Source organism: Ochotona princeps, chromosome 27 (assembly GCF_030435755.1).
Source record: "Ochotona princeps isolate mOchPri1 chromosome 27, mOchPri1.hap1, whole genome shotgun sequence".
Taxonomy (NCBI): Eukaryota; Metazoa; Chordata; class Mammalia; order Lagomorpha; family Ochotonidae; genus Ochotona; species Ochotona princeps.
Window position 1 is genome coordinate 20656575 of NC_080858.1, and position 1147332 is coordinate 21803906.

At 47.5% G+C, this 1147332-nt stretch overlaps 11 protein-coding genes and 1 long non-coding RNA gene across 18 annotated transcripts; 8 read left to right on the forward strand and 4 right to left on the reverse strand.

Moving 5' to 3' along the window:
• Nucleotides 1–44627: 44627 nt before the first annotated feature.
• KCNA6 (potassium voltage-gated channel subfamily A member 6) lies at nucleotides 44628–47339 on the forward strand. The gene has a single exon (XM_004596355.2). The coding sequence runs from the start codon at nucleotides 45123–45125 to the stop codon at nucleotides 46722–46724; it is 1602 nt and encodes a 533-aa protein (XP_004596412.2). The 5' UTR covers nucleotides 44628–45122; the 3' UTR covers nucleotides 46725–47339.
• Nucleotides 47340–96344: 49005 nt separating this feature from the next.
• Nucleotides 96345–97988, forward strand: KCNA1 (potassium voltage-gated channel subfamily A member 1). Its single transcript, XM_004596356.2, has one exon. The coding sequence runs from the start codon at nucleotides 96421–96423 to the stop codon at nucleotides 97906–97908; it is 1488 nt and encodes a 495-aa protein (XP_004596413.1). The 5' UTR covers nucleotides 96345–96420; the 3' UTR covers nucleotides 97909–97988.
• Nucleotides 97989–187822: 89834 nt separating this feature from the next.
• On the forward strand, nucleotides 187823–190744 carry KCNA5 (potassium voltage-gated channel subfamily A member 5). Its single transcript, XM_004596357.3, has one exon. The coding sequence runs from the start codon at nucleotides 188157–188159 to the stop codon at nucleotides 189963–189965; it is 1809 nt and encodes a 602-aa protein (XP_004596414.2). The 5' UTR covers nucleotides 187823–188156; the 3' UTR covers nucleotides 189966–190744.
• Nucleotides 190745–456243: 265499 nt separating this feature from the next.
• On the forward strand, nucleotides 456244–514537 carry NTF3 (neurotrophin 3). Of its 2 annotated transcripts, none has more exons than XM_004596358.3 (2): nucleotides 456244–456352; nucleotides 513430–514537. In XM_004596358.3, exons 1-2 carry the CDS (start codon nucleotides 456335–456337, stop codon nucleotides 514225–514227), a joined length of 816 nt encoding a protein of 271 aa, XP_004596415.1. In that variant the 5' UTR covers nucleotides 456244–456334; the 3' UTR covers nucleotides 514228–514537. The 2 variants fall into 2 exon arrangements, with proteins under 2 accessions (XP_004596415.1, XP_058511857.1); XM_058655874.1 differs by lacking the exon at nucleotides 456244–456352 and adding an exon at nucleotides 512327–512468.
• On the reverse strand, nucleotides 484196–833245 carry ANO2 (anoctamin 2). Of its 3 annotated transcripts, XM_058655871.1 has the most exons (25): nucleotides 833096–833245; nucleotides 815726–815892; nucleotides 814216–814533; nucleotides 769995–770093; nucleotides 749177–749328; nucleotides 747294–747348; nucleotides 744938–744989; nucleotides 735103–735158; nucleotides 733826–733867; nucleotides 728674–728738; nucleotides 685650–685784; nucleotides 678398–678558; nucleotides 673419–673501; nucleotides 667273–667383; nucleotides 611584–611658; nucleotides 605472–605667; nucleotides 593777–593888; nucleotides 592495–592552; nucleotides 592271–592371; nucleotides 583993–584138; nucleotides 568381–568533; nucleotides 567995–568047; nucleotides 565946–566127; nucleotides 558391–558496; nucleotides 555434–556330 (listed from the first exon to the last, which is right to left on the reverse strand). In XM_058655871.1, the coding sequence occupies exons 1-25, from the start codon at nucleotides 833115–833117 to the stop codon at nucleotides 556058–556060; spliced, it is 2973 nt and encodes a 990-aa protein (XP_058511854.1). In that variant the 5' UTR covers nucleotides 833118–833245; the 3' UTR covers nucleotides 555434–556057. The 3 variants fall into 3 exon arrangements, with proteins under 3 accessions (XP_058511856.1, XP_058511854.1, XP_058511855.1); XM_058655873.1 differs by lacking the exons at nucleotides 555434–556330; nucleotides 558391–558496 and adding an exon at nucleotides 484196–484563; XM_058655872.1 differs by lacking the exon at nucleotides 769995–770093.
• Nucleotides 833246–836051: 2806 nt separating this feature from the next.
• On the reverse strand, nucleotides 836052–946384 carry VWF (von Willebrand factor). Its single transcript, XM_058655802.1, has 52 exons — nucleotides 946207–946384; nucleotides 944980–945034; nucleotides 941903–942067; nucleotides 937864–937966; nucleotides 937391–937599; nucleotides 933407–933528; nucleotides 919389–919605; nucleotides 917399–917521; nucleotides 916594–916705; nucleotides 916175–916221; nucleotides 910550–910686; nucleotides 910025–910166; nucleotides 909417–909517; nucleotides 907619–907814; nucleotides 907036–907251; nucleotides 905339–905579; nucleotides 904112–904203; nucleotides 902481–902641; nucleotides 897521–897624; nucleotides 896872–897010; nucleotides 894319–894453; nucleotides 892323–892469; nucleotides 890030–890170; nucleotides 889767–889880; nucleotides 887712–887868; nucleotides 886337–886495; nucleotides 885582–885717; nucleotides 882075–883426; nucleotides 880357–880473; nucleotides 880126–880266; nucleotides 879745–879888; nucleotides 877733–877897; nucleotides 876917–876960; nucleotides 876453–876630; nucleotides 869219–869439; nucleotides 867594–867786; nucleotides 867063–867404; nucleotides 865874–866073; nucleotides 861652–861754; nucleotides 861247–861321; nucleotides 859824–859928; nucleotides 858488–858693; nucleotides 856304–856453; nucleotides 853278–853388; nucleotides 851003–851183; nucleotides 850194–850234; nucleotides 849708–849824; nucleotides 842020–842118; nucleotides 840547–840675; nucleotides 840041–840080; nucleotides 836817–836914; nucleotides 836052–836381 (listed from the first exon to the last, which is right to left on the reverse strand). The coding sequence occupies exons 2-52, from the start codon at nucleotides 945032–945034 to the stop codon at nucleotides 836193–836195; spliced, it is 8412 nt and encodes a 2803-aa protein (XP_058511785.1). The 5' UTR covers nucleotides 946207–946384; the 3' UTR covers nucleotides 836052–836192.
• An 18742-nt stretch (nucleotides 946385–965126) lies between these two features.
• Nucleotides 965127–997931, forward strand: CD9 (CD9 molecule). Its single transcript, XM_004596360.4, has 8 exons — nucleotides 965127–965352; nucleotides 986549–986657; nucleotides 993297–993394; nucleotides 994085–994159; nucleotides 995217–995315; nucleotides 995455–995544; nucleotides 996363–996446; nucleotides 997415–997931. Exons 1-8 carry the CDS (start codon nucleotides 965287–965289, stop codon nucleotides 997478–997480), a joined length of 687 nt encoding a protein of 228 aa, XP_004596417.2. The 5' UTR covers nucleotides 965127–965286; the 3' UTR covers nucleotides 997481–997931.
• A 55235-nt stretch (nucleotides 997932–1053166) lies between these two features.
• PLEKHG6 (pleckstrin homology and RhoGEF domain containing G6) lies at nucleotides 1053167–1070388 on the forward strand. Of its 2 annotated transcripts, none has more exons than XM_058655994.1 (16): nucleotides 1053167–1053294; nucleotides 1054699–1054910; nucleotides 1056093–1056236; nucleotides 1057591–1057755; nucleotides 1058494–1058589; nucleotides 1058791–1058841; nucleotides 1059170–1059319; nucleotides 1060067–1060177; nucleotides 1060340–1060489; nucleotides 1060640–1060777; nucleotides 1061001–1061120; nucleotides 1061283–1061415; nucleotides 1061553–1061668; nucleotides 1068721–1068872; nucleotides 1069355–1070080; nucleotides 1070198–1070388. In XM_058655994.1, exons 2-16 carry the CDS (start codon nucleotides 1054770–1054772, stop codon nucleotides 1070205–1070207), a joined length of 2403 nt encoding a protein of 800 aa, XP_058511977.1. In that variant the 5' UTR covers nucleotides 1053167–1053294; nucleotides 1054699–1054769; the 3' UTR covers nucleotides 1070208–1070388. The 2 variants fall into 2 exon arrangements, with proteins under 2 accessions (XP_058511977.1, XP_058511978.1); XM_058655995.1 differs by lacking the exon at nucleotides 1053167–1053294 and adding an exon at nucleotides 1053723–1053740.
• Nucleotides 1070389–1071082: 694 nt separating this feature from the next.
• TNFRSF1A (TNF receptor superfamily member 1A) lies at nucleotides 1071083–1083545 on the reverse strand. The gene is made up of 10 exons (XM_058655680.1): nucleotides 1083199–1083545; nucleotides 1075899–1076052; nucleotides 1075558–1075686; nucleotides 1075158–1075307; nucleotides 1074901–1074979; nucleotides 1072527–1072597; nucleotides 1072312–1072428; nucleotides 1071997–1072025; nucleotides 1071567–1071852; nucleotides 1071083–1071452 (listed from the first exon to the last, which is right to left on the reverse strand). The coding sequence occupies exons 1-10, from the start codon at nucleotides 1083235–1083237 to the stop codon at nucleotides 1071145–1071147; spliced, it is 1362 nt and encodes a 453-aa protein (XP_058511663.1). The 5' UTR covers nucleotides 1083238–1083545; the 3' UTR covers nucleotides 1071083–1071144.
• Nucleotides 1081618–1130680, forward strand: LOC131478092 (uncharacterized). Its single transcript, XR_009244297.1, has 2 exons — nucleotides 1081618–1081661; nucleotides 1130554–1130680. It is a non-coding gene; the product is annotated as an uncharacterized LOC131478092 (long non-coding RNA).
• On the reverse strand, nucleotides 1088225–1107844 carry SCNN1A (sodium channel epithelial 1 subunit alpha). 3 transcript variants are annotated; one of them, XM_058655678.1, is made up of 13 exons: nucleotides 1107726–1107844; nucleotides 1106691–1107090; nucleotides 1097946–1098204; nucleotides 1097107–1097291; nucleotides 1093299–1093402; nucleotides 1092922–1093085; nucleotides 1092421–1092519; nucleotides 1092109–1092226; nucleotides 1090446–1090524; nucleotides 1090304–1090361; nucleotides 1090166–1090221; nucleotides 1089951–1090026; nucleotides 1088225–1089560 (listed from the first exon to the last, which is right to left on the reverse strand). In XM_058655678.1, exons 2-13 carry the CDS (start codon nucleotides 1107044–1107046, stop codon nucleotides 1089198–1089200), a joined length of 1917 nt encoding a protein of 638 aa, XP_058511661.1. In that variant the 5' UTR covers nucleotides 1107047–1107090; nucleotides 1107726–1107844; the 3' UTR covers nucleotides 1088225–1089197. The 3 variants fall into 3 exon arrangements, with proteins under 3 accessions (XP_058511661.1, XP_058511662.1, XP_004596510.2); XM_058655679.1 differs by lacking the exon at nucleotides 1107726–1107844 and adding an exon at nucleotides 1107234–1107689; XM_004596453.2 differs by lacking the exon at nucleotides 1107726–1107844 and adding an exon at nucleotides 1107257–1107689 and having other exon boundaries at nucleotides 1088226–1089560.
• Nucleotides 1115119–1120541, forward strand: LTBR (lymphotoxin beta receptor). Its single transcript, XM_004596454.2, has 10 exons — nucleotides 1115119–1115448; nucleotides 1115581–1115677; nucleotides 1115953–1116078; nucleotides 1116179–1116331; nucleotides 1116696–1116792; nucleotides 1116937–1117034; nucleotides 1118599–1118703; nucleotides 1119158–1119183; nucleotides 1119795–1120011; nucleotides 1120163–1120541. Exons 1-10 carry the CDS (start codon nucleotides 1115353–1115355, stop codon nucleotides 1120402–1120404), a joined length of 1257 nt encoding a protein of 418 aa, XP_004596511.2. The 5' UTR covers nucleotides 1115119–1115352; the 3' UTR covers nucleotides 1120405–1120541.
• Nucleotides 1130681–1147332: the final 16652 nt, after the last annotated feature.

Sequence of the window (1147332 nt, forward strand, 5' to 3'; positions counted from 1 at the left end):
GAGTCTGAAAGGAATCCCCAGGCACACTGCTGCTCCTTCGTTCTGTGTCGCTCCTTGAACTTTGGTGCCACCTGTAAGCTCTGGGTGCTTCAGCAGCTCTCCAGTTCTGTTCTTGGCTGAAAGGGATTGTCACGCTCTGCTCAGGGTTCGCCGTCCTATGATGCAATTGTGAACTTTGGCACGGGGTGAGTGTAGAGCTTCCTCTGTCCCTTCTCTCAAAAATCACAATCTTTTCTTTCCCATTTTCTGAAAACAGTTGTCTCCTGCATTTTGTTCGGTTTTACAGGTGTTTTGGAGTGGGGCAGCAAATCCCCTCTCAGTTGGCTCTGTCATGCCTAGAAGTCAAGATTGATTCCAGACAGTCAGAAACAGTTGATGGTGCTTCTTTTATCAATTAACAACTGATTCCTCAGTGAATTCCATGTGATACAAAGACATCTTTTCTTCAGACCTGTCAAGACCCTCCTCACTTGCCTGCAATTGCAGAGTATCTTCTCCTGAGTGCTGCCTTTAATTTCTGGACAAACTGAGTTATTTCACCTTGAATTATTTAGAGTCTCGCTGGAATGCCTGCTTGAAAGGGAAGCTGAGCTGTTGGCTGGCAGGTGGCAGCTGTTGGGTTAAGTGGTACTTCAAATCTTTGTGCACCAGATAACATACAAAGAACCGTGTTTAAAGGCTTATGATAGTGAATTGCATGGACAAGTATGGGGCATAGAAAAATTGCATCTACTCTAGAGTGGTGCTGAGGGTAGGGGCCAAGTCTTCCTTGCTGGGACACTGAGGAAGCTCACAACCATGTGTGCCGAACACCAGCAGAACAAATAGACACAACTCTGTAGTTCACTTCTTCTTTCTGCTTAGCCAATTTATTTCTATTATGCAAATGTTTCACAACATACAGAATCATTACCTCTCATCCATCATCCAGTTTTGGGAATGTTACATCTAGCATTTCCATAAAGAACATATGTCATTCTGGTATCTTTTGTTTTTCTGCTTTTAGCAGATACCTTTAAAGATGGCTCACTTGGTCTTCATAGCATAGCAGTCCTCAAATAGTGGTTAATGCATTTGTTACATCCTAGTGTAGACAATGTTTTCAATCTCCTAGCAACAGACCTATTTATAAAATACAATCCTTTTTTTCTTTCTTTTAAAGATTGATTTATCTTTATTGGAAAGGCAGATATAAAGAGAGGAGGAGAGACAGAGAGAAAGATCTTCCATCCGCTGGTTCACTCTCCAAGCATCTGCAATGGCTGGAGCTGAGCCAGTCTGAAGCGAGGAGCCAGGAGCTCTTCTGGGTCTTAGAAATGGAGCAGCTGAGACTTGAACCAGTTCCCATAGGGAATATTAATGTCACAGGCAGAAGCTTTACGCACTATGCCATAGCTCCAGTCCCCATGATGCACTTCCTATTAAGCTGTTTTAATTTTATTGGATAGACAATCATATGACCTGGAACAAAATGTAAAGACTGGAAGATGTCATACAATGAAAAGTCAGTTTGGGTGACTTGTAGTATTCTAGCTGCAGATTCACCGAATATTCTCTTCATTCTATTGTTGATGTTTTTGTAAGCTGTTTATTCCTTTAATTAAAAAGATACTTAGGGCCCGGCACAATAGTGTAGCGGTTAAAGTCCTCGCCTTGAATGTGCCGGGATCCCATATGGGCGCCGGTTCTAATCCTGGTGGCCCCGTTTCCCATCCAGCTCCCTAACTGTGGTCTGGGAAAGCAGTCGAGGATGGCCCAAATCCTTGGGGTGCTCATCTGCGTGGGAGACCTGGAGGAGGCTCCTGGCTCCTGATTTCGGATTGGCTCAGCTCCTACCATTGAGGCCACTTGGGGAGTGAATCAATGGACAGAAGATGTTCCTCTCTGTCTCTCCTCTCTGTATATATGACTTTGTAATAAAAATAAATAAATCTTAAAAAAAAGATACTTAAAGGGGATTGATGAAGAAGGAAGAATAATCAACCCAGAATGCAGTTTCCACCCTTAATCCAGTAACCTGTGACATGAACTGGTTAGCCATGAACCTCAGACTTAGGGTTTAGAAGTTTGCCTGAGTTGGGGAGTCAGATTCCACTCAAACCAGAAAAAGGCTCGTCCAGTGACTGCAGCATTTTGCTTGTTGAATTTTTCAGTTCTGCTTGGTTTTTCTTGGTATCTTCCAGTTTCTTTCCTGAGTTTCTTTGCTGAGGCCTCTCTTTTTCTTGCTGATCTACGGCATTTTGTGTTTGTCTCAAGCAGGTGCGTAATTGCTCATCGAGGCAATTTTGGTCTAGAGGCTTTAACATCCTCGTCAGACAATCCCAGCATCTGGATCCTCTTGGTGTCTGTTGCTTGACTTTCATTCGAGCCGAGCCTTTCCTGTATGCTGGTATACCAAGTGATTTTTGTATTGTGTGCCGAGCCTTCTGAACACTGCAGCACAAGACTCCTCAGTGAACTCTCTCTGTTTTGGCATACATTACTAACTCTCCTCTTATGAGGGAAGTTCAGGAAGCACCTCATGGCCACCAGGCGGGAATGGAAGTTCAGGTTCCACACAAGGACTCCTTTTTTGTCCCCCCCAACACACACACATACTATACTGTGTTTGAATTTCTTTTAACTTTTACATTATATCTTAAGGTAATTTCATGTAGATTTTCAAATTATGTTTTCTTCTTTTAAAAATTTTTATTTTTCATGGTACAGTTCCATAGGCTCAGGGGTTTCCCCTTCCACCCTCCCCCTGTTCCCCACGCTGTTTGTCGCTATATGGTCACAATAATCTAGTCCCTCAGCCACAGCCACAAGTCCTGCTATTGAAGTGTACCCTGACATTGTAGCACAGACAATGATACAAAGTCCAGGATCCTATTGTCAAAATGTAATTAACGGCTTCCTTGGGAGCGCATGTTTTACCCAGCACAGAGGTGCCTGCTGCGCTGTACCTTCACTTATCAGCAGGCTAGCCGGCACTGGTTCCTTCACCTTCACTTCCTTTGCGGAGCACAGTGGGCATGGCTTGATCTTCCTGTTAACCAGCGTCCAACTGGGATGGGGTTTCAAGCTAAAAGGACTCACAGCGTTCTGCTGTAAGAGATGTCACAAGGAAACACACAGATGAGTCTAGAAGAAGATTCTAGGAGAAGTGTGGCCAAGCGGAGAATCTTTGTTGCTAGAGAGACCAAGTTTTTTTTTTTTTTTTCCTGGAACTTTTGTTGTCTGGACCCCCTGGCCCTTTCAGGTTTCTGATCTCTCCAACATCCAAAGGAAAACCTGGCAAACTTAACCTGTGCTGCTCCTTGGGTCTCGGGATCTGCTTCCTGTCCAGGGTCTTGTGTCTGCTTCTCAAGGTCTTCTTGTACGTGTTTTACATATAACATCCAGGGTTTTTAATTGCCCTTAATGGAGAGGAACAGGGACAAATGTGTCTGCCCCTCCTCCCCAGGAATAGTAGGGCTCACGTCTTTGTAATCTATTTGTCCTAGCATTCTGGGAAAGGCTTTCTCTCAATGAAAAATGAAAGAGCCGATCACTTTCCATTTTTTTGTCCTTTTTTCCTAAAGCTGCAGTGCGTTTCTTTGGCTTCATCCCCAAGCCTGGCTCCATGCTTGGTTGTGTCTGCTCTTTCTGGGGACCGAGTGACCAGCCCAAGGGGTGGGCACTGAGTGGGAGCTGTGACCATGAAGAGACCCAATGCTAGACTGAAAACGTTTAACTTCTGACTTTGGATGAATAGGTGACTTATCCAAAATGTGTAGTGAAGCATGATGGGGTAGGGGGACAAGTGAGTTCCAGGATCCTGACACGGCCATTGGGATTATGTGATCTCAGAGGGATGAATGATGATGATAACAAGCCTGACCTTCTGGAGTTGTGAAATATCTACAGAAAGTCATCTATAACCTTACAGGTGCCTGGCTATAACTTGTTCCCTGAAAGTCCAGGGCGATGCTTCAAGAAGTTCTGGGGCTTCATTGTTGGTCATGCTCCCTGTGGTGCTCTTGGGATTTCTTGCACCCCTGCCTCGGGGCTGCAGTGAATGAGACATGCAGCATTTTCCCTGCTTGCCCAGAGAAAGGGCTTGCTGAGGCATGAACCAGGAATTCCGGGAGGTGCTGAATGGGTGTCGGACTGGGCTGGGATTGATCCGATGTATGCAGGTGGAACCAGAGTTGGAGAAATGATCTTTCCAAGTGAGAAATGAATGTTTTCAGGGTTCTGTGTGATGGGATGGGTGGATGATGGTGATACTCACCTGCATTTGCCGCGAGTCTAGTACAATGTTTTACACTTTTTATCATGCAGAAAGAATTACTTCTTGATGTATTAAAAATGCAGATTTTTGGCAGCTTCCCCTGCTCATATCTGCACTTGACTCTGGAATTCTGATTTTTAGTCGATAAGAGGATGAGGCTGTTATCCACATTGTTTGAGAATCGCAACCAGTGATTCGGAAGTGATTGATTCTTGGACTGCATTCTGGAAAAAAAATGATTGTCATTGTCTTCTTTTTAAAAGTCCATTTATTTATTTGAAAGACATAATGAGAGAGAGAAGCGAAGAGAGAGAGAGAGAGAGAGAGAGAGAGAGAACATTCATTCACTAGCCTTAACATCAGATCTGGGCTAGTCTGAAGCTATGAGCCAGGAATTTCATCTGAGAACTTGAACCATCACCCACTGCTCTCCGGACACATTAGTAGGAAGCTAGCTAGGAAAGAACATGCAGGACTTGAACCTGGACTCATGCGGCTGCTGGCATTGCAGCAGTGGCTTACTGCACTGCATACCCATGCTTTCCTTTATTGTCTATCTTAGATCACAGCAGGTCAGTTCCTAAGGAGCCTTCAAGGTGAAGGGCAGGGCTGTTGTGATGGAGCTGGGCAAGAGCTCGGAGCATGAACCGTTGCAAGGATATCAGGCTGGACGGCAATGCCCGGGCATCTGGGAGTTGACAGAGTGTTCCTCCTTACCCTCTTCCTTGGCAGGAGAAAATATGAGCTGGACTGTGAAGCAATGGAAAGAGGTGCACCCTACCCCACAGAGCATGAGCAAAGAAGGGCGCCCCCTTCAACCTGCAGTGAAAGACAAGACCAAACCCCCAGAGGAACTCTTTCCACACTCGATGCTCTTCCAGCAGTGGGGCCAGGAGCTCTCTGAGGCCCAGCAGAAGGAGGCGCAGGACCTGTTCGAGAAGTTTGGCTACAACGTGTACCTCAGTGATTGGCTGCCCCACAATCGCAGCATCCGCCACACGCGTGACTCCAGGTGGGCCGGGCCGGTGTCTCTTGGGACTTTGATGTGGGTGGGGGTGCACTATGGGAACTGTGAACATCAAGGGTTGAAGGAGTGGGGATTTGGTGATGTGGGGGTTCAGGCTGACTGAGCAGAAATCCTGTTCTTAACCCGCTTTATTGCCGGTAGTTGGCAGATGACCAATCTAGGGACGATGAGCAGAGGAGTCAGCAAAAACAATGTAGAACCTTCTGAAGCAATGGGTCTAATGAGTAGTTATCTCAGTGTACAAATGAAGGCTGCGTAAGGATTTGCGAGAGTCAGTCCCGGTTAGGAACTCTGCAGCCTTGAGTTTTCCTCAAATTCTCCGCTTGGATTCCTCTGTCCTCCCATCTAATTTGAAGATTCTTCTGTCTCCCCATGCAGTCTCCTTCTCCCATTGTCTTCTGTGTCTGTCTCTACCATCTTCCTTTGCCATTAAAAATTAATAACAGCTTTGTGCAGCTATGATTCATACACCCTACATCTCATGCATTTGAGGCACACATTTTGTGGTTGCAAGTATATGTGCATAGTTGGTCACTGTTACCACAATGGAATTTAAAAATGTTTTCATCGGTTCAGAGAAAACCGAAGCAAAACTCCAAGTCCATTAACAGACGCATCTCATTTCCCCACAACTTCCTTTTGCCCAAGTAAACCCGAAACTTTTTTATTTTTTTCCTGTTACTAGGGACTTATACATTCTGGATCTAGCATGTAAGTCCTTCTGTGACTGGCATTTCCTTTTTCTCATAATGATTGCAGATGACATCCATGTTATAGCATGTCAGGTTCATCTTTTCTGTTGCATAATCTTTAAAAACATTTTTTAATTTGTCTAAAAGGCTCGGCTGCGAGAAGCAATGAGGAGAGCGACCACTCATCCACTGGTTCACTCCCCAGATGCCTGCAACAGCTGGGTCTGGGCCAGGTTGAAGCCAGAAAAATGGAAGTTTGCTCTGTGTCTCCTATGTGGGTAACAGGAGGCCGGCTACTTGGGCTACCACTGCTGCTTCCCAGAATGTATTGTCAAAAATAATCTGTTGTGAAGACATTTTTGGGTTGATTCTCCACTTGGTGGCCATTTAGATTATTTCTAGTCTGAATAGCACTATGATGAAGATTCATGTAAGTTTTCAGCATGGACAAATAATTTCTTTTTTCTCAAGTGTACTTTGGGAGTAGACTTGCTGAGTCATCTGATAACTCTTATCATGCTTCCCAGGAAATGGCAGACTGTTTTCCATCTAACAGTGTGTGAGGATCTTGCTTAATCCATATACTCGCCCACAAATATTGATTGTCTGTCTGGTTAGTTACCCTGCTGGACATGAAATGGTACTTGTTGTGGTTTTGATTTCAATTCCTTGCCTATATTCATTGCCTATTGGTCAGTGGTGTGTCTTCTTCAGTGAACATCTGTTCAGACTTGCTCGGGTTTTTTTTGTTGTTGTTGCTGTTATTTTTAAAATTTTTATTGAAAGGCAGAGTTTACAGATTTTACAGAGAGGAGAGACAGAGAGAGAAGTCCTCCACCTACTGGCTCTCAAATGGCCACAATGGCCAGAGCTGAGTCGATCTGAAGCCAGGAGCCTCAAGCTTCATCTGGGACTCCCATGTGAATGCAGGGTCCTGGCGACCTGAGCCATCTTCTACTGCTTTTCCACACCCCAAGCAGGGAGCTGGGTTAGAAACAGAGCAGCCAGTACAGGAACTGGCACCCATTTAGGATGCCAGGACCCCAGAGAGAGGTTCAGCACCACTGCACTGGCCCCTGGAATCCCCAGAATTTTACATTTTGATGATGTCCACTTTGTTTTCAGCTTCTTGTTCTTTTTATATCATACCTAAGAGGTCATGAATATAAATGTAAGGTTGCAAATATTTATGCCTGTGATTTATCCTACGAGTTTCAGAATTTCTATCTTATGCTTTTGGTTCATTTAACATGACCCCTTTTGATAAACGCTTATTTATTTGAAGGGGAGAGCTACAGACTGAGAGAGGAAGAGACAGAGAGATCTTCCATCTGCTGATTCATTCCCTAAAAGGCCACAGTTGCCAGGGCTGGGCCAGACAGAAGCCAGGACCCAGGAGCCTCTTCTGGATTTCCCACTTGGGTGCAGGGGCCTAAGGATTTGGGTCATCCTCTGCTGGTTCCCCAGACCATTAGCAGGGAGCTGGATTTGAAGTGGAGCAACTGGGACTTGAACTGGTATCTTCATGGGATGCGAGGGCCACAGTGAAGGATTAGCCTGATATGTCACTATGCCAGCCCCAATTATGTGATTTTGACCACTGTATTGATGGCATAATTGACTTTGAGATGTGAATTTAATTTCAAGTACTTGGAAATTCTTTTCATCATTGGAGTTCTGAGTCTGGCAGTTTGAGTGGATCCTCAAACAAACTTCATCTGAAATGATCCCAGACCAGATTCTTGGGTGTGCTTGCCCGTACAGGGTCTGGCACCGTTCGTAGCCCCTATCAGCCTGTGCATATGCTGATGGTTGCAATTGCTGGGTTAGTTCTGCCTCCAGCCTTGTCTTTTACACAAACCAATGAGTGTTAGAGCCCATCCCAATCCTGCCCACCATACTCTTGGCCATGTAAACCAGTGGGAGCTGCAGCCTAGTTGGGGTGACCCCCAATAATCCTCATCAGGCTCCCCCCCTGCCCTGGTTCCCATGCTTGTTAGTATATACAGCAGACTGGTCCAGTCTATCCCACATTCCATTCAGCTCTTACATATGTCATTGGGCACTGAAGCCTAGTTCAATCCAACCAGCCCCACAATTCGGCCTATACACCTGCCAACGAGTGCCACTCTCTGTCTAGCCATGCCTGCCCCAGTCCTGGTTCTCATGCTCACCAGATGGAATGACAACCCAACAGGGAGGTGCCCACTGTTTCCCTGCTGGGCCCATTCCCAGGTCATGCACTCTCCAGGTGGTTCTGCAGTTTGGTTCTCTCGCGTGTTGGTTAGTGTCATGACCCTGCCTAATGTGACCGGTCCTCTGTTCTGACACAGTCAGGTACTGGGATCTAGCCCTGCCAAACAGGCCCCCAGCCATAGCTTTCGTGTGGGCTAGCATGTGGCAGTCAATGATGTTCTGCACTAACAGCCCATCTCAGGACTCCCATGTGGGATGGTGAATCAGTCTGACCCATACAGATCTTATGGACTCTCCTCTCCAAACCACCAGGTCACAGTCCCCTTGCTTACCTGCAAATTCAGCGGCCCCGTTGCTGGGAGTTACACAGGATTCCTTCCTCACCTACACTCACAGTGGCCTTATCCATGGATGTCCCTGAGCAGCACTTACGTACCCCAAAGCCCCTTGATCTCGCTGCTGGGCAGCCAGTGGGCGGAGCCCAAAGCCCAGAACTTGCTGACCGCATGGCAGTGGTGGCCATGGCCAGGGCTCCAAGTACTGAGTCTGACTTGGCTCAGGTACCTCCAGCAACAACCACACTGCTGGAAGCTCACTCCACCGAAACCCCACCTGTGCAGGTTGGGGTGGTCCTGGAGGCCTGCGGAGCTCCCCTCCCCCAAGGAAGCCAGTGTGCTCAGCTGTTTGTACCTGTGCCAATGTTGATAAGTCTCCAGGCTAAGGGTCTTGAAGGCCAGCTGCCAAGCTGCTCCCCCAGGGCAGTATTGTGGTGTTGTTTAAGACTTCATTTCCTTGATTGTCTTCCACCTAGTCATGTCAGAGCAATAGGGTTTTCACGTCTCCAGTTACGGTGGAATTGTCTATTTCTTCCTCTAGTTTTGTCAGGTTTTGTCTCACACCGTTTAGGACTCTATTGTTAAGTGTATATACTTATAATTGCTGCATCTTTTTGATGGTTTAGCTCTTATCATTATAAGAGGAAAATCTATATATATCTTATCATTATAAGAGGAACATCTCTAGGAACATTTTAATTTTAGCATCTGTTTTTCCCAGTGTCAGGATAGCTGCTGTAGCTTTCTTATGGTTGCCGTGCACATGGCAAATGACTTTCCATCCTTTTATTTTAAATCTATTTGTGTTCTTTTGATCTAAATGTGTTTTCCATATACAGCACATGAGTTTTTAGGACAATTTTCATTTATTGATTGAATTGAATATTTTTACTAATATAGTTGAATTTGTGTCTTCCAGTCTATTGTTCTCCTTCTTAAAAGTTTGTTTCACTTTACTGGAAAGAGAAAGAGAGGGAAGGAGGGAGACAGAGGAAGAGAGAGAAAGGTCTTCATTCACTAGTTTGCTCCCTGAATGCCTGCAATGACCAGGTCTGGGCCAGGTCCAAGCTAGGTGCCAAGAACTCCACATGGTCTCCCATGTGAGTGACAGGGGCTCAGGAATTTGGGCCATCACCTGCTGCCTTCCCAGGCACATTAACAGGGAACTGTATTGAGAGTGGAGGAACAGGGGCTTGAACTGGTGCTCCGGTTTAAATGCCCGTGTCCCAAGCAATGCCTTAGCTCACCACACCCACACTACACACTGTTATTATACTATTGCTTTTAAGCCAGTAAAGAGAAGAAAGACTGACTGAAAGAATTGTGTAATTTTTCTGGTGTGTGTGTGTGTGTGCTTGAATTGCAGTTTGCAGTCACTTACTTTAAGCTCAACAGGCTTAAATGAATAAAAATTTGTTTGAAAGGCAGATTTATAGAGAGACAAAGGGAGAGAGAAGGAGGGATGGAGAGAGGGAGAGAGAGAAAGAGAGAGGGAGAGAAAGAAAGAGAGAGGGAGGGAGAGAGAGAGGATCACACTTCTTTTCAATGGTTTACTCCCCAATTGTCTGAAAGGGCTGGTTTGGGCCAAATCCAAGGCAAGAACCAGGAGCTCTCCTGGGGTCTCCCAATGTGGATGCAGGGGCCCGAGCACTTGGGCCATCTTTGACCCTCTACCAGACACATGAGCAGGGGACTGGATTAGAAATGGAGCAACTGGAATTGACAAAATAAGCACCCACATAGGTGCCACTAAGTCACAGCGTGGGCTCCCACACTTGATATTTCTTATAAGCTGACTCAGCTAGCTGCAGGTCCCTTCAGCGTTTATCTGTTCGTGTCTTTATTTTGCCTTCCTGTATGAAAGATGGAAGACCACAGATGCTTCTGTGACTGTTGTGTTTCCTGAGGCATTTTAACTGTGTCCCACTACCTCTCTGACCTCTATGGTTTCTGATGTCAGCTGATGATGGTCTGTGGGGTTTTCCATTCTTTTTGCTTCTTCCAAGATGATAATCTCGTTCACATTTGTTGTCTTTTAGCCTGTGGACTATGATGTGTTTGGGGGTGCATCATTTATTCTACTTGGGGTTCATTGGACGTCTTGAATATGAGTCTTGGGGTAGGGAGCTAAGAAATCTTAAATTGTAACCTCTGCAAGCTAAGATGTTACCATTGAATTGGACAGATACCAAATGAACAAGGGGTTGGGACGAAGCAGCTTATTAACTTTTCTCTTCATAACTTTAATCATCAGAACAGAAGAATTCCCCTTCAAGGTCCAGCTTTTTATCTATGTAGTGCATGGCGGTGGCCCAGTGTGTGGGTTCCCCATCACATCACAGCCAACTTTCCTTGACTATCCAATGCACTATTCTGTAGGGGAGCCTTCAGTCACACATAGACACTTTGATTAAAAGGAGTGAAAGTTAAAGATTTTTGGTTACCTTGGGAGCACAGGAAGTGCTCTATAGTTCCAGGATCCTAGGGCCATTAGGATGTTTAACACAGATAAATTGTCCATTGGGAAAACTCTACTAGGCAGCACAAATCTACGTCTTCAATGCCAGGGGCCGGGAGGATGGCAAGGTTGGTCTTCTTGGTACTGCAGGAACCAGAGTTGCAACTTCTCTTGAGAGAAGGTAGGGAAGAGAAATTGCGGTGTGATCCCAGGGAGGGTTGAATTCACAGCTGAGAAAAATCCTCCAACGGGTGCCCGGGAGAAAAAGAAATCTGAAGGTTGCCAACATGGTACAACTATGCAGATTAGAGGGAAGAGAGGGGAAGCTGAGTTCTAATTAGTCATCAATTTAACATAATTGCCTATTCTTACCCTCGATTATGTATGTATTTGTTATATAACCCTTCTGTCCCAGACAAGAAGAATTTAAAGAATTGAAAGTTCGTCTTTGGCAGGCTCATCTGCTTCAGCTTTAAATAGTGGTGATCCACAGCCTTCCCCACAAGCCTCCTTCCTGTTTGCAGCTTGGCTGATTTCTGTCTGCGTATGAATTCAGCCCTCACTTATGTGGCACCAACTCCTGAATCCACACATCTCTAATCCAGACCGTTCTGGCGACATATATGGAGACCATATATGTCCATGGTTTGCTGCTGAGTGCCAATGATGGGATACAGAGGCATCTCCCATCGGGGGAGCCAGACCTCTGTGTGTCCCTGTCTTTTTTTATGTTCTTATTGCCTTCCAGCTCAGGGAATGATGCCATAATCCATGTGTAATTGCACACTTGCCATGAAAGTAGGAAGAATAGCAGGTCACTCTTAATCGAGCTTCTTTTAGTCCAAGCACTGGATGTGCATGACTGCATGGGAACCTCATAAGAACACTGCGACATGTTGTTACTGCTAGGACTATCTTGCAGGTCAGGGAGGGGAAGCACCCAAAGGATCCCCTGAATGGGAAGTGACAGAGCTGTTACTCAAGGGAGGAGGAATCTGGAGACCTGGCACCTCTAAGTCTGCATTCTTGCAGCACTGTCACTTGGGAGTCTGCTACAAACTCGATCTTTCTTTCTTTTTTTTTTTTTTTTAAAGATTTATTCATTTTATTACAGCCAGATATACAGAGAGGAGGAGAGACAGAGAGGAAGATCTTCCGTCCATTGATTCACTCCCCAAGTGAACCGCAACGGGCGGTGCGCGCCGATCCGAAGCCGGGAACCAGGAACCTCTTCCGGGTCTCCCACGCGGGTGCAGGGTCCCAATGCATTGGGCCGTCCTCAACTGCTTTCCCAGGCCACAAGCAGGGAGCTGGATGGGAAGTGGAGCTGCCGGGATTAGAACCGGCGCCCATATGGGACCCCGGAGCTTTCAAGGCAAGGACTTTAGCAGCTAGGCCACGCCGCCGGGCCCAAACTCAATCTTTCAAATTGCAACTGCACCTGTGACTTGGAACCTGTCCTTGCAATTAGGCCAGCCTCTTCTCTCCTCTTCCCCAACCCAGATGACCGAGACAACTGTGATCCCATCTGCTATCCAGTCTGGCTGCAATGGCCAGAGCTGAGCCAACCAACCCAAAGTTGGGAGCCAGAAATTTCTTCCATGTCTTCCGCATGGGTGCATGGTCCATCCTGCTTTGGGCCATCCTCCATTGCTTTCCCAGACCATAAGCAGGGAGCTGGATGGGAAGTGGAGCATCTGGGGCAGAACCAGCACCAATATGGGATTCTGGTCCTTGCAGGTGGGAGATTTAGCCTGTTGAGTCATTGTACCAGCTGCAACAATGGAATTCTTAGAGGAGAACAAGTAAGGTTTGCTCTTAGCTTTATGATACTAGAGGTACCCAGCAAAAATGGCAGGGCAATCAAGTGTTTAACAGGGAGAATGAGGGTAAGACAGCCAGGATGAGACCTCTGGTAAATCACACCAATCCTGGGCTGGTTTGGGATGCTACGTAGAAACACTAAGTGGAACTCGGTCAAGACCAACCAGAGCAGTGTGAGAGGAAGGCTTCAAATCATGCTGCAACCTGCACACAGATCTGCTCACAAACAGCAGAAGCCTCATGGCTCCAGGGGGCTAAAACTCAATCTCTGAGCAGACATCAATTGAGCAATAAACTATTCTGTATCAGGGCCCACTCCTAGGATGCCAGGCTTCTATGTAAATCAAATCACGTATCATGGAATGATGTTCCCATCATTATTTCTTCAATATATGTTTCCCAAGTCTCCATACACATGTCCTTATTTTCCCTGTTGGGCTCCCGCTAGAGTTGTGCACTGTTTAACAATGAGGTAAGTTCTGAAAATTGCGCTATCAGGCATTTTTGTGCAACAATAGCAGAGTGTACCTAACACAAACTAAGATGGCTATCACATCACTAGGTGATATAATCTTACAGAATCGCTGTTGTAAATGTGTCTGTTGTTGACTGAAATGCCATTATGCGGTGTTCTATGGAAGAAATGAAAACATATGTCAATACACAATTGTTTGAAAATGTTCATAGCCGTCTCATTCATAACAGCTGAGGAGTAGAAACATTCTAAATGTCGATCAGCTGGCAAACGGATAAACAATATGTGGTATATTCATACAATGGCTTATCATTTGACAATTTAGAGGGAATGTTGATGCATTTGAGAACATTATATCCGCTGAAGGAAGGCAGTCACAGGAACCCAAATATTATGCTTCCATTTATTTGAAAAGTACACAATATAGAAATATAAATTAGATTAGCAGAGGCCTATAGTCAAGGGGGCAGGTGTGAAACGGATTTAGGACAAATGGAGGGTGACCAGTAATGGAGATGGAATTTCATTTTGTCTGATAAAAGATTATAAAAATTAGATTGACTATGATTATTTTGTCACCTTTACAAAATCTATTAGCTCTTTTTCTTTGAAAAGATTTATTTCACTTCCATGAAAGGAAGAGTTGAAGAGAGAGAGAGAAAGAGACAGAGAGTGAGGTCTTCCGTCTCTTGGTTCACTCCCCAAATGGTCACAACAGCCAGAGCTGGGCCAGGCAGAAGCCAGGAGGCTTCATTTGGCTCTCCCAAGTGGATGCAGAGGCCCATGCACTTGAACCATCTTCCACTGCTTTCCCAGGCACATAGACAGGGAACTGGATGGGAAGTGGAGCAGCTGGGACTTGAACTGACATCAGTAGGGAATGGCGACACTGCAGGTACAGCTTTATCCGCTGCACCAGTGCTGATTCTTAAACTTAGTATTTCTTGTAAGTTGTCTCAGATCTCCTTGGTGATTACCTGCTGGTGTCTTTGTCTTCCTGCAAGTAGAAATGAAGCAACCAGGACATGAACTAGTGCCCACAGGGGATGCTGCTGCCGACATTCAGGATTTTTTAGTTCATCCATTTGAGAGGGAGGGAAATGAGAGCGTGTGCACATCCATTGATTTTGTTCACAGTGACTGGGGATGGTTCAGGCCTAAACCTAGGATCCCAGAGCCACAGGCTAGACCTCCCACACAGGTGGCAGGAATCCGACTATGGGCACTGTCATCACTGCCTTCCAGGATCTGCACTGGCAGGAAACTGAAGTCAGGAACCAGGACTGGGGTCTAAAAGCAGGCATTCTGATGTGGCATGAAGGTGTCCTGTTGGGTGTCTAACAGCTAAGCCAAATGCCACCCCGTGTACTTTGTTTTTACATGGGTGAATATTATTGTATGTGAGTTACATCTCCATAAAGATGTTTAAAAAATAGCGTGATTGGGGCTGGCATTGTGGTGTAGTGATTAAGCCCTGGCCTGCAACACTGGCATCCCAAATGCTGCTCTATTTCCTATCTAGATCCCTAATAACGTGCCTTGGAAAGTAGTGGAAATTGGTCCTAGTCTTTGGACCTGACACCCATGTAGGAGACCCAGATGGAATTCCTGGCTCCTGGACCCTGGCTTCAGTCTGGTTCAGTCCTGGCTTTTGCAGGCATTTGGGAAGTGAGCCATAAGATCTTGCTTCTCTCTCTCTCTCTCTATCCATATGTCTCTCTCTCCTCTCTCTCTCTTTAACTGTGCCTTTCATATAAATAAATAAATCTTAGGGGAAAAGGTAGAGAAGCTGTTGTTTAATGGATACTAATTTACAATTAATTATACAAGAGGAATAAGTTCTACATATCTGCTGTACAAAGTGCTGTCTTTAGTTAACAAGGCAGTGTTGTATGTGGAAATATTTTCTAAAAGGATAGCTTTCATGTTGTTTCCTTAACACACACATACACACAGCAAACTGGCCTAAGGAAAGTTTTGGAGTTGGTGGTGTTTCTTATCTTGATTTATGACAAATGACAAAGATATCCTGGTGTGTCCAAACTCACCCGATTGTGTATTTTAAATATGTACCTTTTACATGCCAAATATATTTCCATAAAGCTAAGGCCATAGGATAATCCAGTGCCTAGGATACGGTAAATATTTAATTAAGTGTGGGTTATGACTGTAATGAAATATCTCAGGCATAATTTCCTGGACAGTTTGCATACTTTCTGCAGTGGTGAAGCTGAGAGTCACAGCAGAGGGGACTGATGGCCTGAGAACACAGGAGAAGGGTAGTGACAATGACGGAGAAGATGTTGCTGGAAAGGAAGCTAAGCTTTGCATGCACAAGGAGGAATGGGGATTCCTCTTAGGGGCTGTTGACTCCTCAAGTAGAAATGTCAACTGATGATTAATCCAAAAGGAACAATTTGGTTGGCTTTAACATTTTTAAAAATTCATTTATCTGAGAGGAAGAGAGATAGACAGACGAGTTCCCATCTACTGGTTTACTCCCAAATGTCTTCAGTATCTGGAGCTGGGCTGAGGATGAAGATAGGAACCCGAAGTTCAAGCTGGGCCTCCCAATTGGTGGCAGGAACTCATTCACTTGAGCCGTCCCCGCTGCCTCCCAGGATCTGCATTTCAGGAGCTAGAAGTAAGTATCAAACCCAGGTACTCCATTGTGAAATGTGGACATCTTAACCATCAGGGCCATTTCCAAGACCTGCAGAAGAACTTTTGATAAATAAGTTTAAAATCCCCTGGCTTCATTAATAAGCAGCTGAGAGTTCCCTTCTCTGGTGAGTTTGAGAGATTTTGTTGATTGATGCAAGATCGTGAATAGTGAAGAGGAAGAGTGAACAGCAACGTTGAAATAATTATGCAAATAATATGGTCATGAAAATGGTGTCTTACAGGTGCCTTCAGAAGACTTATCCTTCAACACTCCCATCCCTCAGTGTGATTCTCATATTCGTGAATGAAGCGCTGTCCATTATACAATGGGCCATCTCCAGTATCATCAACCGGACTCCCTCCCACTTGTTGAAAGAGATCATCTTGGTGGATGATTTTAGTTCAAACAGTGTGTATCTTGATGAAAGAATCCCAGCCTGGCTGGGAAGGGGCTTTTGCTTAAGGTTGAGGACACCTCATATTTCTGGTTGGAGAAAAAAATAAGGCTATGTCGAGGGCTTGTTTGGGCTGAACCCATTTCATCTTCTCCTAGTTAAGTTGGAGGGTCATCATCTCAATTACAGAAAAGGAAAAGTGGGACATAGATTCCTGGGTATGCTCAGATTGTGTTCCAAGTCAGCATGGACTGAGAGTCAGGCCCAGGGTTGTGTGACTCCAGAGCCACCTGTTCCCTTTGGGAATCAGAGGGGGAGAGATAGGCGGGGGACACAGGAGAATCTGGGACACCAAGAAGCGATTCAGAGTCGCTTCAGCCGTGGATAAGACACATCTGCTTTGGAAATTTAGCCTGGAGAAAACAGAGCTTTGGGTGCTCTGCTCAGTGTCCTCTTGTTCTGTCCCACCTATGCAGACAGATGCAGAAGTTGGGCTCAGTGACCTTGAACCCTCATTTTCTGAGTTCAGAGCCCTTGCTCCTCCCTTGTAAGCACTAAGTCTTTGGGCTGTCTAACTTCTCCCTACTCTGGGTTGTTGGAATGCAAAACATGGACTTTGATCATTAGCCATCTGATTAACTTGGGTGAGAATTAAATAAGATAATAACAGCAGTTAAATTATTTGTTCTAAACATATTACTTATATTCACTATTTTAATCATTACATTGACCCTGTAAGGAAGGATCCCTTTTTTACCCTTGGCACAGATGTAGAAAGCGAAGACCCAGACCAGTTAAGGAACTTGCTCAGCATCACACCGTTGGTAAATAGCAGAGGCTGATATTTGGTAGTAAAAGTCAGAGGCCTGAGCCCATGCTCTAACCACTGTGCTCACTCTATAATGCATGGATTCTAAGGAGCACTTAACAAGTGTAACCTGTTAGCAAGTGTTAGCACTACATTTTATTTATTTTGGTGCACAAAATAGAATAAACTAGAATTAAGTTATAAACCCAGAGATTTGGACTAGCAAAAAGAACGAATTCGATTATCTGTAAGGGATGAAAAGGCATGACCTAAGAGAGGCAGAGGCCATTCTTTCTTTTGGAATCCCGAAGCACCTGGTTAGTCACTATAGCTTCAAGCTCCTTCTGAGGAGACCAAGGCATGCACAAGGGCCACTTATGCTTTCCTCTTTAAATTTCCAAACCCTAAAAAATACTTCTTTTCGTCCTTTACACACCTTCTTCTTTTGCCCAGTCTATTCAACCTAACAAAATAAGATGGCGCAATTTCTAGAGCAAAATCTTACCAGAAACCAAAGAGCAGAGATGGCTGATGTCATTTGTTTCTGGTCGTGGAGACTGATGCCAAGTTCCACCTGGTTTTTCTGGAAAGGACTAAGAGGTTGACGAGCAAGATCTCTGTCCTGAACTCCTGACTCCTCTGGCTTCCCTCTCTGGCACGGCCTCCGGCAAGTTCTCGCACCTTCCTGGCATTCAGCTTCTTCATGGGGCAAATGCAAACCCTGAGATGGAGGACTGCTAAAGATATGTTTGCCCATGAAAAGAAAAAAAAATATATATATGTATGATTCCCTTTCATGAAGGGAAGATCAAACTTAATTCAGACTTTTTCCCTCTGTGAAACAGGAACATCAAAACAGACAAGATGAAACCACAGGGTAGACACGAAAAAGAAGCCAAACAAAAGATTGTTCTATCACATGACACATTCCGTTGGGGTCTAGATCCCATTTTGGTTTCTTATAAAGCTGATTTGTAATTGTTAATATTCCTTGGATGATGATCTTGGAGTACGTTAAGTAAGGTATCTAAAGCAAACTAATTTCAGTGTTTTTTTTAATTTACTTGTTTTTATTGGAAAGACAGATTCAGAGAAGAGAGACAAAAATATTCCATCTGTTAGCCTGCTCCCCTAAATGGCTACAATGGCCAGAGCTGAGCCAATTCCCAGGAGCCTGGAGCTCTTCCGGGTCTCCCACACAGGTGCAGCATCCCAAGGCCTTGGGCCGTCCTCAACTGCTTTCCCAGGCCACAGGCAGGGAGCTGGATGGGAAGTGGGGCTGCTGGGATTAGAACTGGAGCCCATCATGGTGCTTATATGGGATCTTGGCACTTGCAAGGGGAGGATTAGCCAATTAAGCCATTACTCTGGGCCCTAATTTCAGTTATCTTATGGATTCTCTGGAAAGTCTTAAGAATAGCTGTGCAGAAAATGTCTTGGTATATCCATCACAGTTGGATGAGAATTTCTGAGTCTGAACAACTCTTGCAATAGAGACTGGCACCTACAGAGTTGTATTAATGTTCTATGATAATTTTGTTCAGAGGAAAAGGAGACAGGGAAGGGTCATGTTGCCAGGGCACTGTGGAGCCACGGCCCAGGAGGCCCGTTCGTGTCTCGAAGCCCCGAACATCATCCATGGCAGGCTTAGGTCTCCCACCCTCTGTCTCCAAACTAAATAAATGAAGTGAGATTTGAGTTTTATAGTTCCAAGGTGGTAGATTTGCTTTCCTCCGCTCGTGGGACTTTATGCTAGGATTGGCTGCAGCCCCAGGTCAAGCTGTGTGTCCCTCACCATGCCACGCCAGCCCAATTGCCTTTTCAGAGCCCCCCTCCTGCACCCCACCGGCAGACCTTCCTGTGGGCCTGCACAACAGCTTGACTAATTTTTCCATATGAGAATTCCTTTCCTTCCAAGCCTTGCTTGGGAAATTCCTACTGCTGCAAATCCTCAATTCTAAGAAAAATTGAAACCTTGGGAAAAGAGGAAAGAACCTTATAATTCTCCTGCGAGAATTGAAGCTGTGCAAGTGACATGTCATTAGTTTTAAAGAATTCATTCATGTCAAATGGAACGCAAGAGCAGGAAACATCGACACAGTCCAAAATTAAGGTTGATATTTTTAGAAACCAGGACAGGAATACGAGGAATGAAGCAGTCACGATCAAATCGGTTGGTCGTCTTTATACATAGCCCACACCACATTCCAAATGTGTAACCTGCCTCTACTATTGAGTAATTCTTGAAAATTAACATATCAAAATGTGGCATTTTATACCTGATACATGGGTACCTCAAAAATTTCATGGAAAGAATTCAAAGATAAGTGTCTTTTGGTGCAAAAAATCTAAAAATCATCTAGCTTTTTAAAAAATGCATATTTTCCTTGCATATGTTGAAAATCCTCATATACATCATATACATCTTCCTGCAAACCTTATGAATGGCATTCTGAGAAAAAAGCACATTTTTAGATAAGCTATAATCATGCGTGAAGAACATGATTAATTTCAGAGATATTTAAAGAATAACTTCCACTTTGAGGAAGTCCAGGCCTTCACTTTTCGTTTCTGGGTCCCGGGAACAGCATCTCCCTGGAATCTGTCGGTACAGTTTCAGGATAGGTGCCGTAAGTTGCTACAAGGTATAGGACAGGTGTTGTGGGTTGATACCAGGGGTAGTGCCATAGGTTGTTGCATGCAAGGTGGGTGCCATGGTTGTGCAGGGAACCGGAGATGGGGACCAGAAGTTGGTGCAAGGTGTAAGACCCAAGTCTCAGTTGATGCAGACTGCCAGAAGGGTTGCACAGATTGGCACAAGATGCAAGAAGGACGCCAGAGGTTGGTTTAGGTATAGGTCAGAGGTTCACCAGTTGATGTAGGTACAAGATAGGTGTCACAGGTAGATAGAGGGAACAGGGCAGGAGTCTTGGGGGCTTTAGAGAAAAGGATTGGTGACCTAGGTAGTTGTGAGTATGGGCTAAGTGGCACAGGTTGTTACGTGACAGGTTTTTCAGGTTGGCATAGCTGCTGGGAAGAGGCATCTGTGAGCTCTGAGCTACAAATTCCCTTCTTCCCAAACCTGGGCTTCTGCTTCCATCTTTCTAACCCAATCCAAGCCAGATGCTGGCTGACTCCAAGGAGGGAAGGGTGGACACACGGATCTGGGTGTGGACTTGTATGCTTTCCCAGGACTGGCAAATTTCCTTCTGGGTTCTCCAGCAGAGCTTGGGGAACTGGGGAGTGGGAATGAGGGGAGATACAAGTGTAGCCTTGAGGCCCTCACAAGTGGCAACTACATAGCTGATCCTGGATCTGTCAGGCACTGTGGCCTGGGCATGGCTGGAAGCGAGGCTGTGTGGGGGACCAGCACGGCCATTGAGTAACAACCTGTGTGTCCTGGGCAGGGTCAGCAGAAGGGCAGATTCTGTGGATGCTGCAAGGGCCCCGGAGGTGATTGGCTTTGTTGCTAGCAGCAGCTGTAGCTACTCTCCAGGAATTCTGACCGATGGCAGGGAATGGATCAGTGTGGAGAACTCTGCTGGGGAAGCCTGGGACGGCTGTGAAGGAGTTGGGCGGAGAGGCCTCTCCTCTTAGTTGCCTGCCTGATGGAGGGCTCTGACTCAGTATGTGCGAGGTTTCCTGCCTCCTCATCTTCCGAGGTTAAGCTGTCATAGCCAGTGTTGCCTCAGTTGTGGCGGGGCAGACACGGGCTCCTGCTTGATTGAGGAGACGATCTGCTCAGATGCAGACTTTTCACTCTGTTGGGCAAGCCTTGGGGGGCTTCAGTCTTGATTGTGGTGCCAGGAGACTAGACTCTTGGTCATATTCAGGTGAATCCCCATAAAACAGGGTTCTTTGGGGGGACCCATTTAGCCCTCAGGAAGGTTCTCAGTTATGGCACTCACCTGTGGCCCATGAACCCTTTGGGAATGGAGAGAATTTCCTCAGACCCGACAAGAACTATCCTTATAAAGTACATGCACCCTGGGGTTGGTGTAGTGGCAAAGCGGGCTAATCCTCTACCTGCAGTGAGTGCCAGCATCCCATATGAGTGAGTGTTGGTTTGTGTTCCAGTTGCTGCACTTCCAATTCAATTCCCTGCTTATGGCCTGGGAGAGAGCAGAGGTTGGCCCATGTGTTTGGGATCCTGCACCTTCAATGGGAGACCTCGAAGCGGCTCCTGGCTTCGAATCAGCTCATCTCCGGTCGTTGTGACCATTTGAGGGAGTGAACCAGTGATAGAAGATCTCTCTCTTTCACCTCTCTGCAATCCACTTTAAAATAAAAATAACTGGATAAATAAAAGTGCATGTACGCCCCTGTCTACCCTACCCTGAGTAGAGTGTACTTTCTGTAGCTAAGGTGAAATATTTAAGAGGAAGGGGTGAGGCAAAGGGGAGAGAGAGAGAGAGAGAGAGAGAGAGAGAGAGAGAGAGAGAGAAACAACTGAGGAGTTTGCAGAGTTAGGGCAGAGGCAGTCTCCATGACCCTGATCATCTTGGCCCTTTGAATAAGAAAGAGAATCAGGGACCAATACAAAGCCCCTGGCCACTGCGGGGAACAGAGGAGCTTGGCAAAAATCAAAACCAAGCAGGGATACTTTCACCCCAAAGCCAAGGAGGGGACACCCTTGAAGGAGCAGCCAGGGTGCTCAGGGAAGGGTGACTGTGGCTGTGACCAGGTGGGGCCCCTGTAGCCAACAGACCAATTGTTTGCCTTCTTCCCTGAATGTGATGCAGTCCCATGAAGAGATAGCTTGTTCTGTGATGTAGCTTGTCCTGGCCTGGAGTGGGGCTGGCTGGCAAATCCAGGCATGGACAGACTTCACCCAGGCCTGTTTTGGAAAAACCCATCCCTGGGCAGCTACCCTCATCCATCTCCACTCTGTCCTTAGAGCCTTCTGTGCCCAGACAAGATCAAAGGTGCCTGGTCTTCTTGGCTAGCAGACTCAGAGAGAAGAGAGAGAGGTTTGTAGGAGTCTTTTCATTACGGGCTCTTGGTTACTGCATTTGAAAACCTGGCTGTGAACACTTCTTCCAGGCTGTCAGCACTGTTGTAACAAGGATCAACTTCTACTTTTGCCCCTTTGAAGTCAAATATGGAAAAACTCCATTTGGCAGCTCTTTTTCCCTTAGAATATTGCCCATGAGAGATAAATACTCTGTTTTTTTTTTTAACCAGACTTTACAGAGAATAAGGGATTGACCGAGGATGTTATTTTTAATGTCGAAGTAATGCTTTCGACTCAGTTCATAGTCCTTCCGATATTTGTGATTATAAATAAGTCTCCAGCCTGGATTTAGATGTCAGTTTTAAAACCACAGCTGAGATTTTTTTTTTCAGTGCATTAAGAGATACATGGCCAGAGAGCAATTTTAATCTGTGACTCAGAATGTGCCAGGCCAGGGTAAATATGTGTCCTTCAGGTGTGGCTCCCGGGACAGGAAAGGGGCTCACTGCTCACCGTGAGGCTGGGTGTTCACCATCCTGCCTGGAGGAGATCTTGTTTTTCTTCAGAAACTGAGTGACTGCAGAGAACGGACACCTTGTTTATCCTTCCAGACACACACCCTCTTGCCTCCTGCTACAGGGGTCAAAGCTAAGAGAAAAATGGGACCCTCAAGTTCCTTCCCATTGGCCTTTGAGGCTTCCTAGTTGTTGGATGCCCAGCCTTATAGAGGAAGAGTATATGCAAATGCAGTCACGTGCCTTTTACATTTTATAGATTTTTTTTTCCTCCTGCTTCCCATCCCACCTACAGCCCTTCTTGTCATTTCTTCCTGTCTCACACTTGGCAGAAATCAAACTGAATGACGCAGACAGGGAAGCAAGACCAGTGGAGATGAAGAATGGGGCTGGAGGGCTGGAGAGAAAGCTCTGGCTCCAGACTTCAGCCTTAGCTGACTTCCTGTGAAAGGAGGGCTTAGAGGAGCTGAGTTAGGGAGGGTGGGGAGGGGATGGGAAGGGGATAGGTTGAGACTCCCTGCTCAAGAGGCCTGAGGCTACTGTAGGGCTGTGGCTAGGAGTGGACAGGTAGGTGAGCTTTGGACAAAGGACCGAGACTGTGTCTGCCTGGATTATTCTCTACAAGAACAAAGAAGTGGCTAGGATGAGCTCAGTGAGAAAGAGTGTTGGATTACAAATGCACCAGCCTTCTCCCTGAGGAGTGCTGAGTAGCGCACGAGTAGATAACTCTGGCGTTTTATTTTCCATTGTAACAGGAACATATGCTCATTGAAAGCATTGCACAGCTGCACCAATACAAAATAAAACTATACATGTGTGTATGCTCTTAATGCTTCCCAGAAATAATGATACATTTCTCTCTCTGCTTCCTCTTCATCTTTTTTTTTTCTTTGAACACATGTGTCGGAGGTGTGTATATATTTTATTGATCAAGAACAATACCTTATATATACAGTTGCAGGTTGATTCGTTAATGGTATATTTCATACAGGAATTCCACTTTATTCACTAATCCATTATTTATGGATAGAGAGGAATCATCTGCCAAAAGACAAATTGTAGTGCTGATTTTATTTTTTAAAAGCTTTATCTATTTGGAAGGCAGAGCAAGAGAGAGGTTGAGAGACACAGAGAGAGAAAATCTACTGCTATGCTTTCCAAATGCCTGAAGAGCCAGGGATGGGCCAGGCTGAAGCCAGGAGTCCAGGGCTCCCATGGGGTTTGGCAGGGACCCAAGTACTTGGGTCATGATCTGTTGCCTGCCTCCTAAGGTGCACATTAGCAGGAGTGGAGCCGGAACTTGAACCTGGGCACTCTGAACAGGCACATGGGTGTTCGGAGTGATGTGTTAATTGTTGTTCCAAATGCAAATGTCCAAACACACGTATTGAGTGGAACAGGGCACTGCCTCTGTGTATCAGTGCAGCAGAGGAAGGTAGATGGGCAAAGATGTTCGCTTGGTGCAGTGTTGTGAATGATGGAGTCAATGCTTTCCACCTGCATCCCAGGGAAGTACATCCCAAAGGAAGATGCTCTTCGAACTTGTCACTTACTGAGCATCTGCTATGTGCTGAGCACCGTCAGGGGGAAAAGGGAGCCTACGCAGATACACATTGCCAGCTGTCATTCTCCAAGCAATTCAGCACCTTCCACTGATGAGTGTACTTGGTCCAAGGTCATACAACTGGTTACGGGTGGGATGACTACAGCTTGGTGTTCCAGAGGCTTAATAGGACAGAAGAATGCAGATTTTGACATAGATATGAAACATGCATTTGAATCACTTTTGTTGAAACCTTTCTTTTTGTGGATAAAGCTATGCATATTTGTGGCAGAAAACTTGCTGTGAAACTCCATGTTTTCTGGTACCTTGATTTGCGAAGTCTCTGTGTATTTGACTATATCAGGAATCCACATTTCTTCATCCAACCAACATCTATCTTTCAGTAAGCAGGCAGCAGTCCCTCTCAACGGCAATAAAACCTCAGCTGTCAAGAAGTACAAAATGCAACGAAACGGCAGACACATACACGTGATGCCATCTGTAATAACGCAATAGAGAGTGAAGGACAGCGGAAGGTTCATGAGTGTAAAACAAATCCATCTGGATGAAGAGAACTCGGAAATGAAGATGCCATGCTTTCTGTGAGTCTTGGTCATCTCTGCAGAGCGAGGAGTTGGATCGTAGTGACTTCTGCTTTCACAATCTGCAATTCGGATTCCCTTGTCTTCTGCGTATTGGACACAGATAACGTTGCAGGGATTAGGCACAAGGGGTGGAGGAAACCTCGGTTTTTGCCCCACATGAATGAAGAATTTTCATGCGGACAATTTTCACTGAGCAAAAGCAGGATTTATGAAGTTGGAAGACCTTCCCGCTACAGTGATCAGAAGAGGGTTTTTAAGACTTGAAAATTTGGTGGAGGTGGAGTCTTAAGGATAATTTTGTTTTTTGGAGAAAAAAAAATAAAGAACAGCAGCTAACAATCAGAGGGTGGAGATGAAGCTCAAGGGTCTCATCTAGCTTGAGCAACATGAAGCCACCAGAAAGATGTGATGGGTCATCTCTTGGTCCTGTTCTCATGATAAGCCCAGAGCTTGCCGCCTTGCTTTCTCCTGACAAAATCGGAAGCCCAGACAGAGGTTGGTGTTTTGATTTGGCCTCAGGTAGATTTGGGGGGAGGCAAGCACTTTGCGTTCTCTACCTCTTTTGCATAGTTTTTCTGGACTTTCGTTGCCCCTATTGGATCCCGGTGCTTTGAGGACCTCAAAGGAGACTTTCAGCCTCTCTTTTCATATTCCACCCAGGATCTGGCCCTGATTCCGTTCCCACTTTAGATTTCTTCTCCCCAGAGCCATCTTCATTAAGGTCCTAATTAGGACATCCACAGTGAACCGTGAATGTGGGTGTACAGAACGAGCGCTGGTCTCAGCAGATTCTTTTGCTTCCTTGAAAGCAGCAGCAGGAGCGATTACAAAGCAGCTGTGGCAGGACGGCAGAAGCAAGGGTTCCGGAAAACCTGGCAGTGAGCCCCGGCTCTGCCTCTTCCTTCACCTGGGGAAGAAGTCTCGGAAATTCTTTTGAGTCTCAATTTGCCTCAATCTCTCTTAGTCTTTAGAATGGGGGTTTATTAGGGTAGGTAAGGGACACAGCACGTTCATAAATTCAGAAAATAAGGATCTATTGTGGAGGGGGACCCTAGGGCATTTGGTGGAGTTGCCTAGGATAAGGGAGATAGAAGTTCCCCAGCTCCACCCAGAGATGCACAGCAACTACCTGGAAATCTTCTGGTTCTCAGAATGCTCCCTAACTGAATGCTGTTCTTCTGGGATCGTAGCCTGTGTTGCCTGGACAACCTGTGGCCCCTTGCACAGCCTGTGCCCCCTTGCAAATAGAAAACAATAGGCATCTTCAGTGAGAAGGGACTGCCACTGCAGGTGTACCCTTCAGCTTAATCCACGATGAAGGAGTTAGCTTTATGCCTAATCCATTGTGCTCTTATCCTGACACCACTCTCTGTGTGGTGGTGAAATCTTTCCATGGTATTGTCCTATACAGGCCACTTCTCATGCCATCTACATTGTTTGCTCACCCCACTGTAGGGCATGAGTGTTTTCGGTCAGAGGTCTCCTTTATAGAGCGATGCTCAACCTGCAACTCAAGGACTCCAGATCCTCTATTTGGATCATATGTAGTTGGATGGGCCTGACCAGGAAGTGGCCACTGGGCAGAACCCTGGCCCCTGTCTGCATCTAATTTATTGCAAGGAAACTGGAAAGTGTAGCCAGGCTGTGTGCTCAGAAGGTGGGGGAAATGGCTTATGGAACAGCCAGTCCGCCATCTGACTATATGGATAAGTTGTTCCTAATGTTAAATTAGATAAGCAAGTTCCTGTGTTTCAGGGAGGGCGTAGTGTGTGCTAAGTGTTTAGAAGCCTTGCACAGGGAGCAACAAATGCCTCAGGAAGGCAATGCAAACTGTGGGCTGTGAGGGCAATCTTCCTTAATGCTTTCTTTCTGAGTGTGTCAGGAGAGAAATGCTCAGTAAGAAATAGAGCATTAGCATTGGTTAAAAAAATAATAATAATAACAACTTCAAAAGTAAATGCAGCCCATTAGCTGTCTGCACTGCTAGCAGGGGGCTCTTTGTCTGACAGGCCCATCAAGGCCTAGGAGCTCTCCTGGCAGTCCCTCTCCTCCCTCCTCTTCCTCTGCAGCTTCCAGTCCTCCTAATTGCTGCTGCCCACCCCCTCCCTCTGCCCGGCCTCCCACTCAGCACACTAATTCCTCTCACCGAGGATTACCACCGGCACCCGAATCAGAAGCGCTGAAAGGCAAGAGTGAGGAGTAAATCAGACAAGGTCATTTAGAGGAATAAATAAGGCAACCCAAGTTGTCTGGAGGAAAATCAAATGGATTTTGGCGTCAGAGGAAAGTCCACACTCATTAAAATGCTTGGGTGGTTGAATATGGAAATAAATGCAATCAAAAGTTGAGGGGGGCTCCAGTCAGGGCTTTGTCTTTGAGTGAGACTTTACCTGTTCCCAGTTGTTAGGGCTTCTCGGGTTTCCCAAGCAACCGGTCAATGGATAGGAATGTGCCGATGCCACTCCCTGCTCCTGCACATCTTAGGGAGGATCATTTTCATTATTTAAACAACTAAGTTTTCTCACGGCACGGGAAGGTTGCTCCTTGTGACTAATTCAATCCCTACTTTGGAAAAAAAAAAAAAAACAGTAAGAGACCATTAAATAATGTGTGTTGCTTTTAAAGCCATCCCAGGGAACAGGTGCATCCCCATGCAGTGACCAGTCGCTGACAGCTACAACAGGCATAGTCAGGAACTGCCATTACCCAAGGGGCAGGGGCTGCAGCTGGGGGAGGAGAGGGCACCCATGGCTGCCTGGGATCTGAGTCTCCTCTCTTTCTTTGAAGATGTCCATGGTAGGTCATCGGAGAAGAGCTTCTGTCACGTTGGTGTGATGGCCAAGGGACAGGTTACAAAGCATGACGGTTATGAAGTTCAAGGGGAAAAGATGACTGTGGCTCAGGACTTAGAGTTTTTATCCAACCACGTGCAAGTTCTGCTCTCCTTGGGGGAGGGAGGCATGTAAGCTTCCTGTGGGTGAGAAGGAGGTCGTCATAGCATAGAGAAGGGGAAGCGAGGCAGGACTAGAGCTCTTCAGCTCCCTATTTCAGACAGGAGAGGGTTAAGGACTAAACACAGGACTAAACACTGCTGGGGTAAAGAAAAGCTCTGGGGGAGGGCCTTCCCTCCTCCCTTGGCTAGTGTTTCTTTCCACTGTGGGGAAAAAAAAGGGGGACCGATTGTAAGTCCACCACTTCCCAGCTGGGTGATGTTGGGGAAATTTATTAACCTCTCTGAGGTTTAGAAATCAATGATGATTGGAAGACTAACATACCGAAGCATCATGAAACAAGGGGAAGAACCGAGGAGAAAAGGGCTGAAGCTTTACCTTGCCAACTCAGTAAGAGCCATTGTCCAGCAACCTTCAGGGAGCCAACTGGTGGAGCTTCTTCCCACCATGCTTTCTTCTTGTGCTCAAGCATAAACCCCAGTAAACCTTGTCTGAGTCGAATAATATTGACCTCTTGCCAGTGTCTGTAAGGAGAAGGATTTTGGGTCAATAGCCATATCATTGAAAAGACGCATCATGAAAATACAGATCACAATTTTTTGGCAAACCTAAAATCGCTCTAAATATTGATTTAAGGAAAGACAATGCACCAATTGGGAGGATATGCTGCAAATCATAGGTCTGATGGAAAGACTTCCATCTAGAACACATCCATCACTTGTTTAAAATGGGCAAAGTGTCAGAATAGATTTCTTAAAAGAAGAAATACACACGGCCAACAAGCATATGAAAAGGTGCTCATCCGGAACCAGCAGGGAAATGCAAATGAAAAGCATGATGAGATACCATTGGTAGCCACTAGCATGGCAATGCTTTTAGAATTGAAAAACAACAACTGAAGATTAGACCCCTCATGCACTGTTGATGGGAGAGCAAAATGGCATAGCCACTTCACTAAAAACCTGGTCACTCAAAAAAATCAAACGGAGAGGCAAGTGAGGTGGTAGAGTGGATTAAGCTGACACTTACGATGTTGGCACACCATATAGGCACCAGTTCGTATCCTGGCTTCTCCATTTCTGATCCAGCAAAGAAATCTGGGGAAACAAAGCAGGATGACCCAAGACCTCAGCTCCCTGAACACACATGAGAGATCTAGAGTTCTAGGCTTTTGGGTTTGGGTTGGCACAGCACTGGCCTTTTAGGCTATTAGGAATGTGAAGCAGACAGTAGAAGATCTCTTCCCCTTCTCCCCTCTTTATCTCTCCTTCTCTGTGTATCTCTTTCAAGTAAATAAATTTTAAAAACGTTAAACAGAGGGTAACGTTATGACCTAGTGGATTGGGAACGAAAATTTGTATGTAAATGTTCCTAGCAGCATTATTCATGACAGCCCAAAAGAAGAAACAAGCCAGTTATCCAGCTGATGAATGGATAAGCAAAATGTGATAGATGCCATGATGGGATGTAATTTGGCTTCAAGAAGCAAAGAAGTATTAATCCATGCTACAACAGAAATGAGCCTCGAAATTATTGTGCTAATGATAGAAAATAGTCACAAGAAAACCATACATCATATGATCTAATTTACAAAGAGTCTTCATGGAAATTCATGGGAAATGCGTACTATGAAAACAATACATTTCATCATTTCCTTTGCATGAGAATAAATGTGATTTTTAATTCCATTTTCTACAAACATTTTGATGTTCTTTATATAGGAAGCATCCAGAACAGGCAAATACATAGAGACAAAATGTCTGTTTAGGGATGGTGGGGACTAGAAGGGGGCTTCGGGGAGCTTTAGGAGTGATAGGCAAAGAGGGTTCTTTTAGAAGTGATGAAAATGTTCTAGAAGTGATTGCACAATGTTACCTGACTCTGTACATATATTATAAACCATTGTGATGCACACTTCAAGTGGGTGAATTGTTTGGTTTCTGAATTACGTCTTAACAAAGCTCTTACCAGGTGAGTATAGATTGCTTCAGGTGGTGACAAATGCTTTGTAGAAAAATAGAACAGTAGCAAAGGCTATGCGGGGTATGTAATTGGGATAGAGCGGCCAGGGAGAATATCTCTAAAGAGATACATTGGAGCCCGGTGAGATGGCTCAGTGGCGAAATCCTCACCTTGCATTCGCTGGGATCCCATATGGGTGCAGAGTTGTGTTCCGTTTGCTCCACTTCCCTTCCATATCCCTGCTTCTGACCTGGGAAAGCAGTAGAGGATGGCACAAAGCCTTGGGACCCTGCACCCAAGCGGGATACCTTGAGGACTCTTCTGGCTCCTGGCTTTGGTTGACTCCGCTGTGGCTGTTGTTGCCCTTTGGGGAGTGAACCAGAGGAAGGAAGATATTTCTGTCTTTCCTGCTCTCTGCAAATCTGTCTTTCCAATAAAAATAAAATAGATTTTTTTAAAAAAGAGAGTGATGGATTGAATGGAGACAAGAAAAAGGGAAGGAGTCGGGGATGCACATGTACTGGAAGGAAGAACAGTCCGGCCTGAAGACATCACAAGGAAAGGTTCTGAAGGAGAGAGCTTTCTGTGTCCAGAAACTACGAGGAAGCCAGTGTGTCTGGAACTGGATTAAGTAAGGGAGGAGAGAGATGTTAGTCAATGAGGTCTCAGATGCAGGCACTCCTCCAGGTGACGACATAGGATAACATGGAACAAGGTTGGGAGTTCAGATTTTTAGATTAGTGTGATAGGTAAGTGTTGGAATCTTTGGAATTAGCAAAGACAAACATGGATTTAGGTTTTTAAAATTATTTGTTTAGTTAGTTTCGTTTTTATTTTAGAGAGATAGGGAGAGAGACAGAAGGAGAATACTTTCATTTACTGGGTCACTCTCCATATGCCTACAACTGCCAGAGATGGACAAGGCCAGAGACAGGAGCTCAGAACTCAACTCTGCTGTCCCAGGTGGGTGGCAGGGGCCCAAATACTTGAGTTATCTGTCACTTCCCAAGGTGAGCATTGGTAGGAATCTGTATGGGAAACAGGCTAAGCCCAACTGGTATCCTGGTAGCTGCACCACAGGCTCCAGATTTATGGTTTTCAAATTGACTCTGGGTGCTGACATTTGGGTGAGTGGTTAAGATACCACATAGGAGGCCCATGCCTCATACTTGAGTGACTAACTTTGATACTCACCTCTGGATTCCAGTTGCAGTTTCCTGTCCATGCAGAACTTGGTGGGGAAGCAGTGATGTTGTTAGGAAGTTGGGATCTTGGCATCCATTGGGGAGACGATGATTGAACTCCTAGTTCCTGGCTTAGTCCTGGCTTAGTCCTGACCGTTGCAGGTGGTCAGGCAGTGAACCAGTACACGTGTGCTTTCTCTTTTTCACTCTGCATCTCTCAAATACATGAAGAAATAAGTTTAAAAATCACTCTACTTGTGAGTGGAGAATAGTCTGCAGGAGTGACATGCTAGTAAAACTGCTCTTTGGAGGAAAATAGAAAAGATCCGTGTGAGTAATGTTTGCTCATTTCTGGGGTATCAGTGTTCCCTCTGTGGTCCATTTCAGACTACTCGACAGCTAGCTCTAGAAACTCCTTTAAGCTGTAGCCGTCACCTCTTGGGAGCTGTTAGGAGTCAGTTCCAGCATCTCCACTCCCCACGCCAAGCAGAAGACTTGTGGAGAGGCTTCTAGAACAGTAGGACAGTTGGGAGCAAAGGATCAGATCTGGACTGTATCTTTGCAGTTCCCTTCTACCACATGCAGGTGTAAGCAGTGTTCTTGCTACATCTCACACCGGTCCAGCCCCAACTTGAGCTCACAGAATGTCTTTGCAAATTATATATAAATAAGCGTGGCTTCCTCTGGCATTCAACCTCCTGCAGTAGGGTATAGGTGCAGGGTAGGAAGGGTGTGAGCTCAGTCACTTACCCCAGAGGTCATGTGCAAGGTACATCCTGCCAGTTCACAACATGTCTGCTGTACCTGGAGGCTCAGGACAGACTGTTATGTCTCTGCTTGCAAAGATGAGAAACTGGAAGCCCATATATGTTGCACAACTTGTCTGAAGTGACAGACATGGGTTTTAAATCCAAGTTACCCTATTTCAAGTCTTGGTTTTCTATAAAGTCCCTTTGAAATGCTTTCCCTTCAGCTCCTCACATGTCCTCAAGTACAGCTTCACCTCCTGAGGCCTCTCCATGAGGCTTTGGGTTGTATGGGGTTTGTTTTGTCATTCATTCAACGCACATCGAGTGTCTTATTTACCAGTTCCCGGTTAAGCAGAGGAACCGTGGTGAGGAATATCATATTGCTTCCAGCCTTGCAAATTCCCTTTCATCCCCCTCTGTGTTCCTTTTTACTCTGTGGGACACAAACTGCCCTCTCTTACTTTCGGTGTGTCCACGGATTCCAGGTCGCTCACATGGTGTACCAGAGCCCCACATGGCTGTGGGGAACAGAATCAGGGGTTAAAACTTGCAGCTTCCAATTTTCGTACCCCCACATGCACTTCTGCTTGATCCTCTGCCTGTTCCCGAGCTGACAGAACTCAGGAATGCAGCATTTCTGGATGGCACCAGCTCAGTTTTCCACTTGTTCCCCACTTGCGCATTCCACTGTTGACAAGGGAGCAAGGACTTGGTGGGGATGTGGGTCACTTCCCTAGAGCGGCCCCTTCTTTGCAAAACAACTTCTTCTTGGCTCTTGCAGAACCAGAGAATTAGGCTGGAAGGTTTTGTGTGTGTGTGTGTGTGTGTGTGTGTGTGTTTTCATGGAAATGGAATTCAAATTGGAACCTTATGTTGGGTTTCAGTGCTATGCAGAAATTCCAGAGGTCACTGACTCCTGCTCAGCCAAAGTTTTGTACCTAAAAGGGGGGGGGCAGTGCACACCTTCTTTTTTTTCTGAACTGCCTTCTGGTGATGTCTTGTGTGTGTGCACACATGTGTATGCATGAAAGGAAGCTGCAGATGGCACATGGTGCACTTAGGAAAGCAGGTGGATGGGTTAATATCCAGCCTCTGACATCTTTCCATTACTCAAGAGGCTGCTCATCCATCGTAGCAGCTCAGTTGGATTTGAACCCATGACTTTTTGGCTGAGGGACTTTCTGAGAACCATTAAGTTTTACCAAATTGTTCATTGTGAGCCAGAGAGGCATCTGACACCCAGAAGCTGAAGACAGCAGGGTGTCACTAGTCTCAGTCAGATGAATATTGGCAGGAGGAGGTAGCGTCGGCTCCAGAAGGTCGGGGGTCTCAGCTGGGGGGACGTGAAGGGCTGAACGTGGAAACAGCTTGACACAGGCTGGGGACTCTCTAGACATGTATGATACATTTCAAAGAGTTCATGGAAAATGTGTGTTGTGCAAAACACTGTGGAGTTCGATTTAAAAAACCAAAATTGTGTTACATCAAAAATAAACTTCTGCTTTAATGCAGTTCTCCTATGAAGTTAATAAAGTACTCTGATATTTGGGGTGTGGAGGTAGTATGCGTGTGTGTGTGTAGGTATATGTCTCTGTGTGTACCTGTATACATATGTGTGTATTTATATAGACATATACCTGCACACATACACTGTTACACATACTGTAGTCTACACATACAGCTTTATATAAGCATTGTATATACTGATGCTATATAGACTACATAAGACAGACAGTGCTTGGAGGCTGGGGACCATGACTGTTTTGTTTTCCATCTTAAATACCCAGCACTTCATGCAGTAACTGCTGCACAGAGAGCTCTCACACGTTTGGGGACTAAATGAATGATTTCCTCTCAAGTCCCCAGAATGTGTGTGAGCCAAAGATATGAAGCAGCAGAAACAGAAAAGAGTCAGGGTGAGGAAAAGCACCATCCCGGGTGCATTTTGTTTTGCCCACCATCACAGATATACCGCGTGTCCCTGTCACCCTTGAAATAGGGATGGGGTGGGGAGCATCCTGTGTATTTGGCAGTTGAGAAGGTTTGAGGGACACTGGGCTCCTAGATTCTTACCTCTGTTAGTATAAAAGGCAATGCTTGTATTCATGGCCTTGGGCTTTTCTGATGAGTAGATTCTGCATAGAAGTGGGAGACACAGAGTTCTTTGGGATTGTCAGCTGACCCATCGGTTGTCCTCACCCCTCCCTGTTTTGGCTGTGAATACAGGATCCTTCAGCTCCTGCTGTCCTTCATGTGATCTGCAGAAATGACACTTCCCGATATAGAACGCAGCAGGAATGCATTACTTAGCTGCCGGGGTGGGGGAAGGACACGGGGGCGTGATGAGCTGTTGGTGACCCCTCTAGGTGCCTCTGTGGGGCCAGTGTAGCTGCAAGCTCAAGGCACGGCTCCCAGGCATCTCTGAGCGTCAGACTATGGCTCTGCCCATGAGTAACGCCTCCAGCCCAGCCTCACCCAGCAGGCAGGATCTAGCCAGTGATATTCCACGTCACAATATAAGCAGACAGGACCTGGGGAAGCCTGCTGTAGTCTTGTAGTGGCTGTTGCTGCTGTTCTTTGTAGGGCAAAATGTGACTCTTTGTATTAGACTGGGAGCAGGTGCCCAAGGATTGATCTTCTGACATGGTGGAAACCTGGCATTGGGAGTTCACAACCAGACCGTGAGGTTCATTATAGCTTACACTGACGGTAGTCTTCTTGCCTCAAGCCCCTTGCCTTGTAGGAGACCCAGCTGGGATGCAGGTTCCATCTCTTCCCACTTCCACATGGAGATTTGATGTTCTAAATGTGAACTGTTGTAAGCTAACATACCCAGGAAGGAATGTCTCTATTTACCTTGCTGGTTCCAGCATCATGACCTGCTCAGCCTCCCTCAGCTGTAGGCAGGAGCCCTGCTGGCCTTTACACTGTGTGTGGGAGGAAATGAGATCCTCCACGCACGCGGCCATTTGCAGCCTTCCTGAGCAGGGGGAAGAGGGACTGAATATTTTATCAAAGCCATAAAATCTAATTTGTTCCTTTGAGTGAATTAGACACTGTAGTTAAAAAAGGAGAGACGTTACCATGGGTAGACCAGGGGTTTTGCATTATTTAGCCCGAGCTATTTCATTACCTTGGTAATGCGGAAGAATCCGAACATGCACCTCACATGGTTCACTCCTTGGGGGAGACAATCAGCAGCACAGAGCCCTGAAAACACACACAGCTGGCTTTGCTGGGATAGGGGACAGTGATGGCCACCTGGAATACCCTGGAATGCCCTGCGATGGCCTACGGGGATTCCCTGAATGCTCTGGATGGAAGCAGCCTGTCCCGCCCCATCTCCCCGCTGCGGATTGGCATCGCGGGTCAGAGGTGAGTGGGTGGTCCTGCTGGAGGCTCCTCTTTCCGCTAGCATTGTGCTAGTCCTCTCCTGCAGCAGCTCCTTTCCGTTCTGAACAGAAATGGGGATCTCAAGATCAAAGTGCAAAACAGCCTCCACGTGGCCACCAGATACCCCTCTTGCTAGGCGTTGTGACTGACAGGTGTCTCGCACCCAGCATCCGGCTACCCTTCTTCTACCCTTCTTAGGGAGCTGTGCTGCTCAACAGAAAGCCTTCTCAAATGTCTTCTCTTTTATAACCCTAGTCCTTCCTAAACTCCGACACTGGGGAAATCAGAAAATCATTTTTACTTTTTGCCTTAGGCAACTACATCACGAATCCCACACTGCGATCTTAGCCATGCTGAACTTGAAAAGCTTTTAATCTGCATTCAGAACTAAGAATGTACTGCGCTTGGAACACTGAACAGGATATACAATAGACAGAAACTTTGAAGCTGCAATTTCCTTTACCATGTCAAAGCTTTGGGGTTATATAATATTAAAATCAAAGAACTTACATTTCATACCAGTGGTGGAAGAGGCCAAAAAAATATTTTCTTCCTCTTTTATTATTGCTCTTCTTTAAAAAGATTTATTTTATTCCTTCCACAGGCAGAGTGACGCACACAGAAAGAAGGAGAAACAGACAGAGAGAAAGAGAAAGATTTTTCATTTGCTGGTTCACTTCTCAAATGGCCACAGCAGCTGAGGTTAGGCCAGGCCAAAGTCAGATGTCTGGGACTCCACCCAGGGCTCTGACATGGTGGCGGGGCCCCAAGTGCTTGGGCCATTATAGGTTGCTTTCTCAGCTTTATTAGCAAGGAGCTGAGTGGTAAGTAGAGCAGTTGGGACACAAATGGGCACTCTGATAGGAGATGCTGGCGTGGTAAGCCGTGGCTCACCCCTCTGCACCCAGCACCAGCTTTGTTCTCCTATTACTCGGCTGCCTTTAGTATCGTTTCTCCTGTACCTGCTGTTAGGGTAATGTCTGCACATGGAGGCTGGTTTCCTAGGTCTTGTCTGACGTTTTTTTCCTCCTTGACACCATTCTACATGTGCACCTTGGTGCCTGGCTACACCACAAGCTGATTTTGCTCCAACAGCTCCTGCAAAAGGGCAACTTTGTAGGTGGAAGGCATACCTTTTCCTGTCATGCTTAGAAACCACAATTCTCTCTGCATATGCAACCTGTTCTCTTCAGCTCTTCTTGGTTGTTTAATCTTCCTCTGTTCCTCACTGTGGCTTACTCACCAACATCCATTAAATACATGTAGAGGCACCCATCGAATACCTGTGCCAGGGAAGGAGAGAAAGACATGCTAGACTGGGTATTTGTCCTCGTGATGCTTGGAATCCATGAGATGTTTCTTTTGGATCTCCACATTGTGCTGGGAGGGTTTGGAGTTTACAATCCAAGGGGCAGATTTCTCTTTCTGAACAGGGAGCTAAGAGATCTGGATTTTAGTTAAGGCAGCTGCAGCACCATGGGAAAGACATGTACTTGATTTAGATGCCTATTCTGGTACCAGCTAAATAGTGCAGCTGATGAACTGCATTGTGCTGGTCTGGCTGAATCACTCTCTCGGGTACCCACATCTCACATTGCAGTGCCTGGTTTGAATCTTGTCTCTGCTGCTGATCTAGCATCCTGTTGATGTAGACCATGGAAGCAGCAGGTTCAAGTGCTTGGTTCTCTGCTACCATTGCAGGAGGCCCAGAATGGATTTTTGGGCTCCTGGCCTTGAACTGACTCAGCCCTTACTCTTGTTAGGGAATTGAACTCTGGGAATGGAACAGTTTTTTTTTTTCTCTCTCCTCTGTGTCTCTGCCTTTCAAATAAATTAAAAATGATTTTTAAAAAAGTTTAAAATGATACAATTTGGTGAGATGCTGTCCATTTCCCCTCTAGAGTTTAGTGTCTATTATATTATTTTCTTAATTTATGTGCTATGAAATACATATCTTTTGAAGTGTAGGGTTTGGTGAAAAATAGGGTTCCATGGCTAAATCCTTTGGGAAACATTGAGTTGAATAATGTTAAAGAATAAAATATCAGGGCCTTTACTATTCCAAGATTATTGTGAAACTCTGTGAGGCCAAGTGTAAGATTTCTAAGCGCATCTACTTGGTGAGGGTATGTGTGCATGTGTATAAATATTGCTCAACATACTCGAGCAGGACCCTCAGAACATGCCCCACAGCATGGCCCTGGGATGGGTGGGAGGCTGGGCGTGGCTTCTCCCTTTTTCTTTCCTCTTACCCCAGATACAGAAAGAAATAACAGTAGTAATAATGTGAAAGCAGTGGTCTTCACACACACACACACACACACACACACAAAATCCTATTAAGTTGGGAAATAAATAAATACCCCCCAATATTGCTCCACATAACACAAAATGGGAATTGGATGTAGCACGGGGAATGAGGGGCAGAGAGCCTACCACACAGGGTCTGGATTCAAGATCAGTTGCATTGGAAACCTGTTTTGGCACTTACCAGTTCTGAGGGGAAAGAAACTTCTCTGGGGCTTGTCCATTCTCATTTTTAAGAGAAAGATAGAAAAATATTCTGTGCCAAGTCTCTTAGAAATGTGCGTGGGACACATAAACATACATTGAATCCTTTGCATTAGCTATTATCCTTATAAAAATGGATTCAAAGGGTAATAAGAGGAACTTACGTGGTTTTATCATAAAGATGCTTATGAGCCTATTGGACATGTCAGACACCAGGCAACAGGTGTCTAAAACTCCATCAGCAGAATGAGGCACACTTTGGCCAGAGAGGACAAGGAAGAGCCAACATTCAAAGCGGTTCAATATAAACACGTGTGGAAATCTTTACAGAAAGGTATGTAGGAGAGGTATCAACATGAGCCATATGTAAAGTTGACCCAAATTAAGATTTTTGAAATTCATTTAATGATTTATGCTCAAATCTCCTCTTACAGTTATAAAAAATAGGACCTTCATATCCTCTGTGTTGAAGTCTCCTTCAAGTGAGAATTTAGATCAGTGTATTGGTTAGGAGAGACTAGACTGAGTATACCAACAAATGACACCCTTACTGGGTCATAGGAAAGGGCTGGTTTTCACAGGATGGTGTTAGGCTGATGGGGTCATCATCCTCTCAAGTTCAGGGGGAAAAGTCTGGAAGTTCCGTGCTGCCGGCCAGATGGGACACACGACACAATACAGCAGCTAGAACTAGGTATGTGATTCCCACACAGCCAAACAGGAGCAGGAGCAGAATCCTACCGTGTGTCCTGGAGACAGAGATCCGACAATCTTTGGTGCATAGCGGCAGTCGCTACCATGGTCTGCTTTCTTAAGACGCCGTATTTGATTCTCACAAGCAGATGTAAGACATTAACTGCCCAGAAGGGCTCTCCAGGCCTGGCAGCAGGCCGGAATTCTTTGTATTGTGGATTTTACGTGAAGGAGTGAGGTTCTTGTCACATCAATGATGGATGTTGGCTGTCCTAATTATCACACTTAGGAGCCAAAAGGCAAGCTATCTGTCCTCTTCCACAGCACAACATACAATGATTCTCATGGGACAGGGTCGTTGTGGTAAAGGTTCCTGTTCAGGAGGAAGACAGATGGAAGAACAGAGCACGGCTGGACCCTAACAATCCTGGAATTCTGCCAAGCAGAATCAGATCCTTGTTTACCCAGGACAGTTGTTCTCTGGTTGTTGGCTTCTCTTTCTACAGGTTTCTCTTCCTGTTTTCCTTCTAGGGTCTATCTAAATGGGACAGTGAAAAATATTACTGATTTGAAAGGCAAAGTGACTAGAAGAGAGAGGGAGAGAGAAATTCCAGAGAGAGAGAGAGAGAGAGAGAGAGAGATTCCATCTGTTAGTTCATCTCCCAGATGCCTCTAACAACCAAGGCTAGGGGTCAGGTAGAAAATGGAGAAGCTGGGAACCAAGAACTCCATCTAGCCTACCATATCGGTGGCAGGAACTTAAATCCTTGGGTCATTTTCCACTACTTCCCAGGTCATTAGCAGGAAGCTGGATCAGAAGTGCTGAGTAGCTTAAGTTGAACAATCTTAACATGGGATGCAGTGTCCCAAGTAGCAACTTAACCTACTCTGCTACAGTATTTACTTTCTCATCCTCTTTCTTGTCCCTAAACATTCAGGAGCCTAACAGTATGAGTCTTGAAGGTCAAGAATGGTTTAGTTGGGGTCTGGCAATATAGCCTAGTGGCTAAAGTTCTTGCCTTGCATGTGCCGGGATCCTATATGGGTGCCGGTTTATATTCCGGTTGCTCCATTTCCCATCCAGCTCCCTACATGTGGCTTGGGAAAGCAGTCGAGGACGACCCAAAGCCTTGGGACCCTGCATCTACATGGAAGAGCTGGAAGAAGCTCCTGGCTCCTGGCTTTGAATTGGTTGAGCTCTAGCCTTTGCGTCCACTTGGGGAGTGAACCAGTGAGTGGAAGATCTTTCTCTGTCTCTCCTTCTCTCTGTAAATCTGACTTTCCAATAAAGATAAATCTTTAAAATGAATAAGAACGGTTTAGTCGAGGACATGTTTCCTTTGGCAGTGTGGGGTGACTTAAGATGTTCTTGCGCTTCTTCCTCTATGTTCCATGCAGCTCGGTACCCAACAATCACACCTGCTTATTATGTTAGGGGAGAAAGGAAAATAGTGTGTCTTTCTGGCTCTTTAAAGTTCTGAATTAGAAGGATCCGCGTCCCACTGGACAAGACACTAGAATTTGTCACTCCAACATAGAGACCCTAAAATTTCTGCTTGTTACAAAGACTGGGTTGAAATTTGGGGTCATCTCCTTTAGGGGATGAATACGTGTTCTTTGTGGGAGCCATGGTCTTACTCAAGATGAATTTGACAACTTCACTAAAAGAAGTTCCAGGTCTAGTCTCTCTTTTACACGAGTCCACTTGTACCATTTAATTGATTCCCCCTCGCCCCTTTGGAACATTTCACTCTATTCAAAGGTGTTGGCAGTGGGCAACACTGCTCCATGCTTGATTGATTCCCTAAAAGCAAGCTAGATAACCAGTCTTTCTTCCTCACAAGTCTGTTAGAGGTTTTGTTTGCTTCTTTTTGGGGACAAGAAGCAGTTGTCTCACGAAACCTGGAAATCCCCACATTTCTAAATTCACTCTTGTCGGTTTCTTTCCTGCTTGTTAACTGGCCAATTCTTTTCTGAGCTTATCAATACTTTGTCAGATGCAACCAGTAAAAGCTACCATATCGTGTGAACGATCTGTTTTTCAAATCTGTTTCCTGAAAAATTCAAGTTTCTAGGTATACTATCTGCCTTCTAAATCATCGCAGCCACAGATTTGCAAGTATTTGGCCACTGGTGACCCGAATTTCTTTTAATAGCCTCCAATAAAGGATTCCCCCTCCCCTGCTGCACACATTTGAAGTTTTGATTTCTAACTGCTCTTTCTGTGTGGTCATGTCCAAATCAGTTGGATAGTTTGAATTAATCATGCTGTGGTCACAAGTCAACCTGTGACTATCAGAGGCTTAGCATATCCCAGGGCTGTTGTTCACTCATCCATCATTGCTTGGGCTAGGGACCCAGCTACGGGAATGTGTCTTACACAGGAGACATGCTACACTAGATGTTTTGTGCTATGTTGCTCATTGTGGACAGAACAAGAAAGCCGTGGGGCCTTTCCCATGAGCAGTTTATGATCTTGGCTCAGAAGTGAGATTCATCTTGTTTGCTTAGCACTTTTTGCCTGCAGTACCACTCAGCCACCAGGGAGCTGGACGGTACCAGTCACCATGTGGTTTGAAACTTGAAGAGTTGGAGACATTTGGAAAAGAGCACTAATGACTCTCGTAGCAGGGGAATGGGATGGAGAAGCAGGCTGCCAACTTGAGACACTCACAAGCTCTCCCGGGATCTTTGCTGAAAGATAAGGAGTTCCTTATAGATTTAGTTCTTGGCATGGATATTCATTTCCGAAGGCTGTTGATGTGCATGGTGCAGATGGCTAATGCATTCCCCTTCCAACAGACAGCTTCACTTCAGCGAAAGCTGTTAGATTTTTCTCTAGTGAATTTGGAAAGATCATCAGCACCACCATCACGGTGCAACTGACATCATCATGGTTAAAAACTTCGATGAAGCATCTAATTATAAATGGTGCTATTCTGTAGAAAATGTCTTGATGTTTCCCCCTGTCCACCTGGTCACAATAATCATAAAGAGTAAATTAATGGAAGGGGGACTTTTTAAATGTGGGTAGGGACATCAGTTCCCATCGGTTTCTCACCATTGTGGGAAATTAATCATTTTAATTTTCACATGGCTGTATTATGTGTGTGTGTGTGTGTGTAGAGGGACAGGAACTAAAAGGAGAACAGCAAAAATTGTCTGCAAAGTACAGGGTCATCCAGTCATCCATTATTCTCTTCCCAGCTCTGCACCCCATTCACCTCATTCCCTAGGATTCAAAGCTTTTTCCATTTTTTTTTTCCTTTATAGCCCCAACACAGAAAGCTGGGGAAGGTTAAAAGCAGTGACAGTGATGCAGGCCCTGGGGAAGGGGCTGGGTATGGGACACTGTTTCTGTTGGAGAGATTCCAATGGGACAATCTGAAGAGCTGAGAAACTGGGGCAACAAGCCTTGCTCAGGGTGGGCACAGGAAGGTGAGGGGCATGTGTCTGACTTATCACCCCACTCCCAACAGCTCCGAGTGGTTGGGATTCTACAGTGGAGAGCTCAGGAGGTGGGTGATGCTTTCAAAGGAGGATGTGTGTGTGAGAGAGGGGAGTTCACCTAGTGAGAGGGAAGGGAGTTGACACTTAACACTGGCGTGGCAGGGCAGAGGAAAGAAACGTCCATAGTGATAACTCAGAGAAATGAGGCTAAGTCTGTGAGTACCATCCTTGCTCCTCAGAAGGAAACTACAGGGGATCCTGCTTCCATGGTCATGAACTCACACACACACACAGACACACACACACACACACACACAGACACACACACACACAGAGCAAAGCAAAAGTTGTCTGGAAAAAGCCTAGAAAGTAGACTAGAAGGACCGTGTGTGTGCCCAGGATGAGTTAAGAATATAAATAATTATCAAATGTTGCACTGTGGTATCCTAGGTGCCCACTTGGCTGGTGTGTATCCATCCATCTGTAGGTGCCTCTTTTCCCACTGATGCTCTGGTCCTCTCACCAGGCGCTCCTGTCTTGATGTGGATCATGTCTGTTCCCTTGGACAGCCACATGGTCCTGGGAGGATGGCAGTGCCTGAGGAGGGTTCCACTTGTGGGTTTCCAGGACAACCCCTTCTCTTGACTTGCCTTCTACCTCACTGGTAACCCTCCGTCACTCTTGCTGGCTGAGCTCCAGTGGTAAATGACAGACTGCTTGGAAGGAGACCGTGGTCCTGGTTTTTCTTAAGCTAAGAGGGGACTCTATTTCACAAAAAGGACTGAAACCCAAACTCTGATTCATTGGATCTGCTAATGGCTTTTCCCTTCCTGGGAAGCCTCTAGAGGCACAGGGAAGCTCCCTGGAGGAAGAGCCTTCTGCCTGATGTGAAGACAGTTGGAACATGAACTGCGATGGTAGCCTGGGTGCCACCCCAGCTGGGGCTATGCAACCAGAGGTTCCCTCTGCTCTGTTCCACAGTGCAGTCTCTGGGAGAAGGCATGTTTCTCCCAGTTTTCTATTTGAGGAGTTACTGACCAAACTGATAACCTCATGAATAAAACCTGCCATGATGTAAATGGATACAGAAATGAATAATTCATTCTAAAAATTGAAAGCAAAAAGAATCCAGGATAAATCAATTTACAACCCAAAATATAATTATAGATAATTGGATGGGGGTTAAAAAACAAAAAATAACCTACTTTATCTGCTGTTGTTTTCCCTTTCAGTCCTTTAAATTGCTTTTTTTTTTTGAAGCGACTTTTGCATCAAGCCTAAATTGCCTAATTACATAGCCTGTAATTGGGAAACTATGAACTGGGTCGGTTCATTGAAACCTGCAAGGTGGGAGGTGGATGCGAGCACAGCAGGAGGCTTGCTGGTGCCCTGGTGGACTTGGTGAAACACTGACCGAGTCCAGGAGGGCACAGCGAGTTCCGCCAGCATCTCCTTTCACCCACATGCCCAGGAGCACCAGCTCCCTTCCCGCTCAGCCCCTTTGGCCAGCACTGCTGACAACCACCCTCTCTGGAAGAACCACAGCTCCTAGGCACCTTGTGGTCTGAGGATGCCTCTCTGGCACATTCTCATCGAAGAACTCTCACAAGTGCACAAGAGGCTACAGAGAACAACATCCGGTCATGGTCAGCCACCCAAGGGCAAGTGGAGGCACCACGAGGGGTCATCACGCCCTGCAATCGGCAGTGGAAGAGATCAGAGGCACGCCCCGCCCCTCCCCACCATGTCTGACCTAGTGAAGGCATTGTCTGGTCTCTGGCAGGAATGACTATAAAACCATTCTCCCCAAGAGTTAGGAGTCCAGTGGCCCCCAAGACAAGCATGGCCACATGGGTCTTCCCTGTAGCTGGGTGGAGAGCAGAGGCCACGTGTACGATGCTCAGGAAACATAGTAGTTCTATCAACACACATTCTTATGTGCATCCTTGCCAGGTACCCTTTCCTCCCAACAAGGAGAGGTTCCGGGTGCTTCACGGTGACCTTGGACGCAAAGCATCCCCTCAGAGGCTTCCCCTGGGTTCTGAGGTTCTCATTGGCCGAGTTTTTCATGTGGAGTCCTTGGTCACCACCCCCAGGGCCCTCCCAGGAAAACTTCTGATGGAAACACAATGATGCACTTGCCACCTCTTTCTCTGTTGTCACTGCCTCATGCCTTATCCTGTGGATTTGAGATGGATTGAAAGAACAGTTTGAATTGGGAACTCTCCGGCCATCTCAATCATCCTTCTCCAATTTATTTTCCAGTAGAGATTGCAGCGGCTGGCAAACGGGTCCTTCTCATTGCAGAGGGACCAAGCAGGGTTTCATTTTCTTTCTTTTTTTTTTTTTTTTCCCCATGAAATTTCTGGATGAACGGAGACGCCGCGCTCTGTGTGCAGTAGAGGCGGGCGTGTCTTCTCTCATGGATCAAACACTCTGCGCAGGTCAACTCTATAAAGCAAAATCAGACCAGAAGCCTGCAGGGGCAGAAGGGGGTGTGGCAGGAGGGTGCAGGCGCTCCTTTTGGAGGGCCACCGCAACGAACGTGACACAGCGAGAGTCGGGCTAGGAGAGCCCGGGAAAGGCAGCTGACTAGGGGAGGGCGTGTGCGTGTCCAGAGCACTGGCTTGCGGGCAGCCCACTCCAACTCCACTACCCCAGGCCAGCGAAGAGTGTGATGCGGGAAAGGGGTGGAAGGGGGCAGCAGCAGGCGGGGCCTCGCCACGTCACTTGGAGAGTGTGTGTGTGTGCGTGGGGAAGGAAGGGCACAGCCTAGAACCGAGCCGCTGCAGCTGCAGTGGCAGCAGGGAAAGCTTGAGCCTTAGGGAGATAGGTTCCCGCGCCCCGCCAAGGTGGTGCCAGGGTCTTCTCCCAGGCCTGCGGCGCAGCTCCTAGGGAGGAGGTGGCGGCTGTGGCAGCTGCAGCGGCGACCTTGGCCAGACCCAGCCCGGCGCTGGACGCTGGGCGGAGGCCGAGCCCCGGCGGCCTGGAGTCCCTGGCGAGCCGGAGGGAGGCGCATCTGGAGTCTCAGTGTCCGCGGCAGCTAGGAGGTCCTAACTGCCGGAGAAGCGCGCCACGGGAGCCGCGAAGAGCTACTTCGCGTGGAGGACGTACCCAGGCGTCCAGGAGCTCGGAGCCCGCTCGGCGCGGGGCGAAGGCACGCGCGTCTTTGCGGGCAGCCAGTTCCACGCGCGCCAGTTGTCTGTTCCAGCCATTCTTCCGAGGCTCTCGCACCGAGGCGCGGGCTAGCTGGCAGCGTGGAGCCGGAGCCTCTGGATTCCGGGTCACCTCCTCGGAGCCAGCCTTGCAGGAGCCTCCGGACTTCGCGGCTAACGGATCCAGCTAGCTATCCGCCAGGTCAGCAGCCAGCCCCACCCCTAAGGATCGGGCGCAGCTGGGAGCAGAGAGACGGGTGCGGCGCTCCGGAGCTTGCGTCCTGGGTGTCGACCTAGCCGCGGAGAGCGCACCGCGGAGAGGGACATGAGGTCAGAGAAGTCCCTGACGCTGGCGGCTCCGGGGGAGGTCCGGGGACCAGAACAGGAGCAACAGGATGCCGGAGACTTCTCCGAGGCCGGCGCGGGCGGCGGCTGCTGCAGCAGCGAGCGCCTGGTGATCAACATCTCTGGGCTGCGCTTCGAGACGCAGCTGCGCACCTTGTCACTGTTTCCGGACACGCTGCTTGGAGACCCCGGCCGCCGCGTCCGCTTCTTCGACCCCTTGCGCAACGAATACTTTTTCGACCGTAACCGGCCCAGCTTCGACGCCATCCTGTACTACTACCAGTCCGGAGGTCGTCTGCGCAGGCCCGTCAACGTGCCGCTGGACATCTTCTTGGAGGAGATCCGCTTCTACCAGCTCGGGGATGAGGCTCTGGCCGCTTTCCGGGAGGACGAGGGCTGCCTGCCTGAGGGAGGCGAGGACGAGAAGCCCCTGCCCTCTCAGCCCTTCCAGCGCCAGGTGTGGCTGCTCTTTGAATACCCGGAGAGCTCTGGCCCAGCCAGAGGCATCGCCATCGTCTCGGTGCTGGTCATCCTCATCTCCATCGTCATCTTTTGCCTGGAGACCCTGCCCCAGTTCCGCGCCGACGGTCGCGGAGGAGGCAATGGTGGTGGGGCTGTGAGCGGCGGTGGGGGCGGTGGCTCTCTGATTTCCAGGGGCAGCCAGGAGGAAGAGGAGGATGAAGAGGAGTCTTATGCATTCTCCCCGGGCCTCGCCCCTGGGGCAATGGGGACAGGAGGCTCCGCCTCGCTCAGTGCTCTGGGAGGCTCCTTCTTCACTGATCCCTTCTTCCTTGTGGAGACGTTGTGTATCGTCTGGTTCACGTTCGAACTCCTCGTGCGCTTCTCTGCCTGCCCCAGCAAGCCCGCCTTCTTCCGAAACATAATGAATATCATCGACCTGGTGGCCATCTTCCCCTACTTCATCACCCTGGGCACCGAGTTGGTGCAGCAACATGAGGCAGCCAGCGGTGGGGGTGGGCAGAACGGGCAGCAGGCCATGTCTCTGGCCATCCTCCGGGTGATCCGCCTCGTGCGCGTCTTCCGCATCTTCAAGCTCTCCCGCCACTCCAAGGGGCTGCAGATCCTGGGCAAGACCCTGCAGGCCTCCATGCGGGAGCTGGGCCTGCTCATCTTCTTCCTCTTTATCGGCGTCATCCTCTTCTCCAGCGCCGTCTACTTCGCAGAGGCTGATGATGACGACTCGCTTTTCCCCAGCATCCCAGATGCCTTCTGGTGGGCGGTGGTCACCATGACCACGGTGGGCTATGGGGACATGTATCCCATGACCGTGGGGGGCAAGATAGTGGGCTCACTGTGCGCCATCGCCGGGGTCCTCACCATCGCGCTGCCCGTGCCAGTCATCGTATCCAACTTCAACTACTTCTACCATCGCGAGACGGACCACGAAGAGCAAGGCCAGTATACCCACGTCACCTGCGGGCAGCCTGCACCGGATCTGAAGGCCACTGACAATGGACTTGGCAAACCTGACTTCCCGGAAGCCACTCGGGAGCGCAGGCCTAGCTACCTTCCCACTCCACATCGGGCCTATTCTGAGAAAAGGGTGCTTACTCAGGTTTGACCCGATGGGCAGAGCCCCTACGGGGGTGCCCCAGCCTGGGCAATCTCTGTGGGGCTTCCTTCTCCTCGACCAGGCCACCCATCTCCTAGTTCCACTGGACTTCTTAGCTCCCTGCCCTGGAACCTGGTCCATGATATCCAGGGCTCTGATCCCTGCAGCATCCAAGGTTCATCCATCCTAAGGGATATTCTGACATTCCAATGGTGCAACTTAGTCATGCCCAGTGTCTGTCATCACCTGGATGAGACATCCATTTCTTCCCCCAAGACTTCGAGTTTTCACTTCTGGGACTTGTAAATATCTCTTGGAATGGCAACCGGAGGGACAGACACCAGCCATCCTTGGGTCTAATCCTCCCTCCACCCACCTTTGCTTTGGGGCATGCACCTGTCTGAAGCTGGATGGCAGTCACGGTGCTCAGCTTGCGTTTTTTCAGACCTGTGCCCATCACATCTGGGCATCCCGCAGAAGATCCTCGCTGGAGTTTCCAATTGCACACACTCAATTTCCTTTCTCGTCTTTTGTTGGAATTAGAGGAACATACAATGACCCATGGCCATGTGGAGGTTTCAAGGCTTAGTCCTGGGTCACAGGGGGCCGTGGGTCCTTCCAGGTGTGTCCCAACACTGGAGACGCTGGTGTTTGATCTGGATTGAGACTCTCCATCCGGTTCTGATCCCCAACTCTCTCTAGTTTTCAGGAAGGAAGGTTTTTGGAGCCGAACACTCTTGTTTTGTTTTGTTTTGTTTTTGTGCAAGTGCCTTCCTGGATGGAGAAATTGGTAAACGGGGCAGCATGTTGGCAAGAGAAATGGCAAGGATAGTCAGGCATCTGGCTGAACCACAATTCTATGGCCAAGTATTGCTTTGGTAGCGCAGGATCTCATTGCAGACAGCAGCCTAGTCTCCCTTGTGTTTCCCAAACTCTTCTCTGGCTCTCCTGGTTTCTCCCTGGGTTTCAGCTGCTGCTTTTTTCAGACCAAGTCCATCTTCACCCTATAGACAGGTGAAGGCAAACCTTGGGTGCCAGCAAGGGTTTCTTCCTTTTGTATTGGCTCCTTTTGTATGAAGGATGTGGTTTAGATGAGAAGCCATTCATTGTTCTTTTACGGACAACCTCATGGGTCAGAGACCTTTTGTTGTTTTTGTGCTGAATCCAGCCACCATGTGCCACCTCAGCCCTCAGAGGTGCAGCCAGTCTCCTCTAACTGATAGGAACGAGGTGGGGTTCCCACTTTTGCCACCTCAGCCCTCGGAGGTGCAGCCAGCCTCCTCTAACTGATAGGAACCAGGTGGGGTTCCCACTTGGGCCAAGCCATCTTCTGTGGTGAAGCAACTGCCATCCATTGCACCTGCCTTGTCCCACCTCATAACTTTGATAAACTATGATGGACTCTTCTGAATTCTCCCTGGTGCAGTTCTGAGAACAAAATGACTGTTAGCACATTTTAAATTGATTTCTATGCTTGAAGACTCTAGGATCAGGGTTTTTAAAAATTATTTTTCTCAAGAAGCAACTTAGAAGGGACAGCCTTGCAGGAGGAGGAGGTGTTGGAAAGACACTGTAGCTGTTCTCTGTGCCAGGTTTAAGCCTGCATGATGCCTTTATTTTCAGGGTGATTTGGTGCCCCCGTGTCTACACCTATGAAATGGGAGTGTGAGCATCTTACTCCAGCCCCAGCCTCCTGGGAGAATGCCAGTGAGCTCATCTGGGAGGTTAGGAGCAACGCTAGGCAAACATGTGAGTTTTAGGAGTGGTTTGATTTTTTGTTTATCTAACTGCCTGCTCCAAGACTTCCTTGCTTGGATCCAAAGCCCAAGAATAAGCTATTGTGAGCCATTCATTCCTTAAGTCCGTTCCTCTGTGGCTTTTTATCTGCAACCCTTTTCCTTACCCTTTGGAAGGGAGGATTCTCTTCGGAGTCGTTCATTAGGTCCCTCCCTGGCTGACCAGAGCACACCCTGCCTGGGAACATGTCTTCTGCGGACTTGAACCACAGCAGTAGACAGAGCACAAGAGAGCTGCTTCCCACACCCTCTGCACCTGCTCCAGGCTGGATGGGGAATGCCTTAGAAAGGTCCACGCAGAGGGATGCTCCCAGCTGAGGGTAATGTTGGGATGGATGCACCTGCTTGTGTCGATGGGCGTGTAATCATCCTTACCACCACCCTTAAGACAGCCTTCCTTTTGCAAGTCAGAACAGGCCTGAACCTAAAAAGGTTTGTGGCGAGCTGGAATCTCCAGGGATTCTGGTTGCCATAGCAACCTTGCAGCCCAGTCTATTCCGGCTTTGGGCACTGAGGGAGAACAGGGCACAGATTCCTAGCTTCTCAAATGGGAGCACCTCTCGCATATTGGCTTCAGGGCTGGTTTTGACAGGATAAGGATGGGTCACTTTCCTTCTCTGGACTTTTCTTTCTGATTTCCATATCTGGCTATTGAAGCTGCCATGACTTCCCTTGGACTCTTTATAAATTGAACACTAAGCTACCCACGGTTAAACCAACGTTGATGCCATGATCAAATGTCAGAGTGGGAGCCCTGGGAGAGCATGGTGTTCCCCTGCGGCAGCAGGCGGGCCGGGCTCTGCACCGGAAGGCTCTTCCCAGCTCCCCCAGAGGCAGAGAGAATGCCTCTCACTGCTCCCAGGGCACAGCCTGGCTCGCAATTTCAATCTCCACTGTGGTCCTTGCCAAGACGCTGGAGGAGAACGAAGAGGCTGTGGCATGACTTGGTTTCTGTGAAGGATGGTCTGGCGGATGAGGCCTCTCTGACTCCGAGCTGCATTTTGTGGATTTTATGTGCTGTGAGCTGCTGTAACAGCTGGCATGGCAGCTCCCAGCTGCCAGAAAAGGTGGGGTCCACACCTCCCTTACACCTGACTCCAGCCGATGGTAGGAGGTTGCTCCTCAGGGACTGCCTGGAACAGCCCACCCCTGCCTGCAACCAGGGATACTCCTGCCGCCTGTGTGTCCCTGGACACTGCCAAGGGCCAGCTGGCCAGCTCTGCGGCTAAGGTAGGCTCTGCTGAACGGAATTCCTTTCCTGGCTCAGCTCAGGCAGAACTAGGGCTGGGTGGGGGTGGAAGAGAGGCTGAGAGCACCGCTTTGGTCTTTGATTCCTTGGCTTACTCTCCCAGTCCTCTGAGTCTGTTCTCTTACTGCTGCCCTTTAACCATCACATCATTTCCCCTGTGTTACCTGCTGTCCTTTTTCATTCCCACATTTTCTGCTATTCTTTCTTCCTCTGGTTCCCTTCCTGTTGGCTCTCCCCACCTGCTGTGTGAAACTCAACTTCCTCGTGTGTGTGTGTGTGTGTGTGTGTGTGTATATGTGTGTGTGTGTGTGTGTGTCTTCCCCTGTCTCCAGCTTGTTGGTGACTGGGAACCCTCCTGTATTTTGTGTGGACTTTGTACTCTGCACTGTAGGTCTCCTAGGGTCCAGGGTGTGAGGGTGTGTGTTCAAGGGGTGCACCCACCTTCCCCTGGCATCTCAGGAGCCCATCCCTTCCTACCATGCCCAACACTGCAAGATGAGGTTGAAGAGAAAAGGTTTATGAACCTACAAGGATAAAAGAGGTGGGAAGGAAAGAGAGAGAGAGAGACTGAGAGAGAGAGAATGTATCTGTAAGTTGGAGATGAATTCTGTGCTGTCCAGCCTTGAAATGTATCTGCCTTTTTATGTCACGCAAAGTGGCGTGACATAAAGGAACAGCAGAGCTATTAAAATAGGAGAGGCCTTAGAGGAAGACACAGAATTGGGGTGGGCCTAGAGGAAGCTGTAACCTTGGACTGCCCTTAATTCACTCAAAGACTTCTTCAGTGTCCAGCTGGCTCTCTGGTGCACGAAGTTGAAACACAAGGACATGATGTAGTCCCCAGCAGCATAAGGTGCAGCTGCCGGGGGCAGCGGGGGGCTCATGATGATGGAAACTGAGGTCCATCCCAGACCCTGGGCATGGAGTCTCATTGCTGGAGGTCACAGTGCAGAGCACGGCCGGCCTGGACCAGAGCATCAGCTTGGCGCAAGGGGCTGGAGGCTGTGCTGTGCTGCTGGTCCCAGAGAGAGCTGCTGGGGATCATGGGAACATTCTGACGTCGAATCATGCTGACAGTTGCCACAGTTCCTCGCAACAACCTAAAAACTCACTGAGTTGTGAAAAATAAAGACACACGAGTCCACTAATAACCCGGGAGCTGCCCATCTGTGCTGGGAGGCGGTTTGGTTTTGTACGTCAGACGGTGGGATGGCTGAGGCTAGACTAGCCTGGATGTGTGTGGAATAGGGTTACAGCATTGTTCTGTCACCTGGGGGACCCTTGCAAGTTTTCTTGCAGTTCACATGCAATTCCTAGAACTGCTGCGTGTATTTGTGTGTGTGTTTACTTCATATGAGTGTGCAAATAATGGGATTCATATTTCTTTTGCTCTAATGCTGGTCAGGTCTTTTTCTTTGCGGGGATAGGAGGTGAACTGCAGAACACAGTTTCTATGGTTGGAATGACGGGATGTGTGGTGGATGTTATTTATCATAGAGGACCAGGGCAGTGTGAGCGTGCTTGCCAAGGAGCTTAACAATTGGCTGGGAAAAAAAAAAAACCCTCACTTTTCCCCCTGTACCCAGACAAACCAGCACTCCATCTGATTTCTGTACCTGTTAACTCAGTTCCTTTGGAAATGGCCTAAGAGCACAGGTTTGGTTTTTCTCTGCTACGCTGCCATTCTCCTCTCATGAGTCTTAAACTAACAGCCTGGTGACGATGATGGGTGGGCCCATCAGTCTTGGTGCTTTGGGTGAACAAAAGCAAGGGGAGGTAACAGCTTGCATCTCTCTTGCTTTTCTCGGCACCGTGGGTCTGTGCTGTCACTTGCCTAGTGCAAAGGGTTCCCCCCTCCTCTCTCTTTCGGACTTTACTTCAGGTTCCGTCTTCCTGCCTGACCTTCAGGATCGCTTCTGCCCGTGCATGGAGCCTTATTTCTACCTGTCAGGTCTTGACCCAAACATCGCGAGACTCTCCAGGAACGCCATCCTCCTGGGGCAGCCTGGTTGGCATGGCTGTCCTTGCTGATTGGATTTGACCATGAGCTCCACCATGGACAGGGGAGCGCGAATCAGTTCCACAAGGCATGGTCACTTGGAGGAGGATGGGAAGGCAGGTCTTTCTTACGGCACTGGGAGGCTTTGCCCGTCTCTGGCTGCTTCTGTGTGCACAGATACCTTGTGGCAGAATCAGGTCTGGAGCTTGGAGGCGGGGCAGAGACTGGATCTTCCTGACACAGGCTCCTGGGAATCAGAACAGATGGGCTTGTGTTCTCCTGTTGCTGGGTTGCCCGCTGAGCTGCTTTCCCCATCTGCCCTTGTAGTCCTTGTGGGGTTGGAAGCTGTCATGTTTTCCAAGTTCCTTTGCCTGAGGGGCTATTCTGTCCATTTCTTTGTCCTTTCCTGATGCTTTCCATGGCATCCCATAGGGACGTGGGAGTTTGCCAGAGGATCCGACTGCCCTGTTCCCAGAAGAAAACAACAGAAAGTCACCTGTAATTCAGAGTTGGCTCTGATCTTGACTGCCCACTGCCCCATGGGGGAGTCTAGCCCCACTACTGTATGACAGCCACTTGGCTTTCTTACAAACACACCCATGTATCATTGCAATTAAAGCCATGATTCTGGGCCTCCAGCACATGCACAATGGCTGCCTGCCCCTGGAACACACCATGTAGAACCTTAACACTTCTTCCCGAGGCTGCAAGCAGTGCAGATGGTCTTGGCTCACCAAGGAGAGCCATTTCCAAAGGAAATTGAGTCATGCTGGTCTGCTGACACTATTTTTGACATACTAGCTGTTGTCTCAGGGCTTGACGACTGCTGTTTCCAGGCGTCAAACAGCAGAGATAGATACGGTCACTTTGAAAAATCAGCCACAAGATACAGCCCTACGCTGGGAGGGGTATAGGGTACACCATCTCCTGTCTTACCTCCCCCATCCCAGCCCACTACCATGCATCCTCCAGAGTGGTCACCAGGCCAGCAGGCAGCAGACCCCAGGCTTCCTGCAGCTTGAGAACTTGACCTTCACAGAGACCCAACATGATCCAGAAGGGTCCCAGGTACAGAATCTAAAGCATTGTATACCTTGAGAATGTGGTTAAGAGCAGGGTGGCTGGAGCTGGGTGCCAAATTCAAATCTGTACTGTGCCTGGGCACAGTGTACAAGGCCTGACTCCTCATTTTAGTTTCCTTTTCCAGTCTCCTTGGCCATTTGGAGGATTATGTGAGTTGTAATCTACATTCTGCATATAATGGCATGAGCACTGTGTATAAGGGCAGCCATGCCGAGTGTTATGTTGCCTGACAATAGCTGAGGAGCCACATGGGTGGGGCAGAGTTTTGCTCTTTGGCAGCAAAAGAGAATGGACGTGCAGAGGGCTTGTGACAAGCGCAAGGGTCTACAATTCTCTGTGGCCCACTGGCAGGTGGAACAGAAGGAATGCAGTAAGCAGCAGGAGAGACTGCTGCTGAGGCTTTTGAAGGAGCTCCAACCCAGTGCTTATAGGCCATGCTTCTCCCACAGAGCCCTGATAGCCCAGGGAGACACACACTCACACTCACACTCATACTCACACATTCACATACAGTGGCAGAACGCCTGCGGAAAAAAGGGTATTTCAGGGTAAGTTGATGTTGGTGCATTCTTTAAGGTGCATGCATGGTTTTTTTAATCACATGCATTTCTCATGAAATATTTGGACAGTACTTGTGTGCATGTGCTTGAAGCTTCCTTGCATCAGAATAAATTTACCTGTTAATGGATTTTTCCATCAACCTTTGGAGCCACATACGTGTATACATGTAACACATGCAGCTCACGAGTAAAAGTACAGTATCTCTCCACTAAGTCTTCATTTCTCCCATCACAGTTTCCCGCCTTTGATCCTCATCCACAAGCTTCAGTCTCTTCCCCAGGCACGTTGATATCCTATCGTGACTCTTTAGCATCTGTTGGAGTGATCCAGCTTCCTCCTCCTCTTTAAGATGGAGGGAACAGGAGGCCCCAGAGTGGAGAGAAGTTGGCTTCTCCTGCTCATGGGCCATGCCTTCCTCACCCCCCAACACTGACTAAGTGACTCTTCACTGGCTCTCCTTGGGCTCTTGGCACAGGCTGGAATGCTGAGCCCACTCTCAGCTCAGTCCCTGGAGCTGCCACAGCTTCTCCCCAGGACCCCAACCCATGGCAAAGCAGCATTGTCTGCCCTCCTGTTTCTGGGTTCATGGCAGCTCGACCCACCTGCCCTTGCAGTTCAGTGTGCATCAACTTGTTAGCTGTGCTTTATTGACCTTCTGTAAACTTTGCTGAATTGTCTGTAAAATGCGGACTCGAAACCCACTTACCTCTGGTAGTTGTTGGGAAGTTCAAGTGAGGCTCTCAGGTAAAGGGCTTAGCTAAGCACAGTTCTTCCTGTCATCAGTCAGCAGAGAGGGTGACCCGGAGGGCCTTCCTGTGAGAGGGGCTGGCACCACTTATGTGCTCAGAGGATGGCAGGGTCCCCGCCTACTTCAGTGTTGTTCTCTGTGTCAAACACCTCAATGAAGTGGGATGCAGAAAATAGGGTGAGGGTTAGGATGTATATATGAATGGGTTCTAGTTTGGTCCCACAAGGTATATTTACAACCAAACCAGAATGAGGATTCTTGTTCGACCCAGAGCCAAGGGCAGTGTGGAGGGTTGCACATGGACCAATGGGACAGCCAAGAGCCATAGCAAATGCCTGTCATTAGGAAGCAGGGAATTGATGCAGAGAAGTCGAATGTTGAACCCAAGCTTGGGGCACAGCTGATTCTGGCATCCCAAAATGTGTTGCTCTAAACACAACATGTTTTTCCATGGGAAATGGAAACTGAATGATTACTTAAACATTTTTTTTGTGTGAATGACTTTATTCATTTCTACCCAACCAGACTTAGCAAGAGCTGCCCACAGGAAAGACAGCTAATTGAATTTTAATTTCATCTTTCCCTCCCTGGGCTTTCCAGGATAGAGAGGCAGCAGAGCTGGCTAGAGAAACTCAGAATCAGCTAAGTGTCCTTGGGATTATTAAGGATTGTGCTAGAGCTTGCATACAGTTTGAGTGTCTCCCAAAGGGACCATGAGGGGTGCATAAGCCCTCAGCACGGTGGTATTGGAACACTGGGCAGCCTTTAAGAAGTGGGTCCCAGTGGGAGGTCCTCATTTAATCAAGAGATTAAGGTCATTCTCACAAGACCCCTTAGAATTCTCCCAAAGAGGTTGCTGTGCTGCCTCTTGGCCTGGGATAGGACTATTTGCTTTCAAATGATCCCTGCCATGGTGCAATGCAACCAGAGACAGATCCCACCCACGCTTGCATTACAGATGTCTCTTTAGACCTAAACTTCAAGAACTGTGAGCTAAGAAACCTCCTTTCCTTAAAGTCATCCCGCGTCAGGCATAGGGTTATGGTGATGGCCAGTGATCCCATACAGGTAGTGATGATAGTGATGCTGGGGAGGACCAAGGACATCTTAGCATGGGGCAAAGAGGTTTGAATCCAGGCTGTCAACCCCCTGGGCTTCTGCTCTCGCTCACTGAAGAGCTCTTCCACCTCTCAGGGCTTTCGTTTTTTCTGTTAAAGGTACTAGGGTGAAGGAAATTACCCAACCTCCAGGAACTGTTACAGCCACTCAAAAGTCAGACCTTCAGCAACTAGGTATGTGATACATGCATATCTAATGATCTTTCTCACTTTGTCATTATGGCTTTTCTGCCCCAACAGTGGCCCCGTATCAGCGATTTAGTCATTAGAAACTTGATTGTCACAGGGGTGACTCATGTGAAGGGGCTAAATGCCCTTGTGGACTGAAAAATACTTCTGGACTAAAAAAAGCCAGCAAAAGAGAATATCCAGGGATTCCAGCAAGTTCCTTCAGAAAGAACTCAAGGTGGTGATTTATCCATTCTGAGTCCTGGAATGGGCAAGAATGACCAACACACTCAGGTTGTGTGACTGAGCACGGAGAAGTCAAGAAACCTGACTCTTGGTTTGCTTGTCCTCTGGGCTGACCTTGAGGGATGAGTGAGCTATGGGAGAGACGCAGATGCGGGCAGAGAGCTCTTCCTCCAAAGCTGAGCAGGTTCACAGGTGAGCTTTCCATGTCATTCACGAGGCCTGCTGTTCTGTGGAAGATGATGGCTGAGCACGTCCCAATTTACCGACAAGGCACTTGCTCTGTGGATCACATTTCATGAATGTGTGGAATCAGCCAGTAAGCTGGCTGACTTCTCTTAATGGTTCCCAAAGAGAGAAGGCAGCAAAGTGAACGTGGAGTCATCAAACAGGAGACTAATACAAGTCACAGGACCTGCTCCTCTGCTTTGCATTAAAAAGATTCCCTAAGTATCCCAGGCTTGTTCTGAAAAGTCCCCAGAGAAAGAAAACCCATAACGTAGACTGCTTCCAGTTGAACGTGGGTCTTTCTTGCCGTGATATTTGTTGTTCTATCTCAGCTACACATCTCCTGGTGTGATGTCAACCTCCTTCCTCCCACTTTGTCTTTTTTTGTGAAATGGACACATAATGGATCCATGACCTGGAATAACTCACATTGGTTTCTCAAAATATGATCTGCAAAGCTGACATTCCCATGGAGACTGCCCAGGCACCAGGTTGCAGAATTACTGCCTCCTGGAGTCACACGGCGTATAGGAACAGGCAATTAAAGGCTCTGAGAAGTCCTGCAGCACATAAATGCATCTCACTTCTTTAACCCGGAGACTTTCAAATTACCCTTTTCATTTTCTAGTAACTTCTGTCTACTTCTCATAATAATTGATATATAAGGAATACACTCTGATGAACTCAAAGATGTTTGAAGCTCCTTGCAATGGATCAGAGTCAACAAGGCCTCAAGTATAATATTTTTATTATAAACTCTTATTTATCTTTTTCCCATGCTATAGACTTACATGCCTATCTTCCCTCCCCTCCCACTTTTTAAGAAATATTTATTTATTTGTTTGAATGGCAGACTGACAGAAAGATACTCATATAGACACACACTGAGCTGTTTCATGTGCTTGTTCACTCCCTAGATGGTCTCAAGAGTCAGGTCTGGGTCACACAGAAGTCAGGAACCAGGAGCTTACTCTGGGTCTCCTGTGTGGCCGCCAGAGGCCCAAGCACTTGAGCCATCTTCTGCTGCCTTGTATGGCCATGACCAGGGAGCTGGATTGGAAGTGCAGGAGTCAGGACATGAGCAGGCATTCACATGGGATGCTGGTGTTGTTGCAGGTGGCTTATCTCCATGTGCCATGACACCAGCCCCTCCTACTAGATGCTTGTCATTCTTGGGAGGTTGTTGACTTTGGACATTTGGCTTATTTCTAAAATGCATGCTTGTCCACTCCTTCACCAGCTGACCCATATTGACATCCCTTCTTCTGTGGGTTTTGCTTCTGCGCTTAGCAGCAAAAGATGAAGTCGTTGTTGTGTGTTCCTATTCCTTCCCCTGGACACCCTGAGCTGGGAGGAAGAGTTGCTGGTATCAACCGCAGCGCTCTTGACTGTGGGGCAGGTGGGGATTGCACCAAGACCTGGCTCTGTCACTCGCTCACCTGCTATGCCAGCCTCCTGCCCTCAGAGCACGGCTTTCTGGTTCCTGGTATGACTGCTGAGTTTCTTCTTCAGACTGGCTTCTTGATAACTTGGCAAACTTCACAGCTTGGCTGTTGCCCTACCCAAGGGATCTTCGAAGGAGAGAGTTGAGGATACTCAAATGTCAGTTGCATGTATTATCATTGAACTCCACACTGCAGCCTCTTCTTTTGCAGACAAAGATCAGGACTTGACATTTAAAAATCCACCAAGCCAGTTATAACCAAGTTTTGAAAGAGATATAATAATTTTCATCTATGATAGAATATGATTAACCTCGTCCCTCCTTGCCGTCTTTTCCTTTATTTCTTCTCCTTCTTCTTTTTTTTTGGGGGGGTGTTGAGCTCTATATTAATTATAAGTGATCCCAGATTCTTTTTTTTTCTTCTGATTTTGCAAAATAACCATCCCTGGTTTTGGCTGTGTCAAGCACCTTAGCTTTGTGATTGAAAAAATGTGGGGCAGGGCCAGGAGAAACGAGGGAATGCAGGCTCAGGGCTGCCGACCGGGGCTCTCTGGCTCTTTGGCAGGGTGACCACGGAAAAGATAGGGGGAAAGAAGGCTGATGCTGTGTTCCTGTCCCAGCAACACTGCAACAGAATCTTCCCCTTTTTAGAAGACAGTGACAAGCAGCTGCAAAGGTGGCCACTGAGTGGTATACTGAGGTCCTCGTGCTATGCCAACAAGGACACAGAGGTGAAAAGGTTACGGGGACTTCCTGTCCTCCCTCCTGCCCACTGATTTTCCCCATATTATTATAATAATATAGTTCTTCATGAACAGTCATAAGTCCACCATTCTGTTATTTAAGTGTATACTAGCATTGTAGGTATAGACCATGGCAGAGAGTCCAGCATCCTATTGTCAAGATATATTTAACAGTTTCATTGGGAGTTCATCTTTGATCTGGCAGTAGAGATGCCTACTGCAATGCACATCCCCTTAAATGAAAAGCCACAAAACAAAATCCCAAGCCTATGGAATTGTATGGTAAAATCATCATCATCATCATCAAAGAGCATGCCACTGTGCCAGGAGATGCTTCTGTGGCTGGGGCCCAGGCTTGCACACCTCCCCCAGGTCCTGCTGGCCTTCCACGCTTACTCACTGCCCTAATCCTTTGGACCTCTGTTTCCTGCTGCTCACCCAGCCTGAAGGAGCATCAGGAGCCAGAGAGAAAGCCTGGATGAACCCCGAGGCACTGCTTGCTGATTTTAGATGTGGAAAATGCCTGCCAGCCTGGAAAGTGTAACAAAGAGAAGAAAACTCTCCATCATTGCACAGCCAGAGCCCAACCATGCCTTGGGTTTTGCTATTGCTTCTTCCAGACTGGCCCTGTCCTTTTCTCTATTTAGAGCTCTAGAAAAATCATATCGTATTTGATTTTAAGCATTTTGTGACATGTCTAGTTTTCTCATGGATCATATAGATATACCACTGTTTTGGTAGTGTATGTTATATTGTTGGACATTTTGTTGCTTCTAGTTTGCTGGGTTCTTAAAATAATTCATTCATTTGAGCCAGAGGGAGATTTGTCATCCACTGGTTCACTGCCCAAAATGCCCACAAAAGCTATGACTGAGGCAGGACCCAAGCCAGCAGTACAGAACTCCATCTAGCTTCTCGGATTAAGGGAGACAGGGGTCCGACCACTGGAGCCATCACCTGCAGCTGCCTCCTGTGCACCTTAACAGGAAGCTGGTGTCAGGAGCGGAGTCAGAAATCAAACCCAGGCAGTCTGAGGAGGAGTGTGGGCATCCCCGGCAGTGGCTTCACTGCTGCAGCAAGCAGTGGCCTTGTTGCTTTCTGTCCTTACCACTGGTGCTCGCATAGCATTGATAGTATAGGAACTGGTTCACCTTTGTGACCCTTCCTTGGGTTATGTGCCCACAAGAGTTGGAAAGAATAGGCAAAGGGAGCAGACTTCAGCTGCCTCTCCTGTAAAAAACTATCAGAAACCTCACTGGCTAAAAGCTGCAAAGACTCTCCCAGTCACACACTGGGTGTGTGTGGCTGGGAGTTCACGTGGACAAACCCACCCACCCATCCCTCCCTGTGGTCCAGCTTTTATTCCCAGTGCAGCAGTCAGAGCTGGGATGGGGAAGCTTGGCCAGAGTCACAGAGCCAGGAAGGCAGTTAACTCAACTAACCCAGGTAGTTAAGCATCTCTGCTTAACTATCAGTATCGCCATGGGAGATCAGAGAGTGAAACTCATCAGTTCCTAGCATGCCTTTGCTTCTAACGTAACTCACGTTGCTCCCTTCCACACCAGCAGGACCCCTGAGCGATGTTCACAGTCTCCTGACAGGCATCTCTGTGTTCTCTGTGGTGTTGCAGGCAACTGGGGTCTGCGCTGTGTGTCTGTACAACCTTCCGAATGCAGCAGAGAGTAAGGCATGAAAACCTGGACCACCTATTGACAAAACAGTCAAGCACTTGGCCGTTGGTTGGTGCCATCAGTTGTCAATAGATTATCCATCACAGTTTCCTTTTTAATCTTAAGTATCCCAGGCACCTAGGCTGGCAGAGGGGTCATTTCATAATGTGCTTGTTGCCCTGGTGGAACACAAAAGGGACTGGCTTCGGCTGCCTGGCTCAAGCCCATCTCCTAAGCACATGTTTGAGGAGGATGCATCCTGTCCCTGGGCTGGGCTGCTAATGAGAGGCTTTGTGGCTTCTGCTGTTTATACAGTAAGACTAGGAGGGGATACTCAGGAGTGTCCTCCCAGAGACAACTGGCCCATGCTACTTTGGCTGCTGAATACAGAGGTTGCCAAGCCCCCTTGAAACTCCTACTCAGTAGAACTGGAGGAATCCTGAGAACTTGCCCTTTAATTGCTTGCACTGTGGGTGCTTACCTCCAGCAAGTCTGGGGGAGTCTCGGGGGCAGGTCTCAGCCTGCCCTGAGTCACCCAAGTTCATTTGTTTCTTCAAGTCCCATTTGCTGCATCTCTGGATTCTCCTTGTGGGCATTTGAATAATGGAGCTAAGGTGGGGTTTACGGGCAGCTCGGGAGAATCTGACATGCCACCTCCATCAGCCCCCACCCACTCCCAGCCTTCTGCCAGTGGCAGTGTCACACCTTGCATTGAATCATCCTTCACACTTAACAGATCTCTCTCACCCTTGAACATCAGTGCTAACCATGCAGGCCAGCTGGAAGGTTTTACTGTGATTCCCTTTGGTCCAGAGGGACCCAAGGTTGCAGTTGCAAAGTCTCTAACCAGCGCACAGACAGGCTTGCCAAGTCTCCTGGGAATGGGCCCCTCCGTCCCCAGGTGCAGCCCCATCACTGGTCCCCACCTGCAAGAAGCCCGGGACAGTCCCACCCACACCATGGCATCCCCCTTTCCCCTGTTGTCACCTGTCACCAATTCTAGTAACTGTCCTTCTCCCCCCACCCCCAAGAACTTCCCTCACCCCTGGTGCTCACTGCCCTCTCCCATCCCGTTCCCAGAATAGCCTGAAAGCGCACCTGAGTTGTTCCTGTGAGGTGATGCTGTGGGGCTGGGGCTCCTGGGGGAGTGTATCCCCATTCCGGATATGCGGGTGCTGGGTGCTGCTGGTGACTCACCAGGACCTTCCCCTGGCCAACCTGTGAGGGGCTCAGAAATCTCTTCCCATTCCATCCGAGGGCTTGGACTTTTCTTTTTTCCTTCCTCCTTCTCCCCCTGTCCAAACCCTTTTCCTTGCACAGTCTGCAGCCTGGAGATGCTCCCAGCCACTGCAGCCTTTCTGTATCAGATCCTGCAGCTTCTATCCTGGAATGCTCAAGGGGAGGAGGAGGAGGAAGGCAGAGGAGGCGGGGTTTTGCCTTAGAGGCAATGCAGGCAGCAGAGCTGCACCTGCCAAGCGTAGCAGATGCTTTCTCCTGCATCCCTTTGACCTGCTATCTGGTAGCCAGTAGCTGGGATGGAGCCAGCACCTGGTAGATCTCTGCAGTGGTGTAGTCCTCACCATCTCTCAGGGTCCGTGCACTGTGGGTGGCTGCTGACTTAGTGGGCTGCTGTGGAGGGACACTCACTGTCCCCACTGACTTCTGATTCCCCCAGCACCAAATCCTGCTGCTGGCAAGGTCAGCCCCCACCCTGGCCCTCCTGCAGGCAGAAGAAGGTCTGCGTGCCTTTCTGCTGGGGGAGAGGATTCAGAAGGAGGGGAGAGGAGGATGCGACCGACAAATTCCTCCCTTCTCCCCTTTCTCACAGCAGTCCTTGACCTGCATGTGGCTTGCTTCCGCTGGGGTCAGTGTCACCAGACAGTCATCAGGGTATCCAAGAGTGCTTCACAGTAGCCCCCTTAACCGGCTCCTTGGAATAGAGTTATCTGACTCATCTCCCAACAGTAGGTTGGAGCCGGCTTGAGATCAAGCCCATCTAAGCCTGTTTTCCAGAAACTGTTAGTTGGGACCAAAGATCCTGGTTCAGACTGGGCTGGACTTGATGGAAAACCTCCTAGTTGTGGGCTCTGGAAGCAGTCTGATCCATCCTCTGGCTTTGTCTATTTTTATAAGTGTAAAATAAAAGAAAAGAAAAAAGAAAGGAGAAGAAAGAGAAAGAGACAGAGAGAGAGATCAGCTAAGTGGCTCAAGGCCATGGCTGTTCTAGCTGCTTTGTAACATAGCTGGGGATATTAGAGTCCAAAGGGTTAACTCACACTCTTTTGACTACTGCATAACTGTAGTCATAGCTGAAGCAGCATCACATCACCTGCTACCCAGGACTCTCAGGTGAAACACAGCTGGGGCTGCAGGCTGGCATGGTGGTCCTTATTCCTGGGTATCATGCAACTAATATTTGAGACCAGCTCTGTTAGAGATGTCTTGTGGAAGAGAGCCAGAGTCCAGGTACCCCAAAGTAATTTCAAGGGGCACAGAGTGAGAATTCCATGCAACTTACTTGGTAAGTTACACAGAGGGGAAAATCACCTGCTGTGACCCAAGGGGCCAGGAACTGAAAAGGGAGATGGTTACGGGGACTGCTTTAAGGCACAGAAACTCTGTTAACTCATCCAAGGTAACCCAGCCAGTGTCTTGCTTGGGTTTGATATTGGCATTGCGATTGCAGTCTTTCTAGCATTGCAAAACAGACTAGGTGGAATCTGCTGTAAGAGATGTGCTGTAGGTGGGTTACTCTGCCTAAAAGAACAATCAATTCTTCCCTGAGGGATAGCAGGGTTTGGGGAACTTTTTGCAGAGACATATCAGTTGGGCATTGGAAGATGACTTGGCATTTAAAAAAATTATATTTAATTATCATTTATTATTGTTTTATGATACAGTTCCATAGGCTCTGGGATTTTCCATACCCCTCCCTCCCCCCAAGTCTCCTTCTCCCCCTATTTATTTCCCCTCAGCAGGAAACATCTATTCCCAGCCTGACTGACCAGCTCTTCTATCATTTCAACACCCTATTCAGGATCTCCCCAGTGAATGTTGACCTCTTAGGGCTCTCCCAATGGGCAGTTCCTCTAGGGACAGAGGAGAGGAAGCAGCAGTCCTCTGCTAAGCTTCTGCTATGAGTTACAGGGCAGAGGGTTCAGTGTGGCCTCTGCAGTTCAGAGCTGGGGTTGAAAGGCCCTTTGTGTTGGGATGATGCCATGCCAGGTTGCAGAAATGTCTCCAGGTATCCTCAGCCTTGGAAAATATGCATTCACAGGATGTGGGGTTGGGGACAGAAATGGTTCTGAATGACCTCAGGGGGCATAGCTGTCATCTTGGCTCTCTCCCAGGAGTCTGAGAAGCCCTTTCTCTGGTGGCCTAGGGTGTTGATAGAAGGGAACAGAGTCTGTTTTGTTCCTGTCCTCAGTAGACTATTCAGGGCTGCCAGGAAGTGGGCAAGTGGAGAGAACTAACCAATAGGTTTATTCAGAAACAAGTTGAGGGTGTTGCCTGCTACGGTACACGACTCTGGTTTCCTCCCTGTCTCTGCCACTGGTAGCACAGTGTCTTCCACACACTGGTGACACGGGGGGCAGAGGCAAGGGTCTTTGCTTTACATGGGCCTGTTTTTCCAGCATGTCTTACATACAGTGTGCTCTTGGACCCAGGGTCCTCAGGAAAGGTCCAAGGCTTGAATCATTTGTTTGCCATGGACTTACCATCTGACTTTGAGCAGAGAGCATAGTCTCTCTGTTGGGCCCTGTTTTCTTGAGCTGAGGGATATTGGGCCACTGTCAAAAATGAGAAACATAAAAACCAGTGTACCCTTGAAGCCAAGATTGGAGTCACTTTTCCCCAAAAAACTTGAATTGAGCATGGGGTGTGTAGGTGATTTCTCCAGGAGAAAAATGTATGTTCTGTAATAAAAAGAAGGGATGAAATGGATAATTTGTAGCTAAAAAAAAGTACCATGCTCCCAAATACATAACAGCAGTGGCAAATACTTAACTTTTCACCATATCCTTCTGTGACTCTTTTACCATGAGAAGGATATCATAGCTTAGATAGAGCAACACCAAAATAGGGCAAAGAACGTGCCCAAGACTTTAGAAATTCTTTATCCACACATGGACTTGCTGTTTCAGATGACGAGATTATAGAATTAGCAAAGAATGCTTTCTCATAATTATTTTTTTCTAAAAGTTATTGGTACTTTTTTTTAAAATTGAAGCAACTCTATTTTTAAAATTCCGATTATTGAAGTAGTATGTGCATAGAGATGTATACAGCAGAGTAGGAAGTCACCAATCCAAAGAAAGCCCCTGCCGACGTCTTGGTCTAGCCATTTCCCAGTTGTAGTATTTGTGTGTGTCTTGTATATATAAAATACTCAATATGACATAAAATCACATGTAAAATTACTTTATTAGCGTTTTAACTTATTCTGGACATTTCCTTTGGTTAATGTATATCGGTTGTAAAAATTACAGTCTAACGGCTATATACCTCTGGACAGAAATGCCATTGAGGTGTAACCATTCTTCTTTTAATCTAGTTTTCGTGACTAAGCACCACACACTAGTAAATACCCTTACCTGTGCATGTCTATCTTACCTTTTGTTTTAAATTTTTGAATTTTACAGAACCCTGGGCAGCCCTGCGGGTGGCGCTTGCTCAGTGTGGTTTGTATCCCTAGTACGAGGATGGAGTCTAATGCAGTTCCCGGGCATTTGGAAGCTGTGTCTTGGTCCTGACAGGAGTCCAGATCCTAAATGCAGACGATTTCTGCTCAGTCACGTGTGAGCTAGCTCTATCACCTCCCTTGGAAACAACCGAGAAACATTGTGTTTTCTACCACTAGTAGTGTGTTTCCATTTGATGGCCGCTGGAATTTCACAAATCATGCACTTTGCTTTCTTTCTACTTTATTTTTTTTTAATGTAAGATTTATTTATTGATTTGAAAGAGTAGGAGTGGGGGGCAGGGCTCTCCCACCCGCTTTTTCACCTCCTCAAAGGACTGCAATGTCCGTGTCTGCACCAGACTGAGGTCAGGAGCCTGGAACTCCATCTTGGTCTTTCATACAGGTATGCAGGGACCTAAGCACAGGGGCCATCTTCTGCTGCGTTCCTAGGGGGCATTAGCAGGAAGCTGGATCAGAAGTGGAGCAGCTGGGACTTGAATTGGCACTCCCACGTGTCTTAATCTGTTCTGCCACAACTTCAGTCCCTTCTGCCAATTTCAGATCCCTTGGTTGGAGCGACTGCATGCCGCTGAGGCCAGTGGAAAGCACCCAGGTGATGTCCTTGTGAATCGCCTGTTAGCATGCCTGTGTCACCAACTCACAGGCAAAGTGCTACCCTGGGACTGTCAGGCTTCCCCTGTGCTGTAGAGTTAAGCTTGCTAATTTGTAAGACTTGTAAAATGGCTAGGTACTTTACGCTATGGAATTTTGGATTGTGTCTTGAATGAATGAAATTACAGAGATTTAAATCTTTCTGTTCTGAAGAAATTTCCCTCATGGGCATGGGAATAACATCAACTGGAATTCTTGTCAGTCTTTCCCAAAGCAGCCTCCCAGACACCTGGTTCTCATGATGGCACTAAGAAGTCTGAAATGCTTGTCACTATCTCCATGTCGTTTGTGCAGGACACAGAAATTGCAAGCAATAGATCGGCTTGTTTGTGCTTAGCCCTATGCTGGTTTGCTTCTGCAGTGCCATGGTAGTCATGGAGACACACCTTGCATCAGGCATGATAAACCCTGAGTTTAATTTTCTCGGCACAGGGTGTGGTAGAGGGAGATGTTCCACACAGGAATCTGGGCTGCAAATGCTACCCACTTTCCGACAGAAAACAACTGTGAAGGCAGCAGGCAATCTGGGGAGAGAGAGAGATCACTCCCTGGCCAGGGAGGCTCATCAAGGGCCTAGATTGTTAACAGGTCTTAGGAGGAGAGAAACAAGGCATCCTGGCAGACGGGGTAAAGGAAAAGCCAAGATGTCAAGAGTTTTCTCTTGGAGGGAAGCAGGTGTCTGATGTTGCAGAACAGTGAGGATCAGAGACGGGGGCCCTCTGACTATAGTGGCCATGGGAATGGGCAGAGAAAAGAGGAATTAGCTGCATGGATGGAGAGAGTTTGCGCTTTTCATGGCTTGGAAATAAAGCAAATAGCCAAGATTTAGTTTTTGAAGACTAGGGAACCATTAAAAGTGAAGAAACAAGGGCAGTGGCCTATGAAGACAATGGATGCAGGAATGTGCCGGGTTGCACGTGACCAGCACTTGTTGACCAGTTGCTGAACTCCATGTGGGTGGTGGGAGATAGGTTTGTGCAAATTACAGAGCTCAGGAAGGAGGGCCTGGCAGGGGTCTCCCCCGCCAAAGGGAAGAAGCTGGAAATACCATGTGTCTCTGTGCCATCCCTTGTGCATCCTGCCCTCATGTTGCTAACGTCCCTTCATTTTGTTTTGATTCCTCTCTGGCAGAGACAATGCTGGCACACTGACCCACAACAGGAGACCTGCCAATACTCTTCTGACAGCGACTGGACAGAGAAGACTTGAACCTTTAACTTCCTCAGAAGACAAGAGCCCTTCTTGTGTGATTTGCCTGACGCTGGCCAGGTGGCCTCTGATGGGCAGTGACCAGGAACATGGACCTGAGCATGAACCAACAGTAAAGATGGGGCCCAGGATGTAGTGCTGAGGCTGCAACAGGAGGGTTAAAGCTGGTGGTGTGGGAAAGACAGACACCATATGGGGAGGTCAGGGGATTCTAGAAAATGCATGGCTGGGCTCCAGACCCACCCAGAGGGTGGCTTTGGAAGAATCACAAATAAATGTATGGCCAAGTCTGAGGCTGTGTGTCATGCTGCATGAAACAGCAGAAGCTCCGGTTGGCAGACCGACGGCCTTCACAAGAGTCGGGAGCTCTGGAAGATGTCAGAGCACCTGCAACTTTCCAAGTATCATCACGGCATGCAAGGATGGGTTGGACATCATGGGTCACCAGAACAAATCTTTCTCACTCTCTGCAGTGACCCCAAGCACAGGCACTGGTCATTCTCTAAGAAGGCAAGATGTTTGGCTTTTATATGTCCATGACTGTGCCAAGGTCAAGGTCAGAGCTACCTTCCTCATGGATTTTCTAGGGCCCAGATGATGCTGTGTATGGGGTCTCCTGGTTGCAGTGAGGAATCCTCCCCAGGAATTCATGTTACTCTTCTTGGAGGAAACAGCTCTTTGCTCCAGCCTGTCCTCCTCCTGGAAGGACTATACTATCCCCTATGAGAAGTCCTTCAAAAGCTATCTTGTACTCTTCCAGGGTCTCCAGAAGGGGACTTTGCCACCAGCAGCCATTCACCTTAGTGTCTTCTTCCCTTTGTGATAAAGCACAAGATGGTTTTCCTGCATGGAACTTAACTTTCCTAAGCTAGGTAGTGCTGAGTCATGGTCTTCTTCGATGCTGAAGTCTTTCCCATTGTGTGCCAAGTGCTGGGGTCTGACCTCCATTTTGAGGACGCTTGGCCACATGCCCATCTAGTGTTTGGCAGAGCACCTGACATGGGATTGTCCTGTACACATAAAAAGAGTGTGTGAGGGAGACAGGGAGTGAACGAAACGCTGGTTCTATTTACTATACACGGGTAAAGCATTTGCATAAAGGTCGTCAGGTGCTCATGCTCGCAGTGACAATCAAACATCCCTACAACACACACCTCCTTTCCCCTGCCAGGCTTTTCCACCTACTGGATAAATCCAACAACACTGGCGTCTCCTGGGAAGGTCTTTTCCCAGACTGTCTCTCCTATTCATTTGTTCCTCCACAAGCAAGTGTTCATGGTGTACTTTTCATGAACATATTCTTTAACCACTGAAAATGCATTCATCAACAAAGCAACAAGAACCCATGGCTTTAGGCAGATTAAGTTCTTGTGGGGAGCGAGCAAGAATCGACAGGCAGAATAACTGAACTCCATCATTTTCTAGGTGAATGTTGATGCAAAGTTGGACAACCCAGAAGTGGACCAGGGGCTACCACAAATGTGTAGGAAGGTGGAGTTGGCTTTTTGTCATTAGCACAAGTGCCTCAGAGAGGGATAAGTGCCTGGCGGCCAGTAAGCCAAAGAGTAGTAGGAGATGAGGCCAGAGAAGCATGGGGGCAGCTCAGTGGCACCTTTTGTAAGACTTGTTTTCACTCCAAGTTGGAGGGGAAGCTGTTCCTCTCAGCTTTTGAGCAGAGAGCTGGTATGGTTAGACTTAACATTCCAGAGTGAACAGTCAGCAGTCAGAATCACCTGGGACCAGGCTGGTACACTGGAGGCAGTTAAAAGGGACGAACTCCAGGTCATTTGAGATGAGTGACAGCAGGGGTTCACAAGTTAGCGTTTCATGGTTTTAACTACCTGGAGGCAAGGGAAGGAGGTTGATGGGGGCTCATGGTTTTGGAGGCTGAAAGTCTACACCCAGGCAGCGCACACTGGTTCAGGCACCTGATGAGGGACATGGAGGTAGAGGAGGAGAGATGAAGCAGGAGACGGAGGCATCATGGGCACAGACAGTACAGGAAGGAGCAGGTGGGCGACAGGGAGAAGGCACCTATGGAAGAGTCCGTGCTGGGGAAAGCAGGACCAGTCAGCAGGTGGCAGAGGGCGTCCGAGTGGCTCCTGGGCAGGATAAGCTAGCGCTTGTCCAGAGTGGTTGGAAAGAGAGGACAGTGGCCACTCCTCAGGCTGTGAGCAGGAGTTCTGGCGCCACAGCTGCCAGCAGACAATGCTTGTTCTCTGCCATCTGGCCATCTTTGGCTATTCCAGGGGGAATAGAACTCCTGTCTTGGGTTTTAGGGTGACAGGTAATGGATTTCCCAGAATATTCTTGGGTGCCCTAGGCTGGTATTTAAAGGAGTTTACTTTCTGAACCGAGTTGGCCTGTCAGTGACTATGGAGCTTGCTGCAAGTTCATGGAGAACAGTTGAAGGCAAAGTGACCTCTACCTGGCTGGTGGAGAGTGAGAGCTTCTCACTTCGGGGAAGACACTTTGGCTGAGTTCTCACCAGGCATCTCTGCTCTGCCACAAGCAGGTGACTTTGGCTTTTCCCTGACGCTGCAGGTCTGAGACCGGCTTACAACCGAGACTTGCTGTGATGCTCAGTGACTCACGACGTGCAGGGCACAACCTGAGGCTGGCTGGAAGCACGTGGCCATGTGAACCATCATAGTGATCACCATTATTACGGCTCAGTAGACCACACAAGCAGCCTCACTTCCACAGGGCTCCGTGGCCAGGTCAACAGCCCTGAGAAAACCCTTAACCCAGAACCTTCAGCTCCACGGACCTCTCAGCTCCTCAGAGCATGAAGACACCTATTTCCCAGGCTAAGTGGGAAAGACAGGAAAAGGTGCATCTGGTGCTCATGATGCACGTGAAGTGTGGAGGTGCTTGGTACCCGGCAGGCCTCATGCTGTGCAGGAGGCCGTGGACATCTCTGTCGGCTTCCACCTGAACCATAGACAGTGTACTCTGCTGAGAGAAACACACACAACAGTCAGGAGGTCGGCCCACACACAACAGTCAGGAGGTCGGTCCATTGCCCTGAACACCACGCGCCTAGGATTTGGAGGGAAGTGAGCCTACGGTGCGACAAGGGCTGTACGAGGCTTCCTGAGGAGGAGACCCTGCCTTCTGTCCAGCAGGCTACAGGCAGAGGTCATTAGAGCGATTATGCCTCCCTGTGTTGGAGCAGGAGGATGCAAGCACACAGGCTCCCGTAACAGCGCCAGGGTGGGTACTTGAGGTGATGTGTGAGGGTCACTGGCACTTGCTCCCTGGCGCTTCCTGCCTGGAAGATTGATTCACAGCCATGTGGATTTCTAACAGGACTCCACTAGAGGGAGCCACTAGTGAGATTTCTAGTGAGAACCACTGAGATTGCTCTGAACACCTTGCTGCCCCGGGCTGTGGTTCAGGGCAGCTCCTTAGGCAACCACTTTCCAGGAAGGACTGACCAGCCCTGCAGAATAAGTCTACTTGAGGGCCGGGTCTGCACTGTTTGTGCCCTGGGACTCCTGTCTAAGCCTGCACTGGTGTGGTATGGTGTAGTGTGGTGTGGCGTGGTGTGGTGTGGTGATGGTGTGTGTGTGTGTTTAGGAATGGTCAGTGATAGATGGGATATGGGGGTGACTCCCTACCCCAGGTGGGGGAGCTGTGAGCAGCAGCAGACATGACAGCTAGGGCTCCCTGCAGACATGGGGCTGACCAAGGTGTCAATGGCTCCCCGATCTTTCCAGGTACAGACAACTTTAAGAGCCCTTGCCTGGGTGGTGTCCCCAGTGTCCTGGCAGGGAGCCATGAGACATAGGAAGCTGCCTTGGTTGATCCACTCCGAGGTCTTAGCTCCCAAGGAATTTGGCCCAGCTTGCCCTCTAAGATGGGAGTGGGGAGGGAGCATGAGGAGCCAGGAATGAGATCAGGTACATTTTGAAAAGACAACAATTTTCCAGTTCAAGTACCGGTTGATCACTGTGATGTTCCGAAGTCGCGCCAGCCTTCAAATTCGGCCAAATAATGTTGAACTCCCACCTGGCAAGTTTTAGCTGGAACGAGGAAGGGACAACTAGAAAGGTGACCTTGTCCACAGCCCCTTCTTGCATTTGCAGAGCAATTCAAGGCCCCTGGCCCTCAGCTGTCTCCTCAGCCAAGCCGGCGTTTGGTTCCTGTGGCAACATACAACGGTGTGCTTGTCCTCCTGTGCAGTGGCTGCCTTGTCCCTGGCACTGAGCTTTCCGAGGTTTGCAGCCTGTTCAAGGCCCTCTCTCCTCCTCCCGCCCCCAACAGGATCATCTTGAAAAGGTCCTGGTGAAAGGCAACACAGATTGCTCTCTCAGAACCAGGGTGACTCGCCACAACGATTCTGAGCCCTTCCGTGCGTGGAAAGGGTGAGCGGTGCTTGGGTGCCTTTCGCAGCGTCGCCCTGGGGAGACGCAGAAGCAGAGCCCCCGTTTGCCGTGCCGCCACTCACTTGCCGCTGCCGAGTTGCTTTCTCTCTCCTCGCCGACGTGTGGGCCTTTCTGGACTTCCATCCAAGCTGGATGATGAGCGACAGCAGGTGGCAATGGTCAGTGTGTGTGTGTGTGGGGGGGGAGGTCTTCTTAGGGATGACCTTGGGGTCTGCTCATTCCATGGGACAACTGGGTGTCAGTCATCCATCCGTGATTGGGTTAAGCAAAGGGTAGCTCGGTTTCTTTTTGCCCAGTGCTTCAACCATCAAGAAAGGCAGCCAGTGTTTCTACCCCACTGTGGATCAGAATCTTCCAGAACAATCGTTAGAAGGCGGAGTCAAAGGTGTCACCACCTCTCCCAGAGTTCCTGATGGGAGGTCTGAAGAAGGGCTCAAGAACGTGCAGGATGGTGGCTCAGCGGATCGACCTGCTTCCCAGCCAGCTCCCTCTGCGAATGGAGCTGTGGACGCAAAGGACAATGGCCCAAAGGCTCCGGTCTCTGCCGTCGACAAGGGAGACCTGGGCGGAATTCTGGAATCCTGGCTTTAGCTTGGCCGAGACCTGGGTCTTGCATCCACTCGGGCTGTAAACCAGTGGATGAAAGATCTTTCTTTCCCTCCTTCTCTCTCTGCCTTTCAAATGGATGAGCAGGAATTGTTTTGTTTTAAAGAATGTGCATGTCTGCCAAGTGCCCAGTGGCCATTCAGGTAAGTAGCTCTGGCCAGGGTGGGCATGGGCGCACCAGTTTGTCATCATTGTCCTCGGAGGCAAACACGATGCACATCACCTGACCACAGTCCTAAGGAACAGTCAGAACAGCAGATGCCCGCGTGGCTAAATCTCCAGGGCAACGAAGGCGGTCTTTTCTGTCATAGGCGATAGTGAGGCTGAACTTGAGCTAAGGGCTCCAAGAGGTGATGCCGCCCAGCCTACCTGCTTAAAGCGCTAGTGAGCTTCTGGCCACTAGAGGGAGCCAGGGTTACTTCTTTACAGGCCTGAGGGCAGGAGTAAAAGGAAAAGTACTGAGGAGAACTAGCAGAACCTTTGAGAAAATCCTGCAAGGCAGCAGGGCGTGCGGGAGGCCCAGCTCAGCGCTGCAGCCTGGTGTGCACCCAAAACCACCACAGGGATGTTCCGAATCGTTCGGTTTCCTGCCCATTTTTTCCAGGTGCTTTCCGCTTTGGCTTCATTATGCACTGGGTGACTTGCGGTAAGAGCAGAAATAAGGTCCCCAGTGTTGTTCTGCAGATGAAACAGAGGGGTGCTCCTGCAAGGGGGCAGGTGCGGTGGGGATCTGGGTGGCTGGCCGGCTCGCTGGCTCAGAACATTCCTCTGCCCTGGTGTGTTGGAGAGGAAATTGGGGTCTCGAGGTGGGCTGGCCAGAACTTGTGGTCCTAGTTAGTCCCAAGTGACATGGGGGTATGTTCAGGGATCTACCTGGGTGGCAGTGTGTGTGTGTGTGTGTGTGTGTGTGTGTGTGTGTGTGTGTGTGTAGGGGGAGAACCTATTAAGACAGATCTTGCAGCTGAGAAGACAAAATAACCTGCCTTGAACTTACAAGGAAACATGGTCCCTGGCCTGTCACGTTGTCAGGACACTCGTGTGTTGGAGCCCACAGGGTCAAGGAGGCTAATTCACTGTCCACGTAGACACTTCTGGCGCCTTGGGCTTCTTCCCACACACAGGGTCCTTCCCCGTGGCACGGATGGGCCCTGGGCATAGCTCCACCTCCAACACATTCTTTCAGAGGGATTTGTATTCCAGTCTCCAGATCTCCTTTCTTGTCACGATAGTGGCCAGTGGATGATTTTGCAGAAAAGACATGTGTGCAGGTGCCACGGTGGTGTGGGGAGGACCCATGGGGTGTTTGGTGGGCTGGGTGTGTGTATGTCAAACATTCATTCAGAAAACCTGTCTCCATGGTAAGTGTGACCCTGCACCTGTGTGTCGGATTGCAGTAACCAGTGGTCAGCGTGCTCACTGAGGACCCATTGCATATTGCTCAGGCCAACAAGCCCTGCTGTCAGCTTAAGCATAGTCTCCCATCCTTGCGACCCAATGCAGGCCTTCTCTTGTTCAGACGGGGTGCCAGGACAGCTCAATGGAGGGACCTAAGCAGGGCTCCAGGGCAGCTTTTTTCCTTTAAGCTGCAGGCTGGCTTTGTGACAGCTTTTGGCAGAGCAGATGGGCAGTTCCAGAGAGCCCCCTGGGATGCGGGCAGAAGCAGAGCGCTGCCCTTGCCTTTGCCCCTCAGCCGTTAGCGACTCTGCAGATGGCAGAGATGTTCAACCTGCAATCTGGGCTTGACTTGCAGCTGCCTGAGGTGACACAGCTCAGGGAACCCTGTGGGGCTGCCTCCTGGGGCCTCCCAAGCCCCTCTCTCTCCACTGCATGCAGCTTCCCCAAGAAGGCATTTGTGCACCCTGCTGCTGTCTGGAGCACTCCCTGGCTGCTGGGGCAGGGAAGGGTTCCATGGTAAATGTCCAGGAATGGAGAGAAAAGTTTGCTGCAGAATGCGATCAGATGCCTCCCCTGTCCTTGAAGGGCCCTCCCCCTCCTCCCCTCCCTGCCCTCTGCTGCCCCCCTCCCCCAGCCTTCTCTGTGCTGTCACCGACCAGAGCATCATGGACAGCAAAGTCCCTGCTCCAACTGAATTTTGCTGCAGTTCCTTTTTTTCCCTCCCTGAGATGCTAAGAGCTATTTTTAGCCCTTGGATTCTTTTTTTTTTTCTTTTTTTTTTCTGCAGGGGATCCACGGTCTATTTTTAAAGCTGTTACGAAGGCCATACCAGCCAGCATCCCTCCTAGGAACTTCGCAGAGTTAGATGGGCTAAGCCTCAGCCGTCGTGGGGAAGGAGTGAGGATGGGCTGAGGGGGAGGTACATTGTTATAGATGAAGGGTGGTCCGGACAGGCTTTAGGCAGGGTGGGAGGAGCGTGTTCCCAGGTAGGGAAGGAGTGGTTGCTTTCCCATCCTGGAGGCTCAGGAAAGACCCCCTCCGTGTCTCTTCCTCCATCCCCCAAGACTTTAGGGGGCAGCCGCAGCATTCCAGACCCTCTTAGTAGTTGCGAGGATGTTGTGCCTCCAGAGGCAGCAATGGGTTTAATTTCTCACGACATTGGCCCTGCTTGTCCCTGAGTGACCACACACAGGTCGCTCTCTCTCCTCTCTCTCCCTGTTCTTGCCTTATGCAGGCAAACTGACTTGGTGGGAGGCTGAGGCTAGGGGACCAGGAAGGGGCCCAGTGTGTCAGGAGATGGAGGCCAGGATGGGGTGGGCCCCGGCTCGGGCTGCAGAGCAGGGAAGGAAGGAAGGAGAACATGAGACGTTGGCGGGACGCCCGTGTGGAGTAGCTGGGGCACAGAGCCTGTCACGCCCCCTGCATAGTGCTCCTACACCTAGCCCCGAGCCTGCGGTGGGATTTGGGAGCTGGAGCAGGTGGGGCCTGCGTGAAGCATTCCAGAAGGGGCACACATGTTTCCAAATGGGATCCAAGGCCTAACTCACCTCTGCTTCCTGTGCCAAGAATGGAGGAGACGACTTCGCAGGAAGGTCCGCAGCCTTGTTGACACCTCGGCCTCTCGTGCCTGTTTTGTCCCTTCCTTCTCCAGACTGACCCTGCCCTCACTCTGCCTCAGATTGGCTCCAACCCTTGGCTCCCAGCTCGGTAAGACTGAGAAAGGTGTGCCCACTCCTGGGCACTTGGGAGAACTGGAAGAACCTCCTGGCTTCTGGCTATGGATCAGCTCCGCTCTGGCTGCTACAGCCACTTGGGGAATGGGCCAATGTATGGAAGATCTTTGTCTTTCCCTCTCTTTGTAAGTCTGCTTTTCCATTAAAAATAAATAAGTAAATAAATAACTAAACAAACCAGTGCAGTAGCCTAGCAGCTTGCACGTGCTGGGATCCCATATGGACACGGGTTTGTATCCCAGTGGCCATGCTTGCTCTGCAGCTCCCTGCTGCGTTCCCATGCCATTAGCAGGGAGCTGGCTCGAAAGTGGAGCAGGTGCTAGCGGTCATATGGGACGATGGCTCTGCCGGTGGTGGCTTTCACTCTACGTCACAGCACCATCCCATGATTTATTTTATCTGTTTGAAAGACCAAGGAGCAGAAGAGAGAGTAAGAGGCAGAAAGAGATCCACCTTCTACTGGTTCATTTACCCCAGGTGAACACAATGGCTGGGGCTGAGCCAAGCTCAAGCCAGGAGCCTCCAAGTAGATGGCCGGGCCGTAAGCAGTCTGGGTCACCATCTGCTGCTTTCTCAGGTACATTAGCAGGAGTCAAGTTTGGAAGTGGAGCAACTGGGACTTGAACCTGTACTCGCATTTGGGATGTGAGCATGGCAGGTGGTATCTTAACCCATCACACCGCAGCACAAGCCTTCTGTAAACTTTTTTGAAGTGTCTTTCTATCTGTTGAATGAGTGAATCATCTCTTTGGGCGGACTTCTCTCTCATTCGAGAGAGAGAGAACTTTCATCCATTGGTTTGTTCTCCAAATGCCTACAACAGCCCAAGCTGGGGCAGGTCAAATCTAGGAGCCTGGAAATCCAACCAAGTCTCCCACCTGAGTATCAGAAACACAGCTACTTAAACCACCACCTGCTACCTCCCAGGGTATGCATCAGCAGGAGGCTGAGTCAGAAACAGAGATAGGAATTGAAGCCAGGCACTCTCATATGGGATGCGCATTTTCGAAATTTTTATCAAACTGTATGAAAAAGCTCATAGCTGTGAATGGAAAAAATTGCTACAACTATTGCTTCAAAAGATGGGTGGTTCCAGCCATCTCGGTTGGCCAGGATAGCTCTGGTTTATACATAGTCATTCACTGTGTCTCTTTCACATTTAGAATTGCCCATATCTGGACAATAAATAGCATTAGCCATCCTACTCGGTGGAGACTCAGAAATTGGACTGCATCGTGACTCTGATCAGATGGCTCTTGAACTGCACACACAGCCTAATGACTGCGATAGGCCTGAGGTTAGGCCTGCATCATGAATACCCTTGTCATGGTTTCCTGGGAACTCCAGATTCTACAGGATGCTGGTCTTCTTTGTTGAATGCCTTAGAATCATGGATCTGCAGCAAAACACTATTCTATAAGCAGGTAACAAAATGAAAACACAGCATGCCTGGGGCGTGGTTATGAAAGTACCCAGTTTGTAAGGCCGTGAATATTAAGGACCAGGAGCTAGGTGACATCGTCAAAGTCATATGGCGCCCCAACTCTGATTCTAATCCAGCCCACCTGCCCTGTCTTCTCTCCACACCAGATGTGAGGTCTATTATCAAAAAGTTTCAACTGGTTTATAGCGAGCAAAACTTGTCAGGGTGACCAAATATCAAAAGAAAATAACAACACAAAGGTACATGCCAAGTTTTACTTATAGATAATATTCTTGAGTCATACATCACCTCATTGGCATGGAATGATACACCTGGAACCATGCATTTTCCTAGCTGTGAAAGTGACCAAGCACTGACAGATTCTTGGAATTGCCTCTCTATTGATGAAGATGCTGCATGAAGGAAGAGTAAGATGTAAATTGCCAACTAATTAAAGATCAACACCAAGGAAAGTCCAGAATTAGTGCCATTTGAGGGTGAGGGGGACAAGCAATGTCATGGAACCTGGTGGTAGAGATGAATGCTACTTCCAAACCCACATGTTAACTAAGTTGAACCATCCAAATTTCCAGCGCCTGTCGTGGTGATGGTTTTTTGCTTAGTTTGGATGAGTCTTCCCCTCAATCTGGTTTGGAACCACACAGTTTAACTGTGGATCTCTTAGAATAGATGGTGCTTTCAGCAATCTGGAACTTTTCCCTCACAGAGTTGGTAAGAGAGAAATAAGAAGGGCAAACTGGAAAATAAAACCATCCAGATCTTAGTGCATACTCCACAATCCATTCTTTGTCCTGTCTGATTTCTATGGGTTATCTTATGGAAACACAGTCTGTTTAGAAAGGACTTGGGAGGTCATCCAACAATTTCCAAACGTGACGTATTGTGTCTCTAATGGCATGCAAGGAGACGCTAGGAGCAACATGGCTTTCAGACATACATTCTACTGAAGTACCTGGTTAAATCTATCCTTCAAGTGTCGATAATATTAAATTTGGTACATGGATACGTAGGTGATACATGTGTGCCTTTCTGGCTGTACCGGTGCAGAACCTGAGGCCTACATACAGGTTCGGAACTGTGATCCAGGACTGAAACAGTGATGCCCATTGGTCGCTAGGAATACTTACTAGAGTCATCTCCTCCTGGGAGCCACTGCTGTGGATTGAGGTCCAGTTAGCATCCCCATTGGTTACAGCACGGCTCTTCTTGGAAGGTGAACCACGGCTTCTTTCTCCCATGGAGATTCTCCCATCTTTATTTCTACAGACACATATATTCCTGCCCTGTGGGATATGCTTTCAATCCGTCTCCCTGTTAATGCACTTGGGAAAATCGTGGGTAATGACTCAAGTCCTCATGTTGCTGCTCTTAGGTGAGTAGGCTCTTCCTGGAGCCTCTAGACCCACCGTGTCGCCAGGATGTTTTGGACAAAGTCGAGGAAGAGATTGTTACCCGCCCGTTTCGTGAAGAGCAGTCTGGATAGGCAGAGCCCAGGGGCTGTTACCCCACGTCTGCTTCAGTGGGGCTTGTTGCCCAAGTTTCTTGGCGTTCTTCTTCATCACCATGGTCAGGGTGACATCTCTCTAGCCTCCTCTGGAGGAAGGTGACAGTTAAGGCACACAGCATCCCAGGGCTGAGACCTTCTCTCTCTGCTCCAGGGAGTGTCATCTCCACCTACATGCATCTATAAATATCAAGAGGCAGAAGAACTGTGTGTGCTGAAGCTTCCGAGCCAGGATCTTCCTGGGGGCTGGTTTTAACCTCTCAATGCTGCTAAGTAAGTAGGCTCCTTGGGCTGGAAGATGTATCCAGAGTTCTTGCTGTCCATTCCACTGTCTCCAAGTGGTCTCTAACTCACCTTAATGAACACTAGGGGTATAACTCACTTTACCGAACACCAGGGGTCTCTAACTCACCTTAATGAACACTAGGGGTATAACTCACTTTACCGAACACCAGGGGTCTCTAACTCACCTTAATGAACACTAGGGGTATAACTCACTTTACCGAACACCAGGGGTCTCTAACTCACCTTAATGAACACTAGGGGTATAACTCACTTTACCGAACACCAGGGGTCTCTAACTCACCTTAATGAACACTAGGGGTATAACTCACTTTACCGAACACCAGGGGTCTCTAACTCACCTTAATGAAAACCCAAATTTTTCTCAGACCTTTTACTACCAATGTGGCTATTTGAACACACTTATCATCTGGATATATCAGCTTAAAAAAAAAAACCTCAAACCCTAGAAATACCTTGGTGCTGGAGGATGAGTCAAAGAAAAAACAGCATAGCAGGATGGAATACTAACTCAATCAAGGGATGGAAAAACATGCCAAGCAATAATGCATAAGAGAAAGAGTGGCTAAAAAATGCCAGCTGGGGGTGGAGTAAGGAGTGGGGATGGCAGGCGTGTTGACTTCCCTGGCTAATATCCCACCTCTAAGCACAGACATTTTATATTGGCACTGGTTTGTGTCCTGGCCATTCTATTTCCCATCCAGCTCCCCGCTTGTGGCCTGGGAAAGCAATGGAGAACAGCTCAAAGCCTTGGGACCCTACACCTCCATGGGAGATCCAGAAGAAGCTACTGGCTCCTGGCTCCTGGAATTGGATCAGCTCAGTTCCAGCTGTTGCAGTCATTTGGGGAGTGACTCAGCAGAAGGAAAACCTTTATTTCCATCTCTCCTTCTCTATGTAAATCTGCCTTTCCAATGAGAATAAATAAATTTTTTTAATGCCAGTCAGGAGATAATTCTCAGAAGAAGTATTTGTGAGTGATAGATAATAATTCTAATAACAATTGAACTTAATGCTTCAAGCTGAAATTATATAATGTGACTACTGCTAGCGTTATACAGAGGAATTGACTAACATGTTGGAACACATCTTTCTAAAAAGCAAATTAGGTCAAATAGGCAGGAAAAAAATCTAATCGCAGAGCAGACGTGAACATGATCAACTGTTCTTGCCCAATGGACACATGTACAATCTTGCATGGAAAAGAATTTGTGATCTTTCTAATCAGATGTGACCAACTTTATGATGATTTAATTCTTATTTAAATTGATTGATTTTTAAAAAGTTTCTAGATGTTTTTAATTACAGCTTCCTTGCAGATAGTAGATAGAAATTGGTTGATGTCAGTTTTTTAATAGATTTAGCTTTCCATAAACAGCATCAGCATGGACTATTAAGTTTGATGTAATACTTAATTTTGTTTCCAAGACACATTTTATTGTTGGTAAGTAGCAACAAACATGTATTTCTTTCTATATTTTTGAAAGTCAGCCTCTGGCGTGGGGGCTGCGTCCGAACACTCCCCTCCTTACCGTCAGTGCCTGTCAGAGGAGGGAGCTCCCGGGACGTCTGGCTCGGCGGAGTCTGCCACTGCACCGCTTCGTCTGTATCCCAAAATGATGGAATTGCTAAGTACAGAACTGATCAATCACTTTGTAACCGTTTTTCATGCACAGTTACTCAACACCAGACAATTGCATTTTACCTCTATGTGTATGGACGTCAATACATACATATTCATTTATATTAGAGTGAAAAATACATGGTCTGTTTCGAAAGCTAGTTTCTGAAGTGAGCTTTCAGGCGTGTCTGCAGTGTTCGTACTGGACGCGTCAGCATCCCATTGTGTGTGTCATAGTGTCATAGAATCTCTGTTAGGACATATTCCTCACCTGTTTATTATGGTGAGAATAGCACAGATTCACACACTCCGAGCTGAGGTAGCTCTCTGATAAATCAGGTTATATAGCATTTATCCAATTGATACAGTTTTGAAGTAGATATGATTTTATGAGTTTCTGAATAACAAAACAGTAGGTTTTTGTTTACAGAGAAAAGTAATCAGTAGGGATCAGGGAATTTAAAACTAGAGAATTTAAAAATAAAAAAAGCAGTGTAAGCTGTTGAAATGCTAAGTAAATTAATTATTTCAATGACAGCAGACAGTATTTTTTAAATTATGACATATTGGTCGTTTAATGGGAGGAATAACTATCAAAGTGTTTCCATTTGGCTTACATTGATAATGTGTGAGACATATGAGTGATTCAATATATACATATACCTGCTATGTGTATACAGAATATTATTTTTAATACTTTTCTACTGATATAAAATTTGAAATTGAACTTCTGTGGTTTTCTTGTCTAGTAGAGTCAAAACTTTTTGTTTTACTTTTTTTTTTTTTTTTTTTTAGTGATTGAACAGTTTACTTAGGGCTGCACTTGTTGGTTCTGAGGTTTCCAGGAGACAGTTGCAGTGTTTGGAACGAGGCAGTCAAATCTTTCCGTAATGGGAGCGGATCGTCTAGAACCCACCCATCACTGCCTTCCTCACTGGGATGTGTGCCTACTGCAGGTTCCGCATTTCTGTGTTGTATCCAGAGACGTTTGCCCAGAGACCAGTGCTATGTATCTACACTTAGATCAATGTATGCCATCAGGAACTGTAGCCTGAACGTGCAGACTTGGCGGTAACAAACAGGAATAGCGCCAAAATCCACCCCATTGTGTATGTGTTACTCTAACAGTGGATTCTTGTACAAAAACTGGAGAAAAATACAGTTTTTATTTTGAAATACAAAAAAAATGCTGTTCAAGCAGTTGGCTTGAATAGCTGTCGTTGAGCAGTGTTGTTGAAGAGGGGAGGGGTAGATTAAGTGGAAGGAGTAGGATAACAGTGGCATAGCAGTGGACATATTGAGATACACAGATGGAGAGCACGTTCAACATCCTCTTAGTTTAGCCTCAGATGTGGCATGGAGCATGTGAATTAACTCAAGAAGGGAAAGAAGACAGGAAAATAGGATACATTGGAGCAGGAAGATTGCATCGGGAAAAGGCCCAGGGATTGCCAATCTGTGTTGGAAACACAACCCCGGTTCCTAATTGTCGGTCACTCAGCTTTATTTCATGGACGACAAGTCATTCTCTGGCCAAGAGAAAGGCCTGTGCTCCACGCAGCATTGAAGAGGGGGCAGAGCTCTGTAGGGTCTTTATCTGTGTTGCTGTCCATGTCGCATGTGAGCAGCACTAATAAATGTTACCTGGATTTTGACGGGTAAGATGCTCGGTGGAAGAGCCTCGCAGAGGTTACCTTGCTTGCGACTCAGTCTCTCTCCCTAGTCTATTTCCTTGAAGATTCCAGTGGCTTTTGAGTAGATTACACACACACACACACACACACACACACACACACACAAAATAGAGGGCAGGAGATTTGGGTTCTTGTTCCAAATGCACCCTTGAGACTGTGCATCCTTGAACAAGGTGCCCCAGGGCCTTATTTCTTGGTCTTGATTTCCTAACTTGTCAAGCATGTATAATAATACCTTCCTAACTGCATACATTGTGAGACTGAAATGACAGAATGGATTTAGAGCACTTTGAGAGAAGGGGCACCAGCATTGTGACTCAGTGACTAGGCTACTGCTAAGCCATTGCCTGGGATGCCGGCATCCCATGTGTTAGTTCAAGTCTTGGCTGCTCAGCTTTTGATCCAGCTCCCTCCTGATTTATATCAGAAAGATAGTGAAAGCAGAAGATGACCCAAGACCTTGAGCCACCCATATAGGAGAACTGGGTAGAGTTCTGGGCACTTTGCTTTGACCTGACCCAGCCCTGGCCATTGCAGCTACTTGGGAAGTGAATCAACAGAGAGATGTGGGCACTCTCTGTCTCCCTCGCTCTGTAACTCTGCCTTTTAAATAAAGAGGTTCTTTAAAAAAATAATATTACAAATAAAGTATGAAGTGATGCAGAACATTGGAAGCAAAAGTGAGTTATTGCCTCAGAAAAAAAATAATTGAAGAGTCTTTTTTCCTGGCACCTGATTTTATCTTGCTCATGCCAGCTTACCAGTAAAATGCAACCCACTAAATTGCTTGTTTATACCAACTTTTCCATTAGCAATGAGTAATACTAGTGCATTCTCTATTCCACAAGCTGGCCTGAGAAATAAATTGCTGTCCAAGACAGGGGCTTTGAGCAGAAAGCATCCAGCAGACAGAACCCAGCCATGACTCTCAAGGCCCCAACCTGAAGCACTCTGGGGAACAACTTGTGGGGTCACAGGTCAGTTCTGCTCCTTCAGTTCTGACCTAATCTATATTGCTTCCCATCTCTACTTCTCCGTTTGTGAAGTGAGCAAAACTTGGTTAACTCAGTTCTTCATCTTCCTAGTTCCATGCAATCAAGAAACAGTGCTTGACTACATCAAAGAGGGCCTGTGGTGTGATCAACAGCAGAACAAGTAAATCCCATGCGCGTTTGCGTTTGCTTTCTCCCCACCTTGGTCACGTCAGCTTCTCAACAGAAGGCAATCAATATATTACTTATTTGCATCAGCTTTTGCATTAGTCATCGGTTATATCAGAATATCTTGCATCCTGGTAGCTCTTCATCCCTCAGGAACACCCTAGCCAGAGGTTTAAAAGCTTTCACTGTAACATATAAGATTCTCCCCAGGCCCTTACTTCAGAGCTCTTGGAAGCAGCGTACTCAGACGGCTGACAGCATCAGAACGGGAAACACCTGCTCCAGAGGGGGCCAGCCAAGCCATGTGGATCGGATATTATTGCTGCCACATCCAGGAATCAGGTGCCTGGAAAAAATATGCTGACAGGAGCAGACCAAGGAAGCTGTGATGCCATCTGGGGTCAGGAAGGGATTGTTGTTTCAATGCCAACCTTTGGGCACTGAGGCAGTATGTGCTCCTCTGGCATGGAGTCTGAAAGAGCACAGCAGGTACTGGGGAAGGTGGGGATAGGAGCTTTCCAGAACACTCTCTGGTGAACTGGGGGCCCCATAGCACTGTGAGGTCTGAGCCTTTTGCATCGGACATTTCAGAAAATGCTTGATTTGAAGTGGGTGTCCGAGATGCCTCTTGAGCTGTGTGGATCCCAGGATGCTTAGGTCTGACTCCCAGCGCTGCCTCTCTACTCCAGCTTCCTGCTAATGCACAGCCTCAGGGGCAGCAGATGGTGGGCCGAGGAGTCGGATCCCTGCCACCTAACGGGAGACCCTGACTGAGATCAGAGTTCCTGACGTTGGCCTGGCCCAACTCCTCTGGCTGTTGTGGGTGTTTGTGGAGCGAACCAGGAGAGAATCAGTGGGCGGGAGATAGTTCTCTGTCTTTCAAATAAAATAAGATACATGAAATTTAAAAATAAATGGATAAAAGGAAAGCAACTGTAACAGATTAAAATAGCACACTATTTTACTCTGAAAATTTAAAAAAATACACCAAAGACATAGTAAAATAAGTCCTCATGTACCAATTACTCATATCCATATCCATTCCTACTTCCCAAGTCCTAGACAATGTTACTACCACCAGTGTGTATATCTGAAAATAAGAGCACTTTTAAAAAAAGTGTCAATAAGGCCATTACCATATGCAAAATTTTAATTCTGCCATAATTCTACTATACAAAACATCGATTATTCAAATATATATATTTTGTAATTATATATATTTAAAGATTTATTTATTTTTATTGGAAAATCAGGTTTACAAGAGGAGGAGAGACAGAGAGGAAGATCTTCCATACACTGATTCACTCCCCAAGTGGCTGCAATGGCTGGAGCTGAGCCAATCTGAAGCCGGGAGCCAGGAGCCTCTTCTGGGTCTCCCACATGGGGGCAGAGTCCCAAGGCTTTGGGCTGTCATCAACTATTTTCCCAGGCTACAGGCAGGGAGTTGGATGGGAAGCAGGGCCACTGGGATTAGAACCAGAGACCGTATGGGTTCCTTGAGCGTGCAAAGTCAGGATTTTAACCACTAGGCTACCACGCTGGGCCCCACACTTATTTTGTGGCAAGAACAGATGATATGTACTTATCTAACAGAACTTCCTATAAAAGTACAATCTGATTAACTCTAGTCCTCAGACTGTCAGATTTCTCAGCCTGCTAGTCTTCATCTCCCGCCTTGTATCCTTTGACACATTTCCCATTTGCTCTCCTCTTCCCCTGCAACCCTTGTCCATCACTGTGTTATTTTTCATCCTGAATGACTCTTCACTGAGAAAATGATTTGCTCAGAACTCCTTTGGAAACATGAACCTGACTGTGGTATGCTGACAGGTGGAGTCAGAAAGATAGAAGTCTGGCTCACCAGTGCAACACAAGTTACAAATCCTAAGGGAGGTCTCAAAGTCTTAGATGAATGCCGATTTAAAAGTGCCCAAGAATGTCTCCTACCCAAAGGTCTTTGCAGCCTGTTTGTAACATCAAATTCTAATGCAATAGCAGCAAAACCATCAGGTCTCTAGAGAGGAAATAGGTTTCACATGTCCAAAAATACCTTAGCCCACCATGGTCCCAATGCAGAATGAGCTCACTGAGCAGTGAAAATCCTTTCCACCAGCAACTGTAGACATAAGCAGTAATGGGTAAAGAAGGTCTTGCCAAAAGGAGATGCCAGCAAAAATATTATACTTGATAAACCCACAGATCCAAGGAGCTCTGGGTGTCTTAGAATATGCACAGCTTTTAGGATTTATTTTTTCAAGATGTGTGCATCCACTCCAAAGTCAGAGTCACCATGGAGAGAGGTGGGAGAGCCACATAGTGAGATCTTCCATCTGCAGGTTCACTCCCCAGATGGCTGCAGTAGTCGAGGAATGAAAGTAAGAGACCTGACCATCTTTCAAAAAGTTTCGAGACGGTTGTCTCAACAGGGATCGGCTGGTGTGGTTGATGTGGTCTAGGGGTCTCAAGAAAGCTGGATGAATCTAGATGTAGAATGTTACTGCTTCTGAGACCCTGGGAACACAAACACACACACACACACACACACACACACACACACACACACTTTTTTGGGTGAAAATGACCTGTTTCCTAAGCCTCTTAAGAATCTCTTTTAAATAAAGTAGCAGGCAACCCACAGTGAAACACATGAGAGAAAAAAATGGATCAAGACAAGAAGATTGAAAAAGAACAGTAAAGCAACCCACTGAGATAATGCATATGGAAATTGTTAGACTATAAAAGGACTAAGCTTTGATTCTGAATTAGCATATCCAAGCATGACATTGCCCGTAAGAAGTGAAAAGTTTAAAAATTGACCCACCAGATTGGAAAGAACTGGCATTTCTAGAATTGAAAAACATAACGCTTGGAAACGAAATAGAATGGGTGGAGAACTTGTGACTCGGAAGATGGATGAAAAGACGTTCTTTAACAACACAATGAGACAAAAATATGGAGATTTTAAAGGAGAACTAAAGACGTTGGAAGTTCCAAAATGAACGGGGAGAGAGCGAGGCACAGACTGGATTTGGAGAAAAAAGTCTAATGAAGGATATCAGCCCAGTATTCAAATACCTAATAAGTTATGCAAGACGAGTAAATGAATTGAATCATACCTTGATTCATTAGAGGAAATCTGTGAAGGCAAACAGAGAATTTTAAATGCATCAAAAAAAAAAAAAAAAAAAAAGACACACTGCCTTTAAAGGAGTTCTAATAAAACTACCAAACTGCCATTAGACTTCCCAATAGGTACAATGGAAGCTGAAAACAAACAAACAAAATAAAACGCCTGGATACCTAGAATTTTACCCAGTGTCAGAATCCATTTGAATGGAAGAGGTATGGGTAGGAGTTGCAGCTCAGGGGTGCAGGCCACCACTTGGGATGGCTGGATCCCAAGCCTAGGATCGAGGTCCACCCCGTCTCCGATCCAGATTTCTATTAAAATGCATCAACAAGTGATGGCTCAACTACTCAACCTCCCCTCTCCCCTGCCTGTGGGAGACCCGGGAGGAAATCCTGGATCCTGACTTTGACCCATCCCAGACCTGGCTGTTGTGAGCATTCAGGAAATGAACTAGTGGGTGGTAGATCTCTGTCCCTTTATCTCTAATTCTCTGTCTCTCTTGGTGAAATTCTGATTTTCAAATAAATAACTTAAAATCCTTAAGAAGGGGTAAAGGGTAACATATTTTCTAACAAAAACAATTTAGTTCACTACCAGAAGACCTGTTCTAATGTTTTCACTTATTTATTTATTTACTTATTTATTTATTAGATGGTGTTTATATGGTTGATCATAATGGGAAGGATCTGGGGTCAAGGAAAAGTAGGTGTGATCATTGTTTTCAAGTTCTCCATTTCCTTTTCCTATGTCTTGGGGAAAGGGGGAGACAAGTGGAGAAGCCACACACCCGGTCGCCCAGTCACCCTAGTCCCCGGGGATGTGGAATGACCACCCAATCTCAAACCACGGTCCTCATATAGCAGGGTGTGAGGAAGGAGTTGGTAAACAGAGGGGAACTTGGGGGTTTCGAAAGTGGTGGTAATATTTTATTTATTCAAACTCAGGGTGGGCATGGGGTTATCCATTGAGTTTTTAAAGTCTTAAATCTGTTTCATAAATACAATTTGTGGACCTGGCATGATAGCCTAGCGGATAAATACTAGTGTTGCATGCGTTGGGATTCCATATGGGTGCCTTACGCGACACTGCACCTACGTGGGAGAAACGGAGGAAGCTCCTGGCTTCGGATTGGCTCAGCTCCAGCTGTTGCAGTCACTTAGGGAGTGAACCAGCAGATGGAAGATCTTTCTGTATCTCCTCTTTGTAAATCTGACTTTTCAATAAAAATAATAAATAAATCTTAAAAATATGAATTTGTATCTTCTCAATGTCTACCAAGGGCGGTTTTTCTTCAACACCAGCCCAGAGGTGTGTGAGGAGATATATCAGACCATAACCAACTATATCCACAAGTACCTGCTGACGTAACCCACAATTTTGGGTATGTGTATGAGAAATAGAGATGTATTCTTTCCTTCTCACAGCTGTTATTTTGCCAAAAGGTAGAGGTAAAGCCTTCTGGAAGGATCCGCTAGTGCATTTTGAGGACAGGGAGGTGGTAGATAACCCACAGGATGTGTCTTGAGAAGGTGGGAGGGAAAAGGGGCCAAGGATGAGGCAGAAATGTCATCTCTGAGAAGAGCAGGGAGGGCACCCAGAGGGCTGGAAGCAGCAGTTTGCTGGAAGTCATTAAATAGGGGAGTTTTCTACCAACGGATTCTATTTTTGTCTACTAATTAGAAAACTGAAAGGCTTAAAAATCTGAGAGGGAGAACACATTTTTGAGCAAGAATTTGAAAGGAAGAAATGAGGAAGGCTTGAACACACCACATGAGGGTCCCAAGTACACGTGGTTTGTCTTCTTTGAGTTTTTGTGTATTTGAGAAGGAGAGAGAGAAGGGGGAGAGAATGAACCCCCTTGTCGGTTCATTTCCCAGTCATGTTTGGCAAGGCCAAAGTTGTGAGCCAGGAACTCCAACTGGGTCTCCCAGTTCACACCCAACTATTGGAGCCATCATTGCTGCCTCCCAGGCTTGTATGGTCAGAAAACTGGGTTCAGGAGCTAGAGCCTGGACTTGAACTCAGGCACTCCGGTATGGGTGGTGTATGTCTTACAGCTAAACACCTGCTCTGAGGTGGCGACTGTTTTCACTTTCAGTTTATTTCAGTGTCTGAGACATTTGTGATATCTGAGAAAGTACCGTGGGTCCAAAGGCTTCAGGGAGGGTTGCAAAGTGAGTTCTGTAGCGTCAATGTTGGCATTGACCAGAGGAAGTATTGATGAGGGGACCCTTCAGAACTGGATCTTGGTCCAAGGTGGCATTGCTCTGGGATGGGGAAGCAGCTGGCCATTGCTCAGACAGTAGAGGCAGAAAGGAGCTTGCTTTAGCAGCTCAGAAGGAACAAACACATATGGCTCAATAAGTTAATTACTGAAAAGGAAGAGTTGCATAATCTCTCAGGCTGCCAAGGGAAAAGCTTTTTTCCTAAGAACAATAGGTAAGCCTGTTCCCAACAGTGCTGAGAAGGTGCTAAGATTTTGGAGAAATGCAGAAGTTATTTGGAAACCACAATGTGCTCAGTTGTTTGCAAAAATGTTATGCCCCCACCCCACCCCAAGTGTCTCTGCAGTGGCTTTGAAGAGAGAATTCATTTGTCCAAGAAGAAGTATTTTATTCTGTTGTGCTGCAGTCTATAAAATATTTACATTGTTCTTCCACATATACCCAGTTGCCTACATCCAGCTGCATTTCTCTCTGATGCACTTTAAATAAGATTTGGACTCCTGACAATACCATCCAAGTCAACTCTTAAGCCAAGGAACCAACATCCCTGCAGCTTGCAAAACCCCTGAGACGTCTATTCCATGGCCTCCAGGCAAATGAGAACCCAAACCAGCTCACACACAGGGAGGCCTGGCTCCAAGGCCATGAGATCCAGGAAGACAGAATGAGTAATCTTTTTCAGTTTTCACATGTGCCCCTCAGCATCAGAGAACTGTGAATAATCCACATTCCTCCTATTGTAATGTATGTGTTTGTTAAAATGCAACATTGAAAGGGGAAATCCCAAAGTCATTGGTAATGGATTCCATTCTGAATGAATCAAAATGAAGCAGCAGTGTGGTAGAAAAGGGAAAATAATCAAATGAAGGAGGCATAAGGGGTGTAAGGCCACTGACTTGGCCCACCACTGTGTGAATCTGGACAAGTAGAGGGTTTGTTCCACCCTTTGGGGTCTGCAGCATTTGAGGATAATAAATGCTGGCTTGCCTGCATCCAGGGGTTTAGTTGAAGATGAAAGCACTAAATATAAGCATAAGAGTTTTCACAAAGTATAATGTGTGGAGCATCATTTAAGCCTCAACACCTTGTTCACTCACGTGCTGGGTGGCAATTGCTGTCAGAACTCACCTTGCTTTACTCTATCACTGGAAACTGACTGCAATTCAGTTCTGTTTTTTCCATCCATTGTCTTGATAATGTTTGGTTGCTCAAGGATGGATGGCTGAGCATGATGGGTCTCACAGTTTCTTCCTCCATATCTCATCTCCCTCCTACCTGGGTTTGTCATTTCACTGCTCATGAACGACTCCACTCAAGTGCACTTCCACTCCAAATTGACTGCTCACTGTCCCCTGAATGATCTTGCACTCCTCATGCCTGCAACACTGCTCTTGCCCTCCGTCCTTTGTAAACTATGCCCTACCGCTACTCTCTGTGGGTCCTTGGAAGATCATGGTTCCTGCAAAACTGCCCCAGCAGGTCAGTATGGGGGCTGCACCTGTCCTTCTCTGTCCCTAATGCCTACAGGGACGGATTAGAGTGCCTCACTGCCATTGCCACGTCACTGCTGTTTTAGACCCCTATGAGCCTTGGGCTCCTTGGTAAAGACTAAAAATTTATTAAGAAAATGGACAATACATTTTTTTTACCTTTTTCTACAGCAAAAATACAGTGCCTTGTAAATATTGAGCCATTTAGCAAGTGTAAAAGCAAGAAAAATTGAAGACCTCCATTTCATGAAAAGAATGACCAATATTGGTTTAGAAATTCTCTTTTAAAAAGATTTATTTGAAAGGAACATGTGAGAGAGAGAGGAGTTAGCTGCATCTGCTGGTTCACTTCACACATTGCTTGATCAGCCAGGGATGGGTCAGGCTCAAGTCAAGCGCCCAGACCTCCGTCTGGGTCTCCTAGTGGGTATCAGGGGCATCTTCTGCTGCTTTCCCAGGCACATTAGCAGGGAGCTGGATTGGATGTCGAACAGCTGGGACTGGAACAGGTAATTATATGAGATAATGGTGTCACAGACAGAGCAAGGGGGCAAGGCCTGACCACATCCCAATGTTGGTCCCTAGAAATTCTGGAAATCTGTTTAGTTCCACTATGGAATCTCTGTCATCAATTCTGTCACATAACTAAACATAGTATTTATTTGTGACTTACTATATTGTGTGTGTAAAATGTGTTTTGGGGAATCAGAGTAGTAGAATTTTGTTTCCCAGAGGCTGAGATTAAAAAAAAAAATTTGTATAGTGTTACTGCAGGCATACTGTAACCATTCTGGAAAGCAACAAAATCCTCCCAGTGCCGGTCAGATGGGCTCCCTTGCTCTGCCTGTTGCTGAACTCACTGTTCTCCATCAGGAACAACTACATGCTGAATAAATCCGGCAGCCAAACACTTCAGGATAGGTTGGAACATTTGCCACTTGACACTGACACCTAGGTTATGACTAATTATTTAGGCAAAGCAAAGCAGTGGTTTAGGGTGCTTCTACGGCTGAGAAAGATACTAAATGATCAATTGGAGTGTGTAAGGGCTATGTTGAAGGAGCTACGCTTTTGCTAATGCTCTCATCACAATGTGTGTCTGAGCTGTGAATGAAAGATAATTATATACGAGTAAGTTTCTAGGCAACCATACCGTAATTCTGCTTATTTATATATTGCTTTTATGTCAGGAAGGATTTATGAAGCTTGAAAACAGCCTACAAACTTTCAAAGAATTTTGGAAGGAAACAAGGATAAGAAATACACATGCCACCTACATAGCAATGCACACCGTGGGAGCATGTGTTATGGGCCCAGGGGGTCCAACTGCCTGCGGGGGCTGCCTGCATTCTGTATCGGAGTGCTGGGTCACAGCTACCTGGATTCTGATTCAGTTTCTTGCCAATACATCTCAAGGGGCATCAGATGATGACCCAAGTACTTGGGCCTCCACAACCTCCAAACGGAGTTTGTGGCTCCTGGGTTTGGCTTGATCTAATCCTAGCTCTTACAGGCATTTAAAGAGTGAACAGAGGATGGAATAACTCTCCCTCTCTCTGTCCATCTTCCTGTTTCTCTGCCTCTCAAAGTACATAAAAATACATAAACGAACATTTTTAAAAAGAATTGCATACTTAGGATGCAAGTTGACAGCAGAGGGAGAGCTGCAAGTGTGGCTCTAAATCAGCCTGAAAAAGTTAGGCAAACAACCATATGCACTGGTTAAGGTAATCGCTAGATGTGAGCAGACTAACGTGAGAGCCACATCCTTTTCTGATGCTGGGGTGGAGACGTCTTCTGGAGACAACTTCATAAAGGGACACATTGTATGGCATGGTGGCTAACATCCTCCCCAAACTTCTGACAAGAGTTACCATTAGGTCACCCTTGGATGAGCTCACTGGGGGCCTGTGGTGACCCAAACAGAGCATCTCTAGAGCAACACTTTCTTGCAGAATGTTCCATGAGGGTAGAGATGTTCTATAGCCATAGGCATGTTCACTGTCCAATATGGTATCGTCAGATACATATGACTTTAAAACTTTTGACACGTAGCCAGTGAATTGAGGAAATGCAGTTCAGCTCTTATTTGCATCCATATACACGTCGGTAGCAACTTGTCAGTGCCGTTGGTTGGCAGCCATTGTGTTGGGTAGTGAAGATGCAGCAAAGTGTCTGTTCTTCCAACAGTCTTTAACAAATGTTATTCTGCAAACTGTGATTCTATCAGTTACAGGACTAAGGAAATATGAAAACAGGGTCCAAACTTACCTCTGAAAGCATTTTTTGGGTCTGCTGCAACACAGAGAAAATTAATCAATGAAATCCTCAAAGTTCAATGGCATTGGGTTATAATACTTGCATATTTTAGAGCTAAATCTGGATGCTAGACACAAAACTCCGGTTTAGAGGTCATGGATAGAAAGGGCGTTGATGCTTTAGGCTAGGAAAATGGTGGTAGGCTGGTAAAGACTGGATGGAACAGAATTAGACATTTCCCTATGGAGATGCAAGGATCTGTGGTGCAAAAAGAGAAGTTTTGAGAATAAATCCTAGGATTCCAACCTTAGAAACTAGATGGAGGGTGGCATGATTTGCTGAAGGAGTGTATTGGAGAAATTCATCGCTGCCAGAATGTGAGCTACGTTTAGTGCCTGGAACATTGTGGGTTTCAGTGGTGACTGCGTTGGGCAGTGTAGGCCTCTCTCCAGATCCTCTGCACCTCTCCATTCTTCTTGCCTTGTGGTCACTGGCCCCACCACACATGCTGCTGGAAAAAGCCAATGCTCTGTGGGCAGCAGAGCTCTGCCTGAGGTTGACCACATCGCAATGAGTGGAAAGTGGACTCCTCAAGCCTGCAAAGCCATACAGCAGGATGAGCTGAGCAGAAAGATTGGTGCTTATTCGATGGGTGCCAGAAACTAGGAGCTCACACAAAAATCCCTGCTCACAGTAAAGCAAACACATGTCTAGTGGCAGAGTTGCATCTCTTTGTGGTTCATGGAATAGTGGCCAGTTTGATAATGTTTCATTTTGTATTTTTGCCCCACACCCTTCCCTGGACCCATTTTCTCTTAATTCTCACTGACATCTTCCATAAAAGCTTTAGAACATGAATCTTGCCTTCCAATATCTCCCAGTTACACTGAGATACAGACAAATGATCACACCATGGCTTAAGAGAGCCTGTATAATCTGGCTCACACTCACCATTTTACCGCTCCCCCTAGGACATTCTTCCTTGGTTAAACCGCACCAACTCTTTCCTGTTCATAAAGAAGCTGCCAAGCTTGTTCCTGTCCTAGAAGTGTGGCAGTTGCTTGCCCAGACATACTTTCTGGTGTGCTGATGTCTCCTTCTGTAACTGTTTTGATCATGGGTTACCTCTGTAGACAGGCCAGCATGTCGGCCAACCTGTAGTATTATACTCCATCCTTACTTCACAAACATTTTTCACCTGACGCGATAATGCATGGCCTGTTTGCTTATAGCTTTCATGTGCCAGTGGAGCAGGGGCTTCGCGAGGTCTGTGACAGTGTGGCTCAGTGATATCTGCCTGCCTGGTGCTAGAACGATGCCTGTTAAAGGAAAACACAGAGTAGGGAGAATAGAGGAGGCCAGCATGATGGGAGGTAATGAGAAAATGCTGATGCTCTCGTAGGATTATCCCTGATAGGATTCCAGGAAGAACAACAACAAAATCAAGGGAGTTGCCAATAGTACAACACAATTGCATATGAGAGAGAGAGAGAGAGCGAGAGAGATGGAAGGGCGTGTCTATGGCAAGGAGAAAGGGGGCAGAGCTTACTATGGGAAGGACAATAAGAGAGCTGACTGTTCCTAACAGAGAAGTCACGGTTTGGAGCCCGAGGAGGGGAGAGAACACACTCTCTCTCTCTCTCTCTCTCTCTTTTTTTTAACATATATTTTTATTGCATTTCCTCTTTTTTAAAATTAATTACATTGCATTATGTGATACATTTTTTTTATGCACTGGGATCCCCCCCGCCCCTCTCAAAACCCTCCCCCCACGGTGGATTGCTCCACCTTGTTGCATTTCCATAGTTCAAATTCAGTTGACATTCTTTCATTGGAGGTATTTACCAAGCATAAAGTCCAGCATCTTATTGTCATGGTAAGTTCAATGGTTTCTTGGTGAGACCATCTCTGGTCTGAGGGTAGAGCCGGCAGAGTATCATCCCAATCAATTAAAAGCCCCAACATAATATTCCCAACCATTTACAACATTATGGCATTAATTGACATGGTATTGATTAACCAATATGTTAATAGGAAAATGCAGGTTCTCAACCACAACCTGTGACTTCTTCATAGACATTTCAATTTTGGTTTACATTCAACCGTATTCTATACACCTTAAAATGGCTTAGATTGCTATTCAGCTGTCTCATGCCTATTTTAATTTTAGTCTTTAGCAGTTTATAGCATTGAAGCATGATTTTGCTGAACCTGGCTGCTTTTCGGGTGGTCTAACTCCTTAATTCTAACAGGATATATGTCAACAGTTTAGGTGAGCATGTTTAGGAGGGGTGTGCAGAGAAATCTTCCAGACCCCATTTAGGAGGAGAGAACACTCCTTTTTGTTGTTGTTGTTTGTTTATTTATTTATTGGCCTGAGTCTGGAGGAGGGACTTGAGTAGATTCGTTCCAGCGCCCGCCCAGGGCCAGCCCCGCAGAGGCCCCAGCTTTCCACTAGCCACAATAGAGTGTAATCCTTGGCTTTGATTAAAGAGGTGGGTGGTGTAGGCGGGAGGCAACAAGAATCGCGGTGGCGCGGAAGGGAGGTGCCAAGGCCGCGGACGAGCCAATCAGCGGCGACTCCGAGGCTCGCGCCGCCTCCTTCGAGACTCGGCCACGGTTCCAGTGCGGGATGCTGCCGGCTGCCGCGGTCCAGCGCTGCAGTACCCAGTCGGCGCGCGCAGCCCCCTGCTCCAGCTGTCGTGCGCCCCGGCGGCGGCGACCTTTTCCGAAGAAGTTCCAAGCCTAGAAAGTGGTTGGGTAGAGACGCTAGGCCGGAGAAAGATGCCGTGGGAGGCGAGTAGGCGACTTGCTTCTCAGATTGGTCCCAATTAGCACCAAGTTGGCAGACAACCCCACAAACCCACGAAACCTTCCGCCCCCCACGAGTCACACTCTCTGCATTTCAAAATAATCTGAGCGTAAGAGAACTTCAATTCCCTCCCGGTGAACGAGGGGACAGTCTTCTCAACACCACCGCCCCGGAGCCCCCATCCCCGGGAGTCCCAGCTTGCAGAGCTGTGCCCCAAAGCTGGCGACTCCCATGCCGAGTGGGGTCCCCGCAGAGCGCAGGGGACAAGATAGAGGGCTGGAGTGCAGAACGCTGCGTTGGAAAGGGAACCTTGTGGGGCTGCACAGTCGCAACCTCGGGCGCGGAGTTGTGCCAAGGAACATCATCCGCCTGCATTGCGTCGGACCTGACTCTGCCCAATGTGAAATTCGCGGAGGAAGGTCGCTCGCGGCCGGGGCCGCTGCGTGGGCTGGCGCTGCGGGCTACCAAGGGAAGTGGAGAGTTGGTGGTCGGCTTTTCCTGGTAGGGAGCGAAGGAAAGAGCTGCGCCGGCGAGGGTGGGAGCCGAACGACAACCCCCCTCTTTGCCAAACCACCCCCTCCTATTTTCCAGCTACCTCCTGGCTCCTGCCCTCCCCCGCCCTCCCCAACCCACGCCCGGGCGGGCCAATCGCTGCTCCGCATCCCAGGCGCTTTCTCAGGTTTCTGCTGATCTTGCAGCGCCCAGAAATGGACCGAGCGGACTCGCTGCCGCACGCACCCTGCCTCACTCGGCGCTGCTTCTGAAGGCTCCCGGAGCGAGCTCCACGCTGGGGGTTTGCGGAGAGCCATGTAGACCCCGGCTCCCGCCCGCCTCCTTGGGATCCAGTCCAGGGGGCTCCCACCGCTCTGCGAGGGAGCGAGAGGACTGTGGATCGGCAATTGCCTCTACCTTCAAGACACAGTGGTACGTTTCGGCTCCGCATCTCCCATCTCATCCCTCCCTCCGGAACTCCCCGCACCAGCGCGAGAGAGGACGGAGTCTCCCGGTTGCCGGCTCCTGGTGAGCATGGGGGCAGGGAGCGCACGACTCTACCGCGGCTGCTCGGGAAAGCGATCGTCCGACTGAGAGGGGCACAGGACGAGTGGACGCAGGCGGCGAGTTTGCCCGGGCGCCTCCTCTCGGATGCTGTGGCCGGGGCGCTCGACTGCTGCCCAGCCGCCCTGCCGCATCCCCACCCGGGCTGTCGGCCGACTCCGCACCGCCCTGCGCTAAGCCTGCCGGCCAGGTAAGGGCGCACCGCAGCTCGGGGCTGCAGTACCAGGAGGTTGGGGTGTCGGGGTGGGGACGGCGGGAACGGACAGGGGTGGCGGGAGGTGAGAGGCGGAGGATGCGGGGATGCTTGTTCGGGATCCGGAGCTCTCCTTCTCGGGGTCTCTCGGCGCTTTTCGGATCTCCTAGTTTAACCGGAGTTGCTTACAGATTGGCTATGGGGCATTAGGGCAAGCGGGACGCAGGAGCCACAAAGTTGGATTTGGGGGCGCCTGCGTGTGTATGTGTGTGTCCGTCGGTCTGCGCGTGTGTGATATCCTGCCTCTAAGTCCAGTGTTGTCTCCGGAAGCTTGCACGTCTGTACTCTTTGCTGTCTGTAGGTCCGTCCCATCCGAACGCTTCTGATTTTCTGCCCTCCCCCCTTTTCCCCATATCACTTTCTATCTCTCCGCAGCGTCCATCGATCCGCCCCGGTGCGAGCTTAGAAGGAAGGCGGCAGGCGAAGAGGGCTAGGAGGGGGGTGAGCCGAGGAGTGGCGGAGCGGGTTGGCAGGCGTGAGGCTCCGCTGAGCTGGCATTGCCTCTGTTCCCCTGGAGAGCTGGCGAAAGGGGAGGGGAGGGTGGCACCAGTCCTGAAGCCATGGCCCGTCCCACTAGGGCGGCGCTGCGTTAAGGCCCAATGGAGCAGGAGGGAATACCCAAAACAAACAAATAAATAAAGAGAAAGGGAGGGGGCAATAAAGTCCCTAGAGAAACAAAAAAAAGCGCATCGTGCAAACCCAACCCTTGGCACAAAGCTCCGGTCCCGGAGGACCAGGGTCCAGGGTAGGGATCCCAATTTGAGTACCAAGGCAGGGTGGAGGGGTCAGGAGTCAAGCTGCACCTCTCCGCACCTGCTCGCACAGAAGCCCCTCCCCCTGAGCGCGGGAGGGGGCAGACGCGCAACGCGGTAGAGGGGGGGTGAGGGCGCCCGGGTCCTACGCTCCCCCCCCCCCCCCCCCCAGCCAATCCACCTCACCTCAGCCTCACTTTCCTCGCGCCTCATCGGCCCTGGGACTCCTCCTGGCCTCCCAAGCCCGCTCCCAGCTTCCAGCATGACGGTTATGTCTGGAGAGAACGAGGACCAGGCTTCGGCTGCCCCGGGCCACCCGGCTGAGGGCAGCTACCCACGGCCGGCCGAGCACGACGAGCATGAGTGTTGCGAGCGCGTGGTGATCAACATCTCTGGGTTACGCTTTGAGACGCAGCTCAAGACCCTGGCACAATTCCCCAATACTCTCCTGGGCAACCCCAAGAAGCGCATGCGTTACTTCGACCCCTTGCGCAATGAATACTTTTTCGACCGTAACCGGCCCAGCTTCGATGCCATCCTGTACTACTACCAGTCCGGGGGCCGCCTGCGCAGGCCCGTCAACGTGCCGCTGGACATGTTCTCCGAGGAGATCAAGTTCTACGAGCTGGGCGAGGAGGCAATGGAGAAGTTCCGAGAGGACGAGGGCTTCATCAAAGAGGAGGAGCGCCCCTTGCCGGAGAAGGAATACCAGCGCCAGGTGTGGCTGCTTTTCGAGTACCCCGAGAGCTCGGGTCCAGCGCGTGTCATCGCCATTGTCTCGGTCATGGTCATCCTCATCTCCATCGTCATCTTCTGCCTGGAGACCCTGCCCGAGCTGAAGGACGACAAGGACTTCACGGGCACCTTCCACCGGGTTGACAACACCACGGTGGTCTACAGCTCCGGCATCTTCACCGACCCCTTCTTCATCGTGGAGACGCTTTGTATCATCTGGTTCTCCTTCGAGCTGGTGGTGCGCTTCTTCGCCTGCCCCAGCAAGACGGACTTCTTCAAGAACATCATGAATTTCATCGACATTGTGGCCATCATCCCTTACTTCATCACGCTGGGCACCGAGATAGCCGAGCAGGAGGGCAACCAGAAAGGGGAGCAGGCCACGTCGCTGGCCATCCTCAGGGTGATCCGTTTGGTCAGGGTTTTTAGGATCTTCAAGCTCTCCCGCCATTCCAAGGGTCTCCAGATCCTGGGCCAGACCCTCAAGGCTAGTATGAGGGAACTAGGGCTGCTCATTTTCTTTCTGTTCATCGGGGTCATCCTGTTCTCTAGCGCAGTGTACTTTGCCGAGGCGGAAGAAGCTGAGTCGCACTTCTCCAGTATCCCCGATGCTTTCTGGTGGGCGGTGGTGTCCATGACCACCGTGGGATACGGTGACATGTACCCTGTGACAATTGGAGGCAAGATCGTGGGCTCCTTGTGTGCCATCGCTGGTGTGCTGACAATTGCCCTGCCCGTACCTGTCATTGTGTCCAATTTCAACTATTTCTACCACCGAGAAACTGAGGGGGAGGAGCAAGCTCAGCTGCTCCACGTCAGCGCCCCGAATTTAGCCTCTGACAGCGACCTCAGTCGTCGCAGTTCCTCCACGGTGAGCAAGTCCGAGTATATGGAGATTGAGGAGGATCTGAATAATAGCATAGCCCACTTTAGACAGCCCAACATCAGAACTGGGAACTGCACCGCAGCTAGCCAGAACTGCGTTCGTAAGAGCAAGCTGCTGACCGATGTTTAAACTCACACGCCAGCAGGTGCATGCAGAGCAGCCCTTGCTGACCAGACTTAGACCACAAAAAATCCGTCCCCACATCCTCCCCGCCCAGGACTCGTGGCCACACTCTGTAGATAGTCTGACTTGATAGCCTCTGGCTCTGTTGAAGGCTCTGTTCAACTGTCAATGCATTGTCGCCTTTGTGGCTTCTGGAAGTGGCCGACCAGACACTTACAAGAGCCATGAAAAGAAACTAATTTCATTTTATTAAAAAAAAAACAGAGAGAGAGAGAGAAAGGATATTTTCTAAAACTGGCTTTAAAAAAATAACAGAAGTTCATAAATTAGTCTAAGTGAGGTAAGAGTTAGACGCTTCCCCACTCTAAAACATTCTTAATCCTTAGGCTTCATGATTTTTTTTTTTGAAGTTAAGCTGAAACCCAAACACTTAGAAATATAAAACTAGTATTTGCATGGGACTCCAGTGTAGAACCTTTGCAAACTGCACAACACATGTGAGGCAGTCCATTGCGTAGGTAACATGATCCACCAGCCCAAAAGGGCAGCGTATGGAGCTTCTATTGTCATCATCTGAGCTGCATATGACAGGGTGAAAATAAGAAAAGCAAAACAAACCCCAAGTTACTTAGGACGGGTCCACAGGGCACCTGATAAATCAGATACAGGCTCTGACCGGTGAGGCTATTCCCTCTGTCCCGTTCTTCCCATCCAAGTCATGCTCTCCGAGAAAGCTCACTGAATTCAGCTCGTTGAATCCTCTGCAGTGCTGCTAATTGTTCTCAGCTGCAGGTGAGCCAAATCCAGGTGCTTTCTCACCAGTCCTGCAGCTGGTGCCCAGCCTTCAGAACTGGATGTGAACACCCAGCTCTGCTTATTGGCAGAGAGCACACGTGGAGGTCCGTGCAAGCATGTTTGAATCGGATAACATTTACTTTATAGTCGCATGCCAAGAACCTCAACCAAGACAATAGCTGAAATCAACTCTTCTCAAGATAGGTTGTTTTTAATTTGCATTCACCAAAAGTGCACTCTCCTTCATTTATTAACTACTTTCTTAGTAAATAAAGTACTGTATTTAAGTGCATACATTAGTCAGAAGGGGACAGCAACATTTTGGAGCTCAAAGCATGCTCTCTTATTCCGCATCATGGCCTATTGGACTAAGACGTACCTTGATTTAATTATTGCATGGTTTTAGTAATACATTTTTAAAAATAATAAAAATTACAAGTGTGTGGGATGAAAGGCCCCAAAGAAATCACGGGGGGTGGGGGTGGGGTGGGGGACACTCAGTCAATTTTCCTGCCTTCGCTCAGGGAAATGTCAGGTTTTCTGCCGAGAAAGGACCTATATGCCCATCCCTTAAAGGGAAGCTCCGTGGAAAATTAGATAAGTCTTTAAACTATGTAGAAAAAAAAAACACCTAAGAACAAGTATTCTTTCTAGCTGAAGATAAAAAAACAAGCAAAACAAACCAACAAAACAAAGGTGCAATTGTGCATGTTTTCTGGTGCATTCTTAGGATGTAAATGAAAATGTTTATCTCTTGTATGCATCCAAAGCAGAGCTGACTCCTTTTTGCAGTCATGATTTGAAGTCTGTAGAGACTTCAGCCCTCCCCTTGAGGCTCCTGAAGAAACACAATCAATTGATTTAAATAGTTGCTTAGTGCCTTTATCCTCTGCCCACAGTGAAATGCAGAAAGTGCCTCTGTACCAAGGTTAAGAAGTTACTTCAAGGAAGGGAGGGAGGGTTGGGGCACCGATCCTTTGCTTTTTCTTTTGCCATCCATGCTTTTTCACATCACCATTGCAAGAAAACCACACCACCCTAGATGTTGGAGAGACGAGAGATAGGAGACCCAGAAGGTACTGTCTTTCTGGCCACCCACCGGACTTGGTCCCTTCGGCAGCCTGACTCTGGGTGTGAATGGAAGCCCATCTTTGAACTGGACTTGAACTTGAACTTGTGTATTCCTCTTCCCCACCAGAAGTCAAGATAAACTTTTTGGGAATGTCTTTCCTACAGAGGGCCACCATGGACATAAAGCTTCCTCGGGTCCAACACATTTCCTTCTAATATCTCTGTTGGCCAAAAACACTTTGCAAATCACAGCCTGAGATTTTTTTTTCAGGCATCCTTGTGGATTTGGGAACATTCAGCTCATCATCCCTTCCTGGCCCACCGCCCTTCAGAGATTTCCCATGATGTTTTCCAAGATTTTCCCACCTGGCAGTTACTTTACAAGCTGCACATGTGATCTGTGCTGCCTCGGTCACTCAGCACAGAGAATGGAGGGGACCCTGTGCCCAGATCAAAAAGAGCCACCTGACACTTGCCTCCAAAGACCGGCACCTGTCTACTCATGCAGAGGCACTCGCAGCCTTTTTAAGGACACTGAGGTGGGGGATACCTTCACTCTGTGCTTAGCAGGTGACCATCTGCTGTTGAGCACCTCTATGTTCCTGTCCGGCTTCTTCTAGAGCCTTCATTGTTACTTTTATTCCTGTCTCCCATCTCATCCTCTCCTGGAACAATCCACCAAGAAACTCAAGTTACACCCAGACAGACTGACTCAATTGACTGGAAGATAAAGATGTTCAACTTTCCTGTAGGGACCTCTGTGAATCTGTAAGAACTCAGCAGTCTCATGGAAGAATGAGGGGCTGAGAACTGCACAGCTATTGATACAGGGCATTAAACTCATTTGTGTGCTGGTTCTTTCTTGTTTGAACCTGATCTCGCCCTGGCTAGTCCTCTCCTACTTGCTTAACAGTCCCCACGGAGGCAGGCATGTCAACATCTCTGCTCCATGCTCCCAGGGACATCTTGACCTTTTCTTCCCATGTTGTGGCCTAGGATAGACAGAACTTGAACTGCTGCCCTCTGTCAACAGCAATAATCCATTTGGTACTGTGAGATGGATCGGATAGAGAAAACGGGACCAAGACTAATGAAACTGGCTCATAGCTACAAGGCATGCTTTTCCTAGTCACCCCCTGGACTGGTGGATTCTTCTGCATGTGTTACTGGAAAGGAGTGCTGCATGCAGCGAATCTGTAGGCTGGGGCCTGGGGAAGAAGTGTGAGGAATTGAGGGGTGGTATGGCGGAAACAAAAGCTGCTTACTCATCTGTAGCTTGCTGCAAAGACTTCAGTAAGGAGAAAGTACAGGGATCAGCTGTGTAGCATAGGCATGCAATCTTTGACAACAACTCTTACCCCTTTGCACTAGAACGTGCTGAAATGTCTTTGTAGACCTGAAGGTGCACTTCACAAAACTGCCTATTAAGCAATGACAGTCTTTTAGTTTACTTATCTGTATTTATTTATTTATTTTAAAGTCAGGCTTTTTGACCTTTCTAGCCCCTTTCCTAGAAATCGAGCTTCCATGGCTCATGTCCCAAATATCTGTTTTCTCCAGGAGAAGTCTCCTGCTGTGCTCATAGCCATAGCTCAGCTCTTCCAGTAGCATCAGGGCCCTAGTTCAATAGGGTGGCCGTGGAAGGGTTGGGATACTCCGGAGCTGTTAGTCATCCCAGAATCTCTGAAGTAATGAATTTGCCTCTAGTAATCTGACTCAGAGAGACCAAAGATGTTCATTTCCTCTGTCCTTGGATCTGTAGAAGATGGACCTTAGCCAGAAGAGCTTTCTGTTTTTGCATTCCTTTCCCCATCTGTGTACAACCCCTCCCTCGGGAAGTCTTGAGTTCTGATTCACAGTTAACGCTGTTCATTGAGGTTATGTTAGTGAACTGGCCTAGCAAAATAAGGTAGACCAGTAGCAAGGTATCCTCTTGTGTGATGACCAATGGATGGCCATGTCTCTAAGCTGAATTTGTGCAACAGCTTTAGAGTCCATGGCAGTGGACCTCAAGTACAGGATGATATCACACCCTTGATTCACCCGAGAATTAAAAAGTCACGTGTAAGTGGTACGTGAGGAATATGTTTCTTTAAGTTGGAGGTTGAATCAGCAAATAAAAGGCCTTTTTCATGCTGTGTATAATTGCAATTAATTCAGATTAGATGATATCTTAAACAGCCAGTAGAAGTAATTCCCCAGTCTTCCTACTAATAGAAGGAGATCTCAAAACACACGCTTTTTAGCCATTTCAAACTGTAATCCCTGTTTGGTGGGTTGGGATGAGCAGAAAGGAGAAGGGAACAGTAGCAGAAGGTAATTCTCCATTTCCTTTCAGGAATGACTTCTTCCTGGGAGTGGTGAGAGTTGGTGGGTGGTAACCACCCAGAATCTAGCATTGTTAGAAGATAAACTGTTAAACAATCATATCTTACAGCTTTTTCCAGCAGGAATGAAGTCTTTTTGATGTTTATGCTCATTTTAAGAAGACATATAGACTAAAATGCTAAGGTTAGACACAACGTGGATTGACTTGTGATCTCAGGAGATGTCTTCACATTCATCTTCCAGTGTATTGGTACTTGCATTTATACTATGGAATTTCAGGGTATTATGCAAACATGTCTAACACGACTCAGGCAAATCTTCCAAGAATGTACATTACCCATCTTTTTTTTTTTTTTTTGGTAAAGAAACGGACATGAGCTGAATTGCTAACCAAAACTTTTCATTACCTAGATTTACTGTGCAAACTTATTCAGCATGTAGACATAAGGTTTAGAAACCTGAGAATCAAATGCCAGTCTCTTTGCTCAGTCAAAAAAAAAAAAAATGACCATGAACTTTCTTGGAAATCCAGTGTGCATATTCACGATGAGGCCCTGCTGACCACAGGGATAGCTTTAAGGAGACTTACCCTAGCCGCAGTGATTTGCATTCAGAAGGTTACTTCAGTAATTCAAGACTTAAAGGAGTGTGGAAAAGTCTTATACTGAAAATGGAGCAAGGAAGGAAAAGGGAACAAGAAATTGCCCCTGCCAAATATTTCAGGTCAAAGGCTGCCTCTGCCCCCAAACTTGCTGAGGTACATTGTTCCTCTTCAGTGCACTGTTTTGAGACCGTTGCTAAGTCACAATGACCCTGTGTGACATACCTCTATTATCAAGGTATCACGGAGGTTGAGGTCAAAATTGAGTCGTACTAATTTAAAGTGCACCATCAGGGCAACAAACCATTGAAGCTGAAGGGTTCTACTTCCTTTCTTGAGTTTGCCAGTTGCTTACAGATGTGTCTCATGTTCACCCACTGTGCATTTTCCCTGCCGTAACTGTTCAATACATCAGGTAGGGGACGTTGAATGTTATGAATTGAGAACCTAACTGAAGCGCATAGTTTTCATCTATGCAATCTTACTTGCTTCTGTCACTCTACAATCTGTTCATATTTGGCATTCATTAAAGATAATTTTTAAGGATCTTATGGAATTTCTTGGCTGGTTATTTGTCTCTTGCTTGACTGGTCTTTGGGGACCCTTCTCTCATCTCACACCATATGCAATCCAAGATCAAATCACCGATAGCATTTTCCCCTTTTGGAACTCATCCTGATGTCACAGGTTGAATTTGGATGTTAAATTCACTGTTTAGTATCAGGTAAGATCCCAAAGGGATCCCATTGGAATTTGGCCTGAGGAAGTTAGTGGGGGCATCAAGCTTTGAAGAGAAAAAAAAAAGAGATGTGGCTCAAAGAATAAAGTCATTGCTTTTATGCACTTAAGTTGTTCCTGATTTGAAACTATTGCTCAGCCACAGTTTTGGTCTGGGAAATATCACAGGGAGATGTGTGTGTGTGTGCACTCATGTGCGCAAGCTTACTCATTGGTGTGTTCTGGCATTAGGTTGTTCTTCATGTGGACTTCTCACACATGGCTCTTCCTATGCATGGAGAGCATTCCTTTCTTCCTGTTTGGTTTTGATTAGGCTGTGCCTTTCCTTTTGGATCTTTCTGAGCTTTAGGTCTGTTTCTTTCCTGTAACTATCCCTTGTTATAGCACCACTTTCAGATCAAAGCGAACAGGGTTTGATGCTTCATGGCAAGTATCTGGTTTTGTGCCCAATGCACTGAGTGGTGGCTGATGTGTCATCCTAGAGTTGTCATGCATTAGGAGAGTTTCGAGCTGAAAATTCGGAGATGACTCTCTTGCTGTAGAAATGACTGCGGCAAGTCGCCCTGAGGCTAGGCAGGCTGCCTGTCATCTTGCTGTTAGGGTCGGAAAACAGGCAAAACTAAGCTGTAGTGGAGAAGACAAGGCAGAGCTAGGATTTTATCCATGCCAGTGGTGCCCATGGGTGCTTGAGCCCCTGATGTGCTTCGCCATGCTCAGCCTTGGCATTACACGCAGAACCAAGACGTTGGCAGCTGGAGCGCTAGAATCAGAAGTCTTGTTGTTCATGGAGCTTTCAACAAAGAAGTTGAGCCATTTTCAAGAGAAGCCAATTGGAGGAGTCAAGAAGAATGGATGGATGAGACCTGTGCTGTCCTTCTCCCCCTGTGAGGAGAGCTGCCTACTGCTGTCAGCTCAGATTTCTCATCCTGATCAGTGGATCCTGAGAGTGGAGAGGGTCTGGCCCTAGAGTTTAACTGAGGTGTCTGTTGCAAAATCTGATGCCGATAAAGGAACAGAATGGTCATTCTGTGCAGTTGGAAAGCACCACTCTGCACCAGCCTGGAAACAGAGAATCCAAACTCTCCCATGTCATCAGTTGAGGCTAAGACACCATCATTTGTAAGCTGTGCTGTTGTTTTGTGTGTTTGTAAGAAAGAGAGAACAGGGACAGTTATGACTCATCATTGCATTGATTCATCTCCAGTTTAGAGAAAGAAAAAAAATGCTTTAAAAGTCTTAGAATTGATGAGCTGTGTAGTCTTTGTTTCCTGGGGTGAGAAACGGTTTGAATTTTAAACGCTTCAAATCTGGTGATTTCCTACAGCCCTGAGTCTCTAGATCTTCTAAGTCTTCTTTTATCTCTATTTTTTACCCCACAAAAGGTGTTTTGGTAAACCCTACCCTTTATTTAGGTTTTGTGCAAGCTAGGTATTGGGATGCACTGAAGTCATGCACTGTACAGATCATTGACCTGCTGAGGGTTTTGGACTTAATTGTAGTGGATGCAGTGAAGCTGGTCTTGCTGCCCTTTGCTCCTTTCCTCTTTTAGAGCACTCGCTCCATTGTCAGGTTTTCAACAACTCCACCAGTTATTGCTTCTCAAATTGAAGGCCATCTCACAGATGCCCTGTTGCAGGAAGGTTCTTCCAGCAACACTTCCATTTTGTGTAGCTCCTGACGGTTTTCAGATAACTTCCACAAACATCATGCTGTTCTACTTGGTGAGTTAGGCAAGGCTGCTGTTGGCGTCCTTGCTTTACAGGTGAGGAGAGCTGCCCAAGGTTGTCAGTTGGGTGAAGGGAGCAGCCCTGTGATGATGCTAGAGTCTATGACCCAGTTGTCTGATGCAAAGCAGAGACGCTGCATGTCTACAGGGATGACCGACTAGTGCAAAGTACAATGCCACTTAAGAAGGAAAGACCAGTAGACAAAAACACTTCACTTCTTTCAGCATTTAAATATACCCATCCTAAAATAGAAATAAAACACTTCAAAAGGTGTGGAGTAAAGCAGATAATATAGATCCACCTGCTTGTCAATTGCAGTGTGTTCTATAGACAGGAGATACTAAAAGGTATGTTATTCATAGCAACAACAAAAGGAGGAGCAGGAGGAAAAAGCCATTGGGTCATTCCTTCCAATGAGATGAACTGTGCTGTAAAGGAGGATTCTGGGGAGATCTAATTTGAAAAGTGAACAGGATGATGGTTAAATCTGAAGACCTGGGGGTGGAAATGATTTCAGTAGGAGCCTTAAGTATGCACTGAAAATGACACCAGACATTCTGCAACCATGCAGGACCCCGAGCCACTGTTGCTAGTCTTGTTCTAGTTCACTTGTTCTGATACATGAATATTATTTTGTATCTTCAGACCTTAAATATCAAGGGTAAATTCTGCTACACAATATGTTGAGGTACCAGAAGGTATCTTCCAGGATTCCATCACTTCTGATAGTCTCGTTTCCCCAATGTGCGAAATATTGTCTGGCTTGTTTTTGCTCTGCACCTGTGAATATTGAGGAAATCAAGCAAGATGTTGTTTGGGAAGTTTTCTCATATGCTTGTCTATAAATCAATCTATAAAAGACTATTCTTAACTGTTCTTGCTAAAGATAAAACAACCCTCACATGCATATGAGAATCAATGTATGTCTTTTCTTGAAAATTTTGTGCTACAAAGATGGTTATGAAATTTTATAAGTTATATCTCAAAGTGGTCCAGTTCTTTCTTTCTGAAATTGATTGGATATAAACAATAGTCACACTTCGGTCTGTTTTTTCTCTAAAGATTTTTATTGCAATTATGTAACGTCTAAATATCAGAATCTTTAGTTCATGAAATATTATGTTTTCTAAAGAATGACATTCAAGGGCTAGATTGAGTTATTAAACTTGCTAATGATTTTAAAAATGAACTTATTGCATATTTTCTGTGATAGATAACCTGTTCGCAGTGTTTCCAATTCTTGACATTAAGTGCATTTTAGGAACATTCCCTGAGAAATTAATTCCAACTGTAATAAGTTTTTTTTCAGAATTAAAATTAGAAACCAGCTTTGTAGAGCGATGGGATAAGCTGTTGCCTGCAGTGCTGGCATGTTATAACTGAGTATCCGCTCAAGTCCTGGCTGCTCTGCTTCCAAAACATCTTCCTGCTAATATGGGAGGGCAGGTAATAATGGTCCAAGTGATTGGGCCTCAGCCACCTGTTTGGGAAACCAGGCTGGTGTTTCTGATTATTGGCTCCAACCTGATCCTGCCCTGGTGATTGCAACCATTGGGAGAGCAAACCAGCAGGTGGAACATACAACTTTCTCTCTCTCTTCAATCTGCCTTTCAAATAAATAAATCATTTTTTAAAAGACTTAATTTTAGAAAATGATTCATTCATGCAGAGAGGCTTACATTTAAGATAAATTAAGATAAATTTAAGATAATTTGATCACAAATCCTTATCTTTAATGAAATGAATTAAGAACATTTGCATATCTGTACTGCTTTGATTATCTATGCTGTGATGGTGCCTTTTTAAAATTCTCTGCAATATCATCATTTCACTGTTGCAGAGAGGAAATAATGGCGTTTTATGTGAGTTTCAAAGGGAACTTTTTTGGTTTCAAGACTCACATGTTGTACAGTGTGTTCTCCCTTCATTAAAAGCAAAACACTTTTTAATATCAGAAAAAGTTGCATGCATGTCAGCTCTAGAAGATGAAACACCCACCTTGGTATTTTTTTTGAAAGATTGCGGAATATTAGCTTATTGCTGAAGGATAGATTCTAGTGAAGATGGAAAAGCTCTCTTTTACATTCCTCAGGATAAAGATCATATTGTTGGTATTAAAAGAATAATGTTCTCCCTTCATAGATAAAAATGGGTACTGTAAACATCCTTTAATCACAGGGTTGATAATTGAGAAAGCAAAGTGATTTCACTTTAGTATCTGAATAATGATCATGTATTAAAGAAGTGGCCCACTGTGAGAATTTCCAAGGAGTGCATTAGAACAGAATGTGTCAAGACAAAAATATCCTTTGAGTATACAACAAGAGCCAAAGGAGGGGGTTGTTTAGCATGTGAAAATCAAATGCTTAACTTTTATTTCGGTTCTCAAGAGTTTACACCAATAATGCTATGGGTCCTAACATTCGCCTGCCCGTGGGGAGCAATGTTTGGCATGTTCCAAGTCTTCAGTTCTGAGATGGTTGATTTGGAAATGGAGCAGACATTGTTTGGGGAGTTTTGAGATCCTGGCTCACCTATGGAGTTATAAGCAGTATATATAATGTCATTCATTAATTATTGGTGGTGATTATGGTGACTAAAATAATGAGTCATTAGTCAATGCTACTCATTGTTAAGTGATGGACCATTAGGCTGTTGTTTATCTTTTTGAAAAAAGATTTATTTATTTTTAATAGAAAGTCAGATAGGCAGAGAGGATGAGAGACAGAGAGAAAGACCTATTGTCGGGTGGTTCACTCCCCAAGTGACTGCAATGGCTGGAGCTGAGCTGATCTGAAGCTAGGAACCAGGAGCTTCTTCCAGGTCTCCCACGTGGGTGCGGGTCCCAAGGCCATGGGCCGTCCTCGACTGCTTTCCCAGGCCACAAGCAGGGAGCTGGATGAGAAGCGGGGCTGTTGGGATTAGAACCAGAACCCATATGGGGTCCCAGCACGTGCAAGGCAAGGCCTTTAGCTGCTAGGCTACTGTGCTGTGCCCCAAAGCATAGTCTTGTGGAGAAGAGCAGGGACATATTAGAGGACTTTCAGAAATGCGTTGGGAAGCGTTAGAATTCTAGGTTCCTCCCTCCCTCCCTTCTTCCCTTCCTTCCTTCTTTCTTCTCATCCTTCCTTCTGTCTTCCTTTATGTTTTTCTTTTCTGAGACTGTGTACATTTATTTCATTATTACTTATGACCCAGAGAGCTGTGTCTGTACTCATTCTGCCTAAGACCAGATGAGGGTGTTTTCTGCGTATTTCACTACTTCCTTTAGAGGTCAGAGCAGGCTGGCAGTTCATGTTGCTAGAAAGTGGTTGCTCATAATTAGGTTGAAACAACTGTGAGTTGTTAGAGCTGCCGTCGTTTCTTGGATTGCTCCTGGTGGATAATCTGATCTTTCTTCAGAGTCTTAAATATTGACTGGCACAAACAAAATAAATGCTGGTGGAGAAGTCTCTACAATGGGGAGCTATGCAACCTATGCTTTATCCTTTGCTTGTGTTATTAAACACCCAGGTGTCTCTTTATTTTGGGGCCCTGACACCTGTCTACAGGAAAATATTTGTCCCTGATCCTACTCCATGCACATGCACATCTATTCAAAAACACCTGTGTGTACATGGACACACACACACATGCACACAAATACACACACCACACCTATGTACTTTTGCCAATCTACTCATCTGCCTGTCTATGAATTTTAGATGCCATGGTGCAATCCAGACAAGGTGTGCATTCGCCTTAATGGATTAGCCCTGTAAATATATACTAAAGATTTATTACCCTTTCGGTTTAGTTAAAGTTACCAAAAAGATATCATGAAGGAATTTTCCATCATGCAATTAGAGAAGCTTCTATCTATCTATCTATCTATCTATCTATCTATCTATCTATCTATCTATCCAACAGATAGATCTAACAGCAATAACTGAGAATCCCTGGGGTGTTTTTCTTTGGGTTTGGGTGTGCTGCAGTTAATGTGGTAAGGTTTTTCCTGGTTCCTTTCTTCCTTTGTCTTCTTAGCGACAAGCAGGGGAGCTGAGGTGTGTGCTGTGTTTGAGGGTCCTTCAGAATGTGGAGATGGAAAGTTGACTGCGGTGCAAAATATTCTTGATAGCCATGCCTGGAAGATGTCTTCAAAAAGTTAGTGGAAAGTGCATATTATGAAAAATAATGGATAAATTTCAACTTTATTTTTATTTTGATAAAGGACTTTATTCATTATGATAGGCAGTAAAGAGGAGAGAGAGACAGAGATCTTCCATGTGCTGGTTCGCTCCCCAAATGCTCAAAATAGCCTGGGTTGAGCGAGGCAATAGCTAAGGGTCCAGAACTCAATTGGAGCCTTTCACATGGGTGACAGGGACCCAAATACTTGAGCCATTTGTCTTGTCTTAGTGGGGATCTGGAATCTGGAGTGCAGCCAGACCACAAGCCCGGGAGTTCTGGTGTGGAATTCAGGTGTTCCAAGAAACTACTCCAAGCACTCATATAAACTTTTTGAGCTATCTTTGCTTGTAGAGCAATGAGAGAGCTGGCAACATAACCATCTCTGAACATGGCTTTACATCTGTGGCATGTCCTTCTCCGTCATTAGTTCAACAGCTGTGTGTTTTCTGTTTTCTGCTGAGGAAGTGATATTTTTAAGTGAACACTGGGCTGCAAGCTTTAAATTATCACAGTGAATCAAAGTTTTGGGTGGGTGGCTGGTTGCTTGTTTCTGTACTATGTCTAGGTACTATCTGCTGATTTATAAATACAGGTGATAAAGAGGGGGCACCTTTCAATAATGCCCTTTGTCTAACTGGTTATTACTGGGACATTTTTGACACCCTTTGAAGGAAAGCACTTGTAGTCCACACCAACCCCAGCAACACCCTTCAACGTCAGATGACTGGAATACTTGTCTTAAATGGACGAAATTTCCTGAGACAACATATCCTGCAACATTATTTACATTCATACCTCTGTAAGTTTGGGCCTGCTAGTTTTGTCTTAACTCTAGAATTGCAGACCACAGGAAAGATATATTTTTCTTTTTCCCACAAGCACCACATATTTGAATGGTAACTTAAGGGGGAGTTTCATAAGTGCTCTTCTTTAATATCTTTTAAATATACAAAGATCTTTCACAGGCATTATTTTGTCTTGATTGTTATTGGAAATGTAGAGCAAGGGTGGGGGGAGAAATACAGAGAGAAAGAGAGAGAGAGAGATACTCCCTTTCACTGGTTCTCTCCATTGTAGCCAGGGCTTATTCAGGTCACTCCATCTGGGACTCCCATGTACTTGAACCACTGTCTGCTGCCTCCCAGGCACACTAGCAGGGGATTGTATGGGAAGCAGAGGCAGGATCGCTCTGAGGGATTCTGGTATAAAATATGGACATCCTAAAGCACTGGCTTAACCTTCACAACACCTGTCCTCACCCACATTTGTGCTTCTCACACTAGTGTCTTCTGGAGTCAAGTGAGGTGGACACATTTCTCTCCAGATGCAGGTTGAGTTTCTCAGAAGAAGCCTGGGCCTGGGGGTTATGGCAGGCGGGTTGTTCTGGCAAGGCCTTGTTGGGTCACCTGGGGGAGAGATGGAGTGCCTCTGTTGAAACAGAGATGCTGCCTTACCAGCAGGGGGCTCTGAAGCTAGAAGGGACAGTCTTGTGGTCCTGAGGCACAGCATGGAGGTCAGGCCCTTGGACTGTATGATCCTTCCTTGGACTCAACTGCTAGAGAGCTGATGGGCGAGGGCACTTCCAGAAGCTGGGATGACTGTATTCTCCAGTGGTGAAGGGTTCCAGTGATGTCCATCAGAGCAGCTTGCAGGTGGCCATGGAGGCAGGCTCCGGACAGGAGGAACGAAGAACGGGAAGGCAGAAGGGAAGGTTTGGAAGTGGGATCATTAGATAAGCTGGGGTTGACTGTCAGTTATAGATTGACTTGTTAAAATGAGCAAAGTGCATGGAGGCCCCTAGAGAGGCTCATCTCTAATGCACACTGGAAGGCATTCTCCAGACCAACCTGAGTCTCCTGTATGGATCGAGTTCAATTATTAATCAGAAGCAATGGGCAATGCTGCCTAATGCTGCCTAATGGTATGGGGATGGGTAATTTTGCTTCTTGGTAATGTATGTTCAGAGTGCAGGCGCAGGTAGACTGACATGGACTGATCCTCCCTCTGTCTGGTCCCCTTTGTGGTGTAGCACTCTGAGGTCCCAGTGCAAGGCTCCAAACCGCTTGCGTGACTTAATGCATCTCTGTAACCTTAGCATTTCCTCTTAATGTGTCACAGGGCTGATGAAGAAGTGCCTGGAAAAGAGCTGGTGGGAAGGGTGCTTTCTTTGAAAAGCCAAAGGCTCAATCAGAGCTTGTGGCACGATCACCGTGCCCGTAAGTGTTCTTGTGGCCAAGTCAGAGATAGATATTCGGCATGGAATCCATGCATTTGCATTCCTTGCGAAGAGAATTCACTTGCCAGTTGTGCTAGAAATGAGAGAATCATTTAGATTTCTTTTTCATCTGGAAAGAGACCTAATTAGGGGAACTAATTGTTTGGGTAGCTTTTCATTTGGATTTGAAACACTCCCCTTTCCTATCCCCATCCCACAAAACAAAACAAAACAAAACAAAACAAAAAAACCAACCAACCAATCAACCAACCAAAAACAACAAACAAAATACACACACACACACACACACACACACACACGCTCTAGATTTTGTGATTAATGGTGGTTCCTGTTACTCTGTGACTTTAACCTGTTAGCAAGAAGTTTGCACTTTGCAAAAACAACCACAACAGCTAGAACTGGTCCACTCCAAAGCTGGGATCCTGGAGACTCCTCCACATCTCCCATGTGGATGTAGGAGCTGAAGGCCTTGAGCCATCCTTCTCTGCTTTCCAGACCACAAGCAGAGAGCTGAATTAGAAGTGGAGGAGCCAAGACATGAACTGACACTCACACAGGATTCTGGCATTGCAAGGCAAATGATTAGCCTGCTCCACCACTGTGCCAGTCCCCAAGTCTTGCTCTTATGTTTGATGTTCTCCAATAATCCAGTGTCAGTTGTAAACAGAATTTTGTTTCATCTCCAGTTCAGAAGGGATCATTTTAGAGAGCTTGTATATTCTTTTTCTCTCAGGTGGCACAAAATCTGAAATCTAGAATACAAGCTACTAAGTGATATCAGTGTACAACAGAGTATTTAGACATGCACTATTTGGGATAAAGGTGCTTTGGGGGGAGAGAGGAGTAGGTAGTATCTAATGGCATGAGACATGGTTGGTGTTACATGTTAAAACTCAGAATGATATTGCTTAAAGCAGCATGTTCCAGTCCAGTGATGTAACACACCTAAAAAATTCTAGAAAGCAACCAAGTCTTGGAATATTTGTAGGTTCTATGCTATTATTAGTTAATATGGCCACTTCCTGGGTGCCAGCCAGTGAACAGAGAAGATAAGTAGGGCCTTGCTTGCAGGAGTTTGCTGTCTGGATCATTGAAGGCACTGGCCAGTGGCAAACCTTGGCCCCTTGCAGCATCTTAGACAATGTTCCAATGAAACCCTTCCTAACTCAGAGGCGTCAGAGAGGTGTTTGTGCTATCAGAAGGATTTGGGGGTAGCAGTGGAGGTGCTAATGTATTTTTCCTTTTAAAAAATTTTGTTGGGAGCCAGCTCAGTGGCTCAAAGGCTAAGCCTCTGCCTACAGTGCCGGAATTCCATATGGACCCCGGTTCAGATCCTGGTTACTCTATTTCTGATCCACCTCCCTACTTGTGGACTGGGAAAGCAGAGGAGAATGACTCAAGTCCTTGGGCCTCTGTACCCTTATGGGAGACCTGGAAGAGGTTCCTGGTTCCTGGTTTTTGCCTTCAGATTGGAACAGCTCTGGCTGTTGCAGCCATTTAGGGAGTGAACCAGCAGGTGGAAAATCTCTCTCTGTTTCTCCCCTCTGTAAATCTGCATTTCGCATTAAAATAAACAGATTTTTCAAGAAATTATTTTGGTAAGTAGAGCAGAAAAGAGAGAGCCAAAATGCCCTGTGTGTACACAGATTTGTCTTCCAAATGTGTGTGATGGCTGGACCTGGAAATTCTGTCTAATCTCTTGAGCCATCACCCCTGCTTCGCAGGGTCTGTGCTGGCAGGAAGTTGGGATCAAGAGTCGGAGCTGGGATTAAAATTCAGGCGTTCTGCTGTGGGACATGGCTGCCTGAAGCAGCATCTTAACCACTAAGCCAAGCACCTACTCAGGGTATTTTTTCTTTTGCCACACTCTGTATGTTTGTGGCAGCACAGCAATCTCTCAGTCAAGAACAGCTGGGATTGTTCGGATCCTGCGTGTGAACCATGACAGTCAGCTCTGGTACTCTGTGCCTGAGTCATGCATCATGGAATTACAGGATCTCAGAATCAATCTGAGCCTTAAAAGCCATCTCTTCTCTCCCTCTTTTTTTTCTCTTCTATTTTGTATTTGAATCGTCTTAACAGATTCCTTCTCTGGTCCTCCTCCATCCTATGTTGTGTTATTAGAGGCAATTTATGTTTGGAAATCTGGCTGTTATTGTTAATGTATACTATGAGTTTACTGTATTCTATAAGCATAGGATACATTAATCTTATTTACAAGGCAGCAAAGAGCAATGAACTAATCACTCAAGGTCGCACAGCTAGATAGTAGATAAGCCAAGGTCAGGAATTCTGATTCTCCAGCTGGAGTTCAACTCACACGATCTTATACTGTGAACACATGAAGCTAAGGAATCTGATGCAAGCTTAGTGAAAATAGCAATTAGAATAGACAGAGAACAACAAGGAAAGCCTAGAATCAGACAGGAAACGGTCAGCGTGGATTCACTTATATCTTACGAGGTGGGACACAAAGATTAGTTACTCCTCACTAGGGCATTGAAGACTTCTCTGCACACCCCTCCTTAAAACTGTTCTGCACCGAAACTGTTGACATATGTCTTGATAGAGTTATAAGCCAGCCTAGACTACCCGAAAAAAAAAAAGGCCAGGCTCAATAAAATTATGCTTCAACGCTATAGAAAGCTAAATACTACAATGAAAATAGACACGAGACAGCTAAATAGTAATCTATAGCCATTTTAAGGTGTATAGAACCCGGTTGTATATAAACTAAAATTGAAATGTCAATGAAGAAGTCACAGAATGTGGTTAAGAACTTGCATTTTTTTTTAACATATTGGTAACTCAATACTATGTCAACTAATTCCATAACGTTATAAATTGTTGCTGATGTTATGTTGGGGCTTTTAATTGATCGGGATGTTACTCTGCCGGCTCTCCCTTCAGACCAGAGATGGTCTCCTCAAGAAGCCGTTGAACTTATCTAGAAATAAGATACTAGACTCTATGCTTGGTATATGCTTGCAATGAAAGAATCTCAACTGAACTTGAACTATGGTAATGCAACAAGGTAGAGGAATCCACCATGGGGAGAGGGTTTGGGGAGGGGGGGGGAAATCCCAATACCTATAAAACTGAGTCACATAATGCAATGTAATTAATTAAAAAAAAAACAGTTTTAAAGAGAGAGAACTCCCACTTGCCGGTTCACTGTGTGAATGCCTGTGTTGGCCAGGACCGAGCTAGATAAGGCTGGCACTGAAGAGCCAGATCATGTGAACAGCAAAGACCCAACTAATTGAACTGTTGCTGCTGCCTCCCACAGACTGCATTATGGGAAACTGAATTCAGGAGCTGGAGCTGGAGTGCAATCTAGGCTACTCCACTAGGCCAAGTGCCTGCTCCTGCTTGTGCTAGGTCAGGTTAGCTTGCTCTGACACACTGGTTGTTGAATACCACGTAAGAAACACTGATTTAAGTCAACTTCAAAATGCATGTGTTTCCACAAGCAGAAATGCTTGTAATTTGCTTGAACTCATCTTTGAAATGACTTTGTTCAGTTTTTTGTATTATAAGAGCACACATGATTGTATATCTTACAGTGCTGCCCAGTAAAATGTTAAAAAGATGCTTTTAACCTAATATATTATTTTATCAGTCCAACCAATTAGGCATAAAATAAGTAAAAGTAGACTTCAGTTACTAAGCATTTTTACCAGTCCTGAAAGTAAAGACACATGTTTTCTCATATTTGTGACAATTAATGTATAGAGAGAGTAAAAACTGTATGGGTGTCATATCTCTCTGATATCTAGTTATAAATACTGTTTCCCCTTTCCCCCGTGTTACTATCATTGTTGTGAATGTTATGATATTAATGTCCTTGATCTTAATAAGCATAATAACAGTATGCATATAGTATCTCCACAGGAAATGAATACAGTCAGATGTTTAGAATTGTTACATGTTAAAATTAAAAAGTTTATAAAAACAGAACTTTTATCAGAAAGTGAAGACTGATCTACTATTTCTTAATGGTGTTATGCTCTGCTTTAAAACTGCAAATGCTTTTCTTCATGCAGAGAGTAAAGCTCAAGCAAGGTAGCATGGAAAATAAGCACACTTAACAAACCCACCTGCAAAACCTCCCAAGCCGCAGGTATTCCTTGTTCTTCTCCTTTAAGTAATCAACACTCAAGACATTTTCATTTCGCAGTATCATCTTCTGCTACTTGATTTTGTGCACCCTGTATTCATTGTCTACTCAATGTCTCCAGAAAGTATATTAAGAGCACACAGGCTATTTTTTAAAAAGTTTGAGGGACATGGGGTTAAAAAGGTAAGTTTAAAAAATTTGAAATGTATGTTTATGAGAGATAATAAAGCTTAGGCAAAATGTATCTTTACAAAGAATTAGGCTTAAATTTCTATTTTTTTTGCACCAAAATTAAATCTTTTATTTTTTTCTTTAAATAGTCATTTTATTTATTTGCAAGAGTGACAGAGAGCAAGATTGAGAGAGAGCAAGAGAGAGTGAGAGAAAGAGAGAGAGAGATCTTCTATCTGCTGCCTCACTCCTCAAATGGTTCCAACACTTGAAGCTGGACCAAGCTGAAGCCAGGAGCCAGGTACTCCATCTGGGTCTCCAACCTGGTGGCAGGGAATCACTTACTTGGGCTCTCTTTCACTGCTTTCCCAGGCAGATTGGCAAGAAACTGGATTGGAAGTGGAGCAGCTGGAACTCGAACAGGCTCTCTGACATGGGATGTCAGCATTGAGAGCCACAGCCTAACGTGCTACACCACAACATGATCCCCCCACTTCCCTAACATCTTTAAGTGCCATTTTCCATGAACCATTTGAAGCACCCTCATGTTACTGTCCTTGTATCTTTGCTTGCTCTATGTTTCACGTGTTGGGGCTTTGCCTTCCTGTTTCCAGGAACGCTGAACAACTATTTAATTGACAAACACTTAGCTAGGACTCTACCATCACTGTTCTTTGAGAAGTGTATGTCAACAAATCCTTATTTGTATCTTTCATTCCCATTACTCCCAGTTACTCTGGGGTAGGAATCACATTGGACACAGAGTAGGTATTCAGTCAGAGTTAATTGGTTGCAGAAACAGTATTTTGTTATATTGGATACTGTGGGGAGGACTTAAAATCTTTACAGGCAGGTAACATTTTACGTGCTTATAATGTATAATTTATACAACAGCTTTCTTCACAGAGCTTAGTGTTCTGAAGTCTTTAGCCTTATTTCATCCTTCCAGATTTACTGTTTGACTTTTGGAAATAGGGTAAATAGTTTTCCATCTGTTATTCCTGTGGGGAAGAAACAGTCTTCTCCTGTGTGCACAACCTGTGGATGTCTTCCTTAGCAATATCGTGTCTTGATCCCACACATGAAAACACATACACTGTGGGACAGACTCCCACATGCCTCTGGCATCCCTGGGAGAAAGGAAGGAGATGGGGAGACCTTGTGGAAAAGATAGCGGATCACAGCCAGAAAAGGAAGAGAACCTTTGAGAAATGGCATGAAATTAACGGCACACGAGGGCAGAAACCAGAAGGCCCTAGGAGTTGTCAGGCTCGCAAGAACACATTAACTCTGAATACTTCCAGGATGAAGCCAGCCCAAGGTGAGTTGGGGGAGAGGTCACCATCTCAACGTACTATAGAAGCAGTAGTGGGGAACACCTTCTCTGCTCCTCCCTGCCTCACCCCCTCACACCTAAGGAAATCATTCTGAATGTAAGCTGTGTTGTTAGTTTTCAGTTGAGGATCAGGTGGTTTCCGAATCCCTTCCGCTCAGTGCAATCCCGTCTTACTCTGCTGAGTCTGCCTCCAACCATCCCAAGTCTTGCGCTGTTGCTTCGTCCTTTGCAGTGTTTGTAACACCTCCCAATTTAGCATCCTCCTGCCTCTAATGAATGTGCTGTTAGTGTTTCCCCCTCCTACCTCATCATTAATAAAGATGCTAAGGGAAGCTGGGCCCATCACCAATCCGTGGAACACCCCACTAAACACCTCCCACCCACTTGCCACATAACCATTTATCATTACCCTTTGTTTACAACCCTTCCAACAGTTTTTAATCCATGTGGTAGTGCTTCTCTCCCAGTCAACTTGTGGTTGCTTTACGAGGGAGATGGAGATCCCTGCACTTATCCCTGCTCTGGAGTGGAAGAGGGGCTTTGCTTGGTGGAGCAGCTATTGGGTGAAAAAAAAAATGAAGAATTTAGTGACGCAAAAATAGAAAAATGCTTGAGGTCTGCGTGTGTGTGTGTGTGTGTGTGTGTGTGTGTGTGAGAGAGAGAGAGAGAGAGAGAAAGAGAGAGAGAGAGAGAGAGAGATGGTTTTCAGGGGAGAAATAAACAATACCTAGAGAGATGACATAAGAGCCAGATGTGTTTGCCAGGAACTTTGGTCAACTCTAGGCTAGATGTAGATTATGACACAGTATGCACAACTGTTTGCACACATAATATTCTTTTGTAAACAAGTTTATCTTCATTGATTCGAAAGGCAGAACGACAGAGTGGAAGGAGAAAGGCGGACAGGGAGATTTTCCATCCCCTGATTGACAGGCAGGCAGGGATATTTACTATCAACTAGTTGGCTCTCCACATTCCCTCATCGCTGGATCTGGGGTGGGTCAAAGCCAGGAGGCAGGAACTCTATCCAGGTCTCCCACATGGGTGACAGGGATGTAAGTGCTTGAGCCATCACCTGCTGCTCTCCAGGGTGCACATTAGAAGGGACCGATGACAAGACTTGTTCCCAGGCACTCCGAAATGGAATGTGGGCGTCCCAAGAGGCAGCTTGCTCCATTGCCCTATATACAGATTCAAAGACCTTCAAGACTTAACTGTTGTATAGGGGGCAGATTTCCCTGACCCTTTCTTGAAACCAGGTTGTAAATTCTGTCCTAGTTGCTGGGAAAGGTGGAGCAAGTGACCTGTGCGCTCTGTCCACCTCGAAGCTGGGGAAGGAAGACAGGCAGAATCCTATCTGACACCAGAGCAGGGCGAGGATACCAGGAATGGAGGGGGCCACCCTTAGGGAGCCCAAAGAGAAAGGGTTCTGGAGAAAGGTTCTAGAAGTTTTCTGAGGGGGGCGTTATAGCAGACAAACTGTACTTGCTTTTGGCTTAAAATGGCATAAGTGTATTGCATCACAATTCCAGACGCTGAACATCGAAAAGTGAAGGCATCAGCAAAGTCACAGCCTCAGAAGCCCCATGGGCTTTTCCCTGCATCTCCTAGCCTCCGCAGTGGCTGCCAGCGGTCCCTGGAGTTCCTCGGCTAGTCGCTGCCTCCATCCCCATCTCTGTTTCTCTCTGGTTTCTGTGTCTCAATGTCCCATGTCCTGAAAGGAGAGCCCTTGTTGGATTAGGGCTTAGCCACGCTTAGCCAACATCATGGCATTTTATTGTTACTGATCATGTTCCTTCTGTCTGTGCTGTCTTGGTTTGTGGATGCATTTTCTGTCTGTCTGGTGTTACAGACATGTGACTGCTTATTGTAATTCAGGTATGCATAAGCCGCAGAACACAGATAAGTTTTTCCCTCAACCCTTTGTTATAATGTGGGCATGGCTGAAGCGAATTTTAAGATTCAGTCCAGCCAAGTGTCTGTTCCCTAGTCTCTGAACTTCCAAAATGCTAGTCTTTTATGGTGCTACATGCTTTGTAATGATTTGCAAAGTCAGATATACAGAGAGGAGGTGAGACAGAGAGGAAGATCTTCCGTAGGATTATTCACTCCCCAAGTGACCACAACGGCCAGTGCTGTGCCAATCCGAAGCCAGGAGCCAGGAAATTTCCTCCAGGTTTCCCAATCAGGTGCAGGGTCCCAAGGTTTTGGTCCGTTATCAACTGCTTTCCCAGGTCACAAGCAGGGAGCTGGATGGGAAGTGAAGCTGCTGAGATTAGAACTGGTGCCCATATGGGATCCCGTCATGTTCAAGGTGAGGATTTTAGCTGCTAGGCCACTGCGCTGGGCTCCATTTTTTCTTCAGTCCCTTTTCCATCTTAGCATGCTCTCATCATTTGTAGCCTAAGTAGTAGGAGTACATAAACTGTTCAAATTCCAGTTTGCTCTCCTCTACCGAGAACTATAGTGAAAGGTGTGAAAAGGACTGTGATTCATGATTGGGATGAAAATACGAAGGAAAGGGTAGAAAATTTGATGCGTAAGTGTAACATTTGTGAAGCAGGTGCAGTAGAACAAAATTGGACGGGACCTTGCACCCTTGGGTCCTAGTGTAGGATCTTGGACAGACCACTCCCTCTCTCTGGACCCTGCTTTGACTCTCATCCCTAATTTTGGCATCCTTCCAGCTCTGTGGATGCCATCCAGTGAAGGCAGACACAGCAGGTCAACTCCTGGGGAAACATTTGCATGTCTCAGCACAGTGTTGCCGTTTCAAAGCCTGGCTGGCTTTGGGTTATTAAGGGACAGTTCCTCTTCTGAACTTGCGTCTCATTTCTCCACAAGCGTCTTAGTGATTGGGATAGAGAGACTAAAACAACTCAAATGTTACTCCTAGCCCTCCTCCTTTTCTTTGCATAATATTTTGGGAATGGAAGATTGAAATTGGTTTCTTACCCAAGCCAGTTTAATTCCTTGCGGCTTTATACTCATTTTGCTTCAGTCTGAAGAAGTGGAAATTGATAATTTCTTTTAGCTGTAATGATAAGGAGTTTAGTGGTGCTTAATAGAATGGCTTTGCTGGCACTCAGAAAGATGTGATGATGCAGGAGCCAGCTGACTAAGCTGAACGCACCGAGCCACACTTGCTCATTTATTAATTATTCATCCTTAGATTTCTTCCAAGAGGGTTGCGTAGTGGACTATACACTAACACTACATTTTCAATAGGACAGTAAAGGAAAAGATCAAAGAAAAAAGTAATAATGGAAGCAGAGATAGCTGTAAAGAAAACCAGAGTCTAAGATCTTTTCTTCTGAGATTTCTGATAGCCAAAGTAAAAAAGCAAAGATGAGGAGCCACTTGGCTCTTATTATTTGGCAAATAAGCATGCTATGCCTGGAGTGGGAGTGGTGGCGGTGGTGATGGTGAGATAGTATAATATCAGTGTACTAATATTTTTATATTCAAGAGTAACACGTATAGAATTTTTATTTCATATAACTATGTTATTATGACTTTCAAATTAATCTGAAGGCATAGGTAAATTGTAATTATGATTGCATTTCTACTTAGCTAAAATGAAGTAGTCCAATAGACATACATTTGTTTTATTTATTACATTTGATAGTTTATTCTTAGTTCTATTTTTAAATGATTATTTAAAAAAGATATTCTGGAGCCTGGCATGGTAGCCTAGCTACTGAAGCCCTCGCCTTGCACATGCCGGGATCACATATGGGCACTGGTTCTTTCCTGGCAACCTCGCTTGTCATCCAGCTCCCTGCTTGTGGCCTGGGAGAGCAGTCAAGGATAACCCAAAGCCTTGGGACCCTGTACCTGTGTGGGAGACCTGGAAGAGGATCTGGGCTCCTGGCTCCGGATTGGCACAGCACCGGCCGTTGCAGTCACTTGGGGAGTGAATCATCGGACAAAGATCTTCCTCTGTGTCTCTCCTCCTCTCTGTATGTCTGACTTTGCAATAAAAATAAATAAATCTTAAAAAGAGAGAGAGATCTGGACACAGTGACAGAGCTCAGGTGATGATGTGATTGAATTGTTATCATATTCCTTATCTTCTCTGTCTCCAGGATTTATGGGTACTTGCAGGATTTTGACAGGATCTGAATGACTTAGTAATTGAGTGCCAAACATGTAGAAGTGTTACTGTTTATAAAAAGACAACTGAATACTTAGTCTGTGGCAGCTAAGCCAACTTTTTTCCTGCCCTGAAAAGATTTTCGTTATTTTTTCTGATCTTTGAAAACCCACTGTGTGAATGAAGTGGGCTGCTGAAGATTTTGGGAGGGTGCTATGTTTTGACATTTGAAGGACAACTATTCAGGTGTCTAAATGGCATAATTTTTTTATTGTGTGCTATGGTTCCTAATGCAAAAGTTAATTCTTTTAAAAAATTTTGAAAGATTTTATTGGAAAGACAGATTTACAAAGAGGAGAGATAGAGAGAATGATGTTTCATTCACTGATTCAATCACCAAATGGTTGAAATGGTGGAAGCTGAGTCAATGTGAAGCCAGGAGCCCCTCCAGGTCTCTCACATGCATGCAGGGTCCCAAGGCTTTGGGCTGTTCTCCATTGCTTTCTCAGGCTACAATCAGGGAGCTGGATGGGGAGGCGAGCAGCTGAAACATGAACCCCTATGGGATGTGACACTTGAAGTTGGAAGCTAAGCCAATTGAACCATTGTGCTGGCCCCAAAAATTACTTCTGGGAGTCTATAGATATAATTATGAAGTAGTATATTGCAAATTCATGGAATATCAGGACTTTTCCCCCCTAACTTTTAGCTTATTTGATTTTCAATATGAATTTATGAAATATAGAGCTGGCTGAAGAAAAAATGTGACATCAGATGAATTAATCATTTTACGAAATGATCAAAAGTTGATACATATGTTTCACATGTGAAAAACATTGACTAATAGAAAGATAAGTTAAGATAAGGAGTCATGAGGCATAACATGGAATGGCAGTCTTCAGTGTTATACTGTTTGATGTTAGTTTGTAATTGTTAGGCCCGAGGTTTGAGCTTGTAAAGCCCTTTGCTTTCTTAGGTGCTTTGAGTAGGTAAGATATGGATACAAAGCAACCAGCCCAATAATGATGACATGTTAGTTATTATCCAAGGCCCTGGAAGGTCACGTGATAGGGAAAGACTTCAGTTTGAAGTCCAAATAGGCCATCCTCCCCCTTCTTATCTTTGCAAGCTGAACCTGCCCCCTAAGGATAGGCTGTTTCCATCTTTGCCATTCGCACCTAGAATAGCTATGCCAAACCTACCTCTGTCAGTGTGAGAGAGCTGGTTGTTAAGTTTTCAGGAACTTTGCATGTCTATTATAAAGTGTATCCATTCATAACAAAACCTAAATAAAAACCAAAAATCAAAAACATTTGACAAACTAGAAATGAGAGAAGCTGTATTGGAAACGAACTGATATTTACAGCCTGTCATTTTCCAATCCGTTCCTACATTTTCCTATTATTTGTGCTCACTTCTTGTGTCTATATGTATCACTGTCTGCTCCGTGATGTGAAGTTGCTGGCATCAACTTGACCACAGACATTTCTCCGATGACCTCCTAAATGGAATATTCACTGTGGTCCTTGACAACTCTGTCCAGCTCTACAGCTCCTAGTGACATCACTTGGAAGTTGTCACACTGTGCAGACTCTGCCTCCTGCTTCTTTAATTCTTCCTGGACCTTTGCCCAGGAAGCCCTTCTTGCTCCAGACGGCTAGCTCTCAAGACCCTGCATGTCAAATGTCACTTTCTTAAAGAAAACTTTTCGACTCAATTAGGCAGACTTTGTTGTTCGACGTATTTCTGTAACAGCCCATACTATATGATCATGCCATTGTCTGCTTACAAGGTCATCTTCTCTTTTAAATGATGAGCTATTTTTATATAGATTCATTATAAGTATGATGCATAAGGGAGGTTAAGCAACAGGTATAGGATGAATAAATGAACCCAAGAATAATGAGAACCCACTTCCCACTGATTGTTGGAAAATGCCTCAGAGGGAGATATCCTCCATGGTCTCCTCTAAGCTGAAGTGGTTTTGTTACCCCCGGTTCAATTTAACGATGCTCAGCTGAAAACCAATCGTCTCTTGCATAGCCTGCCATATCCCATCTGCCATATACATTTAAATCCCTTTCAGGAGTGCACATGAATGTGATTGCAACATGAAGCTGCTTTTGTTAAATTCACCTATAATTAGATCCTCTATATAATGGGACTTGCTAAATTGGGAGGAGCCAGAGGCTGTGTGGGGGCAGTAAATATGACTGATAGATTATATTCAGCTCAAACTTTCAATCACTCGTGAGGTCTGCTACAGAAGTGGCAGATGGTGAAATTTTCCAAAAGGCCTCATAGATAGAATCCACCAAATGCTCTGGAATCAAGGCAAAACACAATCAACTGTGACACGCTGCACAGCAGTCAGACACGAAGCTGGGAAGGCATTCATTTATTCCACTCATATATGCTTATGCTGTGGCTCTTCTTAGCCTTGGGAACACTACAGTGAACATAAAAAAAATCTTCTCCCACCAGCGACTTGTATTTCTGTGGGAAGAGGCAGACGATGAGCAGAAAATGAACAACATGAATAGAATTTTGGATGGTGCTAAATATTATGGATAACAGTAGGAAGTGAAGGACATAAAGGAATTTCAGGGAGGCTAATTTTACTTCGACAGACCAGGAAAAGCAATAGTGAGGAAATGGCATTTAGATGGAGGCAAACAGTGGTGAAGCAGGGAGCCATGTAGAGACCTGAAGGACATGCCTTCCAGAAACGGGGTTAGTGGGTACAAAGATCCTAGGGTAGACAGGAATATGTGCCTTGTTTGTTTGGAAAACAGCAAGGAGGCCAGGCCAGCAGGAGACAGCCAAATCATTTTACATTCATAGATCACTGAAAGGGTTTTTGCTTACACTTTGAGCAAGACAAGAAACCACTGGAAGGCTAAAAGTCAAGGGATTGTAGCTAACTTTATTTTACAAAGATAAAATGCATCTACTTTATTTGGCAGTATATTGAGATGAGCTGAATTTTCTATATGAAGATAAAACTAAGCAAAATAGCTCAGGTTCTGTGCTACTTCTAGTCTGCAAGTGTACTTACCTCTTTCTTTTCACTCACCCAACTTTTATTGAAAGCCTGTGTGTGTGTGTGTGTGTGTGTGTGTGTGTGTGTGTGTGTGTTGATCACTCGGGTTATACAGAGGAGCAAAGTGGATGGATTCTTTGCTTTTATAGAATTTGCAGTGTGATGGGGGAGAGTGGTGAAATGAACAGGTTGAACACTGCTGTGTGACACAGAGGAGAATGCAGGCGAATGCACTAGAGCATCTGCCCTTATCTTGGACTGAAAAGCCATCTCCTGATGGAAGGAGCAGCTAAGCTAAAATCTGGAGGCTGAGAGGGGTAGCCAAGGGAGTTACAGGGGGTAACCACGACAGATTTCCAGCTGAAGATTCTGCACATGTGAAAATTTTGAGGATGGAGTAAGCATTTCATCTTCTTGGGCTACCGGCAGGTGGGCAGCCACTGGGACCAGGATGCAGAGAGCACAGGTTGTAGGATGAGGATGGACACAGTGGTATGGATTGAAACTGGATGGGTAGGCTAGGTCTAGTCACAAAAAGCTCTACAGGGATTTATTCTAAGGGCACCTGGAAGCCACTAGCAAATGCCATGATAAAGTTGGAGATGCATTCCAACACAATAAACAATAGACAAGTGTTAGCCTAGACTTGGACTTGAAAACTTAATGCTTTGCTCCACTGTTCCCACAGTGTGCCTTTGTTCATAAACCCCCACGAAACAGACCCACCTATCTATGCATCTTGGCACGCTTGCCTCTTGAGCTGCCACAGATGTATATTTTCTGTAAATACTGTTCATCAAAGTGATTGGAATGAAAACTGAAAAAGTTTCCCAAAGGCAGTTTCAGAGAAAGTGTTGGATGCGATGTTTTTCTACCTTTGTCCTTCATGCCCTGGTACTCTGATGCCAGGCAGTGCAAGAGGATAAAGGCAGACAGGATATTGACATTGGCTTGCTGAAGTCAATTTCAGCACTTCAGTGGAACTAACAACCACACACTTAGCTGTTAGCACACTTCATTCTCAAAACCCAAAGGATCACGACTCATCGTCACTGGGTTCTGAACTTCACTTCTTTCATTACTAGGCGAGTTATAACAGGAAGGTCTGTGTATAGGGAAGGCATTAAATCAGTTTGAAGCATTTCTGTTCAGTGAAAGAGTCTGTGACTATTGAACAGGTCATTGACAAGTGAAAGAGGCTATTTTTAACATCTAAGATCTATGAAGGGTTTAGACGGATGGCCTAGCAGTGAAGATAATCTGTACCTCCTATCAGAGTACCTGGGCTTGAGAGCCAGTTCTGGCGTTTAACCCCGCCTAATGCAGACTGTGGGAGGCAGGCAGCAGCGATGACTCAGGAAACTGGGTTCTTGCTACACACGTGGGAGACCTGAATTGAGTGTGTAGCTGCCAGCTTCAGCTCCTGTTGGGGCCATGGTGGACATTTTGGGAGTAAACCGTTAGAGCTTCTCTCTGTCAGTCTTTCTCTAATTAATGTTTAAAAACACTGTACAAGTTCAAAAATAAAATCGATGAGGAAATCTATTCAGGAAGAGTGAAGAAGTCAATAAAAAGAAGTGGAAAGTGTGAGACAAGTTATTGGCCGGTGCCTTGGTTGGAATGTGATCTGTTTCCCACGTCCCACCCCTTGGGTGGGCTCTCAGACCTCATTCATTGCCACTCTGGGACCATGTCTCTCTGTGGACGGTGTACCTTGGTGCTGAGTCCTGTTACTGAGGAGACAGTAACAGGTGTCTTGGCCCAACACCTTCAAAGTCCCATGACCCTCCAACTCAGGGGAAGTAAGTCAGTGCAGGGCTGCTCAGGCACCTGGCTTGTCTGCAGCCTGAGAGTCTGGCATCTGGTGCATGGTGGGATTGCTCCTGCTGGAGGCCTTAGGTGCTTCTGGTTGACCTGACCCAGCCAGCCTGGGATTGCTCTGAAATCTACATGGACTTTCCTGAGAGGTCTCGTATTATCTTCTTTGGTTATGCCTTGTCTTCCAGAGGTGGTGAGCTGGAATCCTTCCGGGATTCCCCAGGCACCTTCAGGAGGCAGACAGCCTCTGTGTACCCGGCTTACCTGCTCATTGTATCTGAGCAGTGTTCCACTGTCTTCTCAGTTCATATGTTTTCAGCATCAAACTTTCATTTTGCCCTTAAGTGTTCTGTTCTTATGTTAGGGTGTTTGTCCAAGTGGGGTGTTTGTTCATTCAGCATGTTTTCATTGAACGCCCATTGTACACCAGTCAGTTCTTCTGCATAAGATCTTTTTCCTAGCTCGTCTTCATTCAGTGCTTTCCTGTCCATTATTCAGAACACAGTTAAGGCATTATTTCCTTTCCTCCGATTCCCTTCCCAATGGGGGTGAGATACCCTTGCTTGTGCTTCTAACTCTCTGTGTCATTCTTTTGGTATATGTTTTGATCTGCTCTGTGTCCACAAACCTTCTCTGGCAAAGGGCAAATGCATGTGGCAGGGTCAATGCTAAAACAATTCGGGCCCTGCACCTTGGCCTAGCGGCCAGAGTCCTTGCCTTGAGAGTGCCGAGATCCCACATGGGCATCAATTCTAATCCCATGGCCTCCCTTCCCAATAATTTTGCTAGCCTCCAGTGAACTCTTCCTCTGTAATCAAGGATATCCACAAAGACAGCAGCCAACAGGTGTTGGGCTTGGGCTGTGGCTTGGCTCCTCGGGTGGAAGCAGTTGTCTGTGGCAGTAGTGATCTGAGGAGTCTGAGAATAGCAGTGCTGGCAAACCAAGGAAGCCTGGAAGGTCTGAGGCCTCTCTGGTCCATTGTCTTCCAGTCAACTGCATAGGGTTTCATTGCCCTATCTATAGTTGGGAAGTTATTTGTGGGGGGTTATTCCCCACAGTGACCTACCATGCAGCATATTCATGTAGGTGTGAAGCTGGAACAAAAGTGGGATATGTGTAAAGCCTGGAAACATGGAGCTGAGGGGCATCTCTGCCATAGCCCTGTGGGAGCTTTGTGAGTGTAGCAACACCTGGCAGCCCAGGAAGGGCTCTGGCCAGCCATTGATTCTGCCTGGTGCCTCTCTGCCGTGCTGAGTCACTCAGCTCCTAGTTTTTCATCATCGGAGTTTCTCCTCTTCCTTGTTCCTCCCAGCCAGACCTTTGGGAGACACAGTGCACCCTAGTTATTGCAAAGACAGCAGAAAGAAAGGCAGCCTCATGGCCCTTTTGTAGCTCCACTGTCGTTACTCTGCCTTTTTCATTAGAGATCAATAACCAAGTATCTAAAGCCAATGATCAGGCCTACTACCTGCTGTTCCCGCCTTGCCTCACCCTCCCATCCCTCTATAGCCCTGGGTTTCCCTCTGAGCAGTCAGAGTGATGAGGCACTTACATTTCATTTGATATATGAGTATGTTCTCCATTAACCTGCGGACATGGATTCCTGATAACACACACACACACACACACACACACCCAGATGTGCCTGCCACGAGACACCTACAAAGTCGATGTCGCCAGCTTCCCATGGCCTGCAAGTAGCCCTGTGCATAGTGAGAGTTTTGCAAGTCTGGCTCTGTTGCCATGTGTAGTGTCTTCCCCAGCTTGACATCACCCCCTGCTCCCTCCAGGGTCACACAGGCTTTTGTTAAGATGTGCTAGGACAGAGGAGGCTTCTTCCTGGTGCCTTTGGGACCTACTGGCCTAGGTAATCCAGTGCTGTGGCTGTGCAGGCTCAGGTCAATTAACCGAGGGCAGGGTGCGCTGAGACTGGCCAAGGGGGGCGCTGTTAGAAGGAGAACAAAAGGAGAGGAGAATCCAGAAATGGAGTGTACCGGTGGTGACTATGGGAGGTGGGAGTGTTGTGCATGAAATGCTTCCTCGTAAGAAAAGTTGGCATTAGACCTTGTGGTTTTACATCTGTGTTCACTGCTTCCAGGAGGCATAAAACTAAAAAGATGGATAATGAAAGGTGAGAGAAACTCCAGAAAGTTTTCAGGTGGGGAAAGAGGAGGGAAAGGAAAGTTTTCCTCTGTGTTTCCTTCCCTCCCTCTTCTCTTCCCACCCTAACCAATTCTCCTCCCTTCCCTCCTTCACTCCCTGCTGTCCATGTGAAGGGATTGAATGGTCAACCTGACATAAGCAGAGACCACTGGTAACAGGCTCTGGAAGAGTACAGTGTATGTGATATTTTTAGGGGGGGGGGGGTTGCACAGAAAGGCTTGGGAAACGTATTTTGAGTTGCAAATTGGAGATCAGAAAACTATCTACTGAAGTGTTTTAAAGAAGTAAAACCATGGAAACCTCTGATCTCCTTTATCGTCTTTAGAGAGCTGAGTTATCACAGTGTTTCACTTATTGAAATATTAGGTTACTCGCTCCATTTTAAATTTGAAGTTTGCAAGTATTTTTAGGCATACATTGTACTTTCACATTGACATTTTGACATTTTCAATCTCTTTTTGAAGTAAGAAATACAGCTGATATTTTAGGTTGAGGTGGGTAATGGAGAGGAAGATTGGTTCCATGTAGGCATTTTAAAATTTTTACTTATATATTTTATTTATTCATCTTTATTTGAAAGGCAAATTTTACAGAGAGAGAGGGAAGACAGAGAAAGAGGTCTTTCATCTGCTGGTTCACCCTTAAAATGTCCAGAACAATCAGAACTGAGCCAATTTAAAGCCAGGAGCCAGGAATCTCCTCTTGGTCTTCCTCATGGTATGGGGATCCAAGGATCTGGGCCAGCCTTTGCTGCTTTTCCAGGCCACAATAAGAGAGATGAGTTGGAAGTGTAGTAGCCAGGATACAAACAGCACCCATATGGGATGCCAGTGTCTCAGGTGCAGGATTGGCTTGATGCATCACTGTACTAACCCCTATAGGCAACTCATTTGAGATCATTATCCCAAATATCTTTGGGGTTATTGGTTTGCTAGTCATAGTGCTGGGGCATGGGTCACTTCTTGTGCATGTAATGACACGTCTATGGATCTGAAAGATCTCCTACATGGATCTGAGTAATCTTATTTTCTTCTATTGTGTACCATCTTTTCTGGTTTGCACAAAGAAGGCAGAGGACTGTGGAACTGAAAAACAAAGAAGGCAAAACAATGTATGCATTTGAGCTGGGGTTCATGCTAAGATTGGAGATATGAGCCACACTGGGCATGCATGTGTTTCTCTTCTTCCTTTTCTCTGTGTTCGCGTCGTTCGCTGCTTGTCTGCAGACAGGCTGAGACAAGTTGTGGAGACAAAGGACTTCATGGGTCCAAGTGTTGGATTTGGTTGTCTTGTTGGATTTGAGGCGCTACTGAAGTCGGAATTGTTCCCTGCAGCTTGTACTCTCCAACTGGATGGCTCCAATGTCTGAACAATCCTTTACAAGGAACCCAGTAGCTAAGGAATGGCCATGGTGCCATTTAGCACTGCATCGAAGATACCGGAACAGTCTGCTGTGTGAGAAGGTGGAGCACACTGCAGGAGCACACTCCTGGCTGTTCTGCCAGGCAGCCTGGGGACTCCACGTCTGGCTGTGTGTGTGTGTTTTTTTCTCTACTGCAGCAACAGCAGGAGGCAGAGGCAAAGACTGACTCTGGAGTGTTCTGGGTGCTGTGGCAGTGTTTGGACAGGGAGGATGGAGAAAAAAAAGAGTGGTGGCGGGGAGGAGATTTGAGAAGAGCAGGACAGCAAGAAGGACAGCTAGAGGCAGGAGAGACTTTCTTATGCTGTCCATTGAACAGATTGGACGGGAGTGGGTTTTCCTACATCCTTTGATAGGCATTTTCCAAATAGGGCTGTTGCACACTTTCATTCAGGGTGCTTAGCACCAGCGTTCCTCTAGCCCCTCTGATAGGATTATAAACTGCTTTTCTGCCAAAGGGGTGGGATAAACCTGAGGTTTTGCTGTGGTGGTGATGGGAGGGATTATGGGTGCTTTTGTTACCCAAATTTTATGTGTTGTTGGTATGTTGCTTTAAGATAGAAATTATATATATATGTGTGTGTGTACATACACATCATCTTGAGTTTTCCCAAAGCTCATTATAGCTAAACCAGCTCATCAGCACTAAATGAGAGTTTAGAAAACACTGTTTGGTGATTAGCTTGTAAATGAAGCAAAAGCACATGGATTAATTTTTCCCACTAGGATCACGATGGCACATTTAGTCTGCGGTTGGTCGAAAACAATGTGTTCGTCAAACCTGTTTCCTGTGTCATAAAAGAGAACAGGCTTCTTCCGATCAGTGCTGAGAGAGCTGGGCCTGGAAAGGGACTCACCTCAAGCAGAAAATTTGCCTGTGGACTGAGCACTTCTTTGAGCCCTGGCAGTTGGTTTCCTCCTGGAAGTAGAAGGGGCATGTCCGTGTGACTGCAAGTGGGATGGACTTACACGGGCTGCAGAGTCTTCGGGGTCTGAAACAAGAGGTGGGTCATCTAGATCACTGGACAGTCATCGCTGGAAGGGAACTGCTCTCCCTCCTGATAGCCTCCAATTACAGAATGGTAATGTTAGTTTAAAACAGATTTATTTATTTGAAATACAGAGGTGCATGTATGCACGCGCACGCACACACACACATACACAGATATTACATGTTCTGCTCCACTCCTCAAATGGTTATAATTGCCAGTTCCAGACCAGGCGGAAGCCAGGAGCCTGAAACTCTATCTGGATCTTCCATGGATGGCAGGGGCTCTGGCCTTGAACTACCCTCTGCTACCTTCCCAGGTGCCTTAGCAGTGAGCTGGCTTGGAAACAGGATAGTTAGGATTTGAATCAATGTACTGATACTGGTGCTGGTGCTCCAGACTGGTGACCTAACCCACTGTGCTACAATGCCAGTCCCCTCAAAACAACACCAGCCCCTCAAATGGAGCTTAATACAGCTCCTTGTCATTTTGTTTGAACTGAAGGACCTAGGTGGGTGAAATTTCAAAAACTTGGAGGGGACAGCATTTTGTTCAACAGAATGAACATTAAGAACAGCCATGGATTGTGTTTTATCTTACCGTTGATGGAGACAGAGGATGCATTTCAAGGCTTGACTTCCTGCTGAGATGGGGCATTCTAAACTAGTCTTGAAGGGAGGTGTCTGTGCTGGTAGGATGGTGGTCTGGGGATTCATTCCTCTCTGCTTTTGCCATTGACATCACAGTGCGGCCATGATGTGGCTTTTGCGCTGAGTGCGATTGTTTTTGCTGTTTCTCCCTGATGAGCAAGGACACGCTCTTTCCGTGGTCCTGCACAGCCAGCAGCACCCACACTTTTGAGTTTAGTTTCATGCAGCCAGGAGATGAACAGGAGGAATGGATTTATGGTCTTAGGAGACACATGTAGCCTGGTTCATGAACTTCACTGAAGGAAGTGCTGGGCCCACAACACCTTGAACAGCTAAGTGCTGTGTTACAAGGAGGACATGTGGCTTGGAGGTCAAGGCCACACTGGGGTGTGGAGGGGGCTTCCCTCCTGATTCAGATCCACAGGGACTCCTAGGTGAGCTTTACCTCTTTGTCTACTGTTTTTAAAAAAATCTGAGCCCCACCCCGAGCAAGAACGATGAATTGAGACTTTAACTGCTGTGGCAGAGGGAAAAAGAAAAATTCCACTGTAGTCTCTCATCACAACAGCACAGTGTTAGCTGAACTGCAAGCCCCCAGGTGGGCTGTAGAAGGCAAGGGACAAAGCCAGTGTGGATGCTGTGAGCTCTCAGGAAGGCACCATGGGTGATTTGGCCCTGGGGTGTACCTGGCATGTTCCACACTCAGCACAAAGAAGTGGATTTCATGACATAAGGTCACCCCAGGAGGGGCTGGCTTTGGCTACCCAGGGGATCCTTGGCATCTTCTGGGGAACCTTTTGATCACAGCACGGGGTCATGGTGCTGTTGGCATTTCATGGGCAGAGGCCTGAGACACTGTCAGACATCCTGTAATGACCCAAACCTCCCACCACCACAAAAGAAATATCTGGTCCAAATACGAGTAATGTCAAGGCTGAGAAACTGCTGTCCAGGAGCGTGTCTGGGGTCATCTGTGAAGTACAAGTTCTGTCCTTCAGGGCAACACCTGAAGGTTGTACCTCCCTCCCTCCCCGACCCCTCGCTACCCACCCCCTCCTGCCTTTTTTTTCTTTTTTAAGCCAGAATTACATGGAGGGAAGGAAAGACAAAGAAAACTTCTATCTGCTGGTTCACTCCCCAGATGGCCACAATGGCCAGGGTTGGGCTGGTATGAAGCCAGGAGCCAGGTTCTCCCTTTGGGTCTCCTATATTGGTGCAGGGACCCAAGAATATGAGCTTTCCTCCACTGCTTTCACAGGCCACAGACAGGGAGCTGGATTAGAAGTGGAGCAGCTGGAACTCTACTTACGTTGCAGACAGAGGCTTATGCAGCATTTTACTTGCATTTTTTTCATTTATTTTAAAATGTTTATTCGTTTTTGAGAGGCAGAGTTGCAGAGATAAGAGGAGGAAGAGAGAGAGATCCTTCATATGCTGGTTCACTCCCCAAATGGCCACAACAGCTAGGGCTCAGCCAGGCCAAAGCCAGAGCCAGGCCTGTCATCCACATTTTCCATGTGTGTGCAGGGAGCCAAGTACCTGAGCCATCCTCACTGCTTTCCCAGGCCACAAGCAGGAAGCTGAATCAAAAGTGAAATAGTTGGGACACAAACCGATGCTCATATTGGCTACAGCCAGCCCATGAACTACACGCTTTTTAAATTACAAGTTGCTTCCTAATTCTTTGATTCCTTTTTTTTTCTGCCAGAGAAGGTAAAACATGATCAGAGAGTTGGGAAAGGGGAGAGATTTTTAAAAAGTTGAGATATTAAGATTTCTTTATTTGAGAAAATGGGAGTGTAATTTTCACATACTAGCCTCCAGGGTGCTTTACACAAAGGATGTTCAGAAATTATGTTTCTCTTTGGAGGCAGTAGGGAAAAAAGTGGTTTAGGCTGAGGGGAGGGTGGGACAGAGACTGAGTTCAAGCCAAGAAGACAGGCGTATGTGTGTGAGAATGGTCAGAAAAGAGCCTACACTCCTAAGTCAAGGTTAACATGAGTTTACAGAAAACATTTCTGTTGAAGGAGTTATCTATGTATTTGCAAAGCAGAGTGACGGAAGGAGGGGGAGAAACTCTTCATCAGCTGGCTCATTGTTTAAAGGGCTGCAGCAGCCATATCTGGTCCGGACAGAAGCCAGGAGCCAGGAACTCCGTCCTGTTTTCCAGCATGAGTGGCAGGAGCTATAATACTGGGGCCATCTTGTGCTGCTTCCCTGGGCACATAAGTAAGCAGCTGGCTCGCAAGCAGAGATGCTGAGACTCAGACCAGGGCTCCAATATGAGAGACTGGCATTTCAAGCAGCGGCTTAGTTTCTGCACCGCCACACCAGCCTCAAGAGAAAACCTTTGAGAAAGGATGTGTCTCTATGGGTTGACTCGGGTAGAGCTTCTAGAGCAGGCAGTGTGCTGGATGGCGTTGGAAGGCGCCAGTCAATTCGGGCAGAGCTGATTCTCTGCCCATACCCATTCCACAGGGTGGAACATCTCAGCTTGTTGCTTTCCCCGTGTCTTTTGCCTGCTCACCTCGCCCACTGTGTGTCAGCCCTGCAGAGAGCAGCTGACCATCCACGCAGCCTCTGCTCCCCACTCTCAGGTCTTAGGATCGTCACTGCAGCTTGAGAGCTTTCCAGGCGTAGGCTGCCATTGAACACAGCGCTGCTACTGTGACCCACCAGGATTGTAAACGAGGAGCTCATCACTCTTCTAACCCACTATGGGATAGATGCCTTGGCCGGAAACTTTGTAAGTCACATTAAAATTGAATTTTGCCGCCTTATTCAATTGCGATGCTCCACCTAATTTGCTGAGCAGTATCATTATCCACAGATCTTTCTTGATGTTCCTCCAAATTTCTCCCGGCTGCCAAAGTTCTGATTGAGAGGATGATTTCCCTAGGAAAGTATTTTCCGGATGGATTTTTTTCTGTGTGTGTGGTTTCTGCTCCGTATTTGTTACAGAAGAAGGAGAGAATGAGTTGATGTATTCTTTTCTGCAAAGATTTCATGAGGAAAAGATAGAGACTAGAGATCTCTTTTACTTTCTTCCCCAACTTTTGCCTTATACTCTTAACTAATAGGTTATCTCCAAATACCCAGGGCATAGTACTGTGTGGCTGTATGGACCAGTTGTCTTCATTTAAAAGAAAATTCCATTTCACTACCTCTGGCTGTACCCACCCTGAGACTAACCAATATGAAGATGTTTGGGTTGGCAAAAGAGTTGAAATGGTTTTGTGTGTGCTTCCCTTTCAGAATACATCTCATCTAGGTGGTGGCTTTGGTACTGTCTTTCTTGGTGGGTATTTCCTTTCCATCCTACTGGTTATGAGCACAGGCTTCAAAGCTGGCATTGCTGCTGTAGTGCCTGCCTACAATCATCTTGGCATTCCAAACGGGTACCACTTCCTGTCCCAGCTGCTCCACTTCTGATCAAGCCCCCTAATAATGACTTTTAGACACAGCAGAGGAAGGACTAAGTGCTTGGGCCCCTGCCACTCACATGGGAGGCCCCTGTGAAGTTTCAGGCTCCGGGCTTCAACCGGGCCTAGTTCTGACCTTTATAGCCATTGGGAATGAACCAGTAGATGCCAGATTTTTGTATTTCTCCCTCTCTGTATAACTCTGACTTTTAAATAAATAAATAAATAAATAAACAAACTTAAAAAAAAAAGATTGCAGGCTTGGAAGTCACTCTGACTAGGGCTCTGATCCTTGCTCTGTCATCCATTTTGACCTTAGGCTGGTTTCTTAACCATTTCATGAGGTCAGTGCTGCTGATACCAAAGGCTCAGACATGGTAGAGTTGAATGGCAACCACACCTGGCATGATCAGTGGGGAAATGCTGCTGTGTACAGTAATTACCCAAAGGACCTGCAGCCAAAAGGAATGTGTTGGGAGCCAAGATGCAATCTCCAGCATTGTTAAATGTGAATACCAGCTATAGCAGAGACCCAAGCCTCCCATCCTCCCTCTGTCCTAGCAGGCCAGTGTGGTGTGGGATGGAGGCTGTCACTGGGCTCTGTGGGAGAGTCATGGGCACTATGACAGGAGGGTGCCACCATTGTGTGATGCCGCTGCCATCATTCTTTCTTCCCATTCTCAACTCTTGCTTAGAGATTGTGGCCATTTTTGAGTCTTTCCTCCAAGTCACAGTTGATTTATCAAGCTCAGTTGGGTGAGCTGTGTCAGTAGACAGGGTCTAGGAACCTCCTAAGCATCCTTTTTCAGATCAAGGCAGCTGATGCTGTCTGGGCCTCTTCTATTTGCAGAGAAACGCACTTGTATCTGGGTACTGGCCTCCTCTAAGGCTGTGGAGTGGGCCCTTTTCTCCCTGGCTCCAGAGGCTGGCAGTGTTTCTATTGTACCAGGTGGGGGAAGTCTCTTCAGCAGTTCCTTAGATGTTCTGTTATGAAGATGATCTGGATCTTTAGCACCTCTTTTATTTCCTGAGCCTTCAGCTTGTCAGGGTGACTTATGGGTTGGGTTTTCCAAATAGCACAGCTAAGGAAACATGCATGAAAGAGGTGATTTACTGGGCATGTGTGCTGCTTTTCCAAGCCTCACTTAGTCTGTTTGCATATGTGTGCATGCACATGAGTGTGGGTGCACACATACCTGGCGCTGTCTGCACAAGGTTGTTCGTCGGTAGTGAGGCTTATTTGGTTGGCATCAGTGGTATGAAGCTTGCCCCTTTATCTTATTAGGGGGGCAGATCAAGGGCTCTCAGGGGTCCAAAGAAGCAAATAGGATGCAGAAGAGCTTACAGATTTCCACAGTTCTCACACCAGGCTAGGAAGCATAAACCAGATATAGATAAGACTTTGCAGAAGATAGATCTATATAAAACAGAAAGAATTGGCAGAGGGTCAGTGGCTCCCCTAAGGACTCCACTAGGCTGCAGAGTACACAAACTCCCAATTTTAAAATGTTTATTTATTTTTATAGGAAAGACATTTATAGAGAAGGAGAGACAAAAAAGGGATCTTTCATCAACTGGTTCACTCCCCAAATGTCTTCAATGGCTGGAGTTGAGCCAATCAAAAGCCAAGAGTCAGGAGTTTCTTCTGGGTTTCTCATGCAGGTGTCAAGGCTTTGGGACATCCTCCACTTCTTTCCTTCCATAAGCAAGGAGCTGGATTAGCAGTGGAGCTGCCAGGACATGAACTTACACCTGTATGAGATGTCAGTGGGGCATTAACAGTTGAACCATCATGCTGACCCCAGAAACTTCCCATCTTAATCCAACTTTGAATCATTCTGGAACTTCTACTGGACCACAAAAGTGGCTATCAGCTTGATTATCTGCGAACTCTGAGTTAACATCATCTTTTCTATCTTCCCTGTCTGTATGAGACTTCTCCCTAAGCCGGGACTCTGTTAGCACTGTTGAATCTTTTTGCTCCCTCTGCATCTGTATCTTTGCAGGCCACCAGGGTCGGGGACAAGAGTCAGGTGTTGGATGTTGCTGTCAGGACCTGCTGACTCCCATTCCTTTGAAGTTTGCTTTGCCTAAGGGATTTTTATATTAGCTCTTAGGCCAGCAGAAAAATCCAGCTCTGTTTTCTTCTCCTTGACTTAGTTCCTGTTTTGTTCATGCAGGGGAATTCTTCAACATCTCAGAGAGGCAGAAGGCAGTTTCTGCTCTCAGAAAGCTCCAGGTGGAGTGGAGACTGCAAGTGAAGTCCAGCTTAATGTGATGTGTGCCACAACAGGGCTATGAGGAGACAGAGGGGTAGCCACCTGCCTGGCTTTCCTGTGCTGTGGCTCCGGATGAAAGGAAGCCAAGAAAGCTTTTCAAAGCAGACGCAGAACCAAAGCACAGTTAGAAATGACTCTATAGGACATCCTGGACAGAGGGAGAGCTGGAAGAAGTGAGAGAGGCCCTGGCACATTTGTAGAGCTGCTGAAAAATTCTGCCTGGGGAAAGCATTAGGCTGGGGTAGGGAGTCCGGCAGGTAGAGATGGGAAGTGGCAAGGGGTAAGTCAAAAGAATCCAGTGCCAGGCAGGCCTTGAAGCTACTACTGGGCCAGAGGTCTTTTAAGATGCAGGTGCCAGGAATTTGTTCGATTTCATAAAGCCCTTGTGGTTACCATGTGCAGGAGGAATTGGAAGCTGGCTGAGAAGCTAAAACCATTGACAGCTTTCATCCTAGGGTGGTCAAGGTCGTTTCACAAGAACCAAGGACTCTCATTTTCCCAGGGACATGAACAGCCCTTGCTGTACCCAACAAGAACTGCTAATGATGGATGGGTTGCCAAACCCAGCCTGTTCCATACCCGTGGTCCAGAGGAAGCTGTCCCTCTGCCATTTTTCTAGGATGCAACCCTTGATGGGTTAGCAATCAGAAACATGCTATGTGAAAAGATCTTGTGAACAAAAGCAGCCAGAAAAATCCCAGGCAGAGAGCAGAGGGAGGAAAAAATATGCAGAGTTACAACGGATCGCAGCAAAAATGTGAACTCTTGTTTCAGAGAGGGTGCATGACTCACACTCTTCAACCAGGCTCCAAGCAGAGGGGCGCGTGGTGACTGCATTGCTGACAAGAGCGCTACTGAGAGTAGTGGGAGCGTGGGATACTGCTTAGGATGCCCAATCCCACGTTGGAGCGACCGGACTTGAACCCTGGCTCCAACTTGCAGTTCCCACTTCTTGCAACTGTGTACCCTGGGAGGCAGCAGGCGATGGTTCTGCTAGTTGAGTCCCTGCTGCCCATGTGGAAGAGCTGGATTAGTGATGGATCCCAGTTTGGGTATGGTACAGTCTAAGCCACTGTAGGCATTTGGAGAGTGATTCAGTGGCTGAGAGCTCTCTCTCTTTCTCTCTCTCTCTGCCTTTGAATAAATAAATAAATAAATAAATAAATAAATAAATAAATGGTACGAGATGGCCAGTGTTGTGGTATAATTGGCAAAAACGTTGCTTAAAACACTAGCATCCATAATGGAGTGGGGGCAGTTCCTACCCAAGCTCCTCCACTTCCTACCCAGCTCCTTGGTAAAGACCTAGAAAAAGCAGTAGGGAGTTACTCCAGTACTTGGGTGCCTGCTACTCATGTGGGAAACCAGGAAGAAGCTTCTGACTGACTGCTGGCTTTGGCCTGGCTCAGCCCTGCTCAATGTGGCCACTTAGGAATTGGAGACCATTCTCTGTCTCTCCCTCTTTCTCTATAATTCTGGCAACAAATAGGTATAGCAGAATGAGAGTGAGCTGCATTTAATTGATGTCAATGTTTTTGCAGTGGAACTGGCTGAGTTTTGAGGTGTGTACACAGAATGTGACCACAGAATAGAGAGGACGGTGTGGTATTCGCTATCCACATTAGGAGCGGGTTTAAGTGGAAGCTTAGCTCCTACTCCCCAAATGAGTCATGCTGGTATTGCCTTGGCACAAACCAAACAGAGTTTAGTCCTCATGGCTTCTGAGTACTGGGCCCTTAGCACATGGCAGTGCTGTTTGGAAGCTTTGCATGCTGTGTTCTTAACCTCCCAGCAGCCCCTAGAAATGAGATTTTAGTCTTAAAATGCCCACGTGACAGGCGACAACACAGCAGTTGGAGGACTTGCCCACAGTTTCCACAAACAGTGGATCAAAGTGCCAGGATGCAAATTCAGGCAGCCTGGCGCCAGAGTCATTCATAACTGTCGCAGTATGCCTTCTGTCCACATGAGAGCTAGTTGAGCAAGGTAGACCAGTTGGTGAATGTGGAAATAGCTGTTGCATGCTGGCCAGAGCTGTTCATGGGCAACCACTGAACATTTGGAGCATGTTCATGGTAACAGGGGCATAGGATAAAACCACAGAGGAAAGGAAAACCCGAACAACAACTCTGAGAGCAAAACAGGCAAGCAGCATCGTGAATCTTATTGGAGGCAGGGAGATTGGGCGTTTTGGTAGGGAATGGTGGGCAGCAGACTGGGTGGGGTGGCAGGGTTGGAGGAGGCAGAAAACTCAGCTTGTCTGGCAGAGAGCTCTCTGGCTGGTGCCCAATGCTGATAGCCAGTCTGGCTGTTAGGGGTCATTTCCTGGTGTAATTCACTACAGGCTGGTTCTTACGGTCGCAACTTCTTTTTGTGTTTTTGTTATGCTCCTTGATGTTCTTCTTTTGTCCTTGTCTCTCCACCTGTCCTCCTGTCCCAACACCCTCTGCTGGGTTGTGGCTCTGTTTCTCTCCCCTTTTTGTGATCCTCCTTCCTCTCCCACATCTCTCTCCCCATCTCTCTCTCATTCCACACATAGGCGGACATGCCCGCACTGCTGTTGGCTCATGCGCGCTCTAGATTGAGATAGAGTCTCACTCCATCCTCTCCCCCTCAGAAGTGCTAAAAACTAGTCCATCTGCTGTACGCCTTCTGGAGAAAGAGAGGAAGGCTAGGATCCCGGCATCGTGTCACTCTTCTCTCTGAGAGCAGCGAAGTGGAGTTTTCCCACCTAAGAAGCACGTTGGTGGGGTGAAGGGAAGTCCCAAGGATTGACAAGGGGAGTCGCAGTCTGCCTTGCTGCATGGGCACTTTGAGGTGTTCTCACGACAGCCACAATGGTGCGTGCTTGCACCGTGCTTTGTCAGGTGCTGACTGGTTTCCCCTGCGCAGCTCAGGCCCCACTCTTGACATTGGCCTGCCCACTTGGGATGGCAGCAATTTTGCCAGTTGGAAGTTGGGGCAGAGCACACCGTTCAGGGATCTTGAGGTTAAGGTTTGAGGGTAAGGGAAGATGAGGGCCAGGCTGGCTGCAGGATCCGAGTGGCTGTGACTGATGACATCTGCAGGCGCCAGGAAGTGGTGTTCAGATCAAGGAGAGGAAAACTCACCCCTATGAGCTCCCCGCGAGAGCTCCTTAATCAATGGCACTGATAAGGAGTCCCACTCTTGAGGCTTCTCTCCCCCACCTGCAGGATGACCCAACACAGTTCGAACCCCTTCCTTTCTTCCAAGTCCTGCCACCTCACACAGACCTGGGATATCCCAGGGTCCCTCACTCCTCCATGGGGCCCTGTCCAACAACGTCTGTGAACTCGGTGCCTCCACCATGGCTCACATACATGGTCATTCTCTGTTGAGAGTTAGCAGGACACTAATGAAGCTTGCCCACTCTGCATCAGCTTTCCTCCTCTCCCACCTGGTCTGTCCCTATGCTGGCCAGACGTATCACGAGTCCCATTTTAGCCCAATCTTGCTCACAAATCCTGCTGTGTCTCTTGCCTCTCTTCTCTTTGTGAGCCTTGGACAAGCATCAGAGGAAGACACACGAGACTAAGGTTCCATCCCTAAGACAAGTGCCTCGATGTCCCCTCCACAATGAGGCTGAGATCAGCCCCTTCTTGCTCATAGTGGGGCTCCATTTTGCAAATACATATGAAGTGCTCTTGAAAAGTTCGTAGGGAGGAAAGATCTTCAGTGTCCTCCTCCTTTAGAGCTTTGAGTTAGTGTCTGTACCCTTGGGTTAATGAGTAATGTCCTACAGCCACAGAACTTGTGTTAGTACTGTCTCCTTAGATGCTATGGAATCAACTTCTTCTTAACCCAGACATTTGATCCAAAATATACCTTATTCCTTGGTTCACTCCAAGTCCTCAAGGTAGCATGCCTATGAAATGATCTTCATCCCCTTCCCCCAGCTGTCGGAATAAGGCACCACAGCCTGGATGGCTTAACATCACCAGAAATTTGTTTCTCACCATGTACGAGTATGGGAGAGTCAAGTTCAGGCTATCAGCAGTCAGGGTCTGGTATACTTTTGTTCATAGATAGCCTCACAGGGAGGCAAGAGAGAGTGAGCTGCTTTGGGTCTCTTTCACTTGACTTTATTTAAATAATTTTAATTGAGAGTGGACTACATATATGCATATCTCTGTACACACACACACACACACACACACACACACACACAGAGGTTCAGAGTGCTGTGAGCCCCTGGTTCAATCCCAAAATACTTACAGTGGCTTGGGCTGAGCTGTGTCTATGCCAGGGTCAAAGCTGGCAGCCAGAAATTCAATCCAGCTCTCCCATGAGCGTGGCAAGGACACAACTATGTGAGATATCACTTCTGCTTCCCAGGATCTGCGTTAGTAGAAACCTTTAGAGTTGGGAGCCTGGGCCAGGAACTGACAGGGGGTCTAATGTGGGAAGCAGGTGTCTGCACTGCTGGGCTAGATACCTGCTCCCTGAGGGTCTCTTCTAGAGTGCCATCAAAAAGAGATCTGCCCTCAGATGGTTCGCTCCCCGAGGGATTGCCTCCCAATGGCCCACCTTCATTGTCACTGCCTTGGGGATCAGAGTTCAGCAGAGGAATCTGGCGGGGGTGGGTAGTGGCGTACACATTCAGTGTGCAATTAGTAGTGTTATGGGCCTAGGTATGTTCATCTTATCCTAACGTCTTGCCCCAAAGAGGTAAGAATTCCAAGCAGATGCATCCTTGCAGTGCACTAGTGAAGTCATGATTTATCAGAGAGAGAGAGAAAATATGCATTCACACCGGAGTGTGGGCCACCCTCCTCCCCTTGGAGAGACACCTATCATGCGTGGTGGTCTTATGAGGACAGGGGAAGGAGGCTGGAAAAAGACCCAGAAGCAAGAACCAGAACCCCAGAGCCAAAGGATTCCTGCCCAGTTGTTGGTCTGTTTTATATGAAGGTGAGGCCATAACTGAATTTATGAACTGGACAGATTTTAGTGTGTGTGCGAGAAACGCTTTCGGATGCATTCACAGTGCCTCCATATGGAGTCTGACGTCCACATGTCTATCCTGGTGTCTCCTTCCTGGTCTTGGATGAGGCACAGGAGCATCATGGGAAAATGGGCATAGTGGATTGACAACTGAGGGGGTGGAGTTTCAGTAGCTACCTAACGTCCTGCCTGGTTTTCCTTATCGATCTGACTGAATCATCTGGATGTTTCCCTGGAGTTACATAAAGATGTCCTTACTTTCATCAAGGAAGGCCGTGGAATGGTAGAGAAAATTGACACTTCTTCTCTAATCTCTGTGTCCCTTCTGGGAGAATTCTCTACTTAGGACAGTACGACCTGCTGAAGTGGGGGTTCAGGGGGAAGGACAGTTGGAAATGAATGGGAAGATCCACGCTTGTCCCTGTGACATTGGTGCTAGCAGCAGCCAGGAATGCAAAAAACCTTCTGCCACACTGCATATGGTCTGCACTTTGGAAACCAGAAACACAGTGAGCAAGTCGGAAACCCAGAAGGAGACGGGGACGGGAGGCCAGAATCCCAATGTCCTGCTTCCACAGAGGAGAAAATCTTGGCCTGGAATATAAGAGTGGGTTGCTTAAGGTCACAGAGCTACCTGTGGGCCGAGCTGGACAGGAGCCCAGGCTCCAGATTCCCAGGCTGGCACTGTTTCTGCAGTGCGGTGCAGAAGGCTGAGGAGGTGCTGCAGCTGCAGGGGAAGCCTCACTGGATACGGACTGCAGGGCCCAATGAACTGCAGGGCCACTAGCCAGCAATGACTGACTGTATCTGCAAAGGCTGATGTCCTTGGAAGGTTTGGTCCTGTTTTCCTTTGGAGAGACAGATTGTCTTGATTTTCTCTCCAAAAGACACTCGAAATCAACCCTAGGTGACAGAATGACATCAGTTAGCACAGTGACAGGCAGTGACCAGCCTTGGCGTAGGAATGAAGCTGTCTGAGTGAGAGCCCTGTGCTGTGTGTGCTCACGGAAAGATGGGGAAGATGGTCTGGGTGGGAGGCCAGGGCCAAGCCAGAGAGTCCTTCCCAGTGCTGTTGCTATTGGTGCAACCTGTGCCCATCAGCCGAGGCTTCCTGTTCGGGACTCTATCAACTCTCAGTACTCGGCTTTCAGTGCCCTGCCCTGGTCATTGCTGGCCATGTCTCCCCAGAGTGAGATGTCTGGGGCCGGGCTTGTGAAGAAAGAAGTTAAACTGCCATCTGTGATTCTGGCATCCCATACAGGCACTGGTTCAAGTCCCATTTGTTCCACTTCTTGTCCAACTCCCTGCTTTTGGCTGGAGAAACAGCCAAAGATGGCCCCTGTACCTGCAGGTGGAGCTCCAGGCTTCAGACTTCAGCCTGACTCCGCCCTGGCTGTTGTAGCCATTTGGACAGTGAACTAGCAGATGGATGTTCTCTCTCTGTTTCTCTCTTTGCCTTTCAACTAAATAGATGATGTTTCTTCTTAAAGTGAGATGCCTTCACTTGGGGCAAGGATTCTGGAACATCAGTGTGAGTCCAAGCAGAACATCAACAGCAAACTCCGATGATCTTTTCCATGGAGGTGATCAGATCTGGGATTCCTAACTGGCTCAGCGGTCCCCAGCCTCTGTCTTGTGAATCCTTGTATCCCTTCCAGAGAGAAAGCCCTGTGGTGAGGCATCTTCTTTTCCTCCTCTGGAACCACTTTTCTACGAGTTCTGTGATCTCAGGATGGTGCAGAATACATGCCTGCAGCAAGGGCAGTAGGAGTTGGGGTTGGGCAGTTGTTCTTCGACATTCCCTAAGGGTCACCGCTGGTTCATTGTGCTCCTCTCCAGAGGCCAATACTCCTGTTGGGTGGCCTTCTCTGCACTTCTGGCCCTCTGAGAAGCTCTCTCTCCTCCTCTCCCCCTTTTAGGACTAAGGAGATGAGAAGCAGAATGCTTTCTGCCCTGGGGGACAGACTTTGGTGGTTGTAGGGGTGAGGTGGGGGAGTGTACCTGTTTGTTATATGCTTCTGCAACACAATACCTGAGGCTGGGAGCTTTAATCTTTTTTTCAAAACTTATTTTCATTGGAAAGGCAAATTGACAGAGAGAAGGAGAAACAGAGAGAAAGAACCATCTGCTGGTTCATTATCCAAATGGTTGCAATAACCAGAACTGAGCTTAGCCCGAAGTTAGGAGTCAGGGGCCTCTTCTGGTTCTTCCACACAGTGCAGGGTCCCAAGGTCTTGAGTCATCTTCCACTGCTTTCCCAGGCCACAAGCAGGGAGCTGGATGGGAAATGAAGCAACTGGTATGCAAAATGGCACTCCTAAGGTATTCCAGCTCTTGGAGGTAGAGAAATAACCAGATAGGCCACTGTGCTGGCCCTGAGGCTGGGAGCTTTCTAAAGAAGACAGTCTTGTTTGGCATCCAGGGATGAAGATTCAGAACCTTGGGCCGGTGTGTGATCAGCTTTGATCAGAGCCTTCTGGCTGCCTTGCACCGTGGCAGATGGCATCACACAGAGAAAGAGATCATTGGCAAAACAGGGAGGCAGTTCAGGGGTCTGGCTACCTCTTCTTACAGCTCACTGCTGTAGGCTTAGCCAGAGACCGTGGGAATTACAACAGTCTTTCCAGATGATAGCGCCCCCATGATCTAGTTATATTTCATGGGCCTAAGTAGTCATCGTCTCCCCCTCCTCCTTTACTTAATAAGAAAGATTCATTTATTTGAGAGGTAGAGTTACAGAGAGAAAGGGAGAGACGGAGAAAGATCTTGCCTTTGCTGGTTCACTCCCCAAATGGTTGCAACCACCAAGGTTAGGCCAGGCTGAAGACAGGAGCTCCATTTGGGTCTCCCGTGTGAGTGCAAGGGGTGCAAGTACTTAGGCCATGTTCCAGGTGTGTCATCAGCGAGCTGGAGCAGAAGCGGAGCAGCTGGGACTTGAAATGGTACCCATAAGGGATTCCAGCATCACAGATGTAGTTTAATACGCTGTGTGCTGCATCTTGACATCACCATCCCATGGACCGAGCTTCCATCACAGGAACCTTTGGGGATACACCTCAGACCAAACCTATAGCAGCGAGCTGTGTGTACTCCTCAGGGCAAGAGGAAGGCCTGCAGCACTATGGAGTATGGAGGACCGGCCTCCTGGGTGTCTGTGGAGAGGGCAGGGTAAGAGGCTTCCCAGAGCCAGAGGCATTTGGGTTGAGCCTTAGCTCAGTGTTTTGGACGAAATTAGTGCTGAAACTCTGGGCATTGTTCAGAAAGGTACATCTAAAAATGACAACTTCAGGGCTGACATTGTGGAGTAGCTGCTAAAGCTACTGCAACAACATCCTCTACACATGCCAATTCAAATCTTCATGGCTCCATTTCCAATACAGCTCGCTACTAACGTACCTGGGAAGGCAGCAGAAGGTGGCCTGGGTGCTTGAGACCCTGCTTCCACGTGGGAGACCCGGAAGGAGTTTCTGGGTTACTGGCTCTGGCCTGGCCAGGCAAGCCATGGGTATTGTGCTATTGTGCTGTTCTGGTAGTATATCAGTGGATGGAAGATCTCTTTCTTCTCTTCTTTCTGCTGTCAGTGTGCCTTTCAAATGCATAAAAAGTAAGTCCTTTTTAAAAAGAATACTTTTTTTTTCTTTAAAATATTCTTTCTTTATTTGAGAGGCACACATATACACAGAGAGAGACTGTGTGTGAGAAAGATCAGTCTCCAGTGAGTTTCTAAATGCCTGCAATGGCCAGGTGTGAATCAGGCTGAGACCAGGAACCTGAAACTAATTCCAGTCTTCATCCTGCATGCCAGGAACCCAAATACTCATGCCAGCACCTGCTACCTTCCAATGTGTCCATGGGCAGGAATCTGGAGTCAGGAGTACGATCCAGACACCAAGCCCAGGTGCTCCAATGCAGGATATGGGCTTCCTGGCTGGTGTCTTAACTGCTAGGCCAAATGCTCATTTAGCAAGTTCTGTTTTGATTGCAAACAGTAGAAATGATGTACGAAGTAGCAAAAGCGGAGAAGAGAAGAAGTTGATTCCTGTATTTAAAACATCCAGGGGCTTACAGACCTGGTTGATCTCTTGCGTCCAAGTGTAATCATTGATGCTGTGCTTCTTTCCGCCCATCTCAGCTCTGCTGTTAGTCTACTACTTCAGTAGGCTTTGCCCGCCGTGGGAGGTTGTGCTGGATTGTGAGGGGAGGGAGACACAGACACAGGAGTAACAGACTCATGTGCTCCATTGGATTTGAGAAACTAGAGAAAGAAAGTCTTCTTGAAGTCAGCAGGTGGGGAGCATTTGGATAAGTTGGTCCTGTGGACAGGAAGGAAATCCGTTGGCAAGCTCTGAGCCCAGGCTTGTCCTTGTGGAGATGCAGGCAGGGTCAGCACGTCTGGATGGCATAGAAGGTTTCCTTCTAGGCAGGAGGAGTTTTAGGACCTAAAGAAAAGGAGAAGGTAAAATGCTCTGGGAAGACCAAAAACAGTGACTTCAGTCCATTTCATTGGGGCTAACCTGAAAGAGGGCTCCAGGCAATGACAAGTACCCCTGTGGGCAATGAGGAATTTATACAAATTATTATTGAAAAGAAAGAGAGATCTTCTCTCCACTCTTCTACTCCCCAAAAGCTTGCAACAGCAAGGGATGGGCCAAGCCAAAGCCAGGACCCAGGCATTCCAGCTGGATCCCTCAAGTGGGTGACAGTTGATCAATGGCTTGGATCATCACCTGCTACCTCCAAGTGGGTGCATCAGCAGGAATCAGAGCAGAGGTGGGGCTTGAACCCATGCACTACATTTTGGGATGAGAGTTTCCCAAAAGGGGGCTTAACCACTGCCCTGAACACCTGTCCAATCTGTCCTGAAGGATTTAGTCTGACTTGTATATTCAAGCTGCTGTACCTGAAAAGTAGAGCTGTACCTGAAAAGTAGAGCTTCTTTCCAATACAAATGAAAACAATGAGAAAAACAGCATCAACACATGGTGACACTTCCACAGGCTGAAAAGAACTGCTTGGAATTCCCTGCTGCTTGAAGCACTCTGTTCTGCTCCGTCCCCACATCCATCCAGGAGACTGGTTATATCATCCAATGTCAGAGCATGCTCTGACAATGTGTGTTTTCAGATGGTGCTAGAATTGGTACTTGTGTTTGGGCTGCTTCTTTCAAATACAAGGCCGTGAGAGCCAAGGTTACTGTGCTTAATTGATGCTGCAGGTTCAAGTTCAGCCACCTCTGTAGGGCCAGCAAGTTTTGTCCTAGATCCCAGCTGTGAGCGGATTCCTCCTGACACCCCCTCTCCCATGGGCTCTGTGTGTGCTCTGAGTCACTCCAGGGTCCTGTCATCCTGAGAACAGGCGCTAAGCCACACGCTCACTCTGCTCTTTCCTCATGGCAGGCAGGCGATCGTTACTGACACTGCCTAATTGCACAATCGTTTTCCATTTGTCAAGACCCACCTTGCCTCCGTGCGTGCATGGCAGAGACTGACAGTCGGGTGGGGGTGGACATTTATCAGCGCGGAGGAGGCAGAGACATTGTGCTCAGAGCGGCTGCAGGAGCATCCATAGTACATGCAGGCTTCTGGGAGAGCTGGGTCCGGAGAAGAGCCACGAAGGGCTGGCGCTCCACTGTTGGACAGCCTGGTTTCGAATCCCAGCGCTGCCCAGACTGACCACACAATCTTGCGTGGATAGCTCCATTTCAACCCCGCCGGATGTTTTCTTACCTATAAGACAGGAGCTGAGAATGCCAGCTCCAGAGAGCGCGAGGGTGACAGGAGACAGTGAGAGAGCCCTCAGCACAATGCCTGTGCTCTCTCTTCCGTGTAATGAATTACTTAGTCCCCTTTCCAGGCTGGATCTCTCCGCATATCTGGATGCTTCTTTCCTGGAGTGCCTGGCTACTGAGGCATGGTCAGATTAGGTGAGTTAAGTCTCCCAGGAGGAAGTGAGATGACTTCAGGGTGGCCTTGACCTTGTCCACAAAGGGTGTGTCCTTATGACCTCAGAAAGAACTTGCTTCTTAAGGTGAGTTTCCAGCCACTTGGACCAAGTTGGGGGTCATCCTAGAGCTGGGAGGGATGGCGTTGGATTCAGTTTGCCAGAGTAATCTGTGTGCAAAGTTACACAGGTTCCCCACTCACTAACCATTTGCTGGTTCTCTCCCAAATGCCAACAACAGCCTAGAATTCAATCTAGATCTTCCACGTGGGACTGTTACCCAGGTATTGGAAGCACCCACTGCTGTCACCATGGGCACATTAGCAGGAAGCTGGTAGGAAGTAGAGGAGCCGGGACTTGAACCAGGCATTCTAACATGGCATGCAAGTGTTCCAAGCAGCACTATTACTACTGTGGCAAATGGCTACCTCTCTTTTTATTTTTAAAATTAAAACAAACAAACAAAAAAACTTATTTGAGAGGAAGAGGGGAAAAAAGGAGAAAGACAGATGGAGAGAAGGAGAGAGAGAGACTGAGAGGGAGAGAGAAGCTTCCGTCTGTTGGTTTGTTGCCTATACACCAAAAAACAGGCAACTCTGAGCAAAGCCAGCGGCCAGAGATTCAGTGCAGCCTTCCCTGGTGGATGGGAGGCATCTAACCATCCGAGCTGCCTCTGATTCTGTCAGGGTCTGCACTGATAGGAAGCTGGGTTTGAGAGTGGTTCTTGGAATTGAACCCAGGCATTTGAACTCCGGCCTAACCGCTAGGCTAAACTCCTGCCTTGAACTTACCTTTTAACTCCGTTTTCTATGAACTTTTGGAAGTATTCTTACGTTAGTGAGTGTGTTTGGGACCATGAGACTCTGAGTTAGATTTTTTTTATATACATGGTCACTCCTTTGCTTATTCATGTGGCTGTGTCATTCATTCACTCAGAGTGTATGAGCTGTACTCCTAGTGCTGAGTTAGGCTGTAGAGATTCATAGACACACAAAAAAATGTGAAATATTCTCAGCTCCTTAAATAGAAGGCTGGGTCATTACTTGTAATTAGATATTAGGTCATTACTTGCAATTATAATTGTTGTGTGCTGTGTAATTATTTATACTCACATTCTAATCCAATAAGCATTAAGAATCCATGTTCCTAAAGATATTCCTCTCTCACTTATCCATCTGCATACTTTCGGGCATTCTGTTACCTGCTGTAAGTTAATATTTGCCGTATTTTATGTTAATTGCTTCTTGGAAGTATGTATTTCCTTTCTATAGGTTTCTAACAAGAAAACCTTAAAATACATTTGTGCATTGAGTCTGCATCAGCCTGAGTCACTGCCACAAGGTTGTCCCTTTTACCCTTTGTCCGAATTTTCTTAAAGAAAAGGTGACTGGACTCTAACTGGCCCTGGTCTCTCACTGACAGAATGAACCTTCTCCTTCCTTGGTGGCCTCTGCAATTCATTTGCATCTTCTATATCATAAAGTTGCTTGTGTTATAGACCTGTGCTTTCGTGATCTCTCTACTAATTGCTTGGCTCCCTAACTGAGAGGATCATGGTACATGAATCCGAAGATCCTCTACGGGATCTAACCCATTCCATGACACATTCAAGGGATTCAATAAATATTGCTAAATTGAATGGCTAGAGTGCCCAAAATCGTCTCTTCCAAAGACTCTTCTTTGAAACACTGGGACCAGTCCCCCTAAGTGCTCCATTTCCTTAGATGGAAAGTGCGTGGGGAGGGCTCATGTGTTAGTGTTGCTACTGGCCAGTGTGGGGCTACTTAACCCAGTGCTCAGGGGTAGACCATCAAGCCTGAAATGAAACAGGAGGCCAGGGGAGAAAATGGGAATCCTTACTCAAGCACCTGTAACAAAAGGTGAGGGGTCGTGCCTGTCTCCTGTCGCTGTGCAAGTGGACACCAACAAACCCAGAACCAAGCACCAGAAACTGTGACCCAAACTAAAGGCAGGACAAGTGTCCCAGCCTGAGGGCATATGCAGGCTGGACAAGGTCAAAGGTTAGGCTGGAGGCTTCTGTGGAAGTTTTCCCATTTCGTGGACGGAGTCACTAGAATCCAAACAGACCCCTGGTGAGCCACGGTCTAGCTGAAGTCCACGTCAGCAGACGCAGCACTTCCTTCTCCCATCCCAGAAGGTGCACAATCCACCAGTGCTGCAGCTTTTCCATTCACACTGCCCGTGAAGAGTCTTGAAGACACACTTGTGTCCAGTGATACTGTTAGCTGATCTCCCATAAAGGTTGAGACTTCTGTTGTTCCAACTTCCCATGGGTGACTTGAATGTGAACCAGGGTTGTGAATCTGAGATCCACCCACTGCGATGAATGGGGAAAGGCTTGCTGTTTCACTGGGAAGGGAGATCAGCTACAGAAGCCAAAGGAAGCACACGAGAACCACATGGCAGTGAGATCTCAAGTGTCCTTTTCCTGTCTTAACGCTCTCATGATGTTCTTCATTGGAGATGCTCCTGGTGTCCAGGAAATGAGAGAAAGCAGGCTCCCAAGCAAAGTAGGAAAAACTTCAGCCTCTACGTCTCTGCACCTGCTCTCTCTTCTGCATCATCTGGCCCAAGTGACTCCTTGTCACCCTGTCTTAACTCAGAGCTCACCTCTGCTGACAGGCTTCTAGTCTTGTCCCCACCTCTGTCATTCATTCTCAGGCGTGTCACACCGGCTGAATTCTCTTGACGGTGCTTATCTTTGACTATAGGATGCTGCTTCTTTACTCTTTTATTTCCTACTGGGATGGGAATTCCAGAACACCAAGTGTCCAGGTTATCCCAACATCCGTGAATAGTAGCTGCATCAGAAATGTCAATTGTGTGAAGTTAGGAAAGGAAGCTTTGCCAACAGCAGCACTTGAGTTGGGTCTGCTGGCAGGGGAGAGAAAGAGAAAAACAGCAGCCAAAGGATCGATAAATACACAAGGGATCTCTGTGTGTGTTTGGGGGTGGGGTGGGGGACTGGAGGGTAAGCCGGGTTGGTTGACACAAAGGGGTCATCTGTAGGTACAGCTGGGAGATACAGCTGGGAGAGGGGTGGAGCTGAGATTTTTCATGGGGGCTGGGAACACCAGGCTCAGACATGTGGCCTCTGTCTTGAGGACAAGGCGTCCCACTGAAAGTCAATCAAGCAGGGCTCAGGTGGCTAAGGTTAGGGAAGTGGCCAGGGTTTGTTCACTGCTTTGTAAAGTGGTGACCTGAGAAAGTGTCCTTGGCCTGGTGGCCCCAAAGGCCAGATGGAGCCCTGGGTTTGCACAACTTTTCTGCCTCTGTGCCTGGGAGCAGGGGCAGTTGCATGGCTGGCTGGCTGGGTGCCCTCTCTGCTGTCAGCGTGACTCATATCTCTCCCTACCCCTTCCTGGCACCAGCCTGCTCCCACTCTGCAAGCTGTTCCTTTGGCTCCCGGTGAAGGGGCTGTTGCCTCGCTTCTCCCAAGAACCAAGGCCAGAAAGCAGGGTGCCTCTGTCATGGTGCCTTGCCCCAGCACCATGGAGAGAAAAACAAGCAAAGGCTGCAGGGCTGGAGGCTGGGTCCACGCGCTGTCCCAAGCCCTGCTCAGTATGTCACGGCAGGACTCCGGGGCTGCCAGACAAATGCTCAGATGGTGATGAAGGCACTCGTAGGGAAGCTGTTCCTGAAAAGTTACCAGTGGAAACTGAGCCAGGTTGGACACATGCAGAAGAGATAGTGATGGCGACTGCTGATGAGGGATGGCATTGCCCAAGTTTGCTTGGTACAAAGGGTACCTGCCATACAAAACATTTTTGGACAACACCCATTGTTGTACAAACTCATTTCACATCCTTAGTGTCATGGTACAGCTGTGCTGGAAGCAAAATAATATTTCTTACTGAACTGAGTTTTAGGAAGCTAACCTACCCGCTCAAGGTCACATAGACATTGAAAGACAGAACTGAAACCCTCACCTGGATCCTGGAGTTAGAAGGGATTTCATAGCTCATACATTTGTGCTGGTTTTCTGGCATCTTTGGAGAGATGCACACGTCTTCCTTGACCCCTTCTTTGGGAAGTCAAATGTCCCCCACAGACTGTAATGACAGCTGGTGCCTTGGGAGCCGTCCAAACACTCAAAGGGACAATGCGCACACAGGTGACTAAACACCAACTATCCCCGGGGCTGAGGTCACCAGTCGCTCAGCGATCAGAACACCCCCTGTTATCCCGTTGACCTGCAGTTGCCAACTGTGGTTACCCCACCGTGTCATTTTAGGGTGAGGCATATGAAACAGCCTTTTTGCTTCACACTATATTGGGAGTGTTTTACAGGTTAACTGATACGTTGAAGGCACAAAGAACATGTGTGATTTGACCGCAGAGTAATCTAAAAGGTGTGGAAGATCGTGTTTTCCAAGCAGACTTATCTCCCTCAAACCATCAGGGCACTTCAAGAAATTCATGGAAAAAGAAACGGAACTAAAATAGAAATGTAGGGGCTGGCATGGTGTCACAGTACGTAACTCATTGCTTGCCACACTGGTATCCCCTATCACAGCATCAGTTCAAGTCCTCGCTGCTCTGCTTCCTGCTGTCACAGTAGGAAAGCATCCGAAGATGGTCCAGGTACTGGCCTCTGCCCACCATGTAGGAGATGAAGTTCCAGGTTTCGGACTCTGATCTGGTGCAACCCTGGTTCTTGCGTCCATTTGAGAAGTGAGACAGTGGATTCTCTCTCTCTCACTCTCTCTCCATTTCTAACAAAATACAAAATTTTGATATTCTAATTCCAAGTGTATGAAGACAAGGGCACAATTCTTGGTATGCTGGGTGTACCCCTCAGGCATCATGTAGAGACTCAGTTCAGTGCCTTCAGGGTTATCCTTCCATGAGCTGTATCTGAATGGGCACAAGTACCCACCCTCAAGATGCTTACAGATGAGGGTCAGTTCAGATCAACCCATGCAACCTGGGGAGACTTGACTCTGGAGTCTGCTGGGGTGACAAGTATTAGGTTAAGAGCATAGCCCCCGAACTCAGGGTTTCTCTGGATTCTTAGTCTTGCCATTAGCTTATAATGTGATGTTGGACAAGTTCATAATCTGCCCTCTACTTTGTCTTTTTGGAGATAGAGCAGGAACAGTACCATGCCCACTGCACAGAGATCAGAAGATTAAGCAAGCAAAGGAGTTAGAGTTGTCCTTGTTGCATAGAGATTGCTATTTTACCCACTACTGCTTCCAGTAAGGTTATTATTCAAATTCTCACCATGCACATGGGTGGGACCATTAGGATTCTCATGGTCGAGGACATGAGTCTATGCTGTCCAGGAGCTTCAGCTGCTGGGGATGTGGTCACTGTAGTCTCTAAGCTTGGAGCTCCTGAGGACAGGCCTGAGCAGGAGGCATCCACCTTGGCATACCTCACACTCATAGAGTACATCTAGAAACTTCTGAGGAAGCTATGCTCTGGAATTAGAGGTCTCCTCAGAGAGAGAGGGAGTGGCCTGACAAGAATCCAGAAGTTGAGGAGTTGGCAATTGGTGTGGAGGTTAAAGTTTATCCGGGGACACCTGCCTCTCACAGTGGGGTGCCTGGGCTCCCAGGACCAGCTTAGCAGTGCCATTGGGAAATAGCAGACACTGGCTCCGGTGCTGGGGGTCCCTGCCACCAGCATGGGAAACTTGGGATGAATTCCAGGTTCCTGACTTCCTTTTGGCCCAGCCATCAGTGTTGCAAGCATTTGACCCTGCTCAGCAGAGCCATGGGCCAGGAGCACAGAGAATGAGTGGGAGTTTAAGAGAATGCAAGGTGCATGTGCAGAGAGGAAAGGACAGCTGGCTTGGGGCTTCGCTGAAGCAGGAACCCCCTTGGGAGGACTAAGCATGGGGCAATGGCTGTGATGGAGCCTTGGCTTCGTGTCTCAGGAAATCTCAACACATGACTTGACTATGCCATGAGGCCTTGTCTGGGCAACATGTCACTGGCCACAATCCTAGGAGTGTTCATGGAACGTGACAACCCCAGCTCTCATCTCCAAGCACCCTGTCAGCAGCCATGTGTTTGTTAACTCAGCGATCTGCAATGATTCCTGAGAGGTTTTGAGTAGTAAGGATTTTGTATTTTGTGATTCTTTTTTTTCTTTGTCCAAAACACATGTTAAAATCTCAATACATGATCCAAGGCAGGCCTTTTGATTCATGTGTATTCATTGGAAAATTGTCCTAAGGCAGGTCCTGGGGGTCCTGGGAACTCACAGGGACAGAGACAAGGTCATGTTCTTGAAGACCACACAGTTCAGTGGGTAATGGCTGTGAGCATGAACAAGTAGCTAAGCTATAGTGCGATTGAGGTAGAGGTAAGCACTGGATTCTGAAAGGTGCAGGGGCGGGGTGGGGAGTGTGATCAGGAAGGGTGAGGAAGAGCTGGCGGAAATGGTCTGTGAGTGGACTCTGTGCTCTGACGCAGCTTTGGTTTCGCTTAGTTTTCCCATAAGGTGACACAGACAGACGAAACAGACACAGACAGACAAAACAAAAACAAATGGTTTTGCTCGCCTGACGCTGGGTGAAGGGAAGAGAACTCAAGTGCGAACGTCAAGAGGAAAACTCATGGAAGGTGGCAATAGTCACCCCAAGAGATCAGGATACCGCACCCCAGTTGAACCTGCGCCCTGTGCAAGGCAGCTTTCTGCTCACATCTCTGCATGGAGCGTCTTGGGTTTTGTCACCCTCGAGGTCTGAGCCAGAGAGTGTTGAAGATAAGTGTGACAGCTCAAGTGAGTGTGTGTGAGCTTGCCTCTGTGGATATGTGTGGGTCCCATGATATGTCTATTTGAGGTTGGATGTTCAGCATTGCGTAGTCAAATGAATTTGACCCTCGGACCACATACAAGTGCTTTGGGGATTCATCTTGTAATCCTCCCCCCTACCACACACACACACACACACACACACACACACACACACTCCTCCATTAGAGGTAACCACACTGGCGTTACTACTCTTTTTTCTTTTTTAAAGATTTATTTATTTTTATTGGAAAGTCAGATACACAGAGAGCAGGAGAGACAGAGAGAAAGATCTTTCGTCTGTTGATTCACTCCCCCAGTGGCTGCAATGGCCGGAGCTGAGCCAATCTGAAGCCAGGAGCCCAGAGCCTCTTCCAGGTCTCCCATGTGGGTGCAAGAACCTAGATTAGTCTAGGTTCTTGTCTGGAATTGTAAAAGCCTGTGGCACAGAGATGGGATGAATGGGCCTCCTTGTCTTGTAGGGAAACCTTAGGTGATGCATGGATAGGTCAAACTGTGGAAGGAAGAGCTGAAAGGCCATCCAGGGAGTGCCTACCTAATTAAACCCGTGCAACGGGGGATCATGCTACACAAAGAGACCTAGTGTGCCCCTTCTCTAAAAGGAAAATAGCTCATGATCACTCCATTCTTAGGTACGTATTTGGAATTCCAACCATTCCTGTCAGCACAACCAATTCTGTGGATATGAGTCGATTTTTGTTTTTAGCAGCACGCTATTCTGTTGCCAGGAAACACGTCCCTTGCTTAGTGAGTTCTCTAATGCATCCTGTTGATTCTATGCAATCTGATCCCTTTCCTCGAGCTGGATGAGGTCGATCGTGGGGCTGGATTCCGCCTGAGGTTCTGCCTTTGTCACTGCTGCCCATCCTTTGTGCAGGCATCCACACACCCATGCACACAAATACACACACACACACACGCTCGCTCCCATACACTCACATTCAACTTAGTGGAGCGAGGCATGCATATTTGTGCACACGCATTCATTCACATTTGTAGATCTTTGAGGACTCCTAATTTCAGAATCACAGAAAACTGTTTTGAGTAGATGCAAGCACTCTCTAACCCCTGAAACATCTCCCTGGTGACAACCCAAATGGCTGGCACCTCCCAAGGAAGTGTTAGAATTCTTCAGGAGTTTTAGGCCATACTTGAGTATCTGCATGCGAGCCCAGAACACTCATCTCTGTGTGCTTTGCTGCTTGGTTACATTATACTTCTGAAAACCTCTTTGTGATACACCAGTGTGCCTGCCCTCTTTGGTGAGTATCTCAACCAACTAGTTCACCCATGGGTGACAAGGGCTCATTGTAGCTGGAGATCCAGGCTCATGAAGTTGTAAAGGCCACAGAGTTTGGCAGGAGGTGAATCCGCCATTGTGTTTTGGCCTCAAATGTCACTTTACAGGCCTTGTGGTTTCATGAATCTCAGCTTTGTAGAGTGCTCTATAGAAACGGAGATCAACATAACTGCATGGCAGGGCTGTTGCAAGGGTTAACAACCTCCAAGCGACCCAGAGTACCCTAGAATTGTGCAGGGAGCAGGACATAAGATGGAAGCAAACACAGAGTATCTTTGGAATAGTCCTTTTGAAAACCTGAGTCCTAATACAAAGCTGATGACAGATGGTGGAAAAATATCCACGTGCAGCGTGTTTATTCCTATGAGGAGCTGCTGGAGAAAATGGATATGGAGCCAAAACTGGGGGGGGGGGGGATCTTCTTCACTGTCCCCTGGCTCTGCTGGCCAGTGACAGTGATACAAGAACAAAAGGATTGGGTCAGGAGTCCCAGTCACACAGGACAGCCACTGGAGAGGCAGATCAGATGCCCTGCCCCAGATCTGACAGTTGGCCACCTGCTCCCAGAACCACATGCAGGTCCCTTCCGCACTCAATGGGATGGGTCAGTTAATTCCTGTCAGAGTTTCCTGTTGCTGAGTAGAGAGAAATGAGCAAACAAACAAGCAAAATACAAACACATTTCTTAGAACATGCACAGCTTCTTGTGGCTTTTCAGGCAAAGAACATGAAGATAGCCTTCCAGCACATTGACAAGCATGTCCATTTCAGGTCTTGACTGCCAAGTTACCCAGATCTATTGTTGAAGAAGAAAAGGACTGGCCGAAGGCACGAGTGAGAAACTGCCTGCTCAGCCCCAGATTGTTGAAATCCTGAAGCAGGGATGGGGAGTTTGGGAAAAACTCTTAAGTGGCTCCCAAGTTCAGAGTCCTACCGGATTTCTAAGAATTGCTTTCAATCTGCTTCGTATTTGCCAAGCCACAATGCCCAACCCAAACCTCAAAGAGTCCGCTTGCTTGAAGAGAGCTGAGACCACTTAAATCCCTTCCCTTCCCTTTTTGTTGTTCATAGCACCATCAAAGCAAACCCAAGATGCCTTTAGCTAACAAGGTATGCAACGGACAAATGCTGATGGCAGACAATGGAGCTATTCTACTTTCAAGGCTGGGTTTGTAGTTATTAAGTCACCACAGATTAGTAACTAATGAATGATACACAAGGGGAAAGTATCACGATGCTCTCCACAGCTTTTAGAAATGCTCCATGGCTAGCCCCATGATAGGCTCTCGACAAATAGAGTGAAATGTCTGTTACATGCCAAGCTCTGCCAAGTAGAGAAGAGCCTGCATTCCCAGCTTCTCCAGAGGAAAACCTGAGTCCTGTTGCAGGAAGAGGCACAGGGGCATCAAGGAAAAGCCAGGGACCACTCCAGTCAGGAGCTGCTTGTGTCAGCTGACTGGCAGATGAGCCCAGGCTAGGAGACACACTGTGAACTTTTCTTCTTGTGTGTTCCGTTGCATTCGTGTTAGCTGGAGAAATCTCAGTTGGCTATGTTGTGTCTTCCAGAGTTTTGACGGAAGTGACAAGAGATGTGGTAGGAGAAGAGGTTCTGTTTTGCACTCTTGAATCTTTTAAGTGAATTAATTCATTTGAAAGCAGAGAGAGAGAGAGAGAGAGAGAGAGAGAGAGAGAGAGAGAGAGAGAAAGAGAAAGCCTATCTGCCGATTCACTTTCTAAATGCTCACAAGAGTGAGGTCAAGTACGCTTGAAACCAGAAGCCAGGAACTCAACCCAGGTCTCTTCTAGGAGTGACAGGAACCAGAGTTACTTGAGCCATGTCTGCTGCCTCCAAAGGTGAGCATTCACAGGAACTTCTGACACAGGTAGCCCTGTGGCCACACTGGAGGGTCTCTGCCCAGCCCCATCTTCTCTTTTCCCTCTTAAAACACACAGCATCATTCACAATGCCCTTTTCCTGTCCTACTCAAGTCCCTGGGCCATACATGATCTGAGGATGCTCTGGCCATCTGTCTCTGTCACTGCCAAGCCCAGGATGAGGCTCAGGCTGGGGACCTGCCTGTGTGGCCAGCAGGGGACCACAGGGAGGACCCGTCAGTGTGTGAGCCAGGTCCAGTCCTGGACATCTGAGGCAGTGTGTTGAGTCTTTCCTGCCTCTTCCCCCCTGCAATTCCCAGTGCCTAGTGCACAGGGTAAGGCTGAGCCAGGGCTCTCGCCAGCCTGGAACTTCTCTGCTGGGTACGACTTGGCTGTCCTCTTCTTCTCTCCATGTCCCGGGCTCTGTCTGCCAGGCTCTTACCTCCCTCAAGCTCTTTTGCTCTTTCTCCCAATCTCCTGTCTGATCTCACCCCGGCGAGCTCCCCAGCATCCAGCCTGCCAGAACAGAGCTGGGAGGCAGTGACTAATGCACTTGGAGGTGAGTCATTTGCTAAATATAAAAAGCCACTACATCGCTGGATGCAAAAGATTCTGAGGGACTCCGCGTCCTTCCTCCCAAATCCATCCTTTCGTGGGGGGAGGGGGCAGGGGGAGCTAGAGGAGTTTATTCGTGAATAGAAAGCAAATGTGGATCCAAGGACAGCCGTGGCAGCAGCACCTCCCTGCCCTTCAGCTCCTTGTTGCAGATCTTCGAAGGCAGCGAATATCCCCTGGACACCTCCAGTTGCTGGGGAAGAGGGGCTAGTGAGGAAGACAGTACTCCTAACATCTACAGAGTAATGATAGCGGTGGCATTCACCTTCAGGACACCCCCTCTCCTTATCCAGGAGACCCCGGCATGTCCGCCCTCTTGTGTCCATCAAGACACATCTGTAAGTTCTTATTTGTACAGACATAGGCAGTGGGTTCAACTGCAGCAATGCCTGTAACAGTTGTGTCTGGGCTAGGGTGTCGCCAGATCTCTGGAACTCAAGCCAGGTCCCTCAGGACGGTGGCAGGGGCTCAGGTGCTTGGGCTAGCTCCAAAACCTCCCAGAGTGCATGTTATCAGGAAGTTGGGACTACAAGTAGTCAGGACGCTCTGATTTGGGATGTGTGACATCTTTTTGTAAAAACAACAACAACAACAACAAAACGTTTATTTGAAAAAGAAACGCTTCTATCTGCTGGTTTACACCCCAAACAGCCGAAATACTCATGGCTGTACCAGGTGGAAGCCAGGGCTGGAACTCGATCCGGGTCTTCCACTCGGGCGGCGGGGGCCCCAAGCATGTGGGACATTCTCTGATGCCTTCCCAGGCCACTAGCAGGAAGCTGGATCGGAAGTGTACGGCTGTGCTGGGACATGAGCCAGACACTCTTGACATGAGATGCAGGCATTCCAAATAAAGGCTTAATCCTCTTAGGTGTGGCATTTGTGCCACAATACCTGCCCCAGAGGACATCTGGCATATTAACCGCTAGACCAAATGCCTCATGCCCAGAGGGGCCTTTTGAATACACTCTTCAGAGAGCAGGCAATGTGTAACATGTGCTGGAATTCAAGGATTCCCATGCTAGGGATGTTGTTTGGGGGCAGGTTCTCTCTCCAGTGTCACTCTAGCCCGTTCGCTGGAATCCTTTATTCTGTAACTCTGTGAATAAACCTTCAAACATTTTACGTGTTCGTACAGTGACTAGACCCCGGCATACGTACGTGTGCAACACTGCTGGCACACCAAGTGTGCTCTCTGCCTTCCACGGTGAGCTCCATCGCCACCGCATGGAGCAGAGGGAAAGCGTGTTTTCCGTGTTTTGGAGACTGTGAAATGACAAGAAATGGCACATGGTCTCACTTAAAATGATAATTTGACTGCACTGCCCCATTTTTCATGATTTTCTTTTTTTAAATCATGTATTTGCTGGTTTGTGAAAGAGAGTGAGCAAGTCCTTCCATCTGCTGATTCACTCCCCAGATGCCCACTGTGGCCTAGAACAGACACCCTACCTGGAGTCTTAACGAGAGGCTCAAGTGCCTGCCCCAGTCTGGAATCCTGCTCAGACTTTGGATAAGGCAGAGGGAAGATTTCGTCATCAGACATTGTCAGGTGCGAGTGGCAGCAGAGACACAGGGAGAGGCGTGTGAATTACGTATCTGAACTCCACAGGATGACAGAGAAGGTCTGGTCTCCCTTTGCTCATCAAGTGACTGTGTGCCCTCAGACCTGGCACTTGTCCTCTCTGAGACTGTTTTGGAAAAGCCTGAACTAGCCCCACTCATTCTACAATTACGTACTTAACACCATGGAGGCAGTGAGGAAAGGAGCGAGTCCTTGGGTGGCGCTTAGCAGGAGTGACTGACCCAAGACATCCCTACAGATGGGAATCACTCAGGGTTTACAACCGCTCACTTGCTGCCTGGTCTTCCTTCCCTCGGTCTCATTCCCACTGTGTTATGGTTCTGCCTAGCTTCACACGGCCACTGTGGCTGCTGGGGAGGCCAGGGTCCTTTGAGAACAGGCCGTGGGCCAACGAATGTCTTCAGAATGAGCAGAGCTGTCATACCTAAGGGCTTCCTCATGGAATAGATGAGGCTTTCAGGAGAAATTACTTGCACACTACCCAAAAAACCTGGTGACCCAGTCCTAGGGGACCATGACTCCTATCCATGCGTAAAGCCGGCTCTGACTCTGGAGGCTGGTAGGGCAGAGCTGTGATCAGAACATCTTGAGAGCTTAGAGTTTGCTTGAACCAAGGAACATCAGCTTGTGAATATGCTTCCTGCACTTGCAGTAGGATGTGTTGGTCTGAGTCCAGTTGAGAGCAGACATCATTGATAGAGAGATGGAGGCAGGCAGCAGGTATGTGTGTGAGTCTGTGTGTGTGGTGATGGTGGAAGGACAGACACCTGCCATCCAGCTGGTCTGGAGAACAGGTCTGCTGCCTTCTGGCAGTGTCCAGGCGAGCCTCTACAAGAGGTGGGCAGCAAAGGGACGTGAAAGCTCCCATCACCTCCGTGTTGCAGGAACACCTGGCCACTGAGCCGAGTGGCCCCCGTGCCCTGTCACCCACTCTGTGGTGCATTTCCCAGATCTCAGTCTGGGGGCAGGCGGGTGGCGCTGAGAAGTGGAGGGCCATGCTTTTCATGCAACTCTCGTACCCAGGGACACCACACAAGTTCAGGGTCCTCTGTCTGTTACTTCTCGGTTCTGAGTCATGGGCTCCTGGCATGTCGTGCCTCTGTCGAACATCCGAGTCCTCTCAGAGATGACATGAGGAAGCAAAGTGTCTCAGCTCAGGCTGATTTGGGGGCTTGACCTTCTCATTGGGCAGAGCTGCCCAGGCCCGTGGACTCACTCCACAGCAGCCGCTTCTCGGAGCTGCCCAGAAGCTGCTGGGGCTGAGTCATGTCTGTTTCTGATGCTTTGAGTTGAGATGCTCTGGGGAAGGTGGTAGGGTGGAGAAACGTTGATATCCAATCTTGGAATAAAGGTTGGAGTCCTAGCTGCTCCTGATCCAGCTCTCTGCTCATGCACCCGGGAAAGCAGCAGAAGATGGCTCAAGTGCTTGGGTCCCTGAGGAGGTAGCATTGCTGGCTGCCTCCTCCTTTACAGACGGAAGTAACAGAGAAGGCCCTGGACCTGCATGGTGAGCCAGAGAATTGGAAATGCATGCAAGGCTCAGCCTTCTACTCCTCAGCCTGATGGAAAGGGATCTTTTAGCTCCCAGACAGCCCTTGAGTCAGAGGGCCTGTGTAGGGTCAGGGCTGGCCAGAACTTCACCTGTCCTGGGGGTGGGATTCCCACAACTCTTGAGTGGGGGCCTGGGTTGTTCTTTTGGATGCCTGGTCTAAGAGGGACAAAGGAGACGAGGAGGGCAGTGCCGGTCTACCCTGGGACTCCTGACCCTGTCCACAGTGCCAGGGTCTGTTCATCTCCAAAGCCCTGGGCCCTCCATGATTGGCATGATGGGGGCCCATGGCAGCCACTGAGCCCTGGAGTCCTGTGCTGGTACCCCGGCTGCGTCACTGTGGGCAGGACACCTTCAGTGACACCCGTCTTGAAGAGGGGTCTGGAGGATCAGGGGAGATGAGGCCTGCATACAGCACCCCAGGCAGCCTGACCACCCCCCAACCCCCAGTCCCTGGAGCCTGCATCCCAGAACTCTCCTGTGTCCAGGCCTCAGCTGGGTTCTGCTCCCAAATGCTTTCCTGTTAGGAAAAGCACTGCCCAGCTGAGGAAGGGGAGTCCACTTCAGCTTCACCCCTCGCACCCAGGGAGTTGTGGGGCTTGCAGGGGGCACCGCATCTGTAGTTGGTATCTCCCTGTCACCTCTGTGCTGGAGAGCCGCTTAGTATTCTGTTCAGCTGGGAAGCCCAAGGTGCCTTTGGTGCTCATTTGGAGGCTGAATTGAATCCTCAGGACGCAGCCGCCCTCTTGTGGTCAGAGAGGGAAAGGCACTGCTCGTCCTGGGCCACTTGGGATGGTCACACCAGACTGACTTGCAGCCCCGGTATGTATTGGTCACCGGGAGATCCCAAAGCACCACGTAGCACAGACCCAAGCTGTGCCCACACGGAGCAGTCACCACTTGGGCACACTCCAGGCCGTAGGTTCCTTCATTGGTTCACTCAACAAATATTTGTGGAGCCCCCTGGACTGAGGATTCGGGGGTTTGATAAAGTGCCTGAGTGGATACAAGCAAGTGAAGCGATGGAGAAGATGTTGCATGGCAGTGGAAAACACACAGGAGCCGGGGAGACCCCCAGATGGAAACGAGAGATGGGCTGCAACGCATAACTTTAGGAAACTTTGTGACCTCCTGTCAACAATGAGTGGATGTTCCAGACGGAAAGCCAACCAGGAGGACTGGAGGCCCATATTCTAGACCCAGTGACCCTAACAGACACCGAGAACACACCACCCAGCGGACGAAGAATGCACAAGTCTGCTAAACACACATGGAACATTGTCTAGGACAGATCACACATCTTAACACATTTAAGAAGCTTTAAATCATAGCAAATATCTTTTCCTTTTTCTTTTTGAACATTTTTTATTTGAAAGGCAGAATTGCAGAGAGAAATCTTCCATCTGCTGCTTCACTGCCTGAGTGTCCACCATGGCCAGAGCTGGACGGATTTAAAATCAGGAGCCTCCTCTGGGCCTCTCACATGGGCACCGGAACCCATGGACTTGGGCTGTCCTCTGCTGCTTTGTGCTTTCCGGAAGCAAAGAGCAAGATTGGAAGTGGAACGGCCAGGGCCAGTACCCATGTGGCATGCCAGTGCCGCAGGTGGAGGCTTAGCCTACTATGCCACGGTGATGGCCCTGCAAGTATCTTTTTCAACCACATTACATGAAGCTAGAAATCAGTTATAGGAGGAGGAAAATTGGGAAGATTCAGGAATATGGGGAATTGAAACAATACACTTTTGGGCAAACAGTGGGTCAAAGAAGAAGTCAAAAGGGAAATTGAAAACATTTGACAGATGGACATGGACACACACCATTCCAAGCTTGTCAGATGTGCTAAAACAGTTTCAAGAGGGAAGTCTTAACTGCAGACGTGAAGGAGACGACGAAGGTAAGAGATACTTGCTATGATTTAAAAATCAGAGGGCTTGGTGTGGTGTTCTAGCAGCTAATGTCCTCACCTTGAATGCGCCAGGATCCCATATGGGCACAGGTTCTAGTCCCAGTGGCCCCACTTCCTATCCAGCTCCCTGCCTGTGACCTGGGGAAGCAGTCGAGGATGTTGCAAAGCTTTGGGACCCTGCACCTGAGTAGGAGACCCAGAAGAAACTCCTTGCTCCAGGCTTCGGATCGGCTCAGCTCCGGCCATTGCAATTACTTGGGGAGTGAATCATCGGACAGAAGATCTTCCTCTCTGTCTCTCCTCCTCTCTGTATATCTGACTGTTTAAAAAAAACCCAGAGAACAGCTGAGTGAAATGGAAACTAGTAAAAGAACTGAAAAGAGCATTGAAACAAACACCTGTTTTTTTTTTTTTTAAGAAAGAATAGACAGAAAAGCAAAACCTTTTAACTAGACTAAGGAAATGAGAGAAGACCCAACAAAATAAAATTCTGAAACACAGAAATACAAAAAGAATCACATGAAGGAGAGGATTAATATTGTTTTTTTAAGGTCTTATCAAAAAAATCTCTATTAAAATTGTTATGGTGTATTTTCCAGAAGTTTAAAAAGAAATTTAAGATTCATGTTGAATCTTGAGGTATTTTCAAATTACCAAAGTAGTTCTGAACAAGAACAGAAATGCGAGTATCATAGTATCTGATGTAAAAGTGGCCTGCAAAGTTATAGAAATCAACCAGTGTGGCACCATTATCCAAACAGACACTAGAGAGACCCTAGCAGTAGATTCTACCATTTGTGGTCACTTGCTCTTTTACAAAGATGCCAAGATCACGAAATAGAGAAATGACAGTCTTGCCAATAACTGTTGTTGGAAAAATTGAGCATCCACATGAAAGAAAATGAAGTAGATTGCATATCTTATCCTACCTAAAAATAGATTAAAGATGTTAGGGTAAGACATTTTTCTACCAAAAAGAAAAACGGGAAAAAAACAACTCCTTGACCTTGATTTTGGCAATCATTTTTAGGACATGCCCCTCCTCCCAGAACACAGGCAGCCAAAAATAGTCAGTGAACGGGCTTGGTCCACCTGCGTGTCCCACCAGGTGAATAAGTAAGAGGGAGTATGTGGGATGTATACGTCCACATGTGTAGTGTACAGATACACACACGGGCAGTCCTCGACATGCTCACGAGAATGCTTATGACGAACGATGATGCATGGATTTCCAAAAAAATTACATACAAAATAAATCCATCTTTTAAATTTTTTCAAAGAATTTTATTGACTTGAAAGAGTGACTGAGAGGTACAAGGAGAGAGGGGAAGAGGGATAGAGAGAGGAGAGAGGGAATTTTCTACCCATTGGTTCATTCTGCAGATGGCTGAAAAGCCGTGTTGGGGTGAAGCTGCAGCCAGGAGCCACAGGGGTCTCCCGCACGGGAGCAGGGAATTCCACGGGTATGTTAGCTGGGGCTGGATCGGAAGCAGGGCACGGAGGAGGGATGTATTTTGCAAGCAGGGCCTTCATGTGCTGCACCACAACATTGTCCCGTCACTGAATGTGTACGTAGGGTTTATCTGTGTTGCAACATAAGGCAATGTTGCATTTCTTTTTATGGCTGAATGGTATCTCATTGCATGGCTTAACCACACTTTATCTGCCCCTTCATCTGTTGGGGCACTCGGGGAGGTTTGTGTTACTAGCTTGAGCTGTATGGGAAATCCAGAACAGCAGGGAAATGCTTTTCCATTTCCCACTAGGAGGCTCATGTGACCAATCGGAGCAAGATTCCTGTGAGGATTGTCTGTGGGTGCTGCGGGGTGCAGGTGAGGTCATACCAGACAAGTCTAGGGTGTGTTAAGGGATCTTGATTAACCAAGCTTGGTGATAACAGGGCCCACTAGAAATGAGCTAATCACAAGCCCACATGGCAATCCAGTCTGAATCGAACCCCCGAGAGGAACAAATGCTCATTACCCTGAAGTCCATCTGTTAAACTGAAGACCTATGTTCCAGCTTCCCCAGCAATATAAATTAACCTAAGAAATACACAGAGATATCCTAAGAACAATCTGGACACACTTATCAAAGCTGCAGGCTTTCACTTTTCCCAGGCTTCTCTGCCCACATTTGATTATTGCCAGGCCTCACCTCTCCTGGAACTCCGGAAAGTACACAAAGCAGAAAAACAAAGCATCTTAGCATTGCTGTCTCTACTGTCTCACCACGCAGTGAACAGAGGGTGAGGACCACAGACACACAGGGGCCGTGCTCAGGGGCTGTCTGTCTGCAGACGCTGTCCACGGGCAGCCAGACAGCTAGCCGGTACTGCAGAGGACAAGAGTCGGAGTGCTAGGGTGACGGAAGCATGCGACCAAGAGTGCGAGCTCCTCCCTAAAAGGGGCCCTTATGGGGGCTTGTGAGGGGCGTGGTCACACAACTATGCAGTACTGCCCCCTCTCAGGTTCTAGGTCATGTTAGGTGAGTACCACAGGTGGGCAGAAAGGACTATATGGGTGGTGAAGGCATTGCTTCCAAGCTGGTGACCCTAAGCTAGCTGCCTACCCCACAACATGGGGAGGCAGAAAATGGAGTTTGGGTATAGATTCTATTAAACAGGAAGGGGAAGTCAAGTTAGGATCCCTAGGGAATTTTTCCAAGAAGCAAACTTGATCCATTCTCATTTGCTTTTCTTCCTTCTTACTCTCTTCCTTCTCTCTCTCTCTCATCTCCAGCTCTGACTGTAAACCCGTAAAGCCACAGGTTTTAAAGAGCAGCTCATCCCAGGGTTTAGAGCCCAGTGGTGGCTTCTACTCGGTTTCATATTTCTCCTGGCAGCCGACCACACTCCTTCCTGGAACGAGCCTGGCTGATAATTGCCTCCTGCCCCGTTGTTAATGAAATGAATGATTGAGTTATATTTGTTAGGAGTCACCCACATAGCACAAAGACCCATTATTGCATCCACGTTGCTGGCAGCCATGCTGGGCTGAGGCACCTGTGAGCCATTCTTAAAATTAGCTTGCATCTCAGCACGATCGGTCAGGGGAAAGCAGCCAGCCATTGCCACCAGGGGACTCTCTGTCCCTTGCATGGTCTCACGGTGCCCCAAAAGCCTGCAGCATCTAGGGGTAAAACAAGAAATGAGGTCAGGGCTGAGCTCCCTGTTGGCTATCTTGAGCCATAAATCCTGGGACTATGTCCTCCAAGCATGCAGTGGCGTGCTCTGACTGGTGGTAACATGTGTCATGTCTGCTTACTTGGGCCCAGGGAGAAGCCCGGCTGATTGGCAGGGGCTTTGTCCCTAATCCCCTTGCCCTAACACATCACTGAGTAGCTTCATCTCCTTCTCCAGCTACACAGCCAAAGAACACTTCTTTCCTGACCTTTAATGTCACTTGCTTACTGCTCCCCTGCTCCAACCCTCCTAGTACTAGTACTAGTGGCTGACTAGTACTGCTCTCACATCTCCTGCTGGTCCAGTCTTTCCTTCTTGCTCATTCGTTTTGCTTCCCTAGGTGAATTAGCAGGGATTTGATCAGAAGTGGAGCAGCCAGGACTTCAACTGGCACCCACGTTGGGTGCTGCATTACAGGTTGCAGCTTAGCCTGCAAGGCCATGGTACTGTTCCTTCTGTTGCTCATTTTTGCTGCTCCAGGAGCAAGCAAAGTGGACAGCAGTGGGTATGGTTGGATCAAGGTGATTGGAGAAGAGATGTAAATCTAGAAGGCTGTTGGGAGAACATTGTGTTCAACACATACGATTGTGCATACACACTAGCACATACACATGGTCGCTTCTGTAAGAGTCTGCTCATGCTGAGAAACAGTCATCTTGGGTTGTGATAGAAAAGCGTGCTGCAGCCTTGGGGATGGGGGCTGAGGCCTGCCTCCAGGGCCCTGTAAGTAGAGCAAGCTAGCTAGTGAAACCTGTGAGCCTTGTGCAGCCGCCAGAGGGGATCCATGGGGACACCGTGTCCTCATTGCATTGCAGTGTTGGTATGTAGACACTCCAAAGGGTGCTCCCTCACTCCAAAGGGTGCTTCCCATGGAGGGGACCACAGGGTCCAGCAGGTTGCATGTTGGTCTGTGAGTGAGTCACAGCCCCATTCTTTTGAGCCCATCTGCTTCCTGGGGCTCTAGTCCCAGAGAAGGAAATGCCCAAGGGGTCTCCCATAACAACAGTGAGGTGCTGACACATGTAGGAGGTTCATGTGACAGACAGAAGACAAGATCAGACAGCTGAGCAACAGCCAAAGCCTTTCCTGGCTTCTGTGTGTTCCCGTCACATCACCTGGAGGGTTGTTCTGACGGCCACACACATCCCTCCACACCCCCTAGTCTGTTAACCACAGTGCATGATCCCTTCCTCTTTAGCCCAACTGCACAATACACAGTCCTCATCGGAGGTGGGTGCAGAGGAGAGGAGTGAGAGGCTGTATGCCCATGCCCCCAAGAGGGGGGCCTGGAGACGGGCCCTGCGGGAATGGCAGACAGCACATGGATCCAGCACAGGGGAGTCTCTGGTGACAGCCAGGGCAGCTTTGGAGCCCCTACAGAATTATCTGGACTTGAACGTGAAGGAGATAGCAGAGACTTCAATGTCAGGGGTGGGACACAGGGACCTGCCTCTTGATTGAAGTTCTGGTGAGATTGCTGCAAGTAATATCAAGGTCGGGGCAGAGGGAGGGTCTGCAACAGTGCTGACATATGAAAAGGCACACACAAATGGGCGGGTCCTTCAATGCTCTTGGTCCCCTTCCTCAACCCGCTCCCAGGGTATGGGTGGTGTCTGGTTTACAGAAACAAGAAGGCTTCCGAGAATCTCCCAGGCTATGGTGCATTCTCTAATCAGAAAGGGGACTGCCCTACTGGGTCCTGGACAGCTGGGTACTGGGAACTGCCCTCAGAGTCACTGCAGCAGCCTGCTAGACCGTATTCCTGAACTGGGTTATTGTTCTCACATCTTACAAAGGGGTGGAGGGGGCAGTCCTGAGACAGGTTCTTTGGACATAGCTGTGTTGATCGCTACTCACATAGCACAGGTTGGTGAGGGTAGAGTGGAGGGAAGGAGTTTGTTTGGGTCTTGGATTTCTAAGACTCCATTGGGCTACTGGTGAATGGAAAGACAGAGGGGCGGGGGGTGCAGCAAGTGTGAAAGACAGAATGATTAATCCTTAGCTACGATGGAGAGAGGGACCTGGAGTGGAGGACAATTTTGATTTCAACTGCTGGGCAAGAAGCCCTGCACACACTGGCTTGTCAGATACCAGACCCAAGAAGGGGGCCTGGAGCTGTGGGTAGAGAGGAGGAAAAAGGGGTAGTCTGCCTTCCCAACTCATTTCTGACCACCCCTGAGTCTATCCCTTCCAATCCCATAGTTGCTGTCCCCACCCCCAGCGCCTTCTATTCCCTTCCGCCTGTTAGGTGGGACAATGGCAGGGAGCCCAGCTGGGTGAAAATGCCAGGGTCTGTTCTTGGTCCTCAGTAAGCAGGGTCGCACATGTGTGTGCATGTGTGAGTGTGTGAGTAGGTGTGAATGTGTGCACAGGATTGGAGCTTGTGCTCACAGCCAGGGCAGAGCACAAGGCAAGGAGTAGAGACTTCCCAGGACGGGACGGGACAGGAGGCCAACCTGAGTCCCACCCCGCACCCTGGAGCCCAGAGGACCCCGAGCCTGGATCTGCCACCGGCCTACAGCCCCTGACCAGAGGAGCCGAGGAGAAGCAAGGAGTAAGTCAAGTTCTGTGGGGCAGTGGGTAACTTGGGAAAGCCAGGAAGGTGAAGAGCAGGCAATGGAGACTTCCCTGCCTCTCTGCTTCTCCCACGGGCATATACTAGACACAGACCACTGCCAGGGCCTGGGGAACCCCAAGGAGAGCAATAAGTATGTGAGGGTTGGAGCAAAGTCATGGACACTAGAACCTCCCCAGAGGTGCTTTGGCAAGTGGCTGACTGGAAGGGTGGGGAAACCCTTTGGGCAGTGGGCATGTGGGGGATAGATGACCAGCTAGACCCTTGGCTGACCTTGCTGTGAACAGGGTGGGGAGGGAGGCAGCAGCGGGGATGGTGGTTTGCACAAGACATGAATCCTGTTTCTCCTTGCAGGTGCACTGAGTCGTCGGCTTTTCCTAGAAAAGCACTGGAGCAGATACAACCAGGCCTGATAAGAGGGAGGTAAGAGATGGTATCAACCACAGGTACTGTCACCTGCTCACTCCATCCCACCTTAATACCAGGACACAAGGGATGGGGACAGGCAGACTTTGGCAGGGATTGTGGGGAGAGTTCGGGGCAACCAGGCATGGGAAGCAATTTGGCTGTCACCTCTCCCCCTTTGCTTCTGTAGAGCTCAGACCTGTGCCTGGTTCCTGGCCAGTCTGCTGCTCCTTGCTGACCTGATCGCTGTCTTCTCCCTTCTCTTGGTGGCGGGCATCATGTCCCTACGAGACCCTCCAGGGCTGGCAGACCCATGTCTACCCCCTGGTCTGGTGCTCTACGAGAAAGCTGGTAAGGGGTCCTCAGAGAGCTCCAGAATCTCCTCCTTTTTGGGTGGGGGTACCCCAGGGACCAATGAAAGTGTGATTGTGCTTTGCAGAACGATGAAAAACTTTGGTGGGCAAGTTTGACAAGTCTATGTAGAGGCTGGGATTCTGCTTCATTCCCGTTTGCCCACTTTCTGCTGCCAACTTCTGTTTTTTGTTTCCTTACAGCAAGAGTCAAGGTTGGTGCAGGTGCAGGTGCAAGTGCATTAGCCCTCCCACCTAAACCTTCCCTCTTCCCCTGCCTCCCGGTACCCACATTCTGTCTCCTGTCTCTATCCAGGCTCTGTGAATGTCAACCCAGGTTTCCAGTCTCCTAAACCTGTTATTCCTCTCAGACACCTTGCAAGCTGTCACTCAGCAGGTGTACAGAGATTGGTAGAAGCACTGCGGGTACACCTGTCCTTGAGGAGATCACGAGCTAGGAGGAGCAGGTGTTTGCCCATATATGTGGGAGCAGGTGTTTCCACTGAGCATAACAGGGCCACCAGATGGATGTACCAAGGATGGAAGGAGGGACAGCAGGAGCCAGGGCAAGGAGAAGCTCTTCAGGGAAGGTGGTGATCGTTGTTGTTGGCCTCTTACAACCTTGGCTATCATCATGGCACTGCTCCAGGTACTTTGTGCTTAAGGCACAAAGGTGCATAAGTGTATAAGCAGGTGACAATGGGCAGAGCAGAATTCAAACCCATGGGCTTGGCACGGTGGCTCAATAGCTAAATCCTCACCTTGCAAGTGCCAGGATCCCATATGGGTACCGGTTCGTGTTCCAGCTGCACCACTTCCCATCCAGCTCCCTGCCTGTGGCCTGGGAAAACAGTAGAGGATGGCCCAAAGCCTTGGGACCCATGTGGGAGAAGCGGAAGAAGTTCCTGCATCCTGGCTTTGAATCAGCTCACCTACAGCCATTGCGACCACATGGGGATTGAGCCCGTGGATGGAAGATCATTTTCTCTGTCTCTCCTTCTCTCTATAAATCTGATCTTCCTTTCCAATAAAAATAAACAAGTCTTGAAAAATGAAAGAATTCAAACCCAGGCAGTCTGACTTGGGAGCTGGCATTGTGCCCTCTACTTTTCAGGACCTGGCAGGAAAGAGCCCAGAGCTGCAGGTGGAAGAAACGTCGTGACAGCCACACCTCCTTCTTCCTTCCCTCTCATCCTTTATCATTGCTCATCCTCACGTATCCTCCACACCAGGAACTGATAATGCACCTGCAACATTCAATGGGTCTGGGAGCCTCCTGAATGTCCCACCTCTTGTCCTACCTTCTCCAGCCTCAGCTCCATCCCCTGACTCTCAGTTGCCCTGTTCACCTCCTCATCCGACACCCAGAGTCCATATATCCCTGCTTGGCCAGCTTTCCAGGCCTTGGCCTGTAACTCTTCCCGCCAGAACAGTCTTCTCAGGCCCCACGAGCCATTCTCGCACATCCTATAGATTCAGGTCAGTTGCCAGCTTGTGGGGAGCCTTCCTGCTTACCCCATGCCCAGGTTCCTGCTTTCTTTCATTAGATTTACCAGCTCTTTGTGCAGAACTCCACTCCCAGGGGTGGGCTGGAGTTGGAGCCACCAGCTGTGAGTGTCTCTCCCTCCAACTCCATGTTCAGTAATTTCATGTAGCTGGAAGTTGATCCTGAGTGGAGTCCTGACACCAGAGGCATTTGCAGGGGCCAAGTGCTTAGCCTTCCTAGAAAGATGCTGATCAGGAATTCCGTAACAAAGTGCCTGCAGTCCACACACATGGATCCTGAATCCAGTTTCCTGCTGTTGTGAACCCTGGAAGTCTACAGTGATGCTTCAAGTGATTGGGTCCAGACCACACCCGTGGAATTCCCAGTCCCTAATTTTGGTCTAGCCCAGTGCTGGCTGTTGTGGGCTTTGGGGTGAACTAGCAGATGAAAAGATTCTTGTTTTTCCTTTCTTTTCTTTTCTTTTCTTTTCTTTTCTTTTCTTTTCTTTTCTTTTCTTTTCTTTTCTTTTCTTTTCTTTCTTTCTTTCTTTCTTTCTTTCTTTCTTTCTTTTTTAAAGATTTTTTTTTATTGCAAAGGCAGATCAGATTTATGGAGAGAAGGAGAGACAGAGAGAAAGACCCTCTGTCCTCTGGTTCACTCCCCAAGTGGCCTCATTGGCTGGAGCTGAGTCAACCCAAAGCCAGTATCTAGGAGCTTCTCCTGGGTCTCCCACGTGGGTCAGGGTCCCAAGGCTTTGGGCCGTCCTCTGCTGCTTTCCCAGGCCACAGGCAGGGAGCTGGATGGGAAGTGGAGCAGCTGAGACACGAACCGGCACCCATATCGGAATCTCAGCACATGCAAGGTGAAGATTTATCCAGTGAGCCATCACACTGGGCCCAAGATAACAAAATAAAGTAATAATAAAATAAACCCCACAAAGCAACAACAAGAATAACAAACCTCACACCAAAATCCTGGCTGAGGTCTGCCATGTCACTAGGTCTTGTATTTTGTACTCCAAGTGCAGTCCCAGTGGGAAGCTTGTTCTAAATGCAGAGTCTCACGTTGTACCCCCGCTGATTAAGTAGCTGCTTTTCAACAAGCCAAGTCCCGAATGTATTCATTAGATTGCAAGGCTTTGGGCTGGGCCATATCCGGAGAACCCTTGTAAGAGCGCTCTAATAGATTCTCCCCTTCTTTCCTGTGCAAGCAGGCTATCTGCCTGCAACCAGGTTGGCACTGTGAGAGTAGAGGGCTCCCCCACAGGACCCCAAAAGTGCTGGATCCAGCCCTACCTGGGTGAGCGCCAAATGCTTAGTCTGACTGAACTTCCTTTTGCCAACCAACAGATGGTGCATGTGTGCTGATGTGTCTCCAAGGCAGATGAATCCCTTGGTGTGGCCAGATCACCACCCATTGGCTCCTGCGCTGGTCTCCACTGTCCCCATGAGACTAGTTCTCTCCAGGGTCCTTGGGAGCATATTCTCTGGGTTTTCCCAGGCGACCTCATCTGAGATTGGTGTCAGCGTGCAGCCTTAGTCTTGTGGCTAACTAAGGAAGGCTTAAGTCTAAGCAGCAGTCTTCCACAGACCCATGTCCTTCATGTATGCACCTGTGTAGGGTATGCTTGTACTCCCACAAGCAGTAGGTCTTCAGCTAAATTAAAATAGAAAGTGGGAAAAATTAAGAACCTGAGATTATCTGGCAAGAGCAAGCAGACAACAAAAGCCATTTCTTATGTATCAACAAGGAGAATTAACCCTATTTGGAAATACCCAAGCTTTGCCAGATTGAGTAGGAGTGAAGTCATAGTGCTGGGGATATTTCCAGGAAGCAGAAGGGACCTCTTTCCTGTCCTATGGGTCTTATGCTAAAGTGGAATCTGAACAGGGAACCTTGAAGAATTTGTCTCCAGTTTAGGTGTTCTGACAGTGGAGTCCTCTGTCCAGGGCCCTGAGAGGTGAGATGGTATATCAGAAAGAGCCCGGCTTCAGGAGTTAGGTGGTTTTTCAAGCCCCATTGTAGCCACTTACTCGTAGTGTGCCTTTGGGCGACGGATTTATCTTTTAGTGCCCCAGTTTCTCATCTATCAAACGGAGCTCGTGGAAATCCCAACTGTAGGATGAAGTGGCGCTTACGTGGTTTCTTACACGTGGGAAGCCTCTGGCTCATGGTAGATTCTCAACAGGTGTTTGCTGCTCGTTCCCTGTAGTTTTTGGTGCCTGCTTCAGCAAAAGAGGCAGAAACACTGTGTCTTTCTGGGAGAGGCGCCAGGAGAAGAATCTGGAGAAAGAGGGTCTTTGGAGTGGATGCTATGCCTTCTTCCCCTTCAGATCTGCTTCAAACAGTGAGGAAAGTCAGAACAACTTGCCACGCTCTGTGTTGGCCACCAAGGTACTGTGTTCACCAACTGGGAGATGGAGTTGGACAGGTGCCAGGGAGCAAGCTATATGATGCACCTGTTCACAGCCCTGCCCCAGGCTCTGGTGAAAAAGATTGGGAAATGCATATCCTGTCACACCGTGGCTTAACTCAAAGGTTCCTCCTCTCAGAGGCCAGATTCTCTGGGGTCCCCGAGACCTGGCTTCTCCAGAGTTTCCCAGGTGCCCCTCCCTGGGGTGAGTAGGTGGTTGCTAGGGGGTGCTCATAGCATTGACCTGGAAGATGTACAAGATGCTCAAGGGCACTCGCATCCTGCTAAGCCCAGGGCTCCATCATGGCCACAGATGCCATTCTACTTATTAGGATTACCCTCCCTCCCTCCTTCTCTCCCTCCCTCCCTCCCTCTTTTCCTTCCTTCCTTCCTTCCTTCCTTCCTTCCTTCCTTCCTTCCTTCCTTCCTTCCTTCCTTCCTTCCTTCTTCAGCATCACTTCTGACTGCTCTTTCTTCTTTCTCCTCCCATTCTTTCTTTCACCCAGGGTCCATCTGTGATCGTGGCTTCCACTCCTGCAATTTTGTTTTGCTGAGTGCCTCTGCCTCGATGGGTTCAACTGCATTTCATCCTATGAATGGAGGAGGGGACTGCCGCCTGGCCGGAGCTCGGGAGGGAAGACATAGACCCAGCTTCCTGGATTCCTTAGATTCAGTGTATTTCTGAAGTGCATTTGCCACTCTGTGTCTTCTTCTCTATTGGATGTAAACCCTTCCTGGGTGTGAGTGCCTTATTCCCAGGAGACTGTCTCCATAAGTGTGCATTTGGGTCTTCAGATTGCGCTAATGGGCAGACATGACTTCTGGTGGGAGTGGAAGCAGTCAAGGCTGGCTTGATATCTAACCTCACAGTAAGAAACGCTGAGAATATCCAAGAATCAGCTGAGTCAGTATGACTTTCTACTGTGTAAACAGTTACCCTGAATAACATGTCGTTTGCTCACAACTGCCCGTGCGTGTATGTGTACAGTTGAATGGCTCTGTGTGGGAATGGGCAGAGGACCTTGTGTCTACATTAAGTCACTTGTTTTTAAATACCCATGAGTATTTCTCGTTGTGTAGTTTTCTTGTGTTTTTTTTTTTTTAATAAACTTCTGGAAAATAAAAGCCACGGAGCTCAATCATTCTATCCTAGTGGGAGATATGGAATCAATGAGAAATCCCTGAATACCTGTAACACTTGGAGGTTCCAAAGAGGAATGGCAAAGGGGAATGGGAGCCTGGAGCCCAGCAACTGGAAATGTGCCGCTGGGAGCACATCCCACGGCAAAGCAAGCCCCGCTGAGGAGCTGCCTAACTCCGTACCTGCTGGGTCTCTGAATGATTTGCCTGGGTTTGCTTGAGGAGTGCTCTCTGTGCTTGATGTTTCAGAGTCTCCATGCTTAATGCTTGTAAGTCTCTAGGTACATTCCTGTTTAGGGATGCTGAACAGTTGGGAAAGTGTGAAAGAGCTGTGGATGGCTTTACAGTGTTATCCGGGGCTATTTACAAATGGGGCATTCTGATAATAATCTGTAAACTGCATAGCCCTGGGTGGAGCGAGTGTTTCTTGGGCACAAAGAGATACCTCGGGCCGGTGCCTGGCGGCGTGGCTAAAGTCCTCACCTTGAACGTGCCGGGATCCCATATGGGCACTAGTTCTAATCCCGGCAGATCTGCTTCCCATCCAGCTTCCCGCTTGTGGCCTGGGAGAGCTGTTGAGGACAACCCAGAAACTTGGGACCCTGCACCTGCGTGGGAGACCTGGAGGAAAGTTCCTGTCTCCTGGCTTCGGATTGGCGCAGCACCAGCTGTTTCGGTTACTTGGGGAATGAATCATTGGATGGAAGATCTTCCTCTCTCTCCCCTCCTCTCTGTATATCTGACTTTGTAATAAAAATAAATAAATCTTCGAGAAAAAAAGATACCTCAATGGAGGGAGGTGTGGACCAGTGTTCAGGTTTTCTTCACAGGCCTGAAGCAACCTTGCAGGTCAATTGAAGACCCAGATACTTCAGGGCAGCTAGACAAGAGGGTGCTGACCGCTCTTTGTTTAGCAGAGCGGTCTAAGAGAGTCATCAAAATCCTTGACTTGTAAGGTAAAACGTCCTAATTACCATGCAGGGAAGGATTGGAATGTGAATGCAATCAACCAGGGATTTTTCTTATTATTCTCTCCTCCTACTTCTCTTCTCTACTCCTCTACTAACTCCTCCACACCCCTCCCCGTCCCCCAAAATGGGGAGGGGGTTGGGTGGGCCAAAAAGTTGGAGGCTGTGCATCTGCCTCAGGTACTCACAGGGAGACCCTACGCCACATTCCGGATGAGAGTGCAGAGATCTTGGTGAAGTTACAGGGCATGACAAGTCTTGCAAATGAGAGCCTGAGTAAAACGGACAACACCCAGGGCAAGCATAAAAATAGAATTCTGGCCACGCTCTGCTGCAGCCAGCCTGGGAAACAAACTGATCCTCTGTAGACAACAGCCCAGGAAGCCAGCTTGCTGTGTATGCATCGGGCAGATTTGTAGGAAGTCCCACTGTTATTTCTATCAACTGGTCCAGGAAGAAAGACAATAACACCTGAAACAATTGGCTCCAAGTGGCCAGGACTTGATAAATAATTGGCACCTTCTTTAATTGTTGTTCCTGCTTCCAAGTTAGGACTAACAGCAGAAAGCCAAATGTCCATCCCTAACCAATCAGGAGGATTGGGTCTAGTTAGCTTGTTAGCAACTTCCGCATGCTGAGAGATTCCAATCAGGCTGTATCTGAGGGCTTCTCTTTTTCCCAATATAAAGCTTCCCCATCCTGCATGTCTCTGTTATTAGGTAAGTAAGAGTGAGTGATTTGTTTGCTGTAGCAAGCTCTGAATACATAGTTTTTGCTTGCTCCCCTTTGGTTGGTCTTCCTCTAATTTAGTTCCACATGGAGAAGTGTCCTGTGTTAGCACAGTGCAGCAGTTTCAGGCTCAGCTGGCGAATGGCCTGAATGAGGCAGGGAGGGTTAGAAACAGCTTCCTGAGGCTCCCAAGGTTTTATAGTAATCCAAGAGGCAGGGTTTCCAGTTAAAAGACAGGCAATCCACTTAACTTTTGAATTTCAGGTTAATAAATATTTTAGTATAAATATGCCTCATGCATACTTTGGGATACATTTAAGGCTAAAATATTTGCTATTTATCTAAAATTTACATGTAGCTCAGCAACTTATAGTTTTGTTTACTAAATCTGGTAATCCTCCAAAAAATGATAACTAACATTTTCACCCTTCAGGGTGGCAACACCAATGGGACTTTGAGGAAAGTCAGGGCTGGGAGGCAGAGGTCCCTGCTCAGAGGTAACAGGAAGAACTCTCCCAAGGATTGCGTGAAGATGTGGCTTTTTCTCCATGGTTTTCAGGACAGGGAAGGTGTGCCCAAAAGACAGCAGGAAAAGTGACTGTCCTGGGGTGGACACATCTAAGTCTGGAAGTGGATGCCTACTTCTCACCATCGCTGAAGCTACCCAGTGTGTCTGCACTTTCTCCCCGACCCCAAACCTGACACTGATGCCAGAAGGAAGGAAAGTGAGTGGGAGAAATGTGCTCCATAAGACCAGATTGCCAACCTGGTGTGTCATTTTAGGACTTTCAGGGACTAATGTGGCGGGGCCAGTGCCGTGGTGTAACAGGCTAAGTGTCTGCCTGTAATGCTGGCATAGCACATGGATGCCCATTTGAGTCCCGGCTGCTTCATTCCCCCATCCTGCTCCTTGCTAAGGGCCTGGGAAAGCAATGGGGAAAGATACAAGTGCTTGAGCACCTGCACCCATGTGGAAGATCTGAAAGAAGCTCCTGGCTCCCAGCTTTGGATCAGCCTAGCTCTGGCCTATCTTGCCATTTGGGTGTGAATCAGCAGACAAACCATCTCCCTCTTGCTGTCTCTCTTTCTGTTGCTATAATTCTACCTTTCAGATAAAAAATAAACCGTTTTAAAAAATGACTATCAATCACTGGGTGATGTCCAATGACTTGATTAATTTTCTGCATCAGTAAAGACATCTTCATATTAAACAATCTAATGACCAGAAATTAATATGGTTGCACATACAAGTTTATCGTCTGTGAGGCTTTTTGCCATACAGCTTTTGGTGAATGTGTCCTTTTTTATTGTTGCTACTGTTTGTCGAAACAAAGAGAGGAAAAGAGACAACACACAGAGCTCCTACTGACTGGTTCATTCAATGAATGTCAGGATCCTGTACTAGAACCCAGGTCTCCCACACAGGAAGCAGGAAGCACATTATTTGAACTATCATCCCCACCTCTGCTGGGGTTTGCAGTAGTAGGAAACTGGAGTCAGGAGTCAGAGCCAGGAATCGAGCCCAGGTACTCCACTGCAGGAACTCAACTACTGGATCCAACACCTGCTGCCTGCCGGGGAGGGTCTGCATTGACAGAACGTTGAAGTTAAGATCTGCACCTGGTTATCAAATCCAGGTTCTCTGATGTGAGACCCTGGCAACTGGGTACCCAGAAGGCTAAAAGCCTATTTCTCATGATCTAGTGTTTCTTAAGGGAAATGCACTGGGCATTCCTTCCTTGCAAGGACTGCACATTTATGCTAAGATCTAATTTACTAATAAACATTTACACAGTGCCTTCTGTGTATCTGACTCTGGTCTCAACTGCCTAGGAATCCCACAAGGTTAAGCACCGTTAGCATTACTTCCATTTTTGCAGGTGTGGAACCCACAGAGAAATTCAGTGACTTGTTCAAGATCACCCAGAAAAGTAAGTTTTGCAAAATAAGGTTTCACCTGCATCAGTACCAGTGTGGTAGAGGTTTGAACTCTCATCCTAGCCTGTGTCCAATGTGCATTTCCTGTAAGTACTGAGAGAATAACAGGGTCAAAGCTCAGAGTTCCCCCAAAGGAAGGTTCCGAGTAAGTCTCAGAGTTTAAAAATACCCGTCATGAGGTGAAAGCTGGCATGGCCCAGCTGTAGCTCCTGGCAACTGTCAGTTCTGTCTCAAAAACAGGCTCTTTTCTATTTCCTGTGTTGGCACAGCGCTAACAACATCTCAAAGTTACCTTCTTTGGGAATCGCGGAACCAGAGTCCTGAAGCGCCACTGGGGAATGGTTGGGGTAGTCTCCCCTTTCCCCATAGCAGCTTCCTTCTGCCTCTCACTGTCTTGGGCCTTAACCAGACTCCCAGACTGGATCACTGCAGCTAGAGGAATTTGTAGGAGCTAGGTTGCTGCAGCACGTGATCAGGCTGACCCCAGCACTGGAAGTCACACAGCACTAGGGTTAAAAGTTATGCCTCTTGGAACTGCTTGGTTTTGATAGGACATGGGGCATTGTCCCACATTGTGTGCTCATAGGCAATGACCTGGGGTGCCTCAGAGCTGTCAAACATTCGTTCTCTGTTACTGGCTTTTCACAGCTAGTCCTGACTGGGACATGCAGTCACAAAGGCCAGAAGGGGGAAAGGGTTGGAAAGTTACGCAGATAAACTCCCTCAGCTCCAGAGTTCTTCCACGAGATGCCCTAGCATGTGGTGTGACAGTCACCAACTGTTACTCTGCCCTCAAGCACCTTCCTCAGTGTGCTTAACTGCACAAACACCCAGTTTCCACGTCTCTAAACTAGGATGAACATTGGCACCTACGCATCAGGGTTGCTTTGGGGAATCAAACATTCTGGAGTATGAATGAGTCAGAGTTCAAGGTCAGGCCTATAAAAACGGCCATGCTCTCACAGCAGACTTCACTTTTGACAGGTACTTTGCTGGAACATGAACCTTATTATAACCTGTGTGAATTTGGTCTTGCCTTTTGCTTTTGTTTAATAGATGTGAAAAATGAGCAGAGTGAAGCAGGCAAGCCACCTGCAGAAGCCACATCAATAACAGAAGTCTAGAGTAAGACTCAAGTCTTGGTCTTCTGCCTTCCACTGTCATGTTCATTACGTCGTTCAGAGTGTTCCCAGTTGCACCCTCTTCACTTACCAAAAACTCCAAGCTCTCTCCCCTTCTCTTTTCCTTCTTTCTTTCTCTCTCATCCACTTTCTCCTTCTCTCTTCATACCTCATTGCTGCTTTGCCTTGTTCCTGGGCTATAAGATAGTAACCCAGCCCTACTTAGTTAACTGGTTTTCAATGTCATTCAGTCTAGAGAGTAACAAGCTGGAGCAGCGGGTACCCAGGCAGCCCCCAACGTCACCAGAGGGCGTTGGCAGTCATTTCTTTGTTGGCAGAGACAAAAGCATTGAAGCTCAGTCGAGAAGTCCAATGGGTGGCGGCTGAGCTGCCAGTGAAAGCGGGCAAGTCCTTATTATGATCTTCCACATCATATTCCCGCCAGCAGCACCAGCCCACTAAAAATAAGGATGCTATTTCCCGAGATTAATAAAAAGAGAGAGGGCGGGTGGGCGGGTGGGGGTTTCAGCAGTGGGCTGGGGAAGAAGAGGGGAGAGAGAAGACGACAGACATGAAAATAGCAGCGAATGAATACCGTGTAATTTCCACCAGTCGATAATGTCACGCTGCAGGCTTGCTAATTCTGCCAAGGTAATTAGCCCGTCCCCAGATCACAGTCTTTACCAGAGGAAGAAATGATTGCTGTGTGTGAGACATCATGCTGCCTCTCATTTCATGAGACGTGGCAGTGATTAATGAGAGAACAGGCTTTCAGTTTGCACCATCAGGGTAAGTCGGAGCACTTAGGCAGAAAGGAAACTTGACAGACTTCTGTCTCACAGACGGGGGCCTGAGGTCCTCCTGGGATAACTTAGTTCTTAGTGACACCTTTCAGCTGGTAGGCTGTCAGCGTCAGAAGGATGACTCCATACTTGGGGGGACTTTTTTCTAGACATTCCCTCTGGAGAGAACACTGAACAAGACACCACAGATGTGCATTTGAAAGCAGGGTCTTAGAGTGCCCAGCCTCAGCCCCTTCTCTAGAACAAACCTCCAGGTATTTGTCAACCTGGAAAATGAGGCAATTTGCCTGGCTAACCTCTCAGCTCTCTCGTAGCACTCCAAGTCTCACCTTTGAGTGTTTGAGAGAAGCACAGAACAATGGAGCAAATTGTGACTTCCCAAGATGTTCTTGCCCAAGTGCTGAAAATTATGAACAAGTTATCTTACAATGCAGACATAGCAGATCTAATTCAATTTTCAAGATCTTAAAGCAGGAAAGATTGTTTTGGATTATGTGAGTGTAATCCAAATCACCAGAAGGATCCTTAGACATGGAGAAGGGGGACAGAAAAGTCAGAGAAGGAGATGTGGCCAAGCAAGCAGAGGGTGAAGTGCTACCTGGCTGTGAGGATGGAAGCAGCAGTCATGAATCAAGCACAGGTGGATCTGGACAAGGCAGTGATATGAGCTCTCCCCAAAGCCTCCTGAAGGAGCTAGCATCACTGCAAAGTCAGATATATATATAGAGGAGGAGAGACAGAGAAGAAGATCTTCCATCCAATGATTCATTCCCCAAGTGACCTTAATGGCCCAATCCGAAGCCAGGAGCCAAGAGCTTCTCCCACACGGGTGCAGGGTCCCAAGGCTTTGGGCCATCTTTGATTGCTTTCCCAGGCCACAAGCAGGGAACTGGATGTGAAGCGGGGATGCCGGGATTAGAATCAGCACCCATATGGGATCCTGGCACATGTTAGGTGAGGACTTTAGCTGCTAGGCCACCATCCTGGACCCGTCAACCTCTTAATATTAGTCCAGAGAGAACTGTTTTTAGATTTTGAGCTTCCAGAATTGCAAGAGAATATGTTCATGCTACTTGTTGTAGGACTTGTCATAGAGGGACTAGAAATAATACTATTAGGAAGGCCAAGGCCAGATGAGGTGGGTCTCTTACCCTGCTGTCCACAAGGCTGAGGCCAGCACCCAGGAACGCAGCTGGCTTTGCTTTCCACTGCATTGCAAGATGATGGCTACAACCTTAGACCAAAGAGCAGGCCATTAATTACCCCACAGGCAGTAGGGATCATTTGTCACTTGGACATGCATTTATCCACAGAGAAATGCCACAGACTAACTAGTCTAAACAAATCAACAGATATGATTTGCTGGCTGCTTGGAACAGTACAGGAAGCTGGCATTATTTGATGCCTTTGTTTCACAAAGGAAGAAGCTAAGACCTGTAGAGAGGTTGAGGATTCCTAGGAATCCCGTGAATGTTGGAACTCTGCCCAGAACTACCTCCCTCAAGCTCTCATTCAGAAGATGTGCCCGCGGGTTCTGGAGCTCCTTATGTGTCATGACACCTGAAGCAGCAGATGTTCAAGCGGGACAGGCCCTCTGTGGTGGGGTTCTCAAGCTGACATGGGCATCAGATTCACGAAGAGAACTTGCTGAAATGGACTCCTGGCCACAACTCCATATGTTCGAGTTCAGCAGGGCTGGAGGGGGTGCGTGGATTGGGAAACTTCATTCTGTGCATGCTTCTGGGTGAACTTGACACTGCTGGCCCATGAACCCCACTTGGTGTGACATCTCTGGAAGCCACCCCACCTCAACCCCTGGCTCCAGGTGTAGATGCATCAGAATGATGGCTTAAATAAATAAATTAATAATAATAACAATAACTCTGCAACATGTGCTTACATCTTTAAAATAAATTTTTTTACCTATGTTGATTCATAGCTCAAGTTTGCATTACTTGATGCAATGTGAGTGATAATCTAAGTAGAAGAGCTATTGAGTGTAAAAGACTCAACACATGTCTTTTTTGATCTGAGCACCTAAATGAGCAGTAGAAAATGACAGTCACATTCGTTACTGAGAAGGCAGGAAACAATTCACACATCACTAACCCTGTATAATCAATGAAGCCGTTGTTTCATAATTTCATAGTGAAGGCTTTCATGTTATATGTGAATACTACAGTGACATGCTTTTATTATTTCTAATGTTTGGTTTTATTTATTTATATATATTAATATTTAATGTATATTGAAAGGTTTGGTTTTATTTATTTTTAATATGTGTTAATATTTAATATATATTGAAAGGTACAATGACACAGAGGAAGAGAGAGAGTAGAGAGAGACAGACAGAATCTTCCATCTACTGCTTCACTCCCCAAATATTTGCAACACCAGGTTGACCAGGCCAAAGCCAGCAGGCTGAAACTCCATCCTGGTCTGTCACAGGGTGGCAGGAACTTAAGCTCTTGAGCCATCATCTTGGCCTCCAAGGTGCGTTATCCCGGAGCTGGTTCAGAAGTGGAGGATTAGGGAACTGGCAATCAGATATGGACTATGGCATTTCAAGCAGCAGATAAACCTACTGCGTCCTGGTACCTGCCCTTGTAAAATGCCTGAGGGAGAAAAAAATGGACACTGGGAAAAGATCAAGTGAGGGGTATAGGATGTGATGCAGGAAGTTGAGCTGGGGTGCTGTGTCCCATAGCAGACTGCAGGTTCAAGTCCCAACTACTCCACTTCCCATTCAGCTTCCTGATAATACACTGGGATGCAGTAGACAGTAGCTCAAGTACTTAAGATCCTGCAACCAAGTGAAAGACAGAGCTTATGGTCCCTGGCTTCAGCCTGTCACAGTCCCAGCTGGTGTAGCCATTTGGAGAGTGAACTAGGAGGTGAAATTTATCTCCCTCTTTCTCCTTCTCACTGCCTTGCAAGTAAAGAAATAATCTGTTTAGAAGAAAAAAGAGGCTGATGTGGTGTAGTGGATCAAGCTACTGTTTGCAATACTGGCATCCCATGTCAGAGAGTACATTGAAATTCTAACTGCTCTGCTTCCCACTCAGATTCCTGATGATGCTCCTGGGATGGAAGTGGAGAACGGCCCATGTGTTTGGGCCGCTGTCACCCACATGGGAAATCTGGATGGAGTTACAGAAACCTTGTTTCAGGCTGGACTAGCCTGGGTGGTTTAAAATATTTTTAAAAACATAAATAAAAGAGAGACTAAACCAAGTCATGATGACACTGTCACAGTTGACCTGCTTGTTGGCAGAGAGAAGGGAAAGGAGGGGGAAGCGGAACTTTTAGTTCCTGGGCAAACCATGCTTGTACTTGCTGGTCCCTGTATATTTAGGTCGCTTCATTTTCTACATCTGGCCTCCGAATATGCACTGAATCTGTTAATGAATTTGTTCCTGGATTATATGTAGGGAGGGGGAGGGGAACCAGATGTGAGCCTTGATTTGTGAATGGCTCCTCCGATTGATTAATCCTGCTGAAATGGAAAATCCTAGCAGCAGGCCTGAGCCTTCTCTCAGGATCTGGGTCAATGAAGCATCAGCCCTCCCTCTGCTTAGCCTCCCATCCCTTCAGCCCCTTCAGCTCTTCTTCCTCCCCACACACAGCAATCATCTGTCTCCTGGCTCGACATGTACACACACACACACACACACACTCACTTATGATGTGCTCACACACAGTCATACACACACCCATACATGTACTCAAACCGTGTCACACACTCACAAAAGCCACGTACTCACACATGTCCTTACACACACACATAGCCACACATATGCACTCACACATATAGTCATGCATTCACACACACTTACACATGCCCTTGCACACTTACACATCAGTGCACATTCACACATACACTCACACACATGTGTTTTGTTTTATTCCAGCTCTTTACCTTCCACTAAACAGGAAAGGAGATCACTTCCGGAGCTTCCTGCCCAAGGTGCTGATGGAGGAGCCATGAGAAGCCGGACAGGGGAGCAGCACAACAGCTGCTCATCCATTAAATGCTTTAAGGACAGATCCAGGAGGCAAAGACACTTGAGACAGAGGATTGGGTGACAGACCCTGAGAGACTCTTCCGCTGAGCAACATTGCACCACCACTTGCTGCATGGTGTACTCCTGTGATGCAGTGTTTGTGAGGGGAGGATGTCCAACTGTGTGTAGGAAAACAAAAAGGTATAATTATTGGGATGCAGAAATCTGAAGTCTATGCATGGTGTATCTATTATGTGCATTTTCCAAGAAAACTCCTCATGATCATGTGCAATAGAACTGCACATTTTGGGGCCTGGCGGTGTGGCCTAGTGGCTAAAGTCCTCTCCTTGAATGCGTCAGGATCCCATATGGACACCGGTTCTAATCCCGGCAGCTCCACTTCCCATCCAGCTCCCTGCTTGTGGCCTGAGAAAGCAGTCAAGGATGGCCCAAAGCCTTGGGACCCTGCACCCGCGTAGGAGACCCAGAAGAGGTTCCTGGTTACTGGCTTTGGATCAGCACAGAACTGGCCGCTGTGCTTAAGGTGTTACAACTCATTCTTTACACAGCATCTCCTTGCATTTGTCTGAGGCAAGGGTGTAGCGTCCAGTTGTAATCTGTGGACAGGTATATCAACATCATCTGGGCACTTATTTGAAATGAGTTCCTGAATCCCATCCTGCTTGCATTCTGCAGTTTAGCAAGACCTCAGATCTGGGTGCCACTTAAGCACTGCTGTGAAAGAGCTCATCTCCTAGGACCCAATGGGCTGAAAACCAAGGCAACGTTCAGTTAGACGATGCATCTTCTGAGAAGAAGACACGGAAGTGGAAGTATTCAGACACTGGTGCTGATGGGGCACTTGTGAAAACAGGGAAGAATGAGTTAGGGAGATCTGCAGGTTGCAAGGCAGAGCTAACCCAGTCTAGTGCCAGGAGTGTTCATTAGCAGAGTCCTACCATGGGTAGCAAATGACTGAGTCTGGCATCTCTGCTGTGCTCCGAAGTCTGCCCAGAACAAGCCTGGCTTCTGCATTAAAGCTGGGGTAAGGCCGTAAGTCGCCGATAGTAGGAAACCACTGGTGAACAACACTCTTGCAGCTAAACGTCAAGTTCTTTCTAAAGGGAGCTCTATCTCGGCAGTCTGTCTCAACGGTTGCCGCAGGTGACAGCTGCAGGCAGGTGTACAGAGAATCTCTGCGGGTTGGTGAATGTTCAGGAAGCACATTTAAGAAAACACCACTTTAAAAGTGGCCCAACTCCATGCTTTTCTGGGGCTGGGGATGTTGTGTTCTTATTCTCAATGGAGCAGTCCCCCTGGGGGGCGGTCACTGGGAGATGAACTCTGGAGAACTTTTGTTCTTGTGGAAGCCACGGAGCATCTATGGGAATTCAGTAGGAGCCTCTGAATTCACACAAGTCAGGAAACAAGAGGCAGACATCGCGGGTGCCTGATTTTACCCTCTACACACTCCACAGGGGCAGGCCTGGTCCTGAAGGGTAACCTCAGTGCCAGAGAACACAGGCCCAATGAGAAGAAGCAGGGATGCCAGGATGGGGACGGGGAGGACACAGCCTGTGAAGCGCATGGACACTCACATTCACCCCTTGCACGGCCTTGCATCCACAGACAGCTCGCCCTGTGTTCAAAGTCATGTGCCATGAGAACCATTTACAGAGGAGGAAAAAAAAATCACCTCGCACACACTCTCTCCAAAAGCCACATGCATAGATTTTTCTCCAGCCTTCACTCCAAAATACAGCAACAGGGGGCAGGCACACATTTACATAAATAAACCCCAAATTGTCTACTGGAACAAAGACAGACAATGCAATCAGACTTTCTCGAACACACACACACACATACAGGGATATTACCACTGCAATTGAAAACTGAGAAACATCTGGAAGCGATGTCTGGGATTTCCAGACACGCTTGGGAAAGCATTTCCCTGGGCCACTGATGCCACCCAAAACCTGCAGGGAAGGGCTTAAGGGTAGGAGGAGTTAGCCTGGCTCCCTCACCAGAAATTTCAGCTAGCCATCCAGGTCACTGGGTTCCCTCTGGTCTCTGCAGTGGGGTTAGCATTTCTGCAGAGCAGCGAGCAGCAGGCAGTCACAGCCTGCCCTGACAACTTAGGCTTGGCTTCCAGTTTCATCACTCTCTGTTTTTGTAGCCCAGAGCTTCCTTATTTGCAAAGTGTGTGTGTGTGTGTGTGTGTGTGTGTGTGTGTGTGTGTGTGTTTATGGGGGAGGGATAATAATAATCTTTACAGGCTAGGTTGCTGTAGATACAGGAACCAATGTTTATCAATCACTGGGAAAGAGCTGGCACTGACCAATATTGACAGCAAAATCAGGATTCTACTCCTGGGAGTTCTCCAGCTTCCAGAACTCCACAACCTCTCTTTGCTCTCCCTCCCGGAGCACCCTTTCCTTTCCAGCCCCTAGTCCCAACTTTCAAGGCGCTTGTTAGCGCCAAGCTCTGGCAGGCAGCATCAGCTCACCCTGGGGGCTTTGAAAGTCCTTCTTTGCTCTTCTCTGCTGTGGTTTTTACAAACAGGATTTGGTGGAGCGGAGCGGCTGTGCGTCCACAGGATTAGGCGACCCAAAAGCTTATCTCCAGGGCTGCTGCCTGGCAGGCTGGTTTGTCTGCCTGAGGCTGGTTGTGGCTGCCCTGGCTGACTGAACACCGCTGTCTCCAGTTGGACCAGGGATTTTCCCAGGGAGAGGGCAGGGGACCCCGCCGGGTTGCCGCCCTATACCTTTCCATTGGTTTGTAGGAAGCTGGGAAAGGAGATGGTTTCCTTATCTCCGGTCTGTAATTTATCCCAAAGACGTGGTACGGAGCGTCTATCGGAGGCAGAACATGAACGGTTTCTGTCGCCTCGCCTTTCGTGCCCTGGGGGTCCCTTGGCTGTCAGCGGATTCCCAGGTGAACTGAAATCCAAAACTGAACCCATCTAGTTGCCCTGGGAGACTTCGTGCTCTCGGTACAACCTGTTCCTCCCCAACTCCTCCCTCCACCAGGCTGCGCCCTTCTGGGCCCCTCCCTTCCCTCGCTTGGGGCCCAGCTGTGCGCCCTCCGGGAAGGCTCCCGCTGCTACGGTACCGGCGGGTGGGAGGGAAGCAGGAGGAGCCGGCGGGCGGGGGAGGGATGGGGAGGCGCAGAGGGCGGAGGCCGAGAGCTGCGCAGCCAGAGAGGGGCAGCCGAAGGTTGCATCTGCAGGAGGAGGCTTCTCCGCTGCTTGGTTACCCGGAGAGCTAGGCGGACAGGCAACAGGGCAGCGGCTCCCTAGCGTCAGGAACAAGAGAAGGGTCCACGCCAGCAACCCTAGCTCCCCCAAGAGCTCCACTGGCCGACGGCGGGAAAGGGAGCCTGCGCGTGAGGCGTGGGAGCCTGCCGGCTGGGGCGCAACATGCCCCATGCCCTCACGACATGGAGATCGCCCTGGGCCCCCTGGAGAACGGCGGTGCCATGACTCTCAGAGAAGGAGGTGAGGCCCGGGAAGGCTGCAGTCAGGCAGCACCGACGGCTGTGCTTGGTGATGACTGCAAAGAACTCGCTCCTAGAGGGGGCGGCGGCTGCGGCGGCTCCGGCAGCAACGTGCAGAGGCTCACAGAGCCAGGGTATCTGCCTCTGTCGCCCCGGCCCCAGGAGCTGCCGCAGCCCAGAGGATCGCCTCCTCCGGAGGAAGAAGAGGGAGATGATGAGACCAGCTTGGGCGTGGCAGAGGAGCAGACGCTGGGCGCCGGGTCCCTTCACCACCAGCGCGTCCTTATCAACATCTCGGGTTTGCGCTTTGAGACACAGCTGGGCACCCTGTCGCAGTTCCCCAACACGTTGCTCGGCGACCCCGCCAAGCGCCTGCGCTACTTCGACCCCCTGAGGAACGAGTACTTCTTCGATCGCAACAGGCCCAGTTTCGACGGTATCTTGTACTACTATCAGTCCGGGGGCCGCCTGCGCAGGCCGGTCAACGTCTCCCTGGACGTGTTTGCCGATGAGATCCGCTTTTACCAGCTAGGGGACGAGGCCATGGAGCGCTTCCGGGAGGACGAGGGCTTCATCAAGGAAGAGGAGAGGCCTCTACCCCGCAACGAGTTCCAGCGCCAGGTGTGGCTCATCTTCGAGTACCCAGAGAGCTCCGGGTCAGCGCGCGCCATCGCCATCGTCTCTGTGCTGGTCATCCTCATCTCCATCATCACCTTCTGCTTGGAGACCCTGCCCGAGTTCAAGGACGAACGTGAGCTGCTCCGCCACCCGCCGGTGCCCCCCCAGTCTCCTGCTCCCGCCCCAGGGGCCAATGGCAGCAATGGAGCTATGGCACCTGCCTCTGGCCCGACGGTGGCGCCTTTGCTGCCCAGGTCCATGGCTGACCCCTTCTTCATCGTGGAGACCACGTGTGTGATCTGGTTCACATTCGAGCTGCTTGTGCGCTTCTTTGCCTGCCCCAGCAAGGCTGAGTTCTCGCGCAATGTCATGAACGTCATAGACATTGTAGCCATCTTCCCCTACTTCATCACCCTGGGCACCGAGTTGGCCGAGCAGCAGCCAGGGGGCGGGCAGAACGGGCAGCAGGCCATGTCCCTGGCCATCCTCCGGGTGATCCGCCTCGTGCGCGTCTTCCGCATCTTCAAGCTCTCCCGCCACTCCAAGGGGCTGCAGATCCTGGGCAAGACCCTGCAGGCTTCCATGCGAGAGTTGGGGCTGCTCATCTTCTTCCTCTTTATCGGCGTCATCCTCTTCTCCAGCGCCGTCTACTTCGCAGAGGCTGACAACCAGAGCACCCACTTCTCTAGCATCCCGGATGCCTTCTGGTGGGCGGTGGTCACCATGACCACGGTGGGCTATGGCGATATGAGACCCATCACAGTGGGGGGCAAGATCGTGGGCTCACTGTGCGCCATCGCCGGGGTCCTCACCATTGCCCTGCCTGTGCCGGTCATTGTCTCCAACTTCAACTACTTCTACCATCGCGAGACGGACCACGAGGAGCAGGTAGTGCTGAAGGAGGAGCCGGGCATCCAGAGCCGAGGTACCTCCCTGGACGCCGGAGTCCAGCGCAAGGCCAGCTGGAGCAGGGCTTCCCTTGGCAAGACAGGGGCTTCTTTAGAGAATGCAGAGGGCTCCCGGAGGGGCAGCTGCCCCCTAGAGAAATACAACCTCAAAGCCAAGAGCAATGTGGATCTGCGGAGGTCCTTGTATGCCCTCTGCCTGGACACAAGCCGGGAAACAGACTTGTGAAGGAGACTGATGGCAGTGGGCTAGGGGAAACAGTGTCCCTTCCCCCTAACCTGGGCATCCTCAACCCACCACAGAGTATTGCAAGCTCACCCTGTCACCCCTGTCTTTCTTCTGTCACTCCACTCCCTCAGTCTCCCCGTTTTCCCCTTTTCTTTCCATGACATTAAGGGTCACCTATTTTTAAAAAGCACCACATTCCATGACGCAGGACTTGTTGAAATGGTGAACGCTGTGAGAAGGATGTATTTAGTGACTGCTTTCCTATACCCAGCAGAGGGATAACCCAAACCAAAAAAAAAAAAAAAAAATTGACTTTAAATAGCTCAGATCCCAGGAGACTTTTTGACCCTCTCTACCCATGGGTTCAAATTTGCTTTATATACAGTTGTATTTGTGTAAGGGGGCGGGGAGACATTATTTTTGTGGCTGGGGAGTGGAGTTTTGTACTGTAGTTCAGATGGAGATATTTTGGGTAAATCTTGAAGATATATGTTGTACTTGTGGGAAAGAGTTGTTAGGATGTTTTCTGTGAACTCACCATCAGAGTAGGAGAGTCCAGTATTGGTGTTCTCATTTCTTGGGTTTTTGAAGTCTGTCTCTTTCTCTAAGTTGTGTGATCGGTGCTGTGTCTCAGGCAGGGAATGTTCTGGAGGGAAGGCAAGTCTGACTTTTGTGTGCGCCTTAAACAATCCTTTTCTGAAAAGCATTTCAAGGATGTTGGAGAAAGACTTCGGATCCTTCATTATTTTTTAATCCCAGGAAATAAAATGATGTTTGGTTGGGAAAAGTGTTCATTCCTCTACGAATTTTGGAAATTCATAGTAGGATTTAGTAGCAGTCTGTTTCTTGCTGAGTGGAGGGTGCTGGGGTCGGAGCAAACACCCTACTGGGTTTTTTGTTGCATGCCCTCAAAACCTGTAATTTTGGCCATGATTGTTCTGCATGGGCGTCTGTAGGTCTTGAGGGCAGTGGTGGGTACATCCTGCTTCTCTCAGGCCTCTTGTGATGGAACACTCCCTGCAGCGTGTGGTCTGAAGAGGTGTCAGTGTCCTCTGGATGGGCATTGAAGTGCAGGGCAATGAGGAGGGTGATTGAACCTGAGCAGCCCCACTGCGACCCGCTGAGGCTGGATCCCCACAGACTGCAGATTTCTGGCTGTACTTAGCACTGCTTCCTGTAGCTCTGAGTGACAAACCTGATTTGCACACATGAACTGTGTTCATCAGATTGCACGTTCAGTGAGAAAATCAGAGGAGATGGTGTTTGATCCAGGCAGCAGCAGTGTTCTGACTCATGCCTGCCCCAGCAAGAAAGAGCTCTTTTTGCCTTCCTTTCCCCTGATTGGTTGTGGCACAGCCTCATTTCAGGTAAGCATAACCTGACTGATTTTTCTCAGATGGGAATTAGCCAATCAATTCGGAGCTTTCTGTTGTTGCTTTGTACAACAAATACTCCAAAGACTGGCTGTGTTCTGTGTTTGCTAAGGCAGGCAGATGTTTCCCAGTCATACCCTCTCCCACAGGGCTTGCTGGCTCGTACCAGGGAGGCGGTGGAGGGGATGGAGTAAGAAAGTACTGAAAAAGCAGCTGTAAACAGTGGATGTCAGCAAGACGTGGACACGGGACTCCAAGACAGTGTCTGTGAATGCCTGAAGCTGCTTGCAGTCAGGAACCGTGAGCAGCACATTGGAGGGGGAAGTGGCGTGTACAGCAGAGCCCCTGCTGTGTTTTTCATTACATGCCAAAGCAAAGGAAGAACAGATAGGCTCTGTTTATGTATAATTTGCAGTCTGTCTTAAAAGCAGGGCATCATGCCAAAGCCCGACTGCATATGATCTCTTCCATCCTCAAATCCTCTACTCCTAGGAAGATGGTATTTGTAACAACATACACCTAGGGTTTTGGGACTGGGTAGTAACCCCTAAAACCCAAAGCAGTGTCACCAGTTTTGGTTTGAAGGTCCGTTGTCGTGGATTTGAGCAATAAAGGGAGAGCAAAGCAACACCCAGATTTTAGACATGTGCAGGTTGGCCCAGGATTGGCCCAATTAGAATGTGGTTTGTCATTAAAAGACACAGGATATGGTGCCCTCTTAAGCAACTTCTCAGAGAGAGAGAGAAGAAAATGAGATGTTGAGGCTCCCTGCTTTGCATGTGGAGGGGATACAAATCAAGCAAACAGGTCATGGTGGTTTAAGAAGGAATCCTGGAGTCAGGGGTCTTGCTGCAACTCTCCTCCCATATTTGTCTTGGAACCCTGTGAGATCCACCCACTAGCTGGTGCGATTCCCGGTGCACCTGTCACTGCAATGCTAGAAAGAGATCCCAGTATTTCTCTCTGGCTTCCATGTTCAACCCTGCTGCAGGAACAGCAGGAGGGGAATCTGAAGTTCAAACCTCTTTCCAGGGCCAGCTGAGGTCAAGCGCCCTCCTGTCCTCTTCCCACCCTGCTCTGCTCACCCGTCCTTGGTTCCCCCACAGCCTTTGCCTTCCTGAACAGATTACATCAAGCGAGGTCAGCCAAGCTCTTCACCCACAGGTTCCTCCCAGGTCTCCAGCAGGACACCGTTTCTGGGTTTATCATCTAACTGTTCCTGGATGTTCTACTCTGGGGTGAGGACAACAAAGCAGCCCCGCCCTAAATTCCCACCCCCCCACCCCATCTTGGACTCCATTTCACTACTTTTTTTTCTTTTCCTGTCCATGTGCTTGCCAAAAGCCTAAGCATTCATGCTTCTAGAAAATCCAGATCCATGCACTGAATTTAAGAGCCTCAGTGCCTTGCTTGGTTTTACCCTACTGGGAACACTCCCTACAGGGGAGAACTAAACAGAATACTGGCTCTTAAGGAATTTTTCCAGGCAGATGGGGTTTGCATCATCCTGGTAAGACTGATAGAAGCACACCCAGGCTTGGGGGTTGATGGAGCCAAGAATTAATAAAGGTGCAGGACCCCTCGGTCCAAGCCTCCTCCAGCCAGGACGGATTTGGGCACAATGGAGTTTGGCTCTGATTGATGGCCAAGTGTACATGTCTACTGGGTGCCCAGCATTCTCTTCTGCAAAAACAAAAATGAGGTGCACCCCTGCCTTCACAGAACTGGGAAGTCGATCCTGCTAGAACAGAAGCAAATCTCACAAGATCCTACAAGCAAGCTTTAGAACACTCACAGAGCATGGAATTAGACGCTGCATTGAAGGCTGAGTGTTCAGCCGAGCAGTTAAAATGACAGTGAAGATGCTCCTGTTGCATCTCAGAGTCCCTGGCTCCTCTTGGACGCTGGGAGGCCATAGTGATGATTGAATAAATTGCAACCCACCTGGGAAACGTGCGTTGAATTACACACTCTCTCCTTCAGCTTGGTTAGGCCTGGGCATTATGGGCATTGGAAAAATGAACCAGAGCATGGAAGGTGTTTTCTTTTTCTCTCAAGTGAAGAAAAATTATGTTAGTAAAATTTTTTTTAAATCCATGCACATGAGGAGTGTTCAGAAAGCTCATGGAAAATGAGTGGTATGAGAAAGCCACATGTGGATGTGCTCAAGCAACTTGCATAGAGTTGCAAAACTAAGCTCCTCACTGAAGCACTAGGTGGGTACTGGAGGAGGGGAGAGAAAAGCAATCTAGGCCCCTTGCAGGGAGCTGGGGAAAGAGAAGGCATTCTAGATGAGGCAGGTGAGGTTGATGGGCTGGAGGAGAACCCTGGCCCGGTCCTCACTCCCCATCATTCAAGTTGGGGCCTGGAGTTCAAGGCACAGGACAGAAATGGGAGCTACAATTTAGCAAGAGCAGGAAGGGGTTGGGGAAGAGGGAAGTCAGCCATTGTCTAGGGCAGGGATTGTTCCTGTCTCTGAAAGGACCACAGAGTAAAGCTTTGTAGGTTAAGAGATAACACCAAGGCAATGATGCTACCAGTGACATCATTTTTTATGTAACCCTTTAATATATAATCTGTTAAAATCATAGCCATTGGCCACAGCTTCAGTGCTGTACATATCTGTCACATCCATGTATCTGTCATAAGGTCATGGGGACCCAGTCATGCCTGGGGATGCTTTAATCTGTCTCTCCCAATTTCACTTTGCTCAGTTCCACTTGTGTTTATTGCAACTGCCAGCCTTTGGCTTTGGGAGGAGGGCATCGCATGCTGTAATTTCTTAGCCCAGAGATAGCTTGAGAAGGACAATTTAGCTGAATTCTATGTCCTCGTAAAATTTAGGGTTATGTATGTAGATGTGGGACAGAGTGTTTTGGGAGAAAGACAAAGACCTTCTAGAAATGCTTGTTGGGATTCATGCCAGTGTGTATGATTCCCCTGCACTGCTTGTTGGTGGCAGTGGGCCTGGCTGCCCTGGAGGGTGGGCTTCCTTCTTCCTCTGACCTGCAGTCTCTTTTGGGACATGACATTGCGTGGGCAGCTTGGGATGTGCATGTCATCTGGTTCTTTTCCGGCTGCCGAGAGCTCCTGGGTTGGTGCAGCCTTTGAGGGCTCCTGGTGTGCTCATAGCATGGACCAGTCCGGACTGCTGGTTTCTTGCTTTTTACTTAGCATCTCTTCGATAAAAAAAAAAAAAAAGATTTAAAATAGGAAATAGGAAGGGAATGACCTTCAAGTCTTCAACCTGAGACTAGAGGAAACCTTCAGCATTCTAAGGACTGGACAAGAGTATGTGTCTTTCCTAGATGGAGTTTAAAGCAAAAATAATGCCAATCAAAGCACAGACTGAAGAACTCATAAAGGTATGCTATTTCCCTTGGCCCTTGATGTTAGAATACAAAACTGGAGTGATTTCCAAGTGTTTTGGATATCTCCTCTTTGACCGGTGTCCTCAACTCAGGTTACCCTTATTGGTTAATTCAGATGTCCCTCGTTAGTCCCTAGGAATCCCTCCCACATAACTTCCCGAAGCCCTGGGTGCTTGTGACCACATCATGGGGCCTAGCACAGCTCGGTCGGTTCTCTCTGGGTAGCTTTTTAGAAAAGAAATGGGTTCCAGATGTTGACAGTGGGCAACCACCAGGGAAGTTTTGAGTCTGAGGGGGCATGAAGGTTTCTAGAGCCAGCCAAAGGTCTTTGTTCTGCAGCTCTGAAGTGGGATGCTGTGATGCCAATGCCCACCTCCTGCCTACAGAGGGTCTGATTTGCTGGAACTTTTCTGGACAAATGCCAAAAAGGCAAAGCCAATGATTAAGTTTTCCTGTGAGTTGGAGATTACTGGTATCTAGTAGTAGCCCTGGGCCACCCTTGCATGTGGTCAGCAAAGGAGATGTGTGTGAACACTGTATTTTAGAGTTGAAAGAGACCAGATAGAGGTCAAGGAACAGTGATGTGATCACTAAGAGACATGGACATCAGTGGGACCCTTGGACAGCGTGTCAAAGAGTGTATGGTTAGAGTCTGATGTCTCTCTCTCTCTCTCATTTACAATAAATGCATTCTTTTAAAAGCCTCTTTCCTTGAGGATATCTGTGATTCAACTGTGACTCAGAGGAGACTGGCAAATCCAGGGAGGAGTTGTTGGGTGACCTCGGAGCAGGACCAATCTGAGCAAAGGTACAGGGAACTTCTGTGTCTGTGAGGGTGTCAGGGAGGGCTGAATGGTGGGGAACAGCTTGAGTGAAGCCCTGAACGTGACACTGGCTGCTCACCACATCCCAGCTTGAGCCTCATTCCCCACACAGGTCTGAGAAGTGGTAAGCACGCAAGACTTGTCAATATTATACCCAGCTTATCTTGATTATGAAACAATGATAGGAATTTACCAAGTCACACTACTTCCTCTCCAGATGATCTACCCAGGAGGAAAAACAATGCTTTTCTTTAACTGTTTGATTTGTCCAACTTCAGAAGCTAAAACACTCAGCAGGTTGCCTCTTGGCTATGGCAAACAGTTGTTTGCTTGGACATTGAAAGAGCTGAGGCTGTCGGTATGTGGCCATGAACCAGATGCAGCTTAGTGTATGGATCCAAACAATCCCAGGCCTGCAACAAACAGTCAGTATTCACTTACACCTCATTCCTAGAAATCAAAGGGTCCTATAATCAGGCGACAGGGCTGTCCATGCATATGTAAGTTACAGTGTGGTCGTTGAGATGAGGGGTTTGCATGTAGAGCACCCAAATCTGAATCCCAACGCCTCTGTTTCTATTCTCTCTGTCACATAGGGACAACAGCTTACTTCCTCACTGTGTGATCATGAAAATTAACCAAAACAGTGTGCAGCAAAGGCTTTGCCCACTGCCTGTCCCTGACTAAGGCAATGTTTGTAGATTGGCCGAGCCATGAATGGAGACCAGCAGGAGCTGGGTTTGGGTGACGCAGATCTGAAAAATCCACCAGCATTTTAGTTGTCCTTGGAGGACACGGACCAGGCATCCTTCTCTTTCTTGGCCACTCCCAGAGTTCTGGACGCATCATGCAGCCTGACCGGTGCTTGAGAGTTGTTTGGTTGAGTCAATGGAACAGAGAAGAGGTGCACCTGTCTGGAGTGAGGGGAGAAAGGCTCTTGAGAATTGTAGCGAAGAAAACATGAAGAATGATTTTTTGGTGTATGTTTTAGGATGTGTTGGGTGGGAGGGACAAGCGGATTTATAGACATTTTTATAAGTTTCAAAATATGGCACATGAGCTGACCTAAGAAGGAAAGATGGAGCAACCCGAATTTTCATTGTGTTGAAACAGGGGCCACTTGCATCTGAACTGACATCCTCCCCTTGGGCCTACATGACATTTGTAAATTAGGTGTCAGCACCCAGTTCCCAAGAGCTTGCTCTGCCTTTTCTCTGACACTTTTTGACAAGAGGACCTGGGATGTGTTTTGAAACTATGTGATTTCCTTGGCAAGCTACCCACATTCCCAGGCAGCACAGCAGAGAAAGTTCCAGCTTTCAGATGGAGGCTGAGAAGGTCAATGGTCTCCTTGCGTGGAGGCATGTGTTGACTTCATCCCAAGATTGCAACTTGGATTTGACTCCGGGCTGTCTGAAACTTGCCTCTCAGTTTAACAAGTATAGCTGGGGGTCAGTGCTGTGTCTCAACAGGTTAATCCTCCACCTTTCAGTACTGGTTTGTGTCCCACTTCCCACTCAGCTCCCTGCTAATGGGCTGCTTAAAGCCTGAGAACCTGTGCACCCATGTGGGAGACCTGGGAGAAGCTCCTGGCATCACTACTCTGGCCATTGTAGTCCTTTGGAGAGTGAACTAGAGGAGAGAAGATCTCCCTATCACCTTCCCACTTCCTCTCCAGCATTTCAAGTAGAAATAAATAAATCTTTAAAAAACAAAACCAGAAAATCTTTTATATTTTAGCTCCCCAAACTATGTCTTTGGATCTTTTCTCCTGTAATTTGCTAAGAGCAAAATCTAGACTATTCCCTTAGTCATGCATGATTTGCCATTGAACTACAGTCAGCTAGCACTGATTGAGTGGTGATGCTTGTCAGACAGCTGTGTTACATGTTTTCTTTCATGCACCCCTGAAACTACCCACATAGAATAAGTTCTCTCATGGCCATTTAAAGTTCCAAAAAGAGGCAGTCATGACATATTTGCTTCATATCTCATCGGAAGTGAATGACAGAGAGTCAGGGTTTAACACCGAGCAGGCTGGCTCACACACTCGGCACTGAGCTAATGCTTTCTACCACAGCTTATGGTCATCTCTCTAAGTCAGCGGTGGAGATTAATTCACCCATTCAGCAAATATTTCTGGGCTTCCTGCTCTTTTCCACATGCTCTGGTCTGATTTTGCATAGTTTAGCCTGTTGAGAAAGTGAGGAGGGTACAAAGACACATATGAAATAATCTTATAAATCTGTTTAGGGGCTGGCCCTAGGACCAGGATCTGACGCTCACTGGGCTAGGCCACTAGACTCAATAGCACACCGCCTTCAACTCTTTCTGCAGGACCAGATGTTTCCAGTTTGTGGTACCAGCTCTGATGCTATTTTTATGGACACAGCTGGCTCATCTAACAGCATTCATCTGCATTACTTCTGTTATCAAGGAACAGAATGTCAACTGAGTAAGATCAACATGCTCTAGCTTTACATCTGACTCCTTACAGAGTGTCTGTCTCCAGATTCATCTCGTAGGACCCTGGTTGACCCATGGAGCTTACCTGAGAAAGGTGTTCATTCCAACTATTCCTAGATACTTGAGAAGAGCTGTCCTTTTTCTTCTAATTATGTGTTTTCATCAGCCATGCTTCATTACTTAGTTCCTATGCTGAAAATAGCTTTCACTAGATGTGAGCTCCATGAGAGTAGGGACAATTTATGTCCCGTCTGTCCCCATATTTCTGGCCATATTCCCGATGTAATCGATGTATCTGTGAATTTTTTAGATGGGTCATGAACTCTTTGAAAGAAATGAATATTCCCCCTCCTAGAACAGATAATTTTTAGCAATAACAATTGTTAAAAAAAAAAACCCTTGGCAATGGAACATCCTTCCAGAGCTTGGAAGCATACTGTTCATCCCAGAGGAAGCCACATGCAAACATGGAGGTGAGTCAATGCTTCTCTGACAGTTCTACTGGGAACAAGGTTAGAGTGCACACCCTACCTACAGTGTGCACACCCTACTTGCAGTGGGGTCATTAATACCATCTACATGCATCAGGTGGAAGGCTGATTGCAATAAGATGCTGTAGAGATGGGATACATTCTTCAGTGTTTATTGCCATGAAATGAATCCTTTGCAGCCAAGGGGGCTTTTCCCCATCCCTGCTCTCCTGCATGTTGTGAACTCAGTCCTGTTTTCCCGCTGGGAGGAGGGAACCACCTGACCTCGCATGGCACTTTGACTACGAACCTCTGCGTGTGGAGCTCTGTCTTGTCTGCATCCCCGAGAATGCTCAGGCTCCGCTGTGTGCCTTCGGCATCTTTGTTTGCTTTATAATCTCCACTGAGTGGCTTTCACGTTGTAAGTGGGTCATAAATCTTGGCTGAAAACTTATTAAATTTGGGCATAATCAAATTGACGTAATAGCCGCAGAAGATATTCCTTTGAGAGCAACTGGGAGTTCAGTCACTAGGATCACATGGGGCTGGATTTGAGCCCCTGCTCAGTCACTGGTGAGCCGAGTGAAGTCTGAGCAGGCTGCTTCCCCTCGGCAGGACTGCATTTTCTGACATGTAAAAATAATGATTAAAAAAATCCCTAACTGTTGAGGCCGATGTGAGATAATATAATGGGAGAACATGGGCAAAAAGCTTCAGATACTCTGTAGCAGAGAGCTGTATTTGGAGGAATAATATTTTTCATAGGCAAGATTTGTTTAAAAAAATCATTTTTGCAACTGGCATTCAAGCCACGCCGTAGGTATTTGTTTGCTTTTTGGTGAGTTCTTATGTCAGAGGCGCCACAGAGGATCGAGTCTTTAGAATGTGTAACTCCTGACTAATTTTTCCTGGCAGGAAATCACCCAGGGAAGCTGCACTCAGTTGCTCAGAACCCAAGGGATGCGAATGAGAAAATAAGATCTGTGTACAGTGTGCTAAAATCTACACTCCCCTCCTCCAACTGAAGCTCCAAAGGGAGACGCCTTGATGGCTGGGGGTCGACAAAGCGAATACCCACAAGACCTTTTGTGTTGGCTGTGCGTGCGGCAGTCATATCCCATGTCCTGCCTTCATTGTTTTTTAGTCTCTAAAAAGTGAAATATGGCTATCTCCCATAATCATAGATCATAGGACTTCCACGTCCCAAGTCTCTGAGGTCTTCTGATAGACAGACTACAGAAATCCACGTGTCCTCATTGCCAACATATTTTTTTAAAGATTTATTTCATTTTTATTTGAAAGTCAGATATACAGAGAGGAAAGATCTTCTGCCTGTTGATTCACGCCCCAAGAGACTGCAACGGACACAGCTGAGCCAATCTGAAGCCAGAAGCCAGGAGCCTCTTCCAGGTCTCCCACGTGGGTGCAGGGTCCCAAGGCTTTGAGTCATCCTCAACTGCTTTCCCAAGCCACAAACAGGGAGCTGGATGGGAAGCGGGGCCGCTGGGATTAGAACCAGTGCCCACATGGGATCCTGGGGCGTGCGAGATGAGGACTTTAGCCACTAGGCTTCAGCGCCGGGCCCATCATTGTGTTTTCTTAGCAGGTGTAGGTCCTGCCTCTGTCTCTTCCTGAAGCAGTGTTCATCTCTCTGATTTTGCTCAACTCAAAGGGGGCTCAAAGGAAGCAGGTCTCCTCCTTCCTACAGGTCTCTGCAGGATTTATGGCTGGAGGCCAATGGATGAGTTAAAGTCCGGATAATACAGCCTGTGGGAGAAGAGATCTCATTTGCCTAATCGGGGAGCTTTAGAGTTATCAGGGCTGGAGAATTTGTATTTTCATCATGTGTTTATAAATTGCATATTCATTTATGTGGTGTTGCTAATCAACGGCAATGCTCATGTTATTGTTTAAGAACTGACCTCTTCATCATCTGTAGGCACATAAGCACATGTTAAAACTGTATATCTTTTTTCCTTCCTGTACTTTTCTTTTTCCATCCATCATTTATGGAGCTCCTGCTACCTACCCCAGGCATTGGCAGTGCTGCTAACAGAGCACAACATCACCTCTACCTCCTCAGCGCAACACAGACAGGTGGTGGGCAAGACGGAAAGGAGCGTTTGATGAAACTTCTTGAACCAGATGCCATGCTTTCCATGTCCAAAGAGGGTTATTTCATTCAAAACTACAAGCACCCCCCATCAAAGAGGGTAAACTCACAATAAACATATGTAATCCATTTAATCCTTGGTATAACCCCAGAGGATGAATTCTGTTATCCTCTCCATATCTGCAAGTTGGGAACTTGCAGACATTCAGGTCTCATTGGTTCCCTGCCCCCAAAGCTCCTCATGCAGCTCTGAGTGACCCCTGCTCATAGGTTGGTGGGCCGCACTCCCACCAAAGCCCCAGGCTTCAGGCTTTCTGATACTACTACTTGGACACCAAGTCCCAGGATGAGACCAGGGACGGGAGTTGGGGATGGTCTCGGTAGGACCGCATGAGCCATGGGAAGGAGTTTTAGCAGGAGAAAACAGGAAGAACTGTTGGCCAGAAGCAGACAGAGTTAACTTTTTTGGTGCTGGCCCATCATCTTTATTCTAGAACAGTCACTATGTAGACTGGCGGGGAACTGGGAAGTTGGAGACAGAGGACCCAGGGTGCTTTGTGTCCCTCCTCCAACTGTGACCTTGCAGTTTAAGATCACGTGTTGAGGACTGTAGATTCCAGTTTTTTTCCCTGTTGTGGACTGTGCCCACTGACATGTCCATATGTAGAGACATAGTACAGTATGCTTCTGTGCATCCCGACCAAAGATGGACTCCCATGAAACAGTGGAAAATAGTCGGATGCTGGACTCTGGCATTGTCCACTCCTACAATGTTGAGAAACGCTTCAGTAGCAGAATGGTGGACTTATGACTGCTCATGAAGGACCACCCATTGTAATACTAGAGGGGAAATCGAGGGGGGAGGAGGGGGCTTGGAGAGGAGGACAAGAAATCCAAGAGCCTTTAACAAATAATCATTTTTTTAAAAATATGCTTTAGACTATGGGCTAACATGTATGTGAGAAAGGTGAACTTCCAAGTCTAGAGGGAAGGGTTTGGTGGAGTGGTGGAAAAGCCTGTGGAGACCTTTGCATTCCATCCGGGAGCGCCTGGGTTCTGGTCCCAGCTCTGTGGCCTCATTCCAGGTTCCTATAAATGTGCACTCACAGAGGCAGTGGGTGAGGACTGACATATTAGAGTACCTGATACCCATGAGGACACCTAGATTGGGTCTCTTTTTCCTGGCTTTGACCTGGTCCAACCCCAGCTATTGAGGGCAACTGGAGGAGCGAACCCACAAATGGGAGATATGTCTGATTCTCTCTGGCTGAAATGCATACATGTTTTAAAAGTAAATGAAGTGCTTGTTTCAGTGTCTGAGGTATCACAGGTCAGGGGTATAAATCATTGAGACTCTTGCCTCTCAGAAAGTAGGGATGATCATGGAACAGCACATCAGCCTGCCTGCAGAGGCTGGCTGGGTCTTTCCTGGCACAGACCTGAACAAAGGCTTAGAAATCCTATACCCCACGCCTTTTGTAGCTAAGAAAGTTGAAGGCCAAAAAGTTTCAACTGTGGATGGTTACAAGGCGGTTAGTTCTGGGGACAGAACAGAGTCCCCCACCTGTTCTGGATGCAGCCCCCAGGGTCTTTATTGTGTTTTCATCAGCACCTTGTCCAAACTGGAGCCTTTCCTGCCTCCGAGTGGCCCTGGGCTGCTCACTGGAGCAGAGCGAGAAAGGGCTGCAGTGGGCCAGGCTAGGGTTGGCCCAAGGCAGCATCGGATGCAGGACTTGAGAGGTTCTGGCAGCAGTGACCTACTTATAAAAGGGGACTTGTCAAGCAGCCATTCTGCACTTCATTGTTAGAAAGGCTGGTCCTTTTGGCTTCCAATGTCAAAAGTACCTATGCTTAGCATGGGCGATTATTCAAATGGACAACCAAGAAGACTCTGGTTAAAAAAGGGGGTGTGCAGAAGATGCTAACAGCCCCCCACCATTCCCATCACAACCTCTGCTCCAGACACTTTTCAGCAGAGGCTCTGTGGCCTTTGGCAATTTACACACTACTCTCCTGTGGTTGTGTTCACCTCTCCATAGCAACGCGGAGGCTGGCTTATCTTCCTTCCATCTTCCTACGTAACTGAGGTTGGGTAAGAAGTGCCTATTTAGGTGTCCAGAGGAGCGGAGTGTCCCAGGCACAGGGCATGGCCTTGGGAATGGGGAATGGGAAATGGCTTCAATGCAGGAACTGTTGTGGTCCAAGGCCAAGGCTGGCAAAAGAGAGACAAGGATGTGACTGTTCAGATCTCAAAACGCAGAACCTGACACAATAGCCTTGGGTTTCCCTACCCTAAAGATGAGAGCAAGCCTCAGCAGTCTGGACAGATGCTGGGGCCTCCAGGGCTGGATCTTCAGCACTTTAAACACTCTTCCCAGTCCCTCCCATGGAAATGACGGGGGTGTCACCTTTCCACCAGGTGGCAGCATTTCCTGGTGACAGCTCTAAAGGGGAGCCCTAGAGCGCATCTGCCAGCAGAACAGGAGAATGTAGGTTTGGGGCGGAAGGGAGACTGTCAGAGGAGCTCTCTTTACTTCATGCCTAGGGATGCTGTCTGCTGCTCTGCTCCCTCCACCTCTCTCTCTCAATCCTGAGAGATGCCAGCACCTTGCCCACAGCCACCTGGAGAGCAGAGTCCATCTTTTCCACGGAGTCCAGCTTTGCCTTTACTTACGGGATTTTGCAATGAGCAAGTGAGCACCCAGAGTCTACCCTCTCAGTTTGCCTCCTGAGAGCTCCTGCATGGGATTCCTTGGAGATGGATGGCTGGGCATGTGGGTGGGAGTGTGACAGGTGGAGCCAAGGAAAAGGAGCTTTCTTAGCTGCTTGTGGCGCAACAGCCTAGAGCAAGGAACAGGATAAGATGGGAGAAGCAGGAAACAAGGCCACTTGGGCATTCCTTTAATGTTTTCCTTCCAGCATCTTCAAGTAGTAGGGGTCTCTGGGGCCACTTTCGCAACCTCAAAGTGATCCTCAGGCCCACAAGGACCACCATTTCCCAAAGTCCAGAAGGTGGCAACCGGAAGCTCACAAATGAAGTTATTTTCCCATTTAGAGGAAACATTTCAAGACAGCAGCAGATACATCCAAACAAAAGACTTAATTGAGTCATAAATGCCAACATACACACACACCTTGGAAAGTGCATATTTCATTGAGGCCCATAAGGCTTCCTAAGACTTTGGCCAACATCAATAGTTGGGACAAAGAACCATCAGAGTGCATGGCAGGCAGAGAAGTCTAAAGATAAAGAAGGAAGGGTGAGACCTGGTTTAAATTCAGGTCAACCTCCAGTGCTATGGTAGCCCAGGGCATTGCAAACAATGAGATAATTGAGAGATTTTTTCATGTTAATGCTCCCTGGCTCTGCTCTCTGTCCAAGCATAGTTGGATTGCTCTGATCACATTTTTCCTGTATAGCTGTGGGATGCTATTTGTGACAATGCAGATAAATGTGGTATTGTTTCTTGAAGCTTGGAGGCATCTTCTCTCAGATGGGCCCTCTGCCTCACACTCTGGCGTGATCATTGCAAAGGCTGTTCTACAAGCCGGAGAGAGATGTGTATCAGGACCCTGTGCTTGTTGCAGTTAGTGTTGGTATACGATCTAGCACATGTGAGGACGATGCAGGCATGGAGGAAATCCCATGGTGTTTGTCAGCCTCGAGTGGGGACTAAGCTCTAAGCTACTGGAGGGGTCGCTGTGTGGCTTAAATCTGGAGGTCTGTGTAAATCTAATGCATTCACATTGGCGAGAGTCCAAAATACACTGCAAAAACCATCAAGGGCCAGTGTTGCGGTGCAGTGTGTTAAGCTGTCACCCAAGGTGTCAGCATCCCATATGAGTGTCAATTTGCTCTTTGTCAGTGCACCTGGATGGCAGTGGAAAGCGGCCCAAGTATCCGGGCCCTTGCCACCTGTGTGCGAGACCTGGGTGGGATTCCAGGTTCCTGGCTTTGGAGAGTAAGGCTCCAGCCACTTGGGGAATGAATCAGTAGATAGAAGATCTCCCTTTTTCTCTCTCGCCCTCACTCTCTGTATCTCTTTCAAATTAGTAAATAAAACTAAATCTTAAAACGAACAAACAAAAACAACAACAACAAAAAACCCTCTCATTACAAATATTTCAAGCGTCTCTCAAACTTTATTCCAGGTCTACTGGTTTCTCCCTTGAGAAAAGCAGATGCCATCTCGACCTGAATCAGGAATGAGTTCTGCCCTGGAGCTTGTCACATGCTGGACTCTTGGGTATCTGCCACACCAGGAAATTCCCTCACCTCCTCCTGCTCCAACCAGGCTGCAGTGTTATGGTCTGGACCATTCTACAGCTCGGCAGGGCTGAGGCTCAGGCTGGGCTTGCCTCTTCCAGCTACTGTTGCTGCCGCCTTTCTCAGAGGGGAGCACACACCACCCCGGCCTCACAGCTGATGAGTGGAGGCACCTCACACCTGGGATCTTCCACCCTCTCCATCTGCTTATTCTCCTTCTGCTTACCCACACAGCAGCTGACATGGCTACCTTGTGTTCTCATTTTGTGTTCCAAAGAGTAAGACTACTGCTGAGACTCCTCTGTAAACTCTTTGGGCCATTTTGCATGAGGTAGCTGTGAATAAGCCACTCCAAGAAATGAATAGGTTTAAGCTCTAGTAGTCAGGTGGGCCCAACTTCAGCTCCCTGTCTCCAAGGAACATTCTGGATCCCTTATATCCTATTTCTCTAGAATCTCTGAAAATTCACTGCTGGCACTATTCGGCTCTCCCCATGACTCGTTAGGATCTGCACCCTGTGGCTGGGGAGGGGCAGAGAGAGGCTTGAATGTTGTCAATACCTGCAGACCCTTCTACTTCCTACAACAGAGAGATGCCAAGCTGTGTGATTTGCAAAGAGCAAGCACTTGGTGCACATGAGCCGAGGAAGGATGGTGGAGCAGGGAGACGTGAACTACAGACTCATCACTTTACCAGAAGCCCACACGTTACGTCAGGTGTAACAGGAGCATGAGGGTTCAATCCACCCACAGATGCTGTGGTCTGTGGGTAGGCTGCACACGCACAGCTCTACTTCTATCCATCTTTGTCTATCCTCGGCGCTACAACAGTGAAGAAGTTCAGTGTAGTTAATCCTGTATTTTTGGAAAAGCAAAAAGGTAGGATGGAAATTCCACAGCCACAGAAACAAGGAACATTTCCTGACAGTTCCCTGGCTCTCGTTAATCTAGATAATTCTTCTATTCCTGGGAGACCTTCTGAGAGGTCAGGCCAGGATTTTCTAAGTGTGTGGGAGGATCCAGACTTTGAAGGGGACCACAAGATGAGCTGCTGTCTCATGTACCATTGGACAACCAGTGCGGACTCCTGCAGCCACAGGAGCGTGAGTGTGGGCCCACTCCAAAGCAACCACGGACCTTGGAGCCCACCAGTGCCTCAGCTGAGCCCTGCATGGAAGATTCCACCACAATTGGGGCAAATCCTTAACCCAGGCCTCAGCCAGTACTTCAAGTCCATTATTTTGGTAATCTCTCAGAGGCAATGAAGGCAAGCAGAGTGCATGACAGTCAATATTGACACTTTGCAATCAATGGTGAGTGAATAATAGAAGGTGCACTATGGCAGGAGCCAGGCCAGCTTACACGTTTGTGGGAAAGCAGAATTGGGCCCTAGAAGAACGGGCACTGACCTCAAGAGGATGGTTTCTTTTTTGGAAAGAGAGAGGGGGCTCCCACATGCACACTTTGCTATCTGCAGTTTCTGTTCAGGTAAAAATATTTGGAACCAATATGTCCAAGTAAAAAAAAATCCATTAGACTGAAGAAGTAGGAACACAACTATTTTCTAAATATTTGGAACTTTCCATGGCAACCCAAAGCTTGAAGAAGTCACAGGTACTGAAGAAAGGAAGCAGCTAACATAAGGAGATTCCCACCTGTGCGGCGTTGTGTCTGCCCCATTCACCACTACCTGGACGTGGCCTGTTCTGACTGCATCCTGGGATCCTCTGAGAGGCCTGCACCCCAACTCATACTCAGGATCTCAGGAGATGAAACTTACAAGTCAGCCCTCCCTAGGTCTGCTCAAATGCCAGGAGAACAGGAGCTCTGCTCTCCCCTACCGCAGGCGACATTGCGGATTCTATCCACAAACACCTGTTTCAATGTCAACTTGCTATCCAGGGGGACCGTGGACCTTGTCTCAGAAGCTACACTTCAGGATTAAATCTCTCCCAGGTGAACATGGTTCCAAACTGCTGCCTCTCCAGAACTATGCTCTGGCCACGGAGGGCTCAGAACACTGGCGATCACAGGGCTGGGTACACTCCCAAAGGCGTCACACCAGCTCTTTGCTGTGTTATTTCTGTCCTCCGTGGGGCAGTGCACAGGGAGACGTGTTGAAGATTCCCCAGTCTTCACAAGCGGGGTTTATTTTGTTCCATTCTAGATCTTGATCTACTTATTCCGCACCTGTTTGCTCTTGCTGCGGTCTAATCAAAGGAGGAGGGAGTTCCCTTTGTGGGTCTATGCTGGTGCGTCTGTGGGAGGGGCACTAAATTGGCAGGCCTGATGGCAGCAGGGCTTACTGTGTCTCCTGACTTTTGATTTCCTACTGTGAGCTGGGAAAGGCATTTCCCAAACCTTCCTAGATAGATGTCCTGAAGAAATGCCAGGTGTGAATACCAGGGCTGCCGTACGCTTCCTTTGAGAATGCAATGAGCTGCACCTTGCATGGACCCAATAAACACCTGCTGGTAGGAAAAGAAACACATGTATGAAGTGTCTGGAGAAGTCTGTGTCCAACCTTGGAGCAACAGACTGGTATAATTAGAACAGCAGCACTGCTGCTGGGAACCCAACCCAGGGGCTGGTTCCCGGTGCCCTCCCTGTCAGCAGGGCTGTGCAGGCGCCCAGACGCGCTGGGCTGGAGCCAGCGCTTGGAAGCCTGGCCCGGAGTGGAGGCCCCAGGGAGAAGTCATCCATCATAGAAGGTAATGGTGCATTACAGGGATTGGTCCAACCTCCTCCACTCCCACTCTCCCTCGAACTCGTGCCTGTTGGGAAAGAAGCCGCCTTTCCCAGGAGAAGAAAGGCCAATTTTAGAATGGTTTTCTCCCTCTCTTTTCAGTGTGGGACACGATGCACCCCACTCATGTTCAGGTATTCCGTAGCCTTCTCTGACGCGCCTGCCATCCCAGGTCTCCTATGCCTGCTCATCTTTCCAACCCAGAGAGCAAGAATGTCAAATAGGCTGCTCCCTGGAAGGCCTTGACATCCTGGAATGATGCTGGGCTTCTGGCTGGCTTAGCCTGACATGCTCACTGTGGTCCATGACTCTGATGTGTGTGAACAGCTTCTCTGGGAAAACAGCCCTGAAGACTGGTTAAGAACCACCATGGTGGCTCCTGCCTGTTCACTGAGGAATAGGAAAATCACTTTTTGAGTCTCAGTACTCAAAATGTGGGCTAGAAACTTTGATATCAGCGCGGTTTGGGGCAGAGGGAGGGGGATTGAAAGCCACTGCAGGCATTGAGTTGGCCTGATAGTTTACGATGCCAGCATCTGCCATCAGAGGGACCGGGTCTGGTAACTGACACCAGCGCCAGAGGCCACAGATTCCAGCCTCCTGCCAATGGGGACATCAGGGGGCAGTGGTGAAGCTCCAGGAACTCGGTTCCTACCACCAACATGGAGAGATTTACATTGACTTCTGACTGCTGGCTTTAGCAGCCCCTGGTGGGGGACGTTGTGGGCAACTGAGGAGTGAGCAAACACATGAAAATGTCAACCTCACTACCTCTTGAATAAAAACAACGACAATAAAAACACAAGGGGCAAGCATGGCGGTGCAGTAGGCTAATCCTTCACTCTGACATCAGCACCCCAAGTGGGCACTGGTTCACGTCTTGGCTGCTCCACTTCCCATCAAGCTCTCTGTTAATGGCCTTGGAAAGCAGAAGAAGATGTCCCAAGTCCTTGGGGAGGAGGCTGCTGGCTGCCAGCTTTGGATCAGCTCAGTTCTGGCTATTGGGGCCATTTAAAGAGTGAACTAGCAGATGGAAGACTTTCTCTGTCTCCTCTCTGTAAAATCTGCCTCTCAAATAAAGTTAAATTCATTTAATTTTTTTAAACTAGCTTTCATCACTTTTTAAAAAGTTATTTATTTAAAAGGCAGGGTAACAGAGAGAGAACAAGGGAGAGAGAGCCTCCATCCACCAGTTCATTCTCCAAGTGGCCACAATGGCCAAAACTGGTCCAGAATCAAATCAAGGGTGACAGGAGTCCAAGTCATTGGGCCATTTCTGCCACTTTCCAGGGAGCATTGTCAGGGAGCTGGATCAGGAACAGAGCAGGTGGGATTTAAACCAGTACTCGGATACGGAATGCACCAGGAGCTATGGTCACAGTGCCACACCGCTGGCTGCTGGCACATTTATTGAGATGGAAACCCGCCAATCTCCTGAATCAAAATCTACATTGTAACAAGGCACGCAGGCAATGTTTCTGTTCTTGACAGGTTGGGAAGCACTACTTTATCCCAGTGGTTCTCAGAGTCACAGCCCCACAGTGATACAGTGACATCATCCAGAAATCTGTTAGGAACTCACACAGAAGCCCCACTCTGGATCTGCTACGCTCCAACCCTTGCAGATGACCTGAAGGAGCAGAGGAACAGGTGACCTGAAGGAGTATCCTGGAGAAACAGATCTGAGAGATGCTACCATCACACGGAGCAAAGAGAATGGATCAAACTAAGACATGTGAAGCCAGAAAGATACCAAGCGTTCACTCTGGGGCTCGGTAAGTCACTCTCCTTCCTGCTTTTAATGGAGAATCCCATTTGTGATGTGGCTGACCCATGTCCAGTGCAGGGGTCCAGAAGGTGGGGAGGTGCAAGGGGCGGGGAAACGGCTGCTGACTCTGCAGTGCAGCAGGAAAGAGGGCTCGGCCGCCCCCGCGGGGTCCTCTCTGTGCACATTAGTCCTGCTGAGTCTACGTGACTCTGAAGCTGGGGAAACACCTGCTGCAATTCCTGGTCATCTCTTGACTTTTTAAAAGATTTATTTATTATATTTTAACTGGAAAAACAGATTTATAGAGAGAAGGAGAGACAGAGAGAAAGATCTTCCCTCCACTGGTTCACTCTCCAAGTAGTTGCAACAGCCGCAGCTGAGCCGATCTGAAGCTAGGAGCTAGGTGCCTCCTCCAGGTCTCCCTCATGGGTGCAGGGTTTCAAGGCTTTGGGCCATCCTCAACTGCTTTCCCAGGCCACAAACAGGGAGCCAGGTAGGAAGTGGAGCAGCTGGAACATGGACCAGAGCCCATATGGGATCCCGGTTAGTTGCAAGGAGATTTTAGCTACTAGGCCCAATTCCTGGGTCATCTTAAAGTCACCATGCACTACCCTTACCACCAGTCACCTACCTTCATTTTCACAGCCTGTGGCCTTGGGAAGCTCAACTCTCCTCCTGCACATGGCTGTGTCCGGCTCAGCCCCGGGTCACTCCCTGGGATTCAGTGCCCTCACCTAGCCTACGAGAGGTGGCACTGGCGGGAAGGCATTGGACTCCTTTGGACTTTTTGGATTTTTCTCCTGGGAGAAACCACAAGTGAGTGGAATGTCTCTTGTAAAATCCGCATCCCTTAAAATAAGATAGGGATGCAATGCTTGTTGGCCTCATTCCTACCAGTTTTATCACAACTCGTCTACACTGGGACCATGCAAAGGGAAGCTCCAGGAGGTTCGGCTGGGGAGCATCTGCTGCTCAGCCCTCGCCTGGGCTTCTCCAAGAGGCCTCAGGGTGACGTTTACAGCCCGACACCCATTTCTAGTTTTGCATACTTCCTGCGCCCTGTGCGTCGTGTGTTGGTGTTTTGATGCCAAGAGCTGGTTCAATGCAGCCTTGAGCTTTCGTGATTTCTCCTAGCAGCCTCTTTCTCGTCTGAACTCCAAATGGAGACCAACTTTACGGCCAGTTCCGTGGAAGGGATGTTAGAGATTCGATAATCACTTTTTAGTGGGGTTGCTGTGAAGGAGGTGGAGATTTGTCGTTCTCCCTGGACAGTCACGGCTTACTGGGGCTTCTGCAGCTTGCTCCTTCAGCCTCTCCTCCCATCTGGATGTGCAGCAAGGAATCCGCCAGCTATTTTGCTCCATTTAGGTCCAGGGCTCACAATTCTTTCCCAGGGCTGGTGCAGTAAGAGAAAGTCACTAGTCTGGCTTTTGAGTTCTTTTGTTTTTTCAGGCTTTTCTTCTTCCTGTGCCCAGACAGGCCTGTGGCTTCCATGAAAGTGCCCGAGGTCCCCAAGCTGCAGGCAAGCACGCGGCAACAGAGGCGTGCTGTATTCCTGTCCCATTTTCAGCTAGCACAGCTGGATGCTATGGAGCATTCGTCGAAAAGCCTGAGTCCTCTATAACAAAAAAGGAGGACAAGTTCCCATCTGAGACTGGAGGGGGAGACTGTTTCAAACACGTGCCGTGGGCGCCACCTGGTGGGATAATCGTATACTGCAGCCACTAACTTCCCAATCAAACCAGCAGAAATCTTCTCTGTCCTACACAAATCTGACTTGCTTCCAGCACTCTCCCAGCTGCTCTGTAAAGAAATCAAAATGACTTTCCCAAATCCGCAGAGCTGTGCAGTGATGCTGAGGGTCTAGAGTACAGCTGCCTTCCCTCGCTCCTGGGATCCGATTGGAGTCGTGAGTATGCGGCAGCCGGTCCTGTGCTCAGCCCCGCAGCTCACTTCCCTTGCAGAGCTCAGGGCTTCCTCCTCCTGCTGCATTGACTGAGATGTCCGTGTCACTGGTCTCCTTTCCTCTGCCGACTTGCGCTCTAGTTCCCTTCCGGAGCTGGTGATGTGTTTAAGATGGAGATCCAACCACACAACGTGGGACTTTCTCATTCCATACTGCAGTGCATGGAGCGGAGACCCAGCTCTGTCCCTGCTAGCTTCCTGCTAACAATGTGCACCCCGGGAGGCAGCAGGAGATGGTTCAAGTGTTTGGGTTCCTGCCATTTATATGGGAGACCTGGCTGGTGCTCCAGGCTCCTGGCTCTGGCCTGGCGCAGACCTGGCGCCATGGACTTTTGAGGGGAAAGTTCTCTCTCTCTCCTGCTGTGCCCTTCAAATAAATGAAAATAGACACATTAAAACTAACACAATTCTCACATTTCCTACAGCAACCAGGTTAGAGTTTTGTCCCCGTAGCCTCTCGCACGTCCTTGACTCCTCCCACTGACATCAACAACCGCTCCTCTGACTCCAACCTTTCCCGCATCCCACATCCTCCACGAATACCCACGCTGCCTCCCCAGACACAGAGCACCCTGTACTCCGACTTCCCTCCTCCAGCAGGGGCTGCCTTCACCTCCTGCTCATCCAGCTGCAACTTCCTGGCCACGCTGCGTCGTCCTCCCATCTCTGCTGGATGTGTGCCCTGCAGACCAGCACCCAGACTCACGCTTACTGGTGCTTACTGGTTGGCTTCAGCATGACTCCTGCGTTAGATTAGAAGTGGACAAGGTGCTCCTGCTAGTCCCCTGGGCTGTGCAGTGGGTGCTCCAGTCCTGGAAGCAGCCCCGTCCTCCAGGGGTCGGGCCACAGCATGGAGGCATTGTGGATCTTGTTCAGCCCCCGACAGCATCCAGGATTCTCATGTGTGTGCAGAGAGGTTACAAGTCAGGCTGACATTCAAAAGCTCTGGTTTTATCAGCCTGCCTGAACTGGTGGCTGGAACAGTACAGGCAGGTGGCCTAAGGATGGAAGTTTCCAAGAGTGGGAAGTTTATCTAAGACTCAACATGTGTTAAGGTTAATCTTACACATCTAGAATGCATTTATTTAAACTCAGGCAGGCTAACTAAGAGCAAGCCGTATTGGTATAACTCTTACCGAGTTTAGGGGCTTCAGTGCAGCCTCGTATAACCGTGGAGTTACAGGATAGATTCTGGGAGTGTGTGGTACAGCAAGACCCATGTAGTTTGTAATACTACGCTGTGTACTTGCCAAGAAAGGAGAGCTTAAGTACCCTTCCCACGCATACTGAGGGATAACTGTATGTTAGATGTCTTCATTCACGTCTGTGAAATCACTACTCTGTGTACAGCACATCATTGGGTCGCACACCTCGAGTGTGCACAACTTTTACTTGCCATGCTTCAGTGAGGCTGAAGGGGGAACCAAGGAGTCAGGGCAGGTAGGACCGACAGAAAGCCCCCCTCACACCACAGCGCCCCTGGAGAACACCCGCAGGTCCGCGATTCGTTGCTCCTTGGTCTTTGTGGTGCTTCTCCGCCCAGCATCAGACACCTGCGCTGACCTCTTGTTTTTCCATCTGGCCTCTTTCTCCCTTGGCTCTCAGTGCGTGTGTGGGTGGCGAGCTGCTGTCCCCATGTTGCTAAATTGGGAATTCTGAGCGCGTTCTGTGAATACCCTGACATTTGGCTTCACATCCTGATGCTGAAGAGAGATTCCTTTTTACTGGCCCTATTTTTAGTCCTCCCGAGGTCATGGACAGTGGCTGATAAGAGAATTGAAAAGGTCATAGACTTGTTTACATGCTGTGACCTTGTGACGTGGGGGTGGCTTTGGAGGGGAGAGTTCAGGGGCTTTGGGCACTGCCGTTCCCCCCTTACTGTCCTGGGACAAATGCAGGACGTATGAGTGTCTTACTGGGAAGGCGATTAGCTGCAGGAGGATGTGCCCTGTGCTATCGGTAGGCAGTGAAGGGCTATTCCTGGTCCCTTATCCACTGTAAGGGCAAAGGGCACATCAGACGCTGGCATAGAAGGAGAGATTGGCTGGGTTGTTCAACCCCTTCTGTTCTAGGGGAGAGGAGGGAATTAAGGATACAGCAGCTGCGAGGGTCAGGGCATCTGACTGCCCTGCAGGAGGACACCTCCAAGATTCAGGTGAGCCCCTGGGAGTGGCGACATGGAGCATGCGCCTGCGCCTGCCAGCTGGCACCTGCTGTGGCCAGGAGAGAGCTGTCGGTTGCCCCCAGGGCTCCTTCCAGTCTGGCTGGCTGCTGCTGGAGGCTCCTTCTGAGCCTCAGACCCTGAATCCAGCAGACCTTCTGGGGAGAACTTTCCTTCCTCCCAAGCTACACAGGTTCCACCCCTAGTGGGGCCAAACAGCAACTCCTGGTTGGCCTATCCTCAATGTCCCCTTTGCAGCCACCACACAGGCGGTTGCTGCACTTTACAAACCACACTCAGGGTTGTCAGACAAGGAGGCAGGAGCTGCGGGCTTCTGCTTCTGTTGCACAGCTCTGCCTTGCCTGTCTCTGTGAGTTGATTAAGGACAGCCCTCCAGGTCAGTGACATCTGTGGCTACACACTGCCCCTCGCCCAGGCTCCCTGTGATGTCCAGAAACCACCTACTTGTATTGGGATAGCGGACCAGAAAGCAGCGTGGACTTGTCCCAAGCAGTCCTTGACCGACCCGCCTCCCAGTAGAGCCGATTGCAGCCAACCACAGGTTAGCCAGGGCAGAAGAGAGCAGGCATGGCAGAAACTGGTGCAGCAAATCTCTCCACTTGTGGACGTTGCTGTGCAACCTGAACTCAGCTTCCTGCTGGAAGGGAAGGGCTGGCAGCTCTATAGAGCCAGTAGCACTGCCCTGCCAGGGGAGGAGAGAAGCTTGTGCCCAGCTAAGCTACACTGACAGTGTATGCTGGCTCCGCCTTGCAGTACCGCCTGCTCCACTTCCCATCCAGCTCCCTGCTTACGGCCTGGGAAAGCTGTGGGAACCTGCGCCCACATGGGGAACCAGGAAGAAGCTTCTGGCTTGCAGCTCCTGCCTGAGCTTGGTTCCTTGCAGCATTGGGGGAGTGAACTAGTGGGTGCAAGAACTCAAAGTATAATTTGACTAATTTGGAAACCTCAGAATTATTTTTAAAGGTCTATATGTTTATTTACAAGGCAGAGTTACAAAGGGTGGGAGAAGAGAGAGAGAGAGAGTTCACAGATGGGTTCACTCCACACGTGGCTACAGCAGCTGGGGTTAGGCCAGGCTGAAAACCAGAGCCTGGAATCCCACCCAGGTGTCCTACGTGGCTGCAGGGCCCAAGCGCTTGGGCCATCATTTCCTGCTTTCTCAGGTGCGGCAACAAGGGGCCGCACCTTCCTCTGAAGGTGGAGCAGCAGAAACTCCACATGGAGCTCATACGCGATGCAGGCGTCACGGGCAGCAGCTTAACCTACTGCAATACTTATTACATTACGCTCCTATCAGTCTCTTTTTGTAATTTTTATTGTTATTTTTTTCCTTGGTAGATTTCTGTAGACATAGGGGCTACCTCTCCCCCAGCTCTTCCTCCCTTCTCATTTTCCTCTATATGATCACCGTTGTTCTTTCGTGCCAGTTATGCCATCTTTAACAAGCATTATTGAGAGTGTAGACATCAGTGCCCAGTTAAATGACTAGCGAGGCGTACTTGAAGAGTTTACTATAGAATATTATTAGCTATTAAAATCATATCATAGGAAAGTAATCTGGGGGAAATTATTTATTTTTATTGGAAAGGTAGATGTTTTACACAGGAGGCGAGATGAAGAGAAAGACCTTCCATCCACTGATTCACTCCCCAAGTGGCCACAACAGCCAGAGCTGAGCTGACTTGAAACCAGGAGCCTGGAGCTTCTTCTGGGTCTCCCATGAGGGTGCAGGATCCCAAAGCTTTGGGCCATCCTCAATTACTTTCCCAGGCTACAAGCAGGGAGCTGGATGGGAAGTGGGGGGGCGCCAGGACTAGAACCGGTGCACCTATGGGACCCCAGCGTGTTCAAGGCGAGGACTTTAGCCACTAGGCTACTGCAGTGGGCCCCAAGTAAGTATCTTGGAAGAGGTAGAAACTATCCCATGACATTTTGAGGATCAGCTCCTCTTCCCCAATGATTAGATGACAAACAAAGAAAGTCTGGGACACAGACAGCAAGAGAGCATGGGTGGCCAGATTTTCCGAGGGATATGGGTTCCTCTTCAACACCTTGGCCACAGTGTAACTCCTCTGCCTTGACCAATGCTCAAGCTACAGAGGCAACTCGTCCCAACCTTTCAAACTAAATAAGGAACTACACTAAGTTCGGGATGCGAGGGGAAGGGCTGGTCCTTAACGGTTCACTCACTGGACCTAAGATCTCGGTGATGATCCGAGTTGTCCATCCAGCTGCCTGAGTCTAATTTCCCAAAGACACGCAGCTAAAACCCAAAAGCCAATTCCTTAACGGGATTGACCCTAAAACACATCAGATTTTCAGAAACAATTGGACATATCTTTTCAGAAAGAAGAGCTGCCTGGGTCGGATTCTTGTAAGAAAGCAGGGAGAGCAGAGCACGTGCCCTCCCCTCCCTTCCCCCGGGCATTAGCAGGGAGGACAGAGAGGGGTGGGCACCTGCTGGTGAGAGAACAATGCTTTCTGGCATTTCCTAGATTCCTGATTCATAGTTTCCCCCTGATGTCAGGAATGGAGCATCCTTTTCTCTTCTGGCAGCTTGGCGATGGCACTGAGAAATGTAAGATAAATGAGATGCCCTGTGAATGGAGTCTGAAACAGCTGGGCATTGCTGGACACAACTGCATGGCTGGTCAAATGGGGACATCTGGTTCACTTCCCCTTCAAGATAATCCAGTCAGCCACCCCCAGGCTGAGGCTCCCAGGAGCCCCAACACTGGGCTAGGGAGATTGGGTTTCTTTTTCCCGGAGAGTGGGGAGAGGGGCAGGTGAGCCGGCTGTGTGCTTGGCTTTTTTTTTTCCCTGACTGTTTCTCTGGGTCCCTAAGACTTTCAGGGGCCATCTTCTTTCTAAGTGTTCCATCATCTCAGAAAAAGACTGAGCCCCTTCTGAAACTGAAGTGCATCTCACCTGTAAGATGAAGTCGACCGCTTCTAGCTCACGATTGTTACGGCCGTTCTACAACAGGGTGGATGTAAAGAAGCGGCTTGGAAGATTGTGAGGCATGTTGGTGGCAGATGAGACCTTTTCAAAGGCAGCTTGTGATGCCCGTGAAAAAGAGTCTGTCCTCCATGGTGGCAGGGGACAGGGAGACGTGAAAACCAGAGACCATTCTGCTGTCTCCCTCTCAGCCTCTGGTCTCAAGTTTTGAAAATTGCTTTGGCTCCTTTTTCGCAGTCCTCAGATCATCCCTTTTCCAAAATGCTTGGAACCAGAGATGGCCTCCCAGCTGGGATGGTTTTCAGATTGGAAATATTTGCATATGCATAATAGATCTCTTGGGTGATAAGATCCCAAACTCCTTATTCTCCTGGTTTGTTCTATTTTGCTCAGCTTGTATACACATGTACACAAAAGAGACATGATGTGTTGACTGACTTCCACCCATCGCTTGAAGTCAAGGGTGGAATTTTCCACTTGTGGCATTTGGATCAGCGCTCAAAATGTTTCACACCCTGGAGTGTTTCAGACGTTGGACTGTCAGATTAGGGGTTCACAATCTGCAGAGGCACAACAATGAGCTGGATAGCTATGCCTTCATCTCCACTCGAAGTGGACTTGGAAAGCAGTAAGTTGACTGGATGGTGACAGTGAGACTGGTGCATGTGGGGAGGATCTGGTTTGTAGACAATGAGCCTCAGCAAGAAGCAAGAGACTGGTGCTAGCCAAATGCTAACTCTGACTCTTAGAGACTCACACTCTTGGGTTACAACACACTCTGATGTGCGCAATCATGCTCCTTGGCTACTACTGCAGGCCCTTACAGCTTCCACGTCTCCTCTGCTAGCAGGCTGCTCACTGTCAAGGCGGTAATTCAGGGGAGCAATGCCCAGTAACGTTATGCACAAATGTTGCGTGCCTTGTCCTTGGGCTGCTGTGTGTGGGAAGTAGGGAAGGGACAATGTCCTTAGAGCGGAGGGGAAGGGATGATTAGCCCAGCATCCCGGGCTGTAGCAGTGCCCATGAAGAAGGGTCGTCAGGGAGGGGACAGAGCAAAATGACAAAACAGGGTCAAGTCACAAGGGCCTCTTTCATGCAAGAAAACTTGACATGATGGATGATTCTTACTTAGCCTGTTCCACTGAGGGTGTATTTATCAGCGGGACCATGAGTCAGGAGAGGACAGTCTTTTCAATCCTAAAAATAAAGCCTTGGGGACAGCACAGTCCTGGCAGGGTTTGTGCCTGATCGTTTCCATTTCTGCATGTGCGGATTGCGCGGGGGTGTGGAGGCAGAAGTGGAGTGAGGCAGAGGAGCGTTCTGAGAAGTCAACTTGCATTTCAAGAAACGAGCACTTGGTGGCAGCAGAGGTGTACCTTGATTCCTTCTACTCCGCTCCCAAAGGTAGTATATGAAAGTGTGTCCCCATGTGCCAAAAAGGTGGGTAAGACTTCTGCCAAGATGCCTGCTAAGAGGCACAGCTACGTTCCACATCACGGTGCTGTGTTTTTGGATTGCTAGCCCTGGTCTCTGATCTGAGCCTTCTGTTAGCGCAGGTCCCGGAAGGCTATGGCTCAAATAACTGGGTTGCTGCCACCCACACTGGGACACCTGGAGTGAGTTTGTAGGTCCAGGCTTTGTCCCAGCCCAGCCCTGGCCATTGTAGACACTGGCAGCATAAACCAGTGGTGGGAACTCTCCGCCTCTTTGTGCCTCTGCGCCGCTCAAACTCAACAAATAAATAATTCAAAAAGAAGCTCCTGCCAATCAAGACAGGAAGGGCAAGAATGCAACATACCTCTGCTTTATTTTTCCTGCCTGCCACTCAAGCTCATTCCTACCCTAACTAACCCATCCCACTGATTTTTCTGGAAAACCCCCATCCATCTTAAAAAGGTCAGCCATAAACCAACCTGCTCCAGGAAACGCTCCTCAAATATGCCATCCTACAACACACCCTGCCTCTTCTTGCAAGCTGTGCCGCTCCATTTTAGCACCTATGGGTGCATGGCTGTGCTGTTTGTCATGATTTTGGATAGGAAATAACTTGTCTTAGCTAAGGCAAGTAGGATAGGCAAGACTGGGCTATCAGTCCTTGGCAGCCTGAATCCCGGGCAAGGAACTTGGATCATCTAAGGCACAGCTCTCTTATCAGTAAAACATGGTCCATCGCACGGGCCCCTCCAGCCTCCCAAGCGGATTATGAAGAGAAGTAAAAGAACACCAGTGTATAAAGCACATGGAGGAGTGGCAGGCATCTAAGAACAGCTTGAAAATGTTATCAATTAGCATAATTGCTATGCTAGGGTAAAGATGATATCCTTTCGTTAGATTCAAAATTCTCCCCATGTGTTGGCCTTCACTATGCCCATGCATGATTAGTGGTCCAAAATAAAAATAAAATAAAATATTGCAAGATTGAGATAGAACTTGGTGCTGCCACAGGAGCACCACTGCAAGCACGCTGCTTAAAAGGGCATGTTTGGGCCCAGCGCAGTAGCCTACTGGCTAAATCCTTGCCTTGCGTGTGCTGGGGTCTTATATGGGCACCAGTTTGTGTCCTGGCTGCTCCACTTTCCTTCCAGCTCTCTGCTTGTACCCTGAGAAAGCAGTGGAGGAGGTCCAAAGCCTTGGCACTCTATACCTGTATAGGAGACCCAGAAGAAGCTCCCGGCTTCAGATCAACTCAGCTTCGGCCATTACAGCCACTTGGGGAGTGACCCAGCAGACAGAAGATCTTTCTCTCTGTCTCTCCTTCTCTCTCTGTAAATCCAACTTTCCACCAAAAATTAAAAATAAATCTTTTTTAAAAGGGTATGCTTATTAGATCACTTTACACTCACTCCACCCTGACTCTGCGAAGGCCCACAATCCTGACTGCAGCCTCCGTGGCAGGGTGCCTTGGGAAATGGCCCTTGTGTTAGAACACAAACTCCCAAAAGCCTAGATACTGTGTGTGCTGTGACCTTGCTGGGCCTTCTGGGCCTCTCACTCCATAAATCTGAATATGATGAGGATAGGCTACAACTGGAGATGCTCCCTGTCGAGCTGGTGCCAAGAGCCTGGCTCTGTCCCGGAGGGTCTGTCAGCGCCTGTGATGAAGTCATCGGAGGGGGGACAGCTGCATGCCTCTTAGTTAAACAGATGAACTCAGTCAACACCCTCAACAGCCACCACACAGAAGAGGAGCAGCCCCATGTGGCCGCGTCCCTCTGGGGCCAGCGCATGAGACCATTAGAAGACACTATCTTTCTAGCCCACCTGTCACCCCAGGGGAAACGCCAGGGAGGTGTATATGAAGACAGCAGGAGTCCCCAACCTCGCGGGAGGACGGAGCCTCCCGGAGAGTTTCCTGCTGTTGCTCGCAGATCAGATTGAGTCTGGGGAAACCACAGTCACTGCTCAAGCTTGCTAGGGTAGTGCACACCAAGAGAGACCCCGAGTTGGGAGGAGCACCCAAGCTCACACTGGCTAGTCTGCTGCTGAAAACTGTCAAAGCCAAGAGGGAGCTCTTGTCCCGCATAGTGGATCTGCTTTTTCCAGAGTCATCCTGGACGAGCCGGTGCTTCCTGTGGATAGTCTCTGAGCTATGGCTGGACCTGTGTGCCCAGATGTTGTTCAGCTGACCACTGAGCACTATGCTGTTAGGATTAGCTCTGCAAATTGGCTACTGCACCTGCTAGCGCCGATGCCCACAAGGGGGCGATAGTGCAGCGCTCCATCAGCCCAACCGGGAAAGGACAAGGTCTCCAGTCAGATTCCTCTCACCCTAAACGTTTTTACTGGTGTGGCGCCCACGAAGTCTCTTTGAAGCTTGGCCTTGGGGACAGGATGCCCTCTCTTCCTTTTGCTGCCTTCGCTTTCTGCCACCTCCTCCCCTCCCCCCTCCTTTCTTCCTCTTTTTGCTATCTTGAACATTTTAATCAATGTGACACCTCTCTCGGGTCTCCACATTGTCACTGCAATTTGCTGTGGTTCAGTGGCGATATTTTCTTCTCCCTTCTAGTGGGAAACAGAATTATTTCCATGATAGGAGCCGACTGGTCCAGAGAGGCCTCCACACAAAGCACACGATGAAGAAAGGAGACAGCTGGCTGAAAAAAGAGAAGGGATTTGGGGAATTGAAATGCCTTATGATACTGGACTTCAATGTGGAAAATTCACTGCTCTGCATTGCTCAAATGCCTCTGAATTAAAGCAGAGGGGGTATCAGTTAATTTGTTAGCTCAGGGTAGGAATTCGCGGGCCAAAACTTTGCAGGACTGATTTTTATGTTTTGGACTGATGCGACATTCAAGACGCCGGGTCATGTCAGCCTTCCTCTCTGACCCGAGTCCAGACGGATTGCATTGACTCCTTAGCTCGTGGCTTGTCTGCCTTTGGGGAAGACAGAATTGACATCATTCCAGAAATGAGCTGCCTCTTATCACTTTCCTGTGATTTCGGGAGCGGGAAGAATGGGACATCCTCACCCTCCCTTTCTTCTGTCACGTTTTTCCTCCCCCACCATTTATCCCCATATTATCACAGCAGTGTAGTCTTTTAGCAACAGGTACATGTTTGACATTCTGCTATTTAGGTATATCATGGTATTATAGGTACAGGCAAGGTATAAGATCCAATATCATACCATCAAGGTATAATCAACTGATTCATCAACATTGCTTGTAAGTAGATCTCCCTGAAGCACAAGGAAAAGCCACCAGCACCTCTCATTCACTGTCTCTTACTTTCTCAATTATCCACTGTGTTGAGAATGTTCTATAAGAATTGAACTAGGAATCATGTTCAGGTGAGTAGAAGTGTCCATGAATGTGTCCAGGAATAAATATGTTACACATCTTTAAAATTCTAGATGTCTTGGTGCAGGCCTGGATGCCAAAGCTACTTGGAAATGGTTTTTGAATCTATAAATACATCCTCAAAAGTAGAAAAGGCTGTCTAGCCCTGAAGTAACGTTTCAGGAATTACTCTAGGTGTTTTCTGTAAGTGTATGGTGCCATTAATTTTACAGATCATACAAGAACATATCTGTGCTATTAGTTCGAAAGTTATTTTGAGAGGCAAGAGAGATGAGGAATTCCCAGTTCTTGCTTCCCAAAGTCCCTCAAATGACTGCCACAGCGAGGGCAGACACCGGTCCCCTACACACTGTTTTCTGGATAGAAAATTTTCCCAGGAGACCACAGAGGCTGCTGATTGGAGGGCTTCTGGAGATGACAAGAGTCCCCACTTACAGAGGGGCTGATAGCACCTCCCTGGAGTGCAAACCTGCATTCATAAACCATGGGTTGGAAATGGGTTCCCCAAGGACATTGGCATTCTCATCCCTCCCTGAAACAAAGGTGGCATCGTATTTGCATATACACTGTGCTTTCCCCTCTCTCTAGATTACTTGTCATACCTAGTAGAAGGGGTCACTTTATGGACAGGCATCATTCTGTGCTGGATAAAGGGAGAAGGGTTCAGCATTAGTGTGATTTTCTTCTTTGGACTTTCTGGTTAGCTCCAAGCATGTGGAATCTGACTCGGAGAGCCGACTGTGTCTATTGTGAGAAGGGCATGCCCAGCCACACCTGCTGTTCCTTCTTCACTTTCATCATTAAGAGATGGACACCCAGCTTGGTGAGCCTCTGGGAAGATCTTTCCAAGCCAGAGGAAGATTCCATGGGGACCACTGCCCCTCACACAGGGCAATAAAGCTCTTCATCTGCAAGAAGGCTTAAGGATGACCTGGTTCATTACATTTGAAAGTGAGACTCTAAGATGGAAAATGGTTAGGATCAGCTTCTCTTGTGTCTGAATCGAATGTACAATGGTATCAACTTAGACTGATGAACAGAAATTCAACCTGATTTAAAAGAAAAATGAGTTGAGCTATTAACTGCTCCTTCACTTAATATTAAAGTTATTAAAATTAATTTGCATTATATGGGCTTTCAATAAAGCTAGAAAATAACCCCGGCACTCCAGGTACTGAACAAGTGTTGACATCTGACCAGCCACATCCCCAGGCATCATGGCCAACAGACTAAAGTCCTGCTCAAATGCTGTGGTCTGATCCTTTCCCCATTGTAACAGGATTATGAAAAGCTTAACTTCTGCTACTGAGATTGGAACCATATTTGCTTTGTGATTAGAGAACCTTTTAGGAAGAGCTGAGGGCCAAAGGGGTCCAGACATCTCTCATTTGTTTCGATTGATTTCACTTTGATGTGGGATAACTTGGTCTGTTTGAAAGAGGGACAAGGCTTTCATCTAATCTGGGGAGCATGGCACAGAATTCAGGAGGTGGAAGCACTGGGTTGATTGTTCGTAGTGAAATCTATGAAATCATCATTGTTTGCAGGAGAAACAAAGAAATAATGTCATGGAGCCATTTCCAGCTATTTAGTAATGAGAAGAACAAGACAAAGACAAAGACGAAGACGAAGACGAAGAAGAAGAGAGAGAGAGAGAGAGAGAGAGAGAGAGAGGAAGTGTTGTGACATAGTGGATTCAGCCACCGCCTGCAGTATTAGCATCCATACAGATGGTGTTTGAATATCTACTACTCCACTGCTAATCCAGCCCTCTGCTAATGTTCCTGAGAAAACATTGAAACATGGCCCAAGTTTTTGAGCCCCTGCACTCATGTAAGGTACCTGGTTGAAATTCCAGCCTATTAGTTTCAGGCTCCTTCCCTCTCCTTCTCTCTCCTTCTCTATTTCTCCCTCTATTTCTTCCTTTCTATTATTCTACTTCTCTATAATCATTTCAAAAAAAGTAAGTAAATCTTTAGAAAAGAGAGGAAAGAAGGAAGGTGGTGAAGGAATGAGGGAGAGAGGGGGAAGGGACGGCTTCTCTGGCCAAAGTACAAGTGACCCAACTTCCGTTGATAGGGAGAATCTATCCATGCTTACTGACAGCATGCCAGAACCTTCCCTGCCCAAGCCACAGTTCCCTGAATCTTGGTCACCTGGATGAACTCTGTGCATGGTGAAGGAGGAGAGTGTAGGCTGTCTGACTGTCCTAATGAGTCTCAGAGGAAGGAGAAACAAATATATTCCAGTTTCATTCAGGAGCTGTATAGGTTCACTGAGATTCAGGGGAGCACAGACTTGTCCAGTTTTGAAAAGTGCAGATGGGCTCAGCATTGGCCAGGATGATGTTTGTTGTAGTGTTAGTACTGTTTCTTATTAAGTGGGGTTCTCTTAATTTTTCTAGAAGGATTATCACCAACAGCCACAAAAATAAAGGTGGATATTAACACTAGCAATCCAGTTCAGGTCTGTTTTGGATTTTGAAATGTTCGTGGATTGTCCTTTTTGAGTATTTGATGTGTTCTGAAATAAGTGTTTGATAGCACAGAGAGATCAAAGGATTCTGCAGAAGGACATCTAATTGGTAGCAGGACCCGAATATCTTTGCTCAGATTGCAATATCTTTACAACACACTTTAGTTAAAGTAAAACCATTTTTTCCCTCCAGGAATTAAAGTAACTTTGGTGGATAAGCAAGATTCTAAGGTTTATCCGTATATCTCTGAAAAACAGACAGCCTTCCTTACACACAGCAGCTTCTCTGGATGCCAGCTGCATTAGCCCACCTTTCCAATCCCAAGTAGCTTCACCCGCCTCACAGGTCAGGCAGGAATAACATACCCATGACTCAGGATACCAGACAGATACTCTAAGATCTCCCTAGGTAAGATCTTCAGTGGCATGCAGAAGGATGTTGCATTAGAAAAAAAAATACTGGCTGTGAAATCAAATAGATACAGGTTCAAATTTTGGGTCCCCTTCTTATTAACTCTGTGACGATAAATGAATGAATCTCTCCATCATTTTAGTTTGTATGTGAGAAAAGTCATGAACAGGGAGCACACATTTTTATCAATAGGTCCATTCCCCAAATGCCTGCAAGGATCAGTCTGGGTCAAGTCAAAACTAGGTGCCAGAAAGTCAGTACAATTCTCCCAAGAGTATCTTATCTTGGTGGTAAGGACCCCAACTCTTGAGCCGGATGGAAACAATATACTCTTTTTCAAGAATAGGTACAAGAGGCCAAACTATATTCTCTACTCCCTCCAAAAATTCCTGTTTGTGTCTCAAGCCCTAGTACTTTACGAAGTGAGTTTATTTGGAGGCAGAACCTCTAAACAAATGATTCCGTTAAAATGAAACCATTTGAGAGAGTTGTAAACCAATCAGCTGATGTCATTGCAAGAAATGGAGGCCAGGACATGGACACAGGGAGAGAAGTCCATTTGAAGACACAAGGACTAGATAGCTGCCTTAAAAACCAGGAGAGATGTTGGCTCCAAAAGAAACCATCCCTGAAAACAGTTTGAACTGTGGTCTACAAACTGTAGGAACACAGATATCCATTGTTAAATTCATCCATCCCATGCTATTCTGTGAGGGCAGCCTCGTGTGTTAGCACAAGTTTTGCACAATAGCCAAAAACTAACAAATAAATGATAAGAGAAATCTGAAGGGCGACTGTCTTTGAGGGAGGAGTTTTTGATTGAAAGGACATGTTAGGAAGCCTTCTGGGTGGTGGAGGTGTTCTGTATCTTGGCAAGGAGGTGGTGTTTTGGGATCTATAGTAGCTTGAAGTGCTTTATTTATCCATATTCCTAGTGTGGACATATTCCATTGTTTGAAAATTGCGCATCTGTTTTAAACATCAACATAATTGCATTCTTTTAAGGTATCTTAAGTTCCAGCATTTTGACTGAGTAGGAAAATAAGCAACAGCATAGACCTGCTAGGTTGCAATGAGCCCGCACCCATGAAGGGCCCACATGGTACTAAGCTTGTAGGAGACTCAGTTCACATTCAGTTGGAACCTGCCTTTATAGTTTGGTTTCTGGCTCTTTTGAACTATTTGCTTTCTGGAATTTCAGTTAAACACATCAAGGAGACACACCAGGCTCCTTTGTTCTTTTGTCTGTGAACCCTGCTGTTTGTTGGAGGCCGCTTTGTCCTTCGTCCTGTGTCCAAGAGTAATCCCCATGTGCAGCTGTGCCAGCAGCCTGCCAGTTCTGAACTTGCCCTTCGCCTGGCAAGAGGCACTCATTCCAACCAAGGAGGCATTTAACCCCTGCTCCTGATGGCCATCCAACCCTTTCCAGGGGAATTGTTTCCAGGCCTTGGGGAGGTAGCTGCTGATCTTGTCTACATCAGTTTTTTGCCTGTTGATGGGAGAGTTTTCTCCCCTCCCACTTGATTTTGTGGAGTGTTTTACACTAGGCACGAAGGGAAGAGCTGACAGCTGTACGCTAAGTCCTGGGAGCGTGGGGCGTTTGCCCTCTGACTCAGACCATTAATTTTTTTGCCCTAAGACTCTTAAGAAATAATGTTAAGGAGCAGTGCAGTGGCATATCAGGCTAACCGTCTGTTTGAGGCATCAGCTCCCTGCTAATGACCTGGAAAGGCAGTTGGCAACAGCCCAAATCCTTGGGCCCCTGAACCCATGTTGGAGACCCAAAGGAACATCCTGGTTCTTGGCTTCGAATTGGCCCAGTTCTGGCTGCTCCAGCTATTTAAAGAGTAAATCAGAGAATGAAAGATCTCTCTTATGTGTGATATTGCTAAAGAGGTCATTTTTTGAGTGAGTGTTGGAAAGTCATCTAATGGAAAAATAAATATCTTCCTCAGTTCATGTTGGTCAGAACCTTAACAGGGCACCAGGCTTTGGTCTGTGCTAATCTACTATAGCCTGAAAATAGAATCGAAAAAATGAAAGGAACTAGAATTACTTTATTTATTTATTTTTTGGAATAGGGAAGGCTAAAGGGTGAATCCACAAAGACTGCAATTCCAGGAAAGGTCATTCTATAGCCTGGGGTGAACAGTGGTCCTCTACCACTCATGAGTATAAAATAAGATTTGAACCCTTAGAAAGCCATGCTCGTTTTAGAAAGCTCTTCTGTGTGGTTGGCCCCATGCCAGCTTATTTATTAGTTCCGCAAAAGGATGTGAAAAAGCAGTATTTGAGTTTTTAAACAGACAACATAGAAGCAGTTGGTTTCCCACACCAAATCATAGGCCATGGATTTGACAGGGGCTCATGTCTATTCATAGATTATATAGATTATCTATAAATTGATCACTTAGGAACTAAAATGAATATATATATTCATTTTATATATATGTGTGATTTAGCTATATATAAAGACATTTTATCTCTGGAAGAGAGACCTATGATATAAATAATCTTAATTTGATAACCCTGAAATTTCAGAATTCTCTGGATTGGTTTGCAGGTGTGAGTACCTGCAAGTGCATAGGTGACTTATGCCAGTATGTGTGCATTGACAGCCTGCTCAATAACTAGTTTCGTTTTCAAAGCCTTCTAGTGTCCCAGAACTTCAGCTGTGTTGGCCTCTCTCTAGGCACCTTTCAGATGCCCTCACAATCCATTGAGTAAGGGGTTGGTGGCTGGCCTAGAATGAGGTCTCTAGGACCCTCCCCCCGAAGCAACAATGTCAGAAATGGCTTAGATTTTTAGTATTGTGAAAATTACTCTGGCATGCACCTCTGTGTGCTTTCTGCAAAGAATCTACATGCAGGCTTCATTACATAGTTCATAGGTCTTTGAACTCAAAAAGATTAAGAAAAAGCAAGAGCCAGGGCTCTAGTTTTACTATGACATTTGGCCATATTCCCAATGCCTCGTCGTGGTCTATTAAAGTCTTGGGATTTGCATGTAGGGCACCTTGTCAGTCTTTATGATGGGTTAGGTAAGCCAAAACCCTTGGTGACATAAGTCACTGGTCTTACCATCTTCCTGCACTGGGACTGATGAGGCTACATAAAAGGACTCAGAATACTAATAAAACATTTGGTACTATTTTCCTAGCAAGCATTGATTCACAACTCCTGAATGGGAAGTGGACTTGGTAGAGGTGCTGCTGTTCTGCATCTGAAGTCTGTCTCTGTTATTGACTAGCTTAAAGGCAGGCAAGGTCGAGGTCATTAGAAACTCAGTATGTTCAGTGCAACTGAAGATTCAGATGGGCCTGAAATGACATGTGGACTGAATTCCTGTTCTTTCTAGATAAGAAAATAGAGACATAAGGACATGCCTAGTCACATACCCAACATGTTAGTTAAAATGTGAGCTCCAAGTTCAGGTCGTTGTCTGTTAATTTGGGACATTAAAGAGACTTAATGATTATCTTGTCCAATTCTCTTAAACTACAGACAAAAAAAAAGTTACATTTATCAAGGTGACTGTGGTATATTGGCTGAAACAACCAAGATAAGATCCCTATTTAGTTCAGATTCTGTTTTGTCCTCATGGAATCTTTCGTGCTTTGGCAGGGTAACAGGGTACAGATAGGTGGATCACCAAAGAAAAAAAGATGAAAGAATGAAAGTCAACATGTCTCCTTCATTAGTTTCACAGTGAAGATTCTTGGTTCTATCACTGAGTTTTGAAGAACACTTGATTGTGTCTGAATCTGTGTTCTTCACAATACTGCGAAGATATCTCCTTACTTCTTAAGCTTGTAACAGACATCAACCATGATGTTGTCAAACATCTTGTATTTTTCCTGGTGTACCAGTCTATTCCTTTTCTTCTTTATCTTACCAAAGGAGAGGCTACTTCCTCAGGAAGTTGAAGTTGAGGAGCACACTTTTTCTTCTAGAAAATTCTAGTTGTCAAGAAGTCAATGAAGGTTTGCAAAAAACATGGCCATGGTGGTTAAGCTTCCTAAAATAAGATCTTAGGAGAAGTCTTTTGAAACCACATCTTCATCCCTAAAAACAAAAATGAAAACACTCTTTCCTTTGACTTATCCTAAATAAATAAGAAGAAATACTATGCATGTTTATATTACATTGTTGTTTACTAAAGAAAAACTAAACTGCTTAGCAACTGGATGGGAAACAATTTCACAACAGATTGGTAAGATTGATTATGCTAATCCATATACGGTTGTGCCAGACAACCTCTTAAGATTGAGTTATTGAAAACATTTATAGTTAAGTTACGAAGTTCATAAAAAGTAAGGTATAATCTTGCATCTATTGCATATTATACTGCAAATCCGTAAGTTTTTTCATAACACACATGGTCCTCAAACTTTTTGAAGCCCGTTCATATTAACATCTGTTCACCTTTATAAGTTTCATGAAAATCCATGTTATAAGAAAATTATACATGGATTTCATTTCTTTGCACTACAGTAAGTTATAAATCCCTTTCTCTGTGAAGCCGCTGAAGGACCCTGGGATGTATACTTGCACAGCCTAAAGTCACAGAAGATACAAACCACAATGTTAGCAATGAGTTTTTTCGGGGTTATTGGGTTGTAGTTCCTGTATTTTTATGTTTAAAGTTCTATTTTTTTGTTGTTTTTATTTGAAGTGCAGAGCTACTGAGAGAGATGGCGAGATAGAGAGATCTTCACTCCACTAATTCATTCCCCAAATGGTTGCAATGGTTGAACTGATCCAGAGCCAGGAGCTTCTTCTGGGTCTCCCACATGGGTGCAGGAGCCCCAAGGATTCAAGCCGTGCTATGCTGCTTTCCTGGACCGTAATAGGGAGCTGGATCAGAAATGGGGAAGCCAAGACAAGAACTTACACCCAAATGGGATGCCAGTGCTGCAGGTGGAGAGTTAGCCTACTATGCTATCCCACCCGATCCCTTGTGTTCTGTGTGCTTTAATGGGATGGAAGTGTGGGTAGGGTTCTGCGTTAGCAGCACCATGAAACCTCTTTCTTTGTGTATAGGAAATGAGATTTCCTAGCTTCCTGGCCTGTGGAGTGCAGTGTCATTGTGAGCAAGTCTGGAAAACGCAATATAAGGATAGTGATGGGTCAACAGGTCTAGCTTGAGAAGATCCCAGGAAATCCTCCTTTCCTGCTCTTCTTTCCTTTTACTTGCTGGCGAGACAAATGACTTTTGGGAGGTGGTGGTACGGTAAGATGGACTAATCCTGAATCCTGCATCCGGAAATCACTGCCTGAATGAAGCCACCAAAGAGAGTTCCCGAATCTTAGACAAATCTGCCCTCAGCCTGATGTGAGTGAGAAATAAATTTTTTAAATTTCTGCTAATCCTTTCTGGTTTTAATGGGTATTTGTTCCAGAGGCCAGTGTTAACTTAGAGCAAGGTATGACTTTCAAGTTTTTCACAGTAAACGTATGCTAATGGGAGATTAAACAGCCAAATTATGTTACTAAGAGTAACTGCCTCTCTTTTTCTACAGGACACGTGCTTCCTTCAGGCATTCAGGGAGATGTGAATCATAGTGAACCACCTGTGCCTGAAGGGATGCGCACCAACTTACCTCCTCAAAGGCCACGTTCAAAGACCCGGTTCTCTGGGCAAACCTGCTCTACTTTGCGTCTGTCCACTCCCAGCTTATTGGCAGACCTAAGTTACTTTGCCACAAAACCTGGGGAGCAGAGCTGCAAAGCCACTGGCAGCTGATTCTAGGAAATCACAGACAGGCACGGGGCCTGCTGTTTGGCCCGGAGCCCAGCATGTGGTTTTGAAAAGAAGTATATTTGCCATGGATGGGTCTCACTCTGCAATTCCACTTAAGCTCCTGACTTGTCTGATGTGAGCGTGAATGTGGTAGCTCTGGAACAACTAGGGAACTCTAGTCAAAGGTGATACCAATGTGTGCCGTCTACGATGCTGCTCCCACCAACTTCTCCTCCCAGAAGTTGAGAGTCTTATTGCCCTCTAGTTCTCATGTGTAATGTACACACTTTAAAGGGTGACAAGTGTCTACAGCTATCAAAGTCGTGTTTGGGGGTCAGGAAGTAGCTTGTTGGGCACCGTTACTTTAGCAGCCGTGGCCTGGGCACCTCAGAAAGCCAGCCAGAATGTGAAGAATAGGGAAGGAATAAAAACTCCTACTCAATAACCTTTGCCTCCCAGGCATCGTCTGGGCACTTTTCATGCACTTTGCTCCTCCCAATAGCCCCCAATGGCTGCCGTGATTATCCTCAATTTACAACGAAGGCAAGCAGAGCCTAGAAGCTTAAATAACTTCTTACAGCTAGCACCAGGTAGCACTCCAGTTTGGCTCTAGATCTGTTGTCTGACTCTTCTTTTATCCTTTATTTTTTCCTTATAGGAGAGATGAAAGTGTTCCATGAAAGCCACAATGGCAATTCAATGGTTAGCACTAAGTTTTGTAAACATTAAAGTACCTCTCTCCTATCTCCCACTGCACTTACTCTGCCCTAAGCCACAGAGATTTATGTGATTGCCTCTTCAGTTTTGCCTTTTGCCTCATTCATTCATTCGTTCATTCATTTTTTCCTCATTCCCAGTTCCTACACTAGATCAGGTTTTGTTGTGTGAACTCAGAGCCCGAGTACAAGTATGTGGGTTGCTCTATGTATGCCCAACTTTTGAGATGAAAAACTATAGTTTGAACATTCTGATCCCCCACCTGGGCTGCTGGGCGCCTTCATTTTCTGGCTTCAAAGGCCATTAATGAAAATATTCATGGGCCTGTGTCAAACGCAAATCCAGCTAAACTTGCCTCAGGCTCTTTCTCTCCACCTCTCTGCCTGGGTATACATATAAATATGAATATATATATATATATGCATATGTATGTATCCTGATTTCATATATATGTGTGATGTGTGTTTGATAAACAAAGAGACAAAGAAACACAGACAGAGCTTCCATTCTCCAAATGCCTACATGTAGTGGACAAAATGGACAAACCCTGGAGCCAGGAACCCAATCCAAGCCTCCACAGAGGGGACAAGAAATCATGTACTTGAGCCACCCATCATCTCTGCCTCTTGGAGATAGTAGCTGGAGCCAGATCTCAGGCACTCTATTGCAGGCTGTAGCATCCCAATGAGTATCATAACTGATGCATCAAATGCCCAGCTTTCCTTTTTTTTTTTTCTACACACAAATGCACACTCTAATTTCAGGCTCCCTCGATGGAAACCTGGTTCCCAGGGTACACTTGCTCATTCTCTCAATTCCTTTAGCTCCACCTACAGTAGTCTTTTTGGTGCTAAAATTTCACACCTGAGAGATTTAGAATGTGCTGGGGAATTTTGGGAACATTCCTCCTGGGTTCACAGTTGAAGGAAACGAGGAGAAGATCCAGTCTGTGGGGCAGACACCCTCTCTCTGATTCTCCATAAATATAAGGATTGGTGGGTATTAAGAGAATAATGAGTTCTTGGGCGAGTTCTTGGATTGAGTTCTACTCTTGGGGGTCAGGGTTCTTTGTCCTTTTGGACACTTTTCATAACCAAGTGGGGAAGATATTCCTTCTGGAGCTGTTACACCACTACAGCCCATTTCTTCTTGGTCAAGTCACTCGGGGATTTCCTTGGAACTGAGAAATCACTGTCTCTTGTAGGGTAAGCTGTCATCAGATTAGGATCTCTCACCCGTCGTCTTTCTTCCATTTCATTGTCTTGCTCTTATCAGACATTCATCATGTGGCAGCATGGATGTTTCTAAGCTTTGCTATGATTTCTAGTCCTCAGTGTTCCTTATCCCAGAGAAGAAGAAAGGACCCTGTCTCTGAAACCTATCACATGGCTAGGGAGGCTCTGGTTGGCCCTACTTGGATAATGTGTCTATTTCCACTCTGCCCTGATGTCTGAATGCCACAAAAGCCAAGCTTGGGACCAGCATTATGATACAGCAGGTTACACTGCTGTTTGCAATATTAGCATCTCAGTTCATGTCCTGATTGCTCTTTTCCTCCAGCTCCTTGCTAATGGTCCTGGCAAAGAATTGGAAGATGACTCAGGTACTTGGGCTGCTGCCACACACGTGGGAGATCCCCATGGTGGTTGAGGTTCTTGGCTTCAGCATGATCCAGCTCTGACCACTGCTGTCATTGGCGGAGTGAACCAGCAGATGGAAGATCTGTCCTCTCTATCTCTGTTTTAGTCTCTTTGAAATAAAGTCTTTACAAAAGTAGTAATCCAGGCTTGGTTGCAGATGCACCTTTTGACAAACCCTAAAGAAGAGCAGTTGGATGCTAGTGTTGTCCTACCCAGATCACGTAGAGTGGATTCTCCAGGCAAGAAGGTTCTCAATACAAGAGGAAGAGCAAGGTCTGGTGGGGCCAAGGCCACACGTGTGGGTACATCATGTGCAGGCTATACACAGAGTCAACACTGTGGTTTCTCAGAATATCTGTGACCTGTGGGAGTGCCAGATGAGTTACAAAACTGCTCAAGACGGATTGTTTTTATTAACCTGCTTTTCAGCTGCTGTAGGTCTTAATCTCACTTTTTTTCCCTTTCTTAAGTGAGAATTCCACAGATGTTTGCATTCAGGCTTAAATTTCATTCATTCTGCTGTGTTCTCTAATGTGGCTTGGGAATTAGGCTAACCTTCTTAGGCGCTTTTCTGTGATTTGGCAAAACCCAGAAATGACTTTCTTGCTTTTGTCTCTCTTGCCATGGGAGAATGGATAAGTGGTAGCTCCTGCCCAATAAAATTACTTCTCCTTTTTCTTTTATTCTCGAAAAGAATTTGAAAGAATGTCAGCTGGGGCCAAGAATCCAGGGATCACTTTCCCCTTGCTCTTTTTCCCACTTTCCTTCTCTCTTTGATGTTCTCCAGTGCAGCTTGGCTTCCTGAGTTCTGCTCAGCTCTCTCCTCCTGCTCCGTTTCTTCCTGGCCCCAGGAAACTCCAAGGCCTTGCAGAGGTGCAGAAACCTTTTTTTCTGCCAAGGGTTACTTGTATGTTTATGACATCATTTGCAAGCCACATAAAATTATCAGTTTAAAGATTACTCTGCCATGGGTTGATGGAATTTCAAGTCCTGCCTGTGCAGGACTTGGCGGAGCTAAGCCAAATGCTTTCATGAACTTTGTGATTGGGACATTTCCCATCTTGTGACAAGCACGATCAGGGATGGATTTCCCTGCACCACCGCCTTATTCATGGTGCTCACCTGAGTTCTCTTCTTCACAGCCAATTCAGGAAATGGATGCGTACAGGAGACCTATCGTTCAAGTCTCTTCAGGTCACAGAGGTGTAGGAATAGTCATGCATACAATGAGTGTATGCAAACAAGGGGTATGTGAGTGTGTGTGTGTGTGTGTGTGTGTGTGTGTGTCTATGTGCAGTTCTTTTCTTGAGGAGGGGGAGGAAGGTAATGGGGTCATAAAAAAATCTGAAAACGCCAGGAGGCTTCACCTAACCCAAGAAGGATCCCACAGAGATGCCTTTCAAAACCATAACCTCTAGGTACCTGGCTTGCCTAACACCCAACCATGCAAGCCCTCTGTTTAGACTTTGCCTTCCTTCATTGTCAAGACTTTTAGATAACAGCTCATTCTCACGTTAGAGTGCTAAATTCCACACAAATTGCTTCATACAAACTTCTCAAGAACCACATAGGTTATGCATTATATTTAACCGGAATATCACTTGAGCCTTAAAGAAATTGTTTTATTTGTTCCATCCAGTTAATAAACTGCAAAGCCATGGTTTGAAAACAGACCAGCTCCCCTGAGTTACATTGCTGAATAGCCATAACAGGCTTCTGCGGCATGATTGCCGAGTTGGGAAGGGTTCTGAGCCCACAAGATCTTACTCTGTTAAGATGCTATCGCAGAAACAAGAGGTGTCCCTTACAACTCTAGGGATTATCTCCACTGTTCAGTCCAGTCTTGGTAGTGAAGTGGGGGCTGGTGCAGGAGAGCTGACTCTGAGAAATGAGTCTTGTCCACTCCCATGCCCAGGTGGTTAGAAGTCAGTATGCTTCTAAAGAGCTCTTGTACGCATGGTTTGCAAACTTTTTCTTTTCCCCCATAAACTTTGAAGTACATTGGTGTGTGTGTGTGGCCTTATTTCATCTTCAAATAAAGGTTATAGCAAAACTCTGCCTAACTATAATGCAGATGATAAACGCACAGATTTTCAGAAGATGGGACATCCTCTGTGGTGGTCATTTTCTTAGACATCCCATAACTTGAACACTGTGACATAAAGGTAGTATATTGTTTGCTAAGGGAATAGCAGAGAAGAAAACAGAGAGTATACAGACACAAATAAGATCCTCATTTTAGCAACTGATTGCTTGGACTCTGCTGACTTTCTGTAGTCCCTTCAACCTTAACAAACCTCTCAGTTGGTTGTGATTCCTTGCCTCATAGAGTGCCCCCACTTGTTCTTTAAAACAACTTGTTCTCTACAAATGATGTTCAAAAATATGCGAAGTTTATAGATCAAAATAAAAACATGACGGTGATGAGAAAAAGGTGAAACCCATAATAATTCATTTCTCATGCTTGTAGAATACTGAACCATCTTTTACCTCCAGTGTTCTTTGGGGATCATTCAGTTCTATTGGAATCAGATTACACAGAACCTAAAAATAAATAAAAATCTAAAAGGCAACAACAAAAAATTCTTTTTTAAAGTTGGTCTGGTACTGTCTCACTTCCATTTCTTTAACTAGGCTGGAAGCTATGTGAAGGCAGAGAGGTCACATTATACTATTCAGTAGTTTCTAACTCAATGCCTCAAAATTGTTTGCTCATGGTGAACCCATGACTGCATAAAGGAAGGCCTGATTGGGTAACCAATTTATTTTTAGATTGTGAATTTACTTTTAAAATTAAAAGGAACATATAACCATGCTAGTTAGTACTCGGCACATTGACCCAAGATATGGGGTGGGTGAGTATACCTTATCCCACTCTTTGTTTAACAAATCAAATGGCTGGTGGAACAAAGGATCACTTCAAGGATGTGAAAGATCTGAGCATTAAAATATGACAGCTTTTGTGCTAGATGTGTGGAAACCCATAGTGTCTGACTTTCAACCTTAGTTTCAATAACTATCCTCAATAACCCTATATTGCTTTCTCCCTTGTATTCTATTGGAAGAGATTACACATGATTCTCCAGAACTGAGTCTATTTGTATTTCTAGCCCATACTTCCACCATTCAGGATTTTTTCCTCTTGTGACCTCTAGAAGCTAGTTTATGTAGGTTGGCTCCATGGAGACAGATGATTTAGAATCTCAGCAACAGGCATAGGCTTGTTTTCCATGTCCCTGTAGCTCCTCCCACGGCCTTGCCTGTTGTTCGCCATGCAATCCTGGACGGTCTGCCCCTGTGACGGGTGCTGCCGTCAGTCCTGGTGCTGGGCCCTACTCAAGTGGAAGCTGCACAACCACAGCAGGAGATCTGAGATTCTTTCTCCTTATCCTTCTCCACCTGTTACACTGAGATACAGCTTTGAGGGGCTGAAGATGACATCTTGGGATGTTGAACAGGTGCGAGAAGTGGATCCACTCTTAATCTGGCACACTAACATTAGTTCTGCAGAACAAATACTACAACAACAATAATTAACCCATCCTTTATTTGAAAGGCAAAAAAATTAGAGAAAGAATACCTGAAGAGGGGAAGACACAGAACAAAAGATGGTTACAAAAAGAAAGATGAACACATATTAGCAGAGAGAACTCTTCTTTATTGAGTCACTATCCAAATGCCTGAAGTGACTGGGGCCGGGCGAGGCCAAAGCTGGAAGCCTGGAATTCAATTCATGCTTTTCCCATGGGTGGCAGGAGCACAATCGCTTGAGTCATCCCTGCTTGTTTCTTAGAGGTAAACATCAGCAGGAAGCTGGAATCAGGAGTGATGCTAGGACTCAATCCTTGGTACTCTGATCTGGGTTGCAAGAATCTCAACCAGTGACTTAACTGCTGGGTCAAATGATGGTGCCATCCTGCTTTCCAGAGGGTTTATGCCATTTGCAGTCCTGCCTGGATTGGATTCTGGCCTCCCCATTGACTATAATCACAAGGTATGGCAGGTTCCCTAGGGATCCCCTCTAGCTGGACACACTGTTCTTCAATCCATCATGTATAGCTGTCCCAATTTTCTCTTGGCGATCAGAATCAGTAACTCAAACACGGTTCTGACCTTCATTGACCATTGATACAAAGGTTGAGAAACCCAAAGTGAACAAGAACCAGTTTTGCAGTTCAGTACGATCATCATGCAGCCCCTGGACAGCATTTCTTCCTTTGAAACCAAGGTCAGAAAAGCATATTTTGGGAAAACAGTTTGCAAGAGAATCACTAGCAGTAATAGTTAGTGGTGTTCCTTTGATTTCCACACCTAGAATCCTGGGCCCATGTATTTGTCAATGGGAGAAACAGTACTGTAGTTTGGGTGTTTCTTCAGAGCACATATACAACTCCCTGGAGAACATTGCCACACCTCCCTCCTGCTCCCTAGCAGTTTCAAACCAGCTACTCCAGAATAATGGGTAATATGGCAAGATCAGAGAATTGCAGGGGCCCAGTACCACACTTCTTATACTATGAAGTGATTTCCCTGGTCAGAAACAGTGCTGGGTGCAATACCATGATGATAGGTGCGGCATTCTGTGAGTCCACAGATGGTAGTTTTGGCAGAAGCCTAACAAAAAGGCAACTCTGTCTGAACAGCAACTGTCTTTTCCAGTAAGAACAAAACACCGCTCCCGCCAAGATGGAAAAAGCCCAATGTCACCAACTGGACACCAGAGAACTGGCTTATCACTCCTGGGAATGGTTCCACATTGGGGATTCAGCATTGGTCATGGCTGTTGGCAGATGGAGCACTCAGCAGTGGTTGTAATCGGGTTGGCCTTGGGGAGTAGAAGTCTGTGGTGATTAAGCTCCATCCTTGTCCCTGTTTTGTTCATGAGCCCGATGACGGAAGTGCCTGAGAAGAGAGCCTCTGGTGTCCAAACAAATGAGGCGTCTTATCCATCTGATTATGAAAATCATTCCCTGATGATGTCATCCTTGGATAAATATTCACCAATGTTCATCTTCATGTCTTTGGATAGCTCAGAGAAGTGGATTCACATATCACTTCCATAGACGTCCAATTTACTAGTGCTCTGAGCATGTTTCTTTGTAATGTTTATCCATTTGCCCCCCACTTTTGTTTCAGAAAAAATCCACAACCAGGTGCATTTCTTGAAATTGTGTCTCCTGAGAGTATTGTCCTTCACCACTGCCCTTCAGAAATGTTCTGGAAGGGTCTGGAGTGCTGCTTACTTGTGTACCGTCAAGGTTCCTGCACATCACATAGGGGATGCAATATCTGTATCTTTCTGAAATAGATAGCAAGGATCGTACAGATAATGTAGTGATTAAATATTAATAGACATAGCAGAAACTTTCAAGTTATTAAATTTTGGTAGAAATAAAGAGAGCTTAACAGGGAGGAAATTTGGGTTAGAGTTGGATGAGAGTACAACACTCACATCTGCACATTTCACTGCTTTTGCTAGTCCAAAATTTCAACTCCCGTGCATTGATTTTAGGTACTTAAGATATTTGCAGCGCTCTCATGGTTCTTAATGACCTCAAGTGGGAATGTGGAGGTTGTTCTGACATTGATACTTAGGAGGAGTTATGGAAACCCTGCGTTGCTTTCTTTCTTCTTTTCTATTAGATTGTGGATTGGGGATGATTCTTCAGGTCCGTGTACTCAGCACTGCCCTGGGCTTCACAGTCCCTTGCTTCATGGATCATTCAAAGCAATACTAATTACTTTTCAAGTGTATATTTTAGTAGAAAGTAGATGGAATGATAAACAAAGGAAATAGGGTTTGACCTAAGAAGTACTTTAATTTGGGTGGAAAAATAACATTTGCCCCTTTAAAAAAAAGATTTTACTTGTTTTTGCTGCAAAGTCAGATGTATAGAGAGGAGGAGAGACAGAGAGGAAGATCTTCCATCTGATGATTCACTTCCCAAGCGACCGCAATGGTGAGGGATGCGTTGATTTGAAACCAGGAGCCAGGAGCTCTTCCAGGTCTCCCACACAGGTGCAGGGTCCCAAGGCTTTGGGCTGTCCTCAACTGCTTTCCCAGGCCACAAGCAGAGAGCTGGATGGGAAGCGGGGCTGCCGAGATCAGAACCTGCACCCATATGGGATCCTGGCGTGTTGAAGGTGAGAACTTCAGCTGCTGGGCCACTGAGCCTGGCCCCAATTTTATTCTTTTTAAGGAAAAAATACCTGACTCACATGAATCTCTTATTCCTTTTAACCATTTGCTTCCCTGCTACTATCTGCCACATGTCCCCTGCCCCTATTCATCGGAAACTGTGTTGCCTGCTGTTGTGATGGTGAGAACACAGGGAAAAACTTAACGGAAGCAACCCTAAAAGAGCTTTTCATGACGAGGCTAGGTTGAGGCTGACACATATCTCAAACTTCTGCCTAGGAATGTGTCCTTTGCCTACCTCCACACTGCAAGCATCACTTTACGCCCAGACACTCAAGATGCACAAGAACCCACTGAACTCTTGTCTTACACTCTTAACAAGTGTATGTATTTTTTCTCCATCTTCTGGTTTTCTCAGATTCCTGCCAGGGAATTAGTGCCACTTTGTAATCACTGGATGCTGCCTGCACATACCAGCTCCCACGTCCCTGTGTTCCTGGAAGCACTTGTTCAGAGCCATCTGAACCTGTAGTTCCTAGGGCCTTAACTAAAGTTGTTACTCATGGTTTCCGAGCTTTGATGGATCAGCAGGACTTTGCACACTGTGCCTAATCACTACTGTATTAATGACATTAAAAGTTTGAAATTTCTTGATTCAATTCTGGCTGCAGTCCAAATGGTCCTGTATATATTTCTGACCTATATCAATATTTTTCGATCAGATTTTTAAGCTGAAGTCCATATTGACTCACTTTGCTTGTTCTGTGAGTTGGATTTCTTTATGGGGGGAGGGCAGATTTCATCTTCTTGGAACAGCTGACTGGTATTCAGGTATGAATCCCAGGCTTGGCTCCTATATAGTACCTGAAACTTCTCTCTCTCTCTCTCTCTCTCTCTCTCTCTCTCTCTCTCTCTCTCTCTCTCTTTCTCTCTCTCTCTCTCTCTCACACACACACACACACACACAAATCCCCAAACTCCCTTTTTTTGAGTAAATGTGTATCAATGAGTTGATCAGTAAAGACAAAATAGCTCTTTTAGTGTTTTATCATCTTGAAAGAAAGTTCCTCACACATGGTCCCCCTCCTCTTTTTTTGTACATATCTTCCATGCTTTACATAAGGAATTCTGGGAAATCTTGCAATAAAGGAACTAATGGAAAGCACAACTTTTGAGCAATGGTATGTAGGAGCATGTAATCTCCTAAATCACATTCCTGACCAAATGTTGAGCTTTGGATAAGGGTGCATGATTGATCACATGTCCCATACAGAGCTTGGCCATCGTATAAATGAGTGTGTTCATTAGAAGCAGTATGTTTTCAATCTTACTCAATACATTTAAAATATGCTACATAGATTCTCATTTTTATAAAGTGTATGGTCATTTTATTTACTTTTTTAGAACTTAGAAAATTTGTTTGGAGTTGACTGGAAATGGTCCAGCTTTTAAAAGGTTTTGTCTGCTGCTTTTTTCTCCCCATGTAATTTCATCTGTAAAAACAGATACATTCAAATCTATGCCATTGATTTTACCGCTGCTTCAAGTTTTATGAAAACTCTTCATTTGAAAGCTTCATTTCAGTCATCATGAATTTGGTCATAATAATCTTCCTGGTATTAATATTGATCATGAGGATGAGAACAACAATGAAGATGGTGTTGATGAGAATTCATTTTGTTACTGCTATGAAAATCACTCTCAAAACTAAGGGCTAATGGGTTCCATGACACTCTTTCTTACCTCTTTTGTCATGCGAGATGGTTTCCCTGGGGTTGCTTCGGTGGGTGATGTGCTGGGTCCAGAGCATTGGGACTGACAAAGAGCTGAAATTCTTTGAACTCAATTGCAAGGTCCTTCACAAAGGTTTTTTTTAAGAGGAGCTTCAGCACCCATGCTAGTTGCCCTCTAGGTTATTTATTTATTTATTTATTATTTTTAATTCATTAATTACATTGTATTATGTGAGACAGTTTCATAGGTACTTGGATTCTCCCCACCCCTCCCCAAACCCTCCCACCATGGTGGATTCCTCCACCTTGTTGCATAACCATAGTTCAAGTTCAGTTGAGATTCCGGGGAGCAGGGTGATTGAAAGGCGAGGAAGAGGAGGAATTATCTATTATTTCTTCACTTTTTATGGCTCCTAACCAAGATGTTAGTGCCAGACTCCTAAGGAGCACATTCCTTCCAGCCTGCCCCCTAAAGCTCACAAAAGTTCTTACCATTGATCTAATAATAAGCTGTTGGCTCAACTATTGTTTATCTTTCTAGGAAAAGTTGTGAAATTCTTACACAGATGGACAGACAAGCATATAGACAGGTAGTAGAAAGATGTGTTTGTGGGTGTCCTGACTTGCTTTTCTATAATGTAATCTTCCTGAGATTCTTTTTGAGCTGTTTCACAAATTTATACAGTGCTTTGTGTGTGTGTGTGTAAAGCTGATATTATTGCAAAAAATATTACCACATTACACATCTGTGGTATCTGGCAAAGGCAATTAATTGTTGCCCTGTGGACAGATGACTTCTTACACCTATCTGTAACTCATTTTTGTCTTTTTTTATTTCATTTAAACATGTGCTTATTTCCATTCTGCTTTGGCCAATTGTGACATTTTACTGCTTTCCTCGTTAATTAATGAGTTACACACAAATGCTTAGATATTTCATTTTATCTTTACTTGATAGTCATGCTTATACCCTATGTTTAAATTTATTCTCTAACCATTTAGCAGTAGGTGTTGCCTCTGAGGTAGACACTAAATTCCATCAGAACCCAGTCTTTCACATCTCTTTATCTGCCTCCCATCGCTTAAAAGCCCTGTGTCCTGCCTCTAGGAGTGTAAATCAGCCTCTTACTACAACTAACTCACTAGATTGAAGGAATGGTGTGTAAGGTCTTGCTGCCCTCACCTCTGAATCACATTGCATAGTTTGCAGACATATTTCTCATCTCTTTGCTGAGAAAGAACTATTATAATTCTGGGCCTGCAGATGAGGAATTTAGAAGGTGATGCATCCTTCTTGACGTCACATACTCACGTCTGCTGAAGAAAATTCCTTGCTTTCCCTAGTGCAGGTCTGCAGCTCCCATCACACAACAATACACGCCTGGCTCATACTTCAGCATGTCTCTCTCTAAAACAAAAATCAAGGTTAATTCACTTAAGCTTGAGAACGTTAAGGATACTTATTTGAATATGCCAATAATTTGCAAACCAATATTCCATTGTTGTCTGTGGGTTAACTTTCTTTTTAATCACATTACTGAGTTGATATAAAAAAAAAAACTACTGCCAGGTTATTTTGTTAATAGAACCATTTTCAGAAGAAAGAAAAGAAGTGTACTAACACTTACTGAATACCTGCCATGTAACAGATTCTCTCTCTCTGCCTATGCTGTTTCATCTAACTTTGAAAATAACCATGTGAAATAACTTTCATGTCCTCATTTATACTATTAACAATGATAATTCTATTAACAATGATAATTATATTAACTGGCTTACTAGCCGTTCAGTGTCTGATGATATAACCCCCACAAGAATCTTGTCAGGTTGGTGGTGTAAGCAAAATCCCCACTTTAGTAGTTGAGAAACAATCTTAAGGATGTGAACTGTGGTCCAAGATTTACATTCCTAACAACCTCTTAGTAGTTCAGAGTTGCCAAACCATTAGTTGCTTAGTCATTGTGATGGTGTCCATGGCACATGAAGGCTTAGACTCATGACTGGGAAGGGTACATGGGGCCACTGTCCTGAGTTTCACAAAGTCTAGCAGTGATGCAGGGTGAAGAGAAAAGATGAGATTTTTGAGAACAAAGCCAAAAAGAACGTGATCCTGTCTAGAGGTGACAAAATGAACCAATTTTGCAGAAATTTAGAAGGCACAGGACAAGAGGTCATCGAAGTATGCTTGCTGTTTATACCAAGTCTTGTTAGATGTTGAGAGGTTAAGAAGCATAGCAAACAAAAAACGACCCAAGGTGCTTTCAAATTCCATTTGCTGCCAGGTCACAGAAAACGCTCAACATTGAAGGTTACTGGTTACGTCAACAGACAACAGAAAGAATATGTGTCCCTTTCTCTTCTGATCTTCTCTGGATATAGTGTCTTAATTATTTTTCATTTTTATTTTTGAGAGACAGAGAGATAAATTGAGTTTCTATAAGCTCACGATGGCTGGGGCAGAGCCAGGCTGAAGCCTAGAGCAAGGAACCCAACTCAGGTCTCCTGCATTAGTGTGCAGGGACTCAACTACTAGAACCATCATCACTGCTTCCTGGGCTGTGCATTAACAGAAAGCTGGAATTGGGTGCTAGGCTTGAGCTGGGACTTGAGTCTCAAGTACTCCAGTGTGGGATCATGTCAATTCCTTTCTAAAATCTGTACATTTTCTTCCCACCCACGCTCTCTAGAATTATATCTTGGCTCATAGGCTTTCACATCCTTCCTCTTTTTGACAGTGCTTTACCTACTGGGCCAGATAATTTTCTGATCGGCATGAATGGGTCAAACAAGAATTGAAGCTGTGCGTGAGTTGAATCCAAGCATGCCTAGCTGCCCTACATCCGGAAAAACTTCTTGATATAAAGGGACTGCATTTACAAAACCTTTTCCAACTTACACACATGCTTGCTAAATCTCTGTTGGCAAATTGTGGGGAAATGAGGAGGTGGAGTGAGACGATGCAGCTCTACCTGCAAGGAAACATTGACCAGGTTGTCCACAGTGGAAGACGGTGGAGTCTGGAATCCTGGGCTTGACTCTACAAGTGTAAGTGGAAAGAGCGTATGCGAAAAGGAGTGGTCCAATCACCACGAGCTTTCAGGAAGACACTAAAGATGAATCCCCAAAATGCATCCATGAAAGGCAGCCGGGCAGGTGTAACATATGTGGAGTGTTCAGATTTCAAGAACTCATATGCTGAAGTGGTTTGGCTGGTACAGAAGAGACTGGAATTGTGCACAAAAGACGAAAGTGTTGTGTACACAGTCCTGTAAGTCTGCTATCCCCTGCTTCTAAGCTAGACGAAAATTCCTAGATTAGTGTATTTCTAGAAGTCACTTCAAAATGAAAAGGATGGAGGTTTTGATTCCCTAGGGCCATGATAACATAAATTCCAAGCGCAATAAGCAAAACATCGCACATCACGGGCACTGGCATGCTCTGTCCACAAGTTGTAACCTTTATTTTTCCTCAACAAAAATCAAGTTGAAGAAGACTTTCATCTATCTTTCTACACTGTCTTTCCTCTAAACCATGCAATGGCTGTCTTTGGCCATGGCTCTCCTATTGTTAAGGGAGGAAGAAAAGCATATTTTCTCACTGGCGCCAAGTTTTTCCTTTCAGAAAGGCCTGGGGACAGGGAGCAGTTTAGAGCATGAATGGGACTTTTGTCCTTTTGACACTTGCTCCTCTTCTGGCGATGGGGTGTTTTCTGTTGCCCTGATTCCTTCCCTAGCACTCATGATGGAGTCTAGAGCAGGCAAAGGATGTTGTTCTCCAGTGGCTGACTCTATTAGAGAAATTAAAAAAATAGAAATGTGGAGAAACAGACACAGACATGGTCAGAGACAAAGGCGGTCAGAGATCCAGATGGAAATGCTGTCATATGGAAACTTACACACCTACCAAAGAAATCAACAGATGCAGGAGGCTTGCAAATAGAAGCGGGTGGACTCACACGTGCTAGGGGCTCATGGAGAAAAGGGAGAGAGTTAAGGCTAAGGAGGATAAAGTGAAGGGGTGAGTGGGAGTCTCTGTCTAGGCCCCCTTCAGTCCTTCACATTGTGCCTGGGGCTCAGCCCTTCACATTGTGCCTGGGGCTCAGTCCTTCACATTGTGCCTGGGGCTTCCTGCAGGGGATAGTGACCCACTTGCCAAGGCAGCCTACAGGCCTGGCCTCCAGAGTTTCTTCATTGTGATGCTATGCAGCAGCTACTTAGCATCTCTGAGGTCTGCTGTCCCCACCTCTAAACTTAGGGTAGTAAGATCTACATTCCAGAGTTGATGGAAGAAGTAAATGAGATTTGGTGCTGGTGTTGTGATGCAATGATGCCTGGGATATTGGCATCTCGATCAGTGCTGGTTTGAACTCTAGCTACGCTGCTTCCAGTTTCTTGCTAATATGTTCGCAAAAGCAGCACATGATAGTCCAAGTACTTGGCGGGAGACCAGATGGAGTTCCAGTCTCCAGGCTTTGGCCAGAAGACTGGCCAAAGTCTCATTCACTGTAGACATTTGGGGAGTCAACCAATAGATGAATGACCTCACAGGCTCTCTCTTTCTATCACTTTGCATTTTAGACAAATAAAACAAATATCTCAAAAGAATTAAAGGAGATAATGTGGATCAGGTGCCTGGCTCACATTACGCACTCAATAGAGTGTTTATAGTAACACTGTGGAGTAGGGGTTCTTATTCTTTAGATATACAATATATGTGTGTATGATTAAAACACAGAGAAGTTAAATAGTTTGCCAAGCTACACAACTGTAGAGAGATGGGGCCAGGTTTGAATTCATATCTATCTGACACAGATGTCCATACTTGTTTCACTGTACTGTGGTTGAAATGTACCTCGTTTTAAAATGCTGTGTGTGTGTGCGTGTGTGTGCTTACAATTAGAAGATGGTAATGTCCTTCTCTCCAACCTTAAAATGGCTCAAAAGGTTTAGAGTTTTTTATGTATATTATTTCAGATTCTGCGTGTAATTAAAAATGCTTAATTATTTATCCCAGACACAGAGACAAATTACACACACACACACACACACACACACACACACACACACACACACAGAATTCTGATTTGCTGGTCCTGTACTCAAAGGCTTACAACAGCCCTAACTGAGGGTGAATCTAGAATCTCAATCTGTGTGTCTTGTGGGGGTGTCAGAAATCCAATCACTTTAGCGGTCACTGCTGCCTCCCAGGGTGTACATCAGCAAGAAGCTGGAGACAAGACCCGCAGCTGAATACTGAGTTCAGGCACTCTGATAGGGACTATGGGCTTTGGAGCCTGTATCTTAATAGCTAGGCTAAAGGCTTGTCCCTGTATATGTGGTTTTAGATGTCTCATACATGCTTGTTTCTATGTTGAAATTTTTGTTGTTCATCTTAGTGAAGTGAGCTCCTGGTCAGCTTTCATAGACATTTTTGACTTCTTGCTCACTGCTGCCAGATGCACATCACTTTCATGTTTCTGTAAGTGCAGGGGGTTATGTGCTCTGTGCTTTTCAGACAACATGAAATGAAGCAAGTTCACCGAGCAACAAAACCCACATTCACCCGATTGGTTATCCTGGTCTGCAGCATTTAAAAAGGAAGGCACGAGGTCAGTGCTGTGGCTCAGTGAGCTAATCCTCCACTTTTAAGTGCAGGTGTCCTACATAGGTTCTGGTTCATGTCCCAACTGCTCGACTTCCCATCCAGTTCCCTGTTTATGGCCTGGAAAAGCAATGGAGAATGGCCCAAGTTCTTGCACTCCTGCACCCATGTGGAAGACCCAGATCAGCTTGGTTCCAGTCAAGGCAGCCATTTGGGGGGTGAACCACCAGATGGAGGATCTTACCTTCTCTGACTCTCCTCTCTGTAAATCTTTCTCAAGTAAAGCTAAATAAATTTTTAAAAAGCAGGGGGAGAGGTGAAGGATTTAATCACTTATACAAAGTTGTGTTCATTCTCCTGGATCAGAAGTCATTTTCCCACTTATCTCTCATTGTCGGCTGACTCATCACAATGTTGATTTTTCTTTCCCTAACTCTTCCTCATAAAACCAAATCATTCTTCCCAGGAATATCTATTGAACTTATCTGTTTATGATGTTGGTCAACTAGAAGTTTCTGAGAGCTGAGCTTCTGTGTTTGTAACAACAAAGTTAGCACCGAGAAGCCCTCAAAGTTTATTGATGAATCAGATTCCCTCTGAAGTCTTCTGTAGCTGCCAGTCCGTTCTTGGACCATGATTTATAGTCTGCTACATTGTTAGTAATTTATACCCATGTCCCTTTTCCCAATCTGAGCCCTTTTGTGTCTAAAAAACTGCCCGGAGGGCCAGAGGAGTGTAACCAGTATTTCAGAGTGGTTTTATAAAGGCTGAAATGTTTATCCTATACCCTTGTCTCAGCTAGAATTGTAAGAAACTCTGGAAGCTTTTTTTTTTCCTCCCTAAGAAATTCCAAGTTTTTATTCAGAAACAAGACTCCTGCTTGTGCCTCAAATCCATTAGATTCAACCGCTTTGTGAGCACTTCTCCTTTTATGGGCTGATTTGGGCAAGGCACGTGAGCCACTAGGTGCTGACTGCTGACCAAATCAACCCTGAGATCTGATCCATCAATGAGCAAACACTTCAGGAATTTTTTTTTAACATCTGCATCAAAAATGTTTGATTTTTTCCCCCTGTCCCAAAACCTGCATTCTCCTACCATTTCCATATCTGGTCTGTACTAGAATAGAAGAAACTGTTGTGAAGAGCACATTTCAACGTGAGTGTTTCTAGCGTAGTGTTGGACATGCTTCTATCCTGCCCTTTCCAGGTAAGAGTCGCAGCTTCTTCACTCCTGTTGTGGTCAGGAAGTCTTTTTAGAGAGGATCTGATGTGCTGTTGTGCTTTGGTCTCTCTCAGCTGAGCAGCATAACCACCTCAAGGCATGACTCTGTCATCTCTCTGACATTCATCATTGGAGAAGGGAAACCATGGAGTGAGGGTGGCCTTGTTTGGAAACAGTGCCACTCCCACCCACCTTCACCCCCGTGTGGAACGTCAGACCTCTTCTCTCACGTGCTCAGGCCAACAAAGCAAGGAAGACGTTTGCTGACAATGGACTCTGGTCTCAGGAGCTGTCCTATGGACAGCCATCATTCCCTTGGCATGTAAACTTTGAAGGGGATCGCAGTTTCTTAGAGGCTTATTCCAGAAAGCTGAGAAAGGTGGGGAGTTGAGCATTCAGAGGAAGTAGGACTGGAGAGGTCAAGGGACAGAGACCCAAGTAGAGGCGACAGAGAGCAGCCAGATGGTGAACAGAGCACACGCTGCTTTGAGAGGATTCTGAGGGGCGGAGGTCCATGGCTGCTGTGAGGGCTCCTGGTTCACACTCACAGTGACTTTCAGAGCTTTCCAAAGGTTCTGGGTCCCACTGAAATCTCACCCTCCTTGCTATCCACACTGGAATGTGTCTGTGATGTCAGCAGCCTACATGTGCAGTTGCTACTCCCATTCTCTGAATGTGTGTTAACAACACATTCTTGAGGCAGTTATAGCCTGGAGTGAGACATTGTTGTATTGTGGCAGTTGCTGCAGCAAGGACATACATTTGACGTGGATCCCCACATTTGTAGATTTCTGCATGTGAGAAGCTGCAGCCCAGAGAGGGGAAGTCTCTTCAACACCGGCCGAAACATGCGCACCTCGCCTTCTTTACTGAAGAAAGTCTCTGGGATCATCCAGAGACCCGCTGGAGATAGAGGGCTGTGCATGGACAGAGGCATGGACACGGTGGGACTCTTCCTTACTAATACGCATGGAGTGAGATGGCTTTAGGATCTAACCTGAGGACAACGCAAGCACTCGCTCAGCCCATCTGCAATGCTGGCTTCCCATGACTGGCCCAAATTATTTGGACAGCCTTGGGTGTCCCCAAATATCTGTTCTATTAGGTTTGTAGATTATCCTTGGGTTTCTTTAGCCTATGAATGATAGGCACTGATTTTGGTAATTCTTAATATCATTATTAAAGTTGCAGGGATGACATCATACAACTTGCAATCAGTGTAATGCTAGGATTCCTAACCAGCTCCTAAGTAATCTTCATTTTGTCTATTCTATAAAGCGCTAAAACTTCAGTAGTCTGTTATGGTGCTTGTTCCTGGAGGTGTCAATGTTTCCTTTTATCCATGAGGAGTGCAGAACTTGCTGTTGAAGCATCATGCATTGATTTATCCATCACATTTGAGCGTCTACAAAGTACCATGCACTTAGCTATGGAGACCAAGAAATGGATAAGGTAGTCTCTATCATCATGAGGCTACATATGTAATAAATTCTGCACTTGCAAATCCCAAAATGACTTCAAGATCTATGTCATCTAGGTTTCAGATCCCAACTTAGAGTGTTGTCATCACTTGGATGGAACTGGAGATTTTTTTGTTTTAGTCAAATCAGGCACTTCCTGAGTTAAAACACACACACTAATAAAAAAAATTACCAGAACCTGGTTAACAAAGACAAGCTCTGAGAAGGGATAAAGCATCGAGACAGGACCAGATGCCAGAAAGTGAAGGCTTAGCCCTCCAAGGGTCACTCAGGGTCAGTGATCATGTACAAGAAAAGAACAGAGAAGGAAGGGGAGGCAGCAGTCAATGGATGAACTGTCTTACCTCTTGACTGGGAAGCAGAGAGTAGGTAAAAGGCAATTTGAACCTCAAGGATAAAAGGGGCCAAGCCAAAGTTCAGTTGGTTTTACCTTTCCTGGTGTGAGAGGTCACCAAGGCGGGCAGAGTCCCGACACACCCCAGAGGAGGGAGGTGAATGAGGCGAGGTGTTCTGTGTTCTGTGATGAATGAGGGCTTTGCATCTGTTGTTGGGAAGAACTCCACAAAGGCAAAGAGGCAAGGTGTCTGCCAAAGGAGCTGTTCCTTAAATTCCATCACCCAGCCAACCTGCATCCTAAGAGTGAGATCTGACAACACAGGGTAAGAGGAGTGTGGCAGTGAAAGGCACTATGGCACTGGTTCAGAAATTCTTCCGTGTCCCAAAGAAAAGCAAATGCCTCTGGGAGGCCATGAGGGAGTGTGGAGCTGGTGGACACAGACTCACTCTGCTCCCTCCCCTGTAGACTCAGTCCCCTCTAGCCAAGCAAGGGCTCAGGAAAGAAATAACATTCTACCACCACCACTGCCAACAACAACAACTAGAATTGAACAATCCTTCAAATGGGGCATGGACTTTAGACCACAATTGAAACTAAGGCTTATAATTCAAGTACCTCTGGGAGAGTTAAGTTTACCTTAAAGGTAAACTCTAAATGTTTCCTGAATTGTAGTGGTGAAAGAAGGCACAAGAGTGAAAGCTTGATGGATGGGGAAAGGACACAGAAGAAGGAGATGAGACTAGCAGGCGATGGCCAGTCTGATGTCAGGACCAAGTGAGACCTACCCAATTTAGTCAAACAAATAAACAACGGCATGCCAGGATGCTCAGTCTGAAATTCAAAGCGAGCAGCTTGTTCCTTATCTGGCAGCCCCATGCTAGGGCAGGATTCTGTCTCATTCTCTGACTCAAATCCATCTGCTTACACACACTTGTGTTAGATATTTCCTGAGCCCTCATTTGTGTAGGTGAGGAACAGAGATCACAGAACCACAAAATGTGACCAGGAAGGTAAATTGTTGAGGCCCAGGAAAATGAACTCCTCCAGGACCCAAACTACAGTACTCCTCTCTGCAGCTTCTGTGCCTTTCCCAGTGTGGGGCACAGGACCACACGGGGGGCTTCCCAAAGAACAACAAAAGTGAGCAAGTACACAGCATCTGTTACTCTTGGCACTCAAAGCCAGTGTGTGCTTCTCCAGCAGGGCAGTATGCAGCCTGAGGGGTGCCATGTGGTCCTGAGCAAAGTGACAAGAAAAATGCAGGGGGTTTTCCTGAGGGTATCAAGGCTGCACAAAAATGGAGGAAGCCTCTTTTCTAAAATCTGTTTGGTTTATTTTAAAGGTAATGTGAATGAGAGAGAGGGAGAGACAGAGGGATAAAGATCTTCTATCTACTAGTTCACTCACCAAATGGCTCTGATGGCTGGGGCTGGGCTAGGTGAAAGCCAGAAGCCAGAAACCGGATTCTCAGGTGGGTAGCAAGGGGCTAGGTGTTTGGGCCATCTTTCTGTGCTGTCCCAGGTGCATTAGCAGGGAGTGAGCAAGTTGGGGAGTGGAGCAGCATGGGCCTGAATCTGCACACTGATTAGGGCTGCTGGCACCACAGGCATCTGCATGATGCTGTTCCAAGGCTGTGTCTCTGTGCCACAATGCCAGCCCCTTGACATTGTGAGATTTGACTGTTGTTCATAGTCCTCATTCATACTCACACGCAACAGTGGTTATTCTATCTGGTATGTGCTGAATTCTTTATTTACCAGGAGTTTAAGTTTAATATAAATATAAAATCACTTGAAATTATGTCCTTGCAGGCCCAGGGTTGTAGCCTGGTGGCTAAAGTCCTCGCCTTGCATGTGCCAAGATCCCATATGGGCACTGGTTCATGTCCTGGCTGCTCTACTTCCTACCCAGCTGCTTGTGGCCTGGGAAAGCAGTTGAGGACGGCTCAAAGCCTTGGGACCCTGCACCTGTGGGGGAGACTTGGAAGGGCTCCTGGCTCCTGGCTTTGGATCAGCTCAGCTCAGGCCATTAAAGTCGCTTGGGAAGTGAATCAGTGGATAGCAGATCTTCCTCTCTGTCTCTCCTCTCTGTATATTTGACTTTCCAATAAAAACAAATAAATATTAAAAAAAGAAAGAATGCCCTTGCAAAAAATAAAGGAAAAAATAAGAAGAAAGGAAGGAGGATGAAAAACAGAGAGGGTATGGTAGGATATCTTTATGCTGTTAAAACTCTTTATGTGAAATGCATTGATTGTATTTCCTTATAAGAAATACAGAGACCTACGAAATAGAAAGCCATACACCAGATTATCATATTTTCTAAGGATAAAATACTGCACACCTATGTCCCAAAGAATGATACAAGCATCAGCTTCAGTATTGCTGCCTGGGGCTGAAAGTTCTCACATGTCTAGATTGGTTGCCTAGTCCCATCATATCCCAGTCCCTAACCTCTATCCACTCTGTCATCTACTGTTCCCCCACAAACACTTTAGATAAATGGCACCATTCATCACTCTACAACCCAGTCACAGCCCAGACATTTGTTTCTTATAACCTGAATGGCTTTGAACTCCTCTATCTTTGCCTGTGCTGTAGCCGGATCTCTTATACCTAATCCCACAACCATTTCTCTTTCCTTTATAAACAAACTCTTCATAAGCCTCATGGCCCTACTCAAGGTATTAGCATCGCCAAGAATGTTCACTGAAAGCTCATTCACTGAACACACTGACTGAGCTCTTGGACTGTGTGGAATGAAATGGAACTTTACCCTGCTCTGGGAAGGCAGGAAACAAGGAGAAGCACACAAAAAGAGAGTCTCAAGCCATTTCTTATGACTTTCTTTTTTCTTCAGCTTTAACAAGTACCAAACCTTGGGGTGAAGCTTGTGGGGATGCGAGAGATTCAGTAAATAGGCACACGCTTTCTACATGGGCCCTGGGTTGCACAAACTGGGGGAAAGTTGAATGAACTGTGCCGCAAAAGATACCTACAAACACACTGCCTCCTCCCCACACAAAACTCTCTTTCTCCCCCCCAATACACACACACAGATGGGATTGTCAAAAAGTTCAAGGAATACATTACTATGAAAAAGAACACATGAATTTCAAAATTTCTTGTGCAAGAATAAATTTGTCTTTAAATTATAGCTTTCCATGAGCTTATCGAAACATCTACATACATTCATTTGAAAATTCTTGATTTCAATAGTTTTGATTCAAGAATTTTCAAATACAAGTCTGGAATTCTGGGATCCCATGAACTTACCCAAGATACTGGGGCCCCTGAGCGAGCCTCACCTTCTGTGCTGGCTGCCATTTTAGAGGGCACTACACTGCCCATCATTCCTTGTTCTGTGTTGAGACTTGCATTTGCTACCCAGCTACAGAAGCAAGTAGGAAGTTCATGTTAGAGTCTGCACCTGAACCTTGGGTCGTGAGTGGACTCCAGTGACCAAAGTCACAGAAGAGCACTGGACAAAGCCCCCTTGGAGGAGATGTTGGGAGAGTCCTTTTGAACAAAATCATTCAGCTTCTTTATTTTAGAACTGCTGTCTCCAGAAAGTGTCACATACAGTCACAAGACTGGTTCTGTCCCAGGCAGGTGGTAAGCCACCACCACGTGGGGCTTATGCAGGTGGAATATTCTCCCAGGCTTCCTCTCTGGTGCCAAATCTTTGTTCCCTGTCTCCATTTTCCTGATCTGTTCAGAGCTGTGTTAGAACTTTCCCTCCCTCTGAACTGTTCTGCTTTAAGACATTAGGCAGACTCCATCTCAAGATCATTTTAAAAAAGTGCATCTGAGATAAAATCTCTACTGTCTCTTTTGACAATGACCTCTAAACCACGTGGGAACAAAGGCAAGCATCCACTTTCCCTGGGCTCTGGAATGGGGGCTGGCCCCTGCTTCGCTGAGCTGCCCCTTGCTCCAGGGAGAAGTCTGGGAAGGGGACTGCCCCAACCCCAAGCCTCTCATTATGTAAGTAACAATGGGGAGACAGGCAGCAGCTGATAGGGATCCCCCAAGGAGCTCTCCAGCTATCAGACTAGGCTCAAGCTATTCATAGGCAAGCCATTCCCAGGGCCTCAGGTTTCAGGATGGGAGATTAGCATTGGGTCCTCAGACCAGGCAGAGCCCTCTGCCGACTGTAGCTCAGCCTCTGAAGGCTCGCTTGGGCAAGTGAGGATTTCAGACAGAGTGGCTAACAGATTGGCCTTGTTTTCAGATCTCAGTCACAGCAAAATTGAACAGGAAGCTTCCTTTTGTTAGTTCCAAAGGCAGCAAGCAAGCAAAAGAGTTTCATCTCTTTATACTGTGTTTTATTATTTTTTGAACTCTCTTCTTTTTGCAAAAGACAGATCCAAGAGTACATAAAGCAACTGAACAAGCAACAGTCTAAAAATTTCAGAACTAGCATATACGTTAAAAACCATTAATGGAGGGGCCAACATTGTGACACAGCAGATTAAGCTACTACCACTTGTGACATTGACATATATGTGTGCTGGTTCAAGTCCCGGCTGCTCCACCTCCAACCCAGCGCCCTATTAATGCACCTGTGAGAGTGGCAGAAGGTGGCTCAAGTGACTGGATTTCTTGGGGGACCCAGATGAAGTCTTTGGCTCTTGGATTGGCTTGGCCCACACCTGGCTATTGTGTCCATTTGGAGAATGAATCAATGGATAAAAGATCTCTCTCCCTGTCCCCTCGCTCCCTCCCTCTCTCTCTTGTTCTTTGTTTTTCCTTCTTTCTCTGTTGATCTGCCTTTCACATCAATAAATAAATTCCTTTTTACATATAGGAATACAGTCAAATGTGAGGGCTAGTGGTTATCCTGTTGCACACTGCGAGTGCCAACAGCAGGGTGGAAGAGGGAACTTCTGCCCTGTTATCATCTTCTCATAATCCCTGGGGTTTCCAACCTTCAGCTGGGAGCTCACAACTTTTATTATTTTTGATATATCTATAAACACCTATGCTATTACTTTAATACTTTTTACTTTTTAGCCAGACCCATTTCTGAACTTAAATATAGTTACTTTTGAAGGAAATTATGTCATCACTGCCAAAGGAAAAGCAGCATGAGCTGGCGCAGACACTGGGGACCAAAGAGCAGGTGTAACACATAGAAAACTGGTTTTGATGGATATTATTGGCTGTTGAAGGCAGTCACTCCAAGATTTATTTTCTCAGATTTAAAATGGGAGGTGAAGATTTAAGAAGGCTCAGCAGGTTGCTATGCCTGACTGAGACATTCGCTGTGAAAGAGAATTTCAAACTTAAAACCATGCGGAAAGTGATCCCTGTGAAGACCCACAGTTTTTTTTTTTTTAATGTTATTGGGCAACTTCTGAAATTTCTCCTAACTTGTAGATTAAGGACGTGCTAGAGAGAGAAGCACAGTAGTAGTAGGTGCTTAACAAAAAACTCTTGATGGCGACTTTTAGGATGCCCGTGTCCCACATCAAGATACTTGAGTTGGATTCTTGGCTCTGGCTCCCAACTCCAGCTTTCTGTTGGTAGAGACCCACGGAGACAGGAGGTTTTGGCTCAAGTATGTGGGTCCGTAAAATCCACATGGGAGAGCTGGATTGAGTTCCTGGCTCCCAGCTTCAGCTCCATCCCATCCCTGATAGTTCATAAGCACTGGGAGAATGAGCCTGCATATCGAGTCTCTCTCCTTCTGTCTTTCTGTTCCCGCCTGTCTCCAAAACAAGAACATAAAATTATGTCTCAAAAAGGAGCAAATGGGACACAGATTATTAAGCTGCTGCCTGCAACAAGGACATGCCATAGGAGCACCGGTTGGAATCATGGCTGTTCCACTTCTGATCCACCTCCCTGCTAACATGCCTGGGAAAGCAGCTCATCGTGGATCAAGTGCTTGAATCCCCGCCATCCACATGGGAAGTCTGGATGGAGTTCCTGGTTCCTGGCTTATGAACTGTTCCAGCCCTAACCGCTGTGACTATTTAGGGAGTGGGTCAGTAGATAGATAACCTCTGCCTGTCACTTCCTCTCCTTGTCACTTTACCTTTCAAATAAATTATTCTGTGCACTGGAGATCTTGACTTTGACTGAACCCCAATATGGCAAAATGAGATACATCTCTCAGTGTGGACAGCAGAAAATGAAAGCATGCCTGCCCCATGTGGAAGAATCAAACACACCTGACTGCCTCAGTGGAGACTCAAGGCCCCAGGTGGAATCCAGCCCATTTCAAGATTAACTTGGATTGTTTTGAACCTTCTACTACCTCCTTTATTTGGGTGAGGATTATTATTGGAAGTAATGACAAATTCACCTGCCACTGCATCAGATGTGGGTGACAGAATGTACCACACCCATCATAACTGGGTTTGAAGCAACCTCATGTTGTCAATACCAAGCTTCATCCATAGCAAAGAGGAACATTGACGTGTGTGCTCTGCACAAGCTGACAAGCGATCTGATGAATGTTCTGGAAGCCAGCAGGTGTGAGGGAGGCTGAGAATCTACAAGTGAGAGAGGAAGCTTTGTGGGGAAGCTACGATTTTGGTAGAACTTCCTTCTCCGTTTTCTTCTGGCTTTATTTTCCTTCTTCTAGAATGAGCATGAAATCCCCACTGGGAGAGGTTGGCTGTCCCCCACTGGACGTGGGCTGGACAAGCCTCCCGGAAGCCTGCAGGGGTGGGAGGCCAGCCAGGTGGACTGTGCCCACACTGCTGCCTTTCACATCCTTGAAGACAGTTTTATCAGTTGCCAAATTCCCTTTGCACTCCCCTTCCCGTGCCACTATTCCTGAGGACCTGTGGCATGGGAAAGGCTTATAAGGCAGATGAAACAGCCTCACTTCCTACCAGGTGGCACCTACCAAGCAGGGAAGTTGAGCTCAGTGGGAAAAATGGAAGTGGAGAAGAAGCTCAGTAGAGATGTTCCCTAAATCCCTCAGGAAAGAGTGGTCAGATACAATGGCCTGAGGCCTGAGCCTGAGCCTGAGGTGAGGGTCTGACCTTCTGAGAATCAGACTTCTGGTCTGTGTTTGAACCCCCACAGATAATTGGCAAAGTTTGAGAAGGTTGCCACACACATTATCACTGTAATACCTTGTCAACCATAAAGATTTGTTTTCATTTATTTAAAACTCGGAGTGAGAGAAAAAGAGAGAATGCTCATTCCCTAAAGGTGTCACAGTGCCGGAACTGGGCCAGACACCTAGAACTCCATCCATAACTCTCATGAAGGAGGCAGGGGCCCAAGTACTCTATCATGTCTATTGCTTTCCCAGGGCCATTAGCAGGGAGTTGGATCAGAAACAGAGCGGCCGGGACTCAGACTGATTCCCGTTTGAATGTCAGTGTCATTGGCAGCGGCTTAACCCACTTCACCAGCTCCTCCAGCTCCTAGGTTTTACGTATGCAGTCTGACCGTTTTTCTATTTTTATCTTCTTTATTCTTATGTTCTTTATTCATGGCAATACACTTTCCCATAATCATGATGATCTTTATTTTCACTAAGTCCTTATTCCTGGATATGTAATGTGTGGTGAGCATCTTTACAGTGGTTTAAAACAGGCATGCAGGAGGTGTAGCTTCATTTTAAACATATTATTCAGTATTTTTGTAGACCTTGTGAAGGTGGTTTTTTTCAAAGAGGGTTTTGAGAGCTTTGCTTTTCAGAAAACCAAATCCAGCTTACACCATGCCAGGTTGTGTGAGAGCTGTGGATCCCTACGTTTTCCCATTAGACTAGCCCTCATTATAAAATGCAAGCAAAAAGCAACGCAGGCACTCGCATCTTGGAGGATCATGCTTGATTCTTTGATGTCTGGCACTGTTGTTAAGTTCTCACGTGTTTACGGACTGTTCAAATCTTCAGTCCCCACACTGTTCTAGGCATCTCATTTCTCCTCATCCCCTGCTTCCAGCTTAGCCTGGCAAACAATCCAAAACCTTCCCCATCATTCACACCTGAAACAGATGCTTCAAGCAAGGACAGGTGGAACCTGCTGCACCTGCCACTGCCGTAAGAGCAGGAGGCCCACTGCCATGACATAGGAAATATCTTCTGCTGCCCACAGACTCCCTTGAGGTCGACACTACTGACATGGACACCACAGAGTTTCCCAACGCTACTGGATCGAGTTTTACGACAGGATGAAAGTGCTGGCTTGTGGAGCTCCCAGTTTTGGCACTGGCACCCTTATCGGAAGGGCTGGTATGTGGGTGGTGGTGACCAGCTGTTCTTCTTTCCACTTCGGGTCACAGCAAAGGAAGTGAGATCAAATTATAACCAAAGGGATGCCAGTTAGATGCAAGGAGGAGCTGATTGCCAAAAAAGCTTATGGAGCACTATACCCAAGGACATCTTTGATGGGTCTGCATGGCTGTGGTTTAGTAGGATCCTTGCCTTAGAGCAGGGGAGGAGCCTTGCCCCTGGCCTTAGGTGATTTCCCAATGAAACTGTGAAATATATCTTGAAAATAGAATGCGGGCCTCTCTGCCATTGTCCATGCCTGTAATATCATGATACACTGAAATAATGGACTTATAATTAAGGAAAACTATACTATTGTAATAATATATTAGGGGAAATCAGTGGGGGGGGGAATTTGGGGAGAGGGAAAGGGAAATCCCAGAGCCTGTGAAACTGTATCATAAAATAATAATGAAATGAAATTAAAAGGAGTTAAAGTAAGAGAAGGAGAGACAGAGAGAGATCCTCCATCTGCTGGATCACTCCACAAATGACTGTAACAGCCAGAGCTGTGCTGGTCCAACACCAGGAGGCAGGAGCTCCTTCCGGGTCTCCCATGTTAGATGCAGGGGCCCAAGGACTTGAGCCATTCTCCACTGCCTTCCCAGGCCACTAGTGGGAACTGGATGAGAAGTATATCAGCTGGGACTCGACCAGGTGCCCATATGGGATGCCAGTGCTGCAGGCTGAGGTTTAGCTTGCTAAACCACTGCACTGCCTTCACAACATTTTATTTTTCTCCGAGTTTTTGATTTTTTTTTCTTTTGACTAGGGGCTGCAAGGAAAGGCAACATTACCTGGGATAAATGCCAGGCTGACTGCACACACCTGAAGACCCAGAGGACAGTGAGATCCAAGCCAACAAGGAGAGAATGAGTGTGAGTGAGCATGAAGTGGGAGCTGATCTAGCTGGTCTCCATGGGTTCTCCCCCCAGTGCTGCTCCCCCATTCCCTGCTGGCTGGCGTTCTCCCTTTGAGAACCTCTGCCTTCATTTTCTTTTGCCTGCTGTAGCTCTCCTGGGCTAGGTGCACCTTCTAGAACACTGTGTAGCATAGAGCAGGATTCTCCTACACCGTCTCTCAAAGGCATTAAGGCTGTGCATTGTCTTTCCAGGAACCAGTAATGACACCAAGTTTGTGCTCTGTAGCAGCAGTGGCTGATTTCTGCCCATGAACAGTGACTGTAACCTCAGGCCTGCTAGAACCCTACACAAGCCATCCCCCCACCCTTGATGGGAGTGCTGCTTTCAATGTGACCAGAGGGGGGACAACGGGCTTCAGAAAGGAAGAGACAGGAGTGGACTGTGAGACAGTCACCTCCTCTTGTGACTATTTTCTGGCCATTAGACAAGTAACTGTGTTTATTCCCATTTCACAAATGCAAAGAAGCTGATAGACTTGCCCAAGACTCCACAGGTGGTCATCTGAGACTGCCTCCAGGGTCTGTGATGTTCCTATTATTCTGGGACAAGGATGCAATAAAGACCCAGAGTTTGTGGTCTTTTCTGTGCTGTTGGCGACACCCTGAGATGGGCCTTGCATGGACAAGCCTGTTTTTAAGCTCTTCAACCAATCAATGCCGCACCTCCAGGTCTGCAACAAGCATAAGACTAAAAGGGATGCTCTATGGGTGAAACGTTGAAATGTTTGATCAAGTTAGAGCTGACGGGTAAAAGGAGAGAAGGTGGGGATGTTTGCTGGGAAAAAGAATGCGCTATGGGTGCAGAGCTCACCATGTTTGAGCAGAGGGGACCAGTCACAGCCCCTGCCTGGCAGGGGCTGGAAAAGGCCGTTAGGACAGAGGGATTGAGAACAAGCTCTCTTCCTGGGAGGCCTCCGAAACTTAAACAGTTCAGTTCCAGGGAATCTAACTAGAGGCTAGGAATAGGGGAGAGAGAGAGAGAGAGAGAGAGAGAGAGAGAGAGAGAGAGAGAGAGAGGAGACTTCTCAAGTCTCTTTGCAAGGCTGGGACTGTGGAATTCTGAGAAGCACACTGGAAAACAAACCAGGGACAGGAGGCAGATGGAGTTAGCCGCTCAGTTCATAAGGCACAGAGCTGCTCTAAGTTCCAGTGACATCAGGTGCCCAGACAGGATGACAAGAAAGGGAGGAGATATTTATGTAAACAAAGGGAACATAAATAGATATGAGTGAGTGAACTAAATTTAAACTCTTAGTTCAAAGTTACTGTGAGAACGGCCACTGCTATTTACAGTGTGTGTGTGTGTGTGTGTGTGAAAGAGAGAGAGAGAGAGTACATGTGGGATGTACTATTTATAGCCAAATGGTTGTGTGTAAATTCTGACAGTTCAGTAGCTGCCTTCCACTGGGCACTACCCAACTCACATTCCAGTAGCCTGCTACCTTCTCAACTGCCGGAGTGGAGAAAACAAGCAAGGGCAAAGGGATGTGTCCCCCTGTCCCAGGCACACCCGGCTGTGTCACACGCCGTCTTTATCACCACTCCCTGACTCCCAGGCACTCACTAAGACTCTGCTTTTGTTGCCCTGCTTCAGCTTCTTGATCCGTCAGCCCACTCTGTGTCCTTTGCCACTCCTGGGTAACACACAGGCCACGTCCACACAGGCTGTGCTGTTTTCCATGGCTGCTCTCCGGCTCCGCTACCACCCTCACCCGTAATCACAGGGTAATGGCACAGTTGATTTGTACAAGTGGTCAATCACTGACTCAAAGGATGGAGTTGAATTATAGCAGAAAGGGGGTTTGTGGACACGGGGAGATTTTTGTTAGGATAAGGATGCTGGGAAGTTGAGCTGTGCCCTAGTTCTGGGTCAGAAGGTCAGTTATAACAATACCAGGCTCTGGCCCATCGTTCAGGGGCAGACTACATGATATGAATTCAATCTCTTTCCTCTGCTTTCAAGCACTATTGTCTAGGATATCATTGTTTGGCTATTAGAGCAGTATGATACTTTTAGAATAAGGAGAATTAGATGTACAAAGAAGGGAATTCCTGCTCTTTGGGGGTCTTTCTTCTACATGTTTCCCAGAAGGGGGCAGCATCTCCCTGAGGTTTCTTGTTTCAGACAGTAAAACCGTTTTTAGCACTTTCTCAAGGAAGGCTGGGTTAGGGCTCTTCCCTGCCTCTGGGATTTATCAGGGAAATGTGGGTGGGGACCAGAGTAATGAGATGTCATTCACCTGTAGTGTCCTGTCGTTCTGGCAACTGGTCCCATTAGAAGGTGGTAGAAGTCTCTGCCCTCTGTGTATGTGTGGGGGGGGGGGGGGAGGGGTTGCAAGAGGAGGAACAGGGAGAGGAAGGTGCTGTAGAGTCATCATACCCAGAAGCTTTAGAGCTGTTAGGTTAAGTCAAGCTTCCTTTGGGGCAGAACCTTGCGGGGAGGTCTTTTGTTTAGTCACCCTCTAGTTACAGCCAGGGCCAGCACCGAGGACAGAAGAAGCTTCAGAAGTCTATTCCCACCAACATTTAGTGCTACGGCAGGTGACAGCTCTCCCCTGCTAAGGATTTTGTGGCATTTCAGCCCATGGACTTGTCTTGAGGCAGCCAGGAGGGCAAAGGAGAGCGCCTCAGCTGTGGGGACTGGTGCTTAGGGATGATTGCCTGGGACTCTGGTTCCGGTGGCCAAGGAGCGCGAGGTGGAAGCTCTCCCCTCTTTCTCTAACTCTAGCCTCATCCTGAATGTCTTTTAACTGTAGAGATGTGAGTTTGCCCAGCTATTAGCAGGAAGTGAGAAAACCAGAAGGTGGAGGTATCTTTCTGGTTGGGACTCTGTTGTACTCATCAAATCTGAAGTAGGTGGACGAGACCTTAGGAAGAGGGATGATAAAGACAGGTTTCTGCATGAGTTGGTTTGAGATGCTGGCAGGAGGATTGTCTCATGGGATTAAATTGTCCTGTTTGGTGATGCCTCCTTGATCCCCAGGTCTTGAGATTCATCAACACTGCCTCTCCTCTCAGGGCAAAGGAGCCTGACTGGAAATGGCATTCTCACTTGACCTAAGCATGAGGCCAGTCTCCTTGCACACTACCCCTGGGTAGCCTAACACATTTGCAAGGTGTGCCGAGCAGGTAAGACGGGATGCTCATTTGCTTTGCTTTCCTCTCTGGGCACCTTCAGGCTGGAGACCCTGTGTGTGCTGGGAAATCATCAGAACCACTTCCAAGCCTCCTCGGACTGGGCTCTACCTCCAGACCATGTTGATGCACATTTAGCTTCTACTGCTCTTCCGATCAGCATTTGCGCTCATTTCCTGGTCTTTGTGGTTTGTCAGCTCACTGACATTGCTTCAGCTTAGCTGGCGTGTGTGAGGATGAATTATGAGAGTTAAAAGCCTCCAAACCTCTGGCATGCTGGAACAGTTCCCTGACTGTGGGTCTGTTGTGAACTGCTGTCATCGCAACTTATACCAAAAACAGCTCTTGCCCCTAGGACATTGCCGTGTTTTGAAAGTCTTCCTATGCAGGTATTTGGAATAGAGCTTCTTCCATTTCTATCCAACTTTTTTTTTTGGAGGGGGTGGAGATTCTTAGCAAAGCTTTGGTATGGATGCTTTTCAGCTTTCCTGCCTGACGGTGGAGACCAACTTGGATTTCTTTTGGCACAAAACCCAATGGCTGTCCCATTGCCAACCAGTTGTGTCACTTTGGGTAAGTTCCACTGCTATTCTTTAAAGACCCAATCTCATGAAATTCCCATTGTGTCTCTGGCGACAGAGAGAAGATTTTTGTTTGTTTGTTTTCCCCACCAGTAAGCTTAAAAAGATTTTTATACTAAAAACACATGCTAAATAGAACACCAGAGTCCAGAAAACAAGTGTTATTGAAGCTAGCAAGTTAACTGAGCAATAGTGTCGCATTGAGTATATATCTGCTTATGTATCAACTGGGAAAGGAGGAAATACTGGAAAGCATTTAAAAATCTGCAAATAGGGGAGATGAGATAACAGCCTAGGACCTCTGGGACAGGACATACCACTGCTGGTCCTGACAAGACAGCTGCTGTCACAGCCGCACTCTCCAGAATACGCCGTGGGCCTCAGCCTGGCAACAGGCTCCCTGGCTGAGCCTGGTCCCTAGTAGGAACTCTGTAAATATTTGGGAAGTGAGTGGACAAGTGACTGTCCTCGGTTTGGGCAGGTGCCATGGAAAGGGCATCCAGAGTGCATGGGAGGGGAGGGGCTTGGATGAGAGCCACATGACTGCTGCTGGTTGATGGTGAAAGTGAGAGTGAGAGCTGCATTACAGTGGAAAGCCCAACGCTTAAACATCTTTTGGGGTTACTCCAACCTATTACAGTGTGTGTTCCACTGGTGTGGAGGAAGACACAGAGTCCACAGGTATCCCAAGGAATCTGAAGGACATAAATTCTGCAGGTGGATGCTGAAAAACATCGAAGACTCACTTAACAGACATCCCGTAAACCCTGGAGCCGAGGAAAATTCCCGGACTGTCCTTTCATGACTTCATTTCTTTTAAAATCATTCTGTGGACATTAGAAAAATAGTAACAACACTGACTTTTGGAAGACATACAGATCTAAGAGTGTAATATATATATAGGATCATGTAACCATCAGGTCCAAAACCACAGAGAGCTTCCTCCTGAAACCCTCTGGACCCCCACTCTTCATCTCCCTCACCCTTGGCAATCACCGATCTTTTCCCACATTACTGCAGTTTTATCTTGTTGAGAATGTTGTATGAATGAAATTCTTCTTACATAGCCTTCTGAAACTCAGTTCCTTTTTGCAACATAATGTTTATGACATTCAAACTAGTGTGTACATTGGTAGGTGGTCATGGTTATTATTGCCAGATAACATCTCCTTGTTTGCGTTGACCATAGTTTAGTTATTGGGTTTTTCCAGTTCCTGGTGATTGCAAGAAAAACTGGTCTAACTTTTCATGTGCAGATTCTGGTGTGAATGTAAGTATTTGCTTCTCCTTGTGACTTGTCTGGCTCCTTTACCTTTCCATCTGAATTTTAGAATTGATTTGTTCATTTTTTTCATCCCAAAACACAAGTCATTTGGGATCTTGATTGGAATTGTTATCGTTAACACATAAGTCATGGGAACTTCAAGTAGTTTGTGCAAAAGGGAAATCAATTTGTTTTGTTTGCAAAAATTTTTGAACTTCACACACAGTTTTTTCACAGTATGAACTCTTTGATGATCTCTTGTATGCATGGATCTCAACATTTTTTTGCACTGAAGTAAATTTATTTTAGCTCTATTTTCCCTGAACTTTTTGAAGTATGTGCATACGTCTGTTTATTGAAGCCCTCTCTTATTTCTTCCACCAGCATTTTGAAGTATTGCAAGTCCTACACATGTAGCTAGATTTATACCTAAATATTTCACTGTTAGAGCTGTAATAAATAACATTATTTCTTCAGATTTTTCAGCTTTAAATTGTTCATCGCTCATATCAAAGATACGATTGATTTTTGTGTCTTCATCTTGTGTGCTATGACCATTCAATCTTTATTTATTAGTTCTAGAAATGTTGGCAGTAGATTCCTTAAGATTTTCAATAGAGACAGACATGTCACCTACAGATAGGACTGCCTTTGTTTCTTCCTGGTGGATGACTTTTAGTTCTCTTCCTCAGTGCTGTCCTGATGCAGAGTTCCACTGTACTGCTGAGAAGGGTGGAGAAGCTGCATGCTCTGCTTGTTGCTGGTCTGGAAGGGGAAACATTGCATTTCCCACCATTGAAAAGTGTCAGATGTAATTTTCTCATAGATACTCTTATCAGTTGAAGTCCATTCCTAACTTACAGGGAGTTTGTAAAATGCATATGCGTTGAATTTTGTCAAATGATTATTTTTTTGTCTTTAGGTTTTAATAAGGTGGATTACACTGACTGGTTATGAATATTGCGTTCCTGGAAGAAACCCTCTTCTGTTGCGTGGAACTGTTCCTCTGCTTGGTTCTTTTTACACCCAAGTTTGACTGCTACACGTTCTGTGACTTGCCTGGAAGGAGGATTCTTAAATGCGCTGCCAGACGTTCTGAGATGACAGAACTGAAAGGTTTCCATGGCTTCTTTGCAGAGGCTAGAGACAGTGTGATGTACACCTGCACAAATCATGAAGTGTCTGCAGTGAAATGAGAATCTTCTCTTTGAGGGACCGGAAGATCCTGACTCGATCCTGTTTCTACACATTCTTGGTAGCAATTCCTTTGCCCATTTCATTCCCAAGAGAGGGACTCTGCATTATGTCTAAGTTCCAAATGACTCATGGACTAATATATATTCATTTAATCATTCACTCAATGATTATTTATGGATAACTCATTGTGCATCACTCTTTCTGCTCAATACTGGGGATAAGACGCTGAGTAGAAATGCAGTTCCCCTCTTCCTGGAACTTACAGTGTTAGGAGGGCCACTTTATGGTCATGAATCTTTACTGTCCACTGGGGTCCTAAGTGAAGAATCATGTCGTATTAAAATTTCATATGAATCCTGTTTTTTAAGACTAAGCATAGGGTAGTAGTTTTATACACACTGTTTGCTCATGATACTAGGACTCCAACTTTTGTCTGACTTGACGATGAACTGAGGGTTGGATAACAGCTCCATGACTCATCCAGACCACTCCCTTCAGGTGCTTCCTCTCGTTTTACAGAGCACCTTGAGCTGTGAAGATGCTTGGGAAATGAAAAGATCGGGTCTTCTGAGAAACTTTAAGAAATGTGAGGGTAGTTTGAAGAAGCAGAGAGGGATGGAGAAAAACTAGTTAAACTTTGGAAATTCCAGTCCCTCCCACTTGCTCACACTGGGACCCTATGTTGCCAAGTGATGGAGGAGGAGTAGGAAGAGTGGGAGGCAAAAAGTATGGTGAAAATGTGACTTAGGTAAGGAGAACTGGTAATGTGTCTCTGGCAAGGGACACAAGGAAGAATTCAAACTAGTCACCTAAGGATTTAGGAATGTGAGTCTCTGATCTTCTCCAATGATAGTATATTTCTTTTTAAATTTTCTTTTTTACTGATTTATTTGAGAGTCAGAGTGATGGAGATATAGATAGAGCTCCCATTTGTTGATTTACTACTAAAAGTTGGGATTGGACCAGGCTAAAGCTGGCCTAGAGTTATTCAACCAGTTAGAAAGTAAGCTGACATACAATACCAGGGTTTTGACTCCCAGTGTCCCTCTTTCAACTCTCTGTCACAATGATGGAGGTTGATTTACCAAAGAAGGAATAAGCTTGTAAAATCATAGGAGTATTATAATCTCTAGTCATCCGTTGGGAGGGTTGGAAATTATATCCACCCCTAATCCAAAATGGAAAAAAAAAATCAAAAGCAAGCATTTAGCCTAACAGTCCAAAGGCCCGTATCCTACACCAGAATGCCTGGCTCTGACTCCTAACCCTGGCCCTTGATGCCAGCTCCCTGCCAGTGCAGATCCTGGGTGGCAGTAATGACAGATCAGCTGATTGGGTTTCTGCCACCCACATGAGAGATCTTAGCTGCACTTCCAGCTCCTCAGCCCCATCCATCATGATCCTTTGGAGGAGTGAACAAGCAAATAGGAGGTTTGTCTAACTTGCCTCTCTCTCTCTTATCTTCCTGTCAAATAAATGGAAAAAAATGACAGAAATAAATAAAATTGGAAAGCTCAAATCCTAAGCTTTTTGCTGACAGTACAATGACTAGAAGCAATGTCAGCAAGGCATACACTGTATGCCAGAAACAGTTGCTTCTGGTTTACACATACAGCTGATTTAATGCTCTCAACAACCATAGGAAGTGGTCACCTGCTTATCCACATGTAACTGAAGAGATAAATAAATATGAACACACGTAGGTTAAGGAAGCAGCCTAAGGTTGCACAGGCAGTGAATGGCAAACACACAATACAATGCTAGGTGATTCATTTCAGAGCTAGCCTCTGCCACATGCTGAAGTGTTTCCATAAGGACAGAATACCAGCTAGGTACTCCTGCCTCATTCCTCATACAAAGAATCCTACAATTGCTGGAACTGAATCTATTATTACCATCAGCAACGTGGTACCTCTACTTTCGAAAACTGGAGCATCCTGGTATCTGGCAGTGGTGGAAAGCAATGTCTTTGAGAAAAAAGGTTTAAGAAACCACTCATGTTGAAAAGAAAGCTGACCACTGACCCCAATTACCAGTGCTTCCTTCTCCCACTTACTCTACCGCCCTGGGCAGTGTGCCAGGGTCTATAAAGTATTCTCATTCTCAATTCTTTTATAATTCTGTTCTGCCATTGTTAGCCTTCTGGGTATTACCCAGTGCCCATAAAGCATATTAAATTAATTTCTGCTGCCTCACTTGACATTTATGCCTGAAAGGCAACTCTGCAAAGGGGTAGGGAGGTTGTCTGAGAAAATTCTAAGTTATTGTGAACATGGGAGATGGGTTCTAGCTTCTTTCAGTTACCAGTTGTGTGCTTATTTCGTTCTCTGACGATCACAACCAGCAATCAGTTGAAATGGAACACGAACGCCTTTTTAAGAAAGGAATTAGATGATGGTACATTAGAAGGTTTTCTTCAAAGGGGATGGACTAGAGAATTTCCTTTCTGCTTCCCATGCCCAGGTCACTGTTGAGTTCTGAAACATAGAGTCCTTCATATTCCCTAAAAGAGAATTCAGCGATAGCACGTTCTCATGTCAAGTCTTGCTATTGACCAAATAAGCTATTTTTCCTGTAGCCACTAGCTTGATTTTATTGTTGGCTTCTTCCTTCTGTGTTTATCCTGGCTAGTGGGCACGAAACACATTTTGAAGGTTTCATCTATTTCATTTATGTATTCAGGGTGGGAGGAGAGTGCTCCCACCCACAAATTCACTCCCAAAATGACCACACAATTGCAAGGGCTGGGCCAAGGCTGAAGCCAGTATCCTGAAAGCAATCCAGAGTTTTCACATGTAAGACAGGAATGTAAGCACATGGACCAGCATCACATCCCTTAGGGTATGCATTAACAAGAAACTGGGATCAGGAATCAAGCTCAACTCAGATTCAGGCACTCCGATATGCGATGCACAATTCCTAACGAGCATCTTCACCGCTATACCAAACACCTGCCTCTCCAAGCATCTTTCTATGTACTAATTACACATGTAGCCACTGAACCATTATTGAGTGCTTACTGTGTATCAGATCTAGTATATCTCAAGGCACACACGGAAACATGGCCTTGTGAACCCCACTTTAAATAGTGGAGATTATCTCAAGTGCTTCTCAAAATCTGCCAGGGAGGTGAAAGGAAGATCTGTTACTCTCTGATGACAAGTCAGATAAAGAAAAGGTTAAAGATAAATTAAGGGTTCAAAGAAGCCACAGCGCCTGCCTGTGTCCAAACAGCTAGATGACGGCAGAGTCACATCCCCTGAATCTTTCCATTGCCCTTTCTACTGCACTCTCCTGCCTTGAACCACTTACACAGTGAAGATGGGATGAGACCTCATGACATTTCAGCCACTACTCCACTCCCACTCTTCCACTTATGCCTCTCAGGAGAATCATGTGTCAAGAGAAGTTGATGATGCATGTTCCCAAGCTCTTCATCCATCCATCCTTCCAAGTGAATCACGGTGCTTACTTTTTTTTAATTTTTATATATATTTTTATTAATTATTTTGCATTATGTGACAGTTTCATAGGCTCTGGGAATCCCCCCCCTTCCTCTCCCCCCTGGTGGACTCCTCCACCTTGATGCAGTATTACAGTTCAAATTCAATCAAGATTCTTTCCTTGCAAACATATACCAAGCATGGAGTCCAGCTACTTATTGTCCAGATGGGTTGAACAGTTTCTTGGGGAGACCATTTCTGGTCCGAAGTTAGAGCTGGTAGAATATCATCACAGTCAATTAAGAGTCCCAATATAACATCGACAGCAATTTGCAATATTATCTTTTGAAGATCTGTTGTGTGTTTCATTGAAAGTTCTTATACTACAAATGGAACACTTTGGTCTTCCAAGTGAAATGAGGCATGCGTGTATGTGCTCATGTCTAAGAAGTTAATTAAGAGACAAGCAGAGGGGCCCGGCGGCATGGCCTAGCGGCTGGGGTCCTCACCTTGAACGCACCAGGATCCCATGTGGGCGCCAGTTTTAGTCCCAGCAGCTCCACTTCCCATCCAGCTCCCTGCTTGTGGCCTGGGAAAGCAGTCGAGGACGGCCCAAAGCCTTGGGACCTTGCACCCGCATGGGAGACCCAGAAGAGGTTCCTGGTTCCCGGCTTCGGATTGGCGCATACCGGCCGTTGCGCTCACTTGGGGAGTGAACCAGTGGAGGGAAGATCTTCCTCTCTGTCTCTCTTCCTCTCTGTATATCTGACTCTGCAATAAAATAAATAAATAAATCTTTTTTTTTTTTAAAGGGGCAAGCAGAGAGGCAGAGTACCCATCTGTAGGTTCACTCCCTGGATGCCTACACCAAGCAAGGGTGGGCCAGACTGAATCCAGGAGCTTGAAACTCAGCCCAAGTCTGCCATGTGGATGGCAGTGAGCCAACCACTGGAGCCATCGCTGATGCCTCACTGGGTCTATATTAGCAGGAAGCTGAAATTTGGAGTGGAGCCAAAACCCAAGCCCAGGCACTCTGGTATGGGATGTAGCTACTCCATCAAAGACCTGTTCCCTAGGCCTCTTTTTATAGGCCTGCAGGCAATTCCCAACACTCTCCATCCCTAGAAGTGCATACATATTCCCAACCCAGTCCCGAATTATTTTGTCTCAGTTGACAAGGAATTCAGTATAGCAAGGGGTTAGTCATTTTTTCCCCATTTCGGTTCCTCTTATAGAGAGAAAATGACTGCATAACTTATCTGGCCAACATTTAATAGCTAAAACAAGATTTAAGAAGTAACTCTGGGAGCAGTTGGCAAGTTCATGTGGGAGGCTCCATGAGTTGTAGTCAGAATGAGGTGTTGGCAAGCTTCAGTTCTCTAAAATGCCTTTCAAAAAGGAAAATGGGATAAGAAATGTGCAGAGTAGTTTTATCATAATGGAAAGGATGTGAGGTCTGAAATAAACACAGGAATCAGGCTTGGCTCCTCTGTTTAATAGTTATCTTGGGTTGCTCACTTAAAACCCTTTGAGCATTCATCATCTTCATCTATTAAAGGCAATACTAATACCTTGAAAGGTTTTTGCTAAAGAAAGTGATTGACTATTTGTAGAAAGGGTTTCTCAGACACACAAGGCACCATGGAAACGTTACTTACAGCCTCTACACTGGCTGTTGTTAGTTGTGCAAGACAGTAAGCTGTGTGACGTGTGCTGTTGCAGTGTTCCATAGATGAATGTTCCAGTAGATCTGGCTGACTTATCGTCTTCCTCTCCCTGAGTGATGCCTCATTTGCTGGAGGTCCCTTCTTTCCTCTCCCTGATGTAACCATGGTACTTGGCTCATTTCCTTTGCAAGTGGGTTTGAGGGTGCTTCATAAAACTCATGGGAAAATGGAATTAAAATATACATGCACTTTCAATATAATTTCATTTTCAACACATGCCTATGGAGAGGTCTTCAGAAAGTTAATAGAATATATGATTTATCAACAGATGCTTTCAAGATACTTTAGTACTGGGGTAAACACTGGTTTATATTGCTTGTATTTTACTTATTTGAGAGACAGAGACATAGAGGCAGACAGCTCCCTGATTCGATTCCCAAACATGCACAATAGTCACCAAAGCTGGCATCCAGGAATGTGATCCGTACCTACCACATTCGTAACAAGGGCTTTCCAGGGTCTACATTGGTGGGAGGCTAGAGTCAGGAGCTCAGAGAGTGTATGAGACCTAAACACTCCCAAGGGGGAACTGCTGTCCTAAAGGTGTGTGTTAACTGCTAGGCTTCTATGTTTGCCCCTCCACAAACATTGGAAGAAACTGTTGTAGCACCCTCCTGCTACAGCTTTTGCAGGTATCTCAAGAGATTGCTTCATTTGTCTTGGGTCCCCAGCCTTGAGACAGAATTTTCTTCAGAGCAGATATCCTGTAAAGAGGATGAGCAAACTACAACTAGCTTTTGAAGAGAAAGATACCAGCGAGGACTTATTTTGAAAGGAATTTATGGAAACATTAGAGTCTCAGGGTCATAACAAATGCATGATAACTACTTCAACACAATTCTCATTAAGCCTCTTGTTATTGTGACAGCAAACCAAAGAGAACAAGGTCAAGGTGGTTCATGAATACATCTAAGAATATAATGGTACTTCTTTTCCTTCTTCATTCTTTCCTTCCCTCTTGCTTTCTTTCTCTCTAAAAAATCTCTCTCTGTATTAACTATCATCAATAAGAAAAATGGGGTATTTTTCTTTTGGGGGATCTATGTTGTTGCAAATATCAGGATTTTTTTTTCTTTTTAAGGCTAGGTAATATTTTGTCCTATATATAATTTCCTTTGAATATTTTCAGGAATGGGATAGCTGTGTTACACAGCAGATCTTTACTTAGTTTTCTAACAAATTTCCATACTGTCTTCCACAGTGTTTGAGCCAGTTAACATGGCTACCGGCAATATATTAAGGTACCTTTTTCAGTCCATTCTTGTCAGCATTTGTTCTCCTCCGCACTGTTTAAAATTTTCAGATGATAGCCATCCTAACTGGGGTGAGATGAAACCTCATTGTGCCTTCTATTTGCATTTCCCTGATGGCTAGTGATTCTGAACGTTTATAAACGGGAATTGCAGGGGCCCGGCGGCGTGGCCTAGCGGCTGGGGTCCTCGCCTTGGATGCACCGGGATCCCATGTGGGCGCCGGTTCTGGTCCCAGTGGCTCCACTTCCCATCCAGCTCTCTGCTTGTGGCCTGGGAAAGCAGTCGAGGACAGCCCAAGGCTCTGGGACCCTGCACCCGCGTGGGAGGCCTGGAAGAGGTTCCTGGTTCCCGGCTTCGGATTGGCGCGCACCGGCCCGTTGCGCTCATTTGGGGAGTGAAACATCGGATGGAGGATCTTCCTCTCTGTCTCTCCTCCTCTCTGTATATCTGGCTTTCCAATAATAATAAATCTTTTTTTTAAAAAAAAGGAATTGCAGCAGTTAAGTCTTTGTACGGGGTGGTGGTGTTGAGACTTATGCTGTGAGAAATATGGAAGATTGTTTTCCGCTGAGCAGGTGATGTGGCCTCTGATCTAAGACACCTGACCCCAATGTCTAAGCACTCCCATTTCTGTCTCAAGTCTTTTGTGCAAATGCAACACCCGTGACCTGTCAGCATCCGGGTACAACAAGGGTCTTCATTTCTCATGTGGCCAATCCTTCGCTTGTAGAGACGCCAAAGCTAAGAGTGCCACTCAGAAACAGAGCAGCCCCTAAAATCCAGACCTCTAGATTCCTGGTGGAAATTTCTTTCCCTTTTCCAGAGGAAATATTCCATCATTTGAAGGAGAAACATTTACATTTTTGTCCTGGATATTTGACCTTACTTCTCCTTGTTTAGTTGTGGACAGAAGACACACTTCTTTCAAAACTTAGTGGAGGTCTTTGATTATAACAAAGTGCTTGATAGCTTAGAGATTTTATCAAGAAACTGCTGGGTTTCCTAACTGTGCCTTGGAATAAAATGTGACTGAGGCAATCTTCTCATCCAGCCCATGTGTGTTTTTCCTTCCCTCTTGAAATTGTCAAACTGACATAATTAACTAAGCTGTTAGCTAAATAAATCACTGGATCCTGGTGAGAATTTTTACTGAGATGCCGTTGCCCCCGCACCGCGTGCAGGACTGTCAACACCACGCCATCGACGCCTGGCAGACGAGTCTGTTGGGAGACAGCTCTGTCCTTCTCCTTCAGCTTCAAATATGGCTGGCAAGCTGAGGAACAGATGTCAAAGAGCCTAAGTGAGAAAACCATGGATTCCTCAGAACATTTCAATCCAGCCTGGTCTGCGGATCCTGAAACAGTATATGAAATGGACAGTGGATGTCCAGAGATGGACCTCCAGCCAAGGGTGTCCATCTGTATCCTGAGGCAAGAGAACTGGGCTCTCAGAGAGAAGGAATTTCTACTTCTGCAAACATGTCTTTTGTTATTCTGAGTTATTCTGAGTTAGAGGAATACACTACCTCATTCACTACCTCATTCTTGTGTTCTTTCTTTATTTTGAGAGACAGAGAGGAAGAAGATAGAAAGAGACAGAGAGAAACAAGACAGGAGAGATGGTGAGAACTCCCATCTGCTGCTTCAGTCCCTAAATGCCCTCTACTCCTGGGGGCAAGGCCAGGCAGGTAGGCAAGAACCAAAATTCAATCCAGATCCCCAAGGGGCTGTTGCAGGAACTCAATTCTTTTTTCTTTCTTCTTCTTCTTTTTTTTTGTTATTTATTTTTATCAGAAAGGCAGATACACAGAGAGAGGGAGAGACAAAGACAAAGGTCTTCCATTGCTGGTTCACTCCCCAAGGGGCTACAGTGAACAAATCTAAGCCAATCTGAAGCCAGAAGCCAGGAGCTTCTTTTGGGTATCCCATGTGGGTACAGAGTCCCAAGGTTTTGGGCCATCCTCCACTGCTTTCCCAGACCACAAATGGGGAGCTGGATGGGAAACGGAGCAACCAGGACTCAAACCAGTGAACATATGGGAACCTAGTATGTGCAAGGTGAGGATCTAGCCACTGGGCCATTGTGCCAGGTCCAGGAATTCAGTTCCTCAAGCCATCATCATTGCCTCCACGTTAGCAAGAAGCTGGAGCCAGGAATTGGAGCTGGGTGTTGAACCCAGGAGCTCTGATAAAGGATGTGAGCATATTGACTGGCATCTTCCATGGCAGGCCAAATGCCTGCCTCCTGTCTTTCTCAGAACACACACTTGAAAGATGTGTAAGAGCAAGGATCTGCTACTTTTCTTGGTCTCTGAGGCCAAGTGCTAGACCATCCAATAAGTTCATGACAGTCTTTTCTTCTCTGTCTTGGCTTTTCAGTATGACTGCCAAATAACGACTGAGCAAAAACCGAAGAGATATTGGGGTGGAATTCTGTTAGCAAGTGCAGTCTTATTTGAGCCTCAACAGCTAGAAACAGAGGCTGCAAAGTCAAGCCTGCTGCAATCAGCCGGCTAAGGAATTCTGAGAGCCGCGGTCCCACCCCCTCGGGAAATGAAATGCTGCATCTACACTCAGTTTAATTAGAAATATGGCTAATGGCCTCCAAGTTGGAAAAGAGATCATAGATTCATTAATTAGGGTCGTGTTTACACCTCCATTGTCAACGGTAATGATTTGTTTAACCCAAGGTCTCCTTCGTTTATTGCAAACATTATTGCTTGCCTGGAGTTGTACCGTTATGAATGGGGAACCCACAGGCAAGCTTACAGATTCCAGCTGGAAACCAGTCTGGCTTGGTGTTTTAAGATAAGGGAAGTTTTTCTTAAAGATTGGTTTCAGTCTTCCATTACCGTTTATCTCAGAACTCTATGCTGGGTCCAGTCAGTGGACTCAGTATTGGCTGCCCTTTCTGCTGACAGGTGGCTCACCTATCAGTGATGAACGTGCTTGATCTCTGAAAAATGTCTCCGGTTTGCCAGGGACTTGGGGAATTAGCAGCTCTTAGGGTAGGATGCTGTGAGTTTGGCCATAAAAGGGCAAATGTTACTGCTTCTTCGAGGTAAGGAGATATATCTTTTTACCTCGAAGAAGCAGTAACATTTGCCATTTTATATGTATGTATGCATGTTTATATGTATATATATATATATATATATATAGAGAGAGAGAGAGAGAGAGAGAGAGAGAGAGAGAGAGAGAGAAGAGAGAAACAGAATGAATCTGAATCTGCTTGGCAGATATCTTAAGGTGGGGATGTTGTGTCATAGAAGACCTTTAGTCAAGGAAATCAGAGTAAACTTATGTGGGTCCGTTAAGGCTATGGCAAAGATGGAGTAAGTGCAGGAAGGAGTTCCAGGCACCATTCCTACAGCCTTACAAACCACAGTAGCAAACTCCATGGCTTTCTTGTCTGTATTTCCTACTTTACAGAAATACAATTTGATGGTTTGCCTCCTAGGAGAAATTTCTCTTTCCATTAATTTGGGCCAAGCTTGATTAGCTCTAGTTAGTTGTCCCCTCTCCCCCACTTGAGTTAATACATTCCGTAGAGTTATATCCAAACATAGCTCAGTTTCTCTTTTTCCAGTCTTTGTCAAGGGACCAAGATGGCACAGGATCAGAGGACAGAGGAATGGAGGGGAGGGAGTTAGAGCAATGCTTGGGAATGCCTATGATCTTGACAGGTGAATTGACTGTTGCTTGGGCTCTAGTTCCATAGGTGCAAGGTCCTCTTCACGCTGGCATGCCCTGATAATGCTGGTATGTTTTCTGTCTCTGCCTAGGTTCAGTGTCAGGTTAGCACCTGTTTATGTTTCTCAAAATCCCTAGGAAATCCCCTGTAACTGTTTTACTGGGGCTGGCCACAGACACTGGGCACATGCCTACTTCACACGGATATTTTTAGCAACTTTGGGATATGGGACAGGGGTGCATATAAAGTAGGCCAGAGTATCTGAAGAAACTTTTCTAGCTTGGGGGCCCACTCAAAGCTGGCATCTCTTCAAATCCTTTGCTCAGTAGATTGAAACAGGACATGTACATAGGCCTGCAAAATCAAAGCAGAATCATCAAATCCCATTCAGTGTAATACACAGAGGAGTTTTTGGCTTCTTTATCTTGCATCTTGTTTGGGTTTACTGCTCTCATCTGGTATTCATGTAACTTAGGATGCCTGTCGCTTGCTGTAGTTGAGGATAATCTTCCACATCATGGTGTCACTAAGACAGTGGACCAACCTGACATCTAATGCAATTGTGAGATGATCGAGCTTCCTGTGGAAAATCAGTTGGCATACACTGCCAAGAACTGATGTAGCACAGAACAAGGGGTGCAGTTGCCAAGGTGAAGGAACATTGCTTTTGGTGTTTTCTTTTTTACCAAAGTAGAGAAAGCTGCATTCTGGCTCCTAGAGACTGAAAATTATTCCCCCCGCCCCCCGCCCAAGTAAAGATTGTCTTTAAATGGATGAAACAAATAGAGCCAGAGTTACAAATAAACTTACATCCTCAGCCAGAGACAACCCTTTCCTCTAATAGGCCACACCTGTGTTAAATTAGATTAAGGCTGAATGGGCCATTTTGGCTTTATTTAAGACCAACAGTGGCTCTAATTTCTAAGAATCATTCTAACTCATTCTATTACCTGTGACCCAGTGTCTTGGAAAGGAAAGAGTTCCAGGAATTCTCACTTGGAGCTCTTCTACTACTTAGTATTTCCTACAGTAATATGTCTTACTCCATGGTTCAATCTAGAATCAATGTAAAAGAGATTCCAACCATAGCCTCAGAAATCGAGGCACATGCCATTTGATGATGCTTTCTTTAATGACAGATCACATATGTAATGTGACCCCGTAAGACTATTGCTCTAGTAATACATTAATCATCTTAGTTGAAATAAAAGTGCTTCTTGATACTTACATAACAAAATCCCCTAGCAACACATTTCTTGGAAGGTAATTTTTCAGTAAGCCTGACTACATTGTATATTTTTTGTCATCCCATTAAAACAATAACCAAATTCCAACGCAGCCCTCGTTTAAAAATAGCTACTTTATCATGGTAACATAAACAGAACAGATTTTACCATCTTAGCCACATTCAGTGTGCAGTTCAGTGGCACACTGCTGTGCAGCCATCACCAACTATCGCTCTCTCCAAACATTTTTCTTCTTACTAAACCTAAACTCTCTGCTCATTAAATAATAAATCTTCCTTCCCATTGCTTCAAGCCCTGGCAATCCCCTCTCTACATTCTGTCTCTGAATTGGCCTGCTCTAGGCACCTCCTACGTGTGGAATCATACAGTATTTTTCTATCTGTGACTGGCTTCTCTCACTTGTCCCAGAGTTCATTTCTATGATAGAACAAGTCAGGAGTTCCTTCTAGCATTGCATATTGATATCCCCTTGTGTGTGTGTATCTTGTCCATCTACTCACCTTTGTATGCACACTTGGGCTGCTTTTGCCTTTTCGATATTGTGAATAATGTTGCATTGAACTTGGGCTCATAAATATCTCATCAGGAGTGGTTTCAATTCCTTGGGGCATACACTCAGAAGTAGAATGTTGGGGCAATATGGTAATTCTATTTTTAGTTTTTCATACTATGTGTTATAACATTTACAGCATCTTACATGCCAATGAGGAAATCACAGGGATACTTTGTCCATACTTGTTATTTTCTGTTTGTTGCATACATGTAAAGCAGCCATCCCAAAAAAGTGTGATGTGGATTCTGTTCTCTTAAGCCCCTCATTCAGACTTGCTTGCTTACAGGAAATAATTTAGTTTACGCACTGAGATGGATCATGCACACATGTGGGTGTTTATATTTCTCCAAGATATTTTCAGCCTGCCCAGTGGATGTAAACTTGTGTGGTGACAATCTAGAAGACTTGTAGCGCACACATTATTCCAGGGAACTTCTGTAACACACCACCTTCTTCAGTTAGGAGGCTTGGTGTGGTCAGTTTCCCATCTGGAGCAAGGTTAAGGGGTAATGATTTGACTATAGAGTCTCAGCCCAGTCTCAGTCCATCAGAGTCGGGCTTCATAAGTTACTCTATGGGACATCCATTTCTTCTGGTACTGGTGATCTCATGATGAGTGAACCATTGCTTAACATTCCTAGAACTGGAGGCCATCTTGATAACAAACAATTAACTGTTGCTTCCTTAACTGGTTATTAGAAATTGCTGTTTGACCTTTGCCAATTTAGAATCTCCCCATGTCTGTTGAAATTAGGAAGTATTCATTAGATCCCTGCCTAAAGAGACAGTCTCTACTGTTTTCATGACAGATGCTGGAGTTTGCCCTCCTATGCCACTGTTTAATCATTCATGAATAGCACACTTTTAGATTACAGAGTTAAGATACTCATAGACGATCACACACTACACATCTACTCCAGAATTTTCATCTCTCAAAAGATTTAGATTTGTTTCTTCTACAATACACCAGAGAATTTCTGGCATATATGCTTTATTTTACTTAACGGCACAATTTCGTCCAGATCTCTTTGAATAATACCACTGAAAAGCACAGCAAAATCAAGCTCAGCTATGAAGGAATTGGTGGGGTACTGCCTAGGGTAAAAAGAGATCAGTTTACAGTTACAGGTATAGCAGGTGATTGTGAATAATTGGGAGCAGATATGAAGTGACGTGAACTCACCCAAAGAGGTCCCTGACTTTTAGGCAAAGTTCAAAAGCCCCATCCAGCTACACAAGAGGTCTTTTGGCTCATGACAACAGGAATGGTTCTGTATTTTCCCACTTATCTGCATCCTATTTCTAGCTTCCTGGTCATCTCTAATCTGTGCTCTAACACTTACACACAGCACCACTAATGCAATCGGCAGCCCACAGGATCAAATTGTGAATTGTCTACTAGCCACCCTCTGTGCCTGGGAGACATGAGAAACTCTTGCCACAGGGTTGTAGAAAGTCCCATGCTTCATGATGTTGTCTTCATTCTGCCTTCCAGCAGCCACTCTATACTTAGATTTGCTCAGATTACTCATGCTTCACTGAAAACAGTGAGACCTCAATCCCTGTGTGCCCCCACCCAACATTCTAGATATCCTATCCACAGTTAACAATCATGTAACTGTTTGGGATTGGTGCTGCGGTTGGTACATTAGCTTTTGCTTCAGGTGGGCAGATCCAGCTCCTTGCTAATGTGCTTTGAAACTGGCAAAATACAGTCCAAGTCCTTGGGCCCCTGTATCAACATGGGACACCTGGAAAAATCTCCTGCCTCCTGGCTTTAGATTGGCTCAGCTCCGGCTAGTGCAGCCATTTGGTGAGTGGCTAACAGATGGAGGATCTTTTCTCTGCCTCTCTTTCTCTGTCTTAACTTTGCTTACTTTTAAGTAAAACTACATAAATTTTTAAGTAAATTTTTAAGTAAAAATACATAAATCTTAATTTTTTTATTTTAACTGTTTCAGTGATACAAGGTTGAATTGGATCCTCATTAGCTAATATTTAGAGGGTTGTCATAGCTTTTTGCTTCAGGTGGGCAGAATTTTCCAATTTGCATCCAATTCTTTCATAATGCCATCTGATGACAATTTCTGAATTAGTTATCAATGTTTGTTACTAATAAGGAAAGTTTGGGTGAACAGTGTAACTTGTTGAGAAAGACAACTTGCAGGATACCAGTGTGGTACTCAAAGGGATTTAACACTGTAGCCGCTACCTTGAAATTCTTAAGTTTCCATTTTCGGTTTGTGTTATGTATGTATGTACATTCAGCTGGAACAGTGAAGCAGGAGTCACAGGCTCGGAGCTGGCTCACAGGTGCTGAGTCACAAACCAATGGGAGGCAGGCAAAGTATCCAATCCTCCAGAAGCCCTGAGTCCATCAGCCTGGAGAAGTGAGCCAGAGCCACCAGCACCCAAGGGTGCCTCACACTTCGGAATACAAAGTCTGTCATGCTTCACTACCTCCTGGCCTTCCGCATCCCCTTCAGAAAGTAGTGATACCACCTTTTGAGAAAACACCCAAGAGAAGGATCTCATTGGGACCCCAACGAGGGCCTCTCTTAAGACACAGAGCTCCCTAAAACATTAGTCAAGGGGTGTCCTCGAAGAGTCTCCTCCCCACCATCCCTTACACAACCCCTTGTCAGGTGCCAGGAAAATGTGTGTGACAGCATGCTCCTCTCACTGGCTTTATGGCTATCTTGCTCCGGCCTTTCCCCATATGCCCAGATCACCCCTATCAACCTATGGTAATTCTCACTGAAGCTTCCTTCCATTTCAAAGGCTTGCTGCAGTTCCCTTGCCTTCTTGCTTCTCACTCTCACTTTCCCCCTTTTTTTTTACTTCCAAGAAACTTGCACTTGCTCTTTTTTCTCTCACTTCACAACCCATATCTAGCTCCTTACCGTTCAATATTATCAGTCAGGGAAAAATAATTATCAACACAAAATCCTGTTTCCAAACGTTTTTTTTTAAAGGTATTTTAACAGGCATACACCAGCCATGGAAGGAGAAGCAAAGTGCCAACAACCAGCAAGATGGCAAGAGCTAGGAGTTCACTGTTGGCCAAATTTCCCAACTGAACAAACAAGTCAACATGATTTAGCTCACTCTATACAGTTCTGTGTTGAGCAATTTGAGAGAAAGCAAAGAAAATGACAAGCTGACTTCTACACTTAGGAAAATGAGTAGCCTGGTGAGAACCACAGAAGATGCAGACACAGTTATTATAAGAATCATCACTAATGTTTTTAATCGGCAAAGGTCAATATAGAGAAAAGTACAGGAATCAGGCTTTGCTCTGGAGCCAGATTGCTTGGCTCTGATATCCACTGTGTGTTGGCAAATTATTTAACCTCTTAGATCCTCAGTTAAGAAACCAATGACATTGGTGCCTATCTCATATTGATACTGTGAAAATCGAAGGAGATAATGGAGGAAAAAACATGGAGTCTTATAAGACTTTATATACTCAATAAATACGATTATTAGTAGCCAGCCAACTCTCATGATTCACAAGTTGCTGAGTTAAGTGCCATTGATATTTGCAGCTTACATTGGTATTATCCAATCGGATACAGATGCAGGCATCTTATTTCAGGGTGGCAATTACCTATTGAAAATGACTGCCATCAACTACAGCTCAGGTTTGTATTCGGGATTTACTCAGAAGCTATACTTCAGTGAGGAATTCCAACATATTTCTAAGTAAAATCAGCATGAGATGCTCATTCCTCATCATTTCTGTAGACTTCCCTTGTACCACTTAGATAATTCTCTCCTGAGTCGTTTAAATCAAGCATCTGGGTACCCAAATGGGAGGGTTTGTTCGTGTATTTGACTTAGAGGATTGGCGCAGCCAGGGGCGTTCTTGGATGCAATGTGTGAGCTTGGATAACTGTATTTGCTGGAATGATTGAATTTGTAATCTCTCCCTCACACACACACTTTCACTTGCTCTTGAAATCTAGGTGCTACGTCTACAGTTTCAGGCAAATACATGTTAGGAAGCTGCCAGCTAACCTTCACACCTTTCTCTCCATGATAGGCTAGGCTGCGCCATGGAGAAGCAGCGAATTGAATAAATTAGCCAGTAACCACAGAACAATTCATGGCTGAATGAACATGAATGAAATGTTGTTTGAGAGGCCAAGCAATCAATTGCAGCCTTGTTGGATGTTCAAAGAAGAAATCAATCTGCAGTTTCTTCGGTTGGTCCAAATGAACCCAAACCTAGGGGGCTACTGTGAGTTTGACTGTGTGTGTGTGTGTGTGTGTGTGTGTGATGTGTTGCAGAGAAAAAGAGAATGTGAGGTTTTCATTTGCATATGTGGCATTGCTTTTTCTTCAGTGAAGAAAACACTGTAAAATCTTAGAATCAGGAGAGATCAAATCTTTGCATTAAGAAAGAAAAGTCTAGATAAATATTTGCCATCTATGATGACTGGCTTAAATATATGCATGAGTTACAGACAGGCAGTCAGTCCCAAACACCCCCTTGAGTTGGAAGAATCTGGCTCCCTTGGGCGCTGTATATTTACAACACATGGGAAGAAAGTGCCCAGGGGACCCTCTCAAAGTGTCAGTCTCCATCGTCTGGGAAAGGGCAATGGCCTGAGTGAGGAGAGAGGCAAAACACACACCACAAGAAGGGGAGTCTTCCTCCAGGAAAAGATCCAGGTCACCCCCAGACTGTAGGCTTCGGGAGCTTTGCTTTTGCTAGTCCCCAATCCACTCCTCCTTTCCCCAGCTTCTACGATTTCTCTTGCAATGGCATCAGCTGTAGTTTGGATTTGCTTGGTTTGACTGAGCACCACCCATTCCTATAATTTTGACAACAAAGCCTTTGACTCATTCCAGCTCATGTGTGTGTGCACAAGCATGTATGAACCAAGCAGGAGATGATGGGTACAGCTGAAAAGCTTTGAAGATGAGGAATTAGAAGAGCAGAGTTCCATTTGGCATCCAGTGAAGGCATCTAGCTCATGGCAGCAGACAGAACTAAGTTTCCCATGTGAAGAACTAAGGCCCAGGAGGGCAGTCACTGACCCAACGTTGCAGGGTGCCCAGCGAGGAAGGGAGTTGGAAATTCATCCAATGGAGTAACCCCAAGAATTTTTGCATTGGATAGGAAAAGGTTTCTGTTGAAAAATCCCACAAGAAATGCTTCTTCTTCTTTAGTGGGTTCTGGAGTCTATGTTAAGCCTTCTAAGCAATTTGTCTCCTCCTTAGCATCCTCCTGTGTCAAGAGCTGGGAGGCAGAAGGCAGTGACCACTAGAGGGGGCTCTGCCTCCACCCCAGAGTCCTTTTGTCTGTGATTTGGGGGTAGAGGTGGACCACAAGGTAGCACCCAGGTGGTTGTTCTATCTAAGGCTCTTTGAACACAAGGTATCACAAATCTCACAGAGTGTGTTCATAGCCAAGGATGGGAAGGGCAGGTGGGACAGACAAGACATAGTTTTCAGACTTCTGGAAAACTTGGAAGTAGAGGCAGTGTACTTGACAAAAATTCACTGGCATTCCTGAAGTGTATGTTTTAGGCAAGAAACCCTGAAGAAGAACACATGGTTCTATTCATGGAGCCTTCTAGAATAAGTGCATCATATCAGATCTGGTACAGAGCTGGCTGTAGTGGGAGAATCTGATTACCATTTCCCACAGAGTTAGAATCTAGTTGCTAAGTAGAGGGCTCTAACAGGTGTACCAGACCCTATGCTGCACAGCCGAGTCTGTGAAGTGAAATAATAACAAACACCACCACCACAACAACAAAAGTACTGGGACAGGTAGCTGGCAGCTGATGGGTAAGAGGAGACATGAGAGAACAGGTGTAGTTTCAATGGTGGAGTATTAAGGGCTCTATTGGATTCCCAGGGGGCTGTTTGGGCTGTATGGGAGGTGGCTGAGCTGTGACTATGGTGCTTATGATGGTGGCCACTGTCCTGCTTGTTCTCTCATGCAGGCAACAAACAATTTACTGGCCTCTGTTCAGCAGCAAAGCGAAATTATTCCTCTTATTCCTGAGTCTGCTTCTAAGTTATACCTCCTTTGGAGAATGGCAAGAAACAAAATCACTGGGTCTCATTCCCACTGCAACTGTGCTCCTGGCACACTCCTACCATGTTTAATTAGACCAAGGAAATATAAGGGACAGAGATTGGATACAAAAATCCCCTTCTGGCCTCTGCTGTGTGCCCCATGGTAACACACATGCCCAGCTTGCACGAGACTCCCTGAACACAGCTGGAGCTGACTGAGGGGACTCTGGGACCCTGGGGCTGCACTGCATTGGTGATGAGATTGCTATTGTGCTGAGTACCCTGCCTGCTGACAGCTCCAACGCCATGCATATGATGAATGGCATCTCAAGGAGGGGACTGCACTTGCGGTTTTCCTTTCTACCCGAAGGTTCATCCCCAGGTCTCCTGGCACTTTAGAAAATGAGCTGCTATAATTCCACGCTGCTGCAGCAGCCCCCACCCTCTGCCTCCTGGCCCTCTACTGTGGCTGCAGGTTGCATCCCTTAGAAAGGCCTGCTTCCCCCACCAGGGACCGAGGAGGCACTCCTGGCTGGTTGCATCTGCAAGCAGGAAGGCTGGGGCCTGAGACTCCAGGGAGTGGAGTAGCTGCGAATCACGGAGGGACAGAGCATGACCTAGTTTGGTCATCAGCTGCCTTCTTTGAGGGGTTCCTACACTCAGTACTATTACTTTTAGCCACGTTGGCCTCATATCTCTAATTTTCTGGGAGCAACTCTCTGCCTCTCTCAAAAGGGCAGGATCAGCCTCATTCTGAAAATAGAAAAAAATATATACATGCTATGGTGGCAAGGAATTCTTCATTGGTCACTTTTGGCCAATGTGATAATGTGGGTTCTTGGGTTATCTGTTGCTGTGTAAGAAGAGATTCAAATAAGTCATGAGTTCACACTAACAGCCCATCTTCACAACTGTCTTGTGGCTCAGGAGTGTGAGCAGGGTTTAGTTGAGCAACTGAGTGCTCCCTTGCGTGGCTAGGGTCACTAGGTCTTATTCAGCTGCACATTGGAGGACTTCTTGTACATACCTGTTGCCTTGGCGGGAATGACTGGCAGGATGAGGCAGCCTGGCCAGTGTTCTTAATGGGTGTCAAGTGGTCTCCAGGTGGTCTCTCTGGATACACACACAAGCACACCCACACACACACACGCCAGCCCAGGTCCTACAAGAGAAGTTGGAAGCAGCCAGCCCTTAAAGTGGCACATCATGACCCTAACACCCTATTGGCCAAAGGAGTCGCCGACTCCCCAGATTCAAGGTGAGAAAATAGTCACCATCACTTGAGAGTGAGTGTCACATAATTTGTAGCAGCCTTTAATCTGCCACGAGGGTCAGCTGACTGATGGAAATGATGTCTCTCTAGGGATGAGGGTAGTTTGTCTTGTTCCAGGCACACTTTGATTAGGAATTACCTTTTCCCAGTCCTGATGACTCAGGAAACATATGTAAGCTGTTTATGGAAGTGCATATTATACACACATGCTGTATGGCCAGGCTACAGAGACAACAAAGCGACTTTGACTCTGCATCAAGAACAAGAGCGCTTCCTCTTTCCTCGGGCTCCTTAGATAGCTTAATCGCAGACTTCCTTCAAGTCACAAATTAGGCTTGGTAAGGACAAGCGGTATTCCTTTGTTGAGTTCCCCGATAGCCTGACCACTGGTTTATAAGTACATTTTGACTTCAAAGCCTGGCTACTGTGTCTGTCCTTTCACTCACTCAGTAGATGCTGACCGGTAGAAGCTATGCTGTGGTTATTATGGTGTCTGATTTTCCTCATATAAATGTATCCTCACATTCCCAACTCTTCACCTTTGAGTTGAATGCAGTTGGGCACAGAACGCAGGTGGGAAGCGTGCTGTGGCAGAACTCCAGGCCATAGACACTAGGAACTTTCTGGTAAAAAATGTGATTTTCAACAGTTGCACTACCCTAGGCAGATGGCAAAAAGAGACATGAAAATCTCCTGATTCAAACACCGCGAAGTAGCGCTATCCAGACCGGGAGCACCTGCTCAGAGTTTCCGCAGCTGTACCTGAATCTCCACAGGGCAACTGAAGGCTTTCCCCTAGCAGGCTGTGGGGTGTCTCCCAGGGGACATCGGGGTTTGTTTCAAACCCTAAGGATGACATGGCCCGTGGCGTCCTTGGCAGTTCTAGGCTAAGTACTTCCAAAGTTCTCTGACAAGGCTAAAAACTCCTCATCCCACCAAAGATTCTTGCACATTATTTAAATCGAATGCAAATGCATGGTCTGCTCTGAGCCCTGGCAGCTTTCAATTTTTATATTTTCAGAACGGTAAGGCCTGCCATCAGTTCACTTGAAGTTCAGTCCAAGATGTGCCTGTCCCTGACATTTGTTCATTCTTTATGCAGGTAACATTTTGGAGAATTTAAAAAGAAGTCATCTTTGTACTCCATTCCCTACCACCCTCCAAAACAATTTTTTAAAGTATTTCAGACATTTGTTGCATGCATAATTGCTGGAACAAGACAAACTTATTTCCTACCGCCTGTATTTCCAACTTGGAGTCCATAATCCCTCTCTTTGGCAATCCACTGTCTATTTCTTTTCTGATATTTCAGTGGTAGGCACTGCTTATTTGACCCCAGGGATCAGGCTTGTAAGAGCACAGAGGGGTCCTGCTGCAGTCTGGAGTCTCTGCCTGTGGGATGAATGGCAGGAGGATTGAGTGAGCAATGACAAAGGGGGCAGGGAGCGCAGAGGGGCCTGTGCCTGCCTTTGCCTTGCTTTCTGCTTCCCCAGCCTTAGTCTCAGGCCATTCACTCAGGAGCTGAGCGCAGAGCTCAGAGCTGACAGTTCGCCCCACCTCCTTTGCACCTGGGCGCTGTTGGGGAAGGGAGGCCCTACTGAAAGACAAAACCACAGGCCAAGAAGCAGAAAAAAGGATGACCCCAAGGAGGAGCCATGTGGGTGGTATTTCCTTTGCACAGGGTAGCATGTACCTCTCAAATTCAGCACAACTTGTGTGTGTGTGTGTGTGTGTGTGTGTGTGAGAGAGAGAGAGAGAGAGAGAGAGAGAGAGAGAGAGCTTCTAGCGGGCTAACAATCAAATACAAAGCAACTGGTAAGTGGGTACTTCAAAACACTTATGGGAAAATGGAATTAAAAGATTAGTTTATTTTTGCTGAAAAAAAAATGAAATCCATGTGTAGTTTTTTTCATGATAGGCACTTGCTGGGGTATTTTTGAAGACTTTTTTTGTTAATGGATTTCAAGAACATTTTACATCAAAATAAACTTATTTTTAATTCCATTTTCCCGTGAACCTTTTCAAGAACACTTGCATGTGATACATCCAATATGCTATTATTGTACAAGCTCCTTCTGTATGCACACTGTATAGAAGGATGCATAAACCTGTCTTTGCATACACACCAACTGCACATTGCTTAATAATAACTTTGTTAGTGCAGGTATATTATAGAAAAAACACAAACTAAGATGGCTGTGACACAATTGGGTGCTATAATCTGTGATACCACTCTGATAAATATGGTCTGTCATGGAATAAATACCATTGTGTTTTCTACCGCCAACACGTGTGCACACACACACAAACACACACACTTTTCATTTAATAGCTAGTTCAGAAAGAAAGAAAAGAGAAAGTGATATAGGTAATAAACAAAGAGGTTGAAGAGGAAAGACAAAGGATGTATGGCATGAATAACTGATACAGGAATCCTCCCTCCTCCTGAAACAAAGCTCCCAAATTCCCTCATTCTGTTTTCCTAGGCTTATTCCTTGTGCCCATCTGGTTCGTCCCAGCCTCCCTGGCAATGGGGCAGGGCCTTGTGCCTCTTACTATGAGCAGAAGGTGACCCAAATTGACACGTCATTTCTCCTCTCCCTACCTAAACTGAAACTGCTGCCCTAGGAATCTCCCTCTTCCTCCTCTGCTGGATTAAGGATGCTGGTTAAGGGCAACTCAGCAGGATAGAACCTGAATCTCTGAGTAAGACACGAGCAGTGCTTTGCTGGCCAAGACTGGAGCCACGGTGCTACATAAGAAATAAGCCGTCAGAATCAAGTGTTTTAGATTTTATTACCTCTCCAGTGTAAAACATAGAGCTGCAGTCTGTAAAGAAGGTGAGATTAAGAGGAGACACTGAGAAATTCTAGAAAGAAAGTTTGGTCTAATGACTCAGACCTTGGTGTCAGTGGATGCCACGGAAAATACACTCGGAAAGTAGAGAAAATGATTAAATAGCACACGGTATTGCTTGTGGGGAGGGACCAAGTCCAGATGAGTACTGGGAAAGTGAACTCATTGGTTAACTTCTCCCGAGCTTCATCCAACATCCATACAACCCTCTACAATACTTAGCAAAATAGTTACAAGGCCCTTGCCCTTTACCTAAATAGCACAAAAGGATGTGGGTCACCACATTGGAGTCCTAGGTATTGGTATCAGTAACAGTGTGAATAATTTCAAATATGATTCAGTGGAATGGGTGGCTTACAAAACACTGAACTTCATTTCTGAGCTGGATGAACACAGGAAATAACCATTTTCTGTGGACAGTGGCAAATGAATTCATATCTTGATTCTTCACATTTTTGTTCCTTATATTGATGGCCATGGCAGTTAGAGAAATTTCTAAAGTCTCATCCAACTCTTGTTCAGAAAACGTCTTTAAACACCAATTCACTCTTACACCTGCTCAGGAAAAATCCCCCATAACTTGTTTCCATTTCTGTTCCTGAGCAAATCACGAGCTTGCTGTGAATTGTTCTGCCTTTAGCGTTTGTCCTATCTTTGTAGGTATGTTACTTAGCAGGTTAAGGCTAGCTGCCTCACCCTTGCAGTCAGCTTTTAAGACTCTCTGGGAGGTCCCCATTCATGAAAATGTATTTCTCATTGACATAATCACAGATGCCTGAAATGCCTGAGATTCACTCACCAGTGTTCATCCCTTTGTAATACTCATGGCTCTTTCAAAGCTGCTCTCTGAAAATGTAAGCGTCCATGGACAAATTGCATATTCAGTATGTGTGCAGGAAAGTAAAGTGTTGAAAGAAGAAAGTGACAATGGGATTTTTTTCCTCAGTGGCTGTCAATCACACTGTCCTGCCTGTGTCTGCTGAGAAACATGAAGAGTACAAGGTGGTGCATGGTGGTCTCCTCTCTCCTCACTCTTTGCTTTCCAAGCACATTCATATTCCAGCCCACCACACAATGGAGAGCTGGTGGTGAGATACAGCCAAGAGAGCCAGCTGGCTGCTGTAGTTGGCCAGACATCTCCCTCTCTCCTCACCTAGAGCAGCTCTGGGCCCTGGAACCCTGCAAGTAATCTTTTACCTCTCGGTGTTTGAGCAGTTGGCCAGGCCGACTCTGCTTTCCTTTTGTGCACAGGTCATCTGAGGAGAAAGGGGACTTAGGGCAGGGAGTTGGTATTGGAAGGAAGGTAGGCAGTAGCAGCTTATTGGGAGGTTAGATTGGGTGTAAAGAAGAACCAGGATGATCAGACTTTGGCAGAAACCCTGGGTAACTTGCAAATCACAGAAGGCCAGCAGACTATCAGCAGAGAATGGCAAACTGAAGGAGGGAAAGACGGTACAACAGCCACCGTACTTGGCAGTTCTGCTATGTGCCTTGACAAAGGGTTCCAACTCAGAAAGTGTTCCTTGACACATTTCTATGCTGCGTCTGATTTTTGGTTAGGATCTTTCTAAGTCTCCAGAGATCAAAGTTTCTTGATATTATGAGGATATTTTATTTCCTTCTCACCCTCCCAAGTTTATTTAGGACTTTGTTATAAGGCTATTGTCTATCTTGATTGGCAGGATCAGTCAGGAAACACATTCCTGAGAGAAAGGAATGCCACTGACCTTGGGCAGAAGGGCGTGGAGCAGAACTTGAGCAATCATAGACTCCTGCTCCAAGAGAATCCTGCTCCAAGAAAGAGAGACCAGGGACTTGTAGCAGCTAGGAAGACGTGAGGCAGCTAATGTGCCTCATGGTCATTTGGCAGGCTCCTAAGCCTATAGACAATTAATACTGCTCTGACTTTCCTAAGGAATCCACGAGATATCAGGGGATGGGGGGAGAAGGGTGAGGGGCCAGAGCAGGAGAGCGCTAAACACTGGACTCAACTAGTTACATGGAACTGATGGAACATCCTCCAGGTTTTAGGCACAGAGAAAGAACTGGGTGTGTAACTGTGGATTAACTATGCCCCTGCTAATGGAGAATTCCTGTCAGAGAGGTTGATCCACAGACAACTCCATTACAGTAAGAATTAAGAGGCTGGAGTTACAGGATAGTACGTTAAGCCATCTCTTACAATGCTGGTAACCCAGAACATGGGTTCAGGTTTTAACTGCCATGCTGCCTCTACAGTTCTCTGCTAAATGCCTGAGAAGGCAGCAGATGACCAGAGTACCTGGACTCCTGCCATGCTCAAGGAAGGCCTAAGAGAGTATGAGGCTCCTGGCTTCTGCCTGGCCCAAACCTGGCCATTGGAGTCATTTGGAGCATGAACCAGCAGGTGGAAGATCTGTTCTCATTCTGTTTCTCTCTGTCATTCTGCCTTTCAAATAAATACAAGTATATCTCCAAAAAGAAGAAAGGAAATATGATAAGTACCATGGCATGGTAAGCTAAGCCTCTGTCTGGGGTTCCAGCACCCCTGATGGGTACCAGTTCACGTCCCAGCTGCTCTGCTTCCAATCCAACTGCCTGATGATGGCTTGGGAAACCAGTGGAAGCTAGCCCAAGTCCTCGGACCCCTGCATCCACATGGGAGACCTGTGCGAAACTATTGGCTCCTGGCTTCAGATAGGCCCAACTCCAGACATTGTGGCCATTTAGGGAGTGAATCAGTGAATGAAATCTCTCTTTTTCCTTCTATTTCTGTAGCTCTACATTTTAAATAAAAATAATAAATGTTTAAAAAAAAATTATGACAGCTTTCAAGACCAGAAAGCGGAGGAACGATCACTTCAGGCTAGGAAATCATGTCAAGGGGATGATATAGAATAAGGCATAGCAATAAAAGAGCAGGATGTATATAGAAAACTGAATAGTGTTTCTCACCAAAATCTAGAACAGAATATAGAAGGGTAGTGAGAGATGGTTCTAGAAAAAGTGAGCAGAGTCCAGAGTGTGGAGGCTTCCTTATCTCATTCAGGACTTTGACCTGCACCTGACAGGTGAGGGTTGGAGTATGCGTGGAGGAGTTAAGAGGCTTCTTGACATCCGTGTGCAGGTAATGGAGGGCTGTGGCAGGGTTGGAATGCGAGGAGCAGCAACAACAGGACCATTAACATCCGTGCTGTGGGCACAATGGGGGATCAGCTGTGGATCTGCTGTGGCTGATGGAAGAGGCAGCAGGCCATCCTGTGGGCCAGGCAAGGAGTGCAGCCTGCTGTGGTGGCACAGTCACCTGGGGCTTCGAGTTCTGCCACTCCTACCACTGCAGGCTTTGCAGCGTTCTCTGCTGGCGACCACTCTCAATTGGCAGAATCAGAAGGAGTGCCACGCCTGCTTCTAACTCCCGCCTCACTCAATGATGCTCTTCGACATTTCTCTAGCAGGTTGACAGAGATGTCCGGGCTGTAAATCTTCCAGGCCGCAGACTTCATGCCAAGGGCTGAAAGAAACTCTTCCTTCAGTCTTGTATTTTCTGAACTCCTCCTGCTTTGTTTTCTCTTTTACACTCAAAATAAAATAGATGCCACCCTGATAGGCAGAAAAATTTCATCTCTGCAAAGTTTTTTAGTTGACAGTTTTATGAATGTTTTATAAAATATAAAAACATTATAATTTTATAAACGCTTTAAACTATGTAAGAAAAGACTATACATGTATGTAAACAGTCTTTTCTCATTTCATACATATTTCTCATTTGATGTATCAAGATAAGACCCAGTCCAGCTATCTGTTTATGGCTTGGAAAAGCAGAAGAGGACGGACCAAAGCCTTGGGACCCTGCACCCAAGTGGGAGACCTTGAGGAAGTTCCTGGCTCCTGGCTTCAGATCAGCTCAATTTTGACAGTGGTGGCTATTTGGGAAGTGAACCAACAGTTGGAAGATCTTTCTTTCTCTTCTCTCAATAGCTCTGCCTTTCCAATAAAAATAAATAAATCCTTAAAAAAATAACTAGTGACTTGCTATGACAAATTGGTCAGCTTAACATCATTTCTTTATTTTTGCTGCAGAGAGAATACCAAAATAGATTCCAGATGGATTAAATAATTATATCATGGCATTCCTCAGATAAGTCCTTTGGATTCTTTTGTTGGCCTACTACATGCCCAGATTAAAGAACCAGAGAATTTGCTCACAAAGCCAACACATTTGGGGGTGAGTATGTCTATGGTGAGACACAGGGTTCCAGAGGGTTGAGACAATGCCCTGGAAGTAAGCAGAGCTTCAAGAAGGGGTATTTCTAGGGCAGGAAACAACATCAGAGGTGGTCAAACAGAACCAAAGCTCTCTCCATATGTGCACGTATGCACCTGCTCGTCGATGGGTTTAGCCCACTTTAGAGATTTGACCATAGGAGAGAAACCCTAGGGAGAGAGCCTGCACTCCCGTCTCTCTTTCTGCTCAGCCCTGGGACTAAGCTGAAGATGAGCCTGGAAATCTCCCTCTCCCCTCCTTTCCCAAAGACAGCAAATGCGACTGGTTCCAGAGTTTGGTTTGGCAAACCACCCACGTCCCAGCATCATGTCCTGGCAGCCAGGCTCTTTCCTCCCGCCATTGCTATGGAGAGACGTGGATTGGGCCTTTTGGAGAGGCAGGGCTCTGAGCCAACGCATTTACGCCCCCTGGGCTCCCTTCTGTCATCCCTCCTGTTCTGCACAGCAACAACATCGCTCTGCACCTGCTGGCCCTGGGCATGGCCTCCTTAATTTGACATTGGGTCTCCACTCCATGGTGTCCAGAGAGAGGGGAGGCAGGGTTTCAGGTTGCTAGCAGGTCACATCTGAGGGGTTGCTGGCTGCTGGAAGGAGGAGAGATGCAGGAGACAGAGTGTGATTTGCAGTCTTTATTGCTGACCCAGTCTTTAGCAGTCAACCACAGAAAGAACCAGCTAAAAGAGGTGGGGGTGTGTTGTCAGGGACTGATGGGCTGGCTTGCAAATGACAGTCATGGTGATGGGTGAGCCCTTTATCCTCTACACTGCTCTTTCACATTGTGTCTCCGTAACAAGTTTGACAAGAGTAGTAGGCACAATTCGTTTTATTTAATAGGTGGTGAAATGGATGCTCAAGAAAAATTCTAGTGAAATAAGAGGCAGAGCCATTGGTTAAACCCTGATGTGTGGGTGCAAAGCTTCTGCTCTCTTCCAATTCTTTTCCCAAGCAGTCTTCTTCCTTGATATTCATCCTGTCCCTAGTGAGACAACCCAAGTCTCAACCCTTCCATGTTGCTTCTTTACCTGCAAATAATTAGCCGCTTGCAGGACCCATCAGAAATGCAGTCACAGTAAAAAATGTACATGGTTTGACAGTGCTTCTGGCTGAGAAGGGACTGCCTTGGAACTAGCAGAGAGAAAGCCTTTGGTGAAAAAGAATGACAGACTAATGAGACAACTTTAAGCCTTAGAAAGTGTGTTTCTGAGAGGATGGAACTGTCTAGTTCTTCCAAGACCATGCCCAAGTTAACTACTTCTTTGTCATGTTCAAAGCTGATATAGAAACGGATGACAAGGACTGTGAGGAGCAGCTCCTCTCCCTCCTCATCAGGCGTGGGACAACGGGGAATGACAAGAAGTGTGGGCAAGGGGTAGCCTTGGGGCAAAATGGGCCAAGCTGCTGCCTGCAACACTGGCATTCTGTGGGAGCACAGGTTTGAGTCCTGGCTGCTCCAATTCCAATCCAATTCACTGCTAACGTGCCTTGGAAAACAATGGAAGGCACCCTGAGTACTTGGACCCCTGCCACCCACAAGGGAGATCTAGATGGAGTTCAGGCTCTTGACTTTATTCTGACCCTGCCCTGGCTGTTGCAGTCAGTTGGAAAGTGACACAGCAGATAGATCTCTCTCTCCCTGTCTTTCCCTTTCTCTTTGTCACTCTGTCTTTTTAAATAAGCCAAAAACAAGTCTTTAAAGAGGCAGTTTGGATTAAGAAGTGTGATGGTTGCATTAGCAAGCATGCCAAAATCTTAGGAGAGATTGTAAATTCTTCCCTGACAGTTCTGGAAGTTTCACTGAGGGGCCTGAGGTGGAACCCAGTCTAGGAGACCAACATTTCCCGCTGGGGTCTCTGCCCCACCTCCAACCAGATTCCTTGGGCTGGCAGGAATGGCTCATGACTGGAGTTAAGTTCACCTGCCTACAGGACAAATGCCTTCTGCAGCTCACAGCCTCTGCCTCCATGAACCACCCTCCCTCTCAACCACCCACCATCACTATCCAGTGCAAAGACAGGTACTTCCCTATCCTGCGTGATGGCGAAATATCTTGCAGCAGAGAGCTTAGCAGCTTGGAACCCTTTTAAGACCTGCCTTGGGAATGCTGGGCCTCCTATGCTACAGTGTTTAAGATGGACAAACTTCAGGACCTCGTTCAAAGGTCTTGAATGTGAAATGGAATACCAAACACCGACAGGCCTCCCTGAGCAGTTGGTCTGGGGTGGAGGGGCTGGTTCAGGTGCCCCCAGGCTTGGGGGTTGTTGGGCTTAGGCTGTATCTTGTTCTGCTGAAAAAGAGAGACACCAAATACCTTCCGGACAGCAGCACCTAGTGAATGCTTTCATGTTTTGCACATGGGGGTGCTGCTATTGAGCGCTTACATTTTGTGACTCGAGGGTATTTATTATAGGCTTGTGTTGTGAGTCAATAATTTCCTGCTCCAAAATAACCGAGTGGGCTTGACCCAGGTGCCTAGAACTGAAGCCAGGAACATAGTAAACAAGCACTGGGTGGGACAGCCAGCAGAGGGCTTGGGACAAATACAGAAGAATCCTCTGGGGCCATTCCAGCTCTCTGGCTTTCCTTTTTCTCAATCCTTTACCTGGATCAGCTTTGCACTCCTCACACGCTTAGATGTGTCATCTTGCAAAAGCTTAGGTTGCTAACCTGTCTGAACACAGCAGACTTCTCTCCTTCTGGTCATCCTGACTGTATGTGTAGACAGAACGATGACTATAGATGAACGGTGTTGACCTGGTTTAGTTAGCATCATGACAGCCCTTCCTCACACCTGCAAGATGTTTCACCTTTTGGGTCCAAGTAGCCTTTTAAGGAAAAGGCTAAAGACAAATGGAACTTGTAGGAATTCTCTGTAATCTACCAGACCCTGTTTTGCTTAGAGCTATAGCAGGGTAAGCTGTGTTCCTATTCCTATTATTTATTTCTGCAGATGAGGAACTTGAAACTTAGCCCAAAGAAAATGTTCTTAATCGTACAACCCATAAGACTCTACCCTTGGTCCTCTGATCACTAATTCACATAATCCATTCACTTCCTGGGGTCTGCCAAGCTTTTCTCTTAATGCATTGCAGGTCCAGAAGCAGGGAAAGACTGGGTTTGAGATGTAGGGTATTAAAACAAAAACAGAAAAAAATCTACCTGAGAGAGGTGAAGGACTCCATAGTTAAGTTCTACAGAGTAGCATGGGATGTGTTTTCCTGGGACAGGCGTAAGGCTGGTTGACATTAATATGGGCAATGGATCTGATGGTTGTTTTTTGTTTGTTCGTGAATAAATAAAAGTGACATTCGTGGTTGAAATATAAGAGGCCAGGGTCACAAATCAGGAAGTGGGCTCTGCCATCAGCCTGCTGCGTGATCTTGGGTAAGTCATGAGGAGGCCCCAGCATGGGTTTGGGGAAGGTTAGCAATAATCCGCAGCCTTCTCACACTCTGGGAAATCTCTGTGCTCCTGCTTGAGGGAAGAGGCTTGCAGAGCAGGCACTGGCTCATAACCTCCACAGGGCACAGAGAAAAGTGGCCACCAGAGTGTTCCACTTGCTTTGATGCTGCAGTGCTGGGCTTGGAAGAGACAACCGGAGAACCGCAAATAGCCCCCGTGGGTCTTGAGGGATCAGCAGGGACTCCTCCACAGGATCTCTAAATCGAGCGGCGTGGGAGGCACAGCCTCAGGCCCTGCTACCAGGATGCGGGCCAGCAGGGCTGAGGGCTGGGAAAGGCCCCGTGCCGTCCACCCCACATGGAGGACTGTGGTCTCTTGCATTTGTCCTCTACCTTTTTGTCAGCCTCTCTCCTTTGATCACTTCCTCATGCCTGGAGGGCAGGAGGGTGGCGACTTTCTGCAGTCTTATTAAGTGACTGTAAGGAAATGTTCACAACCAGGAGAGGGATGGGATGATTATCCACTGCCCTGCCCAGGATGTATTCCCGTCCTTTCCCATCCCCCTACCATGCCCGCATGCACCTGCATGCCTCCATGGAGACAGTCTCGAGGGCAAACTCTTCCTTGTTTCTCCTGGATCTTAATTGATTCTCAGAAGGGGCTCTATGTAAACAATATTCCTTGCTCTCTCGTAACCCAGTTGAGAGGGAATGGCAGGTGGGCCTGAGGACTTGGTGGTCATTGCAAGTAGGCTTGGGCAAGCTTATCTGGCCTTAGATGTGGCTATTGCCATTCCTCTGTGGGTAGATGAGCGAAAGAAAAGTCCAGTCAAGGTGAGAGTAAATGTTCATAGGTAAGAGGTGAGATGCGTGTCCTGGAAACAGTGCAATGAAAACAATGAGACCACGCCCCAAGTCTGGGTGGGGCTTAATTAAATATTCAAAGGACACAGGGCTTGGGGCATGGCGTCCATAGGAGCGTTTCCTTGCTCCTTTCCAAAATCTTGCAAATGTCATGGTGTCAGGTACTCCTTCGGAGTGGCGGTATCAGGCATGAAGATTTTATTGTAATGATCTAAAACTCATGGTAGGAATGCAACCCACTGTCACATCAGATATTTCCAACTGTCTCCTGACTCTAAATTGTGAAAATCTCAGAAGTTGCAGGGTTTTTTTTTGCTACACAGAAGAGGAAGATTTGACTGGTGCAGGGAAAGGTGGCTTGGATATTACACAGATGGGAGTAGCTTTGAGTGGTTCAGGGAGAAGGATGGATCAGTTTGAAAGTACAGGTTGGGTTATCACATGAGCCAATCAGGGATACCAAATCTCACCTCTGCCCTGCTTGTGCTGACTGCTACCTTGCTTTCGTCATGCTTAGGGATGGGACATGATAGCTTGGGGACTCTAGCGAGTGAATCAGGAGCTTCTTTTCTCTGCCTTCACCCTCATAACACATAATCACTTGTTGGGGTGGTAGTAGGACAAAGAAAAGGGATCAGTATGAGTGTACCATCCTGGTGACATAGGCAACCATCCCCTTATGGCCTTGATGGGCTGGGGGACAACCACAGTATATGAAGGACGTATGCTATGTGCACAGCTGTGCTATGTGTGCACGGCAGATCCAACTTGTCAAACCAGGGGCCAGCATAAAGGAGAGGAGCTCAGGATGGAAGAACTTTCAATGCCGGGGACCTGGAACAAAGTGAGGTATGCATCATCTGCATTTAACATCAAACTCAGGAAGGTATCTTTGGAGACTGGGCCTTTGTTCCTATGATGAGCAACGCACTGGGTCAGCTAAGTGCAGAGGAGATGGGATGTGAAGAAGTTCAGTGAGAGGAAAGCAGAGGAGGCAGAAGTGCAGAAGGCCAAGGACACAAGAGGGGAGGGTTGTGTTCTCAGCGCTGCTGGCCCAGCATAGGCCCTATGAGCAGAGCTCTGAGGAAAGAGAAGGTGCATCACAGAGCTTCAGCTTTAGCTTCATTGTGGGGCCCTGAGGAGAACAGATGAAGCTGAGTAGGAGATGAGGTCCTCATATTAGCCGGAGTGCTTGTAGTTCTCCTCTAGGCCAGTTCTGTGTTCTTTCTTGGAGAGAGACCTATGGCCTTCCCTTGGCTCTTACTTCACTGCGGCAGAAAGGATGTTTCTTTGATCAACAGTATGGCCAGATTTTAATGTCACTTGGAATTCAACCCAGGTCCCCCTTCTTGAAGTAAGCCTAAACAGAAGTCTAAAGACACCTTGTCCCAAATTGGATTCCTCTAATCCTTACCACTGCTCTCCAGTCACTTACACAGATGGGGTTGACCAGCTGGCTCTATGTAAGCAATGACTGTTGATCATGGTTGGGGAGGAGGGAACTTCCTGCTGGCTGTCCCCACACCTGACAGCTGGACAAAGCTGAGAGTTACCGTCAGACTCTCCTTTCCAACAGGGCCTCCCTGGAGAGATCACATCTTGCTGTTCTGGTCCTTCAACCTATTCACTGCTTACCTTCAAGGTCTCAGACCTTGGTAGGACATTGGGTTTTTACCTTGACTTTTAGGGGATTACTCCATTTATATCCAAATGTACTTTATATTTATGTACATATAGAGTCAGAGTTACAGAAAGAGAAGGCAAGGCTGAGAGTAAGAGTGAAATATTTCATCTTCTGGTTTATTTCACAGATGGCCACCATGGCTAGGGTTAGGCTGTCTTCTGCTGCTTTTCCCAGTCATATTAGCAGGCAGCTGAATTGGAAGTAGAGCAGCCGGTCTCAAAATAGCATCCACAAGGGATGCTGGCATCATAGGATCAGAATCAAACTGAGGTTGATCTCAAGCTCCTTGTGACACCAAGAGTTAAAGCTCTTAGGTGCTGAGTTCAGGTAGAAGACAGAGACTCCATTTTCCTTGCCTGTGTCAGAGAAGGCGAATGTCTCACTCCTTTATAAAGGTAAGAGCCATGATTCCACAGAGCCAGACAGGGGAGATGGACAGCTTCTTTCCTGATGTGTATTTGACCCTCGCTCATTCTCCCCAATCTCATGGACAAGAGGCCACAGCCTACAACTGAAATCTCAGGACAATGAGGACTGCCCCACCCAAATGGTGAGGGGATGGACCAGACCAGCCAGCAGCAGCTTGTCGCTGTTCACTGCCACTTGCTCACTGCCTCTGTTAAACAAGGATCATTTTCTCAGGGTTGGGAGTAGGTCTGTGCCAACCACCCAGCAGGAACAATCTGAGCTCCACCCTCTCTTTGCTCCTTGCACCTCGCGACAACCACTGGCCTTGTCAGGCATGCTGAGCTGAATTGCAAGAGCTGCCAAATGGACTTGGCTCTGGGCCACCACTGCCTCCTGATGCAGACTAGCTAAGTTTCTCAAAATCACTAAATTCAGAGGAAGAAGGAGGCTGACTGGTCTGCTTTTGGAGTGACTGCAAACTCTGTTCGGAGGAGAGTAGGTGCACCAAAGTTTCAAGTTTACAAAATATTATATCTTCACCCATGGCAATACAGACAACCCCAACTCAGCTGGGGGGCATGCTCTGGTATACCGTTTCCAGATATTTGTAAGTAAGCCCCATTGGTGACCTCATTGGTGGATTCTGGAGAAGGGTTTTGGTAGCTTTGAAGCAAGCCAAAGTGAATGACTAGTCTTTTTTTTTTTTTAAAGATCTATTTTCATTTATTTGAAAGTCAGAGTTACAGAAAGAGAAGGGAGGGGCGGGACAGAGTCAGAGAGAAAGATGAGCATCTGTGCATGCAAATGAGAAAGAGAGAGAGAGAGAGAGAGATAAAGACAGAGAGAGAGAGAAAGAGAGAGAACCCCAAATGACCACAGTGTTGGGACTAAACCAGACTGACTCCAGGAGCCAGGAGCTTCATCCCAGTCTCCCACATGGGTGCAGAAGCCCAAGCACTGGACCATTCTCTGATGCTTCCCCGAATGCATTAGCAGGGAGCTGAACTGGAAGTGGGGCAGCCAGTGTTCAGAGCGGTACCTGTATGGTATGCTAATGCTACAGATAGTGGCTTAACTTGGTGTGCCACAGTGTTGGCCTCAAATGACCAGTGTCACTTGACAATCAGACATAACACAATTTCCCCAAACTGATGTTACTCCCTGTCTTCAGGGCTGGGGTTGGGGAAAAGGGGAAGTGTTAACTAAATAAGCTTGGGAATCCTCCAATCCTTGAGTCATGAGTCCTTAGATTTTAGTCTACTGGCTCATTAGTTGTTCAGACAGATAGTTTTGAGGACCTTATAGTGGTCTCACTCCTGCTAAACGCCACGAGTCAAGGCTGCAGAGTCTGAACCATGGCTAGAAGGGTTGAGGAGAAAGAATGGCTACTTCCACTCTCTCTCCTTCAGGTTCACTGATCATCAGGAACATTAGTTAAGAAGATGGAAATCAAACACCTCTCTGCAAGAGTCATTTAGAAAAGGAAGAAGAAGCTGCTAACATTTCTAACAACCTGGTTTAATCTCAGAAACAATGTGTTCAGGGAAATGAGCCAGGCACTAGAAGTGCAGATGACATGATTTCTTTTATAAGGAGCTCAAGAACAGACAAAACTAATCCATGGTGACAGAGATTCCAGTAGTAGTTGTCTTTGTAGGGCGGAGTTGTCTAGAAGGACACAGGAAGGAACTTTCTGGAAATGTTTGTGTTTGTGGTCTGGGTGATCGCTACATGAGATGTGTATGTACTTCAGAGTCATGAGTTTTGATGTTATGGAAATGATGCCTGAATGAATTGCTGTTAACTTTGAATAAAAAAAAACTGAATTAGGAAGTATGGTAGCAAGTCTCTTATCCAATCTCTTTGTATAGTAGCGACTGATTGACCCTTGCTGGTCAATTCTCTTCCAAGCTCAGTGATGGTTGCTGTATCTGCTGTGTGCTTCAGACCTGGGAAGCAGGCTGCTTCCTCCCATGCAGACACACCTCTGTAACCTCCACCTGGGCAGTGTGTCTGCCACCAGTATCACAGTGACTTGTGTAGTGGACCTCGATTTTGTGATTAATTAATTTAATACCACTTAAAGCTGTGTCTGAAAAGAGTCAACCTTTATGTGAAAGCTGAGTTGAAAATCTGCAATGTCTCCATAAAGGTGGGTTCATTGCAACAGTTGTCAGATATGGGTGAGACAAATACAAATGGTTGAAACAATTGTAATGACAACCTAGGTTTCTGGACTTAGATTCCACACACATATACATTCTTACTCAAATGGGTGTTTGGCTTCCTGATGAAGATAGTGCTTGGGATACCCACACTCCACATTGGAATGCTTGGGTCTGAATCCTATATCCAGTCCCTGCTCTGTGCACTGGGAAGATAGCAGGTGATGGCTCAAGTATTTGGGTCCCTGCCACTCACCATAAGGAACCCACATTGAATCCCCAGATTCTGGATCAGCCTGGATTAGTCCTGGCTTTTGTGGACATTTGGGGAATAAACCAGAAAATAGGAGCACATTCTCTGTGTCTATTCATCTTTATCTTTATGTCTTCCTATCTTTCTGCTCTCAAATAAATTAAAATCAGCTAAATTAAAAAAATAAATTGAAAGTAGAAGTGTCAAGGATATATTAAGAACATAGTTTGTATAGGATAAGATGGAAAGTGCATCTTCAGAATCACATTTTTCAAGTGTGTTGCCTTAGCTTTGCACATAAAATTGTACAATCAGCATACATTTATGTTTTGAGATAAACTAGAAAGCATGTCTATTCTCTGTCTGTTGATTCAGCCACTTGTATAAACCATTCCAGATTCCTGACCAAATAAATACCTGGTCATGAATCAGGAAGAACAAATTTCTACTCGTATTAACAGGTGGATATTCATGAAAAGTCACAAGGGTATAACTTGGCCAAAAGCTAAGCTTTCTCTGATCTCTGTTCAGATGACAGGCTGTGGCATGAATCACATGCATTAATCTGAGCAAGATGATCCTGGTCACCCATTCAGGTTTCTATTAAGTGTTCAGATATAATGTATTCACAGAGCTCCGTGTGTTTACACCGCACTCTTCATGCTCTTCCATGGGATGCCCTGCCTTGCCTCGCCTCATTCCTGTGACTGCTGTGTGTAAGGTACAGCAGGATGCCAGGATCAAGCAAAGTCAGCTGGCACCCATTCAGTGCTTACTAGTGTACAGCTTGCTTCTAAGTTGGGAGGAGGCTATGTTGGTGACACAAACCTATTAGTTTGAAAATGGAATTCTTACTACCATCCTTTGGATCCTAATACATACTTCCAGGATTTCTCCAAGTTTTGTCTGACAGCTGATGTCAGCTAACAAAGAACCATTTGTTTTAGCTTCATTATTCATTCATGGGATAGGTTAGAATTTCTCTGGTAACTGGAGTGTCTTTGTTTGCCTCAAGGGATTCATCAAGACTGGTCATTCAGAAGAGACACAGGACTTTAATTTGCCACATTTGTGTGAGTTGGACCTACCCTGGAGAATGGCAGTCCTCAAGGAGATGAATCAGCTGGCTCAAGCTTTGTGGAGATGGAGCTGCACAAGGGCCAAGTGGGCTTATCACACTGGCTGCCTTGGCAGTGGTATGGTTTCTCTCTGTGTTGACCTTACTATCCTAGCTAAGTCTCTTGTTTACTGTATTCTGATTCACGGGCATGCAGGCAGCCCTGCTGATCACAGAGAGCAGCCATTCTGCTCGGGGAGCCAATCCCTCACAACCCTAAAATATGGCCTGTGAATCTGATTCTCAAATCCAAACCAGCCAGTCTGGAGCCCACACTTCAGCCACTTTTCACTGATCTTTTACACTCCAGCCAGCATCCACCTGCTCTCCACATCCCAGGCCCAGGGCCAGCCCCTATGCCTTACAGCCTGCTGGTGTTACTGAAATGAACGAATTCTAAACCTGATTACCTTGCCCTACTTGTTCCTTGCTGCAGAAGCCACAAAGTATGCTCATGCCCAAAGTTTCCCTCCCTCTCTCTGCCTCTGGACTGACCCCAGGGCTACCTGGAATGCCTCTTATGGCAGATTGTGTGCTTCCTCTTGGGGACTAGAAGTAGCACATGATAATTTTAGTTACAATTACCTTATGACATGCTGCTCTTGTCATATCACATTTTTTACTAATACGATTTATTGTACATACCTACAGCTATAATTCTATTTTCTTGGCATCCCTCATGGATACCAAAATACAGATTCTCAAAAGACAGATTCTCAAGTCTTGTATTGAAATAATGTAGGGTTTGCATCAGGCGCCTACAGTTTAATTCATCTGTATACCTAATGCAGTGTAAAATAATTCTGATACTATGTCATTTAAGCAATAAGGACACATGTTCAACACAGACATGACATTTTAAAAATGTGCCTGACCCAAGGTCAGTTGGGTCCATGCATACATAACCCAAGGACACAGAAGCAGGGTCATGTATGTTTGTACTGAAGTGGGCATTGCATCTCACTGGGTTTCATTCATCAAATCAGGGCATAAGCTTAGAACTTACACACACACAGACACACACACACACACCCTCATTGTTGATGGGATTTTGGTTCAGGGCCAGCCCCAATGGGTCCTGTTGGGGCAGATGCCAACCGTTAGGCTGGCTGTCATAGCTGACAAAGAGCATCCAACAGCGGAGGGAAGAGGGTAGGAGGGGGCAGGAAGTGTGCATACAGTTCCTTCTGGCCAGCCGATATTGAATGTATAGCCACATGGTTGGTCCATGTGGCAAGGGCAGGACATGGGGAGGGGAAGAAGGTGGGAAAGAGGACGGAAGGCAGGAAGTGCTCCACTTGACACAGTCAGCAGGTATTTGAGGAGCGATCCTGGGATGCACACGTGGTGTCCTTCCTCCTTGATCACATGAGCAGAGAAGGTGGCCACAATGCAAGAAATACTTGGGTAATGAGGGAGCAGGAGCTGTAAACCCATTTGGGAGCAAAGGAAAGGGGTGCATCCGTATTGACCTTTACAGCTGACAATGTTTGGGGCAGGTGGGCAGGTTTTAGGCTGAAGCTCCCAGTGAGGCAACAGTAGCTTTGGCAGAATCTGGGAGTGTGCACAAGTGTCTTAGCTCAAGGAGTTTCCCTGTTCTCCTCCAAGAGGAAGAAGTCAATGGACACAGTCTGATGATGCCAGAAAAGAGTATAGTTGCTGTCATGTTGCCAGGCCCCCACTGAGAGGTAAAGCTGGCAGGGAAAGGGGCAGATTGGCTTCCTTTCAGAGAGGTTGTAGTCCCCCACCACCCACCCTAGGACACCTGGCTTCAGCATCCTGCCCACTGCTATCCAAGGAAGACCCCTTTCCTCGCCTTTGTTCTTGCCTTTTCCAACCTCTGCCCACTCCTTGTTCACCACAGCCACCTCCCAAGCCTCCTCCCCACTTCCAAATGCTTTAAGCAGCTGAGCTAGTCCCAGTGAGGTTGCCTGAGGGAGGGTACAAGCCTCTCCTTACCTCCTCCACAGGCTGCCACTCCTTCTTTAGCCCCTCCTCTTCACTGGTAGAACAATGGGAACTATAGACAGGAGAGGAAAACAGTCCGCTGGTATTGAGGGATGGGGTTGCGTTGTGAGCTGGAGATTCAGTTGGGGCATGCCACCAAGAGGCCCCTACACCTTTGAGCAGTCATCTTGCAGCTGAGCCATCGGGTCATGGTTGCCACAATCAGGGTTGGGAGTTCCCAGTGGAATATCCCAATGCCAACCTTTGCTTCCTCTGCTTCCCAATCAGCAGAGAAGCCTGGATGCCAATGTGGAGGCTTGAACCATACCCACATTTACAAATAAGCTAAAGTGCGTTATCTTGGGCATCCCCTCCTGGGTCCTACTACCACGTCGCTAGACCTGAGTTTCCCCTGGCCACTGCATTTCTCCTGGCCACCCAGCATCCTTCATGAACTGCACTGCCACAAGTTTCCAGCCCAAAGCTCACTGACTCTACTGTTTGTGTGTCTTCCAGATGGATCTGCACAGGGAAGGGTACTGGCAGAGATGAGGGAATTCCAAGAAGCCCATGAAGAATGCAATGCAAAGATCTGTTGATTTTGGAGCAAAAGGTTTGTTTTTTTTTTTTTTTTTCAAAATTCATGTATCGTTTTTTGGTACTACAAAGGCAGGTTCATAGAAAGAAGGAGAGACAGGGAGAGAAAAAGATATTCCCTCTGCTTATTCACTCACCAAATGGCCACAAGGGCCAGAGTTGAAGAAGCCAGAAGCCAGAAGTCAGAAGCTTCCTCTAAGTCTTCCACATGGGTACAGGGGCCCAAAGACTTGAGCCATCCTTTACTGCTTTCCCAAACCATAAACAAGGAGCTTAATCAGAAGTGGAACAGCTGGGACTTGGATTGGAGATCATATGGGATGCCGGCACTGCAGGTAGAGGATTAGCTTGCTCCACCACTGTGCCAGCCCCATGTCCATTAACTTTTTAAAGACTCCTTCTAAATGATCGCCTCTTCTGCTCCTCAGGAGGGCAACTCTGCTGGAAGTGGGATGGAGCCTGATTACCCATAGCTGGCCCACCAGCTTATTACCATATCCTTATGCTGGTTTTTCTTCCTCGCCTGTTTCTCTTTCACATAATGCCATTCTGCTGACCAAAAATTACTCCGCAAATTAACATCCTGCACTCATATTATTGTTCCTGGGATGCATTGTTATGACTTCCATTTTTTAAATGGATTTATTTGAAGGAGAAAGAGCGAGAGCGAGAGCAAGAGCGAGAGAGAGAGAGAGAGAAATCTTTCATCTTTTAGTTCCCTCTCCAGATGGCTCAGTGACCATTACTAGGAGCTAGGAGCTTCATCTAGATTTCCCAAGTGGATGATAGTGTCCCTAAAACTTTGGCCATCTTCTGCTGCATTTCCCAGGCCTTTAGCAGGGAGATGGATTGGAAGAGGATCTGCTGGGACATGAGCCAGCACCCTTATGAGATGCCAGGGTCACAGGTGGTGGCTTTTCCAACCACACTGCAACACCAGCTTCATGCCTGTCATTTTGAGGAAGACATATAGATCTGGATTTTAAACCTGAACCCTTTCAAAGGCGGGTTTGTTTTCTATGCTGGCTTGCTCAGTCTCTATGCAGCCTCCACGGGAGCAGGAAGGGTGCTTCTGCCAGGGCTGTCAATTGACTGATCCAGGTTCCTTGGCATCTTGGCTACATATTACAAAGTGGTACAAGTGATATGAAGTTTTAAAAATTGATTTTTATGTGTTTTGGGGGAGAGATGCCATCTGCTGTTTCGGTCCTCACATGCTCTTAGCAGCCCTGTCTGGGACATGCTGGAGGAGTACAGAACCAGGAGCTGGGAGCTTATCACGGGTCTCCCATGTAGATAGCAAGAGGTTGAGCCACCATCACCTGCTACTTCCCAGTGTTTGCATTAGCAGAAATCCGCAGTCCATGAGGAGCCAGTTTCAGATAGCAGCAACCGTGGCCAGATTTATGTAGACAGGCTTGGCACTGCTTAACTTGAGGCTCGGACCACAACTGCAGTCCGTACTTCTTGTCTATGTCACCCACTCCCCAGCTTCTGAGCACTCTGCCTTGAATGGTTTGCACCTGTGCCTTTCTTCAGAGACCCATCCTCTGGGTACCAGAGCTGCTGGTTTGGAAAGATCTGGAAAGGCCCAGACATTTACAACCCCTACCCAGACCCTACCACAGAGGGAGCATGAGGCTTTCTTGTCTCCAGAGAGCATAAATTCTGCAGGCACTGATTTACCTGGAATTTCTGCAGGATCACTTTGAAACTGGGACTTCATCTGAACTCTGACCCTTGCTTGGCTTCTCCCCCTCCTTTCCTGCTTGTCTAACTTACCAGCATCTCCTTAGAGCACTTCCTTGACTCTCTAGTACACAGAACCCTCCTTCCGATTTCTGCGTTTGAAGAACTGGACTTAACAGAGCAATCTTCTGGCTGAGTGCCAAGGGTACAGTAACTGTAAAATGTTCATGGTTTGGCAGCGAAGAGAGACAAGCCAATAAATAACTGTTCAGAGGTCAAATGCATGCCGGGAAGGAGGCACACAGTGTGAAAAAAAGCAGCCAAATCTTTGAGCACCTCCCTCTCTGTATAGTTCCAGTACTGGATCAGGATACAGAGGTCAGAAAGGCCCTGGCTTGATTCTGGCTTTGACTCCTGCAAACTGAGAGCTGTTCGTCCAATTGAGCTTTACTGATCCTCTGTGTGTTCTTCTGTAAAATGGGTAAACATGCAGCTCTCAGAAAGGTTGTGAGAATGATCTCACTTACAGGGTAATAAATACGCAGTTCTTGGCTTAGTGCCGAGCTCATTATGATTCTCATTTTCAGAGGCTTATGTCTGTGGCTACTGTCTTCGATGTGCTATGCATGGATCACTGTGTTCAGTGCCTCATGCCCACAAAGAGCTCAATCCAATCTTGGGTCTCCGAAAGGTCAGACATCACAGCCTGCCCCAAAAGAAGTTCCCATCAAATTGCATCTCCTTTTGGAAGTAATCTTGACTTAATTGCGTTACAGCTAGACTGCACCATTTTCTTGACCAAAGTGGGTTCCCACTTGGCTTTGTTCTTTCACCCAGGTCTGTACAGACATCCCTTTGATTTAACGATTGTTTGTGTGGAAAATAGCTGGCAGTTCCAAAGGAAGAGTGAACAGAATGCCACAGGGTGGCACTGATGCCTTCTCTGAGGAGAGCCGAGTGCCCAAGTGCTCACCTGCTGATCCCTGCAGAGGGAGCATTCCGTTCCCTGCAGCAATGGGGCTTCTGCAAGCATCCCAGTTGGTCTCAGCCACTGCCTCTGTGTTGATGGTACCTGAGCCATTTAGGTGAGTGCCTGAGACCTCACCTGCTTTGTCCCATTGTTTGCCTTTCCCCCGCTTTACAGTCCTCCCTCCCAGGCAGCCAAGGAGAAGTGCAAGGTTATTTAGTTTGTCTTTTGTGCTAGGTCTCTGCAGGGTCAAGTCCCTCCGCGGTGCTCTAGGAGGTCGGGGCAAGCAGCATGCTGTCCTTTCAGAACAAGTCTCCTCTGTGCTGTGGTGACATTTTAGGAGGAAAGTGAGCTGGACTTTTGGGAGAAGGCTCTGTAGAGAAGACGACCTGGCTCTGATTGACCTTGAGAGATGTAAGAAGAAAGGAAGCCATGTCTGGTACAGGCGCTGGTGCTGGAGAAGACCTGGCTACCACCCCTCACTGCTACTCTCCCATGCGGGAAGCTCAGGCTCAGGCTGCATGCATGTGATGGGCTTGGATCACAGGGAGCACTGAATGCCAAGGTGACAGGATATCCATCGTGGGATACACCCAGGATTTCATGACTCAAGAGCAGTTTTATTCACAAATTCCCTTTTCTTGAATTTTTAAGCCCTACTACCACTGCAATGGAAGAGCTGGGGGAGTCTGGACCACAAGATGCAAAATTCACATGGAGTGAAACCCTGGGCTACTCTGAAACTGATGGGAGTTTGCAAGCAAGGTTGTGATCACAGGCTCCCATTCTCTGAAATGTCCCAGCACGCTCAGCCATGCCTGGAATCTTCCGTGAGGAGCGGGAGTGGAAGCCCCTGTAGAACTCTCATCTCTCCACATTGTTCCCATGAAACTTCCAACTCGTGTTAAACGTAAGTCCAGACAAGGCAGAGTCTGCTTCATGTCCGTGCTATTCTCCTTCAGCCTAGTGCAGACAGCTGACTTCACCTTTCTCAGCAGTAGACAGTCTTCTCCCATACAGAAGACATTTTTCAAGTCAATCTTTAGTAATTCCCTCATTAATAGAGATTTATGGGAGGCCTACAACGTGTGGGGTGCTTTCCTTTTGTCTCTGAGCCTCTCTACGAAGAGCAACTCACTCCCTGGGGCAGAGAATGTCTGTCGCCACCAGTTGGCCATGGCCTTCAGCCCTGCTTTGCGAGGACAGTGTGAGAAGGGACTGCCCAGGTGGTACCAGGAGGGGTGCAAAGTGGTTATTAATGGAGGACGGACCAGTGTTCACGTGCAAGAGGAACTAAATGTGCTGAGGCTGCCAAAATGGAAAATGCCTGTTAATAGCACCGGTGACACATCATAGATCACTCTCAGACAGTCTGAGCTGTGTGCGTCCCAAGGAACGCAGGCTGCATGTTAATGATGCCCAGGAAGAGAAATGGGTACCAGAATGGAGCCACCTCCCCCGGAGACTGGCTGGTACAACACTAGAGAGAAAATGACCCAGAATGCTTCACCCAGACCCAAGCACCATAGAAACCATGACAAACAGGTAAATAGCAACCTGTATTGGCATTCTCTGTTCTTCCACTTTATTACCAAGGGAGGCCTGGATTTGCAGTCAGAAGATAAGACATGAAGGAGTGTTGAGAAGACCAGAGCTGTGTACCAGGCAATGTACAGAATTACGTTTAAAACTGCCATGTCATTTCATTGTAATCACATCACTCATAAACTCAGTTAAAAAAAAAATGGAGAATGGATGAGACAGCAGAGGAAATTTGTCCAGTTCCCCTCCTTTTCTGCTTCTTGGTTTTCTTTTTTGAGAACTGGATGGCCAGTAAGAAGAGTGACCCTTTATGCATTTTAGCTTTGGAAGCAAACAATCTTTTGAAAGTTCTTGAGTCCGAAGGAAAATGGAGATGTTGGAGTAATGTGACTTTCACCATCCCTGTCTGCCTTTTCTGAACTTCTCTGCCTGTCTAAGGTTCCTCCACCCGCTGTGGCTTTCATAGTCACCTGGCAGGAAGGTCTTGCTCCTTCCGAGGCCCCAATCTGAATCTGCAAGTTGATCCCGAAGGAGAAATTCTAGCCACTTAATAAAGGAAATATCAAAGAGATGCTGACACCATGTTGATTCTTCTGAGAAAACTTTGGAGGCCACCTTCAAGTTCTCTCTGCAAACCTTTGACCAGGCTCATGGGCTTTCTGGAAACTTGGAAAGACAATACCAACAGCCCCATCACAAAGCATATCAGGCACATGGGACATACTACTTTGTTATTATTATTATTTTTCGATCTATTAATGGGGTGAGCATTTGGCACAGCAGAGAAAATGCTCAGCCTCCCTTGGTTCCAGTGGGAGCTCTACTTCTGAGTTTCCTGTTAATGCACGCTCTCGGAAACAGCACATGATGAGCCAAGGAATTGGGCCCCTGCTTCCCACACTTCTGAGAAAGTTGAACTGATTTCTCACCTCCTGGCACCAGCTTGTCCCAACCCTGATAATGTGATTTTTCTGTGTGCTTCTCCTTTTATCTCTCTGCCTTGCGAAGAAATGTCTCGTCCACTGGTTCACTCCCCAAGTGACCACAGCAATGGGAGCTGGGCAGTCCAAAGCATAGGACGGGGAGGTCAATCGGGTCTCCCATGTAAGTAGCAAAGGCCCAACTACTTGAGCCGTCATCACCCTGTGCCTCTCAGGAACTTCACCATCAGGAAGCAGGAATGGAGAACCAAATCCAGGTATCTAATTCAGGTACCCCGATGTGGGGTATAGTCACTGCAAAGCTAAATACATTCCTAAATGCCCCCACCTTTGAAATTACATAGTAAGAAAAGAATTTTTTCAGGGTCTCCCAGAGCTGGTGGAGTTTCTAAACTAAAGTGTAAGGCAGAGCCAGCCCCATCCTTCTCTCTTTTCCTCCTGCTCTGCCCTGGCCCCTGCCTTCTGTACAACCCTGGGAGAGCACCAGAGTTCCAGCTACCCAGTCCTCCCTGTGGGCTGTGCCCTGCACAAGGCTAACTGGCAAGCAGAGTCAATGTCAGGCCCTCAGGACACTTCTTAGCCGGCTCATTTGGAAGAAGGCTCAGTTGCTCCGATTTAAGAACTAACCTAGAACAGCCTTTGCAAATATTCCTTTGCAGTCCCCATCTTTCCCTAACCAACTCCCTGGGAAACTATGTGTCAGATGGATGGGACTTTTGGCTTTCTGAAGACACCAGTGCAAGTATTGTCTCTGGTAGAAGGTCTTGTGCACGCAGAGCCGAGGCTTAGATTCAAGGCACAGGTGGATGGACCTCTGGTGAATAACTGAGTGGAGGGATAGATGGGATGAGGAGACAGGCATTGAGGGCATAGCCATTCTTAATATTCCTCCTGAGCCAGGCTGGGCAGTTGGGACACCACTGTGTTTCACAGGGAAGAAGAAAAAGCCTGAGCCACAGGACTGTGGCAGACAGCAGGTCAGCCATGAAGCCAAGCCGGCCCCTAAATCTCCTTCCTCATATGCCCATGTTCCTTGCTTCTAGAGTGATCTTCTGGACCCCATGACCCCCAAAGCTCTCATTCAGCACAGGTGTGCTTTTATGTGGATGCTCTTCCCTTTGGGGATGTGAGCAGCTCCTGCCAGGCTGCCTACATAAGAAGCTGGGGCTTGCTAGAAAATATCTCGTCTGAAGTCCTCCAGTGGGGAGTTTGGCTAGAAGGAGGGAGACAGCATGAGTCTCGTGGGTCAGTAAACAAGGTTTTGTGTGTTTCTTTTGCCAAGGATATCAGGTGTCTGGGAATTGAAGAGGCCACAGGCTGCCTTGACCCTCAGTGCCTGGAGTCTGTGCTCTGCTTTCTGGGAGGACTAAGCCTCTCTCTCTCATCTCCGGCTCATACTACCTTTTGAGTCCTGTTTTGCCAGAGTTCTAAAGGGCAACTGCACTGAGGCAATTCTTCCCAGTGGTCAGACACACCTTCAGGGCAGGGCAGAATGGTGGTGAGCTTCCTGAACTGGTGGCCCATGTTCTCCCAGACCCCAGGCCCTCAGCACCCGCAGGACTCTACCTCCTTGGCATGTGTGGCTGAAGTAGGCAGTGAACAGAGCTGGATGAAATCCCAGTGGCTTTCCGCAACTCTTATGTGGCCAAGAGCTAAGATCTTTTCACAGGGCCCTCATGTGGGGGCAGGGTCTACTGGTCCACCCAGAAGGACAGGTTCCCCCTCCTGCCCTTCTGTAGATACAGTTGAGCCCAGAACTGCTTGGGTGGGTGCTGACACCCTGGAGCAGACAAAGAATTTGCTTGTATGTACCCAGGAATTAGAGACAGGCAGTGGCTTGCCTCTGGGAACAGTGGCCTTCCCCAGGCTGGGCAGATGTTTTGTCACAGCTCTTAATTGCTTCTCTGAAAATAAGGAAAAATAAAAACAAACAAAAAAACCCTTTCTGTATAGGATAAAGGTTTTTTTTGAATGTGGCTTACCATCAAGAGAAGAGAAAATCATTGTAAAGAACCAGGCTCTCCAGCTCCCGGTTTCTAGGGTGAGACAGGGAGGAACAATTCCCCTTACTGTGGAGCACCTGGATGAAAAGGTCTTTGCAGAAGGCGGGCACCACCTTCCCACCATGGCAGTCAGGCTGGGCTGTGATGTCTATGGCATCAGGAATGGGGATACCAGGCTTGAACAACCTACCTTCTCCTTCATATTTGGCCTTTCATGAGCTGAGGGATGCTAGGAAAATCTTTTCTTGCAGTCTCAGTCTCCTCCTTAGAACAGAGAGCTCGGGGGGTCATTCTCCGTGCTCTCTGAAATGGCTTACAGGAGCTGCAGGGAACTGAGACAGCCAAGACAGCAGGCTTGAGACCCTGTCTTATGCTGTTGGCTGGCAGGGTCCTGCAAGCTGACCCCATCATGCGGAGCCCTTTCCCAGGCACCTGCCTGCACTTGAGCTCCCTGCCTTCTGCCTTTATAAGATGACAGACATTTTGCATGCTTTGAATCTCCTGAATCAAAGTGCTCCTCTCCCCACTGCCAAGACCACAGTTTTGTTCGTGGTGGATAGCTTACCTGGATGATTCCATGGTTGTACTCATAGCTCCCAGGTTCCTATTCAGACAAGTCTGCTTGCAAGCCACTCGTGGCGGCCCTGCCCAGGCCCTTCAGAGGAGCCTTATTAACATAGCTTCTGAGAGCAACACTCCCACAGCTGGGGATGCCCTCTGCCCACCCACAGCACCTTGCAGACCAGGAACACCATCAGTCTCCTCCACTTCACTCAGTCTTTTACAGCCCCTGTCTGTAGCGAATGCCCCTTCTTGCCCTGAAGACTCACAGCTTCCCTGCCATCTCAACAGCCTTCCAGTCCCATTCAATCTCTATGCTGGACTTTTCCTAACAAGATTCCAGCAGGGTCGAACCTCACCCTTTTTTAAACCCTGCTTTGTCACTACTATTCCTTGGGTACTAGAACCCCAGCCTTTGCTTGAATACCTGCTCGACGCTCCACCATACCATGAACTTTGCAAGGACCTTGACCAGCAGTGGACATTCCGTCATCAGGGCTTGCTTCAGCACCCAGCCCATGGCAGTGCCCAGTTTCTTACAGCTGAATCATTGTGTAATTGGTGTGAGACAGGGGTAGATCAAGGTGCTGGGGAATGTGAAACTGCCATACATTTTAGTGGCACCTCAGAGGTGAAGAATAGGGGACGATGAAAGTGCAAGACATGTGTAATGAGGGGGGTTGCATTTCATCAGCTCCAGGGTTATTTTTGTTCTGAGTGAGGGTCAGGGAAGTGGCATGCTCAGGGTGCCTTCCTTCTTTCCCTTGTGTGCAGAAGCAAGCATCCAGGGTGTTTTTGATGAAGGGTAGCTGGAGGTGAGAAGTAAGGTGGATCCAGAGGCAACAATCCTGGCCCTCTGCTTGGGGCTTCATCTCCCAGCCTGCCAAGTGTTTGGACTAAGTATCTTCATCAAGGATTATCCACACTCCCCTCCATTTGGCGACCCTTCCCTCCCCCGCCCCCTGCCCTGCAGCCCCTTCCTTTGCCTACTCTCCTCCTTCCCCCACCGCCGCCTCCAAAATCAATTTTCAGCGCGACCAGCAGCTACCGAGCCATCTGGGGCTGCTGGCAGCCTCAGCAGGCTGTAAGCAGCTCAGTCTGTTTCCTTAAACCAGCCCCTGAATTTCTCTGCCATCCCCAGCCTGGTCTTCCCCTCTTCTCTCCCGGGAAGAGGGGGTGGAGGAAAAGGAAGAGGAGAAGGAAATCTTTTTTCTTTTTTCCTCCCAATGTGAGGTCTCCATCCCCATGGCACACCCCAGGGTGGGGTGGCAGGGGCAGCCAGACTGCAGCTGTGGGCCGCCTGCCCACCTGTGGGGAGCCTGCCCACCTGTGGGGAGGGACTGTGCAGTAATTGGCAGGCAGAGCACTGGGTGGAGGGAGTTGGAGCCCAGCCACATTCACAGAGCTGCACTTTCTTTCACCTCCGCCCCAGTCCTGGGAGGCTGTGGGACTCCACACACCATGCTATTTCCTCTCTGTTTTGAGGCGAGGAGAGCAAAGCAGGAACTGGCATCCCTCTCTGAGAAGGGATATTCTGCAGAGAAGGATGTCTCAGCAGGGTAGCTGGCGGATGTTTGTTGGGGAAGAGGGACTAGCTCCTACTGCTTGGTTCATCCAGCATCCGATTCCCTCCTGTTACTCAGCGTCCACACAGGTATGACCTCCACTGCTGCCAGTTTTGCCAAATATTTGCATTTCTCATCTTCTGATCAGAGAAGATAATTTTTAGGTGACTTGGGATGATGTAGGTAATCCCATCACACACCCTCGCCCTCACACCGATTCTCTTCCATCTCTCCCCACTTTGCCCCTTCTCCAACTGTGCCCATACTTTGAGTTCACCTGCCAGACACTATGCCTTCAAGTCAAATCCTACAGATTAGGGTGGCCCTCTGGAAGACTGATATAAAGGGACATGAGGGGCATAGGATTTGTTCCTGAAACTTTCCCTGGATGACCCAAAGAACCAAGGCCTGAATCCACATTTCCTGTTGAATGGACAGAATGTCCTTCATATGTAGGGCTGAAAACATATGGCTGAAAACCATGCGGAGCATGCTGGAGATGGTACTGTAGCACGGAGCACCTGCATGGAAATGAGCACCATCTCAACTGCGCTCATGTATCTCTGGGTGTGTCACAGCAGCTCAGCCCCTCTCTAAGCTTCCCCTGGGACATAGAGGGGTGGCTTTGATACTCCAGCTGTCTTTCTTGCTCAGCACCAAGCGCATGCTAGATAAACAAGTGTGGAAAGAGATTCCCTTGGTCTGAAGGTGAAGCATGATAATGATTCCCACCTTGGAGCCCAACACGGAGCAAGTGTTCAGGAACTCTGATTCTCTGCAAGCTAGTGTTCATGGGATGGTAGAAAAACAGTGGGCTGTACTTGACATCATGAGGTTCTCCAAGTCACAGGTAGGTACCCTGAGTGGCCCAGATGCTTGGAATACTAGTCCCTAGATAGTGCCACAGGTAGATGAGGCCAAGGCAGTGGGAGTGGGGAAGAATTGTTCTGGTTCTCCAGCACCATGGCTGTCTCTGGCATGGATACTGAGCAGAGAGTATGAGGGTGTGGAACTCGCTGCATGGTCCTGGACACCAGGGCTGTCAGAACTGAGTTTTTGATGGGAAACCCCTTTCATGGCACTTGCTGGTCTCTGAGCACCACTGCAAAGAGATAGACTGGTGACCTCTTTGTGCTCCCCATGGGTTTCCTAGACAAATTTGACATGCCCCTGGTGCAAGGTGGGCTGGATTGAGAAATCCAATACCTGTTACAGCTGAATTCCAAGAACAACTGGAAGAACATTTGTAAAGTTCAGTCTAGGAAAGCCCTGGGGTCTTTGGAGAGAGCCAGAGGGAAGCGAGGCCAAAGGCATGGGCCAGAAGGTCCAGACACAGAATCAGGGCGAGCTGATAGATTGACACTCCCCAGCACTCTCCACTTCTTCATCCCAGGGAGGGGCAGGGGACTGTTCCTGCTTGTGATGTTCGGGAGGAGCAATTCATCACATTTTGTGAAAAGTGTGTCTCCAGGTTGGTACCGTGACTTCAAAACAGCCTGGGAAGTCTTGAAGCACTGAGGGGCATTATCATCACTCCTTCCCCTAAGGTGGGGAGGAGAGAAAAGGAGAGAAGGGACAGGATTGTCCAGCAACCACTTTGTGAAACACCTGATTCCCCTTCACAAATATTCTGCTGGGCCCATGTTAGGGCTGAGAATGTTGAGACTCTATTGGTACATCACTTCAAATCCCAATGCTCTGCATTTGATCCAGCTCCCTATTGATGTACCTGAGAAATCAGCAGAAGAGAACCTGAGTCCTTGGACCCCTGCCCCCCGAGTTCCAGGCTTCCAGCTTTACCTTGACTTTACCAGTCATGGCTATTATGGCCACTTGGGAAATTAACCCGTGATGGACGATCTCTTTCTTTGTCTCTCCCTCTCTCCATCTGACTCTATTTTTCTGTGGCAAAATCTGCAAAGTCCATGAAAGCTGCTACTATAGATAATCCTTTTCCTCACTGTACCCTTCCTGATCCCACTGATTTAAAAAAAGGAAGTCTTATACACATGAGCTGAAGTGACACTGGCAGTCATTATGTGAAAAAAGAACATGAAAAAAGTTAGGGGAAAAGTTAAGAAAACTTAGGGGGAAAAAAAGAGGAAAAATGTTAGGGAAAGCTTGAACTCAACTCCACCTGGGGATTGTATTTGTAGACCTTGGGTTTTCGTCTTGAAGACAGCACCTTCCACTCTGAGATTCCCTTTCACTCTTTTATGTCTTTTATGTTAGCCTTGTCTTTCTGAATTTTTTTAGCCCTTTCCTTAGATTAGAGATAATGGCTCAAATTTCTTTTGTGCTTCCAACCTCACCTGACAAACGCAGACTGTATCTATAGGTGGAGGCAGCTTCGTATAGCAACTTCGGAGTAAGATGGGATAAAAGCAATGAGTATGTGGGTCAGGGGGAAGTCCCATATGTGCCTTCATCCTCTGGGGGACCTTCTGGTTCTAGGTGATGGACTTCTCTGGAGGAAAGACAACATCTGTCAGGAAAAGGGGTGGAGTGTTTGGTATAGGGTTTAAGAGGCCTATGGAACACCACTGATCCATATTGAAGTGCTTAGGTCCAAGTTCCAGAGGCTATTCATGTATACCTTGAAAATCAGCCGGTGATAGCTCAAGTATTTGGGTCCCTCCTATCTACAAGGGACACCTGGGTTAAGTTCCAGGCTCTTGCACATTTAGGAAATGAACCAGTAGCTAGGAGGTCTGTCTTTCTGTCTTTAGAATAAAATAAACATTTTTTATTTTAAAAAATAAAAAAGAGCATCAGACTTGGAGACAGGTGTACTGTTCTTGCATGGTTATTTAATAGGGAGTGTCTCTGTACCTCAGTTTCTTCATTTGCAAGAACAGCTGGCAATACCTATCTTCCTTATCTCCAAGGGTTATTGGGAAATACAATTCATATGGAAAATATGAAAAAAAAAACCCTTTTAACTATAGCACCAAACATCTAGGGAAGTAGCCATCCACAGTAAGAGGCAAGTGTGTTGAGTTTATAATTCAGAGAATCCCACAAAGTTAAAGAACAGCAATGAACAGATATAAAAGGTAGGGATTTCAGATGGTATGACGTGGGAACGGGCAAGAGAAGAGAAAGAAACATTTTCGATATAAACAATGCAAGCTTTAGACTTCTTGGCTGTTAAAGACATGAAGAGACCAAGAGTCTTGTAAATCCATCTGCTGCCTCCTAGATAATTCCATACGGTTGAAATCTGATTCTAGTTCTTGGAGCGCGGGTTAAGTAGATGCAGTCAGGCAGGAGCCCTGTGAAGAAAACAATAAGAAGGCGCGTTTGTATCTTTCTTTACTATTTCCAAAGCACTTAGACATACATTATTCCATTTAACCCTTATGCTCATGTGACGTGGGTATTATTCTTTTTTCTTTTCCCACAAAGCAGGACTAGACTCTTCAAGGGGAGTAATGTGTTCAAAGCCTTGTGATTAGTAGAGACCTGCATCTCAGCTCAGGTGTTTTGATGCCAAATCCTTTTACTTCTTCCAAGTTTAGAGAGAATATATGTGATGTGCCTCACTGGATTTACTGGAGAGAAAAAGAAAAAACAACTCAAGCCCACTTAGCTTACTGGCAAAGATGCAGTTTGATCTTCCAATTGCTCTACGTGTTGGCTTTCTTGCCTGAAATGTTCATGTTCGTCATCCAAACAGGTGGCAGCAGGGATTGCAAAGATGCCTACAATTGGCCAATGAATTTGAAGTCATCTACGCATTGCTGCCTTTGGCCCTAGTTCTGTGTGGGCCCAGCCACATGAGGGATATGGATAGAGTTTGGGCTGTATCTGGGGTTTCTAGGGAAATACTGGTGCCTTTGTGTAAATGTGCTATTTGTCTGCAGGTATGAATGTTGATCTAAAGTAGATCCTCGTTCCTTGTTGAAGGCATCTGAACACTGCAGTGTCTTCTGGTGCCACGTCACATCTCTCCATCCCTGATAGTTGGAAGATGGGAATTTTCTGTGCTGTCAGAATGTCTTCTGTGCAAAGTCATAAGGGGATGAACCGGTGCTCATTTGAACGTCAGAAGCAGGTGACAGTGAAGACAAGCTCAACCCGATCTGCTGTGTTCCCAGCCTACACTCTTGCAGACTAGCTCAGTGCTGTGGTTTGTCCTTTTGAGCAAAACAAATACCCTAAGATAGTCCAGTGCTGTCACAGTCTCTCGTGTATCTTTGGCTGTAGGGAGCCCAGTGGGGATCAAGATGGGTTTACACGATGAGGACGCTTCCAAAAACCTCACGCATATCTATTCTGTTCTGAGAAATTTTCTTCCCTAAGTAAGGGATTTCTAGCCCTAATTTATTGGGTGATATCTAGAAAATCACTCACACTTTCTAATCATAATTCCAAACTGGTGTGGTTCCCAAACATCTGGAAAATGAAAAGTATGTCTGCATCTCCATGGAACTTTCTATGAGACCTAATGAAATATTGAGCAACAGTTTTGAGTTGGCTGTTTTAATTAGTGGAAGAGATCAGTGAGGTGTATAGTCCAAGGAAACGTCTCATTCATCAACAATGAAAGAAACAACAAATCAAGAAGGCATATGTGCCTATAATGTTTTCAATTTGTGGCTAGACATAATGCCAGGCACAAAAGGCATATACGACACAGGTTTTTGTTTTGTTTTGTTTTGTTGTTTTTGTCTCAAGGAATTTATAATAAAGCTGTGAAATAAATTACTCCAGAGAGGCCTACAAAGTAATAGAACTAATTGCATTTCATTTAGCTTTTCAGACAAAAACATGTACATTCTAATGAGATGTCATCCTTGGATAAGTGTCTTGCAAAATTATATACTTATTCCAGTGATGCTTCTATTGCTCCAGATACTTTTGGTGTTCTCCCTGGTTTGGTGATGATCAGGTTTGAATGGGAAACTTGGCATCTGCATCTTGCTGGAAAGGAGCTGCTCCACGAGTCTTCGCTTGTGAATATCATAGGCATGGGCTGGGGTCAGATCAGAAAGCCCAGGTTATCAGCTTCTGGCTTCTGAAAGGAACACCTGGTGGCTTGGAGGGATCAGGTGATCTAGGAGGAAAAATACAGAATGGAAAGGATTGATTTCAGGAGACAATGGAAGCAGAGGATCAAAGGAACTAGGAGGCACCAGCAGGCCTGAAAGCGGGTGAACCTCAGTGACACACACCTGGTATCATTTTCTAATGGAGATTCCTGATTGGTGGAAGGAATTGGAAAACAGTTGGCAAATGGAGAGTACCATCTCTTCTTGCACAATCTGCTCACCCATGTGCCTTACGATTTATCTTTCCAGAGATGGCAGTGTCCTTTTGGCTATGCTCTGAAATATGGTAGCTACTGTTTATTTTTCTGATGGCTTGAATCCCTCTTTGTCCTCTTTGTTTTTCCAAGATAGGCAACTCTTTCAAGATTTACTTGATCACGTTTCAAGAAAGTCTGGTAAACTCTTGATTTTCACCTTGGATAAAAACCTGCTCTAATTTTACCGTTAGTCTGCTCCTTAGTCAAGTCAATGCTCCATAAATTTATTGGGCAAATAATCTGCAAAGAAACAGACATGTACCATGGAAGCTGCAATTAGGAATAATGCAGAATGAACAATCAGGGATGGGATTCTCTAACTGCAAAGATAAAGCAAACAACTCTGTAATAATTGTACTACAAGGCAGATGTGTTTAATGTGCTATACTGTAAAATGGTGAGTCTCTATATGCATGATACTGGGCTGAATTGGGAAGTTGTTAGGCAAGGGCAACTGCTAAGATAAGTTTTAAAAGATCTGTAGAATTTTCCCATGCACAGATGGGCACAGTGGCCTCTCAGGACACAGAATAAAGGCCAGGGATATAGCTGATGTGAGAAATTAGATTGAAAGTATAGGAATAGAACAAGGAAGGACTAAGTTAGAAAAGCAGGATGGGTCAGAAACTACAGGTTTCTGAGCAGAGGTTTAATACTGGTTCTTGGGAGAGTATTCTGGTGGCAACGAGTAGGATACCCTGGAAGAAAAGTAATGGAGGAAGAAGTCTATGTCAGTATTTTGGAGAGAGAAGCTATGACTACATTGGTGAGGTAGCTATATAATTAGGATGAGCATGGCTCTGGTGATGGAATTGGCAGAAAACCTGCTCCACGTGCCATCTCAGGTGCAACCGCTAGGTTTGATGATCCTGACAGCAATGCTTTGAAGATTCAAACAGAATACTCTCTGGGCCTGACTTCTGTTCCTCATTTTCTACCTCAATGACTGAGTTGAAAAAAGCCCATCAGATGCTTGACTTGAGAGAGACCCTAAAAGCCAGGATGCTCTCAAATCCAGCTCTCATCTGGTTATGTAAACTGCGTATCTTGCCAATATGCAACCACAGGAGACCTGGTTTCAAAAACATTTCATGTGCCGTTTTCTGAAAGCTCAGAAGGCTAGATGACAGGAAAAAAAGCTGAGATTCAAGTTTACAGAAAAAGCTGGAGGTGGAGCCAGAAGGGAAGGAAGGTATAGGAAAACAGAAAATTATTTCTAGAAGAAAAAAAAAAACCCTGTTTTTAACTGATTAAAACAGATTGCTCAGCCTTTCAAAACTGGGTCCTAGACAAAGATGCAAAGATGTAGTCACAACCTGGCACCCATTAGCAGCCAAAAAATAATGGGTAAGTCCATTGATCTTGTCGGCTAGTGATTTTCCAGTAATGAATGCACAAAGCACGGCTATTCCGCCTGGGAGAGAGGCAGAAGGTGTGTGCATGTATGTCTGCGCACACTCTAAATTACTTTCAAAATTTGTCATCACTTTGTTTATTGCTTCAATTGCACAGGGTTCTGGGGAACTGGTTGGAGTCTCAGCAAGACCTCCCTTCTCCCGCTCCTGGCAGAGTCAAAGGGGCACAACCTCTGGCAGGGACACAGCCACACTGGTCTGCCCACATTTAGGCACTTTTTACCATAGCCTCCTTTCAAGTGAAGGCTTGTTCTGAAATATGAATCATTAGGTCAAGAAAAGCAGAGAGTGTGTTTTCTTTACTCTAGTGGAGTTTTGTTTTTCTTTGTGCTGCATGAACATCTCTGCCTACTGCCTATGCAATAAAGAAATTTACACAGCATAGAAGACTCTTCTCCCTGCTGGACAAACCTTGATCTGTCCATAGTTTAACACTTTTAAAAACGTTTATTTCATTCATGTCAGAATCTGGTTGCTGGTGTTTTCAGGGACTTCTCTATCTTGTAGCTGTGCCATCTGTTACATGTGGCCTTTGAGGCTGCCATGACAGAAAGTTCTAGAGGATTTTGCAAACATTTTTGAAAGAGTTATTCTATTTATTTGAAAGACCAAGTGATTGAAAGAGAATGAGAGGCAGCAGATACAGTTGTTTCACTTCCCAGCTGGCCTTAACGGCAAAGGGGGGCCAGGAACTCCATGTGGGTCTCCCACATGAATGGTAGGTGCCCAAACACTTTCACCATCTTTCACTATCTTCTCCGGCACATGAACAGGGAACTAGATCCAAAGCGGAGAAGATAAGACTCAAGCCAGTGCTCTGATAGGGTTTTCTGGCATTGTAGGCTATGGCTTAACGTGCTGTGACACAACACCAGCCCCTTAGCAAATATGAAGAGACTTCCGTCACTACCCACACTTCATTAGTCAGGGAAAGAAGTCAGGGTATCTACACATAAGAGCATTACAGAGAAGTGCATGGACTACAAGGGTTCGGAGCTTTTGCTCCAGTGCTTCCTCACAGGTAGGTGGTGCACAAGGTGACCTGTGTGTCCCGCACTCAGCATCATCCTGATACTGCCTTCGGGTCTCCATCATTCATGTCCCTTTCATCTGCTCATCTGTGGACACGAATGTCCTGCTGCAAGCCTTGCTGGTCAGCACATGAAGCTTAGACTTCACACCATGAGCTCTGTGCTCCTGATTCTAGCAGCAGGGGAGGGACAGCTTAGAGAAAAGAGACAATGGGAGGTGAGGAATGCAGGGGCAGCTGAAACCTTGCCGCATTGTGCTCCCAGATGCCAGCACTACATCACTGGGTGACTTCACTGGATTCCAGTCCCTATATTTGTTCACCATCAGTGCCTATTCCTGTAAATAATCGAAAGGAATATAATAGGGTGAGAATGATTGTTGCCTCCCTGCTTTGCCTTTCATAAAATCTTTTTATACCAGAGGGGTCTGGTCCCAGCCACTCCTAGTTCTATAATTAGTTCTGGGAGCTTTAGGGACTAAGATTTAGCTAATGACATTTTTCAATCATGGGGTCCCTTGGGTCTTTTCACTGTGTTACAGCAAAGAGCTAGGGTTGCAGGTGAAAACTAGGTAATATGCTCTGATGTTAGGTGAGTCTGTCTGTGGGTTCTTAGATTTTGCAAGTGAGTAAGTGAGCTCCCAGTGCTGCAGGCTCATTAGAGGGCCCTTTGTGGCCTATTGTCCCCCCGCCCCCAAATCAGGTGAGTATGACTTTGAATTCATTAGTTACAACTAGCCAGGATGATAAAACTTCACTCGATCTCCACAGTCTTGGCTGTCATTCTGTCACCTGTATATTTTCAAGTGGTTCTGTTTGCCTTGAGATACCAGCCCTGCTCCTAAAGAATGCTGGATAGCAGGGAAATTGGAGGGCTTTCAGAGAATCTGGGAAACAAATGGCTGTAGTAGCTGGCCAAAAGCAAGCAAATAAACAAAAAATCCTAGAACGGCCGATAATAACCTTATTCTGGAAACTGAAGCCTCAAAAGTCAATGAGTCTTGCAAGCCTGCTCTTGCCTGTCTGTCTTCTCCGTACTCTTACTGCCCCCACCTCCCATCCCACTGCTCAGTTACTCAGACTCTGCGTCTCATGTTCGCGGCTGAGACTCATCTCACTGCCTCTACATTTACTCTCCCGTTGGGTGCAGTGTCCCTTCCACTTTGTCTTGCTAAGCTTCTATTCTTCCCTAAGACCCCAGGACAATCATTTTCCCTTCTGGAAGGCTCCTTGACTTTGTATCTTCAAGACAGACTCGGTCATTCTTTTCTCTGTGCTACCATGGTCCCACAGACTTAGGTACATTACAGGCATAATCACCCTGTGATAAAACTCTGCATTAACCATCTCTCCCAAGCTATGGCCGTGAGGGAATGCACTCTATCACCCTTCTCATCAGCTCCCAAGATGCCTTAGGAGTGCATAAGTCCATACATGGAGTTTATCTTTGCTCTATGCACGAAGAGAACTATAAGATCGATAAAGGCAACAAATGCAGAATGCCTAAGATGCTTTAGAGAAAAAAACAGGGGAGCACTAATCAAATATTATTTTGAGACTCCAAGCCTCTATTTGTCTTTGTCTCCTTGTAAACATGGTACGGACAGACCATTGCAGTTCAGTGCAGTTCAGTGCAAAGCCCTGTCATGTTTCCTCCACCATGTATACAACCTGAACCAGAAGATGTGGTAAGAGCCTTAGTGTTGGAGGGTTAGCAGTCTGCTGTCCAGTAGCACAGTCCACATGACTGACAGGTCCTCCATGGCCAGGGTGAACCACACACCCAACCTCGACATCAAGCTGTTGTGTTTGGCTATTAATAACCCTGGGCTGTGTCGTCTGTGAGACCAAGTGCTGCCTTTTCCAAGACGTATAAGCCCCCAGCTCCCCAAGACAAAGTCCTCCACAAATAACTGCAGCATGTTCTGAATTCCTCAGGGCAGTGAGCCTTGTGGGTAATTAATGAGGCCGGGAGGAATAGGCCCCATAGCTCATGGTTCAAGAGTAGCGGGTTGACAGAGGTCCAGGATGCAAAGATGTTGAGAGAACAGACAAGGTGAGCACCCCGTGGGGTTCAGTCCCAGCTCAGACAGAGGTCAACTGAAGACCTCAAATCAGCCTCTGTCATTTGTTGAGGTCTATTTTCTTCTTCACCTATAGTCATGCTTATTTGAAAGCATGTTTTGATGAGAACAGGTATTTGTAAACTGTAAAATATTGCATCAATGCAAAAGGAAGCTTGTGTCAATGCAAAAACAAGACAATCTTGACCAAGATGATGATGATGGCAACAATGCAATATGGCTTGTGAGAAGAGTTTGTGTGTCAGCTTCATAGTGTTCACTTTTAGAAATTAGTCAGAGACAAGGGACCAGCTCATGGGACTGTACTCCATACGCTTGGAACCCATCCACACTTGGCAGACGTTCTGCCTTCTAGAAAGCATTTCACTCCTACACACAAGGTTCTGGACTAGTGAATTTCTTATTTTTCCCAAAAGAATATTTTTGGAATGCATTTGGACTCAGTGGATCATTCGGTGTTTTCATGACATGTTTCCTATGTCCACGTGGCCCGGCCTGAAATTTGTCTCACTTTTTGGATGCCTAGCAACATTCAAGCGATGTCATCTCTTTGTACCTCAGTTTCCACTTCTGTGAAATATCCAGGTAATGACAATGCCTACATGTAGCAGTGAGGAGGGGACTTGACCCGTGGTTGGAGCCTAGTTAATGTCATCTGGGAGGACCCAGCTTTCCCCAGCATGTGATTTATCTTACCCGTTGCTTTTGGTGAGATGGAGTGCTGTGTTTGGCGGTGGAGTACCAGCAGAACACAGATGCCCTGTTGACTTCACTCAGTGCAACCAAAAGTGTCCCAGGTGAACTAGCAGGAATCATTGTGGGCAGCTTCTCTCCTAGTAGTCATTGCTGAACAGTGGACTCCAGGGTATAGGTCTGCAGCACCACTTGGCATCACAGTGAGGAAGGCACTCTGGGTACTTTCAGCGTTGCATGAGTTCCCTAGGTCTGCCATGACACAGTGACATTTTAAGAAACAAGATGTCCTATCAGCTTTGGGGTAAGGGGGTGTGTGGAACTCCCTAAGGGAGGTGTCAAGGAAGGGACTCTTCCAGGCCTCTCTTTTATCTCCCTGGAGCAACTTGATTTTTGTTCATAGATCTCCCATCCCCACATGTATTCTCCCTGTATGCAGATCTACATTGGTCCACAGTTATTTTGTATAAGGATGTCACCAGACCTACTGGATCCAGGTCTACTTCAAAGAGCTCCCTTTCTCCTGATGACCTCCTTTAGGGTACTGTTTTCAAGGGGATGCAATTCAATCCAGAACATGCATGTTGCTCTCTGGATCTTCCTTCTGGCATAAAAAGACCTTGTGAGAAGGGTGCAATCTCTGAATTTATGAATCAAAAAACAATCTAAAGAAGAGTGTGAAAGAGAAAATAAGCAGAAAACCTCAGGTCTGCAGACTAGAGCTCCCAGACAGAGAGGATTCCCCTGAACTTTGTGCACAGTCATTCATGCACAAGCGTGCACACACACACACACACACGGTCACCAACTGTGGGCCTCTGTGTGTTCTCGGAACCTGCAACTAATCACCTGCAGAAGTGGCTCGAATGTAGATTTATCCATTTGCACCTCACTTCTAATGAATGAGGGAACTGTGAAGTACATTTCCCAGAGTGTATTTTAAGTAGCAGTCGGAGCTGGCCTAGCCTTGAAGTCTCAGTGGGTCTGGGAAGGTAAGAGGCAGCCGTGGCTCCCAGGGCTGCTTGATGGATTCCAATATCTGGTCTCAGGAGAAGCAGAGTTCAGGTCCACAGCAAAGCCCTGGATATTTTCCACTGTCACATTTTCCTGGTGGTTTAGGAATGATAACTATGTGCAGTGACTGTAACCACAGACTTGTAGTGAGGTTGCAAGAGCAAGACATTTCAGGTCTAGACCCTCTCTGCACAAACCCTCTTAGTCACAGCATTTCTGTGAACACATGGAACTCAAGGTCTGTTACAGGGCCACTGGGATATGTCACAAAATACTATTATTCTAATGTTAGGTTTTTGCTGTGAAAATTGTCATTTGTACTCATTTAAAAAAAGATTTATGTTGCTTATTTGAAAGGCAGATTTGCAGGGAGAAGGTGAATTCAGAGAAATCTTCCATTCTCTAGTTCACTTCCCAAAAGGTTGCAACAGCTGGAATTGTGCAAGGCTGAAGCCAGGAGCCAAAGCAATGAGAGTGACCAAAACTTCCCTGGCTTCTCTAGGATCTGCAACTCACAAGCTTTGGGACACTCACCAAGGGAGCCTTGGGCATGCCTCGGTCAGGCGCATCTTCATAGCAGGCTTCCATCTCTCAGGACCCACACTGGAACACAAAAGAGAAGAGCGGATGAACTCCACACTGCTCTAAGTTCTCCTTTGCTGCAGCACCAACTTATTGCCTGCAGCAAGATCAGCTCCACTCTGCTGAGAAGCAACCTGTTGGATGTGCAGGGAAAGCAGTGGGATATTTTTCCACATTGAGAGTCTCACGTGGAGCTCTATGGCTGCATGCAGATGACTCCAAGATAAAGCATAAACCAGAGGGAAATTTCACCAGCTTTGTAAAGCTGTATTCTTTCCCTTTTCTCTTTTCCTTTTTAAAGAAATCGTCCTTCTTTTATTTTTTTTAAAGAGGGGATAAGGTGGTGGTGGTAAAAAGATTTGACTGACTTTTCTTTAAAAATTCATTGTAGGGCCCAGCGTAGTGGCCTAGTGGCTGAAGTCCTCACCTTGAATGCGCCGGGATCCCATATGGGCGCCGGTTCTAATCCCAGCAGCTCCGCTTCCCATCCAGCTCCCTGCCTGTGGCCTGGGAAAGCAGTGGGACCCTGCACCCACGTGGGAGACTTGGAAAAGCTCCTGACTTCTGACTTCGGATTGGTGCAGAATCAACTGTTGCAGTCACCTGGGGAGTGAATCATCAGACAGAAGACCTTCCGCTCTGTCTCTCCTCATATATATATCTGACTTTGCAATAAAAAATAAAGAAATCTTAAAAAAAATCTTAAACATCCATTGTATTTGAAAGAGAGAAGAGAGGAAGAGAGACTCCATTTACCTACTCCCTCTGCAGATACCTATTATAGTTGGACCTTGTCTAGACCAAAGCCAAGAGGTTGGAATTCAAGCTGGATTTCTCTGGATGATCATTTGTAGGAAGTGGATTCAGAAGTGGAGTTAAGGCTCATAGCAGATACTGTGAAATGAGATGTGGGCTTCCCAAGCGGTATCTTAAGCAATGCACCAAACACTTGATTCCACTGAACTTTAATCATGAATGACTTTTCATACAAAATCTTTGGGAATAATGGGTTTGGGGTTCTAAGGCTCTTTTGAGGGCAAGGGGAGTGAAAAGGGACCTGGGAAAAAGGAGGAAGAATTGCTTGAATCTGGGCCATGGTGAGTTAAGTCCAAAGCCCTTATTTCTAATGATGCTACCTCCCAGGGCAAGCATTTAGTCTGTCAGCTAAGATGCTAGTTGGGAGATCAACACCCTACATCAGAATGCTTGGGTTCAATGTTCAGCTTTGACTCCTGACACCAGCTTCTTTCTCATGCAGACCCTGGGAGGTGTTGGCTCAAGTAATAAGAGATTTAAGCTAAATTCCCAGTTCATGGCACCGGCCTGGCCAAATCTTGGCCATTGCAGGCATTTGGGGAGTGAATGAGCAGACGAAGGTATTCTCTCTCCCTCCCTCTCAAATAACTAAGTTTAAAAGAAAAAAAAATCCACCTCCTCACATCGTCTCCCTGACTGTTCCACAGCATGCTTGCATGCTCTGTGCTGTCAAAGGAGTGTGTAAATACCAGTACCAGACAGGATTGTTTCTTATTAGTTTGTTTTGTTTAGTTTGAAGGACACATTGATTTCCTAAAATGAACAGCTATAAATGAGCAACTTTTAGCTATCAAAAGAAAGCTCAGGATAGTCTCTGATATGCATGCCAAGATATTTTTCAAAGACACTCTGGAGCACCTGTATAATATCCACGGTACAGTAAAGAAAGATGCTAGTCTCAATTATTCCTATCTCTCCTAGGAAAAAAGATCAAGGTCAGAGTTCTTGGTGTTTGAATCAAGGGAAGTGGAGATAGATGTATTCTGTCACAAATGTTCCTGCCTTTCTAGGTCTGTGGTCTCAGTTACAGGACAAAGCACAAGAAGAGAGGAGCACCTTGGGCGTCACCAAGTAGCAGTATGCAAATAGAATCACCCTGGCATTCTGATTAAAGGAAGGTGATGGCTGTTGTTGCTCTTGCAAATTTGATGATCAGATAGGGGGACACTCATATGTCAAGGTTACTTGAGGTAGATGCCACAGGTGGGATGTGGATGAGGATAACATCAGATGACCTCCATCAATCCCTGGATTGGGTTGCTCTAGCGTAGACAGAATCATCCAAAGCTGAGCGCATACCCCCACAATAGCCGTCGATATGATTAATCTGCAGCAATGCCTGCAGTCTTGTTTAGAACAGGGGCAAGGGGAGTGATGGATTGTTATCATTATCAGTAGTACAATTTGCAATTAGTAGTAATTGCATGTTCATCTGTGGAGCTCTCTTGGAGGTAATTGAATCACACTACTTAAGAATTACATCCCTTCTGCTCTCCTTCTTGCCTATGCCTGGAAAGAGGGGGGAGAAAAACAATTAACACTAATCCGATCATTATGTTTCATTGAGATTTATGAAATGAAGTGCCTCTGTTATCTCTTTAGCATGGTATCTCTTAAACATCCATGTTATTCAGTAGCAGGCATATGTTTAACTCTTAAGGTTCCAAGGAAATTCTTGGACATGGAATTCTTACTTCTAGAAACACAGCAGGCCTTTCATCAGGATCCAGCAGCTGAAAAAAACCTCACAGAGAGAATGGTAAGGAGGCACTGCCTGTGTTGCCAGCATCTCATAGCAGAGATGGTTCCAGTTCCAACTGCTGTGCTTGCTGTCCAGCTTCCTGCCATTGCACCTAGGGTTAAGTACTTGGTTTCCTGACAGTCACAGGAGAGACCTTGGGAGAGTTTCTGGCCCCTGGGTTCGGCTTCAAGTTGCCCCTGCTATTGGGATCATTTGGAGAGCAAACCAGTGGACTGAACATCTCTCTGTGTCTCTCCCTCTCTGCCCTCTCAACTGCTTTTCAAACAAGTAAATACATATTTAAGACAAACAAGAAAATGTTTACAGATCACTTAGCCTAGAAAGTCATAGGAGCTCACCATAAGCCATAAGGCAGGTTTGTGATAAACATTATCTCAAATCCTGAGTTTTTCTGGAACACCTTGCTACTTTTACAAGATAAGCCTCAAAGCCATGCACAGCAAATCAACACAATCCTACAACTTGTCTCTCTGTCAGCAACATCTGGATGGTAGAACACAGAAATTTCATGTGTATTAACAACACAAAGGCTTTTCTATCACAGATAATCTTCGCACTTGGGCGACTATCACTGTGAGCTTCAGTCTAAGCTAACCCTTGGCATGACTATGAAACATTAGGCATTATTATGCTGGATCCTGCAGCTATGAAAATGTTAAGACTTGGTCTCTGTCCCATGTCAAGAATCCAAGAATGAGATCAAAACAAAGCTAGAGGTAGGAACAAAGGTAGTTGAAATATGTGTGCATGTGTGTGAAGAGGAGCTACTTGCACTAGGATAACATACCTGCCACAAACATTCATGAATGCCAGCTATTCCCAGTGCTGGACTGATTACTTAAGCTGTAACAAAGGAAATCTCTGTCCTCTGACATGTTATCTTCCTACAGAAGAGACAGATCATGTAGTATAGAAATGGTTCTTTCAAACATTCAGCTCCTGTTTATCAAGTGTATTTTGTGATAGCTGTTCTCTGGCAATTAGTATCTCTGTAAAGACTTGTGAAAAATTGTATAAACACAAGACACAAAGCAACAAAATAACTACAGCCTTACTGAATGTAGCATGCAAAGACAATAGAGGTCATTGATGGGTGGAGAGAGAGGAGCTGGAGACTCACTCCTGGTCCCTTGTGGGTAGCAGGAACCCAGCGACGGAAGCCATCACTGCTAACTCAGGTTCTTCACTAGCAGGAGGTCAGAGACAGGAGTGGAGCCAGGCGTTCAACTCATATATTCCACTGTGGTATGTGAATGATTTAAACACTAGGCTAAAGAACCCACTCCCTGGTATTTCGAAATGGTAGGATGGGGAAATAATCACTCTCACTAATCTTGTAAAAATTTGATCTCCTCATCTGGCAACCATCTTCCTTACCTTTGTTTTTTTTTTCTGATGAGAACAATCATGTTGTACTCTGTGAATAAACTCCAAATATACAATGGTCACCATGTCCCAGAGCCTGTCCGTCTTACAAGAGTCAGTCCGTGCCTGTGACTATCACTTCCCCATCCCTCCTCGATCTCCACGAACCGATAACCAAGCTCCCATTGTCAGCTTCTATCCACTTGACTCCTTCAGAATCCACAGACAAGTGAGATTGTACAGTCTTTGTTTTTCTGCATTTGGAATATTTTATTTGCATATTATTTTCAGGTTCCTCCAAGGTTTACAAATGGCAAGATGTTCTTCTTTTAAAAGATGTCTAGACGTGTGTGTGTGTGTGTGTGTGTGTGTGTGTGTGTGTGTGTGTGTGTTTCTTTATTCATTCATCGATTGCTGGACACCTTAGGTTGTTTCCATATCTTGGCTTTTGGGAATAGCACTGCAATGTCCTAGGGAGTACAAATAACTCTCTGAGACACTGACTTAATTTCCTTTGGATATATGCCCAGAAGTAGGATTACTTGATCATATGGTAGCTCTATTAGGGGATTTCAAAAAGTTCAAAGACAAATGGAATTAAAAGTTAAAAAAGTAAAAAAAAAAATAGTTCTTTTTTCCCCCAACATATGCTCCATCAAGTTCAATACACTTTTGGAAGCAATCATACCAGTGATTTAGTTCATTCCTAAAAACTGCAAGTCCTAGGAATTTAATTATATCATCTTTTTCACATTATTAAGTGAAGAAAGATGGATACTATTTAAATATTTTAGAAGATTTATTTGCTTTTTATTTGAGAATCAGGGTGCCTGAGAAGAAGGGACACACATACACACACGTACGTACACAGAGGAAGAGAGAGACCTTCCACCTCCTGTTTCACTCTGCAAATGCCTGTAGCAGCCAGGGTTGGATCAGATTGAAGCCAGGAGCTTCATCTAGGTCTCCAACTATGGGGCAGTGGCTCAGTCACTTGGCATCTTCTACTGCTTTCGCAAGTGCATCAGCGAGAAGTTTAGATCAGCCACAGAGTAATTTTGACTTGAACTGGCACTCCACTGAGAGATGCCAGCATTGCAAAAATGTGGCTTAATCTACTGCTCTATAATGCCAGCCTCAAGGATTTTTTTATTAGGAAATAAGAAATCAGAAGGAGCCCCAATCAAAACTCTGAAATAGATGCTTAATTAGTTTTAGAGAAACTCTCATAATTGCCTTTGATTAATGAGAAATGAGCATGGGTAATTGTCACAGTGAACAAGGACTCTCTGGTGATGCCTTTCTAGGTATCCTGTTTAAATTTTGGATAACAGTCTCAAAACATGGGGCTGATGTGATGGCTCAATTGGCTAACCCCCACCTAGTGGCACCAGCATCCCATACGGGTGCTGGTTCATGTCCTGGCTGCTCCACTTCCCATCCAGCTTTCTGCTTGTAGCTTGGGAAAGCAGCAGAGGATGGACCAAATCCTTGGGTGCCTGCACCCACATGGAGGATGCAGGGGATCTGGATCCAGGGGCTTTGGATCGGCTCAGCTCCAGCCATTGTAGCCATCTTGGGAGTGAAACAGTGGATGCCTTCTCCTTCTCTCTATAAATCCACCTTTCTAATACAATTAAAATATAAAAATAAGCCTTTTAAGAAATTCTCAGAACATGCTCATAATGATCATTTGCTATCATTATTTGGCTCTTCAGAATCCAATAAATGAAATGCTGTGCACATTTCCAAAAGCTGTGGCCACAACCCTTGTTGCTCATTGCTTTCACGTTGACTGGACATATTGCACCTCTTAGTAGCCATTATTTTGCTTGTGGTTTGTCTTTAGGCTTGTGCTCGCAAGCCATGTATCATTCTGCCACAATTCTCAGAGTTTCATCTCACTTGTTGAAAAGTTCCATTGAAAACTCTGCTTCTATCTGTATTTGATTTGGATGCAGAAGCTTTGGCACTCAAGGAACAGGAAGTTTTCTCCACTCTAATTTTCTAGTCTGAGTAGTGGAAGTGGCACTGGTTGCGATGTCTGTGACATTGACTATTGTATCTGCTGTGAATCATTGATCCTCTTAACAAGCACACAGGAAGTATTTTTTCCTGATAATTTTTTTGTGGATGGTCTGCTGGTGTGGGTCTCAACTTCCACGTCATCTCATCCCTTCTCAGACGGAGTTATCCATTTGTAAGTTGCAGACTCATTTGTGGCCTTGTCCCCGTACACTTTCTGTAAAGCATCAGTGAGCTCACCACTCTTCCATCAAGGCTTCACCATACATGGGGTGTTCATTCTGGCTGCAATTTTAGAAGAAGTCTTCTGGCAGTGATAGGGGCTGTTTTCAAACTTATGTGTTAGTGCCTCAATCTCTATTGTACTCAGTCATGTTATTGCAAATTTGTGTGAGTTTATTTTGGTGCAAACATTTTTGATAGCCCTGCATAGTTTTTCATACTACATGTTTGTAATGAAGTTGTGAAGATGTTCATAGTTTTAGGTTTTTTTCTTTTAAGAAACTCCATACCAACCATTTTTCTTTATGGTTATGTTAAGAAGCATTCTCACCAACAGTATTCAAGTGTTGTTTTTTTTTGTTTTTTTTTTTTTTTCTCCACATTGTTTCTAACATGCCGTCTTTGTGATAGGAGCCACTTGGACAAGTGTAAGGTAATATCTCATTGTGCTTTTTTCTTAAGATTTATTTGTTTGACATTCAGAGTTACAAGGGCTGGGGAAGAGAGAAAGAGAAATAGAGACATTTTTCCATCTATTGGTTCATTGCCCAATTGGTCGCAACTGCTAGGGTTGGGACAGGTTGAAGCCAAGAGATTCATCTGGGTTTTCTATGTGAATGGCAGAGGGTTAAACCCTTGAGCCATCATCAACTGCTTTTCCCAAGCCATTAGCAGTCCCACCAAGAAGTGGAGCAGCTGGGATTCAACCTGGCACCCATTTGAGATGCCAACATCATAGGCAACAGCTTTATTTGATAAGCCACAATGCCAACCTCACTGTGGTTTTCAAATTTTAATCCCATGATGCTCAGTTGGGTCAAGCACCTTTAAATATACCTCTTGGCCATTATTGAACCTTAGAAGGCGCTCCCTAGGTCAGAGGGAGAATCACTCTTTTCAATATCGGTACCATTCCTACCGTCTCCTGTTGCCAGCCCAAGACCTCTTTTCCTCATTATCAATGCTAGCAGTTGCTCTGCAGACATTGTGCCCATAAATCTAAAAAAGGAGTTACCTCTTGCCCCTCTGTTATTCAAACATTTCTCATGCTCACATAATCTGTGAAACTTTTCGTTTGAGTCATCATCATAACGTGCATTAAGAAGAAGCTAGAACCAGGAACAAAGCCAGGAATTATATCCAGACACCCCAAGGAGAGATACAGGTGTCCCAAACATCGTCTTAGCTATCAGAACACAGCCCCCTCCAGAAAGAAATTCTTAAGATAACTGGGGCTTTTTGCTTTAGGAGGATGTGGTGGCTGGTGTGTCTGTCTACACTGTGAGTCCAGTACCCTCAAGGAACCATCCTTTTCTCTTGCTTGACCTGAGACCTATACAGAGCTTCAAGCAGGCAATGGTTTCTGCAGGAATATAAGCCCACAGATGTGATGGGATTTTACCTACTCCCAGTGCTTCCTGGATTTTTTCCGTGATCATAAAAGGGTTAGCATTTGCTGAAGGGCATGTGTGAGGGGTGGGAAAATGTCCTGGTGCCATCTGTGTGCAATTCTCTCAGAAGTGGTTTACTCAGCTGTTGGGGGGGAAGCCCTGTGTTTCACAGCTATTAAAGTGTCACAGGCAAGTGGGGTCACAGACACCAAAGAGGATCAGCTGTGTGGTCTTGGGTAGGCCACCTTCATTCTCGCGGCCATGGTTCCTTCCACAGTCGGGGCTGCAACAGAGCTAAATGAAGAATGACCTCTAAGCTTCATTATAATTCTAAAAGTTTTGAAGTTTTGAGCATTTTCTAATGCACTGTTTCCAAAAGTTTTATTTTTATTTTAAAGACAAATTTCCAGAGAGGAGAAAGAGATCTTCCATTAAGAGTTTCACTCCCCAAATGGCCACTGAGAAGCGTTGAGCATATCTGAGGCAGGAGTCTGAAGCCTCTGCTGGGTCTCCCACATGGGTTCAGGGGCCCAAGGATTTGGGACATCCTCTGTGCTTTTCAAGGCCACAATCAGGGAGCAGGATTGGAAGTGGAGCTGTTAGGACAGGCTATTGTGATCATTCAGAAAGTCAACTAGCAGACAGAAGATTCTCATATTCTCTCTCTCTTTCTCTCTCTCTCTCTCTCTCTCTCTCTCTCTCTCTCTCTCTGTGTGTGTGTGTGTGTGTGTGTGTGTGTGTGTGGTGAGAGAGACTGTGAAGAATTAGTAGGTACATGCAGTTGGGCCAGAGGAGTACATAGGGCACAGCCCATAGAGATGCCTGATGGAAGTATCAGAGAGTTTGAGTTTGAGCTCCTAGACAGTTGTGAGGAATCAAGTGAGATGTGTGCCTTGCCTCGGAGTTTGTACTGCATTTTCTGGGTAGCTAGAGCAAAGCAGTGCAAACTAAGAGGCTTAAAACTGTGGAAGTTTAGTCTTAGACAGAATGGGAGCTGGAAGTCTGAAATTGAGTTAATAATGAGGATGGTTCCTTTTGCCTACCTACCACCTTCTTGTCTTTGATGGCAATTCTTGGTATCCTTTAGCCCAGGGAGAACAGTTAATGGAAAGGGCAGTGAGCTGACGACAAAACCTGGGCAAGCTTAAGACATCGGGATATATAAGAGAAAAAGTAAGAGAATACAGGTTAGGAATGATCAATTTTATCTGTCTCCTTAACTAGGCCACAGGGACCCCTTTATTTGGCCTAACATTTTTCTGCATTTGTATGAAGTATTTTTTGGATAAGGTTGACATTTGAGTTGGAAGACTGCATAAACCAGATGCTCCTTCCTAATGTGGGTGGGCCTCATCTCACCCGCTGAGGGTGTGGTAGAAACCAAGGGTGAATGCCCTTATTCCAGGCAGGGGACACTTCCTCACTCATGGCTGTAGGAGGAACATTGGCTTTTTTCTGTCTTTGAACTCAAATTGAACCTCTGGATAGTCTTGGGTATTGAGCCTTTTCGCTTTCAACTAGAATTCGTTCGATTAGCATCTATGGTTCTCCAACTTGCAGATCTGGGGTCTTCTAGGTCTTCATAATTGCATTAACTAATAATTTATGAAAAGTATGCTTTTTATATATTTAGATATTTTTAAAAGTTCATGGGAAAATAATATTTTAAACAATGTCATTTTGTGCAATAAAAATGAAATCCATACATAGGTTTTCCAGAGTATGTATCCTTCATAAATTATTTGCACATATACATCCTATCTTGTCTGTTTCTCTGCAGAACCTTGGATAAAATTAAAAAATAACAAAGGACTTCTTAAGATCAGTAGACTCTTTACTCTAGGTCTGTATCATTACATTGCATTCCCCATATGTGTGTTTTGGTCTCCTCTCATCTTCTTATAAAGCCATCATAAATATTTGGTTAGGAGTCATTCTAAATGATCAGGTCTGCATTTGAACTTGAGTATGTCTGCAAAGACTAAATTTCCAAGTTCGTTCCCATTTACAAGTACTGGGGATTAGTACGTTGCTGTCTTTAAGGGTACAAAATCCAGCTCCTAAAAGTGTAAGAGTTAAACTAGGGCAAAGTTACAAGTGGGAGGAAAACTGAGAAAAACACAATTCAGGGTGGCTGGAATGGAAAGAAATGATTTGAGAGTCATTTGGAAGGTAGGGCTAATGGCATAGAGTGATCCATTTGTGAGGGATGAAGAAGGGAAGAACTCTAACAGCAGGAAGATCTGTCTCTCTGTCACTCCTTTTCTCTGCATATCTATCCTTCCAATTAAAAAAAGAACAGATAAATCCTAAAAACAAAACAAAACAAAACAAAACAAAAAACCAGGATTTCCCATGGCTCAGTTACTCCCCTTGTACCCTGTGGGGATTCCATAATTTGTGTAGTAAAAGGAGTCAAAGCATTCTCAGCATGAGATCATTTAAATCCTGAACTCATTGCTCTTCCTTCTGTCTTCAGCATTAGGCTGGACAGCTCGAATCCCACACTGCATTTTTCCCATTTCCAACTTTCCTTGCATATCCTACAAGTTGATGCAAGCCTCAGCACATTTCTCAGTTGGCAGGGTACCCTGGGCATTCATCCTTCCCTCTCCCTGCTCGCTACTCCTCAAACCCTAACCAATATCCTAACCATCATCCTCGCTCCTATAGCCACTCCTCAAACCCTAACCAATAGGCCACGTCCCTAAGCCGCGATGGGCCTTCAGTATAAATCAGAAAGAGAGGGTCCTCCTCATGATGCCTGGATCCTTGTTCTATTCCAATTGGAGCTGGCAGAATGACTAAAACAGATTTTCCTAAGACAGTTATGTTAAAGATGACTTTTGCCTGCCCTTTCCTTTACGTTTTAATGGAACTCTAATGTTAAATTAAAATGGAATTCCTATGGAAATGTACAATGTCTAAATCAATACTCACTGATTAGTGTCATGAGGATGAATATCAAAAGGTATAATAGCGATGGTGAGTCCCAAACTATGGTGACTAAAGCTGCCTGTGTCCATTAGCTCAAGCCTGACTAATGCTAAATTACAATAAAACATTGAGGAAATTTTAGCCAGTGCCACTTTAAAGCCCACAACATGTAGCCTAATTAGCACCATGATGACAAATGAACGAATTCATTATGCTCAAAGAAGACTCATAAGCCCAATTTGACAAATTCTTTCTTTTTTTTTTTTAAACCAACACAATGCCTAGGATAGAGGGAGCTTAAATACCACAGTGTGAGTGCTTGTCCATGTGCTAAGCTAAGTCGGGCTTCTTGTTGGCATCCAGTAATGAGTTACAAACACTCCTCCTCCTTCTGACTTTGTGCAGTGTTTATTTTCCTGCACTCTTAATAAGATCTGTCAATCTGTCTGTCTCTGCATCTATTTGTCATCTATGCATAGCAGCACAAGAGTTCTGAGTGTAGACCCATAGCAAAGCCTTCAATAGTGGCTACACCAATAGGCTCACAATTGTGAGACTATTTTTTTTCTATTTTAGAGATGTTCATTTTAGTCCATTTTAATCTACTTGAAAGAGAGGGATAGAGATAGACATACAGTCATGATAGAGATGGATGGATAGATGGAAAGATAGATGGATAGATGAGAGAGAGGAGGAAGAGAATGAGAGAAAGGGAGAGGGGGAAGGAAGAGAGAGAGAGAGAGAGAGAGAGAGAGAGAGAGAGAGAGAGAGAGAGAGACTGGCTCCTTTCTCTATTTTCACAGTCACAATCACAATCTAGCTAGGTAGAACCCAGAGTCAAGGACCTTTTCCTCTCCCACATAGGTGACAGGAACCCAAGCACCCGAACCGTCATCTATGGCCTCCCCACATGCATTAGCAGGAAGCTGACCTGGCAGCAGAGAAGCCAGGACTTCAGCCAGCACTTGAACATGGGATGCTAGTGTTGCGAGCCATTGCTTGACATGCTGTGCTGCAACACCTGTCCCAGTTTTTGAAAAGTCTATTCAAGTAGTAGCAGGATGAATGAGATAGCATTTGGATAACTCTGTCCAACGTAATTCTTTTCAAAAGTACACAAAGGCTTGGGACTTAACAAAGGGAAGGGACCTTTGAACAGAGAAAATGTGTTTAGAATCACTTATTTTCAGTTGAAGAATATGAGGCCCAGTCAGAAGAAAGTGATTTCCCAGGATCACCTGTTGATGATACTTCATTTAAATAGTTTTAAGGACCTGCTACACTCTATATGCTCGTTACCAGGCTGCACTGAGGAGCCTTTCCCTGTTCTTAAAAAACCTAATGCCTTGGAAAGGAGAAAAACACAAACGCAACATGCATGGATGAGAAATTGGACGAAAGAGTGAGTGAGAGAGAGAGCATAGGGACCAAGGCTGACACTGATTCCATGTGGATATTTGAAGGAGGTGTCTTAAAGCACCTTGAACCTGGTACTGAAGCACAATGAGCTAGCCAGGCAGTGATAGGGAAGAACAGTCTGTGAAAGAACGAGGTGAACAAGAGGTAGTTACTAGTGATCTTTCAATTTGGAAACGCAGCACCAGAAAGAGCATGGAGTGCCAGGGGGCATGATTTAATGGGCCTTTCGTTAAAGCAAGTAGTTTGGAGTTATTTCTGCAGGTAACAGAGAGCAATGGAAGGGTTAAATGGGAGCGTAGTAGATTTACATGGGATGTTCTGCTTGGTTGGAAAGTAGATTTGAAAGAATTACTTTTTTTTTTTTTTAAAGATTTTATTATTATTGGAAAGCCGGATATACAGAGAGGAGGAGAGACAGAAAGGAAGATCTTCCATCCGATGTTTCACTCCCCAAGTGAGCCGCAACGGGCCGGTTCGCGCCAATCCGATGCCGGGACCAGGAACCACTTCCGGGTCTCCCACGCGGGTGCAGGGTCCCAAGGCTTTGGGCCATCCTCGACTGCTTTCCCAGGCCACAAGCAGGGAGCTGGATGGGAAGTGGAGCTGCCGGGATTAGAACCGGCGCCCATATGGGATCCCGGGGCTTTCAAGGTGAGGACTTTAGCCGCTAGGCCACGCCGCCGGGCCCAAAGAATTAATTTTTAAGGGAGGATTTTAAAGGGGAACTGCTCTCACTGAGTTTAGTAAGAGTTCATAAGGATCTGATCTAGAGCAGACATAGAGAGAGGAGGGGACACATTGGCAAAGTGTGTAACAGGCAAAGTCAGTTAGACTTGATGAGTCAGACGCTGGAAATGGGAGACTGAGGAAGCATATGGGATGATATCAGTTTTCTCCCGCAAGTGGCAAATGGATGATAATATTGTGGGCTGAAAAAGTAAGACATTAGGAGAAAGAAAAGTGAGAAAAAAATGATGATTGATTAAAACCAGGAGCAGTTGGAAAGCAATTGTGCTCTTGGGGAAGAGATTAAGGTTGGGCATAAATATATGGAGCCCCTCAAAACCTAGAGAATACTTCTCTTCTAAAACCATTCAAGAAGTATTCAAAAGCATAGCAGCGCATCAAGGCTGTGTTCCTGAGAACAACATGCTTAAGGAAGAGACTGGCATGTCAATGAGCAGTCACTGAAGAGTCACACATCAAACTGAAGAGATGATTTCCCCAGGTATCAGGGTAGTAGGGAGCACATGGTCACCACATCTACTGAACAAAAGATATCTGATGATAACAGGGCTAAAAAGTATTCAGTGAGTGTGTCAGAAGTGGCCTGGCCACATGATGACCTTGGTTGGGGCCATCTAGCTGGGCCAGTGATGGGAGACCAGGTTGAAATGGGCTGGAGAGTAGGTAACTAGACAGGATGGGCCTAGACATGTTTATTGGCAAAGGGCAAAGAGGAGAAAGAGAAAGAGAGACAGAGGAGAGAGAGAGAGAGAGAGAGAGAGAGAGAGAGAGATTGGAAACAGAAGTTATTGAAATCTTAGAGGAGCAGGAGGGATGATATCAAGAATGATAAAGATTAAATCCCAGGAGACAACCTGTCCTTTGACTCCAAATGTAAGCAAATGAGTGTGGAAAACAGCTGTTAAACATGAAAGAAGATGATGGTGGAGGAGATAGGGTTCTTTGTTCTTAAGTACACCAAGTCTGGTGTGTTACAAGTGTGGAGTGGAGCCTAGTGATGGGCTTAAGTGTACAGCTTCTGTAGTATGAAAGGATTATCAAGAAAAGCTGAGTCCAAGCTGAGGCTAGTGCTAGCTGGGACTGACACCTAGGTCTGCAGATCCTTACAGGACGATAGCTCTGCTTGGTGAAATTCTCAATGGTTCTGCTGTCTACTTCTCATCAGATTCCAAAACAAATGGTTCTGTATTATGTTCTGGGATGTTTCCAGATTGTTGCTATTTATGTCCTTGTTTAATCTCTGATCTGGATCAAATAAGTCTATTTTCAACTCAGTTTACAAAAATACACACATTGAGGCACAGGTGCCCTCCATTGCTTCTCTGTTTCAATACAGTGCAAACAGCCCATGCATTGAATCTACTACTCTCAAGCCTATAACACATTCAACCATCTTCACGTCACTCTTTCTTCTCCATTGAATGGACATATTACTACGGAGAGTGAGGACCTGGTTTGATTCTTAGGGATTTGAAGAGCTGTGTACTTCAGACACTAATGCTTGAAAGTTGATTTTTTTTTTCTTAGAAATAATCACAGATGGGCCCAGCATGATAGCCTGGTGGCTAAATACTCACCATGCATTTACTGGGATCCTAGACGGATACTGGTTCATGTCCTTGCTGTTCCATTTCCCATCCAACTCCATGCTGTGGCCTAGAAAAGCAATGGAGGATGGCCCAAGGCCTTGGGACTCTGCACCAGCATGAGGAAGCTCTTGCCTCCTGGCTTCAGATTCGCTCAGCTCTAGCTGTTGCAGCTCCCTGGGGGATAAACCAGTGAACAAAAGATCTTTCTCTCTGTATCTCCTCTCTGATTTTCCAATAAAACTAAATCTTTAAAAAGGAAAGAATCACAGAGGATAAGGTTGATCCAAACTTCCCCAGAACGCAGGGAACCATAACAGGCACTTTGTGAAACCTACAAGACACCCTGTGGTTTTCTTTCTTTGCTTCATGCTGAGATCCCTTGGGTCCTGACAGTTTGCATGGCATGCATCAAGCAGTAACGGGACACAGATGAACTGCTAAGTTATTAAGTGTTTCCTCGGGAAGGCGGGCAGTGGCGGAGATTGGATGATAGTGGACAATGAAAATGAATGTCTCCAGAAACTCTGTGGTTCATTATGCTCTTCATGAAGTGTAGAGCAGGCTTCTAAACCCTGGAGGCCCTTCCTGGTGAGCTCTAGTACCTGTCTAGGTCTACTGTCCGCTAGTCTTTGGCTGGGTCTGCATGCCCAGTTATATGGGTAACATCACTGAGATCAAGGTGTCATGGTGCTTTCACAGTATTTATGCCACGGCTTTGAAGTCTGAAATGAGAATGACTCCCCCACCCCGCCCCCCAAAAAACCTCCCGTGAGGATGGGATGCGCTTCAGGGTTTTTGTTTTTGCTTTGTTTTTAATGTCACAGTCTGTCGCAAAACACAGTGGCTTAAAACAACAATCTTTTCATTTGTTCTTGAGATGGTGGATCTGCAACTGGGACAAAACTCAGCAGGAATGGTTTAAATATGTGCTGCTCGGTGATGAGTAGATATGACCAGCTTTAGAGGATCCAAGACGACCTTAATCACATACATATATGGCCACTTGATGCTGGTAGCATGTTGGAATACCTCAATGGTTTTTTTTACTTAAGTTCTTTACAGTAAATGAGGTTAGATTTTTTTGGTTCAGGACACCAAAAGGAACAAAAAAGTGTAAGCTTGTAAACCCTAGATCTAAGAGTCATTTTGTGCAATTTGCACCATGTTCCGCTGGCCAAAGTTTGAACAGCTACAACCTAGTTTCAGGAGAAGGGGAAATAGACTTTACTTACAAATGGCGATTCTGCATATACTTTAGGACTTTTTAAATGTGTTATCTCTTGTTTTCTTTCAGGCGCAGATGTGGATGAGGCTTCCACAGACCACGAGTTTGAACTACCTATTAAATAAATCATCCTCTTACCACCACATACACCACCTCCAAGGATAACACAGGGACTGTCTTTTCAAAAAGGGGAAAGGTGGAAACCCAAATCAGTCACTGACCCACAGAGTCCTGACACCCAGACATTTCTCATCAGCTCCCTTGATGCCAGAAGCTAGGAACGCTTCTTGCTTATTGTCTATTTCTGCTTTCTGGAAACGGTCTTCCATCTATTATCTTTTTCAAATCTCACTTATGCTTTCTAGGCTTCGGTGTTTGAAGCATCTTTCATTTTCTCTAGGAAGTTGCTTTCTACTTATTCATTTTTATACTTCTTTGTTTCTACAAAGAGGAAAAGTTTCACATGCTTCATATACACTGTTTTAAGAGCACAATGAGCACATTTCTTGCTTTCTGCCAAGGGAAGTTGGGGATGTACAGGACTCTTTGTTTTTGATGGCTCTTGTCCTGAAATACAAGCCAGGGGTGCTTTCTTCACTACATTCCTCTTCAAAGCTTTAAGGATTTCCCATGAGTCTCATTGGAGCTTATTTTATATCACTAGGGTACATGGTTTCCAATGACCACAAGAATCCTGCCAATCCAAAATTTGATTTTTAAGTATGGCTTTGGCACTCTTTCCATCAAAATTAGAGTGTGTTTCATGCTTGCTGAATCCAAGGCTTGGTTGTGATTTATTTTGACCAATACTGTACAACAGAAGTAACCCTGCTGTACTCCCAGATCTAGATCTTCAGAGACCTGACGGTTTCCATGTCTACTTCAAACCTGCTCCAGACTGTCCTGCTGGGGAAGGAGACCATGGAGAGGAGCAGTGAAGCATCCATGTTTCCCGGCAGTAACATGGATCCAAGCCATAAATGTGACACCTGAGTGACCCCAATGGCATCATGTGTTCCAACTGATCCTTGTCAGAATTTATGATCTAGAAAGTTGTGAACAACGAAACACCTGCTTATTTAAATCACTAAGCTTGGGGTGAAAGAGTAAATGTAACCAGGGAAAGAAGATCCTAAGCATGCTTCCCACCTGACCTTGGCCCAAAGGTGAGAAGCGATGCTAAGGATTCTTCCAAGAGGATTCTCAGAATAGGTAAGTTTGTGAAATTATATAAGCCAAGAGTTAGTCTCCTTGAGATCTTCACATAGATTAAACTAAGTGATGATGACATAGCTAAGCAGGGTTACAGAGAATGGTGATGCGTGTGCAATGTCAAATTATTCATATGAACATTACAAAAAGTTCATGGAACAAATGAATCAAAAATACCTTATTCTGGTGCAGTATTTGTTTTGAAATCCATGCACACAGATCCAGGAAATACTATCTATTTATCTATCTATCTATCTATCTAGTATATAGTATATATAGTATATATAGTATATAGTATATAGTATCTTTCAATTTTTCATCATACAATATTGAAGTATGCACATACTAAAAAAATCTGGTATCTAGTTAGGCAGGATGTCCACTCACTTTGTCAGTAGAATCTCTCCTTATAAAAATTCTATTTAAGGCAACAATCAATCATTAGAAGGCTGGTTGATGAACTGGACCCAGAGCAGAGAGAGTTAGGAAAGTGGAATAGCCTATCTTCCAGGCGCATTGTCCATTCTGACTGTATGAAGGGAACGTGAGTTATCCTGGAAAGTACTTAGCTGGACACATCACAAGTTTGGCTCCCATCTCTGCTTCCACCTTATCTCATCTTATCTCATCTTATCTTATCTTGTTTTGTTTTGTATTATCTTGTCAGGCCACTACTGGAATCTGACAGTAGCAGGACAGTCCTGCAGCAAAGAGTCATCTGACCTCTTGACACCAGTACAGCTCAACTTGAGAAAACTGCTTAATTCTGATTCACTTTATGCTGAATGAGGATTGATATTTAAGAAGACAATCTTATTTTTAAACTCCTCAGTTGTTGAAAAGTGTCATTAAATCTCATTTACTGCCATCTTGAATTATTTTCCTCATTATTGGTCATTGGTAAGTGCTGCTTTGCTTCTAGAGTTTTCCAATTTATTTTTATTTTTTAACCTGTTGCCGGTATATAGGAACCATTATAACACAGTATACAGCATAAATGACTCATCCTGAATTAGTACTGTAACACACTTTCTTAGTAAATCAAAGACTCACATATAATGCCTTTGTAAATTCTAAGCATATAACATCTGTGCTGGCCTAACAGATAAGATTTGTGATGCTGGTTTTACATGAGTTTTTCTTGCAGGCCTTGTGGCGGTCCTTTAAAATAAAATAGAACCTTCCCCTGTCATGCCAAGCAGCGTAGCAACCAGATTTGTCTGGCTTCTCTGGGGAGCATGCACTGTGCTGCTCTGTGGGAGAGTCAGCTCACCCTTGATGAGGGACTGAGAGGAGCAGTCTGTGTCATTGAGCGGTGGGCTCAGAAGGCCAGATGGCTGAGTTCCTTGGTGAGGGAGGTCATTAGAGATGGCGGAGTGTGGATGAGAAGGTAATGCCCCCAAAACCCTCAGGGACGGCTTCTCGGTGTCAGGAGTACACACAAGGATGCTGGGTCCATCTTCTTTCTCCCCTTGCGTCTAACAAGCTCCTAGCACGGTCATCCACCTGACATTCTCTGCTGACACTAAGCAAACTTCCCAAAGCAGGAGTTGGGTACTCCAGCCAGCTTTTTCACACACTCAAATTTCACTGGCTTCTCATCTCCTTCCAAAACGACGAATGGGCATTTCTGTCAGCTCCCGCCTATCTGTGCTCTTGAAGAAGAGAACTGGTACAAACAACCCCAAGGACCTAACAATCTAAAAATTACTTCTGTTCAGCTTAGGAATGATGTTGAGTGAAAGAATCCTTGTGAGCCAAATGACCTAAAGCGAAGTCACAATTAGTCACTGTGTGAGCATATAACCACTGGAAAATCGTTTAAACTTTTCTGGACTTAGTTTCTTCTATAAAATGAAAATAATAATGTTTTATGTCTGGGGTTTTCATGGTTCAAATGAGATAACACATGCAAGTTCTTTATAAACTATAAAATACCATTGAAATACATGGGGCTATTTTAGTCTGGTTAGGATCATATTGGAGTGCTGGACCATCTGGCATGGAATGGGATTTGAATTTTTGCACTGTGAACACTTGTCCTAAGGAACCTTGGAAAGTCACTGACTTAGTTAATCATAAACCCACTGATACATTTTGGGATTGATCCCACTGGAGATGCAGAAATTTCTCACCTACTTAGCAGCTCTGTGTTGGTGGAGTCATACCTGAAAACCACATCTTAGATGAGCTTGGAGTGTTTGAAGGAAGTGTTCTGGTAGAATTAGGGAGCTAAAGTCTTCTCTGGCACTGTCTCATGGCCACAAGCTATAGCTCGGGTAGAGAGTAAACAAGTACAGTATTCCCCCACAATACTTATCCTAGGAAGTATGATTTCCAGGAGATAAATACTCATGTGAGCAATCGAAGACACCCTGCTTTCTCCTCTGTAACATAGATATTGCCATGTTTGGTGTACAAAATTGACAGACTGAACTGTGAGCCTCTGAAGATGCATGGTTCTTACATGACATTATAGTTGTTTTTTATTTTAAAAAAAGATTTATTTATTTTTATTGGAAAGGCAGATGTACAGAGAGGAGGAAAGACAGAGGAAAATCTTCCATCCGATGGTGCACTCCCCAAGCAGGCGCAATGGCTGGTGCTGAGCCAATCCGAAGCCAGGAGCCAGGAGCTTCTTCCAGGTCTCCCACGCGGGTGCAGGCTCCCAAAGCTTTGGGCCATCCTTGACTGCTTTCCCAGGCCACAAGCAGGGAGCTTGGATGGGAAGTGGGGCTGCTGGAATTAGAACCGGCACCCATATGGGATCCCGGCGTGTTCAAGGCAAGGACTTTAACCACTACGCTTCCTCCCAGGTGTGAATGAGCAAGATAGCTAAAATTGGGAGCAGAGCCAGAATTTGAACCCAGACCCTCTATGACATGGAATGCAGACAACCCAAGTGGCATTTTGATCACTTCACTAAATTCCCATCCCTATTATTTTGATTAAAAAACAATTCATCCAATTACTTAGAGTAAATTAAGTCAATACTGTATGTTTTCCAATCCAATATAGAAATGTGCAATTCAACAATGGGATATATCAGCTGGCAGGGAACTTAGATTTCTTAATGCAATCACTTGCTTATACAGGGGGAGGCTTTCAATTCAAATAAAGAGCAATGGTTTGCTCCAAGCTGCTTGAATGAGGGATAGGGATTGAATTAGCACACAGTATCAAGTATAACATCTGATAAATCCCAATAGGAATCTTTACATGCAACTAAGAAGGTGAGTGGTGGGTGTTTTCTCTCCTTTCTCAACAATCCCGGTGGCCCATGTCACACAAACAGCCACAGAGCCAATGGAGGGAGATTCATGGAAGAAGCCAATGCTAGCCTGGCCCTCTTGGTGCTCATTAATCTTTTTTATGCACCATATAACAGAAAGCTATTGACTTGCTATCACAGGGCAGGAGTCTCTGGGCAGTAGGGAAAGATATACCAAGATCAGGGTGAAAATACCTTCTGGCTATTTATTTACAGATCTCATCCATAATCCTGCTAATCATCTTGAAAAATCGGTAGCATCACTCAAAATCTGTATATGGGGGAGAGCACTGTAGCATACAGCTGCTGCCTGTGATGGTAGCATCCCATCTGGGCACTGGTTAGAGTCCAAGCTCCTCTACTTCCAATGCAGCACCCTGATAATGACCTTAGGTAAAGCAGCAGCAGATGACCCAAGTACTTAGGACCCACTACCCAATTGGGAGACACAATTGGAAGCTCCTGCTCCTGGCTTCAAACTGACTTAGCTTCGGCAATTGTGGTCAGCTTGGGAATGAACTGATGGGTGATTTCTCTCTCTTTCTCTGCTCTTCTTCTCCCTCTCTCTCTGTAACTCTTAAATAAATAATTTATAAAAGACTGCAAGAAAGAGGTAGTGGGCAGAGAGAGGGAGAGACAGGAGACAAAAAAGAGGGGTTGGGGTCTTGAAATCCAGACAGTTTGGGCAACGACGCTAACAGCCCCATATCACACAACTTGGGAACGAATATAGGAGAACAGATCAGCTCTACAAGAGTGGAAACAAAGGTAGCTGCAGAAACACACAGATTTAAAGAGAGTCCGCCAACAGACGAGCCAACAGGACCTGGTGTAAACGAGGAGCTCAGAAGTTGTAGAGCAACTGAGCCAGCAGAGGGACAGCTGTGTTTGGTGGACCCCATTGTAGGGCATGTTGTGCACATCTGGCTGAAGTAAGGGTGAATCAGGCTTTCAGACACATGTTTGGCACCCAGTGAGAACTGTTTTACAATACACATGAACTGCTTTTGGTACTACAAATCTTTCAGATAATTATTTTTGTCATTTAAAAGATTTGTTTCGATACATGACTACTTATTTTCTTTTTAAAAAATATCTGTTCTATTTATTTGAGAGGCAGAGTTGCAGAAAGAGGGAAAGACACAGAGAGAAATCTTCCATTCACTGGTTCAGTTCCCAGCTGGCTGGACCAGGGGCTGGGCCAAGCTGAAGCCAGGAGCCTAAATTTCATCTGGGTCTCCCAGGTGGGTGGCAAGGGCTCAAGCATTTAGGCCATCATTCACTGCCTTGCCAAGAGCCTTGACAGAGATCTAAATCAGAAGTGAGGCAGTCAGGATTTGCACCAGCTCTCCAATAGTGGATTCTGACATGGCAAGCAGTGTCTAAACACTGGCCATAGTGCATGTATTTTCTATGCTTCTTCTGAACGTAGGTCCATTGACAAGCCATCCACTAGCACAGCTTACGTGACTTCCTGGGAGTTACTGTTGGTGAGGTCATAGCAAGCACAGACAATGGTAATAGGGCACAGTTGGAAGACATGGAAAAAAGCAAACATCAGGAACTCAATGTACAAAAATCATCACCTGGAGACACCTTTTCACTCTTGAAGAATTCACTACAGAATTGTCCTGAGAGCAATGTGTGTCAAGTTTACAAAAATAAAGTGCTTAATGATTTGGGGGGTTGTCAATGCTCCTGTGCCTTAGTAAAGAAGATACGGGCTCTCTTAATGGGAGCAAGGACAAAGGCTTTGGAAGTTCACCAACTCTCCGGAACTGTGAGGCCAGGGGGTGGGGGTGCACTAGGCTGCTGCCTGGGACACTGACATCCTGTATCAAAGTGCCTAGAACTGAGTCTCATGTCTAAATCCCATCCTGATCCCTGCTAATGTGCATCCTGGGAGGCAGCTGATGATGACCCAATTACTTGGGTCCCTGCCACCCAAGGGAGAGACCTGGGTGGAGTTCCTGGCTTCTAGCTTTGATCCAGCCAAGCCCTGGCTGTTGCAGCCATTTGGGGCATTGGAGGAATGAACCAGCAGATGGGAGATTGTTATCTCTCTACTTACCTTTCAAATAAATTAAAATAAAATAACTAACTTTAAAATATTCTAGGGAGACAGTAAAATTGTGTTCTCTATTTAAAGTACTTTGGCATTTAGAAACACTTTCCCATATTCCTTATGCAAATAGAATAGCTAGCATGTTTGAGAACCTAGCAGGTGTCATTCTGTTTTAAACATTTGTATTTCCTTCATTTGATTTCCACAACTACTGTGTGCAGAACAGAGTGTTGTAATCGCCATGTCAAAGTGTGAAAATCCGAGGCATGGTAGTTGAAAAGCACTTGACGAGGATCACGCAGCCAAGGGACGTGTTAAGTCGGCACTGAAACCCATGGCTGGCCACAAGACATCACTCACATCTGTTGGAGAACCTGGAAAAGTGTGTTAAAAGATTCCCTTTAAACAGAGGGAGAAAAGCCCTTAAAGGCAAGCCACTGTACCAAGGCCGCTCACCCTCTGAAGCCAGGACTGGGACCAGAGTGTTGGGCTGGTGTGTTGGCCTCACCAACAGGCACTCCCCACTGGTGGCAGAGGGTGGATAGGGAAGGAAACAACAGGGCAGGGGGATAGCTCCTTTTTGTCCAGAGGGATTTACAAGGGAGGCTCCCCTTGGATTTGCCCTGGCCATGCAGTGGAGTAGGCCTCAGGCTGTGTGTTTGAGGTAAGTGAGTAAGAAAACAGAAAGCAACAATGGAGAAAAGCATGCTGCCTTTTGTCTCCAGCAGGCAGCTGGTGGAGCTCTGACCTTTAGGGCTTCAAAGCAGGCATTTGCCCTTCACACACAGACACTGCCTTTGGGAAACTGGAAAATGTTCATGGCTGCCCTTCAGCTTTGCCCGGCCCACTATGAATAATGGCCATAACCACTGTGTAATTGAGTCCAGTCATGTGCCAGATGCTGAGCCATCTCAGGGGGAGGCTGAGCCCTCATCTCACTCCTTTGAAGTCATTAACACTGCTGGTCTCTCCTTCTTACAGTTGGCAAGACAGTGAAAGGGCAAGTGGCTTGCCTGGGGTCTTCCGTAAGGATGTGGCAAAGCCAGAAATTGTGAATCTCAAGAATTAATCTAAAGGTGGAATTTCTGTTCTGCACCTCCATTTCTCAGCCACTCACTGTCTTCCTGATCTGGAGGTGGTGGTAGTGATTCCATCCTTCCCATGATTCAGGATAAAACCTTTGGGGTCCAACAGTAACAACACTGATTAAGACCTCCAGGTCCGATGTACGAGTTTCTGGATTGGACAGCCTACTCCTTCTCCTGACTCCAACTTTCTGCCAAATCAGACGCTGGAAGGCAGCAGGCAATGCCTTCAGTGCTTGGTCCCTGCCATTTGGATGGGCAACCTGGATGAAATTTCCAGGACGTGCCCCAGAAATTGCAAGAGGAGTAAAGCAATAGATGGTAATCTCTCTCTCATTCTATTTCTCTTATACTCTCTTATATATAATTTTTATTTATGAAATTGGAATAAAGCTTGGAATCACCTTGATCATTCTCTTTCCCTCACATTCTAACTTGGAAGAAATTTCCGAACCCTGATGTGTCTCCCCTCTCACTCTTCCATGGCCCTGATCAAAATCCACAATACCTCTTGCCTAGCATCCTGAAATGTTGCTAACTCATCTCCCTGTTTTTCTCATTACTTCCCAACAGTCTCCTCCAAACTCAACCTTCAAAGCAATGCTCTTAAAACAGCAGTTGATCAGCAGTTGATCACCTGGAATGAGTTCCTACTTTCCTGGAGGCAAAGTCAGACTCCAGATAGTGGTTCACCTGGCGCTAGAGAGTTCCCTCCTCCAAGACCTCTGCTCTTTGTATCTCTTCTTCCTGTCCACTGACCGCCCTCACACCAGCCTTCTTACAGTGACTGGAACCCACTGAAATATATCCACCTCAAGCACCTGGCACCAACAGACCAATGGCCTGTAATGCTCTTTTTATTTTCTTTTTCAAAGCCCCTCTTGTATTTATTACTGAAATGACTCACTAGCCACAGCCTGAATCAAACATGTCCAGATGATGCTGACATTTTCAGTTTAATATGGTACAGAAGGTAGTGACTTGGATGCAGCCTAAATATGTGTGATAGTCATTGAAGTGGAATTCCTTAGAGAGCCAGCTTGATTCTTCTCCAACGTCTTCTCTTGAAATTATACCTGATTTAGTTACCAATTTTCTTCCCAATTCATTGGGGAATAGGGTGAATTTTATTTCGTTTTTTGGCCGGAGTTTTGGAATTCTATCTTGTGGGAAGACACGGTAAGGAAAAGTCAGGTGGACTCACCATGAGGGCAGTGGAAAAGAGAAAGTACAAATTGTTCTCCAGCTCAGACACCAACAAGCTTCATTCCCTCACTTATTCTTCCATCACCATCTTAGCAAGGTCCATCCTACCTGTCTCCACTTTAACATTGCTATTGTCTTCTCTGAAACACCTGGATTCTGCCAGGTAGCAGCTCTCTGTCTCCCATTCCATTTAGCACTCAGCACCATATCACTTACTGGTCATTTTGCCACCTGTGTTCCTTTAGCTTCAGACTCTAAAACACCCCTCACTAAGCACACACTTGAAAGAATATCCACCCTACAATGGGTGAGGGGCTTTTGTGTGTTAGATTCACTAGCATCTTGAATGATTCCTGAAACCTGGTAGGCACTCACTACACTGAATAAATGAAAGAATGACTAAGAAAAGCCTCTTTTCTACCTATAGGGACAGCAGTACTTGTATGTAGGAATTGTCCATAGACAGTCTTCCTCCAACATTGACTACCTAGGGCCTGTTCCATTCATGCTTTAGACATGCTCTGCTTTCTCAACCAACCTCCAGGTCTAGGAGGTCTGAAGCAGGAGAAGGTGCCAAAGATCAGGGGCATAGCAGATATCCTTGAGTGAGGTGGAAGCAAGACAAATTCATATGGGTGCTTGGTGAGGCAAAGTTCTGTCCTGAAGTGGATCTCAAAGTCTTCCCAGAGTCATATGTTGGCCCTTCAGAGACACCAATGGGACTGACAGCATGGGACACATTCTACAGAAGGAATCTTTTCCTGAGGTTCAGGACTTTCCTCTGACTTTTATGTTAGAATTTCCCAGAGGAGAGAAAATAGAGTATACCAGGTTTTGCCCAAATGTAACTCAATCTCGCAGAAATAATTTTGATGACGTTTTTAAATCATGAATTCACTCCACTCATTAAGAAACACAAACCAGGTATATTTCTATTCCACCAAAAGTTTCAAGAGTTCATATCTATGGCACAGGCTTCCATGAATCTGTACTGACCACTCTTTGAAAAGTGGCTCCAGAAAGTAGCTTATGGCTTGAGCGGTAGCTTTGCTTTGCTCCAAGCTATGCAGACATAACTAAGACCCTTGGCAATTCCTCTGGAGGCTCTGGAATTCCTGCCAAGAACTCCTTTCCACAATCACTTCTACATAGTTTGTGCCTTGACATGAGGCTTTTTTTTTTCTCCTGAGGACTATCCAATTTCAGCCACTGCTCACCTGAGAAGACAGGCTACCATTATTACCCAATACTGGGAGGGATTAAGAAAGGCATATCTTACTGATATGTTCTGAAATGCTTGCCAAGAGAGACAGAGATGGAAAAACAGCAAAAACTCTGGACCAGGGAGCCAGGATTCCCAGATCTGAGTCCATCTCCAGCCTCCTACTTATGTATTTGACTTGGGCAAGTCATCTCTCTTGTCTGAGTCTTGGATCTCAGTTCTACAAAGGGAGGCTCATCACTTACATTTTCTTTGCTTGCCTCAGTTGATTGCTGAGAAATTCTCTATCAACTGCCAGCTTCTGTTCAAGCATTAGAGGTTTTTATGTTTCTGATTAAAACAACAACAACAACCCTGGTCCACTATAAGTTGTTGGGAGACAGCAGGGAAAAGCACTTATGAAGACATGCCACCGGACACCACTTGGAAGCAGCCATGCTCAGGACTCTTCCCTGTCTCTGGCCTTGGCATTTCTCTGGGTATTACGAGGCCAATGCAGATTGGTCATGCTTACCTCTTCCTTCTATCATAAAGGCCACAAAAAAAGATTTACACCCTTAACAATAGAGCTGGTATAATCCAGGCACAGCCTTGGGCAGGGCTTGGCCTGGTTTGGATGGCAACTCTCATTTATTTATCAACTTCCCCAGGGAAGCATTACTGATATTGTTTGCCACTGACAAGGGAAACAATGCAGCCAATATTTATAGTTCTATCCTTGCACCTGCAGGCACTGTTTGTTAGGACTATTGAGACCTCACTTGGCACCGAATGGGAGCAGAAACAAGACAATGACATTTTCCATCCTCTACACACAGCAGTAAGAAAGGCACATAGTCCTCAACTTAATGCAAAGAGTGTGCAGTACACCATGGGCTAATCATAATGCTGGGCTCTCTAAGAAAGCACCAAGATGAGAGAGTTCAAGGTCTGCCCTGCCTAGAACAAAAGAGGATGAGCTCTGTTCCTCTAATCCACATTCTGACCTTCTTCTCTCTTAGTCCTATGAGCTTCAGCCAGTCTCTAAAGATCAACTTCTCTTTGGAAAAACTGTAATGACAACAGCAGAACATTCTGCACAAGGCTTGTATGAGTTTCAAATATGATAACTACGTGAAAGCACCTGGCCCACAGGAAACAGATATAGTCTTTGTTTGTTGTTGTTGAAATCTTGTTGGAGTGAAAAAGACAGCCACACATGAAACAATTAAGGAACAATACAAAACAGATAATGATAAGGCGTTGAATTAAATATCACCAGGTGCCAACCTGTGTGGCACTGACAGCTGTCCTCAGCCACTGGCTGTGCTGGAGGGTGCTGACAATAGGGTGTCTGTCTGACTTCAGAGAAGGGGGGCACCTCCCACTGTGGAGCCATGTTGTCTGGCAATAGAACCCTAACTTTCTAAAGGCCCTCCGATGTCCACACTCTCTTGGGAAATTTGGGTGTGGGAGGACTATTTCATTTGAAATTTGACTCATTTTTTTTTTAAAAGTCCTTAGGATCTAGGCCTATAATGGATGAGTAATGATACAAAATAGTTTATCATAGGCTGTTCCTCAAGGAGTTCACAATAAGAATGGTCTCTCTCTCTCTCTCTCTCTCTTGCTCTCGCTCTCGCTCTGTGTGTGTGTGTGTGTGTGTATGTGTGTGTGTGTGTGTGTGTTGGAGTGTTTACAAGGGTACTTCAAAAAAAAAGCTCATGGAAAAATGGAACTAAAAGAGAAGTTTAGATTGGTGCAAAAGATTTTGAAACTGCATAGATTTTTTTTGACAATACTTGTTTTTCCCACACCCTTTTGAAGACTCCTTGAGGGGAGAGAGAGAGAAAAAAAGAGAGAGAGAAATGGAGAGAGAGGGAGAAAACAGAAATAGAAGAAGTAGTGCTAGAGATAGAGTTGATTGAGATGGAGATGTAGAGAACACATATGAAATTCTGGTTTGTTTTTTTTTTGCTATAAACAAACTGATATATTGATTTAAAGCAATGAAACAGTTGGGGCAACAGGCCGTCCTCATGGTGGAGAGGGCATTTACAAAATAACTTGGGGACAGCTATGGCATGCACATAGAACAAATCTGAGCTTATCTTTTGGCTAAACAATGAGATCTTTCCTATAGTGCACACACATACACAGAGATGGCTATTCAGAAGAAGAAATAAAGAATCATATCTTGTGACATGAACCAATTCTGTAAGATCAGTTTCCAGCATGGAAAAATAAAATCGGACACTGCAAAAAAAAAAAAAAAAAAAAAAAGTGGCTCTGCAGAATGCCTTGATTTGCAATAGGTGTTCAGGGGTAGAAGATTCTGTGAGGTGTGAGTAGATAGGAAAGGTATGTCTGGGAAATCAAGTGGACGGTATTAGAATTGAAATATAGGGCAAGGGGTGGTGGGAACTGTGGAGAGATTCTGAAAGAAAGTTGAGGTTCATTCAAGGAAAGGTCTTACATGGTTGGGCAAGGGTTGGGCTTCATGGTGACTTTGGCCATGCCAGAAACAGGAGCAGAAAATCACTTTGAAAGGACATTTTCTCCAAGCATAGAGAAACAATAGAACTAAAAGAAGTAGAAGAGAAAAGTCTGTGGTTGCCAGGCAATCCAGACAAAAGGCGACAGAGAGACATAAAAGCAAACAATGAAAGAGTCTGGAGCCAGACTCAACCTGAGTTGGCAGTGGTTTGGGTGTAGACTAATAGGAGACACAGCGTCTCCTGGTAAACACACGGCGTAGCACAGCCCATTCCAGGCTGCTCAGCCCTGCCTGCTCCCTCCCTCTTTACTCTGCCAAATTCCCTGGAGGGTGGGCAGCACCTGCCACCTCCACAGCTTCCTCTCCGCCCACCTTCTCCTTCACATCCGGCAACATCCCCACCCTCTCCTCTGCTCAGAAACCGTTCTCTTGAAGGTCACGTAGGACCTCCCAAGTCCAAATCCAGTGGCCTCTTATTCGGTCATATATTCTACATAAAATTTGATAGTGCTGAGCTTTTACTCTTTGGAATTCATCCTTCTTGGCTTCTATAGCAAGACACTGCCCTGGTGCACGCCAGCCTTACAGCCCCTTTTTCCTCCTCCTCATCTGTGTCCTTGTTTTCTTTCTTTGGCTCCCTCAGGAACTGACTCTCCAGTCTCTGTTTTCAGTCCTCCAGTTACATTTCTTATCTCGTGTCACGACTTCAGCAGCCCCATCTCTCCAGCCTGTGTTACAGCCATATTCGTAGCTGGATCCTCATTTCTTAAGGTCTACAGGATTTTGCAATCGAATCTTTGCCTACTGTCTTCCCACATGCTGTTTAAAATGTCCAACTGATTTCAATCTCGTGCTTTTTTTCTGTGATATCTTCTCCGTATTTCTCTATTTCTGTTGGCAGATCATCATTTTCAAAAGCTCCTACACTCTAATTTCCAGAGCCATTTTAAATGCTTCTCTTCTCTCTCTGAACCTGACAAAATTCAAAGGAAAAAAAAGCTATCTTCAGAAGAACCCTGTAGACAAATATGACAAATTTCAGAAAAAAAAAAAAATACATTGCAAAATGTAGTTGTATTACTCATCACGAAAGCATGAAATTAAGTAATAATTTGAGGGCCCGGCGGCGTGGCCTAACGGCTAAAGTCCTTGCCTTGAACGCACCGGGATCCCATATGGACGCCGGTTCTAATCCCGGCAGCTCCACTTCCCATCCAGCTCCCTGCTTGTGGCCTGGGAAAGCAGTCAGGGACAGCCCAAGGCTTTGGGACCCTGCACCCGCGTGGGAGACCCGGAGAAGGTTCCTGGTTCCCGGCTTCGGATCGGCGCACACCGACCGGTTGTGGCTCGCTTGGGGACTGGAGCATCGGATTGAGGATCTTCCTCTCTGTCTCTCCTCCTCTCTGTATGTCCGGCTTTCCAATAATAATAAAATCTTTAAAAAAAAAGTAATAATTTGAGACACCACATCACAGATGCAGAATTATCAAAAATGAGAAAAAGAATCAAGGATATCACATCCTAGGAAATGGACATTCCGATACTTCACAGGTAGAAGCTTCAGCCAGCAAAGCTATTTTCATATGAAAAGTGCAGGTACTCATTGCCCAACAATTTACCTCCCTGAGACAAGCCTCAGAAAAATCTCTCAAATAGGCATACTCATAGTTTGAGTAGTAAAGAATTGGAAGTGACCAACACATTTCTGGAAAAGAGGGAACATCAGGTCTTTACTGAAATGCCTTTCTTGGTGACAACTACCCTGATTAGCATTTTACAATTGCGGTCCTCCTCATCACTCACTAACTCCTGCTCTTTTTTTTTTTTTTCCACAGCACCTTTCATCATCTGAATGTGGTATTTTATTCACATATGTTGTCTGTTACCTGCTTCTCTCCCTTTAGATTCATAATCCAATTAAGGCAAGACTTTAAGACTTCCTCACATCTGAATTCTCAGAGTCTACAGTAGGCATCCTGGGACTGTGTCACACCTGCATGGTGGAGGTTCTCTCACCTGGAGCTTCTGTGAAGAAAACCCCGCAGACATTCCTCCTCTGCCTTACAAGACCCTCTTGGCAAAGACCGTGGGGTTCTTGCCTAGCTTCAGAGAATTGGACTTTCGTCCCAGTCTGAATGCTATCCCTTCCAGATTGTCCTCCATGCCAAAGTCACATTTATTGAAGGGACTCAGCTGGATCAGTTACAAAGGCAGACAGCGAAAGCACTGAAATATCAAATGACTGGGCTGTAAAATCAACTTACACTGTTGCTGATGTGGAATTTTAAAGGCCTTTTTAGAGTTTCTCCAGAAAGAATCCAATAAGCAAACTGGCCAGAACTAGGCTTCACTGGAAGAAAATTCCACCTACAATATCTGCTTAACTTATTTCTGTATGGCAAGAATTGGACCCAATGACGGCATTGGCCCCCATCTATTCCTAAGCAAGCATAAGTCTCCCTTCAGTGGCTCCTTATGTGGTTCTTTCTGGTCTGTGCTTTCCGAGGTGTCTAGCAGAGGGCTGGGGGGGGCAATAAAGACCCTGATCCCCTTAGAACCTTCCTTTGCCTGCCTTTCTCACCTCTTCTGGCCCATGCCTTGACCCTGCAGTGGTATGAGGCAACTTTAATCTTCTCCTTTGTTATGCCTATTGAGTCTATACATACATGCATATTCAAAAGTCATCTTTTTTGACACGCTTTTCTTAATTGTATATGAATTTAATCATAGCAGAATCAGCCAGGAACAGAGAGCCCAGGGAGACCAGCCTGTTGCTGCACTCTCAGAGCTAACAGAGAGCTAGACCCAGCTTACAGGTCCTATTAGCCATTATGATGATGATCTTCACAGAAAAGGTAGATCCCAGCCTGACTTTCTCCCTGCCCCTGCAATGCTTCTGTTGCCTGCCTTCCTGCCATGAAGTTGTCTACGCCTTAGAAGAAAAAGCATAAGGACTTTAACAAAATACAGCCGATCAACAAACCTCTATTGAATGACACACTAGGATCAGAGCACATCCCAGAGATCATGCAAAAACTCAGAGGTTGTGAAATCTCTGACACAAAACAACAAACAACATGAGAACATCCAAATGGACAACAAATTGACTCAATAAGAGGGCAGTGGAGTGAACATTTGGCACAGTAGTTAAAACACGGATGGGGGAAGGTAGGTATTGAGCTCCTAGTGGGTTAAACCACCACTATGAACCAGACCAAAACCAGGAACTTCATCTATATTTCCCACATGGGTGCCAGGGCCCAAGCACTTGGGTCTTCATTTGCTGCTTTTACCAGGCCATTAGCAGGGGACTGGATCAGGAATGGATGCTACCATCACAGGAGCCCAAAATGCCAAAATGCCAGCCCTAAAAATCAGCATTTTGATGTGAAAAGCCTGTACATTGTTGCAACCCCTCCATGTCCTATAAAAATCAGAACTGAATCAGCCTTTCCTATTAGATACACCAGGGTCATTAATACTTGCATTCCTGTGTTCTTTCTCCTCGGGTGATTTCAGCTGAGACACTTGGCATCTTCTAATAGAAAACACATTGATAAAATGATAATGCTGTTTTAGAGGCAGCATTCTTGGGGGGATTTCAAAATAATAGACAATAACCACTTTGCATGAGAGTTTTATAAGGTAGCTAGAAGGACCAAAAGTAGCAGACCCTGTGCAAAATACAGTCCTAACAAAGACAACTATGGATTTGTGTAGAATTACCCATTCCTCACCTGCCTCTCGCCTCTGAGTCAAATCCAAAGGAGTTGGAGTTTCAGGTGGATATGCTAGCATCCATGCAAAAGCTTGGGCAGATGGTTGCATCAAAGACTCATCTACTAATACGAATAGCACATTTTTCTTCAGTCTCTGAAAGGATTAGCATTTTGCACTAAAGCCAAGCTGCTCTTGTGTGAGAGATTACTTCACGTCTGGTTTTGTGATCAAAAAAAAAAGACTTAGGGTTGCCACTATTAAGCTGGGTGGGGTGGATGCCAGTGACTTTAATTACTTCATCTGAGAAGGTAGAAAATCATCAAGAGCTATAGGAAAAATTAATCAATCTATCACATTGATCAGGAACTGAGGTCTGGTGATACTGTCCTTCCCACCACACTTGAGTGCTCATGCACCGTCACACACAGAACTATGCCGTTTAGGAAAAGACAGTGAATGTCTTGCGATGCTGATGAGTCAGAAAGTTTTCTTGAGCATTTGAGACTCTAAGTGTGTGCAGTCCTACTTCATGAACTGCTTTTACCTCACTGCATTGAACCAGCAGCACACATACGCAAACTAGAGACAGCAGGGTTAGTGAGGAGCAGAACTGGGAAGCAAAGACGAACAGTAGGGTCCGTGCCCTCCAAGGAGCGCTCAGATCTGCTGAAAACACAGCATTGCAGACAGTGTAAGAAAGCAGATGGAAGAAAAGGTGAGTGTAAGTCCTGAGAAGGGCTTTAGGGGGAGCAGAATGGCCAGAAAGAAAGTTCCAAGTTGGCACCAAGGCGATGAGGTGGATGTGCATCCCTTTGTCGTGTTTAATTTCTTTTAGAGATGGAAAACAGAAAAGGAGAGAGAGGAGAGAGAGAGACCTCCTACCCACTAGTCCCCTCTCCTGATCTCACAAGAACTACGGGGCCCATGTTGGTACCCAGGTGCCCAGGTACCAAGTCTCACATCAAAGTGCCAGGAACACAATCACTTGGGAAGACACTGCTGCCTAGGTCTGCATTAGCAAGGGCTGGAGCCAGAGACCGAGCTTGAGTACTCCAATAAAGAACACAGGCCTTCTAAATGAGTTCTCCACTGAAAGGGCACCTACTGCTAAGCCCTTAGAAACTCAGGTTACCATTTTAGAGTCCTCCAATATCTCATCCAAGAATGCAGGTAGTAGCTGATGGCCTACAATCAATGATTATACCAGTGGAGAAAGGAGTCCAGGGAGAAAACAGAGCACAGGTGGTAACTAACCATCCATGGTTTGCACAAGAGAGAGTTTGGTCCTTCCTGGAGAAGGCTTGTCACTTTCTATAATTCCCAGAAAAGAGATGAAGCAGTTCTGTTGGCATTCCCAGAGTGTACACCTTTGATAGCGTAGATTTTAGGAATCTGACCCAGTCATCACAGGCCTAACACTCTTCTGTATCTTATTTTCCTGCCCTGGGGAAAGCTGTGGCCCAGGTGCACAAAGAGCAGCCTGCCATGAAGGGTGTGGCAGCGTCAACCCACGTGAGAAGGAAAAGAACAGTACTATCTCTGTCCCATCCTGCTTTCCAGTTCCATAGGTTTAGATAGATTTGTCAGGTGTGGAAGATAACTAGATGGAGGTGGCCCAGCTAAGGAAAATAGGTTGACTGTAAGACAGTATGTGTAACAGTAGGCAGTGTTACATTAACTGGTTCTGACCCATCGCTGCCAAGAGGATTTCTGAGTAATACAAACAGAAAGCACTTTCTTGAAAAAAAAAAATGAATAGGAGACGGAGTAGTAGAGTTGGGATATGTAGGTGATTCCCAGAATCAACTGAGTAGTGGAGAGAGCATTACAAGAAGTCAGTGGGAGATGGGGCTAAATCTCTTTTATGTTTTAGGTATGAACAAAAAGTATTCATGGATCAGAAAGTACACATTTGTGAGCATCTTTTCCCAGAAGAGTACCCACTTATATGATCTCCTTGGCCAAGTTTTCCATGAAACAGGCTTTTAGAGCCCTTGCATACAGAAGGTGACATGGGTGATGTGGGATGTGGATTGGTCCTAGGGAGAAGCTAAACTGTAAAGTTGTCGCAATAGAGGTACCAGCCAGCTCTGTTGGGTGCTCTTTAGTTGGAAAGTGCCTTTGAAGAATGTGTTGATGAAAGCAAGGACAATCTTTGTATTCTTATATAGAGCAGTTGTTGTATGTAGACTGCTTTGGGGAACAGGTGCAAGGCACTTCCAGGAAGGTTGAGAACAACACCCAGAGGATTCAGCTGTGAACCTCGGAAGCTGGTGCTCCCGGCCTCTGGGGGAATAATGAGTGCTCAGTCCTAGAGGGAACCTCTGGGCTTCAGGAGATGGAAGCTAGGACCCTACAACTGCCACTCAGCAGCAACATGACCCTGTGGAAATCACTTCCTCTCCCTAGGGCATCACATTCTCACACATATATCAAAAGAGATGAACTAGATAATGCTTAATGTCTCCTTCCAGCTCTGTGAGTCTAGCAGTTGAAGGATATTCGTTGGCCACTGTAACATCTTTCTACTATTTTGCCATCAGAATTTCCACAACATTTTAATTTGTCATGGCCTCATCTGTTCTTCATCTCCAGGTTTACTCATTTGTAAGCAAAAGACACAGGGCTAACTAGCAAGAAGGATAAAAAAGAAATAGATGATCCAAACAATGTGCTCTCCCAAGACACTGGAAGACAGATGAAATTGGTCAAAATAATTGGTAGCTTGGGAATTTGGGTATCAAAATCTGGAATCCACTGTGCAAATGTGTTAAAGCCCATGGCAAGTATAAGACCATTGGCAAGAGAATTCTACAGAACATGTCTGTTGCAGGAAGCGTACCCCAGCCCATGAACATGCAAATTCATAAACAAATGCATTGTGTTCCACTTATTTTTCAACTCTTTTTACATATATGTATATAAATTTATTTATTTATTTATTTGAAGTACAAAAAGATAGAGACACAGATACATAGCTCTTTCACCATCTGGTTTGGAATCCTAATACTTGGAACAGCCATGGCTGGACCAGGTTGAAGCCAGGAGCCCGGGACTCAATCCAGGTCTCTCATGTGAATGGCAGGGACTCAACTACTTGAGCCATCATCTGCTACTTCCCCGAGTCAACATTATTAAGAAGACAAATTCAGGAGCTAGACACCAAATCCAGAGAGTCCAACACATGATGCTGGTGTCCTGATGGGGGTATTTACCACTATGCCAAATATCCAATTCTTCCTTTATTTCAACAAGTTTACCAATATGTGCTTGCCATCATTCACAGCACAAATCATACATTTCTTAAGTTAGATTACCACAGCAGACATAGTTTCCTAGTGTAACAGTCTCAAGATTTTACATGGATGTGTGTTAATACTTGGAGCAAAAATAGTAGAAACAATAGTCTACATAGACTATAAGTCCAGGTACTCAAAAATCTCACGCTAGGGGCTGGTGCTGCGGCTTGTGGGTAAAGCCACCACTTGCAGTGCTGGCATCTCAAATGAGCACCAGTACAAGCTCAGGCTCCTCCACTTCCATCAGGCTTCCTGCTGATGGGAAACCAACAGAGTATGGCCCAAGCGCTTGGGAACTTGTACTCACATGGGAGACCTAGGGAAGGCTACTGGCTCCTGGCTTTGGATCTACCTAGCTCCAGCCACTGCAGACATTTGGGGAGTGAACCAGAGGCTGGAAGGATCTCTTTCTCTTTCTCTCTCTCTCTCTCTCTCTCTCTCTCTCTCTCTCTCTCTCTCTCTCTTTTCTCCCTCTTCTTCCTCCCTCCCTCTGTCCCTCCCTCTACCTCTGTCTATCTCTGACTTCATCTCTGTTTCTGTCTCTTCATCTCTCTCTGTAACTCTGCCTCTCAAATAACTAATTTTTAAACCTCTAACACGGATACACACACAATGATAGAAGTAGGAAAATACCTTTACCCAAGGAAACATCCACATAGACCCACCTCAATATGGCCTATTATGAGATATAGAAACAGATTAAAAGCATCAGAGAACTAATCACACAAAACAGGAGCCAAGATGTCAACAATTGTCTTAGAAACACCAAAGATGAAAGCTTAATATGTATTGTTGTAAGTTGGTTATACTTCAAGCTGTAGTATAACCTATAAGCACATGTTCCTTTCCCACTTTGAAAAGTAGCATGCTGAAAGACAGAGTTAAAGCCAGATGAGTGCTTCTTTCATGATTTCTGATTCCTTCCTGGAGTTCAAATTTTTTTGAATTAGTAAAAAAAAAAAATCCCATGCAGTGACAAGCTGGAAGAGAAGTGAGAAGGAACTCAGTGACTGAGTTATTGATGAGTTGGTCCTTCTGTCACATCTTGTGTAGACAAATGTAGACGGTAGCATGTGTTTCCAGGGCTCTGCACAACTTGTAAAACTAGCTTCTGGCAAACAAGTGAGCTTGAAGAATGTTTCTCCTACAGAATGACTTTGCTTTATTCTCTTTCCACATCTTCCTCTAATCCATCAACTGTAGCAAGCTATGTAAATTGCAGTCTGATGGGGAAGCTAGCTTGGCTACTACCGTGCAGACATGTCATGTGGCTTTCCATGCAGGTTGCTTGAGTGGCTCTTAGAGAAAACTACATTACTGCCACCTCCTTAGGAAGAGGTCACCACATCCTCAGTACTACCACGGAGACTGGACCACCATTCATTTTAGACACGCATGTGCACTGATTTCTTAACCACACACCTACAGCTGTCAGCTTCATTATTGCCAGTGTAAATCATCCCAAAGTCATTTCTTTGATCTCACATTGTTTCCCAGTCCACAAATTAAATGATTAGGAAATATGTTTGTCAGCAACACTGTGTTTGTCATTTAATGGTCTTTTCCATTCAAGTGTTACTAATTCTGTAGAAACAAATGACAATGATGGTGATAGTGTATGACAGTGATGCCAGCTGACGAAGCTTTCAGGCAGCTGGGGTTGACCAAAGCCAGATATCAAGCCCTAAAATGAAGGGAAGTTGAAGCAGTTTATGAGCCAGGAATTACCACATTCATTTGGTGGGGGTGGAATCACCAAGGTCTTATAATTGAATAAAATGAGGAGGGTCAGGCAAACTGCTGAAGATATTATTTATGTCTATAGTAGAAGCCTTACTGTGCATTAATGATGTGTAGACATACCATGGAGAATATAAGAGAATAAGAATGTTAGATTGAGACGTGTGTGCAGAGCTGTAGACTAAAGCTGAAATCATTGATTTGAAGCACTTAGAATTTTGTAAATAAAAATAATAAATCCTTGAAGGACACAGAGAGACAGATAGGAAGAAAGAGCTCCTAGCATTGATTCATTCTCAAACATCTGCAATTGAGAGGCTGGACTGAGCAGAACATTAGAATCAGGAACTCCTTGAGGGCTTCCCATGTGGGTAGCTAGAACCCAACTCATGAGCTCCTCCTTAGAAATTTACTAGAGAGTAAGATTTAGACAGCAAGAAGTCTTAATGGTTAAGACCCAGTTAAGACACCCATGTCCCATATTGGAGTGCTTAGGCTCAGCACTTGGCTCCATTCCTGACTCCAACACTCTGCCAGTAGAGACATCGGGAGGTAGTGGTGATGGCTCAAGTGATGGGGTTCCTGTTTCCTACACGGGAGATTTGGATTGAGCTCTTTGTTCTAGTCTAGAGCCAGTTGTATATATGCAAATACATGTTTAGGGAGAATTCTGTCTGTAGCACACACATCTGTGTGCATGCATAACCTTGTAGCAATCAGTATGTCAGTGGCCACGTTGTGGTCTTGACGCATTGCTTCACATTCTAAAATGAAAACAAGCAAACAAAACCAATGCTTCTCAGGAAAAACGCAAGATAAGCCTGTATATCTCACAAAATAGCATAAAAGCCATGAGAAGTCTACTGCAGACATGTGAAAGGCATCCAGAAACCAACTGGAAAAGGCTCTCAATTGCCAAAAAGGGACATCTTGAGATTCGATAAGGGAAAGAAGTTCAATGAATTAAAACTAAACAAATATTTCTTGATTGGCGTTATGTAGTGAGATTTTCAATTGGTCATTTTCCAGAGTGAATGGGAGTCAAGGCTTTGCGTCACTGGTGCTGTTTTCTGCCTTTGTCCCCAGCAATTAGCACAGCTCACACTTGAGTGCTCATCATTTTGACCCGCTGTAAGTCTCCGCATCTGAACTCCATCTGTGTACTTGCCAGGAGGACTGCTCAGCGGTTCTCCAGCAAATACCGGAAGCTGGTCTTGGCTCCTGGCCTACTCTGTGACAAGTAGCCAAGGGATGCAGTCTTCCATCGTGCAAGAGCCCAAGGACTAGAGCAGATCAAAGCCAGATACAAATTTAGTTGTCTGAATATTCTGTCTTTACCATGAAAGGGAAGACAGTGCAGGGGCAGGTATTTGGCACAATGGCTAAGACACCACTTGGGATGTCTGCATCCCATAGAGTCTGGGTTCCAGTCCTGGCTCCACTTCCACTTCCCCTTCTAGCTTCCTGTTAATGTGCACCCTGGGAGGCATTAAATGATGACTCAAGCACTTGAGTCCTTACCACCCTTGTGGGAGCCCCATATGGGGCTTCTGGCTTGGATCCAACCCATCTTCCATTGTTTCAGACACTGGACTTGGGGGCTGAACCAGTAATATTTCTCTCTCTTGATCTTTCTTTCTCTGTGTGTGTTTGTGTGTGACTTTCAAACAAACAAAAATGTAGGGAAAAAAAAACAAATTAGGAGAAAAGTGAAGGAGAAGAGGAAGATGAAAATATATATTTAAAAAGATGAGCAGGCAACATCACACCATGGGCCAAGTGTCCACCAGGGATGCTCACGTCCTGTATCTCAATGCCAGTTTGACAGTGGCCATTTCACTTTCAATCCATAATTACTGCTAGTGCATCCTCAGAGCAAAAGGTTATGTCTCAAGTGTTTGGACTCCCACCACCACCCTAAGGGACTCAAAAGGAGTTCTGGGTCCCTAGTTTCAGTTTATACCAGTCTTGACTGTTTTAGTGACCCAGCAGATACAAGATTTCTCTCCTTCTCTCTCCTTCACTCTCTCTCTCTCGCACTGTCATGCTGTGCTTTTTGAAATATAAATATGAATAAATAACCATCAAAAAGGAAAGGAGATGTGAAGAAATCAGACAGGAAAGATAAAAAGAAGAAAGAAGGAAAAGAGAGAATAGGTGGGAAGGAGAAGGAAAAGAATGGCGAGTGCTTACTGTTGCCAGTTAAGTTGAATTCCATCCTATAACTAAATACTTTCAGCATTAAACAAAATACACACTATCTTTAAGGGACTTTGCCCCTCATCCTTATCTAAATATTTATTTGTAAAAAAGATTTCCATAGTAACTGAGAAACAACAGAAATTCCCACCAGCTCCACAAAAGAACCGAACAGCTTCACACTATCATTTTGAGCTTCTGGGGAGCCAGCGGTCAGACTGGGACAGTAGTGACATCAGCATGCTGAGAAGGCAAGCCCCAACTTGGGTAGGAAAGTGCTGGGTCAGCACCTGGGCCAACTTGTAAGCCATAGACCCTTCAACTCAGACTACAACCATTGGGAAAAGCTGCCTGGGAATGAATGAGTGGGAAAAGACATCCTTCAAACCTCTGAGAGTCTAAAGGACCCTCAGTAACCCCACAGCTAAACCCTTGAACTATCCAGCTAGCTTCTCTTACTCTGGCTGTGAATCTTTCAGTCTGCCATGAATGATGATTAGCTGCACTCTACCACTTAAGACCCACTGCTGGTAAGGAGAGGTGGGCTATCAGGCATGAGTGGGTCAAGCCCAAGTTTCATGAATAACTTAGCTTAAATATAGTTTAAATATAAACTAGAAAGAATGCAATAATGCCCCCTTCCAGGACTTAGTTTTGTGTGGGACTGAATGGGACAGAAATGCAGGGAGATAAATTACACATCACCTACTACCTTTCTTCTCTGTCCATTAATCCCTACCTTGGGAAGTTGTCTCTTACCTGCATGTGTCTTGTAAAGAAAGACACTAGAACATAAACTTCAGAGTCTGGCTCATTGCCAAATCTCCAGTACCTTGAACAGAACCTGGGACATAGTCAGCATTCAGTTTATAATTATTGAAACACACACACACGGGGGGGGGGCGGAGAGGGAGAGAGAATTCCATCTCTTATGCATGGCTGTTAGCAGCTGTTTAGGACTTCAGTTCTGGAAATCTCTAAAAAAATTGAGCTTGTCTAAACAGTTTTCTGCCTTGGATGTCTTTGTTTCAGATGCAAGGCTTATAAGTGCTTCAGCTGTTATGTCTACTTCCCTGTACTTGGGTGCTTACCTGAAACCTCCCGTGATTTCAGGATGTGGACTGATTATGACTCAGTACTCAGCTTTGACCACCCCCCCCGCTACTGTGTTCTATGTAGATTCTCTCTCTCTCTCTCTCTCTCTAACTTTAAAATTATTTGGAAAGCAGAGAGAGACATTTTTCATTTGCTAGTTCACTCCACAGAGGCCCTTAATAGCGAGGACAGAGCCAAGATGAAGCCAGCAACCAAGAATTCAAACTAGGTATCTCACAGACATCCAAGAGCTTGAACCATCATCATCTGCTGCCTCCTGTAGCCTGCATGAGCAGAAAGTTGCAGTTGTGAATGGAGCCAGGACTCGGCCAGGGCACTTTTATATGTTGTAAAAGTATCTCACATACAGTGAAAAACACCTGCCCTTAAAGAGGACTTAATTGTTATCCCCATTTTTAGACAAGAAAACTGAGATTTAGAGAAGTCCAGGAAATATCCAAATTCTCACAATTAATAAGAGGCAGGACTGAAATTTAAAATCTGGTGATTTTCTATAGACAGGGAACTCACCACTACTATATTTCACCAACATCGATTGTAAGGACAATTTCCACTTGGTTACAGTAGATGGTAGGGCAAGAATAAAATGAAATAGGATATGGAGTAATGAGAAAGAACACGAAATGTGATTGTTTACCCATAATTAAAAACAAATACCACCAGCATAACACTCCTTCAGAAACGTTTACAAAATGCCATATGTTGATAGACTTTTATTTGCAGAATTAAGCCCATCGTGGGTGAAATTCAACTTTCAAGTTTTTAAACAACTTTTCCAGGGTCATGAATCTAGACTTGGGAAAAGTGAGATTCAGACTCTGGTCTTATCCCAGGCCTGGGTGGTCCCCAGCATGCTGTATGGCAACCCTACCCACAAACCTCTGCCCCTACTGTTGGGGGTGTTGGTATACTTTCAGCCCTCAGCCACATTCCTCATGCTTGACTGTTAAGCTAAGTTCCAACTTCTGTACACTGTTTCAGCACTTGTGGAATAGCGGGTAAGAAACAGGATGACTTCACAGCCCATCATAATTACGGTTGATCCTAATCTGAGGAATCGTTTCGCAAATTGATCTAAAACACAATAAAAGCACATTGAGTGCAAACCAAACCACACGCAAAATTACTGAAAATAGAGATACAATGCAACAACGCAAACTCTCGTAACACCAGTTCATTGTATTATAGCTACTAAATTTTGTTTCTTATATGTGTTGAAGTGTAGTGGTTTAAGGACATTTTTCTTCAAATTTCTGACTTTCCCTACAAGACAAGTCTTTCACACTTGTGCACAGCGCCTCCTTACTGGAATTCTAATTTTTCTGACTTCTTTCCTTCTAACAAGGACCAATGTGATTCAACTAAATAACATTTAATTAAATGCAAATTGTGTACAGAGCTCTGAATTTATTCCACGCCTACCAAAGGGAAGCAGACACAATTGACTCGCCTGCAAAGAGGAACATTTAGAAAAGAGGGGCTGGGGCCAGGATGGGGTTTGTGGAGAAATCTGCAATTGACAGCTGACTTGTTCTTTGTGTGGCAGGGGGACCTAGTCACAGGGAGAGAAACAATAATCCATTGCACAACAGGAGGGCATAACTAAGAGGTACAACCTATAGTACAGAGAGATCTAGTGACAACAGGTGGGCATGATGCTTCTCTGGAAGCTCCCATATATTCTGAGTTCGAGAAGGGCAGTGGCTTTTAAATGACTTTCAGCAGAGAGAAGGAGACATATGATGGGAAGGGCCCAACATGAAATCACACACAGTCCAGGTGCACCATCGAAAGTCAGAGAGGGTGAGTTAGAAAATGTGCTTCCTTGGATAGCATGCTTCAGTGCCCTCTTGGGTCTTTGGATATCACTAGTGGTAGCCATGGACACACAAGGTACAAAATGGGTCTCCAGTAGTGCTTCTCTCAGTCAGCCTGCAGGATGCCTTTCCCTTCTTGCTCAGCCCTTATGGGTCTTTGCCATGGACACGTCTCAGCACTGCAAACAAATAAGGGGCAACAGAGCGAGACGCAGCAGTGCTGTGGCTGCCAAGGCCCAGGGTGGTACCCACGTGGCCTTGTGTCTGTGAGAGTCTAATGGATGAATTATTAATTATGATTTACCACCAGGATAAAGGAAATGTGTGGGTGATGATCTCCAAAGACAGGAGTACAAAAGACTGTGCCTGGGGCTCAGGCTTTGTGAGCGGCAGATGAATGCTTGGAAGACAGTAACAGAGATGATGTCTGATATTTTTCACACTGCCTTTCAGCCAAATATTTCCTAGGTACAACTGTACTCATTTGCAAAAGAAAATCTTGTAGGGAAGAGATTATTTCTGCTGCTCTCCCACTACTTTAAAGGCTTGAGAAATTAGGCATTGAAGGTTTATCCTACCATGTTTAAAGCACAGCCCTAAATAAAATGTTCTCTCAAGCACTATTTAATTGAAGCACAATTTTACAACTCAAACTATTTCTTCTTGTAGAGAAAGGGAAATGTTCATCTTCTCATGAAATGTTTAAGATACTGAAGTATGTGTTTTGGTTTTGACTATTAGAGAAAGACTGGGAACTCTTAGGAACTCAAATAAATGTCCCAGTGACTTCCCATTTATTATTCTCTTACAAATCAAATTTGTATGAAATAATTTAACCATGTGTGCAGCTCCAAATGTTGTTAGTAAATATTTCCAAAATGTTTCCTCAGAAACTGCCTTCTGTATTTCCTGGAACTGAACATTACAGAGCATTTGAGGTGAGAGGGTTTAATACAGCATTTAGGACATTGCTTGAGATACCCACATCGCATATCACAAGTGCTTGATTTGAAGTTCTGGCTCTGGGCCTCACTCCAGCTTCTTATAAATGCATGCTTGAGAGACATCACATAACGTATGAGTACTTGAGCTCCTGCCACCCATGTGGGAAACTCTAATTGAACTCCAGGTTCCTGGTTTCAGCCTGACCCAGCCTCTGATATTGTGGTTATTTGAGGAGTAAAACAATGGATGAAAGACTTGGCTCTGTCTCTCTTTCCACTTCTCATAGTGGGGAAAATAATTAAAAGCGCATTTGGGCTGTATAGAGGTTCTAAAGTTCTGAATGCTTTCTATAAAAAGGCCCAGATCATCTGCCTGACACCGTGTTGACTGTTGTGGAGGTCTGGAACAGATGTAGAGGGAGCAAGGAATCAGACGAGGACCAAGAGGTTCATTGCTCATAGTTGTCATCATGGACATCATCATCGCTATTGATGCTTCCCTTTACTGTAAGGCACCACAGTACAAAAGCAGCTTCCTCATCATTGATCAATTTAATTCTACACGACCTGCAGAGGTAGTTTTTGTGACCCTATCAGAGATCCTGACTCCATGAAAGATCATGTCAGTAGTAGTGATTCATTCGGGGGCTTCAGAAGACTGATAAATAACTCTTTCCAATCTGAATTCTAAAAGCAAACACACAAAAAACTACAATAGAAAAATTCAGACTCATGTGATGGCAATTCGTTATTAATAACATTGTTCAGAAATATTGTTCAGATGTGTGGCAACAATCCACTCTCCTCCTAACCGTAAACATTCGATGAAACAATCACCCATATCTAGACACAAGTAGCTCAGGGTAATCACAATTTAACCACCACAGATAAGGACTTCACTGCATGGTTCAGAATAGTCCCATACACACCCTCTCGGCAAGCACATCCCAGTGAAGCAGAAGAGGCACACAGCTCAATTCCTCATCCCTAACTCACCAGCTGCAGAAGTCACTTCTGTGTCAGGGGGCGAAGTAAGTGGGGTGAAATGGAGGGCAGGTGTGTTCTGTTCATGGACATCTTTCAAAAAAAAAAAAAAACTCCAAGGGGGAAGAGAGGGACAGACACTTATTCATTCCAAACAAACTGAATCCATCTGCATTTGATGCTATTTTATTTTGGATTGATGCTTGAAGAGTTTTGTTATTATTCACTTCTATGCTGAATGAGCTGTTACACACTGACTATGGGGGCACAGTGGATCACCACTGTTCAGTGGAGATTCCGGCAGGATATCTTGCCAATCTTGGGAGGTCTGGAAGGTTTTTCTGGAATCTCTAGCATGAAACGTAACTCTCTCCATCTCCTGCTGTTAACCTCTTGCTATGCCACGTATCTGAGAGAACTAGTTAACCTTCAAACAGTCCTCTGCCTTATCACAGAGCAGTTCCACTGCGTCTTTCCATTCAGTGTACCAAAGAAAACAGACATTTGGGGGGGTCTCTGTCCCTCCAGTCCACCCTCCTTAAGCCCTGGAGGAACACCACTACTGCTGAACAATTCCTCTCATGACAACCTTCATCTTCTCTTTCTCAATCTTGATGTTTACATGGTTTTTAATCATCATTCTGTCCATTCTCATCATCCATGTTCCAGGGTCACAAAGGTGACACTTACATGTTCTTTTTTTTAAAAGATTTATTTAGTTTTATTGGAAAAGCAGATATACAGAGAGGAGGAGAGACAGAGAGGAAGATCTTCTATCCAATGATTCACTCCCCAAGTGACTACAACAGCTGGAGCTGGGTCAATCCGAAGCCAGGAGCCAAGAGCTTCTTCCAGGTCTCCCATGCAGTGCGGGGTCCCAAAGCTTTGGGCTGTCCTCAACTACTTTCCCAGGCCACAAACAGGGAGCTTGGATGGGAAGCACAGCTTCCTGGTGCTGATATGGGATCCTAGTGTGGTCAAGACAAGGACTTAAATATTCAAACAGCATAAAGGAACATTAGGGATTTATGTGTCCTGGGTGTCTACCACAGGAGGCATTCTAAATCAAATTAGTAGTGGGCCAGAGGGAGCAGATGATGCTGAAGGCAACTGGGAAGAACTCAGAAGGGTAGCATCGATGCTTGGGCTGAAAGGGGCTGAACTGGTCCACAGGAATGTCAGGATGGGCTCTGATTCCCCGCTGAAGCTCCTTAGCTTGTCTCTTTCTTTAATATCCCACTAGCCTCTCAATAGATCATCAATCAAATGTGATATTGGAAGGCCAGTGAGAACATCTGGGACTAGTTCCCAGGAAGAAACGATTTTTTTTTATATTAACAAAGATGAATTTAAAAATAAAACTTTAATTCCTCTCTTTTTACCTCTTTAAACTTAATCTATACATCATATTTTGACTTAAGTTTTGGCCTTAGGGAAATGAGAAGCAATTAAACATGCATTACAACACAAGTGAAGAATGAGACAGTCTACGTTAAGAAGGATGTAGGAGAGAGGCAAGCTTTGTGGCAGTCATATCAATGCGTGATCCATGAACAGGTGCTGTTTCTCCAATGGCTTCCTGTCTACAACAAAATAAGCATGCAACTTTCTTTACTGAATGGCTGGAAACTTTCTGCAAAGAACTGGCTCCAAAGTGTGTGAGGTTTTTTTTGTTGTTTGTTTGTTTTTAGCATTTTGACAGTAATTTTTAGACTGCTGACTCCCATATTAAACTATTTGAGTTACATTTTGTGACTTGCTTTTTATTTTCTTACCAACTGATTTTTACTGTATGTCTAAATAAAAGTGTTAGGACATAAAATACTGTACAATTTTAAAAGACTTCCTTTCACAACAGATAAATGAGTACTCTTCCGTGCACTGCTTTCTTGTTGTGTCTTAAGAAAGACAGTAAATCGCGATATACTAGCAAATTTTTGGATGAAATAATTATAAGCACATGCTTTAAAAAGTAGAATCTCATGACTACAGGACAACTCCAAGCCTTGAACATGTTATGAGGATTTTTAATTTCCCAGAGAAGACTCCACTAACATTTTCTCATTTTTGTTTCTCCTCTGAATCTTTTTTGCATCATGTAAAGCAGTACTCTGAAGTACAGAGGAGTGCTTCTTTATAAAGTATTTCAATCATTTTAGAGGTAAAAACAGCATTTCCCTTTTATATCCTGCATCATCTGCCACCAGCACAAAATATCTCAATAGCAGATTTTACTTGTTTGAAATAATCAAAATTGCCGTTTCAAACAAAATAGACTCCATCATTATTCCCTCTTTTTATCTTTATGCTCAAGGAGAAGTAGTAGAAATTGTTCTATCAAGTATTTCAAAAAGGAGGCAAAAAGAAAGCGCATGCAGGGACTCACATGGTCCATAACATCAGTTAGAGCTCTGTAGAAGAGCCTGTGGAGTGCTGTGTTCACACCCAACAGGCTATTAGTCTTTTCAGGACTGTAGACTAATCCAGTCAGTAATTACTGACTACAGGCAACAAAAGGATACAATAGGGGGCTTAGGATTTTATTTTTTTTAATGTAGGGCTTCTTCACATTCTGAGTTCCGGAGCAGCATTAATACTGAACTTAGTTGCATGACCTTCCCAATGTGACTAAAAAGCAGTTTGTCTTTGTCCTATGCCTACTTGGATGATGATCCCAGCATCTCTTTACTCTCCCACCACCAGATATCTAGCCATCCAACAGCAGAAGCTGCCAATTACCTGCCCTACAATCCATAATTCCTCTTTCTCCAATTTTTAGCTGAACACAAAGCCTCCCATAAGAAAATGTGTATTCTCAACCCCACTTTATAGTAAGGTATGCTCATGTGAATTAGCTCTATTTGCTGACCAGTATGTGTCACTTCCTGAAAATTTCCTTAAGAAATAGCCTCTGTGTGCTGATTTTTCCTCTCTTATTTACTTATTAGCACATCCTTTCCTTAGAATACTGTTAGATTAGCTTCAATCTTGCAACCCTATTGAATTCAGAAGATACGGGCTCCTGGGTATGACACATGAAAACCTGGAATGAGCTCAGATACAATGTCCAGAGTTGGAATCCCAGTTCTGAAATGTTTGATTTGGCATTTATTATCCAAAAGAAATTAACCTCTATATTGTTTAAGTCACTGGCATTTCAATGTTTTATTTGTTTATAGCTTGATTTGGTCTTCTTCAGACTTTCTTATAGTTACCAAGACTCTAACTGTACTACGTTGCGCAAACTTTAGTACCCAGCCAGCCAGTTTATATCTCTACCTTAGCCTTCACTTCCTGCTTGTACAGAGACTCCAAGCCAGTCAAAAGTGAAAGCTTAAGACCTTTTCACATCTTTTCCATGCATGTCATTGCACGCATATGACCTTCTTCATGAAAACGTTGAAGCTTTTCAAAGTATCATTGACAGTTCATTCCAAATCTTCATATTAGCCAATTCTTTGCTCTAGCTGCTTTCCATCTCTGCTTGTATCCACCATGTGAAAATATTCGTTGATTATTGTGTCAAATAATGATCTCCTCACTTCCCCTGCAAAAGGGTGAGCTCTGGGACAGTATCGTAAGTGGATTATTCTCAGGAACCATCAGTAAAGAGGTCATACAGTTTAAAGAACACAAACTGAGATTATTCAGGTTAGGGTCAAAGGATCTTCTAAATGAAGAAAGATCTCATGACCTATTTGATTTTTTTTCTCTGTTGCCCTTCCAATAAAAAGGATTACATTGAATACTACTATTTCTTTTCTATTTTCATTACTGCACTTCTTTGCTTTAATTCTGAGGATGATTTGATCTAGTTCCAGGGTTTTGAATCCTATTCTGAAGACCGTTGAGTACTAAATCTGCATAATCAGCCATGACCCTCTCTTGAACTCCAAATGATGTACCAAATCATGTGCCTATGAGGTTAGCTTGGTTGTTCAATGCATAATGAATACTTAACATCTCCAAACTTTATTCAAACAGTTGGGTTTTAGTGTCAAATCAGATACCCCCTCCTCAGTGCACCATGTCATCAAAATTCCCTGTGAGATTTGGCAAAGAGAAAATACAGAGTTTTCTCATTCTTTCATACTCTTCCCTTGTTCTGTTGGATTTATCTTCATAATCCATGCTATCTTTTTCAAGACCAACAGCATTAGATGCCAGAATAAGTACTTTAAATCTCAGATTTTAATATAAGGAGAATTTGTTCTTTATGGCCATCCTGGGGCATATGTACTGTCCTAGGCTGTGCTGATCAAGGAAGAGAGACATAGGGTAGGCTCACCAATTCTTAACCAACACAGCCTGTACATGGTACACATCAGTTCTATCTATTGACCGGAATGGCCACCAGGGACTACTGACCGGAATGGCCACCAGGGTCATACCTAGAGGACTAAGTGAAACACTGGAGATACTCAGTTCCATCACTTACCGTTGTTTCCATTGCTATTACCCAGTTCATACTACCATCAGTATTTGAAGTGCTACAGTCACATCCCAGCTAATCTTTCTGTTCAAATCACATCCCAATCTGACATATTATGCCTTCCATCTTGCCACTCCTTACTGACTATTCTCCAATTAACAATTAAACAGTAACTTGTGCATTACATTCTATACATTCTATAAATGTCGAATAAATTTGCTCTAAACTCCCAAAGATCAAATTCCTTCCCATGGTCTCCAGACTTGCAGCGATTTGGGCTCTGCACTTTCACCAACATCCTTGCCTGGCACTTGGCATTCTTGAGTAAGCTTCATTCCTTCTTGTGGCCTTCACAATCACAAACACAGGGTTCCCTCAATCTGGAACATTCTCCCCTTGAATTCTCAATTGTCTCATCTCTCTTTAAGTCTCTGGATGTCTATTATTCTCTTGGAGAGAATGTCTTTGAGAGTCCTCCATAAAATACTGGGCTGGAAGTTGACCCCACCCATGCTGGGGTTTGAATGTGCACTCCTAAAATTCATGTGCTGGAAACTGAATCTTCAAATTCAGCTTTACTCTTCTTTGATAACAATACAACCAGTTATGGGAAAAGTTGGGAACCGTAAGAGGATTATGTTGAATGGTGGAATTTTAATGCAAATGCAACGTTAACCAAAGAAAATCTGTTCTAGACCCTCAAGACAAGCTGCAAACTAACAGCTGTGCTTCTTTGGAACAGAGCTCATGCTTGAATGGAGAGTCGAGACATAGAAACATAAAATTCCATCCTCGCAGGTAAGGGAGTATTAAATTAGTGTGGACACAGTAGAGCGACTTCTCTTCTGTTTTGGTTGCCTCGCTGAGCCTGGCCTCTGAAATCCAAATGAGGTGTGAAGACTGGGCACACTCCATTGCTTGTACCTCATTCTTGTGTTTTTCTAGCTGCAGCATTCCCTTGTTCTTTCCCACCTGAACTCTTTTACTCTCACGCTGTTCATCTACAGGGAAATTCCTTGTAGATGGAATGAAAAAGTATCCCACAGCTGATGTTTTCCTCTTTTGGACTCCACACTGACCGTGAAGAATTGAATACTGCACTGTCTTCTAAACAATAAAGTATTCTGCAAATGTGTGCCAATGTAGAGGCCTGAGTTTGTGGTTCACACAAAGTATATAAAATGCAATTTTCCTGAGATGCATGTCTGCTCTATATTGGTACCCCCAACCTCTACCCGTGGTATGAACTGGGTAATGGGAGGAAATGAATCAAGTCACTGGGTACATTCATGTGGGTAAAAGTTTTGGAAAAGTGTACTCCACTGAAAGTGTTCAAGTTTGCTTAATCTGAGATCTCTTTAACCCATATGATCCCTGAAATAGTATCATTTTTGCCTACAAGTGTGATCCTCAGCCAAGACAGTACTGCTTGCCTAGTTGTGTCTGAAGATCCATGGGGGCATAGCATATGACTTTCAATATCTGAAGTCTCTATTGACACTTGAAAGATTGGAAGCAGGAATTTTGATCATCATCAAACAATATAGAACACTGTCCCACCCAAATAAAGGTGACTACAGTTGAAGAAGGGAGCTCTGTGGGAAGAAAATGGACTTGAAGAAAGGACTCTGGAAATCACAGTGACTAACCGCCTTACCATTCAGTTTCCCTGAGACTGAAGCAAAAGACTCACATGACCAAACTTAAAAGACAATCTTGTGGGCACATGGGTACGAGGTAAGAGCAAGGACATCTAGTCAGACCCTGGGAAACAAAGGAGAGTCACCCAACAAAATAACTCTTCTAGTCAGTACCCCTTAGGAAAATATTCCCTCTGGAGCCATTGAGCCTACGTCATGGAACATTCCGCGGTGAGGGATTGTCTCCCATGGGGTGCCTGCCAGGCTACTACGTCTTGGTCATTCATGTCCCCAGGAGGCAGAGGAGAACTTTAGGAGAGTAAATCTTCTCTCTGGTTAGATCTGTAATGACACCTAACTTGCAGGCAGGAACCAACTTCCTGTAACAAGTGGCCTGGCTCTTCCTTTAAAAAACAGGTGTTTCCTAAAAAACTCTTCCTGCAGGACTGTGTTCAGATTTCTTTTTCCTTCTCTTCCCCATTGCAGCTTCCTCAGAGTGTGTGCTAAATCATTTATTAATTTGAAAGAACAGCAGAGAATGGGAGAGAGACAGAGAGAAAGAAAAATTTTCCTCTGATTTGTTCACTAAATGGTTGCAACAATCAGACTAAGCCAAGCTGAAACCAGGAGCCAGGAACTCCAGCCACATCTCTAATATGGGTCACAGGAGCCCAATCATGTTCAAACCAGCCATTCTGCTTCTTTAACGTTCATTTATTTACTTGAAAAAGTTAGAAAGAGAGGGAAAACAGGAGGGACAGGGAAAGCTTCCATCTGCTGGTTCGTTCCCCAAAGGGCTGCAACAGCTGGAACTGAGCCAGTCCTAACCAGGAACCCAAAGCTCCTTCCAGGTCTCCCAGGTGGGTTCAGGGCCCCACCTTGCACCCTCTTCTGCTGCTTTCCCAGGAGCATAAACAGAGAGCTGGATAAGAAGTAGAGCAGCCAGACTCAAACTGGCTCCTGGAAGGAATGCAGCTTTATTGACCAAACCACAAATGCACTCAACAAGGGATGCCAGGATGGCCAGCACTGGCTTCCCCTGCTCCCACACAATGCCAGCACTGTTTTAGTTGTTCAAGGCTGCTCTAGCATCACAGTAATATATTTAAATTATGAGAGCCTGTCTTCAAATAACACAGCTTCAAACATGTCATCTAAGACCCTTTTGGACAGCATATTTCTGTTCTCTGCCTCCCCATTCTTTTGTGGTACTGTCGTCAATGTATGTTATAAACACAGTACATGATCACTTTGGAATTCAAAGTCAATTTTCTTGTAAAGAATAGATTCATATTTTAATATAAAAGCTCTTCATTTTAAATATTAATCATCCATTCAGAAACACTTAAGAAGGAATGGAAGGCTCATTGCGTGCATGTCAAATGGCAAACACTTATGGTTATGGATAGTTTGTTGAATATATTATTTTGCAATGTGTTGGCCTCATTCACTTGCATGACATGTAAATTTTTACACATCAGGATCTTCTCAGTAGCCATGGTAGAATGCTCCTTGCATAGACATACAAGGGCGTTCAAAAAGCGTCTGAAAACTGGAATGTTAAAATGAGCTTATTTGAATGCAAAGCATTTTTAAATCCATGCGTAGTTGTTTCATGACATATGACACATGAACCTTTTGAAGATCCCCCCCATCTCAAACTGATGATCATTTAAACGTTTCCAGCATTTTGCTCTTACAAACAAATGTGCAATGGCCATGTTTGTGCCTGCCTTTCTAAGTATGCATGTATTTCTATAGGCAGATACCAAGAAAAAGAACAGCTGATCAGTAGGCAAGACCACTTACATGTTAATAGATGCAGTGAAATCATGCTTCAATATGGTTCCATCCACTTCCCTCTGGACCAACTAGGAGGGAGGATGTCTCTCAGCTTTTTGTGAATTTGTGTCTAAGTTTTCACGGATTTTTACCAAAAGTAATATTGTGACAATGCACACAGCATTGAATATTTTGTATAGACAAAAAGGGATTTTAGTTTTTAAAAATAACCCATAATCGGGGCCAGCACTGTGGCCTGTAATGCCACAGTGTCCCTGGCTTGGATTCCAGGTGTTTCACTTGTGATGCAGATGCCCTGCTAATGCGTCTGAAAAAGCAACAGCCCTTGGCCCAAATATTTGGGTCCCTGCCCTGACATGGGAGACTCAGGTGAAGCTTGAGGCTCCAGGACTGGACCTTGTCAAGCCCCTGCTACTATGATCATTTGGGGAGTGAACCAGTGGGATGGAAGATCTCTGTATCTCTCTCTGTCTTTCCCTCATTCTCTACAGTTCTGCCTTTCAAAGAAACTAATAAAAATTTTTAAAAGAAAAATAACTCACAACCACCTTTGATTTTATAAATGTCTGTTTGCAGAGAAGATTCATGGGCTTTCTTCAGAGGCAGCCTCTTTCAGGGTCCTAGATATGAATAAAAGCACTCATTCTGATGTCATTTCACAAGGGGGTACGTCACTATTTGATACATATCAGTGCAGTTTCAAGTCCTGGCTGCTCTGCTTCCAATCCAGCTCTCTGCTAATGAGCCTGGAAAAGCAGTGGAAGATGTTTCAAGTGTTTGGGTCCCTGATACCCACATGGAAGACACATAGTTCCTGGTTTCTACATTTGACCCAGCTGAGACTGCTGCTGTGGCTATTTGGGTGCTGAACCAGTGAATGGAAGATTCTGTCTGTGTCAATCTCTCCTTCCTTGTCTCATCCTCTCACTGTCTCTCTTTTAAGTGAACAAAATAAATCTTTAAAAACAACAAGAAAAACAAAACTTCTTCAAGAAAGTCTGGGAAATTAGACTTTGTGAGGAGGTAAGATACAAGGAGCCTAGTTCTAGCTATTTCAGCGGTCTTTATATATTCAAGAATGTAAGTAGGATTCCCCTTATACAAATGACCTTAGACGTGGTCTAGTTCATCCATCTTGCTTTGCAAGTTAAAATACTAAATCCAGAGAGAAATGACTTGCCCAGCTAACTCTTATTAAACCATACTTGAAATCCAGTCTTCAGATGCCCAGGCCAAAACACTGATTCGTAAATGAGGCGAGGCATAATGAAGAGCCTTTGAGTTATAAGCAGTCTTAGAAAGGAGCTGGCAACATGTCCATCATAATTTAGGCCCTCCTACAAGGAGACTTCCAAGAATTCAAAGACAAATGGAAACAGAAGATAAAAATTTTAACTGTAAACTCCAGTTCTCAACATAATCTACACCAAGTAGATGATACCTTTGTAAATATTACTAGCAAACACTTAGTCCACTCCTTAAGAACTATGGATTTTGGATATTTAGCCACCTTTTAGTATGTCCAGCTCTGCATGTATCTTACCATTTGAAGCTCCCACAATGGTATTTTGGATGATAAATAAATGAGGTTTCAGATTCCCACCTTTCCAGCTCTCACCCTCTGGATGCCCTCCTGATTTTCAATGCCTCTCTTCAAATATGGCTTGCAGAAGAAGCCAAGGTGATAATCCAACTGTGATCTAACCCATGCCAAGTGCAAGCTTGATCTGACCCTTAAGCTTCTGTTAATAGAGCACCAATATGTTAGACTTTCTTTGCAGCTGAATTCCTGAAACACTATTACTTTTATTTTTAATTAACATATTGGTGACTATTAAGCTCCATCACCTTTGTTTTCTGTGTGTGCAATTTACTATAAGAATTTCTATGTTAAAAATTCTTTCCTTTGGGCTCGGCAGCATGGCCTAGTGGCTAAGGTCCTTGCCTTGATCCCATATGGCTGCTGGTTCTAATCCCGGCAGCTCCACTTCCTCTCTATCTCTCCTCCTCTCAGTATATCTGACTTTGTAATGAAAATAAAATAAATTTAAAAAAAAAAAAAAAAATTCTTTCCTTTATCTTTTATTTAAACGTTCTTGCTTCGAATCCAGCCTTTTTTCTCTTTCTCGGCAATATACCGCACACAATTTTGATGAATTGGTCTTTCATACTTTGTAGAAATCACCAGGACGAGAAGAAGAGAATTGTCTCAGGGAATGTCGGTACTGACTGTAATGCACAGTCCTCAAACACACCTGATTTTTCTGAGTTTTTGTGTATTTAGATACAGTTTTCACGAAAGAGTATAAAGTGCCTTTCTAAAATGAAAAATGCTGTGTATAGGCATAATATTCTTCCAATTTGCCAGCTGATAATAAGAGTTTAAAACCTGGGAAACAAGGGTCAAGTATTTTGTGGAGCTGCTGAGAAAATGCTTGGGATAGCCACATCCTATGTGAAAATCTGTGCATTCAAGGCCCGACTAAACACCTGATTCCAGCTTTCTTATCATGTGCATCATGGGAGACAATGGTAACATCTCAAGCACTTGGACTCCTGCTACCCATGATACATAACCTGGATTGGGGTTTCAGCTCCAGCTTTGGTCTTGGCATTGTCCTGGGCATCACAAGCATTTGACGAATAAGCCAGTAAAAAGATCTCTCTCTCTCTCTCTCTCTCTCTCTCTCTCTCTCTCTCTTTCACTCTCTGTTTGCCTTTCAAATAAATAATATTTGTATAAAAGGGGAAATAGGATTATTTCCACATGGCCACTTATCAGTGAACCCAAACCAACTTTTAGTGATCATCTCTCTATAAATATTAACTTACAAATCTCCAGAAAGAAAATAGCTAGGGCATCCAATGCCAAAAATATAATGCCAGAGACAGAAAAAAAAAATTGGAAGCAGCAGGAACTAATGTTCTTCCAGCAAGTTGCTGTTGAAATCTCTGTTGATAGAGGGTGATGTACAGAACTGTGTTTAGGGGAGAGAGGATGGGCAGATGGTGCAAGTCAAAGGCTTGAAAGTCTTGGGGGGAGAAAGTTGGTGCAGTCTTTGTAAATGATGCAGGCACCCTCCAAAAGGGCCGCGACAGGCTGGGACTGGCACCAGCTCTGTCCTTCTCATGGCACCAAGCGCTCCCTCCCTCTCACTTGTCACCATTCTGCCTGCAGCACTTGGAGTCAACTCTAGCCTTTTTAATAAGACAGTTTGGAAGAGAGACAAGCTTTTTCAGTCTGAGAGATAAAAATAAAAATGTCAGTGATCAGAATTTCCACATATGGTCTCAAATGATAGATGAAATTTAAAGTTGGCAATTGGTCTGAGTTGGAAGGACGTAGGCAATGGAGGCTGCAAGGGGGTTGAAGATTTTGCTTTGTATCCCCCCAACCCCCCACCCAAGTGATAATGGATTGTTCCTAAACACAGTAAGTTCTTTCCTTTTTAAGGGCAAAGAAGGTTGCCAGACCTTGCGCATTTGCAGCTGACCTGTTCAGAGACATTTTGAATGGCCCCTCCCCCACTTCTGTGAATAGGTTTTCCCAAAATTCCAGGAGGGAGTCCTCCACAGACTGCCCATCTGTTCTCTGGCATGCTGGGAATCTGGGTGACAATTACATTTGGGAATCACCTGTTGGAACTCCGGAAGAAAGACCACACTTCTATAACAAACCCTTTGGGGGGGTGGTCCTTTTTTCTCCAAGACAGTTCTACTTTTGGGTGTGGTTAGAGAATAGAAAGTAAGATTAGAAGGTGAGAGCAGGGACAGAGTCCAAGGAAGGTTGTTCTCCCCTACCCCCTAACACAAACGATGAACACATTTCCAAGTCTGCAGCTCATGGGGGCACTATGATCCACACCGAAGAGCTCTGAGTGGGAATCTGTGGAGTCTGGGTTCTGCTAGGAGCATGCCATTCAATGGGGCCACTTGTTCGGTCCTCAGCGTATTTACGCAAACAATGAGGAGGCCAACAACAGAATTTTTTAAAAGAAGTCTTTCTGTTGCACAGTCACATTGCAGGTTCTAATCTAAGGAATTCCGAAAGAAAAATGTGGCCCTGGCCAGTGATTCTCAAGTATGTGCATGAGTCAGAGATGTCTGCCAAGGCTGTTAAAACACAGACTTTGGGCACTGCTGCCAGAGTTACTGATTCAACTGGTATGCAGAGGTGCCCCGGAACGTGCGTTTCTAAGTCCCAGTTGACATGAATGCTGTTGGTTTAGCAAGCTCACTTTGAGAAACGTTGGTCCAGATGACAAAATATTCAGATGAATTCCCAGTGAGTGAAATTGTCATGCCTGGAAAGGAGTTGTCCACAGAACTGCCAGAAGGATTCATTAAGCAAAAGCTGATTTCAGACCATGAACCTGAACTCAAATGTGCTTAGTGATGCAGGAGTACAGAAATTGAGAAGAGGAGCACTCTGGGGCTACAATCTACACCCTAAAAGGTACCAGTGGACTAGAGAAAGATCCTGCAGATGCCTGTAGCAGTGGATACTGTCTGTAGCTAAGTCTTGGCCACACAAATCCATTATCCCTAGGAAAATCTTCCAGAAAGTGACCAGAACCCAGTATAAACTCGGCCAACTGCTGAGCAAATACCAGTGCATGTCCTGTTGAGCATAGGCAGGCTTTTTCTTCTCCCTGGAAGGGCTTCTGAAGCCATGATCTTAGCCTCTTAAAACAGGCCTGCAACCCAGAGCACCTGCACAGTGATGTTGCTTGGGAGTCAAGTCAGGAATCACTGGCTCTCATTGACCTTCCAAAGACACAGGCTAGGAGCTGTTTGCTAGGCAAAGCAGATGCGTGTAGTCTCTTCTCTAAGTCCTTATAGAACCAGTAGGTGAATGAGATCCAAGCCATCAAGATGGTCTGTTTTTCCATTCAGCTTCATTTGGATTATGGCCTCATTTATATCCCAGTCTAGGTTATGAGACAAAATAGTTACAGCATCTGTCCACAAGATGGCAAAGGTCAAATGGCTCTTACATCCTTGAGTTGACATTAGTAACTAGGTTCCCCAAAAGAGTCATTATAAAGTCAGGAAGCACAAACTTTTACAAAATTGTACTTTTAAATCATTCTGTCCCCTTGATTTAATAGTTTTAAGTTCAAGTTACGCTGAAGAAAACAAGTTCAAATACAAAATATGGGGAGAAGAATGAATTTTGGTGTATTGAGAAAGAACCTAAGGTCACTAAACAAGGATCTCCTGGGCAGCCAGCATGTGGCAGATACTGGTACACTGATAAATAAGATGGCATGATTGTTTCTCTGATGCAACTTACAGTTCAGAGAAAGAGACATCATTTTTAAAGCCCATCATGCATTGATTACAGCAATACTCATTGCTACAGTGGAGAACAAGCAATCCGCAGCAAAGGACACAGAACTGTAATTCTTAAAGGCACCCTGCAACTAGAAGTCAAGACTTGATGCTTTACCTTCTGTTGTGCATGATAGGAAGCCTTGCCCTTGCTCAGAATCTTATGTGACAAGCAGCTCGGTACGGTTCAGCGTGGTAAAGTTCATATTGCTTTTAGAAATGCTATGGAGACTGTTAGGACGCTGGGAGGGATGCCGAGAACCCCTATTTTAGTTCTTGGGTTCAAGTCCAAGCTCTGTTTCTGCTCTGATAATGTAGGCTCTGGGAGGCAACGGGTGGCAGCTCAAATGATCAGGTCTCTGTCACCTACCTGGAGATTTGGACGGAGTTCTCAACACCTAGCTTTAGCCTGATCCAGTCCCTACTGTTGAGGACATTTAAGGAATGAGACCTCACTTGCACGTTTGCTCTCTCTCTCTCTCTCTCGCTCTCGCTCTCGCTCTCGCTCTCTCTCCTTCTCTGCCAATCAAATGGCTGAGTGAATGTCCTTTAAACTGCATGGAGGAACTCGACGGGGAGCCTTCATCTGTCTTCTGTTACAAACAGATATTGACACAAATGTGGATTTAAAGACCAGTCAAGGAGAACTTGAAATGAGGTCAGAAAGGACTTTGGATAGGTTGAAAAAGAATAAGACAACACAGGAATCTGAGTAAACTGACATGTGGCTTTCAAAGTGTGTATCTCTCCTTACAGTGGAAATTTCCAATGTGAGATACCTGGGACTCCTGGCCTTTGATCATAGAGAATTTCAGGAATCAAAGGAACAATAGCAAGCAGTACAACAATCCACTTGTAAAGTGTGATTTGGGTTTCAGGGACCTCACTTGATCGGGAGGAAAATTCTGATTCCAATGTACTGCCATATCCTACATGTACATTTGGATATGCTGTCACTATCCACTGTTTCGTCTAAGCCACTGAGGAGGCTCAGGTCTGACACATGCATTCCATAGTCAGATCATGAAATCTGCAATTCTCTCCATGGTTAGGGTTCTGAGTCCAGTAATTCAGTTTAGAGGATCCCCAAAGAAACTTCATCTGAGGTGATCCCAGTCCTGATTCTTGTGTGCGCTTGCCAATACAGGGTCCAGCACAGTCCTTTGCCCCAATCAGCTTATGCACATGCTGATGGATGCTATTGTTTGATCATATGTTTCCAGCCCTGTCTTCTACGCAAACCATTGGATGTTGCAGCCCAGCCAGATCCTGCCCACCACATACTCAGCCCTCACGCAAACCAGTGGAAGCTGCAGCCTAGTCAGAGCAACCTGCAATAACCACCCCCCCACCAGGCCCGCCCCCTGCCCTGGTTCCCTTGCTTGCCAGAATGTACAGCGGACAGAACCAATCTGCCCATATCCCATTCAACTCTCATACATGTCAATGGGCTTTGAAGCCTGGTTCAACCCAACCTGCACCACTATCCAGCCCATATATGTGCCAGCCAGTGCCACTCTCTGTCCAGCCATACCTGCCCCAGTCCTAATTCTCATGCTTACCAGTCAGAGTGGCAACCCAAAAGGGAGGTACCCACTTTTTCTCTACCGGGCCCATTCCCATTCCCAGATCTTGTACTCTCTAGGTGGTTCTGCAGTTTAACTTGACAAAAGTTACCCCCTTTGCCAACATCTTCCAGCTAATGCTGCAGCAAAGCACAACCAATCCCACTCCCACTCTGGCTTATGCATGCACCAACAGGAACAGTCAACCAAGCCTGGCTTTCCCCTGATCCAGCTCACATCTCTTGTCTGCCCCCATTCCAACCCTCATGCTTGCCAGTAGGAGTGGTGGTCCAGTAGGGGAACCCCATGCAGTCCCTCTACCAGGTTCTCCCCCTCTGCCCAGGGTCTCACATGCGTTGGTTGGGTGCTGTGGCCCAGTCTGGCATGGCCTACCTCACCGTGGCATTTGCCAGTGGGTGCTGCAGCCTGGTTGGACCCAGCCCACCCCCAATTCCAGCTCAGGTTGGTGGGGGCTGCAGCCTAACCCAGTCCAGCAGGCCCCCAGTTCTGGCCCTCATGTGAACTGGCTTGTATTGTGGCCCAATCCAGCCTAACCTACACTCTATTTTGATGCTCAGATTCTCCAGCAGGTAATATAAACTGGCCCAGCCTGGTTCATCCCTGATCTGCCCCAAACGTATGTAGGTGGGTACCATTATCTGGCCTGGTCTGGGCTGCTCCCTTTCTTGGCTCTTGTGCTCACCTGCAGGGACCGTTTCCCAACAGAGGAGTTCCCCAAACTCCTCCATCCGAACCTCTCTCAGTGCCAGATCTAGCACCATTGGTGGTTCTATGAGCCAGTCCTACTTAGTGCACTCTTGTCCTGGCAGGAACAGTGGTCTTTTCTGACTGGGCTTCACCCATTCCAGTTTTTACTGTTGGGTACTACAGCCAAGCCAAGCCTGGCCCACACCCAAACTCAGCTCATACATGGCTCAGTAGGGGCAGACACGTAGCTCAGCCTGTCTTAAACCCACTCTGATTCTCACAAGCACCAGTGGGTGCTGGAATCCAGCCCACTATGGTGTACCCCAGACCCAGTCCACACTTGTGTCAAGGAATACTGCAGCCATGTCCACCAAAGAGCAGCCCCCACTCTGGTCCCACACTCACCAGTGGGAACTACAACCCACCCAGGCAATCCCCTTACTCCCCAACCAGGCCCGTTTCCATTCATAGATCCTGCATGTGCCAGTGGTTGCTCTGACCCAGCTCAGCATACTCCCTTACCTGTCTTGACCTTTCCTTTGGGTACTGTAGCATAACCTGACCCAGCCTGCCCCCTTTCCCAACTATTGCCAGTGGGTGCTGGAACCCAATCCTGCTCAATCTGCTCCCATCCCTGGTTCATGCAAAGCAGTAGGTGTGACAGCCCAGCCCAGTATGACCTGTGCTCCAGCCTGGCTTCTGAACTTGCTGGTGAGCTAAGGTTTTCTCGGCCCTGTCCTGTCCAACTGCTTCCAAAACCAACCCACCCACTTGCCAATAGGTAGAGCTACCTTGCCTAGCCTGTTTGACCCCCAGACCTGGACTACATGCTCACCAGTGGGAGCTATGTCCCACCAGGGGTGTTTCCCAAACTCCTCCACCCAGCCCACTCCCAGAGCCAGATCTCATGCATACCAGCAGGTGCTAGGTCCTTGCTGGGCATAACCTGTCCCTCCGTTTTGGCCTTGTATGGGCTAGTGTGTGTCGTGGCCCAGCCCACCCCCGACCCCGTTTTAGGATGCAAATGCTGGTGCTGCAACCCAAACCTTCCCAGACTATTCTCAGTTCCTGTACCCATGAGTGTTGGCAAGTTACATGGTCATACCTAGCTCAGCCCATCACCACCCCAACTCTTGAGCTAACCAGCAGGACTTGTATTTCCACAGGGTTTGACCTACATATCCCCCACAGCATTTACCCCTGTACCTAGTTCTCTTGTGTGTTGGCTAGTGTCATTCCCTGCCAAATGTGACCCATCCCTTGTTCTGACATTGGGTCAAGTACTAGGATCTAGCCCTGCCAGACAGGCCCCCAGCCCTAGATTTCACGTGGATTGGTGTGTGATGGTTAGCAATGTTCCATGCTAAAAACCCATCTCAGGACTCTCATGTGGGCTGGTGCTTCACTCTGACCCATACAGATCTTCTAGTCTGTCTTCTCCAAACCACCAGGTCTCAGTCCCCTTGCTTACCTGCAAGTACAGTGGCCTTGTCATTGGGTGTCCATCAGGATTCATTCCTCACCTACATATACAGTGACCTTATTTTTCAGGATTTATTCCTCACCTACATATACAGGGATCCCCAACAGGAAGCCTAGCCCAGCATGGATTCCCTTAGCCACAGCCACATGGCTGGGAGATTCAAATACCTGTGCCTGTGAGCAGACTTACCTGGACTCCGCCCCAACAGGAATCACTTTGTTAAAATCTTTTCCCATCAGAACTAGCAAAGGCCACAAGAGCAAGGTCCTGGACCTGAGGAAATGTAATATGGGAGAGAAAAGTAGAAATCCTTGAGTGACTGCCTACAAAAACAGGGTTCCTGGAGCAGCAGGCTGTGCTGCATGAAAGCACTGGCTGATTTCCATGGTGTAAATAGTCCCACCATGGCAATTCCAAGCCGCCGACATGATGTCAACTGGCTCCTCTAATTCCTGGAAATTAACAGTTGTCCCAGGCTTGCTGTTGAGATCTGAACAGAGGTAGAAGGTTCCCAAATGTAGATCTATCCTACAGTGCTGGTCTGAAGTCTTCCCCAGACTGAACTGAAAGGGCCTGGGTGGCCCAGGTAAACATGGGTGGATATGAAACTACAGTATGGTGGATCCCTAATTAGGAGAAACCACCCATCAGTCTTTTGTAAACATCACATAGAGAGTCAATTCCAGGAATAATAGCTTGAAAGAAATCATAAACTGATAAGTGTTCGCATTCACAAAGCATGTTGCTTAGCATGGGGTTGGGGGGCACCCATTCAAGACAATGTCCTGGAACCACAGAGGAGAAAGTGAGGATAAGAAGATGGGAGGGTGAGGCCAGCTGTTCCCCTCTGTGGGGGAGGCAGGGACAGGCAGGGTTATTAAAAGCTCCATGACATACTTTGGCTTTGGCGCTGAGGTTATGTCTCAGCCTGTGGGGTCACTCCCTTGAGAGCAGATTGGGAAGACATTAGTGCTGGCCTGGTTGAGTTATTCATGTCTGTGGGGCCCTAATCCCAGTCCATGTGTTCTTTCTTTGATAAGGCCCTCCAAGTTGGGCTTTTGGTTCCAAACAAGACAGACAGAATGATACATCTACACTGGACATGATCGCAAAGTACGTGAAAGTTTTGTTCCTCTGTGGCCTCACACTTTCCAGAGATTTCTCCAGGCCACTTAAAGCCAGATTCCTTCCCACTGTTCACCTGCCCAGGGTCCCCACTCTAGACCCAGGTCCCTTTGCTATTTTGTGTCTCGTAGCTGTGCGATTCTTTCTTTCCTTACCTCTCTCATGAGTGAAATTCCTGAGAGCTAGATCATCTTACATGGCTTACCACCACTTTTGACTCAAGGAGTCTCTTATTTCCTAGAAGGATGAGTAATTTTATGAAGATTTGACATTAAGAGAAAAATCTAAGGTGGAATATGGTTTAGGCAATCATTTTGGTGTTCTCTGAACCATATCTCACAAGTGATCATTTAATCCAACCATGGCAGTGGTGGCCCTGCCGTACTTGGACATCCTCACATATGGAATGGGATTCAGTCAATTATGCCAAGACCCACATAGGTGTAGCAAGCATGGTCGATGTTTGCCTCTTTAATAGAGATGAATTCAGGCCCATAAAATTGGTCCCAGTTCTTGCACTGAGTTTAAAACCCAAGAAGAAAGGGAGAGGGAGTGAAAGAGAGAGGAAGTTTCAAAGTGTGTTAAAGCATGCTTATAACAACTGCCCAATGGACAGGATGAAAAGCAGAGTGAGCTTGGGATATTGACATTGTGTATGGCTCAAGTCCACAACTTGTTCTTGTTCGAGGTTCTCCAGCTTTGGTTTGGGGCAGGGACACACCTGTGATATTGCAGTTTTCTCAGGAATCACTCACCGCTCTTTACCTACACACAAAACCAGCCACACACCTAGAGTCATTGTCTCCCATGTTCTCTGCCCAAATCTATCAGAACCACTGGGACAGAGCTGAGTAGAAAACGGTTCTCAGAATGGTCAGCATCATCGTAGCTAGAGTTAATCATGTTTCTGCTCTGCCCATGGCTTTGCCCAAGGCTGTGTGTGTGTGTGTGTGTATGCACGTGAGATCTCATCTAATTCCTGCAACCACCCATTCACATTCCCATGACTATTTTCTTTTTACAGATTAGAAAACTGATACTTGGGCTCAGCAGCTTTCCCAAGGGCACACAGCTAATATGTGGCATAGCAGCCCGGGTGAACCACGGCCATATCTAGAACAAAGTAAGACTCCAATCCAGAAGAGAGATGAAGCTCAGAAGAAAATCTTACTGGACTTTACCATAATATTCTAGTATCTGAAGATGAATGCATTGGAAACAGCTGGTTTCTTTTTCACCTAAATTCTTGATGTGGAATAGCTGTAAGGAGACTCCAACCTAGGTGGGACGAACCAACACAACCCGCAAGAGTCCAGAAGCCTCTGAAGTGCTTTTGGCTGTAGATGTTTGACAGCAGCTGTCCTCTTCCTCACACCTTTGGCATCTTCAGAAAGGCCCTTTGTCAGATGGTAAAAGAAACAAGGGACCCTTTCTTCCTTTTTATTGCAAATTGTTACTTATTTTCTGATAAATGACACCTAATTTCTGCTTATGGGTTGGAAGCTTAGGATAGGGCATAATTATCAAGTAAGAGCAGAGATGAGATGGTTTGCCAACCGTAACAAGAGGTAGCATTTAGCAGGGCCTGGGACTTGTTCCCATCTTCCTTTTTATGTGTCCACTCTGACTTCCATACACAACATAGCCTGGGGATGAACAACTAAAGAGGCATTGTCATCCCCTCTTCCTTATCCTGTCAATGTCTAGAGTCAGATGTGGTATGGAAATTTCACACACGCTCCATCATAAATCCTCACCGAGAACTTAAAATCCAACCTATTGCACTGGCTTCTGGGTGACGACTAATGTAGATCAGAAGCTGTGCTTATCATCAAAAGCTGAGTCTTCCTTTGGAAAGATGGAATTTGCACAATGAGATAAGCACTGTTCATATCAAGTAGTTAAAATCAAAGCAAGACATCTATAGTGTGAGGAAAGTGTGTTGGATTTCAGAGATGGCTAGTGTTACAGGAACTGTGGTTCCTGAAGGGAGAGAATAGAAGGTGGGTGAGAGGCAGAAGTCACTTTCATTGAAGCTTTTCTCTCACTTCACATCTGGCTCACACTCATACAAGAGTCAGATATTACATGACATATGGAGTGGCTTCTGTGCCATTGCAGAATCCCTCCTGTTTCCATCCATACAACTGCCCTCTACATTCCAGAAGCTCTTCTTGCCTTTGGAAATATTATCATCCCTCTCACCTCTGCTTAACATGATGGATTCTTGAACCCATGAAATCCCTGACACAGCTTACAATTTCAGTGTGTTTAGCTGACCGCTGTAGAGTTTTAAATAGTTTTGCAAATACGCCTTTGCCTCAGTTTGTACATTTGTAAGGATCATTACTTTAATTGCAGCCATGTTTTATTCTCTTTTTTAATTGTATTGATATATTTGAGAGAGAGATAGTGTGTGTGAGAGCGCACATATTGTTCACAGCTCCGTGTGTTTGAATGACTGAGATTGAGCCAGGACAGAGGCCAGGTACTGAACACCCAATCCAGGTCTCCCACATGGGTTTGAGGATCCAAATTATTTGGGCCATCACTGTTGCTCCTCAGAGTACACATTAGTAAGGAATTGGAGTAGAACCCAATTCATCAATGCATCAATGAGGAATGCATTTAATATGGTCGGGGTATTTCCTCCTGTCTCGATTCTTCAAGCATGGGAGGGCTATTTCAAGCAAGGAAAGCCAGATAGGCAGAGATTATGCAGAAAATAAGTCAATAATGCAAACAAGTAGGAAAGTGAGTACAGATTGTAAGAATATGGGATGACCTCTGTAACTCAAGAATGTGAATGTAGAGCTTTCAATATTTAAGGCTATACTTGTCATTTTGTCACCCACTCTCCTTAATCTTTCTCACTTTCTTTCTTCTCTTCTGAATCTCCTTCTACTGTCCTCACTGAATTGTTCTAGCTATTCTCAAATAATTATTGCATAACTGTTGACTCAAGCTCTGGGATGACGTGATAAGCTACCATTACCCTAGAGTGAGTCTATGCAAGGATAGGTACAGTGTGTTTCTATGTGCTCACATCCATTGGCTCTGGGAAGGACGTATAGACACTGCTTTCCCAAAGCAGAACCTTAAACATAGAGGATTTTGCATTCTTCCCTGTTACATTCCATTCCCCAAGGCACCATCAAGCCCTCTTTACTGAATATTAACATGCAAACAAATAGGAAATAGACTGAAATCCTGGGACTTGTTGAGAGCGAATGCAAAACCTGACACTCTTGTCAAAAGGTGAAGGGTGTGTCTAAAAAGGAGAGACAGAAATCCTGCTGAAGAACCTCATAAAATAAGAGGACTTTGAGGTTTTTGCAGATTGTGATATGAATGTGAGTAACCTGCAAATGCAGTTGCCAGGAAAATGAAGATGAATTTGGTCTAATTAATAAAAAATACTATTCCCACTCAGCTTTGCTGACTTCTTAGTGCTATTTTTTGGTATACAAAGAGGCAGGCAATCTGAAATGTGCTCAGGTTGTTCAGGATGATAGAGACCTTGAAACCTGGGCTGTAGGAGGAGTTATTACAAGGGAAAGGACTTATCCTGGGGAAGAAAGCCTATCAGAGGCTCTGAGCCTTGCTCTTTAAACTTCTTTCAGAGCCCCAAAGGGTTTCAATTAACACTTTTCTGCAGCCAAACTTTAGCTCACTATTTTAGGGGCTGCCAAGCTTCTGTACAACCAATCATTTTGTGTGTGGGGGGGGGGGAACTAAGAGAATGTGGACAGAAATAAGGAGTACAGTCCAAGAGGGGATAATATTTAAACTAGGTTGTGCTAGCACTCCTCTTCATAGCCACTGTGAACCTTCCCTGTGGAAAACAATCTCTTGCTAGAATCCAGAATAGTTTTACAATTCCTAGATCACTCAAAAGAATAAAACCAGTGTGGAGGACCAGAGACCATCATCTCCTCTTCCCACACCCTTTCCATCTTTTGAGGTCACAGTAGAAGAAAACCAATCTCACCTTTGTCCAGAAACTGGATCACTGCACTACACAGTATGAGAGAAATTCAGCATAAACTTTTTGAGTGTGGAGGAGAAAAGAAAAAGACTCAACAAAGCCTTACAACAGGGCTGCTAATGATTTCTCTGTGACAAAGACCTGCAGAAGCACATACCACCAATGGCTCTTGGGGTTACTTCAATTGTAGAAGACATTTCTAAAGCATGGCATGCCTGTTAGCTTTTAGTCACTCCAACAAAATACCAGAGAGCAGCTAACTTTAGAAAGAGCAAAGGGTCTTTTAGATCATGATTTTGGAGGATCGCAATCCAAGACCTGGCAGGCGGTCTTATTGACTCAACCCTGGAGTGAGAGTAGAAGATGGTAGTGGCAAGCAGGTGTGAAAGAAGGCCACCCAGTGAGTGAGGAAGAAGAGGCAGAACCTGAACATTCCATGTGAACTATCTTCTATGGGCACATGGTCATGACCTAAGGTCATCCAGTAGGCCAACCTCCTGAGCGCCATAATTAAAACACCTTCTTAAGGCTCAGCAACTCTCAGGCCTGAAGGGTCAAACATTTGCATTAAGTCAGGAGTCATAGCTACACACATTCCATCCCTTGCTTTCCAAAACATGTCTTTCTCACACCATACAATCATCTCATTCCTAGAAGTTCCAAAGTCCATCCAACATCAATTCCAAAGTCTCACTTAAGATTCAAGACACAGCCTGGTGCAATACGGATTATTTATTTATTAATAAGTAAATTATGGGTCAATTATTTATTTCCAAAATACAATGGTGGTACAAGCAAAACGTTAAGTCTGTGGTACATGCAAAGGGTATACATTTCCATTCTAAAAAGGGTTAACAGGCAGGTAAAAAGGATTAACCAGGACAAAGCACAATTAAAACCCAAGAGGGCAGACATTAAATCTAAAGATCTATGTTTGGCATACAAGGCATACTGAGGCAGGATTTGGCCTCCCAAGTGCATGGGCAACCCTAACTCTAGAGCTTTATTGGTTTCAGTCCATACTTTGTTAGTAACTCATCAGTGTAACACCACTAAACACTGCCCCATCAGACGCTAAGGAAAGCTGAAAGCAAAGTGCCAGACAAGCCTCTGAAAGCCATACATCCTGTGAACGAGCCATGTGGGCAGGGACCATTGGATTCCTGAGCGTATTGAGCCCTTCCCCTGCATTTTAACGATAATAACTCAGGTTATGTTCAACAAGCTGAGGAACCAGAGATCTGTCACAGGGATGGAGCAAAAAATTTTCACCTGGAGTTGTAGATAGCAGAAATCAATCTTTCATTCCAGATCTAGTTTTACACACATTGTTGAATGAGCCATATCCGTCATTTGTTGCAGCCATCAGCATCTTTATCAATGAGATCTCTTCCACTGCCATGGTTTTCTAAGCAGGGGAAAAAATATTTTCTGTCTCCAAGTTCCTAAAGCAGCACATCAGAACAGCCTGAAGATTCTTCCACTAGAAGTCTTCAAGAAAATCAGAGAATCTATCATCCTGGTACGGCTAATCCTTGGATAAGTCAGAAGATAGACCTGGAGATCCAATTCTTGACTCAGGATATTCTAATATGCAGGTCAACTTGGAAAGCCTGCTCTCTATCCCCAGGCAAGTTTCCACACTAAATGGGTTGCATATTTTTGAAGTTTCCAACATGCAAGCACATTCTGCTTCCCATTATGTACTGACCAACATAGAGCCATGGGTGCCAGGATGGAAAGAATGGAAAAGCTAGGAGAATAAAATAGTAATAATAATAATTTGACAGCAGTGTAACCAATCTGAGATAAAAGCTGCCTTGTGCCAAACCAGTATACAAGGTGCGAGTAGATAAAGAACTTCATGATGCAAAAATAAATCCAGGTTGGATCTGTGCATACCCCCAGGCCCTCTCCTGGTGGGTATTGGCTGTCTTTTCGTGCTTGAAGTGGCCTTGCTGTAGGACATCTTTCCTGTGGTTTGGCCCATCATTACAGTCTTGGAGGAAGGGACAGAATGCAAGGCTCAGGCATGCGAGCTCTGGGCAGCCTTGAAGCTGAAAAGCAGGAAGCAAGATTTCCTGCAGCCGGGAGTCAAGATGTCCATTGAGGTCACAAGAGGCTTTGTCGGCAGCTGCTCAGGCAGGGAGAGCTGGGAATGCATCTGCTCACATCCTGGATGATGTCAAAGGCCAAAAGAAGGCGGAGGTCAGATCCCCGTGTATGTGTACATGCACTTGTGCACAGATAAAAATAGCTTTGGAAACAAACACAGAGGTTGTAAATCCTCAATGGCGCATCAGTGATGATCAGTTATATCACCACCTCCATTTATTTAAAGTGGTTTTTTAATGTAGTTGGTTGAAAGGCAGAAAGTCAGAGCTGGACAGATAAACAGATCTACCATCCACTGGTTCACTCTCCAGATGGCCATGATGGAGGCTTGAAGGAGGCTGAAGCCAGGAACTGGGAACTCAATCCAGTTCTTCTGTGTGGGTGACAGGAATCCACTCACCGGAATCACCATCACAGCTTCCTAGAGTGGGAGTCAGCAGGAAGCTGAGATTATAAGCAGGAGGTGAGGTTGAACTCAGACACTCCAAAACAGGACATGGGTGTTCTAGCTGGTTTCTTCACCACAAGGCTTGGTGCCTATCCCCTATACCTCTTTTCAATGATATTTCTCAGTTCCAAAATGAGCAGTTTAAGAGAATTCTACTTTTTGGCTGTTTCTAAGGACTGGTTTATTGCAACTACGCAGCTGAAAAAGAAGACTCTGATCCACAGTACAGATTCTCTTCATTGCAAAGGTTTTAAATCTCCCATCACCTGTGTCAGTAGAGTCAACAGTTTGGAAAAGAAGAATATTGGACTGAGAGAGTGAGAGGGTTGGGATTCTGGATATACCCTTGGCCTCTAGTTTATGAAATCATCAAATCATCTAGTAAAATCCCTTAGGACTTCCCAGAGCCTTGGTTTCTACATAGGTGAATAATGAATATGCATAAGATGATCACTTATGTCTTAGAAGCTCTGACATAACACAGATCCAAGAGATAAGTTAGCATTGTTTCTCCATTCTTTGACAGGACTTGGTAAGAGGAAAGTGTTGTCCTACTGTAAAGATGAAAATGACCAAGCAGGAAGTTAGTCTCAGGTCCTGTCTATCCACCCACCCATCTCTCTAGCCAATGACTATTCCTTGAATGCCTGCTACGTGTCGAGGTGTGTTTGAAGCACCAGAGATAACAATCATGACAAGAGAAGGATCCTTAGAATGGTGTTTAGAGTGTAGTGTTGAGAGACAATGAGCAAATCAGTCAACATATACATGATGAGATGGTCATGTGCCTGCACAGGCTGTGCTCTGCATACCCCCTGTTGGGGCCTTCACATGTTCTGTGACAACTCTGGGTGGTGGTGAGTGCTAGGAAGAAGAGCAGGCAGCTTGGGAGCCGGAGAGTGTGGGAAGGCAGCGTTTCAAATGTGGTTGTGAGAAAATCACCCTCTGCTGTGGTGCCATGCATGTAGAGGCTTAAGTGAAGTCAGAGAGCAAACACTGTATATGTTTTGTGTTTTGGAGCAAACGCTTCCATGCTAAGATCCTCCTATCTTAGGATAAGAATGGGCTGGATCTGTTTGAGGAACAGCTCCAAGATGCTCCTATAGCTGTCTCCAACAGAGCAATAACATGAGTCAATTATTAAATAAATAAATAAATAACTATTAGACCTTGTTGGTATCTGGAGTGAATCAAATGGGCCATTATCTTTGCCATTTCCTTTGGTTACCATTTCTCACAGACATTTAGCTCTCATCTGCCTCTCATTCATATAGCAGATATTCAACAAGCATGGTATACAGCGCCAAAGCAATATGAAGCTTTCTCTCCTAATATCATTCTCTCCTGGGGTTAAATACCATTACTTTTCCCATTATTATTTCTCTTAAAAAAATAACAACAACTCCAGTAGGTTTAATGAAAGAAAAGTGTATGATTTACTTTCCACCAGTTCTGACATGCTTTTAATAACACCAAACCAAAAATAGAAACAGTACATATCCAGCAGTATGTTCCACATGCTTTGCTCAATTCAAGATTATTGCCACTATAGTGTTGGACACCCGTTCTAGCCAACATGGAGTAATACTCTGTGTCAGATTTTTTCCAGCCCAGGCTGTTGCTGACCAAGATGACCAGCTTCTCTTTACCTTGTCGGATCATCTGCAGACACTGTATCTAAGAGCCTGTTTTCTGCTCTTTATCATAGCTGGAACTAGAACTGGTCGACTCCAACAACTTTTTCATCTTCTTTGACACTGGCATCTTCCAGCCACAGGTGTAGGGCAGCCTCAACCAACTGCAGTTGCCAATATGCCAGAGGAGTGAAGTCCATTCTCTTATTATTAGAGTATGGGGGGGTATGCTGGAAAATGCAACTAAAACCAGAATTTAACTAAAGTCCATGCCTTTCTCATGCCAGGATCCATTATGGGCACTGGTTCTAATCCCAGCAGTCCGACTTCCTATCCAGCCCCCTGCTTGTGGCCGGCCTGAGAAAGCAGTCAAGGACGGCCCAAAGCTTTGGGACCCTGCACCTACGTGTGGAAGACCCAGAAGAGGCTCCGGGCTCCTGGCTCCGAATTAACACAGCTCTGGCCATTGCGGCTCACTTGGGGAGTGAACCAACAGTCTGAAGATCTTTCTCTCTGTCTCTCCTCCTCTCTGTATATCTGATTTTCCAATTAAAACAAAATAATAATAAAATTTTTTTAAAAAAACAGCAGAGTGGAGTGAGGCCTGTTGCAGATCACTGGGGAAGCGCATTCCTCACTTAATCTCAGCTCTCAATGTGGAGAGCCTTTAGGGATAGGATGCTGTCGCTGTCTCCAACTCTGGTTTCACCACCAAGAAATTTTGTTTCCGTTTTATAAAAATATTGCATTCACTTCTGCAAGGCAGAGTTCAAGTCTGAGGATGACAAGGCAGTTTAAAAGTCTCAAGTGACAATAGATTAATCGACTACTGGTGACTACTGCATCTTGAGAGACAAAAAAGTAGGAAAACGCCCTTTCCCCGTGTGGGAAGATGAAGCATGACCAGTGTGTCCTCAGCAAAACTGGAATATAACAAAGGCTAAATGGACTGCCAGAACATGCTGAAGGAATTGAGGCTAATGAAACCACTGTGCTCCAGGGGGATTAGAGAAATAATTAGAAAACCCGAGGCATAAATGTGGACAGAATTTTGCCAATCAGAGTCAAGAAGATGAAAGGATGGAAGAATGACATAGAAATGAGAAAGCCCAGGGTAAGCTTAAAGAGCTGAAAGAGTCACAAGGAGAGGCCGGGGCCGATAGAATGGGTCCAGAATTCCTGGTTTAAGAGGTTCAGGTAATTCCATTAGGCCTAGAGAACTCTAACCATTATAGGCATAAACTCAACGTGGGCCAACTTTGAAGTACTGCCTTCTACTCCTCTGTTATCAACCCAGTTAAGTCTTGCTTTAAGGGTCTTGCTTTAAGGGTCTTGCTGTTGGTTTCCCTCTCATTAATGGTTAGCAGCAATAACGGCTCAAAAACATGCATAGTTCTCATTTCAAAGTGGCATACTGGAATCTTTGCAAACAAAAGAGTGATGTGTGTTTCCAGTTAGTTCCCTGGTTCCCACACAATACTTGTCTGAAATTACATGCTCAATACACTGTTACTCATTTACTGAAAGAAAAGAGCAGGATCGACTGTATTCTCATTTGAGCTTCCCAATAACCGGCAGGTTTATGAAGGCCAAATGCTCTGTCTTAATTTGATACGCAGGAGAAGCAAAGATAAGAGTAGTGCATAGTTTCCACAAATTTTTATAAATATTGCGTTCAGACTTGGTATAAAAAGTTCAGAACTAGAGAACTAAGAACTTGGCACTGTCATTTAATTTCTCTGGCACCTATTTTTTTCCTTGCCTATTAAACAATTTCACCGACTGCAGAGTACACACACTTGCACACATACACATACAAACATATTCATGTCTATAAAATCAGGATGTATCTTACCATGAATGGTGAAATTGGCAACATTTCTCTCAGATTCTGCAATATATGATTACCTCTGTCATGCCTGCCTGTGTGTTGTGATGCAGACGTGAAAATACTTAATTCAGGCAAGTTCGAGGACTGGTAACACAGAGATTGCTATTTGCCCTTCTCAAGACCTGATCCCACAATGCTCAACTACTCAAAACAGACAGTCCCTAAATTACGTTCAGGGTCCTTGAGCAGGCTCTGTAAGAGAAGGGATTAAATGTCATTTACCCAATAAGCAAATGCTGGCATCTCTAAGACACCTGGTACAAATCTTCACTATTGATTAAAGGAATTAGTGGTTTGAGAACCCGCACTAGATAAAAGATAGGAAATCCGATCCTTTTCCACAAGCCCAGACACAGATCAGACTTTCCTTGATTTCCTCTCCCTCTGTTTGCAAATACCTTGCTTTTAAGGCACTGAGTTCCGGCAAGAAGCTCCTTAAGCACAGAGAACACATCTAGCTGACACATCTTCCCTGCAGAAGGCCCTCCCCCAGGCTGCTCCACATCCCTGGTGTGGGCACAGCAGCTACTGCGAGGCAGACAAAGCACAAGGGACACTGGAGTGTCTCCCAACGGTAGAGGAGACTGTCATTTTGTTGTGAGTTCATTCTTACACCCTGGGGCCCTAATGTAGGGACAATGAAGATTCGATCTTTGTTATTTATGGGCAGTACCAATAACATTGGGAGACAGTGGGAGACACTCCAGTGAAACCATGATGGACTTGAGAAAATTCACAAAGGACACACATTATGAACCTGGAGGGGAGAAGAGAGGGGAGGTTAGGGAACTTGGGGGAGGGGCATGGAAGAGCCCAATACCAACTAATTACATCGAAAACAAACAAAAAAGCCCAAGGGGCAGATGGCAGGTCCTGGGATCTCTGCTTGGGAACTGCTGCGGACCCCTCGTCTCTACAGCCACTAAATTGCCTGAGTTCTCTGCATTTGGCCTTCAACACACAGACTTGTGGGGGGAAAAAAGCAACACCAAAAATCTTGTCAGCCTTGTTTTTTTATCTGCATCTTAGAAACTGACTATACAGCATATGAACCAAGAGTTGTTCCTCTGTATACCATAGACTACTGGTTTAAGAAGGCGTGCTGTGCTGAAGTCAAAGTGAACCTTCCATTTTCAGGAGCGTTTAAGTAAACCAGAAAAGCACCCCACCAAAGAAAAGGAAAACAAAGAAGATGGCTTGCATCTGAGCCAGACGGGAGGAGAAAAATAACTAGTTTGAAAAGAATTGCATTTAATGGAAAGTCAGTTATCATTATCAGTAGACCTCTAAATTATAACAAAGCAAGATCTCCCATGAAGCCTGTATAATTAAGAGTGGATAAGTTTAGGAGTAGCAGAATGAGAAATAATATCTGGAATGGTAAAATAAGAACCTTAAAAATACATCTCTTCATAAGAATAATGAGCACATGGGCTAGCGACACAGTGTATCAGGCTAATCCTCTGCCTGCAGCACCAGCATCCCATATAGGCCCGGTTTAAATCCCAGCTGTTCCACTTCAAATCCAGCAACCTGCTAATGACATAAGAAAGCAATGGAAAATGGCCCAACCTCTTAGATCCCTGTAGCCACCTGGGAAACCTGGGAGAAGCCCATGGGTCCTGGCTTCAGACAAGCCCAACTCTGGCTATTGAGGCCATTTGGGCACTGAACCAGTGAATAGAAGATTTCTTCCTCTTTTCATCTCTCTCTCTCTGTGCCTTTCTCTTTCACTATAACTCTGATTTTCAAATAAAATAAATAAACTTTTGAAGAAAAAAAGAAGGAGGAAAAGAGAAGGAGGAGGAGAGGAAGAAGTAATGAGCGCAACTTGTAAAAATACATTTTTCAGAACTCTGGAAATTAAGCAAAAGCTTGTAGCAATCCAAAAAGTGTTTAGTTGAGAAAAATGACTAAATCTAAGTAAGAACAATAAGATTTATTGTGTTTAAGTTGGTCCTATTTTTATCTCTTTCCCCTAGTTCCATGATAGCTTTGAAAATCAGCAGTCTCTCAATGCTGGCAGTTGAGAAAATCAAGTCATTGACATAAAAGCAGAATGGACTTGGAGCTGCCTCCAAAGCCCCATTCCCAAAGTACTATTTGATCATCTGGCAGCTTCCTGGACAAGTCCCACTCCTAGCATTTGTCCTTATCTTACCTGGTTCAGAGCTAACAGCATTAGCCCCAGTGTTTGCTGAAAAAATTCAATGACGATTTTTAAACATTGTAGTTGCTTACATCAGTAATACAATGTGTAGCAAACAAAAAAACCTACCAAGCACTTTCAAAACAAAATAATGGGGAATGAACTGCCCGTAAAAGGCATTAAAAAGTGCTGATACACTCCTAGAAAAGTAACGGACTTAGTACAGGGATAAGCACTGCCCAAGAAAGACCTGGGAAAGCTCTAATTTCTCAGTCCTGGCTGATACCAGAGCTTTCGGCAAGATGTAGAGTCAAACACATCGTAGTGACCTACCAGAACCCAGAATCCACTTCCCTCAAAGACGCAACAAAATCAGAAGACTTACTTTTAAAGAAATTAAGAACATCTCTACTCAATTACTGGCTCAGGAGCCACACAAGACAAAGATATAAACTTCGTAAGAATAGTATAAGAAAGATGCTCAGCAAACAACTAAAAACACATGGGAAGAGGCAACATATTTTAGACAAGAAGGGAGTCTGAAACAAAGAAATAGGAAAATATGGCCCATATTTTTAAAAAAACAATAGAAATTATCCCTTAGGAATTCCAGCTTGGACAACTAAGCAAAGATTTAGAATTGTTTTCAAAGAATGAAGGGGAATCTTGTGTAGAAAACCAAAATAAAATATGACGAGAGTGTTTTACCCGATAAAGAATACAGAGACAGAATAGAAAACGAAGAGATGAACAATGGTTTAAACATACACACTCACAACTATTTAGAGATTCTGAAGTTGAAAAGTAAAATGAATAAAGTCAATGAAAAATCTACTAAACAAGCTAAACAGAAAATTTCAGTTAGAAGAAGACAAGATTTAGTGAGCTGGAGAATACACCAATTGAAATTAAGTAGAATAAGGTGCAAAAAGTAAAAAGAATGAAGAAAAATTAGCAGAATCCAACAGATCCGAGGAATATCTCAAACACACACAATGGGAGATGCAGACAAATGAAAGATCTACAGAAATAAGGGACCAACAAATCTAATTTAGTAAACACTTGGTCTTCCTACCTAAGAAAACAGGTTCTGAGTCAGAGAAATTCAAAGAGATGGATATCTAGGCTTATCATAGGCAAACTGTGGAAAGATAAAGTTAACCTTAAAAGAAGCCTGAGTAAGTGGTCTGATCCTACACCTCAAGTAAAGGACTTCCAATCAGAAGCTCAGGGGTCCAGAGAGCAATGAGAAGATACATTCAACATATTGGGAGAAAATGACTGGAAACCAAGATTTCCCTAGGCAGAAAAACTATCCTCAAAAATGAAGGCACAGTTCAAACCATTCTAGACACACAAGAACAACAAATTCATTGTTCACAAATGTGTCCTACCAAAAAAAAAAAAAAAGCTAAAGGAATCCATGATAATGAAATGAAGGGACAAAGGACAGTAACTGAAGTTCAGGTAACGAATAAAACAGAGATGACGGCATGCTATTATTGATACACACACTGTGCATAAGTGTTTTGTTCACATCTCTTTTTTTCTCCTGATTTAAAAAGCAACTACATAAAGCCATAATAACTGCTCGGTTTTGGTAGACATATCATACATAAAGATGGCATTGTGACCAGAGCAGCTCAGGGAAGGTATAACTGCCAAAGAGAATAGTTTTATGAATCATTAAAGTAAACATGAGTGCTCATGTGTTTTAGACTTTTATAAATGTAAATGTTAATTATAGTCTCCAGAGAAACCATGGAGAAAATAACCCAGGAACATATTGTAAAAGGAATCGTAAGAGAATGGAAATGGCACACCAGCAGACACCCATGTAACGCGAAAGAATGCAGTCCTGGAGGAAGAAAGATGCAAAATTACACAAAGTGTAGAGAATATATATCACAAAATGACAGATATAAACCCCATAGGATTAAGAGGATTAATTTCTTGTCAGTGAATTAAATATTCCAATCAAAGGAAAGAAGCTGGAAAAATTTGTATATTTAAAAAGGGAGCTAGGGATTGGTGTTTGGCACAGGGATTAAGACACTTCTTGGGATTTGTGTACCCCACAACAGAGTATCTAGGTTCAAGTCCCAGCTCCATTTTTAAATTTAGTATTTATTTATTGATTTAAAAAGCAGGGTAACAGAGATACACACACACACACACACACACACACACACACACACATCTACTCCCCGAATGGCTACAACGATCAGAGCTGGGCCAGACAGATGCCAAGAACTCCATCTGAGTCTCCCACAAAGGTGGCAGGGCCCAAGTATATCAGGTATGCTTAGTACACAATGTATACTTGGATGCCTTTTAGAATACAGGAAAAAGGTAGGAAAAAAGATCTCACTCAATCACCAATCACAGGAGAATTGGAGTGGCTTTCTATATATATGTCACAAAAGCAGGACAAAAAACACTACTGGAGACAATGACAGATATTTTGTTAGGATCATAGGATCCATTAACCACCTAGAAGTAACATTATAAACAAACAAGAGAGCTGCAAAACAAATGAAGAATGTCAGAATTTGCAGACACTGAAACCTTCATAACGGCTTATAAGTTCAGCACTCCACTCAACTGAGAGATACAACATCTGGGCAGAGACAATCAGAGAGACACACATCTGAATGAAACTGTAAACCAGTTAGCTTTTTCTTTTTTTTTTTTTTTAAGATTCATTTATTTTTTTATGAAAAGAAGAGTTACAGAGAGAGAGAGCAAGAGACAAAGAAAAGAGAAGACTTCCATCACTGGCTCACTCCCTGCATGACCACAGTGGTCAGAGCTGGACCTGTTGAAGTCAGGAGCCAGGAAACTCCTCTGGGTCTCCCAGATGGGTGCAGCAGCCCATGCACTTGGGCCATCTTCCACTGCTTTCCTAACACGTTGGCAAGGAGCTAGATTTAAGATGGAGCAACCAAGACTCAAACTGCTGTCCATAGGGGATGCTGGCAGCACAGGCCGTGGAGTAATTAAAAAAATAACCTAAATGAAAGGGACAAGCTCATAAAAAGACACAACAACCAAAGCAGGTTCAAAAGAGAAAGAATGGGCCCTGTGTGGTAGCCTAGCAGCTAAAGTCCTTGCCTTGCACACGCTAGGATCCCATATGGGTCCCAGTTCTAATACTGGCATACTCACTTCCCATCCAGCTCCCTCCTGGGGTCCTGGGAAAGCAGACGAGGACGGCCCAAAGCCTTGAGACCCCGCACCGATGTGGGAGATCCAGAAGAAGCTCTGGGCTTCTGGCTTCAGATCAGCTCAGCTCTGGTCATTGCAGCCACTTGGGGAGTGAATTGGCAGATGGGAGATCTTTCTCTCTGTCTCTCCTCCTCTCTGTAGATCTGACTTTCCAATAAAGGCATAAATAAATCTTTAAAAAATTCTTTAACAAAGATAGAAAATTCGAATATACTTATAACAATTAAAATGTTTGTTTTTTTTCTTAATAAAGTATCCCATAAAAATATCCTAAGAGACTTTGCTAGTGGGTTTATCAAGCAGAGAGCAATTAATATCTATCGTTCATAAACCAGAAACAAATAAATAAATAAATACCAGGCAAGGATATCGCTAACATCCTAGGAACCCAGTAATACCAAATTGGTTGCAAGAAAAATAAGGATTTGTATCCATTAAATGTATATATCTCTTTGTATCAAGGAACCTTCAAAAGGGTAATTGAAATGTGTATTAAAATATTACACATGAACTTCATAAAGCCTTTACCATCAAAGCATGTTTATCTTTCCATTCCATTTTCCACAAACTTCTTGAAGTACACTTGCATAAAAGAAAAGATTCAACAAGATCCTAGCAAAATAATTCTGGCAATGGATAAAAAGGGTTATACACTGTAACTAAATAGTATTTATCCCGGAATGCAATGTTGGTTTAACATAGGAAAAGCAATCAAATTATTGCATTATAATGATAGATTAAAGGACAAAATCATATGATCATTAAACTCTGCATTAAAAGCGCTTGACAAAAGCCAGCATCCTTTCATGGTAAAACACTCAATTATGAATAGAAGGGAACTTTCTAAACCTGACAAACAGCATCTACCAAATCCCCATAGCTCATGTCATATTAATCACAAAAGATGTCAGAACAAGGGGAAGGTTCTGTCTCACCCGTTCCTTCAGCATTTACTTCAGGCTCTCATCAAACAAACCAATGAAAATAAATAAATTGCACTCATAATGGAAAAACTAAAATTATGCGTTTTCAGAGCAGGTGGTCGCATATGCAGAAAGAAGAACCAACAAAATCTATGAGCACCACAAACTGCATTCAGTAAGGTTTTAGAATACAAAATCAATCCACAAATGGCAGCTGGTTTTTGCACGCACTATCAATGAATAACAAAAAATAAATAAAATTAAGAAAGCAGTTTCATTTTTAATAATGTTACAAAGAAAGTAATTGGAAAGGTATTTAGCAATCTGTGAAAAACTTGACCACTGAAAATTAGAAAACACGTTTGAAGAAAATAAAATAAGTGTAAATGAAAGGGAAAACATTCTAATGGCTCAGAAAACATCATGTTGTTTAAATGGTAATATTCATCAATTTGATCTATTGAATAAAAACTATTCCAATCAAAATCCCATCTGCTGCTTTTTTGCATAAACTGGTAAAGTGTTCAGAATCATGCATTATATGCCGAATAAAGAACTAGAGACTAGAACTAGCCTCTCCTGAGGCTGAAGGGTGAGAAGTGAGCAGGCTACTTAGCAGACATGATGACACATTCAAAGGTAATGGCAGAGAAAATTCTTCAAGGACAGGAAAAGACTTTGAATGTATCAACCTGTGAGATGATCTGAGCCAGGAGGTCCTGACAAATGATAGCATCCATTTTCATGTTTGAGATGGCTCCAGGAGGGTGGAATAAATCAGAGGAACCATTCAAAACACCACCTAGGGATGATGACAAGTCTGAGCAGTGGAGATTAGCAGGAAATTCACAGACCATTGATGTGGGGGCCCATCAACATAGAAAAGGAGTACAAGTATAGAGAACCCCCATCTGATTACAGGACAAGTGCAGTGAGGGAGGGCTCAAGTCAGAAGATTCGTGTTAAATGTGAGAGGTAGAGTTAAAAATCCCTGCTACAAGAGCTAGTACTGTAACATAACACATTAAGCCACCACCTGCAATGCCAGCCTTTCATGTGGGTGCCAGTTCGAATCCCCATTTCCAATGCAGCTCCCTGCTAATGGCCTGGGAAAAGCAGGGAGAAAAAATAGAATGTAAAAAGCAGGGTCCAAGTCAGTGAACCCATGTACTCATGTGGAAGACCCAAAACAAGCCCCTGACTCTTGATTCCAGGCTTGGCTAGACATAGCCCCAACCACTGCAGCCATTTGGGGAGTGAACCAGAGGATGGAAGATATCTCTCTCTCCCTTTAATTCTGCCTTTCAACTAAATAAATGAATTTTTTTAATCTGGTGTGATTTGGGAACTAGCGATCAAACCTTTCTCAACAGTTTTGATAGATGTATCATGCATGGTTATACATGATGTAAGCTCTAGAGGAAGTTGGGTGAAGAATATGGGAAAACTCTGTGTTATTTTGCAATTCTATTGCAAATCTAAACTCATCCCACAACAAAAAGTTTGAAAACTCAAAAAATGCATGAGCTATCATACTAATTGAACATGAGGTGGGCAGGGCCTGGTGAGAAGCAAACCAGCTGTCCAAACTGCAATGAAGTGATCTAACTGACCTAATATGTCCTTTCCAGCTTCAGTTTGTCATTTCTGGGCTTCCACCACCTGGCACAGAACAGAGCTATTTATTTTGGTCTTATTCCATAACGGGAGTAGGGAATTATCTATGTACTTGAATGATAAGAAATCCCCGTACACTCCACAATTATGCAATGTGTGTTTAATTACTGAACACAACCAAAAAAAACAAACCAGATTAATGTCTGAATTTTGAAACCATCTACAGCCCAAGGATCACACTCCGGTGTTTGTGTTGTATTTTTTATGTAAATAATTTAGCATTTAAGAAAATTCAAGGTGAACATTTGTATAGTGGTCACCGTGCTGCCTGCAGCAGCATTTGCATCCCATAATGGAGTTCCTGGATTCCATTCCCGCCTCCACTTCCAATCACAGCTCCTGATAATGTAGACCCTATAAGGCAGCAGGTCCTTGCTCAAGTGTCTGGGTCTCTACCAACTACGTGGAAGACCTGGATTGAGTTCTTGGTACCCAGATTTCACTTGGGCCTCAGACTGGAATATCTCCTTCTTCCCTCTTCCCTTTTCTGCCTTATGCTCCTTCTTCCTTCCTCCTTTTCCTTTTCCCTTTATCAACTTTTAAATAAATAAAACTAAATTATTAGACTAAACCAATAATCATATAGATTCTTATTTTAGGATTTTTTTAAAAAAATAGAATAGCTGCATTAGGTTAAGTTCTCCTGCCCAATATGGGGGTTACCACTGCCACTGGAAAACCCCTGAAACCAGGACAGGAGCAGGGGTGGCTAGACAGAAAGGCACCCGCCAGTATGTGTGTGGGCTGGAAAGTGGTGCAGGTTGGGTTGAACTAGGCTTCAATGCCCACTGACATGTACGAGAGCTAAATGGGATGTGGGACAGACTGAAGAAGTCTGCGGTACATACTGGCATGCATGGGAACCAGAGTAGCAGGTAGGCCTGGTAGGGGTTGGGGGAGTCACCCCAGCTCAGCTGCAGCTCCCATTGGTTTGTGTGAGGGCCGAGTATGAAGTGGGCAGGAGCGGGCTGGACTGCAACACCCACTGGTTCGCGTGGAAGACATGGCTACAATCAGAACTGACCTAGCAATTGCGATGATCAGCATGTACATAAGCTGATTGGGGCGACAGATGATGCCGGACCCTATACTGACAAGCACACACAAGAATCAGGTCTGGGATCACCTCAGACGAAGTTTCTTTGGAAATCCCTCCAATTGAACTGCTAATCTCAGAACCCCAACCACATCAGCCAGTGGATTCTGAATAGATTTCATCGTGCTTGGAACAGCGAGGTTGCCAGCAATTTAGAACTGTTGAACTATGAAAACTGCTTGAGCAGGACCCTCAGAGCATGCCTCACATCAGGGACCTGGGATGGGTGGGAGGCTGGGTGGGGCTTCTCCCTTTGTTTCTCCCCTGACCCCAGATACAGGGGAAAAACTGATGACATGAGTGTGAAAACAATGGTATTGCCCACTTTCCTGTAGCCCTTGACCCTTTGTACCCTAATCAACTAAGTAAGATTATAAATTAAAAAAAAATAGAATAGCTGCATTAGGTTAAGTTCTCCTGGCTAATTTTGTTTTCTTACAACCCTAAATCTGTATATCATAGTTCAAAAAGTATGTAATTTTAGAATTGGAAAAACCCTAATATGTTAAGACTGCAAAACAAAATACTTTCTCTAAAAATAACTATTTTGGAAATCCAGGATAAAAGAGTTCCAAGAGATGACAAGACTCAGGAAACGATCTGAAATACTCAGGACTAAAGCGGGTTGAACGGATCGAACACAAACATTTTAAGACTTGAGGACTGGAATTTTTTAAGACGAGTTAGAGTACAACGTATTTTTGTTTTGTTTTACTTTCATAGCACAGATGAAGGTCACAAGCTCAAAGCCGTATTTACAGGATTCAAACATTGGCTGCATCATTTAGCAGTAATGTGAATGTGGGGTACTTAAGATCTCTCTATTTTTTTTCCTTTTACATAAAATAGTACCAACTTCATACAGTTATTTCAAGGACAAACTCAGTTAATATTTGCCTTATGACAGTGCCTAACATTTCGTACAAACCGACTTGTATATTTTTGGAGATTAGCATCCTGGGAAATGAAGATGTGTGGTGGCAAGCATCTCTACTCCTGAGTAAAAGGAGGATGCCAATGGAACTGGTAAACACCCATGACAGCACGATGTTAGATTTTCTACCATTTCCTATCCCTACAATGCTTAAATGGCAGAATATTGGACTTGTCGTTGCTCAAGAACTATACTATTACAATAATATGGGGGGAAACTTGGTGCAGGGGAGGATGGGGAGAGAAGAAAGGGAGGTGGAGAGAGGAATCCCTATACCTACACCTAAAAAAGACCATGTCATGGAAAAATGATTTTTTAAAAAAATTGAAGAGGCTAGTGTGGTGGCTTAGCAAGCTAATCTTCTGCTTGTGATGTCAGCATCCTTTATGAGCACTGGATCATGTCTCAGCTACTCCACTTCTAATCCAACTCCCTGCTTACAGCCCAGGAGAGCTGCAGAGGATAGTCCAGGTCCTTGGGTGCCTGTACCCATATGGAAGACCTGGAAGAAGCTCCTGGCTCCTGGTTTTGGGTTAGCTCACAAAGGCATCTGTGATTATGGGCAGGGCCAGGCTTAGGCCCATGGAGACTCTTTGCCAACATGTTCTCTGAAGCTGGCTTGTTGTCATGATCCAGAATAAACCCGTTTTTTTGATGGTTTTTTGTAGCCTCAGAAATTGTGCATCTCCCTTCCATCCGTGCAAGGGCAGTGATTAGCAATGACCTTGACCTCAGAACCAATTCAAAAGCATTAGAAGAAGAAAACCTATTTCTGGTGTCTCCATGGCCAGTGATTCTCTGATCTCTTTCTCCTGGTGGTTTCCAGTCTGTGGGATGAAATCAGCAGTGATACAGAGCATCTGCAGTTAGGTCCTTTGGAGGTACAGTCCATCTTCTCTCTGTTCTACTACCACCTCGCTTGTCCTATTTAATTTTGTTTTTAATTTGAGGGACAGAAAAACAAAACAGACAAGAGAAAGAGTTTCAGTCCAACACAATCCAGGTGCCCCATGTGGATGGCCAGAATCTAATCACTTGAGCCATCCCCATTCCTTTCTGGCTCTGTATTAACAGAAAACTGGAATCAGGAGCCAGAACTGAATATAGTACCTAGACATTCCAAAGCAGATATGGACATCCCAACTGAAGGTCTAACTACTAGGCCAAAATTTACCTTTGCCTTTTCAAAAATTTGAGAAACTTTTATATGTGGGTTAGGTTGGAGGACATAGACGTGAAGAGATAGAGGAGTGAGAGGAGACTACAAAAAATAAGCGAGCAAATACCCAGCAGTGAGATGAAGCTGTTGCCTACCTACACCCTGGGGCTCTGTGAGCGCGCATGGAAGGAAGAACTTCTTCCCCAAGTGGTTAGAGGGAATGATGCTTGAGTTTAAGCTTGAAGCTTGAGCAGGAATTTCCCAAGGGAGAGTTCAGGGAAACAGAGCAACATGTGCAAAAGTTCACAATAGCTTTGCGTGTTTGCAGACCTGCAAATATTACCCACACTGTGGCTGATGTGTAGGAAGGTGGGATCGCAAGAAATGGGAAATGGCTGGTGATGCAAGGGGTGGCTAGCAGAGACACATTCCTAAAAGTCGTCTAGATCATGCAGGGGAGAGAGGACTTCTCCTCCAAAGGCCATGGGAACACTTCAAAAGATTTTTTTTAAGTAATGTTGCAGTATGGAATTTTAGCATGCAGCAAGGGCAGGCCAGTGCAAAAGTTACCAAGGGAAGAGGTTATTTCATGAAGAAAGACGGAAGGGATGGAAAGGAAGAACAGAATTCAAGGAAAGAGAAAGGGAGAGGTGACACACCAACCATAGTTGCAGATGAATGGAGTCAGAAGAATGCTGGGGAGACTCTGTTTCGTTGATAATACCAAACACTTGCAAGAACTGGAGTAACACAAGCTCTCACTTCTTCCTGGTGGAAAGCTAAAATGACACAATCACTGGGCAGGAGAATCTGATAGTCTGATCATTCCTTCTAAGACTAAAATACTAGCATTCTTGCAAGGTGATCCAACAAGCACACTTCTTGGTATTGCCATAAATGTGTTGAGAACTAAAGCCCACAGAAAAATCTACAGGTGGATGTCTGTGGAAGCTTATATCATAACTGACAGCCTTTGGAAGGCATCAAGATGCCCTTGAGTGGGTGAATGCAGTAAATAGTGGTGCAGGCAGACCATGGAAAATTATTCAGTAATTAAAAAATTGATAAGCCACCAATCCTTGACAAAACGTGGAAGAACCTTTCAGCGCATATTGCAGAGTGGAAGAAAGCACACTGAAAGAGAGACAGACTGCATTATTTCAACAATAAGATATGATGTAAAAGGCCAAGCTGTGAAAATGATAAGAATGTCAGTGATTTCCAGGGCCTTGGGAAGGAGAGATGACAGCCTGAATGGGCAGAGCATGTGGGATTTTTAGGCAGTGACATTCTTCGATTCGATAAGCTATCGTCAGAGAAAATATGACATTCTTCGATCCTACTCAGATATTGTGATAGAAAGAATGTCAATATGCATATGCCAAAGCCTGCAGATCGGGGGCTGTGTTGTGGCACAGAGGATATAACCATCTCTTGGAAAGACAGAATCTCATTGTGGTGCAACAGTTTTGTTTGGCTGCTCTTCTTCCAATTAGCTCGCTACAAATGCACCTGGACAAGCAGCAGAAGATGGCCCAAGTGCTTGGGGCCCTGACACCCATGAGGGAGAACCAGATGGAGTTCCAGGTTCCTGGCTTTGATTGGCTCAGCTCTGGCATTTATGGCCACTTAGTGAATCAGCAGATGGAAGATTTCTTTCTCTCATTGTTTTAAAAAGATTTTTTTTTATTGGGAAGGCAGATATACAGAAAGAAGGAGATACAGAAAGAGCTGTCCCCTGGCTCACTCCCCAAGTGGCTGCAACAGCCAGAGCTGAGCTGATTTGAAGCCAGAAGTCAGTAACTTTCTCCAGGTCTCCCACACAGGTACAAGGTCCCAAGGCCTTGGGTCATCCTCCACTGCCCTCCCAGATTATAAGCAGGGAGTTGGGTGGGTTGTGGAGCAGCCAGGACATGACCAGGTGCCCACATGGGGTCCTGGTAGATGCAAGGCAAGGATTTAGCCACTAGGGCATTGCGCCAGATCCTGGAAGATTTCTTTCTCTGTCTCTGTTTCTTTCTTCAGTCCTCTTTTAAAATAAATAGATCACTTTTTTAAAAACCCACAGCTTTTACAACACAAAGAAAAATACTAATATAAATTTAAAATGTGCTTTAATGATAATATATGAATATTACTGTTCGGTTGTACGAAATGTGAGACATTAACAAAAGATGTCAACAGTAGAACAAACAGGAGCAGTGCAAGTGCCAATGAGAACTCTATACTGTCTGCTCAACTTTTCTAAACATTAATAAAGAAAAGTTTTTGGACTTCTGGTTAGTTTTGCACATTTTTGATAGCTTTGCTTACATAAATGAAGGCGAGGACATATATGGTCCACAGCCAGTCTTGTTGCCAGCTTCCAACAAGTAAGTAGAGACTCTTAAGACTGACACATGAGGTCTGACCCTGTGAGGTTACATCACAGTGGAAAAACTGCACACACACAGTCACAGAACATGATAGCTTGGAGGGACTTCATACCAATCTTTCAATCTTAAAAATAAACAGAGTTCCAGAGAGAAAAGAACGGAGCCTGCCCTGTGTCACTTAAACTCATATTTTAAACACACTCATCTAGTATATATTGTGTTTGGAGTTTGAAATAAATGAAAACGAAGCAATGACTGACATGAGGCCACTTCCAGTCCAGCAGAGCAGTCATAAGAATCAGGAGGTTCCAAAATCCAGTAAGAGTTGCTATCATGGAAGTTCAAGGGCAGGCAGAGGTGAGCAAACTCAGGGCTGTGTCTGGTGTTCATCAATATGGCCCGGCCTACATGTGAATTCTACAGGAATTTTTCTGAATATTCTCACAATAAGGGTAAGCATTGAGCATAGCAGCAGCATGGGTATGTTGCTCAAATCACAAGAAATATTATGGTAAGCAGTGGTGTTTGATGGCAGTTAACACTCTCAGGGCTGGGATTGTCATAAAATGTTCCTTCCAGGGGAGGTCTGGGTCATTTCATTCTCTCTTTACCTTTCTTCCTTTTGAGCAGAAAGAGATTATGAAGCCTAAAAGAGGTCTGCTGGGAGTCTAGATTGGCTCACTTAAGATTCTAAAGCTATGGAGGAAAAATTCAAGAATTTTTTTAGTCCATGCATTTTTTCATAGCACATGATTTCTGTAAGTTTTCTGAAGACCCTTAATAGGCAGGAATTCAAAACAAATTGCACCAACATACACTTGTGTTTTAATTCCATTTTCTGCAGAATGTTCTAAAATAAATAGGGACACAGATTCTGAGATGGGGTTTGTTCAGCAGTACGGAGACACAGATTCCCATGCAGCAAATCCAAGCATTTCCTAGCACTTGTTCACCACAGGCCCTCCCATCACATGCAGCCGCAGCTTTGGGTGGTTTCTCTCAAGTATTTCCCACGGCTTTCTTCTTTCTGGACTCCCTCCCCTACATACCGTGGAGACAGGGATCCTGAGCCCTGGGGCTCACCAAGCATTCCTGCTTTAACAGTCAAACCCACACCTGCCGTAATCCTGCCTCATCTCCTCAGGACTCAGGTGGCCTTGGCACCACATCCTCCCCCACGCTCCCGCAAACACGTTTCCGTCTCCTGCGGAGAAAGAGAGCAGTTTGATCTGCTTTTCTGCTTGGCTTAGAACAATCCTGGAAATCAGATATTTTATATCAAGTGACAGGCAACAACCAGAAAGTTGAAACTCAGTCCAAATTTCTTCTTTTGATGAAAAATCCCTTCCGTATGTTTGGAAACCAGGCAGCTCTCGTATTAATTGGACATACTGAAACACACACAAGGCAAAACCGTGTCTTACAAGATCTCGCTTTTACCATACTGGGTTCAAATGTTTGGGATTTCAAGATGTTTCTGATGAGACTTCGGCTGTTTTTTGTGCCCCTGGCTCAAGCTGGTTCAGCATTTTAGGGCAGCCAACCCAATTCTGCTAGTAACACAATGGCCTTTGGCATCTCTAAAGTCTTGCACCTGGCTGGAGAAATCTCCAGAAGAGTGCATTCTTTGTAGCTAAGATTAAGAGACAAGGGTGTAGTCACAGATTTAGGCAGGTGCCTGCACAGAACCCAGAAACAGCTTCATCCCCCACCTCAGCCTCATTTATGGTCAATTCTAGGTTTCTAAAAGGTAGAAAAAGATCTGAGATTCAAGATCCTTTCAATCTTCTCCATTCTGGGACCTCTCTGTATCGGCTTGAACAATGAGAAGCAAAAGCCTCGTGGCTTGTAAGCTGAAATGAAAGAGTTTCAAGGAGTTGAAATATTTGAGACAAAAAAAGAAAAATCCCACAAAGATCCTATGGATGTGCATAAATGCTAAGCCAATGCCAATAAGCCAGGAAGCTGTAGGAGGTGAGAGCACACATCTCTGGCTGTCTCCACAGCCTGCTCTGGAGACACCCGAGCCAATGCTACCTGTGTTGCAGACGCATGACTCGGGGCTGCTTAGGATGCGTCTTCCTGGAGTAGGCATTCAGTATAGCAATCCCTAGTCCAAGTGCCTAGGTTGGATTCAGTCACTCAGGTGGCTGCTCCCTGCTGAAACACACCTGGGGCAGCAGCAGGTGATAGCTCAAGTAATTGGGTCCCTGCCACCCCAGTGGGAGACCCGGATGGAGTTCCTGCATCCCAGCTTCAGCCGTCATCTTGCAGTTGTTACATTTAAGTAGTCAACCAGTGTATAGAAGTTCTCTCTCTCTCTCCTCCAGATAGAAAACACTTTCAGTAGATTTCTCATGAAAGGGAAACATTTGCAAAACACATATCCAGGAAAAAAAATCGGGAACCACTTAACACAAATATGGCACTGATTACAAACGCTTTGTCATGTCTTGTCATCCTTCCCAAATGTTCCCATTTCCAACCATCCGCATTGCAGACCGCATCTCCAGCCACACCACAATATCTGATGTTCCAGTCTCTATGCTTGACTTCTGCTTGTTTGGCATGCCAACTTACGCTCACCAAGCTGAACAATTTCTTCCTCGTTTTTCTGGCTCTCGTTTAACATCCTTTCCTGGGCCCCAGCACAGTGGCATAATAGGCTAATCCTCCATCTACCAGTACTGACATCCCATATGGGGGCTAGTTCTTGTCCAGACTGCTCCACTTTCTGGTCTCATTCTCTGCTAATGGCCTGGAAAAGTAGTAAAGGATGGCTCAGGTCCTTGTGTTCCTGCACCCTTGTGGGAGATCTGGAGGAAGCCTCTGGCTTCCAATTTCAGATTAGCTCAGCTGTGGTCATTACACCCATTGTGGAGTAAGCCAGCAGATGGAAGATTTCTCTTTCTCTTCCACTCTCTCTTTCTGCCTCTGTAACTAACTTTCCAAGTAAAATAAATAAATCTTTTTTAAAATGTCCTCTCCTTTGAGGAATCTTCCTGATGAACACTGTGACCCTCTTGGGTTTCTGGAGTCTTCAGTCCTTGTCATCTCTTCATTACAGCATAACTCCACCTTCGTGGCCTGTTAACCTGTTTGGCACCCTCACGGGACCATGAGATGCTTGAGAACAAGGATACGGCTATCCATCTCTTTACCTTCAAGGGCTCCAATGATGTCTAGCACTTAGCAGTTTGCAAAATACTAGACCTGAGAATGGTGTAGTACCATTACCTTTACATCCTTGCCTTGGCACCTTGTCCTGATTTGTAACAACGGACATCACACTGAGAGCCAGAAATGGACCAGTAGGGGCTTATTTATGCCCAGAGATGCTGGCAAACAGTACCAATAAGGACTTAATTTATAGTTTCATTGATTGTTTAGACAAAGTTCAAAGGAAATGTTCATGTCAGCTAAGTGCAAAATGTCTATAGTCATTACCTTTTGAATGCAGCGCATCAGTATATAGTTAACTCCAAGCATCTGAAGACTACTGTCAATTGAGCAGACAGTTCCCATATCACTGATAAAACTAGTGTAATTGCAACATACACAACTTCGCTATTTTATTTTCCCTTGGTTCATTAAAATATCAGTCAAGACTCAAGTCAGAGAAATGCTTGTTAATTGCATTCATCACATGTCTGCAGATAGTAGAGTTAGGCAATCAATGAAAGCTTTCTGTAAAAATCAATTGGCTACATGGAACTTACAGTAAAGATTACTGTATATTTTATTATTACTTGTAAACTATGTACTACCCAACCTTTGTATAAGTAAAATTTATAGCACATTTATGCATGCCCATGAATGAAGATAATTTCTGCCCTATAAAACCTATGGCTAAACATCTATTGGCACATCATTGGATTTGGAGAAAGGACACAGGAAGAAGACTAGAGAGGCGGCCATTTGGTCTAACACTTCAAACATCTGCATTCTGCATCAGAGGACCTGGTGCAGTTTCCAGTTCTGACTCCTGAGTCTAGCTTCTTCTAAATGCAGACCCTGGGATGGCAGTGCTAGTGACTCCAACATGTAGGTTCCTGACATTGGTAGAGGAGATATGAATGGTGTTCCTAGCTTTAGTCTTCAACCCTGGTCATCATAGGCATTTGTGGACTACACCAATAGACAGAAACTCTTTTTTTTTTTTTTATGAAGAACTATATTTTATTTTTTATTTTTATTTTTTTTTAATTATTTATTATTTAACTTCAGTAATTACATTGTATTATGTGACACAGTTACATAGATACTTGGGTTCTCCCCACCCCTCCCCAAACCCTCCCACCATGGTGGATTCCTCCACCTTGTTGCATAACCACAGCTCAAGTTCAGTTGAGATTTCCCCATTGCAAGCGTATACCAAACATAGAGTCCAGAAACTCTTTCATAAACAAAATTTTACAATAGGAAGAGGGCTGTGATACTCAGGGAAGACTGGCTATGATTTGAATGTGTCTGCTAGAATTCATGTTTTGGAAATAATTCTCGTTACAACAGGGCTTACCTGTATGGAGCGATGACAACATGAGTAGTGTACTTTCATGAGGATGGAACAGTTATTCAGATGGAAGGCCCCTGACAAAAGGAGAAGTTCAGCCCCTTTCTGTCTTGTGCACATATGCGCTCTGGTTCTTCCACCTTGCACCATGCGATGATTCAAACAGAATGACTTCATTAGATTGAGCCCCCTTAAATTTGGCCTTTCTAACTTTTAGAACTGTCAGAAATGCAATGCTGTTCCCTATAAATCACACAGTATCAGCCATTCTGCCCATAGCAGCAAGGAACAGACTAAGACATGGCTACACCTATAGAGGAGGTGACACATGATACAGATCTTAATGGTCACAGAAACAGACTCAGCACAAGAAGCAGCACTCCACTCCCATCAGACACAGCAGCAGGAGCCAAGGCACAGGCATAGGAAGGGCTTGATCTGTGAAGGAGAGAAGGGAGTGTCTGAGCTGCTGAATCAGAGGTGGTGATTGGGAACAGTGAGAGTGCAAGCCAGACTGGCTGAGAGTTCTGGAAATTAAAGCAAGTGAGGCAGAGAAGTTTAAATTCAATTTAACAGGAAAGAGGGAGCCACCCTTGATTCTTAAGCAGAGAACCGCTGGACAGTGAGCCATGGTGTAGGAGGGTGGATAGGCTTTCAGGAAGCATTGGAAGAGGAAGTGGCCAGCTCTGCCCAACTTGCTCTGGGAATTAGGAGAATGTAAAGCAATTCTGAACCGAGGGATGGGATCCTGCAGCTCGTACTCGTTCCTTCCATCCCTTTTCTCTCTTCCTTTTTCTGCACCGAGCCCAGGCACATACTGCTCCCACAGGCTTCCCCACCAACAGTCCTTTCCTCTGGAGATGTGTGATTAACTCTCTTCTACAAGTATCATGATGGGATGGATTCTAGGGGTGTTTCATAAATTCTGCCTCATTATGTAGAGCCAGTTTAAAAACTTCCTTTTGCCTAAATCAATTACGAAATAATAAAATGTGACCTGAACCAAAGCCTGTCCTTCTTTTTTTCTCTGAGATTCAGTGATGACCAGAAAAATGCAAGAATATGGAACTTGAATTGTCCTCACACATACCTGTGTACTATCTGTATGTGTGTCTCACACACACACACACACACACGCACACACACCCTCGTCCACGAAACAGAAATAGTGAACTAACAAAATAAGAAAGAACATTTTACAACTCAGGAAAGGTAAGTGGAGTCTGTTTTTCTGCATTTTTGCCTAGGTGGATAAATAAGGACAGTCTGTGAATGTAGAGAGATACACACATCCCTAAAGCAATGAATTTTAATAGAAGACATTGAAGAAAATGGATGTGGTCCTAGTCGATTCTTGGACTCACCTATCCGGCATTCATACAGAAAAATGAAGACAACAGCTCCAACAAGAAAAAGCTAGGAGCCAAGCCAGATCGCGGGCCGGTAATCAGAACAAACAGAAGGACCAGAGAAGACACTCGTATCAAGCACAATCAAGAAGCAAATTACAAGAAGAACAAAATGAATGCAAACTGTGAAAGAAAATATCGGCTTGAAAGAAACGAGGCTAGAATCAACATCCCTGTGCCTCATGGATGCATTTAACAGGAATCTGAACTTTTAAAACAGAGTCTAAATCAAATGATACAACAAGGACAGGCGATGTTTGCTGACGGCAGGGAACATGCTGAGGGAGGAACAATATTAGTATAGAACTAATGTGGAGGAAGTACAGCATAAGAAAGAACAAGGGCAGGAGTACTTTTACCTGAAAAAAAATTGAAGTATTAACACAGAGGAAAGGCCTGACAATTCACACACACACACACACACACAAAACAGGGTAGAAAGGAAAAAAATTTAACCTATGACTGATTTATGTATTCGATTTCCCCTCAAATACAGCCTTCAACGAAGAGAAGGATTTCAAGCACAAAAGGGACAGTTTCCCCTGAGAGAAAAGACGCAGTGTCTGGAAGATCTGAGACTTCCGTGGAACCTGGCAGGTGTCTTAGTGTAAAGAACAACTGTTAGGGCTAGTTGACATTCAGAAGAAGTGTTGTAGCGTTAGGAGACAGGTGTTTCCCAGTCTCTCCAGCATCCCCATGCCCCAGAAACCATCATCAATTATGTATGTATGTATGTATGTATGTATGTATGTATGTATGTATGTATGTATTTTGGGGCTAGGCACAGTAGCCTAACTGCTAAAGTCTGCACCTTGCAGGTGCAGGGTTCCCATATGGGTGCCTGTTCTAATCCCAGAGGCCCCACTTCCCATCCAGCTCCCTGCTTGTGGCCTGGGAAAGCAGTAGAGGATGGCCCAAAGCTTAAAGACCCTGCACTGCATGGGAGACCCAGAAGAAGCTCCTGGCTTCATTTATTATTTTTATTTACTTTATTTTATTTTTTAATATTTTACATTTATTTTAAATTTTATTTAATTTATTTTTATTGGAAAGTCAGGTCTACAGAAAAGAGGAAAGAGAGAGGAAAAGATCTTCCATCCACTGGTTCATAACCCAAATGGCAGCAATGAACAGAACTAAACTGATCTGAAAACAGGAGCCAGGAACTTCTTCTGAGTCTCCCACACAGGAGCAGGATCCCAAGGACTTGGTCTGCCCCTTACGGCTTTTCCAGGCCACAGCAGGGAGCTTAATGGGAAGTAAAGCAGCCATGACACAAGCTGGCAACCATATGGGATACTGGTGTTTGCAGGCAGAGGATTAACCTGTTGAGCCAAGACATCAGCTCAAACCATCTTCATTTAAGATTCCATGCAGGGCTACACTTGAACATCCAGATAAGAGTCATAACATAATTTAGACTTGGCAATAGCTGGAGGAGCAGAAGTGGGAAAACACCAGTTCTGGTTTCCAAGACCTTTTTTTTTTTTCCCAGTGGCAAGTCACAGTAAACTCATCCCAAACTGGTTTAAGCCAAAGCATGAATTATTGACTTATGGAACTCAACCCAAGTAAGGCTTGGCTCAGGCCCAGCTGAATCCAGGTGCTCAAATGTCTTTCTCTGAGTCTGAGCTCTGTCTGCTTTCCTCTGTGTAGGCTGTACTCTCAGACAAGCTTCCCTCATTATGCACAGAACGAGGCTGCCTACTGGCCAGACAACCTCACGTCATCACAATTCTAAGCCCAGCAGGAAAATAGAGCATCCTCAATAGTTCTATGGAGAGTTCCAGAGCCTCCAGGTTCTTTGGATTGGGTTGGCTCATGCATCCATCTTTTAACAAAATCTTGTGGCTAGAAAGCTCAAATGCTTGAATTCTTTAGAGATGAATCATGATCCTGAAGCAGGTAGAGTCAATCAGACACATGGGATACAATGTGCATGTGAAAACGGAAATCATATAGGTCTACCGGATAAAAGACTAGCACACAAAACACACCAAAACAAACCCATACACATACTTCCCCAAAAAACCCATATAAAGATGTACACATTACTATGATACAAATCAAAGATCAGACTTCAGAGTAAGGATTTTAAAAAATTAATCACTTGGGAATGTTCAAAGTTTCTGTTTTCTGTGCTTACTGTACCACTGGGTATTACAAATCTCTTTTGTCTTAGACGTGTTGCAACGGGCCAATAGAATGAATGGAAGGCAGCTTGTTCATTTTAAAGGCTCGCTCTATAACAAGCAGGATGTGGAAGACCAAGCATAAACAAAAGGTTTGCAGATATTAGAGGTTCATAGCTGATGTGAGAATGGACACCCTGAATCCTAGTACACTCATCCATTCATCCATTCTACAGGGTGGGCCATGATACATGTGCTGAGGTCCAGGCAGATCTGCCCTGGGCATGCAGCCCATGCCCTCCAGCAGCTAAAGGTCAACACTTTCAAGGCTGTATCTTACTTAGAAACAGAGCTAGACCCAGAGTGACTCTGGGGCTGGGAAAAGGGCCAAAGGCTGTGGGTCAACATACCTGACTTCTAGGTCTGACCCTGTCGCCAACGGGTTGCAAAAAGCCCACCCACCTCTACCCTCTCTAGATCATATGTTTTACAGTTGCCTCCAAAGAGTGAAACAGGTGAGTTGTGCTGCTTGGGCCAGCGTCTGCTTTGTGCGTTCAGGAGTATTTCACAGAGATGTTTCCCCTGACAGGTTTACGGCTGGCCTTGGCTCTGTGCCTTGGAAACACTCGTCATGTGATGAAACAAGAATGTCATCCTAAAGACTATCAATAAACCTCACTGGCATTCCTTCCCCCACCCCAACACCACCCCACCCACACAATTCCCTCCCCACATCCCAACAATCTCCAAACCATTTCATTAGGAAGTGACATCCAACAGGATTCATTGCTTTGGATCAGAAGAGTCGCTGCAGCGTGTCTGTGGCTCACAGACATTTTTTTCTACGCTGTGTTAAGAACTTGGGTTTTGAAACGATCAGGAGAGCCAGTGTAACAGGAAACCAGAGAGCATGCTTGAGTTCAGGCTAGGCGATCTGCTAAGTGGCCATGAGAGGCTCAGAGTCAATGAGCTAAATGCTGAAACAACAGAGCCTCAGTTCTAGCCTACAAACTCATCACACTGACTCAAAGAAGACCTGTCCTTTGGGTCCCATCACAGGTGATGACTCCATTCTGGGATTTCACTACCTGGCAGAAGAGTAAATATCCTTAAAAATTTATATATATTATATATATATATATATATATATATATATATATATATATATATATATATATATATATATAATTTTTAAGGTAGAGTGGCAGAGAGAAAGAAGAAGAGGCAAAGAGAAAGAGCTTCCATCCACTGTTTAACTCCCAACATGGCTGCAATTGCTAGTCCTAGCCCTGGCCAAAAGCCAGGAGTCTGGAACTGCTTCCAAGTCTCCCACGTAGGTGACATGACCTCAAGCCCTGGGTCCATCTTGTGCTGCTTTTCCAGGCACATTAACAGGGACCTGGATCAGAAGCAGAGCAACTAGGACTTCCATGGGTGTTCATATGGGATACAGGCATTATGCATTGCAACCTAACTGGCTGCACCATCATTTCAACCCCATAAGAGTAAATTTTTCTTGAAACAATCACTTGCAAATCCGAGTTTCTAGGGTGCAAGATGAAATGTTGAATTCTAACCACAGCCCTGCAGAGATGCCGGGAAGAAAATAAAGTATTGAGTACACACTTCAAGGAATGGCCATAACACTATCTTACCCCTCTGTGAAAAATAACATCGCACTCTTCCCACCAGCTTGCTCATACCCCTTATGCAAGACATAAGCCATGTGTTGTACCTCCAAGTCATTGCTAATGGACAGATAGAAATACGGCTTTTGAAGATGCAGGAATAGGGTTAAAACATTTAAAGTTAATCTATGCCAGATTCTGGCACAATGGCTCAGGGGTGGCTCAATGGCTAAATCCACTCCTCCTGCAAGCACTGAGATCCCAAATGGGCGCTGATTCATGTTTTGGCTGCTCCAGTTCCCATCCAGCTTCTTGTTTGTGGGCTGAGAAAGCAGCAGAGGATGGGCCAAGCAGAGGCCACCCTTAGCCTGCCTGAGAGACTCAGAAGAAGCACCTGGATCCTGCTTTAGATCAGCTCAGCTCTGGTTGTTACAACCATTTCAGAAGTGAAGCAGTGGATAGATCTTTCTCTGTCCGTCTCTCGATAAATCTGATCTGCCTTTTCAATAATAATAAATATATTTTGTTTTAGAAAGAAAAAGTTATCCATGCTTAAGAAAGAAATAGAAAAAATCAAACTATTCGTAAGGGAGGCAAGGAAAGTAAAGTGAGCAAAAGAGGCTGTGAGAGAGGTGCAATTGGGAGGTGTCAAGGTCGTTAAACTACAATTATTGTTCAGATCAAGACTCCAGTACACCATGTTGTTGCCCACCCAGCAAATGGACAACATGTCCTTCATGTCCCAGCAGCAGAAAAAAATATCTGAATGAATTGATAGTTGAGGGAGGCAGACTCACCCCCAGATACCTTGGGGTTCCTCTCTCCCCTGAGATATTGGGCACCTCTGCTTTGCACTGAGTTGGTCCCGAGGATTACAATGTGATTACAATGTGATTGTCCTTTACACCTGGTCCATTGCCAGATGCTGCTCAGATTTTATTCATCATTTTTCCCTGTCCATTACCCATATATCTGCACCCTATTGCTATGCCTAAACTGTCTTCCTCTTAGATGGCAAACTTTTTGAGAGAGGAATTTGTCTGTGTTTTGGTACAATTGGTGCTCAAGAAAAATGAATGAGTGGAGAAGGAATGATGGGCAGTCATGGATTCTTGTCCTCCACCTGCCATCCCCAAGCACAATACATCATGTCGCTGTCAGCTTGAACCTGGCCTCTCTGAGTCAGTCCTAAGGCACCAATCAGACAGAGCCATGCTGGGCTGAAGTCCAGCAGAATGTCTTCACTCTGGCTGCCCATCTGTTCGGTGCCTGAAGCCAGCACTAAACTTAGCGGTGGTGACTCACGGACACAGGGCAGCCCAGGCCCCACAAGTCATCCTAACAAGCCACCTGGCTGGGGCCAATGCCTCCCTTCCTCTCTACCCCCTCTTGTCCCTGGAGAAATGTGGCCCTGAGCCCTGCTCAATCTTCAGCAAGCTGACTGGGCCAGTTCCTTGGACACAGGGCTGAAAGAGCTGACAGGCATCGCAACCCACTGTAAACATGGTCCTGTCCCAATTCATGGTGTCCAAAGCAGGGATTCTAACCAGAACACACACACACACACACACACACACACACACACACACACAGAGCAAATGCTCAGTTGCTCCTAAGGGAACGACAGAGCTGATTCAGTCACAGTGAGCAGAAAGGGACAGTGTCTAGAACATGATAGAAAAGCTGACTAAGCATCATTCATTCACTCACGCGGGATTTCAGCATCTTCCCTTTGCTGCTCTTCAGGATATGAGGGTTTTGTCTCAGATAAAGAGTATGACAATGTCTTAAGGGGTCTGGGTGTGTTTATTCTAGCGTGAGAAGTGAACAGGAGCTTCACCGTTCATACGTTTGCATGAGCCCCACAAAGAGGGGAAGTAAATGCTGATGATAAATGAGGCTTCCTCTAGGGTGGGTGACTGCCCCACAGTGAATAGCCACCTGCCTAGCCATCTTGGCACAGTGATACACCACACTTTCTATGAATGCATTCTTTCATTGACATGCTCAGTCCATTGGTTATTAAAACGGCAGATACTTTTAGAACCTTTATGATTGAAATAATGTGCTTAATGCTGGGGAAACACAAATGGGCACTTACCTGGCCATCCACTTGTCCGTTCTGCCACTCACCCCACTCAGTGTCTTGCTCTATACTCCCAATGTGAGACGTGACTGAGCTGTTGACACACACTTGTCCCTAGCATTTGGGAGAGTGGAAGACTGTGGTATAGGAAAAAAAATGTGACCTTCGTATCAACACCTCCGTCACTGAAGCACACCAGCTATGCCCCCCACAAGCTGTTGACCCCACAAAACACTACCTGTGCTCAACTCTTGGACCCTGGTGTGTTATTCCCTCTTCCATGGCCATGAGAAGCATAAAACATCAACAGCATGCCAGTTTTGGACAACTATACTGAGCAGTTCTATTCTTCATTGTTAGTCTCTTCCCGTTATAATGGATGACCTCTGCGTTATGTTTCTATAACCCCAGATGAGTTTATATCAACAGAATCACTCTTCCTGGGCCTCCCTAGACCCTTGCTGTAGGGTTCTTTTCTTAGCCACAAGAATAAGAGTCTCGTAAAGTTTGTTTGTGCCTGAGACCCTTTGCTCACTCTAGTGTGAAGTCTGTAAACTCATAAAATATCTTTCATCTAAATGCATAAAATAAAATGCTTTGCATCAAAAGTGTGCTATTGGGAGTTGGCACCATGGCATAGCAAGTTAAGCTTATATGTAGTGACAAATATGAAGCTGTCTGCACAGGGACATATTTGATTGACTACAAAGTCAGAGTTACTATTCATTATACTATTCCATAACTGAATATGGAATATCCCCCAAGAAAATGCTACATTTCATTAAACTTAGTAAGAAGAGATATCACTTTTGTCAGCACAGATTCACCAACCTCCTTATTAAATTATTTCAGACATATTACAGATGTCTATCCTGAAGTAGCAGACTCTAAATATTGACAGTACTGGGGATGCCATTTCCCATGGTTGGAATGTGTCACCCAAAGTTCATGTATTGGGAATTTAATCCCCATTGAAACAATGTTGAAAGGTAGACTCCTACAGAGGCAAGTAAATCTGCATAAAGAGATTTAAACTCCAGACTGGGTTTATTGCAAAAGCAAACCCAGCCCCTTCTTGTTGTTTTGCACTCTCTTGCCTTCTTGCTTCCCTCCTGTTGTGGGTTGACTGTTCAAAACTCAGGAGTCTTTAATCATCAGCTAGCACCGATTGGTGAACTGTCCCACATTACTCCAAATGGAAGAGGGGAACAGCCCTGGGTTGTTACACAATAATCATCCAATCAACTAAGAGAGCTCTGGTATGTGATACGAATCAATCAACCAAGCCTACACCAGAGCACAATACAAATTATCCAACTCTAGTGACTCATCCTCCAAATTGCCCCAATGGCTGGGGCTGGACCAAGCTGGAGACAGGAATCAACATTTCTATCCAGTTTACCCACACAGGTGATATGGTCCCAACAACCTAGGACATCTCCATTTCCTTCCAAGGTACAATACAAGGGAGCTAGCTCAAAGGTAGAACATCTAGGACGTGGACCAGCATTCCTAAAGAATGCTGCCTTGCAGGTGGTAGTTTAGCGTGCATCAGAGCACTGGCCCCATTATGCTTTCTGTTCTATAGGCTAGATCAACCTATCTCAGACATGGCTGTCTGTGGGACATTGGAAGGAGGAGAAAGGTGAGAGAGAGAGAGAGAGAGAGAGAGAGAGAGAGAGAGAGAGAGAGAGAACAGAAGCCAATTAGAAAAATAAAATCCTGTGTTCTATGTCCCCAAAATGAATTGATCTCTGTTCCCATGCCTGTCCCTGTGAGTCTTGTCTAGAGCACATATACTTCTCAGCCCCATCATCCTTCTTTAGTTCATTCCTTTGCACATGCCAGGATCCTATAGGGGTGCCAGTTCATGTTCTGGAAGCCCCACCTTCCCATCCAGCTTCCTGCTTATGGCCTGGGAAAGCAGTCAAGGATGACCCAAAGCCTTGGGACCCTGCACTCGCATGGGACTAATCCAATAATATAATCCACCACCTGATACCAACATATCTTTTCCAATTTCATTTCCACTGCTTCCCATATATACTTTATCTAAACTGCACCCAACTCATATATTTTGTTACCTTCAATATTTAACCTACAATTCTACCTATACTGTCCATGTAGGGCCAGCTGCCCATACTCTGCCATGCCTGAATCTTACCTAACTATTTAGCTTTGGCATAAGTACCATTTCAAGATCCCAGAAAGCCTTTCCTAGCTAAAAAAGCATTTCTATCTTTTCAAATTCTACATCCTTGTGTATGTATATTCGAGGGCATCAGCTTCCCCTTTCATATTGAGGAAATCAGGATGCAAACTTCATCTTTTGAGTTGGACTTGTCTTCATCATCATGTAAGCCATAGAGTGCCCATTAGTAAATGTTAAATGCACAGCTCATCTTTGTATTTGTTGAGTTCACAGATGAATGCATATGTGCTCCATGTTTGGATATTACCTGTGCTCTGTACTCTAATCATCATGGTGATTACTCCCTCCACATCCACCTTCCAACCTTCACTCTTTTAGACAACATAAGTCAAGAATAATAAAAGGCAACTGAGGCTCATGTCAACAAGTAGCCTTCTTGAAAACTGTTAAAACACAAGGAGAGTGAAGTTTAAATTGAGCATTGTTGGATAGAAACGAGGGGATGGTGAACATTTTTTTCTGGGGGAAAGATATTTTTGATTCTTTACAAACATTAAGAATCTTTTTTAAAGGGGTCGAGTGCACTTTGTTCCCATGTGTGTCAGACAATGGGGACATTCTATTTGCAGCACACTTTGTATTTGCTGCGCTGCAGCTCCACTGCCCCTCAGTGAAGCAATGTGCCCTGTTCAGATGATCAATGCCCTTTGAAGACTCTCCTGAGATTTTTTTTTTTTTTTAGAGCAAAGCCCCTCTCAGTGGCACTGCAGCATCACTGGGTGAAGTTCTCTGAATCACACGCTGCGATTCATTAATACTATATGCCCACAGTGAAATTTCACGTTCTTCCTTCCATCTCAGCTGTGTGGGTGGATGGCCTCATTCCCTACCTGACACCTCCAATGCCAAAAGCCATGTAGCTGGGTCCCAACTGTCCTCACAGAACCACACAGTTATATATTGGAGAAGGGCACAGTGTAGGGTGCCGGGATCCCTAGACTCTCACTGGCTGGCAACATGCTATTAATATGTGGTCATTTGAAAAAGCTCATGTTTCATCAGTCATGTTCCAGAGACACCCTGTTAGATATAGATGAATAAGAGGCAGCCAGGCAGGGGTGGAAGGTAAGTCTGAACCAAGGTTGTGACCCTGGCTTACCCACTAACCAGCCGTGCCACTCTTGGACCAACTTTTTGTTTAGCCCTCTGAAATTTCGCTATAACCGCAGTCCTAACAATCCTGTAATACATAACGAGGGTCGAACCCACAAACCTATTGATTTGCAGCATTTTTAGCCTCTACTCACTAGATGCCAGTAGTAACCCCTCCTCAAATTTCTGATGATCCTAGAGTTCTCAAACATAGCTAAGTATCCTCTGAAGCACGATAGAGCCTCCAGGTGAGAGCCACTGCTCAGCAGTTCTGAATAGGGAGACATTCACAGCATGTAGGAAATGCACATGTCTTTGGGATGAGGGACATTCAACTAAAACCACATTACCTCCTATTAATCTTCAGCTCATGACCTAATGCTCAGTCTTTCATTCTTGAACAGCTTTGGAACAGAATACTCAGCTTCACAGTACATACGCATTCCTCCATGCACACAACTAGTGTAAATATACAGCACTGAAGTATTTGGGTGGTACTGTCTTGAAGCCATACATTTGACAAGTTTGCAAATGAAAACCAACTTTAACTTTCCTCACAGGGTCAAGTCACATAGTGTCTGTGAAACGCATTTCTAAATTTTGAACCATCACTATCACTTGGCTTCTGGCTGGCAGACATCATCATCTTCATTTTACAAATACTGGCCAGTCTGGTGTGCATTGCCGGAATCTACATGTAGAACCCTGGGAAAGGAAGATTCTTGACAGTACTTCTGCCTGGTGGAGGGTGGGGGAGGAGAAAGGAATCATTTCCATATTTTTTTAAATGTTTGCTGTTTTTAAAAAATCATCATGAAAAATTCAAAGACCCTGGTGAATGTTCTCCTCCATGTCCATTTTCCTGGAATGTTCAGGGCACCAACAAGCCTCATTCCAGCCATGCAATGTGGTCATCAGACACTCTTTCTGAGCTAGTCAGGGGAGAGGCACCTGAGGAGGCTGGTGTTGTGTGATGCAGCAGGTTCAGTTACCATTTGGGACGCCTTAATCATGCAGTGGAGTCTTGGGTTGTGAACCCAGCTTTGCTTCCCATCCACCATCCTGCTGATGTTTCGGGGAAGCATAGCGCCCAAGAAGCTGAGTTCCTGCCCCCAGTGAGACCTCCAAACTCAATGCTTTGAAATGGCCCAGACCCAGATCATGAAGACATATCAAGGTAACAGATCGAAGAATCTATTGCTTTTTCTCTCTCTCTGCTTTCTCTCTATCAAATAAACATAAGTAGATAAGCAATTTTTGTTTTCATGAATTTAGTTTATTTGAAATGTAAATTTCTAGAGAAGAAGAGACGGAGAGATCTTTCAACTGCTGGTTACTTCACAAATGATCACAATGGTCAGAACTGAGTTAATTTGAGGCCAAGAGTCTGAAGCCTCCCTCCCCCCTCAGCCCCAGGCCACTCTCTACTGCTTTTCCAGGCCATGGGCAGGAAGCTGGACGGGAACCAACTTGTGAATCCTATTTCCAGCCATGTCTCCCTTGGAACCTGCATTTTAGGCACATTCGTATCCCTGAACCAAACTGCTACTTATGCCTTTGCGGACCACACACATGACCCACCCTGCTCCCAACATGGGCTCTGTGGTCTGAAATGTCCTGCTCCCTTCTCACCCTCTTGCACAACTCCTTAACTGCTTCTGCACCAGGTGCCAAACCTTTTAGATTCAAACATGGAGCTGCAGGCTTAATGCAACAGGAGAGACAAAAATAACCTATTTCTGCTCTTTTCAATCCCATTTACTCCCTGCCTAACATGCTCTTTCATATCCTCTTGGCTTGCCTTCTCCTGACAAAATTCACGTGTTCCCGACAATCCTCTCCCTCTGTCACTGCAGCTCCTTCACGCTGCGATGTGAAAGAATGACAAGGACTGAAAATACTTGAAAAAATTTTGAAAATATTTGAGTGCCTCCCACTGGGCACTCAAAATCCTAATTCTAATGCATTTCATGCATCATCAAACCTGGACATGCAAGGTGCCATGGAGCGACACTAAGGATCTCCCTGATCTTACCTGACCAGCCTTGTCCTCTAGGTGTGCTTGCTGTTAGAAATAGAAGACAGCAGGTCTTACCACCCCTCCACCCTATACAGCCCCGACTCCCTGGTTTATCACCTTGCTCTGAGATCTGACTATGGCTGGATCTTGTCTGCCTACCTGGCTTTCTCTCACCCCACCCAGCCTTCCTCCTTCCCTTTCTTCCTGCTACTTCAAGTTCTAATTGCTCCCTTGTGGGAAGGGGGGGAAAGGGTCTTCCATCTTGCTCACTAGATATTCAATTAGAGCAGACCTCAGCAGCCCATCTTCTTCCCTCCCCAGATGTCACCCTTCAGGAAGCAATATATAACCCCCTCCACCCACAGCAGCCTGCTGGCCACCCGCCATTTCCAACTCAAGTCTCCATTAACTTCGCCAAGGCAAATGAATAAATAAATCTCTAAGAAAGAGAAAGAAGGGAAAGAAAGGAGGAGGAAGCGGCTGTTCAGAGCTAATGAAGGTCATCTCCCAGCCAAGCCTCCCACTCCCACCTCTATGCAATGGAGCTCAGGACTGCGGAAGTGACTTCCTCCTCAGACACAGAGCCTGTACACGTCTATTCCTCGGTGTGTATACTCTGGGTTGACTCCAGGAGCACAGCGTATTATCGGAGCCTTGTCGCTGGCTGCTTGCCTTAGTTGGGTCTGCACACAAGACAGGGAAGGGGCTGGAGGGCACAGCGCCTCCAGTGGCGACTGCACCCATGATGTAATAAGATGACGCGCCATGTTGACTTGTCTGTGCCAAGTTGATCACCTTATGACTGGGAAATAGTACTGAATTATCACCATGTCAGGGTTGGTAACTGGCATGGTGGAGCCAGATTTACTTGTACTATTTTATTTTATTTTATTTTATTTTAATAACTGACAATGTGAGGATTTCTCAGACAGAGGAAACACAAGCCTCTAGGAATGTCTGGGTTTGTGCCAGGAGGTAAATCACCTGGATGATCAATTTTATTTGATTGTAAGTTATTTGACAAGGCTTAATATTAATATTTCAATGCGATTGTATTATATTCTTATATATCTTATACATGTATATCTTTGTGTGTGTTTAACATTTATTTTACTTTTATTTGAAAGGCAGATTTACAGAGAAAAGGAGAGACAGAAAGAGGTCCTCCATCTCTTGATTCATTCCCCAAATAGCCACAAGAACTGGAGCTAAGTAGATCCAAAAGTAGGAACCAGGAGCCTCCTGTAGGTCTCCCATGCAGGTACAGACCCCAAGGACTTGAGCCACTCTCCATTGCTTCCCCAGGCCACAGACGTACAGCAAATGGGACAACAAATGGAGCCCATATGGGATACCCATACCACAGACAAGGGTATGGCGTCAGCCTCTATAATACATGTATGTTGTAAAATAATGAAAATGTTTATGTTGGCTTTTATGATGAAACAGAAGACATGAAGGAAATATTGTTTACTCAATGGTGCTGACTACACAGGTGCACACTGTCACCCCTGATTTAGGTGTGATTCCGGTACAATTTTAAGTACTCTGCCTATAGCATCTCTTAGTTGGTCTACTAAACTGCCCATAATTCCCCAGAAGTTCCCTCAACATCCATGTGCGACACACATGTATAATGAATGTTCATCTGGAGAAGGGCTAGCTGAATTGTCTTGTTTCTTAACCACTTGTTTCAAAATACACACGAAGCCTGCCTTTCTTACCGCTTCCACTCATCACCTAGAACTGGCTCTTCTCCTTGTCCAAGCCATCGCCATTTCTCACCAGAACTAGTTGTGCTAGTTTCTTAACTTTTGTTCCTTTTTCATTCTTCATGCTTTTATTCTTTATCAATATACCCACAAGAAAGCTCTAAGATTTGAATCAGTGATTCTACTCCTGAAAACATCCCACTGGTATGAGATAAAAAATCCAAACACCTTCTCTCAGGCTCCAAGGCCCAACATGCCTTGACTCATGTCTTCCAGGCAATCTTTGACTCTCCCTGGCTCTAGCTTGTCTGGTCTCCCACTAGCACCTGAAGACATTTGTACAGGTCATTCGCTCTGCCTAAAGACACCTGTCATTGTCTGGTCATGCCTCCTTTCACATTTCATGGTGCAGCTGAGATGATTTTTCTACCGACAAGAAGTCGCAAATCAGTCTAATGAAAATGCCTCTTCCCATTATGTTATTCTCATGGCATTTTCCTGACGGCACTTCACAAATGTGTAGATGAAGAATGACTATTAGTAGCAGCAATAGCTGTTGTTCTTGTCACATGATTCATGCCAATGTCTCCCTCAAGCTATGAGCTCCCTGAAGAGAAAGATCATGCCTATTTTTGCTGAGCACTGAGAAAATAATTGTTAGCCTAGGACCTGCCTCCTGCAATGTGCTCAGTGCTTTGCTATTTTGCTTTATGAAGGAACGAATGAGCTCTATATGCTGCTGTCTCTTTTGTATGGGTGTGGTCAGTGAAACTGTTCCTGACTCTTACATTTTTTTTAAAAAAAGAATTATTTATTTATTTGAAAGATAAGTTAGAGAGAGAGAGAGAGATCTTCCATTTACTGGTTCACTCTCCAAATGGCTGAAGAGCTGGACCAGGCTGAAGGCAGGGGTCAGGAGGTCTCCAACATGGCTGCAGGGGCTCAAACACTTGGAAATATTCCATGTCCCACATACTATGATACATGTCTTGTAGGTATTTTCCAACTACCTCCAAAGCAGTCAGGCAAATACCTCCATTCACAGTCCTCTAAGACAGATGAAACTGTCCTCATTTCATAGCTGAGGAAAATGGGACTTAGAGATACATGCTAATTTTTCCAAATTAGGAAAGTTGATATTTAGGTTTTACTGACTAGAGAACAAACAAACAAAAAACCAACCTTTTCGGCATATTCAATGACTCTCAAGAAACTCATCATATAGTTAAGATAAATATGACTCCTCGTCTGATGTAGCCCCAGTTGTTCACTTTGGCTTGGACTGCCTGTGCTTTTGCTGACTTTTGTAAGAAGTATTTACCAGTGTCTATATCTTGCAGAGTGTCTCCTATGTTTTGCTCTAACACTTTGATGACTTCTGGGTGCAGATTTAGACCTTTGATCAATTTAGAGCTGTTTCTTGTATGAGGTGACAGGTAGGGGTTTTGCTTCTTCTGCAGGCTACTATCCAGTTGTCCCAAAAGAAATGGAATCGCCATGTGAGAAAGTGACCTGTAGTCCCATATTTCTCTCAGTACCATCTGCAATAGTGAATTCATGGAAACAATCCAGATGCCCATTGAGAGAGGAATAATTAAACTGTGGTACATCTACTCCATGGAATGCTACTCAGTCAATAAAAACAATGAAATTCTATCATTTGCAACAACAGAATGATCCCCCCCGCCCCCGGAGAATGTTATGCTCAGTGAAATAAACCAATCCCAGAAGGACAAATGTCATATGTTCTCTCTGATCTAAGGCAACCTTTATGCAAACTACAAGAGCAATAGATATATAGGTATTCATCTACATATGTATATTCTTCTAGGGGATCTTAGCAAACCAAGAAGGCAAGATAAGTTGCAGTATGCATCTCTACTCCCAAATAAAATCTGGCCTCCCAATGAAACTGTTAAATACATCTTGACAATAAGAGGCTAACCTTTCTATCATTGTCTATACCTACAATGCCTTGATACGCTTAAATAGCAGAATGATGGGCTTGTGAATGTTGTGGAAGAACTACACTATCGTAACAATACAGGGAAAAATAGTGGGGGTCAGGAGGAATCAAGAGGGTGGATGGAGAGATCCCTGAGCCTATGGAACCATATCATGAAAAGTAAAAATTAAAAAAAAAGACTTAAGACTCTGGAGAGTCCCAAAAATCACTATGTCAGCCACACAAAAGGTAACAATGCTTCCTGGGCTCATGAAAGAAATAAACAATGTATAAAATTTGCATTTTTTATCTGTGGCATGTTCTGCTTGGGAGCCTCACCTGGACTTCTGTTCTTGATCTTGCCTCTCCAGCCCTTTATTTCTGAGATTAATGCAAGTTGATTTGTTTTGTGTTTCAAAGGAAATGTCAGCGTGTCCTTGAGGAAATCAAAACAAGGGTGCTTTGTGAGTAAATAGACGCTGAATGAATGAATTACCAGAAGCCATTCATTCTAGTTTCATTAATTAATGTTGCTTCACTCATCAGCTGCATGGTCCAATTTACTTTAGGGGCCCAGCTGTCATCAGCTCCAGAGAGCTTCTGTGGGATGGAGATAATTAGTCGCCACACCCTGAAGGAGGAGTGCGGACGCAGGCTTGTTCTCTTGAAGCACACTGGGAAATGGGGAACCAGGATTAAAATGAATTACTGACTGATTGAGAAATGCTCAGATGGATCCACATTTAAATTTGAAGTCACATAGAATATATTCTCCAAAGTAGATGGAATGCTAAATCTAATGGTTTTCCCAGGCCTTTCAAACTAGAATTCTGAGGCATGCTGTCCATAGTCCTGATGCGTTCAGCAGGACCAGCCAGCCCAAGCACCTGAACCATCACAATTGCCCCTAAGCACACACATCGGCAGGAAGCTGGAGTCCCGAGCCAGCACCAGAACCAGGGCTAGCTGTAGAACCCTAGCACTCTGAGTCATCTCTCTTTTCAAAGTATGTATTTACGAATTTAGAAGGCAGAATTTAAGAGAAAGAGAGAGAGAGAGACAGAGAAAGAAAGAGATCTTCTATCATTGATTCTCCCCAAATAGCCACAATGGCCTGTGCAGGAAAGCCAGATGTATCCACGTCTTTCATAGGTCATCTTCTGCTGCATTTCCTGTGCCATGAGCAGAGAACTGGATCAGAAGTGGAGCAGCCAGGAAACAAACTGGTGTCCATATGGGATGCTGGCATTGCAGGCAGCAACTTTACCTATCAAGTCACAATGCCAGTCCTGGACACTGGCATCTTCATGGAAGTCTTACCTGTTGATCCAAATACCTTCCCTGGGCCAGTTAGTTTTGACATCTCCTTTCTCCTCTACTCCATTTTACATCTCCTCTTCCTCCAACTATATGAAGAATTTTTTGAAAGCCTATTATATAGATCTCAGAATTGTTGGGCAAGCTCATAGACCCATCTCCAAATGATGTTTGGGCAACGGAACCCAAGACAGAATCATTTGAGTCATGAAATTATTTCCATTCTAACTATGCCATTGGTGAGTTCTTAGTTCCTCCACAATGCTATCATTCAATATCTGACTTTCTAAGTTGTCTTAATTTATTTACAGTTTCCTCCTAAGCCTTGGAGTTATGCATTGAGCTGAATTAGCATGCTCTATAATAACAAGGCAATCAAGACAATGCAGAAAGTGAGCAAAGCTGAGTATGTGTTCACTCATGTGTGTATCTGTTTATGTATGTGTGTGTGTCTTTGTGACTGTGTATGTGCAGAAGTGGGGATAGGGAAGACAACCTTAGTTTCATTCTTTCACTCATTTGTAGTTAAAAAACAAAACAAAAAAGTAAAGCACCTACAGGACTCCAGATGCTAAACTAGATGGTCATACCTCAACACAAAAGCTGTACTGTTGTTAAAAATATATTTAAATGGGGGTCCAATGCAGTGGCCTAGAAGCTGGGATCCCATATGTGCTCTGGTTCTAATCCCGGCAGCCCCGCTTTCTATCCAGCTCCCTGCCTGTGGCCTGGGAAAGCAGTGGAGGACGGCCCAAGGCCTTGGGACCCTGCACCCATGTGGGAGATCTGGAAGAAACTCCTGGCTTCGCATCGGCTCAGCTGTGACTACTGTGGTCACTCGGGGTAGTGAATCATCAGACAGAAGATCTTCCTTTCTGTCTCTTCTCTTCTCTGTATATCTGACTTTGCAATAAAAATAAATCTTTTTTTTAAAGTTTTTTTTTAGTTCATTAATTACATTGTATTATGTGTCACAATTTCATAGGTACTGGGATTCTCCCCATCCCTCCCCAAACCCTCCCACCATGGTGGAATCCTCCACCTTGTTGCATAACCACAGTTCAAGTTCAATTGAGATTCCCTCATTGCAAGCATATACCAAACACAGAGTCCAGCATCTTATTGTCTAGTCAAGTTCAATGGCTTCTTAGGTATACCCTCTCTGGTTTGAAGACAGAGCCAGCAGAGTATCATCCCGATCAATGAAAAGCTCCAACATACCATCAGTAAAAATTTACATCATTATGGAATTAATTGACATAGTAATGAGTAGCCAATATGTTAAAAATAAATGCTAGTTCTTAACCACCTTCTGTGACCACCTCATTATATATATATATATATATATATATATATATATATATATATATATATATATATATAAGCAGAAATTATAGAGTAGCCAATTTAGCTGCTATTTGAGATGCCCATACCCCATATTAGAATGCCAGTTTGAATCCTGGCCACTCTGTGCTTCTAATCCAGAGGCTGGTCTGATTACGGGGATTCCTTTCATCCATGTGGAGAATCTGGATTGAGTTCTGGACTCCTGTGGTTACCATGGCTCAGCCCTAGCTGTTGTAGGCATTTGGGGAGTCTCTCTCTCTCTCTCTTTCTCTTTGTCAACCTGTCTTTCCAATAAATGAGTAAATAGAGAAATCATTTAAAATACTATCATAAAAACCATGAACATGTGTGCGTTAGAGGAGCTCCCAAGACTGCAGGTAAATATGGTATAAGGATTTAGGTAAGAGAGCGTCCTAATACCTAGGGTGAAATGAGAACACTCATCTCAGGAGACAGCCTGGAAATGATGTAGTTTAAAAAGGATGAAAAGGAGAAGGTCACTCTGGGCACAGTTTGGCTTCAACAACAATTTTTGCTCTAGTAAAAGTTGAAAGGCAGAAGCTGAGTCCTAACTCCTCCCCTGTAACTAGGCTGGGATCTTTCCCCAAAGCTCTATTATACATTTGGACATTCTCTTACTATATTTATATGGGAAAGAGAGAAAATAATTCAGTCTCCCCTTCGTTCTCTCCCTGCTCTCCATTTGTCTTTGTCGCAGGCATGTTATTTCACTCCAGAGGAATGTCTTGTTTTTAAGGGGTGGAAGGCAGTAAGTGGGGTGGAGGTTATGCTAATAAATTCTGACATGAAATGAAAAAGAACATCTCTTACATCCTTATGATCAAGGAAAATCAAGTCCAGAGCCTTAAAGCTCACTGCAAAGTGATATGAAAGCCTTTCACGGGGTGGGGATGGGGAAGAGGATGATGTCTTTGAAGGTCTGCTGAGCCTACACCTGGCTGCTGGAAGTGGACAACAGAATCAGGAGCACTGCAGCACATCATGAATGACCTAGAACCTGGGAATCCCCACAGATGTCCTCTGTATCTGAATCCCTGCTTTTACCCAGATTGCAATGTGTATCCATACACTCCTCTTGGCTGATGTCTCTCTCTTTTTCTCTTTTTCTCTCTCTCTAAGACTTTCTTATTTTTATTGGAAAGTCAGATATACCAAGAGGAGGAGAGACAGGAATATCTTCTGTCCATTGGTTCAATCCCCAAGAGGCTCCAATGGCCAGAGCTGTGCCAATGCAAAGCCAGGAGCCAGGAGCCTCCTCTAGGTCTTCCACAAGGGAGCAGGGTCCCAAGCCTTTGGACTGTCCTCGACTGCTTTCCCAAGCTACAAGCAGGGAGTTGAATGGGAAGCAGGGCAGCCAGGATTAGAACCAGGGCCCATATGGGATCCCGGCACATGCAAGGCAATGGCATTAGTGACTAGGCTACCGCACCGGGCCAATGTCAATTTCAGATTCTCTGCATCATCTGGCATAAGTGTATGGGTTATCACTCATGTTCCTAGAAGTTCCAATTACTATCAATTTAAAGAATCCAAAACTTTAAAAGGAATATTATTTGTTTGTTTGTTTGTTTGTTTTGCCTATTGCAAGTGTATAGTTTGCTAGGATAGCCATAACCAAATACCATAAACTGGGTGGTTTAGGCAACAAAGATTTAGTACTTGCAGCTCTGGAAGACAGAGTGTGAGGTCACAGTGTCACCATGTCTGCTTTCCTGAGGTGTCTCCTCTAGGCTCAGAAGGCTGCTACCTGCTCGCTGTGTCCTCAAGTGGTCTTCTGTGGGTATGCACCCCTCGTGCCTCTCTGTATCCCAGCTCTTCTCCCAAGAACCACTCACCAGGTTAGATTTAGGATCTTTCTTCAAACACAGGCCCATTCCTAGAAGTTATAAGATCAATAGATATATTTGAAGAGGAGCACAGTTTAGCTCAAAATAGCAAAACAGCTCCCTATATGCATAATACAACAGGAATCTTAAACCAACGCATACAGAAAAAAAAAATCTTCAATTTCTGTAAAGGACCAACAGGTTAAATGGATCATCTGACCAAAACAGGTGCTTCATGTAAGTTCAGTGACTTCATATAAGCTCGATGAACTTCAGATGAGTTCTGAGGTGTGTGGAGAAATCCCCATAACTCCAGGTTCTGTTTCTCATTCCGGCAATGATTTATCATGCAGAGAATCCCAAGCAGAGAGAGAAGTTAATACAAACAGTGCAATCGTACAAAGAACCTAGTGAAAAGCTTGGGACAGTCAGGTATTGTTCTACGGTGAGACAAGGCAGGAAGACGGGGTCCACAGGGTAAGAGAGAGGGCTTGTCTGCTACAGATACAAGTTTTATCCTACAGGCCCAACAACGATGTTGGGGTTTAAAGAAGGGAAAATATTTTGACATGATAGCTTCTGCTTTCAAGCAAATTCCTGGAGGTGTCAGCGTGAGAAAGAGACCAGCCTGGGAGAGACTCAGGGATTCACTCTTAGGAAGTGACTGTGGTGGCCTGGCTATGGGGATGGGATTTGAGTTTGCTCTCACTGCAGAGATATATGGTCTCCTGCAAAGACCCTGGAAAATATTCTCTAGATCTCTTAAAATCAGAATTTGGCTCCAGTTATGCTGCTGTCATGAAATGCCACAGCCTGGATAATGAACATAGGTCTATGTGTGAGTACATAGAGCAACAGAGGAACAGAGATAAACAGAGTGATCCCATCTGCTGGTTTACTCCCCAAAGGTCCAAATGCTGGGATCTGGAAAGTCAACCCAAGCCTCCCAGGGGAGTTGAGGAGACCCAGCTACCTAAGCCATCATCTCAGACCAGCTATACATTAATAGGAAGCTTGACCAGGAACTGGCCCGACTTGGGCCCAGGCACTTTGGTACAGAATGCAGACATCTTAACCACTGGGTCCAAGACTCACCCCAGGGTTGCATTTCTTATAATTTTTGGAGGCACGGATTTCCACAAGAAGCCCATATCTGGTGAGGGCCTCAGTTTTGCATCATATCGTGGTGGTAGGTAGAAGGATGAGAGATTCACGTAAGACAGCAAGGGGGAGCCGAATGCTGACTTTCCCTTACAACAAACCCACTCAGATGACAACAGAAATGACAATAATCCATTCAGGAGAACAGAACCCTCATGATCAAATCATCTCTTAAAAATGTATGTTTATTTTTATTGGAAAGGCAGGTCTACAGAAAGAAGGAGAGACAGAGAGAAAGATCTTCCATCCACTGGTTCACTCCACAAGTGGCAGCAATGGCTGAAGCTGAGCTGATCCAAACCCAGAAACAAAGAGCCTCTTCCAGGTCTCCAACCTGAGTGCAGGGTCCCAATGCTTTGGGCCATTCTCCACTTCATTCCCAGGCCACGAGCAGGGAGCTGGACGGGAAGTGGAGTGTCCGGGACAGAAACCAGAACCTGTATAGGATATCAGTACTTGCAGGCAGAGGACTAATCAATTGAGCCATCATGCCAGTTCCACCTCCCCATCCTCTCCAAATCATCTTTTAAAGATATCACCTCTGAACTCTGTTCCATTGGGAATTACATTTTTATAATCTTGATCTTAAAGCATAGAGGCAGACTTGACTCATAGCCGTAATAAGTAAACATCAAACATATATAAAGCACAACAGACACAATATTATTGTTTCCTTTTGTGCTTGAAATGTCTCACCTAGGAAGCTAAAAATGAGATCGGAGGCCGTTAACAGCTATGCGGGGAATCTCTGTCGTCACGTTCACTGTTGGATAATTAAATTACTTTTTAGAAAAGTGAGCTATAGTTCCTCTTTCCCATTATAGTGTTCTTGGAAGATAAACGTGTGCCTTCTGCTAGCTCTCTTGAGGATCCAATTCTAAATTTCAAGGCCAAGTTCTGAAATAGGCGCAAGGGGACCATTTGTCTGAGGGGTACATCTAGGGGTTCTTATTCCCTGAATCAGAAGAGGCTTCTCATCACGGGGAACAAAAACCTGCCTCCTGCAGATGCCAGAGCAGAGAATTTGCCTGTTTCAAGACAACCATATGATTTGACTTTTTCTTTTATAGCCTTTATTTCCTTCACTCAGCATCTGTGGCACACGTTGAATGTGTCAATGTTAGGGGACAAAGATGACTGTGATCCAACCCAGAGAAGTCTGTGGCTGTTTGGTAGAGACCTTGCAGACTGAACTCGATGAGTGAAAATACTGCATTCGCAAACTTCCATGGGGATTGTGAATCAGGAATCCTTCAGAAAGAGCCACACCTGTGGGGTTCATGCTTCATGATATGATCATATCCCCAGATGTGGGAGGATTGGGGCTGCTTGAACCACATGGGTACCTGGAACTTGAATTCTTTCATTTAAAAATACCCAGCATATGCGAAAAGGCAGACATCACACAGGTAGTACATTAGTTACTCAAATGTGTTCACTCTTTAGTTACATTAAAATGCGCCAAATTTGTAGCAGGCAACATGACACATGGAGAATAGCAAGAGGAGAGAAAGAAAAGCATAAGGGAGTTACATCTGTTGACCAACAGGCACCATGTTGTGTGTTTGACACATACTCTTCAACTCTTCAGAAAGTATTGCTATCTCTGCTATGTGGGTCAAGAAAGTGAGATGACATGCATTGTTCAAGTTCACACAGAAAGCAAGAGACAGGTCAATACAATTCAAAATCGTGTCTAATTCATCAATCCTCCATTCTGTGGGGGGTGGGGAAGCACTGAGAGAACATTTTGTAAGAAAAGGGATGACGAGCTGGAAAAGTTCTTCCATGAAGTGGAGCCATTAGAGACTCTCATTGCAAAGTTGTCCTGATATTCCCAGAGGTACAGAGCAGAGCATTCCCTAGCTGCAACCCAACGCTCAAAAGTCTGTCTAGGAACTACAGCATTGGTAGACGTACTGGGAAACCATTAAGGGACGCTATAGATACATAATTTCTTTTTATTCAAAATTTTACTTATTTATTTGAGAGGCAGAGAAACAAACAATAGATAGATAGCTTCCCAATTATTGATTCAGTCCCCAAATACTTGTTACAGCTCCGGTTAAGACTAAAGCCAGGAACTAGGCACCCAATCCAGGATTCCCACAGCAGGTGGCAAGAATGCTGTACTTGAAGCATCACCATTGCCTCCTAGGGTATAAACAGGAAGCTGGAGTTAGGAGCCAGAGCTTGGTACCAAACCCAGGTACTCTGATACAGGACTCTGGTATCTTAACTGCTAACTGTCCGCTCTCTAGATACATTTTGTACACGTATGTGCTGGTTATTTTTAGGCCGATGTACATCTAGGGATATAAAAGTAAATACATATCTTTAAAATGTGAATTTGTATCTTTTTATCAGCATGAATATTCTTGGATAACTGATAATAGAAAGTTAACCTTTTTTCTTGGCATCAAATCAAGATCCTCATTTTGGACTGGGCTAGGTGTCATAATAATCTCATGTAGCTATTCAGTGGGGAAAAGGGGAAACAAGATGGAACCCTGCACGTAGTCTCACATGGTACCTCTACGAAGCACCTCAAGCCTTGAGGACCTCCTCCAACTCCTTCGCCTGCCACTTCTAACATCATTGACCAGTTCATAATTCCATCAGTCACTCCCTCTAAATGAGATTGAGAACGCTACCCAGGAAACCTAAGGGTCATTACATGTCCCAACTCCGTAGTGGCTCTGCATGGGCTCCACTGAGCTCTGCTCACTCACCGGTACTCTGCTCTCTGGCCAGCAGGAAGGCTGCCCTTCCAGCCAGGCAGGACTGCCTTTGAAACTAGAGACACTTGCAGAGTTTGCCTTTTCTTTCATCTTTTTGTTTGACATTGCTCACTTTTGTTCAACATTAAAATTCTCAAAATTAAATTGTCACATCCATCATTTTTTTATATTAGCAGTTATTTCTAAAAGTTAAGGAACCACAGGTTTGAATAGTGTAAATGTTTGCATTTCCCCTAACTGTTGAGCAAACATGTGGAACCTGGATACCAATATCTATAGATGTCCTCTTTGGTCCTGCCTAGAGACTGATCTCAACTCACTAGGGCAGCTGTGCTCCTGGTGAATAATCCAGTTTGGACACATTTTCAGTGGATCTTCCTAGATCAATACCATCTTCCAGTCTAGGAACTCAAAACTGTTGATTCCATAATCTAGTTTAGATTATGGATGCACATTGATATCATATCTTTGTATTATCATGATTATTCTGCTAATATTGTTTTCAGAGTGTTACTTAATAGACATCATAAAATATTCTAGAATTTTCAATCTATAGAATCCCCAAGTCATCTTTCTGTTCTACTTTGAAGTTTAAAGCAATTGCCTTTTCCAGTATCTATCCATTGTATATGATAGGTAAAAGGCTATAAACAATTATCTGAGATCCCAAAGACTAATCCACATGTATGTTGACATGTACTTTAGTGGAGCCAGAAAATTCAACTTTCAGAAGTGGCTGGATGTTCTCTTATCTCTCCGCCCACTCTTCCTTGGAGGCTGCAAACAGACAAATTGAGGATTTATTTATTGTACCAGTAAACACACAGATTTTGTGTTTATCATGGAGACCCCAAAGCCCTAGTTTTCCACCCTAGACCACACAATAAGGAAGGGAAAAACTTCTCCTGAAGTCAGCTGGAAGTGATGTCTAAACACAGCATGTCCCTGACACATTCAGCATCTCAGAATCTGATACCAACCGACAAATTCTGAAAGATTTTGACATCTGACAACTGGGAGAGAATTTAGAGATTATCTAGGGCAGCTCTTCATCTCAGAGAGAAGAAAGTGAATCTCACAGAAGGATAGCGGTTTAATGAGTGTTCCCGGGTATAGCCAGCCATGACCTCTGTTCTCCAGGGCAGCACTCTCTCCATTAGGCTCCTATATTTTTCTAAATGCTAAGTGGCACATCAGAAGAGGCAGTGGTCTCGGGCGCAGCTGGTTTGACTGAATAAGATAACTTGGCACAATTTTAGTTAAGGACACTGCAAGTGAGGAACCTGAAATGGAAGACCATGCAACTCTTATAGATTCTGTCACAACGATCCTTTCAACCTCCCCTGGCATTGCCTCCATGCAAGTCCCTCAAAATAGTCATAACTGCAAATACAAGACAGGTGCTTTTCAGACACTTTAACATACTAATCCACTTCATTCATGCAATATCCATCTGAAATTGGACTTTGGTGGTCATTGTTGCCTTTTGACAGGTGTGGAAACGGAAGCGCAGAGAAGTTCAGTAATTGTTCAAAAAGAGACTTAAACTTCAAAGACGTGACTATGGGATCTATGTTCTTAACTATTGAGCAAGCAACATATGGCTACTCTCTTGCTTGCATATGACTTCTAGGAACACAGCAACTCTGCTGGCCTCCCAAATAGGTCTTTTAAACAGCAAACACCTTCCTTACAGGAGTTAGGTGTCAGGATACACTATATGTTAGCACAAACAAGCTACCACGCTGAGCTTTGGTAGGATGGAGATGAGGACTTCACACAACATTTATTCAACAAACATTTTTAAAGTACAAACTCTATGAACAACATACAAGGGGATGTCAAAGATTCACAGAACAGGGCCCAATGCCATAGCCCAGTGGCTAAATCCTCATCTTGCAAACACCAGGATCCCATAAGGGCACCATTTTGTATCCTGGCTACTCCACTTCCCATCTAGCTCCCTGTTTGTGGCCTGGGAAAGCAATACAGGATGGCTCAAGGCCTTGGGATCCTGCACCTGCATGAGAGACCTGGAAGAAGCTCCTGGCTCCTAGCTTCGGATCAGCTCAGCTCCGGCCGTTGCGCTCACTTGGGGAGTGAATCATCAGACAGAAGATCTTCCTGTCTGTCTCTCCTCCTCTCTGTACATCTGACTTTGCAATAAAAATAAATCATTTTTAAAAAGAAGAATCATGAACAAACAAAATTAAATGAGCATTTGCTTTGTGTGAGAAATGTTTAAATCCATGCATAGCATTTACTAATATATATTTTCCACAAACTTATTGAATACCCCTTTATACTGAAGATTTTCTTGGGAGATTAAACCCATCTCACCTGATGCATGACAAAAAAAGCAACACTGTGTGCTAGAGACACACAATACCCGAAGATAACTTATTCTCTCTTTAATCCTGTTGCTGGAGCAATTAAAAATCAAAGACAATACAGAGCTCATAACTTTGTGGTGTGTACCTAGGCATGGTACTAAAAGCCTTTCGTATGTTATCCTATAAAACCACCATGGCAATTCATTTTACAAATGAGGAAGTGGAGGGAAGTACTTCCATATTAACATCTTGCTCAAGTAGCTAAGAAGAAGCTGGGATTCAAGACAAGTTGGGTTCTACAGCCTGTATATTTCTTCTCTTTCCTCTTCTCCCTTCTTCTTCTCCACTCCCTTCCATGTCTCCTTCATCATTCTTTCCTTTGCAAAGTGAAAAGGACTGAATAAGATTCTTTCCAAAGTACAATATTGTTTTAGGGACAATCAAGTGGTTAGGAGAAGGCAGTAATTGGAGTTGGAATAGAATTTCATTGTCCCCAGCTTAATAGAACATCAAAAATCCACAAGAGGGGCAAACATAATGGTATTGAGAAGCAATTCTCTGTCTGTAGTGCCAGCTGGCTTACATAGTGTTTTAAGTACAATATTCATGCATAAATAAATGATATTGCAAATGGGAGCATTTCAATGAGACTATCACCCAAAATCAAAAAATAAATATGAAGAACTCAAAAGACCTTACTCCAATCATTTGTAAGTACTGTCTCTTTTTTTCTTCAAAATAAATAGGTATCCTGACTTCCAAAAGCACAGATCAGCTTGGCTTGTTTCAGAAATGTATTAAACATGAGATTAGAAATCATACACTGTTTTGTGTCTGGCTTCTTTTGGCTTGGCATATTGGTAATCAGATTTATTTATGCCTGTGGCATGCAAAAGTTCCATCAATTACAATTTGTTGTAATATTCCATTGCATGCAGATTCTATGGCTTACTAATTTTGCAGTTGAAGAGCCTTTAGATTGCCCCTAAAATATTACTACTGCAAACACTTTTGCAAGTATTTCTTGGTGAAAATTTTGTGTTTCTACTGAGTACATATTTTAAGTAGAATTGTTGAGTTATGGATAAGTATATGTTCAATTTTAATAAATGTTGGTGAAACAGCTTTCTGAAATGTACCAATTGACAGTCATGCCAGTAGTGCAGGAAGGGTTGAGTTGCTCTGCGTCTTCACCAACACTGGCTATTGTCAACCCTTTCATTTCAGACATTCTGGCTTAGATGCAACAACATTGCATTGTGATTTTTATTTTTCATTCCTGTTGTAACTAGTGACATTGAGCCTCTTTTTACTTACTGTATTCTGTTTTGTGAAGTGCTGGTTCAAGTCTCTTGCCCATTTTTTGTTGGAATATCTTGATAAGTAGCTTATTTCTAATAGTGTATTTACAGGCTCAGGACACAAGGCGTGTGTTGATCACAGGTATCGTAAATCTCTCCTCTCCCCCCGGGATCTGACCTTTTTACTTCCTTAAGGTTCTTAAGGACAAACATTACTAATAGTGTTCAAGTTGTCCATCTTTCCAATTATCATTAGCCCTTTCTTTTTTTTTCTTAAGACACCTTTTTCTACCGCAGGGTCATAAAGAAATCCGCACAGTAGATTGTAAATGTTTCATGATTTTATTTTTCTCGTTAGACGCCTGTAGAGTAAAAAAGGTGGGAACAGGACTAGTTCTTTCTCATAGAGAATCTATTGAACTCAATATATTATCTAAAAAAAATCATCCTTCACCATGCTTTGTAATGCCATATGTTTCCATATCCTACAGGTCTCTTTCTGGATTTCTCATGCTGCTCTCTAAGTCAGTGCGTGCACAGAGACTACACTGTTTTAATTCATGTGGTTCATAACCAGTCAGAATATCAGGAAACAGAAGTTATCTCATGTTTGCTGTTTCCCAGGACTCTAACTTGGCTCATCTTGGTAGTTTTCAGAATTAACTTGAAAATATAGAAATCTTAGAATCAGAGCACGAATTTCCGTCTAGGCACATGTGACCCCTTTCTTGTGGTTTTGTTTGGCATTAGAGTTGTCTGACTGAATCAACAGGAGGATAATTGACATCCTCGGAAATACTGAGTCTTCCCGTCCATAAACACTTTCTGTCGCCTCCAGTCTTCAATTTCTCTCAATAATGTCTTCTACTTTTCTATGCAGAGACGTCAGCTTGCCTTTGTTAGATGTACTCTGAGCTAGAAAGTGCTTGCATTGTATTTAAATGCCAAACTTTCAGATGTCTTTTTATAATCATTTACTACCAAAAAAAAATCCTGATTTTTGCCTGGTGACTTTGTTTCTAGTGATATCATTAATTTCCCCTCTAAATTGGATAGATTATTAGGGGATTCTTTTGAATATTATACATAAGCTATAATGTGATACACAAATAAGAGTTTCATTTCTTATGTTCTAACGTGTGTAGATTTTCCTATTTTATATGTATTTATTTAACTCTATCATACCAACTAGAACCTCTGGCTTGTCAGGTATTCTAGTCTTGTTACTTCTTCATTTTTTAAAAAGGATTTATTTTTAATGGAAAGTCAGACTGACAGAGAAGGAGAGTCAGAGAGGAAGATCCTGTATCCACTGGTTCACTCCCCAAAAGGCCGCAACAGCCTGAGCTGAGCTGATGCAAAGCCAAGAGCCAGAAGCCTCCTCAGGATCTCCTACATGTGTACAGGGTTCCAAGGCTTTGGGCCGTCCTCCATTGCCTTCCCAGGCCACAGGCAGGGAGCTGGATGGGAAGCACATGAGCCGGGATAGGAACTGGTGCCCATATGGGATCTCAGCACATACAAGGTGAGGACTTAAACCACTAGGCTACCGCGTCAGGCCCAGTCTTACTACTTCTTTCAAGACAAAAAAACTTTTGATGTCTCATCATTAAATGTGATGTCTGCTATAGTTCATAAATATGTATGTACTGATGCTTTTTATCAGATTCCAGAGACTCACTTCTAATTCCTAACTTGTTAAGTTTGTCAGTTTTGCCACTAACAGGTATGAATTTTTATCAGAAAATCTTTGTGCATCATGAGTGTGATCATAAGGTTTGCCTGTTCAGCTTGCTGCAGGTGTTGAATTCCACTGATTCATTTTTGCTGGTATGAAACCAAATTTGGTTTCCTGGAAGAAATAGACATTGGATGTGTTCTTATCCTTTTGAAATATTCTCAGTTTCGCTTCATATATTATGATGTTGACATCTCCATTCACAAGACCTATAGTTATTTCTAATAAAGAAACAGCAGTTGAAATTGAAAGCCCTTTTTCCTCTGTCTAAAATTGCCGTTTGTGTCTCTGGTGTTTACAAGAGCTCACTGGAAAGATCCCTCCGGGTCCTGGCCTCTTGGCCACCACTTGCAAACAGGCACATTTCCTTAGAGGAAATCTCCTGAAGTCAATTTCATCCACTACCCCTCTACGTTTTCCCCTTTTCTGGGATCTTGTTCCCTCCTATTCATGTTGCATTGGTAACTCTCCAATTACTCCCCCAATACTTGTTTCTTTTCACTTAACATTTTATTATAGGAATTTTCAGACATAAGGAAAAGGTTAAAGTATGTTGCAGTGAGCAACCATATGCCCACAGACCAGATTCTATGATTTAAATGGTACCGTGATTGACTTGCGATGTTGTTCCATATAGCTACCCCTCTGTCCGCCAGTCATTTCTTCTCATTTTGGATGCATTTATAAAGACATCTTAAAGGAAACTTCTCTGTAAATATGTGGGCATGTGTTTCATTAATCAGCGTTCAGTATTGTTTTTGAAGAGATTGTTCATCAGGTGCATTTACATAAAGCAAATTGCACAAATCTTAGAGGAACATGGATTGCTTTGACAACTGTATCAGTGCCTAGGAAGTCCCCAGTGCCATTTCCCAGGCATTTCTTGCTTACCCTTCCACAGAGCTAACTACCATTATCATTTGCACAATACGTTCATTTTACCTGTTGTAAAACTTCTTAATGAATTTTAGTTAAGGTCTTTTAACTCAACCTGGTATTTTGAAACTTATCCTATTTTTGTACATCCAGTTGGTTCCTATGTATGGCTGAGGTGTGTCCCATACATGAATACAGATAATGTGTCTGTTCATTTTCCTTTGGAGGGATCCCTGAGGAACTGGGGACTTTATACCTTGTTCCTGTCTCGGGAAAATATATTCAACATCCTACCAGTAAAAAGTTCATTTGAGGTAGATCTGCAACAACGTAGGGTGAAAGCTCCCTTCGGTTCCTAGTTTGCTGTGTGTATGTGTGTGTGTGTGTTAACATCAGTTGCTCCTGGAGACCTATAACACAAATAATATACCTGTCAACCCTCTGACGAAGACAGAATTTGGAGCAGCAAGAACTTTTTTAAAGATTTTAAAATTTTACTTTAAAAAGTTAGAAAGAGCCATCTGTTGGTTCACTCCCCAGATAGCCACAATGGCCAGAGCTGGACTGATCTAAAGTTAGGAGCAGCCAGCTGTCTTCCAGGTCTTCCACATGTGGGCAGGGTCCCAAAGATTTGGGCCATCCTCTACTGCTTCCAGGCCATCGACAGGGAGCTGGATTGGAAGCGGAGCAGCCAGGACACAAAGCAGCAGCCACCTCCGCAGAGGATGAACGCCTGCTATTCCACCGTGCCAGCACCAGAGCTGAGAATTTGACCCTCGATGTTTTAGTGATAGCTTTATTGAGAGGAAAAGTAAAACAAAAATTCTATCAGATAGATATTCCCTTAGATAAGTGGGTCTTTTTCATCATCTTTTGTAGAAAGGAAATGGAGAAGCAAGAAAAATACAGAGGAAAATATTTATTCAGGGTGAATTGTACAAGGTCATCCGTACTACACTTTTGAAAAAGAAAAGACGTCTAATTATGGCAGTTTTCCCTTATTCACAATTTTCATGTCTTCCCATCTTCACAATTTCCATGGTTTTAGTAACTCATAGTCAATGCGGTCTAGAAATAGCAAATGGAAAATTCCAAAAATAAACAATTCAGAAGTTTTAAATCAGTTTTACTACAGCGTATTGCTATAATTTTCCTGTTTTATTATTAGTTACCATTGTGACTTTCTTTCTTAGGGTTTATTTATTTGGATGGCAGAATGACAGAAAGAGGAATAGAGACAGAGAGAGCCTGTGCATTCTCCTGTCCTTTTGGTTCACTCACCAAACGCCTACAACTGCTGGGGCTGGATCAGGAGGAAGCACAAGTCAAGAACTCCACCCAAATCTTTCACGTGAGTGGCAGTAACTCAGCTACTTAGACTACCACCCACTGCTTCCCCAGGCACATTAGCAGGGAACTGAATTGGAAGCTAAAGAGCTGGGGTTCCAATTAGCCCTCCAATAAAGAATATGGATACCCCAATTGGCAACTTAATCCACTGTGCCACAATGCCCACCTGTTGCTGATTTCTCACTGTACTTAATTTATAAGTTACATTGTATCTCAAGTCTCTATATATTGCATGTTCTTTCTACTCTTGCCAAAGCATCACAGTTCTAACTTCTGAGCCCATTGTTGAAAACCTTTTTCAGTCAAAAGAGGACCCAGGGGATTCTCATACCCTTGTTCATAGACAGACAGCCTGGTATGGTGAGGCAGTGGCACATAAATCCAAAACCTGATGGTTGCTATCTTGGCCTTAGCTGAGGATTAAGGGGTTTTTTGTGCTATTTTAAAGATTTATTTATTTTTATTGGAAAGGCAAATTTACAGAGAGAGGGAGGGATGGAGAGATATTTTCCATCTGTTGGTTCACTCCCCAAATGGTCACAACAGCCAGAGCTGAGCTAATTCAAAGCTGGGAACCAGGAACTAAGCTCTCCTAGGACATAAGCAGAGAGCTGGATGGGAAATGGAGCAGCCAGGACATAAACCAGACCCCATATGGGAACCCAGCACTTACAAGGGAAGGATTAAGACTTGGGGTTTTAAGGCTCATTGAGAGGCACCATTTGAAGTGGACTTGTCTATGAAGTCTTGAACCAAACTAGCAGTTAAGTGTGTGTCTATTCTAGAAGCAGCATCCTTTGAATGAGAGGACATTTGTGACTGCACAGGAAACATGGACCCCAAGTTTTTGTACCTAAAACAACTTGATCCTAGTAGGCATTTTGGATAAGAAGCCTTCTAACATTTGTAGTCAAGGCCTGTCCGATTAGAAAAAAGCTAATGGAGCAGTCTGGCTTATTTTTTCTAATCAGCCTGTGGAGTTATCATATCTAAAGCTGTCATGAACAGTAATACAGGTTGTATCCTGCACAGAGAAACCCTGTGGGTGGGGTGTGGGCATTGAAATCAACCCTTCCCATCATGAACCAAATCTTTGTGTCCTGAGCTATGGTCACCTAAGAAGGTTCAAGCTGTACTTGAATCTACCCTACTCACAGCCTGTATTTCCTTCCTTCCCTCATCCTTTCTAGGATAACTGTGGGGCCACAGGAACTGACTGTACACATATTGCAACCCTCTTACTGCTGACCTTGGCATTGGGATAGACCGGAGGCACTGGGCTAGCTCATGTCTGAGCTCCTCTGTGTGATACTAAGCAAGGTGCTTTCCCCTCCTAGGCCAAGGTTGAAAGGTGTGGAGGTGATGGGCAGCTGAGCTTCTCACAACAAAATACTTACATTATTTCCACTTCATACATTTCAAAAAAAAAAAAAGCTGAGGGGTTGAGGAGGACAAGTAGCTTGTCTAAGACTATACAGTGGAGCTCAAACCTGCACCAGGCATTAGTTTGGCATTAAAACCAGTGTATGTGTGTGTGTGTCCATGATGATTTATCAAGAAAGCCCACAGAAATCGGGACTAAAAGTTAAGTTTAGAGAATGAACTCCTAGTAATAGTTAAGACACCTGTATCCCCTGAGTACCTGGGCTCAACTCCCAGCTCTGTCTCCGGTCTCTATTTCCTGTCAATGCAGTTCCTGGGTGGCAGCGATGACGGCTGAAGTCATGAGGGCATGGCGGAGACCTGAACTGAGCTGCCAGCTTCTAGTTAGTGACTGGCTTGGCCCTAGACCTGTGGGTATAGAAAATACAAGTTTGCTCTGTGTGTATGTTTATGTGTGTGAAATAGATAGTGTGTGTGTTGCTTATATAATTGTCATTTAAATAAGCAAATAATAAATAAAAGTATGAAAAAGACAAGTTTATTCGGGTGGAAAATAATTTGAAATCAAGGTACATGAAGTTAATGGAAAGTTAATGGAAATGCATATTACAAAAAAACGTTCTGTATGGATTTCAAAAATTCTTGCACTAATGTAAACGTATCTTTCAAGCCTATTTTCTAGCTTCTTTTTGAAGCACCCACTTATGTTTATAAATATTCACAATGCTTAAAAGAGTGTGTGACATATAATGCCAAGATTATTAAGCTTCTGACACTCCATTAGTACTCAATAAATGTGCCCTATTATTACCATCAACATCATCTGTAAAGAAAGTTTCCACCTGCTAACATTCCTTTCTGCCCTGGGAGTTTATGCATTTGCAGTTCTGAGCTCCCAGCAGGGCTACCCTTTGTTGCTTCAGCATTATTTGCATTCTGGATGGGGCCTGAGCACAGCCTGCTCTGGCACAGGAGCAAAGTTGTGATTGAATTGGTTGGTAAATATAGCAAGCCACCAGATGTGTGCTTGAGGTGTGTCTGTCTGTAAATGGTGTGTAGTGTGTGTGTGCATGTGTGTGTGTGTGTGTGTGTTGGGGACAGCAACAGCAGTGCAGAGCCTTCATGTTAGTTGAATTCAGCTTGCTTCATTCCCAAGACCTGATACTTCTTTGTAGTGTTTTGTGGGCGCTCCAGACACAGGAACCTTAGTGGAAAAGATTCAGTGATGAAGTCCCTTGGTTTTTCTGAACCACGGGAGAGGAGTTATTGTTAAGGAGACACAAAGAGGAAGGTTGTACCTTCCTCACCTGCCACCGCAGTGCACACACTTTGCATTGGATCTGCCTGTGGAGAACCATCTGCCTTTTGAAGGCAGAGTTACAGAGACAGATGGAGGGTGAGAGAGAGGTGGGGGGGATCTTTCATCTGCCGGTTCACTCCCCAGTTGACTGCAAGATCCAGTGCTGAGTCAGGCCAAAGCCAGGAGCCAAGACTTCATCTGGGTCTCTTATGTAGTTGACAGGATCCCAAACATTTGGGCCATCTGCTGCTGCTTACCCCAGGCCACGGACAGGGAGCTGGATTGGAAGTGGAACAGCCAGGACTCAAGTGCACACCCATAATGGGATACCAGTTTTGCAAGTGGCAGCTTTTATTGGTAGGTCACAGCACCTACCCCATAGACAAACTCTTAGTGTTCTTCAAGAGAACAGGGTTCCCATCCTCCTTTGTCCAGATCCCTGATTTTTGTACATATACTTCTCCAGCCTACTGTATCCCTTCCTACCAGAAAAACATAGCTCTGTCAATAGACTATTTGGCCCCTAGATTTTCCCAAGCCTTCATACCACTCAAGGGCCCTTACCAAGCAAATCTTAAAATTACCTCAATATTCAGCAGAATGAATTATGTGATAGAAACAGCACAGGCCTTGTAATTGACTTTTTACTCATGCACTGGCTTTTAGTCATCCTCCTCCCACAGGACCCTGACTGCATGGTGTGTTGCTTGTATTTATACTCCTTGTTGCCAAAGAACACAAAGTTAAAATACCTTGTACGCAAAGGTAAAACTAAGAAACTGAGGAGTTCAGCTACTTTCCCTGAGCCACCAGGCAGTGGCAAGCCTGGCTCTGCTTGTTCCATATTCCACGCATAGTCCAGCAAGAATTCTGTGGCTTTCATTCCCTTTGAGGGTTACTCTGTTCTTACAGCTTACATTTAAGCTTTCCATTCCAACTGCAACCTTCCAGCTTCCCAAGCACACAACATGTTCTTCATCTTTGGAGACCTCTCCCCCAAAGGAAGGAAGCCACCAAAGGCCATTGGGTGGGAAACAAGCCCTTGGCTTCATCAATTCAACACGCAGGCCCCGGCCTTCCACTCGGCTTACAGACCTGTTCCAGTGCTCTCAAGGTCTCTAGTAACCACAGCATCCGCATATTTTGAAACCGCTACATAGTCCCTATTTTTTTTCCTTCCATCTTGCTATTCGGTGATGCCTCATTACACCTGTGAAAGGCTCCAGAGCCAGCTGGCTGCCGAGGCATGTGGAGCAGCAGATGAATGAAAATATAGATCGCTCTCAACCTTTGTGAAAATCAATCTGAAGAAGGAAGCTCTGATGGGAGGGACAGCCTGCAGAGTATTTTATTGTCCAAAGAAGGAATTAATGGCAATGCCATATCCATGTCAAACCCAGGCAATAAAACTTTATGGGTTCCTCCCCATGAAATATTTTGTTTATATCACACGGGGCCAAAACGGATTTTTTAAAAATTTTTCTTCAGTTCCCCTCCCCCACTCCCTTCCCTTTGTCCCCTGAGGCCTATTCCCTTTGGAAATGCATTAGTTACCTAGGAAACCTGAATGCCTTTTTTTTTTATGAGCAGAGTTTGGTGCAACATAAAGTTAATTTATAAGGTGGTTAGGAATTCATGTTGTGACGAGTGAAACAGGAGACTGTATTATGATCTCTATATCCACCTGTGTGGTAGAAATGCAAACCTTCTCTGGATCATTACGAGTAATTTCTGGAAGCATAATTATGAATATATATGCTATTTCTCCAGATGAGTTGATTGATTGTGGCTCAGTGTAATTCATTATATTGTTCAATGGTAAGCCCGAGAACATAATTAGCAATAACAACAGACCAGTAAGAGACCATGCAATCTGTTGGAGAGTTGAAGGATGTGATGGAATTCCCTTTTAAAATGATGAGGTGATACTACTGGAAAAGCAGCAAATAAACAAGATGCGATTTTGAAATCCTTCATTGAGTACTTTCGCGCTGTGGCTCACATGCAGAGCCTTACCAATTTGTAAAAATGCCCACCACTTCATTCTAAGTGCCTGACGTTTTCGTATGAAAGGGGAACACAGACATCCTCGTTGTGGAAGCCCACAAGCCATGCCAGACATGATCTTGTTTCTAAAGACAGAGAATGTTCTGGACCTTCAGACAGCAGAGCAATGCTCACATGGAGTTGAGCGCTGTGCTGAACTTTTCAGGGGAATCAGTCCTCCTGGTTCTCCTGTGAGGCTGGCATTGTTCCTGCCAATTCTAGATGGAGTTCTGAGAAGAGAAGGAACCTCCCCTCGCGGACAGAGCCTCACGGGGAGGAGGCAGCGTGAATCCAGGTTTAGTCAGACTCCCCACTTCTGGCCACTTGCAGTGCCTGGCATGTTGTTGGGTTTCTTCTTTGGTTTTATTTCTGGTCCCTCTGGGGGAAAGTCATGCTAAGCATGAGGCTTTTCAGTCTTTGATTATTGAGCGCAGGGTAGGGAACATGAGGGCTCACAGAATTTCACCTTTTTAGGAGATCCAGGGTGGTACTTAGGACACAGCTGTACTTTTACTTTCAAAATTTATTGATTTTTATGAGAAAGGCAGGTTCACAGAGAGAGAGGAAGATCTTCCATCTGCTGCATCACTCCCCAAAATGGCTGCAACAGCTAGAGCCTAGTCTGTTGGAAACCAGGAGCCAGGAGCTTCTTCCACACAGGTGCAGGTTCCCAAGGTTTTGGACCATGCTCCACTGCTTTCCCAGACCACAAAAGAGAACTAGATGGAAGTGGAGCAGCAGGGGCATGAACCAGCATCCTTATTAAATGCCTGTGCTTGGAGGAGGAGGACTAGCCAGTTGAGCCAAAGCACCAGCCTGCTTTGTTGTTGATTTATTATTTTTAAAAATATGATGGGACACATTTGGGGTAAAACCTAGACTGTGTATAAAAGACATAGACAAGTCTTGGTTTCCATGGACAACTTTGCAGAAAAAAGCATAAGGTTTCCTATAGGGTTCTGGGGGCTCTGGGCCATGATTCATTGACTGGATCTACTGTGTGACTGTGGGTCGGTAAGAAAGCCATTACTCCTCGCGCAGGAAAGGCTAGGCAGCCTGAAAGCCAAGGTAGCAGGAAACCGCCTTTGAGGAGCCTGGAGATTCCAGTCTGAGTGAGGACACCCTTTGCTTTCCCTTTCATTGTTTCCCAACAGACTTCAGGCACCTGCAGTCCTCTGGGTGCGCGGGGTGGAGGAGATGGCAAGCCCTGGTGCCAGTCCTGCCCTCTGCACCCTCCAGCAACTGAAGACCAAACTTGTGAATGCTGCGTGATGTACTAAGGTATGTGTTTTTTTTTTTTATCATCTCCAAGGAAAGGACAAATCCATGAAAAAGGGCACACACTCAAGAGTGCTGAATGTGGTGGGGGCGGTGAGGAAGGGAGCTGTAAGGAAGCGGGATAATCCAGTTTTTTCTTCCTCACATGTGGTTTTAGAGGAAAGTGTCCTGGGAGGCCACTTAGTCCAATTCTCTCATTTCCTGGGTCAACATGTTGCAATGAATTAAGTACATACTAGGCTAAGTTGCAACCTCCTTCCTGGCCACGTGACGAGCTCTCTCCTCCCCGCCCCACATCCTCCCCACTTCTTACACAGTAGGAGCCTTGGAACCTTAGATAAGGGTTCTCCTTCACCAGAGCTCCTGGGGCGTTCCTATTCTCTTTCTGTTCAGCATTTCAACCACAGAGTGGTGCTGTTGCAAAGGATTCGCGTGGGCAAGCTCCAGAAAGTCCCTTTAGGAAAGAGTTTAAATACAGGGCTTTCAAACACTCGCTGTGGTCCCCTGTGCTCTCAGACAACTTTCAGGAATCCAGGTCTTCCCTTCTGATGCAGCAGGGAACGAGTGACCTAAAAATATAATCAACAGATGGAGGGTCCAAGCCTTGACCACAGAGTCAAGCCTGGAGAGGCAATTACCCGTCTCATCAAAAAGAACCTAGTCAGGGCTGCTGTCCCCTGCACAGGCTCCCGACCACGAACTCCCCGGTTGATTTCCCACTTCTGCCCTTGCCTGTCTATCTCTGCCACTACAGCCATTCCAACACAAAGAAAAAAAGAAAGAAAACCACCTTGATTTAGAAACACAGGTTGGCTTCAAAGTTACCACCTTAGGTAGCTCCACACCCGGAGTGTCTGACAACCCAGCAGCTTTTAGTCTGCTTTGTAAAATAAAATCCTTCTAGGAATTTATTCTATTTTATTTTCTTCAGCCTATCCACTTTTCTGGTCACATCGCCGCTGTCTCCGACAGGGAAAGGAAGAGCTGAGATGAGAGACGAAGGAAAAGGAAAGGGCTGTGAAGGGAAGTGCGGGCTTCCTGCTCCGCACACCTTGCTAGAAGCTGAGTTAACACAAAGGCCAGGGGCTGGGGGACTGCGGTGGGAACGCACTCCGTGCGGGGAGCAGTGCGTCTCCAGCTCACTCCCGCCTGCAGGCGGAATCTCCCCATCTTGCCGTCTCTCCCCCACCGCTCCTTCCTCCTTCCCCCGAAGAAGTCGCGCCTATTTGGCAAGATTAAGGTGTCTTCACTGCGCCCAGGGGCAGACCCACCAGCTCCTGAGAATTGGGAAGCCCCGCTATTGTAGGCCGAGGCAGAACCAGGCCTCCAAGCAGCGCACCGCATCTGCAGAACAAGTCGGAGGCTTCCTCTGGACTGCCTTTTCTTCCTCTACAGAGTTTTTTCAAATTGAAGCTTGCCCCTCTCCCCACCTCCTCCCTCCCACACTGCCACTGACAGAGGAGCTGCGGGCAGGTCGAGTCCGCACTTGTAGTTAACCCGTTCCTCACTGCAGCGGAGCCAAGTACCTCTTTCCCTGCCTCAGTCAGGTTCACGGAGAACCAGAGGCAGGGGGCCAGTAGAACTCGGCCCCAGGAGCCCAAGCCGGGGCCTGAATTCCTCCTTGGCACCCGACGAGGGTGGGGAGGAGGAGGGACGGGAGAAGAGCGGGAAAGGGCAAGTGCGGGAAGTGGGGGACAGGAGGGAGGCGGGCCAACTGAAAGGGGCGGAGGTGGGGGGGGGGTCACCAAAACCAAGACTCAGCAGAGAAGCCCCATCCAAACCCATGTGGCGCGGCGCGGAGGGGTGGAAGACTCGCTGGAAAACGTCGGGTTTTGGCACCAAGGGAGCAAGCTGAAGGAGGACCCTACCCTTCGGAGGGGTGGCGGGGAGGCGATGCCCCTGGGCCCCCGTGGGCGTCGCCGGCTGCGGTGATGACGAGGCAGGTACAATGTATCCTGTACGCAGCCCCATCCGTCTCCCCTTCCTTACCCACCGCCCCCCTCGGACCTCGCGTCTCCTCTCCTGCGTTGGTTTGTGCCTGAAACCTTGGGCAATTCTGGTGCGTCTCGGTGAGCGGGCAAATGCACAAACAATTCCGAAAATGGGGCTTTAAAAACAAAAACAGACCCCTGGCTGCGACACAGAGCCGGCTGCTTCCTAGAGGTCTCTACTATCAGGGCGGGGAGGAGACGGAATCCTCGCTCGCTCGCTTGCTCCCCTCCCCCAGGGGCGCAGGAGCTCCTCCGTCCAGGCAGGAAACTGCGTCGGGGGTATTTGGGAAGGGGGTCCACCTCCCCTGGCATCCAGGATGAGGACAGGTTTGAGGGCAAGGGTGTGAAACTCCACTCGCCCCCTCTCCTTTTCCAGGAATCCCTAAATAACAGATCTCCCCACCCCCTCCTTCTCGACGGCAAGTGCGTGAAAGAAGATGACTTAACTCGGTAAATTTAGAGGGAACGAACTTGGCCTGCCTGGGGTCCAACAGTCGGCTAAATTTATCACCCAGGGCAGATTCTCATCCCCCCCAGCCCTACCCCATCCTTTCCTCGAATGAAGCTGAGATGGGGAGGTGAAGCGAGCAGAGCATCCCGGCTCTAGGGGTGCCACGCCTAAGTGGATTCCTCGCTGTCTTCTTTGCGCCCGGCAAAAACAGACTGATAGGTGCCCAGCGGGTGTGCTCTGTTGCGGGCCCGGTTTGGAAAGAAGGGTCTTAGCAGAGGCTGAGCTGAGAGGGCAGACTCCAACACAGCCCCCTCTGCAGTCCAGGCTCGGGCAAGTTCACGGGCGCAGCCGCCCCTCCCTCGCTCCCCTCAGCCCCCAGCCCCAACACGCAGACTCGACCTCCCCCGGTGGAGTGCCGACTAATGCGCCCTGGGTGTCCTTCCCTGCAGCTGCTGGCTTGAAGGGGGAAGAGGGTCCTAGGGCGTGTGCGGCTTGTGGGTGGTGGTTGGAGGGAGAGTAGGGTGGGCTTGGGAGAGGGTGAGGAGAGATCTGGAACTGCTAGGAGCTAAGGCTTGGCCAAGGAGTAGGTGTTGCAGCCCCAATCGGCATGCAAGGCCCTCCTGCCACCGCAGACACTCTGCCACGAAAGCAACAACGAAGATGAAAAGAAACGTTTTTTAAGAAAAAGGACAAATAAGGCAGAAGATATTAACGTGCTAAATGTAGTGATAAACGAAACGTCTTGTGGGTTTTTTCCCCCCTTAGGATCTCTAAGAGGGAAATGGGGACGGGGTGGGGGCGCACTAAAGAACTCTTAATTGAGAAGTTCTGTTTTCTTTTCATTTATTTATTTTTACGAAAAAACTAAGCAGAATGACCCCTTCTCCCCTCCAGGCCTCCAGAGCCAAGTCCGAGAGCGCCCGGGCGCGGTCCTGCCGGGTGCACAGCGGGCCGGGAGCGGGGGCGGGAGGCGCGGCGCGCAAGGGGTTAAGGCGCTGAGCGCCCAGCCATCTGGCCGGGTTGGCTGCTTATAACCGCGCAGATTCTGTTCACGGGACTCAGAGTTGAAGGTTCCTCTCCCTACTGAGCAGCTCCGCGCACCGCCCCGCCAGAAAGCTCAACGCAACTTTTCTGCGCTCTTCTTTCTTCCTCTCGTTTTCCCCCAGCTGGGTGGTGGCTGCGGCGGGCTTGGGGAGGGGGGGAAGACTTTGGATGACCCAGCTCGCGTCCACCTTTCTCTTCATGTCGACGTCCCTGCAAACAGTCACACGAATGCCATGGTTACTTCTGCCACGGTAAGAGGAGGCAGCGGGCACGTTGGGTGGGCAGGTCCGGGGGCGGAGGGCGGCGATGGTGGCGCGCGTGCGGTGGGATTTTTTTTTCCTCCCCGTGGACCTCCGCGGGGAAGGGGTTCCTAACTCGTACTGCGCCCCACCCCCATCGCGTTGCACGCATTCACTTTCCTTGGTCTGCGCCTTCCCCCAAAGTTTGTGCTGGGCTCTGCCCAGGCCAAGGCTCAACCCGCCACCATCCCCCTCCTCACTCATGCACCTTTCTTTCTCTCTCTCTCTCTCTCTCTCTCTCTCTCTCTCTCTCTCTCTCTCTCACACACACACACACACACACACACACACACACACACACGAACACTCCTCCTACCTCCGCCTTCTTCCTAGCTTTGCAAGAAACTACCCTCAATCTGGGAAAGTGATCAGGTTTAAGAGACCTGGATTGGAAAGGGGCGGGCGGGGGGAGCGGAGGCGAGGGGAAGCCGGGACCAAGCACGAGCAAGAAAGGGAGTCTGCCCGGCCCCCCAACCCACCGCTCCTCGGAGAAGGCGCTCCGTGCACCTTATAACAAAAGGGGGTGGCCGTCAGACCCTGGGCGACCAGGAGGCTACGGTGCAGCCGCAGTTTCCCGGCACTCTCCCTGCGCTCCTCTCACCACCCTGCACAATTCTCCGCACGCCCCCAACCATAACCCTTGACTTGTTGTAGGTTGGGGGTGGGGACACACAGCTCTGCATCCGGACGGTGGGCACTTCCCACTTCGGGAGACGGGGCTTTCGGCCGTGTACCTGCACTGGAGTCGGGTTGCCCTAGAGGCTCGCCCGCATCCACCCGGTTGCTGGCGGGATCCTGGGCCTCTGCGCAGATGTTGGAGTCCCGCGCGAGGCCCGTACTTCTGGGACTCAGCGGAGGAGCGGTGGGCCGCCCGGCTGGGTCATCCCTGGGTTTTTTCCTAGCGGTTTCTACGAGCGAGTTCTAGGAATCTGAGTGCCTGTGGAGGAAGGCTGGGAGAACTGGGGATCTCCAGAGCTGGACGGGAGTTAAAAGAAGGAACAAACCACCAACCTGCCTATGGCCCTAGACTCCTCCCCAGTTGGTGCATGCTGGTAGTGAAACTGAGGACGTTTGCAAGTTGAGAGGGCAGGAAATGGGGGGCCGGCGGTCGAGGGGCGGGGGAGGGGGTTTCTGATTGTGACTCCAGGGCGTTGAGTGGGTGCGCGTCCGGGAGGCGCCGCTCCTTTGCGGGAATCTGGTTGCTGCGTTCCTCATCTGTGCTTCAGATGCGCAGTACTGACACCCCCTCCGGGAGTGGCGTGAGACCCCGGACTGCGAAAGACCCTTCTCCATGAAACAGTGGCTAGGGTGGGATTCCAGAGCGGGCGCTGGGGGGTGGGGGAGGACAGGAATGCCAAACATAATGTCTGGTCTGACTTTGCGGCTTGCGGCTGGCGGCAGGTTCCCGGGCAACGCTGAGACTCCGCTCCCAGGATGTAGTCCGAGCTCCGGGTTGGAGCTGGGGGAGCTCAGAGGCTTTTCGCCCGAGGTTTAGTTTTTATGTGTTGGAGGCGGAGACACAGAGATGCAGGGGACTGGCGCGATTGGGGGAAGGGAGCATAGAAAGGCTGAGTGTCACTCCCAGAGGCTGATGTTTGTAACTTAGTCCATACCAAATGTGCTGGGGACGCTGCTTTTTTGTACAAAGGTGCCCTCTCCCGACCCGCAAAAAAACGCGAGCGAAGGAGAACACCAATGCAACCCCAGCCGCTCTGCGTGTCAGGTCGGAGACCGTAGGCAGGTGGAGGGCGCTTTACTCTCTGTACTGTTGTCACCACACTCAAGGTCGCCTGCGCACTCTTGGCCTGCGCTCCCGCTCCAATTCCTTCCTGACCTGTCGCACGAAGAAAGTTGAGAGGCAGAAGGCAAACGGATCCAATCCAACCGCCTGCGCCTGGGGCTGCAGCACACAAACGTGAGGATGAGAGAGTACAGGAGAGAGAGACCGGCTGCTGCTGTCCAGAGGGACTGACGGGAAGAAGAAACTTTGCAAGTGTGTGATCTTGGGCGCATGGGGGAAGATTCCGAGCCCAGGAGGACTGCATGGGAGCTGGTTCTGTGTGATTGGGATCCGTCTTCCTGAGGAGGGAAATGGAGAGCTTTGGGTGGCCAGGAAGTTTTCCCAGGGTCTGCCCTCGTAGGGGGTGGCGCTGCCCGGGAGGCGTCTTGAGTTTCTGAGGAGTCTGGACGTCTGTGTGCACAGCGGGAGATGGGAGCTTGTGAGAATACAGGTACAGCTAATGAGGATTCTGTACCTGGAAAGGGTGTCAGAGCAGGAGGTGTGCCGGGTGTGGAAGGCAGATGGCAGGTGCACCACTGCACCCGGCACCCGGAGCGGGTGGGAGTAGGTGTGCAGCGTGGGCGCGCTTCAAAAGGGTGGAGGGTTATGGGACCTTGGCTGTCTGAGCATGACCGAAGGGGTGTGTGACAACCAGAGGGGGGAGATGAGCTGGAGGGGATCAGAGTGTGAACTTGAGAACTACACCAGGAAATTTGGCCAGGATGGCAAATAGGGGATAGAAAAACTGTGGTTTCCACAGACATTTTTACGGAGAAACAAGGCCTGCCGGGACGGTGCTGCGTGGATGTTTGCCTCACTTCCTTCCCTGCTTCCCCCAGAGAAAAGAGAATTGCAGAAGATTTGTGGGGGGGGGGCGGCAAGTCGTGTCTACTTACAGAGAAAAGGACCTTGTGTGTTGGCACTGGGTGGGAAACAAGGATGTGTGCCTAGAACTGGACGCTTAGTGGCAGGGAGCTGTGTAGGATCAGGTTGTAAAGTGGGTTTCTTATGCAGTGTGGGAATTCGCTATTACTGATATTTATTAGTAATTAAAATGAATTGAATGCCAACTAAAGCATGATTCTGGATGTTGAGGCATGGCATGTTGGCCTGGGGGGAAAATTTCTCCTCAGCCTTGGTTCATGACTGTTGTATTGTTCGCAGACGTTTCTTCAAGGCTTAGAATTGTTTTCCAGGAGAGGTTTGTGGATCTTGAAGGACTAATGAAAGATGACTTGAATGTTATCTGTGGTTTTGACAAAAGAAGTGGGCCTAAAGATAGGGAATGGTGGATACTTGAAGTATGACTGTTGCTTGTAGAGCCAGCGGACTGGGAATCAGAGGGTGTTGCTGGCTAGGTCAGAGTGAACCCACACTGCAGGTTCACATTCCTGATGGTGCGCAGTGCCTGCTTCTTAGGTGGAGTCAGAGGAGAGGGCTTTTGGGATCCAGAAAGATGTGAGCTGAGAGTGCTTGTTCTTCTTTAATGTTTCCTGGCCTCCATGTCAAACTAACCTGAGCATGCATATACATGTTCGTGCATGCACTGAGCACTGGTGGAAAGCAGCTGCGAAGAAATGAACCAGGAGTGCGAGAGGAACATACACTCTAGCTCTGGTGAGGGGATCTATGGGGTGTTTTTGCAGGAATTCTGTGTGTCTGGGCAAGGGTGAGCAGTCTCTTGCATGTTCCAAATGAGTCTATTAAGAGGGAACAAAATGGGGGTGGTGATATGTACACAAGAAGAGCTGGAGGCTTTGGGGTGAGGGAGGATGAAGTTGGCTGAGATCAGAGCAGGAAGCAGGGTGAAGGTTGATGATGGACACGGAGTTGCCTGCTGGGGCTGGAAGATAGAACCCCTCTTCTGGTGAGGCTCTGATGCCGAGAGGAGGACTCAATTCATGGCAGTTGTAAACTCCCATCATCCTACATGCTCTGTTTTGAGATTCTATGCTATTTTTATGGGAAGTCCCCCTCTTCAAGAAGGGTTTGGTATAGAGCTTGACCATTGATCAAAAGGCTTGGTGGCTGGAGAGTCCCAGGGACAGAGCCTCAATTCAGTAAGTCTTGCCATGTTGAAACAGTATGACTTGGGAAGTTTTCTCATTCACCATCCCTGTCCTCCTTTATTGTAAAATGACAAAGTCTGTAAGGACTCAATAAAGATGAGATTCCTGTGTTTACTTTTCCACATCACATCAAAACTGGGTGTCTTTGGTTCCACAGAATTCTCAGAACTAGCTGAACACAGCTGACAGTTAGCATGTAAGTTTTTGTGAAAGGGGGGTCGCTGCCTCCCGACAGCCCGCACTCATCCCATCTCTACTGCTACCCACTGTGTAAGCAGGACTTTTTTGCTGTAACTGTGCGTGGGTTTACTCATCCTAACCTGGAGGCAGCCAAGCCTAGACTCTGCTTGATGGAAATCTGAAAGGCCTTTGATCTCTTGAGAAGAAAGAAGGTTCAAGAATCTGTATGATTAACGATGGGAGACAGGCATGTTCCTATTTTTCAACATCAGGGATGCAGACCCTATTGACCAAACCAGTGTGACTTGGAGGACAGAGAGGTCAGTAGTTATTCTGGGCAGAGCCACCACTTGTATCAGAAGGAGCCAAATCCAACCATCCTGGGTGACATCCATGCCTGCTTTCTTCTGCTCTGGGAGTCCCTGGCAGGCAAGGGTCTGCCTGGGAAGAGAAGAGCCTGGGCTTTGGGTTTTTAAGCATGCCGGTAGCCCCCACCCAGTGTAGCAAGTCGGGCACAGCCACTTTTCCCAGAGATGAGGACCGAGGCATGGAGAGGCTGCCTGTCAACTCCTGGCTCAGCCTCAGGCTCTCATCCTAGAGTTCAGTGGCCATAAATAGTCAGAAGCTCAGCTATTTCCAGGAGGCACTAAACCAATTCTGTTGCTTTTCTTGGCAAGATTGGGCCAATTATGCTGATTGGAAGAGGTCATCACTGATGGGTCTCAAGTTCCCCAGGAGGGACAGGCCAGCAGCATTTAATTCCAGAACATGCCCCATCTCTGCAGTTGCACTCCCAGATGTGTCATTTGTTCAGACGGCTCCTCTTCCCCTCCATCCCGGATGTTTTGCTGAGCAGGCAGCGTCTGCTCAGCTTCTTCAGACTTCTTTCCTTGAGCCCATCTGATTCTCCCGTTCCACTCCTGTGTCGGCTGAAGAGAAAGGGTGGAGCCCCAATTCATAGGATCCTTACAAACCACGAGCTTGCTTCAAGACCTCACCAGATGCTGTTGTGCTTTTCAGTGAGGTCTGCAGTTTCTGGCACTGGAGATTTGTTGGACCCATGGCCATTTTTAAGATTTTAGGTTTTGTTTAAATTTGAGTTTGCTGGAAAAGGATCAAACCTTCCACAAAAACTGATAAGGTCTGAATATGTACTTTGTGTTAAGGTCTGCCACATGGAAAAAGGAGAGTATGGGGTGTGTGTGAGACTGTGTGAGAGTGAGTGTGTGTGTGTGTGTGTGTGTGTGTGTGTTAGAGGTGACAGTTGTATAAGCATCTGATTCAGATCAGATTGTCATCATACTGTGTCTTAAAGGTGGGTCAGCTTATGCAAACAAATGAAGGGCAGAGCCTATCAGACCATTTGTGTTTAGAGCTGTGTGTGTGTTTCTAAGTAGAAGCCAACATAAGATCCATTTCATTTTTGCCTGGACCATTTCTACTGAGGTCAAGGCCAGACAAAACTAGCCTTCCAGAGGACTCACTGTAGAACTCACGAGAATACGTACAATAGATAGCCTAAGAAATGTAAGATAGTCTTCGTTGGACAGTTTCTACTACTCAGCCTTTCATTTTGCCTAAAACTATTAAGAGGGTAGAGAGAGAGAGTCCACCACACATCTGATCGAAACCCATTTGTTGTTGATGTCTCCATGTCTGTCACAGACTTAAGCAATATTCATCAGGGAACCAAGGAGGGCTTCCTGGGGTTCTGGGCATCCTCGGAGAACAAACCTCTGACAAGGACTGTGATTGAGCTGGAAGCCAAATTGTAAAGCGAAACATGGTCTGTTGAATTGCTCACTGCTGAGCAACATCTCCAGAGACCACATCTATTGGGCCCTAGATGGTGCATTGCTGTGCTCAGAGATCTTTGGGAAGGACTGAGACCAGAGCTTACTGACCTCAGAGGATCCCAGGCCAGGGCAGGTGTGAGCAGCATGAGGCAGAAGATGGCTTGCCTGATTTGCTGGTGGTGGTTCGCGACTGAGCTCCATCATGAAGCAGCTCTGCTATCCAGGCTGCGATCTGGCTTGAGTTAGAAGATCTACAAGTTCCATCTTATCTCCATCGTCCTAGGATTCTACAGTAGCAACAGCTCTTCCTTAATCAGTGCTGATAGGCTTCACAAGAAGTATACCCTGGCATATCCGTTATGAGCTTCTGTGTTTATTTTCAGAGAGTAGCTGAGTCACAGGCAAACAATTTTACCAGAATGCTTCCTTTTGGCCAAGAAGGCTTGAACATTGGCCCAACTTGCAGAATGACTGATGATGATAGTTAATATTCAAGCACTTGCTGGGTGCAGACATTACCTAAAATGCTGTATACATGATCTCCATGCCCAAAATAATCCCATTTATTAGTGGAGACACTGAGGTTCTGTGAGATGAAGGGATACATTAATGGCCACACAACTGCATATTGATGTGCTGGCTTTCCAGCCCAACAGCCTGTGTCCACTTAAAGCCTGTCACCTGCCAGTTTGAGTCTTTTCTGCGTTCTGTGAAGTCATCCAGAAGTGCTCAATACACTTTTGCTAAGTTTGTTACTCCACAGGGTAACTTGTTCCACCTGAAGGTTCCTTTTCCTGTGCAGGGAAAAATGTTTGGGTGTTTCAGCCACCTGCTGGCAAGCATGTGCCACATCTGTCTTAGGTTCCACGGGTTCTCCCCCCTCCTTAACTTTCCATTCTGTTGACAAGGGAAGCTGCCCTTCCAGAATGTGGGTATTGATTTAAGCCACAATTGCCTCCTTGTAAACTCTGAAAGATTGGAGCCGGACATCTGGTTTTGATTCACACACCCTCGGGAGGTAGTAGGTCCCAGTGTTCTTGAGTCCTGAAATGGGGTATGAACGGAATGGAGGTAAAAGGGAAAAACGGTGAAAAGTACGGTATTGATTCTGCATTGAGAAAGTGGCTCTTCCAGAGTGTACACTGTCTGGGCCAGGACCAAAATGGAGGTTGATTTCATGCTGGGAGTTTGGGAACAGGGGTTATTGTGAGGACTGGGCTGGCCAGGCTGTGGTGAATGCAGAGCAACACAGACAATATCAATTCCTCCAGCCCTAGCAGTTGCCTCTGCAAAAAATTATCTGGGTGGTTCCAGAAGTTGAGAGACCAAATGAGTGTCTGGGATGGTCGTTGCCTTCTTTGAAAGTTATCGCTGAAGTCTCTCTTCTTTCTCCCTCCACTCACTTCCCACCTACCACATTCACAATGTCAATGCAGTTAATGGGATGCGACTTTGTTCCATAGGTGAAGGTATTTGCGGTGGGTCAGTCAGTGGAGAGCAGTAACCCAATGTCTTAGTTGGTGCTCAGAAACACCATTTAGACAATCTTTCACGTCAACTTTTCCTCTTCCAGGGAATATAGCCTTTGACTCTTTAATGATAGGCAGGATTTGGCAATTTACCACCCTTCCTTCTGCTTCTAAGTCAAGTCCCCAGTGTTTAAAAATATCTTCCCCCTCTGGCTCCAAGTTGTCCCTTAGGGGAAATGAGTCAAGGTCTCAGTCTGGGATTGCTTGCATCCTGGACCTGCTCGTGTTGGTTCACAAATTACTTCCACTGGGCTCACGTGGAAGATTTCTCAACAGGAATGTGCCACAATTAGAGAGAAGCCCTCCCAACACCCAGCTGGCCACATTCTACCTTGCAAACCAGCAGCACGACTTTGGGCCAGACACTTTGGGCTTTGTGTCCACTTCTGGAGAAGGAGAGGGTTGAAGTGGCTCATTGGTTTGGAGGACCCTGCTGGTTATAACTGTCCAGATAGTCTGTAAATCTGCTGCTTTCCCAGCCTCCTGATAGCCTGTGCCTGGGATCTTTGGGTATCCCTGTTGGTCTTGAGGACTTCTGCACAAAACTGTGGAGGAGGTAGAGGAGGAAATTAAGTTACGTGATGCCAGATAAGTTATTGAACATATGGGTAAGTGTGTGTTTATAAAGTGCTGAAGAAGCAAACTTGGCCAGATTTGTGGCAGATCCTGGGTTGGAAGCTGGGGGAGCATGGGGAGATATTTGTGTGGGATAAATTGCTGTGGGTAGCCAAATTCAGTAAGCCAAATCAGAAAACTCCAGAACTATGATCCAGCAGCTCAGACTGCTAACTCTACCAGACACTAACGGTGACTTTGGAAAGTCCCTAATCCACATCAGGTCTCACTTGTCTCATGAGTTAAATGACAAATGTAAAGGCTACTGGCTTGGACATTCTCTAAAGTGTTTCCTATCTTACCATAAAATTTCAGAAATTGGGGACTCATAAGAAAATTTGGATGGATAGATCAAAAGGAGATACCCTCAGATACCAGGGGAAGGCTGAATTCCATGGCTTAGTGGCTAAATGCTTGCCTTGAAAGCACCGGGATCACATATGGACACCAGTTTGTATCCCGGCTGTTCCACTTCCCATCCAACTCCCTGCTTCTGGCCTGGGAAGGCAGTAGAAGATGCCCCCAAACCTAAAATCTTAGGATCCTGCACCCACATGGGAGACTCAGAAGAATCTTCTGGCTCCTGGCTTTGGATCGGCTCAGCTTGGCCTTTGTGGCCACTTGGGAAGTGAAATAGCAGATGGAAGATCTCTCTCTCTCTCTCTCTCCTTCTCTCTGTAAATCTGCCTTTCCACTAAAAATAAGTCTTTTTTAAAAAATATAAATGCAAGGGAATGTCTGGGTAGCAAAACGATAGGAGTGACAGATTTTGTCGTTGAGATGGCATTGGGCTGTCTTCTGTTTGTGTATTGTGCTTCCTGTGCTTAATCCTCCACTTTCACCAACAATACAATTTTTTAGGGTTGATAGATTTATTTGAAAGACAGAAGTGGAGAGAGACCACGCTCTTCCATCTGCTGGCTACTGGTTTACTTCCCACAAGACTGCAATTCTAGGACTGGGCCAGACTAAAGCCAAAAGCCAAGAGCTTCCTTTTGGCCTCCCACGTGGATGGTTGGAGCTCAAGCACGTGGGCCATCTCCCACTGTTTTCCCAATTGCATCAGTAGGAACTGGACTGAAAGTTGAGCAGCCAGTACTAGAACAGGCACTCTGACATGGAACGTAGGTATCGCAAGCCATGGCTTATCACAACACTAGCCTAACTAACATCAATGAAATTATTAATCATCCTTCAATTCTTTTCAACAGTCACCACGTCCTCTAAGGGACTTCCTTCCATTTCCCCCCAGTCTGGAACCCCCTTCTCTGACTCCCTTTGTTTTATATGCATGCCTCTTTCCTCATTAGCATGTGAGCTGTGTAAATAAAGGGATCTCTTCTTCCTCTGTGTCTCTCCAGCACCTTGAAGAGTGGTAGCCACAGAAATGTACTGGGTGACTGAGGCAGTGGCTGGGTGCGGCAGTAATAGCACAGGGCCAGGAAGCAAGGTCAGGGAGGTGGGGTACCTTGTCTGTGTCTCAAGGTCATGAATGCACCCTCCTTTCCCTCTTGGAAGAACTGCTCTTGTTCTCTCTAAGGGCCTCTCTGTACCAGTTCTTCCCCTCCCTTGTTCTTCTGTGGGTTCTTGGTCACGAGGAGGTGGGTTTCATTGTGTGGGTCTCTTTCAATCTTGGAAAGCAGCTCAGAGCACAGATGAAGATGATTCAGTCTGCATCCTATTAGCGGCCCTGCACTAAGTATGGGAGAAGATCCTGGTTATGAGCTGTTATGAGAAACAGGTTACCATCCCTGTGTACTGGGGAGGGCAGAACCCAGGGTTCCTGTTTGTGTGTTGCTTTCTGGTGTGCCTGATGTCACAGAACCCTCCTGGTACAGGAGTAGGCTGGAAGGGAGGGACAGGAGATGGTCCAGGAAAGGCCTCCATTTCCACATTACAGAGGTTTTTTTTCCTTCCTGAATTCCTCGTGCCAGACCACCATGACTGGCAATGGATGTTCACAACTCATTGGCATGTGAGTTTTTAGTCCTTCAAGGGGAGAGTTTGGGACCAGGTTTATGTTGTGTAGATGCTAAGGCTTAGGGCATGGATAGGGGTGTGTGCTCATTGGTACCATTTCCAGAAAGATCTCTGAAGAGAGCACAGGCAGGGGAGGTGAATCCATCCGAGGAGTTCAGGCTCTACTTCCGCCAGCCTCCCACAAGAGGCTCTGACTCTTGTGACCACTTCTGACACAGGCATACACTGCCATCTACTGTCCACTTCTGTCTTCTGAGGTCCTCCGGCTCAGGGAACTTTGTGACTTTTTCTTTCTCTCTTTTTTTCCACATCCTGTTTTTAATGAGAGAAATAGACATTGGATCCTTTTTAATGATTTTTTAAAAGAATTTGAAAGGAGGACTATTTAAAAAATCCGTAACACAGGAGCGGATATTTGACCAGGAGCTGAGACACCAGTTCTCACACACACACACACACACCATATTGTTGAACCTGCATCCAATTCCCAGCTCCAGCTAATCCTACTCCTGCCAATGCGCACACTGGGAGGCAGCAGCAATGGCTCCAATAATCGTGTTTCCGCTACCCATGTGGGAGACACAAGATTGCATTAGCAGCCCCTGGCTTCAGCCTGGCTCAGAGCAGGCTATTGTAGGTATTTGGGAAGTGAAGCAGCAATATTGGAACTAAGCAAATAAATCAGTAACAAACTCTGCAAAATAATTGTATCTGCTTAATCAAAGTCTTATGTAAAGGGGACCGTCCTGCCTCTGCCCAGCCCTCTTAACCCTTGTCCTCCATGGCACGTGGAATTCCCAGAAGTGAAGGATCTAGCCTTAGCTCCTGTGGCATGGCAGTCTCATTGCAAGTAGAAACCAGCCTTACAGAGACAGTATGTGCATGACCACCAGCAGATGCTTAGCAATGACAGCAGCAACAACAGCAGGTTGGAGAACAGAAGAGTCTTGAAGGCTGGGCTGAGTTGGAATAGATGGTGATGGGCCAGTTGACTGAGTCTTCATTAAGGAGCACCAGGAGTGAGAAAGATGCCCCTGAGAAAGCTGCATGACATTGTGGGACAGACTCGACACTTGTCTAGAGACCAGGGACTCCTCACCACTGAAGTGAGGCTGGGGTTCTTGTTGTCTAGGTGTCATCCCATCCCTTATGGTGCAACCATGTGTCATTGTGTGTGCAGGAGGAGGTGGTAGTACCCTGGTACCCAGAGTGTTCAGGAGCAATAGTGCCATTTGGATGCCTACAGAGAGGGTCGTTGGATGTGTGTCCCTAAGATAAGAACACTGTAGGCAAGGGGTGATCTCCCTGCGGGTAGAGAGAGCGCATTTGGGATGCCATGCCATGCCAATCCAAGGGAGTGAAACACTTCTAAGCAGCGTCTGTGTGCTGCTTCATCTCCATGGTGCAGAGTCAAAAACAACCCCATCCTCAAAGTTACTGCTTGAGAATCCTTGTGATGGTCGTTGCTGAAGTCTAACAGTCCTTTACCTTACAATTCACTCTGCCATTGCTTTTCTATTTACCTTGCTTATTTGAGGAATAGAGAGAGAGGGGAAGGGAGCTGCTATCTGCTGTTTCACTCCCCGGGTGCCAGAAATCGGGAGGTCAAAATTGGAGATTCTCATGTGAATGGCAGGAACCCATCTACCCGAGTCATCAATGCTGCTTCCCAAGGTCTCTGTGAACAGAATTGAGATTCCAGTCTAGGCTCTCTGATATGGAACATGGGGTCTTAATCATTGTCTTAGCTAAATGCTCACCCCTGGAGAATTTTTTTTAAGTGCTTGAGATTCTTTTTAAAGATTTATTTCTTTGAAATTCAGAGTTACATGAAGAGAGGGAAAGACAGCAAGAGAGAGATCTTTCATCTACCACCCCATTCTACAGATTTCATAATGGCCCAGACTGGAACAGGCCAATGCCAGAAGCCAGGTGCTTCACCTGTGTCTCCTATGTGAGAGCAGGGATCCACTTACTTGGTCCATCCTTCGCCTCTTTCCAAAGCCATTAAAGAGTTGGATCAGAAGTGGAGCAGCCAGGCCACAAACCAGCACCCATATGGGATGCCAGCATTGCAGGCGGCAGCTTTACCTGTTGCACCACAGTGCTGGTTCGCATTTTTGAGACACTTTTGATGGATGTGGATTAAAACATTGGAAAGACTGTTTTTTTGTAACTCTTTCTCTTGCTCTTTCTTGGCATTTGAATCACCACAAAGGAAACATGCTATTTACTTCATATTTTTGTCTGTGCATGTGTGTGTGAGAGAGAGAGAGAAACTAGAAGAAAGATGTTGTGTGTTGTACTCTGTTAGTAGGTCTAGGAAAGCAAATTGCATTTAGGTTGGGTTACTGGTTGAGAGATCTCTGCTCCTGCCATAATCCTCTATTGCTTTTCTTTGACTTGTCAGTTCTTGTACAGATCCCCAGCTCATCTTCCCACCCCCTTCAGCGCCAAGGGCTCCTCCCGGGGCTGCTGGATAAAGTTACCTGCTGTCTGCAACAAGTCTCCTGAGTTCTTTGGTGGTGGGGGTAGGGAAATGTTGCGGGGCTGCTCAACAGAGGCACAGTCGAGGCTGGAGCAATTAGAGAAGGTCAGGTTTGAGATGGAGAGGAAACAAAGGAAGGAGATTGGCATGGGATTGCAGTTGGTGATGGCGTGTTTTCCTGTGGCATGACGGTACCTGCAACTCTTGTCTGGAGAGAGAAGGAGAGCAGGGAATTGGGAAGAAGAGATGAAAGGGAAATCCCTCCACGCGATCAAGCAGCATTGAAGGGGAGAGCAATTCCCAGCAATATGCACGGATCCAGGAAACCTCAGGAAATACGCAGGAAGTGTCCTGATGGTCTGGGAAGTGGTTTGTAATGACTGATGAAAGGAGGAAATGTGCAGTCAGGTGCCTGCTAGAGAGCAGAGTGAGATCTTGTGTGAAAATAGACATGCCTGTGGGAGAGACGGGGAGGACAATGAGGAGCAATGAAGACTCGGGCTCAGCCTGGACAAAGCAGGCCCTCCTTTGTTTTTGAAAAGATACCTTTGGCTGCAACCTGGACAGCTGTGCTTAGGAACTAGTTGTTTACCAACAGACCCTCGGATGGCTGGATCCATGGAAGAGTGAACAAATGAATTAACACAGAGAGGAGGTGACAAGCCGGACTGGATCCCTGGCTGCTCTACTCTGACCTGATTCTAGGAGAGGTTAGCAAATTCCAAGATGTCTCATACAGTGCTGCTACGTCTCACAGATGAAACAAGTAACCTTAACTGCTGAGATTGCTCTCAGGATCAAAAAGGAAGATGGCTAAGGGGTTACACCTCAGAATGTCTGAAACAACAGGTTCTGCTCCAGACCAGGCTACTTGTGTTGCATACCTTTGCATTGTCTCCCAGTGGGATATGGACACACATAAAAGTTTCTGGGGCTCCAGGCGGGGGTGGGGAGGGTCCCATTTTCATGGACAGCTTCACCCACGAATGACACCTGTGGACTGAAGTGTGTGTGGGCTCATGCACATGTATGTGTGCTGATAACTGTTTAAGATTTAGCATCTCCTGCAAATGATCCAATGCCACAGAACCTCCCTGGCCAGTAGTAGATCTATATGGAGAGTGCTTTGTGAGGTCATATATAAGCAGAACATGCGTGACAGTGGCCCAGATGACATTCAGCTCTGCCCCTAGAGAAGAGGGAATGCAGCAGCTGTCCTTGGTAAAGCTCGTTGGAGCAAATGGGACCTCCAGTGTCATCACGGAGACCTGCGTTTGCTGCACAAACTCTCCCTTGTTCTGACTCTTCCTGTCTCACTGGGAGGTTCTGTATACTCTGGCTGACCCTGATGTACAGCTGGGACACAGGCACCTGTGCCCTGTAGAGTACATCAGGCGGTAGCGATGGACTAGTACCGCACTAGCTTAGTCTCAACATGCTGTGCCACCCACTACCTGCATCTCCGCAGCTTTGTCATGCAACTGGCACATTCTTGCCTTTGGAATACTTAGAACTCCTTGCTTGCTTAAGATTGTTCAGCTGATTTGGGTTGATTCCACTTCCTACCACCTCAGAGACCAGAGAACAGATTCTGGTACTTCCTTAAAGTTTCTTCCAACTTTGACTACCAGAGAGGCTATAGTGGGTGCATAGAGGACTGTCAGAGATAGGAGAAACTTTCATGGGACATTAAGGGTGTTCAGGTACCTTTAAATGTGTCATCTCATTAGAACACAACAACCCAATGATCCTTGGAGACAGAAAGTAAAGCAAGTTGAAGTGCACAGTTGGCAAAGCAAGTTCCATGAAAACGTCTGATTGCCAAGTGATCAGCTTTCCTGTGCTGGAACTGTCTGGGAAATTGCATACCAAGGAGGTGACCTCTTCTAGACTCAGCTTTTGGGTCAGGACTACTGACTTCTAAGGCTTTTAAATCAATAGAAAAGAAGCACCCTTCTTCCTCTCTCTGTTCCTTAAGATCCAGCCCCACACACCTGTCTTCGACTACTCACTCCAGGAGGTCCATGTTGAGAGAACAGTTGTTTCCTCCCTTGCTTTGTCCTTATTCAGAGCCCAGGAGCTGCAGGAGAGCAGAGATTGAAGGGTCAGTGACGCAGACTAAAATACAAATGTTGGAGGGAAGAAGTTGTTTCCAACCACACAGGACCACATTGCAAAGCAGACCTTACAGAATCATTGCCATCCCTGAGTTTCTCATCTAGAATTCTTGCAAAATGTATCACTATGGATGCTCCTGGTCATGCTGGAGCTGGGTGTCTAACACCTAAAACTAAGTAGATAGAAGTTTTGGACTTGGAAGTCTCTGAACCACTGAGCAGTCTAAGTGAGGCTTAGAAGCCAGGATCCAATGGAGTGACACACGCTGACCAGATGTGAGGTCTGGGTGGTGGTCCAGGAGCAGCAGATGGTGGCTCAGCCATGACTTGCAGTTGAAGGGAGCAGCCCTACGCTGCAGAAGGGACTGTAGCTGCTCTGCACATTAGAGACAAAACCTGTAAAATCCATGGGATCAGAAGGGCATGGGGTGCCTCTCTGTGTCTGCTACACAGATGGACTCGAGGCCATTCTTGCATACCCATCTGCCTCTTGCACCTCACACACAACCATCACCAGCAACATAGGTCACCTGTATTCCTGTTTCTAGGAGCAGAAGCAACCACTGGTGAACTCCAGGCAATTGCTTTGCTTTCCAATGTCTAATCTAGAACACGCTCAGAAAAGCTCATGACCTATGACTAGAAGAGTGTCAGGAAGTTAACCATGGTGTTGAGGACTGTTAGACACAAATGATAATAAGAGGTTTAAGAGTGGGCCTCCAGGAACTTCCCTCTCTCTCCTGCAGGAGAATTTAAGAAAAGATGATCTTTCTGCATTTGAGTCAATGACACAAGGATCCCAGCACCCTTAAAGTGGATGATATTAGTATAATAATATAGGGAAATCAGTGGGGATGGGGGAAGAGGAGGGGGAAGAGGAGAGGGAAGGCAGGGAAAGGAAATCCTTGAGCTTATGGAACTGTATCATAAAAATAATATTTTTTAAAAAGTGGGCTATTTAGAGAACTGATGGTTAGGCGAGTGATCCTTCCCTTTGTGGGTCACTAATAGTCACAGACTCTTGGAGCCGTAGATGTAAGGTGGGATGCTAAAGCCCAACTCTAAAACAGTAGACGTAGGGTATCACGGGAGATGATGAATGGGTAAGCACTCTGCAAGCTGCGTTATGGTGTCACTGATGCATTCTCGTACCGAAGCTCTGCTTAGAAAAGGGCTGGGAAGATGGCTTCTAATTAGACACCCCCCCGCCCCCCGCGGGCCCAGATACTCCTGCAAACAATGAGAGTTCCAGGAAGCCTTGAGGTGGCAATGGAGGAAACAGAAGAAATATCGTAGCTGTGCCTTTCTCCATCTCTTGCTAATGATGTCATCGGGGACAGAAGATACTGAGTACCACCGGTGGTAGGGGGCAGGGGTGAAGCCCATGGCCCAGGGTATGCACAATGAGCACTTGTTGTGCAGTAGACATGCTGTCCAGGAAATCTAAGTTTATTTTGGGGTGTCTCATCTGCCAGGCTTACAAAGTTTGTCCCCTACAGGGTCTCCAGTGTCTCAGCATTTCCCCCTACACACAGTCACATCTACCTGACAACAGACCTCCCTTCCAGTTTGCAGCCAGTTCCAAAAAGTGACACACACACATACACCCCACTATAGTGGCCCCTCTGTTTTTTGCTGTAATAGAAAAATCACCTAGCAGCACACCTTTTCTCATTTTGTGGGTGCCTTCTATGAGTGCACGTCAAAATAGGTTTGGAAATGAAATTAAAAGGCAAATGTGGTGCAATTTTTTAAATTCATGCATCCTTTTATTAGAATATATCTTTTTCCATTACCTTTTTTAAAAAATTTATTTATTTTTATTTGAAAAGCAGATTTTACAGAGAGAAGGAGAGATAGAAAGAGGTCTTCCATATGCTTGTTCACTCCCCAGATGACTTCAATGGCCAGAGCTTAGCCAATTTGAAGCCATGAGCCAGGAACTTCTTACTTGGTTTCCCATGTAGGTGCAGAGGCCCAAGGACTTGAGCCATCCTCCTCTACTTTCTCAGGCCATACGCAAGGAGGTGAGTAAGAAGTGGGGCTGCCAGGACACAAACCACTGTCCATATGGGATGCCAGCCTTATAAGGTGGAAAATTAGCCTATTATATCACCACACTGGTCCTCCATTCACTTTTTGAAAACTCCTCAAATACTTGGGATTATTATATACAGAAAGGTTTTTCTGGCCACTCCTAATTTTTAAGATTTTTTTTTTTTATTGATTTGAGAGGTAGAGCGACAGAAAGATCATGCCTACTGGTTCTCCCCCTGATTGCCTATAGCATCCAGGGCTAGACCAGGGCAGTGGTCAAGAGCCAGCACAGCAGTGCATGTGTCCTCCAAGGGGGTAGGAAGCCAAGTACTTGACTGGTCACCTGTTGTCTCCCAGGGTCTGTATGAGAAGGAAGCTGGAATCTGGAGCCAGGCTTGGAGATCCGTCACACAGTGCGATGTGGGGTGTGTCTGCAATGCTAGGCTCGGCCAGGCACCTCTGTGCACTGTTTCCTCTGTAGTAGAGTTTGGTGCTTCTTTTCACAGTGTTGGCTTCCCAGGATGGGTGTTGGCTCATCTTACACATTTGGATATGACTTCTGTATTTGGCCTTGGCTGTTTAAATCATGTGTGCCTCCTTGAATGCTTTATCCTCTTTTAGAGATTCTTCACAGTTTCTAGTTGATAGAAGTCCCTCTTCTTGGTTGTTAAACTTAGGCAATTGTGCTTCTTTGTTATGTGTTTTCGTGTGTGTGTAAAACAGTTGTATAGGAGGGTAAGAATTCCAGTGAACACTTAATCTATACTGTCTTAAAAAGGGATAACACTTCAACGTTCTCAAGAATATTACCATGAACAGTTGAAAGCAATTGACCCCTGTGAAAATCATGATGAATAAAACCAGACTCCTTAACTCCATGCTTGCCCTGTAGCAGGGTTAAGGGGTTAACTTTCCATACACAAAAAGATTCTGTTATCTGTATCTTGGTGTCATTAATAATAACTAGGCTTTAGCATTAGCCTGGTCTTTAGAAAAAAGTAATTTATTCGACAGGCAGAGTAAGAAAGATCTTCCATTTGCTGGTTCACTTTCCAAGTGACTACAACAGCCAGCACTGGGCCAGAACAAAGGCAGGATCCAGGCGCTTCATCTTGGTGGCAGGTGCCAAATGCCTGGATTATGTTCCACTGCTTTTCCCACACCATTAACAGGGAACTAGATCAGAATCTGAGCAACCGTTACTCCAGTTGGTGCCTATATGGGATGCCAGATGTCTTCTGTCACTGTGTTACTTCCCCAATGGCCTCAAAAGCCAAGGCTGGCCAGGGTGAAGCAAGAGTCCAGAACTTGAGCTATTATCTGCTTCCTCCTAGGGAGTGCATTAGCTGGAAGCCAGGACTCAAACCAGGCACTGCAGTGGGGGATATGGGCATCCCAGATGACTGCTTAACAATTGCATCACACACCTACCCACCCTTTTCCTGCCATGACATGACGTTGTTGAAAGGACTAAAGATAATGGTCTGCAATTGGCTAAGTCTAGAACATGATCAAGATTCCAGGAATGCTAGCTAGTACTATGATGATACTGTTAGCTATCATTAATTATTCCAAAAGGGAAATAGCCAATGCAATGCCATCTTGGGGAATCCAGGGCAGGAACTCCCAGCAGACTTTCTAAGAGAGTAAATTAGGAACCTAGGGACAGTTCTTCTGGAGCGATGTGTGGGCTCTGATCCCTGGTCATTTGCACCCTCAGTTTTCAGGCCAATCAACTGAGATTCTGAAGACAGGTGTTGCTCAACTCTGCTTGCGATGCCTTTATCCCAAACAGGAGTGCCTGGGTCAAGTTCCAGTTATTTCACTTCTGATCTAGCCTCCTGCTAGTGTACACCCTGAGAAGCAGTGGATGGAGGCTCAGGTATTTGAGTCCCTGCCACTTATACGGGAGACCTGAATTGTGTCTGGGATTTTGGCTTTGGGTTTGCTTAGCCTTGGCTTTTAAAACATTAAGCCAATAGATAGAGATCTCTCCCTTTCTCTGTCACCTCCATCTCTCCGGTCACTTTCATTCTGACTGCCCCTCCCTCTGCATTCCAAATTAAAATAAACAAATACTTTAGAAAGAGAGTTCTGCTTGGCCCGAGGTTGAAGAAGAGGCTCACATTAATTTGTTTAGCAACGGACTAGGGAGCGGTGTTAAGTCAGCAAAGGTGTGGTTGTCCTCAGAGTTCAGGCCAATGAACTGAGCAGCAGGTTCCCCCCAAGTCATGAAAACAGTTTGTAACTGAGGTCTTAATGGAAAGTGTGAAAACAGCTGTGGAGCACATGAAGGTTCTCAGGTGAGCTTGGGTTAAGGCCAGACTGAGGGTAACCAGGTTCTCTCCAGGCTGCACATGATCCTCTTGCTGAATTGTAGGGCAGGCTTCTGCTCCAGGGAGGGGAGAAGCAATCAGCAAGCTGCAGGCTATTGTGGGTGACAAATAGGCAGACCACACGGAGTTGCCAATCCAAAGAAGCAAAGCATTACGTGTTCCTGCAAGATTTGAATTCTTGCTGAACCTTCAGGCACAGCCATGACCCTCCCTGGTCTTTATGTTTAGGTAGCAATCCAATAAGGACCTTTAGTGAAGTAGACAGGCGTGAAATGAAATCTGCATTGCCGTGTAGGAAGGCTTGGCTGCCCATCTCAAGGCTTGGAGCATTGAGAGCTGGAGCACATCTTCCAGGTGAAAGCCTGGCATCTGCTTCCTTATCGTTCCCACCTGTGGATCTCTTGCTCTTCCTTCAGAATTTCACCTGGGGTCTGCTTCTGCCTCTTAGGTTCAAAAATGTGTGGAGCACAGGATGAAGCAAGGAAAGCATTTAGGGATATCCCAGACTATCAAGCTTCGGATCTTGAAATCCCAGGCAATTAAGTAACCAGTTTCTGATCACTTCTGAAGTTTTTCATAAATATGGCACTGCGTTGGAGATTTTACCTAAGCAATTTCTAGCACTGTAGCAACCTTACAAGACAGATGTTATTTCACCCTCATTTTTCGGATGAGGAAGCTAAGAGCAATTAAGCAGCCAATCAAAAGTGAGGGCTGCTGGGTTGCAGACCTCCGTGTGCTGCCCCTGCACAACCTGTAGTTCTTCCATCTAGAAGCAATATCTGCCCACTGCCTTTCACCCTTTAAACTTTACATTTTTCAGAAACAGAGTTTCAGTAATGAGGTTCTAACAGTAACCTCTTACCTGACGGTGACATTAATTTTTTAGTTTGCTTCAAAAGGTCTCAAGTGTTTTCTTGAGCTTGACTCCTCTGTTTCCTGGATTAGATGTGGTTGGAAAAGAATTCCATTCCTTATAACTGCTTGCCTATTCACATAAATCAGGTACAGTAGAGTCCGCATCACCTACCTGACCTTTAACCTCTCGGGCACACCCTGCCTCTCACTCTCTGCTATTCATTGTATGCTTCTTTCCTGCCTCCTGGGGTCTCACAAAGCCTTGCTTTTGGAAGCCTTTGCTGGCTTTGTTGCCCAGCTTGCTATCACAAGTACCCCCTCCTGCAGGAAGTATACCCTGAAGTCCAACTCACACCTCTGGTTCACTACTTGCTACATTACACGTGTTCATGGATCTGGCTGCCCCATGGATCTGCATGTTCTTTACATGCAAAACCATGTACATGGTGGAGTCAGCCTTGCTGAAGTGTTTTTCTGAAATTAGCATGCAGTGTGTGTCTTTGCTGTTAGGCTATATTATGTAGTTCTGGGAAAGGAAGAGCCTATTGGGACACAATTGACAGCAAGGGCTTCCGAGAAAGCCCCAAAATTTCAGACCCCCGAGGTTGCAAAGAACTTTCAGATTTGGGCTTGTACTATAAAGAAAGGGAAAGGTACCAGCAAGCTATCAGCTTTTGTGTCGAGTGCAAACAAATTACTTAGCCCCTCTGAGGTCTGCCGACAATAAGCTACTGATTTACAGAACCCCAGAATAATCCATCTGCTTTAATCTCTGCATTTAATCCCTTAAAATATCCTGGCACATGCATTTGCTGGCATGTGCACCTCCAAACACACACACACACACACACACACACACACACACACACGCCCTTTCCTAACTTCTGAGGAGTTCTTCACTGGGAGACTGGGAATAAAATGTGACTTCTAGAAGTTTTTCCTTCTCCCATGCCAGAAAGTGTCATTTTTTCCTTCCTCTCAGTGGTATAAACCCTTTGGCTCATTCACAGGGTAAGGATCAGACAGACACTGGGAATCGTCTTTTCGGTGGGTAGCTTAACCCCCGCTGGGCTTTGGCAGAACCTCAGCCAAAGGGCACCCAGAAGGCCCCCAAAAGGCTTAAAGGAACAGCAGTTAACCTTTGCACATTCGCAGTTTGCAACAAGACCCTTTGGAATTTAGCTGTCCTTAGAGACACTGCAAACAGAATCACAGTGGGTCCCTAGCAGGTGACACCTCTATTTCATTCCTTTGGTTAAACCCTATCTTAGAAGGAGGGGTAAAGAAGAAGTAGATTAGATGATGGGGTCGGGGTTGTGGGGGAGGCAGGAGAGAGTGATCAGAATTCCTTTGGCTCCTTGTGGATTGCAGCAACCTCAGGGTAAAGACTCTTGGATTCTTTGTTTCAGCCTTTAAATTTCTGCAGTGGGGTATTGTGGGTTTTCTCTTTGCTCCTGTCTTGGCCTCTCCATTCCCGGATGGTTGATGGTTGCATCTACTTCTTGTCATTTGCTAATATCCCTGCAGGAAGATTAGGTTTGGCTTTTTCAACCTCCAAACCATCATGGCTGATAATTACAGAACTGGGAACCCTCCTCAGTGCTCTGTGCTCTTGTGAATTCTCAACTACCCTACATGATGTCCCATCCCAGTGTTCTACAGGCTTCTCTAAGATCCTCAAGGCAGAAACCACACCGGTCTTCCAAATCCTCTTCTTTGATCCCTGTTAGGATGTGCATCCCTCCAGGGCAAGGCTGTTTCAGATTCTTGCTTCACTGCGCCTGTAGCACCTGGAATACACAATGGCACGTGGGGATTGCTCAACAGCTGTCTGCTGACTGATGGAATCCTCGCCTAGGGTGCGACAGCAGGGAGTGGCAGTGCCTAAGCTTGGAATCACTCACATCTGAACCCAGGGTCCAAATGGCCTTCCCCAGTGGTTCCTGCCCCCTCTGCCAGCCTTCTCCAGTGCTGGTCTCCCTTCCTAGGTGCAGTACTGTCATCGACAGCACACTGCACTCTGCGTGCCAGGCTTGTCCTATGGTTTCCTTCACTTGCCCCTTCAATCGGCAGACTAAACACATTTGGCTCTCCTAACCAGAAACACAACCCATTGGATCCCTGAATTCAAGAGTGTCAACTTGCCCCAAATTGAAATCGAGGCCAAAGAGGCATCACAAAGCTGGCTCTTGCCCTCAGCCACAGGGAGACTTCGGGGATCCTTCCAGAAGCCGTTATAATACACAGCAGATTTCCTGATTCTGAAACATATGCCTGTTCACATATGTGTTTGGTATGGACAATTAGGAAAATGTCTGAATGAGCAGAAAAATGACCAGAAATTCCACCAAAGTGGCAGCTCACGTCTTTCAAGGCTTTTTTTTTTTCCTTTTAAAATTCATTTGAAAAACAGAATTGTAGAGATAAGAGAAGAGCAAGATCTCCCAATCCCTGGTTCATTCTCCATGTATATGGACACAGTGACTTGGGCTGTATCAGGGCAAAGCCAGGTGCTCCAAGCTACTTGCAGGTCTTCCACATGGGTACAGAAGCCCAAGCCCTTGAGCCAATTCTCTGATGCTTTTCCAGGTGCATTATCTGTGAGCTGGGTCAAAATTGGAACAGACAAGATTCAGAGTCTGTATGGATTACCAACTTCACAGGCTGAGCCTTAACCCACTGCACCGCAGTGTCTTCAACTCTTTCTCTGTGTTTTGTGTCTCTGTGTTACTGTTTCTGTGCATCTCCAAATGCGTGTTTTCATGTGTATTTGTTTCTAGGTGTGTGTTGTGTCCTATGTTCCTGTTTGTGTGTCTCTGTGTTCCATTATATCTCTGTATATTCCTATGTGTGCTCATCATGTGTGTCTATTTCTGTGTGCCTATCCATGTGCTTCTTGTGTGTTTTAAATCTGAAATGTAACCAATTTTTGTTCTAATTTTTATTTATTTGAGAGACAGAGACATACAGAAGATCTCATCTGCCAATTCAGACATTTGAGGAATGAAATGTCCTAAATAAATCCGGGGTCAATAATTCAGTCCAGAACCCAATTTCTTAAACCATCATCATGCCTCTCAAGGTCTGCATTAGCAGCGGGCTGGACTCAGACCCAGAGCTGGTAATCAACCCCAGGTACTCTGATGCAAGATGCAGATATCTTAACCAGCATCTTTATGAGACAGAGATCTTCCAACTTCTCCTTCATTCCCCAAATGACCACAATAACTGGAGCTGGACTGGTCCAAAGCCAGGAGCCAGGAGCTTCTTCTGGGTCTCCCACATGGGTACAGGGACCCAAGGACCTGGACCATGCTCTGCTGCCCTCCAAGCCATTAGCAAGGAACTGGATCAGAAATGGAGCAGCTGGGACTACAGCTCATGTTCACAAGGAATGCCAGCACAGCAGGAAGAGACCTCGCCTGCTACAGTATGGTGCCAGCCCACTTTAGCAGCTTCCTAATCATTAGGCCAAAGGCCCACCATTACCTTCCTCCCTCTTCATATAGAGGGTGCATCCTATATAAAAATCTGCCATTTTTCATTTACTGTTCCTTTGTGTATATTATAAAACTCTCACTACATGTTATTCCATCAGGTACCAGCCTTAACCTCTACCTTCCTGTGCCATGTTTTCATTTGGGGCATAGTTTTTATCCTGCAGTTACCACCCTTTTACACAAATTTGTACAAACATGTCATTCTCTTGGATGCAACTTTTAGAAATGATCTTTCTGAGCTTAAGGATGTCAGCATGTTAAAGAGAGGTGGTGATATGTGCAAGCTTTGGCAGCTCCGGGTGGGAGAGCAGGAAGGCTCCCCAGCCACCCCAATGCACCCCTCCCCTGCCTAGGGCAACCCCAGTGATAATCGTTGGATTGTGCCAAAGGTGTTTACCTACCCTTGGCTCCACCCTGTGATCTTTTGGCCTAGGTGCTCTGTGACATGATTTTTGGAGTACTCCCCTCTTGTCTTTTTCATCCTCTTTCTCCATTCCAAGTCTTTTGACTCTGTGTAGAGGATCTTGGAAAAGAACTTGGGGCCAGGAACCAAACTGTATTGGCTCCAAGTTCCAACCTCATCTCTGGGATCCTTTCCATACCTGTCATCCTTCACTTCCCCCTCTGTGTAGTGAGATAGTAATGCTAGTGCTTTGGGGTACTTGTTATGGTACAACCAGTAAAGCTACTGCCTGCAATGGTGGCATCTTCTGTGGGCACTGAGCTGTGTCCCAGCTGCTCCACTTCCCATTCAGCTCCCCACTAATGTGCCTGGAAAAGCAGCGGAAGGTGATGCAAGCGTTTGGGCTCTGCCACTTACATGGCATACCTGATGAAGCTTAGAACAGTGCCCGACACAGAAGGACAACTTTAATAAATGTTACTTCATTAAAATATGTTTTAAAAAGAGTAAACCAGTTGATGAGTGTTATTAGTATCTGTATTCATGTTGTTTTGACTTCTGAGGTCTGTGGCAAGCATATGGTGGTATGAGTGTCTGACAAGACCTTCCTCTTCCCAGTTCTTGATACTGGTTCTCTCTTCATTTCCCATCATTTCTTCTGCTTTCTTGTTTCACAGAGCATGGACTCATCTCTGCCTTCCAGGTCTGCCCACTTGTGCACACTTCTCCCTGCATTCCTCTTGGACCCTCTCCTGTGTGGCTTATGTCTTCACTTAGGAAGGACTGGTGCAGCTTTCCCAGTTGCCTGCATCTGAGAACTGCATTGTGTAAACCTGTTCTCTCCATTCCTTAAACATCTCTTTGATCCATATTCAACTCTATCTGTACTCCTGACAGGTGTTTGGGGGTAGTTGGAGGATTTTTTTCTCCCTTGTTGTTAGCCCCCGTGTCCCTCCAGGCTACCCACTCTTTTGGGAGCTTTTCCCCAGCTGAACACAGATTGGGGCCATCTATCATGAAGGCCTTCCCAGGAAAAGTTACCAAGACATCTGCAGAGCTACCTCAGCATGCACGGAAGGAAGGCTCTGGACAAACACTCCATCCGAGCTTCCCAGTGACTTTCTTGGAGCTCTTCAGAGCCAAAAGCAACATGAATTAGCTTGACCCTGGCCTTTTTCCATCCCAGTTCCTACCTGTACCCTTCTCTTCCCCAAACCCAAACTTAGTTTCAAGGAAACTCTGTGCCCATATTTCCTGTCCAATGCTTAAAGCCACTGCAGTCTGTCCTCTACCCACCATGCCCCCACGTGGCATCCTCTGGCTTCAGCTTACTTGAGTATCTTTCTTGAAATCTCCCCTCTCCTGGTGATGATGCCGCACCATTCTAGATTTTGTCCTAATTCTGTGGATGCCGCAGATAAACTTTTTTCCTTTGTCTGACCAGGGCTCCCCTTTCTTCAGCATTCACTTTAGGTATTCCCAGAGGGGTCTTCTCAGTGCACAGAAGGAATGTGGACTTCCCCACACACCAGTGCTTACTGTTCAACTACAAACTCACACATCCAGCTGCCCAATCAGCGATAGCCCAGCCCGTCTTGGGTCCTTAAAACTCAGTGCATCCTAAGTACAACAGGGCTCCTTTTACATCTTAAGCCTTTCCACCCACTGTACCTCTCCCCCATTGCTTCCTATCCCTCTAAGTGGACTCACATGCTACTGCAGGTGCTAGGTCAGGCCTACAGGAGTCATCTTCAGCTGGCCCCTCTCATAGCTCTACACCCAGCAGTCTGCACAGCTTCGTGATCCTCACTTTGAAACATCCCTTGTGTGTGTCCAGATCTGATCTGCACTAAACTATCTTTATCTCTTGCCATTCTTCACCCTTGGAAAAGCTAATTTCAGGACTATCCACCCTCCCTTCTAGGAACTTCCCCCATGCTCTTCTATGTAATGCTTCTGGATTTTGGTTTTGTTGTTTCCCAGTAGGCACCATGTGTCATGTGTTCTACAATACTGCCTTCTAGCCTCTGAACCTCAACATTAGGTGCTTTCTCCCACAGCCTAGAACAGTTATCCTTCCCCTCTGAGCTTGAATTTCACCCACATGGAGAGGTTGTCTCTAACACTTGGGCCTAGTCTAGGACACCCTGCCTTTTCCCCCACCCCAGGCAGGGTGCGATTTCTACAGTATCCTGACAATTCCTGCTAATAAGGAAGGAACAATTCCTAATTGTTCATAGCAGCATTCCCTACCCTGAACAACACGGCTCCTGGTCGTGCATGCACAATCAGTAAATAATTGGTGAATGAATGAGTGGGTGAGTGAAAGGTGTTTCTCATGCAGAAACCTGGAATGAGATCAGAGAGCAAGGCTGGGATTAAGTAAGAAACTTCCCCAGGGTAGTACTGTGAATTCCCAGCACAGGTGACCAGGCCTCATTCACTTTGGCAGGCATTCCTTCCACACGCACGGCCAGGCAAACAGTTGAATGAGGATTAATCCCATCCCACAAGGAGCTTATTCCTGCTTTGAAAGTCCTTTTAAACAAGCTCTGAAATTAGTTTGGCAGGTAGACAAACTAGTCCTCGTTTCTCTGCAACCAGTGATGTAGAAAAAAGGAACACACACACACCTGCCCACAGGCACGACACACACATGCACAGCATCATACTCACACATGTGGACACACCCAAAGCCTTCTTGTGTCTTACAAGATGATATCCGAGTCTTTGGTTGAGGCTCTTGGCAGGCCATGGGATATCCTATTAGTCTTAGGTGTGAGAAGGCTGGCTTCAGTGTCACAGCCGCATTGATGGCTCACTGTTTGCTGGTTAGTTTCCTCTGTACCCCAGTTTCTCTTGGATGCTAAAAGGAGTTAACACCTGCCCCTCAGGGAGTATTCTTTGAGTCCTTGGACTCTTGGTCTTCTGAATTCTCAGAGGAGATGAAGTCAGAGGACAAAGGATGACCATATCCTTCCTCCTAGACCCCAAGAGCTTTCAAAACCCCTGTGCCCAAAGATGATCAATACTTGTCATTAGAGGAGCATCTGAGAAGAGGCTTTGGGAAGCTCGAGGCTCAGTGCTGCCCTCCAGCTCACAGTAGAGTACACAGGTGTCTGCTGCTTTCAGATATTTTGTCTTGCCCACCACTGCCTTCATCCCCAGCAGTAGGCTGTTTCCTGGAAGTCTTAGAAGCAATCGCATCCTCTTTGGGGCTTTTTCGTATTTCAATTACAGACTTGGATCACTGCCTGGGTGTGAACTTTCATTTCCATTTCTTTACACCTGCAGTCACAATAAGGAGAGAGAAAAGACCAGAGCTCTGGGGATGTCCCAGCCCAAGTTATGGAAACACCTTGAGTATGGTTTCCCAGGGGCCATGGTGGTCCTTGTTCAAGATTTCATCAGCAGGGACTTAGAGAGGCTCAGGCTCAGTCATGGCCTTTGTGTTTGAGTCTCGGGCCTCTTTTCAGACATGGGTGGTCTGTGCACTTGGTTCCTGCCTTTGCATTTGAGGTCGGAAGGACATTGATTACCCACGCCAGATGTGCATTCTAACTTGCAATTGGTTCTACAGAGCCAGCTGATCATCTCCCCCTTTCCTGACCTCACCTCCCAGCGTAGGAACCTCACAGAGATTACCCTTGTTTCTAGTTCAATCTCTTAACATCACAAGGAATGTCTCCATCTCTCTTTGTTCATTTTTAGCACTCTGTGCCATTGCTTAGCACATAACAGATGCACATTTAATAGTCACTTCCTTGTGTGACCTGGGACCCCTTCCCGGGCCAAGAGAATAAAAAGGCTTTATCAGTAGCAGCACATTCTCCCACTCTCAACACATATACATCCCAGACTTAACCTTATTTTCCCTCCTTTGCACAATGAATTGGATCAGCACCAGCAGCTCTGTAGGAGTGCATTTCTTTTGCCTCAACATCAGGCCCCAGAGAGCATTTCATTCCTTGGCAGCAAGCTGTAGGCTTAATTAATTTTTCTCCCTTCTACTTTGAACCTCCTGGAATACACACACATACTCACATTCATGCACAATTGGGTGTATAAGAATTTTAATGGCAGGTGGTGTTAGCAGTTCTTTCCCTCCTGATGCATACTAGAATTTTTTTTTCCATCTGGACTTTGAGTAGGGCCTAGGAATATTGACTTTCTAACCATGCAGATTCGGGTGGAGTGAGCAGAAAGGGAGTGGGGGAGAAGGATGGAGGGAGGAAATGTGCTAATGTATAAATCACACATGAAGGGAGTTTTGAAGTCATTATTGCTTCAGGATGTGTGAGCCATAATTATTTTTTAAGGTCTTGATTTGCCCAATGAGCATTTCCAGGGGCCATTGCTCCAAGTATGACGTCTTTGCTGTCAGGGGGTCCCACCTGGTCTGATAGGAGTTTAATCGCTTTAAAGGAGGCCCAGGGTGGGATCTGGTTTCTCCAGGTCCTCAGCTGCGGTCAGTCCTGAAACACAGCACAATGTCCAAATAGTCTCGATGATTAAGACGATGGAGTAACCATGAAGAAGAGACGTTGCCTCCCGCCATCCACTCCCCGTCTTTTCCTCTATTAATTATTTTTTAATGGCTGGCTGCATAGGGCAGTAAATCACTCTTGGGCTGAATGAGCAATTGGTCATTAAACTTGGTCTTTGTTCCCTTTAACTCTCTGCTCAAAATAAGCAGCACTTTTTTTTTATGCCTAAATCTTGAAAGCTGCTTCTCCGTGGCCTCCGCTGTGCCCCTTGCCCCACCCCTTGCTGACTGCCATCTCTCTGCCACCCTCTTTCCACCTTCTCACATACCTAGCCCTCCTTAACTCCTTTCTCCATGCTCCATCAGCTGTGGCTCTCCATCAGGAATGCTTGTTCCAGAGGACAGTAATCAGGGTCATAAAAGTCACGCACCCCACCACACACACACACACACACACTTGAGAGTATCTTCTACCCTCCAAGGGCCTTTCTGGGTAATGAGCAAGGTTGACATGGAGCAGCCTACAGGAAGAAACCCTTAGAATGGAAAGCTGTGACTATATCCGTGCTGACCCAAGACTCATTTTCTGGGATAGCTATTTAAAGAGAAATGTGAAGAACGTTGGAAGACTTAAGAAATGGAAAATCGAAAGAATGTTGAGAATACTTGGAGGGTACATGCTTGGGGAAATTTTAAGAGTATAGTGGAAAAATGATTTTGTAATGAAACTCTGCAACTGGATAACAACCTGTTCTTTAGTTCGGGTTTGACAAATAAATGCAGCTCACATGTTGCCATTCTCCATTCCCTTGCCCCAAGTAGACATCACAGATCCGTCCCAGCTTCCTTTCTTGCTGTCACAGCTTTACCCATAGCAGACATTACTAATCAATCACAAAAGTCTTTCCACTTGAGCTTCAAAAGACTTCCTAATGCTCCATGCAGGTCTCTAGCGTGCCATTTTGCAATCCATTGGTTTGGAACTTGGATCAAAACCCATTCTCAACCTCCATTGTAGCAGGTGGGAATTCCGATGTAGAGGTAAAGTACCTAAATTTAAATCACTAATTTGTCAATGGCTCTGTAACATCAATTTCATCTACTGGAATAATCAGGTAATATTGATGGTAGGGATCGAGGTAGGACACTATGTAACACCTGCTGTAACCGATGTGATTGATTCCAGAACAGCATCTGTCACACTGCTCAGCCAGTGAGAGCCAAACACAGCCACATCCCACTGACACCCCCTTCGCTGTCAGCCAAACAGGAGATGGTTCTGCTTTCGCCCCTGCCTCTCTCCACATGCTCAGTGAAGGCAGATGGAGAACAGTTGTGCCCTCCAATGCTCCCTTCAACTTCACATTCCGGAGACTCTTATTAAATCTCTCTTTGCTGAGCTCATATATGCTCCCTTGTTACCCTGAGAGAGCAGAGTTTTTACCCACGTCACGCCACGTGAGCTCTGTTCTTCAAATGAGCGTAGTGTGTGTAACCACATGTCAACAGCAGGCATGCTGGAACACAGTGCCAGAGGGCAACCAGGGAAGGGGTCTTGGGAGAACTTTTTCTACAGCTCAGTTCATGCCTCCCACTGCTGCAGACAGCAGAGAGCTAGTGGTATCAAGGTGGCAGAACAGATTGCTCCCTGTGAAGTGTTGCTGTAGTTCCCTCCTTCCAAAAGACTGGAGTTTAGGGTTAGAGCATCTCCAAGGATGCCCTCTTCAAGATACCATCTGACAGACATCTAGACTGGGAAGCAATCATTCACAGAGCAGCCACCCCAAGGTCCTTCGACCAAATCGCATCCTTACTGGCATAAATCCACACCTCCTAAAATATCGGTGACTTCACCAAGTCTTTCTCATATCATATAGAAGTACATTTGGCTGCTTGAGTTGGATGTCCCATCTCTACTCTCTTTGTCTACACGGAAAGGAACAAGCTGAGTAGCTCCCTTCCATGAGATCTCAGATTCTGAATTTTGTCTTCGTATCCAGCTATGAACACTTTATACCAAAGGTTAGCCGGGGGTAACTCCTCTCTCTTGGGATAAAAGAAGCAGGACCTACTCAGATCAAGATTTGGTTTAAACAGATACATATCAACCATCTGAGTGTGTGCCAGACATAGTAGGAGATACTGATATCTGCTTGGTTTGTAACTGGGGGTTGTGCTGTGACACAGCTGGGAAATAGTCACGAAGAATGAAGGACTACACAGGGCAAAGGGGGTCATCAGATGCTCGAGAAAGTCAGAGGGGAAGCAGCCTCTGTAACCCTAGAGAGCCATCTTGCAACAGAGCTGTGGATGGATAGACCTAGGTGGTTGGGGATGGGCAGGAGGAGTCACGAGGAGCAGTGACTCCCAGTATGGACATGAAGGGTCCTAAGGGGGTGCCTCTTGTTAGGGGATCGATTTGTGGAAGGGACATGGGTTAAGAGAAGTGGCTCTTCCCCAGGCTGAGGTTGGATTGTAGAAGCAGAATTCCAACCCTTGCAGATACCAGAGGGAGCCCAGGGTAGCGTCTTAGTGGATCTGCAACATTTCTGTCTTCTTCCCACTATCCCACACTCCTGGGACACCAACGTGTGGTCCCCCCTCCAGGTCCCTATTTCCATATCTGAAAAATCAGGAGACTGCTTTAGCCCCTCTAGGTCTATAATTCTGTGGTGATAACAAAAAGGTGATAGGAGCATGGTGTATTATGCATATTTGCTTAGCATACCTGTTTGAAATAGGGAGTAGGGAAGATGTAGTATTCATTTTCCCATCAAGGTAGAAGTCAGGATGTCCGGGATGTCAGTTCTGGCCTTAACCTGAGCTGAATTTCTCCTCCTGCCTCATTTTTTTTTTCTCTTTTTCGTGTGTGTGTGCATGCTCATGTGCAGCATGCTTTATCTTGGAGTCATTTCCTGGAAAGGAGCATGAGCAGACAGCACAGCTACTCTTTCAAGCTTGGGAGACCCCAACAGGTTCTGTTACAAGGCCATCAACTGGAAATTTCAGCTCAGTTCAGCAAACACTTTAAAGCCATCTCTGGTGTTTCTTTTTTTTCTTTCTTTGAGATTTGTTTATGTATTTGTTTATTTTTTTTGAAAGGTAGAGTTACAGAGAGAGGGAGACAAATGTGCACACATGCAACAGAGGAAGGGAGCGAGAGAGGAGACAGCATGTTTCCATCTGCTGGTGTACTCTTCAAATGGTTGTGAGAGCCAGGGCTGGGCCACAGTTGAAGCCAGGAGCTTATTTTGAGTCTCCCACATGGGTGCAGGAGCCCAAATGCTTGGGCCATCCTCTGAATTGGCAGAGAGCTGGATGGGAAGTGCAGCGGTTAGTACTCTAACAGGTGTCCACATGGGATGCCGGCACTACAGGAGGTGGCTTAACCCTATGTGCCACAGTACCAGTCCCCAGTTCTGGTGCTTTGTGGTGAAATTGCTTGGGATAGAAGCTTCCCCCAAGCCAGGGCAGACAGCTATGTTAAAGGCTCTGTGGTGTATTAAATGCTCTATGGGAGATTTATTTTGGCTCCCTGGGTGCCAGGGAGTGGGTGAACACCAGACATTTATCATAAAATGCTTCATTTATGTCTTTGTCACTGTGGTCTGATTTTTACAATTGGGAAAGTTGAAGCTTAGAAGAAATAAGGTGATTGATATGATGAAACCAATAGTGCATGGCAGAGTGAACCTTGGAATTTGTCTCACTGTCCGGTGTTCTCCAACCGCACCTGGTGGTGTTGTTCCCTTCACCTGGTGGAATGAATCTGCAGAGCTCCAGCCCAGCAGCTGCAGCCTTGCACATCATTCATGCCAGTATCCTTACTGAGCTGAAGGCAGCCATGTACCTGCAACCCCAACTTCTCAAAAGACATCTCAATGCAAACACCCTTGAAGCTCTCTCTCAATTCTTTCTCAAGGCCCAGTGAGCTGAGAGTAGTTGCTTGAGACCATCTGAAGAACAGCTGGCTCCTAGGTGGCTGTTAAGCAGAGCTAGAAGGGACGTGTAGGTATCACAGGCCCCAGGCTGCATCCGTCTCAAGGCTGAGCTGTATCTCACCTGTCTTGAGTGCAGGTGGGCACAGAATCCCTTAGAGGTGCACTTCATTATTCTTGCGTCACATTAGGAAGTTCTTCCTGAATGGCTAGCAGGTGCATTCTGCTGGGGCCCTGTTGGGATGTGCTATGCTGAGGCACCTGCAGATCCTGTGCCACAGTGCTGTCCTGGGGTGTGCATAGGACCTGGGCCTGCTGTGTTTCACTCAGTTTAGTTTTAAAAACAGCCTACAAGGATAATGCTGTTAAGAATCTCCTGCCAGCATCCAGGAATGTCTTTGAAAACTAGTTTTATTCTCTCCTAATTCTTCCTGCAAACACAATTGGTCCAGAATTTCCCAGGCACCCATTCAGTCCAGATGTGTGTGTGTGTGTGTGTGTACAAGCAAGCATACAGGCTCAGGATACAAGGTGTGTGTCAGGTGGGCAGGGAGGTGTAGATCAGCAAAAAAAAAAAAAAAAAAAAAAAAGAGAGAGAAACAACATGGAAATTCTGAATCTGCTTAAATGTGGCAAAAACACAGACCCAGAAAACACTGCCTCCTCACTGAAAGACTGTTTGCTTTTTCTTTCTTCTTTCTCTGGTAGTTTCCTGTTCAAACACGAACATGAGAATTCCTCCACTTCAAAACGAACAGGCAAGAAATGCTGCAGGATGGGTTTTCCCAGTTGGACTGGCAGCTGTCTGCCCGGGGACTGTGTCACCTGAACTCTGTGCTTGGAGGAGTGGGGAGGGTGAAGAGGGACCTGCAGCAGGAACTGCCATCCTCAGAAAGCCTTCCGCATGTCCTTGAGGCCCGGCTCCTTTCTGAAGCACTGGGAAGGAAATTTTCAGAGGTAGTCCTAGCATGTGGTTTCAACATCTTTTTTCTTTGAAGATTTATTTATTTCAAAAGGCAGAGTTACAGAGAGAGGGGGAGATACTGAGAGACGTTCTTTCCACTGTTTTCTTCCCCGCATGAATGTAACAGCTGGGGCCAGGAGTCTGGAACTCCGTCCTGCGTTACCCACATGGTGACAGGGACCCAAGGACCATCTCCCACTGCTTTCTGAGGCACGGAGGTGGGATCATGAGCAGAGGAGCTGGGACTCCCTGATAGGAAATCCCAGCATCACAGGCAGCAGCCTAATGCTCTTGTCATCTCTGCTTTCTGCCGTCCTTACCAGCACTTGTCATCTACCCTTACCACCACCCAGCTATAAAAGTGGCAGCAGTGTATTGACAGAGAAGAGGTCCCACCCCATCCCCACTTAATTGTCCTAGTGTTTGGGAAGAAGAGGTCTTCACTGCTTTGGTCCTACCTCTCCCAAACCCAATTCTCGTGACCTACTTCCTGGGTTGCCTCCTATGATTGAGTGGATCTATTGAGGATGATCAAGTTGCTATTGTAAAAGCGTATCTGCAAACAACTAACCCTAGTTCCAGTTGTGCTGTTAACTGACAGTGTTTCCTGTTTCACTGTTTCCCCACCTAGCCAGTCAGCGCGGTCACTGGTTTAGTAGAATTCACTGTGTCCTGAGTACCCTGAGATTCTCCCACCAAGCTGCTACATCTGTGTGGCTTCTCTGGTTTCCGTGTGTGTCTGCCTTTTCTGTGAGTGTCTGCCTCATAGCTGCGTCCCCTGGACGGTCCACCTGAGCTCACCAGGCCTCAGCTTTGTCAGATGTAAAATGAGATGACCATTTTTTATATGCCACCGTAAGTTCCATGCATGTATAAAGAGAACTTTGAAAAGTAAATGCAGGGCCCCTGCATTCAGGTTACGTCACTGTGACATCAGCACCAGTTCCCCCCATGGGAGCAGTATTTAGAGTCTTGGCTGTTCCTCTTTTGATCCTGCTCCCTGTTAATGCGCCTGGGAAAACATCAGAAGATGAACTAAGTGCTTATGTCCTCACACCTACATGGGCGACTCAGACTGTGACCCAGGCTCCTGGCTTCAGCTGAGGCCAGCGCTGGCTGTTGCAGTCACTGTGGCACTGTTTTCCGTCACACTTCAACCCCACCTCCCCAAAAAAGTCATGGAAATGTGAATTTGAAAAGATAAATTTATATTTTGGTGCCACAACCCATATATAGTCTTTTTATGATACACATGTCCAAGAACTTTTTGAAAACTTATAATTTGCATGATTTTGAAAACTTTTGTACCAAAATAAACTTATCTTCTAATTCCATTTCCACTAGCTTTGTGAAGCCTCCTCACACTTGGGGAGGGCTGCCAGATTCACATGCCCTTGTGCTGCGTGCAGCAAGTCTTGTCCCATGGCCAACCTGCAGTTACCTACAACTCTGAGTGCCTTGGCTGGCCTGGGAGGGATGTGGGGGGAGATTCAGAATTGACGGTTTCCTTCCCAAAGGACTGGCCAAATGCCGTATTCTTCCATCTCCTTCCTCTCACCCTTCCTCAAGGGGTTGCGTTTGAGGAGGCTCTTCCGTTGCACCCCACTAGCCCTGTCCATTAATCTTTCTTTTTTCAAGCCTTGGCGGGATGAACATCCATCCTTGGATTCCGACAGGGAAAGATGAGCTACGATCCACTGCTCAGTCACCAAGTCGCAGTGAATTCATTACCCAGCGTGCAACAGAGACACACAGGCCAGTCCTTTGTGGGCTCTCCTGTCCGCCTCCTTCCTCCCTCCCTCTCTTCCTGGATGTCTTTGATCCATCAGTCTGCACTGGTGCATGCTCTTGCCCCCAAGACCCCAACAGACGCTGGGAGAAGATTCCTTTCCTTTCATTCTCCTACGCTGGCGTGAGCCCACTGTGCTGCCCCACCCCCAGCCCCAGCCCTCCCACCTCCTCGTGTTTTCCCCCTGATGAGATTTCCTCTCTGAGGGATGATCAGGGGTCCTGTTCTCTGTTTCCAAACAAGCGCCCCTGTTCCTTCCAATCTGGTTTCAATCAACATAATCACAGCATGTGCAGTGATACCGACGCTGCCTTGATTTTGGTCGGGTAATTCACACTGCGTCTCCCACCTCTCAGGCTGGTTTATGTACACACACTCTTAAATGTATATAGATGTGTATATATATTACATTTTAAAATGCTATATATTGAAAGAGAGATCCATTTTCCGTCATGCCTGTAATTACCTCTTATCTTCCTCCAAATCAGGATCTTAATGCAGGGCACCTAAAATGGATTCATTTTGAAATTCCCCCCACTCCAACCCCAAGGGCTTTTTTTTTTTTTGTTACTACTTTCTTAACAGTTATCTAATTCTGGGTCAAACACTAGTTGTAAGTGGGCAGATGTCTTTTAAGTTGACCCCATTCCAAAGCTCATCCAAAGATGCATGAGGTGGGGGAATCCACTTCTGCATGTAATAGACACCTTGCTGACACCCCAGTTTCCAGTCCTGCCCCGTTGGAAGTCCTGTTTTTGATTTGGAAGAAAGGAGACGAGCCAGTTTATGGAAATACCTGATATATGGAGACAGTAGAGACAAAATGGACATAAGCTCAGGAATGACTTTTTGAGAAAACTTACCCCACACTGAATCTCAGGAGCCTAATGATTACGCTGCCCTGGCGAAGCCAGGACATGGGGGAGGGACACAGCAGCTTACTGTTCTGAGCATCAGGGAACTTTACGATATAGTTGGGTCGTAAGTGCTCATCATATCTGCAGCCGGGAACTAGGAAGTCAGACCAGCTGCTAGTCCTTTTTGGGCACCTGCTACAGACCCTCCAGTGAGTCAGGGCTTTTCATGACCAGAGCCAGGTACTTAAGAGAAACATACTCCTTTCATGGATTCCAGAAATTTTAGTGTACTTATTCAAGGCCTACCCCTGGAGGAATGAAGAGCTGCTCTCCTAAACAGTGAGTAGAGGGGGAGCAATTGAGGATACGGGAGAAGGTCTTGGTTCATCAATGGAGGGAGCATGGGAGCAGATGGGTGGTGGAGGCAGAGCTCATGACAAGGATTGGGAGCTGCTTGAGGTTCACTATGTTCAGGGTGCCTAGGGACAGAGACAAAATGAAAAAAGAATGAGGTGGTCCTCGCTCACCTTTAGCATTGTTCCGTGTTCCTGAAAGACCAGCAAGGAGGATTGTGCAGTTGGAATTCTCCCAAAGTTGTCACTCATTCCCTCCAACGGTGGGAAGCTGCATCAGTCTCCTCTGGGCTCCAGAAAGGAGAGGCTCGTCCAAGCTCTGTCACAAGAGAATACCTCTCACCCACCCCGACATGGAGTCCTGCAGCAGTGTCTGGACAACTAGACCCAAGTGAGGACATCTGTGTTCTTCCTGGTAACCTCTTGTGGTTCTGGTGGCAACCTGAGTGAGCTATTTGCATCACTTTCATTGCCTCCGCGTCTCCCCACGTGGGTGCAGCACGGGACCATGCCCTCCTCTTCATTCCTGTCACTGGAGCAACATCCCTAGTGTTTTCCCCAGATCTAGGGATGGCCTGAAATGGCATTTGACTGTTCTTCCTTCATGTTGCCTCTTCCAAGTCACCCCTGTACAAAACACTCCTCCCCCACCCCACCCGTAGCCTATGAAGGCCAAATGCTTGTGCAGTGTCCCACCTTGAACTTCCTCTACAATGAACCCTTGGTCATCTGATAGGTCTGTAGCTTGGCGATTATAAGATCTATAGTTTTTGAATTACAAGATGTACATCTCTCAACCACCAAGATTTTCAGAACCTTCGCGAGCTGTCAGCCCCAGCTTTGAGCTTCTTCCCTCCCTCCTCCCCAGCCTGCCTTTGAGTGATTTGCAAGCTTTAATTCATGTTCCTCCTTGCTGGCCACTTCCCTATTCACTTATAATCAGATCATGTAATACATAGCTTAAGTAGTTTATTTGTGTTGAGAAACATCAACTCACTGACTTCCAGATGTTTGTTTCATTTTGTTTTTTTGCCCTAGACTTTCCTCTGGCACCTGTAGGCTGATGGGCTATTCATGTGGGAAGGTTAGCTTCCCAAAGGGTTAGGGGGCCTCTGTTCAGATTTCCCCTCTGTCAAAAACCAGCAAGTGATCTCAGATTTGTTACTTTTCTCATCAAGCCCCAGTTTCCCCAGTGGTCACACAGAAGCCCTATGTGTGACATGGGAAGTTCTCATATGTTGGGATGATATTCAAATGTGGAAGCATGATTGTGTCTATATGTCCATCAAGAGAAAGCCAAATGAAAAGGGACTTATGTCATAGCGAGGTGTGGGGCAGACAAGGGGGAAAACACAGAGACGTCCTCCCAGGGGCGTGGGCTGACGTGGGGAGCCATGACCCCTCACTGGGGCCTGCGGCAGGGTCGGCTTCAGTCCTGGCTGTTGACTCTGTGTTATTCTGCTGTCCATGCTTCCAGGCAGTTGTTTGGAAGTAAAGAAGGGAATTTGGTGGTACAGGAGGAGGCAAGGAAGAACTCTGAAGATGGATACAGAGGGAAACTTCTGGACAGAGGATTGACTGTCCGTGGGGCATAGATTTCTGCCTGTACAGAACCGAGAGGACAGATGGTCTGGTGGGCAAGTGTCTGTTTGCTGATGCCAAGTAGTTGGGAGAACGTCTGCATCATGGAGCAGTTCTGTCCTAGTCAGGGGCAGAAGGGTAAGGAGAGATGAGTGAACCCAATTCCAGGCCATGGCAGAGGCTATGCGCACCTGATGCAGAAATGTGTGTGTGCAAAAAAAGGAGCAGGCCCAGGGGCTACTGAGACCTTCATCTGGTGACTGTCAACTTTCTGCGTGAGATCCTGCTGGAGAAAAGCAGGGAATGCATTCTATTGGCAGTAAAGTTGTCTTCTAGATAGAATTGGGCTCTAAGGAAACTGGAGGGTTTTTTTCCTATTTATTAGTATGAATACTTTGACATTTCTGCACACAGAGGTGTTACTCTGTAAAGTAAGAGTCCTGGGGCCTTCTTGGACGGAGAGAGGACTAGAATGGAAAAAGAATATCAGGAGCAGGTGCCAGGTGGGCTTCACATCTGGGAGAAGAACAGAAGTCAGGGAGGGAGCCAGGCTAGTCCCAGTGCTGCCGCTTGGTGCCTGCTGGTCACTGGACAATCACATAAGCTTCCTGGGACTGCATTTTCATAAGTTTAAGAGAAAAGTATTTGTTGTCAAGTCTTTTTTGGCCATGGTAAGGAGGAAATGGACATCAGACCAAGCAAAACACAGATCTAAAGTTATTAGTGTGACTGACCTCTTGTGATGCTGGGGCAGGGAGGATCAGAACGGCCTTAGAGCTGGCTGGCTAGCTGGCCACTGCTGATCTCTTTCTCATTTGCACCTGTCTTTCCTACCCCCGTCCACCTGGCTAAGTACTCCCGGAGAGTGATGCCATAGGAGAAAGCTGTGGCATTGGGAGACGGCAGGACTAGGGCCTGCTCTAGTGTAAAGGAAGGCTGCTGTGCCTGTGCCACTCTCAGTGCCTGGGGCTGCAAGAACTGAGTTTCTTATTGGTGTTCTTGGTCTCTGATGAATCCTTGCTTGGCAGTCCGAGTGAGTGCTTTCCTTCCTCCTGGTTGGCCCCCAGGCAGCCCTCCTTCTGTGCAGCTGTTACCCTCAATGTTATTCTCACAGCCCCCTTGGATTTTCAAAGATGTGGTCACCTGATGGCACATTCTGGGAGTTTCTACCTGAAGGACTTGCTGTTTGCTGTGGGGGGTTGTTTTCTGTGCAGTAGGAAGTGAGGTATTCTGTATTCTGACAGGCACGAGGAGCTCCTGTGAAGAACTCAATCCCTAAGGACAAACTGTGAGTCAACACAGAGAACCGAGCTGTCACTAAAGTAAATGAACTTGCCACCAACAGCACATGTGAGGATATTTCCAAAAGTTCCTGGACGGGCAGGTGTCTGGCCTGATAGTTAAGAAGCCTGTGTGTCACAATGGATGACCTGGGCTCATTGCCAGGCTCTGGCTCCCAACCCATTTCCTGACAAGACAGACCTGAGGAGACTCTGGTGATGGCTTTGATCATCAGGTTCTGCCACCCACATGGGGGATGTGGCTCCCAGCTTCAACCAGGCTCAGTCCTGGCGATTATGGGCCACTGGGGGAGTGAACCAACCAGTGAATGGGATGTATGAGAGTGTTCTCTGTGTGTGTGTGTGTATTTCCCTGAAGCCACTGAAGTGACAGGAGTTGTGAGAGTAACAGATAGTAAGGGAAGTGTTTATTACAATGTGAGCTCTAAAAGTGGAAGCTTGGAAGTAACGAACGTCCAACATGAGGATTTCATTTGGAAAGTTGTGTCATCTTGACATAATGGAATACCATGTAGCCATCAAAACAATTGGTGTAGAATATTAAGATGACAAGATAATGGACATGTTATAAAATTGAGATTAAGAAAGTTCTGGAAAAGCATGGGAAAACTGTGCAAACACGTATGCTTAAAACAGACTGGACCCAAATAGTCCATAGTGATTCTTATGTGTGCTAACAGATGATGTGTTTTTAAATGTCTTCATTGAACTCATCTTAATGTTTGATAACAAAAGAGAACACGGGAAATTTTGTGTAAACATACAAAAGGGTATGTACCATCACAGTATGTGTTGGCCCCTCAGAACATCATCGTTGGAGAGCTTTTACTAGTCACCAAGGTGCAGACATTAACAGTTGTTTGAGGAAACCAGTGTTGGTGTCAGACCCACACTGGTTTGCATCCCAACTCTACTGTTCATTGTAGCTTAAGCAGGCTATTTACAATGGGCTTGGCTTTTCTATTTGTGAAATCGAATCATGTATTTCCCCATATTTCTATGTATTATTCTCAAACACAAAAATTCAGAGTTCTTTGGGCTACAAATCTAACCTGAGTTAACAAACTCTTCATGTCATGTGAGTAAATGTTTATGATTTCACAGCAGAAATGTTAACATGTCTAATCCAAGGATCCTGCCCAGACCTCCTTGGGGGTAGTGGCTAACAAACAAGTCTTCATAGAAAAGAACTGGGCTAGAGGACCTCGCATCTAGGGCTGTTGTCAAATTAAAGGAGACCACACTTGGGAAGTACTTAGCACAGGTTCTCAGAAGACAAAGAGTCCTTGGTGATGTCAGCTGTTGTCACTATTGATCTTGAAACTGCTCTGGAACCATCACCAAGGTGCAGAGGTTGCAGTTTCTATTGGCCTTCCCAGCTCCTTTCCTTCTTGGAATGTTTAGGAACACTAAGGCACCATACATTGGTGCTTCAAAGTGTTCATGGAGAGTGGATTTAACGAACAGGTTTGTATTTGGTGCAAAAATAAATTATTTGAAATTCGCACAGACTATTATGAAAATTTCAAATAGCATGATTAGGAATCATGACCAAAAAAAAAAAAAAAGGCTGAGGGGGTTACTTCCAGTGAAAAGATATTCCTGTTTTTCTTCTTCTTGATTTCCAAGCTTCTGAGAAATGGGCCATAGGCAGTAACACTCATTAACAGGGCCCCCAGATAATCTAAGGGCCAAAGAGCAAATCTTATGCCCTTGGTGAAACTTTAGTATCAAAGCACATACATTCATTTTGGAATTACACCTGCTCACAACAGAATTCTAAATTTGAAGGGCATTTCAAACTATTCTTTACATTTAGGTTAAAGTAGATAGATGATAGGTAGAATTATACAACTAGGATTTCTTTACTGTGAGATCTCCTTATATCTTTAAATCAGAATTCAATACGCATACACAAAAAATTGGTTGGATGTCAGGTTTTTCAGAAGTATAAGTAGAGCACTCTGCCTTCCACCTGTGTGGCTATGCTGTTCACTTCTTCGTCTTGGGTAAGCTCCTGCTTCATAGATTCTTACTGTGGCTCTAGTCAACTACTTTATTAACATTACCAAGCAGAGTTAAAATGTGTCATGCTATGGGATCCAAATTTCTGCATTTTGAATCAATGCCAGGTTAAGAAGAATTTCCAGAACCCTCACTCTGACCACAGTTCATAGCAGTTCCCTCTGCATCAACCATGTGACCCACTCTGGGTGTGGGTGGAGAGCACAGATTTCAGGCTTTAGTGCCCTCACCCTCATGGTAAAGCATCTGGGGTTCATTCGCAGACTCTTGGGTCTAGAAGAAACTTTTTCCCCCCGCAATTCTTGCTATTTGGCCTATTATGACGATATCCAATATGGGCACTAGTTTGAATTCCAGATGCTCTGGAATGTTCTCCAGCTCCTAGGAGAACATCAGAAGATGCTTAAGTACATAGGGCTTTGCTACCTACATGGCAGACCTGGATGGAGTTTCTGATTTCTGAACTCAGCTTGCCTCAACTCTGACCACTACAGCCATCTGGGGAGTGAAACAGAACCCAGGAATGAAAAATTCTGACTTTCTCTCCCCAGTCTCCCCTTCAAATAGTTAATTTTTAAAACTTCAATCTGGCCATTTAGATGGCAAGTTGGCTGGAAACTTTCTTCTCAGTAAACTGCAATACTCTTCCCTAAACACTCATATACTGATCCAATAGCACAAGAACCGAACTTTGACCAGCAATGGCTTTGGTTCATCACGACCTGGTTGGCTTGTCCTGTGAGTGGCACAGTGTCATGACACATGCCTGCACATACCTGGGTTCCAGCTTTACCCCCATGTTCATTCATTCATTAGCACCAAATTACAGAAGCCAGTGGATTTCTTGTCAGATCCCTTGATTACATTCACCTAGTTGCTCCAAAAGCTCCCAGGCAGTATCTGAACCCCTCATCAAACATGCTCCTCACGACTATGGCCATTGTCTTAACGCTGTTATTGTTGAAAAGGACTGCTTTTCACACGCACACTTTTGCTAAATTTCTTATTTGATCTCTCAAATAGAATAGAGCTACAGATTACATTGGACCAAAGTTGGGGAAGTGGGAGGGAGAGGCTGAGGAGTTTTGTCTTTGGATACAATTAAAGAGAAGTGGGGTAGAACTGGAATCGATGACAAGGCCCATTCGTCTCCCTGAACAAGAGGACCGTCCCACAGTCAGAGGCTGTCCTGTTTTGAAAACAACTTTGAATCCACTAGTGAGTGCATGGTAGACAGTCTGCATTCCTTAGACGAAGGGACCTGCTCGTATGCCCACAGTGGGATGAAGCATCACTGCTTCTATGGTTATGGCGGGCATAAGGTCTGTCCTGCTACACTATAGGATTTAGGCCACAGAGAGGGCTGTCTTTGGGGGAAGAATATAGGATTAAGAGCAGGGGAGCAGAGGTTCTGCTTGTAGCTTCACCTGCAGCTGTGACACTGTTCAGCCCATCCCTGCCTGCTCTCTGCCCTGGATGTCTCAGCATCAGCATAGCCTTGTCCTCCTTATGCTTTCCCAGACACTCCTCTTCCTCAATACCAGAGATAGTGAAGGGCAAGTTTTAAATTCCAGCCCTTGGAACGTGGCAGGTGCTCCTCTGCCATCCCTCCTTCCTTCAACAGTCTCCATGGCCCTGCCGCACTTGATGTAGACCTCTGTCTTCGTGGTGGCCTCCATCAGGGGCTTCCCATCCCCTTACCCACGCCTGTCTCCAGTTGTTAGGCTGAAGAGTTACCCTGTTGTCTGTTTCGAGATGGCCTCTGCTTGGAAGCACTGCTGGGAGTCTGAAACCCTTAAATACTGCTTAGGACTTCAAGGAAGAGGAATTACACGCAATCCTCAGGTACTCTTGGTCCATTTAAAACCACCTTCAACCTCTTTGCAGCTCAGCCCCTCTGGAGCTGTGGAAGCACAGTTTGTGCTCTTATGGGAGACTACAACACCCTACCCAACCCCCCCAAAACCAAAAAGAACAAATAAAATTTGGCATGAGACCTTCTCTGCATGGCTCTCAATCGTCAAACTCAGAATCACCAGAAGAGGGGCAAACAGGTGCCTGGTGCAGATTTTGGGATGCTATTTAGAACACACTCACATCCCATACTGGAATGCCTGGGGCCAATCCCAGCTCCTCTCTGCATTCTGGCCTCCTGCTAAGGCTCCCCTTGGGAGGGAGCAAATGATGGTTCCTGTAGTTGGGTTCCTACCACTCGTGTGGGAGATCCAGACTGAGTTCCTGGTCCTGGCTTCAGCCTGGCCAGCTGCAGCTGTTGTAGGCATTTGGGGGAGTGAATCAGCAGTCGGGAGATCCTTCTTTCTGTCACTCTGTCTTCAACTAAATAAAAAATAGATTTTTTTCAGTGCATCAAAAAGGGAGGAAGGGCTGCTGAGGATGGTAGAGCCTGAGCTAAGGGTCAGACCAGCAGGGACAGAATGTCTCCACAAAGGGAACATTGGAACTTGTGATGGAAAAACCTTTTCCACCTTTATTGACCATGATGGGAAGCCACCCCTCCCACCCGCCCCGCCACAGGGGAAGGACAAGGGTGCAGGGGGGGGAAGGGAAGATAATAGAATGCCGTGTTGTCTTGCTATAAAAGCATGCTCTCAGCAAATAATGTGGTGAGCTCAGTCAGAGCACCGCTCAGTTATCCACAGTGCTTAAAGCAGGGTTTCCCTGCAGCTGTTGGCAAGCTAGAGCATAGGCAGCCTGCTGTGGGGCATGCTAGAGAACACCAAATGAGAGCTGACCTGGGAGGAGAGAACAGGGGAGAAACACCCTCTGGTTTCCTCTCAATCCTGCTGCTTACTCAGAGGAAGCACATTGGGGGTGTCAGGAGGGGTCGGGGAGACTATTCTGGAAAAGGCAGAGGGGGAGCCCACAGAAGAGGTGAACTAAGAAGTGAGTGCAAACATTTCATGAGAGTCACTGACATATGGACCCTGTTATCCGGAGGGGTTACTGGCTGGAGGAGCTCCTAAGGCTTTCAGGGGTGGGTGAGGGAAGGGAGGAGAGGGGTGGAGCTTGGGTTCTAAACAAAAGGAATTCGAGAAAGCTTGGAGAAATAATGAGAAACGCAAACTTGACCCAGAGTTTCTCTTTCTGTCTTGCCCACTTGCCCTGCCCGTCCTCACACGTTTCCAGTTCTGGGAGCCCAGGAAAGCACTGATGCCAGGAGCCTCTCTCACAGCATCTGACCCCCTGGGGGCCCCAGAACACAGGCAGACTGTAAAGCAGTAATGACCTTGGGGGCAGCTACTCAATTCCCTCACTGTGCAGAAAGGACACCCCTAAGGCAAAGGGGCTGGGTGACCCGGACACCTCAATCCTTAGCTTTTCTGCTTTTCTCGACACCCCACTGCCAACCCCGACACACACTCCATTACATGGAAGCATGCACATTACATGCACATGCAGAGACATGCATGCACACACAGTCACTGTAAAAAAATACTGGAGGGGAGCTACTCACGAAGACATAGGTTTACTTTCACTCACAGTTTTGGAGTTTCATAGTTCAAGGTCAGGTAGCCCGTTACCCTGGCATCTGAGGAGGGCGGAATTAGCAGTGACAGAACCAGTGTTCAGGAAGGAGCCCATGGCCGGTTAGGAGGCAGAACCCAGGGACTACATAGCCTCTGCTCACCCCTCTCCCCACTTCTTAGAAAGCAGTCATCATTTGTTCATGGGCTCCACCCAAACAAACCTAATCCAATCTAATCACTTCCCAAGGCCCTACCTCAGACAGCCTAATTGGATTAAGCACCATCTTTAATCCATTAACAGAAGCCCTTAACACACAGACCTTGGGGGGACACCCAAGTGATTATCTAAACCGCAGTACATGCACAACACACACAGATATGTGTCACACACACACACACACACACACACACACACCACCTGACTGGTGCCTAAAGCAGTATGTTTCTTGGTTCAAGGTCCCCCTCTTCCAGCTTCTAAGGACAGAACCCCTGGGCATTACCCATTTTGCAATGAGGCATTGATGGGCTGGGCCATTTCCAAAGGTCTGCTTAAAAATGGATGCTTCTGCTGCACGCTTGCACAGTACTCCTGGCCTGGGGTTACCTGCCATGTCAGGCACTCATGGTTTCCTTGGCAGGAGGATTTAAGTGTGACTAAGTGCAGGGATTTGCCTGGCTTTGGGGCATGGTAGAAGAGTGGAGCAGTTCAGAACATACCTCAGAGGGCTGGCAGCCTCTGGTTATGGCAGCGGAGGCACTGCAGGGGCACAGTGTCCTACCCTAGTCAGGTGAAAAAACACCTATCCAGGGACCTTTCCCACCACTGAAGCCTTCTTTCCTCTCCTGGCTTCTCTTTATCTTCCTTGCCTTCTGTGACTCTCATTCTCTCTCTGCCTCTGTTTCTCCTCCTCCTCCTTCTTCTCTCTCTCTCACACACTGATCCTGACATCCAAGGAGTAAGCAGCACCCACATCTCTGCTTCTCCACTTTGCATTCAGCCTTTGGGTTTCACCAACCCTCAGTGGGCACACACCTGCAGGTGACTGACAGTGCCAAGGGACTGATGAGCTGGGGGCACCCCAGGCCTGGTCCCAGAGATCTCTGTTGATTGCATGACGTGCAGTGTTCTTGTGGACATTGAAGATGGCTTTCTGACAACCCTTGAGCCTGGCGACTAGGGATGCTACTATTCTCCTGCTGAATGACAGATATCCCAGGCTGTAGGAGCTTAAAGTAACAGCCATTTTATTGTTTCTCTTGATTCTTGTGGGTCAGGAGTTTGGGCAGGCTAGGGCAGGGGGATGACTCTATACCAGGTGGCCTCAACAGAGGTCCCTGGATCTGCATCACTCATGTCTGCTCCACTGGCTAGACAAGTGCCTCACCTGGGAGGCTAGACTTGAGGGATCTGGTGACCTCTAGACTCCTGAATGATTCACTGGTGGCTTGGGGCTCCAGAAACAAGGCCAAAGGGGTGTGACCTTTTCTTGAAAGCAGAGGCTTTGTTTTCACCCTATACATTGTTTGGAACTGCCATAAGCCCACCCTGCTACATACAAGACTATGGGATGCAGACACTACCTCTGTATGGCAGGAGTGTTCATTGGCAGCAGCCAAAGGGCTGCAATGGCTGGAGCAGCGCCAGGTTGAAGGCAGGAGCCAGGAGTTTCTTCTGGGTCTCCCATGTGGGTGCAGGGGCCCAGGCAACTGAGCCATCCTCTGCTGCTTTCCTAGGTGCATTACCAGGGAGCTGCATTGTATGTGGAGCAGCAGAGACTCAAACCAGTGTCCGTATGGGATGCCAGCACTGTGGATGGAGGCTTTACTCTCTGTGCCAGAGCGCTAATGCTTTCAACACACAACCTGCTGTGCACAGTATCTGTTTCACTAGTCTGTTTCACTCTCTTATTTGTGTCTAGATCTACTCTCTCAGGCTTCAGAGGCGCCTCCTGAGGCCACGCTGTGTGGCTGGGCACAGCCCTTCCCCTTCTGCCTTGTGTGTTGAGAAATGGCGCTCACACTCCGTGCATGGCTCCCAGGCTTAGGGACAATAGTTGTCCAGAAAGGACAGCAACCCCACAAAAACAGTGACCTGTACAAACATCACAGGGATTTCTGGTCTCAAGGACGCTGAGGGACAGGTGAACCATCAGGGGGAAGGTCGAGTCATGCAGAGTGGTGGCACTAAAGGGAGGGAAGGGAGCCACGCAGGGGCCAATGCCCTGGGGAAACGCGGGCATCAGTAACTGACACGCACTTCTGCCTCCAGGAGCTGCTTCCCTGGCTGGGTCGGGCGACTTGGGCACCAGTCTTGTACTCAGCTCCCCTGGGCATCCTTGAGGAAGCCCTGTGCAGGTGCTGTTCTGTATGTCCTACGTCAGCAGCTTAGGCCTGACCTTGTAGAGAACTGGGTTCTCACATAAATTCCTGTTTCTCTTTGGACAAGTAAGTCACGTTCGCCCTGGTTTCCCCTTGACATAAGACCCCTGGCTGAGCAGAATACCATTCTTAATTAGCACCAGCTTCGCGGGGACAGAGCGGCAGGGAGCTCCAGAACATGAGGCTGACACCGTGACTTAGGGATGCCACTGAGGAACAGAAGCACCAAGCATTCCGACCAAAGAGGAAATTCAGGAACGCTAAAACCAAGACCTGTGTTCACTAGGGTTGGCCTTAGGAAGTCCATGACTCACCTCGAAACTGTTGGCAGGATTTTCCTTTATGCGCCTACTTGTTTCTGTGTGCACATATGTGTATGCATGTGTAAGAGTGCATGTATGCACGCCTGTGCTTGTGTATATTTTATATGTGCATGCGTTTAACGATTCTTTAGTTTCTATCACGTTTTCTTTATAGATTTATTTTTATTTTATTGGAAATTCAGATATACAGAGAGGAGGAGGAGGAGAGATAGAGAGGAAGATCTTCTGTCCGATGATTGACTCCCCAGTGGCCACAAATGCCAGAGCTGAGCTGATCTGAATCCAGCAGCCAAGAGCTTCTTCCAGGTCTCCCACGCGGGTGCAGGCTACCAAAGCTTTGGGCCGTCCCATCCTCCACTGTTTTCCCAGGCCACAAGCAGGGAGAAGCAGGGCTGCCGGGACACGAACCAGCGCCCACAATGGATCCCGGCATATGCAAGGCAAGGTCTTTGGCCACTAGAACCGCGCCAGGCCCAGCTTTCTATCACATTTTTAAAAGATCTGATAATCCAAAAGTGAAAAAGAGATACTCTATTGAGCAGCAGCTGTGATCCCTAACCAGGGCTGATGAAGTTGTCTTAGACGATAGCTGGAAAAGTGCAGGTCCTGCTCGTGGTTTCACTGTGGCTGGTATTGAGTAGGCGGGGACCTGGGTGGCAAAAGTGAGTGAAGAGCTCTTCTGCCCCCACTACATTACAGCACCGCCAGGGATAAACACTGCCAGGAATTGAGGCCCGGGAGGAATCCACAAAGCTAGTTAGTGGCGGAGTCGGTTTTTGTGAACAAATCGAAGCAGGCAGTGTGCCAAGGGTCTGCATTATTTTGTTTATCTTCATTACACACAAATACGCTGCAGCTGATGAAAACCAGAGCCAGAAATCTGTCTCACCTATGTAAAATCAGCCAATCTCTCAAAGAATCCCAGGGTCCTCGGACTTGTTTATCACCAGATGAAGAGAGCGAGGAAAGGAAGAGTTTGCCTTGGGAGAAACTGAAGCACGGATGAATGAGCCCTGGCTCCATGTGGAGTAGAGAAGCTGGTAGCTACTATGAATGGATGACGCCAGCCTTCGGTTGTGAAATGTCCTCTTTACATTTCTCTTAAAAAGGCAAGAAGCATGAATATCAGCATGGTGCTCGCTGCTCATTCACTGCAAGCCAAGTAGCAGGTGCCTTGTGCTGCGGAATGAAGTGGGAGGCATTATGCAATATTGGCTAGAAGCTGACCCAGGCAGGGGTTTAAGTCTTGGCTCTGCCTTTCCGTAAATGTGTGATCTTGGGCAAGATGACTTAATCCCCCTGAGCCTCAGTTTCCTCAGCTGCAAAGTGGGCATAATAATCGTATCAGTGAGGATTAATTGAGATAATCCATGTGGAGTGTTCAGTACAGTCTAGCATCTGGCAGGGCTCAGGAGGATGCTTGGTGTTGTGACGAGCGATTATTATGACTTGTGTCTGTGATTAAAGACAGCTTTGGGTTCCGAGTGCCTGTGCCAAAATCGCTTTCAGAGGACAAGCTCTGGGTTGGTTTGTAGCCTTGCCCAGCTGCCCCGAAAGATTCCCTAGACCGGTTGGGGCTGAAGTCCTTGTGTTTACCATACACTCCAGTTTGGGTGGGAGGTTCCTTTTCTTCCTGGGGTGACATCCCAGCCTCGCTCTGCTGACCCTCTAGTTCCCAGGCCATACAAGTGTTGAAGTGCACAGCAGTGGCTGTGGTCAGCAAAGCAAGGGAAGCACCGTCCCCCAAACACCCAACACCAGAGCGGAGGGCAGGTTTACCCCTCGGAGTCTATAGATAGGGTGACTTTCTGAAGAGGGCTAGCCGATCACAGGTGGCCCCAATGCATCTGCTGGAGCCTCAGTCGTCATGAAAGGAGGTTGGCTGGGTGGCGGAGGGGCTCCACCTAGACCTGCTTGCCAAACCCAAAGGAGAAAGCTTGCCATCTCATTACTCTTGCTGCAGCCAACTCCTCCTGAGGCCAAACCAGCATGGTTAGGGTTGAGCCCAGCCTTGCTACTGCTGCCACTGCTGTGGTTCATGGAAAGGAAAAAACTTGGGCATGGCCAAGCCAACTGTGGTCTGGGTTTCGAAAAGGCAAGCCGGATGTGAACAGCATGGAGATCCTGCTTTCAAATCTCCTCAGCTTCCACCCTCCAGACAAAACCAACTTCTTTCTTGTTTTTGAGATCATGTGCTTCACTTTATTATCATCATTGTTATTTGTGGTAATAATTAAGACTGCTCAGCACCCTTCTTACAAGGATGTGACTGATGGTTGGATTGCATTTTCCAGGGGACGTGTATGCTTGACATATAAACCCAACTCAGATATGAGACGTCCACTCAAACAGGTTGACTTGGGACAATTATTCTCAGAAGCTTGAGTCATCAGTTCTTTGCCCAGATGTCTGTGTAATTGCAGCAACCTTGTCTGGCATGTTTTCCCAGTTGAAAAATGAAAAAAACAAAAAAACAAACAAACAAAAAACAAGCAAGCAAGCGTGGGAGACCCGGAAGAAGCTCCTGGCTCCCGATTTCAAACCGGTTCAGCTCTGGCATTTGTGTCCAGTTGGGGAGTGACTCATCGGACAGAAGATCTTTCTGTCTCTCCTTCTCTGTAAATTTGACTTTTCAATAAAAATGAGTAAATCAAGAAAGAAAGAAAGAAAGAAGGAAAGAAGGAAGGAAGAAAGAAAGAAAGAGAGAGAGAGAGAAAGGAAGGAAGAAAGAGAGAAAGAAAGAAAGAAAACAGCCTAACAACAATGCACCCACATCTAGGAGACTATTGTGTGTGAGTGCAAGCCCTGGCACACATGCTGCATGCACAGTTGTTGGTAAATGTGAATGCCCAAAACAAACAAAACACGATTTACTACACATGCCATTGTGGCCAGTAGCAGGAATGAGTCAGATGTTCTTGCACATCCTGCCCCAGTCAACTCTCTGGCCATAAAGCAGAAGTCTGTGGCATGCAAAGGATAAAGTCAGTCTGCTTTCCTGGGGCTTATGTCGGCATACCAAGCTCCTTCCAGATCTCTGTGCCAAGATGGTGCAAAGCCAGAGGGTTCCTCGGCCTGGGGAGGAACTGTCCCAGCGTCCTCCTTGGGGCTGCTGATGTGCATTGTTTGGACATGTGCTATATACCTTCTTTCGCTGCCTGGGGGTCAGAGGAGGGTGTGCTTTGAATCATGTAAAATTCCTCTTCCCACAGCTGTGCAAAACAAATCACAACTCCCCACCTCCATCTCTAAGTACTTCACATTCTCTCTAGACATAGGGCCTGTGTATATCCAGAGGTTCCCATTCCTCATGTTCTGGCTGTAGGAAGGACCGACTCCAGGACTCTGCGGGGGCAGTTCTCGATTGGATCACCTCCTGTGTCCTCTCTGTTGACCTTGCCACCGGGAGGCAGTTGCCTCCTGAGAACTGAGGAGCTCGTCCTCATTCAGCTCTTGAGCCGCCAGTTGATGCTGTCAGTCACCTTCAGGAGCCTGGAGTTACAAGTATTGCATTTTCACAAGAGGAGCCACTGGGCAATTTGAGATTTTCAAGAAAACAGGAGGTCCCCTTCCTGTCTCTGCTCTCACCTGCTCCCTGTCCAGCACTCAGGTAGGCTCACCGAACCCAGAGCTCATCTCATCCTTGGCCAAGTGGCCGACCTTACCAGATTTTCTGTGAATTCTGTGTGTTCCACTCTGCTCTCCTCACCCAGGCACTCTACTTTTTCCCCTCTTCAAAGCTCCACTTAGGTCTTTTTGTGTGTGCCTCCCAGGTCAGGGAGTGTTGCAGCTGCCCCCTACTGCAGAGCTGTGCTGAAAGTAAATAGAGTGGAGAACAGAGATCTTTGGAGCAGATACATGGTGCAAACCCACACAGCCTTCCTCCTGTGAGCTCACTTCTTGTCTGCTGCTTGTAGCCATTCCACAGGGATTCCTCTCCTCCTCCCACTCCCCACCCCCACCCCCACCCCCGTCCCCGTCCCCGTCCCCGTCCCCGTCCCGACCCCCGTCCCGACCCCCGTCCCGACCCCGCATGACTTCACTCATGGGTTTTCAGTTAGGGGCAAATCACACCATTTTCAGGTTGAAAGCCCCATGGACACTGCAGCCAGTTGGCCTGTCCTCCTTGGCATTGGCCACACCTTGCCTCTAAGCCTCATCTGTGCATTTTCATTAATCTGCCACTTTTCCCTCCCTTCCGCTTCCAGATCATTAATGAAGAGATTAACCACAATCAGATGAATCCCCAGTGGTGGCTCTACCGGATTCTCCCACTCTTGTCAAGGGTCAGAGCATTTTCATGGGGCCTCATGACCTGTAATGAAAACAAAGCCAATTTGAATTAATTTTGCAATCAAGATCCAGAGAGCAGATTTAGCTAGTCTTTTCTAACTTATGGTTTAACATTTCTACCACATTCCATTTCTTTTGATTATTCTGCTTTTAAACCTTTTGCTTTCCCACCTCCCCCTTATCCCACTCCTTGAGCAAAATAGTAGGGTTATCTGGCAGGATGCAGTCCTCTGAACACTTAGGATTAGTCAGTGGGACCATGACATCGCTGTAGAAATTCCCAGAGGAATCATGGCCCTTCTGGAAACAGCTGAACAGTGTCCTCTTGAAACCCAGCCAAAGGCTGGATTGGCTTCCAGAGGAAGATGTGGCTGCAGGAGAAATAATGAGATCTTTTGAATTTGCATATTAAAGTGCTAGCAAATTTAAAACTTTAGCTTTCACCTTAGATCTGAGGACTTCCCTCTAAACAAAGCTACAACAGAGCTTTTCTGTCTTCTTTGGAAGTTGCCCAGGTGTTGAAGACTGGTGCCAGATGCAACACACATCCAAGGATAGGTGGCCCAGAGAAGGACTGCCTTGGAGGACATCAGGCCCAGAAGGGACCAGGGGAAACTGAATGTTGTAGACTTTCATGAAAAAGGCCAGCATCAGGAATCTGGACAGAAGGGAACAGGAGCAGTGACATGGAGTCCCTGGCAACCCTGCCTGAAGTTGAGGCCCTCATGCTGCTGGGTGGCAGCTGTCCAGGCTCACGGCTTGGGATTTGAGCTTCCTCTGGAAATAAACCTCTTGAACATCTGGAACTAGGCATAGACAGAGGCAGCATAGTATGATCATGCAGATCATGAGCTCCAGGACCAGGCTATGCCCAGTTCCTTCTTCTGCTGCTTGTTAGCTGGGTCTTTAACCTCAGTTTCCCCCATCAGAAGTGGGAAGTGTGAGAGGGCTGACTTCAGTGAACAGAATTAAGTATTGAATATATAGGGCCAGGGTTGTGTCCCAGCAGACTAGGGATCACTTACGATGCTGGCAACCCATATTAGAGCACCGTTGGGGACCCCTGTGCTATGCTTCTACACCAGCTCCCTGCTAATACACCTGAGAAAGGAATAAAGGATAGCCCAAGTGCTTGGGCCCCTGCCACTCACATGGGAGACACAAATGAAGTTCTGGGTTCCTGGGTTTTGCCTGGCTCAGCCCTGATTCTCACAGCCATTTGGAAAGTGAATCACTGGATGGAATATCTCTTTGTCTCTCATTTTATCATTATGCCTTTCAAATAAATCATTTTAAATAAATGCTGTCTCATTTATTTATTTAGTTAGTTAGTTTATTTGGTTGAGAAAGAAAGAGTTCCCATCTTCTCACCTATTCTCCAAAGGTTTTAGTGGTACCTGGCCTGGACCAAAGCCCGGGAGCCAGGATCCAATCCAGGTCCCCCATATGATGGCAAGAACTCAACTACTTCAACCATCACTAACCACTTCCAGGTCAGATGGGAAGCTGGGAATTGAACCCAGGCTCTCCAATATAGGATACAATATATTCTAACTAGTATTTTCAAAGATTTTATAAATTATTTATTTATTTGGGAAAATCATGTCTACAGAGAGAGGAGAGACAGAGAGAAGGGCCTTCTGTCTGCTGGTTTACTCCGCAAGTGGCTGCAACAGCCAGAGCTGAGCTGATCCAAAGCCAGGATCCAGGAACCAAGAGCTTCTTCTGGGTGGGTGCAGGGTCCAAGGCTTTGGGCCATCCTCCACTGCTTTCCCAGGCCACAAGCTGGGAGCTGGATGGGAAGTTAAACAGGCAGGACACGAACTGGCATCTGGAAGGTGAAGAGTTTAGCCACTAGGCTACTGCACCAGGCCCTCTAACTAGTATTTTAACCTGTTAGGTAGGCCAAATGGCCATTCTCACATGGTGTTTTGGTTCTTGATGATCTCATGGTAGCAAGGCCAAAATCTATTTCGTCCGCATACAGCAGGAGCAGAATTGTTGAGGTGTGTGGTCAGGAACAGGTGCTGTTGTCTAACGAAGCTCGTCCTAGAGAAGAAGACTGGAGCCCAAAAGATGCAACTCCATTGGTTGGTGTGTGACAAGACAGACATAGGTGATTGTGCATGTAGGTCCAACACCACTTCTTAGCTTCTTGTTCCATTTCAGCTGCCTCTAGAATATCCAAAAACCAGTGTGTGTGCGCACTCACGCATGTGTGGATGTGTGTGTGCTGAAAATGAAGCCAGAAATGAGGAATCAGAAATTGCTCTCTTTTGAGTATTTTGAGGGATGGTGAAACCTTGTAGGAATGTTGCTCCAGGGACTGAGAAAACACCATCTGTGGGAAAGCATTTCCAAGTGAGGCAAATAGCAGATGCACGTTGGTCAGGCTCTTGAAAAACTCCAAGCAGAGGAAGTGGGCACTGGGGAGTGTGTAGGAAGGGGGTTTTACGGAGGTCTTTAACAGGTCTTTTTCTAATTATAACAAAAAAAAGCCTGGGGACCAGGCCCGTTTCAGAGCCAAGGGCCTGTGTTTTCTTTGGGAAAAGAAGGCAGAGTTGATTGGCTTCCAAAACCAGGCTTGGCATCAGCCCATGCAAGATCGCAGGCCACAGAGCAATGTCGTGGGTTGGTGGCCATCCTGAATGGTGCTTGGTGGAGAAACAGACATGAAAGTATATCAAGATGCATCAGCCTTGTGCAAGGTCCGACAGATGTATGTGTGTGGTGCTCGTGTGTGTGATGGCGGAGATGTGGGCCCTGTCATCAGAGGGGAGGCGTAGCAACAGTAACACAACATGGCAGCTGCTCACATGGAGGCCTGTACATGTGATGCTAACCACTCAAAAAGGGACGTAGACATCCTCCTCAACTGAAACGTGCCCTGACATGTCTCATCTGGGTCAAACTCACCCGCTTTCTTGTTTGCATTCTTGAACTACTCTTTGGGGCATTCCACCCTAGGACAAGGGATAAGCACCGAAGGCACGGATGACCCCAAACAAGCAAGAGATCCTGCAGACTCTCCTCCTGCACCCCACCCACCCCACAAGAACAGAAATACCTCTTCACCATGCCCCGTGTTTGTTTTCTTAATTTTCCTGTTCTCTCTACTTCCACTTCCCAACATTCTCCCTGCCCCAACCCACCCCCAATCAATGTGCCTGGACTGCAGCCAAGAGCACTTGTGCGCAACGGTATTTTGGGGAGCATGCTGGCAATGTGAGCAGGCTGTGGAAAGAGGAGCCCTGCAGATGCCTGGTCCCTTGCACCTGTGTACCTTGTACCTGCACAGCATCTATTGTTGCCGTAGAACATTCAGGTTTATGTTCAACATGTCTGCCTTACTCACCACGGCCTGATACTGTGCTGCGTGGTTCCCTTCCTTCTTCATCATCAATTCAATTGGCACCAGCTCACATTCTCTCTATTAATACCCATGTCATACTTCATTAATATCCTGTGTATCTAGTCCCATTCTGAGACTTCCATTACTGGCCACACTTGATTGGTTTCCTCATGAATAAATCCGCTGTGTACTCTTATCTCACAGTGGCTGAGCTCTGGGGAGATTTTTGGTAGACTCTTAATCTTTTGTTGCTGTTGTACTTTGGAAGGACAAGGGTGGGTGTCGGATTTTTACGTTGTACTTTTCTGTGGCAGTCAAATTTCGCTTTCTTGGGTCCTCAAGATCTAAGGAAATGTCACTTACACACACAGACTTTGAGGAAATGAGTTATCCTGTGGGAAGTATTTCCCTAGGATGCTACAGCTCCTAGACAAATCTCTAGGGGTGGGCAATCATACTGGAATCGTTCGTCCTCTTAGCTTTGACCTTGGAGGAGTCAGTTGTCCAGAAAAGAGTTCCCATGGAAGGAAGATAATCTTATCACAGAGGCAGGCCAGGATCCAGGAAGAGGAAGTTGGGCCAAAGTGTGTGCAGTACTGTTGACTTTGGGGACAAGAGAGCAAGCCGTTCTTCAGCCAAAATGGGGAAAGTCTGTGTGTCTGCAGGATAGCTGCTAAGCAGGACTGCTCTTGTGTTTCTTGTTTATTTCCTCCCCATGTTCCCTCTGGATTTGATAAATTTTGAAACTACCCAAGGAAAGGGAAAGAATTTTCCATGTTTAGTCTTTAAGGAGGAAATGATGTGCCCCTGGAGGCCATGAAGCAGTAGCGATGGTAATTAATGGAGGCAAAGCCTCCTGGGACAGGTGGCAGAGGGACCAGGGGACATGTTAGGATCTCAGGCCCGTCCACCCAGCTCCACCTGGAGCGTCTCCTTCCAGGGCTCACTTTGGGAAAACCCGACTTTGCTCCACCGAGGGCGCGAAGAACAAGGAGAGCATCCCTCAATCAGCACCACAATTCCACCTGGACTCAACAGAAGCCAGCGTTGCCATTCTACTATGGCAACAGAGTGAGAGCACTGCAGGGTGAGAATGCCATGTATAGCACTTAAAATCTAACTGTGAAAGGTGATAGGTTGTAATGGAAACGGAAAGTCTGCAGCAGGAGACAGCAATCTGCAGTGGCTCTTGATATTCCAGCCCAGTCCAGCGCATTGAGTCGGTTTCTTCAGGATCTCCATCTTGCGCAGGTAGTGCTGCTGCAGGGTTGCAGGGGGTCCATGAGATCCCTTGGGCTTCTTAGTGACAAGTGTCCATCAGCTGGGCCAGGCACTCTGAGGCTCAGGCTTTCTTGCCAAGTGTGTCCTTGCTGGTTTATTGACAAAGATACGAGAATAGACTACCAGGTGTGACCCAGCCAGGAATGAGCACATCTCTGATACCAATATATCTTCTGTGCTCCTATGTGGGAAAGTGGAATTAAAATATCAGTTTATTTTGATGTCAAACCCTTATTCTTGAGATCCATATAGAACTGGCCTATGTTTTCCATAGACCTTGTCAAGAGCCCTCACTTGAGGGGCTTCTGACCAAATCCCCAGTCTCAGGGTGCTCCTTAGAAAGATACTAGGTGGGCTCGGCGGTGTGGCCTGGTGGGCCGCTGGTTCTAATCCCGGCAGTTCCACTTCCTCTCTGTCTCTCCTCCTCTCAGTGTATCTGACTTTGTAATGAAAATAAAATAAATCTTTAAAAAAAAAAAAAAGATACTAGGGAGCCCTAGCTGGGGACACAAAGCTATGTTTCTTCCAACAATTCCAAGGTCACTGATGCCGATAAAAGATGGTAACTTTTAAGGTTTCAAACTTGGCCAAGGTGGAGTGGAGTGTGTGTGTGTGTGTTTCTAGGCTTCAGTGGTGCATAAGGAACTGGCGGTATACCACACAAACACAGCAGAAGGTTGAAGTATTAAGAGGACAGAGGATGCCAATGCCATGGGCGGGACAACAGTCAGAGGATCCAAGTGCCTTCCCCAGTACTTCCCAAGGGTGGAGAGAAGACGTAGTCTCTTCCAAATGTTGGAAGAGGAGCGCTGTGGAGTGTATGCCTTCTCTCTCCTGCCTCCTGGGGACACTCAGTCTCACCTGACTGTTGCCGGAATGACATTGATGAGCTGCCCTCTGCCCACTACTAACACCTGTGTCTCCTTTTCAGCTCTTACAGGTGAACAAGGTGATGTCCATCTTGTTTTATGTGATATTTCTCGCTTATCTCCGTGGCATCCAAGGGAACAACAGCATGGATCAAAGGAGTTTGCCAGAAGACTCGCTCAATTCCCTAATCATCAAGCTGATCCAGGCAGACATTTTGAAGAACAGACTGTCCAAGCAGGCAGTGGACGTTAAGGGGAGCTATCAGAGCACCCTGCCCAAAGCGGAGGCCCCCCAGGAGCTGGCGCAGGGAGAGCCGGCCAAGTCGGAATTGCAGCGCATGATCCCCATGGACACGGAGTTGCTACGACAACAGAGACGCTACAGCTCACCCCGCGTCCTGCTGAGTGACACCACGCCCCTCGAGCCCCCTCCCTTGTATCTCATGGAGGATTACGTGGGCAACCCCGCGACAGCCAACAGAACCTCCCGGAGAAAACGGTACGCAGAGCATAAAAGCCACCGAGGGGAGTACTCGGTGTGTGACAGTGAGAGTCTGTGGGTGACCGACAAGTCGTCAGCCATTGATATCCGGGGACACCAGGTCACGGTTCTAGGGGAGATCAAGACTGGCAACTCGCCCGTGAAACAATACTTTTATGAGACAAGATGTAAGGAGGCCAGGCCCGTCAAAAACGGGTGCAGGGGCATTGATGATAAACACTGGAACTCCCAGTGCAAGACGTCCCAGACCTACGTGCGGGCACTGACTTCAGAGAATAGCAAACTGGTGGGCTGGCGGTGGATACGAATAGACACCTCCTGTGTGTGTGCCTTGTCGAGAAAAATCGGAAGAACGTGAACTGGCCTCTCTCCCCATATATAAATTATTACTTTAAATTATATGATATGCATGTAGCATATAAATGTTTATATTGTTTTTATATATTATAAGTTGACCTTTATTTATTAAACTTCGGCAACCCTACAGTATATAAGCTTTTTTCTCAATAAAACCCGTGTGCTTGCCTTCCTTCGGGCCTCTCCCATCTGTTACACCTTGTTTTGTGAGCCGGCTCTGGGAGCCACTCTGAAATCTGTGAACACACAAGTCTGTTGCATTCAACGTTGTCAAGGCCACGACTGTGCTTATAGTAAACGTTGCTAAAATCAGATGATGTTAGAGTTGTATATTAGCACAGTTATGGCCCCCCTTTTGGGATCTCTCAAGGCTGACTGATGAATTAAAAGGACTGTTACAGAGTGAAAATTTGACCCCCAAAACTTGGGACTGGAACTTAACATTGGACTTGGCCTGGCTAACGCTCTGTCACGTATCCACTTGCCTCTCTCTGCTGTTTACTTTGTCAGTTAGAACCATGACTTGCTGCAATATTATGGTTCCAGGAGCAGAATTGTTGAATTTGGTAATTTTAGTTTTGGAAGTTGCTTTTCAGTTCATTTGTTGTTGGGGGCCTGGGGTTGTTTAAGGGTCTCTCTCTCTTTTTTGTGTTGTTTGTTTTTGGTTTTTTGCACTGGTATTTGTTTGTCTTCTATGAGTGGTTTTCATCCTTTTGGGCACATAGAAAAATATTTTAAGCAATTCATAACTTTTTGCATCACACTGGTGAATAATCTATCCACAAAAGTTTAATGGACTCACAACAGACCATGTTGGCCCTGTGACTTCACCTCATCTGGGGGTCCTTCCTAGAGACTCAGGCGGAGCTGGGGAGTGTCAAAGGCTTTGGGATCAGACCAGAGCTCCTGTTCCGGTTCCTGCCCTGTGGCCTTCAATACATCCCAGTGGACATTTGTCAGGGTCAGAGTCAGATGGGGGTTCCTGCCTCTCTCCCAGTGGTCCTATGGAGCCAGTGAAAATAACCAGTGTTAACTTCCTGACTCAGGGGTGAGGGAATCTTCCTCACCCGCTTCCTTTTCTCTCCTCTGTTCTGTGTTTGTGTTCCTCTTTATTGTTGGTTGATTCATCATCCTGAGATATAAAAATCCCAAAGAGAAGGAACTGTCTCGACGTTCACTGAGTGCTACCAGGGGTCCAGGCCAGCCACAGGGTGGCTCTGAGCACAGCCCCCCGCTGCTCCTGTCCTGCCCAAGCCTCACAAAGGGAAGGGTGCTAACAGGGTCCCCGGGGTTTGCTAATGTCTTTTTTTTTTCCCCACTGGGAAGCAATTTTTCCTCCTGGGGCTGGAGCATAAGGGTTCTCACTCCCATCTTGCTGCACTAATACAAATCATAAGGTGCTTGTTACTACCCTTACCCCTGTCCCCTGCCCAGCACATGACCTGGATTGCCTTGTCTTCATTTGAGGCCCTCATCTGCCATTGACCAACCTACGACCCGAAATCTCTTTAACATTCACCCTTATAGGATATGTGTCCGCTTTAGTGACATGAAACTTTGAAATCAGCTCACCAAACATGGGGGCTTTGTGCTGCACTTGATTTTAAATTACTAAAATTGAAGGCCAGGGAATAAGAAGCTTGTCATGTGCTTGCTATGGGCTATGGACTTGGAAACTTTGGCCACCACTCTCGGTCACAAATCCCAAGTAGGCCATTATATCCAAGTTATAAGTGAGGAAATTAAAGGGTTTAACTTTGCCATAGTTACTTAGCAGACTAGGGGTAGAGACAAAGTTGAAATCCTGATTGCAATGATGAGACAGTCTCCAACCCTGATCATTCATCTCCCCTCCCGCTCCCTTCCACATAGCAGTATTGCATTTCAAAGTGAATGTCATAATTCTAGAGACATGGAAAGTACAGTGCTACACATGGAAATCTTTTGTGGCTATCATTTTACTGAGCTTACCTTAAGAGTTAGTGGATAGGACAATGGGAGTCTTAGGATTAACCCAAACCCAGTTCTTAGGAGCTCATCATTGGAAGGTAACAACTGAACCTTCTCCAAGGCTTCTAGCAAGAGTGTAAGCCTCCCTCAAGCTACTAACCCAAGCACACTGTGGCCAGGGACCATCTGTGTAGTTCGGGTGCAGATTGTTGAACCAGCATGGCAGGAACAAGACAAGTCATTTCTGGGTATATGGGAATCTAAAGAAGAAGTATTAAAACCCTGGTTAACAGGAGATTCTGGGAAATTAAAAACAAACTAAGAATTGCAGGGGCCAGCACCATGGTATAGTAGGCTAATCATCCGTCCAAGAGAGAAGCATTCCATATGGGTGCTGATTCAAGTCCCAGCTGCTTCACTTCCAATCCAGCTTACTGCTAATGGCCTGGGAAAGCAGCAGAGGATAGCCCAAGTCCTTAACTCCCCTAAGTCCATATGTAGGAGACCTGGAAAAAGCTCCTGGATCCTGGCTTCAGACTGGCCCAGCTCCAGCTGTTACAGCCATTTGGGGAGTGAGCCATCAGAAGGATGATTTCTCTCTGTCTCTCTCTGTGTAACTCTGCATTTCCAATAAAAATAAAATAAATCACTAAAAATTTTTCCAAGGAAAAGTTCTTTCTCTCTTCCTCAGGGCCTTTGTGGAGGAGTTCTTACGGTCTGCTTTCCGGAACTTATACTGCAAATGAATAGAGAAGTCTGGCTGACTAGGGAGAAAAGGCTTGAGTGACATAGACCTCAGCCAATAAACAGGCAAGACACTGGCCCTAACTAATCAGGGCTGTCTGGACACTGCCTAGATTATAAGGAGAGTTCCCCATGCATCAAGAGCAAGTCCAGTGTAGCATCTAAAGAGGAGCATGCACAGCTCTGTGGAGGAAGTTGCCCTGGACTGAAATTGAGAACACTCTGGAAAGAAATTATGGGCTGTAGGCTGACTGGCGGCTCAGCCTCTTCCATGCTGAGTGACAGGGCAGTGAGGCGTTAGCCAGCTCCCTTTCAATAACTGTCTTGGCATAGAAGGGCATGTGCATGCTGCCAAAGTCAACATGTTCAATTTCTGGGCCCAGGGCAGAGCCTCCGTCAAGGTTGACAGGAAGCCTGCTTCCATCCAATTTACACACTGGCTGTGGTGATTCAAAAATCAAAGTCATCTCTGAAATAGGAGGGCCTTGAAGAGCTCGTGTCTGGCTCCCGGCAAACTTCACACACTCCTTTCTCTCCCGTTGCCTTCGTATTTCATTTCTTCTTGCGGCTTCAGGGAAGATTGAGGTACATGACAGAGTGAGGGATTTGATGGCACAGGAAAAAATGAGTTTCAGGTCCTCTTTGTTGTCAACAGATGCATGTCCTTGGAGAACTCTGCTGTCCTAACATGGACCTGAGGAGATTCCACTGTCTACCGGATGGTTCTCAGTCCTTAAGGAGTGCTATAATGATCTGTTGGCCCTCGGCTGGAGCCTCTGTCTAGTCTCTAGTGAGTCTCTTAAGATCCCCCACTCCCAGACGTGTGAACTTGAGCAAGTGATTTAATCTCTCCAAATCCTGGCTTATTTGACCATAAAAAGGTGATAGAGCATACTTCATAAAATTCCTTGGCAGCACAGGAAGTGTCCATGATAATAGCAATGACAATGACAAGCTTTTAGGGGTTTTATGAAAGCCCACATTCTGGAATTTTAGTGAGCGCTTCCCAACTCTGTTGTGGTTAGTCCTATTTAAAGCAAATGCCTCACCTACCCCACAAGAGGTGCATTTTAGGACAGCATGTTCCCCTTTCCATTCTGCAGGTCTCTTAATCAAACCACAGGCTCCAGTGTGCCAACAGGCCTTTATGTCTTCTCAGTTGACAAACCAAGGAATGTATGGCGAATCACTCCATGTAAGAAAACTTAACATTTTGCCAATAGTTCTGCTTGTATGCTTCTCTGAAGTGTGTGTGTGTGTGTGCGCTCTTTGTTGCACATTTATGGGGCTGCCTTCTCTCTCCCTTTCTCTCAATCAATGATGCTATTTCCAGGCCAATTTTGATGTTGTAGAATGTGGTATTCCTGAGGGTTTTTCTGCTGCTGTTTCCTCTCCTGTGGCTATGAGTGCTTGTGTGTCTCTCTCTGTGTTAATAATTCCCTTAGTGCATATAAAAAGCCTTCACTGAGGCTTACGGAAGTCAGCTGCATTGATTTCTACCACCTTTGAACATGTGCTCAGGAATGAGTTCTGCGTAGTCAGGTTATGGCTACATGGAGTTTTTTTTTCTGGCTTCACCAGGAAGATACATTCCTGTGGCTTCCAATTTGGGTGACTTTGGATGTGTAAAGTCACTGTTAGGTCCTAAGGGTTTGGCATAGCCTCACTGAGCTCCAGCCCTGCCCATTTGGTGGGCTCTGCTTCATCAAGGTTCTCTCCAGCCTGCAGACAGCCAGCTCCACAACACGCATCCCTTCCTCCACAAGCTCTTGACCTAAGGGCCCTATAGGTACTCCCTTTCCAAACCTCAGTCACTGAATACTGATTCCATTGGAACTTTCCCTAGTTTAATCTTCTCAAAGTTCCTCACACTCTTCCCTCTCAAGCTACACTGGCCAGTGGTATTCTCACAAAGCAAGCAGATGTCACACCAAGGTGAAGTGCATCATCAAGGGACATTGACTCCAATCCCGAGCTTCCGTTTGGTTCTCAGTGGAGGCTGGCTCAGCTAAGAAGAGTAAGTGTATAGAGCAGCTTGGACGCATACTAAAGGACTCTTCGTGTCCTTCAGTCTTCAGTCTGTACTGAATCACTGAGGAGACAGGAGAAAGGCCAAAGAAACTTGCATAAATGTGCCTGCTCTGAGCTCTAGGGACACAGAGGAAGAAGAAGGTCATGAAAGGGGGTGGTCAAAGAAATCAAAGCCTTTACCTGGAGGAAATGGCTGATGAGTCTGGCTGTGTTGAACTATAGAATTTAACAATGACAATTCCAGTAAAACTACAGAGGTCTCCATTACAAACACATAAAAGACTAGTGGACAAATTATAAAACAGCTTGGTGAACTAAGAGGTGTGTATACATTCGTGTGTGTGTGTGTGTGTGTGTGTGTGTGTGTGTGTGTGTGTCTGTAGCTGCTTTGATATCCTAACCATTGATGGATTGCATTTTTGTCAGAAAAGGTAATGATTGGAAAAGAATGCTCCTGAACGTAAGTTTAACCTTTAGGGTAGACTGAACTGGTAGCCAGCTGGGGAACATATGGAAAGCGAACATTCTTGAAGACAGAAAACAGGCTGTTCGGGGTGTAGGATTTACAGACAGAAAAGGCATCAGGCAGACTCCACAAGCCAAAATAGAAGGAATTCTAGGCTCAGGGCATTGAGAGTGGAAGATAAGCTTGCACAAAAGAATAAATAAGGGTTGTAGCGGCTGCTTCCTCCACGTTAAACACTGCGTCTCAGTGGATTCTCATGATCACCCTGGCTATTTTAACCCTTCAGGAGACAATAATTAAAATAAGTAATAACTAAGGTCATTCTAATGACTAAGGTCATTCCCAATCCTGGTAAGACAGGAACCCAAGCAGTCTATGCCCATAATCTTAGAAGCACATGCCCTTACCTATGGGAGTGAGACAATGGTGGAGAGGCTGTTCTGTGTTTCAGGGGTTCCTGCTTGCTGAATTCCAAGGGGGCTGGAGGAGTGAGGAGTCTGGGGTGCACTTGGCACACAGATGTGGTAAGATACACAGAGTAAGCAATCCGACAAATGTTGGAGTTGAGGCTAGTGTTTTATTTCAGTAACAGTGGCTTTCTGCAGCAGGGACAGGAGAGGGCTTCCAACCCCAAATACTCCATCTCTCCCACTCAGCAGCTTCACCCGTGGGAGGAGTTTGAGAGCATCTTGCTGAGCCAGAGCCCACCATGTGAACAGGGCTGGAGCTCAGTGAGGCAAAGTCAGGACAGACTAAGAGCCTGACATCATCGGTTTTCCACCTGACCTGGAAGCCCCAGGGATGTGTCTTCTTGGTAAATCCAGACAGATCGATCCCCAGGTAGCTGTAAAACTGACTACAAAGAACTCATTCCAAACACGTTCCTGGTTGTCACTTCCATGTGGGGTATGAAGGTCAGCCCTCCAGTAATATCCATTCGGGAATTTTGAGAAAAGATACAACACAGGAATTTCAAATTGAATCAAGACCTTTGGAATCTAAGAATCCATCCTTCCTAATAAGGGCAGAAATGTAGTTTTGTGCCTTCAATACTTAAAATTAAAAAAAAAAAAAACTTTGCCAAATGCCTACTAGGTACCAGGCTGTCTGCCAAACTCTCTGGGACTCAGCCCATACAGTTCCTTCCTTGGAAGAGCAATAAGTGAAAAGGATGGGACCCTGTGGATTAGCAGCTTAGAGCACCCTGGACAATTCCTGCAGCCACTTGATAGATACCTTCTAGCCCGGCAGCTTGCTGGGTGTGAAAACAGCTGCAGTGATCTGATAGAAATCCTTCCCTGTGTCCAAGCCAAATCTGCAGCTGAAACAACTGTAACCAGCTTGTTGACAAAAGGACTCAGGAGCCCAGAAAGTAGACACCTAAAATACTGCCTGGGGACAATGAATGAAGGTCTTCATTGAGGTGGCAGCCTCCAAGCTGGCTCCTAAAGGATGGGTAAAAGTTTTGGGTAGGGTTGGGGATATGGAGGGAAGGCTACCCCAGATAGAAACATCCTACTCACAGGCAGAGTCTATTATGCAGAGAAAAGTGAAAAGTTTTACTGTAGTGAGAATTTTAGACCCTCAGGAAGCTGGAGAGGAAAGTTAGGATGATCAAATTCAATACCAGGTGGGAGGAGCTTCATGGTTTGGAATCAGTTATTTGGGGAACTCTTAGCTTGAGCTTGCTTTGGAATCATCTGTAGGACTTGTTACAACTGATTTCTGGGCCAGGTCACCTGAATCCCTGACTCATGAGACCTGGGGTGTTGCAGGAGAATTTGCATTTGGAGCAAATTCCCAAGTGGTGTTGCCTGCTGCTGCTCACCCTGAGATTAACTGGTTTACTAAGCAGTAGGAATTCACAGGGATTTTTCAACTTTTTCTTTAAACAGGATCATTTTGGTGCCAATATAATAGATGAATGGGCTGTGGACAGAATGATGGAGTTGTAGCTGGAAGGTCAGCCATAAATAACATAGTGAAGGCCCCGACTAAAGCAAGGCAGTGGGAGTAGGGAGTCCACTGGAGTACAGGACGCACCTCTGAGATATAATCAGCATGCTTTGGTAGCAAATTTTATGTGGAGGGTGAGAGAAGAAGACATTCAGAAGATGATCCCATCATTTATAGAGGCCTAGTGACTCTCATTCCAGTTCAAGCAGACAGACAAGTGGATTTGGAGCAGGAACCCATTTGGGGTGGCTACAAGACATCAAGGTAAGGCCATTCAATTGAAAAATCGATTATGAAGCTAGAAGTGTGCATGACATTGTGAAAAAATGAAAAGCTCTGAATAAAAGAACATCCAACAATGAGCCTCTCCATTTACAGGTGATCTAGTTCAACTTGCTCGAAACTGGAGTCTGTCATTCATCAACAAATTGGGGTGTGGGCATTTGGAGTCATTACCGGGTTCGTTGAGACCTACTGCAGAAGAGAAGGACAACATGCCCACCCAGCTCACATCTTTGGAGAGTCAGTCCTTCTCTAACATTTCATATTCTCACAGGACCCAACATTTTATTTCACATCATGTGACACAACTGGAATTACAGCTGCATGGTTTTTGGTATAGTCACTTGTTTACTCTCTTGCCTCACTGAGCCATAATCTCCATGAATCACCAAGTTCTGGTGGCTTCGGTAAGAACTTTTTCCGGAAGGCTGAACAAAGTGTGAGGCTATCCATTGACACGCAAGCAGGTGAATGAATCACTGCTCATAAACTAGGATTATGATAGAAATAAAGATTGGGGTCAGACTTCAGGGAGAAGGACTTTGTGAGGAAGGTTGTATTGCCTTTCAGTTTTATTAAATGAATTGTGGGAGGCAAGAAGTGCAACATAGAACCAACATATCCTTTTCAGTCCAAGGGGGAGAGACTTCATTATTCCTTTGGCAAGGTGTTAAGAAGTGGCCAACTGGAATTGTAAGGAAAACTGTTAGGTGAGGTTGAGGGAAACAATGCACAAAATCATGAACTAGGGATTCATACATAATTCTTGCATTAAAACATCATATTTTGATTTAGCAATCATTCATCACTCAACTGTGCACTCATTTAACAAATTTGTAAGGAGGCTGACCATGTATCAACTCTCTTCCAGGTGTTAACGAGTATAACAAACATGAACAGATGAGTCTGATGCCTTTAGGAGCCTACTGTATATAAATTATGACCAAAAAAAGAGGAAATAAGCAAATCTGTTATAATTTCAGATTGTTCAGGTAGAAGTGTAACATGGTAGGCATTTGGCAAAATGGTTGTGATGTCCCTGGAGACACCCAAATTTGTATTGATGGGTCCCAACTCTAGTCCCAATTCCAGCTACCTACTAATGTGCACTCTGGCAGGCAGCAGGAGATGGCTTAGTCCTTAGATCCATACCCCTCTGTGACAGACCAAGATTGAATTCCAGATTCCTGGCTTTGGCATAGATCCACTGCAGATGTTGCAGGCATTTAGTGGGTGTAAGATCTCTGCCACCATGTGTAATGTGTTTGTGTGCATATGCATGCATGTGTTTGTGTGTGTGCACCTTTAAAATAATAAATAAGAAAGAAAATGACAAAAGGACAGAGGATGAGTAGGGTGATGGCAGTATTGCATATTGAATGAGGAGGTCTTCCAAAAAGTTCATGGAAATACATATTCTGAAAAAAAATGGATATTTCAAGAACTTTTTGCAGTCCACAAAAGCATCTTTTAAGTTCCATTTTCCATGAACTTTTCAGAGTTACTTTGTGTATTTTCATGGTTGACATGCTTGCCACTGTGAAATTCAAGTCCTGAAATGTCAGTATGCCTAGGGGAATCAAACACATTTTTCTACACTGAGCAGTTCACAGCCCTAAATAGAGCACGGCTCTTCAACCCAGAATTGAAAGCCACACATTGGCCACAGAAGTGCAAGCAGGACCCAGGGCCTGAACTGCCTTTCCCTTTCTTCAGCTAGGGGTGAGCTTTTCATCAGAGACCTTGCACCCCATGCTCCCCACAACAGAGGCGTGCATGGGGCAAAGTATGGCTTCCCTCCCTTGGAGGGAGTTCTGGGCTCGTCAAACCTGTTCCATTCCAGAAAGGTAAGATGCACTCACACTCTCGGGGAGGCAAGGGTGGGGTTGGGGGGAGCTCCCATTCTCCTCCTGAAGCTTCAAGGCCTGGGTGGAGTAGGGCTTGGACAGGGCCACTCCCTCCAAATTCCTGTGCCTCTGGCTTCTCCTGGCAGCTCCCCAGCAGGGATAGGTGGGGACTGCTGACCAACCCAAGGCTAGGTTTATGCCCCTGGCAGCTAACTAGGAAAGCTTTCTTTTTGTGTAAGACATGTGCAAGAAAACTACTGTTGAGACTGATTGAGTCATTTATATGCCACAGTCCTCCATTTGTCTACCTGAAAAGAGGGCCAAAAAACATTCTTAATTCAGTTCCAAGCTGCTCCAGAAAGCTGACACTGGCTGAGCGAGCAGTAGGGAGGAAGCTTTGAGATCAGGAGGAAGGGAATTGATCTGGGCAAATTCTTAGAAGCTCCACTTAGCTGGACTTTAGAGAGGTTCAGCAACCTAGCCATGGTCAACACAGCACTGAGATGAGACCCTGGTCTTCTGTCACCCAAGGCAGAACACCCAACACCACTGTACACAACAACTAAGTTTATTTTTAGATTTCATTTTTCCCATAATCTTGTATCTGCTGACTCACATACAATGGCTGGGGCTGGATCAGGCTGAAGTCAGGAGCCTAGAACTCCCTCTGAGGCTCCCATGTGGATAGTAGGGGCCCAAGCACTTGGACCATCTTCTATTGCCTTCCCAAGCGCATGAGCAGGGAGCCAGATTGGAAGTGGAGCAGCCAGGATTCAAACCTGTGCTCTGCTTAATCCTATATTCAGGCTGCTGCTTAGCGCACTGTGCCACAACATCGCCCCCCATTTTCAATTGCATATTCTCCATATCTGACAATACTTTTATAATGTTATTTTCTATACAGAGAATAAATAATTTGTCTTCTCTTGTTACATGAGTGATCCAATTTTGTTTTTTCCAATACGGAAAGATTTGAGGTTCACAACTCATCAATGGTAAGCAACATCACATATATTTTTAGAATTGCTAACAAATTTATGAAAACTTGGGTGAAGATTCTTTCATATATCAGCTGAAAAAAATGTCAGAACCTTTCCATTTTTCTTTCAACGCAGTGATTAATCTGAAGTGCTCTTTGAATTGCCAACACTCAGGAACCAATCTGACATCACTGTCAGCATTCTTACTATAGCATTATCTATGTCAATGTGTTTTATGTTGAGTCAGCAAAAGAAAGAAAATCTTTTTTCGCATTCTTCCTTTCCTTTAATTGAATTATATAACAGTCCAAGGGCCTATTCATTACATCCATTGGAAAAGTATCATTTCTCCTGGAAATTTATTTCTTCTTCTTGATAAATTAATACTTGTAGTGTGATCTGAGACATTTTTGGGTTTTGGTTTAGGGTGTTTTTTTTTTTTTTTTGCTGTTGTTGTTGTCACAGAATAATATTTTTAAGTATTCATTTATTCATTGTTTGAAAGGCAGAATTACAGAGACACAAGAAAAGGCAGAGAGAGAGAGAGAGAGAGAGAGAGAGAGAGAGAGAGAGAGAAATTCCACTTCCTAAGTGGTTGCGGTGGTCAGATGTGGGCCAGGCTAAAGCCAAGAGTCCGAAACTGCATCTGAAGCTCCCTCACTGGTCGCAGGGGCCCAAGTAGCTGGGCCATCATCTGCTGCCTTTCCAGACACATTAGCAGGGTGTTGTGGGTTCTTGAGCCAACAGTACTCTGACACATGATCCCCATGTCACCAGCCCCCAAGACTTCAGAATAATTGTAATCTTACTTTGAGAAAAACATTTGAACGCAGGTCATCACGTGTAAACCTTGCCAGCCTTTGGAAGGTTCAGAGCCAGTGAGTGATGCTTGCGTGGAATCAACTCTGGTCCAGGTTGAAAGCTTGGTGTGTAAAGCAGCGAACCAACAGACATGACTCCCTGCGTGTGGCACTGGCCTGCAGCCAGTCATGCCCACTTTCCCCGGCCAGTCTCCGGTCATGCCCACGTTCCCCGACCAGTGCTCAAGACTGCAGCAAATATCTGTGCCGACAGGCTGAAATTCAGCCCATTTTTCTGAGGTTATGTCTAGGGAAGCAAGTTCTTGAACCCCAGGTGAGGTTGGCTCTAGGGGCTGTGGTATTTCTTATCAGTTGATCTCCCAAACCAAGATCTTCTATGATTTTATGTGTAAGGTTTTTCATTCATTGTTTCAGCAGTTTCATCCTTAAGGATCGTTTTTCTGCTATCTGTTCTGTGTGGGGTTTCTGCATTCCCTTGGAATGAGAGAGTTGTTTACAGATGGAGGAGGGGCTCATGCTGTGGCATAGCGTGTAAAGTCACCACTTGTACCCATAGGGGTGTTGGTTCAGGTCCCGGCTGTTCCACTTTCAATCCAGCTCCCAGATAATGGCCTGGGAAAGTCAGAGGAAGATGATCTAAGTCCTTGGGCCCCTGAACCCACCTGAAAGACCTGGATGAAACTCCAGGTCCTGGCTTCAGCCTTGTCCAGCCTGACCTGTGGGGCTGTCTGGGAAGTGAATTAGTGGATGGAAGGTCTCTCTTTCACTCCTCTCTGACTTTGAATGAAGTAAATAAATATTTTAAAGGAGGGGTGTATGGGGGGAGGGGAGTATCTCCTGTGTCCCCTAACACAGCCTTCACTGACAGCACTGTTCAGTGTTGGAGAATGACTGGCAGGCGTAGCAAGGGGCTCTGATACTAACTCCACCCCAATGCAAGCTGGGCAAGTTAATGCCTCCATTCACTCCTTTTCTCATCTTTAAAACGCAGAAAAGGTGTCTCAAGACACAGAGCAGCTGAGGACCTGCGCAGATGCAGGGTGGTTCACTCACTGACTGAGGGCTGGCTCCAGAGAATCACAGGCAAGTGTGATTGCACAAAGGAGGCCCTAATGCCGGGAGCTCCTCCCGTGTTCTTCCCTCACAGCCTTGCTGGCAGCTGAACTCTGTGCTCTTCTGGGCTGGAAAACCTCCAGGCATCCTATTTACTTCAGAAGGATTCCCACCTGGGAGACCCATCTTGTAGCTTCTCCCTGCCTGGGAGTGTGAAAGGTCATGGTGCCGCCCACTTCCAAGCTCCGCTCTCAAACACCCAGGGGGTATTTATTCCAATGAGCCTTGGCAACAGTTCCCAGGCTATGCCTGCTGCGAACCTCGGCCTAGGGTATGCCAACCCCACGAGCTTTCCAAGACGTCTCTGCAGATTGCACTTCTCTGCTCTCATTCCATGCCCACACCTGTATCTCCTCTCACTCTTCAAACTCCATCTCCTGCTACCATGGACAGTGTGCTGATGAGACGGAGCTCTGGAATCACGCATTCAACAGCACAGTCATAGATCTACACAGCATCAGGAATCTACTCACCTTCTAGGGGTGGTGTCTGCAACATACAATCTGATTGGGAATCTGCTTGCTCATCTATTACTACTACGATTCAGTGTTTAAGCAAAAGCTATTCACTGGGCATGTCCTATACAGCAGGCACAGCTCAAGTATTTTGCGGGAGGAGAGGTGGCTCCTTTCATGGAGAGGACAGAGTAAGCAAGACTGATGGATGGGGAGAGTGCACTGGGGGAAGAGAAGGAGCAAAAGCAGAACTGAGATACAGAGTGTGGGTGGAGGGGGAAGGAACGCAGAATCATAGCAGGGAGACCAAAGAAAACCTCAGCTCGCAGGGATGGAATCTTCTGGAAAGAGAGCTCCCAGTGTGTCTGGTTTGAGCACCATTCTTCACCTCGCTCCAGGAGAGCACCTGCTGGGGATGTTTTGGGGCTTCGTTGGGTGGACCCAAGGACTCCTATCTGTGTCCCATTGATATTGTGTGTGTGAGTGTTCCCCTTGTGGTTCTAAAGTGGTGAGAACAAAATTAAATGAACCATGCAGTCAGCACACACACTCTGAGCTAGAGGCAGAAGGTGAGGGCTGGCACACTGCGCCCCCACGTGGAAACTTGCAGTGTTTGCTCCCCTTCCCCACCCAACTCCTCCCATATAGGATGGAAGTTCCAATGTGGCATTAAGAACCAAGCCCCTGGGGGGGATGTCAGTGCTTGTTGATCAAGTGTGCATCCTGGGCCAAAGGGAAACCTGTGAAGCTGAGGGCTTCGTGCCCTCATTTCAGAAGAGCCTGAGGATGCATTATGCAGTGCTCATGGGAATGGGGGCCCTGCCTGTTGACCCTCCTCTCTTACAGGAGGGTTTTCCTATTCTTGAACAAGACAGCAGACAGCTCACCTTGAGGCAGCTGTGTCCTCAGAGGCAGGGGTGGGAGTCCTGGGAGGGTGCCACAGCTGGCCAGCTTTGCACATTTTCACTTTGCACTCCCCTGGCAAACATGGAGGTGTGTGTCCATGTCCTCTGAGACTGTGCTCTGTCTAAGGACCTTCTGAGTCACCCAGCCTGCTGTTCCCAGAGGCTTAAGGACAGGCTCTGGAGGTATGTGGGTGTCTGGGCTGGGGGAGCCTGGGAATCAGGGAGGGGGAATTTATGCAAGGAAGCTGGCCCACCCCTGGTCATAAATGCCATTCTCTTAGGGACACACGGGAGTATTTTATTGTTTCATTGAAAACTGAGCTCCCCGTGCAGCTGTTGTGCCCATGAATTCCAAGGGGCAGGGACGGGCGGGCGGGGGAATGGAGGGGAAGCCAGAGGGAAGTGGGGAGACAGCCTTGTCAAGTAGATGAGATCTTGTTACTGGGGGTTGGGGGAAATTGGATGCGGTTCCGGGGTTCAAGTCTTTCTTGCCCCACACACCAGGGCGCTGGCTCCACGACAAGCCGACAAGCGAGTGAGACACAAGGGCCTGTGTTTTTATTTGCCTGTCACCAGAGCAAATGCTTTCTGAGCCAATTCTGACACAGTCTGTTTTCCAACAGGAAAAAAAAAAGTGTGTGTGTGTTTAAGAAAACTTTTTGCGGAGAGCAAAACCTGCTCTGTGTTAGGAGGTAACAGGTTAGGCCAGGCTGTAGGCAGCTACTTCCCCTCCCAGATTGGCTGGGGAGGCCCTTGTGTTAGCCACTCCGTGGGCATGGAATGTTCTTGCCTGGACAGCCACATGGCCCTCTCCTTCCCATCCTTCAAATTGCATTTTGGGAGGTCATTTCCTAGAAGATGTTTTTCCTGACTACTTAGTGACCATCCAGTCCCCCTGTCCGTCCATCCTTCCCCTATCCTCTCCACTACCAGGGCACTGTGTCCTGCCCCTAATCTTGTGTTTTCCAAACCATTCTCTTTGCCTGGTGTTTCTGTACTGGTTGATTGATGACCTCTGTTCATGCAAATGCAAATTCTCCAGGAGTAGAGCCTATTCGTTCCATGGCACTTCAACATAGCCCACAAGTAGAGGGCATTTAATCCGTGTTTTATTGAGTAGCACAAATAACGGTAGTTAAGACTCAGCTTGTACATTTTCCTGCATGAAGAGGTAGAGAGAAAGAAGCTGCCCAAGTGTTTGAATTCAAGAATAACCAGCTTCCGGTCAAGTGCCAGAAGGTCAAATTTCGCTGTCGTGTGTGCCAGGCAATGTGGAGGTGCTGAGATGGTCTCCCAACATTCCTAATTTCAGCTTTTCATTTGCTTGGAAAATCACATCCCGACCCTATCCACTCTAGAAATCCCTTTCTTATTTTTAAAATGTTTTCCTGCAACCTGACGAGTTTTACTTTTCCTTTCTTCTTGCAAGGGGCTGTCATTTTACATTTTGAAAGTCAAAAAAGGAAATACTTCCCTTTTCTTTAAAGGTCTCCAGATTTGCCTGGAACCGACAGCAGCTGGATGACCTTGAATGAGTCCCTTCTATGGAGTTCAGTTTTCTGAAAAGGGAGAAGACAGTGCTGGCTGAGATCCATGCTGATGCCAGCTCTAGGAAGCCGTGAGTATGTTACGATGCCCATAGCCTGAGGGACAGCCACAACAACAGCTCTTTCTCCCAACAGAAGCTTCATGGTCGAGCATTCCTGGGACTTAGAGGAAGCGGGGACCTCTTTTTGGTGCCCAGACTCCTGTCTGCCTGTCCCCTGGAATATGCTGCTAGGGTGCTTGATGAAAATTGCTATGTGAGTGTTTCCTGGAGTAGACTCACTGCAAAGCTGTCCCCAGATCTCCACCTCACTCTTTCTCCAAATCCTTTGCCTTGATCATCCTCTTCTATCAAGAGATAGTGCCTGTTCACCCACTCCTTAAATTTGGGCTGGCTTGGGGGCTGCTTTGGCCACAACAAAGTATAAAAATTACTCATATGTAACTGTGGACCCAAGTTTCGAAAGTGTTTATGCAATCCCTGGCTTCTCGTGGACCCCTTTGCATGCCAAAGATCACGTGGAACAGTATCAGCCGGCTCAGCCAAGGGCATTCTAGCTTAGGCAACAGACTTTTCATTGGGACCTAACAGCCTTCAGATTCCCTTATGTCCAAGCGCCTATCTAATCACACCACAGTGTTGCCTTTCCTTAAAACCACCAAACATCCCCGCCCCAGGGCCTTTGCACACCTGATTCCCACTGCCTGTGACCCTTCTGATTTAGATCTTCTCAGGGATCTTTAGTCACGACATCCAGTCTCTGCCCAAACCCTGCCTCCCCAAAGAGAACGTCCTCCTTGATCAGCTTAGTTAAAACAGCCACTACAACCATTGCCTTCTGCTTTTCCGTATTTTACACACAAAAAATTAGTTTTGAAATTTTAATGAAAGGTATGTTTATCTTTGTGCATAAAATTGGAAATTCATTCAGCGTTTTTCGTTCCCATGCATTGTGAAGACCCCGCATATGAGTTTGCTATGGTTTCTTCTGAACACGTATGCCCATGATACAGCTTCATTCATTAGTCAGTCACTGTCAAAGATTAACAACAACAGGTAATAACAAAATAGAAAATATATTCCAAGGCCCTACAACCAAAGCTCATGAATTATTTATTTCTGGCATTTTCTATCTAATGTTTTCAAGCTACACTTGACCACAGGCCACTGAAATCATGAAAAACAAACCTGAGTATCCACGAGGACTACTCGACTATTGACAGAGTTTGGGCAAGGAAGCAGAGAAAGGCCTTGGCACTAGGAATAGCCATGGATCATTACCAAAGCCTGGAGTAAGGTAGGGAAAAGAGACGTTGCCTTGGGTGTAATATTTAAGGGAAGAATCAAGAAAAAAAAGTCAGCAATCAGATAAAAAAATGATTTAAGGCAATATTTTTCCCAACTTCAAATTTGTGTATAAATATGTGATGAACAACCTACCAAAGTTTTAAATAAAAACAGACTGCAAGAATGCCATGCCAAGCCATAGCAGAGCCTGTAGGCAAAGGGGGAGAATGTGCTTCCTTCTGTATACAAGGGTATGTATTTTAAAAAATGCATTTAAAACTTGAATTAAAAGATAAATATTTTGGGCTGGTCATTGGCATAGAAGATGCGCCCCCCCCCCCCCCGGGATGCCTGCTTCTCACATGTTGGAGTCTGGATTCTTGGCTCACCTCCCTTTAGGATTCCAACTCTCCGTGAATGTGCACCCTGGGAGGCAGCAGGTGACAGCCTCAGGGTCTGGGTCTCTCTCACCCATGTGCCTTCTGACTTCAGCCCTGGATCAGGCCTCAGAATGATGAATTAGAGGATGAAACATGGGGGAGGGGCAAAGAGTTCTCCTATCCATTGACTCACTCACCTGTAACAAGTGGGGCTGGCCAGGCCAGAGAGGAGAGCAGGGAACTTCAGTCCGGGTCTCCCACATCAGTGGGAGAGACCCAGACCCTGAGGCTGTCACCTGCTGCCTCCCAGGGTGCACATTTGCAGTGCTGATCTATTACAAATCATGCACATTGTATGTTATAACTTTTTCAGATGAAATTTCAATAGGATTTACCTTGTAAGAATATTGAACAGCTAAATCAATGAGTACCTTTTGTAAATTAGATGAATTCAGGCAAACATTTTACACTTTCCAACTTTCCTACAGTGAAACACTCCAAGCCTGAATATTGAAGAGCAATGCTGTGGCGCAGCCAGCTAAAACCTCGACCTGCCACACCAGCATTCCATGTGGGCGCTGGTTTGAGCCCCCATTGCTGCAGTTCTGATCCATCTCCTTGCTTATGGCCTGGGAAAGCAGCAGGGGCTGGCCTAAGTGCTTGGGTCTCTGTGCCCTTCTGAGAGACCCAGAAGAAATTCTTGACTTCTAGCTTTAGACGTGCCCAGCTCTGGCCATTGTGGGCATTTAAGGACTAAACCAGCAGATGAAAGATCTCTCTCTCTCTTCTCTCTTCTCTCTCCCTCTCTCTCTCTGTCTTTGTTTCTTGCTCTCTCTGTAACTCTGCCTTTCAAATAAAAGTAAAATAAGTTTTTGCATTAAAAAACAGATTATTTAATTTTCATATCTCTATTTCAAAAATAAAATCAAGACATTTACACCTCAGTATGTGTCAGTCTTATGGTAAGGGATACTACTAGCCATGATGCATTCTAATTTCCTTACTTTTTATTTTGTTGATCAAAGGTTTTTGTAACGGTATTTCTTCTCACTTTTTATAACTCACAACTTTCACTTAAAAAGAGTTAGGAAAAAAAAGCAAATGTTCAAAGTACTGCTGATGAATTTGTTTTTACTAAAGAAAAAGGAAAGTACACTACCTTCAGTTTGGCATAAAATGAAAGATTTACAATTTCAATAATGAAATATTATTTTCCATATTTTTTCATAACATACTGGGGGGAAAACAATAACAACTGTAGAAAAGATGTATGCAGAGACCCTGTTTGCTATTGCCATGCCTTGGAGTGGTGTTCTGGATCCTGCTCTTGTCACCCCACTGCTCAAAGGGAAAGGGAGGTGATGATTCCAGGAGCTTGCAGACTGAGAGCAGAATGGGAAAGGAGCTGATTGGCAGGAGCTGAGATCTTGGCAGAGAAGGAGGAAGTTGAGGAACATCCTGATCTCTCTCTCTCTTCTCCTTCCCCTGCAGGGGCTGGGCCCGACTGCACATCAGTGGGCACGGGAGCTTATCGGTGGAGCTCACCTCCCAATACAGAGCAGTTGGACAAGGGTGGAGAACATATCTGCAGGAACCTCTCAGAAACCAGTGTCTTCAGTCCAAATGGGCAACAACAGCAACAACTGCACCATGGCATTGTCCTCTGGAGAAATAGATCAGTTCAAGTAAATTGCCTGAGATCATCGGGCATCTGTGAAACTGGACCGCATAACAGCTGGAATGGAAGGGAGGGACCACGCTTCTTCCTGGTGGCTCAGGAAGAAAGGAGACTTAGGGACTAGGAGTGAGGGAAGGTGGTAGGACAAGGCCTCAAGGCTAGATGGGACAGGACTGACTGCAGAAGAGTTTTCAGCCTTCAGAGAAACAGTGCTGAGATGGAAGAAACCCCAGCTCCCTAGCCTAGGTTTACTTGTCTGCAGAGTCTGGTTGGTATGGACCTTGCAGGGTTTTGAGGGCCAAGCGTGATAATGCATGTGAAAGTATTTTTGCAAACTCTGCAACATGTTCATTTTGTCCTTGCGGTGGGAGGGCTAATGCCCCTTTCATCCTCCAAACAGAAAACCACATAAAAGCCAGGGGGAACACATTGTCTTGTATTACTATGGAGTCAGATGCAGAAAAGATTTCTGTACTGGAGGAAACCGTATGGGTTTGCCAGAACATGAAGCATGCAGAAGGAATACAGAGCCTGATTCCCACTCTGTTTCTCTGAGATGTTTTATGCTCTGTGTTCTTTTGTCTCTCAACTCCCTTGGATTCAAAACCCAGGCATTTGTAGGCTGTCAAGTACTTCCTACCTTGCAAAAAAATAGAGTGCTTGCCTCACAACACTCTTTTCAGCCAGAGTGAACTGCCCTGAAAGGCACATGGGCTTCCTGATACATTGCAGGAATACAGGAGGATGCAGATACATCTCGGAAGCTTTAAAAACTGGAAAGCACATGGAATTATTTTTCTATTGCCTGTGCTCCAGGAGGCAAAAGGAATTGGCAAGATAGTTGCAGCCCATTGGCCCAGTCAAGTCCCACCCCAGGCCCCCTGGGCAGAATCAGAAGAACGTGGGAACTGCATGACCACCCACACAATAAACAGATGCCATATGGAACCCAAGCGGTGACAAGACCTCAGGGTCCCAGCCCTGGTGGTCGTGCATACCTGCGCACAGTATTTAACCTGGGGAGCACAGGGTAGATGTTCTGCAGGACAACACCGAGAGATAGGAGGTAGAGGAGTGAGGGCAGGAGAGCAGCAGGTGCATCTGCCTCAGCTTTTGTGTTCCATTCTTGACCTGAACAGTGAAGTGCCTGGCTAAGGGCAAGGACTCCATAGTCCAGGCATTCAGGAGAATGACCCAAGACTATTTTTAAAAAGTGCATTTCCCAGGGCAGGCATTGTGGGGAAGAGGGCAAGGCTGGTGCTTGGAACACTGGCACCCTGTATCAGAGTACATGAGATTAAAGGAATGTCTCTGCTTCCAATCTGGTTTCCTCCTAATGTGCATGGGTCTCTGCCATCCACGTGGGAAATTCCACTGGAGTCCCTGGCTCCTAACATGGGCCTGCCCCTGCCCTGGGTGCACATGGCCCCATTGTATGGGTGTGTGTGGAAGGACACTAAGGTGACATACTGGCTAAAAGGGCAGAATCAGTGTTTGACCCCAAGTGTACATACGCAAAACCTGTGCTCTTTGCTAGGAAAACCCAAGAAAAGACGACTGGGCAGGAAGCCAGTCCACAGTGTGTGCCCCTGAGGCTGGACTCAGTGATGGGAGGTGATGACTACATGGGTGCTCACAGGAGTCCCTAACTTTCTAAACCTTAGGCAGTGTGGGGTTTGGGGTCAGGTTCCTCCATTCTCTCTGCAGCAGGATGCACTCAGCATCCCCAGAAGCAGAAGGTGGACCTACGAGAGGACAGAGGAGCAGGACAATGGTGAGGAGAGTGGAACAGGAGATGTGTCCAACATCACTGTTCTGCAGAGAACACGGAGACCCAAGGTCTGTCCAAGACTGCACCTGACATCAGGCACCATTAACCCTGCATCAGCAGGGAACTTTGGTAGCAGACACAAATGCTGTGCTTGGTGCGACACAAGGAAGGAGGAGGCTGCTGGAAAAGTATGATCCTCTTGTTGGGGTTAATGATGTGGCTAAGAAGGGATCAAAATTGCAAAGGTGAAAAAGGATGCAGCTGACAAAGAAGCAGAGGGAAGCATTTCAGGTTCGGGCAAGAATCGTGTGTGGGATAGCTCAGGGGTGGGAGTGAGTGAGAAGCCTGTGCTGGAGTCAGCCTCATGGAGGTTCAGAATTTAGGCTGCCACCCGATGAGTCGAGGGACCATAGGCTAGTCTGTGATCTCTTTAAGTACTTGTTTCTTCACCTATGAATGGATGGAATGAGACCATCCCCTTCAGGTTGTTGTTCTGAGGCACAAGGGTTCTAGAAACAGCTACTGTCACAAGGGTTCTAGAAACAGCAGATTGTTAGGAAGGTGCAAGTATTCCTGGTGACCAAGGTGACAAGAGAGAAAAGGCAAGGGACTACTAGAGCAGCACAATGGCAGGGCTCAGGGGCTAAACCCCACTGAGCAACAAGGAGAACAGAGCACACAGCTTGCAAGCTGGGGCAGAGGCAGGTTTTGCAATGCAAGAGGACAAGGCTGAGAACACTGCCTGGGGAGCTGGTGCCTCACTCTGAGGGGCTTGGGAGACCCACCTGCCTAGGCTCCTTGGATGGTCTCCAACATCCAGGCAGCCAGACATGAGGTCATGTGTTTACCCTAGGGAATCTTGCAGCTGGGGTGGGGAGGTGGGGAGAAGAGACCACAAGGCTGGGGCTCTATCCTCCCCAAAGTGTGCCTCGCGGACTCTGTTAGAAGCCCTCTAGCAAAGCATGGGTCAGGTCAGGGATCAGAGGAAAGAGCTTTTCCCTCCCTACCGTCTACCCTTATTTCCTGTCACTGGGCTGAACCAGGTGACCCCTCCCCAATGAAACTCCTGAGCCTGAGGAAGATGCTGATCAAACACAACCGGAAGCTCTGCTGGGAGCCATGTGAGAACAGTCCTGCCAAGCCCACTGTTGGGTTATGTGTGCCTCAGACCCCTGCAACTCTTAGGAAAGGACCTTAGATGGGAAGGAGCCCCTCCCCCGTCAGATGGGATCTCCGGGTTCAAGAGAGGAGGCAGGATCACAAAAAGGCCACAGGGTAGGCAGACGAAGCGATGGCTCAGGCCGGGTCCAACCATTACCAAACCCAACCCTCGCAACCCCCAACTCCCATAGGGAAACAGTCCAAAAGAGAGGAAGTAAACTTCTCAAATCATTTGGGGAAGGTAGATGTTGCAGAAGGTTGAAAATAGTCCCTCCAAAAGATACCCACACTCTAATACCTGGCACCTGTCAATGTCAATTCATGCGTAGGTGATGTGCCAGTCTTTGCCAACTGGGAGCAGTGAAGGATCTTGAGATGAGGAAATTGTCCTAGAACACCCAAGAAGGCCTTAGCTGCCGTCACATGTGTTCCTATATGAGGGAGGCAGGGAGATTTCAACACAAACAAGATGGAAGACACTGGAATTTGCTGGCCTGGGAGAGTGGATATGATCTGATCATGAATACCATGCACTGGGAACACCAAGAAACACATTCTGTGTTAAAGCCTCCCAGGGCTGGGGAAGTTTTTTTTCTGCCCAGGGACATGAGGGTATCTATAACATCCTGTGTGGGCCATGCAGAGAGCCTCAATCTAAAAATTTGGATTTACTCTCCTGTGGTTGCTGTGGCAAGGTGAGACCAAATGATTTTTTGGGTCTTATACAGGCCCTGGGCCAACGATTTCCCCACCCCTGTGAGGGACAGAGGCTCTGCCAATACCTTGATTTGACACCATGAATGTGATTTCACTCTTCTGACCCCTACAAATGCAGAAGAAAGTTCTGTTTTCAGCCAGCCAGGGAATGGATATTTGTTACAGCAGCCAAAAGGCACTCACACCAAGGCCCACAATGACCAGCCAAATCCTGGTCTTGGAGCTACTGTATATTCCCTCTGGTTGATAAGAGGGAGGGTTCTGGTTCTCACCCAGTCCCATTTGGGAAGCCAGCACTGCAGGAGGAGGCTTAGTATACCATGCCTTGGCTCTGGCCTGTGGACATGTGTTTATTCTTAATCGGGTAAAGAGATTTTTTTACTTCAAGTTTATGGGCTAAGTATTACTGTTCTTGCCTGTAATATTAAAAATGCTTTTACTTATTTATTTTCTTTTCTGCATATATCAAGATAATTACATTGTTTTCTCTCCCTTGGTTCATCCATTTAATGAAATACTTTAAAAGAATGTCTTTCGGCTCACTTTTTCTTGGAAATACTTACTTTCATTCTGCTGCGTATTTAAGACACAGGTCCTATATCACATAGTTCTGATAGTCAAATGCATGTATGTTTAGAAACAAGAGGAGTTTTTGAATTATTTGTTGACTTCGGAATCAACTTCAAGTGACCTCACAGAAAGTTGGACAGCACTCTGTCTCTCTCATATAAGAGTAATTATTTACATATGATTTGAATTTTAATAGTACTCTCCTACAAAACCTGTTCAGTTTTGAGTTTTGCTGGACATGTGTGAATTTAGGGGCACTTTTAACGTATCAACTTATAATAATCATGATTAATTCCGTTTTTTGTGTCATTTTTACTATATCAGAATTTCATTAACTATTTCTAAGTTTTTAGTTATTTTGTGGTGGAGTACAGTCTTTTTATTGTTTGAAAAACTGTCTCTTGGCTATTTTTTCATTCACTTTGTCATTTAAAAATTTTCATTTTCTCTTCTTGAAATTTGAATGTTTTGCTAGATGTATCAGAAGTCCACATTTTTATAAAACCAAGTTGCACTTTTGCTAGGATTTTAGATGTTCTTATGTTAATTTCCCTTCATTTTTACTGTCTCTTTTTCTTGGTTCTTTGGGTTTGCATTCTAAACTCGACAGCTTAGCTCATTTGTTTTTCTTCTTTCTTGCTTTTTGACACATGTACTTAAAGCTACAAACTTCTCTCTCAAGAAGTGATTTAGTTAGGTCTCACGAATTTTGACATATGGTGCTTTTGTTCTGTTCAATTCCAAGTGTGTCATACTTTTCCCACTGATTTCCTCTTTAACGAAGGGCTTATTCATTAGTATGCTTTTTACTTTCCAGGCGTATGGGATTTGTAAAATCTCTCCTTTTGTTATCAACTCCTAATTTTATGGCATTGTGGTCAAGGAGTATACTATGTGCAGTGATGTAGGATCTTTGGAATTTATTGAGGCTTCCTTTGTCACCCAAGTTCAATGTTGACTTTTGTGTATGTTGCATGTGTTCTTTAAAGAGTGTGTATTCTGTATTTATTAGGTATGAAATATATGTGTATTAGTTCAGGCTTACCAGCTGTGTAATTCAAATCATCCGTATCTTTCCTTTATTTATTTTTTGTTGTTGTTTTAGTAGGTTCGTTTAATAGAGGAATATGTTAAAATCACCAGCTACAATTAATGACTTCTCTACGTATTCTGATCATTATGTCTCTGTTTCAAAATTTATCTATTTCAAGGCTTTGTTTTTAGGTACATGTATGCTAGTGACCACTGTATTGTGTCTGATTAATGCTCATTTTACTGGTATATAATGTCTTTTTTTGTTCCTTTCAATAAAATTTACTTGAAAGTCTCTGTGACCAGGGGCTAATATGGTGGCACAATAGATTAAGCCACCATTTTCTAAGCCAGTATCCCACATCAGAGTTATCCTGCCACTATGTTTCCAATCCAGTTTCCTGCCAACGCACTTAAGAGCTGGAAGAAGATGGTCCTACTCCTTGGGTCCTGGTCCGTTTGACCTGGGCCAGCTCTGACTGTGGCAGCCATTCGTGAAGGGAATTGAGATAGAAGATCTCTCTCTCTCTCTCTCCCCATTCTTTGTCACTGTGTCTTTCAAATGTACAGACTTTTTTTTTTAAAGAAAAATTATTTTGTCTAATAAAATAGAAAACCTTGTGATGCTATTGGTGCACATTTTCCTGGCATATATTTTCCATACTTTTATTTTCCATTTGCTGAATGTCTACAAGGATGTTTCTAACTACAAGGATGTAAGAATCGATCAAATCAATGCATGAAACTTCTATTCAGCTAAATCACCGAGCATGAGCCTCTGAGACCTCTTCCCAATTCATTACTTCCGCTCATCCCCAAAGGCCACTGGAGTCTTCCCTCCACCATTCATTCATTAGTGTTTGTTTTCCTTTAGTCATCTATCTAAAAGTAAATAATCTAGTTTTTCATGTTTTTTATCATCTACAAATGAAGAAAAAATTGTTGTATGCATCTTATTTTGCTTTATTTCGTACATAATAGCATTTTAAGGACTCATCCAAATTTGTGCTTATGATATTACTTCATTTTTTTCTGGTTTTGTTTCTCTTTGGCAGCTGTTTCTAGCCTTGATGCTATGAACCTTCTTATCTGTCTCTCTTGCAGAAGTTCTTTTTTTTTTTTTTTTTTTTTTGCAAGATGTGTTTATTTGAAGGTTAGAGTTAAAGAGAGAGAGGAAGACACGCAGAGAGAAAATCTGTTATCCCCTGGGTTCACTCCCATATGGCTGCAACAGGCAGACTCGGGCCGGGTCAAAGCCAGGATCCAGGGGCCAGGAGCTGTTTCCAGGTCTCCCACGGGAGTGGAAGCAGTTCAAGTGTCTTCCATTGCTTCCCCAGGCCGTCAGAAGGTAGCTGAGTCAGAAGTAGAGCAGCCACAACTTGAACTGCTACGCATGCCAGCATCACAGGAGGTGGCTTTAAGTGGCTATACCACAACCCCTGGCCCTGGAAAGGTTCTGATTGGGTAGGACTTGGGCTAGATGTGCTTACCACCACACAGTTCATTCTTACTATCCAAATCCTGGGGATGGGCCCCTAATCCGCATCGACCTCCTCATTCAAGCCTCTAGAGTCCAGGACAAAGGTCATAGGTTCCCCTCTGGAATATCTGAACTGGTCTGGATGTTTACCTGCAGAACTGTGAAAATTTGATAGATGGAAAAGTTTGGGCTCTGTGGCAGTTAATTAGCGTGGGTTCAAATCTTCACTCCATCATGTACATTATGTGATCACAACTAAAGTAAGGTAAGCTGTATCTCCGTGCCTTGTTTTTTTACATCTATTTAATGAAGATGTAAAAATTACAATCTTTATAACCTTGGTCTTGCTACTTTTTTTTTTGAAGCTCACTTTAATTTTTTAAGGAAAAATGTTTTTAACATCCGATCCAGATGATTCTAGTATCTGTAGCACTTTCACAGGACTATTTTTTTTTTAAATTTATTCATTTTTATCAGAAAGTCAGATATACAGAGAGGAGTAGAGACAGAGGAAAATCTTCCATTCATTGATTTACTCCGCAAGTGAACGCAATGACCAGAGCTGAGCTGATCTGAAGCCAGGAGCCAGGAGCTTCTTCCAGGTCTCCCACACAGGTGCAGGGGCCCAAGCCTTTGGGCCGTCCTCTGTTGCTTTCCCAGGGAAAGCAGGGAGCTGGATGGGAAGTGGAACAGCCAGGACACAAACTGGCTCTCATGTAGAATCCCGGTACATGCAAAGTGAGGTTTTTAGCTACTAGGCTACCATGTCAGGCCCTCACATGACTTTTAAAAAGCATTTACTTTATATATTTGAAAGCACACTGACAGAGAAAGAGGGAATCATGTATCTGCATAGTCATTCCCCAAATGGCCACAGCAGCTAAGATTGGATCACGCAGAAGCCAGAATTCCATCCAGGTTGGCCATGTGGGTGCAGGTGCCCAAACACCTGAGTCATCTTCTGCTGCTTTCCCAGGTGCGTTAGCAGGGAGCTGTTCTTAGAAGTGGAGCAGCCAGGACTCAAACTGGCACTGTGAAACGAGGTGCTGGAACTGCAGATGGGGACTTAACTTGCTGTGTCACAATGCTAGCTCCAGCTGTGATTTTAATGTGTGGGTTTTTTTTTTCCAAGTCTGGAGATTAATCAAGGCAGAAGAAGCAGACTGTAGTATGTGGTTAAGTCAAGGAAATGGGCCTATTTCTAGGGTGGGATTCCATCCAGGCAGCTGGAGGGGGACGTGGAATAATCTCAGAAACCAGTCTGCAGAGGAAGCTGGGGGCAGGGAACATGGGGTTTTTCTGTTCTTTTCCTCTTTCCACAATGAAAAGCACCATAGGGCAGATCCGCCATCTCAGTCCACTGGGCCCCGGAGCTGCTGACATTCTAAGAGAATCCACCGTCCTTGTGAGCCAAAGCTATTCCCTGATCGACCCTTTCCAACCAACAGCTCAGAAACGAGTGGAGTTTATACCACCTGTGACTAATTTCATTTTCTCTATGCAGACTATCTAGCAGAAAAGTTTCCCCGTGCCTCACTGGTGGGATCCTGCCAGTCACCTCAGAATCGTGATAGGGGAATGACCCCCTCCTGCCTCTGCTAGCCAGGAGCAGAAAGAATCAAGGCAGGGAGGAAAGGAAGATGTTGTTTCGTGCCCCAGTCCTTCAGAACAGGCATCATTCACTATCCATCCACAGGGAACACTAGGACACTTCATTATGGCACAGCACACACCCGTCTCTTTAAGATGCCTAGAAAAAGGTTTTGAGCCTAGGATCCTTCCAACAGGCTGCTGGAGCACAGAGACCTTTCTCAGGGTGTTTCCAAAACACACAGACGGCAATCCCACACACAGAAGACACAAAGTGAAACGAATGCTATCGAAACGGAGATCAAAATAGGACAAGCAACCATGATGTGCATTTCTTGAGCAATCACAGGGATTCTGAACACTACCACGGTGATGGGCATGAATGGTATTTTCAGGCACCCACAGCCACCAGAATGTGCCAAGAAACCCTGCAAGTTCTGTGGTAACAAGTGCCATGGATCATAATGTGATGTGTTCCCTGCGTGAGGACATGCTACACGTCAATTAGAGAGGAGTGAAAAATACAAATGCGTCGTTCTCTCTCCAAGTTCTTAGGATCCCGGAATTCCAACCCAAGGGACATTGGGAGAGAAGTTGTGGACTTACACAGAGTCCACCAGAATTCAAAGGTCCAGAGGCAGCATCTTCTGTGGGTTTCTGCCCTCTCAGCCCAAGTCGTATAAGACCTAGCCACTTTGAACTTGATGCAAGAAGGCAAAGCTGTTACCTGCTCTGTTGCTCTGAACCTAGTGCCAGAGAGCCAGACCGGGCTTTGAATATGCATGATCTGGGTTAACACTTGTCACTTCTCCCGGAGCATCACGCAAGGCCTGGTGGCACAGATGGGGCCTGCTCTGTGCCCTCCAACTCAGCAGGCCTGGGAGCCCTCCAGCAAGAGCAACGATGCCAATCCCTGCCCCCACCTCCATTACCGCGCTCAGCCTGAGTCTATGTTGCCTATCTGCACTGGAGTCCTAGAAGTCAGGTGTCCATCTGAAGAGTGCCAGACCACTACAGGGAGGAGAGAAGGCGTGAAGGCAGAAAACTGCTATCGTCATGTACCTGATAGGGGCTGAGCATTGATGAGCACTTTGCACATGCTGTCACCAAGACCTTGTGATATGTGTGATCCCACCCCACCTCAGAGATAAAGACACAGGCCAGGGGAGGTGACGTAGGTGGCATAGGGAGAGCCCCATGTTCCCCTATGCAGAGCACATCCCTCTTTAAAACAGCTCATTGAGCTCTTACAGCTCTGGTTTTCCAGAAGTTCTTCATTCTGAGACTTCACCTGGAGGAGAGATGATTGGTACTCACTATTAGCCTCACGTCAATGACAGAGCTCTCATCTCCTCACTTATCCAACGATGTGATTGAGTCCCCATTAAGTACAGGCATGGGGGATGCAAAAGACAGAAACAGGAAGGCCCTTGCCTCCTGAAAGTCAAATTCTGGGCCCAGTGCAGTAGCCTAGTGGCTAAAGTCCTCGCCTTGAATGCACCAGATCCCATATGGGTGCTGGTTCTAGTCCCAGAGGTCCCACTTCCCACCCAGCTCCCTGCTTGTGGCCTGAGAAAGCAGTCGAGGATGGCCCAAAGCCTTGGGACATGTAGGAGACTTGAAATAAGCTCCTCGCTTCTGGTGTCAGATCAACTCAGCTCCGGTCGCTACGGTCGCTTGGGGAGTGAATCAACGGACGGAAGATCTTCCTCTCTGTCTCTCCTTCCCTATGTATATATATCTGACTTTCCAATAAATAAATAAATAAATAAAATCTTAAAAAAAGCAAGTTAAATTCTGCTAAATAAAATAAGCAGGAGTTGATGTTGTGGTGCAGTGTGTTCAGCTGTCCCTTGTGGCCTGGCATTCTATAGTAGAATGCCAGTGTGAGTACCAGCTACTGTGCTTCTGATCTAGCTTCCCTGCTAACCTACCTGGGAAGGAATCAGAAGATGACTAAGTGTTTGGGTTGCCATCACCCGTGTGAGAGAACAAGATGGAGTTCCTGGCTCGACTTCAGCCTGAGCCAAACTTAGCTGTTGCAATTATTTAGGGTGTGAAGTAGAGGATGGAAGAGCTCTCTCTCTCTCTCTCTCTCTCTCCTCTCTCCTTGATTTTCTGTAGCTCTATCTTTGAAAATACCAAATCTTCAAAAAGTAAACATTTATCATAGGCTATGTTAACTTGCTGACAGGGCTCTGGAGAGCAATTCTGACCAGGGAGAGCCGAGTGTTGGGGTTCCTCTGCTGGCCATGCTGGGCATCTCTCAGGGGCATGGACAGAGGGAGACAAGTCCTTCCCTCAGAGGGAAGTGAGAATAAAGGGAGGGATACCTGGCTCAAGACATTCAGGAGACTGGAGCAGAGGAAAAAAGGAAGAAAATAGTAGGAGCCAGACAGTCGCTATGTCCTTGGCTGGGGTACTGTTCAGTAAACTATTAGAGAGCTTTCAGAAGAGCTGTGAGGGCCAAGTCAGCAGGTCCCCAGCCACCCTATCCCTTCCCAACCACACACTGCTCATAGCCAGCAACTACAAAAGGAGCACCTGACAGAGCTGGACTCCCTCCAGACCTGTCCCAGCCCTGCAATGGGCTCCAGCTTCTCATTGGTCACTGTGGTGTCATGCCATCTTGTGCTGCTTAATGTTCTCCCAACTACTTGCATAGCAGGTACAGAGAGGGCACTGGGATCCAGACTGAGTGAGAAGGACTTGCTCTAAACTTTGACAAAGCAGTTACTCCCCAGTAGAGAAGCAGCCTGGGTGGCTTTCATGCTAAAATTGCCACTGTGGCTAAGAGGGAGAGGGTACTGAGAGTGGAATGCAGGAATCCAGGAACCAGAGTCTGCTGGCAAAGACAGAGGGTTCACAGTGAAAGAGCCGGTGTTCTGATGTGTATTTTTGACAGTATTTACTGCTGGTGAAACAGGTATGGGACATGAAAGAAAAACAGCAGGTAACAGCTGTGCCAATGTTTTTGATCTGAGCAACTGAAGGGATGGCATTCCCATTAACAGAAATTGGGGGAACCGTGGGTGGCCTTTCAATCTCGCTGGCATTTGGATAAAAGTGTGACCCCTTTGGAGCGAATAAGACACTAGAGGATCGAGGCAATTAAAAGGTCTGACCTCAGCAATTGGAAAGCAGAGTTGCCATGAAGTGCCGCAAGAGGAATTTGGATTGGGACCTATTAAACCCGAGCTATAACCAGTTACTCCTAGAATGTCCAATAGGTAACTAGATATTCAAGTCTAAACTTTGTGTTTAAAACCCTGAGGCTGAAAAAGAAATAATGGAGTGAAAATGGGGAGACCAAAAATCCAAGGAATAAGTCTTGAGCCTAATAAAGAATAAACTAGACAAGGAGATGGAACAGGACCCGTCTGTGGGTAAGGAGAACACTCAAGGGGGCCTACTAGGCATTTGGGCTAGAGTTAAGGGCATGGCTCAGTGCACCCAGTTTGGAGTCTTGACTGTGCTGCTGCTTTCAGCTTCCTGCTAAAGCACATCCCGGGAGAAAGTTCGAGTGCTTGAGTACCTGCAAGCCACGTGGAATAACTGGATTGAGTTCCTGTTCCTTGACCTCAGCCTGACCTAATCACAGCCATTGTGAACATTTGAAGAATGAAGCAGCAGATGGGAGCATTCGCTCTCTCTCTCTCTCTCTCTCTCTCTCTCTCTCTCTCTCTCTCTCTAATAAATGAAGGAAATAGATCACATATAAAACACACAAAAAACTAGGATGTTTTGTGTGCATATGAAGAACACACATGAGGAAGAGGAGAGGGCAATCACCACCCAAGGCCGCTGGTCATCAGCCAAGATTGAGAGTGCCCTTCAGATGGTGGTCCCATGCAGTTGCTCAGTAACCTTGGTGGGAGTCAAGATTTAAAGGCAGCAGTGAGGACTGAGGCCTCCAAGGGAGATAAAAAGATTTCAGATTCTTCAGGAGGTTTTGCTCCAAATGAGATGTTTTTTGTTTTTTAATTTTTTGTTTGTTTTTCAATTTTTTTTTATTTAATAGGGTAGAAGCTACCACCTGTTTGTATGCTTGCAAGTTATCATGAACCCAGAGGAAGAGGAAAGTGGGGGTGGATGAAAGTGGTAGCTATGCATCTGAGAAGTAAGAGCATGTGGGATATGGGTGGTGTGGATCTGGCTGGGGGCAGAGCGACAGCGACAACCTAGGTGGGACTATGAGAAGGACAGATGGGTTGAGGACATGGGGCAGGGAGACAAGTTTCTGCTCTCTCAGACAAGAGAAAGCAAGGATAAGAGGAGACCCTGGAGGCTTGTGGGAAAAGTGAATCAGAGATGCAGCTCTGTAGGAGAGGGGGCAGGGGAACAAAACAGGCAAAACATCCAGAAACAGCATGGCCCCCTCCAGAGAGGCAGGCCTCATGCTGTTCAGATCTCTACAGAAAAGCAGTTAGACTCTTCTGTTAGAGGTGCCAGTCACTTCCCAAACAAAAAGAAAGAAAGGGAAAAGCAGAGTGCTCCCTGACGGCATCGAAAGCATCTGAAATTCATTTGGCTTGAGCTGGGACATCCATCTGCTCCTGCCCATGCCCTCAGAGCGCCTGTGTCTTGGGTTTTCAAACTTGGCACTAGAATGAGCACCATAGCTCTTATCAGGACTTCAGATTTGAATTGAATTACACCACCAGCTTTCCTGCGCCTCTGGCATGTAGACAGAAGATTTCCTAGCCTCCACAGTCATAGGATCCTGTCCCCCAGAACAAATCTCTTTGTATGTATCCAACATATTCAGCTACTTGGAGAATCATGATTGAGCCAGAAACAATCCAAGTCTCCCATCCGAAGGATATGAACTTAATTTCTTGAACCATTACTACTGTCTTCCAGAGCCTGCAGTAATGAGAAGTTGGAGTCAGGGACCAGAACAGGATATCAAACTCAGAGACTCCAATAAAGGCCGTAGGAGTCTTCACTGCTATGCTAAATCCCGGTTCCTTCCCATCCTTTCTCATCCAGAACATGGTTTCATTTCATCTTGGACTAAAGTACTGCAAGCCCATTGTGTCTGAATGCTAGTGTTCAATCAGCTTGATATGGCTGCTGGCTTGGAGTCAGGGGAATGGCAAGATGTTAGAAGAATCCACAAGCCACTGGAATTACCAGTGTAACTTTGAGTCATGCCCTCACCAACCAGGCCTGAGTTTGACACCTAGTAGCATCTTGGGATCCTTTTTTGGCAGGAGGGAGAAGAGGATAGAAACGTAGTAAGCGCAAGCTGAGGAAACAGTATAAGCTCTGTTCTGCTTCTGCAGAAGATGGATTGCAGGGAGAGCATGGCAGGTGTTCATTCAAGAGGGCTTTTATTTAAATCCATTGCATAGTACTGAGAAAACATGAGTTGCCTTGAGTGCAGACACATCTGAGCCACTTTGTCACCGTTGGAAAAGATCCCAATTGGCTCCAAGTGCACTTACCAGAACACAACAAAGACAGAGGACCCCTAGGGCTTTGAGGGTGTGATAAAGAGCCAGCTGTGATTAATACATTTCCACGGGGCCATAATTGGATGATCATTACTTCTTCCTTTTGGAATAGACTAGGATTTTGGAAGGCAGGACGGGGGAGGGATACGAGGGGCCAAGGCGGTGGGGTTTGAGGGACTGGAGATGCACGTTAAACATTTGTCTTTGCTGCAGTCTTGTCAGAAAATCTGGAAGGTCCAGGAGTTTTTCATAAAGTTTTCCCACCCAAGAAGTCAACTTGAAAGATGCCCAAGGTGTCCCCTCTGGGCTCTTGCGTTCTGGAATCAGGGTGAAGGTATGCAGACACCCTGCTTGTTTCCTTTGGAATGAACTCAGGCAGACTCCTCGTGAATTTGTTTTTGTTGGCTGCCTACAATGACTTCAGAGCCTGGGGAAAAATGGGGAGTCATTCCCCTGGAGAGAAGAGGGGAACACTCCCCTATGATTTTAAGCTACCGAAGGTGAGTTTCAGGGTGTAGTTAGGACAGGCAAGTGAAAGTTGATGTTGCTTTTAGGATTAGGCACCCAAGAGTCAACAACACTGTCTGTTAGGGATATTTTAGCATTTGCACTGGGTATAATTTAGATACTGGCCAATTACAAGATTTTGAGACCCTATGCATGACAAGTAAGCCTGTTTTATTCACTTACCGGGTCAGAGAGGACCAAAAGACTTCAAAGGAGGGGCTGGGATGGACTAGGGGTACATTTGGGAATCTTGAGGAGTAATGATAATTACAGTCTAATATAAAATTATTTCAATAGTTTTGTCCTTGGCCCAGCATATCAGTGAAATACATCTCTGATTTTCCGTGATGCATCAATGAGGAACAAGGCATTGGGGCACAGCAACAGGAGGTCAACACCAGTCACTCTTGCTTTCTAAGCAAAGCTTCATAACACACCCACATCCCAAATATCCCCAACTCGTGTTTTTCTGCTGTCTCTACCCCTGCCCTTCTTACAGTAAGCCATAGAGCACCTATTGGAGAAGTATGTTCTGAACTCTGCCGCTGGTGTTTGTTCTTAAAGACAATGAGCAGGTGTCCACTTTCTCTAATGAAAACCATGTGCTAAGCGAGCTGTTAACACATCCCCAAGTGAGTACTCTAATCTGAAGCCTGCAGCACCCAAGCCTAGGCTGGTAAGAGGAGATAAAACTAGGGAAGGGAGGGAGGACCATGGCTGAGTCTGAATTCAGTTTGCAGGAAAGAATCCAGAAGTGAAAAAATTCTAAGTGGGGAACCAAATTCATGTCAAACGATGAGCTAGAAACCAGCAGGAAACAAGGGCAGGCACACAGTAGGGTATAGAAGCAATGACAACAGATGGATTCAGCAACCACGAAGAGTTTATATTATTAATCAATGAAAAATAGAGCAAGAAAGAATGTTGAGGGTAGATTGGCTGGAGAAATTCCATGGTCTTCAAGACAAACTGAAATTTTCCTTCACCCTCTTGAACATGTTAGCTACGTGTCCTTGGTATGTTAGAAATGTCTTCTCTGTGGCTAGCATGGTGGCAATGTAGCAGGCGAATCCTCCACATACAGCACTTCCATCCCATAAATGTGCAAGTTCAGGTCTCAGTTGCTCCATTTCCGGTGCAGCTCCCTGCTAATGTGCTGGGAATGCAGCAGAGGATGGCTCAAGTTCTTGAGACCCTGAATTCATGTGGGCTGACCGAGAAAAAATCTCATGGCTCCTGTTTCCAGGTTGGTCCAGCTCTGGGCATTTTGGTCATTTGTGGAGTGAATCAGTCGGTCTCTCCTGTCTTTGTTTAAAAAAGAAGAAAAATCTGCCTTTCATATAAAAATACATTTTAACATAAAAGAAAGACATTTGTTCCAGCATTAGTCAATAATCCACAGAATAGGGTTAGTATTTAACTCATGAGTTTAACTCAGGATTGGAAATAATGAACGTGATACGTCTGGTACCAAGCAGGCTCCAGTGAATGATTGTCTCATATGCACATATCCATTTCCCTGTCTCTCTCCACATTGTGTTCAATCCCCACCCCACTCCCAAGCATTCTTATGTATGTACAAGTGTGCACCATTTAACAATTGGAAGATGTCATGAGAAAGGCATCCTATAGGCAATTTAGACATGGTGTGAATGTTACAGAATATACTTACAAAACCTAAATGGGTCTAGCTTTCAGGGTGCAGCTCATTCTGCATCTCTGTCCCTACTGGGAAAAGATCTGAGACCATCAACTTTCAAGATAGATGGCAGATTTTGTCAGAAAGCCAGGACATTTGGTCTCCATTGCCAACTCTCTAAAGGTCCCAGCTTAGTGCTCCTGGAATATAATGGTATATCCATGTGGCATCCCTAACCAGGAGTGCAAAGTGTAGAGTCACCACTGGGTTTTCCACAAGTCCTGATGCTATAAGGAAATCATCCAAGGCAACCAACTTCCTTCTGTAGGGGATTTCAGTCTTGATGATGGATTCAAGTCCAGCAGTCTATTCTCTCCCACAATAATCTCTCTTTCCGCAAATTAATATTTATAAGGAGCTACTCAAGGAAACCACAAAGACCATGAAAAATTAGTTTAGATGAGTGAATTTTCTGAAAACCGCAGGAAGGCAACTGAAACATATTCTTAGGCATCACTTGATACGTGTTTAATGGAACTGGGGTGATGTTTTTCAAAAACCACTACATACTTATCCAATGTCAGAGCAAAATATTTGTCTTCAAGGCCAACGTGAGTTAATAGAAGTAAAGGCGGGAATAACAACTATCTAGTGAATCCTCAGTAGACGGACATTGTATTTGAGTCCTTGCTTGATAGCTTACTCATCTTGAAACCCAGTCCCAGTACAGAGTAGCAAATACAGTGATGTTAAGGATATGAATAAAGTAGCGCCTTCCTATCCTCTGTAAAGGTGATCCCAGCTTACATATTCTCCCTCTCCTGGAGCAACCTGCTATTCAGTTGGCATTGGCTTCTCTTGGATGTTAGGTATACCATTGATGATGGGAGTCTCTCCCAATGTTCATTCTTGTAGAAATCTGTGTCTTCATTAAACTGTCTCTCCTTGATATTGCAGCAATGGCTTAACATGAAGTTTTTTTGGGGGAAATATTTTCATCACATGTGTGGGAACAGCAGCTCAGAAAATTTAGGGAGCTTGCCTCAACTAGAACCCACTCTTTTTTTGCCCCTAAAATGGAGTGCCTCCTTTCCCAGAAGCAGGCTTCTTCACCACCATATAAGAGACTGTCCCCACACGGGCTTTATTTAGGCGGATGCAGACACCTTTCTCTTGTCGAGGTAGCATGCCACTAACACACCAAGGCCAGCTGTTCCACTGTCTAGTTCTGCCACCTACTTGCTCTGAGTTCCCAGGTAGAGGCACAGCTTCTCCAAGCCTCCATCTGATTGAGTATTTGGATTGCCTGTCCCAAGCCCACCACTGGCAGGTCTGGTCATAGGCCGCAGGTTCTTAGAACTAGACAGAGCTTTCCTCTTCTGGCAGTTGGGGTAACACCTGCCCTGAGTAGTCAGGGAGAGCAGGAGCTCCTGTAACCAGAGAGGCCACCTGTCAAGATGATCTCTGGGCCCACTTGCTGGGAGAGAAATATACTGAATCTCCCACACACCCTGAATCCTTGGCTACGATTCCAATGTCAGTCGGTAGACTCAACTCAAAGGGACATCCCAGGTTGGAACCAGAGTCCAGACTGGTTTAATACACTACTCTGGGAATACACTACTCAGCCTCCCAGGGACAGGCTGGAATTTGTCCAGTGTGTGTGCAGCCAAGACCCCTCTGAGATTGAAGCTTTTTGTGACACACCGGGATAGGGACCTTTGAGGCCCAAATGTGGGCACAATTTTGTTGTGATCATAAATCTGTTTGGAAAGGCACCAGTGTCTCAAAGAGCACCCGAAGTGCTCACCAAAGAGGACTGAATGCTCTCCTTGTGTCTCATCAGGGGGTCTCTAATGCTGCTCCCCCAATTCTTTGGATGGAGTGGGCCATGAGGAACTTGGATAAACGAATCTAGTACAAGAGACCTCATCTAGCTTTATTAAAAATTGTGTGGATGGGACCAGTATTGTGGTATAATGGATTAAATTTTTACTTGCGATGCTGGCATCCCATATGGATGTAGGTTGGTGTCCTGGCTGCTCTACTTCCCACCCAGTTTCCTGCAAGTGTGCCTTGGGAAAGTAGCTGAGGATGTCCCAAGTGCTTGGGCCCCAAGATTTCTCTCTCTCTCTCTCTCTCTCTCTGTGCAATTCTTTCACATACCTTTTTAAAAGAAGAGAAAATTTATCACCTCCCGTGAGTCCCCACACAACAAATAAATGAATAGATAGAAACTGTATTGGTTTGAACCTTTGGCCTGGTTATTACCCTGAGGACCAAGACATCCATATGTCATCTTGGAGTAGTTGACTTTGATACCCACTCCAGCCTCTGACTTTGCCTTGTAATGTGCGTTCTGGGAGGCAACAGTGATGGTTAAAGTAATAGGATTCCTGCCGCTCACATGGGAGACCTTGAATGAGTCCCAGCTCCTCATTTTGGCCTCAGAACCAGCACAGTCATGGTTGCAGACATGTAGGACAAGAATGCGATCTCTTATAGATGACATCTCTCTTTCCTTCTCTCTCTCCCCCAAAGTAAATAAACACATAAATAAAACAACCTATGTTTGACATCATATGGAAGGAAAGGTGTAAGGGAGCATGTGTAAGAGGGCACCAGAGGAGGTTCTGGAAGGAAAGAAGAGCCACTGCAAAGAGGAAAGGGGGAAAACACCACACCTTAATGAAAGAAAACGGGAAATAAATTGAGACAAGAATTGTGTGAGGCAGGTGGATATACTAAAGTCTGGCGTTGGCAGTTAAGAAAACCTAGTTTGAAGTTAATAGGGCCCTTTTGTCTTTGCCAACAAACAGCCTGAGAAAGACCAAGTTGGTGCGGTTCCTGCTGGAAGTTGACACCTGTTCTCAGAAGAGTCTGATATGGGCTACCTGCAGTTGAATACACAGCAGGTTAGGCTGCGGGATCCACATAACAAAATGGTCCCTTTCTGTAGGGCACTGCCCTCGCTCACTGTCCCAATGGAGGAAGACATCCCAGCTTGGAAGCTTCATTCCCTGTTTCTTTCCCTTCTTAGCCAACAGGAAGTAAGAAGGAGGCAGTGCGATTAAGCAGGAAGTTTCCTGAATTCATGGAATACTGTCTTTCTACGTTCCCATCTGTCCCTTGCTTTGTACTTGCTTTCTGGAGATGGTGCTGCCTAAACCATGGGGCACTCAGGGGAATGTGGGAGTCCCCTGTCTGCTAGCCTGATGAAGCAGATAAGCCATCCACTGCTGTGCAGGATAATGAAAAGGAGGAGGAAGAGCACAGGAAGCCAGCCAGATGTGCAGACAGGCTGCCTTCAGAGGAAACAGCTGCTGTGTTTTCCAGAATATGTGACTGAGTCTGAAGGAATGGTTGGAGGGATGGGGTTGGGAGTGGTTTTGCTCTCTGGCGCCCTCTGCTGTAGCTGGGCAGATGGATGCCACAAGATGGGGGCAAGAACAGAAACTGCCCACAGTACTTAGAGGGGATAATTTGGCATCTGAAAAACACAGTTGCCTAGGGCCTGGGCTGTGCAAGGTGAATACAACGCTAATGATGGTGTTGGAGCATATGAATGAGTCATCAGTACCACGCCATCACCTTCACTTCTGCCACTCTATCAGGAAGCCAGAATTATTCATGTCAGAACAGGGTGGGGATTGGCCTTACCCATGGCCAAGGATCATGTCTTGCAAGACACACATCACAGGGAACGAAAAGGGTGATCATGGCACAGGAAGGACAATGCAGCATGAAGACAAGTGGCTGGAAGTCCCTCCCTTTCCCAGACTATCCATGAAAAGAAAGAGTTTAGACATTCTTCAGCAGTACATGGGTGATGCTAGGGTATAAGAAAAGACTAACATGGTGTTCCGGAAAGAGCAGGATCCTGGAGCATAGAGGAATGGGACAAGGACATGCAACGCTGGGGGGGTGGGGGGGGGAACAACACATGGTGATCACAAAGACCAAAAGTTGGAAACCAACCTAGACCTTTAGTATTTTCCTGAAGTAACCACAACAGCTGGGACACCTAAGCTGCGGCCCGTTTCTGTACGGGAAGAACTCTTCTCAGAGACAGCAGAGACATACACATGAGAGTGACCCTCATAGTTGAGCCTCATTACATGACTGGAGCTCACATCAAGATAAGGTCGAGTGACATTTTTTAATTATCAGAATAAATATTAAAATACTCCCTGCACCAAACAGAGAGAGCAAGAGAGAGCAAATCTTAGAAAGAAATATCAATCTTGCTGACTGCAGAGGCTTTTCCTCTGAAACTCCGGAAAAAGCATGGATTAATCGCCATAGCCACGGTGTTTGGTAAAGAAGGATGATGACCTGAGAATGGCTGATCCAGCCAAGTCTTCAACATCCAAGCAATGTCACGGGATGCTTATGCTCAGAAAATAAACTCCTCCAAGCCCCCATGCCCTCAGTCAAATTTCTCCAGCAATCAAACAACAGGAAAAAGACCCAAATACCAAGCAGGCAGGTTGACTGGGAAGTTTGTGCCCACCCTATACCTAAGGACAGGGAGAAGCAGGCAGGGGAAAAGTGAACTACAGTAAGTTGCAAGAGACATCTCAGCCAATCCTACAGGGACAACTGGAGCTGAGGTGGCCCCTTGGTTCGTCCCTAGCACAGGCCTGATGGAGTTCAAACCCCTGCAGTCATGTGGCACCTAGTGTGGGCTGACGCAGGCAAAGGAGTGAGCTTGACCCTGGCAGCTCCCTTCCTTGAAGGCAATTCATAGGGAACTCAGCTGTGACCATCAGCAGGTGGGCAATGTGTACCTGGGACTTGAAGGATCTTCGGTCTCTTTATTATTCTTTTTTCCCCCTAAATTTGAAGGCAGACTTTAGCCAACAAAGGAATAAGCATGATAATCTAAAAAGACTTAAGCGTTTTCTTTTATGATTCATTTATTGTTTTATTTGAAAAGCACATTTTATGTAGAGAGAAAGCTCTTCCATTGCTGGTTTACTCCCTAGATGGCCACTACAGCCAGAGCTTAGTTCATCTGGAACCAGGGACTTCTTCTAGGTCTCCCACATGGTTGCCAAGGCCCAAAGACTTAATCCATCCTCTGCTGCTTCTGTAGGCCATAACCAGGGAACTGGATTAGAAATAAGCAGCCAAGACAAACAGGTACCCTTAGGGGATACCAATGCCACAGGCAGAGGATTAGCCTGATAGCCCACCACACTGGACTCTAGTTTTTTAAGTCATTAAAAAAAATTGGAAAGGCAGAGCAACAGAGGAAGAGGCAAGAAGGGAGACATACAGAGATAGAGATATTCTAGCTCACTCTAGCTGCACTAGGTAGGTATGGTTCAGGCTGGAACCAGAAGCCCAGAACTCTGTCCTGGTATCCCTTGTCTATGGCTGCAGTCCAAGTGTTTGGGGCATCTTCTGCTGAATTCCCAGGTACATTAAAAGGAAGCTGGATTGAAAATGGAGCAACGAGAACTCACACTGTGCCCCTATGGGATGCTAGCATAAGAAGTGGAGGTTTAACACACTTGCTTGCCCTCCCACTCCTGCCCCAATTCATTTTTAATCCCAAACTCTGCTTGGTTATACATGAGTACTGGACAAGAGATAACATTTAGAAGTAAGCTTATTTTGAGGTGAACTTGTAAAACCCATGCATACAAGACAGTATTCAAAGAGTTCGAGGAAAGGCCTATGAGGAAAATATCGTGCATGGATGTAAAACATTTTTGCATCAAAATGAGTTTATCATATAATTCCATTTTTCTCTACAGTCTTCTTGATGTACCCTTCCTATGTTTCATAGTACACAAAGCAGATAGCATTATTTGTTTTTTTTTTAATTTTATTTTCTTTGTGATTAGAAGGGTAGACAGAAATCTTTAATTAGCTGGTTTACTCCCCCAAATGCATCCAATCTTCGTCTCCCATGTGGATGTTGGCATTCAGGTACTTGAACCATTACCTTCTGCCACCCACAGTAGGAATTGGCAGGAAGCTGGAATCCAAAGTGCAGCCAGGGCTAGAAACCAGATACTGAAACGTGTCTTAACCACTGTGCCCAAAACCCTCTCGCCTCTTTTCATTTTTTTTTTTATTAAGACTGCATTCACCAACTCTTCCCCAAGGGTCACAGAGCTTCTTGGGGAAATTCTCCTTACTTAGTCTGAGCCAATCTTGCTGCTGCGGCTGTCATGGATGGTCAGCCAACTGCTCTGGTGTAAGACCCTCCTTACAGCTTCCACTCAGGCATTACACTGGTCTCTAACCAATCTGAGCTGCAAGGAACTGGGGTACGGTCCTGGATGAAGTGATCAGGCAGTTCCCAGGCAGCAGATGGGGCTGAAGTGTGTGAGTGGTAATGGCGAACGGTGTTTGTTTCTAACCACACGTGTAAATCTCTTTTCCATAGAGCACTGGGCAGCTACTACCCATGGATGACATTAGCCTTGCAAGATGTAACCTTTTTCCCAGCTTGGGTCTGCCATTTGCTTGCAGGAAATGATCAGCACCCTCACCCTCTGCTTGTACTTTGCCCTACTTTGTATTTCTCTATAGTGCGTATCGCCATCCAAAATTGTCTACACGTGTTAGCTTATCATCTGTTTCTTCCTACAAGAGTAAACTCCACAAGGCAGGGATTGCTTCTCTTTTTCCTTCTATGGTATCTCTAGTCTGGAAACAATACAGAGTACACAGTAGGAGCTGAAGAAATAGTCATAGGAGGGGGAGGAAGGAAGGCGAGAGATGGGGATTGGGAATGGGAGAGAAAAGGAAAGAAGCGAGGGAAGAAAGGAACGGGAGAGACAAGAGACAAGGCCCCAAAGACACGAGATACATTTTTATAAAGACAGTTCCATTTGTTTTATTACTTAAATCTGACCTGCATAAATTGATGGTTAACTGCATTTAGCTCCAAGCATCCTTGTGACATGAACCCATGGGGCCAAACCCAGGCTGGAACTTTGCTCTTCACTATTGGGTCCAGGGGTTACAAGTCAGCTCTATCAATCGATCTGCTGTGACAGCCCCAAGTGCCAGTGAATCAGAGAAATTTTTTCAGGATTGACACTGGACAAGGGGTGATCCCTTACTGATGGGGGCTAGGAAGGGGCCTTTACTGCCCTTCCATTGCAGTCTGCAGACATCTTCAGTGATGTGATGTTGACGTGGAAGAGGTCAACTCAGGGAACATGGGAAGGTGCCTGGTGCCTGGGAACTCCTGGGTGGAGACCCCAGTGGCCCTAACCTCTCAAAACAGGACCTACAAAAAACTGAAACTCAAAATTTCTAAGCAGCATTAATTTTCTTTCTTGCGCTCTCTTCATCTCTCTCCCTTTCTGTTTCACATGCATTCCCTTTCCAAGACGCCCTCAAGCCCAGTCCAGACGGCACACTGGCATGGGTGTGCAGACACGGCACGTGTGTGCCTCTGGCCACTGCAGCATCCTCTTGTGCAGGGGGGCGGGCTGCTCACACGTTGGTGTGTTGGGAACCAGATGAGGCTCTGCTGCTCAGTTGGCTTCGGCCCAAGGGTGCTGAGCTGGCTGCTCGGCTCCCCCTGCTCTGGTTCACACCTCCAGGGCTCCACTGGGCTGGATCATCAGCCACCTTGAGCTTGCCATGCTCCTCTTTCAGGAAGAACTCCACCAGTAAACTCTTCTCCTTCTTGATCTGGTCACTGATGTCTGTGGGGATGTCTGGTATCATCCAGTCAACAAGGACACTCAGGAACATCACAAGGTTCTGCCAAACGCAAGGGGAAAAGAACAGCTGAGCAGACAGCCCTGGTTCACGCTGTAGTGTTTAGGGACACAGGTGGACAGTGTCATGCCATCAACCCTTGCCTGGCCACAGTGACTGTCTCCACAGCTTGCCATGGGTGTGGTGCCTTGCAGCAGGACATCTTCATGTTAGTTTGGGATCTCAATTACTGTGCACCACTGTGCCCCACTCTACCTCGGCATCCTGGTTTGCAAAGTGGAGGATTAATGGAACCTTCCCCAAGAATTGTGGTAGGGATGAGGGAAGCACTGCATGGCTGAGCTCCTGTCCTTCCATGGGACTGGAGGGTCCCCATCCCGTCTCCATGCTCAGGCTGTCCTCACAGTCTCACTCTTGCTTGCTGGGGTTTGAAGCCTCCAGGGCGTCCTGGTGATTCTTACTATGCCAACAGTTCTTCTCTTCCCTCTTGGGCATCTGTACCACAGAGGGGAGTCTGGTCATTGCCCTGGTGTCTGCCAACTCTACTTGCTACTCACATTCCCCTTCTTGGGTTCTGCTTCCTTCACAGACACCCTGCTGATGCCTGGGTGTGCTCTCTCCGATCCCAAACCATGTGCCTGGTGGCAATAGGCTTCCTTCCCCTGGCCACTAAGTTTCATTCCTTCTCTTGCATACAACTTCCTTCTCCTGGGAGCATTTTCTGAGTGCCTGGCATGACCCAGCAGTTCATCCCTGCTGTATGTAATGTTGACATTCTCTCTCAGGCTGCTCATCTGTCTTCTTCTCACTGAGATCCTGGGCCAGGGAAGACTTGGGGACCCAACGCTGCTTCCAGAGGCTCCCAGGAGACTTGGTGCCTGGGAAGTGCTGTATCAGGCATTATTCTCTTCCTCTCAAGCAGCTCTCATGGCGCAGATGATATGGCACATGTGGGGAAGACAGCAGGGCTCTTGCAGGGGGACATCTAAGTGATCTTTCAAATGTATCAGCCCATCTCCACAGAGGAGGAATAACTGACTCTGGGAGAAATTCTAGCCGAAGGGCTTCTCTACTTCCTGGGCTGAGGGTCCAGGGGGCAGGATACTTAAGAGGCCTCCAGAGCTCTGCCAGCAGAGAATACAAAAGCAGGAGGGAGTCAGAGAGAACAGGCTCCTGGCTTGTACACAGACCCTGCTTGAAGACTGGCAGGACCCCAAGTGGGAACTGAGGGCCCAGGGGTTCAGAGAATCTCCCCGATGCAACTGGAGATGTAGCTATTGTTCTGAGATAGGAATCTCTAGGGCTCAAGTTTGCTATTCATCTGGGGATAGCGAGATGGCTCCAGGGACACTTCCCACCAGATGTCTCAGGGGCCAAAACAGCAGTCACAAAGGAAGGAGCCAGGGCCCAGAAGAAGAAAAGGTTCAGAACTTGAACCCTTGGGGGCTGCAGAGGTTGAGATGGGCTGGCTGTGTGAATGAAGCGGGAGACTCCAGTTTCACCTGCTCTTCCCACTTTCCTTTGTCTGAGACTGAAGGGGAATCCGGCCTCACCCTGCAACTTACTCCACATCTATGCTGTAATCTTACGCTGTGGCTTTGATTCTCCTGCTGCAGAGTCCACCCATGAAAGGAAGTCCTCATTGTAAGTCCCCCTACCCTGGCCAGCGACGAGAACATTGGCTCTGTAGGGAGTCACCTAAGGGAGAGCCAGCTGTCGTTATCTGTATAGATTCCGCAGTCACGGATCCAAATAGCTATGCTATAAAATATCTGAAATGTTACTGTACTGAACATGCAGTCTTTTCATTCTCGCCATTATTATTCAACAAACACAGTCTAACAATCAGTGACACTGCATCTATATTGTATTCAGTATTATGGATCATCTAGAGATGAAAGAATACAGGAGGATTGTGCAGGCTACATGTAAAGGCTGCAGCCTTTTACAGAGGGGATTTAGGAGACCACAGATTTTGGAATTGGAGGGGGGTGTATTAGAACCAATGCCTCATTGATGCCAAGGGACAACTCTAGAGTCACAAGACTTTACCCATGCAGCCTGAACTTTAATTTTAATAGCCAATCCTTAAGTGAATTTACCTGGAAGATGATGACAAAAGCCAGACGGGCAGAGAGAACAGACCAGTACTGTCTGGAGAACTCATACGCGTTCGGGGCCCATGGTGGCTCTCGGTAATCCTTAAACCTGTCCCGAGAGAAATGTTGGTGTTAAGATGGGGGAGAGAGAGAGAAAGAGATGGCACTTCTCTGGGTGAAACCCTAGGGCTCGGAGCAGCAGGCATGCCCTTGGCCTCAGCCTGGGGAAATGTGAGACAGAAAGAGGGAATCCACAGTCCAGACAACTCATGTCTGTGGAATAAAAGGACCCATGTCCAAAAAAAGCCAATGCCAACATAGACCTGTATTTCCCCTACTCTTTCTCTAGCATCCCCCAAACCTGTCTCTGGTATCAGGATTCCGCTTCTCCAGAGAGGTCAAGGAGTAACATGGGCAAATGGGTCCATCTGGGCTGAGAGGGCCAGGGAGACCTGGAGATACCTGGTATGCTGTTCTGTGGTCTGTGAGCTCAGTGAGGATGCAGGTGCCAGCAAGGAATCCTGGGCTTCTCCCCTGCTCACTGCTTCAGGGCTGTGAGCACCAGAAGAACTGGCCTAGGCTCATGACAACAGCTGCCATCTTGAACCAAAAGAAACTCAAGGCTGGATGATCATAGGATGGGGGGGTTGACACTTGATTAGGACTCTGCTTAACCAACCATCTCCACAATCTGCACATGTAGCTTAATCAATACTTGATTAAGATTGTGTGTCCTAAGTCCCGGTCTCCTAAGTTATCCCTTCCTCTTTCCTTATCCCCCATCCTGGAATGGTTCATGTTGAAACTAGCTTGTTTTGTACCCATTCACATTTTTTTTCTGAGTCTGAAAAACTGACAATATCTACTGTCAGAACTATGGCCCTTGATGGAACTATTTTCTCTGTGGAATGCAACAAGTTATGCAAGGCTTGTTGCCATCCAAACAAACCCAGGACTGGAGGAAGAGGTGTTAGGGCCACCACTCGATGATTGTGTGGCTGCTGAGGAAGGCAGGGCAAAGAGGGGCTGGGAAAGGCAACAATCGGATGCCGAATGCTCAAGATTGTGCCTATCCCTGCGTCAAGGGCTTTTACCTTTTTCCACAACAGTGCTGGGCAGGCACTATGACCCTCATACAGCCCAGGAGGAACCAGTAGTTTAGAGAAGTTCAACTTTCTGGCCAGGGAGAGGTGATACCCAGGTAAGAATGTGCATCTGACTGGATTCAGACTTCTCTCAGTGGTCCCAGAGCAAGCACCTCCCCAACAGCTGCAGTTGGGATGGGAGGGATTTACAAACAGGAGATCTTTGGTCCTTTCCCCTGAGCTGAAACAACCAGCTGCTTTGAAAGATCTGCGTAAAATCACAGATCCAAGAAGCCATGAGAGAAGAAGGGAAACAGAAACAAGAGGGAAAGAGAGTGCACATACAGAGGTAGAAAAGGGCACAGCGAAAGAGTCGGTCAGAGAAAGAGACCGACGGAGAGGTGGATGCTGAGCCTCCAGTGAGGGTTTGGCAAGAGGCCAGGAGCTGCCCCTTTCCCACTAGGATCCCTGCACTCCCCAACCCCCACCCAGCCCCAGCCCTCTTCCAACAGCTGATCACAGCTGTCACAAGCTGGGTTCAACACTGGATGAAAAGCGAAGCTGACTGCAACCCAACAGAGCACCACGGGATTCATCAACTCCACGCATGGCTGTAGACACAAACTCGGCCAGCTCCAGACAGTCCTAGCTCATGGGAGCAGGGGAGACTGTAGACAAATGTATAAGGACACATTAGGGGTGGGAAAAGACCAAACCCACTTACCTTCCTGTAGCCCCCGGAAAGAATCCCATGGCAGACAGCAAATTAGCCTACTCCTCCAGAGAAGGTGTGCTACCCAAGTGCATGCGCACACACACACACACACACACACACACACACACACACTATTGGTATGGGGGTACTCTTCCCCAGGTTCAAGCCAGTCTGTCCTGCAGCCATGAATATATACACTTCTCTTGCTGTCTAGCTCCATCTATAAAGAAACAGCTGCTCGCTGACCTTGGTCTAAGAGCCACTGCTCGCCCTACTTGTTTCCAGTCTGAAAAGAATCCATAAGTAATCTAATTCTGGTTCCACCTCTGCGCCTCACTCCCCCAGCTTTTGGAAATGCCACTTTGCTCTCCCCGAGTGTCCAGAACATGTTTTGAATCTAACAGGCACATCCATCTAAGCGAGTATCTGGCGACAGATGAACACACATATCTGTCCAGAGAGCTCGACTTGAAAATACCTCCACGCAGATGTGTCAGGAACTCGGAAGCAAGCCACACCACAGACAAGAACAATGGACAAGTTAATGAATTGTGCATCTGTTCCCATTTCTCTTTCCAAAGCTAGTTTTGTGAAAATGACGGTTGACGGGAGCAAATGGGGGAAAGCACTTCTTTGACAAGTTTTAGGGAAAATGGAAAGGAAAGATAATACTTATTAGCCATGATACTTTCTGAATACTTGTGTTTCACGCTGGTGCACACAGACATACAAATGTAACTGCTGAAGAAAAAAATTACACATCCTTGCAGTGCGTCATGCACTGACTTTTTTTCCATCCTGTTCTATTCTTTCCTCTCCTAATCTAGCCTTTCAAATGCTGATCATAATTCATTTAAGTGATTTCATGAGCCACTAATGAGGCACAATTCAGAATTTGCCAAGCACTGATTCTAACAAACCTCTGCCATAGGTCAATGACTGGCTGTTTACATTTCAACATAAGTTTGGATTTCATAACTTTTTGGAAAAAAAATTCTCCCTAGATCAGGCTTATCAAATGTTTTCATTAAGCAACCAGAAGACATTAACTAAACAAAGAGATAATTAGGTTGAAGAGTGGAAATGTTCACAGAAGACAGTGGTTAATGGACTTTATTGCTTCCGCCACTGTGATAATGGTCTGTGGTATTTGTTTTGTCTCCAAGCCGCAGAAGTTTTGCGTCTTGGGGTTGGCCAAGACTGTACGTCACCTCCCGCAACTTCATACTCTGTCCGTGTCTGAGTCATCCCCTTGTCTTGATGCCCCGGGTACTCTTCTACAAGACGAGCCCAAACCTTCCTAGATCACAGAGATGTTAGGAAAATGAAGTGTCCCTGTGAGAGGCTCAGCACACTACGCTGCTGCCCTTCTCTCTGTGTGCTAACAGCAGCTGGGGAACACAACCCTCGGGCCTGGGAGGACAGAGCCCCCCGATGGCCGCTCCCCATTTCTCCTGCGCTCCCACCATGTGCTGAGGCAGATTCAAAAGCATCAGCCGCTACAAGGGGCTTTGCTTGGGTGTCCAGGTCAATGGCATGACACAGGCAACCCTCGGGCCAGGAGGAGGAGGCCCCACCCAGTTCCATTCCTGTCAAACTCAAATGCCCTCCAAGACCACACCTATTCCCCTGGCTTGGAGGGCTTTGGTCGTTCTACGCCGCAGTGCTGGGTGAACCCCTTCATCTGGCCAACTCCTGACTGCTGATGGTGACTCCCAAAGGGAAGCAAGGATCTGGTTTGTGGGAGGATAGCTTCACAGACATTCCCAGATGCTACCCTCCTGTCCTTCCAACTCCTTGACTTGATGGCAGTCTCCCCATGAGCCTACTAATAATCACAGATGTTCAATAATGAAACAGGCAAGAGTGTGTACAAACTAACTCTCATGTGGAGCAGTGATGCCCACTGACTAATGAAGACTGAGTGGCTCCATCTCTGACTGTCCACTTTGCAGTCCACAGCATGGACCTGGCAGCATGTGTGGTCCGGGGCCAAGGGCACGGAAGGCATGCACATGCGCTCTCTACACCTCAATGGTGTGCAAGAATGCATGGTGTGCACGCTTAACCACAGAGGAAACCAGCAGGAAGACAAGACACGTGAAATGTAATCTCTGGAAGCTTCCACTCAACACAGACACAGTTGCTTCCCACGGAGAAAGTAACTGAGTGAAGGCTGAGAAGGGAGCCCTCTCTTTTCCATTGTTCTCTTTTTCTTATACACACATATGAATTGCTTTCCTAATAAACAAGATCACAGTCTCAAAAGAAGAATGTAACTGATAGCAATATCCAGTGCTTCTAACTCAAGTTTTGCAGGGAAAGAGGATGATGATAGTGTGAAATGGCATGGATTTTCACAGTAAGTTAAACTGGCACACACACAAATCAACACGCACAAATCAACATTTTGTGTTAGCTTTAAAATTACATGACAATGTTCCCTGCAAGAATGTTCTAACAGAAGCCCCTTGTCGTGGCTGTTTCCTTTGAATCCATCTCTTCGTGCTGAACAGCCATACTGCCTGAACTCAGTTTATGTGTGACCTAAAAAATAATAAGATCCCATGCATTCCAACTATTGTCAGACAAACCCTTGAGACAATAATGTGAGGGGCCACACATTCAAGTGATGTTCATGCAGATAGACTCCCCAGGGAATGGTCACCATTGGGCACTGCCCTGGTTCCTGCAGGTAAGATGGCAAGGACTGGACAAGGCTTAGTGCTGGAATAGTTACTGCTGGGTCTAGACAAATCAACATACTGTAAGTGTCATTCTATATCAACTCTTAAAAAAAAAAACAGGAAAGAATGCTCAGAAGTTCTTTATTGCAAAGCCCCATTTTTCCCCAATGTGAAAACCTAGAGGCAGAGTTGGAGGAGAGGCTCTTGGCTTAGATTTCTCCTCTCCCCTCTCCCCATTCTCACCTGTGGGGTAACAGAGACTGACATCGGTCACACTGCATCACGGCACAGAACCCCTGTGTGTGCTGGCCATCCACTGTCAGATGGACGGTTTTATGGCTTACAGAGGTTTTATTTCTATGCAATTCATGAGTACATGCATCCCTCAATCCCAAACAGTGGCATGCAAACATTTTGAAATAGCCCCGAAGGAAACAAATGTCATATTAATGTCGAACGTAATTACGATTCTTAAAGATTATTATGCCATCTAAGCAAGCGATGTTTAAGACTGCCTTCTGAGATGGGCCTTCAGCGAAGGGAAAACAAAATGTCCAGGCAATTAAAAACTAACGAGAACCATGTTCATCTAGAAGTTGATAAATGTCAGGAAAGGTAACACCCGGAAAAGCTGACTCCACCTCTGGTTTCAGCCGGAGCATAAGCAAGGCGACCATGGACTGGGAGGGAGTTCACCTCTGCACCAACTTGACAGGGGGCCTCAGAGTATGGAAGCAATTAGGCCCTGCACCAAATCCTTGCCAGAGTCTCCCAAGGATGCTGCTTCTGGGTGCTCAACACCCCTCAAACAGAGCCACTGGTTTGACCATGACCCCTGGTCAGTCCTTGCTCCCCTCCTGCCTAGCCAACTGCCAAGGCACCCTGCATCCTCCAGGACACAGTGACCCCTTGACCCCACATTCAACGGTGACTAATCGTGCCAGCAGACTGCTGTCACAGGACTGTGTGTACAGCAGCCCTGCCGAGGCAAGCGCCACTGCAAAAATGCTGGGAATGCATCTCAAACTCTCCAACAGGCAGCAGAAACTTGTCCCAACTTTTCCTGCTATTTTTAAGATACCTCCATTCCAGGCGAGGCGGGAGTTGGAGCCCGAGAAATCAGTTTTATTTGACCACATTTATTTCCAGAGGTCACTGAAAGCTAAGAATATGAAGGGTCATTGAGTTCCCAACACTATTTGCCAGAATATCAGGGAACACTGCATTTCCCACCATGGAAGCAGGAATACACTGGCCCAGGGACTGTGTGTAAAACTGCCCTGGTTCTCACAGTAGTGATCCAGCACAGTCCTATCCCCATACTGTTTCTGTTTCTGAGGTTAAAAAGTAAATTTCCCCCCTCTGCTCTGCTTCTGTTTATTTGTCCCTCCTTGGACAACAGGAAAGGGTTTTCTGTTTCTTAACTCCAATGACTCCTCCGATCACCCCTCTGAAAGTTTGATGTGCCTAAGAATCATCCACCTTAGATTTCTTATCATCATTACAAATGCAACAAGACTGAAAGAAAAGTTAGGATGTACACCATTGAGCAAGATTCTTAGAGCTTTCCCGTTACATCATTGGAAACACCATTTCCCTGCACTCTGACATGAGCTTAAAGGTTAGAGAGATCCTATCCCAAACTCGCCCTCTCTCCTACACCTGTTATCAACAGACTTGCATCATGCTCCATACGATAGTCCATCTTCTCCCTTTCTCTTGATTCCTTCTGCCACCTGGTCTATGCGCTGGGTATGAATGGCACATCAGTGCAGCGTTCTCTTGAGTTCTCCTACATCTAACCACCAGGTCAGCGTTCCTACACCTGCTCTGCACCCTCTCATTCCTTAACACCAAAAAGCCAGTGTCTTCCCACTGCATCATATTTAAATCACCAGGTCTGGTGCTGTGGTACATCATGTTAAGCCACCACCTGCAACACTGGCATTCCTTATTGAAGGACCAGTTCAAGTTCCACTGCTTTGTTTTGGATCCAGCTCCCTGATACTGCACCTGAGAAAGCAGTAAAAAAAATGTTGAAACATCTGGACTCCTACCATCCGTGTCAGAGATCCAGATGATGTTTTGGACATCTTGCTTCAACCTAGCAGAGCTCCAGCACTGCAGCCATTTGGTAGCCAAACAGCAGATGAAGACGTCTTTTTGCTCTGTATCGTTCTCTCTCTTTCTCCCTCTCTCTCATTCTCTGTGTGTCACTCTACTTTTCAAATAAATTAAAAACACTTAAAAAAATTCCTGAAGATATCAGAATTTCCCATTATGTACTTCAATCTATGTAAATTCAAATATGTTTGATCTTACATTCTTTCAGGAAGTTATACATATACGAGGTGTTTCAAAAAAAAACCGTGGAATATGTCTTTAATAATTTCAAGATTTATTTATTTGTAGTGGAAAGTCAGATTTACAGAGAGAAGGAGAGACAGAGAGAAAGATCTTCTGTCCACATTTGGCCGCAACAGTTAGGGCTGAGCCGATCCAAAGTCAGGAGCTTTTTATGGGTCTCCCGCATGGGTGCAGGGTCCCAAGAGCTTGGGCCCTTCTAGACTGCTTTCCCAGGCCACAGCAGGAAGCAGGATGGAAAACGGAGCAGCCGGGACATGAACCGGCAGCCATATGGGATGCCAGCACATGCAAGGCAAGGACTTGAGCCACTAGGTTACTGTTCTAGGCCTGCAGAACATGTTTTTGAAGGATAAACTTATTTTGGTGGGAAGCTCCCCAGAACGTTACACATCTCCCAGAAGCTCCTCCAGGAAGCCTACCTTGTCATTCTGGTTCCCAGACTCTCTGTGCATACTCCAGTTTTCACTGTCTGATCTGCTATGTCCCATGCGTAAGCTTCTTTCTTTTTCAATCGCATCACAAACTATTTGACAGTGAAGACTGTGCTATATGATTTTTTGTCTTCTTCATAACAATACATATGTGTTGATTGACTAAAAATGATTCAATGTTGGGAGTGGAACAGGAGACTGGGAGCAAGGAGCATGTCATCTTTCAGAATCATCCAGAAAATTACTTGCCTCTATAGCTTCTCATGACTTTACCTGCAGAACTGAACCTCCTGGTCAAACTGTGAGTTTTCTGGTTGTGTTCCCTCCTTCAGCTGGCTGACGTTGAAAAAGGAGAGGGTGTGATTGACGAAGCCATGCAGGGTCCCATTGTGACTATAGGAGTACTGGTACACCAGGCGAGGGATAAAGTCGGATGTGACAGCAATGACAAAAGCCTGAGGGGGTGGAACCACAAACAGAGGATTGATCGGGATGGACACGGTCCAGATGACACAGAGCCAATCCAACTGAGTGGCTGTCCACGTGTAAGCTGTCCATTCAGAGCTGCTGCTCTGATTCACACACAAGCACATGCAGCACATACAGGGTCTTGTCCGACTCCCTGGGGCTGGCTTGCCTAGCTTTCCCATCCTTGATATATGGTAACAAATCCACCAGAGAGTAGCTGTGAGCATGAATGATGTTTGCAGCAGCTGAGGATGCTAAGTCGGTTTGGGTCATTTGGGGCTGGCAATTGAATCCACCTCTAAGACATTTGAAAATTAGCATTAGTGTTGGCCACGCCAAAATAGAGCACTGGATTAAATGGGCAGAGACACGCAGCATCTGCCCTGGAGATGATATAAGAAAGCCAGGAATACCAAAAACGTGATTGCATGGTAAGCTCAATTTGACCATTCTCTTGCAACACTTTTTAAGACACTGTGTAACAGAATTTTTTTTCATCTACTGTACTTAGGAAAAATAAGGCCTGGAGGGGGAAAGGAGTGGGTCCTTAGATGAAGCCACACACATCCCTCACAGCATCTGGTTTGTCTAAGTGCTCTATAAGTGTCCACAGAGCAAGCCACACTGCAACTGAATAACCGTGTTTGAGCAGGAGGTGCTTTCTGCAAGGAAAATCCTCCATCTTCTTGGCAGGTGTTTATACTGTATTCTGCACCAACAATTAAAGCCCTTTAAAAAACAGTTTGGAGATTGTTTTCTGAATGTATACAGGACTGTGGATGGCCTTAACTATACAAGAGAATGAAAAACACACTTACAGTCATCACAGCTACAATTTGTCGAGCACTTGTTTTCTATCTGTTTGTCAGCCTGTTTAAGTTCCAGAATGGAAGCTTTGAGCACAATGGCTACCTCCCATTTTATAGATAAGTAAACAAACCTTGGAGTAGCCAGGGAGGTAAAACTTCATGTCATTCTTTTCTCTAGAGGGAAAGCAGTTCCTCCCCAGGGCCTCTTTGTTAGTAGACACAATCACTGCTCTGTCTTCCAAACTGCACAGTGTTCCTAAGAGTCAAGGTGTGCATTTCCTACTTGAAATAGTCACAGTGCAGCAGGCTGGTTTGCTCTGCCTCTCCTGCCCCGTCTCTGTGTGTTCTCAGTAGCGAATAAATGCCAAAGCTGGAATCCATGCTTCTCTCGCAAGGGAAGGTGGATGATGGCTGTCTTTGTGTGCACCGAACTGGCTGATAGCTTCTTGGGAGATGGAACAGGAGGGTCTGCCTGGCTGTGATCCATCCAGAATGCAAAAGACTGCTGTTGGCTAGGACCCAACGGGATTTCCTCTGCCACGTGGACATGTGTGGCAAGGCAGTTAAGAGGTCACTACAGGTAGGCCCCTTCTGCTTCCGTGTCCTGTCTTAACCTTCACAGTGTCCAAGTCCTTGGGATAATTAAGACTTTGTATTGACAATCCAAAGGAGCCGTAATTAGGAATCACAGCCTGGCAATGTTCCAGGTATTGTTTAAGTCAGGAGTAGAAGCAGAAAGGAAAAAGATGGATAGATACGTAAAATTCTTTCCTCATTATTCTTGGCTCTAAGGAAAGATCTGATTTTCTTAAGGCCAAGGTATGCAATCTGATGGATAATTATCTTCCTTTTCCTTGATGAAATTAAAAATAAAATTGCACAGCTCTGGTGAGAGCCTGCTGTTACCAGGCATGTGGGCGCTATGAACCAGAGGGCTGTCTCGAGTCAAGCTCCAAATGGAAAAGGGTGGGAGAGAACCAGAGTTAGCTCTCTGCTTCTCTATAAGCCTCCCCACTAAGCACTGGGATACACTGTGAGCACTTACGTTGATGATAACAGAGAACTTGCCGATTCCAGAAAGAATGTCAAACCAAATTCCTGTAAGACAGAAAGCAGAGCATCTGACTTGCTTCCATGCTCGGCCCGTATGACAGCACTGTAGCTCAGGATGATGTTTGGCAGGTAAGTTATGAGGCACCTAGGATGGTCACAGGTGCCTGCCCACCACGTGGAAGCCCAATGGAACAAGCAGGGTACATAATAGGGCCTCAGTAGACCCAGGCACATGAGGACAGGCAGCTCATAGGAGAAAAGAAGCATGTGTTAGCCCCTGCCCTTTTGATACCCTTGAACGTGGTGGGAGGAGGTTGAGTGTAGGATGAAGGGATGGAAGGACATAGAGCTGCCATGGTCCCTTAATGGGGCACATACCAATATCTTTGGTTCTCACAGCATCTGGTCGTCTCAGCTCCGTCACAAACTTCTTTGCATCAAGCCGTACTTCGATGACATTGTTGAGCAGGGCAAAAACAGGTGCCAGAGGAAAGGAAGCCACAAAGAGGGTAACGAAACCAAACTGGATGACTAGGAGAGAGGACAGCAGGAGAGATTTCAGTGGGGAGAAGTAGAAGTTAGATACAATCTGCTTCATAGCTCCAGCTGCGGTCCTTCCGCATTGAGATCTCTTGATCTCCTTTTTCCTCCTGCAACACACGAAGGCATACATATTTCTCCCTCAGTACCTGTAGGTCTACTGACCAATGCCATTACTTGGGAACAGAGTGTAGGCATGTTAAGGAGAAATGGGAAAAGGAAAAAAAAATCTTGCCTCTTTCCATTAGCATTTACCTCTAGGCATTAACCCTATTTATCTAACTCATAGGCTGGCAAGCTTTTGTGTAAATGGCCAAACAGTCAATGTTTTGGGATTTTCAGGCCATATGGTCTTGTCACAACAACTCACCTCTGCCATTGCAGAGTGAAAGCAGCTGTAGGCAACACATAAACACAAGGGCTTGGCTGCGTCCCAATAAAACGTTATTTACAAAAGCAGTAAATAAAGAGAGCTGGAGTTGACCCACTGGCCATCATTGACCAAGCCTTGACGTAACTTTGAAAAGTCACCTCCCAAATGTGGACTGTTTGCCCCCATCTATAGGCAGTTTCTTTGTTTAGAAAACCTAAGCCTTCATCACACATTTATGGAGAGTTCGCTAAATGTCAGGCACTGTGCCAAGTGTTTCAGGAGGTAAAGGTCTGGCCCTGCCTTCAAGGAGGTGGAGCAGGGCTTGGGGAAGTGCACTCAGAGATGCATGCCAAGGTTTCCTGCCTGCAAGAGACAAGGGAAGGAGACACGTGTCAGTCACAGAGTCAAGGCTCATGCCTGCTCAGGATGAGGCCCAAGGGGCTCTTGATTGAGTCCTGGAAGATGAGCCCATGGTTGCCAGGAAACACTAAAGGCAGCAAGCATCTTGAGTCATGAACACAACATGAGCAAAGGCATGCAGGCAACTCATGCCAACCAGATGGCAGGAAGAAGGTCCTGCCTGGACCATTGCAACTGCTTCTTCTTGGGTTTCCTTGCCACCAGATTTGCCTGGCTCCTACTGTCCACATGGCATGCACCCCTTGGGATCTGATCCTGTCATCTCTTACTCGCAAATATTCCTGTGGGGCTGAATGGAATCCACATTTCGTATTCGGGCACTTTGCACTCCACTTCCATAACTGGATGTGCTTGCTGATCTAAGCCCCTGTCACTATCCACACTGATTGCCCACAGTGCCATGATACCCCTTCCTTAGACAAGCGTATAGAATCCTCAAAGAATGAAAAGCCAGACTCAGACTGGAAAAACAAAAACACCATTTTTACAAGGGGATAAGCCTAACTCAATAGAAGTAACAAGAAAGAGAATATGTCCTTGAGCAGTTTGCTCCTATACATAGTCATGGGTCATGGCTCTTACAAACCTAACCATATCCACCGCCATTGCCCTTGATGAGTTCTTGGCAGTCCTGGGAGGTGCCAGCCAGTGGAAGACACTTGGATCAGAAGGCATGGATTTGTCAAGTATAGCATTTAGATCATTGGCCTTGCTAGCTGGCTAGCTAATATGGATTATTAGGGAGACAGACATGGAGCAATCTTTAAAAACAAGTGCTGGGAGCCAATCCACAGTGCAGGAATCTCTTGCATTTTTTAAATGAAGCCTTGCTCAAAAACTCACTTTGGAGTCAGGAGTAGAGGTTAAGGACAGAGGGGGAAGCAAGGAAGAGGAATGAACAATGAAAGCAAAATAGTATTCTAGTTTCCTCAAACCTGTAAAATGCATATGTGAACAGATAGAGGTCTATATAGATATGTTCTTTAGTGTTCTACACTGGTCTTCTTGAGATGAACTCAGTTCTACAGAACAAATGCTTCTATCCCAAATGCCTTCCCCCAGCAGAACTTGGTAAACTCTCAAAAGCCTCAGCAAGGGTTTAGGAAGAGGAGTAATGGGGAGGACTTTTGGGTGATTGCAAACACATAAAGCATGCTCTTGCTGCAGTCATGCAAAAGGCACTCAGAACTGCAATGTCCTCCCAGGATCATAAGGAAAATGGAATTTTCCACTTGTTCCTTTCTTTTACTTAGAAACTCAAGAAGCAGACTTCAGTTCAATCCTCTACGGTTGCCCTATCAGTTTGCTTTTCCACCTTCACAAATTCTCCAGAGACACGTGCTCTATGGTGGCCCTACTGTCAATTAAACCACCGTCCAGTACTGCCTTCATGCTGTCTGATGACTCCAATCAATAACACAGAACTCATAACAAAATAGCTTGTCTCCTTCCCTTGTCATATAACTGTGTGATCACCACTGGACAGCCTCAAGGGAGTGGGTTGAGTCAACACCGATGACATTGGACCTGGTGTAACAAGACATTCCTGCCTCCTCCTCTGATGGGAGTCCAGGCAACTCTGGACCAAGAAAAACTTCTTTGTGTGTAGGTGTTGCCTACTCAGACTGGATACCATAAGCCCTTCTAGAATTCAATTCAAAGAAGCAGAAAAAAAATAAAAAGCTTTGTTTTGTCTTGGGGAGGAAGAGAACAGGGGAAGAACACTATAAAACCATATCCCTCTAGCATGCAACTGCCAAACTCAAGTCTGGCTCTTTGCAGTCAAAGATCAGAAACACTGTATCAGATGGAAGGCCTTCTGGGTTCACTTCAGGGGACATAATGATACCAGCCTTCACTGAGCTCTGTTTCCAAAAACAGCAAAGTTCCCATTGGAATCAGAGTAGCACCGGAAATACTCAGTGCACTGTGTAATAGAAGCCAGCCTGCCTTGACCAAGAACATATTAAACTGGCCAAGCCAATTAGGGAGGAATCTGTAAGTTGATTGTCAACTAAATCTTTACAAAACCCACTGTAAAGAACTTCCTCCAGAAATGCTGATTTGGAAGCACAAAGACTAGAAACGCTCACAGGTACCCCCACCCATCTCTGGCGCTGGTGTTTCCCTCCCCTCAGTTCAGCAGCTAAGAATCTTGCAAAATATCCACCAGTTCTGTGCTGCTTAATGCTGGAGACAATTAAAATCACAGTGATTACCTGGGCTTAGGTTAAACTAACAAGGAGAAGAGGGGTTAAACTAAACAAGATGACATCCTGCAAGGACATACCAAGACAATATGCTTAAAAACTAGAAACAGTATAACAGAACAGACTGGAAAGTCGGATGGATGGAGAGAGATCTTGATGGAATACAGTATCTCATTTCACATTCCTTTATTTAATTTTCTCAATGAAAATGTCTACCCTTCCATGTGCACACATACAACCCCAGACCCTTGACATTTTCCAGGCTTTTCCTCCCTGCCCAAGTCCTGTGCTAATGACTAATATTTTAGCTCATATGCTGGAGATCAACTCTGCCTCCTTCCCAGCTATTCCAAAACCATTTTTACTTCTTCAGCATACTATGTGTTCTACTCTTCACCTTTCAGGATCTCTATGAAGACCTTCCCCATTCCAATCCCCCATCACCTCACCCAGGCAGAACTGAGTACCATAAGTATTTCTGTACTGTAATCCCATTGTGCCTCACACACGTCATTATGTTTATTTGACTTGTTACCTGGATGATAAGCCTCTCGAAAGCAGGACCCAGATTTGACTCTCTTTGGGGTCTTCACCATCATTTAAAGGCTTTTGTTTCATATATATGAGCTTATTTCATCAGTTGTGACAAAGAGGAAAGAAGACAAAATATGTGAATTGAAAGCATCCCACTTAGTGATGGGTGAAAAGAGATGGAGAAATCAAATGTGAATACCTCAACATTGCAATTCTCCTTGCTAGAATTTGCATAAAACCCTTGGAAGGAAGTTGTAATAAAAACAGTGAGGAGAGTACGATTTAAATGAAAGTTATTCAAACTGTATTATTCATTTATTTATCTGAAATAGAGAGAGGGCAAGAGAGTTTCTGCTGGTTCACTCTCCAGATGGCTACAACATCCAGGGCTGTGAGATTAGGCCAAAGGCAGGAGCCGGAACGCCAATGGAACCTCCTCCACAAATGGCAGACACTTAAGTACTTGAACCATCACTTGCTGTGTCTCGGAAGCAGAGTAGCCAGAACTCAAGCCAGCAATTTATCGGATATGGGCATCACAAGCAATGCCTACATAGACTGTGACACGATGTCCATAACAACTTTGTGTTGTCTTTAACTTTCTATAGTTCAGTAAAAGCAACACAGTTTGCTTCAAGGGACTGAAAACTGGGAGCTTAAGTATCCATCCCCTTCCTTTCCTCTCCTCCCCTTGCTGCCCGGACCCCTTTGGAGCAAGGGAATAGCTGAGAGAGGCATGGGTGTGGGTTTGTCTTCTCAGGGGGTGGTTCCTAAAAAGAGTCAGCTAGAAACAGCCCTTTAACATAAACACTCTTGTGAAAGCACAGCAGGGGAAGGTCATCACTGTTTATTTCACCAGCTTGTATTTCAAGGCCGTGCCCAGTGATCCCTTTCTCATATGAGCAGAGGGAAACCAACTGCACTTGACACCAGGGCATCTTGTGTGGAAGAATCCCAAGTGTTGATTGCCCAGGCAAATAAAAGAGGCAATGAGAAGGAAGGGCATTCAGATAGTTTCCAGTGTGAGTCTGTGTTGCCTGAGAAAATAGCAGAAGGCTTCAAAGAAACTTGAGTTCTTATGGTCCATCCGTCACAAGCACTTGTTGACGACATTCCATAGAGTGGACCACACTCATGACTAGATGAGTTGTGCTGTAGCTCAAACATGTTCCCCTTAAATACATGTGTTGGAAACTAAATCCCCAAAGCAACACTGTTGAGAGGTGAGACCTACAAGAGCTACCAGATTAATGTGGCTTTCATAGCTGCAGGGTACTTACAATGAGAATGAGCTTGTTATCAGGGCAGGGCCGCCCCACTCTATGACCATCCTGTGCTTTCATCAGGGTTTGGTGCAATGTGAAGGCCCTCATCAGAAGCTAGTGCCATGCTCCTGAACCTCCTGGTCCTCACAAGTGTGAGCCAAATAAATCCCTACTGTTTATAAATGACTCGGTCCCAGGTATTCCATTATAGCAACAGACTTAGACAAGCAGTGGCCTGTGTCATCCTTCCCAGAACTCTGAGTATGTGGTGGGGAAGATCAACGTGTAAACACGCCTTGACAGCATCGTGAAATTACAACAATGAACAGCAGCATGAACAGAATGCTGTGAAGTCCCAAGCAGGAATAATGGGCCCTCGCCAGCATCTCTGTGTTGGCTTCACAGAATTCAGAAGCAATGGCCTTGAAGGGTCAATAAATGGTTTGCTACGTGGTTGGTAAACAAAATCTTTCCTGAAAATCCACCGATCCAAATTTCCAATTGATTTAGGAAATAAAGACAATAAGTGGAATTCCCTTTCAATCTGCTTGGAGTCAGCCGGGGCTTATAAAATGGATCAGGCTTGATTCGGAAATCCTGAGAAGTCATAACAGGAAGGGACAGGCTTGAAATAATAGCTCAAGTGCTAACAGTTTACTGCATGTAAAGCAGTGCAACTCAGGGACAGATGAGAAACACACATTTGTCTCCGATTTTTCTTCTTTTTTTGTCCCCCTGCCCCATCTTTTCCAGTCTTGTAGCAAAATTAGTAAGAATGGAATTGGTGAGACCTATGGATTTCTGTCTTAGGAACAGGCTGGTCAATTTCCAGCAAATGCCTATTGAATGAACAAATGAATGGGCTTTCTCATTCTTGTTTATCCACCTGCAAGATAGCAGTGGGAAGGCCAGTGGGTCATACATTCTTCCTCCCACTCACCCATTGGAGTTGTGGTAACGCAGTGCGTGAGGGAGACTAAACGAGTCATGATGGAGAGACGTTCCCCAGCAACGAGTCATCACGGCAGACTTCTGTTTGCTTTATTCCCTTCCTTCTACCTCTTCCCAAAGGGTTGTGAAAAAAGACAACAAAAAATGGGCTTATGGAACTTTAGGAAGAGAGAAACATTCATAATGAGTACAAATCTGTAAGCCAAAAATTAATCTACAAACTCTGGGGACCTACATACAGGTCAGTTCAACCTGAGCTGAATTCCTAGTTGATAGAGCAAGAAAAGAAATGGGGAAATAGTGTAGTTCTTTGTAAGTCTAAAATGAAAAGGCTGCCTTCCATCCATCCATTCACTGTTACTGTCTCGGCACAAGGCTCCTTTTGTCTAGGCTTCTATGGAACCCTGAGAGCTGCACTACCAAGACATAGTCTTGACTTTTCACTTAACCATGTTTGGGAAGAGGGACTCCCAAGTACAAAGCAAAACTCATATGATGAAAAGAAACTATACGTGAGTTTCAATGATTTTGCACCCAGAGAGATGTTCTCATGAGTTTTTATTAATTTGAAAGACTTAGAGACACTGAAGGAGAAACAGATCTTCTACCCACTTGCTGACCTCCCACAAGCTCTTAAAAGCTGGAATTGGTTTTTTGGGTCCTTGGTTTTAAGACGACAAAGAAAGCACCTTGCTTGCTGCACTAACCGTGCTCCACAGGTGCCCAAGGATAAGATCATCAGAAAGGTTGTCATTCAAAACACAGTGCAGGCCACTGTCATCAGCAACAGCTCCAAAGCACAGGGCTCCTATTGCCCATGAGTCCCCGAAGAGATACGTGAGGCTACATCACTGTATGAGCCACATCATCATTCACAAGCCAAGGTGGTCAGTAATTGATCTCATGAAGCCTGCAATGACCGAACAGCACTACCTGGATTTAGGCCCTGCTGGTGCTGCACCACAGCCTGTACCAAAGCCCAGGCAAGTGTGGAAAAACAAAGTGGGGATTTATGTTTAAATAAAGAAGAGTTGAGACTGGGTCTAATTAATGCTAGGAGCCCAGAACCCAACCCAAGTTTCTCACATGGATGGCAGGGACCCAAATACAAAACATCACTTGGTGCCCCCACTCCTCCAAGATGCTCGTGAAAAGGAAGGAGAATCGGGAGCAAAGCCTGGAACCTGAATTAGGCATTCTGCTGTGAGATGTGAGTATCTCAATTGGCATCCTAACTGCTGTACCACGTGTCTGCCCCTGAATTAGCTTTTAGTTGTACTTTTCCATAAACTGGTTGAAGTGCCCTCAGACTGACCATTCCAAGCAACATATGCCTCGGAAACAAAGGGAGGAACATGGCCTGGGATTCCCTTTTCTCAGAAGAACTGGAGCAAGACTCTGGACATTGCCTGAACTGTGTTTATACAGCAGGTGGAGACAGTGGCAGGTACCTGAAGATCTAGTGGACTGACTCAGTTCCTATACACAGAGTGGGTCAAGAAGGGAATTTTCTGGTTTTGTAAGCCATTGGCTTGTGGCACATGCACTTGGAACACTGTGCAACACAACTCCCGACTGACAACTTTGCAGAGTGTATGTCGCCTCATGACTACAGTCAGCCCCATTGGAAATCTGAAAATGATGCAGAGTCATCCATACTGCCAGAAACCAGTTAATAGAGGAATCCTGGGTGTAGTCTAAGTCATCTCTCCATCTGAAGCTTTAGTCCCTTCTACTCCTTTCTGTAGGGGCCACTTCTATCCTATCACTTCCAGGATAGGATCTTCAACACAAGCCAGATCCCCAAAGCCAGATCTTTACACTTTTTTTATTCTCAAATGTCGAGTCACTGAGACTCTGGAATATGTCTGTCCCAATGCATGGCCAAAAGAGTAATGAACTAACATGTGGGGCATTTTGCCTGAACTACCAGAATAATTTTCCAGGTCTGTAGGAGGACATTGTGACCGTAGAAGGTCAGTGAGCACAGGATTACAGTTGGTTGGATAATATTTGGAGGACAATAACCAAATGGCTACCTTAGGTATACCTTAGTGGATATCATTTGCATAAGAACAGTTGAGTGGAGAGTATGTATATGAGAACACCTGATGGAATATACAAGACAAAAGAGTTCCAAACAAGCATTGATGGTTTTGTTGATGAGCTCAATACTTCCTTCCTTATCCTGTATGGCCCTCAGTGTATAAAGTCTGATGCCACTAATAAACTACGGCTTTTGACCATCAGTCAGGGTCCACGTGTGTTATTATCGGCTCCGTGCACCAAGTCCATCGCTGCGGGACAGCGACACAGGTCCATCAGTATATATTGTTCTGGAAACCTACTCATAGGAGGACAGTATTTGCTAATTACAGGCAGGAATCTTCCCAATTGGAGGAGTGGGGGAGTCAGTTCCCATTAAATCAATACAGAAAAAATACCAGGATAACTTTGGTCAACAGTAACGTCTACAGAGCCCAGTCGGCACTGTGACTGTTTCTCATTGTAGGGAGACTTCTCTCTTCTTGTTCCAGTGAGCCGTGAGCACCTGCTTAGCCCAGGCCCTGGGTCTGTGTTGTGATGGAATCTGCCCCTTAAGGAGTTGCCAGCACCATTGATAGCACACCTCCTCCATGGACTTGGGGGTACAGCAAACCTTACTTAGCCAGATAAGTGTCAATACAACATCGCGAGATTCTTTGGGCACCTGGCTTGAGAGTCCCTACAGGATTCAACATGGGCCTGCATTTTCTGGCCAAACTCCGCTCTGTAGAAGAAGTCTAAGTGCTGCAACTGTGTGGCTAACTTAGCTTACAGCTCTGTTGGAGCAACTGAAGAATTTCCTCTCCTTGGGCCCCAGAGGAATACTCACAACTGGGCTGTGCGAGGCCTGTGGCCAAGGCTCTTTGAAGCCCCGTTTCAGGGTCAGGAGCAGTGATGATTAATGCCCTGGCCTGCTCTTGGGCCCACATTCTTTCTGCCCCTCAGAGATGGGGGTGGGGAGACCTTAAAGCAGGCTTCAGTAAGCTCTTCAGGAAAAGGTTTGATATTGGAGATTCCCTCGAAAGCTCCCTGCTCTCCAAATAGGTTTCTCAGCCTAATCCCTCACTCTCAGGTTTCCCTTTGTTTGGGGCCAGCCTGTCCCCACAGCCACTCCTGCCCAGAGGTAGCTGCCTCTCCCAGCACCCCTCCATCTTCCCTCCTACCTCACTGCCTTCCACTACCAGACCCTCTGGGCCCTGATTCCAGTTCAATTTAGAACAAGGTAAATACCATACATCTCTCCCCACTGAGGACCAGCCCTAGCTTTACAAAGGAGGGGGCTCAGCACACTTCCTGTCTGCATGGGTGGTCCAGGGCATTAGGGGAAGGAAGCTGACAGCTGAGAGCGGGGCCTGGGATCACCATGTCAGGCACACCAGAGGGAGTGGGCAGCTTTGGTTTCACAGCTCTCATTTTTGTTCCAAAGTCCAAGACAAGGGCCCTGCTACGATTGGAGAGGTCTAGGCAGTTTAGAAGGCAGGAGAGAAACTCACGCCATCCTAGCTCTCTATGAAAACCAAAGTTCCTAGAAGTCCTGATGAAATTCTCTCATGGAAGAATCAGGAAAGGGGCCCCAGCCTGTGTTCTGCTAATGAGTCACTGGGCTGAGCTTCAGTAGCACACTCCATCCCCCGAGTCTCTTGGCTTTCAGGAGCACAGCGCAGCTGGTGTCTAACATCTAGGTATTGGCTCTGGAAAGAACCTTGGGGCCACCGGTGCCAAGGTTTAAGCTCAAGGAGAAATGAGCTCAACACAGTGAGGATGGCAGGGATTCCATTTTACCTCATATTTCCAAAGGAGAATCAGGGCATTACTCATGGAACTTCCCCAGAATGTGAGCTGCATCATGGCAGGAAATGCTCACTGTCTGATGGAATTCCAAAAAATGTCAAGAAAGAAAAGTGAGGCATAGGGTGACAGTAGGATTTTCTCACAGCCCCCTCTGCTAGTTAGAGGCAGAGCTGGACTTTTTCCAAATCTCACCTGACTCCCCAGAGAATGGCAAGGAGAGATTTTGCTCATACTATCTTACCAGCGTTGCCATGGATGTGATCAAATGAGCCATGAGTAGAAAGGGATTTTTAGGTCAAAGACCAGGATGTACATCACTCAGAACAAAGCTGCACAAAGGTCTTAGTTATCCATGCAGTGTCAGAAGCCATTGTTATCAATGAGCTGTGTGGGGGTTTTTTTGTGTGTGTAATTGTTAAAATAATTTGTTTGCAATAGAGAGAGAGAACAGACATAGCTCTCATCCTGTTGATTCACTCTTCAAATGGTCCATGGCAGTGGTGATGCTGAAGCCAGGAGCCAGGAACTTCATCCAGGTCTGCCGTGGGGAGTAGTAGCAAGGACTTAAGCCACCCCCACTGTACACCAAGGTCTGCATGAGCAGAAAGCCGGAGCCAGGAGGTGGAGGCAGGTATTACGTGGAGATATTCCTGTGTGACAAGGCATCTTAACCACAATGCCAAATGCCCACCACCAACCAGATTTTGACATCTGCTGTGGACTTGGTCTTCTCTCCCACCTCACTTTTTCCCTGGACTGCCTTCTTGGAACAGCACAACAGTTCTCATTGCATCTTCTCTTACTACCCCCAGCTTACTTCCTGGAAGGGAGAGCATGCCTGATCTGGAGAGAGGAGGGGAATGAGTCATGGAAAGTGGGAGGAGCAGAAGAGAAGGCTGGGAAAGAGAAAGGAGGATCAGCAGCACTCCTGATGATACGGTCGCTGCATCAGCACCCCGTGAGAACTGGCTGCAGCTGAGCTACAACATGAGCCTGTTTCAGCCTAAATAAAGAAAAGGTGAAGACAGAAACACTGATAATTTCATGTATTCAATCATCCTTTACCTGTTGACCTAATGTGTTTTTGGTGTCCATCCTTGCAAGTAGCTAAGCATAGCAATTTGAGGGAATTACCCTCAGGAAATGAAGTTTTAGCAGGCCCCTCTATTTTAGAAAGCTATTTGTCCTATATCTTGTAGGGCACAGGACTAAAGTATTGAACAAGGGAGGTGAGGCAGAGGTGGGAGGGAACCCTTTACAGAGCAGCTGGCGCAGAGCTGGCTTTGGAACTGTGCAAGAGAAGATGCAGAGAATTCCAGAGCAAGAGGAACAGGAAGTCAGGCTTGAAACATGTGAGATATGCAGTGTGGGTAGGTCACAGTCCACAGGGTTCCTTGTGGCTAGACCACAGAGTGTCTGAGAGGACGCACAGCTCAGCAAATTTAAACGGGACATGAGGGTCTCAGTGAGAAGGGGAACCCTAAAGGTTTTTAAACAATGGATCAACTTCACACTTCAAGGGGAATGCACAAGGTGAGGAGAGATGCTGGTGGCTCCAAGTGGCCAGGTTGAGATGTAGCAGAAAAAGCACCAGGTGGGAGAGACTGAGGAAGAGGACTGGGAAGAGCTGGAAGACCACGCACACTCCAAGTGCGTGGGATGGGAGGCAGAAGGGGAGAGAAGAGGGAAGGAGCAGGGAAGGTGAGAGTTCTCGGCCCAGGGTTTGCAGGATGGCAAAGTGATTCACACACCATAGGATTTGGAAAGAAGTCAAAGCAACTTTAGGAAAAAAAAAAATTGACCCAGGCAGATCGATTTGAAAATGTTTCCTCTGAATGGATTCTCTCCCTGGCCCTTCTCTGCCTTGTCTGAAGCTCAGAACACGTCTGAGCTGATAACTGGGAGGTAAACCACTCTAGAGTTTGTTCCGTCCCTGTGGGTGGTTTCTGAACCCTCCATCTGCTGGGTGAGCAGGCCACAACAGGTGGAGAGGAAGGGGAGAAGGACAGTTCCCTCAAGTACATCTCTGAGCTGCAAAGTCTGAGACTCATCTAAGCAAGTATGATGAGATGGACTTTTCCTGCAAAAGTGAGGCTCCTTGTCACTATCAGCCCATCCGTCTTCACCAGCTGACCCAGACACCTGATGAGCCCTGGGTTTCCCACGGTGTTTTGTTTTTCTGAGTCTCCAGGGCCTGGCACCACTACTGCAGTGCTTAGGATGGGGGACAGCCAAGGCAAAGGTGTGCAACTGGAGTTGAAGTTAAAGCCACGTCTCAAGAGAGAATAATATGCCACTGTGTCCATGCCTACTGATGACTTGATCCCTGAAGGGAGGGAGTAAATTAGAACCAGCAGTGGCTTCTCTTTGAGGGAATTCTTGGTCATAAACATGCTCCCATGTAGGCTTTGCAAGATGAAAATTGCTGCCTATACAGAAATAAACATGTCCATGGTGAAGAGAGAGGCTGTTTTGCATTGAGTAAAAAGAAATGAAATCACTAGTTCTCTGTCACAAAGGAAGGGAAGCTAAAAGAAAGATCTCTCACTCAAGAGGTCTTATATTGGACTCTTGACGATATTTTGAGAACCACGCTGAGTGTTGTGAGTAAAGTGGAATAAGACCCAGTAGGCCCTGCCTCCAGAGACCTCACATGTTAGAAAGGATACAGAGAAAGTGAGAGAACCTGAGAATAGGGAAGTCATACAGTACTCCTCAGCAGGCAGAAAAGACAGTACCATCCAACTTTGCCATAGCAGTGGGAGATAGCCAGGCACACCAGGGTAAATGATATTTAAGTGGCATTAAAAGACAAACTTATTTTGTTGCCAAAAAAATTTGAAATCTGCGCATAGATGATATCGTCAGTAAGTCCCTAGAAGATGCATTTTATGAGAAAAAAAAGTATGCATGGATTTTAAAAGGTTTTCACACTAAACATACTTGTCTTTTAATTCCCTTTCCTATTGGCTGTTTGAAATACCCTGGGGCATAAATGGGCCTTTGAAGGGATTGCAAAATTAGAGTCAGCTCATAAGTGTCCTTGTGGGCTTCACTGGGAAGTGTGAACTTTCTCTTAAAAGTCAGCAGCATTAAATTATTTGAAAGCAGCAAAAGGAATAGGCTCTGGTTTGCATTCTAGAAAGGACATTCTAAAAAGTCAAAAGAAAGGCAGAAGAAGTGGGAAAGGAAGCTGGGAGACAAGTGAAGATGTATTTGTGATAAATTGAAGGTTAAATGGTGAGGGCTGAAATCGGAGGTCACTGCTCCTTAGGGTTTAATGGAGTCCATCTGCTAAAGAACAGATAGGTGAGATTCAATGCAACCATAATTCAGAAAGATGTAATCCACCAAACACAATGGTAGGACAGAGAGGCAAATGACAACTCTTCTAAGAGGCAAGGAGGGCTTGGCCCGAAGATCCCACAGGGGAAGCACTGTGTTAGCTAAGAATGAACCTGGAACAGGCAAATCACTGAGGTAGAATGCGACGTGCTGAGCGAGGAGACTGGGAGCCCCAGGCTTGGTGTTCGCAGATACCTCCTTCCTAGTCTATACTTCAGGAGACTGAATGATTCTGCATTTGGTGGAAAGAGATTTTTATACATTGCCTGTGACTAGAGAAATAAGTCTTGTTCTTTTCAGAACGCAATCTGGTAAAATGAAATCAAGAACCACACAATGACCTTAAGTTAGACCAACTAAATAGAACATGTGGGGACCGTATCTTGATGAAGTAATACTAAACAAGGAAAAGATGTTATACAAGATAGTGCATATGCATTAGAGCATGAAAATAGGGTGAAAACTACAATCCTTGGAAGGTAGGTAAATAGGTTAGAGACATTCATTATAGGGGCTATTATGCAGCTGTTCTTTTTGTACATTATGTGACAGTTTGAAAATATTTATTCAGATAATGCTAAGTGAAACAGGAAAAAATTGTAAGTATAATCATAAACTTATTTAACAAAAAGTCCTAAAAATGGCACCCAAATAATGCTGTGAATTTCACTTTTTATAATCTTGGTATGAATTTTTTCAAAGCCACCGAGTCTCCCAGTCATTAATAATATTAACAGTTTTCTCTCTTATTTCTCATAAGTATCCAAGTTTGAACACATAGTGGATATACAGCCAATGTCACAACAGATAACCAAACAGAGAACATTTCCCTTATTCTCCCTCTTCCTAGGACCTCAAGACACTAAGAAAAGCACTACTTGACCCTTCATAGTTGTCTATGTGCCAGGTACTGCTCTAAGCATTCTACCTACATGAATTTATTAAACTCAGCAATTGGAGTAGATACTGTTGTATCAAGATACATCAACGTTGACCTCTTACCTGAGGTCAGTCACAGAGCTCAGACTTGAACCAGGGAACATTGCTCAGGAATCTCTTAGCAAAGAAGCTTTCCAATAGCTGGCTGGACACACAAGCAGGCATGGAAAACTCACCCAGATAATGGGGTTACAGGTTAGAAACTGGGGCTGCAGGATGAAGATACAGATAGAGCTCCAACATGCCCCCTGGAACTCCCTCCCCCAGTGGAAGCCTCGACCTCTAGCTGTGTGTTCTTTATTTATGAGTGAGAAGACAGCAGATGGAGAAGGGTGTCTGAAATATGGCCAGTGACCTCTGTATAAATGACTGGATCAGCATCGGAAAGGGATTAGAGAAGCACTTAGCTGAATGTAAAAAGCGTAAGAGAGCAATGTGTCATTATCAACCACATCTTGCTATTTTCTTTGCCTATTTTTCCTGAAGCAAACATAACGACTTTTCTTCGCTGATGAATTGATTTAGGTGATAAACCTCAGGCTTTTTGTAGAGTTTTAGACAACCCAGGGCAAGAATAGATCTTTCACGGTCACCAAGCACTCCACCGCTATTATATATACATACACATATTTGTATAACAGAATAGGACACATATGCACTAGAAATAACGAGTCCAGTACCTGGTACATAGAGAGGTACTGGTGTCTCCCTATTAGAAGTGATTAACCAAAGAGGGCAGAAGTGATTCTGCAAATAAAATTAGATTCAGCTCTGAATTCGGTATTGGGTGATTCTGTTGTTGGATTCGATAAGATATTTTTCCACGATCTCTAGACTAAGCGTTTAGATGTCCTAGCTGAGCTCATGATTGTTGGCATATTATGCTTTCAACTCATGAATCCCAAGTCTTAGAAAGAGGCTTCCTCAACACCCACCCCCCAAAAAGGTCAAGATTATACTCCAGAGCCCTAGATTTTGAAGGCAGTGTGTCCAAATCAGGCCCCTTTCCCTAATGAAGAATTCCTGGTTTTGAAGCCACATCTGAAATGGTTACATTCTCTCAGCTTTTATAAACATGCACTCATACCTTCCATTTTTATCGAAAAACAACCAGAACCTGGTGACTAGTCACCTGCTCCTCACTTCCCACACAAAACATCCTCAGTATTTCTGCTGCCAAACTAGCTTCTTACCCAACCTTCCACAATCAGAATGGAACACATTCCTAGATTCCCCTGTCATGGAAACTGCACTCTGCACTTTCAGATTCCACTAGCGTTCACAGGGCTTCATTGGTGATAGAAGCCATGGAGAGGGTCATGAGAGACAGGTAAGAATGAGTGGCCCAAGGAGAAGAGGGTATCGTGGCGATCATCAACAAATGCAGGTTTTCTTTCAGGGCACTGATGCCACACCCACCTCAGGTGTAGGCTGCACTCCATGGAAATACTGAGTCACCGTGAAGTTCTTGATAGAGCAGATGCTGTCTCAACCATTTTCTCCAGCTTCCACTCCAGCCCCACAGACCCCTCACCTGAACCCATCCCCAGTGGAAGGAAAGCTTAGGGGCTCTTACTCATCTCCATGTACTCTGGGGTCAGTCCCGTGTAGGGTTCCAGGCTGTAGTCCAGGTCCCATTGTTCCGGATGTTTTGAATGGGCAGAGTCAGTTTCTCCAGGTTCGGTCTCATCTTTCAGTTTCCGAAACAGTTTCTTTAGTTTTCTGGACAAGAGGAAAAAGACCAGTTACTAAAAGCTTCTGAAGAACACAATTAGTTCTGAAGACAAAAAAAGTACAAATAATTAAGTTTTGACACCAAGGGTATCTATTAGATCTAAAGACAGATACTTATAAAAAACACTTTTCTCCAAAGACACTTTAAGGAAATCCTCTATCAACACAATGGAAGACTCCTTCCACAGTGAACCAGCTTTCTTCAAACTCAAAGAAACTTCTTATGCTTCCTTCCCACTGTTTGACAAGCAGCAAGAGAGCTGGCCTGTCTTGTCTAATAGTGAAATGCAGCCAGTCCCTTGCTGAGCAAACTGTCCACCTGCTTCATGGTAGAGACAGAAGTGTCCAGAAAGACACTCCCTCCCAAACACTGTTTCATTTTCAGTAGAATCAACAACATCATTAAAGCCAACATAAACATTATCCATCATCACGGACTTAATTGTGGCGCTCCAACTCAAATTCCCATGTGACCGCTTTTGGAAATATGGATTTTACAAGATGATGTCATAAAGGTGGTGTCTGCATGGACTACCACTGATGGCCTAAGAAGAGTATGAGATTTCCACTTGCGTGTTCCTTTTCATCCCTGCCATATGAAGGCGCAGGGAGAAGATGACCACGTGTGTATATGTAATCCAGAAAGAAGGCCCTCATAAGAAAATGAACCCCATTAGGCCTTGATCCTGGCCTTCCCAGTCTCCAGAAAACAAATTTCTGTTGGTTAAACTGCTCAATCTCTGATTTTTTACTAAGGTAGCCTGAACAGATAATCTGTGTAGAATTTTAGGGGATATGGAATAATAACAAGATAATAATGGCCTGACCTCTGAGAGCTAGCATGAGGATCACTTGAATAGTTATCACACAGTCCCTAGCACAAAGCCAGAACATAGTGCATATTGAACAGATAACTATTATTACTAGTAGTAGATTTTAAATACTAATTTATTTTTATGTGAAAGCCAGATTTACAGAAAGGAGAGACACAGAGAGAGAGGATCTTCCAGTCCCTGATTCACTCCTTAAGTGTGCCATGACCTGCCACCATTTTCTTAATTCTACCTCCTAAGCATATCTTTTTTTAATTAAATTTATTCATTAATTACATTGTGTTGTAATTACATAGACTCTGTGATTCTCCCCCCACCGTCCCCCCATGGTGGGTTCCTCCACCTTGTTGCATAACCACAGTTCAAGTTCAGTTGAAATTCCCTCTTTGCAGGTATATGCCAAGCATAGAGTCCAACATCTTATAGTCCAGTCAAGTCTAACTACTTATTGGATAGACCCTCTCTGGTCTGAGGGCAGAGACAGCAGAGTATCATCCCGGTCAAATAAAAGCACTAATATACCATCAGAAACAATTAACATCGTTATGGAATTAATTGACATGGTATTGAGCAGTCAACACGTTAAAAATAAATGCGATTTCTTAACCACTTTCTGTGACCCCCCATTCACAGTTCAATTTTAGTTTATATACTACAAATGACATAATATCCATAACATAACATGTTATGCTTAACATCATATCATCTTAAATTAAGGCAAACATGTGGTATTTAACCTTTTGGGATTGGTTCATTTCCCTTAGCATTATGGTTTCCAGTTTGGCCCATTTGGCCACAAAGAACTGCATTTTGTTTTTTTTAATAGCTGAGTAGTATTCCATGGAGTAGATGAACCATAGCTTTCTTATCCAATCCTCTGCTGATGGGCATTTTGGTTGTTTCCATGTTTTTGCAATTACTGATTGTGCTGCTATGAACATAGGAGTGCATGTTGGTTTCTCGTAAAACAAGTTTTTTGGATATATTCCTAGGAGTGCTATAGCTGGGTCATACGGTATGTCGATTTTGAGTTGTTTGAATATTCTCCATACTGATTTCCATAGAGGCTGTACCAATCTGCAGCCCCACCAGCAGTGGAGTAGGGTTCCTTTTTCCCCGCAACCTCGCCAGCAAGTGTTGTTGATGTTTTTCACGTGGGCCACTGTTACTGGCGTTATGTGGTACTAAGCATATCTTAACTTTGGCTTCTCTTCATGTTCATTGCAGCATCCTAGACTGTGTCAGCGCCATCTGTCCCCTAATCTACTACATGGTGTGGCTGTATTAATGCCATGCGTGCAATATATGAGCCATAGATGAGCTAGTCTGAAGCCAGCAGCCAAGTGTTTTTCCTGGGTCTCCTACATGACTGTAAGGGCCCAAAGACTTGGTCATTCTGATCTGCCTTCTCAGGCCATAAGCAGGGAATTGGATTGGAAATGTAGCAACCAGCATCCATATGGGATGCTGGCACTTGCAGGTGGAGGATTAGCCTGTTAAGCCACCTTGCTGTTCCCATAACAATTACTATTTTTAATATTGAATGTTAAAATACATCAGAGGGTGCAGCCTTTCCAACTTTTCCAGTGACACAAAACTGTATAGAGAAATGAAAACAGATGAAGGAACTCGGTGCCAATTCTGTTAATAGTTGTGAGAGATCATTTGTAGAAGACAGTTGAAAGAATTAAAAGTAATGGTCAGAAATACAGCCTTGGAGAATTCAGAGATCTTGAAGTCTATATTTCACTTAGTGCAGAAAAGTCACTCCCTCCCCCCAACATTTCTCACCCAACACTGTCAATCAACAGGATTAGTGTCCTATTCCTTGGTTAGAAAGTGTTCTGCTATAAATACAGGATTACAGGTGGACAGTTCCCAGGAAATCATTGTTCAAAATAATGTTCTGCTCCCTTTTGTATCTAAACACCATTTGCCATCAGGAGAAGGTAGCATCATGGGCCAGATACAAGTTTAATCTTGGATATGTAAATACTGTGTAAAACCAACTTTCACAACTCACCAACCATGTTTTCTTGGGCAAGTTACCAAAAATCAGTAACCTTTAACTTTTTTATTTTAAAAATGAAAAAAATATTAACTTGCCCTCAAGATTAAGGAAAAGAGAGAAACTATGCAACATGCAACCAATGACAAGGATGGTGACGATAATAACAATGACAGAAATATGAACGAGCTCTCAGCATGAACCAAGGTTATAAAGCAAGTAAGAAAGCATAGAATCTAGAAAACAGGAAATCTATCAGAAAAAGAAGGCAATGGAGCAAACTCAGACCAAAAGCTCAGTAGAAGAATCAGTGAACAAACAGCTGTAGTTTAGATAGAACAAAGTATTCCTTGAGCTCCAAGAAGAAATAAATGTGATTAATAAAATATCTGAGGTATATGACAAAGTGTAGCAGCTGGAAAAGTGGACGTGAGTGTCAGGAAGGGATAACACGCGAGTAGGTGATTTTGATAATACAAACCAGAGACTCTGAACCTGCTCTGAAGTAGGAGTGTGAATTTAACAATGAAAGATGACAGAAAAAGGAGCGGGAAAGATGGAGAGCAGTAAAATGGGTGATGCGTTATTTTAGGCTGAGGAAACTATGTCTGTAACAGACAAAAGGAAGTGTGAGAATGGCTCATAAGAAGGAAGGGCAGATGACAAAATGCCTAGACCATGGAGTACAAGAGCTAAAATAATTAAGGAAAGACTTGAAATACAGCATAAGCTCATGGCGTTAATACAGCCACACCGTGTAGTGGATTAGGGGACAGATGATGCTGACACAGTCTAGGATGCTGCAATGAACATGAAGAGAAGCCAAAGTTAAGATATGCTTAGGAGGTAGAATTAAGAAAATGGTAGCAGGTTACACAAGGAAGGGAAAGGAGCAAAAGGAATCAAGGATGTTTCCCCAGGCTTCAGACGTATGTGTCTGTCATGGCACAGTTTTCTAAGGCATAGAACACTACAAAGGAGGCAGTTTTGACAAGGAAAAAAAGGAAGAGTTTCCAGTTAGTGCATAAACAGGTGGAGAAATCCAATGAGACAACAAAGTATGCTACCGTATGTAGGTACCTAGGAATCTAACGAGCAAACGAGGGGCACTGTTATGTATGAGCCTGGAGTGCTGAAATTAGCTCTGGGCTGGAGATCCCTGGAGACTTAAGCGTCCTTATGGAGATAGCAGCTAAAGCCCTGCCAGTGGACACTGTCTACAGATAAAGCAAATGGCCAAGAATGAGACTGGGGGGTGGCCAGTGCAGTGAGTTAAGCTTTCGCTTGCATCCCACATTGAAAGCCAGGTCGAATTCCAGGTGCTATGATTTCAATTGAACCCCCTGCTAATGTGCCCAGGAAAGCAGCAGCAAATGACCCAAGTGTTGGCTCCTGGCTTGGTCCTGAACTAACCTCAGCTGGTGTGACCATTTCAGGAGTCCCTTTCTCTCTCCCTTTTTCTCTCTCTCTTTCTCTTTCTCTCTCCATCCTTCTATCATGCTTCCCCCAAATTAATAACTTTTAAAAGACACAGAAAGAAAGATCCCTGAGTAATATTTACAGCCTAGGGAATGGAATGGAGGAGCAGAAGGGGCCTTCAGTGGACAAGCACGGAGCTGCCACAGGGATAACAGGCCAACCACGAGGCTGTGCAGCCAAGAAATCCAGAGAAGCACATTAGGATCAACAGTGTGGGTAGCGTCAAAAAGATGAGGGGGATAGAACATCTACAAAGAGTTCCTAGGAACCCATCATTCCCAGAAGTTTGCATTCTGGTTATCTCAGTGACCATTAAAAATATTTAATAAAGGAAGTCCTCCCACCCCATGCAGGATTTAGCAGGAATCCTGCAAGCCGCATCACTCACAGATGGACAGCTTGGAAACTTTAGATTCTGATTCTGAATGTATGATGCCACTTGCTCGCTAAAATAACTCCTTTGATGATACCCCTTTGTCATTTTCATCTACTTTCTTTGTCCCTTTTTAATGACATGTCTCTGAAACTCTCTCTGGAAGGTTCTGAGCGTTTGCTCTCCTATATCCTTTGGGCTCATACCAAAACCATGATGACTGTCCATCACACCTCAGACCTTCCCAGGTGGGAATTTGGTTCCTGGAAGTTTCCAATCTGCTTGGTTCTGCTTTCAAGAAGGCAAAACCCTACCTGGGCCAAAGAGGAACAACACATCAACCTCTGAGCCATGTACCCCCTTTTTCCCTGATACCTGACAAGGTTCAAATTTGTTCTTAAACTTCAGATCCATGGCCAGATTCCACTGTATTTGAGGAGAGCAGACCGTCTTTGACGGCTCCACAGGGAGACTGCTTCATGTCTTGAAATTTAATATTTATCACATTCACAAAAAGACAGCAGAAAGTTTATGACATCTTACTGGCTGTATATCCTGGAGTGTATCACAGTTATTTTGGGATGGGATCTGGTATGTTTAGCAAAAAGAAGGATGGAGGGACATTTTGCCAGGGAAGAATTGATTTCTGTCTGCTCTGTCCATCTTAAAGCATGCACAATAACAAACCTGATCTTTCCCACCTCTCTCTCTCTGTCACACACACACACACACACACACACACACACACACACACACAACCCTTCACTCTGAATGATAAGGCCCATTTCAAAGTTTGTTTCAACATATATTGGAGCTAAATCTGGGGTCTAAGTTTAGCAAAGAATGGTGACATGGTGTAGTGTGTTTTAGGGACACTATGCAGTTTGGATCCAAAAGTCAACTTTGCACAAAGTTGGAAAAGGAGAGTGTTTGGAGAGGGGGAGAGGACTCAGATGATGCAGAGCCCAAGACCTGATTCTGCCATTCTGCCTGCTGTGTAGAAAGCCATTGCAGAAAGAGCTGCCTGTGAGCAGTACTGTGGAGTCTGTTGTGTTGAAAACCATGTGGCTCAACCTGGAAAAGCAGCTGGCAGAGTGTGCTGGACCCCAGGAGCCTGGGGCGCGTGAGTGGGGACAGTCTGAGGCCAGACCACGCAACTGAACTGCATCTATTATAATGTGGCATTAGTTACAGAGCTGGCTTCAAAGCACTTAATTCTTCTTAGTTTACTGCTTGCCTTTGAAGTATTTCGTTTTTCCATCTCCAGAGTCCCTAAGGTAGGCTTGGCAGGGATAGGGGGGAGTTGCTGCTCCCTGGTGGAAGGTGTCTGGACAGAGTAAGGCTTTCACATTGGCCGCAGGTGGGCACCTGCCAGGCATAGGAGAGAAATTGACGAGATGCAGTTGGAAAGTCTTTCTACATCACATTAGAGCACTGGAGGACATTACTTCAGTGGCTGCTCTTGTTTGGTCCCCTGACTACAGTGCAGGAGAATACCAGTCTGCTACTGGTATGCATTTAACAGCTTCTCCATGCAGGCACATCTTTCCTGTTAACAGAGAGAATGCAGGTCTTAGGCTAAGTGTCTTAGTTAGGAAATACTAGCAATCATTGTTAGGGATCTTGTGTTTCTTTTCGTTGTTACTTGCTATTCCTGGCAATTGAGAGTGTGTCTACCTTCAGAAAAGTTAGGAATCTGAGTAAAATACATGTAGGAAAAATAGGCCTAGAGGTGAAGATGTATTTATGTTACCTGCAAGCCACAACAGAGTGCTTGGGGTCAAGTCTCGACGCTTTACTCTTTGGATCTATATTCCTACTAACACAAGCCTTGGAAGGCACTAAGTAATTGGGTTCTTACCACCCACAGGAGAGACCCGGACTGAGTTCTTGGCTCCTGGCTTTAACTCAGCCCAGTCCCAGACGATACATGGGGTGAGTAAATCAATGGATGATGACAAATTGCTCTGTCTTTCTCTGTGTCTCTCTTAATCTCAAATAAATAAATATCACAGTGTGCTTGGTTTAGAAGAAATATGTGCACAAATAAAAAAAAAGGTTCTGTCCTCTAGAATTAATATTTATTGGGAAAGTATTTGATGTAAGTTCTAAAAGAACACAGTAGCCAAACGACGAGCCAAAAGCCATGAACTTATCTCTTCCGTCTCATTCCCTGGACATGACACACTGACAAAGCAGCATTCATACCCATCAAAGACAATGGCACGTACTCAAATCTTCGCTACTTGAAACCCCCAAGAACGTTCCTTCCTTTCTCAGATGTTCATATTTTCTACTTTCTAGAAAGCTGGGCATTTATCCAAGACTTCCTCCTGTCCTCAGCCAAGCTGGAGGGAAATCTTTCTAAGACAACTTTCCAAAGTTGTAGAACCTGCATTTCAATCGTAATCTGTGAGACCACTACAGCGTTGCCCTACCAAACCCCCACCCTAAAGAGATGCATGCAAGATCATGGCTCTTGAGACCAAGGAAGAAAAGCGCTAAGAGGCTCAGGTTGAGGGTTCTCATTCCTTCACATAGGGCTATCATTGAAAAGAGGTTTTCTTTCCACATGAAATTAGGCATCTCTATTCTAACCTGAGCTTTACAAACATGTTTCTAGGGAAAAATAAAGAATCATTTCTCCAGAGCCTTTCTTACAGTGACCTAAGGCTTTGGGCCATCCTCGACTGCTCTCCCAGGCCACAAGCAGAGAGCTGGATGGGAAGTGGGGCTGCTAGGATTAGAACCAGTGCCCATATGGGATACTGGCACATAGAAGGCAAGGACTTTAGCCACTAGGCTACTGCGCCAGGCCCTCTTGCTAACTTTCAAACAAATAAGTCTTTCCAAAAAATTTGGATTGTGAGTTAGGCTCATCTCATCTTCTTCTTTTATCTGCATCACCTGTGGTCTGTGTTGATTTTCATGATTAGCTCAGTGCAAATTCTCTTAAAAGAAACCCTCTGACACACTTTCATAAAACACCTGGGGGGAGGAGAAGGGAGACAAAATCCAGACCCAACAACAATCCATCTGTGTGTTTCACCAACACTTCCCCCTTCGTTTCCTAAGACCCTGCACTACACAGTTCCTGCTCGGAGATTTCGTCAATGATTTCAGTACATTTCAAACTTTCATCCTCATAAACTCACCCTGCTACGTATCTCAAGCAGACTCACTGGGAGAACAAATGCCATTAAAAATATACTTTTGTAAGGTCTAAGGCAGCTGACCACGAGCTCCTCAGCATCCCAGTTATGTGTAGTCAATGAGCAGTAACTCTTTCTGAGCCCCACCCATCCCTCACCAGGTCGGCACATTTTCCAGCGGGAAACCAAGGACTGTGAGAAGGGAAGAGGCCATGAAATCCCAGTGAAATCTGCCCTGGTAACCAGAAGAGAGGTGGGAAGAAGCCATTACATACGGGACTCCAATCTCAAAGATGTTGTTCTGGATCAGCTGCTTCCCCAACATGATGATGCTGAGTTGAATGCAGAGTTCCATGAGGCAGCCTCCCGGGGCACACTGCAGGAAATGGTGGGATGGAGAGAGGTCAGGCCAGTGGAGCTCAGAGAAGCAAAGGCATAAATTAAGCCAAGCTGTGATGGGGCAGGGACTGGGACAGGAAGCACCCTTGAATACACTTGCCTCTTCCATGCGGTAACCATCGAACACATAGACGTAGCTTCCAGGCCTGCCCACAAACCTGAAATCAAAAGTGGGGGAAGAGTGAGGGAAAGACAGAGTAGACCCAGCCTGCTTTAGCACACTCTTGCTGTGTGGAACACACACTATCCAAGGGCCTCCTTGAAAGCACATGCCAGGGAGGCGTTAAATCACTTAGGGACACAAGTTCCATCCTTGTTGTTGGTAAGCAAACACTTCTGACACCTGGACTTCACCTCTTGGCAAATACCAGGAGACAAGGGTTGAGCAGGGCACGGGCTAAGGCTGGGTGTGGCTGATGTGTGCGTGTGTTTATATGTGTTGCAATAACTTCTGAGCCCGACATGGAGAAGTTGGGCTTCTCCAACTTCCGACTGCAGCTTATTAGTTGGGGATTCAGGTTTCTGAAAATTAAGAATGAGACTGAGTCAGCAAGCAAACAAAATTCCTGGGATCAGAGAAGAAAATCTCTTGGCTTCTTACTGAAAAATCATCAAAGGGCTACACAGAATCTGTTTCATGCCCCCCGTATTTTATTGGAGACGAAAATTCAGCAGAGAACTCTCTGTTCCTTGTTCTCCTCCAGAAAGACTGAGCGCAATTACAGGACACATGATGCAGTCAGTTTTGCCTTAATGAGATCCCAGTGACACCCCGACACTGAAGCCAGGGTGATTGGTGACACACCTTGGTGTATTGGAAGGGGAACAGGTCCTAAGAACACAGATACTTTTTAGTTAAGACCCTCTAGATCTCACCTATGTGTACCCCCCATGCACTGATCTGAATTTGTGTCTCTTTTCTACAATAAAACTCAAAGGATAGCACATTCCAAAATATTTCTAGTGAATTACTGAACTTGAAGGAATGACAGGATCTCTGGAATTTCCATCCAGGAGATCAGAATAGAGAGTTTTCTGGAAATCCAAGAGCATGTGGCTGGTGTCTGAAGTGAACGCAGTTCTTATAAGGACTGTACCCCTAACCTGGAAAGTCTGTATTACCCCGGGAAGTTGGCATTGGCATTGCAATGTAAGACCTAAGAGGCACCGGCTAAGCATGACATCTCCACCTGCGTCACCCTGAAGGACAAGAGACACACATCCTTCCAAGACTCTCCCTGTAGGATGCAGAAGCGAGCAAATCTCTGTGGACTGGCCTTGGTTATCAGGGTCAGATAAGCTAACTCACACTGTTTTAAGAGCAGCCAGCTAGAAACCTCCTGACAGTATAGGACCTTGCCTGAGTGGCATCGTTTACTCACCTCCCCTTGAAAAAGGCCACATAGAAGATGGGGGAGTAAGCGTTGACAAACTTCAGCAAGAAGGCCTTGAGGATCAAACGCTCTTCGAAGGTCTGTTCTGTTTTTGGAACCTCTGCAAGAAAACAGAGACTCACGTGAGACCGAGGGGAAGAGATTCTTCACCCCTTCAGGGTTTGGCTTTGACACAAGCCAGCAGCCTGGATGTTGAGGGACCCATCTGTCTAGCACCTTAGAAGCAGGGCTCATCCTGGAGGTTGTGGCTTTTCAGGTGACAAGAGGCTAGATGATAAAATGTGCACAGTAGGATCCTCACCTTCTCTTTCCATTTCCTTCCTCTTCACACCTCCAAGAGGGGCCTGGGCAGGTAGAGCTTCCTGTCAATGCCCTGATTGTTTTCTCAGGGAACTCTTGTTTCTGTCTAATTTTATCAAGAGGAAATCTTGCTTCTCTGTATTAACTTCCACATTCATAGGTTTTGACTTGAATAAAGGTAACTTAAAAGGCTCGTTAGCTACCAGAGTTGAGAAGCTGCTGTGTTATTGCTCGTCCTATTCGTTTTCTCATTTTTATCAAGAAAGCATTTATCCTCCCATCCTCAGGGCAGACAGCAACAACTAGGCTGGCACAGACAACTCAAGTTTACTTACTTGATGGAGACTCACCAGATAAGGTTAGTGAACCAAATACAACCTGAGCCCATTGTCTCAAACACACAAATCACAATGTCGGGGTGCTGTGGCCCCAGATCGAGAGCCAGTTGACAACCCTGGAAGTTTCCTGAGAGACACTGAGAAGAAATCCCATGGGCATACTCAGAGATTCCAGACATGTGGGCAACTCCAAAGACAACTCTGTAGGACTCCTGGGGAGACTCCACAGACCAGGGCAACTGGCTTGCAAAGAGAAGAGGCTATAGGAGTGTTTGTAGTCTGTTTACCCTACTGTATCAAAGCACCACATCGTGGGTAGCTGATACAAAACAGAAATTGATTTCTCTCGATGGTGGAGTCCAAGAAACTCAAGATCAAGGTGGATCTGGCCTCTGGCGAAGGTCCGATTTCTGGCTCATGGAGGGCACTTCTTGTCAAGCCTGTACATGGCAGAAGCAGTGCAGCCTCTTCCCCTTATCCCCTGTACAAGGGCTCTGCTCTTATGACCTAATCTTCTTTGGGGTTAGTATTTTGGAAGAACCTTAAATATTTGGATTTTAGAATGTGCACACACTCCACAGGGTAAAAAGGAAAGCACTGAGGCTGAAGTCTGTGAACTAAGTAGAGCCAGAGTGTACTGAAACAGGGACAGGGACATGCAAGCCATGGAGTTCTGTGTCCACTTGCACTTGACTGGCCTGCCCGCCTTGTTTACATACAACTTGCATAGATATCACTGGAGAAATGGACCCTAAACCCTGATCTTTCCCCTGGAACAGCCCCCTCTCACCCATCCTCTAATGGGTAATCTTTTGCTTCCTCTAGTATCCAGAGCAAACGCTACCTGTAATCTCCTTCCCAAGGTTTTCTTAGGAGCCTTCAGTTGATACCAGTCTTTTGTCTCTTCCGTTATTCTTTCTGTCCCTCTGTGCTAATCAGCCACAGGCATGCCCTTTGAAAATGGACAGCAGTAGCTATCACTGATTACCTAACGTACTGATTTGAACTCTCCCCAAGTCAAGGAGTTGGGATTAAGCAGTGTATTTAGGAAGCACTCCCAGGAAGCTTGGGAAGGGAGTGAGATGGTGAGACACAGGAGGGAGGGAAGTCAGGTCAGGCGTGTTCAGGAAACAGCCAATGCTGCACATCCAGGACTCCTGGATCCATGACACAGGCAATTGCACTCAATTCCACTGGTATGAGAAACAACACAGAGCTATTACACCATCCTATAAGCAAAAAGGTTGTTTCCCACAACCAGAGAATGCCTGCTGACAAAGATGTGCAAAATACTGGGAATCCTCTGAACACAACCTCTAAGGTTGGCCAACGGGTTGTGGGTGCTACCTACAAATGCCTGTTACAGTTGTCCTGCTGATGGCATTGTACGTGGACTTGTGTACTGGTTGTCTCACTTATCCCTACCCAGATAAGGTAGCCACTACACTACATATTCACAGATGAAGAAGCTGAGGCCTGGAGAGGTTGGGGCCTTGCTCAAAGAAACACAGTCAACAGCAAAGCTAATGTTTGAACTCCAGTCAGCCTATTTAAAACAGCTTTTACTGCAATGCACTTTAACACCAGAATGTTGACACATTAACATCTGCATCTCATGTTCTCTGCTATCTCTCTAGCTTTTACTATTCCACTCTAATACAGTGCACCTAAGGAATATTCATCTCTCTTCAGTTCTCATTCACTGAGCCTTGGCTGTGTGCCAGACACCACAATCACATGAATGGGGTTTCAGCCCTCCTGCAGGGGGCTTCATGGAGCAAGGTCTCTGTGGGCAGCCTTCTGAACACTGTCCACTGCAGGGGTTCATCTTCCCCTCTTGGCATACCGTCTCCTAGGAGAGAAGTGAGCCCTCAATTCACTGTCAGCACCAGAGAATAGCTCAGGTGTGAGCCATCAGTGCCATGGGCAGCCATCTTCCTGATGCAGCCACTATTACCATTCATGCACTGTACAACTACAGAAGTAAAGAGCATCCTCTGGGGAAAGAATGAAGCATCTTGGCCTCTTCTGACCCTTGGGAGCCTCTGATATATCTTGGGCATCTGCAGATAAAGCTGGAAGCACTGCTTGCTAGAGACGTTGGAGACACTGCTGTAATTCTGTACGGGTGAAGCAGGAGGAGGTCTGTGGTTTTCCCCTTCCAAAGGAGCCCGAATGAGCCAGGCCATGAGACCAAAGACCTAGATAACTACTTGCTACTTTGCCAGACGATCATAATGTACACTTACCACTTATAATGAACACTGCCTGTGCCAGGATTTCTTCTTTAGCTTACAAGTGTTAGCAAACACCAGATAGATCTTTAACCTTCCGCCAAGGATAAGGATTCCTTCTGCTTCCAAGGGCCACTTGGAGATTAACAACATCTTTTGTAGGCCATAGAAAACTTCAACTTAAAAAAAATGCACCTGCTACAGATTTATTGAATTTTAAGTTCTACCTGCGGTTACCTCAACAGATGCAGATCAAATTTGTGGTCCTTGTCCAGCTCAGAGACAAGACATTTCCCACCCTTTTATGGCCTTTTCCCTTGCTGTCCTGCTCAAGAGGCTGGAGCCTCTCCACCTGGCTAATACACGCCAGGGCCTTACTCAGCCAACAACTCCACATGCCGGTCTTCAGCCCGGCTCTTGCATTGCGTGCAAAAGAAAAGGATTCTGAGGTCCATGTGGAAATGCCCGCCACTGATTTCTGAGGTCACTTTCAGATGTAGGATCTCATAGCTGAGTCCTCCTGTAGTCCTGGCCCTACCATACCCTGCCCCACTCTCAACACATGCAGTGAGCAAAATCACAGAGACACATCCGGGCAGAGCACAGCTGCAGCCAGATGGACTCTGCTTTGCACATGTACTGAACTGATAACATGAATGAGTGGATGGCAAGAAAAAAAACAAGCTATTTGGATGAGTAAAAATGCTAAAAGTCCCTTATCACATTCCAAAGAAAGGACTCCAGGTTGAGCAGGTGCAAAGATTCAAGAGCAGAGCAGCCAAGCAGACATCAGGGAGGGGATGTAGGAGTCAGGTGAAGGACCCAGAAACATGTGATGGGTGAGGAACGGCAGAGAGGGAAAGGAGGCAGCCTGACCAAAGAAGAAATGTGACAGGGCAGGAAGGGAGTCAGCTGATGTGGGGTCTGCTCAATTTTACTCTTCTGTAGAATCCTTAGTCAATGCTGCTTGGAAGTAGCCCAGACTTGCTCTTAGTGGATGTGCTGGAGCCGAATTCCTCTTCAAGATGAACACAGAGGCAGGAGGGGACTGCCCAGATGTCCCTGTCCTAGCTGGGTTGTCAGTGAAAGAGACCGAGGAGAAAGAGAGACAGACACGGAGAGGAAGGAGGAGCAGAAGAGGAAGGAGAACACGGGGGGAGAGAGGGAGGGAGGAAGGGAAGGGAAGAGGAGGCAAGCAGGGAGGGGAAAGAATAAAGTAAAACTTCTCAATTAGTTTATCTAAAACACAACAAACAAACAAACAAAAAAACAGGACTTTGAGTTCTGTCCAGTTATGTAGAGGCATCCAATTCAATAATGACCTAACAGCACCCTTTCCTATTACATACTTAGGAGCTTACAAAATTAAAACTGATTTCATCTGACAAATAAGTAATCAAGTTTGAGGGTCTGAACATTGGGAAAGCCTACCCCATAGAGGTGTCCAGGGGGATGAGGCGGCGGCACAGGGGCAAACGGCAGCTGTGTCCTCGATTCCCTCTTCTAAGGGATCTGGTTGTCTGCTGATTGCCCAGTCCTTGCAGGGACTGCCTCCAAGTTCTTGTGAAGCTCTCAGCTCCAACTGGCAGGGAGTGCTCCCTTCCTTCACGCTGTCTGTCACTAAATCATGAGCAGGGCCATTCTTTATTAGTTTTATTCCAAAAGGCAGCATAGGCCAGGACTTTTATGGCCACGAAACACCATAAATAACAGGCATTTCCAATAAACAATCCAAATGTACTTGATAGGCCACTAAATCAGTCAGGTGACCCCAACTCAGAAATGCTCAGTGGCCCTGGTGTGTGTGACGGCTGAGGCTTCCAGAAGGAGGGGCCCTTCATCAACAGCTCTCAGGAAACGGAATAGGTCTTGGGGGCAGTGGAGGGGGAGGATGCCAATGCCTGGTACACCCAGGCTGAATGTTGGATCCTTCACAATAGGCAACACAGGGAGCCTCACCTGCCAGAAACACAGGGTTGGAAAAACACAGCAGCATTCCCAGGACCCACCCAGGGTGAGACGACTCTACAGTTTGAAAAGGGATGGCTGTGTTTCGGGCCACGAGGCAGTGACTCCTGGCAAGACACAGACCTCTGGAGTACTTGCAGCCTGAGCCGCAGGAGAAAGCTGTCTAGCCCTATACTTCAAGCAACTCCAAGTAAATTATCTATTCATTTATTTTCATTTATTTGCAAGACTTTGATTCACTCTCCGAATGCCTGCAACAGCCAGAACTATGCCAGGCCAAAGCCAGGAGCCCAGAACTCAATCCACGTTTCCAGTACTTTCCAAGTACTGGAGATGTCGTCTGCTGCCTCCCACAGTATGCACTGCCAGGAAGCCAGAATTGGAAGTTAAACTATAATTTGAGCCCAGGTACTCTTATGAGAGGCAGAAGTCCCAAGAAGTGTCTTAACTGCTTAACGTCTGCCCTGCATATGCTTTAAAAAATCTCATCACTGGGGGGAAATGCAAGATAAAGGACAGTCAAATGGAGAATATGTGAGGAGGTGGGCAGGCAGTGTATCTTCATCACTCATGTGCCCCTGAAATCCCAGCCACATCGCTGTCCCCTAGAGCACCCCCTGTGTTGAATGGAGGGCATTTTGAGGTTCAACCCCAGGAATAGATTCTTAGAGAGGGCAGCTCCCTTGCAGTCCACAAGGACAACCATACTGGGCTCCAGGGCACAGTCATTTTCCACCTCCCTCTGCCTTCCTTTTGATTGTGGAGCCTCTGTTGTACTGTGAAAAACTATGGGTGCAAATGATCCCGTTGCAAACTGCCTTGGCAAATAATTAGGATGAAAGCCCCAGTTCATCCCAGGGGGCCAGCAAAGGAATCAGAGTCCCAGCCCAGAGTTCCATCCCAACCACATGGGAACACCTGTCATGGCCTGGAAAGGCAGCTTCTCCTCTGCAGCCAAGCCAGTGGGTGGCTATGAGAAAAAATGAGGAGGCACTCATATGTACCTTTCAGTAAGTGCTGGTCCTGGTGCTGCTCCAGGCAGAACCACAGGACAGCCAGAACCACTATGCAATGGGTCCCCGAGCAAAATGCCTACTCTCCATCCTGCCTATCCCCCAGCATATATGGAGCTTTTAAAAACGCAAGACTTTCTGAGGGCCCAACCATCTGGTCTTCCCTGCATGAGGGGGTGTGGGTGCAGGGACTAGAAGAGCCTCCAGGTCATGTGGTGACCTGTTTGTGCCATGTGGGAGGGGAAGGGGGAATCATCCCAGGAAGAGCCAGCTAGCTGTGTCATCAGGCAGCTGTACATTGCCTAAGGGAGCTGACAAAACCTGAGCCAGAGATTGCAGATGGGGTTGTTGGCATTCTGCTGGGGTCCTAGAGGGTCTCCTAGCACAGGGACCTCTTTTGGAATGGGGAAGACAGCTCCCCAACTCTAGACAAAAAAGACATGAGACCTACAGTCCTGGCTCATATTCTGGTCTAGAGCAAAAGTATCCCAGATACATCACTTTTTAAGGCCAAGGGGAACTTTGGAAAGGACTGGCAAAGCTGAGGAGAGATTGGACGAGCGAGAGTGAGAGAGACAGAGTAACACTGAGAGGGGGTATTCCGCTGTACCTCAATCATGAGCATCCCATACCAGACACCCACTGTGTACTGGGAACTACAAAGGTAATTGGTGTGGAGTCCTCATTTTATAGCATGATTTCCCCACGATGGTTTTCTCCCCAGGGCAAAGTTAGGAGTGAGGAGACAGCCCTGTTAGGAAGAGCAGTCATCCCCATGGCACCACAGAGTCATCTCAAAAATGCATACACTAGTGTAGAAATCAGGCCCCCAGTAGGGAGGAAGGGAGACCCTCTCACCCCAATCCATTCTCAGGCCACAGAGGAAAACAACCCAAAGGAAAGTCAAGGCATCAACATCAAGGTTGAGCTGGATGATCTTCCGAAGACCAATTTCTCGTCTTCCAGGTTCTATACTACTATTCAGAAGCAAAAAAAGGGACACAAGAGTTTTTGGTCAGAAGGTCTTTCAGTCTAAGAATCTCCAGAAATTAAAACTTATCTTTCTAACTCTTGGCATTTTAATTCCTAAAATAACACTATCCCAGAACATGCCTTGCAAAGATCAGAAGAAACCAGTATTGGAAGCAAATCAGGGAACATAGGCTATCCAAACACTGGTCCCACATTGTATTTGGAAGCTTTATAAAAAGTTTCTTGCTCTAGCGCAGGAAAGAAAGATCCATGTTGTAGATATGCACAATTAATATTATGGACTGGAGAGGTGCATAGGTCCCGAAGGCGGGGAGTCCTGGCAGCAGCAGCAGCCCCTGAGATCAGCCCTCCCTGAAGGAGAAGACAGTCCTCCCTTGCCAAGCCCAGTGGCCAATCCAGGACCTGCAGTACAGAGCAATGATCTAGCCTCTTCTGCCAGACAGGCAGGATCAGTGTCCAATGGTAGTGCTTGTACCAATGAGACAGCAAGCCGAGAAAGACTGGACACACTTCAGGTGCATTTGGTACAGCTTACAATCAGGAGTAGGCACCCAGTTGACACTCCCACCAGCAGTGGTTAAACTACTTATATGTGTGGTCATTTCTCCTTAAGAGAATTTGATCTCATTCAACACCCTGCTGCAATTAGCCCAGCCCTGTTGTCAGTGTGACTTACAGCCACAGTGTAGCTGTAACTGATGAGGGAGGATGAATTGTACAGCTCTGCTGAGAACCCAGCACCCATACAGTTGAAAGGAAGGGAAAAAATAAGATTGGGAAGGCTAGCCATAGCCAAAGACGCCTATAAAGGTGAGCTGATGGCACTTGGATGATTTCAACCCAGGCACCTGCTGCCAGCCCTGCCTCCTTCAAAGCTACAAAATTTTCCACAGCCACAGTAGGAACTGGACCCTCTTCAAGGCCATGTCTGACTCATACCTGTGTCAACTGTAACAAGAACCTGTGGTCTTCAGGAACTCTGAAGACCTCAGCCTCAACAGCCCAGTACACTCCTGGTTCCAAAAAGAATGCTACAGGATGGTCAGTTTGGTCTCCCTGCCTCCAACCCTAGACTCTCATCACATTTGAGTTCTGTTCTGTTTTATTGTGTGTGTGGAACCTTGGTGTCTTTGTTCCCACTGGACCCAAATGTATTCTTCATGACCATCGCTAGTAACCCCTCCAGGGTGAACAGAACGTTGGGGACCAAGGCCGATCTTGTCTTCCACTGACTGAAATCTTCACCTTCCTACACCAAAGCCCCAACAGATGACTAGCCCCACACTGTGTCCCTTACAGACAAGGTTCCAAAGCTTCTTTTTCTCTAGAAACCCCATTTCTATCATTGTGGGCTTCAGCACCATCTCTGCTCCTTCATATGCCAGTGTATTGTGTACCTGAGCCATTATAATGTTATTATGCAGCCAAGGAGCCAATGATTGTTTATTTTTTCACCATTGTCAGGCTGATCACACTCAAAGTATTTAACAGATTATATCATTTGTCATAAATATTTTGACACACATGGAGCTCCATGGACCTAATGAGGAAACCTGCTGAAGGATGCTCCCAGGAAGTGGCTCTTGCATTACCCAGCCTGGCAGGAAGCATTGGAGATCTTGCAAGAATTGCTTACACCAGATGTTTGCACCTGGCACGCAAAGCAAAGCATAAAGTCATGGCCTCCTCAACCCTTGGGAGATGTGGGGCAGGGGGCCAGATGAGCATTAAATACAGTGTGAGAAGGACAAAGGAAGCCCCTGAGCCTGGCAGACTTCCCATTCCATGGGTGGTATTATCCACTCCAAGTTCATCATGTCAAGTTCATTCCCACCTGGCAGCCTTTTGCCTTCCTGTCATTTAGGACTTCCTGTGGCCACCTCAGTAATTCTTTTATAACCATCTGATCCAAAATGCACAGTTTCAGACCACTTTATTTCACCTCACATTTTTCTTTTACAAGTTCTTGGTTTCTGCCTTCCACTTACTATAAGGTAAAAATAATAAGAGTGAGACCTTCTGTTTGACTTACTGCTGCAGTCCCAGAACTGCACCTGGCCCAACATAGACACTCATTAAGCAGCAGCGTCTCGCTAAGCTATCTGGGACCCCAGCCTGATGGATGGAAGCAAGAACCCAGGGAGATTCCTGTCTGGGTTCCTGAGTGGAGAGACCCAACGCATCATTTCAGTGCAGGCTGTGAGACACTTCTACACAATACAAGGGAATTGGCCTATCAGAAATAGAATCTGAATTTGAAACTTCGCAAAATGAAGCCATAATACACCCCTTTCTGGCCACCAAGAGTTATTACGGATTAGCTAAAATAACGTTGTAAAGTAAATACGCACAATGCTATCCAAAGAACAAAATGCACTTGTTAGAATTTCATCTCTCTTCTGGAGCAGATTTTCTTATGGACTACTGGAGCAGACTGGACATTTGGGTGAGAGGAACACGGTGTTAGAAAAAGTGGCTATGGCTTCCATAAGTGGAAAGTGGTTTTTGGTCCCTCTTGTTGATTGGGTGCCCAATCTTGCCCACAGAAAATACTCACTAAGACTTGTTAGTGAGGTTTTTGATAACTGGCCACTCTATCAGCCATCCCTGGAGCCGTGAGTGACACACAGAGAGATTGCAGGAAGACATTTCTACGTCCTTATTGATTTTCTGCTCCTCTCTTTCCTATTTCCTGGCCACAACCTCCTTTGTTTTAGAGTTTCCTACCTCTCCTTACTGCCATGCACCTGCATTCCTGCCTGAGTAATTCTGTAGACACACAGCTCTCAGCATGTCACACAAACAATTCTCAGTGAGAGAGTAGCAGACTTCTTTTCCACTGTCACTGTTCCCCCACAGGAGTGTGACAGATTGCAACTCCCTGGTTTCTCTCCCCTACTTTCCTCCTTCCTGCTTTTCAGTGAGAGAAGGCAAAGTATTCTCTGTCTATCCAGAAGATGACACCTTCCCTGCTTACTTCGCAGGCAAAGGACCTGCAGGAGGCAGATGTCCACCTGTGCTCTCTTCCTTAGGTTGTCTTGTCCACCTTTTATGCAACATTGAAAGGATAAATCCACCGGGAATCCAGTAGCAGAAAGCCTATTTGTCTCTCCAACTATGTTACTTCCTCCAAATATAGCCTGTTTCCAATCTGAAGCTTAGCTCTGGGCTCTCTGTCCACTCTGCCTTTGTCTAATTTATAGGCTGTTTGGTAATCAGGCCAGAAGGTCGGTGCTATCAACTGGATGCTTCTTTGAAGTTCAAGCAAACACTGTTTTCACTGTCAATGAGAACAAGCAGTTTCCAGCCTGGCATTCAAAGCTCTTCCACCAAAAACAACAGGTATCAGTCAACTCCCGGGGCCCAGTCCCCAGTTCCACTGTGCTGGGGTGACATGGCCATGGATCCTAGGGAAGCCACTGCCCTGAGCTCCTCAGCCTCCTGGACAAGAATCACGCTTTCTCCCTCCCACATGCTGAGCTTCCCTGGCCATTTAGATTCAGTGAAACTCTCCCTATCAACTTCTCTGTGTTCCTTGCCTTACACTACAAGATCTGGTCTCTCCCTTCCAGACCACATGGCTCACTTTCATCATTCTGCCAGGAATCATCTTTTTCCTCCCCGCCTACCTGGTTCACTGCTACTTGTCTCTGAGCTCTCCCAGCAGATGCCTTTGCCTTCAAACCTTCCCTGAACCTGCAGGAAAATGGGATGCACCTCCTGAGCGCTCCATGGAATGCTGAGACGTGCATCACTAAATATACTGGATTGAAAGTCTCTCTTGTATTTTTTCAAGAAGCCTATGAAGGAACACATTTAATACCTCCAAGTATGGACAAAGCTAAAGAAAGCAGAACCACTGCCACTCTGTCATGTAAACTTTTCCCAGAAGCCAAAAAAATGCCCACCCTCTCTGGTCTACGACTAGACACCAACCTAGGGCAAGACGCCATCAGAGTAACTTTCTGGACTTCTCTGATCCTCATGGGCAGTCAGTCTTAATGAGGCAGTTAACTTCCCAAGTGTCCATCTTCTAATAGTCAATGAGTGGACTAATAGTCATCTCATTAATCAACTTTCTTATCAGGTCAACAGGAGGCTGGGGTTCCAGGTCCTTGGAGTCTAAGGGGGAAAATTCTCCAGATTCAAATGGGGAATGGGTGCAGCCCTGGCCACCCAGAATAAATACAAATGAGCACAGGCAACCCCTCTCACCCTTCCCCCATCTAACAGGCACAAACCCCACCATGTGCAGTGCAGGCAACAGCAGGCTGTGGCTCAAATGACATGTTTGCATGTGAAGACCACTGCGTTTTTCTCACTAACTTGAAGCTTGGGAAGTTTGATATGTCTCTTTGAGGTCTGCTCAGGGCATGGGGAATGTGTGGATTTTCTGGGCTAGATAAGTATCAAGGGCTTTTGTTGGCTTTGTGAGTGTGCTGGGAAAATGGGGAGAGCTAAAACTTTATATGCTTGAGCAAGAAGACTTGAATCTTCTAGGCTTCTACAGTAAGCTGCAAAGAATAGATCCCATGAATTAAATGCTTAGGGGATAGTAAGTTGCCCGTCACAGGAGGCAATCTAAAAGGATCAAAGGGCTATTGACTGGCCAAGAACTTAGCAGGAAGATTTTCTGCCTACAGGGGAATCCTCAGTGTTGGCCATAAAAGCACATAATCATTGTACCTCCTCATTCTTTCAATGAAAAGTGCATGGTCCCCCAGGAATGCTATTCCTGTCCCACGTTTTAATTTTGAATCATTACCACCAAATACCTTGTACATACTGAACAGACTGTTTTGGAAGAGAAGACAAACAAAATTCAGCGACATTGTACCAATTTTGGTGAGCCACTTGGCCACAGCACCATAGATTTCATCGAGGATGAGGATGACCACAAGGTTGATGATGACTGCCGTTGCCGTCACTGTCACTCGCACATTGGAACGGGTGGCCTTGTTGAGAGACAGGGCAGCTGCAGTTGTGATCCGATACACAATCACCCCAAAGACAATGGAGAATGTCAGAGCAATCTGTGTAGGGAAAACGAGGAGAGACATATATCAGCAGGCAATTACTAAGCACCTACAGTTTGCAGAATGCACAGTTGGCTACTGCTACTGGCAACTTCAATCTGGAATCCTTCCATGTGCAACAAGGGCAATACAAACCTCCCAAACTCTTGGGCAGAATTCCTAGTTAGGCATGTTTAACAGGAGACACTGTCTTCATCATATTTCAAAGGGTCTACAACACACACATACACACAAATCAGGGTGGAAATTTTGGACAGTGAGAGGTACACATCACTTGGGGTCTGCTTTCTTGCATTAGGAAGATTTTCATAGAAGTAAGATGGATTCTTGATAGGAGTTCAACTGCTAGGGACATACACTGAATGAGACAACAGTGTGTGAAGGACTAAGCGAAGAGTATAGTTGTTTAAGGGTCTCAAAACACAGGGAAGCAAGCTGATCTGATTGGTCATGAGATAGCTGGTGACTGCAACTGCCCCCATGAGAGGAAGCAGGAAGCCAGGCGGGGACAGGCAGGTTGTTCAAATGAGAGAGAGAGAGAGAGAGAGAGAGAGAGAGAGAGAGAGAGAAAGGCAAATTAGGAGGGAGCTTTGCAGACTCTCCAAATGAACACATTACCACTCAGATTTCCCTCCCAGCTAAACGGAAAAGGGAGGTTCAGACTTCTCCTTTGGTCAGACACCACTTCCTACTGTTTCCCTGACCTCTTCCTCCACCTGTTCTTTCCAGAAGCTGTGGGTGATCAGGGTCTCCTAGACCTAAATGGAGCTAAAAGCCCTGCCCTTTTCCTGAGCCCCCTGCTCCCTCTCACAACCAAGGAGGGACCATCTTTACTAAGCACTAGGACATGATGAGCAGCCAGCTCTCTGAGAAGTACTCTCAGAGGGCACAAAAGGGGCAGCTGCTGGGGCAGGCACTGCTCTGAGCAAATTCTGTTTTGCTTCAGACTGGGAGGACTTTCTAAAGATTCTCTGCACGTCGCATTTACTTTAGGAGAGAGGGGACAAGGGACAGAGGAGCTGGTTATGGAGGACTATGGAAAACCGGGGGTGAGGAAAGAGGAAAGAGGAAAGAGGTGACCTGAAAGCCTAAACACATTCCAGAGCGGAGAGGAGGGCAGAACAAGGAAGGGAAGTTAGGGGAAGGGAGAGGGAAAAGGACTCCCGGCTGTGTGAGTGATAGGCTGCTGGGCTGAGAATAGGTTGCAGGTGTTGGGTGAAGGAGTGCCAGGGCGCTGGGACAGACTCCGCTGTTTCTCAAGGCATGCTTTACAAATGTTTGCACTGCCTTGGGAGCTACAGTGTGTAAAAGAAGCCCTGGGATAGGAATGCAGGGAGTTCTCAGGGTGAGGGTGTGTGTGTGTGTGTGTGTGTGTGTGTGTGTGTGTGTGTGTGTACACAGGAGAGATCAGATGGGAAAAACACAGCAGGAGGCCCTTTTGCTGCCGAGACTGGTGGAGCTAAAACACCAGCCTCTAGGACTCAGCTGGGACGACTTCCGTGTAACTGGGAAAACCTGCACATGACGTCACCCTGCTTCAACAACGGAGATATTGTCACTTCCCCTCCTCTGGGATTGTCACTGCCAGACAGTGAGAGCCTGGAAAATGGGGTGTGAGATTCTTTCTCCCCAAAATCATTTTTGCAGTAAGGACCAGGGATGGGACATGGAAGAAGAGAAAGACAAAGACAGAGAAGAGAGAGAGAGAGAAGGGAAGGAGGGTGAAAGTATTCGGTGCAGGGTTGGGAGGAACACAATGATAAAACCATCCTCTCCTTTAGGGTCTTGGGGGAGGAGCATGGAGGAAAAAGTGGGAAGCAGATGGGCTCCATGGTGCTGTGGGAGGACCCAGGCTACTACCCTGCAGGAGAACACCCTTCCTGGCCACTCCAAGTGTGCTCCACGGATGTGCTGCTCCCCCTGGGAGCATGTTAGAAAGGTAGAATCTCAAGCACAGTGCCAGACTTGTAATCTGCATTTTAGCAACCTTCCTATTCCAGGATAAAAGCACAGCTCTCATCACTCAGAACACACTCTTGCCTCCCCCTCTTCTTGCTCACCCCACTTACATCCCTGCCACCGACCGCTCCCCATTCCTCCAATATCTCTTGGCCATTTTATCTTCTCTGGCCTTGACTTTCTATCCCCCCTACACAACTCAGGTTCAGAACCTCTCCTCTAGCCTGGCCCATAGCAACTTCAACATTCATAGTTTTCAAGCTACCAAAAGACTGGATTTCCCAGCACCATGGACCATTTTGAAGATGGGGAAACAAGTGTGGAAAAGTGAAGGGACTGACTCATGCCACAACCTTTTCCTGTATCCCACCAAGACACCTGAATCACAGAAGTAATCAGTACTGGTCTCCAGTACAGCAAACCCTATTTATAATAGTTTGCTTAGGTTTTGTCAGCTTCACGATATCTCAAAAACAGCAAACAATCAGTAGTCACCACGCTGGCCTCCAACACAATGGGACAGGTGAACTATACCTAGGGCATTTCTTTGCTCTCATTAGCTATGAGAAGCATCCCTGCCTGGTCTGGCAGGCTGGCATCCTTCAGCAATTCACACCCAAATTTCTGCAAGAATGGGGCTGGGTCAAGTCAAGGTTAGGAGCTGGGAACTCAATCCAGGGAAACAGAAATCTAAGTACTCGAGTCATCATCTACTGTATCCCAGGGTGTGCAGTAGTAGGAAGCGGCATTAAAAGAGAAAGGACTAGGCAGGACCAAACTCAGGCAGTCCTAGACCTCCCTAGCAGTATCCTGGCTGCTGTGTCCCATGTCTGTCTACTGGACGCATTCCTGGACATGTGCTTTACCACACATAACTTTCTCCAGGGTATAGACCCAGGGGCGGTGTTGAGTGTGGTTGATATTTCAGTATAGCTTAAAGTAAAACTTGCACCACTATTACAAAGATGAAATGCCCTTTTATGATTTTATTTCCTCTATTGTGAAATACCCACTTTTATTTTCTATTTTTATTAGATTGTGTCTTTTTCCAGCGATACATAATTACTTATGTATTTTGACCAATTTTTTGTGAATTAGTTACTGTAAATAGTCTCTTACTCTGATGATGCCTCTCATCGTCTTTTTATGAACTTAAATCCTTCATTTCAAGTCATGTTTTTCAAGTTTTTAAAGCTTTTATTTATTTATTTGAAAGGCAGGGCGACACTGGTTCACTCCTCAAATGACTACTAGGGCCAGGAGATCCATCGGGGTCTCCTACACGAGTGGTGGAAGCCCAAATCGCTGGGCCATCCTCCATTACTTTCTCAGGAACATTAGCAGAGGGCTGGATGGGAATAACAGTTGAGGCCTGAATCCCTGAATCAGCACTCCATATGGGATGTGGGGCTTGCAAATAGCAGTTAAAAGCACCGTGCCACAGCACCGGTCTCATTTTCTTAACCTTTAATTATATTATGCTTGTTGTAACTTGTTTAAGAAATTCTCCTTTCTTGGTGCTGGCAAACTCTGAAGTTGAATTTTTGGTTGAAAAAAAATATTCTTCTCTCCCCTAAGATCATACTTACTTTTCTATATACATTTAAAAACGCTATCATTTCACCACTTGTCCTTGAGTTTTGAAAACACCTAGTAGTGCGAGGCATGTTCTTGAGTAGTGCGAGGAACTAGGCGCTGGTTTGTTGTTGTTTTGTTTTTGAACAAGGGCATCCAACAGGCCCATATGCATTTATTGAGAAGTTCAGCCTTGTCCCTGCTTATACCAAGGGACTCCTGCATGGCTCAGAGCCTTGGTCTTCTGTCTTGTTCCACTGATCTAATTAATATTTCCCACAGTCACATCACAGGAGCTTACTTGTAACCACATCTGCGTCTGCCAGGTACCAGCGAGCACCACTGTTCCTAGACCAAGTTCATAGGCTGAGTTTCCTGGTTCTCACATGAGATGATCTGGGCTATAAATACACAGTGCAATTGCCCACACATGCTTTGCAGGGACAGGATTTTATATCTGTTTTCCTCTGTTCTATTTGGAACCATCCCATTTTTTTTCTTGTGGTGCCCTGTGTGGGAAGCCAGTGGGTGGTGAGTGGAGGGGGTCTGCTCTGTTTCATCTTTGTTCTGAGAAGTGTAGCCCTTTTGGAGTTCTAACTTACGATTAGAAGCCCCACTTTCAGCCAATAGTTGTTCCTGATTTCAGTCCTCCAGTTCTCCTAAAAACCTCAAACCAAAGCCAAAATTTGCCTAGAGGAGAAGATAACCCTAGGGATAAACCAGTATTTTTGCCCATTCACTTGTTTCCTGGGTTCCCATTTTCCTTTTGATTTTCACCAAATATTACTTACTGCTCCATCAGCCACTCAAGGCTTTAAGAAAATTGAAAAACATATTTCTCGAATTCTTTTGCTAATTTCAGCACAATGAAATGTTAGAGATATCCCAAAAGTCCCCGCCATCCTTGAAGAGAAAGGTTTATTTTCCTTACAGACTCTGGAAGTGAGAGATTATTTTGTTTTGTTCTTTACTATATCCCCAGAGCCTAAGAATAGTGTCAAACACATAGCAACCCTCATTAAATATTTCCTGAATGAATGAATGAAATAAACTCTTGGACAACAATATGCATACTGTGGGAGGCTTTGAAGTGCTAAATTAAGCCTCACATCATTCCAGCTTCACACATCGCAACTCACCACCTTCTTAGCTACGTTCTACACATTTTGCCCTTGTGAAGCAACCAAAAGACAACTAATTGAGACTGGTAAGCTGCGGAGAGGGTTAGTATGTGTAAGATGTGAAGCTGGGATAGGTTGCAGCCATGCTTCCTGCACATGCTCAGACTCTAAGAGGAGGACATGACTCTACTCAGGAGGGGAGAAAAGCAACGAACAACAGAATCCAATGGTCAGGGTCACAGGTTCTTCTGGCCAACAGGCCCAGAAAAACTGATTCCGGTACTGATTCTCAGAAAACATAATTCCTCCACCATCTAAGCAGGTATAGAGTCTTGCTTAGAAATGCACTGAACTGGGGCAGGTGTTTGGTGAAGGTCAAGTCAGCACTTGAGATGTCTGTGTCCCAGGTCAAACTGCCTCCTTTCTAATGCACACCTTGGGGAGTTTGAGCATCACAGTCCCTGTGATCTGTATGGGCAGTGCAAACCGACTTCCTCACTCCTGGCTTTGACTCCTGGTTCTTATCGCCATTTGGAGAATCAACTTGTGGATACCAGATCTCTCTACATCTTATAAATAAAATGAAAATAGATTCTAAAAAATTTTTCAAAGAAATGCTCTCAGCTGTGAAGGCCACATTAATCTTTCTAAAACAGAACTTCCAGTTTGAATACTAAAGTACCACAAGAAATCTGTGTCCTCTCCCTCCCCCTGCTGCCCCACTAAGAGGTACAGATGTGTCTGTCCTCCAATGTTCTTCTCAGGTTGTCCCAGGCCATTTAGCTTCATTTACTGCTGATTTACCCATCCTGGCCCCTAACGATGACCTGCTGCTATTTTAACAACCTGGCCCAAATCTCAATCACACACTCCTGCTTCAGCTTTCCCTGACACTACTGAGATCTCTGCCTCTTATCAAAAGATTCTACAAAACCATGTGGTTTCTTTAGAGAGCAACAAAGACCCAGACCTTCAAACCCCTACCACCTATCTCTTACAGCTTCCAGCTCTGTTCTCTTTCAAGAAACGTTAGAGACAGCCACCCCATAGCTCAGTTCTGCTACTGTTTTACCTGGATTAATGCCCAAGCCACTTCCATGCCTGCCTCTGAGACCTGCCTTACCCTGTGGTTTCATCTTTATTGGCCACCATTTTTTCCCACAATAGGATGTCCCATAACGGGATAAAGCACTCACAGCACTCAAATAACTGGGTCTACAAGCACAGTCTCAAACGGGTGGTCCCTCACGATAATTACCATAAACAATATGGAGGCAAAGTTCATCAAGTAACCTGGGAAACGATCTTTCCAAGTCAGTTTATCTTCATCATCCTGGGGACAGACAAGAGAGGAGACAATCAGGAGACCCAAATAACAATTTGTGCATGAATTTGTGACTCATTAATCATTTTTTACTCTATAGAACCACTGAAGCCTCTCCTCCAGTAGTAACAGCTGCCCTGACTCCTACATAGGTCACTTGTTTTTATATTTTCTTCTTTTAAGGAGAAACATATGCATATGGTAAAGCAATGGACGGATCACAGACACAGCCAAAACACAGACAGCATCCTATAACTACATCATCCTTTTCATAAACAGCAGTATCTATCCTGGATCCTGAGAGTTGTACAAATTAATCCATCAAAGAGCCAGAATGTGGCATCGTTTATTTCTCCCAAAACTGTGACACTGATGCTCCACCTTGGCCACAAACTCAGTCAATTCAAGTCACAGGTCAAACTGATGCATTCAACCATTTTGGCTGAGAACCATACCTTTTAATCCCTAACCTTGGCCCAGTCCACCCAAATCACATTCCTGAGACAGCACACGACTGTCACAATGTGCGCACCCCAGAACACCCTAATATCCAACAGCGTAAGATGATGCCAACAGGTGTGAATGTCCAAAAATGCTGCTGATTAACTGCTGTGTAATTTCAGTTTAGACACTTATTTTTTCTGAGCAGTATTTCTGCAAAGTCAGGTCTAATACAGCTCTCCTGACTGCTCCACAGGTCGGTCAGCATGCAGCCATATGTGTGAAGGTGCTAAGAACATGGCCAAGTACTCTGTGCCAAGCAGGTAGGAGCCCACCCACATTTCAGCAATGAGTCTGAATCAAACCCAGCAAGGGAATGTCTCAGGGCCCCCTGCTCTGTTTCCTTTTCCCTTCTCAGATATTTCACAGAACACCTGATTTGGCTCTAGCAACAGTGCCATCTAGCCTTTGAAAGCTTGTACTGTAAGCTAAGAACCTGAAAGACGCTTTTAGAAGTCCTTTGTGTCCACATGTGCAGACCTTGGTGCCAGGCACACCTGGAAGACAGAAGTCATGGGATCACTGACCCCAGTGACTCACAGGCTTATAAGACGTAGATACCACAGACACACACCAAAAGGGTTAAGGATCACTTGTCAGTTTGGGAGTGAGGATCATCTTGGGAAGGAGCCTACGGGGACCTGAGGAGAGGATAATTCTCATGCATGTTCAAGCATGGCATGGATATGCTTCCTACGTGGTGGATCTGAGGGTGCGTGCTGGAATCTGTTAGTAAGCAGCCCTGTGATTTACAGATGATTTTAATGAGTCAACTAGGTGTACTCAGGTTTTCATAACCTAGTAAGAGAATCATGTCTCTAGACTCCAAACCAGACTTTCTGTCACACAATGAGAACATAACTACAGGTGCTGATCTTCCTGAATAAACTGGAGCATAGAAACCCATTTGTAAAGGATTATTTTATTTGAGAGACAGAGAGAAATCATACCTACCCACAGTCTCACTCTCCAAATGTCCGCAGTAACTGGGACTGGACCAAGCTAAATTCAGAAGCCATTATTCAATCCAGGACCCCTACTTGGGTAGCGCAAATCAGATTACTTGAGCCATCTTCCAATGCATCCCAGGGTGAGCATTAGCAAAAAACTGGAACCAGGCCTTAAACCTAGTACTTCAATACAGAAAACTTTAACAAACTGCTTCTATGAGGCTAGCCTCACTTTAATTCTGAAACCAAGAAAAAAATACAACAAAGAAAGAAAATATCCCTGATGAGCACACATGTAAAGATCCTCAACAAAATACCAGCTAATTGACTCCAACAACACATCAGAAAGATGCATGCATACAGACCACGTGGGTTTATCTCTGGTATGCAAGGGTGATTCAACACACGCAAGTCAATAAAGGTGATACATTACACGAACAAACTGCAAAATAAAAATAAGCACGATTACCCCCATAGATGCAGAGAAAGCATTTGATATAATGTTCTTTCATGCTAGCCTTAAGAAAATTTGGTATTGAAGGGACATTGTCCAACACATCCAAGGCAATATACAACAAACCCACAGCTGGAATCATACTGAATGAGGAAAAGTTAGAAGCATTTGAATTTCCACTAAGATCTGGAACCAGACTAGAATGCCCACTTACACCACTGCTATTCAACATAGTTCTGGAAGTTTAAGAGAGAGTCATTAGGCAAGACAAAGAAATCAAAGGATACAAACTGGAAGGAGAAAATGAAATCATCCGTGTTTGCAGATAACATGATTCTATATTTATAGGGAAACCAAGAATACTTCAGTAAGAGAGTACTGGAACTCAACAGAGTTTGGTAAAGTTGCAGGATATTAAATCAACACATGAAAATCACTACACTTTGTATACACAAAAAATGCCAAGACCAAGGAAAAACTTGTAAGACTAGGAAAAAAACTACAAAAATTTCAAATACCTTGAAATAAATTTCTCCAAGGATATGAAAGATCAGTACAATGAAAATCATAAAGCATGAAATAAACAGAAGACAAAAAGTGGGAAAATCCATGTTTGTAGATTCAAAGGATTAATGCCATCAAAATGCCCATACCACCCAAAGCAATTTGTAGATTCAATGTGATCCAAATCAAAACACCAATGACATTCTTCTGAGATCTAGTAAAAAAAAAAACAATACTAAAATGTATGTGGCCTAAATAGCTAGAGCAGTCTGAGCAAAAACAAAGCTGGAGGTACCACAACACCAAATATTATAAGCAAGTTATAATCAAAACAGCCTGGTATTGGCACAAAATATGACATGTAACCAAAGAAATAGAATAGAAATCCCAGAAAGTAATCCATGCATTTACAACCAACTAATCTTTGACAGATGTACTAATTCAATACCTGGAGAAAAGACAGTCTCTTGAACAAATGGTTCTGGGAAAATTAGATTGACACATGCAGAAATAAGAAAAAAAAGACCCCTATCTTACACCCTATACAAAAATCAATTCAACATGGATCAAGGATCTAGATCTATGACCTGTTACAATTAAATTTCTAAAGGAAAACATGAAGAAAAATTACAAGATGTTGGCATAGGTGAAAACTTCTTGGACTTAATGACCCAAGGACTTCGGGAAATAAAAGAAAAGCTAGACAAGAGATCTATCAAGCTAAGAAGCTCCTGCATTACAAAGAAAATATTGAACAGACTGAAGAGGCAACAGACAGGAGAGGAGATGATGTTTCTAAGCTATGCAACTGTTTTCTCCTTTCTATACTTCATTATTTAGGAGAAAGTCACTCTGTTCTCACATTGTGAGGAGGGAAGAATAATTATATTCCACTTATTTGAGGCAGCAATATTTACTGATTCTCCCAAGGGTTTCTTTCTGCTGTAAAGCTTTAATTTATAATAATTGTACATACTGATGGGCTACAGTGCAATACTTCCGTGCATGTATTCAGTATGTACTGATCAGATTAAGGTCAATCAATAATTCTTCTTCTATGACATGGCTTTATGATTGGAGACTTGGAGTTTCCTCCTTCCAATTGTTCCTCCAAATACACACTGGGTCACTATGAACTACTGTTACTCAACTATGATTTATAACTCTAGCAATTCCTTCAATCGAACTCTGATCTGGGAGCTATTTTCCAAACTCCTCAGGTTTGAATCTAGATTTTTTTCTCCTAAAATTTGCTAATTTACTTCAAAGACAGAGTGATAGAAAAAGAGGAAGAGACAGAAAGAAATCTTTCATTCCTGTTTTTTTTTAACATTCTTGTACTATTTCTAGTCATTTAACAACTTCCTCTACATCAACAACTAGTTCCTTTCTGCTTGTTTCCCTGCTCTTTTTAGGCAGAGACCTCACCCTTTATCAGTTATATATTCTGTATTCTGCTGGGTGTTATCATTCACACAATGAATACACAAAGTATTGATAACAGCCACTTTTAAGTTGCTCAAGAAGTGGCTGACAATCAGCTAAGTGCCTTGAAGTATCCGTTAAAATCCCTAAGTGCTTTGTTACATCCCTTAAAAGTTACACTGATGATGCCCAAGGTTTGGGTGGGGAAACTGGAGGTTCCAGAAGGTTAAACACCTGGCTCACAAACTATTACAATTCTAGAATCTAAAGCATCTGAACTTTGTGCCCTGCACTCTCCCAGCCTCCCCCATGAGGCTGCTCTGCAGCACTCTGACAGCTGAAAACTACATGGACCCAGGAAACCAGAGGAGAGGAGCACCACCAAAAAGTAGAGGCAGAATCTTCAAGGGGGGTGCACGGGTCTTCTTTACAGGGAGATCAAGAAACTTCAGAGCAGCCAAGCACCCATTAGCTTGGCAGTCAGTGACCATGAGTGGATGAATGTGCAAAGAAAAGACATGTATACACGTGGAATATTATTTAGCCACTAAAAAAATAAAAAAGGATAGAGTCCTGTCATTTGCATCCACATGGAAGAACCCAGAGGACATTATGTTAAGTGAAATAAAGCAGGAACAGAAAGCCAAACACCGCATGATTCTACTCATGTGGAATCTAAAAAAGCTGAACTCATAGAAACTGAGGGTAGACCTGTGGTTACCAGAGGCTGCAGATGGGAGGGGGAGGATGAATGGTAAGAGTTTGGGAAATGAGCACAAAGTTACAGTTAGATAGGAGGAATAAATTCTGGTGTTTTGTTGCACAGGAGGGTGACTATAGCTAACAATAATGTAGTGTGCATTGTACAATAGCTAGGAAAGAGGATTTTGAATGTGCTCACCACAAAAAAAAAGTGGTTATAGATATGCCCATTACTCTGCTTGGATCATTATGTTACATATGTGCATGTATCAAAGCATTATATTGTACCCTTAATATGCATAACAATTACATGTTGGTCAAAAATTTTAAAATACAAAGAAATTATCATTATGGTCATCAGTGACCTGTACAAAGAAAGTCCCAGAGGAATGGGGGGACCAACCCCAAGACTGTAAATAATGATGCGTGCATGGGAGGGGAGGAGAAAGAGCCGCTGTGGTTTGCATCCCTAGGAAGCTAGTGGGAAAACAGGGCTGCAGCAAGTTTATTACTGGCACTCTTCCTGCCATATCTTCTTTCCAGCAAAAATTACAGTATGCATCACCCATCTGTTGATGACCCGCCAACTCTTTTCATCAGCCCAGTCCTCTCTTCTGAGCTTCCAATTCATTTGTTCAAGTACCTAGCCAACATCTTCAGAGGGATATTCTAGGCTCACTTATTCCAGAATAAATGAATGATTTTGTTCCTTAAACCTCCTAACTCAGTGACATGAATCATAACCCTTTGAATAAGCAAAGCTGTAAACAGAGTCATCAGCCTGAGCTATTTTCTCTCCTGTACTCACCTTTAATCAGCAGTAAGTCCTACGGAGTCCTCCACCTAAATTCTTTTCTCCCACCCTGTCCTCTCCTAAATTCTTTTCCTGGTGCTTTAGTTCGGACATCCCCAAGCTCTTCCCTCTCCAGTGCAGCTACTGATGGTTTAGTCTTTCTCCCTTCATGGACTGTCAGCACCAGGAGAGCAAAGGCCACTTAATTATCTCCATTTATTTATCTCCGTTTATCTGATACCTAACCAGATTGTTGTTTTTGATTGATCAGTGTTTGTTCAATCAGTGTTCATCCCAGCAGGTTACTGGATTTCCACTCTGAAAACAATCTGGGAAGTATTTAACTACCTTGATGTAGGTCCCTCTTCACATAAGGAGACAAACAGAGCAGGCCCAAGACACTTAAGAATTCACAGATGTCAATGCAATTGACAGTTCCTTTTTGTCTTGATTTCCTGGGATAGAAGATTCAGCCACCGTAGCAGGTGGGAATCCTCTACTGATGTGACATTGACTGCAACCAGATCCTGCCAGTCAGAGACAACTTCAAGAACAGGATATTGAAAGGGTGAGTATTGTCCAGTTTCTGAAGGGAACAGCTTTGGGGAACCACCTATTTTCAGTGGATTTGACAAATCAGGCTGGTTAGAGTGCATGACAGATGGGAGCTGGTCCAGGAAAAGGGACCCCACAGAAGGAGGGACTGGGAGACTCACTTAAAGGGGGGATCCTGCGGGGAACTTGTTCCAGGTTTAACTGAGTCTAGGAAAGGGATTAAATGGCAATACTAGTTGGTTCTAATGCCAAGAACACAAGTCCCTAAGACAGGCACTTCATGCAGTGGTTCAAACATTGGTAGGGACATATGTATCCTTTATCAAAGACCCTAGGTTCATGTCCCACCTCCATTCCTCATTCCAGCTTCCTGCTCATGCAAGCCTCTGAGAAGAAGCAGGCGATGGCTCAAGTAGCCATCCATGTGGGAAACCTGGATTGAGTTCTTCGATTCTGGCTTTCTCTGATCTGGGCCTAGCTGCTGCCAGCAACTGGAGAGTAAACCAAAGGATGGTAGACTTGTTAGTCCCTGCCTTTCAAATGAACAAATTGAATAAATTAAAAAATGAGATAAAAATGCTATTATTTACAGAAGAATTAAAGGTTCCAAAGTTGACAAGTTTCACTCATAAAGCTCCTATGTTAGATGTCTCTATGATGTTAGAAGATTTGGCACTGCTGGTTGGGGGATGGGTGGAGGAGGGTAGGCTGGAGGAGGGTAGGCTGAGAAGAGATGAAAGGTTTGAAAGATGGGGACTGTGTGATGATGTTTAAGACACTTTTTCTTTCTAGGGGTTCTGGGAAACTGTTAAAGTCCAGAAATCTGGGGAAAGCCTGGTGGAGGAGAGGAGAAGTGACAGCTTGGACTCATGTGGCTGAAGGTCTCAGCATTAATGAGTATCATCATTTTTCTAAGCTAGCCCATTGGGTACCATTGCTGCAGCATATTGCTCAGTGCAGTTTTGGTAACTGAGGATTCGTCACACCAGCAACAAGTGTCAAAAAAAAAAATGTGGCAAAGGTCAGTGTTGGGAATTGGGTAGCTTTCCCTAAATCAATGAAAGTCACAATTTGATGAGAGTCATGTTGTGAACTCCAAACCTATGATTTGCGCTACCTCAGTCCTCTACACACAGGTGGAGAGGACCAAAGAACAAAGAAAGCGTGATGCTCACAGCTGGGGGCAATAATCCATGAAATGGGGTCATAAAAATCATTTGACATTAAAAAAAACTTTGCTCTTGCGTATTTCCCTCCATGTCCTTATTCTCTACTTCCCTACGAGAGCTGGGCATCCCATCTGCCTGTCTGGCAGGAAGGCTACAGTGCAGTCTAGTCCAGAGACAGCTGCCTGGGCTCAGTTCCCTGCTCACATAGCTGGTGCACTGTGTGACCTCAGGCATGCCGCCAACTTCTAGACCATCAAAAAAGGGATTAGAAATGGTGCCAACAGTACAGGGTTGCTGCTATAAAGATGAAAACATGGCAATGTATGGAATGTACACAGAACAACATAGTTAGAACCAAATCTTACTACCTCATAGTATCACCAACCACCGTCAACATCATCACTTAATCTACCAGGAGCCTTGGTTCTAACTAGGACACATGAGTGTAGTTGTCAAAGCAACAAGGAAACCCACGTTTGATGGGGACAATGCTCCTATAGCACAGACCCATGGGCTGCTCTTCGTGCTCCAAAGCCATACATCTATTCTGTGTGGCCGTATCCACCACCAAGTCCCACTGACCTCTCAGTCCTAGCTGCCAGAAGCTATATCTGCTGGGTGAGCCACCATGAGACCCACAAACAGCATCTCCTCTGGCATCAGAGATCTCCCCAACACCACCACCTTGTCTCTTTCCTAACATACCTCTTCCTCCAGGAGTCCTTCATGGCCAGCCTGACAGGAGAGTAAGACAAGCATTTTACTCCGCACAGCAAGCATTAGCCACCTGCAACTCCTGCCCCCATAGCACTAGGCCATGTTGGATCCCCTCAACCTGAGAGCACACAATCATTGCATCTGAGCCTTCAGGTCTTGTCCCCTCAGCCTGGTACCTTGTAAATTCACCTCTGGCTGACCCCCCAGAGCCTTGCAGGAGCAGAGGAAGAGTTTTAGGGACAGGGCTTTGGTCTAGGAGGGAAACTTGGCCCAAGGGGCTTGAAACAGTCACATGGCACAGCACCTAAGTCCACAGGCATGCCCAAAGCCCAGGACATTATGCAGTGTAATTTGTGGCTAAAATGGAAAACATCATTCTTCCCGCTGCCTGGGTTTCCCAGAAGATACGGAGAAATACTTCAGCTCCCTCTCTCCCCTGATATCCTGCCCACTTACTCTGTTCCTTCTGGCTTCCCGGACAGCTTGCTGTTGACTCTGTTTCTCAAGTGCCTGCCTTGTCTTCCCTGGACTCCAGTTCTGGGCACAGTCTCTCTCCATCCATTCCCCAAGACCAACTGTTCCATGATGTGTCTTGCCTGGATGCCCACTGGAGACAGCCCTTCCCCCACAGTCTTTTAGTAGAGCTTTAAGTAGGCTCTGGCTAATGGATTGTAGGATTGCAGCAGGCAAATCCACATCCTTCTCCACGTATGCTTATCTATGAAAGAGAAAGCCGGGCTGACATCATCAGCACTTTCTTTCCACCAGCATGATGTGTATGAACCTTTAATCCTTCTCCAGAACACCTTCCAAACACCTTAAGCCAAATGATTATTAACTCGAAATACATCTCAACTAAGTGCTACGGTTTCTAAGGCTCAACGAGATCTGACCTCTGGCTCCTCTCAGACTCCATCTCCTTCCACACAATCCTTTGCTCACTGTGTTTTAACCCACCCCTCTCAGTCCAGGAATTTCCTCTCCAAGGAGGGTTTTGTCAGTTCCCTGGTCCATCCTTGGCAACACTCATCACTCTTCTTCAAGTTATTATTAATGCACAAGTTGCAAAGATTTTTTGCCATATTCATTTCAAATATGGACATTATATACATACAAATGTTTACTATTTGTCTTGAAAACAGACATCAATACCATGAACTGAGGTATTTGCAACCATGACCAAAACACAGGGAATGGAGACCATATTGTCATTTGCATGGTGTGATTCAGTGATGCAATATTTGTAACTACATGCCCAATGCCATGACCACACAATTGTATGCTGTCCATACATTAACCCCCACAGATAAAAGTGTGTGGTATTTGTCTTTCTGATATGGTTTATTTCACATGGCACAATGATGTCCAATTACATCTATTTTGTCACAAATGTCAGGATTTTATTCTTTTCTATGGCTGAGTAATATTTCACCACTCACCCTCTGCCCCCCACTACATGTATGTCTTTATCCAGTCATCAACTGCCACAACAGGGAGACAGGTGGGAAGTGGAGCAACCAGGAAACAAACCAGAGCCTATATGGGTTCCCAGCGCATGCAAGGGGAGAACTTAAGCCAATAGGCTACCGTGCTGGATTGCCCCCTCTTTTCATTCTGTGCAGCTCATGACCTGATTTCAGGGCTCTTATCAGCCTCCATAGAGTATGGACAGTCTCACAGGGCATCATCATTGTGCAGCAGGTGAGTCAAGAGGGGAACACAGAGATACTGCTTTCCTGAAGTGCCTATCTACCATCAGAAAAAATTATAGGAACAAGGAATACCGAGCCTGAAAACAACAAACCAACAACAACAAAACATAATAATGGATTCAGCATTGTAGTGCAGCAGGTTACAAAGCAAGCATCCCACATCTGACTGCTGGTTCAAATCCTGACTGCTCCAATGATCCACTGTAGCTCCCTGCTAATGTGAATGGGAAGGAAGGAGAGGATAGCCCAAGTGCTTGGTCCCCTAGCATCCATGTAGGAGATCCATCTGGAGTTTCTGGTTCCTGGTTTAACCTGGCACAGAAGAAGTCACTGTGGCAATTTGGGGAATAAACGTGAAAACGGAAGAGACCTCTCTCCCGCTTACTCTGGCTCGTGTTCTCATTCTCTGCTTCCTCATTTGCTGTCTCCCTTCCTTTATTCTCTGTCACTCTGCCTTTCAAATAAATACAATTTTGTGGCCTGGGAAAGCAGTATAGAATGGCCCAGGGCCTTGGGACCATGTACCCATGTGGGAGACCCAGAGGAGGCTCCTGACTCCTGGCTTCAGATCGGCTCAACTCTGGCCATTACAACTACTTGGGGAGTGAATAAGCAAACAGAAGATCTTTCTCTCTGTCTCTCCTTCTCTCTGTAAATCTGACTTTCTAGTACAAATAAATACATTTTTAAAAGACAAGAACAGGGACAAGGGGCACAGCACCCAGTGGATGATGCTCTGGCCACAAAGAAGTTAAGTTGCCACCGCGGGAGGCTGAGGTTGGAATGGGACACCATGGCAAGCATTGGATCCCTCATTAGCTAACCATTGGAATCACTTATGGGGCTGTAAAAAATACTGTTGATTGCTGGCTCTGCCCCAGATCCACTAACTCGGAATCTTGGGGGTTGAACACATCTATTTTTGAAAATGCTTCACAGGCTAAGCGAAGACACAGCCCACATAGGGAAAAGCCATTCTTCCAGCCTCACCCTTGCCTTACTGGCTTGGCTCCAGTGCCCCTCATTCCTGCCACTTGCCCTCTGAGGACAGACTCTCCAAGAGGAGCTCACTGGACAAAAGGGACCTGGGAGACAGTTCCCGCATGCACAGACTGTCAACACAGGATCCATCATACTGACGGCTTTGTTGGCCAACCCGGCAACTGGCTCATGGCCATGCCCTCTGCCCTGTTCTCCCCTCACTTTTACAATGCGAAAAAAATGGCATTTTTCAATGCATTGATTTTTACATAAAGTTGCACACTTTGAAACTGATTTCATGTGTAAATGAATTAACAGGAAATCTTGCCAACACTCGTGTGTTCTGGCCAAAAGAGTAAAAGAACTTTATTATTTAGTGAACAACATTAATCATCTCTTGTATCAACCCACAGATGTAGTCCTCATTGCTATACCACGCTGCTGACAAAAGATTCAGACAATTTAAGAGGTGTTGGTTTTTAATGAGGACTATAGCAGAAATCATTTCCAGCAACCTGCAACATACTGAACTGACAGAGGAGCGGCACTATAATGACCCTTTATCACGATCACATCGTGACCCTGGTGGCACTGAACTCTCCTAGCACATAACATTTGGTGACTTAGCTTGAGGTGTTGTTGACTAGTAAAAAGTGGCGGTCTGTTGTCCTTTGTCTTCATTAAAAACAAGGGGCCAGGACCAATAGGATGGAATCCCAACAAGGCAGGTGGAATGAGACATTGAGTAGCACTCTCTAGACCTTCTTCAAACCCAAAACATCCTGCAAGGGCAGAGTCCTCCATACGGTTGCAGGGGAATACTAACTTTCCAAGCCAACCCTGGCATGATACATCCAGCAAGACTATCACACCTATTGCTTAGTCACCAGTTCTGAAATCAATAGGAAATTAGCTCATAGAAGGTGTCCCCTCCCTCTGGTGTGGACTACAGCTGTGATAACAGGCTCCAGTCACTTCTGTCATTGGCAAGGGGTCTGTGCTGTTTTGTCAGGCAGAAGGTATCCTGGGCAGAGTGGCAGAGGTCTGTATCTTTAGATGCCAGGCCCTACCATGGACAAGAGTGTGGTGCTGCTGAGAGGGAGAAATTCTCAGAAAGGGGAGGAAATGAAGCAGGAAGAGGCAGGGTGGGTGCTTTGGAGTGGAGGGTGGCAGGCAGAGGCTATGCCCAATTAGTTCTTTCTCAGTGTCATGCATGTTGGGGTCCCAGAGGAGATGCTGCACCCCAAAGAGCCCTGAAGATTGTAGGATAGGCAAGTGGCAGAAATGGGAGGGTGGGCTGGGAAGACCATGAATTCATCGAGATCCCAGCAACAACCACTAGTCATCTTGTGGGATGAGGAAAGAAAAAGAAAGGCCTGGGGCCCAAGCTTAGGATCCCAAAGCCTTGTGCCATAATATTACCCCATACACCAGCCTTGTCATCAGCCCCTCCAGCTCCCTGGTTGGTGTTGAGGTCAGAGGAGCTACGTTTTGACCTTCAAGAGGGATTAAGACACATTAACAGACTGGCTGAGTCAGGCCTCTCAGACGCCACCAGTACGGTAGTTTCATCTGCCCATATAACTGAAAAAAAATGATTTGTTAAGCATCTACTGTTTTCCAGGACCCTCGGTGTCATGAATAATTAAACAGTCATAGTGCAAGGCAGTAGCTGTTGTGATACAGCCATAGCCAGAATGTGGCAGGTGTATGATTGAAGAGCTCCTAATCTTTGTGTCTTTGAGAAAGACTCAGAAATCTTTATGCATGAGTGATTGTATGCATGTGTGCACAGGCATGTTTGCAAACACACACACAAGCTCATGCTTCTGTGGTCCCTAAAACAATGATCTCACCAAGCTAAGGCAGTTGTCCAAGACTGGTTATTCCACTCATCTATCCACCTAATCAGGCACCCATCTCTCATTTATTGTATATGCTTACTATAAAACAGGGGGAAGCCCCTTCATTCTGCAGCCTGGCACCCAGGAAGTCAGTCCACATCATCTCAGGGCACTCCATCTGACTCACTGCATTGCTGAGGAGTGACAGGCAGGGAATCTGCAGGCTCAGCTCTTCCAACCAGGCACGCTGCTCTGCCCTGCAGCATACGAGGTCACCTCTCTGGGTCACAGTGTTCTGAAGGTTGTTTTGTTTTGTTTTGTTTCCAGTGAACTCAAATATCTTGACTGCTTAACACCCAGAAGTTGCTGGGATTGGTCTCCAGAACACATATAGAGCATCACTTTCCTTAATGAAGAAAACATGTAGCTTATGTTATTCTGAAGGTATCCACTTCCTGGTCTCATTACCATTAATGGAGACTGGCCAGGAGAAGGTAAGTACATCTCGCTGAACATATCAGGACAACAAAGACATAATATAAATGACAGAGACAGGCATTTGGCACAGTGGTTAAGATATCACCTGGTGAGTGGAGGGGCTGGCACCATGATGTAGTAGGCTAAGCCTCTGTAGTTCCAGCATCCCATGTGGATGCTGGTTCTAGTCCAGGCTGCTCCACTTCTGATCCAGTTCCTGCTAATGGCCTGCAAAAGCATCAGCAGACGTCTCAAGTCCTTGGGACCCTGCATTCACACGGGAGATGCAGTGGAAGCTTCTCGCTTCTGCATCCTATTCAACCAGCAAGTTTCCATAGCCCCGAGTTTTGATCTCTCAAGGGTAAGGGGTGACATTTCAAGCATGCACCAGAAAGAAGGAAAATAGTAGAGTGAGCTTTCATGTGCCCTCACTCAACTTCAATAACCATCAATTCCAATGTGCTATTATGACATCTCTACCTCCACACACAACTCCTCCTCACCAAAGACCTGGCATGTACGAGGTACTTAGGAAGGGTTGGTCTGATCTTAACTTGTAATGGGACACATTGTAGGGTTGAGTTCCTGATATGTGTGTGGGTGGCAGAGGGCACACTCTCTGTCTGATGGGAGAGAAAGAAGGAGAGGCAGAGGAAGACAGAGAAGGAAAGGAAGAGGGAAAGGACTTGCCCTCGCCTCTTTTGCAAAGGGGCAAGTGTGGGGACTTAGGGGGAATTGTGAACAGAGTGGCAGTTTGAGTGAGCAAAGAGAGAGCCGTGCTTCTCTGAGGCTACCACAGGGATATCGCCATCTGTAGCTCCGGAGCTGGCTGCAGCTTACTTTTGGAAATTCAACCATAAGATGTACAGAGATTTCCCAAAATAATTCTTTGAAAAGAAAAAAAAAGAAAGAAAGAAAAGCAAAGAAGAAATGACACCAACAATACTCAAAGTCCGGAGACATGATCAACCATTTTCTTCATTGTGACCATATTTTTGCCAAACCCATGCCCTAGAAATCTCTCCCCAGCCACTAACAAAGGGATTCTGCTTTTCCATCCCACATGTTATCTTTCTCTTGCACTCTTGCAGAAACATGCCGCCTGGGCCAAAGCAGAACACATATTAAGGAGCTTGGAAAACATTGCCTAGACCCCTCTCCAACCTCAGAAACTCCCCCTAGTGCCTGTGGGCTATGCCACATCCACACACATCACTGGGTATGGTGCGCGCCAACTGCCTCTGCCTGGCTGGGGACTGGAAGGGGCAGCTCTGAAATGTTCCATCCAAGTTTCCACCTTCAGTTCGATCTCGGCCTCCGAGTCAATTAACTCCTCAAGCCATGCCTGCATTCTGCACTACATCAGTTTTCCCACCACATTTGTAGATTTTTCCCAGACAATAGCAGAGCAAAAGCCAAACCCAAAGCCACGCTCTCTATCCTCCAATCCAAGGATATGTAAAAATACATAAACTTTAAGGTCCTGGAAAAACAGTTAAGCCTGAACTTTCTAATTGTGATCCACAGATAAGGCATGCAGTGTGGTCAGTGCTCTCTTGGGGAGCCTTGGGACGGCCTCCCCTGGGCGGGAACTGTGATTAAGACATTAATGGGCTTGTAACATTCTGCAGTCTGTGTGGAAAGGCAAAGTCCTTGGGTTGAAGCATTGAGTTCATCAATGCTACTTGGGCTCTTTTCCTTTCTGGTTAAATTTGAGCCTTGTGAGAAAGATCCCTAATGATCAGCTCCTGGTCTAAAGAAGCCAGCTCCTGTGTGCGCAAGCTGAGGTCTCTGTGTGCACATGTGTGTGTGAGTGTGCGCATACACGTGCTTGCACGTGTTCACACACCTCTTCAGAGATAAAGCAGAAAAGAGCCAATACATCAAGAATCTCACTTAGGAATTGCATCTGTTTCAGGCAGTCTACAAATGAACCATTTAAAGATAGTTTGGGATTCACTTATAAAGAGAAATAGACACAAATGCTTTGGAGCAGCAGGTTGAGTGGCTGCTTACAATGCCAGCGTCTTCTCAGAACATCAGTTCAGATCTTAATTGCTCTGATTCCAATCCAGCTCCCTGCTAATGCACCTGGGAAAGTGATGGATGATGGTCTCAGGATTTGGACCCAGGCACCCAAATGGGAGACCCAGAAAGGGGTTCCAGATTCATGCAAAGAGGAGGATAAAGGGAACCTGGATGACTATGCAATGGGACACAGTTCATGCAGCACAGAACCAGACTTTTCATCCCGAATCCTTCCCACTGCAAGGCCTTGCTCCCTGCATTCACGTTAGAGGGAACTCAGGAAATCCTGGGAGGTTTCTGGGCAATAACTTATAATCTTCAGTAGTATAAAATCCACCTCCAACACACACACACACACACACACACACACAGAATCTCACACACACCATGGGTTTGCTTAGCAAATCATTTCCTCATAGATCACACATAGGTAAACTTGGAGCCTTCTGCTATTTAAATGGCTAAAGGAGCTAAGCTTTTGCCCAGGGCTTGGCTCATAGTAGCCACTTCACAAAGTAAACACTAACTAAATAGGAATGAGCATGGAGTTCCATTGTAATGTACCTGGATTAAAGAGATTAAGCAGAGAGTTTGGGACTGGTCTACTTCAGAGGCAGCCCAGCCAGAGGTTTACGTTGGTAGTACAGACCCTTCCAAATCCAGTGGTCACTTCCTACACTCCTGCCAGAAAGCAGAAATAATGGCCTTCTTTATAGTCAGGATTTATTGTGAGGCTCACACGAACACTAATGGTTGCCTGCTGGCAATGTTCATGCTGACCCATGGATAATGACTGAGCCTGAAGAGCAGGGCTGATGTGGAATCAAGCAAAAGAGCAAGGTCTGGGAAAAGGAATGAGAACTCCTCTCCCAGAGCTGCCTCCCCGGCTCTCCTCTAGTTCTCCTGAGAGCTTATCTTCCCCTTCCTACCTGTGAAACAGGCTTGCCTAACAGAGTTCCTCCAGTTTGGGATGACACTGATGCCAAGGAAGTCGTATGCAAAAGCAGGTGATGCCAAGGATGAAAAAATACATAAGGAATATTTCAAAGATGCAGGGGAACTCTCCAGGAATGTGCTGTTTCAGATGTAACTCTTCACCATGGTCCACTCTCTGGTGGGGACCATCTTCAGTTTGTAGCAGCGAATGGACAAAAGAAAGAAGAGTCAAGCAAAAAAATGTTGTGGGTGGTAGCTTTTTTCTAATGTAACCTGCAAGTGACTTGGTATATCAGTTCAAATCCTGATACAGTGACCCGGGCCTCTCCCTAATCTTTCTTAGGGAGTGAACATGGTTATTACCTCCACATAAACATGCCAACCCTCCCCGCATATAACCCTAGGAAATCTCCCAGCCACCCAGAATTGAGGGGACTTAACATTAAGCAAGCAACACAGTCTCAGATACCAAATATGTCTGACACACAGCTCCCCTTCCAGGTCACAGCCTTCTGTTGGCCTTGGTGGCCATGTCTTCCTAGAGGAAGGCCTCCCTGCAAAACATGCAGAGTTCTGCTGAGATGCAGAGCAACGGCTGCTTGCTGCTAGCCTCATCCAGCAGGTTTCAGGGAGGGCAGTGCGTGAGTCAGCATTCCATCACTTTCACTAAAAACACCAAGAAAAGATACCTGGCGAGGAAGGGTTGTTGCTCACAGTTCGGAGGTGCACAGACAAGACTGGGGCCCCCGTAAGTGTAGCCATCTAGTGTCGCTGGAGGAGGGAACAGGACCACACAGAAAACCAGGAGGAAGAGACAAAAGGAATGTTCTTCATCCACCTTCTCTGCTTACCGAAAGCTATCACAGCTCTATCACGGAGATTCACCTTAGCAACCTAATTCAATCCAACCACTTCCCAAAGCCCCCAGATTCAGACACCATAACTGGATTAAATCCCCATCCTAGTCCCTCCATCACTAGTATTAATCCATTAAACATCAGCGTAAAACTTTGGAATTTACAACTCTTCATTAGTTTGGGGAGCCAAACCCTGCTTAAAATGCAGTAACCACCATGAGAGCAAGGTTTGAGTTCCGTCTGTACCACTGGATGAAGTCATTATTGTAGTTCTTCAAGCCGCAGTGTCTTCATCTGTAAACACCCATATCCCAGGAAAATTATGAAAGACAAATGAAATCATCTTTGTAAAATGCTTAGCAGAGTACCTGGTAGGGTGTTAGTGCTAGATAAGTATTTATTTCATCATGATTGTGTCTTACAAGACCATATGGAAAGTTGCAGAGGGAACTCCAGCCGAGAACTAAGAGATGGAAGCAAGAGTTGCCCATAGTCGCCCTGCAAGCCTCACAAGGATGCAAGCTCCAGACAGCAGGAGTTCCTGGCTCGCTCTGGTGTGTGCTCCAAACCTGGAACAACAGTCCTCGGCCTTCAGTAAATATTAGATGAATGGACGGATGGATGGGGAGGGAATTAAGAAGCCAGAATTTGAGAGTATGTCAGTGCCACTCCATACTCAGATAATACATTTTTTCTGCTCCTGTTCTATCTACAATCATCTATCTATATTCATCTACCCTCTATCTATATTACTCATACAGAAGGAGATACATACATATCTACCTTTATCTATATACTCAAATATATTCATGTCAGTTAACGTGTGTGTGTGTGTGTCTGTGGAAAATGGAATTAAAAGATACATTTGGGGACCAGTGTGGTGGTATAGCACGCAGGCTGGGCCTCTGCCTGTGCCACTGACATCCCATTCAGGCACTGGTTCTAGTCCAAGCTGCTCTACTTCTGATCCAGCTCCCTGCTAATGGCCTGGGAAAGCAGTGGATGATGGCACAAGGGAGCCCTGAACCTTTGTGGGGGACCCAGAAAAGGCTCCTGGCTCTCAGCTTCCCCTCAGCCCAGCTCTGGCTTTTACCACCATTTGGGGAGTAAATTAACAGATGGCAGATCTCTCTGTCTCTCCATCTCTGTAACTCTTTCAAGCAAAACAACTAAATCTTTTTTAAAAAGATCTCTATTTTTCTGTAATAAAAAAAAAAATTGGAGTGCACACATAGTTTTCTGTAATACAAATCCCTATGAAATTATTGAATAATCCCTCATATGTGTGGATTTAATTTCCTTTCCAAGAATGTTCGAATTCCCCTCGAATATATGGGCCCCTGGTGGGCCCTGGTGGGTTTTGTAACACCTGCTCTTCCGAAGACTTCCTGCCAGTCACTGTTCACTGTACCCATCCTTTTTCACTGTGTTACCACAACACACAAAGTTGCAATTACACAATGGAACAAATTATTAGGTCTTTAACTGTCTGAAAGTGGAGCCATTGATTTTCCACTAGAGTTCCTCATTTTAGTCTCAAAGTAGGAACCTAATTTTTGGCTGCCTGACTTCTTTGGGGAAAGAGATATCAGGTGTCACTTTCTTTAGATTCTGGCATCTCAAATTCCTAGGCCTTCTTTAAAAAAAAAAAAAAAAAGATTTATTTAATTGTATTATAAAGTCAGATATATAGAGTGAGCAGGAGAGACAGAGAGGAAGATCTTTCGTCCAATGATTCACTCCCCATATGGCCACAATGTCCGGAGCTGCACCAATCTGAAGCCAGGAGCCAAGAGCCTCTGTTGGGTCTCTTATGTGGGTGCAGGGTCCCAAGGCTTTTGGCTGTCCTTGACTGCTTTTCCAGGCCATAAGCAGGGAGTTAGATGGAAAGCGAGGCTACCGGAATTAGAATAGGCACCCATATGGGATCCTGGTGTGTGCAAGGCGAGGACTTTAGCTGCTAAGCTATCACGCTGAACCCTCTGAGGGGCGGGAGGAGGTCATCCACACGCCAACTAGTCCCCCCTTTGCCTCTCATCTTCACACTCATTGTTCTCCAGGCCTCTCCTAGACAGAAGGTTCTGGACCAGCAGCCATACCACATCTCCCAGAACGGACGGCACCTCTGAGCAGTCCTTCATTTTTCTTCCTCATCTGGGTTTCTGTCTGCTCCAGGGATGAGACACGATGCTCTTCCCACTCACAGGGCCACAGAAGGATGAGGGAGGAGCAGGGTTATAGAAAGAGTCCCCGATGTTCTGACCTGGAGGGGAAGAGGCCTCCCAGTAGGCGGATGTCATTAAGCTACGGAAAGATATGGACCTCCAGAGGGAAATGAAAGAAACACTAAGCCATGGCGGTTACAACTAGCAGGCAAACACGCTGGGCAATCATCTCACACTGACAAGGAATAAAGACATAGCGTTGAGCCTTTTGTTTTAGCAGCACCGTGCCAAAAAGCAAAACGAAGCATGGCTCACTGTTTACAATCGTTACTGGATGAAAAACTCAGGTCACAGAATGTACAGAACATACCATTTTATTTATACCCACCCACCCACACACACACACATACCAGTGCACACAAAGACTAGAAGGAACTAAACTAAAATGTGAAGTGATCAAATTAGAAATGATTGTTCTTTTTTTTTCTCCCTGAAAGGTTTATCTGTAAGTTTCTTTCTTTTTTCCTGCAGTGAACAAGGAGTGTTTACCCAGGGGAAAGATATACAGTATGTTATTTTTAAATGTCCCCTGTCCTAGGATTTTGAAAATAGAAATGCCAAAAATAAAAGGTTTATCCCTTTAAAAACATATCACAAAGATGGTATCAGATGGGAAAGACGGAGACATATAGGAGCTCTGGGCACAAGAGGAGAGACCAAGGCCTTGGGGTTGGGGATGGAGGATGAAGCCGGAATAGGCAGAGACTCCCTAAGAACAAGGGAACAACAGGCCACTAGAAAACAGAATGAGGTGGGGAGGACAAATTGCTGTCCACCCAGGAACCAGAGCTTCAGGAGACAAATACGAAACACCAACTGGTATGTCCCCAAGGGCACCAGCAAAAGGCTTCTTTGTTGTTTCAGAACCAAGAGAACAAGATAACAGCCCTAAAGTCTACAGGCTCAAGATGGGGAAGCAATGTTATGATTCAGACAGCCCATGTCCTCTTCCAAAGGAAGTTTGCAGCACCCGCTACTTCTCTCTACCTTTTCTCTACTTCTGCAAGTGGCAGAAAACTAGTGAAGGGCCCTGAGTGAGCTGTGGGGACTTCATGATGCTACTCCTTCCTCTGGAGAGCACAACCCACGAAAGTCCAGCCACTTTCACTCCCCGCAATGCCAGTGTGCCACCCATGGATCTTGCCACAGGGCCTCCTCCAGCACCAGGTGAAGGGGAGGGCTCAGCTCAGTCACCTGTCCCATGCCAGAAGGAGCCGAACCTTTAGACGAGCTTCCTTCCCGGGAATCTTTTCTCAGATCTTCTTCAATAGCAAGTGGAGTCCTTGTCCCTGCATGGTGTGGCCATCTGAGGACACTGATCCTACCTTTCCCACGGTCTTATTTGGCTTCTTGTAGAGGGGTGAGGGATATAGAAAGTGCAGGGTCACATCATCAATGCCAGGTTGCAAAAAAAAAAAAGTCTGTGGTATGGAGAAAAGACAAGCTCAGAGGTAGGGCAGAAAACTCTATCACAGAGAAAAAGTGGAAGGATGAGCCCACCGTTTCTCTACTGTAAGCCATCCAACCCCTAGATGGCTGACGGAGGCCAACACTCTGAGAAGCCCTACTTGCCAGTCCTGGTAAAGAGGTAGAGGCCCATGGATAATTGAAGCTGGCGGGTTTTGACATGTAGTTTCCTGGAGTGGCCTTAAAGATGTCCCGATGTTAATTTAGAAAGACTTGGTTTGGAACATCAGCTGCATGGCTGGATCGCTGCATCTCCACCCTCCACCAGATGTGACAGGACCACTCATGTCAGGAATTCTGAAGGGCTGTCCAATCCAGCACTCTGGACTTGTGCCTGGAAGCTGGCTCTGGGCCTGTTTGTGCTTGAGCTGAAATCCTCAGGGCACTGACTGGGTGGCGGGGCTATCTCTGAGCACTGAGTTAGGAAGTCAAAACATTGGCCTTCTATGTCAAAGGAAAGATTGACATATCTGGAACCACACTTTCTGGTTCTATATATAAACATATAAAAAACACTGGAGACAGAAGTTAAGAACTTCTAAGTTTTTAGGCTGGCAATGACCACTGTCTTGCAGGTGGCAATCCATGTCACATGGAATGAAATGGGCATGTAAGCACTTGAGTGGACACACCTACGGAGCCTCAGTTACGAGAGAATATCCTGGAGAGTGTTTTGCCTGATTATATTTGTATTAACAATGCAAATACAAAGAAGACAAACTGAAAACGGGAAGACCACATGAAGTCAAAAACAGAACACTCAGTACAGGTTGGCAATAGGCATAGCCATGAAAATCTTGGTTGTAACTAAGTGGGTTTAACTCGGACAACTGTGGCGACCCATCGTTAACCTCAGGAAAGTATGTGGGTGAATACAGCCCATGCCAACAACATCTCACACCGACAAAACCCAAAGACTCTGCTGAATCTGAGCTCAGCAGCAGCCAAAAGTATAACGAGGCCTCTAACACTTAGATCATTTTGACAGCTGTCCAATCCTTAGAACAAACAAGAGACCACCTGCACTCACTTGTGGAGCTTTTGATCTGGGACTCTCTTATTAAGAGGGATACTGACAACCAGGAGAGGGTAACCAGAGTAGGAAAGGATCTGGGAACATGGTCAACATTATCAAGGAATGGCTGCAATACATGGCGATGCGTTGGCAGGAACTCAAAGCACTCCAACGAGGCAGAACAGCTGCCTTCAAATACACGAACTGCCATGGGAAGATGACTCTGCCTCCTTAGTGAGAACTCAGAGACCAGTGTGAGGACCATGGTATTGTTAATCTGGGGTAGGGGGGATGAGCTGCATTATGAAGCAGTTGAGTTTCCTGTCCCTAGAAGCATTTAAGCTGGGGTTAAACAGCCATCTGTCAGCGAAAGGGAAAAAAAAAAATTACCCCGATGTCCCTTTCCAATTCTGTGACTCTACAAACTCACGACCATTTGATGAGCAAAGAGAAGATCACAGGGAACAGTAAGGACCAGATAGGGGATACTTGGTCACCAGCCACCTGCTGGTGTTCTGCTCATGAGAGGATTCATGCTCGACTCGCATGTAGTCTTAGGGTAAGGGAGGGAGGCAAGGTTCGTGGCTTAGAAACAGTAGCCTGTCTTTTTAAAAAGATTTATTTTATTTTTATTGAAAAATCAGATACATAGAGAGGAGAGACAGTGAGAAGCAGTAGCCTTTTAATGACAAACATGAGAGCCAAAGAATTTAAACTCCAGGATCAAGGAGATCCTGAATCCAGAGCGGAGGAGAATCTGTTACTTGCGCAGGCCCTGGTTAAAGCCGTATCTTCTCTCTCTGTCCACTGCCACCAGCCAAGAGCTCTGCACTGGCGTGCTACCAAGTGCTCTGCACAGATCTGTAGTGGCCTAGCAGGAAGGAGGACCCAGGCAAGTCAGAACCACAAGGCAGCACCTCAGTTAAAAAAACTTGGGATGGAATCAGATTGCCCTCTGGCTGCAGGGAGTCACCTCCTGTCTGGCCACAGTTTACTCTTCCTTGAAAGGATGCGGGAAGTGGTGAAAAATAAGGCAGGTCCTTCTGTCTCTTTTGTGAATGTGTGCTGCTGTAACTTTTGTTTCTGTCACATCAGCGCCACTGTTGGGGGACAATCACTGAAGCAACACGCCCAAGATGCTGTTGATTTCCCACAAGTTGAGGACACAGCAGGGTACTCCTGGAGAAAATCCCCCTAAGGATAGTTTTGGGAATTAGGGCCAGACATGGAAGAGACTCTGAGAAGTCCTGACCCCATTTGTTCTCCCAGCCATATTCCTGGGAATAGTGCTAAAAGTGAAAGTCACACACACACACACACACAAAGTCCATGAACAATTACCTTTTGATCTTTAGGTCATTTCCACCCTGGGGGAAATTCACTCTTCTCCTCTAACCTTTTCCTTCCTTTTTCAGATTCATATCCTCTTCTACTCCCTGGAGCCTCTGCTACTTACTGGCCTCTGCAGTTAGAGTGTGTGTGTGTGTGTGTGTGTGTGTGTGTGTGTGTGTGTGTGTGTGTGAGAGAGAGAGAGAGAGAGAGAGAGAGAGAGAGAGAGAGAGAGAGAGAGAAAGAGAGAGAGAATGGGCTGTTTATTAACCTCTCACAATATCTCTTTCTTGACAGCAGACTTCTCTCTCACTGCCCTGGATTGTTTGATCCACAACCTTCTACCTTCCTCTGGACTAAAGCTTCAGAAGAGCAGAAGGGTCAGTTTGGGGAGATTGTTCCATAAATCCCAATGATAGGAACACACAGACTGTGCTGGGAAACAGAGGGATGGGGGTACACGTGGAGAACATTCAGGAAAATGAGGCCTGTTGCTTTCCTTACCACTTATTTTTAAAAACACGGTGATTCCTTCTTCTTAATCAAGTTCCTTTTAGACAAAGAAAACGAGAGGAAAAAATGCTCAGAGAAGTAGGATGTAGATGCTCAGATTCAAGGCTGTAGAATTCTTTTTCCCAAGACTTCCACCTCTTGTCTTAGGTTTTATATATCCTAAATTTCCCAACCTCTATCTCATTATGAACAAAAAGTGAACTGAGATCTCTGTTCTTTTTGGATTTTTAAAAAAAGTTTGTTTATTTTTATTGGACAGTTATACAAAGAAGAGGAAAGACACAGAAGATATTCCATCCATTGATTTACTCCCCAAGTGGCCACGATGGCCAGAGCTGAGCCGATCAAAAGCCAGGAGGCAGGAGCCTCTTCTGGGTCTCCCACATGGATACAAGATCCCAAAGATTTGGGCCATCCGCGACTGCTTTCCCAGGCCACAAACAGAGGGAGCTGGATGGGAAGTGGGTCCATCAGGATTAGGACCAGCACCCATATGGGATCTCAGTGTTCAATGCAAGGACTTCAGCTACCAGGCTACCGCGCCGGGCTCTCTTTTTGGATTTTTTTAAAAGAATGAGTATTTCTACTAAATTAAGTCATGGGCTCTTGATTAGTTATGACCTATTTTCTGTAATCTGTCTCTCAAGTCTCTCTTCCAAGGTGGGTCCAGGCAAAGGTAAAGTGATGACATTCAATACTGAAGGCCTGGTGACTGGGGGATCTGGAAATGAAGCCGTGTTTCTAGGCTGATATATGGGTCAGTACTGACGTCCTGGAGACTTTGTGTCTCCAGCTGAAGTTTTGTCTTGTACACTGACAAACACTGTGCTTAGCACTGGAAAAGCCTGTGTTTGTAGTGTACTTGGATGTAGGTGACATCAGAGGATTTTGATATCTCCCTATGCATTAAGGATTTACTGATGTTGACTGCTGTGCCAACCAAAGTAGGAAATGAAATGAAAAACTATAACTCCCTGATGCCAAGGAAGTAACCAAAAAGTTGATAACAACTTTGAGCACCCAAGAAGGATACTCATCTGAATAGAATGATGAAGTCTCGTCTTACACAGCACAGATGGGTGATTCTCCTCCACAATCGCACAGGCTCCTATAGGCACTGGAGGCTGTGATGATGGCATTCATCACTCCAATGGCTGTCTCTCTGCAGCTGGGCCCTTGGGCCCAGTCTCCACCCTTGCATATTCTGAAGGCCATCCCAGTTCTGGGTTGGGATACATCCAATCTCCATCAAGTTATGTTTTTATCTCCACTTAATCCCACAATTCATGATGGAAAACAGCTCAGGCAAGATTCTGAATTAAATTATTTGGGGACGGCTGAGTAACACAGGACAGATTCCTCCCTCTCTGCCCACCCCCATCAAATCTATGGATGAAGTAGCACTAATCTCAGAAAATCAAAATACCAAGGAAATGCATGCACATCCTCTCCCCCAAGGAACTCTAATCAAGTTGAAAGACAACACTCAGACAAGTAAAGGCTTTAAAAACAAACAAAGCAATCACAATGGATTTAATTAGGCAAATATGACCTTAGAGGGGAGCTATGGAATTATCTCTCCAGCCAAGACCTATATTGGCTTTTTCTGGACAATCTCGATTTCAACACTGAGTCTTACTGTTCCAGACCACATTCTAATTTCTGGTCAGAAAGTAGAGTCACTGTAGTTGTACACCAAGGAGTCAAACAGATGATGCAGGTGGGACAGAGGGAGGGGAGCAGGAGATCGGAGGAGACAGGAGAGCCAGACAGGGCCAGAAAGAAAGTGAGAGTCAGAGACGGCTTCATGGAGAAGGGCAGAGAGTACATCATCCTAACAAGCTAGTCTAGCTTTCCCAAGGCTGACCCCCAAGCTGTCTGGCCTTCTTTTTCATTTACCTCCCTTTTGAGTCTGCTCCACTTGGATGTGCCCACACGTGGCAGTGCCGGAGCATCTATAATTCATCATGGCAGATGTGGGTAGGGACAGGCTGAAGTGCAGAGGGCAAAATGTAAACAAGTTCCTCTCTGTTGCCATGCTGACTACACTCAAAGGACAGGCAGGCTCAGCACCTGTTCTGGCACCCTCCCAGAACTTGCATGGGACACCCTGAAGCAGCTCCTGGCTCCTAGATTTGGAACAACTCAGTTCTAGCCGTTGTGGCCATTTAAGGAATGAACCAGCAGATGAAAGATCTTTCTTTCTGTCTCTCCTTCTCTCTGTAAATCCGCCTTTCCAATAAAAATAAATGAATTTTTAAAAATGTAACAAATAAATGCTTTTTAAAATAACGGATTCTGTTAAGCTAGATTATCAAATGATTGTACAAAACGCTGTCTGCACATATTAGAATTAGATATTCTTTCTTTTACATATTCTTTAATTATTTACCTTTTCCAGTAGCCCTTCAGCTCTGTAAAGTTCTATCATATTCACTTCCTCATCCTGTGACTAACCAGGAATATTGGCCAAACAGGAATAAATGACCTTCAGTTCCTTCACCCCACTGAATACAGAATGAAAGGAAGTGAATGTTTCTATAGAACCACACTGGGAAAATATCCCTAAAGGGAGGAGCTTTGAAACCTGGGAAATGCTTCCAATGAGGCATGTGCAATTTCCTTGCTTGAGAAACTCTATGGATATAGTTGGCATCCATCAGCTCAGGATGGTCTGGTGGGGACCTGCATGGAGGCTGGGAGAGTCCCAGCTCCCCTTGCACATTATAGATGCTGTGGCTTTGCACCAGATGCTAGCAGCATGCAAGGTGTCCTCTGCACAAGACCCCATCCTCCAAGAACTTGGAGTGCTGCACAAATACCCAACATCTGTGAATTTCCACAGTACCTTCCTCCAAGGAATTCAACACACTTACAGACATGATCTCATCCATCCTCTCGTCCCCTCTGAGGCAGGGAGGGGACCAGCATGATTACCTCTGCTGAACATATGGGGGAACAAGGCATGGAGATGCAGAGAAACTTTCCCAAGATGACACAGCAAATATGGGACTGCTGAAAAGGAAGGGAGGATATCTACCTCCATGCCTTACACTAGTCCTCTCTGTTGACTTTGCCTTGACAATGTCTTACGGGTTAGAAGCATTAGAGGAAGGAACATATTGTAAGAACTGCTATATTGCCATTAGGAATATTTGATAAAAATTCAACAAAACCACTAAAAAATAGTTTTCATCATCACCCCTCAGCTCTTTTCTTCTTCCAGGTCCCTACTCCAATGATGAAGATCCTGTGGGGAAACAGAAATGAAGACTAAAATGAAACCAAGGAGCAATAACTGTGGTGGGGAAGGTGCCAAAACTCTACCTTGAATTGGGGCCTGAGTAGTTGGGCTAACGAATTAATTTTCTTGGGGAGTGGTGATGGCTTTGGAACATGCAACGCTTTGGGAAATTAGCAAAGGAAGGAAGCCTATCCTGAATGAGAGTCCAAGAGTTACAGGCCAGCCAAGAACTGGGAGAGGCCTGGAGCAAGAACAGTCCCCTCACCAAGAGGACCTGTCACACTCCTCTGTTTTAATCACAGGACTTGTTTAATCAATCCAAAGCCATGGCTATGCCCAGCACAAAGAATTTTTCCCCCATTTTATTCTTAAAGTTCCAGCTGTCTCCAAATAAAGGTTCAGCTCCCATACTCTTTTTGAAGAAAGCTTGAGTTACTGATGAATCCGAGCTGCTTCAACTCCAATCCTTGGAAGCTGAATACAAGGGACCAAGCCATAAAAGGTGAAAGGGCTGAATTAGGTACACTGTATACCTAAGTCTAAGAGACAAGGTTGAGTTCAATCCAAATTTCCCTGTGACTCTGCAAATAGTTGAAAGTGCGATAGGGCCTGAGTAGCAACAATCCATCCAAGTTTGGTGTGCCTCTTCCTCTGTCTTTGTCCCTGCCCTCTGCAAAACTCCTGTTATCAGAGAATACTCTGTGTCTCCCACCTAGCATGTTCCAGGAAGGCCTGCACATGAGCACCTTGAGCCCTTTTCTCTGCTCTTTTGTACAGCAAATGAAAGTCCTGCATGGCCAAGGTCTTCAATAGTTGATCTGATCTTTCCAGTGAGAAATGAAGATTACTGCAGAATGAGGAAAAATCATGAACATTGTGGGGTGTACTAATGAGGATGCTAAACTAATGATCTCTAGAGAGCCTAGTTTCAGAAAACGAAGTGGGAAACAAATTACAGGGGGGTCTCATGGGGCAGGTGGGCTGAGAGAAATCCCAAGTTGGAATTTTAAGAAAAGGAGTGAGAAGAAGGGAGATCTTGGCTGTGACTTCAGGTGACTTGAGGTCGGTGTGCATTTGAGAGAGGGCTGCGTTAAAAAAGCAGAATCTCTCATCTGATGTGGGAGAGAGTATCAGTCAGCTTTACATCACCGCTGCAATGGTAGGAGCTGAGCCAATACAAAACCAGAAGCCAGGAGCTTCTCCCAGGTCTCCCACAAGGGTGTGAGGCCCCAAGGTTTTGGGCCATCCTCCACTGCTTTCCCAGGCCACCAGCAGGGAGCTGGATGGGAAGCACAGCAGCCAGGACATGAACTAGTGCCCATAGGAGATCCTACTGCTTGCAAGGCAACAATTTAAGCCATTGCGCAGGGCCCCAAATAAACATATATATTTTAAAGTTTATTTTGGTACAGATATTTTGAAGTCCATACATACTAGTGGTCTTCAAAAAGCTGTAAAACTGTATACTGTGAAGAACAAAACATAATTTCGAACTGTTTTTGTACCAAAAGAAAAATAACCTTTTTTAAAAAAATGTTTGTCTATTTGAGAGCCAGAGTTGTACACACACAGAGCAAAATACAGAGACTGACAGAAAGAATGTCCCATTTGCTGATTCACTCCTCAAATAAACAGCAACAGCCAGGATTAGGCCAGAAATGTGGAATACATGTGCCATGTGTGACAGGGGCCCAAATACTGGTCCCATGTGCTGCTGCTTTCCCAGGCACATTCGTCTAGATCCAGATCGGAAGTGGAGCAGTTGGGACTTGAGCCAGTGCCCATACAGGATGCCAACATCACAGGGAGCAACTTAACCCAATGTGCCATAATGCCAGCCCCTAAAATTTACCTTTTAATTCCATGTTTTTTTTTTCTATGAACTTTTTGAAGTTCCCGCCTGTTAAGGGAAATGGGGGTATGAGCAAGTGAGTAGCAACTCACTTTCTGCCTGACTCTTGTCTCCTTTATTCTCAGGCAAAATATTTAATAGCTCGTGGAAACACATCTTTTGAACAAAACTGTTGGATTTCAATCTTCTGTGTCAAAATAAACTTCTGTTGACTACACATTCCACAAACTTTTGGAAACATGTATATATATCCAAACAGGTTCAACAACATGTGAAGAGTGCAGTTACTGAACTTCTCCCCTAGAGAGACTGTGACTCTGGAAGTGTGTAGTGAGGGTGCTGTCATATGTGCTTCGAAGTCGAGTAAGGGGTTCTCACAGGACAATGGAGAGCATGTTTCTGAAGTCAGAGATGGCCAGAATTCAATCTTGACTCTGTTCCTTACTATTTCCAAGACCCAAATGCTTAATCTCTCTGGGTCCAGTTTCCACTCACCGTGCCAGAACCAGTGTGAAGATTAAGTAAGCCGGCATTTGCAAAAACCCTCAGAGGAGTGGCTGGCACCCAAGTGAAGTTCTCCCTACTTGAGTGTTGAGGAATTGCTCGAGCAGTGAGGTGGCTGCTGGCCATGGTACTCGACTAACAGCTCTGTTTTGATCTCCCATGATGTTCTGTGCCTCTGCTCCCTGCAAGAACAGTGCAGGGCTCTCATTAAGGTCTGGTGTGAGAGGATGGAGCGCTTACACACCACCTCTGACTCACTGTTGAATCAGTCTCAACATGAACTATACTTTTAACTACGACTTTGAACAACATGCCAGATCAGGCAGGGTTATTTGACTTTGATATGGAAACACTGGTTTGTCAAGTTGAAAAGAACCTTCAGATCACTGGTCAGCACTCTTTCAAGCGCTCACGGAACTTTTATTACTACAGAAAAAAAAATTGCAGCCACATTTCAGGTCGCAAATGCAAATTTCAAGAGTACCAAAAAACATCACTATCACTCAAGCCACACTCTAAACAAAAGGCAAATTACAAATAGCCAAGATATAAACTTCTCTATCACAGCCTCAGTAGAACTCTAAAACACACTGCTTAATAATAGTTCATGAAATTAAGAATTCATAATAAAAACATTATTAAATAGGAGAGAAGGGATTTTGCTCATTTTTTCTTTTTTTACACTGATGAGTACATTAAACCTGTGACTGGCATAAAAATGCTTGTTAAATCAAGGAAAACTGGCCCTGGCACAGTAGCCTAGTGGCTAAAGTTCTCACCTTGCACGCACCAAGATCCTATATGGGTACCAGTTCTAATCCCAGCCGCCCTACTTTCCTTCCAGCTTCCTGTTTATGAACTGGGAAAGCAGTCGAGGGCAGCCCAAAGTCTTGGGACCCTGCACCCATGTAGGAGACCTGGAAGAAACTCCTGGTTCCTGGTTTCAGATCAGCCCAACTCCAGCCACAGTGGTCACTTGGGGAGTGATTCATCAGACTTAAGATCTTCTTCTCTGGCTCTTATCTCTGTATAACTGCCTTTCCAATAAAAACAAATAAATCTTTCAAAAAATTAAGGAAAACAATGACAAGTTTGTATTCTTTTATTAGAAAAGAAACAGAACTGGAAATGAATGAGTTAAGCATCCAACAAAAAGAACAAAAAACAGCCCAAAGAAAGGAGGAAGGAAGTTATAAATAGAAGAGTCAGATTGGATGAAATAGACCCACAACAGAAAGTATAAATAAAACCAAAATCTGGTTTTTTGAAAGGACCAATAAAATAAATATCTGACATACTGATCAGATTTTTCAAAAGGAAAATAATGCAAACAGTGTTTGGAATGATAAAGGCAATATAATTGCAGCTGCAACAAAGATTAGTGACTTCAAAGAGAATTCCATAAAGAATTTCATGCCAATCAGCTGGAAGAATCACACTAAATGGACAATTTCCCAGGAAAATACTAGTTAACAATATGGAATCAAGAACAAAAAAGGAAACCCCATCAGCACAAAGTCATTTTTAAAGATTTATTTATTCATTTGAAAGTCATAGTTAAACAAGGAGGGAAAGAGGCAGAGAGAAGAGAGACCTTCTGGCAGCTGGTTCATGCCCCCACATAGCTGCAACAGCCAAGGTTGGGTCAGGCTGAAGCCAAGAGCTAGGAGCATCTTCCTGGTCTCCCACATAGTGGGCAGTGGACCAAGCACTGAAGCTATCCTCTGCTACTTTCCCTATGGCTATTGGGGAGCAGAGCAGCCAGGACTTGAACCAGCACCTCTATGAGATGCCATCATCGCAGACAGCAGCTTTAACCACTATGCCACAACACCAGCCTCACAAAGCCAGTTTTTAAAATTCCGAAATTAATAAGTTACCCACAAGATCCAGTAGTTGGCAGACACTATCTGATACCAGATAGCTGGTACAACCTTGGCACTGAAACTTGGTACAAAAATAGAAGATCTTAGATCTATATCACTAATAAACACAGATGTGAAAATTCTAAGTCAAATATAAGCAAAGGAAATATAGCAACATATTAGAATTAGTCCATGATGACTTGAAACCTGTTGAACCACTGGAGTCTGAACCCCCAGTTCCATGAAACTGGGTGCACATGGGTAACACCTAGTAGAATATTTATTACTCCAGGAAGCACTACACATGTGACACTATATACCTCACCAAGAAGCCTTTCTGCAAGTGCCCCCCACCTTCTCAGGTCCCCCGTGGATGCTCTTTTCCTCCCCCAACAAGTAGCTTCAGAGGGAACTCTGCCTGCTCAAAGCCCTGGATCCCTGCACCTGCATAGGAAACCTGGAAGAAGCTCCTGGCTTTGGATCAGCTCAGCTCTGGCCGTTGTGGCTACTTGGGCAGTGAACAGTGGATGGAATATCTTTCTGTCTGTCTTGCCTTCTCTGTAAAACATATCTTTCCAATAAAAATAAAACTTGAAAAAAAAACTGGAAAGGAAAACAAAATTTCATTATTTACCAACAATGTGATCATCTTGGCATATTAGATATGAAGATCTCTTCCAAAAATAGAAAACATATTCATGCTTATTGAAACACTCAAGCAGTTAGCATAACTGAACTGACAGCACAACAAGGAGATGACTGATTCTACAGGAACATACCAAACAACCGTTTCTGTAAATGCAAACTTAGTATTTGACACTCACCATTAAATTCCAATTAGTTTCCCACTTCTGACTCATGAGTTATTTTAGAAGATTTTTTTACTTATTTATGTTCATTTTATTTGAAAAACAGAGACAGAGTTTATATCTGCTGATCTTCCTCGAATACCCACAACACCTAGGGCAAGGCCAGGCTGGATCCAAGAGCCAAGAACGCATTCCAGGTCCCCCAAGGGTGGCAGGAACCCAAGTACTTACACCATCATATGCACATTAGCAGGTAGCCAGATTGGAAGTACAGCCAAGACTGAAATCGGGAACTCTAAGATGTCATGCAAGATTTCCAAGTAGCATCCTAGCTGCTCCTCCCAGTGCTCGCCACAAACTATTTTCAACTTTTCCTCGCCTTGCACGCACCGGGATCCCATATGGGCACAAGTTCTAATCCTGGCAGCCCTGCTTCCCATCCAGCTCCCTGCTTGTGGACTGGGAAAGCAGTCAGGGACAGCCCAAAGCCTTGGGACCTGCGTGGGAGACTCGGAGGAAGCTCCTGGCTCCTAGCTTCAGATTGGCACAGCTCCTGCCATTGTGGCTGCTTGGGGAATGAATCAGTGAATGGAAGATCTTCTTCTCTGTCTCTCCTTCTCTTCATATACCTAACTTTTCAATAAAATAAAATAAATATTTTAAAAAGGTATTAAAAAACATTAAATTTATTCCTGTAGCTTATATATGCAAAATGAATCCTAGGTAGTTCCAAAATCCATGTATTACAAATAATCTTGTAAATGTTTTTGAAAAAAAATGTAAAAGCTTTTGATTTTGCATGATGGGGAGGGATTTCTTAAATAAGACATTCAAAAGAACAATTAAAAAAATCAATCTTTTTGGCTGCATTCCAACAAAAAATGTGATAAATGTTTCAAGATCATCAATTGTCAAAAATCAAACTCTGCTATACACAAGACCAATCAAGACGTAGAATAGGAATTTCCAGATAGTGTTGCTGGTATAACTATTTTAGCCAACAATTTGCTAATATTCTATAAAGATGTGTATACTAGTTACATCCCCGAGAAATTCTTATGTAAGTGTTCCAAACATATGTGTAAGAGGATACATAACTGTACTGCTGACAGTAGAAAACAAGAAAGTCTTATCAACACCCTTTAAAACAGGAAAATAGAGCAGATACAAATAGGTAAAGAAAGATACATAGATGGTGTATGTTAATCTACACACTACGGTTGAAAAGAACACACTAGAGTTACATCTATAAAATAGATATAATTAGAAAGCAATGCTGAAAGAAAAAATAAACTACAGAATAATACCTAGAGTATGGTGTCATTTAGGTGAAGTTTACAAACACACAGAAGTACAATGTAGAATGTATGTGCACGTAGAGCAGTAAAGCACAGAAATACCATGGAAATGGCAAACACCAGGTTCAAAATAGAGGTAACCTTTAGGAAGAGAAGGATCAGGGTGAGGAAGTAAAGGTTACACATATGCTTCCATTATATTTATAAGTGACATTTTTAAAGCATGATCTGATGCAATTATGACAAAATGTTCTTTACAGCAAAGCTGTGTCATGGCTACATGGATATTCATTAGCTTATTCCGAATGTTTTTCTGTGTGCACCAAATATTCCACAGCTTTGAAGCAGGGAATGCTTCCGCTGACCATCTGAGGCAGAAATGTCTCATTTGATATGTCTGGCAGTAGCTGTTCACCTGTGACATCGAATGACCTCTCTTACTACTTCCAGAGTGGACAGCTCCTGAGGATTAGAAGATGATTTATTCAGAGTACCCCAAATGTAACCCGAAAAGAGTAAGTGCTATTTTTGGACTTTTTCAGGCTTTGATCAAAAAAGCAAAAAGACTGGACAAGAGAGTGGGGAAGAAGGACTCTTTAGCATACACAGCATTGGCAAAATTCCGATGTCTATTCCAAAATCTCAGACCCATGCAACCCCTATACTCAAGGCTGCCATAATTATCTGTTACAATCTGTGTCCACCCCCGCCCATGCAGCTTCCCAGTCATTTACAGCTCAGCAGGTCACACATTCAGCATGTGCCCTTCTGGGAGCAACTCGTTCTTTGCTTTTTATAATAGTTTGTTTCTAAATGGGTGGGCATAAAAGAGTGCTCTTTTTATAACAGTCCTGTTATTGGAAGCTTCTGGTATTTACAAAGTCTTGGGAGAAAAACACAAGCATTTTACTAACTTAGTGACATAGCCAATTCTGGTGGAAGGGAAGATGTGACAGTTAAAAAGTTCTTTCCAAGGAATATATCGTTCCCAAAATTTCTACCACTTTGACCTAATTCTGTTCTTAGAAACCCCCAGGATGAGCATTCGTAGCAAAAGTTCATGGGTTGTATGTGAGCTCTGTGTGTGTGTGTGTGTAGACATGCACACAGCACAAATAGCCTATATGCATTTCCTATCATGTCCCACAGTTTCTGTCCTTTTACAAAAAAATCTTTTGATACCTGAGTCAGCCAGGATTCAGATAGAAAGGGAAACTTAGGAGAAAAAAACCTAAGGTTATAACAAGAATTATTTCAAAAAGACATAAAGATGGTTACTATTTTGGAAGTTACCTAGTTAGAGTAATTAAAATTGGAATATCAATTGTCTGTTGCTTCTAGAAAGAGCATACCTTAATTAAGAAACATAATTTCACTAACAGATTGCACCTCATTATGATCACTATGGTTTTTTTTCCTGCAGCTGAAATTCAATGTTTCATTGAAGAAAAAAACAGAGACTTCATTTTCTTAAAAACCAGGAGTTTATGAAGATCACTCAGTAGTCATATAGAATATATTTTATTGGGAGCAGAGTCCAGGGTGATGTGTTCTTTTGTGGAAAGGGCACTCAGCTGTGTGATATGTGGGTCGTTATCTTACAGACAATTGTAAATTTAATAAGGAGGTAGATGTAAGGCACACTTAGTTAAGATGTTCCTTGGAATGTACATTTTAGATGTTGTAGTGCCTGCTTTGAACTCTGGTTCCTCCAACAGGATCTAGGTTCCTGGGGGGAGGGACAAAGGATGGTGGCCCAAGTACTACACTATTTTCTACCCATAAGGGAGACATAGGACAAATTCCAGGCCCCTACATTTGGCCTGGCCTACCCTTAGCCACTGGCAGCATTTGGGGTATGAGCCAGAGGACCATACCCTTTACTCTCTTCTCCTTTCTCTTCATAAAATTAAAATATGTAAATATATAAACAGATTTATTAGGAAGCAAATGATACATTGGTGGATTAAAATCTTCTGAACATGGCAAAAGGTGAGAAAAGTGGGAAGAAAAAATAGAAGAGAGTAGAGACAAAAATAAGAAAGGAAATTTATACAACTCATCTTAAATTAACGGCAAAGACACAAGGGTGGCAGAGCGCATGTCCTGAGCTCCCCACGCACAGCCAGATGTACTTGTCTACGGGGCAGGTCCTCCACGGGAGCATGCAATACAAGGCCACTTCTGAGTGCCCAAATTTAAGAACTATTACATCTATTTAATTCATTTCTTACACTAAACAGCTATGAATTCTTACACTTTCAGACTCTGGTTTTGGATGCACTGGGTCTTCTTATCCACATATTAATGGAGAGCTCCCAAACTCACCAAAAGCTTTCCCCATAATTCCTAATGTTTAGGCTTCACTTCAAATGAAAGTGGATGGGGAAATGAAACTTCAGCAGTCTGAGATAGCCGTAGGAAGTAGAACGGCACAAAATGGGAGGGAGAAGAGAGCTGCTAGGCAGGGTCTTAAGTTGCCCTCTGTGGCGAAGGAGCTGAGTTGGAACACTGTGGGGATGAGATATAATAAGAGAGAAAAAATTAATAACCAGGGGACTGGTCAGTGAAGAAAAGTGTTAGAAGAAGCAAGAAGTTGAACACAAGATTAGTATGATTATAAATTTTTTCTGGGGGTGGATAGACTTCCAGGAAAGCCCAAAGGTATAGATATGCTGCTTCCAGAGGGTTGGCCAGTTAGTAACACGTGACTTCCGTGGGACACTGGGGACAGATCCTGGCTCCTCTAAGAGCTCTGTAGTGACACTAATGGTGCAGTGAGCTCTCCACAGAGAAGGGGAGGGACTCAGTCTCCTCTCTGTCAGTGATGCAGGGCAGAGATGACCCAGCACACTTAAGTCTTCTGTAAATAGTTTACCCAGCGTTAAGAATGAGTTTGCATCCTCTCTTTTGCAAAAGGACAGTTTGATTTTATAGGTTGTCCCGCGTAAACAAGCGTGTTAATGTGTGTCGGGATTGGAAGGCCTCAAAAAGTGGAAGCGGTAATTAAACAAGAACAGAAATCTCTTGCCAAATTCTTCTCACATGTGTCTTCTGTAACCAGCAATGAACACCCCCTGAACAATGTAAGCTTCCTGCTCCAAAATATGAGATCTTCAAAAGACGTCTTTACTGATCCAGGCTTATTAACCACATCAACCATCTACAGACTGATTGGGAGGCGGGAGTCCTGATTCCTACGGGAAAGATTAAGCACAAGTACATACAGAAAATCAAAACATCAGGAGCCAGGTTCTTATCAATACTGTTTAGAGAAGAAGCAAGCAAACAAAAGCTCTGCAGCCTGGAGAATAAAAGTTACAAATCTCACAAACATAGGGCATGTTCATATACTGACCCATGTTTCAAGATTTGCTTCTCTTTAAAAAGCTAAGCTGCAGTTTAAAATATGGGAAACATAGGAAATGCTTGCACATGTTCAAAAATATCAATATATTCCCTTTGAGCCATCTAGTAACGTTTTAAAAATGTGCATATAACCACAGTCCATTCAACATATGCACCAGAATGTAAGATTAACTCGTTCGGGCTCTTGCATGTGATTTGTAGTATTCCATGGTCTTTCTTTGGCTATTCCTTGAAATCAACGAACTTGCAAAAGGTGCTTCTGAACCAAAGCTATAGAAGCAGGTTCCTGGAAGGCATAATCTTTCCAAAGGTTCCACTGTCCAAATCCTGCTCAAAGCATCCTTCTATCAGCCCGAGCTAAGACTTAAGGACCTACTATCAGCCCCTAGACAGTTCTCTCTGCATGCAGCAAACTCCTCATGCTGAGATGCTGCTAGGTCCTGTGCTAGAACCATGGGTACAAAGTCAAACAGAAGACCTGCCCTCAAAGAACTCATTTTCAGGAAGAGACAGAAATAAATATGAATAATTTAAAATGTCTCTGGAGGGGCCAGCATTGTGGTATTGCAGGTTAACTTGTCACTTGTGATGTTGGCATCCCATGAGTGTGGATTTGTGCTCTGGCTGTTCTGCCTCTAATTTGGCTTTCTGATAATGCACCTAGAACATCAGTGGAAGCTGACCCAAGTGTAGGAGACCAGAAGGGAGTTCCTGGCTCCTGATTTTGGCCTGATCCAGCCCTGACTGTTGCATGCATTAGGAAAGTAAACCAAAAGATGGAAGATTGCTCTGCCTCTCTCTCCTCTTCAGTTTGCCTTTCAAAATAAATAAACTATTTTTTAAAAAGAATGCCTGTGGCAAATATCCTAAAAAAGAAATATACAGGGCTTGGTTCAATGGCTCGGTGGCTAAATCTTGGTTCAGCCCCAGCCATTGTAGACACTCGGGGAGTGAACCAGCAGATAGAAGATCTTTCTCTCATCTCACCTTCTTTTTGTAAATCTACCCTTCCAATAAAAATAAATAAACCTTTTCTTAAAAAAAAAAAAAAGAAATATGAAAGACTACAATAGGTTGAATTATGGTCCCCAGAATGAGGTGTCTGAATCCTAACCCCCAGAAACTAGAAATATGACCTTGGGGGGGGGGAGACTTTTAAAAATGGGTCTATGCTACAGACCTCAAGGGGAGATTGCCACCTTGTGTCCTGACAAGAGACAAAAGAGAAAAGAGACAGACTTGGCAGATGAGGTAGATACAGAGGCAGAGATAAAAGGATCAAAGCGGCCGAAGTGCCTTCTGAGGGCACAGAGTACTGCCGGCACCTGCTTTGGGGGCCAGTGGCCTTTGAAACCATGAGAAAATGCCTTTCTGTATTTTAATTTGTGGCTGCAGACACAGAAAATGAAGGCAAAGGCCAATAGCTAAGTTGGCTCAGAGGGTGAGAGATGGGCTCTCAGAGGAGAGAATGTTGGTCCTAAAGTTTTCTAGAATGTGAAGAAGTTGGCTAGACAGCAGAGAGGAAAGCATATTCCACGCAAAAAAAAAAAAAAAAAAAAAAAAAAGTTTGTAAGCACAAAGCCACTGAGGCCTGACACAGCAAGATACACCCAGGGAGCAAATGGTTTGGAAATGCTTGGTGGCGAGGGTTCACATTGGAGAGTGGGAGGTGAAGTTTGAGATGTGGGTCATGTTAGGGCCTTGTGGGGAAAGCCAAGAAATTTGAAAATAATCCCCTAAACTCTGGAAAGCATTAGTGGATTTCAAGCGAGGGAGTGTCATAATCAAATTTGTGTTCTGCATAGAACTCTCAGACACAGCGTGGAGAATGATTTGGGAAGGGGCCTGGTACAAGGGTGAAGAGACCAACTGAGGGGACACTGAGACAGGCTAGTTCAACGATGAGGACCTGAACTCAGACACTGAAGAGATGGTAAATCGATGGACTCTGACGGAGGTGGGGTTTGTACCAGGTGGAGGGCACGAAGAAACAAACAACTGAGGATGGCCCCAACGTTTCTGGCTCAGTATCTTTCAAAAGTAGTTTCATTGAACAAGACGGACACATATGCATTTTTTTCTTATTTTAATATTATTCCGTTTTTTCAAAGCCAAGCATAGATAGGAGGCTAACTTCAGTGTTTTAAAAGTCCTTCTGGATCCCAAATACTTTACAAGCTTCCTTCCAAAAAGTGATTAAGGCACGGTGACTCCTCATTAGCAGGTGACAACATGTGAAGTAAGTAGCCACAAGCAGTCAGCACAAAGAGAAAAGGCTTATAGTTGTAAGAAGAAAGAGTGGCCCAGGGTGGAACTGGTGAACTTGGAACTCTTGGTTCATTTGAATGCCATTACCAAGTGCTGTGGCTCAAAGTTACATCCCAATCACCTTCTAGATTTTAAGTCACCCAACTCCTCAGATGGACTCAAAATAAAGAAAACTCAGACTGAATCTAGAATTCTTCTACCATCCACCCACCCAGGTAACAGGCCAACACAACACTCCCCTGGCCCAGAGATGACAATGTCATTTTCCTGGAGACCCACCTCAGACCTCTCTTTATCTGCCAGCTCTCCAATTCTGCCAGATAAAGGAGACAGAAGGAGAGATGCTAAAATTGGGAAAGAAAAAAAAAAAGACTAAATATCAGGATCTAGTCCAAGGCTTGTGGCTCTGAATAACCTCCTTGTTGCTCTCTTAGGCCTGCTTATGTTCTCCCAATTCTGCCAACTCTGCAAAGTTCTGGACCATTCCTTCCACTTTCCTCTATCAGATGGCTCCAGAATGACCTTCATTTGGCAAAGGCTCCAAGGACATCTGATCATTTTAGCTAAATTCACACTAGTCCCTAATCTCTGCTATGAGCCCATGTCATTCTATCTAAAAGAAGATCAGAAAAGAACCTCAAAGACTCACTCCCCTGCCTGTCCTCCAAACTTGGATATGACAAAGAGAAGGCAGGGTGGCTGGCTCCAGGGCCTCCAACTGGAGTTAAAAGCCATAGCAGATTACACAACAAACCTAAGAAATGTCAGCCAAGAACCAGGTCTGACAAGCATGGTGCCATTGCCAGCTTTGTTCCCTGCCTGGGTCTCCAGAGAGCTCAATATAGCCTGGAAAGCTCCGTTTGTGGGATTGAAAACCCCGAGCACTGAGCCGGAACGCGGTGCTCACTGTTACCCATGGATAGTAGTAGTAATCCGTCATTCCTTTTGTTCTTCTTCCTCCTACTCCTCTTTCTCTTTATGCTCCTCCTCCTTCTGCTGCTTCTTCCTTTTTAATGAGGTCTACTTATTTTAGCTCTGATTAAGAATTTACATTTTCAGAATTTCTAGGGTTCCCAGTTTAGAATCTCAGCATGAAATCATTAAAAAGTTGCTGTCCTAAACTATACTCATATATTACTGGCAAAGCAAAGATGGAGGAAAACATAAAATGCATTCCAAATTCAAAGAAAACTATTAGATATATTTTGGGGTGAATTTTACATTTTCATGACTCATCACGTGTGGAGACCATTCTGGGTACTTTGGGGAGATAAACTATCAATGGAAAATTCACTGCCAGGTGAAAAATGGCACCAAAGTAAAGAACATTATATTAAACCATATATTAAGTGCTCCTCTGTGGATTAATACTACTCTCCTATTGTTACGTATGTATATTATGAAGTTGGGAAAAAAGCACATCAGCAACACAACAAGAAAAACTTTCCTATTCTCAGAAGTCAGAGTGACCCTACTAGCCTTCCAAATTGTTTGCAGAAGTTGAAGTTATCACAGGGAGTTCATGCTTTTGGGGTTGATCATTTACCAATCGAGACACATTTCCTCTTGGAGCTAAAACCACAGCTCATGCTTTGTCCCACTGATTCCCTCTACCAAAACCTGGCCTTAGTCCCATTGACGAATTAGTTTCATTGGGAGAAGCATTCATGCTCCATCCATTGCCTCAGAATCATTTTTCCACATTAGTTCCGGGATCTGGCATAAGGGATCCACCCTTCCCCAGAATAAGATAAATGTGTCCCTGACCAGAACAGGAACCAACTTCTAGGATATTGATCCACTATGCCCAGAGCATCTGCTTAGTCCGTCACACGTGCAAGAGCAGCAGAGACCTCCTGATGGCCAGAACGGGCATCAGAATCAATGAGAGATTTCTAAGACATGAATCAAGTGATCTGCCCCACCTGCAATGGCTGCACTGGCTGCACTGGCAATAGATGTTGGATTGGCAACAAAGAAGCAATTACATAAAAACTGCTTCCACAAACCAATGACATAGCAAGGACATATACACATACACATGTATTACCTGTACCAAGCACAAAAACCTTGCAAGAGGAGCCCCCAGGAACCCCTAACTGAACAAAGACTTTGGGTTTCAAACAATCTCTCCTGCTGACATCACCTTCCTGAAATAACCCCCAAATTCAGGAGAAAATTACAAGGACAAGAATGTCCATCACTGTTCAACCACTGGGTAAATGCTAAGAAAACCAGATAATATATTCATATGATGAAATATCATTCAATTACTGAAATGGAGTTCATGAGTGCTATTGAGCAAAACTGGGAATTTCTTATGTTCTAAGACTAAGTTGAAAACCTCACAATACAAAATAAAGAATACAGCATAATTTTTTCAATGTGAAAAATACCCATGAAGATGTTATTTATAATATTTTCAGGAGAAATGAAATAATACATGATCAATTTTCTCTCTCCATGCCTTATCTCTCTGTTCAGATTTTCTACAATTAACATATGTTATTTTATATGTCCCCCAAATGAGTTTTAAATAACCATGGTTGTAGGAGCTGATGATTAACACACTGAAGAAGGGTTTGTGGGAAGTCAGGATGTGGTCAGGTGCCCAGGGTGACCATGTTAATCACTGACCCCCACCTTGACTGTCCAAGCACTAGAGATGGAAAAATCCTGAGGCCTCCGGCTCCGTCCATCCTGCTGTTCAAACTCTCTGGCTATAAGCATGCTCTTTTATGACTCACTCTAGGTCCCTGGGCTGGTCACTTCCCTTAAAGTAATCCAGCTGGCAAAAAGTACACAGTGGCGTTGGGAGGATTCATTCATTCATGTTTACAGACAAGCTCACCGAGATTCTTGGATGGGAACTGCTCCATGCTAACTAGTGCAAGTATCCAGCTGAGTACATTTCCAGGGCAAACTTCCTGCCACAAAATCTCTAAACTCAATGCAGATGCCCAAATCCTGGATAAAATTTATGTCAATTGGCCGGTAGACTGTGCACCATTACAATAAAAATGAATTGGATGTCAAATGACTCCAGCCAGTTTAACACCACCAGCATCTGGCCTTCCTGGGGAATCATGAAGCTGGGTCCAAGAGGCCCAGTGGTGGACAAAGTCGATGCCACTGATGAGCAGGACAGCTTGGCTGTATGTGAGATCTGGCTCTTTCCAGGTTATGGATATCTCCCATGACAGTCCCATAAGTGGTCCAAAGGTGCCACGAAAATCAATACTGGCTATGGTCCCTAGACCAAGCAGAAATAAACTCATGATGCTTTAAACCATGGTTGCTGCATCAGAACACTGGGGAAGTACAGAAAGTAGCTTTTAGAAAAGAAGGCAACAGCATCAGCTCCCCAGATGAGAAGCTGACTTTGGACAATCTGGATTAAAAAATGAGTCATGGAGTAAGCTGCCCCTTTTGCAAAGGCCAGCACTTAGTTTGAGCTGTGATGCAGCCAGCTTCTGACAGTGGGAAATGACAGGCGTGTGGAATATGTGGGAACTGCAGAGACCTCAGGCACGGCTCAAGGCCTGGGATACTGTTTTTCTTTCCTCTGTCTCCTACCAATTGCAAGTTAAGCCAGTGCTCATTTTTCAAGAAAAAAAATGGAAAGCCCAAGTTCATGCAGAGGATATAGACTTACATCTCAGTGGTTTTCTAATCACACCTCAGGGATTTCAGCTGAAAGTCAAGATATCAGAATTAGAGCAGGGTGCAAAGGACATGGTTCTGGCTATCTTCTTTCAAAGAAGTTTGAGAGTACAGATGTCGAAGCTTAGTTAAGTCACAGTATGCCTCCCTCACTCCATCATTCCAAAACTTGCAGAGTGTTGAAGACATATAATTTAACAGCCTCTTCCTACCTCACCCATGAAGGAACCTATTCCTTCATAGATTCAGAGTTAGCATCTGCACTTAATGCTGTTCTAATGGTACATTTTCACCCTGAAGTTCATCCAGATCAGCCTGCTTGGTAATAGCCCAGGAAAGTTATCCCAGGAAAGTTAACTACACTATCACTCTAACATTTAGATGCTTAAAAAAATAAAAACACAGGTCCTATATTTCAGGGAATACTTTGTGTATTAAATGAACTACTAAGTGAACCCATTTCTCTGAAGGTAAACCAGGGAACTAGAGAACATCCCAGTTTTTCTCTGAATTTTGTGCAAAAAATTAGGCTCTTTCATCTGAAACAACAGAGAACTACATTTTTTGAAGGAAGGTTAAAGAGAATAATCAAGGAAGCAAGTCCCAAAGTGCAGGAGGACAGTTCAAAGTTATTGGGATTCATACTGCTATTTCTCTTTTTTTTTTTTAAGATTTATTTATCTTTATTGCAAAATCAGATATACAGAGAGGAGGAGAGACAGAGAGGAAGATTTTCCATCCATTGATTCACTCCCCATGCAGCCATTAATGGCCGGAGCTGAGCCGATCTGAAGCCAGGAGCCAGGTCTCCCATACTAGCGCAGCTCCCAAGGCCTTGGGCTGTCCGTGACTGCTTTCCCAGGCCACAAGCAGGGAGCTGGATGGGAAGCTGGACGGCTGGGATTAGAACCGGTGCCCATATGGGATCTCGGCGCGTTCAAGGCAAGGACTTTAGCAGCTAGGTCACTGCGCTGGGTCCTACTGCTACTTCTAATAACGCTGGCCTCTAGCTTTGGGGTAGAGATAAAAATCAACGAGTCTATATGACAGTAACTAGAACAGAGAAAACCACCAAGTCTTGGCAAGCTTGACCAGGGAGGAACTAATCAAATGGCACGTTTCAACTGTGCTTCCTCAATGACTCCACATAATTGAGGTAGGGAATCTAAGCCCCCGCTGATGATGAACAGAAAGACACGAGGCATAGACACAGCCCCTAGGAGACTGCAGAATCAAGATGAGCCAGGGTGTGGAGCATGCTCCCCACTTAATGACCTATCCCTTCCCAAAATGTAATCCACCAAATTCCAGAGAGGCTACTTTGGAGATGACTAACTCCACACAGTCACGCAACAGACAGCAAAGAAGGGACTAACATTACGGTGCAGTGGAGAAAGCACTGCCTGCAAGTATCAAGTACTAAGCACCAAGCTGAACCCTGACTGCTCGGCTAACTCCCTAATGCGCCTGGGATGGCAGCAGATGACGGTCTGAATGCTTGATTACCGTCACTTGCACGGGAGAGCTGTATGGAACGCCAGGCTTCCTGGCATTGACTTGGCCCAGCCCTGGCCATTATGGCCATTTGGGAAGTGAGCCAAAGGATAGAAGATATGTTCTCTCTCTCTCTCTCCCATCTTTTTTTTTTTTTTTTTTTTTTGTATTTCAAGTCAATAAATGAATCAAAGTGGGGGAAGGAGGGAGGATTTAAAGGTTGAAGGCACATGCTTATGTCAGGCAAAGAAGCACAGTTAGCGGAATGAGTGTTGTGGTACAGCCAAATAAACTACCAGTTGTGATGCCCATATGCTATAGCAAATGCCAGTGCTGGCTGTGCCATTTCTCCTCCAGCCTCCTGCTAATGCATTCTGGGAGGCAACTGATGATGAATCAAATGTTTGGGTTTCTGCCACCTCTATGAGAGTCATAGAGTTCCTGGCTCAGACCTGGTGGTTCTGGACATAACGGGAATGATCCAGCAGGTGGAAAATATCACTTCAGATCATTCCATCATTCTTTCAAATAGATGAAAAATAAATAAATGAACGTTATCTTTAAAGCATTTTCAGAATCACAACTGGGGACTGATGATGCACTTAGCAGTTAACACTCCAGTTAAGATGTCTGAATTGCCCATTGGAGTGTCCAGCCTCCTGCTCATGCAGACTCTGAGAGGCAGCAGGCCTGGCTCAAGCAGTGACCTCTGTTACTCATGAGGAAGACTTAGCTTACTTTTGACTCCTGGTTTTAATCCAGCCCAGTTAGAGTTGCTGGGTTAGGGCTTGCATCTTGGGGAACTTATACTAAGGATTCTTCTGTTTTTTCTTTCCTTCTTTGTTTTTCATTCTTCATGAAAGTTGAATTAATTCTCGACAAGATCAGAAGGTCCACTCGGCAATGGGCTGTAGGTGCTCTGGAAAAGACCCTGCTTCTCACCAGCCAGGGCATGGCTGAGTGGCCATAGTGATGGAAGGCTAGGACGTTCCCACAGTGGTCATCAGATGGGCACTGTCTCAAATCCTCCGCTTCCTCACCCTCGGAAAGGCAGTCCCCGGCATTTGCTTTGAACACTCCTTTGATCACATCTCAGAAACATCACAGGGAGCCAACACACCCTTTGACCCCCAAGGAATTTTTAAAAGGCAGCACTTTTGAGCTTCTGGCACATTAGGAGAGGGAGTGCAGAGGAACCTGAAGGGCCTGAGTGTGCTTCCAGTGGATTCTAGGGAAGTGAAATAATGATCTTGGCCCAGAAGGCAAAAGACAAATTTAATTTACATGCTTAAGGCCGTATATGGAAAAATCATTTAAACTGAAAAAACAGAAAGTCCAAACTGCAAGTCAGTCGTGGCTAACATCACACATCCCAGTGGTATGCGCTGGCCTCTATCGGCCGCTGGCCTGTTCCAACAGTCCCCATCACTGAACATATTTGGGCCTCGTGTTTGCCGAGCAGCCATGAGGTCTGGCCTGAAATGCCACTTCTGAAGCGGCTCTGAGGCCAGAGCAGCTGCTTCCCCTCCCCCTCCGCCTTCTCATTTCACGGGGTGCTGCCCCATCTCTCTCCAGTTTCTCTTCCATAACTCGGGCCTCCAAGCTCTCCTTATTTGTAGCTTCTTAATTTAGACATGGGGCCGGGAGAAATGTATACAGTGAGCAGAGGCAAAGGTCTTATTTTAGCCAGGACTCCTGATGTTGAGTAGGAGCTGTCAGTTGAAGAGGGCCAGAGCCCCCTGTGTGATGGCCTGGGCCACCCGAAGAGTCTATACTTCAGACACCTAATTCACTGGCTCCGTGGAGGGAGGTGTTTACAGACGTACTCAGTGCCTCTGTGACACGGTTCTCATGAAGTCTGAGCCACCCTGCAGTTAATACTTCAAGCAATGTCCTACAGATCCGAAAGGACATCTGTGATAAGAAACCTGCTGTGCTTCCCTACGCAAACCTCCCCACCTGACGCATGCATGTGTGCGTACACACACACACACACACACACACACACACACACACAGAGGGATGACAATGAGAGAGAAGCAGCAGCAAGAACAGAAGAACCCAGCTTTTTACTGCCACCTCTAAATTCCTGCCACTTGGAAACTCACTATCCTTGTAAGATTTTCTGCACTGAGCTCTATGCTTGGCTGTTAAATCTCCACAGAATGTAGGAAACTGGCTATGTAAGCCTTCAACTTTCTCTGTTCATAGTAACCTTAATGTTGTAGTAATGTTTAGGTTAAATGAAAATACTCAACAAATCAATTTCTTGAGTAGCTAAGTTCAAATAATTTAAATATTTATGTCCTAGCATGAAGCATAAATTGAAATGAATATTTTAATTGACTTTTTTGTAAAGATTTATCTATTTTTATTTAAAAGTCAGCTATACAGAGAGGAGAGACAGAGGGGAAGATCTTCCATCTGCCAATTTACTCTCCAAGTGGCCACAATGGCCAGAGCTGAGCTGATCTGAAGCCAGGAGCTTCTTCCGGGTCTCCCAGGTGGGTTCAGGGTCCAAGGCTTTGGGCCATCCTCTGTTTTCCAGGTCATAAGCAAGCAGCTGGATGGGAAGTGGAACAGCCAGGACACAAACCAGTGCCCACATGGGATCCCAGTGTGTGCAAGGAGAGAACTTTATCCACTAGGCTACTATGCCAGGCCCTATCTTACTTGACTCTCAAGGCTAATAATTAAGTCACAGGATAGGTGCACCTGTTGCTCACTCTCCAGTTTCTCCAGACTCAAAATCAGATTGCACATAGCCACTTGTGCTTTTTGTTCCATGGCGATTTTGTGTAACTCTGGCCCTGAAAACTCTGCTTCATAAAACACAATGACAATGAAAGAGCTGCAGAGGGATGTAACAGTGACCCTGCTGAGGCTCTATTGTCTGGCACCGGAGAGAAGTCAAACAGCATTGGGCTTTAACTTCACATCATTTCTGTGAAAGTACTATGGCACCCCAGGGCACCCTGGACATAGTATGAGAAGCATGGTCTGACAAAACATTTGACCATGACGTTATTGTGTGTATGTGTAAATGACCAAAGCAAATGCAAATTTCTACATGAGTAAAATTGCATCAGAAGAGGTCTGGAAGGATCTAGAACAAATCGGCTTCTAAGGAGACACTGTGGGGGCATTAGGTCTAGGGAGATTCTCTATCTATTGTCAAAATGTTCTCCAAGAGAATGTCTTCATGAATAATTTATGTAACTATCCGTAAGTTTTAAAATCTTTTATCTTCATGCACATAGAATACATAAAAGCTTCACCTACATTGCCACATGAGACAGTGTTCACAGAAGGCCATTCCCAAGTGCTAGTGAAGGAGCCGCACTGGCTGGGGCTTCCGGCCAGGGCACTGTGGGTGCATGTGGGTGACGCTTCTCCCAGCAGCTCCTGTTCAGGAGCCTCCCTCTCTCCTGTCATACAGCAGCAATGCTCAGGATGGGGGAGGCAGGTAGAACCTCCAAGAGCACCTTCCAAACCACTCAGCTCTCTCCACCTCTCTTAGGTGGTTGGGAGTTGCTGATCAGAGACTGGGAAACCCAGCACTGCATTGTTAGGGGGAGACCTGGGGCTGGACGGCACCAATGAGGGAGTGGGATGCTCAGGTTCTTCGCTATTGCTGACACATCCTGCATTCAGACACAACGGATCCCTCTGACTTCCCCCAGAGCAAAAAGCTACACCCACTTCTACACTCCTCTGTTCACCCACTTCTCTTGACTGGAATGCCCCCGGGGGATGGGCCATAGGTGAGAAATGGAGGACCCTCCTTGAGAAATACAGAGATAGAGAGATCCAGAGAGGGAGAGAGACACAGAGGGAGAAGTGCCAGAGCCAGAAACAACAAAGGAAAGATTAAAATAAATTGTTGAGAGTAACAGTATACAAAACGGCCAGCCTTCAGCAGCAGACACCTGTTCAGCAAGGGAGCTATGCTGCACAAAGAGGCCTGTTTCATGTCCTTATTCCCAGACAGGACACACTCAAAGGGAGCAGGGGATCTGCACATGGCCTGCAAAGCTTCAGACCCCCTCCCCATCTGCAGGTCCTTAGGAGACAGGCTCACACCAGGCCTCCTCCTGCCACCTGCTCCTCACTCAGGATAGCTATGTGGTAGACAACTGAGGTCCAGGGTCGTCCCAGCAACAAGTCTGGGGCAGACAGGAGGACTTAGGAGGTGGATTTGGGCTGCACCCAGTCTTCCCTTCCCATGTGCTGTGGGCATCGCTGCCCAGTTGACTGCTCAATCTCTAAGAAGAGGCCGAGAGAACCCTTTGGACTTTTCATGTTATTGACACTCCAGTGGTTCTCAAGTCCTTTACTGCCTTCCCACCTTTCCTTCCTGGGAGAGCCTGGGTGTGCTCCACGGCATATTCTGATGAACCACACCGAGGCAGCCTGTGTGGAATCCCGAAACGCGTCTTCCTTGTCCCAGAGAGACAATTTCAGACAGGATCATCCACCTCTGCTCCTGCACCTCCCCGCTCCCCGCACACCTCGACAGCCTCCCATCTGCCTACCGCTGGAGTCCTTCCCCGCCAAAGGCTGTGCACTTCTGCATAATTTATCCCACATGTTTGTTTGTTGTGCCTGCCAGAGGCATCCATCGTAAATGTTTCAATGCCTTAACTTTAGATGAATTTTCTTTTGAAATACTTGTCCCCAGGGTGATGCACTGAACAGTAAATTAACACCCATCTATCCACGGGCCTCCTCTTGGCACAGGCTTCCTTCCAGCTTCAGTGTTCCTATAAAACATTCATTAAAAGGAGATTGCAGGCAGCACTAGGCAGAGGGAGGGAGACTGATACCTGCCCCCACACTGAGTCAGTATCTGGGTGACATGTTCCATGAGGCAACTCCTGGGACTGGTTAAGTTGGGATTCAGTTTTCAAGTCCTCTAGGTGCTGTGTGTCATGGGAGAAGACCTTTGTAAGACCAACCTTCACCTTTCCTTTCTGCTTGCTTCATGCTCCTTTGCATTGCAACCTAAAAATGTTGGTTGCCTCCTTTCTGAAGCCTTCAATGATCTGATCCCATATGTGTCACTCCAAGGTTGCCATCACACTCTCACACCCACAAACACCATACTCACATTCTCTCATGTACCCGCTCTCAACCAAACACTCACCCAAATGCCTTCACATCCTCTCAAATCTCAAAGCAAAGGCTCCAATGGCAAGTCATGTAGCTAATAGGTTCTACTGCTGCTAAGCTGACTTACAATCAGACTCTTGGACCAGGCTTCTGCTGGTTACTCTCAGATCGACTGTCTTCCTTATCCTGCCCCACCCTCACCCTTACCACCACCTTGGTTCCTGCTCATACAGCACCAACTGCTGAAAACCATCTCATAGAATAATTGATCAGCTGACTTTCAGTTAGATTTGGTCAATGGGAGGTACTGATGGAATCCTAGACATCAGAAAGAAACATTTTAGGATATACCCCCAACTTCCTACTCGCTTCACAGGGAGTGTTGGCATCACCAGATGTGGCCACACCTCCTCCAACAGCTCCAGCTGCCAGTGGGTGGTCCTGGCTACTGGCTTCTTGCTTTGGCGATAAAGCTGCCTTCCCTGTCCTTCCAGCCCCAAGATGGGCAGTCCCTCCTGCTGTTGCTAACCTCTCACTTACCCTAAAATCCCTACTTGATTGACATCCCTTCTTCCACCTTAATAACTGTTTCTTCCCATTGTCTTCCCTCTGATGAACTGTGTCTTTTGACTATACTCTTACACATGCAATGTTTACTGAAAGAAAAAAAAGAGGCATGAGATAGAACCAGCGGGGGGTTTGGGGAATGGAAAGTTCAGAGGGTGAGAGGCAAACACCAGCACCTTTCCCTCTGCATTCCCAATAGAGCTCTGCTGTCTTCCATGAGCAGAAAAAAATCCCAGCCCTAGAGGGGAATGTGATAAAATCTCCAAATCCTTCCCAGGAGAAACTCTTCCAGTAAAGACTCAAATTGATCCAGGAAAAGAGAGAGAGAAAACAACCTATTCTTTCATTAAAAGTTCCAGACTACATAGTTTTCCTTGGAAACCCAGTATATCTCTGTGTTTATGTTCCTGCCTTCTCTCGACTGACTAGTGAACATCCTGATGTAAACTGAAATAATTCTCCCCACTGTTGCCCTCAGTGGAAATAAAGCATCACCCCACCAACATTTACAGAAAACCACCAAAGTAGGGTAGCACGTTTGTTTCTTGCCCATCTTTCCAACAAATACCACAGTCCTTACTGCCTTTAGGTTGTGGAAGAAGAGCCAAACACGCCTGTTTTCAGAGTGCCTTGGGATCCGTGGAAGGAAAACACTTGGAAGATACAAAAACTAGAGGTTAAGAGTGCAGCTCTTGAGGCAGACTGCCTGCCTCCCGCAACAGCTCTACCCCATACGCATTCTCTCTCTAAACCTCAGTGTGTCACCAGTGAGTAGAAGAGCATAATGGCTGTAAGACTCAAGTAAGATAAAACTGCTCACTCTCTGTACAAATTGAACACTATAAATGTTACTGTTGTAACCTTATCATTTTTAAAAAAGATTTATTTTTTATTGGAAAGGTGGATATACAAAGAGGAGGAGAGACGGAGAAGATCCTCCATCCGATGGTTCACTCCCCAAGTGACCGCAACGACCAGAGGTGAGCCAATCTGAAGCCAGGAGCCAGGAGCTCCTCCAGGTCTCCCACGCGGGTGCAGGGTCCCAAAGATTTGGGCCGTCCTCTACCGCTTTCCCAGGCCACAAGCAGGGAGCTGGATGGGAAGCAGGGCCACCGGGATACGAACCAGCGCCCATTTGGGTTCCTGGCACATTCAAGGTGAAGACTTTAACCACTATGCTATTGCACCGGGCCTGCAACCTTATTGTTTTAGACATTCTAACTGTGCCCCCCACCCTTAACAATCAATAAAAGATAATATAAGATTGCCAAAATAAGGCCCAGCACGGAGCCTAGTGGCTAAAGTCCCTGCTTTGTGTTCGCCAGGATCCCATATGGGTGACGGTTCATGTACCAGCTGCTCCACTTCTCATCCAGCTCCCTGCTTGTGGCTTGGGAAAGCAGTCAAGGATAGTCCAAAGCCTTAGGACCCTGCACCCATGCGGGAGACCCAGAAGAGGTTCCTGACTCTGGCTTCAGATCAGCTCAACTCAGGTCGTTGCAGCTACTTGGGGAGTGAATCAGCAATTAGAAGATCTTTCTATCTCCTTCTCTCTAATTCTGACTTTCTAATAAAAATAAGTAAATATATGTTTTAAATTGCCACTATATCAGGTAAGGGGACATTCCAATTTCCAAAACTGATTACCATCAGTGTAGAAAAGTGCCAACTCAGAACCAGAGAAGTCACATAATCCAACCTTTCCTTGGGCCAGCGGAGGCAGAAGAGGCAGCGAGTGGGGTTCCACTGCCTGGGAAAGCACCAACGACTGTCAGCTCAGGATTCTACTCTGCCCACTTCTGCCAACCTCTCCTGATTTGTCAAATTGCCCTCCCCATGGTGTCCCTGCAGTTACCAGCTCATTGCCTGAAGAACATTTCCTTTCAGATCAGCATCACTCGTATAAGAAGCGCACTATTCTTATGAAAATCTTATATGAAGAGTTGAAAATAAAACCAGCAATGGGACATAGCTAACATCATACTTTACGGTAAAAATGGTAAAATACATTTTCCTAATACCAAAAAGAAAGCGTATTCTTACCACTTCTATTCAATACTGTACAAGAGACTTTACTAAGGAAGAGAGAGCGAGAGGAAGGATATACGCAGATTTAAAAGGAAGAAATAAAACTGTTTATAGAAAAATGTTATGATCATATAAATGGAGAACTCCTAAAATCCATTAAAAACTATTAGAATAAATGAATTCAGAAAAGAGGTGGGATACAAGATCAATATACAAAACAATTATATGTCTTTATATTACCAACTGAACAATCCAAAAATAACACCAAGTGAACAACTACATTGGCAATAGCAATAAAATTAATAAAATAATCATCACTAAACGTATACAATGAAAACTTTAAATATTACTGGAAAAAAACTAAATAACTGGGAAAACACGCATCCGTTCCTTCTATTCAACGAGCCTTGGTTCCAGGGCTCCTCCAGAAAGCAGAGTCAGACGCTCAGGTCCGCTATGCAAAGTGGAGACACATTTGCATATAACCTTTGCATATCCTCCTCACTCTTTAAATCATCTGTAGATTATTTATGATAACAACACAATGTAAATTCTACAAAAATAGTTGGTGTACTAGAATAACTACAAGGAAAAAATCCTGTCCATATTCATGATGAATGCCAATTGTATTTCTGAATCCTCTCAATCCACGGTTGGTTGAATTCATGGATGTGGAATCCACAGATACAAAGAACTAATTGTAACATATTCTCAGAATAGAATATTTGCTATTAGGAAAATGAGAATACGTCCCAACTCAATCTACAGACTCAAATCAACCCTTATAAACACCTTGGCTTGTTTTTCTGTTTGTTTTTGTTTTTTCAGAAATCAGCAAGCTGGTGATGAAATTCAAATGGAACTACAAAGCATTAACTACAAAGAATGATAAGCAATTTTGAAAAGTAAAGCTCCACAATGCTCCATCTTAAAACTAACTCTACAGGCACAATTGTGATGAGTGTGTGGTACTGGCCTAAGAGAAGATTTACAGCTCAAATAAACTTCTACATTATGTTTAGCTCATTTTTCATGAGGATGTCATGACAATTCAGTGGGGAAAACAGTCTTCCAGCAAGTGGTGCTGGGACAACTATGAATTTAGGCTCCATTCATGCCAAAAATCTAACTCAAAAGGAATTCTGAAACTAATTATAAGAAGTAAAATCACCTATGAGTCTATCAAGCAATGATTGCTTAGATGTGGCACTAAAGCACAACTGGCAAAAGGAAAAACAGATAAACATACATACACATATACTTATATATGTATATATTTTACGTGTGTGTGTGTATATACACATACACTCATAAATCTTACAGGGGCAGGCATTTGCCACATCAGTTAGGATGCTAGACCCCATGTCAGAGTACACATGTCAGTTGGGACAGCTAGACTCCATGTCACAGTACACATGTTTGAGCTCTGGGTCCAATTCCAGCTTCTTGCTAATGCTGGGAGACAACAGGTGATGGCCCCATTGCTTGGTCCCTACCCACAGGGAGCCCAGAATGGGTGCTGAGCTCCTGGTTTCAGGCTGGCCCATCTGTCACGGGTATCTGGGGTGGGGGGCGAACCAGCAGATGGAATATCTGTCTATGTGTCTGTCTTTCTGCCTTCTTCAAAAGGTTGAGTATAAAGTTACCATAGGATCCAGCAATTCTCCTCTAAGATATACACCCAAACACATAAAAACATATAGCCAAACAAAACTTGCCCACAAATGTTCATCATAGTTTCATTCGTAAAGGTGGGGATGACCCCAGTGTCTACCAACTGATGGATGCATAAGTTCAATAAGGCAAATCTAGAACTAAAATGTTATCTGGCAACCAAAAAAACTGAATTATTCATAGATATATTACAAAATGGATGATTTTAAAAACTGTTCTGACTGTAAGAAGCTCCAGAATACATGATACACAATTCCATGTACGTACGTGAAAATCCAGTTAGAAAAATTTGTAGAGACAGAAAAGGGATCAACTGTTGCCCAGAATTTGGCACCTGTTGGGTTTAACATTTCTTTTTGGGTAACAAAAAAATGGTTTTAAATAAACCATTTTAAAATGTTTTAAACTTAGATTGTGGGCACAACTGCACAGAGTATGAACATACTAAAGGACACCAAACTGTATACTTTCAATGGGTGGTTTTTATGGTATGTGAAAGAAATCTCAATAACAATGTTCTTTTTTAAAAAATGCACCTGATAGCTTTAAAATTTAGAACACAGTGAACCTTGCAGATCAGTTGGAGCTGGGTTTGATTACCAGCCGTCCAATTACTAGCTACGTGGTCGTGGGCAAGCTCCTGAACCATTCCAAGCTTTTAGTCTTGCAGCAGGAAGGAAAGAAGGAGAGGAGGGGACATGCAGCCCCACAGTTACAACGAAGGCACAGCCCAGGGGATTGTCTGGAGAGAAAAGCAAAACATCCAAGACCACCAGCTTTACTGGATTCTTAACCCCATGCATTTGCCAGAAAATGGTGCCTTTCCTAAATACACACACACACACACACACACACACACACACACACACAATGCTGCCCCAGAGCTAAGGTAGGGTGTGGGTTATAGTGTGTACTATGCTATGCTATAATAGTAAAACTACAACTCTGTCTGCAGTTAAGAGCAGCATCCCTCAGGAAACAGCAGGTGTGCCATCTTTATCCTCCACCTATGGCCAGATCTATAGCAAGAACAGAAGCATTTACAATATTAATGGAACTTGGGGAACACAAGAAGGATCCTGACCATCCAATCCCAGGCCACTGTTAGTTTACACTAACTCACTGGGGAAGGTCATTTCCCCTCAGCACCCAGAAAGCATTAGATGCTTTGAGCTTTGCCTTTTCAACAGCGTCATGCAAATAGAGGCTGGATGCTAAAACGTAAACATATGTATCATTCATAATGCATTCAGATGTGTCTTAATTATTCATGGTTCCTGAAAGTTATTGGACCTATCATGCATACATATCTCAGCAATGTTTATATTAGAACCAAAGCCTCAAGTGTACACAGCTCCAGCTCCTTGGCATTCCCGTCTATGAAATTAAAATTAAATGAGTCCGTGGTCAATAAAAGTTACATGTGATTTCCATAAAATTATCTTTTGTATATTGCTCAGGGTAGAAGAGGTGGTGGAGAAAGAAGCAAGGAGTGGCTGGAGTTGGCAGAACAGAATGTGTGCTCTCTGATGAGGAGGGCAGGGTAGCTCATCTATCCAAAGAATGAATTCATTATTTCCCTGAATAATTGGGGGTCTTGAACTTATTCTTCATCTGGGGGGAAAAAAACTCAGAGGGCCTCTTTCTGTCTTCTGTTTAAGCTTGTAATTTTTTTAAATGCCAGTGTTCCAGGCTCCAAATCATCACATTCTTCTGTTTTGGTGCTTGCATACATTTGCATGTTAACATGAATGGTTCCAACTTACTGAACATAAAATGAAATGAAATTTGAATTCAAGTCCAATATGGAGAAAAGACACATGTGAAAACAACAGATTTTTCAATCTTGAATTTTTTCAAGAATCAGATTTGGAAAGACATAAACACACACACACACACACACACACATCTTCTAACTTCAAAGAAGGATAGTAGTCAGGTACTTACAGTTAGCTATTGCCAAAGAGGATCCCACACCCATACAGCTCCTCTGTGCGTGCACGCGTGCACACACACACACACACACACACACACGAGTGACAATAACAAGCACTACGAACATTTGCAGTTCACAGGACAGATTCTGAAGCTGTTTTGATGACTGAATTCCACCATTAAACTCAGAAATTGGACTCAGAGGACAAGCTCACCATCATATTGCTGGAGGCCTACCCAGGTAAAAGGAAATGTAAGGAACATGATGGGTGCAGGTCAAGAAAATGCAGCCATGAGTTCACCTCTGCCAGCCCTGAAATCCACTGGAGCCAGTGCATCAGAAGGGCAGTACAACACTGTCAGGTGAAAGACAGTGGAACAAGCAGCCCTGGCTCGGAAGCCTGGATCCACCTTCCATGGGCTACTGTGAGACCCCTGGCAAATGCCTTCATCTGTAACACACAACTGTTTTTCATGAGTTTCCATTGCCAAAAACAATAGTACCAGCCTGACGGATTGAAGAAAAACTGACACAGTGGTGGGTCTTCTTGTTATTTACAATTGAAGTGGTGACCTCCAGAGAAATGAGGTCTGAAACTCCTTTTCCCCCAGAACAGAAAGTCCAAGAGCTCTGACTTCCAGACAGTGAACAGTGTCAATCCTCTTCTCATCCGGTCCCATATTACTTGTCTGCACATCCCAATTTCCTGTCATGCAGGCGTTCCAAATACAACGACCACCCATCAACAAATAAAGGGGATGTTCTGTGACAGGTGCCAAATCTTACCTCATCTTCACTCCCAACGGTGTTTGCATCTAATTTCTGCACCACTGACTTATCACTCTCCTTTAGCATTTTCTCTCGCACTTTAGTTTCATACTCGGGCCGGGAATGTTCCTAAACCAAAGAGCCAGAGAGTGGTTAGTGAACAGGAAGAAGAGCAACCTTGGCCTGTGGGTTAAGATCAGACACAAGAACAATGGAAGGCAGGGTTTAGGACGGGATGCCATTGGACATGAAGTGCCACACCACTCACAGTCAAAGGGTGTCTAGACCAAGAACACATTGTGAGGAAGAGAAAAGGGATGTGCAACACTTGTGAGGACAACGGAGACCAAACCTGAGCACGTTCCTGGGGGTGGCACCAGCATTGAGAAAGCAGAGAGGAAAAGTTAACCAGGCAGCTGATAGGAGGAGGAGACATGTGCTTTGCGCAGCAGTCTGACCAAAAGCATAAGGAGACATCTGGTCACCCCCCACACCCCACAAGCTATCCTTCCATCTCACTCTTTAACTTACAAGCAGCCAAGTCCCAGCTGGAAAAACAGATGTGTCCCACAGCTGGAAGCAAGGGCAACAACAAAACTGCTTCCTTGCGCTGTTACTCAGTGAGCTACAATGGCGACCAGGAAACATCAAAGTCAAAGATGAACATGGGGAATCTTAAAACTCACTTGCTCGGACCTGTTTCCTGTATGGCCTAGGTGAGTCACTCATTGGCAAGCACACGGATGCTCAGGAGACCTCACTGGGCCATTCAGCCGTGTAACCGTGAATTGTGAGTCACCAGGCATGGGAAAGAACACCTAACTCATCAAGAGGACTCTGGTCAAATCAAATTAAAGCAGATGCTGGGGCAGGAGACTGCATGACTCACTTCAAAGGGAATGCAACAGTGTACACCTGGCCTCCTTGGCAGGCCTTCCCTGCAGCTTCCAGCTCCAGGACAAATATCTACAGGTATGGAGATATTGTGTGCCTGCATCATTTGCCGGTTATGCGTAGTCAGGGGTTCAGGTGCTGCTGGCTTGTAGTGGGCTCTGCTCTTCAGGGAACACACCTGTCTTTATCCCTACCCTCCTGTCAGATTCCAGAGGCCAGCAAGCTTGGCTTCTTCCCTGTCTCTGGATTTCCTAAGACACGTCATGACACTACAGGAAGAGACCATTTAAGCCGCTAACTGGTAGAACCAATAAAACAGCATGTGATGGTTAAGCCCGTCCCTCATCACCCAACTTTGAGGATCTGTGGGCCCCACCCCTTCCAGGAGGCCTTCTCTAACTGTTGCAACATAGCTAGGGGGCAGGATCTCCTCGCTCCCTGGTATAAGCGTTTATAGCTTATACCAACACTGTAAGTCTTGATTACATAAATTTCTTTCTTTAGTCCCTGCCTTTTAGTATTTCCTTACATGTGAGTCTTCTTGTCCTCACAAGAGGAATGGCTACCTGCTCTGAATCATTTCATGTTCCTTGCCGTATCTGGCAGAACACAGACAGCTCTAAATGCTGACAAAGTTGCTTGATTGCTTCTCTTGCTTCCATCCATTCTCCAGCATGGAGAATTGTACATTTACCAAGATGTGTGCCGAGCAAGTGTGAGGTACAAAAGGATTCCAGGGTCTGAAAGGCTGGAAAATACCACAAGATGTGTTGCCTTTTGTTGTCAGAGTTACATAAAGAGAGGAAGGAAGGAAGGAAGGAAGGAAGGAAGGAAGGAAGGAAGGAAGGAAGGAAGGAAGGAAGGAAGGGGCAAAGAAACAAAGAATGAGAAAGCGAGAGAAGAGGGGAGGCAGGGAGGGAGGAAGGAAGGAGAAAATAAAAGATAAGACAGGAAAAAGTAAGGAAAACAGAAGCTCTACTGTCAGGATACCTGCTTCATTTTCTTAAGCCCTATGTTTCCCACAGGGCTCCTGCAGGGATCTTTTGAGAAGCAGAGTTTGAAATATCCTCCATGGCATATGAAATCCAGTGGAAGTTTTTCATTTAAAATCGTGGCAGTGTCTTTTGGTGTGTACCATATACTGAGCCCTTAAAATCCTGCAAGTCGCAGTGCCTTCTCCTTTTCCTACCCTGCAGAGGGGCTGAGGAAGTGTCCCCCCCGGTCCCGGCTGACTGGGAGAATGTTTTCATTCTTGACGTCACTCCAAGTGCTTCCTCAGGTCACTGTAGTTGTGGCTATGTCCTGTCTCATCCATACTGTGTCCCTGTTCATATAGCCCCTCACGTGGTTCAAACAAGCCCAACACTCTCAGAACACAGGTGTAGAGTCTGAGACGCAGAGCAGTTTCAGGCTGCTCTGCATCTTGGCAATGGCCGGTCAGACCAAGCTCTTCCTGTGTGCAGGTCGGACAAGGTTATAGATTCCTTCAACAGCAGGACCACAGAATTCCTTGCCAGGGCAGAATCGGGACCCAGAGAGGGTTGCTTTGCCATACCACATCATGGGCAGATTAACCGTATTCCTGATGTTGATTTCCCAGACTCAACCTCCCTCCACAAGACTCTGGGAACTATTTCCACTAGCTCAGTCTTTCCCAGGAACTAACCTGGAGGAAGTACCTTGACCAAACACAGGACTGTCCTTAGCTGATGAAACCATACAATCTAGATATACGTTCTGGAAATGCATGTCCTCAATGACGCTCTGGACACTTTAGTAGGTACAGAAGCATTGGTGCTGGCGCTGTAGGCTAGTCCTCCTTCTCACAGAACTTACCTCCCACTGGGGGAAGTTAGCAGGAAACAAACCAGCACACAAACAAGACACTGGCAGACGAAGGAAAGACAGACCCAACAGGGCAACATTTCACTCAGAGAAGGCAGGAATGTACAGGCCATTGTGGAGATGGTGGGATCGGGAGGGGGTGGTGAAGAAAAGCACTCTCAACAGCGGGACTGGCCAATGCAAAGACCAGCATGAGCCTGCAACAGAGTGAAGCACTACGTGGTTGGAAAGCCTGAGCAAGGAAGAGAATGCTGTGCGAGGTGATCAGACAGGTAGGCGGAAGGGTTTGTTTCCTCTGAGGATGTCTAAAGTTTGTTATGCCTGGAGGGCGGTGGGAAAGATAAGGATGTGTTCAGAGTTCCAAGACTGCCTGGTGCAGGAATGACAGAAGATACCCTAAGAAGATAGGCTGGCAACATTCTATATTAGACATTTACAGATCCCCCAGAATATGGAGGTGGTTCTATGCTCCATACCAAAGCCTGTTTCACAGTAGGTGTTTAATGCTTGTGTTTAGAACTGAATGGAATTTTCTTTTCCAGGAAGACAAGGCTGACCTCCTTTTCTCTCACTATGACCTGGCCCTGGGCTGCACACCTGTGGGGCGCACCGAAAGGCTATGGAGCCAGCTAGCCTTGCCAGAGCCTCCCAGCGATGTCATGAAGAACAACACTTCACTCGTGATAAACCCTGCCTCATCCAGGCCCCTCTTCAGCCTGCATGTGAGTTCCTTCAAACGTGTACCTCCCAGGAAGTTACCATGGCTCATTGGCTTAAACAGAACAACAGGCAGCCTTGCTACAGAAAGAAAAATGGGTCATAATCCCATTGCTGCCAGAGGCTTGATGCAGAGATTTCCAGGGCACTGAGTCATGACTGATGTGCTTCTGTGTGCCAGTGTGTTTACAAGCCCTCTGACAGGGAGATGTGCTGCCTTCCTCAACTTTTCTTTGCCGACTCACCGAGCTTGTCTCTGGCTCATACAACCTTGGATGACAGAATTGTTTCTTTACTTTTAAATTTATTTTTTTAAATGTGTTTATTAGAAAGGCAGATTTACAGAGTAGAGACAGAAAGATCCTCCATCCACTGGCCCACATTCCAAATGGCCAGAATGTCTGCAACTGGTCTGACCTGATCCAAAGCCAGGAGCCAGGAGCCCCATTGGAGTCTTCCACATGAGTACAGAGTCCTAAGGACCTGGGCCATCCTCCACTGCTCTCTCAGGCCACAAGCAGGGAGCAGGACAAGAAGTAGAGCAGCTGGGACACAAACCAGCACCCACATGGGATGCTAGTGTCTAAGGGTGGAGAATTCGCCTGCTGAGCCACGGTTCTAGGCCCCCAGAATTATTTTTTCTTTTCTTTAAAGATATTCTAGCCCCTGGCATTAGGACAGCAGAATGTACTCCCTGCCTACTTCCCATACCTAACCATAACCCTCTACACATGGCCTATCCTCTCTCCCTCTCTCCCTCCCTCTCTCTCTCTCTCTCTCTCTCCCCCTCCTCTCTCTCTCAAAGACACACACAGATCCTAGAAAAAAAAGATTAGAAGATAAAAACTGAAAATCCATATATTTTCTGTGAACTCTTGGGAGACCGCTGTATGAAGAGATTTCAAAACTTGGGAGACAAAAACAAACTTTTCTTCTAATTCAATTTACATGAACTTCTCTAAGTACATTCGTATGTCAACCTGTTTTTGCAGGATTAGATGACATTGTTCACCCACACATTTCTATAGTTCTTTCTACTAGGCACCAGTTTAGATATTTTCCACCAGGAAATGCAACTGCCTAATTATCCTCTGCTGCTTATCATCCTAACTAATTCCAATCCTGCCTGACAGCAGAACTCACATAAATGTTCTCTCATTTGCTGCAGAATCCATGATATTTTTTTAATCTCAAGATATATGGTTAACACAAAGAATTGAAGGAGAGTAGATATCATTACTCAGTACGTCGTAATGGCATGGGTGCAATGGAGGGAAAACCCATGATAGCAGGGGAAACCACATTATTATACCTCTCTCTCTAGCACATGTAAGCAGCACAACTTGGATTGGTAGGTTCCTTCCCCACAGCTGCTCTGTGGCTCCTGCCATTTTTCAGCCCATCTGCTCCAAGACAAGTTAGCTAACAACAGCATTAAGGAAGAGATGATGACACACCACAGACACAGAGACACACAAGCTGGAGAACAAGACTCAGTTGGAAATTTTACTTTCTTGGTTAAGAAATGTCAGGATCAGGGCCCAGCAAAGTAGCCTAATGGCTAAAGTCCTCGCCTTGCACATGCCAGGATCCCATATGGTTCTGATCCCAGTGGTCCCACTTCCTATCCAGCTCCCTGCTTGTGGCCTGGGAAAGCAGTCCAAAGCCTTGGGACCCTTCACCTACATGGGAGACCCAGAGGAGGCTCCAGGCTCCTGGCTTTGGATTGGCTAAGCTTCAGCCATTGTAGCTGCTTGGGGAGTGAACCAAGAGGCAGAAGATGTTCCCCTTGTCTCTGCTCATCTCTGTATATCTGAATTTCCAACAAAAATAAATCGTTTTTTAAAAAAAGAGATATCAGGATCACAAAACCTGAGATCTTGAGTCCAAGGAAAAAGTGTCACAGTAGTGGGAATTTCTATCCAACACCCACACATGTTGATGATAGAGTCCATGGCTGCCTAAGATATCAGTAGCCCTTGAAAGTTGTAGTGGTCAGGACAGAGAAAGCTGGTGGAAGTTGAAAGAAGTTGGAAGAGAACGTTGAAGTCGGAAGAGAAAGGATGGAGGGCAGAGTGGCAGCGTGGGTACTGCCTGAAGAAGGCAGAGTTGCAGGGACGAGGCAACCATGAGATGCCATGACCTAGTGCCCATCAACTCACCAACGGTAGGGCAGGGTTGTTGGCTTTCCAACAGACTGTATGAGAACCTACCTTTTGCCCTTGGTTGCCCTCCAGCTTCACACACAGTGTACTGGTATGCACCATAGTGATTTGGTGGTCCTTTTACCTTACAAGGGCATCAGAACTAACCAGTGCCTCTGACATTCACGCCTGTCTCTTGATCTTTGTGACCTACCACTGGCCAGATGAGAGTGATTCGTTCTGCTTACCTGGGTCCTTGCCATCAAGACTGCCTTCCTTCAAGTTTCTGTCATCTTTCTCCCCAGAACAGAAAATGAAAACATCTGCTTACCCATCAGCCCAGTGTCTTACTGCTCAAGGGAAGAGGAGACATTTGAACTCTTGGCTGCATCGCTCATCAACTATGACTTAGTTCGTGGAACAAATGTGTAACAGCAGATACAGTAAGCCCCAGCCAGCAACTGCCTGATGTGACAAGAAGTGCCAGTGGATGCCTCACTTCAGATCAACTCTGCCTAATATCAAAGCAAGCAAGTGGCCGGAGGAGAATGCAAGGGAGCTCACCTCTTCCTCTTCTATTCCAGTCAGGTCCCAGAAGTAGCCCAGGCGCATCTGTAGTCTCTTCCAGTTTTCCAGAAACATAGTAGCTAAAAAATAAAAATTCAACAATTTTTGAGGAATGGATCCTGAACACCTCTTACAAATTCTCTATTATAGATGGGTGACATATTATAGCCTTCAAATTTAGGGGTTCTCATGAAAGCATCTAACCCCTGCCTCCCATCCAAACATGGAGCTGCTCAAAATATTCAACATCTAGAGGGCAAGTAGCTAGACACTAAAGGGGAACACACACACACACACACACACACACACTCCTTTACCTACTTCCAAGTTATGAAAAGAAGGTGAACATTGATTTGGAAAGATGAAAGAAATTTGGGAAGATGAAGAAAAAATGTTAAGTTTTACTGATTTTTATCTACTTGAAGGGAGAGAGAGATTTTTCATCTGTTGGTTCACTCCCCTAAATGTCTGCAGTAGCCAGCCCTGGACCAAAACAAAGCCGAGAACCTGATACTTCATCCACATCTCCTAGGAAGGTTTCAGGGGCTCATAGTTTTGAGCTATCATCTGTAAATTTCCCAGGATGCACCAACAGGGAGCCGGGTCAGAAGACAGCAGCCAGTGCTCCAAGTGATACTTAATACAGGGTATGGGTGTCTCAAGCAGCAGCTTAACTTGCTGCACCACAATGCCCACCCTGTAGACACTTTTGGTATGCCTCCTCTTGCCTATGCACACACACCTTCACCCTGCACCATCACCAGCAATCTTCCTTTTGCTTCTCATCTCTTTCTTTCTGTCTCAGTGACACTTTTTTCTAGGCTCAAATAAACTCATTGTGAGATTACACAACAGCTCCTTACAGATCGATACGACTCCAGATTCTCAGCCTTCCAACCCACCCAGCACGCAGCTGACAAAGTAATTTCTATAACCAGCATTCACTCATGCTTTCCTCTGTCTAGCAGTTATCTGTTCAAGGCCTACCATGTGTCTGCCTGCCCCACCCACAACCCCATGAAGGAAAAACCCAGAGTGCTCTAGGAAAAACCATGGTACCCCTGGCATCATCATCCTATAGGCATGACATGAACACTTCATCCAGGCCTACAGACAGACCAATCACATTCTCTCTTTTCAGAAATCAAAATAAAGTGACATAAGAAAGGGAACAATGGAAGGATCCATGCCACGGTTAAAATAACAGAGAAAGCTGTGGTTTCTGGAAGTTTTTCCAGCTCCAATATTCAAGTGGGCCTGACTTTATCTTATCTTCTATACCCATAACACTGCCTCTTGCTTTCTTACAATAAATCTCTTGTTCTTTGAACAAGCTTAAGTGAAGTTTTTATTAAACTTTTCTTTCTTTTGTTTGAAAGGTAGTGAGACAGAAAGATCACTCCCCAAATGCCTCCAAAAGCTAAGAGTGGATGAGGCTGACGCCAAAAGTTCAGAATCCAATCCAGTTCTCTCAAGCAAGTTGGCTTCAGAAGAACCCAGGTACTTCAGCCAGCACCTGCTACATTCCAAGTGTGCATCAACGGGACACTACAATTAGAAACAAAGCCAGAATTTTAACCCAGGCATGCTGGTATGGGTTGTGGCCATCCCAAGTGACAGCTCAGACTGCCTACATTTTATCAGGAGAGATTTTTTTTTTTTGCAAGCCTTAAGAAGGACATAGATGATGAGAGGGTGCAGAAGAGGAGAGCTTCCTGCCAGAAGAGGCTTCCGTGCTGAGGGTTGAAGAACAGAAGCATTTCGGAAATGAAGCAGGGTGAGAAGAGGAGTATGCTACCACTCCGCTGCCTCTACTTCCAATGGATCCTTGTGGTCCCAGTTCTGCTTTCTGCACACTACAATTCTGTGACTGCCTGGCACAACTCATCTACCAAAACCACACCCACTGACCATCAGTACACACTACACCTGCATCATTGTTGAGCCCACAACTTGAGCAAACTATCCCCCTCTCCTACTCTATTTACCTGTTTCCTCCCATCACCTTCCCTGACCAGAGCAAGTTTCCCTCTTCCATAAGCTCACATCTCATTCACATGTGGTCCTCTCCTAGTCCACTCTCCTGCTGCCCTCAGGTTCATAGTGTCCCTGGAAAGATGAGGAACTGGCCACTCCCGGAGGCCACCTCTGCAGCTCTACACCACCCCTGCAAAGGGCAGGGAATGCTTCATGGAATGCCATGCTTTTCCACTCACCACCATTTTGGGTCTGTTATAATAACAGAACACCAAATGCTGCCTGAGCTCTTAGCTACCTCCTTTCTTCTTGTGCACAACACAGAACAGAGCCTAACGAACATCAAGCATTGGGAAAATACTGTTAACTTGTAGGTACCTTTGTGTACTTGCAGGCACTTGCACTGAATGGATGGCTTTGTCCCTTGAATTTGAGAATTTTTAAAAAATAATTCAGTGCTTCCTGACCTCCTGACACTGGTATTGGCCTGAGAATGATCTGAGAATACAGGAATGTTATTCTTCTTCCTTTTGCACTTTGCCGTATCTGAGAATGGAGGTTCACATCACCACAGAGCTCAGGGTCTCCATGCAGGGCAGAAGGTAGATGGTGAAAATGGAAGATAAGGGTGAATGAGTAAGAAGAGAGGAGTCAGGAGATTGAGGGCAGACACCACACCTTCTCAGAGCAGTGCACAGGTCCTGGTGCCTGCTCCACGCCAGGCACTCTACCAGCTGCTTTGCACACATATATCATTCACATGTCACAACAACACAGAGTGGGGTCTAATTTACCCCATGTACAGAGGAGGACAGTGATGCCCAAGGATTAAGTAATGTGCTTGAGGCAACACGATCCCTTGGTCATGGATACTGATTTCAGCGACACAGAGCCAGGTTCACGTGCACTTGTTGTGAGATGTGCAGTTAACAGGGAGCACCAGTGAGACACTTAGAACTACCTGACCCCGGGGTTGCTGTGCTCAGTCCCTGCTCAGGGAAAGCTTCAGAAATCCCATGTCTGTATTTTCCTTTCTATCAAGGTTTCAGTGTCATGGGATTCAAGTCTGAAGATCCCAACAGATTCTAGTCCGCCCTGACCTTCCATCTCCACAATCCCTTCTCATACTGCCCCCAAGAGCCAGTCTCTCTTTGCACGAAACCAACTTGTTCTTGGTTTGTTTTTGGCAGGCCCAGCACAGCACTCGTAATCACAATAATCACAGTAATGAGAGGCATTATTATTATTTTTAATTGTAATTTGTAGGCAGTAATGCCCAGGGGCTCTTGGCTGCGGTAACCAAATACACAATCACATTAAAGCACAGTGAGGCTGTTAGGAAACAAAACAAAACCAGCCCTGCCCTCTGCCAGGAAGCTCTGACACAATCCTACCCCTTTGTGCTTTTCTAGGGCTGGGGATAGTAAATTATTGAGGATCCCAGAAGGGGTGGAGAGTATCTTGCTCTTTACAGTTATTGAGGAAAGACAAGAGGCTGTTGTTGCAACTTGAAACCGGAAAGTCTAATTGAAAATTAAGTTTCGCTACAACCAGGGATTTAGTGTCCCAGCAAAATTCTTGAGGGACCACGGACCTAGAGTATATAAGTTTCGACCATTCAACAGTTGTAACATTTGCAACACCAATGAATGGGAATTAGGGTTCCAGGTAGTACATAAGTACAAAAATAATGAATGCATATTCTGGCTTCCGAATCAGTTCAAGTCTACCTTGAGTTCACTGTAAGATGCCCCTGTTTAATGAGAAGACACAGAGCTGCCTATGACTTCCCAGGTACCAGGCCCCAACTTCAGGGTCTCCTCCTAATCCTTCCTGTGAACAGTTCCTAGGCTATAGGGTCACAAGTAATCAGCGGGTCACTGCCTGTGTGTTCCTGGGAAGACAGAATTCCCCCTAGAAATGGTCCTTGGTGACCTGGCAACGTGGGGATCTTCCCAGTCAAGTTCAGTCTCACCCACATAAAGGTCCCCACAGGCAAAGGAGGAAAGTTGTATCCTAACACTACGGCAACAGTCTCCCCTCCTCCCCTTTCTTCACATCCTGGGGACATGTGACTCAGTGCTCCACCCTGCTGGATCCTCCAGGCTCCACGGAGGCAGCGATGCATCACACAGCTTCGGCAGCAGGATCATGGTCCTGGTTGGCTGTGACCCAGTGAGAAGGCTGAGCATGCCAAAGTGACTCACTCACTGCTTGGTCCACATTCAGTGGGGAGTAAAGAGCAGTGACCACTCAAATGGAGCTGAATAAATGTTGGCTAGTCCCATTTTTTAATACGAATGGGTGTGTTTTCTTAGAAATGCTCAGCTACCACAGGGTGGTTGTTCTAGGTTGCTCCGATTTGTGAAAAAAAACAAGTGTGTGTGTTTGGAACAGGGTGGATCAGAGGCTCAGAGAAAGTTAACTTCCTTGACACTCTGGCAGCAAGCAAGAAGCAGGGAAATGAAGAAACTACCTACTCTTCTTATCCACAATTCCTTTAGGGGGAATATTGAAAACTCCACTCTGGCATGGAGTATAACCTCTGTTGTTTTACATTCCTGACTTCCACGAGTAACACTGAGCCTTCAGTAAGGTGACCGTACAGCTGGGCACTAATTGCGTGGCTCCACCAGTTTAATATTACACTGCACAGTATGTGCAGTTTTTTATAATTAATAAAATATGCTGCAGACCCCTTATGAATGTGCTAGATGTTTTTCAAATATTCACTGGCTCATGTCCTTCATAGATCATCCATCAGGCTAGTACAGAACCAACACTGCTATATCCATGAGGAAACAGGTAAATCCAAACAGGTGAACTATTCATATTTCTATTCACACATATCAATAAGGAGAAATACCTCAAAATGCCTCCTGGGATATGAAGATAAATGCTGAAGCAAACTGAAAGCTATGAGCTTGAGAGCTTGGTCATCATATCCACGTGACTATAAAAGGACAAGCCACAGCAGCACCACCAGAAGGATAACTTACCCCACAGAGCCATGAAGATGGAGAAGACGACAGTGGCAGGGTTGTCAAACAGGTGGCTGGCTCGTGCCGTTCCACAGGCTGAACTGAGGTTCCAGTAATCACAAGACTTGTCACACAGGGGACACATGGTGAAGGCATTCTGCTGGTCACACATCTCTTTGCTGCAGAAGACAGAGGCCACTGGGTCAATGGGAACTCAAACAGGACCCCTTACTCAGACAAATCATCCCCCAAACACGCCTCATCTCCGAATCTGTGACTAACTACCAACTTCATAAGTGAAGCATATTACAAAAGTTGTGATCAGATTATGCACCTTGAGAATATGGCTATTTGACCCCAACCCAAAACTGATGGGCCACTTTGCAAAACATGGAGCTCCTTTTTGTTGAAAATGGTCCAGAAAGCCAGTGACCAGTACATTGAGTGATGCCTTAAAATAGCCCTCCAAAATGTGTTAAGTCTGTGAGGTTGGTGGGAGGCATCAACAACTGTAAACACTTCACCAGCCCGAAACTGGCTCTTGCCCTCTTCTTCAAGCTGTTTTCTCAACCCCTTCTGCTTGTCTCGTGAACATTCCCTATTCCCAAAAGCAGAGACAAGCATAAGCATACAGCCAGGCCAATGCCATGTGAGAAAGAACAGAATAGATCTGGGTTGGAAGCCCCTTTCGAAGAGCAGTAACCATCTGGCTCTTTGTGCCTCAACGGTACCTAACTTCAAGCTACTGAGAATTGTCAAAACCATCACAAGGTATTGGGGAGCAGTGAAAAAGCCAGGCAAATTCTTCCCAGATCTAGATCCTCTGATACTTGCAGTGAGCCCATGAGTCAAATAACTCCTAATGAAATGACTATATCTGAAATATCCTTCACTCATTCAGTGAATAGCTGCTAATGCATTTAGCCCCCTACTGAACATCGCAAATCAGAACCACAGAACTCCCAAGAGCTGACTGGCTTGCCCAATATCCCTGCACACCTTATACCAGTAGGAAAAGGAGTGACCACATCATTCTGGTGAGCAACATCCCTGCAGGGAAATGATGGAGGTGTGGAGGGCAAAGAGTGGAGCAGGTCATGGGTGGGAAGCACTGGCTGTTCCCACTGTTGGAGACACAGTCATGGCAGGTGGGGAGTCCAGTGTGGAAAGCCACAGCTATGCTTGCTACACAATGGGGCAGCAGAGGGTGCTACAGCACATGGTTGACAGGTAGGAGGCTCCTGCCTGGGGTGAGGGAGCTGGTTAGTGCCCCGCGTGCTGAGAGAGTCCTTGACATCAAAGTGATGCCTCAGGGGAGCGATTTCCCTTTCATTAAGAAGTTGAAAGGTGGGTGATTTACAGAGAGTTGTCACTTCTAGTCAAGTCCCAACTTCTAGGCTGCTTTTGTTAATGAGCTATTAAGTCCACTGCAGGGAAACAGTGTGAGACAATGGAAACTCGAGATCCTTGAGCATAAATCCCAGTTCCTCCACCGCCTTGCACCTGCACTCTCCATTGGTAAGTGTCAATCAGTGTGACTCATTCACATCAAGAATATTACACAGTGAGATATTAATGAGTAAAACGGTGCTGGTTCCACCCGAGCATCAAACAATGGGCAACTAGAAAGCAAGGCTTATTTTAAGTGTCCTTGAACAAATGCCCGCAGCACAGGTATTGCCACTTGCAGAGAAGATAGTACCCTGTTACAAGGCAGATAAAAATGGTCCATATGAATTCTGCCATGGAGATTTGCTATTGGCTATGTCTGAACACGGAAGCTCCTCAGTGCTGCCCGTAGTCAGCAATACAGTCTGGGGCTGCATCTTGCAAACAGGAGGTGCAGGACCACACACCTGCCTGGGGACATCTATGACAACACAAGAAATCTGATGGCCACCCGTGACAGCACAAGGTGCTACAAAAAGCAAGGTGTTCTGTAAGTAAAAGGAATACACACTGATGGAATGTACAATATTGCAAGCCGGTAATGTAACTGTGGACTATCATTACTGGGTGCTGTGTGCTGCTCATGACTGCATGGACTACACTTTCATACACCTGGCGGCACAGGAGGCTTCCTGCACCCAGGAGTGATATCTTCCACAGAGATATTATGCTGGCTATGACAAGAATTACTAAACCCCACACTGACTTAATGGGATTACTACTGAATATCTGATCGGTCATTGACCAAAACATTGTTATATGACACAAGACTTGCGTCTGTGTGTGTGTGTGTGTGTGTGTGTGTGTGTGTGTGTGTGTGTTAGGGAATTCACTTTGTTCACAGGGGTTTTTTTCTGTTTGTTCAGTTGGTTGGTTGGTTGGTGCTTGTTTGTTTGGTTGGTTTTAAGCACAGACTGCGTGAGACGGAGTTTTCATCCAGCGGAGAAAGAATTTTGGTCAACTCCACCCACTTCAATCTAGTCAATGTGAAAGGGTCACAAAGGAAAGGAGTACTAGCACGCTGTCTTGGTGCAAAGCAAAGCTGAAATGGCAGTGCTGTGGAAACCAGCAGTTTTTAAATTTCCACATGGATACCTAGCAGTCATTTGTACAAAATGGCCATGCTGATAGCACAGATTCTGCCTAAATCACTTGCATTAACGCCAGAATTCTTTAGATGCTTGGGGGTGAGGGAGGAGAGAAATTCAAACTATTTTCACAAAATTCTGGAGAAACTCCATCTCTAAATGACATTAAGAAAACTGCATTCCCTAGGAGAGGCTGCCTCTAGAAGAGCTAAAGGAGTTGAAGCCCACTGTCAACTCACATCTGGGTTACTCACTTGTCGTATTTTTACAGACTTGTAGTGAGGCGTAACTGTGGCTACCAACTAACCGGTGTCTGTCTTTCATCTACAGCTTTCTCTGGAAAGCATAAGCATCTGATAAATGACCTGACAATTAGCTGCTTTAGAAACAATTACTTTAAAAAAAAATGAGACAAAAAATACCCCAATCCTATCTGCCCTTATAAATACTTCACAGATGAAACTAATCAATTGGTAAGTAGAAAAAGTTTTACAGACGCACCATTTACACATGGGGTTATTACTTATGTTTCCATTTACTTCACATACCAAAATTGTTGTGAATGAAATATACCGTTTAAAGTTCCAGGTAATTAACACCAATCTTCTGATTTTGATATTGTACTGTAGTTAGTGAAAACAAAACAATTGGGAGCAATTGGATAAAATGCCTTCTGGGCCCATCTATACTATCTTTGCAACTTCCTATGAGTCCATAATTTCCTTTTTCCAAAACAAATAAAGCTTTTATACGTGACACATAATCACCTCCAGATTTGATGCCCAAATTAGCAACGTCTACAAAAACCCAGGATTCGCTAATACAGACAGACCCCTAAAGAACACAAACTTGTTTGGATTCAACATTGGGACTTAGAGACTGTTCCTTGGTTGGTGAAGCATTGCATATTGTGAGCTTCTACCAGGTCTATGGAATTTAAACTTGTGATGGATGGATGCACAAGTACACTTAGCAGGCAGCTTTTAAAAAAATCTAGGTAAAATATTTGATTTTTCTCCATTTACGTCTTCCTGATTTGCCACAGCATGACATGAATCAGTCAATATTTTAATTTTATAGAAATCAATTTCAAGCAATTTTTGCTCTGATAGCAGCATGCAAGTACAGCTACACACTCATCTCCACAATCTCACACGCGGGAAAATTGTGTAGTGTGAAATAATTACGTGTGCGCTTCAGTTTCTCACATCAAATAAGTTTATCTTTCAATTCTACCTTTTTCACAAACTTCTTGAAGTTCCTTCATATAACTAAGTCTCGTGAAACATTTATCCTTCCTTCTTGCAACAACTATTCAGATTTCATTTCATTGTAGCCTACTTTTTTTTATTGTTCACTTAAAAATAACCCACCAAATTGATGCCACAACCAACCACGGGGCTGTTATCCATAGACCCTGCTTACCCCAACAAGTGTACGGCACATCTGCCCGGGCGACAACCACACTGCACATGTGCATCATCTGTACACACGTGTGAGTGTGAATGTGTGGGGTGCATGTCTGCATGTAGACACGTAACGACCACATGGGCAGACAGACCACGGCCATTTCCAGCTGCGGTGGTGGACACCACATGGGTCGTCCTGATGGGAAACAGCAGCACACCAGCACCCCACACAGGGTACTGGCTCCAGTTCCCTTAGCAGAACACTGGGCTTTGGAACTTTTTGAACGTTTTGGGCTGTGTTTTCTGAGGACTGACCAACAGGAGTGGAGCCTTCTGAAAGACCTCAACTGCTTATCAGAAAAAAGCCAAAGCTTTAGAACAGGAGGCAACAGAGTTCAACTCCAAGCTGCGATAGTTATTAACTGGGGAACTCGAACAGTTTAAGTGACCTGATTTGGCTTCAGTGTCTTCCTCCAATTAATTAATAACAGCAATCTTATGATTTTTTATAAGATCAAAGAAACTTGGTATTCCAGATCAACATAGCACCTCTCCTGGAAATGGAAGGTATATGATAAAATTAGCTCTTCCTCACTCCTAAAGGATGAGCTGGAGAAGAACGAACCCTAATGACCCAACTCCTGTGACAAATGCTCCAAAACCCATGAATAGTTGTCCAATAACTCTGGAACTTCATACACAAGACTATTTGAAATCCTTGCTCCTAACACCAAATTATTTAGTTTTATTCTAAATATTGGAAACACCATCTGTACATATTTGATCCACAACACCTTTTCCATAGACTGTAAGTGGCAAGAACTATCTGGTTTCTGCCCATTGGGAAGGTATACTTTCCTCAAAATCACAGCACTCAGCTATTTCTGCAGGATGGTCACTGAACATCCCTGCCTCACAAACTGCCATCCCCAGCAACAGGGGACACCGACAACTGTCAACTGTCCTCCTCCATCTGGATCTTGAAGGAACATCACTTTTTGGCACTGAAGGATTCTGTCTCAGTCATGACTGAATGGTGCAGGGCATACATTCAAATTAAACAGAGCCTCCAGGACTTTCTTATCTAAATTAACATAGCATAGCATGCTGAGATAGGACCCTCTTTGAGCTTTTAGTGGCAATGCTGACTTAAAATGCATAAAAATCTATAGTGAAACCAATATACAAAATATCTTAAATTCTAGCCCCATTCTAGTGGTCCTACGACCTGTCCATATGCCAATTAGGGCACCCAAACCGTCCTAGAACCATTAGGATACCTTTTCTTTTTTTTTTTTTTTTTTTCTTAATCCAGTTAAAGCTTCATTTCTATCACTTGCAAACAAAACAGTATTAAACTCTGTGAAGAAAACAGAGCATTAAACTCTGCTATCAGGGGCAGGAATTTGGAAAGGCAGAAAAGATGCCCATATCCCATAATGCAGTGCCTGTGTTCAAGGTCTAACTACTGCTAAAGCTACAACTCCAGCTTCCTGTTAAGGTACACATTGAGCAGCAGCAAAGGATGAAGTACTTGGGACCCAGATGGAGTTCCAGACTCCTGGCCTTCAGCTTTCTGGTGTTGCTCCAATTGCTGTTAAGGGAACATTTGAATCTCAGTCTCTCTCTCTCTCTCTCTCTCTCTCTCTCTCTCTCTCCCTCCCTCCCCCCGTTCAACTAAAAAGGAACAAATACAATTTTTTTAAAGAAACATTGATTACATAAAATGCTAATTATGCCTTTATTTTCAATGACAGTTGTGAGGATAGCAAGAACTTGGAATTCTAATATTAGCCAAACATTTTATTGACCTTTGTACTCTATTTATCATCTACTTCTCATCTCCTCTGCATCTCCTCCATGAAGCTGGTGTTATTATTGCCATTCAAAGCTGAGGAAATCATGGCTGACCTAGTGAACTGTCCGGTCACTCGGCTATTGTGCAACTCTGCCAGCCCTAAAGGTTGCTATGGTGAAGTGGTTCTTATCTCTGTAGACTCTCTTCCCAACAAAGCCTAAAATTGGTCCTTCCCAATTTTACTGCTGCCCGCTTCTTCACAACATTTTATTCCAATAGCGTTTGATCATATCACACATGACATCCACCCAGTGTCACCCTATACTCTTGCCTTAAGTCTAGTAGGAAACCAGAGATTTTTTAAAAAGTCATGACACCAAGGAGGAAAAAATTTCTGGTATTACTCAAACAGAATTAGCATTTCCCAATGCACTGCAGAAATACTTCTTAAAAATGAAGATTTAGTTTCAAGAGAAAAAATGCTCATCAGACACACAGAAAAAAACAGGAAACATGAAGAACCTTCAAAAAGCTGACAGAAAATGCACACCACAAAAAACTAGGTACAGATTTCACAATGTTTTGCATCAAAATAAACTTGTCTTTCACATGAGAATACTTTACAGCGGTACATGCCAAAAACATCAACTACATATTTCCAAATCTCATTCCACAAAACAATATTTAGCTTTTAGAAGAATGTATGTTTCTACTCTATTTGTAATATCAAATTGGTACAATACCCTGGAGTAGAAATTGTTCTCCAAAAACACAAAAAGATATAACTTTGACTTCAGTGATTATTTCTCTGGAAATTTGTCCTAAGGAGATAGGGAAATGTTTGAAAACTAAATTATTTGATATTCATTGAAGTATTGCTTATTTTTAAAAATCAAAGAAAACCTTAAATGTCCAACACTTGTGTTATTTTTGGTCACTTATGCACATCCACAAAGCAGAGTTTTTTTACAGCTATAGATCACCATGGTGCAAACATGAAAAGATTATAATCTATTGTTGTTCTTTGAGAATACATTACAAAATAGCTTAAAGAATGGATTATTTCTTTCACAAAAACTAAATGTGTACAATACTGTATGTGCAAAGAAAATATTTTGAAAGATCATATGGCAAAATTTTAAGAATGGCTATCTTTCATTTCTCAGATTTTGCATGCTTTAAATTGTTTTGTATCGTATAAGATGCTTTTTTAAAGTTTATAGAAAATGCAGTTGAAAGATGGCCTTTTTTTCCTCTCTATTCTATTATTACTCACCTGATAACATCTGAGTGTGACCCTAAGAGAGATTTTGACTAGGTAAGGAAGTGAACCACACCAGCATGGCTCTGGAGTCATTCCCCCAAATGACAGCTCCCAGATCTGTCCCAGAAGGGAAGTTACATGTGTGCTCAGGGAGAATGAAAGATAGAGGAAGACTTTGCAAGGAGGCGTGGGAAATGTACTTGAACTGGGATAAAACTCCAAACAGATGGCAACTGAGCATTTTTCTTGAAAAGTCACTTACCTGGGAATATCTTCTTCGATTGTTGCACATCCATAAAGAAACACGATCACCCCAATCACAGAAGATGGGATGAGGAAAGACGTATATAATCCCAGCCAAGCGAAATACAGTCCAATTTTTTCTCCAAAATACTTTCTGGAAAACAAAGCAAGCAAAATGACACACAGCTGAAGAACATCATGCTTTCCTTATTTCTGTTCTGTGCCTTGAAATCGGTCAGTATTAGTACTTGTTCCTTCCTGTGTTGAACACAAAACGGATACAGGTTACATGGAAAAGGAAGAATTTCAGCACAAAGACCTAACAGTGATCTTTTCTGAAATGAAGTACATTCTTCTGGACTCACATATACACAGCAGTCTTGGCTGTTCATTTAAAACAGACAGGCATGAGAAGGAATCCAGTCCTAACAGCAAACTAAAAGCATGCCATCAATTTGGGTATCTTTACCAAACATGAATATTATATCATTTCTTGCACACCATAGACATCAACCTACAAAACAGCAAGCTTAATCTGGATTAGTTTATTTAAGAAAAACACACAAATTATGTATTTGGGCAAGGATGCATTTGTACACAAAGCTGCACGCATACATTCCTTAAAGAATGGCTGGAAGGGTTGGCATAACTGGTTAAGCTGCCACTTGGGATACTCTATAACCCATATCAGAGTACTGATTGGAGTACTGGCTATTCCACTTCCAATCCAGTTTCCTATTAATGCATCCTAGGAGGCTATGGATGATGGTCCAAGTACTGGGGCTTTGCCAACCATATAGGAGAGTCAAAGGATTCCAGGCTCCTGACGTTGGCCTCACCAAGTCCCAACTGTTGCTAGCAGAAGACATCAGTGAATGGAAGTAGTCTCTGTCACTTTGCCTTCTTAGATAAAGAAAAATAACAAATGATATTTTTAAGCTGACTAGAGAAATTCAATAAAAAAAATCAAAGTTCCTCCATGAGAGGCTATTATGGGTGACTTTGAAGTTTCACTTATTGAACGTTTCTAAAACCGTTTCAGAAGCAATGAGTATTAACTTTTCAGATGATACCTGATATTACAGAATCACTTTGTTTTATGATCTCAACTTTCTTATTTGTTCCAGGTCGTTCAGCATTTCTATGTCTTTAATATTTAGTCTAAGCACGTTGTATTTTTTTAAGCTTGTAACTATATCCTCTCAATTGTCCAATGGTTGTGTACAATTGTTCATAACAGTCCATTAGGTTCTTCATTTCTGTAGTATCAATTGTAAAATCTTTTTGCTTTTTATTTTTTATTTGAATCATCTCCTTTATCAATTAGTCTAAAGGTTTTCTACTTTGTCTTTTCAAACATTCAGCCTTATATTCCGTCATATTTTCTTTATCCTACTCATTTTGCATTGATCTTTATTATTTCCTTCCCTCTGCCTATTTTGGACTTACTTGCCTTTTATTTTTGTCATTTCTTAGAGTACATGGTTAGCTTACTTTATTTTTTTTTTAAGATTTATTTTATTACAAAGTCAGATATACAGAGAGGAGACAGAGAGGAAGATCTTCCGTCCGATGATTCACTCCCCAAGTGAGCCGCAACGGCCGGTGCGCGCCGATCTGATGCCGGGAACCTGGAACCCCTTCCGGGTCTCCCACGCGGGTTCAGGGTCCCAAAGCACTGGGCCATCCTCGACTGCTTTCCCAGGCCACAAGCAGGGAGCTGGATGGGAAGTGGAGCTGCCAGGATTAGAACCAGCGCCCATATGGGATCCCTGGACGTTCAAGGCGAGGACTTTAGCCACTAGGCCACACCGCCGGGCCCAGCTTACTTTATTTTTTTAATAGTGTTATTGTTTATGGTAGATATTTAACACCATAATCTCCTCCAGGATCTGGCACAATGGCTCAGTGGCTAAATCTTCACTTTGTCAGCACAGGGATTCCATATGAGCACCAATTCATGTCTCAGCTGCTCTGCTTCTTATCCAGCTCCCTGCTTGTGGCCTGGGAAGGCAGTAGAGGATGACCCAAAGCCTTGGAACCCTATACCCACATGGGAGACTGGAAGAAACTCCTGGTTCCTGGCTTCGGATAGGCTCAGCTACGGCCATTGCAGCCATTTGGGGAGCAAGCAAGCAGATGGACGATCTTTGTCTCTGTCTCTGCTTGCTATAAATCTGATCTGCCTTTCCAATATAAATAAATGCCTCCTCCCCCATTATCAGTACTGCTTTGAGGCATCTCACAAATGTTCATATACTGCTTCATTTCAATTTATCTTGAAATATTTTCTAATTTTATTTTGACTTATTCTTTTACCTAGCTATACTACCCTTGGTTAGCAGTTTATTCTTTTAGTCTTTGAATATATCATCTTGATTGCTTAATAAATGTGTGTTTCTATGGGATAAAAAGATCTGGGGGTCCTCTGTTCTGCCCTCTTGCCAAGGTCAATATTCTTTTCTTTCCATCCGTCTACATTTTGTTAATGAACTACTTTTATAAAAAAAAAAAAAAAAAAAAGCAGTTTCCTTTCCAAAGGAAATCTGACAACCCACATCTTTTAATGCCCACATTTATGAAGTTAGTGAATTATCATGGTAATCCTCTAAAATGCAATTTTCCTTTAGGTAAATATTGATTTATAGATCCCTGATGAGAAAACCACAATCCACAGAGAATAGATTTCATCTTCTCAAGAGCCTGTAATGTAAAATCCAGACGGGAAAGGGGAGCCCTGCTCACACTGCAACGGAAGGACTAAAGAGTAGAAATGGTGAAGAGAACATATTCACCCCGGCTTCTCTATACCACATGGGTGACCGCAGGAGAATGTTGGCACAACTTTGTAGCTAGAGAATCTGCATAGCTTGTGACGCCAGAACCTTTCCTCAGTCCAATCAGAGAGCTGAAGTTGCAAGATAGTCTGTTTATTTATTCATTTATTTATTTAGTAACGGCAGGAGCCTGCATTGTGGCACAGCGGTTTAAGCTGCACCTTGTGATGCCAGTACATTATATAAGAATTAGCTGTAGTCCCAGCTGTCCCACTTCGGATCCAGTTCCATGCTAACATACCTCAGAAAGCAGCAGAAGATGGCCCAAACATCTGAGCCCCTACACCCATGTGAAGATTCAGATGAGGTTCCTGGCTCCTGGCTTTAGCCTGGCTTGATTGCAACTACTGTAGCCATTTGGAGTGTAAACCAGCAGATTAAAGATTCTCTCTCTCTCTCTCTCTCTCTCCTCTGTGTGTGTATGTATGTGTATGTGTGTATCTCACTTCCTCTCTGCAACTCTGGTGTTCAAATACGTAAGTACATCTTTTTTTAGGTGACAATCCATCTAAGGACGGATGGGACATGTGAACTACCTTATATCTGGCAGAGAAAACGAGACAGTCATCACCAAGAATTCTTCAATGTTTGAATTACTCAGTTATAAACTGCACCAGACCCACAAGCAACCTACACGTGTCAACAGGGTCTGGTCTTTCCCACAGACTTCCATGTGGTACTTAGAACAAAGGTAACAGGCAACGGAGGAGACCAGACACAGCCACACAGGTGTGAAAACACGGCACTTTCCTGGGATCACCTCTCACTCAAGGCCTTAAACTACTGAAAAAAAGGAGGACCCTGGGGCCCAAGCCAAGGCCCATTGAGTCAGTTACCTGAAAATGTACTCATCTTTACCATTGCAGAACAGAAAACTCTTCTAGCCCCACAAATACAAGGTGTCGTTTGTCCAGGATGGGAAGAGTGATATAAGTAGTAAGAAAATTTTGTTCCTTGAGGCTCAGGTGCACAGAGCCTGCTACGACGGTGGGGAGGGCAGAGAACCAAAACTCCTCTTCTCCCTTGCTCTCACAACCCCAACTTGACATAGCACTGGGAGTCAGGACGCAACACTCTGCTGTTAGCGGGTCACAGGAGGAAAGCCCATGAAAAGACCACAAGCATAGAAAGACCACTGACAGCCCAGGGTGGCAAAGACACCAAGAGGACATGTTTTCAAACTCCAGGGCCTACTGAAATGGCATAGAACAGCAACTCTACACTCCCCACGGATCTCAAAGGAGACCAGCAGAAGCAAAATCCAAATCCAACTCAAACTCTGCCTTGATTGACTCCATTCCTTTCACTCAGGGCCAGACAGAAAGACCTATGTACATGTCAGCTATCTCAGTTTTCATTGTGCTTTCCTCTCAACGGCTAGCCTCCAAAAAAATGATGCTACATGAAAGTGAATCACACTCACAAGGAATAAGAGGCAAAAAAAAAAAAAAAAACCCCACAAAATCGATTTGAATCTTAGTGTAGCAAGCTAAGGACTTTAAAATAGCTTTAACTAATATTTTAAAGAAAGCTAGACGAGGGCCTGGCACGGTAGCCTAGCAGTTAGACAGCAGACATTTTTGGTCTACGGATGCCAGCTGAGAGGGCCACAAGTCCTAGCAGAGGACCCAGATGTGGATCCTGGGTCCAGCTTCCCACTAACGTAGTTCCTAGGAAGCAGGAGGTAAGACGATGACTCCAGTACTTGGGTCCCTGTTACACAAGTAGGAGACCTGAATTGAGTCCTGGTCCCTGGCTCTGGCCCTGGTCCAGCCCAAGCCATTGTGGGCATTTGTAAAGGGAACCAATGAGTTCTCTCTCCCTCTGTCTTCTGCCTCTCTGGGAATTTTTAAATCGAAAACAAAGAAAACACATAGGCCAAAAGACGGTTTCAGCAAGGGACGGCTGAAGATACTCATTTTCAGTCAATTTGTACTCAGGAAATGTTAAAGCTCTTTGGGCAAAAGATGTATGGTCTCAGCAGAAATAGGAATCGGCAAGCCTAGAGCCAGAAATGAGCAAAAGGATGAAAAATTTGAAAAACTGATTTTTAATCTCTATGGGCAGTATTTCCCTTCAAGGGACTTAAAACTAGTTTTTGGAAGCTTAAAAAAAATTGTTACTACCATGAATTTTTTGATCCTCCAAAGGGCCACAGGTGTGTGTGTGTGTTATGTGAGGCATAAAAGGACAGTTTGGCAGAGTAGTGACAAGTGGAGTGGGCCAGTATAAAAATAATGCCTGAGGAAGATACTAAAAAAACAGTTGAGAAACATGGGCTTAAATCAGATATGGTAAAGATATGCTATAGGATTTAAACAAATACAGCAGCAAAACTTATATCAATAATGACACAGAAGACAGAAGAGAAGAAGATAAAACATACTGCTTCAAGGTTATTAACTTCTTGACAAAGTGATATAATGCTATTTTCCGGTATCACATACGATACCTGAAAAGTGTATTTCATAAACCTCAGAGCAACTACTAAAATAATTTAAGTGGATATGATTGACAGTCCAGTATCAGATGAAATGGGATTATAAAATATTCTCATTTCAAAGGAAGGTAGGAAAGGAACAGGAAGAGCAAACATGAAAGATGAAATATTTGAATGTATAATGACCAAGAATTTCCCAAAGTAACGAAAAACAAGATACAGAGCAAGAGTTTTGAGAACTCCAAGCAGAATAATGGATGCTAGACTTACAGCACAGTAAATGCATTAATGGTTATATTACACGTGAATTTTTAAAACTCAGATTGTGAAAGTAGAAAATAAAACCCAATCATATGCTTTAATAAGAATATCACTACAAATATAATACATATTTAAAATATAAGAGATTTTAAAATGATAGGATATGAGAACACTGAAGAAAAGCAAGCTGTGACCAAAAGAAAAAAAGAAAAAGAAAAAGAACATGGGACCAGCCTTGTGGCTAAATAGGTTAAGCTGCCACCTGTACCAGCAGCATCCCCTATGGGCCCCAGTTTGACTCCTGGCTGCTCCATTTCCAATCCAGTTTCCTGATACTGTGCCTAGGAAAGCAGTGAAAGATGGCCCAAGTGGCCTCTGCCACCCACGTGGTAGACGCAGATAGTTCCAGGCTCCTGGCTTTGTCCTAGAAGCCCTGGAAGTTGTAGCAATTTAGGGAGTCAATCAGTGGGTGGAAGATTCTCTCTCTTTCTCTCTCTCTCATTCCCTACATTCTCCCTACTCACTCTGTTCATGTATAACTAACTTTCATAAAAACAAATCTATAGATAGCAACATTTTATAGTAAAGTGACCAATTCATCAAGACCTAATAATCCTAAATGTGTATATACATTATCAAAATACATACAGTAAAAACAGAACTGAACGGAAAAATGAACAAATTTTCACCTCCCAATATCGGATGCTACCCAACTTAGAGTGGGGTTACAGCCAACGAAACTCATCGTAAGTTGAAAACATTGTAAAAAAAAATATTTTTAACACACCTTATCTGTCAAACCTCATAGCTTGCCAACATACCACATTATAGAATGTCAGTTTATCCAGGGGATTGCATGGCTCATTACAGCTGTGGGTTACAGCACCTTAACAGTATAGTAGTAGCTATCTCTAGTTAGAAAAGAGGTCAAAATTCAAAGTATGCCTTCTATTGTATGTATATCACTTTCACACTATGCAAGTGAAAATTTCTAAGTTAAATCATTGTAAGTCAGGGATCATCGGTAAAGATGTTAATACTTCTTTTTCAACAATTGAAAAGAGTAGGGCCCGGGGAGAAAGCATAGTGGTTAAGGTCCTCGCCTTGCACGCGCCGGGATCCCATATGGTTACCGGTTCTAATCCCGGTGGCCCCGCTTCCTATCCCACTCCCTGCTCATGGCCTGGGAAAGCAGTAAAGGACGGCCCAAAGCCTTGGGACCCTGCACCTGCGTGGGAGACCTGGAAGAAGCTCCTGGCTTCGGATTGGCTCAGCTTCAGCCATTGCGGTCACTTGGGGAGTGAACCATCGGATGGAAGATCTTCCTCTGTCTCTCCTTCTCTCTATATCCGCCTTTCCAATAAAAATAAATCTTTAAAAAATTAATTGAAAATAGACAAAAAATCATAAACCAATTCCATTTCCTTAACATTTAAAAGCTTTTTCAATGCCCAAGACCACAGACTGAGTCATTTTTAAAAACTTAAAAGGATTGAATTAATATTTCTTCCTGACCACAATAAAATTGAACTAGAAATAAACAGTGGAAAGTTAATACAAGAAAATCCCCAGATATTTGAAAATTATGCAATGCTCTTCAAAACAATTCATGGACCAGGGGACAGAAACACAAAGCAACTTGTGGAAATATTTTTCAATTGGCTAAAAATTTAAACATAGTCTATCAAAATTTACACGATGCCAATAAAGCAATGCTATGAGGGCAATATATATCACATTGAAGACTTGTAACTGAAAGAACCACGGAAGTTTTAAATTAGTAATACAAGCTTGCAAGTTAACTAGAAAAAAGAACAAACTCAACATAAAACAAGCCAAAGGAAGGAAATAATAAAAAGATAAAATTTCAATGAAGTTGAAAATAGAAAAACAGCAGAGAAAATCAGTGACATTAAAAGCCAGTTGTTTGAAACAATCAATAAAACTGATCAGAGAAACAAGAACGACGCATCCCCAACAACGGATGTAAAAGGGACAGCCCTGCAGTTCAGGCATATTCATTATCTTACGATGATATTCATTATCTTTTCTTGTGTGTTCATCTTACCTTCTTTACTGGTCCACTTTACCCATCTCTAAAAGACAGGGAAGTGGGGAAGAAATAGGTGTCAGGCACACAAACTGCCCTAGTGTTTTCAGCTTGGTTGTTTAACCTCACTTTTAACTCTCACACAATGTTTTCCAGGGGAGAAAACTGGTGCTCCCCGATAGACTTATCTGAAGTCACAAAGCTACTACATAACAGCCATGGACCTTACCTCTTTCTCATCTTACCCTTTCCAGTTTAATGCTCTTGTCAATACAACAGCATCAGCAACACTTGAGACTTTATTGGGGTCAACCTGCCAAGCTGTGCTCTAAGAGGATTATAAATATTATCCGATTTCTCTGCCCTCTACCTCCACGAGGCAGTACATTACTACTCTCAGTTACAGATGAGGGAGCTGATGTGCAACAGATGAACCTGCAGAAGACTGAAATCCAGGGACTGGCACTGCCGATTAAACTGCTTCCAGCAAGACAGACATCCCGTATCAGAGCGCTGGTTCAAGTCACAGCTGTTCCTCTTTCAATCCAGCTCCCAGCCCTTCCCCAACATGTGACACCTGGATGGAGTTCTAGGCTCATGACTTCAGCCTGGCCCAAACCCAGCCATTGTGGCTACTTCGGGAAGTGAATAATCAGGTGGAAGATTCTTTCTCTCTCCGCCCCCATCTCTTCGAGTATGGGTATGTCTGTGTCTGCCTTTCAAATTAATTCCCTAAAATTTGAAAAACAAAAAGATTCAAAGCCAATGAATACAATGAAATTCTAGCTTGCAAACTATACTACGCAGGCTTTCAGGAGCGATTTAGAAAAGGAAAAGAAATGGCTGGGGAAAAGGACATGACTATGGCAAAGTCGCTCATACGAAGAAGCATCCTTCAGTACCCATCCTCTCACCAGCAGCAACCCCAGCCTGCCGTGTTCTGCCTGTTCTTCCAGCGCTGAAGCTACACCCACCCCTTCACCTGAGAGAGTCATTCAGAAGCCAAGGTGTCTGCATCCACTCTCTTGACACATATGACACCAATCATTGCTCCCATTGTGCCCCAGGCTCCTTAAGAAGCTCAGTTAATGAATGAAACCTTGCTAGAGAACCTTCTCATTTCTTGCAGGAAATTATTTGCAGCCCAGCAGAACCTTTTCTAGCATAGGACGCTCTCACCTGCTCAAAAAGAGGTGGGGTATTTTGAGAGGTTCTTGTAACTACCCACACAGCATCTGATCATTCTGTCTGCACATTACGTTGACTGGGGCTTCAGAGCAAAGAATCTAGGTATCTGGAAGCAAGAGACAGGGAAGGTCAGGATGCATTATGTGAAAATAGAGAAAACAAAGAAGGGACAGAATTAACTAAGCCAGTTAAGGATCACAGTATCATGGGGTTGAAGTCTCAGATACCGACTGGAGCCAGGCAGGAAGCTGCAGGCAGGCCAGGCACAGAATCTGCAGTAGAAAACAAAAGCTCAGGTGCCTACAGGAAGTGGCAGCCATCCACTCCCACAGCCCAGGGCAACACGTGGGCAAGCAGGAGCAAGGCATCACCAGATTCTACGACACACACACACACACACACACACACACACACATGTGTTAGTTCGTATTTATCTAGAACTTGAAATGTAGGCAATGAATTGAGTAGAAAAAAAAAAAGCTGAGCAAGTCAAACAAAAGACAACTAGGAACTAGAGACTGTCTGTGAAATGATAGCCAATACCTTCAGTGGAATTGCAAAACACCTGCATATGGCTGCTTCCAAGTCTGGAAAAGTCTGATTTCTCTAAACCTCATTTTTCTCCTTTGAAGCCATGTTTGTGTGAAAATTGAACGAGCAAGTTATGGGAGTACAGAGTAAACAAGCAATAAATGTAATTAACACTGAGGTTATTGTCCTAAAAATCCCTCAACACCAGCACTGTAGATGAAAGAGTAAATAAAGATTACCCAACAAGAAAGAAAGAACATTTGCCCACCTATCTTCAACAAAGGATTTGGACGCAGAATATAAAAGAAATTACATATATCACTAAGAAATAGAAAACCCAGTGAAAAAAATGGACAAAACATTTGAGCACTTCTTTTCAAAGAGGATCTCCAAGTGATCAATTACTACAAAAAAGTGCTCAGTTTTCTTAATCATTAGGGAAATGCCAACAGGGCACACTTCCTTGATCCCAGAGGCGGCAATTTCTACTTCTAGTCCTGTCCTGCCCACATCACCCTGCCAGGACGGAGGGGGCAGTGTCTTCTTTCCACAACTCACAAAAAGCTGTGAGGCTTCCCCAGTCCCCCAGGAGAAGGATCAATGGCAAATAAACATAGCTGCCTGCAGCAGTGCCATGGGCAGAAAATTTCAGAGCCTTTTATCAGAATGCCCAAAGACTAGCTCTCAAAGGCAGCCTCCGGAGGCCCAGCACTGGAAGCAAGGCAAGCCACCATCAGCCTCTTCTTGGGGAAGCCAACACAGGTTTTGCATTCAAAATCACAAACGTCCTTCTACCCTTGGTACTTCAAGATAATATGAGCTTCCTCCCACAATGTGTGGGAGGAAAGGTTGGTTCATTTAGACCTCGTGCTCTGGCCTCATGTCCTCCAACAGCCCCAATATCACCTCCTCAGGAGAGCCTCCCATGATAACACAACACCATCACGCAGGGCAATAGCCTCTCACATGCTTCATTTATCCACTACCTAACACTGTTTTCTACTGATTTATTCGTGATTTTGGCCAATTCTGCTACCAAACTGAGAACTCCAAGACAGCAGAGATGTTTTCTGTCCCGGTCACTGTTATATCTTTACTACCCAGTATGTGTCTGGCACATTGCAATGGCTTTAAAACAGTGGCTTTAATTTTAACAGATGACTACGCACTCACAGAAACCTCCTAAGGTGCTCCTTAGGTGTAGCTCTGTTTAGTGTGGGGGGGTGAGAACAGCTCAGAGAAATGCACCCATGTGAAAGGCTCACACAGGAGGACCTCAGATTCCAACGCGAAGCTGTCTAACTTGAACCTACACTTGACCCAAGATGTGTTTCTTTCAGGAGGTAGTGGGGACACTAACTTGCATTTCAGCCTCCCAGCCTACAAAGCACCATTCTTTGCTATTAAAAAAAATGCAGGGTGCTACGGGGTGCGAGCGAGATCACACCAGATATGTCAAAGGTTTTATTAAGAAGTCTTTATTAACCAAGCTTGCTGATAATAGAACATACTAGAAACAGCAGATCACAAGTCCATATGGCAATCCACTCAGTCATAATCCAACCAAACACAGTCCAAAGAGGAACAAATGGTCATTACCCTGAAGTCCATCATTAGGCTGAAGACCTTTGTCCCAGCTTCCCCAACAATATAAATTATCCTAACAGCCATGCAAAGCTGTGGACACACAAAGCTGCAGACATTCACCTTTCCCTGGCTTCTCTGCCCACATTCCACTACTGCTAGGCCTCACCTCTCCTGGAACTCCTGACAGAACACAAACCAGAAACAACATTACTCTATCCATTGTCCCATCTAAGCAGTTCACAGGGACCATGCTCAGGGGATTACCTGTCCTGGATCAGCCAAGAGTCGAGGTGCCAGAGTAACAGAAACACCTGACCAGAGAGAGTGAGCCCCCTGCTTCGCTGGCCTTTTAAAGGGGTTTATGAGGGGCGTGGTTACACAACAATGCAACACCATCCCCTCTCAATTGATAGATGAGTCACAGGTGGGCAGGAGCGAATATCTAAGTGTTCTGAGTTAAGGAGTTAATTGGCGCTCATTGGGATGGGCAGGAACAGGAACTGGGCTTGTAGCTAAAAAGACTAATTGGACTCATCTGGTTCCAACATCCCGGCCGAATTAGGACATGAGGGGAAGAGTATACAAGGAGAGGTGAAGGAGCAATCACTGGCTGCACTCCATAACACAAGGAACCCTAAGGATCACCTCAAATGGAATTCTTCATTCAACCGTTTATAAAAGTGTGAACTCCGGAAGAGAATTTCCATCAGAAAAGGTGATGATGGAAAGTATCTGTTCCAGTTCCTACTTGTAAAAAAGCAATAAACACAATGACTAGTTAAACATTTCTGTGTGTTAATGAACAGCATGAAAGCTTCCAAGCGCATGTCAAACAATGATTAGACACATATGCTCATGCCTGGTCCCGCAGTCATTCATCATCTGACACTTCGGCCACTTTACATCTATTTCAATCTCATTCTTAAATAGTGTTTATTATTTTAGTCACAACAAATCTTTAAATAAAGGCAGGGTCATAAGGAACACCAGTAGTGAAATATACAATGTTAATACTCTATATAAAAGTGGTTGGTGAGAGGGGGCAGCATTGTGGTTCAACATCAACAGCCCGTATGAGCACTGGTTTGAGCCCTAGCTATTCCACTTCTCATCTAGTTCCCTGCTGATATATGTGGGAAAGCAGCAGAATCTGACTGATGCTTGCAAAAGCCTCTGTCATCCATATAGAAGACCTAGATGGGGTTCCATGCTCCTCGTTGCAGCCTGGCCTTGCCACTCTGTGGTAGCCATTTGGGAAATGAACCAGCAGAACAAAGGTCTCTCTCCCCAGCTGTGTGTGAGTGTGTGTGTGTGTGTGTGTGTGTGTGCCTTTCAATAAACAGACTGTGAAAATTAGTCCGAGACTCCAGCACCCACGAGGGCTCATGAGAACCAGGATGGGCTGGGCTAGGTCTCTGTTCCTGCTGAGCCATGCACGATGTGTGTCTGGGCGTGAACCAAGCTTGGCTGGGCTGTAGCATCTAACAGCAAGACCGAAAAGGGAAAGCGCCCATCAGGAAAGGCCACTGTTCCTGCTAGGATGGAAGGTAGACTAAGTGTGTGCGTGAGATCCGGCATTGAGAGAGGTTCTGATGGAGGAGCTTGGAAACTCCTCTACTGGGACATAGTCCCTGCAGGTGAGTACAAGAATCAAGACAGGGAGCAGACCAGACCAGGCAAGGTAACTCCAACCACTGGCATACATTTGGTGCAAGTTGGGGGCAAGCTAGGTTAGGCCAATTCATATCACCCACTGGCCAATCCGAAAACCAGAATTGTGTGTGGGTCAGTCCAGGTTGGGCCGCAATACCAGCCAGATTACATTAGGGCCAGGACTGAGGGCTACCTGAGCTGGGTTGGGCTAGGCAGTAGCCCCCACCAGTATGAGCTAGAACTGGGGGAGGCACCAGAAAACAGCACCCACTGGCAAATGCCGAGGTGAGGCAGGCCATGCCAGAATGGGCCACAGCACTCCACCAGCACACGTGATACCTGGGAAGGTAGGGAGCGAACACCGTTGGGGGCGCTGCATGGGGCTTCCCTGCCAGACCACTACTCCCACTGGTGAGTGTGAGAGCTGGGATTGGGGACAGACCAGGTTGGGCAGGGCTACAACACCTGTGGCCTCATGTGAGCTGGATCAGGGGAAAGACAGGCTGGGTTAGCTGTCCTACTGGCACATGCACAAGTCAGAGTGGGTGTGGGTTGGTTGGGCTTTGCCACAGCATCAGCTGGCAGATGCTGATGCAGAGGATGCAAATTCTGTCAAGTTAACCTGCAGAACCACCTGGAGAGTACAAGATCCAGGAGCAGGAGTGGGCCCAGTAGGGAAACAGTGGGCACCTCCCTTTTGGGCTGCCACTCCGAATGGTAAGCATGAGAATCAGGACTGGGACAGGCATGGTTTGACAGAGTGGCACCTGCTAGCATGTGTGTGGGCTGGATAGTGCTGCAGGTTGGGTTGAACAAGCTTCAATGCCCACCGACATGCATGAGAACTGAATGGGATATGGGACAGACTGGGCCAGTCTGTTGCACATATTGGCAAGCATGGTAACCAGGGCAGGGGCGGGCATGGTGGCAGTTATTGCAGGTCGCCCCAACTAGACTGTAGTTCCCACTAGTTTATGTGGCCAAGTGTGGGTGCATGGGACTGGGCTGGGCTGCAATACCCATTGGCTTGCATAGAGGACAGGTCTGGAGACAGAACTGACCCAGCAATTGCAACCACCATGATGGCCTGTATACATTTTTCAAAACATACAAAAAATGAAATGGAAAGAAAAATCAATTTGCTTTCTGGTATTCATGCAAATCCATATATGGTACAAAAGTGATCAAAACTATTATAACACGGGCCCAGCGCAATAGCATAGTGGTTAAAGTCCTCACCTTGAATGCGCCAGGATCCCATATGGGCGCCGGTTCGTATCCCACTCCTTGCGCTGGTTCGTATCCCACAACCTGCCTGTGGCCTGGGAATGTAGTAGAAGACGGCCCAAAGCTTTGGGATCCTGAACCCACGTGGGAGACCCGGAAGAAGCTCCTGGCTCCTGGCTCCTGGCTTCGGATTGGCGCAGCACGGGCTGTTGCAGTCACTTGGGGAGTGAATCATCGGACAGAAGATCTCCCTCTCTGTCTCGCCTCCTCTCTGTATATTTGACTTTCCAATAAAAATAAATAAATCTTTTTTAAAAAAAACTATTGTAACACATATAAAGACATTACCAAAAATCAATGTTACAAGAGAGAATTATTATATTAATTATTATCCAGTTGGCTTTTCACATCTTGGGAGTTCAAGACTGCCTCCCTGTTACAAACCATACAGTCTTTGCAGCTGTAACCTAAACCTTCCCTTAGTTCATTATTTGGGAATGAAAGCTAAATATTAGATAATAAGCCAGTTATAAGTTTAACTCAAAGGGAAAACACACTGACTGTCAAGTTGCAAAAAAATTTTTTTGTCTATTTTGAGTCTATACTATAACAATAAATTTGAACCTAACTTTTTATATACATCATTACCCAAACCAAAGATGATATACTCTGCTATTTAAAAATTCATTTGTTGGAACATCTTGTTTTTTTCTTACATAATTGAATGTGATAGCACAAACAGCATGTGCTGCACTAGTTAAAAAGGAGAAGAATAAACTTGTCTTTCTGTGTAGTGAATACTATGAAAGCTGGGATGGAAGTGAATTTTATAGCACAGTAGCTTATAATATCTAAGACAGTACTTCAAAAACTTGGTGGGAAAATTGAATCAAAAGATAAGTTTATTTTGGTATAAAAATAGTTGAAAACCATGCAAATGAGGGGTCTTCAGAAAATTTATAACGAACACACATGATGAAAAAGCTGCACATAATTTCAAAACTTTTTTGCACCAAAATAAGGTTATCTTTTAATTTCATGTTTCCGCAAACTTTTTGGAGTACTCTCCTGCCTGCCTAAAAGAAAATATTTTCACTTAAAACCATTTCTTCCCCCATCATGTAACGCTGATTTAGAAACAATTCTGAAGGCAGTCTGGGGAATATGCCATGTCAGGTGGTTTGTGCAGTGCTGCAGCATCCTTCTTTAACGCGTACCACCTGCTGTGTGCCCCATGAGACTGTGAGGATCAGCCAGGTCCCTGGCTCCCTGGGCTCCCTGGGCTCCCTGGGCTCTCTGGCTTGGTCAACAGGAGACAGGAGCAGCCTCAGAGTCGGAGAACAAAGATGGCAGGGGCCTGCCTACCCTCAGTTCCCCAAGTGGCACAACTTTAGACTGGCAGTGGGTGCCACAGTTCCTGGTAGATGTCTTCTCCTGCCTCTCCGCTTCAGCCACAACTGTCTGTTGTTTCGCAGTCACTCCTGTCTCTTGCCCCTTTCAGCCCAGAGATGCTAACAGTTCCCCTAATGTTGCTCATCTCTGGGATGTTTCCATCCGGTGTTAATTGCTCATAGTATTCAATTATCCACTCATTCCTGACACATCTTTCCTGCCAGGTCTGCGAATAACACTGAGTTCAAAAGTTAAAAGGGGAACAAACTGGGTAGGAACAGTAGAAGTTACTAGTCCTTTTGGCTTACAACAAATTAAGAGACTGGGGCCGTGGGAAACTGCAAGACTTTTCCAAAATAACAACCAATAACAAGCCGACTCACACTGAGAAAGCACACCTTAGACTGTTAGATGACTCATGTGACTTAACATATAACAAGTACTTAAAACATCATCATCATTATCACCAACGACAGTGAATTCCTGGGCAACCGTCTTAAAAATGCATACTCTTCTAGTATAAGGATTCAGTCTCATCCAGTAGATGGAGAAACCAAGGCTCAGAAAGATTTGCCCAAGGTAAGGACACCACCCGCTACAAGTACATGAGAAAGAGACAGAGGAAGGGAGGGAGAGAGAGAGAGAGGGAGAGAGAGAGAGAGAGAGGGGGACCAAGGCTCAGCACTGAGTAGGTGAGCATGGGATACACTCCAGGTCTCACAGACCTCCTTGGGCAGGGGCCTTGTCAGGGAACAGCCTGCACAGTTATCACACCCTGGCTCTGGTCCAGGTCTCCCAGAAAGCTGGTGATGCCATTAAGTGACAATGAGCTTATATGGCTAACTTGTTGCAAATATCTACTGAGACCACATTGGAAAATTACTTTTAAATTCTGAAGCATGGGATGACTGTGGCCTTCTTACATCTCTTTCCAAAAAAAAAAAAAAAAAAGAGACAACAGATTGGTTAGAATGAGAAGATGACGAACCGTTTAGACTTTCTTGTTTTACAATGTGTTAGTATGGCAGAAAAAAAAAACACCTTTTCTCAGCGGGGGGGAGAAAAATGTCAATGTTCTCTGGGGGAAAAGAAAGACCTGCATCAAGAGCACGTGTAGCAATCATGCCAAGGCAAGAGTTCTTTTTCACACGGAAAACCCGATTAAACACCTTGAAACAAGGCACAGCTTTTACTGAAGGCTTAGGAGCAACGCTGGTGTTGATGCTCTCAAGACGCACCTGACCCTTGGTTGGAGTATCTAAGGCATTTGAGGGAGGACCCAGCTCTTGCAAGGGGCAGACACCAAGACAAAGGCTGTCCCTATCACTCGCCTCTCCAGCCCAGGACCCACTGTGGGCCTTCCCTTCCACTGCCTCATGTTCATCCACTAGGCCCTGGTTGGTTTTTTTTTTTTTCTTAAAAAAAGTATTTTATTCATGTAAAGAATAAATTTCCCAACACAGTTTTAGTATCGTAGTTAATCCTTTTTCTCTCTCCTGCCTGCCCTCTTCACCCACCCTTTTCCTTCTTTTTTTTCTTTTGAAATTTTTTGCAATGGCTGACTTTCAGTACATTTCTCAATCACAGGTATAACACATCATTAAGTAAAGAATTCAACAGCTAGAAAGTAGGGAAGGGGAAACCCTACTGTTCCTTAACAGTAAAGACAAAGTTTTCAAAATGTAAATCTCACCCATATAGAGTTGCATTTTTCATACTCTGTGTGTTAATTACCACAGATCAGGAAAACATAGGATGTTCGTGTTCTGTGGATTTCACTATGCATGATGGCTTTCAGTTGCATCTATTCTGTTGCCAAAGATGGGATTGCATTCTTTTTTTTATGACTGAGTAGTATTCTATAATGTATGTATGCCACCACATCTTCTTTATATAGTCATCTGTTAACGCACATTTAGGTTGACTCCATATCTTAGCAACTGTGAACTGAGCTGCAATGAACATGGGTATACAGATAACACTCTTGTATGCTGATTCCACTCCATTTGGGTAACTTCTCACTAGTGGGATAGCTGGTTTATACGGTAGATCTATTTTCAGCTATCGGAGGCATCTCCAAACTGTCCTCCTCCCATGGCTGTCCTAGTTCACTCCTCCCTACTTCAAGGTGAATTTCTCATCTTCAAACTAACCCTACTGGTTCTGTGACTGGGTATTTCACCTCTTCCTAATGATCTTCCTTTTCTAGAACTTAGTTTCCCCTCCTCCAACAAGCAAGTGGGGAGAGGACGAAATATTGAACACCTAAACCTATATGCTTCTCATATATGCATGGATTAAACTGACCTTACGAGTTAGGAATTGCACCTCCAATATACAAAGCAAGAAAACAATTTGCAAAGAAACCAATTTCCTTGTCCACGTTCACACATCCAGCCAGCTTACATATGTGCATTCCTAAATCAAGTCTCTATTTTGAGAACTTCTGTCCTCTTCTACGGCCCTACTGTTTTTGCCAATACCAAATGTTTTCCTTTGCATTGTGAATTTTGCCTCCCTTCTCTAGTGCTAGAATATCCCTAATGGATAAGAAAACAGGAATATTGTGTATGCATGTAAACACACACACACACACCAAAAAAGGAAACCTATAAAGCAAGAACAAGCTCCATTATCTCATCTTAACTTAGAAGGTCACACATGTCCATGAATCATGTTAAAAAAAATACCACGGAAAAATAAAAGATGAAGCACTTCCAAATTGTTTTTCCAAATATTAAGATGTATTGTCTTCTTCAGGAGTGGGAAACTGGTGTTGAGTTTCTAGTTCCCAACTTCAGGTCCTGTCTGAAGGCCTTTGCAGGAATTTCACAAGTGTACCAGTGGGCGTGAGCTCTCTTTGTGCCTGTCTCTCTGCCTCCGTAATAAATTAGCTAAAGGCTGTGTGTTTTCAGGGCATCAGCATAGTAACTGAGGTGCCCAAAAGCAGAATAACGCCAATAGTCTGGAGTCTACTCCAAAGTGGGAGGAGAGGAGTGATTTGAAGTCTTACGAAGGTCATGAAGCCTTTACTCAACTCTCCTAACGTTCTTTGAGAACCCAAGATACATAACAATTTATCTGCCTTTACATAAAGAGTAAATATTTATTTTAAAATATATGTTTTTTTATAAAATTGAGACAAAGGAAACCTCATGGACTTAAAGTTAATCAAAGTGGAAACTGACCATAAGGAGGAAATAAAGCAATTTTTCATTAATGTAGAGTCCACGGGGCCTATTAGCTGTAGCTTGAGGCACTGACATTAAACAAGAATCCTCAACACTGCAGATGATAAAGAAGAACAGACCAGAGGATAAGGTCACAGGGTGGCAGTGACCAGCCACGGCCTCACTGGGGCTTTTCACAGTCCAGGTTACTACTCTCTGGGCTTTGGGAGGGTTCAGTCCATTCAAGAACACTGCTCCATTCTTTTAGTCTGTTTCGTCTACCTTGCTCCCCAGGAACCTCTTCTCATCCTCTTTACCCTTGACATGAAGCGAGGGACAAAGGGTTGGAGCTTCACTTTTCACTAGTGCTCCAGTGACGCCATGGCTGGTCACTGCCACCCTGTGACCTTATCCTCTGCTCTGTGAGATGACAAAAGTGGCTTCTTAGATGTCCAAAGGCTCTTTCCTAACAAGACATTCATATTATTTCAGTGCAAATGCATCACTAACATATGGATTTGATTCCATCTCCCTACCCTCATCTTCTCCTTATGTTGGGGGAAAAAATACGGATTTCAAAATAAAGAAGGGAAAAAAAAGAATGGCCAAGGAACAAAATGTGTATTACGGCTTTAAGTACGTCTGAAATATACTGGAAGAATAAGTGCCGCTGGTCAACATATCCAAAGGGCAGTGGCACCCAGCTCTGTCGTTAACGTTCACAGCCAGGAAAGTGAGACTGCAATTAGGTGAGAGCAGACATTTGGTCTGCTTGAGGGGAAGAAAGAGAAATGGTCCCCAAAGGTCAAGCTACTCAGATGGGGAAGGTGACTCATCATCCCCCTACTGTTTCAGCTATTGTGTAAGGGGGACTCCACCTCTGTCCTGAGACTATCAAAGAAATGGTGTCCAGCTGTTCCCCATCTCCAATGGAAATGGAACAAAACAGTTTCCATTAGACTGGAGGAAATGTGATTTAGACATCAAAAGGAATGCCCCAGTTATAATGCACTCTTACAACAGAACATATCAATTGTGCATCTGCAACCTGGTCTCTTATAAATGTTTATGGAGTACCCACTCTAATAAGACTGGCATTATGTGTCTGACACAAAGCTAGGTAATTTTCAAAAATTATTTCCAATGTTTATAACAGCACTATATATAGATATATATTAATCCTACTTTATGGATGAGAACTAAGAAATATAAAGCTAAATGGTATCATAGAGCTAGGAAATGGTAGGGGTTAGGATTTCAGTCTTTTTTAATTTCAGGGTTTTTTTTAAATTCAAAGCTATATTACAAGAGTATCTTTGTACTTCTCTATGGTGAGTGGCACATCATTGTACACTTAATAACTGAATAAATGAGCAAGCACAAATTGTAGGTTTGGCCACTGATACTTCAATTTAATCCTGCACTTTTTCTGAAATTCTACAGAGTGCAGTCACACTAGATGACATGGCAGAATGAAAATGGCCACACTTGCCTTTTTTTTATTACCATACAAAATAAATGTGCGTGATACAGCTGGTGGATTCACAGAATGGCCTACTAGCTCTACGTGAAAGAGTAATGAACAATACACTTTCAGGGCAGCACTGGATGCTACGTGTCAGATAAAACACATGTCATGGAGCTCAAGTGCAAGTAAAAGCACTGAGTGTCCAGGGCAGTTCAAAACCACCTGATCAATTTTAAAGACCAATAGAATTTTAGGAGACCCGGAGAATGGCCATTTGAGGCATTTCTTTCAGAACACATAACTTTTTTTAAAACGTAAAGACCTTGCATGGCCAATTTTGGTCCCCAAGTTTCTACTTCTATATTGTTTGAGAAAGGATGATGGTATCTCTCTAAGCATTAAAAAGCAGGGGGAAACCCCAACTCCCATTTGACATTTCTGGGGATTCCTGGCCAGAGAATTGAATGAGATGACAGCTGCAGAATCCTTCTAGATCACAGACTGCGATCTAAACTGAGGACCCTCACAGGCTTCCAATTTGATTAATGATGGAATCTCATCATGCCTGATCAAACCAGGTGCTCACTCAGTAACAGCATTTTGCTAATTCCCATCTCTCTCCTCAAACTTTTCCCATTTCCACATTTTTAATTACCTCTGCTCCTCCTCAACACACACAAGCACTGTCATTTTTTCATTGTTCTATTTACTCGATTTATTTATGAAGATAGAGTCACAGAGAAGGAGTGAGACAAATAGGGTGAGGGAGGGATGTAGGACTCTCCATACACTGGTTCACTCCCCCAAACAGCTGCAATAGCCATAGCTGGGCCAGGCCAAAGTCAGGAGCCTGGAACCCCACAGGAATCTTGCCCATGGGGAATAAGAGCTTGACTACTCAGGCCATACTCCACCGCTTTCTCAGGTTCATTTGCGGAGAGCTAGAATGAAAGTGAGGGACTCAAACCTGCAACCCTATAGGTTGCCAGCAACACAGGCAGCAGCCTAACCGGCAGCACCCCAAGCCAGCCCCTAGCTCTAAAGACTACTTTTTTTGTGATTTCATACAACAATGGCAGAGATCCTCTAAGGAGAAATTCCCCATATCCCTCTTCCTTCAAATGCTATCCCCATAGAAACAAGTTGAAAACAAAGGTCACATGCTAAAAACAAAGGGTGGAAATATGATGAGGAATACGATATTTGCATAGGTTCAAAGATTCTTCTCAGAGGGGCTGGCATTGTGGCACTGAAGGAAAAGCCATCATCTGAAATTCCAGCATCCCATATGGGTTTTAGCTCAAGTACCGACTACTCCACTTCTAATCCAGCTCCCTGCTAAGGTGCCTGGGAGAGCAGAGAAAAATGGCCTCAGTGCTTGGACCCCTGCATCCACGTGGAAAACATAAAAGAAGCTCCTGAGTTTTGCCTTCAGCCTGTCTCAGTCATCATCATCAAGACCATCTTGAGGATGATCAACCACTCTCCTGTTACGCACTCTCTTTCACACACATCTCCCTGACTCTCTCTCTTCCTCTCTTTCTCCTTGTTACTCTGACTTCCAAATAAATAATTTTTAAAAAAGTACTCTTCTCATAAATCACTCAATAAAACAGAAAATGTCATAATGGAGAAATGGGGAAGATACCAACTAATCAGTACCAACATCACCAAGTTCGGGAGCTCTTCACGGCCTGGCCTCCTGGCCTCCCACTGCAACGCATTAGAAAGAACACATATCCTTTCCATAGAACTCCAACTCAAAATGCATTATCTAAATCCAGTCATGCAGGAGCACTGGACAAATCCAAGTTAACAGATCTTCCGTACAATGATCTTTTAGTCTTCCAAAGTGTCAGTATCATTAAGGCCTCCAGAAGAAAGGGGACCTCACACAGAAGCATACTAACTAAATACAATATATGAACTGCACTGGGATCTTGGGTCCACTAAATTAGAACAAGGCCATTATGTGAGCTACTGAGATTGTAATATACACAGCAGAAGAAGAAAAAACAAAACGATGAAAGCAGGTCATGGTTAAAGTTCCTGAGTTTGAACATTACATGAGGTGTCCCTGTTTCCAAGAATGGTACACAGAAGTACTGAGAAGCAGAGAGGCATGAGATCTGCCACCTGTTCTTCAATGGTTCACTAGTGACAGGTCCATCTAATGGTGACTTACCTTCCTCTGTATATGTTCCTACAGGGCTACACCTGTAACATCCATACCTATTCATATATTTCTATAAGTATAGATGTGGCAAGTATGAACCATGAATGAGTCTGAGTGCTGACACAGGCACTTCTTTACATGATTTCTGAAATATTTCTGTCAGTTACATTGTTTCCAAACCAAACGTAAAAGCTAAATAAAAATAAAATCTACCTCTCCACATTTCACAGGAGTCATCAAGACCAGGCTCTAGCCCTAAGGAGAAATGCCTGATTCTGGAGCCCCAGAACCTCCACAGAAGAAAGTGAAAAAGCCTTGTGAGCACATCCTAGCACTTAACATGTTCAGGTCTCCCTTTTGTTTCAGCAGACACTACAAGTGGACAGACTGATAGTTGGAGATAATTATCTCAGCATAACGCAATTAGCGCAATAACCACAGGGAAAAGTCTGCGGCCACATACGTGTCTGCAGAATGACCATTTGCTTGTAAACACACCAACAGGGAAACTCGGCCAAGCCTACTCTCTGCCCTCAGGAACTGCAAGTCTTAAGCCAAAGCTGTGAGGAAGGGCAGGCAGTAGAGCTATGCACATCTTGAAAAGAGGCTCTGCAAGCAACAGTCAATATGTTCCTGGAAACAGTTTTGGAAGAGAAGAAAAGGAAATCTTCATGGCTTTGTGAGATATGAGATAAGGCTGCAAGGGGAGGCCAGTGGGCAGCCTGCCCTGGACATCTTTAAAAGAAGGCAAGATCATTTAGGAAAATGTTATGATGTGTTGAAGTTTCTTGAAAATACTCCATCATATCAAGTGGGAGAATACTGCCCTGTTTGTCTGAATCTGTGAATCAGATGGCAGTTGAGGTAGCCCAGGGCCACATACTCAGCTGACACTTAAATCAGAAAGCCAAGAGACAGCTGTAGATATTACCCTATAGATATTACCCTACCTGCTATAGCTATTACCCTATCACTATCAATAACCAAAACTTGACTAACAAATCTGCAGGGAGCTATAAATTCATCACCACTGGTAGAAATAATGGCCTGTTGACAAACACACTGAATGCTAGAAAACATCCCTCAACTGGGAAAAAAATAGAGGTATACAGAATGATTGGCCATTTTTTCCGATACACTCCTTATCATCACCTATAAAAATCTATAGAGACCTTCATCCTTGGTCCTTAGGGATTCCATCTTAGGCTAAACTCCTAACTGATCCTGTGTTTGGTGAGTCTTTAGATTTTTTTCTGCTGATGCTGCTGATAAGAGTGACATGGTTCTGTCTCTAGAACTGAGGTGTTTCTCTGGAGCATAAATGGTTCAGAAAAGGATATGGTTAGAGAATGTGAAAGTGCAGCAGACTGGGACATCTTGAACATGCTGTGGGAATTACAGCCATGCTGCAGGTCATATTTCAGTCTCTCAGAGTGCCTATATGACCGCTGTCCCATAACGTTAAATCACAGAGTGACACTGTAGCCTTTTTAGCTTGTGTAACAACTAGACACTCCACAATGTTCACTCATGCCCCTCATTAACGGATAGGTGATGACCCTCACACTTCTTTTCTCACACTTGCTAACGAATCTTTAATTTAGAAATACTACTTTTTTCACAAATTCTTCAGCGGTTACCATTGTCAAAAATAGAAGTATGCATGGATGAATTGGCTTAATGTTATCTGCTACAAATGAATGAGATGTGGTCCTGCATTAACGTAGGAACAAAGTAAGGTGACCAAGTACGGCAGGGACTTTTGGTTAATGATCTCTGAATCAATTCCACTGTGGTCTGAGAGTGTACATTGTATGATCTCAATTCTCTGGAACTTGTTCTTATGAGACAGCACAAGCCAATGCACACATGAAAATAATGTGTTTGCTGAAGTTTGCATGAAATGTTCTTAAAATGTCAATTAGAAGAAAGCACTGATAATTCAAATTTACTGCATCATTACTGATTGTCTACCAATTATGGGGAGTGCTGAAATAACCAAATATGATTTGTCTATTTCTCCTCTCTGTTTTGGCAAGCACTGTTCCATCTGTTTAAAAACTCTGCTAGTAGGTACACACATATGTAGAATCGCTGTCTTCTTGCACATGGATTCTTTCACTAATATAAATGCTATCCATATCCCTGATAATAGTCTTGTCCCAAAGCCAACCATGTCTGATATTAACACAGCCACTTCCATTTTCTTTTAATTAATGCTGTTCATCATCTTCCTCTTACCACATCTGTGCCTTTTTTTATTTAAAGTAAGTTTCTGGGGCTGGCATTGTGGTGTAGCAGTTACAGCTACTCACCACTAGTGACACCAGCATCCCATATGGGCAAAGGTTCTCAATCCAACTCCTTTTGATGGCCTGGGAAAAGCAGCAGAAGATAGCTAAAGCATTTGAGCCCCTTCTACACACAGAAGACCTGGAAGAAGCTTCTGATTTCATGCCTGGGAAGCCCTGGCTAGTGTGGTCAGCTGGGGGTGAATCAGTGGATGGAAGATTTCACTCTATCTCCATCCCCCACCTCTCTGTAATTTTCTCTTTCAAATAAATAAATAAGGCTTTAAAGGATGTTTCTAGTAGGATGTATGCATTTGGCCATTATATTCTTATTAGACCTGGTAATTTCTACCTCTTATCTTGATGATTAGGTCATTTATATTTAATGGAATATAGTTGATGACTATAAATCTAACTTTTTGCTATTTTATTTTGCACTTGTTCAGAGTCATTGTAGAGTTCATTTGTTCTTCTTTTAAAAACAAACTTATTTTATTATTCCATGATACAGTTCTACAGGCTCCAGAATTTGTTTTCCTTTCCCCACAAATTCACACACACCCCTACTAATTTCCCCATAGCATTACAATAGTATAGTCCTTCACAATCAGTTCTAAGTCCATCATTCCGCTGTTTAAGTGTATCTTGACATTGTAGACATGGACAAAGGCATAGTCCAGCACTCTATTGTCAAGATACATTTAACAGTTTCATTGTGAGTCCATCTTTGATTTGTAAGTAGAGATGCATACTGCATTATATCTTCACATCTACATGATAGTCTCAATTACACAGTTACTATACATTCCCATTAATGATAAGCCATAAAACAAAATCGACAAGAGATAAAAACAGAAAATTTACAATAGCATGAAGTTAAATAACATGCTATTGAATGAACAATCTGTAACTGAAGAAATGAAAAGAAAATCAAAGACCTTCCTGAAGCAAATGATGCTATTGTGTGACCTATCAGTCAGTGAGGAAACTAGTAAGAAAAACAAAAAACTTTCTCAATGAATGAAAATAAAAACAAAAATATGGAACTCCCTGAGACATAGCAAAAAAACAGTATTAAAGAGCTATTGATCTTGTATTTTACATATTATTGAGGCTTTCCACTGAATTTTTTATTTGTTCCATTGCATTCTTAGTTTCTAATATACCAGCTTTCATTTGATTCATTGCCGCTATTTCCTGTATAACATATTGCTTAAATCCCTTGAGCTCCTGTATGTGCTTTTCATGGTCAATAAGAAGCTTTATAACAAGATTTTAAAATTCTTTATCTCCCATTTTCTCAATATCTTCCTTAGTTAACTCTGAGGTTGATGAAGGCTTTTAATATTCATTATGCTTCTCTCTCTTTTTTTGCTCTTGGTCATTGTTATTTTGGTTAGCAGATCCCTCTCCTTACAGCTGGTTTCTATGCTGTGTTGCCTACTGTCTACAAGTTGACTTTAATGATTGTGTTTGGTACCCAGTTCTTTCTTTGTAATCACTTATGCCACTCCCTCCAATAAGTTTCAGTCCCAGGCTCTTGTGCTAAGCTTCTACCAAGGTCTCCATAATCCCACTTTCCATCCCTTGTGATTCTGCACTGTTGCCGCACCTTGCCTGCAGTCTTTCTTCCACTCCTGGATTGAGCAATGCTCGAGATTAGGGAGATGCCAGCTGTCCTAAAATCATTTTGTTCTGGTCTTTTCAGAACATTCTGGCCTATAGACCTAAGGGTCACCCAGACCTATTTTGGTTGGAACCCACTGTATGCCAAGTTAGTACTGATTTCCCTGTGGGATCAAATTTCACTCCTGGCTGAGCGGCTCACTATTGTCCCAACCATCCCTCAGGCTTTGCCACAGTGCACAAAATGGTGCCTGATCACTCCTGGCTTAGTGAATGTGCACCTCACTGTTGACCCTTCGGTTCTGCAGCCATTGCCACAGTGTACAAAATGGTGCCTGATGTGGCACTGCTGGGTTTCTGGGTCTGCTGGCAGCTAGGTCTGGGGGCCACCCAGGCCTATTTTAATTAGAACTCATAGAATGCCAAGTTGGTACTGATTTCCCTGTGGGAGCAATGCAGTGTGCTGAGCCGGCACTGATTTCACTCCCGGCTAAGCATATGCGCAGCTCACTGTTGTCCCTCTGGTCCCTCAGTCTTTGCCACAGTGCACAAAAAGGCACCTAATTGCTCCTGGCTTAGTGCATACACAGCTCACTGCAGCTTTTGCCACAGTACATAAAATACCCAGTGTGGTACTGGTGGGGGTTTAGGCCGTGAAATCCACCCTGTTTCTACATCACTGCTTGGGATCTGCCACTCCAACTCTGCTCGTAGTCAGATCAGACAAATCAGCAATTTAGGTAGTTCTTTGCCTGTGTTCACTTCCTGATATCCTGGTGAACTCTCCTTCTCACTTGGTCATTGGTAGAGTTCCAATGACCGATCACCAACAGCTGACTGCCACTGGGGTGTCTGGTCACTGTAACACCACTCCATTCTCTCTGCTGATGCTTTCCCATGTCTGTGGGTCTCCAGGTCCCCCCTGCTGTTGGTCTGTCCTTTCCTATTTCCTGAAATCTGTCCTTTCTGCTTTACCCTGGCTAATTACTCTCCATTGGTTTAAACCCATCCTTATCCTATAGTGCCATCTTGTTCCCCAGGTTTATTTGCTCTTTCAGGTATTATTGCAAAGATCTGTTATATTTCTTTTAACCATTTTTGCAGTTGCTTGTGGCAGAAAAGCTAGCCATAACCAGTCACTCCAAATGGCCTGATGAAGAAGTGGGGAATATATATTTTAAAGGTTTCTCAGGTAATTCTGGTACTCAGTCATACTTGAGAATCATTGCTTGAAACAGTCACAGCTTAAATGGAATTGAGGAAATTCGTGCTGTTGTGTTAGATTTGAAACAGGAGGGGGTGTGAGTCTGCAGAGAACTGGAGAATCTGGACGCCAACTAAAAACACGCACCAGTAGTGGGTTTTTTTCTTTGCTTGTTCTAAAGATTCATTTCTTTGTATTTGATTGGAAGATTTCTCAGAGAGAAGAAAAGACAGAAAGAAAGGTCTTCCATTCATTATTTTGCTCCTCAAATAGCCACAACAGCCAGAGCCAGGAGATTCATTCAAGTCTTCCACAAGAGTGCTTGGTCCCAAGGCTTTGGATCATCTTCTGCTGCTTTCCAAGGCCATAATCAGGGAGCTGGACGAGAAGTGGAGGAGCCAGGAAATGAATGGGATGCCCATATGAGATGCCAACACCTACAGGTGGAGGATTAGGCTGTTGAGCCATTGCACCAGCCCCGCTAGTTGTGGTTTTTTAAAATGTCAAGTGGCTGCAACATCCCGTATATTCACCAGCTCGAAACACCAGTGAACCTTCTGTAATGTCAACTAGCCACCAGAAATGAGCACCATCTGGTATGGCAGACAGCACGTCAAAAGTAACAAATACTGTCACCTACAATTTGTATCCCAGAAGTTCCTTACTTCAGTAAGGATGCTTGTGCTAGCATCAAGCTGTGAGCTCAAATTAGCTGCGCTCCACTCACCATCACCACTGTAACTCTCTCACACAAACTCCTGCCAAAGCAGCTCTCTCTGCCCTGGACAGTATTAACTGACTTTACGTTTGCTACTACTACATTTAGCCTTGTTGATTTTGGCTGAGGGTTTTGTGTTGTCAAGAACATTTTGAATCTTGATCCTGTTATCTTTCAAGCTAACTGCTTTACCCAGATGTGTCTCCACTGAAAACCTGACAAGTATGCCAGAGTTTAAGACCAGACCCCATAGCCCACCATCCCCTCTTCCTTCCGCTCCTGGCTCCTACTGATGCTGCCAATCAATCCTGCCCTTGTTTCTCACCATCTCTACCCCCTAGAGGAACAGGAAACAAAAAAAAGGGAATGAAATGCAAACAAGAAAACTCAGCTTCTAGAAAGCACCAGGGCAAAATGCCAGAGTGCTGGTGAATTTGTAACTTGTGTTGTGGGTTTTGTATAAACATTCTCCTAAATACACCTGCTGCTCATTTTCACAGGTAACAGGTCATGTTAAAAATGGAGCCCACAGGGCCACCCTGGAGCACTGCTATGAAGTCATCACTTCTGCGTGACTTTCACTGGAGGATTCAGCTCTGACACTAGTCTGCATGGCCTTGGGATACTGCGTTTCCTTCCCTGCACCTCAGTTTTCTCACCTGAGGTTTCGCCTCTCCCACATGGAGACCTTCTCTCCCGTGGAAGCCTGGTCTTCATCCCCCTACCACAAAGGCTTGCGACATACTGGCTGTGACACACTTCTGGAAAAAGCAGTAAGGGAAACTTTTCCATCCCTCAACTAACAACATTCTTAAAGTTGTACCTTCCCAGTGTCCTACTTAAAACCCTCCCACAGTCCTTGAGCTAAGGAGGCAAGGCTGGCTTCACAATCTGATTCCTACTGACCCTTCCGGTCTCACATCTCATCTGACATTCACACTCACACTCTCTTCACTCCTGCCACACTCAGCTCCTTGAAGCCCTAGAATGATTGTGCCTTTTCACTCATTCAAACATTTAATTCGCACCATTCTCCTGCCTGAAATAACCCAGGCCTTCTTCTACACCCAACTTAGGTCAATTCATTACTCAAAACTCACTCAGACACTGTGCCTTTTGGAAGCCTCTATGCCTGCTTTGCATACTCTGTCTCAGCACTCAACAAGCATCTGGAGATGCTGGCTGGCTTATCCCTTTCTCTTACTTAAGGGTGTCAGGATAGCCGAGTGGTCTAAGGCGCCAGACTCAAGCTCCGCTTCCCCTTTCTCTTACTTGACTATGTGATTTCTCTTAAGGCCAGGATCTGTCATTATCACTATCCAAAATGGCTCCTGCCCCTGCAGAGGTGCTTCTTGAGTCACTGAGTAGAGTGAGTGACAAGCGAATTCATGAGTGAGTAAGTCACACCTCATGGGGGCCACCTACTTCCCTATCTAGAGGCCAAGCCAGGGAATATAAGCCTTGGTCACAACATCCCAAGATCAGGCTCAACCTGTTGGACTCTCTGCCTCACAACAGGAGTCTAAATAACCGACAGGGCTGCCCAGGACATTTATCTGGCTCTCATCTTCTTCCTAAACCCCATCCCTGAAAAGGACAAATAAGATGGAAGAAGAAATGCCCCACAGCCTCCTCTCACACCTTGCAAACAAGCAGGAGCCACACGCCAAGATGTGCTGCCCAGCCAAAGTGTTCATGCCCTTGGAATCCAAGAATTCAGGGAGGCTTCCTGGAATAACATCAATTGGAAAAATCCATGGCCAGCCAGTCCACCAGGCCTCTCCCCTGCAGAGCTTGCTCATCGCTTGAAGTCTACAACTCACCAGTTGTTTGCGTTCCTAATCCCAAGTGCAGGGGCATCTGCAATTTAATTTGAGCCATGGGTAGATCGGGGATGTTCTCTGCGAGAGCTTCAAGAACATAAACAGCTTTTCAGGATGAACTCTGCATGGCATTCCCCAGCCCCACCCCTCTCCTGGACCTATAAATACCTGGTTCCACTTTTCAGGATCATTCCTTTTGGCACAGACAGTGCTAAGTCATCTGCAAGGCTCAATGATATCACTACGGAAGGCGGAGTGGCTGAGATGAGTTGGTAAAAACAGAGGATGGAAAGAAAGGAGCACAAAGGCTCAGGATTCATGCAGGAGAAAGGAGGACAAAGTTCAGTGGGCCCAACAAAAACCTTGCAAACATACTTGTTTCTGAAGTCTGAAAAGAAATGCTTCCAGACCTCTGAGGTGTGAAAAGAAGAGAAGAGGCAACCAGGGGTGGGGGCAGGGAGGGCTTGATGAGCTCTGAAACACCTTGTCGGAAATCTGGCTATACCTCCAGCATCCTCCCACCTACCAAAAGGACAATGAAAGAAGCAGCAGGGCAAGTGTGGCCTTCAAAAGCATTCAGTGTCTGCTTCTGTCACTCCAGTTCTTTCTGCCAATTGCATCCTTATCTGCAGTCACCCAGGTTCCATCCTGCCCATTCAAAGGGAGGATGAATGGCCAATGCCAGGGTAGGCAGTGGGCAATGAGGAGCAAAGAGACACAGGGTTGGGCATGACACCGATCCATTCCCTATGGGAAGCCCATTCTGCAACATATCCATCCTGCTCTCTTGTCCTGCCAGCTCACCCTGGAGACAGTTACCTTCCACAGGCAAACTGCCTAGGACACATTCATCACCCACCTTCTACCAATAGGTGATACAATATTGGTTAGCATTATTGATGGGCAGATGAGAGTACCAATGATCAGAATGAACAAATTCCAAAAGGCAGCATTCCATGGTAACCAGGCCCTCCCAGTCCTCTTACACGCACACACACTCCCATGCTCCACTCAGTCACCTGGACAACTTAAAGCCATTGGAACATTAGTCAGCGAGTGCAGCCTATAGGCCTCCCTGAAGAGTCAGTGGTCCCTGTACCAGGCCCTCTGCCATACAGCTGCCCACCACCCTCAGGCCAGCAGCCTCTGAGATGCCAGGCAGACTTTTCCACTCATCCAGGACTTCTTAAGTGCTTCTGATATACACCATGTGTCCCAACAGGAAAACACACACTCATCAACTCTACGAAATGCTCCAGATGTGATCAAAGCCAGACAGGCAAAGGAAAACAGAGATGGAAGTGCTCAAGAAGCTGGAGAGGCTCGGGGAGAAGAAAAGAGAAATCCAGGGGCAGGGAGTAAAAGGGGCTCCTGGGTGGGAGCAAATGCATGAAGTCTAGGGTTCCAATACACATTCCAATTTGGCCTGCTTTCAAGACTTTGGGCTTTGCCCCCAGGCTGCTTTCAGGATTGAGCTTCTGCAGAACCACGGACACTAAGTTTTGTAGGGACGTTCTTGGAGGAGATCCCCACCCCCTGCCCACCACCACCACCTTATTTTCTAGGTAAACAAACTACATGCCAGTCAACCTGCCTGGAGCCTCATCCACCACTTCAAACTCACACATCCTTTTCCAACCTTTTCACCACTCACTGTCTAGGTTGAATTGCAGCCTGGGGTTGTGGCACAGAGGCATCGCTCCTGGTTTGGAAGTGGTTTCAGACATCTTAGCCGTGTCCCCTGTGCCTCATTAGTACTGTCCAAGGATTCCAGTTCCTCTCTTCTGCAGTCAAAAGATGACTTTGATGGCTGCCAGATACAAAATCCCATCGTCAGTGGAAACATGCCCGAAGCAACCATGTCAGTTTGTTTGAGAAGCTCCTGGAATTCCCTTGCTATCCTCTAGGAATCTCAGACCACACTTCCACCATCCTGCATCAGCTATCTGAGTGGCTCTTTCAGAGAGTTAGTCGCCTTGCCTCTCACCAGCACCATCTTCCTCCCCAAAAGCGCAGCAAAGCAGGTTAGGTCAAGGACTCCAGTGCTGTGCTGCCTGGGCTTGGGCTTGTCTGCTCTGCACAACAGTGCCCTCATCTTAAGAGGGACACAATGATAGCGCCGAATTCCCAGGGTTCCATGATCCTTCAGTTAGGTCAGGCACATCAAGGCCTTAGTGAAGTCGATCCAAGTGGAAGCAAGCTACTTGGTAGGGTAGCTCCAGTTAGTAACAGTCCCAGTAACACAGCCACCATTGCTGAACAGGAAGAGGTGCACCACCCACACATGGGAACCCCACAAGCTAAGCCCTTCAAGGATATGCTTTCCCTGGTATGGAGCAAATCCCTAACCAACCCACAAGGCCCTCCATGTTCTGGTTCCTGCTCCTACCTGGGAGACTGCTGGGTGCCACTACTCACTGTTTCCCCTTCTCTGAAGGAGAAACTCAGGTTCCCTCAACCAGTGGGGCAGTATTCATGGTGTTGAAGCCAGACTTAAGAGCTCCAATCCTATCTCTACTCCCAAAGAACTGTGTGACCTCAAGGACGTTGAACAGCATCTGTGTGCTCTGACGTCCTCTTTTGAGGGCTTTCGTGGGTGAACAGATACCGAGGGCTTAGAACAGTACCTGTGGCCCAGTCAGTGTCCTGTGTTAGCCACTGTCATGACTGTGCTCTTCTTTGCTTTGAAGTCTCCATCAAATCTTGATTTAAATGTCTCCTCCTTAGTAAGGCTTTCTTTAGCCAGGCTGGGGGGTCCTAGGCGTGCATCTCCCTTGAGTATAAGACTAGGAGTATCTAGTCTCCATTAGAATAACCTATGTTACACTTACAACTAAGTATGCATTTGCTGTTTTCCCTGCTAGATCACAAGCTCTGTTGAGATTAGGAGAGGCATAGGTCCCAGTTGACCTGGTCAGTCTTGGTTAACATCTGTTATCTCCTTGTGATAGAACAGCTTGGTGTTCAGTGAACATTAACTCTACTCTGCTCAATAAATATGGACTCCCCAGTTCCAGCGATCCGTGTTTGGTCATGAGACTAGAGAGTACTTGTAAGATGATGGTAGCAGTTGCTTTCAGAGGCCTTATACATCTCCATTCACCCCTGGGATGTACCATGGCTGGGCCATGTTTCAGGTGCACCTGGTCTAAGCCACATGTGCCAACCTTTGGAGAACTAAACACAATCCTTTCTCCTTTTTTAACAGTGTGTGTGTGGTACATCAGCATAAGTCTCAAGTTTACCATGTCCTTTGTTTAAAAACTCTGAGAGACAGAGACACAAAGAGCTATAAATTTCCCATTCACTGATTGACTCTCTAAATGTCCACACTAGCAATAACTGAGCCAATTCAAAATCAGGACCCAGGAATTCAATCCAGATCTCCCATTTGGGTGCCAGGGACCCAGTCATTTGAGCCATCACCTGTGGACTCCCAGGGTGTACATCACCAGGAAGCTGGGACCCAGGAACTGGGTCTCAGCCGGAGCTGAGACGCAAACCCGGACATTGTGATACAAGATGCAGATCCTGAGCTGCATATTAACTGCCAGGCCAAACCCTCACCCCAAAATATGATCTGAAGCCTGGAGCCAAACCCAACCAGCTCTCATTCTGAAGTAGAACTTTCCCATTCAACATGAAAACACATGAACAAGTGACTGCTGCTGTATGCTGCTAACTTTGGAGGTGGCTTGTAACCTTCAATGCCTAGCAATCTGACACCACTGTTAACACCATTCGCTTTCACTTGCCAGTGTCCCAGGTTAGAAGGTCAGGTCAGCCAAGATCATCACTTGAACTCTAGCACCTAAAACAGTTCCTGGCACTTAAAGGATGCCTAATACCTATATAAGTCAACTGAAATCTCCCCCTTAGCTGGGCGGTGGGCATTCTGAGTCTGGAGGGTCCATCTTCTGTTTGCTTCACACTGTCATCCTAGAGATGCTGCTGATGCAACAAGCTGCCTATTCCTTCATGAGAGGCCGAACCTCCTGAATCCATGGAAGCCAAGCCCTCAGAAAAGGGCAAGTGTATCCCAGTGGGATACAGACTCCCAGGACTGGGCACAATCAGAAACAACTCAATAAAGAATGTACAAACAAGGAAAGGTCCAAATCACAGTGAGAATCTTGTGCCCAGCGTAGAAGGAGTGGCTTTCCAGACATCCAGTGTCCCGGAGCAGAGCAAGAGGCACAAATGGAAAGCACACCCTTACCCTCCTCCAGTCTAAAATGCTCAAGTGGAGACATCAAAATCCCGGTTATGGGGCTGGCATTGTGCTGAAGCCAGTTAAAATGCAATGCTGGCATCCCATATACGGCACCAATTCAAGTACTAACTGTCCCACTTCTAATCCAGCTTCCTGCTAATGTGCCTGAGCAGACAACAGAGGATGGATCAAGTGCTTGGGACTCTGCCACCTATGTGGGAAATTCCAGTGGAATTCCTACTGCCTGGCTTCATCCTGGCCCAGCCCCGCCCTTTGTGGCCATCTGGGGAACAAACCAGCAGATGGAAGCTTGAGCCTAAGGCTGAAGCCTGAGACTTCAATGAGTGTCCCTTGCATTCCTTCCCCACTGCCCCCCACTACAGGCCAAGCTCCTCAGCCTCCTCATGTCTGAGCCAACTGATTTGCCAAAGGCCAAGAACCAATCCTGGCAGTAACCCAACCATCAACACCCTTGAGCATCGTAAGACAACCCCAAGAAGGTTCCAGAGGACAGCAGTCTCCCAGTCAGGGATCTTGAAGTGGTGTTAATTTTTTTTTTCATTCTTACATCTGTGATTTCCAGACCCACAAAGTGCTGTGGTTTTCCGTTTTTAAAACAGAGACATGTGCCTGTGCAGAAAGCCCAGGCATGCCAGGCTAATTAAATTGAGCTATCTTGTGGTGGTTGTTGTAACGTGTGTTCCACCGATGTTATTTAATGTGTTAAGAAATTTTCTGTTTATGTTGGTTACAAACCCATGTGGTGTGGGTGGAGAACACCACTCCAGGGAATATCATTAGCAGAAGTGGGAGCACGGGGGTTCCAGGGACATGTGGCAGAACAGTGGCTCAAGGGATCAAACAGTTGGGACGTGTCCATGGGAACTCATCCCAGTGCCAGTCCCCCTCACTCCTTCGAGGGCAAGGATCAGTCCCTGGGATCCATCTGAGGTCCTTGGCTTCCACCAAGGGATTGCACCTGCCGTTGCATGGCTTACACATTTGTTGGAGGAAATGCAATTGTGAAGGGAGGTGAGCCACAATGGATCCCCAACAGCTGAGGAATTTGCTCAAATCTTCTCTGGGAGACAGAGAGAACTGTTCTCACCTACAAGGCCAAAAGCACAATGAGTCCCAAACCCTTCATGAAACCCTCTGTCTTGCCACCTGCCTACATATCAGGGTCCACTTGCAAACATCTCTACTGTTGCCACAGGCAGGACCCCTTTTTTCCTAGCTCTCTCTCTGCACTGCCTCAAACACTCCAGCCACTCCTGTCAGACTCACTGCTTTCTCCGCATCCCTTCTACCTCTTGAGCCTATTCTTGAGTCTCTCAGCATCACCTGAACAAGAAAGCTTCTCTTTGTATGTCACCAGTCTCTCAGCCACAGCATTTCTTCTCTCTTTCCCACCTCTGCCTTCTCCTTACACCTCACCTGTACTGTAAGTCTTACTTTCCACTAATCAATTATACCAATGATTAAGCCCTTTCAAACCTGTCACTGCCTTATCCCTCAAAGCTGTACATCAGCCATATGTTGCTTTTTTTTTTTCTTTACAGCTCCATGGCCTGCCATAGGAGTGTTCTTCCATGAATAGTTTGTGTCTCATTATTTCATTTCAAGCTCTCTACGTTCCATCTGCCTTGAAGCTTCAACTCCATACCCATGAGGCAAGGACTGTCTCTCACATTATCAAAGGATTTGGACTGATTCTGAGAGAAATATTAGACCAGCTAGTTGGGCGTCTCAGAAAATTCCAAAACAAGCAAGGAACGTCAACCCTACTCTTCACAGTCATGGTTCCTATAGTGTCCCACACTCCCTAGCCCCATTTCTGAGGTCCCTGGAGCCTCCACAGCATCACTTCACTCTCCCTGGGACAAGATACTATCATTCGGACCTTTTTCAAATTCTTACTCTTAACATGAGTCAAACCAAGAAGCACCTCATTTGGTGACAGTGGGGACTTGCGAGGAAGTGGGGGTGATATCTGACACTGCCTGTGACACAAAGCAGTAAATCAGAGTCAGGAAGAAAAGCTACTCAGCTGGCAAAAGTAAGATGTGGCAGCTGACAATCTGACAACATGGAAGGAGTGTGAAATGGAAAATTAAAAGCACAGCTTCCTAGGGCCACTTAACAGAGGCCTTGAGAATGGCCCATTAAACCTGCTGAGTGTAAAAGGGATGCTCCTAAAGATGACCCCAGCTTGATACACAGGTCAGTCACGCTGTGCATGTCATGCATGCCAGCAAACTACATCACAATTTTCCCTGGGAGATGGGTTGTTGAAAAGATTATCACTACCTGACAGGAACTGGAAAGACCTCTAGGTCACCTTCAGTCACAGGCACAATGAGCAAAGATGGTTTCTACAGTCGGACAGGCCCAAGTCTAAATCCCAGATGAGGCCTCTCTGTGGCGATGGGAAGCCCTTGCCTTGATGAGCTCAGTAACCTCATCTACAAAATTAAAGTAATGGGCCCAACATGCACTAGGATCCCATATGTGCACCATTTCTAATCCCAGCAGCCCCGCTTCCCATCCTGCTTCCTGCCTGTGGCCTGGAAAGGCAGTCAAGGACAGCCCAAAGCCTTGGGCTTTGCACCTGCGTGGGAGACATGGAAAGGGCTCCAGGTTCCTGGCTTTGGATCGGATCGGCTCCAGCTGTTGCAGCCGCTTAGAGAGTGAATCAGTGGACAGAAGATCCTTCTCACTGTTTCTCCTTCTCTGTGTATATATGACTTTCCAATAAAAATAAATAAACATTTTTAAAAAATTAAAGTAATAGTACCCACTTGGAAGGGTAGGTATTCTGATGGTTAGGACACTGATTGGAATCCTTGATTTCCTATCAGAGTGCCTGAATTTGAGTCTCAGCTATGTCCTTAACTCCAGCTTTCTGCCAAGTGCTTGGGTCCCTGCCACTCACGTGGGAGACCTGGGTTTGGTTCCTAACTCCCAGCTTCAGCCAGACCCAACCCTGGGAGTTGTGGGCATTTGAGGAGCGGAACAGTAGATAGGAGACTCCTATTTTTCATTTTCTTTCCCAAGTTAAAGAAATAAAAATTTTAAAAAAACAGTCATACTCATTCTCTAGGGCTTTTGTGAGGCAGCAAGCCACACATACAGAAGAGTATATAAAAGCCACAGAAGAGTGTGTTGCTTTGGGAATATTATAATTTCCTCCTACGGAGCAGGTAAATAATGCCTTTGTTGAACCAAACCTGTAGCCATTCTCAAAATGTTTGAACAACACTTTATCTTACTCCTCACAGTGATATTGTGGTAGATAAAACAGGTGCACAGCTAAGAAAATAGATTTGAAAAAGAAAGACCTACACCAATGCTCCATCACTGGGATGCAAAGCTAGAGCTGTACCCACTGCTCCCAGGCTGAAGCGACTCTTGCAGGTGCTACAGGGTTTGATGAACACACATCGGTCATTCTGCTCATCTCTTCGGTTTAACAAGTGTTGGCCCCACTCCTTCACTTTCTTCCTCCTGCAGGGAGCCTGACTTATGTTTTTTTCCAGGTGGAGCCTCTCCAAATCTTCAATCACAGGATTCATCCTTCCATGAAATATCTCCATCCAAACTGTGTTCTTTAGGTGAGATTCCCTATACGTGTGAGACTTTGCCAAGATTTAGCACATCCTTGAGTAATGCTGTCCCAGAATGTTTTCCAAAATGCTTTCTGAGAATTCCAAGGGTCTGCATTCACGTATCACATGGAAGTTTCTAGAAGGAGTTGCAATTACTCCCAATGATCGATGCCTGAAGTATGGCTAGCTGATACCCCTGAACCCATTATTACAGATCGCTAGTTTGGCAAGGGGCAGTGAGGTAGTTTTCCCCTTAAGCTGTTTTTTCTACAGCCTTACAGTTACTTCTTATACATTTTATCTATCAGTTTGTTCTGTCATTTCCCAGGAAAGCCAGGCCTAGAGAGTTCACCTTGAATTTAAGCTTCTTGAAAATGGGTTATACTCAGTTCCTCTCTCCAGCACAGTATCTGACAGTGGCTTAACCACATCAGGTGTGACCTAGGCAAGGCTGCCCCAGTGGGCCTCCCAGGCTGGCAAGCCCTAAACAGGACAGTCATGAAGACAAAGCCATTTGAACAGCCCGTGTCACATAAGCACAGGCAGGAAAGCCAAGGGAGGGCTCATTCAAGTGGAAAAAAGAATGCTTTGGCATATGAAAAACTGTTAGGAATACAGCAGCTACTTTCAAATATGTGAGGCACAAACCTCTACAACAGGCTACTCCTGTTCTGCTTAGTTCCAGGAAGCAGAACTGCAAACAGAGTTGTCATTCTGTTCTGCTCCCAGTGGCTAGGAGTGTCCAGCGGAGAAAAGCTGCCCCGGCACAAGATGCTCGCTACCGCAGGAAAAAAAACAAGTGCAAGATGAACGTGGTATAAGAATTCCCCAAGTATACACTCCAGGACCAGGCTTTAAACTCCAATCTCTACACTTTGTTCCACTGTGATGCCACTGTTTGTCCCAGAGATGTTAGGGGACAGAGAGTTTACTGCCCACAACAATGGAGACAGCACAAAACAGACAGCCTGTTGTATTTGTTCAGACCAATATCAGCTTCTTTTACTCTCTGAGAAATAAGGTGTGGGGAGGGTCAGGGAAGCAATGGGCTTGCAAACCAGACAGTTTCTTCTTCCTCAATCCTGCCATCTGTATCATGTGGCTTGACAGTACTAGCAGGAAGATAGAAAACTGTTCCAAGAGATAGCATGCCCACCCCCCAGACTGAACTCAGTACCAAACTCTGGATCCTGACTCTGGTTTCCTGTAAGTCTAGACCCTGAAAGGCAGTGGTGATGGCTCAGATAACCAGGTTGCTGCACCTGTGTGGAGGTCTGGATAGTATTCTGGGCTGCTAGGTTAGGTGCTTCCCACCCACAGTCACTGCACACATTTGAGCATTGAATCAGAAGATGGGAGCTGCCTCTGTGTGTGTGCGCGCGCCATCCTATCTTCCCTCATCCACTCTGATCTCACACACTTGGAGGGAAAAGAAACAATCTCCAGGCCCAGAACTTATTATTTCTCTCCAGGACGAAAATGACTGCCCAGCTAAACTCAACCCTCAAATGCCAAGACCTGGGCAGGCCGTCACACGTGTCATCTCTCTTTGGTCTGCCCTGGTGGGTCAAGCCTCGCTTCCTTCCAACTCTGGATTCCCTACTGACTCTCAGGGCAGGACAAGGGCCAACAGCCAGGTTGGCACAGTGCCCTTACAAATGAGGCTTGCCAGTCAAGTTCTGGGCTGATCACTCCTAGTCAATAGGGAGCCAAGGTCTGGCTTTGGGTTCATGTGATTTTTGGCTGTCAGTATCAGACTAAACAATAAACGGCACAGCCCAGGCTGAGAATAAGGGCATGTTCTTCAACCTCTGTCTTTTAAAAAGCAACAGTCCTCATGCAAGTTCTACCTCTTCAGGGAAGTCTTCCTGTATTCTGCTAGCAACCATGGCTCTCCATCTGGCATCCCAGGCTGTGTTTATTTGTATCGTCCTTACGGCCCCCATATCATCCCATCCTGCATCCATCTGTCTGCCTACATATCTACTATGTCCTAACAGGCACTGGTTTGTCATTGTTGCACCTCCTGGTGTGGCTGAGCCAAGAGTCTTGGTCACTGTGTGTGCCAGTAAATGGTCACAGCCCTGAGCTGCTTCACCTTCCTCAATCCCGGGCAAGGCAGTAGCGGTTCACGAAATAATTCATCATGGGTTGATCAACATGTTTTGCTCTCCATCCCCTCCCCCACACCAGCTGTGGCCAGTCCTTCCTGAGCTTGCCCAGCCGAGAAAACCCCCCTGAGAGAGAGCCTGGGCTCCTCTCTTCCCCTCCAGAGGGATTTGGCTGGGTCACATTTCAAGAGGGTAGAAGTGGGGCCTGCAGACCGAGAAGAAAGGATCAAATCGCACAGCCTGTCCTGCTGGAGGAGGAGAAGAGAGGGCTGGCTCTGGAGGCGCTTGGGCTCTCGCTGGCTGTCTATGGTGGAGAGACAGTCGGTACAGCGAGGTGGGGACTCGGTGCCACCCATAGATGCCACTAAGGAAAATGCTCCACATCTCAAGAAGTCACCCGCCACAAAACCAGATTTCCTGCCTCGTGCCTGACTTCCACTGCAGGAAGCCTCGCTCAGGCAGGGGGCATCTCTCTGACCCCTCCACACTGTGCCTCGGGCTAGGGGTGGTGACTGTGCCCCAGGCATGACCTGCTGGCAGATTCCCCAGCATAAACAGGTGACTTAGTGCCCCTGTACTTACAAACTTCTAGAACCCCCTCTTTCTCATCTTGTCAAAGGTAAGCATTGGCACATGCTAAAAAATAAATAAATAAGGAAAAATGCATCTACTGAGTTTCAGCAAACTACAATGTGGAGCTGAGCCCTACACAGAAGACACTTAGAGTCTTTTTGTTGTCACTGTCGTTTTTTGTTGATGCTGTTGTTGTTTTGCCTCATCTGTATCCCAAACTAAGGCAATCAGTAAACAGCGGATGTTAATTTCAGCAAAAGACAGGGCTCTAAGATGCTGATGGTATTGGATCAGACCCACACAAATTTGAAAGGCCCAGCTCCTTGGGTACCCCACAGAAAATAAAATTATTTCATCTTGGGTCCTTGAGACATTGAAAGTTCTGGCAGAAATGCCCTCCTCCTGCTAGGAGGTTCCTTCTATGACTCCTTGAAGAACTACAACAGCCACCTGGGTCCAGCTCAGGCAACACTTACCCATACTTCCATCCTTTCCAGCACAACCGGAATTCTGCCTGGGCATAAGTTCCTGGACAAAACTCCAGGATCAGTTTGCATATATTCTCTTGCACTCCTGCTGGATGCTGCCCCAGGGAGCTTTCCAGATTTCTCTCTCTCTCTCTCTCTCTCTCTCTCTCTCACACACACACACACACACACACACACACACACACACACACACGAGTCAGCTCAAGCCCATAGGCCCCAGTGTTTGCAGAGTCAAGGTAGGCTCCAAGCAAGGTGTAGAGACCCAATCATAGTCTCACAGTGCAGCCTGCTGGGCACGGGTGAGGGTGCACCTGGTGGAGACCAGGACTGAGGGGCACAGGGCAGAGCACAGCTGCCTCCTGCCCACGTGCCCCCGCAACACACACAACCTGGTGTCCCTTTCGCCCTAATTCCACATCCCTTCCCCTTAGCCCAGTGTCTGACAGTGGCCTGGGCTCAGCCTGCCCTCCCTTCATCCGAGCCCCGGCCCTGTCCTGCCAGAGGGCCCTGTGAGGAGCCTCAGACATTCTCCAATCCACCGTGCCTGATCAAGCCACTCTCTAGCTCTCAGGCCCAGGGGTTCACCCTCCCCTGCTAGGGCTCTGCTCCAAAGCCAAGGTTCCTGAAGGGTGGGGCTGCTTCAAATGGACCCATTCCCTACTTCGCCAGTGGCAAATCACCTGAGGTCTCTGGGGGAAAGTCAGGGATCTCAGCTAGGGAGTTGTTTGATTTCTCCATTCTATTTTCTGGATTGGAGAACACAGGTGATAGAATATGTGGCCGATTCGAATTCAGAGAAAATCATCAGAGCCTTTCAAGCCCAGGGACCAGCCCCCCCATGGCAGTCCAGGTGAGCCGTGCACAAAAAGCAGCCAAGGATTGGGAGTCACTGGTGAAGGGTCACATGCACCCGCCGCTGCCCCCGACCCAAGCACCTCTGTTAATGGCTTTCAGCTGATTCAAACACCTGCTTCTCCCAGTTCCCTGGCAGGGCCATTGTCTCTCCATGGGAAAGTGAAACCTGCCAAAATGCTGGCCCTCACAGTGCTTCCTTTTTCCAAGAAGAAGCTAGAATCCTCCCTCCGGACACAATCCTTCTGCACAGCCCCAGCTCACGGCAGCCAGCCAGGAATACTCTGTCCATTTGCAAACTAAGTAGTTCAAGAAAAAGAGCCACAGATGATTGAGTGTCAGGGTATCCACCATGGCAGTCATGCTTCAGTCCCCCTGTCGTTCCCAACTGAGGATTTCTGCTGAACTGGCTCAGAGCGGCCTCAGCTCATTCTCTGAATCGAGGACAGCCAGGACCCTAAAGACCAAGGAAGAAAGGAATGTGATGTGCAAGCAAGCAGGAATAACTTGATGGCCAGGCCTGGAGGAGAGCCAGAAGATCAGATCTCAGCCTGGAGCCTCCGCACCTGCTGCTGTGTCACCCATCATTTTGACTGGGAAACACGTTCAAAGTGAATTGGCTTTCTAGAGCTCTCCACCCCCTGTAGGCAAGGCAGAGCTCCTGCACTCTGACAACCTCTCTCTGATGACTTCTTACCAATTGTTTATAAAGGGATGGGGTTGGATAGGGGGCATCTCCAAGCTGTTAGGCAACAAGTCATCCTTTCGAGGGTAGCAGCGAAGGGAAGACCCAACTCTCCTCCCTTCTGTTTTGGAAAGGTTGTTACAGGCTCACGTTCCCTATCAGGCCAACCACACTGCCCAGCATCTGTGGTCAGGACAGGTGCTTGGTCTGTGGTTAGGCCACTGTTTGGGATGTTCTGCATCCCACGTTTAAATGCCCAACTTTGAATCAGTTCTGCTCTTGATTCTGGCTTCTCACTAGTGCACATACTAGGAGGCAACATGTATGACTCAGGTAGTTGGGTCCAGGCCACCCACATGGGGAACCTCAGCTGGCTTCCAGGCCCCCAAGCTCAGGGTCACACCAGACATTTGTGGAGCAAACCAGCAAACATTGGACTTTTCTCTCTATCTCTTTTCCATCTTTTGCTCTCTCTTTCTCTCTTTTTCTTCTCAAATAAATATCTTAAAGAATCATCATGGCCACTTGGACATCACAACACCCTTTCAGTCCTTCTGTAGGACAAGTTTAAGGAAAAGAATAAGAAAGGCGACGCCTTTCCCCTCCCAAAGGGCAGGTAGGGAAAGGGAGATTACAGTGTCGAGGGCCTCATAGTGTACAGCTACATTGTCATCTGCCTCCTCACAGCCCTCTTTCTTGCCCTACCTCTCTGCTGCTTCCCCACTCATCAGATACAGAGTAGGGAAACAGAAGACACGCTGGACAAGCAGGTTCCTCTACTTGGACAAGAGACCACAGCAAGTTAAGAAGATTGGATTGTTGATCATTTGCATTAACAACCTTCTCCCCAAAGTCCACTCCCACAGCTTACCTGATGAGGTCAATGGGTTGAAACTTATAAAACACCCCATAGCGTGCCCATTCCTGGTACAGCAGCTGAACAAGAGAAAGAGAGAACCAGATTAGCAGTGGAGATGAGCAACCATTCCTCCTCTCTAGTGCATCCTGGCAAGTTAAAGTGTTATTCTCATGTGACATCCCACAGGAGCTCCCCAAGTGCAGTCCTTTCCTCCCCCCAAGTAGGAGAGGTGAACTTTATCACACCATGAGGCAGTCCTGCACCTGGTCAGCTTCACTCCTCCTTTGTTCCCTTCTCTTATCTAATCTAGGAAAATGAGGCCTGTCGTTCATTAGCCACTCATTTAACAAGTGCTGATTGGACAGCTATATATCAGATCTGCCCAGACAACAACAATGCCACTGCTATTGTGCAGCTTACACCTGGTGTGGGGACACAAATAAATAAGTCCTAGACAGAGAGCTTGTAAATGCCTTGAATAAAAATAAGGAGCAGAGAAGATGTTCAGGAATACCAGGGATGGCTTCTCTGGGGAGGCGACACTTGAGCTGAGACCTGAAGGAAGAGGAGGAATGTTCCAGGCAGAAGAACGCTGTTCCTGTGCAAAGACCTGAAACACGTGTATACCGTGTGTCCTACAAGAAACAGAGAAAACAGCATGGCTGGGACAGAGGGAGCCTAGAGAGAATAACAGGGATCATATCAGAAAGTACTAGCACAGCCTGATCATTCAGGGATTTGTAGGCAATGCAAAAGTCTTTGAAGGGAGTCACTGGAAGATCAGGGGCAGAAGGCAATATGAGCCAGACAGCAGAGAACATGGAATTGCAGAGGAGTAAGGAGGTTACTGCAATGGTCCTAGCAAGATGCAGAACGAGCAGGCAGGTGTACATATCCAAAGTTCAGAGGAGAGTCCAGACCAAAGATCTCAATCTTGGAGTTATTTAGCAAGAAATAATTCAGTCATTACATGAAGGATGGAACTGCCAAGGAAGAGAGAGACCAGGTAGAAAAGAGGCTAAAGACCTGTCCCCACACACTTCATCATTCAGGGGTAACCAGCACCATGAGGGGCCAGCAAAAAAATGGGATAAGTAAATGATGGTGTGGAGAAGGAAGAAAATCAGAAGTGTGGGATGTCCCAGAAGCCAAGTCATGAGGGAGTTCCTAAAAGAAGAGATGGCAAGGTTACCTACCATTGTGGGCCAGGTCAGAGGAGAAGGAAGAAGTGACTTGAAGGTCATAGTGACCCTGACAAGAGGGGTTCCAGCAGAGAGAAGTGAGGCTAGACCTGAGTGGAATGCACACAGAAGGTGCAGGAGGAAATAATGCACTGAGCACATCGGACAGGATCACCTTGTGAGAGTCACAGACACTGTCAAAACCAGCACAGACACTGAGCCTGGCCATCAACATCAAGGGGAAAGCCATTCATCCCAGTATTCCTATTTCAAATACTTGTCCAGCAACTTTCACCAATCATTCACCACTAATTAAAACAATTTAGTGCCCCTCTATCACCAGATCTCACCTAGACAGCTATACCGAATAGAGTGGCACTTGATTAAAGTATGGACCTGGAATGACTAGGAATGTTGCTGCTATTTTGTGATGTTTTTATGCTTCTTGCCTATGACCAAAGAAAGCTTACTCTAAATAGGCAACTGGGTTGTTTTGCTCAACATCAGCCCTACAGGAAGTCATCCTTTGCACTTCAGACTCTTTAAAGACAGGCTTTCAAAACTGAACCGAGAGCTAGCATTCTTGCTTACCGGTAGTAGATGTTTGTTGCCATGGTATCTCCCAGCAGCTGCAAACCAGAACCAGAAACAACACAGATCCTGACAGAGCAACTGTCCATGCAATCACTATTTGCCAAGGAGGAAACCAAGATGGGAAAGGGGATGCATGGCACAAGATTAGAGGAAGATCTAAACCCATGATCCTCAATGCTGATCATTCCAAGGTAGTGGCCGCTAACTTAGGCTTATCACCGTCAGCGTATCTCCTCCCCATATCTAATGCTTCTACCCACTCAGGGTTTTGAGTCTATCTCCCAAGTGCAAACTGTGAGCTCCTCAGCATCTTGTTGTCATGGTGACATCGTGTGTGGCCCAAAGGGAAGCCAGCCTGCGTCACAGACATATAGGCAAGGCCCACTCCCTTGAAGGCCATGGGACGTTACTGCCTACCTCATAGGCTCTGACCTCCATAACAAATTCCTCTGTGAGTCCCATGTCCCACTAGAACCTGGATCTGAGACTGTTAACCACTGAATTGGGAAAACTAGTAATGTTCCAAGAAGCCAGTCTAACACAGTTAACTCCAGGACAAATTGAGGGCCAGACTCAGAAGCCTTATTCCTTGCTGGATCCCAGCTTTGCTGTTAGAACCGTGCAGAAAGTCTTTGTCTCAGGGTGGCATCGTCTAAATACAAAGCTGCGTCCATAGCTGGTGGATGCAGATGTGAGATAGGCCCAGGAAGCTGTTTGAGAAGTTAAGCTTTTAGTTTAGCAATCACAGAGCTTGGGTTCCACATCAACGTATCTGGGTTCAACATCCAGATCCTGCTCCAGACTCCAGCTTCCTGCTAATGTGCACAGACAGGCAGCAGTGATGGCTCAAGTGACTGAGTCCCTGCCATCCACTGGGAGACTTGGATTGAAATCTTGGCTCCCATCTTTGGCCATACGTGGTAGCTACTTTGAGCATCTGGGGATTATGGGTGGGATCTCTCTCTCTAAGTAATCAAAAATATTTTTAAACCATCCATGTGCCACAGGAGAGTTAAATAGGTACAAAGGAAGGAATACCTGAATAGGAGAACTGGAGCTAGAGAGAACCAAACCTGGAAGGCAATGTAGCGATTATGCTAGACACTCACAGGCATCTGCTTGGGCCAATTCACCTGATCTTTCATCACTTAAAGACTGCCATTCTTCTGGGCCTCTGGGCTTCCTGTCCCCCGCTGAAGACAAACCCAGCCCTTGGAGACCACAGTAACAGCCACCGATGCAAGAAGATACAAGAAGACCAGCACAGTACTGGCAAGGTAGGCCACTTGAAATCTTATCATAAAGGGTCCTCCAAGAGTCAGCCCATGCTGCAGCCCGGAGCCTTCCTCTCCACCCTCTCCACCCTCTCCACCCTCTCCACCCTCTCCACACCCCATCTTCCAGCTTCCAAAGCACAGAGTCCTCCCTGGTGTTTGCGATCGAAACCCTTCCTGGAGCCCTCTCCCCACTCACCTAATCAACTCAGCTGGGCTGCATGGATTCCAGGGCATTTGCACTTTCTCCTCTAGGAGGCAGCCTGAGCACCACTCACAGGTGACTAAAACCACAGAAGCAAGCCCAGCACAGACGAGGCCTCTTCACCCACTACACAGAAGAAGCTACGTCCACGTGACTAAAGCGTACCGGCCAGGAGGTGTGTGCCAAGGCCCCAGCCCTGACTTCACAATCACTTACAGACACTGAGACCTGTCTACCTCCTTGCTGGGTATCAGCGTCCCAGGGGCACTCACTTCCCTAACCTTGACCTGGGCAGAGTCCTGAATGCCAGAACTGGCCAGCAGACAAGCCACAAGAAAGGGGCCTTTTTCCTCCCCACATCCCCAGCAGACATCAATTTTGAGAATTAGCCACCAACAGCCAACTCCATTCTGGCAGATTTCTGCCAGTTCCCATCCATTCCTGACTTCATTCTATCAGCCCAAGTAAAGCATTTACTGGGAGGAAAATAATCATCGAATATCATTCCAAAGGCAAACGCATGTATATTTAGAGTATTCTACACTTAACTTCTCTCCATCAGTACCAGCAACTGTTGAATGACAAGGTCCCCCTGAGTTACTATGTGTTGCTGTTCTCTGTCTAGGGTCACCACCACCCAGCAGGGGGTTTCTTAGGCAGGCAGTGGGATGGTGATTCCCATTTAAAGGGGAGGAACGGGAAATTAGGGAGTGGGAGGACAAAAAATGGTTGGGTAAGAGAGGTGAGATGTGGGGAGAAGTGCTTCCTCCTTTTCCTTTAAATCTGATCGGGACTTTTCAGGAAATTAAACACCGAGACTATTAGCATCAGATAGAAAACAGATGAGGGTAAGGCATCGAAATGCTACAGCAGATTCCCTGGGCAGGCAAGAGAGGGGACATGTGCAAGCAATCACAGCCGTATTTCTGGAAAAGACCTTTTATGTTTTTAATACTTAACACTTCATAACAGGGACTAACAGGCAGGATAAAAAGAAGACTGCTCCAAAGGCAACTTGGGCATGAATGATTTTTCCAGACAACAGAGTTGGGGGCAGGGAGACGTCTTGAGCTTCAGTTCCTCGTCCTGCCCAGCCTCTCCCACCCTCCTTTGCTGCAGTCTCAGAGACCCTGGGCAAAAGGATGGCATGAGGAGCCCATGCATATTTGCCGCCCCCCCCAGAAGAGGCCAGGGCAATTCTTAGAGCATTGAGCCACGGCAGGGGAGGAATTTCATCCAACAGAATGAAGACATCTGAGCAGCGGAGCATGCTATGTGGTCAGGAGCTGTGACAGGCATCGAAGGGATTCTGTTCAGGTGATCCCTGTTCCTCTCCTAAACGTGACCTTGAAGTCCCAGGTTCTGGGAGTGAGCACCTCTCTCTCCCTCTTCTTTCTCATCTCTAACTGGGGAATGATGAAACTGTACTTGTCTACCTAGAAAGTAAGAAAATGTTAAAGACAACAGAAGACAGGCCGTGAGAGTTGGACTTTCAGACGCTGGATTTCAAGTCTCATCTTTTTATTGTGGCAATGGATCCGGGGCAAGGTGCTTAACTTTCCTGGTGTCAGCTTTCACATCTATAAATTAAGGCAGTTGGGCATCTGCGTTTCTCTATGGGGGTTCTCTTTTCAATAGAGGGTGGAATAAGGAGTTTGCGTGGGACCCTGATAAGTTTCAGGATGCTTAGCATTGCTGGTCCCAGGGACTGAACATCAAAAGGACACACACACGTGTACAGTCACTGTATGACCAGACATGGCCCTCACAGTTCCAAACACCAGTGCTGGGGGGGTGGCTACTGGAAAACCATTTTTAAAAAATAGATAAATAAAACTTGCCAGCCAGTACCAGAGCCATGAATGGTCCCATGGGGACAAAGCACTCGAAGCAGCACAAGCCAGACCTACCTTTCTGTCATTCATGTCGTCCCCCGGACTATCATATTCACCCTGGAGGAGAAAAAGGGATACCACATAAAGCCAATGGATGATCACAACCAGATGCCACACAAGAATAGATTCTCTTACTTTCTAATGTCATCTCTCTTTCATTTCTGTTTAAGAAAAGTCGAAAGCCTAGCATGGTAAGGGGTCAATGTTCACTTCTTACTCACCCCCACGTGTAACAGTCATTGGGCTAATGGCTCACATGAAGAGGCTCCCTCCCCCCTTGAACACCTGCAGATCCTGGACAAGTGAACAGGTTAGCACATCCCATGACCATTACCTACAATGCAGGACACACTTGCCCTTGTCCTGCATGGGCTGAACACACCATCAGAAATGTTGCTGCAAGGGTACCAGGAAAAGGAGGGACTAGCCTCACGGGGTACCAATCACTGGGTGACATATGCTAAAGATGTGACCTAGCAGAGGGACAGTGGAGCCAGTGCTGCGTTCACTTCAAGGGACAGAGTGTTCTAGAAAAATATCACTACATTCTCATCGGTTGTTCACAGCACTGCTGAGGGTTAAGGACAGCTTCCATGGAAGTTGCTCTATCTTCTTTGCTTAGCCAAACAACTGTGTAAGGAATTTTCACATAGTTTGTTCAAAAAAGTTAAAACTAAGATCGTACATTAACATGGTGGAATCTCCAAATGCTCATGCAAAATGCAGCGAGAAGGTAAATTTCTTTTCACACACACACAAAAAAAAGCCAATTTTGAGATTCTTACAGTTCTATTCATAGGTAAGCATTTTCCATGAAATTTGGAAAGACCCGCCCACACGCAGCTTCACAGTGAAAACGAAGCATGTCACAGCTGCACACATTGCTCACTTGCAAGACATGATTTTTTGCCAGTTAAGGGACTGGTAGTCCAGACCAGGTACTACCTTGGTCTCTGGATCACCTTTCAGCATTATCTATACCTTCCCCAACATCTCCTGCCTTTAATCAACGATATACTATAGCTCAATTTTCACTCCTGCACCCAAAACAATGGACAGGTGTATGGGCAATTCTGATGTCAAAAAGAAGAGATCATTTTGTCATCTGGTAAACTCACTACTGAGACAGTTAGAAGAGGCTGACCACCATCCAACGACCTTGTCAGCAATGAGCCATGGCAGGCAAGCCAAGGCATTTGTAATGCCACAGTCACCCTGGTTTGTCTTGTATGTGTCCACCTACTGTACTGCTGGAGGTCTTCGAGACAGTGTACCCAAGAAGTGATACTTACGTCATGAAGAGGGTAGGCAGCCTCATAGATGTTGTTTGCGATCAGAGAGTTAATACCTATAGAAGAAAGGAAGATGAAAACAGTAACTTTATGAGCTCAGCAGGTTGGTTCAATGGCTAACTTCTTGTCTTGCATGCGCCGGGATTCCATATGGGTACTGGTTCATTTCCCAGATGCCCCATTTTCCACAAGCTCCCTGCTTGTGGCCTGGGAAAGCAGCAGAGGATGGCCCAAAGCCTTAAGACCCTGCACACACATGGGAGACCTGGGAGAAGTTCCTGGCTTCAGCTCGGCTCAGCTCCAGCTGTTGTGGCCACTTGGGGAGCGAATTAGAAGACAGAAGATGTTTCTGTATCTCCTTTTTTCTGTAAATCTGTCTTTCCAATAAAAATAAAGAACTATTTTTTTAAAGAAAAAGAAAACAGTAATTCTAGAGCAGTAGTCTCTCAGCTCTTGTAGTAGGAGAGGTTGTTTCTGTTTGTTGCTGCTGTTGTCATTTAAAATTTTCATTCTTTTTGAAAAGTAGGAAGATAGAGAAATAGAGAGCAATTGCACCTGCTGGTTAGTTCTCCTTCTCAAATGCCTACAACAATCAGAGCTGGGCCAGGCTGAAATCAGGAATTCCAGCCTAGCCTCACAGCCTGCCACACAGGTGACAGGGCTATCACCCACTTCTCAGGGTGTGCATTAGCAGAGAGCTGGGCTCTGGAAGCAGAGTTGGCATTCCAAACCAGAGCTCTTACGTGGGACACAGGCGCATCTTCTTCTACGGCTTCACAGCTGAACCCTTGGTCCTTCCTACCCTTCTTTAGTGACAAATACTAGACCTTTACCCACCTCCCAACTGAAGATCACGCCACTCTCCTCTACCCATATGTCCTTCAGAATCTAGAACTTTCGGTCAAGCTCTTGCTCTTCATCTAAGAATGGGATTTTTCATTCCTTGTGTGCAAAATGATGTTTCAATATCAAACATGTTCTCTCAAACTTCACATTCCTCCTGTTTTCAAGAACTCAGACCACGGCTGCCCAACAGGCCTCGGGCACCCTATCCCATCACCATGGCCACAGTTATCCACTAACAATCTCTGCATTCAGGAACAGCACAGGGGTGAACAGACAGATAACTCAGTGATCGTAGTAGCTCATCACATTTCATCTGATCTCCTTTCTGGCACTTCCTAGTCCTTCACCAGGCAGTATGACTTCCTGTCTATAACCCAATGTAGGCTCCACAGGACTGGAGTTCTAAAACTGTGATCTGCAGAGCCCTGGAAACCCCATGACCCTTTCCATGGGTTCTGTGAGGTCTAAACCTGATTTGCTTTTCCACCATTATTCTTTCACAAGTAGACAGTGGAATTTTATACCATTGTGATGACAGCATCTCCCAATGCACCTCCCAAAGCATGTGGTTGTGCAATCTTGTGCCTTAGACAATATTTCAGTTCTGACCCAGAATGCAATTGATTCAGATGAATGAAAGTCACCTACACTAAAAGCCTCTGGGAGCTCTTAATCTTTTTTTTTTTTTCAGAGTGTAAAGATGCCCTGAGATCAACAAGTGTGAAAACTATAAAACAAAAGATCAATGTTTTAATCCCAACAGCATCTCAACACCACTAAATTCAACTAAATGAGTGCGGAATGGACCAAAGGCCTTGTCCTGACCCCATGGTCCCCACAACACAGAACCTTCTATTCAGCACAAAGCTGTTGGGGTTTGCTCGTTTCAGTTTTGGCTTTATTTAAAGACTTCGAAGTGGTCTCTGTATTTTGTCTGAGTGGGAGTGGTCTATCCCAGGTCAGTGGCTACCAGACGACAGGCACTCTATCTCACCAACTTATGCTACCAAAGATCTTGTTCTCCAAGGACTCACTGGAAACCAGGGAAAAGGTAGAGATTGGGTAAGATTCTGATACACAGTGGTCTCCCTTTTCTCATACACATATTCTGCCCTGAGCCATCACTCCCAGAGAGGCTGTAGACAGCAGGGAGACGAGGATGACTGGGTTTTAGAAGGAAATATATGTGACATGCAAATTCTGAGAAATTCATATTGGCGTGGCTATAGATAACATACACTGGGTAACAAATCTAGACAACAAGTACTCCTTAAAACTCAAGGCTTCCCACCACTGGTTCTCTCCTAAGTAATCAGAGGTTCTGGAATGTGCCCTTTCCAACCAACTCTTCTCTGAACCTTGTTCTGATGTGTCACAGCTGTAAGATAAAAGATGTCCCAAGGAGACCACAGACCACACTCTGGACCCAAGTGGGGACACAGACCTCTGTGAGGCTTAGGGAACTTTTGGTGGACATGGTTACTCTTCTGTCCCACTGACAGCTAAGGGGTTTGGGCACCACTACATCACCCAAAAGCCGGCGGCCCTTAGCTGGCTTTGAGGTTCCTCTTTGGCATGAGTATAAAACATGAGAAGTAACTTTGTGGGGGAGGGGCGTGGTGAGCAAAGGGAGTGCAGAAGGGGGAGCGGTACCAGAGGCGCTCAGCGAGCTGCGGATTTGTTTTACTCACAAGAGTACAGTTTCACTCCGAGCCCCATTAATCAGTTCAAGAGCCACAACCACAGCCACATGAAGCCACCCTCCAAGAATCAAAAGGAGGAGTCCCCAGTCAGGAGGGGGTGCTGGGCTGTGGCTGCCAAGGGGGGAAGTTCAAAGCTACAAAAAATGCTGTCAGCATGGAGAGAGGCTAAAGCATCCCAGGAGGGTAGGACCCCAGTTAGACGCCACCCCACAAATCGTTCACACTCCATGACTCCCACAGCAGCTGCATACCCTCTGAGACAATCCCAGAACTGTGTGGACAAAGCTAAACAGGTGTTTCACTTACTTGACTCTTGTGCTGCTTCTCAGGTGGCTTTCAGCACAGTAGCCAAGCATCTGGAAGCAGTAGACTGACAACCTGAACTCCTGGGTCCAGCTGCCAGATCCTTCAAAAAGATTTCAAATCCTAGGGTTTCAAATGCTCCAACAGAGCTTCCTGCGCATGGCCCGGCTCACCACAGTACTCACTTCACTTCTACAACACTATGCTAGCACCTATCAAAGACCTGCGAGGATCCTGGGTCAGACACATCCCTCCCTGGGCTGTGTCTCTCAGGACACTGGGTCCATGGCTGGGAGCACGGGAGGGATGACGGTATGTGAGCTCAGTTATCTCAACACACACCTGGGGTCCCAATGGCACCCACAAGCTTCCTCCCTCCTTTGTTTGGCATCCTGCGCTGGTGAAGAAACTTGAAACTGGCTGATTAGTCTGCTTGCCTAAGACAGGAAGCCCAGGAAAATAGTTCCTTGCCTTGCAGCAAAGTTTCAAGTTTGAAACCTGAGTTGTCCCAACTTAGGAAACCAGAGCCCGCGAATGATGTAATTGAATGTTTCACCCATGGCCTTGTTTCTCCTATCCAATCCCAGGGCCATATCAGGTAAGCAATTCCAGTCAGTGGCTGCTGGGAAGGAGGGAGCAAAGCTCCTTAGACAGAAGATCTGGCGAGCAGGAAGGGAAGGGGAACTGGGAAGGACTGTCCATCACAACCTCACCCGTGAGCAGGCATTGTCTTGGCCTTACGCACCCCATAGACTTCAGAAAACAAGATTCTATGCCCCAAAACAAGCGTGGAAATCAGTTTGAAAGGAGAAGAAAATAATCAAACGTGGTTTTTTTTTTTTTTGAGGAGTTTCTGCTTTGAAAATTGAAATTGTAATTTTTTTCCCTTTCTTTTCAGCAAAAAATGGGCTAATTGGTTCCATCATGTGCATCCATCTGGCCATAATGGGAAAGCTTTCTTGTTCAGGATCACATATATATTCTCTCCTCTCTGTTCGAGACCTGGGAAGAGAGAGGAAGACCCAACCTTTCATCCTAGGTCTCCCAGGATAGGGGTCAGAGAAAGCAGACGCACTGAGAGTATTTTCTCACTCCTGTCTCCCTAAAGAGGACTGCAGACTAAGCTCAAACAACGCATAGCCACTGGGGGCCCTTCACATTCTCCAGCCATGGCCATCCAACCCTGCCCAGGTAATTCAGACCTGTTGCTTAGACTCCAAGTCCCAAAGAAAGGTTCTGCCTGCTCTGTGCCAAGTACAGACATGGTTTGTGCAAAACTGAGCCCAGCAACACCCAAAGGGGTCAAGGATGAGAAGCAGGATTGGGGCAACTCAGCCTGCAGTGGCACAAGTACCTAAAAACATGCGCGCACCATACAACATCGAAGTCCTGGCATTTCGTCTCAGAATCGTCTCCTGATTCCGGAACACAAAGAAACAAACAAACCGTAGGAGTTAGTAGCCTGTCTCCTAAAGAACCTCACTCCCTCTGACAAGGGCTGCTAGGAGACAGGGATGATAGCTCTGTTCCCTCCAGGACAAAGACAAAGGTGGTTTTCGTGCATTGGGACAGGTACTCAAAGGGACAGTGCTGGAGTCCTGAGCACCCATTTGGTTCGAATTCCCCTCCCTCCCCCAAACAGTGCCTAGTGCGCCCCGCATTTCGCTTTCATCCCTGCACTCCAGCCGGACTCAAATTTAAACCAGAGCCCCCAGACGGTGCGTTTAAGAGAGACTATATTTACCCATCACCAAATTGTCTTGACGTGTGCTTAATTACTTAAATGCCTTTAATCCCAGTCCTTTTCTTCTAGCAAAATACAAACCAGCTCAGCTGGATGAATGATAAACCAGATGTTTACAACATACAACATGGTCTGGCTTCGCTCAAGATAATGAAGACATCGTCTCCTGAGTGGGAGGGAAGATGCCCAAAGCACACATTTGCTCAAATATTCTGACACTGAAATGTCCATGAAAAGGCAGCTCCATCAATCTGTAATTTTCTGTCCACGAAAAGGCAGTAATACTTTCCATATGGAGCAGCAAGCAAGGTGTTTTCCCCCATTGCGATGGTCAAGGCGGCTGGGATCCTTAGCATGCGAACTGCACTTGACAGCCACTGCATGGTGGAGTCAACTCCCAAGCCCTGACAGCTGACCTCAGGCAACATGACATTGATTAAGGAACCTCATGGGGCTGGACCAAATTTGTGATCACTCACACGCTTCCACCTTCATGCAGAAGCCAAACTCACAGATATTTTTAGTCTCCGAATAATACATGTGGGTCTACTGCAGAACTCTTCACTTCCAGGAGCAAATAAAAGGGACAAGTTGAGTCATTCCTCTTGGGGGTTATGGAGCAGAACTGCAGAGTTAGAAGTGGGAGTATCTGGGGCGGTCAGATGGTGCAGCAAGCTAATTCTTCATCCTCTAGCACTGGCACCCCATATGGACACCAGTTCATGTCCATGCTCCACTTCCGACCCAGCTCTATACTTATGGCCTAGGAAGGTATCAGAGGATAGACCAAGTCCTTTGCACCCTGCATCCATGTGGAAGAGCTGGAAGAAGCTCCTGGATTTGGATCAGCTCAATTCTGGCCATTTCGGCCATTTAGCGAGTAAATCAACAGATGGAAGACCTTCTCTCTCTTTCTTTCCCTTTCTGTAAAATCTGTCACTCAACTAAAAATAAATCTTAAAAAAAAAAAAGAAAAGAAGGAGGAGGAGGAAGAGAATGAGACATGAGAGCAACACTTGTCAGTCTACCTATAGGCTTCCAAGCACAAGTCTTCTAACTTGGCCTTTTCATAGTCACTTAAATCCCTGCCAAAATGGAGAGAGGATGGGAGGGGAAGAAAGAGGGAAGAAGAGGGGAGGAGAAGGGTGAGGAGAAGAGAGGAAAGGAGGGGAGGGGAAGAAGGGAGGGAAGAGAAAAGGAAGAGAAGGGAAGGGAAGGGATGGGAGGGAGAGGAGGAGAGGGGGAAAATGATAACTACTACTAAAGCTGAGAATATGCATAAACTATGACAATAACTAAGATATATCTCTAGCAGAAATGTCTCACATGCCTGTCGTCCTCCCTTTATCTTCAGCTGATAAAATCCAAGGCTCGTAGTGGATAGTATCACAGAGCCAGCCAGCTAGAATACCCAGACTGAGTTTCCGGACCAGTCATTGCAGGTATGTAAAGGGATTGAACCAACAGATGGGAGCCTTCCATCTGTCCCTTGACTTCTCAAGTAAATACAAATAAAGCCTTATATGCTTAGTGATGATTATGAATCATCCAGAAAAGTTTACATATGCATTTACACAGAGAATATACGTAGATCTGTTCCACAAAAGAAAGTAAGAGACTGTGATAGATTTTTAGAAAGACTTCTATACAAGATGTAACTTCAGAATGGGAGAACTCTATGACTAGCCATGTTGTTCTTTCTCTTTGGAATTGAATTTTCAATCCAACTGTGAAAACTAGAGGACTTTACAGTTCAAGTAATTGTGTCCTATTTCCTTTCCTTCCTAATTGCAATGATCTATTTTAATTTGTGTTTTTTACTGCTTCTTATTTTTAATTATACATATTATGTTTTTATTGTTTTTCTTTTAAGTCATCTCAGAAATTATGTGGAATATGGTAGAACATAAATATGCTTACAACCTGTGTGGAGGTCAGTGCTTTGCAAAATGGGCTTTTAATAAAAAATATTATCTGGGGCCAGCATTGCAGTATAGCTGGTTAAGCCACGGCTAGAATGCTGGAATTTCACATCAAAGCACTGGTTCAAGACTCAGCTGCTACACTTCAGCTCCATGCTAATGTGCCTTGGTAGGTGGAAGAAAATGGTCCAATTACTTGTGCCCCTATCTCCCTCCCACATAGGAAACCAAGATGGAGCTCCTGACCCCTGGGTTTAGCCTGGACCAGCCCCAGCTGCTGTGGCCAATGGGGAATGAAATGGTGGATCAGTGGATGGAAAATTTCTCTCTAACTGCCTTTCAAAAGTAAATCCTTAAAAAATAAAAATGTATTGCCTAAAAAGATAAAAGTGATACCAGCTAATTTTAATTATGAATAAAACCTTATCATTTGGCCACAAATGTAATGCCCATAAAAGAATGTCAAGAAGAAAAGACAAATTTGTGAATACTATTCAATAATGACACAATGTTAATGATGTTTGACTTTGAGACATATCACACACACAAAACTTTCAGAGTTGTAACAGAGGACTTCCAGTGATGTTCCAACAATCTGCACACCACTCTCCAAATAACCTTTCCCCGTGAAGGACTCTGTAGTTTACAAAAATTGTGCAAGATAAATCATATTATCCCCCGCCCAGCATAAAACAACAAATTTAAGTCATTTGTCACAAACTCATGAAGTCAGGAATTCAACAGCAACACTGCCATGGGACTACCAGGCCAAGCATTTTGAAATTAATTCACTAAATCAAATAAACCAAGTAGAATGCAAGGCAGACTGCTCAGACTCACTGTCTTGGGAGTCTATGCTGTGGGTATAGATAATAAGCGAGAGATTGAGTGTGATGGGACCTCCCAGGAGACTGTGTAGGGCAGTGATGCTGAGTCCAGAGCAGGACATTCAGGTGAAGAGAACGGCATAAGCAAAAGGAATGAAAATAGAGGTCGCATCAACAGAAAGAGAAGTGAAATGGGAAAAAGGAGACAGATGGACATACAGGCCTTGAGGATCTGGTGACCACCTAAACAGAACTGGTGAGAGAACCATGACTACGTACTGAATACTACTAGATCCATGGACAGAGGAAATGGGGGTGGTGCATCAGGGCAGGACTACAGCAGCTTGCACCTAACAAGGTGGAAGAAAATGAAGGACCCAAAGAAAGAAAGGTCCAAGAGGTAGAAAGAGAACAGAAACAGTTTAACACATCTGCACCTCCTCAGACAGGTGGAAGCTCAGTGGTGAGGGCTTAGGAAGATGACAACTGAGGAGAGACCATGGAATATGAGCAAGAGGAAGTCACCAGGAACACCTGAGGGAGACGTCTGTCAACGAAGGAGACTGTGAAGTGTTGAGGGTCAGGTTAACGGAAGTGAGAAGCAGAGTGACCAAGAAGCAGGGATAAATTTCAGACATTCAGGGGAGATGCTGAGACATCACCAAGTACCTGTACAGATCTCAACTCATCTGCTTGTCTCGGGACTAAACAGCCCCCTCGGGATGAGAGCTGTGGTCCGCTGCACGGACTTGCTGCAACGTTTTCTTTCACTCATTCTTGCCTCAACGCCCCGATGCTCCACACATAGGACAGAACACAGAAGCTTGGCTTCTGTCTTCATTGGAGTGTTATTGGAATTAAATAGCAAGAGGAATACACTGAAGCCAAAGTCCAGATAATGGCTCCCTCGAGAAGTGAAGCATTGTTCTAAAACTCTGAATGCCATGCAACACCTGTTCTCATTCCTTCTTCAGCACTTCTCCTGAGGTGCTAGAGTGGTATAGGAGCCCCACAATCACCTCGTACATATTCTCTGGGATCATGTCCATATTACTATGTACTCCTCAGCTAGACTGCCTCACCAGACTTCACTCAGAGTGACTTTGGCTCTTTTCAGCTCACTGCAGCCCCCAAGGTCAAAGCGTATTCTGAAGGCTGCTGTTCTAGATTTGTGGACTGATTCAGGAGGGCAATGTCCTGGCAATGATGTTCTCGTAGAAAGGAAGTGTGTGTGTGTGTGTGTGTGTGTGTGTGTGTGTGTGTGTGTGTGTGTGTGTGGTGAGAGAGAGAGAGAGAGAGAGAGAGAGAATTTTGCTTGTTTTCCCAAAGGGCAGCTTCATAGGGTTATGGTCAGAGCTCACATTTTTACCTTTGCTATCACATACAAAGTTCACAGAAAACGGAAAGAAACATTATTTTGGTGCACATTTTTTTCTAAAATGCATGCTTGAAATGCTGGTGAAAATGTGTTATGAAAAAGCTATTTATGGATTTGAAGATTTTTTTTTGCACCAATACATATGTATCTCTTACTTGTACTTTTCCACCAACGTCATGAAATACCCTCAGATGTCCTCTACAGAATCCTTCAGCATCTAGACCATCAGCCATATTCTGCATATTCCCACATGCCAAGCATCCCTCTTCATGGAGATTTCTTCCAAAACACTTTCAACACAAAGTACTAGGCAAGTAGAACTAGCAGGCAGGGTGACGAGAACACCGGACTCAGAAGAGGTTCATTCAGTCTCCCCCATGGCTCACAGTGTCGCCTGCCACAAGTCACTCACCCTCACTGAGGGTTTAGCTTCTTTATATACAACATGAGAAGCTTGGGGTGGGTGTTTGGTGCTGCTGGGGAAGCCCTCTTTCTCTATTAGAGTGCCTGGGCTGAGTCGTGGCTACTCTGCTTCCAGTACACACACTCTGGAAAGCAGTGGATGAGAGCTCCAGTATTTGGGTTCCTGCCACCCACATGAGAGATCTGGAATGAAATCCAGGCTCCTGTTTTCAGCCTAACTGTCCTAATTGCTTCCGGCACTTGGGAAATGGACCAACAAATAAGAGACATCTCCTTGCATCCCTGCTCTCTGCCTTTGAAGTAAAATGAAAATGAATGAACATTTCTTAAAGTGTGAAAAGGACCCCTAAGATGCTGTTTATCTTAGCATTAATCAACTGATTCATCACAACTCATTATGTTAGGTGACTGTTCAAAACTACTGGAAACTGTGACCAGAGAGACAGCTGAATTACCAGGGCACAAAGGAGGAGACAGGGAATGGAGGGGAGTGGCGGGCTGGAATGTTAGCAGCAGCTGGGAAGAGCCCCAGCCCCACAAGTAGGAAGCCAGTATTGGGCTCCTGGAGACCTAGGTCATGGTGGCCAGCAGCTCACAGCTCTCAGGGGGGAGTCGAGCTGTGTTCGCTGCCCACCAAAGGTAGCTCAGACCATTGCAGGGGGAGGAATGAGGTCAGGCGGGGTTCTTACCCATGGTGTTGTTGGCTCGAGAACAGGTTGTGCGCTTCAGAATCTCATGCACCTGAAAGTTGACAACACAGTAGTGAGCACGTTGAACTCCAGCGTCACTGTCCTAGGCCTGGACACCCACATACCATCCCAGAAAAGGAGAATCAATGCAAGCATGTGCCAACTCAGGCACCATGCATAACAAGTCCATACATTTGAACACACATACTTGTGCATGTGGACACACACACCCCAAGGACCAAACAAAGGAGTCGCAGGTGCTGTAAACTGACTGCAGGTAAGGATGGTAAGGAAAGCTGTAGGGAGTCCAGACTTTGAGGGACCCCTGCATGGCTGGGGTGGACTGAAGGCTTGACTCAAGCAACTAACTGTGCCAAGTGCCAAGTTGGGAACCCCCAGGAAGGTGTAGTTCTCCATTCAAGATATGGGGAGGCCACCCCCACTCCCCAGTCTTGAGCATTGCTGGCTGGCCGCTGAGCAAGTACAGGATGTGGAGCCAACAGGAGCAGAGTGCTAAGCACAAGAGGCACTAGCAAGAAGGGCTATCTGTGGCCATTGGTGTTACTATTTATCAGCTGGATTTTTCTCCCAAGTCCCCATTTTGCTCCCTAATCAGAACATATCCTGGGCTTCCTCTGTCACTCCAGGTCAGACAGCAGCTTTGGGTGCTAGGATGCCTGCCCAATGGATGAGTGCATTGTACGGAAACCCTTGACTGTGAGAGAGACCCCACTTCCCATAGGGAAGGAAGGGATGCTCACTGCAGAAGATTCAGGAGCACAGGTAGTCAATAGAAACCTTTGGGCCAATAGAAAACCTAGCAGGCCAAGCCTCCTAATGGGCCCCGAGCTGCCTTGGGACCTACAGGTGGGCTGCTCAGATGCCAACAAAGACACAGGCATAGACACATCTATGGGCAGTGCTGACCTCAGAACAAGACTCAAGACTCTGACTCTCCCTTCTCACAATGTGGCCTGGATGGAGGGAAGGAGAGGAAGGGAGGGAAGAAATTTCAGGGAAAGAAGACATGTTATTGCATCATCATTCACATGCCATATTCCAGCCACGGGCTCAGAGCGGGTGGGAAATAAATAACTTCCAGCAGCAAGAGGCCCTAGAGCATTTAATTTTGCGTATAATGCAGTACTATAATTCAGCAGCAAATAATAATTGGGAACAGCATGGATATGGGCTTGTATTGTTTAAGAGGCACTTTGTAATTATCGGGTAATCTCCACAACACCCTATAACTCCCCCACAGTCGTGGGACTGTGAGACTTCATTGGCTTATAATAACATCAGCCAGGAAAATGCCAAGTTTATGCCTCTTTCCATGGAAAGACAAAAAGAAATCAGATGCTCATTTTAAGTCTTTCTATAGCACGGGATTAAGGGACATGAGAGATTGTCTTGTGTGTCCTGCAGTCAATAGTTAAGGACAGGCTTACAGCATGACTTCTTCATGGCACCTATCCCATCTCAGCCTTCTTATCTTTCTCATCACCCTACGGGTTGGGAGATCCTTCTAGGTGTGGAATCTTTATTCCCCTTCCTGTAGTAATTGTTGCAGTTTCCCATGTTCCACACAAGGGCAAGAGTAAGTTTCTGACATTCCTCGGGGCCCCGTTTCCCCACTGGGTCTTGGGCTGAATGACCTCCAGATCTGGAAAATGACTTCATCAGGGAGAGGACATGCTGTATAGGTCAGGTTGGGTCCGCAGGGACTCAGGATATCTACAGATTTTTATTATAACTCTTACAAAATGCAAAAACTTGATATGACAGGCAAAAATGTACAAACGAAAAAGAAGACCATGAATATTGATTTTCTACCGCATGGGCTCACAGTTTTGTTCTTGAACAAACTGCTAACTTTTAGCACTTTCTGTGATAGAAATCCACATGACCTCTTGGCACAACAGCTAGAAGAAAGGAAAACACATAACCACAGTGCTCCAGCAATCCAAGGCACGAGTTCTAGTCCTTGCTCTGACACTACACTGTGACGTTTGCTTTCCAAGGCACCACTTCTCACAGCCCACATTTCCTCAATTGTGAAGGACATATTTCAAGTGCCCACTGACTCTAACATTTCCTGTTTTTGTAATCCCAAGAAGGACTTTTCTGAAGAACGGTAAAAAGAAGATACTCCTCACACACTATGACATGAGCTGTTTGCTGCTGCTTCTGCTACTGGGCTGGGGAAGCTCCTGGATATGCCATTTGGTTGCTAGGCAGCATTAAGCAAATAATGAAGAGAAATATTAGAAAAGGGAAGAGAATGCTCTGGCAACTGAATTCCCAACTTTGCCTCAACCTCTTGCTTACTCAACTAGTAGCACATCCAACTACTTACAATGCGACTGCGGGTAGCATTATCGAAGAAGGTGTCCTTTTCCTGGATATTGTACCTGGAGACAGCAAGAGAGCAGACAATAAACTCAAGCCATCATCCTTGCCCTGAAACCAGCGTGCACACCTCCACCCCCAACTGGGTTCAGGACAAACCTGAGAAAAGCTACACAGCAAGTTGCAGAAGGTAACGCCACCTGCAGGGTTCGTGCCTTCCAATCCATTAATTCTGAAAGCTTATCAAAGAATTCTATCACACAGAATAAAGTCCAGAGAAAAAAACTGCACTGAGAAATATTTGTTAAATTATTTATATTAAAGATTATGGAGATATAAAGCAATTCTAAAGTTGATGTGTCAGATTATCACCCAATCATTAAAAAGCAAACATTCTGCTATTTACAGATTGTACTGTGATTGAAAAAATATTATACCAGGTTAAGGTTTCAAAATGAAACCATATATTGTATGAAATCCACATAAGTGGCCAGACATATGCTTTTGCATTTAATGAGTCTAGTATTAAATGCTTTTGCATTTAATGAGTCTAGTATTAGGATGTTGCAATGATAATCCCTTTTGTTTTCTGAAATTTCATTTCAGGTTATCATTGTCATCTCATCATTAACATATCGAGCTTGATTAGGCAAGATTTGAATCTGTTATGACCTTGAAACATTGAACTTATACTCAGAAAAAGTCCCTGTGGAGTGGGATTGTGCAAGGGCTCTGTGCACAAGAGGCCAAGAAATGAATGAAATCCTCTGCCAGCTCCCCCAGGAGCCACCAGTTCCTGGGGGAAGGTGTCTCCAAGTAATGGATACAAAGCAGAACATGACAACACAGCTCTCTGCAAAGACTGCTCAGGGGACACAGCTAGTTGGGAAGAACACAGTGTTCTACAAAAAGCAGGTGCTTACAAACTGGACTTGGAGGGCAGTATAAATGAAAGGAATGAAGGTGTGTAGAGGCCACACATTCAGAGGCTGCAGCCAGCATGCATGAAGGTCCCAGGCAAGGGGAAGCTTAGACGTAGCCCAGGTGCAGGAAAAGCAGCAGCACAAGGGACAGCAGGCCAGTGGCTGTGTGACCATGGACAGGTCCCAGAGCTCAGTTTCCTTCCCATCAGAGAAGGGTGGCCATAGCTGGCTGGCCCTGCACAATCAGGTGTGAGCAATCAGTGAAGGAGAGATGCATGCAAAAGAAAAACATGCACAGGTGTATGGAATTATCCCCTAACATACCAGCAAGACCACTGCCCTGTGATTGCCATCTCCGCAAGAGAACAGGTCCTGCCTTCTTTGTCTTCTCATGTCCCTGCCTTCCCCTCTCTCATTCAACTTCTTAGCATTCCTGATGGTTACCCATTTTCTCAGAACCCCTGCTTGGCTGCCACGTCTCCCACTTCCCAGCCATGGTTCCCTCTTTCCTGTGAAGAGTTTTTGCTCACCCACTCAGGTGGGGCACAGAGAGGAAGCTTGAGCAAGCAACTGGGGATAGAGAAGTCCAGAAGCTTCTTTCACCTTCTCTGTGGCTTATCACATTAGGTGGAAACATATCAAGTGAAGAAGTGGGCAGCACAGTTTCCCCACAGGTGTCTGTTTTACAGAGTTCAAGTTTATGAGCTGCTCTGTGGTTCTCCATCCATCATGCAAAATGACACTTGGCAGGTTCTCCCCTGGACATACACCGAGGATATTTGGGCAAACTGCATGTGCAGAGGGGATTTCCAAGCGCAGGGGATGTTTCAACACCAGAGCCTGATTCCTCTCCTCTCTCCCAAGCATCGGGCACCCACTTTGTGAGCCCCAAAACTAAGGCACACAGTGGTGTTCAGCATCCATAACACTCCCTCTCACATCCTGGTCGAGCAGCTTCCATACTCACAGGTACATTTTCTCCCTGGAGAATGGGTAGGAGAGGTTTTTCATGTGGTTGTTGCTGTGCTCTGGAACTCGAGGCTGCAGGGGTGAGCTCAACTTCTGCAGAATCGCATTGAACGTCTTGGCGATGCTGCCCCCTGCCTTGATCTCATACATCTGTGAAAAGCAAAGCCAAAGGTCTGAGGAGAAGAGTGACTTCACAGCTAAAGTTCATGGAATACAGCTTCCTGGGAGGGGAAACACACAAAGAGAGGAGGAACCTGAGGGTCATAAGAAGCCTTTCATTTCCCCCATTGCTTCATTGCCTTCCAAAGGACTCTCTGAACTGTTTGAGGTGAGCAATACAGGACCACAAGTGTGGAGTCCTAACTTTCTCGAGGACTTTACCATTGTAAGAAAAACTGCAGACCAACTACATTTTAATCACCATAGAAGGTGCTTGGCCCACATTAGCTCCAGTGCTCCCAGAAACTCAGCTAAGAAGGTGACCTTACTATCATGCTGTGATGAAAACATAGTGGCTCAGATGGGCGAGTCAACAATTCACATAGTTTGGAGTAATTCATGTCAACTCAATCCAATGGCTGTGACCTACAATGATATCATGCTTCCACATACGTACCATCCATCATCACTTTATTTGGATGTTTTTTCAGGAACTATCCGTGTTTACCATGAATTTGCTTTGAAAATAGTATTGAATGAGGAAGAGCTAGAATAACAAAATCATCACTAATGTTTATAGTACAAACAGTTATGTATCATGCACAACACTCTTCTGCATACATTAAAAAACTTTTGGTATAACTTGCATGTAATAACTGAGACCTAGAAATTGCAAAAATGTGAGAAAACAGTGATGGGCACAAGTTTGTAAGCAAATGCTGCTTTCTAAATGCAAAATCTCTGTTCCAATAATCCTTAAACCTGGGTGGGTTCTGTGGCCACCTGACATGTAGCAACTCTCCCATACTCATACCAATTCCATTCTTAAGGAACGTGATCAGCTTCTGCCTTAGTTTGCCTTGGTCTCTTGGACCGTCATCCGTGTTGAAAAAAAATCCCAAGAGCACTCAGACAAGGAAAAGCACTTCACAAAGTCCAGGCATCTAGCACCCTGCCCCATGGTAACCCTGTGAGACCTCTTGCACTGCTCTATCCTCTTCAAGCTCAACATCACCAAGTGACCCCAAGCAACACCACATGGGGCAGAGGGATCACCCCTGCTCCGTTCAAGTTCCTCACCAAGAAGTCACATGATAGAATAAAAAATGACTTTAGCTTTAAGATTCTAAGTTGGAGCTAATTTATCATTCTGCAATAGATCATTGTAACACAAGCCAGCATACAGATAGCCCAACTTGAAAGCCTATTTTCTACTCTACCACGATAGTCTCACGTTGCAGGAGTCTAGAGGGGCACAAAGACATGGATGAAATACTTAACACGATAGACAGATAAATGCCACCAAAAATACACCAAGTGCTTTGAAGTTTCAAAGAAAGGGGAAAGCACATCCCACAGAGGAATCAGCAAAAGGTTTCATAGAGGGAGCCGCATTGCAGTGGGATTTCACAGACAGTAACTCTTTTTGCTATAATTTGCTCTTTAATAAAATCATATAAATAAAAGTAGAAGGGGGAAAGAATCTTATCCATTCAACAATTAAAATATAATCACAGTGGATTTTCTCTCAGCATTTTCTTTATATTTTATGTAATATGAGTCATGAAATCAACACAATCAAAACAATTGAACAAATCAAAACCATGAAAGTATGTTAAGAGTTTCCTTTCACTTTCAACCTAGTCCCATCCCCCCTCTCCAAAGGAAATCTCCATTAACAACAGTTTGGAAAATGTTTTATTCCCAGTGTTTTCATACACATATAAGGGTGCTTCCCAAAGTTCACTGAAAATGGAATTGAACAGTTTATTTTGGGGCAGACAAGAAAGGTACCTAGTTTTTTTTCTACAATATGCATTTTCCATGAACTATTTGAACATTTCTCAAACAACTGGAACCTTTTCAAGACCATAATGATCATGGTCCACATATTGTTCTATATTTGATCATGTTCGTGTAGCAGCATACAATGGGTACCTTTCAGGTTGGTTCCTGTGAAGTTACCTCGGTGGGTGTCTGCCATTACACAGTAGACATGAAGCCCAGTTTATTTAGCACTTGTCCAAGTAATGGGCATTCACTTCACTCACTTTATTTTCAATATAGGCCTTACAACGTTTTCATCACAGCAAGATGAGCATTACTTTATAAATGTTATTAAGAGGGAAAAAAGGCTCAAACACATATAGGCAAACATATTTCAAGCAAACAGAAAGGCAGACAAATTCAAGCTGGGTTTAAAGAAGATCAAATAAACTGGTTTCCCAGGAGTTTTAGGCCCTGCTGGGATTTGAACACTGACAGTTGTGGCAGAGGGCAAACTGGGACCAGCATGTGGAAGTCCTGCCACACAGGGCAATGACAAGTGAGTAAAGGCTGAGCACATGACAAAGCTGGGACTCTGAATTGAGGAGCTAATTGAGAGAAGTTGTGGAGGAACAGTGAGGCTGCCATCTAAAATTAAGGAGACAGCTTATTGCTAGTGGCATGGACCATTTATTAATCTGTGTGCTTGCCTCTCATTGGGCTTCAGTGTCCATCTTGAAGATCCACTGAAAAGCCAAAAGAAGCTAAAGATCTCAACCGAGATCACACAGACAAGGTAGACAAGCTAACAGTTCCTAGGGTTTGAGGGTTCCCTATCACATGTTCTATTCATTAGGCTGTTCCACTGCTGCATAAAAAAGCCAATGTGCAATGGACAGCACTGTCCCTTCTGTCACAAAGGCCCTGCCCACTCTGCAAGACACAGTGAACGACACTGCTCAGGCACCTTTGGATTTGGAGGGTCAAGGGAGTCAGACAGCTAAGCTCTCCCATAATCACACCACACCCCTCATAGGACATCAGAGCAGGTTCCCACCACGCATGTGCTAGTCATTCCTAGCACTTATTGCTAACGTGCATGTGTGTGGAAATCAACGCTTCAGTGCAGGTGGGAGACAGCTGGGCTCTGCCCTCCAGACCAGCCATGGTTGTTTCTTCTTTATCCCCTTTTCTCCACTGGCCACCACATTTCCAACCCCCAGCAGTCACTGGAATCCCCCACAGCTTCTGTTGCTTAGTCTTGCCAGATTGAACAAATAAAAATACAGTAGGTGCAGTTAAAAATTGAATTTCAAATAAACTACGAACATCATTTTAGTGTAAGTGTTCCATGGAATCCTTTGGATATACTTAGACTAAAGAAAGTTACACTCATAAGACAATGATTCTTAGTGTCAATACTCCCACACAGTACTACAGCATGTACTTATAATTTTTAAAAATTATCATCAAAATTTTACTAGCCTCCAATATTTTATCCAGCAGCCCACTCTTGTTCACCTCCACAATGAAATCAAACAAATGTTTCTTAAGCACACACACACACACACACACACACACACACACACACAAAACAAACTGGATCGTGTTCCCTTTCTGCTAACAAGCCTTCAATGACAGGGATGGTGTTCAGCACCATGACTTAAATGCTGCTTTCGTTGCTCGTATTCATCAGAGTGCCTGCTTCAGAATCAGGCCTATCCACTTCCAATCCGGTTTCCTAGTAATGTACATCCTGGGAGGCAGCCAGTGTCGGTTCAAGCACCTGGGTACTTTCCATTCATGGGGGGACACCTACATGGAGTTTTAGATTCCTGACTTTGGCAGGCATTTGCAGGGGTGGACCAATGAATGAAAGAGCTCTCTTTGATTGTCTCTTTAATGACCTCCCTGTCTTTCAAATAAAATAAAAATAAACTTTTTAAAAGATATTTAGGCCTTCAGAAGTTTCCCATGACTCTTAGAACAGAAACTAACGTTCTCTACACAGCCCGTGGGACTCCCCACAAACTCTTGACTTCTACCCTGCTCCATAGTCACAGGCTCTGTTCCCCCAGCACGGAGTCCTGCACACCCTTCATCTCCTCCATCCCTTCACCAGCTCTATTCACACTTAAGGTCTCACTCAATCATAACTTCTGGGTAAAGGTTTTCCTGGCTTCCAGACAACTTCAAGTCTTACCTTCACAGTTCTCCGCGGGTCCAAATGGCTCTTTCACAGCACTTAATCACACTTGTGATTTTACTTGTATTGGACAAACGACCAGCCACAGCCTCCACAAGGACAGAACACTGTTACAAATGTTCCCCATCTCTGAGTGAAGGGATGACCTTGGGAGAAGCAGCACTGACCACAGCAGCTTCCGTCTTGGGGGAGCGTAGGCTGGTGCCCCAATAGCCCTAAGATAACCAGCCTCAGTGGAAATCATCCAGCCTGGGGAAAAATGTCAAAAGAGTAAAGTCTCTGCTGGCTGACAGGCTTCCCTGCCCATCTCCCTCTGGAGCCCAGGACCGGTAAGGACTCAGTTAGGACAGACTGACAACCCCACAATTAGCTCCAGTAGGAGGTTAGCCAAAGACCTCCAAGCCTCAGTTTGGCCATGGATGCGATGGCTCACTTAGAGACATTAGCTGAAGGAGTAAGCTCCTTGGCTTTGTCTTTAGTGGAACCAGGAATGAAATCAGGATACATTTCCACAGTTTCTTGATGGGCAGAGCTACAGATGACGGAAAGCAATGTCACTGTCACCTTCAGGGAAAAAAATGGCTACAGTGGTAAAGACCAGGAACCTCCTGGTGGCAGCTAATCCACAGCCCTGAAGAAGACTGGCCACAAAGGCCTTCAGTCCAAAACAGCACAGGAGCCAACTGCTGGAAGAGAATTCCCAGATGTCAGGGCCTCTGTAGGGAATAGAGCCAGATGCGCATTCATAATAAAACAGCTATAGATCCCCATGGTGCAATACTGTGGACACTAGGCATGGAGGGCAAAGGACCTGCTTTCTTTCTGCATGCCTCTATGTTGTACCTACTCCTACAACATCCCCCCCATCTCCTTCCTACCTGCACATCCCCTACCTCTCTTTCACCACAAGACTTAACTATCAACTTACCTCAGAAATTTTCTTTGAACACTTACTTCCTGTCCTGCTCCCCTACTATGCTGTGAATGAACACCTTTCTTGGGTCTTTTGTCTATCTCCCCAGTAGATTGTGGATCTCGGAAAGTGGGGTCCTTACCTCAAGTGCCTGGCATGCATACATGTGCCCACTGCGTCAATTTCCTGGGTTCGTGTCCTCTCTTGCACTAATTGGTTGTGTGACTGATCACTGTCCCCCCTCCACTTCTTCATCCCTGCAGAAAGCACTGGGAAACTTGCATTTGCTCTTACGAAGTAACAGGGGCCATATTTTCCCTTTCAAAAACCAAAGTACCCAGCCAAGATCCAGGAGATAATGGTTTTCAAGGTACTGAACAACAGACAACACAGGGCTGAGATGAGAATCACACAAGATGAACTCCATGTCTTGACAGCAGATAGGAAAACAAGTGGAGTCCAGCCAACTCCCAAAGTTGGCAAGATAGAACTATGAGTCTAGAAAGGCCAAGGAAACTAGATTTTGTAGGACAGAGTCCCCTCCAAGGGTAGGCAGACACGGTAGGACAGAGCCCCCTCCAAGGGTAAGCAGACACAGTAGGCAGAGCCCCCTCCAAGGGTAAGCAGACACAGGACAGAGCCCCCTACAAGGGTAGTCAGGCACAGAGATCTGAGAGGTTAGTAGCATGGACGTGAGGAAGCTCAAGTATTTCCAAATCTGGAAACAACGGGAAATGGCATCTATTCCCAACAGTTAGATGGAAAAATCCCATGATTCATGGAGCATTGAATAGAGTACTCAGGTTGACTCAGCTGTGGTGGGTGATTGGCCTTAGGCTAAGCACTGTCCAACCCACTTAACAAAGCATGAAAAGAGGGAATTGGACTAAATGGCTCTTAAAGTATTGCCCAAGTCTAACATTCCACGACTTCAAAGATTTAACGAAAAAAAAAACACGCATTTGTGGCACAGGCATTTCTAGGCACCTCTTGGACGCTGACTCCTAAACGTGCTGGTTGATTGCTTCAACTACTGGTTGATCGCTTCAACAGCTGATGATCCCTTCTCCATACAGGATGCCTTGCAGTGTATCCATGGGCATCATGTCCTTGGGAGTCCATGAAAACTCTACAAAGTATGCCCACCAAATAGTATCAGCATTTCTACCTTACAGATGAGAAGATAGAAACTCAAGGGCACACGGAATGACAGAATTGGCGGTAAAGTCAGGCTTGGAACTCAGATCTGCTGACTCCTCTAAAACCAACATCCTTTGACAGGGCTCCATGATCGGCCTAGAGAAGGAAGTGACCTGGAGCATCCCTTCCAACTCCCACCAAACCCAGCGGCTTACACTCTCCAGCGGGATCCAAGAAAAGCAGCCCATCTTCTCTATTAGTAACAGCACAATCAGCAGTGGCACTGTTATTACTGTTATGCTTGGACATCAGGGACTGATGAACATCCTCAGAAATGAGGAGACACATGTTCTCCAGCTGTTCCCCGTTATGCCCTCCCTGGGTACACGATACGCCTTTCATGTGCTTAAAATCATAAATAATTTTTAAAGTATGTTGCTCTTATTTTTTTTCCCGGGCAACAATGTGGTTCTCATAAAACCTTACTTTGGCCTCACGGTCACAGACTAAAGATTTTACTGAGATGCCTTTGTGTGTTACTGCTTTTTTTTTTTTTTTTTTGCCCCCTTGTCTCCCTCAGTCTCTCCCCTCCAGAGGGGCAAGGCAGTGTGGTCTGTAAACTGATTTGCTTCCTTTCTGCATTAAACTCATGTGCTTTCCTGCAATGCAGGAAACCCAGGCAGCAGTAGTAGTACACAAGTCAATCGTCTCCCATCATACAGATGCAGAAACTGAGGCACGAAATGTTTGACTAGGAAATCCAAGTAAGTCCCTGAATAAGGTGAGCAAGATGAAATATTATCTTACTGATCTACAATTTCATCTGTAATAACCTAAGCGGGTCTCTTCTCACAATTAGCTAGAAGAGTCAGTCACGAACATTCCAGAATGGCATCAGTTTGGGAAATGTGTCCCAGAGGGGAGGCCATGTGTCAGTAAGAACTCATTCCAATTATCTGCTGCTTTTGATTTATCTGTGTTTTATTTATTGCTCCTCCTCCAGGCACTGAATAATTACTGAAGTTCAATCGCTGCTATTTATTCACATCACCTTCTTCATCTTGGGGGGCAGGGCTCAACTGAACGTTCCCATCCCACCTCTACTCATCTTTAATTCCAAAAGGCTCAAACACACAGAGAAGCCAAACATCACAAAGCTTGAAGAGTACAAGGGCTAAGAATGCAAGGAGGAAGAAATGCAGCCAAGCATGTTCACTGTCCTCATCCTCCTACAGGTGCCTGATTCGGGTATGCATGCACATGCTGATCCAAGACCTGCATTCTATACTGCCAGAGAGATGTCCCTTCCCGCAGCCCCTAAGCACACTTATACGTGCCGGTGGGCATGAAACCGTCCAGTCTGCACAATGGAAGCCACACCAAGAGCTGCTAAGGCCAGCTACAACCAAAACCCAAGGTGGATACTGTGTGTGTACACTAAGGAAACACTAACCAATCTCCTCATGCCTACTTGTGCCTTCCTGTCAACCCCCCATCAGCCCCAATGTTGCACTTGGATAACGATGTATTTACAAAATGCACCTAATTCTCTAATTCTGTATTCCTTTATGGCTTTTGATTCTGATGTCAACATGTCCTCTAATCATGAATAACTGCTGACTTTTAAAATTGAGGATAAAATCCATTGTTAAGATCACATGGTTGACAATCAAGTCCCTAGGAGCCATGCCTCCTACCTTCCTCTGCAGCCAAGGTCTCTGTGCTGAGCTCATCTGGCTTCCCTCAGTTCTTCACAAGGCAGAGTAAACTTGAGGCCTGAGGACACATCCTTCCTTGTCCTAGCAAGGTGCCCATCTGCCCTCCCCACCTATAGAACTTCTACCCAGCTTTCAGATCTCAGCCCAAATGGTGCCTTCCCTTAGCACCCTACCTCTATGGATTTCCTCTGGCTGACTCTCTCACTGTAGTTCCCGTTTTTGTTTTTGTTTTCTTCCATGTGTGTTTCTCAATTCATTTCATGACAGGCCATATTAATGTCTTAACCCTCACCACACATAAACCAAATGAAACCAGAGAACAACTATAGTTTCCAACGAATCATTAGACCATAGCAGAGTGTTTGGTGCATAGCCACACTTCATAAACATTCACAGGTGGGTGGATGGATGATGGATGGATATTGGGTGGGTGAATGGTGACTGGATGGGTGGATAGATGATGGACGGCGATGTGTGAATGTTGGATTGGTGAATGCCGGATAACAGGATGATGAATGGGTGGAAAATAATGTAAACTTCTTACAGTCAAGGACCTTTTATGTACATGCAGCCCCATTCCAGGTACAACTAGACTCTTCCTAAATGTGTTTCTTTTTTTTTTTTCAATAACTCAGGGGGCTCCTGGGGACCCAGATGGTGCACGGCTACTAACAGCACCCATCCTACCTTGCTGAACCATGTCCTGTCTTTGCAGACATCTCTAAGTGATCACCACCTTGCTTCCTACTGCTCTTGGATGGACACTCAGAATCCATCTCAACATTGCTCTCCAGAAAGTCACCTGGTGCATCTGGCACGTGTACCTTATTCTTCCACTCACCAAGAACATGACTGTGGTGCCTGCTGGAGTCCAAACACTTCCTGAGTGTTATTGATACAGCACAGAAAATTGCTGCTCTCACCAAGCTTCCCATCCAGTGGATATGCCAACAAACACCAAAGAATGATTCAGCATCAGTTAGCTCTACATGTCATAAACACAAAACAAAATAACAGGATGAAGTGTGGGTTGAGTGAGAGGAATACTTAACACACAGGGTGACCAAGAGGAGTCTGGATAAAGAGGGGACATCGAAAAGAAAGTCTAAAGGAAGTTAGGGCAACTGGAGGACATTTCCAAAGGGAATGGAAAGCAAAAATGCCTGCCAATGAAACGAGCTTGGTATTTGGCATTTGGAGGAACAGCAAGGCTGTCCTATGGCTGAAGCAAGCAAGCAGTGGAATGGCAGGAAATTAACATCTGACAGATGGCAGATACAGAATCACGTAGGGTTCCTGACATACATACTGTCATTCTTGGTCCTTCCCTAATGCTTACCAACAGCACCCACCCTACAAGCCCAATGCTGGAATCCCATAACAGCCTCATGCTCAACCTGGCCCAGCCACGAGCCAGATAGGGGTCCCCAGGCCAACTCTGCACTTGGCTCCCATTCTCAGGGCTCTTGACCAATGCAGAGCTGCTAAATGCTTAACCACCACCTGGAAGTAGAGTACAGGCAGATGGAGGGGAGCCAACCTGTAATATTTTCAATTACTATGGTGTATGTGCTCCCACTATAGTCAACCCCAAGCAACCAATAACACACTAACCAGTTCTCAAGATCCTAGAAAATGTAACAGATCTCAGGAGCTGAGTCACCCCATCACCAAACAAGCTCTTTCTGAGTAACAGCTCAGCCCGTGAGTACCCAAGGCCAGCAACCATCTGCTCCTGTCTGTTTCTCTGCCTTACCCTCTTCCATTAGCCACTTCCCACACATCACAGGGGCAGCCACAGCCATGCTGGGCACCTTGCTTTCATATCTCCTTCTAGGAGAATAACCACAAGTCCCATTTACTCCTGACAGTTCTGGCTGCTACTACTGTTGCCCTGACATCATCATTATTATTAACATCTCTTGAATTTTCAAAACCACCCAATTTAAATAGTAAACTCTGGGGCTAATCTATCCACAGCCTCACTCTCTCCATCCGACCAGTACTGGGTATAACATCTGAGTCATAGCTACCCCCAATCGTGGGAGCTGACCCAATTCAGACAGACTTGACTAGAAGACTTAAAAAAAAAAAAGCTTGTATTTGACTTTTTTCCCCTCTGCGAGTCTAAACACAACACAAAATTCAGATTCACATTATATTTGATTTTCATGTTTTACTTCCACTATTCCTGACTGCTCAGTTATGCGTATGTTACATTCAGAGTGTGGTCCCCAGGACAACAGAAATTTGTTGCAACTGATTTTTTTTCCTGATGCTTAAAAATGAGAAGCATTTCAGAAAACAAAAAGATAACAAAGTCAAAGCACTCTACACACCTTCCAACCTATTTAAATAACAACCAAAGAGCATGCACCCCAAAACCCATCAAGATATGAAATACAAACCCCAGGCTGCACCTCTATTGAAAACAAATGTTTAGAACAGACAAAGACAACAACAGGAAGGCCCCACCTACAACCAACCACCCCTACGTAAACAACAACAGATCTACATTCATTTTAAAGTTACTGAAGACTATAATAGAAAGAAGCTGTCCACAAAGACATCTTGAAACTTAAGTAGGCAGTGACTCTGTGCCCAAGCATCTACAAGTTTTCCAACCTCAATAAAGCTCACAAACTTGCTAAACTATCAAAACAGTTGAGAAGGAAGTGGTCCAGGGTATGGAGGGAACAGGGGCTGAGTCCTGTTCCTGAGTGTTGCATATGCCCTGGGCATGAGGATCTTCAAAAAGTTCATGGAAAATATGTGTGATAAAATCCCTATGCAAGGATCCCAAAAATTCTGCAATCTATTTTTCTATTTGACTTTCGTTATGAACTTTTCAAAGTGGCCCTGTAGAGCTGTGAGTGAAAATACCCATCATGCTGGGAGACTCTGCTGAGAACCACGACCCAAAGAGATGCTGGAGCTGAAAGAGCAAGTGTTATTTGGCATCAATAGGCCAATAAATATAGTATCTACTGAGCCACTTGTTATTTATGGAACACCATACTAGAGTTATCCAGGAACACAGAAGACATATAAAATATAGTTCTTGCTCCCAGGAGGCCTTGCAGTATATTTGGAGACACAAAATCAAGGCACCCAAAGTAGTTGAAGAACAACTAATGGACCAGATAAAGCTTGGCTGTGGGTTGACTAGAAACTCAAAGAAGGGGAGCCAGTGGTGATTGAGGGAATAAAGGAGGGATTAGGCAAGGGGTGAGCTTTAGGCTGGGGTGCAAGGAATGAGTAGGATGCGGACACTCTGCAAGCTTGCAGAAAAATAGAATTAAAAATTTTATTTTGGTGCAAGACCAGTGGAAATCCATGTATTTTCACAATTGGCTTTTTCCATGATGGCCTCTTGTACAGTTAGAGCTTAAAATGTTTTTGCCCCACAAATAAACTTATCTTTTAATTCTATATTTTCCATGAGTTTTTGGAAGTACCTTCATATTTGTTTATTCAGGAGAATGAGACCATTGGCGAATCACAGACAAATATTTAAAGCCCTTGGAAAGACCGAAGTAGGTTCTCTTGACAAGAATCTAAATGGAAGAAGTCTAATTTAGGGAGTCCAGGGCCAGTGCTGTAACGCAATGAGCCAAGCCGCTGCCTGCCACACCCTCATCCAATGTAGGGGCACCAGCTCAAGTCCTGGACATTCCATTTCTGATTCAGCTTTTTAATGACACACCTGGGAAAGCAGTGGAAGATTCACCACATAATTGGTATTCTGTCACTCACGTGGAAGGCCCAGATGAAGTTCCTGGCTCCTAGTTTTAGAAGCTTTGGCATGGCAGCCATTTGAGAGTGACTCAGCAAATGGAGACTCTTTCCCCTGCCCCTCTCTTTTTCCATCATTTTGCCTTCCAAATAAATAAGTAAATAACCTTTTAAATACAGGAACACATGTAGGCTCCACAGAGAGGCTTGGTTTGAAGGAGGACAGTCCAGCTGGAGTAAAGGATCTGAGAGGACAGCCGGAGATGTGAATCCAGGGAAACTGAGCAGCCCCAGATGCAGGTGGGCAGCCACAGCAAGGCACACCATCTCACATGTTAGTCCACAGTTTCAGGAGATGGTGGCCATCACAAGAGCATAACTGATCTCACAATGTGTCTGTTCCTAGAACTCTCAGAAAACATCAACTAGGGGAAGAACAGGGAAGAAAACAGATTCATGAATCATCACTTGGTTGACACATGGAGAATTTAGAGCCCATCCTCCTTCCTTTGCTGAGGAGATGTAATGCAGAGGATGTCACTGAGTTATCCATAAGGATTACAAAATGCAAATTTAGGGGCAGGAGTTTGGTGCAGTGGGTTAAGACACTAAATAGGACATCCACGTTCCACACTGGAGTGTCTGGGTTCAAATCCCAGCTCTGCTTTTGATTCAATTGCAACTCTCTGCTAATGTGCCAACAGCAGGTGATGGTCCAAGTTCATGGGTCCCTGGTCCTAGTATAAGAAGCCAGGACTGAGATCTGGGCTTTTGGTTTTTACCTGGCCCAACTCCTGGCTGTCACAGACATTTGAGGAGTGAGCCAAAGGATGGAAAATCTCTGTCTCTGTCTCTCTGCTTTTTAAATAAGTAAAAATATTTTTGAAAATGTTTCTGGAACCATGAGTGAGTTGCCTCTCATAGTCCTTGATTATTAACAGGTGTGCAGCAGGAAAAGAACTCAACAAAATGAAAGCATTTGCTCAAAACTTGTAATGAGTCAGATCCGTTGTAATAACTAGGGCCAGTATTTTGACACAGTGTTTTAAGCCACAGCCTGCAAAGCTGGGATTTCCATATAGTTGGGTAAAATCCCAACTACTCTACTTCCCATCCATCTCCCTGCTAATCTGCCTGAGAAAGTAACAGAAGATGGCCCCAGTGTTTGAGCCCCTGCCACCCACACATAAGATTTGGATGGAATTCCTGGCTCTTGCTTCAGCCTGGCCCAGAACCAGCAGCTCCAGACATTGCAGCCATTTGAGCACATGGAAGAGTCTCTCTTTTCTCTCTCCCCTCTGTCTCTCTTCTGTCTCTCCTTGTCCCTCTTTCTGTGCAATCTAGTTCAATCAAATAAATTTTTACAAACATTTTATAGCAATAATTATACATACTCAGTGGCCGCAGTATGACACATCAATACATGTGAACAGTGTGTACTGATCAAACTGGAGTGATTCACATTTTCCCACCTTTGACTTACTTTATGATTGGGCACTCGGCACTCCTTTCTTCCCTTTGTTCACACAGTATCTACTAGGTTACTGCGAACAATGGCCTCCGAAGGCGCTGTGTAACACTAGGGACTGACTCCTTGCCTCTAATTCTGACTTGGTGCCCCTTATCAAACTTTCCAAATCTTTTAGAGTGTCACTGGTGAGAAGCTTGCTGACTTCAAAAGTGTAAGTTCATTTTATGTGCCAACTGGACTGGGCTCTGTAGTGTCCAGGGATTGGGTCAAGCATCACCCTGGTATGTGTGTGAGGGTGTTTAGAGATGAAATGAGCTTCTACATTAAGGGACTGAGAAAAGCATCTGCCTTCCCTAATGGGGTAATCGGGGGCTGGTGGTGGTGGTAAATAGAATAGAAAGGCTGAATCTCCACTGAGTAAGAGAGAACTTCTGTGCTTGATACACGCATTTGCACATCTGTTCTTTCCTGCCTTCATCCTTGAGCCACAACACCCCTTCTCCTTGGGCCTGGGAGCCACCTGACTGAAACGTTGGCAGTTAGTTTTCCCGGTCCCCAGGCTTTGGAAACTGGGCCAGAGCTACACCACTGGCACTCCTGTGTCTTCAGCTCCCCACTGCAGAGCATGGCACTGCTCACATTAGTCATAGGGAACCTTGACTAATGTAAGACTTCAAGCTGGATAACTGAGAAACAAAAGGGGCTGTGAACCTGGCCTAGCTGGGTGCCTGAGGCCAGATGGGTACCAGGAACTGGGAGGGTGGAGGTCCTCTAATAGAGCTTTTGCAAAAATCCATGGGTACCAAATCAGAATCTCTAGTGGGAGCAGGGGATGTTGTAGTATAGCTGGCTTCAGCCTAACTAGCCTTTTGCTCATCACAGCCATCTTCGGAGTGAACCACAGAATGGGTTTCTCTCTCTCTCTCTCTCTCTCTCTCTCTCTCTCTTTCTCTCTAACTCTCAAATAAATAAATCTTCAAGAACAAGAATCTCTAGAGACTGTTTCAGACACCAAATTCCAATAATTCACAAAGTTCAATCAACTTAGTATTTTCCTCCTAAAGGGCCACTCAAGTTAACTAAAATGTGCTAACAAGTACAGCAGCTCATTGTGAAACAAATTTTCTCATGCTGATCAGAAAATTCACAAAGGCAGTATTATTTCCACTAACAAAAATATGAATCCTTCTTTAATAAATGAAACAGATTAGATTTAAATATTTCCAAATATGGGTTCCATGGGAGACAATTTAAATTCCAATGGTATTTTTGCTCTTTTATCTTTGAATCAAGTTAGCTCATCAGAAACTTGCCTGCAGCACAATTCTTTTTGAACTAAAGTTTAATATTACATCCTCAGGTTTTATACAGAATCAGCTTGAGAAATGGCCATACGTGAAGCTGGTATCATGATTAAGTCATTGCTTGTGTCACCAGGATCTTGTACCAGAGTGCCAGTCGGAGCCCAACCGCTCCTCTTCTACTCCAGCTCTCTGCTAATGTGCTTGGGAAAGCAGAAAAAAATGGCCCAAGTGCTTGGGTCCCTGTTACCCACATTGAGACCAGCATGGAGGTCCAAGTTCCTGGTTTCCATTGTGGTCATTTGGGGAATGAACCCAAAGATGAAAGGTCTCGGTCTCTCTCTCTCTCTCTCTCTCTCTCTCTCTCTCTTTCTCTCTCTCTCTCCCTCTCTCTCTCTCTTTTAAAATTGATTGTTTTTAGAAAGAAACAACCATGCAGAGAATATTCCAACTTCTGTTCTGAACCCATTGCTAAAATCCAAATCCATTATATGTTGCTCAAATCCGTAAGCAACAGGAATTCTTTGCAAACAAGAATTTGTGTCCTTTGACAAAATACACAGCTATTTACACAGACAACATGAGCCCAAGTCATTTCAGCCTTGGCTACCAGGAAACTCAGAATGAAAATTTGTCTCCCATCAATCACCTTTATTCAGGTTTTTCCTATTCTGATTTCCCATGAACTTCCCCACTCTTCTCTGTTGCTAGAATGATTCTTATATTTCCATATTAAGGCTGGTTCACTGGAGCCAGCGCTGTGGTCTAAGGGGTTAAACTACAACCTAAAGTGCCGGTATACCATACATGCATTGGTTCATTCAAGTCCTGGATGCTCCACTTCCAATCCTGCTACCTACTAATGCATCTGAGAAAGTAGAGGAATATGACCCAGGTTCTTGGGTCCCTGCACCCACATAGGAGACGTAGAAGCAGCTCTGGGATCCTGGCTTTAGCCTGGCCCAGCTCTGGCTATTGTAGTCATTTGAGAAATTGAACCAGCAAATGAAAAATCTCTTTCTTCACTTCTGCCTTTCAAATGAATAAAACAAACCTTTTTTACAAAACTGAAATAAATAAAAAGACATGAATCAAACAACCTTTAAGGGCAGAGCAAATATAAAACTCAGGATCTCCACCTGCCACATCTGCTGCCTGTCCCTTGCCATAAGCGCTTTCCTGCTCACCCTCCACATGGCCTGAGCAGTCATCTTTCTGACTTTCCCAGGACTGCACCACAGACCTAGCACATGAAGCCATCGTGTTTACAGAGGCCCCAAGGACTCACGCTCTAGGAAACAGAAATCTCCCAGCCCAGAGTCAGAAGGCCATCTGTTCTTGCCTCGCAAGAGATTCCATGTCTGAGCTGCTTCAGGAAACGAGGAATGGGGTCGGTCTCCCTCAGTGCTGCAACTGTTGGCTGTGAAGCGAGGGGAATTGGGTAGGGAGAAAAGGCATAGCAGACGATTGGAGGGCAGGTGCATTGCCCTACACATATCACCATGAACAACAATTGCAGCAAATACCGGCAGTAACACTTGTCCTCCGCATTGTGTGTGCCTCCACAGCTAGCACTCCACACACATTGTCCCTGCTCCTTGTAACAGCGTTTATTGCTCCTGTGGGCAGAGCACACGGAGCTCCAAGCCTGCTTTCCTGAACAACTATGCCTTGCTGGAAGTTAATGACATATACTTAAATGCAAAGGACGTATCATGTAAAATCCTTCCAGGTTCCCAGGAACAGTAATCAAGGCTCCTTCAGTATCGGTCACTCTTTTAGTCACAGAGTGGGCAAAAGTAATTTGCACACGCTCCAGAGAAGGGGTGTTGTGGTCTCTGCTTGGATTAGTGGCATCTTGTTGTGGAGAACATTTTTGTTAAGAAGTTCAGCTCCCAACCCCTCCATACCCCACCCCTCAACCGGGTCTCTGCAAAACGATAGGGGATCATGAACCTCAGGCATGAAGAAAAGGACTGTTTATTCTTCAGTGATAACAAGTGGATGAGAAATAAGCTGAGATGCTGACCACAGTCTCGGAGGGCCTCCTCAGTAATGAGCAAAGGCAAGAAAGCACCTGCCCCTGGACCACACCCATCTCAAACCTTCTCTGGCTGCTTAGGGCCGATGACCAGGCCTCTCCCCACCAACCCCCACCTCCTGTTCATGATGTGAAATGTCGCTTGCCAAGTGCTGGCTTTTGTGTTGTTGTTTTTGGAAAAGCAGATGCTTCCTTCTAAGCTCTCTCTTCCCCCACCCCCAAGTTAATATATGTGCTCAGGACCCTGAGTCCCTGGATGCATGACAACAGATTGGTCCGGGTTTTAGATCTCAACTTCATGATTTCCTCCCCATCTTCTCAGTCTCTCTGGATCCTGTTGGGTTACGATCTAAACCTCCACTGGCCCGGAGGACACAAACCTGACCCCTGCCACGCCTGGTCCTCCTTCCACTTTCCCCCTTCTGCCAGGATGCCATTATCTGTAAACATGACTTAGCTTCCCCTTTGTCACCATGCAGGCCCACAAGTAAAAGATGAAAGTGGGCCAGCACTAACCCTCCTAGATCAGCCTATCTCTCCTTCCCACTACAGGAGCTCCATTAACCCCACCCCCACCCCTGGGATCATAGTCTCAGACTAATTTGTACAAACAGATGCATCCGACCCTGCATACCAAGCTATATCCCTTTGCCTGCTCGTAACACCCCTGTGAGGTCAAATATAAGCCACTGCATCCGATGACAACAAAGACAGTCCAGGGCCATGTGGTTAAACTTTCAAAAAGATGCCAGAAGTGTCCACCTGTGTCGTGTCTGAGAGCCAGACACTGGGACAAGTTTCGCTGCTATGTCTGCAGTCTCACAGAGTACCCACATGGTTCTGCTGATCCCCATACACTCTCCGCCCACCATAGAGTCAAGCAGGGTCTGGGCTTTACACACGGGTCACTGCCATTTGACACAAGGCTCTGCCACTGCTTTGATGTCTGAGTTTGTTGCTCTCCCTGCTCTCTGTCAGCCCCCAGAGGACTTGGCTGGTTGCTACAGCCCAAGCACTTCTCAAAGACTTTTTGAGCATGGGAGGTCCATCAACACTGGTCATCTACTGAGTCACGAAGGAAACTAACGGTGGTCTCAGAGTTGAGAATGCACTTACATATCTGATGGGACCAACATCACGGTGTAGCTGATGAAGCCTCCACTCAGGGCCCAGTATCCCATATGAGCACCAGTTTGGGTCTTGGCTGCTCCACCTCCCACCCAGCTCCTTGCTAATGGCCTGGTGACACAGTAGAGCCGTGGGCTTCTATACACCCCTCTAGGAAATCTGGACAAACTCACTGACTCCTGACTTCAGACCAGCTCCATTCTGGCCACTGTGGCCATTAGAGGAGTGAACCAGCAAGTAGAAGATTCTCGCGCGCTCTCTCTGTCTCTCTTCTCTCTCTCACTGTAACACTGCTTTTAATAAAAAAAAAAAAAAAAAAAAAAAAATTTTAAACATACCCGAGAAAACATGCCCCTAAACCAACTCCTCCACTGCACTCTATAAAAATTGTATGCTTAGGACTGGTGCTGTTGCACAGCTAGTTAAGCTCCCACCTGCAGTGCCAGCATCAAGTCCCAGCTGTTCACTTCAGATCTAGCTCCTTGCTGATGTGCCTGGGAAGGTGGCAGAGAATGGCCCAAGTGTTTAGACCCTTGTACCTATGGAATAAGCTCTTGGCTTCTGGCTTTGACCTGGCCCAGCTCTGGCTGCTACAGCCCATTGGGGGGTGAACCAGTAGGTTACAGATTCTCTTTCTGTAACTCCACTTTTCAAATAAGTAAATAAGCTTTAGTGTTATAGTGGTAAACATAGCTGCCTTCCAAATAAGTAAATAAATCTTTTTTTGAAAAAATAATTAGTTGCAAGCCTGGCACAGTAGCTAGTGGCTAAAGTCCTCTCTTTGAATGCATCAGGATCCCATTTGGCTGCTCCACTTCCCTTCCAGCTCCCTGCTTGTGTCCTGGGACAACAGTAGAGGATGGCCCAAGACCTGGGGACCCTGCACCCACATAAGAGACCCTGAAACAGTTCCTGGCTCCTAGCTTACATCGGGTCAGCTCTAGCTGTTCCGGCCACTTGGGAAGTGAATCATAGGAGGAAAGATCTTTCTCTCTGTCTCCCCTTCCTCCCCTTCTCTCGGTAAATCTGACTTTCCAATAAAAATAAATAAATCTTAAAAAAACAAAAGAAGAAAAAGAAGAAGGTCTTGTTAAACAAAACAACATGACAGCAATGAAAAAAACTTCATTTAAAAAATTGGATGCTCATAACCATCTCTTAAGAGAAACTGTATTCTCCTTATTCCCGTATCCTAGAAGACAGGTGAGATGACATCTCCACACCACACAGTAATGAGTATAGAATAGAGCCTGGGCCACTTCATCATACTCAGCTCTACAAATTCAGGTACTATTCAAAGTACAGATGGCAAGCTCTATGTGACTGATACATAGGTCACTGAAACGCAGAGGACAGAAATGTGAGTCACAGAAAACAGTGTTCTCGTGTATGCCTGTTAAAGGCCACAGCAGATGAGGGTGAGCAGGTGCTGTTTGCAGGGCTCAGTTGGGAACCAGGAGGAGAAGTAGGGAGAAGGGAAAGGAGATGTGTGCAAAGAACAGAGGTTGAAGCTAGAGAGGCACCAGGAGAGGAAGTGGTGGGGGCTGGGATGAAGTGAAATGAAAGGGAACTGCAAAGCCAGGACTGCATTTCATGGGAAGAGGAAGGACAAAGGCATCTATGCCTCTAGGTTTCCTACCCAGGATCACTCTGGAGAATGAAAACAACAGTATGGGCTGGAGGCTTTAGCTCACCTTCTTGCCAAGGACCAGAGGGGAATCTGTGAACATGTTTATCTTTGCCGCTCCTTGCTGCATTTTGTTACACAAGGAAATATGAACTTTAGGAATTCCCTGGCGACATTTTATAATTATAATTGGAGGAGGAATTTGGAGTGTAGTTAAGTCACCACTAGGGGGGTCCACTTCTCATATTGGGAGTGTCTTGGTTCAGGTCTTGGATTCTTAACTTCTGGTCCAACACTCTGCTTACGAAACCCTGGAACGCAGTAGATGATGGGTCAAATCACTGAATTTCTGCCACCGATATGGGACACTCAACCGTAGTTTCAGGCTGCTATCTTAGTCCAGTTTCAGCTGATACAGGCATTTGGAAAGTAAACCAGCAGATGGAAAAGCTATCTCTCTCTTTCTCTCCCATTTTCCCCTATCCTTCTGCTTTTCAAATAAGATAAAAAAAAAAAATAAGAATTTTGTTAGAAAACAAATTATGTGGTGACTTTTTGGGATTTGTTTAAATCTTTATTTTAAAGACAGAGTCACACAGAGGAGAGACACAAAGAGCTCTTCCAATGCTGGTTCACTCCCTAAACGGTCACAATGGCCAGCACCTGAGCCAATCTGAAGCCAGGAGCCTGAAACCTCTTCCAGGGCTTGCACATAGATTCATGGGCTCAAGAACTTAAACCATCTTCCGCTGCTTTCCCAGGCCATAAGCAGGGAGCTGGAGCACAGCACCCAAATGGGATGTTACACCACAGACAGAAGCTTAGTCACAGTGCCAGCCACCTTTTCTTTTCTTTTCTTTTCTTATCTTTTCTTTGGGAGGTTGTGGGGGGTTAATTTTATTAAAGGTACAGAGAAGGAAATGGGGAAGGGTATATTTTCATTGAAACCTACCTCTACCATCACCACCAACTGTATGGCTCTCAAGCCAAGTGTGCATCAGAAACTCCAGGTGATTTGATATTTCTCATAACACTGATGTCAGAATCTAGCTCCATACTAACCAATTGAATCAAACTTCCACGGAAAGCACATTGGCATGAACAATTTGCAAACACTGCTCAGATGATTTGCTTCAACTCAACTGAATAGAAACATTTCATTTTATAGAACAGACCATGGAAGCTTAACATCACTTAAGGTTTAGGGACAGAACCATGACCAAATAAAGTATCTTTATGGAAAGTTTGATGCTATTTTCCCTGCATAGTTTAGAAACATCAGTATGGCTTGCTGTCTGCTCTTGTTACATACACCCTAAAGAAAGATCTGGCTGTGTTGGAATCCCCAATGAGAAATAGGATATACCAGAAAGAGGAGATACTAGAAAGACTAGGGCAAGGCCTGGCTTCTCCTCAAGCCTAACTCGGTGCTACTCTGGCATAGAATGATCTCTGTTCCCATCCCTCCAAATCTTTTTCATCCCACCCACATTACAGCTAAGTAACCCAAGAGGCAAATACAATTTTGATCCATAGAACCCACAACCCACATGATTTTATTCCCGGACTATTTTCCAGAGGCCCAAACCCCAGGAGAAACATGCTCATACTTTCTTGGTGGGAACTTTGATCTTCAAGAATTCTGCCTCTCTGGCCAGCACCTGCCACGGGGCGTGTATCCGGACAAAGACGGATCCCTGGCTTTTACTCTGCAAGGTATAAACAAGAGATGGAAACATTTGTAAGGACATAGCTGACATTCCTTGTGCCCCAACTCTCCCAAGCTAAAAGTCTGGACCCATTGCTCACTCCATTTCTGATTTTGTTTTCTTTCCATGCTTTGCTTGTGTTCCAGGAATATTCTCATAAAAAAAAAAAAAACATAGAGTAGCATGGTCCCTGGAGACTGGTGGCTTCAGAGGAAAACAAGAGTTACAACTAGTTTGTTTACATATCTGAAACATAAGCAATTGTGCTTTTCACAGAAACTCGACTTAGCTGTTAAAAAAAAAAAGGGAGGCAAAGACAAATGAGATGTGACACACAGACAATAGAGAAATAGATGATTAACAGATAGGTAGGCAGACAGACAAGGGGAAAGGAAGGGAGGGAAAGAAAAAAGGAGAAATAGAAAGAGACTCTCTCATCCACTGATTCACTCCCCAAGTGCTTGCAACAACCAGAACTAGACCAAGCTGAAGCCAAGAGCCTGGAAAAAATCTCCCGTATGAATGGCAAGATCCCAAAATCTGAAGCCATAACCCATTGCCTCCCATGGTGTCTTAGAAATGGAGCTGGAACCCAAGCAGTCTGATATGGGATGAGGATATTTGAACTAGCATCGTAACCATTGCACCAAATACCCCCATCACCACCACTGTTATATTCTTTTTTTTTTTTCATAAAGATTTATTCATTTTATTACAGCCAGATATACACAGAGGAGGAGAGACAGAGAGGAAGATCTTCCATCCGATGATTCACTCCCCAAGTGAGCCGCAACGGGCCGATCCGAAGCCGGGAACCTGGAACCTCTTCCGGGTCTCCCACGAGGGTGCAGTGTCCCAAAGCATTGGGCCGTCCTCAACTGCTTTCCCAGGCCACAAGCAGGGAGCTGGATGGGAAGTGGAGCTGCCGGGATTAGAACCGGCGCCCATATGGGATCCCGGGGCTTTCAAGGCGAGGACTTTAGCCGCTAGGCCACGCCGCCGGGCCCGCTGTTATATTCTTAACAATCACTGGTCAATACGCAACAGCTGGCTCTCAGTAAGCAGATAACAGTTATTCTGCATTCACATACTTTCATTGTTTATTGTTCAAGTTTGTGCTTTTGTCCTTCAGTTAGGCTGTGTTGTAGCCCCAAATCTCAATAGGAATCCAGTTAAGCTTAAATGTGATGCTATAGATAATTAAGATAGTGCAACTCAAATAATATCCCAAACACAAGCCAAGAACAGGGCTCCAGAGTGGCTACAGAACATGTAACAAGTGATTGGACTGTGTGCTGATCTTACCCATAAATGAACAGGAAGGAAAGGAAAGCAGTAGTAACTATTTGAAAATTACATTTGATTGATTCAATAGCCCACATGGCCCGGGTCATCACATCTGTTACAAGAACTTGCCGCAAACGTGAGAGAGCCAAACTCATCTTCACAGAACATCTTAAACTGTTTCAAAATAAGTACACCCAGGGGAAAAATCTTTTCTGATATTAATTTAATTCACTTGGTCCCTAAAGAATGAAAGAGAACCAGAATCAAGCAGAAACATGGCAAAAGTCCCATTTACAGGCGAGAAGGCTCTAAAAATCACCTTCAAAATCCATCACAAATGTTGCAAGTTCAGAGAGAAGGTGAACAGGCTAAGAGCAAAAATCCCTTCTTCAAATGATGGTTGAAGTCACATGGAATCCACACATCCAGTGAGACGACACTACAGTGTATTCCCATAACACTGGTCACCATGACACCGGTCCCAGAAGAAAGCCACTGAGGCAGAGGGACAGCGAGGTCCTAGCGAGGAAACTGGACAGAGGGAAGCGCTCAGCAGTTGCTACCCACCTGCTCCCACATGCCCAGACACTCAGGCTAATGGAGAAAGGAGGTTCTTATGGATTTAATGTGTATTTAGGGAAGCAGGATGCTCGCAGGTCAATGTTAAGTAATGTTATTCAGGTAAAACCAGTTTTCCCTTTTGAAAACCTGTCCCCAGCTGCTTCCCAGGAAGAAACCCTGCTGCTAACAAAAACACGTGTCCTACAACCTTGGCTTGACCACAATATTGAAAATCATCACCCCACTGTCTCTGCCTTTTCTTTGAAAAAAATTTTGTTTTATTTATTTAAAGGGCAGAGTTATTGGACAATGGATGGAAACACAGAGAGAGAGAGAGAGAGAGATGTTCCACTTGCTGGTTCATTCCCCAAAGAGCCACAATGGCCAGAGATGAGCCGGTCCAAAATTAGGATTCAGGAGCTGCTTCTGGGTCTCCCACACAGGTCAGGGCCCCAAGCACTCTGAGTGTTTTCCCACGTACACCAGCAAAAAGCATGGTCAGAAGTGAAACAGCCAGGACTCAAACCAGCATCGTGTGGTATTCTGGTGCTGCAGGTGGAAGCTTAACCTGATAGGCCACAGTGCCAGCCCCGTTTGGCTTTTCATGATTACAGACAGAGGAGCAAGTGACAGGTTGAAGACTACTTCTCCCACTGAAAAACATTGAGCAGCAGTGCTCAGATAAACACTGGAAATCACAGCTAAGGCATTTCATGGTGCCCACGTTGCAAAGGGAGACTATTATTATGACTTTTTCAAAGGGTGACTCCACAGTGCACTCTGTATTTCAGATATCCAAACCTCAACACTACTTTAGGACAAAATCTCATTATTTATAAGATAGAAGAATAAAAAGGAGTCCAAAATCTCTCAAGAAGATTCATTCGTGAAATGAGAGGCCAGCACAGCCCACAGTTAAAAACATTTCAGAAGAACATCAATAGCCACAATGTATACTGGCTGCATGTATAGTGACATGTCAGTCCGAGGGTGGAGGCACCTGCCGGGGCTCAGATGATCCACAACCTGCTGTAAGGCTGGCACCCTCACCAGCACTCAATCCAAGGTAGAGAGATGCAAATGATTGTCCACCTACACGGATGGACCATTAAAAAGAAAGTACTGTGCAAGTCCAGGCAGATTTTGTTCCATTTGGTGGCTTGTTCTTCTCGTTGGAGATAAACGTGACAAGTTACCAAACCAAGTGAAAAAAACCACACCCAAGGGCTGTCAGCAGAACACAAAGACATGTTTTTTAACTAAAACCAAATCTAAGAGTAGATAAGGGACTTACATGGCTGTCCAAAGAGCAAAAACACTCAATCTACTGGTTTGAAAGCAGGACATGGTTTGTGCGAAACCCGGGAAGTGGCCTCAAGTGAGATATTTCCCCAATTTCCAAGTCAGCCTTTGGTGGGAATACCCAGGATGGTTAGATAGTCATCAATCACTTACTGCTACTCCTGGGTGTAGATGAAGACTTTCTGATTGAGTGTGACTGAAGGGCAGAAAAAAAATTCGTTGGTGATGCTGACCTGCAGCCCCAGTCCCCGGGCATGACCCAGAAATGGTGTTTTGGTGAAAGGTGACATCCCTCTCCTTAAGATGAAAGTAGACTATTACTCATCCGAATGCGCTTTGTCTTTATTTTTTAAGTGATGATGAAACCTTTCAGCTTTGTCTCCAACCAGCCGTGCATCAAATGTCCACTAAGCGAGTACAGATGTCCAAAGCTTGAGAGAGACCTGGGAGGACGAAGGTCAAATTCCAGAGTCCTGGTGGCAGACTTCTAGACGTCCCCTGACAGCCGTTCTCATGTTCTTCACTATTGAAAAACATTTTCTGTATTCACTTACTTACCCTATTTGAGGGGTACAGACAGAGATATCCAGACAGATAGACACAGAAATCTCCCATCGGGTTCTTTCACTCCAATACACATAATGATGGGGACAGGCCAAGACAAAGCCAGGAACTGGAATCTGAGTGGAGAAAGTAGGGACAAATGTTTGAGCTTCTTCTCACGGTCTGCATCAGTGAGAAGTTGTGATGAAGAGCCAGAGCTGGGGCTCAAACCCCACGACTCCAGGATGAAGCATGAGCATCTTCCCTGCAAGATGAAATACCTGCTCCTCATTCTCTTCATCTGTAATGTTAGCAGGCAGGTGCTCATCCAACAAGACATCCTTGCAGTGAGTCGTCACTTCTGATCAACATGAACACAGGTCAAAGTTCAGCTAAGGCCACAATTATTTGGGAGGACTGTGAGACCAAAAAGTTCCTAGCTGAAGACTTTGGATTTCATTGTCAGCCTTTGCACAAATTCAAGTTTGGGCATCCTTCTGGGTTTTTATGTGGAAGATAAATTTCTGCCTTGTTTAGCCATTATGATGTTAGAGATTCTACCAATTGCAGCTTAACTATATCTTGACTAATGTAAAATTGTTTTCCAACATGGAGATATTCATTGTCTCCAGCAAGACTCCTCCTGCTCCATTCTCCTCAAATGGAACTTGTTTTAAAGGGAAATAAAAGCTGGAATGCATCTTTACGGTGCTAACATCTAGTCATCCTGTTCCTTTCATGCCATGCAATGTTGTCACCTTCTCATAAAAAAGGAGAACATGCGAGCTGATGTGAAATATTAGCTGGTGTGACTGGCTCTGTCTCCTAGAGGAAAAAGCAACAGCTCAGAAACCCCTGAGCAGAACCTTCATCAAACGCAAAAGCTCCTTCTACCGACCGAGCGATCTGAATTTGGAGGTTCACACATACAAGAAGACTTCAAAGCCTCATGGAGAATGGAATTAAAACAGCAGCTTATTTCAGTGAAGAAAAGAAAAACTGAAATCCATGCACAGTTTTCTCACAAAACACATTTTCCATGAGCCTTCTGAAGACCTTTGTTACTGGGCTGAGAAAATGAAAGTTTCCTTCTACCAGGGTCCACCCTGCCCAGTTTGGGGATTTGAATTATTTCAGGTGTAGGATAGGTATGGAAAGAGCTTGGTCAGCAGGCATCTGGCCTGGTGGTTAAGATACCCATGTCCCACATTGTAGTGTCTGGGTATGATTCCTAACTCCAGTTCCTGCCTGCAGGTTCCAGCCAATACGGACTCTGAGAAGAATCAGTGATCACTCAAGTAATTGGGTTCCTGACACACACATGGGATATCTGAAGGTGTTTCCAGTTTTTAGCTCTGGTGCCAGCCCAGCCCCAAGTCATGTGATGAAGGAAGCGGAGAAGGAATAAGGCAGAGAGAGAGAGCAGGGTGGGAGTGGGTGCAGTAGGAAAACAGTGGACACCTCTCTGATGGGCTGCAACTCCCCCTGATGGGAATGAGAACCAGGACTGGGGATGGGCCTGCCTAGATAGGCAGTGGCACCTGCTGGCATGAGTGTGGGCTGGATAGTGGGGTCAGTTGGGTTCAGTTAGGCTTCAAAGCCCATTGACATGTATAAGAGCTGAATGGGATGTGGGACAGACTGGACCAGTCTGCTGCACATACTCAAGCACAGGAACCAGGGCTGAGGGGCAGACCTGGTAAGGATTATTGGGAGTGGTTCCAACTAGGTTGTAGTTCCTACTGATATATGTGAAGGCTGAGTGTGTGGTGGGCAGGGTTTGGCTGGGTTGCAGCACCCATTGTTTTACATACAAAACGTGGCTGGAGACAGAACCAAATTAGCAATTGCAACCACCAGTGTGTGCACAGGTTGATGTGGGCAATGGACCCCATACTGACAAGCACACACAACAGTCAGGTCTGGGATCACTTCAGATGAGGTTTCTTTGGAGAATTCCCCAGCTGAACCACTGCACTCCCAACTCCAACCATGGGGAGCATCACAGGATCTGTGAACCAATCGTGAAGTGCATGTATCAGAGCTGAGTCAACTCAGTGGCTTTGACGGAGCAGTGAACAGCATACCCAAATGCACACGGAGGGTATGGCAGTCCATTGAAACCTGCAGAGGACATCTGGTACCACAACAGAGAGAAGAGGACAAAACAAATTGATCAACTACCCAAGCCAAGCATTGGTAGCAAACATCTAGCAAATTGAGCTCCTAAGGTAGAGGACTGTATCAGCCAATGGACCTTCAAAGGATTTCCACATCCTTGGAGTAGCAAGATCAACAGCATTTCAGAATTATCAAAACTACTCGCGCAGAACCCTCAGAGTGTGCTCCACATCGGGAACCATGGGATGACATCGGGTAGCCTTTTCCCATCCCCGGGTGCTGAGGTAATTGGGAAGCTGGGTGCAGCTTCCCCTCCTATCTCCCCCTTAACCCCAGACACAGGAAGAAGAAAAGGAAAATTTGGAAGCAATGGTCTCACCCACTTTGCCCTAATCCTCAACTCCTCCCACCCTAATCAACCATGTAAACATCATCAAAATAAAATTTATATATCAGAAGAAAGAGAGAAGGATGAAGGGAAGGATGGAGGGAAGAAGGGAGTGAGAGGGAAGGCAAGGCAAGAGAGAAAGGAAATAAGAGAGAAGGAAAAGAAGAAAGAAAAGAGGGAAGGAGGAAGAGATGGACGAAAGGAGAGGGAAAAGACCGAGCTTGGGATTCTAAATCACACAGGTTAAGGCCTTACAGCTGGAGACTTCTGGCAAGTCACCTAAACACACAGGCCTCAGGTTCTGTATCTGAGTAAGGTGAATGAGAAACATCACAGCCCACTGTGAAGAACAGCCAAGTTCTTGCTGCTGTGTGCCTGGAAGTCCTAGGGTTGGAAAATATCCTCCTTACTATGGTGATGGGCTCTACCCAGGTAAAATGATCACTTCTTGCCTGCAGGAACAGTCTCTGATGCCCAAGCACCTAATACCAGCTACACACCCAGTAGGCCCTCACTGGAGGACACCAGTCTCTGCCAGTATAAGCAATCATTATTTGTTTACTGCCTTGCACTCTTAAGATTTACAAAAAGGCCCATGCACAAAGGAATTCATGGGTTCAAAATTCAATGTGTCTGAAAAATTTGAGGACAAGCTCAGGAAACATTACTTTCTGAAATCAACCCAAAATTTAAAAAAGTAAGAAATTCGCCACCAAAGAATATAACCCACTCCTAAAAGGGACTTTAGAAATAAGTAAAAATATCACTAGGAAATGCAAAAAAAATATCACTAGGAAACAAAATTTGTAGTTTGTACAGAATGAATGGTGTCACACAATTCGGTGCTGCTCAAAAATGCATTGGCACAAATTTATTCTGGTGCTCGCAAAACTGCCTGAACCAAGCTAAAACTGGAAATGCCTGCCTTAGAGACTTATAGGGGTAGGACAGCATGAAAGAAATGCATCAAGGATACTTGGAAATGAAAGAAACTTTCAACAGAAAAGTCTTTGTCATCTTTATTCGCCCAATAGAGAAGTGCCATGGAGCCATCCAGCATCCCCATGCAGACAGCTCAAGGTAGAGCCAGCTCATGGGCACACAGAAGTTTTAGAAGAAGCAGAATTATTTGGCTCCAGACTCATCCAAGGACACCTAACCTATCTTTCCAGAAACCGATGAAAATGGGCACCCAGGACACCAAATCACCTAGGCAAAGACACAAAGCTGATGAGCAGCAGAGTCAAGGATGGAACCCATTTCCCGGCAAAAGGTTCCATCCGTAAAAGGGGTGGCTTCACACATCCTGGACGGCTCCCAACACATCCATAGGCAACCATGTAGTCCCTCCCTTCATAAGCAATTCATGGATTTGGGCGGAAAATGGAGGGACAGGAGGGGACTTGCACCTCCAGCCACCTCCTTCCAGCACTCCAGCAACGTTTCCAGACTCCTGGTGAGATGATCCCAATTGTTTATGTCTTCTTGTTGCTATCCAAAGGCTGCATGTGCCTGCACAAGACCACGTCCTGCCTCTAGAGAGGCCGGAGTGAATAGGACGCAGCTCCAGCCAAACACAGGAAACTGATACTCCACAAGCCTCCCTTCCCCACAGCCCTGCCAAGCCACCTCCAAGCTGACCCCAGGAGGCCCGCATGTACTCTGGTCCGGAGCCCTGCTGCGAGCCGAGAACATCACCTGCAGCACATCATGGCCAGGGGATGGGACTGCCAGAAGAAGGGCGTGTGTGGGGAACGGGTGAGCGTGGAGGCGATGAAGAGGGGAGGAGGGAAAATGCGTTCCATGAGAACCCTCAGAGATCTTGCCAACCTCAAGCTAGACCAGCAAGGACCAAAGGAAGTGGGCCCATCAAGAGGGTGAAACAACTCTTCCCAGTTCATTCTATCGGTGCCTGTACAGCTGAAGGAGCTCTGTCAGGTGATGCTAAGGTTGGGACAAGAACAGCCACCATCACCGACCCCAGAAGAGTGGCCTTGGGACCAAGGGTGGTAGAGTGAAAGCAGAGATTCATCTGAGAGAGAGACCTCCCCTTGCTCTGTTTGAGAGCCTGCAAAGATCAGCAGCATGACCTGTCCCGTGACAACCCAGATCCAACCAAAAATAGGTTGAATGTTTATCACCTTTGCCCTGTGAATGGATGGGCACCCAAGAAAGGTGTCCTTTGGACCAATCACCACAGTCTTTACTCTCAGGCACAGTCACTGCACACCAGAGAGAAGCCACTGCCCAAAATTCCAGTCAAGAGAGCAGGGTAGGGAGACCCAGGAAAACTGAGGACCCAGATCCTCCCCTATATCAAAAGCATAAATCCTACCTAATCCCCGAGCTACAGAGGCCCACCAAGGGCAGAGTGGTGCCCCATAAGAAATAGCACATCGGGAGTCCACAACTGGTTGTATATAGTTAAGTGTGCTCTGGACTTCCCCCTGCTTGAGAAATCCCAAACCTGGAAGAAACGGGGAATAATTTTCACCACATAAAATAGGTCAAGGAAAGCCCAGGGCTGCTAGGGCCTGTGGCCCTGGTCTGCAGCACAGCTCTGTCACTCACCAGAGATGTCTTTTCTAACAAGTCATCAAAGCTCTCTAAGGCTAAGAGGAAATGTTAAAAAATAAGTGTAATGTTTAATAATATTACTACTTGAAAGAGAGAAGGACAGACTATATAAAAGGACATATGGAAACACTTCGGGGTGGTAGATACATTCAATATCTTGACTACAGAGGGTAGTTTTACAAGTGTTTACATATGTCTAAACTCAACAGATTGAGCCAGCATTGTGAGACCACAGGCTAAGCTGCCGCTTCCACTGCTCATATGCTGTATCAGAACAGCTTCTGGTCCCAGCTGCTCCATCACCAATCCAGCTTCCTACTGATGCACTGAGGAAGACAGCTGGAGACAACCCAAGCGCTTGACTCTCTGACACTCATAAGGAAATCAAGATGGAGTTCCAGGCTCCTAGCTGTTCCACCCTAGCTGTTAAGGCCATTTGAAGAGTGAACCAGTGGATGGAGAATCTCTCTGTATGTCTCTTTCTCTCTCTCCCTGTCTTTCTGCCTTTAATTAAAATAAACACATACACTTTTTTAAAACCCCACATTTTATTTTAAATATGTGAAATTGATTATGTATCAACCATACCTCTGTTAAAGTTAAGGGGAAAGACACATAGACATGTCAAACAGTGCCACATATGCCACTTGGGTCCCACATGAGAAAAATCATAGCTGATTCCACCAAGCACAAGCCCCTGCTGTGGGATTGAGCAATATCTCCGTGTGTGGGGGTGAAAGAGAGCTGTTTCACTTGGGAGTTTGTTATACTGAAAGCAGCAGGCTGAACAGAAGCCACTGGCCAGAGATAAAAATTTCCACCATGATGCAGAATGGAAAATCTCTAGGCCTTAAAGATACCAGCAGAAAGTAGAGCGTGTCTCCTAGAATGAAGGGCCAGTGGGACGTGTCCCAGAAGGAGCAGGAAGACAAAAGGTCACAGGCAAACCTTGCGAAAAGACCAGAGGAAAACTGCTGCCCTTCCCTATTCATCCCAGCCACTTGCAGCGGGATGGGGGATACCTCATACAGCAGAGTCCTCACACCCAACAACATGTGTGCTTTCCACAGGCCCCTACCAAGAGGCCTGCTGCCTTGATTTCCCTGACCACAGAACGGAAGACAGATGGGAAGTAGTAAAAGAAGTCCCTCCCCTTGCTGGCACTGACAGATACCCAGACTCCAGCTGACCAACAGATTCTGATTGACCTGGGGTACTCCCGCTTTGTTGCTGTTAACCCATCATCCCAGTTAATTTAGCATTCTCCAGAAAATGTGTCAAGTTGGACAATAAATCATAGGATTACCCTATGAATCAGCAGTGAGCACTATTAAATACAACAGCTGCCAAACCTTAATCAGGAACGCCCAAGATCTCCTTCCTGACACTCATGTCTTTAGCCTAAAGGAAAAATACACCACTCGCAGAGAAACACCTTCAGGCATCTATAAGCCTCTCACATTACCTGAGAAAGAATCTGCTATGTTCAGTGCTGCTCTCATCGCAAACCTAGCATGATTCTTCCACTTCCTGCTTTTCTTCCCTCCTTGGTACACTTCCACAAAATCTTCATGCTGTAAGAAATAACTGACCCTCCGAGGAGTGTCCCTGATTTCTCTCAACAGTGTGACTCACCTTTCCCCTAACGGATATCTCCACTACTATTGGGACTATCTCTTATGATTCAAGGGCCCCAACATGTTTCAATTCAACAAGTATTTATCAGTCAACAACGGAATTCTCAGCAAAATGCTAAGAATTAAGAGCAGACAAAAGAAATGTAAGCCTGCCCTGTTAGCAATGTGCTTTTGGTAAAATGGACCCCCACCTCCAACTCCAAGACTGGGCACTCTCTAGCTTGGAACATCAACATAGGCATCTCCCTGGCCAGAGCCATGGGTTCTGGAACATGCTTGTAATGCAGTCAACACCATGAAGATGTGAAGCAGTGTTGGCCAGGGTTTCAGCGAGTAGGCGATTTTCTCTTTGACAGACTTGGGGGACAAAAGTGGCAATCAACTCACTCTGTAAAGGGAAGGCCTAGTGAGCCAAGGGATGGTGAGTGAAGCTAGGATAAAGTGGATCTTGCAGAAGGTCAAGCAGAAAAAAAGAAAACATAAAGGGTCTCTGGGAGCATAATTTGAACAGCTGGGTCAAACCTCACTAGATCTGCCTCTGGACTTCCTACTGCCAAGAGAAAGGGTCAACGAGTGTGCTAATTAAATCTGCAGATGATAACAAACTGGGTGGTGCTGCAAACGGCACCAGAGAGGATGAGGAAATAAATGAGAAGGGACCTGGGGAATTTGGAAAATATGGGACAGGAAATAACAAAATGAGATTCAATGCAGAAGAATGCAAGTTCCTCCAACTGGAGGGGAAATTTACATACACACTGGAGGGAAAGAAGCTGAGAAAAGGCTCAGAGATGAGGGCTTGGAATGGGATGTATAACAGGTAGCAATTGGAAGAATGGAAGCAAGGGGTGAGAAAGGAGTACGAGGGCCAAGATGCCTGGAGGTAAGATCAAGTGGGGAATGTGCTGCCATAGATAGACTGCATCCCAGGGCTATATCCAGAGTCCCAGGCTGTTTACAGGGTTCAAAGTTCAAGCTTCTCCAAGAAGCCATTCTTGACTCCTCTAGAAAATTCTACCAGGTCCCTCACTCACAGCTCCTGTATGATTTTCAGTTCAATGTCAGACCATCTTTCCATGTCCAGCTCTCTCATTCCCAGTCAAATCTCAGCTCCAGAACAAAGAGCCCCACACAGTAGCCTTCCTCACATACAACATAGGTCTAAACCCACGATCACCTTTCAAATAACTGGCCATTGGCCTCATCACAAATAACATGACAGAAACAAGACTGTCAGTCCCCAACCCCTCATGGGTCAAAATCATACCCAAGACTTCTGCGTTATCATCCATAGGATTCTGCTATAATGCTTCATGCATGTAATCCTTGAATAAAAATGCAAGCTGTCTGTTTGTCAACTCTTGTTTATGCTAGAATGCAAACCAGAAGGCAAGAAACAAGTTTAGAGGAAAGCAGGGGATGACTGGGTCCCTTGTGTGACAATGGCTCAGCTGATTAATCAGGATGCAGGTGTGGTGTGGCTGCTCCCAGACTCCAGGGCCCACCACAAAGCAGACACCCTCTTTCAGTTGCAAGCTCCCTAGTAAACCATCACAGGCACAGATATCCAAGAGAACAAGGCATAACACATTCACAGAGAACTTGGAAAAGGCTCACCAGCCCTCAAGAGGAGCCCCGCTGCTGCCTTGGGCCACTGTCAAGTGCCTATGAAGAACAACCAGGAGTCCCCTCATCAATCCAGGAACACCACAGCTCTTGCAGAATGTGTGTTTTTAAGAGATGAAGAAAGTATAAACACCAAAAGCTCACTTGAAAGTTCAGTCTCCTTTGGTACCATGGTCAACAGGAAAGCAAAACAGGAGACACCCTGGGTTGGCTGATTCTCCCTCCAAGAAACCTAAGGACGGAGGGGTTCCAGCCTGTCTTTTATACGTAGCAGGGACTCCATATTCTGAGCCAACAGGATACTCCAAGTTTCTTGGGTGTCTCTGGAGAAAGCAAGCCAAGTCTCTCCTGCACACCTGAGCTTGTCCTTCTCTTTCATTCCTGGCAGCAGACAAGAGCTTGACAAGAGTCTAGTTGATACGACAGAGACCAGGTCCCAGCACCAGCTCTGCCGCCTGTCACTTGCAGTGACTTGGGAAACTCACACCAGAACCTCCCTGGACTCTGTTTTCACTTGCCTGTCCAGCAATAGAGCTGAACTTCAAAGGTCCTCTCCCACTGAAGACCCTTTCCTGCAGGACAGGAGTGGCCTCAGCACCTCAGCCTGGAGAGCTGGTTCTCGGTCACTCCACTGCAAACAGAATTTGACGGACAAAGCTTCCCAGGAGGGAACCAGAACACAGAGTCTCAGGGACCGTCCCAATCTAGATGGAACTGTTTTGTCTTCCTGTCTCCTCCTCCCCAGGGTCCTTTCTCAATCCTCATATTCAAAAATTTGCAAAGATCAAAGATGCTACACAAAACAAGACACCTTCCTGCCAAATGAGAATGTAGCTGCCAAATACCAGTTCTGCTGAACTCTGGTGTGTATCCTAACCACAGCAGCCACACACAGCGGCAGGACATGCACAGGACACACAGAGAAGACACCTGGTTTTTTTTTAAGATTTATTTTATTTTTTTATTGGAAAGTCAGATACACAGAGAGTAGGAGAGACAGAGAGGAAGATCTTCCAACCATTGATTTACTCCCCAAGTGGCCATAACAGCCAGAACTGCACCAATCCAAAGCCAGGAGCCAGGAGCCTGTTCCAGGTCTCCCATGCGAGTTTAGGGTCCCAAGGCTTTGGGCTGTCCTCCACTGCCTTTGCAGGCCACAAGCAGGGAGCTGTATAGGAAGCAGGGCCATCAGTACTAGAACTGGCATTCATATGGGATCCCAGAGCATGCAAGACGAGGACTTCAGTCACTAGGCTACCATGCCGGGCCCAACACCTGGTATTTAATGGCATATTTACTATGACAGTTTTTCGGCCAGTAACAGTAAAATGTCTTATCTAGCAAAACTGGCACATGAAGGCCAATTTCAAAAAAAAGAATGCTTTTGCAAAAAGATCATCTTAAGGAAGTTCTTTTTCTATCTCGCACAAAAGTATCCTATGGGCCAGCCATGGCTCCAAACCTTACCGCAGAGGCTTCTCAATGGGAGACCAGTGGGAGAGATACAAGATGAGCATGTTGTGTCCTTTCTGGTATGCCAATGCAAAAGCCCACACCCAAGAACGTAATCTGCAAAAAATCACCTACATGGATCATAAATGGTGATTGGCCAAAGTGCAACTTCTCCTATGGATAAGAGTATCTTTAAAGGACCAAATCAAATAATACTTTCTTGGAGACAGGGTCCTTGTCTTACTTATCACCAAATCTCAAATACCAATGCAGCTAGCACAGATCCTACAGTGAAGCAAGCTCTCAAAATCATTCTCTGAAGCAGAGCGAAAAAGGGGTCGAACTGCAGCACCTGACTGGTGGACGGCAGAACCCAGACCTCTGATGTCCAGCCCAGGTCCTGTTGCTCCCTCATATGCGGTCCAGCTGCAATCCCCAGAGAAATCCCTGGGAGCTCCCATCTTCTGAAATTGCTTTAAGGGTCTCTGTCCTGGGCATTCCCTCTTCTAGGCTTACCTGTCATTCAACCATACCCTTTTCCAGGTAAGGAAGGTGAAGAAACATACACAAGGAAACAGTAACATAACCTAGACTTCCTCACTCAGGAACCACTGAGTGCCTGTTTTTGAAAAAAAAAAAAAAATTAAGCTATGGTACATCTACTCAATGGAATACTACTCAGGCATTAAAAAGAATGAAATTCTACCATTCACAACAAATTGATCCCAACTAGAAACCATTATGCTCAGTGAAATAAGCCAATCCCAAAAGGACAAATATCATATGTTCTCTGATACAAGGCAATCGCCATGCAAATTGCAAGATCAACAGATACATGGTGAACATGCATGTACATCTAGAGGAACTGTATCAGAGAGACCATCATATCAAAATGTGAAGATACAATGCAGTATGCATCTCTACTTCCAAGTCAAAGATGGACTCCCAATGAAACTGTTAAATATATCTTGACAATAAGATGTTGGACTCTCTGCATTTGTCCATACCTACAGTGTCAGGATATACATAAATATAAAAATGATAGACTTATGACTATTTTTGAAGAACTAAACTATTATAATAATATAGGGAAACCATCAGGGAGAGGAGAATTGGGGAGAGGATGGGGAAATCCCAGCACCTATGGAACTGTATCATAAATTTTTAAAAAATAAAAAAAAATAAAAAGAGATTGTGAAACTCTCAAGGGCCTGCTCAGCATGGAGCCCTGTTTTCTAGTTACAGAATGAGAAATCATGCCTATGGTATCCACCAGAAGAATCTGATCCCTTAAGAGTCTTTATTATTTTATTTATTTTATTTTTCAGTAGATGAATCCTGGCCACAACAAGCAAGGCTCTTAAATTAAAAGAACATTCTGACACTTGACCTTCCTCAGTGTCTATTTTTAATGAATGGACGGAAGGATTTGTTCATTTTACAGGTGTTATTTTGAGTAGGCATTTGGTACAGAAAGCAAACTGAGGGCTCAGGAAGGCCAATAAAAGCTTTCTTTTTCTCTCCAGCACACAATAGGGCAAATAAGAGTGTTAGGCAATTAGCAATAATTTCATGTCTGGGTATATACATTGGTCACTTGTATATAAATAAAGGCATGATTTTTAACACCTAAAAAAAATAAGAAAGATTTAATATGTGGGCCCAGCGCAATGGCTCAATGACTAAATCCTCATCTTGCATGCGTCAGGCTCCCACATGGGCACTGGCTCATGTCCCAGTCGCTCCACTTTCCATCCAGCTCCCTGCTTATGGCCTGGAAAAGCAATAAAGGATGGCCCAAAGCTTTAGGACTCTGCACCTGCTTGGCAGACCTGGAAGAAGTTCCTGGCTTCTGGCCTCAGAATGGCTCAGCTCCAGCCATTGCAGCCATTTGGGGAGTGAACAAGCAGATGAAAGATCTTTCTCTCTATCTCTCCTTCTGTTTGTAAATCTGATCTGCCTTTCCAACAAAAATTAATAATCTTTACAAATGAAATAAAATTTAAGATATGACAGGTACTTCTGCTTTATCCCAAACCAGCCCCACGGAGGCTGATGAGAGATTGTGCGAAGTGCAGGGACCTTTCTGAAGTGGCTTGAATCTCATCTCTGGATGATAGTTCCTCCGCTTTGTGACTACACTAAAGCTTCTTTAGAAGCATGGCCTTAACAGTATTAAGAAACACATCTTAATTTAAAAGAAAAAAATGCATACTACCCACACCACCATTTCTGCCCTCAAGGAAACCCTTCCCTGAGAAGGCTCTGGGCAAACTCTCTAAGTAGTCCTTTTTCCAGGGAAAAGATGTCCCTACCATCCTAGGAGGAGGCACAGGACAGTTAAAGGAAACAGACTCTGGAATCTGTAAGGCCTTCAGTTTCCTTGGTAATCCCCTCCCCACCCTGAGCCCAGGACTACACATGCTGTTTTGGAGACCCTTCCATGAAACACCAAGATTATTACATGAATACCAAAATATTTGCTTCAAAATAAACCTGTTTTTCAATTCTGTCTCCCATGAGCTCTTTAAAGCACCTTTATGTACCAAGGGCCTCCAGAAAGTTCCTGCAAAATACACATCATGAAGAAGATATTGGAGGGCAGGTGTCTGGCACAGCAGTTAAGACACCTCTTGGGATGCCTGCATCCCACATTGGAGTGCCTGGTTCAAGACTCAGACTCTTCACTTTAAATTCTGTTTTCTACTAATGTATCACCTGGGAGACAACAGATAATGGCCCAGACACCTGAGTTCCTGACATCCACACAAGAGACTCACATACAGCTCCAGGCTCCTGACTTTGGGTTGGCCCAGTCCGGGCTACTACAAGCATGTGGAGAGCAGGTCAGCAGATGGAATAGCTTTCTGCCCAGCTCTTTTTCTGCTTTTCAGATAAAATTTAAAATTCAATACATTAAAAATATTTTTAAAAGACAAGAAAAATCTGTGCGTGGATTTCAAAATTTTTGACACCAAAATATACTTAACTTTCCTTTTGATTTTTCCATGAACTTCTGGAAGTCTCTGCATATGTCATACTTCTCTTCAGTGATAGAGTATACTTGTACTAGGGCCCTTAGTTATTTCTCAGCTTTGGTAGTCAGAGTGGGCCAGCACTCCAACCTTACATACAAGACTTTAACACCAGACATAGGGCATAAGGACTGAGGAGTTTATGGGAATGGGGTATTTTTGCCCAAAAGAGCCTTAAGGTAAGCTATTCTCTCTCTCTCTCTCTCTCTCTCTCTCTCTCTCTCTCTCTCTCTCTCTCTCTTCTCTCTCTCTCTCTTTCTCTCTCTTTACCTGATATTGTTGAACTCTTGACCTTTGACCTCATGGTATCCCCTGGCTGTCACACTAGGCTGGCAAAGCCACTGACACAGGACAACTTTGAGTTGCTGGACAGATGTCAAAGTAATATGGAGCTCTTGTGGGCAAAAACTGTCCCGCTCACTTGGCCCCTACTGCCCCTGCATTCCAGTCTGTCCACACCCAATGCAGCTGGCCTCATTGGAGGAGTTTGGGCTGAGGGCCATTCTGCAAGCCAAAGGAAGCTAAGGAGTGTCCACTCAGAGTGGGAGAGAGGCTGGGAGGAGTGTCCTGGTGATGAGGACTGGACTGGGCTGGAGAGTCCTCCCTGGCTGCTCTTCTAGCCTTTCCGTCAACACATCAGGACAAATGAGGTGTTTCTGTCCGTCACTGAAGATGCATGGCATCCCGACTGAATCCTCCTCAAGTTAACGGGGCTGCTCGGGAGAATCAGCCTCTCAAGCAGCTCCTTGTTCTGAGCCAGGAAGGCGTCTGGGAGCAAAGGCTCTGCAGGTGGCCCTAACATATGAGACAAGCTGCCGAGTCAGTCATAGGCTCTGAGGCAGCCTCACGGTCCTCATGAGAAAGCCCCCCAGTCCTGGTGACACCAGCCAGCACTGTGGAGCTCTGACATTGCCATGCACCCAACCTTCACCCAGAAGGGCCCTGGGGGCCCACAGGCCCCACTTCCATGCTTGTAAGGCTGTAGTGGAAGCATCAGAGCTCAGGGTTGAGACTCCCAGTCTCCAGTAGGAGCAGCCGACAGAACTGACCCAGCACAGACTCAGCCATCCAGGAGCTCCAAACAAGAAGACAGGAGAAAAGCCTGAGAGCAGAAGGGCTGTGGGAAACATGAAAGAAGGGGGATGCTGGGAATGGAGCTTACGCTTCCTACCTCTTTCCCAGGAGGACCTAGGTCACAGGGTCAATGCTGAAGGACTCAGTTCACGATCGGGGCAGAGAGTCCTGGGTTGGAGGTCAGGACTTGGCAGCAGGTCTGCTTAATGCAGTCATGGTAATGAATGCTTAATGCTCACAGTAAGTCAGCTCGCTCCCTGCATTCCCCTTCACCCGTGTAGTAAAACGGTGGGGTGTTATGAGCCCTGAGGATCTCTCCAACTCCGATGTTGTGTGATTCCTCGGGGCTTTGTAGATTCAATCATCTTTGTCACCACATCACGGTTGCAGATTCACTCAGTCCCCTCTGTTATCACATCCAAGCACCCTTTGCCACACACTTAACCTTGGGCCTCTGCTTTCTCTGCGCACCTGTGAAAGGACACCTGTGGGCTCACAGTACCCTCCAAGTTCCTCATTCCTCACATCCACTTGCCATGTTTTGTGAGTCACTTCCTAACCGAAAACTCACACACATCTCCCTGCTCTCCCTCAGTCGGCTGCTCCAGTTCATCTTTCTGTGAATTCTGCATGCTAACCACACACGCAGCAATGACAAAAAAAAAAAAAACAAGTTCTTGTCTATTTTTCATCTGGAAGACTCACCTGCTGACACACAGTTTCTTTCACAACTACCCAATCCTGGCATTGACTCAACAAAAGTAGTCATGAAAAAAGTGTAAGTAAATGAGTGCAGTTGATCTTCAAGACAATTTTATTGATGACCTTATAAACAAAAGGCTGGGTGTGGCTTGCAGAACACAATTTGCCAACACAACGCTGTGTCTTTCGCATGACAGATATCTGCTAAATGGCTGCCTCATGATTACTCGGAGCTGATGGTACATGTTTCATGTCTCAGTACTTAAGGAGAGCATCACTAGGACAGACGATGAGCTGTCGAGAGCAACATGCCCCAAAGAGAAAGGTAGCCCATCACAGAAACCCAGACCTGCCCATTTAGACTGTACCTGCCAGAGAACGCAGGAGAGAGCAAACTGGATGTGCTGGACTCAACATTGCTCTTGGAGAAAACTCTGTCTGCTACATCAAAGAACCATCTCCTGATCAAAAGTTTAGACTAGACACTCCACCCCCTGGATCCATTCCTTCCTCCCCTCCCACACCGACTATCCCCCACTGATAGTCCTCCGGGGACTGGGATGAGCCCTACGATGCAGACATCTGTGGAGGTTCCAGTCCCTTTCATCTGAACCTGTGGCAGATGCCTAAGATCTGCCACTAACGTGTCCCTTGTGCTGTCCAGGTGACAGAGACCATCCGAACACACCAGGTCCCCTACTGGCTCTGTGCTCTGGAATGATCCCCCAGCTGCTCCACAGAAGAGCAGGACGGGGCACACAGAGGCTAACACTGGCTCAAGATCATGACAGAGGGCAGCGAGATGTGGCCACCAGAAAAGCAAAAGTCACCCAGGCTGCATCTAGAACAACAGAAGAAAGGAGCTGCAAGAGGATGGACAAATCAGAGCCCATTCAGAGAGCTGAGAGAGTCATAGGGCTCAAGGCCTCCTGTGGTGAAGGGATGCAGGCACGTGAGGTGTTTGGTTAGAATGGAGGCCAGGCAGGGATGTGAGCGAGCAGTGGTAATGTCAGATAGCCTCTAAGGAGCAGGGCCAGGGCCAGGGAAAGCTAAGGAAATGTCTGCCCAGTCCCCTCTTCTGCCTGTGAAAGTGGACAGAAATGTATCCTAAAATAGAATTTGGTTCTTAGAACATAATTTTAATACCACTTACCTTTTTTGAATAGACAAAAAATACAGACATTTTACCAATTCCCCCACTTCAAGTAAGAAGCAAATGGTTACTCCAGTGGGTTGACTCTTCCCTAGCCCCACACCAAATTCATATCCACTCACAACTTCAGAAAATTATCTTATACGGAAGACTTCACAGGCACAATTAGTTAAGATGAGGTCATACTGGAAACCAGGGGCCCTAAATCCAGTGTCTGGAATCCTTGTAAAGGACACAAAGACACACATAACAGAGAAGAAGGCAATATGGAGACGGTGGCACAGATTATAGTGACGCAGCTCCAAGCCAGGAAACGCAGACAATCACCCATCGTCAGAAGCAAGGAGAGACACGAAGAACTGTTCCTCAGCCTCCAGAAGGTATCAACCCTGCGAATATCTTGATTTTGAACTTCCGGGCTTCGAGAACTGTCAGAAGACCAACACTTCCATTGGTTTAAGCCAACAAATGTGAGGTAACTTTTTAATGGGGCCCTAGGATGCTAGTACATTTAGTATCTTAGAAATATTAAACTTTGGGCATGTTGTTTAAATTTCCTCTGCCTCAATTCTCCCTTTTATTGCATAACGAGAGTGCCAACCTTATAAGGTTATTGTTCACATTCACATAAAGCATTCACATAAAGCATTCACATAAGGTAGGCAATATGGACAGTGCCTGTATCAGGAAATGGACCACTGGAGATTTTAGTTATTATTATCAGCTAAAGCATTTCAATGAGTTTCAGCTTGATATTTTATCTCGGTGATAGTATTTAATAGTATTTAATCGTTATGATTCAATGCAACTTAGGGTACTTGTGTGTCTGGAGTCATGTGGCAGTGTGGAGAGAGTCACTGGAGATGATGCCAAGATGTGGGCAAAAGACTGATTATGAAAACTCAGTGAGACCTGCTCAAAGAACTTGGACTTGCTCTTAGGCTTACATGTTGTAGAGAGCTGTTTAAATAAGAATGTGGCTTGATGAGATCTGCATTTAGAAAGATTCCTGCAAATGGCATAAAGACGGCTTAGCGAAACAAAATCTAGAAACAATGAAGAGGCAGTGCAATGATGCAAGGGAGAGACGGAGTGCTAGGATTAGGATGCTGACAACGGGAAAGTAAGACATGAGAAATGGGACTATTATTCCTTAGTAACACCGTATGCAGGCAAGAGGAGTTAGAAAGTTAGAAGATTCACAGATTCTGGCATAGAGAAATCACTCATATGGGAAATAAAGAAGCTAAAGGCTTGACAGAGAAGATGCTGACTTCATTTATAGACATGCTAAGTTTAAGATGTTTCTGGATATTCAGGCATTTATGTTCAAGAGGTGGATGTGAGAACATAGAAAATCAAATAAAATCATATAAGAATCATTAAATAACAGTAAAAACAGATGAAACTGACCAGGAGTGTGCAAGGCGTGTAAAGGAAAGGGTAAAGGAGAGGCGAAAGATAGAGACAGAACCCTGAAAACATGGATATTCACAGGCAGATGAGGGCACATGAAAAAACAAGGCAAATTCCCACAGAAACAGAAGAAAACTAAGGAAGAATCCAGGGTACAGACCCTGGTAACCTGGAGAAAAGCACAAGAAAAGAGTCTGCTATCTCCAAGGCCAAAGAAAGGCCAAGTCAAGCAAAGGCTGAAATAGACTCCCAGAGAACAGAAGTATCCAAAGAAATTAATAGGGGGAAGAGTAGCAGAGTTCTCAGAATTTAGTAAGAATTTGATAAAGGATGGTGGATGGATGGAGAAAAGGACAGGCTTCCATAGTGATTATCCCCAGTGGAGCACCAGGGACTGAATTTGTAACAGTTCTTTCTACAGCCTACTTCTATTCACAGCCAGAGAGATAAACAAAGGCCTAACAGGCCTTTTCTCCAGGTCAGGTTATATAATAGTCTAGCAATCTGGAGGGAAAAAAGCAATACACAGGACCTGGCATGATAACTAGGTTGGCTAAATTGCAAGTGCTGGGATCCTGTATGAGTACTGGTTCATATTCCAATTGCTCCACTTCCTCCTATCCAACGCCCTGCTTGTGGCCTGAAAAAGCACTGGAGGATGATCCAATGCCTTAGGACCCTGCACCTGCATGGCAGACTAGGAAGAAGCTCCTGAATTTGATTTGGTTCAGCCCTGGTCGTTGTGGTCATTGTGGAGTGAACCAGAAGAGGGCAGCTCTCTCTCCTTCTCTCCATAAATCTATCTTTCCAATAAGAATCAACACATCTTTAAAAACAATTCAATGCATAATTCACAGAAAACTATTCCACCAAGAAGGATCTTCCAATGGTCATTCCATCTCTACCACCCACTTCTGGCAGGATCTCAAAGCAACTGTGAATGTGCGACATTGAATTTGAAGAAGCCCACACATGCCTGCCTCCAAACCAGCTTTCCAGAAGGAGGGGAGGAGCACGTGAGCCTCTACCCTACCACTTCTCACTGCCTGGCGTAAGGAATGGAAAAACTTGTCATCAACACAGCGGCTGCCCCTAAAGCCAACAGCAGGGCCTCAGAGCCAAGTCTCTGTAAAAGACATCAGATCGAATTCAATGATCAATAATAAAATCAGCAGCACTCTTGAAGCCAGAGGAGTTGAAATTCAGAAGGAACAATCTGATCACTTCTCCCCAAGCTATATACTGAGCACTCATTTTTGTGGAAACTACAGCTTTACTCTTTTCTCTAGATGCAAAGAAAATATTACAGAAGGCAAGTTTTGACTAGAAAAGAGATCGAGGTCAGGGAGAAAATGACATAATAATTAAGAGGTTTGAGGACCCCTACTTTCCCTAGCTCTAACAAAAGAAACCCAAACCCCTTATGAGAGTTAGTAATCAAACCAGACAATCCAACAGCCATACAGTTCAGCTGGAAGAATGTTCTTTTGTTATAAACAATGTGTCTGGAACACTTTGGGTCTTACTGTTCCATTCCAGGCTGAAGACTGAAGTTATTGAAATAAATTAGCAATTTCAATAATGCTCAACCTGGACTGACCAGTACTGGTTAACAGAAACTTCCTGGCTGGTGCCAGAGAATCAGATTAACTCTGGGACTAATATGAGGGGTGGGGTAGGTAAGCGGCAAGGGAAAGAAGAGAAATGGAATTCGAAGTGTAAATCAATCTTGACAGAGAAGGGCCAAGGCTGAGTGATACTAAAAACAAACATGGAGTCATATTCTCCAAGGGTCTTTTTAAGGATGTAAAGGAAAGAAATAGCCACGACTCTTATAGGCTTCTCCCGAGGTTTTACCTGGCCTGTTATCAACTCATTCATTGTAATCTCTTACCTCTCCTTTGATCTGAATAAATAACACCTGTCTTTAACACAATCTCCTGCTAGGACCTAAGGTATACCAGTAGGAGATACAGATTGAACATTAAGCTTATAGTCTCCAGGCTACAAATGGGAAAGTCAAGCTTCAAATGATTTTCTAGGATGAGATTCCATTGGTCTTGACTCAAAAAATTGATTCTGCTCTGCCTTCCCTACTTCTTGGGGAAGAGAACAGTGAAGATGAGGATGTCAGTGATATGATCAAGCAGCAAGGCTTCGATCTGCACATTCCCTCACAGGCATGGAACAGGGACAGTGCCAGCTGCAGGTCCTGGCCTGCTGGCTGGACAGAGGATGTCCATAACTTGGTCAGACATCAGAGGGACTGATGGCTAAAGGACTCGAATCATGTGATGGATCTTCTTTTCCAAGGTTCGCAGGAAGCCGACATCAAAGATGGGAGAGGCCTTAGCTGGGTGGTCTGGGAGAGCAATTAAGGAGGAGCAAAGCAATGGAGAATAAGGACGCAGCCGAGTCGCCCACGTCCCCAAACAGAACTGTCTTTGTTTTCCTGACGTGAAGTCCACAGCAGCAGACTGAGGGAAGGAGAAAAGGCAATGACCTTGATCTATCTGGGGGTAGGAACACCATCTAGACTTCTTCACAGTCCTCAGCGCCCCCAAGGGGAAAGAGAGGAGCTTAAGACATTAAGACCTGGATGGGGACGCAAAACTGCAAGCTGGTTATGAGGACAGATGCCTCTTGCGGCTCTCCTGCTAGGGTCCCACCAGTGGGCCCTGACACTAGGGATAGTTAACCTTCTACCACATGCTTGCTGGAAACTCTCAAGCATGCACTATTGCGCATCTTCAAGGCTCATTAACACTCTCTGTCTCTTTCTCAGCTTCCTACCAGTCCCCACCTAAGATGCTGAAAACTAGGATCAATTAAATACGGAGCTGAGGTTCACCCAAGGGTAGAAGACAGATATCACCCCACCTCTAAAGAAGGTTCACCTACTCCACTGATGAACCCAACCTAGACAAGCCTTCTGTCCCAAAGCCTGCTCATAAATTCACAACCACACTGAGCAAGCACTCCAGCACAGGCACCCTAACTGTCTAGCTCCGCCACATACACTGTCAGATACAGCACAAATAGGGATTGACAGTGTAGCGCAGCATATTAGGACGCCACCTGCAGCTCTGGAATCCCACAGGCAAGGACCATTTGAGTCTTGGCTGTGCCACTGCTGAGCCAGTTCCCTGATAACGTGCCTGGGAAAGCATCAGAGGAGGGTCCAAGTAATGGGACCCCTGTCACTCACATGGGAGACTTGAATGTTCAATTCTGGGCTCCTGGCTTTAGTCAGGCTCAGACGTGGATGTGGCCATTAGGGAAATGAACCAGTGAATGGAAGAAATCTCTCTCCCTTCCTCTCCTTGAGTGGATGATATGTGGGTGTGCGTGTGCATGCGCGTGCGTGTGTGTGTGTTCAATGTCTGTTCAGCAGTCTGGGCTTGGAATGTTCTAAGCAACGACTCCAAGCTAACGGGGTGGGTCCCTTGGTGAAGCAGCATGTTGAGCCCTAGACCAGGAACCCAAGTCTCTGCTGCTTCATTGCCTGGAACAGGAATTTGGCAAGACATCTTGCCTTTCTGGGCATTAGTCTATATATTGAATGAGGAATTTAGATGAGATGACTGATCTCATGGGTCATTTTTTGCTCATATTTAATGCACTTCAAACAGCACTATGTATTTATAATCATTAGAAGAGTCCAAGTTCATTGACTAAGCACAACACAGCAGAGACTTTTCCAAGCCCTTTTCATGCTTTTTCTAAATCCTAACTTCAAGTCTATTAGGCACAGATGAAAGTCTCCATTTTACAGATCAAGAGCTAAGGCACAGGAACATTCAAAACATGGCATAAGGTCACTCAGGTAGTAAACAATGGAGACTGGTAGCCCAGGATGTCCACCCCTAGACTCTGCTCACTGAACAGCAGCGTTGCATTCCCCTCCAACAGTCAAACAGGTATTTTAAATCTGGGCCTCTCATCAAGTGGGGTGCAAGGCAATCCGAGATAAGAGCTAGCAGACACAGTGATTCTAGCTGCTGCCATGGGACCTTATAAAATTCATGAGAGGATGAAATGACTAGCCTCTGCCCAGAGCTCAGGGGTGGCTTCAATTTCAGCAATGTCATGCTCACCCATCCGTATACCTGGCCAAACTCACCTGCAGGCCAATGTGAATGTCAAGTCCAGACCTGGCAAAATTCTTTACCCCTTCCCATGTCAGACCTATAGGCCTATAGCCTGTTCTACACCATCCAGACTGAAAATGGACCAAATCAAAGTGCCAAGAAGTCAGCAGGTACACTGGCTTCCCACAGCCTGGTGTGGATGGCAAGGATACCAATGAGGTGCAGGGGGAGCCCTGAGGTACAAACACCATCTACCATTGTCAGAGCCATGGTCAAAAGTCTGGTTTTGATTTGCTGCAATCATCTATTGCCTGATGCTACGAGCAAGCTGTACATTCTTGCTTCACTGTTTCATCTCCCTCTGGTCCAGCTTATGCTGGCCCTGTGTCAGACTAATATTCCTATTTCAGGGAAGCTGAGCGAAATGCCTTTTGGTGGAACTGACCTGTCTGGTTGACCCCTACTGCCTGGAAGCTTTCAAAGCCAGTGGAAGCCACCAACCCTTCCCCACCCTGGGGTCTGGAAGTGTAAGCATTCAGGGTGGCCCCTGACTCACAGCAAAAGTTATTAGGAAGGAGTGAGGCTTTACAAGGTGTCAGAGCTTTCACCAAGCCTTGGGGGTCGGTGAACTGGTTGCAAGGTTCAGCAGAAGTGGAGAACTGAATGGAAAATGTAGCAAAGATACAGCTCAGGCTACGTCTGAGCTCATGCTTACTGATACATGACCAAGGTTGTATCAAAGCAAGGAACTGCAAACATAAAAACAGGTGAGAATAATTACATATAATAAGTAATTGACTACATTGTTAGGCACTACAAACGGCCTTGAACACACCATCACATTTAATTTTGAGTAAATTCTGCAGGTAGACACTACTGTTCTTCCTCCTTCGTAGACTGAAAGAATAAGCAGACCAAGGAAAAGATTTGGCAACTTCCTCTGGGCACCTGTAAGTGACAGAGCTAATTTTCCAGCCTAGACAGTCTAAACCCATAGGCTAAGCCCTTAACCACTGAGCAACACTGCCCTTCATTCTTTGGAAGATCATTAGAAGTAAGCAATCTTCAACGAACCATGGAAGGGATGATTTGGCGGATGCCCCTATTTAACTAGGACCCCTAAAATGGTACAATGCCCTCTTCACCAGGGTCTTACCATGGTGTACTGGGGTCTGAAAACATTAGCATTTTTTCTTGATTTCTTTGAAAGAATCCACACTCACCTCACTTTTACAATAGCACATTGTTATAATTGTTGTGGTTTATTATTATTGTTGTTAATCTCTTCCCTTGCCTAATTTGTAAATAAAACCTGAAGCTTTAGCATAGGATTTATGTATGGAAGAAACACAGTAAATATATAAGGTTTGGTTCTATCTGTGGTTTCAGGTATCCACTGGGGATCTCAGAACATCTTCATTTTGGAGAAGGGAGAACTGCTGTGCATTTTCACCTCCATCTGGCAGCAGGCCCTGGCCACAAATTGACACCTTCTCTAGAAATGGGAAGTTATCCATCAAGGAAAACTCCATCCAAAGACAAAACAAACGTTCCCTCCTCTGTCTCTCTGGAGCTTTCTGCCACTCTTCTCTCCATAAGCAGGGGAACCAGGACTACTTGCAGGTTCTGCTTCCCAGGAGGTGTCTGGGGTGGACCACGGAGCTCCAGATAGAATCCTGACCTATAGCTCATACTCGCTTCTAGTGGTGCTCAAGCCCTTCCCAACCTGCCAATCTAAGCTGTCCTGACCCTCCCAAGGAAGTGTGCACCCCGAAGAAGCAAGGAAAGACTGTTTCTGGATGGAGGAAAAGATAAACCAACTGTGTGTGTGTACAACAGAGTGCTATCTCTGTTATCTCAGTCTCAAAAGGAAGGCATCTTGGCACTTGTGACAGTAGAGATGAACCTGAGAGACATTAAACCAAAGTTCAATCAAAGAACACATAGGACAGAGATGATAGATTTTCTCGCTGTCTAATGCACAGAGCTGGGGAGCAGCAGGGTGTCCCCTAGGGCTGGCAGGGAAGGTGTAGAAGCGGAGATCGGGGTGTGCTGGGCACATAGCTGACAGGAAGGTGAAGGCGACACAAAGGGCACAGCCATGCGAGTGCGCTCAGCACCACAGGACTGCACTTTTTAAATGGCTTAAATGGTAACTTTGTGCCATGTATACTTAACCACACAAAAACAGTTTTGATAGTCAGTATAATACTTCTTAAAAGCAAGAATGAAAACTTGGTCTTGAATCCTTTGTTCAAACAGCAGAGGAGGACGAGACATTAATAAAATGCAGAATTGGAAAGAGCTACATTCACTACTTCAAGCACCAATGAAATGTAATGACAAATTCATTGAACTCCAGGGACACGAAAGTTAAATCTTTCAGCACTAAATTATTTAAGTAAGTAACTCAACCTGACACAGTAGTACCATCAGTAAAAATGTATGATTTGAGGTCACTTATGAAGGATCCCCAAAACCTACATAAGAATCATGGCTGCCCATTCACCTGCTCACCAACACCTGCCAACAATGTCTGAATCAATGAGGACCCACCACCCCTGGGAAGCACCTCAACATGCTGGATCACTGGCTCATGTTTCCTCTCCTGGGTCAATTTCTTAGTCATTTAGTTTATTTGGCAGGTGACAGGGGGACATTACTTATGCAGGAGTAGTATGTGAGGCTCTGGAAATGAAGAAGAAAAAAAAGACGGAAGTCAAGTAGGAAGCAGCAGACCTAATGACTTCAGAGTGCCGGCAAAGCAGGCTCAGCTCCAGACCCTTTACATGTGGTATCTTCTACATCCCTCCTATTGGCTCCGTGGGGCAGGAACGTCTGACATGCAGGTACTTCAAAAAGTTCACATCAAGTGGAATCCAAAGATAAATTTATTCTGGTGCAAAAAATAAATAAATAAAAAGTTTTGAAATCTAGGGATAGAAGAGATCTTCAAAAAGCTCATGGAAAGAAAAATCACACTGTGAAAGGAACTATACAAAACTTTTAGCAAGTTAAAATTACCATTATGAATTGTAACTGAGAAGAGCAGGAGGTGGAGCAGAGACAGAGAAAGAGAGAAACAGAGAAAGAGAAGAGAGTCCATCCACTCCAAATGGCCACATCGACCAGGACAGGGCTGGGTCAAAGCCAAGAGCCAGGAACTCAATCCAGGCCCCCTACATGACTGGCAAGGACACGGTTAGTTGAGCTGTCCCCACTGCTTCCCAAGGTCTAAATCTACAGGAAGATAGAATCACAGGCTAGAGGCAGGCATCAAGCCTAGGCACTCTGACAATGGCACACAGGCTTCGTAATGACACCTTCAACACCAGGCCAAACACCTGCCTCTAAACTTACCTCTAATTCCATTCTCTGCGTGTACTTTTGGAAGTTCCTTCTTATGTCAGTTTTTAATGAAATACAAAAATCTAAAGAGAGGGATGAAGAAGAAATGTTTCCATGTCATAATGGGCATGAAGCGTGAATGCTAACTCACACACATCCAGGGATGCATGGATCATTTCCTTATGCTCTCTGCCCTCAAATAACTTCCATGCCCCTACAGAAGAGTTGGACCAGTAAGTATGCACACCCCAAGATGAGATTTGCTAAATCACAAGTCATTGACAGCTGGGGGAGGGAGAGGCGAGGAGGAATCGAAACAGCTCCACGGTAATGCATTCCGAGAGTCATCTCCTGGGGATGAAGCCAGGGCCAGGTCTCCTCCTGTGTCACTGGGCTGGGGTGGGGGTGGGGAAGAGGGAGTTGTAACAGGCTGGCCACCTGTCACAATCAGCAGTTAACTCCTGGTCGACAAAGCAAAAGTGCCAGGTAAAAGGAGTGTGAAATCTTTAAGGTTAGTGCCCATAGTGAAGGAAACCCTTTCTTAAGTAGGGTTTCAGCCTTGGGTTGCTTGTATCATTTCCCCTCTAAGGTGCTTAACCTCCTGGTACCCTGGAGGACTCACAGCAAGTCACAGGAGCAAGGCCAGGCCTAGGACTCAGGGTTGGGAAGAGAAAGAAAATCAGACACCCAGAAAACACCACAGGTGGAAAATGAGTCTCATCAGGTCCTCTCCAATTGGTGACTCCAGGGACTGGAAATTCCACTCTACTTGTCTTGTCTGCCCCAATCTGCCTCTTGGGAGAAGCAGTTCTGCCCAGAAGGGATCATTCCCAGAAGCATTGAGTCCATGGCAGTATGGAAAATCTTCCCCCATGGACTCAGGGAAGGTACCAAGACCTCCTGTGGCCCCAGAGCTCATTCCTCTACTCCAACAGCCATTGCCAACTCCAACGGCCTCATTGCCAATCCACAGAGCCAAGCAGAACTAACCTTCAAACTGACACATGGCAGCAGCCTTGAGATGGAGCAAGACCCTCTCTGAGGCCCTTAGAGACTCAGCAGACAACTCCCTTGCTCCCACAACCAGGTAGAAGCACAAAAGATTAAGCCACTGCTTGCAGTACCAGCATCCCATATTAGAGAGCTGATCTGAGTCCTGGCTACTCTGCCTCCAATCCAACTTACTGCACAAGATATTGGAAAGACAGCAGAAGCTGGCTCAAGTGCTTCAGTCCCTGCACTTCTATGGAACACTCAGGGGGAGCTGCTGGCTCCTGGCCTTGGCCTGCTAAGGCTTGGCTTTTGTAACCATTTGGAGGAACAAATCGCTCTCCCTCTTCTTCCCCTTCTTCTTTCTTTCTACCACTCCATCTTTCAAAAAAAATACATCATTCTTAAAATTGTGTAAATATAAAGCATTCTATCTAGTTTCCTTACAACATATTTTATAGTTGAAACCAAACATTGGCACATTTTTCTCATAGTCTTCAATTCATGCGACAAATACAGCACAAAAGGGGAGAGGATAAACAAATGTGTAAGATAGCAAAGACCATGATCTGAACATGACTTATTCCCTTCCGAGCTTCATGTTGATATTTCATCACCATCGTGGTGCTATTAGAGGTGAGACCTCTTTAAGATGACCAGGATAAATGAATGCACTCATTTAATATGCAAATTGTGGCAGGTTGGGGTTACCCAACAGAGAAAGTGAGAAGTGAGGCCTCTCACTTCTACCTTTTCTGCTATAGTCCTGGCTGTTGTGGACATTTTGGGCATGATCGAGCAGATGGGTATTACCTTTCTCTGTTCCTATCATTCTGTCTTTCAATTACTTCTACCCTATGACTATGAAACTCTACTCGTAGGCATATACCCTTCAGGAATGAATTCACTAACAGACAGGTAATGATACTAATCCCAGCAATACTGTTCAGAGCAACCCACTCAGCATTAATGTCCATCAGCAGCAGAATGAGAGTGCAACATGATACATACCGAAGTACACTATAGTAATGAATAGATCACTACTACACACTGTAACACAGATATCTCACATACGTACTATTGACCAAAACCTACCAGACATTCATTTTTTTATGTATTTTGTCAGATTCCATTTACACAAATTTTAAAAACAGGCAAAAATCATCTGGGATGCCCAAAGTCAGAATGGTCATGATGTTTTAGCTTGGAGGTCATGGCCTGGAAGAAGCATGGGAAGGACTTGCAGAAGGTGGGAAATGCACTCTTTATTAATCTGGGTGGCACTGTGTGTCTATTCAGAGATAATCTGCCAAGCTGTACATTGGCGATTCAGATACATTTTTATAGAATAGCACAGAGAAGCATATTCAACGCACAGTTTCTTCTAAAGGCCTTCTAAAACTGGAAAAATGGCTGAGCACATAATAACATCCCAACAACAGCCCAAGAAAGAGTCTCACCCTGCTACCTGCTCGGAATGGGACTCCCTAGACCCATGCTCATCCCACAGCTACACACAGTGAAGTTCACAGTGAACTCAGCGACTGAAATGACTGTCGCAGCCTGGAGGGCTGGTGAATATTTCTTTCATAGTTCTTTTCTAATCACACCTTGGAGGGCTAGAGACTTCATCTTATTAAGAATGCTAACAACTCAGCCAGATATCCGAAATGCACGATTTCCATCTTCGGAGAGGAAACAGACACAATTATTGGCTTAGCAGCTGTCTCCCTAAGTCACATGGCCCCTCGGAGACCTTGGGTCAAGAGATCCTCCAGCAGGTAAGACTCCAGCAGGGGGAACTGAGAAAGCAGCCGTGTCACTGAGAGTACACGGCTCTGACTCACACTCCGTGTCCATAAGATAGAAACAGTCACTTCACAATGATTACAACTCCACAGCAGGGTTGGTCACAGAACTTAAGTTTGGCAGGTACTTGGGTGGGCAACAAGGGTCTGTTCCCTTCCTTCACTCCTTCCCTGGGGAAAGTATAAAATCCTTAGTAGAAAAAAAAATCCTTAGTAGATAAGCAGCTCTGTTTTCGCAAATAGCTCTGCAAACCAGAGATGCGTGGCTCCCACAATTCTAGAAGTATGTTCTTAGAGCCATGCCGTCTCCTGGCATATTAGCTGAAGGAGAGCTAATCCTTTTTCCTTTACTCAGAGGTCGTTCTGATTGCTCACATAGGTTTCCATGTGTCTGCATGGGTGTGTGGGTGTGTGCATGCGCGTGTGTGTGCGCTTGTTCCAGATCAGGGACATAGGGATGGGGGTTGAAGGCAGTGACACAGCAGCCTGTGTGTGTGTGTGTGTGTGTGTGTGTGTGTACGCACACGCGCACCTTTGTGGTTCAAGCTACAGCTGCTGAATTCCCCGGATCAATTGTAAAATCTCTCCAAATTCATCAGCATCTTCTGCAGAGCCCTCCTAAGCAGCAACGCATTCCATATTCACAGGCACAGTGGGTAGCAAAGCGGACAGGGTGCAGAGGTTCTGTGTCTAAGCTGGGGATACCTGCCAGCCCAGCTCTGTCGCCCTTTGTCTCAGGAGCAACAACCAACTCTACCCTATGTCACTGCCCGGGATATTCATCTAATTGGGATTAACCACGAGCTCCGGGGAGCTGGAGAGACACCATCACATTCAACCTCACCTTTAAGCTCTGATTCAACATAAAGAGTGAAGGAAGACACTGGCAAGTATGAAAAATGAGATCTTTCCTTGAACACAGTGTAGTTTTGGTCAGGCATCCATCTCCAACCCTTGCCAGGCAAGAGAACTTCCCATAGCCTAATCTTAGCACCCAACCAAGGGGCAGAGAACACATTAGAAAGCTATTGTGAACCTGAGTAAATTACTGAACTTCCATCTGTAAAACGAGATGTGGATTAAAGACTCTCCAAGGCCCCTTCCAAATCCAACTTTCTGAGTCATCAAGGGCTTACAATTTTCAAAAATGAAAAAAATGAAAGAAAAATTCACCCTTAAAGAAAAAAAAATGGAGGTGCATTCAATTTTCCTCAGTATTGAACTTGTGGCCCCTGCCATTCTCAGCACAGCCCCATTCCCAATGGATGCAGCCAGGACAGGAAGTGGCCATGCACACAGCACAGCCTCCAACCCCCTCATCTGGCGCCGGGTCACTTCATCTGCTGAGCCTTTAATTAGAACTGGGGATGGCTGTTTGGAAAGAGCCAAGGCCAAGAGGGCAGGAAGGCGTCTCCTTGTTCTCGGCTCAGGAGTCCCAGAGAAAGTCGAACAGCTGGGACAGGTCTCGGTCTAGGTCATTCCCCCACTGGCAGCTCTTTGAGGGCTTTCTGTGTTCATCAATTCAGACGTTCTCCAGGGGATGGTCTGGCCTTCAGGTGGAGTGAGGCCCCTCTCGGCAGGGTAACTGGCTCTCCCCAGTCCATTCCCAAGATAGGATACTTACTGAGGACTGGAAAGCCATGTCTCCGAGCCAAGCAAGTGGCTGCAAAAGGGACCTGGAGATGTTAGAAAACCCAGGCAGGAAGTAACAATGAGCAGATTCAACCTGGAAAAATGTGGCCATTGCATCTGGGGATAAATAATCAGAAACACAAATACTCAGGTGGGAGGGAGATGCCTGGAACAGGAAGCAGCCAGACAGCATTTGGACAGGAGCTTGCAATGTGATCTAGTGACAAAGAAATTGCTGGGGGATTCACGAGCTGGATGCTGGGAGGTGATACCCCAACAAGAACAAGGAAGAACAGGGGTGGAGCCCAGCAGCTGCTCCCTGCCTCCCTCAGGGCTGGGACAACGTGGACCAATGCGTTAAGATGGCAGCAGGAGAGACTGGGGTCAGGCTCTGGAAAGCGTGGAGAGATACTACGTGAGGAGAAGGAAAAGGCTCTGGACAGACTGGAACATGGACAGCCTGTTCTGTAGGCAGGGGTACGGAGGACTTGACCTTCAGACATCAGACATGGAGATGCAGATGACCGTACTGAGCACACAAGTTCAGGAGACAGGGACTGGAGGAACACAAACCAGCCAAAAACACTGAAACCCAAGACCCAAGGCAAGTCATGTGACCTATCCTGAGTCCGAGACAGAGTTGGGAAAAGAGCTCAAAAGTTTGTGCCCCACCAGACTCCCTCCTCCACAGGCCCACAAGGAAGATATTTTCCAGTCCTGGCTGTGTTCTGCTGCCTAAGACATGAGAGCCGAAAATGAGGCTCCTGAGACCAAGCCCCACGTATGTTGGGCCCAGTGGGGCCAATCAAGTGCATACCAGCTGACCTGTTCCTTCACCAGCATACAGTTGCCCTGGAGAGATTTAAGTCAGACTACAAGAAGCATTTCCTTCTCAGTCTTGCGTTACAGCATGGGCAGTCACTCATATGCTCATCTCCCAGAGTAGGTTTATAGGCTCCGTTATGTCCAAAAAAAGAGACATCCCCCTGAACTAAGGCACAGTGAGAACGTTACAGGTGCATTCCCTCCAAACAAAACCGATGTTTGAAAGTCGAGATTCTAAAAAGCAGATGGCTAATTATTCATTTTTCAAAAGAAAGGTGGCGGGGGGGTGGGATTGGCCAGGATTTGTTCTACAAGCTAGATTCACACACTTCAATTTCAAGCCGAATTTTAAAAGCAGGTGTTTCATGTCACTAGCTAGACTTTTAGTGTAATTCAGGGCACAAAGATGGAAGACGTATTCCCAGGCCCAGCAAGGCAAAGATCTCTGTTATTCCACGTCTGTCTTCTAGCCTCCTGGTAAGGGATGTGACATAAACTCTAAACTGTTAACAGAACTCCCTACACAGTCTAGGAAAAAGAGAGAGAGGAAAGACAGCTATCTCCCTAGATGTGATTGTCTCCTTGATAATCCAGCCAGAATCTCACACTGGTCCACAGAGCCCGGCCTGGAGTTAGATGAGGAAGAATGAGGATGACGTTTATCTCGGACCATAGGTAGGTCAGCCCAGAGGCCAGAAAAAAAGGAAGCCTTCAAACAACCTTGGTTCTGAGATGACAAAACCGGAAAGACTCACACTGAGTTCCTGGAATGGTCCAGCTGCTGCACAGGGTCCTGGGATGCACATTTCCTACTTGTCATTTGTCCTCTTGGCACATACTATGTTCCTGCTTGATCCGAGTAGATTTCCCAACACAACACGACCATAAGATGGTTACAAATAAGAAAAATGGAAGTCTAGGAGCTAGCAGATGACTTGCCCCAGATGAGTCCCATTGCCATTGATTCTTGCCATAGATGCATCCCAGGGAGGTGGGCGGGGCAGGGAGGAGGAAGTCATTAAAAGGGATCTCTGAGATCCAGCTGTTCCCCCACACACAAGACCTCCCTTCTAGGCTAACAGGAGGGAGAGAAGACAGGATCGGCAGAACACAGGGCACAGAGAACAGGGGCTCTCATCTCCCCTCCGGAACCATCCCAATGGCAAAAGCCATTGATCATCCTGAGCGCAACAGACAGAAGCAGTGTCCCTACAGAGAGAGGAGACAGGTGGTGACTGAGGACTCAGGCTCAGGAACCAATCCCTATCCTGGCACTGGCTGTTGGATCCTGATTGAGTTCTGCATCCTCGGTTTCCTTGTCTGTAAAATATGGGCCACCTGACATGAGGTTCAAAAGAGTTACTTTACCTTCCCTGCACAGTAACAATGTTTGTGATCATCATTAGTAACTTCCAAATCAGAGGTAAAATGACCAGAAAGGACAGGGTCAGGAGGCCCCAGAATGCTACCTAATAAGACATGGGACATTTTTGGTGACTGACAGGAGGAGGGTCCCACTGCCAGTGAGGTCTTCAGGACAAGCCATGATGGCATGGGCAGTTCCCAACACACATCCCTCAAAAATGGTGCCTGTGTCCCTTGTCTGGTTAATTACACTATGGTCACTAAACTGACACCAACACAGTCATGACCAAGGCCCTGACAACAGGTGAGCATCATGGCCTGTGGAATGCGCCCAATGACACAGAAAGAAAGATGAAAAGAAGAGAACTAAAGAGGAAGGAAGCACGGATAGATTGAAAGCTAAAACCCTGCTAACAACCCCTGGGACACAGTCTTACCCCTATAGGTCACTAAAACCCTGAGCGCTGGGTGCTAGGGAAGTCAATCCATGGCAACCTGGACACTACACCCCACAGGAACCACCGGACACATCCACTTCCTCTCTCCCAGCCTCCCTCCCTTTCTCTCATCTGCTCAAAGTGAATAGCTCTCTCTCTCTCTGCTCAAAGTGAATAGCTCTGATGAGGCGGCAGGTGGCTACGGTAGAGACAGCAAAACCAAAAGCAGAGTTAATTACTGAAGTAGCAGAAAGGGGAGAGGGCTCAAGTGGAGAGGGGAGAGCACATCCACCAAGCAGGTTCCAGGCTACTGTGAGTGGGGAAGATTAGAAAACCACCTCGCCTTTGGAAAGAAACCTCCCTCCAGCCCCACTGCATAGAGATGGCTCCTTCCCTAATAACTCTACAATGGGTTCCCTGTGCTAGGATCTGGGCTTGGACTCAATAACGATATTGTTGAGTGTTACTTAGGCATCAGATGGTGCTCCCCCAAAAATGACTGAGACAAACCCTGTCTCAAGGTTTTCAGGGACAAGTGACATTCTAGAGTGTGTCCTAAATGTTTTGGTCACTTTGTTCAAGCATGCTGGATTATGAAGGCATTTAAACATGACACCCAATAAGGTGTTTTAAATCCTAAGGAAATTAGTCCCTCTTTAATTTCCTGCAAAGAGAAAGCCTCAGTTGGATCCCAGTATGGCTTTCGCCTCTCTGACACTACCTGAACTTCCTTTATAACAAAGAGTGAGCAGACCAGAGCTCCAGAACTCCCATAGTCCACTGGTTCAGTAAGAAATTAATGTGATTATTTTATTTCTGTGCTTATTATCTATTTGTTGGCCAGCCCTACTGTTTCCCACTTTTTACACTGATATCATCATTTCTTTTCAAAGAAGTTTGGCACAGGCATTTGGCACAGAGAACTCAAATACTGTTTGAGAAACTAATATCCCAGTGCCTGGGTTCAAGTCCTGCCTCTTCTTTCTGCTCATGTGCATCTCGGCAGGCAGAAGGTGATGCTTCCATTAGTTCAGTCCCTGTCACCCATGTAGGAGACCCAGTCTGAGTTTCCAGTTTGCAGTTTTGGCCTGACCCAGGTGTCTAAGAAGTGAACCAGCACATCCAGCTGCTTGAATCTCTCTCAAATAGGCAATTTTAAAATAAACAAATTCAAGTTTTAGAATTGATTCAGTTTAACACAAACATTCATCAAATAATAATGTACATAGTTAAATAACCTAAAATGATGAAACTAGATAGCAATGGTATTCAATGTCAAAACTGAGGTATTTACACCACAGATTCAGAACCTATGTTGTGGCATAGCACACTAACCCACTGTGGGTTCCAGTTCAAGTTCCAGTTGCTCCACTTCTGAACCAGTTCCCTGCTTATGGACTAGGAAAGCAGCAGAGAAGGGTCCAAGTGCTTGGACCGCTAGACCAGATTAGGAAGGAGCTCCTGGATCCTGGTTTCAGCCTGGCCCTGCCCATGCTGTTGCTGCCTTTGGGGGAGTGAACCAGCACATGGAAGACCTCTATCTCTACCTTCCAAATAAACAAAATAACTCTTAAAGAAATATTATAAATGCATAAGCCTTTTTGTTCAGAAAACTCAGAAAAAGAAATCAGCATATTGCCTTGAACTGTTTCTCCCTGTTTCTTGCTATTTCTCTTTTCCCTCACCTGGAGTGTAAAGCCCTTCTCTTATCTCCTTTTTTTGGGATGCCATAGATGACAGTGTGAGGCAGCACACAGCAGCACACACAACACCTTAACTAGAGATGACAGTGTGAGGCAGCACACATGATACCATAAAGCGCAAGTGGAAGTTTGCACCAAGAGCCAGCAGTGAACCACACACCCTCCCCAGACCCTGGGGCTTCCACTCTGAAACCTCTAGGGTACCTGTATCTGAACCTAACAGAGAGAAAACACTCCACAACAGCACACCCATAAGTTCCATCCCTTCTGACTTTTGTTCCTGGAAAGAGGTTTGCCAAGCCTCCACCCACCCATGGCTGTGGATGAGCCAAGTGCTGGTTCTCTGGGCTGGAGATGCTCAAAGAGAAGGCGCCAACCAGAAGATCCACAACCAATGTGCCCCTGCCCACCTGACACTAATCAAGTTCTAAGTAGAAACCCAACCAGGCAGCTACAAAAGCAGTAGTGACCACCTAATCCAGGCCAGACTCCAGGCTCCTCGGGAGAAGAATGGCATACTGCTCACCAATCTCCCAAACCAGCAATGCTCAGGGAATGGTGTATATTTCAGGAAGACACCACAGTGGGCCCAGGGTTCCCAAGCAGCCATCATCAGCCCACACGTGGCAATGCCATGGGTCCTGCTAGGGTGGCTTCATGGATGGGACTTCAGTGGCTCTTCTGGACAAGTCAGAAGGGGTGTGGGAAAATGGACTGTGCACAGTGTGCCTGTCCTGTTGGGTAGCCAGTGGCACAGCTTACAGCCCTGTCAGCCGTTTTTCCTTTCATTTCCATTACAATTGCCAGTTTGTTTTCCTGGGTACCATGGTGCACTGAGCAGGGAAGGCTGGGATGTCTCAAGGTAGGCACTTTTGTTGGAGGCTGGATTGTAAACAGGAACATTATCTCCCCCTGGAGAAGGCTCATGGCTGCACGCAGACTCATCCATCCACTCACTCCTTTGTTTCCCAGAATCAGAGTCAGCCTTCTAAGCTGGGGAAGGGGACTGTGGGCTTGGAGAATAGCAGAACAGCAGGACAGCAAAGGGCCCTGAGTGCTCTGGAGGCTGAGAGACCACCCTTTGGGAATGGAACTCTTTGCAAAACCCTCGACAAAGGCCCTTAAAACACCATCAGTCTACTTTACACCCACGTTCAAAGCAGGAGTCACCTAGGAAAAGAGCTCAAGGATACAGCACAAAAAATAACAACCTGCTGCAAAATTAAACACGATTGGCCAAGTCCATGTCTTTCCATAAATAGTCTTTGACTTCTAAGCCACTCCTCTGGCCCCCTATGAGTACAAACTGGCAGACAAGCAATAACAGCTTCCAAAGGCTTAGCCGAAAGAGATGTAAGAGTAAACTTAAATAGAGAAAGTTACTTTTATTCATGCAATTCTTAATGAATTGGGAAGATGTTGATTCCTTAAGTCATGGAAAGCCAAGGCTATTGGACACGTGGTTGGAAAAGTCTTGATTTTCTCCCCAACCTTCCCCTTTTCCAGATGGAAAGGTCGAGCTACAGGAGGAAGCCATCTGGCAGCAGAAAGGCCTTGGGGGGGGGAGGGGATTTGGGCAGGTGTTCCAGCACTCAGCCCACTTCCTTCTTGGGTTTAAACACTCTACATTAGGCCTTGGCTTCTGGGTACTGGGTTCTGGGCGTCAGGCAAGCCATATCTGCTGCAGCACGCAAGAACTCAGGTAACGCCACACACCTCACACTCATGGCTTCTTCAGATTACAGCAAGCAAACTTTAAAAGCTCTAGAACAAGCCAGTCTCCCAAACTACTGAAGTTAGTCTCCCATTTTGGAAGGGATGCCCACCTCCAAACAGGGAGTCCTCACTTAAACAAATCGGTAGCAAAAGCACAAGTATCTCTAGACCCCATCAGCATCTCTGGGATGTCTTTAAACAAAATTCTAATCCAATAATAAAACAAAGGAAAGCATACAGGTATATCATGGTATAAGCTTTCATAAAATAATGAGCTGTCAGATGCCTTTTATATGAGTTACATATTTGATTTTCAGAGAGAGAGGCCAGTATTCTGGATAAAACCACCACCTGCAATGTTAGCATCCTATGTGGGTGCCAGTTCATGTCCAGCTCCCTCCTAATGGCATGGGAAAGCAGAAGACAGCCCAAGTGCTTGGGTCCCCATTGCCCAAGAGGGAGACCCAGATGAAGCTCCTGGCTTCTGGCGTTGGCCTGGCCCAGTGCGGACCATTGCAGCCTTCTGGGGAGCAAGCTAGCAGATGAAAGATCTCTCCCCCTCTCTCTACCTTTCAAATAAATATTTAAAAAAAAAAAAAACAGCAGTCAGAGAGAAGGAGAGACAGAGCATGCACTCCCATCCACTGCTCTACTTCCCACAAGCTAGCAGGAATTCCACGTGGGTATTAGGAATGCAGTCACTTGGACTACCACTTCTGTTTCCTGGCATCGACACCAGCAAGAAGCTGGAATCAGAAACATAGCTAGGCATCGGACTCAGGCACTTCACCACGGGATGGAAGCGTCTTATGCACTATGTCAGACACTTTTCCCAAGCTGTTGAAATAGCATTACTGATAATGGCAACACAGAGAGATGTGTATAAAAAGTGAAACATCAAATGGAACATCTGTACCAATTAATCATCCTATCAGATGTATTCCAAGAGATCAACTAGTGTCAGAAAAAATTCTAGACCATCCAGTTAGACTTTGATGGATGCAAAGTTTTCTTGACCCATAAGGCTGACTGAGTCATTTTCAATGAGTCTCTAATAGAAGTCAATCTCTCTCCATTTATGTTAAAGTGGACAACCCAGCCCAGACAACTGGAAACAACAGAGCAATGGGACTGCTGCACCTGCTCTTCAAACTGCCACCAGGTGTAGGCAAACAAGGTATCCTCTCCCATGAGGCACCGCTACAAGCGGCTGCTCAAGATTATGCTGACATGGAGAAGAGTTGCTCAGGACCTCACAGCTCCAGCGGACAAATCCACAGGCAGTATTGATCACATCATACGAAGGAACCGCTCATCCTCAGCTCTGCAGAGTGGCACCCAGTCCAAGGCAACCTCAGACTCCAATGCTATTTGGGGGAGACACAAGATATACCCTTCGAGGTAACAGATGAAACAGACATGCAGCATCCATCTGAGAGCTATCATGCTGAGAAGGAAAAAATAAGGAAGAGGGTGGGCTATAAATAGAATGTTTTTTCTAAGAATTAAAAATGCAGTCTTGAGAGAGTGTTACTACCAAGAAGAGAGGAGATGGGCCAACCAAATGGGGTCCTGGAGTAGATAAAGGACAGCAGGTAAAAAACTAAAGGAAATCTAAATAAACAGCATGAGGATGCAGCCATAATGGCTCGTTAATTGCTAACAAATGTGCCCTATTTATGTGAGATGGTTATAATAGGGAAAACTGGGCACAGGTTTTATGGGAACTCTTTGTCCTACCTTCCAGTTTGTAAATCTAAAACAATTCTAAACAATAAAGTCTATTTTTAAGATTAAAAATATAAAGCATACGGTAAAAGCATCACTACACGTTTTCCAGAACTGTGCTGCACCGGAATGACTGCCTGTGGAAACAGCAGGCCATGTGGAGAGAAGGAGGTCTCTAAAGAAATGCCAAGATGATCTTCGTAAGACCAAGGACAGTGATGTGCCCACACTGAGAGGCACAATTGACTTGACTCTTCAGCTAATACTACAAAGGGTGACAGGTATTGTGACACAGCAGGTTAAGGCCCAGCCACCCCAAACTTCCAGCTTCCTGCCAACCCTGGGGAGGCAGTGAACAGTGGCCCAGGTACTTAGACCCCTACTGCTCATCTGGGAGATGAAGATGGAGTTCCTGGCTTCCTCTGGCTTTGATTTGACCCAACTCTTGTCCCAAGTTGTGCTTGAGAAGCAAACTGGTTGATGGAAGATCTCTCTATCACCTCTCCATCTCTCTATGTCGCTCCATCTTTCAAACAAAAAAATTATGATTGATGAAGGTGTTCTAGAAAAGAATAAGAGGATGCTTCCAGGCAGCAGGGGAGGCTGCTTGTGTGAGCAGTTGGGGTCCTGATGCTCGAGGGACCCCAGGGAGGCTCAGAAACCTAGAAAGAGTGAAGGGGCCCTTGAAGCTAGCGTGGGGACTGGGAGATTGGTTTTTGGTGGTCATATAACAGGGAAACCATCCAGGACACAGTCCACGCCCATTTCTCACATAGTACAATCCCAAGAGCTATCTCGACCTTCTCAACTCATCACCAGGAACCAGCAACCGCAACCAAAGAGCAGCATGCTGGAGGGCAGAGAAGCTGTGCAGTGGCACTGGCAGAGCAGTACGGAGCCCAGACAGGTTTATATTTGAGTTTCAGACTCACAGCAAATTCAAATTTTTTGGAATATGTGCATCTCTAGTGTGGCATGGGACATATTTATGCTAAAAAAAAAAGGAAGTATTCACTGTTGATATGAAAATCAAATTTAACCAGGCATCATGAATTTTAATCTAAATCTAGCAATTCTACATAATAATAATAATAATGATAATGATAATGATAATAATAGAGGGAACATTTACTCCTTGTTACTACCTTATTTAGGTTGTGTCATTTCATCTTCATAGCAACCCAGTGAAGAATATGTGGTTCTCTTTGTACAGACAAGGAAATTGACTCAGTGTTGAACCTAGCAGTTAAGATGTCCAAGTTCTGCATAAGGTACCATAGATTTGATACCCAGCTCTGGCTCCTGATGTCAGCTTCCTGCTAGAGCAGACCCGGGGGGGACAGGGCCTACGGCTCAATAATGGAGCCCTGCCCCCACTGCAGATGTGGTGTGAGTGCCTGGCTCCCAGCCTCAGCCTGTCCTATTCGTAGCTCTTCTTGACATTTAAAGAGCAAACCAGCAGGTGTGAACACTTGGTGTGTGCTTGCATATGTGTATGTGTGTGTGTCTATGTTTCCACCTGCCATTTTTTTAAAGATCTATTTTATTTTTATTGGAAAAATCAGATCTACAAAGAGGAGGAGAGACAGAGGAAGATCTTTCATCAGTTGATTCACTCCCTAAGCAACCATAACGGCTGGAGCTACGCTGATCCAAAACCAGGAGCCCAGAGCCTCTTTTGGGTCTCCCACATGGGTGCAGGATCCAGGGCTTTGGCCCATCCTTGAGTGCTTTCCCAGGCCACAAGAAGAGAGCTGGATGGGAAGTGGAGCAGCAAGGATTTGAACCGGCAAGGACTTTAGCCACCAGGCTACTGCGCTGGGCCCACCACCTCCCAAATTTTAAAAACAAAAAAGTAACCTTCCAAGAGTCATAAGACTTAGTTGCAGCCAGGTCTGAATATATGTAATTGGCCTTAAGAGTCTACCCTCTTGAACACGGCTTGAGTTCCAAGTGAGCAGAGTCCCAGCTTCCCACTCTGGAGATTCAACAACAGGTGTCTGGGCTGCAACTCCCACAGTGAGAAGTGCCAAGAACTCCCCTGCACGGCCCTCAACACACATCACTATTTTAAAGAAAGTTCACCTGACCGACCCCAATTGGAAGTAGCAAGTGCCCGTCAGGGTTTCAAAAAGGGAAATGTTCCGTAACCAGGAGCCCAGAGCGACCCTGAGAGAGCACACCCTTCTTCCACTGGAGGAAGAACTAACCTAAGAGGATCACATCCTATCTGAAGGATCTGGGAAAGCAGCACAGGTGGGCACCACTGGGCAGAAGCCAGGCCCCATGCCATCCTTCCTGGGGACAGAGAAGGAGAAGGGTGACCATGGAGGTTTCCCTTTCAGGTTGAGAACAGTGTTCACTTGAATCTCAGGAAACAGGTCTCTATCAAGAATGTCAAGCCAACCCTCAGCATGATGCCTTTTAAGATCATCATAATGAATGTTTATTGAGTACCAGATCTTATTCTATAGATTTCCACTGCTCCTGCCAAGGATGGGCCATGCAAAAATACAATCCAGCAAGACATCTGTACTTTCAGAAGTGAGACAGCTGACACTCCAAGAGTGTCAACTAATGTCTATTAGACACCTACTATATGCCTGACTCTGTCCTGGGTGCTGGAGATGTAGCAGAAAACCAACAAAATCTCAAAGCCGATAGAGACAAAGATGAAGAAACGTATCCAATCCAGTACTTCAGGTAGCTGTGCTAAGCCCAGTGGAGAAAGGCAAAGCAGGGTAGAAAAACAGAAAGTGGCAGGTGTGAATGTTTGGGCTAGGACAGTCAGAGAAGATGTCTGAGCAGGGACCCATAGTGATGGAATCAAGCATGCACTGGTCTAAAAACACACACCCAAAGCAGAGGGGAGAGTCAGTTCAGATTCTGAGGCAAGAGTGACCAAGTCACAACACACAGATGGCCGCTGTCCTGCAGCAGGCAGGTGCAAGAGGCAGGAGGTGAGTTTAGAGGGGATGGTGAGGGTTGGTCATTTCTGTAGATCACAGGAGTGTGAAGTAGATGTTAGATTATGAATACATATGTGGGTAGGGGGGATGGATGGGTGGACAGACAGCAGCATAAACGCAATCCGATGGATTCCCTCCAGCAGCCACTGACTACAGGTGAGAGAATACGTAAGTTTATAAGTTGATGGGCTGTGTGCTATCAGTGCTCAACAATGTGCCAAATCAGCCCTTCAGGAGGCCCTGGAATGAACGTTCCTCCATGAAGAGCTCTACAGAGGAATGTTGATCCATTATTCAATGGGACTACCAGATCTTCACCCCAAGGAAAAGCTGCAGAGGAGCTTACTGGATGGAGCCGGAGAGTCAGGAAGTGACGTCTTCCTCTCCAGTCTGTAGGCAGGTCAACTGCCACAGAACATATTGGTATCCCACGCCACCTCCTAGAATGGCCTAGGCCTATTCAATCGCCCTAGCAAGACCATGGCCCTTCCTCACGTCTTTGAGCAACAAAATCTAACATCTCCTACGAAACAACACAAAGAAGCCAGCAGCTGCCAGGCCAAAGCCAAGGCTCCTGAAAAGTAACCCCTGTCACCAAGTACCCATCACAGCCCAAGTCCACCCACCCAACTTTACCTCCAAGTCCTTCTCCAGCTCCAGTCCAGCTGCCATCAAGTTGTGCTCAAACTCCTCCCGCTGCTCCTTCCGCTCCTCCTCCAGGGCATCAAGGGGCCCCAGCTCGATATCACCGGCATGTGGCTCCTTGCCTGTCTCCCCATTGGAGATGATGGCCAGCGAGTGGCCAGGGGACCCTTGGCCTGGGTGTGCTCCACGTTTCCGGTAGTGGTAGGCAAGCACATAGTCTACCTTCCTCCGGTTGTCATGGAAGTGCATGCGACTCACACGGGCCTCCGAGGACACTGGCTCATTGGCATCCAGATAGTTGTTGATGACCTGGTGAGAAACAACAGGGTGGGGCTGATGAGGGCCAGCAAACACAGTGTAGAAGACAGAGGAGGCCATTCTGCTTTGGGGTCAGGGAATGGACCAGGAAGCAAGTCCAGAGGCCCTGACTGCTCCAATGGAAGGACAGAGTGACCTAAGTTCACCTGTCACACCCAGTCTTGAACCCACCTGTCTATGATCTGGGCATCTGTGCCTTTACACATGCTCTGGCATCCATGCACTTTACAGACGAATATATACAGAACACACATACAGCAGCAAAGCCCTGCATATCCATTCCGCTGACTTCACACACAGAACCACATGCCCTGTACACACACACACATGCAAACACACACGCCTCTGTTCAGCTCCTGTATACACATTAAAGTGCCTTGCACATACATATCTAGCCACGTGCGTGATGACACACATACACAAACCTCCTTGTGTAGAAAGATACAATATCTCACACGTATCCACATCTGCCTGCAAACACTACATATGTATACACAAACACACACGACTTACCGGCAGGTTCTCTGGATCCATTGCAACAAAGGCCAATGCCCAGCTGCCTGATCTACCCACTGCCCGCCCCTCCCACCCACGGGAATTCACTCCACACTGTGTGCGTTGCAGCCCCACATCCTCCTCTCCCTCCTCCTCCACTTCCTCCCTCACCACCGATGCAGACCCTGCCTGGGGCAGCAGCAAGGAAAACTGACGCTTGCTCTCTCTCTCTCAATCCAAGGCTGGGGAGACAGAAAGAAGGCGAGGGTGGGGAGAGCAAAGCAGAGCAGAAGCAGAGGAGGGACTTGCCTCCCTCCCTCTGGGCGTTTCCCTGTTTATTACTGGTTTGGTACCCAGCTGCCTCCGCAGCTACCTGAGAGGTCACCAGGGCAACCAGGTGAAGCATCAGGCACAGGGGAGAGGCCCAGCCACCACCAGCAAAGACAGTTTCTCGGGCCTATGGGAGGGCAGCCCAGGAGTGACGCAAGTGGGACCGGCAGGTGGCAACCTCTGACCTCTCGCATCCTTCATTCCCAACCCCCTGACCAGAAAAACCAACATTCCTTGGAAATACAGCCAACAAAAAAATCCAGGTTTTCTCACACAGACACCTCCTCCCCCCACAACCTGAGCACCCCTCTTCCGTCCCAGTCCAGCATGGCCAGCCCAGTCTCCAACCCACACTTACAGAGCTGCTGCAGGAGCTCTCTGCATCGGAGGTATGGCCAGAACTGTGGTTGTCCTGTGGGCCTGGGGCCTGGGGACCTGGCACCTTGAGGTACCGCTGCGCATGACCCCCTCTGGCCACTGCCCGAGGACTCAGGCGGCGTGGGGAGCCAGGGAGCAGAGGAATATCTGTGAGAGAAAAGGAAACCAAGATACGGTGACACTGAAAATGCCCCACGGTGTGCAGTGCCCAGCTGCTCAGTCCTCAGCAAGGTAAGACAAGCTCCCATGGGCCAGATGGGAGGGAGTGCATAGAAGAAAGGGAGGCCCTCCAACACACACACTCACACATACCACACACATTCATACACACACACTCACACATACACATTCATATACAGCACACACACTCATGCAGTCTCTCACATACACACATACACACACACATTCATACACACACACCACATACACACACACATTCATATACAGCACACACTCATACTCACACCACATACTCATGCAGTCACCGTCTCTCTCTCCCTCCCTCTCTCTTTCACACACACACACACACACACACACACCCTGGAGGCCTTCTGCAGGAGCTCTTTGGGGCTCAGCACTGTCATCCTCTTCTGGATCCCCGCAGAGAGAAGAGACCACACCAGGCCACCCAGGGTGGGGAGGGCACAGCCTGGAATGACTTGAACTCAAGCCAAAGGCTGAGGCTTCCAGTCCCTTCGTGGGGCACCAGGACCAGCCTGTACTCCACCCAGCTCCCAACCCTCAGAACAGAGTTGGCAGGCCAGCAGTCACACTGGAGGGAGTCCTCACGCACCTGCAGCCTCAGAGCTGTGCCACCCTCCGTACCCCTCCCCAGGGCAGCCCTTCTCAGAGCCCCCAGCAGGCAGAGCAAGGAGCAGGCTGGCAGGCATTGGAAAAGAAACCACACACAGGAGGGGGCCACCTCCATGACTTGCCAAGGTCTCATGGCTGCCCAGTATTTCCACCTCCGAGAAATGCTTTATAGCAAAGCAACAGCACCAGACCCCAGGGGCTCAAACAGCTGTCCTGCCGCTTGCTAGCACCAACACCTCTCCGAGCCTGCTCCTTCAGTGGGAAGAGGAGGAGGACCACAAACCTTCAGCACTGTAACAAACACGAGAACAAAGAATGTACGCAAAGCACGCAGGGATGTGCCCATGCGTGCACGGTAAATGACGGTGACTCTCACCGCCATTCTTGTTATTTCAATGTTAGCTCCGTGTGAGCAGGGATAAAGCAGTCAGCACCCAGCTCAGCCCGAAGCTCCTGCTGAATCAATGAATAAATCAACAGAACAAGGACTCTGCAGAGCCTGGCCTTCAGATCAGTCACCAAGCTGGGGAACAGCCCCATGCACTCTGCTCTCGCCACCAAGTCCAGGGGGCTGAGACCGTTTGGTCCCTGCACTTGACAAACATAATCGCCTTATGAGTCAGACCAGCAGGGTGAAGCTTCCAGAACTATTACTGTAGGCCCTCATCTGTACTGTGGGATACTGGATATACTGGGGTAAGAAATCAAAGGAGGGGAACTGAGTCCAGAGCTGCGTTCTGAAGGGTGGATGGGCAAAGGTGATCTGAAAGGTGCCTGGAAGGCACTCCCCAGGGAGAGTCCACAGGCTGCAGAAGGATGGGGCAGCCTCTGGGGCAGCCCAGTCTTTCCTTCGTTTCTCTGCTTGGCTGCCTCCCAGCTGGCCCAGAGCACCCAGAACAGGAGTCCACTCCCCCAGGAGTCCACAGCCTCTGGATGCGTAGCTGAAAAACTCACATCCGTGGGAGCACGCAGGCACAATTAATTCCCTCCAAGGACCAAGTTGTATTCAGATTCACACTGTGACTCAAAGTATCCCAGAGTCAAGGAGAGTCACCATCCCCTCAAATTACCACCTGTGATTTGAGGCTGATGTCCAGGGCCCCCACTAGCCACCCTGGCTGTCCCTACTGCTCGCTCTCTGACAGATGTATCCAGGCTGCCTTGGAACCCTGTTTCCAAGTTGCCTCCCCAAACCTGATTAGTGCAGAAGCCACCAGGGAGACTCCACAGTCCAAGAAAAACAGACCACAAGGCTCTGGAGGCAGAGAGACCCAAGGGAGCTGGCTTAAGACGTGAGATGAAGGTAGTGAAAGGTGTGCGTGAACCTGGCCGTAAGGAAGGGTGGGGTGTGGGAGCTCACTCCAGGAGAACTCACTAAGAAGCTTAGAGCAGGTGAATTGAGGTCAATGAGAAGCAAAGGCCATCCTACGCACTTGCAGATTGTGCAACTCATTTGAAAATGACCAGTGGGCTCTGAGCAGGGGCTGCTGGTAACAGCAGCTTCCTGATGAATGTGGCAATGGAGGCCCTGAGCACGGGCCTGGCTTGTTCATCTCAAGACCCATTAGATAGGTTTTCCCACAGCTTGGATCTGGGGCTTTTCTGCATGAGATGACTCCTCTCCTCCCACTCCCCACTCCTGTCCCACAATCTCCGCCAGAGCTGATGGCCATCATCACCTAGCGCTGAGTTCTTCCGCATTTTATTTTTAACGCATGGTCCCCACTCAGCACCAGGTCCACACTTTGCCCTGCCCACCTGGCACCTACACATAAATGCCTTGAAGCCCCTCAAAGTCAACATGCCCAAAATCACACTTAAGATCTCCACTATGGAATTCTTTTACCAAATGTTCCATTCTACTCTCAATCCACAAACCACAAATCTGGACGCAGCCCAGATGGCCTCCTCCCCTCAAAACCCATCCCGCACTTGTCACCAGTCCCATGAATTTCACCCTGGAAATCCCTGCCGAACCCACCTGCTCTTCACAACCTCCATGACTCCCACTCTCACACTCACTCCTCTAGATTATTACAATACTCTGCCTACATCCTCCATGCTTTGTGCACCTGACAAGGCAGACAATGAGTCCTTCTGCAATATCAATCTGGCCACAGCATCCCTATATGAACACCTTTCTGGAGCCCCCCCTCCCACTGCTGGACTAAGACAGCCTACAAAAGCAGACCCCTCCATATCTCCAGCTCATCTCCCGCCATGCCTTGCTGGCCCTGTACCTGCAGTCTTCCTGTCCTGTTGTTCCCTCTGCCAGAATGCACTTCTCTCCACACCCATCATCTCATTTTGGGCTACCTGTTACTCATTAGGGAACCTTAAAACAAAATTAAAGTAACACACTGTTGCTGCAAAGTATAAGACAAAAAATCTTCAGTTGGGAAAAAAATCTGGCAGGGAGTGGGAGTTTGGGGGTGAATCCCAGCCTACACAAAATTGTACCTCATAATTCAAAAACCAAAATAAAAACATATTTTAAAAAATCTTCAGAGAAGACTAGCAAAGATAACTCTGTCCAACCTAGACGGATCTGATTGCACAGGCTGTGCTGGAATAAAGAATTAACGGGACATGCAGGGCCACAAGGACACCTGCAAAGTTGTTGCAGGAAGGCCTGGGATACACTACATAGAGATGAGCTCCTGGCTGTCCTGTCAAAGGGGCTCCTCTATCCCCAAGCCTTGGCCTACTCCCCAGCTGACTACCCCAGGTGTGACTGTACCTCTCCGAAACTTTAGTAAACTACCTGACATGGGTGTGACAAAGCAGTGGCCACCAACCTCCCACTAAACACGGACAGGGGGCACTCTGGTTCTTGACTACATCTCCTTACATCCATGTCTTCCTTCCCCCTGGTCCATTCTCCCTTTTCCCCTTCAGAAGGATCTTACCAGATGACACATGACAGTGACCCACTGCCTCACTCACACAGCTCCCCTTGCCAGAGAATCAAATCGTCACCAGGAATTCAAAGCTGGTGGTACATGGGCCAGCTCTCCACAGCCGCAAACCCTAAAAGCACAAAATCTGTCAACTGCAGATCAAAAGAGAAATAAAGCTTCATCTATAGTTAATGTGAGCAGGGATTTTCTTTTCTCCTTATCATTATTACTTAAACACAGCGGAACTATTCAGGTAGCATCTATGCTTAGTGGCTATAAATAATCCAGAAGTGACTTAAAGTGTATCAGGGGATGTGTATAGGAATCACCCACCATAAACAGTTGGCACATGGCAGGTTTTTGTATCTGGGGGTGGGGGTTTCTGGAACCGAGACCCCAAGGAGAATGAGTGAAGACTGTGTGCCCCTGGCCTATGCTTAACCACTCTCCTTTCCATGTCGTGGAAACTAGAATCTTCCTGAGTATTTTGATTCACCTGAGTTATAGAGACCCTGAAGCCGCATGAAGCCACAGAGGCAGCTGGGTGCTGGAGAAGGGGACTGCTCTTCTCGAGAGAGGAGGACGAAGGGAATGAGAGCACTGTTCTGGTCTTGGCCCGCCATTTGGAGGCACCCGCAACCTGTCTAGCATGGTACAGGGCCACGGTGATGGGCTTCGTCTGAACAAAAATAAAAAGCAAAATCCTTACTCTCCAACCATGCATTGGACTGCATGCGAGGTATTTCAGGGGTAGGAGCTACAGCCACTGGGAAAGCACCCAGGTCAATGTTACCACATTGTTCTCCCCACCCTACAACTCTTCCGAACCAGCCATCTGCCCTCAGAGCCACAGACAAGCCCAGGGCGACCTATTCTTTCATCTAATTGTTAGCTGCCTTGGCTAAGAAACTAATTTACACCAAATCACAAACAGCCCATCCCGACACCCCACGTGAGATAAGTAAAAAGTATTTTGAAAACTCTAAAATGCTACACAGATGTCACTGGCCCTGCAGGCTAACAGGTGCAAAAATCCTGGCATGAAGGAGTAATCTCTACTGATGAGTACTGGGCACTGAGCAGGGTGAGGGAACAGATGCCGAGATGCAGGAGGTCTCGGGGGGCCCTACAAATCATGTCGCTGCCCTCAGACAGCTGGGCAGGAATCTCCAAGGTGACCTCACAGGATCAGAGCTAGCAAGGACCTCGGACATAGGGCAAAAAGCCAGGAGCAGAATGTGGAGAACTAAAGCAGAGTAAGAAACACTTGCGCAGTAGCTGACAAAGGAAACTCCAACGCAAAACAGGCACAGTGGAGAGCAAGGCAGGACCAGGCTGGGAAGCAGAGGAATGGGAAGTGGGTTTGGCAGGTGCAGGAGCAGCAGGTCAATCATTGAGGCCCTCAGAGAACTCCCAAGCCTGCAAGAGAAAACCACAGGGAAGATTTCCTGTGGGGAGCTGGTTTCTAGGTAGTACAGCTTTTCCTCACAGTCTCCTTCCTGTTAGTCACTATTCTGCTACTGATCACCGACAGATGAAATGTGAAGGGCGCTGAGGAAAAGGGCAGCCTGGACCGGCAGCCTCTCAAGGGCTTCTCTGCAGAAGGCCGGAGTATTCATACTCTCTAAACACGAGTCCCCCAGTCCCCCAATCCCCCTACTCACATACAAACATCCCTGATTCATGATGATTCGACTTAGGATTTCCTAACTTTTCAAAGGTGTTTATCCGTACCACCATCCTGTTTTATCCTGTGCTACAGAATCCAGTAAGCTGCCTGAGATGTTTTTACACTTTGTGCAAAACAGGATTTGTGTTCGATGATTCTGTCCATGTGTGGGTTGACCTGAGTGCTCTAGGCAAGTGTGTGGTAGGCGAGGCCAAGCCAAGATGCTGGGCATGTAAGGTGTCATAAGTATCCTTTGTGATCTGCAATATTTTCAATCCAGGATGAGTTTATCAGGAGGTAATCCCCTCATAAGTCGAGGAACATCTGGATCCTCGGATGGATGGACCTCACTTGGGTGAGGATCAACATTGATATTTATGTCTCACCCTGCTGTCCTGCAGAAATTTGACCCATCTCCCAAATGTTGAGGATTTAAACATAACAATTTGAACTTGCCAGCCCTGCTGATTGCCCTGCCCTTGACCCCTGCCCCATGAGTCCTGTTGACTGGTTACCCCTTCCTTGGATTCCAGCTCCATCCACACACAAAGGACCACCCGCCAATCTACCTGCTCAGCTCTCCTTATTACACCTCTCTCTCCCTCCGCTTCTCCCTCTCTCTCACTCTCTTTCTCTCCTGGTGGCAGCACTGCCACAGTTGTAACCTTACCTGGTACCCAGCTGGGTGCTAACTAGCCTCCTTGCCTCTAATCCTGCTTTGTTTCCACACTCTACTAACTCAGCAGTTCACATTACCACTGTTGAGCAGCCTGACAAACTCACCCCCATTCAATGGATTTCCACTCCTCAGAGGACAAAAATCGACTCATGTAATGTGGCCTTCTCACCATCCCAGCATTTATCCACTGCCTGCCTCATTCCTCCCACATCTCCCTACACTGCACAGCTAGTCATGCTTTACTCCAAGCAAAGACAACTGATCACTCATTCATGGTGTGGGGGAGTGAAAAGTGTAATATATACAATCCTCCACAATTCTCTTCTTGCACTCAAAGGACCATTTAGCTTGCCAGACTTTGTATAAACAGTGAGAACATAAGGCTAAGCAGAGTGTGGTCCTGTGCACCCAACTCTACATGCCCACAAGGAGCATTTATGTAAATAAAGAGGTAACCCCAGGCATGCGTGAACACATGAAACCCGAGTAGGAACAAGGATCTGCAGGAGAATCTCTCCAATCTTTCTAGGGCTGTCGGCAGAGGCTCCCGATGGACACAGGTGATGAGTGGACACCTGCCGATGGGCAGGGGAGGAAGGGAGCCTACAGGGAGGGAGACAGTCACTTGCCTGCTCTTTTGCTGTCACCCCCTGTGCATGAACTTATCAGGCCTTTGATGTCCTAAGAACAAAGACTGTTGCTTTCTGCACGCTCCTTTTCCCCACATGGAGTCCCATAAGGAACCAGCTATTTCAGGGGAGATGAGCGGCTTGGAAAGGACACTCTGGTATGCAGTGCACACCTTTATACTTGGCCTACAAGATGTTGAACAAACTTTCTTATCAATCTTCCCCACATAATCGCCTATTGACCACTCCTCTGTGTATAGCAGAATACACATACACTTCAGAGATAGTTAACTACCTGTGTCTTCCAAAAAGTGATCTGCTTTTTCTTATGCTCATCCTTGAAATTGTTTTCCCATCTGCCTCTACACTTATCCCCCCAACTGTATAATTACCCCAATTCCAACTCTGCTAACACTCAGAGTTTACAATTTATAATGACATGAAATTACTTTAAGGGAGGAAGAAATATAATTAAAATCACATAAAATATCACCTTAGTTATAGTGAGGATAAATGGGGTGTCAGGGAAGGGAAAGGATAGATGGATAAATGGATGGATTGACGGACGGACGGATGGATGGATGAACTAACAGATAAATGGATAAATACAAGGATCGATGGGTGGATGGATAAACCCTTCATTGTTTTGATGCTACAGTTGACTGTCACAAAATTCACAGAATTTGTATTTCATTGGCACACCCATACTCAAAAAAACCTCCATTACCTCAAGGCTCACAACCAACGTGGCACTCAAAGACTTCCAAATCTAATCTTTATAACCCCTTCCTCGAATAAAACCTGTGGCCAAACCTGGTCCTAAACTGGTACTTACTTTGTACCTTTGCTCATGCGATTACTCCTCCTGGCAACATTCTCTCTACTTATCTAAATCTCACCCAGTTGAAGACAAAGTCTTTTCTAACCACCGTACAAAGTGCACAAGAATATTAGAAACTGTCTTTTCTATCTAGAACAAGACTATTGATATAATAGGGGCTCCACTGGCTTTTGAAGAGAATGATGTAAGGAAATGGGAAATCCCTCCTTGTCAATGAGATTTTAAACAGGACAGAATCTCCTGTGCTGAACCATACACACATCTATCCTAACAGTAACAACAACATGAATAGCAAACATCACACATCTCAAGCACTCATCTAAACAGTTTATACATGCAGCTACACACTTAACCTTCATAATAAGCCTGCAAGGTAGGTATGGTTGTCACCATTTTTACTGATGAGAAAACTGAGACCTGCAGAGGGCAAATAAGTTGCCAAAGGTCACCAGCATCACAGTCCACACTTTGAGCCAGCAAATCTACATAGTACAAATGGAAGGAGGACACCCAAGACAATTTGGTAAGCCATCCCTGAATGGTGAGCTTCTCTCACAGCTTTCAAAAGGATTTTTTGCGAGTAAAACCTATCAATGCTTAGAGCCAAGTTGTAAAAATCAAGACTACCAACAGAAAATAACAGAATTCATTTAAGAAATTGCCGCACTCAATGATAAATTCCACCGGTTGGGACATACGCAAGCCACCACATGAAAGCTGCTCTTTGACAGCCCATCTCCTCTGTTGTTTTGGAGTGTGTCTGATGAGATTAAATACTCCTACTGGAACATGGTGAAAAAGGAGGAAGTCTACAACACAATTAATCAAAACTGTTCTGTTGACTTGTCAATTATAACCTGTTTCACAAACAGGTTTTTATCTGTCTTTGACTCATATAAAAAATGTGATGAGACAATGATGAGCAAAATGTAATCCTCCTCCAATGACTGTGCACGCATGTGCACACTCACACACACACATCATTTTAATTAGGTTAATTAACTCCTCTCCCAGGTGTACCCAGTGGATTCCTTCAATATCATCTTTCTCCACTACCATGAACACCTCCCTCTCTAAGCCTCTTAGCCATCTCTTCCTCCTGCTGAAACCAAGATTCATCATCTCTTTTTAATTCACATCTTTCCAAAGAAGAAGGTGAACAGGTTTCTCTGGTCCCAAATGAACTGGACCTGAGGTTAAAACCCAAGAGATATGTTTCTATTTTATTATACATTTGAATGGCAGAGAGAGAAACAGAGATACATTTCTCACCTGTTGGTTCATTCCTCCAAATGCCTGCCTGCCTGCAGCAGCTAGGGCTGGGGCTTTAGCCAGGCCAACAAAGCTAAAAGCCAGGAAATGCATCTGGGTCTCTCACGTGAGGAAACCTAAGCACTTGAGTCATCGCCCACTGCTTCCCAGGTGCATTAGAATGAGAATGGATTGGCAGTGAAGGGGCCAGTTCCAGAACCAGCACTACAATACGGCATTTGGGCATCCAAAACGCAACTTCACATACTGCACCAGCACACCCACTGCACATGGCTCATCCAGTCACTGTCCCCACCCTCAGGCCCTGAGCCCTTTAAATACGGATGAGATGTTGAGAAGCACAGAAGCACTCAAAAGATGCAAAGGATGGGAATGATCCTGAGAATTTTATCAAATATTCCAAAATCAATCTGTAGGAAAGGTTTCAGAATTGCCCAAAGTCACGGTTTCATGAGCCAATACGACTAACCTCGTGTCATATAGTAGGCAAACTTATTTGGCTAGACTGTACATTTCAGGAGTCCAGAATATGACCTTGCTGTGCTATTGTTCACTTCTATATCCCCAACCCTGACACCAAAGATCTGTGAGGGCAGGACAGGTGTCTTCTCACAGCTTGGAGAAAGAAAAAGTACAACGGCAAACCTCAATCAAGATGACATCACGCAGAGCCTGGAAACACAACTAGAGACCCCCATAACTACTAGGTCAGACTTTCAGGGTGACCAGATAATCCAGAATATGGGAGAAAAGCAAGACACATTATTTTTAGCTTCTCATAAATCCACTTCTGACTAGGTTTCTGTATCCTGGCTGATCCCAAGCCAGGAGCAGCAAGAGATTCAGCCAGGTCTCCTATGTGGGTACAGGGTCCCCAGGCTCTGGTCGTCCTCTGCTGCTTCCTCAGGCCACAAGCAGAGGGCTGGATGAGAAGTGGAGTAGTCTGGATACAAACCAGCACCCATACAGAATTCTGGAGCCTTGCAAGTGGAAGACTAGCGAATTGAGCCATTGTGCCAGGCCCAGAAAGATCTCTCTTGTATCTGTCTGTCACGTTGCTTTCCAAAACAAATCTTTATAATTAGGATTTACTTTTACATTATTTTCTAACAGTTGCATAGTTCTGGCTATTTCATTTATATTTATGATTTAATGTAAGTTAGTTTTTATATATGGGGTAAGGAAACATCCTGAATTCACTCTTTTGCACGGAACTCTCCACTTGACCCACTCACAGCAGGTTGTTGGAATTCATGGATTTATTTCTGGAATCCCAATTCTACCCATTAAGCTACACATCTGTCTTTATGTCAGGACTGTGATAGATTTAAAACGTGTTTTGAAATTAGGAAGTGTAAGTTCAGTAGCATTTGTTTCTATTGATGTTGGCAGTTTATATTTCTCTCCAGTTTCTCATTCTTATGTGTTTAGTGATTTGAATATTTACATGAGCTGCTCTGAAGTCTTTATTAAATCCAGTATCTTGGGGCCAGAGTTGTGCTGTAGAGGCCCATATGGGCTCTGGTTTGTGTCCCAGCTGCTCCACTTCTGATCCTGTTCCATGTTAATGCCTCGGGAAAGAAACTGAGGACCACCCAAGTGTTTGGGTTCCTGTAGCCATGTAGAAGACCTGGAAGAAACACCTAGTTCCTGGCTTGAGCTTGCTGCATTCCAGCTTTGCAACCATTTGAGGAGTAAACCAACAGATGAAAGACCGATTCTCTCTCTCTCCTTCCTAATCTCTCATTAACTCTGCCTTTCAAATAAACATTTTAAAAACCCAATATCTGAACTACTTAAAGATTAATTTTATTGTGATACTCTTCCTCTCTTCTCTATTTGAATGTTTATATTTAAGATGTACAGCATGATATTTTGGATCCTATGTTGTGGTATTATACAGTAAGATGCCTCCTGTGATACCAGCATCTCATAGCTGAGAATTAGTTCAAGCCTTCTCATGCAGCTTCCTGCTAAAGACCTGGAAAAGCAGAAGATGGCCCAAGTCGTTGGTACCCTGCCGCCTAAGCAGGAGACCCAAGAGGAGCTCCAGGTTCCTGGCTCCATCCTGTGCCAGTTTTAGCCCTTGTGAACAGATGGAAAATCCGTGTGTGTGTGTGTGTGTGTGTGTCTCCCCCTCTGTATGTCACTCCGCCTTTCAAATAAACATAAACCTTCACAAGGATAATTAATCGTATACAGAGTGAGATAGTTATTACTTCAGCAAACTAACCCAGCCATATTCTCACGGAATCACCTCTCCCTTTTGTTGTTGTTGCTGTTGTTTAGTAAAAGACCCTTAAACCTACCCTCTTAGCAAATTTTCAACGTAGAATACAACATTACGAATACAATACAGCATACAGTGTTATTGTTCTCAAGCTGTACATTACATTTCCGGAGCTTATTGAAAACAAAACTGTTTTATTAAAGTATTTTATGAAAAGAAAAATGAGGTACTTCTCAAGACTGTCTAATTTTCTGAGCTCTTCTGTCAAAATTCTGTCTTCCTTCTTCATCATTTTAGGGCCTGGCATTTTTTTTTTAATTTATTTATTTTTATTGGAAAGGCGGATATACAGAGAGGAGGAGAGACAGAGAGGAAGATCTTCCGTCCAATGGTTCACTCTCCAAGCAGCTGCAACAGCTGGAGTTGAGCCAATCCAAAGCCAGGAGTCAGGAGCTTCCTCCGGGTCTCCCACCCAGGTGCAGGGTCCCAAAACTTTGGGCCATCCTCAATTATATTCCCAGGCCACAGGCAGGGAGCTAGATGGGAAGCAGGGCCACCGGGATTAGAACCAGCACCCATAATGGAATCCCGGCGCGGTGCACTCAAGGTGAGGACTCAAACCACTACGCTATCGCACCGGGCCCAAAGGCCTGGCATTTTTCAACTACCGTCTAAAGTGAATCTCGGGGCAGACGCTGGGTGCGATGGTCAAGATGCTGCTTGGAATGCCCATATCACATGTCAGAGTGCTCAGGTTCAAGCCCTGGCTCCACTCCCAACTCCAGCTTTTGTTAATGTGCAGCATGGCAGGCAGCAGTGGTGGACCAAGTCATTGGCTCCCTGCCACCCACATGGGAGCCCCAGAGTGACGTGCAGTCTCCTGGATTCAACCTAGGACATCCCCAGCAGTTGTGGACATCTGGGGAGTGAGCCAGCAGATGGGAGATCTCTCTATGTATCAATCTAACTAGCTCTCTATCTCTTTCTTTGTCTTTGTCCACTACCCATCTCTATCTCTCTTCTGGTCAAATCAACAGGTGATAAAACAAAATTCCTTCTTAAAAAGTGAACCTAATATTTTAGAAGAGAATAAAATTATTTTATTTTGCTTTTAAATACAAGCTGTGATCTCACTCCCGATTCTTGTCCTGAAGGAGAGGCAAGCCTTAGGAGTTCCTGAAGACAAGGCCAATTATTTTGCTTATAAACAATGTGTGCTTGCTGAGAACTACATGAATGTAAGACAATCAAAGCTCCAGAATTCTAAACCACAAATACAGAAGGGACGACCTTGCCCAGAAACCTTTCTCTATTCATCAGGTCGTCATTTCCCCTCTTCATCCAGCCATTCGTTGAGTACTATATGCCAGGTTGCAACATGTAGCAAAGGTAAATATATCCAGTTTCTGTCTTAGAGTATCTCCTCCCTCTCTGTGGTGTGCAGAAGTATAATGGGGGAGGGGATTTAGATCTTTTAAGATGGGAGACATTTGGGGAAGGTTCCATTGAGCAAGGCTGTGGAGTAGGTGCATTTGACATGAATGGTAGCTCAGTGGCCTGAATTACTCTACTTGTAAGCAGAGCTCATTGCTGCTGACCTAACACATATAGTGAACCTAACACATATGAGTCAGGTGCATGCTCAGCTAGATGATACGACAAATAATCTCCAAGCCATGTAAGGATCAAGCCATAGCAATAATGTAGTCCTTGCTAATGTAACAGACCTAAGCAGGTAAGGAAGTTGGAGGGAAAGCTTTCTTAACACCTAGCTTTCCAGGAGCCCCGAGTATACATGGAGGCCCTGCCAACTTCAACTGCGATTTTCAAGGTGACCCTGAACTCTTAGTTATCTGAAAGGGAAAAAGAGCATAGAGGAGCAGGCATGGAAGATTGCTATGGGCCAGGCCCAGAAATAGCTCGTATCGCTCTGCTCACATTCCGCTGGCTGGCATTCCATTGCATGGCCATAACCACTGCAGGAGAAGCCAAGAACTGTGATCTTAGCCATGTGGCCAGGAAAAGAAGAACAGTAATCTGAGTGAGCAATCGGTAGTCTCTGTCAAATGGACCTATCAAAAATGACATCTGATGTGGCAGATTCACACTTGATCATTTTGCATTCAAGCTAAAGACATACATATTGGGCTCCCAGCAGACTCAGAGATGTTCACATTCTAGAAGCCAGGATAATGCGAGAAAGGTGGCGAGCGAGTGTATGTTTTTTATTGAACTCATCTGACAGTCCTGGGCCCCCAGGTATAGGTGCTTGTTAAGGATCCCCCTGGATTGTCACACAGCTTTGCTGTCAGGGTAGAGAAAGATGTTCCCCTGCCTATTTGGACATCCAGGTCATCTGTAAACTATATCATTTAGTCACAGGTTAACCGCACTTGGTGACATTCAGCATTTGAATTGACTCATAAATATGCAAAGTCCATTCACTGTAAGGTCAAAATTGTGCTTTCAAGGTTAGGGACCCAAACGGAAACCATGCAGGTGGAGAATCCCACCTCTGGAGGAGGTTCACACCATTTCCACAGCCTGGGGACCAAAGTCAGGGAGCACAGTCACTTTTCCTCCCCCAACAGACTCTCCCGTCCTTCAGTTCATGCCGAACCACAGGAACATCCCACTTCACAGCCGCGAAAACAGCTCTGACCCAAGAGACAAGTAATAAGCAATACTTTGAGTTTGTGCAGAAATTGGAACCCTCATAAATTTCTAGTGGGAATGCAAACGGATAAACCACTTTGGCAAACAGTGTGACAGCCTGAAAAAGTTACACTAGGGTTGCCCTACGTCCCAGAAATTCTTCGTACACCCTCAAGAGAAATAGAAATAAGTACATACAAAAAGTTATTGTGAATGTGCAAATCCAAATACTCATAAATAGATAAACATTTCCCAACAAGGAAGAAGGGAGTGCAACATGTCACAACGTGATTAAACTTGAGACATGATGCTAAGTGAAAGGTGCCAGACACAAAATGCCACATACTTAAAATGATCAGAACAGACAGATCTGTCAAAATGGAGAGCAGCTTGTTGATTATCAGGAACTGGTGGAAAGGAAAATGGAAACGAGGTGCTTCATTTGCAATAAGCATGAAGTTAAAAGTGGATCCAGAGAAATCATCTAATCCAAGAGCAGAGGACAAAAGAACGCAGAAGATTGAGCACAGTGTCAGTAACAATTGAGCCAATCGCAGACTGACACATGTGATTAGAATGTGATTGGAACTCAAGGGGGGAAAAAAGTTGGAGAACTAATCCCAAAATTTGGAAAAATAAGTTCAGCAAATGCAATTTTAAAAAAAATCACAAAAAGAAAATCCTAGCTAGGTTTATACAACAAACTACAGACAACCAAAAAATAAAAACAAAAGAACGCTATTAGATCAAAAATACATTATGCATGGATAACATAATACATAAAATCAAAATGTGAACTGAAGATAGCTTCCCACCAAAACAATTAAGATTAAAAACCAGACACCTCTGGCGCTAAAAGGGAAACCTGCCAACTTTTTAGTCTAGACGCAATGAAAAAATGAACATAAAGTGAAAGAATTTATCACCAGTAGAACTACACCTGAAGAAAAATTAGGGCTGGGTATTTTGGCATAGCATGTCAGCGTCTGTTGGGACACTTGCATCCCATACGTGAGTGCCTGGGATCAAGTCCCAGCTCCTCCACTTGCAATCCACAACCTGCTAATGCGCCTGGCAAGCAGCAGATGATGGCCCACAATGCTTGGGCCCCTGACACCCACGTGGGCAACCAGGATAGAGAAACTGACTCCTGGCTCCAGCCTGGCCCAGCCCTGATCATTGCAGGCACTTAAAGAGTGAACCAGAGGATGAAAGGGGTGTGTGTGTATGTGTGTGTGTGCATGTTTTTCTGTCAAGCAAATTATAGAATTAGAAAAGAAATAAAATGATGTATGTACTTGGAAGGGGAATGGGAAGAGACAAAAACCTGAGTAAGAATTGTTCTGACGGAATTGTTTCACATCCCTTTCTTATGTGGAGAAGGGAAAAGTCATTCAAAGCCCTAGCATAACACCCTACAAACCACTGAGGTTTCTATATGCCATAAACCACTACCTTCCCAATTAAAGGTTTACCCCATTAATTGATTCTCTGAATCTAACAGTTAGCAAACATCAAGTTTTTAATGCAATTGAGTAGATCAGAGAATACAATCGAATCATCATTTCTGGTTGATCAGAAACAATATGATGAATACCATGGATAAATAACACTTTTTAAAAATCCCTACTAATGAAACTACGGCTCCTGATGTTGGGCAATGTCTTATATAAATATCACTACGACATTCTTCTTAAAGTTTAATGTGGATGAACTAGTTTCCTCTTATCACATAATGAGAACCCTGTAACTTATTCTTTCTCTTCTGACCTGGCTGTCAGGACGCTCATAAATCACACTTTGCTCCATTACAGTAGCTATTCTTAGTCCAGATTTCCTGATGGGATGAGATGTGCCCAAACCATCCTGGGCCTAATTCTCCCCAAAATAAATGAACTATGATGACTCCTGCTTGGAAGCCATGTCTCAGTGCAGCCTCACCTGCCATAAGATCACAGCTTCCATCCAACAGCTTTGGGTAAGCACCCAAAGCTTCTCCCATACGGCTCCAGTCCCCCGATACTTCAACCACCCAAAAACACACACACATATTTCCCACCCTCCATCACCGGACATCAACACTTCCTTCCACTTGAAGATTGCAGGGTGGATTGGTGGGGGGAAAATGTGAGTTCCAAGGTGAGATCCAAGCTTGAATTCTGGCTTTGTTCTTCAGTAACTACTCAGTGGTTAACTCGATGACAGGCGTATTTCTTAATGTCTCTCATCTCAGGTTCCTCCCCTATGAAACCTGCTTCACCCCGACTCCCGAACTTGCTGTGAGCCAAAGCAGCATCTGCGACACAGGAGGTGTTTGGTGTCGATGTTCTCTCTCCGGATGCCAGAGAGCACTCGGCCTGAGCCACAGGTGCTACCCAGTCTGGCTCCGTCTTACCCTCTTCCTCTTCTTCACACTGCTGTAGCCACTCGGACGTTCCTATTGTCCCTTGGCCAGGCCAAGTACATCTACCTTGTACTCCCTTGGCCAGATCATTCTCCAGGTATCTTCACAGCCCCGTCTTTCACTTAAAAATAACATCTCTGTTCAAACCCTCTCCTTGGAAAGGCCTTCCCTAGCCAGCTGATCACAAAGGCAGACGACTCCTATTTTTGTCATGAGGGGCAAGAATCCCACCTCCAGCAGTTCAAGTTCTCTTCTCCTTGTGCCCAGGAACAGCAGGCACAGGGCAGGGACAGGCTTCTGTGGTCAGTAGGGTAGGGCGTTTCCAGAAAGGCTGAGGTCCTCTTCAGAAAAAAGGACAGCTGCACTTCACATTAGGCCCAAGTGCCTTTGCCCCACAAAGAGAAAGAGAAGGCGCACACACAGCCACTGCATCCTGGACCAGGGTCCACGGGACCCTGGGAGTTGCAATCTGCTCCACAAACGTTAGACCCATAACTGACACCTTGTTCCAGCCCAAGGAAATGGCCCCTTCCCACCCTCCTGCCTTCCTGAAATACTTAAAAAAAAAAAAAGACACCTAAGGAAACCCACCCGTGGGAGTGGGGGTAGGAGGAGAAGGTCAAGTCTGCCCCAACTTCTCCATATAGTTTAGGAAGAGTAGTAAAACATCTTCCCTCCCACCCTCCCCAAACTCCACCTTCATCTGTTTTCTTTCTAGGAAATACCCTCTGTGTTTGCCTGCATCCGAGGCGTAAATGATTGGCATCAGAGCCTTCCTGAAGGTGCATTTGCATGGGGACCAGAAGAGAATTCCAGAAGCTGGGAGGCCACCCCAGGGACGCCAGTCTCATTGGCTCTACTGTCAGCAGAACGGCACTGAATTGAACCCAGCGGGTTGTTTACTGACCCTCAGCCACTCTAAGCCTCAAAATCTTGTAAACAGCCAAGTTAGGAACTGGGAGCCAATCACAGAGAAGCCACCGCACCAGTCCCTCCGGCTGTGGTCCTACCTGCCAGGTCCCTTGGGGAAAGAAGCTTCCCCGGGAGCGGGAGAGTTCTCAGACGGGCGGGAATCCCGCAGCTTCCCTACCCTGAGGGAAAAGAGGCCAGTTCCTCTCAGCAAGTCTCCCTGTGCAGCTTCACCTGAGCTCACCAAACCCGCGCGCGGGACAGGCGTCAGGATGCAGCACTTTTTACTCCTCCCGCCTGAAAGTTGCCCAAAGCCCAGAGCAGAGGCCGCTGGCCGGGAAAAACTCACCGTGTAGCCCTGTGGTAGCCATGGGGCAAGCACACGGCTCGAGGAACCAGAGCGCCCCGCGGCCGTGCTCGCTTCTGGATAGGCTTACGCCGCCGCGGGGCTAATTCCATCGCGGCTCAGCTCCGTCTGGACGCGCCCGCCCCTCGCCGGCAGCCGCCGCCGCCTCCTCCCCCATCCCTCTCTGCGCCGCCCGCCGGGCCCGCACGGCGCTGTCCCCGCTGCGCCCTGGGCGCACTGGCGCTGAAAGCGCGGCGTGCAGGAAGCAGCGTGACTGGACGGCGGGGTTTAGTCTGGGACACGCTCGGGAGAGGGCAGCTGGGGGCGAAAGGGCGACTGCCTCCTGCTCGCCTCGCCCTGGCCAGGCACCTCACAACCTGGCTGGAGCCTGTAAACTCAGCCGGATTATCTCATGCACCGTCTGGTTGATTAGTCTCCAATCCTGCCAGCAAAACCTCCTTCCTGCCTTCCCCCAGAGAGGCTCATCATTGCCCAGGGCATGGCCCTGCCGTGAGGGTGGAGGCCATGCCCTGGACAGTGGGTCCCCCTCACACACCTGTCGCCAAGTCTGTCTAGCCAGCGGCAGAGAGAGGGCGGCAGACCTGCAGGAGATTCACCATGGAACCCTGGAAAGGCTTGGGAATGTCTAAGGAGGTGGGTGCTGAGAAAGCTGACTCCAAAGGACAGAGCAGTGCCATCTCTCCAGAATGGTTGGGTCCCCCAGCCATGGGCAGAGGGAAGAGAAAGAAGATGCCCCAAGAGCCACTCTAAATGATGGACTCTGCTGTTCAAAGGTGCCCGGAAGCAAAGCAAGTTCCTTAATACCTCCTTCCCTGCAAAAATGAAAAGTTCAAAGTGAGGACCAAATTCAAGTGTGCTATTTGCGATCCCTGACCTTTAAGTCTGAAGAATGTTCTACTACTGTAAGGAGTTATTTCGAATATCCCACCCTGGACCCGACGCCATTTCCTCTTCCTCACAGCTCACATTTCGCGCCATTCCCGCCATCCACCAATCAGCCATTTCACCTGAGAATCCCACCCAATCTCCCAACCCCACCCACTCGCCAATCATCCCTAGGCGTTCACCTGCAGGCACCAATCCCCTGGGGCCTGCCCTCAAGCCCTCCCATTCCCGCCCCCCACACCTTGCCGGCCTACCTGGATTTAGGTGCCTCCATCTTCCCCTTTTCCCGTTGGTCTCCACCGCCGCCGTTCTGTTCCTTCCCCGCTGGAATAAACCTCCTAAAATACCTCGTTACTTCTGGTGTTTTCGGCTCACGGTAAAGAACCAGGTTGGGGGGATTAGCTGCGCGGAATAATATCATAATAATATCATGTGAACTAGAACTGTGTTTTAAATAATGAACAACCAGTGTGCTGATAAAGGTAATGGCTGTAGTAACCGCTCCTGGCCGCTTAAATGAGGATCCCCACAGAGGAAGTAAAGGAAATATGCAGTAACACTGGATGAATCCAGGCCAGAACAAGAGAAAATAAAGTTAGAGTGTCCTGCGAGGACCTGGTGCTGTGGCGTGGCTGGTAGAGACACTGCCTGTGACACCAGCATTCCTGTCTGTTGTGTTGTCCTGCCTCGTCTCTCTCAGTAACTCTTTCAAAATAAATAAAGAGGGCCCAGCGGCGTGGCCTAGTGGCTAAGGTCCTCGCCTTGATCCCATATGGCCGCTGGTTCTAGTCCAGGCAGCTCCACTTCCTCTCTATCTCTCCTCCTCTCAGTATATCTGACTTTGTAATAAAGATAAAATAAATCTTAAAAAAAAATTTAGAAAATAAAGAAAGAAAGAAATCTTACTAAAAATTACAGTGTCTGCAGCATTGCTGGCTAATCATCCCATATGGGTGCTGGCTGGAGTCTTGGCTGCTCCATTTCCCATCCAGCTCCCTGCTTGTGTAGGAAAATAGTGGAAGGAGACTTGTCAAGCCCTTGGGCCCCACATGAGAAACCCAGAAGCTCCTGGCTTTGGATCAGCCCCACTCTGGCTGTTGCAGCCATTTGGGAAGTAAACCAGTGATGGGAGGTTTCTCTCTGTGTTCTCCCTCTCTATATATAACTCTGACTTTTAAGTGAAATAAATAAATCTTTAAAAAAAAAAAAAAAAAAAACAAGAAATTATGATGTTATCCCACTTCCACCCCAGTGCTTGATTCTGGCAACTCCAGTGTTTATATAGGTCTTCTTCACCCATGTTCCTCAGGGCTCTACCCATAGTAGATATCTTAACCTGGACCAGGAGTGGATGAGGTCACTACTGCAGTGTGTCCATGAGGCTCTATGTGAGTCGTGGTTTCCCCCTGTTTACTCTTGTTACTCCTCCCTTGTTACAGTCACCAGAAGACCTGCAGTCTTCATTAGTGACAGGAGCATTCCTGCTTTCCACATGAGGAAACTGAAACAGAGAATCCTGGAGGGAGGGGCTTGTGCTGAGAGCAAGGGCGTGTGTGGAGCCCAAGACTGCCCCGGCGTCTCGGGCCAGTTTCCCTCCACAACAGAACCTGGGGGATGCCTGCACTCCTGCACCTGCCAGCACTCCACTTCCATGGACCTCAGCATTTTTCCTTCCCACAGGGACCACTAGAGTACACGGTGTCTTGGTCACACCTGGTCAAGTAAGTGCCTTCTCCACAATGGGAACCTCCAGGCTGATCCCAGGCATACCTAGCTTCCACACCCGCCCCTCTGCAGTCCCTTGATTCAGAGAGTTGAGAACCCAGCAGATGCTTCGTATGCCAAGGATCTGGAGAGGCCAGCCCCATACTAGGCCTTCCCACCCCACAGAGCTGGGATACCATTTGCTCCCAGAAGTAGGCAGTGTCTCCCATGGACACTGGGGCTGTAGTACTTTCAACTGAGGCCTGTGGCTCCCCCATCCCCACCCCTACCCCTACCACAACCCAGGCTCCCACCCCAGTTGCCATCTCAGCCTCAAGTCACAGTGCACCACCAGCCATTTACAACATGAAGCATGACATTTATTTTGGGCCTGGGGAGGGCACCAGAACAGAATGCACAGAGATTAACAACACTCTGGCTATTCGGGCACAAGGCAGGCAGCAGCAGGCATCCCCTGTGGTGATGGGTCTCATTTGGTGCACTTCCGAGGAGAGCACTTGCACTGCATGGCATTGAGGACTTCATGGTACACAAGCGAGCCATTGGTGCAGTACAGGGGCACCCGCACCGGCTCAGTCCGTGTCGGCGAGCAGCAGGAGCACTGGTCCTGCACTTCTTCGATATCAATGGAGTACACGGCTTTGCTGCCACATTTGCCCTGCAGGGATGGAGGTGATGAGACATCACAATGCTGCAACAGCTGCAGGTGGGAAGTGCCCTGGAGCATCATGAGCCCGTCCTTCCCCACCCCACCATCAGTACCACAAAGCAAAACTAAAAACTGGCTGTGCTCTGAGACCCCCAGGAGAGCCAGGCAGACCTCAGCAGGATCTGACATCTGCATGTTTGAATGTTCTTCGGGAAACAAAGCCCCAAAGTTTTGAGAAATAACTCCATTCTCCTTAAAGGGCTTGTTGAGTCTTTCCTCAGTTTGTTCCCATTTCATGAAACATGCATGACTTTTACCATGCATCTTGATCCTTCCCCCATTTGTTCTCTAATCCTTCTAGAAAAATGCAATTCAAGAGAGGGGTCCAAAGCAGGAGGCACAGCCCCCCAGCCCCAGAGGCTAGCTGAAGTCAGAGACACTCACCTGGCAGTAATGGATGTCCACCTGCTCTCGGGACTTACACTCTCCCACTTTGACATACTGCAGCCTGGCAGTGATGTCCTTACAGTCAGGCTCCTCACCTGCAGGACAGAGGGGAGATGAAACTGGGGGCACTGATGGGAGTCAGTGAGCCAGAAGCAGATCCACTCCCCTTGGCAATCAGGAAGCAGAGGCAGCAGCAAGGAGGGAAACTAAGTCATCTTGGCCCTTCCTGTTCAGAGATGTAGTTCTGGCTGCATCTAACTCACTTAATGGCACAGTTTTTATTGTAGGAGGAGCCTAGGTACCCTGTGCTTTGGGGTTGTCAGTGAATGAAAACTGCTCTTATATATAGTCCCTGCGAACAATAATAATTGAAGCAATCTTGTTATGCTGTAATTAGACACAGAAGCTAATGGATGAGGTAGTAGCCAACAAGCAGAACTCATACCTACCCATTCCTAACTGTGTCGCAAGAAAGGAGAAATCTCTAGAGACTCTGGAGTCCTACTTTGGGTTAGTGGTCTCTATGGGTCACCAGTTGAGTTTCCTTACATACAAGGGTCGGTGGCACTCAGATGTGCAGTTGACTTACTGAGAATTCTAAGTTTTAGTGCTGGTGTAGCATATAAAGCTACTGCCTGCCACCCTGCATTTAATATGGGCATCAATTTGGGTTCATGTTCTGGTTGCTCTACTTTCAACCCAGTTCCCTGCTAGTGTACCTGGGATAACCATGGAAGATGACCTGAGTGTGTGGGTCTCTGCCCCCTGGCTCCTGGTTTTGGTCTGGCTTAGCTCTAGCCATTGCAAGAGAATGAAACGGGCAATGGAAGATTCTAACTCTTTCAATAAATCTTTTTAGAAAAAAGATTTAATGCCAGCCCACCCTGACCACTCAATCACTGCAAGACAGCCATTCACGAATGGCTCCTAATCTAAGTCAATGCTGACTCCACATTAACCCAACTTCAAGATAATACTGTTTTAAAAGGAGTATCTGCCAATTGCATTAGGAGGATGAATAAGGAAAACATGTTTCGACCAACAGGCTCTTTTCTTTCACTGAGGATTTCAATTCCTGAGCCTGGCTGGCTTTCCTTTGGAGGGGATCTCAAACTTTTCTGAACACACTGACCAAGGGTAACTACTTGCTGATGTGTGGTAGATAACAGTGTCTTTTTATATATTTTTTTTATTAATTATTTTACATTATGTGACAGTTTCATAGGCTCTGGGAATCCCTCCACCCCTCCCCCCTCCCCCCTGGTGGATTCCTCCACCTTGATGCAGTATTACAGTTCAAATTCAATCAAGATTCTTTCCTTGCAAACATATACCAAGCATGGAGTCCAGCTACTTATTGTCCCGATGGGTTGAACAGTTTCTTGGGGAGACCATTTCTGGTCTGAAGTTAGAGCTGGTAGAATATCATCCCAGTCAATTAAGAGTCCCAATATAACATCAACAGCAATTTGCAATATTATGGAATTGACATGGTTTTGAGTAACCAGTATGTTAAAAAAAGAAAAAAAAAAAAAGAAAAAAAAAAGTCCTAACCACAACCTATGATTAGCTCATTGACATCTCAATTTTAGTTTATATACAGGACCGGACCGGCTGCTATATACCTTAAAATGGCTATAGGGTACCATTCAGCTGTCTCGTGTCTATTTCATTTCAGTATTTAGCCATTTGTTGTGTTGAAGTATAATTTTGTTGATCTTGGTAGATTTTGGGATAATCTAGACTGGCTTGTAACTCTAACAAGATATTTGTCGACATTTAAGGTGCAGAACATTTTTTTTTCGGGGGGGTGCGCAGGAAAATCCTCAACACCATGGTGAGGAGTAACTAATCTTTGTATCCCACCCACCCAGCTCTTTCCCGTCAGATTTCAAGCTCTACTTTCTGATAACAGTGTCTTAACCAGATCCCATGTGTAGAGTACCCAGAAGTAACTCATCTTCTCCAGTTGCTTCCTGACTTTTCTCTGTTTTATTTTTTAAAAGATTTATGTATCTGTCAGAGTTACAGAGAAAGAGAAAGACAGAAAATCTCCATCCACTGCTTCTCTCCCCAATGGCTACAACAGCTGGTGGCTGGGTAGGAAAGCCATCCAGGACTCCCACATGGGTGCTAGATGCCCAGGTACTTGGGCGATCTGCTGCTGCTTTCCCAGGCATATTAATTAGCAGGGAGCTGGACTGGAAGTGAAGTGGCTGGGACTCCAACCAGGGCACATATGGGATATCAGCATTGCAGACAGAGGCTTTAAACACTATGCCATGGTGCCTACTCCCTGACCTTTCTTTCTTAAATCATTCAGATGGTTCTCATAGAAGAAATGTTTTCAAAATGCATTTTGATCATTTGTGATTTTGCTACAGAAGCTGTCACCATAAGCCATCAAGGGAAGAATGAATGATTGACCACTAAAAGGATTTATATTTTTACTTTTCTTTCCTCTACCTGAAAATAAGCATAGGCCTGCAAACCCAAACAATAATAAACTAAAAGATACAAGTCCAGGCAAACTGAGAAAAATAGCATGAGCATCAGAATTCTGAAAAACTATGTGTGCTGAGGAACACAAGAATCCATGAGAAGGAGATCACCTGGTGTGTAGTTTCATTGAGCCTCCTTCTCTAAAGCTATTACCATGATTAGAAACAATCAGTATGATATCACTACAAGGTCAAGAGCGGCCAAGAGTGAAGCAAGTAAGGCCATCAACTTAGACCAAGCTTACAAGTCCTTGAGAGGGGACTCTGTTCCCTGTAGCCTCATAGCACATAAGAGGCTACTGCAAGCCAGCTGGTAGCATTGCTGAGATAACTGCATTGATGAGTATTAAGCATCTTCTCTGCCCAGACCATGGATCAAGATCAAGAATACCTACATCCAAAGAGCTCTGGTTGGAGACAGAAGACACCCTCTTATGGTAGAACCGAGTGCCCAAAGACACAGTGAACAGAAACACACAGGAGAGGCTGGAGGGAGTGAGGAGCTTGCCAGAAAGAGAGGAAGAGACTACTCCACAGGTATCTGAAAGGGGCTTGGGGCAAGGCCATACATCTACGGAGGGGAGTCTGTTCCCTGAAGGGCTGACCATAATGACTGGGGATCAGGAAATATCTTTCTGCAGTAAGACTTAGTCCAAAAAAAACAGTCACTGGGTTTGGTCTAGTGGGTTTCAAAGGAAAAGCTGTTAGTAATATACTCACATGTGTCACAGCAGGTGCCTGGAATTTTCACGATTTTCCCCTAAGAAGACAGCAAAGTTCCAAATTAGGCACTAATAGTAGCTAGCAGACCTCTTCTGGCTTCCTAGCCCCAGCCTCACACCCCTGAACTTCAGGCCCCAGACACAAACTGCCCTTCACCACAAACGTGAGCCAACTGGCCACCCTATCTGACCAGGATCAAGCAAGTGTGATTATTCTGAGTTCTCACCCCCACTGAGTCATCACAATCAATTCCAGGGAAACTGGACATCCACTTGATCTCTCACCTGCCTATTCAAGAATCACACATATCACCTTCTTCAAGAAAAGATCTTTTTTAAAAGTGTGCTGTACTACAGAGAACTTCATCCCTTGGTGAGACTTTGTCCTCGCAGTACCTGAGAAACTATGTCAGACGTGAGCCGTACACTGTACAGAAAGGCTCTGTGAGAGCCAAAGTTTGACATGGACAGGAGCACAGCAGATTCTGAGCTGTGGCTACTCACTCCTTCCGCCAGACATCTGTGTTCATCAAAAGGTGGGCAGCCCGTGATCCTCTTCTCCCAAGTGACCTCTCCTCTGTCATTGACCTTGCAGAAGTGACTGTCACAGCCGTCCTGAAATGTCTCACCACGCTGAAAGGAAAGAGGAGTGTTTGAGGAACAAAGCCACTTCAAACCATGGTCTTGACTCCTGAGAGTTATCAAAACAATTTGGAAGCTATAGAACTTGAATAAGCCAGATAGGTAAAGCCCCTAAACTCCAAATACAGATGTGGAATCCCAGTGTTGCAACATGCTATCAGGCATGAAGCTAAAGAAATGGAGGGGCTGGCATGGTGACATCACAAGCTAATCCTCTGCCTATGGAGCTGCCATCTCATACAGATGCGGGTTTGAGTCCCATCCTCTTCTGATCCACTCCCTCCTTATGGCCTGGGAAAGCAGCAGAGGCTGGCCCAAGTCCTCAGGCCCCAGCACACATGTGTGAGACCTAGAAGTTCCTGGATCCCTAGCTTTGGACCATCCCAGCTCTGACCTGTGTACCCATTTGGGGAGTAAATCAGTGGATGGAAGATTCTCTCTCTTTCTCTTTCTCTCCTCTCTCTCTCTCTTTCTCTCCTCTCTCCCCTCTCTCTTTCTTTCTTGCCTTCTCTCTGTGTAACTCTGTCTTTCCAATAAAAATAAATAAACCTTTAAAAGTTTTTTTTTTAATTAGAAAGGCAGATTTAGTCCCCAAATGTCTGCAATGGTGGCCAGAGCTGAGCCAATCCGATGCCAAGGGCCAGGAGCTTCTTCCAGGTCTCTCATGCAGGTGCAGGGTCCCATGGCTTTGGGTCATCATTCACTACTTTCTCAAGCCATAAGCAGGGAGCTGGATGGGAAGTGGAGCAAGTGGGACACAAACTAGTATCCTTATGGGATCCTTGTACTTGGAAGTGTTTGACTAGCCAACTAAGCCATCATGCTAGGACCTTTTTTAAGAAATGGACAGAATCTTCAAAATATTCTCAGCACTGATGTGCCTAAAAGATTGAGTAATGGTAAGAGTGAATGAGCCAAACCAATGCACATAACTGAGGTGACTCAGGGCACCATCTCCCAGCCTTGCCAGCTGTCCCCGTCCTTCAGAGATCAGTTTATTTCACCCCGATTGTCTACCCAGTGTCACTGATTTGCAAAGCTAGAGAAAAAAAATTTCAAAGAGCAACCACCCCAACCAAGAGGCCATGTCCCCACTCTACTCTTGTCAGGAAAAACAAAGATAAATTTCTGTGCCTTCTATCAATCATTCTCTTTCTCTCTCTCTCTCTCTCTCTCTCTCTCTCTCTCTCTCTCTCTCTCTTTTACAATCAGAAAGAAGCAGAAAAAGAGGTCAATGTTGAATCAAAATTAATCCCTCTTTTGCAGAAAAAAAATATATATACCCCAGGAAGAATCTAGGCGGTGAGGGGATTGCTGAGCCCAGCTTGTTTCTACCTTCAACGTCATGATCTGTCCTCCTCGCAGCTGAATGGTGCAGCCTGTAGGCAGACATCTCCCACAGCATTCACCTTGGCTCCTTTCTTCCTTGTAGCCCTGAATGCAGGAAAGAAAATACTCAGAGTTAAGCTCCCCAGACCATCCCAATAAAGGGTAAATCCATGACTCCTATCTAGCAATTTCACCTGGAGTTCAGAAAGCCAACCTCAACTCCTTTGAAAGTATCTCTCTCCTTCAAATATGCATAATTCACTCAGGTTGTACCATCCAATTCCAGTAAACTAGACCCCTACCCCCCTGACCTGCAGAGCTGTTTACTGGATTGTATTTGATCAACTCAAGACATCTGTTCAACATGAAGTTTGTGTTCCCCCTGCTACCCCAGATGTCATCTTTATTCAGTAGTCTCTATCTTGGTAAACGGTGTCATCACTCAACTGCTCAAACCAGAAGTCTAGAATCATCTCTGATTCCTCCCTTTTTCCTATCCCCCCACTCATCATCAAATCTTGGCAAAATATACCTGAAAGTCTTGCTTGCCATGATCAGGATCCTCTGTCATCAACTATTCTCAAAACCTGTCACCTATCACTAGAGTCTGCTGGAAGTCCCATCTTCTCTTCCTCCCTCCATTCTTGCTGCCCTACTCCAGTGTGACCTCCTCTAGTTGTAAATATAGTCATGATACTCATCTGCTTAAACACCTTTAATGAAATTCTGCACCTAGTAAAAGCACAGCAGTTTACATTGCATTGAATCTCCCCATATAACCATAATAAACCATTGATAAAATACATTCAAAACTACCGTTTAAGTGCACTGGAGAATGAACAAAATCAGCAATAAATTGTAGGTTCTCAGATCCTTCAAAGCGGGAGCTAGCAATGGAGAATATTCATCCTAACTGGCTAGTCCTGAATGGCAGTCTACATGGTATTGGATAGCTGGGACTGAGGACTCAGAGACCAGAGTTTGGAAATGCTGGAAGAGTTGGAAATAGACAGAAGCTTTAGCAATGAGAAAGTTGGATAGAGGAAATTCCCCTTCAATTTCTTGGCTTACTCCTTTATTACACAGGCACAGTGGAAGTGACAAGGAGCTCAGGAACAACAGTATGAAAGCTGAGCAGGTGCTTCACTGGCCACACAATACAGGGAAGACAGAATCAGAGTCCAGAGACTACCAACTGGGAAGAGATAGAGAAATGACCCCAGTTTTCAGAGAAATTTATAAAAGCCTAGCTTCAGGAGAAAAGGCTGTGTGTCTTGTGACTGAAATATTCCCGCTAGGACTAACATAAAGGCTGAAAGAGTCCTTAACCAAAACAATTGCACAAAAACCCTGCCTCCTTTAGCTCAATATTGTCTAGCACTAATCTAATCACCTGCTAGAGCCAAACTTAACATGCTTTACAGAAAGACAGAAGAATTAAGACTCTAATCTATTTTCCACCATTGTCTAGTACATAGTAAAAAAATCATGCAAAGAAATGGAAAAATCTGATCCCCACTAAAAGAAAAATTGGACAGGCACACAGATGACCCAGATACTGTAATTCAGTCAGGAGCCTTAAAATAACTATGATAAATATGCTGAAGAGTCTGGAGGAAATGATAGGTATAATGAGAAAAGAGAATGAGGAGTTCAGAAACAACCTGGAAACTTGTAGAAAGGAAAAAAATTAAGGGGGAAGGGGCGGTATGATGGCTCAATTAACTAATCCTCCTCGATTTGCAAGCACAGGCATGTCACGTGGGTATGCCAGTTGCTCCACTTCCCATCCAGCTCCCTGCTTGTAGCCTGGGAAAGCAGTAAAGGATAGCTCAAAGCTTTTGGACCCTGCACCCACATGAGAGACACGGAGAAGGCTCCTGACTCCTGGCTTCAGATGAGCTCAGCTCTAGCCACTGCAGCCATTTGAGGAGTGAACCAGCAGACAGAAGATCCTTCTCTCTTTCTCCTTATGTCTGTAAAATATACCTTTCCATAAATATAACTACATCTTTTTTAAGATTTATTTTATTTTTTATTGAAAAGTCAGATACACAGAGAGGAGGAAAGACAGAGAGGAAGATCCTCTGTCCGATGATTCACTCCCCAAGTGACTAAATGGCCAAGTTGCACCAATCCAAAGCCAGGTGCCAGGAGCTTCTCCTGGGTCTCCCACATGGGTGCAGGGTCCCAAGGCTTTGGGCCGTCCTCGGCTGCTTTCCCAGGCCACAAGCAGGGAGCTGGATGGGAAGCGGGGCTGCTGGGATTAGAACTAGCACCTGTATGGGATTCCTGCACACTCAAGGTGAGGACTTTAGCCACCAAGGCACCGCACTGGGCCCGCATGAATATAAACAAATCTTTAAAAAGTCAAGTGGAAATCCTAAAACCAAAAACACAATAGCTAAAATTTAAAAATCCTGGATTGAATTAACTGCAATAGGACACAAGAAAAGAGAAGCATGTTGACTTTTAAGATGAACCCACAGAAATTGTCTAAACTGGAACTCGGCGAGGAAACCAATACAAAGGGCCCCAGTGGTCACTGGAAGACAGACCCAAAAGAATATAACACACAGAATTACAGTCCTGGAGAGAAAGAATGGGACAGAAAAAAAAAAAAAAAAACAATCAAAATATATAAGAACCAAATAAAGAGTTAATACAGAGACCCAGGAATCTCAAGGAATTTGACATCAGAGATGTATACAGAAAACCATGCCTGAACATGCGCTCAAACTTGTAGAACCCAAAACTAAAGGAGAAGTCTGAGCAGGGAAATGCATGCAGGAAACCCATCCTCACAATGGCAGATGCCAGCTGCCTTGGCACCCAGAGTCATCCACGCCAGCAAACGACGCACAACATATTTAAAGGGAAGCCTGCAAAAAACCGTCAGCCTGGAATTCTACATTCAGTAAACAAAAGCAAAATACAGACAACTTCATATAAGTGGATTCTGAGAAATGTATTGTCATTTGGCCCACACTGAAAAAAATGCTAAATGTAGATTTTCTTTAGGCTGAAGGGAAACGCTCTGACATGTGAATTCAGATATGGAGAAAGAAAGCACACTGAAATTATGAATATGTAGTTAAACATAAAATATCATTTTAGTTCTTAAATTCTGTAGAAGACAATTGACTGTTTACAGAAAAAAATACCAACAGTACTATGTGGAATTTATCTCCTATGGAATAGTTAACTCTATGACAGCAATAGCACAAAATATAAGAAAAAAGTATTTGACATATTCAAGGCCCGGCGTGAGATGGTCTAGTGGTTAAAGTCCTTGCCTTGCATATACGCCGAGATCCCAAATAGGTGCCAATTCATGTCCCAACAGCCCTACTTCCCATCCAGCTCCCTGCTTGTGACGTAGGAAAGCAGGCGAGGAAGGCCCAAAGCCTTGGGACCCTGCACCTGCATGGGAGACCTGGAAGAGGCTCCTGGCTCCTGGTTTTGGATCAGCTTAGCTCCAGCCATTGCAGCCACTTGGGGAGTGAATCGTTGTATAGAACTTCCTCTCTGTCTCTCCTCCTCCTCCATGTGTATATCTGACTTTGCAATAAAAAAATAAATAAGTCTTTTAAAAAAACCCACTTAAGAAGTGAACCAATGGAGAGCTCTGTATGTATGTGTATGTATGTATGTGTGCCTTTCAAAAATAAGTTCAAAAGTATTTTTAAAAGTGACATTTGCCAGAATGATAAACAAAAATAATAATAACTAAAAATAAATAAATAAACCAAAGGTATCAATATTACATAGAAAGAAGTAAAATCTGTATTTGAGGCAATAAGAACTGTTTTATGGAGACCCTTAGCAAGCTGCTCCTCGAGGTGTGGAACAGAACAGTTACAACTAATAAGTAAAATCTGGCAAGGTCTCAGAATATAAAAATACACCAGAAATGAATTCTGTAAAAGCAATCAATAATTAAAACATGAAAAGACATTTGATTCCAATCACAATACCACTCAAAAGTTTAAAACATGGGAAAACAAGTTTAACAAAGTATGTGGAAGATAGCTACACTAAAAAAATGCAAATTACTATAGACAAAAATTGAAGGCTACTATGGTTTGCATGTACCATTTTCCTGTAAAACTCATGTTCAAACTTAAATCCCAAGATGATTGAACTAAGAAGAAATGATTCAGTCAGTGGGACTCGGCATTCACAAATGAATGGACGCTCTTATAAAGGAGCTGGATGGAATGCAGTAGTGCCTCCCGCAGTGTGAGGACTCGATAAGAAAATGCCACCAATGCAGATGGCATCTGGCACAACAGATTGGTTGCAACAATGGCTACCCACCCTTATCACAGTGCTGATTCAAGTCCTGACTACTCCATTTTTGATCCAGCTTCCTATTAATACGCCTGGGAAGGGAGTGGAAGATGACCCGAGGAAGTGGGTCCGTGCCACCCAGATGGAAAACAGGATGCAGTTCTCAGCCTTGGCCACTGCTGTCATTTGGGTCTCTCTCTCTCTCTCTCTCTCTCTCTCTCTCTCTCTCTCTCTCTCTCTCTCTCTCTCTCTCATCCTGTCTTTCATAAATAAAATAAATCTTTGCACAGAGAGGGAAAAAAATGAAAGAAAAGAAATAGAGAAGGGCGATGGAGGATGAAAGGGCACGGGAAGAACATAGTGAGAAGCCCGCGGTGTGAATGTGTGCAGAGCCACGTCGGAGCAGCAAATAAAATCGGGCTGCACTCCGCCGGATTTCTGGGGCACTTGGGTTGGTCCATTTTTTTAAGTGGGTACCTGAAGAAAGGACCAGGAAATACCCTCCTTATGGGCACCCGGGGAGCAGAAAATGGATGAAATGACAGCACTGGGAAGAAGGGCAAGGCGCCAAGGAGGCCAAATCCACCCAACCGGGAGACAAAGGGCCAAGGCGAAGGGAAGAGCAGGTGGAGAACGAGGACAGGCAATGGTTTTCAGGGTGCGGCAGGGGCTCGGGCCAGGCACGGGGGGCGCAGAAAGAACGAAGGAAGACCCCGCCGCGCCTGCTGCCGTGCGGGCCAGATGGCCGCTGCTGCCCACCACGCGCGTGCTGAGAACTCGCCCGAGCGCGGCTGGACTGCCGGCTGCGGCGACTGCAGGTGCACTCCATATGCTGCAGCGCACGGAGCGGGCCCAGTAGTCCGGGCTTTGACATAGGACTCAATCCTGGCAGGAAACCACCTTCTCCTCCAGCAGCCTTTGTCCCGCCTGCTGAGTCCAATTCCCAGCCAGTCAGAGTTCACCGGGGAGGACAATTAGTCCTAATTAGCAGCCAATTAGTCCTGCTTCCTTCCCCAGCAGGGTCTCCCTCTGAAACTCGTCATCAGCTCCCCCTTCCCCCATTCTTTCCTCTTCTCTAGGCCTCCAGTCTTAGCTCCCTGCCCCGTGTTGACCTCCTCTCTCCTTCCTGGAAGTTCATCTATTCAACATCTTACCCATTGCTCCAGATCAGCTCAGGACCCTCCTCCCCTGGAAGCGGGGGTGTTGGAGAGTGAAGGGAAAGGCCTTGGCAGGGACCACCCCCCCATACCCTTCCTCCTGTTTTGCACGTAAGAGGAACACTGTCCTGGGAGAGATGGAGCCCTCAGGTCTCAGGAGAGTTAACACAGTCGTCAGGAGCAGAGAATCCAAGCAGACACCTGTTCTTGACACAAGCCAATCCTGCCCGGCAGAGAAGCCGACCAAGACCGGGGCAGGATGCTGAGACAAAAGGAGGTGACCTGAGGCAAGTTTCAGATGCATAGGAGGCGTGGTCAGGAGGAAAGAGGTGGGAGGGACCAGGAACTCTGAAGGAGCTGCAGAGTTTTAAATATTTAGAAACAGCCCTCCTCTCTTCAGGAACAGCATTGGGTGGGCCTCTTGCTGTGTCCCATCCAGGGTAAAGGGATGACGGCATTGCAGACAGCATTACTTGATTCCATATCAAGACTAGGTATATTCTAGGGTGGTTCTACGCAAACACTCACACACAGTCCCAAATCCAAAATATTCACTGGGATTTTTAATAGAAAAAAAAACCACAAAAGCAAACGCACAGTTAACTAGTGTCTTTCTCATCAAGGCAAGGACATTCTGTCTGAATTATTCTATCAGAAATAGCTGTCTCCTCTAACCCATCCACTCTGCGTACATTTTACTATTTGAACATGATGCTTTGCTAAGTGCCACAGAGAACACAGATATAGAACATTTGTCCCTTTATCCCACAAAAGTAGAGAACACCTGCCTGAAACCCTTGCTGCTTGTGCTCTATCTCCAACCCCTCCAAATGTCCTCTGGCCCAGTGGCCCTCGTGGACTCTGCCTGTGCCCAGGTCTCCTCTGCAGCAGAGCCTCAGCAAGTGCAGGAAGGACGTCCCTCACATTTCCCATGGCAACTGAACCAGTCATTCGTTTATTTTGTGCCTGTGGCTCACAAGAAACCCATCTGACTCAAGGATTTCCTAAAACAGAAGGAGCCCCACAGAGTTTGATGAAGAAACCAAGACCTCTGGCTCTGCTCCGTGTGCCTTGTACAATCTCAGTGAAGTGGGCTAAAACTCAAAAGTTAGAACAATCCAGTGGGGCACATGTTTGGTTCAATGGCTAAGATGTTGTTTGGGACGCCTATATCCCACTCTGGGGTGCCTGGTTTGAATCCCCGCCCTGCTTCCAGTCACAGCTTCCTACTTTTGTGCCCTCGTGATAATGGCTCAAGTACTTCGATTCCCACCATCCCTATGGAAACACAGGACAGAGTCTCAGTTCCTGGTCTAGCCGTATCTATTATGAGCTCGTGGGGAAGGAACCAGCAGGTGGAAAAAAAATGTTTCAAATAAGAGATAATGAAATACAGCTTTTAAAAAATTATGCAGTGCTAGCTTCCATCTCCTAAACTAGAAATGATGATGTCACTTGTCAGAATCCACTTTAAAAAGGGATTCTGATTAAACCCAGTCATCACGCTTTGGCAAGAGAGGGCTGAGGCATCTTTAGCCACCTGAATATCCAGTGATAACAGCGTGGCTGTACACACTGAGGCACATCTAGCCAAAGGAATGGCACGTAGAACTTTGCACATAATGTCTCACAAATAATGACTAAGTGTTGATGTTTCCAAAATAATAGTAATCACATTTCTCAAAATATTACCTTAAGCTAGATATACAAGTATAACAATTTTATCATAGGCCTCACATATGCTGTGTTAATTTGAAAAAATGCAAGGAAGTAGCCATTTAGCTCAATGACTAAGATATCAGATAAAACACTCATGTTCATGTTGAAGTACCTGGTTTTGAGTTCCGACTCCACTTCTCTGCTAATGCACACCCTGGGAGGCATCAGATGATGGTTCAAGTAATTGGGTCTCTGACAACCACAAGGGAGACCTCAATTGAGTCCCCCAGGTTTGGACCTAGCCCTTCCCCAGCCACTGCAGACATTTGGGGAATGAGCCAGCAAATGGAGAATCTCTATTTCCTCCAAAGCTAAAAATATAACCATACAACATACAGAAAAACAATGTTTTAAAGTTTCTTCCTGAAAGATGCCATTTGACTGAGTAGCTATTCCTTATGATCATCAAATATCATCCATAATCAGAATATAATGAACAATCTGCACAAAGAGACCAGAGGGGTCCCCTGGCAAGGGTTCTTAGTGCTCCAGCCCATCCCCGTGGACCCCGATGATGCCTCTTACCAGGGGGCAGGCCTCGCATGTGGTCTTCCTGCACTCCAGCTTGAACCCGGAGACAGGCCCCAGCTGCGCAGTGCAGCGGCACGTGGTGCACACGTCAATCATCACGCTTTTCCCGGGCTACAAGCAGAGCCACCAGAGTCAGTGCTACCCGGCACCCTCAGAAGTCCCCTAGCCCTCCTCCTCACCTTAACCCCCTAACCACTCCCTGCCCTAACACCCACAGCTCCTGGAGCCAACACTCTCACTCCCTTCCCACTCTCCCCATCTCAAGTTTGGAGACTGCCAGGGTGTAAGCAGCTAAGCCAAAGATGTACCCAGGGCAGGGGGACAGGCCTGGGTGGGGGTGCCTGGCAAGCCCTGGGGTGGTAGCAGGTGCAGCTGGGGTGGGGCTCCACTGTTCCTTCCATCTCCACTTTATAGTGACATTGCTGCCCACTCTCCGATGATGCCCTGCCACTCGCCCCAAAGCAGGTGGCAGCCACTCACCGCGATGATGGTACCATTGAGCATACACGCCTCCACAGGCACTGGGGAGAGATGAATGGAGTGTGAACGTGCAGGATACACACTGGCATACAGGCTGTCCCTTGGGACCTTCTCCTCCAAGGCACCCCTCCAGTATCCACTGATTCTTCTCATCCACTCCACCCCAGTAGGTCCTATTGCCAACACCCATGGAAATCACTCTTTCCCAGACCACATAAGGAAGGGCTGGGTGCCTGACACCTCACCCACAGCCCCCAATAATAACAGCCTCGCACACCTTCAAGGAGATGATGCTTGTTTATATGGCATTATATGCAAGGGAGGATTGAGAGGGATGTTGTTATGAGAGAACGAAATCCTACGCCTGAAACTGTCAGTGCCAACACTGAAGTTAAGGCAGAGTGGCAGACAGGTGATTTGGGGGTTGCCATGTATTTGTCTAAGGAAGGCCAGTATGAGGCCAGACCCCCAGGAGTGGTAGCATAGTAGGAAGTTAGGGAGGCAGAGTTTCCAAAATGAAACAAGCCTGGGGGTCATGGTCACATCCCAGCTGCACCTCTCCCGAGCACTTCATGAATGAATGGAAGTAGGAATAGTGCCCGCTTCCAGGGGCTACTTGAAGTGAGGTCAAGTTCAAAAGCCACCACTAAGCATGTGGCGACCTTCGGGAAATGCCTCTCCCAAAAGCACGAGGAACAGAGGAAGGGATGTTACGCTTGCCCATTTCCCTGGGGAGCTGAAAAGAAAAACCAAAGAATTCAGAAGTGGAAAGAGATGCTTGAAGGTGGGATCTGGTCACCGCAACTTACCACAGCGACAGCTGGGACAGCACTCCAAAGTCTTACAACTCTGCTGGAAGCCCACAGGGCAGGTAGGAAAGTCCAGCTGGGGGCAGGAGACGTTCCTCTGCTGTACAAACACTTCCTCCTTCACTCTGACACACTCATTGATGAGGCAGGGGTTCTCGGGGGAGGCCCAGTGAGAGCCCACCTGCAGGGAGTCGCAGTCAGCACAAAGAGCCAGGGCAGACAAGGGCCCGAATGGTGTGTTGTTCTCTCGGAGAGCTGGTTTAGGTTCCAGCTGTCTGTCTGAACTCGCCCCACCCACTGACCCCTGCCAATATGCACACACACAAAACTCAGGGTAGGTGCCACCAAGAGAGTGAATGGAACTCATCCCTGTGAACATTCAGTAGGCCTGGGTCAAAGTCACGCAGACCAAGGCCCTATCTCAGAGCCCTGTTCTGCAGCCACTCGCTTCAGCCACCTTAAGGTTACTGTATGCCACCTCAGCCTGGACCCTGAGCTGAACTCGAGGGCATTGGAACCAAGAAGCAGCAGAGAGAGGAAATCCCACCCATTTTCCAGGCTTGGATGAGAAGATGAAGACATGCCTTCAATGGCCTCAGACCCACCACCGCTCTGCAATCCATCCCAGAAGTGACCAGCACTGAACAGAGAGCACTGACAGGGCTCAAGGCCATGGCTCCGAAAAGCCATGGGGGCACAGAGAGGAAGAGCTTTTGGCTTCAGGGTTAAGTTATTTCTCGAGAGGCTGCCATCCCACATCATGGTGCCTGGACTTTAGTCCCAGATCTGTTTCCCATGCAAGCTTCCTGCTCATGTGGACCCAAGAGTCAATGATGGTGGCTGAGGTAGTGGGTTCCTGGCACCCACGTGGGAGACCAGATGGGGTTCCCAGCTCCTCGCTTCAAGCTGGCCCAGCCCTAAATGTTATAAACACTTGAGGAGTAGGCTGGCAGATAGAAGACTGAAATCTCTACATCTCCCACCCTTTTCAAATAGATGGTTTTCAAAAGAAAAGACACCAGGAGCTTCAGCTTAGAGAATGGTCCAGTGAGTGGTGCCAACATAAGTGCCATCCGGGTGTGTCCACGAGTGCATCCTCCACCCCTCTTAACCCTGACCTTTCTTCCTCAGCTCCTACTCACTTCTGGTTCACTCCAGGAGAGGGGCAGACAGGAGAGGCTGGACATTTGGTAGCCATTCTCTTCACCCCTACATCTGTCCCACCATGGCCAAACCTCCCCACTGGAGACCACCTACAGAGTCTTGACCACAGAATCTACCCTCACCTCCCGGGCAAGGGTCTCCCAGCATGTTCCAGCACTAAAGTCATTGCTGGCCCCCACGTCTCATGGAGTTAGAAGGAGAGCAGCTCCTTCTTCTTGCTCTTTACAAATGCTGATGCAGAGCTGAGCTATGTGACCTCTGCAGGGGGAGGAGAATTCAGGAGAGGGGCAGGAATGCTGAGCTCCCATCTGAGCACCCCAGCTCAGGCAGAAGGGACAACACTTATCTCAGTACAGGATGGGTGGGGAGCAGGAAAATCAAGACAGTGCAGGGATGGGGGAGGGAAAGAAAGCACATGAGTAGCTCAGATTCCAAGGGGGAAAAACCAGCACCAGTGAGCCATTCTGCTACCACTGAGGAGGAGAAAGACAACAGGCCTGGGAAGAAGACAGGGTGGGTTCTAGGGCAGGTCTCTTATCCCTTGGCCTTCATCAGCAGAATGTCTCTGGCCTATAGCAAGACAGAGGAGGTCAAAGTGCACATGGGCACCTCACACTCTTCCAGGACCTGCTGCTAAGGTTGCCAGGGCCCTGCACTACCCACTGGCTCCTTCTCATCAGGAGGGAGGAATCTGGCATGCTTAGGAAAATGACATAAGAGGCATTAAGAGCCAGAGGGAGGGCCTGGGGTCCCAAGAAGGACTGCGCAGCTGCTCTGCAGAAGGACTGATGGGAGGAGGACAAGAATGGAGAGGTGGAGGGTGAGTAGCACTGGCACCAGGCCATAGCCAGAGCTCCAACTCCCTGGGAGACATGCGACTTCTCCAAGAATTCCCCAAATTGGAAGTCCAAGGCAGTTAGTCATTCCTAAGGGTCAAAGTCATCCCAGCCAGCTTCTGCATCACACCAACAGTTGGGTTTGAGCTCCCTATGGGGGTTGCACAGGGCAGGAAGGAAGGCAATGGGGCAGGATCAACACTTCACTACAGAGTGGACACCCAGGCTGGCCATGCCTTGTCCTCCTCCCCACCTTCCCCACAGCCTCAACCTACGCTCTTCCAGGAAGACTGAGAATCTCCTCGCGGTGAGTCTGCTGCCACCTCGCAGGCAGATGGCAGACACCGCCCACAGCATTCTCCATCATGCAGCACGTAGGTGAAACCCTGGAAAAACAGAGGACAGAAAGCGAGGACAGGTCAGGCCACGAAGACATGGGTGTTCTCATCCACTGCCCAGGTGTGCTGTGCCCTGGGGCTCTGCAAGCAGACCAAGGGACTGGACACCTCTATCTTTGTTGTGAACCAGCCTCAGGTTGCTGTCAAGCCATGCTTAGGAAGCACCAATTGGACCACTGGACCTTGGTCTACACTTGTGAGACCAGACCACAGAGGTGGGAAGAACAGCTCCAATGCACTGAAAGTTAACAAGTCTGGTATTTATTGTGGCAAAATCGAGAGCACTTCACTGGCTGGGGAGGAATACCCATGTTAGAAATCTGCTCTCTGCTGTAACTAGACTAACCACTCTCACAGGAGGAGTACTCTGTTCACAGTACCTCACACAGACATGCAGTGTTGAGTGTCCCCTGATGGTTGCTTAACCTTGGCCTAGTGATTTATGGGATTCAGTATTCTTTAAACAAGGAAAATGAGATGAGTAAGCAAGAGACCAGCTCACCTCCCACTCAGAAAGCCTGCCAAAGAGACCCAGTACTGGGAGTCTGGCAGTCTATCCTGCCTCTTGAATGTCCTTCGTTTTGGCTATAAGAAACTTGAGTGGAAGTCCTCCTCTGAAAACTCAGAGGGCATCGGCCAAGAATGGGCAAGATGGTGACGGCACCTTGGTTGCCATAAAAACCAAGAGCTGCGGGACTTTGCTTCTGCCTGGAGCTGTGGCTTTTAGAGAGAAAGAGGCATGGAGACTGTTCAGCCTGGCCAAACCTGTTCTATTCTCCAAGCACACGCACACTCGGGACCACATGAGAAGATACACAGTGTTTGTGCTTCTCTCCAGGGGAGCACAGGCACCCTGGAGACTTGGCTTAACTTCACACCATCTCTTTGGGACTTATTGCCATCCCTGCTCACGTCAGAGCAGTGCGCACGGAGCGGAGGCTCTGGTCATTTACTGTGCCTCTATCATACGCACAAGGTCCTGTGGCAGAGCCAGCAAATTGGGCTGAATGTCAGTACGCATTCCTCGAAGAGGCAGGATGTACAGGATGCCAGGAAAGAAACAGAACTCCGGGGAAATCTGCAGGGGCTCGTGCACATCTATAGGGATTCTTTGTCTCTCAAAGTGCCAAGCGATACAGATCTAGGTATTGTTTGCATTTGCTGTAGCCTCTCACCACAAGCAAGCTCCCTGACTGTTGCAATTGACTCTCAGGCCAAAAACCTTGGCTCCCAAGACTCCTCTCGCTCCTCACAATCAGATACACCTAACCATACCACCGGATTGCTGCCCTTCTACCATCTTCCCTCCACAGTGCCCTGCAGCCATTGCTGAGCAACCCAAGTTCATCCTATATGTTCATCTTTCTTTTCCCTTACTCCTTCAAATCTTCTGTCTTATGTCTATATTTAACATAGTGCATTAAAACATCCATCCCACACCCTTCTCCGTTCTCTTTACTCCATCTTGTTTGCATTGGTTTCCCTACCATTAAAAATGGATCTAAGTAGTCTTCCTATCCCTCCAACCTATAGACAATGACCACTGAAAGGTATATTCTTAATTTAATCACCAGCCGACTTCTTTAAGTACAGCTGCCATAGGTGAAACAGAGACATGGAGTTCTGGTCTCTTGCCCTCTGCTGAGGCGCCTAAGAGATGGCGACTCCTTCCCTCCCTGGGCCAGACTCAGGTGCTTGAAACAAAGTCGCTGCTGGTTGCACTGGCCTCCCAGAACGGTCCCTGGACTTAGAATCAGGATGTTGCCATTCCTGCCGGCTTCAGATCTGCTCCAGAGCCGGAGCCTAGCTCATTCCTTGTGCTGGTCCTTGGAGTTCCTGTCTGATAAGAGGAAAGACCATCTCCCCTATTTCCTTCTGAGAGATCTCAAGAGAACCATTACAATAGTCGTGAATATCACCTATCTGACAACAGATCACATCTGTAACAGAGATCTTGGAGAGTATAACAGAGGTGAAAATTTCCAGGGCTTCTGGAAAGAGGTTGGAGATCAAAGGGTTTCAAGACCTAAGCATTCCCAAAAGGTACACTGAGAACCACAGCTTCCTCCCCTGCCAAGGCGCCTGGCCGCGGCTCTGCTCATCCTTAGCTCCGGCAATGCAGGTAGCACAGCAAATGAACAGAATGCTTCTTTTATTCCTTCATTCATTCCCAAACCTTCCTCTGCCAACAAACCATGTATCTCCAAAACAGCATTAAAGGCATTATCTTCACTGCTGCCAACATCTTGAAAAGCAGCCATGAGACGTGTGCACCTGGACTGGCAATTCTCTTGCTAACAATGATGATGATGGAGGAATCATGATGGATTAAGCCAACAAGCTGAATGTGACCCACAGGTCTCCCTGCAGACTCTTGCTCCTTTTCTCTGGTCAGTTTCCAATGTGTCAGAAGAGGATGTCTCAGGACCCACCAGAGCCTTAGGAGAAGGCCACTATAGACTGAATGTGATGGATGGTGATCACATTTTTTGCAACCTATGTTAAAAATGTGGTCTGAAAATCACCAGTCCAGTGGAAGCACGACATGCATGAAAAGTGGGACACTTCCAGAAAACACAAACATTTGTCCATTCCAGGAATGGACTAGAGTGATGTCTGAAGGGGGAGCGGAGACAGAAAAGAATCAAGTCCTTTTCCTAGACATTTAATCTCCTCCATGTTTCTACTCAAAACCAACTCTGCCACCACAAACATGGCCATCAGCCAGGAGTGAATCATTGGAGGGTGGCGTAACAATCCTCCTGTCATATTTCCTTACTTTTGCCCAGCCCCATCCTCCTTGTTTCTCTTCCCCTCTTGCCTTCCTCACCCCTTCCTAACATCCCTCCCCTACTTCCTCCTCGGAGGCCCCAGGCACTCACCAGCTCCTGCACCTTACTCACCGTCCGACAGCTCTGTTCACATGGCTTCGGTGCACACTGAGCCACACGCAGGCCCATCACTGTATCCTCCATGTCCGTGCAGGTACACATATCACAGCCCTCCTCCCAGAACTGGCCCACAGGGTAAATGGTGCCATGGTGGACACACACCTGTGGACATAAGGTTTTGGTGTGTGATGGCTCATTAGGTTCATTTAAGCACCTGATAAGTAAATATCTACTATGTGGAAGCAATGAAAGTACTGAGCCTGAAGCCATGAATAAACTCATACAGATGTTGTCCTCTTCCTTTTGCAGTCCATCAGCTTCAGAAAGGTGCAATCCACCCTGTGATGACCTTTTGAAAGCTTCACCTGTCCACAGGCTCAGATACAATGTATTGGCAACCCTGAACCATCTCTCCTTTGCCTTGCCTGTACTCAGCTTTTTCTATGTCGCTGAGAAGTATGCCAAAAGCCAAACCAGTCATGTCCTTGGACTTGAACCCACTCACTTCTAGGCCTCTGTCCCCTTAGAAGCAGACTGACAATAGGAAGAAGGATTGGTGAGCAGCTATGAATATCGGAACCCTTGAGGCCCACAAATGACAAGAGATACAACAAGCAAAGATCCAGAGGCACAGGGAATGGGATATGTTTGAGAGATCAGGAATCCTGTTTGGAAGAGCTGTATGCTATGAAAGAAATGTGGGGAATGAGATTACCAAGACTGGCTGAAACAGGAACATGTGAAGCCAGGATGCATGCCATGTGCAATGCCCAGACAATGACTCGTAGGAATGAGCTGCCAAGGACACTGTTGGATCCAGGGACTCGATAACAGCTCTGAAATTCATCCCGAGCATGAGCTTCAAACTTGCACAGAAACGTCCCCACCCTCAGTCACAACAAAGCAGCATGAAGTTTTAAAACCGTGACCATGTATCTGCCTAGTCTTCTCATTCTGTAGATTTATGGAAACAGACACCTTGTTCTTTTCTTAAGAAGTCTTCTAGAAAATTCTACCACCCCTGAAGAGCAGAACTTAAGAATAGCTAGCAAAAGTCCAAAGGATCTTCAAGAAGTTCATGGAAATGCTATTGTGAAAAAAAGCATGCATGGAGGTCAAAGTTTTTGCTTCAAAATAGATTTATCTTTTTATTCCCCCTTTCCATGAACTGTTTGAAATACGCATACATGCGTGTTTACCCTTAGACACACCAGCAAAAACAAGAAATGATTGTTACTGTGTAATTAGTACTAGCTGAAGACTGACACGACTCCAGTGTCCGTCCACAGGGGTCTGTTGAACAAACAAAGATGCACCTTTGCAGTACCGTGCCATGCAGCAGCAAGGAAGACCCATGGGGTCAATATCCAGCACAGCAGGTTAGGTCACTGCTGTAATGCCAGCATCCCATAGCATTGTACTAGTGCAAGTCTTACCTGCTCCATTTCCACTTCTGATACCTAATAATGAAGACCACGATGAAGTTCTAGACTCTCGGCTTTGGCCTGGCCCAGGCACGGTCATTGTGGCCATTTGGGCAGTGAACTAGAGGATGGAAGATCTATTTCCATCTCTTCCACTCTCTCTCCGCCACTCTGCCTTTCAAATAAAGTCTCACGGCGAACTTATGAGTTCTTACGCTACTTACATTTGGTGTCTAAACCATTGGACACTGGATAGTATTCAGCTTAGTATATATTATGCTATATACTAAGAAGATTATCAGTAGGGATGCAATTTATTTCTCTCTCACAACACCTATAATATGCACCAGTTCTTATGGAGCAAGGTGGTTTGTTCAGTAAACACTGGATGGATGGATGGGTGGATGGATGGACAGACAGATGAAGGGAGGGAGAGATGAAAGGCAGTTAACAAATAATAAATAAGCTGTTAACTGATCCCTAATCTTTGCAATCATATTATTTCCTTCAACAACCTATAAATAAGCTACCTAAAGGGTGAGGCCATGCCTTATACATTCTATATAACCGTAGCACCTCTCTTTGCTGAAAAGAAATGACTCCTAAGTTCACTTCGTTTCCATTTAGGCTTACCTGGAAGGCTAATTGCCCACCCACCAAGCCCTGCAGCACTTGCTTTGGTCAGGAAGGGACGGATGGATAGGAGCAGATCATCCATGAGTAGCATGGGCTTGGCCAGCATCCCGGCCGGAGCTAGCAGCTCCTCCCCTACCTTATCAGGGAGGCAGGTGGTGGTGGTGCAGCCACAGTCGTTGGTGGTGGTGGAGGCCAGGTACCCGAGCGGACAGCTCACCGTGGAGTTGGCACAGTTGCAAACACACTCATAGTCATCACAGCACAGGGTCTTCCGCAGGGCTGGTGTCCGGTGGGGGGGACACGAGGGTGGGGACGTCCTTTCACACTCCTCCTTCCGGCAGGCTGAGAGAGGGGCAGCACGGGGTGGTGAGCATGGCACACGGCCAGGGTTCCTACGCTTTCAGCTCTGACACAGACTCTCAGGGAACTGTCGACCCAGGGGCTGGAACCAGACACCCAGAGCAGGGCTGCAGGGCACTCAGGAAAGCAGTTGGTTTGTAGAAAAATAACAGGAACACAAGGGAGAAATGTGAAGCTGAGGATTCCATAGAGAAGCAAGGCTACTGGATCTCTGCTGTAGTCCCCTCCCAGGGACATCGGCAAGGTCTGGGATCTGAGCCACCACTGCTTCTCACAGCCATCACGTGCAGACTCGGATAGGCTGCCCAGCCCCTGAATACACGGGCGGCTTATGTGACCCTACCCCCACCTTGGAACCTGGAATACTCCTCTACAGTTTAAGTCTTCCAACAAGATGGGATAAAAGACTGCAGGCAATCCTATCAAATCCACAATGCCATTTTCTACACGCTAAATCCCATCCCTGGGTTCTTTGCCTAGTGCCAGTGTTCTTCCAGTACCACATCTCCTCCCACCCTTAAGACCTTACACGGAGGAATTCAAAGGAGATCCCAAACTCACAGGATAAGAACTCCACTTGTCCAAAAGTGAGCATGCTCATTTCTTGCCATGTCTTTATTTAGTCCAACCCCATGCTTCAACTATAATCGTTTGTGATTAAATATATAAAAATGATCCCCCAGGAAAAAGAAAGTCTGTAAATTTGGGAATAAAATTCAATAATGAAGACACGATAAGGGAGCACTGTGGGGGGGGGCAGTGTGGGAGGGAGTGGGAATAAACCAAGACTGGATCCGAAGCCTTCTCCTACCACCCCCACTGCTGCTTAATGCAACCCGAAAGGAAGTGCTGTGGCTATGCCAACACCTGGTATGCCTCCAGCAGTTAGAGGAAATCATGCAGGATTCAACTCACATGTGACTTGAACCCTCATTTCTAAACAGACCTCACACTCCGATTTAGCGAACTGGAAAACGGGACATGACATGACCTTGGAACAGATCCCCCAAGAAGAAGACAGCCCCTCCTGCCACCCCCGCCCCACCCCCCCGCCACCAGGCTGGAAGAGAGCGGCTTGAATTCCCCCGGTGGCCCATCCACAGAAGTCTTACTGCAGGTGAAGTTGGGTCTGCATTCGCCTGGATTGGTCAGTGTCAGCTTCAATCCGTCTTCACAGGGAGGTACCGGAGGCAGGACACAATTCATAAGGTCACACACTGGAGGGGAGGAAAAAGAGTAAAATCCACACCCAGGTCGGTAAGTTCATTTTTTCCTGCCTCCACTCCAGTTCATGCATTGAGTGTTTGAGCTAGTGTTGAGAGACAGAGAAGATAGAGGAAGAGAGAGAGGAGTTGGTAGAGATTAACAGAGATGGAGACAAGAAATAGAGACAGATGGTAGATGAGAGAGACAAATTATGGATATGATAATATGTGATAGGGAAATAGAAATGTGGGTAGATGGTATATAGATCATACATGATAGAGATAGTGATAGGCAGATCCAAGTCACAAGCTAACCTCTTACTGATTGTTATTTTCACCTGCTAGAACTTGCCAAGTCCAGCCAAGTCTTAACCTCCCTCCTGGGTAAGACAGGAGCTCTGCTAACAGAGTTCATTGGAGGATTCCATGAAATACTAAAGGTCATTCACATGCTCAACCCATAGCAGAAGTTGAATAATATCAATAACATGAGGATCTTCCACCAAACAATGCCTCCAGTTCTCTCTATTGCTGGCATATTTGCACCAATTGTCCTCAAGCCAGCTCTCCCCCAACCCCGTGGACTTCTGATCAATATCATCACATAAACGCATTGCTCAGAGGAGTTCATTGTGTCTCTGCTCCTCGGGGCCTTCCTTCATCTACGTGCCATCCCTTGCAGACTTGGGTCCCTGCAGATTTCACAAGCCCGTGTGCTTCATGTCTTCGCCATGGTTCATACACTCACAGCAACCCGGAGATGCGTGCCTGGGAGCCTTCCAGCCGGGCCAGCCGTAACTCCACCAGCTTGGAGTGTGCTGAATCAAACCCTCAGTCTGCTCTCTGCTCACTCTGTTGTTAGCAAGCATGCCCTAAACCTGTCTCCACCCTCCACCACAAATGGCTTGTTGAAATCAACACACCCAGGGCAAGCCCCCTCCACATCTAACCTCCTCACCATCTGCTTGTCCACAGCGCCTCTTTGAAAAACAAAAATAACATCGTCTAGCATGACCCTTGCTCCAGCAAACCCCTCTAGCCCCCAATAATCACCTGCCTTTTACCAATGTGCCTTTAATATCCACTGTAGGTTTTTTAATAGAAGCAAATCTTATTTTCCAAAATTGGTTCTTTTCTTCTTGTTTCTGTTTTTATGGGTTTTTTTTGTTTTGTTTTGGGGGGGGGTGGGCAGGAAAGAGAATCAGCCAGCTCTCATCTGCTCGCTTTGCCTGCCCTGTACTTGACCGACACGCCTCCACCTGCTAGACTCTGCATCATTTGCCCAGGGCTTGGGCTGACTCTAGAGAAGTAGGCAGGGTGGGCTACATACCACACTCGTACTCCGGACAGCATTGGTGGGTGCTCTGGTGGAGCCGGGCCACTTCGCATGGGCCACACGTGGGAGCTGCAAGAGAAGGGCCACAGAATCACCAAGAAGCAGATCCTGGCACAGCCTAAGCAAGACTCAAAAGTATGCTCATTCACTGAAAATCAACACAGCCCTCATGCAGTTCAGGCCACAAGCTTCCAACTCAGTGAGTCTCCCCAGGGTGCTTTACTGACACCTTCAAATTTAGGCTCCAAGGCCCATGGTGGAAACAGGTGCACACCTCAAAGGGGACACTCCAGGCACAGAACGAGGGAAGGAATTCAGCAGCAGGTGCACGGAGGAAGGACCTGGCTCTCTGGCCCTGAGAAGGAGTGGCACGGGGGGGGGGGGGGCGGCTTGGCTCACCTTTGGCAGTGGGGCAGGGCTGTGAAGTGCAGTTGACCTTCCTCCCACTGAGACATGAGCAGAGCTGGCAGGGCTGGTGGTCGGGGACCCAGGTCTCTAGGAACTGAGGAGAAAGCGAGGCTGAGAGAGGGCCCAGCACAAAACCCCAGAGGAAGTCCATGGAAGTCAGTCCTCCCCACTACCAGCAGCTTGACTCAGGTTCAGGCCATTCCCTGAGTGACCCCTGGCAGAGCTGCACATATGAACCGAAGCAAGATGGGAGGTAGCTCCCAAGAGGAAACGAGCTGGACAAGCCTTGAGGGCTCTGGGGAGGCCTCCCCATATTGCTCTGTAAACTGGAGGCTGGGGGGAAGATGACAAACCAGAGCCTTCAGAAATGCAAGAACTTGCACTTGACCCTTCTCCTAGGGTGATGCTCAAATCAAGCATAGTGAGAAGACCAACTGTGGATGCCCAGAGTCTGGGCACCCGCTAAGCATTTCCCAAGCCAAAGAAGAAGTGGGACTGTGACTTAGAGGAAAAATACCACCATTTAGTTCTGGAATCAGCATACGTCCATGAGACAAAAAGAGCCTAAGAGAGCACAGTACAACTCCAGGCCAGGGTTGGCACTGTGGCATCGTGGGTAAAGCTGCTGCCTGCCACCCCTATAAGCACCAAAACATCCCATTCAGGCACCAGTTTGAATCTGAATTTGAATTTTTGGATCCAGCCCCCCGGTGATGGCCCGGGGAAAAGCAGAAGATGGCCCAGGTGTTTGGGTCCCTGTCACCCACATGAAAGACCCAGAAGAAGCTCCTGGCTTCCAGCTTCAGATCGATTCAGCTCTGGCCATGAGGCCATTTGGGGAACAACCAGTGAATGTTCTCTCTCTCTCTCTCTCTCTCCATATATCTCTAATTAATTAAAAGTGAGTGAACAAGCCACAGAAGTGCAGAAGGGCTCCTTGGGGCTGGATACTTCAGTTGGTCTGGTAAAGGTGACCTGGAAGGCAGAGAAGGCCTACTCCAAGAGGAAGCAGAAGGGATTCCAAGTGGGGACTGGTTGAGCCGAGAGGCCCGAAGGCAGCACGTGTGGAGTGGGGGTAACCTGGTGTGAGGGCAAGGCCGAGGGGCCAAAGACAGTGCCTGAAAATATGAGAAGCTGATAACAAACCCGGGGTGGGGAACTGCTGCAGCCCTGGGATGGAATGGGGCAGTCAGGCTTTTGCCTCCAAGAACAGCCTTAAATAAACACAGCACCAGGGCGAGCAGGATGAAGAGAGAGGCTGCAGCATTTTGTCACTCTAGGGGTTTTTCCATGGGCTGAGAGGATCCAGGGCAAAGCAAGAGACTTTGTATGCTTGGGTTACCCAGCTTGCCTGGAAGTGCAATCACCACCATAAACACACAAGCAGATGGCCAGAGTGCAACCTCCTTCTCTAGGGGTTTTTCTCTTTCCCATCAGGTTGCCCCAACCCTGCTCCTCAGCCACCCCTAGAAAAGGACCAATCAGGCCTGCAGAAATGAAGGCTGAGCTGCCCAAGGCTCTCTGAAGACCTCATTAGGATGTGCAGCCAGTGGCCAGCAGGGGGAGCGCTCGCATAGGCTGGCCTGCTGCCTGCTGCCTGGGCTTGTCCTCCAGGTGTTAACATCAGGCTTGAATATCACTGGAACAGACAGGTGTAATAGTCAATAAAGGCGACAAAAGATGGCCTACAGGAAATACGGCAGGGGAAAACAGAAGCCTTCACAAAGCCAGAGAAGGTACACAAATAAGTGTTGCACCACCCACTAGCATGCAAGGTGCAAACCCATTGACTGCAGGGAGTGATGCTATGAGGACCAGGGGAGGAAGAGAGGCCCAGGCCTAGGTTTCTGGCAATGGACAATCAACATGGTCCTGGAGCTCTTGCACACTGTGCCCCCTCCAGCCACAGCAGCAGCACCTGGGCAGGCAAGAAGATGACTGCCCCGGTCAGCCTGGGGATACTCACTGCCATGCACTCCATAGGAGAAGCAAAACTATGGAGACTGGTAAATATTTTGTGCTTCTGAAGTTCCGAAAGCAGATTTACACCCCAGTTGATTTCCCTAAAGAACGTTTCCTGGGCTTCATTTTCCAGCTCAAAAATTCATGGAATGTAGAGTCTTGACAAGATTTTATTCTTTCTTTTCTTTGAAAGTCAGAGTTAAAAATACAGATGGCTGGGTGTTTGCCTTCTTCCATTGAAACTGCATTTGAAAGTCCTAAAATCGGCTGTGGGCTTTCCAAAGTCTTCAGTTACCTGATTTTATGTTGTTGGGTTCATTTAAATATATCTACAAGGATGGCTCTGTGTCCAAAAATTGCACCGGGGCTGTTGTCTGGCCTAGTGGTTAAGACACTAGTTAGGACCACCCATATCCCAGGTAGGAGCACCTGAACTTGCTTCCCAGCTCCCAATTCCAATTTCCTGCTAAGGTGCACTATGGGAAACAACAGTGATGGAGTTCCTGCCACCCACATGGAAGACCTGAATGGAATTGCAGGGTCCCAGCGTTAGCCATGACTCAACCTCAGCTATTGCTAGCATTTGGGAAGTGAGCCAGCAGGTGGGAGCTCTCCCCATCCCCTTCTACCTCTCAAAAAAAATTAATTTAAATATAAATAATAATTGTTTGGAACAATGCTCTGTACAACTCAAATTCCTGATCTAGTGTGTTGGGCTGAAGAAGAGGGGGAATAGAATTTGGGGTGGGGGGAACATAGGTAGCAGAATGAGGGATGGGGGTGAAGACCTTGGGATAAATTTCACAAGATTCCTGCTTTCAGCACTTCGCAAACATCTGACTCCAGAGAGCCACTTTCCATCCCAGAATACCAAGGCAGGAAGTAGAGACCACTTCCACTCTCTCTGAAATCCAGCACCTTCCAACCACCAGTAGAACCAGAGTGGAGTCACCCTTGGGTGCTAGCACCCTGGGTAACTACTACACATCATTGAGCCCTGTAAGAGCCAGGAGCTACGCAAATCCAGCTCCCTGCTTGTGGCCTGGCAAAGCAGTTGAGGATGACACAAAGCCTTAGAGACTCTGCACCCACATGGGAGACACAGAAGGAGCTCCTGGTTCCTGGCTTCAGATCAGCCCAGCTCTGGCCGTTACAGCCACTTGGGAAGTGAATCAGTGGACAGAAGATCTTTCTTTCTGCTTCTCCTCTTCTCTGTATATCTGACTTTCCAATAAAAATAAATATTTTTAAAAATCTGGATCCAGCTCCCAGCTCCTTCACTTACAACCACTCCCTAGAGAAACTCACCCAGCTCTTCAAGTCTGGGCTCCCTCATGGAGTTTTTGTGACGTAGGATGTCCTAGCATAGGCTGTGGAATCATAGGCCAAAGGGGTATACATTTACCCCCCCACAGACATGTACAAGCTCCATGGTCAAGTAAGTTCTAGAAGCACAATCCCTCTTAAATATCTGTTATGCACATGAGAACATTACAAGCCCTAAAGGGGCCTGCAATAAAGAGAACAGTTTGTGTTTAGCTTGTATTTAAACTCACTTGCACAGAATTAGCTGTTAATACTCTCCCAAACCCAACTTTGCAAGCCCAGTGAATACTTAAGTGCTTACCACAGCCATGATCACAATGTATTTTCATGAGAACAATTTGGCCATATAAAATTCATATTCTTCGAAGGAAGCCCTCCTCTGCTCCTGTTTTTCAGTCCACTTACGTGAATATAACAACAGAAAGGACAGAAATAGTGCGCTGACTGTTTCTTGGTGTCGGATCAACACTAATACAAGATAAACCTAAAGAGGGAACAGCAGATAAAGCTGCTGCCTGTGGGTACCTGTTTGTGACCCGGCTGCTCCACGTCAGATCCAGCTCCCTGCTAATGGCCTGGGAAAAGCAGCAGAAGGTGGCCCAAGTGAGAGACCAAGATGAAGCTCCTGGCCCCAGTTGTTAGGGTCACATGGGGAGTGAACCAGTGAATGAAAGATTCTCTCTCTTCTTTCCTTTTCTCCTTTCTTTGTAACTCTGACTTTCAAATAAATAAATTTTTCTACATAGAAAAGGCCTAGGATTTGAACTGATATATCCCTGAATCCAAAGCCATTACTAATGACTGACTTCCTGTCCCGCGAGGGTCTCCTTATGAGTCAACCCTGCTGCAAATGTCCGGAGGGCAGCATCACTGGTGAACACTCCCCACTCCTGACTCCACAGAGACACAAGAGCAGGGCTCCTACCTGTCGCCGAACGCCACCCTCATCCACACACTGAGTGCAGGCCTCCTCCGGGACGCAGGTGCCTCCCAGCACGAGCTGGCGCTGGGGGCAGAAGCAGCCTTCCACGGGGTGCTCCCCACAGGAGCTCACGTTGCCGTCACAGTGCTTCGGGCAGCCACGTTCACAGTGGCTGTACACCAGGGAGGATGGACAGGACATGGCTGCAGGTAGAGCAGGAGGTCACTCTGCAAGGCCGACACCAGCTACATGCGGGGGTGCCAGGTGCGGGACACCCCCTTCCCCCACCAACAAACTTTCTGCTGCAGAAATGGTCAGGAACCTCAATGTGACAGTACAAGCTCTTTCCTAAGCCAGAGAGGGAGAAAAAATCCAAGGAAGGGTGGAGCAAAGAGAGAAACTCCATCTGGCATCCCAGACCAGTTGGAGCTAGAGTCACCTCTGCCTCTGATGAGCTACAGCCAACCTTGAGTCCTCTGCCACCTGCAACCAATCCTAGCCCTTATGAATGCTCTAAATCTACACATCCTTAGCAGATCCTGAGGTCTCTTCTTGTGAATACAAAGATGCCAGGTGCTTTCAAAGCCTCCAACACCTCAACAAGCTGTCTAGGTTCAAGTCCTGGCTCTGCCCTCAGCTCTAGTTTCCAGCTCATTCCCAGGGAGACCACAGTGAAGACCCAGCTACTTGGGTCCCTCCGATCCATGTGGAAGACTTACTTTGGCATTCTGGGAATGAGCCAATGGATGGAAACTGTCTACACATGCATGGATGTATGCGTGCCTCTTCAATAAATAAGTAAATAAGCCTGTTAATGATCGAATGACAAAATGCCACTCACAGTTCAAAATCTTGCTCTGGCATGAACTACCCTGAAAATCTTGGTCAAAGCTGGATGGAATTTCACATGCAATATGACAGGTAACGCCATACTATGCTCATGGCCATACATGCCTACTAGATTCAAACTACATTTGTCTGAAGCATTGGTAGAAGAAAACAATTACATTTTTTTACACAGTAATACCACACCTGGAAATTCTACATCTACCATTTCATTTTATACTAGCTGGAATCCCAGGTAACAGAGACTGCAGGGACTTTTTCTTAGATAAAGCATCAAAGGCTTGGAGAGGCTAGAGGAGCCTACTGCAAGGCTCCATGAATTTGAGGGACACAGAAGGAGACTCACCACAAAAATCGGCTGTCCTCCAGTTAACACAGACCCCATTGGTGCGGCAGAGGTGGGCGTAAGAGGCGACCACCTCGCACACTTGCTCTCGGTTGCAACTGTCCTGCTGGCAGATGGCATAGAACGTGGCTGGATCGAGGACCTTGTGGCACTCAGCAAACTGTGCCGAAAGGAGGAGCTGGCAGCGGGAGCTGTCAGAGACAGGACACTGCTCCTCGGGAAGGGGCTGACACGTCTGCCCTGGCTGCTGCACCGTCCATTCCTGGATAAGCCGTGGCAGATCCGTGGTCACTGTCCCGTCCTTCAGCATGAAGTCATTGGCCCCATTCTCATCACAAGTGCCTGGAGGCGTAAGCAAAGACAACATGAGCAGCCCTGGCAGATCCACACTTGGACGCTACAGTCTGGCCATTCCCTCTGCACCCATACTAGGGTCTGCACCTTGCTACTGGGTCCTTGTCACTGGGCCTAGAAACATAAGCTCCCAACAGCCTGAGTATAGCAAATACAGCTTAGAAGGCATGCTCTTACCGCACAGACCATACGTCCTGGCAGCAAAGGTCTTGGGGCTGAGCTGCAGTTGGAACTCATTGTTTTGTGGAGTGAATGTGAAGATGTGGCCAAGATCGTTGAGTCTGACTTCATGCATGATTGCACCATAGACACTGGCTTCTACGTTCCCACCCGTGTATGGGACAGGGACCAGTTTTCCATTCACTGTCACCTGCCAAAGGAATACAAAGCTCATCAGTAGCCTTGGCAATGAGGAATCCCAGAACTTCATTCTTCACTTCCTTTATAATGACCATCATTATCATTAATCAATAAGAGACAGAGAGCTTCCATCAACTGATTCACTCCCCTAGATGACAACAGCCAAAACTGGCTTGGGTCCAAAACCCAGGGACTGGGAAACTCAATTCAGGTCACCCACATGCAGGGACATCACCTCTGCTTCCTAGGGTCTGGCCCTGGTGGGAACACCAAGTCAAGGGCAGAGCTTGGAACTGAACCCAGAATTTCCAGTGAGAAGAGTATGCATCTTAACTTCTGAGCCAAACATTTGCACCCACCCTGGCCTCTTCCTGAAGTTACAGAGAGTTCTTGGGCATTCATCATACTCATTCACAGGTGTAGCCACACAAGCTGGCACCTGCCAACAGTTTTCACGGCATAACTTTCAAGGCCTTGGCAGGAGCATAGATCACCATAAAACAGTACAAGCATTTGTTCATGCACTAGACCCTGAGCTCAGGGGCTAGAGGGAGCCAGCCCCCAGTCCATAGGACTCTTTTGAGACTGGGAAAATTATCTTCTTCGCAGTTTAGCATCTTTTCTCTGCCCTGGGTGCGTGCCCCTGGAAGCACTTTCTTTGGAATTCCCATGACATGTCATATCAAAGATATTAAAATGTGCCCACATCCTGTGATGAATACATTTTGTTGCTGTTGTTGTTAAAAAAAATTGGAAGAGTTTATTTTTATCATTTCGATTTTGCACTTTTTGGCTATGAGTGACTCGTGTAATATATGAGTAGCTATGATTTTTCCAGCAATTATTGTTCATATTCAGAAAGTCTTGCAAAGTGAGAACATTTAGCCGACAAGTTGCTTCCATGCGATAAATATTTATGATTTCTAAATGAACAAGCTAAGAAGTTGGCATCATGTAACCTTTGGTAAATATTTAATCAAACATTGATTTACATGGGTTTTGGCAGTTTCTGAATTTTGAAGCCACACACTTGATCTGGGCTCTAAATATTTTCCAAGGCCCTCTGAAGGCCCTAAATCTCTCTCTTTGGAAGGAACACAGGCCTTGGGCACTAGCCTCTTAACACCTACTACGTAAACATTCTTAGTGCCAACCCCGATTTTCTCCCAGTGCCAGAAACTGGCACTAAATTCACAATTTAATGTTATCTAAAACTGATTTCCTCTTCCAATACGAGCCCAGAACAACATGAGATCGCGCCAAGATCAAGGGCACGGCAACAAGCCCCCACCAGGAGCTGATGCTGTGCTCCCAGGCAAAAGGCTGGGTCCCTACTAGCAGTGCCTGCTGAACAGCCCAATGCACAGGGTCCAGGCAGCTTCCTGGTGTTCTACTGCTGCCCTGCCCTGGGTCCCTACTGTCCCCCAAAAAGAGCCTCTCACCTCCATGTCGCTGTGGAGCTCAATGGCCAGGGCGCCATGCTTTACTTCAATGGATTTCATGCAGGTCGGGCGCGTCCCAGGGCTGCAGGCACCGTTACGGAGAACCACCTCCAGATCCTGCTCCTTGTTTTGAAATAGGACGTAGGAGCAGCTACCGGTCAGCTTAAAATTCTGCCCATCAAACGTCACGATGTGCCGTGTGGAGCTGCCCATGCACACACCTGGACAAGGACAGGGAGGGGAAGATGATGTGTGGGACAGTCACCTGACTCCCAGACCTGCTACCTGCAAAGAGGCAGGCATGACCATGTTGCATGAGGATAGATATAGACTGGGGCCTGAACAGGTCCTGGGGCCCTGGAGGTCAGAGTTCAAGTTCTCCCCGCTCACGGATTAGGAGACTCTGAGAGCTAACACTTGGCCATGAAATGTTTTTCTAGAGAAGGCTGAGAAGGACAAATATCACATGAAAACTTGACAACTCACAGAATTTAAAATAAAAAATGTGAACAATCCATTCTACAGAGACACCCTGACCAGGAAACAAAGCCAAGACCCAGGGCATGAAATTGTAAGGAACCAGGCAAGCCAGGAGCTCACTGTGAAGAAAACTCACCTATCACCACACAGTTCAGCTGTCAAGTGAGTCAGGCTACTCATGGTCATATGGATTGAATCCCTTCAGAGTTCACACAAGAGAAATCTTGCCAAAGCTCCCTGCCCTCCAAAACGTTTGGGTCTCTGTGCTCCCTCTGTCGACCCTCATTCATTCACATAAACCAGCAAATTCTCAAGATTCTTATTAAAACACCATTTTGGGGTCTGGCACGGTAGCCTAGTAGCTAAAGTCCTCACCTTGAACATGCAGGGATCCCATATAGACACTGGTTCATACCCCAGCTACTTCACTTCCCATCCAGCTCCCTGCTTGTGGCCTGGGAAGGCAGCAGAGGACAGCCCAAAGCCTTGGAACCTGGCACCCACGTGGAAGACCCAAAAGAGGCTCCTGGCTCCTAGCTTCAGTTTGGCTCAGCTCTGGCCATTCAGGCAATTGCAGACACTTGGGGAGTGAACCAGCAATGGAAGAACCTTCAGTACTTCCTCTTCTATGTAAATCTGACTTTCCAATAAAAATAAATAAATTTTAAAAACCCTACCATTTGTGAATACTAATCATTTTACATCTACATCAGATGATTTGGTAAGAATCTCCATCTTAAAGCCATTACTGCCATAAACGATTTGGAAGGTAAACTGGAAGCCACACAATGTGAGCAATAAGTTCTCCAGACAAGCCAGGAGCACAGCTACAGGCAACAGAAGAACGGAGGTGCAGCCCAGTGGGAGCAGTGAGGCCGCACCCATGCCCCTACAGCCCGCCGGGGTACTGTCACCTGCCATGTCACCACTGGGAAACGATGGGCTGGGATGTAGCCGTGGTCAAGAATGAAGCAGCCTCCAGGAAGCTCCTGCATCCTGAATCTCCAGGCCATTTCCCAACAGCGACTCTGACCGCCTTTGGCCTGCTGGAACCCACACTATCAGCCATCCTCTAGTGCAGCAGCTGAGACGGTCAGGCCAGTCCTTACAAGTCCTCATAGGGCACCAAAGCACAAGCTGAAGAAATGCTCGGTGCACACTCGCAGCCAGTTCATGAGAACGGCTCTGCCCGCCATGAGATCCACGCCAGCAGGGCAGTGAGGGGGTTCAGGCCACAGAGCACAGCACTGACGTCTGTCCTGCCTACCACTGGCTTGCAGCAAGACCTTGGGTAGGTTCTCAGCAGATATCTTTTAAGATTGTTGTGAAAATTCATTGCATGACAGTCATGCACATTTAGTAAGCAGAGCTATTAACCTTAGGAACAAGCCCAGGCCACAGGAAAATTCAACAGTGTGTTCATCACAACCTAAAGTTACCCCATCAGTATATTGCAATTCCCTTCAAACAATCTGCCACATCTTATTCCACCTTACTGATCCGTTTTAACGAGCCTCATGTTATCAACACTCCAGTACTCAGGGCATAGAGAAAATTAAACTGACCAGACCACAAAATCAATATGAGATTGCACAATAACATTTCATCAGAGTTGTATAACATAATTGTAAAGTATACCATTCATATCTCCTGAAGTCCTTTTATCTCTTATCTCTCCTTCCCTTCAACATATTCCTCGCCATTATCTTTCTAAACAACAGCCGAAATACCTTTGACTCGGCAGTATATTTAAACTTTGGCCAAGTGTCACAATACAACAGAGACAAGATTCCCAGTGAGTGGATGGACCAAAAATACAAATGTTCAGAAAGACACAAGGCCCACAGGAACAGCTGCCAAAAATCTACATTCTCCCTTCTCGCCTCTGAATACAACATAGAAGACAAGGAAGACATTGAGCTATTATACAAAAATATATATATATAAATATATATAAAAATGCCTTCAGCCTAACTGGAAAGACAGGATATCCAAGTTTCAAAATCACTGTAAACAAAAAGCAGAAAGGCACAGCCCATTCCAGCAATGTGTGGGGTGCTAGCCACTAGGTTTTGTCGTGAGCAAGCACAACCCGAGGACGACTGCAAAGAGCAAACAGCTACCACCACCCACAGAGCGGCAAGCCCAGTGCCAAGATATTGTAGCAGAATCCTGACAGATCACAGCAGATGCTTGCATTGGGCATGAGTTAAGTCACCATCCGAAGACCCGATCTCTTCAGGAATGCAAGGTGCTTGGCGATTTCCTGGTGACATAAAAATATGTAAATGGGGACATTTAAGACCCGCCCCCCCCAAAATAAAACAGAACTAAAATACCATAAGGTACCTAATCCTTCCACAGACACAGGTACCCACACACAAACCGCTGAAGTGGCAACATTTCTACACAGGTAGAAGAGATGATATCAGATCAGAAATCTCACAGAACCTTAAACACAAAATAAAGAACTCAACCAATCTATGGAATTTACTTTTTAGAAAAATCGAAAAATAACAGCCAGCCCTCCCCACCCAGTACAAACTCTACTAAAAAAAAAGAAAGAAAAAGAAAAAGGCATAACTACCATGACACAGAAGAAAACAGTAATTCAACACTCAAAACTAAATTAAATATATTCAAACGTTCACAAAAATGAAAACCACCTTGAATCAGAATTTCAAAAGCTAAGAAAAGAAATGGGCAAAACCAGAATAAATAAAAATAAAACTGATTGAACTCAGGCCGGGAAAAAAAATGAAAGAAAAAAGTAAAAGTCAGAAATGAAGTCTAAATTATAAGAACCCGAGGGACCAGAGAACAAAAATAAAAACTGAATCAACAGCAGAAAATCAAAACAACCAAGAAAATGAAAATGAACTCAATGGGTTAGAAAGTCGTAAAAATGCAAAACAGGAACCAAAAAAGGAAAGTCCTTGAAAAAGAGGCACGAAACAACAGAGTTTAGTCAGTATTTTAAAACTATGACCCATGAAAAGATGTTGGAAGTCAAACAGCTAAACCTGTTTACTGAGAACACATGCCAAACGTCTGAAAAAAAAAAATCACCCAGAATGGTCAACTTCCACACACTATACAGTAACGCTGTTAGACTTCAAAGATGGGGGGGAGCATTCCCCAGGTATCCAAGGGAAAAGGCAAATCATTTACAAGAGAAAAAGAACCCGATTGATTGAGATCAGCCACATTTTCCAGAAACTCAGTAAAAGAAGGTGTCTACCAAGAATTTCCTACATTGGAGCAGGTACTTGGCACAGTGGTTAAGGCCCGCTTTGGATGCCTGTGTACCATAGCAGGGTACCTGGCTTCAGCACCTGGTCCGACCCCTAAACTCAGCTTCCTGCTAATGCGCAGCCTGTGAGGCAGTGGTGTCAGTGCAGATCCTTGGGTCCCAGCCACCCGCGTGTCAACCTGGATTTCATTGTTAGCTCCCAGCTTCTGCAGCGGTGACAGGCAATTTGAAAAAAGGGAACTCTCTCATCTACCTCTCTGCCTTTAAAATAAAACAAATATCATCATTTAAAAGATAATTTTATATCTTTCCATAATACCCTAATATTGAGGCAACATTTTTTAAAAAATAAGTTTTAAAAGCACTAAAACCGGCAGACTTTGGTACCCATAACCCCTTCTTGAGAAATCCATTACAGAGCAAGCACCCTCCAACCAAGAGATGAGTTAGGAGGGGAGTGTTGTTGGTTATGTCATCAGAATTCTCGCTACAACAAGATAAAAATGGAAGACAAATGCACCAGTGTTTTAAGTTGTGACGAAATAGAAACGATGACAGTGAAAAGTGGGAGGAGAAGGAAGGAGAGAAGCAGATGGAATGACCTTGCTGCTTATTGTAGGGGCGACAGGTAGAAGTTAAAAGATATTACCCAAAGCTGACAAGCCAATGAAGGAATGATTATGTAAAATAAGGGCCTGACAGTATCTTTTAAAAAGATTTATTTATTTTTATGGAAAGAGAGATCTTTCATCTGCTGGCTCACTCCCCAAATGGCCAGAGTTGGGCTGGTCTAAAGCCAGGAGCCAGGAGCTTCTTCTGGGTCTCCCACATGGGCACAAGGGCCCAAGGACTTGGACCAGCCTCCGCTGATTTCCCAGGTGATAAACAGGGCACTGGGTTGGAAGCGGAGCAGCTGGGACTTGAACCAGTGCCATACAGGATGCCAGTACCTCCGGCAGAGGCTCAGCCCACTAAGCCACTGTACCACATCTCCTTCCCTTCCTACACCTCCGTCTACCCTCGACAGTATTTTTTAAAAAGATTTTTCATTTATTTGTATTAGAAAGGCAAATCAGATTTATGGAGAGGAGCGATAGAAGTATCTTCCATCCACCGCTTCCATCTCTAAATGGTCTTAATGGCCGGAGCTGAGCCGATTCAAAGCCAGGATCCAGAAGCTTCTGCCAGGTCTCCCACACGGGCGTGGGGTCCCAGGGCTTTGGGCTGTCCTTGACTGCTTTCCAGGCTACAATCAGGGAGCTGGATGGGAAGTAGGGCAACCGGGACACAAATCAGCGCCCCTATGGAATCTCAGTGCTAGCAAGGTGAGAATTTAGCCACTGGACCATTGTGACGGACCTGACAGTATTTTTTTTAAACATTAACAAAAGATTTCAACAAGAACAAAAACATCTACCTTTCTAAAAGAAAGAAATTGAACAGCAAAAAATACACACTTCAGGCAGAAAGAAATGAAAGAAGTTATAACAGCAACATAAAATGACAGATCAAACATAATACAGCAATAAATGAGAATGGGCTAAATTCATCTACTGAAATGAACAGGTTTTCAGTTTAACTCTAAGGTAGAACAAGAGGGAGCATTTTAAGACATCACTTCAAATGCTTAAATCCCATATCAGAGTACCTGGGTTCGAGTCCTGGCTACTCCTCTGCTAATTCTAACTTCCTGCTAATACACCTGGGGAGATGACGACTTGAGTTCATTTCCTGCCACTCACATGGGATACCCTGACTGATGCTTGGACCTCTGCCTTCAGTCTGCCGCTGCAACTGCCAGTTGTGGCAAACATTTGGGGAGTGAAGCAAGCAATAGAAAATCAGTCTGTCTCTCCACTTCTCATCCAGCTCCTTGCTTGTGTTCTGGGAAAACAGAAGATTCCCCCCAAAGCCTTGGGACCCTGCACCCAAGTGGGAGACTGGGAAGAAGCTCCTGGCTTCGAATTGGCTCAGCTCTGGCCATTGCAGCCACTTGGGGAGTGAATCAACGGATGGAAGACCTTCCTCTCTGTCTCTCCTCCTCTCTGTATATTGACTTTCCAATAAAAATTAAAAATAAATAAATAAATAACAAGCCAGCAGGTATGTGGGAAAAAATACTGGACATGATAGATGACTGGGGAAAGGCAAGACCACAGTGAGAGCTCACCTCACACAAGCTGAGACGGCCATCACCCTAAACACCCAACAACCGTGAACAGTGTGTCGGCGATGATGCGGAGCACGCCCCGGGCGTTGTTGGGGGGAATGTGAAGTGGAGCAGCCACATGGAAACCACCAGGAGGTGTTCCTCCAAAAGATTTTTTAATATGAAACTATCATATAATCCAATAATCCCCCTTCTGGGAATTTGTCCAAAAGTACTGAAATATTGCTCCAGATTTAGGAAGATAAGGGCAACATAACAGCTAACCAAAATAAGCGACTCTGTGTTGACTTTTAGACCCAGAGGAGAAAGGACAATAGTAGGACAATTGGAAGAACCCGATGTTGATCATTATACTGTGATTGCAAGTGGAAACTTTCAAACAGTACACGACAAAGGAAACTAAACAGTAGGCACACTTTGGTATATAATACACCAACTCTCTCCTCTCCACGCTGGAAGAGAAGCACCCCACATCCTGTTACCCAGGGGCAGAAGCTAGGGAAATGCTGCAATTCTATAGTTGAGCAGTAGACATCTTGTTAACCAAGTGAGATGCTGTTTCATGACTTCAAGCAACCACAGGATCCTTTCTGAATCAAGAGATCTATCATAAGGTCTGACAAGTATTCATAAAGGCCACATCAACAAATCATTTTAAAACACTTGAAAAGGAGACCAGCACTGCGGCATATCAGGTGACTCCTCCACCGTACTCCCATGTGAGTACAGATCAAATCCCGGCTGCTCCACTTCTGATCCAACTCACTGCTAATGGCCTAGGGAAGCAGGGTGTGGAAAATGTATTCCACTAAATACATTCTAAAACGAAAGTGAACTATAAGGTACAGTTTTATGTGTGCTCACTCCAACAATTATGATCTATCCACAATTGTGTAGGGTCATTCTAAGCAGTTATCTCCCCCAACCATCAGGCAGACAGTAAACCCCAAGGATGGATGCAGGAGACAGACTTGGCTGTGTCCACCTTGAGAAGGTATTGCTGCCTCCAACTGATAACCACGGATGTTCTCCAGGGTATCTCTCTTACTACTGTGCTTCCACTGCTAGGCCTCAAACACCTACACTCCTAGCTGAACACTGATGTCAGAAAACATTTCTTCCTCTAGTTTTGCAGTCTGGAAACAACGCAAGAGACTTGGTGAAAACACCTCCAGAGGATACGGGAGGGACGCATCACAGGAGAAGGCGGCCCTGCACATGTGTAAGAAGGGAAGGAAGACTTCCAAGCTATTGGCTTCTGCTCTCTGTGCAGCCATGTTAACAATTCTGCCCTTTTGACACTGTCAAATCTGATGAGGCAAAGGACTTACAGGGACAGGTCCAGCGGCAGCCACAGGTCTCTTCCACCCGAATAGGCGACTGGCTGTTGGGGCAGGACGGTCTGGGCCCTCGGTCACAGTTGACCCGATGACTTTTCAGCAAAGTCTGGCCATCTGGCAGGCACGTCACAGTGTGACACTGGTCTGATAGATTCCACACATCGCCAGGCTGCAGAAGAAGATTTGGGTAGAGAGTAGGAGGAGGTACCTCCAGTTCTAAGCCCATCCACCCAGCCACCTCTGGGAGCACAGAGGCCAGGAGCAGATGCCAAACTCCCTGGCAAGGAGCTTACACCTGAGACAGGAAGCAGAACGCAAAAGTGATAGGTGAACTCCCATCACAGGACCACGGCTAGCCAGAGAGCTGGACTCAGGCTAAGGGAGGAAATGTCCACCAGTGGGCACCAGGGATGCGCTTTAGATCTTTTCTTTCAAAGGCAATGTAAAGGACTCACCCTCTTCTCATTCCCGTCCTCATCTGTACAAACTCTAACGAACCCTGAAACAGACACAGAGAGGACCTTAGTTTCCACTTGTCACCCAGAAATTGAAGACCTGTCTACATGGGCTCCCTGGTCTGGTCTTGGACACGGACTCAACTCTGAAAAGCATCTCAGGGGTTGTCACAGTGGGGATACGAGGCTAAGAGGAGCTCTTCCAGTGTGTCTGAAAACACATGCTTTGTGGCCATTAGTACTCGATGGTAACAGCAGTGATCATAATACAGCTCGTTAAGCCTATCAGCGGCCATGAAGTCATCATCTCCCTCCAGGTGCAGCTGCCAGGGAGGAGGAGCGTGCAGGACATGAGGCGAAAACTATAGAACACAGGGCATCAAGAAAACACGTATCAGATTGTAAAAAGAGTTTTTAATGCAAAGTAAGTTTCACTCTGACTCTTTAATACCAGAGCCTATTCATGTGTTGTCCGAGCCCTCTCTACCCACGTTGAGAATGAGTGTGGGGTCACTTGGGGGAACAATGGTTTTATAGATTCTGATTCTCTCAGCCAAGATCCCTGCGCACAAAGCAGCCCATGTCCCTCCCCGGCAGAGCTCAGGTGGATAGCTACCATGGAGGCAGGGTATGCACAAACACCTGTAGACCCCTTGTCGGGAGGAAAGGGTTATAGTTCTAACAGCAGAGACTTGAAGGTCCAGAAATGTATGATAACCTTCATTCAAGGCCAAATCTTGTGCCTAAGCACCCGCTGGTCTCTCAGGGATAACTTTGTTCTTTATGGGGATTTGCGTGGGATTGCTAAACACTCACCAGAGCACAGTTTGTGGAAGAAGGAATTGCCCAGGGTGACCATGGAAGGGAGGTCTTCCACACGCTGGAGCTTCACCACGTTGGAGCCAGCCTTGGGGCCTGCCAAGGTGCTCAGCTGGGCATCATCATACCGATCCCCAATGGCAATGGGGAACACCGTCACCCCTGCAGTGTTAAGGGAACAAGAAAGAGCCCATGGTCGGCGAGGAGATCGACATGCACTGCCTAGCTCTGCCCAGCACATGTTGGAGGAGCTCATGTCTTCCACACTGGTCACACTCAGGGACCTGGCGAGGAAAATAATCAACAAATGCTCATGAGCTCCTATGGGGTGTCAGGTACTATGGGAAACAACAACAACACAGCAGTGGACAAGAGGCCCTGGCCCTTGCCCCATGGAGCTTGCCACTGGCAAGAGACTCAATACAGAATCAATGAATCCAACAGGCGACATGAATAGGCAGTGTTTCACATGTTAAGGGCATGGAAACAAACTGAAAGAGATAAAGAAGACAAAAATGTCCAGGGATAAGGGTGTGAGGGTTATTGTCTCATATGCAAAAAGCTAACAAAAAAGTGGAAAAAAATAAATTTATTTTTGATGCAAAAAAATTAAATCAACACATATGAGGGGATCTTCAAAATGTTAACAGAAAGTGATCTCTAATAACTATGTATAGCTTTCAGAATAATTTTTGCACCAAAACAAAGTTATGTTTTTTCTTTAAAAAATGTATTTATTTTAAAAGCAGAGTAATAGATATCTTTCATCTGCTGTTTCACTCCTCCAGCTGACAGCAACAGCACCAAAGCTGAAGCCAGGAGCCCAAAACACCATCCTTGTCTTCCACATGGGGAGCAGAAGCCCAAACACCTAAGCCCTTTTCTCTCTTCTTCTCAGGTGCACTAGCAGGAAGCCAGACTGGAAGGGGAGCAGCCAGGACTCACACCTGCGCTCTGCATGGAATGCCAGCATGATCAAGCATCAGCTTGATCCACTGCATCACAGCACCCACCCTTACATGTATCTCTTCATTCCATGTTGCTGCCAATTATTTGAAGTCCTGTGAAAAGACGGCCTTGGAGCAGGGGCCTGATGTGAGGACGGGAGAAAACCAGAGGACACCCAGAGGAGGAGTCTTGCAAGCAGAGGGACAGAAGCATAGCTTGCAGCCTGCTCCAGCCTGACTGCAGCCAGGCCAACAAATGGCTGTGAGGCACAGACCCCAAGTGGCTGCCCAGGCTCCTGGGGGCACCTAAAGGCTTCTGGGGGAGGAAAGAGTGCAGACGAGAGCCGCCCTCCATGTGTAAAGGGGCCACCATGGCTACTGGGCAGAGAATAAACCACGAGGAACAGAATGGAGGCTTGGGGATTCGGTGAGAAAGGCACTTCAAGGATTCCGATAAGGAGCTAGTGTGTGGCACCACTTGTAATGCCGGCATTCCCTAAGGGCACCAGTTCAAGTCCTGGCTGCTCCACTTCTGATTCAACTACCTGCTAGTGCATCTGCAAAGTGGCAGAAAATGGCACAAGTGCTTGAGAATCTGCCACCCTGTGGGAGCCCTGATGCAGTTCCAGGCTCCTGTCTTCTGCCTGAACCAGCTGTAGTGGCCATTTGGGGAATAAACCAGTGGGTGAAAAATTCTCTCTCTCCTTCCTTCCCTCCCTCTCTTCTTCCTTCCATCTTTCTGTTACTCTACTACTCTATTTTGCATATAAACAAAAACCTTTTAAAGCACTCTGGCCACAGACATGGCATTTTAGCGAGAGACCAAGGACAAGACTTTGGGAAGCAAAGGTGTAGAGTTGCAATCAACCCTGGCACAAGTGAAAATGCCGAAGCTGCCATGTAAAGCACACCAAAGGCTTGGTCTCGAAATGCCACCGTGACTAGACAGTTCCCTGCTGTTGGAAAGCAGGACATGGGTGGACCTTGGACACGTTTATCCCCCCACATACTGCCACCCCACTGCCACTCAAGATGGCTTTGGGCTGGACACTGGACACTTACGGTTGGACCTAGCGGCGGCGGCAGCTGCATCCACCGAGTCCACAGAGACGTCTGTAACGAGGACCACCACCACCTTCGAGGCTCCGGGCCTGGCTCCATGCACTTGCGAAGTGACGTATCGTACTGCAAAGCCCAGTGCATCCCCTGCAGGTGGAATCCAGAACACAGTGCATCAGCCCCAACAGATAGCAAGCAAGGGCATTGCCGCAGCCAACTGCACACTTCACGTGGGACCACATGAAAGACCCAGAAGCCCAGAGCAGCACATAAAGAGGTCTGGAAGAGAGGAAACTAAAGCCACAGAACCAAATGACTGGACCAAAGACTAGCACCTGAACCAGGCTCTGCCCAGCCCCTTCCAGCCTCTGGTACCAACATTACCAATCTGGCTGGGGCCGCCCTCGCGCTGCATGAGGTCCACAAGGTTCAGCAGGTTGGTTTTGTCCTGGGCCACAGTCCATGGCACATCGATGGTGGTGATGCTCCCATACTGCAGCACAGACACGCGAGTGAGGTGAGGCCCTATGGGAAAGGAAATGGAAGTCAGTTAGCACCAAGAGGGTGAGGGCTCTCAAGAACCACTCCTAGGGCTGCATCCAATGGGTCACTCACCCAGACTGGCTTTAGAGATGAAAGCCTTGGCGAAACTCTTCATCTTATCAAAGTGTGAAGGTGGCGAGCCAGAGGAGCCATCCAGGAGAAGGACCACATCCAGGGGCTGGCTGCAGTCTGCAAGAGGGCCCCGGGGAGGTGAGCACATGGCTGCTGATGAAGGCTGCTGGGCACAGCAGTCAGCAGCTCTGCCAGCACCGCCTGGCACCTGGCACCACTAAGGGGACACACGGGAGCTTCAGAACATTCACAGAAGGTGGAATTAAAGGATCCATTGATGGGACAGGCCTCTGCCAGAGCTGTTAATAGCTCTGGAGGCAGGCGTTATGGCATAGTGGGTGAGCTACCACCAGCAATGCTGGTGTTCCATATGGATGCTGGTTCAAATCCAGCTGCTCTATTTCCAATTCAGCTCCCTGCTAATCTGCCTGAGAAAAGCTGTGAGATAGTTCAGCTGCAGACAGAAGATTCTCTTTCTCTCTCTCCCCCTCCCTCCCTCTGTCTTCCATTCTGTGTTATTCTGATTTTCTTTTTTAAAGAGACTTTCTTTTTTCTTGGAATGGCTGGGTTTTTTTACAGAGAGAAGAGACACACAGAGAGAATCTTCCACCCACTGGCTCACTCCCCAAATGGCCACAATAACCAGAGCTGAGCCAATCTGAAGCCAGGAATTGGGAGCTTCTTTCTGTCATTTGGGTGCACAGTCTCAAGGACTTGAGCCATCCTCCATTGATTTCCCAGGCCATAAACAGAGAGTTGGATAAGAAGTGGAGCAGCTGGGACTAGAATTGGTGCCCGTATGGGATGCAAATACTTCTGGCCAAGGGTTAGCCTGTTATGCCACCACACTGGTCTAAAACTCTGCTTTTCAAAGAAACAGATACTTTAACAAATCTCTGGCTGTGAACAAAGAAATAAGTACATAATAATAAATGTGAGATTCAAGAGACACTAGAAGGAATGTTATTCTGAGATGACCCTAAATATACCACAAAAAGAAGTCCAAGGTACAGGTGTTTGGCACAGCAGTTCAAGAAGCAGAAATTGGCTAGATGCCAGCACAAGAGGGCAACAATAAGGGCCAATGTTGTGGCACAGCAGCTTAGGTCGGTGCTTGATAAATCAACATCTCACGCTGGAGCACCAATTAGAGTGGCCACTACTCAGATCCAGCTTCCTGCTAATGCGCCTTGAGAAGACAGTGGGAGATGGATGGCCCACTTGCTTGGACCCCTGCCACCTGCTCGGGAGACGCAGATGGAGCTCCCAGCTCCTGGCTGCAGCCTGGCCCAGCGCTCACAGGTTTTTAGAGAGTGAAACGGTGATAGAAGATTCTCAGATAAATGCAAAAAAAGGCAAATTTCACCCCCCCGAAAGGTCAAAGGGAACTGGCAGTCATCCTATTTCATAGAGGTTACTTCCTTTCTAGGCAAACACTCAGTTGGGTGGAGATGACGCTGGGCAGTCACGTTTGCATTGTTAAATTTGCTGTTGTTCACGTGTTAACAGGAGGCGTGTATTCCCTAATAAACACAGTAAGGAAAGAGCCTACCCCTAAAGCAGGGCCATCACATGGTCCCCGCCCAGTGGCACGAGGCAAGGGACTATCACTATGAGTTCGGGTTGGACCAAGTACACGAAGCCAGGAGACAGGAAGAGGACCCAAGCATTGCATCACAACCCTCCCTCCTCCCACCTGCTCACAGACACCAGCCTACCGCTGGCAGGAGACAGGGTGGGCCGCTGTAGCACCAGGTCCGGAGCCTCTCGGGGGAGCCTGTCAAAGTCCTGGATGAGGATGGGGGCATTGGGCCAGGCAAGCCTCTCCAGCTCCTGCACATCAGCGTGGGGGCCCACTCCAATGGGTACCAGCTGGATGTCTCGGGGCAGCCGCTTGATCTTGTCGGAAGCAGGATTCCCAGTGACCATATAGACCAGGTTGGGGGCTTGCTCCCGGTCCCCCTGGCTGGTGGAGAAGCTGTGCTCAGAGAGGTACTGCAACGCCAGTCCCGTGTTGGTAGTGTTGCCACCTCGGTAGCGGATTTCTCGCACCTGCTGGAGGAGGTCAGCCTTGGACTGGGTCTCACTGAAGGTGTGCTCCACAGTGACCACGTAGGAGTACTGCAGTACAGTGACATGGACGCTGCCCGGGCCCACATCCATGCGCCGGATCACCTCCTCCACGAACTCCTTGCTCCTGTTGAAGTTGGCTTCCCCGATTTGGTCTGATCCTTCCAGAACAAACACCACATCCAGAACCATGGCCTTCCGCTTGGACACCAGGGGTGTTGTCTCCAATTGCCCTGGAGTGGCGGTGACCTTGGCCACGGGCGGCCGCTGAGTGGCACCGGGGGCTTCAGGAGCCAGGTCACACAGGTAACTGATGATCTCATCCCGCCGCTGCTCCAGCTCATCCACTCCGCTGAGCACAAAGGCCTTGTTCTCCGGGGCCTGCTCCTCAATGCGGCGGATCTGCCTGAGGCTGACATGTGGCCCGATGCCCACAGGGATCACAATGACCTTTTTCTTCTTCAGGCCTTGGACATAGCGGATCAGGTTGCGGGCCATCCGCGGCGGCTCCTGGCTGGCGGACAGGAGCAGGATGATACGGGAGGCCTCGGGCCGGTCCACCTTGCTGAAGATTTGGAACAGTGTGTACTTGAGGACCTCGCTGGTGGAGGCCACCTGACTGCCCGCATACTTGACCTGGCTGGCGATGCGGCGCAGCTCAGAGGGTCGCTTGCGGTCCTTGAGGCTAATGTAGGCGTGGGAGCCGTCGTGGTACTCCACCACAGCCACACGGATGCGCTTCTGCGAGATGTGCAGCCGCTCCATCATGCTCACCACGAAAGCCTTCAGCACCTCAAACTCGGCCTCTGACAGCTGGGAGGAGCCGTCCAGCAGGAAGACCAGATCCAGCAGTTTGCTGCAGTAGAAGTTGTGTAGCGGCGGCTCGGGGGTGTCTTCTACATACGGAGTGGTGGGCCTGGCTGGGACATCTGTAGGGGGTACCACCAAGCCTCCCGGCTCCTGGCAGGCCTCACAGGTGAGGTTGACACTGTCACAGTGACTGCAACAGAAGAAAGAAAGCAGAGTGCTTCCCCAAGAACCTCTGAGCCCCGTGTGGCAGGAACTTCTGCACCTGTTCCATAGAACTGCCTGCCCAATACACCTGAACGTGAACTCCCATGAACTCATCACCCAAGTCATTTGACATTTTGCCATATCTGTCCCCAGGGAACAACACACACACACACACACACACACACACACACACACACACACACTCTTCCCCAGACTCCAACCCTCCTTCTGAATATCTCACAGGGCAGATAACATCCTAAAACAATGTCACTAACAGAACTGTTCTCCTGAAGATACCTACAGCCGCATGATTATTACAGCAGATGTCAGGATATAAAAATTCTGAATGGCTTAAACAGACAGAAAGAAAACCATTGTAGAAACAGGACAATGGCCTAACAATTCGAAGATGCCATCTTTATCTAGCAGAACAAAGCCCTTGGGAGGAGCAGTCGAGGTTGTCCAAGGTGTCTGAATGAGGACCAGATGGCAGCACTCGCATCCATTCTTCCAGCAGAGGCAAGAAGCCGAGCGAGCACCTAGAGCAGCTCAGGTGCTGGCCACGCCCACACCCAGCACCCAGGACACAACACACACCTGCAGTGCCCCACAACACACGCCGCGCCACTCCCCAAAACTTCCGATCTTTCGGTCACTCTTTTTTACCAGTATCCTGGAACTGAAAGAACCAAAAGGTGCCGCATGGCAGTCACCCACACAGACTAGGACATTCTCCTGTGGATGCCAAGCCTTGTAACTTGGCTTCAACCCTCCCAGGAAGGCTGAGAAGGCAGCCCTGCAAATTCAGAGTCCTGGGCAGTGTCCTCTCAGGGGACACCACACTCCACGCCCTGTTGGAGGATTCGGCCAGTGTGCTGTGGAGGTTGCCCCCTGCCCTGTGCCAGCAGAGGTGGCAGGAAGGGGCTGGGAAGCTCTCATCTGCGGTAGTGCCTATGGGACTCAAAACTCGTGGCCAGCTCAACCCCTCCGTGTCCAGCCCTGGCTCCTTCCTCACATCCACGTGTAAGATGTAAAAATTCATCTTTTGTAGGCAGGGTCTTCCTGGGAAGTGACTTCCTATGTCCTCGCACCACCCCACCCCCGACGATTTATTGCTTCCATCCTTGGTTCATGGTGCGTGAGTGACATACTTGCTGGTTTCCTGTGTTTGCTAAGGAAACTCACCCCGGGGCAGCGCTTGCTCTTGTTTGTACAGATGGTGGCGGCAGGATCTGGCTCTGGCAGCTGTGACCACAGCCCCCTCCCCAGCAAGGCGCAGTTCTCAAGTTTAAGTTCCCCGAAGGCCTTGTCGGTGTCAGGGAGCGGTGTGGAATGGATCCATGTTTTAATAAATGTTCCCTGCCTACGGGCAAGACTTCACAAAGCTCAGCGCTCACTCTCAGAACCTGCCCCCTCTCCAGGTCTTGCAGGCTGGTTTCCCAGAAGCAATTCTAGCAGGTTGTGGTGGGGAGGGGCAGTCTCAAGGGGACAGAAATGCGTGTCTTCCCTCTAGACCATAGACCCCCAGATACCTGTGCTATGCAGAAGGAACAGGCGCTCCAAGTCACTTTCCTCTCAGCATCCTGACACTCCACTAGAAGACCTGTGGTTTTCAGCATTACCTTGACCCCCAAGAGAAGTGAGGACAGGTAAAACTCCTGCTAGAGGTTCAAACTATGTTGGAGAAAGCAGTCCTTAAAACCCTACCAACAAACGAAGCCATAAGCTACACTAATTCATTCATGAGTTACTCCACTAACAAGCAGAGTAAATTCAACCTCTCAGATCACATCCCTAGAAAGCATTCCACCCAAAACTGGATCTCTGAGCGAACCTAAAAGCAAACAGCCTTCTCAGACCCAGGGTAAGTAGCTGGCACTGTGGCTGTGACATCAGTTGGGGCCAGCATCGTGGTGTAATAGCCTAAGCTTTCATCTGTGGTGCTAGCATTCCCTAAGGGTGCTAGTTCATGTCCAAGCTGCTCCACTTCCCATTAAGCTAACTGCTTATGGCCTGGGAAAGCAGAGAAGGATGGTTCAAGTCCTTGGGCCCCCTTGGAAGAGGCTCCTGGCTTCCATAATTTAAAAAAAAAAAAAAAGGGAAGAAAAGCTTTCTCCAAATAGCACAGCAACTGGTTTTACCAAATCTGGCAGTGAGCAGGGTCGCCAGGGTTCAAGGTGATGGTCTTTCCTGAAGCCAGACGCCGGCCAGCCACCTCACACACGGGGCAGTCCTGGGGCTCGATGCAGGTCTGCAGGAGTTCATCCAGGATCTTCCCTGCACAACAAATCACCCATTAGCAGCCCAGAGCTCAGCTTCCCACAAGGAGCCTTTCCTTCAAGGTCATCTCTTCCCATGGCTCAGGGTACACCCTCCCCACTCCGTGCCTTGATTTACCCCTTTGAAAAAGTGAGTGGTGAGTTCCTTCACCCAACTCACCTCCGCCGCCCCCCAAGTGTTGAACCTAGGAAATCATATCTTTAAGAATCCATCTGATTTCCTAAAGAACGCATTCAGGGCCTCTTGAATTTCACTCCCCAAGGTGACAGCCATAAACCACGTGGCTGTTTGAACTGAAATGCAGTGAAATTCAGTGCAAAAATTCAATTTGTCGGATATGCTGGCACTCAATGAAGTATTTCCATCGCTACAGAAAGGTGTAACAGAAAGTGCCATCCCCTCCATAATGAACCCATGCACAGGTCCAAATCACTCTGCAGCAGCTCAGCTGGGCAGAGCTGGGATTGCTGAGAGGCCCCGTGGCAGGGCTGCAGGGCTGCAGGGCTGCAGGGCTGCAGGGCTGCGGGCAGGGCACATGAAGGAGAACCCCGAAGCACAGCTCCCAGCCACCTGCCCACCACCCCCTCCAACCCCACCTGCGGCCCAGGACCCTTACCTGGAGGGCAGTGTGCGTGGCAGCCCTCCACACACTGCACAGGGCATGGCAGCGGCTCGGGGTGCTGGCACGTGACAGGGCAGGCGGACGCACAGCTGTTGTAGCGCCACTCGCACTCATACCCGCTCTCCCGGATGTTCCTCTCCTCGCAGCTCTGAGCTGTGGACACACAAGATAAGGGCATGACTGGAAGAGCTCCCAGACAATTCTGCACATCTTGACAGACTGAGGTTGCAGCAAAGGTCCCCAGACAGCCCTGGGGAGATCCATGCTGGTGATGCAGGGGGCGGTGTTGTCCAGGCTGCAGAATAAGGAACCATGAGAGTCATTTGCATCAGGGACTTGAACTTAGAGCAGGAGCCTAATGGTGTTGAGTCAGTTTTCTATACAAATCATTAAGTGACAGGGCCAGGGTTGTGGCACAGCAAGTTAAGTCGCCATCTGCAACATGAACAACCCACATGGGGCAGTGTTTCAGGTCCTGGCTGTTTTATTTCCAACCCACTTAGGACGGCAGTGGGAGATGGCTCACATATCTTGGCCCATGCCACCCTTATGGAGACCAACAGGAAATTCCTGGCTCCTGGCTTCACCTTGGTCACAGTCCTGGCCTTCGTAGTCACTTGGGAAGTGAACCAGCAGAGAGAAGACCTCTCCCTCTTTCTCCCCCACCCCCTTTGCCTTTCAAGCAAATAAATAAATCTCAAACAACAACAACAGAAATAGAGGGCCAGAAGCGGTGGCCTAGCAGCCAAAGTCCCCGCCTTGCACACACCAGGATCCCATATGGGCACCGGTTCGTGTGCTGGAGTCCTTGCTTCCCATTCAGCTCCCTGTTTGTGGCCTGGGAAAACTTTGGGACCTTGCACCTGCATGGGAAACCCAGAAGAAGCTCCTGACTCCTGGCTTTGGATCAGCTCAGCTCCAGCCATTGCAGCCACTTGTGGAGTGACTCAACAGACAGAAGATCTTCCTCTGTCTCTCCTCCTCTTTGTAGTATCTGACTTTCCAATAAAAGTAAATGAGTCTTTTTTAAAAAATAGAAATAAATAAAAGCATTAACATTCTTATACCCAAGGAAGGAAGATTCGATGTAAGGCATGAGTTGGTCACTCATACTAGAAAACAAGAGAGTGTCTAATTAATAAACTGTTCCTTCTGCTTTTTCCAGAATTTCTCCTGAAGTCTCCAGGCTTTCACATCTTTGAACTCACATCCGTCCTCAAACACACTGGGAACTTCTCACTCCAGTCTGGGAACTCCTCAACCTCAGTTTGCTTTACTCCCTGGCTCTCCGTTCCCTCCCACCAGTGTCTCCTCCTGCACCCCATGGCCTTCCCAGATGCATGCAGGGATGGGGGTCCCGGCCACTCACGGCACAAGGTGGCGGTCCTCCAGTTCACCACCTTCCCGTGCTGGGCACACACGTGGGCGTAGGCAGCAATGGTGTCACAGAAGCACACACAGTCACCAATGGACTCACAAGAGCAGGTGTCGTAAATGCAAACATCCAGGAACGGCTCCGGGTCCACCTGCAAAGGAAGCCTCAGGTGGTTTGAGCCTGCAGTCCAGAGTCAGAACCCTCAGTCTGCATAAGAGTGGTCTGGGAGCAAAGATAAGAGGACTCTCCCCCAGTGCAAGTCAGGGGCGGCCACAGAGGGACTGCAAAGCAAGAATGCTAGGTTCTCATGGAATTCCAGCAAAAAAAAAAAAAATGTAGATCGTGGCAGTGCTGCTGGGCTTTGGAACATGCTGTTCCCTGGGGACCGGCACCATAGCATAGTATGCTAAGCCTCTGCCTGCAGTGCCAGCATTCCATATGGTCGCTGGTTCGAGTCCTGGCTGCTCCACTTCTGATCTAGCTCCCTGCAAACAGCCTGGGAAGACAGTGACAGAGGGCTGAAGTCTTTAGGCTCCTGCACTGCATGTGAGCAACTTGGAGAAGCTCTTGGCTTCCACTTTAGACTTGCCCAGTTCCAGCCACTGTGGCCATTTGGGGAGTAAATGAGCAACAGAAGGAGTCTCTCTCTCTCTCTTTCTCGCTCTGTCTCTCTGTCTTTCACTGTAACACTTTCAAACAAAAACAAACCTTTAAAAAAAAAAAGAAAAAGAATGTGATGTGCCTAAGAACTTTCCAAAAGAACATTGCGTCCATCCACCTGTCTGTCTACCCAGCTCCCGGTCCTGTGAGGAGCTACGGGAAAGAGAGGGCAGTGCCCTGGACAAGAGGACCCGTGTGCACACATACCCTTAGACTCTGACCCCAAAGCCTCACAGAGGGAGGGGAAGCCCACCCACCTTCTGTCCCTCTTCTCGTCCCTACGCCATGTTGCTGCAGGCAGCCCGTTACAGGGCACCCGTGTTAGAAATGAACTCAGACAGCTGGAAGGTCTCTGCCGTCCATAACTCCTCTCTGTCTTCACTCTCCCACCTCACACGCCAGGGAGCGTGCTATGAGAGCTCTCGGGGGCCAAAAATCCACTGGACAGGTGCAGAAGATATTGAGAGGCCCACATTCAATCAGCCACCCCAGGATACATGTGGACACAGCTGGGTGTACCTCTGTGTGTGTGTGTGTGTGTGTGTGTGTGTGTGTGTGTGTGTGTGAACAGCATCTAAGTGTTGGGAATTCCTCCTTCTTGTCTGAGATAAAGACACAAAGACGGGGTAAAAAAATCAAAGGGTCACTGGAGTGAAGCTCAGAAAAGATTCTCTGTGAGATAAGAAGCAAACAAGAGGGGCCAACATTGTGGCCAAGTGCGTTAAGCCACTGCCTGAGGTGCTGGCATCCCATATAGGTATCAGTTTGAGTCCTAGATATTCTACTTCTGATTCAACTCCCTGCTAGAACACCTGGAAATGGCAACAACAGATGGTCCAAGTTCTTGGGCCCCTATCATCCGTGTGGGAGACCCGGAAGAAGCTCCTGACTTCAGATTGGCCCATCCCTAGCTGCTGTGCCCATTTGGGCAATGAACCCAGTAGATGAAGTCTATCTCTGTCTGTCACTCTGCCTTTCAAACAAATAAATAGGTCTTTAAAGTATATATATATTAAAAGGGACCTGTACTGTAGCACAGCATATTAAGTCACCAGCTGTAGCACTGGTATCCCATACAGGTGCCAGTTCGAGTCCCAGCTGCTCCACTGCCAATCCAGCTCCCTGCTAATATGGCTAGGAAAGCAGCAAGTGCCTGAGCTTCTGCCACCCAACCTAGGGGACCAAAGAGCAGCAGAGACTCTGGACTGTAGAAGGGAAACGCTAGCCAGGTACAGTCCTCCTCAGAAACTATCACTTCCTCCCTTGGTCTCCGACACCAGAAAGAACCACAGCAGTGTCAAGGTGAGGTTCACACCAGAAGCTCACCCTGGACCTGCCCTCGGCACTGCTCTGCCTCCCGCTGCCCTCCAGGCCCTCACCAGCCCTCACCAGTTTGTTGCAGCCTTGGAAAACAGCACTGGTAAGAATCCTGCAGGAGGAATCTACCATCGTCTGCTTCACCACGTTGTTCCGGCAGGTGGCAGGAGACAACTCCAACAGCACCTGGGAAGGGGGTAACATGGAAGCAGGACAACCAGGACAGTCAGACTGCATCGGCTCAACCCTGGAGGACTTCCATGCTGCCCACCACCTGCTGGGGGTGGGAGAGTCACGGCAGGGACAGAGACACCCCGCCCCCGCCCAACACTAACCTTCCTGGTGTCTGCACACTGTGGGTTCACCTTCCAGGAATTGCCGAAGTCTACGGGGTCTTCCTCCACTTGGAGGTTGCTGCTGGTAAAGTCATTGTTCTGGACACCGTCAAAATTCCCACACAGCCCACACACTTGCTCCTGGACGGACGAGGGGCAAGGGTGAGCCCTGGAAACCTCAGGGGGCATCCTCTCAGCTCCAGCAAGCGGAGGATGCAGGGGGAGGAGAAAAAGGAAGAGTCAGGGAGGGAGGCAGGAAGAGCACATGACAGGGGTGCGCAGTGGGTCCTTGCCCTCACCCTGGCCTTCTAGGTTTCCTTGGTGACCATACCTTTAAGTTCAGGAAACAGAGAGAGGCAAAGGGTAGAGATGCGAGTTGAGGTAGCCCTTGGCCCTGGGGTCCTCAGTGTGAACCATGACCTTCCCTGGAAGGGGCTGAGCCGAGAGAGAAACTGTCTTTGTGACCCCATCCAAAGGAACACAGAGGTCCAAGCAGGGGGACAGGACAGTCCTCCGCGACTAGGGACAGGACGACCTGTTCAGACAGGCTGCTGCTCAGAATTCCCCACAAACGTCTCCAGGGAAGCTGGGTCTTACGCAACAAGCCCTAAATGTGTTGATCACTCCATGAGTGAAAAACCACCTTATAAAGACAACGGAAAGAACTGGAGCTATCTAGCCTGGACAAGAAAAGGTGCTACACTTTTACAGCACAGTTGGAGTCCTGTCTTGGGACCAATAATTCTATTTTGCTTCAATAAGCTGGGAAAGAACTGGCTAGAAAGCAATGTGTATACGTTACTGGGAAATGTTTAAGAATCTTCTCACAATGGGACACAAAAAGAAAGACATGACCTAATAGCTCCCCTGGTATGGCCACTGGCCTCTGCCTCCCCTCATCAACCACCATTCACCCTAAGTCCCTCCTCTACAGACACACCGGCCTCCCCATTCAAACACCTGCCACCCCAGGCCCTCGGCATGCACTAGCCCACCTCCCCCCAGCTCTCTCCTTCCCTTCCCTAGAGACCCTGCTCAGATGTCACCTCTTCAGACAAGTGCCCTCACATCAACCTATCTGAAATGTAATCCTTCCTAGAATTGATTTCCACCAAGGTTCTAGAAGGCCAAACAGTGCCCTTCACAGATACCATGCCCTAACCCCCCAGAAACATAGTTTGAGTTCACTCCCCAAAGGTTTGTATGCGGGGAACTTGGTCCCTGAGAGTGGTAACACAGAGACGGGGAGAAATCTAGGAATCTTTAAGAGGTGGGTCCATGTGGATGGTGACCAGGTCATTGGGAGGGCACAGCCTCAGAAAAGGTCAGTGTAGCTCTCACGGCAGCCCAGCGAGTTTCCCACCAAGTGGGCTGTTGTGAAAAGGACACACCTAGCCCCTGAATCCCTCTGTTCCTCTAGCTTTCTGTCTGGCCACACAAGCCCTTCCTGATGCAGCCTCCTCTCTTTCTGCTTTTACCCCATCACATGACACAGCCAGGGGTCCCCCTCAATAGGGGCTGAGCAGCTGGGGCACCCAACTGTGGACTTTCAGTCTCCAAAACCAAGAGCTAAGGAAAACCTCTTTTCTTTATAAAGTACCCAGCCTTGGGCATTTTGTTATAGCAACAGGAAATGGATAATCCACATGGCCAAAGGGGCTGAGATGGGGTTATGGATCTTGAGGTGTGGATTCGATGCTGGGATAACCAGGCAGATTCCATGTGATCACAGGGTCTGGTAAGGCAGGCAGCCCCCAGGGTCCAGACAAGGCAGAAGTTTTCCAGAACCCTCCAGGAGGAAAGTAGGTGATCCGAGGTCTCTGCCTTCCAGGACCACAGGGTAACAACTCATTGTTAAAGAGAAATCAAAGTCCCAACCAGCTGTTGGGCCCTAGACCAATACTGCGATATTTCTCAGAATCAGGTTGTCAGCAGATTTACAAGTAGCTCTCAATTCATGCTGGCCTGTGGCCTGGGGACATTGCCATGAGAATATCATGCAGGTTCCCTCCTAAAGGCGAAACTTCATAGCTTCCATTCTTCTTTCATTTGTGGACATGAACAGCACAACAAGGTACATGCACAGGCCACTGGATCCCCAGACTACCGTAACCCTTCCCAGGTGCTGCCTGCCTCCAGGAGGGGCCGAGGCTTGAAGCTAAATCTGAAGTCCGTGGACTGAAGCAGAGGATGCGAGAGGGTGGGCCAGAACGGCAGGTGGTCATCCAAGGAGCTGACCACATGTCCAAATGGCACGTCACAGATGGCATAAAGCAAAAAAGCCCCAACTGACCTGGTATGTCTCTTTCAGGACCACAGAGACGCCCAGGCGGCGATCCCATACCACACTCAGGGCTCTGCCCAGCAGCAGGAGAACGTAGCGGCCCGACTCTATCACCTCAAAGTGTGTCTCATCCTTCAGTGGCCTCTTCACATTCACCTGAAGGACAGACAGCAGGACAGGGAGGGTGAGGGGAGGCGGGAGAAGCCAGGCCTTCCCTCAGCTGCACACCTGCCCATCTGTCCCCTTCCAGGGGTGCACACCTCACCTGCCTGCTTGCTGACAGCCGGCTCTCTGCTGGCCAGCACCACACCTGGGCATTTCTGCATCCAAGTTACCAAGAACCCTCTCAAAACCTCGTTCTGTGCCCTTGGCTGAATTCCTTGTTCAGGAAACAGGCTGATGCTAAGAACAGTTGCCCCATTGCAGGGTTCTTCTCCTTGGTAACAGAACCATGTGTTACATGGTCACGTGTGAAAGTGTGTCACCGCAAGTCTGAACACCTCCTACAACATTACCATCACCAACTGTCCTCCATAGAGCTGCCTTTGAAACAGAGTGGACCCCGCAGACGCCCAGTCAAAGGTCACCCTCGCCAAGCTGTGGAGAAGTCACCTCCCATCCCCTGTGTCACTGGTGGGTAGCTGCAAGAAGGCAGGAGGGCAAGTTCAGAAGCAACTGAAGAGGCCAGGCTAGACCTGAGCCCAGCTGAGGCCTCACCTTAGTGCTGGCTGCAGCCAAACTGGCTGGACCAAAACTGTGACCTACAAGTAAGTGACTTGGCACTTCACGTGTAAGGAGCAGAGAACACGTACCTGCTCCTATAAAATTGGTTTGATCCCAAACACCTGCAACAGCTAGGGATAGCCACATCCCACCCCTGGGAACATAATCCACATCTCCCACACGAGTGATAAGAACCAACTAGCTTGAGCTAACACCGCTGCCTCCCAGGGCCTGCACTAGCAGGAAGTTAGAGTCAGGAACTGGAGCTGGGGACGGAACCCAGAGACTCTATAGCAGGACACACGCATGTCCATCATTAGGCTACATGCCTACAGCAGACCTGTCAATCTAAATGCAGGTTCCTGGACCTCCCGGATCCATGGGGCCAGACTTTGAGAACCAAGTGCAGGGACAGGATTTTCAATGGAAGTTCCCACGAGATCCTGTGTGCCCTTCTGAGAGCCACTTTGTAAGCTCTCAGTGCACAGAGACTATATACTTCTCCTTTAAACTCCTTCAAAAATACCTGTCTGCCAAGAACTCAGAAACATGAAAGGAAATAAGATTCTCCCATCACACTGTCCCTTGCAAATAATATGTGAGGACGTTTCAAAACACTCACAGGAAAATGGAATTAAGTGATAAGTTTATTTGTGTTCATATGTACGAATTCACTCCTCCCCACTACTCCTTAACTGTGGCTTTGTTTCCTATGGTTCAGTCAACCACAGCCTGGAAAATTCCAGAAATACATTATTTATAAGTTTAAATAACTTTTTATTACTGTGCATTATTAAAAATGCTCTATTTTATTAGTCGTTACAGGTATTCATCTCTTACTGTGCATAACTTATAAATTAAACTTTATCATATGTATGTATGGGTGTGTATAGCAAAGAACACAGGATATCCAGCACTCAGTATTATCCACCATTTCAGGCATTCCCTGAGGGTCCTGGGTCCATGGATAAGAGGGGGCAGCATTTACAAAAAAGATGTCCCTCCAAGCTCCAGTCACCTCAACCAGTCCTGTGTTCACACAGGCATATTATGCTTTGTGTCTTCACTTGGACTAACATGGGACTGTGTCATCCACACTGGTCTACCTCTTGTTCTTCTCAAAGAATGTGTTAAAGCCAGGTGCTATGCCTCTGCCTCTTTGTCTGCAATGGCTGCATACATTTCCGTTCACACACCTGCTAAATGCATGCTTGATGAATGTTTTCAGCAGGCTGTCGGAAGCATCAAGGAGGAGACAGACAGAGGGAAGGCTCGCACTTACCTCCCCATCAAACAGCTCTATCTCTGCTCCTTCCACCAGGATGGTGACCCGCTTCTTGCATGCCACTGAGGGGTAGCCACAGCCCTCATTGCCCACCAGGATCCGAAAGGTGCCAGAGTTCCCCCCACAGTAATCCTGGGGGGGAAAGGATGCCAGAAGAGAAATGTTACCCCCGCTTCCTCCCCCCAGACTAGAAGATCAGCATCTCAGGCTTTGCATGAGAGGATGTGACGGGTCTGCGGGTGCAGGAGGAGAGAAGGAGAAAGGAAAGAGGAGGGGCTGGGCATGCCCAGGTAAGCTCCCTCAGCAGGTGTGTGCTCCCCAGCCATCACAGATGAACCAGGTGCCCGTGGTCAGTGTGGGTGGTGGTGGACAATGCTGCAGAAGCAGGGGATGCCAGCCACAGGGAGAGTGCCAGGTTCTGGGCACTGATGGGCACACCAGGTTGCAAGCCAGTGCCCAAAGTCCACTTCACGGCCCCATCCAGGTAACTAATACAGCTCGAGCACAAGGCACCTGGCAGCTCTAAACTCTGTGTGGTTCCCTCTGCGCTGCTGGCCCAGACACATCACCAGGGCCAAGCCAACACAGCTCCTGGGTCCTGAGATCCCATGTCCAGTTGCTTACAGAGGATAAAGAAACGCCCTCCCCTTGGTCCACTGCACAGAAAATTAAGCAAAAATACCTCCTACTTGGGGCCACTCCTGGGGTGTGACAGGGAAAACAGGAAACAATCAGGTTGGAAAAATGACGACTGGATCTTAGTTCTGCTCCCGTACAGGGTAACAGTGAGTGGATCACTTGCCACTTACACACATGCACACACATTCACGCACTCACACACACACGTACCCCACACATGCTCTACACATGTACACACATACATATGCACACACACATACCACACACACATTTTATACAAATGTATACATATACATATGCACATATATACACACGTACCCCACACATCTACATATATAATATGCACACATATACACATACAAGGTACTTCAAAAGTTCATGGGAAAAAAAAGGAGTTACAAGGTAAGTTTGTTTTGGTACAAGAAGAATTGAAATCCACACACAATGTTTATATAATACACATTTTCCATGAGCTATCTGAAGACCCTCATACATACCAAGACCCAGATATAGACCTACACCCACGGACACACAACACCACACACAGCCTTCCACACCCCAAGCCAACAGTCCACTAAACGGGATTGCTGGGCTAAGTAAGATTTGAAGGGAAGAAGTGGGAAAAGGGGGAATAAGTGGTCCTGGCAGCCAGCTGGGATTTTTTTCAAGGGACAGGTTAGTCTGATGTTGTCTGCCCAGGAAGGTGGAAACAAGATGAAAGGAGATGCGGAAGTGTAGAACAAGGTTTGGATCCCTAGGCCGAGTGGGTTGGTCCGGCCAGGGGAAGGGCCAGGCCAGCTGCTCCTTGGGTCACGGAGTTCCTTGCCTGTGCTGGATGCTCAGATTTGAAGCTAGTGTGAGAGCTGAGCTGCGAAGCTGGCTTCATCCCTTCTTTGCTATGAGGCTTAGGAGCAGCCAAACAGCTTCCAGACATGATCTGGAGACAGCTCTCAAGGGCACACACCCCAGGCCCCTGCTTTCCACCCTCCCTGACCCTGTGTCCAGCTAGACCAGGCTGGGTGAGGGAGGTCCTGCTGGCTAGGCCGCCACAGATTTCACCCACTCCCACTACATCCCACTATACTCTGCACCATACGATGGCCCTGGACTACCAGGGCTGAGGTTCCTGGGGGTCTGTTCCTGGGGGTCCCTTCCACCCACACTGGCCCCCGCCTGCTCTTCCTCCCAAGAGGACACATTTGTGTAAAAAGCATCATGGGGAGACCCCCCCAACAGGGGAGTACTCGGGGTTGACCCGCATGAGAACTGTGCGGGAATCCGTGAGCGTGGACAGGAGGCGGAGTGGCCAACATGAGGGTTCCCTGGGCTCTTTCTCGCACGATGAACACAGAGGCCTTATGTGACTCCCTGCTCCCCTCCCCATTCTGAGCTCCGTCCCAGATAAGAGGGGAAGACGGCGAACAGCAGCAAAGGAGCACTGGGCAGGAGGCAAACTCCACGCTCCCCTGCGGCATGTGCTGCCCAGGGTGCCTGCACAGGACCCTGCACCCTGGCTGTTACACATGGGTGCTAGCAGGCAGAGGACCCTGCCCCATACCACCCACCCCCAGACTGTGCCTGCTCACAGAGGGTGTGTCTACAAAAGGAAGCAGTGCCGTTTTCTGATTACACCTCCATGCTCACTCGCACCACCCACGGCACCCCTGTGAGTGAGCTCTGGCCAGTCCTCACAGAACTCCAGTGAGCAGAAGGAAGAGAAAGAGGAGCCCTTGGGGTTTCCAGCCTCGCCACTTCTCCAGATGCTGCATGCCGGGACTGGGGGATGCTTGCAGGCAGGGGAGCATCAGGTGCAGCGGTTGAGACGCTGACTCTGGCAGAACCCAGAGTTCTCACACAAAACAGGAGGATACCCACCCTCCCGTGCAAGCCCTGCCTCTCCATCACCCTCACCTGCGCCAGAACGTACTGGCACTCCCCCGGAAACATGTACTTGAGCCCGTCAAAGGTGAGGTAGTGAGCCATGCCAATGGTGGAGCACGTGGCGTCGCACACATGGGCCGTGCAGTTCCACTTCCGGTCCCGACAGACACTGGGAAGAGAGACAGCGGGAGTGATGGGATGGGCAGTTGGTGAGGGGAGCCCCGGTGAGTACTGGGGAGCAAGGGGGTGCAACGAAAGAAGTTAGGGGAGTCCGGGGTCAGCTCCAGGAAGCCTCTAGCAGTTGAGGCTGTGAAGCCTGAGGAACCCAGCACCGGGCCCAGCAGGAGAGAGGGAAGTCGTGCCTCCGCCAGGTCCCAAGGAGGAAACAGCAGCGAGGCAGGGAAAGGGGGTGTTTGCTCAGAGTGGTCCAGGCACCTGGGGACAAGGCCCAGGGCCTCGGTCGCCACCCACTACTCAGTCCACAAAAGAGGTCTGTGTGCCACGGAGGCACCCCACGGAGGCTGCCAGGGCCAGCGTGCTGCAGGTGACCGTGCAGATTCTCCCCACTTTACAGATGGATGAACAGAGGCTCCGAGGCAAGAAGCATCATGCCCAGGTCCCCGCAGGTGCCTGCCTCGAGCTCAGCCACAGGCAAGCGCCTCCCCAAGCCCAACCTTACCAGGTGTTGCAGTTCATCTTCACCGTCTCCCCAGGGGCGTACTCCCGACCCTGGTGGAAGCAGGGGCACCTCTCCAGTTCAACACACTTGTTCTCGTGCCGGACCTGAGGGGAGAGAGAGGAAGGACGTCTCACGGGCCACCATGACCGACCCCTCACCCCCACTCCAGGAGGTGCTGCTGTCATCTTGTCCCTCGGGGATGGCTCTGGCCACAGGCCAGGCAGGCCGAAGAGCCTTCACCCTGGCTAGGGCTTGGTAAACACGGGCCCCACCGTCCACACTGCAAGACCAAACCTCTGCAGAGGCCAGCTGCTCAGGGCCATCTCACACCCTGCTGGTGTGGCATCCACGGAGGTAGCCTTGGCTGGCCTAGACCCAGTCACTGCATGGAAAGGGTATCCCACACCACTGCCATCACCCACCCCAAAAAAGGAGCTGCCACACGCAGTCACAAAAAACAACCTCGGGCAACAAAAAGCAGAAGTTTTCAAATGCTGCACTGCAGGAAAATGACTAAGCCCACGCAGGAATCCCCGGGCACTGCCATCCCACAAGGCTTCCAGAACAGTGTTCGCGAGCAGCCTACAGGTGTGTGAGAACTGCTTATGCTGCTCATGTGTAATACAAGCAAGGAAATGAGCGTGCACGTGGCCCCAACTGTATACCTGATTGCACACATGTGGCCCCAGCTGTATACCCGGATGCACACATGTGGCCCCGACTGTATACCCGGATGCACACATTTCAAGGAAAGCCAGAAGTTGCTTTCTGGGGCTGATGAGGGAGTAAGCGGGAGACTGCATTGTTGGACTTGGGAGGGGTGGGGGGCAGGTTTCAAATACTCCAAAGGTTGTTCACTGAGTATACAGTTTGTTACAGAGAAGGGACACGGTGTCTAGTAAAATGTACACGGTGCCTTGGATGTGAGAACCAGCGGCTCACACAAGCATGATCCAAGCCACCCATACCCTCCCTTCCTGATGCCTGAGGGCCTGACACCTGCTGCCTGGCACGTTCCACTGCACTGCCCTCCACCCCCGAGCACAGTGCGCCCCACAGTGCGCCCCTCGGGTCTGTGGCGGCTGTAGCAGGGGCATACTGGGAAGGCCCCAGCCCCAGCAGGTTCACAGGAATTAACACCACCGTGATTCCAACATTGGATCTGCTTCTCTCACAATGTCAGGAGGCAGGTCCAGATACCTGCGGTGACCTGGCCTGGGCTGGCCTTGGGCGGTCTCAGAAACTAGAGCCACACCTCCAGGTGAAGGGACCACAGCACGGCACCTTGGTCCCACAGCTACCTGGGCAGAGCCAGGAGGAGACTCCTGTAAGAGTGATTCTGCCCAAGCAGGCTTCCACAGCACAGACCAGGAGCTCAAATCCTATGTGGATATGTTCAGGCATGTGTGTTGCATGTATAGGCGTGTGCGTGTGTATGTATTGTTTCTGTGTGTGATGTGTGTATCAGGAATGTGTGTGTGTACGCGCACGCGCCTGTGTGGGTGTTAACCCTGGCTTCCCCTGCCATCAGGAGGAACTCCAACACTCCATCACCCAGGCCAGGTGCTGGACAGCAGAATGCAGAGCAAGGGAACGGGGTGGTGGGGAGGGGACCCCATCCTCAGCCACTCTGACCTCCTGGGACCTCAGAAAAGACAACGAGCTTAGACAGCCAGGAGGGGAAACGGTTAGCAGGCCCTGTCAGAGTGGGGCGCCTTCACACACTCACACACACACACACACACACACACACACAGCCTCACTTAAATCCAAGGCCTGCCGCCTAGTGGACACTGTCGGAATGACAGGCGCACGCTGGGTCCCAGTGGGGACAGAAGCCAGGCTTAGCTGCAAGGACAGGGAGGGAGGTCGTGTCCCCAGTGGGCACAACACACAGATGCCCGTTCAGCTCTGAGTTGCCGCGGCCACACCCCAGCCGTGCCACTGGTGACAACAACAGCTCGTCCATCAATTCCCAGAGAAGCCCAACAGAGGCCAAGGCACAAGGCAGGGAAGAAGACGGTGTGGCAAGCCCGGTCATACCTCAGATTTAACCTACAACGGGGCTGGACCTTATGCTGGGCTCCCACCCGCGACCCCCATGTGCCCTAGCCAAGTGCCAGGCACAGAGTCCCACCCACCTCCAGCTCCCTGCTAGTGCACTGGGAGGGGGCAGCAAAGACGGCCAATCCTCTACATGTGGGAGACCTGGATGCGGCTCCTGGCTCCTGGTGGCCACGGGCTACTGGGGAAGCGAGTCAGCAGATGGGAGACCCCTGGCACTGGTTCGAGTCCAGGCTGTTTCACTTCGACCCAGCTCCCAGCTAATGTGCCTGAGAAAGCAGCCAAAAATGCCCAAGTGCTTGGGGATCTGCAAGCCAGTGGGAGACCCAGGGGCAGTTTCTGGCTCTTGGTTTGGCTTTGCATCAGCCCAGCTCAGCCAGTGCAGCCATCCATCTGCAAAGTGAACCAGTCAGTGGTCTCTGTCTCTATGTCTCTCTCTCTCTCTCTCTCTCTCTCTCTATCTCTCTCTCTATCTCTCCCCCTGAGCACGTGGGGGCCAGGCCTCCCCAACAGAGGGCAAGGAGATTGACCTGGGGCTAGAGGCGAGCAGTAACTCTGCCTCTTGGACCTTCCTGAGCCTCCTGCCCTGTGACAGGAGAGTTCCAGGGTTCCCAGCCCCTCTGCCCTTCAGAGCTGTGACCGGTCCAGCTCAGGAGGCCGGTGAGCAGAGCAATGGCCTGGCCTTTGCTGCCACCTAGTGGTGCCGTCAGGTAATAGCCTAACAATACAGATCCAGAGGTAGACCGATTCAACGTTTTCATAACTAAAGGAAAAAAGGCTTGGAAGTCTTCTCATGCGATCTTGCACCTGCTTGGGAGAAGCACCGGGACTCCGAGTGTGTGCTACTTTGCTGTGCATCTCTGTGTTTATGCTCCATGGCTTGCTTTCAGGAACTCAGGAGGATATTTTGCAGTTGTGGGAAATGGAACTCAAGGATTAACTTAGGAGGTAAATGAATGTTGTGGTACAGTGCGTTAGGCCACTGCTAGGCACATCCACATCCTGATCCAAGAGATGGTTAGAGTTACACATACTTGGTTTCCAATCCAGCTCCCTGCTAATGCTCCTGGGAACAGCAGATAGCGGCCCAAAGCTGTTGTGAGTAGATTTCCAGCTTTTTAAATACCTTTTCCCTGTTCTGTTAGTTGACATCAAAGCATCACTTACTAAGCCCCCACCAGGTGTAGTCACCCCAAATTTCCCCCCTCCCTGGGGTGACTACTTCACAAGAGCACCCCCACCCGGAACTCCGGACACAGAAAGTCCACAACCCGCGGGCACTCGCCAACCTCTCCCTCCTGAGGGAGGTGCCAGGCTGGGACGGGTCAGAAAGAGCTGAGCTCCTGTCCTGCACCCCACACGTTCAGGCAGGTGCTTCAGGAAAGATCACCTTTGCCCGGAACTCTGCTGCCCTAAGGGTGGGAGCCTGGCCAGGGACCGCCCGCGTGGCCACTTGGAACCCCTGGCAGCCATCAGCTAAGCTAACCCTGGGGGCCTTGCCTGAGAATGATGCTGGCTCACACCTCGGGTCTGCTTCCTTTTGCCTCCCCTCAATTCCTTTTTTTCCACATTTAAAATATTTTATTTTGTCTTATGATACAGTTCCACAGGCTCTGGGGTTGCCCGTGCCCTTCCCGAAGGTCTCTCCTCCTCATTGATTTCCCCTCTAGTTTTACAATGGACGTCCTTCATGAACAAGTGTATCACGCTGTGATTGAAGGGTAGGCGTGGACAATGTCAGACAGTCCATCGTCTTACTGCTGGATACTTCCAATTCTTTCACACACATCCCCCCGCCCCAATTCCTTTTAGCTGCAACTCAGAAAGCCTCATTCTGCCAGACTTAGGGAACTTTTTCAAGGTGGGGGCCTGCAGGAGTTTCCTGTTCCCTCCCCCCACCCCCCCGCTATTAATCAAAGCTAGCAGGCTCTGGCCGAGGCCTTAAGCTTTCCCAGGCGAGGAGGGCAGGGCAGAATCCTGCCTCTAAAGCTCAGAGGAGGCCTGGGATCCGCAGGGGGAGGGCGAGCCCCAAAGGCGTGGTGCCTGGCCTCAAAGCTCCACCCGACCCTGCACACGTGGCTCACCCCCCGCCTCGTGCTCCCCTCTCCTCATCTGGCCCTTATAGCACCCCTCCCCACACACACACACCTCGCTCTGTATATAACCACCAACGCTCATAGACCAAACTAGAGCCCTCCCTTTAAGAAGATGCCCCTGGAATCCCCTGAGGCAGGAGCAGGGGAGAACCATACAATTAAGGAAGACCCCCACCATCACCACCACCACCAAGGCCGGGTAAGAACCACCTGCATTTGCCCCTGCTGGCCTGTAAGATTCTGTCTCATCCCTTTGCCCCTCACTTTGGGTGATACAAAATGCATTCAAAAGAGAACATTCCAGAAGCTGCACCCTTCTGAGTGACAGGAACAATATTTATGTAACAGATTTATCACAATGCTGGCTTTGGCCCTGGAGGGAAGGAGGGTGGAGACTGGGGCAAGCTCAGACAGCACAGCCTGGGACCCCACGGGCAGAGCCTCCAGGAAGGGGGGATGGGGATGGGGTTGTTCAGAGCTGGCCAAGACCCCTGGACACACATCACAGCAGAGGCACAGTATGGCCCGCCCACTGCAGCGGGGTGGGGAGGAGACTTCTGTTGGACCCCTGACTTGCGAATGGAGTGGCAGGTTCATCCTAAACTTTTGCAAATCCCACTCAAATGGGTGTGCATCCCTCTAGCTTCCCGCTGTGGAATGCAGCCCTTGGGAAAGGGGGCCACCTGACCCCTGCTGCCACCCCAATTCAACTCCTGGCTCTTCCCCTCCTTGAACCCCCCCCCCCACATACACACACTCCTGCAGGACCATGTAAGGGGAGGATCTAACAGGCGGCTCACCATGCCCGGGGGACAGAGGCAGCCTGAGACGCAGCCACTGCTCATGCACTCCAAGTCATAGTTTTGACACGTCTTGGCACACTCCAGGCCCTGGGCGCGTGGGTTGTCGGCAGGACACACGAACTTGACCATTGGGGGGCGGCAGTACAGGCTCCGTTTGCCTTGAGGGAGGGAAAACCAGAGAGGTAACGAGGGAAGGAGGGAGATGGTTTCAGGGGCCACACAGCAGCCGCCATTTCGCTTCCCGGGCCTGGAGCCCAGAGCCAGACTCCTGGGGCAGGATTGGGACAGCAACTTCATCCAGGCTCTCAGCTGAGCTCCTGACCTTTGGCCTGCACAGGTCAGGGCTCAGTCAACCCTGGCCCTCATCTGCTGGCCCCCACTTTTTATACCCTTGACCTTGCAGGAGATGGCAGGATGCTGTTACCAGTAGACTTTCCAGCCTGGCGGTGTTATGAAATCCAATTCCAGGAAACTGGAACTCCAAAAAGCTGCATGGGTTTCCCAGAAGTGTAGCAGCTTCCTGACTTTGAAGCAAAGGAGACTGGGCACACGGAGCCACACCACAGAGAGTGAGAGAAAGAGGCCCAGCACAACAGCTCAACTGGATAATCCTCCACCTCCAAGCCCTGGCATCCTATAGGGGTGCCAGTTCATGTCCCAGCTACTCCACTTCCCATCTAGCTCCCTGCTTGTGGCCTGGAAAAGCAGTTACGGATGATCCAAAGCCTTGGGACCCTGCATCTGCATGGGAGGCCTGGAAGAAGCTCCTGACTCCTGGCTTCGGATCAACTTAACTCTGGCTGTTGCAGCCACTTGGATAGTGAACCAGTAGATGGAAGATCTTTCTGTCTCTCCTTCTCTGTAAATCTACTTTTCCAATAAAAATAAATAAATCTAGGGAGGAAGGAAGGGAGGAAGGGAGAAAGAGAGGAGAGAAAGAGAAAGGGAGAGAGACTTGGCCACCCTGAGCTCCCAGGTTGACTGGGACCTTTGAGCCCGCCTGTGCCCGGCTCTAGGCTGAGGGACACTCCCCAGGCAGCTGTACATGCTGGCAGGGGCTGGGGCGCTCAGAGCTCTGACCCAGGGTGAGCAGAGCAGGCTCACCAGATAGGAAGGGTGTCAGGGAAAGCGGTCAGGCTGGGGGTGGCAGACAAATCCACATGTCCCATCCCATTAGAATAGCCCTTCCCACACAAGGAAGAATCTTCTAGAAGCAAATCAGTCAGGAGACCCTGAGAGTGTGGCCCTGCCAGACCAGGCCTATCCCTCTCCCCTCCACCACCACCACCCCAACTCTGGCATTGATTTTAAACTGTAGGGCCACGCTTATATCTCAGAACCTTCAAATACAAGCATCCTAAGGAGATGTCTGTGTCCACCCAGGGAACAAGCAGGTGACTTCTGCCACCATCAGGGCCACCTCACAGCTGGACTGAGCTCAGACTGTGCACAGCAAGGCTCTCAGGAGTCCATCCTGCCCTCCCCCGACCCCACAGCCCGTTCAGACTCCTCCTCTTCCTTCCGAAACACAAAAGGTGCACACTTGTGTGGTCTACTGACACAAACGCAGAAACCCATGCAGCCCTGGGCCCAGCCGGCACGTGCGGAAGGGAGGAGCGGGTACTCACTGCGGTGTGAGGGGGCGATGGCGGCGGCGGGGGGCAGCAGGCTCCCGGGGGCTCCGCTTGAGGTGCAGTGCATGAAACCGTCCTCACAGTAGCTGCAGAGCCGACAGGCACAGCCCAGCTTCACCCAGGGGTCTGCACCTGCAGGCTCCATCGTCTCACCGTCTCGCACCCCTGCCAGCCCCACTACGTCCACCACCCACCTGCAGCCACCAGGGCATCACCCTTCTTTTTTTTGTGAGTGGAACCCACGTCATTCACCACTGCCAACGACTCCATGCGGCCGGAGGACAAAGCAACCCCGCCCCACTCCTGATTCCCTCCTCCACGCCCCGCCCCTGCTTGCCCTTCAGCCCCACCCAGCTCCAGGACAAGTCTGGGTACACCTGCAGCCCCCCACGGCCCCCCCAGAGTTCCTTCTCTACACTCCCAGCAACCAGCCAAGAGAAGACTCACAAATTCACTATGTCAGCAGCTCAGAGCTTTTGCTTGGGCCCCCTACCCAGGTTCAACGTGTACAACGCTGAACCCAGGACCCCACAGCCACCAGAGCCAGCCACAGAGCCAGCAGTTAACTAGTGTCCCCAGCAGAAGCCCAAAGCCACCCCCTGACTGACTCTACCCCATCACTGGGCCCCTGGACCTCCCATGTGACCCCACGTCCCCCTGTGCATGGCTGAGGAGGGAGACGCCATCATCTGCTGGATGATGCAGGATTTCTCCTTACTGGTGTCCCTGTGGAGGCAATTGCCTGATGGTGGGCTCCCCCACCTCCAGGACTGTGAGCTGAGACAAACCTCTTTTCCTTAGAAAGCATGTGGTCTCAGGTACATCCTTATAGTAACATAATGGACTCAGGTTAGCAACTCAACATGCAGGTGATATCAAGGCACAAATGCTTTAGCCTGACGATGCTGAACGGAGACTAGGTCGGGGGAGAGGAGGGGATGGGGATGGGAGCTCACCTGCTTTCTGTTCTGGAACAGAATGAGGCCTGCAAGGAAATGGGGCCCAAGCCATGACAGCTAACAAGAAAGCTCAAGAATTCGCACTCCCAACCTGCTCACCTGGAAATTGCTCCCAGAGTGAGGAAGCCTTACTTCACTCCAGACGTGCTATGCCACTCCACACAAGCCACTTCCTGGCTACCCTTTCACACACAGGAAGACCCCAGCTCAGCCATGCCAGGCCTCTCCTCCAGGCCTCCCCAGGCCAGCGGTGTGCACCTACCACATGGTATGATGATCAGAGAAGACGTCTCCAGGCCTGAAGATCTCGCCATCATAGTAACAGGGGCACTGAGCCTTGGGCACACACTGCCCACTCTCCTCCTGGTACAGCCCCGGGGGACAGAAGCAGCCCTCCAGGCAGCCCTCGTTGCACTCCTCGTCCGGGTGGGAGAGGGAGCGGCAGCTCAGGTTGCAGGGCATGCCACACTGCTGGTACTCTTGGCCCACTGGGCAGCTCAGGGCTGCAAGAGAAGGCAGACAGGTGGCCTCAGAGCCAATGCCAGATGAGGATAGTGGCTTTAGGACTTGGGGTGCCACGCCCTGCAGCTGGGACCTCCCCCCAATGATATCTGTGAACTCTACTATGTCAATGGGTACTGGGAAATGGAATTGAAAATAAAAGTGCATGTGGGTGCAAATATTTTTTCCATCTGTTGATACTTTTGTATAATACACATTTTCCACATTTTACCAAAAAAAAGGTTTTGCACCCAAATAAACTCACCCTCTTTAACTGCATTGTAACTGTGGAATCCCATACCCATCTCACCTCTGAGACCTTGCAGCCTGAGACACAATGGAAGTCCTAGTGGATTTTAAAGCCGTGGCTATTGAAAGGAACTGGGAGTGACAGCAGGGGCTACTGTTTGCCAGGCACCTAAGGCCCCATTCTTTTCTTAAGATGTATTTATTCATTTGCAAGGCAGAGTTATAGAAGGTGGAGAGAGAGAGATCTCGCATCTGCTGGTTCACTCCCCAAATGACCCTAGCTTAAGCTAGGAATTTAATCTGGGTCTCCCACAAGAGTGCCTGGATTGGCCACCCTGTGCTTGCTGCTTTCCCAGGAACAATAGTAGCTAGTTGGGTAGGACACTGGAGCAGCCAGGACTCGAACCAGCACCCAAATGGGATGCTAGCCCTGCAGGTGGCAGCTTAATTCATTGCCTCATAGCGGCAGCCCCTATATTCTGTCCAAAAATCAAAACAGCCACCCACCCTGCCCTGTAGGGTATCTGTCCCCACCTTGTCTCCTCTCCCCTCAAAATCAACTCTTTCTGCCCAGGATCACGGTCAGAGCGCTTTCCTCTTCTGGAAAGCGCTCCTTGATCGATCCTGCCAGAATGCGATCATCCTTTGGCTCAACGTGACGGGCATCTTGTGAGAAGGCAGTGCCTATTTGGGATCTACATCGGCCCTGGGGGCACTCAGAAAATGTCCCCAAAGAAACAACAGCAGCAACAAACAAATGAGGCCAATCATTTGGCTCAAAGGCGCAGAGTTTGGCAGCAGCCGAAGCCAACTCCAATGCAGAGTGTGAATTAAAGGTGGCTGAGAACAGAGCTATGCAATGATACGTAACTTTTCGCGGTGCCAAGACTCTATGTCTGCATTTCAAGGCCTTCATCAGATCCACAAGCGATGCGGGGACACAGTGCGGCACAATCTGACAGTTCCCCCTATTGAATACTAGGTGAGGGGAGCTGCAGGCCAGCTCCCCGTGCAGACTCCAACCTGGCCTTGGGGAGAGCTAGACCCCACCGCCGTGGCCTGCCGGCAATTGCACGGGAACAGAGGCGTGCAAAGGACCTGTGCTTGCCCCCTATGCTAGTCCAGGGGCCTACGTCCCAGGGAAAGAAGCCAAGACAGCGCACTTGGCAGAAGCCAAACGCAGAGGCCAGTGGAGAGTGGGGCACCCACCGCAGAAGCTGGGCTCACGCCACGCCACGTGCACGCCTCTCCGAGCGCAGGCGGCAGCGTAGCTGGCCAGGGCGCCACACAGACACTCCTTGCCATCGGGGCAGGCACACACGTCGTAGCGGCAGTTGCGCAGGTAGGGCAGCGGACTGACGGCCGCGTGGCAGACCTCAAACTTGGAGGAAGTCAGCAGCGCGCACGCCTGCTCCGCGAACCTGGCTGCGGAGGCGGAACAAAAGAAAGAGCCCGGATGGAGCAGGTGGTCCGTGCCAGGGCCGGGGCTTGAGCCCACTGCTGTCCTCTCCACCCGGCTCGGTTCCCAAGGGATGGCTGAAATGCAGCAGCGGGCAGCCTGGAGGGGTACCCTTGTCTTTCTCCATGTCCCTCAAAGAGCCTTAGGGGACAAGGACATGACCAAGAGGCAGATGGTTACTTGCTGATGGCTCAAGCCAAGAACACTCCAGGCCCTCCCCGGGGCACGCCCTGGCAGGGTGCACCACCACCCCCGGTCACCCCCACTGCCATCCCCACCACTGCCCACGGAAGGTTCTGCCCCTTTCCAACCCACCCCTTCGGGCGCACTCACCCTGGCGCGGGTTGCGGCTGCAGGGGTCCGCGTGCTGCTCCCGCAGGTCCGGACAGTCAGCGTGCAGCTTCCAAGCGTTGCCAAAGTCTTCCACCAAGGACTCCACCAGGCCCCCGGGGGACAGGAAATCGTCGCCCCTGTCACCATTGAAGTTCCCGCACAAGCCACATGTCCTCCCGGCATAAACTGGAGACAGCTGTGGGCAGAGGCCAACGCAGCCAACCCTTCCATCTGCTTGCTTTTAACCACACCAGGTCCCTACAGTGCCTAGCAACAGGCACAGAGCAGCCCTCTACCCTCCAACCCCAACCTCACCCGGGGCGGAGAAGGGACCAGGGCGCAGCCGAGCCAGCCCTGCCGTTCCATCCTCGCTCCAATGTTCCACCCACGCTCCACAGTGGTGGTACAGCCAGTTACACCAGCAGCCTGCAATACTGCCATGCCTTGCCCCTTCCCTCCCAAGCCCTGCTCCAGCTCCCTGCTAAGGTACTTGGGAAGGCAGCAGGAGATGGCCCAAGGATGTGGCTCCCTGCCACCCACGTGGGAAACCCTACAGAGTTCCAGGCTCCTAGGTTCAGCTGGGGTCAACCCTGGCCATTGCAGACCACCTGCAGAACCAGCAGGTGGAAGATATCTCTGTGTGTGCGCGTGTGTGTGTGTATCTGCCTCTCAAATAAGTGTAAAAATAAATAAATAAAAGGTGGAAAGCCTGAAGCCCAGCTGGACTTGTGACCTGCCCAAGCTCCCAAGGCATGAGTCAGCAGCTTGTCCCCCACCTCCACCGCACCCCCACCCCAGGGCCTGCTGAAACAACCATGCCTTTCCAAGCAGAGCAGCTAAGCCCTTGCCCGTGACACCTGTGAGAACCAAGGTCAGAGGGGTCACACACAAGTTGGAAGGAAGCTAATGAGGTGGCACTGCCCTCCTGAGCTGCACTCCACACAGCCACTGGGCCTCCTGACCAGACCAGAGGAGACTCCAGGGATACAGGGAGAAGAAGGAGGGGGCACAGGGCCTCAGCAAGGCTCTTACTCCAGCCTGCAGGCCCTGGTCCAGGAAAAGCCCTCAGGGCACCCAAGGGCACATTCAGGGACAGCTGAGGGGGTGCACCTGCCCTCTGCCTGGGACTGTTGAGGGGTGCACCTGCCCTCTGCCTGGGACTGTTGGGGGATGCACCTGCCCTCGGCCTGGGGCTGCTGCAGGTGCACCTGCTGGCTTCTGCTAAGAGGACTCTCACTGGGAGATGGAGCAGGGGCTGAGACCCAAGAGCCTGTCATTAGCAAGGCTGCTGACCTCCCTGCAGGTCCCAGCTGCTCCACTTCTCTTCCAGCTCCCTGCTTGTGACATGAGAAAGCACTAAAGGGCAGCCAAAAGCCTTGGAACCCTACACCTGGGTAGAATACCCGGAAGAAACTCTTGGCTCTTAGCTTCAGGTGGGCTCAGCTCTGGCCATTGTGGCCATTTGGGAAGTGAACCAGCAGACAGAAGACTCTCTCTCTTTCTCTCCTTCTCTCTGTAAATCTGCATATATATACATACAAGAGCTGGTTCGGCAGGTGCTTGACTGAGTGGCTAAGACCCCCTACCTATCCCCATTGGAGTAGCTGGGATCCCTATGGGTTCCCTAGTCAGCTCCAACTTGCCAACACGGACTCTGGGAGGCATTCAGCTATGCTGAGTTCCTAGCCCCCAAGCTTCCCCGCCTGCACCTCCAGAGTCCACACAGCTGGGGCAGAAAGGACAGAAAGGAATTCTGCCCCTCGCACAGGACCAAGCATCGGCTGTCCAGGGGTCCTACCTTCAGCAGCAACCTCCCTCGGCCATCCCAGTCCATCTGCAGGTCCTCGCCGTAGCTGAGGCGCACGGAGCCAGCCACCATGTGCTCAATGCGAAGGTCACCTGTAACCAGCCGAACATAGTGCAGGCTGAGCGGGGAGGGCTCCAGCAGGCATGCTGGAAGAGTCAGGATGGCAGCCTGAAAGCTATGTTTAGGGGGCAAATGGGGTGTCCCTGTGGCTGGAGGGAGATCCCTGGAGGAAAGGCGACCAGGTGAGCTGAGAAGGCATTGGTAAGCCTGAGCTGGCTGTCATTTCACTATCTGCCACCAGAGGGAGACAAAGGCACATGCCCTGACCTGAGCTGGCTGTCATTCCACCGTACGCCACCAGAGGGAGACAAAGACACATGCCCTGAGCCACAAAAACCGAGACCGCCAGGCTCAAGGAGGTGGGAAGGAAGCCCCCAGCTCTTGGTCAGACTGTACGCCCCTTCTCAGGGCCTGGAGCAGCCTCCTCCTCCAGGAAACCTTCCTCTCCCTCAGGGATGCGTGCCATGGATGCCCACTTTCCACCCGAGTTACCTCTAGCACCTGCACACGCGAGGAGGGAGGAGCACCACGGGGCCCACCTTGCAGGAAGGGGACCTGAATGTCCCGGCCGTCCATGGCAACGCCACCTCCGTGCTTCAGTTTCACCAGGCCACCGTGAAGCGGGGTGTCCAGCCGGGCGGCGACAGAGCGGGTGCACACAGCATCGGGGTCATCAGCACACTGCCCGGAATGGGAGGTGGGGCGAGAGACAGGTGACCAGGGCACTCCCACACAGTACCTGCTGTCCCTGGAGTTATGCTGCCAGGGAGGGGACCCTAAGCCTGGCCCTGGCCCCCCGTCTCCTGCCTTGCCCTAGACTGGAGCCCAAGACCTCTGCCCACTTTGCTTGTTACAAAGCATACCCCAGCTCCACCTGCCTCCACCTGGGGCATCCCCAGCATCAGAGAGCAGAGACTTAGCCCACAGAACAGCAGTCTGCACCTGACAGACAGCCCCAGGCGTCCTGGCCCTTCATCCAGCAAAGAGGGGGGCTGGGAGTCTGCAGAAATGAGGGGCTGACTCTCCGGGAAGCACCTGCTCCTGCCCCCTCCCAACGCCCTCACCTGCACTGTCTCTATGATGACGGAGAAGGAGTGGTCCCAGCAGTCCCGGGCCAGCAGGTACTGGCAGATGCCGCTGAAGGTAAAATACCTGTTGTCGAAGCTCTTGAAGTGGGACTGGCCAGTGACCAGGCATTCCCCTGGAGGGACACAGAAGATGGGGTCACAGACAGTGAGAGGTGTCCTCCGAGGACACAGAAGGGTCCCCTTCCACACAAAAACCAACAAGTCCTCTCCCAAGTTTGAAAACCAGCAGATTCTAAGTCCGTTGCAGGGATGTCAGAGCCGGACCACTGGTTCGGCACCTGTCTTCACAGATGATGCTAAGAGAAGTACCGAGGCCACATCCAGGCCAGAAGTCAGGGCTCCCAGCCCTGCGTGCCCTACTGCCTGCGTGCCTTCCTCTCAGTCCCACAGTAGTCATGCTTCCTCTTTGCCCGGGCCAGTGCCACGCCAGCGGACACAGCCTGGGAGCTTGCGATGCCCAATCCAGAGCCAGGCTGCCCAGCCCCTCTCAGTTTTCTTAGAACAAGCCTGTGGAGGAGCTTGTGGACACACTCCTACCCCGGGAGGTCCCTAGGGGCCAGCAGGCAGAGTGACCAATAGAAGCAGGCTGCGGGGAACTCCATAGCAGCCACGGCTGAAGGGCAGGTGGCTCTGAGGCCTCCTGAGACCTGGGCCTCGACCTCTGGCACTGGAGCGCAGAGCCGGGGGGGGGGGGGAGGCTCCTGGGAAGAGAGGCATCCGCCTGAGATAGCACCACCACAAGGGCAGTGCCAACTTCTGCCGGGCTGTTGCCCAGGACAGGTTGCCATGCTGTGGGTAGGGTGCAGGACTCCCCCATGAGCCCCCACCCCATCCACCTGCCACTCCATCCTCCATCAGGTCCTGAGAGGGACCAGGCAGACAGCAGCCTTGGCCGACGTCCCTGATGACTGTTAGCGGTTATGGACATACTCACCTCCCCTTCCGCAGGTCCCTGCTCTCATCTTTGCCACCAAGGCTATCCAGACACCAGAGGGGGGGTCCCTCCTGTGACGTTAGGCCACCCCCAAGCTAGCACACCCCACCCCTGCACAGCGGTCCTAGTCAAGTGCCCCTGAGGGCATCAGCAGCAGCTTCCCCACCCCCCTACCCCCAACCTGGGCTCACCTCCAGGGCCAGATGTTGGAGGGCAAGTCTAGCTGCTCATCTGTCGGGGGGGGTCCCTTAGCAGCACCCTGCCCCCAATCTGCCACCTGGGGACACCCACACTTGCACAGACAGGCACGGTTAGGGCCTCAGCTAACCGTGGGATCCAGTGTGGTCCTGCCTCGGGTGTGAGCTTGCAGGCGGGTGGTAGAGCAGAGAAGCCCCAAGTGGCTGCTGAGGGTCCCTCTGCCCAGTGCCCTGGGTAACGTGGACCAGCTCTCCCTCTCTCACGGAACCCAGAACAGAACAGACAGCAAACCAGGGGCAGGAGTCTTCCAGCTCGGCTGGTTGCAGATGTGCTAGTATTCCAACCCCAGAGAACACCATCATTCTCCAAACTGGGGTCACTGGGGCAAAGTTCCTGACCCTGTTGCAATACAACGGGCGGACTTCCTCCTCCAACCTGTCAGTCTGCTCAGGATCATGCCTATCAGAGTAAGGAACAGCACTTCTGTTCTCCCGAACAACGCCCAGAGAAAGAGGGGTTCACGAGAAAGTGTGTGAATTTTTGGAAGCCAAACGTCCCATGCTCCGATCTGACTTCCGGCTCCCACCTTGTTCTCCCAAGCTTCCAGGGCTCACACATCCCAATATGACACTTGGCACAGCACAGCGCAAGCACAGGGACCCACAGGAGTGAGTGGCTGAGCTGCTTGTGTGGCAGGGACCACGGAGCAGCCGCCACACAGCCTGTGCGCCCTCCTTCCACCCACACTGACACCTCGAAGGATCAGATAGTCAGCAAAGGAAAACTTGGACAGACAATTGGCCCATCACAGACACTTGTAAAGGATAGTGAAAATACTGCACTGCACTTCATCCACGTGCTACATGCCAATCAAACATATTTTTTTTAGATTCATTTACTTTATTTCAAAGGCAGATTTTACAGAGAGAGGACAGGAAGATCTCCCTAAAAGACCACACTGGCTGGAGCTGAGCCAATCCAAAGTTAGGAGCTTCTTTTGGGTCTCCCACATGAGCACAGAGGCTCAAGGACTTGGGCCATCCTCCAATGCTTTCCCAGACCATAAGCAGGGCACTGGATTGAGCAGCCGGGACTCAGACCAGCGCCCATCTGGGATGCCAGGACTGCAGACAGAGGATTAGCCTAATATACCACAAGGCGTCCGCCCACTTCCCACGCAGTCCCCCTGAGAGCCTAGACTTCCCTATCCAGGACGTCAGTCATTGCAGGAACGGGTTCCAGTCGGCAGTGCCCACTGGCGCCTTGCAGAAGAGCAGGGAAACCCAGGGTTGTGGAATAGGGAGTCTGCAGGCGACGAGGAAGTCACAGCTTGCCTGAGGCTGCCGGGTCTCTGGCCAGTAAGCACAAAGGGTGCAGGGAGGGATGAAGGTCTTGGCCGCGCCACCAGGATGCCCAGCCTGCTGGTCCCCTCCACTCTCCTGGAACTTTCTCGGCTGCTGCCCTTACACAACGCTCAGCCTCCAAGTAGCCGTCTCCCTACCTCCTCTACGCCATGGCCGCCACCTCCTGTGCGCCCATCTGGTGGTGACTCTCCCTCCCCTTGCCTGGGGACTGCCCCTGTTGCCTGGCTCCCCACAATCACGTTACAGCAGAAGGGATGGCATGTTACCTCGGAGATCTGGTGTTCAAAAGACAGTGCTTCCACCGTGGCTGCCTCGTTTGCTTACTCTTTGTGATTTCGCTTTGCTGTCAGGCCACGAGAAGGCCCCAGGACCTGCTGCTGCTGCAAACCTCCAACTCAGTGAAGTGGATTCCAGGAGGTGGCACCTACAGCCAGGTGAGCAGAGCAGAGCCCTCGTGTGGCTAAGCGCTCTTACTGCAAGATGGGGCTTAGCGATAGGGAGAGGGAGTGCGGGCCCTTCTCTGCACGTCCACCTTCTGCCCTAGGGTGACACAGCACAGGGGTCTTCCCCAGACGCTGCCACCAGGCTCAATGCTTCCCAGCCTCCAGAATCATGAGCCAAGCAAGTCTCCATTCATACAGATTATCCATTCTATAGGAGTACAAGGTCAACCAAGACCTTTGGAAAGCAGTTGAGGATGGCCCAAAGCCTTGGTACTCTGCACCTGCATGGGAGACCTGGAAGAAGCTCCTGGCTCCTAAATTTGGATTGGCTCAGCTCCAGCTCTTGCGAAGGGAGCTTCATTCCCTTACTTAGGGAGTGAATCAGCAGACCGAAGATCTTCCCCTCTATCTCTGTTACGCTCTGTATATCTGACTTTTCAATAAAAGTAAACAAAAACTTTAAGTGAGCCCTTTCTTTTCTGTTCAAGCCTGCACATAAGACCATGACCACAGTCAGGAGAAGAGCAACCAACTAAACTCCTGGCAGATTTCCTCATGCATAGAAATTATGAGACGATGTGTGCTGTTTCTTACATTAGGGACAATTTGTTACGCAGCACTGGGCATCTAAAACACTCTCATTCTAGATACTAAAATCCAGGTATCTATTTCCAAGTTTCCTGAGGTCACTGCCTCCAGAGAGCATAGAAACACAGAAGAGCCTAAACTATAGCAAAGCTAAGCATATCCGCTCCTAGTGCCTCCCCGCCTCCCTTCCCCATCAGTCGCTACACCTGCAAGCATCGCCCTGGCACCACAGGATAGCGAGGTGGAGAAAAGCACCTGGGCACTGGAGTAGAGATGAGCTGGTGGACAGTAGTGAGCAGCTAAGCCCCAGAATTCAAAAGAGGATTGGAGTGGGATGTTGGAGAGTGAAGAAGGAGTTTAGTGGCTTGCTTGGTAAAATATCAAATCACCCAATAGACCATTTCAAGGCCATTTCATTTCATCTGTACACTGTGGGTATTCAAAGAGTAGTTGGATGGATGAGTGGATGACTGGATGGATGGATGGATAGATGGTATGGATGGATGGATGGATGGATGGTTGAAAAGATAAATAAGCGGATAGATGAATGTAAGTATAGGCAAGGTGGTGGGCAGATGGGTAGGTGAATAGGTGGAGAAACCAGTCAGCTGAATTCCTAATTCCATCCACTGAAACTCAGATTTCATACAAGGAATGCTGACTATTTAGATATTTTATTTTTCACAGATTGACTTCATGTGTATTTCAGAAGTCTCCTTAGGCCTTTTATGAGTGCAATTATGTTCAAATGGGGCACAGATGTCATATCCCTTTTTCAATCGATATGTATTTATTTGAGTGGCAGAGAACTGCACTAAACCACTCCTGAAATGCAGCTTGGCAAAGCCGGGAACTCAATGCAGGTCTCCCACTTGGTGGCAGAGACAGCTGCTCGAGCCACCACCTGCAGCTCAGGCAGCTGGAGCCAGAAGTCGGGCTGCCTACTGAGCCCAGGCACTTGAATACAGGAGGTGGGGCTAAATTCCCTCTCCCAGATGCCACTTTCAAGAACAACCTTTTGTCCTTTATGTTTTCCTCAAAGATTACACAAAAGATCATCCAAGTTGGTTGACCACTTTTGGTCTAAAATAACTATTCTAGCCTTAGTACCACTTGCCACCTCATTCTAGAACTTTCCCAACTTTCCCTTCATTCCAGAAGTTTGCCAGAGCGCTCTAAATAAGACTCTAAAGTTTTGAATCCACAGATCTCAAATATGACTCAAGCACAACCCACTCCCAGCCCACCGGAGTCTAACACAGGCCAGAGACAGGGCTGAGTTCAGGCAGCTGCGAGCTTGGGTGCAGCTCTGCCTCTTAGCAGCTGTGTGGCTCTGGGAAGTTACTGTACCACTTGGGGTTTCTTTCTCCTTCAACAGATGAGAATAAAATGCACCTGCCCCAGGGATGATAGCCATACAGTGACATACCAAATGTGCTTACATAGTGCCCTACACACACAAGCGTCCTGTGATGAACCCAAGCAGAAGGCTCATGGGTCTTGGAGAGGGTGAGGTGGCAAGGGGCTTTGAACAGGCAATGTTTGCAGTCAATAGAGTAAGGTTGGGACTGAGCAGTGGACACAACATAGGGCAGAGACTGCAACACCATTTTTTCTCCGCAAATTTTCCAGGGTGGCATGGGCAATGATCAAATCACTTTGCAGCCTGGTTCGCTTAGCTCTTGGACTAGGCCATGATCTGTATTAAACACTCCAGAAAGTCCATTAAAACGCTCACTTCAAGCCTCAAGGGTGCCCCACTCTGCTTTCTTCCTCTTCATTTTCCAAGTAATTGACATTCTGTTTGTTTGGCTGGTCACGACTCTACAAGTTTTAAGGCTCAGCAGCCTTAATCCTCTGAGCAAGTCGATGATGTGAGAGGACCTCAGCCCAGGTGCTCACCTCTCTCTCTCTCTCTCCCTCTCTCTCTCTCTCTCTCTCTCTCTCTCCTGTTGCAGGCCCTCCCTCTCCCCTGAGCAGAGCTGGAATCTGGGCAGCCCTGTGGTTAGATATCTGAATTCCACCTGTGCCAAGGACCACAGGAAGGAACAGGCATGTGTGACAGACCCCCTACCTGGGCATTCTTCATTGCTGCAGATCCACTGGCTGTTGCGGCAGATGCTGCAGAGGGAAAAGCCACAGATCACTGGGAGTTCTGCAACCTGAGGGGACACAGGCAGATGCCAGGCCCCACCACTACACTGGATACCCCAGTGCCTGCCAAGTACTCAGGACACCCACTGCTGCCTCCTAGGGTGCACTGAAGCAGGAAATGGAATGAGGAAGTCCAAACAGTAACTTCCCTGCTGTACCTAAGGGCCATTCATTCCAACATGGACCGGAAGGACAGCAGAGGTGTGGCTGACCTCTGTCACCCTGCTCCCAGCTCCAATCCCTCCCAGTAGCATCTCTCAGCCCAGGACCAGCCCCTGCTCCACTTGCTGCTTTCCCTGAGAGCAGCCTTTCCAGGGCCCGCTGGGCAGCCCCAATTACCAGGTGTTGCAGTCATGAGTGAGGGAAGCCCCGGGAGGATACCGCTTCCCCGAATGCACACAGGGACACTCGGCACTCTCCACACAGCGTTCTCCATCGAGGACCTGTCCCTCTGCATTCAAGGACAAAAAGACAGATTTCAGCATCATCACCATCATAACCCATCTCACGACTGCAGAACCCACCATGGACCAGTGTGAGCTTAGGGCTTCCTCCAGGAGCCCCCAAGAACTTAGGGTTGACATGGGTCTTGCACACACCTGCAATGTTGGGCAGATTGGAGAGCGTGGGAAAATTATTTATGAACCATCTCCCGGTAGAGTCAAGAGTTTTGTTTCAATTCTTCCAATAGGTGGAGCCAAAAGTCAAAACACACAGGACTATCATTACACAGCATTCTCCATCAACGTTCACATCTCTGAGAAAGACTTCCATGGGCCAGCCCTTCTCAGCCAAGGTCCGATGGGCAATACAAGGATTTATAAGACCTTTGTCCCAGACCAGTCCCCCAGTACCTATCTGAGAACTCAAAGCAACAGCCCAGAAGGGGCCTGGAGCTCCCCCAACTGCCCCTGTTGGGGGCCCAGTTTCCCAACACTCAAGCGTCAGTGACTACAGCCCAACAGGAAAACATAAATTAAGACTTATCCTGATTGCCCCGTATAGAGGCTTTAAAAAAAAAAAAAAAACACTAAATAAAAAGGCCTCTGATTTCGGCCAACACAAGCAGCCTTCATTCTGCTCCCCTAAGCCAAGGGCGCTGGCAAGGTCTGGGCTTGAATGAATAGAAAGAGAAGTTTATTACCAGGGCAGCTGCAGCCGTCCACGCACCGCTCCGGACACACTTCCCGGATGTGCAGGCTCTGGCAGGTTCTGGTGCAAGGCGACACACACTCCTTGTACTCCATGCCAGCAGGGCAAGCTGGGCCTGGAAATGAACATCAGAGATGTCTCCCAGGGCACGGCCCACTCTGCAGCATCCCATGAGCCCTGCCAGGAAGCCCTAACCTCCCCTGGCCCTGTCCTCCAGGTTCCCAGGGCCATCACCATATCAGCATTATCCCTTCCCAAATGGCCTTGGCTAAGACTCCAGCTGGGGCAAGGGGTGCCACCAGCACCTGCTCACCATGAACATCTCAGCATTATTCCGCTCTTTTCAACTGAAACCCCTTCAGGCTGGTAAGGGCCTTATGGAACCAAGCAAGGTTACACCAGCAATGGCTTCCATCACACAGTCCTCCTCTGGAGACCCCTCACCCCATGAAACCAAAAGCCTCATTCAGCACAGAGGACACCCCATTCCTGCCCACCTTGCCTGCCAGGGTCACCCCATACTGTACATAGAAGGGCACCTGGAAATTTGAAGTGGAATTAAAAATGCATTTCTATGGATGCCAAAAACAAAAAAAAATCTGATATCCATGCATGAAAAGGATCTTCAAAAACATCTGTGCGGAGGCCGACACTCTGCTACAGTTGGCTAAGCCTCTGCCTATGGTGCTGACAACCCACATGGGCACTTGTTCATGTCCCAGCTGCTCCACTTCTGACCCAGCACCCTGCTTACAGCCTGGGAAAGCAGTTAAGAACAGCTCGAGTCCTTGGGCTTCTGCAACCATGTGAGAGTCCCTGAAGAAACTTCTGGCTCCTGGTTTTGAATGAGCCCAGGTTCAGCCATTACTGCTATTTGGGGAACCAGTAAATTGAGGCTCGCTCTCTTTCTCTCCCTCCTTCTCTCTGTAACTTTGCCTTTGAAATAAAAACTAACCTTTAAAAAAAAGTTCGTGGAAAATGTATATTAGAGAAAACTGATGCACCGATTCAAAACCTTTTGCAGCAAAAAAAAAAAAAATCAACTTGGAATTCCATTTTTGCACAACCCTTAGATTTCTACTTGGATTACCTGTAGACCTCATCACCTCTGGATTTCCCTGAATCTCCATCACTAGATTCGGCTCATCATGGCCAAGGCCAGCCTCTCATCCAGCCACTGCCTGAGAACCCACCTCAAGACCCAGCAAGTGCCTCCCCCACCTCGCCTTCCAGGAGCCCAAGGAGCAGCTCCGGCACCTGACAGAGGAGATGCCAGCTGTTCCCTTGCACCCCCACTCTCCATCAGCCCCCAACACACACACAGCAGAGAACATGCCCTCGCTGACAAGCCGTTGGCCACACAGTGAGACACATGCAAATATTTGGCCAGCTTTGCTGTCATCGACAGCTGGCATTCTCTGTGCGATCACCACGGCCTGGTCGCCCATCCACAGAGCTTTTGATCTGTATGTGGTCTTGGGGAGACAACAGGCTTCTCTCAAGGTAATCAAAGGAGCCCCTAGTTCCTCAAGGTCACTGAGGGCTGGTGACAACAGCTGAGGACCCGATGAGGTCAGAAGTTGAGAAGGAAGGAGTGACTGCACCACGCCTGCAGGAAGGAGGCCCGTTTAATGTGGAGAAAAGCCTGCCAGCAGTTCAAGCATCACCATGCAGTGCGTTTGGCTAAGTCCCCACTCCCTATCCATTCAGATGGTGAATGCATAGATTGGGGATTGCACCCACAGGGAGTTCAGTCAGCAATAGAGAATATCCGGGGAGTTCCCGGGATAAATTTCCTAAGAGGTCAAGGGACACGGAGGCGAAGGTGAGGTAGGGTTTGAGGACAGAGGCAGGAATGGGACTCCTAGCCCTGGCAACTCCCTCTGTAGGGCAGCATCTACAGAACCAGGTGGCAGAGGGAGGGAGCAGTGGGGGGAGCTGTGGCAGAGCTCGGGCGGCCCCAGCAGAGGCATCAGACTTACGGCACGTGCTTTGGTGGGGCCATCCATGCAGCAGCATGCCCTCCTGGGCACAAGTGCGGGCGTACTCCAAGAGGACAGAGCACGAGCAGGCCGGGCCCTGGGTGCAGGCACATGCCATCATCTCACACAGGGCCACAAAAGGCTGGGGATCCACCAGAGGGTGGCAGCGGGCAAAGGCCGAGGAGCTCTTCAGTAGCTGGCATTGATCCCACAAGGCCTGCAAGAAGAGAGGCACACAGCATGGCACTGGCTGAGGGCGGCACTGCAGAGATGTAGGCCTGATGGAAAAACCAAGGATGATGCCCCAGGACCCAGGTAGTGCCAGGCACTGAGGGGGTGCCTAACAAGGTGCATCCAGCCAGCCCGTGTCTGTCAAGAAGAGGAAACATGGGGGCTCAGGCTCTGTGGAGAAGACCAAGGCCAAGGAGACAGCAATCCTGGAAGGGCCACGTCTCAGGCCCTTGGCCTGGTGTGGCCAGCAGCATCATGTGAGAGGAGCAAGGACAGAGAGAATACAGGGTCTGGAGCCAGGTCCCCTGTGATGCTACTCACCTCTGCTTGCACTGACCTAGTCACCCCCTCTTGAACTTGACCTTCTTCATTATAAATGAAGGGGTGAGGGTGGGTGGCACCATGGTATAGTAGATTTAACCTCTCTGCCTATGGTACTGAAAGTCTATAGGGCAGCCAGTTTGAGTCCTGGCTGCCCCAGTCCCCCACTTGCTAAAAGCTTCGGGAAAGCAGCAGAGGCTGGCCCAAGTGCTTGGACCCCTGCACCCATGTAGGAGACCTGAATAAAGCTCTAGGCTCCTAGCTTCAGACTAGCCCAGCTCTGGCCATCACGGTCATTTGGGGAATGAGCCAGTGGATATGAAATCTCTCTCCTTCTCTCTCTCTCCCCCGCCTTGTTTCTCTATAACTCTGCATTTCAAACAAAAATAAATAAATCATTCCTAAAAAAAAAATAAATAAAAGAGTGAAGTATCCCTGGGCCTCACCCCCGGAGGCCCGAAGTCAGCAGCAGCGGGAGGCTGGGGTTTGGGGATTTGTCTTCCTGGAGGTTCCCCAGGTGCCGGCTGTGGCCAGTCAGGCCCAGCTCCCAGCAGCAGCAGCAGCAACACACCAGAACCTCACGAAAAGTCCCAGACGCAGGGCAAGGGCTGTTTTGGAGTCGTGTTCCCCTGTGGACACCCTGAACCTAATAACACAGGGCAAGGTTGGAATGCTCTTGGACAAACTTTGCAAATTTCCTCAACCTAAACATGCCAGTGTGTTTTACTTCTAAACGTTGCTGCCTTCTCCGCTTTGACAATTTCAAAAGCCTTTTTTTTTCCAGTTCAACTTCTCTGAAGCTGAAGTGTATCTTAAGGTGGATATCATACTTTTTGCCTGTATTTATTTATTTGAAAGGCAAAGCGACACAGACAGACGGGGAGAGAGAGAGAGAGAGAAAGAGAGAGAGCGAGCGAGCTTCCATCCATCTGACTCCCACCGCGGCCAGAGCTGGGAATTCAATCCGGATCTGCCACACAGGGAGTCATGAGCTGACACCTGAGCCACCACCTGCTGCCTGCCTGAGTGCACATTCACAGAGAGCAGGAGCCAGAAGCAGGGCTGGGACTCGAACCCAGGCCCTCAGATGCAGGACTCAGGCATCCCAAGGGGTGTCTCAGCTGCTGTCCCATCAGCTTGTCACTGCCAGCCCTTACTTGGCGATGCACAGAACAAAAGCATGTCTTAGAACCAAGAATGTCCTAGAGTTTACGATATAGGATCATCCACGAAAATGATCCCTTTCACTTCTCCCACTTGTGATTTGATTTATGAAGAATGAATTCATTAGGGCCTGGCACAATGGCTCAATTGGCTAGTCCTCCCCCTCCAAGCACTGGCATCCCATATGGGCGCCAGTTTGTGTCCCAGCTGCTTCACTTTCCATCCAGCTTCCTATTTGTGGACTGGGGACAGAGAGGAGGATGGTCCAAAGCCTTGGGACCCTATATCTGCGTAGGAGACCCAGAGGAGGTGCTCCGTTTTGGATCAGCTCAGCTCCAGCTGTTATGATTATCTGGGAAGTAAACCAGTGGATGGAAGATCTTCCTCTCTGTGTCTTTCTTTTCTGTAAATCTGCCTTTCCAATAAAAAATATGCAAATTTTTTAAAAAAGGCAAATTCATTAGAAAAGCAGACAGAGCTCTTCCATCTGCTGGCTCATTCCCCAAATGTCTCTCCCAGCCAGGGTTGGGACAGGTCAAAACCAGCATCCAGGAGCTCCAGTGGAATCTCCCCAACAGGTGGTAGGAACCCAAGGACTTGGGGCATCCCCTGCAGCCTCTCCAAGGTGCACATTAGCAGGAAGTCGGAGTGGAAGCAGAGATGCAAAGACTCAAGCCAGGCCCAGCCAACAGGGGAGACGGGTACCCCAAGTGTAACACACACCTGCCCCTTCACTCCCACTGGAAGCCAGCAGTTAGCAAAAGGACTCAGAGCTTTTACAATGGAAAGGGAAAAAACACAACCGTTTCTAAATGGAAGCACTGCATTTAAAGGGTGAACTGGAGCAGTCTGTGTTCCTAGAGGCAGTGAAACAGGAAGGGAATGACCTGTTCTGCAGTGAGCGCAAGGAGGAGGAGGAGGAGGAGGAGGAGGAAGGTGTTTTTCATTATTTGCTGCAGCATGGGAGAGGATTTCTGCAGAAACAGCCCCTCCCTTCTTAGGACAATTCCTGTGGCCTCCGTCACACGTCACACGTCACACAAACTGAAACCTGGCTAGGGTTTCTCTCTGCACAGAAACAAAAGGTGAAATCTGTCCTCCCACCTGCTCCTCCCATCTTTTCTCTGGGTAGCCCTGCCTTGACCTCAAGCCTGCCAGCATTGCTCAATCTGAGAGCTGGTCAGAAATCCAGCAGTGTGCCAGCCTCCACAGCTACTGCTCCCTCCCAAGGTGGCACAGCAGCCCAACTAGCTCTCTGGGCCACCCCTAGCTTCCCTATTTCCCACGGGCAGCCCTGCCAGGCCAAGCCAGCTTCACAGAACAGAGATAAGTCTAAGACAGCATCAAGGCTCTACACTCATGTTGGACACATGCACTAAGCATGAGCCAGCCTTGTGCCGTGCAAACCTGACTGGGTCCCACTCCAGCTTAAAGGGCAAGGTTCTAGCCCATCGGAAAGGCAGCAAGGCAGGGACCTGACCCAACCCACACCTGTCATGTCTCCTCCCTCCCCACTCTGCAGTGTACCCATTGCTAGTGACACCCTCAACCTTTCATCTGTTGCACAAAAAATACACTAGAGAGCAAGCGAACTTGGGCCCAAGGAGATGTCCCTCTTGCTACCCCTAGTCCACACCACCTATTCCAGGAAGGCCTTCCTAACCAACTCCCCTCTTTCCCCTACACTGCTGGGATCAGGAACTCTCTGAGTACCTGTGATGGAGGACAGAAATGTTCCAGGCTATGCTGTCTTCTCCATTCCCCTGCAAGAGGCAGGAGCTGCACTGGATCAAGCCAAGTGATCATACCCACAACCAAGAGGAAGCCACAGCACCCTCCAGTCCTCAGGGCGCTGTCACTTCTACCTGAGCCACATGTTTCCATAGGGTATGTTTAACCTGGCAGTCTGAAGACTTGGTCCCAACTTAGGGGTGACTTCCCCATCCCACACCTGCCAGGAAAAGCTTCCTAATGGGAGGTCTGCCCTCGGGGACATGGCTCACCCTAGTGAGTAACCTCAGCTTCCCTCAACAGATAACGATAATCCTGGTCACCTTAAAAACCTAACCAAGTTCTCCCCAAGGAGGCTGAGATACTCTGCTCGTGCCGGGGGGCCCTACAACTTTCTGAAAGCAATTCCCCCAGTGAAGGATTGGAATGCACCGGTCACAGTATGAGCAGGGTTTGTCTCTAGCAAACCTCAACTGGGAGCCTTGGTTCCCCCATGTCACAGGTGTGGTGCCTTTAAGAGGGGTACTGCTTTCCTTGCTTGACTGAATTCTCTCTCCCTGGGCTGCAAAACCGGTTGTTGAAACAAGCCTGACCAAGCCTCCTCCTCTTAGGTCCTCCCCCTCCTCCTCTTCCTCTTTTTCCTCAGTCTCCCTAAGAACCTGCTGTGATGCAGACAGGACAAGGGTCCCAGGAGGCAGCAGGTGATGCCCTAAGTCACAAGGTTCCTACACCCACATAACAGACCTAGATGCAGTGCCCAGCTCCTGGCTTCAGGAATCTGAGGAGCAAACTCTCTCCTCTCTCCCCTCTCCTCTCTCCTCTTTCTCTCTCTTTCCTCTCTCTTTCTCTATTCCTTTTAAACAGATAAAACCCTAAAAAAGACACTACATCTATCATGATGTGGCCCAAGGATTTCCTAGGGACTCCCAGGCCCTTACAGAGTCTAGAAGGTCAAAACTGTCCTCATAGTATTCTTTAAAGAAAAAATAAATAGGGCCCGGCGGTGTGGCCTAGCGGTTAAAGTCCTCGCCTTGAAAGCCCCGGGATCCCATATGGGCGCCGGTTCTAATCCTGGCAGCTCCACTTCCCATCCAGCTCCCTGCTTGTGGCCTGGGAAAGCAGTTGAGGACGGCCCAAAGCTTTGGGACACTGCACCCGCGTGGGAGACCCGGAAGAGGTTCCTGGTTCCCGGCTTCGGATCGGCGCGCATCGGCCCGTTGCGGCTCACTTGGGGAGTGAATCATCGGATGGAAGATCTTCCTCTCTGTCTCTCCTCCTCTCTGTATATCTGGCTGTAATAAAATGAATAAATCTTTAAAAAAAAAAAAAAGAAAAAATAAATAAATTTCACTTGAAAGAGGTATAGAGAGGGAGAGACAGAAAAGAAGATCTTCCATTTGCTAGATCACTCCCCCAAATGGCCAGAGTTGAGTGTTCCAGAGCTGGAAGCTGGGAGCCAGGAGTTTCTTCCAGCAGGGGCCCAAGGCCTTGAACCCTCCTCTGCTGTCCTTCCATGTGATTAGCAGGGAGATGGATTGGAAGTAGAGTCACCAGGCCTCACACCAGTGACCATACGGAATGTCTGTACCACAGTCAGAGGATTAGCTCTGTATGCCCTGTGCTGGCCCCATCATAACATTCCTCATTGGCTCTTTTCTCCCTCATTCTTCCACAAATATGCAGTGCAATGTTCCAGAAACTTTTGATTTTTGAATTTGCAACAGCTGGACGCAGAGCAGCAGCCCTGAGAATCTAGCTCATTTATTTTAAGCCACACATGCAAGAATTTACAAAAGTCTAAAATGATGCCATTCTTCTACCACAAATAGGTCTTGAATGTCTCAGCTTCAAAATCTAACTCAGACAGTACCAAGGCAAAGAACCCACATAAGGAAAAATTTCTTTGGAGTCCCTAACAATTTTTCAGAAAAGTGTTCCTGGGACTCCATCATGTCTCAACTGCTGTACTAGCAAGGGGTAACCCAGCATTCACAACTCAGCCACCTGCCACCACCACAGCCCCTCCACCTTGGCTCCTAACAGAAGACAGCTCAGTGCAGTGGCTCCAGCTCAGTGCACCCAAGTGAAGACTCACTTTCCAGAGTGTGTGACTATATGACCACATGACTGCCCCTCTGCCCGTTCTTGCCTTCGCCTGCGGAAGAGGGACTGTGTAGAAGAGACTGAAAGCTGTATGCCACCCATTCCTCCTTCTTTCTTTGTTCGTCACAGGACCTTCCATGTCCAATGTCCACTGAAACACAGAGCCAATGTGGGGATAGATTCCCTTTCTCAGATTCCCTTGCAGCTAGGAGACACCTGTGCCAATCGGTCCAACAGGACATGAGCTGCACGACCTGGCAAAATCCAAAGGAGATATGCTCTGTTCTCAGTTCCTTCCTCCGTGCCATTGATGCCTGAAGCCTGAGCTGTACCAAGGACCATGGGACAGACACCCATGCTGAGGACAGCAGGGAGCCAAAGCTGTACTAGCCCCAGTCACCGGCCCTTGAGCATCTCCAAGAAGAGAGAAATAAACTTCTCTATGGGACATCTTGATGTCCCAAACTCTAACAAATCACAGGAGCCACCTGCTCCAAACAGCTGAGCTGCAGCCACTGCACGTACGCAGTCTTCTAACCCATTTGCTGTGAAATCAATGATCGTACGCCCACCATCAATCATGGCTTCACCATAGCTCTCTGCTAAACCGTTCTGGCAGCAATATAAAATGAGGGTCAGCTCCTTTGCACACTTCCAGCATCTCCTTGGCTCCAGCACCTGGACATCGGCTACTTCTGTCTCCTTTCAGTTCTTGTCAGCCAGTGCCAGGAGCTGGCAGAAGCGCCAACAGCCCAGCTCCATCCATCCATGACTTCACCCTGCCTAGCAGTGGGGGTGCAGGCTGCCTGCGCCCCTCTTAATCACATTTTCAACTCATTAAAGCAGACCAGGCCTCTTCCCCAGAGAGTGGAGAGTGAGGCAGGTCCAAGGGAGGGAGGCGAATGGGCAAACATGCCCCCAAGTCCCCAGAGGCAGGCAGGGGGAGGAGACGCCAGAGAGCTGAAGCTCTCTGTGATTGTGTTTGTTCCCAAAACAGCTGACCAAGGAAAAGGAAGGGAGACATTCCTCCTCGCCTTCCCCCAATGGACAAAGGAAGGAGAGTCTCCCACATCAAGTGCAAGATTGTTCAGCAAGGCCTGCTCTTTCCAGCTCAAGGGCGAGTGCCCCTGGAGGAGGTGTGGAGGCGCAGGGAGCCAGAGCTTACCCAAAGTGGTGTGTTCAAGAATTCACCCCTGCTCTGGGGGGAGTGCTTTCTCATTGGTCAACCTGCAGGGATGAGTGGGAGAGAGTTGCTGATTCTATTTATAGCTTGTGCATGGCTGAGATTCCCCAAGTACACACACACCACCACCACATTCCAGGGTTCTGACTCAGAGACCCCATGAAGCTGGCTGGTGGCTTCCAACCCAGGGGGCTGTTTGCACAGAGCTGGACATTCCTTTCTGAGAAGGGGCAGGACCCAACATGCTCTCCAGAGATACATCTGTCACCATAGACAACACCCTCTCCTCACCCTCTGCTGTGGCCTCCAGGGAGGCTGGGGAGGAGAAGGGCTGGACACAGAACCCTTCCTGGTTTGCACTCTGCTCAAGCTCCAGAAACAGGAAGCAACTGTACTCCGTGCACCCAGCTGCTGGTAAGGAAGAGTTGATCAGCTTGCTTCCCCCAAGGTGTCCTGGTGCTGAGTGTTAACCACTCGGCACGGCCACAGCCCCTGGAGCATTTGGGTGGCTGTCTTTTGTGGTGTTTGAGGCTTCCTGCACCTCTGTTGGCATCACCTCACCCCCAGCAGAGACTTGAAGTCACAGGGCCCGGTGCACACCGCTAGACTCTGGCGCCTTCTGACCCCTGCGGAGGAGGCACGAGGCCCAGCCCTAACACATTTCTCTGATGCATTTGGAGTTGGCTCATTCCAAGGAACTGCAGGCCTCTGCAGATACAGGAAAAGCCCAGAGAAGCTGCCCTTTAGTGAAAAGAAATTGACATTTGTCTCCATTAGCAAAGTAAACAGCAGCGGCAGACAAAGCTCTTCTGTCTGACTGTCCCCGCCCCTCCCTTTCTGCCTGGGTAAGATCTTTCCACAGGAAGAGGAGACCGAGAGAACATCGGGAGGTGGCTGACATGGGGCTTAGCACAGGTGGTCTACCTGAGAAACTTCAACTACATCACCCAATAGTCCCTGCTTCCCCACAGAAGCCCAAACACCGTTCCTCCTTGCTAAATGATTGTTTAAGGGATATAGATATAGATATCAATCAGAAAGAGACAGAGAGAGAGAGAAACACAGACAGAGAGCTCCCATGCACTGGTTCACCCTCCAGATGTCCACAACAGCTCGGGCTGAGCCAGGCTGCAGCCAGGAACCTACAACTCAATGCAAATCTCCCAAGTGGGTGGCGGGAATCCAAGTGGGAATTCAGATTGCTGAAGCACCTGTAACTTGAGTCATCACCGGCTGCCTTCCAGGGTGCGCATCTGCAGGAAGCTGGATTGGAAGCAGAGGCAGGACCTGAACCCAGGTGCCAGACCCCATCCCTCTACACTCTGCCAGTGGTCGTGTTCCCTCTTTGAACCACACACACACACTTTGGCCAATCCTAAGACTTACATGTTCTTTTTCCTGTTATTGATCTACTGTCACAAGATTGGGTAACCTTTTGAAAAGATCAGAGCCTCAGAGAGCAAAGCATCACTCTGCAGCTTCCTTACACGGAAAGGAAGCCACTGAAGCAGCATTTCGTTGATGCCTTTAGAGATGATTATAGTGAGAATGGAAAGCTTGTACTCTCCTTTAGGATTTGCCAAATAAGTCACCTGGAAGGCCAGCGTCTGTTGAACTCCAGGGAAATCTCAGAAGCCCCATGGCAGCCACTAGCTCTGCCATAAGGCTAGACCCATCACCCTCCAGTGAACAATGGCCAAGGTCACCATCACTCACTGGCAGCTCACTACCTCCTCCCTGTGCTGCACTCAACTGAGTGCAAAAGGATGTCACTCCAGCGTGTGGTCCACATAGCTCTGTCTGCCTTAGAGAGGGAAGGTGGACAGCGACACAGAGCAGAAAGCCACCTTACCTGGGACACGGACAACTCAGCCGAACCCAGGACTGCGCCCTGGATTCTTGCACCTTGACGTGGCATGAAATAGATCCTTATTCTTTAGCCTGTCCATGACACAAGAGCAACTGTCTGTCTGCAAAGGGGAACACAGGATGTGAGCCTGCGTGTTCCAGTGCCCCACCCCCCCGGGGGAAGGGGTGCAGGGAGGACTGTTAGCAGAGACGCAGTGAGCAGGCTCCTGTCCAACCCCACAACCCACGGCTATCTCAATGGATTGGTGCAACCAGGGAGCTGGTTAAGTCCATGGAAGCTGGAAGTCCCCATGCTGTCTCTACCTAACCAATCAAAATGCCCCTTTCCCAGGATGCACCTGCTTCATCTGGATGTTAAACTCCACATACAATAATTCCCAGATGCTACACACATGTGGAAGCAGCAACACTCCTCATTAAAAAAGCAAAGTCAACCATTGCGTAGGAGAGCTCTCTTTTTCCCCACCCTTTCTCCCTTTGGGTGGTCCTCTGGCCCACTGGTGATGGACAATCAGGAGTCCACAGAGACCCCATCTGGAATTTAGTTTCTCTAGACATTAAGTGTATCTAAGTATTAAAATGCTAACAATCTTCCAAGTGTTTTCCAGATATCACTATGTTTAAATATCTTATCTCCTTACCTCACCTAACCAGATATTGATATAAATAGAAGTTTACTTAAAGGAAACTGGCCTTCCCTAGACCAGATTCTCCTCCCACCTCTGCTCTCTCTAAATTGTACTTCTCCCACCAAGCATGTGAATGAATCAAAATACTTCAAAGCCTCCTAAAAGAGTCCACTCCAGGTCAAAAACATCCATAGGAGAGAAAAAGGGGCAGGGAGGCCAGGCATGGACTTGCACCAGAAGTGCCCCAGCTCCAGCTAGGGCTGCTCAACCAAGGGCACAGTTTAGCTCCTTCCCTCCCCCTTCTAGAGCAAGCGTGCATAGAAACAGCAGAAGGACCTGGGCACATTGTTTGCAATAAACATCACTTAATGAGGACATGAAGAGTGAATGACTTTGTCCCCAACCGAATGAGAATTTTATGTGCCTCTCGAGATTGCAAAGAAACTCGCAATTGTTCCAAATCAACGTGAGCGTTACAGATGTCAGCTGTGGGGAAACAAAGGACTTCCTGAAGGCAAGAGGAAGGGTGCAGGTGAACGCCACGCTGGCTACCCAAGCAGGGTGGGGAGAGGAGTCAGCTGGATAAAGGGGAGGGGAGGGAATGGGAAGAGACGGATAGCCAAAGAAAGCGAGGGTGGTGGTCACCCAAGCAACGCCAAATTCAGAGCCTTGTGCAATGTGGGAAGTTTGGGGAAAGGTGAGAGCAACTTGACTGGTGGGACCTTGGTTCTCCAGCATCCAGGGACACTGAGGGACAGGGCTGTGACTTCCAACGTGAGTAAAATGAAAGGATGAACTCCTCAGGAAGGGCTGCCTGAGACTGGACTCCACAAGACAGCCAGGAAGGCCCAGCAAGGGTGTCTCCAGGACTTGACTCTTCAAACCTAGCTGGCAGAATAAGCTCCCCGGGTTGAGTCTGTCGAGGGCAGGCATGCCATGGAAGGTGGCTGAACTACATCTCTTCAAAAACCCCCAACAACTCAAGAGTTTATTATGAGCCTCCGTCTCATCTTCATAAAAGGGCATTTTTTTTCTGCTGCAGATGCCTGGGTATCTCGTGGGTGACTCTGCTGGCAAGCTGAACCATGTATTCTTAATCCAGACAAGTTGTCTTGGGCCAACACTGTGGTACAGCCAGTTAAACCATCACCTGTCACACCAGCAGCCCATGTGGGTGCCAGTTCAAGTCCCAGCTGCTCCACTTCCCATTCAGCTGCCTGCCAATGCACCTGGGGAGGCAGCAGGAGATGGCTCAAGTGGTTGGGTGCCTACCCCAACCCAAGCCATTGTGGCCATGGAGGAGTGAAGCAACAGACGGAAGATCTTTCTGTCTGTCTCTCCCTTTATAACTCTGCATTTCAAGTAAATAAACAAATACACAAAATAAAATATAAAAACATTTAAAAAAAAAAAGAGTAAAGATAAGTGGTCTTGAGAACATGCCTAAAGAGAAACTGGGAGGCCGGGGTAGGACTGCACCCTCCAACTCTGACAGCAGGAGGCAGTCTTCCCAGCCTGGGGATCTGAGCACGGTTTGGAGTCTGCAGCAACTGTCAGCAAAAGGGAAGCCAACGCCATGGGGTAGTGCTGTGTGCTTTCCCCGCAGCTGGCGGTCAAGGGTCTGGAGAAATGGGTGATCTAATGTGCAAGAGCCCTGGCTGGACAAGCTGCAGAGCCCTGGCCTTGCGTTTCCTGTCCAGACAGGACTGCCGTGGGGACAAAGCCCAGGCCCCTTTATAAGATTCAGCTCCTGCTGACATTCCCCAGACTGACAGGATGCCAGCAAGTGCAAGTGCACTGGGCAGGAGAGTTCCCTTCAAATTAGCATCAATTATTCGTGCTCCAGACGCCAGCAGTGCTGCCCTCAGTTTGAAAAGCTGAAAACTCTGCACATTTGCATGCAATCAAACAGGCCATTATCAGCCCCAGCAGACAGAGACTTTAGGACGGGTTGGCATACAAGCAGACATTCATCCCTTAGGTATTAGTAATAGGACCTGGCTCCCAGAAAAAGCTGACTGCTTGGGAAGAGGGTGAAGTGCGGAAGAAGTGTGGGAACAGATTCTGGCTGTCCCCAAAGCAGTGTTCAAGACCCAGTAGTCTCTCCTTTTCCCCCAGAACACTCGGCCACTCCCAAAGGCCCTAGCAGCCACCGTGACAAACCCTGGCTAAGCACACCTGACTTCCGACCTCGGAGGACATGGATTAGCAGGCAGTGAACCATCCAAAAGCGGGCATGAATCACCTCCCAGGAGATGAGTCATTGTGCTGGCCAGCCAATGAGGGAGCCCCTGGCGTGGGTAAACACAACCTGATTGGTTGAGGGCAAAGCAGGCCCTGTCTTTTCAGGTAAACCACCAGGAGTTTTCTCAGGAGCTGGTGCCTGGACACTGATTAGAAAGAACTGGAAATCCCCCCGGGAGACAAGCGAGTACCAAGCCAAGAGCAGAGCATAGTACAGGTGCTCCAGAGGGCAGACACAGCCCCTCCCACTTTGTCTCCGGAAGACAAAGCACCCAGCCTCAGTGTCAGGTTCTCCTTTTGAAAATTCTGTCTTCACCTCCCACTTCATCCGGTTAAACAAGATTGTGCCATTGTACTATGAGGACTAGGGAAACAAAGATCAAAGAAGCTCTCAAGGGCAGGCTGTTGGTGCAACCATAAGGCAACGCCTGGGGTGGGCATCCCATAGCAGAGCTCCACAGTTTGGAACCAACCCCCTGCAATGTTAAGGCAGGACCCGGTCTGGTGTTCATCTCTCTTAGTCCAGGGTCTGCTAGACTAGAAGATGCACTGAATGGAGAGAGTGATCCAGCTTCCCCTATAAGGTTCTCATCACCAGATTCAAGTAGATTTATCTGGTCTCCAATAGGTACAACAGTGCTGGCCAGTGTTGTCTGTTCAGGGCAATTCCAGGTCTAGGCAGGGGGATTCCAGGTCTGGGGGCAGATGATAGCTACCACCCACAGACCAGCTTGAGCCCACCCACCTGGCCATCCTCAACTCCCTATAGAGCACAGCATCAGTGAGCCATCAGAGCAAGGCCACAAACACCACTGACCAGCCAGGAGCTTGGACAACGAACTCATCATCCACTTCTCAACCCCAATTTCAATCAATAAAAATCTTCACCCCACAACTCCTTGGTCAGCCCAGGAGTTAAGCAAGAGCTACCCAGCGTGGGGCCGTTGTTGGGTAATAAGTTCAAGTCCCAGCTCCTCTTCTGATCCACCTTCTTGCTCATGCACACTTCGAGAGGCAGCAGGGGATGGCTCAAGAACTTGGGTCCCTGGCACCCACATGGGAGATCCAGATTGAATCCTAAGCCGCTGGCTTTTGCCCAATCCCAGCCATTATGGGCATTTGGGGAGTAAAACAGGATGGGAGCACAGTCAGTTTCTCTTTCTGATTCTGTCTTTCAAATGAATATATAAATAATAAGTCCATAAAATAAGCTCCCAAAGACGTGTTTCATTCTTAGAAGTTCCTAACAGTCACCTCAACCCCCACCCCCTCGCTTGGGATAGGGACAGTGAGGCACCTTCTCCTGTATCTCACTGAAGGTGAGTGTGAACCATGGGGCTGGTGCCATTGTGTAGTAAGTTAAGCCTCTGCCCATGGTGCTGACATCTGATATGGACACCGGTTCGAGTTCTGGCTGCTCCACTTCTCATCTATCTCCCTGTTAATGTGCCTGGGAAAGCAGCAGAAGATGGCCCGAGTCCTGGGGCCCTTTCACCCACATGGGAGACCCAGAATAAGCTCCTGGCTTTGGATCGACTCAGCTCCAGCCATTATGGCCATTTAGGAAGTAAACCAATGGATGGAAGTGCTCATTGTCTTTCCTTCTCTCTGTAAATCTGCCTTTCCAAATAAAGGAAGTAAATACATCTTTAGAAAATAATAATAAAAGAGTAAACCAGTGGGCTACAGAATGGTAAGTCTGAAAACAAAGGAAAGAAACCATAGATTCCCTCTCTCCTCAGTTTGAAATTCACCTAGGCTAACAAACAGTTCTAGAATACAGACTGCCTTTGCTACTTCCACACTTGGATGTGTTTCGACACGTGGCTTTCCACCCCTCCTCAAGCTGTGCTCAGCTACCCCTGAAGAATGAGTTATCAGTGGGATGGATGATGTGGAGAGGGGTCAGGGGGTCTTCTCAGCCTTTTCGGGGGTCACAGGGCAATACAGGTGGCCTTCCCGGGAGAGCAGGCATCCATAGCCACACAGGGCAGAGATGGGAACTCTACAGCCACAAAACAAGGATGCTTCCAGCAGCCAGGAGACACCAGGCAGAGCTTCCCCTTGGAGTCTGGGGAAGGGGCACAGCATTGCCAACACTTGCCTTGTGCCCCAGAAGCTAAACCCAGAACCAAGGATGCGTCAATGCCTGTTGCTTTGCAGCCGGTTGCTCACAGCAAGCCAGCCCACTTCAGGAGCATCCTGACACTCACCATGCTCCCTCAGTTTTCCCAGCTGCCAGTAATTTTCCTCTTGCTTACTGGCTGAGAAGAGCCTGGGTTCTCTCCTCCAGATTCACATAAGCTGTTACAGCAGTGCAGACAGACGGATAGAGACCCGCTACTCATTCATCAAGAACAGAATCAGAGCTGACCCCACTGGAGCCCAAATGGCTGTCAAGAGGCAAGGCTCCTGGGGGCCCGCATTGAGCAACCAGAGGAACCTCAGAGGTGGGGCACGTGTTCCCCCAGACACAAGGGCATGACACAAGCCCTTCCAAAGCCGCACCCCAGCCGGCCATCCTTGGGCCAGACTACACTCACCTGCATTCCCTCAAAAGAGCTGTTACATGGGAGGTTGGGAAGGGATGCCCGTTGGCAGCGCTGTTCCCCACTGCTCAGAGCCCAGGAGTTGGCAAAGTCATAGAGGTCTGATGTCAGGGTCCCTGTAAAGTAAAGTTTCAGTTATTCCAGGACTTCTCAGTGATAATTCCAGGCCGTTTGTTCCCCACTCCCCCAATCTGACCTCTACAAAATGAGACAGCAAGGGCATCCAGGGCCTGGGAAGCTGCTTTTTGTACCATGCTCAGCATACCACCACAGGCCTGGGACTCGAAGCTCAGTGAACACTTGGTGAGGGCTGGCTGGCTGGCTGGATGGAGAGATGGACGGACAGATACAGTGAGAGAGTAACATGAAAGACAATGAAATGACATTGTTACGGGGTGCGAGCAAGATCACACCCCACATGTCTAAGGTTTTATTAAGGAGTCTTTATTAACCAAGCTTGGTGATACTAGAACATGCTAGAAATGGCAGATCACAAGTCCATATGGCAATCCACTCAGTCATAATCCCAAGGGGAACAAATGGTCATTACCCTTAAGTCCATCCATTAAGCTGAAGACCTATGTCCAGCTTCCCCAATGATATAAGTTCTCCTAGGAGACATGCAACAAATAACCTGGACACACAAAGCTGCAGACATTCACCTTTCCCTGGCTTCTCTGCCCACATTCCACTACTGCTAGGCCTCACCTCTCCTGGAACTCCTGACAGAACACAAACCAGAAACAACATTACTCTATCCATTGTCCCATCTAAGCAGTACACAGGGACCATGCTCAGGGGATTACCTGTCCTGGATCAGCCAAGAGTCGAGGTGCCAGAGTAACGGAAGCACCTGACCAGAAAGAGAGAGAGTGAGCCCCCTGCTTCACAGGCCTTTTAAAGGGGCTTGTGAGGGGCGTGGTTACACAACAAAGCAATACCCCTTCTCTCCACAGCCTGAACATCCCACTACTAAAATTCTCATTTCCTTTTGAGTTGATATTCTTTATGTCTATTTCCAATTCAACTGTGAGTTCTTTCGTTAAGGCTGTGGGCTGGATCCCTTATCTCTGTTTTTATCTGCAGGCTTGCAGACCTGTGAAGCTTTTCTGCAGAAAGCCGTTCAGGGATAAGGCCATCCTCCAGGGACTCACAGCTACTCAGCTTCAGCTGTGGAGGTCTTCCTGCCCCTGATCAGCTGCACACAGTCTCCCCTGAGAATCTGTGGGAGTGGACAAACCTCACAGGGGTCAGAGGCTCCCATGTATCTTCTTGCAAGAGTCAGTCACTACAGACTGGAAAAGCATTACAAAGTCCTTCTGAAGTTGAGCTCACCATCCAAAATGAAGAAACGAGAAGCAAGGGTCAGCAGACATAGTAAAGCTCTAAACACTTCAGATTCTGCACATTTTAGAGAGAGGCTGCTGTGATGTGAAAAGGATTTGGGCCCCAAACTCCTTCAAGACTTCAAGCCCTAAGGCCACAAGTCAATGGCATTGAACAGGTGGCACTTAGATGGGGCCTGATGGCAGGTTCTTAGGTCATCAGGTGGAGGAGGGGTATCCTTGGGAAGGCAGTTCTTTTAATTTTTTTTTTCTTAGATGACATTAAACACAAGTGCTACAGGAGAAAAAGCATGATCAAGAGGAGGGCCAAACTTTAGCTCATTATTGATCCTGTTAACAATGTAGTGACGTCAGGGCTACCTTCAATGCCAAAGTACAGGTTGTGTCAGCATCCTTAGTTACAACTCAATTCAACAGCACATTTTTCCTCTGCTTTGTCAAGGGACCCTGCAGTGAGAACACCCTGGATGAACAACACTGAACAGGGAGTTAAATGCACATAACCCTATTCAAATTTTAGAAATACAGCTAGAATTCCTCCTAAAGTACTTAGATGGAGGCCAACACCAATACGAGATTTGTAGCTATGAGATCGGATTCCAACCACTACCTTTTTTAAGGCAAACACACCAGAAAATGACTTTCCTTTTGTTCCGTTTTTTTCTTCTGAAAGAATACTGTGCTAGCCACTGGACTGCAGCTCATTCCACCCCAGGCCAACAGATCTAATTACTGTGAGAGCTTTGGAAAAACAGAGTTATTTAAGCTAAGAGCAACTGTGATTGCCCCATCTTGTAGTTAAGCTGTCATTCGCTTGATTTGGCAAAGGTGGTGTTCCCACTACACATTCAGTCTTAAGCTCTGTACCAGGGGCAGGAACACAAGGCCTCGATTTTTGCATGACCAAAATACTGTCCCTTTACACTCCTTGGATCTTCCATGGGGAACTAGACAGCTGCACTGCAAGCTACTCTAACTACACTTCATTTTAATTGCTACAGTCCCAAAGGGGGAATGTTTGGCAGATCTCCATCATGTTACTTTAGAGCAGGCTGGAGGAGTTGCAGATAGAATAAACGTCAATGATGCTGACTGAAGTTATAGGTTTTGACTATTAGCTTTGAATAGAACTTTGTCTTTACATTTTGACCCCAGAATCTAAACCAAATATCAAAGGGAAAGAGTAAAAGCTAAATCCAGAGCAGTGGCATAGCAAACTAATCCTCTATTGGCACCAGCGTTCCATATGGGCACTGGGTTGTGTCCCAGCTGCTCCACTTCTGATTCAGCTTTCTGTTTATGTCCTGGTAAATCCATGAAGGATGGCCCAAGTCCTTGGGCTTCTGCACCCACATGGGGGACTGGGAGGAAGCTCCTGGCTCCCAGCTTCAGATCAGCTCAGCTTTAGTCATTGGCAATCATTTGGGGAGTGAACCAGCAGATGGAAGACCTCTCTCTGGCTCTCCTTCTCTCTGTGTAAAATCTGCCTTTCTAATAAAAAAATAATAATAATAAATCTTCTTTTTCAGAAATCAATACTTGGCAACATTTGTTCAAATTTCATAGGGAACTTGAATGATCAAGCTCTTCTTGATCTTTTTGCAAGGTAAGGGAGTTTAAGATGGGTTACTGACACCCCAGGAAAAGGCTGATGAGTCAACAAGACTAAACAGACTACAGCAACTACCAACAACTTTTATAGGCAATGAACAACAGCATGAGCACCAAACCGAGCTGTCTGTAAAAGCAGATCCATATACCCTTAAGACACTCATTATGAAGATACACAAAAACTGCCCGCTTTGGTGAGAACAAAGGATAGCAAGACCAAGTCCTGCTTATGGACAAAGGCTAAATCACCACTGAATTTGACCCAATTTAAGCAGTTACATGACACCATGCACCAGGGGCTTGACCAGATGGCAATGTTTGGAGTCCAAAGGGAATACTTGTTGACTAATTCCAAAGCCAGAGGAGAGAGGACTCAAGTCGGTCCCACCCACACTTGCTGCGTTCAGCATCAGCTCATACAAGAAGTTGGCGTTCAGCAAGGGAAACTGGAGACCAACTGTTAGTTCAACAACACTGGGCCATCTTGAACCAAGATGCTGGCTGGGCAGTTCTTCAATGCAGAGGGTAGGGGGGCTGTTGTAGGGGCACCAGCCACACCTCCCAGGATACTGGAAGACTGACAGTAGAACTGGAGGAAGCAGAGGGTTCACTAACCCTCTGCCAATGGCATCAGCATCCCATATGGACGCTGGTTTGAAACCCAGCTGCTCCACTTCCCATCCAGCTCCTGGCCATACCATCTACTGCTAATGCATGGACACACACATGAACTGGCCTCTTCAGACCGTGTGAATTCCACCCATGGTATTGTAGTGGACACAGGAGGTTCGCTCAAAGCACCCAGCACTCACAAACTATCAAACTCAAAGTGGAACAAAGTCAGATTTGAGGAGTTCCAACGTCAGATTCAACAGGAGGTCTAGGCATGAGGTTGGCAAGACAAGTCAACGTGAAACCATGGCAAGGCTTGAATGGATTCAGGATTTAGTACATGTTTGTGAGCAAGGCAGTGAACAGCCTTAGCGTGCTTCAGAGAAATGGTCTCCCAGAAAAATCTCACCCTCTTGGGTCCTGAAGTCGTCTTCAGCAAAGATGTTGTAGTTGCCACACAGCCCACAGGTCTTGTTGAAGTATTTGTCTGATAGTAGCACTTCGAAGTTGCCATCGCCGTCCATTCTGGCTGTAAAGCCATATGCCTCACTGGCCAGCTTGTGATACCCAGCTTCAGTTTCCAGATACAGCCCATTGGAGGCATAAGGCAAGGAGACTCTGGAGGGCAAAGAATAAGCTCAGAAGGAGCTTCTCCTGCAGTTTCCCGATGCATTCCCCACCTTCCAGCCCCCACCTTACAGGATTGTATCAGATGGTAGGGGACCTAGCCCAGCAGTGGCCACACCTGGCTGTCTCCCAGAGAGACAGAACCTGCTCCTCACATCCTCTGGACATAGCTACATCCCAGTCTTCTCAGCTAAAAACCAAGGAGTGGGGAGGGGATGTAACCTCCCCAGGGTGTTTTCAAGGCCTCTGACTTACCTTTGATCACCCTGCATGGCCGTGCCATTGACAAACAAATGCACGTCAAAAAACTCGCCCAGGTACACAGAGAGGCCCACTCTCTGGCCATATTGGAAGTTCCCTGAAAGATAAAAGAGTCAGTGTCAGAGATGATGACCAAAGAAAAAATGTTTAAATGTATTAATGATCACATCGCTATCATCTCAATAGAACACTTCCCCAAAGGACTGAACAAAGGTCTATAAAAATATCCTGAAAAAAAAACTGTCCATAGGATATTTCTGTCTCTTTATAAATCTACATTTCTAATAATAAATAAATAAATCTTTTTAAAAAAAAAAAAAAAGCCCCTTCCCCCACCCCTGGCGTGATGGCTCAATTGGCGATCCTTCCCCTTCAAGCATCAACATCCCAGTTCGTGTCCCGGCTGCCCCACTTCCCATTCAGCTCTCTACTTGTGGCCTGCAAAAAATGGGAACTCCTGAGGAGGAGGGGTTGCCTCATGGTAAACAGCTCCCACTCAGCCATTCACCTCACCTGACAACAGACCACAAAGCCCCTAAGCGAGGAGTAAGCTGCACTGGGTATGGGAATGATCAAGGGAGCATGCAGAGCCGCAGACGCACATCAAGGCACAGCATGGCAAGGAGATTCTTCAAGTGGGATCTGGAGACGTGTGCAAGGTGGACTGACATGCCAAGGCAGCTGGAGGGACCCTGCCTGTCAGCTGGAGAACAGCTAAAGTTTATTGCCAGGAACGCATAGTGAAAACACTGTGAGCTCCATGAGTGAAAATACCAGAGCTCCATCACACACACACATACACACACACACACACATATATACAATGTAACCCAACCTTGTGCTACACACCCTGATGTTTCTATTTTCCACACCTCACGTGGACGGAAAACAGGGTCCAGGTGCTCCTGCAACACAGAGACCACACTGGGTGTGGTCAGATAATGAGCAGCAGCCACGGCCTGGTTGTGACCACCCAAAATGTCTTCAGGCACTGCTAAATGCACTCTGAGGGGAAAGTCACCAAGCCATTAACACGAAGCATGGCACACACCCAGTTTTTCTGGTTGCAAATGCAATCCTCCATTTGTGGCATGAAGCTGCCCAACAGGACATCTGGGCTCTCTGGACTCGGCTAATCCCAGTGCACACAGCACACACCATCAGCCTCTGCGGTCTGCTTCCTTCCCTTGTGGGTAACAAACAGCAATTGGGTAAAAGGAGCCAATACAGGCTGCCAGAGACCCCGAGGGAGTCCCAAACCCCCAGGTTAGCGCCTCCTGTTATTGCCGGGTGTCTAGCCAGCAACAGCTGTCCAGCGAAGCTCTAGCCCAGGCCCTCCCCAACCTACCACCGCAGGCTTTGCAAGACGAGTCTGCCCCCACCCCCGGGGCTTGCAGGAGCCCTGGGCACCTGCAGGATCAGCTCCCAGTGTTGTCTGGGCTAGAGTGAAGCATGCAGTCACGTGCCGTTTCTAAGTGCACCGCACCCTCTGCACCTGCGATTCTAATCTGGGGCCTCCTCCTACCAACACCAAGAGTAATGATCTATGCTGGCCATGCCCTTGAACCATGCTGGCAGCAAGGCTTCTGGGTCCGTGGAAGTGACTCAGCAAGTTGCTGGCTGATTGTGGTTCCTCTGGGTGGATTTGGGGACCAGATTCTGCAGTTCCTGGCTGATCAAAAGCAGGATTCACACAGCAACCAAGACTTTGAACCAAAGTAATACATGTCTTCAAAGGTCTGTCTTTCTCTTTTTCTTTCTAGATTCTATGTGGGCTGATGGCTCTTTGCCTTGACCCTGGGTCCTGGCTGACCAGGAGCAGGGATCAAGGAAAGGGACTCCTTCAGCACCAGGTGGGCCCTTGTGGAATGACATAAATATTTCACTCAGGACGTGAGTGGGTCCCCAGGCACTTGGAAAGGAATGTCAATTGCGGAAACAGGATGTCATCGGAGAACAATGGAACAGAAGTGGCTGGATCCGTGTGCAAAGCGAAGCTATAAGGTCCAAGTTTTAGGCTCCTCTCCAAGCCCCTGCCTCTGGCCTCCTCATTACCTTGCTTCTCCCAGCACCTCCTCCTCTCACACCCCCGCCACCCCTCAACAACAGCAGGAAAGGCAACCACTCATCGTCTCTGAGATTAGCTGCATGATTTTGGGGGTAGGGCGTGGAAACAAAATCAACCTACATCAAAGCGTATACAATCTTTGGACAGCCTGGTTCAGGCCCATGACCTCCTGAAACAAGGGAAGGATCTAGTGCCCAGTGAGGAATGTCCCTAAGACATTTCTAGAAGGCAGGGCTTCCCAAGCCCTTGGAGTTGCCCCTGTGATCACTGAAGCCAGAGAAGCCAGGCCTCTAGTGTGGACCTGTGTGGATAGATGGATGGTGAGTATGTAGGCACCACTGTCACCTGACCGTGGGAGACTTGTATGAACCAAGCACATCGGGTCTCTATGGTGCACTTATTCAACAGGTGAACACTCTGATTCAGGTTGGGGATAATGCATCGCACTTTCAGCTCATCCCATAGACCTCCACGTGTCTCTATTTTAAAGATGTGGACATGAGGCAGGCATTTGACGCAACGGTTAGCATATCACGTGGATGCCCTAGTTCCTGGGCTCTGCTGTCAATCCCAGCTTCCAGCTATTGCACACCCTGAGAGGCTTAAGTACTTGGGCTTGGCCCCTGCCACCTAGGTGGGAAACCCAAATGGACTTCCAGGCTCCTGGTTTCAGCCTGGCCTGGCCTGAGTTGTCATGGACACTCAAGGAGTGAATAATGTAACGCTAATCTCCAACTATTGCCTCTAAAGCAAGATGGCTATTTGGATGTGTCTTCCTCAATGTCCAGCACCGTGCGAATGTCTCTGGCCCTTTTTGCCTCCTATCCAGTTAGCACGGCCAAGGCCATACTATCTCTATACGGCTCCCTCTCTGGACCATCTTGGCCTAGCACCAGTTCCCTCTGGGTCCGTTCCTGCTGCCCAAGACCCGAACTTACACACACTCTCCATCGGCCTTCACACACCTGCCTCATGTTCTAGCCCAGCATTATATGCTGTACTTCTCAAAGTTTCGTTTCCTATGCAGCAGCAACAGCAGCAGCTGAAGAGCACCCAACAGAAATTAAATTTTCAGGCCTCTTTCCAGACCTACGGAGTGAGAATTTCAGGGCTGGAGCCCAGCTGCCTGTCTGTTACTAGCTCTCCGTGTGGTGCTGATGCTCATGGAGCTTCTTTTCTTGGTTAAAAGTGAGGTAGGGCCCCATGTCTTTCCCAGGTTGCAACCCTTCCCTGCTGTAATCCTCCCTCACCAGCTTAGACAACTCCATGAACATTTATTCTTCACCTACCTAGCTCTGTCCAAGGTCATCTCAGCCTCCTGGGCCCAGGGTCCTCTGCTGGCATCTGGAGCATTCGTCCCTCACACCTCACACACAGCTGAGTCATGTTGACGGTGCACTCTCCACATCCGAATTCTCCCTCCCTGCCTGCACCCCTCCTGCAGACTCAGGGCAGTGCCTTATCTCCAAGGGACCCAGGAGGAAAGCCCAGCTCCTTCTTCTGTTATCTGCTGGGCCTTGGGAGCATGATGCAACCTCCTTAGGGTCCTGGTTCTTGGTAAAATCACAGTGACTACAGCTACACCACAGAGCTGTGGTGGGGATGTAGTACCAGTACTTCTCTGGGAAGCGGCAGGTGCACAGTATCCACTAGATATTCTCAATGCCCCTGAGAAGGTAAGATTTTTTCCCCTGCTGCAAGGAGCCTTCTATGTCCCAAAGGACCTTCTAGTTCATGCTTTTTCTGAATGATTCCATTTCCCAGAGCATGCCTGCAACCTAGAGTAATGGGTACTCCCACTAGAAAAGCACAAAGGAGGGAGACAAATGGCCATGTGTCATAAAAAGACCACTCCCCCTCTGTGCTTTTACCCATGGTAAAACAGAATAGGACCTCTGTGAGAATAGGGCCTCTCTCCTGTGCACCAGGGCCCTGAATTCCTCCCCCTCAGTACCCAGGACTCACCAAGAAGCGAGAAGGAACGTTCCTGGCAGTCCCCTGCCAGCAGGTAGCTGCAGTCTCCAGCAAAGCTATACAGGTTTCCATCAAAGGTGTTGATGAAGTCACCTCCAAAAAAGCTACACCGGGCCATCCTCGGCTGGTCACCAGTCCTTTCTGCGCAGAGGGTCCCTGGAGGGAGAGGTAAGCACCTTGGAACCAGGTAAGCACCTTGGAACCATCAGGCCCAATCTCGCTGACATTGAAAGAATAAGGATGCATATGACAGAGATTGCACTTGGGGTCAGCACTGTGGCACAGCAAGTAAAGTTGCCGTCTACAATGCCAGCATCCCATATGGCCACTGGTTCAAGTCCCAGCTGCACCACTTGCAATCCAGCTCTCTGCTAACATGTCTGGGAAAATGGTCCAAGCGCTTGGGCACTTGCGCCAAAGTGGGAAGACCCAGAAGAAGCTTCTGGCTCATGGCTTCGGCCTGGGTCAGCCCCAACCAATACAGCTTGTGGAGAGTGAACTAGTGGATGGAAAATCTCTCTCTGTCTTTCCCTTTCTTTCTATGTAACTCTGCCTTTCAAATAAGTAAATGAATAAATAAATCAATAAATAAGAAGCAAATTGGGTTGTGAGGAGGTCCTTTTCCTCTAAGAGACTAAAGCTGTTTCATTCAGCCCCTAAATAAAGCCCAAATCTCATAGTAACAATAAAAGAGATTTCTCAAGAAAGTTATGTATTTCAACATTTATGAGACTACTTCAAAAAATTCATGTGAAATAGAATTTAGGGCCCAACACAATCCTTTAATTGGCTAATCCTCCCCTTCAAGTACCAACATCCCACATGGGATGATTCATGTCCTACCTGTGCCACTTCCCATTCAGCTCCCTGCTCACGACCTGTGAAAGCAGCAGAGGAGAATAACCCAAAGCCCTGGGATCCTGCACCCATGTGGGAGACCTGGAAGAAGCTCCAGGCTTCTGACTTTGGAACAGCCCAGCTCCAGCTCTTGTGGTCACTGGGGAGTAAACCAGCAGATAAAAGATCTCTCTTTTTGTCTCTTTCTCTATCTTACTTACTTTCTCTCTCTGTAAATCTGCATTTTCAATAAAAATAAATAAAAACAATTATTGGAAAGGCATATTAGATTTACAGAGAGGAGAGCGAGAAACAGAAAGAGAAACAGAGAGAGACAGAGAGAATCTTCCATCCTCTGGTTCATTCCCCAAATGGGTGCAATGGCCAAAGGTGAGCCAATCCAAACTCAGGAGTTTCTTCCTGTTTTTTCCCACACAAATGCAGGCCCCCAAGGCTTTGGGTCATTCTCTATTGCTTTTCCAGGCCACAGGCAGGGAGCTCAGAAGGGAAGTGGAGCAGTCAGGACATGAACCAGTGCCCGTAAAGGATTCTGGCACTTGCAAGGTGAGGATTTAGTCATTGAGCCTTCACTCTCAGAGCAAATAAATACATCTTAAAAAAAAAAAAAAGAAATGAAATGAAATCTATGACCTAACATTCAGCAATTAGCAGAGGAAATATTCCAAGATCTTTGCATTCAGTTTGGCAGCCTGCTGACAACTGTACATGCTTTACAAATTTGTTATCATCCTGTGCACACAATTCATAATCTCTGTTTATTTCTCAATCATATTGTAAATGCATCATTGTATATACTTCCAAAATGTGTGTGTGTGTATGTGTGTGTGTGTGTATGTGTGTGTCTACTGGCAGGTGGGGAGTCCCAGCAGGAAATCTAAGTGTTTTGGGTCTCCCAACACAGACCCCGCCTGATAAGAAGGTACAGACGGTGTGACTGCAATCATGCAAAACTGATATTCAGAAGGGAGACACGGGAGGGGAAATCCCAGAATCTTTGGAACTGAATCATAAAATGAGAGAGAGAGAGAGAGAATGAGACAGCTCTCACCCTCCAGGCCACTCCTCAGAGGCCCACAATACCCAGGTTGGAACTCAGTCCCAGACCCTGCATGGCTGAGAGGGACTCAATCACTTGAACTGTCACCTGCTGCCTCTCAGAGTACATATCAGCAGTCAACTAGAGTCAGGAGTGGAGCCGAGCAGCAAACTCATACTCTGAATAAGAAATTCAGGCATCCTAATCTCAAGGCAAAATGCACACCTCTCAGCATGTTCTTGTATGCCAATGAGTTGACCAGTAACAAGCAGTTTCAGGATGGGACCAATCTCAGAAAACACCAAGGCAGGAGGATTACAGGAATCGAATGTTGAGAAGAGAGATGCTGAAGGCTAAGTTGACCATAAGCAGCCAATGATTTCCTCACTCACACCCAGGTTGTGAAGCGTCTGTATCAAACCCAAAGGGACAGGGCTTGGAGAACTTCCTGGGAGATGGCCATGTGGAGGTTCCGGGGGTCCCAGGTGTGCCTGGAGGGGACCTGGCTGCGCCACCCCAATTCCCCATCCCTTGCTGTATACATCTCTGGGGTGTGTCCTTTGTAACACCCTTAGGAATAAACTGGCAAATGTCTTTGACTTGATTTCTCTGAGCTATTCCAGGAAATGACTGGTATGTGAGGTTGGGGACAGAGGAGGCCTCAGTCTCGGGCTCTGTCTCCAGTGGACTGTGTCTGAATAGAACTGGATTCAAGGACCCCTGGTCACTGACTACATCTCAGCCAGTGGGGGAGGGCCATTCAGGCCATGCAGGGTAGGCCAGGGATCCAGAAGAGCTGACCCTTGACCTTGGCACTGCACACATATGGAGCAGCCATTTCTCTTTGCTGACCCTCAGCTGCATCATGGAAGGCCAAATCGGGGACCTCCATAATCCTTTCTAAACAGAGCATCTTGCCAGGTTTTGGAGTCCTTTATCCCCATGCTATGTCTCCATGACACTTCTTTTTGCCTACTTACTATCCAAGAAGAGAAGGCATTTGCAACCCCTCAAAACCCCTCCCCAAGGGCTGATCCGTGTAGCTGGCCCAGCATGAGCCGAGACCAGGGTTGGAGCCTCTGGTGAGCTACAGACACACCTGCAGATTCCTAAAAGCAGGCTGCTCCAGCAGTGCTGGTGCAGGAGTGCGGACTGGAAGCCCTTTGGCACCTACCTGGCAAGACGAGGGTCCAGGCCAGGAGCACCCTTGCAAGTCTGATCTGAATCATCTGCAGAAAGCAAGAGAAATGACCGGTTGGACAAGCTGTCAGTTTGTACTACTGTCTGTGTGTGCCACAGAGAGAAAACACGTAGCTTTAAAGCAAGAGAAGAGACTGGTCCTTGCTGATCTCCATTCTTCCTCTAAACGTGGACTCAGCCAGTGCCAGGTCCAAGAATAACAACCCCTGTGAGTTGACCCAGGCCCCCAGGCATCCTTCCCTGGAAAATGGTCCTGGGACTCAAGACAGAGGAGGGCAGCTCCGCTTCTATCTCTCCACACCCCAGGTCACCTGACCACTCTCACCTCCCTGCACCTCTCCAGCAGCTGGGAGCTGAAATGCAATTACCTTTCCACACTTGGCCGCAAACTGGGGCCAGGAGCTGTCTTAACTTCTCTTGCTGTCATGGACACACATGCTTAAAAAAGGCTCAGGAGCCACTACTTTGACTACTTCTCAGGCCACCTGCCCTATACCCAGAGAGCCTCCTGAGCCCAGGGCAACACTCACCTCCATCCTGCCCACACAGGGCTTGGTGTCCAGCACCCAAAAGACAGGTAATGCTGGCTGGCCGGGATGATTGGATAAATCAACGGAAGCCCAGCAGCCTTTGGCCTGGGCAAGTTTCCCCAAGGAATAATCGACTCTGGCTGGCAGAGACACCTCAAGTCTCTTTGAGGCCACTACTGCAGCCCCACCCTCTGGGAATGATTACCTGCAGAATCTGTCACCTGAGATTCGTGGGGGAGGAAGACAGAGGAAGCCAATCCAGCCAAAGGGGAGATAAACCCAACCCATGACATAGCTGCAGGAGGAATGCATCAATCAATACTGGATGTGGTGGCCATGTCTTGGTCTCAGAGTCAGGTCTCCCCTTCCCCCACCTTTTAACTCCCTCCCAACACACAAATACATTAGGCAACTCCCAGGAAGAATCTGAGGATGAAGCTCCTTCCAATTCCAGCTGAAAGAAGCATGCCCACTGCATGAAATGAAGCAGCTGCATGACCCCAGGGTCAAGTGCAAGAAGGGGGCTTTGGGAATGTCTCTGACTTTTAGTCCATCCCTTCTCCACCCTGCCCCGACAACCAAGGTGTCACAGGCCCTGCATCACGGGTGCAGAGATCAGCCTGGCACCTGCCTCCCACCACTGGGTCAGCTCTGCTTCCCAAAGCCCATACCTTCCCCTGAAAATGGGGTTGCAGGTGTCGCCAAGGTCCCCCAAGGAGATGCAGAGGCTACGTGATGAAGGTGCAGCCACCCCTAGGCCATGCTGACAGCTCCGGCTGAGGTTGGATGGGTCTGTGGCAGCTCCCGCCTGTCTTGTTGTTAAGTAGCCTGTGTCCCACAGCAGGGAAGCTAAAGTTCAAGTTGTGACGCCCACCAACCGCCCCCTTCCCCACCGCAGTAGCCAGGGATTGGCCTCTTCTTAATTACCAAAGGTAGACAATGGCAGGAAATGTTATTAGAAACACTGCCAAACTGATAAACCGTTGGCCAGCTTGGAGGGGGACCTCCTAGAAGGTGCCCTCCTGAGCCTGCTTGCTCTCGCCAAGACCCCCACCCCCAGCCCTGCCCCTGGCCCCCTCCCGAAGTGCCCACTGTGTGCGGGGGATGTGCAGGGATGCCGATCCTCCGGGTAGGCTGAGCCAGGCCAGGGAGGAAGCCAGGCTGAATCAACACAGCCTCTGGGTCTGGCTTCCAGGCCTGGATTCCAGGGACATTGGGAAAAACACCTAGACCTGAGCCAATTTGGCGGCCATGTGGAGAGGAAGGCTAACACAACACTTCCTGTCCGCCCGTGGTATGAAGGGGCCAGGACTGGCCCTGAGGACAGTGGGCCATCTGGGTCCCTAGCAAAATTGAGTGGACAGATTAAAGATGCAGGTCCCCTTGACAAGAACAGGCCCTTGTATGCGAGGGGGTAGGGCAGGAAACAGTTGCTCACCTAGTCTTAGACACACACATACATAATCCTTCCAAACCTCCCGTTCCTAAAAGCCTCAGTCTCCACATGTGCCAACCTAATTCCTTCTAGAAGAGGCAGCTGAGCAGCTGGGTGGAGGCCAGGGGAGGGGAGGAGAGGACAAGAGGGAGGTGACCTTATCATGGCAGGATCCCAGCACTGAGTGACACAGGCAGCCTAAACAAGGAAATCCCACCTTCACTTTCCATGGAGGACCACCTGCTCTAGGACTCTAGGACTCATCCTCCATCAGTATCACTCCCCTAACCACCCCAAGAAAGGAAGATGAATAGTCTCTAAGAACAAAAACAGTAGAGAAGAGACCAGCATTGTAGCACAGCAGAGGATTGCACCCCACATCAGAACATTGGTTCAAGTCCCAGCTGCTCCTCCTTCGATGCAGCTCCCTGCTCATGTGCCTGGGAGGGCAGCAAAACATGATCCAGGTGCTTGGGCCCCTGTCACTCCTGTGGGAGACCTGTGGGAGACCTGGATGGAGTTCCCGGCTCTGAACCTCAGCCTGCTCAGCCCTAGCCATTGTAGCCATTTAGAGAATGAACTAGGAAATGGAAGCTTCTCCCTCTCCCTGTCACTCTGCTTTTCAATTAAATAAATGTATCTTTACCAAAGAACAACAACACAAAAAGTAGTAGAAGAGAGAGAATGCAAAAGGCAAGCTGCTGCCTATGATGAGTACATGCCTCATGCCAGAGCCTACTCCACTTCTCTCTCTCCTTCTCCTTCTCTCTCTCAGCTCCAGGCATTGTGGCAGCAGATGGAAGATCTTCCTCTCTGTCACTGTCTCTCATCCTCTCTGTACATCTAACTTTCCAATAAAAATAAAATAAAAATATTAAAAATAAATAAATAATTAAAAAAAAAAAAAGAACCTCAAAGGAAGAGTTTCTCAAAGTGCCTGCCTTGGCCTTTCCCTAAAGATGGGCAGCTTCTCTGCTCTGGTGTAGATTCCACAGGGAAGAGAACTTCCTGGGCAGTCCACTCCAAACAAATAAACAAACAGCAGCATTTCTCAAGCCGGACTGACTCCGCTCCCAGCACCCCCAGCTTCCTTTCTCCTGGAGACACAGACGTCCTGGTCACAAAAGGTTTGCTCACTTCCTTCCATCGCAGCCAGCCGCAAGGTTAACGAGCAACGCCAGGATGTAACATCAGAAGACCAGCTTCATACTGATTTCACGTTCGCACCAACCAGCACGCTGCCTTGTTACAGCTGAAATACTTGGGACCAGAGGGGCTTTCAGTTTCAGAGTTGCTCAGATTTGACTTTGTTGATCCTCCCTCATCCAAAACTCCTATACCCAAAGCTTTTTCTTGTTGGCACTCTAGACGTTTCGAACTGGGGCATTTTGAATGCTGGGTGTTTGCCTTAAGGGTGTTCCCAGCCTGTTCTGCCTGGGTTTAAGGCAAGACTCAAACCACTAATTTTTTTTAAGATTTATTTTACTTTTATTGGAAAGTCAGATATACAGAGAGGAAGACACAGAGAGGAAGATCTTCCGTCCATTGATTGACTCCCCAAGTGGCTGCAACAGCTGGAGCTGAGCCGATCCAGAGCCCAGAGCTTCTTCCAGGTCTCCCACACACGGATTCAGGGTCCCAAGACTTTGGGCTGTCCTCAACTGCTTTCCCAGACCACAAGCAGGGAGCTGGATGGGAAGTGGGGCCACCAGGATTAGAACCAGTGCCCATATGGGATCCTGGAGTATGCAAGGCGAGGACTTTGGTCACTGAGCTATCGCGTCAGGCCTATCAACATAGGGGGAATCCTGAATCCTGCTGTTCTACGACACAGGTCCCTATATCATAATCAGAAAGTCACCACAACCCAAAGAGACATGCATCTTAGAAATGCACAACTCACTAATCGACTTTAAATGCTTCCTGAGTTATCCTTCAATCATGCAGATACAATCAGTAAGGACAGAGAGTTTACAGACAATGGTGAAATCCTATAACTTCACTTGAAGGCAAATATTTATCCCAGAGAAGTGGGAAGAGGCTCATACCAACAAACTCCTAACAGCTTTGTTTAGAATACTCGGAAACGGGAAGCAGCCCAATGGTGCTACATCGGGTGACTATGCAGACACATTGAGATGAATCTGTACCATGAAATATTATTCAACAATAAAATGGGGATGGGGAGCAAAGTTGATAACACACAGCACAGTTGAGTCTCCAGGAAGTTAGAAAAAAAAAACAGTTCTCAACATAAATGCAGCCCTGGTATATTTCAAAGACAAAGTGGCATATAGAATCGTACACCTTACACTGTCACCACAATGCATTCACATTGAAAAGCCAATGCTGAAAATACCAGTATCTTCATATCTTTGAAAATTTTGAGACACACTACCAATAAGTCAAGGATCAAAAAATGAAGCGATGAGATGAATTTAAAAATCCTCCAAAACCAGACGCTATGAAGACACCGCATGCTGAACAGCATTCAAAGTGTTCAAAGATGCAGTTAACTGTGTTCTCTGGGCTCTGGGTTCTGAGAGCTGGAGCAAACACACAAGTAGCACCTTCTGATGGAACAACCCAGAAGGCTGTGCACCAGACTCCTGTAAAGCCTAGTGACTGAAGTTCTCACCTTGCATGAGCCGGGATCCCATATGGTTGCCAGTTTGTATCGCCCTGTTTGTGGCCTGGGAAAGCAGTTGAGGACAGCCCCAAAGCCTTGGGACCTTGCACCCACATGAGAGACCAGGAAGAAGCTCCTGGCTTCGAAGTAGCTCAACTCTGGCCATTGCAGCCAACTCGGAGAGTGAACCAGCAGACAGAAAAACTTTCTCTCTGTGTCTCCCTCTCTCCGTAAATCTAACTCTACAATAAAAATGAATAAATCTTAAAAAAAAAAAAAAACACATTCACACTCATGACTCAGTAAATTCCTCTTCTAGGAATCCATCAAGGAAGCAATCTACAATGAGCATGAAGATCGACGGGCAAGATAGTTTCTGCGGCCAGTCATTTCCAGTGACAGTGTGAACCTCCTGGCTCCCCTAAGGGATAAGCTGTCACGTAGCAAGGAAAACGAAGTAGAACAACAGCCCTTAATGGTGGGGCGAACACTAAGGGTATAGTGATAAGCGGAAGGAGATAGGGCCATGCGTAAACACGCAGTCCCAGCCCCGCGAAGAATACAGGGAAGCAAACGCTGCTAAGAGCTGTACTGATACAGTGGCCCTACTCTCCCCAGCTGGCAGAAGACTGACATGGTCTTATTTCAGTTTCTTTACATGTTTCAATGTGTTCGCCAAAAACGAAGTAGTGTTTAATGTCTATAAAATGGCTGCTCGTTAATGTGTAAAAGAGAGGGAGAATCAACCCAGAGGGCAGTCCACAATTCAGGTTCTGCAGGGCGAAGCTACAGATGAGAAAGGTACATGAAGAGGCTGTCCATGAACGCCAAGGGGAAAGGGCAGGCCCACTCACCCAATCCAAGTCAGGTTTCCTTACAGGAAAAAAAATACTAAACGAACAAAGTTAAAAAACAAACAAACCATTAGATTACCATCTGAAGCACCTGTTTAAGACGAACCAAACATAGTGACGCTTCTATTTCTGAAAGACCTGGAAAATACTAGCCAGCATTGAAGTGGATAAACAATCCTGCAGTCCCGTCCCACTCCCAAATTCTCAGACTCGCTTTCCAGGATTTCTGTCACCAAAACCCACATACTGAAAAGAGTAGGTGGAAAATTCCAAAAACAATCAATTGCTTCTATTGCAATATGTTATTAAACATTGTTGCTTATCTCGTAAACTTTGTCATAGTTTATGCATATGGGAAAATGTGTGTCTAGGATTTGCCGTTATCCACTCTTCAGGCAACCACAGGGGCATCTGGAAATGTGTTCCCATCCCAGGACAAGGGGGAACATCGTATATTCACACAGTATATCATCACATAGCCATGAGAACAACTTAGAAACACAGCCGGGAGTGTGAAAGACTCTCACACATATCAACACAGAGCAAAAGAAGCCAGATTCAATATGAAGTCCTCCCTGCTTTGCATTGCTATAGAACACACAGGTCGGCAGACCCACACACTCTGCTAGGACAGCAGCCCCGTGTGACGTGGGAGATGTTAGCGGCCACAAGGGAGCAGCCGTGGAACCACTGGAGTGAGTGGCGCTGCTCCTTAACCCAGATCCTGGCGACCAGAGGGGTGTTCATTGTGAAATCGTGTACTTACTGCAAACTGCTGGCTTTCTCTATGAATAATATACATCAACACAAAGTGATCAAAATGGAAAAAAATTAAAACAACCCTAATGGTGCTTGGAGTTTATTTTCCCCTAATTGGATAGAGGTTCCTGAAAAATGGCTGGGCTTCCTCAAATTCTTATTAATAATTCAAGTCACCCAAGCTATGTTCCGGACTGAACAATTCCTAGGATGGCATGCTGTGCCCTTGTTCTCAAACCCTCCAACCACTCCGCCGGCTCAGCCAAAGAGCTGCTTGCCCCTCCGCCTGCCACAAGTATCAGGGTCTTCAAACAGCAACTGGACAACACACAGTGTGAATAAGCTCTGCACCAGGGTTTTTGTTTGTTTTTTTTTTTTTAAGATTTATTTATTTTTATTGAAAAGTCAGATATACAGAAGGGAAGAGAGATAGAGAGGAAGATCTTCAGTCCAATGATTCACTCCCCACGTGACTGTAACAGCTGGAGCTGAGCCAATCCAAAGCCAGGAGCCAGGAGCTTCTTCTGGGTCTCCCAAGTGGGTGCAAGGTCCCAAAGTTTTGAGCCATCCTCAACTGCTTTCCCAGACCACAAGCAGGGAGCTGGATGGGATTAGAACCAGCGCCCATGTGGGATCCCAGCGCTTGCAAAGCAAGGACTTTAGCCACTAGGCTACCATGCCGGGCCCTGCACCAGGTTTTATGCAGCAAAATAAACATCTTCCTAAAGCTTATGTGTTTATTTGAAATGTGGAGTAACAGTGAGAAAGAAGTCTTCCATCTGCTGCTGGTTTACTTCTCGAATGACCACAATAGCTGGAGAGCTGATGCAGGTTGAAGCCAGGAGCCTGGAACTCTATCCTGGTGTCCCATGGCTCTCCCAGGCACGTTAACAGGGAGCTGGATGTGAAGAGGAGTAGTGGGAACCCAAGCTCGAACCCCAGCATGGTATGCCAACACATGCAGTAGCTTCATGGGCCAAACAGACATCTTTTCATTCCCTGTTTCCAATAATTTTTTAAAAAAGATACTTGTTTTTATTTCAGGCCTGGCACGATAGCATAGCGTTGAAAGTCCTCGCCTTGAACGCGCCAAGATCCCATATTGGATGTGCTAGTCCAGTCCCTTCAACGCCCCACTATGTCCCAGCAGTAAGATCCCTTTCCGTTGTCACTCTCCCTTCTGTTGATCCTGAGGACACACATATGGCTTTATAGCCTTTTCTTTCTCAAACGTGGGAAAAATAACACACAAAGAGAGCTGAGGGTTTTAAGAAAAATGAGGTACCATATGTTTTTGTAGTTGCTGGAAAATATTCCCTGCCATCCGAAGGCTGGCCTACAGGTGGGGCTTCACAGTTAAGATGACTTGCCCCAAGCTGGTAAGGCAATACTGTCTGGGGCAACCCATACAGGTGCCAGTTCAAGTCCCAACTGCTCCATGTTTGAGCCAGCTCCCTGTTAATGTACCTGGTAAGGCAATGGAGGATGGCTCAAGTGCTTGGGCTCCTGCACCTACATGGGAGACCCAGAAGAAAGGGAGGGAGGGAGGGAGGGAGGGAGGGAGGAAGGAATGAAGGAAAAAAAGGAAGGAAGGAAGGGAGAAAAGACACAAAATTCAGGGTAACAGCTCTGTCTTTGGCAGGGGAGAGGGGCAGGATCTGAAGGAGCAAGGGGCATGGAGGCCAATGGAGCCACACAGTGGGGCGTTGTGGCCACAGATGTTCATTTGGGCAGCGTGTTAATTGCATGCATTTTTCTACACATGAAATATTTTTCAACTGCCCCTCAATCAGCATAGCCCCTACTTAGCAATGTGAATAGAAAACTCCTCAGCGACAGAAAATAAAAGACTTCACTTTTGAATCAGCCACATGTGGCTTGGACTACTATATTCTGCTGGAAGCACAGGCCAGTCATGAAAGTGATTCAGGTTAAAGGGCAGAGGGTCATTCTGTCCCCATTGGGAAGCAGAGGAAAGCAGTGGCCAGCCCACTCAGCTCACTGGTAGAGACGCAGGGACCACAGCCCAACTGGCAACACGCCAGCAACTAAGAGGGAAAACATGAGGAACGCCGCGTAGCCCCGGGGGCAGCCAGGCAGGCAGACCTCCAGGCTGTCACCCGCTCTGGGTCACATCCTGGTGCTGATCACATCCAAACTGTCACCAGGGCTGAGAACGGCTACCAGCCAGCACTGTCCAGGGCCAGCCTGCAGCCTCCAGCAGAGACCCGAGTAAAACTACTCTTCTGGGCCCGGTGCAGTAGCCTAGAGCAAGTCCCAAACCCTTTGAGATTCTGCACCTGTGTGGGAGACCTGGAAGACGCTCCTGACCCCCAGCTTTGGATCAGATTGGATCAGCTCTGACCACTGCAGCCACTTTGGGAGTGAACCAGCAGACTGAAGATCTTTCTCTCTGTAACTATCTCCTTCTCTTTTGCCTTCCCAATAAAAAGTAAATAAATCTTTAAAAATAATAAACTTACTTTTTACTAAAAACATTTTAATGCATGTGCAGTTTTTTCTTAATTAATTTATTTATTTCTTTGAAACGCACGGTTACAGAAAGAGAGGAAGGTGAAGAAATACAAAGAGATTGTCCACCTGCCAGCCGTAACAGCTGGGCCTGAGCCAGGCTTCTTCCAGGTGTCCCATGCAGGTGCATGGGCCCAAAGACCTGGTTCATCCTCCACTGCTTTCCCAAGTGCAGTAGCAGGGAGATGCACTCAAAGTGGAACAGCCAGGACTCCACTGGTACTCACACGGGATGCCAGCATCACCAGAGGCCTTCTGAACTGGCTGTACCACAATGCCAACTCCAAACCACAACTCCAACCCCAAACTTCAAACTTGTTCAAAACACTCCCCATATAGCTCCCAGACATACAGGTTGGTCTAAGGCAGGGACTAACACGGGGAGGGTCTGAGGAGTGAGAACAGCAAAGGGGACAGAGCAGGAAGGCCATGGTTCTAGAGCTGAAAGTCAGCCCCACAGAAGTGTTTCTGGCTTGTTGGTGGCCTGGCAAACATTAGCAGCCTCTCTCTGCTGTGCCACCTCAGGAGCCACCTTCCCCCGCCCCTGCAATGGGCTGGCAGTGAAGGAGAAAGCCGGGGCTTCACTCTCAGGCAAGCCACCCGCCTCCCCACCCCGTTCCCGCCCCAACACTTCCTGCACAGCTCTAGTTCCCGGATCTGGCAGCCAGTATTTATTTAACTCCTTCAATAAGAAATGCCCAAGGCTGCTCCCACTGCTGGCTGAGTAAACAAACAGAGTGGACAGTGTGGCCCCAGTAGACTCCTGGGCTGCAGTAGCCACAGCCACAAAGTTTGGAAGAGGGGGTTGGCACCATGGTGTAGTACACTAAGCCTCTGCCTGTGGTGCTGGCATCCCATATGGACACTAGTTCAAATCCTGGCTACTGCACTTGCGATCCAGTTCTTTGCTTATGGCTTGGGAAATCAGCAGAGAGTGGCTAGAGTCCTTAACTCCTGAACTCATGTAGGAGACCCAGAGGAAACCCTTGGCTTCTGGCTTCCGATCAGACTAGCTCTGGCCGTTGCAGTCATTGAGGAGTGAACCGTGGATGAAAGATCTTTCTCTCTGTGTCTCTCCATTCTGTGACTCTTTCAAACAAAAATTAAAATAAATCTTTTCAAAAAAAGGTCTAGAGATGCTGAGCTGGTACCCACACTCCATCCTGTGCGGGCACTGGTTCAAGACCTAGCTCTTCCAGTTATGATCCAGATCCCTGCTGATGCACCTGGGAAAGCAGTGAAGGATGGTGCAAGTGCTTGGGTCTCTGTTGGACACCCAGAGGAACCTTTTTGCTCCTGGCTTCAGACCAGCCACTCTTTTGGAACAGATATTCTCCCTTTCAAATAAATAAAAAATAAACATTTTTAAAATAAAAAAAAAAAGAGCACTTGAATCTTTGGTATTCCCAAAGTCCTGCATTCCCGATGTTGTCCTTGGAATCATCCACCGAGTTCTGCCACCATATCCAGCTCTTCCCAAGCAAACTGCCCTTGGCTTTCCCCTCCCCACTTTCCAGCTCCAACTCCTGAAAGGAAAGCAATGCATTGGTAGTTGAGAGAGAAGCAGTTGAACACTCCTGGCTTCAGATCGACTGAGCTCTAGGCATTGTGGCCACTTGGAGAGTGAATCAGCAGGTGGAAGATCTTTCCCTCTGTATCTCCTCTCTGTAAATCCTCCTTTCCAATAAAAATACATAAATTTTACAAAAGAAAGAAAGAAAGAAAGACAAACAGCCAGCCTTGGAACAGCCCTGCCATGTAGGAAGCTTGAGGGGAGTGCAGCCCAGTGGCTAAGGACATGGCCTTCAGCCTCGGGCTGGCGATGTACCCAGAGGTGAGGGACTTGACCCCTCCAAGCCTTGGGCTCCTTATTATCATAACATATCCTGTGGATGTCCCAGAACGCTGAGAAAATAACCACATGAAGCTCTTAGTTCCCAAGCCAGAAAACACTCAGTTGTGACCTCGGCGATCCAGGAAGGAGGGTCACAATCCTCCAGGATGCTCTGGGATTGAAGCCCTCCTGGGGTGGGAGAGTCTCCATTCCATGATAAAGATGGCTCACCCCTCAGAAAATAGATGGAGACCTGGAGGAGACAGGAGGTGTCTGGGAGGCCTCCTAGACGCGCCCACACTCCAGAGCCTCCGCGGAATGCCAGGAAGTACAGGGTGTTGCTGTGAAGGCTACAAAGGCTTCCTGGTCTCCGAGTCATGACCAGAGCACGCTGGGGAGCACAATGGCCGGAAGCGCTGCTCAGGACTCCCCCTTGCACCAGAAAGGACCAGCCACCCGCACCCTCCTCCAGGCCCCAAAGAAAACACTGTGTAACCCAAACCTCTAGTGCCCCCACCAGCCACACCACGGCAAGGCCAACCCCAGAGAAGCCTTGGGACCCAGCCCCAACACCCTGGGCACCGATGGAGCACTTATGCCAGTGGGTACCACTGCCTGTCTAGCCAGGCCCGCCCCCACTCCCGGTTCTCATGCTCACCATTGGGAATTGCAACCCACTGGAGGAGTGTCAAATAATTTTTTTTAATTAAAGAATTATCCTGAGCCCGGCACAATAGCCTAGCAGCTAGAGTCCTCGGCTTCATGCACCAGCATTCCATATGGGCGCTGGTTCTAATCCCAGCAGCCCCACTTCCCATCCAGCTCCCTGCTTGTAGCCTGGGAAAGCAGACCAAAGCACAGAGCCTTGGGACCCGTGTGGGAGACCCAGAAGAGGCTCCTGTATCCTGGGTTTAGTTTGGCTCAGCTCCAACTGATGTGGCCACTTGGGAGTGAACCAGCAGATGGAAGATCTTCCTCTCTGTCTCTCCTCCTCTCTGTAAATCTGTCTTTCCAATAAAAATAAATAAATCTTTTTTAAAAGAAGACAACATGCACACCTTAAAAATGAGAATCAATGATTTTTTAAAAATAAACAAATGGCCACCATACCTATTAAAGTGTTCAACTTCATTAGAGAAATGCACAGAGAACTATAATGGCATATCACTTCAACCCCATTAGAGTGGCCACTATCTAAAGAACAGGGAAAAAAATCCAAACATCCCTGTAGAAAAAGGAGCTGGCAAAATGAATAATTTCCAAGAAAATAAACACAAAGTTCTCTCATGTTATAGAAAATGCTGCACCTCACTCATAAAAAATACAAGTTACAGTCTTTACTAATGCATCTTTGGCAGACATAGCAGCATAGCAAGCTAATCCTCCACCTGGTATGGATACTGGGGTTCAAGTCCCGGCTGCTTCACTTCTGGTCCAGCTCATTGCTAACGTCCTGGAAAGCAGTTCAGAATAGCCCATGGTCTTGGGTCCCTGCATCTACATGGGAAACCTGAAAGAAGCTCCTGGCTCCCAGTTTCTTCCTTTGGCTCACCAGTCCGGCTCTGGTGGTTGCAGCCATTTGGAGAGTGAACCATTGGATAGAAATCTCTGTATCTCTCCCTGTCCAGGAAGTTTCACAATACACTGTTTCTGGCAATAGAGAAAAAGGCCCCTTACAAAGAATGACACACCCCTGCAGCAATTTGACAAGGTTCAGCAAAATTGCACACATTTAACCTTTAACCCAGAGTTTATCAAGGAATTTACCCTAAAGATACCGTGAACAAAAAGAAAGAGGAAAGCAAAACGGATGTACAAGCAGAACTAGTTGTTCATTACAGCAAAAGACGGGAAATAATGCCAGTAGCCAGGGGCAGGGTGCTGGTTGCAGAAATAATACAAAATACCACGCACACTGTAATGAAGAGTGGAAGAAATTAGGATTCTCTTTAGACTACTTCTGATCTCTAGGAGAGCTATATAGATAGATTTTTTTTAATTGTTTTTATTTGAAAGTTAGAGTTATAGAGACAGAGAGGCAGAGAGCTCTTCCATATAAGATGGAGAAATGAAAGCAGAAGGGACACGGAGAGGAAAGCTGATGTATTAGTAAATATGCTAATAATTTACTCTTACTGATTTGTTTTTGGAGTGACGAATGTCTTCTCACAACACAGGAGTTTGGGGAGGTGGATGTTGTGACACAGTGGGCTAGGCTGCTTCGTGGGACAGCACCATCCTCACCTGAGTGCCAGCGTACGTCTCAGCACCTCTGCTTCTAATCCAGCTTCCTGTGCATGAGCCCGAGGGGCAACTGAGAGCAGCTGAAGCAGCTGCATCCCTACACCTGCTCGGGAGACCCGGATGGCACTCCAGGCTCCTGGTTTCAGCCTGAACCAGCCATGGTGGTTGTGGTAAAGAAAAAACTTTTTAGTAAGCATCAAAAATTCAAAAATAAAACAACTAAAGTTAGCTGCATATCCAGCTTATGACAGAAGTGCGTGGAGAACTAATCCAAGGGACTTTAAAGCACTAGAATTGGCTGTGCACCCCAGTGGGGTCTGTCCTAAGGCCTGAAAGAAATGCAGTTGGGGGCAGGAGGGGGGAGCTTCTGACTGTTGCCAGTGACTGTAACTTGTTGTGGACGGCACAGGATGGCTGTGTATGAAGCCAACGAGGGCCAGGGCTCTCGCCTTTCAGTGGGGTTTCATCCCTGTCACAAACTGAAAATATCCTAAGCCAAAATGTATTTAACACCCCTCCTGTAGCAAATATAGTCACTGGCCGCCTACCAGTGGGTCCCTCCAAAATGACAGGGCCACTGGCTGCTATACTCAGTGTCACTGCCCAGCAAGACAGCCGTCAGACCACCCATGGCCAGCCTCAGAAACCCCACAAGTCAGAATCCCAGTGTTGTGGCATAGCAAGTTAAGATGCTATTTGCAACATCAGCAACAGAGCACCGGATCAAGTCCCAGCTGCTCTGCTGACAATCCAGTTACCTGCGAATGTGTCTGGCAAAGCAACAGAAGATGCTGGCCCAAGTGTTTGGCTTCCTGTTACCCATCTGGGAGATCTACAAAGAGTTCTGGGCTCCTGGCTTCAGCCTGGTCCAGCCCCAGCTGTTGCAGCCATTTGGTAAGGGAACCAAGGGATAGAAGATCAGTAACTCATTGTGTGATTCTGCCTTTCAAATAAATAATTTTTTAAAAAAATTTAAGTCAAAATTTGAAGTACAATCTCCATTGAAAAATGTTGCAATCCTAAGTCAAATCATTGCAAATCAGGGACAGGCTGCACATACACTGTATTTCTACCATCTTTAGTGTATTTCAGAATGGAAATTCTCACTTGTTTATATATATTTTCATTTACTATTTTTTGAAAGAGAGGCGGAGCTCTCATCTACGGGGTCACTCTCTGATGCCCCCAACAGCCAGGAACTGAATCCAACTCTCCTACATGGGACGCAGGGAGTCAACCAGTTAAGCTGCTGCCTCCCAGGCTCTATGTGAACTGGAAACTAGAGTCCACTACCAGAGCCAGGTATGTGGGAGTCCTGAGCCGTGCCCGAGTGGGGTACACCAGGCACCTCCCTAACCGGCTATACACTTTCTTACCAGACACCTCCCTAGCCAGCCACACTCTCTCTCCACAACCTTGGGTCTCATTCGCCACCTCCCACCACACTCAAGCCCCAGTTACCCCAGACCCCTATGACCCATCTTCCCTGTGCTCAACCATGCTCTCTGCAACCCCCCTGGCTTCCTGAATCTTCACATCCCATATGAGTAGCAGTGGCAACGTGTAGTCAAGCCATTAATGAGCTAGTGTCCCACCTCAAAGTGCCTATCTGGGGCTCCTGGCTCCAGCTTCCTGAGGCTGACCCTGGGAGGCAGCCTCAACCGCCCAAATTACTGAGTTCTTGCATCACACATGGGTGAGCCGGGTAGCGTTCCCAGGCATGGGACAGTCCCCTTCCCTGTGGGTACCTGGGGAGTGAACTGATGGGTAGAAACTCTGGCTCCCTCTCCATTCCCAATACATATTTACAATACATGTGACAATAACAGCTTCATGACACTAGGGACAGTCACCATACTGTGGCACCATCCACTTCCACGATGTTTTCGTCTCCAAGCCTGAAACTGTGCGTTCATGAAACAACACCAACGCAGAGACGGGAGGAGCGGAAGGCAACCTCTTGTTTTGTTGACCCCTAATCCCCCTGCAGGGGCCACTTCCCTGATTCATTTCCCCCTGCCCAGCTGACTCACTGGGCAGGAAGGGAAGGGTGGGAACCACCCGGGTGGAGTCAGGGACCCCTTACCTCGGGCCAGGTCTAGCACATCCTTCTGAAGATCCCCAGCCTCATGTGCCATCTCTTTCTGAAACCCACAAGTGCTCTGCCTGGCCAGTGGGCAGCCACGGAGGCCCCAGAGGGACACCAAGTGGGCCCTGCTGTCTCCTGCGCATGCCCACTTGTCCAACAAACTCTTCATTCGTCCCCACACAATGAGCATTCAGTGCCTTGGGGCCTGAAATAAGTGACCACCCACCGTGGCCCATGTCCTGGGAACATGAGCTGTGGCAGCACACCTGTGCCTCTTCCCCTCCAGCAGAAGCAGTCAGACACGACACTTTGTAAACATGATGCATATTCACAAAATTTACAGTGTTATGTTTTAACCAGCACATGATAAACGCAGGATCCCTTACAAAACCACCAGGCTCTATTATACATGCCCTGTACTGAAGTCATAACCATCACCCTCTGCAGTTGCTTTAGCCAAGATGACAGATCTTACAGACTATCTGCTGAGGACTCCTCAGGCAGGCCTTCCTCCTTCTTCTTTTCTGCAGTGGGTGTGTCAGAACTCCGCATTAACTCTACCATCAACGCTCTCTTGGTCATTCTCCATGCCTTCCTCTTCCATCCTCTGCTTCCAACTTGTTCGTCTTTGCCAACTCTTTCTTTACCTCTAGTACTCCATTTGTTACACCCTTAGCCTGAAAGAGGATGCTGCTGGCTAACCAAGGGCCCTTGACGGCTTCTATGCTGTAGTGAATTATGTTTTTCTTATTCTTCCAGATTCAAGTCCCTCTTCAAAAATAAATCTTTTTTTAATCTTTTTTAAATCTGGAGGCAATAATTATTCTTTAAAAAAAAAAAAAAAGCTGATCGGGACACCCACCTCTCCTGTTGAGGTTCCAAGCTCCGCTCCTGACTTCAGCTTCCTGGTGCACACCCTGGGAGGCAGCAGGTGATGGCTCAAATATTTGGGTCCCTGGCATTCTTGTGGAAAACCTAGACTCATTTACAGTTCCCAGTTCCTGGTTTTGATCTGCCTAGGGCTGGATGCTGCAGGCATTTAAGAAGTGAACCACAGAAGATCTGTATCTCCTTATCTACCTTTCTTTCTTTTAAGAAAACATTTATTTTTTATTAGAAAGGCATATTCACAGAGAGAAGAAGAGACAGAGAGATCCTCCATTTGCTGGTTCACTCCCTAAGTGGCCGTGACAGCCAAAGCTGAGCTGATCTGAAGTCAGGGTCCAGGAGCTTCTTCCAGGTCTCCCATGAGGGTGCAGTGTCCCAAGGCTTTGGGTCATCCTCTACTGCTTTCCCAGGCCACAAACAAGGAGCTGTATGGGAAGTGGACCAGCCAGGACATGAACCGATGCCCAGTGCCAACCGTTGGGATGAGTTTTTAAGACCAGGACCCTAATTATGGGTGGCAGCAGGATGAATGAACCAGGTGAGAAGCCAACACTGAGCTGTATTGGAACACCCCAGGGCTGGCCTACCGTCTGCCACTAAGTCAGCCATCATGTCCTGGCTGCAGCCAGGTTCCTCATCTTTAAAATGCAGGAATGGTGAGAAGGCTACAAGGCAATGAGCACGCAGTTGTGATGGTGGGCAAAGAAGCAGGAGACCCAGGTGGTGAGAGGTGCTGCTGCTGCTGAGTGAGGAGTCTATGAATTCAGATCTAGCTACACTCGCTGCCCATTGCCTCTGCAACAAGGGACCACAGATGCACTGTCTAAAAGTTCCTTTTTTACAAATCCATTCCAGGCTCAGAGTCTAAGGCAAGTCCCCGGGTTGTGCTTGTTCCTTCTGGAAGCCTCAGGGGAGCTCACTTCATGTCTGCAGCATCTGGAGGTTGCCTGCACACCTTGGCTTGTGGCTGCACATGGCTCTGACTCAGCTTGTGCCATCGTATCACTTTCTCGCCGACCCTGCTTGCTGCCTCTCTGCCTCTTGCTCCCTCTAGCTGCACGAGGTCCCAGAGAGAATCTAGGATCCTCTCTCCATCTCAACATCCTTTCACCAACCACATCTGCGAAATTGTATGGGGTGGAAAAAGGGCGTATTCACAGAGGGAAGTGGAACCAAGAACACGTGTGTGGGAAGAACAAGCTGGAGCACTGCACAGCGAGGGCCCCCATCCTTAGGGTAATTCCTTAGGGTTGGCTCACAGAGGACCCACAGGGGGCGGAAGCCACGGGAAACTCAGAGACAAGTGAGCTGCAAGCGTGCCCTGCAAGAGCTCAGCATCAAAACATGGGTGTGTCCAGGGAGATAAAGACAGTCCCTGAGGAGCAAAGGAAACTTCGTGAGGCAGCAGCATCTGAGGGTAGCAAGAGGAGCAGCAAAGAAGCTTCTAGAAGTGAAGCTGACAAGTTGCATACCACTGGGAGGCTGGAGTTGGGGAAAGGAGACAGCTGGGCGTGGATTTGGGTGTGGCTGACCATGAGACAGTCTGGCCCCAGAATGGTTTCCAACGTTATCACCAGGGGGCGCACACGAGTCAATGTGGACCCTGTGCCCCGGTCGGGGCCAGTGGGAAAGGGGTGCAGGAGAGTGGTGTCCAGAAATTGGATGCCCTGTGGCCAGGAAGGACAAGTTTTTCTCATTTCAGTTTCACAAAGCTTGGAAGGCCCAGCCACTTCCCTGTGATCTGTGACTCAGGGCCTTACCCACATTTTCCCCTTCCAGTTAAAGCAAACCATATTTTTTTCCATCTCTTCTTTTCCTGCTTGCCTTGGAACAAACACTTTGGTCCGGGAGACTTCTGGCACCATGAGCCTGCAGGGACAAAGTGGGGAACTTCTCAATCTCATCCAAAATGTAGATTGTGCTGATGAGCGGAGTACGGCCCAGAGAGAAGAGGCAGCCTGACAAAGCCAACCAAAGGGTGGGAAGCTCAGATCCAAGTTTCAACTTTTTGCTGGGAAGCCCCTCAAGGACTCAACCAGGCACAGGCACCCACTGTGGGCTGCTCCAGCAGGACTCACTAACACCCTAAGAACGTTGTGGTATTTACTGAAATGCTCCCCTTTCAGATTTAACACCTGCTCCCCCCCCCCCCATGACAGGCAGACCCTTTGCAGCGAGGGGCTCAAAGCAACGAAGACTCCACAACGTGAAATTCTTGGCTTGCTTCCTCCTCGATCTCCCCATCAGTGGCTTCACCAGCTGTCTGCGGCCAGCAGTGGTTTCCTGCTGGTGCCTTTGCACACACAGTTCTGCATGGTTCACAGACCCCACCTTGCAGATCCAGTGTCTCCGGCTCTGCCCTGGGGACATGCCTCGGGTCTCACTCCTTGTCTCCAGGTCACAGTCTCCAGAGAAGATCCCACGATCCTTGTCTGTGCATCTCCCTGCCCCAGCTTGAGATACTCCGCTCTGTGCATGCAGAGAGGTGGCTTCACAGTGCACAGTGTCATAGATACGCGCGCTCAAGGAACTGACAGTAAATGAGTCAAGCCCTGGCTGCTGCCCTCCAGCTCCCAGTTCCTCTACCCCAACCCCACTCAGCACACACACCCGTCCTTCATTCAGTTCCCCATTCACTTCCTAGCGTCTCGCATGAACTGTTCTCTGCCAGGTCCTCAGTTCATTCTTCATCTCTTGACACCACCCCGTACGGTACCCAAGGGCACCTGCTCAAACACAGCATCTCCATTTTCTAAAGTCCAATGTCCCCAGAGCTCTGTACCCAGGGCTGCAGCCACAAGCCCCTCCTGCTCAGCTTCACCCACCCAGCACCTAAGGCACAGGTAGGACCCACCCTGAGTACACGGCTCAGGGACAACTTCCCCTCCCTAAACCCCTTCTAAATCCTCCCTTAACCCTAAACCTCACGCTCACAGTACAAAATCCACAACCAAAAGCCCTGGCACCCACATCCCTCATCTTTACCTCCACACACACCTCCCCTGGGAGTGCCAGCCCAGACCCCTGGCAGCACCCCACTCTTGGCTCTGGAGTCTTTCTTGATTGCCATGCCCCCCACCATGGGAAAGCTGTCCTAGATCAAAGGCCCCTGCTCCTACTCTTAGCCTGCACACCTGGCTTTGTAGCTCCACCCATCCCCCTCCCCCTGGCGCCTGTCCCCACCACACACACCACACATACCACCTACACTATGTACAACCATACACATATACTCACACACTCTACAGCACACACCACATACATGAGGCCATACATACCCCACACACATCCCACCCACATTTGTACCACATACATCATCCACACCAAACACACCATACATACTACACACACCATCACACAGCCACATACCCCATACACCCAGTATACACCATACACACCTCATACTACACTCACATACCCCACACATACATTCACACACACCACAAACACACCCAGGCCCTGGAGGACAGAAACAAGATCTAATCTACTTGTCCAGCTCTTCCTGAAATACCTTCACAGACACCAGGACAATGTTTTCAAATGATCCAGAGAGTGGGCTAATGATACCACGGACAGTAAAGGCTGCAGCGTGATAATAGTGGTTGATCCCAGGGACTGCCAGGGTTTGAGCTGTGACATATTCAGGGGTTTCTATAAGGAGGTGGTCGTGAAAGTCGGGCCGCCCCTCACCCAGTCAGGCTGCATGGGGCCATCAGATTCCCTCTAGTGAAGGAGCGGGCCGATGAGCACAGGTGAGGAGCAGGTGTGCCAGGGCCCTGCGGGCCAGGAAGCCGCTCAGAGCTGGACGCTTGCAACTGGCCAGGCCGGAGGCGCCGGGAGCAGTTGAGGGAGACAAGGAGGGAGGGCATGGAGGAGCGGGACGCAGGCGCAGCCCCAACCCCTTCTCCTGACCGCGAGCCCTGGAGGGAAGGCTTCGAGCCCGGCCAGCGCGGGGCAAACGCGCTGAATAAACGACTTTCACGATCCTCCGGTGTGTTCCCACCTGGAGAGCGAGATTGGAGCCACCGGAGGGCCCTGGGTGCCCCTGGGTAATGGCTCCACCAGGAGAATCGGAAGGGCGAGGCTTCCCTGGCAACTCCTGAGTGACAGCGATGGGATCAAGACGGGCCAGGGAAGACCCAGGGCGGTAAAAAGGAGACGGGAGGTGGTGAGAAGCGGTGCAGGGGCGGCGCGGGCCGAGCGAGAGGGATCGGCCCGCGCCGCCCCGACCTGGGCAGGGCCGCTTGCGGGGCGTGGGCGTGGCAGGTGGGGCCAGGAGGCGGGCTGGGAGGGGGCGACCGCCCCGGCACATGCGCAGGGAGCCCGCAGTGCTCTGTAAGGAGTGGCACTTTTTAAAAGTGCAGCCCGAGGCCAGCACGCTACCACCGGCACCTCTCTGTCCAGCGCTGGGTCCCCGCCACTTCTAGCCGCGCGCGTCCGCAGGCCCACACCACATCGTCCGGGGAAAGTCAGCCCAGCTCGCCACCATGCCGGTCAAAGGAGGCACCAAGTGCATCAAGTATCTGCTCTTCGGATTCAACTTCATCTTCTGGGTGAGTGAGCGCCACACGGCCGCCGCGCGCGCTCCTTTTCAGGCCCACCTGTTCCCAAGGGGATCGGCGAGGAGGTGGGGTGCCTCGGCGGCCGGCAAGGACCGCACCGGGCAGGCTGGGCAGGGCGGGAGGACTCTAAGAGGCTGCCAGCTGGCACCTCTGTCGGGGCGCGGGACCAGCCCGTTTCTCTGCTTGGCGCGCACTGGAGCGGGTCTGGGTCCACTCCAAGGGGCGGGCGGCCAGGAGAAGCGGGGCACCCGTGCTTCGGGAACCCAAGGTCTGGCGGGCAGTGCAGTTGGTAGCTGGGCAGCTGCTCTTCACCACTGCGGGAGAGAGAGGTCCGGCTTCCCGGGAGACCCCAGACCTTGGTGAAAGCCGAGAAGAACTCTGTGCGCCCTCAAAGTGGAGGAGGGGGAACCCGAACTTGGAGCTGCGGTGAGAAACATAGTCGCCCTCACTCTCGGGCAGCGACCTGAAAGACGAGCTGGGCTTGATTTTGTTTTCCCCCGAGGGCGATAAGGATCTTAACTGGAGAGAACTCTACCGGAGTCGGGAGCAAAGTGGGAGCAGATGCCTATCGGCGCCAGCAGTGGGATGAGTCCGGAGTTTCGGCACTTCCTGCCGGGCTCAGGTGCCCTTAGGTTGCCTGCCTCGGCTCGCCCGATCCGCCAGCCTAGCCCAGCAGAAAGCCAGGTGGGGCAGCAGACAGTGAGAGAACGCTCACCTGCAGGCGCCACGAGGGCAGGGCACTCCAACACACCCACTTGGCCATTAGAGGCTATGGGAGAAGAGTGTGTCCAGACCCTTAGGGGATTCGGGGACTTTTGTAACCTACTCTGGTGACCTCATCCACGGCCTCTGAAGGAAAGTGTGTGCCCCCTCCCACATTCCCGCAGGCTGGACAGGGTCTGGGAAGGTGGTTGGCTGCCCTACCCTTAGAAGAGTTCACTAGAGGGTTGGAGACAGGGACCCCAAAATGCACTTGTTCCCCTAGAGCTGATGACTGAATCCCTGAGACCCTCGGGGATACATTTGATCAACTGGGAGCTAAAGATTCAGTCTGCCTTTATGAGGTCAGCACACCCGACAGAGGACAGCACATAGGAGTGCCCCTGCCCAACCCTAGGCGTGCCTGCCCAGGCACCCTCCTGCTGCTGTTTCCAGCAGCCAGCAACAGCTTCCTCCTCTCCCCCAAGCTAGTGTCTCAGAAAAGAATGCTTGGGGCAGGCGTGTCACCATGCCCCACCCCACCCTGGTCCTTTGAAGAGCTTTCTCTATCCTTTGCTAGTCTGTGGGTTCGCCCTCAGCTGTGTGTCACAGGGAGCCCCCACATGCTCATCTCCACCCACCCCGCATGGCACATGCGGGAATGCCATTGGGAGCAACCCAGTGGCATTCCCGCATGGCACATGCGGGAATGCCATTGGGAGCCACCCAGTGCTTGCCTGGTGTGTTGCCTACTGGCCCACAATCTGTCATGACTATCTCCAGTCTGCCACCCCAATCGAATTCACAGCCCCCCACCCCACCTTACCCCTTGCCAGGCTAGGTGCTGCTGCTGGTTAGCAGTGCCGTCTGGCCTGCAGTGGGGATGACTCACTCTGGAAATGTTTGGGTTGAGAGCTGGGAATGGCGTTGGAGCTCCCACAGCCCAGCCCTATTGTAGCAGCGAGGAAGCAGGGAGCTAGACACTAGAGAGTTTGCCCTGGATCCCAGAGGGACGGCACCTCTGTGATAACCCCTCGGTCTCTTGCTGTCCCTCTCTTCTCTGCCACATCCGTCTTGCTGGGGAGATGGGCAGAGCCACATGTTCCTGAGTTAATATTCGGATTGCTCGTCATGTGTTGGGGGTTCCCTGTGGAGATGACAGTGGTGTCAGCTTTGGGCTGTGTCCTCTCTGTTTTTCAAATACAGAGCAGAACATGTCATCTCCCCTTGACTGATGACCAGGCAACTTGGTCCCCAGCCAGGTTAAGTTACTCATCCAGGTTCATGTGACAGGAGCAGATCAGAAATAAATCACTTTACCACCCCCTGCCCTGACCACCACCCCCAGTGGGAATGCAACAGGTGGGGTAAAGCTGTGTATTCCCAAAAGAAAAAAATTCTTTCCAAATTTTCATTTGAAAACGCCAAATGCCTGCAGCAGCCAGGGTCGGGCTGGGCTGAAACCAGGAGCTGGGATCTCATTCCAGGTCTCTTCCTCCATGATACCACCGCTGCCTCCCCAGGGTTTGCCATGGTAGGATGCTGGCGACAACAGCCAGAGCCAGGAACCAACCCGCATACTCCAATGTGTGATGTAGGTGTCTCAACAGCCAAGCCAGGCGCCAACTCCAGGAATCTTCTAAAGAAAGCATGATCTAAGGAGAACTGCTTGGGCGGTGGTGATGTCACCTCTTTCCTTTCCCTTCTAAGACCACAGAGAGAGATACACTTGGCATTTGGAACCTGATAGAGATCTTGAAAAGCAGGAGTGGTGAGGCCAAGAGCATGCCCCACCCCCCGCCTCCCTGCATCTCCTGTGCCGAGGCTGCTGTACTTGGGCCATGTGAGGTCTCAGGCCGGGATAGAAGCCAACGTCACCTCGGTGGCAGTGGGCCAGGCTGCCTCTTCCTTGGCCCTGCTCTCGATCGCAAGGGTCACTCCGTGACAGCTGTGCAATCCGCTGCCCACTGCTCCGTGTCCCACGTGGGATGCCCACAGGCAGACCTACAATCAGGCCGTTTTTCCAACACCCCCAGAACCAAACCTCCTGACTCTGTCTTGGTGGTTTTCTGTATTTTCTTCCAACTTCCCTGCCCACTGCCCCTCCTCCCCTTAAAACAAACAAAACAAAAACAATGGCCTAGTAGGTAAAATCCTCACCTTACACACACTCGGATCCCATATGGGAGTTAGTTCTAATCCCAGGTGCTCCATTTCCCATCCAGCTCCCTGTTTGTGGCCTGGGAAAGCAGTTGAGGATGGCCCAAAGCCTTGGGACCCTGCACTCACATGGGAGACCCGGAAGAACCTCTGGGCTACTGGCTTCGGATTGGCTTAGCTCTGGCCATTGCAGCCACTTGGGGAGTGAATCAGCAGACAAAGATCTTCCTCTCTGTCTCTCTTCCTGTGTATATCTGCCTTTCCAATAAAAATAAATAAAATCTTTAAAAAAAAAACAGTCAAGAGGGGAAAACATCTTCCTAATGTCAGAGTGATAAGCAACCCTGGACTTGGTGCTGTGAAGGGCTAAGGGCTAACCCAGAGACATGCCGTTCCCATTTACTGTCTGGGTCCTAGAACTGCATGGCCATGGGTTTCTGCCTTTTTCTTGGAGTTCCTAGGACAAAAGAGGGGAAGACTTGGCCAGAATGAGTGAACCTAGTCCCTCCTCTCCCTCCGTCTCCCCCTTGCTCTCTGTAACTCCCCCCACCCCAGCCCTCCCTTGGGGATAGAAACAGCAGGTGTTTCTCATTCCCAGAGGAGAAATAGTGTCGCCTGGCCCTGACCTGGGGTGGCGAAAGTATGCAGAGAGGCCTGGTGAGTTGGAACTTGGCTTCCTTGTCTGTCAAACCAACAGGTTGGAGCAAATGGACTGGAAAGATCCCATCAAACTGGGCCTTGAAACCAGCCCCACCCCAACCCCTAGAGCAAGAGGACCTCACCACCCAGCCCCAGGCTGCTTCCACCAGGAGTCCGCTCCTCCCCTCCCCTCCCCTACCATGCCTCCCGTCTTTGCCACCTCTTCCTGCCCCTGTGTCAGCCTCCATCTCGCTTGTTTGTGTCGCTGCAATGCATTTGGTTGGGGTGGGTGGCCCTAAAGAGAAGCCCTAAGGTAGCAGGGTTCACAGGGACCGGTGACAGAGTATGGCTGAGCAGAGCAGCAGCAGCCAGAGCTCCTCCAGCTTTGTTGCGCCTGGCAGAAACTGGCTGGCTTGGAAGGGGGTTGGTGGGGGGAGGAGCAGGGGCTGCGCAAGTGTAGACCACAGAGGGAATTGGCTTGGCACCCCTGGTGCCCAGACCGCCCAGGCTGCTTGCTGGGGAAGCTGGTTCTGTTTGTACCGAGACTGGCAGGTTCCAGCAGAGGTGAGCTGAGGCCAGGTGTCTCCATTTGCAAGGGGGAAAAAAAGGGTTCAGCCTGCCCAGGCTCCAGCCCTGAAAGTCTAGTGTGTAGATCCGGCTGTAGCAAAAGCATTCTGACACACATGTGTGGTGCACACACTCACTCCCTCACTCTACTCTCTGCCACTTTCTTTTCAAGTGGCCCCAGGCCCCCATTCCAGACCCTACTCTTTTTGTGTCCAAAGGAAGCAGCTGCTGGGTGCAGCCCCAACTTTAGCACTATCCCAGGCTACCCCAACCTCTCCTTCCCCACTCCCGCTGGAGCCGTCAAGCCTCCTTCTATGGCTTTGGTCACATCCATCAGTGCTGTCACACCTCCCTTTGGGACGGGTGGTGGGTGGGAGCTGTTCCCTTTTGCACACAGAGCTTTGTGACGTGTGTGTGTGTGTGTGTGTGTGTGTGTGTGTGTTTCTGTTTGCTTTCCCGTTCCATTTTGTAAGGGGGTATAGCCTTAGGACTGGGCGCCCAGTGCGGCTTAATGATACCTTGAGTTTATAAGGGTGCTTTCTGTGCTAAGCAATACAGACCCTGATGTTCCTGTCTGGGCGCGACTGAGGGGCAGAGGAGGGACCTGAGGTCTCTGGCTGGCTGTGGCCTCTCTGCAAAGACCCCGTGGGTGGCTTCTCAGCAGCAGCTCATTATAGACAGACCTGAGTGTGTGAGGTTTGTACCCATGGGGTACCTCCTGCCCATTCTGTTGTGGTGTAGAATGCTACAGCATGAACCCCAGCCACCCATCTGTGCCGTAGCATGGGCTCACCACATTGGCTTTTTTTCAATTTGGAGGATTTTTTTTTTTTTTTTTTTTGGAAGTAGACCAACAGTTGTTCTCATTTCTTGGGGGGAGAGAAGAGTGCTGTCCCTGTCACTGTCCCAAGCGACATTGTCACTTGTCATCGAGCAACGGCATGCAGCTGGGGCAGACAGAGCCCTGTGTCCCCATGAGAGAAATTTTGTCAGAATTGCAGCCATCCAGTAACTTCCTTCTCCCCGCAACTCCCTCCAAAAATATCTGGCCTGGGATAGTTTTTAAGTACTGTGCACTGCTTTGGGAGATTGTAGCCTTTGGGGTGACTCCTCGGGAGACTTGGCAAGAAGCATCAGGAACCCCAAGTTCTCCCTGGTCCAGTGTGAACCAAGCTGGAGCGCTGCTTCCCCACCCCCTCCTCACTCTGACTCTCAGCTTAATCATTGCTCAAGGAGTGGCTTGTGGCTCTGCAACAGTTTAATATGTGTTCTGTACTTCTGGTCTACCCAGAGCCCAACTCACTCAGTGTCCAACTGAGCCCTGCCTTGTGAGTTAGGTGTACCTCCCCCCAACCCCCACCGCCTAGCTTGAGAAAAGCAGAATGCTCTTCTGTGCTCCTCCTCCCCACCCAGGGGAGACTGGGAGGCTCTGCCCGACTTACTCTCATCTCTGGGGAAGGAGAACTGTTAGGGGATCTGGGCCACAGCCAGCATAGTTCTAGAACAAGGGAGGATTTGTCGTCTACAGAGTGGCCCAGGTCCATCTGACTCCCAAGAGGGTCCATGGGAGACAGTAGATTTGGAGAAAGCTCAGCCACCTGGTTTTTATTAAGGATCCTTCTTGCTCAATCCTCTTGCCACACATGGCACACGAGAGCAGAAATTATGACTGTTGCTGTCTCTGTGAGCACAGTCACCCTCCAAGGCCTCCCCGGCACATGTTCAGGGTCCTGCGCTGGAGCAGACCAGTGGACTGCAATTGCTGCCAAAGGTTCTGCTTTTGCAAACCCGAGCTACTCAGTGCCTGGAGGCCACTCCTTGCTCATGCTCCTTTCTCATCCTCCCAGTGGGAGCTGAGAGTTGAGGTCCCAGGAGAGTCCCCGGCTAGAATGTTAGAAGTACTGTAGAAGAAATCGGGCAGCTCTGTTCAATTCAAAACAGACTGCTGGAGCATTTTGGTTTGAGTTTCCTGGACATGTGCGTTTGTAGAGTCTGAAGTTGCTAGAGTCTGCTAAATGATCAGATTGGTGGGTTAATGCTCCCAGTGGGACGGTCAGCAAGCTCACCCTGCCTGGGCTCCTCCTTGCTGCTCTGCAGGTCAGTAGAGGTTTGATGCTGGTGTCCAAGTCAACCCCCTAGGTGAATGGGGCAGCGTGCCACCTTACACGCACGCCTCATCCAACTTGGGAAGGGCTTGGGGTAGGAGCTGGCCTCCGCTGAGCAGCCCCACCCCAGGGAAGATCATACACCCCCAAGGACAGGAGATGCTTCCCATTAAGATGACTTCCTCTCCCTTGGGTGATACGGACACCTTGGGATAGAGGCTGTGGATTTAAATCTATTGTGATTCACAAACATCATACATTATTATTAATTTTTTTTTGTGGTTTCTTTGAAGGCAGGGAAATGGACAGAGAAAACTTCCGTTTGCTAGTTCCTTCCCCCAAACACCCACCACAGTGACCAGGATTGAGCCGGAGAGAAGGCAGGAGCCCAGATGCAATCCATGTCTCCAGTATGGGTGGCAAGGGCCCAGGTATTTGAGCCTTCACCTGCTGCCTTCTCAGACACAGCAGGAAGCTAGACTCGCAATCTAGTGACTGGGACTTGGATCAGCCACTCTGATACAGGATGTGGACTTCCTAAGCAAGCACCTTAACCACGGTACCAACACCTACTCCCCATCCATTTCAACACTACCAAACACTTTTCAACTTTCTTTCCACCAGCCTTGGAAAATCACTCCGTACTTTCCACCTCTCCAACCAGATTCTAGCCCTGACCCATGCTAAGATATGTAATGCTTTAGAGACCTGAAAACTCACTGACCATGGAAATAATGTTCTCTCCTGGTACTGGGGATGGGCATTCTGTGATGCGGCAGCTGCTTTCTTGTGTCCTGGGTGTCTCTGGGATCTGTGTTGTGTCACAAGAGCATGCCCAAAGTAAAGGGCCTGTGGTGGTGCCCTCTGCCCTTTGCTTGGCAGCTGGTGCTGCAGGGAAAGGGCAAAGGCTCCAGGCTCCACTATGCCTCCAGGGAGACAAGGACAATGACCACTTGATAGCCACAGTCCCCTCTGGGGCTAAGTTCCCAGTGGAGGGGGTGGCAGTAGCAGCGCCAGCTGAGAAGAAACAGTGCCCAAAGTGCTGCTCGTGTCCAGTCAGCTTTTTTCTGGCCACTGGAACAAGGGTGTGATGCAAGCGCTGGGGCCAGAAGCCAGTGGGAGGAAGCCCCAGTTGGTTTGGTGGCTCTGTCTGTTGGCCATGCCAGGCTCAGCGGGCACCTCCAGTCCTGGTATCCACTGCAGGTACCTGCCCTCCCTTGCAGGTGGACTCCCTTGGGTCTTTCCGTATATGAGGTAACACTTTTAAATGGGTCACTTATGGCAACGAGGGAGAAAGGACACAAGGAGAAAATCCCGGTTCCGGAATAGAAGAAACAGTGGAATAATAGACGAAAGCCCTGCTTGGGATGCCTGCGTCCCATCTCTGAGTGCTGGTTCAAGTCCCAGTTGCTCTGCTGCCAATCACATTTCCTGCTCATGGGCCCCGGAAGATGGCCCAGAAGGTGGCCCAAGTGTGTGGGCTCCTGCTAACCACATGGGATTCTGACATGGAGTTCCTGGAGCCTGCTGTTGCAGACATTTAAGGAGTGAACCAGTGGATGCAAAACTCTGTCCCTTCCCTCCCCTCATCACTCACTCACTCTACCCTTCACTTGAAAACAGTACAATAAGCAGTTCAACTAAATATGTGGAGTTGGCACTCAGTTCCAGGTCCAAGTTCTATTTCTGCTGAGTTTGCCATGTGATCCAAGACAAGCATTTTAACTTCTGTGCCCTGGTTTTGGTTTTCTCACCTGATGAAAAGAAAGAGTATAACCTACGTGTTGACCCTGCTGCAGAAATTAAGTCATTGAGGTGAAGTGCCTGAGTGGGCTACAAACTATAGATAGCACATAATTGAGTACTGGCCAGCTTGACAGGGCAGAGAACTATTGTGAAAGTGGCAGAGGGAGGGGCTGGTGAGATGGCTCAACAGGATAATCCTTCAGTTTGCAGCACCGGCATCCCATAGGAACACTGGTTTGTGTCCCAGCTGCTCCAGTTCCCATCCATCTCCCTACTTGTGGCCTGGAAAAGTAGCAGAGGATGGCTCAAAGCCATGGGACCCTGCACCCACTTCTGGGAAGACCCAAAAGAAGCTGCTGGCTCAGCTTCAGCCGTTGTGGCCATTTGGGAAGTGAGCCAGCAGATAGAAGATCTTTGTCTTTCCTTCTTTCTGTAAATCTGCCTTTCAAATCAAAATAATTAAATCTTTAAAAGAAGAAGAAAAAGACAAAAAAGAAGCAAGTGGCAGGGGGACATTAGGAGGGGATAGGTTGGATCCAGGAGTGTGGGAATCAGAGCCTCCCCAACCCCAAAGTGGACCTGGGAGCTCTCCTTTGCTGTCACTGTCCATGTGCCCCAGGGTCAAAGGCTGTAGAGGAAGGGACTTCACCCACCTCACAGTGCAGGCCCTGTTGTGAGTGGTTCCCCAAATGGAATGCCAGCTGGCTGTCCACGTGGCTAAAACACGTGAGCCAGGGTGGGTGCACACACAATTGCCAGGGCTCTCGACATGGTACATATGATGGCTAGCCAACGTGCGGCGTTCTGGAATTTACAAAAACATCCCCCCCCCCAGCAGTTCCCCCACATCAGATTTGGGTTACGATGAGATCCGCAGCAAGGAGATTTATTTCTGGAGCAGCTAGTAGATGCTAGGTACCTGGCAGGCTGGCAGTGAACACTTGAAATCAGAATTCTTGTTATTTAGAAAGAAGTTTGCTTTGGTTGGTACCTGCCTCCCGCACCTACCCTTCCCTACCCTACCCTTCCCTACCCTAACCTACCCTAACCTACCCTAACCTACCCTAACCTACCCTACTCTCACCCTCGCCAGGCAGCTGCAGCCCCTAAGCAGGAACACACTGGTATGAGCCCGAAGGCAGGTGCTGACTTGGTCCTTTCTCAACTCTTGAACTTGTTCAGACCAGGTAACTGCCTCATTTCCATAAAGGTTTGCTGAGAGCAAGCTTCCCTGACCCTTCATCCCCTGCCACACCCCAGGGAGTGCAGGAGGCAGAGTGGCTTGAGATCTGGGCCTAGAACGCAGTAAGTTGCTGGCCTCTCTGAGCCTGTTGCCGCATCCAGTTCTGGGCTGAGGATAAGCCCTCCCCCCAGAAGAGAAGGCAGAATGCACTGGTGCAGCCAATGTCCCGGCATTCCTCCTGCCAAAGCCGCTTACTGTTAACATTCCTAATGGGAATGTCCCCTGCAAGGGACCCGCTCCAGCCTGGAAACTTTAATAGCCCATGAGAGCCGAGCATAGCAGGATAATGGCGCCAACAGGCTGCAGCTGTCTTGGGGGTGCTCTAAGTTGAAGCCCCATAGTCCGCAAGCAGTACGGATAGGCCCTAGCAATCAAGGCAACAAAATGCTTTTTTGAAATTTTACTATTTTTGCAATCTTGATTGTTTTTGTTCCTCTTTGTGGTGAATTGTTTGAGTGGTAGGGTACAGATCTCATAATCTTCTTGGGGTTTAGGGTACTTCATGGCCACAGGCAAAAGTGTGTCTCCCTCACCTCCACACACACAAAAACAAAAACAAAAAAACCTAGCTTCTCCTGGCTGGGTGTGGATCCCCCACTCTCCTAACCTGCCACACAGGTGGTGTGAGAAGTTCTTAGTAGTAGTGCCAGAAGCTTCCTAGGACACAGGTTGGGGGTGTGAGGTACCTATCAAAACTATTCCGTTAGAGAGGCGGCAGCACCTCCCTAAGTGCCCTTAAGCTTCCCGCCCTTAGCTGCATAACAAAGGTAATGACAGCCAACTTAGGGCCTTGGAGTGGGAGAGTGAAATGATGGGATTTGCAATGCAAAGTTCTCAGAAGTGCGGCTGCTTCAGAGCCCGAGGATGGGAAGGTGCTTTGATGCTTTGATGCGTGGCTCTGGCCTACCCTTCTTTCAGCTACAGAGTTTGTCCTCCAGGTTCGCAGCCACCCGTGTCTTCTCCACGAAACTGCATTATCACTCGGGGTTACTCATGCTGAAATCTTGCTGCTAGCCCTCTGTCCTTTCTAGCACTAGCAGGGGACTTATCTTTCCATCTGTTTCCAAAACACTTCCAGCATCTTCCCAGCTTGCAGCAAGTGGCTGGGAGACATACCAGTTTCTCAGTTGGCTTGGAAATGCCCCGGAAGGATGCCTCCTCGCCTGGTGGAGTTGAACTTGGCATTGGATTCCTGTTAAAATTTGAAAGGAAAAAAAAAATTCTTTGCTTCCAAAAAAAGAAGGGTGGTCTAGCACCTCTCCTTCAATTTACTCCTTGTGCCTCCCACCAGAATAGAGTACTCTCACCTAGAAAATGCTAGAACATTCTAGAACCTCAGAACACCCAGGAACCTTTTTCCAGAGAGGGGAAGAGTAGAAGCCACCATTGCCTCTTGTGTGGACACCTTGTAAAAAAAATCAGAGGCTGAGTAACAGCAGGCCCTGTAACTGCGGGATGGGGAGTGGTCAGAGCCCTCTGGACCTCCCCCTTAGTCTGTGGCTAACACCCTCGGTCTAAATAGCAGCGGACAAGCAGTGGCAAGCTGAGGAACCCTCACCACCTGGCTTCAGTGTGAGCCACAACATTATGCCAAATTTAAGCGTGTCCAGGCTAGTCTCCTTCCCTGGGAGGTCCCACCCACCAAGGGGGCAGGGAGGGGACACAGTGTGGGAAAGAGGGTCCTCCCCATGCACCTGCTCCTGTTTGAGCCCCCACCTCCTTACACTGGCTGTGTCCTTTTGAGTGGGCTGCTTCACAGCTCTGAGCCTGATTCGCCTGGGAAATAAGAATGAGGAGAGGATTGGTAAACCGCCTCCTCGAGTTCAGAGAAGTAGTAGTATTGTGGCTGAGATGTCTTTGCCCTTCCTGCCGGAAATCAACAGTGCAGCCAGGTAACCTTCAACGTATCCAACAAAGTCCTTTCTGCTCAAAGCCTGGTATACTGGAAGGAATAAAATCCACTCACATGCAGTGGCAGTCCGGCCTAAGAAGGCAGGGGCATGTGCTGGTCAGGTGGTGGGAGGCACTCACCTGCCCCTTTCATCATTAGGGCTTTCCTGTTTCAATGATTAATTATTTATTTATCTGTGAGACAGTTCACTCCCCAAAGGCCCGCTTCAGCTGGAGCTGGAGCAGAGAGCTACCACCTGCTGCCTCTCAGAGTGCCCATTGGCAGGAAGTTGTAGTCTGAGTGGGGCCAAGACCAAGGCACTCCAATAGGAGAATGCAGAAATTCCAAGAGGTGGGCTCCCTCACTGTACCCAGTGCCAGCCCCTCATTGGGTGGGACCTCATGTTGGAGAGAGGGAAAGAGGCTTACAGGACCCCGCATGGTGAGTGTGCATTTGAGCGCCAAATGCAGGTTCCAGCTTGAACCCCACTGACTTCCAGGACCTCTGGGTTTAACATGGACCTGTGCAGCTTCTACTTCTGGTTCTCTCTTGCCTCCTTCTTCTTCTGTGGCACCCCATGGCCTTACAGAGGTGTGGGGAGTGGGGTCAGAACCAGTGCCCCCTCCCCCAGATTTCAGTGTAAAGTGGCTGGAAGCCCTTACTCTGGGCGCTTAGAGCTACCAGAAAGCTGACACCTCCTGCCCCTACGCTGCTTCTCAGCTTGGGGTCACAGAAAGCTATTCAGGTTCTGTAGAACCTACCCAGACTTAAGATTGCATCAGAGTCTTGCTTGGGGAGATCCGTTCAAATCCAGCACACAGCCCCTCCCTCCCTGTCCAAAGTTAACTCCAGGTTTGCAAGTGTGCTGTTCCCAGGTGCTGTTGCAACACACTTGGAAACCAGGAGCTATGCCTGGCCAGGTAAGTGCCCCGGGGGGCGGGGGGACTTCCGCCTTGGCTGGGGCCTTTCAACTCACACAGGAAGACTACAGCTAGCCTGTGCCCTCCCCTTGTCAGTTCTTTAGCTAAGCAGGGCCTGTCACAGGTGGTTGTTTGTCTTTTTTCCCCCTTGCTGATTAGCATGGGTTTGATTTTGTTGTTGTTGTTGGGGGAGGAGAAGGGAGACCTCTGATCTTGCCCAAGGTGCCTGCTTTGGAAATTGGAGGAGAAGAACACTGGGAGAGGATGGGAGGAGGCCCCTGATGAGGGTGCCGGGTGGGGAGGTGTCAGGGAGAGGGATCCTGTTTGTTCTTGCTGGCAATTGCCAGGTCCAGCCTCCTGACTCCCAGGCTTGGCATTCCGTGGTGAATGGAGAGATTGCCGCTCCACGGTTGCCGTGGAGACGAGTGAGGCCAGAGCCCGCAGGTCTGGATGGCCTGACTTGTTTTTGAAGGATGTGTGGACCTTGCCGGCCTTATCTCTGCTCTGGCGACTTTCTCAAAAGTGAGGCGGAGGCCTGGGGGCCTGGAAACAGCTGATGGAGGGGGAAACCTTGCCGGAAGTCCTGGGGGGAAGGAGGGCAGACATGACCAGCCCATTAGAAAATGTAACTGAAGACCAGGGCTGATAGGCATCTCACAGAAGGAGGGAATTAAAGTGAGGAAGATTGCCTCTCCATGGTAATCGCTCCTTTCCACGGAGGCATCTGCCCAGGTCGGCCGCAGTTCCGGGCTGAGCCAGCCGCCACCTCCCTCAGCACTGCTTGCCCGCCCATTTCTCTGTGGCCAGTCCCGGCTGGCTTCAGCAGAGGCCCCAGGAGCCGCTGGTGTGTGAAAGCAGAGTAAATTTAACCATCACTGAACAGACTCGCACAGAAACCGACAGACAACACCCCAGTGTCCCAAGCTACCCAGCCCCCTCCCAGCCGGCCTCTGGGATCAAGAATGCCTCCCAGTGTGAACTCAGTGTTACCCGTGTCCACTGCGTGGTATCCTCACTTTCTATGTGGATCATGGGCAAGCGGGACAAGATACACAGACCCCATCCACGCACCTTTACACACCTACAATCCTGGGGTGCAGCCACTCCAAATAGAAGTCAGTTTGGAGAAAGTGCGGACGAGCAACATTAAAAAAAAAAAAAATAGGTAGGGTTGGGATGGGATGGTACGATGGCGTAGCAGGTAAAGCCATCACCCTCCAACCGTCCTATAATGATGCCAGTTCGAGTCCTGGCTACTCCACTCCCATCCAGCTCCCTGTTAATGTGCCCCAGAAACTAACAAAGATGGCCCAAGTGTTGACCCCATGTGGGAATTGGCCTGGCACAGCTCCAACCATTCTGACCACTTGGGGAGTGAACCAGCAGGTAGACGATCCCTTAACAAATAAAATCTTAAAAATAATGGACAGACACGAGGTCCTGTTATGGAAGAGGGCACTAGAGAGCACGAGCTGACCTCCCAGTTGTCTGCCAAAGAAACATTTCTCTTGCAAGTGGGCTTTGTCCTGTAGACAAGCATGGTTCTTCGCCAGCTGAGAGCTGGATGGGGTGTCAGCCCCTCCAACACACACTCACTGTGAAGTTTTAAATGCAGTTGAGTTTCTTATGCGCAGTTAATTCCCGCAACCAAAAATACCAGACTCTACGAGGTACTTTAGGAGGTTTTTATTCCAGCAGGGTAGGAATGGAATGAGGGTGGGGGAGCAAAGAGGAAAAGGGAGAGGGGCACACCTGAGGGCTCCATTATGCCATTCCGGTGAGCCCCAAGGTGTAGGGGACTGGTTGGGAGGGGCCTAGAGGCAGGCCCCAAGGGATTGGTGCCTGAGATTGTCACAGGTGATTGCCTGAGGAGGATTGATAAGTGGGCCTGGTTGGGGAAAGGGCTGGAGAAATTGGTGGGTGGGGTTTCCAGGTAAAATGCCAGGAGGTTACATCTGATTGGACGACTGGAATTGCGTGACTTTCATGAGCTGTGAGAAGGAAGTGGCTCCAGTCCAGGGTGGCAGGGTCTCAGTGTCCGGAACCATATTCGAACCACTCCTGACACACACAGCTTGACATTTCCTCTTCATCCAGGCAGCTCCTCTCTTTGGCCCCTGCTCATCTCTGCACATCCACTCCAAGAGTTGTTGCAGACACACTGGCCTGTTGTGCGTGCTCCCCACCTGTGCACTGCTTGGAGCCAGTTCTATGAACTTGGTGCAGGATCTTGGGGTCCTGAGTGCTGTTGTGCTTTGGTTTCTTTTCTTTTTTTTTTTTTTTCTTTTTAACCAAAAAATACATTTTTTTTCAGCCTTCAAAAAGAAAATTGCTCTTTTTCCAAAATATTCATAATTGACTTACAAAAATGGACATACACTATATCCAAAACATTTCCCTTTAACAGGAAACTTGGCTTTCCAGCATCTAAACATTAAAAAGTTTTGGTGGTTTAAAAAAAAGAAAAAGTTGTGTTGTAGCACAGGAGCTAGTGGAAATTCCAAGGAAGTTCGCTCACACTTAAGGCCTTTCTTCTCCCGGCACCAGCATTGTGATATCATTTCCATTTAGCAAAAAAAATGATCTAATTTAGTGATCCTTCTTCCTTCTGGTATGATTTCTTCCAACGCCATATTGGCAGTCATCAAAGCCGAGTGTTGTGCCAACAATTTCTTGATCCATCTTCATCACAATGTGCATCCTCGAGCCTGCACATTTCTCCACCTTCTCCAGCGACGGCTGCTGCAGCGGTTGTCATGTCAGCCACCACGCTTTCCTTGAGCTCCAGGTGTGCCTCTCGGTGTTAGCTTTCTGGCAGGATCTGCTGGGTGACTTGCGGACACTTCTGTGGTCCTCACGCCTTCAGTTTTGCTTTGAGGGGGCTATCAGCATGCAAGAGACAACCGTGCCGTGTGGACCGACGTCCTAAAGCTGATGTCAGCCCCAGGTTGCCTAGGTTTCACCCAAAAATGGGGATGTCTAAATGACCTTTGAGGGGCACATGTGCTGGCCAGAGCTACAGGTAGAAAACAGCAAGGCATGGACTTGTCATGAACTTTTATAAGATTTTATAGGGCCAGCGCCGTGGCTCCAGGCTAAATCCTCCACCTTGCAATGCCAGTATCCCATAGGGATGCCAGCTCATGTCCTGGCTGTTCCACTTCTGATCCAGCTCCCTGCTTATGGCATGAGAAAGCATCAAAAATGGCCCAAAACCTTGGGACCCTGCACCCATGTGGGAGACCCAGAAGAAGCTCCTGACTTCAGATCAGCTCTGCTGTGGCTATTGCAGACATTTGGGGAGTGAACCAATGGATGGAAGATATCGCTGCTTCTCTCTGTAAATCTATTAAAAAAATAATTTTTAAGCATTTGCTCTGAAATTTCATTGTGACATTTATGGCTTATAAAAAAGAACTGGTTTTTGTGTGGTTTTTTTAAGATGCATTTATCTATTTGAGAATCTGAATTAGAGATCTTATCTGCCAAGACTGAGGTAGGCCAGAGCCAGGAACTTCATCAGGATCTCCGACATAATTGATAGGAACTGATGTACTTGGTCTATCTCTGCTGCTTTTTACAGGTTCATTGGCAGGGGGCTAGATTGAAAGTAGAGCAAACAGGCATCTGTGTAGTATACCAGCATTGTAGGCTGCAGTTTTGCCTACCATGCTACAGTGCCAGCCACAAAAGAAAAATCTTTGTCATCTGCCAAGTACTCTCCATCCAGCTGTCTTGCTTTGTGGGTTTGGTTTTCTGTTTCTTTTTGTTTTTGTTTCTGGGCAGGTCACTGGACTGAGTCCTTCCTGGCTCTTGTGGTGAGGCATCAGAGGATACATGAAGACAAAAAGCTGAGTTAAGAAGGGAGGCTTGAGCAAAGGGAGAGGAGATATGGATGTTCCAGAAAGTCTGTCTTTTTCATTTTTATGTATATGGGAGGCAGAGAAGCAGAGATCTTGCCCATGCTGCTTCACTGCCCAAATGTCCACAGCAGCCAGGAGCTTGGTCCAGGTCTCCCGCGTAAGATCCCACAGAGACCGAGAGAGCCGGGCTGTCACCTGCTGCCTGCTCCAGCGTGTGCTGGCAGGAGGCAGGAGCGGAGCCAGGACTGAAATCCTGCAGGCATCCCAAACAGCATCTTAATCCCCGTGCCAAACACCTGTCCAGTGGGAGACTTTCACTGACATAATCCTTCATTGATTGTTTGCTAGTGGCTATTTGTCCAAGATGTGGTTAGGGTGGGGGAGATGCAAACATGTCTAAGAAGGATCTTGGGGTCACATGAGACCTCAGATGGGCACCCTGTCAGAGGGAGGGTCTGTGACAGGACAGTGACATTACATTTCCAGGACTGTGGGTGGGCAGGGAGGCAGGAGGGCGGGGAGACTGTGGACCTCTTGGTGGGGATACATGAGTCTAGGGGGCTGTTCCTGGAGAATGGGGTCTACCGGAGGCTGAGGTGTTGAGGAAAAGAAAGGAGGGCTCAAGGATGTCATAACATGGGAGGACTAAGTAAGCAAAGGCCATGGTTTGGGGGCCACGACGGCCAGCTATCTGTGGCCTTCCAGAGAAGTGGCTGCTACCCTGACCACGGTGACCAACCATCTGCAGCTTTCCAGAGACGTGGCCACTGCCCTGCGTGGGGCAGGAGCGGTCTGGCAGGAGGAGGTGAGGACTCTGGGTGGGGATTTGCTATGAACGCAGGGCTTCAAGCAAAGAAGAGCAGGGCAAGGAGGCTGCTGGGTTTTTACAATCAGGAAACCTGCCTCTGTGTTGTCCACAGGTGACAGGAACAGCAAAGAGGTTCATGCACGGGACAGGTGTCTTCATGATGTGGGCGCTTGGGGTAGAATTATTTCACAGCCACAAAAACGTTCTACTGGAGAGACGCGTTCTCTGTGACTTCTCACCACTTGTCACTTTGCATTATCTGACTTAACGTGGCATTGTTATAGCCCAGAAAGCAGCATTGGTTGCCTCTTTCCCTTTTACAAAAGCCCAGATGAACCCAAGTTTCCCCTCCTTCCCACTTATGTACCGTGTCTGTGCCAGGCATGCCCAGGCCAGTTGTCAGACCTTAAGCCGTTGTGCTCCGTGCCACTTGCTGTCTCTCCTCCCCTCCTTGCCTTGGTCCATGATCTTGGCTTTTGACAAGTGCCCATCAAGGATCCTGTAGCCAGTTGCATGTTTTTTTCCTGGCCCATTGTCTCAGAATTTTAAAAAAATATATATCCAGTAGAGCAAAGAAGAGGGGAAAAAAAATCCTCCCCCTTCCTCCCCCCGCTCCTGCACGTCAAATGGATGGCATCGGTTTTGGCCAGATGGCAAAGAAGTATTTCCCAACAAATGTAGAATGTTTCCATTTGGCTTTTGTTTCCAACAAAAGCGGCAGCGAGGCAGATTGGACAAGCCCTCGGGCCAGGGGTGGAGGCACTGGAATCTTCTGTGCCCACCAGTTGCTGTCCTCTCTAGGGGCCCGTGAGCTGGGGGGTATGGGTCTCTGGGTACTTGCTTTGCATCCAGGCTCTTGCCCTACCACAGAATTAAGAATTCTTTTTTTTTTTTTAAGATTTACTTATTTTTATTTGAAAGATAGAGAGGAGAGACAGAGAAAGAGGTCTTCCATCTACAGTTTCACTCCCCAAATGGCCACAAGGGCTGGGGCTGAGCTGATCTGAAGCCATGAGCCAGCAGCCTCTTTCAAATCTCCTATTTGGGTACAGGGCCCCACGGACTGAGGCTGTCCTCCACTGCTTTCCCAGGCTGCAGGCAGGGATCTGGATGAGAAGTGATGCAACTGGTACCCACATGGGATACCAGTGCTTGGGGATGGAGGATTAGTCTGTATGCTACCATGCTAGCTCCCAGAGCTAAGAAATCTAAGCAGAGACATGGTAACATGCACAGGATTGAGTAACATAGACCAGCTAGGTACGCTGTTGTCGTGTTGTTTAAGGAACGACAGACAGGGAAAGCCTGCAGGGACCCTGTTAAATGCAACCATTGTGGGTCCGACTGCATTCTCGATCCACGCCTGGTGGGTTGAATCATGAACACAGCGGCCAATTGTATTCTGCTTTATAGAGTCCCTTGAGAATTGAGTTGCTGCCTTTTTCAAAGTTTTATTCTTTTGTTTTTTTAATGAGGAACAGAGACATAGAGTCCTCTGCCCTGTCTACCAGTTGACTCACCCAAAACCAGAGCAACAGCCTGGGCCGGGCCAGGCCAAAGCTGGGATCCAGAAACTCTATCCAGGTCTCCCTCTTGGGTGACAGCCAACTACTTGAGGCATCACATATCTCCTAACAGGATGTGCATGAACAGGAAGCCAGAAACCGAGCTCAGGTGCTGTGGTAGGGGAGGTGGTTCTTGATAGGCACCAGCCCAGAGCAGATGGCAGCCCAAGGAGCATGGCCACGCACTCTCTCCAGGACCGAGGCAAGAGGAAGCGGGTTCCCAGCTAACTCCAACCCCAGAACTGCCTGTGCACCTGCATGCCTTAGGGTTCCCAGCCTGATTTTGCAGGGGAGCATTCTCCAACAGGAAGCCAGCAGACTTAGCCTCCCAACTCCCACGCCTCCAGAGTTGGGGTGGAGGGTGGGAAAGTATCACTTCCCACTTTTAATTTTGCGGTGCACCCAGGAAAGAACCGGCAGCAAGGTCATGACCTATTGTTGAGTCCAGACCCCATCACTGTCACCCATGCAGTGGTGCTAAGCTACGCCCACAGATTCCAGCCTGAGCTGCTCCTCCCAGCTGTGCCCCACACATCAGGAGCACTCTGAGAGTGATGCTCCTGGAACTGCGAGAACCCAGGGTCTGAACAAGAGCACCTGAATTGAGCACTGAGCCCAAAGCTCTCAGGAGTTTCTTTTTGTTTATTTGTTTTGTTTTGAGAGAGAGAGATTGCACACTTTCCTCACTGGTTTACTCCCCAGTGTAATTTCCACAACAACTGAATCTGGGCCAAGCCAAAACCTAGAACCAGGAACCCGGTCAGATCTTCCATGCGGGCAGCAGGGATCCAACTAATGAAACCATCAGCAGCTGCCTCATGGCGTCAGCAGGAGCAAGAAGCTGGAATCAGGACATGTGCTAGAATTCAAACCCAAACACCAATATAGGATGCAAGTATTTTTTTTTTTAGATTTGTTTATTTTTATTTTGAAAAGAAGCGTTAGAAGAAAGAGAGATATCTTCCTTCTACTGGTTTACTCCCCAAATGGCTGCAATGACCAGGACTGGGCCAGGCTGAAGCCAGGGGTTTAAAACACCATCCGTGTCCCTCACATGGGTACAGGTCCTAAGCCCCTGGTCCATCTGTGCTGCTTCCCCAGGCACATTAACAGGGAGCTGGATGAGAAGTGAAGCTGCCACAACCTGAACCGGTGTTTCTAAAGGAATGCCGGCATTACAGGCAGTGGCCTTACACACTACAGCACAATGTCAGTCCCTTATGTAGACATCTTAACTTGCTCAGCCAATACCTGCCCTTTAGGTACATTTTAACTCTAAAATTCCTACCCCTCCAAGCATCCTGGGCATCTTCTGCAGGCTCCAATTGCCAGGCACTTGGCCTTGTGTAGATCACTGCTTTCTCTAACATGGGAACCTAGAGGTTTGAGAAGATGCTGAGTGACTGTCCCCAAGGCTACAGGTGCCAAGCCATTGGCCTTTGTGCTGATAAAGTTATGTTGCTCTCCCAAGAGTACCAGCTCCTCTATAGCTTGTCTGATGCACTCACCTTCAGTGGTTAGCCATACTTGAAGAGATGAGGCAGGGCACCATTCTGTCATTCCTGATGCATAAAATGACAGCAGAACTCAGAAGCAAGCTCGCAGACCGCACTGTGGGAACTCTTCTGTGTTGGGAGCCTTTCAGCTTATACCACTGGGGTGCAGGCAAGGCTGTGACCACCACAGGCTGTAGTCTGGGGCAGTCCCACCCATCATCACAGTCTCCACTTTCCACGGGGCACATCCCACTCATGGCCATCAGGAATGAGCGAGGAGCAAAGACAGGCCTGTCTACACCACGGTTTATTGGCAGCTCCTTGGACAGTGAACCAAGGTCCCTGGGGAACTGGGCTTTGCCTAAGTTCCCTCTGGTATGGATGGGGGCAGGAGGGGAGCAGAGAGAGGAGCAGCAAAACCTGGGAACCAGGTGCTAGCCTGGAGCCCATAGTGCTCATGTGTACAGCCAGCCATTACCCCAGCTGTCTGTGAGTCACTCGCCCAGCAAGCTCTGGTATGGGTGACAGTGATGATGGAGCTGGCACTGGGGTGGGGCTTTGCACGAGGTCTCCCCCTCCTCTCCTCGGCGTATCCAACAACACAAAGATTTGCCTTGGGAGAGAGGGATGAGACCCATGTGGAGCAGCAAGGGAAGGCCATGGTTTCTCCTTTGCTAAGCAGTGTGGTCTCCAGAAAGATTACAGCTGCCCTGGCCCACCGGGCACTCGCCCTGGTGGTTCAGACACTGGCATCCCATGTGGGAGTGCCCAGCCTTGACACCTCGCTCTCTGCTCTTGACTCCAACTTCCTGTGGAGGCACGTGGGAGGCAGTGAGGACGGCTCCAAGTGATTGGGCTCCTACCACTCATGGGCACGCCCAGGATGAATCTGGACTGCAGCCCCAGCTGGGGTTGGGGAGGAGGAGGGAGCCATGGTGGGTATTTGAGGGACAGTGAGAGCACAGCCAGCATGCTAGACATGTTCCTTGCCGCCACACCCTCCTCCCTGAGTGCTCACTCCTGCGTTTGCTAAAATTCACTGCGTGACTTGTGATGATTGTTTTGTTTGCTTTTCTGTATCAGCTGTATACAGAGATTCATCTGCGTAGATGTACATCCTTAAACATAGAGCAAGAATCTTAGGCTGTCTGCTGTCACTGTGTGTGTCCTCGTGGCCCTTGCTTCTTTGTGAGATGCACTTAATGCTGCAGGCATTACTTGTTTTTCACTGCTGTGTAGTGTTGTAACTCATCAGGTGGTCCCTCTCTTGCTGTATTGTTCATAAGAACTGGTTGCTGCCAGGCTCATTGGTCACACACACATACCCTCCATCGCTGACACCTGTTCCTGCCAGGCACATATCAGCAGCAGAGACTGCGACATCTCCAGGTCCTTCCCACGAGCCTCAAGTGTCACCCTTCTGCATGGGATGCACCGTGTGGCACTGGCGGTCGGAACTAACCCTGCACCCCTTGTGTCCTACAGCTTGCCGGGATTGCCGTTCTCGCCATCGGCCTGTGGCTCCGATTTGATTCCCAGACCAAGAGTATCTTTGAGCAAGAAACGAATAATAATCACTCCAGCTTCTACACAGGTGAGGTTGGAACTGGGACGCTCGGTGCTCTGTGGGCTCTGGAGTCACAGTGCCCCCCTCCTCTGGCTCTGGGTGGACTCTGCTCTGGCCGGTCACATGTCTTTTGGGCTGGGTAGGTTTCTGTTTAGCTGTGCCGCAGGCATTTGCATTTAACTGCTGTGGTTTCTCTCAGCTCTGGCTGCATCTGGCATTCTGATGGGAAGCTGACTCCACCCCACGTGGCTGCCACCCTGACCTCTCTCTGCCTCCTGATTACATGCGTCTGTTTGGACACCCATCATTTCCTTCCTTCACAAACCTTCGTCCTGGGAATGTGCAATGCCAGCAGGGGGATAGAGGTGTCTGAAGGAATTCTAAACCCCAAGGGAGACCTGTGTCTTGGAAAGCCTGGTCAGGAGCAATTGAAGGCCAGCATTGTAGCACAGCACATTAAGCCACCTCCTGCAACCCTGGCATCCCATATCGCAGCACCAGTTCCAAACCTGGCTACTCCATTTCCCATCCTTAAGGCTTCTGGGAAAGCAGCAGAAGATAGCCCAAGTCCTTGGCCCCCTTGGCCCACCATGTGGAAGACCATGGTAGAATTCAAGGCTTTGACCTGGCTCAGATTTGGCCTTTGCAGCCAATGTGGGGGGTGAACTAGCAGATGCAAAATCTCTTAACTGTGCCTTTCAAATAAGTAAAATTACTTTTAAAATGAAGGGGAGGGTCCGGCATGGTGGCCTAGCAGCTAAGGTCCTCGCCTTGAACACACCGGGATCCCATATGGGCGCCGATTCTAATCCTGGCGACACTGTGCAACTCCCAAGGTGCTGCTCCTGCCTTTTTCTTTTTTTTCATGATAGTATTCATTTAATGTAATTTCAGACACAGTAAGAATCAAGGACAATGAACATATTTAACAAGCATAATACTGTTGTTTCACCTCAGTGGATATAAAACTTGATCCACACTACCACTGATGTCTACCATAACTGTATACCAAATTTAAGACAGTTAAAACCACCATCTGAATGTCAAGTCTCCTCTGTATAAAGGATTTGCCATTTGCAGTCCACTGCATGTGCCTGAGCCACAAGCCCCAGCAACTGAGCAGCCTACCTCAGGCGCCTGGGTCCTGCCACTCCCTGCCTTGTTTCAGGCCCCTTACTCGCTACTCCCTGGGAGCTGGAGCAGCTTCCCATCCAGCTCCCTGCTTGTGGCCTAGGAGGGCAATCGAAGACAGCCCAAGGCCTTGGGACCCTGCACCCACGTGGGAGACCCAGAAGAGCTCCTGGCTCCTGGCTTCGGATCGGCGCAGTACCAGCCGTTGCGGTCATTTGGGGAGTGAGTCATCAGACAGAGGCTCTTTCTCTCTGTCTCTCCTCCTCTCTGTATATCTGACTTTGCAATGAAAATAAATAAATCTTTAAAAAATAATAAATAAAAAAATTGAAGGGGAGATTCCAGGGGTTCTGTGGACCACACCCTTCCCGATGCTAGGTGATGCTTGGTTCTATTTGCTTTCCAAACTGGTTTTTGCTTTAGGGGAAACATCCCAATCCAACCTGCATGGGACCAGCTTCTTTGCATACGTGAATTCCTTGGCTCCTTTCTAGAATGATCCTGCCACTTTCACTGCTCTAACAAAAAGCCTCAGGAAGGTTTCTGTAAAAGGAAGAAGAGACAGAGGCCTGCCAGCTGCAGCTTCCACAGTTGAGTCAGACTCCATGGCCTCCACTGTGTGCGTAGATGGGGGCAGGAAACAGTTCATTTGCAAGAAGCAGACAGAACCCCCTATTTTTAGGCTTACGCTGTCATGTCATCAGGCTCCAAGTGTTAAGCCTGGCCACTTCCTTCCCACCCACCCAAGCTATTTTTGCAAAAGAGAGAAAGTGGTCTTCCCAGGGTTATCGCCCAGTGCCCGAGGCTCAGGGACACAGCCCCCACCCATTGCTGCTGGTGGCGGTGCCCTCCCCCATCTGCCCTGTCCTCCTCCCTGCTTCCCAGAGGCCACGCAAGAGCCAGGTCAGGAGGGATATGCAGCAACCCATTTGTTTGTGTCACTCCTGAATCTCGAGCAGTTTTCCTGCTTTTCCTGCTTTGTGTTGTTGTCAATGAGTGGGGATTTTTTTTTTCCAGATGTGTCTTTCCTATTAGCAGAATGTCAGGAAAAGAAGAACATAATGAGTGTATGAAAACAAAACAAAACAAAAAAAAAACCCTCTGTGAGCTTTTCAGGAGCAGGTTTCCATAGTGCCTGACTTGTTGCTAGCAACAGAGCATTTTTATGCATCCTCAGCGGGCCTGGAATGCCACCCTGTGGGGCAGGGGACAGCAGAGGGAGGGCATTTGTATACAGAGCCCTAGGCAGCTACGAGTCCTCAGGGAGACCCTCTGTGCTCCACCCCCTGGAGCCTCAGGGGTCCGTGAGCTCATGCTCATGAGGATTCTCCCTCTTTTAAATGGGAACCCCAGAGAAACAGAGTTTAAAAGAGCCAGGGCTAAGGCCAGGCTGAACATGAAGCTGGAACCTGCATCTGGGTCTCCCACAAAAATGCTTGGACTGTCACCTGCTGCCTCCAGGGGTCCACAGTGGCAGGACTCTGAAGAGCTGGGGCTCTAACCCAGGCCCTCTGATGCAGGACATGGCCATCCCAAGCCAAGTCTTCACCACCGTCCCGAGTGCCCACACCTCGGCTTTGGATGCTGGGTCCTCTCACTATCCTGGTGTGTTCCAGTCTTAGCCAGAACTCCCTGGCTCTTTATGCATCTGGTTTTTGTTTTGTTTTAAGATTTTTTTTTTTCCTATAAAAGGCAAAGTTACAGAGAGAGAAGGAGAAAATAGGGAGAGAGAGTAAGAGAAAACAAGATCTTTCATTCACTAGTTTAATTCACTTCTAAAATAGCTACAACAGCCCGAGTGGAGCCAGTAGGACACCAGGAACTTCTTCCAAGGTCTCCCACGTGGGTGCCAAGAGCTAAGGACTTGGGCCATCCTCCACTGCTGTCCCAGGCACATGAGGAAGGGGCTGGATTAGAAGTGGAGCAATCAGTACTTGAACTGGTGCCTGTATGGGACGCTGGCACTGCAGCTGGAGGCTTAGCATGCTATGCATGGTGGCAGTCCATTCTGCATCTTTAGATGTGGGAGTGAAGGCTGTGGTAGAGAAATCGATGAGGCTGGATCAGAGAGTTGTAGTATCTCGGAGCTCCCGGCTTAGGCACTGTTCAGTCTTTCACTGATGGCCTTTCGTCCTCTTAACTCTGAGCAGCTTTCCCAGGTGAAGAAACTGAAATCCAGAGCTGCTGAGAAACGTGTATGGCTCCCCATTCAACATGAGGGCTGGGGTCTGAGTGCAGGCCTGTGAAAGTTGCATCATGGCATCTGGGCCACCTTTTGTGGGGTGAAGGAAGTTGGGAGTCTCCCTGTGAAGGAGTGGAGAAGAGCAGTCCTGACCGGTGGCTCCCCATTGCGGAGCAGGACGGGGCTCTTCGGGCCAATGGACGCCACTTAGATTGTACTCAGGAAGAAGGGTGCCAGTCAGCGGGTGACAAGAAGGACAGCCATGCAAGGTAGCAGCAGAGCCATGACCATGTGCCTGGAGGAGCCGGGCCCAGCCCCTGGGAACCTGGTCCTGAGGTGTGAGTATTGCAGCTCCACCTCCTTCCCACCCACCATGATTTGGTTGGGAAGCCGGTGACCACTGCCCCCAACCTCTGAGTGCATACCCCCTGCAGCTTGATCCCCTGTTGGGAAGGAGCTCCTGGAATGGGGTAGATGCCAATGACCCTCGAACAGTGGCAAGCTTGAGCCACCCGCCGCTTGGGTATGGCTGAGAAACTAAATAATGCTCACCGTGGGTTTGGGGCCAGCAAGTCCTCAGTCCACATGTCTCCTTCCCCACTGGGCTGTGAGGTCAGCCCTTCTCCCAGCATGTGAGCCTGAAGTGCCAGCTGCACCCTGGCTGCCGCTCCTGATGTCATAGGGTGACCAGTCCCTTGTACTGGGCTGCTGTCTGCAGAACAAGCTCCCAACCAGCCTGGCCATGCAGCTGACTCTGGGGGAACCCTGAACCACCCAGGGCTATCTGTCTTCTTCAGTGGGGACCACAGCTTGCCAAGCAGAGAAAGCAGGAAACCAGGCAGAGAAACGAATAAAGCTTGCCGTCGTCTTCCTGGGTGATATTAATCCCAGACCAGCTGACAGCTGTATATGGGGTTTCTTTGCAGTTGAGGTCCAGGGAGCTTCAGCGCTCAGCCCCATTCACAACTGCACACATGCTGGGGAGCTTCCTTTTCGTGACCCTTGGTCAAGTGGCTCTCAACTTCTCGATGTCCTTTGAGAATCTCCATCACAGCACCAGGGTGTGGAGGGGGACTTCACCCAACCTGCATGAATCTTCCCCTCGCCTTTCTGTTCATGCCTGATAACGCTCAGGACAGCTGCCCTTAGCCAGCTAGCCTGGGCAGTTTTTTGGTTTTTGCTTTCTGCATGCCTCGATTTCCCCAACAAGAGACTGGAGTGCAGCTGACTGCTCCCAGCCATGGTGGTTGTGCATGAGAATAGCCACCCATGTGTGTGTGTATGAGAGAGAGAGAGAGAGAGAGTAACCTATAGTGTCAGCCTGCAAAAGAGCAGAGTAAACAACGCTTCAGTGAGTGAATATGGTAATGGCCAAGAAGGCTCTGTGACGAATCACTTTTTCCATGAAGCCCGTTGTCGCATGCTTTTATACGGGAAGAGCCCCTTTTCATGTGTCATCGCCAGCCCTTACTAACAAGCTGGGGTACAGGCTGGGAGTGGCTTTCCCAAGGAGGAGTGCCCGAGGGTTACTTCTGGTGTTGCTTCCTGCTGGGCCTGCCTTGTTCTGTTGGCTCTGTATCTTGCTCACGTGGACAGCCCCGCTTTTAGAATTTCCCTCTGCGAGTCCTAGGGTGGTGACGGTGTAATATTAACCAGGAAGCCCATTCAGAGAGCTCTTCTTTCTCTCTCCATGGGAAATGCATTTCTTTTAGTAACACTTCACCTGTAGCTGACCCAACGCAGCTGGCTTGTGCCAGAGTCGCTGTGTTTGTAAACTGGAATTTAGGGTTGAAAACCTTGCTAATCTGCTCACACCTGCCTGTTTTATCCACCCCTAGAGCGCCAAGGAGTGGCCTCCATTTGATGTCTTTGCCCATCTGATGGGAGAAACCTGGGCCATCCCACTACCTCCAGGCGCTGGTGTCCCCTCCACCCCCTGGGCCTCTGGCATGGGCTGACCCTGCACACCCATCCCGCAGCCCCGTGATATTTGAGTTCTTGTGGTATTTGACAGCCGAGGAGGATGGAACTTGACTGAAGGACAAGCAGCATTTGTCCCTCTGCCCCAGTCTGGGCTGGGCATGCATGAGAACAATGCCCATATTCATGCGGCACGGAGGCTGCCAGGCTCACGTGATTTGACGTCACGGCAGATGTGGGGTGGGGAGAAGGGAGAGGCACAAACGTTCCCTGTGTACAACCTGCCCTGCGCTGCCCGTGAGCCTCAGCTGCAGGCAGATTGCATCGTCCCTCATCCATCGCCTCAAAGTCTCAGCCCTGTGTGGGAAGGGCAGATGGGGGACAATGAGGTCACACTCACCTGCCTAGAGGACTCGTCACACATCCTGCTGCTTGCTGTGTAGTATGTGGAAGTAGGCGAAGTGGTGCCCTGTGATTCCCCTGTCACACTGACATGCACAGCAGCTGGCCTGCATTGCATGTGAATCTTTACAGTCCTCCTGGAGGTCAGCCATCAATATCATCGTCGCATGCCAGATCACAGAGAGGTGATGCAGCTTGCCCAGGGTCACACAGCTGGCCATGAAACCCAGGTGGTCTGGGCTTCAGAGCTGGTACTCCTGCCGTGAGCCTCTGGCAAGTGGAGTGCTTGTGCGAGACCAAGAGGCACCGGGATAGCTCTGCTGGTTTTCCCTTGGGACCAGGGGCAGGGTAGGGAACCCATGTGAGAATCATCCCGGCAGGCCAGCCACTGCTAACTCCAGAAAATGAACACAGGATGAGCCTCTCCAGGCCATCCCCTGGGCTCTGCCTCTATCCAGGACTCTGAATGACTTGGGGCTGGGCCAGAGTTGCAAAAGTCACTACCTTAGGAAACTTGAGGCCCAGAGAGGAAGTGTCGGTTGTATGGCCACTAGTGGCAATGCTAGAGCTGTGTCCTTTGCATGCGAGCCAGGTGCATGGGTCTGGAGACTGGGTGTGTTGGTGTATGCAGCCCCTGGCTCCTGGCACCCTGCTCTCAAAGCCTTCTCCCCAGAGGCTGGGGGAGGCCCATGGAGCAGCAAGAAGTGAGTCCCAGTTTAGAGGGTGTCTGTTCACTAACTTGGACAGATTTGTCTTGCTGGAAACACCAGACTAGGCCGGTTTGTGTGCTGAGCAAATTCTGCGGTTCCCAGGGGTATTCTTTGTCCTCACAGAACCTACCACAAAGTCTGAGGCTTAAGTAGGAGCATAAGCTGGATGAAGCAGATTCCTGGGAGAGAGACTGACCTGGGTAGAAAACAGGAAACCAAGGAGGAAGAGGAAGGAGATTGTCTTCTCTGGGATGGGGGCGATACGTGGGACCCTCAGACCCAGGTCTCCCTAATGGCATCCCTGTACCCTGTCTTCCCCAGGAGTCTACATTCTGATTGGAGCCGGAGCCCTCATGATGCTGGTGGGTTTCCTGGGATGCTGTGGTGCCGTGCAGGAGTCCCAGTGCATGCTGGGATTGGTGAGTACCGTTCTGTGACTCCTCGCCACTCCCCTGCCGCAAGCCCTGCACCCCTAGAAGACCCAGCCACACAGAGAACAGCTGGCATTGGGTGCGGTAAAGGAGGGACGCAAGGGGCCTCCCAGCCATTCGTCTTGTCCCTGCCCCACGACCCCCCATACTGCTGTCTGGGTCCCCTGTCTTAGGGCCCCTCTCCTTCCTCCCTAGCGCCTGCCTGATATCCTCCCTGCCTGTAGGCAGCTCACTGCCAGGACTCTGTCTGCCCCTTGTTTGAGGAGAACGCATGCTTTCTTTCCCTGAATCCACAGGTACTTCTGCCTTCCCTCTTGCTTGGCACATGGTCTGGGACCATCTGTCCCCAACCCCGGCAAGGTGTATGGACTCCCCTGGTGGCCCTTTCTGGGCTCTGCCAGCCTGCCATGGTGCTCGACCACTCACTGGCCCTTGTCTGACACCTCTCAAATGCCCATGTAGGCATCTTGCCCCACTCAACTCTTACTCCTTGCCTAGCAAATTCCTCCTCCACCTGTCCCACCAACATCTTCCCTGCCCCTTCTTTACAGACTGTTCCTTGTTATCCCCCACCACTCCCGCAAAAAAAAAAAAAAAACAACTCTCATCCCTCCTTGTCACACCGTCCTTGGGCTCACCTGGGACTTTGCCTCACCCCATCCCCTTGTTGCCTTCCAGTTCTTCGGCTTCCTCTTGGTGATCTTTGCCATTGAAATTGCTGCAGCCATCTGGGGATATTCCCACAAAGATGAGGTGAGTTTTTCCCAGGAGATCTCCTAGGTCCTGCTGTGGTCTGCATCTGAAAGTAGGAAAGAGAGTGGGCCGGGGTGGTCAGGGGGTCCTGGTTGGTCAGGGCACTCACACAGTGGGTGTAAAACCTGCACTGTGTGCCTCTCACACCTCCGCAGCCCTTGGCTCAACTGCTGGAGTTGCAGCTTTTAGTGCAGTTGCCTCTGCTCCTTCCTCATCTCTGCTCCTTCCTCTGCCTCTGCTCCTTCCTCATCTCTTTGTAGCTTGTGAATTCCTAGGCTGAACCAGACCATGCCTGGGAGAGGGTCTGAGCATGGGCTTCATTAGGGAGCCCTAGAGAATTCTGAGACCAGAAAACAGTATTATCCAAACGATAAAGGAAATAGGAACGGATAGTTACAGAGAGCAAAGGGAAATGCCCGACATTGGTCTATCACTCGGGCTTGGGTGTGAGAGCCCAGTGGGACAGACGTGAATGAGATTGGGACACACCTGGTACAAAACAGCAGGCATGTGTCCCCTGGAAAATGATGTCATCACCTGTGCCACTTCCAGACTTGCTCTACCACGGGTGACCCCTCAGGCAGGGTCTCTAAGTCCCCCTGTAATGTGCAAGGTGCAGGGACTTACTCAGTTCTGCTGTACTGTGAGTCCAGGAACTCCCATGCAGAGAGGTATACCAGTTCCCCAAAAGTCCGCCTCCTCAATTGCAGAAACCAAGAAAGGAGAGGGAAGTGGGAGAAAGAAGCAGATCAGGAGCAGATGTTGCTTTTGTTTTTTAATTATGTAGCTTGGGAGACTCTGTTTAGTTCCCAGATGGGAAGAGGAAGATCCCAGTGGCTGATGGGACCCACTGAAGGTACAAGAGAAAAGGAAAGATGGCCGGTGGCTGGAGCAGGTCCCTTAGAATACCAGGGAGGAGGTGGCGAGTGCTACAGAGGCCCTGTGAAAGGCAGCTGCTCGGTGACATTGGGTCATGTGGCAACACAGCCCGTGCATGAGGAGCGTGATCAGTGTAGAGTGGGATGAGGATGTCTACTCCCTTGTCTGCCCATCCCAGGTGATCAAAGAACTCCAGGAGTTTTACAAGGACACCTACAATAAGCTCAAAAACAAGGACGAGCCACAGCGGGAGACGCTCAAGGCCATCCACTATGCGGTACGTCTACACAGACAGCCCCAGCTCCTTCTGGCCGTGCTGCGGGCTGCCCAGGGATGAGCTGGGCATATATCTGTTCAATTGTCTCATCTGTCACATCCTCCCCTGCTCCCCGACCATCCCTGCCTTCTTTCTGCAGCTGGACTGCTGCGGTGTGGTTGGTGGAGTGGAGCAATTCATCTTGGACATCTGCCCCAAAAAGGACATCCTGGAGACCATCCAAGTCAAGGTAAGTGAATAGCAAGCCCCCAGCTCCCAAGCCTTCCATCATGACCCTTCCCAGGAAGGACCACAGAGTGACCATCTTGTTTCCCCCCTGCCCGGAGCAACTCTGCTTCCTCGATGGACACAAAACATGAAAGTCAGACCAAGGAAAGGATGACTCTGGAACTGCCCATGTTGACACCCCAATGTTAAGCATGGGGCATAGTTCTTAGTCTTTAGCTCCTGCTCTTTATTTTTTTCATGTTAGCAATTTTTTGTCTATTTGGGAGACAGAGAGAAAGAGAGCACAGAGAGACAGTGTTCCCATCCAATGACCACAGCGGCCAGGGATGAGCCAGGGTGAAGCCAAGGACTCAATCCCGCTGTTCCACCTGCATGGCAAGGAACCCAGTTGATACAGCCATCCCTGTAGCCTCCCCAAGTCCGCATGCAAGGAGCTGGAGTCAGGAACAGAGCCAAGCATCAAATTTAGGCACTCCAACAGATGTGGGCATCTTAACCACCTGGCCAAGCGCCCACCCTGTCTGTTCTTGAAATACTCTAATTGTGAGCTAATGCCTACATTCCAGAATAACAAAGATGTATGCTAGAAGCATATTAGAAAGAGACCCCAAAGCAAGGCCCACCCATCTCTCCACTTGGACATCTTGCCGAGGTTTCAGAAGCCCACCTCCCGTCCTTCTCATCTCCCCTCCTTCTCCCCACCCCAGGCCCATCCTTTGGCCACCAGAGCTTGAGGTGTGAGAATAGATGCTATGGGGGAGGAGGAGGTGTCCCCCGCAATGGGGCTGTGTGTGACCAGATCTCCCTTGCCTCCCCAAGTCCTGTCCTGACGCCATCAAAGAGGTCTTCAACAGCAAATTCCACATCATCGGTGCTGTGGGCATCGGTATCGCCGTGGTGATGGTGAGTGGTGGGTGTGGGGCTGGGCTGCTCTTGCCACGTGTCCTGTGTGTGCTGGACACATGTGCCAGCCAAGTGCAGTAGTCAGTGAGTGCCACGTATCTATCAGCACATTTAGCTCTCGCCATGCCTGCCAACTTGGGGCTGTTTCCATTTTATGTCAGGGACCCACCTGCTTAAGCCACCACTGCTGCCTCCACTAGGGTGTGCATTGGGAGGAAGCTGGGAATCGGTCAAGGGCAGAGCCAAGAGTCAGAGCCAGGCACTCCAGTATAGATCAGGGGCATCTTAACTGTGGGACCAAGCCTGCCCTGCTTGGGAAGGCATGCTACTGCTGCTGCTGCTGGGCCTCAGAGCCAGTCTTGGCATGCATCTGCTCTTTTTATTTTTTTAACAAAATGGTGCTTGGGTGTGAGTTGTTCAGAGCTTCAAACCATCTCTCTTTGTTCCCCTAGGAACATTCAGAGCCAACCAATTCCTTGGGGTTCCCTGCTCCCTTCCCACGAGGGATGACTAGAACCCATGGGTGGGTCCCCAGGGTGGCCTGGCTCACTGAAAAAAAAAAAAAAAAAAAAAAAAACCTCCCCAGGACCTTTAGTCTTGGTCCTCCTCTGGCCCCTGTAAGACCACTGCAGATGCACCCCTCCTCTCCAGAACCTGCTTTCAGCAAAGGACCTAACAGTAGCTTTGAAAGCAGAATATGAAACACGCACACACTAAGAAGCCAATGAATTAGCCTGGATGGTCTATTGCAGTACCTGGCATCTTGAGTATTAAATGGAGCTCTGTCCCAAGCACTGGCAGCCTCCCACATGCATCTGGCAGTCCCAGCCATAATCTAGCTTGCATCTTGACCCACACCGCTCTCCAACCTACACTGTGCCTGCTTCCTGCTTTAGCCTGCTGCGGGCTGTTCTGGCCTTGTCCCGCACCCTATGGCTCACGCCTCTGCCCTTCCCCCTGCCTTGCAGATATTCGGCATGATCTTCAGCATGATCCTGTGCTGTGCCATCCGCCGGAGCCGCGAGATGGTCTAAGAGCCAGCAACTACCCGAGCAGGAGAGTTCACCCCTCAATATGGTTGGGGTTTTTATTTTTATTTTATTTTTTGTTTTTTGTTGTTCTGTTTAGTTTTGGTTTGGATTGGTTTTCGCCACTAACTTTAGTATTCATTCCGCATTTCTAAACAAAATGAGTTACTCCTTGTTTGTCTTCTTCATGCTTTATTCAGTATGGACAGTCCAAGGATGTGGGGATCTGGTTCACTTTGGTTTGTAGTTTTTGGGAGGGTTGTTTGTTTTGGCTTGTTGTGTTAAGCAGAAATCCTGCAATGAAAGGTACTGTATTTGCTAGGCTCTAGACAAAAGATACTGTACATAAAAAGAATTTTTTGTCTTTAAATAGATTTAAAAAAATGTCTATCACATTTAATCAAGTTGTAACTTATATTAAAGACAATTTGATACATAATAAAAGATTATGACAATATCCTGGACTAGTTTTTGGTTGGTTGGTTCGTCTAGGGCTATTTAATTTTCAAATGTCTTTGAATTGCTATTGAGCCTGACTACATTTTAAGGGAAATTGGGTTGGAAGAAGTTAAGACGTATTAAGAGATTCTGTTCTGGGCCCGGCGCAATAGCGTAATGGTTAAAGTCCTCGCCTAGAACGCGCTAGGATCCCATATGGGCGCTGGTTCTAATCCCAGCAGCCCCACTTCCTGTCCAGCTCCCTGCCTGTGGCCTGGGAAAGCAGTTGATGGCCCAAAGCCTTGGGACCCTGCACCCACGTGGGAGACCTGGAAGAGCTCCTGGCTCCTGGCTTCGGATTGGCTCAACTACAGCCATTGTGGCAGCTTGGAGAATGAGCCATTGGATGGAAGACCTTCCTCTTTGTCTCTCCTCCTCTCTGTATATCTGACTTTCTAATAAAAATAAATAAATCTTTAGAGAGAGAGAATTTTGTTCTGTGATCACACCATTTTTGGAGCAAGAACCACACAGTTTTTGGAGCAAGAACCGAGCCCACAAATTCTGCCATTCTGCTGGATCTTGCATCATTAAAATCTATATTTTATTTAAAACAGCAACAAAATAGAGAGATAGATTTTCCATCCTCCTGAGCACTCCCCAAATGGTTGCAATGGTCAGGGCTGAGCTTGCCTGAGGTCAGGAACCTAGAGTCATTCTGGAGCAAGGGCTCAAGGACTTGGGCCATCTTCTGCTTTTCCCAGGCACATCAGCAGGGAGCTGGGGTGGAAATGGAGCAGATAGGACTTGAAGCAGCATTCACATGGGATGCCGGCATGGCAGACAGTGGCCTGCTACTTAACAGTGCTGCCCCCGCCCCTGTGTTGCATCCTACAGACAAAATGCATGAGAGTCTCCTGGTACCCAGGGATTTTCATCACTGCTGAATGCTGAGTGCCTTGATCCAAGTATCTGGTGGGTAGGAGATGCTCAGAGATTTTTTTTTTCATAATTTTTGTTCGTAAATGTTCACTGAACGAATACACAAATGTGCACTCCTCAGGGTTTGTTCAGAGGAGTGCAACCTCTAAGACAGACTGGTAAGAATCTATCTGTTCCAGGAATTTGAGTCATCAGAGGCTGTGAGGCAGCTTCTATGAGGCTATTGTGTCTGTGGACAGAAGAGCAACTGGATGCCAAAGCTGGGTGGGGTAGTGGGAAGCAACCAGCTGGCACCTATGAATATGTGTTCATGGAAATTCCCAGGTTCTCTGATGCTGATGGCTCAGATCCTACAGAGACCAGGGGCCTCTGCGCTAACACCAAATGCACCCTAGCCTGGGAGTTGGAGAAGCAGCGATTGGGGTGAGCTGCAAAATACCTACTGCTTCATTTCCCTCCATGCCTTCCAGAATAGTCTCACACAAGCACGCGTACACACACACACACACACCAACAGGAGCCACGCAGGAAGGAAACATTTGGAAAGTGAGTTTCAGCCTAACTGGTTGACAGATCACAAAGCCATTGCAGTACAGCACCATGGTGCCTGCCTGGACTGGCAGTAATCTTGTGGGCAGTGCAACCAGCAGTTACAGCACAGTGAGATAAACACAACCAGGAGGAAGCACAGAGGCACAGGAAGCCAATTTTTTTATTTTCCACTTCTTGATTCAATTTGCATTTTTAATGTAGAGGAGAAAAAGAATCAATGTCCTTGGATGCCAATACATTTAAGAATCAGAACACTCATGTTCACAGCTCTATTATTCATGATAGCCGGAAAATAGAAGCAGCCTAAATGTCCATCAAATATATACAGTGTTCTACATTCCATGAAATCTGATTCCAATGCCTGCTGCAACATACATGAACAAGCACCTGCTGGCATATGCAAAGCCCAGAATGGATGTAGAACAGGCCGAGTGAGCTAGACTGCACCTGAGTTCACGTGAGAGCCAGGTCTGGGGCATGCCAAGCTGGGTTGGGCTGTACCAAGAACCAGGAATGGGTATAGACGGAGTGTCCTAGGCTGTAGCACCCACCAGCGAAGGCCAGAACTGGGGGCAGGCTCTGTCAGGCAGAGCCACAGCCCCTACCAGCAAGCACAAGATCTAAGACTGGGAGCGGGCCTGATTCGAGTATTTTGGGAACTACCCTGGTAGGCTGCAGCACCCACCAGTATGCGTATGGAGCAGGTTAGGTTAGGCTGGCAGCCTGGGTTAGGCTTGGCTACAGCACCCACCAGTTCACATGAGAGATGGGTCTGGAGGCAAAACTGACCAGGCAGCTGCATCCACCAGTTATGTGCATTGGTTGGTGTGGGCAACAGACTAAACCTGACCCGCTCTGCCTGCATGGGGTGGGGAAGGGCTCTTGTGCCCAGTTTCCAGGCTCATTCAGAGAGACGGCCACCATAAACCTACTTAAAGTCTGAGGAGAGGAAAACCCAGCCCTCTTCCGGTCAAATACGGAGGACTCAGGTCCACTCAGGCTAGGCTAAAGTCTCAGCCGCCCTCTGTGATTGGTAGTCTGGGACTATAACAATCAAAGGGCTCGTGGAGAGCTGGCCATCCCCAGGAAGGAGCCAGCTGGCCCGTGCTCCTTTTGTCAGTTGGGCCACACCTAGCTCCTCCAGCCTCTGGGCGGGTGGATCCAGCAGGTGCAGCTCTATGGGTGGCAAGCATGCAGCCAGGGCCTGCAGCTCTCAGGGACCTGACGTTGCTACGGGAGCCAAGGTCTTTAGGCAGGGTCAGGTCCTGGGGAAGGAGTGGACTCCGCCAAGCTGTCCGCCTGCGACTTCCTCTCAGCTCAGCTAGACTTACAAATGTGAAACAGAAACAGCTGGACATGAAGAGGTTATTGCTTCACCAGTAGCCCGCCAAAGCTGAAGATATTTTAAAATCCATCACCCAACTTGCCTGTTCTGGCTAAACAAAGCCCAGCTCTCCAAACCCATGGCTTCTAGATTCAGTTGAAGGGGAAATATGGATGGGATGACAGCACAATCAGGCCTATCTGCAACCAACAAGGGTATCTGCAAGGGACCTACAGGGTCAGTGGAGAACCTGCATTAGGGAGCTGGCTCCTGCTCCTGAGCCTGGCTGCCTGCTAACACGGACCCAGAGAGGTAGCAATGAGGGCTCGTGTGATGTGTTTCTTTCTGTCTTGGACCTGGGGAGACCTAGGTTGTGTTCCCAGATGTTCCAGGCTGTATGTAGAGGGGAGAGGTTGCCAAGGGTCCCCTGGAGAGACACAGGAGAACCTCGAGGCAGCCACTCAGTCCCAGGGGAATGCTCAGTTCCTCGGGCATCCCTCAAGAAGGCATGTGGCCAACTACGGAAACCTGCAGAAGACACCTTTGTGGTGGTGTTGGTGGAGGCTGGGGGTGGTGTGGTATCATCCAAAATGACAGTAAAGGACCTGGGACATGGGGGAGCCCACAACACCCCAATCTTCAAGGTAGACTACTGGCCTCTGTGTCCCAGAGGCTGCCATGAGGATCAATGAGCAGAACCCACAGGGAATGGATTGGACAAGCCTTTTAACCTGGGACTCCTCCCTAGGAGCACTGGGCCCGAGGACAAGAAGAGGACCCCAGGAGGTGCTGGAGGTGAGAACTGTTGACCCCAGCACTGATGGGGACTTAAGGAGCTGCTAAACACACTTCCATCTCAGGCAGCTTGTAGGTCTCAGGGGTGAGTGTTCTGCGCATGATTGAAGACACTGTCGGGGGACACCCACACCCCACATCCTAGAGCCCAGGTTTCGGTCTTGGTGTCTGCTTCCAATTCTAGCTTTTTAACGATGTGTACCCTGGGAGGGGCACAGGAGGCGGTGACAGCTCATGTACTTGGGTCGCTGCCACCCAGATGCGAGACCCAGATGGAGTACCAGGTTCTTGGCTTCAGTTTGGCCCAGACCCAGCCTTTTGTGGACATTTGGGGAGTGAGCCAGTGAATGGAAGATTTCTGTTTCTTTCTTCTCCCACACCGCCTATCAAATTTAAAAAAAAAAAAAAAAAAGGAAAGAAAAGAAATTTTTTAAAGCGTATATCCCAGGCAAGTGCTCAGAAAACTAACTTTCTACCTCTCTGTTGTTTGGTTTGAGGGCAAGAGCTGAGTCACTGAGAAAGGACCTTAGCAAACATTAATAGGACCAGAGGATTATTTTTATGGGCAACCCAGAAAGAATTCACAATCCTGTCTTGTCAGTGGAATCACAGCATTTGTTTTATATTGCATGCCATTGTTGGGTCCTTTAAGAGACAAAGAAGGCCGCACCCAAATCCTTAAATGATGGGGTTCACCAGGAGGTTAGTCAGCATCCAGTGGCCACATGCCGCCCACCGCCAAGTGCCTACACTTTGTGGCCTGAATCCCACAATCTGCAGTGCACGCCCTCCGTGTCTCTGCTTCTGCCAGTGTCTCACACTCAAGCTCCCTTAGCCGAGAGGTGCTGAGCAGATAGCTTGGTGCCATTCACCAGGAAGCATCCCCTCACAGGCATGCCCTGGCACAGGAGCAACCACCCCTGGTCCAGCAATGTGTGACCAGGACAGCAGGTTGATGGCCAGGATACGCCCAGATCTTGGCAGGCACAGAAACTCAATCAGAAAGCATGTCCTGGAGCAGTATTTCCGGTGGCAGGTGATTGACTCAAGAACCATCAGAAGCTCAAGATGAGACTACACGGTGGCTTCTACATCCGAGGGGGAGCCAAAGTGGAACTGTCAGATTGGACGCTTGTCCACAATGACATTGGCCCACGCAGCACCTTGTTGAGGAGAATGCTTCTGAATTTCATCCGACATTTTGAAAGAGAGACCCTATCCGCTGGATTTACTCCCCAAATATCTGCCATGGGGATGTGAGGGGTGGGTAACGGACCAAAGCCATGAACCAAGAATTCACCCAGGTCTACCACTCATGATGGCAGAAACTCAATCATTTGATCATCATTATACTGCACCACCCCCACTCCCACCCCGCCCTGAGGCAGTATGTGAGATGCTGGAGCTGATCCAAACCCAAGCACTCCAATGTGGACAAACGCACCAGAGCCACTCGGCAACGACATGCCCATCCTCCTTGGAGGTGTGGGGGTGCTCCTTGTGAGTGTGGTCATATTCCCAAAGGTCCATTGCAATGGCTATATTGGCTCTAATCTTCTACCTCCAAGCACCAGGATCTCATTGGGTCATGTCCCAGCTGCTCCACTTCCCATCCAGCTCCCTACTTGTGGCCTGGGAAAGTAGCCAAGTATGGAAAGCCTTGGGACCCTACACTTGCATGGGAAACCCGGAAGAAACTCCTGGCTCCTAGCTTTAGATTGGCTCTGCTCTGGCCCTTGCGGCTTATTTGGGGAGTGAACCAGTGGATAGAAGAGCTTTCTCTCTGCCTCTCCTTCTCTCTGTAAATTTGATCTGCCTTTCCAATAAAAATAAATAAAGATATTTTTTTAAGAGAGAGGGGCCCAGCACAGTAGCCTAGCAGCCAAAGTCCTCTCCTCGCATGCACCAGGATCCCATATGGGTGCAGATTCTAACCATGGGGACCCCACTTCCCGTCCAGCTCCCTGCTTGTGGCCTGGGAAAGCAATTGAGGACGGCCCAAAGCCTTCAGACCCTGCACCCACGTGGGAGACCCAGAAGAGGCTCCTGACTCCTGGCTTTGGATCGGCTCAGCTCCAGCTGCTGCGGCCGCTTGGGGAATGAATCGGCAGACAAAAGATCTTCCTCTGTCTCTCCTCCTCTTGTATATCTGACTTTCCAATAAAAATAAATTTTTGAAATAAAATAAAAGAGAGAAGTTACAGAGGGTCTGTGAACTGTGAAAGACAAATAGTAGAATCCACTGAAAGCCTGTGGGTCCCAGGGACCAGCAGCGCCCATGGACTCGAGTCAATCACACTCCCTTCTCTTCCCCCAACAAGAGACTTGAAGCCACCCAGGGTTAAGTGACCCACCAGCACCCTCTGCCTTCATGCTGTCTCAGGGATGCCTGGGTATCTAATGTAATTGTCCTCCCTCCAGCCGTGGCCATCGGTCCCCTGGAGAACTAATTTGATTTTGTTCCTTTTAAATTGGATTTCCCCAAACCATCTGCTTCCCCTGTGGAAATGCAGGCAGATCAAATGTCATCCTAGGGTGGAAACGCCTCTGAGAGCCACAGCTGACCTTGTGATCCAACAAAGTCGTGAGCAGCTCCTTGGGGCTGTCCCAACATTCCTGGAAGGGACGGTCACAGGCACCTACAGACCTCAACACGATTTGGGCTGCCCCGTTGACCCTGGGAGTTGGGGAGACATGTGGATCAAACAATATCCCCAGTTCATGGGGAGACAGAGAAAGACCACAAAGCTCAGCCGGCCCAGAGGTAGAGCTGGAAGCAGATTTATGTTCAATTCATGCCTCTGACATTCACCTAGTGTGGTCTCAGGTCTGTTTCTCCTGTGGAAGCTGGAGAGATAATACAGTGTCCTTTACTGGGTAATTAACTTTTATTTACAAAACTCACCTATGCGGGGCCAGTATTGTGCCATAGCAAGTTGACCCTCCCCCTACAATGCCAGTATTCCGTGAGGATTCCTCCAGTTTGAGACCCAGCTGCTCTACCTCTGATCCAGCTCCCTGCTAATGCGACTGGGAAAGCTGAGAAGATGGCCCCAGTGCTTGGGCCCCCGCATCCAACTGGAAAGCTCGAAGAAGCTCCTGGTTTCAGACCTGCCTAGCTCTGGCCATTGTGGCCATTGAAAGAGTGAATGAAGCAGGTGTAAGATCCTCTCTTGTCTGTGCACACACTCTCTCTTCCCTCTCTCCCTCTATAACTCTTTTTTTAAATATATATTTATTTATTTTTATTGAAAAGGCAGATTTTACAAAGAGAAGGAGAGACATCTTCCATTCACTGTTTCACTGCCCAAATGGCTGCAATGGCTGGAGCTGAGCTAATGAAGAACTTCTTCTGGGTCTACCATGTGGTGCAGGGTCCCAAGGCTTTGGGCCGTCCTCCACTGCTTCCCCAGGCCACAAGCAGGGAGCTGGGTTGAAAGTGGAGCAGCTGGGCTAAGCAGCAGCACACATATGGGATGCCAATGCTTAAAGATAGAGGATTATCCTGTTGAGCCAATGCACTGACCCCAATCCAACTTTCAAATAAATAAATCTTTTTATAAAAATTAAAAGAAAGAGCTGGCCATTTAGCCTCATGGTTATGATGCCAGGTATGGCATCCGTAGGCCACATCACAGTACTTGGGTTCAATAGTGGGCTGTGGTTCTTGGCCACAAGTCCCTTCTAATGCAGATCCTGGGAGGTGCCAGGAGTGGCCCCATGGTTGGGTTGCTGCTGTCTAGATGGGAGACCAGATTGAGTTATTGGTCCCCAGCCTCGACCAGCTATTAGAGCATTTGGGGAGTGAACCAGCATATGGGAAGTCTCTCTCTCGTGTGTTTTTAGTAATGTTTAAGAGTGTTCTAGAAACAGGGATATTTCTGAAGCTTCCGACCACAAATGTGGAACACATAAAGGGAAGTCTGTTTGAAAGCATTGAAGAAAAAAGCAGAAAGAGAAGGAGGAAGAAGGGCACACAAAGAAACTGTGAGGCAGCCACCGACGGCTGGGCTGTGGAGAGGCAGGAGGCGGCAGCATTTACCAGATGCCACTGTCCGGGTTTTGAAAACAAGAGGAGCAAACTGCCTGATCCACTTTGCGTCTTCTTCTGACTTATTTGAAAGACAGAAAGATCTCCCATCTGCTTGTGCGCTCCCCAAACAGCCACATGAACCAGGTCGAAGACTGGGACCTGAGCTCAACGTAGGTCTGTCTCCCCGTGGGCTGCAGGGACCCAAGCACCTGGACCATCATGTCCAGTCCACTTTGTTTCATCTCTACAAAAATCACCCACGGTGAAGAAAGCTGACAGGTGGATGATGATGGAACATGAAGGTGCGTCCCACACCTGGAAGTCAGGAATCCCCTGACCCTGAACGGGAGACCATTCGGGCACTTCTGACCCCCTCCGCAGGCCCCTCCTTTGAGAGGCTCACCTCTTCCCTCCGACCCCAGACCAAAGGCTCATAACTCCCCACTAACTGTTATTTCTGCCCCTGGTTCTCACAGTGATTTCAGTTCTCCCATGCTTGGGTAGCCAGCTTCCTGTATCAAAGTCTTACTGAAGAATGCCTTATTTGGGATTTTGTTTTCTTGACTAGACTTCCATTATGCATGGTGCTATTCATTTCACAATTGGAAGGCGGCATAAATGATACTAAATAGGGGTGAGGGTGTGACCAAGCAGATGAAGAGCCATTTGGGACACCCACATGCCATAATGGAGTGTGTGAGTTCAAGTCCCGGCTCTGTTCCCAATCTGGCTTCCTGCTAATGCACCGTGGGAGGCAGCAGGGGGATAGCCCAGGCTATTGGTTCCTAGCGCCCTCATGGGAGAAACACATGACATTCCCAGCTCCTGCCTTCAGCCTGGACCAGCCCTGGCCCTTGAGGAATTTTGGAGAATGAAACAGTGGATGAAAGATAACTCTCTTTGATTAAAAAAAAATATTAAATATATGTATTTTTTTAAATACTATTTTTAAAGATTTATTTACTGAAAAGGCAGATTTACAGGGAGAGATAAATATTTTCTGTCCACTGGTTAACTGCGTAAGTAGCCGCAATGGCCAGAGCTGAGCCAATCTGAAGCCAGGAGCCAGGAACCTCTTTGGGGTCTACCACACAGGTGCAGGGTCCCAAAGCTTTGGGCTATCCTCCTCTGCTTTCCCAGTCCACAAACGGAGCTAGAAGGGAAGTGAAGCAGCTGAGACAAAAACCAGCACCCATATGGGATCCTGACACATGCAAGGGAAGGACTTCAGCCACTAGGCTATTGTGCCAGGCCCCATTTAATCATTTTCTACATGAAGAAGTGGCTGTTAATGTTTCATATATTTGAGGCCCAGCACAGTAGCTAAAGTGGCTTTAATGGCTGAAGTCCTCCCCTTGCATGTGTCAGGATCCCATATGGGTGCTGGTGCATATCCCAGCTGCTCCACTTCCCTTCTAGCTCCCTGCCTGTGGCCTGGGAAAGCAGTGGAAGACAGCCCAAAGTCTCAGGACCCCGCACCCAGAAGAAGCTCCAGGCTTCAGATCAGTTCAATTCCAGCCACTGCAGCCACTTGGGGAGTGAACCAGCGGATGGAAGACTTTCTCTCTGTATCTCCATCACTCTGTAAATCTGCCTTTCCAATAAAAATAAATAAGTAAATCACTTTTTCAAAACCTCAAGCTCCTCTTGTGCCAGGAACAAAGCTGACTGGGACTTGAAGCTTGCCATGGAGTGTGTGGATAAAGGGCTCTGTGGGATCCAGGAGGGGAGGAGGGGGCTGCCCCCACCACCCAGGAGCCAGAGATCTCCAGGGATTAGGCTCTTTCCAGCAGCGGCTGCCCCATAGCACCCAATGCAGGCACCTGGCCCCAGGTAGTGTGCCTGCCAGTCCTGCCTTCCACAGGTCATTTTGCTGTGTGCCACCACAGGCCCCTCACCGGAGCATGCCAACTCTGTCTTGCTGACTTCTAAGCTCAGAAATTTTCCTTCCTTTCATTCGCTGATTCTTCAGCCCACGCCAGGAGACGATTCATCCTGAGTGCTGATGCTTCAGAGGCCATGACCCAGCGTGAGACCATCTTGCACAATAGTTACACGCAGGATAGCTGCGGGAGTTCCTGGGCCCAGCTTCCGCCTGCTCGATGCCAGCCACTGCAGAGCATCTGAGGACAGAACCAGCAGATGGACTCTCTCTATATCAAATAAGTGAATGCAATTTAAAGAATATTTTACTTATCTGAAAGGCAGAGCATTTAAGTGATAGAAATAGAGAAAGATATCTTCCATCCACTGTTCACTCTTCAAATGGCCACGTTGGCAAAGGCTGGACCATGCTGAAGCAAGGAGCCTGCAACTCCATCCAGGCCCCCCTTATGGATCATAGGGACCCCTGGACTTGGACCATCTTCTGCTGTCTCCTCAGGCACCTTAGCAGGGAGCTGGATCAGAAGCTGAGCAGTTGGGACTCCAGCTGGCATTCCCATATGGATGCTGGCATCGCAAGCAGTGACTTAGCTCACTGCATCAGCATGCTGGCACCCCCGGCTCCTGTTCTGCAGAGGCTGCAGATGCTGTTGCAAGTCACTGCTGGCCATCTGCAAGGGCCTATGTGTCCACTCATCACCAGTGGGATAAAGGCGGAAGTGCCTGATATAACTCTCAACACACAGGATTAAGCAGCAGATGTGCCTGCCTCACCCTCCAGCAACTCAGTGGAGAGTACCTGAGGACCCAGAAAAAGAAGGGCCTGGGTTAGGCTGCTTTGTACGCCTGCTTGTGAGCAGATGTGGACAGAGAGAGGTATTTTGTACCATGTCACATATTGAGATTCCCTGGCTGGTCTGCTCCAGCAGCGAGTGAGATGGCTCCAGCAGCCACCAGCCACAGCTGGGCATCCACCCCCAGCACTCAGCAGCAGGGCCACCGGATGATGCACTTTCAGTTATGAGCCTTGGGCACCCAAAGTCCCATTTTGTTTCAAGTCATAAGGAACGTGCATCACACTTGGGAAGCTAGGAGGTAAGGAAATGCATCCTCAGTACATTGTCTTTTGACCTTGAATTTGTCCCTTTGGGTCACAAGGTGGCTGCAAGGGACTCAAGCGTTCCTCTGTCCTATCAGTTCTCCGTCAAAAGCTAGGAGGACTAAAAAATGTTCCCTCACTGAGTCTCTTTCTTAAGATATGAAAATCTCTCTCAGAATTCCTTCAGAAGAAACCTGCTCCCACCTCATTGACCCGAATCAATCAGAAGCCCATTCTGAACCAAGTCAAAGGGCTGGGGTTGTGCCTCCCACCACGGCATTCCCATGTCAAGGCACTGGTTTGAGTAGCAGTTGCTGCATTTTGATCCAGCTGCCTGCCCGAGTGCTTGGACTCCTGCCACCCTAACATGGCTGGAAGCTCAGGCTTCCTGGCTTTGACCTCACCCAACCCCAGCCATTGTGGCTATTTGGGAAGTGAATTAGTAGACAGAAGATTTCTTTCTCTACCTCTCCCCCTCTCTCTGTAACTCTGCCTTTCAAATTATTCAATGACACACACACCAAAACGAAAGGGTCAGCCTGAGCCACACTCACCAGCCCAGGTAGAAGGCTGCGGACCCTGTCCCCTCTGACCTCCTGGTGCCCATAGCCTGCACACACCAGAAGCAGGGTGCAGTGTAGAGACTGGGGAGACCCCAGCACTTCAAGACAAGCTCATATCCGTGCCCTGTTGTCCTTCTGCCATCTCAACCTGTGAGAATCATAAGCTGTTGGGCAGGAGCTCTGTACTCTCAAGACCCAAGGTTTTACAAGGGTAATCTGCAGAGGCAGATATATTCCATTGCACTATAAAAACCCTAAGAAATGACAAAGAACCTCAAAGCTGTAAATGGCTACAACAAGGTGATATTACTCCTTACTCCAACATAGACACCCACGAGGTGCCAAGGGCCCCCTTTTGCCATGTGTTAGATTCAGAGCTTGTCTACCCTCTAAGGTTTCCAGCTGCAATCTCCCAGGGCCAAAAAATGAGGTCATCACCATCTCTGTATCCTTAACACAGCTCTGACAGCCAGCAGGAACAGTGACCACTCGTGAATTTCAATGAACCTTTTTTCCACCAGGGCTTTTTGGTTATTTATAATATCACTTGCAGATCATAAAAAATGATCAACTTAATAACTCCCTGCGATGGGCTTATTGAATTTGAATCCTGCCTGCAGTTACTTTGGCAAGACTTAATGGGCCAGATCTTCTCCATCCTCGGTTGGGATTAGAGCTGCGATGCAGTAGGCTAAGCTGCCCCTTGCAATACTGGCATCCTCCATGAAAGTGCCTGTTCGAGTCCCAGCTGCTCCACTTCTGATTCAGCTCCCATGAGAAAGCAGTGGAAAACAGCATACACCTGCAGAAGCCGCTGTGGAAATTCAGAGTAAACCTGTAGATGAAAAACGTTTCTCTCTCTCTCTCTCTCTCTTTCTCTCTCTCTGTTATTCGGCCTTTAAAACACATAAAAAATAAATCTTTTAATTAAAAAAGTAGTGCTTGTACTGCCACTCTATGAAAGAACACAACATCCATGAAATGTAATGATATATAGCCTCATGAAAGCCTAAAGCCTAGATTTCACCCCAAGCACAGTCTGAGTGAATTGGCTGGTAAGGGAGGCCGTGGGATGCCTTTAAAAGGCCTCACTGGGGAATGAGACAAACTCGAGTTCAAGTCCCAGCTCTGCCACTTACTGAGTGACCTTGGATAAGTCACCTGACTTCTGAGTTCCTGGCTCCCCTAAATAACATAGGGGTGATTCCCACCTTGCAGAGCATGCAGGGGCTCAGTGAGTGACGACTGACCTGTGAGTGTGCTGTTATTGTCATGGTTACAAGGAGACCCCAACAAGGCCATGGAAAATGGGTTAAAAGATGAGTTTATTTCAGTTCCCAAATTTTTGGAATTTAGACATACATGAGGTCTTCAAAAGAATTCCCAGAAAATGAGTAGCAAGAAAAAAAAATGCGTGTATTTCAAGATTCTTAGTACCAAGATAAATTTCAACTCCATTCCGCCCACAGACTTTCAGAAGTCTTGTATGTGCCCCTGGGAAAAGGGGACGGTGGAAATGAGGAAACTCAGGGTGGAGGCTAGGCCTGGGGGTCAGAAGTGGGTTACTGGGGCCACGGAGGCTGTGGGGAGACTTAGATGTGGAGAAAGACAGGAAAAAGCAAAAAGCAGAAATGTTGAAGCTAAGACTAAGGATCACCTTGCTGTGACCATCACAGACTTGTCTTAAAGTTTTTTGATCCTGCTAAACTATCTGTCCAAGGTTTTGGTGATTTTGTGAACACTATAAAATCTTTCCAACCATCTGGCTCTCTGCTCTTTGACCTTCTTACTCATGGTCACGGCCAGAGCTTTGAGACTTGTCTGCAGATACATAGGGTTCTCTGCTCTTCCCTGCCTGTTTCATTTCATTTTCATAGATATAACTCATAGGCTACAACTCACTAACTGATAACTTTATGATCCACTAGTGGACTGTGTCCATATATATTTTTTAATTTTAATGGACACACAGTTTATGGGGCATGGTATGACATGTCAGTGTAGATATACCATGTATGATGGTGAAGTCAGTCTTACTGGCACATTCATCACGCACATTCCCCATCTCCTTGTCTTGGGAACATTCCAAGTCTTTTCTGCTAGTTATTTTCAACCATTCTTCTGCTTCTGAATTTGAGAAACACTGCTCCAAACTTTTTCATTATTTCATTCCACTTTTTTAAAACAGATTTATTTATTTTTATTGGATAGGTAGGTTTTACAGAGAGGAGGAGAGGCAGATCTTCCATCCACTGGTTCACTCCCCAGATGGCCACAACAACCAGAGCGAAGCTGACCAGGAACTTCTTCCAGGCTCCCATGTGGGTGCAAGGTCCTAAGGCTTTGGGCCATCCTCTGTTGCTTTCCTAGGCCATCAGCAGGGAGTTGGGTCAGAAGTGGAGCAGTTAAGCCAAGAATTTGTGCCCATATGGGATACTGGCGCTTGCAAGGAGAGGATTTAGCCAGTGAGCCATCGCACCAAGCCCCATTCCAGGTTTTAAAGACCAAAACATTGGGAAGAAACCAACGAAGAAGACAGCCCAAGGAGCCCAAGAAGTAGAAGAACAAAGAGCTCTTTCATCAGCACCACCTGAGCCTCACACACTAATCTTCTCCTGTCATTCAAACCCATTCCCTCTAGTCCTCCAAACACAACAGTTTCCCACCCTGCCTGGGGCCTCCAACCCACAGCAGACCTTGCCACCTCTCTACGCCTCACACCACCTCGTGATGTCACATCCCGTCTATCTGGTTTAGATTATGTATCATTAAATAAAAATTATAGGAGGCACTTGTTTTGGGCTGAGGTCCTGCCCTGGGTCCCCACAGACCCAAGCTAAACATGAAAATAAAGTCACTTGCGGTCCAGTTCAAGTCACCCAACTCTAAAGAAGCAGCTTATCTGAGCTCCAGGAGACTTTGAGCCAACACAAAGAAATCAGGACAACAGCAACCGGTTCCCCAAGCAGCCGGCCACAGTCACCAAGACAACGCAGCTCCTTCTGCTGCAACCTCTACCCAGAGAAGGGAGCCTGCTGGAACCCCGTATGACCCAGCAGCTACTTTCCAATTGTTCTCCCTTTCCCTACCCTGCAAGGAAAGTGACTTTGAAAAGATTGGTCAACTTCTTGTCATTATTTCTGCCTTTTTTCCCCCAAGCCCTTCTCTATCTATAAAATCAAGTTCCTCTCGCCAGACCATTCCACTTCCCAGAATTTGGTGGGGGGCAGGGTGCTGACATGATAGCCTAGTGGCTGAATCCTCACCTTGCACATGCCAGGATACCATATGGTTGCCAGTTTGTGTCCTGGCTGCTCCACTTCCCATCCAGCTTCCTGCTTGTGGCGTGGGAAAGCCAAAATGACTGGTTCCCTGTCACTCCATGTGAAAGACCTGGATTGAGTTCCCAGTTCCCAGCTGCCAGCTTCAGCCTAGCCTAGTCCCAGCTCTTGGTATCTGGAAAGTGAGCCAGCACGTTCTCCCTCTTCCTCGCTCACTCTCTCTGCTTCTCAAATACGTCTAGAAATAAAATAAACATTAGATGAACCATAGTGTCAAAGAACACAGTTATCACACACTACATTTAAAGAGCTCAGATGATGTTCCCTGCAATTCTAGAACCAGGCAATGCTGTAGTCCGTAAAACAGACATAGTGTTCTGAAGGACTAAACAGCGGGATTGGTTTTATACACAGGAAGGGGCTGGGGAACTGCAGAATGAAGAGCAGACTGGCCATTCCAAAGCTTCTTTCCTTGCAGGCTGGGTGCTGGGAAGCGGAACAACAGGCAGTCAACAGATGAACAAGCAGCAGTTTGCTGGCCCTTTAAGAAAAACACACTAATCCAGAGGGAGCAGCAGCTTTGTCATTGTTGTCGTGGTGACTGCGGCTGGTCTTGTTTAGGAAATATGACCATTATTTCCAGAATCCTGACTTCTCTGTCAGCTGAGTTTGGGTTTGGTGCCATGGAGCCTTTGGGTGATTCCATTGGGATTTTAAGCTTTATTTGTTGGAACCCAATCCAAATTCAGGGACTCCCGTCATTTTTCTGTAACACCGCCAAGTGACGGAGTCAGGACTGAGTTGTGTCATGAGTTTCTGGAGCCCACAGCCACCAGTCTCCTGCACCGCGTGTCTCTCAGAAACCGAACCCTTCTGGAACTTTGGAATGTCAGCTCCGGGGGTCCTGGGGTCTGACCTTCCAGGCCCCCAGTAGAACACAGAGCTGAGAGGCTGAGACGCCAACAAGGGGCTGAGAACACAAGCAGAGGGAGACACTGGGGGCTTCAGGTGCACCACCTCAGAGGTCACCCGAGCACACAGAGACCTCAGGATGTGTAGGATACTTGCCAATCAGACCCTCATGCCCTCTGGCCAGGGGCCCACTCCCTGGGGACAAATGACCAAGTTGTTTGGACACAGAGCCTGAAGTCTAGGACTGAGGTGACGCAGGATCTGTCCTGGCCACAGGGATACACCTGCTGTACGGCAGACAGACGGAGGCGGCCCTTCTCACCTGGCTGGCACTGTGAGAGGAAGCATCCACGCTGGCCTCCAGGCACTGTGTCTTCTCTCTTCTAGAGGAGAAAGAACCAGATCCCATCCTCCCAAGGGCACCTAGAGACAAGGAGCCCAGCCTGTTCTCATGGAGGACCCATTGCCAGGATACCCTGGGGGAGGTCAGAGCAGAACACAGCCCGGAGTGGGAGAGCATAGAATTCCACTGCAAAAGAAAGTGGTGGTGGGGAGGTATCAGCTTTTTGTGTTTAAGGGGAAAAGGATGGTAAGAGAGCACAAAAAAAGGGGAGAACAAGGGAGTGGGTGTTTAGCCTTGAGGCTCAGATCCCATATCAGAGCGCCTGGGCTTGATTCCTTGTTCCAGCCTGGACTCCTGCGTTCCTGCAGACGTAGCAAGGCAGCAGTGACAGCCCAAATAATTACAGTTCAGACATCCATGTGGGAGACCTGGAACAGGTCCTGGGCTCCAGGGTTTGTGCTCAGCTCCAGCTTAGCCGCAGCTGGAAGTGAGCCAGTGGGCTAGACCCTCTCTCCCTCTCTGCCACATTTGTAAGCATATGTTGCCTCCTGTCCATTGTGGAGTTTTCACTGCTGCCCTGTGAGGTCCCTCATCCGGCCAGACTTTTAGGAAAGCCACAGAAACATGGGAACAGCAAGAAGGTGGATTTTGAAATAAAGGAAGGAGTTTGGTTGCTGGGTTGACAAACAGGAGCAGCAAAGGCCAGTGTGATAAGGTGTCCACTTGCACAAGAGCAGGAACTCCGGGCTAGGTTGACCAAGAGGATGAGCACATCCCAACCTCCTGGTGATGGCTGAAATCCTGGGGTGGCGGGGTGGGAGGGGCATGGACAGCAGCAGACTTCCCATGATTCAGGGATGAAGTCGGAGCCAATCTCACCCAGATCTTGAGGGTCAAGGGGTCCCCAAGGTCCCACTAGCACCCTTGTGTGGAAAGCATGCTAGGACCACCTCCAGTGGGTGGTATCACAGGTCCCTGGTTTTTCAGTGTAAGGTGTCTGTGTGACCACCAGCCAATCCCAATGGAGCTCGGTGTCCCTGCTGACTTTGCCACTTCCCGGAGCCCCAGCTCTCTCCTGGCCTATGGGAACACCAGCGCCTACCTCCCAGGCTGTAGGATTACGCAGAAAGCCCCCATGATGATTCATGTCCCCAGTCCACTTGACAGATCCATAGCACCCAGATGTTGGGCCACATGTTATTCTGGATATTTCTGGAAGGTGTTTTTTGAATGAGATCAATGCACAGACTTTGTCGGTAGTCCTCACCCCATCAGCGGAAGGTCTGAAGGAAACAATGAACGTTCCCTGAGTGAGGAGTTCTCAGAGATGACCTTGGGACTTGATCTTCAGCAGGAATTCTTCCTGGCAGTCCAGCCTGAGCACCAGCCCTGCAAGACTCCATAGCCACATGAACCAGTTCTCTAAACCAAATCTCCATATTTACAAAGCACAATACACACAATGTGTCCTATCATAGGCTCAGCTTCTCTGACAGACCCCAGCTAAGAAAGGGATCTTCAAAAAGATAGAGAGGTTGGCGCTGTGGGATAGTGGATTAGCCTGTTGCTTGCAGTGCCAGCATCCCATATGGAAGTCAGGTTGAGTCTCAGCTTGCTTCACTCCCAATCCAGCTTCCTGCTAATGCACCTGAAAGCTGGCACTTGGACCATCCTCTGCTGCTTTCCCAGGTACATTAGAAGGCAGCTGGATTGGAAGTACAGCAGCCGTGACATGAATCAATGCTCATATTGGATGCTAGCATCAGAGGCTGCAGCTTAACCAGCCCCAAGTGATTTCAACTATTTATTTTTATTTTTATGAATTCACATAGCTGATCAGGGTGGGAAGGGTTGAGGATCAGGGGAAAGTGGATGGGACCATTGTATCCACATTTTCTTTATATTCCTTCTGTATCAAGGAGAAGAAGGGAGATAAGGGGAGAAGCCTTACTCAACCTCCCAACCGCCTCAGTACCCAGGGATGGGGAAGGGTCATCCGATGTCATCCCAGGTCTCCCATATGGAGCATGCTCCAAGGGTTCTGCTGTCAATCACACCAATCCAAGGATAAGGAAATCCTTCCAAGGTCCATTGGCTGACATAGTCCACATTAGAGTCTCCATTCGCCCAGATATTTGCTATCATTGTTTGGCTGGAGTAGTTATCCAATTGGCTTTGTCCTCCTTCCTCTGCTATGGTACCAAATGTCCCCTGCAGGCCCCAATGGACTGACACATCTTCTATGTGCATCTGGGCATGCCATCCACTGCTCTGTCATAACCACTGGGGAGGCCCAGTTCTGATACATGCACTCCACAGTCAGACCACAGATCCTGCAATTCTCCCCATGGTTGGAGTTCTAGCAGTTCAGTTTGAGGGATCCCCAAAGTTCCCTCATCAAAGGTGATCCCAGACCTGACCCTTGTGTGTGCTTGTCAGTATGGGGTCTGGCTCAGTCCGTCACCCACATCAGCCAATGCATTTATTGGTAGTTGCCATGGCTGGGTCAGTTCTGTCACAAACCAATGGATGCTGCAGCCCAGACCAACCCAACCAACTACACACTTGGTCCTCACATACACCAATGAAAGCTGCTGCCTAGTCAGTGCCACCTGCAATAACCTCCCCCTCCCACTCCAGGCCTGCCCCCAGCCATGGTTCCTGTATTTGCCAGTATGTGCAAGGGACTGGTCCAGTCTGTCCCACATCCCATTCAGCTCTCATACACATCAGCAGGGTTGGAGACTAATTCAACCCAACTGACTTGACGATCCAACCCACACTCATACTAGCAGGTAACTCCACCTGTCTAACCAGGCCCTCCCCCAGCCCTGGTTCTTACACTTATCAGTGGGGATTTCCTCCCACCAGAATAATGCCCACAGTTTCTCTACTGGATTCACTCCCAGTCCTAGATCTTGTACTCTCCAGGTGGTTCTGCAGCCTACCTTGACAGGATTTGCCCCTAGTCCCAGCACTTGCCAGCTGATACTGCAGCAAAGCCCAACCAGCCTACACTTACTCTGGCTCATACATGCACCGATGGATACAGTTGGTTAGCCCGGCCTGGCTCTTTTCCAACGCAGTTCACATGTAGGCCAACAGGTGTTGTAACCCTGCCTGGCCTGGTCTGCCCCCAGACCCAGTGCTCATGCTTACCAATGGGAGCAGTGGCCAGCAGGGGAGCCCATCCTGCCCCTCTACAGGACTCACACCCCTCCTCCCCAGGTCTCACATGTGCTGGTGGGTGCTGTGGCAAAGTTTGGCAGGATATGACTCATCTCGGCATTTGCCAGTGGGTGCTATAGCTTGGTCCAGCCCGGCCTGTCCCCTGTTCCAGTTCATGCAGGTAGGTGCCAACAGCCTAGCCCAGTCCAGTCAGCCCCCAGTCCTGACCCTAATGTGAACTGGCTGGTGTTGTGGCCCAACCTAGCCTGACCTGCACCCCATCCTGGTTTTCAGATCTGCCTGTGTGTGTCATGAACTGGCCTGCCCCCAGACCTGACCCCAGTGTGTGCCAGCGGGTACCGTAACCTGGTCTAGTCTGGGCTGCTCCCTGCTTTAATTCCTATGCTCACTTGCAGGGGCTGCATCCTGACAGAGGAGTGCCCCAAGCTCCTCTATCAGGTTTCCTCCCAGTGGCAAGTCTCATGCACAATGGTGGATCCTTTCGGCCTGGGCTGATTTAGTTCACCTCCTCTCCTGGCAGGAACAGTGGCCTTGCCCAACTGGACCACACCCATTCCGGTTCTTACTATTGGTGTTACAGCCCAGCCATACCTGGTCCACACCCAGACACAGCTCTCACGTGGTTCAGCAGGAACTGAGACCTAGCCCAGCCCATCCTACACCCACTCTGGCTCTCACAAGCACCAGTGGATGTTGGAGCCTAGCCCAGTCTGGCACACCCCAGATCCAGTCCACACCCATGCCAAGGGACACTGCAGTCATATCCAGCCCAGATAACTGCCCCATTCTGGTTCTTGCACTCACCAGTGGTAACCACAACCCAGCCAGGGTATCCTCTTATCTCCCCAGCCAGGCCTGTTCCCAGCCACAGATCTTGTGCATGCAAGTAGTTGCTCTGACTCAGCTTCGTGTAGACCATCCCCCATCTTGGCTTTTGCCATTGGATGCTGCAGCCTGGCCTGTCACAGCCTGCCCTGTCACAGCCTGCCCCAAGTCCCAACTCTCACTGACAGGTGCTGTAGCCTAGCCCTGCTCAGTGTGCTCCCATCCCTGACTCATGCAAACTGGTAGGTGCGATAACCTAGCCTGGCATGACTGCACTCCAGGTTGGTTCCTGCACATGCCAGTGTGCTAAGGTTTGGCCCTGCCCTACTAAGTCCAACCCTCTCCAGAACCAACCCACATACTTACTGATGGGTGGAACTACCTTACCCGGCCTGACCAACACCCAAGCCTGAATCATATGCTCATAGCAGAAGCTGTGGCCCACCAAGGGAGTTTCCCAAGTTCCCCCACCAGACCCACACCCAGACCAGATCTCACACGTGCCAACGGATGCTAGGCATTCACCCATCATAGTCTGTCCCTTCCGTCCCAGCCTATGTATGAGCTGGTTGGATGCTGTGACCTGGCCCGCCCCATACCCTATTCTTGGATGTACTTCCGGGTGCTGCAGCCTGGACCCAACTCCAGTACTCAGTAGTGTCAGAGTCATGCCTAGCTCAGCCCATCATTACCCCCAGCTCTTAAGGAAACCAGCAGAAATTGCAATCCCACAGGAGTGGGCCCACATAACCCCCACACCCCGAATCTTCCCCCAAACCTGATTACCTTACATGCTGGTCAGTGTCATGGCCCAGCCTAACATTACCTATTCCCTGTTTCAACTCACTGATGGTACTGTGATCTAGCCCTACCACGTAGTCCCCCCAAGTCCTAGCTTTAATGTATACCAGTGATTTGGTGGTAGCTGATGCTAACTAGCCCAGCTCAGATCTCCTACGTGGGCTGGTACGTTGATCTGACCCTTAAAAATCCTCTAATTCTGTCTCCCTCCAAACCACTTGGTATCAGCCCCCTCACTTAACTGCAAGTACAATGGCCTTATCGATGGAAATCCCTCAGTATTCATTCCTCAACTGTAACATATTCCCTCAGTAGTTCTCCATCCTGAACATTCTCTCATCCTCTTCCCTGGGCAATCTGTCCTCCATCCTCTACTATGGCATCAGACGTCCTCTGCAGGCCCCAATGGACTGCCATGCCCTCTATGAGCATCTGGGTATGCTATCCACTGCTCCATCTAAGTCACTGGGGAGGCTCAGATCTGCATGAACAGTAGCCTTGTTGAAGCAAGCCCCTCAGAGGTCACCTGGACATGAGCCCCCAGGTCTCTGCACACTCCCACCTGTGCCATCTTGCAGGTCCCCTGAAAGCCCACACCCCCAAGTCCACATGAGCATGCCACCAGGTGGCCCGTAGGCTTTACCTGGCACCATTGGCACCCCAGGCTGCCTGACCCAGGCCGAACCCGGCTCCTTCTGGGGCTCACCAGCCCAGCTCCAAAGCACACACAGGTCAAACAACCCGGGCCAAACGACCCATACCATGCCCGGCCCCTTCCTGGGCTCAGCCAAATGCTTTTGACTTTTGTGAATAACCAATGGGGGAAACAGACCCACAAGCAAGGGACATTATGATGTCATGAGTCAAACCCCATGCTCTTTCTCTCTCCTTTTAGCTGGTTCTAGCCCAAACCAAGCTCTCACAATCTCACTGTGGAACATTTACCAGCAGCCCCAGGCCCAAGTCATGTCCCTTGTGGAACAGGGCAGGCCACCTCAGGTGCTACAACCTGACCTAGACCTGTTTGCCTCTTTGGAGTACCTCACTCACTCTTACACAGGTTACTGTAAAAGTGAGCAAACACCAGACCAGTGGCACAGCTACTAAGATGCCACTTGCAGGGCTGGTGCTACGCGTAGCTCATCAAGCAGCCGCATGTGGCACTCACATCCCATAGGGATACTGGTTTGGGTCCTAGTTGCTCCGCTTCTGATCCAGCTCCCTGCTAATGTGCCTGGAAAAGCAGCAGAGGATGGTCCAATTACTTGAAATTCCATCTCCCCCCCGACCCTGGCTTCTGGCTTTCCATTGCATGGCTATTTGTGGAATAAACCAGAGAATGGAAGATCTCTCCTGTCTCTCTGTGTCTCTGTAACTCCACCTTCAAAAAAAAATGCCACTTGGGGTGCCTAGTTTGAACCGCAGCTCCTCCCTTGCCAACCAGCTTTCCGATAATGCGTATCCCAGGAGGCGGATGGTGGTCTGAATACTGCAGTATCCATTTGGCCTGGCCCTGGCTACTAGAGAGTCTATTGGAATGAATCAACAGATGAAAGATCCATCCATTGGTCTCTATACCTTTAGCTCTCTGTCTTTCAAATAAAATGAAAATACTTACATTGATTTTTTTTTTCCAAAATGAAAATGTGGGGAATTCTTGTAGGGAAGTCACAGCATCCATGAGCGCACACACACACACACACACACACACACACACACACATTCCTCAATTTCTGCCTTGGATTGGAAGCGCAGGACACCCCTGCTGGCCTGTCTTTTTCTCTGTGTATCTCCCTGCTCCTGCTGCTTCTTCCAGGAAGCCCCACAAGTTTGTTCCTTTCTGGTCTTGGTACAGACCCAAAAGCCCATCATGGCCCAGTCAGCCTGCAGGGAAAGGAACACATAATAATGCTGACCCAATCAGCTGTGGCCACGTCGATCAGGATAGAAGGAGACAGGCCTTAGAAAGGTGCCAGGTGGGCCCGGCGGCGTGGCCTAGCGGCTAAAGTCCTCGCCTGGAATGCGCCAGGATCCCATATGGGCGCCGGTTCTAATCCCGGCTGATCCACTTCCCATCCAGCTCCCTGCTTGTGGCCTGGGAAAGCAGTCAAGGACGGCCCAAAGCTTTGGGACCCTGCCACCCACGTGGGAGACCTGGAAGAGGTTCCTGGTTCCTGGTGCGACTCACTTGGGGAGTGAAGATGGAAGATCTTCCTCTCTGTCTCTCCTCCTCTCTGTATATCCGGCTTTCCAATAATAATTAAAAATCTTAAAAAAAAAAATAGAAAAGAAAAAAGGTGCCAAGCACCCACCAAAGGCTCCGGTTCTCTCCCAAGGGGCTGCTGGGAGAGCGGCCAACAGGTGTCCACGCCCTCCAGACAGCTCTATGCAGGAGTCTGAACCCACCTCTGCAGCAGGCTTGGTCTCACATTACCTCACCTCACCTCCTCAGGATGTGCCTCTGTGAACAGAGGCCCGGCCAGCTCCCAGGACTGTAAGAGCCACGGGAAATGTTTCTGGTAAGTGTCGCAACGGAGCAGATCTACACCTTTATCCATTCCTGGCTTCAAAGGGCGTGCAGAAACTCTCGGCCCTCCCCTTCCCGCACCCAGCCTTTGGCCACTGCCCCACCTGCTGCCTCAGCCAGGACTCTGCAGGGGTGGAAACATTTAGTGTTTTTTGGACAACCCATAGGCACAAAAATGAAAACAAACCAACCACAGAAAACAGCACAGGATTTTTCCTCTGCCACTCACCAGCCACATGACCTTAGGCAAGTCACAGCACCTCACCTCAGCTCTCCACCTGTATAGTAGAAGCAAGGACATTTCTCTCCCAAGGCTATGGGGAGAATGAAAAGAGGAGCTTATAACGCAACTCAATAAAACTGGAGATAAAGACTGCAAAGGCAGGCACCACAGAGGAGGCACAGCAGGAGGTGGAGGAGAGGCCATGCCCACTGGAGGACAGCTGCAGAGAAAGGCCCAGTGCCTAGGGACCACCATCAGAGGATGCACTGGCATGCGCAGGTGTTGCTGCACAGCGGATTAAGTCACTGCCTGTGACACCAGCATCCCCTCTCATACAGGTGCATCAAGTCCTGGTTACTCAGCCTCAGATCCAGCTCCTTGCCAATGTGCTGTGATGGGGTGCAGCTGGGTGATAGTCAGCACCCCATAGCAGCGGGCAGGCTTGTTGAGTTAAAGGATGGTTAACTGAGTGAGCAGAAATAGGCTCTGAGCGCCCTGGCCCTCCTGCAACTTTGGACTCCAGCCGCTCCCTTCTGGACTCTTGCCACTTGAGTTAATTGAATGTTTTGCACTTCGCATGGAAACTTTGCTTGTACTGCGCACCTCTCAAGCTGACTGGAAGAGGAGAGCTTAAAAATCCCCGACTGGGGCCACAGGGTACAGTGGCTCCTGGAACATAGCAGGAACTGCTGATGCCAAGTTTGGCCAATAAAGACTCCTCCTTGGGACCCTCTCCCCCTCTCCAGAACAGCGCCTAGAAAAACAGCGGGGGATGGCCCAAGTCCTGGGGTCCCTGCCAACCATGTGAGACCAGAAACAAGCTCCTGACTCCTAGCTCTGGCCTGCTCCAGCCTTGCCCATTGCAGCCACTGGGGAATGAACCAGTAGATGGAAGATTCTCTCTCTCTCTCTCTCTCTCTCTCTCTCTAGCTCTCGCTCTCGCTCTAACTTTTCCAATACATAAAATGAGCCTTAACTGACACTCCTACACAGCACCTGGCCGGTTCGGATACAGTCTGTTACACTAAGTTAAGCCCCACTAGGGAGGGGTTGGTTATAAAATAACCAAGTTAGAAACTCCATACAGTCATCTCATTTATTAGGAGTCTGACGCCTCTGGCATCAGCTATGCTAAGGTTGCGGGGGTCAGTCTAGCTGCCTACAGCGGGGGAACAGGGGCAGCCTGGAGGGGGTCTGGGGGTGGCCAGAAGAGGCCTCTGGGCTGGGTGAGACAGCTGGAAAGGAAAGGCAGGACAGGAAGAGGAAGTAAGAGGTGTGGAAACCTTCTCCCCTTGATCCCTGACTCAGTGCACTCCCGGCACGCCTGCCAGCGCTTTTATTGCTCCTTACTGGTGCCAAGCAGGCTGCGGAAACACCAAGCCCTTGGTCCTGGCTCCGCCCTTGCAGCCATCACTCTACTCTCCTTCCAGACAAGAGCTCCTCCCCACCTGCCGCAGGCTGCTCACACATTAAGTTGTTAAAAAAAAAAAAAAAAAATTCTTTTTTTCCACTGGACCTGGACCTGGAGCAATTGTTCAATAACTAAATGCTCCCCTTGGAAGCGACAAGATCCAACATGGGCACTGGTTCATATCCCGGCTGCTTCACTTCCCTTCCAACTCCCTGTTTGTGGCTTAGGAAAGCAACAGAGGATGACCCAAGGCCCTGGAACCCTGTGCCCACATGGGAGATCCGGAAGAAGCTCCTTGCTCCTGGCTTCGGCCTGGCTCAGCTCTGGGCATTGTGGCCATGCGGGGTCGCGGGTTGCGGGGAGAACCAGCAGATGGAGAATCTTTCTCTCTGTCTCTCCTTCTCTTGGTAAATTTGATCTGCCTTTCCAATAGAAATAAATAAATCTTTTTTAAAATATTCATTTATACCTAGATACAGCAAGGGAAAAAAAAAGAGAATGTGGAAATAACGCTCTCACTCACCTTCATGTAGCCCTTGACCCTTTGCACCCAATCAACTATGTAAAAATCATCAAAAATTTGAAAATAATAAAAAAAATTTGGAGTTCATAGCCTATTATGATAACCTAGTGGCTAAAGTCCTTGCCTTACACGCACCAGGATCCCATATGGGCGCCGGTTCATGTCCCAGCTGATCCACTTCCCATCCAGCTCCCTGCTTGTGGCCTGGGAAAGCAGTGGAGGCCAGTCCAAAGCCTTGGGAGCTTGCACCCACGTGGGAGACCTAGAAGAGTATCCTGGCTCCTGGCTTTGGATCAGCTCAGCTCCAGCTGTTGCAGCCACTTAGGGAGTAAACCAGCGGATGGAAAACCCTTCTGTATCTCCTTCTCTGTAAATTTGACTTTCCAATAAAAATATGTAATATTTAAAAAAAAGTTTTTAATTCATTTATATCTTTTGAAAGTCATACCTCTTTGGCTACAACAGTCAGGACTGGTCGAGGCCAAAGCCAGGAGCTTCATCCAGGTCTCTCACAGGGGTGGCAGTGGCCCAAGCTCTTCGGCCATCCTACACGGCTTTGCCAGGCCATTAGCAGGGAGCTGGATGGGAAGTGGAGCAGCTGGGACATGAGCTGATGCCCATATGGGATCCTGGGAGTGGAAGATGAGGATTTTAGCCACTAGGTTTTCGTGCCAACCCTAAAAAAATTGTTTAAAAGAAATTCTTTTTAAAAGCAAGTATATGTAAATTATTCAAATTCTATACTTTTTTTTTACTTTGAGGGAGAGATGGATGGACAGACAACAATCTCCCATCCCCTGTTCACTCCCCAAATGCCTGCAGGAGCTAGGCTGAGTCAGGCCACAGTCAGGAGCCTGGAACTCAGGCTCCCACAGGACCGGCCGGGGTCCTCATCCCTAAGGTGTCCCCTGCTGCCTCCCAGGGTGTACAGGCTCAGGAAGGCAGATGAGAAGACTCACACCCAGGTGTTCCAACATGCGAGGGGCACCATGCTGCATCTTACCTAGTGCACTGAACACCTGCCCTCCTACACTGCCTCTTGGAAAGGACTTGAGCAGAGGAGGTTCCAGAATCAAGCCCTACAAGTCTGGGAAGTGACTGCCGAGAAGGGCCTGGCTTTTGGTTCTCTGACTGATGCGTTCCAAGCACCTAGATGAGTCTAGGACATAGGCCTTCAAGAAACTCTGCAGAGTGGCAGCTACATGTAGTCCGCAAATGTGTGTGTAAACCTCAGCCAGTCCTGAGCCACCCACAGGCACGGGCCACGCCAAGCTGCTTATCTCCCGAAACAAAGACAGAGAAGTAAGTCACACAAGATAGTGGGGGGCGGGGCTCTGCTCAGAGAACGCTGTTGGTCCAGAAAAACGCTCCCTGTCTTCAAGTTTCCAAATGGCTGGGTATTTTTCTTGTTTTGTTTTGTTTTTTCCTTAATGTTTTGTTTGTTTGTTTAAAAGGCAGAGTGGCAGAGGGAGAGACTTTATCCATCCACTCATTCACTCCCCAGATGGCCCCAATAACCAAAGCTGGGCCGGATCAAAGCTCGGAGCCTGGAACTTTAGCTGGGTCTCTCATGTGATTCCAGAGTCCCCAGCACTGGGCTGTTCTTCCAAGAGCATTGGCAGGCAGCCGGATTCAAAGCCAAGCAGCTGGGACATGAACTGGCACTCCCCCCCAGTACGGGATAAGGCATCGGAGGTGGTGGCTTAACCCTCTGGCTAATTCTAGGCAGGACAGCCTCCTGAGGCCAACTCCCACTATACCTGGCAGCCGGTCCCCTACACACACACACACACACACACACACACACACACACACAATCTGCCAGAACCCTAACCACAAAGACAGAAACCTCGAGACAGCTCCCCATCCCCACTTCCTGTTGAGGCCTCTGCTGTGGCTGGAAGTCACTGGCTCTTAGAGGCCTGAGGAAGAGGAGGGCAGGAACCAGGGAGACCGGGAACGTTAGCACAAGCTGTGGCCGCCCAGTGGAGACAGCGTGCCAGGGCTGGGTGGGGCCAGGAGAAGGACTGCCCCATCCTCCTCTCCCCCTGCTGGACCCTCCCACCAGCTGATGGAAAAACAGGAATGCCAACCCAAGAGCAGCAGCCCATGACGCTCAGCCTGCAGGGGCACGAGCAGGCGAGACAGGGTGCACAGGGGACTGGAGGCAGCCTCTCTTTATTCCAGGTACCTCCCCCCACCTTGCTTCCTTTGCCAGGTTGGGAAATTGAGTCAGGAGCAGCAGTGCCCGGGGAGGCCACAATCCAATCCAGGCCAAGGCGTAGGGGATCAGATCAGCAAGGAAAGCCACATTGGCGATACTCAGGTCCGGCGGGAGCTGGGGGTGGGGCAGTGTTGTCTGCCCATCACCATGGCAACTACTGCAGGCTGTCATTCCAAGTCCAAGGCCCAGGAAGGGCTGAAAATCACTTTTTCCATCACCACTCCCATCCCATTTCCAACTTTCTTTCCTTCCTCCTCGGCCGCAAACAGACTGAGTGCCCTTATGGCATCCGTTCCAAAAGCAAGTCTTACTGAGAACAGAAGGTGACCTCTGGGTGAGGAGGTGGGGACACTGAGAGAGGTCTAGGTCATGTTAGGGAGGACGTGGGGGGGGTGTGTCCTACTCTGTTTTCTGAGGCTGTCACAAAACACGTGGGACCCAAGAACTGGTTGAGAGCTGATGTGAACTGAGCTCGCAGGCTCTGGAGGCTGGAAGACCAGGAGTGTGGCTCTGCACCTGCTGGGTGACAGGTGACATTCTGTTGCATTCTGACTTGGCAGAGGCAGCACCACATGGCACACAGAGCAAGCAGTTGGCTCAGGCCTCTCTTCCTTTTGCTATAAAGCCACGAAAGCCATCACGAGGATGGTCCCAGCTAACCCCTAACCACCCGCTACCTCCAGGTGCCATCAGCATTGGAACATGTGTCTCACACACTGAAGATGCAACCAGGGAGGTGAGGTGGTTCAGGTCGCCAGAGAGCCAGAGTGGAGCAGAGAGGAGGCCCAGGGAGGGCAGTCGCCAAGGAGCGGTGACATGACTCCCAACACCTTCAGACTGCAATCCACAGGCAGATTTCATCCCTTGGCAACACAGGGACAGGGCCCTGCCAGTGGGAGGGCAGCAGAGGCCCAGGATAGAGGGGGCTTGCCTAATCCTTCTTAGTAAATGCACCAAGGGTTTAAAGCCAGGGACCGCCGGAAGAGGGCGCTCAGGTTTGCTAAGGAGTGTAAAGGCCGTGAAAGAAAAGGGCGTTCACTCCGTGCAGGTGTCTTGCATGGGGCAGCCCCGCTGAGGTGGGGCAGGGCTCAGGCATCACAGCGGCCGCCCCTTTGCCCTGCTCCGCATCTCCCCCACCCTCCAAGTCCCCATTCGGTCTGGCTGGCCTTGGCCGCCCCAGCTTTCTGCTGGGCACGTTCTTCGGCCATGACACCCACACCTTCCAGCGTTCTCTGCTTTCACCCAGCGTGAGCCTCTCACCATTCCTAAGGTCAACGCCTTCCATCCTGACAAACAGCCCGAAAGCCCCCGCACACACATACCTCCGTGCTGGATCCACGCAGTCAATGCTCAGCAAAACTCCAGCAGTCACCAGACCCTCTCTGCTCTGCCATGCCAGGGGTTCTCCAAGAGGCACCAAGTGACCTCTCACTGCCAGCTAGGAGGGAGAACACTACACTTGGCCGTCAAACCAACAGCCAAAGCTGACGGTGCTGAGGTCATCTGCAGTCTGCCCGTCAAACCACGTGGCAGCACCGCAAGACACTCACTTGACACGTGGGGAGGTTGAGGGTCGCAGGAAAGAGCGGTTTAATGACTTTAATGAGTACCCCAGGGCACGCAGTCCAAAGGCATGCTCCTAGACTCCTAAGTTGTACCCAGGACAACACCGAGTATCCAAAGAGAAGTGACCAAGGCAGTTCAGCTGGGAGAGATGAGGGACAAGGTAACTACAGCGTGGAAGGCAATGCTTCAGGAGGGAGTATCAACTCGTCTTTGGCTCTGGCACCTGTGCACTGTAATACCGTCCACCATACAGCCAGGCAAAACACATACAAGAACTTACAAAGGCCCATGGGTTGCCCAGGCTGCTCAGGGTCCTCAGAGGGCACGGGCCCAAGCCACAGAGTGGGGATGCCTCAGAGGAGTGACTGGTCTGGCCAGAACCTGAGTGACATGAACCTCATTGGCTGAGGCCAGGGAGGAGAGCGGTCCAGTAAACCATGGCAGGGTCCGCTGAGAGGCAGGGAAGGGTCGAGACGCCATCCGCTGTCACAGGTGTCCCTGGGTCCTCACCAAAGCTGGTTTGGCACCAGAGATGCCAAACACAAGCGTTTCTTTAAGATACAGCGTCCTGGGAGTTCCTTGCCTGTTGGCTCTGTCCTCAGAGCAAGGGGCCAGGCAACAGTGGCTCAATAGGCTAACCCTCCACCCTGTATCACTGCCCTCCCAGTATGGGCACAGGTTCTAGTCCTGACTGCTCCACTTCCAATCCAGCTGTGGCCTCAGAAAGCAGAGGAAAGATCTCTCTCTCTCCTCTCTCTCTCTCTCTCTCTCTCTCTCTCTCTCTCTCTCCCTTCTTCCCACAAATCTGCCTTTCAAATACAAATCTACAAGCAAAACAAACAAATCCACGGGGGTCCAGCCTCTGCTGCTCAGGGGGAGTTCCCCAGGAGAAAGCTTCTGACCTCAGCTGCTCTCACATGGGCCAAGAGACTGTCCACAGCCCCACAGCTACCGCACACCGTGGCCCAGTATTCTGGAAACCTTGCTGAGAAAGGCCACTCTACCCAAAGCAGCAGCTACAGCCTACAGCACCAGCAGCGCGGAGCGGCGTGAGTCTAATCCCACGCCTGGGGACTCAAGGGTGGCTAACGGAGGTGCCCGGCCACTCCTCAGCTGGACCTCTGGCCCTAGAGCAGGGAAGACAACTCCAGCACTTGATTCTGAGGTGAAAGCGGGGAGAGCCAACACGTCAGAGATGTCTAGAAGAAAGATGGCTCCTTCTCCGAGGGCTGGCCTTAACCTGGGCTCCAGGGAACAGAAGTCCACCAACAGCATGAGTCCCACCCATATCTGAAGTTTGGATGAACACAGCCTCCCGAGTCAGGGGTCCCAGCTGAACACTTGCTAGCGGCAGGTGTTTGCCCAAACTCCCCTTCCGTGGGACCCCTGTTCCAGCCTCGAAATCAAATGAAAGCCTTAAGACCCACGGAGCGTTTGGAACAACACACCACGCACAGGCAGTGCCGCATGGCTTGGCTACTGGGCGTACAGACGCCGTGAATATGGGTGTTTTTGTCCACTAATATTTATGATTTGTGTATCCACACGAGGGCACATGAATCAGCTTCTGGACAAATGAAATTAAAGGGTAAGCCTAATGGGATGCAAAAAAATTGAAATCTATGCATCGGGCTTACGGGCAACAAGTATTTTCCATACACTTTTGCAAGTTGTTTGTATTCAATACCTGTGAGGCGGAGGAGAGGGGAGCGGACGCCCTGGGGTCGCTTGCCAGGTAGGGTCTCCCAAGAAGTTTTGCAGATTTTAGGGGTTCCGGGACCTCGGGCAGGCCCAAAGCACAACGGTGGCCCCAATTCCTAGCAGGATTGGTAGGGACCGGTGTTCCCCCTCTGCACGGCGCTTCCCACACCCGGCCTGCGGGGAAGCCGAGGCAGGGGGCTGCGAGCCGGCAGGGATACCCTGGCCCCAGCCGCCTGGAGAGGCAGGCGCACCGGCGGCCCAGGGTCCCAGCTCCAAGGCCCACAGCGCGCATGGGAAGGAGCCGCAGGCCGCCTGGCCTTGGGGCAGGCAGGCCCCGGAGGAGCCGGCCCACATCCGGGCGGCGGCTCGGTGCCAGCGGCCAGGGCGCGGCGGAGCCTGGGAAGCCCGGCGCGGCGGGACTGACTCACCCTTGAGCCGCTGTGAGTCACCCACAGACCAGGCCCGGTCCAGCTGCGGCCATCCTCACCGCGCCCCCTCGTGACCACAGCGGGACGCGCAGCCTGGGCCTCGGCTGCACCCGCCTCCCTCCTACACATCCCGGGCTTCCACGGCCTTGGAGCCCTCCCGTCTTTCCCCTTTGCAGCTCCAAGGCGAGCTACAGAAGGCATATCCACGATCCTCTGGGGCTATTTTTTTTCCTGTTTTCTTGTTGCTTGGAACATTTTCACAATGGAGAATGCAGTCTCTCCTCTCCCCAACCCCCACGCATGCACTTGATTTTAGTTTTCTTTCTTTCTTTGAAAAGCAGAGAGAGACAGACATAGATCTTCCCCCTGCCCATTCACCACGCAAACTTAACTCCATTCAGGCCTTCCATGTGGGCAGCAGAAACCCAAGGACTGGACCACCCCTGCTGCTTTCCAGGGCACCCATGAGCCAAAACAGGGATCTGAAAAGGCCCCGGAACTCAAAGCCAGGCCGGATGATATGGCATGCGAGGTTCCCAAGCAATGCCTAAGCACTGTGCCACCCACCCACATGCCTCCACGACCTCTGCTTTTAAAGGAGGAGTTTCTAGCCCAAGCCGAGCTCCACCCCCTCACACTGGCACTGACAGCTGTGACAGCCTGCCCCCCCCCGCCCAGTCCTCCAGAGTGGAGCTCAAGGAAGCCCTAAATCTCCAGGCATCTGAGACTTGAGGCTGTTCCTGACCACCCCATCCGTCCCCCTGCCTGTAGGCATTGAGAACATGACTTCCCGTCACCTTCTCCATTCTGTCCCCACCGAGACCTCCGGGCAAAATGCACTTCTGGACTGGGTGGATGAGGAAGACTGGGAGGCGAGGAAGGGGGCAGAAGACAGACTTCCTTATGAGTGGGCCTCCTCCTCTCCCTCCTCATCCTCCCCCTTACCTCCAAAGTACTAAGGCACTACACGTGGGCACTGACTCGGCTCCCAGCCCTCGGCTTGGGGCAGTGGCCCACGTGCCCCTTGGTGAAAAGGAGAGGGCGAGCCCAGTCCCTGACTGTGGCCACCAGGTGCCCAGCGTCCCACGGTAGACCCGCGTGTACCTCCAGTGCCCTGGGGGAGCAGGGGAGGGAAGTCTTGACTAATGTGGCAGGTCTCCGTTGATTCTGCAGCCCTTCTGTTAGACGCAAAACCAATGGGGGCATAACCAAGGGTGCTTCACCCACGGCACTAGCAGGAAAGGCAAAGGACACGCCGCATGAGCTTCAAAATCAATTCCTGGCCTTGTCCCTCCTCCCCTACCCCCACCACCCACACTGCCCATACCCCCCACACCCCTACCCCGCCCAACCCAGCCCCGCCTCAAGCCACAGGGCTGACTCACTGAGCTCGCTGCTCTCCTAACTCCCTCTCCACAGCTTAGGCCTCCAGAGTAAACAAACAACCCCCCCTCAGCAGGAGGCCAGCCCCGCGGTGACGGGAATTTCTGTTTCGTCCGTCTCCGCAGGGCCTTAGGAGCACCTCGGTGTCTGGGGCTTTTCCTTGGTTTGGTGAGGAATAGGGGACGCCTTTGCTCTGCCGAGTCCTCAGAACCACGAGGATGTGGAACCGTCTTCCTCGCACCACGCCTGGCTCCTTATTTCACAGCCCCCTCCCCGCCCCCGCACACAGGAGAGGGGCAGGGAGCGAGGCTGGGGCTTCCCCTGCTGTCCCCCCTCCAACGCACACACACCCCTCCCCGGCTCCCACATCCCCACAGCTCCTTCTGCCACCCAACACCAGCACCCCTGCACTTTCCCGCTGGCGTCTTCCGCCGGCTGTGCACCCCTCCTGCGCACCCTTCACTTCCTGGCTCGCCTCTCGCTTTGCACCCCAGTTTTTAGCGTCTTGGACACCTATCAACAAGGCCTCTTTGTTCCTTGGCCCGGTCCCCTCTGATGAGCACTTCCCACACCCCCTCGTCCCCAGGACCACGTCTGGTTCTTGCCGGTTACCTGTCAGGGGCTGCCTCCCCTTGGCCGCCCAGCATGGGCTCCCTGCTCCCTCCCTGGGACCACCGGTAAACTGAGTTCCTGGGCCTCATTAGCTTTCCTTTGCAAAGGGCCCCAGGACCCTTCTGTCACCTACAGACCCTCACCTGGGTGAATACCCCCAGGTAGCTCTGGGAGAACCACGCACTGCCTAGAAACCGCAGCTGACAAGCGGGGGGTGGGGGCTGTGGTTCCTCATTCACCACTTTGCCACCTTCCGGCGGGGTGGGGGGCTCCCTGGAGCCCCCACAGGCTTGCGAAATAGGTAACCCCACCTCCCCCGCCTTGGGACCCTGCACCCGTGTGGAAGACCCGGAAGATGTTTCTGGCTCCTGGATTTGGATTGGCTCAGCTCCAGCCACTGTAGCCACTTGGGGAGTGAATCAGTGAATGGAAGATCTTCCTCTCTGTCTCTCCTCCTCTGCTGATTTACTTGCCCAGATGACTGCAATAGCTGGGCCTGGGCAGGGCTGGACTGAAGCCAGGAGCCTGGAACTCCATCCAGGTCTGCCCTGAGGATGTCAGAAGTGCAAGCACTCGGGCCATCCTCTCCTGTCTTCCCAGGCTCATTAGAAGGGAGCTGGATGGAAAGTGGAACAACTGGGAGTCAACAGGTGCTCCCCTATGGGATGCTGGGGCTGCAGGGAACAGCTTAATTCGTGGTATCACAGTTCTGGCCCCTTGGCTTATTTCACTGAGTGTAATGTCCCAACAGGTGAATGGCAGATGACGGGAGCCTGTTATTTCTCTGGATGACAGTTTATTTGGAATATGCGCATAGCATCTTTATCTGGTCATCTGTGGGAAGATACTAGGGTTGCCTCTGTCGCTTGTCGCTGTAAATAAGGCTGCAGTGAACACGCATTGCAGGCGTCACCACAAGGTGATGATTCTGGTTTTTGGGGGCTTGTGCCAAGCAGAGGGCGCTATCAGGTCACAAGATGGCTCTTGTGTGTAGGTTGTTTAGGAACTCCCTACTGTCTTCCAAGATGACTGGACCTCTTAGCATTCCTGTCAGGAGTGTTCAGGAGTTCCCTCTGCTCCTTGCCCTTGCCAACACCTGCTGTGTCTTTTTAATAACAATTCCACCACACGCAAGGTGCCACCTCAGCGTGGTTCTGATCTGCATTTTCCTGGTGGTGACTCATGCTGAGCCCCCTTCCACACGCCTGTGGGCGGTCTACGCATCTTCCCTGGAGAGGTGGCACCAGCCAGGACACCTGCCCTCTCACCCCTGGGTGCCCGCGTGCCACCTGATTCCCAGCTCCAGCTTCCAGCCAATGCAGATCCGGGATGGCTCCATCAGCTGGGCTCCTGCCATCCGTGCGGGAGACCTGCATCTAGTCTTCACTTACAAGCATTTCAGGAGCGAACCAGTGGGTGAGCAGTGAGCAGAGGGGAGAGCAAGCGAAGAAATTAATGTTTAAAGGAGAGAAAAATGCGTGTAAGAGAACGTGCAAGCGCTAAACCCGCAGGTTCCTTGGCTGGCCGCCCCGGTCCACAGCGCCCTCTGGTGGTGGGTTGTAACTGTCCAGAGGAGAACAACACCCACCGCCTTAGCCCAGCGTCGACTGGGGCAGTGGAATGCTTCCCCAAGTACCAAGGCAGTACTCAGCTAGATTAGTAGCTTCGTGGGGAAATTGATCAATCATTGCGTTTCCCTACGCATAATTTCTGGCTGTCCCACAAGTTTTAGTCATTTTTTAAAAGATTTATTTATTTTATTTGAATGTCAGAGAGAGATCTTGCCTCTGCTGCTTCACTCCCCCCAAATGATCACAATCACTAGCAACTTTTTCCAGGTCTCCCACACGAATTTAGAGACCCAAGGGCTTGAGCCGTCCTCAGCTGCTCTCCCGGGCCAAACGTGGGGAGCAGCCGGGACTTGAACCGGCACTGACATGGGATGCAAAGGTTGGCAGGCAGTAGCTTTACACAGCCCTGGGAAAGAGGTTTTTTTTTTAAGATTTATATTTTTTATTATTGTATATATATATATTTTTAAAGATTTATTCATTTTTATTACAGCCAGATATACAGAGAGGAGGAGAGACAAAGAGGAAGATCTTCCGTCCGATGATTCACTCCCCAAGTGAGCCGCAACGGGCCGGTGCACGCCGATCCGATGCCGGGAACCTGGAGCCTCTTCCAGGTCTCCCACACAGGTGCAGGGTCCCAATGCATTGGGCCGTCCTCAACTGCTTTCCCAGGCCACAAGCAGGGAGCTGGATGGGAAGTGGAGCTGCCAAGATTAGAACTGGCGCCCATATGGGATCCCGGGGCTTTCAAGGCGAGGACTTTAGCCGCTAGGCCACGCCGCCGGGCCCTGTATATATTTTTAATTCTTGAAATTTATCATACAATTCTATATAGTCTGGGATTCCCTTCCCCCCATTTTCTGCCCCCAATTGATTTTAAAATTTAATTATTTTTTATTGGAAAGTCAGATATACAGAAAGGAGGAGAGACAGAGGGGAAGATCTTCTGCCCACTAATTCACAACCTAAGCAGCCACAACAGCTAGAGCTGAGCTGATCCAAAGCCAGGAGCCAGAAGCTTCTTCCGGGTCTCCCATGCAGGTGCAGGGGCCCAAGCGCCTAAGCCATCCTCCTCTGCTTTCCCAGGCCACAAGCAGGGAGTTGGATGGAAAATACAGCATCCAGAGCTCAAACCAGAACCTTCTATGGGATGCTAGCACTACAGGCAGTGGCTTAAAGGGCCACCCCATGGCATGTAAGTGATCTTGTAACTTAGCCTAGTCACGTAAGAACTTTAGGACCCACTGTCTTCCCTTATGGCAGTGGCTGGGGTGTAGGCAAGGCAGGAACCACCCCTGAAAACAATCTGCAACCCAGGATCCCCTATGGTCTCCAGTTCGATTCCTGGCTGCTGTGCTTCCAATCTGACTCCCTGCTGAAGTGCCTGAGCACCGCAGGAGGGCTGAATTTCCGCCTGGAGACAGAAGACCTGGAGTGACCCACCGTCTCCCAGCTTCAGCTCTCTCTGCCTTTCAAAGGAGCAATTTTTTTTTTTTAATGTTGAAGTGCACGGTATTCAACAAATGTCGTTTGAGCACTGATTTGGAGACTCAAGGTTGAAGGAAATACAGGCAAGCTTCCCCATGACTCAAAGAGCACTCACTAAGGTCGCATTCTTCTTACCGTGTTCATCAGGGAGCAGCCGTCCAGGGAGAAGCTGCTTCCTCCCCCTGCAGGGAGCGGCTGACCCGGCACCACGCAAGCCTGGCCACAGCATTTTTATGGGGTCGTAATTCATACAGCGTGAGCTTTCACCGCCTGCTCATGTGTGGACAGGGTATGTTTGCTCCACGCCCATCCCCACAACCTGCTGTCTCTCATCCACCAAAGATTTCCCATTGTCTCAAGGACAGAAGCTTGGTGCGGCAGTCAAGGCGAGGATGGAAGGAGCTGGCATGATGGCACAGCAAGTTAAGCCACTTGTTGGGATGCCAGCATCCCATAGGAGAGCGTTGGAGACCTGGCTGTTCCACTACTGACTCGACTCGCTGCTACTACACCTGGAAAGCAGAGCAGGCTGACTCAAGGGCTGGGGCCCCTGCACCCACACAGCAGACCTGATTCAAAGAAACAAAAACTAAATCTAAAAAATACAAAATCACATTCTGATCTGGGTGCCTGGGGTTCAAGTCCCACCCCTGCTCCTGACTCCAGCTTCCTGTTCATGAGCACCCTGGGGCATCAGGGGAGACCCAGATGCCCATGTAGTAGGCCCTGATGGCATTCCACTACAGCCTGGCCCAACCCTGGTTGTTGTGGGCATCTGCAACGTAAACCAATGGATGGGAGTGTGTGTGTGTGTGTGTGTGTGTCCATCTTTCAAATAAATGACAACGTGGGGGAGTGAATCAGTAGATTAAAAAATACCCTCTTTCTCCCTCTCTCTCTCTCTTCCTCTGTAACCCTGCCATTAAAATAAAAATAGTTCATCTAAAAATAATGACAGCTGGAGCTAGCACTGTGGCATCCCACATGGACACCAGTTCATGTCTCAGCTGCTCCACTTCCCATCCAACTCCCTGCTTGTGGCCTGGGGAAGCAGTGGAGGACGACCCAAAGCCTTGGGTCCCTGCATCCGCGTGGGAGTCCCAGAGGACGCTCCTGGCTCCTGGCTTTGAGCCAACTCAGCTCCAGCCATTGCAGCCACTTGGGAAGTGAACCAGCAAATGGAAGATCTTTTTGTCTGTTCTTCTCTCTATAGATTTGACTTTCCACTAAAAATAAATCTTTTTTTTTTTAAAGATTTATTCATTTTTATTACAGCCAGATATACACAGAGGAGGAGAGACAGAAAGAAAGATCTTCCGTCCGATGATGCACTCCCCAAGTGAGCCGCAATGGGCCGGTGCGCGCCGATCCGATGCCGGGAACCAGGAACCTCTTGTGGGTCTCCCACACAGGTGCAGGGTCCCAATGCATTGGGCCGTCCTCGACTGCTTTCCCAGGCCACAAGCAGGGAGCTGGATGGGAAGTGGAGCTGCCGGGATTAGAACCGGTGCCCATATGGGATCCCGGGGCTTTCAAGGCGAGGACTTTAGCCGCTAGGCCATGCCGCCGGGCCCAAAATAAATCTTTTTTTAAAGGCTTCTTTGTCTCTCCTCTCTGTAACTCTGCCCTTCAAATAAAATAACACTAGTAATAAGTCTTTAAAAATCTACTCCCTAGGTTTCTTTTTTACATACCTTTATTTTGGTTTTGAGGATGTTTACATGATTGAGAAAGATGTATGCCCTGGTAAGAAGGGCCAAGATTTGGGGGAAAGTGGATGAGACAAAAACTTTCCATTTTTTTTCTTCTTCCTGTTTCTTGGGGAAGTGGGGAGAGAGGTGAGAGAGCTGATCTCAGTCCCCGGGGCTGGGGAACAGCCGCCCGATGTCATCCCAGGGCCCCCATTCGCCCACACACCTGCTGTCAAAGCTTGGCCAGGAAAGCTGTCCAATTTGTTCTGCCCTCCATCCTCTGCAGTGGTGCTAGATGTCCTCTGCGGGCCTCCATGACCTGTCACGTCCCCCATGTGCTTCCGGGCATGCCATTCACTGCACAGGCTTCAGTGACTGAGGAGGCCCAGTTCTGACTCATGCACTCCGTGGTCAGACCACAGATCCTGAGATGTTCCCCATGGCCGGAGTTTTAAGTCCAGTGATTCAATTGGGGGAGTCCCAAAGAAACTTTGCCTGGGGCCCAGTGTGGTAGCCTAGTGGCTAAAGTCCTTACCTTGCGTGTGTCGGGATCCCATATGGGTGCCGGTTCCTGTCCCAGCTGCTCCACTTCCCTTCCAGCTTCTTGCTTGTGGCCTTGGAAACCAGTAAAGGATGGCCTAAAGCCTTGGGACCCTGTACACACGTGGGAGACCTGAAAGAGGCTCCTGGCTCCTGGCTTCAGATGGGCTCAGTTCCAGCCATTACGGCCACTTGGGGATTGAAGCCAGGAGCCAGGAGCCTCTTCCGGGTCTTCATGTGGGTGCAGGGTCCCAAGGCTTTGAGCCGTCCTCAACTGCTTTCCCAGGCCACAAGCAGGGAGTTGGATGGGAAGCACGGTCGACAGGATTAGAACTGGTGCCCTTATGGGATCCTGGCACATGCAAGGTGAGAACTTTAGCCACTAGGCTACCGCACCGGACCCCATAAATAAATCTTTAAAAAAGAAAGACGGCCCAGCCACCAAGCCTGCCCCCAGCCTCGGTTCCTTGCCATGCCAATATGTACAACAGACTGGTGCAGTCCCGCTCCCATTCAGCTCTTATCCTCATCAATAGATGCTGCAGCCTAGCTCAGTCCAACCAACCCTGCTGTCTACCTCCTTATGCCAGCAGGAGCTACTGCCTGTCCAGCCAGGCCTTTCCCCAGGTCTGGTTCTCACGCTCCCATGTGAGAGTTTTAGAACATCAGAGAGGTGCCCGCAGCCCTGGAACTCGCACTTGCCAGGTGGTACTGTAGTCTTCTAGCCTGTCTCTGTTCCTGCTGACTTAATGATACTGTGACAAAGCCCGATCAGCCTGCGCTTCCTCTGGCTCAGGCCTGCACCTGCGGACATGGCCACCTAGTCCATAGGCTTCCCTGTCTTTTGCTTCCATGGGGTAAGTCCCTCCCGGCCTCCCCCCAGACCCGCCTCCACTGCCACCAACCAAGCGGAAGGACACCCTCTGCTGGTCCCTGGTGAAGAGCATGGCCAGCATGCCTGACTCTCTCTCTTACTGCTCTGTTCCTGGAGCTCCCCTGCCTGATCTCCTCTCTCCATCACCAGAGCATCTCCCCTAATGTGCGGAACGAGCTGGGCTTGCCGACTAGCTTGCCATGGCCACAGCTCCTGCAAACTGCGCGTGCACCCCTTCACCCCACTCAATTCCTGGTCTCAACTTCTCTCTTCCCTTCCCTTCCCAGGGAGACCTACAACTCGCTCCACCACACCGCCACCCGCTACACCTGCCTCACCACACCTTGTAGGCTGAGAAGTTGTGCTAGCTCTGAGAGGAGGGGACGGCCCCACCCTGCAGAACCCCCTTTACTAATGGCTTTATGCCTCTTTGTTGCTAGGAACCATAGAAACGCCAGGTGACAGTGAGTCAGACTCAGTAAACAGCAGCCTGGATTAACACTGGTTGCCTGGGACAAGCCTGGAGGGCGGGGCCCTCGCTCCTGGGTTTGATCACAGAAATGTCCAGCACCCCAAAGCTCCCAGACCTGGATCCTAGGGTGCACGCCAGTGCCCAGGAAGCCTTGCCGGGCTTCCTCTATGAATGCTCCTCTCCGGAGTAGAGTTCTCCCACTGCCGGGCACCCAGGCCAAGCTCACACCCACCACACCGCCTCCGGCACCTTCACCTTGCTCCTACTCCTTGCCCCCCAAAATGTCTTGGCTTCTGAACCACCAACATCAGTTCATCCTGCAGATGTCGGCTCCCGTGCCAGGACCTGCCCTGACCCCTGGATGCACCAGGCACTCCCATCGACAATCTGGCGCCGCAGCATGCTCTCCGTGGAACCCTCAGGGTCCCTGCCCTGGGCTGAGCTACTCCATCATTCTGTCTAGCAGGGCATCAAGAAGCAGGGCAGGCTGCTGGTGTCAGGCCGATGGGCCCACCTGTGTCCACACAAACCCCTACCACCTCCCTCTGCAAAAATGCCCACCCAGAGTCCAGGCACCTGCCTCGCTCAGCACCGGCCTCTTCCCATGAGTAAGCTACACAGGACTGGGGACTAGTCTCCCACCCCTTCAAGGACAGGCAGCAACAGAGTAATTGTGACTTTTGCTTATTTGTATTTGAAAGGTGGGGAGAGAGAGAGAGAGAGAGAGAGAGAGAGAGAATCTGCCGTGCGTTGCCATGTGCTTGCTCACTGCTCAGACGCCCGTAATGCTCACGGCTGGGCCACGCCATGCCCAAAGTCTAGAACTCAATCCACGTCTCCCACATGGGGCACAGAGCCCTACGTACTTGAGTCATCACCTGCCTCCAAGAGTGCACAGCTCCGGAAATCTGGAATTCAGATCAGAGCCTAGGGCCAGTGTTGTGGCACGGTGGGTAAAGCCATCACCTGTGATGCCAACATCCCAAATGGGCACCAGTTAGAATCCTGGCTGCTCCACTTACTATTTTTTTCTAAGATTGATTGATTGGAAAGTCAGATATACAGAGAGGAGGAGAGACAGAGAAGAAGATATTCCATCCATTGATTCACTCCCCAAGTGGCCACAACAGCCAGAGCTGCATCGATCCAAAGCCAGGAGCCAGGAGCCTCTTTCGGGTCTCCCACGCAGGTTCATGGTCCCAAGGCTTTGGGCCGTCCTCAACTACTTTCCCAGGCCACAAGCAGGGAGTTGGATGGGAAGTGGGGTTGCTGGGATTAGAACTGGCGCCCATATGGGATCCCAACATGTGCAAGGCTAGGACTTTAGCCACTAGGCTACTGCGCTGGGCCCTGCTCCATTTCTAATCCAGTTCCATGCTAAAGGTCTGGGAAAGCAGTGGAAGACAGCCAAAGTCCTGGACCCCTGCACCTACATAGGAGACCAAAAGCAGCTCCTGGCTCCTGCCTACTGTCTGGCTTAGCCCCAGCATTGCAGTGATCTGGGGAGTGAACAAGAGGATAGAAGATTTCTCTCTCAACCTTTCAAAAAAGTAAATCAATTAAAATTTCTTGTACAAATTTGTTGCCTTTTCTTTGAATTTTGTCTGTAAAGGTTTGTCCTTACTGTCAAAAATATGTAGCTAGTAATTATGAGTTTTCTTCCCATATTTTACTGTCACTGTCCTGAAACCTGACGTTAGAAATAGATCAATTCAGGGCCCAGCACAACAGCTCATTGGCTAAATCCTCACCTTGCAACCGCCAGGATTCCATATGGATGCCAGTTCATCCATATGTCCATATGGGTGGCTGTTCTACTTCCCTTCCAGCTCCCTGCTTGTGGCTCGGGAAAACAGTCAAGGACAGCCCAAAGCCTTGGGACACTGCACTCACGTGGGAGACCCGGAAGAGGCTCCTGGCTCCTGGCTTTAGCTCGGCTCAGCTCTAGCCACTGTGGCCACTTGTGGAGTGAAGCAGCAAATGGAAGAAATTTATCTGTCTCCTTCTCTTTCTGTAAATATGACTTCCCAATATAAATAAATAGATATTTTAAAAAGGAAGAAAGAAAAAGAAACAGAGGAAGGAGGGAGGGAAGGGAGGAAGGAAAGCAAGGACAGAGAGAGAGAGAGAGAGAGAGAGAGAGAGAGAGAGAGAGAGAGAGAGAGAGAGAGGATCATGCCAGAAGCTGGGTGTGTGTGGCTAACTCTGGAAATATCTAAGCCCTTCTCAAATCTAAGCCAGCCAAGTAAATGAGGAACCATCTGGGTTGGGCCTTCTTCCAAGCAGTTTTTTTTTAGTTGTCAGCATGCTATTGTTGAAGCATGGAGCTATAACTCTGCATGAACTATGGACAGGCACCAACACATACTTTAAAGTTACACTGTTACAAAAGAGGTGTATTATCCAGTCGCACGATTGCAAAACAGGACTATTACGTGCGCTAGTCTTTTGTACTTCTGGTCCTGTGCCAGAAGCATTTGCTGTTACTGTTACTTGCTTGCTTTTCTGTCTCTGGCCACTTAAAGAAAATCTGCTAATGGTGCAATGCACTTTAAATGAACTCCAAGCAATATAGTTGTTTTGCAATTCAAAAATTTACAATACCATCCCCCCACACAAAAAAAGAGAAAGGAATAACTTGTCATTCTTCTGTCTGCTCAAGCTTTTTGTGTCTAAAATTTGAAACAGTGAAAAGGTCAGTTGAAAGAATTGTGTTGGTTAAGAGCCAATTTGAAGTATCATTTTGATGAAGTCACTCCTGAAAGCGATGCTGTCTGGTAGAAGAAGATCTTGAAGAGTAACTCCAGTCCCGTCAAATACTTCTAATACAACTCATCCTCCCACAACCCCTTCCCCCAAATTGTAAGAATGCTTGCAGTGGAAAAGCTTCAAAGCCCCAACAAAAAAGCGTCTCAAAATATGCGTTTTGGAAGGTGCACAGCGACTCACCACATAGGCAGCTGACAACTCTGCCAGAGTACCTGGGCTGGAGTCCCGGCTGGTCCACTTCCTTTCTGGATTCCTGCGGGTGCATACCCTGGGAAGTGGCAGGGGATGACTCAAATAGTGTGTCCCTGTCACCCACACGAGAGATGGAATGTGCCAATCCTACATTTTGTTGGCATTTGGGCAGAGATATCTCTCTCTCTGCTCCCCCCACTACAAACCCCTACATTTCTGTCTTTCAAACAAATTTAAAAGATTTTTAAGTAGTGGCTTTGGTTCATTCTTGTTTAATCAAATCACCACAAACCTATCAGAGATCTTGGTGTCTCCTTTGTCATAGTCAAGGATATTTCAAAATGTCCACAGAAGATGAAGCTAAAAGATAGGTTTATTCTGGTTTGGAAAATTTTGAAGCCCATGCCTTACAGAAGTCTTGCAAATATATCATGAAATTTTCAATTATTAAAAATTATATATGGATTTCACTTTTTAACGATTTTTTTTTTAATTGAAAAGGCAGATTTACAGAGAAAGATCTTTCATCTGCTAGTTCACAGCCCAAATGCTGCAAAAGCCAGAACTGAGTCAGTGCAAAGCCAGGAGCCAGAAGATCTCTCAGTTCTCCCACATGGATGCAGGGTACCAAGGACTTGAGCCATCCTCTGCTGCTGCTCTCAGGCTACCAGCAGGGAGCTGGATGGGAAGAGGACCAATCGGAACACAAATAGCACTCCTAGGGGATGCTGGTGCTGCAGGCAGAGGATTAGGCCGTTGAGCCACCACACCAGCACCGGGTTTCTTTCTTTCTTTTTCACCAAAAATAAACACCTCTCTTTTCAAAAACTGTGTGAGACACAGGAAATGCTTCCACCTACTGGCTCACTCCCCTAGATGTGTGCATCGGCCCTGGGAAGGAAGCAGAAGCAGGAACCAGGTCTCCCATGGGCGCTGTAGGGACCCAGCCACTTGAGCCATCCTGTGCTGCTTCCCAGGGTCTACACTAGCAGGAAGCTGGAGGGTGGGGGGGGGGAGGAGCCAGGATTCAAACAAACCCAGGGAACAATAGCACCCTCACCAGCGCCTTCACCACCAGGGCACATGCCCAGTCCAAATTTTTATTTATTTTTTAACAAAAAGATAGTGAGAATGAAACAGAGATTTTCTGTCTGCCGATTTACTCTCCTGATGTCCACAACATCCAAGGCTGGGCCAGGCCCAAACCAGGAGCCCAGAACTCCATCCAGGTCTCTTGTGTGGCTGGCGGGGACCCACGTCCTTGTGCCATAACCTGCTGCCTCCCACCCGAGCACAAACAGGAAGGTGGATCGGAAGCAGAAGTGTGTCTCTAAGCAAGCACCCTGACAGGAGAAGTGATTCTCCCAGCATCTTGACGGCTGTGCCAAGTACCTATTGTCCCCCAACTCCACAACTTTCTCTTAATTACATGTCCCATGAACTTTTTAATAAAGCATCTTCATAAATATTTTTAAGGGGGAAATGTAAAAATACAAAGATACTTTAAGTGCCAGTATTGTGGCAAAGCAGGTAAATCTGCAGCCTGTAACACTGGCATCCCATATGGGCAACAGTTCAAGTCCCAAGCTGCTCCACTTCCCGGCAAGCGAGTGGCCTGGCAAGCAGCAGAGTATTGCCCACGTGCTCAGACCCTTACCACCTCTGTGGGAGACATGAATGAAATTTCCTGCCTCCTGGCTCTGGTTTGACCCAGCCCTGGCCTTGTAACCATCTGAGCAGTGAATCAACAGATAGGAGATTACTGTCTCTCTTTTCTCTCTCTCTCTCTCTCCTCTCTCTCTCTCTCACATTCTGATTTTCAAATAAATAAATAAATCTTTTTTTTTAGATTTATTTACTTTTATTGCAAAGGCAGATCAGATTTACAGAGAGGAGAGACAAAAAGACCTTCCATCTGCTGGTTCACTCCCCACATGGCTGCAACAGCCAGAGCTGAGCTGATCCGAAACCAGGAGCCAGGAGCTTCTTCCAGATCTCCCACAAGCAGGGAGTTAAAAGGAAAGTAGAGCAGCTGGGATACGAATCAACACCTATGTGGATGGAATCGCATTGTGTGTAAGGAGAGGGTTTAACAACTGAGCCATCACATGGGCCTAATAATTTTTTTTAATTCTTTTATTTTGGTAATCTTTACATAGTTGATTAGGGCACAAAGGGTCAAGGGCTACAGGAAAGTGGGTAAGACCATTGTTTCCACATTAATATTATTTTTTTTCTGTATCAGGGGAAAGGGAGGAGATAAAGGGAGAAGCCCCACCCAATCTCCCGCCCATCCCAGGGTCCCGACGTGGGGCAGGCTCTGAGGATCCTGCTCATGCAGTTTTGATAGCTCAACAGTTCTGAACTGCTGCCAATCTTGCCGCTCCAATCGCAATGAAATCTCTTCAGAATCTGCTGGCTGACATAGTCTCTTCGTGGTTGGGGTTCTGAGATCAGCAGTTCAGTTGGAGGGATCCCCAGAGAAACTTTGTCTGATGTGATCCCAGACCTGATTCTTGGGTGTGCATGCCAGTACAGGGTCCAGCATAGTCCGTCACCCCAACCAGCTCATGCATATGCTAGTGGCTGCAACTGCTGAGTCGGTTCTGTTTCCAGCCCTGTCTTTCACACGAACTGATGGGTGTTGCAGTCCAGCCCGATACTGCCCACTTCATACTCGTCCCTCACACAGACCAGTGGGAGCTGCAGCCTAGTTGGGGCGACTCCCTATAACCCCCACCAGGTCTGCCTCCTACCCTGGTTCCCATGCTTACCACTATGTACTGCAAACTTGTTCAGTCTGTCCCACATCCCACTGAGCTCTCATACATGTCAATGGGCATTGAAGCCTAGCGCAACCCAACCTGCCCTATTATCCAGCCCACACACATACTGGTGGGTGCTGTTCTGTCTAGCCACCCCTGCCCCAATCCTTTAGCCTACGCTGGAATGCTCTGGATTCAGCTACAGTGAGATAGCAGGAAGGAAGATAGCATTAAATTTCATACCACCACCCCCCCCCCAAATTTTTCAATAATGCCCCAGTGCAGAAGGAGAATCCTTTGAGTTATAAAGCCAGGAAACACTGAAGGTGACGCACCTGGCATCACGCAGGTGACAAGCCTGTAGCAGAACTCCATGCCCATCTCTGCCTTCCCCAGGTATGCGTACCTGTGTGTCTTCTAAAGCACCTGGCATTGCAGATCTGAGCCCTGGCTCTGGGTTGTAGATGGCGCTGAGCCTGCGGCTTTCAGCCACCCAGTCTGGGTCATTGCCCTTTGCATATTTTTCATGACTTCAAGGTCAAGGAAATGAAAAGTTTCACATTTACTTTCACCAGATGAGGATTTTATCTTCAAAGAAAAGTAATCTACTTCAGAGACACTTTCATGGTTTGTATCTCTGTTACCGGTTATTCAGACTCACCAAAAAATAATCTTCATTAACTTTCACTCCAAAATGATTGGATCCTGGAAAGGATTCATTTTGCTCTGCAGGGATTGTTTATTTATTTGAAGGACAGAGTGACACAGAGAGCTTTGCATCCTGTTGTTTGCTCTCCAGAAGACTTTCACAGGTTGAAGCCAAGAGCCAGGAGCTCCATCTGGCCTCCCCAGTGGGTACTTATGCCATCAAACGCTGCCTTCCCAGACCCGCTGACACGGAGCTGGATGGCAAGCGGAGCAGCCAAGACTTGAACCCACTCTCTGATAGGGGATCCCAGAGTTGCAAGTGGAGCCTTCATTGCCTATGCCACAATGCTGGCCCCATACATTCCTTCTTTTCTTTCTTCTCCTTCTTCTTCTTAATTTGCAAACAGGTCTCCAGCTTGCTGTCAAATGTCAATCATTGTCTACTGACTTTCTTATTATATTAACTCAGTGATATGATTCTACCACACATAATACCTTTAATGGTAGTCATGAATACAGCTTTACTAAGTTCCATAACAATATGGTCTCTCCTCTCCCCGTGAACTTGCTCTGATTCCTGTTCTAGGAACAATTATATATGCACTAATGTGTTCTATTTATAGCATAAACAGAACCTGTGCTTACCTGGGAACATTGCAAACACTCCTTAATATTAACTCACTGGGTCCTCACCACAGTGCTACAAGGCAGACCCTGTTACTTAAACGATGCAAGGCAGAGAGCTACAATAACTTAGCCAAGGTCATGCTGCCGGCCAATAAGCGGCAGAACTTGATTCAAATGAAGACTAACAACTCATTGAGCACCCTGCCTGTCTGAAAAACTGATGCGAGAAGCTAGGGATTTGGGGGGTTTGAGGGGTTCAGAGAGGGCTCTGTCCATGTTGTGAGAAACAAGGTCAGCCCCCATGCATGCAGGGCCCTCATCCACCAGTTCAGCCCACCTCTAGGCAACTTTCTGCTAAAAAAAAAAAAGTCGTGTCTGAACTGAATGTGTCCGAACTTTTCCTCTTGTTGTTGGCTAAACAATACAGCATAGCAACTGTTTGCTTAGCACTGACGTTGCACTGGGGATTGTCAGTCACTAGAGGTGACTGAAAGCATACGGAAGGGTGTGCAGAGGTCATGTGCAAATACCACAGCCTATTACAGAAGGGAGCCAAGCATCCACAGCTTTTGATGACCTTGGGACCAGGAACCCACCCCCTCATGGATGCTGGGAGACAACGGGACCATCCCAGTGAATGTTTTTGCTTAGTATATAATTTAACTAGATTTCCAGTTAATCTTTTGTAATTAATAATAATTCTGGAGCAAAGGGATTGCCTCGCGGAGGAGTATGGCACACTGCCACCTGAGATGCCCACATCCCTTGCAACTTGCTTCAGTCCTGGCTACTCTGCTGCTGATCCGGCTCCCTGCTCATGTGCCGGAAAGGCCAAGGAAGATGGCTCCTGGCTCAAGCCTGGTGGCTTGCAGACACTCAGAAAAATCAACCAGCACATGGAAAATCTCTCTATCTAGCTTTCCTTCTCTGTCTTTCACTCTACCCTTCTTCTTCATTTTTTAGAATTTATTTATTTTTATTGGAAAAGCAGATATACAGAGAGGAGAAGAGACAGAGAGGAAGGTCTTCCCTCTGATGGTTCACTCCCCAAGCGGCCACAACGGCCAGAGCTGAGCCAATCCGAAACCAGAAGATCCCACACGGGTACCAGTTCAAGTCCTGGCTGCTCTACTTCTGATCCAGCTCCCTGCTAATGTACCTGAGAAAGCAGCAGTAGATGTTCCAAGTGCTTGGGCACCTACACCTACATGGGAGACCTGAATGGTATCCCAGGTTCTTGATTTCATTAAGGAATGGCCGTAATTTGAGGAGTGAATCAGTGGATGGAAAATCTCTCTCCCCACTCACTGGTGTGTGTGTGCACCCATATATGTGTGGCATGTGTATAAAACTCTGCTTCACAAATACATACATAAAGCTTTTTTTTTTAAAACATGTGGGCAAGACTACCAAAGGGAGCTCAAGCATGGCTGGTTCTATTAAAGGCAGGGAATTTGGGGAAGCAGCAGAGGCCAAGGCTGGGGAGGAGCTTGGAGGCGGGAGGTGTGGTGGAGACCTGCGCTAAGAGAGGCGAGTGCAAGGTCGTCAGCTCCAAGTCAAGCATGTCTCACGAAGACCCACCTTGCTTCTCCAGCCTTTGGAATTAAGACTGAAGCTGCGTTTTGGTTTCTTGCCACGAGGCTGACTTAGCACACAGCAGCTCATGGCTGCCCCATAGGGTGGTGTTTACAGGGACTGGCTTAGGAGTAATTCAGACGTGAATTCAATTCCTGGATTCTCTTGGTGCTGACTCTGTCATCTGGAACGTGTTGTGTAACTTCTCTGAAGAGCCTCATCCATGTCTATTGTAGGAGAATGAGAATACCTGCATTATGGAGGCAAATGAAATCAAACATGTGGAGTACTTAGTTATGCTGAGCACATAGTAACTGCTTTATTAAGAAGCTTGCTGTTGTTACAATGGACCTGAAGCTTAGCTAATGTTATCCTCATTTTGCATGGAAGCATGCAAAACTTAGGCACATCAAATCCACCTGCCCCAAAACCTGTATTAAAGACTTAGCCATAAACAAGGCTCCTGGCATGAACAGAGATGCCTCCAGTCTCTGACAGTCATACTTGTGAGCTCTGAACAACCCACATGTACCCTACAACAATCCCATATATATGTATGGTCAATAAGGCATGCATGGGGTGTTAACTGAAACTTATGGATCCTGGATCCTGATTTTTGGGTTGGCCCAGTCCTGGCTTTTGCACTGCAACAGCAACAACTGTTGCATCTGGGGAGTGAACAAGCAGATGGAAGCTTCTCTCTCTCTCTCCTCTCTCTCTCTCTTTCTCTAATTTTGACTTTGAAATAAATAAATCTTTGTAAAAAGTAAAAACAAAAACTAAAATTCTGTTAGATTGCATTGTGGTTCAGGGAGTTGGGCTGCCATTTGCGATGCCAGTTGACAGCCAAACATATGGCTGTCAGTTTGAGTCCCGGTTGGTCCACTTCTGATCCAGCTCCCTACTGACATACCTGGGAAAGCAGCTGAAGTTAGCCTGAGTCCTTGGCCCCCTGTCTCTACATGAGAGACCCAGATGGAATTTGAGGCTCCTGGGTTCAGCCTGGTCCAACGCTGGCCATTGCAGCCAACTGAGGAGTGAATTAGCAGATGGAAGATCTCTCTCTTTCTTCCTCCTGCTCTTTCGTCTCTGCAATTCTCCCTTTCAAATAAATAACTTTTTAAAAAGCCAGGTAAGAAATAAAGCTTGGAAGCACTTCTCGGCCTTTTGGCTAAGATCAGGTGAAATAAAGCTTGGGCCTAGCACAATAACCTAGTGGCTAAATCCTCACCTTGCATCTTGCTGGGATCCCGTATGGATGCCAGTTCCTGTCCCAGCTGTTCTACTTCCCTTCCAGTTTGTGGCCTGGGAAAGCAGTTGAGGATGGCCCAAAGCCTTGGAACCTGTACCCGTGTTGGAGACTCAGAAGACACTCCTGGCTCCTGGCTCCTGGCTTCAGATTGGCTTAGCTCCAGTCACTTGGGGAGTGAACCAGCAGACAAAAGATCTCTGTACCTCCTTCTTTCTGTATATCTGCCTTTCCAATGAAAAAATCAAAAATAAATAAATATAAATAAAGCTTTGCTACACTTAGAAACGAATCCTAGCTCTTCCATATCTTAGCTTTTTGACTTCAAGCAAACTAGTTTTTCTCTTAGACTCAGTTTAATATCTGCCAAAGGGGATCATTGCGGTGGTTCTTGTCCCCTTGGGTTGTGAGGAGGAAATTGTGCCAGGGGACAAGGTGGTTCCTCAGATCTTGTTGCCCACCTGCAGGACTTCAGGCAGAGAACTTGGTCTCCAAAGTTAAGCAGAAGGCCCTCCAGAGGGAGGCAGGACACAGGGAAGGGTATTCCCCAGCACACGAGGCAATGATGCTTGAGCAGGAGGTATTTGGGTCAGAGATGAGTACAAACTTCCTGAAAGTCAGGGCTGTCGGATGAAATTAGAAATAATGATTTAGCACTGCGGTGCTGGTTTCTATCCAAGAGGAAAATACCTGTGCCTTCCTGGGGCTGAGCAGGTTGTGTCACCGTGGGACGGGCTGGGATAGTTGGACATCTTGGGCAAATGTCCCTCCAAACACATGTGTCATGTGCTGGGGTTGGCTGTGATCCAAGAGGAAGTCCCCAGAGCCACGGAGCTCACCAAAGTTGGGCATGGTGGTCAGAGAGATGGGGGCTGGGAGGTAGGGCTGTTCCCGCCCTAGAGCATTGCAGCTGTAAGGACACCTTCAGAGACTGTCCCAGGGCAGCCTCACTGCATGGTGCTTTGAGCCACTTTCAGACTTAAGGATGAAACCTGAAGATGCCATGGGTTGGTACAGATTGGGAGAAGGAAATCCAGTGACCATGTGAAGGAGGGGGCTGGAAGGAACTGGCCACTGCCCCCAGGAGCATCTTTGCCAGAGGTTGCTGGGCAAAGAGCAGGGACCCCTCCGATGAGGTCACTAGGTGGTGCCATTCTGGCCAGGCAGACTGCGGCAGACTGAACCCTGACGTGGATCCCATTCAGCTGAGAAAAGCCAGAGATTTTGGCAGCTGACTCTTGTCCCATTCGTGTTCCCCCAAACGCATGCCAAATCTCATTGCATTTCCAGGAGGTGCCACTGGGGGCAACCAAGGCTCCCAGGTGCGAAGGAGCAGAGCCAGAAGGCAAAGAGATTTCCTTTCCAGGTGCTCCTGTGGATCCCTAGGGTCTCAGCTGGCAGCCCCCCCACAACCACACACCCCCCAATACCTACGTGATCCACAACCTATTAGTAGTGGAGGGAGCAGAGTCCATAGAGCAGGCAGATCTGGCTATTAAACCCCAAGGACGGCCCTGGGAAAACCCAAAGAGGTGGATCTCCTCTGGAGCCCCCAGCAACTCTTCTACTCCTTGATGGTGGAGGACCACCACCACCAGCTCCCACCAGCAACCAAGGCCCACTCCGTGCCGCTCCCCGTCATGCTTCAGTCTTGGCTCCATGTGATGAAAGGGACTGACACACATCATCCTGTCACCAGGCAGCAGCCCTTCCTGCTGGCTGCCAGCACCCACAGCACCCTTCTTATCATCGCCTCCTGGGAAATCACCGCCAAACAGTCAGGATTTGCCTGCAGTCTGAGAGGTCAGTTCCTTTAGGAAGCACACGTGAGAAATATGGAAGCCACCGGCATGAGTCAGGAACGTTGAGCAGAATACATGGGGAAATTCCAGGTAGTTAAAACAGATGACCAGGTGTATGTTTTTCGGGCAGACCTCTAATGCATCTGCAAGCACACTACTAAGTTGATTCTGCCTGGATGCCCCAGAAAGTCAGTACACCTGAAACACAGTTCTATGAGGGGCAGGAAACCTGCCATGGGCACATGCAAACAGCCACAGTATTAGGCAAAACAAGAGCTATGTATTTTCTTTAAATTACTTTTATTGGAAAGTCAGGCTTATCAGGAGAAAAGGTGAATCCTGTGATTTCTCCCTGTGGCCGTTAGGGAGTCCCCCGAGAAACCTCACCTGGAGTGACCTCAGACTTGACTCTCGTGTGCACCAGCCAGTGCAAGGTCAGGTATGATCTGTCACCTGCACCAGGCAACGCACATACTGGCAGGTGCAGCTTGGTCAGTTCCATCTGCATATCTCCATAGTTCACATGAACCCAGTCAGCCTACAACAGACCTGGTCCTCAGGCATGCCAGCAAGGGCCACAGCCTAGTTGGGGCAACCCCCAATAACCCCAACAGACCTGCCCTCAGCTTTGGTTTTGTGCATGTCATGCCTCCCATATGGGCAAGTGCCTTAACCTGACCCAGACATGCTCTCTGGTTTCCCCTCTCAACCGCTCTACCTTAGCTACCTCACCTACCTATGAGTGCAGTGGCCTGGTCCATGGAAGGCCCCAGAAGTCATTCCTTCCCTGTCAAACCTGCCCTCAGCTGCTCCCACTCCAATATATCCTTAGACCCCTTCCCCAATCTGCAGCCCCCCAACCTGGGGGCTGGGGTGGCATGTCCTGACCCAATGTTCCCTGCTTTCCCTACTTATATTAAAGTAAATAAATAAACAACTATGTTGACACACTGATATAGTTAACACAAATTTGGCATTAACTAGATCCAAAATGCCCATAAGCTACTGGCTGCTTTTCTGCCAGCAGTATAACACTCACCTTAGTACAAGCCGAGCTAGTCAGTTGCCCGCTGCAGGAAACTTTTGTTGTTGTTAAGAAAGAAAACAAACACTGTGGCCAGGGCAGCTGAAGGTGAGAGGGAAGTGACCAGCCTGGCTAGAGATTATCAGGAAAAGCTTCTTGAAGGCTGTGCTGCTGGGAAGGACTGGGAAGGAGGTATGGTTGGACAGAGAGCAAGGGGTACAGCTGAGGGGCCAAGACCCAAGGCAGGCGAGGGCAGACCAGTGACAGGAAATGTGATTGGAGTCCAACTTGGGGGACCTTGAGTGCCAGGAAAAGGGTTTGCCCTCCTGCACCGTCAGCCAGGCATGGGCAGCCTCATGGCTGGGGCATCCCCAGGGAACAGGGCAGCCTGCCTTTCCTCATTTTTCTTTTTACGATGTGAGATTCCTTATTTCTTTGTAAATACTTATTTACTTATTTATTTAAAAGGCGGAATGACAGAGAGGGAAGAAACACAGAGATTTTCCATTTGCTGGTTCACTCCCCATCTGGCTGCAACAGACCAGTTTGGGTCAGGACAAAGCCAGGAGCCAGGAACTCCACTCTGGTCTCCCAAGTGGATGGCAGGGGCCCAGGTACTTCCACCATCTTCTGCTGCCTTCCCAGTCATATTACTAAGGAGCTGGATCAGAAACAGCAGGGATTCAAAACCTGCACTCCAGCCTGAGATGCTGGCAGGCAATGTACCAGCTTACCATGCTGGGCTACAACGCCAGCGACTTCCCAATCCCCTGTGAACGCTCTGCCACCGTTTTGTGTCTGTGCTGTTCTGTCCTCCAGCAGGCTCCTAACAGCATCCCTCAAGTCGCAACACAGAGTTCACCCCATAGGCACCTGTGGCTCCTGATTCATTCCTTCTAATTCAGATCTGAGGGTTCTGCTTCCCTCTTTGAATCACTGGGAGGCCTGTGACTGGCTTCCGCATCTCTCTGAACCTAGCCCCACACACAGGCAGGTGGTCGCTACCAGTACCTGTAGAAGGGAGGCAGAGGGGGCAAGGGGAAGGAGATAGCGGGGAGAAGCTCTGGTCTGGCCTCCCAGTCTCTTCCCAGCCTCACCTGGACTCTTGCTTGCCAATCCAAGCCCTCAGTTTGTCCTCCACTCTGAGCAAGAAGAACCCCAGCTCCCATCCTCCACCTGCGCTGTGGGTCCCGCCTCCTGCCTGGCTCTCCAGTCCCTTCACACTGGGGAACTGTGAGCTGGGTGGGGCTCCGGGAACGCCCGCCTCCAGGGCTTCCCTGCCAGGCGAGCCCCCTAGGCACACCCTAGACTTGATCCTCAGCCTGCCTCAGTCTTGGTCCTAAAAACACACCGGCAATGGGGTCAAGCTGAGGACCTGCGGACGGGAGGGGCTGGAATCCGCCCCTAAGGAGAACACGAGATGTGGAGGAACACCATGACTCAAAGTTAGAGATGTGGAAAAGATCTAGGGCAGCCAGGAGGACCAAGCGACGCCCAGCCTCCAACCGACTGACGCTCCCAGCTCCGCAGCTGTCAATCAGCCCCCGAGCGAGCGAGCGGCGAACGGTGAACGGCGACAGCATCCTCCGCCCCCGCCCACAAGCCTGCCTCCAGAGTCCCCTATCCACAGCACCACACAACGGAGGGTGTGAATGTGTCAGTCACTCCAGGTCCTGCCTCTCGGCCCACACATCTATGCCCGGCCCCACCTCCCTCTAACTTCCAGACTCCGGCTTTCCCTGGGAACTCTCCTCCCAAGAACGGCCTAGGACAGGCCCTTCAGGGAGGTGGCGGTGGGTGGGCGGAGGTTGGACCAAAGCCTTACGGGAAGTGAAAGGGTTAACTCTCCCCGAGGCCCGACTGAGCCGGTCGAGCCAGCTCACCCCAGAGCACAGTTAAGTCCAGGCTTGTCTTGGTGCTCCTTCAACGTCAAGTTCCCGTGCCCCCCCCCCAACTCCTCCCACCACCTCGTTCTGGGAGGCACTGTGGGGAAGAAGCTGGGGGCCCCGGGGTGTCTCTGGGGTGTCATTTCAAAGTGCCAGTAATCACCATGTCCCAGCTGATTAACTCTCCCCTCGTGGCTACTCTTGTCATTGTTGGGAGCACAGGCTCGCCCTCTTTCCCGCACACACTGCACAGCCGGAACCAGGCAAACGCTGCTGCCTCTTCCCCCCGCTGCCTCTTCCCCCTCTGTCCCAGCAGAGTTCTCCCTCGCGCGTATTTGCCGACACCAGTCCACTGGAAGGCAGCACTCAGGACACCTCAAGTTACAGAGTTATCTCAACCCAACAGCAAAAATCGCAGAAGAGCGACCCCTCCCCCAGAAAAGACCATTGGAGGGCTCCTGGGGGAGGGGGCAGAGAACACAGACATTGGCATCCCATGGCAAGCAGAGCAAAAGCGGCATAGTCTGAGTGAGGATGAAAGAAGCAGGATGCTGGAGAGCCCTGCTGGGGTGGGGGGGAGTGAAGGAGCTGGGCTCTTCAAACTGATGATTGTAAGACTGTAACAACCACACAGACACTGGACAGCCTTGGCTTCAAGTACCTGGTACCCACGAACTGGCCAGGTGCACGATTTGGGAGGGACATGAGAATGTGGTCCTGGCAGTGCCCCGTTCCCTACCTCTGCAATTGCCACTCCACCAACATACAGATGAGGTAGAAGATGCCCCCTGCTCCCGCTCCCGCGCCAGCCCCGAGGGTCCCCAACCCCCACCCCAGTCTTAAGTCAAGGGAAAAGTGTTGGGTCAGGCCTCTGACTGGCACCTGGCACCTGCTGCCTCCCTGGAGCCAGGCAAAGTCCAGAGACATCCACCTGACCATCAGGGCAGGCAAGCTGACAACCCGCAGATAAGGGCCACACTTTGGACTTCCCAGCAGTCAGGGCGCCGGGGGCTCCCCGGGCCCACCGCAGCGGCCTTCCCTGCCAGGCAAATGGGTTAAGATCAGGTAAGGGGAGAAGGGAACAGCCGGTCACTCGCGGCACGCAGAGCTCAGCGCCTGGTCACCGGCTTGACGCTTAGGGGAGGCGCACAGCCTCTCCTTCACCCCTCTGGCGCCAGGGGGGTTTTCGCGGCACCGGTGGCTGCACCGGGCCGGGGCGGTGGTCGTGTGGGGTTGCTGCACCGGGCCAGGGCGGTGGTCTGGTGGGGAGGTGACGCCCCAGCCCCGGTGCGCGGCCCCAGGTGAGGAGGCGGGGCAGCAGCGTCCCCGCCCCTCCCTCCCTCCCTCCACCTGCCCCTCCCCGCCCGACCCGGCGCTGCCCCGGCCCCGCGGGCCGCTCGCTTCTAGTCCCAGGCCGGACAGCGGAGCCGGTGTCGCCGGGGCTCCGGTCTGCCACAGGGAGCCCCGCGGCGGGGGGCTGACGCGTGGATAGCGGACACCTGCGCAAACAGGTGGGCGGCGGAGTGGCGCGAACTGGGGGCGGGGCGGCCGGGGTCTAGGGACCTAGGAACCGGGGCTAGGGCGCAGGCCAGGCCTCCCCGGGGCAGGAAGGAAATTAGTAGGAGGTCAAAACTAAGAAATGACCGGATTAGGGAGGAATGGGAGGAAGACAATATTGGGAGAGTGAGGGAGGGGCCTCGGGCCCACTTGACAGGCAGCAGTGCCCGGCTGTCCATCCCACCTCCCCTCTCCAGGCCCTGCCCATCCAGGAGTAGGGGTAGGGGTGGATCTCGGACCCTCCCACCCCCTCTGGGGGCCTCTTATCTCTGAAGAGCTGTGTTAGGGAGAACCTGAGACCTAGCTGGTCTCTAAGGCCCCCACCTCACTTCCCCCAGGAGGAGCCAGATAAGGGGTGGGAACAAACCCACAGAGCAGGACGCAGAAACAACCAGAGGAGGAGGAGGTGGAGAGGGGAGAGCAAGGCTGAGGTCGCTGAATTTCAACTTCAGTTTTCACTTTTCCTGGAATGTCGTTTTTCTCTTGTTCTTGTCCCACGATTGTGAGAAAACCGATTGTAGCTTGCCAGCTGTGCAGAAAGCAGAGGCACCCCCACCCCATCCCTGGTATCCCCCTCCCCCCTGCCCTCTCTCCCCTACACCCCATCTCTATCATGTAAGGGGGACCTGGGTGTGTATGTAGATTACGAAGATGCTAGTGAAAGCCGTCTGCCACCTGGGGTCTGTTGAAAGTCAAGGACCTCTGTGCGACCCTCTCACCCCCCCCCCATCACTCCCAGCTGCCTCTGGGACTGTAGCTGGTGAGGAAGGCTGCACCAACCCCACCCCACCAAGTCGTAGGTGCCACAGCCATGCCCAACAGGTGCCCTGAGGCCTGGGCCCTTCCTCCCCCTCCCTGAGCTACCCACTGATCTGGGCTGGCCCTCACTTTCTTTTCTTTCTTCTCCTGCAGCCTCAGGGGACACCTTGCTCCTGAGCCCTGGAGCTATGACACTTCGGAGGTGACCCTGGTGGGGGAAAGGGATGCAGACCTGTGGTCCTCCTGATGGAGGTCCCCTGCAAGGACTTGTGGCATCCCGCATCGAAACCTATGGCGGCCGGCACCGGGCCTCTCCGCAGAGCCCTGTGGTCAGTCTCCTTCCCAGAGGAGGAGGCGTGGTGCTGGTGAGTCCCCGCTGTGCCCTGAGCGTGACCTGGGTGGAACTCTACAGGGGCTGTCCTGTCCCATGCTCACTGGCTGGGCTCCTTCTCCGTCCTGTCCCCTGCTCTTCTTTCCTGGACCAACCTCCCAAGCATGCCACACCCCAGTTCCAGGCAGCTGGGGCAGGAGTGACCGCTGGGACAGTCACAGAGCAGGTGCCGTCGGGCAGGTCCCCAGGCATGCACGGAACCACTGCGGGGTCACCAAACTCCAGAGGCTATACATGCCCGCCTCCCACCTCTATCAGGGAGGAGTCCCAGGGCTCCCCAGCCCTGCCTCCCTGTGACTCAGGACGATGGAAGACCAAAGGTTCAGGATGACGTTCCTGTCCAACTGGGGGCAGAGGGAGGCTTGACCCCACCCCACCCCACTCTACCTGCTTGGCTCACCTCCAGTCCAGAGCAAGTCCTCTGTGGCTCACTCACTCTCCAGGCTTCCCCTCTGCCTAGGGGAATGTTGTGCTTCGGGGATGTTGTGCAGCGGCTCTGGGGATCCGCTGCTTCCTGAAGGAAGATTTGGTGCCGAGAGCTGGGGACTGCTCTCAGCTGAGGGCAGAAGGGTCACTAGCAAGTTTATGGGGAGGGATCATTCAAGCCTCAAGCAGATGGAAGAATGTGACCAGGCCTGCCCAGGGAGGAGACACATGTCTGCCTCTCCCTGGGGAGGAGTCCCTGTGTGCGAGACCTCATCCTTGTCTGTGTGTGGGAGCAGGCTGGGCACGGAGCAGGGCGGCTCTGAGGGTCCCAGAATGCACCAGGCACTACACAAGCCTGCGGTGCCAGGAGCCCACAGAGAGGGTGCAGGGGTAGAGGGGATGCCCCCGGGAGCATGCCCAGCAGAGCCCATGTGTGTATGTACCTGCACCACCTGCTTGGGACGAGGACCCCAGTTCTACCTCCAGGCCCAAGCAGGGAGCCAAAGTGGACATGTCCCTGCCCAGCTTAGCATGGCCTCCCTGGCAGCAGCCACTGTGACTCAGGGCAAATGCTGCCCACACCTAGCAGGCTAGAGGGAAGAGGTGATCCAGGAGAGTGAGAGGGCAGAATGGGGGATGATGCCTGGCGTCCAGCCTGGCCCTCCCAAGCTCTGTGGTACTCCTGAGAGGAGGGAGGCACCCCCCAGGACTCCCCCTGCTTCTCCTGCAGGATCCCGGTCTGCGCCACCTGCAGCAGTATAACCCGCTGGCCAAGGCCCGAAGCCTCTCTCCCTTGAAGTTACGAGACCCTGAGCCCCTGAAGAGATATGGGGACCATCTGGCAGTTGGCCCACCTCACTCTCCAAAACTTAAGGTAAGGAGTCCCTCCTGTCCCCATGTTGCAGGCCCCCTGCTGGGTTGCTCCCTGCCACCCATCAGGCCCAGGGAGGCCTCTGGAGCTCAGGGCACAGAGAGGTTGTCAAGGCTACAGCTGTACTCGGTCCATGCCTTGGACACAATGAACTTGACTGCAGACCATGTGATAAAACTATTATTAAGATCTTTTAATAAATGATTAAGATCTTTTAGTAGCTTTTTTTTTTTTTTTCAGTATTTGAGAGATAGAAAGAGAGTATGTGGGTGTGTTCTGATCCATCAGCTCATTCCCCAAATGCCTTTACTGATTAGGACTGGATATAGGCAGGAGTCAGGAGCCAGGAACTCAATCCAGAGCTCCTGTGCGGGTTCCAGGAACGCAACCACCTGCTGCCTCCTAGGGGCTGCCTTAGCGGGGAGCAGGAGACAGGAGCTGGAGCGGGGGACGTCCAGTGGGAGAGTCCGGTGGGAGACATCCGCACCTTAGCCCCTGTCTCTGCTGCTCCATGAAATGTCCACCCGCTTCACTACTGACATTAAATGTCCAGCTTTTGGAAAGTGCTGAGTCATGGGAGAGTTCTGCATGCTCCTTGCAACCCCAGCTCTCACATCATCTCCGCCCCGGTGTGTGTGTGGAGGGGGGTCTTCTGAGTCACATCGAGGATTAGAACCATCTGTAGCCTGAGTATTCAGTACCTCCCCCTGAACTAACCCTTGCTGCTTCCCCAACCTGTCCTTTGTCATGGACAAGTGTCAGAATTGTACCTGAGGGGTGGGCCTTGTGGCACCCACAGCATCCCTGTCAGAGCGCCTGTACAAGTCCAGAGGCTCCACTTCCAGCTCAGCTGACTGCTAGTGCACCTGGGAGGCAGCAGAAAATGCCTCAAGTGCCTAGACCCCTGCTACCCATGCAGGAAACCCAGGTGGTCCAGCCCTGGCTACTGCAGCCATCTGGGGAGTGAACTAGTGGATGGAAGATGCTCTCTTCTGTGTGTGTCAGTCTGCCTTTAAATCTTTGTTAAGAATTTGTCTGTTCCCCTAAGTGTTGCTCTAATGTCTGCATGAAAATCCCTCTAAAGGAGTTTGTTGTAGCTTCACTCTGTCCAGAGAGCCTAGGTCAGACACTACCGCTCAGGGTCCTCTCTGCGCATGCCTCACTAATCAAATCCCGGTGCTATCCTTTCTCCTGTAATTCCAGCCAGGGCGAACCCGGACCCCAGACCTCTGCATCCTCCCACCCCCACTCGCACTCAGTCCTGCTTGCCACTGCCCGCCCCTCACACAGAGCCCTCCTGCAGTGTGCTGGGCTGCCCAGTAGGTGGCAGGACTGAGCCCCGTCTCCCCTCACCCAGGAAATCACCAAGGCCCATGAGCTGGAGAAGAGGCTGCACACCTTCAGCATGTTCGGGATGCCCCGTCTGCCCCCCGAGGACCGACGGCACTGGGAGATAGGAGAGGGAGGTGACAGCGGCCTGGCCATAGAGAAGTCCTGGAGGGAGCTGGTGCCTGGGCACAAGGTAGGCTGGCCACAGTGGGTGTCTGACCCACACTCACACGCCTCACTTCTGCCCTGGAGCTGGGGTGAGGGGAAGAGATGTGGAGGATGGAAGGGGTGGAGAGGCAGGGGAGGCCGGTGGAAATGAGTGCACGTGGGGCAAGCGTTCATAGACACCTGGATCTAAGTCCACTTCCCAGCTGTGCCACTTCATAGCCACAGTGAACCCTGATCGTTCTGAGCTTCAATCATTCCACACATAAAGTGTGGATAAGGCTGTCACCAGACCTGGCAATGGGTTTAAGGATGAGGAGGCCACATAGCTATGAAGCAGAGACAGCAGCACTCAATAAATGGCACTGTTGTGGCATATGGGTTAAGCTATGACCTGTGGTGTCAGCATCCCATAGGGACACTGGTTCAAGTCCCGGCTGCTCCACCCTTCCAATCCACCTCACTGCTAATGCACCTGGGAAAGCAAGGGAGGATGGCCCAACTGCTTGGGCCCCTTGCACCCACATAGCAGACCAAGAAGAAGCTGCTAATTCCTGCACTGACCTGGCCCAGCCCCAGGTTATTGCAGACATTTGGGGATGAAAGATCTCTCTCTCTCCTTCCCTCCCTCTGTCTCTCTTTTGCTCTCGCTCTCACTCTCTCTGCCTTTCAAATCAATAAAACTTTGAAAATAAATAGATCAGTGGGACCTGCCCTTCTCCTCATCCGCGCCTGAATCAGCCCTCTCCTCCCCACCCCCTTCCAGGAGATGAGCCGAGAACTTTGCCACCAGCAGGAGGCGCTGTGGGAGCTGCTGACCACCGAGCTGATCTACGTGAGGAAGCTCAAGATCATGACGGATGTAAGCCTCCCACTTAGGGCAGCCAGCTCCCTCAAACTCCCAGTCCAGGGGGTGGCCCAGGGAGGGAGGGCGGAGCACCTAAAACTGAGTTCAGGCCCATGTGAGTCCGGGGGACTTGGAAGTGACGCTGAAGGGCTGGGCTGGGGTCCCCAGAGGACGGAGGGCAAGTGCCGCAATCCTCATCTCTCTCCCCGCATCTAGCTCCTGGCAGCCGGACTACTGAACTTGCAACGAGTGGGGCTGCTGACAGAAGTGAGTGGGAGTGCCAAGGGGAGCCTGGCGCAGGCCAAGCTGGGGAAGAGGGGAGTGTGTGGAGTGGGGTGGGGTCAGAGAGCCCAGTTCAAATTCCCAACGCCTTTGTTTTCTGAGACACCCCTGCCTTCTCTGCTCTCCTTTCACTCCAGCCCCCAAGCAGGCAGCAAGTTTCCCAGAACTCAGCCTGTTGAGGCTGCCATGCCACGAAGGAGAAAGGGCACTGCATCTTCAGGCCCACTTTTCTCTCCCATTCCCTGTCCAGGCCAGCACTACCTGACAGGGACCAGTCAGGGCCACGCTGCTGCCACACCCTGCTCTCTTGCAGGTGTCGGCAGAGACCCTATTTGGAAATGTCCCCAGCCTGATCCGAGCCCATCGCAGCTTCTGGGAGGAGGTGTTGGGACCCACCCTGGAGGAGACACGCACCTCAGGCCAGCCTCTGGACCCCGTCAGCATGCAACACGGCTTCCTGACGGTGAGTCCCGGGAAGGGGCAGGGGGTTCCTATCTGCAAAGTTGATTCTCTGTCCCAAAGTTTCTCTGGCCTTCTGGAAGCTGTGAAGAGGTGCAAAGAGTAAGGTTCTGCCTCTGCACCCATCACATAATATCTGAATGTTTGGCTGCAAGAGGATATCAGGATATCTGGAAGTGGGGAGCAAAGGCCACAGGAGACTCAGAAGAAGAACATGGCGGGGGTGGGGATGGAGACTAAGAAACCCAGAAAGCCTGGGCTCCAACATCTGCAAGCTTCTACCCAGCCAGGGCCCCCAGCAGGAAGATGCTGCCATGCAGGTGTGGGTGAAGTCGTCCCCTTAGAGCCTTGAGAGTCTCCTCCCACAGGAACAGGGTTTATGGGTGGCCTTCAGGTCCCTCCTGTCCCCTCTGGGAGTGAAATGGGACCTGCGGTGCCCTGCCATTGATCCGGATGCGTTGTTGATGGCGGGAAGAGTGTCTGTCCTGGGTGGGCAGGGCCCAGCAGGTTGTGATGGACTGAGCTCAGAAGGCAGCAGTGGGTCCACCTCTGACAGTCCCAGGCTTCTCCCTGGACTCCAGAATTGGGGGTGGAGGGGTGGTGACTGGGAGCAAATGTGAATTACCATGGAGGAAGCTGGAGCCAGAGCCCATGGGAGGCTCACACGCACCCAGCTGCCATGTTCTGAAGCCAGATCCTATGATCACACCCTTCATCTTGCCTGTTCCCTGCCCCGTAACTCTCCCTCCAGTTTGGCCAGCGCTTCCAGCCCTATGTCCGCTACTGCTTACGAGTAAAGCAGACCATGGCTTACGCCCGGGAGCAGCAAGACACAAACCCTCTCTTCAATACCTTCGTGCAGGTGGCAGAGGAGTGCCTAGGGGAGCGGGCAGGGGTGCAGTTACACAGGCGGGGCTCCCCCAGTCTCCAGTGGCAGGGAGGAGCTGGGAAGGGTGGCAGTCTGAGGCTGAGTGAACCCCCAGGGTGCAGACTCCTGAGCCCTTGCTCTCCCCCACCCTGACAGTGGTGTGAGAAACACAAGAATTCAGGGAGGCAGATGCTGGGGGACCTGCTCATCAAACCTCACCAGCGCATCACCAAGTACCCCCTGCTGCTCCAGGCTGTGATGAAGAAGAGCCCCGAGGCTCGAACCCAGGAAGCCCTGGGTGCCATGGTAGGTGCCCCACATAGGGCCCTGGGGGGTTGGGGCTGTGGGAGGGGCACCTATATCTCATGGTACCAACGACCCCACCCATTGTGGAGGGCCACATGACACTAGCTGAATGGCAAGTACACACACCCTCTCACACTTGTTCCTCTTGAGGTCGCAGCCTTGGATTCTTTCCTGCGGCACATCAACGGGCAGGTCGGCCAAGGCGAAGAGCATGAGAGCTTGCTGACCGCCACCCACCGCCTTGGGCCCTACGAGGTCCTGGAGCTGTCCAGTGAAGAGGTGGAGAAGGTAAGGGTAGACGGAGGGAGGGTCTCCCCAAAACAGATAAGGGGCAGAGGCAGGGGTAGGGGTGGTGAAGGGCACAGGATTCGAGAATCAAAAGGCTCCCTCCAGCTCCAAGGGAGGGGTGGGGGAGGCAGAAGGAGCAGGTGGTAGAATAAGAAACCGCCTTTGGCTGGGTTGCAGAGGAAACCCACCTGGTGTCTCACGGCCTCCCCTCTGCGGTCCTCAGCATCTTCGTCCGTTCTCAACCTTGGACTTGACATCCCCCATGCAGGGGGTAGGATCTGAGCACACCAGACAGCTGCTGTTCGAAGGCCCGGTGCGAGTGAAGGAGGGCCGAGAAGGCAAGGTGAGGGGCATGGGGCGGAGCGGGAGGTGGGAGACTCAAAGGGGATGGCTGCAGCTGAGCGACTCGCCCTGCGCACTAGAAACAGCGCGGTCCGCCCCTTGTGTGCGCGCTGGAGCCCAAGTCCCTTCTCTCCTACTAATTCTGCCACTTTGTCCTCTGCAGCTGGATGTGTACCTGTTCCTCTTCTCGGACACGCTGCTGGTGACCAAGCCTCAACGCAAAGTTGACAAAGCCAAGGTCATCCGCCCCCCTCTCATGCTCGAGAGGCTTGTATGCCGGCCACTGCGAGACCCTAGTAAGTCTATCCTGGGTGCGAGGTTTGGAGGAGAAGAAAAATATCCTTGTCCTCCTCCCTTCAACAGGAGGGACTGGGATGGGGCACAACGAAGGCCCTGCCCTTGAAACAGACCTTCTTCTCTCCCCCTCCACCAGCCAGCTTCCTGGCGATCCACCTCACTGAATTCCAGTGTGTCTCAAATGCCCTGGTCGTGCACTGCCCCGGTTCAGCAGCTCGTGTCCGGTGGCTGGAGAGGATCCAGCGGGCCCAGGTATGGGAAAGCAACCAGGCAAGGGCAGGGGCGCCTAGAGCCCCAAGATGTGAGCACAGGGGCAGGGGCTCAGATGGATTCAGAGTGGCCTCCCAGCGCCTTGACCGTGTGGCCTGCACCCAGCTCCCGCACCAGCCCCTGGGAGAACCCAAGAGACATGGAGTCCTTAAAGCTTACATCGTTCCCTGAACTGATAGGACACCTGCTGTAGTGTGATGGACCAGAGAGGCCATTCCTACATTCTGGGGATGTGCACTGCCGCTTGCTTTGATAATTAGGGTGCAAGTGATTAGGAAGCAGGTGTGCAGAGCAGAACTGGTTCGCCCTCTCTGATGGGAAGGGGACGGTGCAGAGGAGGGTAGCCTGGCAACCTGGGAGAGGTGTCTGGCCACCTGACCCTGCTTCCCAAATGTGCGAAGGCCAGGAGTGTGAAACCTGGTATGTGTGGGGCAGAGGCTGCTGTGGCAGGGTCATGAAGTACAAGGACAGACCCTGCCCTTCTCTAGGCACCATGCCAAAGAACTTGAACTTTGTCCTGTAGGTGATGTGGAGACAGTAAAGTGTGGGGCAGAGACACAAGCGGCATGTTGACATGGCAAAAGCGGGAGGAGTTCACAAGAAGACAGATCCAGACAGAGCTGGAGTCATGGCCACACACTTGGTGGCTTTAAAATAAATTAGGGAATAAACGATCGTGCAGCAGGCTTATCCTCATTCCTATGGCCCCAGCATCCAGTATGGGCACCTGTTCATGTCCTGGCTGCTCCGCTGCCAATCCGACTCGCTCTGCTATGGCCTGGGAAAGCAATAGCAGTGGAGCTTCACTCCCCAAAATAGCCACAATAACCAGGGGTTGGGCCAGGCCAAAGCCAGGAGATTGGAACTCCATCTGGGTATCCCACATGGGTACAAAGGCCTAAGCACATGAGTCATCTTCCATTACTTTCCTGGGAGCATTAACAGGAAACTGGATCCGAAGCAGAACAGCTGGAATCAACCACAGCACTAGCTCAGCAGGGGGAGGGGGATATGTTTATCAGACTAGTTTGAGCGCAAAGCACTGAGAGTTAGGGATGGGGCAGGGGAGGGGAGAGGGAAGGGCCTCAGGGAGACTATAGTTCAACACCTGCGCTGGATTCGGAAGATTCTGGGTCCAACTACCTTGTACACTTACAACCGGGCAGCCTTAAGTAAGTTAGGTGCCCTTCCTCAGGTGCAAAACAAACAATGACAGCGACTGCCTCCCAGGGAAAATGAAGAAACCACTGGGAGAAAGCAGCCAGAGTGGTGCCCGCACAGGGCGTGCGCAAGGCTCTCAAGGCCAACTTGTCTCCTGATGTGCCTGTGAAAGGCAGAGTCAGCGGCGATCCTGCCAGCAAGCAGGAACTCCCTAAATGGAGATCCACCTGTCGGCTTACTTGCTGCCTACTGGGCAGAGGCTGGACATGAATGGTAGTATTTCATCCCAAGCAGAGGCACTGGGAAGAAAGCTTTTGAAGATTTATTTATTTATGTTGGAAAGTCAGATATATAGAGAGGAGGAGAGACAGAGAGAAAGATCGTCCATCCACTGGTTTACTTCCCAAGTGACCCCAACGGCCAGAACTGATCCGGAGCCAGGAGTCTCTTCCTGGTCTCCCGTGCAGGTGCAGGGTCCCAAGGCTTTGGGCCGTCCGCTATTGCTTTCCCAGGCCACAAGCAGGGAGCTGGAAGGGAAGTGGAGCAGCCGGGATACAAACCAGTGCCCATATGGGATCCCAGCACTTGCAAAGCGAGGATTTTAGCCACTAGGCTGTCACACCGGGCCCTTTTTACCCTACTTTTAAAAGATATATTTACTTTATTGGAAAGTCAGAATTACAGAGGGAGAGAGGAAGAGACAGATTGTCCATCTGCTGCTTACTCCCCAAATGGCTGCAACAGGTGGAGCTGAGCTGATCCACACCTGGGAGCAAGGAACTTCTTCCACATCTCCCACGCAGTTGCATGGACCCAAGGCCTTGGTTCATCCTCCACTACTTTCCCAGGCCATTAACAGGGAGCTTGATTGGAAATGGAGTAGCTGGGACTCGAGCCAGTATTCATATGGACTGCCAGCACCTCAGACAGATGATCTGCTGGCTATGCCACCATGTCAGCCCCTTCTTAGTCTATTTAAAAGGCAGCAGAGAGGCAGAGAAAATCATCTTCCACATTCCCAAATGTTTATAACAGCCAGGACAGAGCCAGGCTGAAGCCAGGACCCCTGAACTCCATCTACACCAATAGGAGCACTTTGACATGAGGCAGTGGAAGACACCTAGGGTAGGGGCCTTTGGGAAATAGGGAAACTGGTCTAGAATTCAAGTTGGAATCAAGGAGAAAAGATGAGGCCCAGAGATGTGTCTCGCCCAGTCCCACAGGGCTGCTGCTTCCTGGAATATGTGAAAGAGGTGGCCAAGACCCCAGGAAGACACAGCTTAGGGGCAGGAGGGGGACAAGTAGGCACAGAGTGCTGAGGTGAAGTGTGTCTGCTGACCTTCCCTCTGCGCAGAGCAACCCTCTCTCCACCCACTTCTCCAGCAAGGTTGGGCAGACACGATTTGATTTGCACAGGCTTCCCAAAGTGGTCCTCACTCCTGGCACTGCAGGAGGCCAGGAGAGCAGAGCTGGAAGCCAGAGTCAGTTCCCAGGACCCGAGCAAGTGGGGCAGGAGTGGGGCAGGTGGGACAGGAGCAGAGGGGAGCATCTTGGCAGGAGGTCTCTTGGAATTTTCACCTTCATCTTCCTCCAGGGGTCACTAAAAATTGCTGGTAGTTGACATGCAACCTAGGGTAGCCCCTGGCTGCCCCAGTCTCACTCCTAACCAAGTAGAAACAAAATGTCTTCTGATCCACATCCAAGCTGAGCCTCCAGTAGCAAAACAAACAAGCCTGAGATTTGGAAAAGCCTTTTCCTGCTATTGTCTCACCCAAGCATCTTGGGGGGATCCTCAGTGTTGAACTAATGTCCAACTGGAGGGGCTGGAAAGAGGAAGAGCATGGGATGGCATGGGATGAAGGCAACAGGAAGTACCGAGAAACGAAAGCCAGGGCAGAAGGCAGGGTTGGTCTTCCCCATAACCTGTGCTCTTGGGTGACGTCACTTCTCCCAGCCTGGCCTGATCTGGAAAACCCCAGTGACAACAGGAACAGCCACGTGGAATACACGGGAGAATGAAGTTCCTTAGGGTCCTGGCACAATGCCTAGCTCTTTGTTATCTTTAAAACATTCTATTCTTAAAACAAAAAAAGATTTATTTATTTTTACTGGAAAGGCAGATCATATTTACGGAAAAGAAAGATCTTCCATCCTCTGGTTCACTCCCTTAGTAGCCACAACGGCAGGAGTTGAGCTGATCCGGAGCCAGGAGCTCCTTCTGGGTCTCCCATGTGGATGCACAGGGTCCCAAGATTTTGGGCCATCCTCGACTGCTTTCCCAGGCCACAAGCAGGGAGCTGGAAGGGAAGTGGGACAGCCAGGATATGAACCGGTGCCCATATGGGATGAGGCACTTGGAGGTGGAGGATTAACCAATTGAGCCAACATGCCGACCCTAAAACAGTCTTTTAGTTATTTTTTATTATTATTATTATTATTATTATTATTATTATTATTATTATTCATTTAAAGGGAGAGAGAAAGCTCCCATCTGCTAGTTCACTCTCAGATGCCATCAGCATCAGGGCAGGGTAAGACTCATCCCAGGAGCTAGAAACTCAATCCAGGTCTCCCGCATGGGTGGCAGGCAGCCAACTACCTGAGCCATCACCTGCTGTCTCCCCAGGTGCCCACTAGTAGGAACTGGAATCAGTAGCTGAAAGAAGGTGTGACTTGAGTGTGGGACGTGGGCATCCCACACAGTGTCTCGACCACCACAGTGCACACCCACCTCAGGCCCAGCTCTTGATAAACTGGCATCTAATTCATTAGAAGAGTGGGCTGGTGGATGGGACTTGAACTAGGAAGTGCAGTAGCAGGAACCTTCTAGAGCTCACACTGGGAAGAGGGTGGGTCAGGGGACCCCCCCCTCCCCAAGTATCCCCAGGCAGCAGAGGGAGGAGGCATTTTCTGGTCTGGCATGGGAGGAGGGAAATCCTGCGGTGGGTGGGGTATGGGAGGGAGGACCCTCCTTCCCCTTCTCCAGCTGGCAGGGTCATCCAGTCACATTTCCTTTCCCCTCCCCAGCTCCATCTCCATGTGCCTCTCCTCTTACCAGAGCTAGGAAGCACCCTTCCCCAGTTCACAGCTGGAGGAGAGGCTTGGGGGCACAGTGCCCTCCTGAAGCCACCCCCTCTTCTGCTTCTTCCCCAGGGGATGCTGGCCTTGGACACTCTTTACAGATACTCCCACTTCCGGCCAGTTCTTTCCTCCCACACAACAGTCCTTATCCTAGGCATCCCACACATCAATGTGGCCTTGGGTCCTTTGAGGACAAAGGGCATCCTCCCCTGCTTTGGCCAAGGGTCTTAGCAGGAGACTGCTAAGGATCCAGCTGCCACTCACAGGGCTGAGTGACCAAGGTCATGTTCCTGTCCTGGTTTGTCCATCTCCCTCACAGATCCCTGTCCTGATCCGGCTAGGGAGATGTTAAAAATATTGGCAGGGGCACTGGCCAATGAGAACAGAGCCTCAGGCAGGGGGGCAGTACAGAAACTGGCTGCTGTGCCCCCGTTAATCTTTTACCTACTCGATTGTGGTAGGGTACCCAGGTGGGCAGCAATATTTTAATAATGATAAGCCACACCCTCTACCACCAATAGCAGGCCTACCCACAGCAGGCACCTCTACCCGCCTCCCTCTGGCAGGCTGCAGCTCTGCTCCCCAGGCCAATGTCCTCTTTACCCTTCAAGGTTGCCCTTGAAAAGCATTGAACTGGAGTTAAAGAGCAAAGCCTCAGCCCAGCTCTGCCTCCCTCTGCCTGTAGGACAGCCACTCTGCCCAAGGAACTCACAGCCAGGCTTCCCTCCCCACCCCACCCCTGCAGGGAAATGGCTCCAGGCCTGGGAAGGTGCTTTAGGAATATATATATATATATATTAATATATATATATGAAATACATCATAAATATAACTCATATTAATGCATATTTATATATTGTTGGTGAATATATGAATGTCAAAGTTTATATTATATATGTGTTTCTATAAATATTTTACATACATATAGATTTTGTCTAATTCTATATTATATACATAATTTTATATAAAATAATATATCTCTATTATGTATATAAAGTATATATTTATATCAAAATCTATTTATCCATGTCACTGCCTCACTCTGATGGCAGCTTTGGATCGGCCCAGCTCTGGCCATTGCAGCTATTTGGAGAGGGAACCAGGGGAGGGAAGATCTCTTTCTCTCTGTAATTCTGACTTTCTAATTAAAAAATAAGTAAATCTTTAAATAATAAATAAAGGTAGATAGACAGATAGATAGCTCTGCCTCGCAGGATTAGTCACATGATGAAATGCTAACTGTGCTTGGCACAGCAATCAAGACACCACACAGGAAATCTGTATCCCCTATAGGTTGTGTGTGTATGTGGTTCGAGTCCCGCTGCTGCAGGATGATACTAGCATCCTGCCAACACGTACCATGCGAGGTAACAGGTGATGACCCACACGCTTGGTCCATGTTGCCCATGGAGAAGACAGGGACCGAGTTCTTAGCTCCTGGCTATAGTCTGGTCCAGCTGTGGTATTTGGGCATTGAACCAGCAGACAGATGACATATCTCTTTCTGTCTTTTTTAAAAATAAAAATCTTTAAAAAAAAAAAAAAGCATAGAAAATGTTGAACTAGACATTGTGGCCCAGTGGGTGGAGCAGTAGCCAGAGTCGCTGGCATTCCCTATCCAAACATGGACCCTAATCCTGACCGCTCTGGTACTGACCAGGCTTCCAGCTAATGTGCCCGGGAAAGGTAGTAGGTGATGACCCAGTACCTGAGTCCCTGCCACATGTGTGAGAGAACCAACTGGAGTTCCTGACTCCCAGCTTCAGCCTGACTGTTGACATCCGGAGAGTAAACCCACAGATGGAAGATCTTTCTCTCTCAAGCCTGTCACCAACCTTTCAAATAAATAAATGTGATTTTTTTTTATATTGAGGGAAGAAGACAGTGTGTGCCCCCCTCAAAGAATGGTTACCCTTTCATCCCTCAGACAGACAGCAGTATTTGCAGCCCAGGACAAAGCTGCATCTTTCAGTGCAAGAGAGAGAGGCCCATGGAGGAGCAGCATCAGGACCCAGTACCATTCACAGCAATAAAACCACCGTCACTACCAATTAGGGACAGTTTCCTGGAGGAGGGGACAAACATGATAGAGGGCTTGCCAAGGAAGATTGAGAAGCAGTTAGAATAGCACAGGTAGGAACAGGAGCATAGACACCCTCCCCGCCCCCCCCCCCCCCGCAACACCACAGAGAGTTCGGTGCCACCAAACTCTAGCACACCCCACTGCAAGAAGTACTGCTTGGGCAGTTACTTAACCCATTTCTCAGTAGCACTCCACAGGTAAAAATACCTGCCTCAGGGCTGGTGCAGTGGTACCAGCATGCAAATTCTCTGCCTGTGATGCTGGCAACCCATAAGGGCACCAGTTCGAGTCCCAGCTGCTCTACTTTCAATTTAGCTCCCTAATTATGGCCTGAGAAGAGCAGTGGAGGATGGCCCAAGTACTGGAGCCCTGCATCCATGTGGGAGACCCAAAGAAATCCTGGCTCCCAGCTTTGGATTGGCTTGGCTCTAGCCATTGCAGCTATTTGGGGAGTGAACCAGTACGTGGTAGATGTGTCTCTCTCTCTCTCTCTCTCTCTCTCTCTCTCTCTCTCTCCCCCTCTGCAATTCTGACTTTCAAGTAAAAATAAGTACATCTCTAAATAAATAAAAATAGATGGACAGATAAATCTGCCTCACAGGATTGTTGGGAAAAGCAAGCAAGGTCACATCTGGGATGCTTGGCACATGCCAAGTGATGAATAAATCCTGGAAGTGTTCTTGCCTCCACCCCCTGCCCCCCGCCCCAGGCCACGCTGCAGAAGCTGAAAGCAGAAGAGTATGTGCAGCAGAAGAGAGAGCTCCTGGCCCTCTACCGGGATGGGGACCAGGACCGGGAATCCCTGAGCACCAGGCCCTCCACACCTTCCCTGGAGGGCTCTCAGAGCAGCACAGAGGGGAGGTAAGATTCAAGGCAGGGAGGGCGAGAGGGGGGACCCCAAAGGCAGCTGCAGGGGAGAGCTGGGTCCAGAAGCACAGAAACTGGAGGCTGAGAAGGGGAACCTACCTGTGGCAGTGTCCACTGGTGGAGAGAGTGGAACCACCACCCACAAAGCCCGCGGACAGCAGCTGCAGGGCCCAAGGCGAAGATGGGTACCCGGCAAGTCCGAATCCCCTGGGTCAGGGGCTCCTGCGGGATAACCCAGCTAGAAGGGGAGTTCATCACCCTGGGTGAGGCTTGAGCTTCTCTGGGTAAATAGCTCCCCACCTGTATAATAGGAGGTCCCAGGCCAGGTAGCCCCAAGCCCCGTTGCAGCTCATACTCCAGGCAGGGAGCAGAGGGCAGAGGAAGTAAGCTTAAAGGAAGGACCATGCTCGATGTCACAGTACAGGCAGACTTCCTGAGCTTGATCTTGAACGCTGACCACCGGCTGTTACTTGCAGGACCCTCCAGTTCTCAGCCGTCACCCCCCACCTGGTGGTGACAGTGGACTCTGACGAGGACACTCCCTGCGTTCCCGATGACGCCTCAGACCCAGGCTATGGCACCTGGAGTCCCAGCTCCCCCAAGGAGTTTCACTCTCCACTCAACCGCCTGCGCTCCAAGGCCTTCCGGGTCCGGCGGGACCCTCGCCTCACCTCCTCCACCTTCGAACTCCGGGACGTGCCCTTGAGGCCCCATCCTTCTAACCCCAAAGCAGCTCAACGCCTAAGCGCCCCAGAGCTCCCCGAGGAGATCCCCACAGGAGGCCACCTCCTACCCGGGGCAGAACCCCTGTCCCCCTGGTCTGAGGATAACGATGGAGCCTCAATGGGCGAGAACGTGGTGGCCGAAACCCTGCACAGGGCCCGGCTTCGGGACCAGCTCTGTCCTTCCCCTCCCCACACCGACTCTGCCGGGGAAAGCCCTTGGGAGGAGTCCTCTGCTGAAGACGGAGAGGAGGAGGAGGAGGAGGAGAGGCCTCCATTCGCCAGGCCCATCCGCCCTCAGCGCAACCGACACCCGCATGCCGAGGACAAGCTCCGGAAGATCCGAGAGGAACTGGCCTCACAAAGGATCGAGGGGGCCACGGAGCCGGGGGACAGCCAGCCTCGGAAGCTGACGCGCAGCCAGCTGCACAGGATGCGGGCCCCCCAGGTCATTCAGCTGGACACGCCCCTGTCCACCTCGTGAGTGCGGAGGGCTGGCGGGGGAGTGGGGGAAGGCAGGGATCCAAAGTGGGGGAAGGGCCTGGGCCTCCTTTCGCCTCACTCCTAAATGCCCCCCTCTCACTGCTTTCTTTTCAGAGAGGTGTAAGCCAGGCTGAGGCTCTGCGGTGGGCGGCGTCTCTCCCAGAGTGCTGGTCATCCCCACCCCCACACTACCTCAAGGACCACACTTGCAACCTAAAATCTGGGCTCCCAGGATTCTGTCAGGAACTGTGAATTTATGTATAGCCGCCCCTGAACCCCTACATAAAGTTGTACATAGAAACGGCCATCTGGGAGGATGACTTGGAGTGGGGTGGCTGGGGTGCGCTCTCTCTGCCCAGCCCAGTCCTCGGGATGCAGAAGCCCACAAAGCCAGACCGTTGGTTCCTCGAAGAGCAGAGCTTTAATGTCTGAGTTTTAGTGAAACGTACAACAGAAATCTATCAGGGCTGGCGGTCCTGCCCTTTCCCCTGTCTTAGGCAGGGGATCCAGGAATGCCAGGTTTCCATTAGTGTAATGAAACTGATAGCAAACATGCTGATCTGCTGCGAAAGGCCCAGGGGCCTATCAGAGGTCCAAGCGGCTTCGCTGGGAACCCCCATCTCATCTCCTGATTAGAGTGCCCCTTTACCCTGCAACCAGCCATTTGGGCCTTCGCAGGCGGTCTTCAGGAAGGGGTAGCACCAGGCAAGTGACTGCTAGCTCACTCCTGCCACTCCAGGATCCCAAAATAAAAACGCCCAGAGCTCAGCTCCAAGGCAGAAATGGCCCTTCGACCAAAGCGGGGTCTAGCTCCATCAGGGGAGGAGAAATACCACGGGGGAAGGAAGCGGGGCCGCGCCCCGACGTCCTTCAGATGAGCGGGGCGTGGCCTCACGGGGGCGGGGCCACAGTGTCCCTCTGACGTCCTGCAGAGTAGTGGGGCGTGGCCTCACGGGGACGGGACCACACAGTGCTTCTGACGTCCGGCAGTGTGGGCGTGGCCTCATGGGGAGGCTGGGCCACTGCACCCCTCTGACGTCCTGCAGAAGTGAGGCTACGCCTCACCGGAGAAGGTGGGACGCTGCGGGCTGATAGGCTGGGGCCTTCAGCGCCTCCTGAATGTCCTCCAGGCAGCCGACCAGGTTCATTTCGCGGAGCACACGTTCCAGCAGGTCCAGAGTGGCTTCGTGTCGCGGTTTGCGCTGCCGCCAGGCCGCCAACATGCTGTAGTGAGCTTCCCGCAGGCAGCGCCCGTTCTGCAGCTCCAGCCGCTCTATCTCATGCTCGCCAAGCCCCAGGCGCCGTACGAACTCCTTCCAGCGTCCTGGGGGCACGCCATCCACCACGGCGTACAGCGTGGCGGGGTCGGCTGCGGGGACGCGGGGGACGCGGGGACGGTGAGCCTCGGGCGGCGGCCGCCCTCCCCTCGACCCTGCTTCTTCCAGGAGCCCTCCTCTCCACCCCAACCGCACCCCTTACTCACTGTCTGCGCGCTGCGGCTGCGGCTGAGGCTGCAGCGGGGCGCTGTCCTCCCCTTTGTACGGCGGGGTGATGGGGGCGGAGGTCAGGACGGTGCTGAAGTCGTGGTCCGCCTCCCGGTAGGTGAAGGCCACCTCCCTGGAGGCTGACACAGCGCTGAGCTTGGGCCAGTTCTCAGAGAGGCAGGGAAGGGGGCTGAAGGCTGAAGTAAGATAGGCGCCTGAGATGGGACAGGTGCCTGGGGCAGAAGTGAAGGGTTTCTCAGTGATTCTCTCTCTGTCCAGCTCCCCCTAAAAGAGATTGTTGGGGTGGGGAGACGAGAGTCTGTCTCAGCACTGTTCACTGGGGTTGGGGGTTGGGCCGGAGGGGAGTCCCAGGTGGGAGGGCAGGGGTCTGGATGTTCTAGTGAAGTGTGGTCTCCACTGTCAACTCACCTCTTTGACAGGTGTGGCTTTCCCACAAACTGAGAAGAAAAAAAAAGCATCAGTTTCACTTCCCCTGTTTTCAGCCCTGGAGACTTGCGGTGACATGCCTCACGGCTTATGTGACCCCAGGGAAAAGCCAACGACTGCTGGAGCCTGACATTCCTTCCCCACCCCACCCCAGACACTCAGGGTCCCCCCCCACACACACACAGGACCCACAGCAGCGAGTCGGGAGACACTCCTTCCCAGGAACTCCACACTGAGCCACCCACAGGCTTCCACAGCCTCGCAGCACCCTTCCCCCTCACCGCCCCACTCACTCACCGATGGAGTAGAATTTGGGCTTCCACCGCCGCTGGTAGTGGCACATTAAAAGGATGAAGAGGAGGGACAGCACACAAAGACCAAAGATGATCACCAGGGGTAGTAGCACTTTGGTGCCTGGAGACGGGGGTGGGGGTTCAGGGTCAAAGGGCTGGAGGGGTGGGTGCAGGGGCTGGAGCTGGGAGAGGCGGCTGAGCAAGGGTGGTGCTCCTCACCTGGGTCCTGAGGGTGCTGGACCGTTTCAGCGGGTGGCTGGCACAGCTTCTGGCACTCAGGGTCTTTACATCTGAAACCAGAGGTGGCTCTGGTGAGCTGAAGCTCTGCACAGGAGGGACACACGAGACACACGGAAGTGGATACATCACACAAGACACAGAGACACACAAAACAGACCATACACAACAGAGAGACACAGACACAAAACACACACATACAAGTCATACACCCAAACACACAGACACAGAGCTTACAGATACACAACACAGATACAGACACACATACATACAACACACAAAAAAACAGACAAACACACTGGCACATACGAGACATGAAACAGGCAGACACAAAAAACAGGATCATACAGAACACAGACGTACCATGCGCACAGACACAAAACAAGCTGCCTCACAAACGCCTTTTGTTGCCTCAAAAGACCTATCTTGGAAACCGATGCAAAAGAAACATAATCCCAGAAAAGGATTCATGTTTTGATTGAAAGGCGTCTTCAGAGGGACGGGTCCTGAGGCACCGCAAGTGAAAATGCCACTCGGGCACTACATTTCCGAGCAGCACGCGGGGCCGCTGAGCCCCTGCTTCCACTTCCCAGCCAGCTTCCTGCTAAAGGCATCAGAAGGCAATGGGCTCTAACTAATATGCCTGGGCCCCTGGTGCCCAACGTGAGAGCTCCTGGCACAGGCCTGGCCAAGTCCCAGCTGCTGTGGCCATTTGGGGAGTTGAACCAGTGGAGGAAAGATCTCTCCCAATCTCTGTCATTCTGCCTTCCACATAAGAATAAATAAATCTTAAAAACAAAAAGCGCACTAGGAAAATGCAGTCAGAGCATGAATTCCAACCATTCACTTGCCAGCAGGACTGATGCTAAGCCAGCCACCTGCCACTGTCCCTGTAAGCCCTAGCTTCCCCGTCAGTGCCAGGGATGACATGGTTTTGCCTGACATACTAGTCTTCCAGAGAAGGCAGGTGTCAGGGGACTGTTTCCCTGTTGGGCTCATGGACATGCGGCAAAGGGACTGGAAAGGACTTTGCAGCACTAGTTACACAACCTGACTTGTGAGTTGGTGACACAAAGTTATTTTGTAGTGTGGTAATTCCCACAACCTTTTTTCTTTTACAGTGTATTTCATTTTACTTAAAAGGCAAAGCAACAGAGGGATAGAATCTTCCATCTGCTGGTTCACTGCCCAAGTGGCTGTGACAGTTGGGGCTGGGCCAGCCTGAAGTCAAAGAGAGCCAGACCCCCATGTGTGTCTCCCATGTGGGTGCAGGGGCCCAGGCGTTTGGTTCCTCTTCCGCTGCTTTCCCAGGCTCATTAGCAGGGGGCTGAGTGGAAAGTGGAGCAGGGGACACTTGAGCCTGTGTTACAGGCAGTGGTGACCTCACCTACTAACCCACTGCACTACAACCCTGGTCATGCTTCTCACATGGGTGTCATTATCCTAATATTAAAGATAAGGAGCGATGAAGACACCTGTTAAGAAGCCTTCATGGCACATTGAAATGTCTGGATTTCAGGCCTGGCTCCGTTCTCACTTCCTGCTTCCTGCTAATGTGTACCCTGCGAGACATGGTGATGACTGAAGTACCCGGGTCCCTGCGCCCGACAGGAGAGACCTGGATAGAGTTCCTGGCTCCAACTCAGCCCCACCAGTGCTGCGGGCATAGGATAGGATCGAGCTCTTTCTCTCTCTCTACTGCTCAAATGACTGAACAAAATGCTAACCAAAACATAAGTAATGAGGCTGGCGCTGTGGTATAGTGGATTAAGCTTCCTTCCACCTGTGTCGCCAGCATCCCGTGTGAGTCCCGGTTCAAATCTCAGCTGCTCCACTTCCAATCTGGTTCCCCAATAATATGCCTGGGAAAGTAGCGGAGGATACCCAACATCCAGGGTACCAGTGTCATGTGGGCAAACAGAAAAGAAACTACTGTCTCCTGGCTTCAGCCTAGCCCAGCCCTGGCTGTGGTAGTCACCTAAGGAGTAACCCAGTGGATGGAAGACTCTCTCTCTCAAATTCTCTAACTCTGCTTTTTAAATAAGTAAAATAAGTTATATATATATAATATTTAAGTTATATATAATACATACATTAGATATAATAAATTATACATATGGAATTAAGTAAGACTCAGAGACATTAAGTAACTTGCCCACGGTCGCACACCAGTGCATGGTTAGGCCAGAATTGAAACCCAAGAATGTTCAACTCTGAAAGCCTTCACACCTTCCTCTTTTCAAGGGAGTGTGTAAGAAAAGCCCATGTGGGGCCTGGCTAGTCCCTCTCTGCCACTGCTGTCAGAGCCCACCCCACGCCGCCTTCCCGGTGGCCGGCAGCTGGCACAGATACTCACTGACTACAGGAGATGCACATGTTTTTACTTAGGTAGAAGCCTGCGAGGCAGGTACACACGGTGTCCTCATGCTCCTGGCCTGCAGGGAGAAGAAATACCACAGTTACAGGAGGGGCACCCGACAACCCGAGGACACCCTCCAATGGAGGAGGAGAGAGGTGCCCAGACACCAGCCCTCCAGCTCCGCGGCTGCAGGAGTCCAGCAGGAAGGGAGCACCACCATCCACCAGGGCCTTGAAGGGGCAGGTCCTGCTCACAGGGCTTGGTCACAGTTCCATTGGGGCAGAGGCTGCAGTTCTCGCACTTGAACATGTCTCTGGACACAGGGCTCCGGTATTGGTTCTTCCTGCAGCCACATACGGTGTCCTGGTCCACTGTGCATGGAGAAATCTCCACTTGCTTCATCTCTGTTGAGAGGATGAGGTGGCACATGAGTCCTGCATCCCTCAGGCTGCGTCCATCCCACTGACCCTTCCGTGCAACCCCGTTCTTGGACACTCTTCCTCCTGTGTGTGTGTCTGTCTGTCTGTCTCCTTGACCCATCGCACCCAGGGCCACTGTCACACAACCCTGCCCTGTATAGGCTCCTGCAGGGGTAGGCTCACACCAGGCTCCAGCCAGCAGCACATCCCGGCTCTCTCCCCAGGCCACGCGTACCCGGTCGGCATTTGGAGCAGCTGAGACACTGGTTGAGGAAATTTTCCGAAGCGGTATAGGTGCCCTTTTCACATTCCCTGCAGTCCGTTTCCCGTCCTGGCTCTGGACAGTCATCGTATAAATAAGTTCCTGAGAACGAACCATTTGGGTCAGGCTGCAGCAAAGTGCCCTGCTGCCCTGGAGTCCCTGGGAAAGGCAAGTGGCGGGGGCAGGGAAACCCCAACCCAAGAGAGGCAGCAAAGTTGCAAAGGGGAGGTGGAGAGGGTAGAGCGAATGCCAGGAGAAAAAAGCCAAGAAAGAAGCAGGGGCCCCCATCCCTGGGCAAATCTGTTGTCTCCCACCTTTGTGACACTTGGTGCAGCAGACGGACTTATTCCGCCGGTGGCTGTATTTCCCCTGGGGGCACGGACTGTCGCTGTCCTCCGGGTCCCCATGATAGGCAACCAGTCCAATAACCCGTAAGGGATATATTTCCATGGACAGGACCAGGAGCACCTGGAGAAGAATCACACAGAGGAGATGCCCTTAGGAGAGGAAAGTGCAGGAGGACCCAGAAGTGGCAAATTGAAAACTCCCTCCCTGCTTCTACCGCTACCCAGGCCACTGCTCACTGAAGGTCTTCCTTGGCAGCTGGCACCACCACGTGATTAGAAACTGAACTGTGCCCTGCGTGGCCTGTGTGCTGACTGCTGTCCCTTCACTCCAAAGCCTAGAGGGTCCTGGGGGCCCTAGGCTGTATTTTACCCTTACTCAGAGTCCCTCCCTGTAGCTAACAATGATACACACATGGCGGTTATACAAGGAATGTTTTCTGGACCCGGAACTAGCGGGCTACTTCCATGCTGGCTCTTTCTTTCAACAAGCACCCCCAAAAGATTGGGGAGCATCTCTCCTAGGTAGAAGTGGGCTTCAGGGTCAGGATGACATCCCTGGACTAAGTTCTACTGCAGAATAATCCTGGAATAATTGAGGCCCATGCTGGTCCTGGACAGGCCGCAGAGCCAAGGGAGGCGTGTTGTTTTGTTTTGTTTTGCTCTGTTTTGTTAGGAGCTGTGTTTTTAAAGCTCTGTGCAAACCTCGCCTTAGGGATCATCGTGCCCTCACACTTCCGTCCTCTCCCACCAGGAAATTGATACAAACACTCCAGCTCGGCAAGAACAAACAGGGAGGGGAACTGAGAGGGAAAGTTCAGAGGTCAGGATTAGGATCAGCAGGTGACAAATGAGGTGTTGGCAGCAGTGGACAAAGACAGTCACGCAAATCAAGGATTTGGCTGGAGGCAGACGATTTGGCTCCGATGATCAGCAAAACAGGAGCTGAGGAACTGCCAAGCATCCTGGAGCCTTGTGCAACCAGGCCATTTGGAAGCAAGCTTTTGTGTTTTTGTTTTTTTAACAGCCTCTGGCCAAGCCCACAGCACCTGAACAGCTTGCCCTGTTCTGGTAACTTTAAGCAAAGCCAGGAGGCCAGGGCAGGATATCTCCAAATGTTTAGATAGACCAATCAGAGCACAGAATTACAGCCCAGGATGGGAGGGTGTGGCAGCGTCCCTTCCACCCCACCACCTCCACCACGGGACCAGCTCTTCCAATCTCCCCAGCTCCACTTTTGGGAACAGGTAGCCCCTAAGTCAGCCACTGGGCGACGCTGCAACCCCAGCAGCACAGACCTGGAAGGTCAGCTCCAGCCAGGGAGAGAGGGACAGCCACCCACAGGGACCCAGCCAGCAGGGGCGCCTGCTGCCACCAGGAGGCCAGCAGGAAGGGCTGGTGTCGGGAAGAACTTCGCTGTCCTGAAAGTGTGGCTCCTTTCCCCGAAGGAAGGGCTTACAGCACGAAGGTCACTGGCACCTCTCAGGCTCATGCCTTGGAGCTAACCCACAGGGCAGAGAGAGTCTAGGGGTGGAGAAAGTCGATGTCTCTAGGGCCCAGGTGGGGGAGGGATCTTCTGGGGGGGGGCGTGTGGCCAGTAAGGGCGACCCCTCCTGAGAAGAGCAGGGACAGAGGTTTGCTCAGGCCTCGCAGGGCCTCGCGTGTCCTCTCCGCATCCAGGCCTCCTGGGGTTAAGTCAAATCCGGGAAAGCGCAATCTTTTCCCAGCAGCTCCGCCCCGTGACTCAGGCCAGAGGGAGGGAGGGGATGGAGAGCGGAGGAGAGGGAACTAGCAGGTTCCCTAGCTCCTCAGGGGTCATGAGTCAGCAGAGACCCATCCTAACCTTCCTCCTCCCAGCCAGTCCCTCTCCCTCGGTCCCCACTCAACGCTCTTCTAGCCCGTAACCCTGAGCAGCATTGAACCATGGGACCCCTGGCCCACTTGGCCTGCACATTTCAGGAAATGCCTCCCTCTCCCTGTTCCATCTCAAAGGAAGTCTCCCTCGACCCCTGGCTTCCTCCCACTCCGCCTCCCTGAAGGCCAAGGGGTTCCTTCCCTGCCCCAGTTCCAGCAGATAAACCCATCCCCTGGGCTCTCTCCTAACAGCCCCCTGGCGTGCCCCAGTTCCAGTACAGCACAGACCCAGGCTGCCCTCCCAGCCTGGGTTCACCGCATTCCCACAGCCTGGCTGGTTCTGGGATTTGGGGCCCTCTGCAATCCCAGCCAATCCTGAACCTCCATAGCTCCCCGCTCACCCCCTCAAGCACCCTGGCCTTGAAGGAAAACTCTGAATATCCACTTCCAGGAATTGGGGGGTGGGGGGCGGGTAGGGATATGAAAAGGAAGCAGCGTCATGGCCCAGGGATCTCGCGGTCAGCTGGCTCTCTGGTCCCTAGAAGCCAGGGTCCCCAGGCTCCCCTCCAATGGGCACTCAGGGGCACTGCCTGGCCCACAGAACCCAGTTCCCTGACATTTGCATTCTATGGCAAGAGAGCAGAGCCGGAAGGTAAGCTCCAGCTGAGTGCTGTACCCAGGAAGCCAGGGGTGCTGGTGGAAAGACAGTAGGGGGGCGGCCCAGCACCCCTCCAACTCCCCCACAGCTTCCGCCTAGAGGCTCTCAAGTGTGACTTCCTGTACTGTGGCTACAGCGCGGTGGGGGAGAAGCTGCACCACCCACTGGACCTTGTGGTCTAACCCTGACCCACCTACCTCTCAGGCACCCATCAGCTGCACTCTCTCCACACTCCTGCGCTCATTCAGTGACAATGTGTGAGTTTCTTTAAGGTCAAGAACCCTGACAGCTTCTCGCTGGTCCCAGGGGCCTCCCCCTAGAGATCCCACCTCCTCATCACAAAGCCCTGGATGGGGGGGCGGGAGGGGGTGGGTTGGGGGAGAGTGACACACACTTCCCCAACCCAAACCTAAAGCCTACAGACACTCAGCCCCCTGTGAACTCAATACCACCATACCACAAACTGATGGTATCTCCTTTTGGCTCTTATCATAACCTGGTTGTGTTGGACAGGAGATACCATCTCTCCAGGCAGACCATAAAGACAATGAAAATACAGACAGCCCAGGTCTTGGTCAATCGGTGTCATCCTGTTGGGCAGCGGGCACAGGTGCGCTGATGGCCCAGGGACTCACCTGCTATGCACTCGTGGTGGGCCCAGCGGAGTCCCCCAACCAGCACATACCCCTGTGACTGCTCCTTCCTCCTGGAGACCCAAGGACGCGTGGAAGCGACGAATGCAAACGATAGCGCTGACAAGCCTTGCCCGGGCCTGCTCCGTCTGCACATCCACTTGGCCATCCCCCTGACCATGCAGTGGACACGGCCCAAACTACATGTGTCCATCTCACCTATGACCCAGTCTCAGAAATGTCACACCACCAACTTCTCCCACCAACGCTGAGACTGCTGACGTCACTCCTGCCTCAGAACACTCCCATTCCTACTCAGGCTGCCATACCTGCCCGTCTGATCACCCTGCCTGGCCTTCCTCTGGGGTCTCTCTCCCCTCGGCCACCAATACCACCTGCCCTGGATGACTGCGACTGTCTCCCAGCCTGTTCCCCGCTCCAATTCAACCTACACTTTCTGATTAGCACACAAGCTTCAGCTTGTCCTGGCTGGCTAGCTGGCACATGCATTTGCCTCTCCATCTCCAAAACCTGACTTCAAACATCACTTCTAATGGTGGAGGCTGCTCCTGGCCGCATATCTCACTTCTCTTCTGAACATAGCCCAGGCTCAGAGCAGCAGACGCTGCAAGTGCGGGCTCTGAATGAGTGAATGAGCTCCCTACCCTCAGTCTACAGTCCAGGTTCTATCTTCATTCTCACCCTGCCCCACTCCTGCCTCACACTTTCCACGAGGCTTCTAGTCCTGACTGTATTCAACAAACGGGTAAGGAGCACAGGTTCCCTAGAGGTGCTTCTGTTGGGAAGTGCTCTCACTAAGCCAACACACCCCCAGACAGGCCCTGGGATGGATCTGGGGGCAAAGTCCCTGAGCCAGCCCGGGAAGGGGGACGGGGAGGGGGAAGCTCCTGCATTTCCTGAAGGTGTAATCTGTCCCCCCTTCTGCCCAAAAGAGGTCAGAAACTCAGGCGCGTTCTCCACTCCGCCAAAGCCATCCATCTGTGTTCCAGGACATCACAGTGCAGGTCTCCCATGCGGGCATAGGGTCCCAAAGCTTTGGGCCATCCTCAACTGCTTTCGTAGGCCACAAGCAGGGAGCTAGACGGGAAGTGGGGCTTGCCTGAATTAGAACTGACGTCCATATGGGATCCTGGCGCTTGCAAGGTGAGGACTTTAGCAGCTAGGCTATCGCACCGGGCCCGTAAGATTATTTTTAAATGCAAAAATGTTTGAGATTGGGCCCAGTGCAATGGCTTAATTGGCTAATCCTCCATCTCCAAATGCCAGGAGCCCATATCAGTGCTGGGTCATGTTGCAGTTGATCCACTTCCCATCCACCTCCCTACTTATGGAAGACGGCCCAAAGCCTTGGGACCCTGCACCCGTGTGGGAGACCCAGAATAACTCCTGGCTCCTGCAGTTGTGGCCATTTGAGAGTGAACTAGCAGATGAAATATCTGTCTCTTCATCTCTCTGTAAATCTCTTTCCAATAAAAATAAATAAATCATACAAAAAAAATTTAAAAATTGAAATCCAGGCTTGGGCCTAGTTTTTTTCACCATGTGCATTTCCTATGAAGTTTTTGAAAACTCCCGTCCTTGACATATCAATCTACCTCACCTCCAGAACAACATAAGGAGGCAGGGTAGATACAACCTGTTCAAGTTCACACAGCCGTCTGATGGGAGGGAGTCGGATTTGGACCCAGGTGATGGAGTGCCAACAAGAGAAGAGAGGCTGCCCCAGCCCAGATCAGACCCCCAACAGTTCCCAGTGCTGGGTAGCGGAGGGAAGAACTGGGGAAGGCCAATCTGGAGAAGGGAACGGGAGGGTGGGGAATGGGAGTGGGAGAAGAGGAGAACAACCGCCAATGGAAGGAACGGCACAAAAGGCGGCCCTGGGGTTAAGAAGCTGACGGGGGCTGGCACTGTGGCCCAGGGCACTAAGCAACCACCCTCTTATCAAAGCATGGGTTCAAACCTCAGCTGCTCTGCTTTCGATCTGTCTGGTAGTGTGCCTGGGAAGGCAGAGGAAGATGGCCCAATATCACCCATGTGGGAGACCTGGATGGGTTCACTGGCTCCTGACTTCAGCTTGGCTCAGCTCTAACCATTGTGGCCACAGGGGAGTGTGATCCAACGAATGGGAAATCTCTTTTTGTCTCTTGTTCTTATTTCTCTGTTTCTATAATTCTCTGTCTCTATAGTTCTGCCTTTTTTTTTTTTTTTTAGGGTCTAATAATTCGGAAGGCAGAATTACAGAGAGAAAGAGTTGGTTCACTCCAGAAGTGTCTGCAATAGCCACAGCTGGGAGCTTCTGCCAGGTCTCCCACACAGATGCAGGGGCCCAAGCACTCCGGCCATCCTGTGCTGCTTTCCAAAGTGCATTAACAGGGGGCCGGATCGGGCCCGGCAGCGTGGCCTAGCAGCTAAAGTCCTCGCCTTGAACGCGCCGGTATCCCATATGGGCACCAGTTCTAATCCCAGCTGATCCACTTCCCATCCCGCTCCCTGCTTGTGGCCGGGGAAAGCAGTCGAGGACGGCCCAAAGCTTTGGGACCCTGCACCCGCGTGGGAGACCTGGAAGAGGTTCCTGGTTCCCGGCTTCGGATCAGCGCGCACCGGCCGTTGCGGCTCACTTGGGGAGTGAATCATCGGACAGAAGATCTTCCTCTCTGTCTCTCCTCCTCTGTGTATATCCGCCTTTCCAGTAAAAATGAATAAATCTTTAAAAAAAAAAACGAAAAAACAGGGGGCCGGATCAGAGGTAGAGCAGCACCACTTACAGGATGTCACCAGTTAAGACACTTTTAGGGGCTATCAGTGCTGCAAACAGAGGCTTGATCTACTACACCATGGTGCCAGCCCCTGAAAGAAGTCAATCTCAAGACAGACAAGACAAGAAGAGGCTGCTTGGGACACTGGTATTCTATATCACAGTGAGTTCAAGTCCTGGCTTCACTTCAGATGAAGCGTCCTGCTGGTGCAAACCCTTTGGTCCCTGCCACCCACGTCATAGACTTGGATGCAACTCTTGGCTTCTGGCTTCAGCCTGACCCAGCTCTGGCTCTTATGGACATCTGGGAAATGAATCAGTAGACGGAAGGTCTCCTTCTCCTGCTCTCTGTCTCTCAAATAAATAGAAAAGGAAGCAGCTCTGGACGACAGAGAGGAGAGTAAGGAATGGTGGGAGACGAGGGAGAGGCGGGGGCGGGCGCAGCGATGGAAGGGGCAAGGACACGAAACACTGGTCCACAAGGCCAGGAAAGCCCACCCTTCGTGATGGGGACTGCGGCTTTAAGTATGGAAAAAAGAAACTTGCAGGAGCCCAGAAAAGAAATGAGGATACAGCGAACAGAGCCTGGAGCCGGAGAACGGCACATTCTCCAGTGACGAAAACAACTTTCTACCAACTTCCCCAAAGTGGAAGGTGGAAGAAGAAACTAAACATTGACACTCAGGTCTGCCGGCCGCAGGTCCCTGCCTGGGTCGCGTGGTGGCAGCCACCTCACTGGGGTCCCACCCTGGGGACCTCCCGCCCAGCAGGGCAGAGGGGAAGAGGAGGTCCCCCACCTCCCAGGCAGCGGAAGGCGTGCACTTGGCACTAGCCTGTCTCGCTCTCCACTCCCAAATGCTTCTCCCAAACCCACTCCACTCACGCCACCCTCCCGACTGTTTCCCCACCTCACTTGCCTTCCATTCTTTGCCTTCTAATGGATTTTCTTCTGGCAGCTTCAACACCCCACCACACCCCAACCCCCACTCCCAGCCCAGAACCCCAGACCTGCTAGACTCAGACAAGTCTGGACCACCCACCCCCCCACACACACACCTCAGCGCCGGCAGCCTGCCCATCACCACTGTCCCCTCGCCATTCCCAGACACCCCCTCGACCCGCACCTTTCCTTTCCTTCACTCTTTCCCCCTTTCACACACGTTCCTGACCCCTGCCCCGGGACGACCCCTTCTCCAAGAGCAGCGACACCTCTCTACGGGCGGCGCCGGGGAGCCTGGGGCCCCGCGCGGGCCTGCGTCGGGCAGGGAGCCAGGCCCACACAAGGGAAGCGTCAGCCCCGTCGTGGCGGCCGGTGGCCTGCCCCGCTCCCGCCTCGCTCCCCGGTCTCACCAGCGGCAGCAGCAGGCCAGGCACGGCGGGGAGGGCCATGTCCGGCCGGCGCAGGCCTCTCACTCCCCCATTGGGGCTCTGGCGACGGAGGCGGCGGTGGTGGCGGCCAGGGATGAACGGCTGAGTCCGGCAAGGTCCCAAGTGCAGCCAGGCGCGGGGAGCACTTGGGTCGGGGAGTGTAGACCCGAGTGGAGGCCACGGCCCGGTCTCAGGGTTCTCGAACCCAACGCCAGGACTGGAGCCCCATCCGGAGAACTCGGAGAAATTACAGCCGGAGAGAGAGAAGAGGTGGGAGGAGAAGGCTGAGCGGCAGCCGGCAGGGTGTTGCAACGCGCGGGGACAGGAAGAGCTTGGAGAGGAGGCGGGAGGAGGGGTCGAAGGTTCTTTAACTCTTCGCAGCCCAGCCGGAGGCAGTGGCGTCTCTAATTTGGCTGCCTCGTGGCCCCCTTACCCTATAACCCATCACTCTGAACACCTCCCCAGCTAAACTTCAGGTGCAGCGAACCCTTCCCCCATCCCATCACCAACCTGTCCCAGTGGGGCAGCAATGGAAAGACCCAAAGACCTGGAATCCCAGTGCTCCGGGGTCCAGTTCAGCTGGGTGGTCTTGGACCCATCACGAAGCCTCCCTGAGACTATTTTCCAGTCTGCAAAATGGAGATAAGCTGCCTCTTGGGATTGCTGCAAGGATTGCTAGAAATGGGGTTGCTTTGCACCTGCGTCCTGACACAAAATAAATTGTCAAGTGTTCTCAGCCCCCTCGTCCTTCCCCCTCCTGCACCCACTTTCTTAGGAATCACCCGGCCAGCCCAAGCCTCTGCCTTTGCCCTAGCCTTAGCTTGCTGGCTTGATTGTGTCCTGGCTTTCTGTTCTCACCCAGTCTCTGGGTGAGCCTGCCTGTGCCACTGATGATGAGACATACAGCAACCCTTCTCCTCACCTGTGGAATGGGGGTATAGTCCTGTCTGCTCAGCACCGCCCCCTCCCCTCATGTGAAGATGCTTTGGAAATACCGGGGTCTGCCCGATGATACCCCCAAATGCTCTGGTACATCGGCCTAGAGCCCTGACCCTGGGAGACAACCTGCTGCTACCCTCTGACTTTGTAACAGGACAAACAGGCTCAGAGGCCAGAGGTACGCAGGGAGACAGAGCAGTGGTGAATTCAGGACTGCTGCTTCTTTCTCCACATATCTCCTGGGGCATGAGCCACTATCTGCTGGGGTTCAGGAGGAGCAGCCAACACAGAAGGCCTGGGCGTTCCTGGACATGGCACAGGCAGCCTGCGTCCAGGTGAGCTCCCTGGGGAACCAGTTAGCACTTGGGTCAGGCCCTCCCCAGAGGGAGGTCACGCTCCACCCTTTAATTCTGCTGTCTTAAACCAGTGGACAGTTGTACAAAAAGTATTAGAGTGCTGGTCTGAGTCCTAGCCGCTCCACTTCCAATCCAGCTTCATACTAATGTACCTGGGATGCAGAAGACAGCCCAGGTGCTTGGGCCCCTGCACCCACACGGGAGACCCAGAAGAAGCTCATCGGTGCCCACACAGGACTGGCCCAACTGTGGTTGCTGTAGCCATTTGGGGAGTGAACCAGCGGATATGAAATCTTTCCTTCTCTCTCTATAACTCTGTCTTCCAAATAAAACTAAATAAATTTTTTTCAAGATTTTGTTTATTGGAAAGTCGGATTTTACGAAAAGATGGACAGCTAGATCTTCCATCTGCTAATTCACTCCCCAAGTGGCCACAATGGCCAGAGCTAACCCAATCCGAAGCCACGACCAGGAGCCTCGTCCAGGTCTCCAATGTGGGTACAGGGTCCCAAGGCTTTGGGCCCGTCCTCGACTGTTTTTCCAGGCCATAAGCAGGGAGCTGAAAGGGAAGTGAAGCAGCCAGGATATGAATCGGCCCTCAAATAGGATCCCAGCACATGCAAGGTGAGGATTTAACCACTAGGCTGTTGCACCGGGCCCAAACAAATGCATCTTAAATAAACAAACAAATAAATAGGGGCCAGCATTCTAATGCAGTGGGCTGTGCCACTGGCAACCCCTAAGCACTCTGGTTCGAGTCAGGTGCTTCACTATAGCGCCTGCTCCCTGCTAATACACCCAGTAAAGCCTCAGAAGACGGACCGAGTGGTTGAACCCCTGTACCCACGTGGCAGCTCCAGATAGATTTCAAGTGTCCTGGTTTTGCTGTGGTCCAATCCCAGCTGTTTGAGCAAATAGGGGTTGAAATCAGCAGATGGAAGTTCTCTCACTTGCTCTGTAACTCTGCCTTTCAAATAAACAAATCTTTTTTAAAAATAGACTAAATTGCTATATCAGACTGAATAAAGCATAATGTTGGACTGACTGACCAGTTTCCAACATAAAGAAGAGGGACCGCTCATTTTGCTGGAGCCCTCACAGGGCTGGGTGGGTGAGCGAGGCACATCATGTTTAGGGAGTCTACTGCGTATGAAGCCTTCTGTAGGTGACAGTGATATCGACAGACATAAGAGGGGCCGGTGCGGGAGCTCATGGTGACAAGAGGATCTCGTAATACAAAGCTAACATGGGGATGAGAACAAGACAGGAGTATCTCCGTGGGCAGAAAAGATAATGATGAGAAAGAAAGCGGAACAGGTGCAGATGACTTGGCTCTTGGGGTCTGGGGGCAAAGGCTGAAGCAAAGGGCTTAGGTAGGAGACACACCTCCTCTTCCTCTCACACACACACACGCCCCAGAAGGGCACTGGACTCCAAGGCCAGGTGACACGAGTTCCAGCCCCAGCCCTGTGTGTGTCACCAAGAAGCAGGCTGAGTCACAGCACACCCAGGTCCCAGGCTCGTGCTGAAAGAATCATGCCCCTGACCGGGTCACTCCACCCAGTTTTAGCCCTCTACGGATGCTGAGGCAACAATACAAGTTCTCCTTGGTACTCTGCCTCTTAGGAGGAACTCACAGGCATGGGGTGGGGGTCAGGAAACATGCCAGGGTCCACATGCAGGTGGGCAAGGGGCACCGGGGCCCAGGTTTGGGTGCTGAGTGCACGCACCCACGAGGAGAGACAACCAACCCAGCTGGGTCTGGCTGGTGCACCCAGCCTGGCTGCTATGTGAGGGCGCTGGGGCTGGGTGGGGCCAGGCCAAGCAGCCAAGGGCAGGCTGCCCCTAAGGACAGCCTGGGAAAACACACCAGTTCCCTTCATGAACTGAGGCTGAATGAGACCACAAAAAGGAACTCTCAGGAGGCAGTCTATAGCTTCCAGGGTGACTCCCAACTCCTTTCCCTGGATTCCCTCGTTCCCCTGGGGTCCCTTGCTCAGGCTGTCCAGGACTGAAATGCAGGTCTGAGGGCAGGTGTTTGGTGTGCTAGGTAAGACACAGCCTGGGACAGCCCCATTCCTTATCCAAGTGCCTAAGTTCGAGCCCCAGCCCTACTCCTGGCTTCACCCTGAGCCAGCTCTGGCTGCTGGGTGCATTTAGGGAAACAAAGGATAAACTCATTCTCCCTCTCTCTGTTTTCCAAATAATAACAAATAAAGTCATGCTTTATGTTTTTTAAAAAGAAAACCCTTGGGTGGGCCTGGCGCGGTGGCCTAGCGGGCAAAGTCCTCGCTTTAAAATAAAAGAAAACCCTTTACGAAGCCTCATAGAGTCCCCTTCGCTCCTCCCTTTGGTGGCAATGTGTGAAGGCTCTGAGGTCCCAGGGGGTTGGCACAGCAGGTTAAGCTGCCACGTGTAATAGTGACATTCCACAGTGGAGTGATGGTTCGAGTCCCAGCTGTTCTGCTTCTGAGGCAGCTCCCTGTTAACACACATGCTCAAGAACTAGGTCCTTGTTACAGGAGAGCTAGATGGAGTTCCAGGCTCCCGCTGCGGCCTGGCCCAAACCTGGCTATTGCAATCATCTGGGGAAGGAACCAGCAAATGAAAGATTTCTTTAGTTTTTTTTCTTTTTTTAAAGATTTATTTATTTTTCTTGCAAAGTCAGATATACAGAGAAGAGGAGAGACAGAGAGGAAGATCTTCCGTCCGTTGATTCACTCTCCAAATGGATGCAAAGGCCAGAACTGAGCCAATCCGAAGCCAGGAGCCCAGAGCTTCTTCCGGGTCTCCCATGCAGGTGCAGGATCCCAAGGCCTTGGGCTGTCCTTGACTGCTTTCCCAGGCCACAAGCAGGGAGCTGGATGGGAACAGGGATGCCTGGATTAGAACCAACACCCATATTGGATCCTGGTGCATTCAAGATGAGGACTTTAGCCACCAGGCTACTGCGCCAAGCCTTAACTTTTTACTTTTTAAAGATTTATATTTTTTTTAATTGGAAAGAGGAGATTCTTAGAGAGGAAAGACAGAGAGAAAGATCTTCTGTTCACTGGGTCACGCCCCAAATGGCGACAACGGCCGGGGCTGAGCCGATCTGAAGCCAGGAGCCAGGAGCCTCCTCCTGGTCTCTCCCACATGGGTGTAGCATCCCAAGGCTTTGCGTCTTCCTCTACTTTCCCAGGCCACAGGCAGGGAGCTGAATGGGAAGCAGAACAGCTGAGATACAACCGGCACCCATATGGGATCCAGGAGTGTGCAAGGCGAGGATTTAGCCACTGGGCTTTCGCACCGGAGCCAAGATCTCTTTCTTTCTCCATCACTTTCTCACTCTCTGTCACTCTTTCACTTAAGCAAACAATAAATGTTACAAATTGACTCAGGTTCCAGAAGAGAGGAGCCTGTGTCTCCTCCTCCTCCATCACCAAGTCACAGCCGAAGGACAGTGAGTGGATGAGGGCTACGCGGCAGAGGGTGCTGACATCCAGGAACATGGTGACTAGAGAGTTGTGCAGTGGTTGGTGAGGGTGGGTCTTCCCGGCGCAGCAGGTCCCCGGAGAACCACATCGTGTGTGCCTTCCCCCGCCATGCAGGGTGACACACAGCACATTCCCAGTAACATCAAGGAAGCACTCTCAGGATTGTTGTCTCTCAAGGCCAAGAACAATCTGTCCCCCACCGTCCCAAGCCCAAGATCTCCAGGCAGCTTGAGCAGTGACGTGGTGACTCAGGAAGTCACAACCCCCCATGAAGTTCTCGGGAGATCTCTGTAGCACACTCACACGTGTTTATTGTGTACCTGCCTATTGGCTGCAAACAGGACACTGGGCTGGACCTAAGGCACAGGCTCACGGGCAAGATTCAATTTCTGGCCACAAGAAGTCTGCAATTTAACCAGGGAAGCCCTCACAAGTGAACAAGGAAGAATAATACAGTAAAGACACCCAAAACAGACAGAGGCGATGACAGTCCGAGGGCAGGCAGTGGTCAACACTGGGGTACAAGCTTCCCCGGAAGTCCCAGCGTCCGAGCAGGGTTCTGAGGGACATATAGGAGTTCCCCAGGCAACTCGGCTTGAGCGGACTTACAGGCACCCAGAGGGCAGACGGAGGCACTGGGATGCGAACAGCTCAGCAAGGACATGAGGCACGTGGCTGAAACAGTCCTGGCACCGAATGGGAGTGGCTCAGCCTTCACTATACCGCCCTACTTCCAGCCCTCACCCTAGCGAGCCAGGGAAGGGGACTTGCCCAAGAACAAATTCAAGGGGGCTTTTGGGTGGGGTTTCCCACTCAAGTTCAAGAAGAGGAGCAGACATCCCGCGTCCTGCCAGGCCGCTCCGGGGCCAGCTCTGGCCAGCAGTCACCACTGGGTACAAGACCAGTACATGCCTTCGTGTGCCTTTGTTTGTGTTTGGCTGTTGGCCGTTTCCTAGAAAAATTCCTTGTCCACATTCCAAACCCAGCTCAGCTTGGGATGCCAGAGTGCTCTGAGGAGCACTGAGCAGAAGCCAAGACCAATTCCGGGCAGCCTCACTCCCCACCGCTCCTCTGGACAGCATCCAGGGCCCCCATGCACACCCACTAAGGGCAGTGGGCAGCTCTGAGGGGAAGCCCCATTTCCATCAAGACCCCAGGGGCAGCAGCTGCCTCGGGGGATAGGGGAGGGAGGTGACACTGTCCTCTCTCAGGGCTGCTTCAGGGCACAGGTGGGGGCGCTGGCCCCTACAGAGCCAGACAGAGACAGGCCTGGGTCAAGAGTGGCATAGGCAGGGGGAGGGGCAGTCAAGGCTACTGGGGGCAGGGTCGGGGACGTGGGGTGGGGGCAGAAGCGAGAGGGGAGGGAGGAGGCTGGCGTGGAAGCCACCTCTTGTGCCCCCCGGGCTCCCCGGCCTGGAGCCCAGTAGCGGCTGCGGAACCTCCGAAGCAGCATGAGGAATGTGATGACGGAGAGATCAAAGATGAGTTCAGCCATCTCCACCACAGACAGGACAGAAGAACCGAACCACAGGCTCCACTGGCTTCCCAGGTTGGACAAGAGAGTGACCATCTGTAGGGGAGAGGGCCACAGTGACCACCCCGAAGAGGGTGGTTCCTCACCCACACTCTCTGGCTCTCCTACTCCCAGATCCGTGCCTCTGCACTTGTCCCTTAATGAGTACACAAGCTCCAAGCTGGCATCACCCAGACAAAACTTCCAACAAGGTCACAGTAGCCTTGGGAGCAGCAGGAATTAGGGTACATTTCCCAGCCCTCTGTTGCCCATTGTACCCCTGCCTCCCCGACCCCCACAGACCTAAGGACACCCCTCAGCTCTACACCCGTTCTTTCCTCCTCTTCCCCACACCCAGCTTGGATCCCAACCCCTTTCCATAAGCACCCTCCTTTTCTGGGCCAGTCCTCCCCCTCGCCCGCATTGCCAGCATTCTGGGCTCCCTACCGTGACAGAGGGAGACTCAGAATTGGCTTTGTAGTTCAACTCCTTGAAGAAGATATTGAGTTTGGCAACCCCGTTCCTTTGGAGAGAGGGGGATGACAGAAAGAAATGACAAAGAATTCTCTTCCCAGCTCCTCCTCTGACTCCCTCTCAACCTCTGTCTCCCAACCACCTCCCAAGGACACCTCTGCTGGCACAGAGACCAGAGCAGGTCCCACCTCTTGTTGCTGATGGTGTAGTTGTTCTGCAGGGACAGCATCTGGAAAATCCAGTCCTGAGGAAGAAGAGGGATTGTCAAAGCCTCCCCCTCTGTGTTTGCCAGTATGCACGTGCACAGCATGTCCCCAACACGTTACCTGGGAAGCCACTGATGGCCAGCGTGAATAACCCGCAGAGAGTTGGTAGTTGGTCACACTGCGGGGGCAGACAGAAAGGGGCTCAATGCAACCTGCCCAGCCAGCAGCTTCCCAACCCGAGTGCTGGGGTGGGGCCACGGACCTGCACGGCTTCCTGCACTTGGTGAAGCAGCCCAGGCGGTCTGAGGAGAAGGCATCCTGGAGCTTGTAGTAACAGTAGCCTGTGGGCACAGACAGGAACCTCAGCTTCTCCCACCCCACACCAGGAATGCTGCCGAGGTCCCCGGGCACCCACTGCACCAGAGCATCACACAGCAGAGGGGGTAATGGCACCCCTTCGTCAGTAGAACATTTGCAAGAATCAAGCTGGGTCAGCAAAGGAAGAAAACAAAGCAAAACAGGATCCACCCATAGAAAGTTCTGCACAGACATGTCAGAAAGGAAAATGGGAACAGCTGTTGTGTGAGAGATTCAACCACAACAAGGTACCTACTGCATTACACTCGGCTGGCCTATGAAAAGAGAGCGAGCAGTACTGGTCGGGCAGCAGAGAAATGAACCCTCATTTACTGCTGCCAGGAATATAAAATGCTATGGAAAACGGATCTGGGAGCCTCCCACCCAGGTTAAACAAAGTATGACCACAAAATGCCGCTCAGTCCACTTCGGGGGATGCACCCCCCAAAACCACACAAATCATTTTGGTTCACAAAAATCAAAACACCACAAGAGCCCAAGCATCCACCAACTGCTACGTGTGGAAGCCAAGCAAAGGTAGTGCACCCACACAAGTTAGTATTGGGCCATTCAAAGGAAAGAGAAGGCCAGCGTGATGCAATAGTGGGTAAAGCCTCCATAGCAAGGTCCATGTCCTATATGGGCACCAGTCAAGTTGCAGCTTCTCTAATTCCCATCTAGCTGCCTGCCTGTGGCCTGGGAAAGCAGTAGAGGACAACCCAAAGCCATAGGGCCCTGCAGCTACGTGGGAGACCTGGAAGAAGCTCCTGGCTCCTGGTTTCAATCAGCTCAGCTCTGGCCATTGTGGCCACTTGGGGAGTGAACCAGTGGATCAAAGATTTGCCAGGCCAAAGAGGGGCCCGAACCCCAGGAATGCAAACCCTTACTTCCATTTCCTCGCCAAGATTTCCTGCCTCCACACTCCCAGCACATAGCTGCCCCTCTGCGTTAGTTCAACAAGAGTGGAAAGGAAAGGGATTTTTCTCTTCCGGGTTTAAAAGAAAACAAAACAGAGAGACAGAGAAAGAGAGATCTATCACCCATCCACTAGTTTCACTTCCTATACGCTCCAAATGGCAAGGGAGTGAGCTAAGACCCCGTGAGGGCTCCAGGGGTTGGGTCCTTGTCAACCTAATTTGGAAACCCAGATTGAGTTAGCAGCTCCAACCTGTCTCTCTCTGCCTATCAAATAGATTAAAAAATAATTAGTTAAAAATTGTTTCCAATAAGTGACAGAGTGGAACTAGTGAGCACATGTGTTAGGGCCAGTCTAAAACCCGCACACGTGAAGGGATGAGTCTGACACCCAGAACTTCTAACAGGTTCTTGCAGCACCCAGGGTCCACCCTACCAAGCACCCCAGAAATGAGGGGGAGCTGGGCACTCTGCAGCTGGCCGGGCAAGAATCGGCCACCTCGGGCCCCTTCCTTCCTTCTGCTGCAGGCTATTTATAAATAGGGCAACTCCTTGACAAACACGGAAAGACCAAGGGTAGGGAGAAGGGGGAGGGAGGGAGACAACACCCGCCCAGGGCCAGCAGCATACAGCAGGGCTCCCTGGCCGCTCACCCCAGGAGCTGTGCTTCCTATAGTCGCAGTACTCAACGCCTTGGGGCTGCGGGTAGAAGATGTAAGCGCAGCCACATTCCTTGACCATGTTCTCCTGGAAGCAGGAGTGAATGCACACCTGGCAGGTGGAGAGTGACGGGTGAGGAGGGGCTCTGGCCCAGGCGCAGCCCTCCCTACACAACCGTCCTTCTTCCCACTCTGCTGGACCTCACCCTCCCTCACTCCGACACACAAACACCACCACCCGCCCGACTGTGGGCAGACCAGGGCAGGCCTGGGAGATGGTTACCATGGAAACGAGTTGGGCCTCACCTGCTGTGTGTACTTGGAATGATAGAGGTTCTTGACAGGGACGTCACTGCCATTCTCGGTGCAGTCGCCATAGTCGCCTCCAAGCCTGTCCAGGGATTCCTAGGAACCCACACAGACTCAGGGGTCTGAGGCCAGAGTAAGCGGTCCTTCCTTTCTGGTCCCCAGGTAAGCCTCGAACCCTGCCTGCCCCTCCTCCTCGCCTCGTATCTCTGGGTTCACTTCAAAGATAGGAGGCCAGAGCAGCCGCTGGGAGGCTAAGTGTGACCTGAGCCCTTTCTCACACTGTCCACCCAACAACATCCACTCCCCACCAGGGCCTTACCTCCCAAGGCCGTCCCAAAGGACAACCCCATGATCAAGACCCCACCATCTCCCTTCACCATCTTCTGGCTGCCAAGTCGCCTCCATTCCTCTCCCTGCCTCTCCCCAGTCTGCAGTTCTTCCAGCAGCCCCTACTTGAATCTGCCCCAATCCTGCCCCGCACCAACCCCCCAGCCTTGCCTTCTTCATGCTGATGGAGGTCTCCACTCCAGGCCTCAAGTTAAAGCCGCCGTCGTCCATAAAGGCCGGCTCATCCTGCCCATGCACCATGACCCTGGCTCCAGTCACCGTAGACAGCAAGGGAATAAAATCGTTCTGCTCCGTGCGCAGTGTGAGCGACAGACCTGTGCGAGACCCAGGGAGCAGAGCTGATGAAGGGGAGGGGGCTTGGAGAAGACCCACCTTGCCTGGGCTCCAAGGGGAGTGAGGCCAGATAGACCTGCCCATGGACTTGGCAATGCTGGAATTGCACTCTGGAGACCCACACCAGTCATAGACTGGGTGGTGCCCACAGGAGAGAGAGGGGTCCAGGTGTCATGGGGATAACAGGTACTCACCATTGTTGACCCCAGGCATAGAAGACATCCAGAGGCCGGAATTGTTCTTGTCATTGAAAGTGTAGCAGTTGCCATACATTGGGTGGTGGAAGTGAGAGTAATTCCTGAGCAGGAGAGAGATGATGGGGTTGGAGGGGAAACTTAGAGGTGAGGGGAGAGGGGCTGACACTTTCAACTAGGTACCTGGCACACTCCCCACCCCCAACCTCCCCAGTCACACAGAACAACAACTTTGTGGGAAGAGGAAGCTAAGGCTCCCAGAGGTAAAACAGCCAACTCAAGGCCACATCAATGGTGGCAATGAGCCTGGGGTTCCAACCAGGTCATGCACCTGCTAGCCTGGGCTCCGCCCACCAGGCTGTCCGACCCTATAGGCCTTGACACCCAGGCTGCCCGCAACCTCTCTCATGTGGCTGTGCCGTGCCCCCTGACTGCTCATGGATCTAAATTGTGCTCCCACATGCACCGTAAGCTGCTCTAAAGCAGGGTCCCTTCCCCCCAACTCTCCTCAGTCATCCCGGGATTGGCCTCCCCCACGCAGCCCCCACCCCAGATTCCTGGCACAAGGGAGACCCAAGACAGTGGAGAGTTGCCCAGGGGGGAGCAAAAGACATAGATACATGGTCATGGGGGTGGGGAGCGAGGTGAGAGGAAAGAGAGAGAGAGGAGAGCAGCAGTCAGTAGGGGGCTGAGGAGAGGAAGCTCAGAGCCCAGCACAGGAAAGAGGCCTCGCAGCTCAGGCTGGCAGGGCCAAGGCTGAGGCAAGACGGATGTGGGAAAGGAGAAAGAGAAAGCCACCGCAGAAGCAAGCATTGCATCAGTAGCCGTGGGATCTGACGGCACATCACAGGCTGCTAAGCAGGGAGGCTGTGGCAGGGAGGCGGTGGGAAGAGCCCCCTGGCGACACAGGGTGTCTCTATCCTACCAGACCTGCATCCCGGGCTGGCAACAGGTGCAGGGCAAGAGGTACCTGAGGCTTTCAGGTCCACAAAAGGCAGAGGAGGAAGGCAGAGAAGTGAGAAGGGGAGAAAGCAAGGGAGTGAGCAGTGAGGGGCCTCCTTGCACTGCCTTGGGCAAGGCGCTCCTTCTAAGCTTGTGCTTCTGGCTGTGCCAGGAAGGGAATCCCCAGGAGGCTGGGGTTTGCCCGCGCTGCCCTACAGGAGCTGCAAGAAGGTGGAGCTTGGAGCCAGAGCTGGATGGAGGACCCAGGCTAAATTTCACTGTGGGACGCCAGCAGGCGTCGGCATCACTGGGCTGAATGTCTGTCCAAAGCTGATTATTTCATTCCACTTTTCCACGAATTCACTCCTACAGTATAATGTTATTATTCAGTCATAAACCCCATGAGGTTCCAGAGGGGGAGCGTTGTTAGGCAGTAGCTTAAATCAACCACTAACACCCCCATCTGACATCAGAGCAAAGGTCTAAGTCCTGGCTACTCTGTTTCCCATCCAGCCTCCTGCCCATGCATACCGTGGGAGGCAGCAGCAAGTGCCTGGGTCCCTGACAACACGTGGGAGACCCAGACAGAGTTCTGGGCTCCTGGCTTCAGTCTGACCCTGCACTGGCTGTTGTGTGCATTTGGGAAATAAACCAGACAGAAGATCTCTCTCTCTCTCCTCCCTCAACTCCCCTTGTCTGCCTTTCAAGTAGACAAAAACAAATAAAGGAACATTAAAGAGAAGAAGAAATGAAGTTCTGGCTCACACTGCAGTATGGATGAGAAAACCAGGTGGGTGAGAGGACGGTACAGACAAGAGTGAGGTGAGAGGAGGGCAGGAGATGGCACGGATAAGGGCGGGCAGGAGGGGAGAGAGGAGAGGAACTATCCAATTGTCCAGGGCTTCTCTTTGGGGTGGGAACTTGTTCTACAGTTGGGTGGTGGCAATGACTGTGCAATTCTGAATATACTGAAAGAAAGAACTTATGGTATGCGAATATGTCAATAGAAACATCACCAAAGGAGAGAGTGAGGGCTTCAGATAAAGGCAAGGAAAGGGATTTGTGCCAGCTGATTTTTTTTTAAAGATTTATTTTATTTTTATTACAAAGTCAGATATACTGAGAGGAGGAGAGATAGAGAGGAAGTGGAGCTGCCGGGATTAGAAACAGCAGCCATATGGGACCAAGGCGAGGACCTTAGCCACTAGGCCACGCTGCCAAGTCCAACTTCCAGCTGATTTTAAAAACCCTGGGGGCTACCCCAGGATTTTTAAGGACTAGCTGGAATGATGAAGTTGGGTGAAGGGACAAGGAGCGAGTGTCGTAGCGTATTCTGCCATGGTCCAAAGGTATACTCCAATTCACGGTCAGGCAGGATAGTGGAGGCCAAGCCAAGGGAGAGGAACAGGATGAAAACCACAGGCAGAGGTGGGGGGGCTGCTAATCAGCGCAAGAGGCGGCAGGTGGCAGGTGGCAGGCGGCAGGTGGCAGGCAAGATCTGACTCAGGCTCAGGGGCTGTGTCTGTCTCACTGCCCAGCTGGTAACGTCGTTCTCAAACACACACCAAGTCATGGGCAGTGCAGGGAATGGGAAGCAGAGAGGGGAGGAGGGAGGGACAGAGGCAGGAGACACCTGGCACTGCTGGTACTTTGTAGCGACAAGGGAGGGGAGGGCTCCTTGCAGAGGGGAGGAGAAGGAGGGCCCCCAAGGCCAGGCAGGAGCAGAGGAAGGCGGGGGAGGCTGCTTCCAGCCTTAGGACAGCCTGTAGCTTCCAGCCCGGAGGACAAGGGCCCTTAGGGAAAGAAGTCCTGAAGAGCGGGTGGGTGGACAGAATCCCCAGGTGCCCCAGGGGAAGCCACTTGACCTGTGTGAGTAAAGGGACCCATCTGGCTTATGGAAGATTCCCTCCCCGCCCCAATTTTTTTAAACATTTGTTTTAATTGGACCATCTGTTGGTTCAGTCCCCAGATGGTTACAGTAACCACAGAAGGGTCAGTTCAAAGCCAGGAGCTTCCTCCAGGTCTCCCATCTGTGTGCAGGGGCCCAAGCATTTGAGCCATCCTCTGCTGCTCTCCCAGGTGCATTAACAGTGAGCTGAATCGGAAGTGCAACAGCTTAGACCGGATCCCACAGCTGAGACCAGAAGCCACATGGGATGCCAGGGCTGCAGGTGGCAGCTTTATCTACTGTGCTGCCCTGCCTCCATTTGTAACCTCAAACACAGGGGTCACTCCAGAGGCAGGTGTCATGCGCATCACACTGGCCACTTAAGGTGCCCCAAGAGCTAGGATGGCCCATTTTATTTTTCTTTGCTGTGTCACAGATGCCTAGCCCAGACCCTCGACAAGACTTGTTGGATAAATACAGCAACCATCAGTTCTATGCGCTGCTGTCTTCCATTTCACAAGGAAGCAGCCCCGGGAGAGCAGCGCGCAAATGCTCAGAGTCACCTAGGCAGGTGACAGAGCTGGAGTGGGAGTCCGGGGTTAGCCCCTAAATCCAAGCACCCCAAGCAGCCTGACAGGCCGGCCCTTCGGGAGAAGGCAGGTATAGGGCAGGGTGATCTGTGAGCTTAGCTGAGCCCTGATGCCAGGAAAAGAGAGAGAGAGGGCACTTGGAAAAACCCAGAACCCTGCTTTCAGCCTATGATTTCTCAAGGCCACCCCACCCGGATGGCCCCAGGACTCCTATGAGGCTGCCCGACCCAGAGCCTGCTATGCAGGGCAGAGCTGTGCAGGCTGCTCCCCAGGAGGTGCGTGCACCTGGGGCTGGAACTCATTTATGTACTCAGTCAACAAGTGTTTTCCAGGCTGGCGCTCCCAGAGAGGGAGATCCCTGCCTGCCCAGGTGGGACTCAGGACTCACCTGTGGCCGCAGGAGGCCTGGTTGAAGCGGCAGGTGAAGATGAAGTTGCCCAGTGCCTCATCAGACAGAGAGGTGTCCGACAGTCTGGACAAAATGTTGATGTAGTGGAAACGGTACCACTCCCGCACCGCGTCCACACCAGATGAGTAACGCTGATAGAAGCAGTCCGATTGGTTCTGGTTGCACTGCACACAGAGACACGGGCCAATGTTAGAGGCATGGGGAAGGGAGCAGGGGGCAGGGGGAGGGACACCAGAGGAGAGTTGGAACAGGTGGCCCCAGAAGCAGGAGCCCCCAAGAGACAAGGCATTAAGATCACAGAGGGCCAAGGACCTGGGCAGCCATACACAGTGGGCTGTGCTTCTTGGGTGAACAACCAAGGAATCTACCCATTTCCCAAGTAGAAAGACTGACAGATCAAGGACTGCAGCTTCCTGGGGTGTAGCCCTCTCTCTCAGACCTCCGTTTCTCTGTCCCTCCCTCCTCTTCCATTTCCTCTTACTCCCCAGTTTTCAAGGCTTTGTTTTGTGGTTTTTTTGTTGTTTTTTGTTTTGTTTTTAAAAGCCTCTCTTGTCCTGTACCCCGCATCTCCCTGCTGGAGCATGCGGAGAGGTCCCTGCAGGCTGCAACCCACAAAGATGCACCATTTTCCACCAGCAGATCTCCGCGGGCGTCCTTGGAGGCCCCCCGCTGAGCAGCTCCCTACAGGCCGCTGCACTGGGAGCTGTTACTTTAACTGTTCATTTTTCCTCCCTCTAGCCCACGAGGTCCCGGCCAGACTGCGGAGGCGGGTGGATGCGGAAGGGGGTGTTGTGTCGCGGTACGGGGGCGGGGTTTACCAGCTGGAAGCCGATCATCCAGTCCTTTCTGTCCACTTGGGGGCTGTTGTCCCGCACGCTGGAGGAGACGCTGCGCACCCGGCGGGCCTCGTGGCGCGGGGGCGGGACCCACACCAAGGGGTGCGGCAGCCTCTGCCGGAGGTCGCGCCGGGTTCGGGGCTGGGCGGTTGGGGTGCTGGAGTTGTACTTGAACAGGTCATAGAGCGTGTGCTCCGTGATATGGTCCAGCTCCTGCAGCTGCTCTGTAATTTGGGGATACCTGCAAGGGGTCACGGCAAAGCGTCGGCCAGGGGATAGTCTGGCGCAAATCCCACCTTCTGCTCCCCTCCCAAGGTCTCAGTTTCCCCAGTTGTAGCTGGTAGGATCCTTGGAGAAGCCTGGGCAGGGGGGTTGGCTGATCCACCTCCTAGAGGCCCCTCACGGGGGTGGAGGTGTAGACAGGTGTGTCCCGCGGGGGAAGTGGAAGCGACAGTGAGCCCGGACGGTGACGGCATTTATTGCGCCTGTTATTATTGAGAGAGAGGGAGGCGGCGGGCACCTCCGCCCACTCGCTCAGACCTGGCAGGGGCTACCAGGAACTTGTTTTTGCCCCTGACCGAGGTGAGGCGAGAGCAGGTGCAGAGGCCCCATGACACTCCCAGGATCTATCTGGCTGGGTGCGCAGGTCATCGCGCCCTCCACAGTCCACGGTGACCTTTGGTCCATATCTGCCACCTGGCAGCTTGGAAATCAAGGTGGTTAGGCTGCGCTTTTCAGCTTCAGACACAGCAGACAATGCCAACCCATTACGCCCAAAACTGGAACTCTCACCCCATGAGCATCTGTATGGTGAATGCCTAGGGCCACAATGCCTTGCGGGGGCCCACAGTCTACCCGATACGGATGCACATCACTGCAGAACACACACCAACACAGAGAAATCATTTGTGTGTCTGCCTAGTGGCAACCAAACGTTGGAGAATGAAATCACAAAAGCAACACCCTATTAAAGAACCTGACAATGCTTGCCATAAAAGACACAATAATCATAACAGCGCAATTCTTGGCAAGGACAGACACTAAGGAGAGTCCAGAAATCAACACCTGCAAACAAACTTCTAAAAACTTCACGGAGAAGCTGGAGAAACCGTGTTCTCTTTCCATTCCATTTCCCCAAGCACTGCTTAGTGTCCCCTGGCACCTGTCCTTGGATTTCCTTTTCTTTTCTTTTCCTCGCCATTAACAACAACAAAACAAAACATATCTTTAGAACGAGTCAGCTGGACTGGGAGTGGATAATCCCGTTTTATTGGCAACACCCAAGGCACCCTAGTCAGGAGCCACTCCAGCCTACGCCGCCTTCCCCTCATCAGTGTTGACCTTGGCCACAAGTGTGGCAGGTTTGCTCACGGCCAATTGGAGCTGGTGTTTTTTGCCTGTCATAGCCACGGTGAACACAGCGTGGTGTTGTCTTCTCCGTTGGCAGACTCTATGGTTAAGAGCAAGTCCATGATGGCCTAGCTGTCCAGCGTGCTTCTCCTGGGGGCGCACTCTGGAGCCACCCTGTCTCGGGTGTCACAGGGTGGGTATGATGTGGGGGGCGGAGGGTCCTTGCTCTGTGGCTGAGTCATCCTCCAGTGCTGCCTTCTGGAACTTCAACCCCTACACTTTGGCTGAAGCATTCCAAGGACAGGAGCTTCCTTCTCTGCTTTGAGCACCATCTTGATAAAAATGTTTCATTAACTGATATTAAAATAAAAAAAACACTTCTTTCTTTATTTGAAAGACAGATATAAGCAGAAAGAAATAAAGATCATCCATCCACTGGTTCACTCCCCAAAAGGCCACAATGACCAGGGCTGGGCAAGGTAGGTGCCAGGAGACAGGAGCTTCTTCCAAATCTACCATATGGTGGCAGGGACCCAAGCACTTGAGTCATCTTCTGCTGCCTTCTCAGTGTGTGTTCGCAGGGAACTGAACCAGAAGTAGATCTGCCACCTGCTGGTTCACTCCCCAAATGATCCCAATAACTAGATTTGAGGCCAGGCCAAAGCTGGAAGCCAGGAAACTATCTGGATCTCTCACATGGAGGGCAGGGACCCAAGTTCTTGAGCCATCACCTGCTGCCTCCAGTGTGCGCATCAGCAGGAAGCTGGAATCAGAAGTGGAGCTTCCAACCCAGGCACTATGGTGTGGGCTGCAGGTGCCACAAGCCATGACCTACACCGCTGCTGTGCACCAGCCCTCAAGGTTGTTTATAAGAGCTCCTGCGTGGTCCTGATGTGTCCATCATATCGTCTCGTGGTCCAGCTCCACCAAGCACCAGACCCTCTTATTTTCCTTCGTTTGGCTCTGTCTCTTCCCTCATAAGGTCTGTCTGGCTGGGCTTCACGCATCTCTCTTCACAGCACTTTCTCCCCTCATAGGAAAAGACGTGGCTCACGTGAAAAGTGTGGGTTGGATATCCTGAGAGATTCGTTATTGGTAATTAAAAGAATGGAAATTGGAAATTGGGTCCCGGCCACCAGTGTGGGAGTCCTGGTTTGTGGTCTTGGATCCCATCTTCACTGCAGGCATTTGGGGAGTGAACCAGCAGGTGGGAGCTTTGTCAATCTCTGTCTCTCCATCTCTCAAATTGAAAAAAAATTTTTTTAAAAGAATAACAATACTAGCTAGTAAATATGAGCCAAGCACTGTGGTATCAGAATGTAAATTTTGGGGGGCTGGTGTTGTAGCACAGCATGATATGCCACCCCTCACAACATTGGGATCCCATATTGGAGTGTTGTTTTAAAGTATTTCGGGGGTGAACAATTGAAGGAAAGATTTTCCTTTCTCTGTCTCTCCATCACTCTGACTTCCAATTAAATCTTTTTTTTTTCAAAGCACGTACATTTTGTTTAGTCTTTGGTGCAGCTCCATATACTGTTAGCCACTGATACCTGAGACTTGCTGACTTGTTCAAGATTGTATGGCCAGGAAATGGGTCAGACCATCATCACCATCACCACACCACCCTCCCTCTGCCATTACCTCTGCTATTTTAGGTGACTTTCTGAAGCCCCAGAGAGTCCTAGGGACAGCAACAGAGGTGCACTGGTTAAGGCACCACTTGGAACCCCTGTAACCCTATCAGAATGCCTAGTTCAAGTCCTGTCTGCTCTGCTTCTGATCACAGCGACTATTAACAGCAGGTGATGCTGTCCCTGACTTCCCCATGAAAGACCAGGGAGGTACAGCTGGAGTTCTCCACTTCGGCCTGGCCGTGCCCTGAATGTTGTGGACATTTGGGGAGTGAACCAGCACACAGGCAATCTCTCTCTCTCACTCTCCCTCCCTCGATCTCTTTCAAATAAAATAAAAATAAACAAATAAAAAATTTTAAAAGGAATCACAGACTTCCATTTATTGGAAAGGCAGAGTACTGGAGCCAGAGCAGCTGGCTGTGAGTCCCAGGAGGTCCAGCAGCCCCGTTTCTAGCTGTGGAATGTGCACAAACGACCCAGCCTTTCTCGGCCTCACTTCCTCATCTGTGACATGGGCGTTGACATTAGATCCACCTTTCACGGAACACTCTGGAAAATATTCAGCCACACCAAGGGAGATGGACAGGAGGCTGGAGCCCAGGGAATAGAAGATCTTTCTCACAGCCACACAAGAAGAATGAAGGTCCTCCCTTGTGGGGCGGCTGTTCTTTCCATGACAGGGGTCACCCCAGCCCTATTTGGGCCTCCCTTTCCATGCCGCCCTGAGCTGGCTCAAGTCCCTGCGGGCCCCTGCTTTGCTGCCTGCATGCCTTCCCCCATGGCAGCAACTCCAAACTGTCTGTCACTTGTCTAACCACGTCACTCTCCTCCATCCAGCCCCATGCTGTCCCTGTGCCAAGCTCTCCCTGGGCACTACTCACCAGCCTCAGTTTCCTCCTGAGTCTTCCAGAGGTGCCCCTGATCTCCACCTCCCTCCAACACTTGCAACCTGGTCTCCAGAAGAGGCCAGGTCCCACCCGGAGCTCCCTGCTCTCCAAAGTCTACTTCTCTCTTTTTTGCCCTTTGCCTTTGACTCAGAGCAAGAAAAAGGATTTTCTTGGCACCATCTCAAAAAAATGCATCTCTCCCTCCCTGACTCTGAAACAGTAGAAAACCCTGGGACAAGAAGCAGAGCCTTTGTCTTGCTGATTGTCGTTTCTTGTTTCTTTGAAAGGCAGAGGGAGCTCCTGTCCACTGGTTCACTTCCCAAGTGTCCACTCTAGGTTCTCCTACATGGGTGGCCAGGACCCAAGTACTTGGGCCGTCCGTTCTGCCTCTTGGGGTGTGCATGAGTAGGAAGTTGGAATCCTAGGCAAAGTGAGAGCCCAAACCCGGGTACTCTGATCTGAGTTGCAGGCATCCCACCCTGCAGCTTAAATGGTATGCCAAATGCCTAACCCTGAGTTACCACCTTGGCCACTAAAACACACTGATGACTTCAGAGCTGTCTCAAGGGGTTAGAAGGATCAAGAATGCAGGCCATGGCCCTTCAACAGGAGAGTCTGGCCCCTCCCACCTTATCCTCCTAACCAGGTCATGGTCATGGCCTCGCTCATGTCAATTCTGGCAGTCAGGGCTGCATTGGTGAATCCTTACACAAGGCCATCAGCCAGGTCTTGCTCTTAGCAATCCGCAGGTGAGCACCCGGCAACTTGGCGACTTCCCCAGGGTTATCCACAACCACCAGGACTCCGCTGGGCTGCCTTTTCCACTCCCTCAGCCTCCCAGCTCCAAAGCGCCAGAGATCAGCCAGTGAAATCTCCCTTCCTGGCACCTACAGCTCCCCGCCAGACCTTCTCTCTGTTCAGGATAGACTGGCAAGGCACGGAGCATTAGGGGGTTGGGGCAGATGCTCCTTTTCCTGACCCATCTGTGTCTCCTCTCTCCATCTGACCCCCGGTGGCCTCCTCCCACCCTGGCAGCCTTGGAACTTGCCTACAAACCACATTCAAAGACCATTCGCAGGTTAGTACCAGACAGAGCTGGACAATCACCACAAGCACTCTATGGGTCCAGTTTATTGTGTATGGATTACAACTCACTTGAAAGAGTCAAATACCAAATGCAGGAACCCAGCAACCAGAATCCAGGACTCTAATACGGTTATTAGGGTAGGAGAATGTTAGTAAGACTTTTTTATTTGAATGGCAGATTGACAGAAAGAGACACAGAGAGAGAGATTTGCCATCTGCTGATTTACTCCCCAAATGGCCATAATAGCAGGGCTGGGCCAGGCCGAAGCCAAGAGACAAGAGCCTCACATGGGTCTCCCATACGGATGCCAGGCGCCATCTTCTGTTGCTTTCCCAGGTGCATTAGCAGGGAGCTGAATTGGAAGTGAAGCAGTGAAGACGTGAACCAGCAATCATATACAATGCTGGCGTCACAGGTTGCAGCTTTACGTGCTATACCACAGCACCAGCCCTAGGGGCTAAGTTTTCTAATCAACTTTCTAGGTTCATTCACACCCTCGCCACTTACTAGTACCTTAGCCTCAATTAATTTCTCTTCCCTGGGCCTCTGTTTCATCATCTGTTGGATGAGAACAATCAGAGTCCTGCCCCCATGAGGCTGTTAGGGGAACTAGTTGAGTTGCTGCGTGAAAAGGACTGGGAAGTGGGTTGCATCCGTGTTGCTGTTGTGTTTACTGTTGCTCTTGTTCTCGGAGAAGCAGCGCAGGAGACACAGGAGCACAGCCTGTCACTTCGCCTTGGCAATCTTAGCACAGAAGGGTAGCCTCAGGTTTGTGGGACCAACATTGTGGTGCTGATGAAACCATGGCTTGCGACACCTGCGTGGCTCCCAATCCCAGCTCCTCCTCCACTATTCCTCCCGTTCATGCATCTGGCTTTGCTTTCCAGGTATTGTGGGTATGTCTTGCCTTTCCTCTGGGTGACAAAACGTTTGCTGTCCAGAAAGACAGACATTGCAGTGGCCAACCTTTGCCATCGGAACCTCAACACATCTGTGGCTAATTTGAAAGGGCCCCAAGTCTCTCCCTTCCCTGGAAGTCACCAAGCAGCACTAGCCCCGTGCATACATCTTCTCCCTCCCCCTCTACTGGTGGCATCTTTCAGCAGATGCAGTCTTGGTGGCCTTGGCCACATCCAGTACCTCCTTGTTTCTGACTCACATCCTCCCTGCTCTGCTGCAGGAGCTGGTTAGGTCACACCCTCTGTGCCATTTCCAAGACGCCCACTCAGCTCAGCACCCAGTAGCCTGCACCGCCTGTCCCCCACGCAGCCCTCCCCTTGAGGAGGAGCCAGCAGCCCCAGACACCCTCTCCCACTCTCCTGACAGCTGCCCCTCCTCTGATCACTGCTCCCTACCTGCACTCCCACCAGCTAACCCCACCCTGTGATGCCTTGGCCTGCCCCTGTGTTGAGTGTCATGGGAGCCAATCTCCAGCCTGGTGACTCAGCTGCTCACCCGGGATGCATGGGCTCTTAGTTAAGGATGGGAATCCCAGTTTCACCTCTTGCCACCTGTCTGCGCATGGGCAAGTTCCTTAACTTTCTGAGCCTCAGTTTCCTTATCCGTATCATGGGAGACACAGGGCTAGCTACTTCCATGGTCTCTGGTGAGGACTAAATAATTCAATAATACAATCATTTAATTTAGATTTCGATTCATTTATTCAAAATGCCTACGGCCTGCATTCAGATGCAACATCAGCATCCTACATCAGAGCATCAGTTCAAGTCCCAGCTACCTTGCCTCCAATCCAGCTCCCTGCTAACATGCCTGGGAAGCAGTGGAAGATGGTCCAAGTACTTGGGCTGCGGTACCCATATGGGAGACCAGGATGAAGTTTTTGGTTCTAGCTTTAACCTTGCCCAGGCCCAGCTAAGGGACTGGACCATTTGCGGAGTGAGCCAGTAGATGAAAGATTTATATCTGATTCAATCTCTCTCTAACTTTGCCTTTCAAAAAGTGTCTGGCCCATATGTGCATGTGTTTGTATTATTATTGTCATTAGTAGTAGTAGTAGTAGTGTTATCTTATTCAACTTACTTCACCTTGTTAAACCTCAATTTCATCATCTACGAAATGGAAATAAAAATTCCCAGCTCCTTAGATAAGACAGGAGTAAACGACAATGTGTTGAGGAAGCAGCCAGGACAAGGCCAAGCACACAGGTGAGCAATCTCCTTTCTCTGCACTGGGGGAAGGAACCCCTGACTCCTCTCCCCCCCCACCAAGTCGAGGGAATGGGCAGTCCTTCCCACAGGGCCCTGGGGACAGGGACCCTGGTTTCCACTCTTGGTACCCAGTAGATTCTTAGGAAACACGCAGGGCTCAACTGAGTGTTCTGGCCATCTTTGTTCCCACACACACATACTGAACGCCTACAACCCTGTCTGCTGTCCCTGCCTCCACCACAGCTGGAGCCGGCCCTGGATGGCAAGTTCTGCCACCATGGAAGGAGGGACCATGAGGGCTACATCTCCTAAATGGTAAGTGGAGAGTGAAGAAGAGGCAGGCTTCGGGGCCTAGGCATGCAGGATGAAGCACTCTTCCCTAGCTCTCCCTGGGACACTGGGACACTTTCTGGTACTCTATTTCCTTCCAAGTCAATCCAGGGTAAGAATGGCACCTGCCTCCAGGCGAGTGTGAGACTCAGAGGAGGCACCTGAGAAGGACTGGGTCGTGTCTGGTGTAGGAGTGGCCGCTACACAGAGATTGAACACCAAAAGGTCCCCAAGCTGCTTCCCTTAGGGACAGGATGTCCCAACCCATATTATCCTCAACACACCTTTGGCCATGGAGGATTATACAAGGGGGCCTCCACCCCCACCATGTGACCCATTCTAATCATCCACCATTGCACGCACACCCAGTGTGAGTACTCAGTACTCAGCACACCAGGGCATGCATGCTATTCCCCAAAGGCAGATGAAGGCTTTCTTGGATTGTCACCATGAGCTGCGCTTTGCCGTTTGTAGCATCTGATTTTATTCCGACTCCACTGCGCAGCAAGGTGCCTGGCCCTTGGCGAAGATGTATGCATTATTCATAAATCCATTTTGCACTATGCCTAGATATATAGGGCCTGACCCAGGTGTTTCCTAGGCATGGCTGGGCTGTGACTAAGTGACTGCAAATAAAAGGAGTAGACAAACAGCCCTGCCCCCCCCTTCTCCATGGTTACCAACCCCTCCTGCTTTGAGATCAGGATTGGCAAAGAGTACTGATGAAACCCAAAACTTCAAGACACACCCAAGCCCTTAAACTCCAGGTACTGGGACAGATGAAGAGTCCAGCCGGGCAGGGGTCGCTTTCCCCCATTTTAGTCTCTGTCTTTTGGAATCAGCTCGTATCCTTCCAGCTCTGGACCCCCTCCCCCCCATGTCTGGCCTCAAGGCTTTCATTGGGGTCCTACCCCTATGGTGCTGTCTCCTGCACTAACTTGCCTTCTGCACAAAGAATGGCCCATGTGGCCTTCGCTTTGCCCAGCCATCAGGGTCTTGACTGCAAGCTCACTCCAGAAGGACAGCTGGCTGAGCCAGACCCTGCCCCTTTGGAAGTCATGACCTCCTCAGCACCACTTCCCCCTTGCTTGGGGACAGCAGGCCCTGCTGCTCCAACTGGCACACACTGGGTAAAGCTGGCCCTGGGATGGCTCCATTGAGCTGGGTGGCACCGATGGGTGACCTCTTGCTCAAAGGGCTGTGGAGTTGTATTCCAGCCCAGAGCCCACCACACCATACTTCTAGCCACCGGGGAGGCGGCAACTGACCTGTAGGGATTGAGGGTGCACACGGTGACGGCAGGGAAGACGAGCTTGTCTGAGTAGACATTGATGTTGAGGCTGACGGGGTAGCTGAAGTACTCGCCGAAGAGCAAGGCAAACTGCCAGTACATCATGCCGAAGGTGCAGAGCCACAGCACCGCCCAGAAGGCCGTCTTCATGCGGTTGTGCTTGGAGCACACCAGGCGGATGGCGCCGTGGATGGTGGTGTTGTTGCAGAAGAACTGGAAGAGCTCCCGGTAGGAGCGGTGGAACTCGATCAGAGCTTCCTCCTCCTCCGTGGGCTGTGGTGGCACCGCGGGCTCGGAGCCCGGACCCTGCTCCTCACGCTTGTCCCCCTTCATGATCTTTGACAGGTGGTGGTGGGGTGGAGCCAGGTGGGTGTGTGCTGGAGAGGGCAAGGAGGGTCAAGGTTAAGTTTGGGGTCTGGGTGCCCTCCCGCATCACCACCTGATGACCCTGGAGTCAGGCTGCCCCTGCCACACCCACATCCCACCCAGAGCCTGGCTTACTCCGCAGTCTCCCTCCTACCCCTTCTCTGGGAGGCAGCTGACCTGCTGCTGAGAGCCACTGCCGCCGGCACTCCCTGGAGTGGCCTCTGCCTCCCAGATAAGGCCACCTCGCAGTTCCGTCCCAGCACCTCCCTGACCAGTCTCAGCCCTGCTCAGCCAGTCTGGGCCCCAGGCTTCTTCCTTCAGGATCCCTGCCTGCTCCTCCTGTCTCTCGCTCTCTCTGTCAGTCCACCTTCTGGCTTCTCTGTGTCTCTTCTCCAGGTGCCGGCCTCCCTGATCCTGCCTCTCTTCCTCTGCCTGTCCTGCCGTTCCTCCTCCCACCAATCCGGCCCTCTCCTGGCTCTGGCCCTGGCCACCAGCTGGGCCTGGACTCCCTCCCTACCCCAGGCCTGCGGGGCTCTCTGAGGTCTGTGCTGTCTGCTGCTCCCAGCTCCCAGGTGTGGCTGTGCTGGGACTGGTTCCTTTCCAGTTGTATCTGGCAGCCGCGCTTCTGGCTTCTCCTCCCCCTCACCTGACAGGTGCAGCGGCCAGGCCTGGGAGCCCGCCCGCCGGGATGGGAGCACAGAAGCCTCATTAGCATCTCAATTAAAGGTGAGCAGGGCCGGGGGAGAGACAGAGGAGGAGTCTGAGCTGAGAGTCCAGCAGCAAGAGGTGAGCTAGGGAGGAGAGTGGGGTTTCCCCCCACCCCTGCAGGGAAGGTGGGAGGAGACTGAGGAAGAGCTGCTGGCCTGGGCGGGCCGGGGAGGGTCTTGAGACATCTTGAGGGTGGAGTGGAATTTTGAGCAGGAGGACAGAACTAGGAAAGAGGATGAGAGTAGGAATTGATGGTGGATAGCAGGAAGCTAGGGAAGGCAGAAAGGGCAAGGCAGGTGGAGGCGGTTGGGAGGGAAGAGCAGAGGGTGGATGGAGGTTGTGCTAGGAGGGCGGCGTGGAGGGAGGGGCCGTCTCCTAGGCAGGTAGGAGCAAGAGCAGGGAGCCCCAGGTGAAGGGGGGAGGGTCCTCTTTTCCCACAAGAATCCCTCCAAACGCACCCCCCCACCCCTGTCAGTCTGCCGCACTCTTCCCTCACCACCCCCATCCCCCACAAGCCTTGTCCAGGGCAGGGAGGGGCTCAGGTGAACCTGGGGGTGGGGCCAGGCTCTAGGACATTCTGTTCTTTTTTTAATGCCTTTGGCTGCCAGGCCAGGAATGTGCAACATCCCCCACGGGGTAGCAGGAATGTGGGCTCCAAAAGGCCGCGCAGAGGCCAAGCAGGGCACTGTGGGCACAGGGCAGGGGCCCAGGGAGAGGTGGGGAGGGAGGGGTCCTGGGGGTGAGAGGGGGGAGGGGGAGGCTCAGTGCAGCCCTGGGCTGTGCCCAGGACCTGGGAGGAAGGAAAGCTCCTTGGTCAGGGCTGTGTTTTCTTCCCAAACCTCAATGCAGCCTGAAGAGCAGGGGTGTCAAGGACTCGGGAGACATGGTTCAGCCCAGGCTTTCTGCACACAGTGACAGCAGGAGACGTGCAGCCTGCGGGGCCCACAAGGCAGTCCACAAGGCAGGTCTGCAACCACCAGCTGCTCCCTCCTGCCTCTTTCCCAGCAACAGGCCTGGCCATTTATGGAAAATAGATGATTGGGAGGCCAGCAATGTGGCATAGTGGGTAAAGCCACTGCCTGAGACACAGGCACGCCATATGGGCACAGGCTCCTGTCTCAATTGCTCCACTTCCTGTTCAGCTTCCTACTAATGTGCTTGGGAAAAATCAGCAGGGGATCGCCGAAGTACTTGGACTCCTGCCACCCATGTGACTCTTGGCTTTGACCTGGTCTAGCCCTGGCCATTGTGGCCATCTGGGGAAATAAACCATCACATGGAAGATATCTCTGTCTACCCCTCTCCACCTGCCATCTCTGAAACTCTGGCTTTCATGTCCCAGCTGCTCCACTTTCCATCCAGCTCCCTGCTTGTGACCTGGGAAAGCAGCTGAGAATGACCCAAAGCCTTGGGACCCTGTACCCGTGTGGGAGACCCAGAAGAAGCTCCTGCCTCCTGACTTTGGATCAACTTAGCTCCAGCTGTATAGTTACCTTTGCAATCAAAATAAAATAAATCTTGAAAGAAAGAAAGAAAGAAAGAAAGAAAAGAAAAGAAAAGAAAAGAAAAGAAAAGAAAAGAAAAGAAAAGAAAAGAAGGGAAAAAAAGAAAACAAACAACCAGGGCTGGGCCAGGCTAAAGGCAGGAGTTGGCAGCTCCTTCCAGCTCTCTAGCTCTCTAGCTCTCTCACATGGGTGCAGGGGCCCAAGCATTTGGTTCATCTTCCACTGCTTTTCCCAGGCACATTAGCAGGGTGCTGAATGGGAAATGGAGCAGCCAAGTCTCGAGCCTGCTCCCATATGAAATGCTGGTGTCATGGGCAAAGGTTTAAGCTTCTAAGCCACAATGCTGGCCCTCCCTGTGGTTTCTTATGTCTTTTTTTTTTTTTTTAACTTGTTCTTTTTATTTGAAAGGTAGAGAGACAGAGAATCAGCCAAATCTTTCATCTGCTGGTCTAAGTCTCGCATGCCCACATGAGTTTGGGCTGGATCAGGAGCCTAGAACTCTCCCCAAGTCTCCCGCACAGGTGTCAGGGGTCCGAGTGCTTGGATCATCATTGCTTCATCCCAGGTGCACAACAGCAGGGAGCTGGAATGGGAAGTGGAACAGCCAGGACACAAACTGGAGCCCACATGGAATGCTGGTGCTTGGAGGTGCAGGATTAGCCTGTTGAGCCACAGTACCAGCCCCTCTGAGGTTCTGAGAAACACCTCCTTGCATTTTCTTGCTGCCTTCTTTCTCTTTCTCTCTCCTTTCTTCTCTTTTTAAACATTTATATGAAAGGCAGAATAACATCAGAGAGAAACAGAGAATCTTCCATCTGCTGATTCACTCCCCAAATGGCCACAACAACCAGGGTCGGGCCAGGTCAAAGTCAGAAGCCACGAGTTCCTTTCTGGTCTCCCACATGCAGGGCAGGGCCATCTTTGGCTGCCTTGCCAAGCACATTATCAGCAAGCCGCATCAGAAACAGAATAATCAGGGCTGGAACCAACACCTTATCAATGAAGGCAGTGCCAGCATGGTGATGGCTTAACCAACTATGCCACCATGCCAGTGTCCTTCCTTGCCTTTATGATCTCCTAGCTGGGTCCTGAGATCTGACCACTAGTTTAAGGCAAGATGGCATCTAGTTCTCACCTGAAAGGCCCTAGCAGAAGTGCTGCAAGGCCTGGGCTGGGCAGGGCTGGGCAGGGCTGGGCAGGGCAGGGCTGGGCAGGGCTGGGCAGGGCTGGGCAGGGCAGGGCTGGGCAGGGCTGGGCTGGGCAGGGCTGGGCAGGGCTGGGCAGGGCTGGGCAGGGCAGGGCTGGGCAGGGCTGGGCTGGGCAGGGCTGGGCAGGGCAGGGCTGGGCAGGGCCGGGAGTGTGGTGACCCTGGCCTGTCCAGCAGGGACCAGGATAACAGTGTGTGCCTGGAGACCATGACATTCTAGATCTGGAACGAGCCAGAGCCAGCCTGCCATTGTGAGAAAAACAGAAACCCGAGACCCATTCTGAGGGTACAGCTCCATCTCTTTCTTTTCTAAGATTTATTTATTTTTATTTGGAAAACAGATTTTTACAGAGAAAGAAGGAGAGACAGATGGCAAGAGCTGAGCCCAGCTGAAGCCAGGAGCCCAGAGCTTCTTCTGGATCTCCCAAACAGGTGCAGGGTCCCAAGGCTTTGGACCATCTTCCACTGCTTTCCCAGGCCACAAGCAGTGAGCTGGATGGGAAATGGAGCAGCCAGGACACAAACCAGTGCCTATATGGGATGCCAGCACTTTCAGGCAGAGGATTGGCCTGCTATATTCCATGCCAGCCCCAAGAGCTCAATCTTAAATATTATCTTTGACAGTGTAGAAATAACACACTTGCTGTCATACAAGTTTCCAGTGATACAAAGTAAAACAGAACAACAGAAACTTCCTTTTCATTTTTTCCCCTTACACTTGACCCAAGGGGAGGCAACATAAGTTGTCTATATAGTTTTCTATGCCTTTAAAGACTCACAGATATGTTTTAATGGTTTAGATTTGTTTTCCCTGGGTTTGGAAGAGAAACGGGGAAGACAGAAATAGATAAGATACATACAGAGATGATAAATGATAGATCGATCAATTGATCAATTTTCCATCCACTGGTTTACTCCACAGATGCCTGTGACAGCCAGGACGGGGCCAGACCAAGGCCAGGAGCCTGGAACTCATCTCCATGTGGGGTCTCCAGTACTTGAGCCGTCACCTGATGCCTCCCAGGGTGCCCATCAGCTACAGCTTGGAATTCAAAGCAGAACCAGGAGTCAAGCTCAGGGGTTCCAAGGAAAGCAGGTGTGTTAAGCAAGCAACCGTGGCCACTGCACCAAGCACCCGTTCTGAAAAGCTGGCACTTGTTCTGTAAGGGGTTAGGGACCCTGTAAGCCTTGGCCTGGAAGGACCCTTTTCCAGAACTCCCAGGGACCCAGCCTTTTCTTCTAAGCCAGGCACACTCTTCCCCTCCCAATGCCTGCCATCCCCTACCCCTGTGGTGTGGCCCTGGACTGCCCCAAGGCTGCAGGGGGTCTGTAGACGGATGAGGGTTCTTAGTTGGAAGGGTTCACCTGCCTCTTCTCTTCCGCACTAAACCCATCTCAGTTCTTCCCGAGGCTGACTGTTTGCTACAGTCCAGAGGGGTGTGTATGTGTGTGTGTGTGTGATGTGTGTTGTATGCACATATGTGTATTGGTCCACCTTTCCTTACCTTAATGAAAACATCCAAGAGGAACTTCTTGGGAAGCAAAAAGGTTTATTCCCACTTTGGGAATTTACAATTCAGGATGGAGTGATCCCGTAGCCTGCATCTGTGGCAGCTGATCATGGCAGGTGAGTCAGGAAGCAGACAAAGAATTGGACCCCCTTGCGAGAACCACCCTCCCAGGGCATGCCCCACCTCCTCCAAGTGCCCCACATACCTCCCACCACACCTCCCTCTAAGACACCAGAGTCAGATCAAGTCTCTGCCCTTGGTCTGTTAACATTGACACACCAGAGTTTAACCATCTGCATGGGGGTTGCAGAAGCAAGTCCTACTCAACTCACCACAGCGCCTCGCCCTGTATGTGGATCCTATTATGAGTCGTCTGAGGTCAGGGGCCATGCTTAGTCACCTTGGGAACTCAGGATCTAAAGAACTACAACACTGTGTGTTGACCCATTGCACAAGACAGAGAATTAGCCTCTTGAGTAGAATCTAAGGTTTGTCTTTTTAATTTTTAATAATTTTTATTGGAAAGTCAGATATACAGAGAGGAGGGGAAACAGAGAGGAAGATCTTCCATTCATTGATTCACTCTCCAAGTGACCACAATGGCTGAAGTTGAGCCAATCCAAAGCCAGGAGCCCAGAGCTTCTTTTAGGTCTCCCACACAGATGCAGGGTCCCAAGACTTTGGACCGTCCTCTACTGCTTTCCCAGGCAGGGAGCTGGATGGGTAGTTGGGCCACTGGGATTAGAATCAGTGCCCATCTGGGATCCCAGCACATGCAAGGCGAGGACTTAGCCATTAGGCTACCACGCCAGGCCCATTTTTTTCCTTTCTTTTTATTTGAGAGGCAGAGAGAAGGAGATTTTCTATCCATTGGTTCACACCCCAAAGTCAGTTGAGAACAACTTGGCAAAGCATTGTCTCCACCGAAAAGCAAACACTCTGTTGAAGGCTCATCCTCTGCAGTTGTACTTTTCTCAGTGTTTGCCAAACCCTTTCCAAGGACACCGGTTCGCTTGGAGCAGTGTGGAGGAGAAAAGGAGCAGGTAGTGGGAAGAATGCGTCCCATAGACTCCCTTTCTGGATTCTTCAGTGATCTCTGCGAAGAAGGGGCTCTCCACAGCCTCCTCTGAGGGTGGCACTGTGAACTCCCTGGTCTCCTAACTTCTAGGAGGCTCTGGTGCACTCAGTCTGGGTTGGTGCTGTAGAGTGGAAATTCACAAACCTGGAAGCTGATAAGGAACCCAGACGGGGTAGTAGGTTTAGCCTCCCAGGTGCTGGCATCCCATATGGAGTTTGAGTCCCAGCTGTTCCATTTCTGATCTAGCTCCCTGCTAATGGTCTGGGAAAACAGCAGAGCATGGACTCAAGTCCTTGAAACCCTGCACCCACACTGGACATTTGAGGAGTGAACCAGCGAATGGGGGATATCTCTCCATCTCTTGCTGGCACTCTATAAATAAATCTTTTTTTTAAAGGACCCAGAAAGAAAAAAATAAAAAACCATGTCCCTTCGCAGAGAATCCATGGGTTTCTCACCCCATGGGCTTCCAATTGGCAAGCTTGTCTGTAATGGTAGGGCCAGAAAACAAGAATCACTCCAAGTCTTTTGGATGGCAGAAATCCAATACAGGGCATTAGTATTTGGGTCAGGGAAGAACTGAGAAGAAATGGGGGACCCTGAAGTCACTCAGAAAGCAACGTAGCAAGAGCCAGCAACCATCTCCAGGACCGGAAAGGTATCAGGGAAATGCAGCGTTGTACACAAATAAGCTTCCAGAACTGCTTGGCAGGAAGTAAGCCACCAGGGAGGCCACCCAGTAGGAGAGATTACAGAAGACAGAAAGGGAAAACAGGACTAACTACAAGCGATGCCAGGAAAACAGAGCGCTTCTTCCCTCCTGCCACTCACCTGTCTCCAGGCACTGCCTCCTACTGGCTGAACCTCCACAGAGGCTGGAGGGAAAAGGAGTCTCTGGGAAATGTAGTTGTCAGGCAGGGCACAGTTCCCAGGTGGGCTGTGTCAGCTCGGGGCAGACAGCGAGCTGAGCTGGGACCCGAAATCCAGAGGCCTGGATCCCAGGCTGGTTCTAGCATGAAGTGTCTATACAATGTGGGCATCGTCCCAGCTTTTCCATAAATCTGTAATGGGCATGTAGCAGGTGCCAGACCCTGAACTAAGTACACGCACCAGGCGTCCGTGAGACTGCACAGCGTAGCATTGGTCCAGGCCTCTGTAGTGAGCTCACAGCGGGGGTGAAGAGGCAGACAGCAGGCAGCAGGTTCCACACATTCCCCATGCAGGTGACCTCCCGGGGCCTGGGGGAATCCTCCATCATCTGCGGGTGTCAGCAAGAAGGAGCAGGAAACTGGCAGATGAGAGCGCCATGCAAGTCACTCCACGGAGCTATGGGCTGCTGGGGATGCAATCTAGAAGCCAGTGTCTCCACACCCCTTAACTGGAACCTCAGCCTCCTCGCCCAGAAGGGGAGGGGCTGTCCGGTATGCTGTCAGCGATTCCAAGCCTCTCAAGTGGATGGACCAGCTTGAAGCCATGGCTTCCCATCATGCCCTACTCACGAGGGGCCCCTAAGTGCCCCCCCACTTCCTGCAGGGGAGAAGGGCGGCCGCACCCAGCCGAGGGTCCTGGGTTGTGCCCACTGATGTGTGCGTTGCATGACTGGGTGGAGTGGGTACTGGCTGGCTGGTAGCTTGTCCTAAATGGCCACAGAGTAGAGCAAGCGCCGGAGCGATCGTCCACTAGGACTTAGGCCCACCCCACGCTTCTGTTGGCTCATTGCACTCTCAGGCTGGCCAGATCCCGCCGCCCAATCCAGCTGTCCACCGCCGTGGGTCACACTGCCTCCGCTGGGCTCTTGAAATGGCCTGCTCCAGGCTCTGCACGCTGCTCCAGCAGCCGCACGGGAACTGTCCCCGGCAGCCCTGGGCTTCCGAACAAACGAGGAGGCGCAGGTTCCGGGCCTGCCACCCTCACGTGCTTTCCCGGTCACCCCTCCCGCCTGCCCGCCCCGCGCGGCGGCGACGGCGGCGGCGCGTCGAGGCAGCCAAGCCTGTTCCTCTTCCCCCCCGACAGCGATTGCGACAGGCCGGCCCTGGACGCTCCCTCCCGGCGCTCCCTGTCCCCGCCCCGCGGCCGGCTAGCTCCACTCCCACTTCCTGAGCCCGGGCGGCTGGAGCCCTGGAGCCCAGGCCCGGCCGCTCCCGGCCCCGGGGGGGGCACGTCGGCCCAGCCGCTGGGCTCGGGAAGCTGCCGCCATCACTGCTCGGGACTTCCAAACTTCCCACCTCCCTCCGGTTCGTCGGAGCGGCCCAGGGGCCAGCACCATGCGCCTGCCTCCGGCCACCTCCGGCCGCGGCCTGGCTTGGGGGCCCCTGGTGCTGGGCCTCTGCGGGCTCCTGGCTGTGTCCCAGCCTCAGCTGGTGAGGGAGGGAACCGGCCCCAGGCGCGGGTGAGGGTCGGGAAGAGCAGCTGGGTGGGTCTCTGCCTTGCGACTGCCACCCCCCCAACCCTCCCTGGCTCATTGTTCCCCTCCACTTCGCCTCCCCCTCGAGGTGCCCCCCTACCGCTCGGAGAACCAGAGCTGCTGGGATCAGGAAAAACAGTACTATGAGCCCAAGCATGGGCTCTGCTGCTCCCGCTGCCCCCCAGGTGAGAGGCAATGGACGCTTGGGACACAGGTGGGTGCCTGGGCCCCTCCCCCAGAAGTCTGCCAGGGAAGATGAACACTGCCCCCCAAGGGGACAGCTGCCAGGGACAGAGACGCTAGACACCCATCACGGGCAGGTGGTGCAACCGACTCTGTTCATTGAGCCTCTTGGGGGGTTTGTGTCCGGAGGCAGGGGGGTGTAGGGAAGGGATTGAGGGTCAGGCCTGGCATGGCACAGGTAAAGGCGAATCCCCACCTGCTACCTGTCACCTCCTAGGCACATACGTCACAGCCGAATGCAGCCACAGCCAGGACACGGCGTGTGCCATGTGCGCTGAGAACTCCTACAATGAGCACTGGAACCATCTCTCCATCTGCCAGCTGTGCCGCCCCTGTGACGTTGGTGAGTGGGGAAGTGCTCCCAGGGGCTCTGGGGTGCTGGTGGGGGAGCCCGGTCTCCCCAAGACAGCACTGAGCTCCCCCACCTCTCATCTCCGCACCAGTACTGGGCTTCGAGGAGATTGCGCCGTGCACCAGCAAACAGAAAACCCAGTGCCGCTGCCAGCTCGGCATGTTCTGCGCCCACCGGGCCCTGGAGTGTGTGTACTGTGAGCCGCTTCCCGAGTGCCCGCCCGGCACTGAGGCTGAGCTCAAAGGTCAGGGGTCACCGAGGGCAGATGGTGCAAAGAAGGCGGGGTGTTGGTGAACTTGGACGGGGGCAAAGAACATGGTCTGTCTGGGGCAACCCTCCCTCTCCCCAAGATAGTTCTTAGTGTGAAAAGAACATATTCCTTTCACACAAAAGGCCCACTTGAAGGGGCTGCTGGGTTTGGAATAGGGGCAGGTGCGGGGCAGGGGCCCTCTGGGGAAGCGTTGTTTTTGTTGAGCTTGGGACAAGTGAGAGGTGCAGATGTGGTGGTGGGCAAGCAGGAGGCCACCGTGGGCACTGAGGGAGCTGGCCGCTGAGCAAAAGGCTCCCTGTGTACCTGCCCACCCAGCCACCTGCTCTTCTCTCACCAGATGAAGTGTCGGAGGCCAACAATCATTGCGTCCCCTGCCAGCCAGGACACTTCCAGAACACCTCCTCTTCCAGTGCCCGCTGCCAGCCGCACACCAGGTACAGTGGCCCTCCAACAAAGCTCCAGCTGCCGGCACCCACCCCTCCGCCTTGACCCTGCTAGCCACACGTGCCTTCTGCAGTTGGGGCTCTGTTGCAGGGGGGGAGTTGCAGAAGAGGATCAGGGACCTTTTTCCTTCACAGGTGTGAGGACCATGGCTTGGTGAGGGTGGAGCCAGGCACCGCCCAGTCTGACACAAGATGCCACAACCCACCTGAGCCATTGCCCCCGGAAACTCCAGGTGAGGAGGAGGGGCCAGAGCTAGGGACCAGGAGGATAATTCCTTAAAGAAATAGTGGAGTATTCCTTGGCCAATGTACTTCCACATGCACACACGCTGTAAGTTGCATGCAATGTTGCGCCAAGGGGCACTCCTACACAGACAGGCACACATGCCTGTCACCCTTCGGAACATGTTCCCGTCATGTAACGGACACACTGGACTCTTGTGGTTGGAAAGCCTCTGCCTAGGCTCTGGTGGGTTTTCATAGGTGGCCGCAGGATATTTCAGACAACCTCGTTCATTCCCTGGGCAGTGCCCAGCGGACTCGTTTTGTTAGAGCACCGACAGTCTCAAACCATAGCTTTGCGCTTCCTGAGACCTGCATGAGTTTGTCTCACCTGGGGTCAGATGCTGTCTTTCTGCTGGCTGACTCCGTGGGCCTCCAAGGCCCCCTGTCTAGCCCTGGACCCTCCTGGCAGGACGTACCCTCAGGTTTGTGCCATGATGCGTGCCCACTGCTGACAGAAAACGCATCTGAGCTGAGTTGGAACTCGCCCGCACACCCAGCGCCTGGCTGGCATGTTCTCTGTTAGCATTTGGCTGTACACCCACCCAGAGGGTTTTTGAATGCATCCACACCTATCATTTATTTAAACTAAAAGGGCAGTCATTTCAAAGTTTGCTAACCTGGTTTCTTCATTCAGCAGTAATCACAAATAATTGTCCCTGTCCTCGTAATATTGTCCAAGTGCCCAATTAGAACCAGCATTTTCCAGCTAGACATTTAGAGAGTGGGTAAGCTTTATCCTCCCCCCGTCCCTCCCCACTCTCCCATTTTCTGTAAGAGCAACTACTGCTGAGAGATGAGGTGGCTTGGGAGCCAGGCAGTGGCCCAGGTGTGTGGGCACCCTTCCTGTACACCCTCAGGCCACAAGTTCAGGCCATCTGAAAGGCCAGCCCTCCCTCCCCCATCCACCCACCCCATGCATAAACAGGAAGTTCTGCTCACCTCTCCCACGTGTCCCTGAGACTCACTATAGACCCTGTGGTCCTACGGATGCAAGGCCCACAGAAAGCAGGAGCTCTCCACTTCCGGGGCTCAGGGGTCTTTCTCCCCACCACTCCTGGAAGTTACTCCCAGCGAGAGGACGGGAATGCACTACCCCTGTTCTCCCAGAGAGTTTGGGATCCCAGGCAGCAAACACCCCCCATGGGTATGCAGAGGCCATCCCAGCTCCTCTGTGGCCAACCACCACTGCTCCCACATCAAAAGTGGCTCTCCCCTGTGGCCTAAGCCTGTTGACAATGCCAAGCCCCGCCAGCCCCACCCCGCAACTGTCTCAGCTGCCCTCTCTCCACAGCGAGACTGCCCCATCCTGGGCTCTGATCAGCACTTGCGGGGGTCGCCTGTACCCGGCCTTGGAGAGGGTCTTCCCCTCACATCTCTTCTGTGTGAGCTCGGTGTGCTTGCTCTCATCTGACCTTTGGGAGCTGCCCCTGTCTGGGTTGCCCAGGCCTCCAGAACTTGAGGTCCCTCTGCCCTTCTCCGTTGTCACCTGTTCCCTGTCTGCTGTCTTGGCAGGAACTGTGCTGGTGCTGGCCGTCCTGTTACCACTCGTCTCTTTCCTGCTCCTCACCGTCCTTGCCTGCACCTGGAAGAGCCTCCCCTCTCTCTGCAGAAAGCTGGGTAGGAAAGCAAGCACAGCAGGTCCTCTGTCTACACGTGCATGGCTGGCAGTGGCAGCCAGGATTGAGGGTTGGCATGAGAATGTTCAACCTCCCCTGTGGAGACCCCTTCACTCTAAAACTGTCCATGCCAGGGCCCGGCGTGATAGCCTAGTAGCTAAAGTCCTTTCCTTGCACACGCCGGGATCTCATATGGATGCCGGTTCGTGTCCTGGCAGCCCCACTTCTTATCCAGCTCCCTGCTTGTGGCCTGAGAAACCAGTCCAAGACTGTCCATGGCTGCCTTTGACACAGACCCCACCATCTCCACCTAGCCCTGGCCCTGCAGCTCGAGGGAAGGCCCACAAGTGCCTGTTGCCCCCACAACCCCAGGCTGGGTAGCAACAGTGAGAGGGTGAGAAGCGGGGATCTGAGACAGGCCACAAACCCTACAGCTGCTTCCTTTTGCATTACAGGATCCCTGCTCAAGAGGCATCCGGAGGTAATGGAGGGGGCTGCTGGGAAGGCGGCAGGAAGAGGCAGCAGGGCTGGGGGGCTGGGGGTGGGGTGGGGAGAGGGACAGGCAGGAAGAGTGTGAGCAGGCTCCACCTGCTCGCCCAGGCCGACTTCAGGATCTTTCTTGTGACTGTTAATGTGTCCAGCACGTTCCATGCCAGGCCCTGACATAGGCTGGGTGGGGACAGCAGTGAGCCAAATAAGGCAGCAGGCCCCCCGCAGCCAGGATGATGTGAAGTCAATACATAGCAGAGGTGACAGTTGCTCACGAAAGCTGGGAAAGGGGACCATGAGTGACCCTGGCCCTGGCATAGGGGAATCTTCTTTAGGAGGAAAAGAAGGACCTCTCTGCAAAGCTGGTATTGGAGCAGAGTTGGCAAGCAAGTGAGAGAGTAGCGCTGGAACTGTCTGCGGGGAATGTACTGGAAGGGCTGGGTGGTGCGTGGTGGGTGATGTGCAGGGGGGGCAATCCAGTGCAAAGACTGCGTGAGGAACAGGGGCAAGCGCTGAGTTGCGCAGGCAAGGAGAGGGCCGTGGGGAGGTAGGGATGCTGGCGTCTGGGGCTCTTGGCATTGGTTGGTTCTTTGTCTACTGCAGAGAGAGGAGTCTCCCTCCTGTCCACCTGCAAGGGTCAACCCGCATTTCCCTGACCTGGTGGAGCCACTTCTGCCCGTCTCCAGAGACCTGTCCCAGGCCTCTGCCGGGCCCCTGGCCCCTCCGTGTCTGGAGGAAGTGGTGCTACAACAGCAGAGTCCCCTGGGCCAGACCAGGGAGCCAGAGGCTGAGCCTGGGGAGCAGGGCCAAGTGGCCCACGGTGAGCACAGGGGCCAGCCTGCAGCAGGGGAGGGAGGGAGGGAGGGATGGTTGGCAGGGAGGGGGGTCAGAGAGGCCAGCGGGGAGTCCTGGGGGAATCTGGAGCCATCCCTGCCTCAGACCACTGCCTCATCCCACCTCCCCTGCTGCAGGTGCCAACGGCATTCACGTCACGGGCGGCTCTGTGACTGTCACCGGCAATATCTACATCTATAATGGTCCGGTCCTAGGGGGAGCACGGGGCCCCGGAGACCCGCCAGCAGCCCCCGAACCTCCCTACCCTATTCCTGAAGAGGGCGCGCCTGGCCCCCCTGGGCTGTCTACACCCTACCAAGAAGATGGCAAAGCTTGGCACCTGGCTGAGACAGAGACACTGGGCGGCCACTGCCTCTGACAGGAGCCCCAGGGACCAGTGTCACCCAGGCTTGCCAGAGTCTGGGAAGCACAAAGAGGAGCAAGGCACGAGAGCGCACCTTCTCCCCCAAGGCTTCATGGGCAAGCAGGGGGAGAGGGTCCCTGGGGACTCCCCCAAGGTGGGCCCAGCCTTGAGGGATCAGGCCGGGCACTAGTTGGGTGCCCTCCACTGGACTCTCACTGCTACCTGGGCAAGCCTGAGACCTTACCATATACTGCCTGCCCCAGCTGTGGTTGGTGTGACTCAGCCTCAGCCCTGGACAGGGCGTGGCATGCTGACAGCTGCCCACCATGGCACTCTGCATCTGGAGCATGGCACAGGAGAGTGTCAGGTGTACGACCACCCGCGAGGATATCACCAGCGATTCTAATGGATGCGTGGTGCTCACCCCTGAGGCCCAGAGGCCCTTGGAGGACGCGGACCAAGGTGAGGTGAGGTGGGGGAGTGCCCCACCCCTCGGCTCTTAAAGGAGGACAATAGGGCCGTAAGGACCAGAGGTTTGGGTAGGGTTTGTCAGGGTGGGGGGAGAGTGGGAGGGGGAGGAGATGACAGGTGTATTTATGAATTGTAACCACATGCAAATAAAGAGGCTGAGACCACATCTTTTTTTACACTGTTAAAAATGTTTATTAATATAAAAGAGAACAGATTATATGTATCTGATCATTTTGGGGAGGGGCGGAGGAGGATTTATATTGAAAACGCTATTGCATTGGGGCAGTATCAAAAACCAAAGTCAAAGGCATGAAATTCTAAGTCCACAGAGGTCTTTCTGTGAGGGCCCAGTCGATGCTGTATCAGCCAGCAGTGTGGTCCAGGTTCATTGCAGGGCTGATGTAGCTCATCTTCCAGCATCCGCACACTGATAGATGGTGGCTGGTCCCATTTTTAAAAATTTATTTTTATTTGAAAGACAGATTTTTTCAGGGAGAGAAAGGGACAAAGAGAGGTTTTCCATCACTGACTCACTTCCCAAGTGGCTGAAACGGCTGGAGCTGAGCTGAACCGAAGCTGGGAGCCCGCCTTACCAGGCCATAAGCAGGGAGCTGGATTGGAAGTGAAGCATCTGGGACTAGAATCAGGGCCCAATGGTATGCTGATGCTGCAGGTGAGGATTAGCCTGTCATACCACTGCGCTGGCCCCTACTGCTTCCATTGAACAGATGAGGGAAAGGAGGCTCCAACCGGGTAAGGAGCTTGGCCAATGCGACTGCCCCAGAGCTGGGATTCGCTGGGCTTCTAGACACCTGTAGAAGGACAGCATGGCCCAGCCCAGCTTGTAGGCTCTCCGACAGCTCTCACTTCTACCCCACTCCCTGACCCTAATGTGTTTTGACACCCACTCCCACCCCAACCAATGTGTTTCTGACACCAGGGGTCTTCCACGACTGCATAATAGGAAAGATGTGCACTTGGCAGCCTAAAACATAAGAGGCCAAGTTCGCCCTCCACTCTGGATCAGGAATCTGGGCTGGGTCCTGCAGCACTATGATGTTTGCTCTAATTCTCATTTGTTTTTTAAAGATTTTTTTTTTTTTTTTTTGCAAAATCAGATATACAGAGAGGAGAAGAGACAAGAGGGGAAGATCTTCCATCTGATGATTCACTCCCCAAGTGACCGCAATGGCTGGTGCTGTGCCCGTCCGCAGCCAGGAGCCAGGAACCTCCTCTAGGTCTCCCACACGGGTGCAAGATCCCAAGGCTTTGGGCCATCCTCGACTGCTTTCCCAGGCCACAAGCAGGGAGCTGGATTAGAACCAGTACCCATATGGGATCCTGGCACATTCAAGGCGAGGACTTGAGCCTCTAGGCCATTGCGCTGGGCTGTTCTCTAATTCTCATTGTGAGTAGATGTGCTGCTGGATAAAGGCATCAGAGCTGGGGCCCAGCACAGTAGCCTAGTGGCTAAAGTTCTCACCTTGCAAGTGCTGGGATCCCATATGGACATCGGTTCTAATCCCAGTAGCCCTGTGTCCCATCCACCTCCCTGCTTGTGGCCTGGGAAAGCAGTTGAGGATGGCCCAAAGCCTTGGGACCCTACACCCGTGTGGGAGACCCGGAGGAGGCTTTTGGCTCCTGGCTTCGGATCAACTCAGTTCCGACTATTGCGGTCACTTGGGGGGTGAATCAAAGGACAGAAGATCTTCCTCTGTGCCTCTCCTCTATATGTAACTTTGCAATAAAAATAAATAAATCTTTAAAGGCATCAGAGCTGGGAGGGCAGGCAGGGGGAGCCGCTGCCAGCAGGCTGTGCCTTCTCTGAAAGGCCACGTTCTCTGCATCTCCCGTGGGCGGGGGTGGCTTGCAGCAGCTGAGACTCGCAAGCTGGTGGAGCTGCAACAGGCATCCTCCCAGGCATCTCCTCCTGGAGCCGCCGCTGGGTTTACTTAAGGCTGACTGTGAAAGTATTCGCTCCGGCTTCTCTTTTGGAGAAGTAAATAATGGTGACTTGTGTCTTTAAATAAAGTTCCATCCTCCCATTCCTGTATTGCGCTAGAGCCAGGCCACGTGACTCCCCCGGTGCCATTCCTGTGAGATGAAAAGCAGCTTGTGTACATTGTCCACCCAATTACAGAGGGAGAAATGCTTAAAGGAATGATGCTGAAGCATACCCCTGTTCAACACCATTCCGAATTGAGGTTCTGTCCGCCCCCAGGGAGAACCTGTTGGTATCCAAAAATTACTCTTGGTGTTTGTCCGGAGACAGCATTGAATTTGCTCAAGTAAAAAGATGTGAGCTTCCTGGTGCTAGGCTTTTCTGGAATGTGGTGAAATTCTGATTATTTGCACCTTTCTATGTTGTATTCATAGTAGCATTTGAATGTTTTCTTGATGTATGTCTTAATGTCTTAAATGTCTCTGAAGTTTATGCCTAATGCTTTGTCTCTGAGTGCTATAGAACGAGGATCTTTTCATTTCTTCTACCCTGCTGAATTCTTTCATCATCTATAATAATGTAGCAATTAATTCTCTGGGTTTATTACCACACAGCAAAGCCATGTGAAACTTACTTCTGTAGGCTAATTTCAACGGTTGTAATTTTTAAAAAGATTTATCTCATTTTTATTTGAAAGGCATAATTACAAAGAGAAGGAGAGACAGAGATCTTTCTGTTGGTTAACTTCCTGAATATCCAACTGAGCCAGTCCAAAGCCAGGCGCCTCCTCTGGGTCTCCAACGTAGGTACAGAGTCCCAAGGACTTGATCCATCCTCTGCTGCCTCCCCAGGCCACAAGCAGAGTACTGGATTAGACGTGCAGCAGCTGGGACTAGAACTGTTGCCATATTGGGATACTGGTGCTTGCAGGTGGAGAATTAGCCTGTTGAGCCACTGTGCTGAGCTGTAGGTCTTTAAAAAGAGAGAGCGAGCGATAAAGAAAGAAAGAAACAAATACCTATCTTCCCATGTTTATTATTGCATGCTTCACAGTAGCCAAGATACAGAATCAGACAAGGTGTCCAAAGAATAAAGAAAACGCAAAATAGATACACACAGTGGAATACTATTTAGCCATCAAAAGGATGCTCTTTCTTTATTTTTATTTTATTTTATTTTTGTTGATATTTACATAGTTGAGAAGGATGCATGCCCATGTGGGGATCACTGATTAGGGTGGGAAGGGTCAAGGGATAGGGGAAAGTGAATGAGACCATTGTTTCCAATTTTCTTTTTCTTCTTCCTGTATCTGGGGGAAGAGGAGGAAAGGAAGAGGAGAAGCCACACCCAGCATCCAAACCACATCCACGCCTATCGTTCTAATAGTTTAAAGTCTTGTCTAAAAGTATTACCACAGCAATATACAATAGGAATGGTCATCTCCTGAGGTTAAAGGACAACACTTTTTTTTTAAATTACCTGCTTAGCTGAAAGGCAGGGGACAGAGAGACGGGAGAGAGCTGCTTCATCCCCGACTCACTCTCCAGATGGCTAAAAGATGCCAGGACTAAAAGATGACTAAAAGATGGGCCAGGTCCGAAGTAAGAAGCCCAGAACTCCATGCAGGTGTCCCAGGTGAGAATCAGGGACCACAGCACCTGGGCCGTCATCCACTGCTTCCCAGGCACATTAAGCAGGGAGCTGGATCTGAAGCCGAGTAGCTGGGTCTTACAGCCGTTCTCTGACAGGCGATGGCAGGCTGGTGACTAACCTGCCACCACTACCCACCCCAGCAGTACTTTCAGTACTCATTCAACAGGACTTAAAGTCGCTACATTTGTTTCATTATGCTTAGGAAGTATATTTATCTTGTTATTTCAGAACAACTCAATGGATCACTAATTGGAAGCAGAGAGACCAGGTGGAAGGTTACAGTAGCAAATTGATGGAAAAAGTGAGCGGTTTGGGGACATACCCGGGAGACACAGTCAATAACTTTTGCTGATGAACTTGGGTTTCAGCTCATATTTTGTGACCTTGGGCAGATTCTGAAACTAACCTGAGCCTCCTTTTTAAACTTGGCATTCAGAAGCTGTGAAACGGAGTGTAGGCATTCAGCCTCGTGGCTAAGATTCCAGCGAGGATGCGAGTCTAGTCTAATAGTGCCGGCATTTGGTTCCCAGGTCTGGCTCCTGACTCCAGCTTCCTGCAGACCATGACAGGCAGGGATGGAGGCACCTGCCGCTGAGTCCCTGCAACCCAGTGGGGGACACCTGGACTGTTTCCAGATCCTGGCTCTGGCTCCATAGCTCGCTCTTTTTTTTTTTTTCCCAAAGATTTATTTTACTTGAAAGTCAAGGTTAAAGAGAGAGAGGAAGAGAAAGGGAGAGCCAGGAATCTCTTCAGGTCTCCCATGTGGGTGCAGGGTCCCAAGGCTTTGGGCCGTCCTCCACTGCTTTCCCAGGCTACAAGCAGGGAGGTGGATGGGAAGCAGGGCTTCCGGGACACAAACTGGTGCCTGTATGGGATCCTGGTGCATTCAAGGCGAGGACTTTAGCCGCTAGGCCACTGCGCCGGGGCCAAAAGCACCTGTTTCTATTGGACACGTTCCTAGAAGTGGAATTGCCATATCACAGAGCAGCAATGTGTGTAACTTCAGTAAATGCTGGAAGAATGACAGTGCTCGTCCTTCACACCTGCCCCACAGCTCCAGAAGACCTGGACCTTGCACAGTGAGCCTTACCCGTGTGTTTCCTATGTCCCTTCTTTTCTCACTAAGTTTGTTAGTTTGCAGTGATTTCTAGGATTACAGAAAAGTTGCAAAGATGCTACAGAGTTTTGCTGTACCTTTCTCCCGACTTCCCTTAAAATCAGAACTTCGCATAACCTTGAATCATTAGTCAGAAGTAAGATACTAACACTAGAGTAGGAATTCGGTATGATGGTGAAGTCAACCCACACCCCATCCTGGAACGCTTGGATACACGTCCCAGCTCCGCTTCCGACTCCAGCATCCTGCTGGTGTGCTCTGGAAGGCCATTCGTGATGGCTCTGGAACTGAAGTCCCTGCCACCCGTGTTAGAGGCCTGAGTGGAATTCCTAGCTCCTGGCGTCAGTCTGACCCAGCCTGGTAGTTAGAGACATTTAGGAGATGGAAGACCGCTGTCTGTCTCTATGTTTCAATTAAATGACAAATAAAACGTAAACATCTTTAAATTAACATGATTGAAATAATCTTCCATATGATCAGTTGTGTTAAGATTTCATCCATTTTTGATGCTTTAATCATGAACTTCAGTCTTCTCTGTTCTGTGACGGTCTGGGTTTTGTTTTTTTTCATGACCATAGGAGCTTTAAAATATTTATTGATTTATTTGAAAGGAAGAGTGAAAGAGAGAGGGAAAGAGAGAGGGAGAGAGATCTTCCAAATGTTGGTTCATTTGCCAGATGTCCCCAGCTGAGCCAAGCTGAAGCCGGGACACCCTGAGAGCAGCAGGGGCCACGTGCTTCAGCCTTCTGCTGCTGCTTTCCCAGGGATCTGGATAGGAAGCGTAGCTGAGCCACCACCCGCTGCTTCCCAGGATGGACATCAAAAGGAAGCTGGATCAGGAAGCAGACCCGAGACTTCAACTCAGGCACTGACATGCGCAGTGACGGATTTGCAAATGACAACTCAAACCACTGCACCACCACAGCCGCCCCAGATTAGAGCTCTTCTAAGTGAGGTTCAGGGAGAGCTTCCCCCTTCTCACCACGCAAGGTTGCAGCGAACAGACAGCAATCACCGAACCAGGAAACAGGCCCTGACCAGGCGCTGAGCCTGCCCGCATCTTGAACTTGAGCTCATACCCCGGTGGTTTCTATACCCCTAGCAGTCCCTAGCTTGAGGCCTGACCTCCGGGCTTCTGATTCATCTTTCTGTTAATGTGCAGGCAAGGAGGCAGCAGAGGCATCTCTACCGTCTCGCAGAAGACCCCGAGTTCTGGGTTCCTGGCTTTGGCCTGGCCCAACCCTGGCTGTCTCAGGCATTCAGGGACTGTAATGCCTCTCTCTGACTCTGCACCTTTCAAATTAAGATAAAGTAAATGTTTACATAAGGACTATGAGAAATTATTACTGCTGTTTATAAGTCACCCCTTTTGCGGTACTTTGTTTAGAAACGACAGCGTTGAAAAAATGCACCAAAGATTACAACACTGAGACAAATCACCCAGGAAAACCTGATCAGACAGAATCCAGACATGTACTTGGCAAAAATAGAGACTCAACAGCCACAGCTGGGCCAAGCTGAAGCCAGGAACTTCGTCTGGATCCCCCATGTGGGTGCAGGGACTTCAGTACTTGGGCCATCATCTTTGCTGCTCTCCCTGGTGCATTAGCAGGGAGCTGGATCAGAAATGAAACTGCCAAGACTTGAAGCAGCGCCCCTGAGATGTCAGTGCTGCAGACAGAGGCCTCTATAAACACTGGTTGGCCTCTATAAACACTGAAACATAAAAACACACCCACCACACCAACTCAAAATGCTCACAAGCCTAAAAACGAGTAAGAGTACGGAGCGACTGGGCCTCGCATACATTGCCACGTTGTGTGAGTTGGTTCAGTCGCTTTGGAAATCTGGTAAGATCAACACTCAGCCCTACAAGTCTGCTCCTGGGCATGTACCCAGAAATGTCTGGCTAGAATTACCAGCCTAAGTGCACACACAGTAAGGCCAGCAAAAGCCATATGCATCATTCTTGCTCTAAATATAACAGAAACAAGCCAAATATACATGATCGTAAATAATGGTACTTATGGACCCGGTGTGATGGCTAAATGGCTAAAATCCTCACCTTGCAAAGAGCCAGGATCCCATATAGGCACCAGTTCATGTCCCGGCTGCTCCATTTCATTCCACCTCCCTACTTGTGGCCTGGGAAAGCAGTAAAGGATGGCCCAAAGCCTTGGGACCCTGCACCCACGTGGGAGACCTGAAGAGATTCCTGGCTCCTGGCTTCGGATTGACTCAGTTCCAGCCATTGCAGCCGCTTGGGGAGTGAATCATTGGATGGAAGATCTTCCTCTCTGTCTCTTCTCCTCTCTGTATACCTTACTTTGCAATAGAAATAAATAAATCTTAAAAAAATAATAAATTTGGTGAATGAGTGAATGAGTGGAGACTGACCTCTGTTGACCTTCACGCTTCTTATCTGAGAATGAAGAAACCAGAATAACACATGCCTAAAGGGCACACCAACTCTGAAACTTTTTTCCGAAGTGTATCAAGCAAGAGTTTGTCAAATGAGTAGTGACCAGCGTTGTAACATACAGCTCACTCAGCCTCTCCCTGCAGGGCCAGCATCCCATACGGTTGCCTATTCAAGTTCCAGCTGCTCCACTTCTGATTCCAGCTCCTTGCTGATGTCCCTGGGAAACCAGCAAAGGCTGTTCCAATTCCTTGGTTCCCTGCACTCACATGGCAGACCCGGAAGAAGCTCCTGGCTACTGAGCTCAGCCTTGGCAGAGAATTCCCTGTCTCTCCTCTTTGTAGATCTACTTTTACAATCAAAATAAAATGTTTTTAAAACAGGCTTGAAAATCCAAGAGCTTTCAACATGGGATGGTGCTCTGCCGCATTCTTTCGGGTTCTGTTAAAGGCATGTTACGGACAGACTTCCGGACTGAGCCCCTCTTCCCTCACCAGTGGCATCCAAACCTGGACTTGTTCTGCAGGCACAGGAAAACCCTCCCGTATGGGTGTGTGAAGGTGGCGGGGTGGAAGGGGGAAGTGTATCAGAGGCGACCCTTACCTTTTAACAGTAACGCCCTTGACACCTGACACCTGAATGTAGGTCCTGGGACGGTCGGATTCTGAGGAGCACATCACCATTCCACCACTAGGGGGCACCCCAAGCCCAGGCAGAGGGGACAGACGCCTCCTATGTGGGTTCAAACCCAGGGTCCCCAAGCAGAGTGCTCCTCGGAGGGTGAGCCCCACCTGCAAGCTCCACTTCAGGCCAGGCCCCAGGACCCTTCCACCTGCCCGCTCCCCTGCTAGAGGCTGGCTGAGGCTCTGCCCCGGGGTGGTGTCTTTCCTAGCCCAGAGGTGGGCCGCCTCTGTCCCCAGGGAGGTCTTGGCTAGCGTTTAACCCCAGTCTCCATTTCCTGGCCTTGCTCCTGGGCCTTGCAGGCTCTACAGCTTAACACTTAGCCCTACAGAAGTCTGCAGACACCCACCAGTGTCGTTAAAATATCTAGAGTTGTGGACCTGGTGTCTTACAAGCACCATGACCCCATATAGGCCTGGATCCCAGCTGCTTCTGATCCGGCTCCCTGCTTGTGCCCTGGGGAAGCAGAAGAGGACAGCCCAAGGCCTTGGGAGACTCAGAAGAAGCTTCACGTGGCTCCTGGCTTCGGATCAACTCAGCTCTGGCCATTGTGGCTCTTTGGGGCAGTGATCCAGCAGATGGAAGAACTCTCTCTTGATATGTAACCCTTCCTATATATATTTGAAAAAAAAACAAACCTGCAGCTTTGTAGTTGCAGTTCAGATAAGACGAAACTACTGTTCTGGGAAATTCTTCCCTGGCTAAGAGCTACGTGTTCTGTATTTAGGATCGTGTTTTCAAGAGTGAGGTCTGAAAAACAGAAAGTGGAACTGCCGCGCGTCACGATGCTGGCAACGGCAGACTTAGGGCAGCGGTGCCGGGTGCAGGAGCAACCTCCAAGCGTGGCCAGGTGAACACGGGCCCGGGGCGGTGTGCAGGGTCCCGCCTCCTTCCCTCTGCCAGGCCGAGCCAGGCGAGCATGCCGTCCCATGGCCCACAGTGCCAGGTGTCCCTGCACCTGACGGAGACAGGCAGGGTTGGAGTGGGTGCGGCCACCCACAGACCGCGGCTCGCCCCTCACACGCGCGTTTCCTCCCTGCGGACCCGCCGTGATGCCCACCCCGAATGCACAGGGCCCCACAGAATCTTCTGGGTTCCCGCGGCTGCAGAAGGTAGAAGCTTGCAAATAGGCTCCTGGGCGGGGCAGGGGCGGCATCTGCTCAGCTGTGGGTCCCACCGCCTGCAGCTCGCACAGCAGGCCCTGCGCTCCACGCGGGGCCCCAGCTTCCTGCTCAGGCGCACCCCAAGAAGCGGCGTCCACAACTGGGTCTCTGCCACCTTCAAGGGGACCTGGACTGTTTCCAGCTTCTGGCTTCAACGCTCACCCCATCGCTGGTAACGGCAGTTCAGCAAATCAGCAGATGGAAAATCTCAAATGAATAACTTAATTTTTAGAAAGGGAGGGGACCAGCACAATAGCCTAGCGGTTAAGGTCGCCTTGCACGCGCCAGGTTCCCAAATGGGCACTGGTTCGTATCCTGGCTGTTCCACTTCCCTTCCTACTCAGCTCCCTGCTTGTGGCCTGGGAAAACAATAGACCTTGGAGAAGTCCCTGGCTTCCGATCAGCTCAGCTCTGGCGGTTGAGGCCATTTGAGAAGCAACCCAATATATGAAAGATCTTTCTGTCTCTCCTTTTCTCTGTAAATTTGACTTTCCAATAAAAATAAATATGCCCCCACAAAAAAGGGTGGGGAGGGAAGAGAAGAGAATATCGTTACGTTCTTAGAATTTTAACTTTGAGGGCCCGGCGGCGTGGCCTAGCGGCTAAAGTTCTCGCCTTGAACGCGCCAGGTCCCATATGGGCGCCGGTTCTAATCCCAGCAGCTCCACTTCCCATCCAGCTCCCTGCACCCGCGTGGGAGACCCTGAAAATGTCCCAGGTTCCCGGCTTTGGATCGGCGCAGCACCGGCAGTTGCGGCTCACTTGGGGAGTGAATCATCGGACGGAAGATCTTCCTCTCTGTCTCTCCTCTCTGTATATCTGCCATTCCAATAAAAACAAATAAATCTTTTTAAAAAAATCAAAGTAATGAGGGTTGGTGCTCTGATGAACAAATAAAACCACCACTTACGGTGCTAGCATCCCATATAAGTGCCAGTTCGTGTCATGGCTGCCCCACTTCCAACTGAGCTCCCTACTAACATGCCTGGGAAAGCAGCGGAGGATAGTGGAGATGCTTGGTCCCCTGCGCCCACATGGGAGACCTGGCAGAAGCTCCTGGCTCCTGGCTTTGGACATGTGCAGCTCCAACTGCTTGGGAGTGAGCTAGCAGAGGAAAGACCTCTCCTTCTGTCCCTCCCTCTCTCTTTGTAATTCTGCCTTTCAAATAAACAAATAAGTGTCTTTTTAAAAAACCATGTAATTGAAAAAGCAAGATGAAATGTTTGGTTGATTTTTAATTAATAATTCAAGAAGATGTAAGAGATGTTGAGCGTTAAGAAAACAACAATTTTTGAGGGAATTTAGTATTTCCTTTATGTAAACTTTTTTTTATTTACTAGAAGTATTTGAGTGTTTAGGAAAGCTTTTCTTCTTAGTCAGAAGTCGGTCTAGTCATATACCAAACCACTTCAAAAGAAAGTGAGGGTCCTGTGTGATGGCTCAAAGGCTAAAGCCTCATTTTGCAAGTGCTGGCATCCTATGTGGGAGCTAGTTCATGTCCCGGATACTCCGCTTCCCTTCCAGCTCCCTGCTTGTGGCCTAGGAAAGCAGTGAAACGTTGTTCAAAGCCTTGGGACCCTGCACCCACATGGGAAACCCAGAGGAAGCTCCTGCCTCTTGGCTTTAGATCAGCTCAACTCCAACCATTGCAGCCATTTGGGGAGTGAACCAATGAGTAGAAGATCTTTCTCTCTTTAAATCTGCCTTTCCAATAAAAATAAATAAATAAATCTTTTTAAAAATCAAGTGTGTTAAATTTAGAAAAATAGTTTAAAACACTTAGGAGAATTTACTTAATTATTATTTTTAATGTTTTGTATATGAAAGGCATAATCAAAGAGGAGACAGATGTGCAATGGTTGGAGCTGGGCCAGTCCAAAGCCAGGAGCCTGGAGCTCCTTCCAGGTCTGCCTCTGGCCCAGCTCCCTGCTAACATGCCTGGGTCCCTGAACCCAAGGGAGACCCAGATGGAGTTTCTGGCTTCTGCTTTCAACCTGAGCTGGCCTGACTTGTGACCATCTTGGAGTGAACTAGTAGATGGAAGATCTCTCTGTGTGTTTCACTTGCTCTCTCTCTCTCCTTCTCTCTGTATAAATCTACCTTTCAAATAAAATTAGAAGCAGAGCAGCAGCAGCAAAGCAGCTGGAACCAGCACCAACACTCTGACATGAGACACCAGGGGTCGCAAGTAGCTCAACCCACAACACCAGCACCCAGTGGGCCAGGTTTCTAACGGAACTGACGGCCAATGTGATTCTGATTGTTCCACCGGAGTTATTCAAACTTCAGTTTTAAAAAGTGAAGAAGGCTGTCTTTGTTCAAACTGTATTCTTTTTTTTTTTTAAGATTTCATTTTTATATTGGAAAGGCGGATATACAGAGAGGAGGAGAGACAGAGAGGAAGATCTTCCGTCCGATGATTCACTCCCTAAGTGGCTGCAACGGCTGGAGCTGAGCCAATCTGAAGCTGGGAGCCGGGAGATCTTCCGGGTCTCCCACGTAGGTGCAGGGTCCCAAAGTCTTGGGCTGTCATCGTCTGCTTTCCCAGGCCACAAGCAGGGAGCTGGATGGGAAGTGGAGCTGCTGGGATTAGAACCGGCGCCCATATGGGATCCTGGGGCTTTCAAGGCGAGGACTTTAGCTGCTAGGCCACGCCGCTGGGCCCGACAGATTTTTTTTTAAGTTTCCCTGTGGTTAAGATTCTAGCAACTATATGCCAACTTCACGTCCGAGCCCTAAAATTTACAAAGCCCAATGACCTGTAGCACCCTGAGATGTGCCATGCCTGACAGAAGCACTTGGAATAGGATGCCCACACCGCATGCTGGAGTGCCAGGACCCAGTCCTCCTGCCCACACTGAGCTCCAGGTCTTGGCTTCAGTCTGGTCCCGCTCCAGCCGTTGTAGGGAGTTGGGTAAGCCAGTACCTGTCCCTGACTTTGTCTCTGCCTTTCAAATCATTTTTTTAAATTAGATTTATTTTTATTGGAAAGGTAGATCAGATTTACAGAGTGAAGGAGAGGCAGAAAGATCTTCCATCCACTGTTCACTCCCCAAGTGGCCACAACAGTCAGAGCTAAGCCAATCAGAAGCTAGGAGCCAACACAGAGCCTCCTCCAGGTCTCTCATGTAGGTGCAGGGTCCCACAGCTTTGGGCCATCATGTTTTACTGCTTTCCCACACCACAAGCAGGAAGCTGGAAGGGAAGTGGAGCAGCTGGGACATGAACCACGCCCACATGGTATTCTGGTCTTGCAAGGTGAGGATTTAGTCTTTGAGCCACGGCGCTGGGCCCAAAAATTTGCTTAATGAGCAGAAAATGTAAATAGATCTTTGCAGGAGCCAGGAGTTTCTTCCAGGTCTGCCATGCGGGTGGATGCAGGATCCCACGGCTTTGAGCCATTCTCTGTTGCTTTCCTGGACTACAAGCAGGAAGTTGGATCGGAAGTGGAGCAGCCAGGACACAAACTGGTGCCTATGCGGGATGCCAGCATCACAGATAGGGTCTACCCAGGCCCTTGGGGGAGGGAGTACCTGGCCCTTCGGGAGGTGTCCCCAAACTTCTGCCGCAGTGAAGGACTGGAGGAAGCAGCTGTGGGGATGGCGCTGCCCCACCCCCACCCACTCACTCTCTCAGCCCTGTGGGCTGAAGGCCACAGGAGCACGGCAAGCATGAGTCAGACACACTTCCTTTTGGGTCACAGATCAAACTCTCCGTGTGTCTTCAGAGAAGTCAACAGGAGAGCCCCAGCAGCCACCTGTGGGGTGCCATGGCAACACACCTACACCATCAGGCGTCACCAGCCCAGTGGGGAGAAAACAACCACCTCCTTCCAAAGGCAGCACCCTGCCCAGTCAGCGGCCAGTTTGAAAATGGAATTAAGAGAGAAGTTCCCTTGTAATAGCATCAGCAAAAAATAAAAGCCTAGGAATTGACTTAACAAAAAAGTACAAGTTTCATACATTGAAAATGACAACAGAGTGTTGAGAGACATTACAGGACCCCTAAATAAATGGAAAGACACCTGTGCTCAGAAGGAGGAAAATGTGATACACCCCAATTTTATCCACAGAGCCCAGGCGCTATATAATCACTCTTTCTTTCTTTCTTTCTTTCTTTCTTTCTTTCTTTCTTTCTTTCTTTCTTTCTTTCTTTCTTTCATTCTTTCTTTCTTTCCTTCCTTCCTTCCTTCCTCCCTTCCTCCCTTCCTCCCTTCCTCCCTTCCTCCCTTCCTCCCTTCCTCCCTTCCTCAGAAATGGACAGGCTGATCCTAAAATTCATTTGCAAATGCAAGGGACACAGAATAACCTAAACAATCTTGAAACAAACAGAATAGGACAAGTTATATTGTCCAACTGCAACCTTACTACAAAGCTACAGTACCCGTGGCTGGCACTGTGGCCCTGTGGGTTAGCCACTGCCTGTGATACTGGCATCCCACGTGGGCACCAGTTTGTGTCCTGGCTGCTCCACTTTCAATCCAGCTTCCTGTGTAGCCCAGGAAAGCAGAAGAGAATGGCCCAAAGTCTTGGGACCCTGCATCCACCCACATGGGAGACCTGGAAGAAACTCCTGGTTTCTAATCAGCTCAGCTCTGGTTATTGCTGCCATCTGAGGAATGAATCAACAGATGGAAGATCTCCTTCTGTCTCTCCTTTTTCTTGTATATCTGCTCATTAAGTACAAATAGATCTTTTTGTAAAAAAGCTGTAGTACTCAAAACTGTCATACCGGGGCAAGTGTTACAGCCCAGAGGTGTTGAGCCACAGCTTGGAATGCTCGAATCCCAAATTTGTGCCTGGGTAAGTCTTAGCTACTCCACTTCTGATCCAGCTTCCTTGCAATGCACCTGGGAGGTAGCAGATGATGGTTCAAGGACTTGGGCTCTTGTCCCCCATGTAGGAGACCCAGATGCAGTTCTGGGCTCCTGCCTTTGGCCTGGTCCAGCTGTCAAGGTCATTCGGAGAGTGAACCAGCAAATAGAAGATCTCTTTATCTCCATCTTTATCAGTTATTCTGCCTTTCAAATAAATAAGTTAATGTTTTTTAAAAGAAAAGAAAAATAATTTTTAATGAATATTTTAAAAAGAGATGGTCTCCCCAAGAAGCCATTGAACTTATCTGGACAATAAAATGCTGAACTCTATGCTTGGTATATGCTTGCAATGAAAGAATCTCAACTGAACTTGAACTGTGGTAATGCAACAAGGTGGAGGAATCCACCATGGGGAGAGGATTTGGGGAGGGGTGGGGGAATCTCAGTGCCTATAAAACTGTGTCACATAATGCAATGTAATTAATAAAAAAAAGAAAGAAATGGAAGCCTGCCTGGTGTGGTAGCCTAGCAGCTAAAGTCCTGGCCTTGCACGTTGCCAGGATCCCATACGGGCACCAGTTAGTGGCCCTGCTTCCCATCCAGCTCCCTCCTTGTGGCCTGGGAAAGTAGTCGAGGATGGCCAAAGCCTTGGAACGATGTACCAGCATGGGAGACCTGGAGAGGCTCCTGGCTCCAGATCGGCTTATCTCTGGCCACTGTGGCCACTTGGAGAGTGAATCAGCAGATGGAGGATCTTTCTCTCTGTATATCTAACTTTCCAACAAAAATAAAATAAATCTTTAACAAAACAAGAGAAATGTAAGATATTTTTAAAAGTACTGTGGTGCTGGCATGGTGGACATCCTCCTAAAACTCCACAGGACAGAAATGAAACCTGGGAAGCAGCTCATGAATCTATGTCCTGTTGATTTCAACAAGAGAACCAAGACCATTCAATTGAAAAAAAAATTTTTTTTTCAATAAGTGGTTCAGAACAATCACAAAAGAATGACATTTGAATGCTACCCAAAACCAAATGACAAACTCAAAATAGATCAAAGAAGTCAATGGAAAATTTAAAAATAAGATTCTTATGTGAAACTTTGGAAAATTTGTATGATTTTAGATTAAGCATGGATCAAACATGACACCGAAAGCACAAGAGACAAAAGAAAAATTAGATAAATTTGACTCTGGGTCTGGCATTGTGGCGTAGTGGCCTGTGACGTCAGCTTCCCACATGAGCACTGGTTCATGTCCCAGATGCTCCACCTCTGGTCCAGCTTCTTGCTAATGCACAAAGCGGTACAAGATGACCCAAGTGCTCTCCCACACAGGAGAGCTGAAAGAAGCTCCTGGTTCCTGGCTTCAGCTGGCCCAGCGCCGGTTGTTACCACCATCTGCGAAGTGAACCAGTGACTAGCAGACCTCTTCTCCCCGCTCTCCCTTTTTCTCTCTTTCACTCTTCCAGGAAATAAATAAATCTTAAAAAACATGTGACTTCAGGAAAATTTGAAACTTTAATGCATCAAAGGATAATACCAACAAAGAAAGAAACACCCTGCAGAATGAGAGGAAACAGTTGTAATTCACACATCTGATGAGGGTCTAAAATACAGCATAGGTTGAAAACAAACCACACCTCTTGCAACTCAAGAATAATAAAGAAACATCGTAATTTAAGCATCAGCTGAGACAGACTGTTCCTACAAAGCAGCCCCGCCATGGGCAATAAGCGCATGAGAAGCTGCACTCCGCCCCAGTCTTAGGGAAAGACAAATGAAAACCACGATGAGATACCACTTCACACCCGCCACGGTAACCGTCACTTTTTTGAAAAACAGAAATGAACGTGTGGCCTTGACAAGCGGAACCCTCATGCCCCACGGGAGGAAATGTAAAAGGTGCCGTTATATGGAAAAACACCCGTCAGTTCCTCAAATAGCTAAACACAGAGTTACCATTTGACCCAGCCATTCCACTGGCAGGTATGTGTCCGGCAGAAGTCAGAGCTCTCTTCCCATACAAACTTGGACGTGAATGTTGCTAGCAGCATTTAGAATAATGGGAAAAGTGGAAGGCACACAAATGCCTGTCAACAGCTGAACAGACACAGCGTTTCGTGTGCCTGTTCTGCAGCTACGCAAAAGAACATCAAGCCACAGAATGCAGCTTCCTGTAGTGAACTAAGGCAGACACAGAAAGGGGCACATTGTATGGCGGCACTCATAGGAAATGTCACAAACAACCAAGTTCAGAGAAAGAAAATAGATGAGCAATTTCCAGAGGAAAAGGCGGGGAGCACTGAGGGTGACCACCAATGAGTACGAGATAGAGGGGAGAGGCGGAAATGCTCTGGGGGCAGAGAGTGATGGTATCTGGACATATTTTTTAGCACACTGCAAGTCACAGAATTGCACATTTTCGGATGGTTCACTTTAACAATTTTTTTTTTAGATTTGTTTTTATTAGAAAGGCAGATTGACAAAGAAAAGGAGAGACAGAAAAATCTTCCATCTGCTGGTTCATTCCCCAAGTGGCCACTATGGCCAGAACTGAGCTGATCCAAAGCCAAAAGCCAGGAGCCTTCTCCAGGTCTCCCACATGATACAGGGTCCCACGCCTTTGGGCCATCCTTCATTGCTTTCCCAGGCCACAAGCAGGAAGCTGAATGGCAAGTGGAACAGCTGGGGCATGAACCAGCATCCATATAGGATCTTGGAGGATTAGCCAATTGAGCCATTGCAATGGGTCTCAATTTTTTTTTTTAATTATTTATTTATTTTTTTATTTATTTATAAAAAATTTATTTATTTTTTACTTATACAGAGAGAAAGAGAGACAGAGAGGAAGATCTTCTGTCTGTTGATTCACTCCCACAAGCAGCCCCAGTGGCTGGAGCTGAGCCAATCTGAAGCCAGGAGGCAGGAGCTTCTTCCGGGTCTCCCACGCGGGTGCAGGATCCTAAGGCTTTGGGCTGTCCTCAACTGCTTTCCCAGGCCACAAGCAGAGAGCTGGATGGGAAGTGGAGCTGCCGGGATTAGAACCGGCGCCCATATGGGATCCCGGGGCTTTCAAGGCGAGGACTTTAGCCACTAGGCCACGCCGCCGGGCCCGGGCGCCAGTTTTAATTCTGGCAGCTCCACTTCCATCCAGCTCCCTGCTTGTGGCCTGGGAAAGCAGTTGAGGACGGCCCAATGCATTGGGACACTGCACCCACGTGGGAGACCCGGAAGAGGTTCCAGGTTCCCGGCTTCGGATCGGCGCGCATCGGCCCGTTGCGGCTCACTTGGGGAGTGAATCATCGGACGGAAGATCTTCCTCTCTGTCTCTCCTCTGTATATATCTGGCTGTAATAAAAATGAATAAATCTTTAAAAAAAAAAAATGTAAGAATCTAGTCTGGGAATACCTCAAAGTATCTTTGGAGATCTCCCCAATCGAATTGCTGGACTCAGAACTCTAACCAAGAAAAGACAGAAGACAGAACGGGACAGTCATTCATCTCAGCTATATGTTGGCAGCAAATTATGGGGCAAACGGAGACTTTATGATGGACCATGTCAATCAGTGGACGACCTCATCAAGCGAAACTGGCAGCGATTCATAACTGGAGAACTATTAGCACCACTTGGGCACATATCTCGGAGCATGCCCCACATCCGGGACTTGGGGTGGGCGGGAAACCGGGTGGGGCTTCTCCCTCAATGTCCCCCTTTACCTCAGATGCATGATGGAAACAATATGGACATAATGGCATTGCCCACTTTCCTATCCCCCTGAACCTTTTTTTTCTTTTTTTCTTTTTTTTTTCCTTCTTTTTCCTTTAACTGTAATTAACTATGTAAAGATTGTCAACAACAATACAATAAAAAAAAAAAAAAAACTGGCGCCCATATAGGATCTCGGCGCATGCAAGGAAAGTCACTAGGTTCTCACGCCAGGCCCTCAATTTTTTTTTTTTAAGTCAACATGCACCAGGAAGTCCTGCCTCTGCTGGGAGTTGGCACAGGATGAGAGAGCTATTAGGTGCTGCTGAAGGAATCTGAGTCACTCAAGTGCCAACTGCCATCTAACTAGTGAAGTCATAGACAGATCCTCTGTGTAGCACTGATACCTCCTGCGGTTTGCAAGCAAGGCTTTCCTGGCCCCCGAAGCAAAGGACAAACAGCCACATGACTGGCAGGGACCATGAAGCTTGGATCAGGAAAATGGGATTTGGGGGGGGGAGGGGAAACAGAGTAGGGAGTTGTAGAGAATCAGGAGTAGACTTCAGAACACTACTGGAGACACAAGGATAAAAAGACACTAGTGGGGGCAGCACTGTGGCAAAACTGGTTAAATCACCACCTGCAATGCCAACATCCCATGTGAGTGCCAGTTCAAGTCCTGGCTGCTTCACGCTGAATCCAGCTCCCTGCTAATGCACCTGGGAAAGCAGCAGAGGATAGTTCAAGGGCTTGGGGCCCTGCACACCTGTGGGAGACCCAGATGAAGCTCCTGGCTCTTGGTGGTTGACTCTTGGCTTTGGCCTTGTCCAGGTCTATCCGTCAAGGCCATTTGTGGAGTGAATCGGTGGATGGAAGATCTCTCTCTTTTCCAAATAAATAAAACAAATCTTCACACACACACACACACGAGTCCTAGGGCAGTAATGGCTAGAGACCCACATCCCACCTTGGACCACCCTGACTCCAGTTTTCTGCTGATGCATGCCAGAGAGGCAGTGTGATGCCTCAAGTCATTGGGTTCCTGACGTTCATCTGGGCAACCTGGATTGAGTTTCTGGCTCCTTGGCCCAGTCCCAGATGCTAAACGTTTAGGGTGGTGAACCAGCAGTTACGAGTTCATTCTCTCTACTATTCAAATAACATATTTATTTTAAAAGTACATTATTGATGGGCATTGCGAAGTGACAGTTGTGAAACTGCTAGCTGGGAGATGCACACCCCACGTTGGTGTGCCTGGGGTTGAGTACCAGGTCTGCCCTCAATACAGCTTCCCGCTGATGTGATGCACCCTGGCTGGCAGAAGATGATGGCTCAGACACTTGAGACCCTGACACCCGTGTGGAAGACCCATATGGAGTTCATGGTTCCTGGCTCTAGCCTGGCCCAGCCCTGGCTGTTGCAGCCATGTAGCCATCTGGGAAGTGAATCCGTAGATAGAAACGTTGTTTCTCTGTCTCTTTTTGCTTTTCAAATAAATAAACTTGAAAAAAATTAAATCCAATTGTAAAAAGATATTTGCCACCAAAGAGGAAATATAAACAGCCAATGACCAGGGAAGGCTCCTCTGTCTCATTGGGAATTGGAAGAACACACACTGAACTGGCAAGGTGCTAGCCAGAAATGGAAAGGCTAACTGGCAAGAGCCATGGCAGAGGGCAGGTGCGGGAGAGGTTCTTTGGGGCTGTCCCCACTAAGCCACAACACCCACTGGTTCGCGTGAGAGTTGGGCTTGGGAGTGAAACTGGCCAAGTGGCTACACCCACCAGTACATGTGTGTGTTAGTGCAGGCGACAGGCTGGATCTGGCCTTGCATCAGCCAGTGCACATGAGATCCAGGTCTGAGGACCTTCCAGATGGGGTTTCTTGGGGGCTTCCCCAACGAGACCACTGTGCTTGATGCCTGACCTCAGGGAAAATCACATAGACATGTGGTCTGTCCCTGGAGCACATGCTACAGGACTGGGCCACTTCAATTGTCAACTCCTGTGCAAGAATAAAGTTTGTATCCAGATGCAAACAGAAGACAAGACAGTAGGTACATCTAAGCCAACAGAAGACTTCGAGTACCTATGCAAAGGATGAAAAGAAGGACAGTTTGAACAACACTCCAGGTCAAGCTCTGCAACAGGCACCCAGGTCTGCATCTACTGAGGTAGACATGATCAGCCAACAGACTCTAGAATTTCTCATCTCTGATGTAATGAAGCTAACAGCTTCTCAGAACAACCAAGACCATTTAAATAATACCCTCAGAACATTATTCTCCCCACCCCCATCGGGGTCTCTAAGGTTTCGTCAGGGGTCTCTACAGTGACATCAAACAACCACTTTGGTGCTCTGGAGCTAATGTAGTCTGTCCACAGGGATAGGAGGAGAACACAGAAACATTTATCTCATCCACCCTCCCCCCTTCTCTGTCCTACTCGAAGGACCACATGGGTCTGCAAACCCCTCACTTTTGTAAGGAATATTAAAATAAAAATATAATAAAATAGAATCAAAAACAAAGAAATGGAAAGCCTGGCAGGATGCAGGGAGTGATGCACCCTCGGTCCATCCTGGTAGGAGTGTGAGTTGGCAGAGCTGCTATGGAGGGCAGCTGGCCAGTGTCTATTAAAGCAAACGCTGCCCACTCCCTGACTCAGCAGTTCCAGGGAACAGAGAGACACCCCCACAGGCACAAGGCAGCTGATCCTGCAACACTGTTTGCATAATGAAGTGTTGGGAAAGCCTAAGTGTTCAGGAATAGAAAGGGGGTTAAGGGCCATTTGGGGAGTAAGCCAGCAGGTGAAAGATATCTAGATCTCTCTCTCTCTCTTTCAATTCTGCCTTTCCAATAAATAAAAATGCCTTTGAAAATAGATAACCAAATAAAAAGGAAAAAGAGAAATGGGGAAGCTCCCTAGAGCAGCAAGACCAGAAAGGGATCGGGAACTAGCACAGGGAGCACAGAGAAGGGCGAGGGCTGAGCGGGAGCAGAGCCAGCACCACATGGGCACTGGGAACTGAACACATCTGCCCAGTGAGTGCCCAGCAGCCTGTGAGCCACTCCTCCTCCTCCTCCACAGAGGAACAATGGCTGTAAACAAGGAGTGATCCCACCAGCCAGAAGCCTGCCTTCAGCTCCCCTGGTTTGGGAGCCTAAGCTGGCTGGAGCAGGCAGATGAGAAAAAGCTAATGATACTAGAAGCCAGGAGTACAAAACCTGGGGCAGGAACCCTGTGTTTCCTGGAGTTAAAAACTGTCTAATGGCCCTTCTTGGTCCTGTCCCTCCTGAGCCAGGAGTAGAGTACAGATTCCAATGCTGGCTCTCTGGGAATCAAGGCCTTGGCTTGTAACAGCTGCTGGTTTATGTCGTTGAGAACACTCTGACCACTGCCAGCTTGCAATTCCAAGCTGGTAAGGTGTAACTGGCCCACTGACGATGGAACAGTTGCACCAGCTGGGGAGTGACTTGCCCTGGGTGGTAGACCTCAGGGAAAAGAAAGGTCATCAAGTGACCCACTGGGACTCACAGTGCTTGGTGCTTGAGACTCCAAGGGAAGTGGAGAGGATCTCACTTCCCTCCTGCCTGCTAAGGAAAGATGATTCACCAGGAAAAAAGAGCAAAGTGGGAAAGACCAAGGGCACAGGAGCTCAGAAGGAGTTCCGTGCAAAACACTTCTGTGTATTCGGAAGAAAGCTCCGAGTGTGAACAACCCACGGAGCAGACAGACGGCATGTGCACGCAGAGCTATCTCAATGCCGTTAGCAGCTCTGCTTGTGGGGGTCTTCCACCCTCTGTTGATTTAGTTCCCGGGTTTACTGGCTGTTCCTTCACCCCCTTAAGACAGGCAGCCTCGAGCACCAATGAAGGGAGAGAAGAGATTTTACTGAGTATCCAACAAAGCAAGCCATGTCACTTATTCACTTACTCTCTTACATTTAATTACCTAAATAAGACACTATCCCCAAACATAAGAAAACTCAATTCACAGAGGTTCTGGTGGGGGTGGGACTATGCACGATGACTGAAGGTGCCGACCTTCAGAATGTCTGGGTTCAAGTCCAGGCTCCTCTAGTTTCCTATGACATTTTCCTGCTAATGTGCACCCTGGAGAGACAACAGATGCTGGCTCAAGTGCACTGCCACTACTGACCCTGAATGAGTTTCCAGCTGCTCCTGGCTTCTACCCGGCCCAGCCCTAGCTGTTGTGGGAAAATTTAGGGAATGAACCAATTGGTGGGAAAGCCGTGTATTTGTGTGTGTGTGTGTGTGTGTGTGTGTGTGTGTGTTTCAAATAAACAAACAAAAAAAAATTCAAACAGAGCATAAACGAGTTTGTGGGAGGGGAAACTCTGGGACCAGCTGGAAACGGTTCGGAGAGTCACACACAAATGCTTGTGGACCATGGCGCTGTCCAGTTCTGAAACCAGGCCCTCTTCCTCCTGTTCCAGAAGGCGTGGGATGGCAGGACCAGCCCTCAGTTCCAGGAATAACTAGGTTCTTGCACCTCCCTCCCTCATTCCCGTAAGTAAAGAACGTCAAGTGTGAGACAAACAGTGGTAGTAAGCAAGGTAGAAAAGGTTAGACAAGCACTGTCTCCCACCGGCTGGATGACAAGCCTTCAGAAGAAGCTGAAAGTACCAACTCTGTACTCAGACCAAGTTTGATATGAGCATAGAGTCTGCTTCCCACCCTTCCTTTTCCCTCTTCTTCTAGGATAGTGTTGGATAAGGACTTTCTTAGTGTGAAGACCATAATATTAGCCCTATCGCAATGACTCAATGGCTAAAATCTTTACTTGTAAGCACTGTTATGCCATATAGGCACTGCCTCTTGTTCTGGTTGTTCCACTTCCCATCCAGCTCGCCGTTTGTGGCCTGGGAAAGCAGTCAAGGATGGCCCAAAGGCGTGGGACCCTGAACCGGCGTGGGAAATCCAGAAGAAGCTCCTGGCTCATGACTTCGGATCTGCTCAGCTCTGGCTGTTGTGGTCACTTGGGGAGTGTACCAGCAGACAGATCTTTCTGTCTCTCCTCTCTGTAAGTCTGTCTTTCCAATAAAAATAAGTAAATCTTTCTAAAAAGAGAAAGAAATTAATGACATTTCTGCCAAGGTTTTTGGGTAGATTTACACAGTTATTCGAAAGGCAGAGTGACAAAGAGAGAGAATCTTCATCTATTAGTTCAATTCCCACAAGCAGACTAAAACTTGGAGCCTACAAGTCCACCCAAGTCTCTCACATGATTGGCAGAGGCCCAAGCACTTGAGTCATCTTCCGCTGCCTTCCCAGAAGCATTAGCAGGAAGGTGGATCAAAAGCATAGCTGTGTTAACTATACCAGTATCCCAGCATAACTGTGTTAACTATACCAGATCCCAGCATAGTTGTGTTAACTATATCAGTATCCCAGCATAGTCGCCAGCAGAACTTTATTTATTTATTTATTTATTTATTTATTTATTTATTTATTTATTTTAAGGCATGTGGAGGGCAAATGCCGGCACACCAACAGACAGGGTCTGGGGACCCGTGTGTAAGCTGTATGGGCCCTGGGTAGGTAGGCAGGGCCCCAGGATGGCATGGCACACCACTGGAGGACCAGGCTTGGGAATCTGCATGCTAGTGGGCATGAGGCCAGGGGAGTCTGTGGATTGCTCAGGGAAGCAGGTCTGGAGATGTGTGGGAGAGAGGACTGCTAAGGCAGAATGTGACAGGTGAGGGATGACTTTTGGGGGACTTCCACCAACCAGGCTACTATACTTGCAGGTGAACGAGGGGGCTGAAACCGGGTGGTTTAGAGGAGGGAAACTGGAGGACCTTTTGGAGCCAAACCAATATACCCACCCACATGGGCTAGTGGCTGAGCTGGGCTAGTGGTATCAACCACCACCCACCAGCACACATGAAAGCCATGGCTGGGAGTGCCTGCCTAGCAGTGCTAGACCACAGTACCCACCAGTGTCAGGACAGAGTGTGGACCATGTTAGAATGTTCCATGACACTAACTAGCTCACAATAGAACCTGGTCTGGGAGTAGATTCTGTGGGGGATCATGGGTTCTTCCCTATAGGACTGCCATACCAGCTGGTTTGTTTGAGGGCTGGGGGTGGTGATAGGCTGAGCTAGGCATGACCATGGAACTTACCAACACTCATGGGCATTGGTGTTGGTAACAGGCTGAGCTGATCCAGATTGTAACACCCACAGGCACACCCAAGAATTGGGTGTGGGCCAGGCTGGTCGCAACATTCACCAACACACACAAAGGCCAAGATGGGGGGCAAACTGTGCCAATTAAGGGCCGGCACGCATGAGATCTAAATCTGGGAGTGGGCCTGGTAGGAGAACTTAGGGAATTGCACTGGTAGGCTGTCACTCCTGCTGGTGAGCACATGAATCAGGGCTGTGTTAGTCAGGTAGGGCAAGGAATATGTGTGGGTTGGCTCTTAGGGGCTGAACGGGCAGGGCCAGGCCAAGCCACAGCACACTGGCATGTGCGGGAGTCAGAATGGCCATGCCAGGCTAGGCTAGCTGTCACACCTACTGGTTTGCATGAAAGTCAGAGAGGGGGGCAGGCTGGGCAGGGCTAGGCTGTAGCACCTACCAGCAAGAGCTGGGACAGAGGGTAAGCCAGATTAGGTCACGCAGTAGCATCTGGCCCATTCTTCAACCCTCCCCACCCTAATCGATGGTCCACATGGGCACACATCCCTCTCAACTATGTAAACATCATAAAAAAATAAAATGAAATATTATTTTTAAAAATTGGGGGTCAGCATTATGCAAAGGGTTAAGCCAGCCCCTGTGCTGCCTGTATCCCACACTGGAGCACTGATTTGAGTTCAGATTGCTCTGCTTCTGATTCAGCTTCCTGCTAATGTGCCTGGGAAGGCAATCAAAGAGGTTCAAATACTTCATTACCTGCCACCCACCTGGGAGACCCTAACAGAGCTTTAGACTCTTGTCTTCCACCTGGCCCAGCCATAGATGGTGTAGGCATCGGGAGAATGAATCAGTGGATAGAAGATCCTTTTCACTCTGTAACTCTGCCTTTCAAATGAATAAATACAAGTTTTAAAAGGAAATAATGACTAAAATCCTCCCAAATTTAATGAGAGGAACATAAACACCTAAGAAATTCAATGAATTCCTAGTAAGATGAACTCAAAGAGGTTCCACACCAAAACACATTAGTCAAATCTTTGAAAGCCAGGACAGAATACTGAAAGAGGAAGAGAGAAGTGACTCATTACAAATAAGGAAGTCTTAACAAGATTATCTACAGATTTCTCAGAAGAAATTTTTGAGCCAATGTATCCCAAAGCACTAAAAGGAAAAGCTATCAACTAAGAATTGCACATATAGCAAAACTTTAAAAAGACAGAAGAAATCAAACCATTTCTAGATGAATAAAACCTAAGGAATTTCATTACTAGACCTGCCCAGCAAGAAATGCGATGCAGTGGGTTAAGCTTCCACCTGAGTCCTGGATGCTCCACTGCTGGTCCAGCTTCCTGATGATGTGCCTCGAGGAAAGCAAAAGACGGAGCAAGTGCTTGGGCCAAGCCTGGCCCATCCTTGGTCACTGAAGCAACTGAAAAGATGAACCAGCAGATGGGAAATCTCTCTCTTTTCTCTCTCTTTCTCTACCTTTCAAATAGTAAATAAACAAATTTTAGAAACTATTTGTTTATTTATTTATATTGTAAAGTCAGATACACAGAGAGGAGAGACAGAGAGGAAGATTTTCCATCCATTGATTCACTGTCTAAGGAGCCTAAACGGCCAGAACTGCTCCGATCCAAATCCAGAAGCCACAGGCTTCTCCCTGGTCTCACACACAGGTGCAGGGTCCCAAGACTTTGGACTGTCCTCTACTGCTTTCCCAGGTCACAAGCAGGGAGCTGGATGGGAAGTGGAGTAGCTGGAATACAAACCAGCGGCCATATGGGATCACAGTGTATGCAAGGTGAAGACTTTAGCCACTGGGCTACTGTGCCGGGACCTAAACAAACCTTTAAACAACAACAACAAAAAAGAGCAAGAGAGAGAGAAAGAGAAAGAACTACTCAAGGAAATCCTTCAGGTTGAAGTGAAAGGATATCTTTGCCAACATCTAGGTGCCTTCCTTCCACTGCTGTTCAGGCGGCCTTGGGGGTCTAGGAACTTGGATGGGGGCTGGTGGAGAAGAGCAGGCCTGGGAACTCCTGCACTTGTTTGGGTCTCAGGCAGGAGGCACGGGAGAGGTGTTCGGGCCCCAGACTGGCATGCTGGCATATTGCGCCGGTGGACTGGGGCTTGGGGACTCATTAACAAGCTTGAGTCCTGGGTGGGAGGAGAGGTAGGGTCCTGGGCCAGCATATGTGCCAGAAGACTGGATCTGGGGCCCGGGTGGGTGGGTAGGGCTCTAAGCCAGCATACCACTCTGCCAAAAGACTGGCTGAGGAACCTATATGCTCACAGGCATGGAGGTTGTGTATTAATCAGGGGAGAGAGTACAGGAAGTATGGCAGGGAGTACCACTGAGGGAGTACTTTACAGGTAAGGAATGACTTCTGGGGGGACTTCTGCCGACAAAGCCACCATACATGCAGGTAAGCAAGGAGGCTAAGACCCAGAGGTTTCAAGAAGGGAAAGTGAAGGATCCTTCTGGGTCAGACCCAAACATACCCGCACACATGGGAGACCAGAACTAGTCAGCATCAACCACTGCCCACTGACACATATGAAAGCTAGGGTTAGGGGGGCCTGCCTAGCAGGGCTAGGCCACAGACCTGCCAGTGAGTGTTGGGGCAGGAGTGGGCCACATTAGGCTGGGCTATGACATTAAATGGCACATGAGAGAACTGGGTCTGAGGGCAGATTCTGTGGGTAATTTGGGGGCTCATCCCTGTGGAACAGTAATACCCCCTGGTTTCCTCAGAGCTGGGGTGGTGACAGTCCAAGCTAGACATGACCACAGAACT

Coding starts and splice junctions, on each gene's coding strand:
- KCNA6 (XM_004596355.2), top strand. CDS start 45,123: ATGAGGTCAGAGAAGTCCCTGACGCTGGCGGCTCCGGGGGAGGTCCGG.
- KCNA1 (XM_004596356.2), top strand. CDS start 96,421: ATGACGGTTATGTCTGGAGAGAACGAGGACCAGGCTTCGGCTGCCCCG.
- KCNA5 (XM_004596357.3), top strand. CDS start 188,157: ATGGAGATCGCCCTGGGCCCCCTGGAGAACGGCGGTGCCATGACTCTC.
- ANO2 (XM_058655871.1), bottom strand. CDS start 833,117: ATGGCTACCACAGGGCTACACG. Junction 678,559..685,649: donor ATCGAAGAAGATATTCCCAG/GTAAGTGACTTT, acceptor TGTCTTCTGCAG/CAAAGAGATGTGTGACCAGC. Junction 593,889..605,471: donor CAAGTGGCTCACCAAAATTG/GTACAATGTCGC, acceptor GTTTTCTTGCAG/AGGTTCCAAAAACAGAACAG.
- VWF (XM_058655802.1), bottom strand. CDS start 945,034: ATGATTCAGATCAGACTTGCAAGGGTGCTCCTGGCCTGGACCCTCGTC. Junction 876,631..876,916: donor AGGACGGGAATGAGAAGAGG/GTGAGTCCTTTA, acceptor CTTCTTCTGCAG/CCTGGCGATGTGTGGAATCT. Junction 869,440..876,452: donor CTGCCGCTGGACCTGTCCCT/GTAAGTCCTTTG, acceptor GTCCTTGTCCAG/GTGTGTGCATGGGCAGCTCC.
- CD9 (XM_004596360.4), top strand. CDS start 965,287: ATGCCGGTCAAAGGAGGCACCAAGTGCATCAAGTATCTGCTCTTCGGA. Junction 965,353..986,548: donor GATTCAACTTCATCTTCTGG/GTGAGTGAGCGC, acceptor TGTGTCCTACAG/CTTGCCGGGATTGCCGTTCT. Junction 995,545..996,362: donor TGGAGACCATCCAAGTCAAG/GTAAGTGAATAG, acceptor TGCCTCCCCAAG/TCCTGTCCTGACGCCATCAA.
- PLEKHG6 (XM_058655994.1), top strand. CDS start 1,054,770: ATGCAGACCTGTGGTCCTCCTGATGGAGGTCCCCTGCAAGGACTTGTG. Junction 1,058,842..1,059,169: donor GAGTGGGGCTGCTGACAGAA/GTGAGTGGGAGT, acceptor GCTCTCTTGCAG/GTGTCGGCAGAGACCCTATT. Junction 1,060,178..1,060,339: donor TCTTCAATACCTTCGTGCAG/GTGGCAGAGGAG, acceptor CCACCCTGACAG/TGGTGTGAGAAACACAAGAA.
- TNFRSF1A (XM_058655680.1), bottom strand. CDS start 1,083,237: ATGGCCCTCCCCGCCGTGCCTGGCCTGCTGCTGCCGCTG. Junction 1,075,687..1,075,898: donor CTGCACCAAGTGTCACAAAG/GTGGGAGACAAC, acceptor GTTCGTTCTCAG/GAACTTATTTATACGATGAC. Junction 1,072,429..1,072,526: donor CCAGCACCCTCAGGACCCAG/GTGAGGAGCACC, acceptor CCCCGTCTCCAG/GCACCAAAGTGCTACTACCC.
- SCNN1A (XM_058655678.1), bottom strand. CDS start 1,107,046: ATGAAGGGGGACAAGCGTGAGGAGCAGGGTCCGGGCTCCGAGCCCGCG. Junction 1,093,403..1,097,106: donor CAGGCCTCCTGCGGCCACAG/GTGAGTCCTGAG, acceptor TCTCCTGCTCAG/GAATTACTCTCACTTCCACC. Junction 1,090,027..1,090,165: donor TACACCATCAGCAACAAGAG/GTGGGACCTGCT, acceptor CTCTCTCCAAAG/GAACGGGGTTGCCAAACTCA.
- LTBR (XM_004596454.2), top strand. CDS start 1,115,353: ATGCGCCTGCCTCCGGCCACCTCCGGCCGCGGCCTGGCTTGGGGGCCC. Junction 1,116,079..1,116,178: donor GTGCCGCCCCTGTGACGTTG/GTGAGTGGGGAA, acceptor TCTCCGCACCAG/TACTGGGCTTCGAGGAGATT. Junction 1,116,332..1,116,695: donor CACTGAGGCTGAGCTCAAAG/GTCAGGGGTCAC, acceptor TTCTCTCACCAG/ATGAAGTGTCGGAGGCCAAC.